We start from the raw sequence: 1,071,222 nt of genomic DNA, 5'->3' as shown, positions 1-1,071,222 counted from the left end.
CTTAGCTCACATGCTGACTTCAATCCACGATCTTATCCTGGTGTCTTTCTGCAATGAAATGTATACTGACAGTTCCAAAAAACAGCTATTGAATTGTAGAGGCCGTCCGCGACGCATATTGCCTCATTCGTGATTAACAACGTCAACGCACTTCGCTCGCCAATTCACACAGTTATAGTGTTTATCCTTGAAACACCGACTTGTCGTGGAAAACCTATCCCTCTGTGAACACACGTGACAAGTCCATTCAGTGCGATGCTATACCGATGATGTACGGTAGCTACTGAGGTTACATAGCTAAACGATATCCAGCTGTACAGTAGCGGCTGACTGTAGGACAACTTTGATGTCAGTCTGACTTTGATATTAACAACACGGTGACAAATTAGAATCCCATGACTTACAGGCTTGTGCCGAACGGCACATGACAGTTTGGCACAGTCATCTCCTATCAGAACAGCCTCATCTAGAACTATAAAAACAACAGTACGCCGGTCTTTGCGAAGAAGATTATGACCTATCCGTGGCTTCGAATTGTCGAAGGGAACCCGCCCACTGCAGTCATCAATCTGTCCCCTACGCTGCAGCGTGCTGAGACCCCTTCTGTGGTGAGCATCGTTCGGGAAATACCAGACTCCCGCCAGCAGCAGGGCGTGTACTCATCCCTCGGCCGAAGAAAGGGCGTCGTGTTAAATGAGGTCAATCTCCAATGCAGTCCCTTAGATGAAGAGCAATGCAGCCCGCATCACAGACATGATCAGCACCCAGTGAGTTACGACAGTACTATTGGACTGCTTTGTTGGTGGACGACCGTCCTCAGCGATGCCATCTGCTTCTTCGTACAAGATCCTCTGTCTGCCCGCAATACGCTCTCTCGATGGATAACGGAATGCAACCGCCTAGACCTTGAGTTTCGTCCAGCGGCTGTCATCATTCTGGATAGCGCTGTTGAAAACGATGAGGCGGACCGCCTCCGATCCCTCCTTGAGGAGGACCCGCCGTCTGCTTTCTTCCATTCCGTAAGCGTGCACTCCGTCCGTGGATACGGAGGAAGGCTACCCAGTAGTGTGTTTGGCCGGATGAGAGAGGTTCGAGCGATGCGAAACGCCAACCATCTCTTGTGGGACTGGCATACCATGTTCAAGCTATCGCACGGCCTTCTGCGACAGCTGGCAGGTCGATCTCCGTCGCCTCAGCGCGACATCAATGTAGGCTACGTCTCAGCTCTCGACCTTGAACGGACGCCGCAGCCCTTGCAGGAGGCAACCGAGTGGCTCGCAGATACCTGGTGTTCTTGGATAGAGCAGACTACATCAGAGGAGGAGGCTTTGCAGATGAGGCTACCGATACTCGCACACGCTATCGCAGTAGATGCAGCAATATCATACAAGGGTCAGGCGGCGTGGCATAGCTCTCACTCTTCACTGCTGCACTGCTGACATTGGAACGCAGGCTTTCACGTGAGGGCGGTCTTCGACCAGCTTCATCGGCATATCGTGAAAAAAGCACTCAGTCGCCGGAAGATTGTCTCCGCAGCCTATGGCATGGCTGTCGTCGCCTCCCATGTCGAAAAGACAGCAGAGAACGCACTGGATCACATGCTGCAACACTACCAAAAGTCTCGTGTCAAATTTTTGAAAGAGCATCAACCTAGTCTCGCTGACAGTCGGTCTTCCGACCTTTGCCTCCTCTGCTTCGTCAGGCCAGCAGACATCTTCCTGCCATGTGAATGTGCTTTGTGCGAGACATGCTGTCGGAGCTATGGTCGTCCCACAACAGGAACGGTGACGGCGTTCGATCGGTGCGTATGGTGTGGCATGTTGTTTGCCGGTGGATGCGCGATTCGTCAGAAGCCTATCACCGCTGGCTGTCGGGTTCTGGCGTTAGATGGTGGCGGAGTGAAAGGAATTGTACAGCTTCACGTGTTGGAGGCCATCGAAAAGCTTACGAAGCTGCCGATCCGCATATTCTTCGACCTGGCCATTGGCACAAGCGTCGGTAGGTCGCCCAGCACACCCTTCTGGTAGTTCACGCTTTTAGTTACCCACACATTGCTTTTACGAATTGTGAACAAAGTAAGCTGATCATGCGTAGGAGGCATAAACGCTCTTTCCATCGGTGTCTTGCAATGGCCTCTTGACAGGTGCGAAAATACCTTCGTGGAGGTGGCGAAAAAGATATTTCCGAAGGCAACAACAGCAGCCGGCCGTTGGTGTCTCCATACGAAAAGAAACCCTACGAACAGATGCATGTGGCTGTGACAGACATAGACTCCAACACCAGCGCGTCGAAGCTTTTGACCACATACACTGCGCCGGCATGCACCGAGATGGGCGGGAGACTTGCGAGCAATATATTGGTGCGAGAGGCGTAGGTCCACCAAACCATTGTAGAGGCACCTTTTGCTGATGTTGTCGATCAAGGCTGAAACCACGTCCGCAGCACCCTGGTGAGTCGCGGACGACGGAGTGAAATCAAGGCAAAGACCATGCTAATAAAGACTAACAATTTACAGTTTATTCCCGGCCAAGCGCATCGGGGATCGTCTTCTGTACGACGGCATAGACATACCACTACCGCATGTCCGGGCGTCAGCAGTACGGCAAACTCCGTTCGACAGAAGGAGACTCTAAGGTTGTGCGAGTCGACCCTGTTATCGCCATGGAGGAAGTCGCGTTGGATGATTCCACCGCCGTCGCGCGGCTGACATCGCAGCTGAGGCGACAGCTTAAAATTGATGCGGAGCTCTGGGCGACGATGAAACAGACGTCGTGGGCCATGATATCGGCTTTGTTCTATTTTCAGCTCCAGAAACCACCGAATGTGGCTGGGAGGCACGGCCAGCTCCACTGCGAGGGAATCGTGGCCTGTAGATACGAAGACGACGCGGCAATCATGAAGATACTCGCGACCGAGTATCCTGGCCTCGTGGCGCTGGTTGACGGCAAGGAATATAACTTGCTTCCACGTGGGCGGGCAGAAGTCAGCTTTCGGCTTTTCTCATGGAACCGGCGCATCGATATCCGGATCAAACACGCTGAGAAATCCGCCTCCATAACGGGGTTTCCCGCGTCGATGGAGGGGCTATATTTCTTGCAGCAGCAACTGCCCCTGGAAGTGTACGTGGTACAGGCGCCAGTGAGTGAGTGTTTGAGGAAGGGAAAACGTCGACAGCCGGCACAAAGCTTGATGGCGCTGCGCAAAAGGAGGCGCGTAGCTCCTTGAGGTAGCCTCTCTACTGTACAACTATCTATAGCCTCTTCTGAGGTAGCCGCTGGGAAGTTGATCATCTGTTTGATTCATGAAACATGATATCGTCTAATGTTTCTGTTTTGTCAATATCTCCTGGAGTCCGATGATCAAAAGGTGGTGTGGAAACATGCTATGAGTAGATCAAAAATGGGGATCGTATCTAAAAGAAAAGAAATCAAAAGACAGCGAATGTTGCATAGAGTTTACGATTGTCCTCATATCTCTGTACGTAGTATTCCATCCGGTTTCTGCTCCACGCCACCACGAAATTTGATGAGATATCAACACAACGCCACGCGAGCCTGTTGACCTGCTTAGCGGAGACAATTGCCCGGGGTAATGAGCGACTAGTCGCCAGCTCGAACTGCAGAGTGAAAGTCGCGATAACTAGCATCTCGTCTAGGCCACGCAACTTGTGTATCAATCTATACGATCGTGAAGCCCACGTCGATTTGAGACATATCGTCAAGCTTACGACAAAGCTGGCTGGAGACTTTTTCATATCTCAAAGCTACTACTGATCTTGCCTCTTGGCCAGCATGTTTAGACTGGAAGAAGGAGCAACAGTACAAAGAAAACGAAACCTCCTGTCAAACCCTGTGTTGTGTGCTCTCAGCCGTACTACGCCGAAAGTAAGAGTATGAGAAAACCGAGAAAACCACAAACAAGCGCCCAATTCATAACGAGACCCCACAAACATCTTCGTTCCCAGCGGACGCTGTCTTTCTCCGTAGCTTATAATGCCTCTTGTAAGAGTTGTTCTGACGCTTGCATATCGCAGATCATCTCGTCAAGCAAGTTTGGTCTGCAACGACACATGTCTGTGTGGTGAAGAATGGCAAGATTGTCGCAAAGGTCGGCTGCGGCAGGAAATAGGGGGAATACCGCTCGTCTTATGTTTGCTTTCCGCGATATGTTCTTCCTAATACAATCAGACGAAGGACGGATGAAGATAATCTAATGTAAAGGCCTTAGTTGGATTGGATGCATGACTAATAGGTTTGTTCATACCGGAAAAATGAATGCTTAGACGAATGATTACTTTTCTCAAGTTGATACTCGGCTGATGTTACAGGCTTATCAGGGCAACTAACTGTGCCACAAAGCAAACGCTTTAGTAATCTCAAATTCATTGTCATGATTCATAAGCCTACAGAGACCAACCACAGCCAATCTCGTCTTCTAGTCACAGATTTTGGCGTACAACGGAACAACAGCGACTAGAACTTAATGGTGACTGCTAATATGAGATAAAGTGACTGGCCCTAAACGTGACTCAGCGGTAGTGTATGTCTGGCACCTGGTCAGTACCCAGCGCCGACTAGAGCGACGAGGACTATCCTATAAACCACAGACAGCTCGCTCAAAAATGGCAATCGACAATGCATCTGCCCATAATCACTGCCGCCCTACTCGCTGCACTTGCACTGGCTTTGCCTGAAAATGAGGACGACGATAACGACGAGCAAGAGTGCCCCAGAGGCCCGGCCATGACAATGGGGACCGTTGCATACTTTGAAACCCCCAGACTCGCAGAGGCCTGTCCCGAGGCGCACGTGTACTTCCTAGACGCCCAGAGCGAGGTTGTCCGCTCCCAGCACGTCAACATCACTAATTCAACCACCGAGTGTGACACCAATCTACTGCAGGCAATCTCACTGCCGGCCGACCTCACCTCGACCTACGCAAAAGTGACATTCTTATGCGGCGGAGACGACGAGCCCCAATGCCAGATGCTCAGACTGTTACCGCCGACAGTGGCGAACTCAAGCGGTCCGTCTTCTCTGGCAATGTCCCGGACATGTGTAAATCTAGATAGTTCGGCTGCCAGCCAAACGACCAACCCGGCGACCAGCCCGACTCCTTCCGTATTCCCGTCATCGCCGGCCAATCCGGCAAGCGGCGTTGCGGATGCACTGACTTCCACCCACCCGACTGGCGGCGCGCCGACCGAGGCCTCACAGCAGTCAGCAGAAACTGCTACAGGCCCAGGTGGCTCTCTCCCCACAGCTGCCCCCACAGACCAAGATGGTCCTCCATCTACGCCGGGTACTGGGGGATCCTTCGTCGCTACTCCGGACAGCACCACTGCATGGCTCTCTCCCGTACCCTCGTCACCGGCACTGCCTGAGAGCCCATCTGAAGCTTCATCCGAAATTGCCAGCAATGACACAACAGGCGCGCCGTCTAGTCTTCCAGCAGGAGCCACTGATGCGACACGCACCGCTATCGGTGGTTCGTCTGCCGAGCCATCGGATGGGGTTCAGAGTCCGACTGACATGACGACGTTCATCACATCCACCACTGCGGGGGCAAGTGGCGCGCCCCGGTGCACGTGTCAAGGGTGATTAATTATGCTGGAAGAGGTACTCTATTTCATACAAGTCCAGACAGAACTCAATGTTGTTGTTGTTGTCGTTTGGCTTGCGTATCGCTCAGGTCCATTTACAAAGGAGGGTTGAAAGTCAAGACCAGCTGTATCGAAAGGGGGAAAGTATCCACAAAATAGATCGTCCAATGCCTGAATCAATGTATCTTCTCTGCTTATTGTCGTGATAACTACCTAGTGTTCCATGCCTCTCCGCACCCACAAAGTTTGATCTGCCTCGATCCGTCGATGAATGCCCACACACCTGCTCGATGAGGCCTAAGCGTCTCAATACAACGAACGTATGCCCTGTTGGAACAAAACAGTACATCCTGGATGACAAACTTTTCAAAGCCGCCGCGTTTCGGTTTTTTTATCTGCCATAGCGGTTGAGTTAGTGTTGGCAAACGTCTGGCGACAAGACGAACGGTCTCGCTCTTCCCCGCAGTGCTCGAAGTACAGGCCTTGAACACTTTGAAGACCTTGTTGAGCGCGGCAGGAGCGAGGATGTTGCCGAATAGGTTTTCTTTCCATGAACTTGTACGACGTGCCGCTGCCCAATAGGCTGTGGATGTACGCTTTCTGTGTTTTCGTGTACGTTGTGTACGCCGGGGGAGGGTGCGCGTGTTCTCGAGCCAGCTTGGGCCGAAGCTGCAGGTCCCGATGGGCCATGGTGGGCGGTTCATCCCTATCTTGCAATAAACCACTCGGTCCGGCACTCGGATCGGGTGTAGTAAGAAACTGTTCGAGGCCAGCTTGGCGTAAAGTCGGAAGTGATACCCTGGGCTTCGAGCTGGTGAACTGTGGTTGAACTGTTCGAAGGGGGGCAAGCTGTGGCGGCTTGATGGGGGCCGGAGGCGCGGTGCGTCTCGGACATATACAGCACGCAGGCGATGTGCTCCAGCGGCGGTCTCGGGTAGGGGCTTCGTGACTGTTCAGCGGAGGTACATATCATTTGCGGGGCTTGCTTTCTGTGACCAGCAACATAGTGAAAAATGGCCAAAACTCTTGTCTACCAGGTGAGAGAAGGAAACCTGATTTCATTGTTCGAAGCTGCAGCGCAGTACAGGAATAAATACTTCTCTTGCTAACTTTTGCTATCATCGCCGTTACATCAATATCTTTGTTCACGAAGGTCAGCCTATACACCCATGTTACGGTGATACTATTCTTCATATCACCGCAGTCATAGAATTATCGGTCACTACGCAGCAACGGAGAGGTTTCCTGCTTGAGGTGAGAAGAATTCCTAGCGTATGTTATACTGTAACTACAGTACAGGCATGCAAAGTAGTCTCATTATCGACAGCCAACTCAAACACATACACACTGGAGAAGGGCCCACATGCATGTCCAAACGACCGCCCCCACCGAAAGCCATTGAGCAATCCCCGGCTGCGTCGTTACGTTCGCGCCCAACCCGGATAACACCCTGCCAGCCAGCAGCGGAAGAGAGACGCAGATGGCCATGCAAGCTAACGCAACGCACAAAACAACAAAGAGGAGGGCGACCGTTACGATACGGGGAATACACAGTAGGAGCAGACCCTGCGGGAGGAAAATCGATAGAACGATGGCCGTGCATGTGCCGACCAGGACAAACGACAAGAGCCAGTATGGGGCGATGCCCAACCCGCTGAGCGCGCCCAGGTCCGCGCTGTCCATGTCCAACGCTTCGATCTCCGGCAGGCCGGGCACGACCAGCCGGGCCGCCTGCCACAGATTCTCCAAGGCTTTGATATGGAACGTCTGCGACATGTTCAGCTCCCCATACGGCACGAGCTTGGTCGTGTCGTTGGGGTACCCAAGCTGCCAGACGCCCCTTGTTTGGAGACAGACATACACGGGAACGGCATCGCGCCAACCGTTTAGGCCATCCATGAGCCCCACAGCGCCCGTGCTGATGGCCTTGTCTGCCGACGCGACAACAGTGGCCACATGCGCGCCGGCTTTGGTGGCGATGGATTTGAGGGGATCAGAAATATCGTCGGGAATGGTCAGCCGTCGCTGGCTTTGGTCTTTATCGAAGACATCAAATACATCGCTGACGTTCTTCACCAGATTTGCCGTTGTTACCTGCTAACATGTTAGACAGGCCGAGGCGGGGCCCACGAGGGTTGGTCGGTGAGGGTCCTCACATTCAATAAAGAGCAATGCTGGGTGGTATCCCAGCCAGGCGTGACGTAGAAGAGGAACAGAAGCAGGGAGCACACCCACACAGCAACGTTCAAGCCGTTCAGCCACCGCATTTTCACAGCATCTCACATCGTTTCCCATATCTTTATATACTTTACGGCGAAGTCATCCGCACGTTTGTGACTCAATTGACCATGAATCGCTGAATGTGTCAGTCGTCTGGGCTTCTTTGCCTTGTAGTGTGCGCTTAGCGATTTAAACGTACGTACAAAGTGGTTTACCGCTACCGCACATGTGCGCTAAGACGCTCTTTCAAGTACCTCAAGATTCTCCTCCGGGTGGCCATATCAGGCTCCGGCTTGTGCGCTATTGTCTGCTCGCACACCAGGCATTTTACGTGTCGATTGTACGTGCTCAAGTAGATTATATGAGATGGTTTGCTGGCTGTGGTTCCGAGGTCGATGTCGCACTTACAATATCCGCAGATGAGGGTCTGGCAACAGGAAAGCGTAAGAGCGAACATCGCACGTTGAGAGCATAGCGAGCAGAGTAGATCGACCGGGGTCCGAATCGGGCTCAACGCGTCCATGGTGGCAAAGCCGCATGAGAAGAGCAAAAGGCGAGGAGAAAGGAGATGTCAAGATTGAGTTGGTTAAAAGGGTAGCTCGGTATACTGGGTTTTCATGATGGACGCTGGAGGCAATAACTGTTAGTCTCTCCCAACACGTACAGGACATAACAACACAGAAACCCCACGTCGCTTCTGACTACCAAAAGCATGTAGGCATGACTTTGCCATCGGCATGTTGCAATAGACTGCCCTTGCCTTTGCTGCCTCGTACGTCGCATCGTTGTTCGTCATCACTATGCGATTCGGTCATTCCAGTCAATTCAGCCAACTGATTCAGCCCAATCGAGTCAATACTGACTCGGATGCCCAACTGCTTATTGTCCAAACACGGAAGCGTGGATTAAAATGGCAGAGAGGTAGTCACGAGAAGTATGATGACACAGCGTAGCAGCATGACTATGATTGAAGGTATCCAGAGACCCCCTTAACAGGGCTGCAGAGCTGATGAGCTGATTTTTCATGTTGTACGATATGTTGCATAGCGTCCCTTCAAATATGGCTCTGGTTGATGAGCAGTAAGTGCTTGAGCCTCGATATTTATCATTGGTCTGGCAAAGCCATTCCTGCGTCCCATAAATGGAGACAAGAGCTGAAGTGCCTCTGGCTATATCGAAGCGCTTGGTTTTGATCCATGTAGAGCGCCGCGTGGAATGCGAGTACGAGAGACTCACCGAACCCGCCTCAGACGACGGGCGCTGCCTGGTTCGACACCGTCACAACAGAGAAATTGCTGTGTGCCGATTGACGTGGCTCCAGAGCCTTGAAGGAATTGGGCGCATTGCTCACCGGAACATCGCCGCGATACATGGCATTTTCCACGAATCCCAGGCCGTCTTCCTCGTCCACGAACGACTCGAGGTCGATCTGCATGACCTTGCGATCACAGATGAGATCCATGTTGCTTCCGTCCTGTCTCAGGTAAGCAGGAAGCGCGACCTTCTGAGGCGGTATCTTCGATGTTGAGATGCGTGCTAGGTCATCGAAGGCATTCACCATGTGGTGGCTGAGAAGATCCGGTTTCCCCTAGAGTCCATTTGCGTCACGCGGTGTGGGGTTGTCAAGATAGGTACTTCGCGACGAATTCCATTGATGTCCTAGAGATTGTGTCTAAAGCACACAGTGCTTAACGTTTGTTTCCAACCGGCCGTCGATATCGTCAGCGACGCCGAGCGGTACTGGTCAAGACTGTACGGCGACGTCCTTCTTTGGATCAGGTCACAGCTACAGGGTCTGGGCCTGAGCTTTGCTGCGCGCGATTTCCTGTCAAAAAGCCACGAGAGAACGCTCCCTGGCATACAGGTACGCTAGCTTCCCCGGCCACATCTTCGGGTTTCGCTGAAACAACCTCCAGCACCAGTTTTTGACGAGGTCCAAGGGGCCTGACGGGCTGTTTGCCCTGGTCGCACAAGCATTGGAAACGAAAGAGACCGTCGTGCTCGATCGGGCGCGAGACAATCTGGTACCTTGCGACCTAGTCACGAGGATGTGGCATCAACCCTGTCACGAGCAGCAATCTGTTCTGAGAAGGAGATGACGGGAAAGTGTAGATGTCCTTCATTAGACTACGCGATTTCAGTCATTTTTGCATCACCAGCAACTATCGCAAAGGTGTCCTCATCAAGGAACACATCCCAAATCGGTGATCGCATGTCTGGGATAGACATGCTTGTTTCCACAGGTCTCGCCAGACCCGGAAACACATGTTCAAAACATCCCTCCCACTGGCGCATGACCTCCTTATACGTCCATTGCAGCTGGCTTATCGCGGAACAGCCAGGCTCATTCCATCTGGCTAGGTGTATTAAGTGCTATTGAAAGGCGGTCGCACACATCTGCCATTTCGCTATGAATGAGATAATGTCGTCCTTCTCTGGAACGTATGGTACGGCTGGTAGTGGCAAGCTGACTACGTGGCTTTGGTTGTTTTTAACGAGTGATATTTTTGGGTTTCTGTGAGGGCGTCTACGTTCCGCCCGCCGGGGCCCAGATGGCGACTCAGGCAAAAAAGACGAATATCTTGACAGGCGCACGCTGGGTATGGGGAAGTCCATATCGACTGTCTTTGGGTATGGGACAAAATTAGAAAAGCAGCGTGTTTGGGAGCAGAAGCTCTGCGAGTTTGCCAGCACGACTGCGAAGGAGACACGGTCGTGAGTAATTGAAAGATGTATGATATCTTGGTGGATGCGGAAGGTAGCTTTCTGTTTTGAACAACGAGTTGACCAGTTCCTATGCAAGAAAGTGCGCTGCTGATTGGCAATGATTAGCGCACACGCCTGAAACGATACCCATGCTTGTGTGGTTTGCAGGGCGCGATGACATAAGAGCGTAAGACTAAGGACAGCAGACGGGCGCTTCATTTGCTCAGCAGGCGACAGATTAGACTTTGTAGGTTATCATAACCAATGGAGCGTAGTGGGCGTTGGCGCTAAGCTGACCACAGCCATGATGAGGTGACTGAAACTCGTGCCGCTGTCAGTTCATTCAAAGAATCTCTCTCCTCCATGGCATCACTAGGGAACTATTGGGGCACAAAAATACCGCAGAAAGGGCAAAGTTGCGCTAACCGCCATGAACGAAGTCAAAGATTTGGACAATAGGACTTCTAGCTGATTTACTACTGTATTGAACCTATACGCTAACGAGGTGCAGTACCATCAGACATCCAATCCACAGTGGGGTCGTTGCGCCGTTCCATCTCCTCCGGGTCCAAATTATGTCGTGTGTAGATGGCTATGCAGATGATACCTGAGACTTGAATTGCAATGTTCGTCGTCTATTATCCCAGCTGCTCGTCCAGAGGAGATTTCTGCTTTAACCCCAAGCCGCCTATCGGCCATTAAGAAGTAAATCGGGGCATCGCTCACCGGCGAGGCCTCACTTCTACCACGGCTTCGGATGACATGATTTGCTGTGCAGATCATCATCGAGATATTACGAGTGAGCCAGGGCAACCAACTGTGACATAAAGCAAAAGATTCGGTAATTATACCAGAGGCATCATTATCCCCTGTTCTGTACCACATAGTTACGCCGGCCAGCACCTCAACTGGTCAGGCTGTAACACCAGATTCACCATACACTTTCCCGAAATGTTGCAACATCGGCGCGTAGTAAAGGTCCAACACTTCTTCAGCTCTTCGTGCCGTCCAGCGAGAGTGAGGTCTGGGGATCAGAAGGCGCTGCATCAAGTCAGAGATTGCTTCATTCGTGACATAAAGAAGCAAACCCTGGTAATAGCAAGCAGCGGGATGCTCGCTGCATCTGCAGCCTCGCGTAGTTCTGAATCTGAGGCGCAAAATTGGATAGCTGTGCTACGGTCGACCGCATGGCCGTCGACACATAGAAATTGAAATTTCCTTTTTCTTGTTAGACGTGTGGTACTCAATCAGAACTGCCTACCACACACCTCATAATAGCACCAAGCATACGATTCGACCGGTTACTAGAGGGACATAGCGACCTGTCTGGCCGAAACCATTCGTCCTGGTGAAGAACGAGTTCCCGCATAATGCAGCCAGCAGACCAAAGATCGATCTCTGAGCCGTACTGCGTGCTTATATCCTGCCATTCAAAGGCGTCTGCTACCAACAGCTCTAGTGGCCGGTAGTATAACGTGCAAACCTATGTAGTGTCAGTTCGTTAAGAGACAGCACCGCAAGGATCTGTAGCATACCACCGGAGTTCTGGCGTCAGATCCATCAAGGCAGTGAGATAATCCAAAGTCGCAAATCTTCACGCAGTCGTCCTCAGAAATCAGTATGTTATCGGGCTTGAGGTCACGATGAACGATTCCGATATCGTGTAGAAAGCTTAAGCCTAGCAGGATCTGGTCGGAATACCAAGCCGCTTGATTGAAGCCAAGCGGAGCACGCCTGAGCCTTTGGCTGAGGTTCTCAGCGACGTAGGGCAAGTCGACAATCAGCTCGTCTCGCACGTAATGGACCTCTTGCAGATAGATGCAGTGTTTGCGGACTTCGGAAGGATAGTTCTTGATTCGACGGAGGCAGCCGATTTCCCGGAGGCTCTCCGGCGAGAGCCCGCCAGATCCTGGAAGAGGCATATGTTTCCGTGCGACAAGCTGGCCCTGCACCACGACCTTGTAGACGACGCCATAAGAGCCCGATCCCACCCTTTCAGGAAATGAGAAGTTCAGTTCATCTTTGACAAAGGGACACGATTTTCACGAGTCTGGCAGGTCTGTGTGGCCGGCGTGCATATCTATATGCGTAGAGGACGGGATACTATCTGGACCTCAATGCGTTGAAAACGCAGAGGGAAACAATTTTCACCTGAGACTGCTGTATAGGGATATTGCACGCATTCAACTTTTTATGTGACTCATCTATGTAGTAGTCAAAGTTGACTTTTTGTACTCCCCGCCCCCGCTTCCGATCAGTCATGTCTGGCTTATTACGCAGTGCAAGTCGTCAAGCTTTCGCTCAAACCCGTGGGCGAACCATTGTATCAACAGTACCATTGGCCATGCAGGGGCTCAAATAGACCTAAGCTTCCGTCGCGATCCCGAACCTCAGCACCTTCACTCTTACCTTCAACCCCGACAACCCCCCCAGGGTCCACTTCGGACTCTCTGTCCCATGTAAGAGCTGATGCCGGGCGAGGCCGCCGGGATACTACTGTTTTCCAGCTGTTGGGTTGCGTCGATACGTCCAAGATGACGGCAATTCCCATGGCACCTTCGTACAGTTCAGCACCCCACGTGCGCAGAAGCTCGTCCTGATGGTCGACGTATTTCCTTGACATGGCACGAGAACCACCAGCAACCGTAGAAGAGAATTGCAGGGCTTTGATATCGTCTAGCCAGCGAGACAGGGCCCAAACTTCCACAAGGGCGATATGGACAAGTTCTAGGTTTGCTTTGGAGCCTACGCAACGAAGCAGGACTTCTTTTGACCTTCGTAAGGATGGACGAAGGATAGGATCTTGAGCGTTAGCTTCATCGTCGAGCGACACTATCAGACTAGCAATCTCGCAATCCAGCGAAGACATCGTTCTGCTGCAAAAGAAAGACGACACTGTGAGCTGGCAAATTTATGTTGGAGGCTTTCCATACTGGATGGTAGACTTGGAATAAAGCCTGAGACTAAATAGTAGGGTTGCTGAGTTACTGCCCTTAGTCACTACCAAAACCTCTCCTGTGACAGCAGCGGCTCTTGCAGCGGTTACCATATCGATAGCGACATATGAACTAATAAATTGAAAGTATGACCAACGCAGAAGTTCTGAAGCGGCTGCACACATGAATGCGAACGCCACGCGTTTTTAAGTCGATTGCTACCCCCTTTAAGTCATCTCAGACTACTGCTGATAATAGAGAATGCTGCTTTTATAGTGTGTGATTTTTCATTAATCAGCTCTAACTCTTCCGCTATTTAAGCTAAGATCACGAACGCTTTTATCTTACGAGGCGAGGTTTGTCCGTGTGTATTTAAAGGCGTTGGGATGGTTTCTGTCGAGTAAAATGGCGGCGAATTTCCCTCTCATTATCTTGGCTTTGACCGTAGTTGTAAGCTTTGCGCATTACGTTCTAGGTGTTGTACTTACCCTTCTTAAGATCTGGGCTTTCGTGACTATGGTCATGCGGGTTTCCAATGGTCCGACGGTCGGCTCAGGGATTATTGCCATGAATCAGTTGTCGAAGGAATGTTTTTCAAACGCCGCACACTTTCCGGTCCTAAACCACGTCCTCCGAGATACTTTTGACGGCCTCCATATGTGGTTGAATGACATGTAGAAACGGGAAACCAGGAATGACCGGAGTGACAACCAGGCCTCTGGAGAGATTCCACCGGCGCATCAACACCACATGGATTGAATGCAGCGGTGATACGCCGTAACTGAATACTAGTCTGCCCAGGCTGCGCTGTCGACTTAGATTGTGGATTTTATGATTAGCACACATGTAGCAAGTGGCGGGAGTGGAATTGCTTATTTAATTGAAGTCGAAGATTTCAGGTACTATTATGTGAAACGGCCGCAATAGATCGGCTGTCCTGCTTCATTCCTCGCTTAACATAGGGTCTGTCTGCTGAGGTGGTGTGAGTGAGTTGTAGCTATTGCCAACAACATATATCTCCGTATTATGTCTACGATATTGTCACTTTACTTCTATTAGAAATGCCGAGTAACTCATATTTTGTAGATGATAAGTGGCAGCTGCTCTTATGGTCACAATGACGCATTTCGTGTTCGTTGACTATATATCACCCAACGGGACCGGTCTGTCGAGCGTCCGTCACAAAGCATAACCACAGTTCGTTTTAACGAGCATGCCCACCTATGAAATCCGATGTTCACTTAGAGAAGGGAAATTTTGTAAGATTTACATACAATCTCCAACTATCTGCAAGGCTTGCTTGGAGAGGACCTCCACACGGCTTTGTTTACGGATTGAAGGCCCTCTCCAAGCAAGCCTTGCAAATAGTTAAAGAGTGTGTTACGAAGTCGAATGCCAACGGCCCCTTCGAGGAAGACGAGTATGCATGGTATATGGTGCGAATGGCCTTCGCTGTAGATAACCTTCATTACAAGCGTATTATCGAAAGGAATATTAAGTTATAGAACATCCTCCTTGGCTCACATGGCGTGCTTAAGATTGTGGACTTTGGATGCGGTGTAAATGGTATGAGCAGAAACACCCTCTGCGGCAAGCCTGAGTACTTGGCGCCGGAGATGATCACAGTTCACATGAGGGGTGGGCGGTATGACGAAAGAGTCGACATCTGGAGTCTAGGCATTCTCATGTACGAGCTCCTTGTCGGCGTTGGACAGGCGCTACGGCTGTATATTGACCGCATCCGAAGGGTGGGCTACACACTACCAGGTGACGTTCATTTAGCTATTCTGCTGTTTCTTAGTCTGGAGGCCTAGGACTTGATGGGACAAGTACTTCTGATGTGCTATGATCACGCCATCTGAATGCTAAGTAGGATTGGCTATAAGTGGTCGAATCGACCGAGGGGATCTCGATGCGGAAAACACAATCGCACCCCTGGATTCCGAAGCATTGCATGAAGACTCTTTGATAGGCTGTTGGGGACGAACGGTGGTGCCGTGTCAGCAACTTGGAGGGTAACACTCGGTAAGGCTGTCCTTTGAATCGTGGTACTGTAACAAAACGGCCAGATTGAAATTGTGCGGCAGACCTATCCTGGTACTTTATCGATGCACGTAGAATACATGCACGCAGCGAAATTGACAGAACAGCATTGAGTGCTACATAAAGTTGGACAAAATCGTCAGAACCAAGCAAATCATCCGTAGAAAGCGACAGAATACCGCTGATAGCCCAACGAGCTTTGAGCAAGCCAGATGCCTCCCGCAACAGAGACCGCTGCGCGCACGACCCGCTTCTCCGACTGCCGACTGCCATCCTCAGTGGGTCCCAATGGCCCCGGGCCGACGGGTCAGCGGCGCCTACGTCGGAGGCTACAGTAGACCGGGTCTTCAGAGGCTAAGTCAATCAGTCATAGACTCAATGAAGCATTCGCAGTAAAGGTAAGCTAAAAGTATCCTGAGAATGAATACTGAGTTAATTGCCGAAGAGCTATAGGAGTATGAATCAGTGCCAGGCTCGGGTGATACTACATCCCCGTGTGGTCTTGAGCATGTTTCTTTGTACCTTGGATTGAGCGCGATTATTCTGATTCCGAATAGTCGTTTGGCCCCCAAGTCGTGTTCGATCACACTGATTCCGAATGATCGCTATCTTATCACCACGTAACTTCTACCATAATTCTTCCGTTCCCAAAGGATTCCCCGTTATTCCCGTGATCCTGCAGTACAGATGTATTGTCCTAGCCGCCAGGCGCCCAAGTGGGTCGGTTAACTGTTACTCCTGTATAACGGGTCGCAACAATGTGGTTGAAGTTGACGCCAGTGGGGCAGTTACAACTTGACCCACATATGTGGGTATCAGCCCTTCTTATCCTCGCCTCACCTCGGCATCGATTGGTTGGCATGTGTTTAGAAATTCTACGCATGCGTAAACGACGTAACCGGACGCAATCCGACGTAGTTCGACAAAATCCGAGGAGCCCCGAACAGGGGACAGACTTAACGATGCCGCTGGTCATTGTTCATGCGGCCGAGCAGCTACCTCTTCGTAGTTGTAACGACTGCAATAACATTTTAAAACTGCCTGCAGCCAGCATCCCCTGCTCCGAACTGTGAATCAAGTCCGTATATGGACCAACGGTGGCAGTTATTACAATACAGAAGAGGCCGGCTAGTTATGACGGTGCACAGAGACCAGGCGCGAACAGCATATCGATGCGGTTATCAACGATTAAACACTCAAATTATAACTACCCACTATGTATACCAATGCAGCAAACTGAATACCTAGCCTTCACTCTCAGTACAAGCGACGTTTCATTTCTTGCTGCTGTTCATTCCGCACCATAGTCGGCATCATGCCGTCGGCCCCCGAAAATATAATACTTAGGTCTTGAGTTCTACCCTCTCTTCGTCATCAAACACTACGCCAGAACCACCACTTAACCAATCCTCTTTATCCTATTTGTTGCCCCTTCCACACGTCAAATTGACTGCCGACTCGCATAGCGCAGCCTTCGTGATGTCGTCTTCGATGGTCAATGGCGATTTCGGCCGTCCCCAAAGCCTGGAAAATGTCTCAGGAGCTACGAATGAAATCCAATACAGAGGACATGATACTGAGGCAGCGCTCGACGTGGAGGTGGTTGGGGGGCCAGAGCGCCAACCGTTGGCACAGCTGGCCGGGCTACTATACCGGGAGCTTTTGCAAAGACAAGGCGGACAGCAGGTGAGACAGTGTGCTGGCCAACTCGAGGCTCGTGACGCGAGCGTCGGCCGGTTTGGTATCGAGTATTTCGGTTGGCTTGACTCTGGCACGTTCCAGTCGATGAACAATCCGCGCCTAGAAAATGCTTGACAGTTGGGTAAAGGAGTAAGGATTGTTGCATAACCAGGCTACATACATTAGACAGGGAATTTCAATGCAACACTCTGCATACAAGTCCTAGCTATTGCCTTTCGCAATAATTTGCTTTTACTCGCACAAGAAGTGATTATATGCTGAGATGGAGAACAAGGCTGCTTTGAGTCGCGTCTGAACGTGCAGACCGGCCTTGAACGTGTACATTGCTGCAGCGGGAGCAGGTTTGAATATCGTTTTGTTATGAAAGATCTGCGGCTATCATACTCGGTGTTGCCATTGCTATGACATAACTTGAAACGCTTGTAGATGTATAGGGTGATTTCATCAAGATGACAGACCAGACTCCAGCCACAACCATCTCTGATATACCAGCTTTCATTGAATCGTCTGGATAGCTTGAAGAATCCTCCAGTAGACCCCTCCCGCTCAGCCGCGCGCCATGCTTCATCACCAGAAGAAGCACCGCGCCAATGATAGTCGCTACTACCGCAAATACACTCGTCACCATATGGATCTGCTCATACACGGGAGGCAACACCTCAATGAAGAGGTAGATGGGCCCGGACGCCACTGCGCTTAGCGCGGATGGCAGTGGCACGGTACGGCATCCGGCACTTGTGGACACATCCCGGTGTCGACAGAATGAACCAGGATTTGTTCACGGATTCTTTGCCTTCCGGAAAACGGTGCAACGTCGACACTAACGTCCATTTCTGCGGCCTGCTGAGGGATCACGGCTCTGATCTCTCGGAAGAGTTCGGTTTGATGGGGAAGAAGTCATGTAGGTCCAAAGACGAAAGCCAGTGGACTGGATCACAAACCAAGGGATGCATGTATCCAAAGGCAAGGCAACATAAGCAGTCAAGTATGATCGGTGTGTGAGTTGGGATGATTTTATAGCTATTTGTTTCTAGACTTGCTTTTCTCCATTGGACGGCTTGAAAGCTTGGCGATAAGCCGTTCAGTCGGTTTGCTCAACTTTCCTTTGCGCCCAACTCGTCGACGATCGCCGTTGACTGCCGTCCGCCGCCGGCGACAATGCAGACGGTGCGCAGGTAAAAACGTGGTATCTCCCATCCGCTCATATGGCTCTTCCGACGTCTCTGGTGAGCCTTCCCAGAGGACTACCAGGGCTTTGCCGCCGTCGCGCGTCGTTTTGTCGCCCACGGCCAGAAGTGGGTACCAGTGCTCACCGCACGTCCGACCTCCAGCGCTTTTCCAGTACCTGAAGAGAAGTTCCGGCGCTCTAAGCTGGACAAAACCCTCTGGTTCCCAACGTTCCACGCGTGTACGGGCGGGCGAGGTCCAGCGGAGGACGTGCATTTCATAGCGGGCGTGGATTGATTGCACTGAGCGATGTCCCTTGATCTCGGCGGTAGAGTAATCGATCGGATCGTCACAACTCTGATTTCGCATGCTCGGCCACTGCTGCCATAGGTCTCTCAGGATGTTCATTTTGAGCTGCTGTTCTGGATGATAATTTGTCATGGCGAATTGGGCATTTCAGTGATGGGGTTTTTGGTCAAATACTAATATTTTCTACCGTGGACGATGGCGCATCGCTGCCGAGCCCGCGAGATGACTCGACCTCTTCCGTCTCACAGTATGAGTGGGTCTCGCCACTTGAGGTACGTAGCCGAAGTCCATAACATAACAACCACCCAGTAAGGCACATCGCAGATGTGGATGGCAGTCTTCCCAACATAAGTCTAACGATGCGGAGAAGGCGAGCTGACTAACCCGCACTTTCCACCATCGTTCAGATGCGGCATACATAACGTAACCTGCAAGGACATGAAAACCCCTCTCTTACTATAAACTGAGCATACATCATACTGGACATTGAAACCCGATGCGACATGATTGATAGCTAACCAAGACTCCACTCAACAATCGTGCGACTCCGCCTTCCCCACACACCAATAGCCCCACTGGCTTGCAGTCATCTGCATCCACAATGCAATCGCAGTCGCGACCACAAGGAGAACGCCCGTCACCAGCGCGATAGCCGCAACATGCTGCCAGGGAAGGTCATCCGCAAGCGATGCAACCAGGCCTATGACTACGTCTAGCACTGCGCCGTCAAAACAGGCGACCGTCAGCCATAATAGACGCAACTCTGTGCGCGAGACCGGTCGGGCGGCTTGCAAACGAAACATCAGCATGATGGCAATGATCATGGTGAAAAGGAATGTGATGGCCGACATTGCCCTCAGAGACACCGACAGACTCGCCAGTGGGGAGGGGCCATCGGATGGCCATTTGTTGAACGTCAGCAGCACAACGCTGGCGAGCAGGGCTGATAAGACAGCAAAGATGGTGTATAAACGCTTCAGTCGCTCCAACATATTGTTGACGTCTTCTAGTCTGCCAGTTATTCTGTGTACGAAGCTAGACTCTTGTCAGACGCACCTTTTGAGTTGCTTTTGTTTCTTTCCGTTTCACTGGTCTTCCCTGAGTTTAGTTTGCCGTTTTGATGAACGGGGTTTGGCGTGTGCTGGTTTGAAACTCGTAGGATATTGGAATGTGATGATGAAGTGCGTATATATACGTCTGCGTGTGCAATATGAATGTCACGGCTCAGTCGTATAACTACACCGACAAATTACAATGCACCGCGTTGAATCATGTATTAGAGCTACACTGACAGAGGTGCATGAGACTGGCTGATTAGGTCAACGTCGGCAGATGACAGGGGCAAACATTCGTCCCAGATCCGGCGTTGCAGGACTGCCTGCGCTGGCCCCCGAGTTCATGGGGTTTACTTTCGATGTTAGTGGATGCTGCTGCTTTTGACATACCGTTCGTGACACGGGCGTCTAACTAGAGGCCCCACCCTCTATGAACGCTGTTATGAGGACATGGAGCTGAACTTCGAAGTTAGCGTCCTTGTTTAACTGCTATAAACAATTCGAGGCTACTGGGTGCATGACAGAATGAACCCGCGAAGAATAGTTCGGCATAGTTTCATCTTGTACGCTAATTAGGTCTTAGAACGATTAGACCGCATGACCACTCTGTTCTTGACTTTACGCTCTTGATCTTCTTCGTTCAACCATCGTCTGCCCTATGTGATCACGTAAAGCACTGCTATTTGTCTGCATTTGTTATCAACCATCCTGATTACTTATAATGGAAAACTCAGACGTCTTCATCAGGACTCTGGTTCGAGCTTTCTATGATGCTGAGCACGTCATCATTATTGACATATTGCTGCGTCATGAGATGTATGTCTTCTCATGGTATGAGGCCGCACTAATCCGTTAAGCCGTCTAGATTATCTTTGACAGAGCTACAGGCGCTCGTGGCAGCCCCTGAAGAACGATCACTTTCGGAGCAATGCGCCCGGCTGCAGCGTTCTGGGCTCGTACGCATGTAAGCATTCCTATTCTATTGCTGGCCCTCTCTGACAGGATATTAACTAGAACCGAATCATCGGAAAAGCGAGACCGCTACGTCTTTGTCGACCGCCGTCAAGCTATACACACGGCTAGCTCTACCCTTAGGAAGATGCAAGACCAAATATCGCAGATCGATGCGGTCTCTCCGGCTGCGATAACCTATGAATGTCCGAATTGTGTACGCACGTGGGAACTGATCGACGTTATTGACAGTGTGAACTCGAGCGGGCATTTTATTTGCAAGAACTGCCCTCGCGAACACGTCCTCGTCGAGGAGCCACACCTGCAACAGCAGCTGCCACGGTTCAACGAGCAGTGCCGGCCATTCTTTGCGGCTCTTCAGCATTTCGAATCAAACAATAGTGGAACACTCCCAGCAGTCAATTTCGAAGATCTCTACTCGCGCTATTACGCTTCTGATACTGAGTATAGCAAGCCTAAGCGAATGAGAAATGATGAGAAGCTTCGATGATGATCTCGTCATGGTAGTATCTTTTTGGACCGCTGTGAAGCTATGGGCATCGGTGGAAGCTAGTGGGCAAGAACCTGTCATTCATCAGCGGACGGAGTGATACAGTCAGGCGTCTATAAGCAATACAAGGTGCAGCACAGTTCAACGATGAACGTGTGATATTGATGCAGCTATTATCAGCCTAGTATGAGTGCCTGGCCGCTTGCATCTGCTCGATTGAAGTCGTTATTGCGGCACAGTCATGGGTGATGTGAGAAACGCTCTCTGGGCTGTTATTGCCGTGTTACTATCGTTGGGGAAGTTATTATCTACCTGAGCATTATGTATAGCTAGTGGGGTTAGAATCACTCCACAGTAACATAAGTCCTAGATGGATCTTCTTGTTAGCACGTTTGTTGCTAGTAACCTTCTCAGAAGCAAGGCCCATGAGGTCTCAGTGGCCATGCCTTCAAGCACAAGAATGATATAGTCGTTGTTGCACGCGCAGTAACGCATCAAAATTATCGTCTCATCTTCTACCGACGCCTCGCCTTGGCCGGTCGTCCTCGCCATGGCGTCCACTGGTCACTTCTTCCTCATGCATCTGCCCGCCGAGATTCGCCTTATGATATATCATCATCTTCTTCCTACGTCCGCTATTCACATCGTCAGCGGTGCTGCTGGACTCTACAGCCGTGCCTGTCACCTCCAACAACTGAAGTCTTGTGACCACTTCTGGCAACTATCGCCTGTACACTACCGCTCGTATGCGATGCGGAAGCCTGTCCATTCACGCCACGCGGCATGCATGAGCGCCCTCCCGCTATGTACTAATGAACGTATCAGTTGTTTGGAGTTTAGGAAGACGTGCTGTCCCCTGCCTTTTTTGGAAGGTCTGACAGAACTGCGCCGCTTGGGCACTCGGCCTTGCGGGAACACGGACCGTTCCCTGATCGGCCTTGTATTTGCATCCACTACTCTCGTGTAGAACCTCCGTGTGCGACATGGTGGGCAACAACATGCTCCTTTGTTATGTCCTGGGCATGGACGGTGCTATCACGAACTCATGCGTGGCGAATTGGTTAAGAGGGGGCGAGCAAGCAGGTGGCGTTCGAGTCGTGCTGCTGTTGCTGAAGACGGACAACGCTGTAAGCGCTATTGGCCATACATGACGAGGAAAACGGCTGCCGAGATGTCAACTCTTGTGCTTGTGGTCATGGCCTCAAGTTTTGCAGATGAGGTCGCCAATTTAATTGAAGACCATTCCCAGCACGAGATATCTTCCGATAAGTCTTGGTGGTTGGTGCGGACGTACGATCGCCGTGGGTTTCCGAATCGAGAACGAACGGTGGGGATGCGGTTGCGTTGTGTGATGACTGGCTATCTAGGTAACCAGACGCGAGATAGCCGTGTTGGTAGTTGGCGTTTTCGTCTGAGTTGAGTGATTGTTTGCATGGAGATTTCGCTTCAGTCGGTGTTGTTGGTGAAGAAAGCAGTTGGTCCACTAAGCCCCAATAATAGCCCAGTTAAATCCAAAGGATTGCGGAGCGAGGAGCGCTAACAGTTCAGTGCAGCAATCTTCGTGGCCGGGGCGGCCGTTGTGCAACGGTCAACCCGAGGACTACATCACGAAGACACACCCAACTATGTCGATTCAGCCGATCAATTACAGGGTTTTCTAACTCTGATCAGCCTTCCAGAGTCATCGCTATCAATTACAATTTACTCCACTCCAGTGGATGTGTCAGGCGATGCCGTTGGCATCCAGCAGCTAGTAGACGTATGGAAAACATCCAGAGGCCGACGCCTTCATCCCGAGCCACGCCAAACAGTAATCAGAAGAGGCACCGTGCATCGGCTAGTCAATTGCGGCGACGATATTGGGGCGGCCGTCTCGGGGTAAATGGCGCGGAGTTGGGGTCAAAATATTGCTTCCGTAGAAGTTGCTGCCGGCCGCCGCCGCTTGATGTAATGATCGTTAGGTGAAGTCAAAGTCAAAGCCAGCGTCATTTGGAAGCATGGAAAGGTTCATCTTGCTCAGGGCACGGCCAGGTCCTGTTTGTCTACGAATAGGAACGGGCGCCATCGGAAATGACGGTGGAGTAGCACCCTCGTTGGGAACGCCTGGCTCAAGCTCACTCCACCAGGTGTCCACCAAACAATCAGAGGCTAAAATGGGACAGTCGAAACCAGGAATGGCCTCCAATGGCGGAGACTTGCATGTTTCAACTCGGGCTAACGACCGGTCTTGTCGTTCTACCAGAATCGAGCGTGTCCGGCCTGGAGGCTTTTCCGCGCTGATGCTGGGACTGAATGCAATCTTGGGATGCGGAGCGATTGCTGCTCCGGTGTCTGGGGCTTGCAGGAAAAATTATCGTAAGCAAGGATGGAGAACAACAGGGGCTAGCATCGTCTTAGCGCGGTTATGTAGCCCCTGCTACCTGCATGGGCGGACTAGTTGGCGCCAACGAAAACTAAGGTGGATGGATCTTGGCCTTCAACAAGGAATCCTGCCGTCCCAGCCCGCTATACGTAGTACTGCGTCTCGTCGATCCTTGCCTGTCAGGCTCCATCGGCCTTGGTAGGCTGACTATGGGATTACTCGGCTTCAGCTGGAACAGGGGTCCTGACGTTGCAAGATTCGAATTGGATGGAATCGACTTGTTACATGCGGTTACAACCAATTCATCTGGTGATTTACAACACACCAAAATTAGTCAATTTTGCAGCGGTCCTCATTGAGCAAGAATATTTCCTTTTGACAAATGGCCTACGTTACACTCGATCTTAGTGCCAATAATGTGATAACAGTAGCCAGCAGGTTATTTCACTCTGAATTGGATGCAATGCCATGACGTATGTATCCTTCAGATACGACATACTGGGAAGAACCATTTGTTAAGAAGAAGGTATCAATACATGTCCGGGCTTTTCGACATCGAGAATTTGACCCGGGATAAGACATGAAAAAAAAGCCGATTTGAGCTAACAACGTTTTGTCCAATGTAAGTGTGTATGCCCGACGTTCTGCATACTAACGACATTACACCTTTTACCTCTTTAGTCTTGGTGTCTGAGCTTCGCTGGCGACAACGCTGAAGATGCTCAAAAGAGCTGCTGTCGACGTTCCGAGTCCCGCAGACGTAGCCAACCTAAAAAGACGGAAAGCATGCCTGACAGGCGCGGACCCGGCGCGTGACGAGTATGCAGAAAATGCCATCAAACATATGGACGACATAGAGGCACGTACCATCCAAGTAGAGTGAGGCCGCATCTGACGCTGATGAATTATAAGTCCGAAACCACGCCTGATACGCGCTGTATTCCAGTCGTCCGAGAAGAGAGGGTAATCATCGTCAGTATTCATCAATATAAAAGCCTGGATCTCCGTCTTCTGCTGTATCGTCCTTTGGATCATGAGATACGCGGAGTTCCATCTGGCGTCGTTCTTGAGGATGAGCAATGACATCAAGCGGGTAAACGCATATAGTCTGTTTCAACGGATCTAACGGGCCTGACCAGTGCAATCCGCACGCCGCATTCTCACCCCCACCGCACCCGTCAAGTGGTTCAATTCCTACGCCGGCAGGGTCAAAATCGGCTGGTCCACGATCAGCAGCAGCGCTGCTGCGGACGAGGGTTTGAATTGATTGGACGACTGGTCTCAGCGTGCGACGGCTTGGCTGCATGTACGACTTCTCCGTTGCTCACTGATGCAGCACGAGATGACCGAGTCTCCCATCAACAGCGACAGCGAGGATGACGATCAACATGTGGCATTCATCATGGATGTTATGCCAGGTTGCATCCTCAGGTGATTTGCTGGGTCCAGCGCACTATCAATGGTGTAGCGGTGGCAAAGTACCCAAACATATGAGCCGCCTTACGGTCATCGCCTTAAGAGTCTAGACAGATTTGAATAAGAGAACAAGTTGTCTACTGTACACCCTGGCCATGACACAAAATAAGGCTTCTCAGTTTGATGGCTGACTGGAAGAAGGCGCAGATCGTTGGCGGCACTTTACAATCTTGCATCGTTGGAAGAGGTGTTGCTTGTGTGGGGCTAGGAAGTTAGGTCAATCATAACAAACAAAACATAACGGTAACGACAAATATAACCAGCGAGATTCGCTGTTTAAGCGTAATCTCTGTTGCTCTCTATAAAATCATAAAGGACATCAACAGAAGTAGACAGTTGACAATCTCCTTGAGATGCATCACGGATTATTAAATGAAAGTTGAAAGCGATTATGGCGGGTCAAGCAACAGGCACCAATCCTCATGGCAAAAAGCCATGGTACCAAGGCGGTACGTCATTTGGCGCTGGCAGTCAGCCGCAAAATGGACAGCGCACGGCGCAACATTATCCGCAAACACAGCACCAGCAATTTCAGCGATACCAAAATCAGCAACGGCAATATCAGCAATACCAAAATCAGCAACACCAAAAGTTTCTTCGGGATCAGCAGACTCAGTTGGATCGCCAGACGATGCAGATCGCCAAGGTAACGGTGGGGTTGGTGACGCAATGTCTGGAGAATACCATTAATGACGATCGTTTCATGAGGGGGCTTGGAGCACGCATTGCAGGCCCGAAAGGCCAGCGCGGCCTTCTCGACAAGCAAGGAGCGACGGCACGCACTACGCTGGGTTTGGACAGGCTGAGTGAACAGTTGAAAGCCGTGGTTGAGATGATGGAACAGCAGAGTAGGCAGGTGGAATCCATGTTAAATGTAATGGAACAGAAAATGGGTGGCATGGAGGCTGTTATGACCGGACTAGCGGAATCTTTAGCTGCTGTTGTAAATCATGAGAGGGAAGGGAAAAGGAAAACGCCAGCCAGTAACGCAACTAGAAGGTCAGGGCGTATTGCAAAGCAGCAAAGAAAAAAAGGGGCATAAATCAAGTCCCCTGGCCGCGGCGCGTAACTGGTTGGTTCTTTGGAGTTCATCAATGGGGTTTACCTGCACGACAAGGTGAAAATGATAAATAAGCGCGTCATCTGGGCGATTTCGTAGCTTGTATAACCTTTTTGTGCAACTTGTATGTATGGCAAGCGTCGTGATAACCGCGGGAGAATCCACACTCCCCCTGGTCCGGCGCTCCATATTGTTCTCCGCGGATGCCGCTCAAGCAGCGACAGGGGGTATATCACAGCGCTAAGACAAAGCTAGACATCATTAAGGCCCCCATGGTCTCCATATGGCCTTGCTTGGGGCGTTGTTTCGGTGCTGTAACGCTTTGATAAGCTAGCATCCGGGTTGAGCATTTGCATCAGGGGAACCGCCAAAAGTCGCGAATGGCTTTGGGTCCATAGAAATTCTTCGTCGAATCGGACATCGGCATGGCGAAGGGGCCCCCGCAGATGAGGGTATTGCTGCAGTGTGGAGAGAAGTAGGGTCTCATATTGTGAACTGTGACAAACGCCATCGTAGTAGAAAAATTCAAGCTAGTCATTACGTGTACTATCCGACCGGGTGTTGTCAAATCAAGCGTTCCTACGTTGCATGCTGGAACTGGTCTCGACGATATGTTCAACGTGTGTTTAGTCATGAGCTTGAGCTTGGCGGCAAAAGAATGATGTATCCATCTCACCATGCTTTCTGGAAGCAACGGAATTGATTTAACACTTCTGATGCGCAATTGCTAGTATGGCACACATTGACACACGCTCCCAACAGTTGGATGTTGCCAGCTCAAGAGGCCAAGATGGACAGATACAGCTCCATAGTACTGTTTCAAAAGCCCGCGGAGCGACGATCACTGGATTACTCATACAAGCGCAGCACAAAACGCATAAGCTTTCATACAAACTATAATAAGAAAATTCAATATAGTCTCGTTCCATGAAGCATGCGTGGTTTTCACCAGACTCCCAATGAGGTTTTGATTCGGATAGTGCGCTTGATTCCCAATGTATCGTCATTCTGCCGTCTCGCCGGCGTATCACGGCGTTTGCATGAAGTCGCCAACCCGATTTTATACCGCAGAGTATTCCGTAGCCGAACAGCTCCGACGTGCGCTGTGCAGAAAGACAGGCCAGACACCATACATCGAGCAATAATGTATCAGATCCATCCATCCTCAAGCCAACTTGTGGCCCGAGATGAATATTTGTCTCCACGAGGTCCTACGCAATGGGAGCCCCAGAGATGCCAACAACTTACTGGATTTGGGAGTAGACGTCGTGTACAGCAGCGATTGCTGCAGGCGCTCTGCCTGCCGCGACACCAATGCGTGGCTTTCTTAGCATTGCTCCTCGTCACTTAGCTCCCTCGCGCTTGGGGCACAGCGCCGTTACTATATGCTCCTTTGGTGTAATGCTTAGTGCCCGTATCCAACAAAAGTTGAATTTTGGGATTGGAAGAAGTTGCCAATCGTAAGAATTTTGCCACGTCTTGCCTCGAACCTTGGCGTGAACTCCGGGGCTGACGCATCTGAAACGCGTCTAGCTGAATATCAGAGAGAAGTCGATTATGCTTTGATAGAATCAGCTTCAACAGATGCTCATGCCACTAAAATGATGAAACATCTCCTTGAAGCGGGCGCTAATGTTAATCTGGAGGCTGACTTATAGATCGTTGGACAGACTTGGTCTAGCGCATTGAGCGAATAGGTTCCGGTCGTATTCGAGTCCAAAGCGGATTTCTTCATAAATCACGTTGTCGACATGGACAGGGTGTGGTCGTGGGCAATTATCTGCACGCCTATTGAGTTTTTATTAGCGTGGCTCCATCGAAGTTGTCGCTTTAGCAATGAAGCGAGTTTCGTATCGAGGATCCTGGGGTGCGCCGACTTTCTCTAGTCCCGGGGAGGCCTCCGTTTCTTACGCATAGCCTTTGCTGCTGCCAACAGTGGGGAGCAAAATGATTGGGGAGAGTCTACAACATATGAAACTGAGCCTGGAATGAGAGAAATGGCTAATATATTCGCCGACACAGATGAACGTCTTTTACCGCTTCAAATAGCGCTCCGCAAACGATTGTTTGAGTGTGCCGTGTTGAAAACAACGTCGCGCGCTCCCAACACGCCCGAGCCGTGCTCGGCTGTCGCTCGGCTGAAAACGCTTCATGAAGCATGGTTTGCGAGTAGACTACGGGCATAGGTGTCGCTGACAGTATTCATGCTAGTATAGAACAGTAATCATCTTTCACGCTTGTAGCACGGGGTCATGAGTTCTGACGAAGCCGATATCACCTTCTAGAAGCTGGAGTAAAACGGTGTACGAAACGTTCATCATTATATATTGCTAGATTCTCTCAAAGATTCACGCCAAAGATTCATGCTACAAGAATGCGACATACGTTACTTAGGAAACTCTCTGTAGGTCGCAGTAGTAAATGCGGCGATGAATGCATCTGACGTAGCCGTAAGATTTGCAATCGGTCAAGAACAGTACCCAACCCGGGAAGTTTTATTCCTCAGGATTGAAAGAGCTTGGCCACAGCATGGCATCAGCTAACGTGACTGACTATATTGCGGCACCTGTGGTCGTGCCAACTGTCACGGGCTAGAGCCCGGATCGATATCTCCGGCTTTGCCGGAGCAGTCTCCGAGATCCGGCTCCGTTGGACCCACTATTTTGCCGGGGTACACCGCCTAACCCGGTCTGCTTCACCGCTGTTAGGCGCCTATCCCTGTAAAGTCCTTTCTTCCTTCTTCAGCTTAGAATAGTCAATCGACGGCACCTCTACGTTGAACAAGCCTAGGGGCCAGCCCCTTACATATTCTAAGCTCAACAACAAAAGCCGCTGCACGAAACCTCACGAGAGCGATACGACAGAATCGCTAGAGGGTAGCGCAACGAGAAGCCGCTATACGAAGCCTCACGAGAGCGATACGACGATTCGCTAGAGGGTAGCGCAACGAGAAGACGCTATACGAAACCTCACGAGAGCGGCACGATGGATCCGCCAGAGGGTAGCACAAACGACGCAATGAACGCTGAGATTGATCGCCGAATCAACGAAGCGGTCAACGCAAGCGTCCGTCCTCTTCAGGACCAGATCACGCAGCTCTTGACAGCTCTAAATGGGCTTATGTCACCGGATAGAGCAACCCCTACGCTGCTCGCGAGTAGCGTACCGACCCCGTCCACAGCCGATACGACTATACAGGCTCCGAGCGACGATACAGTGATGGTAGCCGAAGGGCGAAGAAAGCCCCTACCAAATCCCCCGAAGTTCACGGGAAGGCGCAAAGACTACCCAGCGTGGTCTCAGCAAATGCGCGATAAGATTAGCCTGGACGCAAGACTTATGGGGAGTAACGCCGAGATTTGGTACTACATCAACTCACGCCTCGACGTTGACCCTCAGCAAGTTGTTGCTACATTCTACGCCGCTGGAGGCCCTGGGGGCGAGCGGGAACCCTCTGAGTTCATGAGGTACTTGGACCGCACGTACAAGGACCCAAGTGCTACCTCCCGTGCAGCTGCTATGCTACGAACGATCCGTCAACGGGACGACCAGTCCCTCGCCTCCTTTCTTCCCCGATACGAGAGAATACTGTCAGAGGCTGGGGGAGCTAGTTGGGCAGACCAGGCGAAGATAACCCTCCTCGAGGGAGCACTTAGTACACGGCTCCAACAAGCCCTCGTTACTGTCGACCTTCCGGTCGATAACTACCATGGATGGCTCATGCGTGTACAAGACGTAGCTGCAAGGCTGGAGAGACTTCCAGCTATAACGCGCAGAAGCAGTTTGTACCGCCCTAGAGCCCCTGAAGCAAGCAAGCACCGCGACGACGACGGTGATGTGGTTATGACTGGCGTAAGCCGTGCGAGGAACAAGAAAGGAGCCCTGGAACCGCAGCGCCGCAGACGTTACTCCTCCTCGTCTGAGTCTGAGGGTAGCGAACAACCACAGAAGGATAGTCGCCGTTGTTACAACTGTAACCAGATCGGCCACATCGCTATATGGTGTCCTAAGCGGAAGCATTTTAGCCCTAGGAAGGCTAAGAAGGTTAAGAAGGTCAAGAAGGACCCTAAGCCTGAGGAGAGCAGCAACGATAGTGCTACAGAGGAGCTAGAAAGCTCTGGGGCTGAAGAGAGCTCGGGAAAAGAGTAACTCTAACGCAAAGTCGGGCGTTAGAGGCTAAGCCTAGTGATATCACAGAATGGAAGCAGTTTAAGCATCGCATGAGCAGCAAGTCAGCAGTGATCACTACCCGCATACACAAGGGCACTCAAGCAGACGCCTTAGTAGACACTGGGTGCAACCTATACGCCCTTGTCGACCACGACCTTGCCCGTAAGCTCCGCCTACCAATAGTAGACCGTTCTGAGCGGCTACTAGGCAGCTTCAGCGACTCTACAGGCGCTACGAAAGCAACAGGCGTAGTTGTCTTTAACCTTGAGCTATGCGGTTATGATGAGAAGATCTTTGCGTATACCGTACGTGGCCTTGGTGACGACCTATTCTTAGGGAAGCCATGGATGGAGAGGAACCGTATCCTATACGACGCTGCGGCGCAGCGTATACGGCATAGGAGGGGTGGTGTGGACCTACGTCTGAAAGGCGAGGAAGAACCAGAACGAGTACGCCAGATCAGGACCGCCCGCCTCCTCCCAGGAGCCCCTTTTGCAACGCTCTATAAGAGGGCACGACAACACACCAAAGGACCTACAGGATATGAAGTTCGAGCTATCAGCCTAGCAGACATACAGAAGGCTCTTGCGAAGAAGACTGAGAAGGCAGATCTAAAGGCCCTCCTTCCGCCAGCTATACTAGCTGAGTTCCACAAGCTGTTCCAACCTGACGAAGCCGCCAACCTTCCACCGCATCGCCCTGGAGTCGACCATAAGATCCCTATTAAACAGGATAGTAATGGTAACGAGGCCGTACTACCATGGGGGCCGCTCTACAGCATGTCACGAGAAGAGCTTCTCGTTCTCCGTAAGACCCTGCGAGACCTACTAGATAAGGGCTTTATCCGCGCTAGTAGCTCAGAAGCATCAGCCCCAGTACTGTTTGTACGCAAACCAGGTGGAGGAATACGTTTTTGTGTTGACTACCGCGCCCTTAACGAACTTACAAGGCGCGACCGATACCCTCTTCCCTTGATTCGAGAGACGCTACGGACTGTCAGCGCTGCTAAGTGGTTCACTAAGCTAGACGTAGTAGCAGCGTTCCATAAGATCAGGATCGCTCAGGGAGAGGAGTATAAGACAGCCTTCCGAACAAGATACGGGCTATTCGAATGGCTAGTTGTCCCTTTTGGGCTCACAGGGGCCCCCGCCACGTTCCAACGATACATCAACAGCGTGCTTCGAGAATACTTAGACGACTTTGCAACAGCGTATATGGACGACGTCCTGATCTACTCAAACGGCTCACGACAAGATCACGAAGCAAAGGTTAAGCTAGTACTACATAAGCTAGCTGCCGCAGGGCTCCGATTAGACCCCCATAAGTGCGCATTCTCCGTGAAGACAGTCAAGTACCTTGGGTTTATCATAACAGCTGGAGTTGGTATCTCTTGCGACCCTGAGAAACTGAAGGCAATCAAGGAATGGGCTGCGCCAAGGACGGTCAAGGGAGTCCGAAGCTTCTTAGGATTTGCGAACTACTACCGAATCTTCATCCCAGCGTACTCAGAGATCGCTGGACCCCTTATAGCTCTTACGAAAAAGGGTGTCCTATTCTGCTGGGGCAAGGAACAGGAGTTGGCGTTCCAGGAGCTTAAGAGGATTTTCGCAGCTAAGCCCGTCCTACATCAATTGGACCCCGAGCGGACAACCTATGTTGAAGCTGATTGCTCTGGCTTTGCCCTTGGGGGAGTACTCTCACAGGAAGACGAGCATGGTAGACGTCACGCAGTAGCATACCACTCGCAGCGGTTAAACGGCGCCCAGTTTAACTACCCAATTCACGACAAGGAGATGCTGGCTATCATAAGCTGCCTACGACAATGGAGAGCAGAGCTACAGAGCGTTAGCCGCTTTAGGATCTTATCTGACCATAAGAACCTGAAGTACTTCATGACGAAGCAGAAGCTTACGGAACGGCAAAGCCGATGGGCAGAAGAGCTATCTCAGTACAACTTTGAGATACAGTACCGACCAGGAAGTGAGGCAGTGGTTCCAGACGCACTCTCAAGACGTGAACAAGATATGCCTACGTCCCCCAACGACGAGCGCGAACAAAGCCGAATCCTCCAGCTCCTTCCAGAGGCAGCCCTACTACCAGCACGTATACAACGCATAGAGGCAGCACCAGCGATGCTTGTGTTTACCGACAACGAAGAACTACAGCAACTCTGGGATCAGACTCAAGGACAAGATGAAGTCTACCAGCAGGCTTATGCTGCAGTGAAACAGCAAGAAAGAAGCTTCCCTCCTAGCCTTAAGCTAAAGGTCCAGATCGCCGAGTGTGAGATCGACAATGGTAACCGACTACTGTTCAGAGACCGGATCTGGGTACCAGGTAGCGAAGACCCTGATAGCGACGCGAATACGCTACGTACTTATATCGTCCAAAGTACCCACGACTCAGTACTTAGCGGCCACCCTGGTAGGGATAATACCCTTGCGTTAGTTAGTAGACGTTTCTACTGGCCTGGTCAGTCGCACCAGGTACGACGCTTCTGCCGCAACTGCGATGGCTGTGGGCGAAGCCACATCTGGAGAGAACGCCGCAAAGGGCTTCTAAAGCCACTGCCGATACCACAGCGTATACGAAGCGACCTCGCTATGGACTTTATTACCGACCTCCCGCTTACAGATAAAGGCGAGAGATATCTTTGGGTGATTATCGACCGGCTAGGCAAAGGTGTAACCCTTGAGCCTATGGAAAGCATGGAAGCTGAAGCCTGTGCTGAACGATTCCTCAACTGCCACTTCAGGTTTCACGGCATCCCTGCGTCAATTGTGAGCGATAGAGGGAGCAACTGGACAAGCCGCTTCTGGCGGCAGTTCTGCAAGCTGCTAAAGATAGAGCAACGGCTTAGTACCGCCTACCACCCACAGACTGATGGAGGCCCGGAGAGGATGAACCAAGAGATCCAGGCCTACTTGCGCAACTACGTTACCTACTCGCAAAAGGACTGGGCAAATAACCTCCCAGCAGCTCAACTAGCGCTCTGCAGCCGCGATAACAGCGCTATTGGTATGAGCAGCTTCTTCTTAGAACACGGATACCACCCAGAGCCCATCCGGGTTCAAGAGGCAGACCCAGAAGACCGTGAGGGCCCTCGCGAGGACGTAGCACGTAAGCTAGTAACGAGACTTCAGGACGTGATGGATATGGCCCAATCAACCCTCGCATCAACGCAGCAACGCTATGAGGAACTGGCCAACGCGAAGCGCCAGCCTACAGAGAGACTGGAAGTGGGCGACAAAGTCTGGCTTCACATGGGCCATTACAGATCTCCCAGGCCTTGCAAGAAACTGGATTGGCTACACCATAAGTACACAGTCACAAAAGTTATCTCACCATACGTGGTAGAGCTCGATGTACCAACAGCTATATACCCACGCTTCCACGTGGATAACCTGAAGCGCGCAGGCAACGACCCCTTACCTGGTCAAACGCTAGACGACGAGCAGCCGCCACCGATCATAGATGACGAAGGCGAGGAAACCTGGAATGTGGAGAGTATCGACGCGGCTACCTGGAAGCGTCGAGGGCGCGGGCGACGCCGCGAGGTTCTGGTTAAGTGGGAAGGGTATGCAGAGAGGACTTGGGAGCCTGTTGAGACGCTCCAAGGGACAGAAGCAATGGAGGCTTACGAACGCCGTTATGGCTCCGCGATGGAGCATGATGGAGACCCAGCCTTAGCGCCGCGGGCGCGCCGCCGGAGGGGAGCGGGGGGGTGATGTCACGGGCTAGAGCCCGGATCGATATCTCCGGCTTTGCCGGAGCAGTCTCCGAGATCCGGCTCCGTTGGACCCACTATTTTGCCGGGGTACACCGCCTAACCCGGTCTGCTTCACCGCTGTTAGGCGCCTATCCCTGTAAAGTCCTTTCTTCCTTCTTCAGCTTAGAATAGTCAATCGACGGCACCTCTACGTTGAACAAGCCTAGGGGCCAGCCCCTTACACCAACTAACCTCTAGTTGTGGCGCAGTTGGTTCCCATGACGGCTAGGTGACAAACGTCACCCAAGAGAGGAGCAGCAGAACCGAGACCCAGCTTGTGTCACGGTGGTGACCTTCGCGTTTGACTTTTTTTTCTCTATATCATAAGCGTGAAGACGTTTTTCTTATAGCCTCACAAAAACTGTAGAATTTGTCCACGTCACAGCTCTACCCCGCACGTAGAGAGCATGAAATACTACCGGCTCAAGATTTTCCTCATGTTAAAAATGCTCGCCATCTCAGGAGCCTCTTTCCAAAATGCTGTTTACTGTCACGGGCTAGAGCCCGGCCGAGATCTCCGGCCTTGCCGGAGCAGCTACCGAGATTCGGCTCCGCCGGATCCACTATTCTGCTGTAGCACACCGCCTAGCCCCGGTATGCTTCACCGCTGCTAGGCGCCTATCCCTGTAAAGTCCTTTCTTCCTTCTTCAGCTTAGAATAGTCAATCGACGGCACCTCTACGTTGAACAAGCCTAGGGGCCAGCCCCTTACATACAGTTTGGTGCAAATGTGTCTTCCGGTTCAAAACACTCACTGGTTTGTTTTGCGACCTCCACACAGTGTCAAGAGACTTCAGCGTGTGCACTGTATACACCAGTTAACCTAATTCGAGACTTCCGCAGAGATGGATGTGTCTTTCTAGTGGATCTTTCTGGTGGATTTGCTTCACATCGCCTCAGAGGGATCATAAAGTTCATCCATATTACGAATACGATAGAAGGAGAGCATTAAAGACCTTGATGGAATGAAGTAGTATCTTCTAGTGCGAAGCTTGATGCTACAGACTAGAAGTGATAGTAGTAGACAATGAAATAGTGGCTTAACTAGCTAGAAGTTGATAAGTATATCTAATATAAAAATGTTCGCCCTCCCAGACCCTTCTTGTGTCACGCGATGAATGAAAATAATGAGACTACAAGAAACATCCCACGATCCTGCTAGGGATATTGACTTGTAGCTCCAATTCTGATGACACGCCCTGATGCACAGCCAATAAACATAATTGAGCCCCTTGTGGCTGATGCTGTTGGTCTATACTCTTTTGGGAGCCAGATGATGTTCTTCTCCCCTTCCATAATCCAAGTACGGTCGGGACTAATACCAAGTCCACATATTGCTGAAGACGATAACGCCTCTCCACAAGGGTATGGTTCGGCTGTTAAAGACCCTATAACTACGTCGACGGCGCCGAAATCAGTGAGGAGTCGATTTCTAGAACATGGGTCGAATGCGAGATTGTACGTGAAGCCATCGAGCGTCTGCCGGGGCGCCCCGGAGGCCGCGTCCCAGAGCCGGACCGTCCTGTCGTCCGATGCCGACGCCACCAGCTGGCCGTCCGGCGAGAAGGCCACCGCGCTGATCCGGGACGTATGGCCCTCGAGCGTCTGCCGGTGAGCATCCCAGTCAGATTTCACGCCATGAATAGAAGGAAGATTCAATAGACGTTGGCCCCAGCACCTCTTTCGTACTCTGCTTGCAACTGGAGAGAACAAAATCAACGCCCCATATACCTGAAGCGGCACCTGCTCAATTATAGATCCAAAACTTGCAATAACCTTGCTGACGTCTTTAATAAACTCTCTCAGTTCAATAGGTGCATTAGGATACTCCTATTAGTAGGGTTAGCCTAAGTGTAACATGAGAACACCTTTACTAACCTGGCACATGTTGATAAGCTGCTTAATCGCAGCGGCACCATGTGAGACCTTACCCAGAAGTGCCAAGACTCCTAACCAGTGAAGGAAGTGCTTGTTCAGGAACTCGCAAACGTCATCTCCTAAAGACCCTCTACTTTGTTGTAGATGGTAAACCCAGTGAAGGCAGGCATACCGGAGATCGGCAGTGGCATATGTATCCATCACTTCTTTATCAATTTCATCTCTCCGTATGTCCGGCTTTTCGACATTGCAGATATTTCGCCTGAGTCCGTCTTTCATGCGTTGAATACATTTTGCTGCTAACATAGCGTGCGTTTGCGCGGCGTCTACTCCGTAGTCGTAATGACTTTGGCCCTTGGGACTAAGCAGGAAGTCGCTGAATGACTTGTGCAGGAGCTGTACGGGAGTATCAGCGTCATGCGGAACACTAAGGACGGCATGTAGGTGACGCAGCCGCAAAGCGACTCGACGGTTCGGTATTCCGAGCAAGGCTGCAATCGTCTTCTTAGACAAAGGAGTAGCAACGAGTACAACAGCTCCCAACACATCGAATAGTTCCATGCGGAGATTCTCAGCTAACGGCTTTGGTTTCTCCTGAGTATTATAGCTGCCGAATAAGACGTAGTGGAGGATCGGGAGATAGATCTGATCTAGCTGGGGAGTGTTGCTGTTGGATTGATTAAGCCAGAGATCTAACTGGTCAACTGGATCTTCCTGCTCATCTGGATCATCGATAAAGCGACATAGAGTCGCTGCATAAATGAAGAGAGGTGTAGGTGTTGTTGACAAATAGATCAGACGATCGAGTTGTCTTTGATCCGGCCAAGTCTCTTTGATCTCCCACCTATTCTTAATACTGGCGAACCTGCGTTTGAGAAAGGTGGCAACGTCGTTTCGCGTTTCGTCTCGGTGTTCTGTCTCTAGATCTGAATTTCGATAGCGAACACCATCGAAGGCAGCCATCACTGCAGATGTAGACCTGCTCGTGACCAATACCCGCAGGGACACCGTGTTGACAGCACCTAGCTTGGAAAGCAGAGCCAGAACCTGTCTTAGGTGATCAGGTCGCTCGCACTCGTCCAAGGCGTCGATAATGATAACCTTAGTCAGTCGGCTGGTATCGAAGGATAGATCTACCAAGGGGCGCCAAAGGAGTTGGTTAAACTGAGCTTCAAGACCCTTCTTTTCAACTGCATCTCTGTCAAGGCTGTTGAGCGATTTCTGGAGGCAGTCTTTGAAGGCAGGGATTGCCTCACACAACTGCGCAGCAAGGGTGGGAAAAAGTCGTGTGGTGTTATTGCGACCCTGTTCTCCTCTCTTAAAGAAGTAGCCAGAAACAAGTCGGTCCTCGCGGTCCAAGGTGTCAGCAATAGTGCGTGCAATAGTCGATTTGCCAGTCCCTGCAGGGCCCGCAAGCCAGAACAACGGTTCTCCGGAGTCGTCTTCTGCCCAGTGATATATCGTTTCCCGGATGCGAAGTCGAGTTCCGATTTCACATCTCGGGCTGTCTTTGACATTGAGACTATCGTAGCGCGCCTCGTGGATGATAGCAAGGTCTACAGGGCGATCCTGAAGCATTTGGCTTATACACGTTAGTGAAGGTCTGTAAACTGGAAAGTGAAGCTTACTTTGTGCGCCTGTGCTCAGTAAGCTGTTGGAACGAAATTTCACGATGATCGGCAGCGACTTCCAGGTGTTCTTTTGCAACTGGTAAAAGAGTTAGATGGTATGACATTTTATTGGTCTGTTTGATCATATCTTGATGGCCTGCAGCGTTTAACAGACTTCCCTGCGGTGATTATGATGATAGCGGCGGGTGGTGAGGATGAGAAACTAAAATTACTAACCAGAGACTAGCTCTCGAATAGGCTTTTCGTCTAGGACTTTATCTGGTCGTATGACCAACAAAAGTTCCTTCGCAAATGCTGCAGCCGTTGCAGCCGCATATTCTTGCCACTTCTTGTTCTTATGAGAGTCTGAATAGTCACAGATGCCACGAATGATAAGACATGGAAAGTCCTGTAGCCCTGCAGCTTCCATTTCGAAACAGAGTGCCCCGAGTTCTTTAGCCATTTGATCACGCGTCTTTCCATGCTTAATGACCTGATTGCCTGAGGCAATGGTTCCGTAGTGAATGACTGGCTCTGTATCGTCTCTCGCGTCGCGTTGAATTATGTGCGTCCGCTCACACTGGTCGCAAGTAGAGTCCTGCCCAATGTGCTCGTACTCGGCTTGATAGAGACAGTCATTCGAGGAGCCCTGATAGCTGAACTTCTTCTTCATCGTCTTCGGGCTTTTCTGTACAAGCTCAGATAGGTATTGGGGTATTTTGCTGTCTTCGGTCATATGCTCGGCTTGCAAGCGGCCTAAGCCTGTTAAGAGAACTTGGGGTGGGCTATTGAGTGACCCTGTGCGTTGGAACTCCCCATCCTGCACTGTCTTGCCCCGATCATACTGGATGGCGCCTCCAGTGGTTCCAGTTGGTTGACTCACCACAACATCGCCTAGTCGGATGTCGTTTGCTCGCGAAGGCGCCCCCCCTCCAATACCGACGAGTAGACCAAATCGAATGGACTTAAAGGTTCGTAATAAGTCTTTAGCGACGGTAGCTGCTGTTGTCGTTCCATAGATGCCTGCAGGCAGACATGCGATGACGACATTGTGGCCCTGAATATGGCCTAGGATGTAGTTGTTGTGGTCGGCTGGGTCTTGTTCGGGAAGGTCTGGGTGTATCTGGTCGAGCATCCCTTTCGCAGCGGCCATCTCCAGCGGGAGGGCGCATACCCAGCCCACGGTGTATTCGTCCGAGGTTATTGCAGGTCCATTCTTAGACGCATCGATCGTACGGAATCGCTTGGATGGGTGAGGATTTGAGTCAACGACATCAGTACCTAATGCTGTACTCAGTAAGTAGTCATCTCTTCGTGCGGGGTTATAAAGCCTTACGGAGCTCTACACTACGGTTGCGCTTAGGCCCGCCCCCCACGCTAGTCCGCGCGATAGTTCCAATGTCATCGTTAGGTTTGGCGTTAGTGCTCAGATCGGGCATGTTGACGAAGCATATCTGCGCAGAATGGTATCCTGTCGAGACGGAGGAGGCATTCTCCCCCGCAGACACTGCATGCAGTTCCGCAATCGTTCGCCTTCTGGCTTGCACGTGACATAAGCATTCTAGTTCGTTTGATTTACCTGCTGATAGCTTACTCCACGACAGGGGTCGGCAAGGTAGCTTATAGGTAGCCTGCTGCGCCGCTCGCACTGCCGCAGTGGACCAATGGGATTGGAGCGGATGTCTGTACTTAGAGTACCCTGAGGTACTTTCAAATGAAAGTAATCACAGCTATTGTGGGACGTTTGTAGCCCAATCTGCAGCCCAATTTGGATCTCTAAGAAATTACAAGGTACCTTGAGGTAATGTAAAGTCGTCTCCGCTATTGAAAGATAGAATGTTCGTGCACAAAGCGGAAGAGACATTTGCACCAAACTGTATTCTAAGCTCAACAACAAAAGACGCTATACGAAACCTCACGAGAGCGACACGACGATTCGCTAGAGGGTAGCGCAACGAGAAGACGCTAAGCGGCACGATGGATCCGCCAGAGGGTAGCGTAAACGACGCGATGAATGCTGAGATTGATCGCCGGATCAACGAAGCGGTCAACGCAAGCGTCCGTCCTCTTCAGGACCAGATGGCCCAGCAGACGGCACCTCTACGCTGAACAAACCTAGGGGCCAGCCCCTTACATTTACTACCCTAACTGGTAGGTTACAACTGCCACTGTCGCACTGATCAATTATTCATCAACCTCTACAGGAGCGTCTACGGGCGGAACTTTCACCCACAAATGCTTCCAACGTCTCGTATCACTCACGTCTTGTACGCTTTCGTCAACATTGCGCCATCCGGAGAGGTGTAAGTTGCCCTTGAGAGCCGCAGCTGGAAATTCATCTCAAGAACTTCATCAATAGGTTCTCTGCGGATTCCTGGGCGGATTCGGAAAAGCGTTATTCGACCGACTGTACGTGTTCATTTTCTTTTGGCGAAGTGGCTCTGTTTCAGCTACGAGACTTACCAGTGAACTAGCCGTGGAATGTAACGGAGATGATGTGTATGGCTGCGTCAAGCAACTTTACCTTCTCAAACAGGCCAACCGACACCTCAAAGTGATATTGAGCGTCGGGGGCGCCACTTGGTCGAGCCACTTTGCGACAGTTGCGAGGTCTGAGCAGAGCCGACAGCTGTTCGCAAAGACGTCGGTCTCGCTAATGAAAGATTGGGGTTTTGACGGCATTGACGTGGATTGGGAATACCCGGAAACTCAAGAAGAAGCCAGAGACTACGTCCTTCTGCTACAAACCGTGCGGCACCATCTTGACGCCTATGCCGCGAAACATGCGCCTTCTTACCACTTTCAGCTCAGTATTGCGTCGCCTGCAGGCCCCCAGAAATACGAGTAACTCGATCTCAGTTCCATATCAAACGTTGTGGACTGCCTTTATCTCATGGCTTACGACTACTCCGGCGCATGGGATTCCGTCGCAGCGCATCAGGCGAATCTGTACAGCAGCACATCTCGGCCACAGTTGACGCCTTTCTCGACAGATGCTGCGGTATCGGCCTATATTGCTGCTGGTATCCCAAGCCGGAAGATCGTACTAGGCATGCCTGTCTACGGGCGAAGCTTTCAGAACACTGCCGGCCTCGGCGATGCCTTCTCGGAGGTTGGGCGTGGATCGTAGCAAGATGGAGTCTGGGACAACAAAGACCTCCCTCGGCCAGGGGCCAGAGAGGTATATGATGCTGCGGTTGGGGCAACATATAGTTGGGATCCTGCAACGCAGGAGCTGATCAGCTACAACAGTCCATTATCCGTTCAGCAGAAAGCTGCCTTCATCAAATCTTGCAGATTGGGTGGGGCAATGTTTTGGGAAGCTAGTGCAGACAATGTTGGTAACGCTAGTCTGATAGCGGCGTTGCATAATGGGATTGGTGTCCTTGAACCAGGTGAAAACCATTTGTGTTACACTGACAGCAAATATGCTAATGTGGCTAAAGTAATGGTAGCGAACTGAGCATGCGTCACATGGATGGGCTGAATCTAGCAGTTGCGTATGTAAATAAGTCTGTTGATCATCCGTCAAAGCTTTAGTCAGGATCAAAAGACCTCCATGCAAGGCTGGTCTTTACTGCTTGGTTTTGTCTTAAGTCGCTTGTAGGTTTGCGCGTGTAACATTCAAAAATGGAAAAGATGGTGAGTAATAAGATCCACATCTGATTTCTAGTTACTAGAAATAGAAAAATGATGACCGTTTTATATAATCATTTGTGCGTATATAACTAACTTAATTAGGATGCTAGTCAGCAGATACGACTATAAATTGCGTAGTAGGGACTAGTAATAAACTGGCTTCAGCATTCTAGTGTAATTATTTATTCAGCTCTCCAGCAATACTTTCGAGATGAAAAACCTCTTGTCATTACACAATATCTTTGCGGTGAGAAGCCTCTTGCTTGTGTGGATATGAAGCAATGCAATCATCCACATAGAACAGGTACTCATGGTCGAGACCAGTTGACTGAGGCACTTAGGCCCCTCCTAATGACTATCTTCGCCTCCGACTTTGCGCAGACGTCACCGTTAACAGTTTTCACATCATCGCAGCGCTAATCTGACTTTATCTTAAGTTCTTCTAATGCTTGTCGAAGATGATTCATGACCATCGGGCCAGGATGTCCCATACTTCTGTGCCATAAGATCTAGCCCCCAGACAGGAGCTTCCTCTCCAAATAGCTAGTATATCGTTTTTTCCGAGTTGAAGTTAGTTTTGCAGACGTAAGTGAGATCCATCCATCTTAAACCACTACTACCTGGGGTGAAGTCAGGCCAGATGCCCCTCTTTATGAGAAGATCGTGGGATACAGCATTGACATGAAATTCACCGAAATGAGCAATGCTGCGTAGTCTCATCAACTTCTGACCTCTTTTGTCGAAAATAACGATATTAACAGTTCTATATTCCTCAATAAGGACTTTCTAGGTGACAGCCCAGATGAGGTCTCCCCCTGGGGCTTCTTAATCGGTATGAAAGCGCGAACGATCCCAAAAGGCATGATTTTCAATCCTTCATCGTAAGGAAGAGTGTGCTTCCATAAATAGCTTGAAATTGTTTGTTACGGTCAGCTATCCGACAGTAGGGTCTGCTAACAGAAGCTGGGGATTGAGACGTAATAACAGTACACTTAGGTCGTGGTCTGGGTAGTAGGTCGTAGGCTGATAGTAGATCGATCGTCAGAGGCTAAGGTGATCAGTCTTAGGCTCAACAAGTAATTCGCAGTGAAGGGGTAAGCTGAGAGTATCCGTGAGGATGAATACTAAGTTGATTGCTGAAGAGCTATGGAGGTCTGACCATGAGCCAGGCTCAGGGTCATACTATATACAGGTTCCGAACAGTTCCTTACGATGCTGGATAGCTGGGATAGCTCATATCCAACATATCCATGGATAGCTAGGATAGCTCATATCCAACATATCCATCCTTGTCTTGTGTCCGTACTGTTCCCGAAGTCACGTGACCTGTACCATAGTTCTTCCTTTTCCGATGTGTTACGGTCAGCTATCCGACAGTAGGGTCTGCTAACAGAAGCTGGGGATTGAGACGTAATAACAGTACACTTGGTCGTGGTCTGAGTCGTAGGTCGTAGGCTGATAGTAGATCGATCGTCAGAGGCTAAGGTGATCAGTCTTAGGCTCAACAAGTAATTCGCAGTGAAGGTAAGCTGAGAGTATCCGTGAGGATGAATACTAAGTTGATTGCTGAAGAGCTATGGAAGTCTGACCATGAGCCAGGCTCAGGGTCATACTATATATATAAGTCTTATATGAACAGTTCTGCTTGTTCATGAGCGCTGTGCCCCTTGTCACTATGAGCGCTCATTCTAGAGTGGGATGAGCGCTCATTCTAGTCTCCACTGAGCGCTCATTGTGGGTCCCTTATCTATGCTCATTCCTTATCATCACGTGACCTGTACCATAGTTCTTCCGTTCCTGAGTGAGTCCCTGTTGTTCCCGTAATCCTGCAGAGTACAAATGTCCTGTCCTAGCCGCCCGACGCCCGAGTGGGTCGGTTAACTGTTATCCATGCATAACGGGTCGTAACACGATGGTTTCTGGTTACACCTGTGTCACTGCTTACATATGTTCCGCGTTAGCCGCCGAGATCCCAGGCGGGGTTGTTCCAACGTGTTGTGCCTAACGGGTCGTAACATGAAGTGGGTAATACCTTGTAACAGGCTAGGCCTGTCACATGGGATGCTCTCGGCTATGTTCGGCACTGGAGTAAGACATCAAGGGATAGGATATCAAGGGATAGGATATCAAGGGATAGGATATCAAGGGATAGGATATCAGGGTCGAAGATAAAAGGACATGTAGATGCAGCTGAGATGAACAAGAAACCTTCCTTCCTCATCTGAGGATTCTCATTTGAGAAAGGAAGTACGAGTTGCAACATTGCTCCTACTAACCCTTTGCATACCTATTGCATTCTTCACATTAAGCATTCCTGTATTGTTACAAATGCTGTCTATTGAGAGTTCGAGCGTGTTTAACTAATACCACGCTTGGACTTCAGTAGAGAGGTCTGACTCGTAGGTCGAAGTAAACCTTTTTTTATATTGCAAGCTGTTAGCTCCATCACCAGCTAGTTTACATCTCTTAACCTAGTGGATATCGTCAATCAGGTCGCCCAGGAGCATATTCATGTGTTGAAATATGTTAAAGACTATCAAGGATGCATTGTTGCGTCAGAGGAAATCGCAGTCAAAAGGCATTTCAACCTATTTAAAGAAGTTCTCACCACCTGCCTAACTCCATCAGTAACGTTAGACAACAAGGGACGTTCGACATAACTACACTTTCTATAAGGGACCTTCTCAAAAGCCGCCACATTAAGCACTATCACTGAAATTAGGCCATAAAAGTGAATAGACGATTAATAACTCATCCTGCCATCATTCAAATCACATAAGGAAAGTTACCTCAGATAAGGGGCCTCTATGAGGCTCACTAGATATAAAATCTCTATATGTCAACAGGCCTAAACGTGGAAGAAGCGCTAAGCGGGTAAAGAAGCTGACAGCATATCAATAATATCAAGCTCATAGTCTTCTCAGGGGTTATCATGCACCGCACTGATGATATGGCAGATCGGCTACTGGTTTATTGCTCAGCGCTAAGGCTTATCGCGAGGCATGCTACGATACATTTCCACTAAACTGGTGTCGCTGAACAAATTGTTGCATGCGTGTAGCAGGCAATGGCGGGCCAGAATTGATGGCCGTGTCGCCATCCACCTGTTTTCAGGCAGCCTGTCCATACATATATCCAGTGCCAACTCCCTTACTTTGGTTTTGTTGCCTTCATCCGGGCAAAAGAGCTGAATGAAGCACCATGGAGTTGGGTGATTGACCCGCCATTCCAGCACCTTAAGCATGCAGATTTCCAGTCGAAAAAACAGTGCGCTGTTGCAATACATTCCGCTAGGAAAATAATTCAAGACACGGCAGACAGATGGTATTCGATCTTTCTCATCAATGAATTTGGAGGCAGTCCAAAGCGCGGCGCAGCTGACCACCCTGTAATAAACCTGCCCGAGGGAATCCTTCTCGCAGCAGAATCGGTCAAGGAGGTTGACGGACAACAACAGGGTCTGAGGAAGCAGATTGAGCTCCTCGTGGATCTTGATAAGAGACCGGATAACTTCTGGTCTCATTTCTAGTATGCTAGCTGGAATACAGCGCGTATCAGGCGTGGTCTCAGACTCATGGTTCATCAGCGTTAGATGCGGCTTCGCTCTCCTCGGATGGTACGTGCCTCTATGTATTCCATATGTTTGATGGCATCTTCTGCATACTCGTCACCCTCCTGGTCCGCGCCTGTCAGGTATGCTTTCCGTCTTTTCAGGTCGGGTACGTCTGCGGGACTCGAAACGTCGACAGCAGCTCGTTTGAGCATCTTCAGCGTTGTCGCCAACGAAGCGAAGACACCAAGACTGAAGAGGTAAAAGGTGTAATTTCGTTAGTATACAGAACTTCGTGCATATTTAAATTGGACGAAAAGGTGTTGGCTCAGATCGGCTTTGTTTTTCATGTTTTATCCCAGGTCTCACATACTCAATGTCGAAAACCCCAGACATGTATTGATACCTTCTTCTTACCGTCAAACCAATGATTCTTCCCATTATGTCGTATGTATCTTAAGGATACATACGTCGTGGTAGTTAGTTATCACATTGTTGGCACTAGGATCGAGTGTAACGTACGGAGTAGACCATTTGCCAAAAGGAAATATTCTTGCTCAATGAGGACCGCTGCAAAATTGACTAATTTTGGTGTGTCGTAAATCACCAGATGAATCGGTTGTAACCGCATGTAACAAGTCGATTCCATCCAATTCGAATCTTGCAACGTCAGGACCCCTGTTCCAGCTGAAGCCGAGTAATCCCATAATCAGCCTACCAAGGCCGATGGAGCCTGACAGGCAAGGATCGACGAGACGCAGTACTACGTATAGCGGGCTGGGACGGCAGGATTCCTTGTTGAAGGCCAAGATCCATCCACCTTAGTTTTCGTTGGCGCCAACTAGTCCGCCCATGCAGGTAGCAGGGGCTACATAACCGCGCTAAGACGATGCTAGCCCCTGTTGTTCTCCATCCTTGCTTACGATAATTTTTCCTGCAAGCCCCAGACACCGGAGCAGCAATCGCTCCGCATCCCAAGATTGCATTCAGTCCCAGCATCAGCGCGGAAAAGCCTCCAGGCCGGACACGCTCGATTCTGGTAGAACGACAAGACCGGTCGTTAGCCCGAGTTGAAACATGCAAGTCTCCGCCATTGGAGGCCATTCCTGGTTTCGACTGTCCCATTTTAGCCTCTGATTGTTTGGTGGACACCTGGTGGAGTGAGCTTGAGCCAGGCGTTCCCAACGAGGGTGCTACTCCACCGTCATTTCCGATGGCGCCCGTTCCTATTCGTAGACAAACAGGACCTGGCCGTGCCCTGAGCAAGATGAACCTTTCCATGCTTCCAAATGACGCTGGCTTTGACTTTGACTTCACCTAACGATCATTACATCAAGCGGCGGCGGCCGGCAGCAACTTCTACGGAAGCAATATTTTGACCCCAACTCCGCGCCATTTACCCCGAGACGGCCGCCCCAATATCGTCGCCGCAATTGACTAGCCGATGCACGGTGCCTCTTCTGATTACTGTTTGGCGTGGCTCGGGATGAAGGCGTCGGCCTCTGGATGTTTTCCATACGTCTACTAGCTGCTGGATGCCAACGGCATCGCCTGACACATCCACTGGAGTGGAGTAAATTGTAATTGATAGCGATGACTCTGGAAGGCTGATCAGAGTTAGAAAACCCTGTAATTGATCGGCTGAATCGACATAGTTGGGTGTGTCTTCGTGATGTAGTCCTCGGGTTGACCGTTGCACAACGGCCGCCCCGGCCACGAAGATTGCTGCACTGAACTGTTAGCGCTCCTCGCTCCGCAATCCTTTGGATTTAACTGGGCTATTATTGGGGCTTAGTGGACCAACTGCTTTCTTCACCAACAACACCGACTGAAGCGAAATCTCCATGCAAACAATCACTCAACTCAGACGAAAACGCCAACTACCAACACGGCTATCTCGCGTCTGGTTACCTAGATAGCCAGTCATCACACAACGCAACCGCATCCCCACCGTTCGTTCTCGATTCGGAAACCCACGGCGATCGTACGTCCGCACCAACCACCAAGACTTATCGGAAGATATCTCGTGCTGGGAATGGTCTTCAATTAAATTGGCGACCTCATCTGCAAAACTTGAGGCCATGACCACAAGCACAAGAGTTGACATCTCGGCAGCCGTTTTCCTCGTCATGTATGGCCAATAGCGCTTACAGCGTTGTCCGTCTTCAGCAACAGCAGCACGACTCGAACGCCACCTGCTTGCTCGCCCCCTCTTAACCAATTCGCCACGCATGAGTTCGTGATAGCACCGTCCATGCCCAGGACATAACAAAGGAGCATGTTGTTGCCCACCATGTCGCACACGGAGGTTCTACACGAGAGTAGTGGATGCAAATACAAGGCCGATCAGGGAACGGTCCGTGTTCCCGCAAGGCCGAGTGCCCAAGCGGCGCAGTTCTGTCAGACCTTCCAAAAAAGGCAGGGGACAGCACGTCTTCCTAAACTCCAAACAACTGATACGTTCATTAGTACATAGCGGGAGGGCGCTCATGCATGCCGCGTGGCGTGAATGGACAGGCTTCCGCATCGCATACGAGCGGTAGTGTACAGGCGATAGTTGCCAGAAGTGGTCACAAGACTTCAGTTGTTGGAGGTGACAGGCACGGCTGTAGAGTCCAGCAGCACCGCTGACGATGTGAATAGCGGACGTAGGAAGAAGATGATGATATATCATAAGGCGAATCTCGGCGGGCAGATGCATGAGGAAGAAGTGACCAGTGGACGCCATGGCGAGGACGACCGGCCAAGGCGAGGCGTCGGTAGAAGATGAGACGATAATTTTGATGCGTTACTGCGCGTGCAACAACGACTATATCATTCTTGTGCTTGAAGGCATGGCCACTGAGACCTCATGGGCCTTGCTTCTGAGAAGGTTACTAGCAACAAACGTGCTAACAAGAAGATCCATCTAGGACTTATGTTACTGTGGAGTGATTCTAACCCCACTAGCTATACATAATGCTCAGGTAGATAATAACTTCCCCAACGATAGTAACACGGCAATAACAGCCCAGAGAGCGTTTCTCACATCACCCATGACTGTGCCGCAATAACGACTTCAATCGAGCAGATGCAAGCGGCCAGGCACTCATACTAGGCTGATAATAGCTGCATCAATATCACACGTTCATCGTTGAACTGTGCTGCACCTTGTATTGCTTATAGACGCCTGACTGTATCACTCCGTCCGCTGATGAATGACAGGTTCTTGCCCACTAGCTTCCACCGATGCCCATAGCTTCACAGCGGTCCAAAAAGATACTACCATGACGAGATCATCATCGAAGCTTCTCATCATTTCTCATTCGCTTAGGCTTGCTATACTCAGTATCAGAAGCGTAATAGCGCGAGTAGAGATCTTCGAAATTGACTGCTGGGAGTGTTCCACTATTGTTTGATTCGAAATGCTGAAGAGCCGCAAAGAATGGCCGGCACTGCTCGTTGAACCGTGGCAGCTGCTGTTGCAGGTGTGGCTCCTCGACGAGGACGTGTTCGCGAGGGCAGTTCTTGCAAATAAAATGCCCGCTCGAGTTCACACTGTCAATAACGTCGATCAGTTCCCACGTGCGTACACAATTCGGACATTCATAGGTTATCGCAGCCGGAGAGACCGCATCGATCTGCGATATTTGGTCTTGCATCTTCCTAAGGGTAGAGCTAGCCGTGTGTATAGCTTGACGGCGGTCGACAAAGACGTAGCGGTCTCGCTTTTCCGATGATTCGGTTCTAGTTAATATCCTGTCAGAGAGGGCCAGCAATAGAATAGGAATGCTTACATGCGTACGAGCCCAGAACGCTGCAGCCGGGCGCATTGCTCCGAAAGTGATCGTTCTTCAGGGGCTGCCACGAGCGCCTGTAGCTCTGTCAAAGATAATCTAGACGGCTTAACGGATTAGTGCGGCCTCATACCATGAGAAGACATACATCTCATGACGCAGCAATATGTCAATAATGATGACGTGCTCAGCATCATAGAAAGCTCGAACCAGAGTCCTGATGAAGACGTCTGAGTTTTCCATTATAAGTAATCAGGATGGTTGATAACAAATGCAGACAAATAGCAGTGCTTTACGTGATCACATAGGGCAGACGATGGTTGAACGAAGAAGATCAAGAGCGTAAAGTCAAGAACAGAGTGGTCATGCGGTCTAATCGTTCTAAGACCTAATTAGCGTACAAGATGAAACTATGCCGAACTATTCTTCGCGGGTTCATTCTGTCATGCACCCAGTAGCCTCGAATTGTTTATAGCAGTTAAACAAGGACGCTAACTTCGAAGTTCAGCTCCATGTCCTCATAACAGCGTTCATAGAGGGTGGGGCCTCTAGTTAGACGCCCGTGTCACGAACGGTATGTCAAAAGCAGCAGCATCCACTAACATCGAAAGTAAACCCCATGAACTCGGGGGCCAGCGCAGGCAGTCCTGCAACGCCGGATCTGGGACGAATGTTTGCCCCTGTCATCTGCCGACGTTGACCTAATCAGCCAGTCTCATGCACCTCTGTCAGTGTAGCTCTAATACATGATTCAACGCGGTGCATTGTAATTTGTCGGTGTAGTTATACGACTGAGCCGTGACATTCATATTGCACACGCAGACGTATATATACGCACTTCATCATCACATTCCAATATCCTACGAGTTTCAAACCAGCACACGCCAAACCCCGTTCATCAAAACGGCAAACTAAACTCAGGGAAGACCAGTGAAACGGAAAGAAACAAAAGCAACTCAAAAGGTGCGTCTGACAAGAGTCTAGCTTCGTACACAGAATAACTGGCAGACTAGAAGACGTCAACAATATGTTGGAGCGACTGAAGCGTTTATACACCATCTTTGCTGTCTTATCAGCCCTGCTCGCCAGCGTTGTGCTGCTGACGTTCAACAAATGGCCATCCGATGGCCCCTCCCCACTGGCGAGTCTGTCGGTGTCTCTGAGGGCAATGTCGGCCATCACATTCCTTTTCACCATGATCATTGCCATCATGCTGATGTTTCGTTTGCAAGCCGCCCGACCGGTCTCGCGCACAGAGTTGCGTCTATTATGGCTGACGGTCGCCTGTTTTGACGGCGCAGTGCTAGACGTAGTCATAGGCCTGGTTGCATCGCTTGCGGATGACCTTCCCTGGCAGCATGTTGCGGCTATCGCGCTGGTGACGGGCGTTCTCCTTGTGGTCGCGACTGCGATTGCATTGTGGATGCAGATGACTGCAAGCCAGTGGGGCTATTGGTGTGTGGGGAAGGCGGAGTCGCACGATTGTTGAGTGGAGTCTTGGTTAGCTATCAATCATGTCGCATCGGGTTTCAATGTCCAGTATGATGTATGCTCAGTTTATAGTAAGAGAGGGGTTTTCATGTCCTTGCAGGTTACGTTATGTATGCCGCATCTGAACGATGGTGGAAAGTGCGGGTTAGTCAGCTCGCCTTCTCCGCATCGTTAGACTTATGTTGGGAAGACTGCCATCCACATCTGCGATGTGCCTTACTGGGTGGTTGTTATGTTATGGACTTCGGCTACGTACCTCAAGTGGCGAGACCCACTCATACTGTGAGACGGAAGAGGTCGAGTCATCTCGCGGGCTCGGCAGCGATGCGCCATCGTCCACGGTAGAAAATATTAGTATTTGACCAAAAACCCCATCACTGAAATGCCCAATTCGCCATGACAAATTATCATCCAGAACAGCAGCTCAAAATGAACATCCTGAGAGACCTATGGCAGCAGTGGCCGAGCATGCGAAATCAGAGTTGTGACGATCCGATCGATTACTCTACCGCCGAGATCAAGGGACATCGCTCAGTGCAATCAATCCACGCCCGCTATGAAATGCACGTCCTCCGCTGGACCTCGCCCGCCCGTACACGCGTGGAACGTTGGGAACCAGAGGGTTTTGTCCAGCTTAGAGCGCCGGAACTTCTCTTCAGGTACTGGAAAAGCGCTGGAGGTCGGACGTGCGGTGAGCACTGGTACCCACTTCTGGCCGTGGGCGACAAAACGACGCGCGACGGCGGCAAAGCCCTGGTAGTCCTCTGGGAAGGCTCACCAGAGACGTCGGAAGAGCCATATGAGCGGATGGGAGATACCACGTTTTTACCTGCGCACCGTCTGCATTGTCGCCGGCGGCGGACGGCAGTCAACGGCGATCGTCGACGAGTTGGGCGCAAAGGAAAGTTGAGCAAACCGACTGAACGGCTTATCGCCAAGCTTTCAAGCCGTCCAATGGAGAAAAGCAAGTCTAGAAACAAATAGCTATAAAATCATCCCAACTCACACACCGATCATACTTGACTGCTTATGTTGCCTTGCCTTTGGATACATGCATCCCTTGGTTTGTGATCCAGTCCACTGGCTTTCGTCTTTGGACCTACATGACTTCTTCCCCATCAAACCGAACTCTTCCGAGAGATCAGAGCCGTGATCCCTCAGCAGGCCGCAGAAATGGACGTTAGTGTCGACGTTGCACCGTTTTCCGGAAGGCAAAGAATCCGTGAACAAATCCTGGTTCATTCTGTCGACACCGGGATGTGTCCACAAGTGCCGGATGCCGTACCGTGCCACTGCCATCCGCGCTAAGCGCAGTGGCGTCCGGGCCCATCTACCTCTTCATTGAGGTGTTGCCTCCCGTGTATGAGCAGATCCATATGGTGACGAGTGTATTTGCGGTAGTAGCGACTATCATTGGCGCGGTGCTTCTTCTGGTGATGAAGCATGGCGCGCGGCTGAGCGGGAGGGGTCTACTGGAGGATTCTTCAAGCTATCCAGACGATTCAATGAAAGCTGGTATATCAGAGATGGTTGTGGCTGGAGTCTGGTCTGTCATCTTGATGAAATCACCCTATACATCTACAAGCGTTTCAAGTTATGTCATAGCAATGGCAACACCGAGTATGATAGCCGCAGATCTTTCATAACAAAACGATATTCAAACCTGCTCCCGCTGCAGCAATGTACACGTTCAAGGCCGGTCTGCACGTTCAGACGCGACTCAAAGCAGCCTTGTTCTCCATCTCAGCATATAATCACTTCTTGTGCGAGTAAAAGCAAATTATTGCGAAAGGCAATAGCTAGGACTTGTATGCAGAGTGTTGCATTGAAATTCCCTGTCTAATGTATGTAGCCTGGTTATGCAACAATCCTTACTCCTTTACCCAACTGTCAAGCATTTTCTAGGCGCGGATTGTTCATCGACTGGAACGTGCCAGAGTCAAGCCAACCGAAATACTCGATACCAAACCGGCCGACGCTCGCGTCACGAGCCTCGAGTTGGCCAGCACACTGTCTCACCTGCTGTCCGCCTTGTCTTTGCAAAAGCTCCCGGTATAGTAGCCCGGCCAGCTGTGCCAACGGTTGGCGCTCTGGCCCCCCAACCACCTCCACGTCGAGCGCTGCCTCAGTATCATGTCCTCTGTATTGGATTTCATTCGTAGCTCCTGAGACATTTTCCAGGCTTTGGGGACGGCCGAAATCGCCATTGACCATCGAAGACGACATCACGAAGGCTGCGCTATGCGAGTCGGCAGTCAATTTGACGTGTGGAAGGGGCAACAAATAGGATAAAGAGGATTGGTTAAGTGGTGGTTCTGGCGTAGTGTTTGATGACGAAGAGAGGGTAGAACTCAAGACCTAAGTATTATATTTTCGGGGGCCGACGGCATGATGCCGACTATGGTGCGGAATGAACAGCAGCAAGAAATGAAACGTCGCTTGTACTGAGAGTGAAGGCTAGGTATTCAGTTTGCTGCATTGGTATACATAGTGGGTAGTTATAATTTGAGTGTTTAATCGTTGATAACCGCATCGATATGCTGTTCGCGCCTGGTCTCTGTGCACCGTCATAACTAGCCGGCCTCTTCTGTATTGTAATAACTGCCACCGTTGGTCCATATACGGACTTGATTCACAGTTCGGAGCAGGGGATGCTGGCTGCAGGCAGTTTTAAAATGTTATTGCAGTCGTTACAACTACGAAGAGGTAGCTGCTCGGCCGCATGAACAATGACCAGCGGCATCGTTAAGTCTGTCCCCTGTTCGGGGCTCCTCGGATTTTGTCGAACTACGTCGGATTGCGTCCGGTTACGTCGTTTACGCATGCGTAGAATTTCTAAACACATGCCAACCAATCGATGCCGAGGTGAGGCGAGGATAAGAAGGGCTGATACCCACATATGTGGGTCAAGTTGTAACTGCCCCACTGGCGTCAACTTCAACCACATTGTTGCGACCCGTTATACAGGAGTAACAGTTAACCGACCCACTTGGGCGCCTGGCGGCTAGGACAATACATCTGTACTGCAGGATCACGGGAATAACGGGGAATCCTTTGGGAACGGAAGAATTATGGTAGAAGTTACGTGGTGATAAGATAGCGATCATTCGGAATCAGTGTGATCGAACACGACTTGGGGGCCAAACGACTATTCGGAATCAGAATAATCGCGCTCAATCCAAGGTACAAAGAAACATGCTCAAGACCACACGGGGATGTAGTATCACCCGAGCCTGGCACTGATTCATACTCCTATAGCTCTTCGGCAATTAACTCAGTATTCATTCTCAGGATACTTTTAGCTTACCTTTACTGCGAATGCTTCATTGAGTCTATGACTGATTGACTTAGCCTCTGAAGACCCGGTCTACTGTAGCCTCCGACGTAGGCGCCGCTGACCCGTCGGCCCGGGGCCATTGGGACCCACTGAGGATGGCAGTCGGCAGTCGGAGAAGCGGGTCGTGCGCGCAGCGGTCTCTGTTGCGGGAGGCATCTGGCTTGCTCAAAGCTCGTTGGGCTATCAGCGGTATTCTGTCGCTTTCTACGGATGATTTGCTTGGTTCTGACGATTTTGTCCAACTTTATGTAGCACTCAATGCTGTTCTGTCAATTTCGCTGCGTGCATGTATTCTACGTGCATCGATAAAGTACCAGGATAGGTCTGCCGCACAATTTCAATCTGGCCGTTTTGTTACAGTACCACGATTCAAAGGACAGCCTTACCGAGTGTTACCCTCCAAGTTGCTGACACGGCACCACCGTTCGTCCCCAACAGCCTATCAAAGAGTCTTCATGCAATGCTTCGGAATCCAGGGGTGCGATTGTGTTTTCCGCATCGAGATCCCCTCGGTCGATTCGACCACTTATAGCCAATCCTACTTAGCATTCAGATGGCGTGATCATAGCACATCAGAAGTACTTGTCCCATCAAGTCCTAGGCCTCCAGACTAAGAAACAGCAGAATAGCTAAATGAACGTCACCTGGTAGTGTGTAGCCCACCCTTCGGATGCGGTCAATATACAGCCGTAGCGCCTGTCCAACGCCGACAAGGAGCTCGTACATGAGAATGCCTAGACTCCAGATGTCGACTCTTTCGTCATACCGCCCACCCCTCATGTGAACTGTGATCATCTCCGGCGCCAAGTACTCAGGCTTGCCGCAGAGGGTGTTTCTGCTCATACCATTTACACCGCATCCAAAGTCCACAATCTTAAGCACGCCATGTGAGCCAAGGAGGATGTTCTATAACTTAATATTCCTTTCGATAATACGCTTGTAATGAAGGTTATCTACAGCGAAGGCCATTCGCACCATATACCATGCATACTCGTCTTCCTCGAAGGGGCCGTTGGCATTCGACTTCGTAACACACTCTTTAACTATTTGCAAGGCTTGCTTGGAGAGGGCCTTCAATCCGTAAACAAAGCCGTGTGGAGGTCCTCTCCAAGCAAGCCTTGCAGATAGTTGGAGATTGTATGTAAATCTTACAAAATTTCCCTTCTCTAAGTGAACATCGGATTTCATAGGTGGGCATGCTCGTTAAAACGAACTGTGGTTATGCTTTGTGACGGACGCTCGACAGACCGGTCCCGTTGGGTGATATATAGTCAACGAACACGAAATGCGTCATTGTGACCATAAGAGCAGCTGCCACTTATCATCTACAAAATATGAGTTACTCGGCATTTCTAATAGAAGTAAAGTGACAATATCGTAGACATAATACGGAGATATATGTTGTTGGCAATAGCTACAACTCACTCACACCACCTCAGCAGACAGACCCTATGTTAAGCGAGGAATGAAGCAGGACAGCCGATCTATTGCGGCCGTTTCACATAATAGTACCTGAAATCTTCGACTTCAATTAAATAAGCAATTCCACTCCCGCCACTTGCTACATGTGTGCTAATCATAAAATCCACAATCTAAGTCGACAGCGCAGCCTGGGCAGACTAGTATTCAGTTACGGCGTATCACCGCTGCATTCAATCCATGTGGTGTTGATGCGCCGGTGGAATCTCTCCAGAGGCCTGGTTGTCACTCCGGTCATTCCTGGTTTCCCGTTTCTACATGTCATTCAACCACATATGGAGGCCGTCAAAAGTATCTCGGAGGACGTGGTTTAGGACCGGAAAGTGTGCGGCGTTTGAAAAACATTCCTTCGACAACTGATTCATGGCAATAATCCCTGAGCCGACCGTCGGACCATTGGAAACCCGCATGACCATAGTCACGAAAGCCCAGATCTTAAGAAGGGTAAGTACAACACCTAGAACGTAATGCGCAAAGCTTACAACTACGGTCAAAGCCAAGATAATGAGAGGGAAATTCGCCGCCATTTTACTCGACAGAAACCATCCCAACGCCTTTAAATACACACGGACAAACCTCGCCTCGTAAGATAAAAGCGTTCGTGATCTTAGCTTAAATAGCGGAAGAGTTAGAGCTGATTAATGAAAAATCACACACTATAAAAGCAGCATTCTCTATTATCAGCAGTAGTCTGAGATGACTTAAAGGGGGTAGCAATCGACTTAAAAACGCGTGGCGTTCGCATTCATGTGTGCAGCCGCTTCAGAACTTCTGCGTTGGTCATACTTTCAATTTATTAGTTCATATGTCGCTATCGATATGGTAACCGCTGCAAGAGCCGCTGCTGTCACAGGAGAGGTTTTGGTAGTGACTAAGGGCAGTAACTCAGCAACCCTACTATTTAGTCTCAGGCTTTATTCCAAGTCTACCATCCAGTATGGAAAGCCTCCAACATAAATTTGCCAGCTCACAGTGTCGTCTTTCTTTTGCAGCAGAACGATGTCTTCGCTGGATTGCGAGATTGCTAGTCTGATAGTGTCGCTCGACGATGAAGCTAACGCTCAAGATCCTATCCTTCGTCCATCCTTACGAAGGTCAAAAGAAGTCCTGCTTCGTTGCGTAGGCTCCAAAGCAAACCTAGAACTTGTCCATATCGCCCTTGTGGAAGTTTGGGCCCTGTCTCGCTGGCTAGACGATATCAAAGCCCTGCAATTCTCTTCTACGGTTGCTGGTGGTTCTCGTGCCATGTCAAGGAAATACGTCGACCATCAGGACGAGCTTCTGCGCACGTGGGGTGCTGAACTGTACGAAGGTGCCATGGGAATTGCCGTCATCTTGGACGTATCGACGCAACCCAACAGCTGGAAAACAGTAGTATCCCGGCGGCCTCGCCCGGCATCAGCTCTTACATGGGACAGAGAGTCCGAAGTGGACCCTGGGGGGGTTGTCGGGGTTGAAGGTAAGAGTGAAGGTGCTGAGGTTCGGGATCGCGACGGAAGCTTAGGTCTATTTGAGCCCCTGCATGGCCAATGGTACTGTTGATACAATGGTTCGCCCACGGGTTTGAGCGAAAGCTTGACGACTTGCACTGCGTAATAAGCCAGACATGACTGATCGGAAGCGGGGGCGGGGAGTACAAAAAGTCAACTTTGACTACTACATAGATGAGTCACATAAAAAGTTGAATGCGTGCAATATCCCTATACAGCAGTCTCAGGTGAAAATTGTTTCCCTCTGCGTTTTCAACGCATTGAGGTCCAGATAGTATCCCGTCCTCTACGCATATAGATATGCACGCCGGCCACACAGACCTGCCAGACTCGTGAAAATCGTGTCCCTTTGTCAAAGATGAACTGAACTTCTCATTTCCTGAAAGGGTGGGATCGGGCTCTTATGGCGTCGTCTACAAGGTCGTGGTGCAGGGCCAGCTTGTCGCACGGAAACATATGCCTCTTCCAGGATCTGGCGGGCTCTCGCCGGAGAGCCTCCGGGAAATCGGCTGCCTCCGTCGAATCAAGAACTATCCTTCCGAAGTCCGCAAACACTGCATCTATCTGCAAGAGGTCCATTACGTGCGAGACGAGCTGATTGTCGACTTGCCCTACGTCGCTGAGAACCTCAGCCAAAGGCTCAGGCGTGCTCCGCTTGGCTTCAATCAAGCGGCTTGGTATTCCGACCAGATCCTGCTAGGCTTAAGCTTTCTACACGATATCGGAATCGTTCATCGTGACCTCAAGCCCGATAACATACTGATTTCTGAGGACGACTGCGTGAAGATTTGCGACTTTGGATTATCTCACTGCCTTGATGGATCTGACGCCAGAACTCCGGTGGTATGCTACAGATCCTTGCGGTGCTGTCTCTTAACGAACTGACACTACATAGGTTTGCACGTTATACTACCGGCCACTAGAGCTGTTGGTAGCAGACGCCTTTGAATGGCAGGATATAAGCACGCAGTACGGCTCAGAGATCGATCTTTGGTCTGCTGGCTGCATTATGCGGGAACTCGTTCTTCACCAGGACGAATGGTTTCGGCCAGACAGGTCGCTATGTCCCTCTAGTAACCGGTCGAATCGTATGCTTGGTGCTATTATGAGGTGTGTGGTAGGCAGTTCTGATTGAGTACCACACGTCTAACAAGAAAAAGGAAATTTCAATTTCTATGTGTCGACGGCCATGCGGTCGACCGTAGCACAGCTATCCAATTTTGCGCCTCAGATTCAGAACTACGCGAGGCTGCAGATGCAGCGAGCATCCCGCTGCTTGCTATTACCAGGGTTTGCTTCTTTATGTCACGAATGAAGCAATCTCTGACTTGATGCAGCGCCTTCTGATCCCCAGACCTCACTCTCGCTGGACGGCACGAAGAGCTGAAGAAGTGTTGGACCTTTACTACGCGCCGATGTTGCAACATTTCGGGAAAGTGTATGGTGAATCTGGTGTTACAGCCTGACCAGTTGAGGTGCTGGCCGGCGTAACTATGTGGTACAGAACAGGGGATAATGATGCCTCTGGTATAATTACCGAATCTTTTGCTTTATGTCACAGTTGGTTGCCCTGGCTCACTCGTAATATCTCGATGATGATCTGCACAGCAAATCATGTCATCCGAAGCCGTGGTAGAAGTGAGGCCTCGCCGGTGAGCGATGCCCCGATTTACTTCTTAATGGCCGATAGGCGGCTTGGGGTTAAAGCAGAAATCTCCTCTGGACGAGCAGCTGGGATAATAGACGACGAACATTGCAATTCAAGTCTCAGGTATCATCTGCATAGCCATCTACACACGACATAATTTGGACCCGGAGGAGATGGAACGGCGCAACGACCCCACTGTGGATTGGATGTCTGATGGTACTGCACCTCGTTAGCGTATAGGTTCAATACAGTAGTAAATCAGCTAGAAGTCCTATTGTCCAAATCTTTGACTTCGTTCATGGCGGTTAGCGCAACTTTGCCCTTTCTGCGGTATTTTTGTGCCCCAATAGTTCCCTAGTGATGCCATGGAGGAGAGAGATTCTTTGAATGAACTGACAGCGGCACGAGTTTCAGTCACCTCATCATGGCTGTGGTCAGCTTAGCGCCAACGCCCACTACGCTCCATTGGTTATGATAACCTACAAAGTCTAATCTGTCGCCTGCTGAGCAAATGAAGCGCCCGTCTGCTGTCCTTAGTCTTACGCTCTTATGTCATCGCGCCCTGCAAACCACACAAGCATGGGTATCGTTTCAGGCGTGTGCGCTAATCATTGCCAATCAGCAGCGCACTTTCTTGCATAGGAACTGGTCAACTCGTTGTTCAAAACAGAAAGCTACCTTCCGCATCCACCAAGATATCATACATCTTTCAATTACTCACGACCGTGTCTCCTTCGCAGTCGTGCTGGCAAACTCGCAGAGCTTCTGCTCCCAAACACGCTGCTTTTCTAATTTTGTCCCATACCCAAAGACAGTCGATATGGACTTCCCCATACCCAGCGTGCGCCTGTCAAGATATTCGTCTTTTTTGCCTGAGTCGCCATCTGGGCCCCGGCGGGCGGAACGTAGACGCCCTCACAGAAACCCAAAAATATCACTCGTTAAAAACAACCAAAGCCACGTAGTCAGCTTGCCACTACCAGCCGTACCATACGTTCCAGAGAAGGACGACATTATCTCATTCATAGCGAAATGGCAGATGTGTGCGACCGCCTTTCAATAGCACTTAATACACCTAGCCAGATGGAATGAGCCTGGCTGTTCCGCGATAAGCCAGCTGCAATGGACGTATAAGGAGGTCATGCGCCAGTGGGAGGGATGTTTTGAACATGTGTTTCCGGGTCTGGCGAGACCTGTGGAAACAAGCATGTCTATCCCAGACATGCGATCACCGATTTGGGATGTGTTCCTTGATGAGGACACCTTTGCGATAGTTGCTGGTGATGCAAAAATGACTGAAATCGCGTAGTCTAATGAAGGACATCTACACTTTCCCGTCATCTCCTTCTCAGAACAGATTGCTGCTCGTGACAGGGTTGATGCCACATCCTCGTGACTAGGTCGCAAGGTACCAGATTGTCTCGCGCCCGATCGAGCACGACGGTCTCTTTCGTTTCCAATGCTTGTGCGACCAGGGCAAACAGCCCGTCAGGCCCCTTGGACCTCGTCAAAAACTGGTGCTGGAGGTTGTTTCAGCGAAACCCGAAGATGTGGCCGGGGAAGCTAGCGTACCTGTATGCCAGGGAGCGTTCTCTCGTGGCTTTTTGACAGGAAATCGCGCGCAGCAAAGCTCAGGCCCAGACCCTGTAGCTGTGACCTGATCCAAAGAAGGACGTCGCCGTACAGTCTTGACCAGTACCGCTCGGCGTCGCTGACGATATCGACGGCCGGTTGGAAACAAACGTTAAGCACTGTGTGCTTTAGACACAATCTCTAGGACATCAATGGAATTCGTCGCGAAGTACCTATCTTGACAACCCCACACCGCGTGACGCAAATGGACTCTAGGGGAAACCGGATCTTCTCAGCCACCACATGGTGAATGCCTTCGATGACCTAGCACGCATCTCAACATCGAAGATACCGCCTCAGAAGGTCGCGCTTCCTGCTTACCTGAGACAGGACGGAAGCAACATGGATCTCATCTGTGATCGCAAGGTCATGCAGATCGACCTCGAGTCGTTCGTGGACGAGGAAGACGGCCTGGGATTCGTGGAAAATGCCATGTATCGCGGCGATGTTCCGGTGAGCAATGCGCCCAATTCCTTCAAGGCTCTGGAGCCACGTCAATCGGCACACAGCAATTTCTCTGTTGTGACGGTGTCGAACCAGGCAGCGCCCGTCGTCTGAGGCGGGTTCGGTGAGTCTCTCGTACTCGCATTCCACGCGGCGCTCTACATGGATCAAAACCAAGCGCTTCGATATAGCCAGAGGCACTTCAGCTCTTGTCTCCATTTATGGGACGCAGGAATGGCTTTGCCAGACCAATGATAAATATCGAGGCTCAAGCACTTACTGCTCATCAACCAGAGCCATATTTGAAGGGACGCTATGCAACATATCGTACAACATGAAAAATCAGCTCATCAGCTCTGCAGCCCTGTTAAGGGGGTCTCTGGATACCTTCAATCATAGTCATGCTGCTACGCTGTGTCATCATACTTCTCGTGACTACCTCTCTGCCATTTTAATCCACGCTTCCGTGTTTGGACAATAAGCAGTTGGGCATCCGAGTCAGTATTGACTCGATTGGGCTGAATCAGTTGGCTGAATTGACTGGAATGACCGAATCGCATAGTGATGACGAACAACGATGCGACGTACGAGGCAGCAAAGGCAAGGGCAGTCTATTGCAACATGCCGATGGCAAAGTCATGCCTACATGCTTTTGGTAGTCAGAAGCGACGTGGGGTTTCTGTGTTGTTATGTCCTGTACGTGTTGGGAGAGACTAACAGTTATTGCCTCCAGCGTCCATCATGAAAACCCAGTATACCGAGCTACCCTTTTAACCAACTCAATCTTGACATCTCCTTTCTCCTCGCCTTTTGCTCTTCTCATGCGGCTTTGCCACCATGGACGCGTTGAGCCCGATTCGGACCCCGGTCGATCTACTCTGCTCGCTATGCTCTCAACGTGCGATGTTCGCTCTTACGCTTTCCTGTTGCCAGACCCTCATCTGCGGATATTGTAAGTGCGACATCGACCTCGGAACCACAGCCAGCAAACCATCTCATATAATCTACTTGAGCACGTACAATCGACACGTAAAATGCCTGGTGTGCGAGCAGACAATAGCGCACAAGCCGGAGCCTGATATGGCCACCCGGAGGAGAATCTTGAGGTACTTGAAAGAGCGTCTTAGCGCACATGTGCGGTAGCGGTAAACCACTTTGTACGTACGTTTAAATCGCTAAGCGCACACTACAAGGCAAAGAAGCCCAGACGACTGACACATTCAGCGATTCATGGTCAATTGAGTCACAAACGTGCGGATGACTTCGCCGTAAAGTATATAAAGATATGGGAAACGATGTGAGATGCTGTGAAAATGCGGTGGCTGAACGGCTTGAACGTTGCTGTGTGGGTGTGCTCCCTGCTTCTGTTCCTCTTCTACGTCACGCCTGGCTGGGATACCACCCAGCATTGCTCTTTATTGAATGTGAGGACCCTCACCGACCAACCCTCGTGGGCCCCGCCTCGGCCTGTCTAACATGTTAGCAGGTAACAACGGCAAATCTGGTGAAGAACGTCAGCGATGTATTTGATGTCTTCGATAAAGACCAAAGCCAGCGACGGCTGACCATTCCCGACGATATTTCTGATCCCCTCAAATCCATCGCCACCAAAGCCGGCGCGCATGTGGCCACTGTTGTCGCGTCGGCAGACAAGGCCATCAGCACGGGCGCTGTGGGGCTCATGGATGGCCTAAACGGTTGGCGCGATGCCGTTCCCGTGTATGTCTGTCTCCAAACAAGGGGCGTCTGGCAGCTTGGGTACCCCAACGACACGACCAAGCTCGTGCCGTATGGGGAGCTGAACATGTCGCAGACGTTCCATATCAAAGCCTTGGAGAATCTGTGGCAGGCGGCCCGGCTGGTCGTGCCCGGCCTGCCGGAGATCGAAGCGTTGGACATGGACAGCGCGGACCTGGGCGCGCTCAGCGGGTTGGGCATCGCCCCATACTGGCTCTTGTCGTTTGTCCTGGTCGGCACATGCACGGCCATCGTTCTATCGATTTTCCTCCCGCAGGGTCTGCTCCTACTGTGTATTCCCCGTATCGTAACGGTCGCCCTCCTCTTTGTTGTTTTGTGCGTTGCGTTAGCTTGCATGGCCATCTGCGTCTCTCTTCCGCTGCTGGCTGGCAGGGTGTTATCCGGGTTGGGCGCGAACGTAACGACGCAGCCGGGGATTGCTCAATGGCTTTCGGTGGGGGCGGTCGTTTGGACATGCATGTGGGCCCTTCTCCAGTGTGTATGTGTTTGAGTTGGCTGTCGATAATGAGACTACTTTGCATGCCTGTACTGTAGTTACAGTATAACATACGCTAGGAATTCTTCTCACCTCAAGCAGGAAACCTCTCCGTTGCTGCGTAGTGACCGATAATTCTATGACTGCGGTGATATGAAGAATAGTATCACCGTAACATGGGTGTATAGGCTGACCTTCGTGAACAAAGATATTGATGTAACGGCGATGATAGCAAAAGTTAGCAAGAGAAGTATTTATTCCTGTACTGCGCTGCAGCTTCGAACAATGAAATCAGGTTTCCTTCTCTCACCTGGTAGACAAGAGTTTTGGCCATTTTTCACTATGTTGCTGGTCACAGAAAGCAAGCCCCGCAAATGATATGTACCTCCGCTGAACAGTCACGAAGCCCCTACCCGAGACCGCCGCTGGAGCACATCGCCTGCGTGCTGTATATGTCCGAGACGCACCGCGCCTCCGGCCCCCATCAAGCCGCCACAGCTTGCCCCCCTTCGAACAGTTCAACCACAGTTCACCAGCTCGAAGCCCAGGGTATCACTTCCGACTTTACGCCAAGCTGGCCTCGAACAGTTTCTTACTACACCCGATCCGAGTGCCGGACCGAGTGGTTTATTGCAAGATAGGGATGAACCGCCCACCATGGCCCATCGGGACCTGCAGCTTCGGCCCAAGCTGGCTCGAGAACACGCGCACCCTCCCCCGGCGTACACAACGTACACGAAAACACAGAAAGCGTACATCCACAGCCTATTGGGCAGCGGCACGTCGTACAAGTTCATGGAAAGAAAACCTATTCGGCAACATCCTCGCTCCTGCCGCGCTCAACAAGGTCTTCAAAGTGTTCAAGGCCTGTACTTCGAGCACTGCGGGGAAGAGCGAGACCGTTCGTCTTGTCGCCAGACGTTTGCCAACACTAACTCAACCGCTATGGCAGATAAAAAAACCGAAACGCGGCGGCTTTGAAAAGTTTGTCATCCAGGATGTACTGTTTTGTTCCAACAGGGCATACGTTCGTTGTATTGAGACGCTTAGGCCTCATCGAGCAGGTGTGTGGGCATTCATCGACGGATCGAGGCAGATCAAACTTTGTGGGTGCGGAGAGGCATGGAACACTAGGTAGTTATCACGACAATAAGCAGAGAAGATACATTGATTCAGGCATTGGACGATCTATTTTGTGGATACTTTCCCCCTTTCGATACAGCTGGTCTTGACTTTCAACCCTCCTTTGTAAATGGACCTGAGCGATACGCAAGCCAAACGACAACAACAACAACATTGAGTTCTGTCTGGACTTGTATGAAATAGAGTACCTCTTCCAGCATAATTAATCACCCTTGACACGTGCACCGGGGCGCGCCACTTGCCCCCGCAGTGGTGGATGTGATGAACGTCGTCATGTCAGTCGGACTCTGAACCCCATCCGATGGCTCGGCAGACGAACCACCGATAGCGGTGCGTGTCGCATCAGTGGCTCCTGCTGGAAGACTAGACGGCGCGCCTGTTGTGTCATTGCTGGCAATTTCGGATGAAGCTTCAGATGGGCTCTCAGGCAGTGCCGGTGACGAGGGTACGGGAGAGAGCCATGCAGTGGTGCTGTCCGGAGTAGCGACGAAGGATCCCCCAGTACCCGGCGTAGATGGAGGACCATCTTGGTCTGTGGGGGCAGCTGTGGGGAGAGAGCCACCTGGGCCTGTAGCAGTTTCTGCTGACTGCTGTGAGGCCTCGGTCGGCGCGCCGCCAGTCGGGTGGGTGGAAGTCAGTGCATCCGCAACGCCGCTTGCCGGATTGGCCGGCGATGACGGGAATACGGAAGGAGTCGGGCTGGTCGCCGGGTTGGTCGTTTGGCTGGCAGCCGAACTATCTAGATTTACACATGTCCGGGACATTGCCAGAGAAGACGGACCGCTTGAGTTCGCCACTGTCGGCGGTAACAGTCTGAGCATCTGGCATTGGGGCTCGTCGTCTCCGCCGCATAAGAATGTCACTTTTGCGTAGGTCGAGGTGAGGTCGGCCGGCAGTGAGATTGCCTGCAGTAGATTGGTGTCACACTCGGTGGTTGAATTAGTGATGTTGACGTGCTGGGAGCGGACAACCTCGCTCTGGGCGTCTAGGAAGTACACGTGCGCCTCGGGACAGGCCTCTGCGAGTCTGGGGGTTTCAAAGTATGCAACGGTCCCCATTGTCATGGCCGGGCCTCTGGGGCACTCTTGCTCGTCGTTATCGTCGTCCTCATTTTCAGGCAAAGCCAGTGCAAGTGCAGCGAGTAGGGCGGCAGTGATTATGGGCAGATGCATTGTCGATTGCCATTTTTGAGCGAGCTGTCTGTGGTTTATAGGATAGTCCTCGTCGCTCTAGTCGGCGCTGGGTACTGACCAGGTGCCAGACATACACTACCGCTGAGTCACGTTTAGGGCCAGTCACTTTATCTCATATTAGCAGTCACCATTAAGTTCTAGTCGCTGTTGTTCCGTTGTACGCCAAAATCTGTGACTAGAAGACGAGATTGGCTGTGGTTGGTCTCTGTAGGCTTATGAATCATGACAATGAATTTGAGATTACTAAAGCGTTTGCTTTGTGGCACAGTTAGTTGCCCTGATAAGCCTGTAACATCAGCCGAGTATCAACTTGAGAAAAGTAATCATTCGTCTAAGCATTCATTTTTCCGGTATGAACAAACCTATTAGTCATGCATCCAATCCAACTAAGGCCTTTACATTAGATTATCTTCATCCGTCCTTCGTCTGATTGTATTAGGAAGAACATATCGCGGAAAGCAAACATAAGACGAGCGGTATTCCCCCTATTTCCTGCCGCAGCCGACCTTTGCGACAATCTTGCCATTCTTCACCACACAGACATGTGTCGTTGCAGACCAAACTTGCTTGACGAGATGATCTGCGATATGCAAGCGTCAGAACAACTCTTACAAGAGGCATTATAAGCTACGGAGAAAGACAGCGTCCGCTGGGAACGAAGATGTTTGTGGGGTCTCGTTATGAATTGGGCGCTTGTTTGTGGTTTTCTCGGTTTTCTCATACTCTTACTTTCGGCGTAGTACGGCTGAGAGCACACAACACAGGGTTTGACAGGAGGTTTCGTTTTCTTTGTACTGTTGCTCCTTCTTCCAGTCTAAACATGCTGGCCAAGAGGCAAGATCAGTAGTAGCTTTGAGATATGAAAAAGTCTCCAGCCAGCTTTGTCGTAAGCTTGACGATATGTCTCAAATCGACGTGGGCTTCACGATCGTATAGATTGATACACAAGTTGCGTGGCCTAGACGAGATGCTAGTTATCGCGACTTTCACTCTGCAGTTCGAGCTGGCGACTAGTCGCTCATTACCCCGGGCAATTGTCTCCGCTAAGCAGGTCAACAGGCTCGCGTGGCGTTGTGTTGATATCTCATCAAATTTCGTGGTGGCGTGGAGCAGAAACCGGATGGAATACTACGTACAGAGATATGAGGACAATCGTAAACTCTATGCAACATTCGCTGTCTTTTGATTTCTTTTCTTTTAGATACGATCCCCATTTTTGATCTACTCATAGCATGTTTCCACACCACCTTTTGATCATCGGACTCCAGGAGATATTGACAAAACAGAAACATTAGACGATATCATGTTTCATGAATCAAACAGATGATCAACTTCCCAGCGGCTACCTCAGAAGAGGCTATAGATAGTTGTACAGTAGAGAGGCTACCTCAAGGAGCTACGCGCCTCCTTTTGCGCAGCGCCATCAAGCTTTGTGCCGGCTGTCGACGTTTTCCCTTCCTCAAACACTCACTCACTGGCGCCTGTACCACGTACACTTCCAGGGGCAGTTGCTGCTGCAAGAAATATAGCCCCTCCATCGACGCGGGAAACCCCGTTATGGAGGCGGATTTCTCAGCGTGTTTGATCCGGATATCGATGCGCCGGTTCCATGAGAAAAGCCGAAAGCTGACTTCTGCCCGCCCACGTGGAAGCAAGTTATATTCCTTGCCGTCAACCAGCGCCACGAGGCCAGGATACTCGGTCGCGAGTATCTTCATGATTGCCGCGTCGTCTTCGTATCTACAGGCCACGATTCCCTCGCAGTGGAGCTGGCCGTGCCTCCCAGCCACATTCGGTGGTTTCTGGAGCTGAAAATAGAACAAAGCCGATATCATGGCCCACGACGTCTGTTTCATCGTCGCCCAGAGCTCCGCATCAATTTTAAGCTGTCGCCTCAGCTGCGATGTCAGCCGCGCGACGGCGGTGGAATCATCCAACGCGACTTCCTCCATGGCGATAACAGGGTCGACTCGCACAACCTTAGAGTCTCCTTCTGTCGAACGGAGTTTGCCGTACTGCTGACGCCCGGACATGCGGTAGTGGTATGTCTATGCCGTCGTACAGAAGACGATCCCCGATGCGCTTGGCCGGGAATAAACTGTAAATTGTTAGTCTTTATTAGCATGGTCTTTGCCTTGATTTCACTCCGTCGTCCGCGACTCACCAGGGTGCTGCGGACGTGGTTTCAGCCTTGATCGACAACATCAGCAAAAGGTGCCTCTACAATGGTTTGGTGGACCTACGCCTCTCGCACCAATATATTGCTCGCAAGTCTCCCGCCCATCTCGGTGCATGCCGGCGCAGTGTATGTGGTCAAAAGCTTCGACGCGCTGGTGTTGGAGTCTATGTCTGTCACAGCCACATGCATCTGTTCGTAGGGTTTCTTTTCGTATGGAGACACCAACGGCCGGCTGCTGTTGTTGCCTTCGGAAATATCTTTTTCGCCACCTCCACGAAGGTATTTTCGCACCTGTCAAGAGGCCATTGCAAGACACCGATGGAAAGAGCGTTTATGCCTCCTACGCATGATCAGCTTACTTTGTTCACAATTCGTAAAAGCAATGTGTGGGTAACTAAAAGCGTGAACTACCAGAAGGGTGTGCTGGGCGACCTACCGACGCTTGTGCCAATGGCCAGGTCGAAGAATATGCGGATCGGCAGCTTCGTAAGCTTTTCGATGGCCTCCAACACGTGAAGCTGTACAATTCCTTTCACTCCGCCACCATCTAACGCCAGAACCCGACAGCCAGCGGTGATAGGCTTCTGACGAATCGCGCATCCACCGGCAAACAACATGCCACACCATACGCACCGATCGAACGCCGTCACCGTTCCTGTTGTGGGACGACCATAGCTCCGACAGCATGTCTCGCACAAAGCACATTCACATGGCAGGAAGATGTCTGCTGGCCTGACGAAGCAGAGGAGGCAAAGGTCGGAAGACCGACTGTCAGCGAGACTAGGTTGATGCTCTTTCAAAAATTTGACACGAGACTTTTGGTAGTGTTGCAGCATGTGATCCAGTGCGTTCTCTGCTGTCTTTTCGACATGGGAGGCGACGACAGCCATGCCATAGGCTGCGGAGACAATCTTCCGGCGACTGAGTGCTTTTTTCACGATATGCCGATGAAGCTGGTCGAAGACCGCCCTCACGTGAAAGCCTGCGTTCCAATGTCAGCAGTGCAGCAGTGAAGAGTGAGAGCTATGCCACGCCGCCTGACCCTTGTATGATATTGCTGCATCTACTGCGATAGCGTGTGCGAGTATCGGTAGCCTCATCTGCAAAGCCTCCTCCTCTGATGTAGTCTGCTCTATCCAAGAACACCAGGTATCTGCGAGCCACTCGGTTGCCTCCTGCAAGGGCTGCGGCGTCCGTTCAAGGTCGAGAGCTGAGACGTAGCCTACATTGATGTCGCGCTGAGGCGACGGAGATCGACCTGCCAGCTGTCGCAGAAGGCCGTGCGATAGCTTGAACATGGTATGCCAGTCCCACAAGAGATGGTTGGCGTTTCGCATCGCTCGAACCTCTCTCATCCGGCCAAACACACTACTGGGTAGCCTTCCTCCGTATCCACGGACGGAGTGCACGCTTACGGAATGGAAGAAAGCAGACGGCGGGTCCTCCTCAAGGAGGGATCGGAGGCGGTCCGCCTCATCGTTTTCAACAGCGCTATCCAGAATGATGACAGCCGCTGGACGAAACTCAAGGTCTAGGCGGTTGCATTCCGTTATCCATCGAGAGAGCGTATTGCGGGCAGACAGAGGATCTTGTACGAAGAAGCAGATGGCATCGCTGAGGACGGTCGTCCACCAACAAAGCAGTCCAATAGTACTGTCGTAACTCACTGGGTGCTGATCATGTCTGTGATGCGGGCTGCATTGCTCTTCATCTAAGGGACTGCATTGGAGATTGACCTCATTTAACACGACGCCCTTTCTTCGGCCGAGGGATGAGTACACGCCCTGCTGCTGGCGGGAGTCTGGTATTTCCCGAACGATGCTCACCACAGAAGGGGTCTCAGCACGCTGCAGCGTAGGGGACAGATTGATGACTGCAGTGGGCGGGTTCCCTTCGACAATTCGAAGCCACGGATAGGTCATAATCTTCTTCGCAAAGACCGGCGTACTGTTGTTTTTATAGTTCTAGATGAGGCTGTTCTGATAGGAGATGACTGTGCCAAACTGTCATGTGCCGTTCGGCACAAGCCTGTAAGTCATGGGATTCTAATTTGTCACCGTGTTGTTAATATCAAAGTCAGACTGACATCAAAGTTGTCCTACAGTCAGCCGCTACTGTACAGCTGGATATCGTTTAGCTATGTAACCTCAGTAGCTACCGTACATCATCGGTATAGCATCGCACTGAATGGACTTGTCACGTGTGTTCACAGAGGGATAGGTTTTCCACGACAAGTCGGTGTTTCAAGGATAAACACTATAACTGTGTGAATTGGCGAGCGAAGTGCGTTGACGTTGTTAATCACGAATGAGGCAATATGCGTCGCGGACGGCCTCTACAATTCAATAGCTGTTTTTTGGAACTGTCAGTATACATTTCATTGCAGAAAGACACCAGGATAAGATCGTGGATTGAAGTCAGCATGTGAGCTAAGCTAAATACGGTCGTGCAAAACTTGTTTCGAAAGTCGCAGTTAATCTCTGTGGTTGTCTTTGGACCATTATTCGTGATATGATACTGCCGGGAATTCCGTTTCGCTTCCGTCATCTTTTTCAGGAGCTATGATATCTAATATCAGCAGCTACCTTTAGGCGGCGCCTGGTCTTGTTGTACTAGTGCTCTAGAAGATGTAAAGAACATGGTATATCTTGTGAATTAACGGACAACAGGACGATCCGTGACTAAGGCATTACAATAAGGAGTCAGAAAATGGCCGAGAGCGCCGCTTAATTTATGGGCTCATATCGTAGCCTCGTAATGAAGGCCCCTAAATGACACACTATTATTCAATTGTTAAAAGGCTGGCTCAAGCTAGGAGTATAAGTCTCCCCTCAAATATCTAGGTTTAGGAGTGCGCTAATAGTGTAAGACTATCAAATTGATACATCTGATCACTAGCACCAAGTGACCATGAACATCAACTACACGCCACGAGCGACGGGTGACTTAGCGCAGCATACCTGCCCGCCTCCCGACCCCACTCATGAGCCGGCAACCATTACCCTGCGAGACTTAGGTCCCCGTACGAGTGAGACATTAGCCCGCTTTTGCAACGATCCAGAGGTAACAGCTAGAGGCTTTTGGCAGTGCCGTATCGTTGACTATCGTCCTCGCGATATTCTCACTCAGAATGGAATCCCTAGCTTCTCTCTGGAGGGGGACAACAACTCACGAGTGGACAGCTACGTCACTGAAATCAAGCCTTCCGAGGGGAAAAACACTGTATCTCAACTGCACTACTCAGACCCCGCACATTTTCGTCGTTTCAAGGATGTCTCACTCACTAGTGGGCACCTCTTCTCATCAAAAGCTCTTCGGAGTCCTCAAGCTCTGCGGGGTCGATACTTTGTTGGCGATTGGTCTTGTTTACATGGCAACCCATCGCCTCTGCTAAGCTGCGGCCCTCAATTGGAGGAACTCTTCGTGGACAGCGTCAAACCGGGTATCACGACGCCGTATCTTTATTACGCGCAAAACGTCTTCACTGGAAGTGGCATGCATATCGAAGACCTCGCCGTGCCGTCAGTCAACTTAGTGCGATGGGGGGCGCCTAAGAAATGGCTGTTCATTACGCCAGAGGCTGGGAATGTGAGAAACTTTGAAAACAAATGCCGCAAGACATTCCCGCACAGAAAATGTGTCAAGCATCGTCAGGCACAGCCGGAATGTTCACAATTTGTTCGGCACAGCAATGCCCTTTTCTCAACCGAGGCTCTCCGCGAGTGGGGTATTAAATTTACGGAGACGACCTGTCAAGAAGGAGAGATGGTGGTCACGCTCCCAGGAACATACCACCAGGTGGTCAACGAGGGTGAGAATCTGGCCGAGGCCGTCAACGTGATGTGGAGCGGCTGCAGCGAGGTTCCAATGGCGTACGCATACTGCAGCCGCAATCTGTGTGGACACAGCGGCAGCATTTCCCAAGACGATCTGGCGCCCAGAATGCGGAGTTTGCAGGATTGAGCACGTTGCATAGGCTGGGTAAAACACAGACCATTGGTGATATGACGTTGTGAGGACTTGTAGCGCAATAATGCATGAGACCTAGGAAACAATTAAGAATTGTTCAATGCCGACTCACAGGCCGCGCTGATATCTTGCTGATGTCTATCACCATCCAGAACGATAACAACCAAACTAGTCTGGATTGGTAACAAACAGTTTTCGCCGCCCAGCAAGCCCTAGGGCCATAAGACGCTCATCGACGGAGCCGGCAGCAGGTCGCTGTCTTCGAAAATAGCTCCGCCTTTGGAGACATGCCCAAGCCAGGATGGCTACTACAACGAGAAAAAGAACAAGCACCCCCGCAATAATTCCAGTAATTTGTGCCTGTGCCAGCTTCTCTCGGGGCGGGGTTGGACTGTTTGCCATGTCTGTCATATTAGGACGAGAGATGTTAGATGCGATCGTCGACGTGGCTGACTTCACCAACGTCGGCAGGATTGCCGCTGATTGTGACTGATAAGCTGTCAGTTGATTGTTGATGCGACCTCCCCATGCCGTTCTCATTGATGAAGCCAAGTATGTGACTGAGGAGTTGACTGGGGATATGGCTAAAGATGTCGCTGATGACGTAACTAACGGGGCGTTTGAGGACGATCTGCGAGCATCTGTAACTAGTGGCCAATCCTTCCTTTTGCAGCGATAGGTAAATGTAAGACCCCTCGCCACCGCACGTCTCATAAGGATAGCCGGGACAGGGGAATCCACACTGTTCGATACTGATTATGAGACTGGCATCCGGAGCCAAAGTCGCTCAAGAAGCTGAGTATCAGTCCGAGCTTCTATATCCAGCAGCTGGCACAATAGATATTGGCCTCGCGGTGTGCGTCTGCCGCGCATATGATGCGCTTCCTTGACATGTCAGATCACATTAGCAAGGCGACTGTCGTTAATCTGCTGCTAGCGAGGCCCGCTTTATTATGTCGGAGTGCTACTCTTTTGGCCAGGGTCAAGGCGTCGCATTTTATAGCTAATGAATTTACCCAACTGGGTGTGCTGGAAAGCATTGGCTGAGAACGTAAGAGAATAGACACAGGTTACTTTTTGTTACGAGTAAATCAATGCAGGTTGCTGTGTTCTATAGGTTCCACTATGCCCCTAAAACGTCAGTCTGTTGATTTATGAAGACCACACACCACAGTCCGCTGTATGGCACGTGAGCGGCGCCATTCTATTGAAGCAACCCTAACCCAACCAAGCTAGAAGGCCGTCTCTCCATTTTTCGACGTTTCTTCTCCTGCATTAGATTGGAGATTTGAAAGGGCATCATCAGCAAGCCAGCAGCCCGTTGCTAGGCAGTTGACTTTGAGACCGCAGATCTTTAGATCAGTTACCAGGCTTGTCTGCTTGAAGTCGGCTCATATGTTACGACCCGTTATGCATGGATAACAGTTAACCGACCCACTCGGGCGTCGGGCGGCTAGGACAGGACATTTGTACTATGCAGGATCATGGGAACAACAGGGACTCACTCAGGAACGGAAGAACTATGGTACAGGTCACGTGATGATAAGGAATGAGCATAGATAAGGGACCCACAATGAGCGCTCAGTGGAGACTAGAATGAGCGCTCATCCCACTCTAGAATGAGCGCTCATCCCACTCTAGAATGAGCGCTCATAGTGACAAGGGGCACAGCGCTCATGAACAAGCAGAACTGTTCATATAAGACTTATATATATAGTATGACCCTGAGCCTGGCTCATGGTCAGACTTCCATAGCTCTTCAGCAATCAACTTAGTATTCATCCTCACGGATACTCTCAGCTTACCTTCACTGCGAATTACTTGTTGAGCCTAAGACTGATCACCTTAGCCTCTGACGATCGATCTACTATCAGCCTACGACCTACTACCCAGACCACGACCTAAGTGTACTGTTATTACGTCTCAATCCCCAGCTTCTGTTAGCAGACCCTACTGTCGGATAGCTGACCGTAACATTGATCTGCGGACTCCCTTATCTTCTGACTTATTCTACATAACCTCTATTGTCTTTATCCCTTCATTTCCTGTTGAATTCCCTTTCCTCTATTACTACCTCCCTTCTCTTACACTTTCTCTTTGACCTTTTTACCTACTTTACCCCATCACTCTAACCTTTCCTTTAACACTGATTTATTATCTAACCCTAAAAATTGCAAACTACACTTCTACTCTAACCCTAAATTAATATCTTTGCTCTTCTTCCCTGCTTGATCTCTCCTTTAACCCTAAACCTCTTGCCCTCCCTCTTCTTCTCTTTTTTCTTGCTGCTCTTCTACTCCTTATTCCCTCTGTGACTTTTCTTTCTTTGACTCTCTTTTCATATTGAACTATATGATCTCAAAATGCCTTATACTTTGACCTGTCTATCCTACTACTCCGATTATACACCATCTGCCATGGGCTTGTGGGCACGTTTTAATATTTAAACTATATTGTCTTTGTCACCTATATCTCTAATATAACCTGCTGCTTGCTTATTCTTCTTTTAATAACTATAATAATCTTGAAATATGCATGGAAAATCATCTTATATACTGCTATTGTCCTATCTTAACGTCCTCTCTGGATTGATATTGCTTCTGCTGAACCGTATGTTGAATGATGTATAAACTGATTCTGTTCTTTCTCTTCTGAATATGGCCTTACTAATGAATGAAACATCTATGTATGTCTTATATAACTGCGAACCCTTTAACTATATCCTTCTTACTATCTCCTCTCGTTTCTCTATTATACTACTCTGCTTTTGGCCATATATCGGCGTTCCTTTTGCATTTCCTGAATGATTACCATTATCTTGGCTTCTGTACCCATTATGTTATAATTTTGCGTATAACCCTAAAATCTAACTATTTTTAATGTATAACCCTAACTTCGGATGGTTATCTCTATTTATCTTACCTTAATCCTACTTATACTGTCACGGGCTAGAGCCCGGATTGATATCTCCGGCTTTGCCGGAGCAGTCTCCGAGATCCGGCTCCGTTGGACCCACTATTCTGCCGGGGTACACCGCCTAACCCGGTCTGCTTCACCGCTGTTAGGCGCCTATCCCTGTAAAGTCTCTTCTTCCTTCTTCAGCTTAGAATAGTCAATCGACGGCACCTCTACGTTGAACAAGCCTAGGGGCCAGCCCCTTACATATTCTAAGCTCAACAACAGAAGACGCTACGCGAAACCTCACGAGAGCGACACGATGGATTCGCCAGAGGGTAGCGCAAACGACGCGATGAACGCCGAGATTGACCGCCGGATCAACGAAGCGGTTAACGCAAGCATACGTCCTCTTCAGGACCAAATGGCCCAGCAGACGGCCCAGATGACGCAGCTCTTGACAGCTCTGAATGGGCTTATGTCACCGGATAGAGCAACCCCTACGCCGCTTACGAGTAGCGTACCGACCCCGTCCACAGCCGATACGACTATACAGGCTCCGAGTGACGATACAGTAATGGTAGCCGAAGGGCGGAGAAAGCCCCTACCGAATCCCCCGAAGTTCACGGGAAGGCGCAAAGACTACCCAGCGTGGTCTCAGCAAATGCGCGATAAGACAACCCTAGATGCAGGACTTATGGGGGGTAACGCCGAGGTTTGGTACTATATCAACTCACGACTCGACGTTGACCCTCAGCAAGTTGTTGCTACTTTCTACGCCGCCGGAGGCCCCGGGGGCGAGCGAGACCCCTCTGAGTTCATGAGGTACTTGGACCGTACGTACAAAGACCCAAGTGCTGCCTCCCGCGCAGCTGCTACGCTGCGAACGATCCGTCAGCGGGACGACCAATCCCTCGCCTCCTTTCTTCCCCGATACGAGAGAGTATTGTCAGAAGCTGGGGGGGCTAGTTGGGCAGACCAGGCGAAGATAACCCTCCTCGAGGGAGCACTTAGTACGCGGCTCCAACGAGCCCTCGTTACTGTCGACCTTCCGGTCGATAACTACCACGGATGGCTCATGCGGGTACAAGACGTAGCCGCAAGGCTGGAGAGGCTTCCAGCTACAACGCGCAGAAGCAGCTCGTACTACCCTAGAGCCCCCGAAGCAAGCAGGCACCACGACAACGATGGTGATGTGGTGATGACCGGCGTAAGCCGCGCGAGGAACAAGAAGGGAGCTCCGGAACCGCAGCGCCGCAGACGCTACTCCTCCTCGTCTGAGTCCGAGGGTAGTGAACAACCGCAGAAGGATAGTCGGCGTTGCTATAACTGTAACAACATCGGCCATATCGCTACACGGTGCACTAAGCCAAAGCGTCCAGGGCCAAAGAAGATCAAGAAGGTCAAGAAAGCCAAGAAGTCAGAAGAGAGCAGCAACGATAGTGCCACAGAGGAGCTGGGAAGCTCTGAGGCTGAAGAGAGCTCGGGAAAAGAGTAACTCCACCGCAAAGTCGGGCGTTGGAGGCCAAACTTAGTGATATCACAAAATGGAAGCAGTTTAAGCATCGCATGAGCAGCAAGTCAGCAGTGATCACTACCCGCATACATAAGGGCACTCAAGCAGACGCCCTAATGGACACGGGTTGCGACTTATACGCCCTTGTCGACCATGACCTGGCCCGCAAGCTTCGCCTGCCAGTAGTGGACCGCTCCGAGCGGGTACTAGGCAGCTTCAGCGACGCTACAGGCGCTACAAAAGCAACAGGTGTGGTTGTCTTTAACCTCGAGCTGTGCGGTTATGATGAGAAGATCTTCGCGTATACCGTACGTGGCCTTGGCGACGACCTGTTCCTAGGGAAGCCCTGGATGGAGAGGAACCGCATCCTGTATGATGCTGCCGCGCAACGGATACAACATAGGAGGGGCGGCGTAGACCTACGTCTGAAAGGCGAGGAGGAGCCAGAACGAGTACACCAGATCAGGGTTGCCCGCCTCCTCCCAGGAGCCCCTTTTGCAACGCTCTATAAGAGGGCGCGACAACGTACCAAACGAACAGCAGGATACGAAGTCCGAGCCATCAGCCTAGCAGATATACAGAAGGCTCTTACGAAGAAGACTGAGAAGGCAGACCTAAAGACCCTCCTCCCACCAGCTATACTAGCGGAGTTTCAAGAGCTGTTCCAACCTGATGAAGCTGCTAACCTTCCTCCGCATCGTCCTGGGGTCGACCACAAGATCCCCATCAAACAGGAGAGCGACGGCAATGAGGCTGTACTACCATGGGGCCCGCTCTACAGCATGTCACGGGAAGAACTCCTCGTTCTCCGTAAGACCTTACGAGACCTACTAGATAAGGGATTCATCCGCGCCAGCAGCTCAGAAGCATCAGCCCCAGTACTATTCGTGCGTAAACCAGGTGGAGGGATTCGGTTTTGCGTCGACTACCGCGCCCTTAACGAACTCACTAAGCGCGATCGATACCCCCTCCCCTTGATCCGGGAAACACTACGCACTGTTAGCGCTGCTAAGTGGTTCACTAAGCTAGACGTAGTAGCAGCGTTCCACAAGATCAGGATCGCTAAGGGAGAGGAGTATAAGACAGCCTTCCGGACGAGGTATGGGCTATTTGAATGGCTAGTTGTCCCCTTTGGGCTCACAGGGGCCCCCGCCACGTTCCAACGATATATCAACAGTGTACTCCGAGAGTACTTAGACGACTTTGCAACAGCATATATGGATGACGTCCTGATCTACTCAAACGGCTCACGACAAGACCACGAAGCAAAGGTTAAGCTAGTACTGCACAAGCTTGCTGCGGCAGGGCTACGTTTAGACCCTCACAAGTGCGCGTTCTCTGTGAAGACAGTTAAGTACCTAGGGTTTATCATTACAGCTGGAGTTGGTATCTCTTGCGACCCTGAGAAACTGAAGGCGATTAAGGGATGGGCAGCTCCAAAGACAGTTAAAGGAGTCCGAAGCTTCCTTGGATCAAAGAAGTGTGTCCCCTTCTGCTGGGGTAAGGAACAAGAAGCAGCATTCCAGGAGCTCAAGAGGATCTTCGCAGCTAAGCCCGTCCTGCACCAATTGGACCCTGAGCGGACAACCTATGTTGAAGCTGATTGCTCCGGCTTTGCCCTTGGAGGAGTGCTCTCACAGGAAGACGAGCATGGTAGACGTCACGCAGTAGCGTACCATTCGCAGCGGTTAAACAGCGCGCAGTTTAACTACCCAATTCACGACAAAGAGATGCTGGCTATCATAAGCTGCCTGCAAGCATGGAGAGCGGAGCTACAGAGCGTCAACAAGTTCAAGGTCCTATCTGACCATAAGAACCTTAAGTACTTCATGACAAAGCAGAAGCTTACAGAACGACAAAGCCGATGGGCAGAGGAGCTATCACAGTACAACTTCGAGATTCAGTACCGCCCGGGAAGCGAAGCAGTAGTGCCAGACGCACTCTCTAGACGCGAACAAGACGTACCCACGTCTCTAGAGGACGAGCGCGAACAAGGCCGGATTCTCCAGCTTCTTCCTGAAGTAGCCCTTCCCTCAGCACGTGTACAACGCATAGAGGCAGCACCAGCGATGCTTGTATTCACTGATGATAAAGAACTACAGCAACTCTGGGATCAGACTCAAGGACAAGATGAAGTCTACCAGCAGATCTATACTGCAGTGAAACAGCGAGAAAGAAGTTTCCCTCCTAGTCTCAAGCTGAAAGTCCAGATCGCTGAGTGTGAGATCGATAACGGTAACCGACTACTCTTTAGAGACCGGATCTGGGTACCAGGTAGCGAAGACCTAGATAGCGAGGCGAACACGCTGCGTACTCGTATCGTCCAAAGTATCCACGACTCAGCGCTTAGCGGACACCCAGGAAGAGATAACACCCTAGCGCTGGTTAGTAGACGCTTCTACTGGCCTGGCCAGTCACAGTTAGTACGACGCTTCTGCCGCAACTGCGATGGCTGCGGGCGTAGCCACATCTGGAGAGAGCGTCGAAAAGGACTTCTGAAACCTCTGCCAATACCACAGCGTATACGAAGCGACCTCGCTATGGACTTCATTACCGACCTTCCCCTTACGGACAAGGGCGAGAGATTCCTTTGGGTCATTATCGATCGGCTAGGCAAGGGTGTAACTCTTGAAGCTATAGAGAGTATGGAAGCCGAGGCGTGCGCAGAACGATTCCTTAGCTGCCATTTCCGCTTCCACGGTATCCCTGCGTCTATTGTGAGCGATAGAGGTAGCAACTGGACGAGCCGGTTCTGGCGTCAGTTCTGTAAGCTGTTAGGAATAGAACAGCGGCTCAGTACTGCCTACCACCCACAGACTGATGGAGGCCCGGAGAGGATGAACCAAGAGATCCAGGCCTACTTGCGCAACTACGTTACCTACTCGCAGAAGGACTGGGCAAATAACCTCCCAGCAGCTCAACTAGCGCTCTGCAGCCGCGATAACAGCGCTATTGGTATGAGCAGCTTCTTCTTAGAACACGGATACCACCCAGAGCCCATCCGGGTTCAAGAGGCAGACCCACAAGACCGTGAGGGCCCTCGCGAGGACGTAGCACGTAAGCTAGTAACGAGACTTCAGGACGTGATGGATATGGCCCAATCAACCCTCGCATCAACGCAGCAACGCTATGAGGAACTGGCCAACGTGAAGCGCCAGCCTACAGAAAGACTGGAAGTGGGCGACAAAGTCTGGCTTCACATGGGGCATTACAGATCCCCCAGGCCTTGCAAGAAACTGGATTGGCTACACCATAAGTACACAGTCACAAAGGTTATCTCACCATACGTAGTAGAGCTCGATGTACCAACAGCTATATACCCACGCTTCCACGTGGATAGCCTGAAGCGCGCAGGCAACGACCCCTTACCTGGTCAAACGCTGGACGACGAGCAGCCGCCACCGATTATAGATGACGAAGGCGAGGAAACCTGGAATGTGGAGAGCATCGACGCGGCTACTTGGAAGCGTCGAGGGCGCGGGCGGCGCCGCGAGGTTCTGGTTAAGTGGGAAGGGTATGCAGAGAGGACATGGGAGCCTGTTGAGACGCTCCAGGGGACAGAAGCAATGGAGGCTTACGAACGCCGTTATGGCTCCGCGATGGAGCATGATGGAGACCCAGCCTTAGCGCCGCGGGCGCGCCGCCGGAGGGGAGCGGGGGGGTGATGTCACGGGCTAGAGCCCGGATTGATATCTCCGGCTTTGCCGGAGCAGTCTCCGAGATCCGGCTCCGTTGGACCCACTATTCTGCCGGGGTACACCGCCTAACCCGGTCTGCTTCACCGCTGTTAGGCGCCTATCCCTGTAAAGTCTCTTCTTCCTTCTTCAGCTTAGAATAGTCAATCGACGGCACCTCTACGTTGAACAAGCCTAGGGGCCAGCCCCTTACATATACTACGTTTTATATATGTGTGAATGTTCCCTCTCTTTGCTCCCTATTTTTTATATGCCTCTGGCCTCGTGCTGTTTGATATATTGTCTGTATCTACTTTAAACCTCCCGTTCTTACTTTTATGTCTTTTTTCCTTTCTCTTTTTCTTTTTGTTTTGTTGTTTTTTCATCTTTTTGATTTTTATTTTGATACCTTATATATCTCCCTGTCCTCTTCAAAACTATCTGGTATACATGCTTTGTTTTCTCCCTTCTCTGTGATGTGTACGAACTCAACGCTACTTCACCTTGGGCAAATCCTTCGAACCTGACTATGCACTGTGTTGCCCTGTTATGTATGTATACCTTATTCTCCTGCTGTTTTGATTGACCTCTCTGCGCTGTCCCTGACCCTTTACTACCACCTGCCCCTGACCCTTTCCTCCTATCTATCCCTAACCTTAACTCTGTACGATCTCTGACTTGCTTATGCTCTCCCTCTGTGGGCTGCTATATGAACCTTCCTCCTTCTTTCTTACCTAACTCTGTTTACTTATTATTCCTCCTTGTTATCCTGTCTGTATATGTTTCGTTTCTCCCTCTAACTCCTTTCTTCCCTTTCCTACTCTATGATATACATTAACCATCTACCTTATGAATCTGCTATCTTTGGTTTGTTACTTATTAACTTTTCCTCTCTTACTTGCTCTTCTAACCTTTTGGTTTATAACTTTTCTCGTCGTACTTTCTTGTTGTTTTGTGAATAACTTATAACTCTTTTTTACTATCTTACTCCCTTATCTCTTTCTCTCTATTTACTCTTTAATCTTCTTTATTATGACTCCTATACTCTTATGAACTCGCCTCTACGGACGAACACCTTACTACTCGGCCCTTTTGTTATACTATGCTACTATGCTATCTAATCTAAAACTGGTCCTGTCATCTTCAACTCTGTATCTGTCTATATTATGCTTATATTCCTATGTTCCCTTTTCGCTCCTATCCTTGCCCTCTTTACTTTTGTCTCTTTCTCTGCTCTTTATATTCCTCCCTTCTTCCCTATCCCTTCTCTCCTCTCTATGCTTTACCCTTCTTGCCTCTACTTTCCTCTGCTCCTTGGATCCCCCCTTTCTTGTTGCTTGCTAATTGTATATCCCCTCTATTATCTGTTTCTCTACTCTATCTCCTACGTTTTCTCTACTCTATCCCTCCTAAACTTTACTTTATTGCTGACTTCTATTTCTGCCCTATTCTTAACCCTTCTCTTTGCTGTATTCCTGACTTTGATTCCTACTCTGACCTTAATCCTTCTCTTTAACCTATCTCTGACCCTTACTGTGTACTATCCCTGGCTCCCCTATACTCTACCTCTATGGGCTGCTAAATCAATCTCCCTCCTTCTCTTTTACTGAAATCTGTTTCTTTACTCTTCCCCCCTTGGTCTTCTATCTGTTTGTATTTCTATTTCTCTCTGTCTACCTTCTTTCTACCTCCCTTTATCTTTAACTACTGTCTGCTGTATAATTCTGCTATCTTTGGTATGTGATTCTTTAATTCCCCCTCTCTTGTTGACCTTGCTACCCCTTCTTGGCTGTAATTTTTCTCGGCGTACTTTGCTCTCTTTCTATAATAAATCTTTTACTCTTTCCTATTATCTTAATACTATTCTCTTTCCCTCTGCTTGCCCCCTAATCTGCTTTATTATAACTCCTATACTCTTACTAATTTGCCTTTGTTAACTGACCTCTTACTGTTCTGCCCTTTTGTTCTGCTACGCTATCTAACCTAAAACTGGCCCTGAAATCTTTAACACTACATCTGTATTATATTTACGCTCTTACATCCCCTTTTTACTTCTGTTTTTTCCCTTCTCTCCGGCCCCTTTCTCTGCTCTTTCCATCCTTCCACTGTTGCCTATACCTTTTGCTGCTCCTTGTATTCCCCCCTTCTTGCTCCTTGCTTATTATTCATCCCCTCTGTTACTCTTTGTCATCTTCCACCTCCTGCTCTCTTGTGCTATTAAATCTTTCTGTGTGAAAAAACATCTGATGCTCTGTTTTCTATTATCCTTTACTACTATACTTCCCTACTCCCTACCCTAAACTGTCGTACTCCTATGTACGGCGCCTACTCGCCCCGCCTTGCCCTGCCTGATCACCCCTCTGCTACGCCCTCTACTGCCCTCTGCCACAACTGACTCGTCAAACGGCACAACTTGCTTGACTGCACCCCTCCCCATTGGATCATCTTGTTACGGTCAGCTATCCGACAGTAGGGTCTGCTAACAGAAGCTGGAGATTGAGACGTAATAACAGTACACTTGGTCGTGGTCTGGGTCATAGGTCGTAGGCTAACAGTAGATCAGATCTTCAGAGGCTAAGGTGATCAGTCTTAGACTCAACAAGTAATTCGCAGTGAAGGTAAGCTGAGAGTATCCTGAGGATGAATACTAAGTTGATTGCTGAAGAGCTATGGAAGTATGACCATGAGCCAGGCTCAGGGTCATACTATATATATAAGTCTTATATGAACAGTTCTGCTTGTTCATGAGCGCTGTGCCCCTTGTCACTATGAGCGCTCATTCTAGAGTGGGATGAGCGCTCATTCAAGTCTCCACTGAGCGCTCATTGTGGGTCCCTTATCTATGCTCATTCCTTATCATCACGTGACCTGTACCATAGTTCTTCCGTTCCTGAGTGAGTCCCTGTTGTTCCCATGATCCTGCATAGTACAAATGTCCTGTCCTAGCCGCCCGACGCCCGAGTGGGTCGGTTAACTGTTATCCATGCATAACGGGTCGTAACACATCTGCCCTAACCACTCGTACACCTCCTTCTCGCTTGACGCCCACTCCTCTAAACCGTCCGCCCTACGCATCGCCCTCACCGTCTCCTCGTACACCCTCGACCCTACACCGATTGTTGCGACGGCGAACATCGCAACCATCAACCCTTGGTACTGGCATGAACCGCCCTCGACCTCCCTGAACCGCCCGCCGGGCGGCGAAATTCGGACTCTGCAACCTCCTCGTGGTGCCGCCTGGGAACCTATCTTTTCTAAAGGTAGAGCCAGTGCAGAGACGTTACGGCGCGCAAGTGCAAGTGGTGGCGGGCGCTGCGCACGAAGTTTTTCTGGTGCGGCGGAAGGGCGGGATCGGACCAGAAGTGAGGGATTTTGGCGTCGCACAAAAATTTTCACACGCGCCACCAACCACCAAAACACCAGCAAAATCGACAGATATCGAGAGACCGAAAACCGAAATGCGAACGCGAAGCTGCCCAATTTCGAGGGAACTAGGTAAAAACCACCCGACACTGCTTCTCGGGGCAGAGACAGGGCACCCTCACGCCTCCCAGATCTGGGAAATACCTCCAGACAGACAGACACTGAGGCGGGTTAGTCATGGGATAGATGGAGGCTACGCCGGCTGGGTAGCCCTCAGGACAGCCTAGGGCAAGACATGGTCGGCCTGCCGAAAACCAGCTGTGAGGCTGGAAGCACGGTCGGAGACGGCGGCGGGTAACGGGAAGCTGGCCCGGGGGGTTGTGCCCTCGGACAACCAGTGGGCCGTAGCAAACACATTCGAGCAGCAGGCTACAGAAAGGAAACAACCCCGACTCGCACTCGGGCTGCTGGAGGAAGGAGGGTGTTGAAGAATTGCCCCTAGGGGGACCGGTCGGATATGGTATCGCCTTAGGGCCCGGCCTCCGGGCCCGGCCCTCACTCGGATCGTACCCGGGGTATCACGGCATAACGGGAGGAACGCTTGGGTCACCGCTCGCGCCGGGATGGCGCCGCGCGCTTTGGAAGCTGGTAGGGTGTCGCTATTGTGGACTGGACGTAGGGGAGGACCTGAGAAGGGGTGTGTTTGGCTCGAGAGGACGGACGCGCATGTCGGTAGGCTTAGAGAGGGATATGCCCTTGCGGCCTGCTTAAGGTGCAAACTTCTATTTGGGTGGCTAAGGACTGGGCGGTGGCGAGCCGGTGGTCTGGACGCCCGCTAAAGGGGCTGGCTACCCCTTTGACTATTAGGACCCCTAGGTACTGAGAGGGCTCCAGTAGACTCTCTCTCCCTGTTTTGGGGAAAAGGTTAGGGATTGCGGACTGTAGGAAATAGAAGCCTAGCTACCCTATCAGGGATTAAGCGACTGGCCAAAGAACGCAAACAACACCAGCATAGGAAATGGTGGAAGCAAGAAGCACCCCCCCGTTATACCCAGCTGGGGCTTAAGGCCACCCTTGGCTGCCCTCCTGAACTAGCTCTACCAAGAGCTACCCTTCACTATCTCCTGGCAGCACGATCAGGCCACGGAGACTTTGAACAGTATCATCAACGCTTTAATCACACAGAGGCATTGCTCACCTGCTCCTGTGGGGAGGCTAAAGAGGCAGACCACCTGGTCTACTGCCGTAAGACCCTAGTGAGGAGGCAACGGTGGCCTATCCTCTACCCTTATAGCCGAAGGGAGCCTCTAGGACCTATAGGCTCCCTAGAGCGCTACTTTAAGGGTCTACTTATCGACTCTGAAGGCTTCCAGGCCTTCCTTGACGTGACAGACTTCTTCCAGAAGATCTGCCCGCGTTACTAAGAGATAGGACTTAACCTATCCTCTCAAAAACAACAGACTACCTATAGTCACCAGGACAGCAGATTGCTATAACGGAACTAGGGCACCAGTGGGAACTAGGGATGGATAGAACACATATTGGCCCTCGGGCAAGATCTGGAGGACGCTAGGAAGAGACGTGTACTACAGAGTATATAGCTAGAGCCTGCGGCCCTCCACGCCACATACCCTTCGGGAGGTCTGCCGCAAGGGCGGCTGCGCCCTTGCCGCCACGGCGTTAAATATCAAACAAACAAAACAAACAAACGAACCGCCCGCCGTCCTCGCCCAACGGCTCCCATCGCTGACACCAACCCTGCGGCAATCCGCAATGGAAACAACTGCTGAAATTCTCCATCCTCCGTCCGTCGAACATGGCCTCCTCCATCTGCCTCCTGTACTGCGCCGTCCACCCCCACGCCTGCTCCCCGCGGCCTGGGCAATCGTCCAACGTGTGCCCGTCGCTCTCTCTCCGGCGTATCCCGCAATACGTGCACCGTCCCGCCCATCGCGCCAACTGCTGCTTGAACGTCTCCCCCTCCTCCCCTAACCCTGAACGCTCTGCCCTGGCCTGCCACCGGCGGAACTGCCTGGCTTGCTGACTGGTCTCGAACGCGGCCCTGATCTCTTCGTCTCTGGCTCCATGTCCGTCCCCGTCATCTGCCCACATCACCTCCGACGCCCTCTGCTGGCACATGTCGCATGCCTCTTCACCCTCCTCGCATCCTGAACGGTCCGTCCGCCCGTCCATGACCTCGTCCAACACGATCCGCCGGCATACCTCTCCCCTGATGTATGTCCTCGTCGACACCTCCCATCCCCCTCCGGCTGCCCTCCCATCTTTCGCTGCCTCCCCTGCCTCCTTCTCTTTCTCCTCCTCCTCCACGGCTGCCCTACTGCATATAACAACCGACCGGCTTGGCTGGCCGTCTCGCCCGGCACGCCCGCTCTCCTGGACGAAATCCCGTAACCGCCGCGGCATGCCCGCGTGGACCACTAACCGCACGTCCGGCACGTCGATGCCTAACCCTAACGCGTTCGTCGCCACGATGACGCCCCGATTGGCGCCGTCGCCCCTCCTCCACGCCTCCAACCTCGACGCCTTGTCCTCCGTGCTGCCGATGCTGCTGTGGAACGCCGCGCACCCCAACGCCTCGGCCATCCGCTCGACGCCCTCGATCGTGCTGCTGTACACCACCGCCTTGCCGCGTGGCTGCTGCCGCAACCAATCCCTGACCTCCTGGCAACCGCGCTCCTCGACGGCGCTCAACTCGCCGTCCTCACCTTCTTGACCTGACCATAACCCTAACCCTGACTTTGCCCGGCGGCTGCGGCTTGCCGCCCCACGACCACGACCACGACCCCCTGACCCTGACGCAACGACGACAACCCCATACCCGATATTCCTCCGCGTCGTCGCCTCGCGGAACACCCGCACCCGCTCCGGCCGGATCCCCGTCACGGCGAAAAACTCCCGCTCCTCCGCCGGCGGCAACGTCGCCGTCAAACACACCAACTGCGCCCCGAACTCCTGCACCGTCCGCCCCAACGCCCGCAACGCCGGCCGGAACCCCCTCGACCCGTCCAACACGACGTGGCACTCGTCCAACACCACCCGGTCCAACTGCTGCCGCCGCTGCAACCGCCCGACGAAATCCCGGAATCCCTGCGTGACGGCCGACTCGGGCGTCACGAACACCACCGTTGCTGCGGCCGTGTTGGCCCGCCCGCCGCCGCGCCACGTCGTCGACGCCAACCCCGACCTCGAACACCGCGCGTCCATGTCGGTGCGCAACGCCACCAACGGCGTCACGACTATCGTCACCCCATCTGGCGCGCAATACGCCGGCAACATGAACGACAAACTCTTGCCGCCGCCCGTGCCCGTCACCTGCACGATCGGGTCGTCGCCGCGCATGATCGACCGGATCACCCGCTCCTGCTGGCCGCGGAACGCCGCCTGCGGGTCCCCCATCATCTGCCGCAACTGCCCGGCGGCGTTGGCCAACTGCAACCGCGTGAACCGCCGCCGCCGCTGCCCCTCGAACTCCTCGTCCGCCGCCGTCGTCGCCGTCCGCCGCCGCTTGGTCGGTGCCCCGCCGCCCCGGTCCTCCGCCCCGAACCCCAACAACCGGTGCCACTGCCGGCTGACGGCCCGGAACCTGTCCCGCAACGCCGCCGTGCCGAACGGCGCCTCCTGGTACAACCGCCCGTATATCATCCCCGCCACGTGCGTGCCGTGCCCGGCCTGCAAATCCAATGCGCTGTCCTCGACCCCCACGTCGTCGTCGTCGTTGTCGTTGTTGTCGTTGTTTTTGTCGTCTGCCCGTCCGAACGCCTCGTTCAAATACCGGTTGGCGATGGCGACGGCCATGTGCCGCCACCCGCTGATGTTGATCTTGCTGCCGCCCAACCGCTCGCTGTGCTGCTGCATGATCCGCCTTGCCTTGTCTGACGTCCACAACCGTTCGTCCGTCCACGGGGCCCGGCCGGGGGTGGCGGGGGTGCTCTCGTCTGTGATGGTGTTCTCACGGGCGTCGTCGTCCTCGGTGTTGTCACGGGCGTCGTCGTCCTCGGTGTTGTCACGGGCGTCGTTGTCCTTGGTGTTATTGCGGCGCTCGTCGCCCCTGGTGTTATCACGGCTCGCCTCGCCCGCCGCCCTGCCCCTTACAACCACGTCGTCCGCCCATAAAAATGCGCTCTTCCGGTCCGTCTGATGGATGATGCCTCCTACCTGCTGCCAAAACGGCAACACCAACCATAAATACCACACCAACAACTCGCCGACCTCGCGCGGCAAATACCGGTGTATCACCTTGGCCGTCCCCGTCTGGCGGTAATTCTTGTGGTACGACGTGACGAAACATATCATGCCGTCGTGTGCGAACAGTTCCTGACCCCGCCGTTGGCCGTGTTGCTGTGTCTGATGCCTGCTAACTCGGGCGCCCGCGCCGGCTGCCCTGCCACCATGTGCATCAACATCCACAACCGCTCCCGGAACGATTCCAACGCCTGTCTGTATGCCTGCACCGTCCTCTCGCGGTATGGGTGGTGACTATTGCTGCGGTTGGACGTGGCCTCCTCCGCCTCTCCTGCTGCTGCTGCTGCTGCTGCTGCTGCCGCCGTCCCTCGCGTTGGGTCTAACCACGCCCGCCGCCGTGCCTCCGACTCTGCGATGCGCCGTGCGATCCACCCCTTCCCCTTGCCCACCCACGCCTCGTTGCGGTCGTCGTACAAAAACGAATACCCCGGCCGGTCCTGGCTATGGTCGTCGTGCATGCTCTCCCACCTGATGGCGGGCAACGCTGCTGCCAACGCTGATCGGCCTCCATACCCATCGCCGTGCTCATCGCCGTGCTCATCGCTACCATCCCCATCCACCACGGCCAACTGCGCTAACAACGACCGCGCCTCCTGCGCTACCCCGTGGAACATCTCGGCCAACTCGCACACCCGCACCTGCACCCGTCGGAACGATATCCGGTCGCCGCTCCAATCCACCATGCCCGGCGCCACCGTGTTGAACCGGATGTGCATCCCGTACGTGCGCGCGTCGTGAATCCAATTCATCGCCCTGGGCTCGTCGTCCGGCCGCCCGGGCATCCGCGTCATGAACCGCCGCACCTTGTCGCGCACCAAATGGAACACGCTGCTGGCCTCCTCGTACGCCGCCTCGGCCCCTTTGGTCGCCGTCAACGCCGCCACCTCGTCCTGCCGCTCCAACCACGCCTGGTACACGACGAACATCTTGGCCACCTTGATCACGGCCGAATAATTCGTCGTGTACTCCGTCGCCTGGTGCCACCCGCCGTCCTCGCGGATGCCCAACACCGCCAACGCGCCGATCATCGCGCTCTCCTTCTGGCTCTGCTTGTACGGGTCCTCGATGATGGCGATGATGGCGTCCAAACACATCCTCTCAACCTCCTCGACCTCCTCCGCCTGCGCGGCCTGCCTGCTGCCGACGTCCGCCTCGACACGGCTGGTGAACGCATCCCACAACGACCCCTGCCGCATGGTGAACCGGTACGGCGGCCGCTCGCGCTCCGGCCACTCGTCCATGCGGAACCATATGCTCACCATCTTGCGCCAAACCTCCTTGTACCGCTGCCACGTGTCGTCCTCCATGCGGTTATCGAACGGCCGCACCGGCTTCTGGCCGATCTCCTTCCGCTCCGCCTCGAACAACACGTCGTGCCCGACCTTGTGCGGTGCTGCTGTTGCGCGTGCCTTGTCCGCGACGCTGTTGAACACGGCCCATATGGCCTCTAACGTCTCCTCGCCATCCTCAATTGGTCGCGTGGCCTCCTGTAACTGCGTCTTGTTCAACCCTTCCAAATCCCTCGTCCACCCGACGCGGTATAACCACCCGTTCGGCTCCAACTTTTCGTCCACCGTACTGACCTCCTCGCGCGCGTCGGCCTCGAACCGCTTCTGTTGGTCATCGTGTAACGCGACGAACCACGCCATGTCGTCCGTCCCCGGCTCCAATGGCTCGCTTTGAACGGCCACCCCTAACCCCCGCCCGACCTCGAACCACCGGCTCCCGGCGCGCGATGGGAAAAACCGCTGGCATGGCACCCCCGTCGTCCACGGTAAATCCCTTGCTACCGTGGCCCTCTTACGCACATTGCCCCCCTTCTGCCAATCATTGTGCCATCCGTGCTCGGCCCGGCAATGCCTTTGGATGACTTGTGGCCGCCGGCACATATACGGACACTCTGCGCATCGTATGCCGTCCGCCTTCGGTGCCGCAATGTGTGGGATGGGTGGCGTGCTTGGGTCTGGATACTGTAATGTGGCTAAATCGGCTTGGGTGCGGACAATCCTTGGGATACTGCGGATGGCCTCTGCGATATGGGATCTGCTGGCGACGGGGATCTCTCGGTGATGTATCCTCAAATGTGACAATACTTCATCGGCAACCACGGCAAACTGGCATACCCTACAAATCACAACGGCATACTGGGGATTATGGACGAACGGCTCCATCCCAATGACTTGTGCTGGGGGATGAATAATGATGAATCTATTCTGCTGTTAATGGCTTGTTAAATGGCTTCCTCCTATGCTAAATACTAACATTACCTGCCTCCTGAAACTATTTACTTCTATATGCCTGCCTATACTGCGTGTGCTCCCTCCTGTTTTCTGGTTGAGGAACTACTCTGGGGAGAGGTGTTGAACATGGGGTCTGTTGTAAGGTTGGAAATACACTCCTTAGAGCTGAGGTATCATGGCCCAACCCATGCATGACTACAACTAGAAAGAGAAGTGGTAGTGATCCGGCTACTTGTTTATACATAATGATATGTAGATATATTTAACCTGCAGTATAGCGCGTCTTATGTTGACCTTTGCTCCGAGGTCTTGTCTAGGTGGCGGTGTTGATGATCGTGCTCTGCGGAACAATAACATCCTAACGTTGTGATAAAATTCCTTAGAAAAAATGTTGCCTGTTTATATGATGGCCTGTTTTGCCTGTTTGAGTTCTAGATCACTTTGATCGCTCCTATCTAAACTATCCCATCTGCTCTTATCCTAGGTAGAACGTTATGCGCAGGGCTATTTGCGATTTGCTTCCCCAAACTCATAATTTCAGAGTGATCTGCTCGGCCGGTTGGATACTTGTCAGGCCCACATTGCATAACCGAGTCAAGCATCTCAACTATGCAATCCGGTACTGCTTCCTAACCCCAATATGGCCTATTTGCATCTGTTTCATGTAGTGTAGCACATCTCGATGGATCTGGCCAACTGGCCACTTATACTTATCATCATCAATCAATACACAGTTATGCCGTTACTCGCTGGTAGCCACGCTGTCTATCTGACAATACTCAACTGGCTATTACATAATCAACGGCTGTCGGGCCCTGGGTTATTCCGATGGAGTGGGTCGGGACCAACAGGGCCCCGGACCTACCTGAGGTCCTCCCTTGGCTCTCCCTTGCCCATTAACGATGAATTTGCGCTGTCTGAGTTGCACATCTTGCTGTATACCACAAGCAAACATGCTTCCTGTTACCCTTTACAAATGTCTATATACTGACTGAGGCTTTGCGCGCATGTCTGCTCACTGGTGCCCTGATATACTCTTTATCTGGGACGATGGAGTTTGTGATAGTTTGTCCTATGGTTAGCTGGCCTTCTTGTCTTGCCCCTACTTGACGCGTTGGGCCCCTACTTCTTGACGCGTTGGTCTCACTCTTAACGCGACATCATACACTAGTCCGCTTCCGGCCAGGGTCTTACTTCTCGCGGACAAACACGCCTAGACCAAACGCGTGGATAGCTAAGGCTATCCAACCCTCTTCTATCTCCTACGCGTCCCCCGTTTTCTCTACCCTCGATCTCCTCTTCCTCTATTCATCTGTTCATCTATCTATCGGTGGATATATTTATTGCTACTACTGCTGAGTGAGGCCGTATATATGTATGGTGCTCCCTGTGAGCCAGCTCTATATGCTTATTGGGTTTGTCGTTTTGTGCTCCATACTGTCCTCCTCCTTCTAGGGATTTTGCTATCTTTCGAGCGATTGTATCCCTCCTTTTGAGATAGACAGGAGTGGGCTAATCAGCAACTCATACAGGCTCTGGGAGAGCTATGCAGGTGGGCATATCTATAACTTGAGCGGTCTGCGAGGGCTAACGGTGGGACTGGCCTGCTAGGCGTCTGGATATCGATGCTAGGGAAGATGTAGGTCAGCAAAGGCACAGACTCTTTTACGCTTTCCAGGCGGAAGCTTTCGAACGGAGCTTTATGGGAGGCTATGAAGCTTCCTAACTTCGGCTGGTTGATGCTCCCGAGGGCATGGCACTTTCTATGCCCCAGAGGGCATAAGCTGGTTGAACCCCCCGAGGGCGTGGCACTTTCTACCTGAGGGCATAGCACGTTCTATGCCCCCGAGGGCATGAGCTGGTTGATGCCCCCGAGGGCATGGCATAGCACTATTTCCTCTATCAACTTCGCTAGTCTAGCTCACTACTTCTACTACTATACTATACTAATCGAATCGAGGTTGGTCCCATAGCACGAAGGACCTCTTCGCCCACGCCACGCTTACGTTACCTGGGTAAGTAACCCTCCTCCTTCCGTGGTCTTGTTTCCATGGGCTCAAGGCTTCAATCGCCTAAAGTCTTTGCTTGGGCGGAAGCTAAGATGAGTACATATAGCTTACCAACGACAACAAATCAATCGTAATCCCACCATCCAGCAACCTTACGGACCGCGTGTCAAAGGACATGTCCCCAGCTAGTTCGTCCCTCCTTCTCTCTCTCCAACCATGCCACGCCGTTGCCCAACCCCGTGCCCCCATTTTCATCGAGCCCGTACTTTACTAGGAGACACTCCTCTCCACTCCCCGGGCCGGCAGAGCACGCCGGCGCGGTTTCGGCTCGGGGCTGTGGATAGGAGTGCCCCGTCTCGCCCTATCGATAGAGGGTCGGTGGGCAACAGTGGATCGACGTCTTCCATCTCCATGTCGCTAGCTAGGCCCCCGCGGGCGGATGAGACGGTTAACGGTCAACCACGGGAGGAATTATTCACATGAGTAATGTCGAGAGGCTCCGGATCAAGATTCTGCTCATACGAGGGGATCAACAAACGATCCCCGCAATTCTCGTACGTTGCGGGCAGGCAGGCTCAACATAACCTTCCAGGACCCTGGGGTTCACTAGTTACATTGTAGGGATTTGACTTTGGATCTGACAGGAGTTAGTTCTTTGTCGTCCAGTGCTTAACCCCACTGGCTGCCCGTTCTGCCCGCCGGTGTCACGGCCGCGACCGATTCGCCGGGTCAAGCCCGGAGAAGCACCGCGGACCCTGATCCGTTCGGAGATGTCCGGTGTTTCAAGGATCTCACCGGCTCCTTCGGAACCTTCATTACCGGCTTTGTTCAGGGAAGGAAACCCCCCCCCCCCCCCCAAAAAAAAAAATAAGAAAGAGTTAGTTGTGTGTGGATAGGAAGCTGTCGCAACTTCGTATATACCCGCCGCTGTTTGACTAGGGTCTATGATCTGGTGAAGGTGTGCCTATGCGGCCTGGAACGGAGACCGTCTGCCGCATACGAGACCTTGCCAACATTACCAAGCCTTGGCCGAGGCCAGCACATAGTGGGGAACGGGAAGAATTGATTCTAGACCTGGAGACGCCGGATGATGGTTATCCTGCGACGTTGTTCGCGTCGCAACCACGATGAGCTATACATACCTTACTCTGGTCTCTGCGATTCTTCATCCCTGCGCGGCACGTGCGGAGGTCGGGTTCGAATCGTGACAGGCTAACCCTGACCCAACGGGCCTTTCCTTTTTATAGCGGACACTGCTGCGTATCCGTACAATCGCTCCGATCCCGGGCCTCTGGGCATCTGGGCATCTGGGCACCTGGATGGACTTGGTGGAGAGACACCCGCCCCCTGTCGCCAGTTTCCTAGCCATGTGTTTCACTGCCCATCGCGCCTTGATCGTACAGATGGGCTGAACACATCGTCGTTTAGCTGAGTTCGGCGCTGGTTGGATTGCCGCTGTTCGCGAACAGAAACGGTTTGTTGGGGCTAGTCAGTGCGAGGCTTTATTCCTCGCAACTTGTCCCTACATAACCATGCTCCCATCTCTCTGCCGACAGCAAACTCGTCAACCGCCGCCACTCAAACGCAGCGTGTGACTGAGCAACGTCTGCCCACCCGACGAGGTCCAGCGCGCCATCCAAACCCACTCATACACGGGTCAGGTTCACAAGGAGACAGCACACTGCAGGTAGAGACTACTTTTACATCGTTATCTCGTCGTCGCCTCTCCCGTTCAGACGGTTCATGCTGGATTTGCCTCTTGCCGCCGAGCCCTCTGCTCCTCCTGGGGTCGTCCGCTACCGCCGTCCTCGGCAATCCCAGCCAGCCCTACGGGCCGTGAGGCGCACCACACGTGTCCCGACGCCACCATCCCGGCATGTCACGCTACCAGATCCCTCCGACGCCGCGCACCGCCTGCTCTCCACGCACGCCTGACTCTCTACTGGCACTGACAGGCCGCCGTTCTAGGTCGCAGATCACCTTCATGGACTTCTCTAGCAACATCCCACTGGACGCGCAGCCGTCATCACCGACGGGTGCGGCCGGCAATAGAAGGCCCCCGCTATCCGCCCCGGACTCGGTCGTTGCAGCACCGTCCGATGTATCGGTGACCGGCCCGACCACACAGCAGGACCAGCCGGCAGCCCCCGTTATCTCGGCCTCAGCTCCGGCCGACCTGGACAACCCCGCGGCAGCCGGCCTTTACCAGTGCTCGCACTGCAAGCGACGGTACTCTCGCCCTGCGTATCTCGCGCGACACATCCGCACCTACACTCTCGGCAGGCGCTGCGCATGCCCTGTATGTTCCAAGGAGTTTACCCGAACCGATCTGCTGAAACGCCACGTTGCTAGGCACGCAGGCGGCGGCCAAAGCCACGGCAGCAAGCGAAACCGCCACCCGGGGACTTCACCTAACCCTCGTCGTGTGTCTTACGCCTGCCGGCGATGCGCTGCTTCACGTGTCAAGTGCGACGAGGTCAAGCCGTGCACGCGCTGTTGCAGCCGCAACGTCGACTGTGAACCCTCCTCGAGCCGTCATTCCTCCACGGCCGCCATGCACCTGCCCCCGCCCGGGAAGATCGCTAACGCCGGTGACACCGACACGAAACTGTCCACTGACTGTCCAACGGTACCTTCCCCCCTCCATACCAACAACAACCACTCCTCTTACGCCGCGCATCAGGAGCTTCACCCACCACAGCAGCCGGCGTGTTTGATGACGGACCCGAATGGCCTGGCGACTCTAGGACAGCAGGCTAAGGCTGGAGACGGGCACGCAGCGACGTTGGAGACATGGAGCGCGGGACCGGTACCGGATGCCGCGCACGTCATCGACGAGATAGGCGCGTACTGGTCTGCCACCACCAGCCCCACCTCCACTACCATGAGAAGAGGCGTGTTGCCGGAAACGGGCCCCATGACCGTACCAGAGCCAGGGAGTCAGCCTGTGTTGGACTTCTACGCTGGCTCGAGCTTGGGGCTGTACGTGGTGAGCCCCGCGCCGTTCGAGCCATTCGAGCCATTCGAGCCATTCGAGCCATTCGAGCCATTCGAGCCATTCGAGCCATTCGAGCCATTCGAGCCATTCGAGCCATTCGAGCCATTCAAGCCATTCGAGCCATTGGAGTCATTCGAGCAGCCAAGCCTGGGCGGTACGAACTCGGCCGACAGCCAGCGTTAGGCTTGGCCTGCGGGTGACGCGGTCGAGATGATCCAGCACGCGACGGGCAGTCGCCGAGGCCCATGATAAGGCCTCCCCCCACCCCCGGACCCTACAGGCACTAGACCAGACTGCTCCGATCATTGCGCTTGTTGAACGAGGCAAACTTCACTCGCGCTCATAGGCGTGTAATGATAGATGACTTGGGCTGTCGGTCGTTCCGGACACCGTCCAGACCGTCGTCGCCCAAAGCGCGTCGGACCAAACAGGCAGATTTCTCCTTCCAGGGACGCCCCGAGATTCAAGTACCAGGGGTTGGGCCGTTAGAAAGCTAGATGTTAAATAGCGTAGATTCGGATTCGCATACAGCTTGTCCTGATTCCGAGAAGGGCTCCATCAGACCATCGGAGCTTAGCTCCATTGGGTGTTGGGTTGGGGGGGTAGTGGGGTAGTAGGTTCTTCGAGAACCCCCGTACTTTTTCTTCTTCTACTTACATCAAAATCCCGAACCCGAGCTCTTGAGACAGGCCGAAGCTGCTAGACCAGGCAAAGCGTGCACCTTATACGCACTAATCCCCATACATCATTTCGCACCCCGGATTTCACCGTTGTCGGTTGGGGGCTATAGCTCGGCGCTGCCCTGCAGGTTCGCTCCGGCGGGGCGACGGTTTCGCGCTAACAGGGTCACGGTGTGAGCCGGACTGATCTGGGCAATGGCGCGAATTGCGTGCAGAATGTCTCCCTCGACGGCCGAGAATGATATAGGGCCCGTACTTCAACGCTTGATGGGCGCAGTCAGCCACCCATGTCGTTAGTTTAGAGTTTCGGTTTAGCGGTTCCACTACCCCCACCCTGGGTGCCACTGCGGCGGCGCCCTCAGGCCTGATCAAGCACGACAAGCATCCCCGGACGAACAGGAACGCGAACGGATTTGAAGACCTGCGAAAAGGGCTTGGGACCCACAACTGGCTCGTGCGCACTCTTGATTACTATTAGATCATTGCTGAGTTCCTTATATAAGGCAAGGTTCCCATCACCTTAGTGGCCGTGGCTGTCATATCAAAGAGAAAGTTATACGTACCTTGATAACCTCGCCTTCGTTTGTCTAGAGACGTCCGTGTCTTCTAGTACTGATTATAGTACTCCTGTGTTCACTGTTTGGGTTATATCTCTTAGTGTTACGACCGCTACAGTTGGTCACTGTAGGCTCGTAACTATATAGTGCAGAACAGGGGACAATGACAACGGATTTGTCATCATCGAAGCTTTTGCTTTGTGCCACAGTTGGTTGCCCTGACCCGCTCGTAACAGGTTGGTGCGATCTCCGCAGGGAAATGCTGAGGCTATGAGTGTAAGGGTCTAGGACAAGGTCGATGCCATTGGTCTAGCCTACTACTACGAGTGCAATAAATCTTCTTGAAGAACAGGAAACAGAACCGTATCCTCCCTATTTCCTGGGCATTTTTATAACCTTGCCATTGACCTTGTCGATATTCCTGGAACCTTCTAGCGAATGCGCCATTGGATTTGGTGGGTCCAATGAGTCGTGGCTGAGGGCCTTGCCGAAGGCCGAACACCGGTCCATAGACCGTGACAATGAGCACTAGATGTTTTTATATGAAACTCTTATGGAAGAGTATACTATGCAGGAGTTACACTAGAGGACTGTACGTCGCTTTCAGCCCGCTGGCGAGCTTGAATAGTCGGCGTACGATGCGGCAGAAACGTACCTACTAACCTCCCAGTAGGTTCCCATGGGGCTAGTCTATGCATCGCTTGACCATGTTTGTCATCTGCCTGCTGTAGCAGGCGCGCTATGCTAGTAGTGAAACCTCATGTTCTAGTTTGTAGGGCAACTTCATTATCAATCATGGGCGGACATTCACATGGTAGGACAGCTGCAATAGTTAGGCTTCGAACAGTGACATGAGAATCAGGACAGTGCGGTTATGCACGCGGCAGGTTACCCTTGAAATTCGGCCTCGAGCATTATATGAAACATCTTTGCACACCGCAGGGAAGGCTGGGGAACCGACTGCAAATTCGGCCTATGAACCAGTTGGCTACACAGAGACTGTTTGACATGGGTGTCTGATGATGAGGGTTCTTGATGTAGTGATAAGAGCTACTATCGGTAGGAAGGAAGGGGGTTGGGGCGTAGGGGGGCATTAAGTAGAAGAGAGGATGTTGATGTCTGTGTCCCAGCATTTACTAACCTGACCGTCCTCTGGCCAATGATACCTCAACGTTCCATTGTGAATGGATCTGCACGGAGATTGTTGGCCATCGTAGATGTTACCCTGACAGGAATGCTGCATCACAGATGCAGCCGTTGTCGCATTCGGACTGGCCATGACATGCAACGCTTGGAATCCATAGTATGCTTCTTGGTGGAGATGAGCAGGATATCCCGTTTGCGCTTGTGTCAGCATCGCTTGAGAAGCTGCGGATGTGGCCCGAAAGTGTGGTACATTGCAGAGTTTTGACAAGAACCCCTCGGCCAGTTGGCCGGACTCCACACCTTGTTGGACAGGTATCTGGCCTGTCTGTCGTATGCATTCTGCACACACCAGCGACGGGCATAACGAAGTCCTCGCGAAGTCTGCCAATGCTGTCAGGATAAGTACCCAAAAGAAAGGCGTACTGAACGAGGAGCTTAATGTCGCCTATATGCCGACATTCTAATCTCTTCCGCAAGATGTTGGACGTCTGAGGGGACCACCTGAGAGATGTTCTCAGTGCTTCGCTCTGTGTCCACTCGTTCCAGGCGAGCTGCACCTGGCTCTGATGGAGTAAATTGCCCATCCTTGTAGAGTATGACCATTCGCCACAACTGGCGCCGTGCTCAAAGTGCTCCATCACATGACGGACATATCCTTTGAAGGTCGAGCTGGCGTCGACGTACTCCATGGCCTCAAAGATTTGCGAGCAGCCGTCAAAGCCGCAGGCAAATATGACCTGCGGGCAGAGTTTGACCTTGGCTCTGTCTATGGACGTAAGAGAAACGCAGTGGACTTGTTTCAGGTGTACCTTGAAGCTGCCCTGAGAATCAAACGCCTTATAACAGCCATGGTGACGGCAGAACCACTGAGCGTCGTTGTAGTGAAAGTCTTCGATGTGTCGTTTGAGGTCGCTTTTCCTTGCGCAGGTCTTGATGATACCTTCCTCCCCGCAAAATCCACACAGGAAATACCCTCTTCTCTTTGATTTCTTTAGATTAGCGGATGCCGCCCCGACTTTCGGCGGTTCCAGCAACCGCCGTCTCACACGAATATGTCCAGGCCGCCGCGTTGTCGAGGTGTGGGTGGCAACTGGAAGGTCCCCACCTTGGAAATGTCTGCTCGGAAGCTTCGAACCGTCCCGAGAGACCTTCGACACCGCCCCCCCGGTAGTAGAGGACGTGACGGTAGGAGGGCGTACTCTTGGGGATTCCCGTGGGCCAAAGTCGGCTGATTCCGTGTATGATAGCGCAGGAGTAAGACTTGACGCTTCGTCGGGAGCCGCATTGCGTTCAGCTGGCACTGCAGAAGCAACCGACTCCTGGACTAGGCTCTTCAATGCGTCCATGCCGTATCTATCGACCAGGTGCTTGATCAACTGCCCATCGCCTAGTCTCTGCGCAGGCGACACCGTGATAGCTTGCCATTGACTGTGGGCTTTGGGCCGATCATATGAGGCCATCGTCTCGGGTACGAATCGTTCTCGTTCCTACGTCGGCAAGAGCAGGATGCAGATGCCGTGGGAAGAATGTGCCAGCTGCAGGTGGTTTTGTGAAGATTACTGGGGACTAAACAAGTGTAATGATGCGATTCATAAACAAGATGAGACGAAGTGGTTTGGAGGGGTCCGTGAGCGGGCCGGAAGTATGTGAATGGTGTTTGTTGGCGTCTAGTTGGTTAGCACTGAACGCCGTGCAAGCTATGAACATGAAAACGATTAACGAACGTCTGTTGAAAGTTGTGGACGAAAAGAGATAAGGAAGTTTGCTGCAGAGTGTTGGTCGTAGAGAGCAAGGAGCAGCGCAGCGACTGGCGAGACTAAACTGGCCTGGGTTCAACAAGTGATAAAAAGGTTGGACGAATAGCGCCATGTGACATATAGCGCTTGGTTTCCGAGTCTGTCTTTAATTTGACATGGACCGATGTGGCCCCCTGGCTAGTACCGTTGGAACCGAAACAGCGGTCAAAAGTTGCCTTGCCACAAAGGGCGCTAAGGGGGGTGGATGGGCAGGGGGGATGATGGTTTATGGCGAGTGGATCTAGTCCCCTTGTCAGTTGGGCCAGACCGCGGCCACCCCAGTCTGATGGTGCCCCGCCTAGCCGTTTTTTTTTTTTCTTTTTTGTCTTTCTACCTAAGTGGGTAGGTGTAGGGCGGGAGGGTGGGGGGGTAGCCGGGGGCCAGGCGGGGAATGCCAATCTTACCGGGGGATTAACGCTTGCTCTTGCCTACCTCTCTCTCGTATTCATTGAGACGTGAAGGCAGATGGAATGACTCAAGAAGCAGCGAGACATCCCGCGATCGGATTGCAATCAGGGAAGTCTTATCCATTAGAGGGGGTGATCCTTTCCCTCTACTCTTAGTCGCCCACTCACCCTAATTCAGTATAAGTTACAGCTATGGATATGTCCTCCTCCCTCTTCCCAATCGAACCTCGATTGTCTATATTGGAACGGTCTTTATGGTCTCTACAGGGGTTAACTTGGTGTCGCTAGAGTCCGCCACTTCAAGTTGATGTTGCGACCATGATAAAGAGGTAGCGGATGCGAAGACCGAGGATCACTCTACTATCTCTCGTATTAATGACTTAGAGGCCCGTGGTTAATAGCGACCAGCAGGCTGGAGCGGGATTGTTATAATAAAAACAAAAGGCTGTGCGTAAGATTATCTGATAGAACAGTCAAGACAACAACGCTTTGCCGATCAGCATTGTCTTAAGGGCAAACGGGCGCACAAACGACCCCTGTTCAAATGTCCTGCCGTAGTCTCCATTTTGTAGGGCGGAATAGTGGACGTTGGTGAATGACGGACTCGTCGGCAAGGACGAGGAAGCAATTAATGAGGCTGAGGGTCTGCGTCTGGCAGCGCCGACTTATAAGGGAGACCTCGTGAATATCGAGTCCACCGGTGAGTAACACAGGCACTATCCGAGTGTCCAGCACATCCGTGGACTTTTGACTACGGCAACCTCCGTACTTGACGGGTGTCTCGACATGCTGTCGGGTAGCACAAATCACCTTTATCGCGGCGGCTGCACTACTTATAGGCAGAGCTCATCGTCCCATGTAATGTTACCGCCATTCGCGCAGTTCTAGCTCGTAGCTTAGTGATCAGGGGTCTTGTATTTTTCCTCTTTAAATATCCTCCTTGGCAGGGTTGTTGGCATTGGAGACGTCAGGTACTTCCTCACCGATGTCCGATGAGTGATGAAATCTTAACGCTTGATTCAAGCTCTGCTCTATATAGTAGTGGGTTGAATTTTGATCTCAGGCCACGTACCTATCCAATAGGCCTCGATCCCTGTCGGTATATTGTCCTCCCGTCTTATCCAGTGACCCTGCGGGTAAGCGAAGTTGCCAAGACCGCCTCACGATAGCAGAGTTTGGTCGGGCCCCCCAGCCCTTAGAGTCCCATCTATAATACGATGCTTACTGCACGCTTCAGTCACTAACTTGATTGGTTATCGCAGATGCCTTACTAATTAGTAAACTTTACTAGTAGGACATTCTTAACTAAAACTGCATGTTAACGGAGTTAAACAGCACCCTGAGACTTATGAGTCTACTATATATGCCTATTGCTAGATCATCCTCGAGGGCTCTTTGAATAGGAAGATGGATGTTCTGCGTTACGTCAGCCTCCTGCTACTACCAGAGGAGCAACCCCCAAGTGGGGTCCTGCATTGAGGAGGTCGATGCTAGAGGGCCCTGTCCTGAGTTTATATAATCCCATCTACGCTAGCGACAGGGCAAACTAGGTATCACGAGGATCGTCCATCTTAAATGTAGCGAGTGCACTCTAAAAGCCATAAATGGTGGTGTAAGAGCTTTATATTCCGTGGGAAAGTCACTACAGCAATATACTTTAGTAGGTTCAGCGAACCTCCTGGGTTTTTCTTAGCTTCTGTGCCGTTGTTCGCGGCAATCTCTACCACTTTTTCTGCATTCCTCGCATGTATATCAGGGATTTGTTGGGAGCATGTAGGGCTCTCGTGTGCTCTAGGCGTTGTCTATGAGCTTAAGATTGCCTCAGCTCTTCCCTCTCCCGCTTTTGGATTTCCTTCACTTAGTACCTAATCTAGCTCTTCAGTTGGGGAAAAGACAAAATTGGAAAATTAAAAAATTAAAAAATTAAAAAATTAAAAAATTAAAAAATTAAAAAATTAAAAAATTAAAAAATTAAAAAATTAAAAATTAAAAAATTAAAAAATTAAAAATTAAAAATTAAAAAATTAAAAAATTAAAAAATTAAAAATTAAAAAATTAAAAAATTAAAAAATTAAAAATTAAAAAATTAAAAATTAAAAAATTAAAAAATTAAAAAATTAAAAAATTAAAAAATTAAAAATTAAAAATTAAAAAATTAAAAAATTAAAAATTAAAAAATTAAAAAATTAAAAATTAAAAAATTAAAAAATTAAAAAATTAAAAAATTAAAAAATTAAAAATTAAAAAATTAAAAAATTAAAAAATTAAAAAATTAAAAAATTAAAAAATTAAAAATTAAAAATTAAAAATTAAAAAATTAAAAAATTAAAAATTAAAAATTAAAAAATTAAAAAATTAAAAAATTAAAAAATTAAAAAATTAAAAAATTAAAAAATTAAAAAATTAAAAAATTAAAAAATTAAAAAATTAAAAACAAAAAAAAAGAAAACGAAGAGAAAAAGAAAACGAAGAGAAAAAGGAAAAGGAACAAAGACAAAAAGGTATCTCCACCAGAAGGTGCCATGCAACCCAGGTTTCAGCGCAACACTCGTCGCCCTTACCGCTGCAAGACGGCCGTCTTCACTAACTCTACTGGAGTAATCACCCTGATATAATCACTTGCGCAGTTTTCCCCGCCACCTGCAAAGTAGCTTTCCTCTTAACACACTAAAATGGTCTATCAAGATCACTAAGATGTGTGCTAGGGGTGGATCCAGAGCTACTAAGAATTCCTGGTTACGCGTGTGATTCGGCCCTACGCATCAGATTCATGTGCCCCCCTCCCCGCTGTCACGGTCTATGGACCGGTGTTCGGCCTTCGGCAAGACCCTCAGCCACGACTCATTGGACCCACCAAATCCAATGGCGCATTTGCTAGAAGGTTCTAGGAATATCGACAAGGTCAATGGCAAGGTTATAAGAATGCCCAGGAAATAGGGAGGATACGGTTCTGTTTCCTGTTCTTCAAGAAGATTTATTGTACTCGTAGTAAGTAGTAGGCTAGACCAATGGCATCGACCTTGTCCTAGACCCTTACAGAGATCGTATATCTAATGCACACCTTGAAGATGGAGAATATTTCAGCAGCAGCAGCGGACAGCATTTTCGCTAACCACATTAAAGGTCCCCTCCGCCAGCCTCGGTAGTGTTCGCCAAGCCTATAATTGCTGCGAGCAGATGGTCCTGGTCTGTCACCTAAAATAAAGTTTTGACCGAACTAGGTGGTCCCTGTAGACAGCAGTCGACGCCTTCTACGGATACCGTGGCCCATCCATGGAATAGATGGTGACTAGGCGGCACGGCTTGCGCTCATCCGGAGCTGCTGGTGGGGACAATGTATTCAGGCTCCGGGGCGAGACGGCTGTCGATGAGCGCAAGTCTTATTTATTCACACTACTCGTGGACAACAAGCCTATCGTATGGCTCGACTACCTAACGCGGCGTTAAAATAGTCAACAGACGACTCAGCGTAGTGAGCAGCAAGGGGGGGCACAGGGCAGCTGCCAGTTTCATCCAGGAGCTCCTAACAGCGGTAAACAAGCATTTGCCTGAAATCTGAGAAGTACGGGGGGGGGATCTTTCCCGGCTTCGCCGAAAGCTGATGACACAGCGTCGAAAAACACCGCTGTGCAGGCCGGCGTGCTGATGCTTCCGCTCACATCGTCTCATACATCATCTCATACGGTGGCCCCGGCTGTTCGGTAAGACGTTGTAAACGATTAGAGATCTATTAAGCAGGCCCGGCCTGGAAGGTAAGTGTGTTGCTCGACAGAATTACATTGGATTGCATTGCGCCCGGTATCACCGTCCTCTCGGGATTAGCAACCGACTATCCTGAGAGATATGGGATTGCGGACCGCCTACGTTCTAATTAGCACTCGTACTGGCCTATCGGTCGTCGTATGCTGAGCCACCTAGCTCTCGTGTTCGCAAGAAACTGTCAAGTCTTCCACCAAGAGAGGGGCGCTAGCTTTATAGGTGCGATTTCGTGGCTCGGAGTCCTGATCCCACTCCCATCTTCCCTCTTCCCTCCTTTTTTTTTTTTTTTTTTTTTTTCTTTATTTCTTTTTTTCTTTTTCTTTTTTTTTTTTACGTACGGATACGTTCAGCGAGCAGTCCCTACATCCGCCAGGGGGGATGGATGGCTACTGTGTAAGGTAGAATCTTGGCAGGCTTCCATCGGTGCCGGGCAATCTCGCCAGGTAGCTAGAGTAGAGACGTCCAGTCGCTCCCGCTGGACGTCGCCCCACCTCTAGTGGGGCGTGTCAGTTGATTGGACACCTTGTACTACCTGTACCTACAAACCTTACTAACCTAGAATTCTGAGCCATTTTTAGCACGTAATTCGGGGGATAGAGGTCTAGAGTACGGAGTACATAGTACTGTCCGTGCTACGCGGAACGGGGTGTGCAGGATGAGGTGGCCAGAGCTGTCTTCCCTCAAAGCTAGTGCTGACGCAATTGAGTCCGCACCACACCCTGATCAGCAACGCAGCGCAGCAGAAGACAGACGAACGGTACAAAACAAGGCTTTGGCATTTTCATAAACATCTACATTCACATTTACATTCATAACCAGGAGATAACCGCACGCCTACAGCCTTTCCAGATTATCCTGCAGCATAGAGCTAGGAGGGGCAGCAAAACTTATAGACTCCGTCGGGAAAACGCATCAACGATCTAACAATAATCAAGGGCGCGCCACCAGCCAATCGTACCTAGGTCCTGAAACCTTTCCGCGGGTCTTCGAATCCGTTCGCGTATCCATGCCTGTTCGTCCAGGGATGCTTGTCGTGCTTCATCAGGGCTGCGGGCGCTGCCCCAGTGGCACCTAGGGTGGGGTACGTAGAGCCGCTAAGCTGAAACTCTAAACCAACGACATGGGGGGGGCCGACTGCGCCAACCAAACGTCGAAGTATCGCCCTATATCATTCTCGGCCGTTGAGGGAGACATTCTGCACGCAATTTGCGCCATCGCGCCATCGCCTGAATCGGTCCGGCTGACGCCGTGACCCTCTTACCGCGATTCCGTCGCCCCGCCGGAGCGAAGCTGCAGGACAGCACCAAGCTATAGTACCTAACGGTAAAATCCGCAGGGGGGGGCGGGGGTTTGAAATGATGTGTGGGGATTGGCGCGCACAAGGTGTACTCTTTGCCCGGTCCGGCAGCTTCGGCAAGTTTCCAGATTCGGGTTCGGACTTCTCGTGTCAGTGAACGGAAAAAATAAGTACGGGGGGGAGGATCTCGGAGACCCCCTATGGAGCTAAGCTCCGACGGTCCGTTGAACCCCTTCTCGGAATGGGGACAAGCTGTTCGCCTGTCTCTGTAGGCAGTGTCGTGTGGCGCATAGACAACGTCCCGCGGCAGGCTGCTGCTACCGGCTCGTTGCTGACGGGAAGTCAGGTTTGCGATTCCGAATCCACCTTACGTCACTCATCATCTGGCTTTCTACAGCCTAACTCTTGGTACTCGCATCTCGGGGCGGACCGTCCCTGGAAGAGAGCTGCCTGTTCGGTACGGTGCGCTCGAGGAGTCGACGCTCTGGACAGTGTTCGGAACGACCAATAACGCAAGTCATGTATCAGTATACGCCCATTGGCGCGGGTGAAGTTTGCCTCTTTCAACAAGCGCCACGGTCGGAGTGGACTGGTCTTGTTCCCATAGGGTCTGGGGCGGGGGGCTTCTTATGGGCGCCAACAACTGCCCATCGCGTGCTACATTGTGTCGACGGCGTCATCCGCAGGCCAAGCCCAACTTTGGCTGTCGGCCGAGTTCGTACCGCTCAGGCTTGGCTGCTTGAAAGCCTCGAATAGCTCCAAGCTCGCTACGTACAGCTCCAAGCTCGAGCTAGCGTAAAGGTCTGATACAGGTTGAGTCTCTGGCTCTGGTACGGTCACGGAGCCCATTTCCGGCTCATACACGCCTCTTCCCATGGTATTAGAGACGGGGCCGGTGGTGGCAAACCACCCGTATGTGCTTATCTCGTGGATGACGTGCGCAGCGTCCGGTGCCGGTCCGGCGCGCCATGTCGTCAACGTCGCCGGGCGCCCGTCTCCGGCCTCGGCGTGCTGTCCTAGAGTCGCCAGGCTACTTGCGTCCGTTGTCAAACACGCGGTCTGCTGCGGTGGGGAAAGCTCCTGATGCGCAACCCAAGAGGAGTGGTTGTTGTGGGAATCGAGAGGGGCAGGTGTCGCCAGACAGTCTGGGGATCGTTGCGTCCAGCTGCCGCCGGTGTTACAGACGTCCCGGGGCGGGGTCAGGTGCATAGCTGCCGTGGAAGATAGGCGGCCTGAGGAGGGTTCGCAGTCGATGTTGCGGCTGCAACAGCGCGAGCACGGTTTGACCTCGTCGCACTTAACACGGGCAGCAGCGCATTGCCGGCAAGCGTAAGACACACGACGAGTGCTGGGTGAAGGTCCCGGGCGGTGGTTTCGCTTGCTGCCATGGTCTTGGCCGCCGCGTGCGTGCCTAGCAACGTGGCGCTTTAGCAGATCGGTTCTGGCAAACGCCTTGGAACATACAGGGCATGCACATCGCTTGCCGAAAGTGTAGGTGCGGATGTGTCGCGCGAGATACGCAGGGCGAGAGTACTGTCGTTGGCAGTGCGGGCACTGGTAGAGGCCGGCTGCCGCGGCGTCGTCCCGGTCGGCCGGAGCCGAGGCTAGGATAAGGTGGGATGCCGGCTGGTCCTGTTGCGTGATCGGACTGGCGACCAACACATCAGACGGTGCTAAAGCAACCGAATCCGGAGCGGATGCTAGGGGTCTGCTGTTGCTAGCCGCGCCCGGCGGTGATGACGGCTGTGCGTCCAGTGGGATGTTGTTGCTGGAGGAGTCCATGCAGGCGATCTGCGACCTAAAACGGCGGCCCGTCGGTGCCAGCAGAGAGTCAGGCGTGCAGGGAGAGCGGGTGGTTCGCAGCGTCGGAGGTATCTGGCGGCGTGACATGCGGAGATGGTGGCGTCGGGACGCGTATGTACGGTGTACCTTACGGCCCGTTAGGGTGAGATTGCCGAGTACGGCGCTGGCGGACAAGCTTCTGGGGGCAGAAGACTCAGCGGCAAGAGACAGACTCGGCATGAACCGTCCGAAACGGGAGAGACGACGACGAGATGACGTTGGAAAAGTGGTCTCTACCTGCAGCGTGCTGTCTGTCTACTTGTGAACCTGGCCTAGGGATGAGTGGGTAGGGATGGCGCGCTGGACCTCGTCGGGTGGGCAGACGTTGCTCAGTCACGTCGCGTTTGAGTGGCAGCGGTTAACAGGTTTACTGTCGGCAGAGAGATGGGGGCATGGTTAAGTAAGGAGAAGTTGCGAGGAACAAAGCCTCGCATTGACTGACCCTAATGACCGGTCTCTGCTCGCGGACAGCGGCAATCAAACCAGCGCCAAACTCAACTAAACGACGTTATGCCCAGCCCGTCCCTACCTTATGATCACGGCGCGATGGGCAGCGAAACACATGGCGGGGCGGGTGTGTCTCCACCAAGTCCGTCCAGGTGCCCAGGCGCCCAGGCGCCCGGGATCGGAGCGATAGTGCAGATATGCAAGCAGTGTCCACCATGGAAGGAAAGGCCTGTAGGGCCAGGGTTGGCCTCTCACGATTTGGACCTGACCTCCGCTCGTGCCGCGCAGGGATGAAGAATCGCAGAGATCAGAGTGGGTATGTACAGCTTGTCGTGGTTGCGACGCAAACAACGTCGCAGGACGACTATCTGCGGGCGTCTTCAGGTCCAGCAACAATTCTTCCCGCTCCCTATTAGGTGCTGGCCTCGATCAAGGCTCAGTAATCTTGCCGAGGTCTCGTATGCGGCAGACGGTCTGCGTTCGAGGCCGGGTAGGAGCACCTTCACCAGGTCATAGACCCTAAATAGGCGGCCGCAGGCACAGACGAAGTTGCGACAGCTTTTTATACACACCCAGCTAACTCTTCCTCTTTCCTCTTTCGCTTTACTCCTTTTGTCTTTTTTTTTTTCTTTTTTTTCCCTTTTTTCTTTTTTCTTTTTTCTTTCGTCCTGTTCCCCTCCCAAAACAAAGCAGGTAGTAAGGGAGCTGGTGGGATCCTTGAAACAACGGCCATCTCCGAACGGATCAGGGTCCGGTGTGCTTCGCCGGGTCAGGCCGGCGAATCGGTCGCGGCTGTGACGCCGGCGGGAAGAACGGGCACCTGGTGGGGTTGAGCACAACCAAGACCTGTTGGATTGGCGACTGTGTCTGGATAAAGGGATGCTAGAAATGCATTGAATAATATGCAAGAACCGGTGATGATGGGTAAATACAAGACAGAACCCCGCTCGGACCGGTATAGGAGGAAATCCCTCAATCAAGCAGAACAATCAACTTTTGATCAATGGACCTCAGTGGTATTGCATTAAATCAACATCGTTTGTCTAACAAGACCACCTAACTCCTGTTAGATGCAAGGTCAAACAACCACAATGCAACTAACCAGTGAGAGCCTGAGGGGTCTTGGAGAGTTGCGTTGAGCCTGCCTATCCACAACGTACCAGCGTCGTGGGGATCATCCATTCTTCCCCTCGTATTAGCAGAATCTTGAACCAGAGCCTCTCGACTTTGCGCATGTGAAGGCTTACTCGCGTGGTTAGCCGTTGACCGTCTCATCCGCCCGCGGGAGTCTACCTAGCGATATGGAGGTGAAAGACGTCCATTCACAGTTCCCTACAGGCTCACTATCGATAGGGCGAGACGAGCTAGCCGGGGACATGTCATTTAACGCTCGGTCCGCAAGGTTACTAGATGGTGGGATTAGGACTCATCTGTTGTCGTCTGTGAACCAGGTGTAATGATCGTGAAAACCGCACGCCTAAGCAAAGTCTGCAGGCGATGACAGGCTTGAGCCATTAGGAATAAGACTACCTAGCTATCTACTATGGGGTCAACCTCGGCTTAAGTGGTGTAGAATCCCCTTGAAAACAGCACGTATACGAACGACTTCGCATCAATGACCCCATCGTGACACACACAACAGGTTCTCACCCGTCGCCTACCGGTCACCTGACGAAGCATACAGTGTCAACGGCTGATCCTGATGACGGGGAAGCTCAAGGCTTCTGTATGTCTAACAATTGCCTGCTCTGCGGGTCATGGGGCACGCGCAGCCGGTGCTGGCTGTCGCGTGGACTATAATGACCAGGCGCAGGAGGGGTCGGGCGGGGAGCAAACACGGCTGCTACAATTAGCCATGTTAACCGGATTCCGGAGGGCATTGCCTTGCTCGGAAACTATTCAATTGTATTGTGAGGCATCACGAGAGCAGAAGTTTACATAGCCAGGACAACTGCATCTGATGTATCAACATTGGTTTATTCTTCGAGTAAGAACTATAACTTAATCAATTACAGAGCATAAGTATGAGATGCCGCACGTTCCACGGCGTTGCTTTTTGTGAATGCGTCTAACAATGGCCCCTCGCGGAAGCTACTAAACCGGTATCTATCTACAAGCCGATCGCGATGACCCGACATGTGGGAGCCAAGCTGCTCAAGTAACGAGAGCTGCGCTCCGCTGAGTTAGCCCTATACGGACCCCGCGGCAGTATCGTCAGCAGCGGCCTCCTTGGCAGCAGTCTTCTTTGAGGTGGTCTTCTTAGAAGCGGTTTTGCTCGCGGAGGTCTTTCTGGAAGATGCCCCGCCGGTAGAAGTCTCATCAGCGGTGGTCTCATCAGCAGTGGTCGCGCCGGTAGAGGTCTCATCAGCAGTGGTCGCGCCGGTCGAGGTCTCGTCAGCGGTGGTCGCGCCGGTCGAGGTCTCGTCAGCAGTGGTCGCGCCGGTAGAGGTCTCGTCAGCGGTGGTCTCGTCAGCAGTGGTCGCGCCGGTAGAGGTCTCATCAGCAGTGGTCGCGCCGGTCGAGGTCTCGTCAGCGGTGGTCGCGCCGGTCGAGGTCTCGTCAGCAGTGGTCGCGCCGGTAGAGGTTTCGTCAGCGGTGGTCTCGTCAGCAGTGGTCGCGCCGGTAGAGGTCTCGTCAGCGGTGGTCTCGTCAGCAGTGGTCGCGCCGGTAGAGGTCTCATCAGCAGTGGTCGCGCCGGTAGAGGTCTCGTCAGCGGTGGTCTCGTCAACAGTGGTCGCGCCGGTAGAGGTCTCGTCGGCGGTGGTCTCGTCGGCGGTGGTTGCGCCGGTAGAGGTCTCATCGCCGGTGGTCGCGCCGGTGGACACCTTCTTCGTAGAGCCTTTGGTGGCGGATCGCTTCTGGACTTGAGCCTCATCTACGGAAGACCCGTCGGCAGTCGTCTCGCCGGTAGATCCCTCGGCGCCTGAACCCTCTTCGCCCGAGAAGCCGTCGGCGGCAGTCCCATCGGCGGCGGTCCCGTCAACGGCATTCCCGTCGGCGGCGGTCCCGTCGACGGCGGTCTCGTCGGCCGCGGTCTCATCAAGGGCGGTCTCGTCAGCCATCGGCTGCTTCGCAGGAAGACCCCCAGAACGAGAGTCCCCGGCGGCCGTTTGGGATGACGCGGGGCGTCTTGTAAAAGGCCGTCCGGAAAAGGGCCGTCCGCTAGAGGGCCGCCTGGTGGAGGGCCGCCTGGTGGAGGGCCGCCTACCAAAGGGGCGCTTGGCGGCGGTCAGCTGGAGTCTGTCGATAGGTAGGGCTTAACATACCTTGAAACGGCTGAAGAAGGATCCGGACTTCCTGCCCGTGGCTCTCCTCGAGAGTGCGTCGCCTTCCCAAAGCCCGTCTTCGGCTGCGGCTTCAGAGCTCGGGGAGACACTGTCTAACTGATATCGGACACTGGCGTCTCGACCCTCAGGCCCTAGTGCAGCGAGATGCCCGGAAAGAGGTCCGCCAGCAACTTGGACCTCCGCTGGTGGCATGTCCCCGCCTCGGGTGACGTGTATCCCGTTCGCAGGCGCCCCGTGGCTAGACAACACCCATAGAGAGGCGCCAGATAGAAGCACGAGGAGTGGGCGCGGTCCGACCATGTTGGCAAAGAAAACTAGAACGAACGTGGGTGAGTGTGGGTAGCGAGTGGCTGGCGTTGAAGGTCAGTTAAAGGAAGGACAAGAGAGAAATATGGCTGTTGTGGTGGCTGGTTGCTGTTTGGGTAGGAGAAGATCTGGCTTTTGATAGTAGATATATACTGCTTCCCGTCAGCCTCTAGAACATGGAACATGCCACAGTGACCTAGACTACCTCCACCTCCTCTCCCTTTGATAAGCCTGCTTCGTGGGATATCCGCGGCGGGGGGAAGGCATATTGACCCGTCCGACCAAGCCGGCCCGGTGACATCGGAATTGACGAAGAACGGCATCAGCGAACGCATGGGTCATGACGACTGGGCTTCCCTTCTTCGCGTGAGCCGTCGCTCGACAAGGCTGCCTCGTAGCAAGCAACCGACTGACGGCCTCACCGGACGTTTGGTCAGGCCCATCTGACGAGCCGGAAGAAGTGACTCGACGGGACAACGGAGAACCCCAATGCCAGGCGGTAATATGTTTAGAGAGCCTTTCTTTCGTGCGCGGGATGCGGTTGACTGTCTTCTAGCCGGTCTCGCAGGTTCTCGAAATAGTAGTCGTCACTGCCGATACGTATACTATCCCCACCGCCCTCCACCGGAGCGTAATTAGTCTTCCGGGTCTGCGGAGGCTGGGCAGGGCGTGCCTGGCCGTGACTCGTTAACGAAGACCGGGTATAGCATCAATCTGCACTCGGCCGGGGAGGCCAGTGTCGGCAGATTCAACGACATCCCGTCTAGTGGGCCGCAAGTGGGGCCCTCTGGCCGCTAGGAACTATGTTGGTCTCGCCGTCGGACAACCCGAGGGCCGCAACAGAAGTGGTAGAGAGTGCGGCGGGTCTATTGTCCAATCCACAGGGCCTCCTCTTCGCTCAAACAGCAGCATGGCCTTTGTCCAGCACTGTAGAGGCGCGTGTAGTCCACGTAGGCCTATCCTGTGGTATACGCAGAAAGGTCGCCACTTTATAGCTAGGCAAGGTAGTCGACGGGTCGTACATCTAAAAGTAGACGCTAGAGCATGTTTTGATGGAGCATCGGACCTCCCGAAGACGGCTTTGTCCGTCTCTTGGCCGCTGGGTGCGGGTGATTCTGACCGCGTTGTCCCGGCCTCCTCCATGACCACGTCCGAGGGGGCCGGAGGCTGCAAATAACAAAGGTCATCACACCCCACTCGGCTCCGCCTTGGGATGACTTGCGCAGGCCCCTTTGTGTGATAAGTCTGTCTGTTAGTAGACTGTAAACATACTGCTGGGCGATATACGCATCTAGGTACTACAAAGCCTCAAGATCAGTGAGGAGGACCAACAAGTGCAATGCAGCCGCTGCCTGTGTTAGTTGGACGAGAATCCATGGGGCAGATAACATGAAAACACAACAAAGGAAGGTGGGTCGTATATTCTCACGGTCGTGGCCCATTCGGAGGTCCAGAAGTAATAGGACCCTTTGAATATATATGTATTATAAAAAAAAAAAAAAAAAAAAAAAACGAAATTAAAAAAGAATTAACTAATTCATTGACGCCTTGTCGGCGCAGGGCAAGCTGTGTACCTAGTATACTGCAAAAGGTGCGTTACATTGCGGCCCCCACCGAGACCGCTCGGGCCGTCCCGCGCACATTCAAACCGTGGACTGCGACCTCGTCCATACTTGTACGCCAGCTCCAGCTAAAACAACAGGAAACCAGATACAAGCCATCCGCGGTACACTCCCCGATTGGCTCACTTTCGCTCGCCATCCGAACCGCCTGCCATCCGTCCGATGACCGTCAGCCCTACCTTACCACATCTAGCCCCACACGGTGTGGCCAGGGGTGCCGTCAAATAGCCAGCTAACGAAGCCCGGCTCCTGGTTCGGCGGAACACCGACGATCTGCGGGGCTGGCACCGCGTGGAGACGCGCGCCGTTATCGACTCCGAGGAGCTCTCTGGCCTTAGCGACCAGGGGCGACCTCAGGCGGACGAGATGCATAATCACCAGCTGCCGCAGATCGTATGTCAGGTCCTGCTGGACGTTAACGAGGGCCCCAGGGGTCTTCTCAATGATCCAGCTGATATCCTTCATGTCCTTGTCGTTCTTGTTGCGATGGTCTGCGGCCAAAGCGTAGACCTTGGACTTGAAGATCTTTCCAAGTCTCATCACGTGGATGGTGAGCGCCTTCTTGGCCCTCGTCTCCTTTTGGATATCCTTTGAGTTGGCTCTGAGATTTTCGGGTGTGGTGAGCGTGCCTATGATGTACGTCAATATCGCTCCACGAACGAACGAGCTCCCCACCCCTCGGGTGGGGGTAAGGCAAGGCAAGGCAAGGCAAGGAGTAAGGTAAAGCTAACCTGCAATGATCATATCAACCTCGATATACTTCGGCTTCGACGAGCTCCCTTGGTTGTGGTAGACCCGCAGGTGGGAATCGCTTGGCCATCCGGGGCCGGGGAGAATAAACTTCTTGTCCTTGCTCAGCGCTGTCTTGAGCTTGGACATCGTCGTCTGGACGACAATGTCAATGTCGCCGGTATAACGGCTGGGCTGGCCGTGGATCTTCAAGGCAAGGCCGCCGGCGACAGCCCAGGGAATTCTGTTTCGATCTAAAAGCTGGCTGAGGGTGTCGAGGCTGTCCATGAGGTGGAAGAAGTTGACGTCGGATTCCGACTCCTTCTGGAGCATCGCTGCCTCCTGGGCACTGAACCAGCCCTTCTTGATGTCTCTGCCGACAAGCGAGCCGGCCGTGGTGAGATGCACGTGCGCTCCGGCGTCGTCTTCGGCCCCGAGGTCTCCTGCTGACGACGGCAGGACGGGAGCGGCGAGGCCCGGAACATGCTGCGTTGCGAGCGGTACGGCCGAGGCCGAGGCCGCCAGAAGGCAGCCTAGAGTGGCAAGAGACCAGTGCATGACGGAACGAGCGAGGGAAACGATAGAAAAAAGATTGATGGGGAAGGCGAAGCCTGAAAACGACTAAAGGAGCGTGAAGTTGGATTTCGCGGGGAAGGGACGCCTTCAATGTAGGGATCTGCAGCACAACGTATCGGGGACCACTTCAAGTGGGATCAAGGACGTTGCGCAGACCGGAGGGGTTAAGTAGTGAGAGGACAACGCTTGCGACGCACCGTGTTCCGCGGAGGACGAGGAGTTTACTAGTCTTCCCCGCTGTCGAGCGAATTGGTTTTCTGGTGATTCCGGCACTTTGGTAACAGCAATAACCAGGCCTGGAGACTGGGTCCGGTCGAGGATCTCAGCAAAAGGCTGACGGCGGCGTCTCCGAAAACTGAGAGCCCACTTCGTCCGTACGGCTGCCCGGACGGCAATATCCGACCAAGAGCCACCGCACACGCTGGTGTCCCTCATTCTCTTCGACGAGGATGCTTCGATGGGCATGTTGCGATGCTTTCCTCGTCCCAAGTGCAGCCCCGGCAAGCAATCGAAGAGGGCTCTTCCTCGCAACGGGCCAGCCGCCAGCTCGGCTGAAGGCGGCCACGACCCCCTCACCCCCCAACGAGAGCCAAGACGCGGGGGGTCCGTGTCAACAGCATCCAACTTGGACGCACATGTTCGTTCGACTGCAGACAGCACCATACGAAAAGTCCTGCGGTGTCAAGATGTTCTGGACGGCGGGTTGACCGTCTGGCCCAGCGTTAGTACCTCCTCCTCGTTCCACAGCTGGGCTCCTCCTAGCTGAGGAGACGCCGAAATGAAATATTTAGGAATATCATTGATTGGACGCATGATTTCAGGATAACTTTGTGATCAGCTGTCATCTGAGAGCTTCACCTCTCTCTCTCTCTCTCTCTCTCCTCTCTCCTCTCTCTCTCTCTCTCTCTCCTCTCTCTCTCTCTCTCTCTCTCTCTCTCTCTCTCTCTCGCAGCTACTCTACTCGCCATCGTCTTCAATTACCAAGGCGAAAACACCTACGTCCTAACATCATGTCTCTCGAGAGGGACGCCGCGAGGCTGTACAAACCGCTGCGCACGCTTTGTGTCTTATTGATATTCGCCCTCTTCGCTGGCAGCTCTCTTGCCGCCGTCGCCGCCGCCAGTCCCGTCCCAGGAGGTGCACCTGATGCACCAGAGGGCTTGGGAACGGATGCTTGGAACAGCAGTGTCGCGGCTGAGGCGTTGGCCGCCCGGGGTATTCAGCGCCCATCTACCGCCGCGGACTCTCAGGTTAGAGAGGTCATCGAGATCCTGGCCGGCGCCCCGGGCAGCAAGATCCCCGGCCCGTCCCAGGCCCTGAAGGCCGTTGAGACTCAGCTGCAGAGGGGCCTCCAGGCTCGCAGCAAGAACAAGGGCAAGATCGAGGTCTTCTTCATCATCTATGGCGGGAGCAACGGCGACGTCCCCTTGCTCTCGTCGGTGCTCCAAGGCATGCTCGATAGACCGGCCATCTTCGACGTCAAGCACGCTATTGTCCTCGGCGACAGCTACCGGGACTTCTTCCCCGAAGGTCTCAAGGCCAAGTTCGCCAACGACAACCGCGAGTGGGCCTCGAAGACGAACCCGCCCCGGCGCGACCAGGCGGTCGCCATGTTTATCCAGAAAATGGCGTCCATCCTCCACGGTTGGTCGCCCGATCTCATCGTCGCGAGCCACTTCATCCCCCCCTCTGCTACAACGCCGGACCAGCGCCGCCAGATCCAGCAGCTGACGGCGCCCGCCCGAGACCGGATCCTGGTCGAGCTCCAGGTCTTTTACCTGCCCGGCATCCGCTCCACCGCCCTCACGAAGAAGGACATCAAGCCCAACCATATCCGGATCTACGCACAGCAGCCCGAGATCTGGGACAGCTCGTCCCCCAACGCCGTCGGGGCGGCCATGGTCGGCAAGCTTCCGCGGCTGTCCGGTCGCTCCAGCACGGCCAGACCGGGCCGCCAGGGAGAGGTGTACTCGTGGATCGACAAGCAGGGCAAGCGGCCCATCTTCTACATGGGAATGGGTATGAAGGAACGCCCCTTCGACAAGGATCACGCCTTCCCGGCATTCTTCGAGGTCGCCAAGCAGGAGCTGGCCGCCCTCACCGACTGGAGCTTCATCATCCTGCACAACGTCAAACGGTCCGAGTCCAGCTTCCGGCGCCTCACCCACAACGGACGCGTCTTCCACCTGTTCGTGGGCGAGACGTCTTGGGCCACGCTGTTCCCGGAGATGTCCCTGGTACTGACCCACGGCGGCGTCGGCTCCATGACGGACGCCATCGCCGCGGGCGTCCCCCAAATCATCCTGCCGACGGACTACGCCGCCGACCAGACGTACTTCGCACGTCGGCTCGAGAGGATGGGCGTCGGCATCGGCCTGCCCCAGATCCCCTACGCCGCGCTCTCCAAGACGGACTACGTGTCCGTCAAGGAGATCCGGGACGCCTTCTCCAAGATCAGGACCAACAGGAAGCACTACACGGACGGCATCAGACCGTTCCGGAAGAACCTGGCCGATACGAATGCCCTCGACAACACCTTCGAGCTCGTCGAGAGGATGTGCGCGGGTTTGGTTGCCCGGAACTAGCGTCCTAAGGCTGAAACCCGTTAGTATCAAGACAGTCTAAGCAAGATTCGGCACGCCGTAATAAGTGTGGTGTGTGGTGGACGGCCATGGGATGGATGGACCTCATGCTCTGTTTAGTAGCAATGTACTAGGTAATCAATGAAGTACAATAGACAATGATGGCGTTCCTGTAAAGATCTCGTTGCCCTCTAAACAGCGGCTCATGCTATGCCCAACTAGCATGGTTGGCGTTCGGGGATATGTCAAGTAGAAACAGTATAGTTCCTACCAATTAGACGTTAGTCGCGCTATGTTGCTGCCGGACGTCGAGCTCGCTCGGTCTTTTTCTTGAAAGCCGTCGCCCAGGTGGCTCACGGAATCGGCGACGGACCTGCGGCAAGCCGTGGATGCCGGCGATGTCAGTTTCTTGTCGTGTCGTGGTGACCTAAAATTAGCTCTCTGTGAGGTCGAGAGACGAGTGGGGGATTTTGTTGGAGGGTTGACCAAGCAGAAAATCCCCCAGCGTTGACTCGTACACGTTTGAGCATGTGCGCCTCGATGACGGTTGCGGTACGTACGAAATCTGGTTACCATAGTATGTACGTAATAATACAATAGGTATCCGGGTGAGGCATCCGAATCCAAGACGAGGCAACACGGGTAGGCTTGCGCCAAGAACACAGCGTCAGTTGACAAATGACGGCTGTCTGGGTCGACCGAGGGCGAAGGCAGGCAGGTCGGATCCTAGTGAATCGCCGAGCATATTTATATATACGCTAATCTTAATCTCAATCTACCAGCCGTCAAGCGGTGTTCATCATAGATCGTCAGACAATGGTTGATAGATGTGGTAACCGTCTCTCGATCCAGCATCGTACCGAGTGCTCATGCAACAGTTCAACGAGGGACGGGAGACGCAACTTTCTTACGGCAGGCCAGCAGACAGTGTACAGATGACCGCGAGGCCCCGAGCAGTAGCCGCTGACCTGGTAGCTCAAACGCGCGGTTGTCCAGCTTGCCTGCGGACTGTCCGAAGCCGTTTGTTTAAAGACTCGAGACTTCTGACGAATAATCTTCCGCCGCAGGCACCGGAACCGAAGGAGACAGGGAACAAAAAACACCTTGGTCGGCAAAGTAGACTTCACTTCCCCCCTACCCTGACCCCTTGTCTTTCTAACTGCGGTAGTGTCCCTTGCTGACTGCCTCACCTGCGGCTACCTCGGCCCCACTCCATTCAGATCACGACTAGGGTTATAACGTAATTTTGGTGCCCAGACAATGCCATGCCATCGCCTAAATGGCGTTTAATTGACCCCAACTTCGATCGCGCCGCGCTGTGAAGGCCCCCAATCCTTTCCTTTTCCTTTCCCTCTGTTTCTCTGTTCCTCCCCCCTTGGAGTTTTTTTTAGTTTTTTTTTTTTTTTTTTTTTTTCCTTTTTTTTGTCTTTCTTTTGTCTTTGACCGGGTTTAGTGGATACGTGCCCTTGCTAAGGTTCGAATGGCACTACCGGTTATTTATAGCCCCGCAATTAATTTTTGGATGGAAGCCAACCTGCGACGGTTCCCGGTCATTGTGTAACTGGGCCAGTACGGCGAAGATGGCCTCTCGCTGGTCATATATTCGACGTTACACAGAGTAAAACAAAGGCCTCTGCGTGAGGTAGCTGTGCAGGAAAGAGCTACAGCATCGTGGCGCCATACGTCAACAATGACTTTCAGCGCGCTAGTTGCATCTTTGACGTTGATGGGGAGTAGTCTTTCGTTCCTGACGACGTTTGGCGCATTGATCTCCATCGGTCTCCACCGCACCCGGCGCCGGTCTTTGCGCCACATCCTCATTCTCAACCTCATGGTGGCCGGTAATGTGGTTCCCGTCAAGATTGTTCCGAGAGGACGAGAGGGCTAACGGCTTCCGAATAAAAAAGAATTCATTAACTCAGTCAATAACACCGTCTCGGGGATTATATATATCAGAGACCAAGGGTTGCGACGCGGAACAGCATGTGTCCTGAACAGCGTGATTGGTCAACTGTCGGTGCAAGCGTCTGATTTTTCCATCCTCGCCATCGCTATTGCCACACTTCTGGTAGTAAAACAAAAAACGTCCATGGCGGAGGGGACGTTCCTCGAGAGGGTCTCCATCTGCTTCTGCGTGTGGCTCGTCCCTATTGCTACCAGCGTTGCGGCGGCTGGGATCGGCGTCGTGGGGCCCGTCAGCGGGAACTGGTGCTGGATAACGTGGGACAGACCCGATCTTCGATTTGCCCTCACGTACGTTTGGCGTCTGTGGATCATGTTCGCCACCGTTTCCATCTACGCTTACGTCTGGTGGTACCTCGGCCAACGCCTTCGCCCCGCTGCAATGGCGCCGGCTTCCTTGGGCTGGACCGGAAGCTCGACGAGCACTGCCGCTCCGTTGACAGCACGCCACACGACGGTGAGTCGATTGGACGTGGGTTGGCCACGGCCGCAAGTCGCGCCTATGGGTGGACGACACCCTCCACGGACCGCACAGCCGCCGGGATACGACCTTCCCCCGCTGGCGACGGACGCCACAGCGTTTCCTGTTACGAGGTGTTTAACATCAGACAGCAGTAGCAGAAGCATGCCATCGCGGTGTAATCCTCAACCATGGGGAGATGATTACCTGGCGGACTCCCGACCGAGCTCTAGCCGAGACGTCGGCGCGAGTGATAAAGTAACGCTGCCGAATCTCACCGCTGCGGCGACAGCTCATCATTCGATTGACGAGCAGACCCGGAGATTGGAGCGGCGCATCAAGCGCATGATGCTTCTCAACTCGTATCCCATCTTGTACATCCTGCTCTGGATCCCCGCCCTTGTGAACAGAGTGATGGAAGCGTCTGGGGTCGAATCGCATGGTTTGCTGCTAGCGGCTCTGCAGAGCTCGAGCCAGTTCATCGGCTTCGCTAACGCGGTCACGTACTGCCTCCATGAAAGCTTGGAGCGAAGATCGAACGGGAATGCTGTTCGCTGGCTACCTCGAACGTCATGAGCCGAATGAAGCTGGTGTTCGTGCATCCACAGGGCTGGACAGCCCAGAACCCGGTCCTTTCCATCAAATTGCAGCAGGACGCCTTCGGAAACATGCTTTGTTATGCTTGACAACCATTAAGCTTTTGTACTCTACGCTGCTGGGCCCACGGAATAGTCAGTGTCTAAACTGCTTAGTAACATAGAGGTTGTTGGTTAATTAATAGACTGCTCTAGGCGGGAAACTGATCAGGTTCTTAGCCTCTGTAGTTGAAGCTTGCCTCTTGTGCTAATGATGATGATGGCACCTTCTGAGCACAGCGGACGCGTTAGGACGTGTATTTTAACACGTCGTTGGTAAGGAGTAGTAGGCGTACCCGTCTCGCGTCATAGCAGCGACCCCGGCATTCCCAGCTTAGCCATTCTGTTTCGTCGAGGTTCCCCATTCGTGTAGGGGTGGTCAGAGAGAGAAGAGATGGGCGGCGCGTAGGGTTTTGGCCAACAGTTGTACACATGTGGTTGGATGTACTCCAACGCCGAGCAAGTACCCGACCCTATATAGATGTGCCCCTGTCAATCGGACCACCCGAGACGTAGGATCAAAGTCTTTCCATGTTCGACGGCGTCCCGTACTGCTTTTCGATACGGTGCGACTGCCCTACGTGCCGAACTCAGTCATTAAGCATTTACTACCTAACAACTTAACTATCACATCCTCTGTCAAAGAGCCCCCGTGATGACTACTCCGAGCATCATCACTATCTTGTGCATGTAGGCTGCAGCCCTTGCTGAGAGCGCCAGACCTTGTCAACAACAGATACTCAGGTCGATTGCAGAGTACGTATAGAGGGGAAGGGGTTTGGTCTGATCATGGACGGTTTGATCTTGGAATCGTAAGGCACTTAGTTGGGTAGAAAGTAAAGAAACCGAAGAGACAGAAGCTGGCTTTGATATTGCTGTTGCAATCTCTACGGCTCCCGGTAGCCCGCTAGAGGCTGGTAAAGCCCCATAAAACGACGGAGGGCCTTCTTTATCAGGTGTCCAATGTGTGCGTGAAACACCACCCACCTCCCCTGCTGATGACGCGCCTAGAGCGGATGCGGCTGACTCAGCCGATCAGGGGACGCGGATCTCTCCGGCCCGTCCACGCCTACTCATAATATGCGGGATCTCTCACCACATCTACGACTTCAACGGTACAGTGCATCTCCGCCCAAGGTGCTGACCGACAGTTGTCCTGGACCAACAGAAAGTACAGAGGTTTTAAGATAGTACTACGCAGTCGGCCACACTGCTTTATCTCTCACCTACTAGTAGCTGTTTACTTATCTCTCTACTATCGGATTGCTAGCGCTGTTGGTGGGATTATGCAATATACCTTATGTTATCGAGCTGCGTGTTGTTTCCAATGACATCGACACCTTGCATGCGCCTTTCCGACGTGTTTTTAACACCCGATAGACCTGATAACCTGCTTTGCCTCGGGGAAAGCATGAAGCTGCCCCGGCTTGACGGCCGTGGCTTATGAGTATCGGCGCCTGTTTCAAGGTTAGGTATCGACACTAGTACAAGCCACGAGCAGGTCAGGGCGTGCAACTGTGGTGTTATGAGGCGAAAGCTGTTGTGATAATCGACCCCTCATCATCATTCCTAGTCGTACACTTTATAGCTATGAGTCTATGGGAACTAAGCGCAGCGGTCGTTACGTCGCATGGTCTATAGTGGAGGGTCGAAGGTAGCTACGCCACAGGGAAGGGCTGACGATCACCACGCATCCCCAGGGAGTGTCCTGGAGCCACCGCGGCAGCTGATCCTGAGATATGTACTAGTAAGGAGAGACGATCCTGGCATGACATACCCATCCGTCGCTGTTTCGGGTCAGGCGTGGTGACAGCCTCAAGAAGAGTGGCCTGAAATTCAACCAAGTGGATGAGAGAGCAGGGCCCACGAGATTATTGGTTATGATGAGTCAGTACAACATGGTTCACGGTTGGTTCCTCAACCAATGACTTCTTAAGGCCGCCTCGTCCGATCTTTACATTCCTTCCCCGCTGTACCGTCGGGAACTCTCACAGGTAGCTTCATTCAGCAGTTTCCCCTGCGCCGACCCTATCCTTCGTGGCTCTGCTGGCTCTGTGATACGCCACGAACGCTCCACGCTCGTTCCGTCAACAAATCATCATCGCACTGTGAATGATTTTTCTCCTGTTTTCTTCTTGTTTCTCCTTTTTCTAAGGGAGCTCTTTGGCTTCTTCATATGTTCGACGGCTAGATGTCTCCGCTTAGCTTCGATATAATAGGACTTCTTCGCCTGGTACGGGCCCCCGCAATGATTAGGATAGTTTCGCTATTCGGGCCGCGTAAGTTTTATCAACGAAGGTTTTTTTGGCAAGTCCTATGGAAGTCAAGAAAGAATCTTGTTGTATGTATATTTAACCATAAATCCTATGTATGTATCTTTAGAAGGATTCTGAATATTACTAAATATCTCGATTCGGCCGACCGAAAACACTTATAGGACGCCCGCCCTCATCACCCGCCCCCGCCGACCACTGGACCTCTACCCCGATTCATGCATCAAGGGACATAGCTAAGGTACTTTTACCACACAAAACACTATTTCCACACACTGGTGGTAGGGTCTCTGAATCACTTTGGGCTCGGACAAGAACATGACTATCCGGGCAACGGCCGTTCCGTTCATCTGAGCATGCCCAGTCAACCCTATACTCCCTCCGCCGCCCACGATGCAGCCGAGACCGCCCATTAAAGACAACCACAGACCTGGCTGGTCCCTTCTGCCTTAGTAGTGGAAGCCCTGACCGTTGCAGTAAGGGATGGGGTAGACGGTGCTGTTGCAAAGTCGGATGACGCCTTTGACGAAATCGAGATTGCCGAAGCTTTGGTCAGTGTAGGTGTCAGAAGTGAACGGCGTACTGATCGGGCGATGACTGCAGCCGGTGAGCAGACGCCCGGTGACACGGCGGACGAGCGGCTGCGATACGACGAGGCCATGCTGGCCTTCGGGGACGGTGAAGCTGAGTGTCTGGCTGTCGGAAGTCGTCCACCGCTGGGCGTAGTTGACTGAGAGAGACATGCCTAGGGCCACTTTTGCGAAAGCAACGTTGGCGGTTGAGCTAACACTGACTGAATTCCCAACGGAGTAGCCTTTGGCCACAGAGGCGGTGGCAGTGCCACCATGGGAGCTCAGTATGGGCGAGATGGCGACATCCCAGTTGAGGAACTCCTCGTCGGACTCGACCTGGACCTCCGTGCTCCTTCCGCAGTCGCGACGGGCGACGCTGTCCCCGGCAGTAGATGGCACGGTCATCTGGACAGTTCTGGGCGCAACACGCGCAAGTAGAGCGTCGTACTCTGCCGTCTTGAGAATTCTGTGGGAACCATCCTCGTTCACAGCGACGACGTCATCGAAGCGCAGAGGGTAAGGGGCAGGCTGGGAGACAGCAACAGCGGCAGCAGCACTGAGTAGGCCAAGTGCAGTGATGAAGAACGACCGTCTCATCTTGGATGACATGTCGACAACGAACGCGTAGTGTATCGATGGGTGGACGATAGAGAGTGATGGGGGCGGGAAGATGTCAGCTAGTCGTGGACTAGATGAGGGAAACGAGCGTACAGCGCAGGGCGCAGAGTGGTGAGGAGGCTAGATGTTCTCGAAACGGGACTGGGCGGCTGCGGTCGTTCATATATACTTTCGGACGTTGTGTTGCTAGCATCGCTTACTCCATCGACGCTTAAGGTAAGGCAGTGTAATGAGACCTGTTTAGTACCAGTATGAAGTGGCTGCTTCGGTAAGGTACTGCGTAGACGATCTCATGCCGGGGCACAGACGGCACCCAGGTCCAGAATGGCGGCGGCGGCGGGGCGGGGCGACATAACGAGGCCCGCGAGCCAGAGGGGCCTCACTAGGGTTCATACGGCCCGACGACAGATTTCGTTGAACCCGGTGAACGAAACCTTTCGAGGGAAGAAAGCCTTCTGACAGGGAAGGTTCAAGATGGGTTTGCTTTCCCTTTTCCCCTTTCCCCTTCCACCTTTCCCCTTTCCCTTCTTCTTTTCTTTCCTTTTCTGTCCTTTCCTTTTCTTTTCATCTTTTCTACTTCAGCAGGGGCATGATAAAAAAAAAAATCAAAAGTAAAAAAATGGACCAGGTGGACGAAGCCTGACACGCGGACGGTTGGAAACGACAGGCGCGACGCGCATGACGGCCCTCGCGGACTGCCGGACGTAGTCTGGATGACTTTCGGGGCTGCCGAGGCCCTGCGAAGACCTGCCCGGCGGCTGCAAGAATCACATTTGAGATTCTAGAGTACGGGAAAATAAGACGGGGTTTCTGCAGAAGAATGTGCAGAAGTTCTGCTCGGTGACAGGGGCACTCCGCCCGAACACCAGTGTAGTGACTTGTCCTAACGAGTGCCGTTGACCGGCTGTGGGGCTCGGAGCCCCACTGCCCATGACCTGCAAGGATATACCTTCTCGGCGTCGCATCTTGAACCTAGACAACGGGCAAGACGGCGATATGTGGGCATGTAATCAGACAGGTATGAGCTCCTCAGATGTCAAGGACCGAAAAACAAGCCACCCGTCGGCTCAACGTGGCTCCACAACGGCGAACCGGGTTTAATAACGGATGGAAGTGAGGAGTCCGCGACACGAAAGACGGACATAGGAGGACGCAAATAAGCTTCGCTGTGCCCAGCGGCGACTCCGGCCATCTGGTAAAGAAACGACGTGCACCCAGCGGCCCATAGCTGGTACGTCTAGTGGATGCGGTAGGCAAACACCACGAGCCAGCTGAAGCCAGATAGATCATGGATGCACATCCCTTGGTGATTTAACACGCCACCGTGCTAGTTGTCGGAAAAACCATCCCCTACTACCGGGCTGTGGATATAAGACTGGATGGGTCACCTCATACTGTCATGATCGAGGCTCCCGCTAGCCCTCCTCTCTACTCACACTTGTCACAGGTGCCTCTCCACTTCTGCATTGCTGCTTTATGTAGCCTATGCGCCGGGCATAGCGTTTTTATCGTCCTACACAAACGGTCAGATTCCACTTGTTGTTTCCCACGGTGCAACGGTAGTAGCGGAGCATCGAACCTTTCTGTGTGACGATGCAGCTGTGTTTCTTGCAGGCCGCTGTCGGCCTAGCCCTCCTATCTGTCGCGTAAGTCGCGTAAGTCCCAGGCGTCTCTAGCCATTCCACCTAGACTGTCTCACCTAACGTCCCCAATGTTCTGCCGACCTTCACGATAGCTGCGCGTGTCACAATGGCGGCGGTCCCAACCTACGTATCACCGCGAAGGCATGCGGGCTATACGCTTCAAAGCAGCACCAGTGGGGCAAGGGCGAGTTCGACGCCTCCTCTGGACAGGTATGATCATCTCTGGCGACCCGATTGGACAACGGCCCTGACGCATCGACCAGTGTGTGAAGTCTACCGACAGCGACCAGATCGCAGGGAAAGAGTGGGAGGCTGCCTGCCGTGAGGTTGCTGGTACCGGCTTCGAGTGCGCTGACGGGCAAGGGCTGTATTGCAAAGCACCTCCTGATGAAGTTCGTGGGCGTTGCTGAGCGACTACTTGGGGAGAGATGGCATCTGTCAGACTAATGGCGCTTTTCTTTTTTTTTCTTTCTTCTTTTTTTGACTTCTCTCTCCGGCGTTTGGAGCGTTCGAGACATCCGTCTACTTGACGCAGAAGGCTGTAACTATCCCATCAACTACTGAGAGACGCCATGTCCATTAAACTTCTCCAAATACCCGCTGATCAACGTATGTAAGTCGCTGAAAAAGGATTGTCGATCTTTCCGAACAATAGCCAATTGCTACTACTCCACATCCTCATATACTAGCGTTATAACGTTAGTAAAAGACCAAAACCTTGAATGTAACGTGAGGGGCCGCTAATTAGTAAGTGTGAGATACGATAAGCGACAAGGCTGCCGAGAATGGCGTGAACACGTTCTAGCGCGGCGATAATGATGGGATTGGGGATGCATGGCTGCGTCGTATTCCGGTCATCACCGCCCTTGGCATCTGGGCCCGATGTTATGTTCGTGGGAGCCGGCCTCTGGTACCCGATCCCCGCCTAGTCGAACTTGTCAGAACCTTTGCCTAACTCCTAATCAGGAGAGTCCTCTCCCGGGTTCTTGCTAGACTAACAAAGCTCCGTTTTCCGGTTCTGGCTCCGACTAAGGCCGTTCCAGCCATCCGGTCAAAATCATCAGGACTCGGGGCGACCGTTCGTGCGCGTTACACCTCGTGCAGATTGACTTTAGAGAGGGGATGGAACGCAGGAGCCGATGACCAGGGTTCCCACCTGGTCCTTATACTCTCATGTACGGCGATTCCATGATGGAGCTGATAGCTAGCAATGTTATTAGCAGTTGACGGCAATGCCGAATGACCAAGGGTGAATGAGCGTAGACGGGCACCCCGAAGAAGGCTGAGCCGGGAACAGCAGGGAGGTGGCCGTGGTGGATTATGGTATATAATGTGTTAGCTCTATCGCTGATACTATCTCCCCTATTTGGCTTCTTTACTACTGCTCTATTTGCTCCGAGATTGCCTGTTGTAATATTTTGACTTGGACGAGCCGACCTACACAGGTGGAGGTCAGATTTCCGTCTCACTCTCTCTCAGTCTCTCTCAGTCTCTCTCACTCTCTCACGGAGTACGTGACAAACAAACAAACCAATAAAAGATATACAGCTATCCAGCCAACAGAAAAGATGCAGTATTCCGTTTCTAACGTGTGGTCTGTTGCACTTTGGGGTGCGTTCGCTATCCACGCCGTCACGGCACAGAATGGGAAAGACCTCTTGCCGGGAGACAAGGACGTGTGGCAGGGTATGAAGGGCGTCGATGCCTGGCGCCTCCCCTCTGATACGGTCAAGACCGGAGGCAAAGACGGTTCAGGTCAGTAATAACTGCACGCCTCACTCGCTAGATCAGAGCCAGGAGCTTATGACTGACCAATAACCCAGTGACCCTCAAGGGCTCCAAAGATCGCGTGCGATGTGGTGTCGTCCCTTACGACAAAGACGGCAACGTTTGGATGATTCCGGCAAATGGCAACTTCGACCAGGTCGGCTACATCCTGCCTCGGGGCGGCTACGACTCACGCCATGATACCACGCTGGCTGATTGTGTGGTGCGAGAGGCGAAGGAGGAGGGCGGCCTCGTTATTGACGTCAAGTCTCTAGTCCCTCTTGGGCGCAGCAATCATGGGTCGGTGTACTGGTACAAAGGCAGCGTGACGAAGCATGTTAAGCCGACGGAGCCTCGGCCCCAGCCCCCGAAAGCGTTCAAGCTCAACGACGCGCGCAAGGAGATGCAGAAGCCGGCCGGCAACCCGAAGAAGAAGGCGGACATGCGGATGGCTCTCCATACCTCCGTCTCTGCGGACGACTCCAAGAATTATCGATCGACATTCAAGCCACTGGAGCGAGGTGGCCCGAGCAGACCGGCTGGCCCGAGCAGACCGGCTGGTGGCCAAGGCAGCCGCCAAACGAAGCCTACCCGGTGAAACCCAGAGCGAATCAATCAAAGGGCGCTCGCTCCATAAAAGGTAGTGATCGTAAAGGGGCGTCTAAAAGCATTGTTGGAATTGTCGAACCGACTCTTGAGGAATCTAGTGCGCCGCCTCAGTTTGAAAGTCAGATATGTGTTTCCGTGTGGCGCGAGAAAATGTGGCTGGTCATGGTGGAATAGAACCCGACGTAGAGCATTGTTTTCTTTTGTACGCCATTTGTATAGCTCGCAATTGCTTATGGTATTTGGGAAGGAATTGGATAAGGCAATATATTATTGGATAACAACAAGGATCACCAGGAGCAAAACAAGCGGCCATTGGTCAGTATGACCAGCGTAGTGATAGCTTTGATTACCCTCACTTCGTCTCTGTCTCTCATCTCTCGTCTTTTACCCGTCCTCTGTCTCTCTTGTCTCCTGATTTCGTTCCGGCTCCCAAGCCATCCACGACCTCTGAAAGGTGTTAACATAAAGCCTGAGGTATGCTGTGAAGCCGACTAATATCTCCTAGCCAAATGCATGAATCACACGTTTTGCGTCACTCATCATATAGGCGCGTTGGGTTTCACGATATGCGTTGGTTGGGGAAAAGAGATCGTGATATGTGGGGTTGGTTGTTGTGGCTCAACTTCGGTGTCTGTGAAAAAGCTGGAATCGAGCCCCTTCCGGCCGGCGCGGAGACGACTGCTGGGGTAACGGCGGTGTCAAGTCTCCGATCGAGGCTCCAGCCACGGGGTTCCCGAGGGCAACGGATGAGATTGCACTAGGCCCGCCCGACTTACCGACCCTCCGCACCCGCCCCCCCCCCTAACAACCCACCTCCGCATTAATTAGATTTTTGTTCCTTCCATCTGTTGCCTCTGCCGAGTGGGACCCTTTAGATTCTGCGACACTATATTTAGCGCATACCAGGTCTCCGGCTTCAACGAAGGTAGAACGTTGCGATGCTGGTGCTAGTTGACGTCCAAGCTCGTCACCTCGTAATTAGCTTACCTTTGGCCTAATCGGATATAAGTACTCCCTTGCGCCCTGACTTCGGGGTTCCCGACACGCAGGGTCTAGCAAACCGTTGACTATACACTCATTGTCTGTGGCTCCGATATCCTTCCCCGAGAGTTCGGTGCCGCCGTCTGGGAGTCCTCCGCCTAGCCTGCAGGAACATGTCAATTTCCTCGCAGGGCAACGTAGACCAGGCTTGCGGCTTGTTGCGGCTTTCACTCTTTCAATCCGTCTGAACCACCCGAAACCACCTTACACGGCTCGGAGAAGCCCTCGCAGCGGATCCTTCTCAGTATTGAGGTAAGGCAGGATGTTGTCAGTTCTGTCGCCTGTTGGGGGATTTATCAGGAGGCCATCTTATCATTAGGATCTCGCATAGGGGCCTTGTCCGGCTATAAGTATTATTCGATCACCGCTTTCTGCTGCTGAAGTCCACCGGCCTCACGGCGTATTGCTCCTCACAAACATCGACTGTTTACCTCTGACCACAATAAGTACTGGGAACCGGGGCATCTGTCAACCCTAACAATCCTTTCACCTCCCCCCCCGACTGATCAAAGCTTCGATGTGGTCTGCCATGTCCCACGGCTGGACGGCCAGCTTCTCGGGCCTGCTTGTGCTGTTCACCATAGTTACAAGCGTCCTGGCTCAGGACCTTGGCATTAAGCTCGACAAAGGCGCCTATGAGAACGCCCAGCGCGTTATCTACTCGTCTAAACTCACGTTCACAGCAGACACTGCTACGCTCTTCACAGACGACCAACTCTACGGGCTTGCCAGTCTGGCCCACACGCAAATGCAGTCCAAGTTCCGGGCCGACGGTATCGATCAAAACCTTCAGCCCAGCATGATGGCAGCTATGGCTCTCGGGAAGGACATCTACCTATCCTCCAGTTTAAAGGGTGGCTGGTTCGTGTATAACAAGTTCGCCGATTCCCGTTCCAAACCGGAGGTCCGACTTGCTCTTGAGCGATGCCAGGCACAGCTACAAGCTTCTAAGAAAGTCCCCGTCAATAAGGAGCACCAGACCCGAGCGAGCTGTGCGGAAGTCTTCACAGTTCACCAGGTAAGTCCATCCTACTGCAGGTTAGCCACACCATGTCGAATGGTGGGTCTGCCGCTAGATGCTTACTATTACTAACACGCCGTTTCAGTATAACTTGGATGATGAGGTGTCGCAGGAGGCGCGGAGACGGCCCCCAGCCACGCGCATTGTGGCCTTTGGAAAAGCAGGCATAAGTGGCTCCCTAGGACGTGAGTATTACACCCGTCTCACATTCTGTGGTGGGCAGTGCAGTCGATATGGTGCTGATGAGATTGTGACATAGCACAAAATGCCTGCGGTGGTGGTGAATCTGTCAATGATAAGGGTCTGCTCACTTGGGGATGCAAGCAGTTCATGGCGAACGAAGGCATTACCGTGGCGCGGAAGCCGGCGAGAAATGCTAACTTGGGCCTTCCGAGGCCATTCCCCACATTCACGAAGAAGCAGATCAGCATAATCCCCGCTACCCGTCCGCGCCCTGCCCAAGGCAGCAGGCCAACTAGAGTGGGGCAGCCATCCCGGCCGACCCGACCTAGACAACCACCTACTCGGCCACACTAGCAGTCCCGTACGGATGGACCTATCGACCAAGTATGATGTTAGACTAGAGGAGGCTGTAACGGGCTCAGTGTACTACCGCCTGTAGACGATACGAGGAAGCGAGCCGTGTGGACATAGAGGTCACGGCATCAGTCGTGGTGGTGTATAGGTTAGAATATTTTCCGGCTCTTAGCCTGCACCGGTAGTCCGCTGTGAGACAGGATTAGGCATATACTAAACCTCTTGAAAAAGTGCGATAGCTGGTCTGGTTTATATAGGCAGACCGAGACTGTAACACACATTGATTCAGATAACGGAGTATCAGATAATACGAGGAAAATGAGCGAGCGGCGCAGGAATACCTACCCCCTCTTTCTGTGAGCTAGATGATGGTGTGGGAATTAAAACAGACCTAAAGGCAGCAAAGCATGCGGCTGTATCGGAGCTGGCTACCAGGAAATCGACAAGCACGCAATGGGTCGCAGAATAAAGACTGCTGCGAATAGTGTGTAGGCAAGTGACCGCTTCACCAAAGATGCTGGCGCGGCCAATGAGCAAGCCATGACAGGCGAAGAGGACGGCAAGCAGCTACTCCTGTCGGTAGCGCAGCAAAAACAAGGTCCTTATATATGGCTATCGGGATTGTATATAATACGTGGAAGAAATGCGGAAACGCAGGACAGGAAGACGACAGCGTAGAGATTATCACAAAGTTAATTACAAGGGACCTTCGCACGATGAAGAACGAGATAGGGACGGGCAATGGGCACATGGAGCTTCGTCCAAGAATAAAGATTCCAGGGAGATCAACGCAGCCCTTCCAAGAAGACACATACGTAAACTATGATACGGATTATCTCAGAAAGGAGCTATAGTCCTAGCGCAGCTACACATACCGGAAAGGGAAGGCTGAATTGGGACTTACACCAGAGTAGAGTATCTGCTTCATCGGAGTGTACCTAGGGACAAGCGGGAGAAACGGTGCGTTTTCTCTTTTTATTGCTAGACAGCACGGCAGTCCCGATTGATTCGCCAAAGGGAAACACGGAGACGGGACTCTAATTACATTCTCTGAGGAAAAAGGGGGCCTCCAACCCGAAGGACTAGTTGCCTTGTGTAGGCATTGTTAATTAAAACAAAAACCAGAGAATGAAGGGGGAAAGGAGAGGGAGAAAAAAAAAGAAAAAGAAAAAGAAAACTGGAAAAAAGAAAAAGGAGTGAAAAAAACACACGAAGGAGCTGGAAGCGTATATCAGCCCGCACTGAAACGGCGGTAAACAACTTATATCCATACACCAACTAACGACGAAAGCTTAGAGGAAGGACCTCGACATGGTCTGCTACTAGCCCTATAAGCAACAGCAACGCTGAGACGCTGCGAGGTAGGTAGTGATATATATATAGACACGGAGACAACACTAACAATAAGGCCTTTCAAGGGGCAGAACACAAAGATGTGAAAAGGATAGTGGAGACTATATCGATACTGGTCTAAGTCCTGAATGTCTTGGTCGGGACGCAGCTAACTAGGCGCGTATCTATATATGTGCGTGGAAAGATTCCTTCCATCTCATCCAGGATCCTTCAAGGTTCTCTTAACGTCTCGCGCTGCAGAAGCAACAGAAAATCCAGATGTGCGCTAGCTGGACGTCATTGCTCTTGCAACAAAGATTGCTCTGAATTACTCCTTACGCTTCACAACGCTCGGCGCTAGTGTATTGGAAATATAGTGATATGTAGCTTGGCGCTGCGAGCTAAAGCGGGCGGATGCAGCTTCTATAATGCTAGCAGGGCTGTATAAAAACCCACCAATTAACCTACACTAGCTCTCCTCTCCTTCTTAGCCCCATGGTCTGTCCCATATCTTTAATGCCTGAGACACGTCCCTGTTAGCGGCCCTATAAATGCTTCCCCCTCACTGGAGATTTACAGACGAAAGTAGCAGTTGAAGTATTTTGGGAGAGATTACATGATTCTATTGGCGAGTGAGAGGCGGGCACTAAAAGGGACATGTCTCAGTTATGGAGAAGATAGCCTGTCTTGTTCAGAGCGCATCGTACGACCCTCCTTAGTAGTCCTGCAGACGCGAGGGAGCCCCCCTCTTCTTATACATTTGTGGTGGCTTGCAGCGATAGCGAACACGCCCCGAGGTAGGCTATCCACGCTCTTGGGTTGATCAGCATGAATACCGATTCTGCTAGTAGTAGTATTCTATCCAGAATCCTGCTTATAACCGCTACGATATCTGAGGGCACTGCCTTTCTCTGCCTCTCTGCATTCTACTCCGTGGGCACTAGACTCCCTCATCTGTCTTGTCCTGCAGAGAGAGTTACCACCTGACTTTCTATCTTCCACGCCAACGGTTCCTACACCGCAATGACGGCGATGTGTCACCGTTGACCGAAAAGGCCTTGACCTTACCGCTCGTGGGCAGGCAGATAAACCTCCTGGTTACTACTACTGGTAGACTCACAAGATCCACTATAAGACACATATTTCACAACCATCTCAGAGCGATTGGGTTAGCGGTGGCCCATCCTAGCACAGTGTCCGCACGCCAGAGGGCTTGCGTACTGATCCGCCTTGGGTTTTGGGAGCCGCTGGCATGTAGATATCACTGCTGGGGGCGTGATCGCCACCAATTACATCATATCGGGGTACCGGGCCCTCTGCCGACATAGAATAGGCCTTCGGAAGCTAGTCAATCGCATGTCTGACCCTGACCACGAACACGAAAACAATTAGTTCATGGATCTCTGCATCGGTTCGCCGGTGGAGCCTGCGTTGGAACCATCCGCTTGCTGCCTGCTGGGGTCCGGCGCTCTAGCTATCGCATCAGCGTTGTTGTCCGGGTCATCTAAGTTATCCGGTATTTGACAGGAGGGTTTCGCATCCTCCTTAATACCCGGTCGTCGTCGCCTACTCCGTTGCGTTTCCGACGATAGTGATAAACGTCGAATCCAGCCATTGGAGAGTCTATTATGTCGCGCGACAAGATGGGTCGCGCTGATGCCACGTAGCAGTTGCGGAGAAGTATCGTCCGCAAAAGGAAACATCCATCTCCAAAGTTATTGCAACTGTTGTCTCTAGATCTGGCATCAGTGTTGGTCTGGGGGGATGACGCGACCTTGCCTTCTCTTGGAACCTCGCGTGAAGAACAAGGTCTCTATAGGGGGGTTGTTTAGCTAGCTGAATTGATGCAGGTTGATATGTAAGACTACGCTACATACCCTATTTAATTGCACGTCTATATGTACGTATATACATACATACGTATATACATACATACGTATATACATACATACGTATGAGTCTTAACAGTCTGCTGGCAGGCTCGGGCGTGGTTCTACGACGACAGGCAATGGCGTGAACAGGACGAGAAAGGGTCTCCGCAGCGACCAGGTCTCTGCCAATGATCGTTTAGGCTATGGCAGACACGTTGGGCAGGAGTCTGCGCTAACCGAAAGACTACTTGAAGGGTATCTTCTTCCAGTCTGAAACCAGTCCAAAATTGCTTTACAACCCTTTACAGCACTCACTATTACGACCAACCCAAATCTATCAGTTCATCACGCCGACTAGGCAGCCCACTCTTCTCTTTTTTCTTCTATCCCCCTTTTGCTATTTTTTCTTTTTTTGTTTCTGTGTTTTTTCCGTCTTGGGTTCCCTGAACGGGCTCATGAGTAAAACTCTCGTCCTATCTTCAATCGCTTCATTCATCGCGATGATCGTTATAGTTACGTTCTGTGTCAATGTCGGAACCATGAGACGTGTATGTAAGCTGCGCCTTCCGGTGCCGATGCAGCCTGATAGTCTCTTCAGAATAGGCCTTAAAACAGTTAGACATCATACAGACCGGGCCTAAAGCAGAACTGACATAACATAAAGCCAAGGTTAGATAGAAGCGAGCTCAGTGCGCAAGGCGCAAGTCTATATTCACAGAAACGTCGAAGAATGCCTGGCCGTCTATGTGTACGGCCAGAGACTACGGGGAGCGAAGGCATAGTAGTTGTTTTAGAAACGGCGCGGCGGCGATAGTCTATTGCGGATCAGTTAGGGCACTATGGACAGTGTGTGTGTTGATTGAGCTACAAACCACAGCTCTGTTAGTGCCTCTAGTCGTCTCACGGTTGTGGGTAGGAGAGCATCCGACTAATTTAGTACCTACGGTGCCCTGGCGCCATAAGGGCGTCCGCTTACAATCGATAACCCCGGATTTCGCGGGTCGATGATTCAAAGACGCTTCGAGCCACCAACCCGTACCCTTCGGCACTTTAACCACCTCGTTCCATCTAAGACGTCTGCTCCTATGGGTTGATTTGGCGGAGGAGGTGATTCCTTGTTTGGTGGCGGCCGCTGGACATACATACTAGGGGACGAGAAGTTACACAGCTTTTGCGATCGTCTAGACTGCGATTTCAACGCTGTGGGATGCTTCCTCCACAAGGAAGGTCCATGTCAAGGACAAGCTCACAGCCGCGATTTCGAGGCATACGGGCCTGCCCTGGATAGCATCTACCTTCGGGCGTTGACCTGAACTGACTCAAGCCGCGACGCTCACCACCCCCCTTATCATGTGAGATAGTGAGGCGGGCTCCAGATCGGATATAAATATACTACCTAGCCGCTGGCCCGGCTGCTTCCGCCGGAGGCCATGCCATGAGCTCCTGGAGGCGCGTCGCTAAGGTGATAGAGGTTGACGACCTTATGGGGACTCCTCTTCCTCTGCGGCCCGCCGGGCCTGGGGGACTGATATGGCTCTGGGCATGTACTGGACAAACTTCCGGCGACGTGCGTAGCCTCTGGCCCAGTTGGTCGGCTTATATCCGCTGGCTGGGACTTCTGTCACGCAGGCGTTGTTCATCAACGCAAGGGCATCGGTGCAGTCGGTAACACGAACGCCGAACATTTGGACAATGAGCCTGTTTGTGACCGTGGGATATCCGTGGCACGCCCCTTGTAAATGCCTTGCAGCCTCGGCTAGGACATGTTGTCTGAAGCGAATGCCGTGTTCGTCGCACCTATCACGCGTCAATATTCCCGTCAGACCTGGTTCCGCCATATCAGCCGCCGGCTCGTAGGGAACGTACGTGATGATGTAGAAGAGTCCGTTAAATTTTATGATTACGCTCTTGGCCCCAGAGGCATTATGGCGTCGAACCTCGTCGATAGTGGTCGTTCGAGCCTCGGCCTTTTGAGCGGTGGTGAGTCGCGGGCGCTTCGGCCCGAGATTCGCGGCTGAAGGCTGTCTGCGCCTCGTCGCACTCCGCCCACACTGCCCAGCCAACCCTTCTGGCGCTTTTGGTGTACTGCCAACAAGGCCGGTTGATCCCTTCTCGTGGCCTCGGCACGCGAAACCGTGTCTGTCACGGTAAGGACTCTGATAGGCCCGCTGAGCCTGCTGCGATGGCAATAAGACGACGGGACCAGATACGCCTTCGTTGGACGCTCTCAATGTGACAGCAGATGTCCCTAGCGGACCATGCGGGGGACGCTGAGCGCCGTCCTCAGCAGGGTTTGGACATACAACGGCCAGCGGTCTGATGGTCAGCCCTCTAACCGCGGGAGGAAGCGAGTGTGTCTTGGGCGCGATGACATCGTCGGATGCGACATCATCGGATGCAACATCGTCAGATGCGACATGGTCAGGCCCTCCCCTCAGCTGAAGGTCGCTCGCCCGACCTGTTGCTTGGACGGATGTTTCGCGTTCCGGCGTGCCTTCGCCCGACCCAAAGCCCACTATCGGCATGATCTTGCTTGATAACGGGAACCGGCGGTGATGGTGTAAGAACACCTCCCTCTCCTGGCAATCGACAGCTTCTAATGACCGGTCGCGATCCAGTTGGATCTGTTCGAGGCGTCCCTGCCAGATCTCGCGTTGATAACGGCATAATAGTTCGACGACATCTGAGGGCAACACCTGACGGCTGATGAATTGGGCCTGGTTTGCCAGGTCGATTCGAACGCTCTGCTGCGCGCGATCGCAGGCGGCCCTAATACGTTCTCTTGCCTCCTTGAACTGCAGCCTGTTGCTGTCCAAGGTGGCGAACCAAGTGTTCCGCTCCTGCTCCAGTGACTCGTGTTCGTTCTGCTCCCGAGATCCGGGATCAATACGGCCGTGTGTTAGCATGCCGGCGGTCCCGCGGTTGACGTCGAACATTGGTAGCGGGTTATCTATCTTTAAGGTGAGGTAGCAGTGGCTGAACGTGAGCTGTGTGTCGGTCTGGGCAGTAGGCTGATTCCCATCCAGCAAACCGCGGATGCCCAGCCCGGTCTCCCTACACCCGACCCTCGCTTCTCCTTAGCGACGGGGCAATGCGCACATAAGAGATGGTCCAGGCCAGACGGTCTCGGCGGTTGAGCTGCCGCGTTCGAAGTCGGCGATAGCGAGGAGCCTCCCGACTCAGCGGCCCTGCTTAGATATGTCAGATACAATCGAGATAACCTCAATCACAGGATCAGACCACCATATACCTTTCGGCTAACAGAGAAGCACTGCTGGGGAAATAAGGCCCCGGAAGGGAGAGCTGGCCCTCGAGAGGATAGGGGGAGCCCAGTCTAAACGAGCTTCCTAACAGACACCGTAGTTGAGGTAGGAGTGGATACGGAGGTAATAACGACAGAATAGTCCGCTTTGCTCCTGTGCGTGTCTGCTGCTGCTGCTGCTGCTGATGATGATGATGATGATGGAAACTGACGGCGATGTCCTCTGCTAAATCGGATTGCTAAAGGCCCGCCGCGCGCCTTATGTCGCGCGAAGCTTTTTCCAGCGTGTGAAGTGTGGTGATGCTGGACCCCCTGCCTCATGGGGCCCCTCCCCTGCCGGCGGTCCATGCCGGCGGTCCCTGCCAAGCGACATGGGGACTAGCCTCCACTGTACGGATACATGAAGAGCTATACATAGTATGTGGACTGGTAAGTAGTTAAGCTAGCTGGGTCGGCGGCTGGTAGCACCCATAGCTCCATGAGACCCATTCTCCTGTATAATTACCTGCGGCTAACTGAACCTGCGACCCCATACAAGAGATGAGCTCGTGGCGGCGTCCAGCGAGCATTTACCCGAAAGACTGAGATGGTTCGACGATGCAGGAAACCTGCGGCGCGAGCGAGATACCAAGGGGTCCTTGGCAGCACCAAGTCCCATTCCTCTATCCTGCTGGCCATCACGCCTGCCGTCAAACCTGATGCGACCCATTAACTTTATCCGTAGACCAGCCCTCACTACCCGAAGGACCTATCTTTGCCCACCCGGGAGCCCTCTGAATGGCCCCGCGCACGGATGCAATTTTTTCTGGGCCTCTGGCGCCCGACACCCTGGAATCCATTGTTCTTCGGGTCGGCGTGCATAGAGTATAGGCACGGGTAGTGAGTGTTAGCATTGAGAGTCGGGGGCTGGTGCCGTAGCTGCCCGCACACAGGCCGCGGCCGCGGCGTAGCCGTACGGATCCCCGGCAACCCTGTCCGTTCGATCCGTCCTGGATACTCAAGGTCGTGTCCGTATCATCTAGCTGTCAACGCCCCAAGCGTCCGAGCCGGACCTACAGCCCGGAGCGAACGGGATATCCATGCACAGGTTAGCCTCTCGGCGGGCTAGTCGCATTGCAACCTGGGCAAGGATTGCCCGAGCTTGGACAGGGCCGCCTGGGGATTCGTACCCGGCACACTGCCCCACAAATGTTTCAGACGGGCGTCTGTTGATTTTCTCGGCCTATACGATCCTTGTCGATCGTGAGGCCGTCGTTGACAACAGTTCGGACGTTGCCGCTGCGGGCGCCATGATCTGACCACTGTACGTTCCTTAATACGATCACCACACAACGAAAGCTGCTGTAGAGTAGAAGGTCGGACAAGGCTTGGCGTATTGACGTCGAATATATGGTTACATATACTTATATGAATATATATAAGTATATGTATTTATATATGCTTAGTTATACATATGTATGTATGAAGGCGAGGCGGCTAAGAAAACGTCGTACGGTTCCCCTCCTCCGACCTCATCCCTCAAAACAACCTCAGCGAACGTACCTTCTCAGAGCCCAGATGATCACATCCCCGAACCTCTGACCATTAACCATAACTTACCCCGAAGCCTAATCTTCAACTAACCCCCACCAGCCCGAAAACGTATATCTTCTTACCCAAAACCACTCTGAATTAATCCGCGTATTTATGCGATATTTCTTCGAATTTTGCGCCCGATTTAAAGACATTCTTCTTCGGTCGGCGTGCAACGGGCGCGCCGTGGGTGGTATCGGCCGCCCGTATGGGGCACCTAGCATGGGCTTGGTACCGTACGCACAAAGTTACGGCGTGGCCGCACGAACACCAGTTTTCATCCGTTCGGATAACTCTACTATGAGCAGGCAGTCCAGGGCTGCCAGGTGTTCCGCAAGATTAACGCCGGTTGGTCGTAGGGCTAGGGTTGCCTGACCTGCTTGGTAGGCACAATACTAAAACGCCGCTACACTAGGTAGTTAAGCAGGGGTCTTGCTCGTTAGCGGTCTGTTTGGCCTCTAAGGAACACCTCAACTGTCAAGTGACTAGGGGCTGCGCAAAGCGAACAGAAAGACGAATGAGATACATACGCTGCATGGAGCTTGCGACAAGTCGAGCTCAGTGTAAGTAGCAGTTGAGTCGACGGCTACCGTCGCCTCGCGCGTCGCTCTCTACTTGAAAGACGGGTATGGACTGCGGTCTCTGCTACAGCCCGTCTGCCCGGGTTGATGGATCGGACTCGGCATTGCTTTCATATGCACTTCGCCTGACTTATCTCGCCCGCGAGAATTTAGGTCGCGCAGATAACTATAACTCACAACCCTATGAACTAGATGACACTCAGTGATGCTTGTAGGTGTTCATTATCCTTCGGAATGCACGATACAGGGCGGTAGACCCTGGCTTCTACGCCCAACGGACGGACAGGGTGTCCGCACAGCACGATCATATGCGTAGGGTATACAGGTATTCCAACACAGAAAACGTTGACGCATTCACATAGTAGACCTTAGAATGCCCCATGTGGGAGAGGGACTTCAAAGTTCAGACTGGCTAGCTTAGGCCCAAAGAAGCCACAGGTATATTCGGCTCACCGCCGCCGCCGCAGCAAATCACCTTCGCTATAATAGACCCGGCGACAGATCACACACCCTGACGCCAACGCCGACGCGGACACCGATCCTTTCCGTGATAGCCGACGTTACGTGAGTATTGCTGGGATGTATGTTGCGTCTACAGAAATCATGAGGGACATGTCGAGGATCGCAAGTCGGTCCCTTGGGGCGGCATGTGACGTCACCATCTTGTTACTTAAAGAGTCACTCTATAAGTTGGCAGAAGCTTGGCGTGCATTCTATACAAAGACCTGTTTCTTTTTCTCTTTTCTCTCTGACTCCCCCCACACCAAATGGATATGCTTGATATGTTAATCGAGCTTGGATGCTTGTCGATAATGCCTTAACAACATAGCTACACATCATTTGGGCGATGTTTCCATGCTTACTGTAAGGGATTAAGCAGACGGAACAGAGAAGCCCGGGAGCAGCTCGGCCAACGGAGGCCAAAGGGCCGGAGAGGCCAAAGGGTCCAGGGCACAGAACCCTCCACAGAGAGGACTTGGCGAGTACTCGTTGAAGGCTGGAAAAAGAGAATCCTCGAAGAAGCAAGCAAAAAATAGCGCAGCAATACCATACATACCTTTTAGGTTCTGCTTCTATCAGTTTGACCTAACCGTGGCCCGTAGCCCCTAAATACCTTTACACTTACGCAGTACGTACCATGGAGTATGATGAAAGCAATGTTTCAAGTGAATCTAGCTACGGAGGGTGCGCGATTGCTGAGCAACATGTTGTATGCTGAGATGAAAGTCCTCGCTAGGGGTCCACGCAGTTCACTACTGAACTGTGTCTACTTACTATTCACTAGATGTAGCTCCTAGTACGCAGGTATAGCTATAGAACCCAGGTACAGCAAGAGACATAGAGTAGGCGCTTTGTCGAACTCTTCTCTACTTCTCTATATCGGGGTGTTGGTATATATGTACGCTAGCGAATCATATATTAGATCCTGCCTAGCCCCCGGTTCTGTGTCAGGACGTTTGGGATTTGTAGCATTGTGAACCATTCAAGACAGCGAAGGATTGAACCACATCCACATTGGAATCTCACGTTCACTGTCTGTGACTTAAAGAAACCAAGGACAGGCGCTGGAACCGCATCCAGTGATGTAGCCTCCTAGCTTTGCGGTCTCATACCTATCTCGCCAAGTATCGTTCCCAAGCCTAATGTTATGTTATAGATAGAGCGGCTTGTGTGATAAGTTGCTAATATAACACTCGAGGGCCTCACTTTATCAACGTGGGCGTCTCTCTCATCTATAACGTAGGTCTACAACGCCTGTCTTGTCAGACCAGTATGGGATCCCCCAACCTAGTTCTACCCTATATAGTACCGGAAGACGGAGAGGGAAAGAGAGGGAGACAGTGGGGGAGATTGATGCCGCTCCCAACATCTTCATACTAGCTCTCCACGCTGGTTTGGCACCAGTGGATGACCTAGCGAGGCCTTGGGCTGACCCTCAGAGACGGAGAGGCGCAGATTTTCCCTTTTCTCAGTCCATGCTTGCGTGGTGCTGTAAAGTGGGACTGGCTCCACATTCCCGATCGCAGAATAGGCTAAACCGACCTGAGGGACTAACAAGAAACCGCAAGTGTATTAGGAGAAAAGCTTTACGGCATTGGGATTTCATGACATGCTGCGTCTGGCCGCCTCTCTCGTCTTACGTTGTGGGATATCTGATTTCTAATCCCGTTCATCCTACCCATGGGTTCCTTTCCTTACTTCAATCCCCACGTCACATATAGTAACTCGGCATGCCTATGGTAGACGAATAGGGACGACGAAATATCATAGACACCGTCCTGCCCTAGCAGACCTCGGGCTTGATTGAGAAAGGGTCAGCAACTTGCCCAGCCTTCCAGAGTCTGTCTCACGGGACAGAGACCAGTTCAACATGTGGCTTACAAGCGCTAGACCGTCCCTATCACAGCCCCTAGCACCTTCAGCCGTCGTTAGGGACATATCGCACATCACAAATTACCGAGTGGCCCTGACCATCTCGACATAGTACGTCGCGTTGGTGTGTACTGTGTGTGAGCGTTGGAGTGCATGAAGGCCGGAGACCTTGCTGCGTCACTCGGCAGCGGAGTATGGAACACCCCCCCCGGCCGGATGCCACGTAGGCGAGGCAGCAAGCAGCTGGCACCGGCACATGAGGACACCAGGGTCTCCGGGCAGCCGGTCGGCGAACTGCATGTAAGAGGCATCGCCGGCGCCTTTGCCGTCCTATTGTCGCGCCTTCCTGCTCTGGAGACGCTTGAGATACGGACCTTCGACCGGGCCGGGCATTAGCAGGGTGATAGAACGGCTACGGCACTAGCACTCGGAGACCTTACAGTCTTGCTCCTACGTCGGATGATACTTTCGGCCAATAGTGCCAGCTTTATAAACCGTGAGGCGGCTAGCCGGATTGTCGTGCCATTATCCGGCCGCAGGCACCACCGCCAGGTTCGACTTCCACATCAGCGTAGGCGCCGTGCTTTGTATCTTATGACGGACGGCCCCCGTCGGCAACTACGCTAGAATAATTGGTCCTGAGCAAGGTTGACCTCTGCGAGGTAAGCGTGAGCCGGCTGCCCCGCCCGTGCGTGCCCGTACCTCAGGATTCTCCGCAGGGAGGATATCATCGACGCCGAGCACACACCGTCGTAGGCCAACATACACGCCTTTCGCACTTCCTTCGAGGCTTGTGCGCCCTCGCTGGGAGATCTCCCTCAGCCTGATCCTGTGGCTATGCGGCTTCGGTGTGTCACCATATCACCACCCGCGCTGCTCAGATGGGAGATGGAAAGCTTGGGGAGGCTCGCCGACGTGCTCCGTACTAGCATGGAATACCCGATGTTCTTCTAGCGATATTCCCGAGGGGACAGCCCGATCGTACCGTGGTAGTATTCGTTCGAGACTTAGATCATGGAAAATATAGCACCTAAGACGTGAAGCTTGAGGGAGTCGAAGGTGGAGATATAGTCGGCAAGTGAGACATCATAGGCCGAAGCGTTAGGGAATAGCATGCATCGGCTCGGGAGGTTTACGGTATAGGCGTCATCACTGCTTGGTTGGGGGGTGGGGGGGGTTTTGAATTCACACCGGTAACTTTCTCAAACGCACACACAACCCTAATTATCTCACTAATAGCCTTTGACTCGCCTGAGCTTTGATGCTGCTATCCGTACGTCGTGTGGAAAAGGAGGGGAAAGAAAAGGATAAAGCGGGGAGAGTCCCCGCACAGGCTCAAGAGATTAAAAAAGGGAAGAGAGAGAGAGAGGAGATCCTGCGTGCGCAGCTTGGCTAGTGCTGGGGTGAGGCTGTATGGCCCGTCAGCTGACAATGGCTTTTAACTCACTGGTGGCGTCCTTAGCCCTCGTAGGGAGTAGTCTTTCGTTCCTAGCAACCTCGAGCGCTTTAATCTTGATTGGTCTTCACCATACTCGACGCCGGTCTCTACGACACACCCTCGTCCTTAACCTCATGGTTGCTGGTAAGGTGTTCTCCTATCAACGTCAATGTTAAGCGGGATGAGACACTAACCAAGACGACCATCAACGCAAAGAAGTCATTAACTCAGCTAATAACACTATATCGGGGATCATCTACGTTAGGGACCAGGAATTACAACGCGGAATAGCGTGCGTCTTGAACGGCGTGTTTAGTCAGCTCTCAACGCAAGCATCCGACTTCTCCATCCTCGCCATCGCTATAGCCACGCTTCTGGTGATACGGCAGAGAACAAGTATGGCGGACAGCTCATCACTTAAGAGATTCTCAATCTGCTGCTGCGTATGGCTTATTCCGATTACTACTAGTGCCTTGGCTGCTAGGATCGGTGTGATAGAGCCAGTTGGCGGGAACTGCTGCTGGATTGCGCGGGACCGGCCCAACCTTCGACTTGGCCTCACCTATGTCTGGCGTCTGTGGATCATATCCACTACCGTTTGCATCTACACTTTCGTCTGGTGTTATCTCAGCCAACGTCCTCGCCCCGCCGCTAGTACGTCCTGGCTTTCGTGCGATACCGGATCACTAACAGTACGCCCGACGACAATGGCAATACTCGAGCCACGAGGAAGAAACTTCACACCAACCAGGCTTATGTGGGGTACGCCTATGAGGTGCTTGCAAGACAGCCGGGCAAAACGTACGAAGTGTTCCCTTTCCCGCGCCTCAGAGTACGCTCTAACTAGGTATTTAGGAGAATCGGATGGCAGATGCGGCAGTGCTGCTGATGATCAAAGTGGGCAGCAAGCTGGGCCGTTGGCTCCGCGTGCTCCTTCCGTGGCCAGAGTCCACAAGGAAAAGAAGCCACACACGACGGTACGCTCGGAGACGTCGCGGCAGAACGAAACCAGTCCGGATACGAGCCAGGTATTCGGACCGAGGGGGGCGGGCATTGGTCGATTAGGCACCAGGGAGCAACAAACACACGTTAGGGCATTAGGTGAACGACGTCCTCTACAAACTACACAGGCACTTACAGCAACGCTTCTTCAGACAGTCAGGGACTGCTCAGATTTCACCAACGGAGAAGATACTGCGGAATATAACAGCGGAGGAGGGACTGCAAGCCAGTCATGTATTCCTCGACCGTGGGGAGCTTCCCGCCTCCTGAAGTACAGATGGAACCCCAGCAGAGACACCACCGTCGCAAAAGACGGTGTATCGTCAAACGTCACGGCTGCAATGATGGCTAATCTTTCTACCAAAAAGCAGACCCAGACGTCAGAGCGGCGCATTAAGCGCATGATACTGCTGAAATCCTGTCCTATCTTATACATAATTCTCTGGATGCCCAGCCTGTTGAGCGGAATCATAGAGACTTCTGAAGCTAAGACGTTTAGCTCGGTATCAGCAGCGCTGCAAGTCTCCAGCCAGTTTGTTGGTCTTGCTAATGCAGTGACGTACTGCTTCCATGAGAGCGTAGCGTGTATATCATGAGATTGTAATAGTTATTGATCGCATCAAAGGCTGTAAGCATAATGGTTCTTTCTTTCTTCTTTCCCACTCCACTCCCCTGGCTGATTTGCTTTCGCGGTTTCCTAATCTACCTTACTAACCAAGCAACCAACTAACCGAGCCACCAGCCAACCAGCCAGCCAATTGACCAAGCCCTCACCATTCTCTCAACAGAAAGAAAAGAAAAGAAAAGAAAAACGGAAGAGTCGTTACAACTACGTGGGGTTGGTTAATATGTGCATAATTTACTTGTTTGTTACGGTCAGCTATCCGACAGTAGGGTCTGCTAACAGAAGCTGGGGATTGACACGTTATAACAGTTCACTGAGGTCGTGGTCTGAGTCGTAGGTCGTAGGCTGATAGTAGATCGGTCGTCAGAGGCTAAGGTGATCAGTCTTAGGCTCAACAAGTAATTCGCAGTGAAGGTAAGCTGAGAGTATCCGTGAGGATGAATACTAAGTTGATTGCTGAAGAGCTATGGAAGTCTGACCATGAGCCAGGCTCAGGTCATACTATATACAAGTTCTGCACAGTATCTCTTGTGGTGGCTATGTAGGATATCCGTGCTATCCAACATATCCATGGATAGCTGGGATAGCGGACATATCCAACATATCCATCTTTGCCCTGTATCCGTGCTGTTCCCGAAGTCACGTGACCTGTACCATAGTTCTTCCTTTCCCGATGGTTCCTGGTTTTACCTGTGTTACTGCTTACATATGTTCTGTGTTAGCCGCCGAGATGCCAGGCGGGGCTGTTCCAACGTGTCATGCCTGTCGGGTCGTAACATTGTTCTTCGTTTTAATATTGAACCTCTCATATGCTTTTGCCCCCTTTACCTTCCTCTGTACGTGGCCGGCTTGGTTCTCATGATAGGTCAGTATTAATATCTTGGGTGTCTATGATTAAAGCAAGTGTCTGTCTATGCTCTCTATCATAAGTTAAAGAGATGAAGAGAGTAGTCAAGTACACTAAGGACTTAGCACGTGAAGCCATAGTGGCCTTGGATAACTCTAGTACCGCATCGAATGAGTATACGAGGTGGTTTAGCTATGGATAGTCTCTCTCATTATGTCTACTGCTCCCCTTAGTATTATTGCCTTATACTTAACTTATTTTCAAGAAGAAATAGGGCGCTTACCACAGCGAGACCAGATGCTAACGCTAACAGAATCCAGCTCTTCGTAGTAAATACTAGCAGCTTCGAGGTAATGGAAAGATGCCTCCAAGCACCCTCAGGTGTAAGGGTCTAGGACAAGGTCGATGCCATTGGTCTAGCCTACTACTACGAGTACAATAAATCTTCTTGAAGAACAGGAAACAGAACCGTATCCTCCCTATTTCCTGGGCATTCTTATAACCTTGCCATTGACCTTGTCGATATTCCTGGAACCTTCTAGCAAATGCGCCATTGGATTTTGGTGGGTCCAATGAGTCGTGGCTGAGGGTCTTGCCGAAGGCCGAACACCGGTCCATAGACCGTGACAACAAGCTCTCCTCCCACCTGTCGCCACCACAGCAGATCCATCCTCAACCACATGTCACACCTGTGGCTTTTCTGCAGAACATTTGCTGCGGATGAGTGACACCGTCCAGGCTCTCATTGGGAGTGGCGTTAGCAGTGAAAGGGCATTGGACATGCTTCAGCTGTTCCTTGGGTTTATCAGTGATTATGCCACAAAGAAGCTTCCGCACAGCACAACCAGCATGGAAAACAGCAACCAAGAACATCTAGTGGAGCCAACTGTCGGGCTGTCAAATCCTGAGATGGTTGAAAATGACGAAAGTTCAGACGACGACTCTAGAGAAGACAGTGATGGCGATAGCGAAAGTGAAAGCTTGAGCTCTGATCGTAGCGACAGCTCAGATAGCCCTGCAGAAAAGGGCAAAAGGCCTCAGCGTCGCCGTTGGACACCTCTGGACGAATTACGTCTGCGTGCATGGGTTCAGGAGGGAAAAAAGTGGTCTTGGATTGCTGGTAAATTGCAGCGAAGCGAACAGGCTATTGTTCAACACTGGGCGATCATGAGTAAGCAGGTCAAGAAAACGACAAGGAAATAAGTAAGTAGCATTTTCACGGAGCGTATTAGGTGGTCAATATTTCCATCCCTCTATTAGGCTGCTTTTCTCGCTCCTCAGTCTCAGCTGTTATGTTGGTTTTGAGTGTTACGGGCGGGGGTAGGGTAATCGAGAAGTCGCCCTCCATTTGAAGTTGCGTGTCAAGGGGCGGACCCCGCATGGGGTTGCAGTGGTAGCCAGCACACCTGCCCTTGGCCGCGTGGGTTAGACGCGGGATCCCTCGGCTATTCGCGCAAAAGGGTACTTAATAATAAGCCGTCTGCTTGTTATTTGGCTACGCTTATGAGAGTTGCTTAGACATCCAGCCTTAGCCTACAACCGGGCACCAGCCCGTGACATTGCGTCCTTGTTCCATCTACCTTTCCTCCCAAAGCTTCCACCACAATATCATTGTTTAACTCCCCTGCTTCTTCTGAGTCGCTCCCTTGTCTGCGCGGCGACCTGTTTCCTCTTCTGTTGATGCCGCCATAATCTCACGGCATGCTGGCGCTACAGCTCCTTGTTACTGGCTGATCTGTGTTGGGTTTGCGCCTCTATGGACGCGGCGAGAGGGACGAAGTGGTTGTTATCAGTGATGCTATTGATAAGGAGCCGGTGAATCTGGGAGATCGCTAAGTAAAGTCGCCCACTTTTGGAACCCCCCTCCCTGGAATCATCTAGATGGAGCGGAGGCAGCGATATTCGTGATGGCTTCGTGTCAGGCCTACATTGCATAACCGAGTCAAGCATCTCAACTATGCAATCCGGTACTGCTTCCTAACCTCAATATGGCCTATTTGCATCTGTTTCATGTAGTGTAGCACATCTCGATGGATCTGGCCAACTGGCCACTTATCCTTTACAACAAGATAGTCAATCAATCAATACACAGTTATGCCGTTACTCGCTGGTAGCCACGCTGTCTATCTGACAGTTTGCTACTAGCGGCTCTGCAGAGCTCGAGCCAGTTCATCGGCTTCGCTAATGCGGTCACGTACTGCCTCCATGAAAGCCTGGAGCATAGATCGAAGGAGAATACTGTTCGCTAGTCACTCAGAACACCGTCAGCCTGCAGTTAGGGTTCATGCATTCATATAGCTGGACGACCCAGATCCTGGACGCTTTCGCAAACGCGCCTCGTTACGCATGACGACCATCCGGCTCGTGTTCTCTATGCTAAAATACCTACGGAATGGAAAGTCTCTAGACTACTTGGTGATATAGGGGAGATGGTTGGTCGATTAATAAGATAAACCGGGCGCGGAAGGTTATCAGGTAGCCTATGTAATTGAAGATTGACTCTTATGTTGATGATGATGGGGCCTGCAAAGCAGCGGACGCGTTATAACGGGTATGGTACAACGTCGTTAGTAGTAGGTGTTACCTATCTCGCATTACAGCGGCGACGCCGGCATTTCCAGCCCCTTCTGCGCCGACAGCATCCTTCGTGGCTTTGCCCCTCACCCGCTCCAGCTCCGTGATACGCCACGAACACTTCACGCTCTTTCCGTCCACGACATCGATACACTGTGAGTAAATAGTTTGTCTTGTGGTTTCTTCCTGTTTTCCTCTCTCTCGAGAGGTCTTTAGCTCCTCCGTCTATTCAATGGTCCGGACACCTCTGCTTGGCTTCAATGTAAGAGGGCTTCTTCGCTTGGTACGCGCTGCTACAAAGGTTAGAGCTGGTTATCCGGAGGTGATGGGCAATTGACACACCTTCTCTAGGGCTGACGCACCGTTCACAGGCCAACGTCAATCTACAGCAGCATGGTGCCCGTGACAAGAAGAATTCAGCATCCTCATTATTCTTTCTTTTTTTTTTTTTCATTTTCCTACTTCTTTTCCTGCTTACTTTGCAACTTCTACTGTTTCCCCTCTCTTTGTTATTAATCCCGGTCTTTGATCACACCACCCTCCGAACTCTAAATTCCCGAAGATGATGTTTACGTCATTCGCCTTTGAACCCCTCCGAATGATCGAGGTATTGTTGGACATCTCTCTTCTGCCGGTTGAAATAGTCGATTGTAGCACGCCTGCGCTCACCACCCGCTCCTGCTACCCACCGGACCACTGCCCCGTTCCATGCGTCAAGGCATATCCATTGCCCTTACCACACTAAAGACCACTTTCACAAGCTGGTAGTAATAGAGTCTTCAAATCGCCTTGCGCTTAGACGAGGCCGTCTCCGTTCCGCCCACCTGAGCATGCCTAGTCAATTGTGTACTCCTCTCCCATCCACGATGCCGCCGAGATCTCCCGTTGAAGGCAACCACAGGCCCACTCTGTCCCCGCTGTCTTAGTAGTGGAAGCCCTGACCGTTACAGTAGGGGACAGGGTAGACGGTGCTATTACAAAGTCGTATGACGCCTTTAACGAAATCGAGATTGCCGAAGCTTTGGTCAGTGTAGGTGTCGGAAGTGAAGGGCGTACTGGTCGGGCGATGGCTGCAGCCGGTGAGCAGACGCCCAGTGACACGGCGGATGAGCGGCTGTGACACGACGAGGCCATGCTGGCCTTCCGGGACGGTGAAGCTAAGAGTCTGGCTGTCGGAAGTCGTCCACCGCGGGGCGTAATTAACCGATAGAGACATGCTGAGGGCCACTTTTGCGAAGACAACGTTAGCGGTCGAGCCAACACTAACTGAATTCCCGACGGAGTAGCCTTTAGCCACGGAGACGGTAGCAGTGCCTCCATGGGAGCTTGTCAGATAGACAGCGTGGCTACCAGCGAGTAACGGCATAACTGTGTATTGATTGATGATGATAGGTATAAGTGGCCAGTTGGCCAGATCCATCGAGATGTGCTACACTACATGAAACAGATGCAAATAGGCCATATTGGTGTTAGGAAGCAGTACCGGATTGCATAGTTGAGATGCTTGACTCGGTTATGCAATGTGGGCCTGACACACCCCCTCAGAGATGATTCCACAGTAGAATAAATCTCTGCTACATGATATAACCAAAAGAGTGGCTGTTATGCCTATTTTGCTGTGATCCTGGAGTAGATCAGTATAGAAGGAATGTGCTTTGGATGTTTATTCTGGGTTTTTGTGGTGTTTTTGTGCGTATAAAGCATTTACTCAAAAGATAGGAATGAAGAACACTAAGAAATAGAAACAACTAAACACAAACGATCGTAAAGTTGGTGATGTTGAATCTTTTGTAGTGAGAGGTCTGTTTTGCCAGTTGAATGGATCTGAGAGTGATACCCTTTTAAACTGTGGGATCTGCAGTTTCGATGTAACTCTGAACATCTGTCATCCTAAGCTGAGCAATATAGAGGCTTTGCTTCTGAGGTGGCAGAGTTTTTGTGGTTCCATCTGCAACTATCTCATTCGTCTTAATCCAGTGGTACTTAATAACCCCTATTTGGAGCTCTTGTCGTAACCATAGGTTGTTGATGTTGATATGCCGGAGCCTGCTGTTCTGCTGAGGATTCTCCATTGTGAGCAATCTAAGGGTCTGTTGATTGTCACACTGCATAATGAAGTCGTCATCAAGTTCAAGTTGAAGTTCCTTGACTAGACGTATGGTGGCTAGGTATTCTTTCGTAGCCTGAGTGAGGGCCACAAGCTCTGCTTCAGTGCTAGATGTGACAACTCTTCGCTGCTTAGAAGACTTCCAGGCGATAGGACCTCCAAAGAGCATCATCACATATCCCTGAGTACTCTTCCTGGTGACTGTATCGTCTGCAAATGAAGCGTCTGAAGCACAGAATAGTGTTCCTTTGCCTTCACAGTCGAATCCAATAGCGAAGTATCTTGTGTTCCATAGATAGGAAAGACAGGTATCAGCAGACTTGCTGTGAAGGTCTGATGGATTCATGTGGAACTCAGATAACCTGGATGAGGGGTAACAGACGTCTGGCCTTGCCATAATACCAGCATAGTTGATAGAACCAGTTCTGCGTTGATACCAGTGTATCTCTTCTGGTGTCGCCTCTCCTTGGTGTGGTATAAGGTTGTCTGATCCCATGGGTGTGGTTGGACCTCTCCTCTTCTTGTCCACCTTGAACTCCTCACAGATCTTCGTGATGTAGTTGTCCATGCACAACCAGAGCCTCTTCTTCTTTCGGTTTCTGATGATTCGGACTCCTAAGAAGATGTTGATCTCTCCCATCTCCTTCATCTCATACTTAGCTTTAAGTCCATCCACAATCTTCCTTGCTTGGTCTCTGTATTTGTCACGGAAGACTATGACCATATCGTCCACAAAGATCATCATGGCAAGGTACTTGCTGATGAAGATGCAATCGTCCTCATCTAAAGGTGTGAGTCCTAAGAGCATGAGGGTAGACTTGAGACTCTTCTGCCATAGCAGTGGGCTTCTTCTTAGCCCATAGAGAGCTTTGCGAAGTATGATGCAGTAGCCTGAACGGTTAAAGCCTGGGGGAAACCAGACATAGACAAGTTCATCCAGAACAGCGTTAGTGAACGCATTCACAGCATCAAGCTGGATTGTTTCTAGGTTGAACCTTGCTGTAACAGCCATGAGGGTCCTGAATGATGTTCCAGCAAGAGTAGACGCATAGGTTTCCATTCCGCTCATAGGTTGGAGATCCCCTCTCACACAGATCCTTGCTTTGAACTTGACCAGCCGGTTGTGCTTGTCAAACTTATATGTGAGCACCCATCTGAGGGGAAGGATCCTGTGTTTCTGTTGATCCACATCCTCAAGTCTGGTGACTTCAAAGGTGCCCTTTTTCCACACTGTCTTGTTCTCAACGTTCATTGCTGTATCAGTTGACAGGGTGAAGTTGGATGTTCCTGATGAACCTCTCTGATTTCTGCGCCTTGCTGAAGATCTTACAGCATTAGCTGGCTGGTGGTTAACTTGACCAATAGGTGTTTCTCTGTTGTAGATGTCTGCGTTTCTACTGCCTATAGGGCGACCTCGTCTTGATGTTGGCCCTTGAGGGGTAGGCTGTGGAGAAGGCGATAGAGATACAATAATCTCAGGTTCAATTGTGACAGCTGTCTGTGTGATAGCTGACTGCTCTGTAGAGTCTGGGGTAGGTGGAGTGAGGACTGGAGTTGATTCTGGTGACGATTGTCCTTGTTCCTGTTCATCCACCCCCTCAGATGGAGCAGGCTGAGTGCCTTCTGGCTCTAGGGACTGATCTGGAGTCAGCGTACTGCTAGGTCCATCTGTATGGTCATTCCTCTGCAGGAGGTAGATATGCTTGGATGCCTCATGGAGGAGTTCATCCCCATCCCATAGGACCGAGTCCATAGGGAGGTCTTCATCTTGTGGATCTGGGAACTTCATCTCAAGCTCTTCGAACTTGAACTGTAGTTCCTGACGATGGAGAAGACTTGTATCCTCAACCCTTGGGTCATACATAGATGATTCGTCAAAGGAGACGTCTCTTGTTCTGAGGACCTTGTTCAGGGCTGGCACCCAGATCCTATAGATGGTAGTGCTGTCATAGCCACAGAGATAACCGATACAGGCTCTTGGCAAAGTCTTGTTCGACTTTTGCTCGCCTCTCTTGTATTCCTTGGTGAGAGGATAGGCTCTGCAGCCATATCTCTTGAGATGTCCAAGTTGAGGCTTTTCTGACCTTTGATGCGTTGAGCCTGGCTGTTGATTGAGCCATTCGTTGATCACTCCTTCAGGGGTCTTCCATCCAAGGATCTTATGTCCTATCCTGTTGCAGAGATATACAGCGGCTCTGATGAGTTCCGGGGCCATAGACTCTGGAAATCTTGACTGAAATCTCAAGGCTCTTGCGATCATAAAGAGCATTCCTCCAAGCCTCTCTGCTGGGTTCTGGGCGCCAGTGTAATCTGCTGATCTTTCAACTAAGATACCTTCCATAGCAGCCCATAGGTCGAAGGCATTCCGGAGTGCTGTCTCCCAGTCAAGTCTGATAACCCGAACTGTGATAAAGTATTGCTTTTCAAGGAGGTTCACAAGCCTCTGTATCGCATCAAGACCTTCCTTCCGGGTTCGAAGAGTTCGGATCCAGTTGAAGTGGGACCATCTATCTCCCATGATCAGAGCATACTTTTCGTCGTTATATGTGTTGCTCATAGTGAAGAAGTCGATAACAATGTAGTCGCCTGGAGCTGTTGGCCTATGATCTGAAGGTCTTCTGGAAACTCTCCTCATTGCCTTTGCTGTTGAACAGGCTGCACACTCATCTTTAGTGATGCCTGTCACTTTCATGCCCATTGAGTGGTTGAGCAGCTCCTCAAGCCCTTTTGCACCTGGGTGGCCAAGTCGTTCATGCCACAGCCAGGCTTCAGCCTTAGATACAACAGGGTCTGAGGACTTCTTGAATCCTGAAAAGGACGTTTCTTCTTTATCCCGACCTGTAGGCTGAAAGGTAACTTGCTTGGATAGCGGTGGAGTCTCTGTTGCCTGTGGGGCATGATACTCAAGAAGGTATTGCCCATACTGATGAGGGGTCTTGAATAGTAATTCTCCCTGAGAGTTTTCCATCCCTGGGTGTTTGGAAGTGAAGAAGAGACCCTTCTTCCTGAGTGGCTCTGTGGCTACGAGCGTCACAGGGTAGTCAGGTGTGTACCACACATCTCTGACTCTAATCCCCTTCTTCCCCTTGCCCCCCATATTAGGGCGGACTACCATAGTACCTCTTGCGACAGCCTGAACTGCTCCTCCACCTGTGAGGATAGCCTTCTGCCAGGAGTAATCAAGATCCTTCATCCTGGTGATATCGTTACAGACATGAAAGGCTGTTCCACAGTCAATGATGACACTGTCCTTAAGGCAGAAACCTGAAGTAAAGCTGGATGGTGATGGGAGGGATGAATCCACAGTACAGAAGGATGAGTCTGAAGATGAATCTGCTGATGACATAATAGAAGCATCATCTGAGTGGCCAACATATGAAGTGTTGTTGCTCCTTTCTCTGGATTGTGACCTAGACCTTTGTCTCCAGTTGGTTGAGGATGATCCTGATGATCCCTCCTTGAGGACTTTGTCTAGTCTCTCTTGTATTCTGGGATGGTCTTTAAGGAATTTCCTGCCTGCCTCAATAGCCTTCTTGTTCGAATCCTTCTCTGGATCGTAGTGAGAATGTCTCTTAGCTGGATTCATATGCCAGCAGTCAACAATATAGTGTTTTTGCTGTCCAAAACAGGCTGGGCAATCTGGCTTCCTTTTCTCCTTCTTCTTTGAACTGTTGTTCTGTGAGGATGAGGAGTTGTTATCCTCATTTTCCCCTTGCCAGGTTGCAAAGCTGGTTGAACTGACTGGAGGTTTGCTTGCAGTAAGCCAGTCTGGGTGAAAGGTTCGAACCCATCTCTTGAACTCCAGGGCTTGTGTGACTCCAGATGGAACCTGTGGTGGTTGCTGTACCCCATCCTGGGCCTGGCCAGGCTGAGCCTGGGTGGCATGAGCCTGAATAGGTTGAGCAATCCTTGAGAAGTTGAATGAGGCTCCAGTGTAATACTCTGGGGCGATCTCCTTGACCGTATTCAGGAAGTCTGCCACTTGTGTGGTTGAGTCTGCAAGCGCTGGGACTCCTGCTGAGGCTGCCTCCTCCATAATCTCCTGGTAGACAATAAGCCATTCAGTAAGACGAGTCCTCTTGATCGTTCTGCGATGGATGTTGTATCTGTGAAGGACTTGCTGTTGTCTGGCGTAACTATCAGGGCTCAGTTGTTCTCTGAGAGCCACTATGATGCCTCTGACTGATTGCTGGTTTGTTGTCTGGTTGAGGTAGACCTGGTTGACTGAAGAGTTGATCCATTTGAGTACCTCCAGGACTCCCTTCCGATGCTTTTCATGAATCCTTGCTGCGTCCTGGTGCTCCAGTGCCGCAACCTTGAGCAATCTGTCATAGTTCTCAGCGTCCACATCTGGAAATCTGATCCTTGGCTCAACTAGAACCTCAGTTCCATCAGGGTTGACATATGGCCAAACCTCATGGAAGGTTGCCGTCATCCTGAAGAGATTATACCATTTGACCCAATCCGCATCGCTCTCTAACCTCTGAGTTGTCTTAGAGGTGTCCATAGTGATAGCTTCACTTAAGCCAGTCTAGTGATGATTTCAAAGGAATTCCCAGATCCTCTGATAGTGATTCTTAACAAGTAGTTACTTGTAGTTGTTCTGCAGGGTCGGCCGGTCTCGTTCGGCGTCGCTTGGATCGGTCTTTCCGCCTGATATTGCGGCTTCCGTCCGTAAAATATGCCTCAAAGATGGAGGACTTTTGTGTTCTACGCCCAGTTGACTCTGGACGATTAGGACAGTCTTTGCCGTCGCTTTTGCTGGCTTTACTTTGCTGCCATCTAGGATATGGGGCTGTAACGATCCTGATCGCTGTGCCTGTCCTTTAGCGTACTTCTTGAATTGATTGAATGAATCTCGCGATCAAGAGCCAGTTACCAGAAATCAACTGGGCTCATAACTGTCAGATAGACAGCGTGGCTACCAGCGAGTAACGGCATAACTGTGTATTGATTGATTATGATAGGTATAAGTGGCCAGTTGGCCAGATCCATCGAGATGTGCTACACTACATGAAACAGATGCAAATAGGCCATATTGGTGTTAGGAAGCAGTACCGGATTGCATAGTTGAGATGCTTGACTCGGTTATGCAATGTGGGCCTGACACTCAGCAACTCTCTCGTCTTTGTCCGCACGGACATTTTGACTTCTTGGCGCTTAGCACAGTAAGTATTCTTATCTTATCAATCCCGCTACAAACCGATCATCTCCACAGTAAGCTACCCAGATAGATTATGACGAGCATCGGGTTTTCTGCGGACCAGATTATGCAGATTCATATTTATTACAGTAGGTCTTATTATTCTAAGCATAAAGCAAGTTATGAACACAACTAATACTCTAAATACGACTACCACCGCCCACATTACCATAGTTATGTCCCAAAAGCATCTCAAGCCTCAGCTCCCAATATTAAGCTACGCACGTTTCAGCCTTTCTTTCCAATTCTTCAACTTATATCTCAGGCTATGATCAGTAGCCACGCGAGGCGGCGGAACCGGCTCTTGCCTCGGAAGCTGTAATCTGTGAATCTGATCAGACAAGCGAATGCACCGTTCATTTTCAGAACCAAATACATCAGCGATGCCCATTCTAGCGCGATCATAGTGCTCGAGAGCTCTATTCATAGCACCCCGTTGCTCCAACAGATCGCCAAGATTTTCGAGGGCATTCAGGGCAGGGACGTATGTTCTAAGCGTATCTGGGTGCAACACCTTCTCGTAGCCTTGAAGAGCCCGGTCGTACATCGCCTCGGCCTCTTTGAGTCGGCCCTGGTCCGAGTAGAGGAGGCCTAGATTGTTGATTGTGTTGAGTGTCGACGTGTGGTCTGGCCCCAATGCCTTCTCGAAGCCTTGAAGAGCCCGTTCGTACATGGCCTCGGCCTCTTTGAGTCGGCCCTGGTCCTTGTAGAGGATGCCTAGATTGTTGACCGTGTTGAGTGTCGACGTGTGGTCTGGCCCCAATGCCTTCTCGAAGCCTTGAAGAGCCCGTTCGTACATGGCCTCGGCCTCTTTGAGTCGGCCCTGGTCCTTGTAGAGGATGCCTAGATTGTTGACCGTGTTGAGTGTCGACGTGTGGTCTGGCCCCAATGCCTTCTCGCAGCCTTGAAGAGCCCGTTCGTACATCGCCTCGGCCTCTTTGAGTCGGCCCTGGTCTGAGTAGAGGAGGCCTAGATTGTTGACCGTGTCGAGTGTCGATGTGTGTTCTGGCCCCCGTGCCTTCTCGCAGCTTTGAAGAGCCCGTTCGTACATAGCCTCAGCCTCGTCAAGTCGGCCCTGGTCCTTGTAGAGGCTGCCTAGATTGTGCACCGTGTCGAGTGTCGATGTGTGGTCTGGCCCCAATGCCTTCTCGGAGCCTTGAAGAGCCCGTTCGTGCATGGCCTCGGCCTCTTTGAGTCGGCCCTGGCCCTTGTAGAGGAGGCCTAGATTGTTGACCGTGTCGAGTGTCGATGTGTGGTCTGGCCCCAGTGCCTTCTCCTTGCCTTGAAGAGCCCGTTGGTACATGCCCTCAGCCTCTTTGAGTCGGCCCTGGTCCTTGTAGAGGAGGCCTAGATTGTTGACCGTGTTGAGTGTCGATGTGTGGTATGGCCCCAATGCCTTCTCCTTGCCTTGAAGAGCCCGGTCGTACATCGCCTCGGCCTCTTTGAGTCGGCCCTGGTCCCAGTAGAGCATGCCTAGGTTGTCAAACATCCATATCTCCCCTTCTCCGACATCCATCACTTCCTTTTTAAGGCATTGATCTGCATGACGTAAAAGCCGTCGTTGAATGGACCAAAACTCGTGCTGCTCAGTGCTTGGGACATGCGATGCTACACATCTCATCGCTGTCCATGCCCTTTCCTTATCTACCCCTGTATTCAGCATGTGTTTCATCCACGCGTGAACGCACTGATGTACACTGTATCCCCGTGACTCTCTCCCCGTCTCTTTCGCTGGCGGGTTTGCTTCCACTAGTCCATGCTCGCAGGGCAGTCTCATCGCCAAATCAAAGCTCAATTCGTCTTCGGTTATTTCGACTAGCCATGCCGGGCCCTCTGATCTGCCCTCCCGCAGCAGCTCGTACCACAGGTCGTCATTGTCAAAGTATGCCCATTGTCCCAGGAGCATAGATGCGCTCAGGCTTTGCTGCTGAATATGCTCCAGCGAGATTTTCCATGTGGAATACAACGCTCTATCGTAGGTCAATAGTTGCGGACTCTGTTTCTGTAAACGCAGCCAAGACTTCTCGTATAAGCGGAGATATTCGCCGCAGGTTCTCGACACTTGTTTGAGATAGGCCCCAGCTGTTGAGAGGGCAAGCGGAAGGCCGTCGAGTCGGCGCGCAAGCGCCATCGCATCACGATCTATTTGACGATTGAGTCCTGCCTTACTTCTTGGATCGATTGACTCACCCTGGGCCAGATTGGCACGATTGGATGTTGATTGTAGTATCTCTAAGCTGTCGTTTACGTCCCCTAGTTTACTCAGTTGGATCATCTGTCCGAGCTCCGCTGTTGAGGACCGCGTCGTGATGAGAATAGCACCGTGGTCGGTTTCGGGAAAGTATGGGCGGATGTCGTACGCTTTGGAGTCCACCGCCTCAAGCTGGACTATCATGTCGGAATGAGATAAACTCTCCTTAGGGATAGGCCTTAGTTTGACGTCGTCGTAATTATCGTAGACGACAAGCCAGTGGTTGTTTCTTGCTTCGTTCAGCCACCGCTTGACTGCTTCTGCGGTCTCATCGGGTTCCTGGTTGGCCATCGCAACTTGCACATACGCCACAGACGGGTGCTCGCGTATGATTCGCCGGGCCACTTGTTGAAAGCTTTGCTTTAGTGATGTTTCGTCTCTTGCGTTAATCCAAAGGATGGCCGAGTAGTCACTCTCGTGTTGCTTCGTGTACTCTATCGACAATTGGGTTTTTCCCATGCCACCAAGACCGTGCAGCACGGCGGTGCGGCGCTTACCTGTCCATTCTAGCTCCTTGTGCAGTCGTCTAAGTTCATTACCTCTACCAACGAAGTGATTTACCCCGGCGACATTAAATACGGAAGCAAGCGTAAACGTGTCAGAAGGGGAGTCCACCAAAGTCATATCTGCTACTATTCGTTAGCAACGTTGAGGGCTTCTTAACCTGATCACCCACAGCTTTTCTTAGTGGTACTAGACACATAGCGCTCTAAGAGTGCCTTCGTCGCTGAGGCCGCCATTGCAGCGGCAAAGTCCTGCCACGACTTGTTTTTGTGGCTATCCGCGTAGTCGCAAACCCCCTTGACGATGATGCAGGGGATCTCCTCCCAAACGCCTGCTCCCTCCATCTCAAAGGCAATGATACCGTGCTCTGCCGCAACGCGGTCCCTGTGCTTGCCTGATTTCATCACTGTATCACCGGAGCCAATGCGCCCGATATGTATCCGCAACTCCGGCCCCTTGGACTCCAGACGCTTCCTCGAAACCTGATGCCGGACGTCGCATTTAAGCTGCTTGCAGGAGGCTTTGATAGCCCCATCACACGCAGCCCACCCATGACAGACACAGTCTGACTGATCTCGGTGCTTGTGAAGATAGTTTGGCTCGAAAAGTATATCGTCTTGGGCAGCCGGACGGTTGTAGCAGTGTCGGTCTTTTGCAATGGCCACTTGTTGGATTTGCGCTAGGATCTTGGTGATCCGTTGCTGTAGATCATCCCGGCCGTGGTGCGTCTCGTAAGTGGCGAGAAAAGTGCGGACATCTTTGCTAAGTCGGCTGAGGCTGTCGTCCACATCACCTTTCTGGCTAAAGCTGCTTGGGTACTGTCGGCCCAGGTCATACTGCACGATACTTTCACCAATAACCACATCCCCAAGCAGTATCTCATTTTCGGTTCCTGGCTTAGGCACTGCCCCGCAGATACCAGTCAAGAAAGCTACCTCCAAACCAGCATATTCAGAACGGAGCCAGACCACCTCGTTGGCCGCGCAAGCCTTTCCCATGTTGGGTAGGAGGGCCAAAACAACATGATGAATCCCGATGCGCCCCAAAGTGTGATTGTGTCGTCTGAGGGCGGGTTCTCGCGTGTCTTCATCGCTCCAGATTTCATCGAAAGCCAGGATGACGGCATCATATTCGCGAGGCAGTGCGCATATCACGGCGATGCGGACGTCTTCGGCTCGTCGTCGTGGAGGGTGACTAGACATGGTCGACTGTACAGTAGAGGGGAAGGAACCGTCGTAAATTGCCAGAGTGGAGCTGATTGTGTCGTCAGGACTCCTATGTCACGTAGAGCTGGTGACGCTGTGACGCTGTGTCATTGAATGCTGGAGATTGCGCTGGAGATTGCGACTAGAGGTTGCTGACAGAAGTGAGGGGAAGGGCGTCATGCTCAGCCTTGTGCAGCTCAGCAGCGACAGGGTTGAGAAACCAATCAGAGCCATAGACTGCCGTATGTACAAATGCCAAGTTTGCAGAACACTTCCTGATTCGTGTCAGAACGACAGCGTGGCTACCAGCGAGTAAAGGCATAACTGTATTGATTGATTGATGAAAAGGATAAGTGGCCAGTTGGCCAGATCCATCGAGATATGCTACACTACATGAAACAGATGCAAATAAGCCATATTGAGGTTAGGAAACAATAACCGATGCATAGCCAAGATGTTGGATTGACGACTGTGTCTGGATAAAGGGATGCTAGAAATGCATTGAATAATATGCAAGAACCGATGATGATGGGTAAATACAAGACAGAACCCCGCTCGGACCGGTATAGGAGGAAATCCCTCAATCAAGCAGAACAATCACCTTTTGATCAATGGACCTCAGTGGTATTGCATTAAATCAACATCGTTTGTCTAACAATTAAGAGTCTCATATCGCTCTAGAACAAGCTTCGTGCAATCTAAGCAGATACGATGTCGACCAATACCGCTTCGTCGAAGAAGGTGCTGCTGCGGACCTTCGAAGACTGGGGCCGTTGGGACGAAGAATTCCAGACGAAGTCTATAAGCTTGCACCTATGGGATTGCATCAATCCTGACGGCGAAGAAGCGTTGATGGAAAAGCCCCAACGACCAGCATTTGAAACCTACAATCGGAAGGTTTCTTCTCGCGCTGCCGACCTAGACCAACTTTCCCCACAGGGAAGACAGACCCGCCACGGTGGGCAATCGACTCAGACAGTCAGCCAATCCTCGACAGGCGACCTTGCGCTTTCGACGACTGAATCGACCGACCCACACTTACGCGCTCGAAACTTGTCTGAACTGACGGCAGAAGACAAAGCTTCCTTCACATTCGAATGGCGAGTGTATGAGCAAGACTACAAGGAATACAAAGAGCAAGAAACGAATTCAGAGAGGTTGAAGGCGTGGGTCATTGATACGGTAGACTATGGTTTGCGCCAGAGCTCCTGTCGTGCAATGTGGGACCTCAGGACGTGGTACGCCAATCTACGGACAAGTGTTGGTGCCACTGAGAGGGAACAGCAGACTGCAGCCCGGCGTAAATACCAGACAGCCACGAAGATCCTTTCTAGTGTGCCTAAGGATTTCGCGGGATGGATCACCTCCTGGGAGATGGCCACCAACCATGCGCTTGTGAGAAAAACCGGAGGAGTGGAAGACCCCAACACCTGGTTTGAAGATTTGACGAGAGCCATCCAGCCAATATTCGGCGGTTGGGTCACCATATACGCTGGAATCTACAAGGATAAGCTTGAGGAGGAAACATTGACGATTGGGGAGGTCGCGAAGGACCTCAGGAAGGAGGCCGAGCGAAGGGATCTCCTTGGCCTTCAGGAGAAGGGATCACGACTCACCAGAGGCGTGTTTGGCCCGACCTTTGCAACAGGCCAAAGCCAAAGCATGTTACCTCAGCTGGAGGCTACACCAAGCAACGAAGAAGGCGACACACAGACCCGAAACCAAGCTACAGGCCGGAAGCGTAAGCGCGCATTCTCGCCAGGGAGCCCCGATGTGGTCTGCAAGGCCTGTGAAGGTGCTCATGGGCTGGAAAACTGCTACTATGTGTTTCCGAAGAAAGCCCCAGCATACTTCAAGGGAAGAAAGCTGATACGTGACGCGGTTGACCATCGCGTCAGAAATGACGCGTCTTTGAAAGATGAGATCAGCCGCATTAAGAGAGTTAAACCAGTCGAGGAGATGGATTGACTAGGAAGGAACGTCGGAGAGTGTGGAGCTAGCTTCATCTCATCCAACCTGACACTCCCTAGTGCGCTTTATCCGCTGAAGAACTCGGCTCTTCTCGACTCAGGAGCAACAGTCCATATCTTCAACAATGTCGATCGGTTCAATCACTACCGAAAAGGAGAGCTTGGAGACTTCGTTCTAGCTGGAAAGCAAAGAGTACCGATTCAAGGATACGGGAATGTAGACATCCGTACTGAAGGACCTGGGGGCTCGAGAATACTCCGACTATACGACGTCGCCTTTTGCGAGAATTTCCCATGCAACCTGGTATCGCTTCGGCGACTACAGAAACGTGGATACTGGTGGGATACTCGACCTGCGTGCAACTACCTACGGTCAAGCGACGACACTATTGTCTGCAAGTTGGTGGATCGCCATGATCAGTTCGTCATTGAAGATGTGCCTCTGAACACCACAAAAGGTGTATTTGTCACGCGGAGGCACAAGTTCAACTCCTGGACCGAGCGACATGCTGTGAAAGCAGACGCATTACGATGGCATCTTCGCCTCGGACACCCCGGTCCGCAATCTCTAGAACGCCTCGTCAACACCTCAAACGGAGTACGAATCAAGGGACCAACTACCGTCGAGTGTGACGGATGCGCGTTATCCAAGATCAAACGTCAAGTGCATCGCCAGCCACGAAATACAGGACAAGGACCCGGCGAAAGATTGGCAATCGACTTTCATGACCTACCCAGAGATCCAATGGGGAGGAAAAGCGTGATGTTGATAACAGACCGCTGGTCTGGAATGATTTGGGATTATTACCTGGTAGAAAGAAGCCTGAGCACAATCGATATAGTGCTCGAGAATCTGTTCGGCATTCTTCAACGGCAGTTCCAAGTCAAACCAAAGGCCGTGGAATGCGATAACGAGATTCTGAGAGAAGGAATTGTCGCTTCCTCGTTCCTCCACTCGCACCACATCAAGGTCGAATCATCAGCACCCAACACCCAGGCCCAAAACGGTGGAGCTGAGGCATCAGGTAGAGCAGTTAAGATGAAAGCGCGGGCCATGAGAATAGGAGCACGACTTCCCGAACATTTATGGGTTGAGATATATCGCGCAGCGGTGTACTTGTACAACCGAACGCCAAAGTACATGTACAGCTGGCGAACACCGTACGACCGATTCCATACAGCTCTCGCACACAGAGACGGAATCGTGGTTCAAGATCGAAAACCACATCAGGCACACCTACGCGTCTATGGGTGCAAAGCATACGCCATGACCTCAGAAGCTCAGCTGCAACAAAGGAAGAAACAAAAGTTGAACCCTAAAGCATGGATTGGATTTCTCGTTGGATACCAGTCAACGAATATATATCGCATTTGGAATCCACAGACAGGACGGATCATTGCGACAAGAGATGTCATCTTCAACGAAGATGAACTTTTCAACGGAAATATCAACCAACTAAGAGATGATATCCTTCACATTGGGCAGCAAGAGCTAATTGATTTACTCAAGCAGGTAGAAGAGCCAGAGACAGACCGAAACGCTACGACGGAAGACGACCTGAGCGGTGCCGTTATACCCGAAACATGGGATGGCCTTCAAGGAGAGGACGAGAGCGTCGCAACCTGGCTCAGTCGGGAAGACGCCGCTCCCCAAGAAGAGGAAAGAGATGCGGGAGCTGAACAGTTGGAGGCTGAGTCTGATCAACCAGCTGGTACCGACGAAGGCTCTGGAACATCCGGGGACGTGGAAGTCGATCAGGGGAAACCAGAAGGCGGCTCGGAAGACCGGGCAGAAGCCGGCACCGATGACCAAGCCAAGAATTCTGATGCCCAAAGTCGTCCGTACCTGTCCCCTGTGTCTCTTCCACCGACGGCACTTCTAGTCATGGCGATTCGGGATGATGTAAGTCGATCAAGAGTTGAGACTCGCAGATGCGACAACAACAAAGACGTCTTCGAAGTATGGAAAGCAGCCTTCTCTGCTGGACGTCAAGCCACACTAGTCGGCTTGATGGATGGCAAGAAGATTGACAAGGCTAAGCTCCAGCGACTCCTCAAAACACCCGACAGTTTACATCGAAGGCAAATGCCCCCATTACCACGGAGCCACGCAGAACTCAGGCAACATCCTATGGGAACGATCTTTGAGGCGGCGGAGCAGGAACACTTGCGCAGCCATTCCGAGATGAGATCCTGGATCGAGATCAATCGACAGGACTCCCGGGCAAAGGACTGTCAAGTCCTAGACTGCATGTGGGTTTACGTATATAAGTTTGACAAGCATGGACGGTTTCAGAAGGGGAAGGCTCGTCTTGTCGTCAGAGGAGACCAACAGGCCAAGCCCGTCAATGAGGAGACATACGCCGCGACACTAGCTGGACGATCCTTCCGCACGCTGATGGCGATTGCTGCACGCTTCGATCTCGAGCTCATCCAATACGATGCCGTCAATGCGTTTGTGAACGCAAGATTGGACACAAACGTTTTCATGCGGATGCCACCAGGCTATAGGAAACCGGGAATTATCCTGATGCTCCAGAAGGCACTGTATGGCTTAAGAGAGTCGCCCCTTCTGTGGCAGAGAGACCTCACGGCTACCCTGAAAGAGATCGGATTCGAGTCCGTGCCACACGAACCCTGCTGCATGACCAGAGGAAGTATCATCATCTTCTTTTATGTTGATGATATCGTCCTGGCATACAGAAAGCAGAAGGAAAACGAAGTTCAGAAAGTCACAACAGAACTACGAAAACGTTACGAAATGACGGGAGGAAAACCACTGCAATGGTTCCTCGGAATCGAAGTTCTCCGGGATAGGAAGAAGAACCTGATCTGGCTTTCTCAGTCTGATTATATTGACAAGATCGCTAACCTTGCTGAAGACATAGATCAGCGACACGATGTTCCCATCAGACGCGAAGAGCTACGTCCATACGAGCCACGGGCAGTCGTTGCGTCTGTCCGGCGCTATCAACGGAAGATCGGCTCAATACTGTACGCCGCTGTTATTACGAGACCTGACGTGGCCTTCGCAGCGTCAAAACTTGCCAGGTTTAATGCAAACCCGGGACCTGAACATCACAAGGCTGCCGATCGAGTACTTCTTTACCTCAGGAAAACAGCGTCGCTGGCCTTACGGTTTGGCGGAGGCGACGAGTTCATCGTGGCGAGCGATGCTTCATTCGCCGACGACACGGAGGACCGCAAGAGCTCTCAGGCATACGTCATGCGACTTTTCGGCGGCACCATCGGTTGGAAAGCAAACAAACAAGCAACTGTCACTACTTCAACGACCGAGGCCGAGCTACTCGCTCTTGCGCAGGCAGCCAAGGAGGCTATGTTCATCTCCCGGCTACTTGCAGAGCTTGGAGTACAACTGGACGAAGGACGCATACGAATCCAATGTGACAATCTCCAGACGATACAGTTAGTCAACAAGGACATCACGAAAATGCAGACCAAACTTCGACACGTAGACATACACAATCATTGGTTGAGACAAGAGGCGCAAATGAATAGGATCAAGGTGGAATATCAGCCTACCACGGACATGATCGCGGATGGGCTCACCAAACCGATGCACCATGCGTCATTGGAAAGATTTGTCGAACAAATTGGTTTGGCCGATATCTCTACGCATCTCAAGAGAAGAAAACTGCCAGGACTGGAAGAAAGAGAACTCTTGAGTAAGATGGGGAAATTGGATCTGGATCCAGCCGACGCACCAGTCTCGGCCTAAGCGGCTTCAACTGGGGGGGTGTGTTGGATTGACGACTGTGTCTGGATAAAGGGATGCTAGAAATGCATTGAATAATATGCAAGAACCGATGATGATGGGTAAATACAAGACAGAACCCCGCTCGGACCGGTATAGGAGGAAATCCCTCAATCAAGCAGAACAATCACCTTTTGATCAATGGACCTCAGTGGTATTGCATTAAATCAACATCGTTTGTCTAACACAAGATGCGTGACTCAGTTATGCAATGTGGGCCTGACAATTCGCATTCGTCGTATCCACATCATCATAACTCCAACCCAGCTCAGCCGATAATCGTCAACCTGGTCGCAAAGAGGAGGTAATCCAAATGTGGCTTTAGTAAGTTGTTTGCATAGTTAAGCATAAAAGCACAAGAAGATGGAAGCAGCTTATGGCTTATATATACACGGAATTATGCCGACTTAATAACCGTTTGGATGACAGGGGTGGTCCAAATTGGGCTCAAAACAAGGAGCCAGAAGCACCGCAAACTGTTGTGTTGGTATAGCAGTGTCGGATCGCACTGTGTAAGCGCCAAGAGCACCGACGTCCGTGCGGAAAGAACCAACAGAGTTGCACTCAGGATGAAGCCTTTTTCGTTAGCCACTGTCGGCTGCCGCTGTTCCTGAGAGTGAACATTGGACGTCTTGGTGTAGTGCGTCGTTATAAGCGGCTGTTGGTTATAGCTATGGTGTTTGTTCTTTGATAACCACATTGATATACCGGTTGCAGCTGGCCTTTTCTTACTGTAACGACTGGCTGACCCCCTGCATCCATACGCACAATCCGGGCAAAAAAACGGACTCCTTGAAACGGTAGCTATAGCTAGGTTAAGCATAGCCTAATTATGAAAGCTGATTTTACCAGTAAAGAAAAAAAAAAGAAAACCGAGAAGCAACAGAAACTGAAGAAGCATAGACTTATCATGTCCGTATTCGCCCATACATTCTTTTCAGCAGGCTTGGCCAACTTCCATAGCTAACAATGGACTTCCCTCCTACATACCACCCCACCAGCACCCACTGTTAGTGCTGCGCTGGGCCCGCCACCCTAACACTAACACCACCAAACCCAGCCCCACGACCAGAACCCTCGCCCGCGATGGCCTCACAGCCAGCCGCGGGCCCCTCGCAGGGCCCCAACGGCCTCATATCCTCTATACATAACCTGCCGAAGACCCCTCCCCCCCCTACCTCCCTACCCCCACGTCCGAGGGGCCTCACGCCCCCCCCTATCTGGCCCCTGGGAAGAGGGCCACAACCGGCCACTGCCGCCCTTCAGCAAGCCCGGGAAGGCCGGGCCCTCCGAGATGAGGCCCTGAACCTCCTCGCAAAAGGCCTAGATGCCCTCATTGGGACGGCTCCAGCACGCCTGAAGGCTACAGCCCAGGACCTTATCGACTCCTTTACCAGATTTGCAACCGCAGAAATCTCTGGACCCACCCCTACCCCCGGGCCCGGAAAAACGTACGCCCAGGCCGTCGGAGGCTCCACTGCAGGTGGACCCCTCTCCGGCCCCGGCCCCGGCCCCCGGCCGAGCCGAACAACAGGCCGGCAGCCCACCAACTACGCAAACAAGCCAAAACAGACCCAGGATCTCCGCCTACTGGTTCGGCTCCCTGCAGAACATATCCCTACGTCTAGATCTCTGGCCCCTCATTCAGTAAAAATGGTAGTCACAAAAGAGCTTAACCTACAACCACAAGACCTAGTTGAGGTTCGCCATACTGCTACTGGCTTCTCACTGAGACCCCAGAACAAGGAGATTCAAGCCCTACTCCTGCAGAGGGCCCCTGAGATTAAGAACTGTCTCACAGCTGAGAAGGTAGAAGTGCCTACTAGATGGTACCAGTATTCCATCCCTTTTTGCCCCCTGTACTTCACAAGCCTGGATGGAAGTAAGGTGGGTATTGAATCTGAAATAGAGGAGGAGGTCCTTCTAAGGACAAAGCAAAGACTCCTCTCCTGGCGCCCAACCCGAGATAGCCCTAACCTGGCTACAGCTACGCAAAGCCTCATCATCGCCCTCCCTCAAGAGGTCAAGGAAGGCTTCCGCCTATTCGGCCAGTCAGGCCCAGCCCGTCTGCTTCCCCCAAGGAAGCGTACCCCCAAACGACACTCCCCTGGCTGCCAAGGCTTTCACTCAGACCGCTTTTGTACCAGGCAAGCTCTCTGCGAGAACTGCAGCAAGCCGTTAGGTACTCATGAGGCTGGGCCATGCCTAGCCAGGCCCAAGTGTGCTAACTGCTATGGGCCCTTCCCAGCAAGCCACACTAACTGCCCAGCCAGACCGCTACTAGTTAACGGAAAACTTGTCATACCCACCTATAAGGAACTGCGAGGGATCCGGAAGGTTGGAGGCAAGGCCTCAGATGACCTCCTAGCTAGCCAGACCTGCTCCCTGGGCAGCACACAGCAAGCAGAGGCCAGGCCAGGCGCTACATCTAAGCGCCCTCGACCCCTCACACCTACACAAGACTCAATTGTTGTTGCAGATACTGCTAGCATAACTGGAAGCAGCAGCAGTATGGATGAGGATGAGGCTGAAGACTCTGAAGCCCTCCCCCTTACTAACCGCCCTATCCGCCCGCTTCCAAGCAGCAGCAGAAGCCAGAGGGTAACACAGAAACCTGACTACAACGTTATTAATGCCTACACCCACCTCGACCTCGACTCAGAGCAGTAGGCTCAGGCCGGCTTCCCCACGGGTACTACGGGTCGCCCAGTGTAACGTGGGGAAGATAAGCCCAGCTCATACAGCTCTCCTGGAGCTCTGCTGGGCAGACCAGATCGATATAGTACTGATCCAGGAACCCTGGACAGGCTTTAGAGATAAGATGCAAATTAATACACACCCAGGCTATAACTCTTATGTGCCAGTTGACTTCTGGAACAGCAGAGACACAAGGCCTAGGGTCATGACCTACACACGCAAAAGTCTAAGGTTACGCATACAGCAACAAAGACCTACCCAATCAAGGGATATCTTATGGATTAAAGCTGGCGACGTTACTATTATAAACGTCTATAGGCCACCAGGTGAACCCACAAACCACACAACAAATACCCTCCTAAGATATCAACCACCAGAGAGAGCCCTTATTGCTGGGGATCTTAATGCCCGCCACTCTTCTTGGGAACCCAGCTCCCAAAGCCGGAACCGAGGGGACGATATTGCAGAGTGGGCTGAAGGCTATAATCTTGAGTTCATTGGGGAAGCTGGGGCTCCAACCCATACCCATGGGCATGTACTAGACCTCACCTTCTCAAATATTCCCTTTGCAGAGGCCCATGTCAGCCCACACCTACATCCAGGGGCTGATCACCAAGCTATCACAACAACTATGCCTATAAAAACCCAGGAACAGAGGTGCCAGACAAGCCTCCCTACAGTCTCAGACTCATCCCTCCTCCGGCTAGCCGACCTAGTAAGCGCAGGGATCCCAGCCCTGCCTACCTTAGGGGATACACCTACTCCGGCAGAAATAGACTCCCTAGCTACCCAACTAGTCAGCCTCCTTTCTACAGCTATCCAGGCGGTAGGGAAGAGACGGACTAGCCAGGGTAGGGGAGCCCCCTGGTGGACAGAGGAGTGTTCAGAGGCCCACCAAGCAGCTGTTAAGGCAAGGCGTCGACAAATCCAAGAGCCTGGGCTAGTAATACCACCGCCTATCCTAGAGGAGCAGAAGGCCTTTCTGACCACAGTCAGGAAGGCAAAATGTGCCTACTGGGCTGCTAAGATTGAGGGGGCTAGATCTAGCCAGAACCTATACCAGATACTAAGCTGGCGTAAGTCTGGCCTAGCTATCAAGGCCCCACCTCTACTAGTGGATGGACAGGCCATCAACAACAGCTACGATAAAGCCCAAGCCTTGCGGAAGGCCCTACTAGAGAGATTTGACGCTACAGACGACCTACCTGGGAACCCATTTGCTGCTCCTATAGTCCCAAGGCGTCTAATACCCTGGCAACAGATAGTCAGCATTGAGGAAGTACGCCAGGCAACTCTCACAAAGGCTACAACCCCTGGGATTGACGGGATTACTACAAAGTTGCTACAATCCATTTGGGGCCTGATAGGTGTTCCTATACAGCAGCTCTTTCAGACCTGTGTCCAAACAGGCTACTTCCCTAGGACCTTCCGTAAAGCAGAGGTGGTTATGATCCAGAAGCCAGGGAAAACAGACCTCTCAAAGACTGGATCCTGGCGTCCAATAGCCCTCCTATCCTGCTTAGGCAAGGGTTTAGAGCGGCTGATAGCAAAGAGGATGGCATATCTTACTATTCTAGAAGGGATAGCCAGCCCACAGCAGGTTGGGGCATTACCAGGGAGGGCTGCAGTCGATCTGACAACCTGCCTAACCCACGAGATCGAAAGGGCTCTGGATCTAGGGCTTACTGCTACCCTGGCGACAATGGACGTTAAGGGGGCATTTGACTCCGTGCTACGAAACCGGCTTATCCTCAGGCTACGACAGCAGGGCTGGCCTAGTAGTCTGATTAGGCTGATATTTACCTTCGCCTCCAGCCGGACCGCCCGAGTCAGGCTAGAGGAAACTACTACAGAGGACTTCCCTCTGTCCTGTGGGCTCCCTCAGGGCTCTCCGCTATCCCCTATTCTTTTTCTGCTCTATATAGCTGATATCCTGGCGGATAACCAGAAGCTACGGTTTGGCTATGCAGATGATATCGGCCTCCTAGCGACTAGCCCCTCTCTAGAGGAAAATGCTACAGCCCTCAGCCAGGAGGTCACTCAGATCCTCAACTGGGGTACAGATAATAAGGTAGCATTTGACCCTGCTAAGTGCGAGGCGGTCCATTTTAGTAGGAAACATAAGCAGAGGAAGGACCTACTAGATATACAGGCAAAGGACCTGACTATAAAGGCCTCAACTAGACCTATACGATGGCTAGGGGTCTGGTTTGATAAGAAACTCACCTTCCGGCACCACGTCGATATAAAGGCGGCAGCAGCAAAGAAAGTGGCCCAGTTCCTGCGGCACTTATCCAACACCAAAGGGGGGCTCCCTGCCGCTGCTGCTCGCCAAGCTGTCATTGCCTGTGTCCTCCCAATAGCCCTATATGGAGCTGAGACCTGGTATGCAGGGTTAAAGAGACCAGCTAGGAACAGCAGCACTACTACTACTAGCAGTAGCGCTGATAACCAGATAGCTACAGTTAGCACAAGGCAAAAGGGCCTGGTTAAGAGGGTAGAGAAGGTTATAACAGTAGCAGCAAGGGCTATCCTACCTGTCTGGAGGACCACGCCAACCAGCAGCCTCCTCCGAGACTCTGGCCTGCCTACCGCAAAAGTAGCTCTCGAAGCAGTACGCCTACGCTTCGCTACACGCCTACAGAAGGTTGACCAACAGCACCCCCTAGTCCCAAGGCTTTCCCAGCTAGGGCGGCGGCAAACAAGGCTTCAAAGAACAGCAGCCCTCCTACCTAAGTGCCCAAGGCCGTTGCTCCTACAGCCACAGCACCTCTCAGGATCACAAGACCCTACAGCTGGCCAGGATAAAGAGAAAGCAGCTAAAGCGTTTCAGGACTGGATTAAGACTGTGCCAGACAACCATACAATTATCTACTCAGACGGCTCTAAAGCCCCTAATGGGGCTACAGGTTTCGGCTTCGTTATCTACCGCAGCAACAAACGGATAGCCCAAGGGTGCGGCCGCCTTAACATTGCAGAAGTGTTTGACGGCGAGGCAGAGGGGGCGAGGGCAGGGCTCCAAAGGGCCCTCCTTACTTCCCAAGGCCAGCCTATACATATCTGCATTGATAACACCAGCGTCATTCAGGGGATCCGAGGCATAGCTCCAGACTCCTCACAAGCGGCCTTCCTGGAGATCCAGGAGATAGCAAGGATACAGAACATACAGACCCATTGGTGCCCAGGGCACCAAGGGATAAAAGGAAACGAAGAGGCTGACAGCCTAGCTAAGGAGGGCACAACACTGCCAGCCCCAAGAGGCCTCCTAGCTACCCTATCAGGGATTAAGCGACTGGCCAAAGAACGCAAACAACACCAGCATAGGAAATGGTGGAAGCAAGAAGCACCCCCCCGTTATACCCAGCTGGGGCTTAAGGCCACCCTTGGCTGCCCTCCTGAACTAGCTCTACCAAGAGCTACCCTTCACTATCTCCTGGCAGCACGATCAGGCCACGGAGACTTTGAACAGTATCATCAACGCTTTAATCACACAGAGGCATTGCTCACCTGCTCCTGTGGGGAGGCTAAAGAGGCAGACCACCTGGTCTACTGCCGTAAGACCCTAGTGAGGAGGCAACGGTGGCCTATCCTCTACCCTTATAGCCGAAGGGAGCCTCTAGGACCTATAGGCTCCCTAGAGCGCTACTTTAAGGGTCTACTTATCGACTCTGAAGGCTTCCAGGCCTTCCTTGACGTGACAGACTTCTTCCAGAAGATCTGCCCGCGTTACTAAGAGATAGGACTTAACCTATCCTCTCAAAAACAACAGACTACCTATAGTCACCAGGACAGCAGATTGCTATAACGGAACTAGGGCACCAGTGGGAACTAGGGATGGATAGAACACATATTGGCCCTCGGGCAAGATCTGGAGGACGCTAGGAAGAGACGTGTACTACAGAGTATATAGCTAGAGCCTGCGGCCCTCCACGCCACATACCCTTCGGGAGGTCTGCCGCAAGGGCGGCTGCGCCCTTGCCGCCACGGCGTTAAATATCAAACAAACACAAACAAACCCCAAACTGGCATCATCCTGGGAAGGCGTAGTAGAACCTACTAGGAAGCCTTCAAATCCATCACCTCTGCCTGCGACAGAACCAGTTTGAATCCCGGCAGGCTTATATCTATGCAATAACTTTGTTAATCTTGTTGATCTTATCACGGCGTAGGTTTCCTTTTCTTACCCGCCAATAATCTCTTCCCCAGAAACGTGGTCCTTGTTGACCTCCCATGTGGACTTCTGGCTTTGAGGTAGGTCGTAGAATTGCAGCGCTGTCGACGCGGCGATTTCGATCTGTTTCATCACCTCACGAGAAGGATGATCTCTCACGTCGAGGTAAAAGAATCCTAGATCTTTCGAGGCATTCAGCAGACTCTCCTCGGCTGTTTTATCGCATTCCATGATTTTCCCGATCGAGATGGTGACTAAGTCTGCATCTTGACTGTGCACCTCCGAGTTTCGGACCACATGGTCGACGTCAATCTCGGCGTGAGGTGCCATCGTAAGGGAATTGAATGTAATTTGAGAACTGTCGGAAGACCTTTCTAACTTAACCAGAGGTATGCAAAGCAGACAAACCGTTGAGACCAGGAGGTTTAGTCAGTTAGAGCGTCAATGGCGAACGAGATCTTTCTTACTACAAAGCTAGCATTCGTGATGCGAAATTTAGGAGTCCTTCTGAGCTTGATTTATACCCTTCGTCCACCGGATTCAAACTTAGAGCTGCATAAATAATAACAGCATGTCATTTGTCCAGAAGCGACTCTCTCTAGAGGCCAGCAGCTCACACCCGCTCACGGAGTTTCCTAGATAGGCGTTTCCCGACTCTAATCAGACCGAGCAACGAGTAACATTGATACCGTTCAGTAAAAAAGGGCGCTCATGGTAAGTTCGATTCACAAGGGTGCCCCAAACGCTTTCGCAATTGAATGCGTGGTTTCAATTCAGCCTGTTCTGGGCCTAGGTGTTTGCTATATCCGATGAAGCTTCGCGTGCCTGAAACCGTTCCATCCTTGCTACCTTGAGACGTGATGTGATGCAGATATCACGAACTTGACATGACCAAAAGTTTTACTGGGCAGCTTCAGGCAGGATAACGACTCGAATTCCCTTGTTTCCGTCTTTCGGGGTCGGGACAAACCTGTCATAGTGGATCTCGACGTCGTCCCTGCCCGTTTCGAAGAGGTGCATGTTGGAGCCCATACGGCGGATTAGGAGTCCAAAGACCATGTATAGTTCGGCGTACGCGAGACTGCATGAATAAATCAGCAAATTGGATATCAATTTTCATGCCAAAGAGGGTATAACTTACTTGATTCCGATGCACTGTCGACTGCCACGAGAAAATGACAGAACGTACTTGTCAAGATGGTGATGGCGTCGGCCTCGCTCATCCAGCCAGCGCTCTGGCCTAAACTGCCCAGGATTCGGGAATAAGTCCGGATGATTGTGAATAAGAGTCGCTGTCATTCCCACGGGTGTACCTGCCGGTATTTCGTGCTCGGCCATGATGCGGTTCTCCCCCTTATCAGGAGAGACGCCGGTCTTCAGAATAAGGGGCCCGACCGGATTGATGCGTTGAAGCCGTGTGCTTACACCGTAGGAAAGGCGCAACCCCTCACAGACAACGGCGCTGAGATACGGTAGCTGTTCCAAACGATTCCAGCTCACCCTTTCATCGGCATCGGGAATGGCCTCCTCCAATTCACCGCATAGCCTTCTCAGGATCTCGGAGTTCTCGAGCACGTAGAACAGCATCGCCGAGAGGGCCCATGCTGTGGTCTCAGTCCCGGCACCGATCACGATCTGCCCCTCTTGCCACAGACGCTCCAATCTCTTTTCCTGCTCTGGGAGATCGCCCGTTAGAAGCTCATGGAATATTGTTTTCCCCGATTGATTGTCGACTTTTCCGAAAGCAATGTCGTTTTGGGTTTGTCGAATTTGACGCCTGATATCCTCCTGGAACCGCACGTAAATTGCAGCTTCAGGATTGATCCGCATGACAAGACTCTGAGGAAGTCTGTTCATCAGAGTAATAAGCCACGGGAGCTGCTTGAACCATGGTCCCATGTCCGTTCCGGCGATGATGGCGCGGTGGAAGTTTGGCTCAAAAGTTGAAGATCCCAAGAAGTTGTAACTCTTCGCAAATGCATACTCCGTAACAACGTCTGTCGTCACGCAGCTGAACGCCATGTTGATAGCGACGGGCTTTCCACTCCTTTTGTATGTTCGGAGTTGCGAAACCAACTTTTCGATGGCATTGTGGATGACTGGTTCCAATTTGTTGACCGATGACTTGGAGAAGAAGCGATTGAGCGCACCGCGTCGGAGACGATGAAGGTCATGGCTAGCTGTCCCGAACACACTGTCCGGAATCCCGAACTGGGCGCTGAAGTATGGATATTTGTCTCGCCTTTTACCACCTCCAGCGTAAAGCTCGTCGATGAAGGAGGGTTCATTGACATGGAGCTCGTTAGGACTGATCCGGATGACGGGACCGTACTTTTCATGCATGCGTTGGATCTCAAAGGTATAACGTCCACGCTTGATACCATCGAAGTAAAACTCGTAGAAAACCGTGAGTGCTGCGATTTTGGGACCGGGAAACCTTGCTAATGGGTGGAAGTTCAGCCTGTAGACAGCGAGGCCGATCAGGTACAGCGTCAGCCCAACGGCTGCGGTTAAGAAGGGATACATGGCTCCAAGGTGGAGAACATTTCCAATAAAAGCGGTTGCCATTGCAAGATGAATAGGATTTTGGTGTGAGTTGAGGACCTTGAAAGAGTGCAGACTGACGATGAGACAAGAATCTGAAGTACCAGTGAAATTTGTCCCCTCGATTCAAATTGTACCATTCTCTACCATCTTCGAGATGGATATCCGGCTAAGCCTAGTGAGGCAAATGCCGAGTTCCAAACTCTGAGGACTGGGCCTATGGACCACATGCAATCCACGACGAAGTTGTGAGCACGGAGCACGACTTTCTCTCTCTATCCCTTTCTCATTATGCGCGGTTGCAAAGGTGTATGTTCATGTATTTTTGCTATCGATCTGAGCAGGTAATGCAGGCGACGCAGAGTTTATGTTTCCAAACATTGCGTTTAGTCTGAGCCGTGACCTAGATCCCCGATTGTCCTGTTGAGAGGAGAGTTGACTAACCGAGTCAGTTTGTCGATGAATCTTCTGCCCATGCCCTCGACACTATCATTTGCATAACGACTGCCATCGTATCGCAAGCGCATGTTGAACATGTCGAACCCTTGAATGACACCAAGCCAGATGGGGGCTGTCGGCTTCTGCACCTCGAAAATGCCCCAATGACTTGTGTCAACGGGCATATCCAACAAGACAACTACTTGGGAATCAAACCAGTATGTTTCGTCACCAAAGACCCGAACAACATGACCTTTCAGTTCTGGGTAAGTCCACTGGTAGTCATTGACGCGGAGAAAGGTACTCTGTAGTGATCTCATTGTTTCCCCAATCGTTGCGTCCTTCCTGGTCTGGACTAGCAGCGGGCAACGGCCATTGAGAGATCCCACTACGCGCTCGACAGCTGGATGGTCGATATTTCGCCCGGAGACACTGATCTTCATGCCTACAGTATCGGATTTGGTGTACTCTGTGAGGACCAAAGCCCAGGCAGTGTAGATCACTATCGCCGAAGAAACTCCATGCTGGCGAGCAAATACTCCAAGGCTCTCCACCTTCAAAGGGATGTCGGACTCCCACCTGTCCCATGGCTGGCCACTGGGCTCCCTGGGGGCTGAAAGTTGGACCGGCCTCAAATATGTCCACGGCCGTGTGTAGCTGCTCCAGAAATCCCTTATCATTGTCGCTTGTAACTTGGCTTCTCTGTTCAGGTGCTGGGCTAACACCTCGTAGCTTGGTGCCATTGGGAGTACGGCAGCATCGCCGTTGATGATAATTTCGAGCTCTCCCAAAAGGATTGCAAGAGACCACGCATCAGTGTAGACGTGATGAACAAGCCAATTCATTTGAATAGCATTTCCAGGCACTTCAACAATCCAGAAATGAGGCTTCAAGATGCGTGTCGGCGACTTTTGGGAACGTAGTATTGTCCACAACACCTCTCTCTCGCGTTTGGAAATAGCCTTCATCTCTTCATGGTCCAGTGCCGTAAACTCCCGCCAGTCAATGTCTGTTGCGGTGTGCACGGTTTGGGCTTTGGTGTCCAGGTCGAATGTGGTTCGGTAGATGGCGTGACGGGTGAACATCATCTCCCATGCCTCTCGCAAGCGTTCAGGGGTGATCGAGCTGTGAGCGATGGTTCTGGTGAGGCAATAGAAGTTGTAGTTGCTCGATGGGTCAATCTCAGTCTCCCTCAAGAGCTCGAGTTGATGCGGCGTAAGTGGTGTAGTTGATGGTTTCCCGTCAGTAGAGCCGATGTGGTCAGCGTTGTAGTTCATTGAAACTGCCGCCCGAGCTATTGCTGCTGCCGTATCCAACTCAAAGACCTTGCCCAACATCAAACTGAGATTTGCGCGGCGAAGATGAGACTGAAGTTTCACAGCCGTGAGGGAGTTGCCGCCGAGGCCTCTGAAAGACGCCGTAGATGGTATCTGGCTCACTGGTCGGTTGAAGATAGATGCGAAGGCCTTCAGAACAACGTCCAAGGCAGGGCATTTGTCGCCATCAATCCCTTGAGAGTTCTGTAGTCGGTAATCAACTTCATTCGTGGCCATTTCCTGCAAGGCTCTTGTATCGACCTTGCCGTTAGATGTCAACGGGAAGTCGTCGATGGCGAAAATGAGGTCTGGTATGATAAAAGCGTCGAATCTTTGCGCGAGGTGCCCGTGTAATGTCTCTACCGGTGTCTTAGAAGGCGTCACAAAACCCACCAGCTGCTTCTGTAGAAGAAATGCCGCGGCTTTCTCGACACCTGGGAAATCGCGAAGAGCCGGTTCGACTTCCGCTTCCAAGTTGATCAAGAATCCCCGATTTTTGACTACGCGGTCGACCCGAGCCACAAAATGCAGGCCTTCCTCGTCGCGGCGAGCAAGATCTCCTGTACGATAATGGCGGACGCCGTCTCTAAAGAAGAACTTCTGCTGTGTCAGAGCCTCCATGTTGAGGTATCCAACCGCCAAGCATGGTCCTCTGATGCAGATCTCTCCCTGCGGAACTTCATTCTCTAGGTTCTCGTCGAGCAACACGATTTCAACGTCCGAGACTAGATGCCCGAGAACAATTGGCCCGCCAGGAACCATCTCCACGGTAGAGACTGCTGTGGTACACTCAGTGGGTCCATAGCAGTTGTAAACCTTTCTTGTCGGACTGGTCCAGACTCTGACCAGAGTTTCGGTGGGAGCTTCACCTCCCATGTAAATGCTGTGCACGCAGTCGAACTCAGGTGTGGGTTCCAAACTGGCCAGCATTGAAGGCGTCAGAATGAGAGTGCTGCATGAAGAAGCCGTGTTGATGACGTCGGACGGTTGAGCCATCGCAAGAGTTCCGCCATGGCAAATAGTCGAAAAAATGACTCCTGCGCACCCTATAGTCATTGAAAGTGTTAGAAAAGTGACTTTCCTGCTCCGAGAGCTTCAATTGAAGAAGTGAAAATTGACTGACCATCAAAGGCAACTGAGAAGAACAACAAAACCTTCTCCCCCGGGCTTCCTCTCATCGCCCCAGGGAAGCTTTGCTGTACAAGGTGAGCAGCACTGCTGTGCGGGACCATCACTCCCTTCGGTTTTCCTGTAGTGCCAGAAGTGAAGATGATGTAAATGAGATCAGATTGCCTCATATCATTTCTGATCAGTCGGAGTTCTTCCATTGCTCCCTGTGTGATTGGGTCGTGCTTCCCAAGCATTTCAGGCACACGAACCAGCTCGTAGCCAGCTATTGTCGTGTCCACGGTGCTGAGTACTAGGCGCGATCCCACGGCTTTCAGAGTGGCGATGACTCGTTCTAAGCTCCAAGCCTTGAAGTCTATAGGACAGTAAGAAGCCCCCAACCGCAGAATTCCCAAGACCGAGGCGACCATCTCCAAGCCCATGCTGGTCACTAAGGGAACGCGATCACGAGGACGGAAGCCTCGATTACGCAGTTCCAGAGCGACTAGGATGGAGGCATTGTACAATCCACCATACGTGACGGCCTGGCCATGAAACTCTGCGGCGATGCCATTCGGACTGCGCGTTGCATGCTGATCGAAAAGGTCAAGAACATTGGTCTTCAGCAGAGGTTCGCTGTTCTCGTTGTCGGTTCGACGGAGATCTTTCGCACCCGTAATAGCCATTCCCACAGCTGCGTCAAAACAGGATGATTTAAAACGGCGAGTAGTTACTCAGAACACGTGAAGTCGAGCATTTGCAGCAGTGCAGCAAGTATTTGACGGATCGTCGCACCTAAGTATGGGGGTTGTTGGGTGGAGTCTTCCCAATTGGTCCAACCCCGAGGGCACCGGACAAAAGATGTTCAAGTATGATGACGGCTCGTTGGTTCATAGTCAAACAATTGAACTACCAAAACTTTTTGATGTTCGAGTGTTCCTATGTATGTTCGACGATATTTACCTTGAAACCTCGAAAGCAGCCGACACCGCCTTGCCGTTGAAGCATCATGGCTGCCATCACTGCGACAGATCCTACCTTTCGGGCGTACAAAGGCACTCAAGCCAAGCGATATGACGAAGGCCGCCCCGCGTACACACCGGCGCTGTACGAGGCCATATTGAAATATCACGATGAGTGTAACGGCTGTCGGGGCACCGTCGTCGATGTTGGGTGCGGTCCTGGCAGAGCAACGCGGGAATTGGCACGTTTCTTCGACAATGCGATCGGCGTTGACCCCAGTGAAAATATGATTGACACTGCCAAGCAAGTTGGCGGAGTAGGGAATACTGGCAACCCTATTGAGTACTACGTTTCCCCCGCTGAGAGAGTTGCGGACCTGGAAGAATTGCCAGATGGCAAAGTTGATCTCTTGACAGCCGCCGCAGCGGTGGGTGCGCCTTGTAATCCAAAATCCAACTCCTGGGAATCACTAACCCTCTTAACAGGTGCACTGGTTCGACATGCCTCAGTTCTGGAGCCAAGCTGCCCGTCTTTTGAAGCCAGGAGGATCACTAGCTTTATGGACGACTGGTTGTTTCTATGTTCGTACGTGCCTCAATGAGAGTGACCCTCGTTATGATGCAGCAGTGGGAAAAATCAATCGCTAACTGGATGTATTCCGAGCAGATCCTTCGTCTCACAACGCAGCAGAATTGAATCGAATCATGCGCCAGCTGGAAACAGACGATCTCGCGCAATTTGAGCTGGCTCCGAATGTGCTGTCTCGCACCCTCTACGACGATCTGGCCCTTCCATGGAAACTGGAGTCTGCTCATCCCGATTTTGAGGAGTCGTCCTATGATAGGCGAGAGTGGGATCGCGACGGTGTTCTTACCGACGGGGAGGACTTTTTCGGAGACTCTTTAGAAATCTCGTTAGACATATTGGAGAAGGGGTACGACACGGCCAGCACTGTTACTCGCTGGCGCGCAGCGAACCCGGAGCTAGCTCATGGCCCTGATGATTGTGTTAAGAAGACTATTGCGCAGCTCCGCAAGGCCGCTGGTCCTCAATCGAGCGGATCAATTCGAGGAAGCACTTCGACAGTTCTTCTCCTGTTGAAGCGTCGCTGAAGTTGTTTATAACTCTTAGATTGAACTCATACTTTCAGTGAAACAGCTGCGAATTTCGCCTGTGTTATACATCCCTGAGATCACTGCGCGTTCGGGCGCTCATTGACAACGTGTACATAGATAACACAGCGGGTAAACGTCGTCGCCAGCCTGATGAACAGAAGTGCTCCCAGGAAGTATCCCAAAGTCTCCTGCACAACAGGACGTTGGAAACCAGACGCAGCACCTTCTAGAGTAAGGTTCATATTACTTAAGCACGAAAGAAAGGCTACCTATGACTGCGTAACTTACAACTCGTTTCACACATTGTGCACCAGCGCCGGCAATCTAACTAAATAATTCTGGAAGAAGACTTGCAAGTCGAGCAACAGTGTACAGTGTGTTTCGAAGAATGACTACAAGTGTCTAGTAATTTATTTGATAAGATCTAAGCTGCCACCCTAGGCGGAGCATGAGGTACAAATGCACAAAGAGGAATGAGAGCACTTTCTCAACTTCTACACGTTCTATGCACCGAAATCCTGCAGTTTAACCAGTTCGCTGTATCTACCCTTCGCCTCTATCAAGGCTAGATGGGTTCCTTGCTCAATAACCCGGCCATGTTCAAGTACTGGCGGCAGTTAGCAAGCATAAAACAAGGGATGTGCCGAATGCCTTTGTCAATAATGGTAAACTCACCATAAATACAATCCGCATGTTTGACGGTGCTGATACGATGAGCCACAGCGATCGTTGTTCGGCCACGGGCAGCCGCATCTAACGCCTCTTGCACGACCTTCTCAGACTCTGAGTCTAACGCTGACGTCGCCTCGTCGAGGAGTAAAACTTTCGGGTTTCCAAGCAACGCTCGTGCGATTGTAATTCTCTGTTTCTGGCCACCTGAGAGCATTACACCTCGCGCCCCAACGATTGTGTCGAGTCCGTCTCTTACATAGAAGTTTGTTTAGCTCATGGAAATTCGACATTCAGCACAGAAAGGGACTTACGGCAGAGAAGAGATGAAGTCATAAATGTTGGCCTCTTTGCAAACCTGTGTGACAGCTTGCTCGCCGCCACTCTGGCCCTCCACGCCAAACGCAATGTTGTCACGTATCGTACCGTCGAACAATGTTGGTGATTGACTTACTAGAGCCAGCTGACTGCGGTACTCCTTCAAATTCAAATCTTGGATGTTTTCTGAGCCAAATTTGACTTCACCATTGTCGGGATCGAAGAAGCGTTCCAGAAGTGAAATGACAGTACTCTTGCCGCTACCGCTGCCACCTACCAAAGCAATGTATTGCCCAGGCTGGGCGACAATGGTGACATCGTCTAGGACTATTCGGTCCGGACGACTTGGATAGCGGAAGCAAACGTTCCGAAGCTCGACAGATCCCTCGGCGTTGCAGGAGATAGACCCATCACTTGCCCTTGCATCAATGCTGACAGGCTGTCTAAACAACGCCTGCATCCGCTCGGCAGAGTCTCTCGCCTTGCCGATATCGGGAGCAAATGAGAAGATGGCACCAGCAGAGTAGGCACCAGCGATGACAGCGGTATAGCAAACAAAGAACTGGAATAGAGTGTAGTTCTCAGTCGCCACTAGCCTACTGCCGTACCAGAATGCCAGAGACGCGCATAGGAAGTTCAGCGACTGTGACGCGGCGTACAGCAGCGAGGATTGACTGACTGACATGAATGACTTGGTAGTCACTCAGAATCTTGGCCTCTAGATTAAGCGCCGCAACAGTGCGCATGTTGGAGCTGTACTCGCAGGCATAAGTCGCGGAGGACTCGTAAACCCGACTTGAGTGGCCTTCGAGCAGCGCAATGCACTTCAATCGCAGTATGCCACAGGCAAGTTGGATCGGGGTCGTTGTTGCACAGACAAGGGCAAGCCTCCACCCAATGGCTGTTGCTAGAACAAAGCCGGCGATGAGAGTCGTGAGAACAACAAGAAGGGTTCCTAGGACAGCACCTGATAGACCTTGGAGACTGGCTGCGCTGCTGGAGAGAACGCTAATAAGGGATGCGGTGGAATGGTCGTCGCGCAAGAATGTACCAATGTCATGGTACAGGATGGTCTCTAGACATTTTACACGGGCGTTGTGCGTCAGGCGTTGCGAATAGAAGGCGAAACAGACTCCCTGACCTAGCCAGCCGAAGACAGTTGTAAAACCAATCATGAGATACATCCAGCTCCAGAAGTTTACCTGGTCACGAATGGTGCTGTAATCTGAAGATTCCAAAGACATTGCGGCGATAATCTTCGCAAGAAAGATCGATTGCCTGAGACTGAAGTTAACATCTTCTCGAGAAGAGCTGGCTGATCTGCTTTTGCATGTAGTAACTCACACAGGATGACTCGCTCCAGGAATCAGAGAGAACACAAGGCCGAGAGTGACCTGGAGACGGCCCTTGCGGCGAAGAGTGTGGACAAAGAGTGCTAAACTCCAGGTTGAGCTTGGTCGCTGCGGATCTTGCGGCATCGTGGTGATGGGTTGTGGGTATTTGGCGTCCAACTCCAAAGGCAGCTTGCCTGAGCCGGTGGTCTCGTCGGGACCACTTTGAACTGATATTCCATCGGAAATCTGCTTAGCTATATTGTCTTGGACGCTCTGCTGCTGGACCATGTCAAAGTAGGTTGCTCTCAGTTCCATCAACTCCGCATGCGTCCCTTCTTCAATAATGCGCCCCTTGCACATGACAATGATATTGTCTGCATTAAAGATTGTGGAAAGTCTATGCTATAATTAGTCTTTGAGTTTTCAATTCAAACATTTTCGTCGAGAGTCATCTTACCTGTGGGCGATGGCAATGGTAGTTCGGCCTTGGGATGCTGTCTGCAGAGCCTGCTGAACGTATCGCTCCGCAACGGCGTCGAGAGCTGATGTGGCTTCATCTAATATCAGAATTTTTGGGTCTCCAATGATGGCTCGGGCAATGGCGATACGTTGTCTCTGACCCCCAGAGAGCAGCGATCCAGAGTCGCCAACATTAGTTGAGAAGCCGTCAGGCAAAGCCATGATGAAGTCGTGGGCATCAGCTATCTTTGCCGCATTCTCGACCATCTTTTTGACCAGCTGTTCATCTATGGTTTCATGAACAGAGCCGAGAAGCCCGAACCTGATATTCTCGAAGATGGTGGTAGAGAAGAGCGTGGGGTCTTGTCCAACAAGACCGATCTGCTGACGCAGCCATGAGACATCAATCGACGAGATGTCGACACCATCCAAGTCTAGTTGTCAATTAGCAGCAGCGTTCTAAGATGACGCAGGTGTACCTACAGATATTGCCGCTGACCGGCTGGTAGAACCTCTCAAGAAGCCCGACAATTGTACTCTTGCCACAACCTGATGAGCCTACAATAGCAGTCATTTTTCCTGGCGGGAAGAAGTGACTCAAATTGTCCAGAACTAAGGTCTCCTGTCGTGAGGGATAAATATGACGCACGTTTCGCAGCTCAATTGCCCCCGTGAATGTTTTCAGTTTCGTTCCCGTGGGGGCGCTGGAGTCTATCGGCGACTGACGACAGCACGCTTGCGAAATCTTACCTGTCGCCGTAATGCCGCTAACAAATGCTTGAGTGTGAGGACTTATATTACCCAGCGCGAACGCTCCCGTGATGTTGGCGAACAAGATCGTCAAGATAGCCGAAAGTGAGACCCTGCCCTGGACGAGAAAGCGCGAGCCTTGCCAGAACGCAAGGCCGTAGCTCCAGAAGATAATACCGTTCATCGCCGCAATCATACAAGCCAGAGCGATGCCACTCTTTGACCCAGCTTTGCGCGCCTTCTCAGCGTGCTCTTCGTAGCGGCGGACCAAGGATTCCTGCATACCGTACGCCGTCACGGCCTGAACAGAGCTGATGGCTTCTTCTGCTATGCTCGCCGCTGGAGCGTAGGCTCCGAGGGACTGCACCGTGTACTTGATCATGTACTTCGCACCTACACTCATGGTGCCAACGATCAATACCTGAGCAGGGAACAAGACTATTGTCAGAATCCAGCTCTTGATGAAGCTGATAATCAAGGCCGATACGAATGTGGCGATTGCGGAGAGCGTGGCTGACGCTTTGCCCGTGATGGCATCCTGAATGATGCTGATATCTGCTGTAAGGCGAGTATTGACTTCGCCGACTTCAAGGCCGTCGAAGTAGGCAATGTTCTGGCGCAGGATGGCTTCGAGGTATCTCTCGCGGATACGTTGTGCGATGCGATCTCCTGCTATGCTGAAACCGACAGTCGCTCCATAGATTGACGCGAATTCAATAATCGCTAGGTAGACGTAGAAAAGACTGAGTTGCTTGACCTCGCGGTTGAACTCCTCCAAAGCGGTATCGCCAACAAAAAAGCCGCGGAAAGACTGGCCCATGTTTCCCAGAAGAAGCTAAAATTTTCTCTGTCAGTTTACACCAACATTTGAACTGTACTAGGGCGGAACTCGCCATCGCAAAAGGGTTTGCGGCCCCCCCAATTATGGCAGAAATTGCGCTCAAAGTGAGGATGGCCCCGTCCAGATTGCTGGTGCAACTTAACAAAAAGCAAACTGAATTGTGCCACGAAGTCGGGCCATCGATCTGTCTCTGCAGTATAGTCTTCTCGTTTTGCTCAAGGATCGCTTCAGATCGCTCGGGAGATGACTTTTCCTGAGGTTGGGTGTTTGCTGCATCCATGGTGCCACTGGCAATGATCCGCTGGCGCATCTCGCCAGCCATGTCTTTTGGCAGAATTCAATATGGTACGGCACCAAGCGATGGGCCTTATTTCGATAGGTAAGAGGGTACTGTGATTTTGAGGATGGGAACACTTTGCGTTCATGTCTTGCATGTATCATCTACCCGGTGGGGTTGGGGATGTCATCATTTTCGCGAACACCTCCTTTTGGCAAACTCCGATGCAAGAACAAGACTGACAAAACACGTTCAAAATAATGAAATGCCACCCCACAGTTATGCTTGTGTATTCGTTGTATCTTGTCACACATGGTCGATGGAAGTCGGCATCTTAAGATGGCCATTGCAACCGCGTTCAAGCCATCGTGCTCAAGTTTCCGTATATATCAGAAACGCGCGTTCAGCACTCCTTAAATGAGTCCCATAAATCTTGAAGTTCTTGAACCGATTGAAGAATATGCTGCGGTTCGCTCATGTAGACCTTCTCTCCTTGAACTGAACCATCAATGCGGGTTTCCACCACATCACGTGCAGACGACTCTCGCGCTCCCAGTCCAAATTCTTGTTCACGAGCTCCAGATCATACTTCCAAAGCATCTTGGACAGGATCAAGTTGATCTCCATGTAGGCAAAGCTGGGTACATGTCAGTTCCGAAACTCGTGTCGTGAAGCAGAGGCTAAGTGCGCGACTCGCCAGAACTTACTTCTGGCCTAAGCATCCTCTTGGTCCCATGGAGAACGGTTGGCTAGCTTCCTTTACATCGGTGGACTCGGGGTCAATCCAGCGATCGGGTTTAAACTCTTTCGGATCTGAGAAGTACTTCTCACTGTGAGTCAATGTCCAGGCGTGTGTGAACACCTCGGCCTGGAATTGGCATCAGTACAATAGGATGGGCATGCTCAGAGGATTTGTGCTTACACCAGCTGGGACAAAGACATCTCCCACGTTCATGCCTGTGGACAATCTGGGGAACCCTTGGCTGCCGGGTGCGTACATCCTGAGCCCTTCGCTGATTACGGCCTGCAAGTAAGGAAGTTGTCTGGCTGCTGTGGCGTTGATAGACTCGAATGAAGAAAATTTGGCCCTAATTTCTTCTTGAACATATATGAGACAAGAAGGGTTGCGCAACAGATAATATGTTGCCGCAGCAAGGAAAGTCGCCGTAGTCTCTCCGCCAGCAATGCTGCAAGTGAGTTAGCACACTAAGAGCTTCTCTCTAATTACAACTTCCAGGTTGGTATACATACGTTAGCGTAGAGACATGGGCCGTCATTTCCTCTTTGCTCACGGTCCCTTCCTCATAGCTCTTTACAACAGTGGAGAGAAAGTCGTTCCGAGTGGACTTCCTAGACAAACGCCTGCCGCATTTGATTAGTGTGACTGAGTGTAGAGGTCTGTCGCTTTAAACCCACTGTTCGACTTTTCTGCGGCTGTATTGAGAATTTTGATTTTGCACCGCCAGTGTTGACGGAAACAGCAGCCTGGCCAGTCTCGCGACGAAAGGGAGACGGCGGAGATTGTCAATCAAGGTAATGAAGTAGAGATGGCTGACTATGATCTCAGACCAGCTGTGTGGTTTACCTAGGGCAAGGGAAAGGTTAGTAGAACAACTAAAACAGCTTTACTGTCAGAAACCCACCAGCCTGAACACTGTGAAATGACTCTCCAAAGGCCATCTCGCCCAAGGAATCAAAAGCAACCATTTCGTACCACTTGGTCATGTTGAGACCATTCACCTGCGCTCCATCTGTACCAAGTCGAACAACGAACTGGTCGACTGTTCTGGTGATGATGTCCTCTTGTTCGGTCAAAACCCTCGTGGAGAAGGCGGCGGAAAGCATCTTGCGCATCTGGCCATGCTTATGCGGATCGCGCTCGCTTCCGATGCACAAGGACTCGAAGCCAGCCCCATATATGTCGTAGAACTCGCTCTTGATGGGTGTGGGTGCGCCGCCAGCGCGATGCCCGTAGATGGCTTTCCACGACTCAACGGTCGCAAAAGACAGTTCGTTGGGCGACACTCGGACGACGGGTCCTATATGGCTTCAGCACTTTGTTTGATTGAAGGATTTTTCCAAGGGCAAGGTTACCGTATTTTCGGTGCTGCGCCTCAACAGCATAATGATAGCGACCAGTCTGCGAATGGTAGATGCGCCATATCTATCTCTAAGTCAGTCTCGACATCGCTGAAAGCGCAGAGCTGAGAGGTCTCTCACCAAGCTGCACCTTGCCAAAAACGGCCCAGGAAACGCAGAGAGTTTGTGGAAATAAGCATTGTAGACCCCAATAGTCAAGATGGAGAAACATAGCTGGTGCCTAGGTAAGCCGCTGCGTTATGCTACATCAGTGGCAGTCAACCAACTCACCAGGAGCGAGGCAGAAACGAGAAAACCTGAAGATGACGCCCTTGCCATAGCCGCTAAAAGACGAGAGGCATTCTCCTTGTGAGATACCATTTGGTCAATCATGACGCCGTTATGAAAAAGACCTCCCGTGTTACTGAAACAACGCGAACCAGACTGTTGTCGTTACGATGGGGGGTTTGCCCTGGACTTTGGGTTGTTCAAGCTGAACTTCCACTCTTTTTTACTGGGGAGTGGTGGAACGCAGGTCGTCGCTGTGCTGGCGCTAACTGACTTGAGCATCAAGCGATGCGACACAAACAGTGGAAGTGGAGCGTGACATAAGCTGCACATACGCTGGGGCATGACTCGCAAAAGGCCTAGAACAGTATGGTTTGCCAGGTCGGAGAGTTGCTAAATCAAGACAAGTGCCTCCAGAACTGCGCTGGCGTCCTCGAAAGACAAACATCCAGGCGAACTGAATCCCGGCAATGATACAAGCCCGGTATGCAGCTGAGAATCTCGGCGGAGCAATAACAACCAGGCAAGTTTAACTGTGAAAAGTACCTAGGAGTTGAGGTTTATCCCATTTTGGCATTCCAATCGTAGTAGGCTAAGATCTGAAGAGACGCCCTTCACATTTTCCGCTGGACATATTTTGTTTACATTATGTAAATCAAGTTCAATTGCTATCAATTTGGTTCGATACTAACGCCAAACAAATCTTCGACCTGAAATAAGCCTTTGACCTCATCCTGTACCTAGTGGTGTACTCTGCTGGCAGAAAGATGTGTTCAAGCGGTGGTGGGTGCGTTGTACCTCAGCGTAGTCTTGCTCCAAATCTCGTTTCCGCTGATTTGGTACTCCAGCCCCTTGATGTATTGCATTAAGTTGTCGCTAGGTGGGAACTCCTTGTCTTGCCTTCGCCTCTGGACGAGATAGTCGTGCTCATACTCCCACTCGCGGCACATAACCCAGAGCACTCTCTTCGCCGCTGCGTACGTGAGAGACGTCTCGTCTGCCAAAACCTGCACCGCCGAGCAAAGTGCGGATCCTTCGGGGTGGCCAGTCTGCGCAGCCAGAAACTCCTTGTCCCAGCTCAAAATGTCATTGAGGACAGAGAGATGCTTGGCGACGTTTTGTTCGATGGGTTGGGCCGAGGCGAGCTCTTCGGGAGACACGCGGAGACCCATTGAAAACCTCATCAGAGAGCAGAGCAGTCTGTTCCGGGGATGGTTAATGTCATAACTCCATGTCGTTGCACACAGGCTTTGTACTCACGCCTTTCCGACATCCTTCTCTCTGTAAATCAGGTAGGGGCCCATGCCACGAATCGACAATCTAGCCTTATCGGTCTGAGCACGCATGAAAGTGAATGTCGGCTCCAAGACATCGTCGGCCAATTGCCTATCATGAGATCTCATCATTTCCCACAGGTCATACATGATCCACTCTACAGGAACATTGCGGTCCGGCTGGACATCACCCCTAGCGATGGGCATAAGCTTCTCGTTATAAGCACATCCATCTTCCAAAGACATGTCCTCCAGTATATCTACAGAAACCTCTTGTCAGATGTTGAATCAAAGAATCGTTCAGGAGTAAACGTACCATCAATCAAGAACAAAATTGTCAAGAGTCTACAGGCCAGGTGGATACGATCATCCAGGCCCAAAGGAAAGTAAAGGCATGTGACACGCGAGAAGCCTGCGGCGACAAACTTCTTCCTGTCCTTGGCTGTCTTGAAAGGCCAGTGGGTGAGAAAGTAGCCATCAACTTCAGCTGTAATCTGCTTCTCCAAAGGATGGCATTTCGCAATGAAGCGAGACGGCGGCGGGGTGAATTGCGGGGCGGAGGGGAGAGACACTGCCGGTGCCGTGCTTGCAGGTTGGTCCTGAAGGTCGGCTGTTTTGCCTATGAAGACGGAAGTCTCATCATAATCGTTCAAAATGGATGGGGGCATTTTGCTGTTGGCTATTGTAGGTAAAGGTGTTAGGCTAGCAGAAAAGACTTGAAGGAAGAGTTTAGAAGATGGGATAATGATTGCAAAGCCCACAAATATCATACGAGGCCTTGGCTGAACTCAAGATATAATAACACCCAAGTACAGCCTTGAATTCATTGATGTCGACTACTCTTTCATTGTGTACCTCGAGTGTAACCGTCGACATGGGGCCTAGCGTCGCTCGGGGATGCCCTGTTTAGGACATCTCCGTCCTCTCGCCGCTCGTACGTGGATGTACCGCGCAACGCCGATAATCAAAACCCAGTACATTTGCAGCTGCGACAGCAGAGACGCGAATGACAGACAGTCAATACTTCGTCCCGTACCCAAAGCCCCGTTTCTCAGCCAATATTTGCCTAAAATATGACAACCCTCCACTTCGCTCTGAGCGATATCCCGAGCTTGCACGGCAAGCGGGTTATCATCACCGGCGCGTCGTCAGGCATCGGACTTGCTGCAGCCCGCATATTCGCAGAGAAAGGAGCATGGGTCCTTAACCTGGATATTAACCCTCCGCCAAGCGGTCAGCCAGAAGATGTCGAGTTTCGTCAGTGCGATATTTCAAGCTGGTCAAGCCTTCTAGATGCCTTTCGGTATGCCGGTGATATTGACATCGCCGTTTCCAACGCTGGTGTCTCAGAAGAGGTTGACTATTTCGCCGACACATTTGACGAAGTGACCGGAGACCTGATCGAGCCCGAGTATCGGGTATTGGACGTCAACCTCCGCGCAGTTGCAAACTTCGTCAAACTCTCCGTCAGTCATTTCCGTCGCCGGAAGTGCCCAGGAAGCATTGTCATCACATCCAGTGCCACGGCATATGCGCCTGAGCAGTCACTCCCCGTGTATAGCGGATCTAAATTAGCTGTAGGCTTGACTCTTCCTCGCATTCCTTTACGCTCGCGTCCACTAATACGCTCGTCTTCAACATATGTAGCTTGTAGGAATGATGCGCGCTTTAAGATCTTCCTTGGCCAATGATAACATCACGATCAACTGTGTTGCGCCAGCCGCCACTATCACGAGCTTGCTACCTCAACATCTGGCTGCGCCCATCATAGCTGCCGGCCTGCCTGTAAGCTCGGCTGGCTTCGTTGGACTTGCTGTGGTTTACTCTGCAATTGCGACTCAACAGCAGAAAGTCGAACTATACGGCAAAGACACTGTTGACCTGGCGAAAAAGCTATCCCGTTGGAATGGACGAACCATCTTAACCTTAGGAGATCGATACACAGAGCTTGAGGGCCCTATAGCGTCGCTGAGACCTAAGTGGTTTGGGCCAGAGAATACGGAACTCACCCGCTTGCAACAAGCAGCGACTGATTTCCGCTTTGATGTTTGACAAGTACAAGAGCGACCTTTTTACTTTACATTTTGAGCCAATTATACCTCCAAATTCCTTGTCTCCGTTTCATGCATACAAAGGCGAGCATGAGGATTTGCACATGCAAAGATGCTCAAAACAAGCCATTCATCAGCATCTCAACAAAATCTCGCAAGGCATGACAATTGATGTTAATGAATCTGGTGTTAATGGCATGGACACGGTGAAGTGTAGTCGTTGCTTCGTGAAGTCCTAGTCATGCGCCAAATTCAGGGGAGGTCTTGCACCCACGCCATTGCAAGGTTGTTACGTATTTTGGATCCGATGATGAGAATCATGAGCCGCTTCCTCTGCTTCTATTTGAGTAAGCAAGAATCTGCGCAATTCAAAGCAACTGAGGAGAATCACGCAGCTGATACTGCCGCCATGGGTGACTTCTTGATGGTGGAAAGATACATGCTGGTCGCTACGGCTTAGCACCTTTGAGCGTTTGTTTCTAGGTGGATTCAACATCTGACATATTAGAAAGCCACAGAGAGGCTTTATTTACAGTTTCGGAGTCAGACACATAACTAGCAGTACGGCTTCACAGCATCTCAATGAGTTCACTACAACGTCATGTTTACCTTTGTGAACTGTGGTCATATTCAGACTTCGAGGCCAGACGTGAACAATGCTTAGATGTACGTATAGTTGTGTATAATTATTTGAACTGCAGGATATTCTTTCACTCAACATATAACTACTGTCCCTCGATCTCCTTGACAACTCTCTTGGTGGTCTCGTCGAGATCCTCGGCTTCAAGACCAATCTTGGTCAGGTCAGTGACCTTGTCGTTGTAGTCACCTCCCCAGCCAGCTCTCATGTGGTTAACATAGAAGGAAATCAGACCAGCGACATGGTCACCCTGTTTAGCGGCCTCCTCAGCCTGGGCAACAACAGTGGCGGCGTCAGGCTCCTCGATCTTCCAGTCTTTGTCGGTGGTACCAGTAGCACGCTGAATGCTGTCGAGCATGTCGCGCTGGCTGATGTAGAAAGACTTAAGATAGAAAGGCTTGTTGCGGTACTTCTCAAGCTCGGTGTCGGGCAGGCTCAGAACACCAGCGGTACCCTTGCCGGTGGTGCCAATGTTGGTTGTGATAAACTTGGTCTTTCCACCGTCGTACAGCTTGGCGGTGCGGTTCTTAATGTCGATGCCCCAGAAACCGGCGCCCATGGACCAATCGTACCAGGGGTTGTTGACAATAGCGATCCAGTTGGAGCCGAGCTCCTCAATCAACTTGCGGATCTGGATCTTGCCCTGGAGAATAGGGCTGGAATCGAGAAGCTTAGAAGGGTCCGGGGCGGAGCCGTACTCGGTGGGCAGGATCCACTTCACACCGGCCTTAGCGGCGGCGCGAATCAGAGGCTCCTGGCCTGTTGCGTAGCTGGAGAAGCCGAGGGCGAGCTGGACGACATCCTGGCCTTGGAATGCGGAGACGAGGAAGGACTCGTCTTCGTAGCTTCCCTTCTTCACGATCACACCCTCGGGGAACGTGGCAGTTGATTCGGTGCGGGTGACCGCGGTAATAGTGTGGATGCCCTTGGCGAGGAGAGCCTTAAGGGTGCCGCCACCAACGTTGCCGCTGGCACCGACAATGGCGATCTTGCGTCCCTGTTGTCCAGACATTTTATAAAGACTAAAGGTTTGATAAGTTGTGTAGTTGTAGTTGATGTAAGACGTCGGTTGGGCGGTGGATTTCAAGTACACTGCTTCGTCCGTTTGCGGCGATTGGCGTGGTGGAATGCTAAGCTTTGGCGGCTGAAGTATATCGGTTCAGTGAGGAGGATGTTGATGTTGTTTAGTACTGATGCAGAGGAGGAAACTGGTTTTGGGGGAAGAAATGAGGTCTCTTTAATATTCCATTCACGCCTTTCGAGTTCAACCCATCTCAATGTCGACATCGACAGATCGATAATCCATGGCTACTAGGTATGAGGATTTGCTTCCGAGATGCGTCAGCGGATCCAGATCAGTTCAGGCTTGACCCTGTGGCGTCTTGCAAACCAACAAAGAGGACGCGCGCGGTTTCGTCGTGGGGTTTTGGCCTCCCCACCGCTCTGCCCTGGACTTCACTAAAAGACACCGGTGGTCCACTGACTAATGGAATGCAAGATTTCTAAGCCCACTGTTTGCACCTACCAATTACAGAGCATTTTGGCATTGTTGGCCGGGATGCGGCCCTTTCGGGTACGATGGCAGTCCGAGCCGGAGGTAAATTAGCCTGTTCAGGCCTAAACCAAAATCCTTCCGGAGTTTGCACCGATCTTTTTGGGGGTCAATTAGTCCCCGATAGCTCTCGAATGTTCGCGGTGAATAAGCTCGCACCAGCCCCATTGACAATTGCATCCATGATTGAGTCTCATAGTGTGCTCTTACCTTTGAAGCCCCAAGCATCTGGAGGCTTCGCAATGCACACCCTCGAGCGGGGCCTCATGCTTCTCGTTAATTGTGTATAGATGACGTTTTCTTTACAACTTAGAACAGGAAAACGGCTCGAATTGGAGCTACGATCTTGGGAGAACGTATTTTGAGATGCTGGCCACATGTTTTAGACATTTGTGGCTAGGTACGGCCAACCGGCCTCAGCTGGCAAGCGGACGGATGCATTTTGAGCCCGCCATCAGCTTTTCGCCGTCAATTGCTGCGTCCAACACTGAAAGGTCAAAGTTCGTGATTGACATGACAAGTCGAATGTGCCGTAAACGGTCTCATTTGGTCGGGCCATTTTGAAGACAACTAAGGTCTATCACGATGTCAACGAATGCGCGCCACTCAGATTCTTGCACTGACCATAATGGCCGGATCATCGACTGATTTAGACCCACAGGCCTGCGGTTCCTGTGTCATGGCCACAGTGAAGGGAGAAAAGAGCAATTGAGACCGAACCCGAAAGTGAGATAAGGAGGGGCTATCAATAGAGTCACGACAGCCACGCACCCGAGGAACAACGGAGACACGGCGTGAACTCGGCCGGCTCATCGCCGTCAGTGGATCATCTGGTGTGGGACGGCTTCCGCAGCCACCATACCCAATCAGGCAACAAATCTCTGATTGGTCAAGGTGGGAATTGTGTTGGAAGCCTCCTGTCAGATGCGTCGTCTTGGTACCAAAAGTGAAAGACTTGAGTGCACATGAAGCTTGAGATTCTAGGCAAACACCGGAGATTATGCTGTACGGAGTCCGAAAAACAGGAAAATGATGGTATCCCCGAGACGGAGGAGGGTTGCCAGAGTCAAGTAACAGCCATAAAAGGATGAGACTCGCTCGAGATGCTGGAAATGGAAAAGTAGCAGACATTGCAAACCTACATTTCAACTACTCCTGCCCTGAACTCTATCCTGGATCTTTCCCAAAGACGCCATGGATACCATAGGCTTTATTCGCGCTCAGCGACAAAATCTTCCCATCATCCCAACAAAGGAGACCTGCGCCGGCAAAACCTACATCATCACAGGGTCAAACTCTGGCATTGGCTTTGAAGCGGTCAAGCACCTTGTCAATCTTGGATCAGCTCGTGTGATTATCGCCGTCAGATCCATTGAGAGAGGTCAAGATGCAAAGGCTCGCATCGATGCCTCCACCGGCAGACCGGATGTCACCGAGGTTTGGCGGCTCGACATGTCATCTTATGACTCCATCCGAGCTTTTGCGAAGAGAGCTTCTTCGGAGCTCAACCGTCTTGACGGATTGGTTGAGAACGCCACTGCAGCCCTGGATGAGTGGACAGTAGCTGAAGGCATGGAGACAAGCATCACTGTTAACATCATCGGCACAGTCATGCTGGCACTGCTTCTTCATCCAAAGTTGATGGAGACGGCCAAGACTTCAGACTCTCAACCCCATATCGTGGTTGTTACCTCTGGACTTGGTTTCACGCAGCCGGACTTTCTGAAATACGCAGACAAGGATGTCTTTGATGTTTTAAATACCCAAGGGGAGTCTCCCATGGGAAAAAGGTACGTCACAAGTCTTCTAGCTACTCTTCACTCATCTAAATAAGAGGTGACATGCAAATGACTTACTTACTGAACGACTGTAGATACTCCGTCACCAAGCTGGTTCAGATACTTGCCATCCGACAACTCGCGACCATCCTACCAGCGTCTCGCACCGGCGTCGTCTTAAACCTCCTCAATCCCGGGCTTTGCAACACAGGTCTGGCAAAATATGGCAGAATGGCCCTACGGCTTCAGGTTTGGATGATGAACGCGGTGATTGGAAGAACTCCGGAGATGGGGAGCCGCACGATCTTGCATAGCATGTTTGCTGGGGCAGAAAGCCATGGGCAATATATCTCAGATTGCCAGATCAAAGAGTAAGTCTACATCCATGGCCTACGAAGCATCCATTAGCATAAATGCTAATTCAAACACAGCCACTGGGTGCCTGAGTGGGTGAAGAATGAGAGCGGACAAAAGTTTCAGAACATGGTCTGGACTCAACTGGCAACCAGAGTAGAACAGATCGAGCCACGATGTGTGAAGAACCTGGTCGGTTGATATCTTCATATGTTGGATTCCTCGTTTTCACCTGCTGTAAGCTCAATACAAAAGCCAAATTCCTAAATATTTCTATGAGGGGGTAATTGAAAGGTTTTGAACCTTTGTCCATATTGCTTTGCCTTGAGGGCAATGAAACGAACCTATCCAAGGAAACCGTCGCATCTCTGTTTCAATCTGCATCCAGCCCTGTAGTCCCGAAGTTTTAATTTCCAGATGCAGAAGAGGAAGGAGCCATGAATCATCCTCCAGTTCAAATACAGATATGCTTCCGAGCAGTAGAAGCCAAAGTCTTACTTGAGCGGAGCATGAGACATCGCCTAGCATCTCTTCTATGACACCTTTGAGTTCGTCCCGTAGTAGGTCGCAGCGCAAGTGCCGTTGACGACCAAATTGAAGCATCAAGCTGCTGATGTAACACGCCAAACCTGAAAGACATGCTTTCTGCACCGTGCTGAGTGTAGAATTATCTGCCAGCCGTATTCGGACCAGTCGATGGCAGAGAGATACTAGCGTGCCCTGAAAGTCGTACGAGGCAAGTGTCGGTCTCCGTTTCTCACAGATATCGTTGAACATGAAACAACATCTTTCAATGTCACTGACAAGTTGACAGACCACGGATGATGCACCTTGAAAGATGACAGATAGAGTTCCGGGCACACACCCCTGTGTAGTTGCCAATTCTTCCACCACGCGTTTGGGTATCTCCATGTAGGGATACCTCGGCCAGGAGTTCGTGTGCAAAGCATATTGCACATCAGTCCTAACACCAAAGTCAGTGTTTCGCCACAGCCTTTGGCCATGTTCACAGCTCACCGGCATATCTTCTGCAACACTTCCAAATTGTCCTCGAAAACGCGGATACCTCCGCGAAGTTCAATCATCTGATAAAGCCCTCTGAGGTGCACGTTGTACTTTTCGAGATCACCCCTGACAGATTCCTGGACACTAAACATGCATGCAAGGCCTATGGTTGTGCCCGACAAAGCCTCAGCCCCAGACAACCTCTCGTTGATCATGTTGAAAGCTTGGTTGGTATGCAGTATGGCTTGCTCTGAATCCTTCTCTGACCGTTGAAAGAAGTCGAGGCAGGTCGCAACTGTAGCAAGTGATACATGAAAAACTAGTGGATGTTAGGAAACCTGTCTCGCAACCCAATTCACTACACGAACAGGCTTTATCGTTGATAATGTATTGAAGCCATGCGGACTTGAGAGGGTCAGGTGCGTGGCATATCTCTGGTGGATAGATAGCCTCGCCGACGACACTGAAGACTATAATAACGCCATTAGCCAAGTTTCGTGTCCTAGCGCGATCCATACGTACACTGATGAAGCAACAGGCGCGTATGTGGTAGTAATTCTGCCCCTGGTGAGAAGTTTGAGATGTCGTTTCCAACCATGCGTCGCAATGATCCTATCACTCCCGTAGGTTCGACTGTCGATCTCTGTGTCTGCTTGGCGCCGTGGACGCTCTTTCGAACGCGTCTTGATAAAGTTTTTCCGGCATTTTTCCCCTTCATAACATGACTTCTGGCAGCCTTTCGGCTGCTCCGGGTGTCATTTCCAGCTTCAACGAAATGGAATTGCATCTCTGCATAAGCCGATCGACGCCCACAATTGTTTTACCCGTCGTTATTGGTGCGAATCATGAGGGGTTCGTCTACAGGCAGGCAGAAGAGAGAGAGTGTGTGAGGATAACTGGCAGTCAGTTTAAAAGCCCGAAGGCTGACGTGGGAATAAGTTGAAGACGGCAACAAGCCGGGGTTAATTCGATTAAACCCGACCACTAAGCAAGCACCTAGCCATCGTCACGAATTTGAACGCGGCGCAGCAAGGGCATTGGGACTTCAGTCACCGAATATCCCCCAATCAATGACATTCTCCTGGATAAGCAAGAACATCCGGGATCAACAAGTGGACCCCTAGAAGGAGCAACATTACTTACGCCACCCGTGATAAGTGTTCACTCAAGGTCGTTGTAACATGCCAAGCCTGGGCTGAATCGTCGCCTCGAGCAGAAGCCCTTGAAACAATTATGAACATTCGGCTACATAGCAGATCATTGCGTTCCCAACACTAATGAGCAGGAGATGGACGATGAATTTGTCGCCCATGCATGGATCGTAGCTAACCTCCACGGAATTTCCCCGCACATCCACCCCGGACACCAGTACACCAGTCACCGCCGAAAATGCTGGCTCGGGTTCTCGGGTCCTCAACACGTTGGAGTTCCCCCGCAGCCAAGGAACACAAAATAGTAACGCGCTAATGAAGGGGTTACCCCAACGAGTAACCACTGACACGTCTCCATGACCTCGGCAGACACGATCTGAGTCGATGCAAGGGAGCGCAGGGCGCCGGCTTGTCACGGCCTTCGCGGGTGAAGAGACCCATAACGCAGCCAGCCCCCAATCTTGATAAGAATAATGCGGGGAAGCGAGTCGGAGGCTGCGATTCACCAACACTCTCATTTCTCGGTCAGACCCCCTTCAACTTAACTTAGGTACTTCACGTCACATCCCCAAGCTCTCTTCATTCCGCGTGCACTGGCCCCTCTCCGAACGCCGCCAATTGCCAGTTCCGCGCGGGCCTTCACTTTATTTTGTCTCTCCACTGTTCCCATTCAGCCGGATTGGGCCTCGTCAAAACATCACCCCCCACGATTCCTCATCAAGTCTTCGTTCATGAACGCAACGCAGCTTACATGATACATCTTTGCTCATAGTGGAGACCACAATAACAAGAAACGGAAACAAATCCACAGCATATTTCACAATGGCAACAATTGTTGAGAAGCGGGGTGGCCAGACCATCTACCGATCTCCCGATACAATTGACCTCCCAAAAGTCGATTTGCTAACGTTTTTGTTTGGTATGTGTGACCATCCACAGCCTCCGCGTGCCTTACTGTAGACATTTCAGCCTTCGATACTGAACCCGGTCTCAGATTATCCCAATGAGAGACTCAACGACGACACAATCCTCCACGCGGAGGCCGCAGACCCGAGCAAGTCTATCACCAAGGGGCGTTTGGTGACCACCCTGAAACAACTTGCTCACACCCTGCGCCATAAATATGGCATTCAAAAAGGAGATGTCGTACAAGTCATCTTCACGGGTCACTACATGGCCCCGACCGTCTTCTACGGCATCATGGCCGCCGGCGGGTCCGTCGCAGCGTCAACTCCGTCTTCGTCTCCGCCTGAAGTCGCCCGCCAGATCAATCTTACCGAGAGCAAGATGGTCATCTGCAGCCCTGATCTGAAAGCTCTAGCCGCCGCTGGAGGAACGGCAGCCGGCCTGCCTGCAGACCGCATTCTCTATATTGGCGACACACACGAGTTCAAGCTCTTTGAAGCTAAGACAGATAAGGAAGTGCCTCTATCAAAGGAACAGCTGGACTGGGAACGCGTCACAGACCAGACAACTTTGGAGAATACTGTTGGTTGCTACATCTACAGTAGTGGTACCACTGGCGTCCCCAAGGCCGTCAAAATTTCGCACGCGAATATGATCGCCCAAACAATGTTCATCTCCACGCCCACGATTGAGTACTACAAGAAGCGTCCCGGTCCCGGGATGAAGTACATCACCCTGGCTCATCTTCCGGCTGCCCATATCTCAGGCCTGCAGGCATACATTGTGAACCAGACTTTCATGGGAGGCGTTGTCTACTGGATGAAGAAGTTCAACTTCCCAGAGTTTCTCGATTACATGAAGAAGTACAAGGTCACAACATTCTTCAGCGTACCACCCATTTACCTCATGATCGCCAAGTCTCCTCTCGTCACAGACCAATTTGACTCCGTTGAATTTGCGCTCACCGGAGCGGCAGCACTCGGAAGGGAAACGCAAATCGAAGCGCAGAAAAAGATTGGAAAGGGCAAGGGAATCCTCGGTCAAACTTGGGGCCTCAGCGAAACAACGGGCGGCTTTACTATTCTTCCTCGACATATGACCGACGATACCGGCAGCGTTTCTCCGATTGTCGCGAACTGTGAGGCTCGGCTGGTGGACGAGGAAGGCAAAGACGTCGAGGTTGGAGAACCTGGCGAGATGTGGTGCCGTGGACCCATCGTGACGAAGGGTTATTACAAGAACGAGCAGGCGAATAAGGAGGCCTTCGTCGACGGCTGGTTTTGCACTGGCGACAGACTCTCTTTCAAGGATGGCAAATTTTATTTTGTTGATCGCAAGAAGGTACGTCTTCACACAGTATACCAGAACTATCACAGTCATCGAAAATTGACCGACGTGAATTTAGGAACTCATCAAGTACAAAGGGTTCCAAGTTGCTCCGGCGGAGCTAGAGGCCTTGCTAGTGACTCACCCAAAGATCCAGGACGCAGCAGTCATTGGCGTGGATGGGGAAGGGACAGAGCTTCCAAGGTGCGTAGCGGCTGGACTGCTTAGAGATTCTTACTAACAGCTTCCTCAGGGCATATGTGGTGGCGGACAAGAAGCAAATCTCAGCAGAGGAGATTGCTAAATGGGTCGAGGGACAGGTCGCCAGCTACAAGAAGCTGCGGGGCGGGGTCATTTTCATAGATGCTATCCCCAAAAGCCCTTCTGGCAAGATTCTGCGAAAGGACTTGAGGGCTTTGGTCAAACGCGAGACTTCTGCGAAGCTCTAAGGCTCATCCGGAAAGCTGTGCGTCAGGAAATTCTAATGGTAGTCGGACGAAGAAATTTCCGTGATGCTTTGGTAAATGGCTATCACGGTACTAGCTTGGACATTTTAAGTTAGCAGAAAAGGGAAGCGGCTACGAAGGGTTGTCTAGAGCTTGTCCACCTTGTGCGTTGAACTACGTTAAGGAGAAAAGATACAACTTGTTACAAGCCATTGTGTTAATTGGGACTTGGGTATATATTTATTTCCTCTTCAACAGAAAATGCACTTTTCTCTCTTCCGACCATTTATCCCACACAGTCCTCTGTTGCATACAATTGTCACCACTCACAGCCTCCATCGCAAATACCACACGCCCTATTCTATCAACATGGGCCTTCGAACGGTGCTCGGTAATGCCATTGCAGGTATCAAAAGTGATTTCGAAACCGCCGCCTTCTTTCTGTTCAACTGCAAAATCCCACGACGACATCGCAGGCATTGTGTCGAGTGCGGCCGGACTGAGGTTGGCTATCAAACCAACCCGGATGTCATTACCATTGATGCCCCGCCGCCATACTCCCCGCCGCCATACTCTCCGTCGCCATACTCTCCGCCTTCATATTCACCATATTCCTTGCCTTCATATCCATCATACTCTCCGCCGCCGTATCACGGTACCAGAAGCCGATTAGATACATTCCTTGACGACTTCTCCTACTACTCCCCCGAGTACTAAGACGACGGCACGATCCAATCAATTGATATGTGTTGTTCCCACAACCTCCTGCGTCAACTCCGTCGGCCGTGGCATGATGAACTCGGTTTCATAAGGAGCCTAGGACCTCTCGCAAACAGACCGCCAAGTACGTCTCTGGAAAGAAAAGCCGGCCAACCCCCCGTTCGGCTGTGGTCAGCATGGCTATATTAGGGATCTCAATCAAGTAAGCTTCGTCTGGACATGTTCGAAGGCCTCATTACAGCCCAGCTAATGCTCGATAGCAAACCCTTAGGACTTATCACATCAGTCTATTCGGACCTCTCCATTTCGACTACTGAATACAGGGGTCGCAGCGAGACAACGTCGTCACAAGCGTCATCATTTGGATGTCCTTTCGAGGCACATGCTACGCCGGGTGCCGTCACATTTCCGATTCTTGTATATAGACTTTCACCTCGATCAAAATCTACCAATGGTAGTGTCGAGGTCATCAATTATCATAGGCCATAAACGATAACGGATTTGCTTTCGATGGTTCTTGCCCACCTGGCACCTTGTCGACTAGCAAATATTGCCAGAACTCCCAATCCATATCCATACTCTCACGTCCCATTGCAAATGAGCCATCATGTATATCTTGTGGTAGCTGCTGCCAGTCGGTCATCACAGCGTTGTTGTCGTCGTCAATGCTAGCGTTGGATGGGAGGCTGTACGGAGTGTGCGGACCACCATCACCTGACACCGTCGTGGAATTGCATGTGGGATTCTGTTCTTGAAACCCCGGACTAGATTCCCTCCGGAGGCTTGACATGAAGGGCGGTTCTGCTAGCGGTGGGAAGCCTCGCTGTTGTCCATTGGCTTGTGCCTTTTTCCAAGACCTGCATGTGAGATTTCCAAGAGCTCGGTACAAAGGCTCATTTCGATTCGAAATGAATGACGGGTGGTGCTCGTAGACTTGGTTGATCACGTCCCATGCTCGCTCTGCGAGCTGACTATTTCCGCAGCTGGGAAGGGTTCCGACGAGTAAGACAAACGTTTCGAAGGGAAAGAAATTAGAAACGTGCCATAAGAAGTGTTGAAGTGAAGGTGTTGTATGGGCCACAATGTCGTATTGAATGACCTCCATGCTATTTTCCAGGAGCATCTCTATTTGGTCTGGGCTCAATTCTGTGTCTTTGTCCTGGCGCCGCATGGGATGGCAAGTCGATATTCGAAGTTGGCAGATAGCGGATCGAGCCATGCTCAGCGCTAGGTGGTTCAGAGGAATCCCCTTGTCAATGTTCCTTAGGTACCTGTGCTCAATCGTCTTTTCAAGATCGTCAACAGCTTTGAGGAACTTGACTCTCCCGTCACTTGATGTTCCGAAACCAGGAAGTGTCTTTTGGTGTATCATCCACGCTCCGATCTCAATTCGGACGGAGCAGAAAGCCATTTCCGTGGTAATTGGGGATGGAGGGGGTGGCAGTCCCATAGACGGCACGAGATCTCCATCATTAACGTTTACAGGCTTATTGGTGTCACCAAGGAGGTAGGCTGACGGGTTCATAGAAGCCCCAGTCACCTGAGCAGCTCGGCCATCCAGGATAATAATCTGCCACCAAACCCGTCGTCGCATCTCTGCTTCGAAAGGAGAGAGACCCTTTAGGGACGTTTCGCGGTGTAGGCCCATTCTCTGGCCCATCCGGGTGGCTAGGCCAGTCATAAGCCAGAGTATATCGTTGTCGCATAGATACCGGAGAGCGAGCTTCACCAAGCCAGTCAGTCATGTGCACAGATCGAAAAAGGTAATTGACGCAGACCTACCAAGTAAACTGTGAATGCTTGAAGTACTTTGAGGTTCGTAGACCTGAGGAAGTCGACTCTACTCAATGCCACCTCGGTAGCGTACCGGTACCTCGCAAGGTGCTTTTCTCTCGGCTCGTCGAGAAGGTTTCGGCACTCTTCGTCTGTCAAGGAGACGACTGCAATAAGATAGATGGAGAATATGAGAGCTTCCGTTGATCGATCGGTTGCTGTTGGATTTGAGAGCATTCTAAGAACCTCTTCCTGCATAGATGGACCATGGATGATCTTCGTCAGAGGATGGACGTTGCTCAGGAAGACCTGCCATAACTTGAATGATTGGATAGGCGATGGGTGTAGTAGCTCTGGGGACTGCATCTGTTGGTGGCCGAAGATGAGATTGATTTGGGGTGGAGACGAGTGTCTTGCTGAAGATCTCTCGTCCTCCGAGCTCGCGCTTCTGGGCCCCAGCTACGATGTATCGTTAGTCGGGCAAGGAGTACCATCCCCAAGCGGACTCAATTTGGCTTACCTCACCGCCGAGGCTCGTCCACAGCTTGTTGCTGTAAAACAAAATCGTCAGCTCATACCAAAAGAAAATCCTAAGTGCGGTCAACCTACTCCTCAACATAGCGTCGCTCGTCTCCGTTTGCAACCACTTGCCCGGTGCTACCGGACGGACCACCAGATGTTGGCCTCGGTCGGCTCTGGCTTCCGCGGGCAGATTTGACGCAGTCTTTGCCTGTTTTGATACAATATGTGCATGGAGTATGCCCATTGCATCTAATCTTGCGGTTCTGGCATGGGACACACGAGTGCCCCCTGGTGATCTTCAATTCGGCCATATCGGAGGTTTGAATGACGGCCCGCTTCGTGGTCGGAGAGGTTCGCGGAAAGCTCGTATGATTCGAAAGCGGCGTAAATAGGCCAGCCCCAGAGAACATGAATGAGGGATACTTTTCAAGAAATCAGGTGCTCGCCAGATCTTCTCTTTACGCCGGATACGTTTGCTTGCCAACAGGTCGAAGTAAAATATGGATCCCCGCCGAGGGTCTTTCCGTTGGCTTTTGGGTCTGCGCCACAGAATTGCGTACGAAGATCAAGCGAGACATTTTATCAGTGTTGGAGTGCGGACGGTGTCGATCGAACGATTAGTGCATGCCGCGTGGTGCCGTTGGTGTGCTTTGCGGGACCGCAAGCCGGCGTGATTGAGGCGGCAAAGAAGCTTCGGTCCCGAACTAGTACCCGAGCTAACACAAAGTCCGCGGCCGCTTACGTTTCCTTCTCGGGATGACAGCCCGGGTGCCAAAGAAGTTCTGAACTGGGATTAGCGTAGCGACTGTCCTAGCCCATGCGGAGATTGCGCACGCGTGCCACGCCCCTCGGTGGCTTGTTGTTTCATCCTCCGAGCCAGAATTCATGGACGCAAGACGGTGTCGGTCCCTTCAGCGCGGGACCGCTGCATCGGCCCCACATCTTAAATTTCGCGTACCCGGCGCCGAGTCCCGTTCCGCGATGATGGTCAAGTCTTCATCGGCTCCGTTTTGCGAGAATCCTCAATCGTGTTAAGTGTAATGATTTTGAATAAATAGTAAGCTACAAAATCATCTGAAGTGCCGCTTTCGAAATACTCAATCCATCAAGCATTTCAACGTAACGCACAAACAGATCAACTCACTTATCTTCTGCTGTCTCAGTACTTAACAGCCCTGCTCGATACCTCGCACCATGTCGGACATTCATGACCAGGAGGGAAACAGTTTCCCAGACGAAAAGGTTGCTACGGAATCTCCATCTGAAGCGAATGAGGCAGGAAATGACGAGTCTCAATACCCACAAGGGCTGAAACTAGCCGTCATCATCCTCTCCAACATGATCGCCATGTTCCTTGTTGCCTTGGACCGAACAATCATCACCACGGCGATTCCTCGCATTACGGACGATTTTCATTCACTGAACGATGTCAGCTGGTATGCAAGCGCGTATTTGATTACCAGCTGCGCTACGCAACTCCTTTGGGGTCGTATTTTCACCTTTTACTCGACGAAAACAATCTATCTCATCGCAATCTTCCTCTTCGAATTCGGTTCACTTTTGTGTGGTGTTGCCCCGAACTCAGTCGCCTTCATCATCGGCCGTGCCATCGCTGGTGCGGGCTCAGCAGGCATCTACTCCGGCAGCACTATTCTCATTACGAGTGTCACTCCTTTGCACAAGCGAGCTGGGTATGTTGGTATGATGGGCGGTGTTTTTGGCATCGCATCAGTCATTGCACCTCTCATTGGAGGTGCCTTCACTGATCGTGTAACTTGGAAGTGGTGCTTCCTTATTAAGTATGGTAACCCCTCTCTATTACATCAAGTCAATCTGCTAACAGTTTCATGACAGTCTCCCTGTTGGAGGCGTCGCAGTTGCTGCTCTCATTGCTCTCTTCCCGAAACTTTCTCCGAAAGAGTCAGCTCCGCTCAAGCGACAAATCAGACAACTTGATCCCCTTGGAAATCTTGTCTTCCTGCCTGGCGTCATTTGCTTGATTCTCGCACTACAATGGGGCGGAGAGAAATACCCCTGGAACAGCGGACGCATCATCGCTCTCTTGGTTCTTGCTGGTGTTCTCCTCATAATATTTGTCAGTGTTCAGATCTGGCAGCGGGAGAATGCCACAGTGCCGCCTCGTCTTTTCACGGTCCGCAACATCTGGCTCGGAGCAGTCTTCTCATTTTGCCTCGGAGCTGTCCTCATTGTTTTCTTGGTCGCTTTGCCGATCTGGTTCCAGGGCATCAGAGGCACCGACGCCGTCACCTCTGGCATCGACACCCTTCCTCTCGTCCTTGCTCTCGTCTTCGGGGCAATGGTATCCGGTGCTGTGATCAACGGAATTGGATGGTTCAACCCCGTGTTCTTCTCCTCGGTCATCTTCATGTCTGTAGGTGGAGGACTAATCTCAACATTTGGTGTTCACACACCAACGCACACCTGGATTGGATACCAGATCATTCTTGGTCTCGGTATTGGCCAGGGTATGCAACTCGCAAGTCTTGGGGCACAGGTCTCACTGGAGCAGAAGGACGTGCCCACAGGCGTTTCGCTGATGTTCTTTGCTCAGTCACTAGGTGGCTCGGTACTGGTGTGCGTTGGTCAGGCTGTCTTCAATGAGTCATTAACTTCTCGACTCAGCCAGTTTCCTGACTTGGATGTTTCCAGACTTGCTGGTCAGGGTGTCACACATTTGCGGGATATCATCCCCACGGATATTCTGGAAGCTGTCCTTGGTGAATATAACGCAGCGCTCAGAAACTACTTCTATGTTGGGCTGGCGGTAGCATGCTTTGCTGTTGTGCCTTCTTTGGGTATAGAGTGGAGTAGTGTCAAGGGGAAGACCGGTCATTGAGTCACAGGAACGGCCTTGCGATAGACGCAAGGATGACATACAGAATTGACATACCTCGGTGCTGTCATTCAGCCCGTGTATCTTTTAACCAATAAGCCGTCACTGATGCCTAATTTCTGCGCGGTATATCAGTCACATGATCGCCTTTGCCTCTCGCGTAACAGTGTGAACCTCAAACAAACACCTGCTCCCTTAAACTGCAATACGATTCTGCCCTTTCAACGACGTTTTGTTCTCTCGTCATTCCTCCCCATCTGCATCATAACTAGAACAACCAGAACCATGTCTGAATCAATCGAGACAAATCCAGGCGAGGACATGGTATTCATTACTTCCCCTCCCGCAGAGGGAATTGATCCCGACGCTTCGCGTGAGTTCCTTGACCTTTTCCGTACGGAAAATGGTCGGGATATTCCCCTCGCGTCCTATTACATTGATAACCTTTCCCACGACTTCAACTTCGAGGACTTGATGCGCTGGGTCACCGATCCCGACACAGGTGATACCGCCATGCACGTCGCAGCCGCTGTTGGAAATATCAAAGCCTTCGATGCCACTGCACAAAGCTTTGGGAGGGAATGGAGTCGCAACAGCTGGTTCATGACATGCTTCAGAGCCGTCTTCTTCCTTCGCAACAAGGCCGGAGATACCATCTTCCACGTCGCAGCCCGCATGGGCCGTCTTGACATCATCAATGCGGCCTGGCAACACTTCTGGCAAGTCATAGACTGGGACAAAGTCCCTGACAAGCCCGGCTCTGAAGTCTACGCCCCCATTGATCACGATCTACCCGAGTTCGAAACCGATGTCGACCCTCTGTGGGTGCCTGACTACATGCTGGCCACTGTTCTGCTTGCCAGGAAGAACGCTGCTGGGCACACCGCCGCCGATGAGGCTACTATTGCTGACTATACGGATGTCGCGGCGTGGTTGAATCAAGTACTGGATCGCGTTACTCTTGGCGGCAAAAGAGCTACAGAAAGTAGGATGGCTAGAATAGAGGAGCTAGTCGACGGTCGCTACGATATCGATGGACATCATCTCACCTGGGATCAAATCCCACGGGTAGGGCTATACTATCGTCCTAAATACAGATCCTAGCGGCTGTGTTACTCGGTCACCATTTTGACGAAGGGCATCATTACTTTTACATTCTTTGCTTGTATTGAGACACTGCAGGTAGTGTGTTTAAATTCTCAATGTGAGCTGCGTTTCCTGAAGACGATATAGTGTGGGGAATGTAACACCGAAAGAACATCATAGGAACAGCAGAACGACCTGAACTTCCCCTATCCCCAGCGTTCGATGTCTGCTTTCTCTGTTCCCCGCACGCATTGTCTATTTTTGAGTGTCACAATCTTTTCAGGTCAAATAACTCGAGCAGAACACCATAGGAAAAAGCACTTCATTTGTCCAACCCCATCCTACAATCCTTGGCATTACTCTAGCCAAGCTCTCGCCATCTGGGGAAATTTCCACCTCTCTCATCTTTTCAAACGCGGCCGATGCAGTGCAAACCTGGGGTCGAGCCGCTCTGTCGGGATAGATGTGCAAGTTGTGTACTCGGCCAACAGCTTGAGCTAGGCCTTGGGCGACAGCGCCAAGCACTTGCCAAGGGACTTGCATGCTCATCCTCGACCATTGATTCACGGAAACCAGAAAGTCAATTTTCCGCTGCATGCTTACAGCTATTTAGCCATGTGTAGCTAGCAGTCAAGACCTGGACGCCATTTGGAGAGCTTCGTTAGCTACGTAATCAAGAAATGACATAGCTTCGCGAGCTCAATGCCCACAGATACTTGCCTGATCAACTTATGCTGTCTACAAGTATATAAAGGCTTAATCTTTCCATGGCCATGAAGCCGTTGAGCCATTGTTAATGTTGTTCAGAAGTACCAATTGACCCCAAACATCGTTCTGCGGTTTCTTTGACCAGCGTCTACATCCAGCCCAGACACCACAGTGAGGAACCCTCGAAATGAAGATCGCTTCTACCTCCCTCTTCTCACTTTTGCCTGCTTTGGTGCAGGCTGGGGTCATTGACCGACGCCAAACCGGGGACGGGCCTGGTGGCTCAGCCGACAGCACCCAGGGCGACCTGGGTGAACGCCCTCCTCCACGTTTTCCATTCCCAGTCACCAAGTTCCCTGTAGCCAAGGAGACTGTTGTCCTGGAACAGACAATGTACATTCTTCCCGGTCAGGTGTTTGACGGTGGTATGAAGCGATATGAGCGTGTTGAGGGCAGCTGCAACGAACAAGCAGGCAAGTCAGCATGAACACCCGACAAGGGTCAAAACTAGGCTAACGAATACTGTGTCTTCCAGAGGGCACTGATGCCGATGCTGTTTTCAACCTCCTGCCTGGCTCGACCATTCGCAACGTCATCATCGGCAAGCATCAGGCTGAAGGCATCCATGCACTGGGTGACGCTTGGGTCGAGAACGGTATGACACCAAATGTGGCGCATTGAATTCATCTGACATGTCTATAGTTTGGTGGGAAGACGTCTGCGAAGATGCACTTACATCCAAGGGTCTTAACACACAACTACGAGTCATCGGCGGTGGAGCTCGGAACGCAACAGATAAGGTAGATATTCTCTTTGGGTTGTTTGAAAGCCTTTGTTGTCTTCGATAAACATTTTACGGGCCGTTCGCTGACATCCTGTTCACCCAGATCTTCCAAGGCAAGTCAGCTTCCAAATCGTTCCAGGGGCCAAGCCTAACCTAACAAAAAGACAACTCCCTGGGTGGCAAGTACAACATCACCGGCTTCTACGCTGAGAATTTTGGGGTGAGCAAGTCAACTATGATACTAGCGTGACTTTACTGATGATGCCTTTTGTTAGACTTTCTACCAATCCTGTGGCAACTGTCTCAATCAAGCAAAGAGAAATGCGACAATCCAAAACGTCGTCGCCGTGAATGGCATCAGGATGGGCATCGTACGTATTCCGTGGCAATCCTGAGTCATTGCCATTTGAAAGTTTCTTTCTAACAAAAACCAAAGATCAATCCAAACTACGGCGACGAGTTCCGCCTCAAGAATGCGCAGCTTCAAGACCTGGAAGTCATCGTGGACAAGGAAATCGCCAACAATGTCCAGACAGTTCCTTATACAATCGGCAACGGTCCAGACCTCAAGTACGCCTTGTATAATGAGACCAGAGACGCGATCACGGATTATGATGGAGAGGTCTTGAATGCTTACGAGCCTGAAGAGCCTTATGAGTGGCTCGAGGATTTCTGGCCCGAGGGCTTTAACTAGTGATGGTAACGGCTTGGCTCGTTGCCAGAAGAGCTGAGTGGCATGAAGAGAATGCATATTGCGTGATACTTTGTTGTCAATCAATAGGAAGAGTGAGCGTTGGAACCCCTGCAATACCATGTGGTCATGCATGTCTGGCGAACAGTGGAAAGCCCGGGACCCAAAATGGCCGGCCCCACATCACAACGGGCGATGGAATTTGCTTCGCCGGAAGCAGGTCCACACGGACGCGGAAATCGTGTCTCTGAAATTCTGCATGCAATCAGAACACCGAGTCGATAATGTTGAATGATATTCACCGTCGCCGAAATTGGAAGCAGCAACTTTGTGACTCCTTGCTAGCTATGAGGCCCAGCCCAAATGAGGGAGCCTTTTCCCTCGGTCTCCCTCAGTGTCAGAAAGTCGCTGCCGTTGCAAAATGTCTCGCTGCAGCCGTGTTACCAAGCCACTGCGGCAATGGCGTGGCAGGGAAACCGTCACATTCTATCAAAGACGTAAATTTGTAAGACACGTCGGACAAGGTCTCATCTGATTCGTGTCGCTTAGCTGCGGAGAATATTTGGCTTCCATTGAAAAGCATCGACCCCAGCCACAGAAACAAACAACGACCAGCTCGCGAGGCGAAGCACGTACAAAGGCCAGAATAGCTGCAGGGTAGATCAGCATGTACCCGCACACAGCAAACACGAGAAACGGGCCGTTTACTTTGCCAGAAATATCACTGGCCATCGATTTAATGGCAAAGAAGCCAAGTTCCAAGTTGTCCCCTCCATTGCAAACAAAGGTGACATCATGGTTGGAATGCCAAAGGATGCCACTTGTCGGAATGTAGACATCGCCTTGGAACTAAGACGGTGGTTACTCCCAGCCAAGCTCGTATTCTGGTATTGCAACGTGACGACTCTCCAGACGAAAGGAATACCATGCGAATCAGTTCCGCATCGGTCTGATGCAGACAATTTCACTTTTTGGGATCGGATGCGGGTGCTAATATGGCTCGCACCGGCGACTTGGCGATGTCCCCTTGCAAACGTCCTCAGACATCACATGGCCCGCGCTTCTCTGGTTCGTTGCAAGGGATGACACTTTAACCAGTGCATCCCGCCTGCGATTCTCCGCCCCTCCATCACATCTACCAACCTCCCTCCCTGATGTCACTCGTTCAACAGATGTAGCTTGACGTTACCAAACCCCATCGCAAATACTACACCGCACAATTCGCTTCACTCAGCAACCCTCAAAACCGACAACATTTCGATGGACCACAAGCGACCATGACCGAGCTGAACGCCTTCATCTCTAACGGCACATGCTACCATGCGTCCGGCAAGAAGGTAGACGAATGGCTACCGTGCGGCAATACTGCCTTTGGCCAATTCACATGTTGCCAACGATCTGATATGTGCTTGTCAAGCCGGGCTTGCTACAATGCACGATTCGGCGTTACTTATCTCGGCGGCTGCAGCGATCCAGAGTACAAGGATGCAAGTTGCCCAGACAAAGGTGCCTTGAGCAGTAAGTCGATCGTTCGGGGTCCGCCTTGGGATGGACGAGTGACTGACGAGGTGTCAACTCCAGGTCAACCTTGGGCAGGCCTCGTGTACTGCAACGGCACATCGGAGCAATGGGTAGCCTGCGAGCAAAAGGCACGGCCGACGACACTCACATCAGCAGACGCATGCTGGTGCCCCCAAACATCACGAACAGTCGCGTTCACCGATTCCTCGATCCTCGAAAATGTCGTCCAGCTACCTACCGCCCTGGGAGGTAGCGTCATCTGGCAACCTGGCCACGTTCCACTTCCAACACAACCCAACACGACACCAACGGGTACAAATATTCAGACAACAGCATCAATAACAAGCACAAGCTCATCATCGCATCCGACAGCCACAAATACGAACGAAGAAGATGATGGAACAACCATGACGGCAGGATCCAAGGTTGGCATTGGCGTCGGCGTCGGATTAGGGTGCACAGTTCTCCTCGCCGTGCTGATATACCTATTTTTCGCCCGTCGGAAATGGCAGAGGGGTGATATGGCTGAGCTGGACAATACCAAGTCAGAAGGCGGGAACGGATGGGGACGTAGTCCAGCTACGCCAGCGGGAACCGCTGTCTCGGAGCTCGAGTCGACAACGACACATCAATGGTCGGACAGAATGGAACTCGACGCTACGCCACGCGGTTCTACGGTAGATGGACTAGATGGATTCGGCAGTAAGGATCAGGACTATGGGCACGTCGGCTTTGTAGGAAAGTCGCTGAGTGTGAAACATTCAGGAAAGGGCAAGAGATCGCCGAGTCCGATTGCTGAGTTACCGGGATAACTGAAAGTCACGATTGGGGCTGGGCCATGTGTCATACGCAAACATCATAATATCGGTTAGTTTCATAGTAATTTCAAGGATATCAAACAGAAATCAATGTCTCGGCAGTACAATTCTCATCAAGGCGAAATGGCCATCTCCAGTAGACATGGCCAAAAGCCTTCAGCACTGCTTTCGCTGATGTCTCAGCAGCCATGTCTTGGAGGCTCATGGAGGCTTGACGGTGAATAAAGGATCAGCCTTGCCGAAATGGTCCAGACCAACGGCACTGATTTTGAGTTTTTGACCGGAATAAATCGTTTTCAGCATTAGAGCATACTCTACTGCGACGTCTCTAACGCCCTGGCTTGAAAGTCTCAGCCTTGAGAGCAAAATCGACTCATCGACGTCTGTCCAGAGCACACTGGCTATTGAACTACGAAAGATGCGAATCGCAGTATCTCTATCTGAACATATATCAGCACCCCAGATACCATACCAGTTCAATCGTTAATACCATCCTCTTCACTTTTTTTTCCTACACTTAACCATCCTCTTCACTTTCCTTTCTTACACTTAATCATCCTACAACAATGGGCTCGAATTTCATTCAAGCCGAACAGTCGAAGTTCTGGCGGTCTTTCGTACAGCCTTCCACTCAGGAGGCTGAAGAAATATCAAGCGGCGGGCTGGATTTCGCAATTCACGACGCTCCAGCCTCTGCGCCACAAGACCTCTCGCAAGCCTTTCCAGCCTACCAAAAATGTTTTCGGGCTCCAGTTGAAGCAGAAGTGGCCCGATGGACTTCCGAGGTTGAACAAAAACGTATAATCATCTGCTGTGATGGTACCTGGCAGTCGTCCACAACTGGCGTCAAGAATATTCCGTCAAACATCACCCGCCTCTACCGATCCATCGCTAGAACCGGAAAGGACGAGACTGGCAAAGTCTTCCAGCAAATCGCCCACTACAGCGCTGGTATCGGCACAGGCGATCTTTCTTTCATCGAGAAGGAGCGGCAAGGGGCATTTGGCATTGGTCTTACGGGCGACGTCATTGATGCCTACAACTTCATTGTCAATAACTATTCGCCAGGTGACCAAATCTTCTGCTTTGGCTTTTCCCGAGGAGCGTATACCGCACGTGCGTTAGCTGGCCTCGTCACCGATATAGGCATCATACAACCGCGAGAAATGCAAGATTTCCCCGACCTTTACGACAAGTACAGGACCCACCAGAACAGTCATACATTTCGGCAAGATCGACTTTACCGTGAGTGGATCACCGGTGTTCGAACAAAGGACGGAAATCCCGGAAAATACGACTTCATGGGCGCGAGGTGGGATTCACTTCCGCATACCCTGCCCGATGAACGTTCCCGAGTTGTTGAAGTAGTTGGTGTCTTTGATACTGTTGGCAGCCTTGGGATACCAAACTTCACCTTGACAAGAATGGCTCGCAACGCAGCCGAGAAGATCGCGCCCATACTTGGTATACACGACAGCGGATTTCATAACCACCAGCTATCGCCATTTATCAAGCATGCATTCCACGCTTTAGCTCTAGATGAGCGTCGGAAACCTTTCACCCCAACTCTTTGGTGGTTGGCCGAAGACAAGGAGCGCAACCCCCCGAAGCCCGAAAAGCTGGCAGAAGATCTAGCACAAGAGTTCATGGATGCACAAGCAAATCTGTCCTCCACGGACGAACAGCTGAAGACGATATGGGAAGAACACATCGCCGCTGCGATGTTTGAACAGCTGAAAGAAATCAATTCGGAATTGCTGCAAGTATGGTTTCCAGGAGTGCATATCAATGTTGGCGGAGGCAATCCCAACATCATCACTGGTGGCGACTCTGACTTTGAACGTAAGTGTTCTGGTTTCTACTACATCCGACAAGTGAAGAAGTTCTAATTCGTACAGAAATCGCACTCATCTCATTTGCCTGGATGTGCAAACGGATCCGCCCTTACCTCCAACTCGTTGACGACCGAGAAGACTACATAAAGCCCACTTGTGGCCTAGCCGAACGCGAACACAGGCAGCGCCAGATATTGATCGAGGACTCACGAGTTGTCAAGGACTATGGATCGTTCTGGCCGACACAATATGCTTGGTGGGCCCTCGATGTTGCTGGGATCTACAAGGCTCCGTGGAGGAGACTCCCTAAGCTTCCGCGATTCGGCTGGGCTCTGGGAACGATCGTGGACAGTTTTTCAGGTGCCATGAGACTTGCTCACGCAAAGTCTCGTACTCCTGGTTGCTACAGAGATGAAAACCACAACATCCGCCAGACAAATGAGCAGATTCATCCCTCAGTCTACTTTCGCATGTTGCAATGTCCTGATTACGATCCTCCTGGTCTGAGAAGGTTTCAAGGTCAAAAATGTTGGTTCAAAATGGTCATCCGAACAGATATTCACACGAATGGAGCGATGGGGATATTGTGCTTCCAGAGTTTGCAATCAAGCATGATGATCATATCACACAGCATCTTATTAAGCGTTTTGGCGGTGCGATGGAGTTTTACTCTCGAATTGTTGATAGGAGACATTAATGTCATCTTTTGGAATTTTAGTAGACGCCAGTTTTATAGTATGGATTGTAAAGTCGTTCATTTGAATATATCATACGCTGTAGCTTTATGCTCGATCTATGTAATTGACTAAGGTAATCATGCGTTAATGCTTTCTGATCCATTGACGAAACACCCCAACGGCGGTTTCTAGAAGGCTCTGCAGACTTTACCATTCCAAATGAGAATAACCATCTCGTTGATGCCCCATGAAATGTACCCTTGTCAATTCAAGTGTTTTCCCTGCCACTCCGGATGCTACAAATTTCAGTCATGGCCCACCCCCCACCGAATCTACAGATTGGGCTCTTTGGACCTCTTGTCCAGGAAAGTTAGACCACCCCGGAGGAAAGCTGTTGGTAATATGGCACCAGTCGCTACACTCCCCGCGCAGCGCATTGACTCGATCCATGGTAATGCCCGGCGGCGAACATCCAGGGAACTTGAAGATAAACTTTACGGTGGGTATGAGCTCTGGAAGTGTAGACTGTCTGACAGAGTCCAGAGATGGCAACCTTGCTATTCTGCCGGTAGGTGTTTTGTCCCACAACTCCAACGCCTTCATCATTGCCATTGCCTCCTTGGCTTGCGAGTGACCTTCCTTCTGCCACCACGTCTCTCGATCCAGCCTCTCCTCGCGAGACCATGCGCAGCCGCCAGTAGCCCACGCAATATGTAGGCTCAGGGTTTCTCCAACTCGACGATTATCCCTCATATCCACAACTTCCGCAAAGTGAGGATTGCAGCCCCATACTGAGCCCTGTTCGTAGTCGCATGTCCACCCGGGAAAGCCATCTCTTGACACGAACAACTGCTCAGGAAATGCCAGCCCTATTGGTATCACGATCTCGACTTCGTGGATGAGAATCCCGATCCGCTGAAGCTCATGGTAGTCGAAGCCATCTCCTTGATCACAAATGTCCGATATGCTGCCCATCCTGAGGCCGGCTTGGATATGCTCTAAACAAAGCACGATGTGTCCAAACTGAGATAGTTTGGGGCCGTAGTCCGTGTGCAGCGAAACATAATAGCCTCCCGGTGGGCCTATGTTCAATGTATCACGAGAGGTGATCCAAGCCACCCGTCTTTTGTCGACGGGGTCCATTTTCACCCTCCGTTGTCGTAAATCTCGTGAATCGGGGGCCACAATATCGCCCAGGCCTCCCGCCAAGAGAGAGCAGGCGCAGGCATTGGAAGACGACGATTCCAGGCTATTCTCTCGCGTGTGTGGTTGGTGGCGTGCAACGTTCGAGCCGGGATGGAGAGGAGCCAGATTTGCTCACGGATCTCCATTGGCAATCGCCGGAATTTCTCGAAACTCAAATTTGTTTGGATCCTGGGCGCCTCCTGGTAATGCTTGCTGGCAAGATTGAGCAGGTTTGTAATAAAGCGCTCGTCGTTAAAGTAATGGCCCGCAACAATTGCGCTAGACAGAAGGTCTGCTAGGACCACGTGAGGCTTGCGCATGGTGATGAAGTTTCTTGTTTGGCACGCCATCCCGAATGACGGCTTTTGAAGCGTTCTTGTATTTGATGCAATTACTGCCACCAGAGACTGCGAACTGAGAGGTAATGCGTTCCGCAACTCGGCGAGGTCGAAGGTCGAGTCGGCTGCCTGGGGCCCTGGGCACCCAGGCAGCGCGACCCTCATCTCAGAAAGGTCAAACATCGACATTGAGAGCTTACTTTATAAACGATGGGGCCGATTTAGCATTAAATCGGGAGGTGTAGCCTGCCTAAATGCCTTTCAAGTGCTGATGAGGAAGCCAGAGTTTTGATGGCTGCCTAGAGAACACGAAAACTGGGAACAATTCGTGCTAATGGAAGCGGCTTACCACACTTATTCCGGCTTCAAATCCGCAGCGCATGCCAGCTTTTAGGTCTTGCTTCTTTCTTGACGAACCATTAGGTTCTACGCTTGGATATCATGTTTGTCGTTGCCTGTCTTCTCTTTCTCAAAGAAGAGACGTGGTGTATTTTGCCCCTCACCGACACATCAGCTGCTCGCTCTATGGATCATCCGCTAGACTGACGCTAAATCTAGACTCAACTGAGAGCGATTCGTTGAATCTTTTCGTGCGGGCGGATCTAATCAAGCATACGTTCTTCGCGATAGCTGTGGAAATAGTCGACATGCATTTATAGAAGGTACTGCGGAGACTGTTTGTACATTGTCTTTATTCTGTATGTACTGAGAATATGAAGTTGTGAAATCAAAGTGACTGAAAAGCTCAAGCCTCTGATGCAAACATAATCGCTTGTGTATGATGACCCATCCAAATCGACCCCTATGACATTTCCCCTCGCACTTAGACGCAGGCGACGGTCTGAGTGCAGCTGTCGCCTCGCTTAAGACCCTTGCAGGCGTCCTCGTTGTCCTTGGTGGCCTTGGCGTCGAAGGTGTCAGTCTTGCCGCGCTGGCAGACGCCGGTGTTGCCAGTGCAGAAGAGGTTGGTGCCCTGTTGGCAGACAGACAGATAGTTGGCGGTCTCATAGGTGGTGGCGCGAGGGACAGACGCAGCCGAGGCGACAGCGGCCAGGGCAAGGACAGCGAAGGTAGGGAACTGCATTTTGAATGTTTTGTGTGTTGGCTTATTTACTCGAAGAGAGCGTTGATTGAAGAGAGTAAGAGTTGATGGAATGAGTGAAGTGGGTTGATAGAGGCTGATTGAGTTGGATGATGAGCAAAAAATATGTTGGGTGTTTCTTCTTTTCTTATATGCTGTCCTTGTCGCCTGGGAAGCTGTTGATCAGCGCTCGGGTAGATCGCGATTTCCCTGACTCAAATGAGGTTCCTCGGTTCCAGGGACTGTGTCGTCGCGAATAGAATCTCCCCAGGGGTGATGTGGGACGTAGGCGGCTGGGCGAAAGCTCCCTCCACTATCAGCTCACTCAGGCCTGAGCGTTGTCGGGGTTCCCGCTTGCAGCGAGGCGAGAACCTTAATGAACATAGCGAGGTGTGGCATTGCTTCATGCGCGCCGAATAGATTAATAGTGACGTTTCAGCCCTCTCTTGTTGGCTCCTAATCTGGATTAGACGGACCTGGGTTATTACCCCAGACAAGTCACCTGGAGGACTTTTTGGATAGAGTTATTGCAATTGAGCTCGCTTTCAGGAACGATATTCCGGGTAAATCGGCTGCGTCACATCGGACCACGTTCGAAGCCTAGTCTAAATATTGCCGATACAACCCATTGCAACTTGCTCAGAGCTATTTTCAGATTGATAGATTGATTCTGGTTACAAATGCTTAGCAAGAGTTCAATTGCATTTTGGAACGCCAGCTTCGAGCTTTTCTGTGGCCGAATGCCAAAGTCTTGGTGAGGTGCTTAGCTCTATCGGTTCTTGGCAATCTCGACCTGGCTCAACGAACAGAGGGTTAATCCAATGACCGATACTCACCTCGTCTGTCTAAGTCGGGAACACTGGATATCATGGGAACTTCAGACCACCGCATGTCATGAAGTTCCCATGATATCCAGTGTTCCCGACTTAGACAGATCAATCAACTGATGCCGTTGCATCTATCGAGAAGTCCGCAGTCTCGTTTCGGCCACCTCGTGTCTGCGACGACCCACAAAGTCCTGGAAACAGGTCGCCCTGACTCGGCAAATCCTGCTTGAAGCAAAAGAGCGCTGAAGCTCAGCCCCCGTCACCGCACCGGGCCTAGAACTGTCAGTGCCGTCGGCCGTGGCTACATCGATACTCCTTGTACTTATGCTCCGATCCGCGCGGCTCAGTTCACAAACAGGACTTTTTCAGGCAGACGGACGGACGGACATTTGACGGTCTTCCAATGAAGAAAACTGGATGAATTAAGCCTTCCGATGGTTCGTCTCTAAGTAGGCGCCTTCCAATCCGGAACCGCGCCCGATCCTGCGCACGCTAGGAACCAACCAGTTACTCAAAGACTTTTTTCCATACCCAAAGGCTCCGCGTGTTGGTGTATTGCTTGAATCCTTCAATGCCCCATTCCATTCCAATTCCACTCTCTTTGTGACCTCCGAAGGGAACGTTGGGTGCAACGTCGAAATGCGAGTTGACCCAGACGCTTCCGGCACTGAGGCACCGGGCCATCCGCTCAGCGCGCTTCAGATCCTTGCTCCACACCGATGCGCCGAGGCCCGTTTCAAGGCCATTGGCACGGTCGATTACATCTTCCTCGGAGGACCACTTCAGCAACGGCACAATTGGTCCAAACGGCTCTTCTTTGACGATACGAGAGTCCTCAGGTGGATTGTCAATGATCGCAGGCTCGATGAAGTAGCCCTTGGAGGTTTCACGGACAGAACCCTCCAGTGCTGTTTTCCAACCGCACTTTTCGATGTCTGCGTACATGTTCTTGACCAGCTCATACCTGGTCCATCATCGTCAGTAAGATGTTGCAATCGGCAAATTTGAACAGTGACAAGGTACTCACTGCATGCTGTTTTGGAGAGGCCCAACAACAACATCCGGCTCAAAGCCCCCACCAGTCTTGATGTTGTTTTTAGTGAACTCTACCATGGCATCTCTGAACTCGTCATAGATCTTTTCGTGGACGTAGATTCGCTTCACTAGCATGCAAATCTGGCCCGAGTTCAAGAAAGCAAGCGTCGCGATTTTGGGCAGACACTTAGAGATGTCAACATCCTCGCAGAGAATGGCAGCATCGTTGCCGCCAAGCTCGAGAAGACATCTCTTGAGAGTTTTGGCGCAGCTCTCCGCGACTCTCTTCCCCGTAGCAATCGATCCGGTGAAAGCGATCATGTCGATTCCTGGGTGTGCCGTCATCCATGGACCGAGATCATCGTTGCCACTAAGGACTTGGAACACTCCTGGAGGAAAGATGGACATGGCGATCTCGCCCAGTTTCAGGTCGCAGTACGGCGTGTAAGGCGACGGCTTCATGATGATTGTGTTGCCCGTCATAAGCGCAGGTCCGACCTTGCCCAAACCCAACAACATTGGCCAGTTCCAGGGAACAATGGCACCGCAAACTCCAAGGGGAGGGAACGTCGAGTAGATTGTTCTCTCGTCATTGTCCTCGAGAACCTCATCTTTCACTTCCATGGTTGCAAAAGCACGCAGCCAGGCTATAGTCATGGTCATCTCCGAGTTAGCTAGGCCCAAAGGCTTGCCTTGCTCCATGGTCTGCAGCTTCTCTAGGCTTTCCCTGTTCTCTTCAATAGCGTCCGCATACTGCAGCACGAGCTTTGACCTCTCCTCGTGAGTTGTCTTGCCCCATGTTTTGAAAGCCTTTCTGGCGTGTTGGACTGCGTCGTCGAGCTGTTGCTTGGTGGCGACTGGCACCTCGTAGAGAGGCTCTTCCGTTGCAGGGTCAATTGAGTGCCGGGTTTCAGCTGTTGGTGCAAATTCTCCGTTGATAATATTGCCCGGATAGGTCTGGATTTCATAAGCTAAAATATCTTTGTGACAACGAGGATGCTCCTTCTACCTTGATATCAATCGCTGGCGCCATGATTGCAGTCTGAGATGCCCCTAAAAGAGATAAAAGAGAAAACAATCAGGTGAAATTTGAGAAGGCTCGGTCAGAAAAACGTGTCAATAGAAAACTCTAGGCGAATCCATATTTTCAGTTGTCATTTATGAGAACACAACTTGTCAGCCGGAACATCATTCCGTTCCGACAGCGATGAAACTTATCTACGGAACACAAAAGTACCTTTACCCCGCAAGCTGCGCATATTCCGATGTAAGCCTGCGTGGCACTGTGGAGGGACGATAAGCTGAAGATTTTGGAACTTGCGCTAGCGTTACGTCTTGTGGTTGGTCGCCTTTTTGCCCGTCGACCTTGATTCGTCCACAGTATTACCTGTCTCTGTGATCTCACATAAGACGAACGCTAGAGGATGCTGATCCATGCCAAATCTGGTGTCACCACGAATTTCCCTAGGATCATGAACAAATGAAACCACTCGAACTCCATGTGTTGGGCCGATGCATTGTCATCCTAATGTCGTGTTTCTCGAAAGACTTGGCTCAGTTCTTTAGCCGGGAACTTTGGTATGACAGAAGACCATTTTTTGGCGACACTTGGACGATGACGGATGCATGGTGGAATCGCAGTTCAGTAGCCACAAGGGTCTTCGCATGTTCTCAAGTGGGACGTGAATGTCTAGAAGATCAATATTGTTCCCCGGCAGATTGGGTACGAGAGGCAATCTCAGGCTGTTCGATCCAACCTGAAGTTCAGATTTCTTAATTGTACGGCAGAAGCCTTTCTGAATTATTATACTGGGCAATGTAATTGATCCCGATCCTAACAAAATTGAAGATCTCGCTTGCGACGCCACCATCTGACCAAACACTGGGCCTCGGAGACTTTTCGTCTGGTGTTCGAAATGTTTCCGACAGGTGAGCTCGGTCTTGCGGATCTAGCAGAGCGAATTGAAATTTGATGGCCAAAGGCGTGACAAGACCTTCCAGCGATTTGTGTATAAGTACTACATTGTTCTCTCGTGCTGCATGGAATGTGAATTCAAGCCTTCAAGGTGAAGCAAGCAATAAAGCAACCAAATCTCTACCATGCCAGACCAGCATGACCCAGAATACCTTCTTCGCGAAACGAAGCGCGAGATTGAACGACTTCGAAAACAGCACCAATGGTTCAAAGGCTGTCTGGAAAACAAGATTGTCTTCGCACCGGTAGATCTCAGTGATCCGTCCCTAAAGGTTCTCGACGTCGGCTGTGCAGATGGTAAGTCCCGACCGCCTGGTTCAAATTTCCCCTCGTTATCATTCTGATCAGTCGATCTAGGAATCCTTTTAAGAGATCTCAGACAAGAGCTTGCGCCATCTGCAAAACTTGTCGGTCTCGATTACATGCCTTCCTTCCTCCCTGAATCTCCCGATGGCAACATTCGCTACATGACCGGAGATGCATGTGAACGGCCCGCACCTGACTTAGCCGGAACCTTCAACTTCACTCATGTTCGTTTCGTCCTACCAGGATGCGGGAAAGCCGGTGCGGATCGTGTAGTCTCCAACCTAGCAGGTAGGTCTTGATGGTGCATTGATGGTGCAGCTTTACTTAAGTGGACCCCAGAAACACTTGCGCCGGGAGGCTGGCTTCAGATCCAAGAGATGGATCTTTCAGCAGGTCGCACCGAGCATCCCTCTGCATTCAACGAGGTTCTTCAACTCTTTGAAGCCGTTTTCGAAGCGGGTGGTATGGGAGGTCGTTTCAGCTCCAAGTTGGATGAATCATTCACTAAGGCCGGGCTAAAGAACGTGACACTGCAACGCCTCGAGATCCCCGCAGGAAAGAGAATTGCGGACGAAACCCTTCGAAAACTGTCTATCGAACCATTTAAATTGACAATTCCAACAGTTATTGGGGCGGCGAAAGGTACGAGTTTATGACATTGCCTGAGTAGGGTGGCAACCGTAAAATGATCAGCTGCTAACCGTATTCAATAGCAATGAGCCTTGAACTCCCAGACTCCATCTTTGATCGTTTGGAAGAGCGCTTTGAGGATGAAATGCTCGAGACAGGAGCAACGTTTGGCACATTCGTTGTCTGCGGTCAAAAGTCTTTGCGGTGAATGCCCATGTACTGCTAAAAGCTCTGCGGAAATAATACATGGCAAGCATTCCATGACTTACATCATTTCGTTCTCTTATGGACTGACTGAAAATATCGTGTCTGTCTTTGAAAAGTGTGTTTCTCTGCTGTTATGTTGCTAAAAGGTCTACGGACTTCCGCTGAGAATCCCTGCAGTACGGTAGAGTCGCACTCAAGGTTTCCGGGCGATCATAAGGGGTTACTGTGCAACGATCCTCATCTGAATCCTAACAGTTGAACATCTCAACATGAGCTGACTTCGACACTTTCCTAGATGACCGTGACATGGAAGTTTATTGCCTTATCTACATATCCATAGCAAGTCGATGCGTGCGACTCCTAAGTTGGCCATGAGTCCACCTCCATAATCCAAAAGGTCCTTGATAATGGTGTTAGTGTCGTGTTTGATCAATTAATGTTAATTCGAATGAAGCTTGCTTCCCAAGATAGAGCTTACCGAATTCACGCCTTAATTGCAGCAGCCCTGACCAGCGCAGAATGCTCTGTTGCTGTTGTTGCAAGCATTGGCGCGAATGCAAGTAGAGCAAAGGTCTTGACGCTTGACGAGGGCCCAGTCGATCTCTGCGTCGGCACGAGGAGAAACGGCTGCACCAAATACTGAAGTGGCAGCGAGAACAAGCAGCATGAAGGACTTCATGTTGAATCGTAAAAATAAGAGAGTTGAGTTGTTAGGAGGATAGAAGCGGTAGAAGTAATGGTCGATGAGGACGAGACGGGATTGGCAAAGTGAGAGAAACAGACTGCGATTTTTATAGAAGACTGTCAGACCATCCGGCGACTTTCTGTCCGCGGTAGTCCGTATTTCATGAGTAGTGGTCCCGGTGCTCCTTCATTCTGGAACACGGGGAGTGTTAGCGACCGCGTTGACGCGAAAATGGTCAAATGCGAGATATCCGAGAGATGCGGAAAAGAAACGCAGGAGCCTCTCCAGCAATCTAATTAAGTTTGCACAAGTTTTGTCTCAGTTTGTGTCTTTCAATACAGCATAGGTGGGCCACCCCGTCCGTTTGGCTCGAGTTCGCCATTCGTATGATTGGCGATACCCAGCCAGACATACATGAAGCCGCTGAACATTGACTACAGGTCCGTCAACCTCTGTTCATCTGGCATCTCCTGAGCTTGTCTTTTCAGGCAATTGTGATTTTTCCGACAGATTCTGCTTTAAATTTAGCATAGGCGTATTGGAAGAAAGACTGGTGATCTGTTAAGGATTTGATTTTCGAAGGCTGTATGTCGGTCATGTACGTCAGCAAGTCTTGACTCGAAAGGTCCCCCAAAGCATATCTCGACCACAGTCAGTATCACAAATATGTCTTTCTCGAATGTAACACCGCCGATGGATGCGTGTTATGGCTAGAGAAAAATCCCGACTTTCTTAACCGCTGCCCTGCAATACATGCAAAATCTACAAACGATACGAAAACGTCATGCCATGAATTTCAATTGCGCTTTGCCCTTTTTCATTGAAAAACAAACGTTTGGTCGAGACATCTCAGGCTGTAAACAAATTGCGTATGCACAAGATGATAATTCTGGTTTAGGAACTGCCTCGTTCCTGAAAATGTACCTGACTTCAATCGTATTTCATTTTACAACATATGTCCATGCGACCTGATGGTCTACCGAATGAGAGAGACGCATACAATCGATTCACGATTGCTTTGAAAGTAGTTCGATGCTTTACTCAACCGACTTCAAGCTGAATTCCTTTACGAGGACAGAACCACCCAAAGACTTGGTTGCAAAGTTCTGCACCGCAAATCTGAAGGCCATGAAATATTGCCAGCGGTTATGCAGATGCCAGCTGTCTCCCAGCTGACTGAAAGTATCCCCATCAGTGCTGTACGAGAACTGCGCAGCGTTGGTGTTCTCCGCCACCCAGAAGGAGGGCGTGACATCAGCCGTAGCCCTCAACCAGATGTCTCCAGCTCCAGTGGCAATCGTCGTCAGATCGATTTCCGCAGTGGCTACGACGGTGCCATTCGACGTAGTCTGCCATCCTGTACTCTCGGGAGCCAGAATGTCGTGAACGACGAACAGCTTGAGAGAATCGCCCTCTTTCTGGAGACCAATGTAAGCCGACTCATCCCTCAAGATCGAGACGCCAGTGATGTCCCCGTCCGCCATGTTGGCTAGGTTAAGACGGAATGTGCCACTGCTCTTGGGTCCCAGAATGCGGTGCGTGAGGGTATTGCGAGCCGAGTACAGATCGTACGTAACCGTCGCCGTGTGTAGTGTGAGGCCGTCAGTTCCAAGCTCCCAAGCAGTGTTGTCGGGGTTATGGTTCCACTCCCATTCTGGGCCAAGCTTAGATCCATCGAAGCTTTCCAGTACTTCTCCGACTGGATTGACAGTCTTATCTGTAGTCACAGGCAAGGGGTAAGTCTTTCCCCATCCTCCGGCCTCGTCAGTCACAACGTGAGGCCAGCCCTCTTCGTCCCATGAAAGCGGAGCCAGAACGGGAATGCGCCCAGTTGGGTAGGCGTCAAGGAAGCCCATATAGAACCAATCGCCTGCGGGAGTATCTATAATGCCGCCCTGATGAGGTACTCCTGAGTTGGGAATTGGAGAAGCCATGCGTTCGAGAACGGTATTGTTTGTGTACGGGCCCCAAGGGTTATCAGCCTTCAAAACATGCTGCTCGTCTGCAGGTTTAGTCACCCAAATGTAGTAGTTGCCATTGATATGATAGAATCTGGATCCTTCTAAGTAGCGCGTGGAATCGGTCCATACCACCTACACATAGTTAATAACAAAATCATCAAACACAACACGGTAACTGACCTCTTGTCGGACAGGTTGTAAGCCATCAGCAGACATCTGAGCGACGCTGATGTTGTACTTTCCATATGCGATGTACATCGTATCATCGTCGTCGACAAGAACTCCAAGATCGTAAAAGCATTCATCCAGCGGTGGATGGCTCTGCCACTCGCCGGCGGGATCCGACGCAGTGAAGATGTATGTCTTGCTGAAGTCGATGCATCCATACCAGTAGAACAATCCGTTGCTCTCGCGGTACTGCAGTGAGCTTGCCCAGATGCCGCCGACGTACGCCCTTTCGGTGCTGTTCAGGTAGTACTTCTCGCCGAAAGTAAGCTCTGGTACGGAGTGTCCGATGAATTCCCAGCTGATGAGGTCGTAACTTTTCAAAACGGGGGCGCCGGGAGAGTAGTGCATTGTCGAGGCCGTGTAGTAGTAGGCGTCGCCGACGCGAATGACTTCGAGATCGGCGAGATCCTCATAGATCACGGGGTTGTCGAAAGTCTGAGCCACCGCGGTGGTGGCGGCGAGGACGGTCGACGCCAGCTGGAGAAGCTTCATCGTGATTGTGGACTGCGATCAGCGCGTTGAAGCTTGCCCATCAATCATCTGAAATAAATGAGGCCATGTACGAAGCATTTTATACATCTTGATCAGAATGATATCAAACCATTTCCTACCTCCATCGACGAGTTTCCGAGCGGTTCGCGATCCGTACACTCCACCGCGCGACGCAACATCATCCCACCGGTTCTAAGAAGTGTTACGCAGTTGCCAAGTCTTTTCACTTGCGCACAAATGATTGCCCTTCTAACTCCCGAACCTGGTTGCTGATCGAGTTGTGATTGGTGCGCAAGGCGTCGGTTGGGGTTGAGCTGGGGCGCTTAAGTGCGGAGGCGGGGGATGTTCCAATCTGGGGATCGTCTCAAGCTTCGTGCGGAGAAACGATGGGCTATTATCCTATGGTCCAAAACTGCTAGATGATGTCTTTCTAGCTCATCTCAATGTCGGATAGAAAAGAAATCTCCGGCCGCTAAGCCGCCATGAGGTTATTCGCACGGATAGCGCGTATCGTCAAACAACAACGCCAGGTGCTCGCAGTGAAATTTGACGTGAATCTCGCGGGCTAATTTAACATCGCATCGTGTATTTCTCAACAGCAGGCATAGACTACTTAGCTCGAAGTCCAAGTTTCCATCACGGGACTTGAAATGCATCATGATTGCCAAAGTTCTATGGAAAGAAAATCTATCATGTGCCGAACCGGCAGTGAAGCAAGCATCGTGCCGTCAATAACCACAGCACGAAAAACATTTCCATCGAAATACTTATAATGTTTTCTATTTATACAGTTCACATCGTACTTGGAGGGTTTTTGCTCTGTACACGAGCTTGAAGGAAAACGGTTTCTCTAAGTGAGTAATTATATGTGCAACACAACGACGTTGAGGCTATCCCGATCCATGACCAAAACGAGTAGCGGTCAACAAACGCGTCGGGTATTAATTCCGGTACCGGTTGCCGGTGATTAACATGCCAGCCATTCCCCTCCAAGCTCGATGATGAAGCGAGTCATACATAATCAACGGCATCGATTATGCCGTCTTCCGGCTTGGACCCCGCTGTCATAATGCCCCCGGATAAGGTACTTTCCACAAACCATCAACATTGAACTCCTGAAACTGGCAGTTTGCTACTCCCATGGTGTCCTTGTCGTAGACCTTAAGTTGTGAAGCGGTCTTACGCCTTTGCGTAAGGTTTCGGGACTTAGTAGTGTTATACGGCAACATGATGTGGGAAGTTCATGCTGAGTCTCGCAATCCGCTCGCAATCGCGGTCCTGCAGACGAAAGAGGAACGCGAGCATCACCAGTCCTGGGAATCATCTCCGAATCATCCTATGGGACAAAAGTCATCTATGCAGAGATAGACACGCATCCCATGGCTACTGCCAAAGAGAATAGGGGCATATACTATGTGCTTAAACCGCGCGGCTTCGTCCGTTTCCGCGGAACTGTACTCAAGTCACAAACTGGCCCGTACACTTTGTCTTGATGGAAAGCACCGGCCCCAACCCGATGAAGATGAACCCCCGTCTCCTGGACTGATCATGCTATTCGACTGTGACTTTGTCCAAATCAGCTGACATCTCCAAGCATCAGCTTTCTCAATAAATATCTCCACTCCAGATCCAAGCTTCCCAAAGCCGTTGAGCCAGATCGTATGGAACATTGCCGAATACGGACGGGCTTGCTCAAATTTGGAAGATCTCCCGTTGAGGAATCCATGTGACTGAAGCTTGGCTCGCCGAAGACGCCGCACGCGCACCGAGTGCCCTCAGAATAGATCAAAAACGTCTATGGTCTTCCTTACGCTTATTAACGGCGTAATGCCAAGTCTGGATGGCAAAAGGAAAACAGCAAGATGCTTGGATTCAGACTATAGAGCAATACCTGACCAAGGCAACAGATGCAGATTTTGGAAGTCAAGCCCGTTTTTGGTCCGTCCAAGTCCATCAGTCATCCCTTCAGGGCCAACACGAGGTTGCATTGTGGCAGACTCCTCCGTTGTATTGATGCAGTTCGGATGGATGTCCCGGTATTGGCGGGCACCGCCTCAGGGTCACTGTTTCTGGAAGGCTTCAAAATCGATCGGAAGTCCCGGGAGTCATTGGCAGCCCGAGTGGCTTGGTGCTGGGTGGGACTCTGGACCTTTCCCCAGCCCCACGCGGAGGTGCTTCACCAGCCCGAAACCGAACCGGGAATGCCCTGGGTTGACTCAAGACTTCTGAAAGTAGGCATTGTGACTCTCTTGCTCCATCTCGCCAATGTCGACTATTGAATTGGCGGCCAAATTTTGGAAGCGGTGAAACGGCAACGATGTGCCTTCACCAAATTAAAGTCATGAACGGAATTGTTTGACGTCTTCTGATGAACAGCCTGATGATGAGTCGGGTCCAGCCCGATTGCAGTTGGAGATGAGACTGGAGCGTTCGGACGATGTGGTGGGGCTCAGGTTGATGAGGCTCAAACCTTGTTTGATTGCCCCGGCTATTAAGTCCCGTGATATTGGTGACATGTAAGTCGAGACCAACAAGAACCAACTTCTTGGGTCTACTACGCCTAAGGTTGGCGGCTAAATCAATAACTCTGCTGCGTGAGTTCTCGCAATGCACTTGTGAACTTTGGTCCTCCGCTTCTCGTAGGAGACTTTTCAACTATCCCGAGATGTTGCATCATCGTCGACATGACCGTCCACGTCAAATTGAAATGGCCAAGAAGAAACGCGTAAGGGGGCAACGGTTTCTGCTCAGTGAAAGGGGGGTTTTAGAGTGCGAATAGATTGAGCTTCTAGAAACGTCGTCTCAACTCTCCAACAACACCGGACGATTCGACAAGGATGTCCCCAGATTGACAGCCAACACGAGTCAAAAAAGGGGGCATAATCTCCAGAATTTAGAGTTTGGGCACCTCGCCCTGCTGGGAACATGATCATGCCCGAGACTGCCGATATCCCAGCGCCGTGGCTCGGGGACAGCTTCGCTCGGCTCGCCGTGACAGCGACAGCAAGCCGGGAACGCGGTTCCGTCGCATTTCTCGCCCTGCAGCCACGTTCCCCGCGGACAGGCCCTTGGGGTACACCAGGGTCTGGAAATGGCTTCAATCCATCTGAACTCAACCTCGCATAGCCCCCCCTGAGCCCCTTGCGACCCACAAACAACATTGACGGAGGCCATTCGAACTGGCAACTCCCGAATCTAGAATGCTAGCGTCAAAGCTGTTGGTTTCCTCCCCTTTCCCCCTTGAGACCGGGGCGGCAATCAGTTATATAAGTAGATGAGAGATCATCAGTGTTGAGCAGACATTTTGAAGCATCATCAGCATCCAGCTCTTCGATCCAGTCTTTCGCTAAACCAGCTACACAATCGTTTCAACTTACCCAAATTCACTCGCTCTTCATTTAATCATCTTTTTTGATACCATCCAAATCGTTCAAAATGCAGACCTCTTACATCTTCACCACCCTCCTCGCCGCTGCCGGCCTCGTTGCCGCTCTTCCTGTAAGTACCTAGACAACTCGACGCCATTTCCCCGGGATCAGCTCTTTGAGCTCTCTTCCACCACACATCTGCAAATAACACAAACACCCAAGACCATTCTTGCTAACGACCTACACAGCAGGCTACTCCCACCCAGGTCACCCCCACGGGCACCGCTTCCGCCACCGCTTCCGCCACCCCCACCTGCTCCCAGGGCCCCGTCGTCGACTACACCGTCGTCTCCGGCGACACCCTCACCATCATTTCCCAGAAGCTGAGCTCCGGCATCTGCGACATCGCCAAGCTCAACAGCCTCGAGAACCCCAACCTCATCCTCCTCGGCCAGGTCCTCAAGGTCCCCACCCACATCTGCAACCCCGACAACACCTCCTGCCTGTCCAAGCCCGGCACCGCCACCTGCGTCGAGGGCGGCCCCGCCACCTACACCATCCAGAAGGGCGACACTTTCTTCATCGTCGCCGGCGACCTCGGCCTCGATGTTAACGCCCTGCTCGCCGCCAACGAGGGTGTCGACCCCCTCCTCCTCCAGGAGGGCCAGGTTATCAACATCCCCGTCTGCAAATAAGCAGGCCGTTGCGGTTGATGACATCTTCCGGCGGCTTGGTCTGGTGACCCGGTTGTCGGCATCAGTGCGGAATAGCGTGCTTGGGATTTCCTAGTGTATGGGTCTGGTTCTGTAGAGTCACATAGATGGTAGCTCACTGCTGAAAATTGAACTGGATATAATCATTCTGCCTTCCCATTCGTTGCAGTGACGAGTAGTGGCCATCACATACTGCCATGGAGTTTGTGGTGTATGCAACTAGTCGGGGCCAAGAGATAGAGCCGTAATGTTGATTTTCTATGCCTGGGTCTAGCGGGCTATTGCCTGAGCTTTTGTCAGCTTCTTCAGCATTTTGTCGTTCGTTGCCAGGAAAAGTTGCCAAAATAGCCAAGCGTAAATATGGAACAGAATAAAGGACAACTTATGCTTATATGTACAAAGCGGCACCGCTATTGGTATCATTCAAGACAACTATTCCTCCAGTTTAGTCCAAGACCAAACTCGACTCCATAACTCCTATTCGACTTCTCCATGAACCGTTCACTTTTCTCACGCCGACTCTCTCTTCTCGACCTTCTCAGCCTGCGCTTGCGCTTCATGCCTCGCCACCCCAGCGGCGGAGTCCTTGCCGTCAAAAAGCACCGCAATCTCCTCCAGCGTGGGCCCTCTGGTCTCCACAAAGAAGAAGTAGATGACCAAGACCTCAATAACCAAGCTGATGGCCTTGATTAGCAAAGAGTCCAAGCCGTGGAACTTGTGATAACACTTACATGGCAATGTACACAAAGTAGAAACGCCATTCCAACTGCTCAATTCCGAGCGGGTTGACCCATTGGTTAAAGACACCGCTCAGCGCCGTGAAGCAGAAGCACAGCGTGAGACCCTTGGCGCGGATACTGTAGGGGAGAATCTCGACGGTGTAAGAGACTGTCAGACCGGGCCAAGCAGCGCCAGCGACACCTGAGAAGAAGTTTTGTCAGCAAGAGACACTTACGTCATAGCACTCGGATTTATTACGTACCGTAGAATACGAATATCATCGCTACCACAGCGATACCAGCCGAAGACGACTCTGTCTGAGCGTAGACTGCGCTACACGCCGTCCAGACAGAGAATGAAAGCAGCATGCCAATGCCGGCGAAGAGGAACAGAACGCGGCGTCCGATCCGGTCGACAAAAAATGCGGCGGTGAGCGATACAAGCCAGGACCAGATGGTGAGGCCGCCGTTGATGTACGACTGTGTGATCGAGCTGTGGAAGAACCGTGTCAGCATGGTTTTACAACTCTCGAGAAAGGTACAACTCACTCCTTGATACCGATAGTATTCAGAATAACTGCCTCGGACGTCAGTTACCTCTCACACTACCATGTGACACCAATAAATACTGACCACTCAAATAATACGAAACCAGGCCGTTTCCAGAGCACTGCGAGAAGATAGCCGTCGCGATGATCAAAGCGCACCGCTTGCGGTTACCCGGCGTGCGGACCAGCTCCATCCACCCGCTGTTCGCCGCCGCCTCCCTCTCCAGCTTGAGGGTACTCGAGATCTCGGCAAACTCCCAGTGCGCGAACGCGTCTGTCTCGTCGCCGTTGCCGTGGTACTTGATGAGCACCCGCTTCGCCTGCTCTTCCTTGCCCTTGCTGATGAGCCAGCGCGGGCTCTCGGGCAGGAACCACACGGCGAGCAGCTGGATCCCGGGCATCATGCACTGGAGGCCGGTGGGCAGGCGCCATTGGATGTCGCCGTGTTGCTGGGTGAGTGTGCCGAAGCCTGGTGAGGCCGTTAGGGAGTGCGCAAAGGGGGTGTTGGTGTGGGTAACTTACAAGTCCAGGCTGCGATGATCGAACCGAGGTCTGATTTCAAACTGTCAGCGATGCACTTTTTCCCCAGGCGGTACTTTCTTACACCACAGTGTGTTGTAGAGAGTCGTGACCTTGCCGCGGTGTCTCGGATGCGCGACCTCGGTGATGAGCAGCGGGCACGTGCCGTTGGAGATGTTGGAGCCCGCGCCCATGATGAAGCGGCCGATGAGGTACATTGCGTCTCTGCCCGCGCCTTCTTTGGGGAAGGCCTGCAGGAGAGCGCCAGCGACGACGAAGACGCATCCGACGGCGGTGCCTGTCTTTCGGCCGAGGCCGTCGGCGATATACGGGGCGAAGAGGAGGACGAAGAGACCGCCGAAGCCGGGCATGGCGCCAAAGATGCCGAGACGGCTTCCGGTCGGGTGGTCAAAATCTGAGTGAGACGGTGTTAGCTTGTTGTCGCGAAGTCACTTTCAACTAGACATTGCGATATGAAGGGCCCTTTCGAGCAAGTTATGATGGAATAAGAATGCAACACTTACAAGACTGCCATGACTGCATGGTCTGAAGCCCGTTCAGTAAACTTCCATCGTAGCCTAGTGTCGTCGATCCCAGGAAGAGGAAGACCATCATGAAGTACAGCTTCCTGAGCTCATGTTGCTTGTACCACGGCAGAGGCGATCCCTCGGGTGCGTCGAGGCGTGGTTCCTGCGTGATGTCGACATGGTCTACACCATGGCTCTCTGACTGCTTCAGCTCCATGGCGTATGGGAGATGTAAAGAACCGAGCTGTGTGAGTGAGAAGATGGACTTGTTGTCGCCGGACTAGACTTTGGTTGCCGCGTGTCTCCCCGTTCCCATCCTGCTGGGAAGTCGAGAGATCTCCGAGTGTACTTATAGCAAATTCCGACTTCCGGGCTACAGCAGCAAGCAGCATGGCATCTCGATATTGCACGCCGCCTTATGCCGAATCTGGCTCGAATGGACCTGCCAACTAATTGCCTGGTGCCCTCTTTGAGCCAAGGGCAGAACAACAGGCCACCCGACAAAGAGCCGAGGGTCGTTTACCCCCGATGACGGGTTCCAAGACAACAGACCACGCACGTCCAATAGCAGGACGTTGGGACGACGGCGTCACCAAGCGGCGCTTCGTTTCTCCAAGGGGGGGTATTACGGGGAGGGGCGGTTGTCAAGGCCAGGTGCAATCACGAGACTAGATCGTCATTGGAGCGAGTACAGACGAAGTGTGCCCCGTGGGGGTGGGAACAGTTTCTCACGAAGGGGAAAGGCGGACGGGAAGGGGGACCCAATATTAGACTCCACATCTTGCAGCTTGCCCTGGGGTAAAAAGGCTCAGCTCCTTTGCGCATTGGAATCGCACGGGAACAGGTGGTGAGAGAGAGGGCCCTGACACCGGGTTACGGATGTCGGTTTTTGCGTGTGGTGATGGCGTGGTCGAATTGGCTAGTCAGGGGTGCCGCCAACATAACCCAGCTGCGCGGAATGGATTGTCTGGGGGAGCGGCGACGCAGAATACGACGACGACTTGCTGCACTATTACTAACATCTACTCTGTACACAGAAGCAACACGTCGAGTTGCGAGGGTAATGATAGAGTTTGGTGTACACTCTGCAACTCAAAGTCTGCTGCATCGACTGGAGCTATGCGCGTTACGGTCTGGACCATGACTCGATTTGTGACGCCCCAGTGCGGGGACATCCCCTGGTCGCTTTAGTCTTCCGAGAGCCTCTTTACTCCGTCTGGCAGCCCACGTTCTACGGGGGGGGATGGGAGTTACTCCGACGTATATGCGAGGCGAGAGGGGTGGAAGGTTTTCGCTACGGATACCAGGGGAAGCATTTGAAAACGAACACTGAAGAGCAGTTCTGCATGCTCTGGATGGCCCGACAATTCTCCTCGGATGTCTCGAGACACCACTCCCAAGTCGCAGCTGTGCCTTGTCTGTTCTCTCCAACCCGCCAATCTTTTCCCCAGCCTGTCTCGTCTTTCGCCACGCCCAAAGGGAAAATCCGACCGCACACCAGCCGACCGGGACCAAATCAATCACACAAGGACCCATGCGGGCCACGTTTTGACGGACTGGATCCATCTCAAGCTTCTGCTTCGGCCTACCAGCTTCGAGAACCCTTTCTGAAGCTGTCTCTCTCTCCACAAGTTCGCCAATTGGGAGGGGCGGGCCGTTTCCACCACGAGTTGTTCGGGTGAAGGTTGCAGGTTGTGTAGGTTCATGTTACCGTGAGTTGTGCGGCGGCGGTTGATTGCCGTTTACTGTCACTGTAGCACGACGCACGGCAGGGCGGTGTTTTCTTTTGTCTGCCCGGCTATCCATCTTGCGCCTCCTCGGCATTAGATCTGGTTTTGGGTTGGGCTGGTCTCCTCCGGGAGCGGCTGACTGCTTTGACTACATACCATGGACATGGAGATCGACCGAGCAGTACAACATCAGCGGCAGCAGCAACCACCACCATCGCAACCACCGGACGGAAACGGGTCTCGCTCTCCACTTTCGACATCCCCGGCGTCGCCAGCCAGCGGCAGGCCGAGGACCAAGATCATCAGGAACCAGAATGCCTGCGACGCATGCCGGGCCCGCAAAGTCAGGGTGAGACGATTTTCCCAAGGAGTTTTTTGTTCTGTTTTGTTTATTTCTGCCCAGTGATTGTCTGTCATGTTTTCATTCATCATACAGTGAGTGTATGTCACGTATTATGTCATAAAGAACAAACATCAGCACACCGGCCGGCTCAACTGACTGACTGATCGGCAGTGTTTGTACGGAGCGGGCGAGACCCGGTGCCAAGGCTGCTCGTTCCTCGACATCCAGTGCACACATGACCGGCCGCGGCGGAGGAGAGGGCCGCCGAACAAGTTCCGTCCAACCTAACCCACCCCCGGTCTGCAACACACACATCCGATGTCGTTGTTGCACACCATCCCTGACCACTTACACTGACCAAAATCAACAGACATGCACAGCAACAACACCAACTCCAGGCTCATCAGCAGCAGCAGCAGCAGCAGCAGCCTTTACCCGGACCGTCCAACCAACAAAGCCCCTCGGCATCGGACATCACCTCGCCGGACCTCAACCTCGCCTACCAGACCTCGCCCGCCTCCTCCTCCGCACACACTCACACCACCCCGCGCTCCCACTCACACATATCCGCCTCCGCGGTCGCAGCAGCAGCAGCAACAATAACAGCAGCAGCAGCAACATCCTCCTCGGCCTCCTCCGTCCCCGACCTGCGCGCGCTCATCGGCGCCCCGAGCCCCAACACGGGGCCGGGACCGGCTCCCGCCAACTACCTCGCCCTCTTCGCGCCCGAGGCCCTCGTCCAACGCATCCTGCACGACTGGTTCGAAAAAGTGCACTCCCTCGCGCCCGTGCTGCACCGGCGGCGCTTCATGCACCGCCTCAAGGCCGGCGAGGCCGCCTCCGACCGCACCTTCTGCGCGCTCGTCGTCAGCGTCTGCGCCGCGACCGTCGCCACCCTCCGCCGCGCCGACTACCACCCCGTCACCGTCGAGGGCTGCCTCGACTTCATCGAGGACCACCACCTGCTCGACCACGGCATCCGCAAGCCCGCCTACTCGCTCGACTGGTGCATCGCCATGTACAACATCGGCACCTCGGCCTCCTCCATGAACGAGAACGGGCTGGGGGACATGGGCTCGTTCCACGGCATGTCCGAGGCTGCGGCGGGGGCTAGATTCCTTGCGTATTACCGCATGGCTGACTTGGATATGTCTGAGCAGCAGCTGCTGAAGCGGCTCTTCTGGCTGATCTTTGCGGCATACTGGTACGTAGTATCCCCATCCCCCCACCCTGTTACTCTGTATGCAACCTTGGGGATAAACATCCATGCATGATGGTGGGTGTTCTTCAACATGGGATGACGACACCACCATCGGTTGACCTTTTCCACACCATACTCATTCTGACACTATTCCCTGTTTCCCCAATACAGCAGCGCAGACATCTTCGGCCGCCTCTCCGTCTCCATAGTCTCCCACCAAGAAAACCGTGCCCACCTCCGCCCCCTCCCCCTCTCCGACTCCCAGCTCGACACCGGCCCGCAGCTCTCCCCCGCCGACGGCCTGCCCCCCTGGCACGGCGACACCACCTCCTACGTCCCGGGCCTCAACCACCTCAGCGACCTCTTCCTCATCTGGCACGAGGCCCAGACCGCCCCGGTCAGCGTCTACGGCACCCAGGAGGACGCCCTCAAGCACTACCTCGCGCGCATCCAGACCATCATCGACAGCTTCCCGCCCGAGCTGCGCTGGCGCGGCGGCCTCTCGCGCCCGGGGCACATCACCGAGGGCCACGACACGCAGATCGCGAATCTCTTCATCACGAGCCTCAACATCCGCTCAAACCTGCTGCAGAAGTTCGGGAGCACGGTGAAGACGCGCGCCGCGGAGCACCAGCGCATCGTGGACGACCTGCTCGAGATTCTGTATCATATGCCGCAGCACGTGCTGGAGCAGAACGGGAACAGTCTGATCCCGAAGCTGCGCGACTGCGGGGCGGCGTACATGGAGCAGATGAACATCGGGGATGGCGGTGATGGTGGTGGAGGCCCCGAGACGTTGGTGAGCGAGAGCGCGCGGCTCAAGTTGGAGAAGCTGTTGAGGAAGCTGGATGATATCGATTGTTGGCCGGGACTCCCCGGGGTGGAGAGCCCGCAGAGCAATAGACAATAGCCCCAGAAGAGTAAAACAAGGTGAAAGAAATACAAAGAGAATAAGACATTACATGATATTCCCGGGAAAGTGGGAAGAGACAGCCAAAGACACAGCCAGTGGTGCAAGGAGTGGTGCAAGGACCGCCCGATGTTCCCCGCTGCAATGGAACAGACTCCACGCATCCACCAGCGGAGACTTTTTTGTTTTTGGCAATGTGGGTTATGAGGAGAGACAAACAAAGCCTCAGACAAGGGGGGAGTAAATGCGAAGTATTTCCGGACTTTTGCAGCATTCAGTCCATCATGGAACTCCGGCAAAGAGTCACACGGCGTAATGGAACTTCAGACGTAATTCCGTCAATATGGCAATTACTGGATTGCGGGGAAACAAGCATTCATTTCATGCATCAACATTGAGTCCGGTTCTTGTTCCTTGAGACTAAACATTCAAAGACTTCGAACAGATGCGAAGTATTTCCGAAAGCTCTTCAACCCCCCATCTAGTCTAAGCATCTCCCCCTCGGCCCGTCTCCGGTGGCGCCACACCACCCCCAACCAACCACCAGGTGATCTGCAATCATGTTCCCGCTTCACTGAATCTGTGGAGCTGGGGCTCGTTCCGAACGCCGCCAGCGAGGACGAATGACGGATCTCGTTGGAGCGGCAGGCCGCAGGAGCTGGCGCCGTCGGGTTTTCCTTCACGTAGAGCGGATCCGAAAAGGAGGGTCTCCCGGCGGTGGTGTCACGCTGCTGCTGGTGCGGCTCCGATAAACCCAAGCTGGCCTGACTGACATAGGTGGATGACGGAGCTTACTTGCATTTACATCCTCGGGATAATGTTGACTCGAGATATCAGACGCCATTACTTCAACCTCTCTCAACCTCACGATTGTTTCTGAGAGTCCATCCTTCTCTCTACCTATTCACTCTCTCTCACTCACCACCACACCTCTTCCCCTCGTTTCTTCCCCCTCCTCACCACACCTATACACACATCAAACACAACACCAAACTCGCCCATCATGACGGCCCTTGACGCCTCCAAACCACCCCACCTCCACCGTTTCCCCAACGGCAACACCCAGCTCATCCTCCACGGCAAGCCCTTCCTCATGCTCGCCGGCGAGCTGCACAACTCCTCCCTCTCCTCCGCCCGCTTCATGTCCTCCGTCTGGGGGCCCATGAAGCACAACCACATCAACACCCTCCTCGGCGCCATAACCTGGGAAGACATCGAGCCCACAGAGGGCGCCTTCTCCTTCGCCGAGCTCGACGCCGTCCTCGCCGGCGCCCGCGAACACAACATGCACCTCGTCCTCCTCTGGTTCGGCACCTACAAGAACGGCATCTCCACCTACGCCCCCGGCTGGGTCAAGCGCGACACGAAGCGCTTCCCCCGCGTCCAGGTCCTCGAGGCCGGCGGCCGCAAGCGCACCGTCGAGATGGTCTCCCCGCTCAGCAACGCCGCCTGCGAGGCCGACTCGCGCGCCTTCGCCGCCCTCATGCGCCACCTGAAGGAAGTCGATGGCGAACACAACACCGTACTCATGGTCCAGGTCGAGAACGAGACAGGCCTCCTCGGCGACTCGCGCGACCGCTCCCGTCGCGCCAACGAAGCTTTCGCCCAACCCGTCCCCGAACCCCTCCTGCAGCACTTCCACTCCCAGCGGGACACCCTCCACCCCAAGTTCAAAGCCCGCTTCGCCACCCCGCCGCCCTCGGGCACGCACTCCTGGACCTCCGTCTTCGGCCCCGGCACCGCCGCCGACGAGGCCTTCATGGCCTACCACATCTCCTCCTACGTCGGCCGCGTCGCCGCCGCCGGCAAGCGCGAGTACGACATCCCGCTGTACACAAACACCTGGCTCAACTTCGACGACGCCTCCGACCTCGACCTGCGCGGCGTCCCCATCGTCGTCGGCGGCGGCGCCGACCCGGGCGTCTACCCCTCCGGCGGGCCCTGCCCGCACGTCCTCGACATCTGGCGCTTCAACACCATCTTCGGCAAGGAAAGGGCCCTCGACTTCCTCGCGCCGGACCTCTACTTCCACAACTACGAGACCGTCTGCAGGGACTACACCGCCCACGCCGGCAACCCGCTCTTCATCCCCGAGCAGCGCCGCGACGAGAACGGCGCCCGGAGAGTGTGGCTTTCCTACGGCACCTACGGCGCCCTTGGCGCCTCGCCCTTCGGCATCGACACCGGCGCTGAGACGGTGGGACGGGAGTACAAGCTTCTCTCCCAAATCACGCCGTACCTCCTCGCCGCCGCGCCGGAAGACCGCATGGGATTCTTCTTCGACGAGGAGGCGGACCCCGCCGGCAAGGGCGAGCGGTGGAGCAAGGTCTTTGGCGACATCGAAGTCATCATCGAGCGCGCGTTCGTGTTTGGGAAGGCTGGTCCTGGCGGCGGTATGATCATCCACCTCGGCGACGCCAAGTTTCTGGCCGTGGGCCGCGGGTTCAATGTGAGCTTCAAGAGCGTGCGCAAGGAGGCGACCTTCACGGGAATCCTGGCGGCCGCGGAGAAGGAGGTCGCGGAGGACGGAACGCTGCGCACGCTGAGGGTGTTCAACGGCGACGAGACGCGCAGCGGAGAGTTCCTGATCATGCCGAACGATGATCCGGACTATGGCGGCTTCCCGATTGCGGTTACGATCCCTGCGAAGACGTGTATTGCTGAAGTGGAGGCGTATTGGGTTGCGGAGGACGAGGAGGATCGATGAACGATAAAGGTTTGCAAAGGATAGAATGACGGTTTAGATGGGTTGATACCTACGGCCAGGATTGGCTACGGCCGGTATAGAATGCATATAGGAATATTACGACATGATAATGACCGATTTGATGCTTCTGGCATGTTGTGGCGGTGGTGGCGGTCCCGTGATCCCGGCCGCCGCCCGCCGAAGGGCGCCGTTGACGATTCTGACGTCGGACGCCACTCCTCCTACATAAAACCAATAAGAGCGATATTTTTTGCTCTCCCACCTCTCCTTACCCTCAATACTGCGCGAAGATCTCACCTGAAACCATTCATCGCGCCAGTTCCAATCAACCATATCCTTCAACATGACAGACGAATCAAACCTCGGCCCCAAGCCAAAAACCCTCACCGGAGGCTGCCTCTGCGCCAAGCTCCGCTACACCGTCACCCTCCCCGGCTCCCACGACTTCGTCAAGAACGCAATGACGTGCCAGTGTACCCAGTGCCGCCGCCAGTCCGGCGCGCTCTTCACCGCCTTCCACCGCGTGCCGGACTTCCGTTGGACGTCCGACACCACCGCCAGCCTGGCCGAGTACGGCGCCTCGGCGGCCGCCAAGCGCGGCTTCTGCAGGGATTGCGGCTCGTGGCTCTATTACCGCGGCCAGGACGGGTACAGCATCTGCTTGGGGACTGTCGACCCGGAGATCCTGTTTGGGGAGAATGGGGGCGAGGCATATGGACGGGCGCTGGCGAACGGGTTTGGGTTTCATGAATGGTGCGAGAACGAGATTGAGGGCGTGACGAGCGATATACCGATGTTGAATCGCGGGCAGAGACACCAGGGGATGTTTCCGGTAGAAGATGTAAAGGCGAAGCTGTAGGTGGCTGGCAGATGATACAACATTGTGATGAAATCGAGATATTATAATCATAGCCGAGTGCATGATAACTTGGACCATCACAACCCGCGCAGCCACTTGGAGTTCAATCCCGTCTTCTTGCTCTTGTCTCCCTCTTCACGGGAGTACCCCTCGGGCCTGATGTCTTCTCCCCGCTCATTCGCCAAGTTCCATTTCTTGTACGCCGTCGCCACGAGTTCTCCAACCTCCTCCCTCGTCTCTCCAATGACACCCAGCATTAATAATGCTTCAGTCTCCTCAATCCAGTCCTGCAAGCGCCGGAACTCAACTTCGTCGCGACGCAGCTTCTCCGGCAACCCACGGCTCTTCATAAGGGTCAACACACCAGCGACTGCCGTGTTGATCGCGCCCAGAACAGTGATGCTCTTCCTGTGCGTTCCCGCGGAGGGGCCCATGGCGGCCACCACGGCACCGATGATCAGCTGGGCGGCATGGCAGGTGTACAGTACGACGGTGGCGATGATGCGGTAGATGCGGACGCGGCGGTGGGCGGCAATGGTGGACGCGTAGATGCCGAGGGCGGAAATGCGGCCGGACTCGAGATCGCAATCGTCTTGGGGTTGGAGGTGGACGTTGATGCCCACTGCGCGACGGAAGAGGACGAGGTTGGACGGGTCGGAGTAGCTGGAAGGGCTGGATTGGTGGGACCCGGCATCGTCGCGGGGCAGAAGCGGGGAGGCTTCATCGTTGAGCGGTTTCGACATGGCTTCAGGCGTTATCAATGGGATATTGGGTGTCGGAGTCGAGAGTGAATTGCATCTTGAGAGAATGCAAACATGTTTATCAAGTATCCAACGCTGGACCACTTAGCCTAGGGGTATCTCGCAATCTTATCGGTGAAGTCGTCATCTGAACACGACGACGCGACTTCTGGTTATCTTTGAAGTCGCAATTTGATCACGTTCAGGGCATTCGTGAGGACTCCTGGGTGAAACCAGATAACTGCGTAGTATGCGCTAATCCGGGAACTGCAGCGGGCCGCTGGAGGGTGTAACGGTGAGGGCAGCCATTGGTCGCATGTCGAGTTGACATGAGACCGCTGTCATCTGTCACTGATCATCCGCGGTGGCAGGCCCAGAAATTGAGAGACTCGGTGCCTGAGTCGCGGCGGTTGGTTGGAAGCATCAGATAAGGTACGCGGCAGTGGTTCAGCGATGTGTAATTGTGCGATCCGTTGACTGACTTGAGTCGTGAGCAATTCGTTGTGACTCGGTTGACGCTGTCGGCGGTCTCGGTGAGAAATGTCCTGTGCTTCAGGGATGAAGCAACGTTGCAAAATGCAAGCAAAAGCGAGGATTGCCGCTAGCCGGCAAGTAGTCCGTTTCTGTTCTCGGGTCGCAAAATGCTTTGATGGCTTCCAGAATATCCGTAGAGCTTATTGATCTGCTATTATCCCACGTGAAGACCAAGGAAGGTATCATGGCAAGGTTGCAATCCGGTAGGCATCTGCCGAGGTGGCGTCTTGGCTCATTTCACGCCGCATCGACGCATCGTCGCATTGCATTGTTCGATGACATTTGATACCGATCGCGTGCTTGAATGGCTACTCAATATTCTCCGACATTGTCGCCAAGTGCGATGTCGACAGCAGTATGCAGCATGTTAGCTTGTTTGCTGGCGCCGTAGAGGGTGACGTCAGAAAGGGGCCCGACTGCAGACGCAGGGACGATGTTGTGGCGCCGTATGCGGTCCTGTCAGCTTCGCAGCATCTCGTCCCTGTCGAGGTCTAGCTCGAGTCCGGCTTTGGAAGCCGCCGTCATTAGAAGCAATCCTTCGCGGTGGTGCTGGTTGGGTCTCAATCTCAAAAGACCGAGCCGAACAATGAGAGGCGGCAGAGGCAGACGAGGTGGATAAGGTGAGATGCCGGCGGTGGGCACTCGGGGATTTGATGGAAGTGATGCAGCTCGGAAGATGTCAGCAGTCCCACTCGACGGTCAACTGCCGTAGACGAGCTGCCTGGAATGGGATTCATCCATAGGGCAGTCGAATGAAAATATCAGGCGGCAGGGAGAAAAGCAAGAGGAAGAGGCCGGGCTGCGGCTGTGTCGTCAAGGTGAAACTGGATGGTGGTCGGAAAATAATTATTAGCTGGGGCCAAGAGTTCGTTCCATCCGCCTTACCGCGGGCAGGCCGTCCAGCTTGGGCGGTGAGGTGCCAAAAAGGGGAGACAGCGACCTGGAGTGTCCGGGCGGGTGATCAGGGATGACGGTCGCTGAAGCCATGCGGGATGACGCCAAAAACAGCATCCCCATCCCCATCCCCAGCCACTTCCCTCCTTCTTTTTCTGGTGCATCTATCTTGTCATGCTGCGAGATAAAATCCATCATGCCATTTGGCGATTACCCAAGTAGTAAGCCACGACGAAAAGAGAAGGCAAGCCACCCGAGTACGACTTCCTCGGGACATGAGGAGGGAGAAGGAGGAGAGGTCGAAACATCACAGCATGCATGGTAGGTGCCTATCGTGGATGCGCCTTCCTTCCCCTGCATCCACCTCGTGTTGTGACCCAGAGAGATCTCCCACTTTTGCGGGGAGTTGCACCTGCCCCAGGCCGACCTGAACTTGCCGTAAAAGTCAAACTTGCCATTCACGGCAAGTGCAGCAGCAGCCCCTGCCTGCCTGTTTGCCGTGTGTTGCGCCTGCTTCTTTCTTCTTTCGCGTGGCAGTCACAGTCTAAGGTCGGTCGGTACCTGCAAGAAACGGAAGGAAAGGGACTTGTGTGTGTCATTCCCCATCCAACAATGGGAAACACGCAATGGGGTGCTCCTGCCATCAAATTTCCAAATTTCCCAGAGCAGGCAGCAGCATTCTGCCCTCCTTCCTTCCCTCCAAATGGCAGACGACAACAGTAGCGCCGCCGTTCCTCCGCCGTGTCTGCATCCTTTCCGCGCCTCCCTCGTCTTAGTCCCGCTCCGTCCTCACCTCCATCCTTCGACGCTATTCCCGACTAACGAGTAGTCCTCTCGGTCTCGTCCCGTCTTCGCCTCAACTCGCTTACAGCCATGGACACCAGCAGCGACAGCAGCAGCAACGGGCATCAACTGCCTTGTCATGTCATCCAGACCACCCGTCCGTCTCATCCCTGCCCACCCACTGACTTGCACCTTGCCCAACCCAGGCATGGTCCAATGACAATCCCAATGAGCCGTCCGATCCTCCAAAAGGGACTTTGGAGCTTGCACCAGGGAACCGCAGACTGATCCCTCCCTCCGTCGCACTAATGCGCAGTAACGCAACCAGGTACCGGTCGCACCAAGGACCGACCCTGCCACCGATCCAGAGGCCCAACCATGAGCTTATTTTCTTGGCTTGTCCCCTAGGTACCTCCTTAGGTGCTCAATCATGGATCACGCCTCTCTTCGTACTTAACCTACCCGTCGCCCAACTGTCTCGTTGAAACGTCTCGGTCTGTCTACACGCCTCAAAACATCTAGCGACCGGTTACGACCTCGCCTTTGAACGCCGGACCTTCAATTCATCACCGATTACATCCTCCGTCCATCATGCATTCAAATACTTTTCTCCCGGTAGCCCTTCTCTTGGCTTCCAGTGCTGGTAAGCCCACCTTCTCCGATTTCTCCAACGGCTGCTAACGAGCCCCAGTCCACGCCGCACCCGCGCATCAGCCCCCGGCCCTCCACGGAAGAGCAGACTTCAATATCCTCGTCGGCGGCAATGTCTCCCTCCGCATCATGCCCCTTGGCGCCTCAATTACCCACGGAGTCCAGTCCTCCGATGGCAACGGCTACCGTCAAGACCTTCGCAATGCACTCATCGCAGACGGCAACCCCGTCGACATGGTTGGCAACAACCCCAACGGCACCATGGAAGACAACCAGAACGAGGGCTGGCCCGGCCTCCGCATCGAACAGGTCCTCGCCAAGGCCAAGATTTCAGTCCCCGAGACCCTGCCAAACCTCGTCCTGATCAACGCCGGCACAAACGACTGCGTTCAAAGCTACGACACCGACAACGCCGGCGCTCGCACTCTCGAAATGATGGAGTACGTCTGGTCCACATCCAGCCGTGCCTCCATCGTACTCTCCACCCTCCTGCCCAATGGCAACAACAACACTGAGGCTTGTGTCTTGAAGGTCAACGAGCAATTCAAGAAGCTTGTCGAGGAGCAGCAGGCCAAGTCCAGAAAGGTCGTCATCGTCGACATGCACTCCGACCAAGGCCCTCTGAAGAGCGATCTGGTAGACGGCACCCACCCCGACGACGCTGGCTACCAAAAGATGGCCAACCTTTGGTTCGCTGGCATCAAGGATGCCGCCTCTCGTGGCTGGCTCGAGTCCCCAGAGGCTCTTCCTGGCAGCACGACGTCCAGCTGACTAGATCAGATTGCGGCGCAGATGTACAAAGCCTTCCGCCCTGCGTTTGCTGGGGTTCAAAATGAGACACGATAATTCGCGCCGGTGAAAAGACATCGAAACGCGCATTCACACTCTTGTAATTTACTGCATCACATATGGCGTTATCTAAAAGGGATGGGAGGGCTTCAGAAGGCTTGCGTAATTGAGTTTAAATCACCACAGTAATTGTTCAAGTTCACGCTAGACGGTCGCTCATTCGCCAATTCGTGAAAGTTTACACCGGCTGGTAGTCTTACCGACGGACCCTCACCGTTTGGCCGAGGAAGCGTGCGGATAGACAACTTCAGATGAAATACCGACCAACCACCAGCCCAAGCCCGGCCGTTCCGTCGTCTCCATGCAACGTCCCCCGTCTTCCTTCTCCGCAGGCTACTCGTGGTGATCCTTCACTAGCATTGAAAACACACTCGCCCATCTCACTCCACATCTCACTCACTCATCATGTCCCGCACAGTATTCACAGCCGTCTTCCTCGCCAACTTCTACCTCGCCAAGGTCGCCATCAACGACCTCGGCAACGCCAACGGCCTCAATGACGTCGTCGCGAAGAACCTCGAGGCCGAGCCCATCACCTTCACCACCGTGAGGCAGCTCGACAGCCTGCTCACCATGCTGGTGCGCTTCTTCCAGCCCATCGTCCAGGGCACCGACCTTCCCTTGACGCTCTTCTCCATCTTCATGGCTGGGCAGCTTCTGGCGGTGCACATGCTCATCATCGTCGAGGGCATGCGGGCTGGGAACCGCGGCAAGATTGTTTCTTAGTGAGTCTTGAGTGCATATCTTTATAAGACCTTCCAACTGTGTTTTTACTGCTTTTTTCCCCATGCTGTGAAACCTCCAACCGGGTTGGGCTTGTCTCGCTCGGCTTCCATAATGAAGGCGGTGATTTTCGGTATGGCTGGCGCGAGCCGAGCCGGAGGCATGGAGATGAGTTGATGTCGTGGAAGAATTTGAGACATTTGCTCGGCTGTGGTGTAGAAACGATCGCAAGGCGTATTCCCGAAACTTCATCAATAAGATTTCCCAACTGACGTGTCGCAACAGCACCACCGCCTGGGGCATGCTCTGGCAACTCATAACCTTCGGCGTCACCCTCCCCCTCTACTTCCTCGCCTGGCTCTGGACCTCCGAGATCCCCTCCACCACAAGCGCCTTCTCCTTCGTCGACGCCATCTCCATCCCTCCCGCCGACGGCGAGACCGTCACAACCGCCTGGTCCCTCGGCGTCCTCCTCCCCAGCATCCTCGCCGGCCTGCCCCGCACACAGTTCTTCTCCCCCTACTTCCGAGAAGCCGCCCTCGCAATCTGGCAGGCCTTCCCCCTCTGGACCGGCATCCTCCAAGCCATCCTGCCCAAACTGACCACTGCCCCGGAAGCCCGCTACGAGACCGCAGAGACGAAAATCGCCCGCTTCAGCAGGATTTACACCTTCACCCTCGCCCTCGCGACGGCGTGCCACTACGGCGTCGTGGGCTACGTCGTGCTGAAATCCGAGTCCGCGGCGGGCGTGGCCCCGCTGGAGATGCTGGGGCAGATCCTGCGCCCGACGTGGCCGTGGAGCACCGCGCCCATGGCGAGTTTGGAGAAGGGGATTCTGGCGCTGTTGCAGTGGGATATGTACTGCGCGTCGCTGGCGACGTGGAGTTGGCTTGCGTATATGGCGTATGCGAGGGCCGGGGTGGGACAGGTTGTGATGGATCTGGGGAAGGCGGTCATGTGGAGTTGTGTGGTTGGGCCTGGGGGTGCGGCGTTGGCTGTTGTTTGGGGGAGGGATGTGGCGGCTTTGAGGGATGCTGCGGGTAAGAAGAAAACGGGTTGATGTTCAACGGACGACAATGTTGTAGGCATTCATCTGGTATCCTTGTGCCTACTTACTTGAGACTAGGGAAATGAGCGCAGTGGCGTCCTTATAGATCGGGAAAGTGATTGCAATCATTTGCAACGTTTGCTTCGAATCTCCATATCCAATGAGAGCCAGAACCCCCAAAACTGGTCCAGCTTTGGTTCTTGTGGATTAGATCGCGATGTCCCTGTGAGATCCGCTTCTGTGGCCTGGGCGTTTGAAAATATCGACTACATTTGGCATTGTCGTCAGAGTAACATGGCGCTCCAGTACTATGTCCTCCATCTTCAGTGCCAGTGCCTTTGAGCTATCCACGGTACTTCTCCGGTTTCCCCCTGGCTTTTGCGTCCATGTGCTGGGCGTTCGGGGACGGTTTGGGTGACCGCTTGCTCGGGCGCTAGCAACTGCTTATTCGACTGAAAGGATTGCTGATTTGTCGCCTTTGCTTCTTCAATGTCATTCTTCTTGACATAGAACTGTGCGTTGAAATCTGTGTCTGCGAAGTCAGACATAGCAGTGCTAACTTGGATGTCTTTTGATGCCAGATCCTGTTCTTTTGGCCCTGGCGCTTGCAGGTACATACCTCTTGTCTTAGAAAGTCCTGATAGTAGCCTCGACCCTTTTTCTGTATAGCTCGCTGATAATGTCTCTGAAAACTGTTGCTGTTCCTTGCCTTGCCTCTTCAGCCAGTTCTGCATTGCCAAGCGTACCAGCCGATGGATTTCGAGATTTCCTGCAGCATGTCGCTTCTTTATGAATGCGTACGCCATCAACGTGCTGATCGCCTCGTGGGTCTGTCTTTCGCTTTCCCCGGGGGGTAAAAGCGCCGGTGGAATGTATCTTTCAGCAAAATGGCAAGAAAATCCGAGGTAACTTGCTGCCAAGGGGTTATCTCGTGCAATATTGTCGAACGAAATGAACCACGTCTTTGCGACTGGATTCTGGATACTTTCGTATCGGTATTGATCGTCAAAATCTTCTCCAAGTAGCTTGATCTGCTCTTCGTCACTTGCTTCGCAATATTCTAGATACTGAGATATCGATGTATAAATATTGGCTTTCAAATAAGCTGAGGCTTGTTTGAGAGCTAACGGAAGATACGTGAGCTTCTCGAGAAGTTGTGTTGTGCTTCGGCCATTGTCGATCTGGCTCTCGCTCAAGTCGGTGTGTAGGAGCCGAGCAGCTTCTTGAGCATTCGTCTCGGACAGATGGAGGGCATGGACACCATCAAATCTAGCTGCGATGATACTGTTCCGACTCGTGAAAAGGATGGAGCCTCTACGGCTATAGGGGATGTATGCTGCAAGCTTTGGCCCGTTGAACAGCAAGCCAGTGTCGTCGGCATTGTCGACTATAAGAAGCCAGCTGTTGATGTCGTCCCGCTCTAAGGCAGTTCGGACCAGGGTTTTGACATCTGCTTTAGGATCCTCAATGTTTTTGAGTTTAAGTGCTCGGCCAATCTTACGGTAATGGTTGCCAAACATCTCAACGCTTACAGCAGGTACCCAGAAAACGGAACAGTCGGGGTGGGCTTCGCGAACGCGGTACGCAGCTTCGATGGCGACTTGTGTCTTTCCGATTCCTCCCAGTCCGACGATAGCGGTCCTTGGGCAAGCGTCTCCATTGGCAGTTGGCGGTATCCTCTTCAGAAGTTTCATCAAAATAGTTTCTCTGCCGACAAAGTTTTCGTTTCTTCCAAATGGAACAAGGAAGTGAGGTCTTTGAAGGGCTTGCAGAAGTCAGAGTCTTATCTGGCGACATCCCTGTCCTACTTACGATTTTCAGATGCGTGTCTAGCGCTTGGCATCAATGGTGGGATGTAGCATAGCAATTCTTTGCCGAACGATGCCGCTGTGGCTGCTGCGTACGGCCGCCATTGCTCGTTTTTGTGTGCGTCGGCATAGTCGCAGATGCCACGAACAACTATGCAGGGGAAGCTGTTCATTAAGCCAGCTGCCCACATCTCGAAGCACAAGACCCCTCCCAAATCCCGACTATACTTATCACGCGTCGGCCCATCCCGCATGACCTGATTACCAGACGCAATGTTGCCGCAGAAAAGTACTGGGGTTGTCGTCGTCCGTTGTTCCCTTTCCACCGCAGGTCTACATTTCGTGCAGGTGGCTCCGGTGACATGCGTTGATGTGGCTTCAAAAAGAGTATCCCGTTCGGGGCCCGGTGAAGCAAAATCTGACTGCCTAGAGATCTTTGACAAGTGTACGTGAATCTGTGTCTTGTTCAAGAAGTCATTGGCACAGAGCTTGGATAAAGCGCCGAGGAGGATTTGCGGTGGCGCATTGAGGCTCCCAATTCGGGCGATGCGGCCATTGGCACCGGTCTTTCCAAAGTCGTACTGTATCACGCCGCCATGCTGGCCTTCGGGCTGACTAATGACAACATCTCCAAGACGTATGTCGATGTCGTCGTCAAGGTTAGGAACGCCGCTGCCGATTCCGACCAGCAAACCGAATCGCAGGCACGGAAACTTGCTCCTCATCAGGCTTGCCGCCGTGGCAGCCGAGTTCGTGCCAATATGTCCGGCGGGTAGGCACACAATGACGACGTTGTGGTCCTTGATTCGGCCGTAAGAATAAATATTGTTATCGGTCGACGGGGAGGGAATTTCAGCAAACTGTTCATCCATGATCCCCTCGGCGGCTGCCAACTCAACGGGTAGAGCGCACACCCAGCCGACGGTAAAGTCGCGGGCAGAAACGCGTTTCGAGGCCATTGAGCCTGTGACTTGTATGAGCTTGGATTACAACTAAGCGCCAAAATGTAGTAGAGTATCCGGGTTTGTTTCCCATGGAATGGCAGAGGTATGTTCTGAGCCGAATATTGAGGGGTAACAATGTTTAGTGTTGCGTTCCGAGGAGCAAGCATGCAGTACTGTGGGTCCATAATCTGTTGTACTGGCTAACAAATGCTCGTATCTAGACCCATGAGTTCGCTTAAGAAGGGCTGTCTGGTCGGCTGGAAATGACGCCATGTTGGTTTAACACCCCAATACACGTAATGCTTGGCAATGAATTCGCAGAATAGTTTCTGATTTGAAAAAAAAGACGCAAGCCAAAGGTCTATTTTGAATTCGCCAACAGCAAAATCTATCTCAGCAGGAGTAATTAAAGGAGGGTAAATACTTGACATAAGCCAGCGTTACTTATGATAATGGGAATGCGTTGATGAAGCAGAGGAATAACGCTGTCACCCATCGCTTGGATATGCATTGCACTAAGATTGTATATCAACCTTCCGGTATTACTGCTTTGATTATACGAGCGATGCCCTCGGTAGAATAATAGGTCTCGTTATGGTACACCAGACCAGACTAAGCTGTTTGGTGGCGTAATCAATCTTCCCTCAGTATTGAAGTGGCGAATGGTTAGCATCTGCAAATGTGCTTTGCCCTTCTGACACGTATTTTGAAGAATTGCTACCCATTTGCCTCTAGCGTACGCTCTGGTGACGTGGTTCAATGCCAACCATTCCTTCAAATATCAGGACATAGCATATCATTTCGGCAACCCAAATAAACCTTTGTTTGCCTCATCCACAGCTTTACGCACCCCTTTAACATTCTCCATCACAGTCGACATGTCCGAATGAATACAGATACTAAAAGCCTTTCCCTTGAACCCGAAACTAAACTCGGTCCCCTCCGAGTCCGCCCCTGAATCTGTCACCATCGCCCTCTTCGCCCTCTCATAACACCTCTCCGGCGTCGCCGGCTGCGACTTCGCTACGGGCAACAGCGCCCCTTCCGGCGAGTAGTCGATATCAACATACACTTCCCCCTGGAACTCGACGCCGAGCTCCGCGCACATCTCCGCCTGCGCCGCATTCCATGCGCCGTACACGGGCACTTTAAAGGTAGCGCATGCCTCGAGCACGGCACGCATGATGGCCAGATCGCGCTGCATATAGAAGAAGAGCTCGCCATGCGGCTTGATATGCGCGAGCGGCACGCCCTGCGCGTCGAGCATCGCCTTGAGGGCGCCGACCTGGTAGAGCACCATACAATACATGTCCTTGGGGTCGATTTCCATCTTACGACGTCCGAAACCGAGGAGGTCGGCGAGACCTGGGTGTGCGCCGGCCTTGACGCCGTGCTGCTTGCAGAGAGCGATGGTCTTATGCATGATGGAGGGATCACCAGCGTGGAACCCGCAGGCGATGTTGGCGGCGTCGATGTAGGGCATCAGCTCCTCATCGGGGCCCTTTCATGGAGGTGAGTGAAGAGATTTTGTGAGCGAAAGAGGGAGATTTCTTACCATCTTCCAACGGCCGAAGCCTTCGCCCATGTCGGCATTGATCTCAAACTTTGAGGCTAAACGTGGCGCCATTTTGACTTTAAGAGAGAATGTAATTGATGATAGTGGTGTGTATAACGGGTGAAATTGTCTCTCCTAGTTTTTTGAAATCAACTTCCGCGGGAAACCGGGATCGTAGTCCACCGATGATCTCGGAAAGTTGTGGTGTTCTAGCTTCCATGCGTTGGGGTAGGTCATCGCCGGACGGCTTTGGGGTAAATATCTCCAATTAAGGCGTCCCACTTGGGGTAGATGATACCGCAGAGAGGGGCCGTTCCGCTGCGCCGAGCCACTGACAGCGCACCCGGGTTCTACAGTCTGGGGTTTCGGTGGCAGTGTCTATCAATTCCCATGGACATTCCTTTGCTATGATTCGTACAAAGTAGAGGTGGTGATCCGATGTTGACGACAGATGCGGGGTTCTTATCTTGATAACGAATGAGGGGGTCTCTCCGTCGATAACAACGGTGTTGAGTGAGCAGCTGTTCGTCAGGAACACTTTGATTTGGACCGTTTTCTTACCCAAAGTGTTACTAGTTAACTTTAAGCTCCGAATATCCGGATCCCAAAGCCCAGGGAGCACCTAGATGCAGGGACAAGATAAGAGTATGGGGTAACAACCCCCATCCATCATCCCCCCTCATGTCACATACAGTACAACGGGGAGTAGTCTGATGATGTATGTGCTTGAGAACCTGCTAGCATGATTATTCCTACTTATCCGAACGTGGAGGGTTCCCTTGAAGTGTGGGGTATTGATTGTTGACCACCCCAACTACAAAACTTGTCTGAGACTCCCGGCATGTTGGGGATATGCATGTTGATCGCTGCCGGAATCTTTTTCCATTCCCCCTCGCTCAGATATCACTATGGCTAGCTCATTAAAGGCCATTAAGAAAGTGTTGGTCGCCAATCGTGGCGAGATCGCGGTTCGATGCATCAAAGCATGCAGAGAACTCGGCGTCAAAACGGTGGCTATTTACACTGATGCCGATGCATCATCCTTACACACTGTGTCGGCAGATGAAGCTGTGTTGTTACCGGGCAGTGATCGCACTGCATACACCGATGGGTATACACAACTTGATTCCAACACCATATGACCACTTCTCTAATAGTGAGACTGTAGAGATGCGATCATAGACATCGCCCAAACTCACACCGCAGACGCCATCATCCCAGGCTATGGCTTCCTCAGCGAAAACGCAGACTTCGCCGCGGCCACTGAAGCAGCAGGTATCACCTTCATCGGTCCTTCGGTAACATCGATCAAGGCCATGGGTCTTAAGCACGAGGCCAGGGAAATCGCCCACCGGGCCGGCGTCCCCACGGTCCCAGGCACGCCTCTCCTATCTTCAGCAGCCGAGGCCCGCGAGAGTGCGTCACGCCTCGGGTTTCCCATCATGCTCAAGGCCACAGGTGGCGGCGGCGGCATGGGCCTGCAGATCTGCCAGGATGAAGCGGAGGTAGAGAAGGCGTTCGAAACGGTCGTTAGCCGAGCGGGCACTTTGTTCAAGAACAGCGGCGTGTTTCTTGAAAAGTATTACCCGCGATCTCGGCACATTGAGGTGCAGGTCGCTGGCAATGGCGAGGTGGTTGTGTCTTTCGGCGAGAGGGAGTGTTCGCTCCAACGGCGCCACCAAAAGGTCATCGAGGAGTGTCCGAGTCCGTTTGTCGATGCGACGCTGCGCAGAAAGCTCTGCCAGTCGGCCGTAGACTACGCATCCCAGTTAAACTGCAGGAGCGTCGGCACCGTGGAGTTTCTGGTGGACGATGAGACAGCAGAGTACTTCTTCCTGGAGATGAACACCAGGCTGCAAGTCGAACACGGCATCACGGAGCTGTGTTACGGGGTTGATCTCGTGCATTTGATGCTTCGACAGGCGGACTGCGAGAAGGCAGGGCTTGGCGGCATCCCAACGGCGGAATTGAGGTCGCTTGGGCGAGAGCAGCCCCTGGGCAGCGCGATCGAGGTTCGTGTGTATGCGGAAGACGCGCTCAATGACTTTGCCCCGCGGCCTGGGCTTTTGCAGAGTGTTAGATGGCCTAAAAGTGAGGGCGATGATGGGGTTCGTGTTGATACGTGGGTCAAGGGCGGTCAGCGCATCACGCCGTACTACGATCCGTTGGTCGGGAAGATTATGGTCCACGACGACCAGGGTAGAGAGCAGGCACGACAGAAGATGATTCGAGTGCTGAAGGGAACAACTCTTCAGGGCACGCAGACGAACCTCCAATACCTCACCAAGGTCCTTCAGTCGGAGGCATTCATTCAGGGGAACACGCTGACCACCTTCTTGAACGACTTCGTTTTCGAAGCGTGCGCAATTCAAGTCCTAGAACCCGGCATGATGACAACCATCCAAGATTACCCTGGACGCGTGTCCGTCCGGCATGGCGTTCCAAGGAGCGGGCCCATGGACACCCTTAGCAGCCAGATCGCCAACGTGTTGGTCGGGGATGAGCCAGGGACAGAGTTGTTGGAGGTCACTTTGACAGGCCCGGCGCTGCGCTTCTACGTCGATGCTGTCGTGGCGGTATGTGGCGGTTCTGTTCCTGTGACGGTAGACGATATGGATCAGCCCATGTGGTCTAGATTCGTCGTTCGTCGTGGCCAGGTCCTAAAGCTCGGCCAGCTGGGTGGAAGCGGTTTCAGAGCATACATTGCCATCAAAGGAGGTTTTCCCGGGATTCCTTTGTTTCTCGGGTCGAAGTCTACGGCTCCAGAACTTGGCTACGGCGGGTTGGAAGGCCGCAAACTGCAGATGCATGACGTGTTGGATCTGGCGGAGCAGTCGACTCAGTGGGCCGCCAAGGCAACGTCATTTTCACTTCCAAGCAACGCTGTCCCCAGCCTCGATATTAAGCAGGTGTGGTGTATGGAAGGACCGTACGGCGACAACGACATCCTCACCCCTGCTGGACGAGCGGCGTTGTATGAGGCTGCCTGGAAAGTGAATCACAACAGCGGCCGCAGTGGCGTTCGACTGGCAGGACCGCAACTCGAATGGGCGCGCTCATCCGGTGGTGGAGGAGGGTCCCATCCATCGAATGTCTTCGACTATGGATACCCCTTTGGCGGCGTCAATTGGACTGGCGACTTTCCAGTCATCTTCTCAGTCGACAGCCCTGACGCTGGAGGGTTTGCCTGCCCGTTGACCGTCTGCTCGGCGGACTTTTGGAAGCTAGGACAACTGAAGCCTGGGGACGAGATCCGGTTCAGACCGACCACTTTCGAGTCTGCCATTGTCATGTTGAAGAAGCAAGTTGAGTATGTTGCTGCTGTGGCTACGTGTGCACAAACGGGTCAAGTCACAGCATCAATCCCGGCTTTGTATCCTGAAGAGGACAGCCAAGCTTCTTCAGGATCGTCAACACTGAGGGAAATTCCTGCGACAGACTCTGATCCTAAGACGATATACAGACAAGGAGGCGACTCTTCTATTATCGTGGAGTTCGGGACTCAGGTCGCTGACTTGCGCAATACCATTTGTGTCAGACTCTTGGCCAAGCAACTTGAAGACCGTCAGTTGGATGGCGTTAGTTGGACTCCGAGCATTGCAACTCTGACCGTTCATTTCAACCCCAAGAAGATATCACAAACCGAACTGCTAAGTATTCTGTCAGAGCTGCCGTGCGGCCTCGGCCAGTCGAGCAACCAGATGCCAGTGAGAGAAGTACAACTGCCTATTTGCCTCGACCACTCAGCCATTGCGGAGGCTGTTCAGCGTTACATGGACAACATCAGAAAAGACGCGTCTTACCTGCCAGATAACGTGGAGTACATTCGGGAAAATAACGCGCTTTCTTCTCGGCAAGCCGTTTTCGACGCATTTCTAAACACACCCTGGCTCACGGTAGCTGTTGGCTTCTACGTCGGCACCCCATTCCTCTTCCCCCTTGATCCCAAGTACGTGTACGTGGGACAAAAGTACAACCCCAGCCGTGTCTTCACTCCAAGCGGATCAGTCGGTCTGGGCGGCTCCCTTGTCGCCATCTATCCCGTCGCTGCACCGGGAGGTTACCAGCTTATTGGGCGCACCATCGGCTGCTGGGATGAGACAGGTAACCGACCCTGTTTCGAGCCTTCCAAGCCCTGGCTGTTCCGTCATTTTGATCTGGTCAGGTTTGTGGAGGTTGGGGAGGAAGAATACGACAAGCTGAAGCACGACTATGACATCGGGCAGTACGAGTTTACCATCAATGAGACTACGATTAATATGGACCACTTCATCGCCAAGTTCGACGCTGCGGATCGGGATCCAGCTCATTTGGAGTGGACGAAGCGGCAGGCTGAAGCTAGCAAAGAGCTTGCTCGGCGGGAGACGGAGCTCTTTGACGAGTGGCATGCGGCTACGACAGCTTCGACCAACGGGGCTGCGGCGGCTGATGGGGAGCTGGAGGAGCGTTCGGGTTCGAACATTCTTCGGATCAAGTCTCCTGTGAGCGCGAGTGTTTGGAAATTGGAGGTTGGAGTAGGTGATGTGTTGAAGAGCGGACAGACAGTGGCTGTGTTGGAGGCGATGAAGATGGAGATCAAGGTTATTTGCGGGAAGGACGAAAATGGAATGGTTGTGAAAAGCATCGTGAGTCCAGCGGGCACGATTGTCAACCCTGGGACTGTAATAATGGCCGGTTTGGCAACTTAATCTTCGTCGGACGATTTCTTAGCCAGACTGGCCAGCGTTCCGCCAAGCTTGAAGCCGGTTTTTGCAAGCTACACCCCCTAGCGCCACTGCTGTTCCCGGGTTTAATGGCACGCTGTTCTGTACAACTCAATTCAAGAACCAGTGATACGTGTTGCATTCTCCTTCTGAACAATGGCTGAGATGATCTGCAGTCTACGCATCCGCGACCTAGACAAAACACCGTTGATGCTTGGGAATGGAAAATGGCATTGTCACAGATCAGATGGGTAATTCGGTGCTACCAGACTTTGTGATATCGGTGCGCCTCGATAAAGATGGACTTGGATAGAACAACTCTAAAGATTTCTCGAGCAAAACCCACAAGCTGTTTAGCCACTTGGTCTCGATTGGCTTGAAGTCTCCGAGTCCGATCTGGATACTCTATACGGAGTCGGTTCTGGTTCTGGGCTTGCAGTTTTAGGTAACTTCGTCAGAAATCACAACAAACAGGCCCAGTGTTTTATTAAGCGTCGGTCCCTGATACGCGTGTTGGTTCTTCACTCAGGGATGGCCCCCAACCTGCCTCTTTCAAAACCGTGCCGCGCAGATGCATGCTCTTATCGGATCAGAAGAGGGGTAACAAGAACGGGCGGGCTCCAACGGGGAAAGAGATAAAATACAGGATTCCACCTGATGTGACCTCGCACTTGTTTCTTCCGATGCGTGACACAACTTCACATTGTAACTTGCAAGTATGAGCGCTCCTGACAACGTGACGCCTGGAGGGAAAACGGCTGCGCCAGACCCAGTTCAAGCCCACAATCCTGCCGATCTTGTTTCCGAAGAAGTTGTGACGCCTGGAGGGGAAGCAGCTGCGCCGGGCCCGGTCCAAGCCCACAATCCTGCCGATCTCGTTCCCGAAGAGGCAAGAATTCCTAGACATGGCAGACTTCAGTATCTCCTAAGAGCTAATGAATATCTCTAGATTACTGATGACAACGCTTCTGAAATTGGAACCGTGAGTGATGGATATGCCTTGAAACATGTGGGAGTTTCTTCATGTGTTAACGCCCAGATCTCAAGGGCGTCGCGTCATCAACAGCAAGCGTGACGAGTTCAGTTCTCAGCTATCGAGAGGAGAATGGACGCAAGTATCACGCATATAAGGAAGGCAGTGAGACGATTTGACATTCCGAGCTGGCCACACTTCGTAATTAACTAATGTGGGCAGAATATACCGCCCCTAACGACGAGCAAGAACAAGACCGACTGGGTAGGCAACACTCTTCCTTTGATTAGATCTCTGAGAAGTTGGTCAATGCGTCTGCTGCATAGTGCTAATATTTTGCGATAGACTTGCAACATAACCTGTTTCTCTTGACATTTGACAACGCGCTAGGACTGGCGCCTCCGAACCAGCCCAACTCAAACGTCCAGCGTGTTCTTGATGTCGGAACTGGCACGGGAATCTGGGCAATTGACTTTGGCGAAGATCATGAAGGAGCTGAGGTACTCATTTCGCCACAACAACGCGACATGAAATGCTGATTTCCATTAGGTTCTTGGTATCGATCTTTCCCATTCGATGCCCGAGTTGTAAGTACAGATTGGTCCACGGAAGCTCTCATGTATCGAAACATTTCTTTCGTTTGTTCCTCACAATGAGCAAACTCGCTAACAGGACAAAGCGTGCCACCGAATGTCCGGTTTGAGATCGACGATCTGGACGAGGAGTGGACGTACTCGCAGCCGTTCGACTACATTCACACCCGTGGTATGAATTCTTGTATTGCGGATTGGAGAGTCTTCCTTACGAAGGTTTTTGAGTATGCTTTTTTGATCTCCTGCTTCATATTTGCTATGCGCAAAGATTAACATTGTTTCCCAGCAATCTGACGCCTGGTGGTTACTTCGAATTGCAGGAACTCGAAGTGTTTCCTCGTTCCGACGACGGCACTCTCACTCCAGAATGCCAACTTTCACAGTGTATGAAATACGTGCACGAAGCGTTCGAAATATTCGGACGTTCATTTCAGCAAATCCCAGACCTTGTCAGAGTCATGGAGGACGTCGGCTTCGTCGACGTCAAGATGAGCTTGTTCAAATGGCCATCGAATACGTGGCCGAAAGACCCTAAGTACAAAGAACTAGGTGATTGGAACAATGAAAACATCAACAATGGTTTTGTGGCAATCACCATGGCGCCGTTTACCAGGGCTCTCGGGTGGACGAAAGAGGAGGTACATGTCTTCCTGCCTGGCGTCCGCAAAGATTTGAACGACAAGTCCATCCATGCGTACTGGCCCGTGTAAGTGAAGCCGTTACGTTCGAGCTTTCAGGGGTAGCTAATAAGTCGCAAGCTATGTTGTCTACGGAATGAAGCCGGTTGTGGATAATACAGAGACTGCGGAGGCATAAGACTCGAATCTTAGTGTGAGCGTCAGCATTTGGAAATATTTAGAGATTTCAATGGCTTCATCAGTTACTAAATACCAAGTGACATCCCCTTTCCGGCAAAAGCCAACATATCAAGCAATGGGATAGGTCCCCTGTTCATGCTCAAGGTGAAATTGTTGCATCGTGTCACGAAATCTGTTGTCTTTGTGGGTTCGCCGAAGCTTGTCTCTCTTAAGGCCTCACGGTTCTCTAACCTCGACTACTTGAGCGAAAGAGAAGTCATAGCGAAGTCATACAGCGACGAAAGTTCACAATAAAAATACGTTTATTGTAAAGATAGGTAGCTTAACTATCCAGCTTGAAAAGGCTGCAGTTCCCAGTACCTATTCGCATTGTCGAAGCGTTCTTTCTGGATTAGTTGAAGTTCTTCTTGGCCTGTTGTAGTTGATTAGCCTCCACCGCTCAACGTTTCATGGTCTGGGTAGCTCACCTCCTTGAGATTATCCTGGTTGGTCTTCTTTCCCTTCTTGAAGGTCTTGTCGAGCTTGTCCAGCGCGGGTCCATCCTTCTTCGGGTTGCCAGTCAGCCCGTTGACGGTCTGCTTCGCACCCTTCTGCGCGTTCTCAACCTTTCCAAGTCCCTTGGTCAGAGCGGGGTCCTTGTTGCCGGCAATCTTCTGGTTCTTCTGGCGGTCCTTGGTGGCCTCGTCGAGGGCGCTCTTGATACCCTTCTCGTCCTTCTTTAAACCCTTGGCATCGTTCTTCTTGACATCATTCTGAGCCTTCTCAGTGGCCTTGATTTCCTTCTTGCCGGCGTTGATGTTGTCGTTGATGCCCTTGACGAGCTTCTTCTTATCAGAGGACTCCTTGGCAGTGGCTGGCTTGGCAGCGGGCTTAGCGGCAGGGGCCTTGGTCGTAGCCTTGTTGTTTGCCGGGCTTGCCATGGGTACGGCGAGGGTGAGGCCAAGGAGGAAGAAGAGGAAAGCGAATGAGAAGCGCATTTTGGCGGTGAGTGAGCTTGTGTGTAGATAACGATAGTGTTAAAAGTAGATTAAGTGAGAGTGTGTCCGAATCCAGTCGGATAAGAGAATGTATTAGTAGAGAAAGTAGAGAAAGAAGACTTGTCAGATGATGATATGATGGAGATGGGAAAGAGAAGGTATTGTCGAGGTGACTCTATTTTATTTATACTTGACAATCCAGCTGCAACTATACGCAAACTTCACAAACCCGTGCCGGCGAAATGTGCAACTTCACGATGTCGCCGACGGTGCAGAGTGAGAAGGTTTCGTAATTGAACTCTGTTTATCTTTTGGGGATGCCATGATGCGAACATGTCGTGTGAAGGACAACACGAGCCAACTCGGGGCACGCGATCAATGGCGTCACGCCACTCAACCCGGCGTAGGTATGGCTAGCCGAGTCATCTTGCTCACAAATCGACTCGTCCCGGATTTCTGGATATTCAGCGAATTTAGTGGGGTGGCCCTTGCGGATGATTTCCTCCCATTATCAGATGAGGAAACTTTGCTGAGAAGCATAGCCAAAGAGACTTCAGATGATGGTACACTCAGTTGTTTTAGGATGAAACTGGAGGGCCTTGTTCATTGGTGGTTAACATGCATATCTGGTTTAAGGCTCAGAACAAGGCGGTTTGCTTCAAGCATGATTCGTGGGGTGAAAATGTTCTCAGTCTGTCAAGTCGGGCTGCCGATGGGTCCCGAAATGCCCGAGAATGTCGGAACGGGTCGCCGCCCACTTGGGCGTCCATATGAAGAGAGCATGGGGAAACAGGAGAAGCATAAGGATAAACTTAGAATTGGTAGCGCGCGCGCACCCGACTGGACGCGAACCCGACCATGCTATCCCTGCCAGGGTGATCTTCTCACCCAAGACGGACGGATTTGCCTTGGCACGGTGATCTTAGAACTTCAATCTTGGCTTCAAAAGCTTGTCAAGTCTTGGGGGTTCATCTGTCACATCCTGGGCATCTGATCTCTGGTACCGGGCGTCTGGTGCCTCAGACGAGCATCACCTATCCCCTTTCGACGAGCTCTCACAACGTGTAAACTTTAGCCGGATGTATCGTGTAGGGGAAATTTTGCCGGTTGGTCCCTTTTAATCACTAACTGTTGCGTGGTCTCTCGCCATCTACGAAACCGTGTGCTGCTCACTCTATCATGGACTCTGTTTGGACGGAGTGTTCAAAATTCAAAAGCAGCATCAATTCAGATAACAGCTTAATTCATGGTGGCAAAAACTTCTAACTCGTTTTCAAGTAGTCTGCCATCATCTAATCCATCATCAGCAAGCTTTCTCATTTCCTGAACTCATTCAACTTGCGATGAACGCGCGTCTTTTGGAAGCTCATCAGAGACAGAACTCAATAAAAGAGGGTGTTTAGATTCTCCCGCCACCATCTTTCGAGTCAAGTGTAGACGGCATCAGTTCCCTCGCAAGAGCCCGCGCGGGCGCCACCTACAATCACCGGACTCTACACGGCATCGGTCTTCACGAATGCGAAGGCCATCACGTTTCCTGCCCATTTTGCCGCTCTTCCCGCACGCGTCGGATACCTCCGAGCGTCTCTCAAGACAGGGAATCTCGGGCATGAAACTGGGTGACCTGTGCTGCTCATGAGACGCAGTGGGAAGCTTGTTTAAAGTTTTCAACGGGCCGGGGTAGGACCAGCGGACTTCGCTTGTGGGGATTTTGTGAGGTTTCCCTTCGTGGATGGGAAGAAGCTCTTCACTTGACGTGGCTTTACTTGGTCGCCTTTGCCGTGGGAGCACACTTCGCCATGCGATGACACGACCCAAGCTACGGCTGTCAGTCATACGACCACTTTAAGTTTCCTTATAAGATCGTCAATACAATGAATGGTCATTGATTCTGTAAATGACATGCCTCGACGGCGAGCAGATCTTTAGATAGTAGAGAGGAAGAAGCAGGCAGGCACGTTGCAAAGTGGTGAAATGAGTCGGCCTTAGGGGAGTCACTTGTCTTGGGTTACGCAGTTCGCGCAAACGTAAGCGCTGAAAAGGGGAGAGTACAATACACATAGCCAGTAGATACAAAAGAAAAAGCCCCAGCTCGCCATCTAACCAGATAAAACCCATGAATGCGAGTCATTGTGCACGCTTCTCACCAATATTACCTGAGTCTTTTGAGAGGAAAAGGTTCATCTGGTAAAGCTATTTTGAATAAAACTAAGTTGAACCAGGCGACGTCCTCTTTGTTGACCTCCACATCAGACTTTTTTCTTCTGAATGCCTAGCATCTTGATGCAATGTATCACTTGATCTTTTCTTGTAGACAACACATCTGAAGGCCCCTCATTTCCATTCTACAAGCCACCTCGAGTCAAAAAAATAAAAGATTATCGGTATCTCTCTTTCTCTCACTCACTCACACCATCTGTGTTAGCCCGGTAATATGTTGGAAAAGAAAGAAAGAAGCTCTGTCACTTGAATACATAGAAATTGAGGTTAAAGACTGTTATTGTCGTTGATTTTGGCTTGACCTCCAGTACCCAGAAATGCAAACAGGCGTGGGTGATAGGGAGAAAATCGTCGAGTCAATATTTTCACTCATGTGAGCCTCAGAAGGCGTGAAAGCGCAAGAAGGGTATTCAAAACCAGACCACAACGCATGCATGCATGCATGTAGTCGTTCTTGCCGACGTTGTCGCTATGGCGCCCCCAACCTCTAGGGTGGAGAGCGGAGTCAACCAACTGACAAACAACACATGTTTATTTACCCTGGGAGTCAAAAGGATAAATAGGTTTATTTCGCACCACTGATTAGTTCCCCATGAGCCTCGATCAAAAGAAATCACGGGGTTAAAAAAAGAGAAAAAGCAAAAGAAAATGAGGACGGCCCGACTCGAACGGGCAGCCTTCTGGACTGGAATCAGATGCGCTACCATTGCGCCACGCCCTCGATTGTTGAGGTCATCACAAGTGCAATCAAAATAAGTAGCCGTGGGCTGAGCGGGGTCGCTCTGGTAGCCTGCACGTAGCCGTGGTCGATAATGAAGCTGATCGAGAAGGAGCGGTCCAAGTGGTTTATATCGACGAGCCCTGACCAGTACCTTCCCCACAGAATCCCGCTGGTAGGTCCCACTAAATTGGCTCGGGCGGACAATCGTACCCCCGAACCGCGTCTTCACCTCGGTGAGCCAACGCCATTTCGCGAACCTACCAAGCTCGCATTTTCGCAGATGTAACTAGCCTTCAACCTCCGACTCCATCACTTCCACTACTCGTCAAATTCTCAACCACCCAAACACCCGACGACAACCACCACGAGCGACACCCACAAGAAACAAAGAAGACAAGAAGGAGAAACAAGAAGGAAAAAAACAAAAATGGACTACCAAAACCGCGCCGGCTCCAAATTCGGCGGCGGCGGCGTGGCCTCCCACTCCGCCACAAACGCCGACCGCCGCGAGCGCCTGCGCAAGCTCGCCCTCGAGACAATCGACCTCGACAAGGACCCCTACTTCTTCAAGAACCACGTCGGCTCCTTCGAGTGCCGCCTCTGCCTCACCGTCCACCAGAACGACGGCTCCTACCTCGCCCACACCCAGGGCAAGAAGCACCAGACCAACCTCGCCCGCCGCGCCGCCCGCGAGCAAAAAGAGGGAAAACAAAACATCGACCCGGCCACCGGTCTGCCCGTAGGCGTCGTCGGTGCCGGCTTCGGCGCCCTCGCCCGCAAGAACGTCATCAAGATCGGCCGCCCGGGCTACAAGATCACCAAGGTCCGCGACCCAGTCAGCAGGCAGCAGGGCCTGCTGTTCCAACTGCAGTACCCCGACATCAGCCCGGACGTCGAGCCCAAGTGGCAGGTCATGAACGCCTTCACGCAGCGCGTCGAGGAGCCCGACAAGAACTTCCAGTACCTGCTCGTCGCGGCCGAGCCGTACGAGACGTGCGCGTTCAAGATCCCCGCGCGCGAGCTCGACAAGCGCGAGGACAAGCAGTTCAGCTTCTGGGACCCCGACGCCAAGGAGTACTGGCTGCAGGTCATGTTCATGTCCGAGAGAGAGGAGAGGTATGTCGCCGCGCCGGGTCTGAGCTCGCGCAGGTGATGGGGACGGGTGGCGGATTGTATGGGTGCTTACGATGGCAACTTGCATCACGCCACGGCTGCCTGTAAGAGAGTGGTAGGCCTGGTGTTGTTCATAATGAGATAGGCCCGACGCGTTTGCCCGGCAGACACAGGCGATATCGGGACATGCACAGGGATTTGGCGTTTGGCGCAGGATATGGAAATGTAAGCTCTTCCACACGGTGGGATGCGAAAACTGAGCTGACTCAAAAAAGGTTGCACATCACTATACCAGAATAGTTGGCTTTGTCTCAAATGCATTATCTTGACTGCATTCTATCGCCCAACTGCTGACAGTCATCCTCGTTTCTCCTGAATTTCGCTCCTGCATCCATGACATGTAGATCCGGTATCACTAGATCTTTCTCTGTTCTCCACCTCCTTCTCTCCACGTCGTGTCTCTCGTGAGAATGTCAACAACTCTAAACACCTACAGCCCACAGCCTCAAGCCCGAGGCAACAACCCATTCTGCCTCTCCATCTACATGGTGGTTTGTGCGATTTTGTGTCTTGATGCGAGTCAACGCCCTTTATGCAGTGGTTGTTGGAAACAAAAACGGAAAATGCAAGTCTTGGTAACATGAATCTGGTGTATCGGTAGGCAAAAAGCAAGATCGAGTACAGGGTGCGTAGGCCAGTCGGAGCCTCGAGAACGGGTCCCGTGCAAATGCGATTCGAAGAATCATGCCCATGCATGTTACCAATAAGAGGTAGTAGGGCCTCAGCGGAAGTTGTTGTCGAAACGCTTGAAGGTGTAGCCGATGAAAGGCAAGCTCATCTCGGGCGACTCCTCGACCACAGGGACGCCGGAACGGGCCTGCTGGATGGCCTGTGCCTTGAGCACGGTTGCGTTGTCGGTCTGGTCAATCTCGTCGGTCGGGAAGTAGGTGGTATCAATGGCGGATGTCAGGCGAGGCTCGAACGGCGCCCTGATGCGGCGCAAGCTGTCGAACTCGACTCCACGGAAGAAAGAGTGCGCCTTAATCTCGTGAGCGCCCCCACGGCCGAGACGGTTCTCGGTGTTGCAGATGAGGCTGAGCATGTTAGTGAGTGTATTCCATGATTAAATAGCAGGCTTGCTCACCTTCGAATCAAGTTCTCGGCCTCCACACCGAGCTGGATGTCATCGGGGAAGTACAAAGTCTGCCTCCAGTTGACAATCTTTCGGTACGTGTCGTGGCTGTCCTCCGCGCAGAAAGGAGGCCATCCCACCAAACACTCAAACATGATGGTGCCCAGAGACCACCAATCGCAGTCAAACGTGTAGCCGTGGCCAGTAAAGATCTCGGGCGCGATGTAGTCGGGAGTACCGACGGTGGAGTAGGCCATCAGTCTCCTTGAGCGACGCCAGTCGTTGATCTGGGAGCGGTTGCTGACTGTGAGGTTGATCTGGTCAATAGCAACAGAGTTTCTATCCCTTGGTCTGTTAGACCGGCCCTGAAGCAGCTGTTGGTAGTAGTTGTTGTCGTGCAACCGGTTGAAGCCGGTGGACAGACCAAAATCGGTCAGCTTGACGTGGCCGCCGCGGTCGAGCAGAATGTTGTCGGGCTTGATGTCACTGGGAAAGTTAGCGAGTGGCCACAGCTTTGGTGTATGCGACTTACCGATGAATGAAGCCCAACTTATGGACAGCCTCAATGGCAAGAACAATCTCTGCAATGTAGAACCGCGTGATATCCTCGGAGAAGATCTCGTACTTGATGAGCATCGTCATCAAGTCACCTCCGGGCAAGAACTCCATAAGCATGTACAAGAAGTACGAGTCCTGGAACGTCGTGTAGAGCTTCACGACCCACGGACTGTCGGATTCGGCCAGAATATCACGCTCCGAGCGGACGTGGGCCAGTTGGTCCTTCTTGAACATCTCCGTCTTGATCAGGGACTTCATGGCGTAGACCTTGCCGTCGCCCTTCTTCTGAACCAGCTTAACCTCACCAAAGGCACCCTTTCCGATGATCTTGACGGTGTTGTAGTTTTCGGGCTTGTCCTTTGTTCGCAGGAATCGCAGGTATTGTCCCTCCTTGCGGCCGGCGGTGGACCAGATCTGCTCGCGTCTCGATTGACTCTGGTTGGGCTCGGAAAGCTTGGCCTCCATCTCGCTTTGTCTGTACACGAAGCAGTCAGCAAGCTGCAACAGCTGGCATGCGAAACGCCTCCTTACCTCTGGTTTCTCTCACGGGCACGCTTCACACTATCCTTGAAGAAGTCTGACGCCAACTGGGTGCACTTCTTCTGGTTGCTGTTGGCGTTGACGCCATACTTCTCGTAGTTGCGCTCAGGAGCTGGGGCGAAGATCTCGGCAGAAGAGCCCTGCTGGTTCGGGAGAGGAGGAGTCGCGTAGTGTCCGTAGCCAGAGGGGGCCTGGCCGGGAGCACCAGCGGTGCGAGGTCGCTGGCCGGGAGAGGGGCCGCGGGAACCATAGGGGGATGCGCGAGCAGCGCCGCCGAGGTTCTGGTGGGAGAATTGGTGAGCGAGGCCGACATTGGGGTCGTTGCCGCCAGGAGTGTTGGATCGCGGCTGGTAGCCGGCGTTGTAGTCGCCGTGGCCCTGGGGAGGGTACTGGCCCTGCTGCTGGTTGTTCATGAAGTAGCCTTGGGGAGCATAGCCGGCCTGGTAGGGCTGCTGCTGCTGCTGTGGGTGCTGCATGCCTTGCTGTTGCTGCTGCTGCTGCTGCTGCTGCTGGGCCTGGCCTGGGAAGACTGGCTGAGGAAAGGTCGAGGGAGTCGTAGGATACTGGCGGTCGCCACCGGGAGCCAGACGATCGTTGTTGTTCCCAATGTTGAGATAGAGGCGGTTATTATTGCTGTCCATGGTTGTCGGTTTCGTCTTGACTCGGGGGGGCTACGCGGTGTGCGGGTAGGGGTTGGTTGGCTGGCAAGCAGACAGCGTGGGCGTGGGCAGGCTGTGCTGTGCGGTGACTAGCAAAGTGGCAGTTTAATTGACGGTGCTATGGGGGCCGGCGAACGGGGTCGTCGAGCTGAGGAGGAGGTCTGCAGACTGCGGTGGCAGCGGTGCGGTGCGGTGCGGTTGCGGTACGATGCGGTGGCCAGTTGGGTTGGTCGCAGCGACTAAACGGCGGGGAAGACAGCCAAGTTGGACTAGAGGTTGCAGCCGCGGGACGCCCAGGGTCAAGGCGGGAGGTTGGCAGTATTGGGCTGATTGGTCCGAGGCGGCTGTCGACGAGATAGATTGCGGTGGGTGGGTGGATGGGAGGAACCCGCCAGTGCTAATTAAGAGAGAGAGTGTGAGCCCTAGTCAATGAATGGGTTGGGTTGTGTCATGGACGGCGACCGGTGAGATATCGACAGGCGTAGGGTTGGGTTGGTTTGGGTGTATGTGTGGGAGAGAAGAGGAAGAATATGGATGTACCTTGTGGTGTTTTGGAGTGAATTGGATGGTTGGAGGGGGCAGAAAGACGGGCGGCGGCTGGACGTCGTCTCCTCTGTCTCCTTACTAAAACGTAGCGAAAGGGGAGGGGGAACTTTTTGGCGATGCGGCACGATGTGGCGGAAGGGGAGGGGAAACGGGGGAAGGGGCAGCAGAGGAGAGGCACCAGGCTCTAAGGGGTGATCTTTTTTTTTTTTTTCTCGGTCTGGTCTGGTCTGGTCTTCCCCTTATCCTTGGGACCTGGACCCCTCTTCGTAGGCTTAAGGAATGCGACGACGGGAGAGCAGCTAGGTTACCTTGGGTAGCTTCTTAGCTGGGTATGCGGTCTCGGGGGGTTCGAGGCGACAGGACGAGGCACCCTCAAGCAAAGGGAAGAGACAATGGCAAACAGAGGTGAAGTCGACAAGTCTACCTTCGTACGATGCATATGCAGTAAGGTAGTCGAGACTCGAGAATGGAAGGGGGGAAGTTGAAGTCACGAGACCCGGAGCCGGGACAGGACAGCGTGCACGCAGTACAGAGTACTGAGGTATTCTTGTGGAAGGAGGCGCTTGCAGTGCACTGAAGAGTGACTTTGGTGACTTTCAGGTTTACTTTTCAGCCGCTCCCAACAGCCAGCAATTGGGTTCCGGGTCCCAGCCAGTGTCGCGGCAGAGTCCAGACGGGACGTGACACTTTTCAGGGACTCGCCGCCTCAGGACCTTCCGTCAGTCGGTCACAGGCGCAGGTAACACAAAGCAAAAGTCAAGCAAACACCAAGCAGCGGCAGCGGCATGGAACGGCAGTGGCAGCGTCGTGGGCCCGTCGCGGGGGCCTTGGACGTGAATTCGGGCCTTGCTGGACCCCAGCTACCCCTGAGTTTGGAGCCATGCCGGCTTGTCACTGGCTGATGGGCCGACATGTGGGGTACAGCTGCCATGCCATGTTGTGAGGTACTTACCTAATGTATGCTAGGTCCATGTATGTGCATGTACCTTTGAATTCCTCCGCTGCACCTCTTGCTCCTGCACTCTTTAAGGCCCAGTGAAGAATATTACCGCGACGGGGCTTCATCTATTCTGATATCCGCCTTTTGCATCTTTTGCCCGCCCATGAAACACACTTTGGCAAACACCCTGTTCTTCATTCCGCTACCTGCGATGCTCCCAATCTTGCATCCAGATTCCAGTGTCAGTCTCCCCTCGCACCGACAGCCGTCCTTGGCCCACACGTGCGGGGCGGAGGAGTGGCGGGGGCTTGTGAAGTGCAAGTTTCCAATTCACCTTTCAGGCTTTCACAGCAATGAAGGCCGCTTCCAATCGCTTAACTTAACCCCGACCTCTTCTCTCCTGTGGCGGCGGCCCCCCTTCACCGACTCTTCAGCAGTCAGCCAGCCAACCAACCAACCGTGTCTCTGGGAATACGTGTAAGCTAACACCAACCTCGTCTTCCCACCTTACGGACATCGTTGACTTTTGCTCATCAGAGTCAAAATCAACTGCCATGGTTACGTCGCGACCCCCGCCTAAGTTAAGGTGCCTTACTTTTGGCTACCTTAACTTAAGCCACCTTAACTTGACAGACAGGCCCCTCACCGGAACCGTCCATCCGAAGAAAAGAAAAAAAAGAAACAAGATGTCGTGGACGCCAACGTCGACTGCCGGTGCAACCAACACCATCATCGCCAACGTCTCCTCCCGCCTCTGCGATTGGCTTTCCACCTCCAAGCGTGCTACATCGTCTCGGCATCTTGCCGAATGCCCTCTTCCCTATCTCCCTGCCTGCCTGCCTCCGCCTGCCTTACCCGTCAACCTCCTCCCGCACGTACACACCATACGGATACACTCACTCACTTCCCAACCCACACTAACACTCACACTCACCGGCCAAGCCATCCGGGCCTCGAGTTCAGATCACCGTAAACAACCTTGCCCTCCCCCTTCCGGTCCTCCGGTCTTTTGGGGGCCTAACTCCAACTGCCTGCCACCCAAGACAAGCAAGCAAGGAAAGAAAGGGCATTGACACTCTGCCCTACTGCAGCCAAAGCATGGCTATCCCTCCTCGCCGGTTCATCTCTCCGACGGGCCCTTCCATCTCGTCTCTCCGTTGCGAAAGGAAAAGCCCACGTCACTTTGACCCTCCACCTGATGCAGCCCATCGCATTGCCGTCGTCATCCCATACCCTCCGCTACCCGCATTGTTCTAGCTTCTTCTATGCCAAAACCGCGACACGGCCGCACGCGCACACACACGACACAACGACCACCCGGCAGCCTGGCTCCTCCGCGGCACCAAGCATCACGCGTTGCAACGGGCCAAGCATCAACACGACGTCGTAGAACCCATTCCCACTTGCCCCAGCGCGAGATAAAATAGCATCATCGTGTCTGCGGCGTTGCGGCCTCCCACGCTGTTCACTGCACGGGGCGGCCCCCCGTTACACCCGCCACCACACAAGCTTGTCCGTGGCACATGGCAGCGTTGCACTCTCCGCCTTTTGATTCACGCCGCTGCTTGACATCTCCCGTTAAAAAACCACTTGCCCCGGCCTCGTGTGTGACGACATGTACGGTGTGGCTCACCGTCTCTGCTTGCTCGCCTGTGTTTCAGCATCGCCTGTGTTCCCGCCAGAGAGCCCTCGGCTGGGATTATGACTACACAACAGCCACTCACGACCCATGGATAACTCATGATCTACGGTTACAAAGAGTGCTACTCCTCTATATTTCGACCATCGTATGGGAAGATCTCCCGCCAGTGTTAGAAGGCTGTCTGCACCGCCACGCTGCACCAAGCAGACTCCAACAGAATGCTGACGAGGCACGTTGACCAAGATTGGCATCAAGACTGGCGGTAGGCTCAAGTGATGCCCCGTGTGTCTGTACCTAATTAATCCCCATCCATACCTAACTTAGGTGCCTTAGACTGCATGCCCAATGACAACCCGTCAAGCCATTTACCGCAATGCGTCCTCCTGCCATCGCGACTTTTAAGCCGTCGTTCTGCAGAATGGCCGATCATGCAGTCCAGATCTACCAGTCAGGGTGGCCAAGCTAAATGTCCTCCCATAGTGGACCCCCGGCCTCTGCGTATCAAAGATGAAAGTCCCGATCCCGGAGCTGGGTGCTTCAGCCTTTCGGGGCTCTCGGAGGGAAAAACATAGAGAAGGGCATAATTTCTTCAGACGGGGTGCCGCTGCAATGTCTCCCCGTGTGCATCTTCGTCGTCGAAGCCCGAGCTGGACCAGACTCCCCTGCCAATTGAGTTTGTGCTTGCCGGGCAGCCTTCAGCGAGGAACAGTAAACGCGGCGGGCTCTCCAGTGACAGCTTGTAGTGCGTTTTGAGCACGGGCCCTAGTCTGTATCTGGAAGGCGGTGGGCGACAAATCCCCACCTTGCCCTTTTGGGACGGGTAGATCCGATAATTCGGCGAAGCTCTTATCGCGAACAAAATTTCGAAAAACCTCACTTCGTCCCGCCTGAGGTAGACCCCTCGTGCTAATTGCGAACGCCTCCTCCGCGTCCATATTTTGGTGTGTGCGCCACAAAATCGACCAGAAACCCCGCATAATTCTTCGTCCTCACTGAGAAACCGCCCAACATGGCGGACTCCAAGCCGCCCACGCCTCCAGAGGTATACACACCCCATCCCCATCATCACGAACATCACATCGCTAACACCTTCCAGGCAACCCCTCCCGCGCCCTCAGCCACGACCCCTCCCTTAAAACCAACTCCTACCTCTACGACAACCACCGCCGCCCCTGGCCCCTCCGTCGCCGAAGCCTACAAAGCCCCGAAACCGAACCCCGTCTGGCAAATGCTCGGCATGCGCGGCCCGCCCAAACGCCTGCCCTCCCGCAACTGGATGATCTTCCTCTCCCTCACAGCCGCCTTCTCCAGCGCCGTCATCTACGACAAGCGCGAGAAGAAGCGCGCCACCGCCCGCTGGGCCCGCGCCGTCGCCCCCCTCGCCGCCGAGCCCATCGCCAACCCCTCCCAGCTGCCCCGCCGCCTCACCGTCCTCATCGAGGCACCCCCCGGCGACGGCCTGCGCGTCGCCCAGGACCACTTCCTCGAGTACGTCAAGCCCATCCTCGCCGCCTCGGGGCTCGACTGGGAGTTCGTCCAGGGCCGCCAGCAGGGCGACGTCCGCGCCGCCGTCGCAGAGAAGATCCGCCGCAGGCGCTCCCGCGAGGAGCGCCCGGACGTCGAGCTGCTCCCGACCGAGGAGAACCTCCGCGACGCCATGCGCCAGAAGAACGGCGTGCCCGAGTACGACGGCCCCGGCGGCGACATCGTCATCGGCCGCCACGCGTGGAAGGAGTACATCCGCGGCCTGCACGAGGGCTGGCTCGGGCCCCTTGACCCGCCGCCGAAGCCCGAGGAGGACAAGGCCCCCAAACCCGACGACACAACCGCCGCCGCTACCACCGACGGCGAGACGCCCAAGAAAGAGGAGGAGCAACCAAAGCCAGAAGAAGAGGAAAAGAAACCCGCACGCCCGCCTCAACCCATCCCCCACAACACCACCGCAGACTACCAAGCCGCCCACCTGCCCCCCTCCCTCCCCGCCGAGTTCTCCCCCTCCGAACCCATCCCCTTCCCCCACCTCCTCGGCTTCTCCGGCACCTTCACCCGCCTGGGCCGCTTCCTCAACCGCCGCCGCCTCGCCGACGACATCGGCCGCCAGGTCGCCGCCGTCTGCTTCGCCCACGCGCGCGAGTACCGCCCCACAGGGGACCCCGAGTGCCCCTACGAGCAGCAGGCGGCCCTCGCGCACGAGGAGCGCGACTGGGTCAAGAGCGCCTACAAGAAGCCCGAAGACGCCCGCGACGACGAGGAGCGCGCCGAGCTCTCCACCGAGCGCATCTGGACGTCGCCCGTCGTCGTCGACCCGCGCATCGCCGAGCGCATGCGCCGCTTCGAGATCGCGCCGGAGGTCGAGGAACGCGCGCGCACGATCGAGGTGCCCGAGACCGAGGTCGAGGGCTGGATCAAGAGCAACCTCCGCGCGCTGGGCATCTGGACGTGGGAGACCATCCGGCCCGCCGAGAGGAAGGGCCCGAATGTGGGAAACGTTGATGACGAGTGAAAGATCTGTTTTGCGTGCGTTGTCTCGCGGCCAATATAGAGTAAGGTGTGCCTAGGAGTATCAAAATGGTTGTACACTATCCCCCCCGGTGGCCGGGGCGTATTTTCTGTAATTCTACTGCATGGAAAAAATAGGCGCGCGGGAGGCATTATGATAGATATCGGCTCAGCCAAGCCTCCGCTTGATGAAAATTCCAATGTACACTCCTCTTCATCTTCATCTCTCTTCCCTCGTCTGAGATGTCCGAGTATCACTCATCATCCGAGTCCGACCCGTACGCAACCAGGCCCATCTTAGGCTTCACCGGCGCCGGCAAAGGTGCACTCGCTTTCACCTTCTCAACCTCCTTCGCCTTGTCATCCTCCTTCCCTTCACTCTTCCTCCCCCCATCCCCCTCACCCTTCTTCTCCTCCCCAGCCTTCTTCACCCCGAACCCAACCCTCTCCCGCCGCCTCCTCTTCCTCCCGACAGCCCACTCCTCCTCCCCGCCCCCTTCTCCCTCATCCCCTCCCTTCTCACCAGCGCCGCTGTCTCCGTCCGCGGCATCACCATCAGCAGGCCTCTTCCCCAGCTGCGCCCTCCGGAATGCAGCGAGCCCCTCCTCCGTCTCCCGGCGCACCCGCTCCTCCTCCGCGCGCTTCGCCTCCCGCACCTCGTCCAGGAACTCAATCTCGTCGTCGTCGAGCGGCCTGAACTGGTTCTTGATCTTGTTCGCCTCCTCAAAGGCGGCCTGTTTCGCGGCTGTAACCAGGTATCGTCAGTCTAGTCTCATCATCCATTCCCTCCTCGGATCAAATCTCATGGAAAAAAGTGATCATGGCAAAAAAGCCTAGAATGGAAATGAAGGAGCAAAGAAGGACGGAGACAGAGGAAACTCACCTTTATTCGCCTGCAACACATCATACAAACTCCTCTCCCCGCCCTCCACCGCCTTCACCCGCGCCTCCTCCCTCCTCTTCCTCTCCGCATCAAGCTCCTTCTGCACGGCCTCCCACTCGGCATTCTTCCTCGTCTGTCCCGCATCGCCAGAACCCGTCGTCGAAGTCACCGCCTTGCTCTCGCCCTCAGCGGCGGCAACAGCCTCGCCAGTCTCGGCGTTAATCGCCCCCGCCGACACGAATCGCGACATAATCCCCTCTTTCCCCCAGTTTCTCTAGCGAATCAAGCGAGAAAAACCAGTGCATTGGATGCGTGCAGAAATTAAATCTCAAGACTTGGTCGCTGACGTCGTGTTGTGAGCGACGGTCAACCAGCACCGAGTGAATGAAGGGTCGGAAGGGTAAAACGACTTTTCGGGATGCCCCGAGCAATAGGATCGTGAGAAATCGGCAGAAGAGAAAAACAGCTCGTGCAAACAAGAAAAACTGTGTTTTTCGATGACACAGCGGTTTAAATGGCTGATGAATGACTTCGTTGATGGTTTCGTGGTGTTTACGATGGATCTTGAAAGCCCCAGGCTGGCTAGGTAGCTGGAGAAAGTGAAGAGAGACGTTGGAAAGTTGATGAATCATAGGCTCCGTCTTTATCCGTCCCCACTTTTGGCTCCCATCTTTAACAGCAGCCAATTTCTATTTCACTTCACTGGCGCATGCCCTCCAAATTTTCATTCCATCACGTTAATTTCACATGAGCTGATTCCGCTTCATTATCAGCTTCTCATGTTCACTTTGTATTCCAGTGGTGTTTGCAGTGGTTCAAGTTTTTGTGTATTTATCTGTTTGTCTAGGACTGCGTCTTCCAGTAGTATGGGTCGTGCCCATGCGTCGGTGCTTCTTCCACGCGTTTTGTTATCCTTGCTTTTCCTTCCAATCTTTTCCCTCGTGTTCATATCCAAACCAATTTCCCTTGTGTCGACAGCTTACACTTGGCGTGGGAGCGAGGACACGCTCGTGTGTCGCCCAAGTCGGTCGACGCTGCACACGTGGTGGAAGGTCCGCTGCCAGTCCCGTTGGCTTTTTTCTCCGAAACCCCAAGTCATACAGACCTTGTAAAAAAAACCAAAATCCCAATGGCTATACGTGCAAGGAAGAACGAGCCCGCATTATCTGCCACCCTTCTGATAATTCATACCCCGTAGCCATAACGCTCTCTAGTGAATGCCAAATTGACACAAAGAGGAAATAAGAATAAGAGACGTCTAAGAATGTCATAAACAGAGGACAGCGGAGGTTCTGCGGCGTCTCAGTTTCTCGTTCAGTCGGGAACGAGAAGAGCGTACCGATCGCCAACCGTCCAAAAAGTGCCGCGTAACAAAATAAAGAAAAATAACTCCCCGAAAAAAAAGCGAGGAAAAAACCTGCCGGGGGATGTCCCCTCCGTTTTGACCTGCAGCGCAATGCAGAACACCTCTCCATGTGAGTCCCATTTTTTTTCATTCTTGCAAACAAACAAATGGCTGCCCAAGGCCAGCCGAAAAAATCAAACGTGATCCATATGTACCTCCACCGCATGCAACTTGTCTTTTTTTGACGCGGTAGCGCAAAAGGCATTGGACAAAGCCAGGCGTCACCTCAGACTCAGATGACGTGGACGACCGACTCCGGTAGACCATGCGCCAACTGAGAGTAATCCGGTGAGTGCCAGTATGAGAATTACAAGAAAACAATACAATTTTCTTCCACGGACCACACAAAGGAAAGTGGAAGCAAGCGAGTGAATATTGTCGGTGCTTCGCAAGTCCATCCCGAGTAATGTAAGCTATGAGCTACGGTGGGACGCCAGAAAGTCGAGGGTGTCCAGTACTAGCATCATCTCGGCACATCGGGAGGTTTCGTTGTCGGTGGCGATCGCTGGTTTTGTGCCGTCGAACCGGTCGGAAGAAAATCGGATCGTTGGATGAGACCACCTCCTACCACATAACCCATACGGATAGCAACAAAATCTATCGTCCAAACTCCAGGGGAATCGCAGGGGTTGACCGTAAAACGCCAATGATGAATTTTATCCGTATACCAAGGGTAACACAAAGAATTAAAGAAATATGTCATTAGGGGCCGCGGCCGCAGAATCGTGAACATCCACCTCCGACACGTCAGAACCAGGTATCAGAACACCCGGCAGCCGGAGCTGTGTGGTGGGTCGGAGGCGTCGAACCGCGCCCGAGTCGTGATGGTCGAACTCCGAGGTGAGAACCATCGGGTCAAGTGACCGCTTCTTTCGGTTTCTCGTCGTGAGAGGGTATCTGAAGAATGCAAATGTATCGTCATGCCGAAAGAAAAAAGAACAAAAGCCTGCGTCTCCGGTGACGCTAGACCTCCCAAACTTTTCCGATAACAAAATTCCTGCCAATTTCATAGACGGTTGTGTCCGTCCAGTATCGCCGGTGGGCTCAGCCCATGACGGGCTGGCCGAAGCCGGGGTGCGCGAAGTAGCCGGGCGGCTTGACAGCAGGTCCGACGCAGTTGGCGCAATTGCACTCAGCAACACCATGCTCCCACATGGTTTGGTTGTAGCCGTAGTGGCCCGAGTAAGTCTGGTTGTGACGGTGGTTGTAGTAGTTGTGAGAGGGCTGCTGGTAGCGACCATTCCACTGGGCATTAGCGGCCGCCTGAGAGAACCACTCGTTGTATCGGGCGTTGGCCGACGTGGCAGAGTTGATGTACTCGGGTGTGCCGTAGCCCGAGTCGGGAGGGGTGAGCGGTGCCGCCTGCCAGTTCCAGTTGTAGGCCTGCTGGTGGGCAATCTCGTTGCGCTTGATGGCTTCGTAGCGCTCGTATTCAGCTGCCTGCTGCTGAACGAAGTGGTTGTAAGCGGTGCGACCGCTGTATCTGTTGATGCTGGTGTCGATGGCAGGGACAAGTCTCTCGCGGTTGGCGCGAGCTGTGGCCTGGTCCTTGAGAACCTTCCACTCGTCCCAGCTGGTGAGCCAAGCCTTGTAGTCCTCGCTGTAGTCCAGGTTGACGTAGAGACGCCAGCCAGACTGCTCCAGCCACTCATGTTCCAGAGCGTTGAGCTCGGCGACGGGAATACCGCTCACCTCAGACCAGGAGCGGTTCTGGAAGGTGTTGTCGTCCAGAAACTTGCTGCCAAGCAGAAGCGAGACTGTCAACATGCGCCAGACCTGACCCTCAGGAACCGTGTAGGCAGGGTTGTTCTGCTTGAGGGTGTTGACGCGCTTCGCAAGGTAGTTCATGCCAAGGAGAATGGTGCTCTTGGGCAGACGCGTCGAAGAGAGGATCTGCGAAACGAACTTGCGGAAGGGGGGCGTGACGGCGGTGCTCGACAGAGGCATGACGACACGGGTGGCCATCTCGGCAACGAACTCGGCCATGTGGTCAACCTCGTAGTCGAGGACAGCGCAGACGCCTCCGGGCATGATGGCGGTATTGAGAGGGGGTCCGACGAAGATCGTGAAATGACCTTTGTCGGGAAGGAAGTTGCTCGAGGCACCTGGATGGGAGACACTAAGCAACGATAGGCTGAGCCGCAGTGTGCTGATGGTGATGTCCAAGGCCGTGAAATCGAGACGTTGAGAGAGGGTTGGAAGAGACGCTAGCCCTTAGTAACCGCGAATAGCCATCAAGGGTTTCGTGTCAGTCGACTTCGTGGAGCGAATGTCAAGCGGAGGAGTCGGACAAGAAAACTAGGTGAGTCGTGATTCGGTGACCGATGACGGCTCGATGACCCAGGAAGAATAAGTATCTTCGTGGGGATGGATACTGGTGATGGCTGACTCGGAAAAAGGATGCTTTAACTGAGGTTGATCGTCGGGGCGTCAGGAATCCAAGAGCCGCGAGACACCGGATGAAGAAAGTCGGGCAATAGGAAGAAGGAAAGCCGCAGTACTGTCTGGATTGGTGAATGTCAGCGAGAGCATCGATACAGAATAAAAACTTTGACAGTCTGTGCCTGAGTCTGATACACAAGCTTCGTCGAATGATGCGTCAAGTAGTGGCGGGCCGGTGTTGGAGTGCGGGAGTGCTGGGAGGCGACTTGGGCGACTGTGCCAGTGAAGGGTGGCCCCTGTGGGAAACAAATGCAGCCGATGTCATGCAACCCCAGCACATTTGGCGTTCGGAAAGCGTCGAGCCCAGCTCAGGTTTGGCGTTTGGTGAAAAGCTTGGGCGATTGGAAAGGTCGGGCGAGTGAATGCTGTAGAGAGTGCCCCAGCCAACCTGCCGGTGTCGCGTATGGTCTTGTTTGGTCGGATCGGGCGTCGAGCATAGGACGAAGGTCGTGTACCAGACTGTCGGCGAAGGGCGGGCGGCGACGAGATGATGATATTCGAACGATGGAAAAGTCGGGGCTTACCTTGAAGAAAGGGAATGTCGGACGGAGTTCGCGACGCCAAAAAGACGGCGTTGGCGGACGATCTTGTTGAGGGTAGAAAACACGGGTTTGGTGGTCGGTGTTTTGATAGCTCAAAGTCGAACTCGTATGAACGAACCACTCGACCAAGTTAGGGCGGGCGGAAGTGACAACGGATGTCGTTCGGCGGCAACAGATCGCGAAGAGGGAGAGACGAGAACCTGAATCCTGGGTGTCGACGACTCGAAGGGGGGAATTCGTGAGAGTCGAGGACGGTGGATTTCGTCGTGATACGGCGGATTCGAGGGTTTTGGGGGATTGGGAGAGGGGAGGGTTGGGGGAGGGGAGGAAAGAAAAAAGACGCGAGGAAGAAAAATCGAGGAGTGAAATGGATGGGACGGGTCGGGTTGGGATGGATGGAGTTGGGGAGGATGGGGACGGTGGATGGGGGTGAGGATGGTAGAAGAGTGGAGCGAGGAATGATGGCGGCGTGCGTGTGAATGGAGGCGAGAGGGCGAAGCCAGCAGCAGCCGACACTGAACAGACCAGACCAGTGTGTGGGAAGAGCAGGAGGAGCAGGACCCGAGGAGGAAAGGTGCGGACGGGGACGGGGGACTGGGACTGGGGACGGGGAGACGACCAGGGGGGGTGGGTGGTCACTGGTCACCACCTCAGTCAGTCGGTATTCGTAGGTACACAGAGGGGACAGTGGAAGCCAAGGTGGTGCTAACGAAGGGCAAGGTATCCGCCCAGCAAGAGACAGAGAGAGAGAGAGAGGAAGGGAGACCGGGAAAGCGAGAGGTGTGAGGAGGTACGGTGCCACTGCCCGGAGCAGCAGATGAAATCCAGTCCACGCCTGCCTCAGTTGGTGGTGGTGGTGGGCGGAGGAGGGTGGTCGGGTCGAGAGGGTTGGCAGGGTTAGCAGGGGGGAAGGGGAGGTACCGCTGCCCAGCACATTTGGAGTACATCCTTTTGCCACCATGATCGCCTAAGAAGGACAGGTACACAAAAGGTACCCGTTCTCGCAACTGCAATGTTCTGCAGCCTGAGCCTCTGAGGTGCGGTGCCCGCCCGCAGGCAGGTACCGCCGTACCGCGCCAGACACGGCAAGAGACCGACAGGCAGGGCAGGACAGCAGCAGAACCAGGCATACCAGGACAGCCCGACAGCAAAAGTGGATGCCATTAAAATGGCCAGGCACCGGCACTGGCTGCGGTGATTGAGTGGTAAATGCGAATGGGGACGCCAGCACCGTCGAGCAGAAGTACTCTGTATCCGTACCTACCTACCTTAGGTATCCAAGAAAGCAAAGAAGGCAACAAAAATATCTCCACGGTCTATGGACGGACAGGACACGTCGTAGCATCGATCATCTCCACGGCCCATGGACAGCTAGCTAGCTATCCCTCATGCGTGGTACATCTCAACCAGAGTTTGCAAGGCGCGTCGTGTCTGCAGCGCAATCATCCATCCATATCAAGACTGACCTCTCGACGTCTCGCCAAAGCTTCCGCCCAGATGAGTGGTGGTTGCTGGCAGCGCTGACGCTGCTGGCATCAGGCTAGGCCTGGCCTCTGAGTCGAGGGACCCGACGACCAGCAGCCCCCCCTGGCAGCAAAGCAGCATCGGCGTCAGTGACCAGCAGCAAGAGGCCATAAAAAAATAGTGGGTGGAACCTTCCTGCCCTGGATCAAGTGTGGAGACGACAGGGTGACTGCACCGAGCAAGTGTGAGGACTGAGGAGGGAGTGCGCCTTGTCAAAACTGAAAAGGCGAAGGAGCGTGGCAGATGGCGCCAGTACGTACTCTCCTTGCGACCCGCGACCCCGTTTTAGGACACAGGAATCCCCATCGGCATCCAGATTGGACGGCACGGTGGACACTTGCTCACACACTCTTCGACACCGCTGGAAACCGGGACTTCTGAATGGCTGACAGCCGGCCCTCATTGGTTTATGCCCTAGGCCCTAGGTGGTGTTCGTACTCTGCTGGCTTGCCTGGCTCCGAGATGGACTCATGCGTCTTGTGTTTGTGTGTGTGCGCGTGTGTGTGGACTGCGTATCCGTACTTTACTCAACCTAGGCAGGTGGTCGTAGGCAGGTGGTGGATGGACAGTTAGCTCCCAAGAGCCTGAGGCATTGCACTCGATTTAACTCGTACACATGGCTTCCTCGTTTGGCTGCTGCACTCTCAGTCAATCACTCAGCCGGCGTGTGAGGTGAGTATTCGTAACCTGACCTGGCCTGAAAGTCCAAGGGGGAGGGAGGGAAGCACCGGAGCCACGTCCAGGGAGGCAGTCGCATGCGGAAAGTACCATCCCACTGGAAGGGAAGGGAAGGGGGTCAGGCAGGAAGGCGGAAGACGGAAGGAAGCAAGCAGCAGCCAGCGGCAGCAGCAGGAAGCACGCAGCACCACCTGCTCCTGCTTCCTGCTCATGCCGGACAGCTGCTGCGTCAGGAAGGAACCAGCGCTGTTCCTGCCCTATCCTCCTCCCCATCCTTCATTGTGTGAGGTGCCTGCCCTGCCCGTCTCACCAATCACAGCTGCCCAGATGGGTCCGCCTGCTTCACTCCAAACTCCAAGGCACTTTAAAGGCAAAAGCCCGTGGTGTGTCTCTCATTGGCTGGGTGTCTGCCGAGTAAAACCCACGCTAAAACACGACCACAACACAACAAAAACACACTGCGAGAGCAGACGAAGCACCGGAGAATCAATACCGACGCAACCCAGTCACAGCAGCCTGCCCACGTCCACACTGCTGACTGAGGTGTGAGCCTGTGACGATTCACTGCGGCAGCGGCACGGATACGCTACGCTACCGCTCGCCACCCTACCTACCTGGCCTACCACCTTTGACCACCTTTTGCCTGGAACCCAACCACACCCGCGACAGGTCTCGCACCGCACCGCACCGCACCGCACCGCACCGCCTGCGATTCTGCCAGACCCGTGTGTGTACTCAGAGCAACCCCGAGGGCGGACGACAAATATCCCTCCATGGAGACCGAGACCATGCTGTGACGCATCTCTACACGTTGGCCTTGGAAAATATGACAACCAGGCAACAAAAACAGAATGCAGGAGACACGACACCAGTCCAGATTAACTTACATCACAGACACACAGATACGTGACAACGCCGAATTCGAAAAATCTTCAACTCCATACTCCAGTCGCCAACGTCAATAGTCTGCCGACCACGCTTCGTGAATCGTACCGATTCGTCTCGACTTGCAGCCTGCCATCTAACGGTACTCGCTTACACACCCTGGGCGTGATGGTCAACTCCCCTCGCTCGTTGTGTGCCATCCGCCAAAAAAGCTAGCAAGTCATCCGGCTCCCAGGAAATCCAACAGAGAAAAAAAAAAAATCGTTAATGGCGGTTCAGCTTTAGCGCGCCTTCGTGATGGGATGACCCAGTCTCCCGAGGCTTCTAGATGTACTGGAGAGTATTGGGCTAGCCTTGTGCAATTTGTGTCCGGCGCCTGTACCTTGCATACTGTCCAAGGAGGCTGGGTTGTCGCGGGTAGAGCAGGTACTCATACTGCCCCTGCGCGACAACGCAACCTTTGCGATACTTTCCAGAGAATCTGCACTGCGATGTGCCCTTTCTCTCAACCGCTGTGAGTCCGTGCTGCTCGAGTCTGGTCACCGCCTGCCTCTGTCTCCGACTCCAGCTAATGATTCAAGATACCCATCATATCCGGGGACGGTCCCAGGCAAACCCCAGCCCAAACCACAGACGGCGGCCCCCAACCCAGTCAAGACTGACGGCGAAAGCAACTGCCAGTCTCCCACTCTCACCTGCGAATGCTTTGCGCCGCTGCTGGGCTACCCACACTGACAGACTCAGCGTCTGCTTATTTCGGGGCCGGACGAATGGCAGATCGTATCTTGTCGCCCACTGCCTGTAATCCCAACTGCAAAGGGCAAGGGACAGTCTGTGCCAGTGGACTGTGCCCATCATCCGATCTGCTGGGTGATCGCTGCGGCCCAAGTAAACCCAGTCACCCAACTCCCAGGCTATGACGACGGGATGCACTCAGCGAGCCTAGCCAGCATCCACTCACCGTCACCGTACCACCGTTGTGCAGCTCAGTATTACGGGTACGGGCACCCTCGAGAACTGAACTTTGGCCTCACGTTCAGTCTACTGCTGTCTTCTTCGCAGAAGCGGAGTGACATAGTGCCATGGACGGATGATCACTGCGGCATTTGAAGCCTCCAGAACCATCCATGGATGTTCCTGACCCCGTACCGGTGTGTCTAGACTTTTTGATGTGCAGTTATTGGAGCAAATGTGTCTCTTCCATTGCTCCTTGCTCTGCTAGTATCTCCAGACTCCGACAACTGACAGCCACTACGGTACGTCAGTGTGTGTCGTTTCGCCTCATCAAGACTACGCACCACTATTACCGTCTTAAACCTCCGGTACCGCGACCCTGCCCGTCATTGACCGACCCTTGGCTCAAGGCTCAGGGAGCTCGGCAGCCAATGTTGGCTAGGCTGCTTCGAGCCTGGTCTGCATAGAAACCCTCTGAGCCAGAGGCGGCACAACCCAATTTTCCAATTTCATTACAGGCAAGACCAAAGCCCATTCCTGTTCGTCGTCACCCTCGGATAAAATAAAATAATATTATGGATTCGTCGAACAGGTCTAGCCAAACGCGGCATTTTGGCACATTTGTTGTTCCCGCAGCAGGGCCCAGCAAGCTGCAAAACAAATGTACGATTTCATGTCCAGTCAACCTGGAGGAGATTGCAGCGGAGGAAGAGAATTACCGCACGCTCCACCTCCTACGACACCGTGCTTGCCTACAGTGTCAAGCAAATGCTTTCCAGCCGCTGGCGTCTCTGCATGCACACTCAGGGGGTCAGTCGGCAGCGGAACGGTCCACCGGCCAAACATGACTGGCACACAGAGAACACTGGCACACTTGTTGGATGGCTTCCAGCCCCAGACCACACACGCGCGCAAGCACACACACTCTCTTTTCACGCACTCACACACACACAACACACGCACCGCAGAGACCCGACGACCAACCAAGCTGCTGACACACGCACAAAACACTCAGCTGAGTGCGTGCCGGGCTTCTCTAAGCTTCTCCAAGCCCTGAAATCGCTGCTGCGGATTCATCTCTGGCCAAGGCGCAGACCCGGTCTCGCTGCTCAGCGTTCCCAGCCCCGAAAGGGAGCCGGTAGGGAGGCATTATTGCTTCTACCTCTGCTTCTCAGGCATCCAAAGCCTCAGCATTGAAGACGTTGCCTGTTCTCTCAAAGCGAACACAGATGTTGGTCTCAGCTTGCCGATTGGTCGTGGTCTCGCCGGACATCTTTCTCCCTTTGATACCGATATGATACTGCCACAGCGTGTATCCGTCTCGAACTCGTGTTCTGCAAGTTCGTCATATCATCAGGAACCATTTGCCCTGTGAGTCCTGTCGTAATTTCAGCAAAAGCAGGACGTAACGCCATGTCTTTTTTTGCTGCGGTCCAGGTCAATGCAGGGGACTATCAATATCGACGAGTACAGCCCCAGCACTGGGCAACAAGTGATCCGCCCGGCCAACCCGTTGCCTCGAGGAAGCAGGTCGCGCTGGGACGCAGATGCGAGCTGTCTTTCTTTCAGGGATGGGAAAGGCTGGGAGCTGGAGCATCCGTGCCACCGCAGTTCTTGCACCGGGAGTCGCCTGGCGCCCTTGACTTTTGACTCCCTGAGCCAACGCATCCCAGAAGTCCTCGGGGAGAAATCACGGTGCAGGCAAAGGCCATGGCGACCGTTGTCAAGTTGCCAACCTCGCCAGGCCTTTGACGCGCTAGCAGAATCACGTGTCTCTCCAGTCCACGCTCTTCAACACCGCAAAGGCATGGCAGGCACTTGTATGAATGGAATAGCTTGGGCAGCGGTGTTGCATCGACTGAGAATCAAGCAGCCGTCGTCATGAGAATATGAGCCAGCATTCAACTTGCCTGCGCTGGCAGACTGGCATTCTTTCTTCATGGATGCAAGGGCTTCAATAGTCGACGCGATACCTAACGGCGAGGCATCGAGGCATCGACATCGAAATGAGAAATCCCACCCTGGTTACCGTTGACGACACTGCCGCCGCCCCAGGAATCAACAGACCGGGCGTTCTGACAACTGAAATGCGGCTGCCCTGATTGGTTCACTACAGTCCTTCAACCACTGGGTCTGCCGCGTCGTCCGGGGCGGTCTGCAAGAACAATCGGTGCTTGCCAATAACGCCCTTCAGAGCCCAGCCGTTCAGCCCTGCTTGACAGAGGGGCTGCATTCGCTGTGTCCGAATATGGGGGACATTGAGAGACCCGAGGTGGCGAGTTCAGGCTTCTATCATACACTGGCGAATCGATCATCGCAGTCACCAGTTTGGAATATTGGTCCCAGAGTATTACAGCCAGTACGGCGCGAAACAGCCGCGTCAAAATACAGAGTGGAGGTGCGCTTGCCTTGTTCGCGGCGCTGAACGAAGATAGCAATGATGGACCGAATGCGGAAGGTCTCCGAACGTCGTTAATCGTCAAAATTCGACCTTTGATGAAGATCAAATTTTGAAGGGCCTCGTGGCGTATGCTGGTTTTGCGAGTCAGACTGGCAAATGAAGTTGGACCAAGACGCAGCAACTTGGAAGAAGGGCAATCTCAAAGGTCTGGAGTGCATTCTCACACTTCGGCCTATGATACCGCCTCGATGCAGCAAAGCCGGTCAGCCCGGGCCATTCTAATGCCACCCCTGGCGTCGCTCACAATTTGGATACAGTGCGATCTCTCTTCCCGGGGGGGCTGCTTTCGACACACAGGGGCGGTTGGCCATGAACAGAGCCTTTTTTTTCTGTGCCTCGTGTTGAGCAGACGCGTGGGCCGCCGAAACCCTGGAGCAAAGAATCTCAAGGCCCCGTAAGTATGCAGGACGTGATACACTGAGAAATTCTCAGGTGCAGCCACCTGACGGATCATTTTCACAAGGATTTCTTTTTTCTTCTTTCCCGCTGACGATCTACCCTTGCTCTCCTAGCCCCCTCCAGTTTCCCAGGCGGTTGACTCAACTTGAACCACCCCTAGACAGGACATTGAAGTACCTGCGACGTAGGGTTTGAAAGGGCCGCTGGGCAGTGCCGTAGTGGACAAACAGCGCCAATATCCGCCCTCAGGCGCGCCATTGCCTGTCCCTTAGCCCTCGGCTCTCAGTGACACACGAACCACCTCTTCACCTCTGCAATTGGTCGCGGCCCGCCTGTTCTATGAATATCTCGGTCTTTCACCACCGCCAAAGGACTGGCTGCGACGCTACGAGATGCTAGGGAAGTTGGACCCTGAAAACGGATCTCACGAGGGCAGACAGACAGGTTGTCCAGGTCGAGGAGGCTCACACTGCCAATGTTGAATGTTCCAGAACTAATGACAACTCATCGCCCGTCACTGGTCACTTGTCCGCAAGGCGTATCCGTACATTGAACCATCGTCACTTGGAACCAGACCCAAGGATCTCGGAGGCCAGGATGCCCATTCATCAGCGACAGCGCCAACAAGAGCCCACGAGGTTGAGGCCCACAACCAGACGCAGAGAACACGCCAAAGGCTAAAGTGGTCTTCCTCTGCCTGTTAGACTCGTGCTTCTCAAGGGTCCAGCTCCACCGCCCATCGCTAGCGGGTGGCAGGGCATCAGGGCTCCGTCGAGCAGGTTGACCCCCCCACTCGGGGCCAGGCGAGAAGCCATGGAGTTGACCACTTGGATCGTCGAACTTTTTTTGTCTCCTGTTTTTTGTTGCGCTCCCCCTCTTTTTAGCATGCTACAAGCCACCGTTGATCGGATTACCTGCATGTTGGGAACATCGGGCACCTTCACCGCAACTAAGTTCGAGGGGAAACCGGGACGGGGTGGGCACGGCGATAGCTCCAGTCCGATCAGATGCCCCTCGCGGCCGAAAGACCCAGTACAATACCACCTCTGGGAGACAAAAACTCCTGATGTTCATGGACAGGCAAAGCGCAATTGCCGACAAGAGATGCGCGGCGACGGCCATGGCGAACCTGTCGATACTGCCGAAGTCTCCATCAACCAGTGTTGGCCAACTTGAATCAGGGTCTGCCGGCCGGTAAAACGCCGAGAGCAAAGTGCACCCCAAACTTATTTCCTCCTAGATTGCTCCTTAGCAAATCTACTACTACATACCTACTGCAGGACACGAATTTTCCAGGGTTCAAGGAAACTTGCAAGATTGACAAGAAAATTCTTTTGCTTGGATGGGCTGATGATGGCCGACTCGACCTAACTAGCCTTGTTCATGATTAACGAGTCGACCTTCTCAACGTCCGGTCTGCTCATGAGCCATCGTGCGTCGTCTCCCAGCCTCTAACGGCTAAACCGCCCAAGAAAGGCCCGTCGTTGGCAGCGATTTTTATTCCATCCAATGATGGTAACTGGATCTAAAGGCTGCTTTGTCATCGGGCCCTCTCTCGACCAATGCCTTTGGTAGCCTGCGTTCTCGACTCTCTTCCTTCTGCCGTCACGCGAAGTGCAGCGCTATCTGCATCTTAGCATGCACGAACGGGCGGGCCTGGTGTACCTACATGATTCGATGGTTGGTCTGCCACGGCTGCAACATGTCTGCATACAGCTCGCAGCTTGCCCCCGACGCCGACGGTTCCGTGTCGTCCAATGCAGCCATCCTCAGGACCTCATTCTCTCGAATCCCATCAGCCGGGACAGGCTGCTAACGTCGGGCTATCTTACTTTTGACACATACTACCGGCGGTGTGGGTATGTTGTCGCCCAGCTGGTAAGTAAGTTGAGCGATGAGATTTAGCTCATGGGGTGGTCCGTCTGGACTCTTGCCGCCAGCCTCGCCGCATGTGTGTGTGATCGAGAAACCAACAATAATTGACGGTGTATCACTGCGTCAAGCTGTCGCGGCACGGCGCACACGCATCTGACTTGAGAGAGCGATCGTTCCCCAACATGACCTTCCGTCGTGGGACAGGAACGCTCTGCAGGAAGCTGCGCGCGCATTCAGCTGCTGTCCCTGGTACCGGTACGCAACAAAACCGCGCATCTTAACAACGAACGACGATGACTTGTTCCCTTCTCCTCAACCCCGCAGCATGAGGCGTGGGACTTTGTGTGCCGTGTGTTTGACATTGAAGCCCGTCCAGCCTCCCTTGCGGCAGAACATCGCAGGCGGTGCGTTTGAAGGCACGGCGGACTGCTTAGAAATGGCCATCTCTAGGCAAGCCCAACGGTCGTTGACTGGCCGGGTCTCTGGAACCGGTGGAGCGGACGGAGTGCACCGCTGTCCCAGTGGAGCTGGAAGACAAAAATGCCGCTTCTCTGAACCAGCGACTGTTGCAGCAGACAAGTCGACGCTACCTCACAAAGTGCCGCTACTGCGCAGGATGTATGGACGACGGCGCCTGGAGCCAACAAGATGCTCCCCAAGAGTGGCCCAGGAGGGAGGCGCACGCAACATGGAGACTTTGGACGGGTCCGCGAGGAGGAGCTATCGGGTCCCAAAAAACGCCCGCCCTCGTTCCGCACAACCACTCCCGATCGGGACGAGAAGCCTCCAGCGGAACGCATCACCATCCGTCACTCGTCGATATTGTATAACCCTCTTGACGTAGTCGCCCTCGCCACAGCCTAGCCCGTGACCCCCTTCCCCCCCTTCCTCCGTCAAAGAACCCCTCCGAACTGGTCCGTCCCCCACACACAGGCGAAGGCCGCAATGTGACTGCAGGGACAAGAGAGAGGGTCGGCCAAGGCTTCCACGGGCCAAGCGGTAACGGGCTAGAAGATGCATGTTCGATCTTTCTGTCCTCGCCCGCCGCCCATCGTTACGTCGACGCAGGCTTTCGGGTGTGGGTGTGTGACCCCCAAATGTTCCCCAACTCGGCGATAGGACGAGGGGCTGGTTTTGCTAGCGGTGGCTACTCACCACCACCGTCTGCACTAACATGGAAGCTATTTGCCGCCAACCTGTTTGCCCCTTGGCGGTTCTCAGTCCCGGCCGCCGGGGAAGAGTCTCCACAACACGCCGCCGTCGCCGACGTCTGGGTAAACTCGGGATACGGTTTCGCCTCAGTGGTCCCAACCGTACACCCGCTTGCTACAGTGCTTGCAGTAGTGCCTTGTTTGGCGAGCGGCGCAAGAAAGAAAGCGGCAGTGATGGGCGACGTCGTGGTCGCTCACGAAAGCATCAGGCGCCTTGTTCATGACACATTCGAGAAACAGTGATGACCAGCAGCACCATCCCCGACTATGGCATAGAGCCGCTTAGTCTGGGGTGTTAGCGGTCGGTAACCTATCTCTTACGTCGTCCATGCTGTTGTTTACCCAGGAACCGTTCGCTGGGCGAGATATTCTTGTCCCTCCGCAGCGCAGGAAGCCAAAGCTGAACGTTCGATCGTCCATGAGCGCTGAGCAGCCGGCGGACGAGGCGGTGCGTGACGTGCCTCCGCCACGCACTTCCTCCCGTTCCGTATGGATTGCTCACTTTTGACAGTTGAACCAGCAATCCGAATCCCACCCAAGCGTGGACAATCCGTCGTCATCACTTCCCTCTTGGATTCTAGCTTTTTTCCCTTTCCGCCTGCTCATCCCATTCAAGCGCTGACCACCTGTCTTGTCTGCCTACCTGGTGCTGGTTCTCGCGCGCCGAGCACCCGATGCGTGTCGCATCGGGACGTCTTCTTCCTGTTGCCTGTGGCAGCGAGATCCGGCAGGAACATGGGCAACAGCAGCGCGGAACCCGGCCTCGAAGGTTGCTTTCTGGATGACTCCCTCCCACGCGTAGGCGCCCTGTGGTCTGACTATCACTCTGATGTGTGATATTGCAGCCACCGTCGCGGGTAATCTCACGCAGCGCTTCGTGCAATACGTCTGCCGAAAGGGAGGCTCGACGTTTGTTCGGTCGGTCGGTCGTCGCCACGCCACTCACACACACACCTCCCTTCCCGGCACCACGCCAAACGCAAAACGGCTATGCGCGCACCGCGTGGCCGTGGTGGTCCGGGGATGGTTGGGTTGGTTCATTCGTTGTGCGTCTTGCTTTGCTGCCTGCACCAATCCACCTCAACCGAGCTTGCGACCGCTGGACTCGCGATGGATGACACATGCAACACCACCGGTGCTGCTATGCAAGCGGTGAGAAGGGTCTACGTGACCAAGACGTTGGACGTACATGCTGGACGTACCCATCTTGTCTCCGGCGTGCGGAGGTCGGACTAATTACCACCCAGCTGCCCACACTTTTTTCTCTCTACTCGCCTGCCAAACTACGTAGCTTACAGTTTCGCCTTCCCTAATTCTGAACTGGCAAATGTCTCGGTAATCGCAGAGCCAAACAAGAAACCATCCGGAGTGGCACGGCGATCTAAACGGGTGCTGGCTCTGGACCTTTCCTTGCGCTCCCTTGCGCCCACCGACGAACGCCGGGAAGTCTGCTAGAGGCCGCGGACAGGCGCGTGATCCCGCACACGTATGCTTGTGCAGTCATGCTCTTCTTTTTTTGTCTGTCTCTCTGCCTGCGCGCAGGTTTGCGCCAGCGACAGCGGATGGCTTTTTTGCTGCGGCGGTGTTTAGTTTTGCGGTCTGGCCTTGCTCTGCATTGCCTTGCTTGAACTTGGAGGCTTGGACTTCGCGGCCTGTGGTCTTTGCCTTGGCTGGTCGCTCTGGCTTGTGCGACTAACGGCAGTCTGCTGCCCCCCGATGACCGCGGGCATGCCCTACCCTAAATTTCATGCCGGATCGTGCCGTCGGGTAGGTTGTCGGCTTCTTCCGAGCTGGACTTGATCTGATGGTGCGCGTGACTTGAGCTCGTTGCGCAGACAGATGTAAACTTGTGCCGCGGCCTCGTTGACTACGATGAAGACGAATCTGGAAAGCAGTCTTGAGCGAGGCGCTTGTGGTGGACGTCTTGCTAGGGCTGGATATGGAAGGCTCTCAGCTGACTGATTCTTCGGTTCTCGCGGGATGAGGGTATTCAGAATTGTAGGCGCTGCTGGAGTGCGCGACTGACGCGGCAGCGGGACGGTACAATCGTGAACGCAGCCAGAGGGACGGTCCGTTGTGCGCGTGCTCATCCGCCCTGCTGCAGCACCATCACCAACATCTACGCTGATGAAGCAGCATCCATTCCCAAGTGCAGAACTTCAGTAGCCAGTAGCCAATGCGTTCATCCCGTTGACGACCCCCACTTCCTCTGTGTCTCTGTAGACGATAGACCTAAGAATAACTGGCAGAAATCAAGGTTACAGGACGTTTCGGTCCCGAGAGCTCGTTTAGACTTCCGGAGCTCGGCCGCCTGATGAGCTGTTTGATCGGACAACACCCGAACATTTGTGTTGGCCCCCTCCAGAGCTTTGTGACGTGGGAAAGAAAGCATACCTTTAGAAATTGGATGAGGTTAGGCCCAAAAGGCAGAGAGATTGGAAAGGAGTTGCTCAGACTAAACGTGGTGGAAGGTATATTCTTGTGTGAATACAAAGCCTGAAACGGGCAGGTATTTCCTTGCCAGGCTTCAGGGCGCAAATATTGTTGTAAGACTGTGCTACAGATGTCGTCGTGTTCTGAGGCCGCAAGCAGAATTGTCAAGAACACAGGATGTTGATCGGCGCATAGTCTTCTTCTCCGATGATGAAGAACATTAATACATAAGTGCTGTGTGGCATGATGATGTTTCTCGCTAGACGCCAGTCCAACACCGCATCCCCACGATGTTTCAGCATTTCGTCTCCCTCTGGTTATATTAGTACTTGCAATTTCCTCTTCCATTTGTGGAGCCCAGCCACATCCACTCCTAAGCATCGTGATGCTGTTTATGATAGCCAGGAAGCGAGACAGGGTATCGTCATCAGACTCACCGAGACCACAAAGAAGGAGTTGCTACTTGTGATTACTGAAAATGGTTTCTACATAGAATTTGGTGCTGGTACTACGTGTATTAAACCGCTCTCTCCGTCTCATTATTTTCGTATCTTCTTCTCATCATCTCATAAACACATCTTCACTCTATATTCACTGTCCCTAATAACAAGAAACTCCAAAATGTTCGCCACCAGCATTCTCGCCTCTATCGCCACGGCCTCAATGGTCTTCGCCCCTGTGGCACAAGCCTCTATGGAGATGCAAATTATCAAATACGGCACGACGGATTGCTCTCAGCCCGGCGGGCCCATACGAGACTACCACGAGGGCGTATGCGTCGCACTTGGCGACTCGGACCATGCCATGAAGATCAAGTCATACAATGCCGACTGCAAAAGTAAGAAAAAACATCTCCTACTCTCTCCACTACTTCTAACCCGGGGACCAGTGACCACTTTCGATAACGGAGATTGTACCGGCAGCGTTATCGCGACTGTTGGCAACATAGAACAATGCACCAAGATTTTAGGGTCGTTCTCTGGCAGAGTCGATTGTTCCAAGTGAATTGTCGACATCTGGGTGGTTCAAAGCCGAGCTCTATCAAACAATGTCCAGACTGGACGGAAGAAAGGGTCTTGCTCGGTGGAGACGGGGGGTGGGGGGACAGTTGCGATGACCTAGGGCTTGATATGGCACGGTCGATTCAAGCAGAGCAGACACGCTATGTCGTGGGGAGTTACAGGTGATGTACGAGATTATTCTGTTATACTTTGGGAAACCTCAGTTTGGCTGTCACATGATTGAGGCCGTCCCACGAATGTCTACGGCGCTTGTGCCGCAGATTGCATCCTTGACATAGACAACATCATCTGAACACCTAGGATCACAATTGTGAACAAATGAAAAATATGCATAAAACAAAGAATACGTTCTTGCCTCAAGTATGCAGCAGTCATCGCCGAAATCGGTAAGAACGAAAAGCAGTTCCAGTCGACGGCCCTTACCAAGCCCGGTAGCGATAGGGGCGACGGGAAACCAGCTTGACCGAGAAACAGATGATGTCAACCACCTCTGGCGAGGGAGAGGGGCACTGACGGCGGGAGTGAGGGATAGCAGAGGATCCGATGAGTGTCGCGTAAAAGGAGAACTGTCCATGTGACGCCTTTTCTCTTCACTTCTCGCGTCTTGTGGTTTTATCCGGTCTGGAAGTCAGGCCATGGACTGAGTTAAGGACGAACTCGGATCACAGGGTGGCGTGATAAGGACGGCGTACGAGCGTTGGTTTAGGCCTTTTTCAGGGTTCAGGGACAGGAGAGGACGGGGATCTGAGGCCAGGGTCCTTGAGAGGTGAGGTTGAGGTTGAGGTGAGTGGTGGTGGTTTGGGAGGGGGCATGTCTGTGAGGTGTGGCATGTTGTGTGGGAGCTTGAGTTGGGATGTTTGGGGGACTATCCTTACTTGTGGTTCGATTTCATGATTCGTCCGTCTAGTCCTACATACAACCGCCCCCTCTAATCCAGAGACCTCCGCCAGACTTCTTTCTCATTCAAGCCAGTTAGTTCCCTTAATGTGAAATAAAACGATATTACGCATGGCAGTGGCCGCCACCAGTCCGATGATTCCCCTTTCCTCCCTGAACGCCAGGCCAAACAATCCCCTCCCCCATAATCAATTACTCGTCTGTCGCGAGATGGCAAGGCGTAGTAGTCGCTGCCCTGTGGCTACAAATCGGTCTTCACCATCTTCATCTCGTCCTCGCTTTCTCATTGCGGCATCTTCCAGGCCAGAAACGGCTGCATGTGTTCGCACTCGCCAACCGGGCCCCCGCAAAAGTTGCATCCGGCCCTTGTGTAGCTACTCTCGACCCGATTGTCCGTGGTCCAGTAACCTTGGTTCAGAAACACAGATTCCTCCTAGGAATGCTTGCCCTGCGGCACGATGGCTTTGTCGATGAGCAGCCCGCCCCGCGCCATGGTGTCCTTCTCGTCGCCGAAGCGGGTCTCGAACTCCCGCTGCTCGGCCTGGTGGCGCTCCAGCGACTCGCGGCACTCGGGAGGCAAGAGGGCCTTGAGGTCGTCGCCGATGGCGAGGATGCCGTTGAAGGGCTTAAGGAAATCGGGGACGTTGTCGGGGCGCTTGCCAGCGGACTGGACGCCTGCGCGGGGTGTCTCGTAGACGATGTCGACGACGTTGAAGTTGCGCTGTACAGCAGGCGAGACGGCAGCGAAGGAGGACTTAGGATCGGCGGCGTTGTCTGGGTTGACGACCTCTACTCTTGCGCGAGTGGGCTGCGTGTTGACGGGTTGTTGCATGAGGTTGGTGTGGATATCGTAGGCTCCCTTCTGGAGGTTGAGATTGCGGATGGCATTGAGTCGGGAGTTGAACTCGCTGGATCTTGTTAGCATCACCTCTTTGATTTTCCCTGGAGAACAACTTACCTAGCGGCGCGGGCGTGCTCCAACTGCCAGTTGGTGTCGTTCACATTGACCCGCTTCTTCTTCACTTCTGTCAAACCCGCCAGAGGATCCGCGGCAGCTGGCGTCTGATTCGTATGGTACACCGCACTCGCACCGAACCACGCAACGTACTGATTCGTATTGTAGTCCTGAGAGGGATCAAACACGTCGCTGGGGTCCGCGATCTCTCCCTCAACGACACCCGCCGCGCGCTGGTCCGCAACACGGTAGTCGTCAATAATGTTCCGTCCACCGACGATGATGCGCGCGCCGAACTCCTTGAACACCGACCGAGCCGTGACGATTCCGATGGCACGACCCTTGTACGAATGCGGCATGATGCTGCGCTCAATCATGTCCATCTTCTCCTCGTCACTGACAATGATTTTGTACAGCTTAGGGTGCTTGTTGAAGAAGAGGTAACTGTCCCTGAAACCGACACAACGCGCGGGCTCCGTGGACAACATGTACTGCCGCTCGCCGCGGTCCTTGACGGTGAACGTTCGACAACGGTATTGACGACCACCAAGCAGGTTGCCAAGCTTGTCCACCTTCGTCTCGCCCTCCGGGTCTTCGGGCAGCACGCACTCGTCGTCGACAATATCGACCTCCGTGCCCTCCTTGTCGATGACCTGCCTCAGCTTCGGGGGAGCCTGGCCAGGCTGTGGTCTGCGACCGCCCCTTCCACGCCAGCCACCGCGGCCTCTCCGGCGGGGTGTGTCGGCTTCGGAGGCGGGCACGGTGATCATGTTGTCCCAGCCAGGGGGCTTGTTCTTTGGTGGTCTTCCGAGTCGCTTGCGGCGAACGACTGGTTCGGTCGGAGGCGTGGGTTCCTTGGCCGATGGCTCTGAGTCGTCCCCGTCGTCGTTGGCCGGCTCCTCCTCGCCATCGTCGTCACCGGCGTCCTCTTCGCCGGACTCGTCCGCCTTTTGGTCGTCATCCTCCTCCTCCTCCTCATCGTCTTCGGGGGGCGCATCGACCTCGGGCTCGGATTCGACAGCCTCGGCGACAGGCTCGTCGTCGTCGATGCCTTCGAATGCTCTGGGGGTGCTTTCTAGATTGACGATGGTGGTTAGACGATGTTCTGTCATGCGGGTGGATGGGCAGCTGCTCAGGAAGGAGGGGCAGGCGAGGATGCTTGGAGATGCGCGCCAACCCAACAATCATTGACCAGCCGAGAAGCTCCAAGCAAGTACACGCATTCAAGTCCTTTGACTGTAACATGACGCTCTCTGGAACAAGCATGTTCCCAAAGTTGTAGAGCTGTCGCAAGGGAAGACGAGGAAAAGGTTGTACTCACGAAGGGCGGCAGAGGCGCGCTTAGCCGCAGCTCTGCCTGATCTGGACCTTCTGCCTCCCATATTGAAGGCGACCGAGGAGGTATGCGCGGGGTGATGAGAGGGTTGTGGCTTTGTCAATGGCCTCGGTTCCGAAGAGCGGGTGTGCGAGGCTGAACGGTTGGTAGCGCAGGTCGGAGATGGAGTCGCGACGCGAGACAAGGCTCAAAGGTTCAAGGTGGGAAAAAATAATTGGAGTCTTCCCCTGCGCGGTGCGATTGGTTCGTTTACACTGTTTCTATCTTCAATCATACTATGTCTGGCACTGTGTGGCACTGACAGGCAGTGGTCCCTGCTTCCAGCGTCCAAAAGGTTCCCTGACACCCTCATTTATGAGCGGATTTTATATCCATCGTACATTTCATGTCTAGTTTCCATCCTGCCCCTTCATGTTGCGCCTTAAATTTTCCAAACAAGCAAACGCCATGATACTTCTAGGTTGAGCGTGACTGTGGTTAGAACAATATGTCAAGTCTGCAGCTGCAACGTGCATAACTTCCCGACATCTCTTCGGACGCCAGCCCCAAGGAGTCTCCAATGAGATCGACTGCGTCTGCATTATAGATATCGAAAATTCAAAATCGATGATGAGCCGACGGCGGCACCTCGAGTGTTGCGCGACGCAACGGCGAGCGACCTCTTGGATCGTGAGATGGCGCTGTTGGTCTCGCTTGATCGAATGAAGAATGACGAGAAGCTGCTCGCGGCGCTGGAAACGAGTTAGAGTGTGGTCTCGGACTTCTCGCTCGAGGCGAAAAGGACACTGATGTCGGCGACGTGGGCGACGTGGGTGAGGCAGGCGTTGGAGCTCCCGAGACGCTGTCGCTGCTCGAACTGCCGTCGGCAGAATCACGCGAGCTGCTCGGCCCTTCCATGATACTATACCGGTCGTCGTGTTCTGCCATCTGGCTGTTTCGATGGGCTTCTCCTGGAATCCGAGGCCATTCCCCAGTCTTATAATCCCCAGCACCAAAAGGATCTTTCGCTGGATTGCCAAAGTAGTTGCCAATTTTTCCCAAGGCATTGGCGATCTTTCGTCTGGGTACCCATTCCCCCGTGGAAGGCGCTGTGGAAGTCGCGATGGAAAGTCCCGCTTCTGATCCAGTGCGCTCTTGGAATTCTCGGTGGGCTGTACTGGCTCGCGGGCTTACTTCTCCATTTAGTACTCCGTCCGATGGTTCACGACCATGGTAGTGCGGACAGTTGCAGTGAGTTGCGGTGGGATTTGCTAGGTCGCCGTTACTGTCTGCAAGCCAGACGTAGAGCGAACCCAGCCCTGCCATCCCAGTCCCAAGGATAGTCCCCCATTGGCCTGGAATTGTTAGTCTAAGGTAGTTCCCGGAAAGCAGAGGGCCACCAACCAATGTTACTAATCGGCTCCGTGTGATAGTTGACTTGGGGGCTCCAAAAGTTGATCTCGCCTATGATTAGAACAGCAAGCCAGGCACCCCCAAAAACAGGAACCTCAACGGCACTCAAGAGTGATCTGATGGCCTGGTTGACGTCCTTCATGCCTTTCAAAGTGGCACCATTCGTCCCAGGGATGATGCCCTGGTCCTCTATCCGCTCTTTGTCTGGAGACCCTTTCCCTCGTTTCCAATTGATCTCCAAAATCTTGTTCCACATAGAAACCAACGAGAGAATGGCCGGAACACATTCGGCGGCGGCGAGGAACATGGCCATACCGAAAGGTAGCGTCGCAGGCTTGGGAACGACATAAATCTCGCTTGTCGCACCCTGCCGAAGACTGGAAAACGGGCCCCTATCTTCAGAGCAAACGAGGCCGCATAGATCTTCCTCTCCATAGGGAAAATTCCTAAGACTGGGGATTAAGCTGTTCCCCGTCGCGCATGGATGGGTATGGGAGCGATAAAATTCGACGGCCAAACTTAGCAGACCTGGATCTGGTCAGCAGGTTCACATTTTCGGAACGGCTCTGCCACTAACCGGACAGGATAAGGCCCGTCCACAGGAAGATGATGTTTCTCCCTGGGTCGTAGAAGAAGGTTGACGACAGCTTCACAGTCACGGGTGCCGCTAGAATGCCAATTGAGCAAAACTGCAGGGCCCCGTATATGTCCATGTCTGTGGCACCTGTGTCGTCAAGCCGTTAGCCGAAAAGCTTAGGTGGTGGAAGGGGCGTGTCTCGGACTCACCATCAACGTGCATCGATGCCAAGACGATACCATGGATGGCAGCTACAGCGGGGACGAGCAGTGCGGCTGCTTGACAGACAGCCCGAATCCATTCCTCCTTTCGGGCAACGACACAGACGACGACGAGGATGTAGTATCTGAGGCGTGATATTAGCCTTTGCGCTAGAAATGTTTCGTCCCATCACTAAGGTTGGTACAAGCATTCGCCAAGTTCCTCACTCGGTTGAGTTGCCGATTTGCCAGGAGTGGGGAAGCTTCACTTACAAGATCCGCTGGCCGAAACCATATTGACCTGACAGCGGCCAGGCGCAGACGACCTCAATACAAGGGCCGTTGACCCCGTCGCAGGAGGATCCTACACCGGCATCGTCGTCTCGGCGGAAGAGGGAGTGCAGCAAAGCGGCCGATGCGAGGGGTGCCATAGATGACGGCCGAGCCGGAGCCGCTGCAAGCTGCCGGCTAAAACTGGACACAAGCTTAGGAGAAACTCCACAATCTTCGAGTGTTGGTTTGAAGAAGAAATGAACCCAATGGCCCGGTAATCGCCCGGCAATTTAGACGTCAATATGGAACCGCGGGCTCGTTCCTCTTTTTCTTCCCCCCGAGGTAGTGTGAGAAGCGGAGAAGGTTCCCGGGCATCGCATTCCAAGCTTTCAGGGACAGGAACGGGCGCTGGAAGAGGGCTGCCTCGGACAGGTAAGGTAAGGTAGGTAGGTGGTCGCGTGACGGGTGCGGCTCATGGCTGTTCATATCGAGACAAGCCAAGCAGTGCGGCGGCCTCTGGACCTCTGGGGCAAGACAGCGTGGAAAGATTGAACAAGCACTGCTGGCTGTCATTCCAGTTCCGGAGGTGGCGCAGCATGTCGATGATGCAGGTTTGCTCCTACCAGTCAGATAATCCTAATATCCGTCGGGCGTTGGCTGCTGAGCGGGATGAATAGGCTAGGCAACTTAAACGGCCGGCTGCTTGGACTAACGTGAAGGGGAGAAAAGTCAGCACTGAGTTGGCATTGAGGTGAGGTAATTGGCTGCGGAAAGCATCAGAAGGAGCACTTGAGAACGGACATGGTTCGCAGCCAGTAAAAAGACGGAGAAAAGCACTCTGCAGCCTGTCGTTCAACATAGAAAAGCGGGGGCCTTGCATCGAGCCCAATGGGAGACGACGTCAGGTTTCATTCGGAAGGCGCTAGGGCTGATCTGACCGGGGCACCTGCTGGTTCTATTTGCCAAGGAAACAGCAAGACACAGAGTGCCTGCCGTGAGTGGTGTTTTCTCTCTGTCCCCCCGCCGCTTCTTTCCCCCAGACCAGAGCCTGGACCTGGACCTGGGTCTCAACCTGAATTTTCAGCCTGCAACACCATGAAGTGCGGCACAAGATCATTTCCAGCCTCATCTCACCGTTGTGTTTGCGAACAAGGCCTTGCTGCGTCATCCCGTGGTGGTTGAACCAAGTTCAATCGCCACGATGGACCTCTCCGATGTCAGCATCGAGACTGACCAGATCAGAGAATGGCGGTCTATCGTCACCCTCATCGTCTTTTTCCTCGCCAGTGAGTACATGCAATTACCCGCCTGTCTTTGCACATGCAGCGTCACCCCGCTGGGATATCGCGACTAACACGGAAGCACAGACATTGTCGTGTTGTTTCCTTTCCACATCCCAGTCTACATTCCCGTGCGACTCTGGCACGCCGTTCTGGATTCTCTCAGTACTCTACGTGTGATACCACCACGAGAAAAGGACTCTCACCATGACCGTCGCGACGGTGGTGCCAGCCAGTTCGTGCGCAAGAGATTCCCCATGAACTCTGTCACGGCGCCCCTCATCGCCGACCTCTTCCTCCTTGCCATCCTGGCCATCGGAAGAGACGAAGTCAAGGCCGGCACTCTGGGAGACAATGGCATCTTTCCGCTTGACATCATGATCTTCTTCATCACCTTAGCCTACATCGCAATCTCAATCGACGCGTCCGGCCTCATCAGGTATCTGGCTCTGAAAGTTCTGCAATGGGGAGGCAAGGTCGGCCACAGGCTATTTTTCTACCTGTACGCCTTCTTTTTCGGCCTGGGCACCTTCATCGGCAACGACCCGATTATTCTTTCAGGCACCGCCTTCCTCGCCTACATGACGCGCGTGTCGAACAACATCAAACATCCGAGAGCCTGGATCTTTACTCAGTTCTCTATAGCCAACATCGCCTCGGCAATCCTCGTCTCGTCCAACCCGACCAATCTCGTCCTCGCAGGAGCCTTCAACATCAAGTTCATTGGGTACACCGCCAACATGGTGGTTCCGGTTGTCGTGACGGCCATTGTCTTGTTCCCCTTTCTGCTGTATATCGTCTTTGCCAACGAGGGCCTCATTCCCGTCTCCATCAAGATGCGCGAGCTGCCAGCAGAAGCCAAACTGAAACCTGCCGTCAACCCCAACATCCCCAACGCCAGGGGTACCGCAGATGAGGATGAAGAGACTCATACAAACGATGACCAGGGCCAACTTCTTTCCCTCGTTGAGATCATGAACCCTTTTCTGGATAAAGGTGGCGCAGCGTTCGGTGCCATCATCATGTCGGTAACACTCATCACCGTCCTAGCCATCAACGCTGCTAGCGTCAAGACGAAGAATGATGAGCACTTTCAGGTCTTTTGGGTCACACTACCTGCTGCCTTTGTCATGCTTTGCTGGGACCTTGCATTTGGGTGGATTCACAGAGAGGAGACTCGCGCAATCGCACGCAGAGGGCGAGAAGAGGTTGAACGAGCCCGAATGGAAAGGGCCTTGAGGCAGGAGAGGAACAGAGAGCATTTTGAAGGCAGGGGGATGTCCACGGAGGGCGGTACAGAGATGCTGTCGATGACCAGAAGTCTCTCCAGAGAAGCCTGGCCCGAAATTCACGTCCAGGACGCCGATGCCGATGTAAAGGATGGCATGAAAAATGGAGACTACGACACACCACCTGTTAGCCCCGGCAGAGGACTCACTCCTCTGCTCACGCTCACGCCTGCTGGCCCAACAGGAGATGCCAGCATTAGCCCAACGCCCGAGTCAAGTCCTCGTCTGGAGTCGTCCATGTCCACGGCCATGGGAAATGCGGCAGATAACAGTAGGCCATCCAGCAGCGGCCTCACCATTTCGGAGAAAAGGGATGAGCTGGCTCATGCGAATGAATCTGGCTCTCCAGCAGGAGGTGTCCTGATGACGGGCGTGAACAACGAGAAGCGGCCTAGCGATTTGGAGGAAATCACAGTGAGCCGGCCAAAAAAGCCCCAGCCGCGAACGCTTGTGTCCCTCTCCAGGGATGGTTATCGATGGTCGCAGGAGACGTTCCCCACCGTGATGGCAGTGATATCGCATCTGCCCTTTGCCCTCGTTCCGTTCGCCTTTGCAATGTTCGTCCTAGTGCAGGCACTCGTCACCAAGGGCTGGGTTCCGGTATTTGCCTACGGATGGGATCACTGGGTGGAAAAGACGGGAACCATCGGCGCAATCGGCGGCATGGGCTTCCTTTCGGTCATCCTTTGCAATGTGAGTCTCCCCGAGATTATCGAGCGCCGTTTCATATATGCTTACTCTGGTGGCTTTCTAGTTTGCAGGAACTAATATCGGCACTACGATCCTTTTATCACGGGTCATCCAAGCTTGGCAGAGGATACACATGGTACCCGGCAGCAGCGACATTAGCGATCGGACGTTTTGGGCGACGGTGTACAGCATGGCGCTCGGCGTCAACTACGGCGCCTTCAGTACCGCCTTTAGTGCATCGTTGGCAGGGCTGCTGTGGCGTGACATCCTCGAAAGGAAGCACATTCACATCCGCAGGATGGAGTTTGCCCGCGTTAACGTTCCCATCATCGCCATCGCCATGACCGTCGGCTGCACGGTCCTCGTGGGGGAGATTTACATTATGAGGAATGACGACCCGTACCACTTGTGAATACGTTTTCGGGGGCCAACAAGCGCTCCTCATATATACCAGACGGCGAAGAAGGCCAAAAAAACATGATACCCAGGAAACATGGTCTTTTCCAAGTTTTCCAAGTCGTGATGCCTACACTGTTCATCAAGCAACACTGTGAATGCATCGCCACCTTCAACCGCCAAAAAATCACACGATGCGCTGGAGGGGTTACTGATTAGTGGATCAATTGGGGGCCGGGGGTCCAAGACAAGGCTCCCCGCGCAAGCCAGCGAACCTATGGTGGACACCACCAAGAAGCTAAGACCTTGCCCCTTCAACGAACCCGCTCCGCCTCGAGGCTTTAACCCAGCGTAGGGCCTCCTCACTCATCACCAACGACAACTTGTCGCAAATGACTGGCACAACCCATGGCTGCTTCCCAAACCCATCATCGTGCATCCTTACCCGGCCTGACTGCGGCAAAAACAGCGGAGGCCCAAGACGCTCGCCGTCACACGGCGGCATGTCTCTGGCGCAGCCGCTCGTCTGGTGGCTGAGCGGCGAGCGATTACTGGACGTGCATATCGAGGTCACCTTCTCTCCCTCATCTCCACGCACCAACAGCCCCAAACGGTCCTGAATAAGAGCAAGATCGTCTCGTGGTCTTCAGGCAGCGAGCCGAGAGCACAAATCCGCTGCGCCTAGGCGGCGGCATGTCATTTTTCACCTTGCCATCGTTCGGCCCTACAGACGGGGGCCTTTCTTCAAGTGACGGGCAGGATATCACATCGCCAAGGTGGGGTTGTCTCTTCACGGCAGGATTCCCGTGCCGCGGTCCGCTTACACAGCCGCGCTTCTGTGCCGTCGGCTTCACCCAACACACGCCATTTCCCGCTTTCATTCCCCTTGTTCTGTGTCTCTCCCATGTGCCGCGATAATGATACCAATTACGGGTGCACAGCGAGGGGGAGGGGGTAAGTCTCAGTTGGCGATCGTCGAGTAAGCGTGCCGGGGCGGTTAAGCAAGCCGAGGGTCCGCACTACGAAATGGCACGCTGAGCGGCACGGCTTGCAGGAGCTTACAATAGCCAACCCAATCGCGGGGTTTAGCAGACCGCGGAGGGGTTCATCGGGTTCGACGGGTGGACGGGAGGATCAGCATAAGTCAGCACGTTATGAAGCTGACTGCATGGCGTTTCTGGCTTTTGTGTCGTCGGAGGGACGGGTTTTAGAGACGGGTTTGCGGATTAGGTAGCTGTTTGCACGCACAACTCAATTCAAAAAATCCTTTCAGGTACCCGGTCCAGTCGCCATTCACCGATTGGTGTTCTAGGGGACCGTCGGGTGTGCGAACTTGAACCTAAAATAGGTTCTGGGGGTGAGTTTTAATGTGAGATGGGATGACTTCGACTCTGCTCCGGAAGCCCAGGCATCCTCGACGTTTCGTGAATGGAGCGCGCGCTGTTCTGGTCAATAGATGGATATCCTCTGACAAACGAGGAAACGCAAACACAATATCATCTTGGCCAAGAAACAATGTTTCAACTCCACCCCGTCGCATCGAGGCAGCAAGCGGACTATTGAGGCCGTGCTGTGATGTGGTGTCACTCTGCAGAGAAGCGCAGCATCGCGGGGCGGGTCTCCCCCAATTGGGGCCTGCAGCCTGTTTACACGGCCGATCAGTTCGTACAGGCAAGAGAGTTTGACGCCGCGCTGTTGTACGGATGGATAACTTGGCTTATGTCTTGCGTTTACCCCGCCACTAAGCACTCCCCGTACTTGGTTCATGTTAGCGAGCGGGGCGATTTTGAATAGACCACGGCGCGGACTGAAGCCTTTTTTTCCCTCTCAGCAGCTGCCTTAAGAGCCGGTAGTAGATGTATGACGAAGTCTGACTGAAGATCCAACGGATGGGGGCCGGGCTATCAAAAGAAGCGGGCAACCTACCAACCAACCGACCCGGGACTGAAGTCGCCTGGCGGGTGCGCGATCGTGGACGAGCCGTCTGTCAGCCTAATCCTTTCCGGGGTCGGAGTCCGGGTCCGAGGTTCGGATCTATCCGTACTCTGTCTGATGTATGTGCCGTCGTCCTGTGTTCGATGTTGACGCAAGAGGGGCAGAGGGGGAGGAGCCCTAATGACCTCCGGTATCTCTCCGCACCGAGCATCGTTTCCTGAGACGTTCGGTACATGGTCGTCGCAAAGAGCGCAGCGCCCGCGGACTGGAGACGAACTCTGAATATCATGCCTCGTTGCGGTTTTTGGCCCGCGTGCGAATTCCGAAGGGGGGGAACCCCGGACAAACACCACACTGCAGCCCGTTGAAACGGGTGCACAGGACAAAGAGGGAGGCTCCATGCGTTGCTGCGTGCGCCCCTGAAGTGGAGGGTAGAAATGGGCATAGTTTAGAGTTGCAGGGCAAGCCAGACTTCTGCTGAATGCCCTTGTTTCTCGAGCCCAGGCATGCTTCTACAAAGCGACTGGCCGGTTGGATTTGGAAAACAGGCTGAGGCTGCCCGTTCGACCAGCGTTTGTTTATTGTTCCCCCTGGCGATTTGAAGAGGCTTTTGAAGAGGCTTTTCCCGCCCGCCTCGTGTTTTTTGCTGGGTAGCCGTTGCTGGTGGCGGGCCCAGCCCATGCTTAATCGCACGATGGGCCACGCTGCGTTCCTTTGTTGCGAGTGCGAAGGTCGAGTCGTTGTAGGGTGTGGGAAATAATAGGCTCATGAAAGACAAAGGAGCGGCTGGCGGGCCAGAACCCAGACGGCGTGGGATAAACGGTCCTACGGCCGCTCGCCACGAGCATGTTGAGCTTGCAAGTTCCATGAGTCTGTTTTCTTTCTTTGTTTTGCCCCTATTTTGCCAGCCCAGCCCGGTTCGACCGTTGTCGCCGGCCTCATCGCATGATTGTGTGATGTGTAAGTGACTCGATGAAGGAAGTTGGGGGAAATGTCAGCCAGCCCACAGAGGCCTGACTAAACCGCGAACACACTGATGGCCGGGATTTCCCCCCCTCAAGCTCCGCCTCGCGGGTTCCTTCGCTGGGGGGGTGGGCCCCTGTGGAAACCACGTACCCCAAGCCTGGAGAGGAAAGTTCTCTTCGGTTCATCCAACAAGCTCAGCGCACCACACTTCCGTCAGCCCCCTCCCCCTCCCCCAGGGTCTGGCCGAGCAGATGTTGTTGGTGCTGTGCTGAAAAAGGCTCATGCTAAACCGAGTAAGGCACTCGTCGGCAGGGGTGACGAGGGTTCTAAGTTGGGCTGTTGCAGTGGGCGAGAGTGGTACAGCATACAGCGGTCCAATTGCAACACAACCGCGCAGCGCTGCTCACCTCAACCGCCACAGTTCCGACAGGCCGATCGACGTGTGACGCCTCTACTGAATTCCACAGAGCCACGGAAATCACCAGGCAGACGAGGCACGCGCCGGGAAAGCGATCCGTCAAGCCTCGGCGGTGCCCCCAAAGGCTCAATTTCACGTCGAGATGAGCGGATGGGCAGGCGGACATGGCATTGGATCCTGCAATTCTGTCTCTTCCCGCAGATTACTGAGGATAACAGCAGGAAGAGAGAAGAAGAAAAGGCAAAACCTCGTCATGGACAGATGCCATTACAATTCAGTATCATCCTACACGCCCCTCCTAGGCACCAAAGACCCCCCCGGGGGGTTCAGCTGGGCTGCTGTTGGTTCGGGCGGCAGAGCGGGTTTGGGTAACGGGACATGGGGGCCGGGAAGAATGGCGCAGCCAATGATGGCCGCTCTGATGGCGTCCTGCAGCGATGCGTCCACGAGACAGTGTGCCTTGCCTCTCTGGGCCGCTGCTGGGCATCTGCCTGCTCTAGCTGGTTTGTCGCTGTTGCTATTCCCAAACGTGCCCTCTTTTTTGTTTCTCTTTCCCCCCCAATACCAATACTTGTACCCTTGCAACCATGCCTCGTTATGCACACTCCCTGTTCATGGGTCCTCGAGGAAACGGCCAACGATCCGCCTGGCAGTGCCCTGCTCGTGCTCTTGCACCGCAGTGAACCCATGCCAGGGTTCACACTGCTGCATTTGAAGCTGTGCTGATTGCACTTAAGGTAGGTAAGGTAGGTAGCTCTTGAGATGGTGGGAAGGGAGTCAGTCTTAAGGACCTCCCATCCCGCACCTCTTCTGCCCCTCGACACGGACTCTTTTCTAGGTCAGCGCAGAACTGCATTTCGACATTGAAAGCTCGAGCGGGAGTCATTGTGAAGGGGCATGCTGCTGATGTTGCTGTGCTTGCTTTTGTGCAGTTGTCCGGAGTATCAGTGACCTGCACTTCTTCTTCACATCGAGTCACTTACACACACCCGCCACCCCCCTCTGCCTCTTCCACCCCCACCATATCCGAGCAGCTGGCACCAGCGGAGACCGGCGCCGGCGCACACTATAACGGCACCATCGACAAGCTTGCGCTTCCCCTCCGAGGACAAGGCCGGCGGGTAGACAGACACAGACAAACCGACCAGCAAGCTCAGTGTCTGTGGTTCTAGCCCGCTGTCAACAAATAAACGCCTCCCTCCCCGTCTCTCTCTCCACACGTCAGTATAAGTACGGACAGGGAGAATGGCACCTGCCATCGCCAACGCAGTCAGAGTCAGACAAGTACAAGCGACAGCAGCATCATCACAAGACACATCCCCGGGAGACCTCAGCATACCAAGCAGCAACGGTCTCGGCCCCAGCACCAGCACACCGGGGAGCAGCACCACCGCCGAAGACACGACAACAACCAACACCACCACCGTCCTCATCGTCGTCATCATCCTCTGCGGCTCCGCAATCATGTCGGCCGCCCTCTTCTACATCTTTGACCGCAAAAAGAACCGCCAGTTCCGCGAGGCGTGCAAGCGGGATCCGTACCTCACCCGCAAGGAGTTCACGCGGCGGCGCAAGCTGAGCGCCCTCGAGCGCCTCGAGGAGGAGGAGCTGCAGCGCAGCATCATGATCCGCAAGTCGCTCGCCAGCAAGACGCCCTCGCGGTCCACCAGCCGGGGCTCCTCCAGCGAGGAGGACGAGGAGGCGTTCGACCTGGGCACGCTGCGGCGGCACGCGGCGCTGGCGAGGATGCCGGAGCCGCCGTGCGAGCACCGCGATATCCTCCAGCAGCAGCACCAACAGCAGCAATACCACAACCAGCACGAGCAGGCGATGATGGGGAGCGAGTGGGCGCCCAGCGAGGCGCGGCGGGCGCGGTCCGACTCGGAGTCCTCGTCCTCGTGCGTGTCCTCGTCGGACGGCAGCAGGCGGCAGAGAGCGTACGCCGAGCCACATCCGGGCGTGGAGGTGGAGATCCCGTTGCCCCCGCGATCGAGGACGCCGTCGCCGACGCGGACGCTGATCAGGAAACCGGTGCCCCCACCTGCTACGCCGGTGGTGGTTTACATGCCCACCGGCAGTGGCAGTGACGTGTCGAGGGCGTTGCCACCGCTGCCGAGGCCGTCTGATGCGCCGGTGCATTTGCAGTGAGGTGGATGACGATGGCCTGTCAGGAGACGATGCATTCAAGGCGCATTTGTATTTGATTTGGTGGGATTAAACTGGCGGGGAGTATGGTGATTTTTGATGGAGTGCGCCGGACATGGCGTGTCTGTCTGTCTCTCATCATGAGATTCATGTATCTTTCTTTACCTTCTTTTCTTTTGTATTGATACCCAACGCTAAACATATTCAGAACGTTCATTTCTTTTGTTTATAAATCTCTGGAGACTAGAGAATGACCGCAAGGTATTCAAGATGTCGAGGTATCATGGGAAATCTTTTCGCCTACCCAGTAACCTGGAAGCTTCGGTGGACCAAAAATTGCAGGTCCAGACGTGTTCCATAAGCTGACAAACCTGAAGATGAAGGAGCCCCACGTGATGGTCCACGGGTAGTGCCTGCCACTGAAAAGCCTGAACTTAAAATGAGGCCTCAGCTGACTCATCCTACCGCCTCACCTGTGTTCGCTAGGCTCCAGCAGATGGAAGGCTAAAGTGTGGCATCCTCAACCCGAAACAGAGGCTCAGGTTTTCCCCCCTACAACCCACCAACGTCACTCGCTCTCTCGCCTTCACGAAGATCGTCTGCAGCACCGCAAAACCGCATCTCAGAAGCCTCATCGCCCGTTCCGGCCCTGCGTCTTCTGAAAGCAATCATTTTGCGAACCGTCGCATACGACCCCTTCGAGCCGACTGCTCCGTGATCTGGACTGGGAACTGGGACTCGGGTGGTTCTTTGTTTCGCCACTCTCGGACGCCTTCACTGGTAGAAATCGGTCGGCTGGCAAGAAAGGAGGACACCTTTGCATTTCTACTTTCCTTCTCTCCTCGACTCTCCTCGAGCCCTTATCCTCTCCTGCGACTTTACCACCGTCGTCTTAATTGGTGAGAGAGGAAAACTTTCCTGCCGAAAGTCAGGAACCATGGCTCACCTGAAATGTTTTGTAGGGCATCTCCAGCGCATTCGCAGCTTCCCCGCTGAACGAGTCTACCGCCGTTCAACAAAGAAAGAGCGATCAGCCGTCTGAGGATTCCCTGACACAACGTCGTCATTGTCAAGCAGGACTCGAGAAGTGCATCTCGACTCCTGGACAGCACCTGCGGTCGTCGTAAACAGCAACCGCCCCCCGAATACCGACCGCGATCGTCCGAAACGACAACCGCGACCATCCCGAACGGCACACGCGATCGCTCTGACCAGCAATCGCGACCGTCTCAAACAGCACCGCGACTGCTTTAAACACCGCCAAGCTGCATTCGCCGCTCTTTGTCCAACTCACCAACGACCTCCTCTGGACTCAGGCACACACCGTCAAAGAACCGTCAGGCAACCACAAGGCGGTCGTCAACAAGCGGCAAGAACTCCGGCGTAGAAGAAAGGAGCTCAGGCGTCGCCGCAAGGTTTTTGACGAAAACAACAACATCTATACACCCAAGAAGTACAAGCCCAAGATGCTTCCCAGCGACAACGAAAATGCCGAAGGGTTTCGGGACGATCTCAATATGGTTGTGATGTGTCCCGACTGCAAGGAGTACCCGCCCAACCTAGTCGAGGAGTTCTCTTCCGGAGACATGGTCTGCGGCTCCTGCGGACTTGTTGTCGGCGAGCGCATCATCGACACCCGATCCGAGTGGCGTACCTTCGCCAATGACGACCAGGGCAACGACGATCCGTCCCGTGTCGGTGATGCAGTCAACCCTCTCCTCAACGGCTCCCAGCTCGAGACCACCATCGCCTTTGGTGACGGCAGAGATTCCAAGCAGCTCGCTCGTCTGCAGAACAAGTCCCAGAACGACAAGGCTAGCAAGTCTCTCATGCAGGCATACAAGGAAATTGGCGCCTTCTGCGACAGTATCAACCTGGGCAAGAACGTCTCTGACGCCGCCAAGCACATCTTCAAGCTCACCTACGACCACAACTTCATGAAAGGCAAGCCACAAGAAGCTGTCATCGCAGGCTGCATCTTTATCGCTTGCCGTCAAACCGGAGTCGGTCGTACCTTCCGTGAGATCTTCCAGGTCACACACGTATCCAAGAAGGAGATTGGAAGGGTGTTCAAGCAGCTCGAGTCGTTCCTCCAGAAGATCAAGGAGGAGAACCCCCGCGGTGCTGGCTCCCTGTCGAACTTGGATGGTTACAAGGCTAGTGCCTCCACCAGCGCCGAGGACCTCTGCACGCGTTTCTGCTCCAACCTCAACTTCCGCAACGCCCAAAAGATTGAGAACGTCTCTCGGGCGCTTGCACGTAAGACTTCGAGCGTTTCTGAGCTTGCTGGGCGTTCCCCGCTGTCTGTCGCGGCCGCGTGTATCTACATGGCGGCTCACCTGATGGCGGAGCCCAAGACTTCAAAGGCCATCGCTGGCGTGGCCGGCGTCAGCGACGGAACCATCAAGACTGCCTACAGGTTTCTTTACAATGCTAAAGGTAAACTCGTTGAGAAGGAATGGGGCTATGATAAGAAGGCTTTCGACACCCTTCCCTCCAACTAGTTTTTATCAGGTCATGGCGTTCCGGTTTGGTGTTTTGGGATGGGACACAGCATAATCAGACATACATTTCTTCGTTGCAGTTTAGAAACAAGGTCAATACGATGCAGCACAAGTCACAGTCTTGGTCCGTGCTCGATGACATAATACACACCACTGCCAGAACAATGCCGAGGTGATGCAACGGAACCCCCGCCAACGGACCGGAGCTAGACCGGGGTCGGAGCTCTGATGGAAACCAGCTTCCCCGTATTCAACCCTCAATTGACTTCCCCGCATAGGCTGACGGATTCAGTCAACGATCAAGATGAGCAGCCTTTCAATTGGAGTCCCGTTCCGTGTAGTTTCCAGGGCTGCGCGACTACCCTTGAGGGCGGCACGCTTCCCTCGGACATGGCGTCAGTACTCTTCAGTGTCGAGCAGCAAGCTGCCTCTGGACGGCTATCGCGTGCTTGACATGACAAGAGTCTTGGCCGGAGTAAGTCATCTATTTCTCTTGAGAACACGCGGAAGTATGCTGACATGAGAACAGCCATACTGCACTCAGATACTGGGCGATCTCGGGTGAGGCTCATCCTCTGGACAAGGGTGCCCGCTCATCTCACTGACATCACCAGTGCCGAAGTCATCAAGATCGAGCATCCTACGAGGGGCGATGACACACGCGCCTGGGGCCCTCCGTACGCAACTTACAAGGCGGACTCTGGCAAGCAAGGCCCCGGCGAATCTGCCTACTTTCTCGCCGTAATTCCTCACCCAGCCTTCATTCTTTTCAACCGAGATGTTGATTGCTGTTTAGGTCAACCGCAACAAAAAGTCGCTAGGCCTCAACTTCCAACACCCAGACGGCATCGCCATCCTGCACCAGCTCGTCGCCAAGTGCGACATCCTCGTCGAGAACTACCTCCCCGGCACGCTCGCCAAGTACCAGCTCGACTACGCCACGCTGCGCGCCATCAACCCTGGGCTTATTTATGCCTCCATCACGGGGTACGGCCAGACGGGGCCGTACTCGGACCGCGCGGGCTACGACGTCATGGTGGAGGCGGAGTTCGGGCTGATGCACATCACCGGCAGCCGCGGCGGGGAGCCGGTCAAGGTGGGTGTCGCGGTGACGGACCTGACGACGGGGCTGTACACGAGCAATAGCATCATGGCGGCGCTGCTGGCGAGGGGGAGGACGGGACGGGGACAGCATATTGATGTGGCGCTGAGTGATTGCCAGACGGCGACGTTGGCGAATATTGCGAGTAGTTGTTTGGTTAGTGGGGAGAAGGACTCGGGACGGTGGGGGACTGCGCATCGTGAGTGAAGTTTGGGCCCAAACCCCGATCTCTGCGTGGGTTAGCTAACACTGTCGGCCAGCATCGATCGTGCCGTACAAGTCCTTCAAGACCAAGGACGGCGACATCCTCTTCGGCGGCGGCAACGACCGGCTCTACGGCATCCTCTGCCAGGGCCTCGGGCGGCCCGAGTGGGCGGACGACGCGAAATACAAGACCAACGCGCAGCGCGTGGCCAACCGTGTCGAGCTCGAGGGCAAGATCGAGGCCGTGACGGTGACCAAGACGACGGCGGAGTGGCTCGCGGTGTTCGAGGGCAAGGGAATGCCGTACGCGGCGGTCAACGACGTGCAGGGCACGCTGGAGCATGCGCATACCAAGGCGCGGAACATGGTGGTCGAGATGGAGCACGGGGCGTGCGGGCCGGTGAGGATGGTGAACACGCCGGTGAAGTACTCGGAGAGCGAGCCGGGGGTGCGGACGGCGCCGCCGACGCTGGGGCAGCATACGGCTGAGGTGCTGGGGGAGCATTTGGGGTTGTCGGAGGAGAGGATTGGGGAGTTGAAGGGGGGTGGTGTTGTTGGGTAGACGTCGGCGTTTCTTGCTGCATGAGGGTCAGTCGTGGTTCAACTGTACAATCTATGCAACCCTCACCAAACTTCCTTGCAATCGTAACGCATGCCGAGTGAATCTATCCGATCGTTGATGCAGCCCTACGAGGTCCACTTCGCTGCCATCTTAATGCATGCTGAGGGAATCTGTCTGGTCGTCGATGCAGCCCTAAGAGGTAACAAACTTCACTGCGTTTTTAACCCATCCCGAGAGGATCTATATGGTTGCGATCAGCCCTACGAGGTCCACTTCACTGCGTTTTTAACCCATCCCGAGAGGGTCCATTTCATGTACTATTTTCTGCACCGCGTTTTGAGCCCACCACGATAGACTCTGAATTTGCCGAACTTGACCGAATCAACTCACCTTCTCGGTGAGTACACATCAGGGCAAGTCACGCGACGCAGCTTTCTTCTCGTGTCACTTCTTGAATCTTCCCAACTGCAGTCTGTATATAATCGGTAGATGGAAGGTCGGTGGTGTCATTAGAAAGGTGGCGCAGGCATAAATTCTTGTTTGCAAATGCTATGCTTCTAGAACTGCGACTTGAGTGTTGTGCAGATCCGACATGCTTATGCAATACATATGTTGGAAGGTTCGTAATGTTACTCTAGGATTGCACTGCAGACTTACGCATTCCCGAGAGGATCTGGCTGAGCAAGCGGACTTGCTTGCGTCTCATGGACGTAGGCTGCATTCCAGGATCGTCGATGTACCCTGCCACAGAGGCGCAGCTGTGATGCATCGTGAATTTGCACCGCCATCCTCGCGGGAGAGGCTGGGTAACTTCACTGCATTCTTAACCTACCCTGAGAAGTTGTTAACTTCACCGAGGTTGACCGAAACAGTACGTGCTTATCAGATCCGTATGTTGGTGTGATTGCTGAGGCTTCGGCATAGAACCCTTCCCGCGGGCAAACATTTTTCTGACGCTGATGGAATTCATAGCCCATCCAGTAAAGAGCTCATGCCGGCCTCGACTCCGCCACACGAAAGAATCTGAGCCAGACACACCCGCGAGGTTGACGAAGGCCGCGGTGAACCTCTTAGCACGGTCGCTAGCCTCACCACGTAAATCAGGCTGTGGATCTTACACCGCTAGTATCGCAGTTTGTAACCCGTAAAATCGATATACTGATGCAAGCTACAACCAAAATTATGTCGTAATTCATCCATTTCACGCCGATGACCGCATATTCTAGGTAGACTACCACTTCTGATCAATCGAGAGCTGCAGCGAACGAGGACTTCTTAGTCAGGGTAGATTTCAGAAATCGAGAAGTCAATCAAAAACCGACTGCCTATTTTTTGCTGGAGCGACTAGTTTTCCTGTGGTATGTTCTACCACAATAGTCATCGTCGTCGTCGTCCGCGGCCGTCGCTGCTGTCGTTGTCGCTATTATTATTATAATTACTTCTACTATCGTCTGCAATAGTAATTAAGTAAGTAGAGAGTATACCCGCGCAGACACAAAATAATTAGGCGGTCTCATCAAATGGTTTCACTTCGTTTTCAACGCATATCGTGAGAATCTGATCTCACCGAGGATGACCGAGACAGTACGTACCTGCCTCAGCTCGGTGAGCACGGTCCAGGTCACGTGAAAGTCACGCGACGCAGCTTTCCACCTTCTCCAGACCATCCGACTCAACCACCTCCCGCCCTCAATACAACTACCTGCATCTATATACGCCATGGACAATACGATGCCCGACGACACCTCCCGCCTGTGGGCTATTAAGCAGGAAAAAGCTGACGAGTTGAGTGCGATGCGTGCCCAAGTCGCGCAGGCCTCGAACGCCACGTCAACTATCCAGACTGGCAGTAGCGTCATGTCTACGCCTGCCACAGCCGGCCCAAGCCGACCGTTTCCTACAATCTCGAAGAACGACGGCAAATCGCCGACGCCTTCGAGATATACCCCGCAATTTACCGCATCAACCAAGCAAATTCTGAGCCGGATAAAGAATCAAAATGGCAGCAACTCCTCCCCGTCCCTTGGCTTTACCACCGCCCAACTCTCCGCCCCAGCAAAGGCAACTTACGAGGATGTTAAGCGCAGACTCGTCGAGACGCTCAGCACATCTACAACTTTGCCAATGCCGACAGCGTCACCCAGACCTATCGCAGGAGCCGCCACGCATGCCAATCAACTGCCATCACCTAGTGTGGGCAAGAGAAAGCGAGGATCAGACGAGCATGACAGCAGGCCACCAACGCGCCCCACACCCCGAGACGAACCTCAGCCCGTTGCCATCCAGCCCCCGAAACCGCCTTCCAAAAGGAAACGCGTCAAGGATTCTTCCATGTGTGTGAAGTGCCAGCGCAGCTCGGATACTGCCGCCAACCTTATCATCACTTGTGGTTGCGGCGAGGCCTGGCACCAGCTCTGTCACGATCCCCAGGTCCCCGAGGAAACAGCTAGCAACCCTGCCTCTTTCAAGTGCAGCACTTGCGTCGTCGAAGACAAGGCGCAGGCTAACTACCAAGCCAAACTGGTTAAGTACCGCGAGGCGAAGCAGCAGCAATCCGATCTGAAGAAGCAGCGGGCCGAAGTTGAGAGGATGAGGACGAGGAATCTCGAGGGTCTGCCCGATTTCATCAAGCCTGAGCTGGTGGGATTCGGGGCTGGTGATGCCAGCACTGATGCGGTATGTGCTCCGGATGGAACGACAAGAGCGAGCGCTGACCCCAAAAACAGAGGAGAGAGTATTTCGAGGAACTCCGTAGGACCGACTTGCTTAATCTACTCTCTTTCAGTGAGCAAATCAAGCCTGGCCTGTTGGTGGACATTCTCGTTTCGGTGTCCAAAAAGCAGCCAGATGTTCCGATCTTTCGCTCACCAGACTGGGCTCAGCCGAGGGCGGTATGTTTTCCTTCCTGTCTCGGAGGCTCAGAATGCTAACATGCCAGAAGCAACCCGAAAGTTCTCGTACGAACGTCCTCGCAAACGGTACTGGAAACCAGTTGCCACCCAAGCGTTCCAAGCAACGCTCCAAGCCGGGTGGTGTGCGCCCGATTTTGCAGTTGACGACCGCCCCTGAGGCCGATGCTGTACCAGAGGACAACGAGGACGATTATCTTCACCCTAATTGGCCCAAAGCAGGAAAGGGACTCTATGCCACCCTGCCCCCGGAGAAGGAAGACTCACATTACCTGGAGGACGATAACGACGAGGAGGCATTCAGCCATTTCTTTGTTGATGGTAATGGGAAGCAAGTGGCACAGCCGGTCAGGGTTTAGAATGCCCAGTCGCACCAGATGGATGTCGACGACGGCGATGAGGGCAGTGCCAGCAGTAAGACCAAGGGAAAGGGAAAGGCGGTTGCCAGGATTGCCGCTCAGAAGCCAGCCCAGAAGCCAGCCCAGAAGCTGGGTACCAGCACCAGCAGCAACAAGGCGAAGTTGAAGGGGGAATCAGCCCCAGCGGGATCGGCGACTGAGCCGATAGAACTCGACAATGGCGAGGGCAGCAGCAAGGCGAAGGGGAAGGGGAAGGCTGTCTTGGTTGTACCTGTCGTTGAGCTTGACATCGACAACGGTGAGGGAAGCAGCAAGGGAAAGAGCAAGATTCCAAGGTACACGGGGGGCGGAGCGGCCACGAAGACGGCCAAGCCTAGAGCCAAGAGTACCAATAAGGGAGGCAAGGCGAATAAGGGCCCGAATAAGACGGCGACGACGAAGACGACAGCAGCAAAAACGACAGAAGCTACAACGACCGCCGCTGTGGTAGTACCTCCCGCGCAGCCGCAACGCCGCGGTCGCTCTACAAGGACGAGTCTCTCAGCGGCTGCCGATGCTGAGCTTTACACCAACCATCCGGAAGCCCGAAAGCTGGCGTCCTGGTTCTAGTGTTAGATGTGAACAGTTAGGTATAAGAGTAGCACAGAATCGATACCCAAAAAGCGGCTGAATAATCGAACACACCTTCTACCTTGTGCTGTGGCTGCTGTAATCCTGTATCAATGCCCTTGTCGTCGTCGTCCGCCGCCGCCGTCGCTCGCAGTCGTCGCTCGCAGTCGTCTTAGTCCAGCACTGATATACCCCCCGCCACGACTCACGGCATTGCATCACCGCAGCAGTTGCAACATCCGACGTTTCCACGGGAGCAAGCTTCTCCCCTAATCTCGATTCCCTGATCGCGCGAATCCGAACAATTAAAAAACTTGGGACGAAAGGCAAGTCCGATGGGACCATCGGCGTATGTAACCCCAAAATCAGACGGGCGGACGTTGTCTGTCATCCCATGAACAAACGAATGCATTGAATGACTGCAGTGAACGACAGACAGCATCTCCACTTGTTCAATGCCGCTGTCAGGATATATTTGCATTATCATTATGTAGTTATGGCTTATGTGATGTCTGTGTACGTCTAAATGATTACTTTTTCTCCATCTTTGGCTGGAGCGGACAGGACAGGGGTCATGTAGGTCTCGTCACGGCCACGGGCGGCGGACTCGTGCTCCCGCTCGCGATTGAATCCGCAAAGACGCTCAACCCGCCCACGCTGTCCTTCACCCTCCGCGTGCCCATGCGCACAGGCAGCGGCACGTTCACCACCCCCTCCCTCCGTGACTCCTCCCTTACGAACCGCGCCGCCTCGAGGTCCACCTCCCGCGGCCGCGACGGTGGCGCGGCGCCCATCTCCTCGCCGGCGCTGCTGCCCAGCCGCAGCGCGCTCTCACCGGGCGCGCGCCCGCCGGTGAAGAGCTCGCGCGCGTCGCCCGAGTAGCGTTTCACCTCCTTGGCGAGCCAGTGGCGGCACAGGACGACGAAGAGCAGGTTCCACAGGCCGAGGCCCCAGAGGAACATGTAGGCGAGGACGCGGCCGTAGGCGTCGGACATGCCCCAGTACTCGAAGTCCGGGGCGAAGACTTCGCCGCCGAGGGCGACGTAGACGGCGAAGACGGCGATGAGGCCGAGGCCGAGGCCGAGGCGCAGGAGCAGGGCCCAGCCGGGCCAGGGGTCGTGGGCGTGGACTATTGAGCGGGCGTCGAGGAGGATGTCTGTGGAGAGCATGATGATGAGGGCGACTGCGGCGGGCCTGGAGGCGTGTTAGTATCTTTGGTCAGGATGAGAGTGAGGCGGTAGTTACCCTGTGCGATATGTCAAGGGGAACGGCACGTTGTACAAGAACCACGACATGATCCATAGCAAGATGCTCGCGGCGGCGACGTGCGCCACGTCGTTTGCGATTTGCGCACGGAGGAGCCAGCGCTTGAACTGTCGGGCTTGTCGGTGGTTCGGGCGTCGTGAGCGGCGGACTCGGGCCCGGTGTCGGGGTGGAGGGGGGATCGTGAGCGGTGGTGGACGGTGGGGACGTTCCATCGTGTCTGTGTGTGCGTTTTGTCTGCCCTTCTGGTTGATGTTGAGAATGAGAGAATCCGACGATGGGAAAAACAGATGAAAAAAGAGACTGAATTATCGGTCGGTAGTGGGGAGGGGTGAAGATGGCGACGGCCGAATGGTCTTGATCATCGCTGTATTGTGTGTATACTGATCAACTTTGTCGCGAGATGTTGAGTTGTTCGTTCTCGTTATTCTTGGTTCTGTGTGTCGTTTTTTCAAACTTCGCCCGGGACAGATTATTCAAAGGTAAACTCTCTGGCATGCCAGTGACGACGACTCTGGCGCAGAGCGAAATGAGTTCAAGACACACGCCAGCCGGAAGGGAAGAGACGAATAAAAAAAACAAAATGGATGTAATAATAAGACCTTTGGGCTGTTTCCCCGATGCGGCGTATGTCTCAGGCGGGAAGTATAAGGTAAAATATGAGGCAAGCGTAATATTAAGGTAGGATGGCACTGATGGCAGCCGAAAACCTTGGAGCGAGCCTAAAACGAGGAAGGGGACGAGAAGAAACGCGGCAGGCCCAGTCGCAGACGGGTGTGTTGTCGGGTGGTATTCTTGATATTAGAGGCAGAGCGTCCGGAGTTGGTGTGAAGCAGGTTGGAGGGCTGTTTTCAGCTGAATCGAATCGGCGATCATTCATGGGCAGGCAGGCCGGACTAGACGACGTGGCCGGGGACAGGGTATGATTCTATTTCGGACGGACTCAAGATGACATTAACAGACGGTAGGTCGTCCGTCGTATGCAGGAGACAGATAGTAGATAGTCGGGACGGAGGGAGGATGAGATGGGAGGAGATGAGATGTGATGATCGCCGCCGCCCTTTCAACCCACGACCGGCGGAGTGAAATGTCGAAATGCACAACAGCAAGCAGGGAGCGGAAAAAGAAAGAAGAATATCCAGCCCGTTGGGCCGGACACGGTGAGGAGGGCGGCCCTTTTGAGAGACGGCCCAGCGACGGAGATGTCCTGGAGATGATGCATGTCTGGCTGGCTGACTGGCTTGCAGAAGAGTCTTGGCTTTTCGGGGGGAGGCGAGGGGGGCTGGTTTGGGGATGCAGATGCAACAAAGCATCCGTCTTGTTGCTTCCCGAATGCGGTCCCGCGAGCGAATGATGTTGTGAGCATCACTGGGTGAAGGGGGATGCCTTTTCGTCCAATTGGCCCTGGCGCAGATCAACCCGTGATGCCCCTGCAGCTGCTTCGGCACTGCGCTCCGCCCGCAGTAGCCCCGGTTTCCAGGGGGCCTCAGCACCCACAGCAGCAGTTAGAGCTCCCCTCCAGCGGGGCATCTCACCGGGCATCTCCCAATGGGTCGCTGTAGCTGCCTCGGTCAGCACACCTGGAACTGCGCACTTGGCCATCCTGAAGGGCGCCAAGCACTTCCCGTCCATCGTGGGGTTTTCGCAGGGGGCCCTTACGCCCAGGGGCCAATGCTCCGGGGGTCGGACGAGTCTCAGACCAGACGAACCTCACTGCAACGCTGTCAGTCCGACGACAGCGTCGCCATTCTTTTCTCCTGTCTTCTGTGCTTGTTCCCGTCTATTCTGGCCCGATGGCCATGACGGCTGGCCGATGACTGAGACATTGGCGTCCCTCTCCTTGGTGACCGGGACCTGCTACTGGAGACATCCGGATTCCTCGCCCTCGGCCCGACGCTTCATGGGAATTCTCCTTCCATTTGTTCTTTGCCATGTCGCAAGGTGCTGACATAACCCTCTCTCTCTCTGATTTCTGCTTGCTTTAAATGTGTTTGCCCAGCCACAATCTGCCGTTTGAATATCGCACACGGACACGATGGAGTCATGCAACTCGGGAACCCCCAGCCACCCTCCGCCCTACGTCCGTCGTCAATCCCATCTTTCCTACTGCAGGGAACCTGGAAACGAAACTTCGCTGTCCTTTCCATGTACGGAAACTGCACACTGAATCGTTTCTGAAATCCATATCGCATATGCTATTGCTGGACACGAATGCATTACTACATGCAGAAGCCGTTCGCATGTATTCTGACCTGGGATAATCGCCCATGCGCGGCTGCGAACCCGCCGCCCACAAACCCGTTCAATAAATGCCATCTCTAATCCTTCCTTTTTGACACCTGTCAGGCGAGTCTTGTCCTCGGTATACGATCCGGCTGGCGTACTCGTCCCGAATTGCCCGTTGCCGCCGAGGCGACGTTACCGAATACTATTCAGGCAATCCCATCTTCGCGTCAGCGGGTATCTTTGTCATAATATTCGTCATCGTTTGACGTACGGCTAGGGATAATGCCGCTCCATGTCGAAGCCATGGCGATACTATCGAGTACATCTCCGTTTGTTCCTGGCCGAGAAGTGATGGGAATGTGTTTCAACGTGGTGCTCGCGACGATGACCTGTAACCAAATAACTTTGCAGGTTCTTTGGAGAGCTAGTCCAACGACTTTTGGCGCTTCTTTTGATCCGGAATCCTCATGAACACCTTTTTCGGACTTGCTGGCTTCTCGGGCTCCTAGGATGTTTGTGCCGTTGCTCGTTTGTTTGTGGTCGCTGAACAGACTTGCTTGAGCTTGTCTTTTTAACGGACAAGGAGTCGTCTTCAATTTCTTCCGCTCGCCGCTTGATCCCTTGCTTCCTTCGCCGTCCACGGACAGAGACGGGTGACCCCAAGATTTCGTCCAGACCTAGTTGCAGCAAATCTGCGGTCGAAGCCTGGAAGCCGGCACTAATGTCGTCGCTGGTCTGCACGGGTTTCTGCTGATCTATGTTGCGAACCTCAACGGCCTCGGTAGATGCTTCTTCTGTAGCTTTATCTCGTGCACCATCTCCCCGAGAAGAGTCCCCCACGTCAGCGTCAATATTAATCACCTCCGCCGGCCTCCATTTTCGTGCCAGCTGCTCCTTCTGCTGGGCGATCTTATCGATCAAAGCGTACTGTGCCCGCACGCCCTCAAACTTGGCCCAGTATTCCTTGGCTTCGTCGTCGTTCTCTGCCAGCTGAACCTTTTCTTTCGAGGCAGCCCATGCCGACGACAGGGTGTCGTGAGACCTTTTGGCGAGGAGCCAGGCCTCAATCGCGATCTTTTTCTCGCGAGCATTGAGAGACGTGGCACACATCAAAGCCTTGTGGATCAGGTTCTGCCGGCTCAATTAGTCTTTGGGAATGAAAGCCTTGCTTGTATGGTCCACTTACATCTCGATCAGGCATTTCTGCGGGTGCTGATCACGATCCGACGTCACGCGGTGGTGGTCAGGACGCGAGCAGAGGCCGGGAGGTGTCGTTGACGCGTTTGCAAAAAAATGAAAGAAAAAACAAGTGAAGATTTTCAGTGTACTTGAGTCCATGTTCGGAAGGAAGGAAAGAGGTGGGGTGTTCGTCACCAACACATCAAGCGGATCACGGGTAGGTACCTGCATGGGAAGCAACTTCCGCGATGGCCTGTTCATCTAACAAAAAACTCTGAAATTGGAAGTAACAGAGCCATTCACATAATATGCTACCTTACTTGTCAAGCAAGATGGGGCTGCTGATGGCCTATTATTGCTGCTTCCTTCCTTTCTCGCGCGCCCCCCTCCTCTCCTCTCCCCTTTCCAAAAGAAGAAAAAGCAAACGAAAACAAAAAGGTCTGCTTTGTGGCATGAAAGCCCAGCACATCACGTCCACTTACCTCCCTCGAGGATGGCATGGTTCTCTGAAAGTGCAGGACGGTTGGGGCTCTCAGAAACTGGAAGCAACCAAGACGGACTTGCCCCTTAGCTGCATGCTGTTGCAATTGCGATGATCTTTGTGGCGAAAGGTGACACTGACTTTTACCAACTCCTACAACCTGCAAACGAGTTTCGCGATTGGAGCGGATGGCTTGCCGGGAGAACATTTACCCTCTTCACAACTCGTACCATTTCAACTATTACACTGAGACTGCCATTGGCGCGGACCTCTTGTTTGCTGTAGGGTGATGTTGCAAGACTTTCACCCCGGCCTATCAACGTTTCGAGCACGACTTCAACTGAGAGCAGACGATCCCAACACCGTCTAAGAACACTAGTTGCATCGCTTCTGACTGGTTATCAGAGGATGAACCTCAAAGTTCGCATTTGTTTTCTCCGACACATCACGCGGTAAGTTCTGAATACTACGTCGATGATATGACTGACAATTAGCCGGGGCGGGGTATTGGACAAGAGCCTAAACCTCGAGTACTTTTGTATAGTCCAACATCATGAAGCAAAAGGACAAGTATAAAGGGCGTCATGCCTCCGGTGTCAACATCCATTGTCAGCAGAGACAAACGAATCGTGCCAATCTGGTCAAAATGCGAGCTTTTCAAGTCTTTCAATTCATATCCTGCCTCTCGGCAGTGGCTGTCCCTGCTTTGGCATACAACACAACGGCCCCTGAGGGCTTGACAATCACCGACACTTTCACCCTCGATGGCATGTCTTGGACTGTCTACGAGGACTTGTCGGAGCCCGGAGGCGACATTGTTATGGTACCCGAAACCGGATTGACAAAGCGATTTGCAACGCGACTTGAGGCTACCAAGACCCGGGTTGATCCAACCGTACCCCTTTTCATGGGCATGAACCCGGCTGATGTCAACCAAGCACCGAATGACCTCCTCGCCGATGCGTTGCTCAAGGACGGAGAGCCCGATGAAGCTGCTGTCCGAGACGTCCTGCCGTTCCCCAACATCGCGGGCTGGGACACCTTCCTCGGCAACGTTCAGGCCAATGATACGCTGACCGTGCGAGCGGACGCAAGAACTTGGAATTACTTTCCGCTGGACTTCCAAGAGAAAGGCATCCTTGGAAACCCGGAGTACAACAATTGGACTTATGACGGCCTGCTGGGCAGCTGGCGGCCAGGCTCTCGCAAGGTCTTCCGCCGCGGGTCTGATGGCCAGGACTGGGCCGAATCCATCGCCTTTGCTGATGTCGACTCCAACGAGCCCATTATCGTTCATGTTTGGTATCGGACCAGCTTTGTGGTCAATGGGAAAGTAGAAAGCCGCGTCTTCGCGTACGACTATCCCGAAGACTTGCCCGCACGCCCGAAGCCCTCTTCTGCCGATTTCTATGACGCGCTGTTACGCTTTGGCACATATTGGGAAGAGCACCTCGCTGATGTTATCGATCTTGATCTGCCTGACCCCAGCTGGGCCGACATGACCAAACACGCCTTTGGCATGGAACTCGTGCAGCGTTACGCCGACGGGGTGTACCCGAAATACGGCGCCTACGACCGTCCTTCCGTCGGGTCAGAGATTGACGGCTTCCAAGATACCTTCACCAATTCGCTTTACGCTAACCTCCTCTGGGGTCGCTTTGACCAAGCTCGCGCTGTTACCGAAAACTACTTGCGCGACTTCGTGTCGGACACAGGCGATATTGATATGCGTGGCGGCGAGATACCTCAGTTTGGCAAGTCTTTGTCGTTTTTGACAATGTATGTCGATTACACGGGCGATACGGCTTTGCTGGAAACCTATCGCGACAAGATTCTGGCGTGGGTTAACATCCTCACGACCCGTCACGATGAGAGTCTAGCACTGGACCCGTCTGATCCTTTCTACGGCCTGATCCACGGATGGAGCGAATCCGACTCCGTCATAGTCCATCCTACGTACTACAATCTGCCTTACTTCAACAATCAAGCCTATGCTGTTAGAGGTTTGCGAGACCTGAGCCGTCTGGAGATGTTCTCCGAGTATGCTGCCGACTGGGCCAACCGCGCCGAAGTGATGCTCAACCAGACCGTCGCCAGCATCAAATCGTCCACTTGGCAGGACACAAACCCGCCCTACGTCCCCCCGCTCCCGAACCAAAACCTCACCGCAATCGACTCCCTTGCCACGGAGTGGCCGTCAATGAATAGATGGGCTCATCGCGCCCTCGCAGAGCTCCTCCAGGCCGCCGTCTTGCCCCTCGAGCTCGTCAACACCGTCATCGACTCCATGAAAGCCAACCACTACACCTCCATCGGCCTCCTCGCCAACCTCTTAGTCCGCAAGCCGGAGAGCCGCGACATCCTAGGCTTCATCGGCTCCGGCTACGCCATGGGCCTCCTCCTGGCCGACCGGACCGACGAGTTCGTCCTCTTCCTGTACGCCCACCGCTACTACATCCACAACCGCGGCAACTGGATCGCCGGCGAGGTCATGTACACCAACGGCGCCGGTGGGCTGTACTGCCAGCCCGCCGCCTTCGACATGCCCGTGATCATGCGCGCCGCGCTCGTCCTGGAGCACCCCGACGAAGACGTCCTGTACCTCGCCCGCGGGCTGCCGCGCGCTTGGGTCACGACGGGTGACCCGGTCAGCATCCGCGGGGCGCCGGCACGCTGGGGGCGTGTGGACTTTAGCACCTTTACCGACAACGCCGCCCGGACGATCGCTGCGGAGGTCGCGGTTCTCGATGGGAGCCTTCCCTCAGAGACTCGCGTCAAGTTGCGCGTCCCGGCTGGGGAAAGCCTGGGAAACGTCACTGTCAACGGCGTTCCCGCAGATGAGGTGATAGGAGAAGAAGTTGTGCTGCGGATAGGCGCTGACGTGAAGAACGTGACCGTTCTTGGAAACTTCTAGTTCTTTTCTTCGTAGTTACTTGCAAATCTAGCAAGGTTGGTGTATGTCACGATGTTGGTGGAGATTTTGAATCCCTGGGCACAAGTACATTCGTTAGCTAACGAGCAAGCATTAACTTAAGATGCAACTGCTATGAGAAAACCTCAGTCCTTCGCAATTGCAAAATAACATCCAGGCAAGGCTTTAAGAGACCAAGACCAGCAATGTCAGTCCTGAACTACAGTGACAACTTTCAAGACCCAGAAATGGGTATTCTGTGTCAACGGTCAGTTGCGTACATGGCTGGATTCGTCCCTCTTTCCCCTCTTTCTGTCTGCTTCTATCATTCCGTCTAAAAGCAGGTAAATGGCCGCAAGCACCACGAATTCCAGCTGTCTAGATCATCTCTCAGAACAGCTTTTGATGAGCTAGCTGAGATTGAGTATCCCGACCAACTTGGTTCATGTCCGTTGGATCGCGTGCCAGGACGGTATCCATAGTAACACCAACTTGAACCACCGCAAGGACACAAGTGACAATGCCGCATAGTTGGGTAATGATCGGAGAATAATCTGCCTGGATCGCGTAAATAGTAGGCAGAGCTGCGAGGACTTGCGGACCAGCATAGCAAAGCGGTAAAATCGGAGGAATCAAGCAGCTTCTCCACCCTTCAAGCAGGTGGCGGTACCTGTAAGTGATGGAGATGCCGACGAAAATGCTCGAGACGTTGCAAAAAGCCCACCAGCAAGGGAAAACATTGAAGACCAGCGGTTGGTGGCCGTAGTAGGTGTAGATGCCACCGTATATGAGCATGCATTCTTCGAGAATGATGTCCAGCAGGCCCGCAAAGCCGAGGAGAGCCCATAACGTTCCGGTTCGGATGTTACGCTGCAACGCGCCGAAGATGCCGCAGCTGAGAACGGCGCCGTAAGACCACCAGATAATGCCGACGTATAGGTCGAAACCACGCCCAAGTAGGGTGAACATGAGTTTTCTGGGATCGTGAGACGTGGTCCAGAAGACGTTGGCCAAGTAGCAGTTGATTGCTTCGACAAGGACAAACGTAGCAGATCCGATTGTCAGAGCTGCGGGCACAGTCGTGTTACGACCCGTTAGGCACAACACGTTGGAACAACCCCGCCTGGGATCTCGGCGGCTAACGCGGAACATATGTACGCAGTAACACAGGTGTAACCAGGAACCATCGGGAAAGGAAGAACTATGGTACAGGTCACGTGACTTCGGGAACAGTACGGACACAAGACAAGGATGGATATGTTGGATATGAGCTATCCTAGCTATCCATGGATATGTTGGATATGAGCTATCCCAGCTATCCAGCATCGTAAGGAACTGTTCGGAACCTGTATATAGTATGACCCTGAGCCTGGCTCATGGTCAGACCTCCATAGCTCTTCAGCAATCAACTTAGTATTCATCCTCACGGATACTCTCAGCTTACCTTCACTGGGAATTACTTGTTGAGCCTAAGACTGATCACCTTAGCCTCTGACGACCGATCTACTATCAGCCTACGACCTACGACTCAGACCACGACCTCAGTGAACTGTTATAACGTGTCAATCCCCAGCTTCTGTTAGCAGACCCTACTGTCGGATAGCTGACCGTAACAAGTCGACCCCCAGCGTTTGCTTTCTTTGATACTGATGCCCACGAATGTAAGGGTCTAGGACAAGGTCGATGCCATTGGTCTAGCCTACTACTACGAGTACAATAAATCTTCTTGAAGAACAGGAAACAGAACCGTATCCTCCCTATTTCCTGGGCATTCTTATAACCTTGCCATTGACCTTGTCGATATTCCTGGAACCTTCTAGCAAATGCGCCATTGGATTTTGGTGGGTCCAATGAGTCGTGGCTGAGGGTCTTGCCGAAGGCCGAACACCGGTCCATAGACCGTGACAACGAAAGAGAACGATACAGCCAAGAGTAAGCAGTACTAAGCTGCTACTCTATTTCTAACAGCTTATAGAACTATTGCTAAAAGCAGCTTATTTAGTTGCTCTCTCTGTTGCTTATAATTAATATAGGGAAACTGTAAAACCTAAAGTGATGATTGAGAAATTATTCAGCGTTAGCTTCAGCTTTCATACTATTTATTGCTTTAAACGTTACACTTTTGCTCAGCTAGTTAATAATTACTTAAAAATATCTCTCAATTTTACCTATAAAAAGAAGATTAGTAATAAAGTCTATAGTAAGGTTGGTTTATATATACTGCAGTATTAATAGAGGTTTTAAAAGTCCTTTCTAGCGTTCGCTTTAGATATAGCTTCACTTATAACTATTATAATTGCTATAGAAGCGTTATATTAGTTGCAACTAGCTAGGCTAGTAGAAACGTTTACTAACTAGTGTAAGAGTATTATTCCTATTAAAATAGCTACTAAGTATTAAGTTATAAATGCTTTAAATGATATAAGTATATAGTTGTCACGGGCTAGAGCCCGGATCGATATCTCCGGCTTTGCCGGAGCAGTCTCCGAGATCCGGCTCCGTTGGACCCACTATTCTGCCGGGGTACACCGCCTAACCCGGTCTGCTTCACCGCTGTTAGGCGCCTATCCCTGTAAAGTCTTTTCTTCCTTCTTCAGCTTAGAATAGTCAATCGACGGCACCTCTACGTTGAACAAGCCTAGGGGCCAGCCCCTTACAATAGTGTATTCAATATGCTATTAAGGTTTTTGCTGCTTAGTACTTAGATTTAATTTCTAAACAGTAGTTAGTTACTACTGTTAATCTCACACTTAGTAATTTAAACCTTTAGCTTAAAGCTAAAAAGAAAGCTTCTTTTTTATTACTTTATAGTAGTATAAGCTTGCTAGTAGAATTTATCCTACTCTTAAGCCTAATTTTAAAGTTATTATAACTAAGTATATCTTCTGGTTCAAAGATGCTAGATATATAGACCTTATTATTATTACCTGTTATAATCCTTTATTAATAAGTAAGTCTAGTTTTTTAACTGCTCTAATTGTCTAAAGTAGTTTATCTATCTTTCTTCCTATTATTGTAACAGGCTAGGCCTGTCACATGGGATGCTCTCGGCTATGTTCGGCACTGAGTAAGACATCAAGGGATAGGATATCAAGGGATAGGATATCAGGGTCGAAGATAAAAGGGCATGTAGATGTAGCTGAGATGAACAAGAAACCTTCCTTCCTCATCTGAGGATTCTCATTTGAGAAAGGAAGTACGAGTTGCAACATTGCTCCTACCGACCCTTTGCAGCTATTTCCTTAAACCCTTCTGTAAAGCAGAAATTGTTATAATCTGTAAGGGGCTGGCCCCTAGGCTTGTTCAACGTAGAGGTGCCGTCGATTGACTATTCTAAGCTGAAGAAGGAAGAAAGGACTTTACAAGGGTAGGCACCTAACAGCGGTGAAGCAGGCCGGGTTAGGCGGCGTACTGCGGCAGAATAGTGGGTCCAACGGAGCCGGATCTCGGTAACTGCTCCGGCGAAGCCGGAGATATCAATCCGAGCTCTAGCCCGTGACATAAACAGCTGGCTAAAGAGCATATATACTGCTAGTATAAGAAATAGTGGAAATAAGAAGCAATATCTCATTATGCTTAACTAAAGCTTAAAGCTTCTGTTATTTACCCTTTTAAACTAGCTCTACTGCAAGCTATCTTCTATTATCCTTTAGCAGCCTAATTAAACTATAAAGACTTCAAATAATACTAGTAACATTTTAACTATATAGAAGCTCTACTTACCTGCTTTTATAACGAGATAAAAGAAATAAACTACTTAGTTTACTACTAAAAAACCTTAGTAAGAAAGTATTGATAGCTTACTCTCTACTTCTTAAGTCTACTTAAGCCTATAAAACCTATAGAATCTCTTAAGCAGTACTATAAGAGGTTAATCACTGATCTTAAAGGCTTTTAAGCCTTTCTCTGCATAGTAGACTTCTTCCAGAAGATCTGCCCGCAGTACTAAAGACTAGGTCTTAACCTAGGCCCTACTAATAACCCCCTCTTTATAGAGGATTTGACGGTTATAATAGAACTAGGGAACCAGCGGGAACTAGGGACGGATAGAACATATATTAGCTCATAGGCAAGACTTAGAGGACGTTAGGAAGAGGTGTATACTGTAGAGTATATAGCTTGAGCCTGCAGCCCTCCACGCCATGTACCCCTCAGGAGGTCGGCCGCAAGGGCGGCTGCGCCCTTGCTGCCACGGCGTTAAATACAACAACAACAACAATAAGTATGTGCCAAGTATGGCCCCCGTATTCTTGTCGTACGGATCTGATCTCTTATCTTATCATCACGTGACTTGTACCATAGTTCTTTCGTTTCCGAGTGAGCCCCTGTTGTCCCCGTGATCCTGCATACAAATGTCCTGTAGCCGCCAGGTGTGCTGCGGGGCGCACCCTAGTCTTGTTATGTCCAACAACGGGTCGTAACACGTTACTAGTAGCAGACCCTACTCAGGCCCCAACGGGCCGAGTACTCTCCAGTGAGGTAAGCCAGCGGTATAATTAAAATGCTGAGGGGTGAAAGGAGAAGTTGCTTCACCCTGAGTGGAGTACTCAGAACGATTGATTTTCCAAAAGCAAGATATTGAAAAAAAAAGGCAGGCAGTTGAAAGCGGTAGGGGCTGAGGGCTAGGCAGTAGTAGTAATGGTGGTGGTGGTGGCGGGGCTCGCTTAACCATCTGGGTGTGCTGGTATCACCGGTGGGGCTGACTGGTTCAGTGTCTGTGAACTATGTTCCGTAGCCCAAGACCTTCGTCATCTTCTGGAGATGGCAGCATACCTCAACCTCATGAAGCTGGGCGGCCATAGCTAAGTTCTTTGAGGGCTGGAGTAGTAGTCGGGTCGGTGACGACCGGCGAATGCCCGGTGTTGTATGTTTTTGGTTATTGCATACACTTTTGTCAGTGGAGCGCCGCCCTCCCTTCGCGTCTTAAACCCCACAGCTGGAAGAGCTTGCATGAAGGCTGCGACTTGACCCGCTCGCTCAGACAGAGACACTTATAGTTTTGGTGATTGCTGTCCAGTTGTTTTCTTTTCTCTCCCGTGATTGAATGCCACCTGTCGCCAGCTCTTGCAAGACCTCCACGAACGATGGCAGTAGAACTTCGCAAACTCGCTACGCTATCCTCACCTCCCTTTCTACAGGACCCGCCGCTTCCCACGCCGCTCTGTGAATTATGGCGATTGTGCATCGATCACCGGTGGAATCTGGGTAGCCCACGTCCTCGTCAATTACCAATACGTTCACCAGACCACTCCCAGGCCCCTTGTCCGGGAAAGCTTCCTCGTCGAACAGTTTGATCGGTCCCTCAACACGACTCGGCCCTTCTCGCGGACGGTAACAGACTCCATATGCGGAAACACCCAACATAAACAGCCTTTTCTCGGACTCAGGCTTGATCCCATTCCCAACCCATTCATAGCCGCCTTGTTCCCAATAGAGACCACAGTGCTTGTTATCGGAGTCAAAAATGCGGCGCACGCTCTGAGAACCCTGGGTATGAACGTGACCTAGGAGAGTCAGATACTCCTTGTGGGCCGCGATCTTGAAGGCAATAAGGGGAACGACTGGTCCGGTCATCCGCAACACGTTTTCTGGTGCGGGGGGATCCCTTTTTCTGGCTTCTTCGTAGCCTGGCGGTGTGAACCAAAGCCATAACTTCTTCGAATCGGGATCGTGCCATAGCGTCCCAGTCCTCGGCGCGTCTTCTGTCGCCTTCTCTTTCCCTTTCCCTTTCGGCTCCTTTTTGCCCTCATCTCCTTTCTCATCTATCCCAGGATCGCCTTGGGACGTAGATGGAATTAAAATACTGGGCTCGGTGTTGCCAGCCGGAGCAGACTGCTCTAAACCTCCTGGGGGACGTTCTTCTGCTGCCTTGTCTACCGGTGTCGCGGCCTGCATCCCATCTCTCTCCTTTTCGAACTTTTCCAACAAGCTCCCAGCTTCTTCGTATTTATCGGGAAAAACTTCCAAGCTGCCTAGGTGGAAGATTCGGATCAATGGGGCGGACGTTCTGCAATGTCAGTCGTCCACTCAAACAGTCGGTATTCGACGGGGCCATCCCACCCAGCCCACGACCAACTAGGGAATTTCGGGTCTGGATTTCCTGTCGTGAAGTCATTCTGAGTTGGGAACCTGGTGCCTCTCCGCGGTATTCTCGCAGCAGGAGACCAGAGGAGCGCATGGATAAAAATGCCGCTTGGAATGCCATGCAAGGTTGTGCTTTTGATCGATCCCTGGAAGTGCTCCTCGTCGAGAACCGCAAAGATGCCTGCGAAGCCATTCAACACGTCGGGTTTAAAGGTAAATTGCCGTTTGCTGTAGTTGCACACAAGCTCCATGTACGTCTTGAACGCCTTCCAAAGTTTGGGGCCAGTTTCGAGTTCGTGCATCTGGCTCAGATCTGAGATGGGGTTGTCATGATTTGCTTTTCTCAGGAGATGGTCGTCCTTCATTGGGGCGGAGAGAAAATAGGTCTTGTATTCCTCGTTCACGCCGCCCTCGGCCAGTGTACTTTTTCCGCATTGGAAGTACACGGCTTCGGGGGAGAAGTAGATGCATCTTCGCGAGAGGAGTCGTTCTTGCATAATCCACCCTCTAGTGTTCCAATTAGACATCCGTAACGCCAGATAGAAGGGTCGTGGGGTTCTAACGATGTTGACGATCTCCGTGTCTTTTCCTAGTGGGTCATGGTCGAGATCGGAGCTGCCGCGTGTGATGGCAATAGTTTCGATTCGCTGCACACTACGGGTGCCAGGATTGACTCCAGGTAACCCAGCATCTGCGTTGTTTCCTGACAAAGCTACGATCGTCGCAAAAGCTCTCCCATAAATGATGTCCATGTTTGGGATATCTCTCGCTTTACTTGCTGCGTCGTCTTGCACGATACAGATAGCATCAATCCAGAGCAAGCGGATGCCAAGGGAGCCAACCAGTGTCATTGCGTCTCTTATACTCTTTGGAAATGGCACCATAGCTAGGGCCTGGGGGTGTTGTCTCCCTTCGAAGTTTTCTTCCAGCGTCATGCACATATCTACTTGGCCCCAGGTATAACTTAGGGCGAAGTACTTGTCCTTCGATGTGCCGAATACAAGGCATTGCTGAACGACATCGATAAATGTTAGGGGGATCTTGGTCGTTATGCGTTTTCCAGGTCGAGGATGATTGCAAATAGAACCGTGGTTGTGATTACAATCTCTTAGCCATGCCCTGATCAAATCGAGGTTGACTTGCTGCTCTCCTGTGTTGTAAACAGGTCCATGTCTGTCATCCAGCAAGGTTTGGAGCGAGACTGCGGTGTCTGCTTCCCATCCTTGTCGAAGCGCCTGGTGAAAACTGTCCCCCGTGAGCAGTCTCAACTCTCCGGCATGATAGACGCCACATTTGATTCTCAGAACGCTTTCTCCAGTTGAGAGTTTTCCTGAACTCATAGCGATTCCCCTTGCCTCTTCATCCAATTTCTCGAAGTCAGAGTAAAGCTCCCCCTTGTCTGTCGTGATGATTGAAGCCGCCAAGCTGCAAATGGCGCACCCCCCCCTGCAATACAAAATCATTTTCAAATCGCCGAGAATTGGTACCATGCATCTGCCTGCATTGAGTTCAAATCCTTGGCCCGTTGGTTGTAGCGGCTTCGTTAGCTGGCGGCACCAATGACACAGCCTCGGGTTTGGATACCTTCCCTCTAATCGACCCTTTTCCAGGGATGCCGTCTCCATTCGCTCCTCTCTGGCGATGAATTCGGCGGGAGATACTGGCCCGTCTTCGTATTCCAGCACATGTCGAGCTAGATTCCCAAAGTCGAAGGGAATGTGATTGGTCTCAGGATCTATTGCCAACTTGCGCAGACCCAACTCAGTCTTATATTCGGATGGGCGACCGAACAGATTCTCCAGGAATTCTATGTCCCCGATCGCCCTTTCGCTTTTAACTCTCGTTGTTTCGGCTTCGATCTCGTCGTCAGAAAGTATGATATCAGCCTCTGCGGCAGCGGCTAGGACTCCTAATCGTTTTCCGTTTTGCAAATAGATCGTTTCTAGTGCCGAAGGACCGTATTGCTTGCTGTCCAAATCAAAACAGGACAAGAAAGCCCCCATCAACTCTTCCTCGGCCAGTTGACGCATAGGGCTGTTCACTGGTGCGCCTGCCAGATTCTTCAAGCAGCTGGTGAACCTCCACATCCCTTTCTCATGTACTTCTTGTTTTCCGAAGCTCGCCCTTATTTTCGCATTGTAGCCGGCAATCATTGACGCAGTATATTCAGACAAGGAGATTAGATCTTCCACCTGGTTGGAAAAGACGTAACGCTGAGATAGCAGGTGCGTGAAAACAAGCTGTGATCGCTCCTTATCCTGGTATTCTTCCGGCATGCGTGCAAATGCAGCCCGGGACATCTCGATGGCACTGTCGACCGCCTCGATCGATTGCTTCGCAAACGCGCATTGTTGAATCCGTCGAAGGTGTTCCAGGAGATCTTCACCCCGCGAGCTGTGGATGACTGGAGTTGACTCAAATAACAGACAGGAGTACTGGACCACGCTATCCATGTCTTGAAGGCTTTGCGTGTACTCGTGCCTTGTCGGCCTACAAGTTGCTTAAGGAATTCCCTCCATGTGTCGTCTTCCTTGGCACAGCTTTCGAAGCCCATCTTGAAATGGATAAGAGCCTCGTCTAGATCTTCCATTGAGCATGTCTTATCGAACCTTGAAATGGCAATCGCACCAAGCTGGCCGATGGCGGCATTGTGAATCTTCGACCCAGGATCTATTGAAGATAGCAACTCTTGCAGTAGTTGTTGTGCTTCTTCCTCGTCCTCTTGCCCCCCTTGTTTCATGTATCGAATATGGAGTGAGGAAGCAAGGTTACTGAGCGCCAGAAAATATGGTTCGGATCCTTTCGTGGTCTCCCCAAGGATCTCGCGTTTGCAAGCAATGGACTCTTCAATATCTCGCGGCATACCTCTCAGCCTGAACCGGGAAACGAGAACGTACCCCAGATTTGTCAGAATTTCGAGGTAAGTGTCCAGGTCATGCTCACGGAGGCTGGACGACACAGCTAGCTCCCTCGCTTGGCGCCCATAGAATACCGCGAGATTCAATGAGTGTTGGGAATCGGTCTGAAGATACAACTCGAACTTGGCCTTGGAGAGCTCATGAAGGAACTTTGGTCGGTCAGGGGAGTCGTCTGGGATCCGGCGGAGAATGGTGTCCACATGTTGTATCGCGTCGTCTATGGCTTGTTGGTTTGAGAATGCCGTGCCAACTTGAATGCAGAACTTGGCAAGGTCGGCTCTCATTTCTATCTCCTTGTCAACAGGAACGGTACCGCGGGCCAAAGTTTCGGCGAACATTGTCTGTGATCTTGCCAGGCTCGACAGGATCTCCTCGCTTTCCATGGTCTTTGGTGAACCTTCGGGCATTTTTGCGGCAATTGACTGGTAAATTTCAGGCTAGCGCTGGAACAATCCGGTTGTAGAAGAACAGGCCGGGTGCTTTGACGCGCTGGATCCTGAAATATATAAGCTTCTCAGTTGACGACGCTCTACTCCCCGGCACCAGATCCGGCAGGGGTTTTGGGTCGCCTTACCTGGTGTACCTATGTAGGCAGAATAAGGCGACTCACTGCGGACCATAAGGCTACCAATAACAGTTTGTGACGTGTACTGGAGGAGGGGGAGATGCGTCCATCGCGGCGGCGAATCGAGTTCCATTGGTTACAGGACCATTTCCGTAAGGTTGTGCCTGCTTACCAACGCTGACAGATATGGGCTGACATTGCTCTCCCGTCTCCTTGAACCAACTTTCAAGGTGTTGAATGTGTTGTTTTGGAGCGCCAAGTGCTGAATATCATCGTCCGATTATGCGAATCAGCATGCATGTCTGGCGGCGAACTCCCGCAACGAAATTTCCAATGACTGGTTGGTGGTCCTCTCAAAAGATGCTGCAGTCTTTCTGCTGACTCTGCCGATCCTGGGTCGCGCACCATCAACCTACATGAAGTCAGCTCCACTTAAACACTACGCGCAGTGGACGAGAGTTCAATTGAAGCGATCGCGACCCTTCTATTGAGAGATTGAAGTTTCTGTGGCCGAGTGGTAAGTAAGCGCACCCCATCCCTGCGCACCCCCTTTTCATGGCAATACGATGATGGCTTCAATTTCCTTAGAGCGGGAGGGTGAGCCATAGACCCATCTTTGGTGGCTCATTGAACGAATTTAATTACCGGACCCCCTCAACTCACATAGCAAAGCATCGTCTGCAGCGCATTTTACATCAAATAACAAGGGGAAGGCAGCCAGTTCTAGAGTCGTCAATCTCAACGCGCCAATGGACGACATTGTTACATCACGTGGCCGACATGCCGGTCGATGGGTCGCGCAAGCTGGCCATCTTCAGAAACATCCTCAAGGGGGATCAGCTGAACTGCGAACGATCTGACGGCCAAACTGTCTTTGAACTATTCATAAAATATCTCATGAAAAATGAAGTACGTCAACCAACGAACCAGGTCTCCGTAGCTAATATTCTGCGCTTATTGCGGCGCAGAGCACGGTTTACTGAATAGCTGGTAAACTTATCGTATCCATCTGTCGTTGGCTCTCCAACAAGCTCCATCGCCGATGTCGATTATCCAATCCTCCGCCTTTACAGAATCCACATTCTACCTGGATTGCAAAGCTTGGAAAACCTACAAAAGGCTCAACGTTCAACATCAAACCTCCTTAGTTCTGGTCTACGAGGTGACGGCGCAGTTGCTCGGGGCGGGATAAGAAGCCTTTTAGGTGTTTGGCACCTCGTTCTAATAGTGTTAAAAATAGAATGGAAAACAAAGGTGGGTTTTTTTTTTTTTTTTTTTTTTTTTTTTTTTTTTTTTTTAAATAATTTGAGGCAACTGTAGACGGTGTATTAGCATCCAATATATTTATCGCTCAATTAAAGCAAATTTAGTTGCTGGTCTCATTGTATCATCTTTGGCTTTTTCTAGGTGGTTTATTTTAGCAGTCTTACTGCACTATTGCAGCGGTTACTGAAAAGGACCAGGGACTGCTGGCTGACTGGGGGATGTTCCTGAGCAGAGGCGCTACTTCGGGCAGTGTAAACGTCCGGCTAATGCACAGCGACTCAAAACGACTTTCATCATCTCGTAGATTCTTACAACGAAAAAGGTACCAACAACCTTCGCATCCTTGTCGAAACAAGCCCAACCACGAAGACAAAAAGGAATATGCCGCTATCCTCTTGTCGAGCGCTAACATTATTGAACCTATCCACCTGAATCTTCACACCAAGATGGGGCAATCTCGAGGATGGGTATTACAAGAAAATGAAATCTCAAGAAGGCGCATCTTCTTGGCCGAAGAGCCAGTTGCATGGCGGTGTAAGCACTGGGAAAGGAAATCGATCAGATCGATTCAACTTGCGGTAATACCATGGGATCATTGACGGGATGCACATCGGAATAACCGAACGCGAACTAGTATGAGACCCAAATACCTTAGATGTTAAAGGTCCCACTTGCCAGCCTAATCTTACTTGATATACTATTTGTTTCGAGGTCCTTACGTATCGGTAGAAGCACTTGCTAAGTTTTGATCCCGTCATCGCTCAGTTTCCCGAGCGATTCTAATAACGTAAATGCCTAGACTTTTACCACTGATCTTTAGTATCTTTAATGCTCTCAAGCTGAAAAAATGTCGGTCGTAGAGCGAGTAGAGCCTTATTGTGGTAAAGAATACTGGAGCCAGATAAAGATGAGTTCAGGCAGAAGGGTGCAGATAATGTTACACAGCTAGTGGCTGGACACGGTAGTACTAATAAGTTACCAGTGGAATGGAGGGCAATCGGCTGGGACCATTGGTTGACTCTTGTTCGGGCCAGTATGCAGGAGAGTTTCGGGTTTCGGCCGGCAGGTACTGCTACTCAGATGGTTCCTGCTGAATTGGCCGTGACCGTGTTCCCAGCCTATTTGGGGAATTGTGGCCGATGAAACCCGAAGTTTCGGACCTTTGATGGCGCCCGAACGCCGGCTTTGCCTCCCACATCTCGGAACCAACCTACGGCATCCCACGCCTGGAATCCCTCGGAAAGAAATTAGATCTGTGTTCCGAAATTTCAAAATTTCGGCCATGTTAGCGTTAGCGTTAGCGGGTTGTAAAGGCTTTATAAAACGCTGCCTCTATAATCCATGCCGAGGTCGATATGTCTCTAGTGACATCGGCAAACCCCGCCCGGACTCATGATATTTACCGTGATGCTGCTTTGATCATCAAGACACTCATCGACATATCCTGCACGGACTGCACCCTGGGATTTCGAGACGGACCATATGGATGGAAAACCCAACGGTCGACCATGAGGTATCTAGCTCTGCATCCAATAAAGCCTTGGAGCCTGTTCCATTTGAGTTCGAACGATCTGACCTGGGCCATGCCCTGCTGAACTGAGGTCCTTCCCGCCGTGCAGATGATGCGACCTGGCGTTGCAGCCGGCGTAATTTGATTGGCTCAGTGTCGATCTGAACTGCACTCCACAACTATAATATGATGAAGCCGGGGACACCCGCCCCTAGTAGCATGGGGCATGAGGCAGTTGGTGTCCGGGGAAGGCGGCTTTGCTCCAGAGGGCCCGTAAATAACCTTGATCCCCTCCCCGTTCTCATTCTCCACGGCCGAGCCGTAGTGATTGCATTTCGTGCCGTAACCACAGTTGTCATGTCCAACCGGAATGCGAAAAGCAACACTTATTGTGAAATTTGCGATACGTCCTTCAATCGACGCGAGCATTATCAGCGTCATCTACGTACTCACGCCAACGAGAGACCGTTTGCATGCTCTGAGTGCGGACAGAGCTTTGGGAGAGTGTATGTATCGGGCGATTTTCTCAGGCTTTCATGTTTTCTTGCTTCAGAGTGATAGATCAATGACAATTCCCTGACCTCATATCGGCAGAGACTCGCTTTCTCGCCACCACACTACGATCCACCTGGGCGGTGACCGCCAGAATAACAGCGATCGAGACAATCGCCGCGTCTCGCAAGCATGCAAGTCTTGTAATGCGTCAAAGGTTCGCTGCGATGGGCAACTACCATGTGAAAGATGTCGCCGGAGCAAGAACAACTGCTTCTACGAACCTATCGGAAAGAGGCGGGCGTCGGAGGCCCATTCGAACAGACCCGGTTCGAAACAACCACGAATTAACAACGAGGATGACAGCAGCAATAAGTCCAATGGCAACGCCACAAACAACGGGATAGCTGATGACAGACACATTCCACCGTCACCTCCAGTGACTGTTCCCGACGACCGACCATTGGCCAGCAACTACGTCGGAGATGGCCAGTCCACCAGATCAAGGGATCAGCCAGTGATTCTTGAAGAAACAGACGGTAGTCCCAACTTGGATTGCGCCAGTGGAGAAACGAATCTTGTTCAGTACCAAGAGCCCCCCATTCGATTCGATATGCTGCTCGAGGGAACGGGTCTGTTTCTAGACCTAGATACGGCCGACACAGCACCTACGCCCTCGATTATGCTAGGCACCTATGATGAGCCAACCAACTGGCTCGATTACAATCCTGATCTCAACTTCCTTCCCTATATCATGCCAAGCAACCCGTCTGCTCAGATGGCTTTTGACAAACAGATAGAGAGATCGACAGTCGCACCACCTCATATTACAGCCTCTCGGAATCCGCCTCCTTCAGATCAGATGATGGATCAAGGCGCAGTGACGGAGCTATACAGCCGTAGTCACACGCCTGCCATTGATCAAGATGCCGTCGAGCTCAAGCATTATCACCCCGTCTCAATTGAAATGGATGCCCCACTTGTGTTCCCTGACATGACCCAGCTCGGAGCGCAAGATATTGACGAAGAAGACCTTGCCCACGTCGATGAGCTTCCGCAAGAAGCCGTGCAAAGGGTCATCGACTACGCCACAGATATGCAACGAAAACCGAGCTTTCCCCCTTTCATAGAGCTTCGCATTCCTCCCGGGCCGGTACTCAATGCTTGGATGCAGCTCTACTTTGAATTCTTTCATCCTATGTTTCCCATCCTACACAAGCCTTCTTTTACATCAAAAAAGCGCCACTGGTTCCTCATGTTCGCTGTGGCTGCAGTGGGTGCCCAGTTTTCAAACATTCCAGACGCCCGTCGATGTTCGAGGGCGATGCACGAACTGGTCCGTCGGCAGTCAGCTGCTATGGTAAGCTATAAACCCATTGATGCACCTTGTGAATTCAGAGATTCTGAATTTCAGCAGTGCGAGAGAGAGAACTATATGAGTCGTGAGCTGTGGATGCTTCAGACCATTGTCCTCAACCGTGTGGGTTTGATGTACGACGGCGACAGACGGTCTTTGGAGGTTGCAGAGATCACGCAAGCGCTGCCAATCACCCTAGCAAGACGGAAGGGGTTCTTCAATAACTTGTTGCCAATGCAAAAATTTTCTCAGCTCCAATTGCCACTCACGCATAAATGGCAGATATGGGTCTTAGATGAGGAACGAAGACGGCTAGGATTCTCGGTCTGGGTTGGTAGCACCTCACATGCCGATTACCTGCACGTCGACGAGACTGACACGTAGTTTACTCAGCTTTTAGATGCTGCATTCGCTTCTGATTTCGAACTCAGTCGATTGGTGAGGGTATCGGAACTACAAATTCCCTTGCCGCAGCCCGATGATCGTTGGGCGGCTGCCAACGCACAAAGTTGGGCTGGGTTTTCCAACGTTCTGGGTAATTTTTTCTTCGATTAGAAAATATTCAACTGTTCAAAAAGCTAATTTTTAATCTCAGAGTACAACGGCTCACATGGAGTGTTTACCATTGATCAGGTCGTGACGAATAACTGCTGGAAGTCTGCCTGGACAAAAACGAATACAATCGGCAAACAAGTCATCCTTCAACGACTGACGGACATCATATGCAGTCCGGATGCACCCACTGACACATCTTGCGCAGTCGAGGTGTTGAACGATCTGCTTAATATGATTGAGAGCGAGCAAACTGCCCAAGCCGTCGATGAGCTCAAATCCGCCACTACTCACCAATTAATTGCCTTGACCGGGCTGATGTTTTACAACACCCCAACCTCCAAGCTGCTTCCAACCGTTGTCAAGTCTATCTATGGAAAGTTCAAAGACGAGGAGTGGACGCAAGCAGCTCAGCTATGGGGAGAATCAGGGAGACAAGCTAGGTTGGCGTGCTATTTCGCCGCACGAATTATACATGTAACGCGGTCGAGCCACTGTCCGCACTTCGGAGCACCAGTATCGCTGCTGAGCGCTGTTTTCATTCTTTGGATCTACTCCAAGCTCGCTCAGAGATGCCCCGGTGGGCTGCTTCTCTTAGCGTCGGGCCCAATCGTGGTGCTCGGCCCGAAGGCGCGACGGGATATGCCTGACACCAGCTGGGTTGAGAACGGATGGAGTCAGATCAAAATGCCTGGTATTGGTAATTTGTGTAGTGTTCAAGGCCGAAGGAAGTTTCTGGACGAGGCCATCCTATCCATGAGGGCTCTCAAAGGGTGGGGCATTAGTGCGACATACTCTCAGCTACTCACACGTCTGCGGGCAAGTGAGCCATCTTCATAATGAGAGAGGATGTGAGTTGGCCTTTCCGTCACTCATGATGTGTCAGGATTTCTGGAAGTGGGAGGAAAGTGGAGAAATCAAAATAGTTACAGGAAATTTTCTATATGTAGTGTTTTGCTTTGCACACATATGTTGCAATGGCGTAACCAGCATGACTCCGCCGGTATCACGGACCTTGATAACGTTGTGGCTAAGAATTGTAGAAATATTTACAACGGTGATAGGGGCTGTCTGACAGACGTCTATCTCGTTCTAGTAGAAGCCATACTATCTTTCGGAGTTGATTACAGGCAGCAAAAGCCAGCTGTTGTCCCCTCCAGTATGAACAGTGTTTATGCCAGTGAATGTCTTCTCGTCACGGTCTTTGGCGTGGCCGTGGGAAAAGCTTCCAACGCCCTGAGTATCGTGGCCAGCAATCTCCAAAACAAGTGTTTCCCCAGGCTCCAGGACAACATTGGTGGGCCAGACCTCAACATCAACAGCGTACTTTTCATTCTCCTTCACAGGCTGGACATCTGTGCTGTGATAGTTCCGATGAGGCATAAAGTCTCGATGAAAATGATGACTTGTGTCTACCAGCCGTTGTGAAACTCGCAACCAACCCTTGACTATGGGCACAGGGTCGCCCATGGTTCCGGTGTAGAAGACTTCTTGACCATTGACGTTGATCTTTCGAAGAGTAACGAAGAGGTCAATATCTGTAGGCGGGCTATCCCTGGCTGTCTTTCGAGAAGCGGATACAGTGAGGTGGGTAACTATGTGACCAGTGATTTCCAAGGGTGCGGGTGTTTTGTATCGAAAGGAGATAGGATCACTTAAACGCATTGGTCAATATTCCTGGAAAACTGTGGTTGAAGTCAATACTCACCCATTCATTGCATCGTACGACACAGATGTAGTGGTCTCCGAAGGATGGATCGCTAGTTTCTCATCTGCGGCCAGGAAGAACCGTTGATACTGGGTCCCAGGCAGAGGCCAGTCATTCTCATGTCTCTTTGGAAATTTGCGCTCTCGTTCGGGGTCGTCTACCCCGGCCTCGCCTTGTCGTAAACAGAGTTGAACTCTGGGCTGACCCCCAGTCTTCCAACCATCTGCATCGTTATCCTTTAAGAAGGCATTGAAAAAGGACAGCTGAATCGCAGCGGATTCAGGATAGTAGAACGGGAGATCATGTCTTCCCACAATGAAATGGAGAAACTTATACTTGGAGCTAGCACGCATCCAGCCCAAGACATTTCCTCGCAAGTGCAGGAGTATACCACCCTCATCACAGGGTCAGCATTCTCCATGTAGACGTAGTTAGGACCGATTCGGGAATACACTTACCCAGTTTGCGACGCTCAGCAAGGGCGTTTCGATGGCTTCCACATCAAAATCCCGAGTCCGATAGTATTCTTCGTCCCGAAATCTGTGCGCTGCGGTATCGACTGTCTGGTCTCGTCTGTTCTGTCGAAGGGTGTGTTCATCCAAGTCACCGTCGACGGTGTCGTCACCCCAATTTCGGGCGGCGCGGCCGGGCTTCCCGTACTGATTCGGCGAAACGCCATTTTCCCACCAGAATTCTGTTTGCGGTCATCTTTATTGGCAAATAATTCAATCGTTATGACGACAGAGCCAGACTCACTAATGAACTTGTCCGATAGGATGCCGCCGTGTCGCACTCTATCGCGATAGTAGTCGCTCATTCCTTCCCATGGGACCATGGCGGCCAGCCCCTTTGGCTTCCGCGCTGCCACTCGCCATTGTGTGCCAGCGTAGTAGCTAATCCCGAGGAGGCCGACTTTACCAGAAGACCACTCTTGTTCAGAGCACCACTCGACCACGTCAAAAAACGCCTCGCTAGTACCGCGCGACATGGTGTCTAGGAGTCCAGGGCTTTGACCAGCGCCAAGCTCGTCGGCTCTAACCACGATGTATCCTTTGCCTGTCCAGAAGCCTGGGTCCGGAGTCTCCCATGACGCGTGGTGAGATTTCATTTCGGGATTCAACTGATTCCAGCTCTTCTTGTGGAATACGCTGTATGGGACGTCTTTACCATCTTTTCCCCAGGTTAGTGCCTGAAACTCCCTCGAAGATCGTGGATTGTTCACGAATGCTTACATGGTCCATATGTCGCAATCACTGGGTATCTCTCAGGACCAAAGGGCGCAGCGTCCTTGGGCAGATAGACGTTGCATCTCAAAAAACCCTTTTGGTAGGTTCGCAGTGGCAAGTCTACATTTTTCATGAAGACGTAGGGCAAACTGTCTTTGTCGACCTCAAGGTACTTGTTTTCCGCCATTTTGTTTGTAGTTTGGACTTAGCTTATGGATGAAGATACTGTGAGTTTGGCAGAATTTCTACGTCGTTGGGTGCTATGTCTACCATTCAATAGACAGACTGGATCTTGTCGTGATTTAGATCCCATGGCATTGTTGTGGTGAGAATATCACCGTCACCCAGAGCTTAGACTCTTGATTCCAAATGCCTTGACCTGCTTTGGTACGCTGTCGGGCCAGGTGGGGTTCAAGGTCTGGCTCGTGTTCGGCTTCTCCACCACAGCTGTCGGTCGGCTCGGGACCACACCAAAGCAAACTTCAGCCCCTGCGGTAAGTCTCGTCGAAGCGATTCGCAATGCCAAGGAATAGAGCACTAGAATTCGACGTAAAAAATTTCCTCTTTTTCGTATCTAGGTCGGTGGTTTCTCTTTCAAACTTTGACACGGTCGCTACTTAGCCAGATACCAATCCTCAACGGCGAAATGGCGACTGTCATAGCAACTACCATAAACTCCTCGCGAGCTGAAGAGCTTAGACTTGATTCAGAGACCACGAGGCTCCTCTCTGACTACGAAATCCATCGTTCGATTGCTTCGCCAGGCAACGACCCCGACGAAGATTCTTCTCTAGTCACAGTTGCTGGCGGTGTCCGGCGGGAGCGCCAGCCGGACGATTTTGACCCCACGCTGGCTTCACATCCGCCAGTACCTTATCCAGTGTCAACCCCTGACTGGTGGGATCGTAGCTATCGACGCGTTCCTGATTTTCGTCCAATAAACAGAGAACTCGACTTGAGTGATCGGCAACAAGGAGCAGTTTTCGCTTTTGTCGGTGCAATCATGGTGGGAGGATGCTGGTTCCAGTCGGTGAGTCAATGTTTGGTGCTTCATTATCCATACCTCAGCGTACGATAAAATCCAAAAAGCTAACAGAATTGCAAGGGGTGGTCCTATGTCTGGCGGAATACTGCGGGCAGGATTACCGATATTGGTAAATCAAGAGTAGGGGGAGAGTGGTAGATCAACTTCTTCTTATATTCGCACATCACAGTCGACTGTTTATGGAGCCCACATGTCTGGAATTCTTAGGGCTAGCTCGCAGCCAAATAATATTTGAGCCCGTGGTCGACGATGCATAGCCGGGTCATCTTTCACTATAGAATCTAGACTTGTCGCGATATGCATGACTTGCCCACGACGTGGTTTCATTGAAGTGAGACGATGAACTATTTACTAGAAGATCATAGGAGTTTATGTGGAGTGGAAGCAGAATAATGAACAGAGAGAACTTCAGGGAAAGAATCGACAGACGGCAGGAGGAGCTCGTGTAAGCCCTATGCTTTCGCGTTCAAAACCATTATACGTCTCGGCGGATGGTGTTTTATGTCCGTGGTATTTAAACTTGAGTTTCTCTATGATGATTGCGTCTGTATCCCGAGCATTCAAAATCATGATTTGTTTTCATTGTTTTGAATTCAGTGCTACTGCAACCTTCTGGAAGCACGATTGATTAATGACAATGTAATTTTCACACATCCTTGTTGAAATTCTTGATAGTCTAGTCCCAGGAACCAAGCTGATATTGGGTGTTGCACATGTTGACTAACTCCCAACATTCCCCCAAGAACATGTGCGGGCCCACATCTTTCTCTTCTCCGGCAGCCCCGGCAGCAAAGAGCGTCGCCATATAGTGATCATCTGTCCCATGCGCCTCTTTGTATCGCGGGTGTTTCATCAATCTTGTGACCGCTCTTCGAAGATCAGGTCCCGTATTTCTCATGATTGCGTCTTCGTGCGCTTGTCGAAACTCCAACGCGAAGGGCTCTGGCGGAACGGGCTGCGCAAAATTGTCTTTGAACCGGATCATCCATTGCCAGTGGTTCCGAAAGAGGTTGTGAACTGAGCCTCCACTGCCAATGATGAGCGTGTTCTGGTAACGCAGAGGACGGAGAGTAGCGCCGATTTTGATGTGCAAGTGCGGATCATATCTTGCATTTTCTGAGACCACAGTGACTGGTGGAGGTACGCAGTGAGGAAACATCCGAATGATGATGAGAAAGACATCGTGGATCCAGTCGTACTTGCGGTTCGCCCGAGCATTGATACCGGCTTCCCGCAGCATGCCGATGACCTTCTGGCCTCCCTCTATGTCTGGTACCATTTTGTAAGGCATCCACCTTGAGTCTTTCACGCCTCCTACCGGGTCTTTGCCCGCATTTGGGTTCATGCTCACATCTACGGCATCACCAGGAGCATCCCAATGCGCTCCCTGTAGTATGCGTAGACATATGTCAGCCGCAGCGCACGTTTGGGATCGGAGATATTACCATGATTACGATTCTTTCGATCCCACGCCTCAAAACCTCGTCGCCGACACTTTCCCATATATGAGCTGGTTCAGAATCTTCACCAAGCATCATTGTTGATCCATGGGCGAAGAGGAACACCGGAGTGGGTGCTGTTGGGCACACGAGGTCAGTAAATCATGTTTAGGTGAGGACAAGTCCTTCTGCGCCATACCCTTTTCCGCTGGTAGACTGCCCATGCTGGATCATATGAAGGAAGGACACGACTGATGTCCAAAGAGGCGCCGAAACAATGGACTTCAATTTCAGATCGTCGAACATATAACAAGAGACAATGTTGGGAGATGCGGGTGGCGTCGTGTTGTCATTTTCTTGGACCAGTCCAATTTACTTTAGTAGACTTGCACTACCCGGTGTTGTTTCCGCACGGTTCCCATAGTCGCCTGGGCGGCGCGTGGAGCCGAGCCGATCTCTCTCTGTGTGAGCTTGCCGATACTCCCAACAGTGACATCACAAAAGCTGCACAAGATATCCTTTTTGTACGATGTATCGAGAAACATCTTGAAAAACAGCAAGAACTTAGCATCTTTCACACCATGGCGTCAGTCGCGAATTTGTACAGCGCTGTCCACGCAGCGTGGACTGAGGGGCGGCTTGAAAATGTTCTCGAGCGCCAAAAGCAGCTTGCCCTATTACACGGCAACGTCAAAAAGTCGTCCAAACAACTGATCGCAACCATGATGCAAGGTAGCTGAAATCTAGAACTTTCATTTCCCAGACTATTGACGTTGCTTTGCCCGCAGAATTGAAGTCCAGCGAAGAAAGCGCGGCTGCAGAGCTTCAACTGGTTCTCGAAAATATCAAACACCATTACGATGCCCTTGACTTCCCAGCGACGCTCACGAAAGAAGCCGCGGTGAGAAAAGGTTCCAGTAACATGGATAATAGCGTTCCTCTTGGCCCGACTTTGATCGACGCAAATCCGTTTGTACCGATTGCAAGCACCCTAATTCCGCTAGCTGCCGCCGTAGCAGCTGGTAGTGCTGTGTTGGTCCTGGCTCTTTCTGGGCTCCCTATTCTCAATACGGAGCTGCGAAGAATCATTTCAGCAAGTCTGGATGTTGAAGCCGTGGCAATTGCCCCCGACGATTCTAGCGATACTCGTGAGCAACTTTGTTCGATGCGCTTCGAGGTTGCTGTCCTCCAGAATTCGAGTCACTGGAATGATCTGCGGAATGGGCTCTTCATAACCAATCCCACCATCAGAGTCCATTCACCAGCAACTGGATTTCCTGCGGTCTTTGTGGATCGCAGCACGCGTGACGTCGAGGCAGTCGCAAAACATCTTTACCACGCAGTACTCTGTGCGCTTCGTCATAATCCTTCCAGAGTACCTCGACTTTGCTTCGTAGACGAATCGAAGGCGAAAGACCTAGAGAGCTACCTTGTTCGAGCTGGCCCAGCCTCGATTCGCCGCCTCGAGGTTGCCAAAGATTGGCAGAGCACGCCACAGCTTTGCAAACTCCTTCAAACAGTCTTCCCCTCTTTAGTGAACAAGGCAATCAGCCACGAAACCTTCGCTTCAGTGATTGCTCTAGAATCTTCAGAGTGAGTGCACCCATCCCAGAGCTTTCACTTCCACACCAGTATAGCTAACCCTGCGACTCTTAGCTCCATTACAGTAGACAGCATTGGTGCCGTGGCTCAGTCGATGGCTATGAGCGATCGTGGAATTCTGCTCATTCCAATCAGTAGCATGGATCATGGCATCGACATCTTGAATAAGCTGTAAGTTGAAAACCAATTATTCCAAGGAGACTCCTATGCCTCTGCTGACTTTTAGATACAGGAATAAAGCTGGGCCCTCAGAGATAGTATATGCTTTTGGCGACGGTAAAGCCGGTCTCTACGTCGGCTCATTCGTAAAGACGCTGCAGGTCTGTGTCAACGAAGTGCCTGAGTGGTCCCTAGGTAAGATCAAGATCGACCTCAAAACGATCGGCAGGACTTTCTAATCTAACCTGTCCATCCAGTTTTCGAAACATCGCCTTCATCGCAATCGAAATCAGACAAAATTTGGTACTCCCCCGAGGCCTTTTCTTTCAATAAGCCGATTCAGCAGGGGTCCCCAAAGGCTTCGCCGAAACCATCATCAGGACGGAATGTGCTGTGGCCAGTGCTCGCTCACACTCTGCCGCTAGGAAAGATCAAACAACCGAAAGGTGGACGTCTTAGTTACTTTGAGCGAGGCCTACTCATAGGCTTAGCTATTGGATTGCTTACAATCACTGGAGCTTCAGTAGCTGTTCGGCGTGTTATTCAGAATTCTTTCAAGCGGCCGTAAAATGTACGACCGCAGCCTTTTGGTTGATATGTAGCAAGGGCAGTATGGTTACTGAACATTGCAAATGTAAAACGCGAAATGTCTATCCTCTTCCCAACTGCATAGGCCCCTGAGCGCAGGAAATGTAGTAACTCTTGTGAATATCGAGCGTAACTGGCATTGTCCGAATCAGGTCAAATGAGATAGAATATGTAGCAACTTTTGAGAACTCAAATCCACGGTAGCTAAATACCAATCATCCTCAACATTATCGCAGCGTCAACAAGTCAACCCCAATAGTCTGTATAACCCCCACACTGATACATGCGGGGCGGCGGCGGCATTTCATGCATCTCAACCTTATCAATCCAGATGTCACCTGTTTCGCTATTGATGCACTCCCCAGTGCTTAGTAGAACGTGCCGGCGGTGCCGTGTGGGGAGCCGAGCTGAGAAAGGAATAGGTCTGGTACGGTTTCGACTGATCCAACATCCTTTCGAGGTGTTCATCGCTCTAGAATAAGTGGAAGTGACCCATATCCAAACACATCCTGCCCATATTAGTGACTCCTACACCAAGAAGTACGGAAGCGCTGCACACGACAGCAAGACATCCTGTCCCAGATTCCTGATATCAACACCAAGGTCAAACTATCATATCAACAAAATGGGATTTTGGCCATACATCGGAACAATGGAAAACAAAGCCCAGACTCCTTTCCGGCGTATTGTAACCCACCACAAGAACGAGAAGTCCTCGATCCTGATAAATGAGGAGCTTCAGTTCGAGGATGGGTGGGGCAGCCAGGCCGTCACTATATGGAAAAACCAAGAGTATCCCGCCGAGTACCAGGGCGAAAAACCCGACGCCGTGCCGATCATCTACACCCACGGATCTTTAATCCGCGCGGTCGAGTTTCCTCCGCATTCTCAGGGACACAACCACAGAACAGCTTCTCTTGACTACGGGATAGTCATGGAGGGTGAGCTAGAGCTACTGCTTGAAGACGGATCACGAACTAGCTTACGGGCGGGAGATATTGTCGTTCAACAGGCAGTAGGTTATCCATTTGCGGTGTTTGACGTGTTGCTAATCGAATGCCAAAGACAATGCACCAATGGAACAATGTGTCAGATAAGCCTGCTCGCATCATATTCGTCCTCCTCCCAGGACAAAAGACAACCAAAGATGGCGTGGATGTTACGGAGAAGGGAGTGCCTGCCGAGCTGTTGCCCAAGAGAGGATAGGAATGTGAGCGTAGAGCAATAAATAGCAGAATGAGACTGGCCAATGTTAATTCGACGAGTGGAATAGTCTTCCACATAAGCACATAGGAAATCGTTTGCCATATGGTTTCATGAAAATGGTACCCAGTCTAGCTGCTGTCCTGGGTAATCGCGTAGGAGCCTACATGAGTACCACTTCCGTGATCACGTTATCCTGCTAGGGTGGTGCTGTGTCACTAGTACAATTCCCAAACACTTGGCCGGACCGATGGCCTGTCGGAGGTTCTATGGGTGATTATCACGCCTCCAGCTCTTCCATCTCAAGAACGACATGCGCTTGTTGCGAAAGACACATTTTGGCCTTGGGGCGCTGCCCATCAGCCTCGGGAAGCGGATACCCAAGTCGCACCGGAGGTGACATTACATTGAACCAACCCGAAATTCACTAGATCATGACAAACGGATCATTTAAAGATGCCTAGTGTGGTTGAAGGTGGCCTTGAGAGGATCTAGTAACTTTTGAAGTCTGAAGCAGAATCGTGAGAGAGGGAGAGAGAGACAGGGTGCATCAGTCATATTTCATCTATTTCTGGCACACAGGACTGAGTATATGCACAGTCAATTACACTGGCCACACGTCCCAGTCTCATCACAAGACTCTTGATCCGACTGGGCTTCTCTCAGGAAGCCATAGAGTCAATTACACGGGTTACAAGATCCCTGTGAGGAACAGTCAGCAGCACAACACCATCGGACGCATACAGCTTGGGTCTACTTACGTATCCATATACGCCCGTACAGTTGCGACTTTGCCTTTCTCATTAAAGCCAAGGATCCAAGTATACTCGTTGGGGAACGGCTGTCCATTCTTGATCCGAGTTTTGACTGCTTTCAGCTCTACAGCCGCCTGGTTCCCACTAAGAATAATGTTCTGCACCTCAAGGTGCAGTGGCCCGGCCCAAGTTGCGGATAAAGGCTTTGTTCCCTCTTGAAATGCCGCTAGAGATTTATAGTGACCGGATATCTCACAATGCGCTCCTTTGAATCCTTGTTAGAGAATCATCTCTGTACTTGAAGTACGCTTGGGCAATAACCTTTCACCGTCCAGTCCACATCAGGCTCTATGTTGGCAAGGAAGGATGCCATGTCGCCTTTGGCAAGCGGCTCGAACATCGTCGTGATTTCTTTTTCTGTAACCATTTTGGACAGTGGAGTTGAGAATGGGATTCTTGGGTATGGTCGAAATCTTGGTTGATACCAATTCAAGAAGCTGAGGCGCAGGTTTCAAACGCCAAAGTTTGTCTAAAGCAGACGAAAGGTCTGCCTGCTGCGGTTTTGAAGTCAGCAAAACTTCTCAGGTTAGCTGTGGATGCCGCTCACACTTTCCAATGGCGACATCTCAGGCCTCGTCGGGTAAATGTGATATCATCGGCTTTGTGGGGATGCCGAGCGGGGGTCGTTGGCACTCGAGTATCCAAGAGAGGTGAAGTAGCGGGGCCGAGCGGCTTATGCTCACCGCCCACTCAGCTCTGCCACTGCAAGTTAGTCTACGGAACGACGCGCTGAAGACTTGGAAGACATGCAATAGGTTTGGCAGGGCGAGAGTAAGCCTTCCAAATGGCATAGCAATAGGAGTTACACACCATTCCCTATAACCTAAGAAGAATACTTAGTACGCACGGTCTCGCTCAGGTGCATACGTGTAAGTGCTATACAAGGCCAAATTTTCTTCTTTCTCACCCAAAGCTGTGATTTCACTTGCCAAGTTCTCACTCCGAGAGAGTTCCTACGTCGAACATCACAATGCCTCTTAACATCATCGTTGTCGGGGCTGGAATTGGGGGTCTTGCATGCGCTATCTCTTTGACGCGTCAAGGCCATCATGTTGAGGTATGTAGTGTATTCCTCCAGTGTTGAGTCATAATGATGATAATAACGTGACTACAAGCTCTTCGAGCAATCCACGTTTCTCAACGAGATAGGTGCTGCGATCCACCTTCCGCCAAACGGCTCTCGAGTATTGAAAGGATGGGGATGCGATTTTGACGATCTGAATTACGTTTACTGCAACAGCATCACGACTTACGATAAGTCGGGCAACTTCAGATTCGTCGCCATTGTAAGTTTTCAGTTGTAACGTGTAGGAAGAGCTAAGAAACGTGAACGTTCGTAGGCCACTAAGGATATGCATCAAAAGCTCAATATTCGTGACGAGTGGCTCTTGACTCACCGAGTCGATTTGCACAATACCCTTCGGAAGCTAGCTGATACTGAGCCCTACGGGCAAAACCTCAATATTAATCTTCACAGCCGTGTTGTATGGGCTGTAAGTTTCATCGCCTCCTCTTGCCTGCCGATTGTTTCTTGTCCTCTCGGTATTTGCATAGCTAACCATGCTTTCGACGCATAGGATTCCGAAAATGCCGAAATTCTCTTGGAAGATGGCACCAGGTACAGGGCAGATCTACTTATCGGTGCTGATGGGGTACACGTGCGTTTCGAGGCCACTTTGCGCGTTCCGTTTTGGAATGATCACTGACGCATATCCCAACGATCAGTCGAAAGTCGTTTCTGCGGTGACGCTAGAGCAGCCGAAGCGCAAGTCTACAGGACAGAATACCTTTCGATTCTTAGTCTCAATGGACAAGATCAACGCTAGCCCTCTAGCGAGGCCTTTCTTCGAGGATTTGGGTCTGGATGATCAACATGTCTTTCTGGGAGCCGATCGTCGCTTGGTTGTTTATCCCTGCCGATCCAAAACTCTCCTCAATGTTGTCGCCATCCATCCTGCTGAGAACGACAGTCTAGAGACCGAATCTTCCTGGCTCTCGGGGGGCAATATGGAGGATTTGCTGCACACATACCAAGGCTTTGGACCGGAGCTGATTGAGATGTGCCGCCTGGGAGAAGATTTGAAACTCTGGAGTCTGGCAACGCGTGAGCCCCCGAAGACATTTTACCGAGGCAAGACAGTCTTGGTTGGTGATGCAGCCCATCCAATGCTTCCTCGTATGTCTCGTCACAGCTTTCATTATTGAGACTTTGCTGATGGTAAAACGCAGATCAAGGCCAGGGTGGCGCACAAGCGCTTGAAGACGGCGCGGCTTTGGGTGCCCTATTGCCATACGACACCTTGTCCAGTCAGGTCAACCGAAGACTACAGCTGTTCAACAAGGTCAGATATGCGCGCACAATCACTGTCATGGTCATGTCAAGCACCAGTGACGATAGGCGTGCCGAGAAGATGCCAGAGCTCCAACGATACGTCCCCGATGCTCGCCTCCCAAAAAACATGTTTGAGTATACGTGGAGTTCGTACGCCACGCTCGAGGCTCGGAGGGCTTTGGAAGAAGATTTGGGAGCGAGCTTTGGACCTTCTGCTAGGCTTTGAATTTGGTCGACTTTTCGCATAATTATGATCATGAGTGAGAAGTTTGTAGCGTAACACACATTTCTGGAACCACTTCGCTATGGGTTTTACTTCTTAAGGCTCTCTCGTTAAAATTTGACTCCTTGAATCCGAATTCATGGTGTGAAGGACTTGAAATACTCTCATTCTGAATTATCTCCCCAAACCAAAAGGATAATTTATTTTATTTAAGATTCGCAATGCTTGATGCTTCTTGAACTCATTGGTACCATAAGATATCATCCGTAGGCGCGCATTTCAACATGCGTCAATAGTGAATCCTACAGATCATACTGATGTGGCAGCTTAGAGACATCGTCACCACAGCCGGAGCCGAACTACTGAACCAATTGAGCCAGAATAGGCGCTGGGGGACTCGCTTTGATCTCGCCCTTGCCGTGGGGCCGCTGTCAGTCCGACAGAGGTGGGGACATCGGCACTCCACCCCGGCCCGACCGACGGAATGCAGTGTTCCGAGGTAGCCTGGTGAAGCCATTGCAATTCTCCAATACCGCGGTGAGATAGCGGCCTTTACGTTTGGGTGTGCCTTCTATGTTGATAGGAATCGTCTCATGCTAATTTCTGAAAGCAAAGGCTGAAATCCGAGAAAGACTTCGTCCCTAGCGGCTTCAACGACTCATGCGATCCCAATTAATAACGCAACAATTTGAGAGTGCAATCATGGCCAACGCCTTCGAGCAACAAGATGATACCTTTTCTCAGGGGAACCTACAGAGGGATCGATTTATCGATATGGATCATTCCAGCATACCTCAAGAGAAAGAAGAATGGCCCGTAATCATAATCGGGTCGAGCATGGTGGGAAAGGCGCTGGGCTTGCTGTTGGGATACCATGGGTGATAAACTGCGATTGTGATTCTCGTGTTCAACCAGGAGCTAATCATTGCCAGGATCAAATCGGTCTCTTTTGATCGACATGCGTCCGAGAGTTCTCAACCTCGCGCAGCGGGGCTAAGTTTCCGGACTTGCGAAATCCTACGACAGATCGGGCTGGAAAACTTTGCCCGCGAGCAAAGCAGTCAGCAATTTGATTCAAATGCCGGGATGCTTCTTGCAGACAAGCTCGTAGGTGGCAATGTCATTCAAGTACTCCAGAAGCACGACCCAGATATCACGAAGCAAATCACGCCGTCTTCTTGGATCTGGATGGCGCAGAGCATGTTTAAACCCATCCTTGGTTCGCATGCGAGTGATTTCGGCAGTACTCAGCTTTACAGCCAAGAGGTCCTCTGCTATGAGGAGGACAAAGATGGTGTTATCGTCGTTGTCAAGAACCATAAGACGAACGAGATAAGGAAGTACAAGACACCATACTTAGTTGCATGCGATGGCCACCGGAGTCCGTCTCGTCATAAAGAAGGCATCAGGTGGGAAGGGCCAGGCGTTCTGCGCAACAGCTTCAGTGCTGGTTTCAGATCTGATCTAGGCCCTTTTGTCAAAGAAAGATTGGTTCATGGCGTCGTTTACGTCGCTAATGATAAAATCAACGGTGGTTTCGTTTAGATGATGGGGGCAGACAAGGCCTTCTGATGGTAAACAGCGTTGGCGAGAGGTCAGACTTTCCTCCTGGCAGTGTGACTGTCGAGCAAGCCAGAAAAGGCTTTTACGACTGCGCGGAGCTTCGACCGGATGAGGTCTTCGTCGACATGCATACTGTGAATTATTGGACAATGGCGTCTTATACTGCCGATCGAATGGCTAGTAAAACCGGCCCCGTGTTCCTCGCTGGAGACTCTGCTCACGTTATGCCACCGACCGGAGGGCTGGGGGGAAATACGGGTATTGCGGTAAGCATCTTAATTTGAATGAGTTCCAAAATCTGACACATGCGCATATAGGATGCTCACAATTTAGCTTGGAAACTGGCCTACGTCGTGACAGGAAGGGCCTCATCCTCGCTCCTGGACTCATACAACAAAGAGAGGCAATTCATTGACGAATTTACCGTCAATCAAGCAACTGCTCGCTTTCAGAATCGGGTCGCACTCCAACAACCACCGGCGCCAGAGGCTTCTGACGTCTCAGTGGAGCTGGGATACCGCTATTCAAGTGGGGCATTCGTCCATGAGGAGAGCTATCATCAGCCCGATGAACTTTACGATGATCCGCACTACCCAACGGCTTTCCCTGGTTCAAGATTTCCTCATGTTTTCTTGGAAGACGTTGGAATACCGGGTAGACAAATCTCGACATTGGATCTTGTCCGAAAGAACTTCTTGGTGGTCACTACTCAGCCGGATTCACCGTGGGTCGCAGCGGCGAAAAGGATTAAGACAGTTGAGATCGACGTTGCTGTCTTGAACGCGCAATCTGCCCCATATAGAGACGCATCTGGATTGGTCGAGGAGAAGTGTAGATTACGAGCTGGTCAAGCCATTCTTATCCGGCCCGATGGCTTTATCGCATGGAGGGCAATCGCGAGACAAGACAATCATAAGAGGGTAGTGCAACACACGCTTCGAAGCATCCTGGGAATTTCTGCTATTCAATCTATGATCTAAATACTTGTAATTAAGAAAGTTTTGTTTCAATGAGATGTCTCTTGGTAACTCTGGATAATACCTTATATATGGGCCGTCTGACTACAACAGGTACGGGAAACTTACCCATTTACAGTCATGGATCATTTCTTCTTACTAGTATCGAGACAGCATTCAACACTACAGTCCATTGACTTCTTGACGCAAAGAATATCGATTTCGATATGTGAGATGCGGAAACCAATCAATGAGGGTTGATTCGAAGCTCGACACTCGTTCATCCAATGACGGGATCGCTCAAAATATACACTGTTGATTGAAAGTGCGTCTTGCGACGAGCTTCAGCTACCTAATGAACAATCGCAGGGGTAAAAGTCTCATTCATTTCAAGTATATATGCCTACTTAGAGATCGGATCCGTTAATGGCAGAACAAGACAACTTTTAGTTTCACCACCAAAGTGAATAGTATGGCGTCCCTTATTCCGATGAGAGGCGCCATACAAGTGAGGAAACTCCATATAGCTCATGTAATGTCCGGAGACCTTGAGAGTCAACGACTCCCCAGGGCCGTAGATTATTCCCGTCGGCCAAATCGGAATCTCGAGTTTGGTGACTGTACCAGCAGGAATGGCTTTTCTCGAAGTGTTGGTGTACTCGGGCCAGTCTTCGCTGAACTTATTGGTGTTCTTCACTTTGGTGACTGCATGACTTCCTCGGAGGGCCCCAGTTGGCCCAAGATACTTCAGGAAGCATGAGTCCGCCACCTCAGAGGGGCTCTTGGCAGGCGGTACCAAATCCTCCAAGGGTACGTTCATGTTGATGAGCTGCTGGCCAGAGACATCGGATTTTCCGAGTTGCACAAAGACGTCGATGTCGTCTTGACTTTCGTTGGTTATGTTGAGGACAATCCACGAATACCCAAGCAGCCAAGTCTCCTTGGTAAACTTGTAACTGAAGAATAGCTCCTCATCGCCCTGGAGAGGTCCATTCTTGGGAGCAAAGGTTGCGTCATATGATGCAGTCCCGGTACTTTTGGATGGCACTAGTTCGAGCTTTTTGTCATGTCCCAGGTAGAGCTTAGTCCGTGCAATGGCAGACTCTGGGATTGGGTATGACGGAAAAGGAATATTGACAACATTAGGCTGCACGTTCTAGTCAGATCTGGCAATCTTCTACGATTGAAGGCCCTCAAATGTCTTCCAAAACTTACTTTGTTGAAACCTAGCAGTGAAACCCGCACAGAAGGCGTACTTCTCCAATCGTTTTCCTTCCCTTTGACGAAGTAGTCGTAGAACTTTGTCAAGTCATTGACGTTCTCTGGGTCATACAAATCCGACCATTCCTGCTTAGGGTGAATCCGAAGCCTGCGTAACTGTTCAGTAATGCACTCCACAGGCCAGACAGTCTCCGTACTTACCACTTGTCCTTCGACGAAATGTGGTTGTACCCTCGAATCGAACCGGTGGTGTGGAGGGCGCTGGAGTAGCTCGCCAAAACATAGGTAGGCACGTCGATGTTCTCCAACTTCGCTCTCTTATCTTCCCAGTAGTCGTTGTATAACGGATACTTTTCCAGCATAGGGATGGGAGCCTCCGTTCCCATGCGACCAACCATGGTGTCTTGTAATAATCCCCACATGGCATCATATGGGTACGGTACTCCGCCTCGGCAAAGGGTATCTCGATAAAAGTCCGAGTTCCCTTCCCATGGCGCAATCGCGGCTAACGATGGTGGTCGCCGGGCTGCGATTACCCACTGTACCATGGCGAGCCAGCTGTTGCCTCCAAAAGCAACCTTGCCCGTGCACCAGTCGAGCTTGGCGATGTACTCGACTGCGTCGTACCCATCTTTGCCATCTTGATCTCCCAGCCATCTTTGATAACTGAAGTCAGTTTGGTACACCGGGGAATATTTGATGGCGGACAAAGACGAGGGAAAGTTGAAAGGAAGGGCAAGCTACTCACGGTGTAACGCCCTCGGAATCCCAAGAACCTCGGAGGTCTACATTTACAATGGCATAGCCTCTCGCAGTCCATGTTGCGGGGTCTAAACCTTCGAACTTTTCGTAGCCAGAGACTTCTGACATTGGAACCCCGAAACGGCCGGCTAGCATACTTAAACCATGGGGACCTATTCGGAATCTTAGCAATAGACTTCTTGTACCGAGAACAGGTCGCTCTTACCATTGCCCGACTTGCCGTAGGGGCTCCAGATGAGAATTGCCGGCACCTTCTCCGCAGTGTCGGGACGGAAAACGTCACAGTAGAGCTTGATGTCGTCTCTCATTGGCATTGCAACATCTTTTTCGAAGATTGTATCGACCTCAAAGGCCTTATTCTCTACTGTTCGGCGGTGTTCTTTGGGCAGCTTCCGAGTCGACGGGTTGAATTCGTCATAAACACCCGCAGCCTCATGTTCAGGAGGCACGCTTGGCTTGACTTCAACGTTGAACCCTGCTATTTGGAGAGACATGCTGAAATTCGCCTGGGAATAGATAATTGAGCAGATTTTGGAGATGGGAAATTCAGACTAGGAGACTGAGATGGAAATGTTGAATAATACAACTACTCGCATTATACGTGTCTTTGTTAAAGCAGCCGATTCGTGCAACTAATATCCAATTCCTCCATTCACTTATGGCTGTTCAAGAACCGAACTGCATTTCCTGGGGCGTTGCAATCATCTGTGGAGCCGGACCAACCCTGTCATGGTCACAACTTTCTGATGCCCGCTCCATCCGGGGATTCCGGCGTCGTGGACATAGCGCCGGTTCATCTGACGAAAGACTCACGTATCGGCTCGGCTCCACAACGGCGATAGGACTTTCGTTTCAAGCGACAGGCGCTTTTGGGTGGAGCTGGTTACAGCATTCAATCACACCTGTCGACTGAGCGGCTAGAATTCGAACGTGTTAGTAGAGGGCGTGTACTGAGAAATTCCTTTGGGTGTGGTTGGAGGCCTGTCAAGATCGCGAATTTTTGGTAGTATGAGGGTTGTTATAAATTGACGAGTAGGACAACTCAGAAACTCAGAAGGCGTCCGAGGAAGATTTGGGGCAACACTCAGAGCCTTCTACTTTGGCTTTGAGTTGAATGGTAAAAGGGGAGCATTTCGCGAAATGGACTTTATTATGCACTCTCGTTGCTCCTTCGCCACAGGTACAGTGAAGGTTTGTGAGCCATGTTATCTTCGCCAATTTGATACAAATTTGGGGTACCAAAACGCCGCCAACTCGACAACGCTTTGTGTAGTACACACGCGAAACTGAGCCGATACGGATGCAAAATTGGATACCTTCTATTTCATTCCCTGCAATGGGAATTATAACTTCCAGATACTGAGAAGCTGTGCGGCAAGCGTGTGTAGGCAGGTAATAGCCCATCGTGAAGGCCTGCGCGTTGTGCAGTTGCCAAATATGTCTGCCATGGCGGTCGGCATGTGCGATACTCTCCCGACCCCACTCATGATGGAGGTAAGTACAACGTCAGCAACTAATCCTTCTTCTACTCACTGGGTGATTGAGGGCGCTCTTACTGTTTTGGCTGGATGCGGCATCAAAATTCGAGTCCACTTCCCTTTGCGGAGTAACGACTAGGCCGCAACATCGAGGTTCCCATCACCAAAACCAATCGTCTTTCTTAGCCATACGAGGCCTTTTGATCGGCCCGTAAAACATTCTCATTGGCGGTGCCAGCTTGGCATCCAAAGTAGTTGGAAGTGACATGTATCACGGCATCAGGAATATTTTGAAAAATGGGCTTTTCGAGTTGGCAGTGGCAGTGACATCGATTGCGTTGCGCCACCGCCTGCATCTTGGCGACGTTCAAGGCATTGCCAGCTAAATAATGGTAAATTGCGTGAGGTTAAATGAGGTTATTTCCGTTCTGTATCCGCTCTCAGCGCTCTGTGTCCCCATTTTCTATCGAGAGTGGAATCCTTTTTGTTCCCGCAAACCCGGCCAGTCGTGGCGTGTACTTAGGTCAACAGTTCACATTGGCTTCCGATGCAGGGGGCGGACAAGAATGTCGTTGGCAAGATACACATCGGACTATGTAATACTCCTAGGGGTAGATCAGGACTTGCTGTCCCCAACTGGTAGCCTTCTCCGCAATAGTGACAGCTTCCTCCCACTCTTCTAGTGAAAATCCCCTGTTGACAATCTGATGCCCAGCATCTTTGCCTAGCTTGATTACCCCAGCCTCGACCATCTTGACCAGAGATACGAGCTCCGTGCGAGTATACATGTACTGTCCCTTGATGATGATGTTACGAACCATCAGGCTCATGTAGTTGATCTTTACATCGAACATCGCGCCAAGGAAAACGGCGCGGCCGAACGAGCGGAGAGAGCCCAGAGACACCGTCAGGTGATGGGGTGAAGCCGTGGCAGAAGGCGGCGCAACGTCGATATAGGCATCCGCACCACCGGGAGCAAACGCTCGGATGGCCGCAACATCCTTCATTTCATCGCCGCTAAGCTCCAGGGCGGTGATGCGGGGATAGCGGGTCGTGAGCGGTTCTAACTTGGAGGCCGATCGAGAGAGCGCGATGACCTTGCAGCCGATCTGGGCGGCAACCTCGGCCACGGCGCCGGAAAAGTGACCTGTGGCCGGTGCCACGATGACAGCCTCCCCGGCGCGGAGATCGGCAGCGCTGACGCCGCCGTAGGCGACAGAAAGACGCTGGATGTAGTTGAGATCTCCAAAAGAGTAGCCCAGCTCATCAACCAGAAGCTTCTCGTTGAGGGGGATGGCGTTCTCCAGTGGGACTGTGGCCACATCTCTCCAAAGCCCGCCCAGGTGCTTGAACAGCTTAGCCTGGCCTGGTTCGCCAAAGCCGTCATGAAGGCCGGTGAGAACTCGGGTGCCCTCCGGGTCGTCTCGTGCGAGGTAAAAGCCGCTGAGATACACGAGCTGGCCCGGCTTGATGGCTACCGCATCGGGGCCGACAGCGAGGACGCGTCCGACGCCGGTGTCTCCCGGGTTGTATGGGACGGGGAGGGAGAGTGGACTGTTTCCTGAAAAGCCAGCCCGGTTGTGTGGCCGGACGGAAGTGCTCAGAACGCGGACCAGGACCGACCCGACAGGTGTGGTCTTTGGTGTCGGGGTCTTTTCCAAATTGAGCAGCTCGTTGAATGCGGGGAGAACGAGCGCTGTGGTGTTTTCGGGGATGGTAAGGTCTGACATTGTGAAAGATGGTGATGATGTAGGTGTAGAGGCAGGATTCAGTACCTGCTGAGGACAGGCTACTCAGGACACGCGGGCTACTGAGACTTACAAGCAGCTTCTTTATATTGAGCTTTCGGACTTCAAAAAAAATCCCGCCAGTCACGCCAATGACTAGACAGCTTATTCATCTGCATCATTGTGTCCCGATCATCAGCTCCTGTGCCCGTATGTGGTGCATCGGTGAGTTCGTCGGCTGTGTCGATTACCTGTTTAGGCAGTAGTTAGATCCGCCATGTCCGAGGCCCGCAGAATGCACTCCACCCAACTCCGCTGCAGTCAGTCGGAGCCAATGAGGCGGAATCGCTATTCTCAAACTGCCCTCAGCCGGTCTTGGAATCTGACTGTCCAGCTAAGCCGGTCTAATTAGATGCTTTTCATTGATACAGCTAGCTTTCGAGTCTATCTGCGAAACAGGTGGCCAAGCTGATAGGCTGGCTGCGGTTGGCCTCGAGGGGGCCAGCCAGGCAGGTCTCAAGCGCAGTTCTGACTCCTGTTGCGAGGGATAAATGGAAATTTAATCCGCGGGTTTCCTTCTTCATCGTCCCCTCGGGCTATCTGCTTCACTGAGTGTCAAGTAACGGATTCCTTGACATTGCTTGATTGACCGTCTCAAAGTCGAGACAAAAATTGGCCGGGTTCTGTATTCCTATTAGCAATACATTTTGTAGTTGGCAGAGCTGCTAACTGACCCAGTCAATTTCCACATCGTTGCTCCAGCCAATAAGTCCGACTTCAAAATCAATGTCCGATTCTGCATATCCTTCTTCCACGCTGGGATATTGCTGCAGCGCCAAATGTCCATATTGCTCTGTTTCTGCTTCGGCAGCAGTGGATGAGCCTGGAACCGGGTATGGGACGTGGCGTCGTCCTTGGCTGGCCGTTTGAGCCTTTGCCGCAATCAGCCGGAGCAGCCTCGTGCTTTCACGCACATGAGTAGAGGCAACTAATCTCTTGGACCACAGCTGCGTTGCTGTTTGAAGCAGGTTGATGATATGATCCTCTTCACCTGGCCTTTGAAAAGCTCAGTATTCAAATAATTATCAATGAGCCTTACGGATGGTTCACCTACGGTAAGTTTGGACAACCGAAGAACTCGAGGGGTGCCACTATCGTCGTTATCAAGAAGTCATTCACCGACAAGCCCGAGGCGATGGGCTGATCCTCGTATAGTCTTCCGCCCTCCTGGATTTCATGATCGACTTCGACATAGACCCCGACAGATCTCACAGCCAGCCTCCGACAGACGTTCAGCGCCATTTGACACTCGGGATTACTTAGTTGCATCAGATCGAGAAACGGGCGGTAGAGGAGGACAGTTCCCATGGTATACATGAGTTCGAGCATGATGCGTTGCATGACAGTGTGGTTCGGGTCCGTGAACGAGGTATCCTTAATAGCGCGTATGCGTAAGCAAGGCGGGATCGATGCGTACCACGACTCCAATTCGGCTTTGAGTAACATGGCGTCTGAGTAGGTGCATGTCTTGAAACCCAGAGCATGGCGAATGATGCGTCGCAGTATTGGTAATAGATGAGAGATGTAGACACAGTGAAGCATGGATTGGGCTTCTTCTGTCGGTCGAGGTGTCAAGCAGATGACATCTTCGTCAAAGTCATCGTCGGTGGTATTTGTTGGATGACAGGTAGAAAATGTATCCTCGTGAATAAGTGGCGGCAGCCCTTGCTCGAGGGATAATATTACATCGTAATACTGAATGACATACCACACTCGGCGTCTCATCTCGGCTTCGAAAGGTGTGATAGTCAGCAGTAGCCTGTCTACCTCTTGATGATAGCATCGCCGTTGTGCTAAGCGGAGAGCAAAGGCATGTAGTTGAGACATGTCGCCGTCCTTGTTGCTTCTTTGGAAAGAACGCGAGTGAACATGCATGACCAAGGCTTCGACCGAGAACTCCGTAGCTTTCTGGTACTGGCCTGCGACGAGACACCGTGCTGACATGGTGACGTAGGCCGAAGGGTGATGTGGATCAGAGATACACGCTGCCTTTGCACCTAGAACGACAGCCCCAGTGGCCAGAACCGAGAAGAGGATGCTGACCCACAAGAGGTTCGCAGCGGCGGGGTCACCCCAGAAGGTCTCATATTGTCTTCTGAATTGATGCGTGTGGATGAAAGGAACCGTCAAATGCTTGGCGTTGAAGTAGGCAGATATTGTTCTGTCAGAAACTTGGCGGGACGGCAAAGCTTCTATTATATCTCTTATAGTGGCTTTACTGAAGGACGCAAGTACCAGGTCCGGAAGATCTTGTTCGTCCAGGGCAGTATTTAGGACTCTAGGGCGGCCGTCGTCTTCTAACAAATGTTGAATGCGGCTGATACTCTCCATCAACTGATGGCAGGGAATCTCCAGCTGGCTCCCGGCTTTGATCGGTTGGGTTTGGGTTTGGGTCTGACCGGATTGGTTGAGAAGGCCTTGAAGCACATGTTGCATCTGTCTCAGCTCGATTCTGATTCCATTCTGATTGCCCCCCACAGAAGATGAGGCGAGCTGCCGCTTCAGGGCAGGCTTGAAGCGACATGTGTCCTCGTGACCTCGCTTCTGACAAGCGCCGCAGGGCTGTTGTCTATCGCATTTCGACTTCCGAGCTCGACAGGTGGAGCAAGACACGGTTGGCCGATTGCGGACGATCCGATGGGGCCGGGTAACTCGAAACGTGTTGGTGTAGTGCGAAATATCTTGGTTCGTCATAATAAGTAAGGTACTGAAGGTTCAAATTTTTGCTTCTAATCGACTTGATAATCTATTAGAGATGGATGGCAAGGAGGAGTTAAGGCGAGACTTTGATGGAAGACTCTACAGCCATGAACTGACGCGATGTCGCGAGATGAGTGAAGGGACAGGGCTCACAACGCTCACATTAATTTCCTGGGGCCTTCCTTGTCCACCCCGCCAATCAACCCCTGCTCTTCCCCGCTAGATTTGATGTTACATAAGCAGAGCGAAAACAGAAGTCTGGTGAGACTCAAACAACTACGACATACATTTGAGCTAGTTACGGTTACTACAGGAATAAAAATTCTTCGATCTTAGCTGCCACTATTGTGAGACATGGACTTAACTAGATATTTACATTGAAAATTTGAGCTCCATCGCACTGGGAGTGTTGTACGTGGCTTGAAGAGAAAATGAAAACAAATTTACAATCAGAGTTTAGCCGTCTAGGCGGATATTCCCAGCCACCCGGGCATACAGTAGGCATAGATCGTAATAGTGATTATGACGACGACAAATGACAACGACAAGAATAAAAGGCAGAGTAAGGACAGGGACGACAGAGACGACAGCGAGGATAGGTATAATAGGCTTATCAAGATATAACAAACTAGTAGACACAATAAAGGGAGTTATTCCCTTACCCAACTAGAACTATCCGCCAAAATAGCAACATTATATAACAAGGGAGCTAGAATAGAACATAAGATTTGCTGAAGAAGTCGATCTCATAGAAGACAAAACAAGCCGTTGAAACCAACTATAAAACTTCTCAATAAGAGGTTATGGAAGATCATGATCTTGAGTACTGGCCTATTGTCAGGGCAAGAGGTTTTCCCATCAGACCCTACTAATCTTGAAGCCGCCGGGCACACGGCGCTGAAAGAAGCCGTTGGGATCATACTTCTTAGCCACTGTTTGGATGTGCTCCACGTTGGCTTCGCCGTAGCTCCCAAGAACATTTTGCCTCGAGTCAGCATAGGGGAGATATTTGAACTCATTGTCGCTGCCGATCGACTTTGAAAAATCCTCGACCCTCTTGTTCATAGCCGCAACCTGTTGATAAACGCGGGGATAGAGCTCCTCACTGTTAGAACCCAGCAGAGTCACTCCCATTACGAAGAGGATCTTGTTGCGGGAGTCTCGCTCGAGTCCAAACATGTTCCCGCCCTTTTTCACACCGATGTCTGCGAAGTATGAAGGGAGCGGCTGGAAGTCGAGGATCGTAGTGAAGTTCTTCGGTCCTAGGAGGGCTTTCATATCATCGACAATACCATTATACTGTTCGAAGCAGTAGCGCATAACCCGTGGGTCGTTGACAATGGTCAGAGCTCCGGCCCCAGCGTTCCTGTGATAAGACGGTCAGTTGAGCCAACGTAAGGCGGACAGGATGTCGTCAATCAACTTACCGATTTTTGCCGGAAAGCTGAGTGCTATTGGCAGCCTCCACAAGAGACACTGATTTCGTGGTAGGCGGTTGCAAGAGTGGGATACGGTTGAAGGCGTCATATGCTGTGCTGTTGGCCTTGTTTCTGGTGTTGACCTCGACTACCATAATTGTGCTGTCCTCAATCTTGGGGTCGTAGGTCATCATGGAGATCAATGCATTGTCCGCCATTGACTGATTCAGACCAGCGAAATCCGCAATCGCGTCAATAAGCTCGTCGGAGTGTTCCCGAGCGTACGTCCTCGTCTCCATGTTCAAATTCTCAGCCGGGAACGCCTCGAGATCGAACCTAGTGACGATGCCGAAGTTGCTGCTACCTCCTTTCAGAGCCCGCCAAAGATCGGAGTGGACGGATGCGTTGGCATTGATAATCGTGCCGCTTGCCAGAACCACCTCGTAGTTGACGACGCTGTCGCAAGCGAAGCCTGTACGCGCCGTGTACCACGAGATACCGCCGCCGAGAAGGAGCCCACCAACGCCAACGACACCCTCTCTCCCGCCCGTAACGGTGACTCCGTCCTTTTCCAACTCGGCATAGACTGCACCCCAACGCGCTCCGGTTCCGACGCTCGCAACGTTGGTCGTCGCATCGTACGTGGTGGCGTTGAGGTGCGTCAAGTCGATGGTCACGCCCTCGGCGATATTGTTCTGGTTATCGCCCCCGTGCCCGCCGCTGCGAATTGCTATGTGCCAGTCCCCGGCACCGCCACCGGCGGAGCGCAGAGCAGTGAGAGTCGTAGAAACCTCAGTTGTGGTGCTTGGGAGGACGAAGCACCAGGGCTGTTTGCGCGTGTCAATGGCATAGGAGCTTTCGACGAGGGATCGGTATAGAGGGGAGGACGGGAAGTGAACAGCGTGAGATAGATTGGCGGCTACAAGTGCGTCACACTGGATTGATGTTAGAAAAGCCTGAAGCATAGTCTCTCGGGGAAAAGGGAGGGGGGATTTCATACTGCTGGGAAGCCCGAGAGCTCTGGCGTGTTGTTTGTTGCTGCTGATGGCTGTCCTTGCACGCTGCCGAACAGGAGTAGTGCAGCAGCCGTGGTGCTTGCTGACTTCAAAAATCGTGTGATGACCATCGTGAAAGCGCTTGAATTTGTTGTTCTGTAAATTATGATGAAGATGAGAAGCTTTTTAGGGTAGATTGTCTGGATATTTTGCTACAGAGTCACTGGCAGAGCATTCTGTATTTATGTGAGTTTAAAATTCAGAAGGCAAGCCAACATTCACACTTCTGCGTCGCGCTAGGTGAGGATCACCGTGAGGCTGGCAGATCTGCGCTCAGGTCAGTGTGTTGTAGGCTATGTTGTTAGCTTGGCGGGCTGTGTTGTTGTGAAGGAGTCAGAACTGGACCTTTTAAGGATGCATCAAGAAATGTCGGGTTCAACTTGCAAAGGGGAGAGCAGATTTACGCGTAGCATCGCTTCTAGTTGACCGGTTTGCGGTACCTCATATGGAAGTCAGAGTGCTTAGCCCGCGCAATAGCAAGGGCCATGAGGGAGTCTGACCAGACTTTGGACTTAGTACAAATCCAAGTACTTGTGAAATGTCCAAAATACGTGTATTCAAGTTATCAATGTCGATTTATACTTCTGTCACTTAGCCCAAGCAGTTCATAGTGAGACTTTGGTGGCTGTATTCTAAGATCAAAAGGATCCAGGCTCTGCTAAGCATTCCGTCTAGCTCGATCTGTTCACACAAAATACGCGTATTCTAGCAGTAAAATCGCCTAGTCACCATAGACTGCAACCAAGACGTATGAATCATTACGCGTAATTTGGACGTTTCCAGCGAACGGAATTCCGAACAAAAAGCATTGAGGGCGATGCAAATCAACGATGTAATTAGGCTGCAGGATCATTTTCCTTCATGATATCTGGATTTTAGTCAAGGTGAGCGCCATGTCATTTCGAAAATTTTCCTGCCTTTGCCTAATTAAGTGTGCATCATGGATGTCTAGTACCCATCCATATTTTCTATGAAGTCCACCTCAAATGATATTTTTATATCCACAAACCCTAAGAGCTATCCTTAGCAAAGTAGAAACGCCCAAAGTTTGCATAATCATGATCAGCCAAAATCCATGTGCTTCGTCATCGAAAATCACTGTGATGCATGCGATGTCATTGTAAGAGTGCCAGGACTCGTCGCCTCAGCTACGGGCCCCGAGTTGCACTCCGTTTTAATGACACGCAGCGGCCACTCGAGCACCCCTTGCCAGTAGCTACCCAGGTGCCCGGCAATAGCGCGAATCATTGAGGCGCCAGCATCGCCAAAGGCCCAAAAGCTGCGGCAGCGGTGCAACAATACGCCATAGTAGGCGAGAATTACTAGAGCCTCTGGTCGATGTTTCCGCAGCATATCAACGAAGCTTCCCTCTATCTTCACAGAAAACGACGAGGCCGCTGAGGGATATTCCTCTTCATCGAGGCCTCGACAGAGGTCGAAGGACCACTGTAAAAGCTCAATCGTATGACGGCATGCCTTCATGCTGGTTTCGCTCAGGTCAGAATCATCCAAAAGACGAGTAAGAGGATCGCACTCGGTTCCTGGAGAAACTATCTTTTTGTGGGCCTCGAGGACGACATTGAGAAAGGGCTGGATCTCGGAGTTGTATAGATAGTCCTTGGCCGGAGGCGTGACGGAGGTGATGCCGCGATTGAGATTGAAACATTCAACGAGTCGGTCAATGAAAGTGTGGAAGTCAGAGCGGTAGTGCGCGAGAGTGTCGGCAAGAACATGTCTGCCTAGGATCGCAGAAAAGAGGAAGCGAGGAACGGCAGTAGCTTTGTCATCTTTGGGAACCGTTTCTGTGAGGAGAGTGAAGGAGGCAAGAGCGCGTGTTTGTAGCTCTGTGGCCATGTGTTGAAGACAGACGGCTGATCCAGGATACAGATGAACCATGTGGAAGGCCGTGAAGGCGAGAATTTCATCGAGGAGGTACGGTGAGTCGACAGCGTGGCGGACGGCAATGTCCACTATGCTTCGGTTCGGCCCGGTGAAGTTTGGTACTGAGTGGGCGTTGTGCATCAAAATCATGTGCTGCGGCGTAAATATTGCCTTGGACGCCGCGTCTAGTACACCTATCAAGCCGGGATGGCAATCGGAAGGTGAATAGGAAGTGGTAGGCTCGAGGTCGGCTATGGACGGTTGGTCACCGTGCTCCAACGACAAGGGAATGATGGGTTGATCTACCGCTGGGCCGAGTCCCGAGTGGCTGTCTTGCTGATGAATGGCCAGCGGCGTCTGTGTATTATGCTCTTCCGCATCGTCAATTTTGTTTACATTGCCCTCGTTGGAATCGGGTAGTGTTGGGCTTGTTATTGTCTCTCGCCCCTGCTGTTGCGATGCGTGACGCTGTTGCCCTCGTTTCCGCCTCTGCTTGCCCACCTTGGGCGGCGGGAAGACGCATGCACGCTCTGCGACTTCGCAATTTGCGCAAGACGGCTGGCGCTCGTCGCAGCGGATATGGCGACGTTTGCACTCGGTGCACCCGTTGCGAGACTTTTTGTGGGATCGCCGAGTCTCTGTGGTCCTTGTATTTGCGGTTCCGGCAACGCTCGAATCAGGATGACCAGTTGAGGTCTGAGTTTCTCGACCCATGGTGGTGTACAAGCTTGAATGAAGGCGCCGTGTGGTATAAGAAGATATGACGAAGCATCTGAAGTAATTAGGGAGAACGTCGACCCCGTTGATTGCAGTCTTGATCTTGGCGCTTTAGGCAGCAGCTGTGTCCAGACAACGGGGCTTAGCTGCGGTCCGGGTCAATAGTGCCCCATTCCGCTAATACGGATCCGGTGGATACGATCTGCGGGTCGGGGCTCCAGGCATGGGGCCGGCTTCCGAGCCGAAGTGGACTCATCGGCATCACTAAGACCGTCGTGCTTTACGCGACAGATCCGACATATTCAGTCTGTTGACTGGCTTCAGTCACGACTGAATCTTATTTTAAGAATTCGATTAACACTTATTATAAAATAACTGAAAATAATACTAGATATTAAGCGTCATTCAGTTACTACCATGATAATATAATATCAACCTCACTAGTTAAGAAGTAATACTTAAGCAATATACCTACACTACCTAAATAATACAATACTTGCGTTTCTGTACATATTCTTCTGCAGTAGTGAGCATATCGTTGAACAATTTGATTATACTGGGAATAGCAATGTTTATAGGGCAATCGTGCTCCAAATGCAGTTTCCCAGCACGCAGGTACTCCAAGTCAGCTCGTGATGAGATGTTAGAAGGGTTGCGCATGATGCTCCGGTAGAGAACTGCAATAGCAGACATGTAGTTAGTCGAATTAAACCTGCTCGGGTCAGAATGGGTGGAATCACTTTGATCAGATAACATGACAAACCCGATCAGGCGCCCTTTCCTCGCCGCTATGTCTCCCGTAGAGCTGCTTTGGTTGACTTTAGCACGTTGCATCATGCGATTCTGATGGAACGGAACTTACCTGTTCAATGTTTTGATGAAACATCTTGCAGCTTCAACGCAGATGACCTCGCTAGCTTGGTATTCAGATGAGTTTTGGTGCGCTACCCCGCTACAAGAAAGCCTCAGGACGGTGCCAGCGAGATGAATAGTGCGCAGGAAATTGAAATACTCTAAGTGGAGTAGAACGACGTGCCAGTAGTTCTCTGGAGAAACTAGAATGGTTCCGTCCGGGCGATACGAAGATGGCAGGCTGTCTTTCCACACCTCGAGGCGCTGGTTTGCCTCTGATATGCTGTCCAGCCTGGAGACAAGTGAATGCTTGGTTTGCATCAGGGCACAGTACTGGTTTTGTATCTGGCTTAGCTTATACCACCAATTCGACATTTGCGCACGACTGGGCGGCCCAGAAGGTGATTCACTTTGAGAATCGTCTAGGTAAGATATATCCTTGTCGTAAAGGCCGCTCGAGATCCCAGGAGGTCGACCTTGAACGAGTGAGAGACTCCTTCTCTGACTTTAGCGATCAGCGAGGGCATTGAGACTTGTACAGCTTACGAGTCAAAGCCAAATAATATGCACCAGAGGCGACTACGAAGGATGATCCGCCGCTCTGAGAACCCCATATCTGTAGGGCTCTTCTGATGTAGACCCAAGGATTGGGCGACTCTGATGGCAAGACCACACAAGACCCAGGCGAACCCTTCTCGCCCAGACTTGGTGTGGATGAATATCTGGGAACATTAGCATGATCAGTGGTAAAGGGCGACGATCGAGGCACCGACATGGAGTATGAGGATCTGCAAGCTGGTCTCACAAGGAGATGCCAGTGCGTCTGACATCATGGTCCAGGCTTTTTGATATGAAGATAGGTAAATTCGGTCCATGTCCTCTGTCTGTGTTGAAGTACGTCTCTGGACGAGCGCTCCCAGTGATACGACGAGGTGAAAGAGACAATAGTCGAGAGCGTTGAGTCTCGGTCTCTGCGGCGTGTACATCATTTCCATACGCGACATAAATATGTCTCTATCGATGATTGGAAAGAAAAAGGCAACGCATTCAAAAAAGGCTGAGAATGAGTCAGATCCAGCAATTGTTTCACTATCGGGGAGACTTCAACCTTGTATACACTTCGTTGCGGCTTCTTTGCTGGGTAACTCTTGGCTTGTAATGTCAAAGAGAGACGACAACCCGGCCTCGTCAACTTGTGGCCCGGCCTCAATAAGAAAGTCCAGGCCGTCAGACTTCAGAGGAAGCTGCTGACTTTTCAGGCCATCCGTAAGGCATATCGCAAGTGTGGCACCAACAGAGCCTAACCCTAAGATTGGACGCAATGAATAGATTGTATGCGTTGACTGGATTTCCTCGACTTACCGACGTAGTGCCCCCGACTTTCATTTTTCCGAATGTACATTGAAGGAAATACCGTTCGCTGGAGGGATGCAGTGTTCTCGCTGCGCCGCGTCAACGCCTCGATATTTGGCACTTTCCCGTTTGCCAGGCTTAGTGACGATTTGGCGAACGGTAAGACGTGAGCTGATGTGGAGAAAAGATGGCTGGTCGCGCCACTATCGGAAAGCGGATGTTGAGAAGGTGAAGGGCCGCCGACATCCATGCAACAGCCTTCGAAAGTGTTGCTCAGGTCTGGCAACTCTGTTGGTGACGTGCCATCGATATCCCAGACGTTGGACGACACTCCAATACCAAGTTGATGTAGGACAATGCCAAAATCATGGGTTTCGGGACTCGCTTCGAATGCATCTCCTCGGGGCCAGACAATTGGGCCAGGCAAGCTGTCGTCAAACATGGAACTCGAGTCCGCTGCTGAACTTAGAGATAAACTTAGGCCAGAATCATCATGAATATTTGTCGACTCCAAGGTGCTGTTGGCTGTTACCGTTTCTTGCTCAATCTCGAAGGGCCTTCTAGTTTGTCTTCCAGCCGCGCGTAGTCTTCTGTCAGAGGAAATGCACTGAGTGCGATATAATTGACAGTTGAAGCAGGGTCGTTGATCTGGGGTGCATTTTAGCTACCATCGACCTACAAGTCAGCTTCCCCCATGACGTAGAACGAGTGAAAGACACTGACTCTCTTCTTGCGACAGTAATCGCACGCCCGGGCTACACGCTTCGCGCGTTGTGGACGGATGCTTGGAGGAGTATTGTCCCTGGACATGGTGAGCGATACTCTTTGCGTGCCCATCCGATACGAGCAAGGCAGGTAAGAGGGGATATTTCACATTATATTGCGAGCCCGAGCGACGCGCTCACGGATAGCTCATAAATCCCGGTGGCGTTACCGTTCGGCTTACCCTACATCATACTCACAAAGTCAAACAGATATGAAGTGCGGAGATGGCAAATATGTTTAATGCAGAGCTACATCAGATGAGAACCCTGGTCAGTGCCAATCCCTCGCGGCACCTGTACCGGGCCAGACCTGGCAGAGCTGCTCGTACTCCTCTCACCCGTCTCCACACAACCGCAGGAGATCTCTGCCGTAGTGATTGCCATTCGGAAGTCTCTGAATGGTGTGGATGTGATCCATATCGGATTCTTCGCCATTTAGAACACGCCTGAATTTTGTTGGAACCCAAACGACGCTACCGGGCTTGGAATAAGTTAGTGCAACGAATCTGAGGGTCCAACCTCCCCTATGCACAAGAAGTAAGTTTCGGCAAAGTATTCTCGAATTCGCCTTCCTCGGAAATTGAGCGGTCCAGCAGGCTAAAACACGAGAAATTCGCCCACAACGGACATTAGCAGTGACTGCTTTTCGTCTGTCGTGTCGAATGCCTAAACACCTTCATATAGGGTTATTCTGTTATCTTTTAGATGAGCCCCACTGCTTTCAGAGTTGGATGACACCTACCTGATCTGCTGGATTCCACTGACTTTTGAGCATCGATGGATCAAATATTTTAGAGTAGACTTGAGTCTCTCTTTTTTTTTTTTCTTTTTTTTTTGGTGGGGGGGGGGGTCCTCTTTTCACCCCCTTTTAGATCCCCAGACTAAGAGAGTGCATCAATTCCAAACTCTGCTGGCTCTCTCTCGCGCGTAGAGAGTGACTTCTTGACCAGGCTCTTTGTTAATTATCTGAGAAAACGTCAGCACGGCCAAAATTGAGTATTGGATGCATACGTACGCTCGGCTCCGCATCCAACAACACAGGGTCGATGAACATTCTGCGTCGCAAAACAAAAGCATGAAGGTAGAGGTGATGTCCAAATATCATGTAAGCCCACACCTCAGTTTTCGAAGCCGTGCCGGAAACCGGAAAGCTGCAGAACTCAAGGTCAGCTGAACGACTTTCCAAATGGTTGGAAAGGTCATATAAGTAGCTGCATTCGTTCAGAGTAGCCTGCTTATGACAGGCTTATCCCAGAGACTTGTTAGTCTTCATCGCCGCTCGAACCTTGGCGAAGCCGGCCTCGCCGAACGACGCCTGAACGAGGCCTAAGACCGTGTTGACCTTGGCCCTGTCGATATCTTCCAGACGCAGACCATATCTGAACAAGACAGACTCTGGATTGCTCCAATTCCGCCTTTGCGCACTCGGTCAGTGATTACATGTCATCAGTCTTTTTAAAGGTGAGTAAACCAGTTTAGCGGTGTCTATGCACTCATCATTTCTCCGAATCGAGATGGTGCATTACGTCTCTTCGCTCTCCATCACCTATGAAGCGCAAGAAATCTTGAGCCTCGCGAAACTGCCAGCGTCTAAGCATTATTTTTCCGCCATATCTAGGAATTAATGGCAATCCTCCGGGTGTAAGCTCCCCGACTCTGCAAGTTTTAGAGACCAGACCGTTTGTTGCCATCACTTGTGATGCCGCGGAACGGATGTTCGAGGCTAAACTTCTAGGAGTCACATGGCTTCTTGACCAGCGGATTATTGGAAATCGTCTCCGAGTACCTGTAAGCATTGGTGGAAATCAGTGCCCTCGAATCGTGACCATTCAACTAAGCTTTTCAGCCTGAAGGCCCACTGGCTTAATTGGGTTTGGCCAGCTCATTGCGTCTGTCGGGCACAAAACAAAAATGACCATAAGCGCGTGCTTCGTGTCAAACTGCATCGTTAGTGTTGACCCAAGAAATAACCAGGAGCTAGGCCCAATGGATGGATAGGATTGGCAAGTTGGCATTACTTGAGCTTCTGGATTGGGTCTTGTCCGTGGATTGCTCAGCCCATGGAACGAAGTCTGGAACCCTTCAACGCGTTGGAATGGCTTCGACAACGGGGTGTTTGAATGGTCAAGTTATGCTTGCGAGACCAAGGAACGAACGCCATCGTCAATTCATCGTCAAAGTGAAGTAATTCGGAAAAAACGCAGATTTAAAGGCAAAACCTATGCCAATAAGATCGCAACCGAGGACAAGAATTTCAACTCCATTTTCACCGATATCAATGTTACACCAGATGCTGCTCCCTACGACTTCCACCTCCTCGTCGATCTTATACGTCAGCTCAAAGACGTAGACGCTGGCAGTATCCGAAACGTTGCCCCTGGTATCATTGTTGAGCACCCTGTGCTTCTTCAATCAGTCTGCTCAAGATTCACATCCTCATCTAGTGCTCCATGTGCTGCGCCCAGCACCGCGTCGACGCAGTACCCAGACTCTTCCGCGATCTTGCCAGAGCAGTGAAGAAGAACAAGTCATAGACATGCTCAAATCTCTGAGACTTGCCGTCGCTTCTATCTGTCTATGACCCACTGTTGGTCGGTCTCGAGGCATGCCGACGTGCTTGAGTCTGATTAACGACTCTTGAACTTGGCATTGTTGTTAAAGCCTTTAGAAACAGGTGTATTAACATCTTTGACTTGCAGAACAACAAAACCGGAATGAAAGAAGCTCTAGATCCTCTAATTGGGTTCTTTTTGAGTCGGGGTATTTTGAAAAGAGGATGGAAATCAGATTCGAAATCGATCGTGGAGCCGAAAAGTCCGTGATCATGGAGATAATGGACCAGTTCTTCCCTGGCACAAGTGCGGCAACCTTTCCCCAATCCTTCTCCCAAACTGTCTTAGCTGACAGATTGCCACCTTGAAATGCAGCCCCCGCAGTACACACCGCAGTCTTTCGTTTCCTCTTGGGCGCGGCTCCAGAAAGGTACAAACCTTTGTCCTCGCTGAAACCACCATCGCCGGCGCCATAGCCGCGCTGGGAGCTATGAGACAGACAAACTGTCACTTCAATGGCAACATCGGCATTGGGATGTCCGTCGCCGCAGTGCAGGTGGTCCCAAATGCCACGGAACAGGTGGCAAAGTGGAATGCAACAGACTTCCCGGGGACATTGAAGTTAAGGCTTTGGATCTTAAAGTAGAAATTAACCTCCGAGCGAAGATTGCCGGGAACCACTGACTACAGGAAGCCTTCCGTGAAGGTTCAATGCCGACTTTCCGTGGCGTCGAGAATCAGACGAAAACTTGAGCCCAAACGACACTTTGCGGTGCTCCCGGGATGTTTGCTCCTTGGATCCGACCTGTGGTTCCTTGGCTTTATTTGGCTAGTTCACAGTAGTTTCCGACGGGTGTGATTTCCGTCTGGATTTTGATGCCGTTGCATTTCGGGTGGGTGGCCTAGTTGACACCGTCTTCAGTATGCCTCAGTCTGTCTCTCACCGTTTGCGTCTTTGATCTCGCTTCTTGTATCGCGAATCACTTGCAACACCAAGAATGTCTATATCATGAGTTGGCCAGGCTGTAGCGTCAAATCAAGGCGAGATGTCGTCGGCACTATCGCTGGATACCTGATGCAAAACAGTATCCTTACACATGTTTACTTGTTGGGTGTACAAGCCAGTTCAATGGCAAAATTATTGTCTCTTGAAGATGATGAGTGAGTATGGAGAGCTTGTGAGCTTTCTTGATTCAAAATCTGTTGCTGAAGTCCAACCTGATGAACGGGGAAGTGTGAGGCCTTTCCTGGATATACCCAATATTGCCTAGTCGAAGACTAATTGCCTTCCATGTGTTTGCCCTCTGGACCGTCTAACTGTGCCTCAAACACAGCACTGTGTCCTTCTAAGACACACTGAACAGCTTTGCGCAACGTCTCCGCTAAATCACCAGCTTTGAAAGATCTGAAGCAGCCGACCTCTCCGCGTCCAGCTGCGGCAGCGATCCCCGCGTAGTCCGGCGTTGGTGAGAAACTGATGTTAAGTTCTTCTCTAGAAACTTTGAGAGCTGAAGCTCCCGGTCTGATGTAGAGCGGGGAGTTCCTCGGGGCGTTCCATTCATTGTTGTTCAAAACGATTGTGAGAATCGGGATCTTGTAGCGCTGTGCGATCCAGTAGACGGATGCCGGAAAGGAGAACATATAGGAACCGTCGCCTACGACCTGACAGACGAACTGTCTCGACCCTGTAAAGTCTGAGGCCATTTTCACGCCGAGAGCCTTTTTTTTTTTTGGTTAAGCTGAATATTAGCTGGATGTTTAAATGAGCAATCTGAATCTACACTGTGTACTTACCGCTCCTCCACTCCAACCAAGACCACCTCCGCCACTATTGAACCAGGAGCCAGGAGTCGTCAATCGAAGCTGCTCTGCGACCGACTGGGTGTTGGTGATTGCTTCGACGACGAAGATTGTATTCTTTGGAACGGCCTTTCGCAGCTGGTCCATCAAATTCGGGGTGCCGAAAAAGCCTTCAGGTGAAGGCTTTGCCTCACCAGCGATCCTTATCATGCGGTTGGCGTGGGCTTCTTGTAAGCCCAACAGGCGCATGGCGTAGAGAGGCGAAGTGATGACGGATAGTATTTCATCATTGGAAGCAATGTAGTCGTTGATCTGAGTGACGGCCACGAATGCGTTGGCCTGGTATCGATGCTGAGCGTTGATGTAAAAGACTGGCATGTTGTGTTTCAGTGGATCAACATTGACGTGAATGACACAGGCATCCGTTCTTGGCTTGCATCTAGTCGGGATCCACGGAACATCGCAGTCAAGGACGAGAATGACATCGGCAGTCCTGATGCTGTCGTCTCCGGCGTAACTACAGCCGAGCCAGCTGACGTGGTTCGCTGATCGAAAAACGTATCAGCTACTCTACTACTCCAAAGGGAAACATGGACAGAATACCTGGGAAACACATCTCACTCACTCCTGCGTCAAGGACTCGAAGCCCTGGAACAGCCGTGACAAGTTTTACGAGCTCATCCGGGACACGAGTGTCTCTGCCGCTGTATCCCGTGACAATAAGAGGCTCTCTGGCATGGACAAGAGAGTTGGCAATTAACTCGACTGCTCCCAGGCTGAGTGCATTTGGTTCCACGAAAGACCAATGTTTTTGATCGATGGAATACGGCTGTATCTTGGCGTCGAGAACTTCCCTGGCTGCACACAAGTAGACAGGGCCTTTTGGGTCACTCGCGGCGAAGCTGAGAGCTCGATTGATCATTTGCTATCGCATTTTTAGTTCTAATCAACTCATGTAGCAGAAGCGAGACGCTCTCCCTACCTTGATATGTAGACCAGACCGGACCTCGCCGGTGTACCTACAATATTGTTCCACAATCGCCCTCTAATTGTGGACGTCCTGAAGCCACTGAATATACTCATTGCGAGACCCATCCAGTTCTCCTTCGATAGTGAAGGGAGATAGGCCAGCGAAGATTAAGAGAGGTACTCGGCCAACGGATGCGTTATGCACCGCACAACCTAGTGCTTGGGTGCCGACATCGACGTGGACTATGACGACCTGCGGCTTTCCGGTAACGCGAGCGAACCCATCGGCCATTGACATGGCAACCATCTACCACAACCATAAGTATTCCCAGTGATTCAGGTTGCTGGGGCTGGGGAATACGTGCCTCGCTTGGGCATGTGATTATCCTGGGAAAGGCGTCCCTGCGTTCTCTCTGGCCCTTCACCATTGCTTCTAGCACGCCAGGATGATCAGAGCCAAAGTTGCAGAAACAGTGCGTTACACCTGCGTCCCATAATGCTTTGAAGAACGCATCTGCGGCGGTGTACATCTCGGACCCCCCGGTTACGTTGAGGTTGGCCATGAAGTTTGGAGTGGTTCAGAACGTGTCGTCGGGTCTTATTGGCAAACAGTTTTGGAAAATGTTTGAGGGTAGGTAGATATAAGCAGATGGCCGAGGCGGGTGGGGCGGATGATCCTACTTAAGAATAATAACTCTGTCCGTTCGTGTAGAGTTTTGTTCATGTCCCCCGGGCTTGATGGGAGCTTTTAGCTCGGCGAGAAGCTGGGGCCAGGAGATTGCCGTAAGGCCACATCTTATTATAACGGCATGCAGAATATTTGATTGCATCAGAGAAAAGCTCAGTCGATTTCCTCATTGAAGAATAGATGGCTCAAGCCAAGCCAGGTGTGCCCTGAGTTATACGTATGCTCGTAGGAACTTCAACCCGTTAATCACAGCCTCATATTCTGGATCCCCGGGCATCTTTCCGATGTCAAAACCATGGTCCGCACCTTCAATAACCACCAGCTGCGTATCTACCCCGTCCGCTTTCAGAGCGTTGTGCGCCCTCTTCGCCAATTTGACATCCACCGCCGAATCAGCCCCTCCATGCCCAAAGAAAGTCGGCGGGAAGGACGGCGAGAACAAACCAGCCGGCTCTACCCTGTCATAGTTACCGTCCGACACGACCTCTCGGAGGAAAGTGCCGTCCTTCATCTTGCCCATGAGCCAGGTAGCGCGGTAGGTCGAGACGTCAGGTCCCTTTGGGCCAAAGGGAGGCGGGGCTGATGTCGGCGGTGGTTTGTCTTCGTATATCTTATTTCTGAACTCCACATCTGGGAGGTCCATGGGCGGTATCTTTGCAGGCTCGTCGAAAGACTCGTCTTCCATGTACTTGAGGCCGAATAAGTCAAGAATGGCCTTGGGAGGTTTGGGCATCGACGCCTAGGTCAACGTGAGTTTACCGGACGATGTTGAAAAACAGGACCAAACCACATACCATAAGAAGAGCAAGCGTTCCTCCCGCAGAATGACCCCAAGTCACGACTCGCTCGCCATCCAGCATAATGCCGGCGTCATTGGCTAGCTTGACTGGCAAGTCGTTCTGCACCCATGAGAAGGCGTCTTTGGAGTCTGCGATTGCTCCGTCGTATGCTGAGATTGTCGGAGAGAGCCGATAGTTGGGAGATACCACTGCGCCGAAGCCCAGGTCGAGAAGCACTTTGATGTACTGAGGGCTGATCATGCCCTTGTCACCGACTACAAAATTGCCGCCGTGGTAATAGATGGCTGCCAGTTTGTCAGTTTGTCATCGTCGAAAGCATCATTGCTCATCGTACGTACCAATAGGCTTCGTGCTGCTCGAGTCGCCGTGCTTGAAGTAAACGTCAGCTTCGATCGAATCCGCACCTTGAAGATGCTTGTATGTGTATGTGTTCAATTCCATATTGTTGTTTGAAAAGTTCACAACGATGTATAGTTTGTTTGTCGTAAGTCAATGATTGCTTAAGTCCCAGTGTATATGATTGGGCAATTATTTTGAATTCTGACTCTGAAGCACATAGCATAATGTAGGCAAGTTTTCGATGGCTCTCTCTGAACCTTGACGTAATTCCGGATCCCGGGGATCAGGCAAGTTTGGAGACTGACTCCGTTCCGGGGGCTTTGTTGCAATGCCTCACCAGATTAGGCCAGAAGGTGACCCTCACACCTTGCCTGCTATTTCTGAGATGTTTTTGGCCATCAAAATGGTCTGGTTGCGGGTAGGATGGCTTAGACGGCCATATTCCTGTTTTTGTATGAGTGTATCATGAAACTGAACAGAATACAGCATTTATGCCTTGAAAGATGTTGGTAGCAACGAGATACGGTTGAATCCTGAGCATTTACACTAGACTTCATGAGCAAGAGTTGCATAGATACTGAGCTACCGATTTGACATACATTACGCAAACAGTTGAGCCATAAGATTCTCCCTGTGAGTATCCTATTCACCTCCTCCCAAAACACTCGTACAAGACCAGAGATTCCAGCTCTAGCATCATTGTCCATCCGTCTCATTCGTCTCATTGTTTTCATCCCTGCGATGAGGAATAGCAAACTCAGCTACTGTGTTTGGCCGACCGTCAATATCCGTGTCATCAACCCAGTTGCCATGAAACCCAGGCCTCAACCTGACGGGAAGCTTTGCAATAGCAGCATGCTTCTCAAAGTCGTCGCAGTCAATAATGACAAGCTCACTGGTCATCTCGTTAAAGTTGTTGACCAACGCAATCAGGAAACCGTCACCCTCCGCGGCCCCTGGATGTCGGGGGACGAACTGAGGCTCCTGGAAGAAGTGGCGAGGCCCTCTGATGTATTTCTGCGTAGCACCGGTTACGAGGTCGTATTTGTAGAGAACGTTCATGTGGCCGATGCCATCTTATCGAGCTGTTAGTGTAATGACTCTGGCATGGCTTGAAACTTTTGAAAACGTACCGCCAGCCAGGGGTGTAGAGTACTCCCAGTCCGTCACTCCAGGGCTCATGTCAATCATGTTCCCGTATATGAAGCGGTGCTTCTTGCCAAAAACGCGATCGTCGATGCGCGGGAATTCGTTTGGCCCGGCTGTCACGACTTCCGTTGGTGATTGGTACACCAGCTTCGTGGAGTGAGGATCCAGAACGAATTCGCAGACATGAGGCGCAAGCACTTCCAGATCAAAGGCGGGAGCCTCGCCGTTCTGGTCTGGGAAGAATCCGAACCCGTTGCCCCTGACAATAGACACGTGAAGGTGGACTTGCCCATTCTCCTCCCACGCGTTAGCGACGTGGCCGGTGAACAGGTTCGGCCCTTGGAACCACTATGCCACGTTAAAGATTTGTGCCAGATGAAGGAGAAATCGTTCCAAACCTTGATATCCGAGGACTTGGCTCCTCTTCGTGGGAGAAGCCCTATGTAGTGCGGTCGATCGGTCCATGTCCAGTGGTTGCCTCCCTGTTTGAGCTTGTCCATGAAGCATTCCATGGGAACAAGTGGAAAGATGACCTAGAAAGAATTAACCAGTACAACTACACGGCTAACATATACTCACCCAGTTATCAGTAAAAGCCATCTCGTGCTGGAATCCGCAGAATGGCGCCTGAAACCACACCTTTTCGTTAAATTTGCCGTGTTCATCAATCGACATTTAAAATACATCCCTGGTTCCAATTCCCTTCCCCTCGTAGCCGAAAGACAGGACCTCTCTCGTCTTGACGTCATACTTCGGATGCGCAGTAAAAGTCTCGCTTTCCAACTGCCCGTCAAAGTCCCACCTGCCAATTGTTTCGAGGGTGCGAGGATCAACGGCATAAGGCTGACTTTCTTCTTTCAACGCAAGGATGACGCCTTTGAAGGGGAACGCCGTCGTGTTGGCCGTCGTGCGGTCGGCGAACTCGACCAGGTCAGTGAAAGGATTGCGGTACTTGCCTGACGTCTTTGTTAGTACGATTTGCTCAAGGTTTTGGAAAACTCTGGTGCTGTGATTGCTTTACCGATGAGCGCACGATTCTCATTGGTCTCAACTCGAAACTTTTCAGTCTTAACGAATCGCTGCTTAAAATCGACATTGCCGTTTTTGATGCGAAAAGAGGAGATTGCACCGTCACCATTGAGCCACTTTAGAGACCAGTTTAGCATTTGATACAAATAAGGACTGGTACGGGCAAACCTACAATATCGTTTTTGACAAAGGGAACGTGATAAGGCTCAGGCATGATACGATAAAACGTGCCCGAAATCGACGGAGGGACTGTTCCGTACACTTCGAGATTGCTGACCTTTCCCTCGTAGCGGGTTGGCCTGTTGAAGCCTGCGAGGGCAGGGCCGGCGTTATCGAAGTTGGTGTTGCAGGGCGGCCAGCTTGCCTTGTCCATTCCAGGCCATACTTTTGAAGGGAGCTCTTGCCACTGTGAGGGCTTTAAATGATGCATGTCGATCCAGTCGAGTTGACGTATGAGGGTTGACGGATGATAAGAAAGACGCTTTGGTGTGTAACTCTCAGCAGTGTGAGTATTTCAGCAACGCCCTTTCATTACCAACTACTCATCGACATGTGGCCACCTTTTAGAAGCAGAGCTTGTCTGTGCAGTATCATCTGAAGACTCATCCGATCACAGTCTTGCGGGGGGCCAGGCGGACACTTCGAAATCCCGTCCTGCCGAACGACTTGAGACGGAACGGGATGCAAATATCCTCTCCGTTGAGGATCTGGCTTCCGTGCCACGGACGTAGAGTTCGATACACATGAAGTGCGTCACCACGCGATTGGATGGACTGCCCCCGGGCACGGAGAAGACTCCGAGCGCTTGTCTCGATTCCGCTGACCGGCTTTCGGGTAATTACCTGCGACCGTCATGTTCTTAGACAGAGGGCCGTCGCAAAGCTTTGGGGTAGAAGTAGCTACCAATTCCCCCAGGTAGTATTATGAAAAATCACTCTGGACAGATTTACTGAAGGTATTCAACATGATCATTGAAGGTTGCGACGTTCCGTTCTGCGATACGATCCGCCCGGAGAATGAGGAGAACTGCTTCCCATACTCCTTCAAGGAGAAGAAGAAAGAGCTCCTGCCTAAGGGCTGGCAAAAAACCCTTCGGAGCCGACCCCTTCCTAGCGAGCTCATATACGAGGTTAATGAAGAGATGAGACACTCGGATGGCGTCAAGGTCCGTCCGCCATGAGCAGGATATCAAGAGGAGGGGAGCTAACGGTCTAGATTTACTACGATATCTGTCGCCCGAACACGGTGGAGAAGGTTCCTGCTCTTCTTGCTCTGAGTCCTTACGGCAAAGGAGGTAACGGGTTTCTCAACTACGAGCTTCTACCGTACAGAGTCGGGGTACAAGAAGAGATGCTTTCCGGCCTGGAAAAGTTTGAGTCGTGAGTCCATCCTCTACCCCTCTACGCGGAATGCGTGAATAAGGGTTAACTGTTCATGTCCAGCGTTGACCCGGCAGAGTGGGTTTCTCGAGGTTACGCCGTTGTTAATGTCGATATTCGTGGATCTTGGGATTCTGAGGGAGACCTCTATATTGAGGGAATGGCGGCTGGTGAGGCACCTCTGATCCCTCCGCACAGACCTTCCTAACGTCTTCCAAGGACGAGACGCTGCTGAGATTGTTGAACACGTTGCCGCCCTGTCTTGGTGCTCTGGCTCCATCGGCATGCAGGGCAACTCCTGGCTCGCGGCAGTGCAATGGAGTACTGCGGTGGTGGCGCCCCCCGCCCTTAAAGCTATCGCACCGTGGGAGGGCTTCACGGATAAGTATCGCGAAGTCGCCTGTAGAGGTGGTATTGCTGACGCGACGTTCCTCAACCTGGTATATAACGGGACGATTCGCGGCCGAAGTAAGCGAGAAGATATCTTCGCAGCAGCACAGAAGTGGCCTTTAATAAACCCCTACTGGGAGGACAAGGTGATCAAGACGGAGAAAATCACGATCCCAATCTATGCTGTTACTAGCTATAGCTCGGGAATCCACGGTTATGGCACAATCCAGGGCTTCCGGAAAGCTAAAAGTAAGAAGAAGTGGCTACGGATCCATGCTACCCAGGAGTGGTTTGATATTTATCGAAAGGATATGACCGATGAGCTGCAAGACTTCTTCGATCGATATCTCAAGGGGGTTGAGAACGATTGGGAAAAGACGGACCCCGTTCGCGTATCTATCTTGACTTGCGGAGATCGTTTTGGACCGGTGAGTGTACCTGAGCTTTTACTCTGATAACAACGCTAACAGAGATAGCAACCCATTGAACATTTCCCCATGGGAAGTTATCCACACGCAAAGACTGAGTATAAGAAGCTCTATTTAACAAAGGATAACCTATCTCTCTACCACCCTCCAGCAAGCGGTATCACGTCGTACCAGTCGGACGATCGCAGCTCTGCAGTAGAGCTTGTCTATACCTTCAACACTACAACCACTTTGATGGGATTCTCTAAGGCCAAGCTGTGGCTTTCCTGTGATGACACAGACGATATGGACATCTATCTCAGTCTGAGAAAGGTCAGTAAGTCGGGAAGAGGGCTCGACCATATCAACATTCCATGGTCCGCAATCCCACGGAACGACAGCACTCACGATGATGTAGTCAGCACCAATGTTATTAAGGTTAGTCATCGCTTTTCACTTCAAGCGCTTCACGGCTACTGACTTCGATTACAGAGCACCGGACCTCACGGCCTACTTCGCGTGTCCCACCGAGCCGTGGATCGGTCGAAACAGGATTCCATTATGCCCTACCACCCTCACGAGAAGATTGAAAAAGTCCAGCCGGGTGAGATCGTTCCCGTCGAGATTGGAATCTGGCCGATTGGGCTCAAGCTCTATGAGGGGGAGGGGCTCATGCTACGCGTGCGCGGGAGCAAGGATGCGTACTGGGAGATTCCAAATCTCCAGAAGAGCACTATCTTTGGCATAAACAAGGGCAAGCACCACATTCATTTTGGAGGAATGTATGACTCGTATGTTGCTGTGCCGTTCATTCCGAACGTTTGATCTTAAATACAAAGACGTTATGGGGAGACATGAATGGTTTGGTTAAGCTGTCACAAGTCGCAGAAGCTTTCGTCTATGGAAGTGGCAACTATGAGGCATCGAGGGGCCTACAAAGTGACATTTTAAACCTACCAAGCAAAGATTCAGATAATCGGACGAGATTTGCCATCAAAACATGTATGATCCCAAACTCTCGATAGTTTTTATTCCTATCAGGATATGAAAAACCTATAGCACCAATGAAAAGATGCCTCAATCTTGATTTACTCAATAACTAATGGAAAAATTCCATCTCCCTCAGTCCCTCGGTAATAGCGACCTGCTGCAGCAGCTGTACTAGGGAAATAGGGCTTAGATAACGTCAGACGCATTCCAAGCGTTTACCATAGCGCTGTCAAGAGTAGCACTCAGCTCTGCCAATACAGATAGGGTGATATAAATCCACGCCAGTGGGGGCTTCCGTCATATGGCCAGACTGTGACGAGGCTGAGAAATCAATAGCAACACGGCGTATTTCAGGACTACTTTGTTCAGTAGAGCGTCATCAACGCGAAAAGCAGTAGGCCCCTATGCAAGAAACACAGTCGCGCGTATTCCATAAGAGCGGGATTTGTCTACCCTAAACTACAAGATTCAATACATAGTTCCTCTATCATGTCACCTTCAGTTTTATGTATCATGTAAACCTATGAACTTAGGCTTTACGTCGCGATGGCATCAACTGTGTCATTCATTCTTTGGGTCAAATACCGTAGGTTGAATTGGGATTCCGATTGAAGACGGGTGGAATTTAACACCTTTATTGCGCAGAGGAACACTAGACTATTGGATGCAATAAAAGACCCCTGAGAACGGAGCTGATCCGGTTTATCATAACTAAGGGATGCAGTGTGACCCAGAGGCCAATTGAATTTCGACATGTAGCTGTGATGCAAGATGCTTCAACGAAGCCAACCAAATAAACTCGCCAAACAAAGAGGTTTGGCGCAACCAGCATTCCCCGCTTATTAATTCTAGCTAAACAGCCCGATAATGTCAAAGGTGAGGGGAGTTCTCTCAACGATGGGAGGCCAGAGTCACGTTGATATCTGGGCTGCGTCTCGCAAGTTGAACTCCAAATCGCCCCTTTCTCCAACAAATGACTCACATGCATGCATGCACAACCAACTCCCGCAAATCTCATTGAAACTTTCACAACTCAGAATTGTGCGACATCATGGGAAAGCTCTACTGCTTTCAAGCGTGCCCGTCGATGCGGGCCCAGAGCTTGGGTTGACCACTAGGCGAGGAAGAACCGTTACACACGGCAAAACCCTCAACAAGATTGTGTTTGCGTACAAATAAGTTTGTATCAAGGTCAAGTGGTATGGTGAAGCGAGATACAAGTAGTATTGAAGAACTTCCAAGGACTTGTGAAAGTGAAAATTCAACATGAAAAGAACTTACCTGCCAGGTCACAGGTTTAAGGCGCTGGAGTACTGAATGGAACGGATCATGCAGAACGGAATACCAGTTGCTCGTACAGTCTAGAAGTATTTTGTTTGATTTATCTCTACGCGTAGCTCTTAGACCAAGTCTCGTGTTTGTAACGTTCTAGCCGTTTTTCATGAAAACAATACATTTGATTCCGAATCCATGATATAAACGCCCCCACGCTCCCTGAAGCCGAGACATGAGACCTCTCTGGTTCGAGAACGACTCCTCATAAGAACCTAAATCCACCACTTCATATAGAATCCAATAGCAGAGATCTTTAGAAGCTTTTTAAAGACAATTTTGAACTTTTCCAGCTTTTATCCGTGGGGTTCCTCTGGAATGTCGGCCAGAAATTCTTCAAGGCGTCTGTATGACTCTGCGCGCAGCTCTGCCGCTTCCTCGACCCGACCGTCGCGGACAAGCAAGTCCTCAAGTTGCCACATCTCATAGACAATCTGAGATCCCAGTCGGCCTTGGCCATACTCTCTGAGAGCCAAGATGGTTCTCATCCTGTCAGCTGCAGAGTCTACATCTTCCCTCCCTTGAGTCTCGAAGTCCATGATGATTCTGATGATATAAGCCATGATACGGGCTTGTAAGCGTGGGATATCCATGCCGGGATGGACCGGCATTGCGGCGTCGTCTTGAAGCACTTGACTCTTCAACCAAGCTGAGAGGACACGCACCCTCATTGTCGAGTCGGCGGGGACCTCGTCGAGCATCTGAGTGACCCCTGTAAGACTTTCTTGCTTCAATTGGTTGAAGTTAGCAGGCTGTGAAGTTCCATCGCCATGGATACCAATGCCGTTGAATGTCAGTTCATGCTTCGGCCAGAGCTTGCCAGTTGCTACGTCGACGTCATCATGGAGAAACGTTTTGTTGATCTTGTCGTGGATTTTGGCGAACCATTTGTCCGAATGACGCGCGATCTCGGGATCAAGTTTGACAATATCCGAATCCCAGACGAGCTGGTAGTAGAGCAACAGGTAATCAGGATCGAAGCGAGAGAACGTCAGATCCGCGTTTATCGACCACGCTCGCTCGAGCGCTTCCGGCCGGACAGGAACGCCGTCATGCTGCCATGCCTGCAGCAGGTCTTGCAGTCGAAGCAGTACCTTTGATACCGGTCTACTGCCAGCAAGACTTATGAGATGGTGCAAAAGTATGTGGCCGAGATTTGCCTGGCGAAGGAGGGCGATATTGTGGAAGATCTCGAGGGTATTCCAAATGAAGAGGGGCCCTTCTGCGTCAAGTAGAGTTTCTGCCTGGAGAAACGCCTTGCGAGCTAGACGACCGGCCAAGACACCCTGATCGCGATCAAGAAGGCCCAGTATAAGTTTGAAAGCAAAGCTCAGCTGCTCGGGGTTGTTTAGATCGCGCGGCGGAGGCTTTATTGACGATTTGGGCGATGGACTTGTCAACCCCGGCGGTGATGGCAGCGAATATCCCACCGTGCCAAGTTCAGCCCTGTCAAAAAAGGAAACAGTCCAGTTTCTGATACTCGAAAGAAACGCTAGTTGGGCCGCATCAGAGGTACTGAGATGAAGGATGCGAGGGGTCCTCGTGACTGTAGCAGCCTTGATCAGTGCCGTTGATGGCAGCCCAGAATCTCGCGTCAATTGAGGACCGACATCCTTGCCTCGCCGGTCCCGACGAACATTCTTCTGGAATCTCCATTTGGTGAAGCGTTTTTTGTACATTTGCACTCTTTTTGTTGGACACTTGTCAGCTCACATGGGGTCTCTTCGATGCCAGGAGCAACACAACGGTCGCAGGCGTCCGACGAGGGCCTCGAAGAAGACAGTGTCCGCAACATGTGTACGCGCAACTTACGTGGCTTTGAAGTTGTAATCCTCCTCCATCGCTCTCATTAGATACTTGAGGCTTCTACGCTCCCTGACGTATATGCGCTCAATAATTGGGTACACGGCCGTCCACTCTCTTGCATCGTGTTGTATCGGTAATGCGGCGCATGCCGAAGCTGGGCGCATTGGAGAATCTGACTGGGGCATTCTTGGGAGCAACGGTCGCTGACCTGCAGCCATTAAAGCCGGTGCGGACATCGTGATCATGCGGGTATCGCAGCCTCGGATCGTGCCTCCGTCACAGAGGCCATGGGCGAGATAAGGGATTCAGGTGCGTCAGGGAACTTTTCCAGAGGACACCATTCGTCCATAGCTGACAGGCTTGGATGCCTGGCATGGGGCGCAGCGAAGGATCCAAGCTAACGAATTTCAGAATGAACACCCATGTCAGCGCCACAGGAACTAACTGAGAGCCTGTCCAATGACATTGTAAAAAAAAGTTCTGTCTCACGACGAAAGAGGTCCACTGGACTCTGGGATCTGCATAGCTTAACTTTGACGAATCAGCGTAGGGGAAAAAGTTCCGAATCGTCGCCAGAACATTGCTCAGCGATCTCGAGCTCTGAAGCCGGGGACGAACGAGATGGATGAGAAAAGTTCCCGGTGGTATCTATTTGTGTCCTTGAAAATTTATCAAAAGAAGCATTGCAAAATATAAAAGGGGCGTGAGCGCTCATGTGGAAAGATGTCTCAGAAGAAGACATCTTATTAGCAACATTCTCCCCATCACCGTCATCACCAGCAGCAAACTTCGTCATTCTCCACATCAACCAAGAATTCTCATCCCAATACACAACTGTTGCTGTATTGTCTTTATTTGTTCTTCTTGAATTATAGTCGTCATGTCCGCGCAAATGCAAGACCGAGTCGCATCAGAGACGAGCCTTTTGACGTCTTTCCGCAAAGCTGTATTCGCCTCCGTACCCCCCATCCCAGAAGCGATCAACCTTCAAGGCCAGACGGGCATTGTTACTGGCTCCAATGCTGGTATTGGCCTTGAAGCATCCCGACAATTTCTTCAAAAAGGCCTTACTCACCTCATACTGGCGGTCCGTTCACAGAGGAAGGGCGACAACGCGGCGGAGCTACTTGCACGCCACTTTCCTGCAGCCGACATCCAAGTCTGGCTGCTAGATATGGAATCCGATGCATCAGTGCGAAGCTTCGCTCGCCGCTGCGAGTCTCTTGAGCGGATCGACTTTCTCATTCTCAATGCTGGTGTCGGCAAGATGACGTTCGAGAAGAGCAACGAAGGCAAGGGCCGCGAAGTGACTCTCCAAGTCAACTACATCAACACCATGCTTCTCGCCATCCTTATGGTCCCGGTCCTAAAGGCCAAGGCTCAAGGTCGGCCCAATCGCTTGACCGTCGTCGGCTCCGACATGTCCTACTGGGCTGCACTGCCGGAGACATCTGGATCTCTCCTCGTTGCACTCGATAACAAGGAGGGATACAACGGAATGCAGCACTACGGGAAGACCAAATTGCTTTTGGTCATGGGAATCGCCAAGCTATCGCAGACCGTCACAGCAGACGAGGTCACTATCAACTACCTCAACCCCGGCGCTACCAAAGGCACCGGTCTTAACCGCGAGGCATCGGGTGTCTGGAAAATCGTCCCGTTCGTTATGGATCGCGTGATTGGGCGAGAAGTAGTTGATAGCGCCAGGCAGTATCTTCATTCGGCAGTGGTCCTGGGAAAAGAGTCACACGGTTCCTTTACCGACTTTGTCATCAGGCCGTAAGTCCCTGCTCCGCGAGACTTCGCGCCGAAGTTTCTCACATGTCTTATTAACACAACCACAGTTATCCTAAGCTCATGTACACTGAAGCTGGTCAAAAGAAAATGAACCGTCTGTGGGACGAGACTTTGTCGGAGCTTGGGTTGAGCACGCACTCCATCTAGCATTTTTCTGAGGGACAGAGGAGTGGGGGTTACCGTTATCTCTGGATGCCGGTTCTAGAAATATATCAGCCATAGGTTTTGGTGGGATACAAAGGCTTGTATTGACCACGTGCAGCAAAGACTTCTGCTGGCTTCACAACATCAAATGTATTTAACTGATATCTTAAGGCGACCTGTGGGAATATCAACTTTTCTTGTCGCATAATTCCCCTGGTGATCTCCGGCAAATTACTTATACAGAGTGTAGGGCTGCCGCTTTCAGAGCCATGCTGGTCTTAAGACCAAAGATTTCGGACTTCTGCAGCCTTTTTGAAAGACATTGGAAGGAAGAATCAAGTGAATCAAAGTTACTTTCTAACATAGACGTGCTATCCCGGCGGGAGGTGGGCACAGACAACGATGAGGACGACACGGAGAACAAGAACGAGAACGACAATGCAACGGCGACAATGACAATGCCAATCGCAATAGTAATGACGCTAATAGGAGCGATAGAGATAGAGATAACAGGGACGGGGACGATAACGAAGAGAATATTATCCACAGGACTTTACATATTATAGAAAGAAAGGATGAAGCTATTGAACAGGACGACAGCTGTTTGACCCAGTTGTCCTCCCAGACAGCAAAAGCTTTCTAATAATTGGCAGTTTCATACTTGCTTCGGCGGCGAATGTTTTGGCCATACTTGAAGAATGCCCATGGCCCGGGAAGTAAAATGAGTGCAACGAATCCTAGAAGGCTCGTGGCCCAACCTATGCCGAGGCTTTGGTACACTACATGATACATGTATCAGTGGGGGGTCTTCAATGGGAATGAAGAAGTAAGTGAGTACTCACTTTGGAGAGAAAAGAACGGGAAGGCGGCAGCAAGGGTATACCTTGCCAGGCTATTAGCACTCGCTGCACTTGCGACATTGGTTCGATGATATGTGTCTCCAAGATATTGAATTGAGCTGACGGTCAATGAGATGTTGCCCCAGCCAAAGACTGCAACTGCCACGATCGGTACGGCAACATGCACATCTGAGCGAGCCGTCCATCCAAACCAAAACAAGCTCAGAGGCAGACCCAAAGAACCCATCATAGCAGGGTAAAGTCGAAGCTCTGGTGGTATCTCGCCTGGCAGAAAGCTTCGAGCTTTAGGCTGGTAGAGATATCGGTCGCAGAGGACCAAGGTTACACAGCCAAGAACACACCCGAATGCAATGGCCAAGAAGACTAGACCTGAGTCTGTGAGACTGAAGTTATGTGTCGCCCCGAAAACGTAGAAGAAAGCCCCGAAGAACATAAACAGTGTTCCGAACATGCATGCCACATACAAGGAAAGTATTGACACGATGGGTTCTGTGAAAAGCATCCTTAGGGGTCGAAATAGACTAACAGTGAGGAATTGCCGAATCATTGTTGAGGTGGGGCTCGGTTCGGGTTCATCGAGGCCGAGTTGCTTTCGACGGCGTCGTAGTAAGACGGGATGATACGACTCGCCAGCGACAAAAAGCCACATTGCCGAAAATACAGAGAAGAACACGATGGTATACTGTGTCCAGCGCCAACCTTTCCTGTCAACCATGAAGGACCCCAGAACTGGCCTTCGACCTATGTCAGCACCCTTCAAGTTCGCGAGTTTTGCTGCGTCTTACCCGAGGCCAGGTCCCAGAAACGGACTCAGGATAAAAATTGTTGATGGTAACCCCCTCTCAACAGGCAGGTACGTTTCATTCAAGACACCAGAGCCTACGGCCAAAACAGGCCCGTAGAAGAACCCAGACAAAAATCTGAGTATGCACAGCCCGGCAAAGGTTTCTGTGAATCCCGCGCCCAGGGCGAAAAGACCGCCAAAGACTACGGCGATAATATGGACAGCCTGTCTACCGGCCGATTCCGATAAGGGCCCGCCGAGTACGGGACCAAGTCCTAGTGCAAGGACATATAATGAAAGCGGCAGGAAGGCAGCCGTGCCTGAGATATTAAATTCGTCCATGAACTGTGAACGAGCTGGGCTGACAATCGAGGTGCCAACAGAACTAGAAAACTCAGTTGGCGAAAGGAAGTTTGTTACCAAAAATTGCTTCACCCACCAAGTAAAGCCTGCAATAGAGATCATTGCAAGCTGCACGTTCTTTTTCCACGAGGGCCAGTTGTATGGATTTGATGGGTCGTCTTCCCACTTCCATTCAGGAGTTGCCTGCCTGTCCCATTCGAGTTGCCATCATCAGAGATAGCTAGGTTATCAGTCATTTCTGTCTTGTTAGAAGCGACAGAATTTGGTCGCATTACCATTGAAGGCACATCTAAACCGGAAAGTAGTTGGATTTCAAGAATTGGTGGTAGGAAAGAATGTCAGTTGATCCGGCGCAAGGAAGTCACCAGGTTTCAACCCAACCCTGAACCAAAGTCCATGCCTTTGGATGATCATGCCATTTGATTATCAATCATCTTCATATGCAAGACTTGCCGTGAAAGACTACTGATCATGTCGACTGTTCAAAGTTTATGCGGCTGTCAGGAACCAAAGTCCAGGGTTGGGTACTAATAGAGCATGCATTCAACACTCCTACCCAAGTGGGCTGCACCCCCACCCAGAAATCAGTTCCCACGATCGGCACCCTGCCGTACTATTTCGAAGACACAACCCACTTCACGATTATCCTGTCGCTTCAGCCAAGGAAATACGGCATCGTTTCTCAGGCACCCGTCTTGTTTAGACAGACAAGAGGATAGTCGCTCTCAGCAACCTTGAATGAGGGACTCACAAGGGCCGCTTTCTCACAGGGTTACAAGCAAGCCCCACAGCTCCGGGGGCAGCGACATGGCCAAACGACAGGGTCAAAATTTCGTCTTGCGCCCTCTGAGTTGAATAAACATTGACACTGAATTTGTCAGCTTCGTGTAGCGGAGAAATTGATTGCTCCAGATACCATGAAGAGAAGCTGTATGTAAACCACTGCCAATGACGCCCCAGCGACTGTTAGAGCAAGCATTGCAGCGAGCCGTTCTATTATAACCACACGTTTCTGTCCTCCACCGTCTTCTCCTTTGCATATCATACGAAAACCTCCACTGAGACACTTTCGATATGGCGCACAAAGAAATAATGGAATCGACAAAGATTCCGCCTTTTGCATCGACTCCTGTGGCAAGCATACCAGCTTCTGTCCGCGCGGCCAAGGCCACTTTCAAGTCTGGCAAGACAAAGAATGTGGAATACCGCCTTGTCCAACTTCGAAAGCTGTACTGGGGACTCAAAGACAGAACTGGTCAGCTTCGAGAGGCCCTCAAATACGATCTCAACCGCCCTCCCCACGACGCCCACGTTTCTGACATTGACTGGAGCATTTCGGACTGCATGTTCGCCATCCAGAACTTGGCGACGTGGATACAGGACGACAAGAACATTGACGTGTTCCTTCCCTTTTCGCTTCTTCGCCCGCGAATCCGAAAACAACCCCTGGGCACGGTTCTTATTATCGGAACATACAACTTTCCGGTGCAGCTGAACATTTGTCCCCTCATTGGTGCGATAGCCGCCGGCTGCACCGCTGTTGTGAAACCTTCCGAGAACGCTCCGGCAACGGCCATGATTCTCAAGGGTATCATCGAGGACTACCTGGACACTGACTCTTACAAGGTCGTGAACGGTGCCGTGCCTGAGACCACTGCTCTCCTGGACCAGAAATGGGACAAGATTCTGTATACTGGCGGGGTCAACGTTGCCAAGATCATCTCCAGGAAGGCTTCAGAGACGCTTACGCCCGTGTGCCTCGAGCTTGGCGGCAAGAATCCAGCATTCGTCACCAGCAATGCAGACCTTCGTCTTGCTGCGCGAAGGCTCTTGTGGGGAAAGACGCTGAACGCCGGACAAGTCTGCGTGTCCCACAATTACGTTCTCATCGAAAGGGAACTAGTCAAGGACTTTGTCAAGTTTCTACGAGAATCCTACGCCGAATTCTTCCCTAAAGGCGCCAAGGAGAGCCCAGACTTTTGCCGCATCATCAACGCCCAACACTTTGATAGGATGAAGAACATGCTTGATAACACGCGTGGACAGAAGGTTTTGGGGGGAGACACTGACCGCAATGACCTCTACATCGAGCCAACGGCCGTTCTTGTCGATGATCTCCATGATATTATGGTTCAGGAGGAATCCTTTGGTCCGATATGGGTGATCGTGCCATACGATAATCTCGAGGATGCGATTGCTATCGCAAATGAGACCGACTCTACGGCACTTGCTCTGATGGCCTTCGGCAGTCCATCGGAAAATGAGAAAGGTAACCAATCGTGCCCATACTAAGAAAAGGTATTAATGGATAGAACTGACATACTGGGAATAGTACTGTCCAGTGTTACCTCTGGAGGGGCGACACTCAATGAAGCCTTCATGCACGCCGCGGTCCACACCTTCCCCTTCGGCGGCGTAGGTTACTCTGGCTCTGGCTCTTACCGTGGGAAAGCGTCGTTTGACTGTCCCATACATCGCCGCACAATTGCAGAGACCCCCAACTGGGTGGACAAGATCTTTCGTGTTCGATACATGCCCTACCTGGAGTCGGAGCTGAGGATGTCACAGTGGCTAGGTGATGTCAAGCCGGATTTCGATCGTCACGGAAGACAGGTCTTGGGTTTGAGATCATGGGCTTGGAAGATATTCAGACTGGGAAGTGCTTCTGGCCGAGGTACACTGCTGCGCTGGATTATTGTTGCGGCGAGCTGCTTTGCTGCTGCAAAGGCGGCCGGTCTTGGGCCTGAAGTTGTGATTCCAAAGGTGTCAGTCGTATGGGATTAAATGCAGCAACGTGTTTTCGTCACCAAATTGCAGGTTCAATTAGAGATAGTCAGCAAAACCAATTTTCATGCTTTTTCGACTTAGGTAGTCTGCCCAACTATTGACTCGTCCGGCTTTTCTCGAAATGCTCTTTCTGTCTTGTTTGCAGCAGCAGTGCTTGGTTATATCGCGACCAAGTTGTGTCGACTGTCAATTGAAATTACTGCGATGTCACGAGAGAATCGATGCAAGTGGGTCTAAGAATGCTCTTCATTCGATGATTATCTTAGCATGCCGAGATAAAGTCATCACAAGTTCTCGGCTGTGACTGAGGCGCTCAAGACATGTGCCAGGGTATCACTTGCCGTGCAACAGTCCCGAAGATAGAGCCCGAACTTGGCAAACCCAGACGAAACTGACTCAACATGGTTAAGTGGCATGTAAAAAACCGATTAACCCAGTAGATCCACGAGACAAGTGGTCTTGGTCTAATGAAGGCCCTGGACACAACCGGGGTCCGGACAGCAGCACTGTTCGAGCCGACCCGCGATAAGGAGCTGCGTGGTGCCAGATAGAGTTCGCTCGCTAGATGTTTACGACGGCTAAGCCCGTAGTCTCCCGTTATTTGGCGCGCTTCCTGACCCACCTGCCGTCCAAGTAAAGGCTTTTCCAAGTTGTGCGTTGATAAGTAGCTCGGAACTAAGGCAGACCCCGAATATCCTGACTGCCGCCCGCTTACGTATGCCCAGGACTGACGAGTTCGGCCACGGTTCGATATCGCATCATGACAAGCCATGATAATGCAAATCTGGTACCTCGTTTCGTAGGCAATGTTCATCACGGAAACCATCGCGGTCGTATCACAATCATGGTAGATACTGTACCCTGTGTTGCCCTGCAGAAACAACGCGGCGTTATGGAGCCCGATAGAATCAGTTGTCTGTGAGGGAAGAAAGCAATATAAAGTGTCATAAAATGATCGGAAAGAAGAAAGAACAATTTCTTTGATCATCACTTCCTTTGGTCATCCTCTAACTCATTTTTGATACAGTCCACGTACCCAAAATACTTCATTATTGCCCGTCATCATGGGCTCTCTCCCAGTCAGTGCTGAGGTCCTCGTCATCGGCGCAGGTCCTGTTGGCCTCTTTGCTGCCTTGCGTCTCGGTCAAGCAGGGATTCGCGTTACCGTCCTTGAGAAGGAGAGCGGCCTGTCCCAGCTTCCTCGAGCTTGTATGTTCTATCCCCAACCACAGTTCGCTCTGGCGGACGCTGGAATATGGGAAGCCATCATCAAAGGCGGCGGTTTTCGATCCACCGGGCTTGACATACGTCTTCCGCCAACTCCAGATGGGAACGATCGAAAGGCTCCGGGCCAGATTGTTGGGTCTTTCCCCAAAGACCCGAACCATGACCCTCTTGGCACACCTGTCAGACCACCAGCAATCAGCATGCTCAACATGGCCCAACCCGAGCTCACAAAGGTCTTGATGCAAAGCGCTCTCGAGACTGGGTATGTGCAGGTGGTCTTCAACAAAGAATTAGTTGCAATTTTGGACGACGGCTCGACCGGTTCAAACGTGGTGGTGTCAGTCAAGGACGTCCATACGGGGCTTCTCGAGGACCAGACAGCATCTTTTCTCGTTGGGTCGGATGGCGGTCGGTCGCGGACGAGATCTCTGCTGGGCATATCCTTCCCAGGCCACACCTGGCCCGAGAAGCTCATCGCCACTGACGTCTGGCTCAAGAATACCGAAGACAGTCCTACAACAACTACTCTGCTGATGGAACCGATATATTACACCATCATCACCCCACTTACGCCACCTGTCATCGGCGAGGTGACAAAGTGGAGGCTGACCTTTGCCGTCGACCCAAAAGAGCTTACTGAAAAGACCGAACAAGAGCTGCTGTCGGAGGAATACATATCCTTTCACTACGACCGCGCTTGGGCCGGCCCACGCCCACTCGCATACAACATTGAGAGAGCAGCAACTTACACCATCCATCAGCGCTTGGCTTCCAAACTGAGACACGGACGATGCCTCTTGGCTGGGGACGCTGCACATGTGAACAACGTAAGCAACTCTTTTTCTGCGGGAGACATAACGCTGATTGCCTTGTCTTCGAACATCAGGTCATTGGTGGTCTGGGGTTGAGCAACTGTCTGATGGAAGCTGTGGCTCTCAGCGATGCTCTCATCTTGGTCCTGAAAGAGGGCAAACCTGTGGACCTTGTGCTGACCATGTACTCTGACGAGCGTCGTCAAGTCTTTCAGTTCTTTATCGATCCCGTGTCGTCGTGGGTAGGTCCATCCACCTTTATACCACGTGAGATTTGTCGAAGTGGGCTGACAGGAGGCATATACAGAGCAAGCCTCGAATACAGGCAGGTGAGCATGACGACTGGTTCTTCCGCTGCTTGAAAGATCCTTCGAGCCCTGCGTTCGGGAGATGGATCGATATGATGGAGAATTTCTGGCCCACGAGAATAAAAGATATGGCCAAGGCCATGTGACACCCAAAGCAAGTTTGAGATTATCTGGTAGGAGATTCGAGGTGTCGATATTGTGCGTAGTCTAAGACAAAGCTTTCTTCAGGTATATGTCTCGTTGCTCATGCGGTTGAATGGGCAAAACCAAGCCGCATTTGACAACGCGAGGCACACACAACTAAAGGCGCATACACCGAATGTCTGCGTACCAAGAAAACCCCTGACATGATCAATTCGTCAGAGACCGCCGGTTTCCCTTGTGGTATCTTGATTACCTTGTTTGCAGATTAGGTATGCTTTGTATAGGTAACTCGGATTTCGGCCGCCGCCGTTGTCGTCGTTGTGGCCTTTGTTTTGTTCACCGCTGTCCTTCTACTATTTGTAGCTCAGTAATGATAAACAGAAACCATAGTCAGAGTGACACGGATAGCCTCATTTGTTAATAATAAAATGCCTGTAGGTCACCTAGTCCAGAAACTGAGTCTGGCGAAAATCTGGGCAACAACTTTAGGTTTGCTTAAGGGACATAACTTTGGATCCATGTCAGAATACACTCAATCAGTATTCACTACTATGGACTGCAGCAAATTGACTTAAACTTTGCTACCAAAGCATCCTGACAATACTCCTCCTCCAGATTGCATGTCGATTTCGTAGTAATAGTCCAACAGCCATCTACTCCAGATTCCGCCCAGGCCTAAAGGCTTCGTATCAATTGAGGCTACCGAATGCGCCAGATGGTGGCGAGCCCGCCTAATTGCAGCCCTGCTGCGCTATCCGCGCCCAATTCGCCCATCTGACAGCGGCACGCGGCGGCGAAACGGTCTGTAGTTGTTCGTTCCAGCCAGAGTCACGGGGCTCCGCACATAGTTTTCAATTTCGAGTTGAAATTCTGTCACATCCCTAGAGATGTTGGCAACATTGTCGCAATATGAACCCCACATCATTCGGTCATCGGCATCGATGACTATTCTCACCAGATCCGCTAAATTGCCGGTGTGAACGCGCAGCATGGGAGCACTGCCAATACCTACGGCATTGTAGATGTGAACAATCGTTTCAACACAGCTCACCTTACACGTTCCACGCTCGCACACAGAGTGCTGCATAGCACGTGTAATGTCCTCGTGGAAGATGCGGTGGACGTAATCGACTCCTCTCTGCCTCCATTGGGAAATGGTTTCTGGGACCTTCCGTCAGAATGTGCCAAAAAAGAGACGCCGGGTGAGTTCAAGGGTAAACTTACTCATGATCTCGTCGGTGTTCCAGGTACTTCGAAGTTGCAAGGGCAGACCATTCAGGCCCAACAGCTCACCTTTGTCGTTGACGCGATGCCAGTAGCTCATTTGAAAGATGATGGTTTCGAAATGCTCCTTCATCCGAGTTTCCCAAGCAAGCCAGAGGAGGAGATCCACGTGGAGCGGTAGACACATGGCAGACCAATCCCATGAATGCCACCCGAAGAAAACATGGTCGGGCGTTCAGTCAAAGTACCATGGCAGAAAGATTTGCATCATATCGTACTTGTCTGCCGTAAGTAGAAGATCATGCAACTCATCGATGGAAATCCTTTTCGGTATGTTCTCCCATCGGCCATGAATCATTGACAAGAGGAAGAACAGCTGTTCGACATAGTCATCTGGTAGGTTCACGACCCAGTTCTTCCGGCTGTTGTTGACTTTTGACTCGGCGAAGTCTGTCCGCAACATGGCACGGAATACGGGGGAACATATCGCGGCGGGGTCGGAATTGATGACGATGGCCTTGACTGGAGTCTCCGCAACCTCAGCTTCGTCCAGTTCGGAGCTGGTAATAGTGAATTTCGTCAAGGGGTCGGCAATGTCTGTTCCGTCCAGCTGAGTCTCACGGTCTCCTTCGTTCCCGCGTCTTGAATGTTCGTCGTCTGGTTGAGCCGCACCGCCACCAATATTCAAGATGACGTCTCCGAATTGCTTGTCGCGCAAGATTGCCATGTGGTATACTTCGTTAGATGGCCCTATGAGTTGATCCAGGGATCGCCACATATCGTTATCGTCGCTGTTTGGGGATTCGTTACCATTGCTGCTAGAGTTGGCATGTGATGAAACAATCTCTGGCACGGTAGCGTCCTGGATGCTAAGTATGCCCCTCTTCAGGAGTATGGTGTTGACAGTGTCCCAATACTCCCCCAAAGAACGATTCTTGGTCGGCGGAAGCATGGTCGTCCTATACACGTCCGCATTAGAATGAGGAAGGCGCAAGGCCGCCTGCTGGATGCCTACCGTTGCATGGCTTGATCGATCTCCAAAGGGCAGGCACCGCTTTGTCGTCTGTGGGAATTGAAGTTTCTCCAATGCGTTTTGCGTTGATTTGAAGATTTTTGGGCAGGATGGAGTTGTGGGAAGGATTGGCGGGTGAAGTCATGGCGCCAGGTGAAAATCTCAGTCGGGCTCGTGAAAAGTCGCCCGGTGAGGAAGGTAGCGGGTACCCTCTTTCCGTCTGTCTTCCGCTTGAGCAAACCAGTCGACCATCAGTCCGCGTCTCTGCAGCTACCAGCCTTTCGAGACAAAGGTCAGTTTTTAGGTGCAAAAGAACTCGAATGAGATGGAAGCCAACGAAGAGCTAGCGTCAATTTCGGGGCGGTCAGGAACCGGGTCACCATCTGGCTACCATTTTCGAAGCAAAACGCCGGGCTGTTTCTCCGCGCGCCGACTTACATTCTTCAGTGAGTTTCCAACAAAACAAAAATTTGAAAACCTGTCCTGAAGCACACTGCGTAGGGAATATCAAGAAATCCGATGGTGAATACGCACTCGTCGCAATCTTTGTAGCCTCCCATCAAAGTTGCAAAAAGCCCTTTGATTGAACCCAGCAGGTTCTAATAGTTAGAGCTAGCTCCTAGAAGTACCGACCTTGCTCTCGTATTCAATCATTCGGATTTGGCCCAGTGGCCTGCAAGCTAATAATACATCATAACCGAAGCTGCTGCATGCTACCTTGTTCTCGACAGGCTGTCCGCCCCCAAGTTCGACCACAGCCCCAGTCAGCCTTCTGGTCATTCCACCGCTTTCAGATTGTTAATCCACTGACCAGTGCATTCTTTCGGAGGCGATCTTGAGTCTCTGGGTTCAAGGGTGAGCCAATTTTGTGCCAAACGCCCCCAGCGAATTTGTCAATGCCGTGGAACGGGTTGCAACCGGGTATATGTGTCGACACAATCGACTTGGATATCGTCTTAATGATGCCAATGAGCTCCTTCACGCTTCCTAAGAATCGAGGTTCTCCAACCACTCGGAGTCTTCGTATAGCCATCAAAGATGCGACACAGTGTGTGATATCGGCGTCGTCGCAGGCCTCTATCAAAGATCCTAACACCATCGCGTCGCACGACTTGTCCTGGCGTTCGCACAGATTTCTGACTCGAGACGAACCGAGTGTTACATTTAGATATCGAATCAGGTGGGAAATGAACAGCCCTCTGGTACGCGTGATGGACTCTACCCTCAAGACTAGCGTAATAGCATAAGGCAAGCGACGATTTGTTGGTGAGGTCTCCTCGTACGTCAATGCGAGCATTCTCGCAACTCGCCTTGACGTGATCAGTGAAGATCTTTTCATGGCCAATGAGCCAGGCAACATCTTGGGACAGAGACTGGTGGTCGGGACATTCGGAGATCCATTTCTGCAGCCAACCGGCCAGAATGGGCTTCACGGCGTACTTGTCTATTAGATGTAAGACAATTCGAAGTTCATCGGTGCCAAGGCAATCCGGTATGTAGCTGGAGTATCCATGGGCGGTCGCAACAATGAAGAACATGGCCCAAGGGTTATCGTCAGGCAGGCTTACGACCCAGGGTTCTCGGCGAAGCCGCCGAAGAGCATGCAATCGAAAACATCCGAAACTGTGGCCATGGTCTTTGAATCGACTCGAAATCTCCGGCTTTCTTGCTTGGTTGGGACAAACAGGGTGTCCTGGCCGGATTGGTTATCAGGCCGTGGCGGTGCTCCTACAACCAGCGTCAAATTTCCCTCGTACTCCGAGAAGATCTCTGCGGTCGGTAAGACAGCTTTCTGCTTCAGGAACTCCCACATGCCGTCTGTGCTGTGATTGCTATTTTGGTCTACGTCGGAACTCTTGGATGCCATGATCATGACCTTCTTTCTTCCCTTCTAACTTTTCTTCTTCGCAGTTCGCCGCCTGGAGGCGCACCTTGTTGACGGCCGTATAAATCTCACGGGAAAGGATTCGAGGGCCAGGATGGCCTGGGCTTTAGGGAGCAACCTCTATGGCCACCTATCTGTAGCTTGTGTCAGCCTAGATTGGACGTTGCATGGGACGTTGACGAACCTTGGCTTCCAGCGGCTCTCTATGATGGCTCTGTCTAACAAGACTCGTACTGTCCATAGTCGTGGAAAAACGTGTTGTGTTATGGTAGTGGACTTTGAAGAGTTGAAAGATGGAAGTTGAGGTGGATGATATTAATGAACATGGTAGATGGTGGCCCCGGCAATGCTGAGGAAGGAGCCAGTACGTGCACGACTGCCATCTTGCCCATGTCATTCATTAGCTTGTGCGGTAGCTACTACCCACAAAGCAACTTCCGAGCTGGAGCGCCTTCACTTTTTCGTATTAATGTTCTGGCAAAGGATGCTCAAATTTCCATTCTTTGTTATTCTTCACTGATGTATGAGAACATTGATCAATGTTACCTGCGCACTCAATTGCGTTTGAATCCCGATGCTGGGAGGTTTGCCGTCGTCAGGAACCAATAGCCCAGCGCTTCGCGGATCCAAAGAAAGTATTCTCTCTCAGATAAAACCCTCAGAAACCTACAATCTCAGCGAATACTGCTTGGACGCCTCTGCGAAACAACGTCAGACACCAGTTTTCTTCGCTTGGGTTCGCAAGTACTCCAAATGGTTGTCAGTTACCGGGGATTCAATCTTGGCCACGAGACTAGCGACCTTCTCCTTAATGTTTTGCAATGGGTTGCAAGAAGTGTGCCCCGATGGGTCGGTTGAAAAGTCGATTGTTTGAACTGCCGATAAGAGGTCGTTGATGCTTCCAGAATACTTGGGTGTGGCAGTTTGCAAGAGCGCCACATCCTGCAAGCCAATTTTGTGAACTTGCTGAATGAGGGATCCAAGAACTAGCCTTATGCATTTATCCGACGATCTTGAAGAGTGGAAGTGGCCCCAAGCGTCCGCTTGGCTTTGACACTTTCCATTCTTCAAGGCATCCCAGATGGCACCATAGAGTATTTCCGTCATTTTATGAATGACCGTTGCTCTGGTCGAAGAGATTCTCTCTGATGCCACCACACATCAGCACTCATCAACATAACAAATGAGCAGAAAAACGGCGTACCAATGATTCCCGGTGGCTCAAGGAATGTGTAAGTGTTGAGGGCAATGTTGTGTTTGTCGATCAGCTCTCCCGCATCGTTGATTTTCGATTTGAGCAGTAGGTTCTTCGCGTAAGTTCGAAAGGTTTCTTCATGACCAAGTTCCCACGAAATCCACATAACAACCTCCTTGCCCTCGGTTACTGATGTTTTCGTGGCAGCGTATGGTTGGAACCATGTTGAAGCCCATGGACTTAGAGTCTGCGTCATGTCGTATTTCTCAGTCACCACTAGTAACTGGTAGAGTTGGTCTTGCTGAAGGCTCTTGGGTATGTGTTGGAAGTGTCCATGCACAATACTCAAAACCAGGAAGACGGGAGAAACGGAATCCTCCGGCATCTCAACTGTCCATGGAGCCTTATCCCTGGGCCTCGACTCCGCGAAACCAGTGAACAGCATCGCACGGAAGACGGATGACCATCGTGCAAGGGACCTGGAGCACACAACAAATTCGTACACCCGCAGCTTCTCATTACTAACGCCTCCAACCTTGAGAGTCAAGTCGCCACACGAATCAAAGTAGAAAATGTTTCCGCCAGCTAATGTTTCCATTGCCGGTTTGATACATTCCCAGACATCTGGGTCTTCAAAATAGCCGGAGTTTTGTGGTGGGTATCTGACGGCGCAACTTCGTCAACGTTTCCTCATTTATGAGCCTTCAGAAATACTTACAGGCTCGAAGTCTTCTTCCCCTTCTTCTCTCTCGTAGACGCTGATGGTGAATCAAAAAGGCCATCCCATGGATCGTGGACTTGGCTCATGATGTTGCACTTGGTTGTATGAGGGCAGCAGGATACCGACTGAGTAAAGTTCGAGAGACGCGCCGCGTGAACCATGTGGTAGATTTGAATGAACGTATTACGACGGCTTTTTGTGACTCTTTATAGCCGTGCTGTTGAGCACCCTTGCTATACGACGGGTAAGGAATGGCAGGGCTTGGGTTCGTGGCCAATCAGTCATTCCAAAGTTTGCTGGGGTTCGAGCTAATGCAGGAGGCCTACCATCGAAGATCAAGCTTTGAAATCGAGAATACGGCAACCAGTGAATTAGACCACGATTAATCGAGTTTTGTTCTTATGGGTAACATGCATGCACTATACTACCATTCCAGCTGGGAGGCAATGCAACCGCGACGTGCAGTCCTAGAACTCGGCGTTTTGGACAGGCCACAATGACGTACACCTCATCCACCCAATGATATTTGCGCTACCCTAGGTGATCATCGCAGCATGCTAATTCTATTCTTCACTTTCAAATGAATGCTGTGATCATAAAACGAAAAATACGTCGGTTGAAGCGATAGGTAATGAGTTCCGATTTAAATATTCTCACTCAACAACGCGTGTAGACGACAACGAAGACGAAACAAGAAGACCGAAGACCGAATAGTGGATCTCAGACAGCAAGTCAATTAGAAAGTAGTTGTTTTTGGAGGGAGAAAATACTGCCATCTTCTCCCGCGTAAACTGCACTAACTAGCGCCCTCCTCGTTCAGTGCCACGAATGGGTCATACCTACAGCCCGTTTCTATCCATACAGTCCCAGAATGACACCCACTAGTAGCTATAGAAATTGAGGAGGCATTTTACCTGTGTAATCATCGGTAATTTACTTAGTGTCGGAGCAAAACAAAGCCCGCCTGCAGCGAAAGCAGCTGACCGAACATAATTCTCAAAAGGCATAGCCAATACGTTCTTATTCTTTTTTCTGTATAGCCACAAACCGTGTCTATCAACTCTTCTTTCTTGAACGCAGTCTGGTCTATCTACACACCTGTCTTCTTGGCCTGATTTCGCAGGTATTCAAGGTGCGTCTCCGTGACTGGGGACGACAAGTTGTCGACCATCTCCTTAACTTCTATTTGGACAACAATCCAGAGGTCACAACTATCGTGGCCCTCAACGTGTCCGTTAACCTCTTCGAGTAGGATCAAATCCGATAGATCATGAATACTTCCAAGATACGAAGAGAAGGTGGCGCGCGGCAGAACGAACTCCTCCAATCCCATTTCTCGAATACGGCGCATAATTCTGCCAAGAAATAGGTCGTCGCAGTCCTCTTTTGTTATGAAGGCGGATCGATTCTCGAAGTTAACGTCAGAGCAATTGCAATGGCGTATCTCTGCAAGTTCTTCCTCACAGCGACTCATTGTAAGGGAGGTCTTCATTGCTCGGCGGAGACAGTTGATCAGCCTCTCTATGAGTTCTGCTCGCTTGAAAGAAATGTTCTCTGTAAATCCTGATCAGTCTGTGAATCAAAAAGGAATAATGGTAGTAGTTCGGCGGACAGGAACATTAGCCGATGGGCTTCTTACCAAGAATGCTGGAGGGCTCCAGGCATGGAATTGTGCTCAGAGGCACACCGTGGACGTTAATGAGCTGACCAGCATCGTCCACGCGACAGTCCCACAAGATGTCATTGAGCATCTTGCAAAAGCTAGCTTCGCAACCTAGCTCCCAGGCAATCCACACGTCGCGGTATTGGCCCGTAGTGTTCTCGTAGTTATCGAGGGGCAAATTCTGAACCCACTGAGAAGCCCACGGTCGAAGAACATGTGTCATGTCGTACTTCTCTGTCACTATCAAGAGGTCAAAGAGCTCATCGCGTCCCAAACCCATCGGTATGGGCTGGTGAGTGCCATGAATGATGGCCAGGATGAGAAAGAGGGGAGCCGCCCTGTCCTCAGGCAGTGCAATTGTCCACGTACCGTCGCGAGCTGAAGAGATAGACTCCGCGAAACCGCCGAAGAACATGGCGTTGAAGACCTTGGACCATCGCGCAACAGTCCTCGAACAGACGACGAAGTCGCGTCCGCCTTCGTGAAAGGCTTTGCCCACCTTCAGAACCAAGTCGCCACGGGAATCGAAGTAGAAGGCCTTGCCACAAGAAAGGGACTTCATTGCATCTCCAAGGCAGCCCCAGCTCGCACCCTTGAACGCCAAAGCCGCAGAGGGGGGCGAGATGAAGGCGGCATCGTCATGCATGGTGTGGCTATCTGCCTCATCATCTGCAGCTGATGATGTTGTAGTGAGGATCCCCTGGTCGTCGAGGGTGTCTGGCGCTTGCGGCTGCGTTCCGTCAACTTGCAATCCTTCATCTCTGAGGCGGATCGATTCATAAGTAAGAAGCAGCCAAAGGTATTCGGATTGGAGCGCTGCGGTGGCTTCCTGTGCAGATAAGAACTCGGCGACTGCATCCGTCCGAGGGGATCCTGTGCACCTCTTCTTTCTGTCGGCCATCTCGTGTTGACGATGTAAGGTTGATCCGCCGATGACACAAGTTCCGATCACGTCAGAAGGAGAACTTCTTCAAGAGTTCTTCGCGGGCAGAAGCTGCGCTTATGACATCCCCTACTGATGAAGACAACATGCTGAATCATCTAGATCATTCTCCCCTAAATCACAAGCAGCTCATAGGAATATACAAGTGTCCTCAAACATGATAGCCTAACAACATGGACGATAGTCATATTTCAAGACCATATAATAATGGGATAGTTTAGATCAAAGGAAACTTGCAATATGATACCGACTGCCTAAGCGCCATTGTCACCCTCCTTCATGGATTCCAACTCCTTCCAAAGCAACCTAGAAAGACATAGATGAACTGGTTAGCGCAACTTCAGATAAGACTTCTTTGCCAACGCTCTCTTTTGGGCCAACAACCTTCTTTCTTCCGCAGAGTAGAGTCCGTCTCCGGTCTTCTCTCCCAGTCTTCCTCTTGAGATGTAGTTCTCCTCCAGCCAGTCCGTGTACCCCGCCTTCTTCGGATCCACGACGCCCATGTTCACCCTGTTCCGCTCCACCTGCCAGACCGTGTCTAGACCAACCTCGTCCATCTTCTCGCAAGGTCCCTTCTCGGCGTGGAAGAAGTCTCGGAATAGCGCGTCAATGTCTCGGGGCGAAGCCAGCTCTGCCTGTAAGACTCGCAGGGTGTCTGACTTGACTGCAGACCAGATGCGGTTGAAGACAAAGCCGACGGACTCATGGGGCAACGCAAGCGGGTTGAAGCCTACGCTCCGCATCTGCTCTTTCAAGAAGGGCATGAGGTCCTTGTCGGTGGCTCCGCAGGTCATCAGCTCCACGTAGGTGTTACGTGGTGGAAGATGATAATGCGTGTTGAGGAGACGTTCCGGGCGGGAGATCAACGTTCGCAATGCCGATGTCGGCCATGTTGAGCTGTTGGAGGCGATGATGCAGTCTTCTGGCACGAGCGAGTCGACCTTTCCAAGCATCTCGCGCTTGATCTCGGGGTCTTCAGGCAGTGCTTCGATGACCATCCAGGGGTTGGCGCCGCAAGACTCCTCGAGGACAGTGCTCGTCGTGACGCGGCCGGGATGTGACTCGCGGACCGCGCAGACAGTCGTCAGGGCATCGCCGACATAGACAACGGCAGACGAGAGCGCCTTCTCATTGATGTCCTGCAAAATGACGGGCCGACCAGTCGAGGCCCACATTACCGCCAGTCGGCGGCCAAGGACCCCCGCGCCGAGAACCACTACGGGCCGAGAAGTGGGGTCCTTTGGCGGCGTCCATTTCGGGATCGGATGCTCTGTCGTTTCAGGAGAATGGCTTGAGTATGGGCGAGTTTGATGTTGAAATGAGGAGAAATTTGATTGCCGGCATTGAATTGTAAGTCGGGCTTTCGGGAGGAGCGTTGCTGTCGCCGCAGGCAGAAGTCTGCCGATTGCCGCGGGCTTTGTGATGCTTCGGTTTATGAGAGCGCTTGTGGTGGGCTGAATGCGCCATAGCTGTTGGCATGTCCTTCTTGAAGCCATTGTCGATGGTGCTGTCTTAGCGTCGATTTCGATTCCGGGGAAAAAGTGGCTATTTTATGTCAATGGCAGAGCCGTTGCGCTCGCCCGATGATGATGGCACTGTCGCCTGATGGGAGTGGTCTGGGGAGTGGCGTGATGTTGTCGGCCAACGCTGGGCTGACCATGACCGCCAAGTTCGGGTCTTCGCGGCTCGCGTTCCAATTGCATAACTCAAATGGGGGGTTTCCCTAGATCTCCCCGGAAAAGACTGGTCATCTGCCCGCTCTGTCGATGCGGTTCATCATAGCGCCCCGCTCGCTCCCGTCATCCGCTGCGCCATCCGGGGCAACATAAGGCGTAAGCTGATGACGGATGATAGGAGGAGTACCAGAGGGAAAATCGGTGCACTGACTTCGATTCAACGGCTCGGTCTACAAAGCACACATCACTGGCGTTTGCACGGCGCAAAGAGATATCGTAGCTCCGGTTGTTTGACTATTAGCCGGGTGAGGCAGCCCTCACATACTCGGGAAACTAGCCGCAGCAAACGCGGAGTTCCTTGCCACCCATGGCCTCTTTTATCAGGGCTAAAGGTTCTCCAGACCTCAAATCCTCGACGTGAAAGGTTGATCAAGCACCTTGTAGCTTTTCCAACAATGTGGTTTGGCGTAGACGGGCCACCCCCGCTGAATCAGATGAGCCCTCACGGTATTCGCTCCGCTGATCGACAGCCTGCATCCTTGATGAGCTAGTCTTGCACCTCAATCAACAACCATCCGAGATGGTGTAATGGTCAACATTTGACGCTCTCAAGCGATAACCGTCAGGCTCGGGGTTCAATTCCCCGTCTCGGAAGTACTTTTTTCCGATCTGCAACATGTTAAAATTCTTTGTAGAATTGTTTGCTGTGTTTTTGTGATGCTCACGATGGCACTCAGCCAGCCGCGACCGGCATCGTCAGGGCGTGGCTGCCGGGTGGCTGGTGAATGCTATGTGGTCCATGCACTGGAGTGGAGACAGATACTGCAGTGTGAGTGTGGCGCATGCCCTGCACTTTTCGCTCCTGTGGTGCAATAATTTGTGCACAATCGAATGCTGCGCTGGAACATCCCGTGGAAGTTTCTTCCACACGCGATCTAACATGTGCGGTATTCATTTCGTCATCTCGCGTGATGACGCTCAATCGCTTCCCACAAATATTCGCACCTGTCTTTGTGATCGCGGTCCGGACCATCTTGGTGAAGTTCGCACCCAAGCAGTACCCTCTGGCGCCAACGCGCAACCCCTGCATTTGACCTTCACATCAACGGTGCTAGCTTTGCGCGGTGACCATGTCACCAAGCAACCGTTTCGCGACGCGTCGTCGGGCTCGGTGCTCTGCTGGAACGGCGAGGCCTGGAAGATTGGAGGCAAGCCCGTTGAAGGCAACGATGGCGAGGCCGTCTTCGCCCTGCTGGTAGCGGCCAGTAGCCGTGCCGCGGGCGAAGATGCAGTGCTGGACGCGCTCCGCACGATAGAAGGGCCATTCGCGTTCGTCTATTACGACGCGTCGTCATCTCGGCTCTACTTTGGTCGCGACCGTTTGGGAAGACGGTCCTTGCTACTCAATCGGAAGGATGGACTGAGGCTGTCTAGCATCGCGGAGAGCACGTCGCTGGAGTGGTCAGAAGTCGAGGCGGACGGCATCTACGTGGTTGACCTTGCGTCATTTGACATCGATGCGAATGTTCCCTTGACACCTCGGTCTTGGTCTAATGAGGAAGAGGGTACGGTAAGTCGTGGATCGCCGCGGGATTGGTCTCGTTTTGCTACTTACGATGATAGGTCCTCAACATTGGTGTCTTCAACACTACAATACCGCCATCAGACGTCCCGCCGCTCACTACGACCTCATCGTCGGTCCAGGCGCTGCGAGATCAGCTGACTGAATCGCTCAAGCTGCGTGTCTTGAACGTACCAGAGCCGCCAGCCCATGATGCAGGAAACGACACGCGAATCTCTGTACTCTTTTCGGGTGGCCTGGACTGTACAGTCCTGGCGCGCATGGCAAGTGACCTGCTGCCGCCAGACCAAGGCATCGATCTCATCAACGTTGCCTTCGAGAACCCGCGTCTCGCGTCAAAGGCTGAGAACTCTGCCGCCAACGTCAACCTTTACGAGGCTTGTCCCGACAGAATCACCGGCAGAAAGTCGTTTGCCGAGCTGGCTGCGGTCTGTCCGGACCGCCGGTGGAGATTCATTGCCGTGAGTGCCCTTCACGTCACCTCGGGCTTTCAATCACTAACCCGGAGCAGGTTGACATTCCGTACCAAGAAGTCCTCGCTCACCGGAGCCAAGTGATCTCCCTCATGTACCCCCACAACACCGAGATGGACCTTTCCATTGCTTACGCGCTCTACTTCGCCGCTCGGGGCATCGGCAAGTCCCAAAGTCACCCCTCCGACACCGGGGTCGACTACGCTACGCCAGTGAGAGTACTCCTCTCCGGCCTCGGAGCAGATGAGCTCTTCGGCGGCTACGTTCGACATGCTACGGCATTCTCGAGGAGAGGCTACCCAGGCCTGCTAGACGAGCTCAAGCTCGACGTCGGCCGCCTCGGTAAACGCAACCTGGGTCGCGACGACAGGGCCATGGCTCATTGGAGCCGCGAGGTGCGGTTCCCGTACCTGGATGAGGACTTCGTCAAGTGGGCGATCGAGTGTCTGGTGTGGGAAAAGTGCGACTACGGCCGCGGCGAGGTGGAGGGAGAGATCGAGCCTGGGAAGAGGGTTCTAAGGCTCCTGGCGGAGGCACTCGGCATGGCTTCCGTTGCTCGGGAGAAGAAGAGAGCTGTAAGTCCCTCCCTGATGGAGAGTTGATGGAGTCAGGCAGACAGCTTATCATTCGTCAGATCCAATTCGGTTCAAGAACCGCCAAGATGGAAAGCGGCAAGACCAAGGGCACCACGCTCATCGCTCCTTGACGTTCTACCCAGGTTGCGAGTGCATCCGAAAGCTGGCTGTGATGATCCACAGATACTTCCGAGCTGGTGGTCGCCGAAGCCATGCGTCCAGCGCTGTGCGTTTCTGCATCGCAGTAACCCTTTGCTGGAACGCATGCGCCCAGGCTTCACACACAAGGCCACCAGCAATGACGCCGTAAAGGCAAGTCTGAGCCAGTATGGGTCGATGGAGGTTCACCTTATGTATATTACATCAATATGAAGAGAGTTCTCGCCATGCCCATGTGTAGTACGAGCGATCCCCTCCCCTTGATCTTGAACACCATACGTGCCGCCCAGAAGGAGACCTGAAGCAACAGGGGGACTTTGTTAAGGCAAAACTCTGGGACTTTGAAGCCACGCGGGCTTATTATGTTAGGCCATCGATACGTCTAAGTTGAACCTACGACCACGACGTCAGAGACGCATAGCCTCGGTGTTGCCGTTGTCCTCGCCAAATCCCTGCTCCGTAATCCCGATTTCCATCGTCCATCCATAGTATTTGTTGCCAACTCTCAAACGCCTGTCTTCTTTGCTTGCTCCTTCAGATACTCCAAATGCAGGCTTTTGACCGGGGAAGTAACTGACTCCACTACTGCTCGGATTACTTTCTGCGTGGCTGGCAACGGATTGCACGCTTGGTGCTCAGCGAGAACATCGACCTCCATGCAGTCAATCATCAGCAGCAAATAGTTTATGCTCTGCTGGAGGTGAGGTATTGGCTTCTTCATCAACGCGACGTCTTGGCCCAACATTTTGCTTACTTCCTTGGCGAGGGATCCGAATACCAAGGCCTTGCACATGTGTGGCGGCAAGGTCAATGACGACTTCTTCAAAGCAACCCTTCCGAGGTCGTATGGTCCAGCTGAGCAATGAGTACATTCCTGCATGTTTATTTCGTACCTTCGGTAGCATTTGGGACACTCGCGGTTCTGAGGCCGACCTCGGCATTCCGGTTCCCCGAACGCCGCCTCCAGCGTTTTGTAGATGCATCCAACCATGGTATCAACAATTCTCTTTCTTCTACTGGTGACTTCCTCTATGCAAAAGTCAGATGAAAGATGTCAAAGTACTTCGACGACACTTACCGAGAATTTCGGGTGGTTCGAGACAGCTATACGTGCTGAGGACGACACCGTCTTGGCCAATTAGCTGCTCGTTGCCATTGACAGGTGAGCTGAGAAGGAGGTCTTTCGCAAGCCAGCAGAAGTTGTCCGCATATCCAAGTTCCCAAGAGATCCATAGAAGTATCTCGTTGCTTGAAACTTTGGAAATGTTCTTGTAAGGCGCAAACCAGGCAGTGGCCCATGGGCGCACGATCTTGGTCATATCGTATTTCTCCGTCGCTACCAGCGTTTGGTACAGTTCGATTTGACTCAGTGATGTCGGCACATGCTCGAAGCAGCCGTGGATAATGCTCAGGACAAGGAACATGGCTGAGGGAAGGTCCTCGGGTAGGCTGACGCTCCACGCAGCATCAGCGGGCCTTGACTCCGCGAAGCCACCGAAAAGCATGGTGCAGAACACTGGTGACCACCGAGAGAGTGTTCGGGAGCAGACGATGAACTCGTAGGCGACTACATCCTCGCCAACTCTAAGGGTCAGGTCGCCAATCGGGTCGAAGCTGAAGGCCTTTCCGCACTCAATCGTCGAGGTGGCGGGCTTGAGGCACTCCCAGAAGGGCCGGGGCACGGGTTCGGGTTCGTCTTCCTTGGCCGTGTCTGCACTTATGCTGCATCATCAGACATCTTTTCTTCTCTCGACCTTTTGCGGCTTCTCTGAACTGTTGTATAATTAGTTCGAAGTTCCATATGGGGGGAGCAGGGAATTCTAGATTAGGCACCTATGACTTTGAATCGCAATTGGAGGTGGTCCGTGAAGTGTTTGAGGGCGGGTTGCCGGTGCTCGGTATGGACCTTGGCGACCGGAAAGAGCACCGCACGTAAGCCAGGAGAATCAGGGGTTCCTGCCTTGTTGAGGTTCACAGATTCCACAGAAAAGTAGTATCTGGAAACTTCCCATGATTCTTAGACTTGAAATGCTCTTCTGGCCAATGGGCGTCTTCCAATGCAGGTTTGCAAACAGTAACAAATCATGAACTTCACCAGCAAACGGGCGACCGCCGGAGAAGTGGGTCAAGGCATGCACCAAGGCTTCGCATACAAGACCACCAGCGATGATGCCGTAAAGGCAAGTTCTCGTAGGAAGGTAGAATGTTATGCGAAGGGCATATCATACAGTGACCATGAACAGCATTAGAAAACAGTGAATGGAAATCGGAGTTCTTTTGTCGCGTCGGCCACAAAACCTTTCATTTCTACGATTGAAACATCACCGCTGAAGGGCAAACAAAAGTCGCCTCAACGTCATCGGTGTCGACAACCAGTCAAGATTGGGCCAATGCACTTTCAATCGGGCTGGTTGAAAAGATGCAATTTGGTCTGTGTTTGGTCTCGGATATACATTGCTTGGCTGTGTGTCCATGAATTTGGAACTCAGCGATCTCAACTCTGTTAGCGTCCCACATTGGCCTTGCTGCCATCGCCACTCCAATCCTAATCTACCAAACTGATCCTACTGACACCGCACGGCATGTCTTGGATGCCGGTCTTCTTCGCCTGGCTCTCCAGGTATTGCATGTGCGCATCCGTGACGGGTGCATATGCACAGTCCAGCAGCTGTTGCATCTCATCCCTCAGCGCTGGCAAGGGATTGCACTCCTTGTGCTCTTCGGGAAGATCGATGATCATCGCCCGTATGTCTTTGGATAATTCCTCAACACTGAACCGGTAATCAGGCGTAGGTGTCTCCAGGAAGGCCACCTCCTTCAGGCCAATAGCCGCAGCGCGCCTAGAAAGAGAGCCGAAGATCAAATCCCCACACAGGCTTGGTGACAGATGGAAATCCTTCGTCGTACCCCGATTGCATTTGCATTTACTGCACCATGTCGGGTGATCGACATCGCCGTGGCCGATGACGCTTCCACAGACATTGCATTGAACACTTGGCTTCCCGTTGCACAAGGGAATTGCGCAAAGTCTCAGAATCGTAGTGTTGAGTAAGGTTGTGATTTTTCCAATCAGGTCTCTTCTACCCTGTGCTATGCTCTCTGAAAAATAGTAAGCCGCATGAAAAGGTTTATCGGGCTGCGTTAGGAGGACATACCAATAAGTCCGGGAGGCTGCCGGTACGGTAGACCGCTCAGACGACGTAAAGTCTTGTGACCCGTCACAAGCTCGCCCTCGACATTGATCGGCTGACGGACCATTAAGCCTGCGGCAAACCTAGAAAACGCTTTTATGTGACCAAGTTCCCAGGATGACCAAAGTAGTGGAAATGTCTCGTCGCTTCCGAGGAAACGAAATTCCTCATAGGGGGCGAACCAGGTTGAAGCCAATGGGTTCAGTATCTTGGTCATGTCGTACTTTTCTGTGACAACTAAAACTTCGTAAAGCTGCTTCTCCCTGAGCGTCCGGGTCACATGCTGGAAGTGGCCGTGAATGATGCTCAAGATGAGGAAAATGGGTGAAGGATCGTCGTCGGGAAGTTGGACGTTCCAGGCGGCGCCATCTGATGGTTTGGATTCGGTGAAGCCGTTGAAGAGCATGGCCTGAAAGACGGGCGAACTGCGGCCAAGTGTGCGCGAACAGACGACAAACTCGTAGGCGGACTGATCTCCACCAACTTTGAGAGTTAAATCACCGCGAGTGTCGAAGTGGTACGCCTCGCCGACCTGCAGGGCCAACATCGCGGCCAAGAGGCACGCCCATAGTGAATCCGTGACATCCTCGTATTCATCTCCTTCGCTGGCGGAGGATATCGACACGTCGGCTACTGGAATGTCGACTATTGGAATTTCGGCCGTTGCGGTGTCGGCCATTACGATCCCTGAGAGCACGATTTAGCGATTCATTGGAGGCAAGAAAATGATGAGGAAAATTGAGAATGCGACGAAAGAGGGCCAGGAAGGGAGGTTGCTACTTACCGAGGTCTCTGGCGACAAGACTTTTGAGACGACGCAATTAGTGCTTTGCTGAAAACACCACAGGGCTGGGTTGGATGGGTGGAAGTGAAAGAAGATTCCGGGACTTTGACCTGAAGGGGAGTTGTGCCCTCAAAGCCAGGCTTCTTCATAAATTCTTGCCCTCGACGGAAGAGACGGACCAAGAAGACGAAGACACGTCCCGACGCGAAGATTCTAAGACCTTGCACTTGAGAATTTTCAACGCGAGAGTTCCGTGTGAACGAAAATTTCTTCTTCGATTTTGGAAAGGAAGGAACGGTCAAGCCATAGGATTGCTGTCTGCAACATATCTCCCAGACGTTCAGCTCTATCTTCACCCCCACTCTCACCACCACCACCACCACCACTCCGACTCTCACCTTCGATCCTCACCTTCGACCACATTTTAATATCCACCCGAGACCTCTCTCCAACTTCATTCTCCCCTTCACTTTACCAATCACTTCGAGCCGATATCGGTTTCCTTCGTTGCGTTCATCACCACTTCCATCCTGGGCCTCATCGCCATTGATTTTCGCCTGTCGCACCTCCCCTTCTCGTCTGCTTTCGCTTCCACTCTTCCACATCGAACACAGCCATGCGTCGTACGGAGCCCGCTTGGCACTGGATGAAGCGCCTCATGGAGCAAGAGGGCGCTTTCGACATGGACCCTCGAGGAGATCTCTGCCTGCTGGTCACCCCCGAAGATGGCAACGACGATGGCCTGGACTGCAACCATGACGATGACGATGCTGCCTCCGTCAAAAGTGAAACGAGCGACACTTCCAAGAATGGACAGCGGTTCGTTGTCTGCTCCAGAGCCCTGTCGCGTGCTTCGCCCGTCTTTTGCAAGATGCTGTACGGACACTTTGCCGAGGCGGACAGCAGTCGCAGCAAGGCCGTGAACCTCAACGATGCCATCGAGCCGATGTTCTTGGCCCTCTTGATCATTCATGGCCGCTTCGACATCGTTCCCGCACGCCTTACAGTCGAGGAGCTTTTCGATTTGTTGGTTATTACCAACAAATATCAAATGACCGGCATCGCACGCCCTTGGCTCCATAAGTGGGTACCTTACTTGAAGGCCATCCCATGCAGCCCTCACAAGGACCTCTTGGCCTGGATCGCGTGGGAACTCGGTGCCGAGCAGATGTTCGGCCACGTTGCCAAAGCAATCGCTCGGGAATGTCGCGTCAACGAGGACGGCGAGGTTCTGGACACGGATGGTCTGCCCATGAGACTCAACGTCTACCTCGATGCCGCTGGCATCCTAGGTGAGCTACTGACTCCAGCCCCGTGCTTCCAGGACCACTAACTAAACATGGTATCAGATGGCATTGCTCGAGCCAGGGAGAACGCCGTGTCCTCACTCTTCTCACCTCTTTTGCTTTACATTCAAGAAATCCTCGATGGCAGAGGTTGCGCTGACGGGTGCATGGTCAGCAAAGCGAAATGCAACAACGCGGTGCTTGGTTCCGTGATGATGGCTTGCAAAACAGCCGGAATCGACCCTGCCCCTCTGATCTCTGGAACCGACCCAGTCTACCTCGGTAGTGTATCAGAACTGCACGATCAACTCCAAAGAATGGTCGTCGAAAACCGGGACGGACATTATTGCAATCCGATTGGTCAAGCCCAGACCTTGGCTATGGTAATGATGAGCGTCGAAGACATGCCTTCACCAGTGACGCAGATCCAGAGGGAGCATATGAAGAAGCAGAAGTCAATTTCAGGATGGAACCGCCAGTGCAACTGAGAGAGAATGTCAAGGGCGAACTTTGGGAACACTGCAACGAGGATGAGCAATGACAGATAAGAGCCACGAGGATGATGCCGCCGGGGATCTCGAGGGGTACAACAATGGTTTGTTAGCAGAAGGCTGGGCAGACATGACAACGGGAGGAGACAATTTTGCAGGAAACACAATGTACGAGTAATACCAAGAACGTCTTCACCTCAACTCGGCCTTGCCTCAGTGATTACTCAAAACAATCCATGAAATTCCTATGCTATATTTATGCAGCGTCTTCCGGCATTACTTCGCTCATGTCAAGCCACTCCATGGTAAATGCCGTCACAATCCTCGTCCAGTCCCTTACTGTCGGCATGTCTAGGTGCTCGCCATCGTCCTCCGGCCTGTGCCACACATTAGGGAACGGCGACGGGATCATGTGGAGGATGTTGACGCCCTTCGCCATGAAGGGAACGTGATCATCACCAATACCGCTACGTCCAAATCGGGCGGGGTCCTTTTCGGCGTCATTCAAGAAAGGGATGGCGGGCTTAGTCTCCAGGATGCCGAGATCGCGCATGCGCTTCTCGAGCTTGGCCATGCTCTTGTACGCCCAGTGAGTCGTCTGGAAGTACGACGGGACCTGCGGGTTCGCTGAGCCCAGTAGGTCAAGTAAAACGAAGATGCTGATCTGCTCGAGGGGGTTCTTGTAATGAGACATGGCTGGGTTGTATGTTTTCTCCCACTCATCTGCCAATGACCTACTTCATGTCAGCTCATAACCTTTCATCCAGAGACCCCCTGAACTCACCTCGCACCGTACAACGAGTCGGTATCCGTCCACGCCTTGAACGCCTCTTCGCCATCCAACAGCAAAATCTGTAGTCCCATGTCCTGGGGCACCGTCCCGCCATTCTCGCCAAGCGCTACCATCTCATCGTACATCTGAGTGAGATACGGGTCAACCGCTTTCGCAATGTGCATCAGCATCGCACACGGCGCCGCGCTGTCCGTCGCGCCAATGAAGCCCTCGGGCTCGATCTTGCTGTCATAATGAGCCACGAGGGTGAACCAGTTGGCCTGTCCGAGCTTGTTCCACGGCGGCTCGCGGCGGAAGATGAGATTCTGGAACGGGATCTGCTTGTCTCCCGTGGCGGGCGTCGTGCCGGTTGAGTTCTGCCACTCAATCGACCACTTGGGCAGCTCCTTTCTCCAGAAGTTGACGAAGTGCTCCTGGGTCTTGACCTGGCCGGGCGTGCCTGGGACGCGGGGAATGAGGATTGGGGCGAGCAACGGGCCGTTGTGGATGTCAAAGTCGGCCTCGTTGATTGTGATGTTGCGCAGCGCAGTGTCCGATAGGTTCATGTAGGCGCGGACAGAGGCGGCGAACAGGAGGTGCAGCAAGGCTGACAGCCAGAGATGGCCGCCTCCTCTCACCAAAGGGAGGCCGGCCATGGCGGGCTGTGATGGGGACAGCAGACGCGATGGGATCCTCCTCGGGTTCTCATGAACTCATGCTGCGCCCTTCGATGAACAGGAAAGTGAGCCGATGTGTGCGCACGCGTGCGGGATTGGTGATTCGGTTGATTGATGAGTCGGCGACGGAAGTCCGACGATTTGGATGAGAGTCGTGGCGATGGGTTTTGAGATTCCGAAGAGGTGTCAACTTTTGGACGTTCCCCCGACCGAGGAAGGGATGGCCCAAAGAGGTTAGAGCGAAACTCTCCTGCAACGCACCTCCAAAGGACCCCTGGCTGGTGTTTTAAAACAGTGGGTCTGAGCTGATTAGTAAGGTGTTTTGCAGGCAGGGACCTCACAGGTGCTGTTCCTCGGCCGTTCGGCGCACCTCCACCTGCCTCCAGTCGCCTCCACATCGGCCCGTCGCGCACGTGCCTTCGCGAGCGCGTTTCTGTCCAGCTGTCGCGATCAGGTCCGAAGCATTTGGCAGCTGTCAGCGGCGAAGTAGTTTCGCTTTGTTTTCATGTCATCATGCCAAGAATACGTAGGCAGACCCAAGATGGCAACAGTAATGGCGCAGCATCGTATCTTGAGCGCGAGCTAGCAATAGTGCGTCCTTCGAGCCTGCCACACAGGAACGCGGACATCCCGAATCCCTCGCTGGTCTCTGACAAAGGAAGTCGGCATGTGTGGAAGTTTATCTGGGTCCAAGGGGCTAAGGCCAAACGCCAGCCCACCTCCTTGACTCCTGTCAAAGGGAGCACGATCTTCATGTCGACGCAGGGAGTCATGACAAACAAGCTAATCCAGTATCATAGGTATCATATGCCATCAATTCTACATCAAACCTTTCAAAGTATTCCCCCGTTCTTTCTCATCGTGATCAACATTAAACCCGAACTCTCCCAAACGCGGCCATGGACGTCTTCATCTACTTCAAGCACCACCACCCGCCGGCTTCATGAACAAGCGTTCCCTCTTGCAGAGCAAGCTGCTCACAAGAACCACTGCGCCAGCGACGATCACCAAGATGTACGGCAGGTTCAACGCCTCGACGATAGCATCCAGGATCTCAGCCTGCATGTCCGGAGGCAACGTCTGAACAAAGTCTCCTCCAACACCAGCAATGGCAAGCTGGATTTGCTCCTCCGGGACGGTATCCGGCAGAATCTCCGTCAGCCGCTTCTCGGCCCTGTTCAAGAACACAGCATTGCCGACCGCCAAGGCAATGTTGATACCACTCGTCTGGGCCAGTGCCATCATTGACGACGCTACGGCGGCCATCTCCTCTGGCACGCTGGCTTGCGCGATGGAGAAGCCCGCCTGGGTGAACGTTCCGACACCGGCTCCGAGCATGGCTGAGGCTCCATATACCCAAGCCGTGCTTGTACTCGGCTCGACAACGTACATCAGCGACGACGCAGCGACGACAATCGCTCCGCCGACCGTGAACCAGGGGAAGTACAGCCCACCAGATGGATGCGACAGCACGCCGCCCTGGAGAAGCGTGACGAAGACGGCGAGGATGATGAATGGAAGCAGACGCACAGCAGCGTCAATGGCGCTGTCGCCGCGCGTGAACTGGAAGAAGACGGGGATGAAGTACACCGGCACGAAGATGGCACAGCCGCCGGACGCGGTGATGCAGAACATGAGGATGATGGTGCGGTAGTACTTCCTTGACACGATCAGCTCGACGGGAAAGAGGCGACGTTCCTTGGTGGTACCGATGCAGTATGCTTGTTGGAGGCCAAAGACGATGAAGAGCACGCCAGCGACGACGAACAGGGCGATCTCCTGGCCGGAGTTCCAATCGTACATGACGCCACCGAAGCTGATGCCCATGGTGAAGCAGATGATAGCGCCGAGCATGAGAGGAGCACCAACCCAGTCGATCTCCCTGAGACGTTGCCACAGAGAAGCACCAGGCTGGGGATCGGGAGAGGGAAGCATCCAGAGGTACACCGGTGCAGCGAGACCTCCGATGGGAAGGTTGATGTAGAAAGCCCATCTGCCCTGATGTCAGTAGATGAAGCTTATCGTCATGCAGGAAACTTACCGCCATGTCGCCCCCGAGTCGGCAAACGCACCACCAACAACAGGTCCCAAGACAGTTCCCAAACCCCAGGTCAACCCAATGGAAGCAAGATACGCAGGCCGCTCTTGGATCGTCGTCGTGGCCGCAATCAGCGTCATCACCCCGAGATACATGCCCACGCCACCAAGACCGCACAGCGCACGCCCAACGATGAGAGCATTCATCGTCGGCGCAGCACCACACACCGCGCTGCCCACCTCGAACACGACGACACTCCCTATGTACAGCCACTTGGGCTTGAGATGCGAGTACAGCTGGCCGAAGAGCAAGTTTGTGGACGTGGCAGCCATGATGAAGGCGACGGCCAGCCACGCAATGTCCGTGATGGCATCGAACTGCAGCACGATCTGCGGCTGCACGTCCGCTACGACGGTGTTGTCGAGCGCGAAGAGGAAGGTCGAGGAGAGGATGGCGAAGACGACGATGATCCAGCGGATGCCAGTCACGGTGCGGACGGGCTCCGAGGTGGTCTCCTTTGTGGCGCCGCGCTCTGTGTCGGTGTTATCCCCTGAGACGGGTCCCTTGGTGGAGGCATTGTCAGCCTCTGCCTTCTCCAAAGGGCCTCCTGCGGGTGGAGTGCCTGGCTGCTTCTCGGTTCCGACGGCCATGATGTCGGTATAGGATGGAGATGAGACAGAGCGAGGGTCTCGGGAGGCTGGCTTGTCGTTCAGCTGGATCGAAGTGAACCGGGAGCCTGGGACACGGCGCACCCATATATCACCTCCCTCGCCCAACATGAGGCCATCAGGCAAGCTGTCAGCCCAATCTCACGGCCTCGGAATGGGATCATCAGTGTCGTAAGCTGCAGGTTGTTCTTGGCTTGTCCACCAGGTCGTCCTCGGTCATTGCACCAAGTCAGCTTCTGAAGCGTGCCCCATTCGCCAGCTAGGCTCGAGCAACCTCTTCATCCCCGACCTATCGACGAAGGAGACGTCTCTGAACCTCATATGGTTGCCCCTTTCAGGCAAGAAAGCCCCGAACAATACTTTTCAGGCCACGAAAGCTGCGTGAAGATAAGATCAAAGAATGCCCATCTCATTCGCATATCCACTCTCAAAGACGGCCTGCCAAAGGTCCCCTGCCTGCCGAGTACCTCACACCGCAAAGATACGAGAGCTGCATGAACCCATCCCACCACTTCAGCCGAATCCAAATCATATCCCTAACCCGTCGCATTCGGCCTAACCGCTCACCCTGTTGGCCGCCTTCTCTCAGAAACCCTTGACCCGAATTTGCGAAAAGGGCCACCTTCAAAACCTAACGCTGACGTCTTGCATCCCAGAAGCGCCACAAACGGTGACTCCCAATCCGCGCGCACCAACCAGACGCATCACAAACAGCCCTACGGAGACTCCTTCCCGGGACGCGATATCATGGTCCAATCGTGGCCGTTGAGGCTGAGATAAGCTCAAGCAAACGTGGACAGCACACCGACGCCATAGCTTTGTATCGAACCTCTATCACCGGCAGCCTCGGAGTTTGCCATGAGCTGCTGGAATTTGACGGCGTATTCTTGTCCAATCCTCTCTATTGCTATCGTCCATCGTGCCCTTTTGCGTTCCGCCAAGACCATCTCCGAAGCGCCAGCGGTCGTCCGTCAGCAAGCGCATCAAATGATACGTTCTCCAGCCGTCAATATTGCAGCACGTCAATCTCTCCGAATCAGCCGCTGCGCTGGTCTAGACCGAAACGGGACGCACGTAATGTCAGACCAATCGCAGACACGCATACCGGCCCTCTGAATGCGTGACGCTGTAACCTGCATTTGCTTCTTTCAACCGCGAACACATGACATGCGCGTGGTGCTGACCCGGAACAGCGGTCATTGGCTCTTCACAGCTAACGGCTGTCGGGCTTGTGTGACATGATTCACCTCGGATGATGCTGACATAGGCTACTGCAAATCAGCCTGTCGTCAAGAAGCGAATGCTTATTTGCTGGGCCGTTATGGTCAGTAAGAATATCATTCGATGATTCAATGCGCCTTACGCTTTTAAAACAGCGAAGTAGCATTTGAAGAATGCCAAGGCCATCACTTCACTATGACTTTCAGCCACGTAGCTAGAGCAAAAGTTAAAACTTTTCAGTACTATGGACTATCTTCTGCCCAAAATCCTGCGTGCTGCAATGATCCATCTCGCGATATGGCCATTTATGTGGCGCTACATCCTTCGCGTAGAAAATCCTCCCCGTTCCTCAAAATGCAAGCAAATATCAACGTCTTATGCGACGTCTCGTAAGCAAATTCCGTAAGTTGAAGAAAAACGGCCTTCTCTTTAAGCATCCTCCTCCGTCTTGAAGATTACCGAGACATTCTGAGCACCAACTTGCTTTCCATCGTGAAGAACGGCGAAGTCAACGCTGTTTCCAGAGCAAGTCATCTCGACACTAAACTCCAGCCGGCCAAGCATCTTGCCTGTGGGGCTTGTGTAGCGCCTCAGAGACTTGAAGTCGATCTTCTTGGACCAGGTGATGGTGCAAAGCTCATCGACATCCTGGGTGCAGGTCTTGGGAGCAGGCCACGCAGATGTGGCATAGATAGTCTCTGAGACTTTCTTCGGAGTCGACTCTAGGAGGCGGTAATACTCCTTGCGAACCGGATCGGCAGTTGAAACGTCAGTACCCTGCACGTGAGAGTCAGTAAAATGTTTCCCTGCCAGCATGATCTAAAGCCGTACCTGCTCAAGGAACCACTCCATCTGGTTTCGCACCATCCACTTGTGCTCACTGGTGCACCAGTACTTGTCCTTGGGGTCGTGAGTAGAAAAGTCGAAAGGCATACAGTACGTGACACCGTAGCTTCTGCGAGAGATTCTTGAAGTAATTCCAACTGAAAGACCGGGGGCAAGATTGCGAGCGGTCAAGCCGCTGATGACTGCACCACGGCTGATGGCGCTCCAACTGTTTTGTGTTAGCAAAGAAAGGTATTGTGGGTTATTTTTCCTTACGGTTTGTTGCCCGATCCTTGAAGAATCTCAATTCCCTTGCCGATGATAGCCTGAAGACGCGTCCGAAGGTAAACGCATCGACCAAAGCCTCCGACCAAGATGACTTTCTGCAGTTTATGTTAACAGCCAGCTTTCAGCAAGTTTGGGAGCAGTCCATACCTTGGGCTTCTTATCTGTCTTTTTCAGGACAGCGGCAATCTGCTTCTGGACAAGCTCCGCAGTCTGATCGATGACAGGGTCGAAGACGGTAAGAAGGTCATCGCGGTCGAGAACCAGGTTCTTCTTGCGCTTTACTCCACGCTGAGAAGTATCCGGAGCGCGGCACTCAGCAGGCAGACCAAAAGAGAAGTCATCATTCTGGCCATAGAATCCTGTCTTGATTCCGTTCTCCCAATCATCGTTGAGAAGCTTCTTGGACTCGTTCTTGGGCACATTGGCCCACGCTTCAGGGGTGACCTTTCTCTTGATAAGCTCAATGAATGCATCATCAAGGAAGACACCGCCACAAAGATCGCCATCTCCTTCGACTGCCTCCCGAACCACGAAGGGATCCATACTGAGGATCTCATAGCTGATGAGGTCAACGGTACCGCCGCCAGCATCGCATACAATGATGTGATCACCGACCTAAGAGCTAATGTTAGATAGGAATACCAATAATATCAGAGGATCTCTCACAAAAATGTTTGGTCGTTTACTCAAGTCCCGAATGGTAGCAAGAGCAGCAGCTTCAGGCTCAGAGATGAAGGACAAAGTTGTGTCTCCAGCAGGGCGCTCCTTCAAGATGCCAGCGCTGTCAACAGCCCTCCGCATGCGCGCCTTGGCATAGTCGGGCCAAATGGCTGGAAGAGTGATGACGACTTGAAAGCGGCACATATCCACAAGATCCTGTCCAGCTGAGGTGACGATGCATTCGACTGCATGGTTCCAGAAGCGGGTGAGGTACGCGCTAATGACCTCAACCGGGTCCTTGTTCTCTTCACCTACCATCTTGCGAGCTGCGGAAATCTGCGAAGAGTTCTTGACTTTCTTGGGAAGGTCCTTCTCGTCCACCAGCAACAACTTGAACCATCTCATAGGCTCTTACTTCGCGTTGGGAGGAATGCCATAGCCCCAGGAAATGGTTCCCCGCTTGCCAGGAAAGAGAATAGCGGACGGCGCTTTCTCTTTATCGGAGTTGAGGTTCAGCTTAGATTCCCATCGACTGATTACCTCTATGTCGTTGGGCTCGCCCGAGTATGCCCAGCTCGCACCTGAGAAACTGCGTCAAGTGTCAGCTTGGGAATTAAGAATAAGATCTTGTTGTAAACTCACGTGGTGCCAAAGTCGATTCCGACGATAATGACATGCTCTTCATCATCTGAGTTGTTGGCCATTTTGGCAAGTGTGCTAAGTATTGAAATTTGCAGTCAGCTAAAAGCGCGAGAAGATGGCATGCAAAGTTTGACATATGAGATCACTTCGGGGTAATGAAGAAGTCGAAGGGTAGGAACGGGCAGCTCAAACCAGAATTTGGAAAGCAAAGAGTGGAATGAATGGGCTTGAAGAAAGGAAGTGAGGCTGTACTGAATTTGTAGACTTACCTGAGGCTGTTCTTATTTGAAGTCTTGAGGCGATAGAGATAATTGTGAAAGACTTTGGATGTTGTTGTGAGGATGGAAGAGTTGAAGTCAAGTGAAGACAAGAAGCAGGTTTAAATAACCAAAAGTGGAGAAAGATCAGTTGAGATTGCTAAACGTTGAGGCAGGAGCGGCCATGAATCTGAAATAAAGTCGACATGTGAAGACAGAAGACGTCCCTGCCTTTTCTGTGATTTAGCAAGTGAGTATGGCCTGAAATCTCAGTAGGTCTACCCCATCGTGAAGCTTTCTTAGGTAGAAACGGAAAGAGCCACAGGAGCAAACTTCTAGATTTGGCTACTTACATGGTGCCCCTCACTTTTCAAGATAAATACCTTTCTTCTGCTCCCCTTCTCAATCTCTTTTCTTTTCCTTCTGCCAACCTACCAACTTTCACAACCCCAACCCAACTCACACCCAGCGCTTGGGTGATACAAAAACACCATGGATTCAAAGGTGAAGAAGGTAAGATTCAACATGGCTGTCGTTTGAAATCTGGATGTAAATTATTTACTCATCATCTCATTTTAGGAAGAGCAAAGCTCGACTTCTTCTCTTGCCGAAATTCCATCTGTCACTCCCGAGGAACATGCGCGAGCAAAGAGCCTTCCAGCTCCTGCCACGGAGCATTCCGCAACCGTCATGGCCGACAACCCTTCCACGTATCAGCAATCCCATTCGCAGCATTCCGCGACCGTCATGGCCGAAAACCCTTCCACGCATCAACAATCCCATCCGCAACATTCTTTCGGCACGAAGAATCTCTCTGAGATCCTGAAAAAGAAGAACAAGACGATGAACAGACAGCGGAGAAAGATTCAGAAGCTTGAGAAGGAGCTTGAGAAGTGCAGCAAGCCGCGCCCAGTACAGCAAGACGCGAATGTCATTCTTCTTCGCGCGGAGGTCGAGAGACTTAACAGAGAGTTGCGCCTGAAGGAGGAAAAGTCCACGAGCCAGCAGGAGTACGTCGTCTCGTATCTTGAGAAATCGATAAGCAATTATCGTGGGCGACTCCACGAGGCCGAAGAAAAGCTCCTTTAACAGACACAGACAGTTCAGCATCTGGAAGACCAGCTCTCTCAGATGGAAGAGGGCTATCAAGGGGCGATGCAAAACCTTCAAGCAGACATTTCAACTCTCCAGAACACCAACAAGAAACTCACGTCTCAGCTCATGGAGAAAAAGGCGTCCATCGCAAAGGCAAAGTCACTTGCAAAGGCAGGCAAGGTCTCGGACGACGCGATCTTGAGTCTATGGAAGAAGATGAAGTATAGCATCCATAACATAGCCTCCACGATCCTTACGGAGTGTCCTTCATGGGAAGAGATCAAAACCAACATCGCCCATTCAGATTGCGTGCTCAGCATCTTGACTCCTCGGTATCACGTATTTCTCAAAGATGAAGACACGAGATCCAGCATTGTCGAGCTACTGATATGGGAAATGCTCCAGCGGCAAATTTTCAAGCCATTCTCAGAGACTCTCACTGGCGTGTGCTGGGGTGGTCTAGAGGGCCAATGCTTCTCTGTCATATTGGAGGGCATGGCAGGTAAGATTTCGTTGATAAAGTGTTCATCTTCTATGAAATTGTGGCTGACGCTTTCCAACCTAGACACCGCCCTCAAGAAGGATGCAGACGCCAAATCATTCTTTCAATGGAAAGCTGAAGGCGCTCGAATGATTGATGATATGTTCGGAGTCGACAATCAGAAGCTTAAGCAAATGGCTGATGAACAGGCTGCGACATTTTATCTATTCGTGCCAAAGCGTAAAGTTCACCAAAAGACCGCCATGGAGAGGCTCTTCAAGAACCTTTGCACTGTTATCGAAGATGCATTGAGTCTTCATAAGATCTTCATGACGTCAAAGGCACATTTTACTCTGGACTGGCCCCTCCCAGGCCGTTGTCGCCTCACCCGATACGACTCGGAGTAGATGGATGCTGAGTCTTGGCTCAAGGAACCTTTGGTCAACCGGAGCTCCGTGAAGTTCCCCATTTCTCTGGGTCTCGTCAAGCACGGCACATCAGATGGAGAACACTACGACCAACAACTTCGATTGGTCAAGGCTCGTGTTGCTTGCAACTGAGAGATATTGGCGGGTTCTTCTTTTCTTTCTTCAACATCCATTTGGAAGGATGTTCATTTGCTGCTAGGTTGCATATCATCCCATCGCGATTGGGAAATAATTTTTCAGGGAAGTGCAACGAGACAGTAACATAGCACTTGGCATCAGACAACATCATAGACAATTGCAAATCATGTATTCTTACATGCTGTGCTGCATTTCGAAATGACCCGGGGAAAAGTTCATGATGATGCGTTGAACTTATTGGGAGGTGACTGGATACAAACCTTGCATGCTCATGTCGGGACCTTTTGGACTCCAGGGCAAACGCACAAGAAAAGGTAGGTATGTAGACATCCTTTCAGCTTGTCAATGTCTGAAACTTGAGAGGCTATCAAGGTCGCCGCTTTTTTGTTCACCATCTTGGTCTTGTCCGTCTCCGAAAGTATTGCCACCACGACTACCGCCTCGCACTGGAAAAATACCACCAGCGAAGATCTTCCAAAATCGCTTCCAAACCCACCCGCCTCGCATAATATTCACTTCCCGCCTGTCACGCCTACCTCCCAACATGAACACAACCACCATCAACCCCTCCTCCCCCTCCACGGAGCTTCTCAAGCAATACCTCTCCCTAACCACCCACCTCTCGCCCTCCTCCGCAACCCTCCCACACGAATACCAAACCGACGACACCCCCAACACCGCCGACGCCGCAGAAATAGGCGAAGGCTACTGCGCCACAATATACGCCCTCTCCCCCTCCTCCATCGCCAAAGTCGCAAAGCCCAACAAGCAAAACGAGCTCTGGAACGATTTCGGCGCGCACCTATCCATCTACGAGGCCATCTCCGCCGTACCCACCACCACACTCGTGCCGAAGCCCGCGCACTACCTCCACGCACAAGACGTAACTACCTGGCGTACGGCGCAGGCCAAGAAGATACCCAGCCGCGAGCCGAACGACGTCCTCTGCGCCGAGCGCATCCCGCCCCTGCCGCGGATTATTCGCAGATCCCTCGTGGACGTATTCTGCCCGAAAGAACAAATGGCGGAGGCGCTCGAGAACAAGAAGAATGACGCCTGTTTGGTAAGGTTGTACCTCGGGCGCAGGCGGCCGAGCAGCCTCCACACACGGGGTACGTTTTCCCTGCGGAACTTCGAGCTTACCCTCGACAAGATGGAGCTGCTTGGCCTCGACGCGATGCAGTTCGGCGCGCCCATAGCGGAGGCCTTGGCGGTGGTGCACTGGAAGGCGGGGAGCGACGGGCGCGATGTCGAGTTCGTGCTCGGTGGCCCGCCGGAAAGGAGGATCTCTGCCGAGGGGTTTAGAGTGCTTGACAGCAATGTTCACACGCAGAGGGTCACGACGTGGAGGAAGGCTGGGACGGTGGACGGGGGAGCGGGCTTGCAGCAGAGGAGCGTCTGCGTCTGGTTGTTGGATTTTAATCAATGCTCTAGAATCGCGGCGGATGCGCAAGGGGTTCAGATGGCGGCGGACGCGTATTGGGATAATGATCCGTATTATCCACGGCCCACAAAGGACGGCGACAATGACAGCACCGAGGGAAAGATCTGGAGGGAATTCAAGAGGGTGTATTTGGCAAAGGGTAGGGCGATACTTGGAGAGGGCGCTACGCGGCCGGTGGACTTCATTGACTCTCTTGAAGCCAGAGGACAAGAGAGACAGCAGGGCTTGGTCATGGCTGGGCCCCCCAAGGCAGCAAGCACTGGGCCAGGGAGTAACTCCAAGAAAAAGAAAGGCAGGGAGTATGTCGGTTTCTGATCAGGATCAATCGCCGCACGACAACACAGGAAGATGGCCCGAGAAAGGACACCAGGACCCGGCATCACGAGCAGACGGTGATAAACATCGACGTTGGTGGTCAAACCAAGCACCGTCCGACCCCGGATTTCCACTCCCTACCCCCCACGCCGAGTCGGTGCCGGCCGATGATGTCCCACTGCGATGATAGGACCAGACCCCGGTCTCGCGCCATCGAAACGGCGCTTATCTCCGCTCGCGGCGTGCCCTGGCTCCCCCATCTTACTTACCCCAGCGGTTGTTCGCCTGTAGATCCATCGCTGATGGTCCCCTCACCAAGCGCGTCATAGAATAGCCTGGTAATTGCCGAAAAATATCGTGGAAAATTTCTCTCCCCTCGTGCCAAAGACTTCACCCGAGACATGTGTTCGCGACGAAACTGAGAGTTTCTTCTGGTTCGCATTCTTGGACTTGACCGTTGCCCGCCCAGACTCTCGAGATCGCGCAGTGCAATGACTTCGTCACCTGCTCTAATCAATTAGCCTCCCCAACGGACTTCCGCGCGAGCGCTAACAAGCGGGAATTTCTTTCTCAAAGATAACGGCCTTTGAATGCGTTCCCTTGTGCGAAGGTTTCCATCACAAAAGAGTTTTTGAAGCGGCTCTCAAAGGATTCGTTCTGCCGCTGTTCTACGGCGCAAAAGGCAACATGTTGGAGAAGCGAAATTCTGCTGATGGCGGAGGTGGTGACACGGACAGGGACATGGTTGTGGCGCCCGCCACTGCGGCAGCACCCGCCAAGGAAGCTTTCAGCCCGCAGGATTCAGCCCTGAACTGTCCCCGGGATGGCTTCGCAGACGAGAAGACGGAGAAAATACCGGACGGCGACATTGGGACGACGTCGCCGTCGTCGAGTTCGGACTGTGGTTCTCAGAGGGTTGGAGATGAGAAGGGACGGGACGGGGTCTGGGACCTCGCGGTGAGGGTGTTGACTTGGACACCGAAGAAGCTTCGTTACGATCCGGACAACCCTCCGCAATTTTCGCTGGCGCATAACTTCTTGTATGCTGTGGTGAGTGTATTGAATTGCGCCGAGGACGACGAAATACTGACGGGTGCAGGCGGCGACCTTTACCGTTGCGGTTTTGTATTACAACCAACCCGTGTTGAACAAGATTGCCGAAACATTCGACATCAGCTTTGAAAGGGCGTCGTCAGTTGCGACGCTGATGCAGGCTGGGTATGCCGCGGGCTTGCTCTTTATTTGCCCGCTGGGCGACATGGTACGGCGACGGCCGTTCATCTTGATCCTCATCTGGGTCACGGCGATGCTGGTGAGTCTTTCGCCGCAAATATCGAGTCAAACCTGACAGTATCCAGTGGCTCGGCCTCTGCGTGACCAACTCCTTCGCTGTCTTCTCCGCGCTGTCGTTCCTTGTGGGGGTTACCACAGTCACGCCGCAGCTCATGCTCCCTCTTGTCGCCGACATGGCTCCGGCGAACCGCAAAGCGAGCTCTCTCTCCATCGTCACGTCGGGTCTGATGCTTGGCATGCTGATCGCCCGTCTGCTCTCGGGAATCGTGGCCAATTTTACCTCATGGCGCAACATCTACTGGTTCGCCTTCGGAACGCAGTACCTCCTCCTGATCCTGCTCTTCTTCTTCATGCCGGACTATCCGTCGACGAACCCCGACGGTCTGAACTACTTCAAGGCGCTGTGGACGATCGTGACCATGTTCTTCAGCTCGCCGATCCTGGTGCACGCCTGTCTGATCGGATTCTGCATCAGCTCTATCTTCACATCTTTCTGGACGACGCTGACGTTTCTGCTGGCCTCGCCGCCGTACGAGTATCCCTCGTTGACAATCGGTCTGTTCTCGCTCATTGGTATTGCGGCGATTTGCGGCGGGCCAGTATATGGACGGCTCATCATGGATCGATACGTGCCATTCATGTCTTCGGTGCTGGGACAAACGGTCATCCTGATCGGGTGCCTTGTTGGTGCGTTCACGAGCACAATCACCGTGGCGGGGCCGGTGATCCAGGCGATCTGCATTGATATCGGCATCCAGACGGCGCAGACGGCGAACAGGACGGCCATCTATACCATCAACCCCAAGGCGAGGAACAGGGTCAACACAGCGTACATGGTGTCGGTGTTCTGCGGACAGTTGACAGGCACAGCGGTGGGTAACAGGCTGTATGCGCAAGGCGGCTGGAGGTACAGCGGTGGCGCAACCAGTAAGTCTATCTCTCTCATGCTTGTCTTGTGTGGCGAACTCGGTTCTGACGTGGCACAGTTGGGTTCATCGGGCTGTCTCTGCTAGTGACCCTGTCGAAGGGGCCCCGGGAAAAGGGCTGGATCGGATGGAGCGGCGGGTTGAAGCTGCGCAAAGACGAAGCCCCGGCACCGAAGCCGGTCTCGCCCGAGGACGGACAAGGGGCGGAGAAAGTTGTTGGGAAGGAGAAGGGAGCGGCGGTGACCGGGGCGGGCGGGGAGGAAAGCCGGCGATGACGAGCAGAAGGACGGTGAACGGTTTTCGGGGACCGGTGGAATGGCGTGTGTATGCAGGTCGGAAGTGTTGTTGACGGGGCTAATGCAACCCCAGATGAAGAACGGCCGCCGTGACGCCATGACTCGAAAGTGGCCGTGTTGATGAATCTTTGACGACGGGGTTTTGTTCCTGTGCATTGGTGTGGCGTTTTGGGTCCTGTCTTTGCCTTCCCATGCTTCTTTCCTCTTTTTTGAGGGCCCTCCTTCCATCCCGTTCCACCCTCAATCGCGCCTGCCTCTTCGCATCTTTGGCAGGTCCCGTGGCAACGGCAGGGTGCGGCACAGCGGCATGACCCCGGAAAGAGACCCGCCCAAACGCCTGCCAAGACCCACAGTGAGGCCCTCCAGGGTGCAGAGTGGCGGAGTCTGCCTGGCAGTGCCTGGAAATGTCACTGGGCGAACTGTCCAGACCCCCCAAGGCACCCAGACAGGCGGCACGCTCCAAGCAACAGCCTTGAAGCCTCAAAGCATGTCGCTGAAAGTCTCAGCGAAACACCACAAAAACGCCCCCGCAAACAACGAAAACTGGAACAGCGCAGCACCTGGCAACCGAACCTGCAAATGAGGCCCACCAGAATCACGTTTCCGGGGTCTCTGTGGCCACTGGATAGGTACCGACCGAATGGCGGATGCGACCCGACCCAACCACCCGCCAAAAAGCCAAGATCGGCAGCCCAAACGAGCGATTCTGCTGCACTGCGAAAATGGTCGATAAAAAAAAACCGGTCTTGGCCCAGATCCCAAAGGACCGGGATGACACCTTGCCCTGCCTTGCCCGCCCGTCTCACTCTCACCGACACAGTTTCATTCACCTTCATCTCACTGCGTCGACATTGCCATTGAATCGACGCCCGTGTTACCCTGAAACCGACGGCAAGAAAGCCATGTTGAGCTGCGTTCCGTACGGCGCCAGCAACTCTCTCCAACGGCCCTGATGGCTCGATACCAGGGCCTCGACTCGTCCGACCTATTCCGCTTCGATACCCTCCAATTGCGCGATGAGATTCTGCTGATTGACGGGAGGACCGCCTCCAAGGTTGAATACGATGAGTATGTCGTCTTCAAGAAGGACAGCAGCGTGCTCTCGGGGTTGACCCCAGACGATGAGGGCGGGAACGATGTCACTTTCAAGCTCAACCACGATGAAGAGAGGCCAGGCTACCAGATGCTGGACCTCGCTTTTCGCCGCGGCTGGGTGGTGGATCACAATGTTTGTCATTCAGTCTCGTTCGTTTGTCTTTTGAAGATCCAATTGCTAATGTTGAATAAGGGTGACTTTACTGAAGAGCCAGCTCGCGATCCCTCCCTGGTGCTAGACGGGCGTGTGAAAAGAGTGTGAGTGACGATGAGTCCCCACGCATCAAGACCACAGCTGACCCTCGCAGCATATGCTTCCGTCACAATAAGTCTCTTGACCGCAGAGAGGACGGCATCACAATGACTCCGCAAGACATAGACGCTCTCAAACTTCACCCAGCAACCCTCCAGTACTCCCGTCGCGTCACCAACGAATCTCGCTTCTGGTCCCTCGACCAGAACAAACTCAGTCTCATCCTCTCCTTTTCCAGTAACCCCAGGACACCCTACGACTTCATGTCCATGACCTACGACATCCGTAGCCGCACAACAACGCTGCTCGTCCGCCAGAGCTACCACCCTCGAATGCACAACCTCCAGAACCTCGACGAGTACGACCAACGCCTCGAGGCCTGCCGCGCCCACTGGGCCCACCCCTTCATCACCCCTGTCGTCCTCCTTCAGGTCCAATTCATGCGCACCGAGGAGGCCGTCATGGAGAACATCAACCACGTCAGGGCTCTCGAGTGGGAAGTCAGCAACATCGCCGGCTTCGAGGCCTTTGAGATGGAGCGGGAGCGGCGGTCCAAACTCATCCGCCGCCTCACGTTCTCCGCCAACAACGACAAGCAGCCGCCCTTGGCAGGCCCAATGAGTATGGCCAACCTGATGAAGAGCGCTCATGACGTGTTGAAGGAGTCCATCAAGCTGCTGGACACGGTTCGCTGGATGGAGAGGGTGGTGAAGCTGATGCTGCTGACCGGCAATGAGCTTGCGCAGCGCATGTCCACGGGAGAGCAAATCAATATGCGCCTACACGACCTCAGCGCGAGGAATTTTGACGACGACGACCGCGACCGCCAAGACCAGCAGGCGCAAAACGACGAGCCCGCGACCGGCCCGCCATCGCGGTCGTCTGCGAGCACCCGGAGAAGATCAATACCGCTGGACCCTCTAGCCGACCCTTCGGCCGACCCTCTAGGAAACCACTGGCACGAAATCAGACAATACCTCGAGGGCCTTCAGAGAATGTGCATGGGCCTAGAAACAGACCGTCGCATGTCTGAGGCCCGTTGCCGAGCCCAGATCGATATCGTAAGTCGCGCCCTCTCAACCCACCAACCCCGTTTCTAACCACCCCCCAGATCTACTCCAAAATGGCCCAAGAAGACAACGTCCTCAACGCCCGCATGGCCGTCGCCTCCTCCCGCGACTCCTCCTCCATGAAAGCTCTCGCCGTCATCACCGCAATCTTCCTCCCGGGCGAGTTCCTCGGCACCCTCTTCGGCATGTCCATGTTCGACTGGCAGGCCTCGGGCGAGGACGCCGACTCCTCCACCAACTCCTCCACCGAAGGCTCCTCCACCAACCCGAAGGACCCGATCCCCGTGCTCAGCCACCTCTTCTGGGTCTACTGGGCCACCGTCATCCCGCTCACGGCCATCATCCTCTTCGCCTGGCGCGCGTGGTGGGTCAGCCAGGACCGGTACTTCCGCCGGCACCTGTCGCGCGAGCTGAGCGAGGAGCGCTACTGGACCGCCGACGGCAAGCCGCGCGAGCTCGAGCACTCCTTCTGGTGGGACTTCTTCTACCTGTCCGTGAGGCGGGACGAGAGGCCTGCACCGACGGCGGATCCGTACGGTAGTCTGGACCTGTCGCCGAGTCTGAGCCAGGATAAGGACGAACTGCGGTCGCCGAGGGAGACGACGGCGAGGAGGGGCCAGATTTCTTTTATGAGGGCGCAGAGCTTGCGGCAGAGAAATCATGTTGCTGTATGATGCTGGCGATGGTCCATGTGTTTGCGTATATAATGTTCTGTGGGGGGAGGCATATTGAGCGTTTGTTTGGAGTTGAAGGCTGCGTTTTTATAGATGTGACACGATATTTACGCTTGTATGCGCGATGTGGAATTGCTATGAATCTGAAGATATGCCATAATCATTTTCACAAATATTGCTCGCATCATACTCCCGTGTGACGAGGCTTTGGGCGTTGCGTGGGGGTCGTTGATGGGCGATTAGTGACCCCCACTCTTGTGGGGTACATAACACATAGATTTGGCCAAAGTTTCATCAAGCACGGTAGCTCAGGGGTAGAGCGCTGGGCTCATAACCCAGAGGTCCCTGGATCGAAACCAGGTCGTGCTAATACTTTTGCAGTTTTTGCTAATTTGCTGTAATTAGTGCTCGAGACCTCTCAACTTAGATCGTGTGTGTTTTTGTTGTTCCTATTTGTCCATCCCTTCCAGACATCGGGTTTTTCTTGCTTGGACTTTTGACGGTAATATTCTCTGTGTGCATGAATGTTCATTAGAGGGCAGTAAGAGAGGTCAAATATAGAGAGTACGCCTATTTTTCTTATGCTATACCGACTACTTTTCCTGTGATCATACTCTACCTTACCGTTGTTACTTTTGTCATTGTCGTTCCTATTGTCGTCGTTTCTATCGTCGTCGTTTCTATCGTCGTCGTTTCTATCGTCGTCGTTTCTATCGTCGTCGTTTCTATCGTCGTCGTTTCTATCGTCGTCGTCGTTGTCGCTATTATGGTCTTCCACAGGAGTAGTTAAGTGCACAGGAAAACTCGGAGGTCTCATTAGATTTTCACTTTGCCAGTACACAATCAACCTGACATCAGAATCAAGAATCAGTAATCACATGAGTTCAACTCACTTATGACTTAACTTTCATCGTATTCTCTCTGACACAATGGTTCTGCAGTCAACCCAAAGGTAGACTTTTCCATTGTCTACTTTTCAGACCCGGGGGCCGAGTCTTGTTCAGGCCTCAAGGCCGTGTACATGTTTCGTTGCTTTGTCTTTGACTTCGGCTTTGAAGACCTTTCATTGGCATCGCTCACTCTTTCTGGGAAAACAATGGACTTGTATAAGATCACAAGAAAGCGCACATGACCAAGACTTAGAACAGAAGTGCCAGAACATCAAAACATCACATTCAACTTTCTAGATATTAAAGCGCACTTCAACGCCGAACGTAATCAAAATGTCAAACTACAGCCCCGATCAACACGACACCAGCACATCCACCCTCGCACTTTCAGACTACACAACTTCGTCCATATACTCAGACTCAGACACAGACACAGCCAACATGCCTGGTCCCGCGAATAACACGCCCCAAGGTTCACGCTTCACAAACCCTTCAGCTTTCCCCCTTGAGATCCCCGGAATGAGTCCCTTGACATCTCCCGTTCTCGCCGAGATCTCTCCTATCAACAGCGACGATGAGATTTATGAGCATGATCTCAATGGGATGGACAAGGATGCCCGGGATATGATCATGGTAGACGCAGGTCGTAAATACGTGATTCCTGAATCATCAGACCCCACGGAGCCTCCCGTTTTAGCTACGGTGTGGGACACCATCAGCAGAGACCAGCAGCCAGGACCTGACCGCGAGGTCCTGTTCAGCGCCGAGCTGGAGTTCTGGGTCCAGGTTTCTGGCAAAGAAGGCAAGGCACTCACCTGTCCACCCAGGAATTTTGTCAAACGCGCTGATATCCCCCCTGATGAATGTTTGGAAAGGTTCCACCTCCAGTACCGTATTTGCAGGTACCTCCGAGACGAAGCGAACTTCTTCTCTATTTCAGAGTCCGCAGACCACAAAACGACGGCACTCTGGGAAGAATATAGACAAGAGGTCCGTAATGGTTCACACGCCTACAGCGCGAGCGGCCACTGGGACGTCATGGTGGAACCCAAGAAGCAGCTGCCTGAAGAGAACAATAAAGAGTGGGAAAGATACAACAAAAACTGGATGCTCGTGCGCATTCAATCGCCTCTGATGCGGTTCTCCGAGGAAAACATCAAGTTTTTTGATGCCATCACGATCGCACTGAAGGATATGCCTGGCCTCACCATAGGGCTGGATCATAAGCCTCGTCTGCGCGTAAGCCTCAAACCGCTGACTGGCTTCACTCTGCCAGACCTCAAGAAGCTCCTCACTTTTCTGTGGTCTGTCTCCCCTCTGATCGACACCCTCCACCCAAAGTACTGTGGTCCTGGCTCACTCATCGCCCCAGGCCTCGAGTTCTCAGAAGTCTTCAACTGCCTCCCCCACACTTGTCTATCCGACGCCGAGTGGCGCGCTCCCAGAGAAGAGACAGTTTTCACTCATGGGCCTCCCATCAAGACGACCACCAAGATGTTCCAGACCCCTGACGTGATGCGCAACTCTTCCTTCTCCAAGTACGCCCTCCTCGAAATCGCAACCGCGGAAGACACCCAGACCCTTGTCAGCATGACCGATGTCCCCATACAGCACGAAGACGGTCAGGTCTACAATCACCCTGGCGCGTACGACTTTTCCGGCCTCCTCAAATCCAAACGCGGAGAACAGAGAGTCCAGTTCGCGCAGCACGCCGGCACGATGGACTTCGCCGCCATCTCAAACTGGATCAAGGTATGTGAGGGCCTCGTCTCCTTCGCCATCAACGCCCCTCGCGACCGTATCGAACACATCCTCTCCCTGAACTCGCCCGTCCAGGGCACACTCAACACATATGATGTATTTGAACTCCTCACAGATATCGACCTGTCCGCGCAAGCCGAATACTACCGCAACCTCAACCCGCGCCGCTTCCCCCCAGACCTCGTCGCCCGCCAACCCTGTCCCACCATCGACCTCGAAGAGCACTCCTGGCTCTCCCCCTACACCTTCGGCGTCGAGCTCGAGTTCCTCCTCCCATACGCCCTCGAAATCCCCGACCGCCACGAAAGGCGCTGGACCTACGTCCTTCCATCGAACACCGAACGAGCCTTCATCTCCTCCACAATCTACGAGCACACCGCCGAACACCTCGCCGGCCTCCTCAACAGCAAAGGCCACTTCAGTGCAACCTACAACACCGTCAAACAACGCAGGGACGAACCACCCCACGCCCACTACGCATCCCACCTCGCCACCGTCTCCGCCGTCCGCGGCCACACCGTCGACATCGTCCCCGACGCCTCCCACATGTACCAGCTCTGGCACGTCTCCCAGGACTCCAGCCTGACGAAGCACCTCGGCCCGATCCTGGGCTACTCCGGCGGCGTCTCCGGCTTCGAGATCTCCTCGCCCATCTTCCGCGACCGCGCGTCCGACTGCCGCCAGATCCTCGACGTGCTCGCCATCCTCCGCGCCGAGACGCGCCCGATGCTGGACGGCACCTGCGGCACGCACGTCCACGTCGGCTCCGTCCGCCCCTTCACACTCACCGCGCTCAAGAAAGTCGCCTGCCTCGCCTGGGTGGTTGATCCCATCCTCAGCACGTTGGTCCACCCCGTTCGCGGCGCGGTGCACCATGCCGCGCCGCTCCGTACCGGGTCCAACCTCGCGGAGAGCAAGAGCCTGCGCAGCTACGAGGACTTGTTAATCGGCGGGGACGATAAGATGTTGGTGGTTGAGATTGATTCCCATCTCCCCATGCGCGGTCTCACGAGCCGCCTGCAGGACGAGTTTACGTGTATTTGGAGTGCTGGTGACCATAATAGGCTGACTGGTCTGCTCGCTGCGGCAAACGGCACGATGCCTCCGCGCGGTAGCATCTCATTTGACAAGATCAACTGCATGAGTGGCAGTGCTTTTCCGTATGACCCATGGGAGCCGGTTCTCGTGGGCACCGTCGAGTTTAGAGCGCTCGAGGGGACCCTTGACCCGGTGCTGGTCGCCCACTGGGCTCGGTTGGCGGTCGCCATTGTACGTACGGCGGTGGAGGCAGAGCCTGCTGAGTTCTTCAAGATCATGACCAGACTCCTGAAAGAGCGCAGAAACAGCAGAGAGCGACTGAAGTGCTTCCTAGAGGTTGTTGGCATGGGCCATACGTACTCCTACTGGAGGGAGATACCCGAGAAGAACAAGTCCCTCGCGGCACTGGTCGAGCAGTGGCATCCGAAGAATCGCTGGGTTGGTGATGAGCCGAACTTGGCGTGGATCGAGCGGAACGTAGTCGCTCTTCCCAAACTCCCTAGAGATGCAGCTGACGAGCTGGAGAAGGCTTTCAAACGTTGATTGCAGAACAAAGAAGGGTAAGTTACACGCAGATGTTGAGCTACGACATTATGCAGTGTGATGAAATGTGCAATTGCAAAAAGGTATCTAGACTGTGTAGTCGCAGAATATTCCGCCCCTCGGGGCAGTATCAATCACCATGTCAGGTTTCCCACCCCATATAGCAAGTGATGAATGACCAGATCCCATGCGGGCTGCCTCTCAAACTCTGAACCATGTGTGACTTGAAAAAGAATTCAGATTTCCAGCTGAAGCAGCTTAGAAGCTCCACTTAACATCACCAATCTTGCCAGCGCCAAGGTCGGCAAAGGCTCTGAAGACGGCAGGGCTGACGTCAATGTGGTCGACACCACATCCCATACACTTGTCGACGATGATAGCAGTCTTAGTGATGCCGCCGCGGGAGATGGTGATCGTCTTGCCACAGTTGGGGTTGTTGTTGGGGTTGCCTCCAGCATCACCCATGGTGATGTGGGAGATGGCGACGACCATGTCGTTGTCTCCGTTGGTTCTACCACAGGAGCCCAGCGAAGGGTTGAACCAGGTCATGACACCGGCACCACCACCACGGCGGTCAAGGGAGTTGTTCTCAGCACTGCAAACACCCAGGTCAGAACAAGCCAGTGAAGAAGACAAAGAAAGAGATACGTACGGCTGGATGTCAGCGTGAACGCGGCAGACAGTGTAGAGGAACCACTGCGACTGAAGAACTGCTGTTTGTCTGCCAGGGATAGGGAGCTACCCCGCTCCCGAGGACTAAGCTTCCTAGAGCTGAACTGATTCGAAAGAGGCTGAATCCAGATCTCCATGGGATCATAAGCCTCTCTGGAGGAATTTGTTTGCTTTCAGCATCTGGGGGGAGGGGGTAAGGGGGCTGCTTGTTGGTTCCAAGCAGCCTGAACAAACACACTTTACCATGAACGTGATAAGCCATAACAAAGGAACCTAAGGTAGTACAGGGAGCTCAGTTTCTGCAGTAGATATGATTTGAGGTCTTGTGTGACCGCACAGTTGATGATACCGGAGCATATTTGAAAATGCAGATACTCTCCTCGTCCAATACAGGACATTCTCAAGATATCCAAACCACTACGCCACCAAGGTATGACTGGATCTTTCCAGCTCCTAGAGAATATCTCCCAGTTGGCACTTAGTAGAATTCAAATGAAGGTCCAAAGTCAATTCTTCGTTTTTTAGCACTGGCTGGTGTGCTTGCCCCTTGCATCCACATCGCTCTCACCCCCTTGTGACACGGTACACCACAGTGCTGGGTATACAGACACACATTCAGGGTCCTGCTAGCTTAGCCCTTAGGATGAGACTTGAAGGTCTCCATATGGGAAGGTGAGATTTTAAGGTGTATAGATGGCATTGAACAGCGACTGACATTTGATTGGGTAGATCAAGATTGTGGTGATAGTGGTGCCTCTGCTCTCTAGAATTAACCTAAATTTACGTCGGAGTCAACCACCACGACTCATAGCCCCCGTCTCTCAAATGAGAGACATCTGAGAGAACTGATATTCAACTTGAAATCACTTGAAGTATGTTTTGGCTTTTTAGGGAATTCCTGGTTTCCGAGGCGAGCGTGGTAGTTAATTCGGTGTAGATTTCGGTGGATGCCGGTCAGCCAAAGTGGGCCCGGTGAGGTCGGTGAGCAAGCTTTGAGCTAAGCCGCTTTGGGAGCTCAACGTCAGTCGGGAAGTGCCGACTTGATTTTTCTGACGCGCCTTGCTGCTCCCCAAGTGCATTTCCAACGCGGTCCACATCCCACAGTCGGCGCTCACCTCCACGACTAGCACCCGCGGCGTGCAAGCATCGTCAGCCCCGTCCAATCGAGCATTGTCGCCAACGACACAGCGAACCACGATCGAAATCGCGCATGCGCATTGACTCTCGTTCAGCATCGTCCCGCCGCCCTTGACGTGTCCTCCCAACACCACCGCCCTGCGACAGCTTGCGATGATCCATTGGGTCTACTAGCATCACAACATGGACGTCCGATCAAAGCCCCAGGCGTTCCTGTCTACGTATGCGCCACGTATTCGAAGCTACAACAACTCTCTCTTGACACCTGTCCTGCAAGCCGCGGGACCCTCTGCACCCCTCTCGCGAACGACAAAGCGCGGAACCACCATCATCAACTACGCCGAAGATGGATACGACGACATCGACGACGATGATGATGATAGCCGTCGCCGCCCGACTGGCTTGCGCAGTTTGAGAAGAGAGGACACTGCCAACAGGCTGGATCTGTCTGATAAGGCTGGCAAGGATACAAACGAGCCGGTCGACGTACAAGGCATTTGGAGAGACTGGTTTGGCAAGGGACGCCAGGTGCGAAGCGACCAACAAAACTCAGCGCAGGCCGACCTGCCCCTTACGTTGATTCCAATCCGCATCGAGCTGGACATTCCGGCTTTCGTCCCTCAAGTGCCATTTCCCTCAGCGCCTCACACCGTCGACACCAGCCTGCCTCAATACCGTACGCAGGAAATGACGCCGCCCTACCGACTACGCGACAACTTCCTCTGGAACCTGCACGAAACTGTCATCACGACTGAGCAGTTCGCGCAGACCTACGTGCAGGATCTGGATTTGCCGAACCGCCACAACACGATGCTCGAAATCGCCAAGCAGATTCGCACGCAGCTCGAAGAGTATGCTGGCGTCGCATTGCACCCGCTATTCCATGCGCAGTCGCAAAATCCCGGAAACAACGATGCGACAAAAGCAAGCTCTGTAGCCAACCATGAAGAGTCCCCCACTCCTGCTACTGGCGCTGTCAGCCGCTCCGATACCCCTATGCAGAACGGCGGCTTGGGCACACCAGCCAGGGCCAAAGAAGCGACCTCAGCTCCAGATGTTACCGCACACGCCACTCCCATTCCCGTTGGCTCCGATGAGTACGATCATGACGACGCCTACCGATGCATCGTAACCCTAAACATCAATCTTCAGTCGACCCTCTACACCGACAAGTTTGAGTGGTCTTTGCTGCATCCTCCTGGCATGCCAGAAGCCTTCGCTGCCCAGACCTGCGAAGATCTTGGCTTGACTGGCGAGTGGGTTCCCGCTGTCACACATGCCATCTATGAAGCAGTTCTCCGACTCAAGAAGGAGGCCTGTGAGGCCGGCGGCCTTGTCATGGGATGGAATGGTCTCCGCGAATTCCCCAACGATGCTACGGCTGGAGCAGATGCCGGATGGCGTTATGACCCCGAGAATCTGGGTGATCCTTGGGAGCCCAAGGTCGAGTTCCTCAGCAAGGAGGAGATCGAGAAGCGCGAAGGCGATAGAGAAAGACAAATCAGACGACTCCGCCGTGAAACTGCCCGTTTCAGCTCAACGACTGGCTTGGTCGGTGGCGTGCCATTCTCTGGTTTCGGCAATGTTGTCGAGGCTGTAGAGGAAGAGCGCATGGGCAGAGGTGAGCGATCCAAGAAGAAGAGGCGATTCCGCAGTCTAAGCCCCGTCGGCCGGTCGGGCACGCCAGGCGGACGAGGCACTCCCGATGTTGGATCCGGTTATGGTGCTGGAAGCGGTTTGTCGGATCAGGAGCGGCTGTCTTGGAGATGCGCTCACTGCGCTCTCTGGGGCTCCAGTGTCTGGGCGGTAAGACCTGGGCCCAATGGACCAAGGGTAAGTCTCTCAATTATTTAACTCCATCTGATGTGCCCTCGCTAACTTTGAACAGTCATTGTGCCAAAACTGTGGCCTGCTCTTTGAGCGCGACGGAAAATTGCCTCGCCAAACCAAGAACATGCACCTTACGGTCATTAGAACAGCATAATAAACAGATCGGTTACTTTGAGGCGGGCTTCGAGTCGAATGGGAAAATACGGAGTTCCCGGCAGATGACCTCCGATTCTTCAGGATTTCGGGCTGTGGGCCAATGTTTTGTGTGTATAAGAGGCGAGGAGGACGGTTCTGGCAGGCGTTTCAGGGGTATTTGGGCCTCTGGCCAACAGGCAGTCAAGGAGTCCGGCTGCGAGCAGGGTTGCGAGATATTCCATCTGCTTTTGGAGTAATACATATCGAGACACTGCCTCCTGGCAGATATGATAGTGTAGATTAGGTGTTCAAACCATTACACACTTTGGCGAGCTCTCGAAAACTCAGCGTCAGATCAAAATTCATCATATAGTCATTGCGACTATCGCTTTTGGTCCAATCCGTTCTCGGGCCTCGAATGGTGGTAGAGGAGGTGCGTACAGTGCCTGCTACGGTGTAATATCGGGTCCATTGGAAACGCGCACTGTACATATCTTAGCAGCGACGAGCACCGTCCCCTCCTCACCACTCTAAACTTCACACGAACAACATCGTCGGACCGGTCCACATGTGATGCTCGATTTTCTTCCACGGAACAGTGTCACTTTTGCGACGTTATTTCCGCCTTTTGGTCACCAGCAGTCCGCGGCTACTAACGTTAGCTTCTCTGGTTACAGCCGCCAATGCGACGTCGTGGCGAGAGGAAGCCAAATCGGGACGTGAAAACCACGGAGCCTCGACTTCAACCTCCGCAATGCGAACGCGCGCTTTTCCTTTAGGGGAATGTCACCAGCAACGAATCCACCAGCACGACTTTTCCCGGGTGTTTGGGCAGACCGCCGACCCCTCTGCCCGTGACGGCTGGAGCTTTCGGGCGGTACCTGAGAGGCACTGACGCCTGGGTGCAGCCTGGCCACGCATTCTTCACGTCAACATCTGGGCCGGGTGGTGGGGGCCCGCTTCTCGCTTCTGCGGCGATGCCGTGAGATTCAGGAGGAGAACATGCGCAGAGTCAAGTGACTCCATGTTGTTGACTGTGGTGGGTGTATGCTCAGGCGTTGAGGACATCTGGAAGCTGACGGTCATCCAGCCGAGAACTATGGCTGAGCCCGTCCGTCGGCCCATTCTGCCCAAGCCCGCAGCTTGAGCATCGCCCGAGGCGACAGATGCCAATTTCGGCTGGTATTTCGAAGCAGACGAAGATCAACTTTGGCGCTTCTCGTTGCTGTCCAAACCGGTCCCGTCCCGCTGTTCGCGGCGCTTTGCTGTCCGCAGCTTCAGTTCGGTCCAGTCTACTGCTCACGATAAGACTTTCGCCCAGTCAAAATGCCCTCTGGGTGACGCGGTATGGACTCCGTCATTCCTCGCTTAAGCGCCACGTCGATATTGCCAACCACACGCGTTGTCAGCGATGGGTGCCCTCTGTCGTATCCCGCTCATTTACGGCTTCGTCGCGACACTCGCCTATCACCACGGCCGGCTGCTGCCGACGGGGGCAAGGTTTCACGTTCCTGGCTTCAATATGAAGTCGCAGACGTGTGGCGGCCACCCTTTGTTAGCGAGCTGTTCGTGCCTGGCACGACACGCGTCAAGGGAGACGGGCCCGAGATCGAGAGTAATACACCAAATGCATGCAACCTCACGATGCCAGAGCACAAGCACAAAGCACTATCGAAGCACTGACGGCTCGCGTTCCCTTGATTCCGAATAGCTAGTCGGCATTCTCCCCGGAGCTGTCAACCAACTTCACCTGAGGCTCTCCACATCGTCAGCCTCTCTTCCCCGTGGAGTCCTCCGCACATCGACGCCACCGGCTTTGGACTGCACGTCGTCGGAACTGGCAACTCCAGAACATCATATCAACTACGTGGTCACGGCTCATCTTCCGCCCACCCTGACGCAAAACATATGCGGAATCTGCGAAATGACAAAACCCGGACGGCCCAAGCCGATGATCGTTTGCCTGGAAAGGGCTCTCCACGCAGCCACCTGATGTTCGGCTGTGAGGATCTTCCAGATCTAGTTTGCCAGAGGATATTCGGACACGCACGCTCCACAGGAATGCCTCATCCGAGCATGATTTGCCCACCATCAATCACAAGCCCAAGCACGATAACGACCAGAAGAGATCTTGACAAACGCGTGGCGAGGAAAGATGATCTATGGTTTCGATACTGAATGCGGCGTCGTTGAGTTGTCTGCCGATCACCACCACATCTGGCCGTGATCTGGACCCTGCCATGGTGAGAGGCTGAGCTCAAGCTTCTTGATCCTCGCCGCCCAGAGGCTTCAGCTCTCTTGGTTATCACGGCTAAATAGAACGGCCCTTGGCAAGTTGCGACGTGGAGAAGATGTCGTCCGAGAGCGGGCTTGTCGCGTAGAGGTCGCATGCTAGACGGCCAGGGCCTTGACAGAGGTATTGCTGAGTAGCATCACACCGTGGCAGCCTCCCAAAGAATCCCGCAGTACCGAAGACTAACCGAAGCCGGTTATGCAGAGGTCAATGTGACCATCAAATGGTGTGGTGGTGGTCCAGCCGCCCTGCTCTTAACACATGCATTATGGGAGTCTTCATCCGCCGCCAGATTGGATCGGTACCCCATTTATCTTGCTACAAATTGCTGTTCATCTGGTTCTGAACCCGTCCACTTGGTATGCATTGATTACAGTGTTGATCAATTAATAACCTAAAGTCAAAGCCAAGTTGGCCGAGAGTATTGGCAGCGCAACCACGTCTCTTGCTGAAGCTTGACGACTTCAAATCTATCACCGTCTGATCAGACGGTCTGGCGGCGACTGGAAACGAAATAGCGTACCAAGAAACAAAAGATGGCGTTTTTGAAAGCAAGGAACAAAGCGGGTGCATGGCAGTCATTGCCGGGCGCCCAATGGCGTTATGCGGGGAGTAGCTCATCCCGCAATGATGTGCCTTGAAGGTTGGGCAGAAGACCCTGGAATGGTGCCGCGAATGCGGGGAGCGACTCCAAAAGGCATCACTCGCGTATCTCTGGTGTATCACAGGCGAGAGGGGGGCACAAAGGCACATCCCGAGTTAAGCCGACGAGTCTGGCGATGTGTCTTTCGGCGGCGACGCAGGAACTCGGGAATATCGTGAGGGTTGCTGGTGAGGTGAGAGTGACGGGATCTTCGGGAAGCGAAACGATCACGAGGGGGCGCCGACTTTTCCAACTCAGGGAAATGAGTCGTCTTGATTTCTCACGATGGCTTGCGCCTTTTTGCAGATAGGTAGGCTGACTGAACAGTTCGAGGCAGTGGTACTCGGCGGCTACCCCTCCGTGTTGGGCGCAGAGGAAATAAGTGCTCCAATGAGCTCGGTCGGGAGGCGTCCCACATCGGGCAACCTCACTCTGGATTTTCGACTCGGTCGCGCCAGCTGGTCTGCTGAGAGGTGTGACCAGCCGCATGGCCGGACGTGACATCGTGCGTTCACCTCGTTTGAATCGGGATCCTAGACAATTAGAACCCGCGTGGGCGGGTACCCCAATCTCGCCGCCCATTCTCCAACTCGACGCTGGGTGTGCCTCTTCTCCAAACTTGCCTAGATTGGCAACCCACAGAAACCTTGGCTCGACGACGAAGCATCATGATCCATGGTTGGGTGTGTTCCTGGAAGACGCCAAGCCGACAATCTCGCTCACGCTTCTGCCCGGACCCGCGCCTCGCACCTTGCCAACGATGTCGCCCCGCTATCTCATGAGGTTTCCCAGCCTGTCAAGTGTGCCTGGATGGCTCTTGGCTATACCAGGCCAGAACTGCCATGGTCAAGATTGTCTCACGGCCCGGATGCCGTTTGCTGTCGGATCTCGCCCTGGCTAGCCGTGAGCTTCTCCCCCTCCCCCAGCTCGGAAACCGGGAAGCTCGAAGGCTAATGTGCGAAAATGCACATTATAACCGACTTACAGATCATAGTTCTCCTGAAGAATACCTCTATATAAGATCATCATCTCTCGACGAGAGTTCGGTTTCTTTCCTTTCATCCTCATCCCAATCATTACACTCTCTCCCTCTTCTCAGCCCAGCATCCGCTACAACACCACGTCGTTCACGATGCAGACCAAGTTCGCCGCTCTCGCAGCCCTCGTGGCCGCCGCCCGCGCCCAGCAGGCTTGCTCCTCTCAAGCAGAGGTCCACCCCAAGCTGACCTGGCAGACCTGCGCTGCTGGCGGCTCCTGCTCAAGCGTCGCCGGCTCTGTCGTGCTCGACTCCAACTGGCGATGGGCTCACACAGTCGAGGGCTCGACCAACTGCTACACGGGCAACACCTGGAACAACACCTACTGTGCTGCCGGCCAGGGCGCCAACTGCGCCACCAAGTGCTGCGTCGACGGCGCCGACTACCCGGGTACCTACGGTATCACCACCAGCGGCAGCGAGCTGAACCTCAAGTTCGTCACCACCCACGCCTACGGCAAGAACATTGGTAGCCGTGTCTATCTCATGGAGAGCGATACCAAGTACCAGGTGAGTTGCCTTCAACTGTTAGTAGACGCTTCCGTGTACTGATCAACTACAGATGTTTACTCTCCTTGGCAACGAGTTCACCTTCGATGTCGATGTCTCCAACATCGGCTGCGGTCTGAACGGTGCTCTGTACTTCGTCTCCATGGACGCCGACGGTGGTCTTTCCAAGTTCTCCACCAACAAGGCTGGTGCCAAGTACGGTACCGGATACTGCGACTCGCAATGCCCTCGCGATGTCAAGTTCATCAACGGTGTTGTAAGTACACGATGAGCAATCCTTGTTCAATCTGGACGCTAATCAACTGCCAGGCCAACGTCGATGGCTGGAACCCCTCGAGCAACGACGCCAACGGCGGTGTTGGCTCTCTCGGTGCCTGCTGCGCTGAGATGGATATCTGGGGTACGTGAACTCTCAACCAGCTTCCATATCTGACATTTGACTGACATACTCTCACAGAGGCCAACAAGATCTCCACTGCCTACACCCCTCACCCCTGCCAGAACAGCGCCTACCACTCTTGCGTTGGCGACGCCTGCGGTGGAACCTACTCCTCCGACCGCTACGCCGGCGACTGCGATCCCGATGGCTGCGACTTCAACTCCTACCGCCAGGGTAACAAGACCTTCTACGGCCCGGGCTCCGGCAACACCATCGACACCACCCAGAAGCTCAGCGTCGTCACTCAGTTCATTAAGGGCTCCGACGGTGTCCTCTCCGAGATCAAGCGTTTCTACGTCCAGAACGGCAAGGTCGTCCCCAACTCCCAGTCGACCATCTCCGGCAACTCCGGCAACTCCCTCACCCCAGCCTTCTGCTCCGCCCAGAAGAAGGCCTTCGGCGACACCGACGTCTTCAACCTCCGTGGCGGCTTCGCCCAGATGTCCAAGGCTGTCGCCGCGCCCATGGTCCTGGTCCTCTCCCTCTGGGACGACCACTACGCCAACATGCTCTGGCTCGACTCCTCCTACCCCGTCAACAAGGCCGGCCAGCCCGGCGCCGACCGCGGAACCTGCCCGACCACCTCCGGCGTCCCCGCCGACATCGAGTCCAGCGTTCCTGACAGCAACGTCAAGTTCTCCAACATCAAGTTCGGCCCCATCGGCTCCACCTTCAACAGCGCCGACCCCGGCACCACCACCTCCGCCACCATCAGGACCAGCACCACCAGCACCGCCCGCACCTCCTCCACCGCCAACCCCGGCACCGGCACCGGCGCGAAGCAGTACGAGCAGTGCGGCGGCCAGGGCTGGACCGGCCCGACCACATGCGTCTCGCCTTACACCTGCTCTAAGGTCAACGACTGGTACTCCCAGTGCTTGTAAGCGATTCCAGAGGTGGAAGGCTTCTTGGTTACTTCCTCTGATGAAGGCAATGACGCTGTGAGATGGGAATGAGTGACGACAAAGACTTGGAAGAAATGAAGACTGCATTGGCTGGGATAAAAGGGGGATCCTTTGAGAGCATTTCTCCCTTTCTGAGAACAAACCTTTCTTGTACATATTGGACAGTTTTTTCCCTCTGTTGGCATGGTTTTCGTGCTGATACATCGCATATAAATCCAATCATTCGTTTGCTAAACCATTTTCGCTTGATCCTATGGGTGATGACGGGAGTCTGAAGTGCTTGGGGCGGAGAGCTTTGCTTGTTCGAATGTTTGAGAGATGATAGTGGCTTTCCTGATCAAACTTCACTCAGCGCAGAACGACCAGTCGTCTCGTTGAGGCTGCCTGATTTCCTTGCTAGGGAGACTGTTTCCCTGTAAGTTCACATGTAGTCGATATCAAGGTATTATTACCGTCGTTGTCGTAATCATCATCCTCATAGATATCCCCAAGTGCACAGGAAAACCAGGTGGCGTCTTATCCTCTACCAAGTTCTGTTTTCGGGCTGTTCTGCATATCTTCCAGCGGAGTCGGACCACACCTCAGGCTGCCACTTCACCTCGGTGACGTGTCTCGCTCACCCACCCTCGGTGCCTCCTTCCTTCCAAAAGGCAACTGCTTCCCTCGACCACCGAGCTCTTTCCCCAAACTCATCAGAAAGAATTTTCACCTGGCTGCGCGACCGCCTCGCTTAAATCTCACCGCCCGAGGCGGTCGACTTTGTTTTCCTCTCAGCCCGCCCGTACCTACCTTACTACCTCTTCCTTCTCCTCCCTCCCAGGTCACCTTCTCTTCTTCCTCCCCATCCTCCATCCAACTCAACCTTCTTCCCTTCACTTTCACAACCACAACAACACATCACAAGAGTCACATCACATCACAATCACGTCGCAGCCCCTCCCTGCCCTCGGCAGGAAGGGGGAGCAATCCTATTCCCCTCTTTTCTCTCCTTGCGCTCACTTCTTCTTCGCGATTTCCATCCTGCGCGCCTGCTCAATCAACTCACGATCGTCTGGCCCATGTGCCCGCGAAACCATCTCACCAAAACCCCTTCGACGAAGTAGGTCGGGGGCGCTTGCCGTCCAGAGCGTTGCCGTCTACTGCCGGGCCTGCCTTACGGTGTGCTCCTCGTGCTCCGGTACCGCGACACGTCCAAAAACACCACAGTAGGGCGAAAGCCGGGCAAGTGGTGTGAATTGTGGAAACCCAGATCTTTCCTTTTCTTCTTTTCAATCCACACCCCCAACAGGCATGAGGCCGGACTTGGGGCGAATTGCCAACTTTCTACCCACTCACACAGTGACGAACCCCCAAGAGGCATGAGGCCGGACTTGGGGCGTATTAACATATTTCTACTCAATCAAACAACGACGACACTATCCTATCTTCGCTCCTGCTGTTCTCCGCCAGGTCTGATGGGAGGATTGCCAGTCCGCCTATCTGCAAGCACCTTCAGGTACGTTCACGGCACCCTTCCTGATGGCAGAAGTTCTCTCTTTCCTGTTTCCTCGTCCTCGTCATGATTTTTGAACATCGGTTTCCAAAGACTTTCGTCTGCTTGGTTCAAGAGGATGCGACGATCTTTCCCCAGCCATCTCTACTCCTTCAAACCTAACCTGTCTTTACTCAAACGACGATTTGCTAACGTCTTGCTAGATTCATCCGCTAGACAACTCACGACGCTCTGAATGTCTCATGGTCCTTAGCAATGACCTTAAACTGCTGTCCCCAGGCTACGCACGACTTTCCTTCAAGCCCTCGACCTCCGCGCAGGGGTTCATCCTACTCAAAGTCTTCCAACGCCTTCCCGCCTTTCCTACTTCATCACTATTCCGAGACTCTGCTCTCACTCTTCGACGGATAGACCCGTCATATTCCGAGCCATGCCAAGCTCAACTATTCGACAAAGTAAATCTTCCTCGTCAAGTCAACTCGAGAGGTTTGCTCGTTCACCCTATCAATCCGAGACCACGCTATAGCGCCTCGGGATCTCACCTTGACGAATGCGTTCGTCCCTGTCTTCATCAACAAACTTCGGCCGGCGATTCAGTGTGGCGAGAATGGGGTAGGGGGTATGCTCTGCAACCCTTTTTTCTCTTTCTACAACTCTTTTCTCTGCTTATGCTTGCATTCCGCCGGACCCTGTGTCTCAACCGTTACATTCGATCTTCACTGCAACCGCCAAACTGACTGACTGACTAATGCCGTTACTGGCTGGTGTCGTTGGTTTTCTTTAACACTGGAAAGATTAGCGACGCAAACCGAAGCGATTATAATGGATAACCACAGCAAATCCATCAAAGCCCTTGGCACCCCGCTTTCTGTTCTACAAGATACTCAAAGCATGTCCTTGGCACCTCATACATCTTCATGCCTCGGTCAATCATTCGACGGAAGGAGGTCCCTTGGCACCCTGTTCTGCTACCATTCATGGTGGTTGAAAACACGTCCCTGGTACCCAACCTGTATCGACTGCACACCGGTCTCGGCACACCCGGCTCCCCATTCTTTGGGACACCGAAGGCACACTACGATTGATAAGATCTCGTTTGATCTTGAAATCACAATTCAACACGCATGGACTGGAATGTCTCTGGTCTTCCCGGTCGTCATCTCTGGTCCTGCAAACCTTCACAACACCACACCACTTCACAGCTGTTCTGATGGCTTCGGCCGATCTCTTCCTCACTTTCCTGAAGGGTTCATGCCCTGCTACTTTCACCGGCTCATGCCCAATCCCTGATGGAAGCAAACATGGGACTGTTTGCTCCCGTCACGTACGGACTCCCGTCATTTACGTTCGGTGTATACCGGGCTGTAACCCCTTTCAAAAGAAAAGCCCAACCAACAGGAATATCACCTCGTGTGTTTTCTATTCAATTGAAAAAGCTGAGACTGGTCCTGGGTATGCCTCGCTTCCCTCTTTTCTGTCCCGGCCGACGTAAAACTGCCCAGCGCACGCTCTCTGATGCACAACGACACCTGGCACCATAGCCTGAGATCTCCCCGGCCTCCAGCGACATGTCCTCGTGCTTCGTTTCATGTACATCATCTCACAACCGCAACACCGCGTCCCGCTCTCAGTCCAGTGCCGAGAGCGGCCGCAAACATGTTCGTGGTCATCACCGAATGGAGGGGCATTCGTCACCAAACATCAGCGTTGCGCCATGGTCAAGACAGAACAACAAAAAACTGCCTATTTGCCGGATGGCACCTTCAGTCTTGTCGACTACTCAAGTTCACTATGCTCACCCGGCCTTCGTGGCCAACTATTGGAGGTCAGATCTGGCACCATGCCATACAAGCATGTCCTCATCAGCTTCCAGGTTTGCATATTATCGCCTCTGTCTAACCCAGGACTTCCGGTTCAGGCGCCGGTTGCGGTAGACACCAAAGGCACCCATTCACCAAATACCTCGATCGACATGACACAAAGGAAGGGGGCGGTTATTCGTGGAGGAACAGCTATTGGAAGGTTTCTCCGGCCAGTCTATAGACACTGGCAACCAAGGCTTTCGTGGCGGAGGATGCTGGCTCGCCACCAGGAGGGAAAGGAGGCAGGATACAGGTAGACTAGTACATCCGAATGAATGTCTTCTTTCCCAATTGATGGTTCTCGTGATGTCGTGATCGTACTACCATGCGCGAGGACTTTTACTAATCGATTGTATACTTCCGACTTTCGGGCCGCTGAGAAACTCGAGGACTCCAACAGCAACGACGACGACCGGAACTCCTCGCAAAACTTTGCAGGTTCAAGAAAATGACGATGATTGGTCTGGTTCAGTCTAGATTTGACGACGACTCGGACAGTGCTGGTTGAAACCATTATCAATATCTTCAAATACCCGGCGGAGGCGCATCGCTGCGACCACCGTCCGCATGCCAACATAGATCTCCCCACCCGATGTTTGACTCCGTGGTATATATACACACACGCAACGCACCCATGCCCAAAAAGAAATGCCGCCTCCATAACCAGAATGTGTCCAAAGTCTTCTCCGCAACCCCAAAACTCCTACTGTGTGTTTGTGTTTGTGTTTGCGTTTTCTCTGTTATCTATACGTTACTTTCATGCTTGGGGCCAGTTGGCCGCGGGCCCGGCGGTGCCGTTCATGCCCATGTTGAGAAGGGCATCAATATCGCTCATGCCCTCGTTCTCGAGGACGTTCATCAACTCCATCTGCTGCTGTTGGCTGAGACTGCCCTGGCGCTCCTGCGACCAGTTGAAGGGCTGGCCGCCGCCGAGATGATCAAGGCCGAGGCCAGGATTCTGGTGATTGAACCCGTTGACCTGGAGGGAGTCGCCGAAGAAGCTGTTGCTCATGGAGCTAAAGGCGTCGGGGTTGATGAATGGTGGTGGCGGGTTAAACCAGTCGTTGACTGGATTGTAAGACGGCAGCGGCCGCTGCGGGGGTGCTGAGGTCGGCGGCATGCCAAAGGCCGGCCCCCGCTGTCCCGGGTGCGGCGGCGGCGGTGGAGACATGTTTGTGCTGTGCTGCACCATATTCGGTGTGCCTTGTTGAAGAATTAGAGGGGATGAGTGCATTGCGGGAGTTCCCATTCCTCCCGGCGTGCTCATGGGTCCCGGTGTGCCCATTGGCCCAGGTGTGCTCATGGGTGGCGGCGAGATGGTTGAGCTTGAATTTGTTGGCGTCCCGATCGGCTGGCTCATAGGTCCGAATGACTCCGGCGGCGTCGGCAGCGCGTTGCCAATGGTACTCGGCGGCGATGAGGAAGTATAACCAGGCGTGGTTGTCGCCGGCGGAGTTGCATCGTCCGGCATGGGTGAATCAGGAGGATACGCCGAGAATCGGCGGCCCATGGAGTCGGCGGTCGGGTTGCCCCAGATAGAATTTGAGCGGAAAGTCGGCTGAGGGGGCGGGAAGCTGTTGTCCCACTGGAATGTGTTCATGGACTCCGGGGTTGCGTCGAAGACGAACCCAAATTGAGGAGGGTTGTGGGGCGGGTTGACCTTAAACGTCGGGGCTGCCGAGGGTGCCGTAGATGCCGAGTTCTCTGAGCCTTGCGGCGAATCGCCGTCAAACATGGACGGGGGAGTGGTGAAGGTGCTTGAGGATTGCAAGACGGGCGTGTCTCTGGCTTCGTAGCTCTGCAAGCACGCCTTGGCAAAGATAGAGTAAAGTTGGACAGCTTGAGCAGTGCCTGGCCAGCGCTCCGTACATTGCTCGAGAATATCGAGCGTCTGGTCGCTTAGCTCCTCGACTTCTTCTCTTGTGTGAGCCTGCCGGATTTCGGGATACGAGATCGTCCACAGCAGGGTGTTGAGAGACATGTAGAGGTTCAGTAAGAAGACCCATGTGATGTCGACAGCTGCCTTCTCCATCTGCTGCTTTGAAAGGTTGATAATGTACGAAGCTCCCTCGAAGCAGATAGACGCGGCTCGAGCTGACGGCCTGGGGACTTGCGGTGACGGGCGGTAGAGGAAGATGCGCATCTGATGATATCTTCCGGTGAACCTGGGACTGTGCGATTAGCTGTGTCCGCAATGGATTTATCGTGCAGTCGCGATGATAAACTTACCATGGCCTGCACCAAGCCGGGTTTTGGGGCGACGAGTCGATCCAGCCTTGAATTTCGCGCTCCATCTTGGCAAACCAAGGGTGATTCTCGTCTCTCGGTTCCTCCCGTTTCTTCTCGTACAGAACTCTCCTAATCTCGGCTTGCTCCATGCGCATTTTGAAAAAGTGCAGGGCGACAAGTTTGTTCTCGCTTGGTGGCCCCTGAAGAAGACCTTCGGAAGTGATGTACTCGTCGTCGACAGTAGCGAAGGGCTCAACGTCCATACGGTCGTCTACTTTGGAGAACCCGTTGGGCCGGCCCATGCTGTGTGCCAGTCCTGCCTCCATTGAAGTGACAATGTAGGCAAGACGACGGCGCATATCGAGGGTCAGGGGGTCCAGTAGGCCCCCCTGAGCAATGGTCTTCTCGTCGGTGAGGCCCTCTGCTTGACAGATGCGAGCTGCCAAGCCAACCATGTAGTACACGGCGGTCCTCGTCGGAGTCAGCAACGAGTACTGGCCGATCAGGGCCAGACTCTGCAACGACTTGAGGTCCTTTGGACAAACGACCGCCTCAAAGTGCTCCATAGCCGCGAGGTAGTAACTGTCTGCCAGTCCGGCATACTGCGGATCCAGCTTCTGTAGACTGATTGCGAACACCATGCGGACAATTAGATTCTTGTAGGGATCCTGGTCACCCGCAAATACGGCCTCGAGGTCTTCCAGGAACTGTTTCTCGTGCAGTGTGGGCCAGAATACTTGGGCTGTACGAGACATACGTTAGGAGGTGAAAAGTTAGGATACGCGGCAAGGAGCTTACATCGTTGGCAGAAAACGTCCACCAGCTTGTTCGCAACAGGTCGTGTAGGCAGAGCAGCAGCTGGGTGCGCGCTGACCATTGGATAGCTCTTCTTGCGGTCCCTTGTCATGACGATTGACTGCATGCGCGTCATTCTTCTCGCGCGTACTTCTGGGATCAACTCGGATATTCTCTTTGAATCAGTGAAGAGCTTCGCGCCCTGGACAAGCAATCGGGTCATGGCAATGCCACTGCTTGGGCCCAGGTATCGAGGCGTTTCATCGGTATCGTTCAGCTTCACCAAACCACCAGGGCGCACCATGTCCTCGTCGATGTGGGAGAACTCGTCGTCTTCGTCGGTGTACTGGCGCAGTTCCGCCTCGAGGGCGCGCACCTTCTCCTGAAGCTTGATGACATAGTTGCGGTTGATCTTCTTTCCCTTGGTAGTGTCGAAATACTCGCATACGGAGCCTGCACGTTCGCACGGAAGGCAACGAGGTAAGGTCGGATCGCATCTAGTTTTGCGCTACAGAGGAGGAGAGGTCAACACGGGTCAAAGGGAGGACACTCCTGGTATCACATGGTGGGGGCCAAAACAGGGCGAGGACGGTGTACACACCTGACGGCAGCGACAGCAAGCGGTGAGAGTATGGGCAATGCGATTCGAAGGACCATCGCCGTCGTGGTCGTCGCCACGACTAGGCGGCGGACCACGGATCTGCTGGTGGTGGTAGGCGTGAGGCGGAGGCGGCGGGGGAGGATGGTGATGGTAGGGCGGGTTTCGCGCCATCATGTTCATGTTGTTCATGTTGCCCAGGCCATGGCGAAAGACGGCGGCGGCATCCATCGGCCGGGCTAGTAGCTGAGGAGAATCCCCAGCTTAGATGTCGTGAAGGGTCTGAAGAAGTCGCGAGAGCCGGAAGAGGCGGTGCTGCTCTCCACGATGCTTAGGAGGAGCGAGGAAGATCTGGAGAGTCCGGGGACCAGAAGAGAGATGCAGTTGGCGGGCGACGGCAAATGGTTCACGAGGCGGAGATGGTGGTAGATGAGGGGTTCGATCGGGTACAGGTCGAGGCAGTACGTCTCATGGTTTGACAACGGGTTCTCGTCTTTGGCCAGTGTCTCGGAAGAACGGGCTCGAAGCTATTCGCGCGAGGGGAGAGGATAAGAGGGGCGTTCTTCGTCGCGTGGACTCGGCGGTGGTCGATTGTTTGGTCAGAGGCGTCGAGCATGGGAGACGAAAGGGACGATGAAGGTCCCACTTTGGAGGTCCAAGTCCAAGTCCAAGTACTCACTCGCAAGGTCGTCCGCCCGCACGCCCGCCGACCGCGATCCGCAGGCCAGCGGGCAGGGCAGTCACTGGCAGTCAGCTCGCACGCCAAAAAGGTACATCGACTTGGGTACCTACACCACACCTCAGCCCATGCCTTACCTTACCTTACTCCGTACTCACAGTGAGTGACGGTCGGGCGCAGTTGTCGTGCGGCGTGCATGGTTGGGGGCGCTGGCGGCAGTGGTGGTGCTAGGTGCCTGTCCTGGTGCAGGAGGCAGTGGGGCATGTGGCTGCCGGGAAAAAAAGATACCTCCGTGACAGCGATGATCACGGCGGGCCATAATGTACCTCTTAAGACGCAAATGCTGGAGAATAGCCCCCGAAGTCCACCAGAGGACGGGGTGCTGATTCGCTAATCACGGCATGTTGGAATCGGGCAAGGCGACGGGCAAGGTTCACAGGTACCAAGGGCCAGTAGGGGCGTTTCAGAACCATTGCAGTGGAGATCTTAACAGTAACATTAAGACGGGACGACAGCGCTGTTCCTTCTGGAAGAAAAAAAGGGACGGCTTTCCTTGGCCTGGCACCTGGCCTTGACGGGAGACGTTGGACGCTGGAACAGTAACACTGCGCACGGCAGGTGGGCGGGACTCCATTTGAAGTGCAATGTAGGTATCCGTATCGTACTTTGACACCGTACATGCATACATAGTAGAGTACGGGCGCTGGCTGTCAGTCAGTCAGTCTCTTCTCGCCAAGTACCTTATTACTTGACCCTACCAAGGTAAGTTGTGGGTGAAAACGGAGTCGAACAAGACGCCGCCGCCCCCAGGGAACATTCCATAGAGTGCCTATCAGTGATCACAGATTAATGTGGACAATATGCACTACTCCGGATGGTACAAGCGCCACTGGTAGCCCTACCCAGGGGGCTCTTCCCTGGAGCTTGGAAGATGGGATATTGCCAAGGGAGGGAAGGCCCAAGGACGGACATTTTGTGGAAAGGCGTCTGCGAATCCAGAGTGGCATGAAGGTGTTTGGGGCTGCTCTCACAGGCTCACAATAGCCAGAGAAGAGAGAAAGAGGGAACATCCATGAGCAACTTACCCGAGAGTTGTGTCTACTTCGGTTCGGTAAAGACCAGACAGAGATCCATGGATGGTAATCAAGTTTGCGGCGCTCGGAAGAACACCTCAGAAATGGAAAGCAGCTTCCCCCGTTTCCCCCCCTTTCCTCCTGCGGCCGCCTTACTCGAGTCGAAGTTGCCATTTGGAGAGCTCCTGCTCCTGCTCCTGGCTGTGCCTGTGCCTGTGCTTGTGCTTTCCATCATGACGGGATCATGCTCCTGCTGCTCCTGCTGCTCCTGCTGCTCCTGCTGCTCCTGCTTCTGCACCTGCTGGCTGCCCTAGGAAGCGGCAGGCCTGGCCCCACCTTTTCCTTCCTCAGTGCGTTCTTTCTTTCCATTGCCCGCGTTCCCGACCATCCGAAGTTCTGATTCGCCGTGTGTCTCCACGCAGACCTCACATCCCTGGGCCACCTCTTGCAGCAGGTGCAGCACACTGTCTGAGCGAGCTCCTGTTCTTTCCACGGCGACACAGACTTGAGAACGGGAAGGAACACTGAAGCAGATGCGACTCGGGAAAGGAGGCAGGAGAGGAAAGCGTAGCAGATGCGGGAAACAGGAGACGGGACACACGCAGTCGCATCACCTCCTGAGTCCTGGCAATCACCTGTCCTTTCGCACACGTGCAAGTCCAGGTCCAAGTGCGAGCTGTGACTGACTAACCAACCGGGCAGTCAGTCCAAGGTACCTTACGCAGTACCGCGACACGACACGACACGACACGACTCACCTGCTTTTGCAGCCCTTGGTCATTTCCCTCAGCAGCAACCCTTTATCGGTGATTCGGTGCTGCTGCTGCTGCTGCCTCCATGCGCGATCGGCCTGGCGGATAACCGAGCCGGCAGAATTTCCCCATGGTTTTCATTCTGCCCTCGTCCTCGTCCCAGGCTCGCCAGGCCAGGCCATGCCATGCCATGCCATGCCATGCCATGCCATACCATACCATTCCGCGCCATGCCCACGTCCAGGCCCAGGCCTCGTCACATCATCCGAGCCGAGAGTCAACCATCGATCGTCCAGATCGCGACCGCTCAACACACAGACGACAATTTATTGTTATTTTTGAACAACAGCACGAATCAATCAAGAGAAACAAGTCCAAACAGACACGGCACGATACGATGGAAAACATCAACGGCCGAAAGTGCCGCTCATGACGGAGCCATGACTAAACGACCCTCGACCCTCGCCCTCCCCACGTCCACATCACACCGCTGTCTGTCCATCACAACGCTCCTTGCTCGATTGCCCTCGCGGCTCTGTCCCTCTACCCCGCCCTAAACCTCATTTCGAAGGATTCCCGGCGCTGAGCAAGCCTCTTCTGGACAAGCCCTGCATCGATCTCTGTTAGCGCTACCACGAACCCAACTGCCTGACGCATGCGCTTCATGCTTTGGCATTCGCCGGTCTGGACTGCACTCAATTTTCAGTTTTTCAGAACGCCCTGCGCTGTTCGGTATACGAATAGTACTTCGTACGGACGGACCGGACTGCGCTTGTCACTTTTGACAGCCATCCATACTCGTCCATCAAGGCCCTGAGTAGTATCATCCATGCTAACGCAGCACCACGCACTTTATTCAATATCGCGATCACCATCGTCTGTCAATGCCGCTCCAGTTTATCACAGAAATAAACAGCGAAGCTGTCAGAATTTTTCGCCTTGTGGGACACCAAGCAGCGAAGGGCCCTGCATCACGCAACCCAGGAACGCAAACGATACCCTCGCAACTCAGCTCCTAGAATTCTGCTGGACTGGACCCCTTCGACCCCTTCCCTTTCAGAGTGGGGGAAGGGGATCCCACGGCCCTTCTTTTGCTTCTCCCAGACTCCCACTTCTTCTGCCATCCAGTCTCGGCGAGGGGAATTTGCTCCATGCCCACGGCACCGCACCGGCAACGCACCGCACCGCACCTTCAGATTGTCTCATCGAACCTGCACGAAGAAAAATATCACCTTGTTTGACCTGCCATGCGGCGCGTGGCTGTCTGGCTCTGGTCTGGCCTCTCCACCGCCACGGTTGGCGCAAACTGAGTCACTTCGCCCTTCGCCGCTGGTTTATTGTTCGTCTGCCGATGAATGAGCCGCTACTCTTATCTACACATTCGCGAGCTCCACGTACCCTCGCGTCTGCGTCTGCGCCTGCGCCTACGTCTACAGTACGTACGTCCGCGCCTGCGTCCGCGTCCACGTCCATTGTGCCCTGGTCTCCGGTCTCCGTCCCCCGTCTTGTTCGTCCCGAGTCACCTGTGGGCGCTATTCCCGATTTGGTGATTCGCACCCAGGTACCTTGGCACTCAGCGCCAGAGACGAGACCACCTAACCCCCAGCAGGCACTGAACGTTTGACGGAGTCCGATGTACCCGCCGTACTTTGAACGACGCTCGCTCTCGTCTATCTCGAAAATGGCTTCCAAGGTCAAAAGGGAACAACAGGGGATGCCAGACGGTGGCCCCGAGCCGAGAAAAGCTGAAGACGGTGCCTGAGTTTGCGGCATCCCGCAGTATCGATGCTGTGCATTGCGCAAGACGGCAAGTCATCTGATCAACGAAAAGAAGCGTGGGGCCAGCCAGAGGGACTCGCGCCATCAAAACGCCTCTGTTGGCCCAACATGTGCCTATCACAGCCCTCGACAGCCGACATGGACGGTCTCGGTCAAGGTCAAGGACTCCAAGGTCGCGCCCAACTGACAAGGAGGCCGTCTTGGATGTGAGACGGGCCCGAGCAGAACCTTATCACCACGACAGGCACCCTCCTTTCTGGCGCAGGACGTCTTCTGATTGATTCTGCGATGCTTCCTCGCCTTCTCAAGGTTGTCGTGTGTTGCCCTGAGCGATAGTTCGTCTGCTATTTTTGACCCCAAACTACTGCGTATTGCGTTTATCGGCTTGAAATTACGTCGTATGCCTCGATGAAATCTTCCATGTCGGCGCTCCCGACGGGCACATCCGCGCACAAGACTTGCCAAAAAGTCAGAACCCCGGCATGATGCAGGCCAATTTTCGATATTCAGCAGGACGTGAGTGGCAGTGGCCCAGGGGAAGGGACCCGGGGCGGGCTTTATCTTGGGAAAAAGAGGGCAAGGGGCAGGGGAGGCTTGCAAGCGTCGTCGTCAAGTCACTTTGTACCTCCCTGCCCCAGCACGGAGCAGCTGCTTTCCAGGGCACTGAGTGCTGAGTATCCCGCAGGTACATCCGTACATACAAAGTAGGTATGTGAACGGAGCCCAGGCGGGGTAAAGACGGTGTTGCAACAACCTGGCAGTCGCACAAGAGAGGGGAAGAGTCGTGTCGAACTCGACTGTGCCGTCGATCCCTCCTCTCCAAAGCCCAAGACCAGACCTACCTCGAGACTGCGCCGTTGCTTGCGACCAGTACAACCCCGCGGAATACCGATTTGCGAATTCCGTGTCTTCTTGCAGTCTACATCCCCCTAACTTCGCAGACGGTATACGAATACGTACAGAGGGACAGCCAGACAGGCGGCACTGCTGCTATCTATTACCCATCCGCTTGCAAGGGTGAACGACTCGCGCGCCGTCTCGTCTGGAGCGGCTGACCTGGAGCTCAACCCCCTCGCTCTCGCACTCCTGCTGCGCTTCGTCACGCATCTGCTGCACTTCTGCGCTGCAGATCACTCCCTGACTGCGAGATACCTACCAACGCTTCGTGCTGCTTCCCAACAGCCGCAAAGCTTCTAGCCGCCTCTTAATCGCATCACCACTGCAACAGTGACCTACCTGCCGGACGCATCCAAGCGGTTTAAGCTTCAGCTCCAGCTCCAGAACCATCCGACAGCCGACGCGCCACTGCAGCATACGCGCGACCTGGCGCTTGCAATCTGACGACCTGTTCACTACCGGGCTCCGGGCTCTGCTACCCACGCTGCAGCCTTGTCTGGACCTCCAAAGTCCGACGACAAACCCGGCCTTCTGCCCGCTTACGTTCATCTCGTCCCGACTTCATCATCTTTGCTCACCCCGGCCCCTTTCCCAACGTTAATCACCGACGTCATACTAGATATATCTGGCACCGCCCTTATCGCCATTCATTCCGTCTGCAGCTCTCCGGAGGTCGATATCATAACCGCGTGGGTAACTCAACGGCTTGCAGTCGACAACTATCTCTGTAGTGCGGCGTCGAGGCACGGCACCTCGCACCCCGTCGCATCTCATCGCTCCCAATGCCGCGATCAAGTTTCTCAGATAACCCGTTGTTGCGGGTGTCGCGGCCCGTCTCAGCGTGTTCGCGATGTGAGTACCATGTTCGCGCGGCTGACTGCTTCTACCTCATGCAGAGCTAACATTGCCCCACAGGTCGAGCCGCAAAGGTCAAGGTACATTGGATCCTCCTCAGCTGCCCAGCCTGACGTATCAAAGAGGAAATGCTGATGAATAGGTTTGCTATTCTAGTGTGATGGCAAGCTCCCAGCTTGCACCGCCTGTGAGAAGGCTGGCCGTGAGAATGAGTGCTCCAGTGCTAATGACCAGTTTGCCCGAGGCAAAGAGAGGAGGTACGCTTTTCAGAGAGCCTTCATCAAGGCATAGATCGCTGATGAATCGCAGCTACGTCGCCGCATTGGAACTGCGAATCGAGAAGTTGGAGAAGCGCTTAAAGTTCGCTCAAAATCGGAAGGCTTCGGTCAGCAATCATATTAACGACGAAGCTGCTCCTCCGGCCGATCGCAAAGACTCATTAGCCAACATCCGAGCTGCCATCCACCGAAAAGCCGCACGTAGTAGAGAAGAGTCTGATGTGAACGCCCTTGTATCCGATTTTGGCTTTCTGTAAGATGGTCCCATAGCTCTGCTTCGTCTTCCTCACTGACACCTGACAGCTCGGTCAACGCAACAACCCGTGACTTTGAGCCATCCCTCAGCAACATGACGTTTGCTCGCTTGGTGTTGGCGGCAGCGACTAACGACAAAGTTCCTGATCCGACGGAAGACAGTTTCCCAACGAGAACGGACGCCGCGGCCACCATCGACTACTACATGAACAACGTTCATGCCCTGTTTCCCTGCTTCCCCAGGGACCATGTTTTCAACGTTTTGGACGCGTTCTATCAACAAGACGAGAGAGTGAAAGAAAAGCTTCAGGACTCCGACTACTGGTTGCTGTACATGGTCCTGGCGATCGGCTACTCCGCCCAAAGCAGAAACAAAGACGACGAGTGCTATCGCTGTGGCCTTGACTTTGTCGCTCGAGCATTGCCGTTTGCCGATAAGGCGCTGATGCCCGGTTACCCAACACAAATCTCATCCCTCATTCTCTTCACGCAGTATTCTATGCTGGACCCGGCTCACTTTGACAGCTGGTATCTGATTGGATTCGCAAGCAGGGCAGTAGTTGATTTGGGATTTCACCAGGACCCGCCTCAGCTGCAGGTTCCCGACAAAAACGCCCAAGATTTAAGAAGGAGAATGTTTTACTGTGTGTACGCGCTTGACAGGTTTGTTTTTCCTCCATTTTGTTCTTTGTAATACTTTCTGACATTGAGCGTAGAACAATCAGTATGAGCCGCGCCCGATCGTTCTCGTTCACAGACGATTCAGTGAACGTAGAGTACCCGAGCCCCTCGGCACCACCATCCGGGGCCATCACTGGAACTCAGTCTGCCGATCCGGCGCTGCTTCTGTTCCAGCTCAGACGGGTTCAGTCGGAGTGGTATCAAACCCTGCACCAGGGAGACTCAGCGCCGCTCCCCGATCCTGCTTCTTTCATCTGGCAAATGTGCCTCGAGATGAGAGAGTGGCACGAAAACCTGCCCGAGAAGGACAGTCTTCCGGCTGGCATTCGGGAGTTATTTGAGCTGGAGCTGAGGCATAGCTACGTCTATTGCCTCGCGCCTAGTGATCGCTCTCCTCACCTAACCGACTACGCCCGAAAGCTGATCTTCGAACACGCGATTGCATACATGAACACCATTCATGCTGTCGCCCATAACTCCGTCAACCCAGCTTTCTACACCTCCCTTGATGCGCTCAAGGTCTATTTCGTGGCAATGCAGTTCTTCACTGTCTTCAGCGCTGCCCGCGAACTTCTGCTCTCTGAACAGCGCATCATACCGCCCATCACACGCCCAGGGACAGCACCTCCTCCTCCTTTACCACACCGTCAAATGGGTGGCGAGGATAACGTAGATAGGAGCATACGATGCTTACAACAAGTTGTGGAGACGCTCGGGAAATTCTCCGAGAGGTTTGATATCGCTTCATCTTTGAAGGATGGGTTTGAAAGTATATCATCGGAGTTGTTCTCGTGGCTACAAGTCCGACGACAAATGAGAGATCAGCAGCCGCAACAGCAGCACCATCAACATCAGCAGCACCAACAGATGCCTCCCGGCCCGTCGCCGCCGCAGCCGCCGCAGCCGCAACATCCTACTCACCCGCCTCACCCTCATCCGCAGGTGCTCATGACACACCCGCAAATGCAGATCCCGGGCATGATGCCACAGCCTGGGCAACATCCAATGATGCAGTACAGGTGGGTTGGTGATGGCTCGGGTCAGATGATGCCTGGGGGCCAGCCTGGCCCAGGCGGCCCCCCTAGATGAGATATTGAGTTAGACTGGTAGTGATTGCGTCGGCGCGTAGGTTAGAAAAGTACACCGGGACACCCTGTATTCTTAGATTATGAGGAAATGCTTAAAGGATTCTGAGACCAAGTTACCGTCGCTGACTTTCACGCATGGCTGCGGGCTACACGCTTCTCTCTAGCCCTGTATCTAATATCCTCTAGCTCCCCCTGTCGATGGCTCTCTCTCTCTCTCTGGCCTTCCCCTTGCGACCAGTTTAATAGCCCTCTGGGCGACGTGACTAACTTGAGCCTTCTGGTTGTATCTCTCCTAGCTCTCTACCTGGGCCCAATGGCTGACCTGGACCCTCCACATAGTTAAACATATCAAAATCTACAATGTCTAGAATTTCAATAGAAGACCCTTCCTCTGTCAATACATTGAAGTTAAATAAATCGGGGGACTGTGCGTTGTCCGGAAAATTCTCGTTTTCGGTTTGGGATGTTGGGCACGAGGTCGCGGCTAGCCAAATGGACGAGGTGTCTGGTCGTCATTATCTTCTGTCGTAGGACCTACCATAGACGCATAAGGTTGTGGATTAGCCATCAACCCTTGGTCGCTAGGACGACAACTGGCTCCAGTCCCCTCTGAGTCTCCTCGACACCACCGAATACCGTAATAGCCCGGCGATTCCCCGTGGGCGTTTCTCCGACCTATTCCTCAAGACATCCATCCATCCGCAAGGCAGAAATCTCGAGGGTAAGTTCGACCTCTTGTGTTACCTGAATGGTGAATACTCCAACAGTCGGAATGAGGGCACATGATAGCTTAGACTGTGCTGACGACCGTAGATTGGCGTCTCGGATGAGAATCCTGAAGCCGCGACTTTGCCTCGAAAAGTTACGATCACTGCAGATAAGTATTCCCCTGAGCTCACGGTATTCTTCCGACGCCCTCTGCTCTTAGCAAGTACTGTGGCCGTTTTGCCAATCGCTATCCAGAAGTCCCTTGTGACGCCGCGCAGACGAAGTTCATCTTGATCCACTACGAGATGAGCAAGACGACGGTTGGAATTGCTGCGGCGCTGGTGGTTGTCTTCCGTTTACTTCTCAGCGCCCTCGTTGGCGTTGTACGAAAGAGACTGGAGACCGGAGTGACGGTCGCTGGTGTTGGGATTGGGGTTATGGCCTTGTTTGTGGCTGTCATCAAGGGAATCCAGAAGTAGGTTGCCTCGCAAGGATGCGTCGCTTCTGCGATGGTTGGAGGACTTGGTAGATTGTCGACAGTGCTGTTCTTTTCTGGTCCCTTCCTGTACTTACCGCAACTCTTAATATTGCCGTGTGAAAGATATACTGGGTATCTGACAACTTGCATAACAACAGAATGGAATTTACGCATGTCTGTTTTGGTTACGTAGCTACTGTATAGGTGCAGGCAGCCTCGAGTCCAGCTTTCAATGCGAGTCCGCTGTGCATATGAGAGATCAATGAGAAGACACCGATAGCCATGTTATCGTAGAGCAGGTTCCTGGACCATGGAACGTCGGGTCATAGCCTGGATCACCGGACGCCGGCACGGCACCCGCATGTGTCAACGGGTAAAAGGCGGGGCCGCTGCTGCTCCACATGTCACTTCCCCCAGCTCGACGTACCGATGAGTGTCACATGAGCTAGCACGTGACGCTTTATCGGCCCCTCGATAGGTACCTCGATGGAAAGAGCAAATCAATCATCTCCAGGAATGACTTACAAAGGAATTTTGCTGCCGAGGACTCACGAAACCGCCGAGGATTGGGGCGTCAATCAACATCTTCACAGTACACGCATCGGTACCAGCATGCTTTATCCGAAATAACTAAGATTGCTACCATGAGCTCAATATCAATTGGTCAATAATTCCCCACCATCAACGTCTCTCGCGTCTCGAGTCTGTGCCGTGTGCTTTGGGGGTTCGACGACAACCTTTGCGATTCGACGTAGCAGCACGTTGCAGACCGGACAAACCTCTTCTCCAACAGCTGCGAACATGGCAAAGAAGAAGACCAAGCAGCCCGTGTCCGACGACGTCGACGGTGGTGTCCCCAGCGGAAGCGCATCGCAATCGTCGTCCAATGGCTCTTCTAGGGGTCGAAATGCCTCGAGCGCTGTCGCGGACAATGTTCCGGCGCTGATTATCTGTCGCAACAAGTCCGTCTTGCCCCTCGTGTCGATGCCGTTGTCTCCCTGTGCTTGCGCTGCCTCCTGGCCAGCAGAAGCGCAATGCGACACGGACACCTGGCACTGCATTTCTCAAACCCGGCACGGCTGACCACTGAGCGACAGGCATTGGCGCTTTATCTCCTCCTTTCATGGCCCATGGCTGCAGATGCCCATCGAGATCCTCGAAACGATTGCGAACATAAACTACAACACCCCGCGCCCGCGCCCCATCGATCCCGCCGTCTTCTTCGACCTCCTCAAGATCCGCCGGCTCGTCGACGAAGCCACAACTCTTGCAGTGCGGGCAGCCAGTGATATCGCCTCACCGACGTTGGCAAATCTGCATGGAGGACTGAATTCACATACGGCGCTGGGATATGGCGGGCATGGTGCAAAATTAAGCAGGGAACGCAAGTTCCGAATGAGAGAGCAGGCCAGCCAGAAGCTGGCTCGCGCATATCGTTTGGACGAGATCGCCTGCAGCGTTGCTACGATGCAGGGAGCGTCAACGTTGGAGGAGATCGGGTCTCTGGTGTTGCAGCGCAGCAAAGAAGATCCCGACGCCAAATACGTCCACTTTTTTCATGAAAAGATTCCCTCAAGGCAACTGGCGGAGTGTACCAGTTTGCAACCCTTGGACGATATCATATCTGCTAGGCCGACCGAGGGCGAGGCACTACGAACCAGGGCTACCGTGAGGATATTCAAAGACGATTACGAGGGGGCTGCCCAAGACCTGAGTAGCGCGCTGCAAGTGCACCGCTTTCATCAGCCACTTCACCGACCACCATCATCGCAGGATCTACAGCTAGCCACTGGATCCAGAAGGCCCCCGGACGTGATTCTTACCGAGGAGCAGCAACCTAGCAGCTTGGAAACACAGTTGCTATTTCAGCGCGCTGGGGTATACTTGACAATGGCATGCCAGCATGTCGTTGACGGCCTCCCTGAGGCAGCTGCATCTCCGCGGACTGGTAGCTCGAAGGAAGCATCTCGTGATGCCAGTCCCGGAGGCGAAGGCCCGCCAGACCAGCCTCCAGAGCCTACTGCGGCAGAGAAAGAGGCAGGACGCCAACGTTTGGAGAAACGTAAAATCGTGAAGACGTACGCCAAGAGAGCTCTGCGCGACTACTTGGCTTACCTGTCCAAATTCGAATACACCCCTGATTTGCCCCTGAGGGTGACAAGAGAGTTCACTGAGAAGGTTAACCTCGCAGCTCACGGCATCCGTCACCCTCGAGTCCCCGACTCAGGGCCTGCCCCTTCTTACAAAACTTACCCCTTGTCCGATTTGTTCGCTGCCGTACCCCCCGCAGATATCCCGCCGTATCCCTCTCAGGAACTTGTGCGTCAAGCTGGCCCTGCCCAGGCGTCCGAGCACGAGGCCATTACATATCATCCCTTGCTGACGGATGCTCTTCATTCGCTTCTTCTTTGCCATTGCCTTGTTCAAACATCTACGAAAGAGCTTCTACGCCACGCGCACATGGTAGCTCGACTAGCGCGTCTTGCTGACGGATACCCGATCTTTCAAGCGAGTCGGTCTCCAGCGAGAGCAGATTGGATTGAGGTACTTCGAAGAGCTGGCAACTGGATTTCAATGACTTCTTCGTGGGAACAACTTTGCGCCCCCGCACCGCTACCAATACTAGATGTTGCCATGGCTGAGCACCAGAACAAGATTCAGTCGTCTCCGAAGGCTGCTGCTCTTGCGGCTGCATCAATCACTAAGGACAGCAACACGCTAGCTCACATTGGGGAAAATGAGGAACAGCGCAAGGAGCGGATTCGTCAGCAGGCCATCATGGACTCACTCGACGACGATAGAGTCGTCGACGAGGCAAGCCTTCGTGCTGCCATTACCGCTCGTCAGAAGCGAGCCCAGGAGGATCACGACTACTTGCAAGGCATTACGAATGGTTTCAACGGGAAGCAAGACACGGGTCTCGCTGGCCAGCCTTCGCCTGCCTTGCGGAGGTGGAGTGTCGATGACGGACGAGAATATCCCATATTGACTGAGCGCGCCGCTGCAATTGCCCGCTGGGTGCTCGAGGCACCCACGGTGAGCCTGGGAACGGCCAAGCGGAAGAAGAAGTCGGGCCCGAAAAAGGACAAGGCCCGAAACGGGTCGGAAGCGGCGACGAGCGGTATGGCTAACCTGGCCGTCAGCGAAGCTGGTAGAGCTGTAGACGCGCAGGCATAAGGTAGTTTTGCCGAATCGCTCAAACCAGTTGGGTCCTGTTGTTTAGTCATGATATATATACACATTAGATAGAACAGGCATCAGCCAACCGCTTAAGCGTTGCCAGCTAAGCTCAGCGACAATCCCAAAGAATCATGAGATGTTTTATGGGCATTATTCAATCTCGGTTACCCCCGTGCATTACTGATTCAGTCTCAAAAGACGAAGGTCACGTATTGGCATGCAGCGACTGATCTTTGACAACTTCAAGACTTGCGATTGAGGGTATAGCGCGACCGACCCCGGCTTAGCCGTTGGGCCGATTCAACATTACTTGACAAATACAGCAAACACATTACTCATTATCCCGGCTCCTTCAAACAACTTCCTTCCTCTCGGTCTGCTGGACCTGAGCCCCGTCCTTCTCAGAACCGGAAGCGGTCCCGGGGTGTTGGTTGTCGACACCCATGATCTGGCCTCCCTTCTCGATGTGGTTGGCGCCGCCAAAGAGCACATCAACCTCTTCCAGCGGGATCTGCTTCGTCTCGGGGATGAAGAAGTACACGAACACGCCCAGGACCATGTTCATTCCCATGAAGAAGAAGAGGCACTTGAGGCCCTCGTTGGCGAGGAAGGTGGGGAAGAACTGCTGGAAGATGGTGTTGGCGACGTTCTGCATCTGCGAGCACATGCCGACGGCCTGGGCGCGGACGTTGACGGAGAAGATCTCGGAGGTGTACATCCACGTGGTCGCGCCCCAGGACGGCTTGTAGAAGAAGGTGAAGAGGAACAGCAGGAAGACGATGGCGATGCCGACGGACTCGCTCTTGGTGCCGTCGGCGGCGGAGGGCGTCTTGAGGCCGACGATGGGGACGATGAGCATGCAGATGGCCATGCCGGCGGCGCCGACGATGAAGAGCCAGCGGCGGCCGAAGCGGTCGGCGGTCCACATGGCGTTGAGGGTGAAGAGGATGCCGCAGGTGGCGTTGAGGGCGTTGATGAGGTTGATGGTGTCGTCCGAGGGCCAGACCTTCTTGTAGATGGCGGTGGAGTAGCTGTTGAGGGTGCCCTGGCCGGTGAGCTGCTGGCCGACGTTGAGGACGAAGGCGAGGTAGAGGCGCTTGCGGATGGAGGCGTCCTTGAAGAGGGCGGAGTAGCTGCTGCTGATGGCCTCCTTCTCGTACTCGACGGCCTCGCGGATGGTGAGGAGCTCCTCCTCGACCTCTTGCTCGGTGTCGCGGATGCGCATGAGGGCGGCGCGGGCGGAGTCGATGTCGCCCTTCTTCTGGACGTACCAGCGGGGGCTCTCGGGCTGGAAGGGCAGGGCGATGATGATGATGATGGGGACGAGCATCTGGAAGATGACGACCATCTTCCAGTCCCACTCGCCGAGCGAGGCGCGGTGCTTGGAGCAGGCGTAGTTCTGTGTGATGTGTTAGCCAACTGGGATGTTGATGTAGTGTTTGGGGGAAATGCTTCTCACAATCCAGTAGGCGATGAAGCTGCCGACGCTGTAGAACATCTGCCAGCAGGCCATGATGTGGCCACGGATCTGAGAGGGCGCAACCTCGCCGATGTAGACGGGGCCGGCGGTGAGAGCCATGCCCTGTCCGAGACCGATGATGACACGACCGGCGATGAAGACTCCGAGCTTGTGGTGAGGGGTGAAGGTCTGCATGAGGGTTGCGATGATGGTGACGAAGCACCCAATGGCCATGCCCCAGCGGCGACCGAGTTGATCGGCCTATGAAGAATCAACGTTAGATATCACAGTCTCCGGGCGTGTTGGGGGTCATGAACTTACCAAGGGACCACCGATGAAGAAACCGGCAACGATAGCACCGATGGTGTAGGCCGTGTTGACGAGACCGATCAACTGCGTATCCTTCTTGAGGTCGACGTCGACCCAGGCGAGCCAGTTCTTGGAGCCCTGGAGGGAGTTGTAGACGGAGGCATCGTACCCGTAGAGGACCATGCACATGGCCGCCATGAGGGAGATGTACCAGTTGTACACCCTCTTACTGGTGACCGCCATCTTGAACGACCTGGTTGCTGCGGTTCCGATAAAAAGATGGCTCTGCGACACGAGGGAAGCGTTTCGTCGTCTAGGTCTGGAGGCAGGCTGATGAAGACAGAAGAATGCGTGTTGGACAACTCCAGCAGAGAGGTGAAGAGAGAGATCAGGCCATGAGTCAAAAGAGAGATGCGAAGCTTGTCTTTAAAGGTTTGATAACAAAGGTGACCGACCCCAGTCTCATCCAAACCAAACTAAACTAAACCCTCGAATCCCAGCAAAAAAAGGACCAAATTTCCCTTCCTCCCCCAATCCTCCCCCAAATTCCCCCGTCTTCGTTCCCCTCATTCCCCGGGTCTAGATAGCGAAGAAGGGGGAAGACGAAGGGGGAGGGGATAGGGTTCCCCATAATTTGCAAGTTCGAGTCGCCGGGGCTAGCGCTGGTTCCGGGGGAGTGGAGGTGGAGTTTCTGTTGCTCTCTCTCTGCGGCGGCGTTAAAGAGGCAGTCAGGGTAAAGGACCGAGTCCGGTGGTTGAAGCCATCGCCGCAGGGTATGATGTGCCTGGGGTCGTTGCTCATCGAAGAGGTGTGCGTGAGCTGCACAGGGGGATATCTTCACACCCTCTCCATTCCGCCGCTCTTCCGGCCAACAGCACAGCGAGCCGAGAACATGGGAGCAGGTCCGGCGGGACAAGACGAACCAAGAGATGCGGCGACATCCATCAGAACAGAGAGAAAAAAGGGCAGACCCGGAAATCTCTTGGCGCCGCGCCGCGTGTGGCACATCCGTCCGTCTTCCCCAGAACGAGGGCCCCCAACATCAGCCATCCCTGTCGAGGGCCGTTCTGGGGTCGAACTGGCGGAGAAACCCCATGCCCAAAACTTCCACCAATGGCAATTTCACCTTTTGTTCTGGCGGCGGCGGCGGCGGCGGGCCCTCTCCAATCGCGTTAAAGTGGGCGGGCGAGTGGAAACGGACAGGACGATTCGAACCACCGCGTGGTGGTGGCTGGTCTCGGTCTGGGCAAACGCTTGTTTTTGGGCGTTTTCTTTCCGCCCAGCCCGCCCATCCATCCACACGCCTGCCTATGTTTCGACGTGCAAAAGAACGTTTGTGGATTTGCAGTAGAGTCAGCGGGTTCACTATCAGATTCGAGAAGGAGACGAGGTCGAAGGTCATGCGGCCCACGCCTTATCGCGGTCCGTTGACGTATGCGCTTCTGCTGGCAAGGCGGATGATGGCCTTTGGCGACGCAGGTCGTTCACCCACCACCTCGCCGACTCCAGATGCCGATTCCCGTCTTTGCGCACGCCTCTCCGTGAGCCCAGTCAGTCATCTTCACCTCTTCTCTCATCGTTGCTGTAACATGATCGTCTTCTGAATGTTCGTCCTGTATGAGACGAACAGAGCTTCACAACGACGCCAATCTCCTGTGTTCACGAGCTGCAAGTCAAATACATTAAAGGCGCGAGAGGCTCGGGCGTGCATGTGATGACAACGACTAGTTGGTCAGAGAGAGAGTAGCAACAGCTGAGAAAGAATGGGTCTTCCGGCGCCAAAATACGCGAGGTTATCTCTATGCCCCATTTATTCCCGCTCTCTCATGCAACGACACGAAGAAACGGGGCCCGGTCAGCCAGCCCTCGTCTTTCACATGATGGTGCGCCCTCCAGCTGCGTCTGGTCTGACTAGAAAAGCATCGGCACCGCGCCGTTCATTCCTGCTCCTTTTCCTTGCAAAACTCTCTGCCTCAATCAATCCGAGCATTAAACATCTTCCAAGATAAGATGAGTTGACATAAGCTTTCTCTGCGGCTCATTGCCCAGAGAATAGATAGGCCATTGGAGGACAGCCAAGACCATTTCATCCGCGGATCCCGTGTTGGCACTGCAAGCCACCCGATGCTGCCAAGGCGTTCGATATCGCTCACTGCTGGCCGTTGTGACTGTAAAAACCTGCCCGAAAGGCGAAACTTGATATCATTTCCTTCCCAAGCGCCTTGGCGAGATTCGTCGTGGTGTGCTCGCGCATCCCAACAGTCCGGTCACAAGTGTAACACATCAGCCTCAGGCCGACTTCTTCTCTCATCAATCTCATCCCGCCGGCACAATTTCTTCAAATCCCCGGGAAACATGTCAGATTTCTCCGCCAGGAAGCCCAGCATGACTCCAGCTTTTAGTTGCCGTCTTCTCCGCGTCCACCAAAATCTCTCAAATCTCCCCCGCGAAAACCCCAAAAATCCGGAGCAGGCTAGAGAAATCGAACCATCTGACATGCCAAAAATCGCGGAGTCCCCAACTTATTTCGAGGAGAATCCGGCGCCGCCTGCTGTCTGCGAGGCAAGCTAAGAATAAGCTACACCCCTGGAGCTGGCACAGGGGCCGGGCCCGCCCTCGGACGCGGGCTGTGATTGATGGAAGAAATCAGAGCATTCCCCAGATGGGCGGCGTGCTCACCCGTAGGCAAAAGCGGAATTAAGAGTGCAGGCAGGATGCGTCCACGCCTCGACACTAACATCAGGTCGCCGGTGACGGTGAAGGAACGACGGCTTGTGGGGAAACAGAGGCGAGAACGAAGGAGGCAAACATGTCCCAAACCGTCCATAGGCAGGCAATGGCAGAACAGCAAACGGCCTGTCAAAGGGTCTGGCGGGCTGACGCAGCCTGCAATTCACTACCTTCTTGCATGCTGCACATGTACAATGTACGCACATACCGATACATACGCACGGCAGCAGAAATGGAAAGACGGGGCTGATAGGGGGGACCGTCGGCCTTGGCCATTCTGCGATCGTTGGGCATTTGATTATGTGAATTCATTAGCTTACCGAGGGGATGGCACCATTACACTCGGCCTCGGGCTTCGGCAGGCATGGGGTCGCGCTAGTTTCGGGTGATGGGAGGGTGTCGGTTGCTACGTTGATGGACACGATGTCCTGGAAAAGGTCAGGTGTCTTGGATATTTGGTGGAATAGGTCAGAGATGGGACCACCGGAGAGTCCTGGCGCGTCTGTCATTGACTGCTTTACTTTTTCATCGTCCTTTTTGCTGTCCTTGTCGTCGTCGTCGTCGTCGCCCTTGTCTTCGATTCCTTCCTATCATGGTCTCTTGTCCACAAGCTCGGTTGTCCCTCTAAAACTTTGATCCGGCATTCAAGGAAGTCCAGTTCTTCCATTGGGGCTTTGACGTTATCCTTCAAAGAGTTACGATGTCGTCTTGTTTGAGAACACTAGATGGTATGAAACCTGACTGTCGGGTCCAGTAATTTTCAACACCAAAGCTACGAGACGGATTCCATTTCAAGCCAGCCTAGAACCCCTATCGAGCAGATATTAAAGTCTCATGATCATCAGCAGAAACCGAGAGACTTTGTTTCCACCAGCATTGTCACATGCCACGACCCCTTCCCGAATCCGAGCTTTACACGGCGTCCAGGAGCTCGGCTTGTGTTATGTTTCTGGCAGAAGACACCTAGCACAGCTCGACGACCCTCTCATCCGTATGAAAAGGGCCTTAAGAACAACCTTTACAGATCAATCCGCAGAGAAACACAAGCCGACGGCCTGCCTACCCCGAGATGGCAGAAGTCCCACTCAGATGACGACTCCGCAGACGTTAAATCGATTGGAATAATTCGAAGAATGCAAATATGCTCTGCGTTTTCTCGATACACTACCCTTGTCAAATATGACCCCTTTGCCAGGAAGTGTCGTTCTTGGGCGGCTATCACGAGACGCCATGCCAATTTCTGTTCAACCATAAGCTGCAAGTGCTGGCTCGATTACGAGTGGTCATCGAGACGGTTCTCGTCAAATATCTGGAGAAGTTGCAGGAGGATCCAGACCGAAAGTTGGCGGCGTTGTTGCGTCTGTACCGTGATCATGTCGTTTCATGCACTGCCCACAATCTACGCAGTCTCTACGACCAAGTCCAGACGACTTTATTGACTAAGTATCAATATGATGTCTCATATAATGTATCCTTGCTTAAGAACGAGTTGGCTTTTCAACATGCATCGTACCAGTCGTCCATGGGGAAGGAAAACTATGCGATACAACATGCAAGTATTCGCCAGCTTCCAGCAGAGATGTCGATATTCCCACCCTGCGCAAAGTTACGAGCCTCAATGCGAAGCTTTTTGCCTAGCGTACAAATTCCATTCTGATGGTGTTGGACGAGTCTTGATAAGCCGCAATGTGGGGGAAGACGGAGATCCATGAAAGATACAATAAGATGTGCTACTAGCAGAATATGCACATGTTTCGACGTGAGCAATCTGGGCTTTTTACTATTGGTGTCTTTGCAGTTTCTGGTTGCTCACTGTGAGACAAAGGATTCAACTTCTGGTTCCGCTAGATCTTGAGACAAATCAGTGTTGAAGACATCACAAACACTACGCTCATTCGCACCTTTCGCGTGTTTGGGTGGGAAGGCTAACTGCAGGAAGGCACGACCTTGGCGACAAACGCTGCTTCATTTTACAACAAACGCTTTCACCTGCTGCCTACTTTGGGGAAGAGGTCTCAAAAAATTCTTCGCCTTTTCTTTCCGCCTTCCACACCAACAAACAAACTAATTCTTCTCGATCTTCCACACTCTACCAGCATCGCAAATTCATCATCCAAAATATCGGTAGGCGATTACTCCCATCTATCTTGACCTCATTTATTGACTTTTTGGTCAGGAATTAGACCTCTGCAGTTACCACAACGCTCGTCTGCTGCCACCGCCCACACGTGGCTTCCACCTCATGTCGAACAAACGGCCACCGGTGGCCTCCTTCGCCCCCGAGGAGGGATCAGAGCCCATGACACTGAATCGAACACTCTCTGAGAAGATCGGCTCGGTATCTGTCCCGTACGAGGTCTTCTTGCGCATCGTCGAAGCGCTTATCGAGGACATTTTTGACTGGGAAGAGCCAGTCGATTGGGATCTCAGATACCTATATGATTCCTCGTCCAGGATTTTCGTTCAGGAAAATCGTGAACGATATGGATTCTTCCCGACGAACTCACAGATGATTCGCTGGTCACGCTCCCGACTCCCTTCTCAGATCAACTACGAAACCCGCCAGATGGTCGATAGAGTGCTTCCCCGGGCCGCCATGTTAAACCAAGACGGAAGCGTCGCTTGGATCGATGCATGGCTGCGCCCGGACATTGATGCTTTCATTCCCTTCTACACCAAGTCTCCTGGTCTCGACTTCAACCAGATGTGCTTCAATGCAGCTTTGACTTACCCATCCTCTCGGAACGCATTTGTTCATCACATCGAATACATCCGTCTCCAAGGTTACGACTGGATCACCGACGTCAATGACGACGATCTCGCCGCGCTCGCTACCCTTCCGAATCTTCAGGTGATCCAGATGGAGGTTCGCCGCATAATCTATCTTTACATGAAACAACCTGTTCACTTTGGATTCCGCCAGATCAACTATGAAGCCTTTCCTTGCTTAGGAGAATTGGTGGTGATTTGGGGTGAGAGTTTCATGAAGAAGTTTTCGCCCATGCAGGACAAAGGCGTCAGGCTCTACGGTGCAATGCAGGATTGGCCCAAGATAGAGATTCGTGGCACCAAGGAGGGAATTCTGGGCCGGATTCTGGGAGCTAATTGCACTTGCTGCAAGCCAGACGAGGGTGTGAGGGAGGTGAAGGTTGAAACCACGGACGAGTGGGAATGGGATCGGAACCCCTCCAGGTACCTTACGAGACGTCAGAGATATATCATGGACTATGTTGGTCTGCTGTTGGACGCAGAGCAGTAAGGAATAAGGGACTGATTTGGCAAGAATGGATCAGATTCAAGGTTAGCGAGTACGGATTCTGGCTGCCAGGACCAAAGGAATCATAGAATGTCGGGCAATGAATTCATGAATGAGTGTTCGTCATGCCTTTGGTGCCGCTTTTCTCAAGTATAACCTCATGATTCGTACTCAGTAAGCTCGCTTCTCTACCGGAGATAATTGTGCAACGAGTTCGAGATCTGAGTCCAACGAGCTTTGCAAGACTAGGCAGCGCAAGAGGACACCACGGGGGTTTGAACATGTGTTAGGATTCACTGTTCAGACCTGCTGACGTTGAAGCCTTCATAGTGTCTGACTACCTACTGCGAGGAAAAGGCTCGACTTCTTCTAGTGCTGCAAAGGCTTGGGACAAAACATTGCTCGTGGACATTGGACGGACATTCGCATGGACTTCACCCAGATTCCACCTCCATCCAATCCAAGCTGAGAGGTAGGCCAACTGCGGGAAGGAGCGACCACTTCCACACATGCGACTTCCTATTTTTTCTTTTGTTTTCACCTTCGACCTGGACTTTGCCCGCTTTGGGCGAGCGTCTTCTGAAATTTGTTTTTGATCTTTCACAACTCAACACATTCGACTTTTTCGCAACTCGTGGCAGGTAGCTGGCGAAAACGTATCCGACAGCCAGTAAATTATGTACGTCACATTTCTATTCCCAATTCGAATTCGATCTTGATCTGACATTAAAATAGCCCTCGCTGCTACACGACTGGGCAGCTGCCAACACAACCTCCTCACCGAAATTCACATAACTGGGAACAAGATGCCAGACATCCAAATCTTCTCCTTCCAACCTAAGGAGGCTCCGCAGCCCATGCCGCTGCGGGAAACCCCGCCTGGCAAAGTTGGACCAGCTTCCCTTCCGCGCGAACTCTTCCTGAAGATCGTCGATTCGCTCGTTGACGACGTTACGGCCTGGGAGACACCCGCAAGCTGGAAGCTTGAGTACTGCTACGACGCCCCGTCCAAGCTGGTCGTCAAGGAGGAACGAATGACAATCGCCGAAACCTCGCACTCGCAGATGAAGCGCTTCCAGCGATCCCGCCTTCCTTCACAAATCGATCGCGAGACCCGCCTCATGGTCAACAAGAAGCTCGTCCGAATCACCATGTTGACCGAGAATGGGGCCATCTCACCCATTGACGCATGGGTCCGCCCCGACATCGACCGTTTCGTTGCGCTCTGCGCCGCCGGCAAAGATCTCCGCAATCAGGAGCTGTACTTCAGACAAGCAATGATTCTCCCGACCCCTGCTTGCGACAGCTTGATCAAGTCCATCCAGCGACTCCACCTTCCGCAACTTGAGTACATCTCTCGCAAGAACGCCGCCGCAATCGCTTCCTTCGCTGCCCTCCCTCATCTCAGAGAGATCAGCACCATCGTCGGAAACTGGGCACCTGATTTAAACGAACGTATCGTGCACCACGGAATGAGGAAGATCGATCGAAAGACATACCCGACCTTGCACAACTGGGCAGAACGTCACGAGTCAACTTTCGCGTCCATCTTTCGGCCCCTCAAGAACAAGGGTGTCAAGCTCTTAGTCGACATGATGATAAGTGACAACCCGTTCCTTGAGATTTGCGACACCGAGAAGGGAATTCGCATCAAGAATCTCATTGCCAACTGCAACTGCTGCAGCCATGACAAGTTTTATTGAAAATGGGACTTGGGAAGTGCAGAATAACGCTTCGGACAATTTGACATGGGGTAATCACCGGAGGACAGAGATACAGCATTGGAGTCTTGAAGATATAAGACTGGCCTTACCTCAGACTAAGATACGCGAAGAAGAATTACTCGAGAGAAATTGAAAAATGAGCTGGCAAGGGCGAATCACAAGGGGAGGGAGTTGGGTAGAACTAGTAGTCAACCAAGCTTTTGACAATGACAAAGCCGTGCAATGGATAAAGACTCCTCCACCTTCTTCTCCACTTTCATTGACTACACAAATGAAAATGGACTCAATGTACTGTCAACCCGGTAACCGAGGCCCTCAAGATTTGGATCCAAGTTCCAACGAGCTTCGCCGCAGCCCAACATAAGCGCCGGCGGATTCGATGGCTGCAGCAGCACGGTGTATGTAACGCTGAGAATGACCAATAAAGCACTGTAATGAAACATAAAGCCACGCAGGCGCCCACCGGGGCTGAAGTTCTTTTTGCCATCCCCATTTACCAGACCACCGTCCACCAGCCTGAGCTGAACCGCAGAATACTGTCCAGTCCCTCGCAACGTCTTCCATCAAGACAATTGTCCTATCAAGACAATTGTCCTATCAAGACAATTGTCCTATCAAGACAATTGTCCTCGATGAGCCAAATCTACACGCAATCGTTTCCAAAGTTCGGGCACCTTCCGACAGAGATTCAAGACTTGATATGGGGCTTGGCCCTCGAAAGCCCTCCGGCCGCTCACTTCGCTGATCTTGATGATGTGTCTTTTTTAAAACCCACGCGAGCTATTGAAGCACCAAAAGGAAGAAGAAAGTGGCACACGTTGGAAGTTCTGATCAAATTTGGTCCACGCCCGACGTCTATAACTTCGGGTCATTCATATACCGCACCCCATGCCTTGTTGCTTCAGACGTGCCGAGCTTCGCGCAGGGTTGCGTTTCGACTTGCCAACGCCTGGGGTCCAGGAAGAGCTCTACAACTATACGCAGGGGAAAGGAGCACCTTGCACGACATCGTCAGCCTCATCGAGTTGAAAGGATGCTCGGCGGGAGGGGACGGAGGCGAAAGACAAAATAATCGAGGACACGGCGAGTACCCCTTACCTGAGACAATAGACGTTCCTTCTCTTTGGGTCGATGGCACACAAGATCTTGTTATTATACCTAAAGGCTGGGAACGCGAGGCGGAACGACTGCAATGTTGTATCTACGATTTCACATGGACCATACAGATTCAAAGGGCGCGCTATATTGGTTTAGAGTGGCCATATAGCGGAAGACGTGTCTTTGAATCTTTGGCATGCTTCCTGTTTTCACGATTTCGATGCGATGCCCTCTACGTAATCCTTGGCCCAGACGAGCTTGCAGGACCTCCAGACGTCCATAAAATGGCACCGGAGCTTGCTCGGGAGCAAAGACAAACGCTGGAGCGACGATTCAAGAGACCAGGAGTTCCAACTGAAGATCTAGCAGCGCATACACCCGAGAGATTCTGGCGAGGGAAACGAGAATTTTACGTAGTCAGTTGGGAGGACATAGAACGAAGAATGGTGGACTCGCCCTGTTGGGATTTGATTGACATTACAGCCCAGATACTGGAAATCAGAAAGGCGGAGGATGATGTCTGTAAAGGTTGCCAAGACAGAGGTTGCGATCTCAAACCAGATATGTTTCCAATTGCCTGGAGGATTATGTCGTGGCGCGATAAGGAGGAGTAAGATCAACATGTTGTCTAAACTCACCTGGACCTAACGTTTGCCGATTCCGTTCTCATACTATGAAGTAGAATACAAAGAACCAGTCCGGAACCATGAACTCCTACCTGACATGAGCTTGTTAACGTCCAGCTTTCTCAGACCCGTTTCTAGTACGTAATTGTCACGCACTTCCCTTTCCATGCCAGAACGTTTCCTTGGATAAGCTCTTCGAACATCCAGTTCGCCAAATCTAACCTGCTGATGGTATACCCTACGGTGACTCCTGGTTCATGCGCAGCACCTTCAACCAGGCCAGCATCCTCAACGGTCCAGCCTACCCTGAGGCTCTCAAGCCTTTTCTTTGGGCCATCAGTCAGCAGAGGTGGTCTTACCATAACGTACCCTCCGAGTGGCGAACCTGGCTCTGTTGCGCATTTCTTGATCGCCTTCTCCATAGCTGTCGTGTCAGCTTGGGGCACGCGCAAGAGCCAGATGTACAGTAGAATCATGACCAAAGGCTGGTCGCGTTTGATGCCTTGCCCAGTTGAAGAGATCGGAACAAAGACAGGGCTATTGTTGATTGCCCCCGCATTTTTGAGCTGATGCAATGCCTCAATAACCGCAGCGGCTGAGTCTCCCGTGATCGTGAGGTCTTGCATTGAGACGGGTTTGAATGGGTTTAGTTGAAATTTGGGCAAGGCCGTGATGCCACTGAAGATGATTTCGGAATCGTGACGGAGAAGCTCAACACATGCGTGTACAGAGCGGGAAGATGGACCTTCTACGATGGCGAGGTTTGTGTCGATGACAGACTCGGGGACGTCGTATGAGATGAGCATTTTCCTCAACTTGGTGGCATCTCGAACGACTAAATGAAAACTGTCAGCTCCAGTCGACCTTGTGCATGGCTTTGCGAGCTACGTACGTGCTGCAGCTTTGTGGCCAGCCATCAGTGTCCAGGCAAGCACATGACTGAGAGTTGCCCCAGTCGCCCCAACGAAAGCTGCTTTGACTGGCATAGTATTTGCCCTGCTTCAAAAAGCTTAGACTGAATTATGTACTGCTAAGTGGTAAGAGAAATTATCGAACTTAATGATTAAAATGTCAACCTGGCCACTAAGCAGAAGCTGGCCCAATCACGGGGGACAGGATTGAAGATATATGCGCCCGCTACACGATACCTCTCTCCCATCGGAATCCGCGGCCCCGAAGATGAGTAAAGCAGGTGGAATATAGTCTGAATAAGTTCCGCATAGTCATGTACAATTCGATGTTGGCCCGATGAACTCCGCTGCTGAGACTTACAAGTCCGTCCAAACTCCACCCGGACTACTCCGGTATGCTCGTGGGCGGACGCCAAGACGGCGACATGGAGTAACTTGGCCCCAACGGAGACCGACTCAATCAAAGGCTTCGGGTCAGTGATAATTTGTATAATTCAGCCGTTTTCGTCATTCAATCAAAATCCCAGTTCTTGTAAAGAAGAGATAGAGACAGCTGTTTTTCTAAGGGACCTTTTCGATTCAAGACCAAGCAATAATCGGCTTTACAACATCGCCCTTCTTCATCGCCTCTACGGCTTGTTCAAAGTTGGGATGCTCAAAAACCTTCACTAGCTTCTCGACTGGGAATTTGCCGTCTCTCCACCATTGTACCATCTGAGGAACGTAATCTCTCGTCCTTACGTGCCCTTGCACAGCTCCGAAGTACTGTTTGCCGCTGACCATAAAAGTTTGCATGTGGATCGAGATGTTCGACTCCGGCATTCCAGTGCCGACCTGGATGATCTTGCCCATATACCTGGTGCCATCAATTTGTGCGGCCAACAGTGGCGGGTAGGCGCTCGTGTCGATGCTGATTGTTGAGCCGAGTCTCTCAGCTGCCTGCTTGATCTTCTCCGTCACCTGCTTCATATCGAGGCCGGTAGTGTTGATAACATGAGTGGCGCCGAGAGATTTCGCAAGCTCAAGTCGAGACTCCAGCCGATCAATTCCGATGATGGCCTTGCAACCCTGGTTCTTGGCTGCAATTACAGCGGCGAGTCCAACACCTCCCATACCGGCAATGGTAACGCAGTCCTCTGGCCCAGCCTTTGCGACATTGATGACGGTTCCGCTACCGGTTTGCAGTCCACAGCCAAGTGGCGCCAGGATTCTGAGATCGTCTCGACTGAGCCCGAGACCAGCGACGTTGACGACCGACTTGTCACTAACAACGGTGTGGTGCGCAAGACTTGACTGCCCGAAGAATCGTCCACCAATTCCGTCAGAGAAGACGGGTTCGCCCATAAAGTTGATCTCGAAGAAATTGGTGCAGTGGGAAGGCGTTCCTGTTTTACAGACATGGCACGAGCCGCAGTATGAGAATGAGAGAAGAACTGGGTCACCGGGCTTGACGTGAGTAACCGACTTGCCAATATTGACAACATATCCCGAGCCTGGAAAACGTCAGGTTTTACAATTGAGAAGATCCAAGATCATTGTCTCACCCTCATGCCCAAGAACTCTTGGGTAGTATACGCCCGGAACACCGGCGTCTGCTGGAGTATTGCCACAGTGAAGGTCCGTATGGCAGATACCTGACGCAACTATTTCGACGAGAACCTCGTCGTCACACAGGTCTCGAAGCGTCACGGGCTCAATGGCCCATTTGCCCTCAGAAATTGGGCCCCTGGCCACAATAGCCTCGGACTTGAACGACATTTTGGAAAGGCTGAATAATATGTCCCAAGGGTATTGAGAAAAATACGGTCTTTGAAAGAAATAGAATTGGCGTCCAGTGGATGGATGAGGGGAAGTCATTAGTGAGGGGTCGCAGGGCGCCTCCGGCGATAAGCGGAATTGGCCGGCGATTCTTCTGTGCTGCAACTTAGGTAAACCCCTCCTCTAATAAAATTGATAAGACAAGATGCTCACTTTAAGCACCTGCCATTTGGGGTTATCCCCATTATGATGCTACAGAACTATTATTGAAGAGAGACTCTCGTCAATGATTTGCGAATGGCATTTTGATTTTGAAAGAAACACAGTCGCGCGAAGAGTCCCCGGAGAGGGCAATCCGTGCAACACTAGATTCCGAGCGGGAAAGCACGAGAAGAACGTTGCAGGAGCTCAATTCTTTGAGTGCTTGTTATGGGCCTCATAGCCTTCTCCTCCTCTCTCCCGCTCTATGGAGAGCCCGTTCGAAGTCTGACATTAATGGATAATCAACACTGTCCCATACATCCCTCGATCTTTGATCATAAGCCTCTGGACTTAGCGGCTTTCTCTCCCAAATATCGCGATAGATGCCAGTATTCTCAATCGGCTCCTCAGGGTCTTCTCGACGAGTGTTATGGTTGTCACCCAGTATAGGCAGAAGACTCAAGTCGGGGTTCCTAGATGTCAAAAATTCCAGCAGACTGAACTTTTGGTCTTCATTCAGCTGGAATATCCGATACGTTACATCTTCCCGATCAGGATGGAACCATACGGAGTCATCTTGCACATCTGAGGCTGACTCAGGTGAGCGTCGGTCGAATAAAACTACGCCGCCGAAGATGCGGGACTCAGCCCAATATCCGACCACATCCGCAATCCCGTCAGGATACTGGTCATGATCATGATACCATTCGTGTCTGAAGAGTGTAGGCCACGCACCCTCTGGGCAGAATTCCCAGAACAAGTCATCCTTAGGAGGTTTCCATGATGCTATACCATCCTCTTTGTGTAGGCTGGTGTCCAATTTGAAGATTTCAACTGCGATTTGATGGACTGCGACGGCAACCATCTCAATCAGGCGCACCTTGAAGGCTCGAGACCCCAGCGACGCCGCGCGGTAGTCGTTGATCAGCTGACCATCAATTAGCAAAGAGGTTTTGGCTTATGCATGCAGGTGAAGGGAGCCATTACCTTTGAATCTATCTGGATTGTTCCAGGGTCGAACTTGTCCCGAAACTCGTGTGTCTTTTCTATCACACCCGGGCAAAGCTGTTGATGCAGGTCGTGAATGGGATGCTCATTTAGTAATGATCCATTGCCGCTGTCTTGCGCAACTTCCGCGAGAGGCAGTCCATCGACAATTTGTGCGAAGGTGATTTCCGCGACTTCGGTCCCTAGGACGTTCCATAGTGCTCTCGTGAAGGTGTCACGGTGGTCGCCGTCACCCAATCCAACATCGATGGAAATGCGATGAGTAGTGCTTGCGTCTGACATGGCGAAAGCGCTTGAATGGTTAGGCGACGCGCTTACTGAGGTTTCTATGATAGAAGTGGTTATCAATTTTGAGAGCGAGACGTGGGAGATGGAGGAGAGGTTGCAAGGTAAACAATCTGAAGGGCTAATGCTGTCTGCCTGCCAGCCAAGATCGAGTTCAGCTTCCCGTCGTTTGTAGGGGAAAGAATTCAGTTGGTCCTGAAATAGCGTGAATTGACGGGGTTACATGTCACATACAAGGGTTTTTGATCTGGCGCCCGTTTGTCCGGAAGCCCCGCAGTCTACAATACGTAGCTATCTCAGCGCTAAGTTGCGCAGCCCCGATTGGTTCTCCGAAACAGGTTCACCAACAACATGCAATAAACTTTATGATGCGCGCGGTTGAAGAGGAACACATCATGAAAATTTGCAATACAAGGTAGTTCCGCCCAAATTTGGGACAACCTCGCCCATCGGTCTCCCCACAATGGCTTTACGGCCTACACCACTGGCGGCAATATCGAACAAGGACTGTGAAGGATACTCGGATGTCGTTGTTGGTTCGGTCGCTCAGGCAGGTCGCAGCCCGCTGCTGCCCGCAGCAGCGACCTTGTCCAGCCGTTCTTCCCATCTCTGAAGTACGACCGAGGCAACCTCAGTTAACTCCCAGGAAGTATTCACTCCAATAATATACCAAGTCGGGGTTGGGGTTTCATGAAGAATATGCCAGGGGCATGTCGGAGTAAGCGCCGGTCCCTGTATCTGTGAGGCGCTGAGAAAGGGCAGAAGTTGGGAAGGTCTCTATCGACTGGCCCAACTCATGTAATCAGCAAGCGAAATAATATTTAGTCGGGGACGCAATGATTCTTTGATGACGCCCGGAGGAATGCTGGTTATTATGATTTTGTCTTTGATTTGTTTTTGAGCGCTTCAAGTCTTTTCTTTGGCCGCGGCAATAGTCGACACTCTCGAATTAGCGAATCTCTCTTTGTCTGTATTGAGTACGTATTACCGTCCAAGTGCTTAGGCAACTTAGGAGCTCACGCAATGATAAGACAAACCTCAGCCTGATATGTCGTCTATGCCTTAGAGAGTTGGGGGGCTCGTCGTCCATAACGAAGCAGCAGACAAAACACATGATCCACTTCCTCCGAATTCACAAAGACATCAATGCGTCGAAGCTATCATCGACATGGCGCTTTGCATTCTGGAGTCGCCACAGGGGAGACAAAGTCTCGTCGCCCTCACCAACCAACTAGTTGCATTACGCAACGCCAAGAAAAAGCCCCAGAAACATCTCTACACAGGCTCTCCCGAGGACATGCACATGGCTATCAATCTGTTCTTGCAGAAGATCAGATCAAGCTTTCCATTAGTGTTCTTGACTCTTTTTGACGGCGAGGGCGTAACGACCAAGGAAAAGGGAGAATGGGCGATAAGCTTCAGAACTACGAGCCGCAAAGGGCAGTCTGGTTGGCATTGCATAGCCACATAATCGACAAAATGCTGTTCGCGCGCCAGCAATCGAAAGAGGTTGCGGGGCACAGCTATGCGTTGTTCAAGTTTCAGATGGTGATCACCGTCGCTCACGAAATATGTCACATGTTGACCAATTTCTTGACCGGTGCAGATCGGCCCCATACCCACCTGGCCTGAAGGTGGCAGGCTACGGGAATAGGATGACTGGTGAATCTGGCCGGTGCTGGGAAGTACAGATGTTTGGGGGTCTCGTCGAATTTTATGAGAATCAGAGAGATCCTTTGGGGGCTCGACAAGCTGGAGTACCCTACTTGATGACGAACGGCAACCCCAAGTCCCCAGCAAGGTATCTAGCCATCAACTATGTCCTCGACTTTGTGAACGGCAGTACGTTATTTATTCCACCAACTTAGGTTCAAGCTGGCTTACGTTGCGGTAGATTATTCATACCCTGCTCGGGCATCCTCAAACGCGCCCTTGACGACAAGACAGGCTCTTCGTGGTTCAAGCAGAGAAGTTTCAGAACTACGCCCGAAGGGCATCTCCAAAGCTCCTCCTACATCATCTCCCCCGCGGGGTAACACACCTTCAGGCTCTGGGTCTGTTGGGAGTTCGAGTTCAGCCTGGCGAAGACTGCCATTTGGTTTCTCTCGCCGTTCAGCAGGGCGTTCCGGGTAGTTGTTCTTTGAATTGGCAGCCTGCGCTGTTCAGTTTATTCGCAGTCGATTTTGTCGTCTCTCGTCGTTATCGCTATCATTGTCGTCGTTGCGGTTGTCGGTGGAGACTGGCTCATAGGAGCTCGGGAAATAACACTCAAACAGGAGGCTGGGCTTTCGCAATGGCGCGTGTGTCCTACATCTCTTGCAGCATGGGCAAGGGGTGAGAAAGAGTCTTGTTTGGCCAATTCGGATTCGGGTTCGGTCATCATCAATATGTCGTCGAAAGAAGGTTAAAAGACAAGTGGATCAGATCAATTGAGATGTTTAGAATGGAGTACGGGGCTAGACTCAAACATGGAACAGAGTCATAGGCCTTGCTGCACATCGTGACTTCACCTTTGAATAACTGCATGTTTCATTGCAGGGAGCGCCATGCCTTTTGCTTACTGATTTTGGGAATTCCACGGACAATGTGCTGCAAGGCACCGGTAAGTTTTTGAAAGACGCGTACGCGCGTTGGCAGGGTCAGATCCTCAGCATTTCGTTTGCCAAACCCCTGATCGCTTCATTTTACGGCCGAATTGCGATGTCGGCCGATGTCCCCGCAAACTCACTTGGGTTGGAGTTGCCCTCGGCTAGGCCTGGGAAGAATTTTGTCAAAATGGGCACCATCCGATAGGCTCTGTGACCACACCTCAACATAAGCTTCGCCCGAAGGTCGAAGACGCCACACCCGAAAGTAGTAGTTCATTCGGGAGGAGAAAACTCACTGGCGCGAGCAGGCTTTCCATCACCCCTCTTTTGGTGCACATCAAAAGCTTGTTGAGAGCAGCAATTGTAAGGGGCTGGCCCCTAGGCTTGTTCAACGTAGAGGTGCCGTCGATTGACTATTCTAAGCTGAAGAAGGAAGAAAGGACTTTACAGGGATAGGCACCTAACAGCGGTGAAGCAGGCCGGGTTAGGCGGCGTACTGCGGCAGAATAGTGGGTCCAACGGAGCCGGATCTCGGTAACTGCTCCGGCGAAGCCGGAGATATCAATCCGGGCTCTAGCCCGTGACATCACCCCCCCGCTCCCCTCCGGCGGCGCGCCCGCGGCGCTAAGGCTGGGTCTCCATCGTGCTCCATCGCAGAGCCATAACGGCGTTCGTAAGCCTCCATTGCTTCTGTCCCCTGGAGCGTCTCGACAGGCTCCCAGGTCCTCTCTGTATATCCTTCCCACTTAACCAGAACTTCGCGGCGTCGCCCGCGCCCTCGACGCTTCCAGGTAGCAGCGTCGATACTCTCTACACTCCAGGTCTCTTCGCCTTCATCGTCTATAATTGGTGGCGGCTGCTCGTCATCTAACGTTTGACCAGGTAAGGGGTCGTTACCTGCGCGCTTCAGGATATCCACATGGAAGCGTGGGTATATGGCTGCTGGTACATCAAGCTCTACCACGTATGGTGAGATGACTTTCGTAACTGTGTACTTGTGGTGTAACCAATCCAGTTTCTTGCAAGGCCTAGGGGATCTGTAATGCCCCATGTGAAGCCAGACTTTGTCGCCTACTTCTAGTCTCTCTGTAGGCTGGCGCTTCCTATTAGCCAGCTCCTCGTAGCGTTGCTGTGTTGAGGCGAGGGTCGATTGGGCCATATCCATCACATCTTGAAGCCTTGTTACCAACTTGCGTGCTTGGCCCTCACAGGTGCCTTCAGGGCTTGCTGGGTCTGCTTCCTTGACCTTAATAGGCTCTGGGTTGTATCCATGCTCTAGGAAGAAGCTACTCATCCCAATAGCGCTATTATCGCGGCTACAAAGCGCTAGCTGAGCTGCTGGAAGGTTATATGCCCAGTCCTTCTGTGAGTAGGTGACGTAGTTACGTAGGTAGGCCTGGATCTCCTGGTTCATCCTCTCTGGGCCTCCATCAGTCTGCGGGTGGTAGGCAGTGCTAAGCCGCTGCTCTATTCCTAACAGCTTACAGAACTGCCGCCAAAAGCGGCTTGTCCAGTTACTTCCCCTATCGCTCACAATCGATGTAGGGACGCCGTGGAAGCGGAAGTGGCAGCTCAGGAATCGTTCAGCGCAGGCTTCGGCTTCCATACTTTGCATAGCTTCGAGGGTTACGCCTTTACCTAGCCGGTCAATAATTACCCAAAGGAACCTCTCGTTCTTATCTGTAGGGGGTAGATCTGTGATGAAATCCATAGCAAGATCGCTCCGTATACGCTGTGGTATCGGCAGTGGCTTTAGGAGTCCCTTGCGGCGTTCTCTCCAGATATGACTTCGCCCACAACCATCGCAGTTACGGCAGAAACGCCGTACTAACTGCGACTGGCCAGGCCAGTAGAAGCGTCTGCTGACTAGCGCGAGGGTATTATCTCTACCAGGGTGGCCACTAAGCACTGAGTCGTGGATACTTTGGACGATACGAGTACGTAGCGTGTTCGCCTCCCTATCCAGGTCTTCGCTACCTGGTACCCAGATCCGATCTCTGAATAGCAGTCGGTTACCGTTATCGATCTCGCACTCAGCAATCTGAACCTTTAGCTTGAGGCTAGGTGGGAAGCTTCTTTCTCGTTGTTTCACAGCAGTATAGGCCCGCTGGTAGACTTCGTCTCCTGCTTGGGTCTGATCCCAGAGCTGCTGTAGTTCTTTATCGTCGGTAAATACAAGCATCGCTGGTGCTACCTCTACACGTCGTGTACGCGTTGAGGGAAGGGCTACTTCGGGAAGAAGCTGGAGAATCCGGCCTTGTTCGCGCTCGTCTTCTAGGGACGTAGGTACGTCTTGTTCACGTCTAGAGAGTGCGTCTGGCACTACCGCTTCGCTTCCTGGGCGGTACTGTATCTCAAAGTTATACTGAGATAGCTCCTCTGCCCATCGGCTTTGTCGTTCCGTGAGCTTCTGTTTCTGCATAAAGTACTTGAGGTTCCTATGGTCGGATAGGATCTTAAAGCTCTCAACGCTCTGTAGCTCTGCCCTCCATTCTCGCAGGCAGCTCATAATAGCTAACATCTCCTTATCGTGGATTGGGTAGTTGAACTGGGCGGCATTCAGCCGCTGCGAGTGGTATGCTACTGCGTGACGTCTTCCGTGCTCGTCTTCTTGCGATAGTACTCCCCCAAGAGCGAAGCCTGAGCAGTCAGCCTCAACGTAGGTTGTAAGCTCAGGGTCTAGTTGGTGTAAGACAGGCTTTGCTGCAAAGATCCTTTTTAGCTCTTGGAATGCTGCTTCTTGTTCCTTACCCCAGCAGAATGGGGCACCCTTCTTCGTAAGGGCTATAAGGGGCCCAGCGATGTTTGAGTACGCTGGGATAAAGATCCGGTAGTAGTTTGCAAATCCTAAAAAGCTCCGGACTCCTTTAACTGTCTTTGGCGCAGCCCATTCCTTAATTGCTCTTAATTTCTCAGGGTCGCAGGAGATGCCTATACCAGCTGTAACAATAAACCCAAGATACTTAACGGTCTTCACAGAAAACGCGCACTTATGCGGGTCCAGCCGGAGGCCAGCATCAGCTAACTTGCGGAGGACTAGCCGGACCTTCGCTTCGTGGTCCTTTTGTGACCCATTTGAGTAGATCAGTACGTCGTCCATATACGCCGTCGCAAAGTCGTCAAGGTATTCTCGAAGTACGCCATTAATATACCGCTGGAACGTGGCGGGGGCTCCTGTGAGGCCAAAGGGGACGACTAGCCACTCGAATAGTCCATATCTGGTCCGAAATGCTGTCTTATGCTCCTCCCCTTCTGCAATTCTAATCTTATGGAACGCTGCTACTACGTCCAGTTTCGTAAACCACCTTGCAGCGCTAATAGTCCGTAGTGTTTCCCGAATCAAGGGGAGGGGGTATCGGTCGCGCTTAGTGAGTTCGTTGAGGGCGCGGTAGTCAACACAAAAGCGTATCCCTCCTCCTGGTTTCCGTACGAACAGTACTGGGGCTGATGCTTCGGAGCTGCTAGCGCGGATGAAGCCCTTGTCTAGTAGGTCTCGCAGGGTCTTCCGGAGGACGAGGAGCTCTTCTCGTGACATCCCATAGAGCGGGCCCCATGGTAGTACAGCCTCGTTGCCCTTACTGTCCTGCTTGATAGGGATCTCGTGGTCGACCCCGGGGCGATGTGGTGGGAGGTTAGCAGCCTCATCGGGTTGGAATAGCTCGCGAAATTCAGCTAGAACAGCTGGCGGAAGGAGAGCCTTAAGGTCTGCTTTCTCTGTCTTCTTCGCGAGGGCTTTCTGTATGTCTGCCAGGCTAATAGCCCGCACTTCATATGCTGCAGTTTCTCCAGTTTGTCGTTGCGCCCTCTTGTAGAGCGTTGTAAAGGGGGCTCCTGGGAGGAGTCGAGCAGTTCTAATCTGGCGTATTCGTTCTGGCTCTTCCTCGCCTTTCAGTCGTAAGTCTACACCACCTCTCCTATGACGTATCTGTTGCGCAGAAGCGTCATATACGACGCAGTTCCGTTCCATCCACGGTTTCCCAAGGAAGAGGTCATCCCCAAGACCGCGGACAGTATACGCAAAGATCTTCTCATCATAGCCACATAGCTCTAGGTTAAAGACAACTACACCTGTCGCTTTCGTGGCGCCTGTAGCGTCGCTGAAGCTGCCTAGTATCCGCTCTGAGCGGTCTACTATTGGTAGGCGCAGCCTGCGGGCGAGGTCATGGTCGACAAGGGCGTATAGGTCGCACCCAGTGTCTACCAGGGCGTCTGCTTGAGTGCCCTTATGTATGCGGGCAGTGATCACTGCTGATTTGCTGCTCATGCGATGCTTGAACTGCTTCCATTCGATGATATCACTAGGCTTTGCCTCCAACGCCCGACTTTGCGTTGGAGTTACTTTTTTCCCGAGCTCTCTTCTGTCTCAGAACTTCCTAGCTCCTCTGTAGCACTGCTGCTGCTCTCTTTAGGTCTTGCAGCCTTCTTAACCTTCTTAACCTTCTTAGCCTTCGCAGGATAGGAACGCTTCAGCCTAGGGCACCATACAGCGATGTGGCCAATCTGGTTACAGTTGAAGCATTTACGGTTGTCCTTTATAGGTTGTGGCGGGTCTTCAGATGAGGAGGAGCTGCTACGTCGGTGACGTGACCTTGCCTTCCCCTTGCCCTTAGTACGGCTAATGCCAGACATCACCACATCTCCTTCCGCATCTCGTTGGCTAGCCTGTAGTGCTCTTGGGCGAGACAGGGTGTGTTCAGACGCTTGTTGAGGTAGGCGCTCTAGCCTAGAAGCAACGCCTTGGACCCGCAAGAGCCATTGGTGGTAGTCGTCCAGGGGAAGTTCGACAGTAACTAGGGCCTTCCTAAGCTTCACGCTCAGGGCTCCCTCAAGGAGCGTTATCTTCGCTCGACTAGGCCAGTCAGCCCCTCCAGCTTCTGCTAATATCCGTTCGAACCGGGGTAGGAAGGAAGCTAGGGCTTGGTCCTCTCGCTGACGAAGGGTTCGTAAGGTTGAGGCAGCTTGGTCGTATGTGTTTGAGTCCTTATACGTTCGGTCTAGGTAGCTCAAGAACTCTTGCGGGTTGTATAGGCCCCCTGGACCTCCTGCTGCATAGAAGGTGGCCATAACTTGCTGGGGCCCATGGTCGAGGCAGGCGTTGATGTAGTACCAGATATCCTCATCGCCACCGATAAATCTCTTATCCAGCCTTATCTTATTCCGCATCTGCTGGGACCATCCTGCGTATTCCTTACGCTTTCCTGTAAACTTCGGGGGGTCTGGCAGGGGTTTCCTTCGCCCTTCAACTGCCATCATTCGATCGTCGCTCGTTGCCTGTATAGTCGTATCGGCGGTAGACGGGGTTGGTACGCTGCTCGCAAGCGGCGTAGGGGTCGCTCTATCTGTTAACATAAGCCCGTTCAGAGCTGTCAAGAGCTGCGTTATCTGGTCCTGAAGAGGACGTATGCTTGCGGTGACTGCTTCGTTAACCCTGCGGTCAATCTCTGCAGTCATCGCGTCGTTTGCGCTACCCTCTGGCGAATCCATCGTGTCGCACTTGTGAGGTTTCGTATAGCGTTTTCTCGTTGCGCTACCCTCTAGCGAATCAGTCGTATCGCTCTCGTGAGGTTTCGTATAGCGTCTTTTGTTGTTGAGCTTAGAATATGTAAGGGGCTGGCCCCTAGGCTTGTTCAACGTAGAGGTGCCGTCGATTGACTATTCTAAGCTGAAGAAGGAAGAAAGGACTTTACAGGGATAGGCACCTAACAGCGGTGAAGCAGGCCGGGTTAGGCGGCGTACTGCGGCAGAATAGTGGGTCCAACGGAGCCGGATCTCGGTAACTGCTCCGGCGAAGCCGGAGATATCAATCCGGGCTCTAGCCCGTGACAGCAATCGACTCGAATTGCCAACTGTTTCCCCCAGGCTAGCAGCTTTCTCATGAAGCTCGTGCTTGTTGTTATTCCAGAACGGCTGTCAAAAACACCCTTGACGGTTGCTTGTGGCACAGCAGAATAAAGGAGATGTTCGGTGATATCAATTGAGGCCGTTTGAGTAGGCAGCAAGACACATAGCTCAGAATTGTTCTGGACAACGGTCCGGCCGGGCGCTTAAGCGAAGTTCAATTTGCCTTGAAATGACATCACCTGCTAGGCACACTGTCTCTGCTTTGGCATGAAGTGACTTAGCTGCGCTAGACTTCACTCGTTGATTCACGATGCTTGGCGGTTAACGGCACTTAGCGGCGATCATTTACCAGGGTCTTCTTAGGCCTCGCCCTGAATCTCAAGTTAGTGGTCTCAACCCCTCTCAGTGCCCCTAGCTCCCGTACTCTTCCGTCCACCAAAAGGGCCGCGATTTTAGGCAGGATTACGCCGTCGATTGTCTAGCTCCGTAATGTGGCCACGAAAGATCCTTCGAGCATTTCGGTCCCGGAAGTTCACCGGTTTACGAAGGAATAAAGCCTAGACCGGGTTGTCTGCCTAGATGTTTTTTTCAGGGGTAATACGTATAAAGCCCAAGCAGAGATTCGACGAAGCAATCGTAGTTGTGTTTTCAGATCAACGAGTTACTCAAACCATCCCTACCATTCATTTATAAAGTTCGCACCATAATGGCCTCGCTCGCTAAGTTCGTCACCGCCACTGCCGCCCTCTGCCTGGCGGCGGCCCCTTTCACCGCCGCAGCACCGAACGTGACTGCCGAGCTGATCCCCGGCGACTGCTCCGTATACCCGGAGTACGATGCCTCGACCGGCCAGGCGGGGCCGTGGTCGATGCAGGCGACGGATACAGGAGAATACATTACCGGCCACGGGCTGACAGCCATTTACTCCCGCGGCTCAACTGGCATCCGATGGGGATTCGTAAGTTCCATGCCGGAAGCCGCCACCCCCGATTGGGCAACCTTAGTACACTTGCTTACTCCAACGATGATCAGATGGCCGTGCTTGACAAAGCTGGCGTGGCGCAGAACCCCCTTCGATGTGTCAACGGAGAAGGTATTCAAGGCTACGTGCCTACAGGTGTCTCGGGTTACACATGGCAGAACCTCGTTGCAGCCGATATTCCGTACGACGCTCTCCTGATGTACGAGGTTAACGGTACCGAAATCCAGCCGTACTCGCATTACATCAACGGAACGAAGCAGAGCGGGATCTTCTTAGGCTCCGAAGGCTACACGACGTGGGGCTTCAAGAAGGATACTGACACAGAGCAAGGGACTTACTGGGAGGCAAGACTTCTGGGAGCTGACAGCGAGGACCCTTCCACTGGCAAACCACTTTTTGATGGGGAGATTACTGGCTTCCTGAAAGTTTACGGCTCGTAAATATGACAGTGCATGACGACCTCGGCGTCTGTCAACCGGTGGGAGATGACACCTAGGCGCCCGCAAAGTTATCCGACGTATTGCTGTCCCGACTGGGAGGGCGAACACACCAATAAATCATTTTCAGAGTCTTAGCAATCTGAAAGCAGTAGTTTCCTACTCGTTCAGTCTGCTCCAATTCCATTATTTGCAGGTTTCGTCCAATCATTGGCCGCTTTGACCGCCTTTGAAAAGTAGCATACCGTGAATAGAAGCGTTTGAAACATTACAGGTTGCTTCCCGCATGAGAAGATGGGAAGCCTTGGCAGCGGGAGAAATAATCAAAGCGAGGCTCCGAGAAGGGTTTCCCAACGAAGCTTTAGCGACGGCTTCTTGCTTGACATCGCGTGAGTTCACGATGGACAAGCAACTCTGCAACGTAGCGTCTTACCTGCCACGCTTGCTTTCTAGGGCGCACCGTCCAGTTCTTATTCTTAAACGACGTCGTGCTTTACAATCTGTTTGGCTACTTCTGACGATCAGACTCGCGAATACGAAACCGATAGGGTCGTACATCGTTTACCACGCGAGCTTCAAGCAGTCACCCTTGGCTCGGACTTTAAGTCAAGCCCGTCCACCTCCCCAACCTGGCTCCCCGCGTTTTGCCTCCCCCCAGCACACTTGCCCGCAGCGCTAATGCAACTTCTTCAGATCACTTTGTCATTCGTCCCGTTGATCGGCACAGGGGTGCAGAGCCACCCTCCCTCCGGTAGTTGAGGCGGTTCCACCCGGTTTCGCATGCCGCGGGCAAGTTTCGTAACCCACCGGCTATTCGTTCTACTCGTACTCGTTCGAGGCTCTCCCGTCGGTTATGTGGCAGACTAGCAGTGCCTTTCGTCATGGTGGGGGACCTCCATGCGAACAAGGAGGTCAGGGGAGCTGGCGCAGTGTTTGCTGTCATGCTGGAGCCAACCAACTGGAGCGCGGATCTGGAGGGTGTGAAGGACTGCGAGACTATATTACATCCTTAGGTCCCAACTTCTTCTGAGTTTGTTCATCTGTTCAAGCACACCATCGCAGACGTGCCGATCGCCCAGAATGTCGATGTCGATGCTCCCCAACATGAACGCCACCACTATGCCAGTGGTGGACACCACCGTCTTCGAAGAGTTGGCCAACCGCTGGCCGATCGCAGCGACTGCTGTGTTTGCCTGCGTCGTTGCCGTTCTGCTGCAGAGCGTTCTCAAGAGCGACCCGTGGGCGGACCTTCCCATGATCGGGACAGAATTCGGAGGAGCCGAGAGTCGAAGAAAGAAGTTCCTCAGCGGATCAGCAAAGGATATGTATCTTGACGGATACAAGAGGGTAGGTGACGGCATCGCGAGACAGGTTGCGATCATCACGACTAACACCGGGGCCTTGTAGTTCAAAGAGAGAGCTTGGAGGATTACTACGACCAGGGGTAAGTCTTGGCGGTAGTTAGACTCTTTCGACGAGTTGCTGACACAACCTCAGCATCGCCGAATATTGTCGTTGCTCCCAAGTTCATGAACGAGCTGAAGAGACTGCCCGACGATGTTCTCAGCTTTAACAAGGCTATTGAAGAGGTTGGTCTCCGGAAAGAAGCAGAGTAGAGGGTTAGAGGTGACCTTGCTAATACTCTGTTGCAGTTCATGCACGCCAAGTACACCAAGGTCGAGACCGACATTGATTTGCTGCCTCACACCGTTAAGAGCAGCTTGACCCCAGCACTTGGTAAATGGTCTACATTTTGCATGGCTGCAGCTATCGTTGACTAACAGCGACCTAGTACGACTGAACCCCATTATCGCAGACGAAGTCATCGAAGCCCTGCGCATCGAGCTCCCACATTCTGGAGAATGGACTGAGGTCAAAATTATGGACAAGCTCCTCCGCATTGTCGCAATGGCATCTGGACGCGTCTTTATCGGCCCTGAGCTTTGTCGCGAGGAGGAATACCTTGACGCCGCGATCAACTACACCGTTGACTTGATGAAGGCCATTCGCAAGATCTCTGATCTCAGGCCCTGGACACGCCGATTTGTCGCTCCAGGACTGCCAGAGGTGAAGAAGGTACACGAGCGCATCGATGCCGCAGACAAGTTCTTGCGACCTGTTGTGACTGCCAGACGCGAAGCAGTCAAGGATCCCGACTACCAGAAGCCCTACGACATGTTGCAGTGGATCATGGACGCGCAGACTAAGTTCGGCGAGAAGGATGACAAGGAGCTTGCTAGGTATCAGCTCGGCATCAGCTTCGCTGCTATCCACACCACAACCGTTACCTCTACCAACGCGTATGTGCTCCTCTTCTTCTGAAGTGTTTCAATTACTAATTAGCTGTCAGGTTCTACACGCTGGCGGCCATGCCCGAACTGATCCCCATTCTTCGAGAAGACGTGCAACAGGCATTGGCCGAGAGCAATGGTGTCTTCACCAGTCTTGCGATGCAAAACATGAAGAAGTTGGATAGCTTCTTGAAGGAGACCATGAGATTCTATGCTCTCGGATCTAGTGAGCTGAAGTCCTGCCTGTTGTTAGAAACTGAAATACTGACTAAAGCTCCTTCAGCTTCGTTCACGCGCAAGGTTCTGAAGACCTTCACTCTGTCCAACGGCCAAGTCATCCCCAAAGGCTCCATTATCGAGATCCCCATGATCGGCATCAACAATGACGACGAGTACTTCCCCGACCACGACAAATTCGACGCCCTTCGCTTTTACAAGCTGCGCCAGGCAAAGACAGAGCAGGAGACGGGCACAAAGCAGGCGGAGGTTGTTGCCCTCAACCAATTCGTCAGCGTTGGTGGCCCCACGAGTCTGACATTTGGATTTGGTCGTCACGCATGCCCGGGTCGCTTCTTCGCTGTCAACGAAATCAAGATGATCATGGCGACGACCTTGGCGAACTATGACATCAAGATGGTCGAAGGCAGCACTGAGAGATACAAAAACTTGGATTTCGGGTCTGTGGTAAGTTACTCACCAAGGCTGCTGTCCTTCAGGGTTAGAACCGCAACGCTGACTTCTTAAATAGACCCAGCCTGATCCCGACAAGAAGATCTTGATGCGCAAGCTGTGAAGAGAGTATTGCGTGACGGGACGCATTTTTGAAGTCGAGTAATGGGAGGATTATACACATTGTAATGGCATTGATGGCGAGACTGATTCAAGGCAAGGAGAGTTCCGGATGCCTAGACCGTCTCAGCTTTAGAGCGAACCCCGCAAAGACTGAGTTCTATCGAAAATTCTTTGAATTTGTAGCGAAAGCAATGATATCCACGTGATTGAAGAAGTGTGACGACATACGGCGTTCGGGAGTCGGCGCTGCTCTCCCTCTTCTGATCGCACCCCCTCTTGGTGTCGTTGTCGGTAGGCTTAAATTGCTCACAGCTTACACGATCATGCCCTTGCAAACCTAGAATTCACCCCGAGAACGCCCCAAAGTCCAAGAACAACGCTGGTGCCGAATCTGAAAAGTCCCTGGCCTGGCACACCTTCGCAGTAACACACGTAACCATCCACAGCTCCCATCCCCACGAATAGGCTCATCATAGTATCAAGCGCTTCGAAATTTCCCCGGAGAAAGAAGGTCCACATGGCAACTCCCCAAAGCGACATTCGAATACCGTAGATTTTCCAAGCCGACTGCGCCTCAGTGGATGTCTGAATGTGCTCAGGAAGGCCGAACTCGCGAATGGCGCCAGACGGGTTCCAGAGAGGCATCGCACCACCGATCGTGAAGGTGGTGGCAAGCAGCAGTGGCAGGGCGTGGACGGGATGGAAACGGCGCATGTTTGATCGACCATAAGCTATCGATGTGACAGGCGATAATGGCGTCCGCAAGAACCAAGGTAGATGATGTACTTGATGCTGTTGCTGTTGGGCGGGGTTCCGGGCTTGTGTTTTCGTGGTTTTAGTAAGCTCTGCCCTGATGGTTTCTAGGTGTGAAGGAAGCGGGGGCACGGTGCGTGTCTCGCCTCAGAGAACACAAAGTCCCTAATAAGAGATGTTCAAACGTCATGCTCAGTTACGGCTGGGCTTGGGTGACTCTAAACGGACAAGTGCTGACGTTGGAACCGCTGGGTTTCGGATAGGGTCTCGCGAAAGCAGCGCCAAGTTCGCCAGGGGATGCGGCTGCCTACATTCTATCTCTCATTATCAACTGTAAGATGATACTGATACGATCGAGATTGAATTGCGGAAGCCATTCGGCCAACAACGGGTGCTAGCCAGAGTTCGGGACCCGAATGGGTAGTGGAGCGATCGGGGGTGGACCAGAGCACGGCTCGGGGCGTCCGGATGCATCGCCGACCGAAGGCAGATGCTACGTTAGATCTCAGGCGATTAGTACCCAAGATAGAAAGAACTACCGGGATAAGTTCGCATGACTTTCAAGCTACTAAGGTATCTTTTCTACCAGGAGACTTTGACCCATGGCGACGATAAGGCCGCACGGTAACTGAGCTGCACAGATTGAAGCTCAAGCAGGCATCCTTAGTATTCTCCTTTCAAACTCATGCTTTCATTTTTGTTATCGTACATTCTATTTTATACAAGCCGTCAATGCGATGCGCTGTCGCTTCGTGTACCCAGATACCGCACGAGCACCACATGCCTAAATCCCATCCCGCCCGAATTACAAAAGAAATGCCCTTAGACAAAGAAGATTTCACCGTGCTCATCGCCCACCGGTTGGCTCGTATGCCCATTCCCTCCAGTCCTCGGTCGACACCCGAAGTTCTACTGCCGAGTCTGCGGGAAGCTCACCCCGCTTTTGCTGAGTCTCTTCACCTCCGAAAGCCTCCCTGGGTACCGTGATAAGGCTCGTAGGGGCTCGGTGGTCCTTGGGGCTGTTGCTGTTGGTATTTGGATTGCTGGTATTGGCCGCTCTCCATCAAGTATCCCTCGGACAGAACCTCTGAGCTTGATACTTGTTTGAGGCTGGTGTCCCGATTGTTGATGACACGACTGGGATGGAACCAGTTGAAGAGGACTGACGTAAGGCCCATGAGAAGCGCATCAAAGACGTAGATGTACATCTCTTTTGACTGGAGCTCTCCCCCGCTTCCTTGGACGTATTCCGCGACACGAAATAGCGACCGAACCAGGATCATAAAACTAGTTCCGTAGAGAACCCAAAGAAGGCCTTTCCAAGGGGTATCAAGAGAGTATGTCTTCGGGGTTGGGTTGCGAGAAAGGCGCATGTGGAAGATGAGGGTGACGACCATGAAGAAGGCGAAGAAGAGGATCTGAGTACACAGACCACCGACAATGACGTTCTCGCCCAGTTTAACGGAATCTGTGCTTTTAGCCGTTGCAAGCATACCGCCACCTGTTTGAAAAGGTTAGCTCTTAATTCTTAAGCGATATGTGGCATTCTTGAACTCACCTCCGCTCTGGGCAAAGAAAGATAGAAGATCGCCGAGAACGAAAACCTTGGTAAGCCAATTTGGCCTGATCAAAGAGTAGTTTCCGGCATCCAAAAGATTGATCAAGCGCCCCAAAATCATGTATATCGATGCAGCGAACAGAGCTGGTCCAAGCAGGAGGAGGATCGACTGCATGATGTAGGGGTTCAGGGTGTAGTCAGGTGCTTCTTGTGAAGACATAGCGCGACCGAGGTAACCAACAGTCTCAACTGGTCTATGTTAGCCAAGCTTCAACCCACTTGATATTCGACAACGCAACTTACAGAGACATCCTATCACAAAGGGGATGAAATACCATGTTCGGGCTCGTATCAACTGCCAAATGTGCAAGAGACCCGAGATTCCGAACACCCCGATGAAAATGACAGCTGCAACCATGGACGGCTCATAGTGGTAGAAGACGAAGCCCTTCGACGCACCCTCTGTTGTTGTGCTGTTGTCGGCCATGATGTCTGTCTCGTTGAGTAGGCCTGAGTCGTTGATGCAGTATTTGCGCGGCGTGATTCTATGAAAGACTGGACTCCGCGAAAAAGAAGAAGAGCGAGTTGTCAACGATGTGAAACGAGAGAAGGGAAAAATAATGTATTTGTCGATGCTGAAGCTGAAGATCTATCCACGAGTTCTCTCCATCTAGACACTCGGGCGATATAAGTAACTACCCTCCCCCCATCCTGTCCAACCCCTTTGTTGCACTGCCCGTGTTGACATGCGTGTTGTCTGTGATGCAAAACAGCCAGTGATACGGTCGCCCCTTGCATCCGACAGAATTATGGACAATAGCTGCAGATTTTGAGATTATACGCGGAGACCCGGTAGGGCTGAGCCTCCTCCTCCGAGCCTCCTGCTCCGGCGCCATCTTCGGAGCAAATCCACACGGGGGCCATTGAATGCGCATCGGATACGCGTATGAAAAGACAGCCGATTAGGGACAAGGGTGTGCTGCTCGGGGACGCCTTACGCTACACCAAAAAAGGCTTCAGGGGCGGCCTTTAGCGGTACAAAGCGAAAAGCCCGAGTTGAGGTGAGCGAATGACAGGGTGCTCCATCCGCGTATTCGTCACCGGAGCGAGCATCCCTGACTCCCGCGCGTTTCTCCGTGGCTGTAGAGGCCAATCATTACCAAAGAGACCCCTAAAAATGGATCCAGTTGCTTAAAAATTAAGCATTGACGGGTTGCTGCGCATTGGATAGCGTACCGTAACAACACGCGCATCGGGGCTGTCAAACCTCATTGAGACGTAAAGGCAGCCGAATCCGCGGATGTTTGCGCGATCGCTGTTAAGAACCATCGAAAAAGTGCGATAGCACGACGATAAGAATTTTACCATGGTCTGTTTCTCTCGGCGCGGCATCCATGACGCGGCTTTACCAGTCAGGAATGCCGGTGGTCTAGCCTTTCAGAGGGTCCTTCTCTCCGTCGGAGGTTCATCCCACGCCGAGTCAGAGACGCGTCGGTAGGCATTAGAGTCAATTTGAGGCTGAGGGCCCAAGGAGGGGAACCCGTTCTAGAATGATGTAACAAGGTGGGATGTTAAATATTAATTAAGATCTTCGAGTCGCCTTCTTGACGGTAGTTCTCGGCCCTCCTTCAGCCGACTTTCGCCTTTTAGAATTGACTTTTTCACTTGCTGCCGTGGATGTTCTTGTTCTGCTCTTCACCTTACCTCTGCTCGGTCCTGCATTCTCTTCTTCCAGCACAAACGGCCGTACGACCAGAGACCTTCGACCGCAGGAATATCTCCGGACACCAACTAGCCGTCTGCGGCTCGTTATTCTGTTACCCAAGTTTTCGAGAAACAAACCAGACTTTGCAGAATGTCGAAAAGAAATACCGTCCAGATGCTTGAGGACGACACTGTCCCTCAAGACTACCTTCCCTCCTACGAGACGGCGATGGCCGAGAGCATGAGGCAGCAGAGAAACAGCGTGAACTGTTAGCATCTTCTACCGATACCCAAAGTCTGACAAACTAACGAGAAACAGCTGATGGCAGAATCGACGTGAATCTCGACTCCCGCCTCGCGACAACCCTCGCTCGCTTCGTCCCCGACTTCAAAGACCCCTCCATCGCCGCGGCAACAGCAGCCCAGGGCCCTCCTCCAGAATACGTCGAGGCAGCGGCGCGTTTCGCAGACAAGAAGAACTTCCCAGTCAAGCTCAACATCGTCATCCAGGTCGTCGGCAGCCGTGGAGACGTCCAGCCCTTCATCGCGCTTGGCAATGAGCTCCAGACCTACGGCCACCGCGTGCGCTTAGCGACCCACGATGTCTTCGATTCGTTTGTACGAAAGTCGAACCTCGAGTTCTACCCCATCGGCGGCGACCCCTCCGAGTTGATGGCCTACATGGTCAAGAATCCCGGCTTGATTCCCAGTCTGAAGAGCCTGAAAGGCGGCGACATCCAAAAGAAGCGCAAGATGGTCAAGGAAATGTTGGAAGGGTGTTGGAAGTCGTGTATCGAGCCGGACACACTCACAGGAAGACCGTTTGTCGCGGACGCCATCATCGCGAACCCACCTAGCTTTGCGCATGTCCATTGCGCGCAAGCATTGAGTGTGCCGTTGCACTTGATGTTCACCATGCCATGGAGCAGCACGAGAGCTTTCCCCCATCCGCTGGCGAACCTGAAGTTTGGAGAGAAGGGCGTCGTTGACCAGAGCACGGCCAACTTTGTGTCCTACAGCATCGTCGAGTGGTTAACGTGGCAAGGGTAAGCAGTCAAGCCCTGAGACTTTGCAAGACGCCTATTGACGCTGTTTCGCAGCCTGGGAGACGTAATCAACGAATGGCGGAAGACGATAGATCTTGAAGAAGTACCATTCTCCGAAGGCCCAGTTCTTGCGGAGGTACAGAAGATCCCCTTTACCTATTGCTGGTCTCCAGCTTTGGTGCCCAAGCCAGAGGACTGGCCTGCTTACATTGGTACGTCCACGCTTGTCACGAATGAAAAAGAATGCTAACAGAAGGTCTTAGATGTGTGTGGTTTCTTCTTCCGCGAGCCACCTCAGTACACGCCTCCTCCCGACTTGGCGGAGTTCCTTGCAAAGGGTCCAACTCCGATCTACATTGGCTTCGGAAGCATCGTGATTGACCACCCCGAAGAGATGACAAAAACATTGGTTGAGGCGGTACGTGCTACTGGCGTTCGTGCCATCATCTCCAAGGGGTGGAGCAAACTCGGAGGCATCGAGGCAGACGACGTGTTTTTCCTGGGTGATTGCCCACACGAGTGGCTCTTTGCGAACGTAGCGGCAGTCTTCCATCACGGCGGTGCAGGAACAACAGCATGTGGTCTTCTGAATGGTAGACCAACCACAATCGTTCCGTTCTTTGGAGAGTAGGTATCCCGTCCAACTTGGAGAATGTCGCTAACGGACTCTAGCCAACCTTTCTGGGGAGACATGGTTGCCATCGCAGGCGCCGGACCGAAACCAATACCACACAAGCAGCTGAATGTCGAAAATCTCTCCGAAGCCATCCGGTTTTGTCTAACGCCAGAAGCACTGACAGCCGCGGGTGAACTCGCCGCGAAGATGAGGACAGAAAATGGTGTAGCGACAGCGGTGAAGTCTTTCCACGCCAATTTGCCTCTCGAAGACCTTCCTTGCGACATCTTTCCGGATCAACCTGCGACGTGGGAGTACAAAAGGGGCAAGAAACACGTAAAGCTGTCTAAAAAGGCGGCCGGAATTCTCCTCGACCACCTCAAGATTGGTCAGAAGAATATGTCACCGTAAGGCTCCCCAATATTTGACCTCAACCGACGCAAAACTGACACTGGCGCTCGCATAGACACGACACGAGGAGCATCATCATCGAGAACCGGCGATGGGACCCAGTCACCGGTGCCAGCTCAGCACTTCTTGGAGCTGCGACGGGAATGTTCAAGGGCGCAACGGACATTGTCGTCAAGCCTGTACAAACGTACCACGAACGATCGAAGATGAAGTCGGCCGAGATGGAAGACGCCATTAGCAGCGGCAGCCAGACACCGACCCGATCCGCATCCGCCAGCCTCGCTCCCCCGTCATCTGAGGCGCTTGAACGTCCACGAAGCGCAGGCCCCGGCAGTAGCAGTGGTAGCACCAGTGCTAGTGGAAGTACCACCGGCGCCGTCTTGAAAGCTTCGGCCTCGGGTGTTGGTGGCTTTTTCAAGGCGTATGGCAAGTTCTACCTCGACGTGCCGCTTGCCGTGACAGACGGTCTGCGAAACGTGCCCAAGCTGTACGGAGAGAAGGTCGAGCAGCGGAAGCCGATCAATGACTGGAAGTCTGGTACCATTGAGGGAGGGAAGCACTTCGTTGTCGGCCTGAGTGAGGGTTTTGCCGACCTGTTTGTGCAGCCGTACAAGGGAGGACGTGACGGAGGCGCAGCTGGGGCGGCCTTGGGAGTCGGCAAGGGTGTCCTGAATATGGCCACCAAGACGGCATCAGGTATGTGGCAGCTGACAGCCGAAGCCTTCCAAGTGAGACTAACATTATGATACAGCAACATTGGGTATTGTGGCATATCCTGGACAGGGCATCTACAAGAGCATTCGAACAGCCGTTCACTCGAAGACGCGCCGTAACATTGCCGCAGCTCGCCAAGCAGAAGGCGAGTATTTGGCTAGCAATAGCAGCTTCGAGGTCCAGGCTGTGCTGCACAGATTTGATACGTTGTGCCGTATTAGCGAAGAGAAGAAAGAGAAGAAGGGACGGAAGAGTGACGAGCCGGAGCTGATGGAGAGACAGACATACTAGATACCCATAGAAGCATAGACATGATTTTAAGAAAGGAGGAATGAACTAATTAATGCCACCAGTTTCACATCGGCAAGATTCGGATGGATCTTTCAACGTTTAAAAGTATTATACTTGGCACGATATGGCCAACGCTATCTAACACGAGGCTTAAACGTGGTACCAGATAGAGCGAGGCGACTGATCCTCTGGAGAGTAACTGACCTCTATGTGCGTGTAAGCCTTATCCTAAGATAAACGAATATGAAAAAGACGAAATCTTCGACGTGAAGGATCATACGAGAATAGGTAGGGAAACGAGGTTGTGGACAAGACGGGGGACAGGGCTTGTTGTAAACATACTTATCATGGTTTCCGAGGAAAAATAGTAATCATCAGCGCCGATGGTTTAGTGGTAAAATTCTCCGTTGCCATCCAGCAGCGTCGGGGAGCCGGGGGTTCGATTCCCCCTCGGCGCAATCTTTTGCCCTCATTGAGGAAGTTCTTTTTGCATGTCGCACTTTGAGGCATGGGGGAAACAATGTCGCCCAATTGGGCGCACGCGGTTGAGGTTCGCTAATTACACATACAACACCTTGAAGACCCAGCCAAACTGGTCCGCGTCAATGGGCGCTTCATCAACCTTCACCTTCAACACCTTCTCATCGCCAGCACCCGAAGTCTCCCACTCCAATTTGTCGCCGCCCTCGACGCCAAGCAGACTCACAATGTCGCCCTCGACAATGGGGATCGGCGCGCTGATGGAAACCCACCCGTCGACGCCCACGGGCTTCTCCAAGAAAATGGTGTAAAACGCGTCCTCCGTCTGGGTGAACCTCACGTCCGGACCTCCGACAATCTCGCTCTGCACGAACCAGTACGTCGTGTTGAAGATCGCTTCCTCGTGCGCTTTGATCCACTTCCCTGCCTCACGCAGGTTGTCCATCTCGGCCTGCACGATGGTGCCGTCCGCCCTGGGCCCGATATCCAGCAGGAAGTTGCCGTTCTTCGACACCATGTCGACGAGGGAGTACACAATCGTGGTCGCGTTCATGTACTCCTCGGGCTTCGTCGCGCGGTTGTATCCGTACGAGTAGGGGTCCATGCCCCGGTTCGACTCCCACTTGCGTCGCTGCGCGGACGCGAAGGTCTGGTACTCGGGCGTGTCAAAGTCCGCTGCCTCGGCGATGCCGCACCGCGAGTTGATGGCGACCTGGCGGCCTTCTGCGCGCGCCTTGTTCCACCACTCCGCCGCGAAGCCTGCTGTGCCGTTGGCCGCGCCGCAGTCGCACCACATGATGTCGGTGCCGTAGTCGTACGCGAGCGTCTCCATCTGAGGAACCATGAGGTCGGCGATGAAGTCCCCGACAGGTACGTGTCCGGTGTACGGCTCCTTCTCACCAGTGTAAGGGTTCGACGCGAGGACACCGGGCCAAGAGACTGCCGAAGGAGTTGGGAACTGCACGAAGCCGTATGGCCCAAAGTCCGGGTTGAACCACTCCGGGAGCGAGAAGTACGTGCCTCGCTTGAGGGAGGGCTGGTACGTCTCCGCGGCATCGAAAAGCTCTTTCAAGAGGTCACGCTTCGGGCCGTAGTGAATGGAGGAACGGTTGGAGGTCTCGCCTGCATCGAAGATGGCGAAGCCGTCGTGGTGCTTGGTCGTGATGACGAAGTACTTGGCTCCCGCGTCGGCAAAGAGGTCGACCCATTCCTTAGCATCGAAGTTGGACGCGTTGAACTCGGGGAACGTGTCGTCGTAGGCCCAGTCGGGGCCGTACGTGTCGAGGCGGTATCCATAGAAGTTGGACCGGTCGCCTTCGGGATGATGCGTCGAGTACCACCAGAACCACTCGGCATAGCTCTCGTACGGAGTCGAGTTGCCCCAGCCGGTGACCGAGTACGGGCCCCAGTGGATGAAGATACCATACTTGGCCTCGTCGAACCAATCTGGACTCTCGTGCTTGGACAGGCTCTCGTGGTCAGAGGTCCACTCCGTCAAGCCGATCTCGACACCCTCAACCGAGGTGGTCTTTGACGTGCCATCGCTGATCTCGACAGTGGCTGTGGTCGACCCGCTGGAAGAGCCCTCCACACCGACGGCGACCACCTTCTGGTCGCCAGGACAGAGACGCTTGAGATGTCCAGCGCTCACGGTGGTGAATCCGTCGCCAGAGACAGTGACGTTCAGGCCAGCGCCAGCTACGCACTTCGATCCGGCATTGTTCACGGTGACCTCGACCACCTGTGTCCCATTTCCGGTCCACTTCTGCGTCGGTCGCACCGATTGTACGCTTACATCGGAGGACTGCCACAGCGAGATGGCAAAGACGTGCAGTCTTCCCTCGGTCGCGTTATTCTTTATCGGCAGCGTGATGGAGCTCAGCGTTTTCCCAGCCGGCAACGCTGTGGTCCGCTCGAAGATGTGCGACGAGTTGAAGTCGGAGCCATTGGAGGTGAAGCGACTCGGGAAGATGATCTCACCGCGGTTGATGGTCAGGAAGCTGAACCAGTTGAGCGTACGGAGTTCAAACTCGGACGTGGTGTTGTCGGAGTAGGTGAAAGACACGTTCCCGCTGACGGTGGCGCCCTCAACATCTCCCGCGACGAGGAAAGAGGCGGAGAAGTAGGAAGCTGCCGCGACGGTGATCTTCTGGCCGGTGCAGATCAGGTTGTCCGGGTCGGTTGGCCCGGTGTATCCGGGGAAGCTGTACTCGACGCCCGTGTCGGTGGAGGTGAAGTCGGGCCCGACGGAGGGCTCAGGGAAGGATTGGTTCAGGGCATCGAAGGACGCTTCGCCAGGCTTGGTACCGAAGGCTTTGTTGTTGAACAATGCCGAGAGGTCGAGGGGGACTGATTCCTTTTCACTGTCAACAATGCGCGCCACGTCAAATCAGCGATCGCTACTTACTCCTTCGGGGGACGATGAATTGGTCGCCCCGATCGCGAAACCGGCCAACGCCAGCAGCGGGAAAACATTGAAGCCACCAGAACTCTTCACTTTGGAGTATCGCGACGTCCTCCAGCAGCTTCAATTGCTCCACGGAAGCAGCGCAACACCGCGCGCCTCATTGCCGAGGAAGCTCGCCATTCTTAATGACCGACCCCAGCCTCTCGCAGAGCTCTAGCGGGGAAATCTGGTGATCAATCCCTCATCAGGTGCATCACCCCTCAGTTCATCCAACATATCACTAATGTCGACTCCGAATGGAACGGTAACATTCCCCAACACGATGTCCACTATTCATGTCACCATCAACAGCCGGTGCATTTGGGGTTGCTAGGCAGTGAGGGGCACTACTGATAAGACTGGTCAGAGTTGGAGATAGCCCAGCTGGCCGGGACGTCATCGCGACAGGGGTCAGCAGCTTTTCGTATCAATTGAACACTTCTGCAAGGTACGTTATCGCTCTGGTGCAAGAATGCCGGTCGCCGAAGCCGGCGTGTCTTCTTCACCTTTCAGCAGTTCTCTCTTTCATTTCCACCTCAATTGCTATCGTGAGGCGGGCGGGCATCATTGACCGATCTCACGACACCACCATCGCCAGCGAAATGCAGGGCTGTCTGCAAAGTTTTCGAAACAGCTGCGGCCTCTTCTCAAGAACGAACTTTACTGTGAGACTCATTGCGTGCTCGAGCTTGGCAGAAACACTGCACTAAGGCACAGACTGCTCACGTCAACAAGACGTGCATGGGCTTAGACTTTTCCCCCTCTCGTGCTTTGATTCTGTCATTCGCAAAAGCCTTTGCAACCTGTCATTCTTGCCATGTTGGAGTCAAATAGCCCACAGACATCACGAGGGCGTCGTTCTCTTCGGGGGATCGAAGGTTCGATTGGCTACCGAGTTGGTGCCGCCAAAGCCAGTAATTGACTGATATTTCAACATTGGCATCCAATCTCTCGAGAATCGCGCAATGGAAATCGCACCACATCTCAACGATCGACTGCCTTCCGCGGCTCCCACTTGACAACACTCCTCTCAATTACCTAATTGGGTAAACCATGAAGTCCGGCAGACTTTCTCCTGATTCTTCACGCACACCTGCTTTATCCGGAAACGTCATGGAGATAGCAACCGTGCCAGCTGTCAGGAGGCCAGCGTCTGGCCTGGCCATGGCGATAGTTTGCGCTGTTTCGGTCTCGCTCCTGCAGGGGGCTGCAAGTGCGGCTTTCTGACTCTGCGCCGATCACTGGTGCGAAAACAAAGCCCAGACTACGAGCAACCGGATGGGACCGACCGTAGTACGGACGATGATTTGGAAGAGCGACTACTGTCTCGACTAGTGGCAAAGGCGGCCCGAGACTCGACTCGGTCTCTCTTTCCGGGTGTTTGGCGATGTTGACCCTGCAGACGTCACAATTGTCATGTCGGCTTGTCAGCCGAGGATCCACACGATGGAATTGACTTGCCGACGCGCTTGTGGAAAGACCCTTATTGTTTCTTCGGAAAATGTCTAGTGCCACGGAATGAAGAGCCGTCGCTGGAAACCGAGAGACGTGTTTTCAATGGCTGTGAATATTTTCCGCGGGTTAATTCAAGTCGGAGTCGACGTGTTGGGGCCAGGATATGTTTTTACATGTCGATGTCAGAATTGAAGATTCACGGAAGAATCACACGATGATATCACTTCCAGGATCACTCAGAGGCAGGAAAAATGATGGTGTTCACCAAGAACGCTTTCTATTGAGTATTTTTGAATCCCCTCAAGGCCGTCTTAGCTTGCCCTGCAGGCGCCAGACCGAGGGTACTATGATGAAAAGAATACACATCGAATATTATTCGCCATGCTACCCAAAAGTTTACCCCTTAGAAATGCACACCACCGAGGCGTCGTCTCACCGGGAACGACCGTCTCCTCTTCGTCATCTCCTTCTGCTGCTCCGCCGACTTCTGCTGCGCGACGAAGTTGGTCATCATCTCCCACGTCGCCATGGTGCCGCCGTTCTTCTTGTTCTCCGCCATCGCCATCAGATCAGCCATCTTCATCTCGAATCCCATGGCGCCGGTGGGAGGAACTTGAGAAGCTTCTTGTCTGCGAGCGGGACGGCCAGGCTGAGGGGGAGGCGAGCCGGTGATGGCACCGCCGCCGGGGCCGGGCTGGTTGCCGGTGATGGCGCCGCCGGTGGGAGGGCCGTTAGGCTTGGGCTGCGCGGCGGGGGGAGCGGCAGGGGCGGGAGCAGCGGCAGGGGGCTGGGCAGCCGGAACAGCAGGAGCAGGGGCGGGCACAGCGGGAGCAGGAGGCGTCGCAGGTCTGGGTTGTTGCTGGGGAGCGGGCTGTTGAGGAGCAGGCGCAGGCTGCTGAGGACGAGGCTCAGCCGCGGGCGCCGCTGGTTGAGGCTGCTGTTGCGGCTCCGCGGCAGGCTGCTGAGGCTGAGCCGGGGTGGCCGGTCGAGGAGTCTGCGGCTGGGATGTCTGGGGTTGACCGAGGCCGCCCTGCTGGGGTTGGCCACCGAGACCACCCTGTTGAGGTTGACCGGTGATGCCACCTCCCTGCTGAGGAGCCGGCTGAGGCTGGGTTCCAACGGGAGTTCCACCGACCATCATGGTGAGGATGAACTCACCGTCGATCTGGCCGACGGGGACGGCGATGCGAGCGTTCTCTCGGTCGAGGAGGACCTGGGCGTTGATGGGGCTAAAGGTCTGAGCGAGCAGAAGCTGGGTCGCAGCGGGGATGGCCGGGCCAGCCGCGTTAGGATTTCCGTTGTTACCCTGAGGCGGGTTGTTTCCATTGCCCTGGGGAGGCTGGTTCGTGTTTCCTCCATTATTACCTCCCTGGTTACCTTGGTTAGGGTTTCCAGCCGCAGGAGAAGCACCAATAGCGGTGCCAGCGCCGTTGGGACTGGCGCCATTCTGCGGCTGTCCGTTAGGCTCGTTGGAAGCAGTGCCGTTGTTGGCTTCATTGTTCTGACGCTTCTGGCGAGGAGCTTGAAGTCCACCGGTAGCGCCGCCAGGGTTCTGGAGAACGGGACGCTGGGCAATGCCAAGCGTGATGGATGACTGGGGCGAAGCGCCCGCGCGCATGGCCATAGCCATGAGTCGGTCAACATTGACTGTTTCAGGTCCCGGTAAGTCGGAATTCCATGAAGAGAAATAAGCTTTTTGGTTCTTTCGGGCTAGACTTACGCGGCATCTGGACGACGGCGGTCATCTGGTTGAGGCTAGGAACGACACCAGCCAAGTTACTGGTGACGAGATAGCGGTAGTTGTCTGTGATGTTTGCATTAGCTTCCGCGACTTAACGTGGAAGTCCGGTCCAGATGTCTTACTGATGGACATGATGCCGTTGGTGACCATGTCGGTGCTGATACCGTTGACGACATCGGTCTTGATGCTCATCGGCTGGCTCGCCCGGATGGACATGCGGAACCCGTCGGTGAACTCTGCTTCTTGGATGCCAGATCCAGCGATAGTGACAGGCTGGCCGAACGGGGTGAGGGAAGTGCCGAGCTCGGAAGTCTGACGGCCAACAGCGACGTACTCGCCGTCGATCGTGTTCATCTTGACCATGCGGACGGTCGCATCGGTGATGTTGACGCTCTTGATGCTCTCCTGAATGATCCAAGCCTGACGGTCTCGAGAAAGCATCGCGACGTAAGTGTTGTCGGCGGTCACACCAGCTTGTTGCAGCATGTTCTGGTCAATGGGCAGCTCAATCTGAGCGCCAACCAGGTCGGTGGCTCCATTCGTTTGAATGGTGAAGGAGTTGCGCGAGAGCTGAACGAACGGCTGTCCCGTCGAGCCGACGACATGGCTTGCCGGGAGCGGGTTGGGGTTCTGGTTGACGATGACTTGACGTTGCGTCTGGGAGAATGTCTCAATCTTGGAGTTGTCGGGGAACACAAGTCTGTTCAATCGCATCTAGTGATGCCATGTTAGTGTTACCCCATGGTGATGAGGCGGGGCCATCATCATCAATCATCGTCAACACCATGACCCAACCCACGACTGACTTGATGATGCACACCCAAAGGTTAATAACTTACATCCCCATTGAGGTTAATGACTTGATTGAATTGCGCCTGTTGATCTTGAGCAACGACCGGACAGCTAAGCCTCAAGCCAACAAGCAGAAAAGAAAGTGAAAACTTCATGAGCGTCATTATGATTAGCGAGGGTCAACCACCGGGGCTGTTAACAAAACAAAAAGGGAAAAAAGAAAAAGAGGAGGATGACAAGGGAAGGGAAGGAGAGACACCGTTACTAAACCCACGGGTCCTAGGGGGAAGATGTTTGTATAGCGGAACGACCAACTCAAGGGATCATCAGCATTCAGACGAGGGCCAAGTAAGCTTAATGCCTTCGGGAAGGGATGCGGCTACCGACTTGGATATATGGCAAGGAAGACAAGACATTACGGTGACATGCCACATGGCGGCTCAGCCGGCAGAGTCTCATAGACAGTCGGGCGGTCGGACGCCCAGAGGAGCGCCCAGCCGAAGAGGAGTCGCATCCGCCAATCGCATGCCTTGGCTGGAAGGAATCGAGCCAGTGCCACTGCGGCAGACGCCGCTCCCAGCCTCTTCCGGCCGCACAATCGTTGATGCTGATGTCTATGCCTCCTGGCCGAGAAGAAGGTGTATGGGGGCATCCATCGGGCTTAATCATCGGACCATGGCACTTCCGACGGTGCGATGGGGCGGGCCTGACTGATCCTGCTGCCGAGGAGGAAGGACAGGAGACGTCAAGACGAGAGGCGTCCTCGTTCACAGGCTGAAAGAAAGGACGCAGCCGAATGAGGCAGATGGAGAGGCGAAGTGCAGTCACAAGAAAGATCGAGACCAGGGTCCCTCGGTTTCGTACCCAAGCGCGACGGTGTGAGGTGAGTTTCGTCGTTTCGAGCCCGGTCGCGTGGGGTTTCATCAGATGAGGCCGGGCGGGATGAGGAGGCAAACGTGACTATGCAATGGGCCTTACATACGCAGCTGGCTGTGGTCTCTCTCTCTTTCCCGCACTCGCTCATGTAAAAGGCCACCGTCCTACGCATCAATGTGCAGTCCTCACTCAGTACGACGCAATAGTTGAGGGGGCGATCATCATAATAAACGACGGATCCTTGGCTCCCGGTCCGCCGTTTTGATCTTCTTTGCCAAGTCAAAGTGGAGAGGATTTTCGTTTCGTCGCGGCTGATGTGCGACCTGGAAGAAGTGCTTGGCAAATGCTTGTCCACGGGCGGCTCTGCGTCTGTGTCTTGCAGCTCTCTGCGTTTACCTCAAGTCATAGAATGACCTGCTATAGCCCTCCTCTCCCCTCCCGCCCAACGCCTGCTGGCCTTCATCGTCACCTTACCCTTCACCCGACCTTCCGACTCTTTGGAAACTGGCCCTTGCTTTTCTTTTTCCTTGGGATTTCTTGGGACTTGTTTGTGTCGTCATCAGAAACTTCATAGCATGAGTAAAAATGTGTCTTGCCTTGTTCGGTTTCGCTGGGCAACAGCCTAGTCCGTTACAGGCCGACGGGCCGTCTGTGCAACATTTTGCGTTGTAACACCTAGTGGTGATCTGTCCTCGAGGGTGTCGTTCATCAGCAAGGTTGGGAGAATTTGGCATCACGTAGCCCTCTTGCCTCTTTTCTGCTGCCTCGTATTCCGTCATCCACTTGGCGACGTCCAATCCCATGGGGGCCACCACACCAACAGAGTTGACGAGAACGGATTTCGAGTGGGAGGCCAAGTCCGCCTTGCCACCGGAAGTGCCGTTCTGAGGAGGACAGGATAGTGCTAGTTCGTCGAGCAACATGAAGCATCTGTTCTTTACAGACTTTACGAGACAGATGACAGCCATCTTGTTTTTCCCCCTCTTCCTCTTCTCAAGTCAGCGAGGTGTGGTGTTGACTCGATCAGTCTGGCCTGACCTCTCTGTCCAATGAGCCTTGGCGCCGTTCTTCTTCATGATCGCCAAATGGCTCTTGCGCCCACCCGGGCAAAATCTCCGACTGGGCATTTGCGGCAGACAAACCGCGAACCCCCCTGATGACTCCATCTGGGTCTCAACCTCTCCCATCCTTGTCGTGCTCACATAATGCTTCGTCTATGATCCTCCCCAGGTCGCCCCAGGTCTTCCATCCACACTGACCCCCATGCTTTGCTCGATACCCTCAGTCCCCAAGCCATCCCATTGGCCGTGAGGCTCTGCTCGTCTTTTCTTAGAGCCATGATTAGCTAAAGAATTCTGCTTTGTCTGCTTTGCTTAAACCAGCTCCCCTGCCACCCACGCCTTGGCGTTGCAACACATTGTTCTTGGCCGCGACATCTCGTCTGCTTCGAACGCATCCATCACGACTCCCCAAGCGCGGAGATGCGCCTGATCTCTCTCAAGAACCCCTCACCCATGACTCTCTTCAGACCAATATTTCGTCCAACGCGCCAAGCACAGTCTCAATTGTTCCATCTTCAACCACATCTTTCTGCTTGCGGGCATTTGATATAAGTCCTTCCACCTTCCTGTTCGTCCTCCCATGTTTCCGGGCCGGTGAACTCTTTCCGATCTCTGTCGCGTTATCTCTCCCCCATCTCACCTAATCAACCTTCTCTTCTTTTCCTTTTGTGTCAGCGAATGGTCGGACGCCTTTGGAAGGCCCACCACTCGATCACTTTCCTTTAGTGGCGGCCACCCACACTATTACTCACCTTACCATTATTTCGCCTTTGCATCTTACCGTCTTTTCTTAGTGCGTGTGTTGCTTTCTTCGTCCACTCGAGCTAGTCTTTAGTATCCACGACTTCAACAACACCGCCATAATGCAGTATTCGGTCATTTTCTTTTTCGTCGCTTCTTTCCTGTCTGCCTGTGTCTTCGCCTTGCCGACTGCTAGCTCAGCGGAAGGCGGAGCGGTGGACAGGAACTCACGGTATCTCGCTCGGGGCGTCAGACGCCTGGAGAATCGTCAACAAGCCGGAGCCAGCCAAGGTGCGAACAACACCGCCGCCGGTCGCAATGGTGTCTCGGACGCCCAGGTCATGAACGCCGTCATGTCCTGGATGCAAGATACCGGCAAGGTCACGAAGTTCCTGAACAGCGCCACCTCCTTCACTGGCGCCGAGTTCACCAAGCAAGCTACGATTGCGCTCAACGCGGAGATTGACGAGCTCAACCACAAGATGGTCCTCGACGCTGCGCTCACGGGCATGGACATGGTCGCGCAAGCCAACAACGTTCTCGCTACCCAAGGCACCTTCCAGCAAGTCGTCGACACCCTGCAGTCCATGGTTACCAACGGTCCCGACACCGCGCAGAAGGATGTCAACTCCATCAACAACAACCGCTGCGTCAATGTCCTCCCCAACATCGACATGTACTTCGCTGCCGCTGGTATGCCGCAGATTCAGGCTGTTCGTCCTACCGGATGCTTGGAGGTTGAGGGCGCGAACGTGACTCCCGCTGTTCCCCCCGGCGGTGGCAACAACGCCGGTAACAACGGCGGTGCTGCTCCTGCTGCTCCTCAAGTTACCAATCCCCCGGCCGCGCAACCCGCGAACAACAACCAAAACCAGGGCAATAACAACGGTAACTCGAACCAGAACCAGAACCAGAACCAGAACCAAAACCAAAACCAGGGTAACAACAACGGCAACGCCAACCAGAACCAGAACCAGGGCAATAATGGCAACCAGCCCCAGAACCAGAGCAATAGTAATGGAAACGACAACACCGGCAACACCAACACTGGTAACACCAACACGAACACCGGCAACCAGAACCAGAATCAGGGCACCGATGGTCAGGGCAACATTGGCAAGGGTATTGGAAATGGCAACAACGGTGGAAACCAGAACCAGAACCAAAACCAAAACCAAAACCAGGGCAACAACGGCAATGCGAACACCAACACCAACACCAATACCAACCAGAATCAGAATCAGAACCAGGGTAACAATGGCAACCAAAATCAGGGTACTGGCAACCGCAACCAGAACCAGAGCCAAAACCAGGGCAACAACAACGGTGGCCAGAATCAGAACACTGGTAACCAGAATACTGGAGCTGGACGCAACAATGGCAACAGCAATGGTGTACAACCTGCTACTCTGGGCAGCAACGGCAACAACGGCAATCGGGGCGGCAACGCCAACGCCGGACAGCGCCCTCAACAACAACAGCAGTCCCAAAGCCAGCCCCTTCAACCTGCCCAGTTGGGATCGCCAAGGCCTGCGAACAACTAAGGCCGGCAGCATGCCAAGAGTGGCAGTCTGCCTGACAGGTAGCTGCCCACGCGAACCCCGGGGTCCGAGACCTGAACCTACCTACGCCTGCGGGGCTGGCAAGGCAGCCCAAGACCCCCCACTCTTCGAAACTCTCGAACCCCGACTTACGCCCTCTTCAGACTTGCTTACCAAGGTCCTTCAACATATTCGACGGCGGGAACATTGGACTGGGCGACACGTGTGGCGGGCCCTACGGGGCTAGTGTTACTGTGTTGGATGGTGTGTGTTTGTCTCTCTGTAAGTTGAGTTGAAGTGTCTCGGTTTCTGCATTTGGTGGGTGTGAGCAGGGGAGGGTCTTCGGCGCCTGGTGCGAATCGGTATTAGTTTGAAGGCCAGGTAAAACGTTTGGTCAAAAAATATTATTCCCTGTAACATATCATCCCGTTCTTCTTACAAAGCATTTAGAGCATTGCTGGTCTTCCATAATTGTCTGTATTAATCCCTGTTGTCGATCGGGTGGGGGGGATTGGTCGAACGAGTCACATACTTGTACATAATTGGGCAGTCTTAATTGAATCCGTGCTCGAAACTCTTCACAAACTTGCGCCATCCTTGGAATGTTTGGAATGGAATATCATGAAACGAAACGTCACCTTCTTTTCCCCTTGCCATCCAGGGGTCCCGCTTGTCGCGTCTGGCTGGAGCCACATAGAGCCGCTTGGATCCCTCGGCCGAAGCCGCCGTATCATTCGTAGATCGGCTTCCCCCATCGTCCTCGGAGAGTTGCGATTGGTTCCCTCGTCCGGACCAGGGTCGCCTTCCACAGTTTCGGGACGAAGAGAGGGGAACCATGATTATTACAGAATTGATGGTGGGCGATAGAGCCTGAGAAGGCTGAGCCCTCCCTCTCTTTGCGCCAAAGTCTTGTTCGCCCCTGGATTGATCTTTTGGTTTGTGTCGCCTGACCGTCTGTCGTTCGAGGGCTCGTCACAAAATGTGACACTGTCAACTTGCCATTCGCGTCGAGCAGAAGAACACCCTTTCTCTGCCCCCCGCGTGTCTCGTACAGCCCGATCCCCGACTCGGGTTATTCGTACCTGCGACGCCGTTCAGAGTAACATCTGCCCCTGGGCTTTACTCGTATATCCTTGTTTAATCGAGACATTTAAGCTTGATCCATCATGTCACCCTCTCGTAAAATGCCAATGGCCATTGGGCCCCCTCATAGAATGAGACATGACAAGCGCGAACGCATGATGCAGTTCTGACAGTTAACGATGAAAATTGTCAATTCGCGAACCGGTCCGATTGCCTTTCCTCTTGGAAAATACACGGCTTTGAAGTGTCAATATCTTGGCGCCTTCTAGTCCCGGGCGGCTATCGTGAATACGGGATTTGCTCCGAGAGGACTTCGGCGATGGCCATCGTCTCGGCTCCGGTGGGCACCACGTAGGATCTGCGCCATTGCGGGTCTTCGGCCCCTCGGATAAGCTCCAGTTCTCTGACGACGATCATGTTGTGGTTCGTTTCGATAATCAACCGAGTCTGTGGGATAGATCTCGGCGCGTATATCTGATCGATAAGCTTAAGCCAAGTTACCCCTTACGGCAGATCATCTTGTTCAATAAGAGCAAGGGAAGGTGAATCCCCCGGATTATCGATGGTCTATTTCGTTCAACTAGAGCCTCGAAAGTGGGTTTTGTGTTACTCACGATTTGGTAGATCATGTAAGGGTCCAGTGGTTTCATTTCCTTGCATTGAATATAAAAAGCCAAGAGCATCTTAGGAATGCCATCAGGAGATGCGCATCTCCGCGAAGGCGCTTCGCAAGCCTCGCTCAGAAGAGACAGCTTCCGAAGTCTGTGTCAAGATATCATGTCAGGCAGTCGGTAGCAATCATATCCTTGGCGGGATTGGAAGTGCACGTTAACCTGTTTGATCTGCAGGACACGAGCCACGGAACATTGACGAAAAAAACAATTATCCTTGTCCGGCTATTGTTCTCGTAACTGTATGCGTGATCCCTCCTTGACTACATCCCGCTTCGACTGTCTGCAAATTCAAAGACCAGAAGGCTGCAGCTGCAATGAGTCCTCAAGTCAGTGTGTCTACTTGTGTCTTGTATCCTGATATTGACATTAGCAACTGCCGATTTTCACACCCGAGGGGCGCAAAGTTTCTCACAAGCATCGCAGCACATTGCGCCTCATTAGTGCCGGTGGGAGAAACATGCCTCGCAAAACCTGCAAATGGTTTTGTTTACTTTCTCTGCTTGTACGTACAAATTCTACGGCTACGTTATGGGTGGCGTTCTCTCAATCGCAGTCTCGGTGCGTGCCCTGAGATACCCTTCATAACACACATTGCTGTTCCTCTGAGACATTCAATCACAGACGTGCTCCACTTCAGTCTGTGCAAGTTCAAGTTCATCGAAGTGGTACCACGCACAATGTAGGCTGCTGGAGTACAGGAAGAAGTAATCGGCATGATACTTATCGGGCCTTGACTGAACAGCAATATGGAAATAATTTGATGTTGGTTACTTGCCGAGCTTCAGTGTATCGTCTCGCAGCTCCGAAAAGCCCCGCCTGTTCTTCATTCATAACACTTAGGCATAATTCAAGGCCAACCGAATCCTGTTTGGTAAGTATCAACGTGTTCAAATGGATGAAAATATCAGAACAAAGAACCGATATTTTCATATTAGACAAAAGTGTGGTTCACAAATGGGGAATGAGGGACGATATTCGTGACTGGCATCTGTTCAATCAAACACGACTACGCTGTCAAACTTAGTTTACGCACCACCAATTAATTAACATCAATTAGTTGTAACTTTGGGTTTGACGGTTGAGAGTTTGGCAGCCAGCTACATCTCTAATCTAGATCTTGAAAAGACATCAGATTTTGCCCATCTTCCAATAAGTAGTCTGAAGGTGACGCGTTTTCCAACATTTTTTGACCGCGTTCGCCTTCGATGTGTCACACTTTCAGTAACCAAAGTAGTCAGCGAATCAGACATCGTCAAACATTTCGGCGTCGGCCGAAATGTGGGGGCAAAACGAGCGGAAGTGGGACTCCCAGCTTTGGCCAAGAGAAATTCGCGATGGCGCTCGCTCAGTTAAAAACCCACAAGTTTCAGCCCACTCATCGCATATGTCATCCATCACGACTGCGCGCTCTCAGGGCTACGCTCATCTCCCACCCAATTGAAGCCACGAGACCCAGGCTGAAAGCTTCCTGCCTGAAACTTTGCAAAATCGTACCTGACGCGATAAGCCGCAGTGCACCGCCTGCTTGAGTCCCCCACCACTGAGGATGTTGAGGGTGTCGGAAAGGACAGGGAAGGTTACCCCTGAAGCCACTTCAAAACACCAGCCACAGTATGTTTTCAACAAACCCTCACTTTGTGACTGATGATCTAATTGGGCTGCTATGTAGCAAGTAAGCTATCTCCGCCACACTCTCCGACGCTACGGTAATTGACACTATGGAGATGCTGTGCCAATGGGCAGGCAACTTGTCAAAGGTGCAGATGTCTCCAACTGCGGTTGCGTCGTCAAGCATCAGCAATGCCGCCGCCAGTCAACTGGGACATCTCGGGAACACCGTCAGAAAGGGCCATGTTCCATCATGTACGCAAGTGCACAGTTGCCGGCTTCGGGACTATCGCGTTCCTGGAGAAGCTATGGAGCAGTTACATTATCCCTCTAGGATACTACTCCGACTCGGTTAAGCACGCCCTGATAGCTCTGGGATGTGCGCATCGAGGCTTCATAGGCGACTACACTGGAGACCACCAGATTGCGGATGCACAAACATACAATATGATGGCATCTCAACAATTTTCCAAAGCCATGAACTTCACGGCCCTGGATATGGAAAAGCTTTCGCCTACCACTCTTAGGACGTCGCTCGTTTCTTGTTTGATTTTCATCTGCCTGGAAATCATGCAAGGACGCTACGACAAAGCTTTGCATCACCTTAGGTCCGGCTCGGGTATCATGATCGCCCTCTCAAAAGCAGCAACCGATGCTCAGGCAGGAATACCTCTTTCAGCGCACCAAAAGTGTATGGCTGAGACAGTCAAGAACTATTATGATCAGTTATGTGATCTTGGCGACATGTTCACCTGCTTGGGCTGTGATGCTGCCTACTTACTGGAAGAAGGGGAGGTCATTCCGGACCTATCTTACTTCTTCCGGGCGAACAGCAGCACAGATGCTTCCAAGCCATATTCCTCCGCCACCGATGCTCGGTACGATCTCCACCTCGTAGATCAGGCCTTCGGGAAAGCTTTACGCTACAATGTTCGGGGGACTATACCGATATCTTGGACCTCGTTTTTGAACTTGCCAGAAGGCATGTCACCACTAGGAGATGATGAGCAGTGGGCCGAGGAATGGCTTCACGCTCGCCATCTCTTCGATATCTTCAGTGCTCGGCTTGAGACTTACATTAAGAATCTCAAGTCAAGTCCATCAACGACCAGACAAGAGTTATGGGAAGCGCGGCTAATGGCAGTCATGCAAAAGGACTGGTCGGTAATCATCAAATGCTTAGAGGCTCCGAGCTCACAGCCCCCGGATCGGCAGTATTTCCAAGATCTTCTGGAAGATGCCGAATCGCTGGTGTATGCTGAGGCTGAGCCGATGCAGTATCCAGTCTTTACCCTGGCTGCTGATGCGATCCCGCGGATGAGCCTGATTGCCGGTTTCTCTGGTGAGCTGGATCTGCAGCAAAGGGCCATTTCGCTTCTCTATGCCATGCGAAGGAAAGAAGGCATGTGGGATAGTCGGGAGATTGCGAGTGTGCTGGAGTCTATTTTGCTGGCAAGGGAATGCAGCATCTGGGATCCGGAGTATGAGAGAATTTCTCTTCCGCGACTAGCGGGAATGCTGTTATCGCTGAAGCTCTATGATGGTAGCAGCACGTTACCTCTGGCTACGCTTGTAGACCAAACTTCTAATTAAGAGGCAATGGTCTGCTTTGTAACGCGGAAGAGCAACCTGAAACTTTGCGGGAGATCTTGAAGATGGTAGACAACGCCCAGCAGACAGTGGCATTCGATAGATAAGCTGACGATCTAGCAAATTAGTGCGAACTAATTCATCAATCTGCTCCCCCGAAAACCGGAGCCTGATAAACAGTTCCTGGTATCTTAACCCCTGCTTATCTCCCCGCACTTGGGTGCCATCAATTTCCCCATGCACGATGCCGTCGATCCAACCTCGCGCAGAAGCCCCGCAGTTGAATGGGCAGATTACTACCTCAACTAGGTAGGTCCCGATTGATGCTGATAGTGCCAACTCTGTTGGCAGACTCGGCACTTTCAACCCCGACTCTGTCTCCGCCTGACCGCCGGATAATGAGCTCACCTTGCAACGAGGATAAATGAATTGGAGGAGATGTAACGTCGCTATTTGGAGATGCTGTTGCCCCTCAGTCTCCTCAGTCACACCCGCAATTGCGTCCTGATATGGCCGACGTCAACAGAAGTCGTCATGCTGGTGCAGTATGTGGCCCACTCAGCTTCCCGAGAAGCAACGATCCAATTCCCTGGGCCAAATGCTGGGGCGGGTGGTGGCAATCCCCGCTGATATAACCTCCTCGATCTCAGGGATGGGGTTCCAAGTCGCGACACGATTGACGCGGCGTCAAGCATAACTTTTCCATCATGATGCTGGGGAAGGTCGTCGGGCCTCTTGCGGCCTTGATTGCAGCGCTTCCCTTCGTAGACGGCCAGGCCATTCGCTTCAACAATCCAGAGGGCGTGGATATCTGGTGCGGCAAAGCCTACCGCGCGACGTAAGTAATGCAAGCCGCGATGCTTGCCGACATACTTACGGTCATTCTTCAGGAATTCGTCCTTCGACCCGGGTGGCTGGTTCCCGGAACCTGCCATCTCGCAGGTACCGCTCCTGCGCCTCAAAGTCCGCCCCCGGTTGAGCATTTATCTCGAGACTGACGACACTGCGAGCTTGCTGATCGACGCTGCAATCTCGAATCAAGTCGGGTCACCTCTGCCTCCAGGATTTGGGCAGAACTCCACCAGTGCTGCACCAAAGACACTAAAGGTTGAGATTATCAACGGGGAAGATGTTCTGGCGACCGAAGACATAGAATTGGGGTCGGTGGACAACGAGGTGCCGCTTCCTCTGGATACCTTTGCGCCTCAGATGGATGCATACAACATAACAGTGCACACAACGCTCGACTCAACAAACGTCTACGAAGGCTGGACCGAATTATCCTTCCTCCCCTATCCAGACGATTACGGCAGTGTAGCACGCATCGACAACCTTTATGGCGGGCTCCTTGCGCAAAGGGGGAAGGATGCCGAGTGGGATTTGATCTTCGCGTACACCTACTATAGTCAGTTGTCCTTTTGTTTCACTCAGATCACCTTGCTGACTTTGAGAAGCCCAATGGACTCTCTACTGGAACGAGAGTGTCGACACCCTCAACGAGTTTGCAGCGATGGGCTACAACGTGATCCACATCGTGCCCACGGGTAGTCTTGGCGAGATCCCCTTTCCATGGGAGGAGTTTGAGCCCTACCTCCAGCGTGCCGATGAACTCGGGATCTACTTCCGCTATGACGTTCTCTGGACATGGCCAAACTTGACAAACATGGTTGATCAGGTTACTCGCCTGCGCACACATCCGTCAATCTTGCTTTGGTACCAGAGCGACGAGGCGGATGGAAAGGCGAACCCGCCCAACTCGACGGGAATAGCGTACGAGCAGATCAAGTCTTTGGACCCGTACCACCCAGTCTCTTTGGCTCTGAACTGCTGGGACTTCTACTACGCGGACTACGCAGCAGGCGCTGATATTGTCATGTCGGACGTGTACCCTGTGGCCATTAATGCGACCTTCTCGCCGGTATACGACACAGTTTGTAATACGACCTACGGGTGCTGTGGGTGCGACGACTGTGAAGGTAACTTTGAGGACATTTCTGTCCGGCTGGACGAGTTCTATCGCCGAGATGAGATTCTCGGATGGCAAAAGACGCAGTGGTTCGCGCCTCAGGCCTTTGGCAACGAGACGTTTTGGGCTCGATACCCGACAGCTGACGAAGAGGTCGTGATGACCATGCTCTCGGTGAACCACGGTGCCAAAGGTATCGTGATGTGGAATTACCCCGCCACTGATGAGTTGGAGAACCTCACCAGTCGTCTTGCTGGAGTTTTCACAAACACAGCGGCGGTTGAATTTTTGTTGGGCACAAAGAGGACGCAGGACCTTGCTGTTGAAGGAGCCAAGAGGGTTGACGCGACGGTGTGGGTGGACAAATCCAAGGGGCAGGCGCTGATCAGCGTTGTGAACCTCAACTATGACGGCATTCCAGGCGAGGTCAAAGTTGTTCTACCTGACGGAGTTGATGTTGGCGGTGTTGGCGAAGTTCTCTGGGGAGATGTGACCTGGGAGTTTATTGATGGCGGTTTGGTGGCCACGGAGGGGCTGGCGGGGTTGCAAACCTCTGTAATCATTGCGAAGCTTGTTTAGTTTGAATGATCACTTGCTGTTCCACCGATTTAAACCCGATCCCGGAATTGACCCACCTCATTTGCTTCCAACAGTTGAGGTTGAGCGTTTTTAGGAGTTCACAACCGACGGGTAGCGGTTACTACCCTGGTCTCAGGAGCGGCAGGCGGGAAGAGGCACGCGGCACGGCATTCATGCCTTGTTCCTAGATTGTGTAGGCATTGGTCTTACTTGGCAGCACTTTTCCGATATACTCTAGCTTGTCGACTTTCAGTAATACGCATTGCCTACGCCTGCCAACCAGATTCGTCGAACGTCACCTCGGAAACTTACTGGTAAATGGGAAAAGGGTTGACGTAATTGCCCATGAGCTTGTAAAGCGTTGGTCGCCTTGCAGTCGCGATTGTTAACTACCCAACTTGTGATTGCTGTCATTGACGTAGATAAATACAAGACGTGGCACAAGTTGCTAACGATTCTGGTTTGAACTATGAATGTAGGACTTCGGCCTGGGTAGGAGCAAAGCGTTTGGATCTTCCACGCCAACAACAACTCACATCACTGGAATGTCGATGTGTCGACCCGTGTTCGGGATTGTGTCCCAACAGCCATATTCGTCTCTAATATTTGCATATCTATGTGCTCGCGTACAATCTTACACAGCCAGTTCTACCAGGCGCAGTGACCTCCATCAACCCTCAGGTCGGCGCCTGTCATGAAACTGCTTGCATCACCTAGTAGGAAGAGGATGGGACCTCGAAACTCATCCACAAGACTGAGCCGATACAGCATGTTATCCCCTGTCCATTGAGCCTTCATGCCAGGCTTCCGAAGCGCTTTTTCCGTCGCCGGAGTTTGTATATAGCCCGGCGATAGAGTGTTCACCCGAATTAGAGGCATTTCCTTACGAGAACCCCACTCTGCTGCCAAAGATCGACCCAACTGGAGAACAGCTGATTTGGAGGAATTATACGCTGCCGTATCTACGCCCTGTTCATACTTATTAGGGAGCAGTGAGGATGCTTGAGATGTTCGTTGACTGACCTTGTTGGCAACTGAGCCACTCATGCTTGCTGTAAGGACCATACTTCCATCAACGTTCGCTTTCCTCATCTCTAGTGCGACAGCTTGTGCAATGGCGAAAGTTCCTGTAACATTAATCTCCATCAAACGCCGAAATCGCTCCACCGAGAATTCGTGGGCAGGGTCGTTGTCAGACAAGCCGGCACATGCCACTAAACCGCGAATCGGATGCCTCAGTTGGGGCACGAGAGTCTCGAATACCGTTGAAATGCCACGAGCATCGGTGACATCCAAACGATAGTAGACAAGCAAGCGACCGTGCTCATGGGCAACTGCGAGAAGCTGATCTGCGAGTGTTGTCAGACATATAACACTATGAAGGCGTCTGCTCCCGATTACTTACTCCACACCTCGGTCCGAGGATTTTCTACCACGTCCAGACACACGACATCTCCTCCCGAATCTAGAATACAACCTGCTGCTTCCACGCCAAGATATCCGGCCCCTCCTGTGACTGTTGAGGCATGTCAGAAAGACGCCTTTGCAAGCGTGAAGACGAATGGGCCATACTGATAATGGTTCGGTTGTCTAAGCGAAACAAAGCCCGCGAGTCGACGTGGGCCCCGCCCTGGCGCTCCTTCGTTTCCCGAAATTCCGGGCTTGCAGAGTTACTCATGGTGATGCTGTTAGCCTTTGGAAAGGGTCAAAACGAAATCCCAAGCTGGAACCACGAAAGCTGCACATTTATAGCTGCTGTATGCTGTGGCGGGGCCTCAAGTGGCCGCCAAACTGTGTTTATATTGTCATGCATGTGACGTCTCGCAAGCTGTTCCCTCTTACCGCAATTTTCTTCAGCATCCACCTTCGCTGCCATGACCACATGCACTTAAAAACCCCAAGCCAAGAAGGTTGAGATGATTCATCACAACGAGGTTCGGTACTGCTACCCAAGTCAACAAGTTCCCACTTGCCGCTTGCCGCCTGCCGCCTGCCGCATACCGTCTGCCGTCACCCATGCGATCCTGAATCTAAGAAGGTAATTAACCGCGTGAACCAATCGACCCCGCAAGTGATAGCTTTAATGAGATATGCTGCGTCATCTGATGTACTAGCTTCCATGTCAGTATCGCCCCATTTTGCCCTCGAGGAGAACCGGAGTCTCGTTTGCGCTCTACATTATCGCTTTGTGTCAGGCGACTTCCATGCTTCCAGTTACTCTCTCCCGCAAGCCGCAAGCCGCAAACCGCCAGCTATTTCAGGTACGATTTCTCTTTCAAGCTTGGTTCATCCTATTGCGTGGTGGAGTCGTGGGCCCCGGCCGGGAGCCACCAGTTGAATACCGGTATTCTTGTTAATCATCCGCTCGACCCGATGTATAAGAATGCCCTTGTGATGATCCGGCGAAGTCTTATCGTCGTTCTACATCGTTTTTTTCGCATAGTGTCCTGAGGACCTGATTACCATTCACCTTCTTTGTGAAGCTCAAAGATCGCAGCCACACAATGTCGTCTCGTCCCTTAGAAGGCAAACTAGCTGTCGTCACAGGAGCCTTTCGCGGTAAGTCATTGTGTCTACTCGGCGGCAAGCAAGATATACTGATGGACATGGTACAGGTATTGGCGCAGCAATTACCAAGCACCTAGCTGCAAAAGGAGCAAATGTCCTGGGCGTTTACACCTCCGACTCGTCGACGCAGTCAGCAAAAGACTTGATCACCGCACTTCAAGAGGCACATGGTGTCAAAATCGTTGCAGTACAAGCGGACCTGAGCGATTCGGAAGAATCTCCACGTCGCATTGTCGAGGCAGCCCAAGCTATGTTCGGCCACTCCGAGAACTTAACCGTCAATATCCTAGTCAACAACGCGGGAGTCGGTGGAGACTACCCATTAGGAGAGGTGCCTATGGCAGAATTTCATCGTATCTATGCTGTGAACGTCTTGGCTCCTATTATGGTTACTCAGGCGCTTCTACCGTTTCTCCCTCGCGATAGATCCGGACGTATTGTGAATATCTCGTCCGTCGCCTCGACTATGGGATTCAAAACCCACACCCTTTATGGAGGTACTAAAGCTGCACTGGAGGCGATGACGAGAACTTGGGCGCGGGAGCTGGCTGAGAGAGCAACAGTTAACGCAGTAAATCCTGGACCTGTGGAGGGAGATATGTACTGGGCTGCGGGCGAAGACTTTTGGAAGCAGCTTGAGCCATTCCAGCTTGCTGCACCCTTGTCTGCGGTTCGAGAGACAGACCGGCCAGAACTTGTCAGGCTCGCAAACGAAAAGATGGCTGGAAGGCGCCCCGCATATTGGACCGAGGTCGCTGACATCGTGGGAATGCTGTGCGGTCCAGAGTCTGCTTGGTGCACTGGGAGTGTCGTTTGCGCTAATGGGGGTTTGAGATTTTCAGTGTAATTACCATGCATCGTCTATGTTGAACAGGAACCATTTTGTACCCCACCATGCTGGCATTTTCGGGCCTTCGCGTCTGCCAGCTCGTGACAAGATCCAACCTTGTGACGCAGTGTCTGCAGAATCAGCAAAATAACCTCGGCGCTTGAACAGCGCGTTGACCATGGCTTCACAGCTTCAACGGCCAGCTGAAGCAGACCCCTCCATTCCGGCACCATGTGCTTCATGCTGGAACATGAGACCGCCGCAACGATGAGAACTGAGTGTGAAAGCAGCCTGAGCGCGAAAGATTTAGAGTCAGTATTGTTTGGAAAACGGAGGCTAGGTGAACTGACGCTTGTAGTAACATCCAAGAATAGTAGGTTTGTTTCGTGAGTACATGTATACTCGTGCGAATGAAATTGCGAGAGCTGTCTAGACATGTCTCAACATGTCTCGAAACATATTCTGGCTGAATCTCTCCTCTCTTGCACCAAGTTATTGCGTACATTAAGCAAGGCCGGCTGATTATATGCCTAGCTGACCAGTACCGTAACCTCAGCCAAGCATCTTGGGTGTCGGAAGGCACCGTACTGCAGAGGTCTGGCTTTACGATCTCAGGCAATGAAATGTACCAAGCATCAAGCTGTCGTTCCAGCTCACTTAAGATGCCTTCTAGTGATACCAGTGCTAGAAGTGCATGCTGAGCTCTAGAATTAAAACCCATCTGATCAACTGTGTCAATGGGACTCAGATCGTGCTTATTGCTTGATCTGTAGACGGAGTTGTGTAACCGGTTCAAGAGTCGTCGGATGGAGCAAAGAGCTAGGAACATCACGTTGTCTCGCTCATTACATGCTGCTAGCCGCGGAAAATTCATGCGATCTATGGCCATCTCAATCCCAGTTCTTGGGAGGTGGAATTCTGATAAGCTGTCGCTGCATCGGCGTTAGCAGACATATATTTACAGGAGCATACAGCCACAACTTACCACTCAACCACAAAACACGTCCAGCAAAGTCGACTCAACATGTCATCGTGCTCCTTGTCATAGCAACCACTCATTGTCCTGGTTGTCGTTAGTAACAATCTTTCATGCTGGATACGCAGTGCTCTTTGTACCGCTGAGTAAGAAGCTGCAAATTGCATGATGACATATATGCTAGTTTCCAAGCTGCGAGTGGCCTTGACTTGAAGCAAAGATAGATAGCAGCCAGTAGCATGCCAGTTGGTTGGCATAAATCGTCGTCGAATGACCCGGCCCATATCGTCGTCAAGATACGATAGGCAATAATGAAATACGGCATCCCCGCGCTATCATTATCGTCCGGGCTCACCGGGCTATCCGTTGAGCCCAAAGTGCCCAATGCCAGGACGAGTAGACACATGCCCAGAGATGGTCCATAGATATGTTTGGAGACGTCCTGCTTTGACTTTTCGAAGACTTCTGGGAAAAGGTCGCTGTTGAGTATCGGAAACTGAGGGTGTATGAAGGCAAAAAAGTCTGAGATAAGCCTGTCTGTTGTTTCTTGGCGCAGGTCCACCTGGGAAAGTAGCAAACTTAGATCATCAGACATCATGTCGCAGGGAATGACTCGGGAAGCTTCTCGAGAGGCTTCCAAGTCATAAAACAAGCCTTCAGGATAATAACCCACAAGAGCTCGGACAGGTTCAATGGAGAGTAAGCTTGAGGTAGTCGTATGATGACCGCTAGGAATGATGACGTAAACCCCTTCATCAGTGGTCGGTATGCTTGAAGGACCGTAGTTGAGGGCTGAAGCACTTCCAAGTTGCAGCCAGTCAGACATGGGTAATGGCTGCGCCGCCCATATGGACGGTGACAATCCTAGTGTAGAGGTTTGCGGGGTTACAGCTTCACGTGCAATTGGCGGATCATTATCACCGGACATGCCTGTCAAGGCATCCTGGAGAACGCCGATTTGGGCATTTGGAGTACCAGTTGCACTACCCCCCGTCTGGGCAACTCCGTCGTCAACCTGAAAGGGATCGGTATTGCGATCTTCTTCCGTCGAAGTTGCTAGGTCATCGCCGAGACATGACGTCGGCTCATGTGTCGAACTTCTAGAGGGCGAGGAAGCAGATCTTTCTGCTTCATTGCGTTGACATTCTCTGAGTCGGTTCTCTAACTCATTGATACGTTGAAGAAGAGCTGCAGTCCCAGAGTTGTCCGGGCGCCGCGCCTTTCGGCTACAGATATGTTAGCAGCTGACCATTGCCAAGACACATTGAACAATACAACACCTCGGGAGGTTTGTCCAAATATTTGCATTCCACTCCAGCAGTTGCGCAAAGACTGCAGACAGGCGTTCTTCCGTCGCACCGACGCTTTCTACGGCTATGCTGTTAACACGGTCGAAGGGCACTGGTGTGGCTCAATTACCTGTGGCGGCAATATTCACAGGCGATAGGAGCGCGTCTTCTTGGGTATGGCATTTTTCGATGCTGTGATGTCAAGCAATGCGGATCATGGCGCCTGGAAAGTGTGCTTCGGTTGGATGAATCATAGCGTTGGTCGCGAGACACATTGCGACGAGCCGCAGGATTCGGCGCGGGGTAATGTGCGCCCCGGGTGTTGGCCGGTTTTGACCCCGGCGAATCTAACTACCTAGTACATGTACAAGTGCAAGTGGCCCGACTTTCAGCATGCAACTGTCCAAATCGAACTGTGGATCCCGTTCAGTCCGTAGACTTACAGCTCGAAAGACAATAGTCGAGATCACGCATGCGGCGGTGCGGATACATGTATAACCAGGGAACATTTGAATCATTCAGGGCAGCGAGAAACGGTGATGGCAATTAGTCTGTCATAGGCTTAATGTATCAGTAATCAAAAAAGGCGGCGGCATTTGTGGTTCCGCCAGCATTCTCTGCTATCCGCTACCCGCTTGCCGCCGAGCGGAGAACGACTCTAAGTGGGCCATCATTGCAAGCAAGGAACGACTTGACTTACTACAGTACCTACGAATACCGGATTTGCTTGTGAAGAAAGTCAGGCATGTTCATCAGGCCGAGTCCGGGGCCCCAGACTGGGGTCACGATCACCCCACGTTTACGTCTCAGTGTGGGACCAAAGGCCGGCGGAATAAAGAAGGAATCATAGTTGAAGACGGCGCCTGGATTACATATATGCCTTCGTTCCCTCAGCAATTCTAGTTGGAAAGCCAGTATACTGCATTCGCTATCCCTACCATCTTTCTTCACACAAAGTCGATCGAATATTAAGTGGAAATGGTGAACAACGCAGGCATCGTGGGCGCCAGTCTTGCAGACGTTTTGCCTAGTACGAACAAATTCTGGTTCCAGGAACCCCACCTACTCAAGCTCAATCTTATTCTGCTTGTACCTATGTTGTCCTCCTCCGTCTTTGGATATGATGGTATGTTCGGCCTAGACCCCAATTCCTGCGGACTTACGTATGGGGTCTGAGGAAACCATGGACTGATTCAGAGACTAGCGTCCTTGATGAATGCGCTGCAATCCCTCGAACAGTGGCGCGGATACTTCGGCGATCCAAAAGGGGCCCTGCTAGGAACTGTCATTGCCTCCCAGTCCATCGGATGCCTCATAGCCTTGCCAATCGTCGGCGACTTCTGTGACCGCTTCGGCAGAAAGCCTGTTCTTCTAGTTGGCATTCTCATCATCTGTGCAGCAGCAGCAATCCAAGGCGCCGCTGTCAATCTACCAATGTTCATAGTATGTAGGTTGCTGGTTGGCTTTGGCGGGATATTCAGCTCGCAGCCTAGCCCAATGCTGATTGCTGAGCTTGCCTACCCGACGCATCGAGGAAAGTATACGTCAGCATACTGGACTCTCTTCTATCTAGGTCAGTTAGCAAGAATGTGATGACGGTGACATGAAGTGACATTTACTAATGAAGCTGGTGAACAGGTTCAATTCTGTCATCTTGGACCACCTTTGGAACAAAAGACATTCCCAATGACTGGTCGTGGCGCATTCCGAGCATACTTCAAGCTGGATATCCCTTGATTCAACTCCTCTTCATTTGGTGGATGCCAGAATCGCCACGATGGCTGGTTGCTAAGGACAGACATCACGAGGCCGCTGCAATCCTCCAAAGGTACCACGCTGGCATATGTGATTCCGATGCGGAGCTTTCTCCATTGGTTGCGACAGAGCTAGCGGAGATAAGTCATGCGATCAAGATGCAACAGGAAGCCAACTTGGTTGGCTGGTCGGCCCTGATCTCAACGCCAGGTTTCTGCCCCAGCTGACGAGATGAGGCGATATTTGTTGACTCGTTGCAGGCAACAGGAAGCGAACTATCATTGCTATTGCTGTGGGTGGTTTCGCGCAGTGGAACGGGGTGAGTGTCGTGTCATACTTCCTCAACAGGCAAGTTGCCAAACAGCAAGGTCCACCTTGCCGAGAAACATCATCCCTAACCGGTAACAGCGTCTTGAACTCGGTCGGTGTCACGTCTGCCTACACGCAGACACTGATCAACGGCCTACTTCAACTTTTCAACTTCTTCGCTGCGGCTTCTGCAGCCTTGCTTGTTGACCGACTGGGCCGCAGGACTTTATTCCTGTGGAGTTCGGTTGGTATGCTCGTTTCATATGTCATTTGGACGGCGTGCTCTGCAGTAAATGACGAGACCGGCTCTCAAGCTGCTGGTATTGTTGTGATTGTTTGCGTCTTCGTTGTGTTCTTTCACTACGATATCGCATGGACGCCCTTGCTACTCGGGTACCCGACCGAGATATTCCCCTATCATCTTCGTTCCAAGGGACTAGCTGTCGAAATGGTGTCTGTGTACAGTTGCCTGGTTATTGCCGCATTCTGTAATCCCATTGGTCTGGAGAACATCGGGTGGAAGTATTACGTCGTCTTCTGCTGCTTTCTCCTTTTCATTACTTTCACGGTCTATTTCTATTTTCCGGAGACAAAAGGTTACACTCTAGAGGAGATTGCGGTCATATTCGACGGAGACGACGCGGACCTGACGGCGACGTGTGGTGACAAGCGAGGTGATTTCTCTGCCGAATCCCAACACGTGGAACAGGAAGGGAATAAGAAGAAGAAGGATAGGCGCGTCGATGACGTGGAACTATAGCTACTACATAACCTTAGCATCCCTAAGGTAATACTACTTATAAAGGAGCAACCACAAAATTATGGGTGCCTTGGCCTTTGCATATTTGACCAAGGATTGTCACAACCAGAAAGTTCCAGCGCCTTTTGATCTTCATCTGGCTTTGATAACACTCTCGGGAACCTGCTCAAGTTCATGCTGCGGCTGCTACACGTCTCTGCTAATCCGTCCGATGGCTTGAACAGTAAACCCAGTCTGGAAAAACATGAAATTTAACAGAAGCAGCCCGCGCAGACCGGAACATCAACTTCTAACCCCAAAGAACCAACGCCGCGGCTCCGGGCAGTCTACTCACAGAAAGCATAGTTTGAGATCCAAGCGGCCGGTCAGACTTTCTCTCGCATCGCCGTCTTCGTGGTGCTCTACGAGCCACGCCTTAGTGCATCACCCGCTTCGAATCCCTTGCACTCGTGCAGCCAGTAGACTTTGGTTGACCTAAATTGAAGCGCCGAAGAATCAACGGTGCCACGGCAGTCCACAATCTGGTTGCACAGGTCACAACCGGGGCCGCGGGGCTTTGCACTACTATGCTACGATTGTGCCAAATTGTTCTCACAAGCTGCCATCGAAGTCGTCACAAGAAAGCAACCAAGTTCGGCTGTAACCCGAAGTGACATTTCCAACAGAATTTCTACGAAAACTGTGACAGTGAACCGAAAACAATTCCGTAGCAAACGTCATCCGGTGGGGCCTATACGCGTATAGCCGGCGTATCCTCCGTACTCTGACCCGCTCATCCCGCGTATACCGGCGGCCCCGCCCCGAGCGAGTTTTCGGCACCGCAATACGAAAATTTGACCATTCAGACTACTGCCACAGCCCCCGAACGTACGTAGGTAGCCGCTCGCCCTTGCTTGCCCACTAAGTGAGGGCATGGGATGATGTATACTTTTCCCTGCCGTCATTTCGGAATTCGGGTAGATCGTCAAATTGCAAGGGATGCCATAGAAACGTCCGTCCCAAACCCCGCAAGATCTCTCGGCATTTAGGCATATTTGCTGATCAGCTAAGGGAAGTTTGAAATCTGGGGTCGGAGGGTCAGACATAAATTGTCTGGGCCAACATGGGCCGTTTCGCTCTTTTCTTGACTTTCATTTCACTCCAAATCAAGATCCCCCAGGATGCGCTTCGAAACATCGTTCGCTGGCGTTATCTGCGTCGGTCTCACTTATGCCATATCACCACAAGATCAAGCTCGCTTCGGAAATCTTGTCAGCTCATTTCAGATGAGCGATTCTGTTCTGGTGGGGCGGCAGTCTGATGTCCCACCGCCACCCGCGCCGGAACCTGTCACCGTCACCGAACTCCCCCTGCCGCCTGTAACAGCAGACACCGGCGTGGGCGGATGCACTAATGAAATCAACCCTCGAAGAACAGGATGCATTGGAAAATCTACCGGCCTTCAGTCGGGAGACTTCCTGCCGGATGACCTTCACGTCGTAGCAGCGGTGAACTTCACCGGTGCCCCTGCTGCCCCTGACCCCGCGAGCATCTACACCGGACTACAGTTGATCATCGTCAAAGTCGATAACACCACCTTCCCTAATGGCGATGCATGGAAGTGCATAACCTGTGGTGTTCCTGAGCAGAATGCTGTCGGCCGCAGCGACTTGCTCGATTACCCGCAAAGCTTCAGCGACAACAAGCGCTTGCTTGCAGGCCCCAACATCATCGAGTGCGAAGCCGATCTCACAAGCGACGAGTGTACCCCTAATAGGATTCACGTCTATCCCATCCGATGGAACACCTCAGCCGACGGATCTGGAGTGGGTGGCAGCATCAGAGAACTTCGGATTCATCCTGACGACAAGCACCTGGGATGGAGCTCTTTTACCGTCCGGAGCGGCAAGGTGGACCAGTACGGATATGTTGGAAGGCTCGAGTTCAACCCAGCACCATCTGCAGGCGAGCCACTCGCGCCTCGTTATGATCTCGCGAATGTCAACGTTCTCTTCAACGTCGACGGGCCACAGCCCATCGAGATCGATCCCGAAGATAGCACCCAACTTCGGATTAACCCCGATGCTATTGTTGTCGGTGAGCTTCGCGGGTTCAGCGGTACTGGTAAGGAGGTCACATTCATTGGCTATCCTATCGAGTCGTCTAACATTGACGTGATGGCCGCCGACTTCACAACCGGAAAGGTTCGGAGGCTTACAGCTCACCCTGAGTACACAGACCCTGTCGATATTTCGCCGGACGACAAGTGGACTGTCGCCATGGACACACGCGGCACTGGGAGGCAGATGTTCATGGCCGGGCTTCGGGGCATACCACCCCTGACGGACCTGGTAAGCAGTAGTGCCACATCTTCAACCAGAAACAACGGCCAGCGTCGCTTTTTTCAGCCTTGGCTTATCGATGGCTTTGGGGATCGGGGATCATACTTTGGCCAGAAGCTCGACGCAGAGGGAGACGGTGTTCCTGGTGGTGGCGCCATCAACGATCCGGAATGGAACGGCCGAGCCGACCCGAGATGGTCCAATGATGGCACTCGCGTTGTCTACTGGCAAGCCCTCACCACGTCCCCGGACTGTGGTGGCACGAACCCTCTCCCATGCTATGGATCCACTGCACCCGGGGGCCGGACTGAGCGAATGATGCTGGCACATCTCACTAGCCGCAAACCTCAAAGTCGGGCGCCAGTGGAATGCTTGCCCGACACCATCCCGTGGGCAACACCATACGTCCCTGGCGACCCTCCGCCTGCAAGACCGTTGCCGCTGAAGGGGAACTTCACACTCAAGGGCAAGGCCGGGGGTTGGGCGAACATCACTATCACGCCAAAGAGCGATGGGACTTTGCCAGAATCTATGGCAGTAGAGTACCATGACTTTTCTGACGATGATATCAATGTACTAGTTGGAACTGAGAAGGTCACGGCAAGGAATCCGACACCAACGCTGGAGCAGGTTGACTGGTTTTCCGACCTCATTCAGACAGGGCCTAACAATGGCACCAAGAAGACTAGCCCGGACGGATTTCATCTTTCGATTGATATTATGACGAATATTTTCGACGCTAATGGCACCTTGATAACCACCATCAATGGCGAGGAATGGCATCAGCCGGCGAACGGTACTTGAGTCAGAGGTTGAGTCGTGTGATCTTACTTAGAGAAGGCTGTTAGGTAAAGTATGTACATGAATGCTAAAAGAGATGAAGACACGTCCTACTATGAGAAGCTTTAATTGCTCCCGTTGCTACTTGCTACACACCCAACCCTGTCATTCCGTCAAAGTAACGAGCCTTTGCCTCATGCGGTTGTTGTGAGTATTTGTGAGGGCAAGCTGCCATCATGGGTTGCAGGGGTAGTTGGGCGAATCTCCATAGTACTGACGGCCCTTGTTTAGGTTCGCGGTCGCCTCCTCCGCACTGCAGACCGGGATGCGGATGAGGCCGCCCCTGCGAATATCCATCCTTGAGCCTTTGTATTCGTCGGCGACGGACTTGTCTTTGATGTCCGGCGCCCCCACTGTAGCATCCATCACGTTCTTTCTGCCGTTCTTCTCAAACGTATTGACCGCACTGTCAGAGTCAGTCTTGCTCTACGTAAGTGTATGGGTAGGCCGGCGTCGTAGAGGCCGCCTCCATCAGTGAAGGCTCTAGGCTGGAACTCACCCAATAATGAGGTCGTCCACTGTGACGCCTCCCCACTTGTCCAGGTCGCCATCCTGAAGTTGGCCGATGCCATCCAGTATGTCGAGAGTCCATTTGTGGGTCGGGTTGCACCCGCCGCCATCCCCTGGATAGCTCGGGCCGCATGAGCCTTGCGGGCCGTCTCGTACACCCGCGAGGATGTATGAGTGTCCATTTGGACATCGCCAACCGACGTTGTACTGCTTTGGCTCCTCAGTGAAGTAATCGCGCGCATCGATCTCACAGCTATTGCCAAAATCGACGACAACGGGCGCGGGTCGGTTGGCCGTCCAGGCGGCGGGGATGGCGGCCGCATAGAAGGCCCGCTCGATGTTCTTCTCCTGTTTCCAGCTTGCTGTATATCCGTCGTACTCCTCTGCTCGCTTTCTACTGGTCTGTCCTCCCTTGATCATCTTGCCTTCCGAGATGAGATCAGTAAGAATCTTGATGTTGTGTTCGTTTCCTTCGAAGAGCTTCACAAGTAACAGGTTCGTCTGCGATTTCCAGCTTTCGACGATTGTGTCGTAGATTGCGTTGAACGATACCTCCGCTCGGTCGTCCGAGGCCTTACTCAGTGCGTCTTTGGCAATCGAGGCACCAGCATTCACAATATTGGAAGTTGCCGCCTCCCATGCATTCGCTTTGCCAGGACTCTGGAAGAAAACCTTTGTCATCAAAGCTGTCAGATTATCAGCAAAAGCTCCGGAGACAATCTAATTGGATGATAGAGCGACAGCTCAAATTACCTCCTCCAAAGAAACGTGCTGCTGCTGTGTTGATAGGGATAGGAATCAGCGTCAACAGGAGGTTGAAAAGATCCGTTCCATCGTCCCTTTTGGGGGCAAAGGTGGCGATGAAGTTTTCATGGCTGCCTTTTAAATCGTTTCCAGCATTGATGAGGGCGTTGAAGTAGTTCTTGATCATCTTGAAAGCAGGATCGTCAGCATTCAACTTAGCGCGAATGGTACAGCATACTTCTTGCGAATGCTCGGACCCTTCCAAATAAACTTACCCGGTGGAGCGAAGCTATCGAGTTCCAGACTTCGTAGCTTGCGGCCCCCGTGTGGAACTCAGGCTCATCATCGGCGGTGTTGTGTGTAACACAATCCTTGGAGCTTTCGCAGTTAGTCGCAGCCGCCAGATCATCGCAATCCTGTAAAGGAACATTAGCCCAAACACTGTCCACTACCCAACAAGATCGGGTCATTCCTTACGGCGTCAGAGTCGAAATGGAAAAATTCAGCGACAGCTTGATGGAAGCTGAGTCGCGTCTTCTTCTGATAGCATGAAAACCATACCCGGACGGCGTCAGTCCAGGCATCTTGGGCCCCAAGGGCCTCCCATCTTTCAGTGGGAGTAAAGTCCGATGGGATGGTGACCGGCCGTATGGTGCACTGCTTTGTAACCCATGTGCCGGTGCGAAGTCCACGCGAACTTTCGCAACCAATCGTATTGACATCCTTGCCGCTCTTGATGCCCTGCTTGACCATGGCCCAACTGAGTCCAAGATCGATACCCTCATAATCGATGCCGTAGTTGGGCGGATCGTGAAACTTGACGAGGTCCACGGCCCAGTCGATGGTGCCTCCCATATTGTAGCGCTTGTACAGTTGGGTGCGGCTTTCCTTGAGGTCGTTATCCATGTATGAAACCCAAAGATCACCGTCGACCATGACCTTGGAGTTGCTTTCGGCGTCAGTCCAGGTGCGACCACCTATCTCACTTAGCTCAGCGTTGGCAATATAGCCCCCTGTCTGCGTGCAGCGGCCCTTCCTAGCGTACGATGTCGTTCTGTCGCCGGTGAACTGACAGTTGGGTCCGGTACAAGACGGGTCGACCATCTGGAAACTTCTGCCGTAGCTACTCACACCAACAAGCACCTTATTCGAGGGTACACCGGCTTTGGTGATCATCGTCAAGGCGCCCATGGTCTCGGTGCGGTTGATGTGACTCCGCAGACAATTTCCGGTCGGGCATCCGGGCGAGGCCCATTGGTTACCCGCGTCCCATTGACCGTGCAGATCATAGGTCATGTAGACGATATAGTCTAGCAGCTCCGCCATGGCTTTGATGGGAAATTGTTTCAAGTACCAGAAAGAAGCCGGGGCGGCAATTGAAAGCGTTTTGCCCTTGGGAAGCTTGGATCTCAGAAGAGCAAGGAGCCTCAAGTAGTCTGTAGCCTCAGAGACGTCTCCTGCTGGAATATCCGGAAGATCGGGCGCCTAATTCATGAGGTCACTGGATGTCCCTGTGGAAGATTATAAGTGTGAACTTACAGAGGGATATTCCCAGTCAAGGTCCAGTCCGTCGAGGTCATTATCGACGACATATTTCACAAGGTTGTCCGCAAGCTTATTTCGGTTCTCAGCCTTGACACCGTTCCTGAAGATCGGGTAGTTGGGAGCCTCGGCAGAAAAGACCCAACCGCCGAATGAGATGATGCGCTTCGGGCCCTTAACCTTCTTGAACTGCTTGAATTGAAACTCAGCAAGTTCATTCTCCTGGTAAATCTCAAACTTATCATTTATCATGCCGAAAGCGAAGTGAAGGTGGGTGAATGAGGGGTCGACCTGTGTGGCGTCCATATTCAGGCAATCTCTGCTGCCCAGGTTGAAACCTTCAAAGTAGCCGAGCTTGATGAACTGCGCTGGCGGACCGCTCTGAACGATTGTCATGCCGCAGTTGGAGATGCAACCGTACGTCCCCTTCTTGGCTGTTCCCGGTGGTCCTGTGTTGGTGTCGATGCAGAAGTCGGTCGTCGTACCGCATTGTCCCCACTGAATGCTCTGGTCAGTTTCAAAGAAGAAAACTTCAAGGCAGTTGGCTATAAACAGCTGTAAAGGAATTCCTCAGACTCACAATGTTGCAGCATGAATTCAGAGGACAAGGGTTCAGCTTTGCCCAGTCCCTGGATGTAGATCCGCTCGGCATCGTCGTGCCAGGCTTCTGAGGTCCACACTGAGCATTGGCGATGGACGAGGGAAAAGGCGGCGTGCCCTTGCTGAGACAAATCCAGTTGTCGGGCCAGAAGCCATCATCGCATCCATTCCAGCCTGGCAAGTCGGCTCGTTAGTCTTTTTGAAAAGAAAAAAAGTTCACAACGATAAGATTGACGGCAAGAAGTGTAGGAAAACATCTTCACCAATCAGAATGACAGAAAGTACGCACCCCAGGTATCTTGATTGAAGGTTTCAAGTTCTTTCACTGTGAGACCATTGGCCGTCGCAATCTTGTTACAAAAGTCGTTCTGTTTGATCTGGTAGGCGTGACAGGACCCATCCGCGTTCTGCTTGGGTCGGATGTCGGGCAGCTCGCCGGCGGTACAGCAGACACGCTGGCCAGGCTGAAGTGTTGAGCATAGTCTCGAATCGGGATTGTACTTATAGAAGTTGGCGGCAGTGAGACCGCCACCGCATCTGGTCACGAGCTTGCCACAGTCATCTCCATCATCGACAGTGACGGTCCGGCAGTCTGCGCGCGGTCGCAAAAGACCCCTAACAGAAACGGTTGAGTTGTTGGGTGTTGTGCCGTTTGTTGGGTTTGTTGGGATCTCTGGTTTGATCGTGGAAACATTTGTGGCACTGAGTCGAATAGTTTTTGCGTATGACGAGGTGTCGACACAGGAGCCGTTCGACCAGCGTCCGACGGCATCATGAACAATACCGAAGTCGGTGCTTGAGACCGCAATGAGGCCAAAGATGTCGTTGCCGGTGAGGTCATCGCACACCTGGACGAGAGAAGACTTGGAATCGGCGACGCCAGTGACGTAGAGATTGTCCAGGAAGGAGTCAAAGAGATGTCCTGCGACGCTAGACACCACCAGGTCGGCACCGACGTAGACGCCAGCAGTGGTGCCGGATACTGTGCCGAATAGCATGATGCGATCATTGGTTTGGCGGCTGTTTGCGAGGTAACGTCTCAAGTGCTCCACGCTCTGTGTCACGAGTCTGCCACCGATCTCGTTGCCAGATGTGGCAGGTGTCAATGCCAATTCAGGGATAACTTGCCTGGTGATGGTCTCATTCTTGGGAGAAGACAAAGCTGAGGAGCTGTGGTAATCGAAGTCGTTGACGAAAACATTACAGACCCGAATCTGCTGCTTGTCGGTCACAGGTATGTTGACCGAGAAGTCTAGCACCATCGGCCTCTGGCATGCCTCAAGTTGGTTAAACTCAGCAACGACAGTCCAGTTTGACGGATCCAACCCAGCCTCGAGACAGGTCACTGGGCATAGGTCCCTGAGCGGAGCCAAGGCATTTATGGAACGAGGAATCAAGCCCGTCAACCCTAACAAGGGGAGGAAGTAGCGTCGGCCCATCATGTAAGACCAAGGTAGCGTTTATGAGCGAGAGAAGGGTCAAAGAGTGAATGCACAAACAATTAATGTCAAGAGAAAGACTGATATGGGGCCGCAGCAAGTAGAGGCGCTGTCAATAACCTTAGCCACTGCTGTTCTTATATAAGAGTCTGGCCAAGTACAGCAAAGAAGCCTGGCCAACCATTAAGAATATCAAATTCTCCCAGTCGCTGGTCATCTATTCCATTTTCCTTGAGTCGGGGTTTGGATTATTACTCGGCATCAACTTACAGAACAAATTTCAATTTCGGAAGGCCGATCCTGCGCCTAGTCCCCCGCTGATATTTTGAGGCCATCGCCGTTGCGGCCTTCTCTAGCCCACTGCATCAACATGGCACAGTTGCTGGATGTGGCAATTGCTCGCCGAGGAGGGAGCTAACTTGTTGGAAGGTGTTTTAATGACTGACCAGACAAGAATACTGTCCTGGGTCGATCCCTCGGCTGAATTGACTGAACCATGCGTAAATTAATTGTTGGGGGCTTTGAAAAGAGAGCAAGGTTTATGGTCTTGGCTTCACAACTCGTGACTTACATTGCTGAAATAAGAAGGTCGCAAGAGAAGCGAAGACCGTCTGGGGACCGCTTTGGCAATGCTTCGGTTTCACCAACAGGTTGGCTCATTTCCGCTCCCGTATTAGCAAACAGGCTGCAGGAGAGTACCACTCCTCTATTCGGGGTTGCGGCCCGCGGAGCGGAAAGTCTTGGCTGCTGTTCCGTAGCCCGACCTAAGGCTTGGCTTCATCTCAGTCACGCAAATGCAAACGTAGGCTCTTACAGCATTCGCCTCTTCTGCCCCTCCCATCTGTTCAAACTCCCTTCACCACGATCCGCCATCTCGTCCATCCACAACGAAGCCACCGCGAAAATGAGACATCTCAGCTTTGTTCGTTCCACTCTGCAACTCCTCGTCGCAGGCAACGTTGTTAACGCTGTACGACAACTGCCTGCAGAACTGGAAGTCGATCTCATCTTCCCACGCGACAACGAGACCTACTCCCCGACGCAGCTACTCCCCATCGTCTTCGGTTTCAACAATCTTGACGCTGTTTGGCCCCTGGATATTGGTCTTAGTGCTAGCGTGATGTCCATCGGCGACGACCTCAATGAGACCAGACCCGATTGGAAATGGCGATGGGTTGGTCTGCTCAGCGATATACTCGGGACTGATTTCAGGGACTCTCCACCGCCAACGCAATACCTTCATATTGACTCCGTCAACATGACCAACGGAACGGCGGACTCGTTCAAACTTTTATGGGAGGTCAAACTCCCATACCGATGCTTTACCAACAACGACACGGAATCCAGATGGTCGAATGGACCCGGATACGCCTCACGCGGAATCTTCTTTCAAACCGCTGACGGCGCGCACCGTCCTGATATAGAAGCTGCCGCCAATTCATGCGATGAGTCCGACGAGAACACCTCGGTTGCAGTGCGTATCACCGACTTCAAAAAGACATACTCTTACGACAAGCCATGCCCAGTTTTCGAGACAGATGTGAATTCGGAGTGCGCGTTCAAGTCAGCTGCTAAGGAGGTTGCGGCGAACGTGTCTGTGGCAATGCTCAGGGGAATGAGATGCGAGGAGGGCGAGTGGCAGACAATCACTGCGCCATGCTCACGGAAGGAGAGCAAGGGATGTGCCACAGGCTTTGTGGCTGGCTGGGCCCTACTTCCGCTCGTATTAGCCGCAGTCAACTTTGTTTGAGTCGTCACCATACATAGTAACACGAATTCAACAACATTGTTTTGTGGTTGCTGCGGGAGTCTTCAAACCCCATCTAGAAAGACATCCGACCATATGCTACATGTATGATGTACGTATTGGCGTCTGGAGTTAGCGTCAATGTTGGAATGCAGGTTATCAGCCCGAAGAGGCCTCGCATGGGTTACTGCCATGTCACGTTCACAAGCTCAGGTGAGTGCGGGGACTTACGGCGCAGTGCAGCATCACGGTTGGTTTACGAGAAAGCCTCGTCATGTATGTACCTTTGGACTCCAAAGCGTGCCAAGTGGTTCCAACATACACTTGATTTGAATCCCTGCCCTACCCAAGCTCCACCTCCACATTAGCCGTTAAGCATACTCTCCTTTCCGGGGTCCCCCATCACCCTACCAAGAAAGGAAACGGTCGAGTGGCGTCCTGGTCTTGGTAACGGAACTCGGCAGTAATGACCGGCTGGGTTCGGCCCTAGCCGCTTGATATGCAGAGCGCGGGTACCTGACCTTACTTTATGATGTGTGCAACTACCAAATGACCGTACAGATCATGCATGGACCCCGAAAGCTCTGCCACCCGAAAGCCCTGCCACTCGAAAGCAGGTCCCAACTTGGGATGAGACATTGCAGATTCTACAATCTTGGTATGAGCTTTATGATGGGCTATTGGTGGGCTTTCTTATCCGAGGTGGCAAGCTACCATGTTATGATGTAAAGCAGGATCCAGGGTGACATATGTATAATAATGAATTATGGGGAAAGTCATCCACAATCGATGTAGCATGATTTTGATCTCGCAGAACATCAAATAAGAGTTCTAGCCTGCCATGGTTCTTCCTCCCAGCCATGTCAACTGTGCCACTTACGCCGGTGGGTAGTCCCGGATAACCGATGAGGGGCCTCCTTTTTCCATCACGAGGAGCTCTAGGCAGCGGCTGCAAGTAAGTGGCGCTGCTTTTTTCAAAGATGCATGGTCATTTTAAAAGCGTACAACCGACGACAGATACACCTAATGAGGAAGCTTGGATGTGCTAAAGTGTTGAGATCGACTCATCGAGACCCAGAGAGCCAGGATATTTTTGACCCGATGACAAGAATCAAATTCGCGCAAATCTTGGCTTGAGGCCATTACGTGTACCAAATTGTAAATGGAATTCTCATTGAACGTCCTCAAAAGACAGCCTAACATGGGTGTGGTTAAACTGTCGCCAGCGGACGTACTCATTGTCGTGCTGTCAAGATGAATGCGTGTCTGGGTACAAGAAGAGCCATTTGAAGCATTCGACAACATCCTCTTCTCCTGCCTTAGTTTTCTCATATGCACAGTTGACAGGAATTTTACTGGAAACAGGACGCTGTGTTACAAGATGCCTCGTCTCTCAGTCCTCGCCGCCCTTGGTCTTCTTGTCGCCCAAAGCACCGCCATCAGTGTGAAGCGCGTCGAGAGATTGGCTCCCCGCCGTTTCGATAGCTCGGTGCCCTTCTACGACCACGACTCCAACACACCCAGCGACTGCACTCTGTGGTGGAACTCTGATGACGGCCTCAGCTGCGACACGGTCCTGATCATTGCGGGGATCTCTGCTGCACAACTGACAGCACTGGTGAGCTTGACTGAATCCTCCGGCATGACTACACCAAACTTGGCACTGAACTAACTATCATGGCAGAATCCGTCCGTCAAGACGTGCGGGGACTGGAAAGTGGACCACTCGTATTGCATTGAGTCTGCTTCCGGCTTCCCGGAGCCGCCAACTCCTCCGACACCGACGACTACGACCTCGAAGGCGCCGGGAACTACTCCATCGCCAACTACACCAGCTAATGGTGTCACAACTCCTGATCCGGCCCAGCCAGGCATGGTAGACAACTGCAACCGCTTCTACAAGGTGGTGGCCGGCGACACCTGCACCACCATCGCTTCCAAGAACGGCGTCACTATCGCTCAGCTCGCAGCCTGGAATACGCAAATCGGTGGCGCTGCCTGCACTGGAATCTGGGCTGAATACTACGTCTGCACCGGTATCATCGGCGGATCGCCCACCCAGCCCTCTCCAACGGCCACGCCCAACCCCACGCCGCAGCCCATCCAGGACGGCATGGTTGACAACTGCAACCGTTGGCATCTCGTCAAGGCGGGCGATACTTGTAGTACCATTGCCTCGTCCGTGGGTGTTACCGTTGCTCAGCTTGCGACTTGGAATAAGGGCATCGGCGGCACCGCTTGTACTGGTATGTGGGCAGGGTACTATCTTTGCACTGGCGTTTCTGGTGGCTCAGGTACGACGCCGCCTCCGGCCAACACCACGCCTCAGCCTATTCAAGACGGCATGGTTTCCAACTGCAAGAAGTTCCATTTCGTCCAGAGTGGCCAGAATTGTGACTCCATCTCGAAGCAGTATGGAATCACCGTTGCCAACTTCATCAAGTGGAACCCCGCTGCTGGGGCTAGCTGCACCGGTCTCTGGGCCAATACCTACGCTTGTGTTGGTCTTTGATTTATAGTCATGTCCGCTAACTAGGCTTGACGGCATGGTTCGCGGATCTCATTCGCTATAAGCGACCTTAATTCTTGGTTTTGGTATTAGTTATTGTTTCTTGTTTAATGTTAATTATTTTACCAACATTGCGGCACCCAAACTTGAATCGAAGTTCATTTCTATTAGTAAATATCTCTGGAAGCGCACATTATCCAGTTTACGAGAATTCCTTACTGTCGACTTGGTAAGCTAATTCATTTTCTCGTCTATCAGAGATGTCATATTTTGACGTAAGTACGTTGACATCAAGCATGTGATACCAGGAAGGTAAATTAGATGTGTATTCTCAGTCTCACTGTCCAACTATGAGGCTGCCTTCCTCTTCTTGAAGAATGGTAGTGAGAATCCATGGGACGTTTGAGACTCCGGTTGTTTCGACTTTTGCTGCTGCCGCGGGGAAAATGACTCCAACTGCGTGACAACCACCGCGAACATGCGAACGCCGCGGATGATTTTAATGTTGATAGTGGCCATGATACCTGAGTCCAATCGCGAATGATTCGAATTATCCGGCGCCGGCAGAGACTCAATCACTTCCTCGAGCCTGTCAGGCAACATTCCCCCGGGACCTTCCACAATTTGCACGTTGCCCTGCATCTGATTACACCTCAACGTAAGAATGATCGCAAAACACCCCTCAAAGGCAGCACACCAAAACACCGCAGCAGCCTTGAAAGTCTTATCACCATCGGCCGGCAAGGTGAGAGTCATTGATCTGGTAGACTCGCTGGATGCCCACATTTGATGGGGATAAAGTCGAACCGGGATGAACCGATTGTAGTCATTTCGAATATATGAGTACGTGAGGCAACATTTGCTGATACTGTTCTGGACTGCTCGACTCATTCTGAGGAGGTAGAATTCATCAAGGAGATCCGGGCGAAGGCTGGTTGACGAAAACCGAAGTTTCGACCTGGCCCTGCTGAGTGTTATGACAGGCTCGACTTGGAATTGATTAAGCGCAATTACAACGACAGATTCAACGTTTCCTGCAAAGCCACATGGCAGATGTACCCAAAGTTGGCCCATACCCTTTTTTTCGAAAGACAGTCGAGCGTGGATTCCCAGATTCGTGATGGATATCGGACCAGCTACTGGGTAGGACTCGATGCTACTTGAGTCCTTGAACACGATGGGATGAGTAGCGAGAATGCCAATATGGGTGATCTTTTCTTCAACCTTAGAGGCGTCCCAGGCAAAGATAGAATAGTCGTCACTTTGTCTGAGAATCTCCTCTTGTAGGCGGATAAACGCCCTTGAACCCTCTCCGTAAAGCAGGGGCATATGCACGTTGAATAGCCCGAGGAGACAGTATGCAATATCTTCCAGCCTTGTTATTTGTCGCGTCGCGGCCCAGGACATCCGTCGTGCAATGCTAGCGCCTGACCAATCTCCTGATATGAGAGTTATTTCATCAACCTTTGTCGTATTAGAGATGCGAGAAGCCAGGTTGACTTTCGTTTCGATGCGTTGCCAATTGTTGTCGAAAAATAATAAATCGGTGGGCGCAATGAGCTCCTGCAGCGTCCAACCTCGAGTGAACCACCTCGATCCCTCGAAAGATGTGTCCACGGGCTTGCTGGGATCGGAGTAGACTACATCGGCGAGGTATACAAAGCAGGACACTGCCTCTTGGTAATATCGGAACATGGAGTTGATGCCTTCCGAGAGCTCCTCGCTGCTTGACTTGTCTATGCAACAAGTGTCGACCCATACATGTTCGACAGGGTCCGATAGAAACTCGTTGACGATCTTGCAGAAGCTGGTGATCTTGATCCAGCCGGCCTTGCCGTCCACGCGTTTCTGACTGACGTCGTGAAAGGTCACTTCATCTTTCTCCCATGTGTGCGACAGAATCGCATATGGCGGCGGAGTGTCAAAGAAGTCTTCAATATCGAGATTTTCAATGTGGATCAATCTCATCGCTGGGGACTTTACGGTTGTGATGTGTTTCAACTACGGCTGATGTGATAAATTTTGGATCCAGACGAGACAGAGCTCGTATTTGTACCGCTTCTGCCTACGATCTCCTGGTTAATTGGCCACAATATTTCCGCTTCTAAATATTTAGGCTGACATACATGGCGCAGATGAGTGCTTCAATTAGAGATGATTACAGGCCCATGGAGTTAGAACAGCCTAGGGTATTATACAAATTGGCATAACCGATTTTGAAGCTACATCATAGGTACGAATACGAAGCCATGTAATCTAAGACAGACACTGGCCGATTGTAATGTCTAATGCATTATTTTGCAACCCCCAGTGGCATACGACCTGCATGGTGCGGCAGGCATAGCAAATATTCAGCGGTGTCACTTTTTTAAGACTTTTGATGACGTGTATTATCTTAAAAACTGCGAATTGGTCGCGTCTTTGACAATGGAGTAGACAAAAGAATTGAATTAAATAATACATAACAGATCAGCAAGTCCATTCCAGGAACCTTCTGCAACCTAGCCTAAATGTGAGATTCCTTGGTGTTCGGAGGCATGAATGCGCCAGCTGCGCTAAGCTGCACCGCTCCAGGGTTGTATCGGTCAGGATACAACTTCATCACTTCTTTGAACACCTCCTTCGCATCTTTTGGCCCCTTCTCAACAACTTTTCCAAAGTCTTGAATGTACTTCTTCGTTGCAGTAAGATGCCAAACCCCATCAATCTCCTCTGCCTGCCGATGCCCTGGGATGACATACACCGGGTCCAGCGCCTCGACTTTCTCGACCGCTCTGATCCATTCTTCACGCTTGGCCTTGGTGTTCGCCTCGTAAAGCATCTGGTGCACCTGTCCGTAGACAACGTCCCCACACGCAGCGAGCTTCAGGTTTGGTTGCCAAAGCACAGTTGAGGCGTACGTGTCGCTGTGTCCGCACTCAATCGCATGAAACTCCCAGCGGTCTTCGAGTTTGAACATGTGGTTGTGCAAGGCCTGCGGCAGGGCGAACGGTTTGTAGATCTGGCCAGGAAAGCGTGACTCCCAGACTTGATTGAAGTAGCCTTCTTCAATCTCCTGTTCCATGTGCTTGATAGTGCCGACGGTCGCGAGCGGCACAATCTCGGGAAAGCGTTTCAAGAGAAGAGGAAGTCCTGCCCAGTGATCTATGTGACCATGGGTAAAGTAGGCGTAGGATAGTTTCCTATTGGGTGCGACCTTATCAATCCACGCAATGAGTTCCTCTGTCTGCTTGATCGTGATCGGGGTGTCGATGAGGACGGCTTCTCTGGCAGAGTAGACGAGGGTGCAAGAAATTGGGGACCAGAAGATTGTAGTATCACGACCAGGGACTTTGGCGGAGATAGGAGGTGCGACGTAGACTGCGGCTCTTAATTCGGCCATTTTCAGTTGATTCCACAAGGTAGCGTTTGTATGAATTTCACAGCTGCTTTGCAAGCCCAATTGTTGAGTGCTTCTTGGTGCAAAGGCATGGATGGATTCATTCGCTTCTTTTTATCTATGAACACTGCAGCCGACTCGACGAAAGTCTAATCGACACACTCGATAGGCCGAGGTTGTAACATTTACAAGAAAGTCACTGCGTGCTATGATATGATGCCTCAAGTGAGATTCGGACAAGTTGAATAATCCAAAATTCGGTGAAGAATCACCTCCGTGCGGGGAAACCTGTGCATGTTTGATCAAGCGACGCGACTTAGCTGTGAATTTCTCATCACATGAAATTAATTCTGCTAGGATACTATCCATTGTGCTTTTGTGACTTGAAATGTTGAGCAAACGACAAGCCAACGTAGTTTACGTGAACACTGCCCTGGGCTTCATACCTCCACCGTCGGGAAAGGCTGGATCAGTAATACGGAATGTCTTCCCCGCACCAAGTCCATCCCACCCGATCCGCAAGGCTGCTGACGAAATTCAAGAATCCTACACCGCAAGGCATGTTCATTCCTTTAAGTATTGCATCACGTTGAGCCCTGGAGCACCGAGAGCGCTGGCTCAGAGATGCATACGCTCGGATCACTAATCCAAGAAATGCCCAGCCGGGAGCGAAGGGGCTATGGCTGGGGGCAATGTTCGAGATGGGAAGACAAGAAGAGGGAGGTGGACCGTTCTGTTTCACTGTCGCCTTGATCAAAAGACGGAAGATGTTGCCAATTGCTCGTCAATGACCCTAGAGATCTTTTATCCATGCTCTTGGCGATGCATAATATTGCATTCTGGCATGCAGTCACAACACCTTGATCACAAGACTTCAAGCATGCACCATATCATTTTTACCTTTTGTGCGGCTCATGAGATGCTGTTTACAGTCCAAAATAAGGCATTGAAGTTCACGGATTCTTTCTCGTCTATCAAGGCAGACTGTATGCATGCCTCCAGTCCGTATTGTCAAACACCTCAGCGTCTGCAGTGTGAATGAGATACGTAATGGAGGGACAAGCGAACTGATCGCCGGAGATGTGAAATTCGGCGAGCAGGAGAAGAGAGCCTCCACTGTTCGGCGAGATGAGTACTGGTTTCCATCAGGTTTGTCATTACTGCGAGAGAACCGGCGAACAATGCAATCACTGGCGGCCATCCACTTTAAGCACCACTTGGTGAGAGAGGTCTATCAAGACTTAGAATGCAGTGCAGCAGGGCTCGTGGTCCCTTTTGTATCAGAGAGCTGATGAAGCTGAGTGTCATGTCGGGGGACGCATAGATGACTCGCGCAGTCGGGGCGCAGGAGCATCCCGGTTTCGTGCCAAAGTGAGGGGCTCGCCAGGTTTTTATGATCAAGCAGCGCACCGCATGGATCGGGAAGCATTCATGGTCGCATTTTTGCCCATTCCAGCTGTCATGATATTGTGAAGACGCGCAATTGGCCATGAAGAAACAAGATTCCCACTGAAGCTACCCCTGCCTGGCCCATATCAGGGGCCCGGGTCACAGTGAATCCGACCAGCAGCGGGGACCCTTGCCAGGGGTGGGAGGACGGGCCTTGGATGAGGTCAGTGACAGGCAGCGAGGTCGCCGCAGAGTGACCCTAAAGAAATAACCTTAATGCTTAACCCTAACTTTGCTGGCTCACCTTTCAGCGTGTCTAACGGCTCCTCTAGCCCCTAGGTTCTCCTCCTCATCCACAATCCACCACCCGCATCTGCCCCAATAGCCCCAATGCCCTCTGTGACGAGCTCCCCGAAACCTCGGAACCGCTCTGAGCCCCCTTCCTTCGCCCTGCTAGACTGCTCGTTATGTGGAAACTGAGCTGATTCCGTTTCGTACCTCCTCGTTTTTCGTCCTAAGCATGCCTGTCCAGGTGGGCTCTTACAAGGGCTTAATCTTGGCAGATCTTGGCGGGGGTTTCGGATGGCCCAGGACGGAGAAGCTGCAGGCTCTTCACACGCACTAACAGCTTGAATCCCGGCGCTGTGGCCCTGTGCCCCGGAGCCACCCCTGGGCGCCGCCACGTTCGTCTGGTCCCTCTGAAAGTCTGAGGGTCGCAGCGAGAGATCATGTTCGCTGGGCCGCTTCGGGTACCACCTGGCTGCTGACATGTGTCAGGTGCCGGTGGGGGTTTGAGGCGCTGCGTAGAGAGAAACAAACGGGGACGACTTCATGCGATGTTATCAGCTCTTTGGGGAGCATAGAGAGGGTTCTGTATTGAGGTGTTGGACATCACTCGTCATGGCTAAGTTTCCCGCAAGAAAGCATGAAGTCGTCAAGAGTTCATCAGACCTGTATAATGATGGAGGGCTTTGCCCAAGACTAAGTAAGGATTGGCACCAAGACATGGCATTGCCACCATCTCATCCCGCGGCACGACAGCCAAGATCATGATCGCAGAGATTTTCTCATGATCACCACACCCAACCAGGAACAGACTGGCGAGCTGCAACCAGTCAACGACATCCAGTTTCATGTTGGAAGCCCAGCCAGAGCTGAGCTCGCGTCTTCCACGGCTTCACTCGATTCCGGATTTCCTCTTCTGATTTCGAGGGGCCGTTGCTAGTCCGACATGGCAAACAACCCCTGAAGATCCCGAGCACGAAGGCTAAGCCTCGAGTTCTGCCCGTGGCCCGACAGATTCTGCCCTCGACCTTCAGCCCTGGCTAAACTCCCCTGCCAGAGCCGCAAAGCCAAAACAGACAGACCCCTGTCTTTCATCCCTTCCCTCGGAAACCGTCCCGTCACTTTTCAGATGGCAGCGAGACTTGTGATCCCATCTTGGCCCGGTTACAGCCACGCTAGAAACCTGCTAGTGCACCCAGTACCGCTGTCTCTCGCCTACAGACCCTCACCGCATCCAGCACGGCTTCAGCCTCCATCATGATCTAGCCCAATGCTCGACATCATGTCTGAGGAGTCGCTCACGCCTTGCTACCCCCGGCCCCCGGCTCCCCACGAATGTGACGACAACACCACGTCTCCATCACCTTCACACCACGCTCCGGCACTCCCATGCCCAGGCCATGATCAGGAAAAGCCACCACACCTCCTGCCCTGCTATCGCCCGCGCGCATCCGAACTTCCGTGCACCGGTTGTTGCGGACGATGTGCATTGGCAAGACCCATCCCAACCCAGCAGCCAAGGCTCGCGATGACCAGGCCCCGTCTGATATAATGACTTGGCTCCCCTCCTTTGCAGAGATGTAGTGATCAGCAGGTCTGTCCCCCTTCACTTCATCCGCACGCGCGCTCTCTTTCATTCGTTTCTTCCACGCAGCTAGCCCATCGCCAGCTCGCTGCGGCTTTTTGTTTACTTCGTTTCATTCAACAACTCAGAGACCGGTATCTCGACCCCGTTCAGAGGCGAGCCTCGTACATTCCTTTATTCCTTTTTGTGTCTTTCCTTCCTTTTCGACGTCCGGACTCGCAAGTACACGATATCTACACCCATATACCGACTCGACAATCATGTTACTTTCAAGATACGCAATCCTCTCATGGCTCGCCTCAGTGGCGGTGGCTGCCCCGAATCCCCCAGCAGCAGCACCTGCTCAGTGCGAGCCCAAGACCGAGACCATCGTACACACAGTTCATGTACCGACAACAGTCCACGAGGTCAAGACGGAGACCGTACACGTCACGGTGCCGGGAGAGAAGGAAGTCGTTCATGTCACAGTCCCTACCACAATACATGAAGTCAAGACCGAGGTCAAGCACCTGACCCAGACGGAAGTCAAACACGAAATCAAGACGGAAGTCAAGCATGTAACCGTCACCGCACCACCAGAGACAAAGACCGAAGTCAAGCACGAGGTCAAGACCGAGGTGAAGCACGTCACCATCACCGCCCCTCCGCAGGTAGTCAAGGAGACGATCACCAAGAAAGAGGAGGTCAAGGTCACTGTTCCGGTACACGTCACGCAGACGGTCCCGGTACACATCACGAAGACGGAGGTTAAGACAGCCATTCATACCGTCGTTCAGACCGCTCCACCAGTGGTCCACACCGTGGTCGAGACGAAGAAGGAAGAGGTCAAGGTCACGGTCCCAGTACACGTCACGCAGACGGTTCCAGTTCACATCACCCAAACCGAGACAGCAGTACACACTGTTGTCCAGACTGCGCCTCCAGTGGTTCATACAGTCGTCGAGACCAAGAAGGAGGAAGTCAAAGTCACGGTTCCGGTGCACATCACGCAGACCGAGACAGCCATCCACACGGTTGTCCAAACGGCGCCTCCCATTGTTCACACCGTCACTTCCGAGCGCATCGTCTCTGCGCCTCCCGTCACTCAACATGTTACCAAGGAGGTTCCTGTTGAGAAGATTATCACGCATGTGGCCACCGTCGTCCAGACTCTGCCGCCTGTCGTTCACACGGTGGTTCAAACCGCACCTCCTCTCGTCCACACAATCACCCAGGTGGCCACTGAGACCCTCCACATTACCCTACCCCCCCAAGTCGTCACCTCCGAACGGGTTGTCTCCGCGCCTCCCGTCACTCACGAAATCACGAAGGAGGTTCCCGTGGAAAAGATCATCACCCAGACTCTGCCCCCCGTTGTTCACACGGTGGTGCAAACTGCTCCGCCTGTCGTCCACACCGTCATCGAGACTGCTCCGCCTCTCGTCCACACAGTTGTCGAGACTGCTCCTCCTCTGGTCCACACCGTCGTCCAGACCGCTCCTCCTCTCGTCCACACAATCACCCACGCGGTCACCGAGACGGTCCACGTCACTCTGCCTCCCCAAGTTGTTACCTCTGAGCGAGTTGTCTCTGCTCCTCCCGCTCCTCCCGTGACCCACGAAGTCACCAAGGAGCTGCCGGTTCACGTCACCCAGGTCGTGACCAAGGAGCTCCCAATCGAGAAGATCATCACCCACGTCGCCACAGTCGTCCAGACCCAGCACGCAGTCCAAACCGTCACTCTCCCTCCCCACGTGGTGAAAGAGACAGAGACGGTACACGTCACCCTTCCTCCCCATGTGGTCAAGGAAACCGTTCACGTCACTCTTCCTCCCCATGTCGTGAAGGAAACAGTGCACGTCACCTTGCCTCCTCACGAGGTCAAGGAGACCGTGACGCTCCCGCCGCACACCGTCCACCAGGTTGTTCACGTCACGCAAGTAGTCAGCCACTGCGCTACGACCGTGACAGCCGGAGCCGGCCACGTTGCCTCTCCTCCTCCGGCCGCACACCCCATGCCTCCGCCCGCTCACGAGGTCGCGCCGCCGGCCCATACCATGGCGCCTCCCCCGGTGCAACATACCCCGCCACCGGCGGTGCATACCATGGCCCCTCCAGCCCAGCACACTCCTCCCGCAGCGGCACACCCCGCGCCATCTGCGTCGCCGGTTCACCAGATGCCTCCGGCTCATGTCGCTCCCCCGGCCGAGGCCATGCCCGCCCACCCTCCGGCCGAGGCCATGCCCGCCCACCCTCCGGCCGAGACACCGGCTGCTCCTCCCGCTCACCAAGCGCCGGCGACTCCTCCCGTACACGAGGCTCCCGCAGCTGAGAAGCCTGAGGAGAAGCCCGCCGAAAAGCCAGCGGAGGCCGAGAAGCCCGCCGAGAAGCCTGCTGAAGAGAAGAAGCCTGCTGAGGACAAGCCCGCTGCAGATAAGCCTGCGGAGCCTGCAAAGCCAATGATGAGATTCATGCGGCGTAGAATTTAATGAGGAGGGGGATGGCAAAAAATGCAGTGCGACTCATGACGATCGGAAGCCGGGGAGGAAAGGAACGTTGATATATGCCTTGGAAGACGCAAGGAACTAGGAATTATCTTTCTTATATGTAATCTAAATATTAGACGGTAGCGATGACGCTGGACGAAGTTTGATACCCTGTCAGCCTGCCTTCAATGAGACTTAATACCTCTTACGACTGAACGATTGCGTCTTTTTTTCGGTGTGTTTTTGAACGATCTCTTTTCGATAAGCTGAACTTTAGGCTATTGGACGCTCGAAACGGCAAGGTTGGTGAATGATGTGATGCGGAGGCTATTGACAAGAGTTTTGCTAGTCGGGCAGTGTTAGTTAGTTGTTCGAGCAGTGTCCATTACACAAGCAGGATGAAATCCGTAAATCTTCTATCCATACTGAAGCGACTACGTCCCCACTCGCTTTTCTCGTCGTTCTTACTGTTATCGTCGCCTATCGCCGCACGTTGTCTACGGTCGTTGTCTATGGTCGTCATTCATCTTCGTCATCGTTATTACTATCCCTATTACTTGCTCTACTATAGTCGACCTTATTGAAGTACTAGGTGCGCTACGGTTAAGTCATAAAGCACACTGCCCAGAAAGCTAACATAATTACATTACCCGGCTTGCAGACCTCATGGACAAACGTTACGGTGATCCCCGTGGTAATCTTCAATTACTTTGTCGTCTCATCTGCCTATCGGTAGCTGGCGGGTCATTCGGTCCGTAAACTCGGACCGAAGAACACGGACATTGAGATATATCAAGCAGTTATCACGGCATCCCACACGCTGCGATTAGACTTTGCGGACCTCTTCTAATAACACGACAAGTCCCGACGCTGGTGATGGCCACGAGCCATCAACGAGAAATCAAGGATACTGGACGCCTCGTACATCTCATTACTATGCTAAGTATCGTATTGAATCGTAACATCCATTATGGGGTATTCATCGTGCGGTGCCATTCCGTCATCCATGTGGAACACATTTACATCAGGAAAGCCGCGAGCATCGTCAGTCCAGCCATTGACATGAGCATGCCCGGACCAGTGGCACCAGCACCTGATGCCGGAACGGTAGATGGCGTTGGGGTGGCCGTGGGAGAAGTGCTGTTCGTCTTGGAGGCGTTGAACTGAGCGACGACAAACTCCACGGCGTCATCGGTGTAGTTGGCAAAGTACGAGCCGTGGACCTTGGTGTTGTTGCCAATGTCGCAATAGACGTCGCCCGTGTCGCACCACGACGCGATCTTGGAGGCGTACTGCTGGCATGCAGTAGTGTTATCGCGAGGGAAAATCTAGAACAAGCATCGAGTCAGCGCCTCGCATCAGTAGGTGCACATCTTGACTCAACGTACGCCGTCGCGAGTGCTCGTGCCTCGGTTCCAGGTCGAGTTGGCGGTATGGGTTGGGTCTCCGAAGAGGACGACCGCAATTACTACGAGAGAATCAGCGTTCAATGTCCGAAAGATCCACGCCAAACAAACTCTTCGTGAGCTTTTACGTACCGCTCTGATCGACGATGGAAGATGCAATTGGCGCTGTGTGGTTGAACTCTAAATCCAGCGCCTCGCCGGCGTCTTCGTCGACGCTGCCGCACAGGGTATCACCCGTCACTTGCGCACCCTGCGTTCATGCACGTCAGCGGGAAGAAGAAAGCAAAAAGCGCAGCCTCATCGCATGTTGGTGTCCAATCATTGTCCGTGGGCCCTCCGACAGCGCCCCAAGAACGGCGTCTCGTCCAAAGTCGTGTCATGAACTCCTCTCTCATGCTCAGGAAAATGCAAGATTGACAGCCGTCTTACGTACCTGGGAATATCCGAGCAGGGCAACCTTTGAGTCGGGACACCTCGAGCTGTACGCCGTCAAGGCCAGGTTCATGGCAATGTCTCCATCTTCCACCGAGATGGAGTAGTTGTCGAAGGTCGCGGGGTAGTCGAGCGGCTCGATCTGGGACCCGGGGATGGCGGCGACGACACCATTGGCGACGCTGCCGATCCGGCCAACACCAGCTGGCTCGTTGCTACCACGTGCGACGATGAGATGCACTCCGCTGGCGCAGGTGCTGGTTGAGTTCTGCGCGGCGGCGCTGGCCACAAAGAGGCCGGCGATCGCGGCGGTGGTCCTCGTCGTAGATCTCATTTTCGGTCAGGTTCGGTCGTGGATGATGAGCAATGGTGAGACAGGGTCGGTTTGGTCGGATCGGACGGTAGACGAAGCTAGCAGGTAGAGGAGGGCACAGAGGGGAACCGGGGAGGTCGGAGAGGTATTTATCTCGGCAGCCCACCGGGTTGAATGACGTCGCAGACTTCAACGATTCTTGGCGCAGAGGCTGGCATGGTGTATCCGTACACGCATTGCTAAGCAGCATTACATGCCCGCGAAAAGGGCCGGCGAGGCAACGCCATCCCATCGCAAGTGCCGCACTGCCGCGCCATCAGCTCGTCGAAATTGAGCCCGGCGCAAATATCGGAAAGCCGGGGTGGCTGCGCTGCTGTGTTGTGATCGCCAGGGGTACCCCGTCGTGGCCGAACGGCGAATCAGACGGAGGTTTGTCGTCCGCCGGACGCCATGGATCGTCGACCACATGTTCGGACTGTTGTTCAAGTCGGCCAGGGGTCCAGGTCCAGGTCCGAGGTGGCTTCCGCGTGGGGTTAGCGCCTCGTGGTTTGGCTCGTAGATATGACTAGAAATGGCTGGAGCTACATAGGACAGGAGCTGTGCTGTGTGGGATGGGCGAAGGAAGATGGGAGAGCCTCGGCATTGCGTCCGAATAGAGCATCGTTCCTGTACCCCAGGTCCCTTAGGCGCGTATTTCCTGCTTTTACGTCCACTATTGGGCCCGCTTCTGGCCGTGTGACCCGATGAGGTTGGGAAGTTGGAGACGGACGGGCTGGGGATGCGGGGATGGCGGATGCGGGGAAGAGGGAACGGGACGCCCGGCCGGTTAGGCTGTTGGTTCATTCATGCGATTGAACAAGTGATGAGTTGTTGCCTGTGAAGCAAGATGGGCAGAGGTCAAGATTGCAAAGGATTACGCAGCTCATTCTACTTTGGATGGAGGCAAGGTTGCGGGTTGGCTGCAATTGCAGGATGGATGCAACTCTGACAGTTACTTTGCCAAGATCGAGCCCCGTCGCGTCAAATTGTGAATTCTCCATCCATTGCTTGTCACATCTTCACCCTTGTCATCGCGAATCCACAGCCCCCAAGGCCTCATAACGTGGTGTCGGCGACGAGCAAAATGTTCACGAACTTAGGGCCGCAGCAACTAAGCCCCTGCTGCGTTCAGAGAAGCGTGTATAGCTTTGTTTCCAAGGACTTGAAGCGCGGATATTGAACAGTTATAAACATTTGAGGTTTCTTCCAAACTTGCTGTGCCATCTTCTGTCCAGGATTAGGTGCAAGCAGCTTTGAGGCGCTGATCCTAACATGTAGACGAAGAAGTCGGTCTTGACTGCCTCCACTTTGCATTATCACGCCAAACTACATCTGAATTGGCATCAGGCCGCCAAAGTTCGCAAAGCGCGGACGAGTGAAAGAATTGGAGAGTGTGCACTTAGACTTCAAAAAGCAGTGGCTGATTTGCCTTTAGACACGTGGTGCACCTGTGATGAAACAAACGGCTCACTTGGGAAGTTGAAAGTATTAACTGTGGTGAGTTGTGTCTTAAACCCACAGGATGTAAGCTGATGGGGTTGCCTCCCGACATATTGCCAAGCAGAACGTGTAACCTTGCTAAGGCTCGTGGAAGCTCGTGGATTCGCCCGAAAAGTGAGCTGTCATAAGCAGCGTCTGTCTCCATATTCCTATGCAGATGGATGCTTGTCGGTGCGATAGCCATCTCTCTATCCCAATGTTGCTTATTTTAAGCTTATTATAAGTTGACAAATGAGAACTTTCACGTCTCCCACAAAGCCTGTGTAGTGTGATTTGTGTTTCTCGTTTTCTGATGTTGCGGCCATGGCACTCGCAGATGATTGCTATCACTGACTTTGATTATTTGGAACAAAATTGTCATGTCTTTGTGGCCCTTTTCATTCAGGAGGCTCGAGATACTGACCTCCACAAGGCCTGACCGGGACATTTACTGTCCAAGACTCAGATATACGGCCGTTGATGTCGGTGACTATTACCCTGATATACAATCTGAAGCTTTGTTTGGCTAGTTCGCAACATCTCGGATCACCTTAAGTCGTACGTGCACGAGGACACCAAAATTAGCACCATCAGCCTGACCACCGTCATTCAGTCTCTACGAAAGACTTTCTACTCGTCGAATTCGCCAGAGTCAGTTGCCTTGTGACCCACGATGCTAGCTGTCATGAGACATCGTCCATCACTTGGAACAGCCCTCGGCTGCCCTGGAGCAAGAAAGGCTGAAGCCTCAAGTTGGAGAGACGGCTAGTGGGTGTAAGCATACGAATTTCGTATGACCTCGACTATAAATACGGGGCCAAATGTCCTTGCCAAAGAAGAAGACGTCAGTGTCAACTGCTCTGAGGCATAGGAAATAAACACAATCATCTGAATCTTACCATCACTTCAGCTTCTACAACTTATGATGCACTTCATATTTCTTCTTTTCGCCTTCGTCGCTGCCATCGCTGCAGCTTTCACGCTCCCCAAGGATGCCGCGGACGGTTTCTACGTTGCATACTACAACGAAACCGGCCATGAAGTTCACCTCAAGGACCCCGACATGTCTAGCCTCGACGCCCTTGTTACAAGCAGCCCTGTAACCCCTCAGATCCGCGGCACCACCCCTCTGGTACTGCCACGTGATGGCCAAACCTGGTGTGGTTGCAAGTACAGAATGAACAGCGGCAATTGTGACGGCGCAGTTCAGGGCCTGAAGAATCAGATGGGGAAGCAAAGGCTGGGTAGGGCATTTATAAACCCTGGAATGGCTTGGTACGAGATCAGAAGATTCAGCTCTGCCCGCCCAGTTGTGGCTTTTCTGTGCCGCACTAGGGACGCCGGAGTTGGGGACATCGACATCTATACTTATACTCAGAAGTTGCAGGAGATCACTGGATCCTGTGGGTTTTATGTACCTGGAACAAAGGCGCTTGGCGCTCTGAGGGTTGGATATATGATTTACAATGAGGGTGACGACTTTTGCAGGTCGGCGACAGGTTCTACTCAGAATAGATGCTAAGTGGACCACGGAGAACTCCACGGGAGAGATTGTATCGGTGAGATCAGTGGTTTTGGAATCAGTCGGTCTTTTACCACAAAGGAGGGGTTCGCTCGCTAGCTTTGCAGTCTGTCTTTACAGCCTTAACTTCATAATCATCACACTCATTTCTATGTTTCTGATCATTCCATCGCTTGCTGCGTTGACCTTGAGTATTCGACAAATGCATGTGGGCTGTAATTGCTGACCTCGCGTTCACGTCTCTCAGACGCATGATTGTTGAATGAATGGATTCTATGAAAGGGTTCCTTTCCATCCATCCGTTGACTAGTATCCTCTCAGCCTCCTTGTCGCACCAACGCTGCCCCAGAGATGGCCGCCTACTCCCTGACATTCCAGGTCGTCCCGTCATCATCGAATCTCACTCCCGCAAAAGCCAATGCGAGGTCTTGAAAGTCCTCTCGACTGTCTTGGGCGCTCTTAATCTTCCTCGCCAGAGCGAAATCAAGAAGGACGGCTTTGTCGTCCGATGTCCTGATCACAATGTTGCGGACAGAGGTCAGATCGCCGTGGGTCCAGCCCGCATCATGCATCCTCTTGACAGTCTCCAATGCTTTCTTTGCATCGTCTTTGTTGTTGGGGTCCGCGAATCGGGACTCAATGAACTCGATCATAATCCCTTCTTCATCGCCAGTGCACTGATCATAGACGAGCGCTCCAAACTTTGGTCCTACATCCTTGCCGTCGATAGCCTCGTAGGCTTCCTTCTCTTTCAAAATGTGTTGCTTGTTGGAATAATCCTTCTTCAATATCCACGTGACGCTCCGATCCCACCCCTGGGCCGTCTCTCCAGTCACTGTCGCCTTAAATGCGTTCCCATCTTTGCCGCCCCCCACGTTTTCACCAATTGTGAGTTCATCTAAATTTAGCTCGCCGAGGAAGTCGTATCCATCTTCTCGCCAAAACCCATCAGGTTTCCGTTTCTCGATTGTAGCATGCTTTGGGACCGGAGCAGTGACCGTAAGCCTAGAGCAAAAGCTGCCGAAAAGGAGTAAATGAACTTTACCTTAGATGCGTATAAGGGGTGGCCTAGTACAGCCTGGATACCAACGAGACCGAGTAGCTGCAAGGTAGCAAAGTGCATTTTGTCAAAGATATGAGATTAGGAGTGTTCAACACCTGAATACTGTGTAATAACTTCGCTATGGATAACAAACGACTTCCAAATGGACATCTACCTATTTAACCTTTGGGTGCTCTTATAAATTTGACAAGAGACTTTTTACCGTGGTTGTTATCATCACCAATCCCGGTGATAATAGTCAACCTGTGGATTGCGCACCTGCTCTGCATGTGGCTGAGCCTCGGAATTTTAAAATGGATTTCACCGTCATCAGCAGGGAGTTGGGGGCTTGGGCAGGATATCGAGGATTTTAGTCTCGGCTTATCTACTCGGACTTTTTGGTGGCTGTACACAAGTAATCAACATGAGCTGACGTTATGCTTTCTTCGCACTTTTGGCCTTCTCGTGAAAAGGAATTACCCCTCGGGTCGGTTTCTGTAAGCATCTCAAGATAGCACTGCTCGGTTTGACACCCTCTCTTGAGTCTGAAGCTGAGATACGGCATGTAATTCAAAAGTGCTGAGAATCTATCTTTAGACAACCGTGATTTGAAATGCGAGTCTCACGCGTTATTTCAATTAAGTCTCATGGGTGGCACTTGCACTGGCCAGAAAAATCACCTTGAAAAACTTCTATTACCACATATATCGTTTCATATGAGCAAGAAGAGGAGGCTTATAGTCAAAAGGTCCAAGCACGTCATCAGCCCGTATTGCAGAGGTTCCAACACGCAAGACGTCAGTTGTATGGATTCTACAGGCTTCATGTCGAGTTCACTTGCTAATTTGAATGGAAAGTTCTTCCAAGTGCTTCATGGTGTATCGCATTGTAAAGTCGTTGTGTATTACGTACTGAGACGTGTTCGGATTGTTAAAATTATCTCGAAGGATAGTAAAAAGCGCTCTGACTTGATCACCTATTCGGGGTGCAGGAAAAAGGGCAAAACGCCCATAATTAGGTGAGCATTATTCTGCCTCGTCAAATTCTTCAAAGTCCACCGGCGGCGCTTATTGAGAAAGGCAGGTAAATCCAACGATAGTAACGAAAGAAGGTAGCTTGGGGTTGCAAAAGAAACGACTAAATACAAAGTTCACCAAAAGAAACTAACAAAGCCCTGGCCAAGAATATTCTTCCGACTCCAATACCTCCACGAAAACACGACCATACCTTTTGCCTTCGCACTACCAATGGCAAACCCTCAGCAGTAGACAAGTTATTCATGCCGCTGTTCTCGACGGTTTGACTCCATTCAGGCAATTCTTCCAGTTCTTGTTCTTGGAAATCGTGCGCGCCGCGTTCTTCATCTCGTCGAGCGTCTTTTTGCCGCCACTTTTCGCAAGACGGGCACCGCCTCTTGCGGCCAAGTCCTTGAGACGAGCACTCGTTCGCTGACCGATGGTCGCGAATCTCCCGACCACGGTCCTGGTAGCAGATGCGAAACGCCCGACAAAAGCCAAAATGGCCCTCAGAACGGCCTAGATCATGAAAGTCAGCAGCTGCCTCATAGTTTGGTGAGGCTTTCCTCGGCAAGATTGTTACTTACCGCGACGGGGTTACGCTTGTTGAGCTGGTGATAGGTGGGTTGGATATCTGCAGTATTCTCATCTGAGGTCTCCGTACGTCTGAAATCTTCCATCATATCGTGAGGTGCGGGGGCTCTCGGTGGCTCCTCACGCTTCAAGCTGATGGGCACAATCGGGTCCTTCCATCTCGTGTCTTTATCATCCTCAATCGCGGCCGCGATCTCCACGTAGGCCGTTGTATACTCGTCCGAGTCGATATCCACGTCGGGAGCGTCCCCAAAGTCGCTCGGCCAGAACTCGTCAATCGGATCACCAGTCACGAAGTCTTCGGAGAAGAAGTCCTCTGCATACGAAGAGAGGGGGACGATGCCGTCGAACTCGCCAAAGATGGATAGCGGGACGAGCAGCAGGCACTTGCCCATGCGGGTCCGCTTCTTATTGCGCTTGTACTCCGTCCGCTTCTTATCCTTGACCTTGTCGACCATTTCCTTCTTAGTTTTCTGTCTCTTCTTCTGTTGATACTGCTTCTTCTTGCGCTCGATTGTATCCTTGATTCTGTCGTATCAAGTCAGCATGGCGCTTGTGATGCGAGTGCTTTGGTATACAAACTTGTCATTTTTGTTCTTTTTCTTGTCGTCTTGCGCCTTCTCGCATCCGTCGCCCCTCTGTTTGGCCTTCTGGCCGTTTGGGCACTTCTCGCATCTGCAAGTGGCAGTGTTGCGGAAGTATGCGGTGCTGCTGCACTTTCGCCTTGGGCAGGCCTTGCACGAATCTTTCTTCTTGCTCGGCGCCGCCTGTGGCTGCTGCCGCACTACGACATCAAGAGGCTTGTCGGGTAATACAGCCGAGGAGATGACCTGGTTCTCTGGAACAGATCCATCAGCCGACAGTAGTTGTAATGACAGCCGCGGGGCTAAAGTAAGTAGAGAGAGGAGGAGGTGCAGCTTCATGATGAGTACTGAGTTGAGGTGCTGAGTTATTGTCGAGTCTAGAGACAGAATGTCTCTTAGAAAGGATGTGACCGCGGTTGAAACAGAAGGGGAAACAGTTAGATGCAGTATATGTACGTAGCCATAGAGATTGTCATCGGCGACGTCGATGTCGTGTGAGTTCGTCAACTTTATGACCCAAACAGCCACACGATATGTCAAAAGAACATTCCGATTATGGATATATAACTTAGGTGTGAACCATTACCAGTCCGAGATCCTGTGAGATGCGCCGCCATCTAGCGTGGCTGAGTATTGGACTTGGCTATTCAAACCAGTCAGCCCAGTCCGATATCAGAGAAGGAGCAAGCGTGTTCCGAGATGAGATGAGAGGGATGAAGGGTTAATCTGAGGCCCAGTCCGAGATGAGACTGCAACGAAACGTGACATACTACTGAAGGACAGGATCTCAATTGGAAGACCATCGAGGAGGCAACTCATTCCTGCTTCCACATGACGTGGTCGTCCTGAAATCAACGTCCAATAATTAGTTTCTCCCAAGACGGCAGCTATTTCCAAGAACTGATCTTAAAATACTACAGTACTATAATCCAGGTGGGCAACAGTCGTAATACTCGGACTTGAGGCTGAGGCTGACTGCCAGTGAGGCCTGCCATATACGCATGCCCGGTAGCTGCCTCTGGATCGGTCATGAAAGTTCCACTGACTAACAATATATATCATCACTGGAGAACCTCCATTAACATCTCTACTCGCTGCAGACAAGTCCATTCCTCCACAGCCTAATCGAACCATTACATCACGTCCCCCGCCATTCGCGTCTTCCAGTACACTTAAACAACTCGACCAACCCTCCCAAACCCGCCTTTCACTCGTCGCAACCCCAACCACCCTACGATGCTCCCCGCTCCCCTCCTCCACCTCGCCATCCTCGGCCTCGCCAACTCCGCCGCCGCCTTCACCTTCTACCAAAGCTGGGGCAACCCGCCCAGCGACCCGTCCAAATGCAGCCGCGGCGCGCCGGGCGACTTCCTCGTCGACGGGCATTACTTCCACCTCGGCACGGGGTGCACGGTCGACGGCAACCACAAGGACCAGTCCATGATCGTCAAGGCCGGCGACGGCGACGCGGCGCTCGTGGCCGTCTTCTTCAGTAGCGACGACTGCGACCCGGATACGATCATCGCCGTGCTGGATGAGGCGACCGAGATTGACGGGAAGACGGGGTGCTTTGATGGGAAATATGGCAGTTTTGACGTTTGGAGTGTTTGTGAGGATGGGGGGTTGTCTTGCCCTGGTGTTTGAGGGCTTTGCATTTCGGAGAATAGGACGATTTCTTATCAAGTACTTTGGCGTTTTACATGATACACCCTTGCAGAATTCTCGCAAAACTTCTCGCAAACTAAGGAAAGCCTTGATAAGAAGGTCTCCATTAGGTGGGCTGCGTTACTGCTGAGGCTCGTGATCGGCCGTCTGATCAACAGGCCGCCTCATTGAAGCCCCTAGATTCCGTTGGCTTGAGGCTAGATAGATTGAAGAGCAAATGAAGTAACACACTCCCGACGTTCCTTAAAGCGAGTCAATCAGACTGATGGATGTCCGAAGTGGTCTAAAGGGGAGAATTCAAGGTTGGCAGAGCTGGGAGAATGTTCAATAGAGGCAGCAACACAAGGAGTTAGGACAGGACAAAGACATTGAACACAAAACAAAACACGTATTTTCTATGGAACGATGGGTATCTTGCGCAAAGGAATGACTTAAACCGCCCCCTCTAGAACAGCGACATCGACTTCCTCCTCCTCATCTTCAGGCTCATCCCGAGCCAGCTTTCTCAATCTCTCCTTGACAGCAGGATCCCTCTCCAGTTCCTGCCACAGCTCCAAGCGCCACTCATCAGCGCAACCATCGTCTTCCTTGCGGACCCATGGCCATCTCCATAGACCGGCAAGGATGAGACACCGCTGCAAGGTGCGGAATATTGTTTCCATCAGGATGAAGAGCAGAGTCATTATGATTAGGGTCAACCACCATACGGCGTCGGCGCCGAAGATCTTGGAGAAGCCATCGCGGACGGCATATGGTGATGGTGATGGGGTGTAGATGCCTGATAGGAAAGCGTTCCATGCCCACCAGCCGGAGAAGGTGATGAAGAAGGATCCCATCACGATGGCGGTCTTGTGGTGTGTTTCGAGGATGCTGCAGAGATGTTAGCCGTGGGTCGTCTAATAGGAAAAAGCAATACTCACAAGCACTTGTAGTTGATCCACACGACTCCCAGAGTGAATGCCAAATCACCAACGGCGAAAAGGCCCTGGTCGCTTGAGTGCGCGAACCACACGTACCCAGCCCATACACCCCAGTAGGCCAAGACACCCTGGCAGGCTGCTGAGAACATCCATCCGGTGTACTTGGCGAGGTTTAATCCCATGTTTCGCTGGCCGTACACGTACAGTTCCGGGACGGCGAGAAGTGTATCGGCACTGAGATCTTGCTCCCAGATGCCCATGCAGATGACACACAGACTGGTGAACAGGGTATTGAAGACAGTCAAGCTGGCCATCTCATACAACGAAGTACCGGTGTACCCATTGTAGCGCTGATACAAAGCAGTCGGCAGATAGAAAAACATCTCCTTCCAGAAGGTGCAAAGAATAAACTTGGCAGTGCGGACGTAGTTCCAACGGCCATGAACCAAGAGCAGTCGCTGTAGGAAGCGGAACTGGGCGATAGCATAGTCAGCTACACGCGCCGCCTGCAAACCTTCCTTGCCTGAGATGCCGACGCCAACGTGACTGGCAGAAATCATGGCCAAGTCGTTCGCACCGTCCCCGATAGCAAGCGTCAGGCCATAGCCCATACGGCCGCCCTTCTTCTTACGAAGCTGCGATCGTACAGTCTTGACCATGAGGGCCTTCTGTGCTGGAGACGCTCGGCAGCAGATGACGGAGTCAACGAGTGGGACGACCGAGTAAAACTGCGCCGTCAGCTCGGGCGACTTTTCCACGGCGGCAAGTGTCTGTCCGTCAATGACCACGACGCTGTGGACCGAGCCCGAGTACAGATCTTCTGACAACGCAATCATTTGACCCGAGAGATCTCCCTTTGTGACGTCAAGTGTGTACAGGTCGGAAACTGGCTGACATATGCGGGTGGAATGCGCAATATTTATGGCTGTCTCCCGCTTGTCGCCCGTCAACATCCAGATCTTGACGTTGGCGCGCCGAAGCTTGTCGATTGTCTCCGGGACACCTTCTTGAAGCTTGTCTTCGATGGCGGAAGCGCCGACAAGGTTGAAGGACTGCTCAATGGTCTCTGCCGCTGCCTCGATCTTTTCTTGCCGATCAGTCAGACTGGTGGCAGCGGCGTCAAAGGACTGCTTCCAAGCGCGGTAGTCCTGGTCCGAGATGAACTTTTGAGCGAAAAGCAGGGTGCGAAGTCCCTCGGTGGCGAAGTCGTCCAAATGCTTGAAGCATCTCGTGAAGATGCTAGAGTCGTCCGCAATGGAAGGATCGTCAAGGAAGGCGAATTTCTCAGGCGTCTGGTGGGAAAAGGTCGGCGCTGTAGGGGATGCTTCAAAGGACGCTGTTCGGACGTTGATCGAAGGTCGCAGGAGATCACCGGATTTGCGAAGCTTGCTGGCCTCGAATGATACGCTCCGATCCATTGTCGGTCTTGAACTTGGACCGGGCCCAGGGCGCTGCAGACCAAGGCTTCGGCGTAGTGTCATGCTAGCCCGCCCGCCGATGCTTGTCCTTGGCTCGTGTTGCTCGCTCTTCCGGAGGAGCTCGCGCTCGAGATCTGCGCTCTTTCTCACATCCTGAGCCTTTTGCATCGCTATGTTGGCCATCTTCAGCCTCGGCAGGATGACGGAATCGGCGCCTTTGCAAATGATACAGATTCTTCCATCAGGATATCGCACGACAACGGACATCCGCTTGCGATGGCTGCTGAACTCGATGACGTCCAAGATGTCGAAGGTGAGGTCCTTGTCGGCTTCTGACGCGAGGCGGAGGGTGACGCTGGTGGAGGATCGAGAGACCACGGTGTACCCAAGCTCTTGAGCAGCCCGGACGATGGCCAACTCGTCGGGGGATGAAGACTGATACTCCACTTCGCCATCTCTTATCTCTGGAAGGCAAGTGTGGCACAAGGCCATGGCGAGGATGTAATCTTTTGCTCTTCTGGCAAACAATGAGTGCGGCCTCAAGGTAATGAATTCCAATAGGTCCTTCGTCGTTACGTCTGGCTGAACATGGTCGGGGCGGCCTGTGGATCGCCATTGTGAGGAAGATCTCCTTGTCGACGGTGCTCGGGACTGGGCCATCGAAGGCCTGCCAAAGGACGTTGGGGACTGGAGGTAGTCGTCCGAGATTGCCTCGGGTCTGATGTACTGCGTCGAAATACGAGGCCCATTCTTGACTTCGGAGAGGGTATCGACAGAGCTATTCTCGCACTCCAAGTCGACGTCAGGCTGATGCAGCCAAGCTGTGCCCGCGATGCTCAACTTTCGGAACTTCATCACATTTTCAGTGAGCGTGCCAGTCTTGTCGGTGAAGATATACCCCACTTGACCCAGGTTCTCGAGGATGGTGTTTGTGTTGCATCGTGCTGGCGTGTCCGTTTCGGCGTGGTACATGTCAATGTCGGAATTGAGCATGAGTAGCTGGCCGACTTTGACAATCTCAAGACTGACGTACAAGGCCAGCGGAATGACGTTATTGAACTGGATGATGTAGCCGATGATAATCTCGTGAAGCTTAACTTCCGCATCTTGAAGATACCACGTCCTCCGCTCTTGGGACCTCTGCCACATGATGTAACCCATAGAACACCCGATCGAAAGGACGACAACGTATATGGCCAAGGTGACGACGATCTTATTGGCCACGGTCTCGAGGGCCGGCTTCTTCGCCTTGGGATGCTGGTTCGCGTTCATGCGGATCTTACATTCCTCCCCAGTGTTGATCACGATGCCGATCGCGCAACTAGTATTGCGCAGAATGCTGCCACGGTAGATAACTTCGGCCGACGTGAGTGGCAGCGACTTCCCGTTGACGGAAACCTTTCCATCGAACTTGTAAAGGTCCGGGTTAGGGTCTTCGACAACGAATTCTGCGTCGCAAGTGGTGATTCCCTCGACAGTATCGCAGCCAGTAATCGCAGTTGAAACTTGTTTGCTCTTCAGGTTCGTTTCGCCGTCGAGAGCCATTGTCTCGATGTAAGCCAGACCATTCTCTCCATCTGCATGCAGCAGCACGATATCCGCCGGAACGGGGTCGTCGCGCGCCAGCTTGATTACGTCTCCAACCTCGATATCGGCCCATTTCGTCCGAACCCAAGGTTCATCTTGTTCTTCGTATGTCTCATCGCTGTCTTTCTTCCGCAACTTGCCCTTCAGTCGTGAAAACCAGGTGGCAGCGCTGGCGTGGTGGTGCTGGTTCGAGTGTTTGAGCACTTTGGCGGTGCACGCATTTTCGACCTTGTCAAGCCGATGTCGTTTGAAATCGTCATATCCTTCCTTCGCCACAGTAACCAGGACGAAGAATAACAGCGGGAGGATAGTTGTGAAGTTTCCGGTCGTAGAGAGTCCTGGTACGGTCTGCGGTACACCGACGCAGAGGAAGTAAAAGTTGCCGATGCGGGAGAACTGGAAGAACAATTGCTTGGGGATGAAGTCGTAAACGGTGTATCGGGACGTTCGGATGGCATTGGATACGTAGGGATGACCGCCTCGTCGCTCGTCCGTAAGCGGCGCATCTTGGTCCAGTTGCAGTGGGATATGGCGCCCATTCTTTGATGGCGGTAACGTCTTGCGACCGAGGACGACTTCGAAAAAGATGCTCTTGCACCAGGTGAGGGCGTCGCGCCCGGGGGATGTGATGGTCTGCTGTGATTTCTCTGTTGAGTTACTGTCGGCGCCGTGCGGCGGCTCGCCCGGCGGTGGCGTTTCGGTGCCCGGTTTCTCGCTCATGGTTGCGGTCTCAATTCATCAAAAAACGAGTGACAGATGCAAGATGCCTTTGTTGCAGATTCGATCGTGCCTCAAACATTAAAAGACGCCAGCCGGGTCGACCGCATGGGTTCGTTCAGGTGCTGCGGTTCGTAGGGCTGCATCAGACTCGGTCGGGCGCGCGCGCTTTGATTGTTCGTCTCTCGAAGGTTGGTCTCCTGATGGCGATGCTTTAACGTCGTCGGACGTGCAGAGGACTGAGTTGGACAATGCGAAGAATAGCCATTCTGTCGCCTCCCCGCGAACAGCTGATGCTTTGACGGAAGCAAGAAGCAAAAGGATGGAGGCCAGCCGTGGGAAATCGTGGGGAGACGCGGACCCAGTGAGCAGGGAAAAACAGCGGGCATCGAGTTCGTCATTAATGAGGTGCATCTCACCCGGAGTGGGCTGCCAAGGCCAAAGACACCCTCGCGAAATTAGACACTGCAGGATGCTAAAGATGTCGATCCAGCAGCTTTCAGAAAGTCGTCCGCGCATGCGTCAGCGGGCAGCGTCCCCCGTTGGGACCGTTATCCCGCGCTGATCTCCCCACGTGGTGGGAACGCTGGCCGGGGGGCCGTTGGGCTGCTGGAGGCGATTGCAGGACATTTCTGCGGTGCGTCTGTCAATCATGTCAGAGGCGAAGAGAGCAAAGCCACAGTGAGTGACAGGTGAGCAAGCGAGTAAGCAGCAGATGATGGTCATGAACCCCTGTTTGCCAAGCTGGGCGGCGGCGGCGGCGGGGACATCAGCGGAGGGAAAGTTGGTGAGGTCGATTGAGAGTTCCCAAGGTTTCCGACAAACTCGACGCTATCGTCTGCTAAAGCTGCCAGCCGCATCTTGTCCCACGTGTGGTACACATGAACTTGGACAAAGTCGAAAGCTTAGCGATTTTCTGCCCTCCACGAACAGAGTTGCCGCCGAGAAGGCACCCGGCACGACGGAACAAATCAGGGATGGCGATCCGTTTCGCTGGCCTCTGCCTCGGACACACTGCCAAAAACGTCTCTAGCCGCGAAGGGCTGGGGATCGACCGTCCCGGTGTCTCGTTTGCACCTCCGCAACGGCAGATGGATCAACGACGGGCAGGAATTCAACCCAGGTCTTTTGGGCCAGGCGGCTCCGCGTCGTGACGGTCCGGACCTCAACGTCCATGCCTTGCCTGAAGCCCCGAGGCATCTCTTAGCGACTGCATCTTAAGGTTCACACTGCGGCAAACCCAGGAATCCCGAGGTGCGAGGTAGGGCGAGGCAGCACGGATGCCATCTGGTGTTCTCGACAGCATATCCTTGAAATTTGGCCGCGGGTTTTTTCGGGCGTCATACGAGAGGAATTGTTCGGGCGAAAGGTGGTGCAGGCAAGACCCTCTGAGGCTGCGTCGCACGCTGGTGGAGTCGTCACGGCGCACGCAGGTATTTTCATGGAATCATGGCCAGTCGACACTGCGCGCTGGCGAATTGACACCCTCGGGATTCAGCCCTTCGGCATGTGCTTCCAGCCCAGTTGAGTTGGTCCGGTGTCCGGTGGGATGATACCATCGTCTGTTGTTTGCGTTCAGCCGGAGTGATGGAAGCGGATGTTGAGAGGACGCCGATGACGATGATCTCTTTAGTGAGGTGTAAGCTGAAGGAAGGGAGGAACGGGGTTTGTTGACTGGAAGTAGAAAATGACCCAGGTACAGTGCGGGGACTGTGTTGTCACACTTGACAGTGGTGTTCAACTATGGGTGCACAGTGCAACTATCGAGAACCTCACTTCAACACTGGGTGCAGGTACCTCGGCCTCTTCCGCCCTGGGGCCGCCGGCATACCCCCTCCTCGACTCAGTGACATGTCAGGCCTTCGATCAGTCACCGTTACAGAACACTGTCGGATGGAGCACAAGGTTCGGAGAATATTCTATTCATTTGCACATCGATCAACGAGTGTCTGAGGCCTGTCTTGGTTGCCGCCAACTCCTTCCCCCAAACATCCCAGTCAGCTCACAACTCTCTGGCTGCCCCGTCGCCAGAACAGTCTCCCCCTACCAAGGAGGCCCATATGCTGATGTCACACACAAAAGTCTTGGTTCCCAAAATATGCAACAGAAGAAACGGATATCTCTTAATGCCAGCCATGTACAGAGAAGTGAAGAGAGAAGAGAAGAATGGAAATATGTGAAGAAAACAGTTATGCCGCCGTCCCAAGAAACATTGAAAATGCTTTACTGGGGTATCAAACCCCCGCTACTCCATCTCGAGGATGGATATGCAAATGCGATTGATTCCCTTACTTGCGCCTCTGGGCGCCGGCCGCCGTGAGCTTCTGCGTGATGAAGTCTGCCATCTCGTTGGCGCGGGCGCCGTAGGCCAGATGGGGAGGCAGGATGTTGAGCGTGCCCACGCAGACGGCGTCGCCCGGGTTGCAGATGATCTTGGTCTTGGCCGGGTCGAAGTTGGCAATGACGCCGCCCTCCTGCTGCTTCTGCGTGTCGCCGAACATGAAGGCCGCCACGATCTGGTCCTTCTGCGCCTGCGGCAGGTTCTCGACCGCGCGGTGCGTCACCGCCGCGCCCTGGCTGTAGCCGCCGACGACCAGCATCGAGTTCGGGCAGTCCGTCGCCGCCTTGTTGATGAGCCGCTTCATCTCCGAGATGCCCTTGGGGTCGCCGCCGCCGGGCAGGAAGTTGGTCGACAGCCCCGCGGCGTAGTCGACGCCCTCGACCGCCATGCTCGAGAACTGCGACTTGACCGCGTTGGCCGTCGGCGGGCCACAGATGGTGCCCATGTTGCCGACCTCGGTCGAGCCGCGGGCGAAGATCATGATGACGTCCTTGCAGCCGCCCTGCGTAAACTCCTTGGCGGTGCTGCCGACGCGGCCGCGCTGGCGGGCCTCGAGGTCGCGGGCCTCGAGCTCTTCATTGTACGAAGGCTGTTGGAGGCCGGGGAAGGCAGCTGCGGCGGTCGCGAAAGCGAGAACGTTGCCGAACTTCATGGTGAAGGAAGTAAAAAGGAAGGTTTTGGATGTGACAAGAGGAACTTTGTGGGCAGAAAAGAAAACGCTCGCAGAGCAGACTTGAGATACAGCGTCGCAAAGAGTGAATGACTGCCTCCTGGGCGTGAATGAATTGGAACGAGCTGACCGTTGACGGGTTTGTGGTAGAGTTGGACTAATGCAGGTGCTGATGAGATGAGTTTGAGTCAAAAGGGTCTTGCAGCCATCTTATACAAAGTTCTTCTGCACGTCAAACCACGCCGCCGAGCCTTTTGGTGTTGAGATGACGATATGGTGTGGTGTGAGTATTGTCAACCTCGGGGACGTTTCCACACACAACCGTCGTCCAATTTCGTCCCAAAAGGCATCGACCCCGTTCCCCGTCCAGAATTCTGGCCAGTCGCATCTCTCGAAGCGCCACAGGCAACAAGAGACATCCCGCAAAGAGGCGTCCCTTGGCATGTAAGACACATCTGGGGTTCGACAGAGATCTCCTGAGGCGCAGGCTGAAGGTGGACTGGTGGCAGGTTCCGAATCGCAAGTCTGTCCGTTTTGGGAAACATCTGTTCTCTTACGGGTGGGAAGCACGGTCGCAGGTTCCTGGGATGCGGCGGCCAAGCCATCGGGATCGGGGAGCAGCGCAGAGACTCATGTCGTTCAGCCGTTCTCGCTTTACCCAGCCGGCTGGTTTCCCCTGACGTCTACAGCCGCAGCCGGCATGTAGCCTGATGCACATCGTTTATCAGAGATCCAGGGCCAGGCACGCGAGCAACAGGAGGATCTTCTCAATAAACCGAGGCATATTGGGGTCATTTCTCTTCGGTAGCCTAAATCCGATAAGGTAGCCCCATCGAGTCTTGTCGATTTGGGGGTCGGGGCCGTCGTTTCGAAGTGATTGTTTGCAGAACGACCCATGATCTGCAAGGCTAAGACCAGGGCAACCGTCTCGAAGTCTATCATTCTGGCCTCATGCACCCGATGGCCTCGTACCCAGCCGAGAGGCCCATCTAAGTTGGGCCATGAGGCAGTATGTGATTGAGATGTGATATCACTTATCATACTATCCCAGCAGCCACAATTGAACAGTCACCGGCCGGTGATGGTGTTTGCTTCTTCAAGTTGAAGGGCTTCAAGCCGAGGTTCGGCAACAGAGGACGGCAGTCGTGCCAGAAACAAAACACGTAGCGAATGACTCTTGTCTTCAGCTCATCTAGCTGTCAACCACGGCACCGAAACCGTGACTTTGCCGCTTGGCAAGCGAGAGTCGACATGGAGGGCTGGCATCACCCACGAGGCTTCCCTGGTGGACGAACGGCGCTTGTCGATAAAAGTGCAGCTTGCGAATCTGACAACGCCCGTGGTGGGTCGTCATAGTTGGGTTGAACACGATACGTTCTAGAAGTTCCAACCTGAAACTTGGGATGACCAGATCGAAACGGGAAAACGCTCACAGAGGAGACTCCTGAACAGGGATCGCACCAGACGTGAGGGCCACTCAGCGAGCAAGACAATCCGGTCGCCACGCCTCATCCTGACAACCAAGACAGTGAATTACCATCCTGGGTTTGACGTGAGGTGTGGTGGGCATGAAGGAGCGGACTTCGGAGGTTGAGGGAAGTTCAGCTTCACACCCTTTCAGGACAAGTAGGCGAAAGGCTCTTGCCGCGCTGACACTTGTCAGAGGACCGAGCGCGGGCCCAGCCTCATGGGCCGGAGCGCCGGAAGCGCAGAGTTCAGGTTCCCGCGTGCTGGGAAAAAGTAAGTTGACGAGAGACTGGCGTTTATTGCAGGTCCGCCGACCGGACGGTGGCTCAACACCAAAAGCAACAAGACGTCGATGAAAGAAAACGGCTCCGGTCGAGGGAAAATAAAAGCGGGAAGACGGGCCCAGAGCCGCGGTCTGAGCAAACCGAAAAAGAAAGATTTGCGAGAGGATCGGGGTGGTACAGTCCCCCTGTGCTGATCCGACGAGCTAGTCAAGCGTTTGGGGGCAGACTTGGCCGTACTTGGCGATGGGAGCAGATTTTCTCCTTGAGGGCATCGACTTTGATGCAAGAATGAGTCGAGGGCGGTGATGCAAGTTGATGAGCCGAGGTCGAGGGCAGTATTTGAGAAGTCGAGCCCCCTTGTCAAGCTGAGACACTGGAATGATGGAAGAGGGAGCCGTGCGCCGGGATGGAAGAACTGTTGGACGCCCCGACTCCGGCGCATCGGATCCGACGTGCGGCCGATGCAGGGCAGCGGAGGAGACGGGAATCCGGGTGTTGAATTACATAAGCGGGGATCCAGTCTCATCACGTGATCTTAGCTCAACCTCTCGGCGAATGATTTCCCCGAAAAGACTGTGCGGTGGTCCGGGCGTTCCCGTCCACTCAGGTGACGTCGTGAGGTCACAGCGGCTCCTGCAGGCCGTGGGACCCTGGAATTCGGCAAAACTCTGGCTTCCGGCGCAGCTGCAGCACACTCAGCAGACACCCAGCAGGTGGTGCACTGCAATTCTCGCACTCCCCCACGAATTGTGGGGTCTAGAATCGCTGAGGACCGCTGCAGCCTCCTCCGCCGTCACACGGTCAACCCGCTACATTGCTGATCCCATCCCGTGATACTCCAATCCGATATCTCAACAACCAACCTACTCACCCGCTGCCGACACTCTCCACCCCCTTCGCCGTCTGCAGCACCATCCCTCCGACACCCTCATCACTCGTATCCATACTGAAGATCACTCACGCTTCCTCTCTGCACCTACCCTGGCCCTGGAGACTGCGCATCTGCATGTCAGCAACAGTCCCGCCTCCGCCCTTTGCTGAGCTCGAGCCTCGCCCCCCACAATCCGCCGCCGACTTCAACAACAACCTCAGCCTCGATCGCTCGCCCTAGCTCAAGCTCCAAATCCGAATTCTCACTCGATCCGAATATCTGTGGTGTATGTCTCCTACGGATCCCACAGATAACTCCTCCGGCCTGTCTGGCTCCACGCAAAATGACAAGACCGTTCCGGTGACGAGCGCCGAGCCCGCGGGGTCCAAGGCTGAAACAGACCTTGCCAGTCTCCAGAACCACAACGATGATGGCAAAGCTACAATGTCTGCGAAAGCAGCCGGCAAGCAGCAGGCCACCGACGATTTGATCGACTTTGGCGACGATTCTTCAGCTCCCGCGCCAGCAGCTCCTGTTATCACAGATGCCGAGAACAAGACGGAAGGATCTGCTCAGACCGCCTCCGCACCAGCCCCTGGAGGAACCGCGGAGACCATGACTTCCTCCATCGCTACCCTGAAGCCTACGAGTCCTCTGCCAGCGGAGACCTCCACGCAGTTCCTCACGATAGAAGCGACCTCGGCACCCTACGTCGACCCTACACCTCCCACTCCGCGAACTTCGCAACCGCCTTCCCGAACCCCTTCGAACGCAGGTCAGCGCCGGATATCCTCCGAATCCTCCCCAACAAGGTCCGACTCGGGCTACGACGAGCGTCAATACGCGAGCGAAGATGAGCAAGAGGGTTCGCGCTCAGAGATCCAGAGCATCATGGAGCAGTTCACTGGCGACGGCGGAGGTCCTGGAGAGGAGGAAGTCATGAGCCCAAGACTGGAGATTGCGTCGCCGATGCTGGGAACTACTCTGGGCAGCCCCGGAATTCAGCACCCTCCTCGCAAGTCTAGTCTCGAGCCTCTGGTGGCGCCGTCGCTTTCTCATCAGGTGCAGGAGCTGCAGGGCCTTAGGATACACACTGCTTCTCCCTCGAGCATCCTCTCCCGCGAAAGGCCAACTGACGATCAAGGGCCGCCGGTGCCCCCTAAAGATGGGCCGCCCGCAACCCCGGCGCGTTCGCATGACGACCGCCAGATGAGTGTCGATTCTCAAATGTCTCCAGGACTGCACCGACCGCCGCCGCCCGAGCCCGAGCCCGAGCCAGCACTACCATTCGATTTCCACCGTTTCTTAGAACAACTACGAAACAAAAAGGCAGACCCAGTCGCCAGATATCTCAAGTCGTTCTTGTCCGAGTTTGGAAAGCGACAGTGGATGGTGCACGAGCAGGTCAAGATCATTAGTGATTTCTTGGCATTCATCGCCAACAAGATGGCCCAGTGTGAGGTGTGGCGGGACGTCTCTGACGCCGAGTTTGATAATGCGCGCGAGGGTATGGAGAAGCTCGTCATGAACAGACTCTACACTCAGACCTTCTCTCCTGCGATTCCTCCACCCCAACCTATCCCCGGCGCGAAGCCAAAGAGGAGAGGTGGCGAGCGACCCATGGGACCCGGACGGAGGGGGCAGCACCAAGAAGATATTGAGCGCGACGATGTTTTGACGCAAAAGATCCAGATCTACGCCTGGTTGAGAGAAGAGCATCTGGATATTCCTCCTGCTGGCGAGAGTGGTAGGCGGTTCTTGAAACTCGCCCAGCAAGGTTCGTGGCCTCGTTACTTCGAGACAACTTTGGTCGCTGCTAACCGCTCATAGAACTTCTCAAAATCAAGTCTTACAGGGCCCCTCGAGACAAGATCATCTGCGTATTGAACTGCTGCAAGGTCATATTTGGTGAGTCACGTACTGACAATTAACTGGTTTCGACGTCTAACAAATCCAAGGCCTACTGAAACATTCCAAATCGGATTCTTCCGCAGACTCCTTCATGCCTCTCTTAATTTACGTTGTCCTTCAAGCCAACCCCGAGCATTTGGTCTCCAACGTACAGTACATTCTGCGGTTCAGGAACCAGGAGAAGCTCGGCGGCGAGGCAGGGTACTACCTGTCATCATTGGTAAATTGCAATGATTGTTCGATCCACACTTTGATTTCATGCTAACTCCACATAGATGGGTGCCATCCAGTTCATTGAGAACATGGACCGGACAACGTTGACCATCACCGACGAAGAATTTGAGAAGAATGTCGAAGCAGCTGTTTCGGCCATCGCAGAGAAGCACCGCCTTGACTCTCCTCATCCCGTGCAAGAACCTGTATTCTCAGAAAAGTCTGGCTTTAGCTTTCCACCAAGCGAGGCTTCCACAACAAGGCCATCGTTAGACATTGCCGTCGGCGAATCGTCAGTACCACGTCGCTCGACCTCATCGAACGAGGGCACCCCAGATACAGACCAGGCTCCGATAAGTGGCCTTCTCCGCTCAATACAGAAACCACTGAGCACAATCGGTCGCATGTTTTCCGACGAGCCCTCGCCTCCACCGGCGGGACCAAGCAACCCGCCCCGAGCCCCAGGTGGCCCCGAGCGCTTGTCTCCGAGACCTAGTATGGAAGTTGAGGGACAACGGCCCAGCTCCCGGCACCAGCTGTCGGCAGAGGAGGCGGCCGCAAGACAGGCAAGTGCCGAGGCTGCAGAAGCTCAGCGCCTTCATCGGGCAGAGCACAACAACGTCGTCGAAACGCTTGCTGGCATGTTTCCCGACCTTGACAGGGACATTATTTCGGACGTGGTATACCAGAAGCAGGGCAGGGTTGGACTGGCTGTAGACGCCTGCTTGGCCCTCTCGACTTAGGCCATATATAGCTGAATGATGCAAGGCGTCCAGAGCGCTGTCCAAGAGCTACGACGTTCATTGGGAATTGTCTTCGTGAGTCTTGACGCCATTTCGTGACATCGTGGTCATAGTGTTCATTCTGCGGGGAAGATGCCCCGCGATGGTGCCCTCCGTTATGTCTAAGACGAAAGCTCACTGGCTGGAAGCTCTTCCATGATGTCAGGTTCGTCGGAGCTATGATCATCTCCAGGTACCAGCACTTCCGGCACGTATCCCGGTGAAACTTGACACCCCACGGTACTCCGGGTATCCTGCGCGAGAGTTGAACTCGCAGACCCACTTTGGAACTTTGTGAAGGAGTTGCGCCTGTTTAATAAACATCCGGCCGGCCGGTTTTTGACTACATTCTGTCTCGACGAGCTTTGACTCCATCAGGACCCTTCTCAAGCACTCCTTCAGACGGGTTACCGTCCAAACTAATGGAACCTCTCACGAACCCCGCTGATGAGGCGATAATGCGCCGCCTCCTCGAGACCGTCTCGAAGCTGCACAGCATGACACAAGGGCGGGACCAGAGCTACGACGAGTTCATCGCGGCGTACGACGCGCTGGAGGCTCGGCTCCCTGTGCGGCTGCCGGAGCTGTATCGTGTTTGTGACGTGTTGACGAGGTTGGTGCCGGAGCTGCAGTGGCAGATTGTGGCGGCGGGGATACCGGCGACCAGGGAAGATTTGGATGTTGCTGCGAGGAGAGCTTGGGATGTTGTTGAGGAGATGGGGTTCTTGAAGGGGTGAGTGTGATGGGTTTCAATCTGTACTGGTTGAGGTTGCGGTAGGAATGATGGCCTTCGTCACATTGGAAGGAATTCTAAAGTCTAACATAGTATATATGGAGCCATAAGATACCGACATGTAGCAAGATGGCACAATTTTCGACGCGTAACTGAACACTGGATCTTGTTTTGAGGTTCTTCGTATTTGATTCGATGAGCCATACATCCAGATTTGCTATAGATGTTATGTTGGGCCGAACTATTGCCAACCAGGAAGCATGGAATAGCAGTTCTGGAGCGGTGCCAACCCCTTCGGGCCCAATCTTGTCTGCTCTGCGCACCTGACCTGCCGCGTACATAATTGATTTAACTCCGTGGGTTTCAAGCCTTGTCCTTCGCCTTCTCGTCACCTTCAATGTACCGTCCCAGATGTTCTTTGAACGCTTTCAACTATTAAACCCGAAATAGCGGATGACGCGCTCTTGCGGTCTTGAGACTGTCCGAAGTCAACTGCACAGACCCAGCAAGTCCAGATTTGACACCACGCTCAACGCCCTCACTCCATTCCTGCGGTAACGAGGGTCTTCGTTTCTTTATCATCGATGTCTTCGTGTTCCGCATTTTGTTCTCCATGAGCGACTTTCTGAACATGTAGTTGTCCCATTCCCGGAGCTCCTGCGCCCTCATTCTCTGCCAAGCCGCGTCTATACGAAATTCGGTCACCAGATCCTCTATGCGGAAGGCGAATTCCTCGTCGTCGGTGAACTCCTCGGTGTCGCTTCCGCTGTCGTTATTCTCGTCGTCGACTGCGAATTTGACCCTTTTTGCTTTCAAGGATTCTTGTTCGTCCAGGTTGGCGCGCTTTAGAGGTCTGTCCGGCGATTTTGTTCTTGGTTTGGACTCCTGAGAAGAGCAGTCCCTTGGTGGTGGTGACTGACTTTGTCGTCGGGGAGGCTCATGCTTGATGGCATCGGTGTCATATGCAAGCGCCTCGTTGAAGCGTACGGTTTTATATAGTTCCGCATGAAGCTCAATGTTTTTAGGCTTCTTCAGACAGCCCTTGAGAGGAGCGCAGGTGCTGATCTGCTCGGTCTGGACGGGGCTGCTGGTGGGTGTGCTGAAGTGCCGTGTGCGCTGGATGGCCACGGGCTCATCTGGAAAGTGATCGAAGGCAGCCATATCTTCGGGGTGGGCAAACATAAAATTGTCCAGGGTGTGTGAGAGAGCAGATGGGCGAGGATCAATGGTATCCTCGGTAAAGCGAACCTGCTTCTTGCACGGATTGTAGTCGGAAGACCAGCTGGTCTTGATGCAGCTCTTGGTTGGACGCATTCTGATTGCAGATGCAGAAATACCCATTAAAATAGGCTGGAAATGTGTTGAATAATGTCGCAGTGGTAAGCAGTTGCGTCTGCCGAAGTTAATCGTTATATGATGTTTGAGACGATGATGGCAGATAGACGACAATGAGCATTGAAGATGACAATTCGGACGAGAGTATTCTCCTGGAGGTGCGCCTGAAGCTCGGAATATATGGGTTTGTGTTTCCAATCGGAGAAATCAACAGTCACCATTGTGGAAACCCACGACGGTGCAGTGATTATACGATGGACAAATTTTATGTGATGGAAGGCAGCAGAACCTTATTAAGCTACTGCACACCTGGAAATCCGTGTAGTTTCCCTTGAGGGCTGGAGATATGTGAGCTGCCTGGAGGTCATAAGGGTACGATCAACCACTAGATGGGGAAAACGTTGCTACAACCCTTACGCGAAGAGCAAGAGATGTTCAAGTAAGGCTGGCCAGGAAGCCTCTAAGAACTGAAGAAGATTATCAACCAGCATGTTGATTGAAACACCGTAGTTTCAACAGATGGTTAAGTCAAAAGATGCCGGCTGATGACACGGTAATCTGGGCCCCTGGGGTCGAAAGTACGCCCAGCCACGTGGGAACATAGAACCCTGAAAGCCAGAAAATGTGTATGGTCCACCTCCGTGGCCTACGATATGACTCACTGAGAAAATGACCTGCAAATCTAGCCTCCATTTTGCCCTCACTCATAAATCAGGACGTCTACACCACAAAGCATCAGGACTTGGACGGCATAGAATGCGCATGATAGTTCCTGAGCGCGAACAGAACGGCTGGCTGCAGGCTGCCGCAGGAAACGCGCTCGATTTACTGACCGGTGCACAGAACCATATCCTTCAAGTCCATCATACTTGTCGATGAATCAATATTTCAGTAAGCTCCCAGAAAGTGGTAAAATGCGGTTGCTTGACTGTAGGCGAGCAGCGAGTATCAGCTTGTTCTACCCCGGCTGGCATAATATTTCCACCACACAAAAAGACGACTTCGGCTACCGGTCTCGGAGCTTTGCTCAACATCTCCCATGCAAGCCTCACTAATGGTCATCTCGTTCAGACCTTTTATGGATGATTCGTGTTCTTCATCGGCGACTATTACATTGGCCGCCGCACGATCCTTACAACTTTTGATGGCAAGCCAAGGGGTGTACACCTGCAGCTGAGGACAGACTTTTTCACTTACCACCCTCTAAATCCTACCCACCATCTCATGGATAATGGTAGATGAATGTGCGGGGTGGCATGCAGACACGGGAATCGAGCTAAATGCAGGTAACATAGCGGCCCCTGCACATGGGCCGTTTCTGTTGTGTAATCAATGTTGGTCAAGACCGGTGGTAGTCGGAAGCAGAGTCTTTGTTGTTTCTTCACTAATGCTACCCTGTTCACCGATTGTTTGCTCCCAACACGCCCGCAATGAGGAGGTCGGAACAGGGTTGTCTTGGAGCAAACATGGCGTTACGGCCCTACGCCGCACGGCCAAGGGACAAGGATACGAGGTCGGCGCTACCAGATGACTCCGATTGTCAGAGACAGATCGTCGTGATGGTGCGATTCGGGAGAGTTTAATCTCATCGCATTGGTCGGACGCCCGTATTCTCTCGGGTGGAGTTGGTTGCGATTCAGTCGTTGCAGACCTAGCAATGCAAACTAGCATGTCTGACATTCCGCTCATCGCTTCGGTTGCAATGTGGACTCGTTTGTGTCATGGAATGTGATCTGCTCTAGGAGCGACCGTCTGCTACACTATGTCTTGGTCCCTGCGGGTCTTTAGAAGATCATCACGGTCAAGCTTGCGAAAGACATTTGATGAACAGAAAATGCATAACTTTTTTCTAACCAGGGGCGTCTATCTACCTCTTCTCAACGTCGACTTCCGTTGTAATCGTAGCCGCCTCCTCGTCCCTCTTCGGCTCGGGTGAATCGGCCTTGCCAACAATCTCTGAACTCCTGAAGAAAACACAAACAATGACAAGGGAGGTGATGCCCAGGGCAAAGTTCATCCAAGAAGCTGCCCTGAGACCGTCCAACGAAGGTTGATCCCATTCCATAACCGGCCCCACATCCTCCACAGACGTGCCCCTGGAGTTTGCCATGACGGCTGTCTGAACGGCAGTCGAAAGAGCTAGACCGATGGACCGACCGACCTGGCCGACAGAGTTGACAAGCGCTCCACCCAGGGCCTGGTCTTCTTGAGGAAGTGACTTGGAGACGAACAGAGTGAGAGATGGCCAGGCTGTATCTGAACCAATGACTGCCAGAATCATGGCCGGCAGACCGTAGGCGAAGTACGACGTCGTAGATGGGATGGGGATCGCAAACAGCAGGCAAGCAATGGAGACGGAGGCGCTGCCACAGACCAGTAGCAAGTAGGTGGGCACTCGAGAGATGAGAAGCGCCGCGGCCCATGCAACGAGAATTCCAGCCACACCCGTGGGAAGGAAATAGAGAGTTGTTGTGATGATGGATTGACCCTGGTATTGCTGGTAGAAGTATGTCGCGTAGGTGAGGAAGTTGTTGAATGATGAGAAGAACAGAGCCATAATGGCCATGGCTGCGCAGAATCTGACGCTTTGGAAGATTGAGGTCTTCATCAGAGGAGGACGGTTGGTCTTGAACTCCAAGTGGTGTTGCCAGAGCCAGAAAGAAGCGATGATGATGATAGAGATGACGAGAAGTACCGATATCCAGGGCGTACGCCAGCCGACGACGTTACCCTCCGTCAATGCCAACATGAGCGCGAGAAGACCCACGGTGATGAGACCACCACCGATCCAGTCGACTGACTTCTTCGTGCTCACGCCCTTCTTGTGTAAGGTAACCGTCTCGGCAGGAAAGACGAATACACCAGCAATGGCGACGAGACCAGCAAGAAGCGCCAGAACACCAAACACCCACTTCCAGTTGGCGTACTCAGCGATGATGCCAGAGAGAATGTTGCCGAAAATGCTTCCAAGGGGTGCGCCAGCGCCGTAGGCTGCGAAGGCATACGTCTTGGCCTTGCCTGGCGGGAATGTGGTCCCCAAAATGCCGATTGCTGTGGGAACATTTGCGGCGGCTCCGAGACCTGACAGGCTGCGGACGAAGTCAAAGGCGATCTCGTTGGGAATGAAGGCACACGCAACAGTCGTAGCGGCAAGCCAAGCAGTGCCGAGGACGAAGATGAGACGTTTGCCGTAGATATCTGCAATGCGACCCCAGAGGAGAAGGAAGCAGCCAAAGGTGAGTGAGTAGGCGGAGACGATCCATTGAACGCGAGATTCGGGGATGTTGAGGTCTCGGCCTATGGTTGGAAGGATGATGACCACGGCCTGGATAGAGAGGGTCTGGCAAAATATGTCAGAAGATTTGTTCTCTTGGGGGTCGGCTGGATGAAGGTTCGACTCACGTTCAAGAAGCATGCGCCGGTTGCGGTGGCCGTGAGGGCGATGGCCTGGAACTTGGACAGAGGAGCCTGCTTGGGCTCGCTGATGGTGCTGCTGGTGTCGTCATCCGACTGTGTGCCGTCTGACGATGGAGGCGCATTTGATGTTGGTTCATACTTCTCTTCCGAGAACATGCCCTCACTGGCATGGTGAGTCGTGATAATCTCGATATCCTTCTCCTCGACAGGAGGAAGGGAGGATGACGAGTTGTTATTCTGGAAGCCGCTCATGATGGGAAGTCACCTGATATAAGAAGGAAAGATGTGACTTGGCCGGCGTTCTCCAATGTGGGAGTGAGGTGAAATTTTGCTCTGGCTACTGCTCTGGTGAATGTGCCACAGGATCCAGGTGAGCGGCCCCGGGCTTTTGTATTCTTCGAAGTGGACAAATACCCTGGCCATGTTTGCTCCCCTTCCTACTCGAAGTAGAAGTCACCCGAGCACAACATCCAACCCTAGTCTCCCATAGCAGTGGAGATCGCAAAAAGGATCATGTAGGTCAGCTTGACCCTGTTGGTCGGATGCCTTTGGGAGTTACGTCGGCTAGGCCCATCCCGGTCTAGGACGCCAGGGCCGTGTGGGATGGGGTTCAAGAATTACACAAGACATGCGGAAGTGCAGCCGGTGGCAGTAGCCCTGTAGTTTGCTCCGCCTTGGCTTCGGTGGGTGAAGAAGCACGGCGTGTTTGCCCTTGGTCTGTGGCTTCGCTGAGTCGAAGCCATGTCTCCCGGGAGGGGGTATCCGGGATATGTCCCGCCGCCGCGGGCGGGCGGACCAGACCACCCTTGGTAGCCCCATGCACAATGATCGTCCGATGGAATTGGATCTTATTTGTCTCTTCGGAAAGATGAAGCTGAGAAATGCCCGGTTGGAGGTCTACCTCCGTTAATTTTGGGGATCGCCGTAAGTCAGGACGTTACGTCAAAGATGACTGCTGACGCAGACGATGTGGCGCTTTTCGATTGGGACTTTAGTAATAAGGTATGCCGGAGCAGTTAGCAAAGGCCCCAAGTCTGATCTAACGACTGTGGTCGCATCAACTGCTGACGAAATCAGTGTCGACTGAACAATGTGCGCGTTTGGGTCCCTTTGTGATTTGCAAAATTTTCTCGAAAGAAAAAAGAATAATAATAAAGACGCCGCATTGTCTGAGATCCTCCCACCTGGTAGACGTCGGTAGATCAAATGTAGGGGGTCGATCCGAGTAAACAAAATCTTTTGGGAATCAGCCCGCCCAGTCGCACGCTAACGTGAGACATTGGGTTCCCGGTTCAAGAGGTGACTCGAAGAAAGTGAGAACTCGTGTTATTGAAGAAGGGAGGGAGAGAGCCGGAGAGGGGAAATCTAATGCAGCGAGGCGTCATTGGGCGCTCTGCCGAGTGTTTCCCCTCCCTTGTTGAGAAAAGAACGGTGTCGATACGTAGCGGGTTGCGGGTTTACATAATGGTTACATTCCCAGATAACCGGCCGGCCGACAGGAGACGGGCCCCCCGGCGCAGGAGAGTTTCTCCCATCACTGCAGAAAAAAGCAATTATAAGGAGATCCGAGGGCCCCAACAAGCAACTAGAACTGCGAGCTCAGACACCATGATGCAAGGTCTCGCGTACGATGAGGCGGTCGCGACGAACCCATTGGAAGAGCTGAGCGCTTACTCGATTCAATTTGATTTCGTCAAGGGCCCCCTTTCTCTAGCTTTGCTTTTCCCCAGATCTACACCCCTTGTCTTGTGAAAGAGCCCAAGATCCGGTTGGGTCCCCGGGGCGCGTGGATAGGTGCATTAGGTTGGGCCGGTCGGGGTCGATCGATGCATGTGAGTTTCCATCAGAACAGTGATGTGTAACCGCCTGTCGTGCTGGGTGTGAAGACATCATCCGATTGTCACATTCGAAAAGAAACAACAAAGCTGACCATCTTACCTCACTGGCCTAAACGTGTGCAGATGACCGGTCAGCTTGCAGCATCTAGAGTTCGCTATGGTCGCGCTGCTGTGACGCGGCAGTTGTTTTTGTCAATTCTTTTGTGAGGGCATTCCGGTCGTGATGCCCTCAATTCCTTGGCCAGGCGACGTGATTCACCGAGCTTTCTTTTTTTGGGGCCCATGCCCCGCATGTTCTTGTGGAACCCCGACAATCTTGCCATCCCTGAACCACAGACGAGGAATTCTCGCTTCGGGCTGCTCGAGAAGGTTCCCATTCCGTGGCGCTGGTTCCCCGGGTGAGACAGGGTGACCAATTCTCCTGTGATGGTTGACGTGAGGAAACTTCCCGGCGCAAGGGATGATGCAAAGGAGCCCAACCAGGGCTGATCTTGCGATACGAGGAACAAAACAAAACTAGAAAATGCAATAGTCTGTCGTGGAAGCGGATCACCGAGGCTGATTTGGAAGTTGATACACCTGAAGGGAGTGAACATTTAAGTGGACATCTTACTCAGCCGCCGCAAATCTGCCTTCTGGCCTCTGCTGTGCCATCATGAGACCTCTCGGCACGGAGGATCGATGTTGACACAAGACTTGGGGTCCATACTGCCTCGATCTCGCTCCGACTCTGGTGCACGAGATGGTTCAGGACGGGCTTCTAAATCGCAAGATGAGATTGTCTCGGCGGGCCAGAGAGAATTCGGCCGAGAGTGGACAGAATAAACGACGTTCCATGTCGTCGAGGGACGGTTGGAAAAGCCGATTGGGAATTTGAACTTGGCGACGTCCTCAAACGCGTGGCAAAGAGTCAAGTCTTCGGGCGGCTGCAGCCGTTTTCCCGACGTAAGCAGCCACCCGACTGCAGGCTAAACAGGCTGGAAGAAATGTGCAACGGACGTGAGGTGATTGGATGGCTCTTCGCTCTGCGTTATGTCTCGAATCCTCGCAACGAGATTTGTCCCACCTGACACCGAGATTGTAACGTGGTGACAAAACCGCTGGGCGCAGACGCGAGACACAAGGCACCTGACACAACGTTGGACTCGAACACGGCGTTCAGGCAGAATCTGCCACATTGACCTTGAGGGTTCCAATTGTTCCATGTGCTTCGGAAGAACATGGTTTGAGGTTCAGATGTGGACGTAGCAGAATCGTGGTCAGCATGAGGCTCTGCAGTCTCTGACGGGAATTTCGTCTGGTGTGCCGGTGGTGAGAGCTCTCACGAAGTCAACTTCGTCAAACAGGTAGTGCGCCACCATAATCTAGGCATAATGCTTGCGTTCTGACTCATCTCCTGCTCAAGATGACAATAATAGGGGCTGATATTGATGAACTGATCGTCACTTCTATCGAAATTTGGATGTTGTCTATGTGTTTTCACTGCGTTGCTAGTATCAAAGCTTTGTTGGAATAAGTCAAAGCTGTTTGTTTGGATTCAAAACCAATCACACTTGAAAGGACAACACCGGAATGTGCTGTAAACACAATGGCTGTCTGGATTTTCTATTCTCGTGGCTTCCTGTCAGGCAGCTTTATTGGGAGTATATTGAACGCAACATCGCGCGACGCGGTAATAATGAAGCCACACACAGAAAGAGCACAATTATGCCCACATCAATCCTTTTCGTGGCATGTTACTTAAATATTCCCCTTGTAAGGGCGATAGCTTGTTGAGAATCGTGTTTGGGCTTGACAAGGCGCAAAAGGCTGCAATGCGTATGAATCAGTTTTGTTTTTCGACGACATGAAGTTAGAAGCTGCTTGGAATCTCGGAATAGCATATCGACCCCACGAAAAGCCTGCTCAAAGCTCTTGTTCCTTGCTCGAACAGCCCAGATGTTTCTCCTGGGCTTTCACGCCGACTCCTCGCTGACTGAGGGCTAACAAAGGCCCTAAGAAAATCGAATCAAACATCCCAATTTCAGGAAACAATTTGGAGGCTCTGACTATGATTCTGCCTATGATTCACTGAAACTTCTCCTCGGCCAGACCGATTGCTTCGCCCATGTCGTTGATTTCGATGCCTTACATGAAAAACCAATCTGATTCATTTCATAAACTTTCAAACCCGTCGCATCACCGCCTACATGTGCATGGAAACCGCTCCAACTCTCTAGCCAGTCTCAGGTTTCTTGTGATAGACCACACCTCCTTCACCACCCTTTACCAATACCCGGCTTCAAGTTTTGGGACATTCAAACCCTGTCACCAAGCGACTCTTGAACTCCTATTTTGTCTGGATGCAAGTCGATCTTCGGTAATTATCGCGGGAGCATCAACGAAAGTCTGCTACCTTCCTGAGTTATGAAAGGCACATCGATACCATTTCCTGAGCCATCCAGCAGCTTCGTCCCATCACGCCGATGGCCTGTGCCGCGACGTCGATAATCAGTATGTTTCCACTCGATAGAGCTCTCAAACCTCCGTGAGATTCTTTCTCCGCCGCTACACCTGGCTGAAGGTTTCAGTGCGATTCTACTCAATAGAGCCTGCCGGTTCACATAAGTCACCACAAATCCTCCAGAGAACATGTTACTTGAGAACAGACAGATCGCGGCATCGCCCAGGTGAATCTGCTACGAATTTCGATGTCATAGCGTAGCCATATAGGCTTCAGAACCCCTCTCTCATGGAATTACCATTGTACAGGCGTTGGAGTGAAGGAAGCGAGCTCTTTGAGTTTCTCTTTACCGGGCCCTGCTATTCTCAAGAATACGCTGCACCAAGTTTACTTCCTGCTTCTTGCGTTGTGTCTACCTACAAATGCGGAAGCTCTGCGATGATACCAAGTACCTCGATTCTCTTTAAGGTATACTATGTATCGTCTCCCCTTGGTCATCTATGAGAAAAGCGTACTTAGCCTAACTTCACTTAGGCAACGCATCCTTCGTTTTCGTGGCCTGGCCGACACACACGAAGGTTGAATAGTATTTTCGAGTACGTATGTAGTCACCATGTGTTGGACAGATCCTTGCGGCGAGTGGTCCGTTATAGTAGCAGTTCATGAGCAGCAATGTTGCCTAAACTCAAGCACTTCAACTGCTACCTTCCAGGTTCAGCGAACCTCATCGATTGGGTTAAACCTTCACCTGGAGCCTCTCTATCATGCGAGCCTGCCTTCCTGGTACGTACTTTCATTATCTTTCCTCCCACCTTACCTCACTTATCCCCTCACTTCACTTTACCTCGCTTCACTTCAGCCTACCTACTTCACTTCACTTCAGCCTACCCACTTTATTTCACTTCAGCCTGCCTACTTCAGTTCACTTCACTCCAGCCTACCTACCTTACCTCAACAACTTTAAGCTCACCGCGGTCTTGCGCTCCCTTTCTCCACCGGTGCCTGCTTTGCGTCTTCTCCCCTCGAAGTGCACCAGGCCCCCTCACAACCTACTCGCCAACCTTTCATAGGAGACGAAACAAAGACGGGTAAGGACTTCCTTCAGGCCATCATCTCATTATACCGCTGCCTGTCGTCTCCTTGTCGCCCTTCACCTCACCTTTTCTGGTTCTTCATCGCGTCCGAGGTGCTTCTAGTCGCGTCTCATTGCTATTTTGGCACCCAAGACTGTTCTCGACGACGCGTCGGAACCTTCACCTCACCTCCACCAGGTCCAGGCCACGCCCATCTCAAATCGCGACTGCCTTCTCCCATCTCCCAGACCATTCAGGCCACCTACACACCACGGCTCTTCTCCCCCGACGTCTGGGGATAAAAGATCGTCCCATCTCTCCTCCCAACCACAACTTCCATCTTCCTCATCCACCCTCACCTCCACCCACTTGCATCTTCCATCTTCTTTCACAATCTCACTCAATCCAAAAGCTTTCAACCACAGCACAACCCTTCCGTCCAACAAAACAAAGGGTAACAGACATCATCACAGAAAGCTTCGTTCACTTCTGCACGCGATCGTTCTTGTCCCAGTTCAACGCAGCAGATCATCGCTACTACCTCTACGTCCAACATTTCACAACAAGTGAGTTTCTACTGACTGAGTCTGTGAGGGGTGTGAAACTGACTCGTTGAATCGCGCAGCCACTTCGCAGCCTTACCTCAAGACCACCCGTCGACGATTTCAAGATGGCGCCTAACAACACCCGAGACAACTTCAACAGCCAGCGCATCATCAACCAAGACGACAGCCCCAGTGCCCTGGCAGAGCGTCCTCCCACTGCCAACCGGCTTGAGCGAACCAATGGCCTTTTCCGCCCTTACACACCGTCGACCCTCGCAGACCTCAACCAGGACGACTCCCCAACTCCCGCCATACATCATGGCTCCCGTGTACAGTCTCTCCGCAACCAGCCGGAATTTCCCGCGCCATGGCCAGTGCCGACCCCTCCCTCCATCGGCGACAACTCTTCTCCTTGGGTCCGTTTGGATCCGGTCCCTCCCTTGACCTACAACGGCAACTCTAGATCGTCCACATCTGCCCCCAGTTCGAATTCCCTCTTTGGAACCTCTGGAACATCCACCTCCAGATTCATCGAGAATGGGGTAATCCTCACTCCCTCATCATCCGGCAACTTGACTCCGACCTCGGGCCCTCAATACCCAACTCGTCCTCCCCGTCCAGCAGGGTCGACTTCGAATCCCATCAATGCGTCTTCCGACCGCGACGCTATCAGGGTGGTCAACCCCAGCATTGGTTCAGGCCAGTTGCCCGCCAACCTGACTCAAATCTCGGGCCCTCAATACCCGACCCGTCCCCCAAGGTCGACTTCGAATGTGAACAATGCGTCTCCCGATCGCGACGCTATCATGGCGGTCAACCCGAGCCTTGGCCTCAGTCAATTGTCCATCGGCTCGGGTCCTACCTCGGGCCCTAGATCTCAGACTGGTGCTGCGAAGTCGGCTACGGACGTCGTCTTTGATTCTTCCGATTCGGATTCAGACTACAACTCGGACTCCGGCTCCGATCGCGAGCTCGTTATTATGGGCAATTCGAGCTCCGTCCGCGCCAATGCTCCGGCTCCCACCGCCGTCGTGAATAATCCGCTTCGGTACCTCGTGAGTCCCCTCGTACCAGAACGTTCTGAAACGTTGATGCTAACTTGGCCGCGCAAGAATGCGATTCCGCCTATCAGAGACCCTTTGTCGGCGCTTCCTTCGGGGCCTAGGGGAGTTCCCTGGCACAACTTTAGTAGGCTCCCGCATCCATTGGACCTTGTCACCGTCAGACACCGCAGACGTCCATCTTTCCACTCCTCAGACGAGGAAGCAATGCCCATGCCCAGTCGTCGCATCGCAGGCTCATGGGAGACTCGCCTGGCACGTTCACAAGCTAGATATCAGGCGGCCACGGGCAACTCGCAGTGCTCTGGATATGCGCAACGTCCCCGTCAGTATGGCCCTCCCAGCAACGCCAACTCTTCCCAGCCAACCGTAGGTCGACAGCCGCAGGGTTTCCGTCCTACTTGGGCTGCCATGCGTGCCAAGCAGGGCCAGGCCAAGGACAACGACAAGGATAGGGCCGCGCTCAAAGCCATGTACGGCATCTCGCCCAACTACGCCGGCGACCCGACCATCGAACGCAATCGCTCCGCCGACATCCCCGATAGCGAGAACTGCGCACTTTGGATCACCTTCCTTCCGCCCGACGTCACCCACCGCGAGATCCTCGCCGAGATCCGCAACATGGGCCGCATTTGGAGCGTGGTCATCAGCGGCCCCGAGCCCGCGAAGAACCACCACACCGCGGCTGCCAAGGTGGTCTTCTTCGAGCTCGGCGCCGCGCAGAAGTTCTACGCCATGAGCTGCAACCCCGCGCGCCGCTTCAAGGTCCGTGGGCACGTCACCAAGGTCGAGCTCAACCGCATCAAGACCGCGCAGGACAACCGCCGCAACAACTCTCGCGTGCTCCGCATCAAGGGCCGCCCCGACGTGGTCAACAAGGACGCTCTCACTGCGTACTTCAAGCAGAAGATCACCTTCGAGGTTGATGAGGTCATCACCATCGTCATGAACGAGGACATGGGCGACGTGGAGTACCGCTTTGGCAGCTTCGGCAACCAGGCGGAGTTGGCGTACTTGGCTCTGCAGCGCGAGTACGATGTTGGCGGCATCAACTCCCCGTACTGGGAGGTTCAGTACGGCCACGACCCCTGCGCGCCGCAGCCTAGCGCGTACAACTGAGTGCCGTCTTTTCGGCTACAGCTGACAGATGTTTTGGTGGTAGATGGAGTTTGGTAGGATACGGGATTGCTTTTTGAACTTGATTGTTGGAGTTTGCCTTGATACCCAGTTTACGGCTTTGTATTGTTGCTTTGAGTTGCTTTCACTTCAGAAAACAAGCAACTGGTTTGATGGACATCGTGCTCACGGCACCCGGTTTGGCCCATTTGGTCCAGATAGCTTGGAGAGATCTCAGGTGGGCTTTGATAGATATTTCGGACCATAAATTTCCGAAAGCCAATACATCGAGTTCACAATTTCCAAGAGATTGAGGTGATGATACCTGGCATCAAACATCGTGAAGTGAAGGTAACGGGGAGAAGTTGAAGTCCGGCAAGGGGGCGGTTGATCATGGGAGGCAGGCGGTCAGACCAGCCTCTACGCCGCATTCGTGATTCTGCAGCTTATATAATCGTGATGCTCTCTGCGATGGTCCGTGCAGCCCCCAAGACCGCCCATTGGCGGGTTTCGGCGTGACACATTCGGCGATCGCTCCTCCTGCTTGGCGGCCTGTGGCGATTGGCGAGCTGCAACCTTGAGTGTTCGACTACACCTCAGCTTTTTTTTATCGTTCCCGGACGGCTTTGACTTTGCTCATGTCCCTTTCAAAAATGGGCACTGCTTCGGAAAGGACTGAAGATGACAGTCTTCCTTCTCAGATGGAGACCCTCGCCGTCTCGGATAATCTGGAGACCTCTCAATCATCCAGTGAAGGGACTGAAGCGACTGAAGCGACTGAGACGGCAACCGACACAGCCTCCATCGCCACCACAACCGACGCCTCACAAGAAAACCAGACTTTTTTGCGGGGTGAGGCAACAGAGGCCGTCACAGATAGCGATCGCGTCGCCGCCTCTGGGAATCTTAAGATACGCTCCAGACGCACCGAGCGACGTCAGCGTAAGATGCTGAAGAAGACCGCGAAGAAGTCGTCACAGCCAACACACATTTTCGACCTTCCCAATGAGGTCCTCAACAACATCCTCGTCTACCTTCTGCCCAGCGACCTTTTCAGGGTTTCCCGCACGTGCCGCCATCTCTACGAGTACGTGAAGCACGACGAGGCCATCCTCGCTCGCGAAATCATCGCCGCTCGATACCCCATCCTGGAGAAGTGCTTTCGTCTTCCGATTCCTCTCAGTGAGGTAGACCCCGAGACCCACAGCCGTCTTCAGCATCCAGACAGAGTGGCTGCGCTTAATATTCATCGCCGTTATCAGCATATTCCTCCCGCTGATCCCTATCGCGCCTGCACCTGCCTCACCTGCGTCATCAGATGGAACGCTCTCTGCAACGCTGTCGATTTCTCCAACTGGCAGCAGAACCTGGAAAAGGGCGAGCCAATTCCCATGATGGATCGGGGCAAGCCCTTGCCCGAGTGGAATCGTCTTCTCGTCGATCAGACCATGAACCTCGTCTCCAGGGCAGTTACTTCTCCCCTGCTGCATGCCTGTATACTGGAGAGCCACCTCAAGAACACTGTTGTAGCCATCAAGCGTCACAGTCAAAATAAGGGCAATAAGAGACGTCACTTTCAGATGACGCAGGCCGACATCGAGTCTCAGTCCGATCTATTCCTCGATAGACAGGGGCCCGTCACTACTGAGCTACCTTTTCACCGCGACAACTACTACATGCTCGAGGCTATGATGCCTAGCCGCACGTGGCTCACTGAGAAGAAGCGGTGGGGATACATGCCAGCGGAGGCGCATGACAATGACCTGGCGTGGGTCGCGACAAGGTGGCAGATGCCACGGCCGTCTTAGATAAAAGATTAAATCAACTGCGTATAATATAAGGCACCAGGCACCTTAGCCCCCTATTTATCAATTCCGACCAAGCCCCGTCATCACTCTTGCTCCTGCCTCCATCCTTGGCGTGTCTATCGTCATTATCGTCGTTCGCGTCGGCGTCGTCGTCGTCCTTGTCGTCATCTTCGCTATCCGCTTAGGTAGCCAAGTCCTACACCAAGCGAAGCCGCGAGAGATTCGGCAAACCGTAAAACGTCGGGTTTGGTTCATTCTTGGAACAAATCATATTCAAATTTGAGAGCTATGGAGTCCGCTTCAGATATCCGACACAACCCATCTTACGTTTTTATCATGACGAGCCAGCTTCAGGTCGCTTCTTGAACACGCAATTCAAACTGCCCGGCTTCACAATCAACTGGAACTTTGACTCTCTGTGAAGTCTCTCTACATTCTCACCCGGGGCGACTTCAAAATCATAATTCCAGAGCGTGTAGGCCACGGTCATTCGGATGACGTTCATCGCGAGCCGTTTACCCACACAATCAAAGCGGCCTGGTGTAAAGCGTGAGCTTCATTTTGAAAATAGCAATCACGTGTGACTTACCGTAGTGGAAGGGAACGAACGCTCGTCGGTCGATGATCAAATCCGGGCGAGTAGTCCAGCGCTCGGGGATGAACTCGTTTGGTTGTTTCCAGTACTTGGAACCTATTCGTAGCGTGTCAGCTTCTCTCATCTTGCGAATATAGAGACGCGGGGTAAACTACTTCGTTGGTACACATGTAACGGGGTAAAGACTGTCACACCACCGGTGATGTACGTTCCGTCTGCCAAGGTAACACCCTCAGGAGGCACGACTCGAGGTCCGTTGGTGGCCGCCGGGGGGTGCATGCGCAGTGTCTCGTTGATGAAGGCGTCGAGGTACTCAATCTTCGCTAGATCGGCGACAGCAAACTCTCCAGGCACGGTTTTGCTGTGCGCTGGGGCGATTTCGTCGTAGAGACGCTGGCGGAGCTTTGGATCTTTGGCGAGGAAGTAGAAGGAATATCCCAATGCGCAAGAGATTGTGTCTCTGGAGAACTGTCAGTGAAATCTTCTTTAGATGATGTTTGGGTAGATTCTTGCGTACGTCGCCCCGATGAGGATGGCCAATGAGTCGGAGTACAAGACATTGATGTTGCGGAAAGACTTTGGCTTCTCTGACTTGTAGTCGTCAAGAAAGTACTTCATCATGTCGTGCGACTGTTCCGAATCGGTCTGAAAACAATACACAGTCAGCCTTCGCCCACATTTGAGGTCTTTGGGTTGGGTCTCACGGCCATTCTCTCATCCACCATCCGCGCCCCAAGGCCTTCAAATTCCTTCACCATTCCAAAACGGGGAATGCTCGATAGCAGCATCAACGGCCACGAAATCCCACCCATCCGGGCAGCCAATTTGAAGGATGTCTCGATGAGCTCGAGCATTCGGTCGTCGCGGCCATCTTGTACCGTGCCGAAATTGTGACTGAAGCCGACGCGGCCCATGTTGTCGAAAGGGATCAGCTTGGCGTAGAGGGCGGTGTCAATGGGTTTGCCTTCGACCTCTTCGATGCGGCCTAGCCAAGCGCGCAGAACTGCTCTTGTCTCTTCCTCGTACCGCTCCAGAGCTACAGATTACCGCGGCATCAGGGAAAGCTGCTCATATCATGCTTCAAGCAGAGATTGTGAAAGTACATACCTTTTGTCCCTAGTGCTGTGTCCCAGACCCTTCGTCGATCCCGATGCGCCTCGTTTTCCCAAATGGCGTCAAGGTTCTGCTCGTGTTTCGAAGCAAGAGCGCCGTAAAACCCAGTCCATCTCTTGGTTACCTTTGACTGCGGGCCGTGGAACTTGATGTAGGTGTCTATATCCGACACCGATATTTCATTAGGACCTGGATTCAGAGTTAGGCTCTCTCTGTTCTTCCAGTAAAGGGTGATTGGAAACTTAGGTACCGAGCCGAACGACATCTCCGAGTTTCTCATGCAGCTTCAGGATTCGATCATGTAATTTCCAATCTCGGTTGGCCCACATCGAGTAGAACTTGGTGATCCTAGCGGGGAACGGGCCCGGGAACTTGCGGAGGGGATGGAAGAAGACGCGGTAGACCCCGATGCTTGTGTAGAGGGCGGCGAAGTACGATCCTGATATGGCCGCGTAGAATATCAGTCCGTTGTAGAAGCCGTAAGATAGAATCGTTCTCGCAAGTAGCATGGATAGCGCAACAGCATGGAATGCCACGATGCTTGGGGCGTCCATGCTCTTGGGGCCGTGGATGAAGTAAAGCCAGTGTGACAGAAGACCGGTGATTGCGGCCACGCCGCAGGAGAAATTTGCGGCGCCGCCGAACTTGGCGACCTGTGCGAGCACAATATCTTGCATCTTGACGAGAAGCTATTGATGAATGACCACATTCAACTTGATAGAACACATTAACGTGGAAAAGATACAATACCCTTACATCCTTCTCAAAGCTGAGGACCATGCCCATAAATGTAGTCTCGCACCCCGCCGGCGCCCCGGCGCGGAAGCAATTTGCTACATCAGAGTTTCCTACCACATGCTTCCTCTTCCATTTAATATCAGGCCGACGGTCCGCTTGTGGTCACTTTTAATGTCAGCTTGGCCCAAGTGTTACATCCGTAGGCTAGGGTACCTGCCCAACCGGCGGGATGCTCAGAGTTTCACCTTACCCCAGCGGTTCCCCGCGTCGGGAGTATTCCCTAGTGGACGTGATAAGTAATCTGTTTCGGAAACATATTCCCGAAAATAGTAGAATTTGCAAGTTGTTGGCTTAAGCGAGTGCGAGTGCTGGCCACGAGTGCTTCAAATTCCGGGAATGATGGTCAAGACGCGCCTCTCCGGCGGCCGGACACTTTGCAATGGCGAGTTCCGTTAAATCATTGAGAGGTGGGAAACCATCACGATCATAACGAATGTGCAATAAACGTTGTGTTGCTGAAAAAAATTTGAATTGGTATCATTGACGTGCTGTCTAAATCTCATCCCTCCTATGTAATATTGCGCCGTGTAAACATAATCCCATCCCGTCATATGTAAGCCTCTACTGGGTTACCATCTGCCTGGGCCACCGAAACCACCACCGGGACCGCCAAAGCCGCCGCCATGGTGACTATGACGTTGACCATGATGTCCGTGATGGGGTCTTCCTCCGAAGCCACCACCCATGCGAGGACCAAAGCCGCCGCCGAAGCCCGGACGGGGACCGCATCCAGGACGGGGTCCACCCATCATGCCGCCGTGGTGGTGGTGGTGGGGCTGGACCATTACCGGACGAGGGCCGTAACCGCCGCCGCCGTAACCGTGGTGTCTGCGGGAAAGACCGAAACACATGGTGTAGTATTGATTGACTTTGAAGTAAAATAAGTTGTGCTTGGTTTATTTAGTCAAGTAATTGACTGTGTGCTTTGCTTTATTGTATTGGTTTGGAGTGTTGGTTGGAGTTGCGTTGATTGGAGTTGTGTTGTTTATTTGATTTGGTGGTGTGGTTGTGTAGTGTTGTGTGGGTTGTAATTGAGATCTTTGTTTGTTTCAATTGCTTGGAGTTATTTGGTTGGTAGTGATGAGGAACCCAGAAGTGGAAAGGGGAAATAAGACAACTTTATACAAAATGTTTCTTCAACAGAGTCCCGCATTGAGGCTGTGATCAAGACCCTTCGTGCGTCATTCCGGCTCGTCGGCCGAGCGCTAGGATGCCCACACCCGGCTCGGCACTGGGATCAAAGGGCCAACTTGGCTCATGTCATGAGGGGCCGCGCAATTGGGGGCCCCGCACGCGATCTCGTTATAGCGTGCTAAACCGATAACGTCACTCTGAGCCCCGAGCTAGGCGCAATGCGCACTCAAGGTTCATCCCAAATCACGCGTTGTGGCTTGGGGGTAGAAAACCGTCGAGCCACAACGGAAATGCAGGTTCATCGGTCAATGCCGAGCCACACCGAGGTCGGCAAGGCTTCTCGCTTCGCGGGGAGTGACGCCACACCTTCGAGGCGAGACCATGCGAGTCAGCCCAGCCCCGCGGTGTGCCGGCCAATTGGAGCCGTTGGTCTTGGGGGCCGGCATTTTGGTGCCGCAGTCAGTGTTCGCGCTGGGACAGTTGAGCTTGGCCCACGTCTGTTCGTTGATGACATCTTTACGGACAGTGCAGGATTTCTGACAGGTTGTCGTTGGGATTCTGGTAAAGATGGCGGACACGTGAATTCGTCTGGTTGCTCGCGTCTTCGTCATTTGTTCAGGGCCCGAGCTAACTGGATTGTTCTGGACCAATGGGGCCATGCAAGAGTCTAAATCTCGGAGAAGATGAGGCGCAATCGTGGCTCAGGCGCAGTTTTCAGTGACCGAATTCCGAGAGCTCAGGGGACCCCCGTTCGACAGTGTGGCTTTAACGGCGGCGCCGACCGAGATGTTGGTTCACAAGACCGCATTTGCTCCACTTCACCGATGGCCAAATATTGGCTACTGTCGGGCTGTTCTCCCACATTCCGAGCAAGGAGAAGAACATCAGAGATCTGAAAATGTTAAGAACTTACGCGCGTGACTTGGGGAACTATGACGTCATTGTCAAACAACGAGTTGAATCACATCTTGGTCTAGCCCTCGGGCACATATTCTCATCGAACCCAATCCCTTGTCAAAGGAAGAGAAATTTATCTGAGGAGGCGACGATATTGCAAAGAAAGATTCCACCTCTTCTACGAAGCCACAATAACCCTATTTCAACGTCTAGTTTCAGGCCTTTGACGCTTGAATACCCCCTTGGACACATTGAACAATACCAAACGCAACACTCAAGACTAGAACCAGAATTGCAATCCAGAAAGTAGACCACACAACTCTATTACGTCGATCATACCACCATTGCGGTAGACTGCTGGGCGTCTTCTCATCGTAGGCCTGCTTCAAAACGATTAAACGGTCCCTCCAGAAGTTGAACTTCTCTATCCTCCGGGCTTCGGCCTGCAGTGTCCCGCACGAACCAAGACTAGTGTCAATCTCACGTTCTCTGCTCTTCAACCAGAGGTTCTCAAGAAACTTTCTTCGTTTGCATTTGAAGCCTCCAAGACGCCCAAACTCAGATTGAGGAAAAACTAGTTTCAATGTGTCTAGGGTCTCGGCCAGTAATCCTTCCGGGAACATTGAGCTAGAAGTAGCTTTAGTATCATTCCCGAATACACAGGGAAGATTAGCAGCTACATGGCTCACCTTTGGAAATGTTGCAAGAAATTGGCATGGTGGAAAATCTGAACCTTCATGCCACTGTTGTCTTCCGACAAGAAAAGATGATCGTCAAGGTTGTCAGTAAATTCAATCTCGACACCGCCAATCTTTTCAATACTCCATGCGTTGAAAGATCGGGGGAGTCGTATTCCATCTAGATTCAATGACGGCTTCTTGTTGAAGTGTTCGTGGATGCAGTCCTGCAATGAGCCTTCCCGCCATCGGAGACGCCGCCATGGCCCCTCTTGCTCAGATACGGGTCCAAGCTTGATCATCAGCCAAACGCTGACGGCCAAGTTGATCGTGTGCTCGAGGACTTCGTTACTGAGCGATGCTCGTCTCCAGCCTTCTAGAAATGAAGTTACTTCCATTTTGTTTGTCGGTGCCATCGTCGAGAGGTAGCGCACAAACTCATTCATATCGCTGGCTGTATTCAATGCAACGTGAAGCCGGCTATGAGGTAGTGTATAATACCCCCATTGGCGGCGGTAGTAGGCAGTGTACGCCTGTTGGTGGCATGCCGTATGTGATCGGGGTCTTTCTTGCTGCGTGTCATCGGTATCTCTGGTAGATTGCCATAGCATATTCACCAATTGATTTGCGCTCAAAGAATGCAGCTCATCCATTGAGACTATGCATCTGTGATGGAGTCCCAGATAGAGGTTTTACTGGTTAGCTCTTCGGGCCGCATCCTCAGCAGAGCCCAATGCTGCCCTGCCAGCAATTACTTCCCATAAATTCTGGTGAAATTCCAATCCTGGCCCGCCCAGTTATTTCTTTGGTGTGTGTTGGCATTGATTGATTGAGCCTTGGGCTATAATGAGCGGAAGAGGGGTGTGAGTAGCTGAACGGATGTATTATGTATGATCGACAAACCCCGCTGGGCCAACTGAAAGGTGAATTCTCCCGTCTTTCATTTTTCCACACGGTCGGACTCCCCTCGTTTCCCAGCCTAGGTTCTCAACCATGTCAAGTGTTTAGGTCAGCTGGGTATTGTATCCCAATCTCGACACCGCACCCAGCATGCCTCCCTTTAGTCGTCCTTGGGAGCATTCCCGGAGCTCTTGCGGCTCGGCGATATCTACGAATTTGCCTCGTGGTAAGAGAGCATGGGTTCCTGCTGGACCGGCGCTCAACATCTATGAAACTCAACTCAAATCAAAAGTCAGAGACCTACTGGAAATTATGGCATTGGAGAACGCCCCGGTGATCACCCAACTTTACATGATTGGGAAATCCGAGAACAACGCAAAGCCTATTATCATGGTTTGCTGTACGAATAAAGAGGCGGGGACCGAAGCAAAAAAGGCTCTGAAAGAGAGCGATATCCTTGATGGGTTCCCCGCATTTACGTTCCGTTGGACTTCACTGCCTCTTGGGTTCACCAGCGCAGCTCAGCCTTTGGCAGGAGGTAGATTGAGTTCAGAAGACGACGCTTTCCATGCGGATCCCTGGGAAACCGACAGAAACAGTGTATTCTCGACAACAAGTTCCCCACACATCGGACGACGCTTCTTCAAGTCTGCAGAAGACGGCTGCTTAGGAAGGTGGGCCATTGGCGGGGTGATTTTGCAGCGAAATGCCAGGTTTTTCCAGCTCACCGTGGAGCATACTCAACAAGACGCCACTGATGACGACGAGGAACATTTGCAGTCCGGACTGAACAACGAACTAGATTCCGACTCCGATTCGAATGAGGAAGAATCAGAGAGCTTTGAAGTTCATTACGATATCCTTAGTCAGGGCAGCGAAACACCTGGACCCAGCATTATTGCTCGGAGTTTTGCTTCGCAGAAGCAACGCCGGAGCATCTCTTGGAAACAAGATCATTCTCACAATCGGAGAGAAGATTGGCATTCTCTGAGGACTAGGAGCTCATGCGAAATGTCTTCCAGAGCCACAACTGGTGCCAATGGCCACCGAACTGGCGACTCTTGGCGGAATAATATTGCCAAAGTGGGAAGTATTATCACGCGGGCTAGCGACGGAGATAGACCCGGTCTCGACTACAGTATGGTGGCTATTGAAATTTCCACTTCTTTGGTCCATCTCAACGAGCTCGTGTTACCCCATGGCCTTCCCGGGAGATGTTTGGTTGTACGAGATGCTGTCACATCTGTGATCGAAGAGTGTCGCGTTTTCCTTGTGGCAGCGGATGGAAACTTGATACCAGGTACCGTCGCCCCAGGAACGATTTTGTTCAAGCGAAAGACGGATAGGCACTTTGAGGACATGCATCTCGTACAGCTTGATGGTTCTCTGTCCTATGGAGACTGCGGAGCCGCCGTGGTGGATCAGATCTCCGGCGCCCTTTACGGTCATCTCGTGAGAGGGTGTCCTGGTACAGGAATCGGCTACATCATTCCAGCGGCAAATGTACTCAAAGACCTTGCGTCAAGGGATCTTGAAGCAAGACTTGCAGCCTCTACAAACACAGTTAAATCTTTGGCAATCTCTTCGACTGACTCAGCTCGAAGCAGAAATTTCTTCTCTGCTCAAGACGTTGACCCCCATATTGCAACAGCAAGATTTGGCGTCCTGCCTTCCACGCAAACGTCTTTCCCGACAGACATGCAGGCTAAATTGAGGCATCTTTCAGCTCATATTGACCGGTCGTATTTTCGTTGGCCCGAATATATGTTCCCACCGAAGGAAGAGAAGAGAAAAATTGGCGTGTGGGAAAGTGGCCGTTACGCCCAAGCCTTTGGTCTAGAACTGTTTGGTGATGAGGAGCTTCCCCTAGGTGACGACGGTGTCATACCAAACAGGCAACTTCGAAATTTCTGCTCCGGGGCCACCATTGAGGGGTTAATACAGCATGTACCCCAGAAGCGCCTCATTTGGCTTGATGAAAAAGATGCCGCAACCGGACTCAAGAGGCCGCCATCAAGATTGCTCACCGCAGGTGAGCTCTACAACGCTCTGAATGAGGAGGTGAGACATTCTTTTCGCTCATAGCTATCTATGGAGACCCTGACAGCTGACGTTTTCAGCGTTTCTCAGGCCAGCTAAATGCCGATAGGAGATTGATGTAACTCTACGCGTGTGCTGCGTCCGTTATTGATTCGCTGACGTTCCAATCTAGCTATATTCACGACTTTGACCCCTGGACAGCTCTTGCTTTGATCGCAACGTGCTCTATCCCGAGTTCATCGATATTGATGGGCGCTATGAATAAGCACTTGAGATTAAGTGCACATTTCGGAGCTACCTTATCTGTGAGTCTTTCAATACTTTCCTTGTAGTAAGCGGATTTTGACTCTGACCAATTTTAGCAATTCCGTCAGCACTTTTCGCTCTCATTCCACTTGCCATACTACGTTTGGAGAAACGCCAGTGATGTCCATTGTGAAACTGAGTCTTTTCGAAAGAAACTTGACTTATCATTTTTGGGAGCGACCCATCCTACGAACTTTCTATATCAAACTCAAGTCACATGCGTGGTCTTTGGTTATGACCAATGGCGGTGGACTGGAATGATGCTGTTGGACTCCTTCTTTGAGTCCGAGGAACAGAAGAAAGATTTCCGGGATGAAATGGAGGATGTCGACTGCGGGATTGTGTTTGATCCTTTAACAGACCGTACGTGCGACGCCAGCTCGCCAATCTGGCAACCAGTGTCTTACTTCATTCGAGTATTGAGAATCAGGATTAAGCGAGTGTCAGAGGAATTCGATCAAGTCGCCTGGAAGCTCGAGAATGCTCTCAACTCGAAGGTAAAAGTTCTGCAACGTGATGAAGATATTTTGCTGACAAAACTTCAGATTTCCGAATTTGACACTCAGGAGAAGCCTAGCCTTTTAGACCGTGTCTGGGGGCAAAGATTCAACGGATTAATCCTTCAGCTCATTCATACCATCTCAAGAGTATTGGATGGCTGGAATCGTCTCGAAAGTCACGAGATTGTTGCTTTGCTCGGGCCATCGACCAGTGTCGACGACCTACAGGAGGATGTCGTAGTGATCCACGATATTAGGAAATCAGTGGATGAGCTGAGAGAGATCCGAGGAACGCTTCTAAGATTGCAAGATATTTGCAACTCTGAGTCTCAGCCCGTATGTATGCAAGTCAGTGAGATCTCCCTCTCCGCTAATATCTGACAGGTTGGCCCACCACCCTACGTCGTGGAAGAATGTCAAAGCATGACTACCGAGATCAGGAAAGCCACAACAGATCCGACGGGTCCAGTCCAAACGCAGATTCTCCGCTCAATACTCCAAATCACGCGTGTGAGTGTCCCCCAACATACTGACTGACAAAATTATTGATGTCGTAACTAATGTTGCATCTTTCTAGATTTTCATCCCAATAATTGCCTCCGCTGGACTTCTGAGTGCCGACCTCTTCTTTTCACACGAAGTTGTGGCTTTCGTTTTCTTTACTTTGCTTTTTGCCTTTATAATCTTAGCTATAGAACCATTCATGCTTTGGTATAAGGAACAGAAAGCTCGCAGGAACTCGGCCTTCCATGGGACGCATGGAAATTCAAGTCTGGGCGCCGGACCAGAGTCTCTGAGGTCCCCTAAGATCCGAAACATGATTCCCTCGTTCTTGCCTGCTAGCATACGAAGGCGTCGTGAGAAAATGGAAGACCTTGAGTTGGGAAGAATTGAGGTGGGACCTGCCAATGCCAGATTCCGGAGATAGCTAGGCAAATCCTAATGATTCAGCTAGAATTGGGATGTGCTGTTTCTATCTTGTACCTATGATCCTGCGGGCTTGTATTTACTCGCACCTTTCAGTATCCTTGCCATGCCCTATGAGGCTCCCGGTTCTCCACGAGTTCTGCGTTCGTAATGGACAGGTACTGCTCGTTCTGTGTTAGAAAGGTCTTGATCTCTTTCACATCTGTTTGCCTTCCAGATTCGTGGTCCTCTTCCAATTTCTTCAACATCGCCTCCAGCCGCGCCTTTGCGACCTCAGCCCTGTATTTAGCCCATTGATAATAAAGTTCGGACAGCTCCGAGATTGGTCTGATTGAGGTGAGAACAGAGTCATCCTTGACGCAAGGGTCACGAGGTCGGAAAGAAGTAATCATGGTGATGCGCTCGGCCCCGCCAATGGCTGCCAGAGCTTGATGTTCCACGTATCTCCCCTGAAGAATGACAGCATACCCCTTGAAAGGCGTCAGCAGAGAAAACATTCGGGCGCAGTGATGTCTTGCTTACCATCTGAGGCCCTCTGACTTTGAGGACCTCCCCTGTACCGGTCTTGAGAGCGGTCTCGCCCCCAAGCATGTTGGTAGCATCGCTCATCATTACAACGCACACAAAGGGGAAGGCATCGTAGTGCCACTTGGTGACCGAAGTGTTGTCCCCGTTCTTCGCAGCTGCTTTGTCCTCGTCACTAGCAGCTTTCTGGATGGAGATGTTGATGTTGCCGACTTCGTACTGAATGTTCGGGATCAGGTCCACTCCTGCAACCTTGGAGATGACTTCAAGGGTCTTCGGATTGTTCCAGGCTTGATCCATGAATGGTGCGTACCTATGAGGAGTTAGTCAAGGTCATGGCGTGAAAGTGGGGGACGTACTTCGGACAGTGACCTCGCAGTTGACAAGGGGCGAAAGACGTGCTGTGCAAGCAGTTTTCCCACACCTCCGTCGTGAAGATCTCCTGCCTCATGGTTCGGATGGCCTCCTCAGTGAACAGGGGGAATGGCTCTGAACAAGCAACAGGGGAGATGCCGATATCCTCCGGAAGAGAAACATCCTTGAGAGTAAGCTTCTTAGGTTCTTCGACGAAGGCAAGGTGCTGGTCTGGGTTGAAAGTGGCGGTGGGCCTCCCAGAAGATGTTGGCTTCAGCTCATCCTTTATGATAGGCTTGAAGCTCAATTTGGCCAAGGGAGATGGAGCGGCGGAGACGACTTCAGCCATGACTGAAAATATGATTCTCAACGCAGAGCGTGATAACTGGGAGTAATCTTAAGTGTTAAGGTTGCTTCTGAGTTTCTGTCTTCTTGAGTTTTTGGTCTGCTCATTGAGATCACTTCCACGACAGCTTCATTGTTATAGATGATATAGGTAGGTCACCAGGACGGCAACACGGAGTTCAGGCCGTGTTTCTCTCTTGCGAAACCCCCAAACCTAGAAAGAATGAGGTCCGGAGATTGGCATGATTGGTTCCTTGGCCGGCGTTTTGCTCCCCGACCCGAGATGGTTTCGTAAGTATGATTCATGTCGGGCATCAACTCAAAAGATAGTCATGAGATAGTCATTGGCCTGGAGCTTGTGGTTCACATGCCCTTCACGCCAGCCTTGTGATTGTTTCGATAAGGAGCTCCATGCGGAGAGTTGGCGACCTGCTTGCCTTCGGCTTCGTGTTATGCAGCACAATCGGATCCCGAGCCGAGAGGGTTCCGATCCTGGTCGCGCCCACCCCACCAAAGCCGAGACCTGCATGCCCCTCCCGACCCCGAACCCCGCTCAGGTGTGCGGAGAAATCGGATCTCATTTGGTTTACCACTTTCGGGTAGCGCAGCAAGGGTCGGACACCATCTTGTAAATATGACGATGCACATCTCTTCTAGATAGACAGGCATAAAACAAGCCTGAACAAGTATTGCCAGTACGATACCGAAACAGACTCATATTCCTTCTACACAAGGCGTCAAATTCTCATTGCCCTATTGTTTCCGTCTCATCCCATCTCATTTCCTACACAATGCCACCCTCCCTGGCGTCTTCTCTGAAGGACCCCAGCCTCTTTGTCGAGAAGTCCTACATCAACGGACAATGGGTCTCATCAACAACAAACAAGACCTTTCAAGTCACCAATCCGGCAACAGAGGAGCTTATCGGAACATGCCCCGAGTCCAACACGGACGACCTGAACAAGGCTATTGAGGCCGCTGCCAAGGCCTTTCCGGCCTGGAGGGCAACTTCAGGCCGACAACGTGGTCGCATTATCAAGCGCATCTTTGAGCTTCTGGTTGAGAACAAGGAGGATCTCGGCAAGATCAACACCGCCGAGAACGGCAAGGCAAAGGGTGATGCCGAGGGCGAGTCTCTATTCGCAGCCAGCTTCTTCGAGTGGTTCAGCGAAGAAGCTTCTCGGATCTACGGGGATATCATTCCCCACAGCAACCCGAACTACAGGACCCGCGTTATCAAGGAGCCTGTCGGTGTATGTGGGTTGATTGTCCCCTGGAACTTCCCTCTCGCCATGGGTGCCCGAAAGGTCGCCGCCGCTCTTGCAGCCGGGTGCACGGTTGTCATGAAGTCAGATGGACTCACGCCGTTTTCTTCCAATGCCCTCGCCGTCTTGGCTGAGCGCGCTGGTGTTCCTCCTGGTGTTCTCAACGTTGTGACGGCGTTGGAGAACACACCCCAGCTCGGTCTCGCTCTGTGCCAGTCAGATACTGTGAAGAAGATTTCTTTTACCGGGTCGACTCGAGTAGGCAAGTTGTTGATGAAGCAATCAAGCGACACTCTGAAGAAGCTGAGCTTGGAGCTGGGCGGTAATGCACCTTTCATCGTTTTCGACGACGCAGACCTCGAGGTTGCTATCTCCAGCGTTCTCGTCTCTAAGTTCAAGGTCACAGGTCAGACCTGCGTTTGCGCCAACCGGATTTTCGTTCAGGAAGGCATATATGATAGGTTTTCTCAAAGACTAGTTGAAGAAGTCAGCAAGTTCAAGGTCGGCCATGGCACGGATGCATCGGTCACTCACGGACCCCTCACGAACGGCGTGTCGAAGGTTGAGGAGCACATCAAGGATGCCGTCAGCAAAAATGCAAAGGTCCTCATTGGAGGAAAACGTCTTCCTTCCGTGGGTAAGAACTTTCATGAGTTAACGATCTTGGGAGACGTCGACGACTCCATGAAAGTCACACAAGAGGAGACATTTGGTCCGGTGGCGGCGTTGACCAAGTTCAAGACTGAGAGAGAGGTTATCGAGAGGGCCAACAAATCCGAGGTAGGATTGGCATCATACCTCATCACAAATGACCTGGGACGATCGCATCGCGTGTCGGAACAGCTAGAATTCGGCATGGTTGCCATCAATACCGGAGTCATCTCCGATGCTTCCGCTCCGTAAGTGACCCACACCGGCCGGATGAGTATACGCAGAGTGAGAACTGATGATTTCCCAGATTCGGAGGCGTCAAGCATTCCGGCATGGGGCGTGAAGGCAGCAAGTACGGGGTGGAGGATTATTTGACGATAAAAATGATCGTGACGGGCGGTATTTCACCAAACTTGTAACATCATTCAAAAGTAGACATCGGTGAATTCAGTCAGGTGCCTGAAGTATCATGGCCGCATAGTAATGATCAAAAGTCGTTTGCATTGAGGCTATCTAATAGTTCAATCCTTATCATCTACTATTCCGGTGTCGCTAAAAATCAAACCGGTTCAACATCGCTTTTTTGTTTTCGGCCGTGATAGTTCGACCACCCTTAGACGTAATGCAGGGTGCCGTCATTGTTTCCAATCTTCTCATCCAGGTTGATGGAGGCGCGGACCCACTGTCCGTGACGGGACAGCTCCGCCTCCAGACGCTGTCCGCCGTCGACGAGGCGGACATCCCGGGCCGAGGCACCGAAATTGCCGCCACCACCGCCGCCGCCGCGTCCCGGAATGCGGAGGTTCTGGCCGGGCCAGATCTGGTCAGGGTTGGCAATGTTGTTGTGTCTCGCGATCTCCTCCCAGCTGGCGCCGAAGCGGTCGCCAATATTGCGAAGAGTGTCTCCCTGCTGGACGGTGTAGTTCTGCTCACCACCGCCACCGCCGCCGCCGGAAGTCCAGCGGAAGCTACCTTGGTCGTTCTCCAGGTAGCGGTTCAGGCTGATGCAGCTCTCTTGCCATCCGCCGTCGCGGCGCTTGCAGGAGGCACGGAGGTTGTAGTCACCGTGAGCATCGATGCGGATATCGCGGGAAGAGCCGGTGAAGCCGCCGGCGAAGTTACCGCCACGGGGGCGGTCACCAGAGCCACGGCGCTCGTGGTGGTGGTGCTCCTCGGGGCGGTGATTGTCCTCTCTCCTGCGTCTCTCCTCCTCCTCGTGTCTACGCTTCTCCTCTTCCTCTCTGCGCTTCTCCTCCTCCTTCTTGTCGTCGCGCTCGTGCTTCCAGTCAGAAACACCGTCCTGGAGCTTGTGGCCGGCAAAGGCACCAGCTACGGCACCGATGAAGGTGCTGGTCTTGCTGTGGCCGAAGTTGCCACCAACCTTGTGACCACCGAAAGCACCGGCAGCACCTCCGGCAAGGGCACCGGTGAGACCACGCTCGCCGTCCTCGCCCTGCTGGCCGCCTGGGCCGCCGTAGCCTCCAGGTCCGTCGTTGCGGTTGTGCTCGTTGTAGCCTCCCTGGTTCTGGTAAGGAGGTGGGGAAGAGAAGTTGTTCTGCTGGTGGTTGGGGCCCTGGCCATATCCGAACCCTTGTTGCTGATGTTGCTGGCCTTGTTGCTCATTGTAGTAAGAGTTGGCCTCACCGCCGGGGCCTTGGTTGTGGCCTCCGTAGCCGCCCTGAGGGCCGCCGGGACCGCCGTAGCCTCCGCCCTGGTGGCCGTAACCGCCGCCCTGGTTGTTGTTGCCGTAGTAGCTCATGATGTTTTACTTGTGAGGAAAGAAAAGACTGTGTTTGTTTATTGGTATCAAAGTCCGAAGATCTGAGTGATAAGGAAGCATAATGATATGCGGGGAAGCTGTATCCCTTAAATAAGTTCTAAGCTAGTGTTGAGCCTCCAAGAATGGGTCGATCCGAAGCTTGTGATGCTACAGATTACCCAATCGTCGAGATATTTTTACACCGCCGCCATTGTGGAGAGAGGCTGATGAAAGTCTCGACTCAGAACGTCCGCGCGTTATCCTCGTCTCGGTCCAATCGGGATGACCGCGTCAGGGTTCACGGCCCACCCCGTAGACACAGCCCCGGATGTCGGCACGGCTCTTTGGTAGGCAAAGGCAGGGAAACAAACGCGTTAAAGTCTGGGCACTCTCGGGCCCCTGCCACGTAGCTTGTTTTCTGACGTGCCAGAGGGCAAAAGAAGGGGGCGTTGGGGGTCCTTGGGGGTCGCGGAGAGGAGCTCAGAGAGGAGGATTCCGCCACAGACCCCTGGATCCGAATGCGCCAAACAGCGCCACTATTGAGTTCTGGAGCTAACCAAAGACGGCGGATCGACCCTCCTTTGCCGCAGCTGAACCCTTCCCCGCACAGGTGGCTGAGACTGAGAGAGAAGCGCGTCGAAAGGTTGGCGACTGGTATGAGTGGTATCCGATGTTCACCACGGAAACCGACGTCTGACATGTTGGGCGCTTGCACATGTCACAGGTGGGCAGCTCTGTGATGAGCCTCAGGCGAACAGCTGTTGGTGACGTTCGCCTTGCAGAAACCTAATGCCAACCTCGGGTGCGAGAGTTGCGGTCTCCGAGAGGGCTCCCGGGGTCCAAGAGAGGGAACGAATGCGGCCGCGGACATTGCTTGCTGAAGTTCAGACAATGTCGAAAAGGTCAACTGCCGTCGTCGTAGCTTTCCTGGAGCTTCCGAGGCTCGCGTCGTGTCACATTAGCTGAATTAAGGTTGAACGATGAACAAGCCACTTCTGACACCATCGCCAGCTCAAACGGCCATCAGGCCAGTCCCGGACAAGTGGCAGTCAGACGCAAACAGCCTCTGCAGCCGCGTCAATGCCACCTTGCGGCGAGAGCTTCTGCAGGGGACCGGTTCAGTGATGATCCTTCCCTAGTGCAGTTTAGCAATCCATGGATAACTCCACTTCGATCGTTCGTGAAACGAGATCCCAGGTCCGCAATTGCTGCGGCAGCGTTTGCAGTTGGAATACGAGTGTTTGATCGCGTGCTTTTGTTGAGATAGATTGACGAAGTCGCTCGGGAATAATGTTCTCGGTGCCGTCGGGAGTCCCGGAAATCTTGGCAGGAGTTGAAGTGTGGGATGCCGCCGGGACCCAACAGCTGTCGTCTTCTTCCTTGCGTGTGTCGGTGCTGTCATCCCCGACCCTCCGTCGCTCCTTAGTGAGACACCATGGAGATTACTACGAAATACTTCAAAGTTGAAAGAGGGGATGCGGAAGATAGCTAGAAACCTTGTCATGATGGCAGCATCCAAGAGCTACACCCCGCAAATAACTGCCGGCGCCATGACATATCCTTGAGAGTTCGTCACAGAGCATGCATTTCACTTTCAGGGACCACGAGCCCTGGCGACAAAGTAAGCGCAGGACAGCGGGGGTTTTCTCCGAACACCCGGATATTGTCAGCCTCCGGCGCGGGGATACGCCGGCTGGACAGGCCCCACAACGCCGGCTCGACCGGATGAACCTACAATCACTTTCCATGTTCCCAAACGGGGCCAGTCACACCTTGATTCATAATTCGAGAACTTTGCATTGGGATTCTTGACCCGTTAGAACTTTGATTTTCGTCGTTATGTCGCTCGCAGAAGCTATCAACGGAGCTGCTAGCAGTGGGCGTTCGGACAGGCTACCGCTGAACCGTTGAGACCATACTAGAGTTTTGCATAAGAACACACATAGACCGCATAGTTGCATGATATTGACGGGCCGATTCTACTAAAATAAAGCGCTAGATCGATAGCCCATCATTGAGCGACTTCGCAAGTGCACGCCTGAGCGCAAGCCTGCGTGCCGATGAGCTAGACCGAGCGTCGCGAATCTCGGTGAAATCTAAAGCGAGCATTGAGCAACTGTGCCATGCGTCTGCGCAAGCCCGCTCCCTCTTTGTCAATCATGGACGCTTCGTGTTCATCAACTGCAGGTCGAATTCCGACTAGATCAGCATGCTCAGGCCTGATGAACCGTGTGCGATTGAAGACCTTCCATCCACCAAAGAGAAGAACCGCAAGAATGGCCATAGTATAGCTGCTGAAAAATGATCCAGTGTCCCATCGGCCTTTGAGAAATATGGCGTAACCGTAGAAAAGCTCGACAGCAATGAGCCACACCAAGGCAATCCATGTGCCATACGGTTGCAAGTACCCAACGTACGGGAGATCCGATCTGTTGAAGTTCTGGGCTTGAAGGGCTCGATAGAAGAAGAGGTAGTTGACGCAGATGACGATGTATGTTACCAGGGTTCCACCAGTAATTAGGTTCGTCAGCCTATTGGAGTGCCGATTAGCATTGAATTCACCCCAATCATGGCTTAGACCCCGAACAGTGGAATTAGTCAACGTGCATGCTTACCAGGTCAAAACAGTAACGGAACCGCTTCCCAGTTTCAAGTAAGAAAGACAGGCGAAAGCGACCGAAACTAAAAGGCAATAGACAGGAACACCTTGCTTGGTGCACTTGGTCAAGAACTTCGGCGCATGTCCGTTGATGGCCAAGCCGTAGAGACTGCGGGATGAGCAGTAGACGTAAGCGTTTCCGGCAGAGTAGATGCTTGTCAGAAGCAAAGCGTTAACGATATGTGGAAGAACCCCAATGTTCATGTTCTTCATGGCAATGACAAACGGCGAAGCAGCACCGGTCCCCGTCTCGCCGTTGCTAAGCACCCGGAGCAGAGTAGGGTCATTAGCCGGCAGGGCGATACCAACGCACAGTGCGCCGCCTATGAAGAAGATGCCAAAGCGCCAGTAAACGGATTTGAACGCAGACTTCATGGTCTTCCGAGGATTTTGGGCTTCACCAGCAACAGTGGCCAAATACTCAGGACCGACGATTGTGAAGGCTGCTTGCCATAATGCGGCAAGGAAACCATGAAATCGACCGAGGTTGCCTGTGTCGATATACTCAACGAAGGGAGACTTGCAATTTGATCAGTACTTATCAGGGCATTGGATGTGATACACAGAAACAGATAAAATGGAGATATACCGGCTTGGACCAATTACGGAAACCATAGGCGTCATGTTGCGGGTTGCCTCCCACCATCGTGATGAAGGTGAAAAAGAAGAGGATGCAGATAAGCAGGAGCTTTCCCCCAGCCAGCCAGAACTCTGTTTCGCCAAAGTACTTGACAACGAGCACGTTGCATGCTCTGAAGGCCTTATCGTCAGCATCACCGAAGTTGACCATGAAAACTGGAACCCTACGCGTAGAGGACGATGCATGTCGTGATGACTGCAGCGGAGGGGATATCGTCTCGCCAAAAGGTCAACACCATATCCAAAGCCGTAATCTCAAACGGGATGAGCAGCGCCTCAAAGAGAAAGAAATTCCAGCCGACCATAAAGCCCCAGGCATCGTCAACCCAGGTCCTGGCGTGGTGGATAAAAGATGCACTGATTGGCATGAAGACAGTCATCTCCGCCAACGAGCTGTTGACTTGGGCAATTACGCAGGCTTGCAAAGCAAATGCTACCAACAGGCTGCCTGCTCCACGCATCAGACCATACCCGATGCTAACGAAGAGGGCTGTTCCGATCGAGCCACCGATTGCCACGAATTGGACTTGGCGTGGAGTGAGATGGCGTTGCAGATGTTCGGGATTGTGGATAATCTCGCCGCTTCCCACTTCACTCGCACCGCTCTCCTTCTTCAGCTCAGTCATCTTTGCGGACAGCTTCGACTCAGAGTCGGCCAGGGCTCCGCTCATGGTGTGTGCTTCCGAAGTTGTTTGGCACTAATGAGGTTCAGGTGGCTGTAAACTGATACCAATGGAAAAGTAAGATATGTGTAGTAGTGGGTTGAAAGTGCGACGATGATTGGAAAGTTTCGCGGACAAGTCAATGTTTAAGACTTCCCAAAATACATGTAGAGGCCAAACCACCGTTAATTATCATTGCAACATCGGCGTCGCGTATACGCACTGAAAACAGCAGGACTAGCCTATCCAAAGACTTTGCAACAATCCCGGTCGCCTTCATCGGTTCGTAAGGGTCGGATGGTAATCAGGCCCCCGACCTCTAACCCGAGATGGGATAGGTTCAGCTGACAGCTTGAGCGGTCGATCACATGGTTCATCCAGTAAGGTTCCGCCCTGATTTCTTGATCCATTACGCGGATTTCAAACTAGAAGGTGAGGGCCCCTTCCGGCTCGGGACCAATCAGCTGCTTGACATCACGTCTGCACAAAGCCGAGACACCGGACAGCCAGAGGCGACTATCTGGGGTAGAGGCGCCAAAACGGGCGACACTATGACACACTTCTTGGTAGGCAAAGTTGGCAAAGGCACCAAAGAATTCAGTATGTGGCGGCTATGGCTTTAAAGTGCAATGCTGTACGATGGGTGAAGCCGAAGCGAGTCGGTTGAGTCTCCGTAGGTAGTGAGTCTCGGATGCGTTCTTGCAGGGATCGGGAGCGGGAGCTAGGGTACGGTAGAATCGGGCGCCCGACTACAGGGGGTTCAATTTCAACGGGAGGCTCGGACCAAAAGATAAGACTATGACAACGGGATTGAATTCATTCGTCAGTTATTTTCAAGTTTCGGGTTGCCATGTTGCGTTCCAGATAAGGTACGAACCTCGCCGATGGTCAACGTAGATCCCGAGCTGCTCCTGTCGTTCCGGGCATCAACCATCGGTCTTCAGTCGGCTTATCAGAAAAGGTATCCGGCGCGCAGAAGAATCCTTGAGCTTTGTGCATGTTCAAATGTTTACGAGACTTATATAGCTTGAGGACATTGTTACTCTCAATACCATGAGATAATAGAAAGCATCAAAGCGCCTCTCTTATCAAATATCGTGTCACTATCCTACGCCCTTGACTTTTGATCGCGGCCTCTTCCAAGAAGCTTTACCTTTTCACCAATAAAATAATGCAAGAATCCGAACTTCAACAAATTTCAGAAGCTCTTAGAGCTGCTCGTATAAGCCGAGAGCCCATCGACCCGCCTGCCAAGACCTGGGGAAGCCTCGATCCTGACAGCGCCTTTGAAGTCCAAAGAGTGACCGTCAAGAATGCGGTCAGCAAGTACGGCGACCGTCTTGTGGGGTACAAGCTAGGAAACATTGCGAAAGTCATGCAAGATGCCTTCGGACTCGATCAGCCAGACTATGGTTTTCTTCTTGCGAGCACATTCATCTACGAAGGCACAACATTACCGCGAAAGGATTACATCAAGCCTTTTGTGGAGCTCGAGCCAGCCTTTGTGCTGAAGGGTCATCTGAAGGGGCCGAATGTTACTGTGGCCGATGTCATCAACGCCATAGACTACGCCATACCCGCCATCGAAATCATTGACTCGAGGGTAAAGAATTGGGCCATCGGCTTGGCGGATACTCTAGCAGACAATGGCTCCACTGGAGCTGTGATTCTCGGTGGCACCCCGCGGCGGCTTACCGACCTCACCTTGAGCAACACTCGAGGGATTCTTCGTTTCAATGATCGAGAGGTTATGACTGGAAACACCCGGAACGTACTTGGTAACCCCATCTCAGCTGTTGCTTGGCTAGTCAACAAGCTTTCTAAGTATGATGTCGAGTTCAGCCCAGGTCAAGTCATCTTGCCTGGTAGTTGTCTACAAGCAGTTCCGATGGAGGAGGTGGGTCATTGGTCTTGCACCTTCGAAGGCTGGGGTACTATTGACTTTGACGTAGTTTGAACTGGATTTGCTCTAGCAGGAACTGAGAACTAATCTGAATGGGTATCCAGAGACAAATATTAAGAAAGCCCAACCAAGAGACCTCTGCATTCCTAAACCTGCCATTGTAATCTGAATAACCCACAAGCAAAATCCTTGAAATAGCCCATGATATTGCATATTATCCTAGAAGATACTGATTTTGCGTGTATCCATGTGCCCCTGGCTGACACTTCTCGTCCATGATAGACCCCCACCAACTTCCGGTTCCATATTTTGCCCATACTTCCTCGAGCAAAGAGGCAGCTGTCAAGAACATGTCATACCTTGTCTTATCATTCCACCACTCGCAATACTGCTTCGCCTGTTCTCTCAGCTCCAGATTCGTTGTTTCACACCCTGCCAAGAATGTTGGGAGCAGGAGTTGCTTTTGCAGCATGGTGCCACGCCGGCACGAGCTCACATGGTTGAGAGCTTTTCGGGCCAGCAAACCTAAAACTGGAAGGGAAGTAGATTTCCGGTCCCATTTGAATACTCTCTCAATGTAAAGAAGCAGAGCATATCTCCACGCTTCGGCGCAGTGGTGTAAATCTTGCTTGTAGTTCAATGCTTCTTCAATCTCCTGCTGATCCACGTTTTGGGAGCCATCGTTCTCCAAAGTTTCGAAATCAATGCAGTCCGAATATGCCGGTGCCCTCCAGTCTTTGATAGCTTGCTCCACCGACAGGACAGGACCTGTATCAAACGTAACGCATGTCATCGTGGTGGCGAGCTCGAATTCTCTTGCGTACATTGCTAGACGTGTCATGTATCCGAATAGCTCTTCAGGACAGCCAGATACGTTGTAGAATGCCTTTTCATTATCGGGAGTCTGATAGTGAAGATTGGAATGATATGTGTGAGGTAGGACGCACCCCTTTCGTGTTGTCAGAGCTAAAGTCACGTCCCACCTGAGGTAAGTATTAGCACCTGCTCACACTTGTAACAGAGATCATGATTTACCAAATGAGCATTGAAATCTGAGCCTCTACTCTAGGCGTTCGTTGTCCTCCAGACTTATCAAATGTTGTGAGAACCCGATGTGCAGCGTGAAGCTGCGACGTCCACGAGCCATACGCGGATAAAGAGCACTTTGGACGGTCAGTTGATGATTTGGGAAACGCCGTATTCGGCAAAACGTACATTGAGAGTGAATAAAATGAGGACCGCTTCAAGAAGACCATTCTCAGCAGTCTGAGTATGTCCACTCCTTTGCCTCTCTTCAAGCATTTTTAAAGCAGTCGTTTTGTGCTGGCTAGCTTCTCTTCCACACTTCCCTGTGACCCTATTGATATGCCGATAGGATAATGCGAGAATAGAGTGGAGGAGAATATCGGATTTCTTCCACTTCAAGGACCCGCATCTAAAAGGGTTGGCGTCAAAATCAGATGTCAGTGGGAGTACGCAGAACTCTTGGTCGTCTACCTGGTTGGTCAGCTATGTAGCATTAATCGTGATAGGTATAAATACACTGAAGCAAAAGGTCATCGAGTGAACTAGTCACCTCGTTTGGTGAAGGGACCTTCGGCGATTCGATGGTCCTCGATGCTCGGTGCACCGAGATCATGCCGGGGTCAACTTGGCTTGAGATACCTTGCATCTGGTCATCTCTTTGTGATTCGAGATTCTCGGAGGCGTCAGTGCCTGATGGACTACAGGAGGAAAAGTCATCGACTCCAGCAAGGCCATCTAGGGTCTCCAGGAATGGTGTCAACAGTGAAGAAAATTCCATGGAGTCGAATTCGTAGCCCGTGAACTGCCCGTTGGCTCCCCAGAAAGGATCAACATTCGACACTGGCAGGGCTTGCATGGGCAAGGTCGCGTCAATTCCAGGCATCTGTGATGACAGAGGCGTAGTTGGAGGTAGAGTGGTACCAGAAAGCCCTGATGGCTCCGAAGACGCTGCTTCGTTTATATTCATGGGCTGTGGCGTCCGAGAACCAGATTCATCCTCCGGTCTTACAGTAATGCATTCCTGCGACTGCCCCTCTGCCTGGGCATTAAAACTATCTGCAGAATGCAGATCGCCGTTCGTGACATCAGGGAATTCTGGATGATCTCGAGAATGGTCGTTCAAGTTGCGACGGGCTCGGTTATGACGGTAAGGGGTAGAGTTTGGCTTGCGTTTACGGCTGGGCCCCCCGACGAATCTGAATCCTCGTGACGGCTTCGTTGCTGATTGCGGCATGTTCAGAAATATTGCAGTGATGAAACGGTCGACGTGAAGAACATAAGCAGACAATGTGAGCGTCGAGTTTGGAGAGTTCACAGGACCCAGGTTCTGTTCCGAACAGGCGACAGTTGCCGTATTGGGGCCATTGTGATGTCTTATCGGGATCTATGCCTTCCCGACCCATCAAAAATAGCGAACTAACGCGGGGTAATTGGAGACTGGTGGGCAGACTCCGGTGCCGGGCCCTCTTCCGCCCTGCGGGTTATATATTCCGCTCCAGTCCAGAGGCCGGGATCTGCGTCCCATCTCACTATCAGCCTATCTTACAAGGGTCAGGACATCATTTTAGTTCAACATCCCTTGTCCACTATCGATTGATGCGAGAATTCTTGCGGCTGGATCTGGAATCATGCTTTACTTTACTAAAGGGGATGCGAGACATATATCCAAACGTCATACGTCATAAAAAGATCCTTGTTCTACTAATTCTAGTTGTACAACCCTCCATTTGCCGACAAGGTAGAGCCGGTGGTCCAACGAGCGTCGTCGGAGCACAGGAAAGCTACCAAAGGAGCAATGTCATCAACCTCGCCAACTCGAGCAGCCGCCGGAGTAGATTCAATCAAGGGCTGCATATCCTTCAAAAATTGCTCATCACTCTGGAACCATTGGTCTAGACATTTGGCCTAGGATTAGCGGGGATCCCGTATACATGTACATACGTGAAACGTGTCTTTGTGTAGTGACTCACCTGTTGCGATTGGACCTGGGTTGACACTGTTGACTGTGATCCCATGAGATTGCCCCAATTCCTTCGCCCAAGTCCGAGTTAGGGCCTCGTTGGCCGCCTTGGTGGCGGCGTATACCGTTTGTCCTGCGACACCCAGGCGAGCGCCTGCGGACGAGATGAAGACGATACGTCCACCCTTTGGGAGATGTGGCTCAACGGCTTTGGTCAAAAAGATTGGGCCCTTCACATTTGTATCGAAATGCCTCTCATAGAATTCAGGTGTGGTGTCCACAAGATTGGCTTCATTGCCTTGGGCGGCACTGGAGTGCGATTGTCAGCATCAAGCCATGTTCACCCCACGGAGAAGGCGTACTTGTGGATAAGAATATCAATCTTCCCGGTAGGACTGATGCTCAAGGCGCTATCAACGATCTTAGGAATGTCGGCAAGCTTGCTGACATCTGCCTGACAGAGTGCGGCCTTGGTACCGTTGGCCTCGATCGTCTTCACAACTTTCTCCGCACGCTCACGGCTGCCCTCGGACACGTAGTTGACAACCACATTGGCCCCGCGCTTTCCAAGGAGTTCGGCAATGCCTGCACCAAGCCCTCTGTTGTTATTTTACGATTAGCAAACCGCGTTGTCATGATACTAGCAGTGAGATTCCAGCCCATACCTAGAAGCTCCAGTGACGATGGCAACTTTGCCTTCAAGGCTCAATCCCTTAAAGTCTACCATGGTTGAATCTGGGAATGATAACGAGACGACACACGAACAGCAATTGGGTTGCTAATGTATCGTGAAGTATCGGATATGAAGGTTTGATGAAGATGAACAGGGGAAGATGTCTGATGTTTGTCGCTTGTTCTTATTTACAATCAACGTATTGATGACGATGCATTTCTGCTGCAATTATCATCGCCGACCTTACGACCGATCACTCTTGAGTGGACTAACTCCGCCTCTTCTGGCAAGTCAACCAATTTCCTATCCTTGTTAGGTAGATGTTCCCACCTGCTGCGGGGAGGACCGGAGCTCGGACCCGGTCCAGGGAGTACGAAATATTTCCTAAATAGGAAATAATGCCAACAACCCCGCAAACTTTCTCCAAAAGTCGCTGAATGGCCACGTCCTGAAACTAACAGTGGGTTGGATGCACCCAAAGAACAGGACTCTCCAAGGCATAGCTGGAGTGCACATCGGTAACACGGCATTGGGCCAAAGATGGAATTATCTGATATCTTCTGTCGAAACGGATCAACCTTCTTAACTGCTGTGGATCGGGCACTAGACCTGGGGCATGTTACCATTCGTTGCATAGTTCAGTTTACACTTTTACGACATGACGCCTGAGAAGAAGACCAACGATGGGTACGAATGGACTCCCAAGTCTGTCTCGGTTTCGAAAGGCCTCGAAAGTGATGCAGTTGTTCAACGTCCTAGACGATTGGAATCGACTCCCAACCGCTTGTATGACACCATTGTGATTGGCGCGGGATATGCTGGCCTTGCAGCCGCGCGAGATCTTTCAACCAAAGGTAGGATCTTGGACCTGTTCAAGACTCTTGCTGTCCCAGTTACTGATACACTAGTGCCAGGCCACTCCGTGTTGCTGCTTGAAGCTCGAGACCGTATTGGGGGACGAACCTATACAGTAAAAAAAGATGGTACGTTGTATGACACTTACGTGTGCATCTAACGCTTCTGCTTACATCGTCGAACAGGATTTCTCTACGAAATGGGAGGCACTTGGGTCACCCACCACATGGGGTACCTGCTCAGAGAGATGACAAGATACAACATGGATCGTGATCTCATGGAAACTGGCATTGCGGATAAAAGTGATGGATACTATACCATCAACATTCAAGGTATTTTACCATTGCAATCATCACACCCGCTTCGTTGAAACTCATGTTATCGGACTATTTAGGTGCGAAGCCGAGAAGAACAACCCACGAAGAAGCCGGCACCATGACATCTCGAGCCTGGGATCTTTTCGTGAACGTCGATGGTCAACATTGTCGCACAATCTGCCCTTTGCCCCACGCACAGCTGAATAACATCGTTGTGGATCGATCAACCATCGAGAAATGGGACCAGATGTCTTGTCAGGACCGATACGTGCAAATCAAGGACCAGCTCAGCGCCGAAGAAAGAGGACTTCTTGTATCGTTGCTCTTGCACATCTCGGGCGGTGACATGGAGAACAGCAGCTTCTGGGATATGGCACGATCTCACGCTCTTATGACGCACGACTCCAAAAACTTCGGTGATATATGGCTTCGATACAAGTTGAGACAAGGACAAACAGCCCTCGCTAAGCGAATATTCGGGGAAGCCGTTGACTATGGACTCGATTACATCTTCTCGTTCCCTATCAGCTCCATCATCCAACGATCGGATGGTGTTCAGGTCCGTGGTCTTTCGGGGCAAACGTTCAGGGCTCGCAAGGTGGTTTGCACCATTCCACTTAACGTTCTGAAGGATGTCCAGTTCCTACCCCCGCTCTCAACGACTCGCCGCGAAGCCATTGAGCTGGGACATGTTAACCAGATGTCGAAGATACACGTCGATGTAAGCAACCCTGAGCTCGAAGGTTGGAACGGCATGCGCTTTCCTGGCACTCTGATGTACGGCTACGGCGATGGTGTACTTCCTAATGGGAATGTCCATCTTGTCGGTTTCGGGAAGGACGAGAAAGGAGCGTTTGTACCGGAGGAAAGCCCAAAGGCAGCCGTCGACGCCTTTGAGCAGCTCCATCCGATGAATGTTCAGAGAATGGTAAGTCACTTTGATTATCTTGATACGATTCCACAGATGTTAATGATGCTCAGATATTCCACAATTGGTGTACCGATCCATACTCTAAAGGGGGTCCGGCATGGTGGAGGCCTGGATACATGTCCAAATTTCAGGATGAGCTTCAGAGCAGACATGGAGATATCTTCTTTGCCAGTGGTGATTGGGCTCATGGCTGGCGAGCCTCTATTGACGGTGCACTTGAACAGGGTATCATGAATGCTCAAACGATTGCCACGGAACTCAGACCCAAGGGGAGGCTTGGTCAATCTCGCCTCTGACAAGGGCAAATGGGAAGAGTAAGGCGCGCTTGTACATTAGAAAGTCTCTCACAGGAATTGGATTGAAATTTCGCTACCTCTTCCTCAGCCTCCCTCGTCTGAAATCTTCGTCCTGGGGATGGAGATGTAGTGCAGCAGCCATTTCCACATACCAGGTTAATACAACAATCGTGAGGAACGTCGGAGGCGAAGACAAGTACTAATCTTGAAACCATAGGGCACTGCAATTTTCAATCGAGGGAAGCAACCTTCATAACACGGGCTCACAGAAGCCATGAATCGCAGTGCGTTATTGATAACCGCAATATTGAAATCTGCTAAGTACTGGTACTATCTATTCGATATCCTGAGGTGTGTCATGACAACGTAGACATGCCGTTTCATTCCCTTAGTCAATAGCGTTCTGGTCGTTGAGCATGGCCCAGTCGATAGAAGGCCCTTGAAACTGCTTCCTAATACAGCACCATGTCCCTATGATGAGACAGCCAATTGCCCCCAAAGTCACACATACGCTAAATTACGTGTTAGTGGAAACGTTCCAGACCGAAATGATCAAGTCATGGGAACGGAACTTACTAATTCATTGAAGCAGCCGTCACAGGTAGGATATTTGGGAAACAGATAACGATACCGATGACAGTTATCCAAACAGGAGAAAACGCATTGCAAAAGTACCCCCAGATTCCAAGATCGAATGAACGATTGGCAAGGGTCTTCCCTCGGCCTTGAACGAGGCAGATAGCTTGCGGTACAACGTAGGAGATGTTTACTGCGAGGACTGCAGAGACGATGATGGAGTTGAACGCTTGGGTACTCGCAACATATAGCAATCCATAGATCGCACAGAAGGCTGCCGAGAGAAGAGTGGTTCGTACAGGGAACTGATAGTATGAGTGGATCTCAGTCCAGTAGTTTGACCTCGGAAGTCCGTTCTGATGAAAGAGTCAGTCTCCGTCCTTTGTTTGGAGATATCTGTGCTCAGCACTTACGTCTCTAGCAAAAGCCCATGTCAGGCGTCCGCATGTGATCCACTGACTTGGCATGCACGCTGAACAGTATCATCAGTGTATCTGCATGTCAGATCTAGAGGGACTGGACTTACTGTAAAACAGAATAGTCAACACTATTTGCAAGCCTAATGCTGCAGTCTTGCTTCCTGTGGCTTGATAAAACGCTTCAAGACTAGGCAGAATTGCACCCCGCACAGCCTCAACATCTTTGATAACGAACATCATCGCGATGATGAAAGGCACTGATGTTACCAAGCCGATCATTAGAGTCAAGTTGCTAGGCAAACGCATTAGCTGCCGTTAAGTGACACGATGCCTTTGCATTGTAATACTCACATGACACGAGGAATCTCTTTCCCGGGATGATGCATCTCCTCCGCAATGTGGATTACGGCATCTAGGCTCGCAAAGGCGTACATGGCGTTGCCGATGCTCATGAACCAAGCCATCCCATTCGGCCATCCACTGGCACCGTCGAATTTGATGATCTGACTGGCAGGCTGAAATGACTTGCACATTGTCAGGATGACAATGGTGACAATGAAGAATCCGAGGATTGACAGAACTAAACAGAGCGTTGTCCACTTCCCAATATGGCGCTGGGGGATGGTGAAAATCGGCACGACTTGGGAGACTCAAGTTAGCATTCAGGAGTTGGTGGGAAGCGCCTGCCGATGGGTGGAGTGAGACGGAACTTACGAGTGACAACTAAAAGTGCAAGGTACACGAGATAAAACTGCCAGCGTTGGGGTTCAAAGCTGGGATTCACAAATTGAACCATGCCCATGATCGACTGAACGTTATTGGACAACCCGGAACAAGTGATGACCCACCATCCGACGATGCTGAGCAACCCAACCGAGAAGGCCGCAAACTTCTTGTGTTTCTTCGGGGCCAAGATAGATGTGAAGTGGTATTGGCCTGTAACTATTTGTCAATGACCATGGCACATTTCGCTCTTTTAGCGATTCCAATGCATACCTCCCGAAGATGGAAAAGCAGAGGCTTCTTCAGCCATGCCAGCGGCTACAATCCATTGCACAAAGCAGGCCACAATCAGGCCAAATACCGTTGCTTGCGGGCCACCATATACCATGCTCTGCCCAAAGCAACTCGCATATGACAACCACGAGTTTGTGATACTAAAGACGTCACAACGTTAGCATGCTTCTTCCTCCATGCTTTAGTTTTCAGCAAACCCTGCAAGGTTTCAACAGCATATTCAACTCACCTGAAGCCTAAACCAAGGGTTCCAAGAGTATTGAATGTCCTCTTCAATGCCGGGGCATGTCCTTGTGCTCGCAGAATGGCATCATCGTCCATACCATGAAGCTCTCCAAGGATAACTGATTGCCCATCGCTTCCGACAGCTTTTGGCTCGGCTATTTTGCCGTCATTTGGATATTCGCCGGTCATAGTCAGTCCAATGAACGGTTTGGTGGGACGATAGTTGCACAAAGATCGGTCGAGAAAAGCACTTCCCCAGACTCTGGGATGATTATCGTATGTTGATAGAGGGTTGTAAGGAATCTGAATTCCGTGGTCTGACTCCAAGAACTTTATATGGAAAGCTGCGGTGCGCTGCTCACGTCCACGTCTTATCAAGATCTTAGAAATTCAGCCGGACAAAGGTACGTGCACTACCCCTCCCTCCCCGTCTTCAGCTACAGGCTGAATGCCGTCTACACCTACACATTTCTCAATACACTAAGATCCAGTCAATCCATTTCCTGCACCAACGTCCCAATCATGGCTGGCATGTCGCTCGATTCGTTTGCTTGCAGTGTCACTAGGTCTCGTCAGCATGGAGAGAGATACAACTAGAACCATGTTTCCGCCCGTCCGAATCTCCTTGCACGTCCAAAGAATGCGTCGTAGATCTACATTCATGGCTCATAATTGATTCAGGGCCTTCCCCAGATTTCCAAGCCGCTTCCCCGCAAAGATCCTAGTTTGCCGAGCTTTCCTATCTTGAACGGCACCGCACGGATGCTAGCTACCATGCAACCCGCTATCTTTGGTGGGGGTCCATCACGGGGAGCTTCTACATGCCGATAGTGGCTGATATCTTGTCTCTGCTATCAGGTTTCTCACACGTCTTTCGCCTACCCAGGATCTCTATGTTAAGCGTGAGACAGGGATTCTCGAATACACATTGTGACTGCGTTGCGGAGACAAGTTTTTGGAGCTCAGCACGATAGACCCCAAACGTTATCCTTGCTACATGTACACGCAGAGACCGAAGTTATTGTTGAGCAACTACTTTGGACTGATCCGGACAAAGGATAGCACGCAGTGAGTCCAACTAGCCATCGTCGTCAACCAAACGTCGACAAGAATAGACCTTTCACACCTGTGTGCGTCTGAGCAGGGTGTGTCCCTGGTTGGTCTGATAGCATAGCGGGGTAAAATGTTGCGGTCAAATATTTCCAGATTCGGAAATGTCCTTTTGTCCTCTTCAGGAAAAGTTGAAATAACCCCATGTATAAAGTAGTTCCTGTTCGTTATGACATATCGATGTCAAATCAAGCAGCCAATTTTAGAAGGGACGAAAGTAACCGAGGACCAGTAAGTTGCCATGGCAAGAACAACGAAGAACAGCGAGATCATTCAGCTCGCCAAGCAGCTGAAGGGCACTCCCTGGTGCGAGGAGTACGAGCGCATGATTTCTGGAATGCTGTGAGAATGCAACATGACCAAACAGAGGTCCTTGAAATGTTAACGATGATAGGTACAATCCATTGCATCCCCCCCTGCTCGCAGGACGTCACCGCGCGAGATGTCTACTTCACAAGTATAACAATCTGGATCCGAACTCGAAGCCTTATGACGAGTTGATGGCCACACAACAAGAAATGCTCAAGGACATTTTGGGAAAGGTGGGCCCGGGAACTTTTATCGAGCCACCTTTCATACCAGATTACGGATGCAACGTGGTCATTGGCGAGAATTGCTTTATCAACTTCAAGTAAGACAACTTCCTCCAAGATCAGACCTGAACTGTTCTAATACTGACTTAGCTGCACCATCCTTGATACCAGCCTGGTGATCATTGGTAACCGTGTTCAACTGGGTCCAAACGTGAGCATCTACAGCGCAGGGCACGAGACCAGTGTCCTTTCTCGGATTAAGTTTGTCGAGTTTGGCGATCCCGTCTACATAGAGGATGATGCGTGGATTGGCGGGGGTACAATCATCCTGCCGGGGGTCACTATTGGGCAGGGAAGCACTATTGGAGCAGGATCAATCGTGACAAAGAGCATTCCACCATACTCTGTTGCTATGGGGGGCCCCGCAAAGGTGGTCAAGAAGCTCCCAACTGTCGAGGAAGAACTGGCGGATCCGAACAATGCTTACAGAAACATGCCTGACCGGCAGTGAAATTTCAGGGAAAAGATAGTATTGGGTTTATGTAGATTTATTGGCAGAAACACGATTTGCTATCTTCCCCAAATGCCACAAAGCTCATGTCAGAAAGTGTCTCGGACATGGCGGACAGCTTCCGCTTGAACCTCGACGTGCATGCCCGGGACAACCAAAGCTGCAACCACTACCGACGTCCACGTTGGCGAATGACCCGGGTACCTTTCCCGGAAGACCTCCAGCAGTTTGCCCTCATCTTCCGCACGAATAAAATACGCAACAATTTTGTGCGCTCCCCCCAGGCCAAGTTCGACTCCAGCGTCGCGTAGAGCTGCATCAAGACAGTCGCATACGGCATTAAACTCATCCCGAATGCTGGAATTGACTAGTTCTCCTGTTGAGAGGTTGACGCCGACATGACCGGTCGTGACAACTAGGTGACCATGTAGAGGTATCGTGGCCGTGGTAGCAAGGGATGAGGAGCGAAGCATCTCGCCGACTGGACCTGGCAGCCATCTGTACTCTGCCATTGTGTGGATTTGTCAAAGATGAAATGAGACGGTTCCGTTTGTTCCTTCGTTTTCTCGTAAGCCGTAGATTTCAAGATGCATCCCTAGCTGAAATACCGGACGGCCGCTCCTCAAAAGTAGCTCTGCCGCACTGCCGCTGTCGTCTATCCACAATCTGCTGGGTCCAGGACAGACATGCTCAGTGATGGGCTTAATATGTCCGCAACGGGAAATATTTACAATGCTTGCAACCCCACCCTCCTCGGCTGCGCACCACCCAAATTATCAATACCTGCCATCGTCTATGCTCCTCAGAACCATAGACAGCTTGATGTTGAACAAATAAACGTGCCAGCTTTTGTGTAAAAACGAAACATTGATAGGGGACATTTGCCGCCTAGCTTCAACCCACGTAACGCGAGACACATTGACCAAGATGCCCACCATAACTGCAGCTTCAGCACAGGGTCTGCGCGATCTGATTGACCAGTACACCACGGGGGAAACCCCGAAACTTCCGGGGATTGTGTATTGTGCATTTGCACAAGATAGCCTTCCGATATTTCAGCATGCATCCGGGAAGAAGGGCTTGTCGACAACCCAGCCAATGACGTTGGACACCACGTTTTGGCTCTTATCATTTACAAAGTTGGTAACTTCCATAGCTTGTATGCAATGCGTTGAGCGAGGCTTGCTCAAGCTGGACGACGCAGACCAGCTCGAAGAGTTGGCACCGGAACTACGTCATGTGCAGGTGCTCCAGAGGACAGCCGAAGGAGACTTCCACTATGTTCCGAAGGAAAGTCGCATCACCTTCAGAATGCTTCTGAACCACACGGGTATCACATCCAAGCTTCAAACCGGTTCGATTTGCTTGCTGATATACATGCTTCGCAGCTGGATTTGGCTACGCCTTTGAAGATGACAAACTCGCCGAGGTAGCACGTCCGGTCGGTCTGGATGATTTCTCCTGTGACAGATTTGATGTCATCAACCGCCCTCTGGTGAACCAGCCGGGTGAAACATTTCAGTATGGGACATCAATGGACTGGGCGGGCATTATTGTCGAGCGTGCTACAGGAGTGTCCCTAGAAACGTACTTTCAGGAGAACATTTTCGGACCTCTCGACATCACCAGCATCACGTTTCAACCTTCGGAAGAGTCCAAATCACGATTGGCTCATATGCATCAGAGAGACGTTGACGGTGGATTTTACGAGATAGATCACATCTACAGAAAGCCCCTGGTCGTGAAAACACAGGAGGAAAAGGACAACCTATTTTGCGCTGGGGGGCATGGATGCTTTGGCAAGCCAGCAGAGTTCTCCCGTAAGTCTCTAGTTCCGAAATCGTCATGAGAATAGGATATTTTTGGGAAACTTCGTGTTGACTTTGGCCCAGGTATCATCGCACTGCTCCTGAATGATGGCCAAGATGCTAGGACGAAGGCGCAACTGCTGAGGTCCGAAACAATAGACGGTATGCAACCTGAATTATTTCTTAGCTCTTTCGATAATCTAAGTTCTGACGTCGCTTAGAAATGTTCACCGATCAGATTTCTGACAAGCCTCGCTATTCTAACAAATTCATCCCGGTGTCAAAGCCAACACTGGCAAGGCCCACCCCGTTGACTGCAATGCCAGAGGATCATACTGAAGGCTGGGGTCTTTCCTTCTCAATCAGCCACCAACCGTCATCGACGGGAAGGCCTGCAGGAGCCGCCTCCTGGGAGGGCCTCGCAAATCTCTATTGGTTTGCAGACCGCAAGAACAAGCTTGGCGGGATTATTGCAACACAGATTGCACCTTACGGGGGTAAGCACGAGCAGTACCCAACGTTTTGGTCTTGCCATCACCAAAATGCAGCGCTAACCAGAGTGATGATCACCAGATCCTTATGTTCTTGAATGTTCAGACAAGGTCGAAACGGAGATTTACAAGATTATTGCTTCCAGAACTACTGAGTGAAGCCGTAAGATACCTGGCTAGGGCCGGCAATCGGTAACGCCTGTCGTTGTCAAAACCTTTCAAGTAAGACTGTTCATGGGCAAAAAGGTCGTTTGGCAATCAAATCAAGTTTTCATGGAAAGCACCAATATCAAAACGTGGGGAATTACCACCTACCGGCTCTTGCAGCTTGCTTCGGGCCGGTGTGATTCGATCTTCAGAGCTCCGACCCTGTCTTTTCCATGCAACCTAAGTCAAAAAAGGCAATTCAGTGGCCCAGATAGCTTGATCTCTTCAAAAGACGACATCATCCCGCGCCCACACTTGAGCATTTCTTTCAGACTTAAAACTGCACTTCAAATATTCGAGACTTGAAAATCATGCACTCTGCTGCTCATGCTCGTGTACTCGCGTCAGTCATGGGTTCGCCAAATGTTGCGACGAGCCCTACCAAAGGGCGTCAACTTAAGTTCGATGAGCTAGTAAATGCTCTTCTATCCGATCCGCCGTCAAAGTTCGACCCGTTTCGTATTTATCGCAGTCACTATAAGTCCGACGGTATTGATATAGGGTTTGATATACTCCTTCCGAAGACGATGAAGCCTCAAGGCCCAAAGCCTGTGATTGTACGAATTCACGGAGGGTTTCTTGTATGTTCAGTCACTCATATTAGGCTCCAATTGTACCGGGAATTCCGATGAAGGCTGATGGTCTTATAGGTCACAGGCTCGAGCCTTTTCCCCGCTTGGTTCACCAAGTGGATTTTGGACTACGCTGAACTTCACGATGCCGTGATTATCAGTCCCAACTATCGTTTGCTCCCAGAAGCCAAAGGAGTTGAAATATTGCAAGACCTGAAAAGCTTTTGGTCATGGCTCAGCAACGGTGTCGAGCAATCGTTAGCATGCGTCGGGTTGAGCAACATCAAGCTTGATCTGGATCAATTGCTGGTTGTGGGCGAAAGCGCCGGTGAGTCGACGCCTCTTGCCCAGAAACAGCGACTGAACTGACATCATTGTCTTTATGCCGTTATCAGGGGGGTATCTTGCCCTGCAATCAGTTCTCCTCGGTTTCGCTAGTCCCCGTGGTATGATCTTGGCGTATCCCATGATTGATCTTGAATCGCCGCATTACACCAGGCAATTTACCAAACCAATCGTCGGCGTTCCAAACTTCCCGGATGAGGTCATTCACGAGTTTCTGACTTCTCCATTGTCTGGGAGCAAGAAGCTTTTGACAGCAGCTGATCCCCCAACGCGACTCGACTTGGCCATGGCAATTGTGCAAAATGGAAGGTTTCTCGAGTTCTTGGGCACAGAAGACGAATTATTTCCTCTCCGACTGTTGACCAGGAAGGGTCGCACAAACCACCCCATACTCCCGCAATGCTTCATCTTGCATGGTGAAGAGGACTCCGCAGTACCAGTTGAGGGAACAAGGAAATTCGTGGCACGTTTGAAGACAGTAGACCCATCATCTCGTACGCATTTGGCAATTCGGCCTGGGGATCACGGTTTTGACTCAACCGCAAAACTTGGTGATGATTGGTTGGCAAAGGGCCTTCAAGGTGTGACGGACGCTTGGCTCAACTAGGTACAACTAGGTACCTTGGAGGCAAATGGTCCTTTGCCTTCAAGCAGAAATGTCACTACAATGCAATCACAGCCCAATATTTTCCGTACTGCATTATTATCATTACGCAACGTCTAGCAACTAGTGTTATTGGCCTTTACAATGGAGAGCCCCGCACGTTGAGATGCAGACGTGGATTGCGACGAAGACGTGGCAAAATCGCGCTTTCTCCGTTTCAGGAAATATCTACACTGATTAGAAGACCCTTGTTGACTTGTCACCAGGTGAGATTCAGCCTCAAGGATCCGAATGGAGGCCTTTACAGCGAGACGGCCTCTCTATTTCGGGAAATATTTGCTGTGTTGCACGGCTGTGGGGAACGGGCCTCCGCATCCAACAGACTGCCTCGCGATGCGTCACTGCAGCCACAGTCATAACCTGGGCCATGATAGTTAAGAGATCACAGCATCTGCGTTCAATTAGATTTCAAGGTCAACAGACGAAACTCAAGAACAATAAGCAATCATCAATCATCAACTACCAATCATCTTGTTTTCCGTTTTCGTCGTTCATCTCGACCTCCCTTCACCAATCCGCTGCCGGTCAATCTTTCATTCTCTTTCGCCCTCCGCCACAGGCTGAACGACGATAATCCAAAATGGCCACGATGGACAAGGTCTTTACTGCATACCAGCAGCGACAAGCAGTCCTGGAGAAGTCCACTTCCACCAACCCGTTTGCCAAAGGCATCGCATGGGTAGAGGGACAACTCGTTCCACTCGCAGAGGCACGAATTCCGCTTATGGATCAAGGCTTTATGCACAGCGACTTGACCTACGACGTTCCCTCTGTTTGGGATGGTCGCTTTTTCCGCCTAGACGACCACCTCAGCCGTTTGGAGGCCAGCTGCACCAAGTTGCGTCTCCGACTTCCCCTGCCCCGCGAGGAGGTCAAGAAGATCCTGATTGACATGGTAGCTAAGAGTGGCATTCGCGACGCCTTTGTGGAGCTCATTGTGACCCGTGGCCTGAAGGGTGTCCGAGGTGCGAAGCCGGAGGATCTATTGAACAACAATCTGTACATGTTCATTCAGCCTTACGTTTGGTGCATGGATCCTGAAGACCAGCCTCACGGGGGCTCTGCAGTTATCGCACGAACTGTCCGCAGGGTTCCTCCGGGTGCCATCGATCCCACCGTCAAAAATCTCCAGTGGGGTGACTTGGTGCGAGGTCTCTTCGAGGCTTCTGACCGAGGCGCTACCTATCCCTTCTTGACTGACGGCGACTCGAACCTTACGGAAGGCTCTGGGTTTAACATCTGCCTCATCAAAGACGGTACTCTTTTTACACCTGATCGTGGCGTCCTTGAGGGTGTGACGAGAAAGAGCGTTCTTGAAGTTGCTGAGGCAAACAAGATTCCTATCCGTAAAGAGGTTGTTCCTGTCGAACTGGCCTACCAGGCGGATGAAATACTGATGTGTACGACGGCTGGGGGCATCATGCCGATTACCAAACTTGACGACCAGCCCGTCAATGGAACGGGTAAAGTTGGGCCTCTGACGAAGAAGATCTGGGATGGATATTGGGCGCTGCATTACAGCCCTGCGCACAGCTTTGAGATAGACTACAGTGCTGCTTAGTTTCAGTTGGAAGATGACGGCTCATTTCCAAAAAATCAAACACATTGCTTTCCATTGAGTTCCTACTAAAGTGCGTTGGCAACGACATCCTTCCCGGAATCATACCCGTGAAGTTCAAGCATGTATTAGCCAGGGACACAATAGTCAGAGACTCGAAACAAGAAGGAGGAATATTGCAATTTACCACATTGGAGGTTGCAAACCGTTCTTGTATGTCCGTTAAATCCTGGAATGCTGCCACGTCCTCTTTTGCAGAAGCGTTTTTTCCGTCTTACATAATGAAAGTGGTAGGTAGAGACGAAGAGAAAGCACAACCAGGACACCACGAGTATGGACGTATCATGAGCGGAATCTTTACTCATTACGCGTGACAAATGAACTCAAGGCTGCTGCGTATCTATTAACAACCTCACAGGCGCGACCTTAAGCCTGCCTGCTGTATATCTTTCAAAGCGGTCGCAGCAGCCTCGACTGCCTCCAACGCCATGCCGTATCCAGCCTGAAAACCAGTACCTCCAGCTCCGTAATTATGTACGATCAAACCCTGCCTCCCACCTACGTCAACCTGAACACCCTCGACGCGAGCACCGCCTTCTCGTGAGGGCCTTAGTCCAGCAACAACCGCAAGTACTTCAGAATCCTTCTCACGAAGCTCGCTACTCAACTTGTGGGTCCGATCCATAATGGAGATGGTCTCATGATAGTATGTAGCACCGTCACTGTGTTATCAAGGGTGAGCTCACGCCAACATGTAGGTTCTCAACGATGAGCTCGCCAGATGATCAACTTACCCACTTCCCTTCTGCATGTAGCCTCCCAATATGGCATTCCCGTTTGATCCAGGGCGCGGGATCACGTAGGTCTCGTAGTCCTTGCCGTGCCTCATTACATTTGTTCGGACTGGCGGTGCTCTGACCAACACAACCTGGCCTCTGGTTGGGTAGCAGCGTTGGTCTTCGACGCCGGATAGTGTCTTGGCTGCGTTACCAGTGCAGTTGAACACGACCTTTGTGTCGAGACTGATGAGGCCGGATTGAATATCGGGAACCTTTTGCCGGATGAAACGTACACCATAGCGGTCCTTCAGCGTCCGGTAAAGGTAGAGGAGATGTGCAGGCGCATTCACAGTCAAAGTGGTGAAAGACACAGCAAATTTGACGCCTTCTGGAAGTTCCTCTTGAGGCAAAACTTTGAACTGCCATGACCGTGTCAGCGCTTTGGATTTATCACAACAGTGTTTGTGAAAGTTCTTACATCCTCAAGGTAGTCAGACATGTGCTTTATCTTTTCGTGGGGAATCTCTTCATCCCACATTTCTATAGATGGAGTTCTCTCCACGAACGCCTTTTCGTCTGTATCAGAAGCCAGCTTGCAGAGATGGGAGTAACCGACGCGATCCCATCTCAACGCGTTGGCATCGCTGCCGGAGATGGCTGAAAAGTTGCAGCCGGCCCTGATTGAGTCAGCCATGTCTTTGTCTGGATCACTTGACTGGTTCAATGAGTTTGCATCGTCCTAACCAGGGGGAAGTGTAAGTGACCGCAGTGTCTCCAGGCAGGTATTCCGCTACGACCGTAGTAGATTTACCGAGGCCTGCCTTTGCCAACACCAGTGCAACGTCCAGGCCGATGATGCCTGCGCTATTTGATAAAGTCAGCGACTCTTTACTTCAACGTCACGTGCTATTTCTCACTTACCCAACAATTACAATGCTTTCAGCGGGCATCGTAACGCTTAGGGAATATCAATTGGGCCAGAGTAACAGACAAGAGTGAGCTTGGGTTCAAGAGCTTGATGAAAAGCTCTCCTGAAAAGACATGGTCGCTCTACTTCAGATCCTACGACTGGGTACAATTCATAGATTCAATATTTTCTAAGCCTTCTTCTTCGCATGTTCGTTTGTTGGTGCATGCGCCTTGGGGATATTTCCCAAAACGGAGAAATTCCCCTGCTTCCTAAAGTAGACGGGCCCCGAGCGTTCACTGTATTCAAAATAAAAGCCTGTTCTGGAACTACATCACAAATATAATGTGCATGCAGAAATATATATGAAAATCTTCTAATTGGAGAGATCTTCTGTCTTTACTATCACGCGACATGTAACGAATGGAGACGCCTAGCCTCCGACTGGGTATAAAATACAGTAGTGGCCCGCTATCGCCATCAATCCAGCAACGCTATGACCGATTTGTGGTTCCCGATTCCTTCTTATCTACCTTACTCAGATGATAAACGACCAAAACTCTTTTCTCTCAAAGTTGGCGACGATAGATTTGGACGATAGAGATTCCTCAGGATAGCAGAAGCTTGACACAAGCAGAGGACTCGCTGACTCGGCTTCTTGATAACGGCGCCATCCCGACCCGATCCCTGCACCCGATCCCTGCACCCGATCCCTGCTCGGCTTCTCGGCCCCACATCAGGAGGGGCTGCTCCGGATCGAATCGCTAATTTCGGGTAAGACAGACGGTGTGATCTTCGCGTTCAAGATTTGACAACGAACTTCGTTATCTACGTAGCCTTCGTTGAGATAGGAATGGAAGGCAGAGACTATTAGGCCACCGACTCCATGACGTTTTGATCAAACAGATGTGCATGTGACAGAGCCCACCGTGCCTGCAATGTGAAAAGTTCCTTATCAAAAAGTCCATACGCGAGGTCAATGATAGATTTCCGTGTCCCCGGCAAACCTGTTCGAATCGCTGAGGTGTCTTTGATGGCCGTTCATCTGGCGCACACAAGCCAATGGACTCTAGTCAGAATACGCGAGTGTTATGTCATTAAATAGTTAGGAGTAGTTTCCATGGACATACCACATTAGCTAAAGGTGTGTCATAGCGTCCTTCCCCGGATTCATGCCGTCATGGGGTCACGAGCTTGTCTGGCACGATTTTGTGTGATTTCGCGGGGTACACGACTCTGTCCCCACTTGTCATCCACCCGCTATCAGCGTCTCTGCGCTTCATCGATCGGTAGCATCCATCTTTGATATCGGCCGCGTGCCCTGTTATCAATAGTTTTCGCTGCGAAATTAGTTATACTCACTCATTCTTCGACGTCAAAGAAAGAGCCATTGTCCTTCTTGTTGTTCAAGAGGGCTCGTTCTGACCGTGCTTCAAAAATGGACGGTGGTCGGAGGAAGATTAGAAGGACTACAAACGCGTAAGACTCACCACAACCCTCCGCAATGCAAGATCTCACATGGAGACTATCCAGATGCATACCGTGTCGGACGAGCAAAATCAAGTGTACTGGTGATGAGCCATGTGCAAACTGTAGACGACGCGTGGTCAGATGCAAGTATGAGGATTCGGGCACGAAGGCATCTTCTTCAGAGAGATCGATTCACATCAGAAGCGAAGATGATAGAAGAAGACGAGCCTCGGACGTGTGTTCGACCGGAAGCAAGAGATCGTGTGATGCTGCTTTCGGCTCCGAGAACGATGACGACGGTGAGCGAATTACCAAGTTAAAGCACGCTCATTCCTTTTCTGACATATTTCCAGTTGCAGTAACGTCACCAAGGGGTTCAAGAAGAGTCCAATCTAGCGATGAAACACATTGTGTATACACAAGTCCCTTCACGCTGCCGTCCACGACGATCCGAAACACTCATCAAAACAAAAGAAACTGGAGTAATTTCTCTTTCTTCCAGTCGTATTGCACCTGAGATTAGCTAATGAGATCTTGATAGTCTGGCTGGCACCGTCTTCAACATGGTCCTTTACCGCCCGACTTACTCTAATGATGGCGGAGAAGCTCCAGCTTGAAACTCCCTTCAGTGCGCCGAGTTTCCTCAACGACGAAATATATACTCTAAAGTGGAGTGCTGCAGGCGCAGATGAGCCGCCCGACATCAAAGGCCTTCCTTCCATTGAGCATGCTCTTTATCTATATAACACAGTGAAATTTCACCTTGGCCAGAACTATCAATTTCTCGACGACGAAGTATTCGTCCAGAATGTAAATGAGTTCTACTATGGTAACCCTGTCCAAAAAGCAGCCGAGTCGCGGCTCTGGTTTGTTCAGTTTTTGTTGGTCTTATCCTTTGGGCAAGCCTTTCTTTCGAGATCAAAAACCCCCAAAGAGCCGCCAGGCTCCAAGTTTTTCATTCGTGCGATGTCACTTTTGCCTGATCCCTCGTTGTTGTGGAAGGACAGTCTTCTTGCAATCGAGGTTCTGGCCCTAGCCGGTCTGTACTTATACTCAATTTATCAAAGAGAGTCAGCACAGCTATATGTAAGTATACATCTTCCTCGACAAGACTGAGCTGACGTTCACCACATTCAAGGTCGCCCAGGCAATACGAATAGCCCAGCTGGAAGGCCTCCACACCCAGCTGCCTGAAGAGGCCTTGGGATCTGACACAGTAGCATGCTGTCGGAAGTTGTGGTGGACTCTATATATCATGGACCGCCATTTTTCATGCTCATTGGGCGTTCCGATGAATACTCAGGACATTGACATTACAACCTTGCTCGATCCGCCCAGCATGGCATCACCTCAGGATACAACTCTGGGTTTGAGAGTAAAGCTATCTCATCTACTGTCCTCCATCATCAACAGTCAGTCAATATGCATCCAGTATCATTTGCAGAGTTTGTTCACGGCTAATGGCTTATTTAGCCGTTTACAAATCTGAAAAGACCGCGTTGGGCAAGTTTCTTGAAGAAACAAAGTCGATTTTGCACACTCTGGCAGGACATGCCCAGGAGATCGAAAAGATCACTCGTGTCAAATTCCAAAACTCGGTGGACACAATGCCAAAAGGAACGAGAGATATTACTCTTCTTTATCATCAAGTGCAGTTGCTCCAATCCCAACCTGGTGGTTTCGCTGCTAACATCCAATGCCCAGTGCGTGGTTATCGCCACACGGCCACTACTTCTGTCAGCGCTCAAACAACAACTCGACCATTTTGGCCGAGGACTACCGGACATGGAGGGCTTCATGGCTCCGCTTATCCCGTTGATGTCAACAGGAATCAAGTCTGCAGTTAAGACACTCCAGATCCTCTCCGGAGAGGACACTCTAATCGGTAAGCGTTTCCAGGCGACTTCTTGAAATCGCATCAGACTTACCAGACAATAGAGGTCTTCCTTCCTTTCGATCTTGAGTACGCATACGGTGCGGCGATTCATCTCACCATTGCAAATGCCTTATTTCCATCTACAACCGAAATAGACGGGCCAACACACGGCAGAGAAGCACATGCAATCTTGGATGACATGATTCACAAGGGCAACTCCGTGGCGGAAGTACGGAAAGCTGAGTTAACTCATTTGGAATTTCTTTTCAATGAATTTGCCATGCGGGTTAATCAGCCTGACGTTCAACCCTCGAGGCCGCTTGTACGTTCGCTTCAACTGCGGCCATTCCCAAGTATCTGGGAGTCTTCAACCGCGGAACCTGATTTGGCTTCCATGACTACGCTTAGCGAGCCTCAGCCCCTAGTTTGCGCACCAGAAACACCGAGCAACGCCGAGTTTCTTGATAGCATCGGAATATCATCTGATGATTTCTTGTCCATTGTGGAGCAGATGGGTAGTCACGACGACGCTGATCTACCCTTTGCCATGCTAGATTTGTCTCAATTCTGGAAGTAGCTCAGAATATTAGACTTATCCGGGCCTTTTGCCCAATTCTTGTAGACCAATACAGCGTAATTCGGATGAAATTATGGCTTGAAGGTAACTTGGTTCTTGTCCTGTTTCTACTTATTCGGTATATGGTGGCCGGGCTCACGAATCAACTTGTCCTTTCCCTCCCATGATCTCAATTCTGATCGCGATTTCCGTCATCCAATGTATCTACCTATACATAGAGGACGGAAGACTTCTTGCGGTCGACCTAATGTCATCAGCGAGGCTCGCGAGCAATATAACTGTCTTTAAAGTGTGGCTGATATTAGCGAGATTCTAGTGTACAAGTAGCTCTCATTTTCGCTCGTCTATTCATGCTTTCCGTCACATTAGGATTAATGCTTTCGTTTGCAATGTATCGTACATGATGCCATAGTTCCGTCTCTCCTTCGTCTTAGCTATATTAGAACAACTATGGCTCCTTTGCAAAGTTCTCCTACCACCCAGTATGGTAATACGGGTCCCAGCTCTGATGTCTTTGTGCATTTGTTGTGTGTTGCTGTTGAAATGGTTGATAGTTCGGGTCGTGCCACGCCATTTGAGTCGAAGGTGCTGATGCTGGTGGAGAAGCGAGTGTTGTAGCAGATGAGGCATTTGTCGAAGTTTGTTTGAGATCGTACATCGATGCTTGGCTGTAGACTGAGGCATGTCGCATGTCGTAGGTCGAATCCCTATGAAGTAAAGGTCTCTCCTGACTTGGGTCAACCTGGACAGTGTTTCCGACAAGCGAAGCGTGGTAATCTGAGGGCATATGCCCTGACAAACTGTCTTCCAGGCCAACTGCAATAATTTCAGCATCCGATGGTTCCTCAAATCAATAGGTGAGTACTTACAGGCTAAGATGTAGAACAGCTCTGCAACGACTGGAACCCACGCGGCCAAGGCAAGTACCTGACCAAATGTCCACTTATCATTCTTGTCTAGACCACCCGCCGCATCAATGATCTTCTGTCTGAAGTGCGTGAAGTAGGCGAGAATGCCCCACATGAGAAAGAGGTTGATCCACGCAATTAGAAGGCGCCAAATCGACCTCCATGTCTTGACCCAGGGCTTGTCGACCAAGCCAGGGATCTTGAAACCTGTGGTCAGAAAAATGGTGATGATAAGCCAGAGTAGAGGCAGCCCTATGACAAGGAATTGGGTCGCCTTGACAACGTGCCAGTATTGCGAGCCGCGCTGGTCGCAGTCAAAGTTCGCATGGCCACTCTTGCGCTCTGCATAGTCTACCTCAGCTCTCGGCGCCATGTAGACTACGGATGCGCTCAGGCCCCAAAGAACGAACAACACAGCGCGATGAAGCCACTTCCGATGGCCGTCATGCTTTACTAAAGCATAGAGTAGCATGACCGGGAATACCGAGAAGTTGGAGGCAATTAGAGAGAGCGCCATTTCATAGACGGCTTCGCCTGAAGGCAGATCCGGATTGACCTTTTCTCTCTCCTCTTTGTTGGTAATACTGGAATAAAGCGCCGCTCCAAGCATGGCGACAGCAATTAGCATGGCCCCGCTTAGGAACATGTCCAAGGAGCCGCGGAAAGAGTCAAGGATTCGCTCGCTGATAGTCTGCGGTTGGCCAGCTTGTCTCTTCTTCTTGTACGTATTTCTGTTGAAGTATCGGATCGACTGATGGACGGTGAAGGCAATGAGATATATCGTCCCGAGAAGCGCTTCGAGGAAGTAGGACACCACTACCTGCAAACACATCAGCCCAAACCGAACACCAACGCACATGAGAGACACCTACTCCAATGCCACACAAATCCTGACTTCCTGTATATCCGACAGCTTTGCAGAAATCGGCCTCGCACTTTTCTTTCGGGCCCCAAAGGATGGTGTCGTTGAATCGCTGGCTAAACTGATAATATTTGGGGGAGGTGGCGTTCGGAATAGGAGTGTGCATCATGTTGTAGGCGAAGAAAGAAGATACATCGGCGTACCATGTGGTCAGACTGGTATAGTTACTGGAATTATCGGGTATGGAGTTGAGAAAGAGTATCATCGAGAGTTCCATGCTCATTCCGCGTGTCGAACTTGGGTCCCAAGGGTCAGGTTGTACCAATGCTCCGAGCCATTGACCCCAGGCTATTTTCGCTGTGAGCTACATCACCGCAATGATAGCTTGTACCGATTAGGCGGGTACCTACCAGTGCAGTTGTTATGGAAGTTTAGCTGGTCCCAGGTCAGGTTACCGGGAACCCAAAGGTCTTGATCGATGTTGGCCATGGTGGGAGATCCTCTGCACGATGCCCTACGGGCTGGCCCTCTGCCAAGTTATGATCGTATGATCCCCCTTGGGATGCAGTCTGCCAGGGTACAAGCTGTCGATTCGAGTGGAAAAGCTGGGCAGGGGCATCTGCCGGGAGGGGGAAGACAACCATGCTTATATCTAAGCTCTCGGCGAGATCGACACCATGGCAGGTCACAACATTCCGGACGCAAATAATCCCCGGCCTACAGCCGCAGATTTTCTGTCCTTTCACAGCTCAGATCATCTGAAAGACCCCTCATAGCTTCCGGCCGGGATGATGTAGCTGAACAGCTGGGGCTGACAGCTAAGACAAAAAGGGAGCAAAAATCGAGCCTAAGTCTCGTGGTGAGATTAGCTAGCGTAAGCCACAGTCCCCCAACTGAATTACGAGTTCCGCAGTTGCACAAGGCTGGCCATTCACAGCATTCTGATTCCGCCAAATTCGCTTGGGAATTTTGCGCTGCTCGCGCTAGCGGCTTTGGGCCGCGCAGCTGGCCGTTGGGGCTGGCAATTCGACGGTGCCGGCGGTTAATGGCACTCGTTCTCCGTGCGGGAAGGTTGGGTGTCGCTGATGGCATGGAGTGAATTCGAGTCATAGTACTTTGGGGGGTCAAAGGTTTATGCCTGGCATTCGGTTTCATTGAGTCTAACTCTACTAGCCCAAGGGCTGGTTGCGATGCTGTGTGCGGACGTGCCTATCGCGATTGTATTTCCTGGGAAATCCACGGCCTTTCCCTTCCGAATACTTGCAGCCATTGTGAGGGCAGAAGTAAGGTAAGAAACCCTCAACAGTTTCAGGATGTCTGTCCTCCCGATGGCGGCGTAGATCCTTCCTGTAAACAAACGTTGAAGAGCAACCCTCTTCTGTGCACTTGAATTGTCTGGCGTGTTTCGTGATGCATCGGCTTCAATCACAATTAAATCACTCCTTGGACCATCTCGGGAGAGACTTACTTGAGAAGGTACCGCTTCTGGTGAACACGTTGACATTGGTCGCATCGCCAAAGGCCAGACTCTCTATCATGGACCGCAATGGCTTCCTCAGCGGACACATCGTCCTGATAGTCGTTATTGCCAGGATACTGTTGTGTTTCTGGGAAGGACTGTTGAGGAATAAAGTTCCTCTCGACTTCGATTCTATTTTGCCCATGATTCTCCTGCTCCCCATCGATATGCCCAGCAGGCTGGAGGAAGCTAGACGCTGTACTCCAGTCATATTCTTCGAGTGGCCCTCCACTACCGGTCTGAACCCACAGAGGATCAACGGTTTCGAGACACTGATGATGATGATGATAAAAGAACCCTAGACCAGTCGAGCCTGAGGGGTCTGAACTTGAGATTAAGGCCTACCCAAGAAAGAGTTGAAGGAGTGGTAAGCCTGCTGGATGGTTATGGCAAGAACAAGAGGGCAAGGGCTAAGCTTCAAAGCAAGAAAAAGAGTGATCTGGTCGGCAACGAAGGTTGTGGAAAGGAGTGACAGGCTTCGCACAACATGTGCCGGCCGTGGGGAAGGGAGAGAAATCCGGGAAATGAGCACGTTGGTTGGGGGGGGTATTTATCGCCGGGAGCATTCTGAGCAAGATGACAAGCGTCCAGTATGATTGGACGCGTGGAATGGTAGGCCTCAACTCTATCTTCTCGATAACCATGGCCCATGTGTCTTCATGTGTTGTGAAATCTTATTTCTTGTAGGCCTCATCTGATGTGCGATAACCAATGACAATAGAGATGGCATTGGTTTCGTGGTTTCCGTGGCTAGGTCCTGACAGACCGAGTACTTCAAATGCTCCTTTGATGAGTTTGTATTAAATGGTAATGGAGGAATCCCGCTTTCTTTTTCTTCCACAATCCAGCAAGTCTCTCCCGAACCACTTTCTCTCTGTTTCTGAACATCAATCAAGTCGAGGCCATGTCTGCACTACTTTGCTGCGAGTCCCTCAAGCCTTACAAGGCTCTGTGTACCGATCATGAGGTCAGGTTCACTCGATTCATGGCCTGGGCCAAAGACGGCCAGCGGACAGTCATAGAAGAAGCTTCCAAGATCGATGGTACCAACCGGATTCCTCTCTATGCAATCCAGCTGGTGCGTCAGGTCAACTATGGGCCGCTAGAGAGCAAGCGATACTTTGTCAACTTTGCGGATCGCACCCATTCATATGTCGAGGTTGCTGAAGACTTCTTGATCCATGTCAACTTCCAGAAGATCAATTCGTATGGAACCTCTCTTTCTTGCTCCCTCCACGGCGAATCCTTCTCGCATTGGACGGTCCTAGACTTCGGAGAATGCGCCTGCTGACCCGTCTCCTTCAGGTTCAAGAACTTCAAATGTGACTGACATACACGATAGGTTCTTCGAGATCAACCTGTATCATAAGGACCCTATCAACAAGCACCATTGGAGGGCTAATCTGGCTCGGCCGGCCAGCAATATCGACCTCTGAGACTTGGGCGAGGTTTTCGAGCGTATCCCAACGAGTATCACTTGGCGTCAGTAACGTCTGGAAATTTACATTGCTGTGGTTTTCCTGGTCTAGCACATGTGCCACGGTCTAACGAGGTCAAACAAGAGTCGATCGCTTTACTGACGCCAAGTGCATCTCGATGGGGTACACTCTATGTGGCGATCCGGCTGTCATAAGCTTAAAATTGAAAATATTTGCTCTTCGACTTCTGCGCATACATTGAGGCCATGTGAAATCCTTTCGTTGCCATTTCTCCGATGTGATACTCACCCCCAATGCCTGAGATGATATTCTCGCACCCACGCCGGCCACTTAGCACTGGCATGACCGGACTTTGGGTACCTGTATTTGGTTTCAACCGGACGGAGTGGCGCCGTGGCTGAAAGAGCGCATGTGTTCTTGTCCGCCAAAGCGCCACATCGCATGAAGTCTTACCCAGCGCGTAAGCCCCCGGAATGAACAAGGAAGCAAACTTCCCCCGGCGCCACGGCCAAGCTGGTCTAACGTCGTGTGTTCCGACCTACGTCGCTTCACATGGCTAAATTCTATGTTCTTAGTGTCGTCCACAAGGCATTCTCTGCTCCCTAAGATGTTTTTTTTTTCCTCTTTGTCTATCGGTTGTCACAGCGGCTTCCCTCACAACATCCAGTATTTTATTGTTCCCGGATCGCAAACGGCCAGCCACTTTCAAACTTGGCTGACTTTGCCATGGTTTCAGCATGTCTCAGATCCGATCGACAACGTCCCCCAGGCTGACTTCACCGCGTGCAGAACAGAGGCATCCCAACAAGAAGAACAAGCGAGTTGCGAAGTGATCTTTGAGGGACGTACGTCTTATTGGATGTTGGATGCTGAGTGGTTGAAATACGATTCTGGATGGGATGACACCAAGGTCCCAGACAATTGCGCATAGTTGGGCTTTCAAACTTCGCTGAACAGTCTTTTCTGGTCTGGTGATGAGTTTAGCTCAAGCCAACATATGGGTTCTCTTTCTTTCGTCATATTTACGGTGCTTAAGAGCGCTCCAGTTATATGAAATAAGCATAAGAAAAACTGTTAGGGAATCATACTGTGAAGATTGGGTACCTGGACGACAGATGTCGATTGTTCCCTTCAAACCGCTATGTTCTTCGTCACTCCAACGCTGCAGATTTCTAGCATCGAAACGTAGTCTTTGCAACTTATCTCGGGATTGTAGGGGTTGAGGCAACCAGGAACTCAATTCTGACACCTTGTCCTGTCAAATACACATGAGGCCCATTTCCTTTGATATCTTTTGACCATATGGGCCCCAAATCTAATGTTCTATGATCAAAAGCATTCTTCACCAGATTTAATGTGGTAGCTCTTAGTTCTTTTGCACTTGGACTACGCCCATTGTTTTCAGACAGAAACCGCAGTGCACGAAGAAGCCTGTTCTTTGAATTGATAAATCTTCATTTTCATTGTTCTGAGGACGACAACAAGAAGGCCATTCAACTGCTTGGTCTTTTACAGAACCAAATAAGTTCATTGACTCGAGTATGAAATTTCATCCAGAACTTACATAACTGGACCAGTCTGCCTTCGTCTTCCTTCAAGTCTCAGAAGCAAGTCACTTCCAACTGAATCAATTGAAGCAACACATACCATCAACATAACTCAACACAAACTCTTCACAAACAGCCAACACGATGTCAGACACTCTCGAGAACATGCATGGTGGCGCCGGATACCATGCCCGCTGCATGCAATGGTTGGAGGATAGCAAGCCATCCGATGCTCCGGCCGACTTCTCCAACTCCTATCCCAACAAGTCTAAGATCAATAATCGTAGCAACACCATTGGATCCCCAGACGTCTATGAGCACTCGGAAATTGGCAACAATGGAGTTGCTCAAGTTGGATCCTTTGGGGGTGGCCGTGTCAAGCAGCTGGTGGCCGGCTACGAGGCCCGTTCTCGCCGGACCGAAGAACTGGCCGATGAGGCCGCACGCCGCAAGCGAGAGACCACTAAAGCTTTGCAATCGGCCGCTGCTACTAATATTTTGGACGGAGACGATGGTTTCAAGGGTGTGGACCAGGCCGCAGGCTCACCCTCAGAGGGAATTTGCAAAGAGAAGGCCTCAGACTTGGAGGACGATAACGGCGAGTTGGAAGATAGCTGGTATCAAGTCAACAAGGGATCAGATCTGGACTAGGCAAGCAACATCCACTTCATCTAGTAGCCTGCAGGTCAGGTCTACTGGGGTTTGAAGCTTTTCAGGCCCTTACCCTCCTTTGCTCTTTCGGTCTTTGAAAGCCTGAATTCTTCAACTTGTGATAAAGGCTTCGTTGAATAAACGTCACTAAATTTGCACATATTAAACTTTCGTCGCATATCATGTCCCTCTGCCTGCACGTCTCTCGTATTCTTTCTTCCACATGACACTGTAAACTGCAAGCTTGTAATCGAGTTGCTTCCAATCCCAGGGGATCGTTTGGCTGGCCAGGCCATTATCCATGGACCTTAGTTATGACGCAGGAGCTATGGTCAGGTATCACAGAGACCAGGCCTTGGGTGCGTCATGAAAGAACGGCTACTGAGCATTGTTCATCATTAATGGCATTGTGTGAAGCCAGTTGTGGTATGTTCTGAGAGATATGGTTGCCTATATATGAAGCCATGTCGTCCAAGCAGGACTTGAATGGTCGAACCATTATCTTCTTATTTCTTCTCTCCCGCATCAGAATCCAATGGTCAGTATCACAGTCGTAACCCAGAAGATTCGATCACCAGTAATTTGTTCGAACGACGTCCAGAATGGCCGAGAACGAAGGCAACTCTTTCTTTTTTCCGAATCCTCCCACTGAAAATAATCAAGAACTCGACGACAAAGGCGAAAATAGACGAGATTATCATGAGACATCTTCATCATCCGCCATGGATGACAGTCATGACTGGTCATTTCTAAGTGATCCTGATGGCTCTTTTGAACTAATTTCGGAGAGAGATGCGAATTCATCACCCTCATTACGTTCCCTCAGAAGCGTCCGAAGCCTTGGAAGCCTCGAACTTTCACCTCCACTGGCCCTGTCAGACTGGGGCTCAGATGACGAAGCCAGCAGCAGCGGAAGCGATGTATCACTGCGAAGCAGCCGTTCCGCCCCGGACCTGAGACAATTGCAGCAGCTTCCACCTGTTCCAAAACTGGACTATAGCAAGCATGGTCCTGCTCTGGATTGGTTTATGTCTCAAACCTTCCTGCATGACAGCTGGAAAACACCTCCAGATTTCACCACTGAAGTCGTGGACAAGCGTGCCCGAGCCCCTTTTCCGAATTTTGTATTTGAAGGATCGACTCGAAATCATCAACATGATGCGTATTACAACATCTTGCTTCGTCGTCGAAAGATTAGAGATCGTTACAAGGACCGCGAGCTCCGAAATTTGGGTAATACGCCGGACTGTGACTGGCGCTGGTGTGGTTTCCCTAACTGCGAAGCGTCGACATGCCGGTACACCATTGAGTTCAATGACGGCTTTGGCATTTTTGCACACAAGATCCTATGCTATAATGACAAGGGCTCCAGGAAAGATGTATTGAGGGCGCTCTTATCCGACTTTGAGAGTATAGCTGAAGATTTGGGAGCTGGAATCCATGATCTTGTAGCTTTTGCAGTTTCCCCGCCGATCCTCTGCGCCATGGCTGATTGTGTTCCAACGTTTTTGGACAACGACGGCAACAAACGAGGGATATTCATATCCGTTAAGGATATCCAAACAGCAGAAATCAACTTCGAGGAGATTATGGTCTCTATGTCAAGGAATAGTAGGGAAGAACAAGCTCGGTTGCACAAGAAAATCTGGGCCAACGAAGGCCACGCGGTGTCGAAAACTGCCCCTGAGTTGGTGCTTGAGTACTTCATGCGAGCCGAAGCATGGCGTAAACGACAGACTGAAAGAGGTTACCCGTGGAATTGGGAAACTGGAGCTTCGGTCGGCATCTTCAAGATTATACTCGGCACGTTGAGGCGCCAGTTCGAGGACGGCCGTCTGATTTTGAGTGATGGGTCTCAAAAGGGGTTTGTGGAAAAGACATGGAGGCAATGGCTTGATACGTATCGTCCTTGGAACGATCGGAGGGTGGCTATTCTGACAGAATTGGAGGCCGATTGTACAGCGAAACGAGGAAAGGCCGACCAGACAAAGCACACTCATGAAGGGGTCGGCCAGAGTAAGGGTTGGTGGTGGCCCAGTCGACCTAGAGCTGCCGGCGTTGATCTGACGCGAAATCACTGAGTTTCAGAGCTCAAAGGTAAAGAACTTGTTTTGTATTTCATCGAGCTTTCTGTCGAGTTGCTGCCTCAGCTGCGTGACTCCCATGGTGATCCACCCGAACTCGGGATGAAAGGTGAGAAAGACAGTAACGACTGAGGACTCCTTCCTCCTACCTCACAAAAGGAGAATGGTTTTCCTCCGTCTTTTTCTACTCAACCACAGAAAAGGTTTCCCTGCCTTCTTTTCGCAATTTTTCGTCTTTCCACACAGCAACGCAAATTATCCTTGGTCGAGTCGGCCGCGCCCCGCGTCTCTTGACCATCCCATTGCTCGTATCCTCCTGAAATCGTTTCCAACGTCTCAGTCCTCGCCATCTTTACGCTACTCTCGCCCGTCCAGAAACCCACCGAGATGGCTTCCGGCGGTCTTTATCCGACCCCTACGCCCTCCTGGTTCACTCTGGCCGACCGCCATCACCTCGAGCGCGTCCTTGACGTGTCAGGCTACTCGGTATGTCTTCTATTACGTTTAAAGGCTTCAGACTGATGATTGGCTCCGTTGTCAGCGCAAGGGGAATAAAACGGCAGACACCCTCGATGAAGAAGCTCGGCGAAATCTCATTGAGATTGACTACCACCTTTTCCAGGATGGTCTCCCTGACTACTTCGACCGCTCAAAGCGCTACGATCGGCAGCCTGGAGACCCGCTCGATCGCATGTTTGCTGCGCTTCCCACGCCGGCCGATGACGAAAAGGTCACCTCTCCGGACGTAAAGCTTGAGAAGGGTATCGCTGACTACAACCGCCGATTTGTACTCGCCCTTTGGCCTTACGCGAACTCCTCACTCCAGCGTGTCGTCCAGATTTCAAGCGACCCCAACGCCCATGATTACTGGTGGCTGACGCGGTTTGCCTTCTCTCTCCACGAACGGTCTGATCTCTCCATCCGTTGCACCTTCAGCCAGCTTCTCGGTCAACTCGCTGTCTCTGGCACTATTCCAGTCAGCCCGGCCCCCGTCGCCGCCGATGAACTCTCCGTACCTGGTGCCTATCCTGCATCTTCTTCTTCGAATGATGCAACCGAACTATCCAGAAAGCAAGCCTGGCTTCGATACACTCGATTCATCTACCAAGGACGACATGACGAGGATTCCGACAACTGTTTACATCAAGTAGCTGCGAGTACAAAGTTGAATGATCTTCATGAGCTCCTTGATGTGAACAAGTGCGCTTTCTGTCACGTTCGCTGCGCCAATTCACCCAATAGGTTGCGGCACTGCTCAGGCTGCCACATCGAGGCATTCCGCTACATGAGGCGCGCCTATTGTTCGGAGAAGTGCCAGAAGGCAGATTGGTCAAACAATCACTATTACGCTTGCCAGAAGCGAAAGCACTTCCTCCGCGCCGTCGACATGTTACGTGCGGTGGCTCAAAAGTTCCAGAGCTTTACCTATTCCGAGCTTTTTACTGATGCGGCAGTGACGATGAATCTAGATGGAAGAGGAGACATGCCCGCGACCGAAGACCTGGCTGACAAGATGACTATGAAGAACTCTCGCACCGTTTTCTCGTCAACAGTCGCAGCTTGTGGGCCCTGGCTTGGTCGAGAAGGTTTGGACTGGAAGGCATGTCTGAAAACAGCGGACCCGGATGTCAAGAGGAAGCTTTTAGCGTGGGACGCTACCGACAACATTTACTACCACCTTCAGGGTTTGATATACCTCATCCTTGCGCGTAGGTGACCTTTACCCTCATCTCCAATTGTTACAGTATGCTGATCAGCAGTAGCACACTGCGATGCGATTGTCGAGATGACCGTCCTCAGTCGCAACGCTGAATGGATTGCTTCCACTGCCGGCGACATATCGCGCGAAACCAATGAGTTCCAGACCTCAAAAGGCAAAGATCCTATGTTCTGGCCTCGCCCAATCCTCAGCTGCCATATCAGAGGCGCCTCGACGGAAGAAGGCGTGTACGTGATTGACCTTCTTGGTTCAAAAGTTGGCCATGAGCACATTGTGCTCCCATACGATGCTTACGTCAAGTCTCGTCATGTGTCGTGCCTGTCCTCGGTGCCCCTTTACCCTACCAAGAGATGGGTTCCTCATCCTTATCCTGTCGAACAGAAGGGCCTCGTCGTCACTCGCGACGGTATTTCAGAGGCTCTTCGGTCGTCGATCATGAGATACTTCGCCCAGCACTGGGCGGACATGAAGGGGCCAGGGCACCTGGCCAAGTTGAAGGACGAGCCGTACGAAGTCTATCTCCAGCACTTTCTGAAATTGATAGATAAGATTCTGGAGGACGCTACCGCAAAGAGTCGTGCTGCCGGCCACTGCCAACGATACCTCCACCACGACCCCAACCCGTATTCGCACGAGTACACGATCGGAATGACATGGAGAGAGGCCGAGGTTTCTGTCTACAAGAACGTATGGATGAAAGCCAATGCGCACAAGACTATCATGGGTACCATTAGCGAGCAGAACAAAAGACTACCGGCCGGGTCGGAGACGCGCCGCCTTGTCCTTATGTGGATCGACCGGTTGGTGAAGCACCGCCAGAAGCATCCATTTGATGCCGCAGACATCCTAGGATCGAAGCTGTCCAAGCACTACAACCTCGCTGGAGATTTTGGTCTCGAAGAGACACGTGCGATCGAGTCTTCGTTTCTACAGTGGAGCGGTGTCCCGAAGCGTGAGGTTGAGCGATTCTTCACCTTCTGCGAAAAGATGCTCGGTGGCAACAAATTGGACGGCCCCATCACACCTGAGCTGTTCCGCACTCTGACGAGCCCAAATGGAGCAATGGACTTCATGAAGAATATGACCCCAGACGAAGCTCAGATGTTCCTTGGTATCGGTCACTTGATGATGAGCCCAAATGCATCTGATACCATTGAACACCTGCAGGCAAAGCTCCACGGCCTGAACATTGCTAAGAAGTGAAGGCTCAGTATTCTTTCAGAAGAGAGTTCTATTAGTTGGGGGACTTGATGCCGGAAACTTGGGGTCAATTTGGGGTTTCGATGGCGCGGCAAGCCAGCATCTGTATTTAGGTAGTCTGACGAGCATTGGACTCAGTGTAGTCGTGCTTATGTCACGTGTGTAATTCGTACATTCAGGGAAACTTCAACCTCACGGTCGCGTGAGCTGTGTTTTCTGTATCATACCAACTGTTCTTGGTTCCTATCAGGTTTTTGCTCGATTCCCTGTCGTCTCTATTGTCCCTGTCGTCTCTACTGTCCATGTCGTCTCTACTGTCCCTGTCGTCTTTGTCGTCCTTGTTAAATGGCGTGATGGATGTCAAGTACTTCGAAGAGTCTATCCTCACTGCCAATTCTTGCTTTACCTCTCTATACTAGCTCTAAAAAAGATGGCTTCTTCACATGCCTCTCGTGTCGGATCCACCCAGCTGATGCCCAACCTAATGCTTACAAAGTTCTTCTTGAACAGGCGGCTATTCATCTCGTCCATCTTTGTTTCAAGTAGGTCCCTCAATGCCTTGTTATGATCTCCGGCAAATCTGCGATCTAACCGTGATCTATCATTGCGGAGTCGTTTGGCCAACTCCTCCCATGATGCGGTCCAGAGGAGTGCCGTGTATTCGTTGAAGTCCCGATCAGACTTTCCTGTGTTCTCTCGGACGATGGAGACCATTGACTCGAAGGCAGTTGTACCATCGAATCCGTCTAGCTCGCCACATAGGACGGCAATGCCTTTCGCAATTTCTGTGATTGGTGCTGTTGGCTTTGGTCCGAGGATGCTTTCGCCACAACGACTAATATCCTGAAGACTGCGCGATGTCTGCCATGCCCAGAGCTGGCGCTCTTCCTCATCTATAGCCTGGATCATTTCTCCCCAGGTCATGCCTTTGCGACGCAAGTGCTCGCATCGGAAGAACTCGCTGACCTTCTCAACAGCACCGTATTTTTGGAAGGTGGCTGTGAGATCTTTTCGGCGGCAGCCGAGGTATTTTAGTAGGTAGTGCTCTCGAAGGATCTGCTTAAGTTCGACAATCAAGTCAAAATATCTAGTCTCGTCTCTGAATGCTTCCTCTAACTTTTTCTTATGTGTGGCGGTCCTCTTTAAACACTCGCTGGTTAGCCTCCTTTCTTTCTTGTGTGCCCATTCGATTCCTTCTGCTGACGCGGCAAGAAGGGTTGAGGCAAATCGTTCGCTGTGGTGGGTGATCCATCGACCACGGATTCGGAGATGCTTATCAGCGAATTCCAAGTTATCCAGAAAATAATCAGTAGCGTGCCTGAAATAGCGTTCGTTGACAGCCATATTTGTTCTTGTTGTGGTGGTGGTAGTCATGTTTATTACTTTTGAAATAGAGGAGATTAAGTAGCAGAAAGATGTCTTCAGTTTGTAATGGGTGCGATGATAGATAAGATCTGGGAAAAGTCTTTCAGTGCATTGCGTCAATCTCTTGGTCTTTAAATGGGTTTCCTAGAGGCAACGAGTAAAGTTTTCCAAGCCACAATGGTGCATGGCACCAAAATGGCCGCAAACTTTCTGTAAACAGCCCCCATGTCTCTTTTTCAGTTACTGAAGAACAACTTAACGTGGAGTTCTCATAATTCTGCAACTTGAACGTGGGTTATGAGACTTCAACCCTTCATGGTAGACGCGGCAGCCATCCGAAGACGCGGCCCCACACGGCCGGACCAATGCCGGACCACCTAGAAAATACCGAGCGACCGTGTAGCTGGTCTCATATTTCAGTGATGGTCATCTTTGTTCTTCAATTTTCCCCATTTCGTTCGACTCTTTTCAGAAGCCTTTGCTCTTCGCTGGGGTGGTGTCAGTGAAAACATCATCGGGTTGACGGGTCGTCAAAGGGGTGTGGCTGATTGGCCAATCAGATCAACCTCGATGATGGTGCACGGACCACCAGAAATTTGTCCGATCGAAGTTGAAGCTCGAAAGCTTCGTCGACTTTTTCCATCACCAGCATATCCAGCGGCAGGACAGGCACATCCCGCTCACCAGACACGTACGATGACCTCCAAACCCTCTCCGCGACCCATTTACTGACTCTATGTTGCAGAATGCCGCCTCGGTTACCAACACAGGCCGCCCGCGCCCTGCGCAGGCTGGCGACCCCCTCCACCCCGATCGCACGATATCTCAGCACCACAACTCCTTACCTCGCGGCCCCCTCAGCAGCAGGCCCCGGCAGCTCCTTTGCTCGCATGCCCGCCGACTACGTCCCCGCGACAAAGCCTCCCTCCGCCCGCCCGCCCGAGACCCGCAAGTCGCAGCTCATCCGAACCTACACCTCCCTCCTCCGCACGACACCCCTCATCCTCTTCTTCCAGCACAGCAACCTGACCGCAGACGAGTGGTCCGCCGTCCGTCGCGAGCTCAACAATGCCCTCGACGCAGCCACGCCCGAAGGCTCCCCGGTGCTGGGCAGCGACGTCCACCTGCAGGTCCTGCGCACGCGCATGTTCAACGTCGCGCTGAAGCTGGCCGAGTTCTACGACCCCGAAGTCGCCAAGGCAAACCCGAACACGCAGCAGGGACGCAAGGGCCCGCTGGTGCACGATCTGAGCATGGCGGCGTACGAGGCGATGAAGAGCTTTGAGGTGCCGGAGGACTCTGCCTACGCGCAGATCTCGCCTTTGCTGTGCGGACCGACGGCGGCGCTTGTGTTCCCCGCCGTGTCGCCTGCGCACCTGGCTGCCGCGCTGAGGATTCTCTCGCCCAGCCCGCCCAAGTTCCCGGCGCCGACGAGGAAGAAGAGCCCGAGTTACTACGACCCGCTGGTGCAGAACGGTCTGCAGAAGTTGCTGCTCGTTGGTGGACGTGTCGAGGGCGACGTGTTTGACGTGGAGGGCGTCAAGTGGGTTGGTGGCATCGAGGGTGGCCTGGACGGCTTGAGGGCACAGCTTGTGTACATTCTCCAGAGCGCTGGTCTGGGTCTTACGAATGCCTTGGAGGCTGGCAGCAAGAGCTTGTGGCTGACACTGGAGGGACGGAAAACGATGTTGGAGGAGGAGGGCAAGCCGGCTGAGGCTGAAGAGAAGAAGAGCGAGTAGATGGGAGGGAAGTGTATGATATTCCTGTAAAAGTCTGTATTATCAGGAGACGACGGATCTCTACTATAGAGTTTATTCATGATATTCTGCTGGTATGGAGGTGATTTTGGAGCTTCGACGTGCCAGCAAATTGGTTGGTCGGCAACTCTCACGTTGTTGTCTAGGAAAGCTCGGTTTCCTAATAGAAATCGCCTATCGATTATGTGTCTATGGTAATCCTTAAGTATACCGGCGATAACGACGATGCCGGTAGAGAAGACGATGACAGCGGCGGTGATCACAAAGAACCTACAAGCAATCTGGTCGTTGTCACAGCTTACTAGGTACTTAGTATTACTAGGTTACCAAAGCACTGATTTCGCTTCCCTTTCACAGAAAGCATTGAAGTGTATTATTGAATCCACATGAGAGGGGGCGGTTCAAGCGATAACAAGGGTGAGCCTTCCGAAGATGCATGTCCGTCTCAGGATAGTGTCTTCTGGTTTGTTGTCAAGAAACAAGCCAAAATACGGAAACATATAGCTGGTTGACGGGAGTTTAAACAGGCGAACTTTCTTAGCCTGGCATGTGTCTGGGTTTGGCTCTCGTCTTAGATTGTGCCTCAGTGACAGACTGACAGTTGGGAGGGATGGTGCAATTTGAGTGGTGGTTGCGGGGCGCAAGCCACTAACATGACCGCTGCAGGTGACCTGCATGAACGCGCCGTCGGACCGAAAAAGACCCCTAATTAAGCTTGAGGCGCAAGCTCCAGCGGGAAAAAGGTTGCGAAGGTGCCTCGAGTCCAGCGTAGGTAGTGTACCTGACGCCATGCCATTGCGCGTTTCTAAGCTCTCCAAATCGGCCAGTTGACGTACCTCTCCATTCGTACTCTCTCCACGCATTCCTCAACAACATATCACCATCAACACGAACACCCCGCAACCACGACTTGCTTTGATCGTCGCACCCTCGACGTCCGTTCCTTTACGGCGAGCTGAATCTTCGAGCAAACATCGAGCGCAGCCCCGCTCCGACGAGAAGCGCCCCGGAGACCGAGCATCACGATGGACTTCGCTCCGTACCAATCCTCCCCGCCAGAGCGCGAAAGAGCTCTCTCCCCGCCGCTCGCATCGCCGCGCGCCTCCGCCGACTTCCGACGACCGTTCTCGCCCTACAACCAGCCCTCGCCGCCGCCCTTGCAACACCCGCAGCCTCAGCGCGGATGGCAAACGAGCCTGCCTGGGTCGTACCCTTCGGCGGACGCACATCGGGAGGGCGTGAGCGAGTTTGACACGAGCTTGGGGATCCGGTTGGACTACGAGGCCGCTTTGGCGTACCTGGCCTTCCCGCCACTTGGCGCCATCCTGTTGTTGATTGGGGAGCGAAACAGCGACTATGTGAGGTACGTGGAATGGGACACGGCGGAGGCATCTCGAGGTCCTGAGCATTGACCCGCGAAGGATGGCAACATGGCCGACCCCGCGATGCCTTTCAGTGGGCATGGGTGGCAGATGGTGTACAAGTTTCTGACAGGGGGCACAGATTCCATGCGTGGCAGTCGGCGCTGCTCTTCACGGCAGTCATGATCTTCCATTTGGTCTTCCTCTCATGGTCCGCATTTCTCATCTGGCTCTTCTTCATCGGGGATGTCTTCATGATGATCTGGCTGGCGCTGAAGGCATACCAAGATGCGGATACGCTGGATAGGTATGTTCATAAGCATCCCAAACAGGGACGTGCGCTTACAAGTCGCAGGTTCGAAGTCCCCATCATCGGGGCGCTGGCCAGCCGTATTTTGGACGACGAATGATTTAATGAAGGAGCATCCTGTTGTAAGATGGCAGCTATGCGGTGTAATGACTGGTTTTATGCATTTGCGCACATCATATACCCTTTTAATCGGTGGAAGATGGAAGAGCGTCCACGGGTGCGATGTCTAGTCTGGAGCTTGGCCCTGCGTCAAAATTGGGCTGGGATTTAGTTAGATGCGATAGCGAGCGACAATATCTTGTGTCGATTCGTTGGGCGAATTTTCAGAAGCAAAATAGAAATCAAAACATTCCATGAGACTAAAGAGGCGTAGCTCGTTCTTGATTTCACTTGGTCTTGCTTGCTATTGCAGATACAGTGCTGAGTACCGTATAGACACAGTCGGTGCACAGTAGCCGGATCCGGTCGGACTTTCCTCCTAGCGCTTTCCGGCCTGGCCACTCCGGCTGAACGCACAGGGCAGCTCCAGGCCAGGCTGATTACGCGACTGTTGCTTGCCTTGAGAGAGTAAGGTAGCTCGAGCCTCACGACCGCAGCTCGGAAGCTGTCCCTTTCAGACTCAACAAAACACCCACCTCACGACGAACAACGGCATTTCACCTCCCATCGCTATCACTCCTGACGCATTGACGATAGACACGGCGATTGTTCTCTACTTGACGATAATTTAGCACTTTTAATTCCGTCCGCCCGCACACCCCGCCACCATGTCGACCCTCGAGGATCTTGAGGATCTCGATCGTCAGGATCAGAACGAGAAGAAGAGAGATGATGGCGACAAGGACAAGGACAAGAAGAAGCCCACAGCCGAAGGTGATGCCGACATGAAGGATGCCGAGGAGGACGAGGAGGACATCCTGGACGACGAGATCCTGAACCTCAGCACCCAGGACATCCAGACCCGCAAACGCCTGCTCGAGAACGACTCCAGAATCATGCGCAGCGAACTGCAACGGTTGACGCACGAGAAGGCTACCATGGGGGAGAAGATCAAGGAGAACCTCGACAAGATTGCCAACAACCGGTATGCCCCTCCATCCAGCTGGTGATGACGAAATGACTGACTTGCATGCTCCACCAGCCAATTACCCTACCTCGTTGGTAACGTCGTCGAACTCCTCGATCTTGACCCGACCGCCGAATCATCTGAGGAGGGCGCCAACATCGATTTGGATGCCACCCGCGTCGGCAAGTCGGCAGTTATCAAGACCTCCACCAGGCAAACCATATTCCTTCCGTTGATCGGTCTGGTCGACCCTACGACCTTGAAGCCCGGCGACCTGATCGGAGTCAACAAGGATTCCTACCTTATTCTCGACACTCTGCCTGCCGAATATGACAGCAGAGTCAAGGCTATGGAGGTTGACGAGAAGCCTACGGAGAAGTACACCGATGTTGGTGGTCTGGACAAGCAGATCGAGGAGCTCGTCGAAGCTATTGTCTGGCCCATGAAGGAGGCTGAGCGCTTCAAGAAGATTGGCATCAAGGCGCCGAAGGGTACGTTACAGTAGCGCTATTTCGTTGGACAAGACAATACTGACTTCACCAGGTGCTCTGATGTACGGCCCTCCAGGTACCGGAAAGACGCTTCTTGCCAGAGCTTGCGCAGCGCAGACCGATGCCACCTTCCTTAAGCTCGCCGGTCCCCAACTGGTGCAAATGTTCATTGGTGACGGTGCTAAGCTGGTACGAGACTGCTTTGCTCTCGCCAAGGAGAAGGCCCCCGCCATCATCTTCATCGACGAGTTGGATGCCGTCGGTACGAAGCGTTTCGACAGTGAGAAGAGTGGTGACAGAGAAGTGCAGCGCACCATGTTGGAGCTTCTGAACCAGCTGGACGGTTTTGCGTCAGACGACCGCATCAAGGTCCTGGCCGCCACGAACAGAGTCGACGTTTTGGACCCCGCCCTGCTTCGTTCAGGTCGTCTCGACCGAAAGATCGAGTTCCCCCTGCCGAACGAGGAGGCCCGCGCGCAGATTCTTAAGATCCATTCCCGCAAGATGAAGGTTGACCCCGCTGTCAACTGGGGTGAATTGGCTCGCAGCACAGACGAGTTCGGAGGTGCCATGCTTAAGGCTGTCTGTGTGGAGGCTGGTATGATTGCCCTGCGTATGGGCAAGAACAAGATTAGCCACGAGCACTACGTGGATGCCATTGCCGAGGTGCAGGCCAAGAAGAAGGACGTAAGTGTTATAGCGAGCCACGTGATTCCAATTGTACTGACTTGCACCAGACGGTCAACTTCTACGCTTAATCCATCCAAGTGTTGGATGCCGCTGGGTATCTGGGTTTATTGCTTCTGGCGGGATTGGGGCATAGAGGATTCGAACGCGATAGACAACATTGTACGATTACCACGGACACTCAAGCGGCCCTATAGGAATGGAAAGCAGGGTTGGCGAGCCAGTATGATCCGGATCGTGATGCCGTGATGTTGTTGTTTGCAGTGCATTCGGGTCTACTGACCATCGAACAGTGAGGCCTCTCGCCAAGTGGCGAGTATGTTGGGCACTATTGCCGTCTAAACACCACGAAGCAGACGGGAGAGTGCCCCGAATTACTGTCGTAAAGCTCGAAGATCACCAGAAGATACGCGTGTCAGCAACCACGCGCCTGTGCTATGGTGGCCAGATCGACGAAACGCCAGGAACATCGCGGAGTTGCCGCTCCTCGAGGTTACCGCAAGGCGAGACCTTGTCGAGCTGATGACGATCGCATGCGAGAGTCTCGAAGGGCTTGGTAGCGGTATGGCTTTGATGGCTGCACAGATTACCTTCTCACTCCGTACTACCTTGGTTGTTGTAGGCTCTCACTACTTCATCTCGCCATGATACTACGCCGTTACGTACACATCGGTCTGTTTGGGTACAAGCAACCACCAGAGTCAACGCTCCAGCATTAAGCAGCCAATTGAAATGGCCAATGGCTAGCCAAGTGGTTTAATGCCCTTTGCGAGGTATAACGCGTGGCGCTATCCCGCTCGCCGTTATCCGTCCTCGAAGCGCTTGTCGGCGGCGCAAATAACACGACGTCGACCGTTGACCTTGTTTTGGACGGGCGATCGTTGCTGCATCTGGGGTCGCTTCCAGGGCGATCGAGGGGACAGGGGGCCTCAAGATGGCAGTCATGCCCTAGTGCCTCAAGTGTGGCTTTTCTCCTATTTTCCTTTGCAAGATTGATCTCGGTTCGCTCATTTGGGAGCTTGGCTGCCTCTGCTGTGGATGAATCGGTGACGATGGAATTGCGGTGCAGAGGTGATGAGAGGAGTGATTGGGGTGACATCGCGGGAGGCGAAATGTGCGAGCCCATGCAGCAAGGCGAATCAACCACCCCGGCCTCTCCGGCGCTGGAAACATGGTGCAGGCGGCAGACTTCTCTGCACGCAGTAATGCAGTGTCCCAAAAAGTTGTGAGTTGCGAGTTGTCTCTTTGGGTGGTGTGGTATTGTCCCGTCGTTGGGGGACGTCGTTGCGGCTTCAAGTGAGCGGTACCGACGGTTCGGACCAGGCTATGACGTGATTGCAGCGGTGCACGCCTTCGCCCCTCTTCGGCGATTTTTCGACATCCAAGGCGGATGAAAGCTGTAAGAAGCTTACTTGACGGCGTGTATTACAACCTTCTAAGTTTCTGCGACGGCGTCGGATGGGGAGCATGTCACGGTAAGCCCTACGAACTGAGACATTTTGCGGCCCCCGATCTGGGAACGGCCCCATTTGCCGGTGCTGCGGCGGCGGCGTCGTACATGCGTCCCCCCGACTTTCTCGTGCCGGATCGAAGGAAGGATGGTGCGTGGTGATGAGGTTGTGTAATTTCTTGCCCCTGGAGCCGATCGCCATGATCATGCATGTTCCCAGCAGAGCTGAAGTCGTCTGAAAAATTCCCATCTTGCTGTTCATCGCATTCTGTTCCTGCGGGTTTGTTTCCATTATTATCAACGCACGTTGCTGTTGATGGCGATTTTGGACGCATTAGACTATGTAAAAGGCGAAGATGTGCTGCTTGCTGCATTACAGCTGGTCAAGGACCTGCTCGCCGTGGGGAACTAAACCATCGTGGCGTCGCCGATCGGGGAGGGAACTGAGCCACTCAGCCACGGGCGTCACGGCGTAGACACGAGGAGATCGTCGACCGTTGGGAGGAAGAAGTCTTTTTGGAGGTAGGGACTCGGTGTGATGACGCCGGCCACCTCCTCCGCTTTCCAGAACATCAAGGATGGGGTCGGGCTTGCGGCAGGGTAGTGTGTGTGGTGTGTGGTTGTGGTGGTGCGTTGGGTGGGTGCCGGCAGTTAAGACGCAGGGGAGAGGCGCATATACCCCCGCTTCCGCGTTCTCGACCGTCGTCAGAGGACGTCCAACGACACGTCGAGGCCTTGGTCTGTGGTTTGCTTTGCTCTTGGGCTTGGAGGAAGTTCGGTACGCTAGTTTGGGTTGGGGTGTGGTTCCATACCGGTTTGTCTCCCCAGTGTTGTCAAAATCATATCATGTCTAATTCCCTTTTGCAGAGGTATTGTTTGGCTCCTCTCGCCGCGGCACGTTGCCGTGTTGTTGATATCCGCAAACATTTTGCCTTCGGCCCCGGATTTCTCGTCTGATTGTTGCATTTTCAACAAAGAGGATAAGAGAAAGGGGTGGAACAACCCGGCTGAGTGGGAGGTATAGAGTGCTTGCATTCGAATTACCCGACGCCTTGCCACTGCAACACACTGCAGTGACGATCGCATTTCCCTCGAAGCGGTTCGGTTATTGTATGCTACCTTGTTTTTCTCCCCTTGGGCCTTCGGGGCACCTTCCCAAAATCCTGTTCATGCAGATTTGTATGCGGTTTGCGAGGCTCGTTTTCGTCTGTATGGGTTGACGTATGCGGTGCCCCTGAGAGTGACAGGGAGTCTCTTTCAGGACGTCCTGGCTACGCTACCTACCGGCGAGGGTTTGATCAGCCGGCCGTTTTCCGTCATGCCAGATTTGGACAATGCGGGTTGTCTGTGTACAGGGAAAAGCCCATTGTCTCGGCGGTCTGGCGTCTGGCGGTTTGGCGCCGAAGCCTCCTGGGTCTCGGTTGCATTCCGTGGCTGCCGCTGTCGTCAGTCTGGACCGCGAAGGTAGGGTTCTTGGTACCGATATCTTGTCACCTGTCATCCCCTCCTGTCTGAGATTCGAGGCTGTCGTCACCACTTGAGAGCGTTTCTGTGCGTGTCACATTGCGGTTTGTCTGATGTCGACCAAGATCGGCAGAGGGTTGTTTTCTATGGTTTTCCTTGTTTGGAGACCTTGCCTTCTGCGCCTCGTGGAGTTCAGGTCGAGTGGCCACACTTACATGCCGGAGTCGAGGATGGAGCCGGGGGCATTTCGACTGCAGTACACTGCAGTGGCATTTATTTGCCCTTGCGTTTGGAGAGTGGGTTGCTCATTTGTGCCTGCGTCTGGTTGCTTTGGTGCATCGTCCCAAGGCCCCATGTGGATGACCACGTAAATCCATCCTCTTCAGGAGAATCGCCCCGGAGCCGTTTGTCTTGTGTACCCCGGTCCAACGGCGTCTGGGTACTTCACAGTAGCCCTATTTCTCCTCCTCGTCCACTTATACGCCTCGTCCAGTAAGATGAAGGCATCGAAGCCCCTCCCATTCGGTGTGTGGGCAACGGCAACCTATGATATCAAAGAAGGCGGCTGTTCATCTGCCAAGGTCACGGCTAAGCGGCCTCCTAACTGCATGTGGCAACCTCTTCAAGGCTCCATTGGAGATTCAGGTACCGATCTGATTAGTCTCCTCGAGGGAGCTGGTGTGCTGGCATGGATGGGGTGACTTTCATCTCCATCCAACCACGGCACCCCGGTGCGTTCAGCAGACGTGAAGAGGTCTCAGCTTATCGAGAGCCAGGGATGAGGAGAAGGAGGAGAGCCCCATGAGATCGACAGAGCCGTGGTCGTCACTCCACGAGCTTCGAGAGGTGGGCTATATCCAGTTCCAGATTATGGATGCTGGGTTCTATCACGATGTCACCCCAGCCGGGGGGGCTGCGATGGCAGCGCGAGCGCGTCCTGGTTTGCGCGCTGCGGACGATGGAGCATCGTCATCGAGAGGGAGCCCCGTGACGAAGGTCAAGACTGTGTATTCTGGGCTCGTTCTGGTTATTGTGGAATGTGTATAAAAGGCAACGTCTTGTCCAGGTAAATGGTCTCGTCTCTCCTCCTCATCAGCCCATCGCCAGTCTTCAACTCTCAACTCTAAAGAGCCTTTAGCTTCAAGCTTCAAACCAGCCTTCGTTACCTACCAATCGTTATTCATACCACCAAACCACCTCAAATACAAATCATCACAATGCAGTTCCTCGTCGCCGTTGCCGCCCTCTTCGCCAGCGTTGCCGTCTCGGCTCCCCTCGACGAGCGCCAGGCCTACGTCGCTTGCTCCGGCCTCTACGGCACCGCTCAGTGCTGCGCTACTGACGTCCTCGGCGTCGCGGACCTCGACTGCGGCAACCCGCCCGAGACCGTGACCTCCGCGGACAACTTCAGCGAGGTCTGCTCTGCCATTGGACAGCGTGCTCGTTGCTGCGTCTTGCCCATCGTAAGTTACCCTTGATGAAGACAGTCTTAGCTTGAACAAGATGCTAACTATGTATACAGCTTGACCAGGGCATCCTCTGCAACACCCCCACCGGTGTCTCTGACTAAATGCATTCCATGAGAAATGGACGGAGTTATAAGCTATTCTGAGCTATCAGGCTGTACGATGTTGGACGGTGTACTTGTACAGATTCGAATATTGGGCAACAATTGAGATACCTTGGGAGGGAATACGGGCTAAGGGTTGGTGTCACGAGAGATGGAAAAAGCGCCGCTGTTATGCGGCTGTATAAAACTTGTCTAGTTGGAATAAATTTCCTTGATCGCAGTCGGAGCTACGCCGTGCATCTGGACCTAGTACCGGCCGTCCATGATCGACCATCCCGGCCAAATCGAGACCCATCCGGCGGAGGCACCGTGAACCCATTCCAACGGCACCGGAAACTTAGCAGCAACCCGTCGCTGGAGGGATGAGAGACCGCGGGAGCTACAGCCTTTCCGCTCCTGATGACGGAATATCGGAGAGGGGGAGCGCGTCGGGCAGTGACGTTATGGACCGGTCTAGGCCCCCGTCAAGTTTGGGACGAATCCAAGGTGAGGAAATTGGGAAATTCGGTGTCGGTGGAAGCATGTGAGTCTGGTTTGTGCATCCCGACGCACAGACCGCCAGCTGGCAGCGCCTGCGCTACCCCACAATCCCGGCCCCGTCCGTCCCATCATTTCAACCAGTGGCGGTGCGTGAGTGGCTACTTCTTTTTTCTGATGGGCATGGCGTTAGCTCAGTATGACATCACCGGAGCATTTGGTCTTGGCGCCAGCCATTGCGGTTGCTGTGAGACTCAGACAGACAGCTCCAAGCTACCTACCAACTCCACGAATACCGCCACAGCATCAGAATGGCACATGGTGAGGCAGATGAACACCTTTGTTGAAGCCAGCCTGTCTCCTCGGCTTAGGGGACTCACGATAACAAATAACCCGCAGACAGCATAAATGGCATCCCGTCTCTCCCCAGTTTTCCCATCAAAGTACGGTTTCACCACCGGGCTCAAAACTGACCTGCAACCTTAATGTCCAGCGCCATGCACGCGCCGCCGCGGGTACGTATTGGGGCCTAAGAAGGCGGCAGCCCACTGACAGGGGGGAGCTACGTCATGCTGCGAGGAGGCAAGCTCCCGGGGAGCTCTGTGAGTGGCCACAGCAGCAGCTCCCGCATCGTCTTTTCAGCAGATCATCGTGGCATGTGGCCTGTCCCGGTCGATGCCATTGCATTGAATTGACGTGATTAACCGTAAATTGGGTGCCTGCCCTGGTTCTTTTCCTCTGTTTTTTCAGCTGTTAGTAGCACTTCAGTGCCACCGAGCCACAGACGGGAGAAGGGGCGGGTGCACAGAAGCTCCAGGTGCGATCAGATCAGAGGAAGGAGCATACATCACATCAGACATGGTGCTTCTTGCCTGCCACTGGACTCTCCCTTGTATGCAGAGCTCCTTCCCCATCCCCCACATTGCACTTGCCTCCTCTCGTCCAATCTACGCTACCTACGTAGATATGAGCTCCTGAGGCAGGAGGGCATCACATTTTTATGTACAATAGGCATGCAGCCTCTCTGGTCTGGGCAGGTACGTATGTATGTACGTACATGCAGCACCAGCACCAGCACCAGCACCACCAGCTCGAGAGCAAGACCAGCACACCGGGCCAAATGCAGCCACAAATTCCCACAAACGCAGTGCAGTGACGTGATGGATTTCTGACGTTAGACGTGAATTGGATACCTAGGTCCCGTCATTCATGGGCCACGGCCACGCCTTCCCTCCGTGCCTCCCTGTCGTCAACCCTCCACCAACCGCTACCCACGTACACCAATACCTTGCACACCTATTACGTCTCGCATCAAACAAAACAAAACCCCTCCCCCTTGGCAGCTTTCCACATTTCTCCCCTTCTGCCTCACTCTCACAATAACTTCACCTTGTGTTTCTACTCTCTACTCGGTTCTTCCAGCCTTTTCATTTTCGTGATACCCCCTCCCACTGCTCCTGCTTCATTGGAAGACTGACAGCAGACCGCCGCTATGCGTTTCCTCCCCGCCGTCCTCACGGCTCTGGCCGCCCAGGGCGCCGTTGCCAGCTCCTGGTTCTCCAAGGCTGGTAAGTACACATTCATATCGACATCTCTGCTTCTTGTAATCACGAGACTGATTCCAAATCTGCAGCTTACAACAAGTGGCACGAGACGGAGCTCGAGCGTTGGCTCTCCGACCACGACATCCCCTACCCCACTCCCGCCGACCGCAAGGATCTCGAGAAGCTCATCGAGAACAACTGGAATGACTACGTCGTCTCTCCCTACAACTCGTGGGACGCCGACAGCCTGCAGAAGTACCTACAGACCAAGGGCGTCGAGACCGAGAACGCCGCCAAGGCCAACAAGGACTCTCTTGTCTCCCAGGTTCAGAGCACCTGGTATGAGACTGGCGATCAGGCTCAGAATGCCTACCTCAGCGTCAAGGACTGGATCCTGGATACCTGGACCGACAGCCAGCTGAAGGCTTTCTGCGACAAGCACGACATCCCTGGTATGGACACCCGAATCTTGACACTGAATGAATAACCACTGACATCATTGTAGTTCCCCAGCCCCGCCAGCGTGACACCATTCTCTCCAAGGCTCGCTCCAGCTATGAGACCGTTGCTCAGAAGGCTGGCGAGACCGCCGCCTACCCCGGTAACTGGTTGTACGAGACTTGGTCTGGTAAGTTCAGCAAGCTGTCGCTGCTATATTGTTATCTCTAACAATACGCAGAGTCTGATCTCAAGGAGTGGCTCGACACCCACGGTTTCCCCGCTCCCCAGGTCACCAACGTAAGTTGAACCGATAAACTCATTGCTCAAAACCAAACTGACATCGTATGCCAGCGCGACAAGCTCATTGCCTCCGTTCGCCGCAACTCCCGCCTTGCTTACCTCAAGGCTCAGGAGCAGGCCGCCAGCGCTTCCGCATCAGCCCAGCAGGCATACGCCACTCTGACTGATATGGTCATTGACGCTTGGAGCGAGTCCCAGCTCAAGGAGTTTGCTGACAAGAACGGCATTCCTGGTATGTGATCTGATCAACCTCCTTATCAATTTTGTTTAGTCTAACACGCCCCAGTTCCCCAAGGCACCAAGACCAACGAGCTCCGCGCTCTCATCCGCAAGAACCGCGCCGACTTCCTGAACAGCAACGTTGCTGGCAAGGCCTCCAACGCCTTTGGTGCTGCGACTTCCAATGTCAACCAGGCTGCTGCTCAGGCCACCGATGGTGTTTCTCGCGCCGCTCAGGAGGCATTTAACGAGGCCGTTGGCACTTGGTCCGAGAGCCGTCTCAAGGCTTACCTCGACGCCCGTGGCATTCCCGTTCCCCAGGGATCCAAGACTGATGAGCTCCGTGCTCTTGTCCGCAAGAACCAGCACAAGGCTGCTTCCGGCTGGTCTGCCTGGACCTTCGACGATTTCTCCGTTGAGAACCTCAAGAAGTACCTCTCTTCCAGCAGCGATGCTACTGCCAAGAAGGCTGCTGAGAAGAAGGATGCCTCCCGTGATGAGCTCCTGAGCGCTGCTCAGTCTGCCTACAGCTCTGCTTCCTCTGCCGGCGGCACCAGCTACGCCTCCGTCACCAGCTACCTCAGTGCCGCCACCGACTCCGCCAAGTCGAGCGTCTTTGACACCTGGAGCGAGAGCGAGCTCAAGTCTTACCTCGACAGCTACGGCGTCAAGGTTCCCCAGACTTCCACCGTTGATGAACTCCGTGCCTACGCCCGCAAGCAGTACACGTACTTCAAGTACGGTACCTCCACTCCCTCTGAGACTCTTCTCGCTAAGATCGAGGAGAACGCCAAGGGCGCCTGGAACTGGGTTACGAACCAGATCGGTCTTGGTGCTGACGCTGCGCAGAAGAAGGCTGGCGAGGCCAAGGAGAAGGCCAAGCAGGAGTTGTAAATGTATCCTCAACTCTTACCTATCTAGCACCATCACGATGGTGAAGGTGGCTTCACAAGTCACGGACTTACGACGGATGACAAAATTTGGGTTTCCGGCTTGCTTTTAACGACTTTGCGCTTGGCTTTGGCATGGTTCGAGGGTTGTTCTACCCTCAGGACCCATGGGTAGTGTTGGCATCGGACTATTTTTCGTTTGCCCCTTCTGCTTCTGGGGCCCAGGACTGTACACTATCAAATAGGAATGAAGCATAAGGTGATAATTTGCCTACCTCTGTCTGTCCACGCGTAACTGATGTGAATCTGCATTGATTGTTTCTGTGTCGTGCACCAACAACTTCTTTACTTATCGATGCGTAACTATGGTTTTTGATTTGGATGCATTGCGTAAAACAAATTGTGACTTTTGATATCTTGGCTATTCATGTGCGTTGAGCTCATGTCCTCATTACCATGCCATGCGACCTCTCATTTTCACTTGACAAACGCCTACTTTCTGGGGTTCCTCCTCTGGGGAGGACGCTATCTGGAAAGGACACCCCTGACAACCCCATGCAAGTTCGGCTTGTTGTCAAAGACCAGCTCGTTGATACCTGTCTCCTCGCCAGTACCCTGCTCCAGCCAGCGCGCCAACAGGTCGTTGCTCTCTTTGGGCTTGACAGTGTCGTCACGAGTGCCGACCGTGATGTGGGCCACAGCATTGGTGCACCTCCAGAAGCCCGAGTTGCTCGGGTCAACGAGACGCACGACGATCGCCATGATACGGTCGTCGAATACCACCTGTTTCGGTTAGTCTCGATATCACAGTAGGAGGGTTGTGTGTGAGTCTTACCCGCTCCATGTCGACATCGCACTGGCCCAAGGAGGGAATGTCAGCCTGGTTCTCGACCTGGCTTTCTGCGGCAGCGTGTGTGCTGAGGTACTCCTGCCACAACTCCGGGTGCTCTTTGGCGCTTGCGCGGTGCATCAGAGTGACATGGAACTTGGGCTGTACCCGACGTGTCTGAACAAGCTGCTTGTAGAAGCGCGCGAGAGGCATGCCCGCCTTGTTGAAGGCGCCGTCGAGGACGCCACGAACCTCCTGGGCCGGGACGTCGACAGACATGTACTCGAGGGGCTTCTTCTTCGGCTTCTTGGACTGTTGCTGCTGAGGCTGCTTGCGGGGGCCACGATCAGGGATGTTCTGCTTGAACTCGGGCTTGTACTCGATGAAGGCGGACTGGATGACCTCGTCGAGGCGCTCGGCAGAGGGTACCTCGGGGATCAGATTGGGGTACATCTTGCGGAGTTCAGTGATGACCCTTTCGAGATTGACACGACTGCCAGCGATAGGGTCGAGATGGATCACGTTGTCGAAGCCGTTGTCCGGAGGGGAGAAGGCGGAGACGGGCTCAAAGCGGCTGACGAACCCTTCCATCACACCAAGGAACTTTTCGGCATCTGTGGCGGCATGGATGGTCTGATGGTTGTCACCGCGGGCGAGGACACGCTCCTGGGTTATACGGCGGACTTCGTCAACATTGCTGTCATCGTGGTTGAAGTAGAGAGCGACAAGGCGGGCGGTCTTATGCTGGAGCTTGACATCGGTGATGAGCTGCTTTCGCTCGTGCTTCTGGGCGTTGTTCCGGTCGGCAACAACGACGGGCGTATCCTTGAGAAGGTCCAGTACCATCTTGGTGAAGCGGGGAGGACGGCCCTTGCCCGAGATGTTGTCGTTCTGAACATGACCCCAGTTGAAGAGCTGCGTGAGAGCAACCGCGATCGTGGTCTTGCCGCATCCGATGGTGGCGATGGGGCAGAGAATCACATCGCCAGTGACATCACTATTGACGTTGGAAGGCTCTTCGAGCTCGAGGTTAGCTGCGTCGGAACCCTTCATGTTCTTGAAGGCGAGGAAGTCGTTGCGCAGGGCGATGATGCCGTGGTTCTGCTGGTAGAGTTTGCCGAGTTGAGGATCTGCCTGGAGGCGACGGCGGGCGTAGAGAAGGTACTCCTCGGTAATCTTGACGTGCTTCTTGTACTTTGGTGGGCGGCCAGAGATCATGGCCTTTGTGCACTCTCTCCACTGGCGGTACATGAGGTAAGGTTCCTCAAACTTGTACTTGAAGAACCAGTCGCGGTAGGCGGCCTTCTCTGGGTTGTAACTCTCCTTGCAGCGAATGACAAAGCCCTCTACGTCGCGGCCGCCGTGGGCACCGGTCTCTGCCACATCTTCAAGAAACTTCTTGACCTCGTTGACGTCCTCCATTACGATCAATCCGACCTGCTTGAAGCCCCACGTGTCTCCGAAGCTCTGGACTACGGCGCTGGGGTATGTTGCGAACTCTGGCAGGTTCAGGTTGATTCCGTGGATGTACAGACCGGCCTTGTCCGGGCCGTACTCGAGAATATGCTCCTCAAAGGAGTCGTCGCAAAGCTCGGCTACTGCAGTGGCATTACGATCCCTCAACTCGCGGGCCAGGTCCTCCTTCGTCTTGCCGATAGCAGCCAGTTGCTTCTCGAGTAGACGCTCGCCAGCAGTGGCGTGGCTGAGCTCTGCGTCGGCGCGGTCTCCCGTGGAGTGCTTGCTGCACACGAGCAGTGTGCCATCCTCCAAACCTGAGATGAAGATGATGCAGCCGTTCTCCTTGAGAGTGAGCTCGTAAGGTCCGGCTGTCCTGCTGAGGATGTTCTCCCACTTTGTCTCGTGGACCTCCTCGACGTTAAAGAACTTGTCGTAGCCGCGGGTTACGATCTCGTGCTCGTTTTGGCGGTTTCTCGTTGTGAAGAGGCCGCGGGCATATGTGGGCAGACCGCGCTTCTTGTAGTCCCACTCCTGCATCTTCCAGGAGTCCACCTTGATCCCATCCTGGGACCCCTTGACGGAGAAGGAGTTCTTTTTGCAGGAGAAGCTGGCAGCGCCCTTCTCCTTGCCGCCCTTCTTCGTCGCAGCCTCCAGCGCCTTGACCATGGAGGACACCTGCTGGACATCCTGGGGGACGTAGGGAGCCTTGGGCATCACTGCCTCGGCCGTCACTGCTGTGGCCATGGTAGCAGTGAAAATGTGAGTTATTCTGAGGGAAGCTTGTCTATGAAAAAGAGAATGAGCCCTGTGGGCGATGAACATGTAGAAGAAGGCGGCGGCTTGTCGTCTTCGTCTCTTTTTGCTTTTGGTGCGGAAGGCCAAAGAATGTAATAGTGATGGTCTCACTTGAAGTTGCGCCCCGAGAAGAGGTGGGAGACGATCTGAGTTTTGTAGAAACAGAGAGAGGCCCCGATTCCTGGCCGTTGGATTGAAAAAAGGAGCTACAGACGAGGGACACACGAACAGGAGGTGAGTCACTTTCCCTGTCCAGAGTTAGAACGAACCGCTCCAACCTATTTCCCAAATGGCCTCAGCCAGACGTGTGGCTTCACCTTTGAAGAGTCCTCAAAAAGGCTGAAAGTAGCAGTCACGCCGTGGCTCACGCGCACAATACTGGGGATTGCGGTGCTGCTGCCTGAGGTGAGATCCAGATACGGGTGTCCAGGTACGGAAAGTGAGATGCGCTTTTCCAGGCTTGGAGGGGCTGAACGAGCCGCAGGAAGTGGCGTGGGTTGTCGATGCCCTTGCTGCAATCTTTTGGCGCTTGGAGGGGCACAGCACCCCTGGAAGTACGCGATTCTCCCGCAAGCGGAAGGCGGTCACAGCGCATTCAGAGGGGTTGCTACCTGGTTGTGCGTCACACCGGGAGCTCCCCGCATGGCAGAAAATTTCCTGGTGGTTTTTTCTCACAGACGGACATTTTTCGAAAGCTAAACGGTAGTCAGACTGCGCCACGACCGACCGCATATTTTGGCCTCATCATCTCCACGAAGCCGAGATTGCATTACACAGAGCTACAAATCTACCCTGCGAAACCGAAACCCAAACAGAACGAAACAATGTCTCCTAACCCGTACCTCCTCGCTGCCGACAACCCGACGGCCCTGCTGGCCCTCCTCCGCGAGAACCCCGCCATCGCCTCGGGCCAGGATGAGCACGGTTATTCCCTCGTCCACGCCGCCGCAAGCTACAACCACCTCGAGCTCCTCCGCGCCCTGATCCGCGAGTTCAATGTCGACGTCAACATCCGCGACGAGGACGAGGAGACGGCCCTGTTTGTCGTCGAGACGGTCGACGCGGCCAAGTGTCTTGTCGAAGAGCTTGGTGCCGACATCAACGCCAAGGGCTCCGAAGGAATCACCGCTGCGCAGAAGATCGAGGGCGAAGGAGACTTCCCGGAGATCGCCGAGTACCTGAAGAGCGTCAAGTCGCACAGGACAGCCGACGCTGTCGAGGAGCACCAGAGAGAGGCCGCCGAGACCGCCGCCCCACCGGCAGAGCTGCCGCCCGTACCCGAAGGCCTCGCCGTGACGCTCGGCACCATGGACCAAGCTGAGGAGGTCCCCGCCGAGGTCGACCCCGAGTTCAAGCGCAGGATCGAGCAGCTTGCCGAGAGAGAAGACTTCCACACCGCCGAGGGACAGGCTGAGCTTCGCCGACTCGTTGAAGACGCCATTCTCGACCAAGGACTCGGCGATGAGCGCAGCGTGCGTCAGAAGCAGGGCTAGCCTTTTTCTTCCTTTCTTCTATATACAAAAGAGAACCAACCTTACTCGTCGCCCTTGATTTCCCAGAAGAGGTAATGGCCAGGCGACTCAGGGGGTCGGAGGAACGCCACCTCGGTGCTGTCCCCGACCAGACCCTTGGAGAAGGAGGTTGCGCTCAGCGAGAACCAAGCTCGCGAGGGGAGCGCGACGAGGGCATTGATGAGTACGCTGCGGACCCAGGCGGGGGTGAAGAAACCTTGCCAGGTGATCTTGCAGATCTTGTCATGCGAAGGGGATGCAGAGTCGAGAGGTGTTGGAATTTGATAGCGAGACAAGTACGGGTCGATGTTATCGCCTGCTGCGACGCGAGGGCTTTGGAGGCGAATTAAAGAGAGCCATTCATACGTCTCTGTCGCATAGTTTTCGAGGCCGGGTCTGTCGCCGCTCTCAATGACCTCGCTGGGGAATGTGAGGGGCGCCATCTGAACCTGACAGTCGGTGACGACAGACGGCTCGCAGGTGTATCTTGTTGGAAAGTACTGCTCCAGGGGGTCTGGCGAGGGGGCTGATTGACGTTAGCATAGCCTGTGAAAGGAGGAAACCGTACACACTGGTAGCTGTGGCGTTGCAGAATAACCACGTCACAGGCGTGTTGAGAGCATTTTTGCATGCGTACAAGAGTCTGTCGAAGCCCTTCTTCCCGTGAAGCATCGATGGGTCTCGTAATTGGTAGCTCACCACTGGGAAAATTAGCAACGCCCTGCTTGAGAATTCAAAGTCTGTAACAAACCCCATCTTGGCTTCAAGCCCCTTTTCCCTTTGACTCCGTGAGGCTTCCCCACCAAGCCAGCCCGCTCGTATGACTCCTTGTCAAGATACATGGTGAGCAGCCCTTCGCGCAGGGAAAAGACACTGTCCACCGTCGTCTTGCCTTCCGACAACATGAGGATATTGCCTACTTTGTCAGTCATACAGTGACGCAACTCCAAGGTGTCTGATTCGGCGTACCCCTCTTGATATACTCGGTGAAAAAGGCTCCGTCAAGGACCTGGCCGAGGGTCATGACGACCCTGTGAAATGTCGGTGGAGCGAGCTCCTTGGCCAGCTTCTGGTGCACCAACTCATAGCACTCTTGAGGCAAGATGAGATCAACCTGAGACTTCAATCAGCTGTGTGCTCATCCAAAAGCATAGTGCCTTCAAAAAGTGATCCCGAACCTTGTGATTGAATCCTTGACTCAGAATAGGCGCCCACGGCTTGCCCTTGATTGGCAGCTGCTTGGGCTCGACGTGAGCCATCGTGCCGTAGCTCACGAAGCATTTTGGCGATTGGTAGACGCTCGGTGCGGGGAACGAAAGCATGCTGAATGGTTCTTTACATGCAGAAGTCGAAGTATGTGGCTTTTGTGGAAAGCGATTTCCAGATATAAGGCGTGTTGAAGGACGCGATGAGAGAGAGCTCGACAACTCAAAAGTGAGAATTGCATCTGAAGCTAGATCCACACCAAGTGTTTTCCGATTGGAGGAAAGGCCCCACATTATCCGCAGCGAACCGCAAATCTGGGAGTTGTCTGGAAGCAACAGTCTGCCTTTCTACGCCCAGGAGTGTCTCGAGCCAGTGTCATCCTCCACCAAAAAAGCCGTCGCAAATCCACACAAATCCCAATCGAGTCAGAGGTGCAAGACGGAGAGAAGACGACATTTTCACCAACAACACCTTCATCTCAGAGTCAATAGCTTCAAGAACGAAACTCAATACTTGGAACAGCGCCGTGAGTAATAAGACCGGATTTCGTCCGCTGGGACCCCGGCTAACACCGCCAGCAGCCCAAATCACAGCGCAAACGAGGGGCAGATCATCACCCCGCGCCGCGCCAGGATTTTTTCTCCGGCGACTACTGCCCCTCCTTTACGGCTTTTGCGCCAACGACAACCGCCACGATGGAGTATCTCGTGCGCTTCTCTCAGGCCCACGAGTCGTTCCGGCTGCCGGAGCTCCAGGCTCTCGCTGATCTTGAGGGGATTCAGATGAAGGTTGTGGAGTACAGCGCAGAGGTGAGTGTTGGTCTATGTCATGAGGGGCTCATATGAGCATCTCCAACCACTTCACGATGTTGCCCATGAAGATTGCTGGAGATGTTCTATAACCAACGACTTTCTTACACTCAAACATCCGACATTGAAACTCCCATAAAAGTCATCCTAAAAACCAACTCCAAATTCCACATGACCACTCACCCAGCCAATCTCACTAACATCCTCCCAGACCCCCTTCTGCATCATCACCCTCCCCTCCCCAGACGACGCCCCCCGCCTCGTCGCCCGCTCCCTCCTCACACAATCCATCCACGCCCTCTGGGCCTCCTCAACAACCTACCCATCCCTCCACGAAACCCTCAAATCCCTCTTTCCCTCCTCCACCCCGCCTCCAACCCCCCTCTGGTCCCCCTCCTACGCAACCGCCTCCTTCCGCTTCAACCTCGACACCTACCAAACAACCCGCCCCCACGCCGACTTCATCGCCCTCATCAACTCCTTCAAATACCTCCCCCTCGCGGGGCCCATCCGCATGAAGTCCCCCGACATCGAGTTCACCCTCTTCGAGGACTGGGACCTCCACGGCCTGGCCCCGAAGCGCATCTACCTCGCCCGCCTCCTCGGCACCGGCGCCCGCCACCTCTCCCTCACCTACGACCTCAAGAAGCGCGGCTACATCTCCACCACCTCCATGGACTCCGAGCTCGCCCTCGTCACCGCCAACCTCGCACACGCAGCCCCCGGCAAGCTCTTCTACGACCCCTTCGTCGGCACCGGCTCCTTCCCCATTGCGTGCGCCCACTTCGGCGCCCTCGGCTTCGGCTCCGACATTGACGGTCGCTGCATCCGCGGCGCTGGCGGCGAGCGCTCCGTCCTCGGCAACTTCGCGCAGTACGGCCTGCGCCACCGCGTTGGCGAGTTCTGGACCGCCGACCTCACCAACACGCCCGTCGTCCGCTCCGGGAAGCGCCGCTGGCTCGACGGCATCGTGTGCGACCCGCCCTACGGCGTGCGCGAGGGCCTGCGCGTGCTCGGGTGCAGAGACCCGGAGAAGACGCCCTGGGTCGTCGAGGCGGGCAAGACGCGGTACAAGGACAAGGACTTCATCGCGCCCAAGAAGCCGTACAGCTTCCTGGCGATGCTGAACGACATTCTGGAGTTTGCGGGCGACACGCTCGTGGACGGCGGCCGGTTGAGTTTCTGGATGCCGACGGCGAATGACGAGGAGCAGGAGATTCCCGTGCCGGAGCATCCTAGGCTTGAGCTGGTGGTTATTTGCGTGCAGCCGTTCAACAAATGTAAGTCGTCGCCCGTCCACCCTTCTTTGACCAGGTTGCATGCTAAACCGACAACAGGGTCACGGCGGCTCATCACGTACCGCCGCATTCCCGACTCGCAGGTCGATCCGGAGAGGTTAGCCGCGTACAAACGCACATTCGTCGAGGGAACAACAGCAGATGAACTGAACCCCTTTCGGCGGGGCTACTTCACCAAGTTCGAAAAGGAAGAAGCCTAATAGAAGAAGAATAAACATGTACAGCAAGTCCCCTCCCTCCCGTCTTTGATGATGCCTTGTGTCCGTGCCTGATAAAAAAAAAGTAATACTGTTTCGCGCATGTGGTTATGGCTTTCCCTCTCCTCCTCTTGACTCTCCCGTATGTGGTCATAATTCCCTTTGCTGCTTGCCTTGAATTATCTCCCCTCGTCGTTCCCAAGGCATGTCCCAAGGCATCGTCGTTTGATATCATTTGTCAAAAAAAGGCACCGAATGCATCCAACCAATTCCAGCAAGCAAACTCCCGCGCCGGATGACTCTTCTCCCCGGTGCCGTCGGGTTTTGCGCTCGTACCTCTGCTCTGTCCTGCACCCCGAAGTCCTTTCCTTTCCGGATGTCGTTCCGGGGGGTCGGACCTTTTTTCCTGTTCTTATCTGAATTCCATGGCGCTGAAGCAGCCCCTGTCCTCCACGTGCTTGAGCTCGAGCTGCTGAAACCTGGTGACGAATGGCGTCAGCAAAAGAAGAAAAGAACAACAAAAAGCCCGTTCGGGGTCTCGGGCATTTGAAAGGGTATCGTCGGCACTCACTTTTCGCTCTTGGAGTGGAAGTATATTCCACTGACCTCACCCTTGACCTGGTTGAAGCAGATGTAGTAGAATCCTTCGAAACTAGCGCCAGAGATGGTGCGTACGCGATGGTCGGGTACGAGGAAATGCTCCTTCCAGCGCATGAAAATGTTCTCGCGCTGGGCCACGTCGCGGATCACCACAGGGCCCTTACGCGCCTGCTTCTGGAAGGGACGGAAGGCGTTAAATTTCGCCCAGTGGTTCAGGTCGATCTTATCGGTGGCGCCCCAGGTCTCGTGATTTGTGGTGAAGCCGTACTTGGTGCCGATGATCTCACCCTCGAAGTATGTCGTCAACGTGGGGTGGTCCTCAGTGAGGCCTGCACAAAGTTTAGCGGGCGTTACACAATGGGCGGGGGAGCTGTGGCTTGTTTGTACCTTGAATACGCAGATAGCCGCAGAGGAATGACTCCCTCAGGTCGACATGCTTGATTTCGACCTGGACGTCGTAAACCTGTCGCTCGGATTGCTGTGTGCCGCGGAACTTGCTCCCTGGCCGCAAAAAGGATGATGGTGATGATGGAATTATCTGTGGCAGTCAGCAAACCGGTGCATGGAATCAGTCATCGATGGGGGGAGCATACCCTCATGTTGGAATATTCTGAACCCATAGAGGGTGCCATTAGCTCCTCCTCCCACACGTCATCGGCACCGATATCCATGCCCTTGCCGTCGTCGTGTAGTGTCGTTGCGGATTGCCTGGTGTCATGCCGCCTCGATCCATCAGCACGGGACGCCCGTAGCCTGTCACCGGCCGAGTGTCCCTCCTCGTCTGATTCGCCTTGCTTGAAAGACTCCATATCAGCCGCAGGCGACGAGTGGGCGGTGTCGCCCGACTGCGGCCTCGGCGACATGGTTGTTGATCTAGAGGAAGAGACGGCGGATGTGGGCTCGTCGTCGAGAATGACCTCGGTGCTTATGCCCTCGGTGGGAGACATTGGGGCGCTGACGGGAGCGGGAGAGGCGTCCTCGTCCATGCGGTCGCGGTCGTGATGGGGATCCATCGCTGCCGGGCCGTCGTTGGCATCTGGGCCGGTGGGTGGACGCCAGCTGCGTTGGGTAGATCTTGAGTTGCTGTCTTCAGGACATGTCGAGAAACTGTGCGATCGAGGAGAGTGGGGGTCGGGAGGAGGGTTGGATGAGGGAGTCGGCATGCTGGGCTGGGAAAGGTGTCGTGTGTCGTGGATGATCGTGAAGACGGGATGGAGCGCTGCAGCAACGGCACTGGCAGCGGTGGACGTCGATGTCGAGCGATGGGGGTCGGTCGCGTCGACAGGGAACGCTGCGGCTTTACCGCCAGCAGGGGTTGAAGGGCTCCGCAATGATGACAGCAGGGGGGCTACAGAATCGCGGAGGGAGAGCAGATGGAGTGTCGTTGGGCGGGTTCGGGCTCGGGTGCAACGATGCGGCGATGGTTATTTCGATGTCGGTCGGCAGCGAAGTCGCCAGGTGGGTTGCTTGGTGGTTCCTCGAAGAAACTCGGTCGAGGGGATGAATGCGAGGAGGTGATTCAGACCAGTGGGAGCAGCGCCTTGGGGTAAGGTAGGTTGGCTCCGAGTGTACGGAATCACAAGCTGCCAAGCGAGAGAAGGCGGTCGGCGGCGGACAGGGGCATTGGTCGGGAGAAATCCAACACCGCGTCGTCGAGCAAGCTGATGTGATGGGGGAAGTCGAGTGTGAGGTGAAGAAGGTAAGTAAGGTAGGGTCGCAAGAATACTTTGCGCCTGGTGGGATGACGATGTCGGGGGTTCGGCGCGGGATTTGAGCCAAAACAGAGAGGAGAAGCTTGCCGCAGGTGACGAAGCTTAGATTCTGGGTGAGAAATATAGAATTGTCACAGAAGCGGCGGATGTATGACTGATGTGACAGAGGCGAGGTCGGGCAGATGCAAATGCTGGCGAGCAGCGAGGAATGGGAGGGTTGGCTAGGTATCTGTAGGCAAGTTGCAGTACCTTACAATGCAATGCCACAACTAACAGCGACGGCACAGCTCAACAGAGACAAATCTCCATGCGGCTATGCTAGAGGCAGCGGCAGACACTCTCGAATTACCTTAGCAGGTAAAGGGAGGTACCTCTCTCTCAAAGGTACAAGTGCGACGGCGGGAGGGCAGCACCAGAAAATGCAGAGACGGGTAGGAAGGGCCTGGGCCTGAACCGTGAAGACTGCAGAGGGACGGAGACGGAGACGGAGACAGAGCAAGATAGAGGGCAAGAGGGACAGGGCCAACCAAGGTCCTTCAATCAAGTGGGAAAATGGGACGGGGTGTGACGATTGGGGAGAGGACACTACCACTGGATCTTGGGCCAGTGAGTGGGCTTTTCTCTGTTGCTGCTCTGCGACTGGGGGAAAGCGGGAAAGAGAAGATGGGGGGTCGCGGAATGCAAAATGGGGGGGAGGAGGGGACGATGGACTTTGTTGCCGGGATGGGACGAGATGGGATGGAGTGAGGTGATTGGCGGGGAAGCAACGGATAATGTTGAAGGTGCGTGTAAATGGAAAGGCAATGTTATCGTTCTCGCGGGTTGGTTGCGATGTTGAGATGGTGTTGAGTATCCTTTTTGGCTGCTGTTTGATGATTTTCTGACTGTTGCGTTATTCGGTTTGAAGAATCGAATGGGTGAGACGGAGAGCACACGAGCAGACAGCAGACAGCACAGCGTACGGGCACATGAACAGCTACGGATACATATGGCGGCAACAGACGAAATACTGCAGTCAAGATGCAGCGAAGAAGGGAGCTGGAGAGAGAAGGAGTCCACCGTCAATGCATTGCAGCCGATGACGCCCTCCCCCCGCCTTCCCCCATTCATTGCTGAATACCCCCTCTAGTGTACATGTACCTGCCATACCTCACAGGCAGAGAAGGTACCTGAGAACGGGCATTTCTCTCCATCGCATCGTTACCGCTAGCCACGTTAGAAGGGTCTCCCCGGCATGTGGCATTTCTGCGCTGTCAAGCCTCCATCTGTCCGTCTCTCTCTCTCGCTCTCTGTCTCCCTGACTCTCTCCAGTATTCACTGGGTTCGTTACCAGTCTTGATGCTTGGCTGTCGCTTCTGGCGTTCGCTCTCTGTCAAAGAACCACGCTAGACGGACGCCAGCCACGAGACTTTGCCCCCGACTTCTCTAGCGGCGTCGCTGAACACCCCTTAGCCGTGGATTTGGCTGTCGACATCCCTAGCGGAGGGTTCTTCTGGGCTGAAAGCGTCACGCACTAAGACAGACAAGCACTGCCAGCAGAACTGACGGGAACACCTCAGCGCCTCCAGCCTCTTGCTGGTTCTCTCGTCGTCGCCTCTGTGTCTCCAGCTTCAGCCACTTTCGTGTCGTCTGATTTGTCCCGGGCCCCCAAAAGCTGCAGAAGACGGGAAGCCAGCTCACCTCATGACTGCGCAGGTTGAGCACTTACTTAGTAAACAGAGGCTTGCAAGAGGTACCGAACACGAACTGCGCCCCCATCGCTACATGACATGCTCGTGCATCTGTCCTGGGTACATAACTACCTAGGCGCTGCAGCCAGCGGTCTCATGTCTCATGTCCTGCTGAATTTTCTTCTCGTCTTCCCCCCCAAGCGCAGGGCCCTTTTCGGGCTGGCGGGGGGCTCGCAGTCCCCGTTTTTGCAGGCGCTGCCCTGCCGGATCCCGCTGCAATGGAAGGGCGCATCTGCAGTTCCAGGGCCCGGGCCCAGTGACATTCATCACTTCACCCCCAGGGCCCCGAGGAATGGAACAGAGGGCGTCAGCGGGCGCTGCACCCGTCTCTTCAACCGTAAACCTGCCGCAGTGGCACAGACTGGGGCCAAACTCTGTGCTCTCGCAGGTATGAATATCCACTCAAGACTCAGACCGAGGTGAGGTGGTTCTTTCCAACGAGTCCAAGCACTGCAATTTACCTGCCTCATCTTGCGTTGAGCTGCATGTCCATCTGCATGCAATAGACACTTCATCTACCTGCCCGAGTAAGGTACTCAACGTCTAATGCAAGGCGGACCCCAGCCACGACCAACCGCCTCACCTCTCTCAACTCCCGTCTAAGCCTCATCGCTTTCCATTGCCTCACATGAAATGGAGAAAGGCAGTGCTACAGACACAACACGCCTAAGGCAGATCCTCTAAACCGCCTACAGTCATCCCGACCAAGCAGCTCCCTGCCAACTGTCTGTGAGCCCATCACATCACGTATGCATTGTCGCTGCCGTCTGTGCCAGCTAATTACCGTTGGATGATGGAATGCCTTCCTCCCCCTTTTCGATATTCAAAGCACATTGCTCAAAACGGGGACAATCACACCCGTCATCTACTTTCTTAGCAATTCGCCGCCTCTCGAGGCTTGTTTCGACCTCATGGAGATCAAGAGGACGGACTATCATGCTGTCACGCTGACCCCCCTCATGCCCTCCTCCCCTGAACTGACCTGAACCGAACCGAACGCCGGGCACCAGCCAGCTCCCGTCACGCCTCACATCCCGCCTTGAACCATCGCCGCTAAAGCAATAAAGCAGTAAAGCCGCACTCCCGCCGTTCGCTGTCTGGTCTCAGCCCTGCCCTGGCCCTCTCCTTGCAAGAACCCGCATCTCCCCGACCGACCCGATCTGTCCGGACCTGTTATGCTTAGTCCAGAATCCGCCGTTACAAGTCTGACTCGGCACTGCTCCCGTTGACAGCTCGAGCCAACGTGAACTCAAGAGCTGCGTGACACAACCCAACATCCCATCATCAGGTCCGGCGAGATTGGGTTAGCTTCTCGTCATTAGCTGATGACAGCGGCCCGCATGTCAGTTCACCACCTCAGACCCTTCCCGTCTCCGACCTAATCTCAGAACACGGCCGATCTGCGCGGCCAGCGTCCCCTTTTCGTGCGAGGCAACGGGCGTGCATGACACTATCATCGAAGAAAAAAAAAGACGTGTCTCGTTATTGCGGGATCGCGACCAAATTTGGCCACGCCCGTGTAAGTCTACCTCATGAAATAGGGATGGCTAGTTACCAATCGATTGATTATCTCTCTCTGCTTTTTTCATCCGTTCCCCCCACGCCCGCCGTCATGTCCGAGCTGAAGGGGCCCAAGGACTGCTTCATGCATACACCCGCATCGTTATGCATTTTCTAGAAGTAGTCGGGTTGTTTCCCGTTGTCCGCAGTCCGCAGGTCACGCGGCATGCGGGGCGTTTTTCGTCATTGCATGTTCGTCTCGTAGCAAACCCCCTCCCACATTAAACAGTTGGCCCCTCGCTGAACCGGTGGTCAGTTGCTGTTGCCGGTCTCGGGTATCTCCATTCTTCATTGCCGTCCGCTGTCGTCGGGGTCGTTGTCGTCGTCGATCGCGTTTAGATGGGCTTAATCTTAAAGTGCAGGGCAATCAGGCTGAAGACGAGAGCCTTCAGGTCCTGCACGAGGTAGTAAAACACTCGCAATCCTTCCGGGTCTGCAGACTCCGTCACGTCGACCAAGGAGCCAATCTTGGCGGTCTGCCCGAAACATGTCAGCCGGGTGCCCTGAGAGCCAACGGATGACTCCTACCCACCTCGAAAGAAATATGGTCGTTCCCCAGCCGAATCTCAAGCTCCTGGCGTCCGTCCTTGTTCTTTTGCGGCCACTTTGAGTCGTCTTCCCTGCGGAGGGTGTTAGTCGATTTCTGGGGCATTGGTGTCTGGAAGCGCACTTCAAAATTTCGCTCGTCTTGATGATGCGCTTGATCTCCTCGACGACCAGAGCGCTGACGCACACTATATGCACTTATCAGCTCTTGCCTGCCTGCTGTAAGGCGGGGAGGTGTCGTACTCTCTTTGCGAATCAGACTGTCGTTCCTGTAGTTGGAGTTGTTGGCATATCGTGCAACTGCACTGCGTCCGTCGCCGACAACGCGGAAGTCAAATTCTGGGATCGGTGTCAGCGGGTTTGCCGCAACGAACGTCAAGGTCGGCGGGGCGTGTTACCCAGGAACTCATGGCCGAAGCGTCCAGAGTGGCCGGAGCTACTGCCGTTAGCTGGATGCAATCCAAAAGAGGTCAGCAGGACCAGACGCACTAGTATCGCAGGTAGAACTGATCGTTGGGGGCCGACATGGTGGGCGGCGTCGTCGACAAAGCTCGGTGTCGGTGTTTCGTCGCGACTTGGTGTCTTTTGGGGCTGCAAGGCTGGGGAATGGAAATGCAAGAAAAGCGGGATGGCCCCCGTCGTCCCTCAGCCCTGGCGGGGTCTGCCATCATGAGTGGGTAGAGCTTCGGCCAATGGAAGAGCTCCGTTGGCAGAGGCTCTGGCTGGGCCTCTCCGGCATCTTAATCCGCTCCGAGTTCAAGGGTCCACTGCCGTCACGTGTTTCGCTTAGTGACACCTGTTCGGCGCCCGGGGACAGATATTCACGAAGGGCCAGATCAGTGTACAGAGGGCCCGGCGGTATATGCTACAGTTGCGCAGCCGTGTATCGCGAATCAGTGAACTGGACCGAACTGCTCCCAACAACCCACACAAACACTGACGACGCATGCTTGCCGAAGGAGCTCTCGTGTGGAAGTGGATTGAGTAAAACGGATGGCCTAGAAGAGTATGTCACTTTCCAGTCTCCAGCACTTGCATCGCCCAAAAAAAGTTCCAATCGTAGAGAAGGAGCTCCCTGAGCTAACACGTATTCCCCCCGTCCCTTAGACACACTGCCGTCCAATCCCCAATCCCCACCGCCCAGCTTCGACACATCCCACTCGAACCCCCCGACTTCCATCTTAATCCCCCCTTGAACACGTCGTCACCCTCACCGCGCCGGCACCGAGCCAGCAACACCAACACACTGCCGCCACGATGGCCTCCTTTCTGGAAAATGCCTACAGCTTGGTGCACCAGGACAATGCCGCCGACGTCCCTTCCCTCGCCGACCTGCGCACGCAGCTCGAGAAGGGCACCGACGAGAGCAAGGTCGAGACCATGAAGCGCATTCTCACCATCATGCTCAACGGCGACCCAATGCCTAATCTCCTTATGCACATCATCCGTTTCGTCATGCCCTCGAAGCACAAGCCTCTGAAGAAGCTCCTCTACTTTTACTACGAGATCTGCCCCAAGCTCGACTCCAATGGCAAGCTCAAGCAGGAAATGATCTTGGTCTGGTGCGTGGCGCCTCTGGCCTCCAGCTGAAGCTGCATGCACCCCTACTGACACTCTGGCCCCAGCAACGGTATCAGAAACGACCTGCAACATCCCAACGAGTACATTCGCGGAAACACGCTCCGCTTCCTCTGCAAGCTGAGGGAACCCGAACTTATCGAACCTCTGCTGTCCTCCGCGAGACAGTGCCTCGAGCACCGCCACGCATACGTGCGCAAGAACGCCGTCTTCGCCGTCTCCTCCATCTACACACACAGCGCCTCCCTAATCCCGGATGCCTCCGACCTCATCAGCACATTCCTCGAAGCTGAAAACGACCCGACGTGCAAGCGCAATGCCTTCGCCGCCCTGGCCTCCATCGACCACGAGAAGGCTCTGCTCTACCTGAGCACAGTATTCGAGGGCATCCCCAACGCAGAAGAGCTCCTGCAGCTCGTTGAGCTCGAGTTTATTCGCAAGGATGCCATTCAGAACTCCCAGAACAAGGTAGGATATCTCAAGAATAATCTGCTTGGCGCATGGCTGACCCGAGCAGGCGCGCTATCTGCGTCTCATCTTCGACCTTCTCGAAGCCAGCACCTCGACCGTCGTCTACGAAGCTGCCTCGTCATTAACCGCCCTCACCAACAACCCCGTCGCAGTAAAGGCCGCCGCTGCCAAGTTCATTGAGCTCAGCATCAAGGAGGCGGATAACAATGTCAAGCTGATTGTCCTCGACCGCGTGGACCAGCTTCGCAAGAAAAACGAGGGTATCTTGGATGATTTGGTGATGGAAATTCTGCGCGTCCTTTCCAGCCCCGATATCGATGTTCGCCGCAAGGCTCTGGGTATTGCCCTCGAGATGGTGTCGAGCAAGAACGTCGAGGAGGTCGTGCTCCTGCTGAAGAAGGAGCTGTCAAAGACCGTGGACCAGGAATACGAGAAGAACACCGAGTACCGCCAGCTCCTCATTCACTCCATCCACCAGTGCGCCATCAAGTTCTCCGAGGTTGCCGCTAGCGTCGTCGACCTGCTCATGGACTTTATCGCCGACTTCAACAACACCTCCGCCGTCGACGTCATCAACTTCGTTAAGGAGGTCGTCGAGAAGTTCCCCAAGCTGCGCAAGCCGATTGTGCAGAGGTTGGTGGCTACCCTCAGCGAGGTTCGCGCCGGCAAGGTTTACAGGGGTATTATGTGGATTATTGGAGAGTACTCTCTGGAGGAGCGCGACATCAGGGACGCATGGAAGAGCATCCGTTCCAGCTTGGGCGAGATCCCCATCCTCGCCTCGGAGCAGAGACTGCTTGACGGTGATGGTGAGGAGGAGAACAAGGAGCAGGTCAATGGACACTCCAAGCCCGCACAACCGACCGGCTCCCGCAAGGTGCTTGCTGACGGAACTTACGCTACCGAGACTGCTCTTACCAGCCAGTCTTCCGTTGCTGCCAAGTTGGAGGCCGTGAAGGCTGCCCAGAAGCCTCCTCTGCGCCAGCTCATCCTCGACGGTGACTACTACCTCGCAACTGTTCTCTCCGCCACCCTGGTTAAGCTCGTCATGCGCCATGCCGAGATCTCCAAGGAGGCTGGTCGCACCAACGCCCTCCGCGGTGAGGCCATGCTCATCATGATCTCCATCATCCGTGTTGGTCAGTCGCAATTCGTGAAGGCTCCCATTGACGAGGACTCTGTCGACCGTATCATGTCTTGCGTCCGCTCTTTGGCTGAGTTCAACCAGCACAAGGAGCTCGAGACCGTCTACCTCGACGACACCCGCAAGGCTTTCCGTGCCATGGTTCAGGCCGAGGAGAAGAAGCGTCTCGCCAAGGAGGCTGTCGAGAAGGCCAAGACTGCCATCCAGGTTGACGATGTCGTCCAGATCCGCCAGCTCTCCAAGAAGAACGCCACCGACGGTTTGGACGAGATTGAGGTTGACCTTGAGAGAGCAACCGGCGGCGAGGCTACGGCGGAGGACCTTTCCTCCAAGCTCAGCCGTGTCGTCCAGCTTACCGGTTTCTCCGACCCTGTGTACGCCGAGGCTTACGTCAAGGTCCACCAGTTCGATATCGTTCTTGACGTCCTCCTGGTCAACCAGACTATGGAGACGCTGCAGAACCTCTCCGTCGAATTTGCTACTCTCGGTGACCTCAAGGTTGTCGAGAGGCCGACGACACAAAACCTGGGTCCCCACGACTTCCACAACGTCCAGTGCACTATCAAGGTTTCCTCCACGGATACCGGTGTCATCTTCGGCAACGTTGTCTACGATGGTGCCCACTCTACGGATACCAACGTTGTCATCCTGAACGACCTCCACGTCGACATTATGGACTACATCCAGCCCGCCACCTGCACCGAGACGCAGTTCCGCACCATGTGGACCGAGTTCGAGTGGGAGAACAAGGTCAACATCAACTCCAAGGCCAAGTCGCTGCGTGACTTCTTGGAGCAGCTGATGGCGGCCACAAACATGAACTGCCTGACTCCCGAGGCCAGTATGAAGGGCGACTGCCAGTTCTTGAGCGCCAACTTGTACGCCCGCAGCGTATTCGGTAAGTTGTTGAATGACTTTCCACATCATGTTTTCGTTACTAACAAATGCGCAGGCGAGGACGCGTTGGCCAACTTGAGCATCGAGAAGGAGGGCGAGGACGGACCCATCACCGGCTTCGTCAGAATAAGAAGCAGATCGCAAGGCCTGGCGCTGAGCTTGGGATCCCTCAAGGGACTCAACAAGATCGGCTCAGCGGCGTGAGGGTTGTAGTGACGGATGTAGGTGCTATATATCGATACTGCAGTAGTCGCCCCGATGTCATGTTTTGACAACCTCCCTCCCGGCTAATCTCCAGCCTGCGGGCGTAATGGGGTTGAAAGATCTAAAAAGGGAAGCAAGAGAGAAAGATGCGACCTGGGAAGGCGGGCTGGCTGGCTGGCGGTGCTGAATGGAAATGAAATATGAGGGGAGGGATTGAGTCCTTGTCTGTGTTTTCCCCCCTTTGGCCTCTCTCTCGCCCCCTCCTCTTTTTGTGGTTAGAGTAAAAAGTGCAGCCGGGTCAGGCGTCATGAGTAGGTAGAAATGAGATGTTATTCATGTTCTAAGCAAGTCCATGTAACCCAGGTGGCGTCATGGCATGGGTACGATGAGTATGATGAAGAACCATGTCGTATTAAGTACGGTATTGACCAAGCCAGAGGGGTGAACCCCCTCAGGGCATATGCATACGTACATTCCGCTGGGTATGCCACAGTTTTGGCTGAGCGGAATCGTAATCACTAAACTAATGAGAGCGTGTAATGCTCGTAATGGCTGACAAACAAACAAAGGCTTTTTCTTGTTGGCGGCAAACACCCTCCACCGAAACGCCAAAGATTGCAGGAGTTGGATCGCGATGAAAAGGGGTATTATCCAGACTGAAACCAAATAGTAAACAAAAAGGGAGCGTTCGTGTATCCGTGTTGAAGCTGGAGGATTAAGAGTGCTGCCGTCGATGGCTTTGGCCATGTGTGTAGGTGCCTTGCTGGTTGAAGTAACCCGTCCTTGTGGTGTTGAGAATGTACGGAAACGCTGAACAGGTCGCTGTGGTGTTCGGGGGCAGTTTGACGGCTGGGTTGTCATTATTGGTCAGGTTCGAAGTATGATGAAGAATAACGCGTCGTCCAGGGTGGGCTCGAGCGGTGGATGCTGATGGCGTTTCTTCGTCGACGCACTAAGCGCCATCGTTCCTGCCATCCTTCCCGGAAAAAGTCCATATGCTCTTGAGACTATCTGTCAGAGACATAGGCATTGATAACCTGGCCCTGAGTCCAACCCTGCTCCGTAAGAGGCAGGTTTTCTTTGAGAAGCTTGCCCATGAAGGCTAAGCGTATCTTCTTCTTGTTTGGAGAGAGCTGGTAGATACGTTAGTCAAGATAGTTGCAGACCGAAGTTCAAAATGATAGAGCTTACCCCTGCTTCGTTTAGTATTTTGCCGGTAATGGTTTTCACGGTGTCGGTTTTGGAGAAGCCAACGGTCACATCACGCCCATTTTCAGACAGACGAGCAAGAAGAGAAAGCTGGTCCCGAGCGTCAGCCACCGCCTTGCCCTTTTCCTCTCTCCGTCTTACATTCTCGTCTTCGTCGAGTTCCTCGGTTGTCTCTTCGCCGCCCGCCAGGTCATCCTTAAAGTCGCGCGTCGAGAGACCCTCGTCGTCGTCCGCGACGTCTATTGTTGCGTCGTCCTCGACAAGATTCGTGGGATTAGCCACCGCCCACTCGTTAAGCTGGTAGTAGTTGCCAAGTTGATCATAGGCACCTTGGGCCAGATCACCAGTGGGTAACGTGATATCCGCCGCGTCAAGAATGCTCTGGGCTGTTGCCAGGCCATTCGTCCCGTCCTCTGCTGCACCATGGCTGGCGGGATCCCAGAGGACCTGCAGAGCGTAGTGAAGGGACTGCCATATCTCTGGACGTCCAGTGACGCGGGTTTCGAAGAAATCTTTGCGCTCACGGTTGATGGCGGAACGGGTCCAGACACGGCTCTTGGAAGCCCAGACGTGGCGGCGGAGGGGCTTGTTGATGTGCCTGTCGAGAGGCAGGGTGGACTGACGGTGGCGGCGACCACGGCTGGAAGCCTGTGTCGTGGAGGCGGCGGGGGAGTCGTCGCGGTCGTGGGCGGCGGCCGAAGTAGAGGCATTGATTGCGCGGGCTGAGCCGGTGTTCGTCGGGCCTGGGTAGGGCGAGATCGAGCCACTCTGGGATCTAGACATGCAGCAGCCCTACGAGGTTGTCATTAGTCTGATGTTTGAAGCAGCGGCCGTCCGTGGTGCAGTTGGACATTGCGCTTGGGCATCGGAGTACGCTCCGAAGGCGACATGAGATTGAGGAGCAGCTTACCATCGTGACGGTGCTTCAGCGGCAGAGTGGAATTAGGTATATGCGCGGGGTTAAGTTTTAGCAATAAGAGATGCGTCGGTCCATAGCCTGACGTATATGATGTGGCGCGGCCTGGCTAGGACTGGATAAAATGTACTATTGGTCCAAGAAACGTTGTCGCCAAACGAGAGCTTCGCGAAATGTAGCGCTTCTGTCCAAGACAACAAACTGTGGAAGGGAGAAGACAAGGAGGACAAGAGGCGTAGAGTCGGGCGACAATCGCTGGAGGAGAGAGGGTGGTGGTGGTGGTGGTGGTGGTCTGGACCCTTGACGTGATGAGCTACTGCTTGCTGGTTGGCTGAAGAAGGCGGGTGCGGCTGCGGATGTGTTGGTGCCGTTGGGGGAAGTGCGTATCTGGAAGTGTTTGGAGCAGTAGCGAATGAAACGTCGACGAGATCGTTGGCGAGATGTACAGGCAGTGGTGGTGATGGTGGTGGTGGAAGTGCCTCCCCTGTGGTGGTGATCGGGAGGAGGAAACCGACCAGAGGTGAAGGATGACGAGTAGAAGGTGGGATGGTGACGAAGCAGTGACTTCTTCCCTATTGCGGTGCGACGTGCGACAGCGACGACGGCAGCAACAGTGACAGCGGGAAGGAATCCAGCGCTGAGGTGGTTGCAGTTCCTCCCCCGGAATAGGATCTCGGCTAGCAGGGGGGTTCGCGAGCTAGCGTCACCTAAATTTTGCTTGTTTCCGCTGAAAGTCTGGCAAATGCTGAAAGTCTGGGCCGTGACCGAGGCTCCAGTTCCCCTTCCAGTTTTCTTGTATGTCGGAGCCGTATTATTTGATTGCTGTTGGTTGCAGACATGCACCGAACCAGACCATTCCTGGCTGTCAGTAATTACCCGTTTGCACGTGGGTTTTGCTCCTGCTCAGGAACGCCCGAGACAATGCGCAAAGGACACAATCGATTGAGAGACAATGGAACGGCCCAGACACCGCCAGATCTGATCGTCTCCGAACGCTCTTCCTTTCTTCTTATCTCGTTATATTCTTCCTTCTCTCCAATTTCGTTTTCTAGCTTAGCTTAGAGGTTGGTCACAAGCGTCTTGGCAAGGGGCCCGTTACACCTGTCGACACAGGGTCCCCCAGCAAGCTCAGCCCAGTCCACTCATTTTTATGCCGGCGAACCCCTCCCAAGGTGGTGCTCCCAACGGTGCTTTCCAGCGGTTCAGAGAGTGCTGAAGTGGTCCGTCGGGCGGTAAGGTTGCTGAGCCACGATGCATCTCACGGCGCCTGACACAGACAGCCAGCGGATGACGACGAGAGCGTGATGCGATGAAAAATATATTTTCCTCCTGAAGCCGGCAACCGTCTCAACGTTAACGGCTGGGCTTGCGCTGTGCGCTGCCAACTCAATTCCATAACCCAACCAACACGGCCCGGGAATGGAGCTGCCTGTCTCAAACGAACCCTTCCGCCCCATTGAGACGCCGTGCCGGGTTTCCATTAGTCTCATTAAGCTGGGCCGGGGCTGTCCGTTACTAACGCAATTCAGATCTCTCCCTTTTCAAGATTAGATCTTGCGTTTTTCAGTGAGGCGATGACTTGCTCATCTGCCATGTTATGCAACCGTGTGCTAAATCGCCAACTTTTGCGGAATCGGCCGTTTTCCAAGCCAGGTGATCCTCACAAACCCGACTTCTCCGGCTTCTTCAGACGAACTGTTCGCCCTGAGTCGTCATCCATGCCTCAATACACGGCCGTGGATCCGTCACGCACCGGCGCCTCCGTATCCTGCCGTTCACCCGTTTCGCCCGTGGTTCCTTGACGCCCACCCTTGTCCGTTGCGGACCCATCGGGCCCAGTGTTCCCATTGTCGGTCCATCGACGTTAATGACGTCGAGATGGTCTTCCGAGACACACCTCCTGGCATGCCGAGACAGCTCATAACCTTTGGCCAAGCAAGCATCGCCGCCAAGTCGATGTAACGTCCAGCTAGACCGGTCCTAAAAGTCAACCGCATCAGATCATTCGACATGTCTACCACAAGAATCCACGGCAGTTCTTGCTACCACAGAGGCACGGCGTCATGTCGCCCTGCTTGGACTTATCCTTCGCGTCGTTATCTTCGTCGGATACGCCGTCAACATAGTCGAACGTCAATTCTTCTCCAGCAGGAATGTCTCTGAGAGCGAAGAGGCCGATATCGTGCATGTGCTTGTCTGCGTGGTCGCCCACGCGGGCAAAGATGCGGAGGTTCGGCTCGCAAGAATGATTAATGAACCGAGTCGGGCCCGACATGAACTCGCCATCGATCTCGAGCGGCGGGCCCTGTAGGCGGGGATCTGGGGAGTCGGGGTCGGTAAACTTGTCGAGGGCGAAGAGGTACACGTCTTTGCGTTGTGAAATGCTCGATTTTTTGCGGCGGCGCTGGGCTTCTTCTGGCGTTAGGATCTCGCCAATATACCTGTCCACGAACTGGCCTCTCTTGATGTCAACGAGTGAACGCACACCTGGCACTCTGGCGTCAGTTTCTGTTCTCTAAAAATTCCAGCAAGAGCAACGACTCACCCCATCCCCTCTGGGTGGTGCGGAAAATCTGCAAGGGCACCTTCCTGCCTCTCTCGACGACGCGGTTCGGGCAGTTGTCGGTGCAAGCGCAGCCCTCGTGGCATTCGTAGATCGGCCTCTTGGAATGCTTCAGGAAATGGGATCGCAGCAGTCCCGCCTTGGAGCCGTGCATGTGGTACATGTACACTTTCTTCCTGGCGGTGCCCTCGTCGTCCGAGTCATCCTCTTGTTCCTGGAGACACAGACAGCCTCGATACTGGCACTCTTCGTCGTCGCGGCATTCGCAGCCCGAGCGGAAACTATCCTCGGCCGCCTCGACGCCGTGTCCGAGCTTCGACTCTTGGAGGAAGCGAAAGGTGGAGGGGATGACGGCGTCGTCTTCCTCATTGACGATCGTTATCGGGGCTTCCTTGTTATTGGGAAATCGGCGGATCTGGCACCAGTGGCAGTTTTCCTTTTCGCGCTCGAGGGCCTGTCGCAAGAGGAAGTCAGTCCTCAGTGTGGGTGTTCGGTCAGTGGTCAAGGTCTTACCCGTGCAGACGACTTGCTTGTCGACTCTGTGGCGCCATGGTAGAAGAAATGGCGCTCTGTGGCCGCCTCCATATTGTCGTAGTTCTGGTTATGGATCGAAGACAGTAAGGCATACTATTGGCCGGTTTGCAGAGCTCTTGACGTTGTGCTGCCTTGAAGCTGTCAAGCCGCGGGGCAATTGGCCAACCACTTTACGCGAAGCGACGCGTCGGCCGGAAGCTGCTGCTGACTAAGGCTGGGAGCGAAGTGGAGTAGCTGCAGCTGTAGCTGTGGCTTCCTCACCTTGGACACCGAGGGGTAGCTCGGTCAGCTTTCATCACACTGACAACGATTCCAAGTACAACTTTGACAATCGAGCATGATATTCGCAAATGCTTCTCGAACACAGAGGCTGATACGTTTGATTTCCGAGATACAAACACAACGGGAGACCCGAAGATGAAGACATGCGCAATTGCGAGAATTTTGAAGCGATTTCCTGATTTTCGGTCTTCTCAAATTTCGGTTACGATGGCATTTGATGCTAAACATCCCTCTTCACTACCACGACCATTCGACTAGATCCTACGCCCGTTCTTGCACTCAGGCTTGAACGTCGACCCAAGCTCACCCCACTTGATGTTGCTAAAGGTCACCACAGGGTTCGGCTCCGTCTTGACAATGTTGGCCGGGAACCCTTCCGTCTCATCACACGGCCCTGCCTCCGGCGCTCCGTCCAGCCAGCGCATGCCGCCGCCCTCGTCCCACCAGATGCTGAACGCCAGCACCATGCCTCTGTCAAACGACTCACCCATCTCCTTGTGGCCCCCAAGGCCAATGAACTTGCGCGACCCGGTCGCCTCGCAAAACTCGTCGTTGAGGTAGTTCACCTGCGGCAGGTCCGGGTTGTTGACCGTCTCGCTGCGGATGACGTGCCCGTCTTGGACGTACAGCCGGTGGATCTCGGTGAGCTCGCCGGCCGCGTTGGCGGGGAACTGCGTGACCACCGTGAAGGGTCGGGTGGTGTCGACCGAGAAGTTGGCGCCGCGGCCGTACTCTTGCGGGTTGTTGTTGCGGTACGGGTTCCATGCGCAACCGTTCTTGTCGCAGACACCCTCGAAAGCGCAGTCTTCGCCTTCGCAGAGGTAGACGCCGGTCTGATTGCAAGGGTGCGGGGCGATGTGGTTCGCGCGGGAGTTGGCTTCCCAGATGTCCTGGACATCGACTGTCAGTCATCACAAGACACCATCATGGGTGATGAATGAAAGTCTTACCATTTCATTGCAGCACGCTCCGTAACCCTCGAGGTTTCCCTCCCCGTTGATGAACGGCGTCGTGTAACACTGCGCATCACAGTACCCGGTTCCATGGGTCGCACCGCCAGGGTTGAGTTCACTCCGACCGCCGTCGGCGTACATCTCTGAAAGATACAGCGCGCTGTTCATGCCACACGGCAGCCGCGTGGCATCGACATCGAATGTGAACTCCATGCCCGTCAGGTGCATCATCTCGTACTTCTCCTTGGACGGTTCGAGCAAGTACACACGTGGCGAGACCAGGCTGCCGTCACGGAGCTGGTACATGGTCATTGCGGCGCCCTCGGTGGTGACGCCGACGCGAGAATAGTCGTCCAGGCCCTCCTGAACGCAGTTCTCCGCGCACGCTTCCTTGGTGGGGCACGCCGTCTCGTTGGCGGCGCTACCCCATGAGCCGCAGGAGCCACCGTTGGCTGCCTGGTAGACGTTGTGGGCGAGGGAGTCGAGGACGACGAAGTTGTTCACTTCGGTGCAGCCCCCGGCTTTGGTGCACCGCCAGGTTGTCAGTGAGGGGTGGTTCTCCTCGGGGCCGATCTGGCGTTGGGCGGATGCCAGGCCGAAGAGGAGGGTAGCCAGGCCCAGGCAGGAAACTGTGGGAGCCATATTGACGATATAGTCGTAATCCGTCAATCAATGGCTGGATAGACCCGGTCACAGAGATTGACGATTGCGACTGGGTTCACGAGAGCATCGCGATATGGCGATTGCGTGCGAGGCCAGGCATTCATATACGTTAGTAGACCAGAGACATCCATCGCGTTTCTCTTCTGCGCTGCCGCCATTGGACTGTCGGCTTCTCCCCCAGATTCACATTAATCACATGCGGCTTCAGTCCGATTTGGATTCAAGGAGGTTTACGCTCCGAAGTCTACGCGGGGCTGATGCAGAGGTTTGCCGCAATGAAAGCAAGGGGTTTGAAGCAAACACGGTGCTAGGTTAAGTAGAAGCGGTCTTAGTCCACTTTCGGGACGGCAGAACAACAGAGGAAGAAGGCCATCGTGAGCGACGGGCGGCTTCACGGTATGTCGGGCCAGGAACCGCATCGCGGGAGATCTTGGCTCTTGGTCCAATGCAACGCTGCCCTCCTCTACGGTCCTAGTGCGGGTGAACCTGCATGGCGCGCGGCTCGTCGGTCCAGTGAACTTGCGGGATGGGGCAGCCATCAGCAGCCGACGCCCACGTTTCTGGCAGGAGACGCGAGTGCGGCCATCTAGACCTTTCGCCGTTTTGTGACTTGGGCTCGTCTGGACGGGTGATGTTGGAGGTGAAGCGAGGAGTGAAGAGTTGGTCGCGAATATCCTGGTCGAGTTCCCCAGTTCTCCGCATGAAACTATGCCAGGGGCAGAGCCGGGGGACGGTGATCCGATCCGTGGAACCAACGGCCACTACAGGCGGGCAAGAATTGGCGAGGAGTGAAAGGAGCAGTATCTCCCGATGGGATATTGGGATGGGCATTTGACCAGCTTTCGTTGCGCCGTCGCGTTCAATGGCACCTCGGTGGACCTCTCTCACTGAGCGCAACATCTATCCACATTCGTGCGGGACTAAGACTTTTGAACTTGCAGTCAATAGTTGACCGCGACTCAAAAGCACGTAATGTTGTATTGTCTTGTCAGCAGAGGCAATACTGGATGTTTGCAGACTTGTAGATCTGTTGTCTGCACAGCATTAATCTCATTTCGCACAACAGCCCACCCACCAGCCGCTCACACTATCCAGTTGACTGCTCATGAGCCACACTCAATCTGAGCAGCGCCTGACGCGGAAGGATTCATCGGAATTTCCGTCGCCCTAGCCTTCGCCTTCAAGCCGCACAGCCCGTCTGCAGTTTTTCGATGATTCAATTCTCCCGCCTTCGCCCGGCTGGGCATCACCGCTCACAAATGCTCTTACAGACCTCAGACCACCGCCCACTTGACCTCATAATGAAGGGGCGCTGCATGCCAAGTTGTCAACGCCGGATCTCAGCGGATCGATTAAACTTGCACGTCACTGCAAGGCACATTTTCTTTTGACCTTGCCCATTCGCCCCCCAATCTCAGCTCGCATCCGCGGGCTCTGCACCAGTAACTCGTCTAAATCACTTGATCCGAAAGGCCCGGCGCAGTGAAGACCAATGCCGAGGCCGTCCAAATAGACGAACAATGGCAACTCGGCACGCGCGATCCCCTGGGATGATCCTTTGTCAAATATTTTCCTATTGCAACTCTTATAGTTTAATTCCTTGCCAAGTTGCGACGAACGTTAGTTTATTGACAAAAACGAGGTCCAAGACCTCATCAACATGAAGCAGCCGCCCCTGCCCCTCAATATGGAAACCTCCTTGGCAGATCGGACCTCGCGATAACTTCACAACGCTGACTCGCTTCCGGCTGACGCCGACGCCGACGCAACACACCATTCACCAATAATTTACACCTCCCGGACCGCCCAAGCCTTCTACCGCTCCACAATTACTGCCAGTTGCTCTTGATGACATCCACAATAACGCCGTGATCCTCGTCCTGCTTCAACCCGCTGACGACAACCACGGCGACGACGCCCTCGACGCCCTCGACGCGGATGGGCACGCCGCCGCCGTGGATGGCGTACTTGCCCGCCTGCTCCGTGCTCATGCCGAAGCGCGCGGCGAAGGCGGCCTCGTCGCCGGCGAACTTGTTGTGCAGAAGCCAGGTGCTCGCGCCCCAGCGCAGCACGCTGGCGCGCTTGCGCTGCACCCAGGTCTCGTTGTCCGGGAGGGAGCCGGGGCCGACGGCGGTCTGGAAGAGGACCTGGCCGCCGCTGTTGGCGAGGGCGATGGAGATGACGGTGGGCTTGCCGGCGGCGGCGAAGGGGAGGAGGCGGGCGTAGAGGAGGTGGCCGAGCTCGAAGGCGTCTTCGGAGGTGAAGGTTGAGAGGGTGAAGGAGTCGCCGTCTTGCTTTAGTGCATCGACCTAGGTTTGTTAGTTGACATCAAGAATCACTTATTGAACATTTTGTGTGTAGCTGCATGGACGGGGATTTCGATTTATGTGGAAGATGGAGTTCATAGTGAGAGTGTGATGAAATGGGTCAGGGAGGCTTGGGGGATCGTTTTCAAGGTATGATTGGGACATATTCGGACGCAGAGGCAGCGGCGTGGTACAGGTATGGGATGTGGTCGGGTGGCAGTGACTACGATCATTATGGGCACGGGGTTGATAGAAGTGGGAAGAAACAATGCAAAGGGTGAAGGTTACAATTAAGGATGGCAGTGGGTGGGATGAAGTCAAAATGATGAAATCTGGGATCAAGCATGGATACAGGAGAAGCTTAAATAATGAAGGAGAATAGGTTCGGAGCGACACTTACATCGGACGGCGGCGAGGGAATCGGGTTCGGAGCGGCGGGGTTCCGGACGGCCTCAAGGGACTTCTCCAAGCCGAAGCCTGCGGGGTTCCGACGGGTCAAGACCTTCTGAGACATGCTTGCCGGTGTCGGTTGCGCTTGGGTGCTCGCTCGGAGGGTGTACGAATTGGAAGCGAATTCACTTCTTTCGGGCGATGATTCCACGGAGATGCCTGGAGTTGAGGAAGAAGGTGAATCGTCTTGTATCTGTCTTCTCGGTCAGTCTTCTCCTCCTCGTCACGGTGGCGACGGACGTATTTAACATCCCCACCGTCGCTCAAGATGTGATGTGGTTCGCCCCCCCTCCGCTGATGCAAAAGCCCACTTGGTGTCCCAGAATCCGGGCCATTTCTTCCAACTGTTACAATTACCGCATCAAGGAAAGCGCGCCGCCAAACACGTACCGAGTCCGGGATCTCCTCCTGCACGCCGCGCTGCACCTCGGCGGGTGTCCTCACCACCGGCGGTCGTGCGTGTGCGCTTGTTGGCGTCGCGACTTTGCGCACACCAGAGGACCGCACCTTTCCTGCGCCCTTGTTATTATATCTGTAGAGACCCCATTCGCGCAGCCGCCTCTGGAACGTTTTCTGGTTCACTTCGACGCCCTTCGCGGCAAGAGACTTGATGATGCTCTCGTTCGTCACGCGACGGTTCCAGGCCTCAGTGATCTCGCCCTTGAAGGGTTCAAGGTCGAATTTGGGGCGTCCTGGAGGCATCTGGGGTACCCGTGTTCCATTTGCGAATAACTAGGAAGGCTGCGCGCTGATTCGCCTGAAGGACCTGGTCCAGGCTTAGCAAAACCTCGAGAAGGGAACGCCGGTCAATGAGAATGTCGATGCGATGGTGAGCGTGTTCGGTGTTTGCTCTTGGCCGGGTGCGACTGGTTTCAACGGCGGTGGAGCTACCCCTCAGGCGTGGATCCACCCGGCAACGGCCGACATGCCCCGTACCAAAGGCGCCGAGACTCCCCGGTGCGACGGCCACGTCAGATCCGGATGAAGTCTCACTCCCGGGGCAGCGAATCGTGCGTGACGTTCTTTGGACCATCATTTTTTCCGCCTTTACCAACCTGTTGTACCCAAACAGGAGGAGAAAAAAACAACGCAGACGGAAGTGAATATTTCTTTTCGATTTTACAACCTCAAATTTAATTGAAATCATTATTCTGGAGATAATGATTGCAGAATCGTACAGAATTGTTTGATACCAAAAGCATAAGTGTATAATGAAGGGCTCGAAATTCAGCCATCGTCTGTCTATTCAGTGGGTCATGCTAACGAGTGTTTGTTTAATAGATGTCTTTCGAATTCTTTGTCAATATCTCTCTGACGTGTATTGTAAAACTAGAGAATAAATTTAGGACGGGGTTTATTAAGGCGAAACTACTGGTCAATATTCCCCCAACGAATACAATACGACTACAAATGCGCTACTTCAAACCCTGGGACGCTTCTTGATCGAACTAGTCAGACTTTAGCTTGCCATTCTTAGTACGATACAATGCATTTTCAAGGAAGTCATACAGCATGTGACCACAAAGACTGCAAGAAAAGATTCACAGGCAGGCGCTGTCAAGACACTACGACAAAACACTAGGATGGTCGCTACCTCTGAATCTCCGAACGACACCTAGGGAACGACCAACAAAGATTTTTGGGGTCAAGCCATTCCATTGGGACCAAACAAGTTTCTCTAGAGGGGCGAATATGGCCACATCTTTTTACTATTCGATATATCTATGACTTGACCTTCCAAGAGCCTGATCAAATCATACGGCCATGGAGATATTTCTGTGGCCCCAATGTCAATGAATCTGCCGAGCAACCTGTGTTTAAACAAAACTCGACACAAGTCGCAACTCATTGTCGCTTCTATCTTAAGAAACACAGGGCAGGTCAGAAGAGAAGAATTAGTGGTATCATCGGGATATTCGGAGGTTTTGGCGGTGACTTGTTGGCTTTTGACTTCAAGGAGCATTCCGAATTTCGCATCACCGAAAGGAAGAGTATTCATTGATGTTTCAGAGGACAGAGGCTGGTCATGCAATAACTTCGAGTAACAGACTTCAGATATTAAACGCGATCAACAGTTGTGACCAGTCCGTTGCAAATCTCAGCACAGAGCGGGCAGCGTCCCAACCCCGACAAAAGGCGTGCTTACCTCTGATGGCTCAAACAAGCGGTCAGCCATCTTCTATCGTGAGCCATTTGTTGTTGTCTCCTCCGCATCGGACCTGTGGAGAGTCTTGATAGATTGATGTTACATGTGTGTAAAGAGGCTTTTGCCGATCTTTTCCCACATCTAGTTGTCAGACTCAAGCCGGTAGTATTCGTAGAGTCCCGTGCCACTTCATATCAAGCCGTCATGCGACCTCTCCCAACTTGGGCAACCGGCCGATGGACGGTTACTAACATCTTATATTGGTCATGGAAGAGGTCGTCTTGAGGGTCGGACTTGCTCCATAAGCCAAGTCACCTGGGGTCCAATTCGCAAGAAATCTCGGCGGCTCAAAACACCTTAAAACTTTCGGATGGTCGTGCCGATAAGGCTCAGGATCGCTACCAGCAAAAAGGCATAAACGTGAACATGGGGACCATTTTCTGTATATGATGCGGAGATTTCAAGCTCTTTTAGGCAGTTGATTTCGACTTGATGTTCAAATGTGGTAGCCTTCGGGTTCCGCACTTGACATCGTCCGCCACATTCCGTGAGTCGAGCACTCTACCTGTGACAACAGACAGAGGGCTATCCCTGGTTGTCGTCGAAGGCAAAAGTCGGATGAAAAGGTGCGAAAGTTAAAGTTCGCTGACTTCAATTGAGTTGAACATCAACAACTCCGGCGATGACAAAGACTTTGGACAGCTCGGCAACTTCTCCGTTGACGATCTTGAGAGCTGTTGTGGGCCTGTCGCAACAACTCAACATCGAGTCCTTTCGGATGATGGCCGGTTGGCCCAATGGCAAGGCGTCTGACTACGATCCACCGTGGAATCAGGAGATTCTGGGTTCGACCCCCAGGCTGGTCAAGTTCAATTTTTGCTGTTCGGCGCATTGGACCTCAAGTTGTGCTTGACGCCATAGTGATGCTTAGGGCACAATTTTTTGATGCCTCCATGGGAGTTAAGGTACCCACATGACCGTTTGGCCTATTGTGGGCCGAAGCACGGTTCGTTGGTTGTTCCTTGAGTCGAAGGAAAAGCTTGCGTTCACCGTATCGTAAGGATGGAACGGCGGGAGTTGCGCAAGGAGGCTCAGTCAACAATAGGCGAAGTTCCGACGCGTTAACGTTTGTACGCGGCCGTTGCATTGGGCCTACGCGTGCCTGGCAGCGTGCGTCACTGGGGATCCGTGACCATCGAATCAGACCAGCGTCTGTCAACTGATCGAGTGCGAGAACGAGCATATTTCATCGTGATAAGATTCTGGGGAACTGACGGCTCGAAGCCAAGGGATGCTCGTATCCCGTCGGCACAGCCGCTCCGTCGGCGGCCGTGAGAGGCCGGCATCGCCGTGGGCCCCTGGTCGGCACGGTCGGCTTGTGGGAGACGTCTTGGCTGCCAACATACCCAGGGTTTGACATTCAGGGATGATGACCGGGGCGTCATCTGTGGCTTGGCCCGATTCGGGACATCGGTCGACTGCAATCGTGAGCAAAGTCCCGAGGTGCACTTGGACGGCAAAACCACACCACATCACAACGCCGATTCGCGATGTTCTCGCGGGTTTCTTTATGTACGGGCGTCCAAGGCACGACGGCATATGCTTCAATATGAGAGAGACGATCACCAACCAGCGCATAAAGTAAAATCAAACTTTAATAACCGGCAAGTGGAACCTCTCACTGCCATCAATCCATGACAAGAACCAATCTCCTCTTGGTGCCTGACTCGTATCTCGACCAGGGTTCTGGTTTCAACCGGGAGTCGGGGATCATGCAGGCCCCCACACATTTTGGAATTTCCCCTGGCTAACAAGCCACAGGAGACTGCGATCACGACAGACGTCAACGGAACGCGGATGAGCCAGGTTGGTCCCTCCGGTCACTGGGTCAAAAGTGCCCCTAATCCCGCACTGGCCGACTCTCCGGGTCTTCTCCCCTTTGGGCTGAGAGGAGAACTGGAGGTTCAAGGATCTTTATCAATACACGTACCTGGTGCTGGCCAAGTGAACCGTGCCATCTCCAGCCCGGCAGCAGAGGGAAAGACGTTGGTCCCTTTTCAAGTAGTGTAGTCCCCGTGCCCCCTCCTCCACACTGGCCTACCTAAAACTCTTTCTTCGTCCCATATCGTCAGTCGACCTGAACAGCACAGCCATCCCGCCGGTAAACGTGTCACGAGAAAATCATATTCGAGGGAAACATCCAATGTTGGGAAGAGACTTGGTCAAGGCGTCGTCGTCCTGCTAGAGAAACAAACAAAGGTTTTCGGCGCGCCGTGCGTCGAATAAAGCGACCGAAAATGGCCTCGAGGCATCGAACCCGAATCCTACCGCCATCGTCACTCCTTATCTCATACCTCGCGTCAACGGCTCAGGCCGCGTTCACCAATGACTTTTCCGCATACCCATCATCAGCGCGAGCATGTCTCTACAAGGCGGCGGACGCGTCCGGTTGCACAGGTGACACGGTGGCCGAAATGAACCACTGTCTTTGCGGTAATGGGGGAAATTTCGTGACATCGACCGCGTCATGTGTCGCCTCGACGGATCACGACGAGCTGGATGATGTTTACGAGATGCTTTTGACGTCTTGCACAGACTCGAAAACGCCATTGGGTGTCTCACAGGCAGAGTTCCTCTCGACCGGCAGCTCGAGTTCATCATCTTCATCAACAATGAGCTCAACATCCACGACTTCATCAAGCTCATCAACGACATCATACATTCCATTAACGACATACAAGAGCGTAGCGAACGGAGTGACGGTAACGGTTACGAAGGGGATTGAATCGGTACCGACCGGGACGAATGTTGGAAAGGGAAGCAGCAGCAGCGACACGTCGGACTCGAGTTCGGGTGATGGGCCTGGCCACACCGCCCTGGCGGCTGGTCTTGTCGGAGGAATCGCAATTGTTCTGGCTATCCTGGCGTTCCTTTGCTACCGCAAGAGGAAACAGAAGCAGCAGCGTGAGGCCGGTGCCGGGCCGGGTGGAAAGTTCGCGGCCTTGTCCAGCGCGACAAGCCTTACGACCATGAGCTCGCCTCCTCAAAATAATGCAACTGCTGCAGCAACGACTCAGTACCACAACGTCAACGATCAACGACCCGGTACCGCCGGCACAATGCAGATTGCCGCCACTCCGGGATGGCATCAACACGAACATCAACAACAATATCAACAAGGAAACCTTAGCCCGCAACACTGGCAACAGCAAAACACACACGGCCAAGGTTCAGGATCATGGCCATCGCCCGTATCGAATGGAGCAACAGGCACTTGGGGAGGACACGGAGTGTCACCCGTCTCTCAATATCCTCCTGGCACGTCCCATGGATCATCACCGTCGATGCAGAACGGAACCTGGAACGGCCAGTCTTCGACCGCGAGAGACCTCACCTGGAATGCCCAAGCCCAGAACAACACCTGGAACCCCCAAACATCACCACCAAACGGAACTTGGAACGCGCAAGCTATGCCTGTTCCTGTTCCCGCCCCTATGCCCCATCCCTCCAACTCAGCAACATCTCCGGTCTTCGAACTTCCCGGAGACAACATGCAAGCCGTTGAGGCAGACTCTACACCAATCGGTCCCGCCCAGCCGGCACCAACACAGCAACATCACAATCATTACCAACACTACGCACAACCATCATCATCAATACAAAATACGCCACAAATGGCAACTGCACATCCAGCACAACCCGCACCTGCGCATCACGGCATGAACAGGCAGGTGGATGATGCACTGCAAATATCACAAGTAGAATTACCGCCGCCACGGTACACGGGACCATCAAGCCCAGATTGGGTCAGCGAGGACAAGAAGTTCGGATGATGGGGGAAAATCTCTTGGCGAGATAGCTTTTCAGCATAATGATATTTTATTAATCCTTGTAATACTAGACTTCAGGCATCACTGCCGTCATGATGCCTAAGACAAAATTTATAACCTTTCATCACTAAGCAAAGCGGATTCATCAAGTTCACCCTGCGGCCAAGTGTTGTCACGTCTCAGTTGCTCTCCTGATGTCGCAGATGCTGACTTCCACCGAGGCAGTGTTTGGCTCGACTCCACGATCGTCACTTTTCGCTCCATGTTGGACCTCCTGTTCGTCCTGGTTGTGGCCGTCGGCTGAATTTCCTTGTCTGCCTTATGTGCACGAGCCCAGTGAACCCTGGTCCAATGCAAATCATATAATTATCAGTATTTGCCAATTACGGATGCACATTTCCAGTCCCTCACGACTGAGGCTCAATAACGGCCGGGTCCATTCAGGGGCCGGGCAACCATGGCGGGGCGGTGGGAGATGCTCGTGCCACTTGTCACACAGTGAACCCAGCCTCATCGCGACGATCTCTAGATCCCACCGTTTATTACGGGGAGCAATCCAATAATTGGCGCCAAGCACTCGTTTACGGAGATGACATCAGCCCAAGGTGGCCGGAGAAGGCTCTGAGGGCTGAAGATCTATGGATAGGGCGCATTCCGAACTTTGACCGCTGCAGAGCGGTAAATAAAAGTATGGAGTTATGCTGCTGACAGCAAATGATAATAGAGTGTCGCGATTCAACGGCAATGAAGGCAAAAATATGTCCTCGGAGAGGCTCGAACTCTCGACCTTTGGATGTCCCTGCCTTCAGACAGAGTCATATTGAGTAATATGAGACCAACGCTCTACCGACTGAGCCACGAAGACAATTGATTGGTGGATGCAGCCATAGAATGGCTTAAGAATGGATGGGTCTCTGACTCATTGTTGGTGGAGAACCCTTGGGGAGCCTCACCGACGTCTGTTTGGTCAGTGGCGCTTGAAAAGCGTTGAATGCGATAGATTCAGTCTGGGGAAAAGTATTAAGAGGCTTGCAATGGAGGATGTGAGACAAACGCTTCGACATGCGATCGGGGATGCTAGCGTCATCCCGCCCCAAGACCGGTTGAGCAAGTCGGAAGACGGAAAAGACGCGGGTGCTGCGACTAGTCACAGGCTCGCTCTTTGTGTTAAAAAGAACTTGATGGCTGTGCTCTGAGTCTGATATCACGGCCTCAAAAGTTGTCGCGACGGGTGCCAGGCAAGGCAGCCCTACGGCCACAACGTGTCTCTCACAGACAACCTCTAATGATCCCGTTAGCAAGACATCTGTCCCTTTTCATCGCGAAAGAGGCCTGTTGTCAGCCTTACCCAGCCACAGAATGCGGGTTTCGTGTTCCATACGCGCGTCTTCAAGACGCTAGCGAATCCTTTGGTGGTGATTGGACCGGTCCTCTGGGGCTGAGCTGCATGAGAGCGGCGCAGAATTCCTGCCTGGATCGAGGAAAAGTCCCCAATCACGTCCGAGTCGGGTCATCATTCCACCACCACACAATAGATCACCAGAGGAGTCGGGTACCCTTGTCTTTGGATTTAACCATAAATCACCTCCGACGACCGAGCGAGGTGCCAAGCCCCATATTTGGGAAAATACCCATTATCGATTGAACCGGGAGTGCTGGCCGACGACGCAAGCAATCATGGCGATGTCCGGTTTCTCTACCACGGCGGTGACGTCCAGCTGTGACGACATCTCCCATCGGTCCCTTTCAACGTCTGCGGAGCTTGATACCCTTCTCAAAGGCATCGATCCAGGAAGCATAGCTGCTCAGCACCTGATTTCGCTGTCTGCGAAGCTCGACCAGTTCAAGCAGACCACGGAGCAGCTGCGGCAATCGCTGACAGATGCCTCGGCCATGTCGCCGGGGCTCCGAAATGCCATGTCCATCTCCATTCAGCCATGCGCCGATGGTGCAGCGATCGTCGACAAGCAGATTCGGAGACTTGATCCGGGGAACGTAATCGGTATCAACCCAGATGTCGTTATCCAGTATGAGAACTATCACACGGCGAACACTCGCCTGTTTACCCAGTTCATCCAGGTGCTTCTTATGTGAGTCTGTGACGTTGCTCGTTCGTAATTCTGCCGCTAAGACTGTTCTGAAGACCTACCGTGAACGAGCAAGACTCTCAGCTCTCGGCCCCCGACGGCCACCGACTGTTGGAGAACGCCGTGGAAGCTTCTCAAATTGTTCTCACCCGAAGTGACATACTTGACAACTCTGGTGAAGCAGGCCAGTCGGTGACGGATGCAGGAATGCCTGATGAGGAGGTTGTTAGCGTACAAGCAACCGAGCTGCCCCCAGACTACGGCTCTGGGAAGCCAGATAAGGGGAAGAAGAAAGCCGCTGGCCACTTCTTGTCTTCGCTGTCAAACTCTTTTAAAGCAATGACTGCCGGTCTGCGACCGAAGCCTGAGCCGATGGTCATTGCCATATGTCAAGCTGCCAAAGACGGTGACATGGGACACCTCAAAGGTTTCGTTTCGCAAGGTGTCAACATCAACGGCCAGAACGATGAGGGATACACACCACTTATCTGTGCAATTCGCGCCAATCATCTAACAGCAGTCAAATTTCTAATCTCGGCCGGGGCTGATAAGTCCTCGAAAGATTCGGCCAGCGGCAAGCGCAAGCCGCCCCTATTCCACGCGGCTGAGTGCGGACTTGTACCTATTGCAGAGTATCTCATCAGCCAAGGCGCAGACATGAAGGAGCGATCTTGGTCGGGTCAGGCCTTCTTCATCGAGGTTGCCAACAGCGACCAACTAGACATCATCAGACTGTTTCTGTCTCGTGGCTGCGATGCCAACATGATGGCCATTAGTGGTCGGAGCATCTTTGTCCATGCCGTTCAGAAAGGAAGCCTTGCTCACATGAAGCTTCTCCAAGAATACGGTGCTGATGTCAATGCCCGAGACATTACGGGTCAACCAAGCTTGCACATGGCGTTAGGTCAGAACCGTCTAGACATTGTTGCATGGCTTCTCGAGCACGGCGCCAACCCAAACGTTACCAACATAACCGGCGACACAATGATCGTATCGGCACTTCACAAGAAGAACTACGAGTTGGTAAAGATCCTCCTCACTCGGGGTGCCGATCCGAACGCAACGGGTCTGATGGGGAAAGGCATCCTATGGACCATGTTGCAGAGTAAGGACATGGAAGACGGCATCAAGGCAGATCTTGTTAGCGCCCTGCTTGATCGAGGGGCCGACCCGAACCAGACCGATAACTGGGGAGAATCCATCATGTCTCTGGTTGTGACGCTCGGCAACACGGACTTACTTCGCACGTTCTTGGCTCACGGCGGAAATCCGAACAAGAAAATCAAGGACGACACATTTCTTCTTTACGCCATCGATCGGGGTCGATTCGAACACGTCAAGATGCTACTCAAACATGGCGCTGACGTCAACGGAGCGGATAATAAGGGTAGAGTACCGCTCTTGGAGGCTCTGCAAATGGACAATCAGCCATTGGTGGAGGTGTTACTCCAGTTTGGTGCTGATCCAAACAAAATGGGACAGATCAGGCCGTTGGTGTTGGCGAAGCTCGTGGGGAACAGGGAGGTCGTCCAGATGTTGACCGAGAGGGGAGCTGAAGGCCCAAAGAAACGCGTGGCTGAGAGCACTCCAGCGGCTCCGGCATCACCAGTAGCTCCCAGAAGAGCGAGCGCCATAGTACCACCGCAAAGCCCAACATCGCCAGGAAGAGCCGATATGCCACCACCATACACCGAAGCAGGTGTTTCGAAAGACCCTGCCGTGGTTGGTAGGCGCCGTTAGGCGTTGGTGTGAACGTGCTCAATAGTCGACTACCTAATGTCACATGAAATAGTATGCACCCAAGGAAGTTCATTAGATTCTACAAGGGAATCGCCGTGGAGTGAGGACACGAATGGATTTAGCACTTGCCGGCGGGATGCTGTTTGTAATGATTATACCGACTCAATCAGGGGTCGTTGCGTTAGGCTATGGCAGCAAAACCTTGACTAATTGACACTGCATTCATTTCTGCCCTCGGAGGCCCATTGAGCCTATTGTGTCAATTGCCTGGCGAATGTGTAATGCACACTATTGCTTGAGATACGTTTACTTGGTTCCGGTCAGTCTGGAGGTATCGGAACGAACCTAGTTCGATGACCCAACTCAACAGAAGGGCTCGAAAGAGTCGAAATGCTGATGACCCAGAACTCTGAGTTTATCCTTTTAGGATTGTTTACTTTCTTCCACCCAAGCTTCGCAACGTTATGGCAGAAGTCTTTGAGATATTTCCGAGTGTTTCCAAGGTGGAATCAAGCAGATTTCTTTGGAGACTGGGCAAGACAGAAACCTACCACTGCTTATTAGTGACAGAAACGGTCGGAGATGCCCATCTCATCATGTGGGCTGATATTGATGACCGACTTACACTCTTACGACTGCCCACATGAAAAGCTTTTCTGCCACAGTTATGGTGATTGGGGGTAAACAATTGATGTACGATGCATTTACTGTTTTCCGTCTGAGTATGCTTTGGAGGTACATATGTCAATAATGGTTTAACAGCGGAGTCCTTGTATAGGCCGGGGAGTAAATACCCTGCATGCGGAAACTGACAGACGTCATCATGCATCAATCATCCCGCTGGACGGGGAATTAGGAGCAACGGTATATCCGCACTGTTTTGGGCGTCAAACAAAATAACAACTGCACAGATGTGGAAGCTCTGAGACAAAATCGTTCTCTTGTCCATCCCGGCAACTCGCGGCAGCGGCCAAGCTCTGTTCCTTCATTATGGCAACAGGGCTATTAAGTATGCATAACCTTCCGGTGCGTCAGTAGTTGGGTTGCCTGCCGTTAGCATTACTGAATCTGAGGAAGCGAGAGGACGCTATGATCACCATCGACACCGCAGTTTTTCACCTGAAATAACGCATGTAGCAGGCGTAGACGAACACAAGGGAACCTTGGAGAAAAGCCGAGCGGTACGAACCCGATCAGATGACTGGGATGAAAGCTTACACACATTATCCAATCCTCTTTGGTCAACTGGTTATTCAGCAACTTAATCATGCACAAACTTCCGGAGCTGTCCAGGGCGGAGCTGCGATCTGCGAGCGGAAATCTTGGCGAATACGCCAGCCATGAGAGTGGAAAGATTGCCCGATACGTAAGAAAACCTTCCGCTGGAAATAGTCGGCTATAATATCAGAAGAGATCCAATATCACATCATGCAGAAAAGCTGCGAGCGGCCTGGGAGTGGGAGGGTTGGGTCACAGCCTGGAGCGTTTTGACCAAGCTTTTCACAAGGGAAGACTCAGCCGCCCACCGGCGAAACACGCGCAAGAACACTGCGCTAAGCTTCGATCTCTTCTAAAATTCCGTTTGAGTTTGCTGCCCAGCACTGTATGGTATTTGTATGGCATGTTCAGATCATGTCCTAAAGACTTCGCGTGCTCGTATGCGCCCCACCAACTCGACGTGCCAATGAGACTTCCGGGTAAAGTAGTAATCGCATAACGTAGAGGCCAATAGATAGATTAATTCCGCATCAGGTTTGAGCCCCTGAATACTACATGACCTCAACCTTTCATGGCCGTTCTGATGATCTTCTCCAACCCCTCCCTGCCTATTGGCTCAATACCAAGCAATTTGTTGTCTGTTTCCGGGAAGTAACCACCCCATCCTTTGCCAAGAAAAGCCCGGTTAATGAACATCTCAACTACTTCCTCGCTATGATCACCCTGGGCCCATCGCTCCAGAGCAGTCTTTTCCAAGTCTTCCGTTCGACAGTGCTTGATATCCCATTCGGCGGCAGGATCAATCGTCTTCGCAATGCTGAGAATCTCATTCTGCGTGGTTTCAACGCTGCTGATCTTGACTGGACGATTGGCAGTCTCCTCTAGATGAGTAAAGATGCCAATCACAGCCTGCCCAATGTGAGGCATGGTCGTTGCGTTGAAGAGAATATCTCCACCATCCTTAACGAGAGCTTTCTTCTTCTCGACGTCGACGAGAAAGTTCAGGGCATATCCCGGGGCCAGGAATGAGACGTTCATGATGATGGTGTAAGAGAAAGAGGGTTTCTGAGCAACCTTCTCATCCAAATACTTCCGAATGGCAATCTTGGGTTGGTAAATGGGGAAAGCCGCAAGCTTTGGGTTCTTGGTATCATTGCCATACTCAGATGGAATCATACGACGAATACCAGCGTTGAAGGCTGCGTCAACCACATTCTTTTGGATGTGGATAGCGTGGAACGCTAGAGCTGACACGAGGGCATCCTGACCGCGGAGTGCGGCTTCTATGCTGGGTACTGACTCGTAGTCAACCTCCTTCACTGTAACGTTTGCGGGGAACTGATTGCCAGACCCTGCGCGGGTAAGAACGGTGAGCTCAAAAAGATCCGACTTCAAGAGAACATCAAGAAGCACACGTCCGAGGAAGCCATTGGCCTAACAGCAGAGGACTCGTCAGCTCCGGGCTAGAAGTAACGTCCGCTCGCCGAGCAGAGGCTTAGATGACTTACACCTGCGAGGACGACTTTTTTAATTGGGGCAGACATGGAATCGTGGGAGTTTGGTGTTGTTACGGGTGGGAAAGCTGGGGGCGGAGCGGCTTGAGACGGGGATTCGAGGAAAGATGAAGCCGAAGCAAAATTTGTGGTCAATGGGCTGTTGAATTTTTCTTTGGGAGTAGACCGAGTATAGCAACTGTATTTAACAACATTGGGTACTATGTTTTGTATTCTTCAACTCATGTCAATGACACTTTCCTGTCAGACTCAATGTCTCGCCCTGTGTCACGCCAGGATGATCGTACCGCTCGGGTCAACCCACACTTTAAGGTTCACCGGGACGGCCTGTCGGGCGGACGGCCCTGCCGCTTGGTGGTGTCCTCCTGCCCGTTTGGAAATCCCGCAGTTGTTCGAGGCAGTGTAGCCGATCTGCCAAGGAAGAGTGCTTATCGAATGACATGGGTAGCGGCTAGATCCAGTTGTGAAGCGTATGCTGGCACAGTGTAACGGCTCCCATCGTATGATTAAACACTGAAGGACAGGATGATGCCAAACGACCTCACAACCAGGAACATTGATAGCATCCCGGAAGGACCCAGCTGCATGGTATGCTGACCAGGACGGGGAGAGATGTATGGTAAGGCTTGGGTATCAATATGTTGTTGTCAGAACCGGGCTCTGACACGTCATGTGAGTATTGGGTCCACGATTCGGATTGAAGTATGGATAAACGAAGAGGTCGGAATTAAATGCCGTTATGGTGGGGACCAAGGATCAAAAGAATCTGCTTCTAGATGGTACCTAGATGGCTACAGAAGAACGCTGAGGTCGTGAGCTTGTATCAAGAGTAAGGAAACCATATAAATGCCCTGACATCCTCCGCGGATACTTTGAGGCTGCTTTGCCATGACAAGCTGAGCTTTCTGAAGGCTTTATAACACATAAGAAACATCGCTTTTATCTTTGACGCTGCGCGTTATTAATCATGTTGTTGCCTGTTATTACTCTCGTTGCGTCTCTAGCAACTGTTGTGTATTCTCTCTATGTCATAATTACCACACACATCCTCCGCCGTCGTATGAGGAAGGAATATGGCTGTCTTCCACCCAAGAAACTGCCTCAGAAGGATCCCTTCCTGGGAACCGACGTCGTTCTTCAGAACCTCGCTGCTGCGAAGAAGTTTGGATTCCTTGCTTTGTTGAAGAAGCGCCATGCAGAGCAAGGACAGACATTTACCACAAACACCTACTTCAGGTAAGTTTCCAGTCTACTGTCAACTCGCATCCACTTACACAATTCTGCAGAACGACGATAAACACCTGCGACCCTCGGCTCATCCAGATTGTTCTGTCTAACCAGTTCGAAGATTTCGGAATGGGTCCTTTGAGACGGAAGAGCGCATCACCTCTCCTTGGGCGTGGAATCTTTACGACCGACAATGAGATCTGGGCCCATCAGCGAGCTCTCATTCGACCGAGCTTCATTCGAGCTCAGGTTACCGACTTCAGCATTTTTGAGACGCACGTGGACCAGCTTATTCAGCTCATTGCTCGCGAGAACTACACTGTCGACTTGCAGCAGCTTTTTTTCCGCATGGTTAGTCTTTTTCCGCCCACGATGCTCGATGCGACTGAGCATAATTCCATTAACCTTATTTAGGTTCTCGACTCTAACAGTGAATACCTGTTTGGAGAGTCTGTCGGCTTGATGTCCGACAATGCCTCCGATTCCGCACACACTTTCCATCACGCACTCGACTATGCCCAGCAGGGTACCATTCTTCGACTTCGATTGGGCAACTTGATGGTCGCCCATAGGGATGCCAAGTTCAGGGAATCGTGCCGCATCGTCCATGCCTACGCCGATAAATTTGTGAAGCAGGCTTTAGAATTTCGACAGCGTGAACTCATGTTCCCTACCGAGAAGAAGGACGAGTACACCCGCCAGAAGTACGTCTTCCTCAACGAGCTGGCCAAGGACACGGACAACCCCATCATGCTACGAGACCAAATCGTCAACATGCTGCTCGCAGCGCGCGACACAACCGCAGGACTTCTTGCTTTCACATTCTTCATGCTGGCTCGCAAACCAGAGGTTTGGAAGAAGCTCAGAGCTGATGTGCTTGAGCATTACACCGAGCCCCTTACCTACGATGCTGTTCAGGAGATGACGTATCTTCGTTTTGTCTTGCAAGAAAGTGAGTCGGCCCATGATTCAATCGCTAGGTATTCCTACTGACACCAACAAGCTCTCCGCCTTTTCCCTCCTATTGCGACGAACAGCCGCATGGCGAACAAGGACTGCGTTATTCCGGTTGGGGGTGGTCCCGACGGACGTTCTCCCATGTTTGTTGCCAAGAACAATGTGGTTACATACAGCACGTTCGTGATGCATCGCCGACCCGAGCTCTTCGGCCCCGATGCTGAAGAATTCATTCCTGAGCGCTGGGAGACTTTCCGTCCTGGCTGGGAATACCTGCCCTTCAATGGCGGCCCGCGCGTTTGCCCTGGTCAGAAATTCGCGCTCACCGAGTCGTCTTACACGGTTGCAAGGTTGCTGCATGCCTTTTCCGGCATCGAAAACTTGGATCCGACTGAATGGCGCGAGCAACTGACCTTGTCCCTGACACTGAACAACGGAGTCAAGGTGCGCCTGCACCCAGAGGCTTAGGAGCCATAGACTCGTGTTGTAGATTGCCAAGAACAAAAGCAAGTTTTGGTTGACTACCCTTATGTCTAGCCATTTTTTACGATAGAGAAAATATATTGCAAACGTCGTATGACCTGATCCAGATACTGTGAACAAAGTGCCAAGATTCTGTGTATTCAGTAACCCACCAGATGCAAACGCAACTCAGACAACGAATCGTACACCGCTTCTGGATTGGCTAGTCAAAGTTCATAGAACATCCGGTTATCATTTCTTTGCACATTGCAGAAGTATCACAAAGAGATGTTTTGCGTTTCGATGAAACCACATCCCATGCGCTTGCAGTCAAATGTCGTTCCAAGACCATGCAAGATGGACTTGGTATCGGCAGGCAACTTAATGATCGCCTTCGCTTGTCTTCAGCTTAATCACCACCTATTGGTAGGCTTCCAGAAGGGGCACCGGAACGATGGCGCTAGGCTAAAACGGCTTAAAATGGCGGTTCAGTGAGCCAAGACAGGGTCACAATATAATAGAGTTGTGGATAATTGCAGGGATTCGGTCAGCGTAACAAGACCACGACGTGTCTCGGTTGACGACGCTCACCGCCATCGCATATGTGATGTTCAATTTAGTACGGGACCTCTCGTCCCAAATTTAGATGATACTCTTGGGTTCCTGTGGTCTCGAACGATGATGTATCGGCCTTACAGCCGCAACCTCGCCTAGAGTTTCCCTACAGGGAAACGATTTCAAGAGAATGTTTTATCTTGCCGTTTAACCATCCCAGGCCCACTGTAGCAGCGTGGGTAGAAGTCACAGGCTGACGAAATACCACCAATGCCAGCTGCTATCCTCAGCACATGAGAACAAGGAATGTGCTAGTTGTCACAGGATAAACGGCCAACTGTTAACTAGGAGCGCTGGCGCCCTGCAAACTTTAAAAATATGTAGCGGGGTAGCGTTGCTTAAGACCCCCCCTCCACCGGGACCGAGTCAGCTAGAGCTAAGCGACCGTCTCGGCCAGAGTCATTAACTCCCCGGCTCCTTTGCGGGCCGCTTGCTTCATTCAAGATGAGATCCTTGGTTAAAATAAGGTTTACAGTCCCGCCTTCCATATGCTAGGCATGATTCTTCAGCTGCTCGAGCCTCGCTTCGCCCGTCCAAAGTGAAAACTAAGTACGTAAAAGAAACAGCTACCCCGTCTCACTCCATGATTATCCGCTCTGGCGAAGGCATCGTACCAGCCAAGACTCTGGGCAAATGCGCTTGGCTGTGGTGCCTGCGACACCTCGGTGGATAATCGTACAATGTTGCATTGGATTCGGACAAGATGAGGTAAAAGAGGCAATGTAATCACGAAGTTGTTTTAGTAAGCGGTCATTGAACTGCGTAGTTGTCTCCTTTTCTTTCAAGAATACGCAAACGATTCAGTCTTCTACGTATGCCTATTACCCGCCGTCTAGGAGCTGAGTTTGACTTCCCTCGGGCCTTTCACACAATCCCCCCGCACAAGCACAGCCGATTGTTCCGGAACTAGCGTGTTCATGACTCTCAAAGAAACGCAAATCCGGAATTTGTTTGTTTCGTCTCACCGTTGAATTCTCCACCTCACTTCAAATACACGATCGAATTATGTGCGGAATAACGGCGGCTATCACTCTCAGAAGAGGGGCTTCTAGTAATGGAGTGAACGGTACTAATGGTACCAATGGCACCAACGGAAAAGCCGAGCATGCTCACAGTGAAAGAAGCAATGCCGAAACGCTTCGCAGCCAGCTCGAGAAGAGCCTCGAGACTGTCGTTCATCGTGGCCCTGATGCGTCCGGCATCTGGATCAGTGAGGATGGGGCTATAGGTACGTGTGATTGGCCCTCGGACTGAGAAAAGAGCCTAACATTCTACACATAGGCTTGGGACACAGACGCCTTGCAATCAACGATCTGTCCCCAGATGGAGTGCAGCCCATGCACAGCGACGATGCAAAGATCCATGCGGTTGTCAATGGAGAGATATACGATCATGACGCCCTTAGGGAGCGATGTATCAAGGAGCATGGGTACAGGTTCAAAGGCCACTGTGATAGCGAAGTCCTAATTGCCCTTTACAAGATCCATGGCGCCCCAGGGTTCTTCGAATATCTTCGAGGAGAGTTTTCTTTCGTCATCTTTGATGAAAGAGACGGCCGCGTCATTACCGCCCGGGATCGATTTGGCATCAAGCCCATGTTCTGGACCATTCACGGAGAGGATGCCAGAAAACGCTTGCTATTAACCTCAGAAATGAAAGGCTTCCTAGCTCTGGGCTGGCAACCTGAGTGGAATGTCTATGGTCTCATCAGCGGATCTTCTCTTCAAGCCGAGAACACGGTATTTAAGGGCGTATGGAAATTGAACCCTGGGACATGGATGGAGATCTCCCGGGACGGTCAGATTCAACACCACCAATATTGGGACCCGGAGTACAAAGATAAGGTCAGTGATGCTATACGCCGTCTTCAACCGTGAAAATTCTCACTGACATCCAATCCAGCATGACGTAGAGAATCGCACTCTTGATGAAATCATTTTGGAAGTTCGGAAACGCATTATAGAAGCGACCAAGCTTCGCCTTCGCGCTGATGTGCCTGTTGGCATCTATCTCTCAGGTGGTATTGATTCGTCAATTATCGCAGGCATAGTGACCAAATTGGTTCGCGAGGAAGGCGTTCTGCTGGGGAACCAAGATGCAACAAAGAGAATAGCATGCTTCACCATTCAATTCCCGGAAACATCGGGATTCAATGAGGCCGGTTAGTACATTCCTAGTGCCAAAAAGCAGTTGTCCAGGGATTCTTGAACTGGCTGACACCTCACACAGATATTGCCGAGAGATCAGCCGAATGGCTGGGCGTGCAGATCATCAAAAAGGACATGAACGAAACCGAGTTGGCCAACAATTTTGCTGATGCAATCTATCACGTTGAGCATCACCACTTTGATCTTAACACGGTGGGGAAGTTCTGTTTGTCTACTTTGCCAAGGCAGTATGGTGTGCCGGTTGTCCTTACCGGAGAAGGCGCAGATGAACACTTTGCTGGCTACCCTTTCCTGTTACCGGACTTTCTTCTGGAGCCGGATCATGCATGGCCATCTTCTACCTTAAATAAGAACAACGAGGTGCGTGAAGGCATGCATCGAGAGATGACGGAAGATATTACGAAAATGTTCGACAGAATCGGTATGTTCGACCATGGCTGGAAGGATAAGTCTCAACATGGACTCGCAGTTGGGAATAATGCCATGAGATGGCAACCAAGCAAAGACTTGTTTGCGCCTTGGGTCAAGGAGAAGTACGCAAGCCTAGACATGAGGGAGACCGTTGCTGCCTCGGTGCCGGCTGAGATCCGTAAAAAGATGGACGAAAGTTGGCACCCACTGCACTCCTCTCTCTGGGTCTACACCAAATCGCCGCTTGCTAACATGATCCTAACCTGCTTGGGGGATCGCACTGAAATGGCGCACAGTGTCGAGGCTCGGCCACCTTTCTTGGATCATCACTTGGCCGAGTACGTCAATGCCCTGCCTCCAAGCCTCAAAATTGCGTACAACCAGGCCGAAGGCGAGGCTGTAGGCACTGGCGCGAGTCTCTGGTGGAAGAATCTCAGTGCAGCGCGACAGTCGTTGAGCGAGAAGTGGATTCTCAAAGAGGCTGGAAAGCCATTTATTACACAGGAACTGTACGAACGGCGCAAGCACCCCTATTCGGCTCCTGTCAAATGGCCTCGTGGTGGCCCTCTGCATCAGATGATGGAGCGACTGATCACCAAGGAGAGCATTGAGAATTTGGGATTCATAGAATGGGAGGACGCGCGAAGCTGGCTGGAGACAGGTTTTGGAGATGAGGCTGATCCGCGGTCGTTTAGAAAGTTGGTTGTCACCGGCTCTTGGGTGGTTCTGAGCCAAAGGTTCGGTGTAAAGAAGGCTGTCAAGGAGCCATGGGCAAACGGCATGCGAAGGGTGTGCGTCTGATACAATGGATTTTAAAGGCCAGGAATGGAACGAAATCAAAAGGAAACGCGCACTTATACTTTTAGAACTTGTGGTCTGCTTTGAAAATAAGGGGGAATGACCAAAAAAGCAACTGTGCATCATTTTACCGATGGATCGTTGTTCAAAAAGTGCCCTAGAAGCGAAAGTTCTTCCTGACCAGCTTGGAAAGAAAACACGGCAGATATCCTGCTCGTGATTGGTCTCAGTTGCTTCAGTTCACAGAGCAACTGAAGAGGAAGGATCAGGATGAATCAAACAAACTTGGCTGGGCAGGGATTGGTTATGCGAGAGAATCTCGCTTACCATCTGATCCAGTCAGACTCGGAAACAAATCTTGGCTTGCATATTTGAATGGCGTTGCGCGCCTAGCAAGTCAGAAGATGACGAAAATCGAACGCGCCGTGCCGTGCTGTGCCGCAAGGGAAATTGACACCCGCATCTTGTGACAGCAAGCCGAGGTCGCGGCGTTCAATAGAAAACCACTTATGGCCCTTAGGGCAGTAACGCATACTGTGAAAGTTTTGTTTCCCTGTACATTTATTTCTTGGCACTGCCCTCGATAGCAAAGCTTGCGAGGATCTGGAAAAGAAGTCTGCAACAATGAAGCATAATATTTGGTTCATGGCAGGCTTGATAACCCTCGGTAGGTCTTCGGAGTTGAGCAACTCCTATGTCTGTCTTGAATACGCTACTGACGTGTATACAAGGACTGTGCACCATACTGGATTGTGCGACTTCAGGCGAGCTATTGGAAAGAGAGTTGATCCGCTCGCAAGATGAAGCCGACTTGCTGAGCAACTGCGACACGATTTCTGGAAGATTTTACGTGGCCACCGAATCTGGGGAATCTGGTAACGTCACTATTTCACTACCGAATTTGGTCAAAGTGAACGGGACTCTATTTATCGACAACGATACCTCTTTCTCCGCTCCAAAACTTAGAGAGGTTACAGGGTCATTTTCGCCTAGCGGGCGAGACTCGCTCCCACTGTTGGAGACTGTCGGCCAAACTCTTTTCATCACGATGACAGATGTACCATCACTATCGTTCCCGAGTCTGGTTCGTATAGGCTCGTTTTTCTTTGATGGGGTTTATGGCCTTAAGAACATCACATGGGGTCCAGCCGGCTTTCCCGCCATAACAGAAAGGTCAGGAGACATCAGAATTCACGAGACAGACATCGACAACGTTGACTGGGTCTTCAACAAAGATCGGGACTATGGAATCATCTCCATTCATGGTCAAAACATCAAGAAAATTACCGTCACTGCCCATACCATCGATCGATTGGATATTACGGGATATGGTAGCGATAGGGAAGTTGAGGTAACATTCGATATGCCTCCCGTGGAAGGCAGACTACACAGCAAGATCAACACTTTAGCTCTGAACGGAGTCCGAAGCTTGAAATACATAGAGCCTCCGTCTTCAGTTGGGCATTTGTCTGTGCAGAGGTGTAGCCTGATTCGCCTGGATATCCCTTTTCAGGTTAGCGATTACCTCTTTATCCGCGACAACCAGCAACTGGTCAACCTGTTTTACGGCGTAAACTGGAGAAACTACGGTGATGCTAGTGGAAGATACGATGCGGGGACTATCTACATCGTGGAGAATCCGGCTCTAGTAATGGACTTCAACACAACTGACTCCGTTACTAACAAATCCACTGGCGCTTGGCGATGGCCTCAAAGGAACATGGATAAGCTCGTCATGAAGGATTCGAAATGGTCCACGGGGTTTTTGTGAGTTCTTCCGTTTAATCCAAATGAACTCAGCATGACCTGATGATTAATTTATGTAGCAATGGTCTACTCGAGGGGTACTCTCAAGTTGAATATTTTCAGGTTGATTCTTATGATCAAGCCTTTTCGTGCAAAGCTCTGGGCGATGAATATGTCACTCCGAAAGGCGGAAGACCTGTATTCACAGGAAGCTACAGTTGTGAGCATAATGGCACCCATTTCTACCCTGACACGGACTCTGGAGGTACAGGCTATCAATGCTCTCCTTGGTTGGGAGCTTCATTATTGGCGTTGATGGGCTTCATAATAGCGTTGTAGTGTTAGATTTTCATGAAATCATGGAGGAAAGAACTTCGAGTTATAGGTGCACATATGAAAATCTGATTTATCTGATATGCAACTCAAATGTGGGATTAGGATCAAGCTACATAGCATTTAAGTACAGTCAGGGACTAGGGATGATTGAGAATCAGTAGAGATTCAGACCTCATTGTGATTGAGGCTCAGTCGTGCAGGAAACAACAGTGACTAGCAGTGGCGTAGTCAAGGTCATTTTCCACGACTTGAAGCAGAGTGACTTCAGTTGAGGTCATCAGCGTTCTCCACCTCAACGCCGTTAGTCTCACCATCAACATCCTCGCCATCAACATCTTCACCGTCGACATTCTGGTTGTCGACTTCCTCGGTCTCCTGGCGGCGCCAAGGGCCCTTCTTGCCTCCATTGTTGCCATACTTGTCGTCGTTCTTGTTGCCTCCCTTGTTGGCACCCTTGTTGTCCCAGACACCCTTGTCACCGCCCTTGTTGTTGTCCTTGTCGTCGTTCTTCTTGTCGTCCCACTGATCGCCCTTGTCCTCGTTCTTGTTGTCATCGTCGCCATTGTTCTTGTTCTTGTTGTTGTCATCGTTCTTCTGGTTGTACTTGTCGTCATCCTTCTGGTTCTTGCCATTTCCCTGGTTGTTGTTCCATTGATCACCCTTGTTGTCGCCCTTGTTGCCATACTGACCGTTGTCGCCGCCGCCGTTCTTGTTTCCCCAGACGTCAACCTTGTTTCCACCCTTGTTACCATACTGCTCATCCTTGCAGTTACCCTTGAGGTTCCAGAAGGTACGCTTGCACTGCTTAGAGAAGGTACGAGTGACGAGTTCAGCGCCAGTCATGGCCTATGAAGATTGTTAGCTTACAAACAGCCTTGTAGACATAGAAATGATGGTGAGCTCAGACTTACCGCATTACCCTCAGCGCGGACCTGAAAGTCAATTGACGTTAGCCAAGAGCTCTGTATACCAATGCTGGAACCAATGAGGATTCCTTGGAACGGATGTACTCACCTCGACAAGCCCACCCTGAGAAGGCTCAGCGACAGGGGCAGCAAGAGCAGTGGCGGCGAAGAAAGCCATGCCAACGGTGGCAACCTGACCGAAAGTAGGGACATGCATTTTGATAGTTGTTGAAAAGGTTTCTTGTAAAAGAGAGTGATTTTGAGCGAATGTGGGGTTTTAAGCGAGAGACTGTAGAGAAGTGTGATCTGGAGAGTGAGTGTGATGATGAAAATAAGAAAAACCTGTTGGCAGGGGATTTCAAGTCTCTTTTATACAGGAGATTCATTGCTTGACGAGCCTGATAAGTAGTCGGCTAGGGAATTGATGCTGGATCTTTGAAAACACGAAGCGTTTGCGTGAGAATCTAGCGCGTTCTGTAAGACCAAAGGCCTAAGCATCCCCAAATCGAGGCCGATGCTTTTAGCTCGTCCGTGTGGGGTGGAGGTTAGTGCATGGCAAACAGAAGCTTTTCCGGGATCAGCTAGAAGATCCGAGATTTTGGTTCTAGACAAGTTTTGCTCAGCGTTGAACTTCAAGGCAAAGCCACGCGAGCTCCCTAATCTGGCGAAAACCTCGGGTTAGCGCCACTGATCCTCAGAGTTGGAAAAAGTCTACACCACCTGGAATTGAAACAAAAGGTGTCCTGAATAGAACCAGGGAAGTGGTTGACAGTGCCATCTTAAGATAGTGGTCTGTCACCTAGAGCCCGAATGTTATCCGGAACGACGAGCTTCACGAGACAGATAGACTGTCTCTGACTGAAATATCTACAAGAGCGTGGGTAATATGAGATTTCTTTAGTCTTACTCCGCACTCCAGATGGCCCTTATAGTGACATGGATAGTTGATTACCCGGACATTGATTAAAAAGCATCGCAAGGTGAGCTCGCGTTCTAGGCCCGATGTCTCAATACCGGTAGTGTGGAAAGGAAGCGCCTCCCAGCTGAGAGGATGTTATGCCAAAGCAACCCCATCCGTGAGCCACCCCGCCTGAATCAACAGTGCGAGAGCTGAAAAATGGTGGAAATAGAAACGAGCCGTGCGAGAGAGGAGATGCGGGATGGCGCTACTAAGAAGCTTAATTGAAAACACTAAGCGCGCTTACCTGGGCCGGCGCGGCGTTGGTGCGGTGCTTCCCGTCCGGGTGGTTTCGGGAGGTATTTTAAGATACTCCGTGCGAAATGGCACCTCACATATATACTTCATCGTGTTTGCTGAAAGCATAATAGTCATCAGCAAAGATTATGTCGGCGCATTCGTCGTCTATGGCAATTGAACTTGAGATTTGTAACATATCTGACGACGGTGGCAAATGCCGGTGAGATCCCAGGGTGTGAAGATCGGACCAACTTTCAGCGGCGCATGAACAATTCGGATATGCAGATAAATGGAGCTAGTATCACCAATCAACGGCATTGTGACTTTATATTTTTGACGATGGTTTGTTCGGAGCAGTGGAATCTTCCGTTGTCTCGGTCTTGACTTATTTTCGGATTGAGTGGAAGATTGGACCGAATCCTTGCCGCCAGACGCCACATTTGCCTCCGCATTGATCCGCCCATAGCCTGACGGGCCTCAGCTTACGTTGGCTAGCCGTGATGAGGATTCCAAAAAACAATATCATCGCCCCAGTTTCTATGACTGACCTAACGATACATGGATGTTTCAGGGGCTGAAGCCCGCGCTCATCTCAGCATTAACCATTGAACGGTGAATGCAAGTGTCTTCATAACGACTTTTGGTGATACTTAGAGTGTGAATGATGTGTTGTCAACAAGAAAGTCTACATCGCTTGTTGGGTTCAATGAGCAAGCGACTTTTGATGTACGGCGGGAGTAAGCAAAATCCTAGGCCTCAAAACCACGTCATTACTCTTCTACCAGGTTATTTCGGTCACTTGAGTTGAATTAGCAACGGAGAACATTGAGAGTAGACAGTATAATAACTTACGGTAGCTCGAAGTCAGGCAAAAACCAGGACAAAACCAGCGCTGGCGCCGAAGCTCCGACGGCTGTATATACCATATATCTCATAACATCGGAAAACTGGTGAGAGGTAAGCTGAGATGATTGTGTGAACATTGAAATGGAATCATTCCTTACGGCATGATTAATCGCAGTCCTCTCAGGAGTGCCCCACGCAGGCGCAGTTCCAACGATCGAATCGAAGAGCGAATCGACAAGCTGTCTTGAGGCCCCGTTGCCGAGATACCTGTACAAAGCCGGCTTGAATGTATTCGTGTAGATGCCCCCGGCTATGCATGCGCCAATACTGCCTCCAATAATGGAGAAGCAGATGACTAGAGCGGTGATCTGTGGCATCTCGCGGTGAGGAACGACGACCTGGGCAGGAACTAAGACCGATAGTTGCATGATGCCAGAGCCTAGACCCTGAATGATTTGGACGACAAAAAGCTCCGCAACCGAGTTGTCTGCACCTCTTAGGCGAATCATGACACCGTACCCGATCATACGAATGACTGCGGCCGAAATGAGAAGCCACTTATACCGCCTGGTGTAGGCCATGGCCAGACCGGCTATGATGCCCATGACACATTGCATGACGCCATTAGTATACTGAAAGAATGTCGCATCCCGCGCGGAGAAACCACGGGCAACTGTGGACCAAGAGTAGAGATAGGTGTGAGTGCAAGAGAATCCGATGGAGTCGCTAGCGATGAGGAAAAGACACAAAACGATTGTCCTGTTACGGAAGTAATGCCCTGGCATAATCGGATGCTTTGCCAGGAACTTCTCGTACATGGGTAGCAGAATAAGGATAAAGCCGCCCAGGATGATAAGTGCGATGATGTATGGGGTTTGCCAAGCACTTGCGCTTCCAGCAGCGAGTGTCAGTGGCAGTAGAACCATGGCGATACCCGCAGACAGTAAAGCTGAGCCGCCAAGGTCAATCTGAGAACAGAAGCTGGACAATGTCATCTTCTGAGATGGCGCCAAGCCTTCCTGCTTTGCCTTCCGCTGGAAGTAGAGCAGAGTCGAAATAATGAATGCGCCGCCGATGGGCATGAGAATTGCAAACATGCCAATTCCCCAGCGCCAGCCAATGCCACCGGGCCTAACCACGTCTTCGATGATGAATGCTGCTGCCCACGGAGTAATCAAGAAAGGGAAGAACGAAAAGCTGATAGCAAAGCCACGCCACCTTGCCGTAGTGATGTCGGCGATGACAATATCATTCATTATGTTTGTCCCGGACTGGCCGACAGTGTAGAAAATGGCCCCAGCGGCGTAAGAGTCGAAGCCATGAGAGGAAGCCATCAAAATGTAGCCTAGCACATAGAACGAAATCGTCATGATGTATGTCTGTCCTCTGCCAATGACATTGGATACCTTTGCCACTGGGGGCTTGATGACGGCAAAGACGATACCATTAGCTGTGCCGAGTGTTGCCAATTTGGAGAGTGCCGAAAAAGATGACGTCGCATAGTTATTGTAGATAGCAACGGTGGTGTTGTCGAATTCGCTATCACGGATGAGCTTTTCCTCATGGACAAAATCGGTATTGAGCACGTACTACACAATCATAATGAGAGCCAACCCGGTGATAACGAGCCATCTTCCTTTCTTTCCCCATATTGCCTGTACTGCTTCGATCGTGCCGACTCCGGACTCTACCAGCTCGGAAGACCTAGTCTTGTCGTCGGCATCGGGGTCGTCGACCCCGTCATCCGTCTTGCCAGCCGCCTCCACGTCGTTGGCAGTCCGCGGAACTGTGATGCTATCGTCGGCGGCTTGCTCGGACGGCCGAGAGTCCGAGCGGAACTGGCCTTTCAACGAAGTGATGAAGCGCATCGCGACTCGTCGTTCGGCTACTTGGTGCCGGAAAGACGGATTGAAGTCGGGCTGCGGACGAACTGTTCGCGGTCCGAGTAGAAAGATGCGGCGACTTTAACAAACTTTGAGTCAAGACTGCGCGTAAGCATGCCGGCGCCTTGCCCAAAGTTACCTTTTGAGACGATCCCCGCCCTCCCAACAAGAAGTCAGTCTGCGGCACGTTGATGCGCAGATACCACCTATCACAGGGATCGGCTCATTGACAACCGACAACCGTCCAGACAGAGTTTGGTGCGGCCCGGGAAGACATCCCGCTGTTGTTATCTACCGCTCGACTCAGAGGCAGCGCGGGGTTGCGCGGGGTGAGCCAACCTATCACAATGAAGACGTTGTCATCGTACATGGTCTTGTGATAACATTGCTGATAGCAGTTTGATTCATGAGCCGTTGCGACTCGTCCGATACTTGGTGGGATTGTTTTCCATGTCTCGTGTCACTCATCCATGCTTCCCGAGGCATGATGAAATGATAGCATTCCAGAACCGATAGCTTGCGATAAGGTTGGTCGTCAATGGGATGGACCCTGGAAATTAGATCTGTTGAGCGGTGCCGAACGGGAGAATCCACCCTTATTGCGCCGCAATTTAGATATTTGCCGACATTAACGGCCGATGGCGGCTTCGAGAATGGAGCACGCGGCCCCGGCGCCCAAGATGGAGTCGTGGGTCCCGGTCGGCGGTGACTGGCATTTAGTCGATGAACCCGGCTCAAGGATCGCTGAAGTACTGGGAGCTCCTGAACATCAAAGATAGAACGTTGAAACATCTCAACGAGTAAGTGTAAACGTGGCTAATTGAGACGGCAAGGAACTGACACAGGGGCATGTTCTTTTCCGTGCAGCAGAAACCTTCTTGACTCTGCCGATAGCCAAGACGCAGATAATCAGATGAAAAAGATAATGCAAGCGTGGCTCAAGTAGGCAATCTCGAACGTCTTTCTTATCTCCCGACCGACTTGTACGAGTCGGGCCATGGGCCAAGAAGCTCGAAGGATGCGCTAACCCCGAAGAAGCGAGACACCTGGTACACCATCTGCTTGTCTCCGGCCACATGGTCAGCGATCCGGAAAAAAGGACCCCCACAGAATAGACCAGTTGTAAAACAAGTCAGCCAGAGGATATCTTCTTCTGAGCCGGCTGGTGCTCTGCTTTTCCCCTTTTATTTTCTTGTGCCTCTCCTAAAACAGCGGGCGGGGACTGCAAGCGCAATATCATCCTCATCGATTTTAAGATGGACACTAAACTTGCGGTCGAATTTTCGGCTCCCACTCAAGTGGCCCGGCCCAGATCCAAGTCCAAGGCAGCGGTCACCGCTGCTGCGCTCTCGGCTCTCGGGCTGGTGGCGCTTTTCAAGGGTAGCTTCGTTCCGTCCCCATGGCCTACTTCCACACACCGACAGGCTCACGAGCCCCACGGTTCCGCAGGTTGGAGTTGGTCAAGCGTACGTAATGAGTTGTGATAAAACCGTGAGCATTGAGTACTAACACACTACAATCTTCAGATCAAGCCAAGCAGGACCCTTGAGTGGCATGAGTGCTTTGAAGACGGAGGATTTGACTGTGCTAGACTTGATGTCAGTTCTCAAGTTCCCTTCAAGAGAAGATGGTGGTGCTAATTGGCTCCGAAAGCTCCCTATGAATTGGCTGGAACCATCCGATGACCGCAGAGTTGTTGTTGCGGTTTCTAGAATACGTGCTACAGACAAGTCCAACTACAAAGGCCCCGTGTTCTTCAACCCTGGTGTAAGCGATATCGCGTGGAACTTCAGACAGCTGGGTTAACTTTTAGGTTAGGGACCCGGCGGCTCTGGAGTCTGGTCTTTGAAACACCACGGCAAATACTTGCAGGAGATTATCGGCGAGAACCATGTGCGTTGTAACTCCCGGATAGGTGGTTGACGCCCGATATCATGCTAATACCTATCTTTTAGGATCTGATCAGCTTCGACCCAAGAGGCAGTGAGTTGTACATGACCTAAGAGTAAAGTCTTCCGGGACCTAACGCAAGCTAGTTGGCGCGTCTATTCCCCGGATTGAGTGCTGGTCTTCCCCACAGAAACGCCAAACTTGGGGCATGCAAGACCCAGGCCTACCCGATGCTCATGAGGGTGCCTTAGCTGAAAGCTTTGTCAGAGGGGCGGCGTATTCTCAGGCATGTGAGAATGCCATGAATGGCTCGGGTATTCTTGAGCATATTGGTACCGTATCTCACGTTCGAGACATGCTTGAGATAGTCCACCAGACTGGATACGACAAGCTGAAGTACTGGGGCTTTAGCTACGGCACGATAATTGGAGGAGTCTTCGCATCCATGTACCCCGACAAAGTCGAGCGTATGGTCAACGATGGCAACGTGGATCTCAGGGAGTGGTTCAATTCCCAGCACATCAACTTCTTGAGGGACACAGATAAGGTCTTGTATGCCTTCTACGAGTTCTGCTACCAGGCCGGCCCTGACAGATGTGCCTTCTACGCAACATCCTCGCAAGCGATTGAGGAGAGGTTCAACAAGCTCCTCTCGGACATCAAGGCGCTTCCCATCGTCATCAATGCAGATGAGAAGACTGGACCAGACGTGCCGTCTGTGGTAACGTACTCGAAGGTCAAGATCCTCCTTTCCTCCGTTCTCTATGAGCCACAGTACCAGTTTGAGAATTTTGCCAAGATTATCGCTGCTCTGGAGAGGAGAGATGGAAGGCCTTACTACGAGCACTACAACCCCAACAAGCCCTCAACTGCCCCGCTTTGCGCCCCGAGGCCGGTGTCTCCATTTGAGCCCTTCCCTGAGATACTGGACGGCACACCCGACGCTTTTCCAGTCATCATGTGTGCTGATCATCCACCAGTGCATGACCTGACATTGGAGGAGGTCAAGAGACAGTCAGAAGAGTTGATTGGGCTCAGCCCAGCTACTGGTTCAATCAACGTCCCATTCCCTATTACCTGCAACCAGAGAAACATCCGTCCGCGATGGAGATTTGATGGTAGGTTTTTTGACTTAAGGTAGCCCATTTGAGCAGGTCCGTCAGCTAAACACGCTACAGGACCTTTCGAGGGCAAGACAAAGCATCCTATTTTGTTTATCGCCAACAAATTCGACAACATCACGCCTCTAGTTAGCGCCCGCAACAACAGCGCCGGCTTTCCTGGCTCTACAGTCTTGGTCCAGAACTCATATGGCGTAAGTATGCCGATGCACGCGGATGTTGCAGTATCATTTCATTAACGTATCATTAACAGCACACAACTCTTGCCGCACCATCCAAGTGCACCAAAGGCTACATCAAGGCCTACTTCCAGAATGGAACTCTGCCCGAAGCCGGTGCAGAGTGTGAGGGAGACTCTTATCCATTCGCGGAACCAGCAGGGACCGAGATGCGCGTGTTCAAATCGTCTATGCACTTCTAAGTACACTTTCGTCACGAGTAACGCCCGAGAACTTGAGTAGAAGTAGAAGTCTGTCTCCAGATACAACTGTAGATTTTGAAGATGATTAGAGATAAACTGTCGTTATACATTGCCAGACATACTTAGTACTTGTATGGAGAAAGTCCTTATTATCAGGTTGCAGAGATTCAATAAATTGATTAAACACACTGTACTGAGGGGGAATCGTAGTAATATGTACCTGGCTCTCTCTTATACTTGCTCACCATCGTATTTCCTTCACCTTTAGGACGTTCGGCCAGCCTCTCTAACGTCTCGGAGTGCTTGCTGGCAGCTCGTGCGCCACGCTGTCATCCGGAGCATCACTTCTGACCGGGCTGTACCCAAAACGTTCTTGAGATGATGCGTCCATCTCCACGGGCTTCGACACAGAATCCAACTCTCGGAGCTCCATCTCAGAGCTTTCCATTTCTGCTGGTGTAGGTGTCGAGTCCAACTCATTCACACCTTGTCTGAGAACTTTCTGCTCTATCGCATGACTTCTGTTAACGCCACCAATTTTATTGGAACCTGTGTTGCTCGGGCTGGACTTTCTTCCAAAATTGCCTCTTGCCTCGGTGAACCATAGCACTGCCTTGTCAAAGACATCGGCTGGCGCCAACGGACCTTGTTTTCGCTTTCTACGACGACGGCATATCCACAATGCTGCCACGACGGCAGCGACTGCCCCGACCGCGATCCCTGCAATCCCGCTTTTCGTCACACCTTTATCTTCGACGGCATCTTCTATGACTGTGGAGCGTACCGCCCAAGACCGGCTCCAGGTAGTCTGGAATGTCGTGGCCGAGTTAGACTTCACCACGGAGTCGTCGAACCTCTGCACAACGCTCTGTTCAATGCTTGGGCCAGGGGCCTGAGCAATGTACATGACCCCCTTCTCGTAGTCAACAGCCATAAATGCAGCCTGCAGAAATGCCCGTCCTAGCTGACCAGCATTCGAAGCTCGGGAATCTGTTGACTTGCAAGGGAAGTAGTTGACGGGGAATTCCACCAGGGGTGGCTCGAGAGTCAGATTGAGGAGCTTGAAGGGGACTTTGATCGTGTAGTTTGTTGCCGTCTTATCCGACAGAACGAATCCAAGGTAGGCAGGTGAATTGATGAAATCACCAACCGAGCCGATGCGGGTTGACTCCCACAAGTAGAGGCCAGTGTCATTATGAAACCGCAGTCCCAGATTTTCCGCTATCCCTTCGCATATCCCCGGTTGAAGATAGATATAGGGAGACACGGGGTTAGGCATGACTGCAGCAGATCCAGTTGCCCCCCGGAGGATATCGTTGTAGTTTGTGCCGTTCGTATCTCCAGGGTCGACCCAAAAGCTGCCGTTCGATCTTGCAGGAAATCCGGAAGCTTCCCCAGTTTCGACTCCCATAAACACGTCTCGAAGGAAAACTTGTGGAAAGCCAACTTCCATCGAGAACGTTCCAACATTGCCAAGCACTCTGTTCTGCTCGTAGCCGCCAAGAACCAATGACCCAGGTAGTTTGAGTGCCGCGCTGCCAATGTGAAGGCTCCATGCTGCTCGATCGATCTTTCCCTCTGCTTTCAATTGCTCCAAGAGACCAGGAGCTGCTTGATGCGGCTGTGTGCGATACTTTTGTGGTCCCAGACCAAGAAATCCTACTTTTGACGGCTCGCTGGCGGCGCCGGCGTATACATCCATCCACTTGTTACCACCACTAATGGTGGCATTGAAGTTCAGATCGCTGCTTCCGAGTGAATAACCGATTGTGAGATTGTCGACGTAGACCTCCCCAAAGTAATCTCCTCCAGTATACAAGTAGCTTTGCCAAGTGTCAAAGTACGCACTACTACCATTCAATGGCTTCGCAGAGGAACTAGGACTCCAACTCCCGCCCACTTCGTTCGTTAACATCTCCGTATAGCTCGAGCCACTAGGCCACAGTGGTATTCGGTCTTTTTCGGTCGTCACCATGACAGCTTGCCATGGGCCATCGGGGCCAATCTTCGCATTCGGAAAATTTGAGTAATCGGTCGTCCATGTGAGTATGAGTTGTAAATCGACAGTTGAAGCTGCGATGAGCAACGCAAAGAAGTGCAAGATTTTCATGGCGTTACCCAAGAACTACCACTTCTGAGAGAAGATGAATGGCCAGTGACGAAGAGATCAAATTGACGACGCAACTTGGTAGGAACAGCTTTCGTGTCTGCAGACTGTTGAAGTTGATGGGGTAAACATGACAACCCAGCACCCGCGCAGAAAAGGGGCAGGTGAATCCTTCGAATCCCAAAAGTGGCACCGTTCCCATATTAGAAAATCGCCCCATCACAGGCAACGAAGTTGGCCAGGATCCCATTCCATTTGGACCAATTTGAGCGAATAATCATCAGCGAAAATGAAGTGTAGGTTTAAAGGATCTCGCGGGCTTTTCTCCTCTGACTTGTGTAATAAAAATTTGACTCTGAAGATACGAGCGACCGTCCCTTTGTGAAATGCCCTCGTGGTCTTGGAACTCGTGCTGGATGAGTTACACCAAATAAGGTACACGTCGAAACTAGCTACGCAATCACGTTCACAGGGCAGGTGCGTATATCCAGACTTATCGCTTAACCAGCATGCCTCCGTATTGTGATACATCATCAAGGAATCAGTCAGTTTACACCATTAGCGAGTGTAAAATTGACATCCAATATAAGATTCTCGAATTATAAACCCGCCCTCTCTAAATAAAAAAAGAGAGAATTACTCCGTCGAGCCCACCAGCTTGCCGGCCACGGTTCATAACTGTCACCAAGGCCTGGCGCGATATGCAGTTTATTCTGCGATTGAATATTGGAAGTTTACTGCAAGTATCCAATAGAAACTGACTTATTTCAAGGAAAAGTTGCTGAAAGGTTCAGGTTATCCAGCCACACCCTCAAATCATGTCCTCAGATTATTGTGGCCATTTACGATACACAATTCGCGCATGATCAGTTGCGGTAGCCCAGGTCAAAAACAAGTACAAGATGATGTAATGATTCTTATTTCCAGACCTCAGCTCTTTTCAATGACCCTCATGATATCTCGTGACTTTGTCCTCACTGATGACGAAAACAACACTCATTTTCCTTCCGGCTAGACTCTCACCGCATATCTTACAAGTTCCCAGCCATGTGCAAGGAGGAAATATTATCCACGTTGATTGGAGACTCCTAGTCTCCTCACCGCCAATCTGAATAGAATGTACGGACGCTCAGTCCTTAAGCTCTTCGCCAGCGCGTGACCAGACGACCGCCTCGAACGGATAGTCTGTAGATCATCCGCTGGTAGATGTACCGGGAGCCGGATTCAGCGATACATGTGGACACTCGACACTTCCATAGCGGTTCTGTGTAGTGCCAGACCAGAAGCCTCGTGTCCAAAGGTCGCAGTTGGGTTGACGAGTGACAGTGAAGGTCCATTCCAGGTTGCCGTCCAGTCCGCCGCAGATAACATCACGCGCACCAGGATCATCGCAAGGAGTCAGATCGAGGAGCTCCGCGCAGACAGCATCTGTGTTGTCGACTCCGGTTGCCGTGACTGTATAAGTGGTCCATATGACGTCCCCATAAGCGTCACATTCGGCTGCCAATGCGATGGTGGAAAGGCTGAGAATAGATAGAAGAGTAGTGAAGGGCTTCATGTTGTTTCTTATTATGTTGATGGGGTGATGAGTTATTTGGACTGCCGAGGATTGAGCTAGTCCTCAAAGGATTGTCGGAAATAGCGAATGATGGTGGAACTATGAAGCGGTGAATCCTCTAAATGGACATAAGAAGGTTCTTATATGAATTGACCAAAATGAAATGTAGCCTACCCACGTGCGGGTTCCATGTTACATCAGATAGCTTAAAATAAGCTTGAAGCAGAAGAGGCAGGCGCTTAGCCGCTCAACTCCTTGATATTACCGGTATGCAAAGGCGCTTCGTGACCCACAGAGCATGTCTCCGGTTCTCTTGAAAAAGTGTTGTGGGAGGTCGGAACACACAATTCGTGCTTTCGTACTGGGCTAACTTTCATGCCGCGTCGGCGTTCGAAGTTAAGTTGTGGCCTGTCGTCTGGCCGCATCAAGCCCCTTACTATAGGTGTCGTAAGGTAGATGGAGCCGAAATTAAGATCTGGCTGCCAGATAAAATTCTTTCAGAGCCATCTGCAGTCGATTGGTGGCCGTACACATCGTCATAGTAGTCCCGTGAGCGCCTACAGACACAACAAATTTGACCCACTATGGCTGACAGACACGCCTTACTGAGATGATAGTACTATTGGTGCGTAGCACATTTTTCGTTTGGCAGTTGAGAGGCCTCCGAGCTTCGCTGGGTTTCAGATGAAGCGCTTCTCTCTGATGCGAGACGTACGACGCAGGCAGCTGGCGCTTCAATACTCAATCGACACATTTCGTGAATTTGCCTCACACTGTGACTGGCAGTGGCTCACTCAGATGAAACAATCCCGAGAGATTGCGGAATGCAGTCTCTTAGTGCTTACGCCCCATACGGAGCAATTGGCTTTGGGAGGCGGTGTCCAAAAGTAGCCGCAAATCCTGGCGGTTCACCGGCGAATAACACGATCACCATGGATTGATGCAACAGGTCTAGCCTGTAAACCTCGAGGCAATCTTACACGAACCACTGTGTCGGTAACTTGTCATGAGCTTATTTTTCCTGTCATTCCCTGGTTGACCGTAAACAAGACCACCCCGGTTTCATTGACCGCTTCGGCTCTGCAGTGGTCTTTTTGGACCCGCGCGCCCACGTCAAAAATGACTGGTTGAAAGTTCATCAGGTACCAGAACCAACGCACTGGGAGGCGGTAAGGCTGTGACGTGGACAAGATCCAGTCTACTGCAATTGTGATTTCTTGCACGCAGATTGGCCTGACCCGGCTTCAGAAACAGGTGAACTACAGGGGTGTTTTGCCCGACCACCTGAGTATGAGACCTCAAACAAAAAGAACGCCACACGTTGACCAGTAGAATGATTAGAAATGGTTCCTTCTTCTCAGCAGCCGCTGACATGCAGAACTCGCTCCATCAATCAGAAGGCTTATATGGCTTCCTCTTTTGACCAATCATCAGTCAGCGAAGTGGAGGCCCATAAGGAGAGCACTTGTCAATAAAATTTGTAGGTACCTAGAATTTGAAAGAAACCATAGTATCTTGCGACGGAAAACGAGAAAGTTAACAGAGTTCCTTTGACATCCGAGTGCTTCAAGCTAAGCTGTGCGGCTCCGATGCCGTGTCCCAGTTCCGTTGCAACGACCCACTCTTCCGGTACGACGCTGGCCGGCCAAAGGGGCTGCGGCCGGCTGTTGCGGAGATTTTGTACGGCCAGGTCTTCGGGAAAGATCCACAGCAACGACTTTTGGGTTGTAGCACTCGTGTTCGGGCCTCTTTAGCATCGTGGAAGCGGCTTTTCTCACATTGCTAGGTACTTTGTGAGCGTTGACTAACACGCTCAGTCACCTTTCATTTTTCCTAGTTCGAACTCCTCGCGGGCCATCATGAGCGACCCACGCCGCGACCAGCGTTCATCGCCGGACTCCTCCAGTCGTTTCAGACCAGACAGGTATTTCTCTGCGTATTCCACATGCCAGGTTGATCGTCCGATTCGGGTCTTCTTCAACCCCTTTAACACCGCCTTCGTGCGCGACCGCCACCACGTCTTCTCTTGATTCATGGCGCATCGCCTGAGAAACATGAGCAAAAGGCAAATTTGGTCGCTCCTTGAATCCTTAAGTAGCATATCACAAATGGTCAAGAGTCTACTCATCTGGATGCTCTTTTCGAATTCTAACTTGGCTGCATAACTTGCGGAAAGGGAGGTCGGAGGAACGAAAGTCGATAGGTTCGCTGCGAGGTACATCATTACCCAGTGAATGTAGATCTAGGTCGTCAGAAATCGTACTTGTGACCTGAAACTGAAAAGCCCACCTCTATCTCGGAGAGCAGTTCCTTACGGAGGTCGAGGTCTTTGATGATGCCATACTTGTCCGCAATCTTGATCAGCTGAGCCACCGTCTCGTCAGGGGAGGCCTTGAGATTGACAAGATCGCAGTAATACAACAAGACAAGGAGGTCCTTCTCCAGGTCGTCAATCAGTGCTAGGTCAGACGGTCTGAACGGGAGAGGCAAAGCCTCGTCTCCATTGGAGCTCGGCCCTGGCTCAGCCGCTCCATCTGGGTGGTTGAGAAACGGGTTTACAGCGCGTGCCAAACCTAAGAGTATCTTCGAAGGTGGACCCAGATCAGTCGTTAAGCTGAGTATTGTCGACTCAATTACAAGAGAAACATAATCGCGAACGTTGGCAGTTTCGCGGGCTTCATCAACCGACCCGTCCAAGTGCTCCACCAGTGACGCCACAGCCTGGGGTCCTGAGCTTGCGTCGTCCCCAGCCAGATAGAGATTGCGCAACTGAATTGCGGAGTGAATGGCCTGTCGTGCGTTCTTTGAAATGATTGGAGGAAGGTGGCAAACCCATACCGTTGTCGAGCTTAACGTTTTGGCGACGCGGGGCGGGGGTGGCGGACTGCGCAAGTTAGGTCACCGGTCGATCTTGGGCCCAACATTAGACTCCAACTCACCGCGAAGAAGCTCCCCCCATGTCAGAGAGCAATTGCGACACCGAGCTTTGAACGGATGAATAGTCGGGCGCGCCCAGGAAGGTGAAGACGGCGGCATTCATGTCGTACGTGGGCTACGGCGAGACCCTCAGATTTAAAAGCTCGGGAGCCTGGGAAAGCATCGCAGCGAGGCTGACCGCGTATTTCTTGATCTTCATATCGTATTTCGTGTCTGCATTTGCGACCGAAGGCTTCGAGTGGCTGAAGGGCCAAGCTTCCAGCTACGCGAGGGAGCTGAACGGCGGCGCGGGATGAGCTCCCGGATTGGACCGTTGAACGCCACCGTGTTTTCCAGCCATCACAAGACGCGTGCGGGGTACTGGGGTAAGACCCTACGCTATGCCGGGTCACAGGTCCATGGAGCATTGTAGGGATTGAGAGCTGCGATGCAAGATCTCAAGAGGCGATGTGGTGACAAAAAGGATGTATGTTTGTTGTGTTGAGTAGTTCGACATGTACTCAGAATGCTAATATGTACACGTCCTTGATGATGATGCGTGCCAGATTCGTGCTTCGCCTGTAACGCCATTCCGTTCCTGCATCCCTTAAAAATGCACACTTCCAAATTGGTGCAGCTCCAATGTCCGGAGACTTTCCCATGATATCCTTTCCTAATGATGCCGCTTATAAACGCCTTTGCCAATGCGATGGGTGATCGATATGATAATTCGATGTTGGTGGGGACCGACGATGTCGTCGTTGCTGATAGAGTGGGTGCGGGTCTCTTAGACCTGGTTCTGAGCCTCGTAGACTTGCATCGCCTTCTCGAGCTCCTCAAGGCTCGATCGGTCTCCGTAGGCATCCATCAACTTTGCCGCACGCTTGCGGTCTTCCACTGCCTGTCTCTCAGCCTGCTCAGCCATTGCGATGCGACGCTGGACCATGGCTTGTCGGTAGGTGTTCAAGCCGTAGCCGACGGCCACGACTGCTACTGTGGGCGGGATCCTGTCGCCACATCCGTCAGTATATCTGTTTCATAATCGAACATTGCAAATAATTGGATGTTCATCGGCTCGGGGAAAAAGCGTACCATCTCATGGCGAGTCTGCGGGGGGTCTGAAGGAAGTAGCTCGGGGGAACGCGAGCGTTGGTGGAAAAGGCTCTGGAGGCTTGTCTGAACATGGTATGTGATGATTTCGAGTTGGTGTGGATGTTGGGGGTCGATCGATATTTGTATGATTCGTCTGTATCTTGGTCCGTTGAATGTAACGCAAGGGATGGGTGAGATCTCTTCGGACTAAAAGAAAGCGCCGGGTGGCAGCGGCCATGCATTCATATAATGAACCCTCCAGACGCCAGAGCGTCTCCCGCCCATCGCAGTCGCCCGCGCCCCCTTGGCATGCCTATCTGATGAGACCCCCCAACAACCAGGTCATCCCCTAACTTGCAAGGCCATATCCGTAAGGTAGCCATTGGATTGGATGGCCACACCAAACAGGAGCAAGCATTTCCGTAGGGACGAGCACCTCCGCAGGGGGCAAAGCGGGATGCGCGGCAGTATTCGTGTGACACCAGCATGGCACCACGCTCAGCAGCAGCCCCAATTGGGCATGGCGCCGCCATCGTTCCAGAGCGTCGATTGTGGGGTGATGTCGACCGATTTGCGGGGTGTAATCGGCACAGCCCGGGTGCAGTAACGTGACGGCTGCTGGTCCTCGCTGGAGTCGCTGGAGTCCGGGAGACCTTGACTTTTCTTTTTGGGGAGGCGGTCAGTCCGGAGGTTGTCTGTTCCATGTCACGGCGGACGGCGAAAGAAGAGGCCGTGATGGAGCACCACAGCTCTCAGCTGTGTTCGTTGAGTTGCTGGAGGTGAGGGCGACGACAACATTCCCGAGGTAGCTTGCCGGCTGGTCGCGCCCCCTGTCCACTATCTCTCGACTTGCCTGTTGATCCCTGGATCCTTGACCACACCAAAACGACGCTCGCACAGCCCCCCGGATCTGCCTGGGCGGCTGGCTGGCTGTTCTCTCCAGCGCCCGTCCATCCTGTGTTATGTTGTTGTCTGCCCGCATGTGATGGATGGTCTGTCTTCGAGGTCGGGAAAGTGCATGACGAACATTCAACGGCCGTCGGAGGGTTCCGTTGCTTCCAGACCATGTCAATTCGCCTTCTAGCGGTGTTTTGTTCCACGGTAAGACTATTATGACATCTACTGCTCGGCAATAAACTGGAGATGTCTCAACAAGACCCTTTGGCTTGACAGGCGTTTTTCCATCCGTGCTCAGTGTTTTCCCCATTCTTGAAGCCGAGAATTGTCATCGTCGACGCCCAAATGCCGATTCCACCCGCGAAAAAACAGCAGACTCCACTCCAAATCGTCCCGAAATCTCGTCACATAGCCGAAAACCCTCGTTGATGTCATCTCTGGTCCCTGAATATTATCTCTGATTTCATTTCCAGAAATCCCACAGAGTCAGGCCCATGCAGCCGCACTAGGCCAGATCTCATCTTGTCTCCATCGTATTACGCTCTGGCGCAGCCTTCTTTTGGAAGCCTTTCGTTCAATTCTCACCAATCCGTTGCCAAGGCACGAAATAGGCGAGCTGCACCACCCCCGGCCTGCCGATGTCATTCAACGGAATTTCCATCAATGAGCTCAACGCATTTTCCAATGTCCGTCTCCACAACCCGCTGCCAGCTTCAGCGCTCCGCCAAGAGAGGCAGTGTTTCGCAACCTCACAGCAGGCAGTCGTCCGCGACTCTTGAAGCTCCTGTGAACCAATTTGATGACAATCGTGATACTGAAGACTGTGTTCAATGCTCAAATTGAACCTTGCCAACCTCTTGGGACCATCACATTTTAGATGCCTGCAAAATTGTATTCCGATCGTCCCGTCTGCACCGACTGCCAGCCGCTCTGCGAAAACGGGTTGAGCACTCAGCCTTCAGCGACTCAGCAGATAATAATTCCCAGTGGCCCGAATTTAAATTTATCAATAGCATATGAGTTAAGTAAGCGTTACAGGGGAAAGAACATATTCTCATTGAGTCGGTCTGGAATTCCTGGATAATTATTTACGAGACTTGAGTGGGGCCAATGTCCTGAACGATCAAAGTTCATCTCTTGATTCTTTGGAATCTGGTAACCTTGGATCCGTCGCTCAGCTCTTGCTGAATTTCTTGATGTTTGTAGCCCAGCAGTCTCGGTACAACCACAAAACGAAGGGTGTAGTAGATGATTCCCAACGACAATATCCCAAGAGCAACGACTGAGGACAGCCAGTATGGTAACGATGTGCTCCCCTTTCCATTGGGGGGTCTTACAAAAGGCATCACAATCAAGAACTATCCGAGTCAGCAATTAACCTTACAAGAATTAGATCTTGGCGAGACTCACGATGTTTGCCGCAAGATAGATGACGATGAGAATCCAGGGGGCGGGGAGGGGCGAGTGGAAGTTTGCGCGGTCGGTCAGGCGCAGCTTGACTAAACCGACAGTAATGGCAAACAACAAGACGGTTGTCGGATAGCTGGATAGCGATACCACGAAGTTGAATGCATCGCCGGCTGGCGGGGCGCAAATGAAGAGAATCGTGACACCAAGATGAAGGAGCAGAGCGTAAATTGGCGTTCGAAACGGTCTGTTCTCCATGAACAAGTTGGAGAAGGGCAGAACACCGTCCTTGGCAAGTTCTTGGAGTAGGCGGGCTATTACTAGAGTTAGTAAAGCAGCCAGCTTTTGTCCAAGGCCTCAACGGCAATTGTGACTCACGGATTGTGAAGGCGACCCCGAGAAGATGTCCAAGGGCAGACAGAGCAACAAGTGCTGGCAGTGCTTTGGCTCCGGCGGAGGGACCAAAGACATTTTCAAAAAGAGTTGCCGCAACCGTAACCTTGGCAGCAATGAAAGCTTCCTTAGGAACAGCAGCAAACTGACAGCCCAAGTCAGAATGTGGCACAGATTGGAGTTCTAAACAGAGGTTGCACTTACGTATGCGACGTTGGCCAAGAGATACAACACCGCGATGACGCCCATAGACAAGGGAAGAGCCAATCTAAGTGTCCGCTGAGGATTGCGAACTTCAGAAAGGACCTAGATTCTCACGTCAGCAACGTCTGGAACGCGTTGTAGCATGCAACTTACGGCATTGACGTTGTCATATCCTTGGAAGGAGAAGATGACGTTGAGAATGGCAGAGCCAATGTTGTAACCGCTACTCGACGTGCCTTCGAAAGCATTAGAGAAGTTGTGGGGACTCTCTATCCTGAGATGCCCTGCCAAGGCAGCAAAGCCACAGCACACGATGAAGAGGAGTGTAAACAGCTTTACAGCCGAAAGCACATCTTGAATCCCTCTGCCAACACGGGGTGCAACGGTGTGGATTCCAACAGAGAAAATAGCGCCGGCAATGGCGACACCGCGAAGTTTCCATGTCGTTGAATCAACGCCAGCCGCAACTAGGATATAAGAAGAGAAGGTAATGGCGTTACTCGCGGAAACCTCTGTATAAGCTTGGTTAGATGACGGAACCGGTTCGATCTCGGGCTCAAGAGTTGAGGCTGGGAGGACAAAACCTACGGAGAAAGACGCAATAAAATACGTAGATGCACGTTTGCATGAGTCTAGGGCTGAATGCACGTTCCAGATAGTTCTTGATACCGCCGGATCTAGGAATCGCTGTGCCGAATTCGAGCATAACAAAGATACCGCATGTTGAAATGATTGCGCCAATGACCCAGCACATCAAGGCCATTCCTACGCTTCCTGACAGCTTGAAAATTGTGCTAGGAGTGGAAAATATTCTGAGAGAATGTCAGCCATGTTACACTTCCTAAACCGTGCAGCCACAATAACTTACCCTGCGCCAATGATCTTATTCACAACAAGCGAAACAGCTCCAAAGAGCCCAATTGTCCGCTCCTGCAACACGTTGACTTCCACAACTCCCAGCTGACCATCTTTGACAGAGTCATCAGCGCCATCACTGGCAGTACTGATTGCCGGGGTGCCTATGACATCGTTAGCATAAGCGTCAAAAACCTCAGCCAAAACCCTGTTTATCGATGTTCACTTACTCTTGATAACATCGCCCTCAGAAGCCATTATCGTAGACAACTCGATACCAAGGATTCAGAGGTGGAAAGTCGCCAAGGACAACGAAACCATAGCTAACGATAAGAAAACACGGTTTTAACATTTGGAGATCTGCTTTTGTGAAAATCTGCTAGCGACGGATAGTTCCCGACTTGTGAGCTAGCACGATGCATCCGCGCTCGCAGAGCTGGGGTACAGAGCACGCCATACTGGAGCCAAGATGTCGAATCACCCAATTCAGTGCTGACCACGCAGCGAGTAATAGGGAAACAAGGAGTCATTTACTGAAGCAAACCAACTAAAAACGGTACCGATTTATTGGATTCGGTGTTTGCTGCCGAAATTTGTCGCCTGTTACAGGAACATCACCCCAGCCATGCGGCAGTGGTCGATGTCGGAGGTTTCCCGAAAATGTCGTGATTCCCATCCCCAATTCGCCATCGCAGCGTACGACAGCTATTGGGGGGAAAGCTGAAGGCACCGAGAATATGGCAGATGGTTCACCCGGGGCGCATCCGACTCCGGTCCGAATTGTTCGTAAGACGGATACCGGAGATGGATTGCAACTGACGTTTGAGCATAAATGCGGGTGGAATATCGGATTCTTTTACGTCAAGCGAGCGTAGATGTCAAATATCTCTACTGAAAATTTCGACGAGAAGCCTGCAGCGACCATGGCCATTGAGATCGGGACTTTCGAAGTCCCCGGGGCGCGGACTTACTTCGGCAACACTTTACCTTATGGCCTCCAAGTGAAGCAGACAGGAACTGCCACCCCTGCCGTCGAAGATACAGCTGCGGCTCTACGAAAGCTAGGGGAATCAGGCAAACTTCAAGAGCTTCTGGAACGCCACGGTGCAGTTCTAGTTCGCGGGGCGGGCCACCCGTCCGCAGACACGTTCGCCAAGCTCGTTGGTGCCGCTGAGGAAGGTCGCGGTTCTCATCCCCATGTGCAGATCGGCTTGGCTGGAAAGAGAACACCCTTGGCGGAGAATGTATGGACTGCGAACGAAGGCTCGCCGTTGACGCGGTTTTATCAACATAACGAGGTATGGAAACCCCCCTACGATAACTACCTCACGATACTCAACAGGCGTATGCCGTACAGTACTCAAGATACACGCGCTTCCCTTCTAATATCCACTTCTACTGCGTCAAAAAGGCACCAAAAGGTATAGAAGAAGACATAATTGGCTTGCAAGGGAAGGACGTTGCTAATTAGTTCATCAATCAAGGTGGCGCAACGCCCATCGCCAACAGCGCCAATGTCTTCGAAAAGGTCCAAGCTGAGATTCCCGAGCTTGTAGAGCAAGTGCACAAGCGTGGATTGGGCATGAAGATGGTCTTTCGCGCACCTGGAAACGAAGCTAAGGTCAACTCATTCAACTGGGCGGGGGAGCACAGCTTCGGGCAGGAGTTGGTCCCCGGCGACGACGAAGCTACGACGCGCCAAAAGGTCGAAAAGCAAGTGCGCAAATTGACAGATGACTTCAATTGGCAAGAGGATGGAACTCTTGAGTTGACTCAGCACATTCCAGGTAAACTGCATGAAACTGTGTGCGAGCTTGGCTGCAGCTAACACCCACAGGCATTTGGAGACTGCCAGCAAGTGGTAGACCTGTCTGGTTCAATGGACTTGTAGGACGCCACGGTATTACTCGAGATATCGGAGCTCTTGACCCTCCCCACATTGGCCGAGATGGCATGACCTGTGAGCTTTCTGAGTTAACGAACGCTGGTATTGAGCTAACGGGTTGAAAGACGTTCCATGCGTATATGGAGACGAGACACCAATTCCGCGACACCTTCTCGACAAGTTGATCGATGTCATTGACAAGGAAGAAATCAGCCTGGTGCTAGAAGAAGGCGATTTGTTGCTGGTCGATAACTTTCAGGTATCACATGGAAGGGAGCCCTGGGAGGGAGACAGACAGATCTTGGTGTCCATGTGGGATACCTCCATCCCGATTGTCGCATATTGAAGTAACTGGCTCGTTTGAGTTTTTCTCACTACCTTATTCGTAAACTATGGCTATTGGCTTGGCTCAAGCCAAATACCTGTTTTGAGCCTTTACAAAATAGCTCTACCTGTTTGACTGCATGAAGTACTTTGAGCCAACACTGCCTCGGTCTTCCAACTCAAAGAGTGTACTGGTAAGCGGGATGACACTGCCAGCGCTCCCCAAGAGCTCTTGAACGAGACCCTTCACGAACACCCGCGGCCAGTAAGTCTTCGTCACCAGCGCGACGAAGCTTTCTGTTCCTCCAGCGGAGGTAGAAATGTAGAATCGTAGCCAGTAGGATGCACAATGCAGCGAAGGCGACGTTCAGGATATTGGCCTGCCAGTACTGAGGCCCATGCGACTTAGGGTAGAAGTAACTGGCATAGATACTAGCCAAGTTACTTCCGGCGTTGACGACAGCGTAGGACACAGCTCGTTTGGTAGACGGACGTGGCAGGGTTGTTGATACCCATGAGAGAATGCAGCCGAAAGAGCCGTACACGCTCATCATCATGAATGTCGCGGTGTATCTTGCAGCGACGTTGAGGGTAGTGGCCGAGATGATGAAGCCAACACTGCAAAAGACCTGAGGCCAGACGATGTGGAGCCATCGCTCGCGATGCTTGTCTGAATGCCATGAGTTGGTAATTCCAAGAATGGCAGCGAAGACGTAAGGAGGGGCCGACAGGAGCAAGGTGTTTCGCTGATTATAGCCAAGAGTTGCAACAATGGTCGGAAAGAAGTTGGTGAAGGAAGCTGCCGTGTTCAATCCCAGCTGCATCAGCCAAATCATGTACAGCGCTGGGTCAGTGAACGACATCTTCAAACCCTGCCAGGCGGTCGCCTCGCCTCGGTCATCTTCTTCAACGGCCTCCTCTGTAATACGTAGAGTGGCAAGCTGTCTTTCTTCATCTGTGAGCCATTCCGTCGTCGCCGGATAATCGGGTAGAGTGAAGTAGGTGAGGACGGCTACAGGAATGGGGATCGTGCCTTCGATGATGACTGGCCCACCACTGAGTTAGTTCATGAGTCTGATGGAGGATCGGCGACAGCAATGTAGAACACGTACAGAGCCATCTCCAGTCCGCCAACCCTAATTTTCCATTCATTCCACCCATGATTGCGCTTCCCAGCAATCCACCAAAAGCCCCTGCCATCTGACCAGCTGCATAGAGGACTGAAATGCGTACCGCAAGCTCTTTCTTTGTGTACCAGGAGCTGAACAGGTAGAGAGCACCAGCTAATAGAATGTCAATATCATGTTACTTGAAACGATGGAACGGATCTTACGGAAGAATGGCGCCTCGACGAAACCCAGGAGAAACCGAAGTACAACAGCACCAGTGTAGTTCTGTACCGCACCTGTCGAGGCACTAACCACCGCCCAACAGCACATGACGACAGGCAGGAAGATACTCGGTCGCATCTTGTTCAAGATCATGTTTGTCGGCACCTGAGTCAAGATATATCCAACAAAAAAGACACTGATGATGGTGTTGTATTGCGTGCCGACCAAGCCAATATCCTTCTCAAAGTCACCAAGTCTTGCGGTCGCAATCTACGTATCATGATTATTAGAGCGTTTGCCCCTAGAGAAGTCATAGAAAGAAAGCGGGGTTTTACGTTGTTACGGTCCAGGTAGTTGAGGACATGTGCCCACGAAATGTCAGTACGTTGTAAGAGAAGCTCCTGGAAGACGAGACTTATAGAGTAGCATCATTAACGGCATCCTGGACATCTGGTCAGCACATTTCTTCAACAGGGTTGATTGCAGGACAGCGCTTACATTCGAATGTCTATCCTTCGCACTAGCCGCCGTTCTTTTAGCTCGCGATCCTGAATGACTACATCGTCGGCAGAATTTGGCTTGACGGCGTCGTCCAACATCTCAACTTGAGGATCTTTGCCTGAGTCCTTGTCGACTCCTGAGCGCGACATGATGGGTGAAGATCGTCAGTCAGATAGACACAGAGTAGAAGAGTAAGCTATTTTTCACAAACTCGGACGAGATCTATGAGAAGACTCGATGTGACCAGACCTAGATACAAACAACACCTCGGCCCATCGGCGTATTCTCCGACCTAGTCCCACAACCGACGCTAGGTCTCCGGATATCGTCCCCTCCCCCGCAGTCACTGATGCGGAGAAATGGCGGGAGCTGTGGGTCTGGGGTAATTCGAGGAGGCTAATGGGCAGATGCTAACGCAGGTGTTCTGATCTCGGAGCCTTGGTCGTCGGAAAGGACACGCGAGCCGGTCGGCTGTCGCATAATCCCGGTCTCTGAGGTCACAATTAGAATCATGTCTGAAGGTTAAAGAAATATGGCGGATAGTATTGCCGTTTGACTTCGCTGCATTCCTCAGAGAGCTACATGATACCGATTGGGCTCGAACGACACGTAGGCTGAAGATCTGTCAAATGTCTCAAGAGATGGGTAAGAGAATGAGCTCGTGTAGTTCGAAATCTGATCAATAGCTCACGATTCTATGTGGTCAGCAGTCTCGCGCCAGTGGGCGGAGGCGAATATATCCAAAGCGAAGAAAAAAGAGGAGCATGATCCAATGTCTACGTGGAAACCGCAACCAGCTCAGACGTGACAAGGCACCGCCCCCAAGGTCCTCAATGGTTTCCAAGTTGGAAGGTCCAACCTCCGCCTTAGACCCCTGTGATGTTTGATCTGGCTCGTTGGAGTGAGCTTCCCCGCATACATCTCCGGGGTGGTTATCCACTACCGCGGGGGTCAGTCCGGAGTCGTGGGGTAGGGATCCAACGCTGTGAACGCGTTCCTCAGATGATCATCGATAACAAAATTGGGATGGCGCAGCCGATCGGGATGAAGATGGTCTCACTGATGCTTCGAACAAATCTCAACAAAAGTACCGGCCGTCGGCTTGATTCTCAATAGGCCAGTGTCGGCCGAGACCCCGCTTGGAATCGCGGGTGAGACGTGCCTTGCACAAACCATCCAACCATTCCAAGTTCGAGACAGGCTTGATGCAGGCCAAGGTGGCGTGCTTCCTCGGACAAGTCTCCGATGTCGCCAACGCCGACCATCGGTCAACCAATATTTCCCCTCCGCTGCCTCGTTCGGATTGTGACGCTGGCATCTATTAGAACGGTGTGTATCCCAAGCTTGGAATAAAGGATGGCTACTTGAGTAAATATGATCACCATCCACAGTCTAGTTTGACCCAGCTTTTGTGCTTAATACAGCCTTCTCCACGATGCCCAGCGCTACGAGACCCATCGTCCTTCATCTCGGAGACCCCATCGAGTACAATCCCGACATCTACAAGGAGTTGGAGCAAATAGCGACTGTTATCAGACCTCCAGTTGAAGAGAGACAGCGAGAGCCTTTTCTGCAGGCACTCCGAGAGAAGAAATGGGGCGACTTCACGGCCATCATGAGGCCCTTTTGGAATTCGGGCGGCGAGATGGGTCGGTGGGATAAAGAACTGATTCCATTGCTGCCTGCTTCGGTAAAAGTCTTCGCATCTGCTGGGGCTGGATTCGACTGGGCAGATGTAGATCTGCTGGCAGAAGCTGGTAAGTGGTGTAGGCCTTCGCGACCTGTCAGATTTCTCTGACCAGCTACAGGTATTCTTTACTGCAATGGAGCAACGGCATCGTCCGAAGCTGTCGCCGACATGGCGCTTTACCACATAATCTCGGTATTCCGAAATATGCAGTGGACTGCCACTGCTGGACGAAGTGGCGACCCCGCACAATTTCTGGATGCACACAGAAACAATAGCGAGACAGCACGCAACCCAAAGGGCCACACTCTCGGCATCGTAGGACTCGGCAATATTGGATACCGCATAGCGCAAAAGGCACACGCAGCCTTTGATATGAAGGTCGCATATGTTGACCCGTTACCGAAGCCCGCGGACCGAGAAGCTGCTGTCGGTGCAAAGCGATACCCTGACCTCAATGCAATGCTGGCTGTCTCCGACTGCGTTGTGATCTCAGCTCCTGGGGGCGCCGAAGGTGGCAAAGCTCTCATGGATGCGGCGCGCATAGCTCAGATGAAGCCGCAGTCACGCCTGGTAAACGTAGGACGTGGAAACTTGGTAGACGAGGAGGCGTTAGCGGATGCGTTGGAGTCAGGTCATCTCGTTGCTGCTGGCCTTGACGTGCACAACAACGAGCCACACGTGAATCGACGCCTGCTTGCTACGAGGGACGTCAGCTTGACTTGCCATACTGCGGGAGGCGCTGTTGAAACAAGGATTGGATTTGAGGAACTTGCGATGAGGAATGTGATGCAGGTGATCCTTGGCAAGGAGGCGTTTACTCCTGTCAACAAACATTTCTTCAAATGAGAGGACAGAACAATTTTTTCAATGCCAGAACATGTTCAAATGCCATTCCTCAGCACAAATGGTGCTGGTAAATGTGATACACAGACGTGAAACACTTTGTGAAATACCCAATCCCGGTGACAATCAGTGCAAAGCTATTGCCAGCCTGAATATTTCCACCCCCGAATGGATCCGAAGATTCCGGCCAGCGGGCCGGTCAGTCGCTTCGGCCCCACATACCCTACTCGGCTTTTGGCATCCGGTGCCCGGCGTCAATAGTCATTGCTTTCTAGATGTCCAGAATCATCGAGGTTTCGTAGACTGCAACGTAACACAAGGAAATTCAGTACATGTGGCTTACTACGATCAGCGCTTGACCTTTTATGTCTCGCTTGCCGGGCACCCGTGACCATCCGGGCAAAAGTTGTTGCCCATACGTTGCCGGTCAATCCCAAAGCCTGTTGGTGAGTCTTGCCGGTCCCCAAACCCGCTGAATTCAGGGGTGGCAATCTTAGCTCGCGTATTAAACTCGTAATTAAGCCTTTTTAGACCTGGTGAATGTGACGCTGACCCTCTTCGTATCTGCTGTGCCGCAGCCCTAACTGCAAGTGGACATGACTCCGCCAAGATGAGTGGTTGTTGCGATTTCGCACTGAAATTGGCCTCGAGAAATCTGCCCGGGTTTCGAGACAGAAAACTTCTGACGCAAACAGCTGCCTCGTAAGCCACCCCATGGCATACTTTTGTGACCATTTACATTTCTCGTCTCCCGAACGCAGAACGATCAGCCCAAAACACCCGCGACAGCGAGATGATGTCACGTTGGCTTCTCATCGCGGCTCTATACGCCATCATAGGCTCAGGTGCGCACGCATCATGCATTTGGGGTTTTGGCGGCTACGCTGAGCCATGCGGGGCCCAATTCATTGGCGCGGACGACAAAATCTGGACAGATGCCGTGGGAAACAGCAATTCCAGCGGTACCTACACTATGCCTGGATACGACGTCTCAAAACCATGGCCGGGTAGCCCGATGGACGGCTGGAAGATTGCTATGGCAGCCGTTGACTTGGATCACGAGCAGCGAGGTGAGGCCGGCAGCCTATTGGGTGGCCGTGCGACTATCGGGGATGACATCAAGATCATTGCCACCGAGTCACTCTATGTGCCTAGTGCCAACGAGAGCGACCATGGAAAACCTGTGGTAAACGCGAATGCCGATTGGGTATCTTGCGCATGGCGCTGGTTCTCTCCACCGTATGGGAATGAGTCCCTCGCTATGAATCCAGACAACCTTGAAGCACCGGAAGATGGTTCCTGCAAGCAGTGGCTACCCGATGCTTGTTCTCAAGCTGTAGAGAAACTGGCAAGTACGGCATACTGGATCAATTCAGAACCGAAGGGTGTCTACGGCTCTCGGCATACATGCTTTGATCTGGATGTTCCAGAGGAGTGTTCGAGTACCAAATTGGTGGATAATGATCCACTCCTCCCAAGTACGCAGCTTTCTTGTTATTTATTCGAGTCTTTATTGGAAGCTAACCTTTTCCGTAGCTTGGGGAATACCTCTGCAATATTTGAATGGCTCAACCACTTGGCAGAGCGGCTACGCCATCAACGAGAACACAACTGCCGAAGAAATGCAAGAGATGTGGAAGACTGTGACACAAGGGTATCAGCCGATTGTCACGATGTTTGGGCGTTTCCAGAATGATACACCATACAGTCTGGACGTTGAGCCTGGTTTCGCGAAATTGAGTTGTGTTAGGGCTGCCCCTGCGAAAGGGGCAAAGTCCAACAGCGAAAATGGCGACGGAAATAGTAGCGGGAGCGGAAGCGGCGGCGAAAGCGGCAGCGGCAGTGATGGCAACAGCGGAAACGGGTCCGGTGATGATGGATCTGATAAGAGCGTTGCTTCGCATATGACAAAAGCCTCCATGTTCTTGGTTGTTTCGGTAGCTGTTGCACATTTGCTATTTTGAGCCTGGGTGAGTTCGGGGCTTTCCTGTCACTTATAAAAATGACTTGTACATTAATGGCCGAATACTTTGGCCGAATCATCTTGAGACAACGCATCGCCATGGCTGAAAATGCCAGTCTAATGGTGATAAATTCTCCTACGTACAAATACACTGGTCGGTGGGATACTTCTCCACCACATCCTCGAATACTGATATCTCCAGATTTATCATAACGGATTCGATTGATACCCCCAGGCTGGGATGATGGGCGACAGAGCTGGCTTGGCATGGATGCCAACTTACGCTACGAGCAACAAACTAGACAGCATGGCACCCGTAATCATAAATAGAACTGTCATTGGGCTTGTGTTATCATCAGTCTCCGCGTGCCCATGCTCATTGATTGAGAAAACTGAGTTGTACTATGTTGTTTTAGGGATCTTTCTCATTTTGAGACCACATCAATGATGAACTCTTTGCGATCCAAGCTTCATTCCGTTCACCCAAATAATGGCTCGCTCGGTAAAAGACCAAAATGCAAACGTGCCATAATTGGATATTGGCGGATCTTGTCTCGTGCGCATCGCGAGTGGGCAGTTGCATGGTGAACTTTGATTTAGCGACACCAGTTAAACCCCTGCGGTAATAGCAAGCCGGTCCCTCGGCTAAGCATCATCGCGAAGACCGAATGGGGCCACTTGCCCAGATTTCGTCCTCTTGTAGCTTAGGATGTAACCGGAAATCTGGGGTAAATGGAAGCTTGCATTTAGCCGTGAGGGGTCACATCAGCAACGTCATTTCCCCAGATGTATTGAACGGTATAAATTAGAAACAAATTGTTGGCTGCTATGATGTGTCACGGAGTTGTGAGTTCGGAAGGCAATCCATCGGGACTCAATGAAAAATACCATGTTCAAACCACTTGCGCTCCTGGCTTTAGGCCTACTTCAACTCACAGGTGATCCACTCGAAACCAATTTTGCATGTTGATGCTGATCGTCCCCGGAGAACTCGCGAGTGGTCTGGTCAACCCCATTATCCCAGGTTTCAACCCGGATCCTTCAATCATCAGAGTCGGAAGTGACTTCTTCCTCGCAACTAGTACTTTCGAATTCTTCCCGGGTGTCCCCATCTATCACTCGACAGACTTGTGAGCTCAGAAGCTGGATCCCCATGCAGCAGCCCCCCTCCCCAGCATCTTGAACACCATTCTAAAAGAAGTCCAGGGTCAAATGGGATAATATCGGACATGCGCTCAATCGCCCGTCTCAGTTGAATCTTCGTGGGACCGCCCCCAGTGGGGGCATTTTTGCTCCCACACTTCGACACCATGACGGTGTCTTTTATCTCGTCGACACGGCATTTGACATTATCAACCCTCCTGACAACGTTTGTATACCTTACGTAGCCAAAAAAAGTCGTCTTTACTTATGCGATTCTAGGTGACTAGAGTGCCTCGCTCATTCTACGTTACCACAACCGACATTTTTGACGAATACAGTTGGAGTGACCCTACTTATGTTGATCAGTGGGGATTCGATGGCGATCTCTTCTTTGACGACGACGGCAAAGTATACTTTACATCCACTTTCTCTGAGTTCGTCGAAAATGGGAACTTCGGAAACTGGATCACTGAAATCGATATCACGACTGGCGACTCTTTGAGCAACTCTCGACTGCTCCATACTACCACAGTGCCTCCCGAGCTTGGATACCCTTTGGTTCGTATAAGAGATAGATAAACACCCGCCATTGATCATGTTATAAAGACTGACCTCAACAGACGGAAGGAAGCCACCTTTACAAACTCAACGGAACCTATTACATGATCACGGCCGATTCGGGCACTGAAGCCAGCCATAAAGCAAACGTGTATCGCTCAGACAGTCTCGAAGGGCCGTGGGATGGAAACCCACATAACCCTGTGCTCTGGAATGGCGAAGATATGTCCCGACCGGTACTTGCAACAGGCCATGCTGACATCGTCAACGACACCGAAGGCAACTGGTGGGCGGTATTTCTTGCAACCCGCCCACAGAACCCACGGAACAGTGCTGGTCTCCCCCAGCTGGGCAGAGAGACTTTTCTTTGTCCGGTCACCTGGGACGATGAGGGATGGCCTATTTTCAACAACGGCAACCCCATCACTGAGTACGAAGCCGATGTCCTCTATGACCTGGACAGGCCTCAAGTCTGGCGAGACGAATTCGATGGCGGGCTTGTTGATAAGTCTTACTACTACTTGAGAACGCCTTACAAGGACTTCAAAGACTTTGAGTCTAGCCCTGGGAAGCTTCGTATCCGAGGGAATGTCTACACATTGAATGACAGAGAGACTCCCGCAGCCTTGCTTCGCAAGCAGGTCGATCTCAACACTACCTTCAGCACTGAGGTGAGCGCGTTTAGCCCGGAGAACTGGAGACAGGAAGCCGGGGCAAGCATTTATCTCAGCATTCACTATCACAACGAAATCGCTTTGACCTACTCGAATGCGACGGGCAAGCGGGCAATCGTGGTTCATACAAGAACGGGTATCGATGCAACACTGAACACAACCTATGTCGAGGATGAAGAAGTTGCTGCAGGTGCGCCCGTCAAACTCTTCATTGAGGCGAAGGATGTTGGCTACCGTCTGGGATATTCAACTGGCAGTAATGACCCCCAGTGGCTTGCCAGTGTCGAGAATCGATGGCTACAGTCTTACGTTGAGGGCTGGCAGAATTTTGTCGGCAGCCATTTTGCGATCTACAGCACTGGTACTAGACTACCAACATTGAACTCTGCGGTATGTTGCAAGCGCCTCAAATCCATGCAGGTGGTAAACTGACTAGAATATAGGAGTTTGAATACATCCAAACTGAGTTGAACTGAGCTCAGACTGAGCTCGAATTGAGCTGGGCTATTGGATTTCGAGATTGGTATCATATAAGTAGACTAGGAGCTTCTTGGCTCGTTTCATGGCAGCTACAATGGGAATGGCGAAGCCACCCCAACATCATATTTGTAGAGTCTTGGGCCGTCGCTCGATGTTGATCCACATACCCTCGTAGAAACTGACACCACCCTTGACAACGTATCGTCCGGGATCAGTTTTGTTAATGGCCTCTGGCTTGAACCTCCGGAACAGCTGCAGAGGGGCCTTGGAAAGTTCCATCATGGCCAAGTCGCGCCCAAGGCATACTCTCGCACCGTACCCAAAGCCCATGTTGTACTTCAGCATTTTCTTCGTCTTCTCTTCGCTTTCCAGCCATCGTTCGGGTCGGAAGACTTCTGCATCAGGCCCAAACACCGCTTCATCACGATGCACGAGCCATGGATTGCAGGTTAGTTCGATACCTTCGGGAACATGCTGTCCAAACAGCTGCATCCCCGCTCCTGCGATTCGAGGGAAGATGTTGGGTGCTGATGGATTCAGACGTAGTGTTTCCCGAACACAGGCTGTGTAGTAAGGGCAATGAGCTTGAACTTCGGCATACTGAGGTATATCTGAAAGATTGCCTGCCCGTGTCTGCGTGTCAATCTCTTCCATGAGACGCTCGTAGACCTCCGGGTGTGTCAATACGTGCATCATGAAGGCCTGGAATGCGGTTCCAGTAGTATCTGCGCCAGCAAGAAGGACCAGCAGAATTTCTGCCTTGATATACTCTAAGTCGAGTGGCTCTCCCTTTTCGTCTCGAGCCTCAATGAACCTTGACGGAATTTAGTATCAAATTCTGCGACAACCGTTTTCATCCTGAGGCTTACGTTTGAAGTAGATCAATCCGGCCGTTTGTGGCCCCCTTCTCAATATCCTCAAACCTCTTAGCAATCAGACGGTCTCGAAATCGCATCAAGGTACCAATCCCAGAATCTTGCTCCGGCGTCGCCACCAAGTACTTGCCGAGGAAGGTGCTCTTCACCCAATTTGTGAACGGCCAACAGCGGGCCATGATTCCGAATGGCACGAGTCCGTCATGGAAACCTTGAATGAGTCCTTCGACGTCCTTTTCTTGCTCGATGAAGCCGAAAGGCTGGCCAAACCCAACGTCGGAGACAATGTCGTACACCAGGTAAACTGCCCACGGTGCAAAATCTAAGCGTTTTCCAGGCGAGGCAAAGTTGTTGTCCAGCTTTTCTACCCAGCGATCGATATGATGGTCAAGCAGCGGTTCCATCTTCTTGATGTTGGAGAAGGCGTAGGGTGCAGCTGCAATCTTGCGGTAGCGAGCATGGACCGTATGATCTTGCATGTTGAACAGAGATTCTGTCTTCCCGAACGAGCCAGTGATGTAATGCTGAGACTTGTTGGCATTACGGTGGTATATTTCAGGGAGTTTTGTTGCGTCCGTCACCAACAGCATCGTTGGTGTGATACGCATGATAGGACCTTGGGCACCTAGTCAATGATGGCGACAGAAAACACCGTCAACAAAGCTCACCATGTTTTTTGTGAAGCGCTTGAAGAGTCTGGCACTCATCTTGCTTGATGTTGTGATATGTGATCCATAATCTGGTGACCGAACCCCAAAAGGGACCGGGAAATTTGGCTAAGGGATGGAAGAACCTGTAGTAAACGATCTGATAGACAACGTTCCAGGCGATGTACGCCACGCCGAGCAGGAGAAAATTCGCAACACTCAAAATTGCCATCATGAAGGATGCGGCAGCAGGTGTGTAATCAGAAACATTTCTTTGGCCAAATTTCTTTCGAGTTTGTTTCTCAAATACCAAGCGTTGGCGCTCGCCCGATCGGATAGCACATGATGACCGGGGGCAGTGGGTACGTCGAAGGATTCATCTGGTGGACCTTCACCAACGCCTCTGTCTCGATAGGTTGTGCAATGCAGTGACGAAAGATGCCGCGCGAGGTTGCATCGTGTCGGAGTAGACCTTGCAATAACCCCGCTCATGGGCAACATTGGCTAACCGAAGTCCCTTGCAGACATGAAGTAATGACGATCGTATCACCAAGTAGCAAGGTCCTCTGCCGGCACCCAGTGAAGGATTCAGATGCTAAAAAACGGCGTCCAATATGGTGCGGTGACTTTGCCCGTCACGAGGCTACGGGTAGACAGACCATATTTTCTCCAGGGATTAGATGCAGCAAAGTGGATGTTGAGGGTGCAGGCTCGGACTTGAACCGGTCGGCCGCCTCTGCAGGGGCACAGTGAGGTGGATCATCACGGCGACGGGAGATGTTGGAACCACAGTCTTCGAGGAAACCGGCTGTCCAGTCGTCTTTTGTTCAGTACCTTACAAATACACTTGGGTACAGAATTGAGCTGTCTAGAGACAGGTGTTACACTACTAAGATAGGTAATATGTTATAACTATTGTACATGTGAATTTTACGCGTGATCTGGTTGGTTCTGTTGCGCCCTTGCATTACCAGCAAGCGCACATGCCTTCGGCCCCATCATTGCGACCGTTACAGCGGCCTTCTCGAGAGCTGCATCGTCGACACAATGCGCCGCTTGCTTCTTGTTTCCATTCATCACTACCGACACAAGTCTGGCAGTAAAAGACCCCAGATGGATCATACTTGGTTTTGATCTCAATCAATTGCTTCCAATTTGAGGAGTAGAAGTCCTCCTGGAAATTCGTGTCGCCCCAATCCGCTTCGTTCATGTAAGTTCCAGTATTTGGCGAAAAATCCCGATAGACTGGGAGTACGTTCTGACGGATGTCATCGAAGAGATCGATGTTCGATGACACAGAAAGCTCGCCACTGAGAATCGGTCTCTCAAAAATATCGAGGATGACAGCATCATACCAACCAGGCTGAACCGCGGACGACTTGTCTCGCGTTTCTTGCGCCGTCTGAAGACCATGATGGACGACGGTATGGAACACGGCCTTGCCATCTTTTCCAGCCATTGTCTCCATAGCTTTGCGAAGTTGGTCTCGATTGCCCTCCAAGGCCGATTTTCCCAACAAGCGGGAGGCCAGGGCTGAGACGCCGCCGACAGTTGCATCTGTTCCTGACTTGTTGGCGTAGTACGCACCATAGTCTGTATACGCCTTCTGCGTGATGGAAACAGTGAAGCCGGCGTCTTTCAGAGGAGTAATCTTCTCTGCGATGGGCTTGAACAACCGGGTCGCCTCTGCTGCGTCGTTGCCCAGCGTAGTGAACGTCTGGGTGTAGAATGTAGAAAAGTTGCCGCCGATGGGCACTGGGCTATTCATTGCCCAGGCGCCATAGCCGGCGAAGCCAACCTCCGATAGATAAGGGTAGGAAGAGTAGATATCTGTCATCGCATCAATGAACTTGGCCGAGACATTTGCGCTTGTTGATGCAGTGCCGATAACAACGTCGATCGCATCAATGTTCTTGGTAGGGTAGGTCTTGACTGTCATCTGTGTCACGACTCCATAGGTACCACCACCTCCTCCACGGATGGCGTAGAAGAGATCAGTGTTATTGCAAGGGCTTGCAGTCACTATCTCTCCAGATGCCAAGACGACCCTTGCGGACAGGACCTGGTCGGCACCGAGCCCGTAGAAACGAGTCACCGGGCTGTGTCCGCCTCCTTGTGTCCAACCGCCAGTGGCACAAGGTCCCTTGGTTGTCGTCAGTAAACTTTACCGCAATGGCAGTAAGAGATCAACGGCAAACATACCCTATTGTTTCCGCCGACGACGATGAGATTCTTCTCGAACGCCGTGGGGTAGATATCGGACCACGAGTAGGCTCCAGTGATAGTCAATGCGCTCCCTTTCCAGTCCGACTTGGGACACTCGTTTACGACCTGGAAGTCGTCATGGAAATTGAAACCTTTTCGATAGTTTTGCAACCAGATAGAAAGGCTGCCGTAACCGGTCGACCTTTGGTTTGTCGTTAGCTTGGCCGGGTTCGACTTCATTCGACATAGCTGACCTTTGAAGGAAGTCATGGCCCGTAGACTTTATGACGACACGAATGTTATTCTTCTTGGCGAACTCAACCGCCTTCGAGATATGCTCCTCGTCGGTGACATTGACGGCAAACACTGGGGAGTTTCCGATGGTGCAGTTGGCTGAGGGGGCATTGGCAGTGAACTGAGCTAGTGGACAAGAGGAATTGAGAGGATAGTCATAGCCGATGGGCTGAGATGCCTGGAAAGTCGCCGTGCTCCAGCCCTGGGTGACGGCTTCACATGCGGCGGCATCCCGATTGGGTCCGGCATAACACGGCGCCGCAGGTGGGGCCGTCTGGATGAGGTTTCCGGCGATGGAGCTGTTGAATCGGCCCCACTCTTTATCCGATGGCCACCAGATATCATTAGGGGTCTGCGTGTCGCGGTCGCATTAGCATGGATGATTGTACATGAACGGCATGTATGGTAAGCTTCTTACACATTTGCATTGGCCAGAGACGAGAGGAATCAACGCGAGCAACGCGATGTACGCGGAAGTAAGCTCCATGACTGCAGCACACGCAGCGGCCACACAACGTCGCTGAAAGTACCTTACAGCTGTTTGAGCTTCACCACCTGCAGCTTGTGGGAAGCCTTGAACCCAAATCTGTGCTGAAAGAACCTATTTCATCCGTTTACGTGCATGAACACCCAATCAAACGAAACATTTCGCAATTACCGAGGGAATGAACGCGGTGTTCTTGGGCTCCACAGGTGATGATGTGAGAGCTGACGTGAGATTTTACAGGGGCAATCGCAGTAACTAGAGCCACCAGCCACAGCGGCTGGTCAATGCGACCAGGCACGCCCACAGAATGCAATTCACCAACAGCTTGCTTGAACTTAGCTGGAATTAGTAGACATCTGCGGCAAAGGATAGAGAAATAATGATTTGCGGCAAAGTAGGACAGATGCTTAAATGAGAACTATCTACACTGGAACCGAAGCCAGGGTCCAACCTTGGCGGATGTAACATGATCCCACATCTGGAACTCATTCACGTTGCCAGTTGACCCGCCAAACGACTTCTGGTCTTTCGTAGACCTGGTGAAATCGAACCTGTAAAGGATATGCGCCAAAGTCAACGTGATCTCATGATACGCAAATCCCTTTCCGACGCAGCTGCGAGGTCCACTCGAAAAGGGATAAAATGCTGTGCGTGCCAACTCTGACTCTTTGGTCGATCCGTCCTCGCCTACAACCCATCTTTCAGGCTTATATTCAAATGGAGAATCGAAGTAGTCGTCGTGGTGATGCAGACTGTAGATCCCAGTACCAACATCGATGCCTTCTGGAAGGGAAAGAGACCCAATAGTCATACCTCCTGGCCGGACTTCTCTCCAAAGCGCACCTCCTACAGGTGGTGACATTCTCAGCGCCTCGTCAATACAAGCTCTGAGATAGTTGCATGAGCTAAGCTTGGCTCCGATCCGAATGTCCTCTACACTGTCAAAGGTCGATCTGATCTCATGACACAGCCTGGCGTATGCCCTGGCATTTCCACTGAGGTAGAACAAGGTAGCTGCCAGTGTCGTCGATGACGTATCCGATCCTGAACAAGTGTCAATATGAGGACCAAAAGGCGTTTAACAGTAAATAAACGTACCGGCAACCACTAGTGTGGCTGATTCTGCTCGTATCTCAGACTTGCTTAGTGTTGACTCGCCGTCCGGGTCCTTGGCAGTTTCAAGATATGAGAAGACATTGCCATTGTCAGAGAATGAAGCCTTTGCCCTGCTTTTCAGGAGAGAACCAAGGAACCCGAGGAACTTGTTCCTGGACTTGATGGAATCGGCGAACAGATACTTGTCGATCCTTCCAAGCGCAAGACTCGAAGCTTGGACCAAGGCACTGATACGGACGTTGGATGCCTCCAAGGCTGACATAACAAAGCGGTACTTTGGCTCTCTGAGGGCGTTGTATTTCATACCGAAGATGGCCTCTGACATGATATCGAAGGTGAAGTAGTCACCTTCACAAGTTAATCCAGGCAATCTTAACAGGCAGGCGTGGAAACTTACACTGGTGAGACATGTCCAGTGCCTCAGACCCAGAGCTCGATGCCTGAGACTTTGCATTGTCAGACAAATTGAGACAAAGCGTGTCGATGTGACGGAGGAGGATAGCTTCATAGGCGCGCAATTGTGCATCGGAGAAGGCAAGACTCAGGATACGGCGTCTGCGTGCATGATCTTCTCTGTTGCGAATTGTCAAGGTGTTTGGGGCACTGTGAACGAGTGCCTGGTAGGCCTTTGACTTGATGACATTTGCTCCATGCGAGCTGATTTCTGTACCCCAAGTTCAGGTTAAAAACAGGGTGAGAAGAGGGGTGGAAACAGTACATACCCCGGGCAGCCGTGCTGCTGTTGATAAGTAGGCGAGACGGCGAATAGCGGACAATGGGGCCTTCGAGTTCCTGTAAGCGGGACGTACTTAAAAGTTACGATGGTTTACGGGACTTACCGTATTTCTGATGACATCTGTACATGTCAACATGAAGCGTTCCCCTCCATGCGTGATACGCGGCATAAAGATTTGTGCATCTTCCTAGCAGCGGACCTGGGTACGCCGCCAGTGGGTGCCAGACAAGTTGCTTGACGAGGAAAGCTACAACCTACGAGAGATATCAGCCGCAAAACCCATCAAACTGCCGGTCAATCTGCAGAGATAAACTTACGAAGGTAACTGCTGCAAATGCAGCCAAACTTAAATAACTCATTCTTGCGACAATTTGTGAATCAGAACGATAATGGAAGCATTCCGCCGAATCTCTGGTCTTCGGAGACGCTGTATCACCGCGGGTTCCGTGGAGTTGTGAATTGTCTCCTGACCTAGGCACAGCGAACGGCACCCCGTTTACAGGGTGCGCCATCGTTTACAGTGGGTGAGCCACCAGCTGGCAGCCCTGATCTCGGCCAAGCAAGCACTCTCCGCATGTGAGTCAGGCTCACGTCACGGTCAGAGAGAGTAGTTCTCTGCGCGAGCTGCCCTGTGCAGCTAGGCGAGTCTAGGTGGGAGGATCCCTGTCGGGGCGCTAACAAACACCCGGCGGGGAAGCAAATGCGCTGTTGGCACTGAAATCGCATGCGTTACTGCTCGCATCCTCGTTCAGGGTCTTCCAAACACGGCAGAAATCATGTTCAGCGTGATAAACACATACCTGGCATTGCTGGGCCAAATACTCACCCTGTCTGCCGGGGCGGGTTTCCTGGCGGCTGTAAGTGCGCAATTTCAAGGTTGGAGCCGGATGTCGAGCACTAACAGATCACAAACAGGTGGCTCTCTGTGTCTATCGCCTCTACTTCCATCCCTACGCCAAGTATCCTGGGCCCCTCTTGGCGAAATTGACCAGTTGGTATTCTGTATATCACACCTATATTGGTGATCTCCACGTTGACATCTGGCGGTGCCATGAGGAGTATGGTAAGTTCAAGATACTGGGCTACAAAAAAGAAGTGCTACCACACCGCTGACACGCCGAAACAGGGGACGTCGTCCGCTATGGTCCCAACAGACTATTGATCAACAATGAGGCAGGATTGAAAGGTGAACACCTATCACGGAGAGTTTCATCGAACAAAATGTGTCTAACAGAATGTAGGTATCTATGGGCACGGCAAGAATGTCCGGAAGGCCAAGTCATACCATCGCATTTCGCTGGTTAAGGGTGTGGAAGCAACCCAAAGTGTCGTCGACAAGACCAAGCATGGCAAGCTTCGAAGAATCCTGAATCAAGGACTGTCGGAATCGTACATCCGAACATTCGACAAAGAATTGACAGATCTTGCTCGCTTGTTTTCGTCAAGTCTGGGATCAACCAAGGACCGCTTCGTCCCTGAAACGGACGCCACTACTGACGGATGGACATGCGCCAAGAACATGGCCCATTGGTGTGGGTTGACGCTAAGCTACTGGGGACAATCAACTTGGGCTAATTTAGCTCAGGTGACTATTTCACATTTGATGTGACGTCGCAGCTGGTTTTTGGAAGGTCATATCATCTCTTGGAGAGCCCCGAAAACCACTGGGTTGCGGATGCTATCCTGGGCCAAATGCGTCGGGTGAGTTTCCTGATGCAGCTGCCCGAGTTGGAAGACTTGAGGTTGCATAAGATCTTGTTTCCACACGCACGCAAGAAGGCGCTTCGGTTTTCTATGAAAAGCAAAGAGATCATGGAAAAGCGAAAAGAGTCTTCTGAGGCTATTACGAACGACCTATTCTCAAAGCTTCTGGCTGCCAAGGACCCTGAGACGGGAGAGTCACTTTCCCAGCTGCAGTTATGGGCCGAAAGCAACTTGCTGATTATTGCCGGTAAGAACTGCCATGAATAACGAAACATGGCAGCCAGTGTCACTGACAGCGTTTACTAGGATCTGATACCTCCTCAACCGCAATGGCTGCTCTATTCTTCTACCTATCCAGATATCCCGAGGCATATGATAAGGTGGTCAAGGAGGTCCGGAGCACTTTCCGCTCCGCAAAGGAGGTTTCTCAAGGGCCCAAACTGTCTGCTTGCACGTACTTGAGAGCCTGCATAACTGAAGCAGCCCGTCTGTCACCTCCAGCCGCCGGGGCGATGTGGCGTGAAGTGCAAGATGGCGGTCTTCAAGTCGGTGACCTTTACGTCCCAGCTGGGTACGACATCGGAACTGGTATCTACTCTATCAACCATCACAAAGAGTACTATCCTCAACCGTTTAAGTTCTGGCCCGAAAGGTGGATCCCAGAGGTTGTTGGGGAGGAAGCTGCCTCGAAGGCGAAGTCCGCGTATGGTACGTTCTCTGTTGGACCAAGGAATTGTGTTGGGAAGGGGCTTGCCATGATTGAGATCTCGCTGGCGATGGCTGCAGTCATCAGTGAGTTTGACTTCCGCCGAGACGAGACAGGGATGGGCAGAGTCGGGGAAGGCAAGGGTGATTTGAAGGACGAGTATCAGATCTTCTGGGCTTTCACTAGTATGAAGGATGGACCCTTCGTGCAGTTCCGGCGAGCCGAGGCTGTCGGTCTGCACTGAGGTGTCCCAGCGGTAGGGAAATTGTTCAAATGTACAATACGAATCCTCATAGAGTTACGAGAGATATCCAGATTGTGACGGTCTGGATAATTTTGGTGTGATGAAGGCCGTTATTGCAGACCGTCCACCACAATGTGAGCAATCAAGCTTCGCGCTTTGAGAAGATGGATTTAACATGAGGAAATGCTGAAATTATAATATTATGGAACTACTCTTGGAGACTATGGCGCCAACCAAAACTATCCATTGCTGTGCCATTCTGGATGCTCTTCAGTGCTCCCCATAACTCCTCATAAGCTGGGCCTTCGGAATCAAAGTTGAACGTTTCGTTGGTAGACTTCCGATGAACACAGGATACGGAAACCAACCCAGCCGCGGTTCCCGCGGCAAGAACCTCCGTGAAGTTTGAAAGCTCATCAAATCTTATCTAAGGTAAGTTAGCAAATACTGACCAAAGACTTATATGTCATACGTCATGCTCATAAGCTTACGGTTCGCTTTTCCACCCTCCAGCCGAGGCTTTCAGCAACTCTGGCCGCTGAATCCGCTGTGATGCTCTCTATCGCAGCTTTGCTGTCGGCAATGACGAGGCTGGTCTCCCCTCCAATCCTCCGAATACCGATGAACCCAGAGGTAGAGAACTCATCAATTTCAGTCTGAGTCTGACTGTCTAAATGCAAGAGGACGCTGTAACCCTCTTTCCTTGCCTCGGAAGTCCACCTCATCACTGGAGCGTAGTTGCCACCAACCTTCACTGCACCTGACCCCCTTGTGGCAGCGCGGTCAAAGTCATCAAGTACCAAAGCCTTGATGGCGCCGTGACCATGAAAGGCAATGTGAGGCTGAACAAACACACAAAATAGAAACTCCTCGGGGGGATCCAGACCAATCTGAGCGCTGGAACCAAACTGGAAAGGTCGGATGTACAGAGATCCCTTAACATCGTGCGGGCAAACATACTCTGCGTTCTTCCTGACGGCTAGGTGAATGGCTTCAAGAAAGATGTCTTCTGGTACCTCTGGCATGGAGACAAAGGTAGCGGACCTTCTCATTCTAGCGGCGTTGGCATCGGGACGAAATATGGAGATCTCGCCTGCTGGGTCTCTACGAGCTGCATTTCGATAAAAGGATTAGCATTACTGCTTCAAACGATCATCACTATGGCTTGATACCTTGTAGTCCTTCGAAGACTTGCTGACCTGCGACCGAATTAGCATCCACCCATGGATGTCGATCTAAGCTGGTGGGGACACACACCATAGTGCAACCCCGGAGCCAAGCCGTGTATTGAAAGAAAAGGGCTCTCAACAAACGTCGGGGTTGTCCATTTGCCAGTGGCCGCGTCGTAGACAGACTCTACGTGACCAGCAACTAAAAAAAGATCAGCTGGATATGTCTCGGTGTTCTACTTTGAGGCGGTAACTGACCATTATTCCGTTTGCTGTCATACACATCCCACTCTGGTTGCTCATTAGCGACACTAGCACAAGCTTCGGGAGAGCCCTTGTGTTGTTCCAGGGGTTGGGCACTTGCTGTAATCCGATTTTGGTGGGATCATAACGGCTGTGAGACTGAATGTACCCTGTAAAACCAACTGGCACAACAAGTCAACAGCGCAGGTCAACAGGAAGAGCCATTGTGCGCCGTTAAGCAACCAGCCTCTTGCTGCTTGCCTTGGTCGTCGGCTCATCGACAGGGGTCCGCTGCTAGTCGCACAGCACAGCACATCACTTAACCGGGCGCACCGGCCACAAGTGAATTTGGTGAGCATGACGTGAGATGACCTTTCGCCCTGGCTAAGCGGGAAAGCATTGCAAATTGCGAGCGACGATGACATGATATGCAATATTGCTTGATGAATCGGCTTTGCGAATCGGCTCGTCAAAGTGAGCCAAGGACTGTGGGCGATGGCTATTGGAGAACCAGCTTGTGATTGGCCAGTGGCTATGAATCAAGGTGAAGCAGATGGCGATAGCTACACAGGCAGCTACATAGCGACTTTGAATGCTGTAGTCAAAGACATAGAGCATCCGGCTACAGTTCTGCCCACTCAATGGAGTTGATCACAAGAGGGTACCATCAAGATATGTTTGGCAAAAATATTTTGACGCTGAATGACATATAATGTGACACGGCAATGGACCAAAGCTAAAATCTAGTGTCGAATCGACAAAATTTGAAAATAATAGAACAAGTGTAAAAGGATTGATCTGCTTTTCAAGCCTTGGGCTTCACTTCAATGAGTGGGCCATTCTTCCAACTGATAAACATGTCCACCAGCTCGTATTCCTTGGACGGATCCGGTCCTGAGCCGCTACAGGTTCCGTTGACCCATGATTGCTGGCACAGTCTCATGTCATACTTGAACATCAGAGTTGCGAAGAGAATTGAGATCTGGAGGTAGGCGAGAGGCTTTCCAATGCATCCGCGGGTTCCGGCACTGAATGCCATGAAGGCGGCGGAAGAGTGCTTCAGAAAATCAGGGGTGATGATGGTGCCGTCTGCAAGTGTCTCACCAACGATCCACCTTTCCGGCTGGAACAAGAAAGGGTCGGGGAAATATTCCTTATCGTGATGAATGGAGAAGACCGGCACGCCGATGTTGACACCCTCGGGGTAGAAGGTGTCCCCAACATGCACACCACCCGGTTCCACTTGACGGTGAAGCACTGAGCCAGCCGGAGGAGACAGTCTCAAGCCCTCATTGATGCAGGCCCGAAGGTAAGTGCAGGCCTGCAATTCCGTGCCAAACTCAATTTGATCAACACTGGAAAACATACTCCGAACTTCCGCCTGCAGTCTTGCGAGCTTGTCGGGGCTGTGCAGCAAGTAGTATATCGTGGAGCTGATGGCAGTTGAAGACGTGTCGCTCCCTACTATGTTTAGTCTATCACCATGGCACCGTAAGGTATTTTCACATTGTACTTACCTGCTGTGATCAATAGAATTGCCTCCTCGACTAGCTCTTCCATCGTGAACGTGTCTCCCGTAACGGGATCAACCGCACCAGTGAGCCAGAACATGAAGTCCTTCTTGGAATCACTCAGTTTGCTCACTCTTTCATCTGCCGCCTTCTCAATGAAAGAATCGAACGTGACCGTAGACCGAACATGGTCAGAGAAGAGCAGCCACTTGAGCCTCAGGGTGTGAAGAAGCGTAAGCGAAGATCCAGTCTGTTTGATGAATTAGCCACTGTTCTTCTAACACTTGTACAATTCTACTTACGACGTTGTCTGCCCATAATGTCTCGTGGAGAATCTTGATAATGTGCCTGTTGCCAGCGTACCGCATCATGTCGAAAGATTTGGAGAATGACAAGTCACTCGAGACGTCGAATGTGAAACGGTTGATCCATTCCGAGAAGTTTTTCGGTCTGCTCCACCGCTCTGAGTTCGAAGGCTCCCTTCCCGACAACACATAGCCTTCTTGAGTATCGTTGTCTAGGAACTCTAAACACTGACAGAGAGTCGCAACATGCTTCTTGATGGTGACACCTGCGGTTTTGAGCGCCGAGTCTGAGAAGCCTTGCCGAAGGATCCGCCGCTTCCTTGCATGTACTTGCTTGTTGATGGAAGAGAACAGACTGGCCTTCTCTGGATTTCTGGGAAACGCCAGATAGTTGTCCGCTTTTCGAGTGTAGCGACTGTTGGTGTACAGCATCTTCACCCCCTCGGCAGATCTGATGCTGACATGGTTGGGTCCATAGCGAACAATTGGGCCATATTTCTCATGCAGTTGATGCAGGTTGCGAGCTTGGTCCTTTTTCAGGGCATGATACGTATTGTAAAGGCTCGTCAAACGTCCAATCAGTGGGCCTGGATGGGAGCTCAACGGATGCAGAACGAGGCGCTTGAAAATGAAGGCAATTACAGCAATCTCAAGATATTGTTAGATGTGAGACACGAGAACATTTCCGATGAACTGTAGGAATGAGGTCGGCACATGGGACGAAAACTTACCAGCAAAACAACAAAACCAGCCGTCGCGGTGCTTTTCGACACCGACAGGCTGGCACCAACAACCTTGCTCAGATCGTCCATTGTTCGCTCGGTCCTGAGGAACTACTGCCAGGTTCCTCGCACGAACGATTGCTGCTGGTCATTCACGAGTTTTCCCGGCGGGCTCCCGCATGCATCAAACGCGGTCTTGTCCTGACTCATAAGCCTGCCCTCGGCGTTGAGTAAGACGGATACCAGGTGCTGATGTCACCTTTAAGGTTCCGGAGCAATAATCAACACCCCTGCACGACCGCATCCGAGGGTGTTCGCGAGGGCGGACATGGGCATCTGATCCTGAATTCGTCACGAATTAGGTTGCCACAGTTGCGATGCCTTCGAAACCATCGTTCTCGCTTGCAGGAAAGTTCCAGATCCACAAATCGCAATCCCTACGGTTCGGGTTGAAGTTGAATCCCGAGAAGCGACAGCCATGCATCCAGAAGCAGAGCGGGAGTTGGCGTATATTCTGCTCGTGGAGTTACTAGCGTATGCAGCTTGACCCCAAATCACTAGATGTGAAGGTTAAACTGACCTCGCAAATAGGCATCAGTTTGCGTATCCCGTGCGATGGTATGCCGGCATGAGTGACGTCAGTCCATGATGATCATCTTGAGCTTATGTTATCTATAGGATCGAAACACAAGATGCTATTCTCGGAGAGATCAAAGCGGAAAGGATTGTGGAGGTCGGGCCGGCGAATATTCTCACCAATATGATGAAAAGAACCTGGAATGGGCGATACACAATTTCAGACGATGTCCAAGGCCTTCGCCGGCGGATACTTGGGCCCGATGCAGACCTGCAAGAGATTTATTATCAGTCTCACATTGAGGAAACGAGTTTTGAGGAGGGGACTGAGAACTCGCCGGTAGCAAGTACCCAGACACCACTCCAGAGCGACGAGAATGAGTTTGGTTCTACCGAGCCAGCATCGCCGTCGATCGTAGATGACAAAAATGAGCCAATAGCGCCGGTGATGAACTTAGAAGAAGCGAGTGTTCCGGTCTCAGCAGTGCTGCTCGCAATCATAGCCACAAAACTAAAGAAAGCCCCCAAAGATATTGACACCACAAAGTCAATCAACCAGCTCGTAAGCGGTGAGTCAATATGTTTCGTCCATCATCTTTCTCAAGCACTAATACGAGAAGGACGCTCAACGCTCACCAATGAAATTGTTGGCGATCTTCACGTCGAGTTTGCAAACCAACTGCCCGATCGTGCGGAGGAGCAGCGACTCACCGAGCTTTTTGCGACAATCAGTAAGCTCCACACTGGGACACTCGGGAAGAAGACTTCATCGCTCGTTGCAAGCTTTGTCTCCTCCAAGTTACCAGGCAGCTTCAATCAGTCAAAGGTTCGAGAGCATCTCCAGCAACGATGGGGTCTAGGATCAATGCGCCAGGATGGGGTCTTGCTTCTTGCGCTCACAAGTCAGCTTGACTCACGCCTACCTTCTGAAGATGTTGCGAAGAGCTTTATCGACGACTGCGCAGGAGCATATTTCAAGCAGGAGGGCTTGGCACTTCCCCAAAGCAGCTCATCCAGCGCAGGAACAATCGCCAAGGTTGACGCAAAAGCTTTGGAAGTGATCAACGAAAGAAGCAACGCTCTGCTACGAGACATTAGTGAAGCTATGTCTCGGCATCTTCCCGCAAACACGAGTCCCAAAACGGATTCAATGGCGGCGGAATCTGAAAAAGAGATTGGCGAACTCGACTTGTGGCGCAGCGAGCATGGGGAAGATTACGCTGAGGGTATCAGGCCGATATTCGATATCAACAAGCAGCGGTTCTACGACTCCTTTTGGAACTGGTCCTCCCGCGACATTGCTCTACTGTTCGATCTTGCCAAGCACCCCAGCTCGCAGAATGCTGGGTTAATCGAAGAACTTTCAACTTCTATCATCAATCGATCTTGCGAGCGCTCTATCGCTCAGATCCAGTATCTTTGCTCTAAAACCATGGGCGAGAAGACGAACCTGGGCCGGATCATGAGGCTCTGTCTGCAAGCAAGCATATCCTCGAAGAATCGGGATCCGGTATTCATTGATGGGTCAATCGACCTGGCGCCATCAACAAGTATTGACAAAGAGGGTAACATCAAGTTTGCCGAAGTACCTCGAACGGCCCCTTTCAAGGCTCGCAAGTCTTCCATGCCGCAAATGCCATATCCCGTGGGCACCTATGATCATGGCATCTTAACTATGTCTGATAGGCTCAGCTCTGCATATGCAGAAGACTTGGATACAGCGCGTCATTCTGGATTCACATTTCGGGGTAGAAATGTACTGTTGACAGGTGCTGGTCGGAACTCCATTGGCTTCGGGCTTCTGAAGTACCTGCTACAGGGCGGTGGAAGGGTCACGGTGACCACCAGCAACTACTCCTCAGAAGTCACGCAAATGTACCTGAGCCTTTATTCTCGACATGGAGCCAAGGGGTCTGCTTTGAGGGTTCTTCCATTCAACCAAGGTAGTCAACGAGACATCCAGGAACTTGCGAAGAACCTGGTAGATGACTGGGACCCTGATTTCCTTATTCCATTTGCGGCAATATCTGAGAACGGCCGAGAGCTTGAAGAGTTGGATTCGAAGTCGGAGATTGCCCACCGGCTGATGCTCACCAATCTCCTCAGGTTGCTTGGTGCCATTTCCAAGAACAAGCGTTCCAGGGGAATCATTACCAGACCTGCCACAGTCGTACTCCCCCTGTCTCCCAATCACGGACTCATGGGTAACGATGGTCTTTATGCAGAGTCCAAGAGGGGCTTGGAATCTCTACTCTCGAAATGGAAGTCTGAAACCTGGCGGGACTATCTCTCTATGCTGGGGGTTGTCATTGGCTGGACTCGAGGAACAGGCCTCATGGACGACAATGATATTGTTGCTCAGGGAGTCGAGGGTATGGGAGTTCGAACATTCTCCAAAGACCAGATGGCTGCATTCATTGCGTCCCTCTTGGGTGGCAGAATGAACGTTGCTTGCCAGTCTATCCCAATTGTCGTCGATCTCAGCGGCGGAATGGGCAAGGTCATGGAACTGAAGGATAAGCTTACGAGGATTCGCCAAGATCTTCGCGCCGAGGCAGACATTCAACGAGCTATTATGGAGGAGCAGCAGAGAGAATCAGCAATTACTGGTCGAAAAACGTCGTTCCATACTCCCCAAGCTTTGCCGCGGAGAGCGAATCTACGTCTTCAGTTACCTCGACTAACTGAGTGGGACGGGGAACTGGCATCTCTCGCAGAAGGCTTGGAGGGTATGGTCGATCTGAGCCGAGTAGTTGTCATTACAGGTTTCTCAGAACTTGGACCTTATGGCAGCAGTAGGACGCGATGGGAGGTGGAGGCCGAGGGTTCTCTGTCACTTGAAGGATGCATTGAGATGGCATGGATGATGGGTCTCATCAAATACAGCAAGGATGTTCTGAAAGACGGCCTCCCGTGGACTGGCTGGGTAGACGCAAAGACCTCGGCTCCGGTGGAGGAGAGTGAGATCTTCTCACGATACATGGGATCCATCCTCGAGCATTCCGGCATACGTAAGATTGAGCCAGACAATTGCGATAACAACTACGACCCGGAAAAGAAGACGACAGTCCAGGAAATGGAACTCACCCAGGACCTACCCCCATTCGAGGCATCTTCTGACGTCGCACGGTACTTTCAACTTCAACACGGTGACAAGGCCGTAATCAGCAAGATGGATTCTGGGCTTGTCATGGTCCAGCTCAAGGCCGGCGCAAAAGTTCTCCTCCCTAGAGCAAGCCCATTCAATCGCACTGTGGCTGGGCAGATTCCCACTGGATGGTCGGCAAAGCGATACGGCATCGATGACGAGATCATTGAGCAAGTTGACCCCGTGACACTGTTCACGTTGGTTTGCACTGTCGAAGCACTCTTGGCGTCAGGGATTGTCGACCCGTACGAATTGTACAAGCACATCCATCTCTCTGAAGTTGGCAATTGTATTGGTTCAAGCATGGGTGGGCTTTCGTCGTTGAGACAGATGCACCGCGATCGGTTCCTCGATAAAACAGTTCAGGGAGATATCCTTCAGGAAACCTTCATCAACACAACGGGGGCATGGATCAACATGCTTCTGATGTCTTCAACTGGACCGATTAAAACACCTGTCGGTGCCTGCGCTACGTCGCTGGAGTCACTTGATACCGGATACGACCTCATTGTCGCTGGGAAAGCCAAGGTCTGCATTGTTGGTGGCGTCGAGGACTTTGTCGAAGACGTATCCTACGAGTTCGGCAGCATGAATGCTACCTGTGACACCGACAAGGAATTTGCCGCTGGAAGGAGTCCAGCTGAGATGTCCCGACCTACAACATCAACCAGAAGTGGATTTGTCGAGTCTCAAGGTTGTGGAATTCAGATCCTTACGACTGCCGAGCTTGCCCTGGAGATGGGTCTTCCCATATTTGGGGTGGTAGCCTTTACCAGTATGGCCGCCGATAAAGTCGGCCGCTCTGTCCCAGCACCCGGTGGAGGCGTTTTAACAAATGCCCGAGAAGCAAGCTCAGGGAGAAGATATGCCACGCCACATCCCCTGCTTGATATAGGATACCGTCGAAGGCTACTCAATATGCGAATTCAGCAAGTCAACGACAACTACCAGACGAATCTGGACCTCATGGAACATGAAATTCACTACATCAAAGAGATGGGAACCGACGGCTTTGACGAGGAGCGCTATCGACAGGACAACATGGCTGCTTTTGAAGAGGACGCAAAGAAGCAAGAGGCGGACTTGAGATTCAGTCTGGGGAATCAGTTCTGGAAGAACGAGCAGCACATCGCACCGATCCGAGGCAGCCTCGCAACCTGGGGCCTCGGGATCGATGATTTGGCGGTCGCGTCGATGCACTTGACCTCAACCGTGAAGAATGACACCAACGAGTCGTCAGTCCTGCAGAAACAGATGGAATTTCTGGGGAGACAACAGGGAAACCTTCTTCCTTGCGTAGGCCAGAAATGGCTTACTGGCCACTCAAAAGGAGCTGCCGGTGCCTGGATGGTGAACGGTGCCCTGCAGATGATGGACTCTGGTTTGATCCCAGGAAATCGGAATGCCGATAACATCGACACCGACCTCCGACAGTACAATCTTCTTCATTTCCCAAATATGACCATCCGGGCTGAAGAGATCAATGCTTGCTCCATTACCTCCTTCGGGTTTGGACAGAAGGGTTCACAAGCCATTCTGGTTCATCCAAAGTTCCTCTTTGCGACCACAAATAAGCAGTCTTATGAGGACTACGCTGAAAGGAGGAATGATAGATGGAGAAAGGCAAACAGCTTCTTCAGCCGCGGTATACTTCACGAGAAACTTGTCAACACCAAGACTTTGCCGCCTTACCAGGCGACGCAGGAGTCTGCAGCACTGCTCAACCCGGCAGCTCGTTTCTCTGAGCAACGCTATTAAGAACAGGGCTGAATTCTCTTCTCAGATGCGAAGGAAATTTTCTTTTCTACTCATTTCTTATTATGGACAATGTGATACAAACATGGCGGACAAGTAGCATTACATGGTCATGTGTGTTAGCACCACAACCATAGCGCATTTATAGGCAGCATTCTAGCATGAAACTAGGAGGTTTGAACAGAATCAGAATGTATATTGGACAGATGAGAGATCTCAATAGTTCCCTCACTCGCTACGTATTAGCGTTGCTCAGCCGCTACACGATCTCTACTTGGTTTCAAAATTCTTGATACTCTCGTGTGCCGGGCCTTCAGGAGTTACGTATGCCTTTCTTCAGCGTCAGTTTCTGGGTCGCTGTCATGGATTTGAGAACGTGGAGTCAAACCTTTGTTAATCCTCCGTCTACCACAAGCTCTTGAGCATTGACGAATGAGCTCGCATCGCTGGCAAGAAATAGCGCCGCAGACGCTTGCTCGATAGGTTCGCCAAACCTTCCTTGGGGCAAGTGAACTTCCCTGCGTGCTCTCCTCTCCACATTCGTACCCAGGTAGTCTTGCATGAGAGGGGTGTTCAGCGGTCCCGGGCACAACGTATTGAACCTGATGCCCTCTCTCGCATGAACTATGGCGAGCTCTCGCGTCATAGCAATGATGGCACCCTTGCTGGTGGTATAGGCTAGTTGGGCTGTTGCAGAACCAATCAAGCCGACAACCGAGGATGTGTTAATCACACTTCCCCGGGCCTTTCCGTGCTTCCGCATGCTCAAGACGGCGTGTTTACACCCGTGCCAAGTGCCCCTGACATTGACTTGATAGGTGAGATCCCAAGCCTTCTGAGTTACTTCAAGCGCATCACCATCTTCGTGGGGAAAAACGCCAGCATTATTGAGCATTACATCAACGCCGCCGTGATGATCCAAGTACTGGACCAGAGCCGCAACGTCATCTTCGTTAGATACATCGCATGTCTTGTAGTCAACTCGTCCGGGATGCGGTCCGTGAAGTTCCACATTTTGCCGCAGGTCTTCAAGGGCTTTATTTGACACGTCGGACAGCAACAGGTTCGCTCCAGACTTGGCGAACAGAATTGCTATTTGAGTACCAATACTCCTATCTAATATCAGAAGTCTAATCTTGTTTTCTTGAACAGATCATGGCGTACCCAGCAGCTCCTGTGATGATAACATTCTTCCCTGTCATCTGGAATAACTCCGACATGGTTTCGGTATTCGGGATGTTGAACAATAGACGGAATAATACCCACAGGTACGGCTTCTGGGAACGGAGGTGCGGTCGGCTGCGTGTCCGTTGCTCGGCTTACACGAGTTTTCGGCATTCAGTGGGAAAGGTGACCGGCGTGGGCCTATGCTCCGACCGAGGCAATGCAGCAAATGGGTATTCCGAAAGATGACCACATTGTGAGCTGTCGACACATAATCCCTTCCCTGTTTCCGTCTGACTCAGTGTACAAGATATCAATGAGACTACCATAGCTTCTGAAGACCATGACGTGAGATAGAGTAAGCCTGAGTCAGTAGCTGATCGTCTTGAATCATCATGGGATAGGTGCAGCGCATGGGCCCTCGTCGGCTCCGTCTTCGGCCCCGAGTGATTTCGCCAACCATTATTCGGTAGGGACGAATCGGAGAGTTGCTCTGTCGGCAATTCTGGAGATTCACATCGAGGTTGAGGTATTTCACTTCGATAATATGTGAATAAACGCTTCATGATCATCCGCCTTAGCAGATAGTACCCAATATTGAGTATGTGCAAGATGAAGTGGACTCAAGGTAGACGTGAGAAGTAGGCATCCAGAATGATGTTGTTTTTAGCTCAAAGTTATTCTCATTCATGATAAGGATGGATAAGACAATGATGGCTACTGTGGTAGAAGAGGGCAAGAAGTAATATTTAATGATTTATGTCTACCAAGGGACAACCTGGCCAGTCTGGGTGACGAACTTCCCCGACGTAGTCTCTCGGCTCGCTCCGTCAATGACTTGGAGACAGCCACTGACACTGCTGTCGATTGTGTCCGGGGGTCCGGCAGCGTAATTCCATGCGTTCGCTGCGTAATTGCCCATGTCTGTCTGGACCCACCCAGGATGAAGAGCGACGGCGACCAGATTCTTGTGTTGGGCGTGCAGCGACTTGGTGATGTGATTCAAAGCTGCTTTGCTCGGGCCATAGGCACCTCCGGGGACCGGCTCTTGCGTTTCAATGGATCCGACAGAGGAGGTGACACCAATGAACTTGGCGGGGACGTCGGTCTCGGTGCGGGGCTTGTCCATCAGTGGCCAGAGACCTTGGAACACCATCAACGGAGCAATAGTGTTGATCTCGAATGCTTTGCGGAAGTCCTCTGCTGGGGTTGTAGATATAGGAAGCATGGGGAAAGGAGCAGCTGCGTTGCTGACCAAAATGTCGATGCGATCCACGGTGCCAGCGGTAGCTACTGTGAAAGCTTCACGCACAGCGGCAGGAGACGGCGCCGAGGAGAGGTCGAGCAGCATGACATGCAACTCGCTACCAGAGCCTTTGGTGACTTCGGCAACGCCCGATTTCAGAGAGGCGGCGGCAGCTTCACTGCGCACTGAAGCGACGACGGTTGTGGAAGGACGAGCGATCAGGGCCTTCACCATGCCCAGGCCGATGCCCTTGTTGGTGCCGGTGATCACGTAGACGGTGTTCGTCATGATACAACTGTGATGGACGACTTTTCTCGGAGATTAAATGAACAAGGCTGGGGAACTTGGATATGGAACTAGGTTCAAGCTGGCGCGGATGAGATAGGAGGAAAGAAAAGCAAGCTGCGCTGAAATCAAGCTGCATTTCCGTGTAAGAGGATTGGAAGGATCAGGGCGGGGGAAGAGACGAGCACGTGAGCCAAGAACCCGCTGCTGCGCCGCAGAAGAGAGAGTTTTGGTGTATCAAGCCACTTATCACGTCAGCGTCTCATCTGTTCCGTCCCATGTCACTTGGTTACAGCCTCGGAGCCTCATCATGTTTCTGTGTTCATCTATTGGTCTTCATCTATCGCGTGTACGTTTACTCATTGTATTCTCTGTATCTTCATCCCAAAATGCGGAATTCTTCGTGAGCTGCATCCAATCCGTTCGCGAAGCTCTCGGCGACCTTCAAGGCCCGGGCGCGCTCCTCCTCCACACGTTCCCATGTCCATCCGCCGCCGGCCACCGGCGGGGGCGGGGCCGGGACCGTAGGCAGTGACGAGGTGGAATCTCCGTGTCTCCTGGAGGACTTCTCTCCCTTGTCCCTCTTCTTAGAGTCCTTGTCTTTTGACTTCTTTTCCTTCTTGGACTTGCTCAATGACTCGGAGGAAGTGTTTCCGTCGACCCAGTTCAAGTTGGGGACCTCAGTGCGGAGTACTCCCGCTGCCTGGAAGAACTTCTCTGGCGGCACCGTCAGGCGGCCGGCCTTGACGACACACTTCGAGATCGCTGTCGCATAGACGCTGGGCGAACGAGAAGGGGCCTTGCCGTTCACTGACTTCTTTCGCTTCTCGGCAAAGTGAGTAATGACGTAAATCCACTTGCGGTCCCAGGAGAGAATTCTGCTGTGCATGTCAAAGGCTACACCGATCTTGATTTCCTTCTTGAAGTTGCAAGAGGTGCCGGCGAGAAGCACTTGGACGCCCTCCTTGTACTCCTTGTACAGTCCGCCGCGGATAGCCTGAGACCGCAGGGCGGCAAGGAGATCCGTTCTGGCAACATCAAGGTCAGAGAAGTAGGTGCTGTTGGACTTGTGCAAGTTGTAGTCGGTCTCAAGCAGGGCCACACGAGAAGGAGTGACAACCGGCCTGAAAATGGAGCCTGGCCGGGAGTCAAAGTAACGCTTTCTCGGGAACCAAATGTTGTAGAAGACACGCAACTGAGACCATGTCAGACTGATGCGCTATTTCGGTGAGGGGAATGATCTGCCGCTGAGATGACTTACGTGCCAGACGAAGGGCAACCTTTTGAAGTTGAGACAGAAGGCAGCTGCTGCAAGGGCGGCAAGGCACGCCTTGCCCTTGTTCTTTGCAGCCCAGCGCTGGGCCTGTTCAAGGGCCCGCAGGAGCACCGGCTTCGCGGCCTTGAAGGCCTCGATGGCCCTCGCGCGCAACGTCGCCCCGAGTCCTACGGGTTGAGAAGACGACCAAGGCAGAGCCTCTGTCGCCCGTTTGCGCAACATTGTGCTCTTTCCTCGACCGGGAGGTTGATGAGGCAACGACCAATTGACGCTCAGTGAAGGTTTGCAATGGAATGACGGGACATGCCTCGGTCAAGTCAGGCGCAAACTCACCGCCGGTGGAAGCCTCAGAACCCCTCTACACGTGGCACGATGAGTCAGCTGTTCAGGGGAAAAGGCGGTCAGGGGGATTTCCCAAATGCGATGCCCCGGGCGAGCCGTTGAGTCTCATGAAAGTGGGATTCCATAGTATCCCTGTTGAAACAATCTGGTTCGTCAATGTTAGAAGAGAGGCTCGCTTAGCAGAGGTTGGACCAATGTAATGTCGGTAAAGCAAAGGCAAGTGGAATCTAGTCTTAGTGAAATTCAATAGCCTGGTGGACCGGAGATTCCACTCGATTGAGTACTCCGATAGGCTACAAAATGCCCAGCTGAGAAACCCGTTTTCGTTGGGGTCTAAGTGATGTCATTTCCCAGCCACAGGCAGACTGTTCCAGGCCAGGCACCACCATCTGAACCGCGGCCCGCGGGGCACAGCGCACCTTGAGTCAGTACGAAGCCTAAGGTCGTCGGTAGTCGTAGCACTGTGAGGTCGGTGTACATAGTAGATAACAGTGAGCATGAACATCTTCTTGATGATGAATTGTTCTTGATATTGCATTCAAAATCTTTGATACATATTACATATTATATACGCTGTCTTCGGTTTGGAAATGATGCTCCTCATGATGCTGGCTGAGAAATGACTTCTGTTGTTGTTTTCGCCCCCTCATTTGATGAGTTTTCTTCAGTTGAACTCGGCGCTGGTTTTGGTGGTCTTAGTGGAATCCACTTGATGAGAACCCACCCAAAGGTGCTCAGACAGGCTAAAATGATGACTAGCAAGAATATGTTTTTGATGCCGCTGTTGTACTCTCGAAGCGCAATTGTGAGCTGCTCTGGTGTGAGCGACTCTCTAAGGAACCCGAAACGATTCAAGAGCGTGTCACGATCCACGGATGGGATCAGCTGCGTGAGACGTTCAATCCTGGTGATGAAGATGTTCTGGGCCACACTGATGAAGATGGAGCCCCCAACAGTGTTCACTAAGATGATGGCAGACGTGCCGTAGGGGACGTCGGAGGGGTCGAGGGCGACCTGAACCCCAACAATGGACTGCTGGACCCCAGCGCCGGTGCCGAGACCAAACAAGATCTGGTAGCCGATCCATTTAGCACTCTCAATATCGGGCTGGAAGGTGTAAAGCATGCCGGCTCCAATGGAAGCAAATATTGTTCCAGCGATCATGAATGGCGGAAGGTATCCAACAATGGACGCCCCAATCCCCGCAGACACGCCGGACAAAATTAGGGCCAGGACCATCGGCAACAGTCGGACACCCGACTCGCGGGCAGAAACGCCCTGGATGGCCTGGAACCATACTGGAATCTGCAGCGACCACGTTAGAACGCACGAACGCAAAGGTGATGCTGCTGCTGTTGGGATGTAACTCACATAGTAGAGAACAACCATTTGCGCACTCGATAACGCAAATCCGTACCACAGAGATGAAGCGAAGGACCTGTTTCTCAACAGTCGCGTCGGGAACGTGGCTTTTTCCTTCAGCCAGTGCTGGTGAACAGCAACCGATATGAACGAGACCCCAAACACCACAAGGAGCCCGATCAGTCTGGCGTCGCTCCAATTGTACAGCGTTGATCCCCATTCAAGCGCGAGAAGGAGGCAGGTGATACTTCCCACTAAGCTCGTCCCGCCGATGAAGTCGACCCCCTTCATTCTGTCTTTCAATGGCGCCTGCTGGCCTGGGGTTTGCGGCGGCTTGAACAGAACGACAAGGACGATGAACAGCACGCCCCCAATAGGGAGATTTACCCAGAAGCACCATCTCCATCCAATGTGACTGGCAATCGCGCCGCCAATGATTGGTCCCAGTACAACAGCGACGCCTTCAAGGGATCCAAGGATGCCTGTGAACATCGGCCGCTGCTGCAGAGGCACAACAAGGGCCGTGATGCTTCATCCTTGGGTCAGCAACTGAATCCGGAAAAAAAAGTCCTCTCCGTCTGCTACTCACATTAAAGCGCCGGAGATGCAACCGGCGCTGCCGAGACCCGCAATCGCCCTTCCGGCGATGAAGCTCCCGGAATTGCGTGCCAGAGCACATACTAAAGAACCACCTTCCAGCAACAGCAGCGACGCAAGGAATACTGCTTTGCTTGAGAATGTGGCGTAGAGTTTTCCAAATGTTGGCTGGGTTGCACCAGTTACCAACAAACTATGCCCAAGGTAAGCCATCCACCGATGAATAGGTCGTCAACCGTGACTTACTACACAGACCCGTACCATCCTACGTCTTTGACAGATTGAAACTCTTCTGATAATGTAGGGACAATTGTTGCGACCATTGTGGCATCCTACACGTATCATTAGCGATTAATCTCTTTTTCATGCCTCCTAATACTTACAAGAGCAGCGATCAACAGCGACAACCCAAGGGCGGTGACCATGAGCACCCGCGGTACCATAGGAGGGAATGATTGTTCATCATCTTTCTCCTGTTGCGAGACATCTTGAGATGCAGAGAGTGAGTGCGAGTCTTCGACTGCGGCCGACGGGTCTGGTTCTGAAGCCATACTAAGGTAGGGCGACAATTTTGCAGCTTCGATCGCTAGAATCACTGAATCTGCTATAGATGCGCCTCAAAGACCACTATCAACGGAGCATATGGGTGACTTAGCGCTGTGTTGAGAAGAACATACTGCGACCAATCCCCATGTACAGGCGACTGATTGTCAATGGACCCTGAAACGGGCCTGTGACGGGCTCCCGCCGACCTCCCGGCAGCCAATCCCGCCGGCGACCGGGTTTTCCGCCGGAAGCCGGCCGGAGGGCCACCGCGCGGACCGTGCCGACGAATGTCCAGTCCGGTCATGCTGAGGTCAGCGCTAAACCAAATATGACCACACACGAAGTGTTGAGATTACCTCACCTGGACGATGCGAACAGATTCAGTGCCAGGGGGCCCTGGTAACTGTCTGGGGAAGGGCCAGTTGGCAGAGTACGGGGAATATTGTAGTTGGGTGTAGTGCATGCGGAACAGCTGTAGGAAAGGTGTCAAACGATTTTGGCCGATTTTTCGATGCATGCAAGTAGTCAAGACGACACAGATTGACAACGACACCCCGACCGCCAGGGGTTCTCACAACGAAGATCCGCACCTTGAAGCCGGCCGAAAGACCGACGATGTGCAACTTACCGGCCTTTGCTGGTGCACAGCCAGAATCCAAGGAGACAGCATATGTCGACATCGACATTGAAGATCTCAAGCAATCCGGCATCCCGGCAGGCTCAGTTCTGAACGCTGCATGGTGCTTGGCACTGTATTTGTACACCGGCCAGGATCATATCTCATTTGCCTCAACGGACGAAGATGGCAAAACTGCTAGCAAGACATACATCGTTGACCATCACCATACTCTCCGCGATGTGGTCAATCAACTGGCCATCGCTCCAACTCGTAACGGAGTGAACGGCACTCATACCAATGGGATCGTTCCCAATGGCTCACAGGACGCTTCTTACAACACGGTGATTAGATTTACATCTCAGTCCTCTCATGTCAACGGATTTGCAAGGGCAAATGGAGTCACGACCTCTCATTTTACACTGCCAGATGAATATCAGCTAGCGGTGGAAGGATCCTACGACGAAGCTATGGGTCCTGAGTGCCGCTTGTTGTTCCGTCTGTCTTTCATGTCCCCAAATGAGGCTCAAAATGTGGCATCCACGTTGAGTCATCTCATACGCGAGCTGGTCCACTCGGGCAACAAACTCATCCGCAACCTACAACTTAGCCAGAGAGATCAATACCATATACGTCAATGGAACGGCGTGGCACTCTCGTATTCGGAGCGCCTTCTCCATGAGGCCATCACTCAAGTTGCCAGAGAGAGACTAGATGCTGCAGCGGTAGACGCATGGGACGGACGCTTGACTTTCAAGGCTTTGGAGGATACGTCGAACCTGCTTGGGAAGCAGTTGATTCGGCATGGAGTAGTCCCTGGATCTTTGGTGCTTTTGAGTTTCGACAAGTCATTGTGGGCTGTTGTTTCGTGGTTGGCAGTTCTCAAAGCTGGAGCAGCATGTGTCTTTCTGGACCAGAGAGCTCCTGCCAATCGTGTACAACAAATCATCAGAGCAACAGGCGCGACTCATGCACTTGCGGGTGCATCTACAGCAACAACTCTCAGTGAACTCGGCCTAGCAGTCATACAAGTCCCTAACCACGCCGCCACTTCTAATGGCTTCCACGATGACAGACACATCTGGCCGCGAGTGCATCCGGAGGACACTGCTTTCGTCATTTTCACGTCGGGAAGTACTGGTACCCCGAAAGGAATTGTGCTCTCTCACTCGATCATCTACACGACCGCTTTGGACATCATCAAGAACCTGGAGGTCACAGGCGACTCGAGAATTCTGCAATTCTGTTCCTACACTTTCGACATGAGTATCGCCGACATGGCCACTGGACTCCTTGCAGGAGCTTGTATCTGCGTACCTTCCGAATCTGATCGGCTCGATCGCTTGCAGGCTTATCTCCAAGATGTGCGCACAACATGGGGAATCCTGACGCCAACTGTCGCACGCTTGCTGGATCCGAAGACAATTCCTGCCATGAAGACATTAATATTGGGTGGCGAATTGGTGAGGGACTCAGATATCCAGCCGTGGGTTGATGCAGGAGTCCGCGTCTACAACGGCTACGGCCCAGCAGAAGCGACATTCTTGGCAACTACAACTCGGGGACCCATCACAGGGCGAGCCAGTTCTATCGGTCACGGCCTGAACATGAGAACTTGGATTGTTGATCCTGGCAGAGATCAGCTTTCACCCATCGGCGCCGTTGGCGAACTTATTGTCGAGGGCCCAGTCCTAGCCATCGGGTATCTGAATGATCCTCGGAAGACAGCCGAAAGCTTCATCTCCAACCCGAACTGGGCACAACTTGACATACCCGATGCGACAGCTCACAGGAGATTCTACAAGACTGGTGACTTGGCACGCTACTCCACTGACGGATCCTTGGAGTGCCTCGGACGCGCAGACACTCAGATCAAGCTCGGAGGTCAACGTGTGGAGCTCTCGGATATTGAGCATCACTTGCGCAGGTATACTTCAATAACGGAATCCGCCGTATTCTTCCCCAGGGACGGACCTTTAGCTGGACGTCTCACGGCAGTTGTGGTCGGAGAGAGCTCGCCTGGTGTTACCAACGGACATGGCAGTTACTTCCGCCCTTGTGAGGTTGACTTCGTATCCAAGGCAAAGTCGCTGCTGCTGCAAGCTGTCGCTCCTTACATGGTACCCTCTGTGTGGCTTCAGACTTCTTCATTACCATACACTTCTACTGGCAAGCTGGATCGGCCTTCTCTGTTAGACAAGTTGGAAGCCGTTGCGCAGCAAAGCTCGCACCATCTCCTCGGCGAAAAGACAACTACAAATACTCCCGATATCACGCCGGCCGAAGCAATGTTGCAGCGAGCTTGCAGTGATGTTCTCAACATCCCTCTTCATAAGGTGAATCTTGACAGATCCTTCTTCGCCCTTGGCGGAGATTCTATCACCAGCATGCAGATTATATCCACACTCAGACTTGCCAACAAGTCGTTACGGGTGAAGGATCTCCTGACGTCTTCATCCTTGAGGGAGACAGCGTCAAAGATCGGAGAACTTAGAACCCATCAGCCCCTTCCGGTGATTGATGCGGGTCAACGGTTTCCATTATCCCCCATTCAACAACTCTTCTTCAAGATCTCGACGTCTCGCAACACACGAGATCATTTCCATCAAAGTGTTTTTGTCAGGATTGAGCAACCAAGAGAGGCCCGGGTCGTTGAGAAGGCTATTGCCAGCCTCGTAGCGAGACATCCAATGCTGAGAGCCCGATTCGAACAAGCGCCGACAGGGGAGTGGGTTCAACACATCACCGAGAACACCGATCAGTCCTATCAGTTTGTGTATCACCCAACCACAACCTCCGATCTTCGGGCTAAACTGATGCTTACTTCTCGTGCATCATTGTCAGCGGAGAAGGGACCCTTGGTCCGCGTCAACATGGTTGAGGACAGTGGTGCTCAATATCTCTTCCTTGTAATTCATCATCTGGTTGTGGACCTTGTGTCTTGGAGAGTCATCCTTGAAGAGCTCGAATCGGCTCTCACAGAAGCCCAACCGACGTTCAGCAACTCCTTCCCGTTTCTCGCTTGGGCTAACCAGCAGAGAGAGTATGCCAACACATTGACGATCAGTCGCGTGTTGCCAGAGCTTGTGCCTGCCTCTGACTTCTCGTTCTGGGACATAGAGAGACAACAAAACATCTACGCCGACGTGCGTGAAAAGCGCTTCTCCATCAGCCCGGATATCACCAATGATGTTTTGGTCAACTGCCACCATGCTCTGCAGACAGAGCCAGTGGACATCCTCATCGCCGCTCTGTTGCAATCGTTCGGCAAAGCCTTTCCTGAAAGGCGCCCTCCAGCAGTGTTCACAGAGGCTCACGGAAGAGAGGCCTGGGATGACCAGATGGACCTCTCGCGGACGATCGGCTGGTTCACCACGGTGTACCCCATTCATGCAAGCGACTTCAGGGACACCATAGACCTAGTTATGAAAGTCAAGGATGCCAGGAAGCGAACCCCCAACAACGGCTTCGACTACTTTAGCGCCTCTTTCCTTACAACTGAAGGCCATGATGCCTTCCAGAACCACCTCCCAGCGGAACTTCTCTTTAATTACGAGGGGCGATATCAGCTTCTGGAGAAGGAAGGCTCTTTACTCCGACAAGAATCCTGGACAGCTGGCGAAGCATTGGAAGACATCAGCCCAGAGCTTCAGCGCTTTTCCCTATTTGAGATCGCCGCTAGCGTTCTGGAAGACCGCCTCCAGTTTACCTTCGCATGGAATTCCAGGCTGAAACATCAAAGCAAGATTGAGACGTGGCTAGCTAGCATACCCGCAGCCGTCGAAGAGATCGTCAGCACGTTGAGATCTTCCCCGAGGCAGTTCACTTTGAGTGATCTAGACCAATTAGACCTTGGGTATTCCGAGCTGGACACTCTGAAGCGCACGATGAAGCAGATTCCGGGTGTAAGTACTTTGGAAGATGTTGAAGATGTATATCCTTGCTCGCCAATGCAAGAGTCACTGGCCTTGAGTCAATCTCGAGCTGAAGGGGTGTATGAAGTTGACATCATATGGGAAGTAACCTCTTCTACTGGAGCTAAGCTTGATCTGAGTCGTCTCCAACAAGCGTGGAGCAGCCTTGTATCCCGTCATGCAGCTCTCAGGACGGTCTTCATAGAGACGTCAGCTACGGTTGGCATGCTCGATCAAGTTGTCCTCAGGAAGTATGCTCCTAAATGCAAGCTTCTTCGGGCAAAGAACGCCGATGAAGCCCTCAAGATGCTGGCTGATTACCCAAAGAAGCCAAGAGGATTGAGTCGAACAGAACCTCTTCACAGGCTACTGATATGCTCTGCCGACGACGGGCGCTCATTCGTGAGATTTGAGATCAATCATATCGTCTTTGACGGCATGTCTATTGCTCCTTTACTGCGTGACCTGTCACGAGCTTATGACGGAAGCCTCACCGCGAACTGGAGCTCACCATACGCTAGCTTCATTCGCTACATCCGAGATCCAAAGCTGAGGGAGGAGAGCATGGCATACTGGAAGCAGTATTTGACTGGGGCCGAAGCTTGCGTATTCCCGCCTCTTCTTGACGTCACGAATGGCGAAAGCGAGCAAAAGGCTGTGCATGTTCCGCTCGGAATCTCGCACAAGCAGCTGCAAGACAGGATCGCGGAGCTTGAGGTCACTTTCCCGGTTCTCATTCAACTGGTATGGCTGCTCGTGCTTCGTGTTTACACCAACAGCAGCCAAGCCGTCACTGGCTACCTCGCTTCGGGACGAGACGCCCCTATCGCCGACATTGAGGGAGCTATCGGCCCCTTTATCTCTATGCTTCTTTGCTATATTGACTTCACGGACCCCCAATCCCTTCTCGCCCTCCTAAGGAAGCTGCAACAAGACTCCATCAACGGCGCAGCGCATCAAGCTAGTTCGTTGGCTGAGATCCAGAACGCCGTCGGTATCACTGGCGGCGCGTTGTTCAACGCGGGTATATCATTCATGCCCCTGCTGGACAAGAGGGCCCAACAAGGGTCAAGTCTGGTCTTCGAAGAGAAGTCGATTAAGGATCCAACAGAGGTAAATAATTCTTGCCATTTCTCACAGACTTTTGACCACTTAGGTAGCTGACGCAATCACAGTTTGAACTTGCTCTCATTGTAGAGACTGGAGAAGACGCAACTCAGATCTCCATCCACTATCGCACGTCCCTTGTCAGCGAAGGTCACGCGAACAACATCGCCTCAACCGTCAACCATATTCTCACGGAGATATTGAGAGATCCTTCAAGGACCCCAGATGAGATTCCTGCGCTCAGTTCTCACGACCTCCAACAACTGTGGAAGTGGAACGAGACATGCATAGCTCCGGTCGAGGAATGCGTTCATCACTTCGTGGAGAGAACAATGCGGGATCACCCTGAGAAAGAGGCCATCTTCAGCTGGGATGGATCACTGTCATACCGTGAACTGGATGATCTTTCCAGGAATCTCGCTCACCATCTCAAGAGCCTTGGTATTGGCCCCGAGAAAATCGTGCCTCTTTGCTTCGAGAAATCGAAGTGGGCCGTCGTCGCCATGCTGGCGGTGTTACGTGCAGGCGCATGTTTTGTGATGCTCGACCCAACACATCCGGATGCTCGTGTTCTTTCAATTGCTGAGGAAGTAGAGACCGAGGTTTTACTTTGTTCGCCTCTTACTGAACCCAAGTTTGAGGCAATCAAAGAGAAGGCCCTTGTCATCGAGTCAAATCTTGCATATGGGTTACCATCCACAGACCCGGGTCTGCCGGTCTGCCCAGAGGTCACTCCAGACAACGCTATGTACGTGGTATTCACATCCGGAACCACAGGCGCGCCAAAAGGATCCATCACATCCCACAGAGCCTATTGCACTGGCTTCCGAGAGCACGCGTGGGCGATCGAAGTCGGCCCAGAGTCTAGGACCTTGCAGTTCTCCGCATACAGTTTCGATGCCAGTGTCGGCGACATTTTGACGACGCTCCTCGTCGGAGGATGTATCTGCATTCCTTCGGAAGAGGACAGAAGCATGGAAATCTCGAACTTCATCGCCAAGAGCCGAGCGACATGGGCTGGCTGGACACCATCTTTTGCCTCCCTTGTTGATCCCGACACCGTACCGACGCTGACTGTGCTTCTTATGGCCGGCGAACCGCTACCTGCATCTCAGGTTGACGCCTGGGTTGATCGATTGAAACTGCTCAACATCTATGGCCCCAGCGAGTGCAGTGTTGCTTGCGTCGTCAACAAGGACGTCACTCGTGAGACGAATGCTTCCAATATCGGCCGTGGCTATCGGTGTGTCACTTGGGTTGTTGATGAGAATGACCATGAACGACTGCGGCCCATCGGATCTGCCGGAGAGCTGCTGATCGAAGGGCCAATCCTCGCTCGTGGGTATCTTAAGAGACCAGAAAAGACAGCGGAGGTATTTATCGATGCTCCTTCATGGCTCAAGAATGGCCCCCATCCTAGGACCAACCGTCTTTACAAGACTGGAGATCTTGTCAGATACAACTCAGACGGAACCATTAACTTCATCGGCCGAAAAGACACACAATTGAAGATCAATGGTCAACGTGTCGAGATTGGTGAGATCGAACACTCTCTCCGGAGCAGCATACCGCCAACTGCCGGCCCTGTCGTTGTCGATCTACTCAAGCGGTCTGGAGCTGGCGAGCAGGACCTTTTGGCCGCCTTTATTCACGTCGGTAATGATGATACGACGCCAGAGGACCCGGACGATATCATTGCCACCGAACCTTCAGCTCTCGAGAAGTTTCAAGATCTCGTCAAACAGATTTATGAGACAGCGTCGTCCCTTCCACGGTATATGAGTCCGCATGTCTTCATCCCTCTGAAGGTCCTGCCCATCACTACTGCCGGCAAGCTTGACAGACGTGCTCTTCAACGAGTAACAAGTCAGCTCTCCAGAGATGAGCTTGTCTCTTATACGTCGAGTGCCAAGGAGACAGGAAGAACGCCTGAAGAATGTCAACTTGCGGAGATGTGGAAGAAGGTTCTTCGTGTGAGTTCCGTTGGAATTTACGATAACTTCTTCAGGCTTGGAGGCGACTCGGTCGCAGCTATGGCTCTGCGGTCTGAAGCGCGACGCAGTGGTCTCGGCATTTCCGTTGCCGACATCTTTTCAAATCCCGTACTGGCAGACATGGCCAACGTGATGGACAGAGTTGCTGTAACTGACGGAGAAGTCACAATCGAACCTTTTGCTCTACTCGGAGAATACGAGTCGGTGCCTCGCCTGGTCGACGAGATATCTCAAGAGTGCGGCGTTTCCCCGGATGCCGTCGAGGACGTTTTGCCCTGCGTCCCCATGCAAGAAGCTCTCATGGCATTATCTGCCCGCCAGTTATCAGCACAAACATACGTGCTGCACGCCCCATACAAGCTCCCGACCGATATTGACGAGGAGCGCTTCCAGAGAGCTTGGGAGATGACAACCAAAGACCATGCTGTGCTGCGAAGTCGCATTGTGTTGAAACCACAGGGAGCCCTACTTGTCATCACGAAAGACAGCATTCCTGTCACCAAGCACGTCGGTCTCCTGAACGATTACATGACCCAGCAAAGGCAGCAGGCTTTCGGCTACGGCACGCCACTTTTACGACTGGGCCTCGTCGAGGAGGGCGATGATCGATACTTCGTCTTCAATGCTCATCATGCCATATACGACGGATGGTCCACGAAGTTGATCTGGGATACGGTTCTACAACATTACCGCGGCGAGCCTAGAGATCCGGCACCCCAGTTCCAGGCACTAGTTGCAAAGCTGCGGGCCACACCAAAAGAGCCATCTGAAGAATACTGGAGAGAGGCGATCGTCGAAAGGCAAGGTGTATCTTTCCCACTGATCCCTGTGTCGCATAAACCTGTCGCCCGTGCTGGTACCAGCTTCAGGTTCCCTCTACCCGCTGCGTCAACCTCGGATCGCAATGTTACTCCGGCAACTTTGATCAACGCCGCATGGGCTCTTGTCAACGCGCAGTACTCGGCAGACTCAACAGCAACGTACGGCTGCACCCTATCTGGAAGGGACTTCCCTCTACCAGGTATCGAGCAACTAGTCGGACCAACCATTGTGACCGTGCCAAGGCAATTCGCAGTACGAGGAGACGAGTCTCTCGCTGATTTCCTAGATCGCGTACAACGGGTCGCTATCGAGAGCATCTCGCATCAACATCTGGGTCTTTCCGACATCCAAGCTGTAAGCTCAGCCGCACAAGAGGCCTACGACTTCGCCTCCCTGATGGTTGTACATCCAGACGCTGCTCTTCGACTGCCTTTCGAGGATATTAATATCACTCCTGTTCCGTTGGATATGACAGAGTCTTACACATATCCCCTCGCAGTCGAGTTCATGCCTAGCGAGAAGGAGCTGTCAATCGACGTCAGATTTGACCCTGATTGCATCGATTTGGACATGGTGAATATTGTGATGCATCATTTCAACCACATTCTTCAAGGCATCTGCAACGCCAGTGCTTCGGCTGTCGTGGGTGATGTCATGACCATCTCACGAGAAGACGCTTCTCTCATAGAAACGTGGAACAGCAACAACATCAATCCAGTCGCGGCATGTGTGCATCATCTCATCGAGAAGCAGGTCCAGGCACAACCAGATAGCCCGGCTGTTGTCTCTCATGATGCATCCCTTTCGTACGCTGAGTTGGATCTATGGGCAAATCAGATAGCCGGGCAGATTATCTCGACAAACTTTGTGAAGACCGGCGAATTCGTTGGGCTTTGTTTAGACAAGTCAGCAAGAGCAGTCCCTGCCATGATAGCCGTCCTCAAAGCCGATGGCGCATTCTTACCGCTCAACCCGGACCATCCCCCAGCCCGCCTCCAAGCCCTCCTCGATGAGGCCAATGTCAAGCTTGTACTCGCGTCTCCAGACAGGGTTTCATCTCTATCGGGCAGCCTGAACTGCAAAGTCTTGCCCGTTGGCGATTTCCAACCAGCTCGGACAGCTCAGCCACCGTCAAATGTTCCAGTCACTCCTGCAGAAGCAGCGTATCTTCTTTTCACATCCGGTAGCACAGGCAAACCAAAAGGTGTTGTCATTGATCACCTTGCCTGGGCTTCCGCAATCGCTGCTCAATCCACAACCTTCGGCTTCGGGCCTCACATCCGAATGCTGCAGTTCAGTAGCTACACATTCGACGCCATGATCTTCGAGATCTTCATCACGCTTACCTCAGGTGGATGTGTCTGCGCGCCTTCCGAGTCGGAGAGAATGAATGACCTCAGCGGATATATCACCAGGGAGCGGGTCAATGCTCTCATCTCTACACCCTCTGTCACCAGACTCCTTGTGCCAGCCAAGGTCCCCACCCTCAAGCTCGTCATGGTTGGAGGTGAGCCACTGGCACCCTCTGATATCGAAGCTTGGTTAAGCCAGCCTGGAGTATCCTTTGTCAACGCGTATGGTCCGACAGAAGCCTGTGTCATGGCCACTGGTCGTAAAGTCACGCCCACAGACAGCAGCTCCAACATCGGAGTTCCTGTCGGTACAGCCACATGGGTGGTCAGCCCTTTCACGCAGACTTTGGCCCCCATCGGAGCCGTCGGAGAGCTTTGCATTGAGGGTCCAACCCTTGCCAGAGGTTATTTGGGAGATCCGGAGAGAACGAATGCTTCTTTCGAGACAGATCCACGATGTTTGCCAGCAGGGGCTAGACGGCGCATCTACCATACTGGAGATCTGGTTCGGTACAATGCAGACGGTACAATAACCTTTGTTGGGAGACGTGACGGCCAAGTCAAGCTCCGCGGCCAGCGCATTGAAGTCGGTGAGATTGAAGAAAACATCAGAAAGATCATGTCAAAGAACCCGAATTTCAAGCACATTGGCGTTGAGCTCTCTGACTCACCCAATAACCGCAACCAGCCATTCTTGGCAGCACTCCTTGTCATGAAAATCTCGTACGAGGACAGAGTATCTGACATTGGATGTGCGTCGATGATGGATCTTACAAGGCCAGAATTGTTCCAAATGGCTACCGATTTACAACAACAACTTCGAAACCTCTTGCCTGAATACATGGTTCCTTCAGCTTATATTGCCGTCGAACGACTGCCGACAACTGCTTCCAGTAAGCGCGACCGTGTCTTCGTGAGGGCATGTATCACCGAACTCTCTGCGAAGGGTCTCCTATTCCCCGTCGCCGCAGCCAAGGGCGAGCGAAAGGAGCTTTTCGGCAACGAAAAGCTTCTTCAAGAGTGGTGGGCTCAAGTCTTGAAGCTTGACGCTGAGAACATCAGCGCAGGGGATCATTTCTTTGCGTTGGGTGGCAACTCCATTACAGCTATCAGGCTCGCCGGTCTTGCCCGATCGTCAAAGCATCGTCTCATGTTTGAAGACATTTTCTCTTCCCCAGTCTTGTCTGAAATGGCATCTCGTATTGCAGTTGAGATTGATCAGGAGAAGCCCATGCCGAAGGCCTTCGAGCTCTTATCAGAATCACAGCTTGCTACGATCCTTTCGAGCGTTCTTCCCCTCTATGGGATTAACAAGGATGAAGTTGAGGATATCTACCCCTGCACACCTCTTCAAGAGGGTCTCATGGCAGTAACAGCACGAAACTCCGGTGCATACATCTCCGCAGACACCATGGAAATCTCAGACGCGGAATTACCCCGTCTTCAAGAAGCATGGAAAATGGCGTTCGAGAGGTTCGAGCTACTCCGCACCAGAATTGTTCTGAGTCATGAGTTTGGCTCGCTTCAAGTCGTCGTTCGACCAGATCCCATCTGGCATGAAGCCAGAGATATTGAGAGCTTTGTCCACCAGGTCCAAGAATTGCACGGATATGGCAAGCCGATGGTTCATCTCGCAGTCGTTCCTACCCACACGTCCGGAATCGTCAAGGTGGTCTTCAGCGCGCACCACTCCGTTTATGATGGTTGGTCCCTAGGCTTGATTCGACAGTTCCTCGAAAGCCATTTCACCGGAGATTCCACCAATTCAGACTCGGTTCGAACAGTCCCGTTCAAGCTTTTCATGCGCCACTTGATCGATCAAGATCCTGCAGAGGCAGAGTCATACTGGAAGCAAAGAATGTCTGGTCTTGAGGCACTTCCGTTCCCTCGTCCGCCGCACGATCCTAAGCATCAGCCACTGGCAACCGCCTTCCTTGAAGAAGCAGTTCCGCTGCCCAAATCTCAAAGCTTGGGCTCTGCGGTTACTATGGCTACAGCGGTACGAGCTGCTTGGTCGCTTACCATTTCACACTACGTCGCAAGCCCAGACACTGTGTTCGGTGCAATTGTTACGGGAAGAGAGACTACCGACATCTCGGACATTGAGGCCATCGCAGGACCCACGATTGCAACTGTCCCAACACGCATCAAGATTGACTATGGCTCGAGTATTTCCGATTTCCTTGCGGATGTCCAAAGAGATGCCGTGGCGGAGTCTCGTTTCTGTCAGCTAGGTCTTCAGGGCATTGCCCGTGTCAGCAAGGAATGCCACCAGAGTTGCGAGTTTGGCAGCATCCTTGTCGTTCAACCCCCCTCGCTCAACAACGGAACCAGCAAGGTGCCTACACTTAGACAAGGGCCGGTGGCATCACCAAAGTTCTTCCCGCAAGCGCTAGTTCTTGACTGCCAGTTAACGTCAGATAACGATCATGTTTCAGTGACTCTGAGTTACGACCCTGAAATGGTGGGACATGCGCATGCAGCGTTCGTTCTCTCAACCTTTTCCACTCTCCTACGCAACCTCATTTCGGCTACTCCCAGTACCTTAGTTCAGGACTTGTCAGGACTATCAGCGGCGCACGTGTCCGAAATCGATCTCATCACTAGGAAGAAGACTCCGGCTGTCGTTGACTCCTGCATTCATGATTTGATCGAGCAACAAACGAAGCAATGCCCGGACAATATAGCAATCGATGCCTGGGACGGTTCTATGACCTACGCGGAACTCATTGCCGTCTCCTCTGCTTTAGCTCAACAACTTCAAGGGCTTGGCATCGGACCAGAGAAAGCAGTACCATTCTTGTTCGAGAAGTCCAAATGGGCAATGGTTTCAATGATGGCAATCTGGAAGGCGGGTGGATACTTCGTGCCACTTGACCCCAAGAGTCCAAACCAGAGACTACAGCATCTCGTCCAAGCAACCAGCGCCAGCATTATCTTGACATCATCCGAGTACTCCAGTCGATGCCAAGATTTGGGATGCAAGCCTGTATTGGTTAACGAAGATACGGTTCCCTCTCTTGGCGAAGGCGTGACCGCTGTTCAATCCACGGTAAAGACACACAATCCGGCATATGTCCTCTTCACCTCGGGCACGACTGGAATTCCCAAAGGTGTACTTCTCGAACACAAGACGCTCTCTTCGTCCATATCTGCGCTTGGGAAGTATTTGGGCTTGAACGCGGAGACAAGATTCCTGCAATCTTGCGCATACACCTTCGACGTCATGTTGCTAGATGCCTTCGCCGCTCTCATTCACGGCGGCTGCGTCTGTGTCCCATCTGAACACCAGAAGATGAACGATTTGGCTGGCTTCGCTCAGGACTTCCAAGTCAACACCACCTGGTTCACAACTTCATTGTCCAGGATCATTGATCCCGACTCAGTGCCTAGTCTCAGGACAGTGGTCATGGGCGGTGAAGCAGTTTTGCAGAGCGACGTGGACCGGTGGGCCTCGAAGGTTCGACTCGTTGCCGGCTATGGCCCAACAGAGACTTGCATTATTACCCTCATTGGGGAACTCACACCGACCACACCACCCAACACTGTCGGATGGCCGGTTGCATGCAGAGCTTGGGTTGTCAACCCACTTAAGTCCTCCGAACTAGTTCCCATTGGAGGTATCGGAGAGCTTTGCATCGAAGGTCCATGCTTGGCCCGTGGATATCTCGGAAATGAAGTTGCGACCAAAGCAGCCTTCATCGACGCCCCTTCGTGGTTGCCGGGAAATTCTTCAGATACCCGAGTCTACCGAACTGGTGATTATGTTTACTACAACGCAGATGGCACTCTGAGCTTCTTCGCTCGGAAAGATTCCCAGGTCAAGATTCGCGGTCAGAGAGTCGAACTTGCTGAGATTGAAGAAGCTATCCGACAACATGTTCCCAGTTGGTTGACTGTTGCTGTGGACGTTTTCAAGCCTGGGGGACAAGATCGACAGATTCTCGCAGCCGTGTTTGGAGTGGGCGAGAAGTTTGAGCAAGCTGCCAGCGACTCTGGTCCCAATGCGGGTCTAATCGATTTCATGAAGGAGTTGTCCAAGGCTCTCAAAGGTCGATTGTCTGAGACCCTGCCGGGCCACATGATCCCTGATGCTTACATCCCGCTCTCAAGGATACCTGTGCAGACCTCTGGGAAACTGGACCGACGAGTGCTGCAGGTCATGGTCACATCAATGACCTTCAAATCCATCGCCACATACACCAGCGCTGACGACTCTCACCAAAGGCCGGCGACCGAAAGCGAGCGGGTATTAGCCGGCCTATGGTGCACTGCCTTGAAGATCTCGGACGTATCATCTGTGAGCACATCAAACAACTTCTTCAGCCTGGGTGGCGATTCTATCCTCGCCATGCGCCTTGTCGCACTGTTGCGAACGGAAGGTTACTCTCTTGCCGTTGCAGAAATCTTCTCAAACCCGACACTTTCCGGAATGGCCTCCAAGATGCAACAAACCGAGACCAGTGGCCAGCCAGGAGGTAGTAAGCTTTTGCAGACAGCCATCTCATCACGAAGGGTGAATGATGCTCTGAGGATCAAGATCGCCGGCAAGTACGGCGTCGAGCTCAGTAGAATCGAGGACATCTATCCTTGCACCTATATGCAGGAGTTCTTCATGGAGGACTTCATCAAGGTTCCTGGCGCTCACGTTGTGCAGTTCATTTTCGCGCTCGATGGCACAATCAACCTGCAGAGGCTGCATTCTGCGATTGAACGCTGCGCACTTGAGTTTCCTATTCTTCGGACGAGACTTTTTGAAGAATCGAAGCAACTCTACCAGGCTGTGCTCTCCGACAAGATCCTCTGGCGAGAAGTCTCGGAGACGAGCTTGGCCGACGCCCTCAAGACTGACAAAACGATTTTCACCGGTCTTGGAGATGCCCTTACCAGGGTGACCATCGCTCGAGGCGTCGAAAAGGTCGCAACTCATCTCATCTGGACTCTACATCACTCCCTTTACGACGCATGGACACTGCGACTTCTCTTGGATGCGGTCAATGAGGCTTACCAGAGTGACGCCCTCCAGGTCAAGCCACGCCTTGCCTTCCAACAGCTAATTGAACACATTGGAAGCAGAGATCTGGCTGCCGATCGTTCATTCTGGGCATCATACCTTTCAGGCGCTGGTAACCCCCCGCTTTTCGGCTACCTGTTTGTGCGCGATCCTGTGAAGGACATGAGAGCAGACTACCAGGTTTCGCTGCCACAAACAGTAGAAGGAGCTACTTTGACAGCGACGATAGCATCAGCTTGGGTCCGGGTGGTTAGCCGTCTGACTCAATCTAACGATGTCACCATTGGATACCTCGTCACTGGCCGCGCGGCGTCCATCCCCGGAATTCAACAATGTGTAGGACCGGCGATTTCCAAGGTCCCGCTCCGGGTCCGGCTTGAAAGTGGAGACAGCACCGCCGATGTTTCGGAGAAGGTCCAGAACGAACTCACCCGACTCATGCCATATGAACTTTCTGGATTGAAGACGGTCCAGAGCGCCAGCCAAGATGCAAGGGATGCTTGCCGTTTCCCTGTAGATTTGACTGTCCACCCACATGGCACACTTTCTTTCGCAGGCGAGGGCATTGGGATGCGCTTCGTAGGAGGCGAGGTCGCTACGGCCCCTCCTGGTGGCTTCTCTGTCGAATGCACCATTACAGAAAATGGCATCGAAGTCACTGCTTTTTGGGACAGCCGAGCAGCACGAAAAGAGAGTATCGATTCGTTGTTGGAGGATTTCAAGACGGTCCTGCTCGCTTGATTTTACCGGGATTCCACGGCGTCGATTGGCGTGCGCTCACGTTCCAACATGGGTTTTCATTTTTTCTTTTTTTCTCTGTTTGGCCAATTCCTTCCATAGATTCATTTTGTTCTTTTCAATTAGAGTCTCTATATATTAAACGATATTTACGTTGGTATCTTCCAATGATGAAGACAGAACACTATGTGAATCGGTCGCTCCCGGTGTGTAGATTCGCCTACACATACCAGGAATGTCCGGCCGATCTTGACTGTCGCCTCTTCCGTTCAGAACCTTGGGACGGTTGGGTGTTGTCGAAAGCTTAACAGCTGCACAAGAAGCTTAGCGATTGCGTGTATCGGAACCACCCATGAAATCAATCCTTCAAAGTTTTAAGCTTCTTCGACACTGGCTCAGAAATTCTACCCCATGTGTTTGACAACAAACTCTGAACTACGCACATGCACTTCAGTGAGATCCATATCGTAGCAAGATTTAGCCAAAGTCTATGGAATCTTATTTTTGGGCTCGGCGTGGTCATTCCCCTCAAGTAAAATCGTACGTGAATGTAACGACAATGGTCACATCGCATGAGTTGTTGGAATATCTGATTACTACCTGTTTACTCGTTCACATCTGCCCCATACTCTAGCAATAACTTCAGGATTTCGATCCTCTCCAGCACCACTGCCAAGTGTACCAATGTTCGCTTCTGGGTATCCTTCAAATTGACGCAACGCTTCAAAAGCCCTTCAAAGGGCTGCAAACGACTTTTCTCCTCGCACCATTTCAACAGTCCTCGTAGTTGTTCGATATCGTCGCGAACAATGGCCCTGTGGAAGACACTTGTTCCCGAGTCATCTGGCAACGTGATATCGGCCCCCAAATCCAGCAACGTGCGAGCCGCAACAGTATCACCCCTTTCCACAGCTAGATGAAGGGCCGTCTTCCCTGACTTGTTCTTCGAATCCACCTTGCCTCCACTCTTGATAAGCAGCCGCGCGATTTCTAGGTTGCCGCGCATCACGGCGCTAAGCAGCGGGGTGCATTCTGTTGTTGAATCGTGCGAGGCGACAGAACTGCATGAGCTGCAAGAGCTTGCTATGGATGATGGAGTGAGCCCTTTTAGACTTGACGGCGTGCTGACAGTATCGATGGTCGATGCAGCTGTAGAAAGGTTCGCGGAGTCGGCAGAATCCTGGTGGAATGCAGTCAGTGACTGAAGAGCGCAAAGCTGAGAGAATCGAAGAGCGCCTACGTTGAGATCGCTGAGGCAACTGAACGCGTCGCTTGGGCTATCATGTGTCTGCGGTTGACTTGTGGTGAGTGCCAAAGGCTGCTCGGACGGTGACTTCCTGGGCTGAGACGATGTTTCCATTACTTGTAGTGGCAATGGCGGTTGCGGTTGACTTGAAGATTGTGGTGCTGGCAATTGGGTAGCTGTGGTTACCGCTGCGGGTGCGATGGACGAGTTCAGCGCGGCATCGATGCAATCCAAGCCTGCGGAAGCGTTTGGCGACTCGAAATCATCCAATCCTGGAACATCGAGAAAATCAACCGTAGAATCGGGTTGATATGATGTATCGAAGAACTCTGGTGTTCGCGACCGGGTGTTGCTACCGCTGTCACTACTGGTCTCGTTCCATCTCTGCTGTGCTGCTGCAGATTTCAGGTGTGGCAGATCGAAAAGAATAGCTTCGGCGAGTTCGATTCGCATACGCTGCCGTGAGCCTGAGGTGCTCTCCTGTTAGTTTGGCACTTCCGTATGTCCCCCTCTGGCGATATGATCACTAAGGTCTTGGATTGTATCCAACAATGCCAAGAAGGCTTTTTGACTGGGGACGAAACTCACGGTAGTTCCTCTGTGCAATCCTGTTCTGCGCTTTGCGACGTTCATTGATGTCGGTAATGTGCGACCAATCATCATCCCGTGAAGTCATTGCCATATCTGGTGTAAGTGCCGGGCAGCAACGCGTTTGCAAGCAGCATCTGACGGGTTGATCGTCCGACAACTATCTATCCCATCGTGATTGCTCGACAATGATGGATATAGACTGTTTGTATAATTCAACATGAGACGCAGCCCGCCGGGACCCCTCACGGCGCGTAGAATACTATTGAGGTTGTTGATACCACGCTCCAAAGTATAAAATCTGGAGCGTCACATAATAACGTTTCGCTGAACCTAGGGCAGCCTGTTCGTTCCATTCCCCTGGATGCGCGTTAAATGACTCGCGATACGTCTCAATGGACACAAACAATGTCCGAAAAAACGACAACGCCGCTTACAACCAGAAACTCGGGTTTCTCATTGCGACCCCACCGCTTGTTGTAGAATTGTCTCTGAGCACGCAAGTCACTGAAGTTCTTGGCAGCTTGTCCTCGGCTGTCAGGTCTGAGCTGCTGTCTGATTTTGCAACGTGGTTTACCAATGCAGCTAAGCTTTAGACCCATGCAAATGCCAGGACCCTGGAAACCTTACCTTTCGTGCTCGATGCACAAGCGAGAGTTTCCCGAGTCAGTAGACTGGCTCGCCGTCGGGAGTAAGAACCGACTTAACATTGGGAGCCTTCCAGAAGATTGACGAACCTCTCAGCATGTGGTGGTCTGGGAAAGTTTCTCCTGCCTGAACGCATCGAAGTTTGGCTAGTCCGCTACGCCGCTAAGCCGAAGTGCTGACGTACAATTTGCCCGGTTTGCCTACGTGAACTCTGAAATTTCCGACAGGCAGGGTTACAAGCCGCGTTAGTTGAAATAAACTAGCATAAAGCCTCATAGCGAGTCAAACGACAACTGTCTTGCCGTTTGATGGTTTCTTTACGAAATCCGCGTTCTGTTTCTTCTATTGCCTCGCACCGGGCTTGTGGTAATACGGGGCCTTTCAACTCGGACCGCGGATAAACGGCCTCTTCCTACCTGCCCACAGACGTCCGGCATAACCTCACTTCAGCTCGGCAAAAACGGCCGTAACCGTACGCGTATCCCGAGGTTGCAACTCAATGATTCAGTGCCCCGACGAAGAGGAGCTCTCGCCCGCAGGCACACCTCGCATAGAGTGCAATAACGAGCTATCATAACCAGGGGATGTTCCTTTCCGATCGTTACATTAAGTCCAGAGTGGACACGATCTCGATGGCTACTGCTCTCTAACATAGCCCCAGATTTCTATAGTAATCAAATAAACTTCGATTCGTCAATTATTGGTGGCTTGTACGCTGCGGTCTTCTCCCCCCCGCATCATGTCGTACTGCCGAGTTTCGGGTCCACTTCTGCCTCGTCTTGCTCGGACAAAAGCTGCGGCAAAAACGTGGCCGTTGTGCGATTGATCGTTGGTTCCTTGCCAAAAGCAATTGCGTAAATTGTGCTATGTGGAGAGTGAGAGTCCAGGCACAAAACGTTTTTGCAAATCCATGCATTAATCTCGGTCACTCCCAGTTGTAAGACCCTTTAAAAAGGCTGCGAATCCAATGCCTGAGCCCTTTTCAACACGTATATCGAATGGATGGAAGGTGTAGTACACTGCAACATAATTCAACCTGTCCCACCTTGTGTCAGGCTTGAAGAATGATAAAAGTTTGCGGGCAACATAAAGAAATTATCCAGAACGTTGCTGGACGGGCATCCATTGATATAAGTTTTCTCGCGATTGCCCTCCATGTTATTTGGGCCCTTGTTGCTGTATCCATGGATCATATTGCTGCGTACTCAACTAAGTCGCCCCAAGGAGTCCGAAGGTGTCGGACTTCGGCGAGTTTACGAGGAATATTTGAATAGCACTGATGTACCTGTCAAAGGACACATAACGACGGTGTCTGGTCACGGCGATGAAGTCAAGACTGTCACAATGAAGTTGGTGACGGCGAGAGCAATCGTATCCGTGATGGTAATCTCATTTGAGGCTATCCGAGTTGAAAACGCAGTCTCTTGAAAGTCCCTATGGGCAATTTTGAAATGGTCTTACTCGCCTGGGAATTGAGCAGAGTAAAACTATCGCGTGGTACAAGCTAACCCAGCGAATTACGGTACTCACGTCAAACGTATCCCCCAAAGCCGTTATAGCAAGTCAATCGCCTGTTTTGAGTTGTCCACGCCAGTAATTTTGAACACCACCCAGTTCCAGAACGTCGAGGCTTCTCCAATGAACGAAAGCAGGCGCATGATTGCCCTGGCCTTGAACTTTGACGTGTCGGCCGCCTTACCATGCTGCGTTAGCATTGATAAAACATGTGGCCTCGAGCAGCTTACCAATGGGTCGTTGCCTCCGCTTTGTCTAACCCATTCAAATGCGCGAGGTATGACGGCTCCTTCATAAGCGTGTAACGCTTCAATGAAGTCTTGCTCACTAGCACCATTTGCCGTCCTTGCCTTCTCCGCCAACCTAGTCAGGAGAGGAAGAGCGTCGGCAGTGTCAAGCATGGACTGGTTGCCGCCCATACCTCTAGCGCGATAAAGTCAGTACATACCTGAAGATTTGCGCGGTTAAGACCCTCACTGCATACCTAGACGGAAGCATCGCATGCATGGCATCTCCGATGAGCCAGACATGCGGGTTTCCAAGGCGTTCGTCATCAGGTGAAGCTACAGCACGACGCCAGTCGAGAGGAGGACGAGAAGAAACTCTCGGAGTCCAGCAATACATGTCTTGTCCGCGAAACATATTGAAAATTTGGTGACTGGAGAGACTCGACGTAAGTATAGCTACAAAGTTCAGGGTGTTCCGTTGATAAAGACTCACGGCTGATTCACTTACTGTTGCGGAGACCAATCGCGGATAAGCAGCTCAGCTGCATCCCATTTCTTCTCCGTTGTTAATGCGTCAAACTCTTGAGGCATTCGATCACGGTGCCATCCTATTCCAAGCATGGTAGATATGCCCTGTTCAGAGCTATGTTTTGAATCGGCAGCGTTTCCAACCTCTCTTGGAAGGTACACTATCAGACAAGCCGTCAATATGACGAGGGGTAGTAAGCAGAGTTTTAAGTCATCTCTCACCTTGGAAGAAAAGTGTGGCCCCGTCATCAATAGTACCTACTGGAGAATGTAGTTGTCGAGGAATATCGTTGAAGACTGAGACTGGGAAGTCTTTCCGCGCAAGGAATCCATAATAGGAACTGACCTCTTCTAGATTGTTGAGCCCTAAAAGACAATTGACCTTGGAGCTGTCAGCCCGAGATACCCAAGATTCACAGATATGCAGCAGTCACCTTGGATCCACTTCCGTCCGCCCCAATAAGAACATCACAAGTGTCAGACGTATCATCATCAAAGAAGGCCTTGACGAAGCGCCGACTGCCATCTCCGCGTATCTCGTAATTCGTGAGTCGCTTCTCATTGTGGAGCTTTCCCATTTTGTAAAGCGGCTCGGAGAAAGCCTCTCGAAGAGATACGCGGTTGATCGGGGTTGACCTCTGATATCCTGGCATCTTCCCCGGCTCAAACATCTTGTTGAAGTGCTTGTCGTACACGATTGGTGGGTTTGAAACAGTTGAGCGAGCGAATCGTCTGGCGATGGAGTCAATTTGCTCTTGTTCCAAGCATGCCCGCATGCCGATGAGAGCTCCCTCGCCCAGCCGAATCTGGAATCCTTCCCGCTTCGAGTGCTTTTCTGCCCGCTCGTAGACTTCGAACTCGATGTTGTGCCGGGCGAGGCCGTTAGCAAGCAAACTGCCGGCTAGCCCAGAGCCGATGATAATGACTTTGAAAGAGGCCATGGTGCTTCAAGATAACGAGGAAGAATTACAACTCTCACGCAGGAAAAGATAAACACGTTGATCAACACGCACTTTTCCAAACCCGTGGAATTATATGTTGGACATCTTGGTTCATCGTCTGATGTCTGCGGATCGCAGTTGCGTAGTGTCCAATCAGTTCAAGCACCGCAACACCTTCGGTAAAACGAACCCACCGAATCGGGAGGTCGTGGTCTCCGACTACCGACTTCAGAGGCGGCGGACGCAGTATTGAGGATCCGAGGCATCGGTTAACTTTGACAATGGTGTGTGATACGATGCTGTTCTGAGACAGCTGGAACTCCACGAATACTCACCAACTAGGTAATTAACTGCCGACGAGGGATTTCTGAATTGTGACATGTGCACTTTCAAAGCTTTGGTCACGCGTTCACGATACAAATAGTTCAAGTGAGATGCTTACTGCTTATTCATGCTTGCGAAGACTCAAAGCTGAGGGCTGTAGAGGAAATTGGGGAAAAGTTTTAGAACGTTTCTTGAAGCTCATCTTCACGGCACAAGATGCTGCGTAACCCTCGCTAGCGATCCTATTCAGTCGCGCACAATTGGTCTGTAGGCAAGTAGCAATCCGTCGCTTCGATGCGCATGATCTACAGGGCACGTGGCTGACATTTGCGGTGTTCTGCCTTATCAACTCGCAAAGCCCGGGTGAGACCAACCGTGCTCGGATTATCATTTCCCATTCGTCGCGACCGACAGTACATCAAGAATGATAAACAATCATGTCTTGGGGCACGGGCGACCTCCATATGTCATCATGATCCTCCTTGCAGAAATCCCATCACACAATTGCCGATCGCTGCTGCATCCGTCCTCCCCTAGCTGGCGTGGCTTGATGACATCATGAGGTCGAGCGGCAAGCTCCCCAAGCTCCTCAAGCTCCCTTATCATAACGACCTCCCAAGAACTCCAGAGCTTCAACCACACGAGATTACACACAAAATAAGGACCGAATCAATCAAATCGCAATCATGGCACACCTAGCAACTCGCCAAAGGGTACTTCCTGCACTCGCGCAACAAACGCGCTCTCTGCCCTTCGCCCTTCGCGCAGCCAGCGTCCCGCGACGTCATCTCAGCGACAAACCAGGACTGGAGTCAACAGACATGCGAGACGCTGCGGACGCGAGAAAGACGTCGCCTCCTCAGCCCAAGATCACAAACTCTAGCGTGCCGGGACAAGGACCGGATAAGCTCACCGAGGAGCAGAAGCGCGAGGTCGACGAGCACAACCGCGATTTCGAGAAGAAGCACGACCGAGCGCAACCAGCTGCCGATGACAAGGTTGACAAGAAATTCTGGGGAAGCGGGACTGAGGATACCAAATAAGCGCACTTCAAATTACAGCACTGCGTAAGGGGAAATGCTGGTTGAGTGGCTGTTTGTAAGATACCAGGGGCAAATTTCAGGGTTTTTGTACTGGGTGCAAAACTCCAAGACCAAGTCAGCATTCGGGAGGAGCTTCTATGCTCGAATGCACTTGCTTTTGAGAATCGCACAGCTTCGTGAGACGTGTTATCGTGATCATACGCTGTGAAATAAGGACAATCCGAATAACTTCCCTTGGCGTGCTCGGATTAAACATGACTGATCGATCAACGAGGATAGCGGCACTTGTCATCCCATCCGTCAGTCTTATTATTACTGGCGCATTGTCACTGCAAGCCCAGAATGAAAAATAACGGCGCTCTTCAGGCTTGCATTGACATGTCTTGGGACTGCTCTGCCATGAATCGTGGTAACGAATTCTGACAACTGCCGTCCCATGCATTTGTTTCAATGTTGATGGCATTACGCTATCCCCGCATCGTCGGAGATATTGATGGTGTTTGATATCCGCAGAATTATGGGACAGGAGCATTCTTGCATGAACTGTATTGGCATCCAGATGGCTCAGATGTTATTGGGATTTCTTGGGTCGTATTATCCGTGGTCTTAGCAATCAAAGATGAAGGCATCTCCAAAGCAAGAGCCTATGAACACTATGTTTCTGTCATGAAACTGCCTAAAATAGCCTTCCTCATAAGACTTAAGCTTGAATGATATAAAGTTCCAACGCCCACGGGCCGCTGTAAATCACGCTGTCCCATGTTGGGATTGGGGTTGATGTCTTGGCAATAACATGAGGGCAGTCATCTCCGTGTATTTTTAGTAGTCAGAGACGGTCTTTTGTCCGATGCTTCAGTCTGAATGCCACGCCAAGAATAAAGACCAGATAAATGGCCTCATTCTCAGGGTCCTCTCTATTTGATCAACCAATTGTTCCGCAAAGGTTCTCTGGTGATCGCGGTGTTCCCACTCGCGGGGCCTTGGCGCCCCCGCCAGCTGTCGGCAGCTCCCTAAAAGCTCCTCCCGAGCTTGCCAAGCTCCCACGCGTCGCGGTTCACAGCTTCGAAGCTACATTGCGAAAGCAGACTGAGCCACCTCCGTGTCTCTGTCCAACTTGGCAAAAATCAGAGAAAATCACGAATTGGACCCAGTGACGACGCAGCATCTCAAGTGTACCTCTCTTGGCTGAGGTGCGATGCAAAGTTTCAGAGTGGCGTAGGCTTGCCAAACCACGCGGCATTACCACCGGAGGACATCGACGACTCTAGAGCTAGCCACACAGTCAAGTCTTGGGGACCTCGCGGGTTGGGCGTACGCCATGCTTCTTTGGCGGCGATGGACATGGCCACGTGGGAGATGGTGCTTGCTGTGGAAAGACAGCTCAGAGGCGACGCGTCTGACTGAGGCTGTGAGCTAGAATCCGACGTAAGTATCTTGACCATCAATGGTGAGTTTGGACTAAGGGACCCTCAAAATCGCTGATCCTTACAGTGAGGTCTTGACGGAGGTCGCGAAAGAAGAGAGATCAGCAGCCTTATCGGCCTCATCTTCGTTTTGTGTAGACTCGCTAACCCTCGCTGGAGAGTCTTGGCTGCGCGCACATTTCCTGTGGTCGCCCAGACTTCTGAAGACAGCGCCGCAGTGGACGCGTGACTCGTGACTCGCATCCCCCAAATGCTTCACCCACGGTACATCGTCCAGCCATAAGCAGCCAGCAATCGAGCTTGGCTGCGGGTATTATCGCTCATGCCGACTTGTTGCAATTGGATGCCGTGCAGGATCAAGGATGAGTGCCTACATTGGCCTTCGGTCAGCGAGAAGGGCAATCCGGGAGAAAGGACAGCCTCGGAGGTTTCACTGAGCAGTGAGCAGCATGACATGCCATGCGAGTCTTCAGTGGAGGGAACCGAGGAAGAGAGAGGAAGCTGGAAAGGGGAGCTGCTCGCGTGCTCTCCTACCCAGTCGATTGCCACATGTGCTCTCAGAAGAGCAGGAGGGCACGCGACAGCAGCCGTGGTTGAGTCTCTGTAAGACTCTGCTGGAGTTTAGCGTCAGATCTCGTGTCTTGGCAGGCATCACGGAGAGTTCACCACCAAGAAGTCGCAAGCACGACCTGGTGCGTCGACAGCGTATTGAAACAGCAACGTGCCTGCGAAAACGACTGTGACTGGCTGGAATCGTCTGGCGGATCGGTCGTCGGTACCTCGAAAGCCAAGAAGGCCAAGATCCAAGGTGGCACCCGCCTCGCCAATACCAGCCGCCGATGTGGATGGTCGCAGAGCTCGGCGCAGACTGGGCATCCGTCAAAACATCCACCGCATGGGTCTTGATGGCCACTTTCACGGACGAGCAGGTGCAATTGAGATTTTTTATCTGATTTTTCCAAAGTCTCTTGCCCGGCTCAATGTGCGGCGAACACCACCATGGCCAGGGTAGCAGCGACCGCTGGTCCTTGATTGACAAGAGAGGAGAAAGAAAGGAAGAAGGGGAGGGAGGAGAAACACCCACTCCTCCCCCACGTGGGCCAGCCCTCGTCTCCAGAGTCCAGACATCCATCCTCCATTGCTGGGAACCTCTCCGACCTCACCCTCTCTATAAAGGTCGCGGCGCTCCAGGTCTCTCCTGTGGCTCTCGACCTTGAGAGACCCGACAAGCCTCCTCTCTACTTATACTTCAAGCCCCCATCCCTCTCTGGGCCGCAATCATCGTAGTGAAGATTCCTCTTCCTACTTCACCCCCTCGGCTCTCTCTTCCTACTCCCTCTCTAGTACGAACATCGATATCAGTATTCGACTTTCTCCCTCAACGCCGCCGTCATGGCTGCCCTCCCGCAGTATGACTGGATCATCGCCCTGATCAGCATCGCCTTCTGCGGCAGCTCTTTCGGAAACGGCGCCAACGATGTCGCCAACTCCTACGCCACCTCGGTGGCCGCCCGCACCCTGACCATGCCCCAGGTCGGCTTTCTGTCCATGTTCACCGAGTTTTTTGGCGCCGTCGTCCTCGGATCCCGCGTCACCGGAACGATCAAGAACAATATCATCGGCCTCGATCGCTTCCGCGGGACCCCCGCAACCCTCATCCTTGCCATGGGCTGTGCCGAGTTCGCCAGTGCCTTCTGGTTGCTCACTGCCACCAAGATTGGATACCCTGTCTCAACAACGCAGACCATCGTCGGTGCCTTGGTTGGCGTTGGCATAGCTGCGGAAGCTGGCGTATCTTGGGGCTGGAAGGATGGAAGCGTGTCCCAGGTTGCCGCATCTTGGGTCATCGCCCCTTTGATCTCTGCAGTCTTCTCCGCCATTCTCTTTGGAAGTCTCAAATTCGCTGTCCTCGAGCGCAAGAACCCCTTCGAGAAAGCAATGAAGGCCATTCCGTTTTACCTCGCCTTTACCGCTGCAGTTCTCGCCCTGTTCATTATCATCGAGGCCCCTGGTGCGCCGTCACTCGAGGAGCTCGGTGCCGGCATTGCATGCGCAATCGTCTTGGGTACCTTCTTTGGTGCTCTTCTTCTCGCCTACGTCTTCTTCCTGCCATATGTCCACCGAAGGCTTGTGAAGCAAGACACGCGCATCCGACTGCGTCACGTCTTCCTTGGGCCCTTGTTGTGGATGGAGAACCCGCCCATCTATCTGCCTGCAAAGGGCGACGAGGTGGTTGTCGACTACAACGCCAGGATTGTATCCCCCAATGACAATGAGGACATTGAGAAGCAAAAGGCCAAGACCGAGTCTAGTGCCGACAAGGGAGAGAAGCTCGTCAACGACCATTCCCCGACCAGCCCGACCGCAGCACCCTTGTCTCTTGAGGACGTTGAGCGCGGCAAGACAGCACCCCCCGCGAGCGCTTACAAACGTATGCCTGAACCTGAGGAACGCTTCCTTGCTCCAACGGCTCACCTTCCCATTCACAACCCCAAGCGTATTTGGAGCTTCATCAAGTATATCTTTCTTCAAGGAGTCACGCGTGACTGCGTCAACCACGCTGATACCCAGCTTGCCTCCGTTCATGGAAAAGCCAAGCAATACGATATTCGCGCTGAGCACCTGTTGACGTACGCCCAGGTCGCCAGCGCCATGATGATGTCCATTGCTCACGGCTCCAACGATGTTGCCAATGCAGTCGGGCCTTGGATTGCGGCGTACCAGGTCTACATGACGGGCGAAGTGTCCGAAAAAGGCGAAAGCCCAATCTGGATTCTCGTTGTCGCCGGCTTTCTCCTCGGTGCTGGCTTCTGGTTCATGGGCTATAAGATTATAAGGGCAATGGGAAACAAGATGACCTCCGTTACACCCAGCCGAGGCTTCAGCATGGAATTGGGCGCAGCCATCACCGTTTTGGTTGCCAGTCGTCTTGGCCTTCCTGTCAGCACCACACAATGTCTGACTGGGTCCATCGTCGGTGTTGCCTTGATGAACTTCGATGTTCGCGCTGTGAACTGGCGCCAGGTTGCCTTTGTGTTCTCTGGCTGGTTCATCACACTACCCTGCGCGGGTTTGATTGGTGGCTTGTTGATGGCGATGTCCCTCAACACCCCCCAGTTCGGCCAGGGATAATATATCTGGGAAGCATCAAGGCGTTAATGGTTTTGGTTAAATCGGATATGGGTTAGCTGCACCCTATGGCTGTTGGATAAGGTCGGGGCACTAGACAGTACTTCTTACTGGTATTGATGAGAAAATGACAACAATAGAACATGAGAACAAACATACCCGCTTTAACTTGTTTGTGAAAAGATCGAGCGTTTCTTGAGAGCAATCACATGACAGACTCGAAGACCATGTTGCCGGCGGCCGACCCAAAACATGCTGTTGGCTCGGCTCTCTACGTTGCACTGTGGGCCATTACCTTACAACACCTTCAGTGCAACGCTGCAGCTCCATCAGGCTGCATATATCTACAGCACTCAGAGATCTTGATTCAACATCAGTTGAACAAATGAAGACTATGTTTCCACTGATCGGTGTGCTCTTAAGTTTTATGAAATTGGTCAGACGTTTGTCTTCAATGGGATTGAGGCCAACCTGCCGGTCTAATCGACTAGTCCTGACGCTTCGTATTAGGCTTTGTCCGTAGCTAGAGACGGAACGGCGAATCCTGGTAGGTCAATTTTTACGTCAAATGTTTGGGATTTGATGTGTACCAATTTTCTCAGCTTCGTCGCATCAGCGAGGAGACGAGAAATAGAGACTGCTTTTGGTTTCTTCCTTCGATGATCATACAGATCGGCCAACGTAGAATACGGGCAAACGAGATGAAAGACACTTGTCACGCCATTGAGTGTCACAGCCAGGCCTTATGACATCCATGGTAGCTTGATCAGCATTTGCGGACAGCGGACAGTGGACAATAACCTGATCGTTCGTTTGACTTCTGCCGCCGTCGGAAGTGTTCGCGACGTTGAGTTCAATTGCGGTTGCTGTACGTCAGGATAGACACATCCAGAAACCAACCTAGTGGTCTAGTCGGCTAAGTCCCATCGAACATTCGTCTTTTAGCTGCCCACTAAACTGCCACGAATTACCGGGGGCGGGGGAGCTTAGGTTTGCTCGCTTTCGGGCGGCTTTGGGCAGGCCAAGCGGCATCGCGAAAGCTGGGACGATTTCCAAACAGATTAGATATGCGATGAACAATAAGACTGCTTCGTCATCCGTAAGAGATGGGCGGGAATACTGTTCGGGTGCACTGTGATACGGAAGAGCCTGCGGAAGTCATCCTCCAGCGCTGCACCAATGATTGCGGCAATTGCACCTGAGTTGTGTGCGGCCCGCACACCTTTCCGATAGGGATTTCGGATACTTGCCGAGACCCGGCGCCGTGGATTTGGCGATAACACGCCAGCGGGTCATTGGAGCAGCAAGTGGGCATCTTTCCTCGATTCTGGGGCCTTCTCAAGATCTCTTCCTCTCCAACATGAAGCTATCAGTGGGTTAGATTGAGCGGTTGCTGCACCCCCATGGTCCCGTACCTTATCCGCCCGTCTGATGCGGTTCTGAGGCACGCGACGGACGGGCGTGGGATCTGTTATCGACGACCGCGACAAGCCGGCCGCACGGATGGGGCAAAGATGGAGGGTGTGTTGATGCTCGGATTGGCAATACACGCGTGACCTTATCCTAGTGATGATGCCGACCGTGAAGTACATATGCCGGCCTCGTGGCAGTTCTTCGGGAGCCTTGTTCGCTACCTTACCTTTCGCATCCATCAAGACGACATCGTGAAGAATTCATCCACTTGATCCGACATAATCGACTTCTTCGTCCGATAATCCTTAGGTCCCACTTCCATCACCACCAAACCGTCACCATGGGTTCTTTGCCGACTGCGGGGTGGAGGCAACTCGACGTCGGAGTCGTCGGCGGTGGTATCGGTGGTATGTCCGTCGCGATCGCCCTCCGCCGCGCCGGCCATAAGGTCTCCATCTACGAGCGCAACGACTTTGCCGGAGAGGTCGGTGCCTCCGTCTCTTGTGCCGCGAACGGCACCCGCTGGCTGCATGAGTGGGGTGTCGACGTCCAGAAGGGCGACCCTGTCGTGCTGAAGAAGCTCATCAACCGCGACTGGAAGACGGGTGAGCCGGTCAGTGTGTACGACCTGGACGACTACGAGGAGCGCTGGGGATACGTTTACAACATGTTCCACCGCCAATACATGCATTCGATGCTCAAGGACACGGCCCTCGAGGAGGCCGGAGAGGGAACGCCCGCCAAGCTGTTTGTTAACTACAAGGTGAGACATCATTCCGGCCGACCTTGAAACATTGACGTTGTTAACGTTGTTTGGTGTAGTGCAAAGAGATGGACATCGCTGCCGGAAAGGTGTCATTCGAAAACGGACACTCTGCCACGCATGACTTGATCATCGGAGCCGACGGCATCGGCAGCGCGGTGCGGGGCCTCATCGGTGTGAAGCCGGCGAAGCGCCCCGCCGACTCGAGCTGCCTCCACGCCAACGTCCTCACCGAGGATGCGGTCAAGGCCGGCCTCGTCGACTACTCGCAGGACGCCGCTCTCGAGTACTGGGGCGGCCAGGAGGGCAAGTGGGACAAGATTGTCCTCTCGCCTTGCAACGGAGGAAAGCTGCTGTCCTACTACTGCTTCTTCCCCAGAGACAAGGGCGACTACACCAACCAGGCTTGGGGCGTCGAGGACCGCCCCGTCGAGGAGCTGCTCGCTCCTTATCCAGAGTTGGATGCGCAGGTCAAGGCGCATCTCGCCATCGGCATGGACATCCAGCCCTGGCGTCTGTGGATGCAGTAAGTTTACTTTTCCCTGGACTGAATGGTTGTCGAGACAAAGGTTGACGGCTTGGTAGCGACCCCTACCCTTACATCAGCAAAGACAAGGTCTGCCTGTTGGGCGATGCAGGACACCCTGTAAGTAAACTCCATCCCTGTTCTCGAATGACCGGCATCCCACTGACCAGAGAGCACAGATGATGCCTCACCAAAGTCAAGGAGCTTGCATGGCGATTGAAGATGCGGCTGCCCTTGGCATCCTCTTCCACCCCAAGTACTTCAACGGCGACGTGAACGAGACTCTGTCCATGTACAACGACGTGCGCCTGCCCCGTGCTACGAGGGTGCAGCAGGCTGCTGCGAAGGCCGCCTACAACATCAACGAGCGCATCGGTGAGTCGCCCATCATTGTGAACCACGCAACTTGACTCATGAGCCCTGTTATGTCTGACTTCTTGCATAGGCTTCTCCAGCAATGCCGACAGCTGCAGCACGTACAAGGTTGAGGACGAGAAGGCCAAACTCACCATCGAGGAGATGAATGCGTAAGTGACCGCATCCCTGGACGTTGACTCGGGAGCCAATCAACTAACATCGTGGGTGCAGCTATGATATGTACAAGGACATTGAAGAGGTCATTGCGAAGAGGAACGGAACTGCGTTTACGCAAAAGTTCACCAAGGGCCTTCCCATCGGCCTCAAGCTCCCCAACGGAGTGATCATTGGGCAGTAGATTTTCTGGCCTCGTGGTGTGGGGCTTTGTGGATTCTTTTCGTCTTTTCGTGTACCTATTTCCTGGAGTTTTGGGTTGGATGGAACCTCGTGTGCGATACCAGCGGGCTATCTAGATTTACGGAGATGATAAGGAAAAGAGAATTTTTGGTGTTCTTCAAATTCCTGAAGAAGAGTCATGTCATGGGCCGCGCAGTTAGTTATGCCTATTTGTGAACGAGTTGTGATCGACATCGTCAAATGTGCAGACCAGGGAGTCCACGAAAAATATGGGCACGCAACTCAGTCTCCACGCGCGATGCACCCAGCCCAGCAGCGCCAGTTCTCCAGACCGGCGGCCACTTTACGCTTGAAGGACTTCCCCTCTCAATCTTGAGACGTTGATGCAAGATGTCACAGTTATATGGTAAGTGTCGCCAAATCGAGAGGCGAATGCGTTAGGCGCGCGATACCATGCGATGCAGTCTGCATCACGAACGTGGCCCAGCATTAGATGCTGCAGATGAGGCTGGCGAGCAAAGTTTTCAGCCAACCATGCATCGCCGTTTTGACTCCCACGGACAGGATCTCCAACGACATGGCCTCATTATCGCGGCCATGCGGTGAGGGCCAGACTCCGCTCTCCCAGCATCACATCGGACCTCACACCAGAAGAGGGGTAGTTGAGGCGAAAGAAAGACGTATCTTAGGTACTTTGACAGCCCCAAGTTGACGATATCGAGGAATCACTTTGAAAAGACAACAAGACAGAGAGAGGCTCAAGACAAGGCAAGCACTCTCGTCGTCAATGTTTCATGCAACCAAAGGGCGGTGGATGCGATCGGCCGAATCTGTATGCAAACCCTGGTGACATCTGGAGGGCAACCAAGCAACGGCTCCAACGCGAACTGCGCTAAAATGTCACTGGGTGGAGCCCCTGGGAGAAATCTGCATGAGTTCCGAGCTCCCGGCGACCTTCGTCAACAGGGATTCTCGCACCAGAGAAAAAAATCGTCCAGGAAAGGTGCCTTGACGCGTCTGGCGACGAACCGGCCAGTCGAGCGGTGAGGGCGGTCGTGGTGGTGGTCGAGGAGATGGTTGCGATTGTCTGTCCTTTGTCGCCATCCATCCATCCATCCATCCAATCCATACATTTGCTGCCCAATGTCGACCTTCCATCTCGTTTAGACCCTGCTTGAAAAACTCATGGTTCAGGTAGTTGGCCAGCCATCTGGTGGGCCGTATCCTCGGCGATTCCCAGGCTCTGAATGGGCATTTCGACTCTTCGACAGACTCACGGACGGCCAATATTGATTGTTCAACCGCCAACCAGTGGATCCTGATGGTCGTCGGGTCGAACCGACCAGCCAGAAGGCAGAGTACATATAGATGCGCAGCCAGTCCTCAGGCTCAGGTCTGTTTTTATGTTCCTCTCCGTCTGATTCACATCAATCCGTTATTGGTCCCGATACGATACCCGCGAGCACTGCATTCCTGGCTGCTCCATCGTTGCTTTGGCGGCTTCTCTTTTCCTTGAAGCGTTGGCCCATTTTCAGTTTTGTTTTGCATTTTTTCCTGTTCAAGTTCCGGCCTTCGATACCCTTGCCCAAAATGTCTCCAGCGCTTTTCGACACCAGGAGGAGCAACTCCGTCTCCCAAGAAACCACCACCGAGCGCCGCAAGTCCAACGGCTTTCTGTTCCTGAACAACAGATTCAAGAGGTACGTCCTGATGATATATATCTATTTTCTTCGTTTTATATACACGCGTCTTACTGCGTGTCTTTTTCTCCTCCTCTCCTCCCCTCCCCTCCCCCTCCCCCGCCTCATTCTTCAAGACAATGGATGCAGTTGTCTTGGGACACGCAAAAAGCGGCCTTCTTCACCGCTCTTCATGCTCCTCTTTGTTGCCCCTGGTCAAGTTGCCAGCATGTGCTCGCTACCCCTGGCTCTACGCTGGACCCTTCGCCCCGCCGTGACAAGGCCCGGCTTGGATGGGCGGGCGCCGCGGCTTCAAAGACACCCCACCAAACACCACCAAACGGAGCGTGCCTTGTGGTTTTCCAACGGCCAACGCTTCGTTTCGGATTTCGGGCCTGTCGAGTTGTCGGGTCCTGCATGTTTGACGTGTCTCTGCCCACGATATCCCAACTCCCATCGTCATCGACACCTAATGTCGCCACCCCCAATCAGCTTCCCTTCCATGTCTCTTACACGGGTGTTCGTAGTCCGCCAACACCACCCGGGGGCGACGCGCCCGACTCCTTTGGCCGGTATCGTGACTGGCCCGATGTCCATCATGCCTCCACGACTGACCCTCAAGGAGGGCGTCCCCTTTCTCCCCTCGCGAGACACCCCATCATAAGAGTGATGCCTCGACGGCCATCAGTCCCTCCCAGAGTCTCTTCCCTTCGGTAGCCAGCGTCCTTTTGCTTCGCCCTCATCTATTTCCATGCCTCCTCTACCATTCTGCCTCCCCCACTTCTCCATTGCGAAGAAGCACCTAAACAGGCCCAAGTTATTACGGTTGTCTCATACCAGGATGACTCAGAGTCTTTGTTTCTAACATGTTGTAACAGAGCTGCCACCACAAAGACCACCAACGAGAACGCCACCTCCACTCCCCCGACGCCCACTTTCGGCCCGGTCAAGGATGGAGCCAACGGCAACGGCAACGGCAATGGCTTTTTCAAGCGCACCGACTCTTCGCGGAGTATCCCGTCTCTGGCTCAGGTTGGCAACGACGAAGCTCCCGCCCAGCGACCCATGACCGCCATGCCCGGCCGTGAGAAGCCCTTCCTTGACAACAACAACAAGGAGCCCGTGAACGGCGAGAAGAAGGAGACCAACGGAGCCCCCGAGGTCGGACCCAAGGGGGAGTCTGAGCCCGCTGCTGCGCCTGCACCCGAGACAAACGGCAACGGTGCCGAGCCTGCTTCCGCGGCTGATCACCTCAAGGTTGAGAGCACCGCCGACGCCCACCCTACCGAGGACGAGGGTGAGTCATCCTCTGACGAGGAGGAAGAGGAGGACAAGAACGATGCCGAGGCCCAGGAGTCTCAGGGTGCTCAGCTTGCTACCCGCGCCGTCGTCGTTCCCGCCCGCGTTCCTACGCCTGAGGGCGACAGGAAGATCTCGTACCACGAGGACACCGACCTTCACATCAAGGTCAGGGATGCCAGCGGTGTTCCCACCGTGTTCTCCGTCCGCGCCGCGGCTCTCGCCACCGCGTCGCGCGTCTTCAGAGATCAGCTCGCGGGCAACACCGAGGGCATCATCGAGCTCAACTCTGCCGCCGACACCACCAGCGGCCTCGACACCCTCTTCTCCATCGCCCACTTCAAGTTCCACCAGCTCCCCACCAGGCCCAACGTCGACGTCCTCTACGACCTTGCCCTGGCCTCCGACAAGTATGCCGCCACGCACCTGCTGGTGCCCTTCATGAAGGACTGGATCGTCTCCCTGAACCGCCACGTCCTCATGGCCGGCGCCCGCAACGACGAGGACAAGACCCTCGTTCTCAGCTGGGTCTTTGGCGAGGCCCGCTGGTTCAGCCGCGTCCTCTCCAAGGCTGCCTACAAGTCCCGCCTGGGTCCCGACGGCACCCTCCAGGACTCCAAGGGCCGCCCCTGGAAGGAGCAGCCCATCTCCGAGGAGGTCATCGCCATGCTGACCGCCACCCGCGCCGAGGCCATCGACAAGATCATCAAGGCCGTCAGCAACCCCGTCCACCGCCTGCTCAACCCCTCGTGCTACCCCGGCGAGGAGATCCGCTACTGCCACGCCGGCACCGACGACGGCACCGTCGAGGACTGCGAGCAGCTCCTGCTCGGATCGGCCATCATGGGCCTGACCAAGGCGAGACTCTGGCCCGCTCCCGAGCCCGCCAAGATCAAGGTCAGCGCCGTCGAGCTCGCGAGAGCCTACAGCGAGGTCCGCATCCGCCGCTACCAGACCCCCGGCCTGCGCTTCAGGGACAGCCAGCCCGACGGCGCGCCCGTCGAGGACCTCCACGCCAAGTGCGGCTTCGGCCACCGCGAGGCGCTCGAGAAGATCCTCAACACGCCCGCCAAGGTCGGTTCCGGTGTCGTCAGCCAGCTGATCACCCGGGCCAAGAAGTCTGGCGCCTTCGGCGAGGATCTCTTCTCCGACCTGAAGGAGTATGTTCAGGATGATGGCGTTGCTGTTGAGGGCGAGGACCTGAAGACGGACCCCGTCCACTACAAGCAGGTCCGCGACAGGACTGACGGCGTCCTTGCCAGCAAGGTTCCGGCTGATGGTAAGCTTTCTCCCGCCGAACAAGCTTTCGCAGTGTAGCATCCGTTCTAACAGCGCTTAGATGATGACGAGGAGGATGACGAGGATACCTCCAGCTCCGACAGCGATGATGAGTAAACGATGATTGGAATGCTGGGTTTACGGATGTTAAGCGTTATGGAAATGTGTTTCGTTTGTTCCTGATGGTTTATGGCTTGCAATGTTCTCGTTTGTATATGATGGCTCTCAACATGATTCATTATGATCAATACCCTTAGATTGTCTCTAGATCTTATATCATCTGTTGCATGATTATGACACCGTGTTCACGCCGCTCTTGACCATTGATGTAATGCGTGAGCTGTGATCCTGGTGGTCCCTCACCGTCTCGTGTGCAGTTCGACGCGAAGGCATTCCGGGATCCTTATCACTGCGCCCCGTCAGGTTGAACACTACTATTCTTCTCAAGACGTAATTTCGAACATGACCAAATCATCTCTGACTTTGTCATTTCTGCATGTTTAAAACTTCTATGGGAGTGTTGTGATCTTTAGCACCACTTGACGAAAACTGGGCATAATGCCAATCCGCTTTTCTCCCGCTTCTCACGATATCTTGTCACGAATGCAATGATTGCCGCATCTGCCACCTGTTGGCAATTTGTTGTCTTGGCTTGTCTGAATTCCTGTTATTTTCCTCGAGTGAAGCGACGAGTAAAGCGAATAGGGAAGCTTCCGGGAAAATGTCCCTCGGAACATGCACGTCATCAGATCACACGATGCCCTCAAAGTTACGCGCCAGATTGCACACGAACACCAAAGCAGGTTCGCTCGCAATTTTCGTCACATGATGACCGGTCCCACGAACTTGCCCCTCCAGTTCAACAAGCCATACGTTCTCACGATCAACACGTAGGAGTTCGTGCCTTTCCGTCAAGCCCACGATGCGGATGGGGCGTGATGGACAAAGCGAGGCATTGCAGCATGCGTTCGTCGGCGATTTCAGAGCACAATTCCCGACCCCTGCGATCCTCGTGACGATGGTGGAGACAGAGACCCTCCATTTTCTTGAACCATCCTGAACCATCACGAACATTCACGACCTCTCTTACCGCAACTTGCTTTGAACGGTGAGCAGTCTGCGGGCTATCTACCCGGCTTGGTACGCTTCCATTACGCCGACTCCATCGCCTCTTTCGGCAACTGAATAGATACAATCACTATTCAACATCTGAAGGTGAGGATCGTGCGGGGCAAGCAGAGTGAAGCTATAACTGAACAGTCCACCAATCCCGATGCAAACTCCACAGCCCTGCACATTGGCTTGGGCTTGTGGGCTGGGTGGACGGGTGGGCTCTTCCCCTCCCCAGATCCATTTGCAGACCCATACAATTGGCGGAATCGTTGCTCATTTGCTGATGATGCTCTCCGCGTCGAACCTCAGAGGTCACACGTGTACTCGCATCAAGACCGTGTTAGTCCAATGAGGGACACCCGGAGTCGCGTCCAAAGTTACAAAGTACATTAACCTTGGCCTCAGTGAGCAATCCGGCGGAAACGATCTGCCACGTATGGTCTTCGTTTGGACTATTGCCTTTTGTACCAATGTTTCTGAAGCGTCTCGCCTTGTAGGCGTGATTGTATTGTAATGTTCTAGAGTGCCTACTCCATAATCTTGTGCTGGTGTTTTCCTATCAACACGTCCTCTTTGAGGATACAGGCGGGGGAGGCCTCAATCTGAACATGCAGCTAGGGTCTTGCCAATGGAAGGAAACTTCCGGTGAGAACCACCTGCGGTTACCGATTCTAGCCTCGATGTGTTGTGAGTTAATCGTGTGTTTTCACAGTAATGCTTGTTCAAGCTGGCAATGACACTATGACCGAATCATGCGCTTACAGAACCCCGCGCGGCCATTATCGAGTTCAAGACCACTTTGACTGCTTCATCGTCCCATTGAAGGACACGACAGCATGAAGATTCCGTGGAGTACGTTTCGTTTGCAGATTCGGTAGAGGTATCGGGCATCGGTGTTACTTTAACATCGATACATTCTTCTGTCCAACCACTCGCCTTTCGCCTCTTTGCCTCTTCGCCTCATTCCTCATGTCCACGCAAACATGTCCCAAACGTTCTAGACGTGCTTTTAGGCTGTTCAATGTGTACGTACCAAGCCTAGACTCTGCATGAAGTCAGTTCAAATGTAACGTATGGAGGCTTGCCAAAGGTTGAACATGGATTGGTTTACGTCAAGAAGGTGAATAAAAGGTCGTTTTGTGGTCTGTAGATAAAATTGTGCCGAATAATCATGAGATATACCAGCAGCAACATCGTCGTTTGGGATGAAAATCAGCATGGCAGGTGGGCAGAAAGGAGGTGCCGCCACGGGGAATTTAATTACAATTTCTGGACATTTTGCAACTCTCACGAGCAGACGTTCACGGTGTTTTGCTTTTGGTACGTCACCAGGCATACTCCGTACATGCACATACAATGCATGCAGCCTACGGGTTGTCACACAGCAACACTACTCGACCGCCTCATTTTCTGACTGGACGGACGAAAAGGGGCCGCTGCAGGCCTGCATAATCCTCCCGACCATCCAGCCACGACAGCCGCAGCAAACACGCCTCAGCGTGAAATGCGGGCGATTCGTTTTCAGCAGGTCGATAGCTGCGCGATTGAGCCTCAGGTGCGTGGCAGATGCAGATTGTTCCGTTTGCTCCAATGTATCATTTCGCTTCAAGTTTACTCAGCAACACACACATTTCGCGTAGACCTTCTAGATTCAGTGTCATATGAACAACAGCATGCAAGGAGTCGAAGAAGGGGTTCTAGATGAGATTCTGGTGATACTCGAGCGCAGTACGTCCGTATGCATGTCGTCGGACCCGGGAAGATGGAAGTCGCGCTTCCTTGTTATCGTCAAGGATACCCAGAGTACGCACGAACAGTCGGTCTCCACCGCAAACCCCTCCCAGAACATCTAGACTCGAACGCGGGATTGAGGAGACACGGCGCATCCGACAGGGCATGCGTACCGCCACTTGGGTCTCATAACCGGCCAATGAAGCAAAAGTGGTGGATCGATACCCGTCGAAGAGGAAAGGCGGGATGCGAAAGCCACCGTCTATTCGCGAGCATCGATCTGATAAGCCGGGCATCAGGATACAGTCAGACCAGCGGATGGCGAGAGTCATTCTGTTGCTCCCATATTGGCAGTCATCAGCAGACAAAGACAGTGAAAGTTTCCGATTTGGCCGGCAAGAAGCTTTTCACGAATCATGAAATAGACACACTTTCCCTTCATCTCGTCGACACTAACCAAGGCAAAGTAGAGCAGCAGACCGGCCGGGGTCCATGGCTCGGCCCGCACAACAGACGAATCAACAGACACCACGTCCAAGTCCAGACCCCCCGGTCGCCTCCGGGAGCTTGCAGGTTGCAGTGAAATGGCCGCCAACGTCCAATGCCGTGCGATCTTCTAGACAGATCCTTGTCCATTTCGTCCCAACTGTCCCAACCTGGCCCGAGCAAAGCAAAAGGAACGATGCCCAACCCACTATCGCAACACGCCATGCGCACAAAAACTGGGAAAAAATAGAATCAGGCCTGTCGAATTCAATTCCGCCCGTTTGCCTCGTAAAATCGACTGGCTGATATGCCTGGTTCCCCCAAATTCCTGACTCATCTTAGCGCGAGGAGCCTGGGTGATACGCTTTCCTTTTCCCTTGTGGCCCGTTCAACCCCTGCAAAATAGGGCTTCCGGCGCGTTTGGCCCTCGAAAGAGGAAGCCAAAACAGAGACAAACGGCTGTAGACAGTCGTTGCTGAAGAGATGACTCTGTAGAAGTGGAAAACAGGAGGCAGAGCAAAAAGTTGTGACAAACAGCGGCTTAGCAAAGCCAAAAGATAGGCTGCTGCGCCGGGAGAAGAAGAGACGGTCCAGCAACAGGAGACTTACACATGTTCCCGTTTCGCCACTTGGGAGATATTGCACAGTTGTATCCGGAGCTCGACTCTCTTGATTGACCAGGCTTAGTTGCCCAAACCCTTGGTTGGCCCCCCCCTGGCCTCCCGCATTTTGGGCCCCCGGCAGGGCGGGACGTGACAATGGATACCAGACTGGGGCCCGATAGTCGATGGGGGCGGTCCTAGAACCCTGGAAAGTGTGGTTTGCTCCTCCTGACAGCCAGACTGCCCAATCAGCCCAAGGTATCCTTGCTCGGGGTCGAGCAAGTGACGACGTTGCGTTTGCAGTTTGGACGCCGTCTTGTGTCCCGGATGTACGCTGGGCTTTCCCGTCAAACGGCTCTCGAACAGAACCGTGGAGGCACACGTCGGGTCCGCCCTGGGCCACGCCTCACCCCTGGGCGTTGGCCCGAAGGGCTTGTCCATGCCGTGTCTCGAAAGCTCGAGGGCTCCCCGAGGTTGGTCGGTGTATGTGCCCTATTGGACGGGGCTAAGCGCGTTGGGGCTGGCCACGGATGAAGGCGGGCAGTGTCGAATATCATTTCTGCCGGTTGGGCTGGTGTTGTACGTAGATCGCCCTCCCTGCCTCTCCCCTTTTCTTCCCTCCCACAACAACACTCTCTGGATACTTCGACAAAAACGACTTGCCTGCTGCATCCAGACTCTCACCCGATCTCATCATTCTTCTGATTGTAGATCCGCAGACCCGATATGCAACTTTACCCCTCATCAACTTACCGATACACTTTCAATGTCACCCGCAGATTCCACCAGCCCCAGATCAGACGTCCAGCTTGGCACATAACTTGAGAAAACCACAGAACTATTATACCTTATCTTACCAGAGCCTCCGCTCCTGAACAAACTCCACCCATCATCTTCATTCATCACCAACTCCCATGGCGCCAACTCGTGACGCCGTGCCCAACAAGGGCCGCCCGGGCATCGCCCGCTTCGGCAAGCAAAGACGGCCCTCAGTCTCCGTGCCAGATGGCACATCTATTGAGATGATCGATATGTCTCACGCCAACATCTCCGACGTCTCACTCGTCGACCACTCTTCAGACAACAGGTCCGACCTGAGCACCAGCACATCCGGAAGCTGGAGACGCAAGACCCCCAGCGGCAAGCCTCTCCTGTTCAAGCCCCCTTCCCTCCGCTTCCGGGGTCGTCCTGAGATTGAACGACCATGGAGACGTTCCAACGACCAATCTTACCTATCCGGTGATGAGAGCCACGACTCCGACAACGAGTCAAAGTACAGCTTCGACACTCAGTCTACCGTCACCAACGCAACCAGTGTAGCCTCCTCCGACGAGGACTACTACCCCCCAAAGACCGACACCACCACCACCGCTCGCCCTAGGCCTTCCATCACCTTTGCCCCACTCCCTCAATCCATCTCTCAAGAGAAGCAAGTCGTGAAGAGAGCCTCAGCACCAGTTACCCCCGCCAAGCCAGCAAAGCTAAGGGGAGCTCGCATTGACATTGCCGCCCCTGTGAAGAAGACCCTGCACATTGAGATCAAGGCACCCCCTGCCCCTGCCGCTCTTCCCGCTCCCCCTTCTGTTCCCCGCATCACTCATGAAGAGCTTCGCGAGCGTGAGAGAGTTGAGGAGGACCTCCTCAAGGAGATCTCACGCATGAGAGATGAGACCAAGAGCCTTCTCGGCAGACAGTCCGCCACCGACAGGAGACTAGAGGATGCCCTTGACCGACTTGACATACTTCACTCCGATAAGGAGAGGGCAGAGAGACAGCGCAATGAGGCTCTTGAAAGCCTGAAGACACTATCTGCCGACAAGGGCATGATCGAGAAGCTGCACAGGGATGAGCAAAAGCTCAACGACAGAATTACACGCGACTTGACGAGAATTACTAGCGACTTGGAGGTGCAACTTCAGCTTCTCGATGACGCCAACAACCTCCTTCACGAACATGAAATGAACCTCGAGGGAGTTAGGAAGGAGCGCGATGAGCTCCGCGACGTCGCGGCTGAGTTGGAAGCCAAATCAACCGAGCTGGAAGCCAAGACAAGCGAACTTGGATCCAAGTCAAACGAGCTCGCCGCCAGGTTCACTGAGCTCGAATCCAAGTCCACTGAGCTCGAGCAAACTCTCGCCTCTGAGAGAGACGCCAAGAACAACATCTCTTCCAAGTACGCCACTCTCGAGAATGACTTTGCAGAGCAGAAGAAGGAGAGAGAGCATTTCGAAGCTCGCTGCTCCAACCTCGAGAAGGATCTCGGTGATCTCGGCGCTGTCACCAAGGAGACTGAGCGCGCTCTCATTGAGAGAATCGCTGCCGCTGAGTTGACCAGAGACGCCCTCAGGATTCGCGTCGCCAGCCTTGAGACGGACCTTATCAAGAGGGGCACTGAACTCGGCGACGTCACTTCTGAGCGCGACCTCCTGCGCATGGAGCTCGACAGATACAAGCCTCAAGTCGACTCGCTTCTCAAGGAGAACGGAGGCCTCACCGAGGCCAACAAGAACCTGCAGATTCGCATCGATGAACTCGATGAGCAGAAGAAGGGACTTGAAGCCAGCGTCGAACAGCTCGAGACCGAGAAGAAGGGTATCCAGGAGCGCTTTGACGCCATCGAGGTTGAAAAGCAAGAGATCGTGGTCAGGTTCACTGAGCTTGAGACTGCCAACACCGATCTCCAGACCCGCTTCGAAAGCCTTGAGATCACCAAGGGTGAGCTCGAGATTGGCAAGGCGGAGCTTGACACCCGGGTCAAGGACCTTGAGGGTGTACAGGCCAAGTATGACAAGCTCCAGACGCGCATCGATACCATGAAGGAGCGCAACACCACGCTGAAGGAACAGGTTCAGGGCCTCCTCAGTGACCAGGATGACCATACCTCTCAAATCCTCCGTCTCTGGGATGAAAGAGTCGGCCTTCAGTCAGAGATTGGGTCTCTTAAGGACGAAAACGCTTCCCTGGCCGGAGAGAATGCATCACTGATTGACGAGAACGCTTCCCTGGCTGGAGAAAACGCGTCGCTGATTGACGAGAACGCCTCATTGAAGGACGAGAATGAGTCCGTCACCAGCGAGCTCCGCCGTGCAGAGTCTCTCATGGGCTCTGCTGCTCCATCCATCGCTCCTTCAGTCATTTCCGAGAGCGATGCTGGCAGCGATGCCGGTACCGTCAAGGCCGACGAAGATGCTGCCCCCGCGCCACCTGCCCCCGAGGATGCGCCGCCGGCGCCGCCTGTTGAGGAGGTCATCATTGTCGAAGAAGAGGTCAAGGACGACGCCAAGTCTGTGGCTCCGTCTCAGGTCGACAAGGCGATGCCCGAGGTTGAAGCTGAGCCCGTTCCCGCCCCCTCACCGGAGGCCGAGGCCGAGCCGGCTGCTGAGAAGGCCGATTCCGTTGCCTCCTCTGCCCCCGAACCCGCCGTCATGGAGGAGCTCCGTCAGAACATTGCCGAACTCCAGACGCGCAACGACCAGCTTCAAGAAGAGACAGTCAAGCTTGGCTCCCTCACCGCCGAGAGAGACGAGCTCGCTGCCCGCGTCGCCAACCTCGAGCCCCTCACCGCTGAGAGAAACGATCTCGCTGCCCGGGTTGCCAACCTTGAGCCCCAGAGAGATGGCTTGAACGCTCGCATCGCCGAGCTTGAGCCGGAGGCAAACCAAGCTCCTGTGCTCCGCCAAGAGAACCTGTCGCTGACGGCTCAGCTTGGCGCGGTCAACGCTCAGCTTGATGGTCTTCGCGCAACATACGAGGCTACTGTGGCCGAGGTCGTCGGCCTGCAACAACAGATTAAGTCGCTGCGCGGGCGCGTGGCCTCGCCGTCCGGGGAGTCCAAGAAGTCGTCGTCGCGCACCAAGACAAAGGACAACGACAAGAAGAAGGAGCAGCTTGTCGTTATCCGTGATCCCAACGAACGTGGCAGGATGTAAGTTATTCTCCCCTCTTTTCTATCTTGAAGAATGCCTGGACATGATGCTAACTTTCGTCTTCAGTCAAGTCATTCGTCGAAGCGACTTGCGCGCGATGCGATCCTCGTCCCAGTCGGAGGGTGACAAGAGCGATTAAACCAGTCGCAAACAATTATATCATCAGGTATATGGTGCAAGGATATACACATATGTAGTGATAGGGGTTTACGGTAGCCGCATGGCGACGATTGAATGATTATGGTAGCGTTTCCTTTGTTTCTTTTCATTTGTTCGGTAGCAGCATGGGGCAATATTGGCCACCATCACGAGTTCTTTCATTCACATATTTCCTTTGTCACGGCTGGGTACGGGAATGGAACGGATCGGAACGGACTAGACATGTAACGGATTGCATGGACGGACTTGGGTCAGATGGGTGCTCTCGGGAGCGCATAAAAACATGCATCGTGTAGATTTCGTGTGCCGTGTAGCAAATAGTTCTAGATAGCGTCAGCTCCTGTTGTAATTCCTATTACCATATAATCAACCGTTTGCCTCCGTCGCGCCTCGACCTCTCCTTCGGAAACCTCGGGCTTGGTCTAGACCACTTGACGAGGCGATTCTCGTTTGACAACGTGAGCCGTCACCAAGTGGCTTGCCTCTTACCCGGATATGTGAGCGCCGTGGCGTTTGTCGATTTGAGTGAGCGCAAGCCAGGGGTAAACTCGAACCAATCGAGAGGATCGGTCTTGTGGTGCGGGAACTAAGCAGCTCGCGTGGCCGCCAGTGGAAGTTGAAGCCCAATAGTTCGCGACATGTGGCTGATCAATGCTCTCCTTATTTTCCAGGAGTTAATTTCCCAGACTTCCCATGGGCTGACAACCACTCGTTCATTAGATCAACCACAACCAGGCAACTTTGTTGAAACCGTGGACGGAGAGATCTGCCCCCGTCTCAAACGAGCCAAGCTTTCTCACCCGTCCGTCCCGGCTAACCAACACTTCGCCGGTAGCGCCATCTCATCGTCCGCATCGGGTAGCGTAATGTAAAACCAACCCCTTGGGAATTGCGTGAATACCCTCAGCGGCGTTGAACCCGGGGGCGTCCCATAGTCTTGGCACCCCGGATAATAGTCGTATCGACGATGGCATTCTGTAGAGACTGTCTTCGGACGGTTCCCGCCCCAGCAAAGCCCAGTGTATGATATCAGGAAATTCCCAGAACCCGGGTTGCCTCCAGGTAATGTCTCCAGGTGGACGGACTCGGCATTCAGGTCGTTTGCGGATTCCTGTCTGGGCTGCCATGCAACTGCCCCTCAACGAGCTAACATTCCCATGCTCCGCCCCAGGAACCAAGAAGCTGAAGAATTGAAAAAAACACCCCGATTGGATGGCGTGATGTCTCAGTCACGGATGTGGTTTGGCTTGTGGCTGCAAGCAACAACGACACATTCCTATGTGGGCCTATGATACGAGAACGGGCTCTGTCTCGGTCAACCCGCTAGGAACGTAGCGTATTCCCACTGATCCACGAGTCTAATTCATGGCGTTCTGTCCAAGTATATGAGGGGCGAGTCTCTCGCACCCCATCACCATGTTTCCTTTCCTCTTCAGCGCATTCAACTCATCCGACTCACTCACTTCAACCGAACAAGCCAATCCACTCGTTGTCGATCAACCGTCTCTCACTTGAACAACTTTCAACCCTTCAACTCAAGTCCCCCCGACAATCTTTCCAACGTTCAAAATGAAGTTCTCCGCCGCCACCATCCTCGCCGTTGTCGGCCTCGTTGCTGCTCAGCTCGACGGTATCCCCTCGTGTGCCGTCACTTGCTTGAACAACGCCGTCACTTCCACCGGCAAGTGCCAGGCCGGTGATGTGGCCTGCTTGTGCAGCCCTGCCAACTACCAGGCCATCGTCACCGCCGGTACCCCCTGCGTCCTCGCCTCTTGCGGTGCCGAGGTCGCTGCCAGTAGGTCTTCCCGAGTAATATATCGTGTCAAGGAGTGATGCTAACTATTCCCCTAGACCAGGTTCTGCCTGCCGCTGGCAAGATCTGCGCCGCCGTTGCTGGCGGTGGTGGCCCTGCCTCCTCTGCCGCCGCCGTCCCTGCCGTCTCTTCCGCCGTCGCCTCCGTCTCGAGCCGCGTCGCTTCTGCCTCCAGCAGAGCCGCCTCCATCACCAGCAGAATCTCTCAGGCCAGCGCCTCCGCTTCCGCCACCAGGACCGTTGTTGTTACCAGCGCCGTCACCAGCCGCAACGGCACCTCCACCGCCACCTCCACCGTCGCTCCCGTCACTGTTAACGGTGCCAACGTCCAGGGCCCCGTTGGTGTCCTCGCCATGCTGGCTGTTGGTGCCCTTGCTGCCCTGTAAGCAGTTCATGGCAGCAACGTGTCATTCGCCTCTTGAGGGCGCGGCTTAGAAGCACTTGATTGTGCTTGAGCCCAGTATGGTGTAGCTGGAGTAAAAGCATGGTAATTGGGATCTAGAGGAGGATAGATAGAAACCTTAATAATCAATCATCACTTGATACCTTGGTGCTTTGTGTCAACTCAACGTGATAGTGCCTTTGTGTCAACTCAACGTGATAGTGCAAGAATGATGTATCTTGATGTCTCTATGTAGCGGGTACTTGAATGCGCCATCCGGATTACCCTATCCCTTCGAAGCCCATGATGATGTGCTCAATCAATCTCTGAACTCCCTGATTGTATTTTCATCCCAACTGTGCTCCTTGCGCACTTCCAATCGCACTCAATTCCAGTCGCTGGTTTGCTTGTCTTCCTGCAAGGGCAAGTCGTTACCCTAGCCACTGATGTCCTGGGCGATGCAAGCTCACGGCGCCTCCTGTCTGGACTTGGCCTGCGCCTCCTCATCGGTGATTCCAGGCGTCTCCTTCTTATAATGCGTATTGATAAGGTGCAGCCTCACCGTGTCGTTCCTGGAAAAGCCTTTGTTGCAATGCACACACACAAGGGTGTGAGCTCTTCCTCTTCCAGAAGGTCTGTGTGAGGTGTTCTGATGTGTGGCGGTGCGTGTGTTGGCATTGATACTCAGATCTGTGTCGGCCCCTCCTTCTTTCTCAGTAGAAGTTTGAGTCATGAGATTCTGCGCCTGGCTGGAAGAGCCGGAGGTGACGACATTGGATGTTGAATCGTGTGGGCCATCCGGCAGGGGAGTCCTCAGTTGTCTGATAGCACTTTTCAACGCTTCGTCGTGAAGGACAGTAGGACCAATGTTGGCTGTTGTGAGGTCTCTCGCGCGAACGACCCGGCCATCAGCGAGTAGAATCACAGCGCTGAAAATGTTAGCACCAATCAATATAGAATGTGGTTTGGTCAAATACTTTTTGAAAGGGTCCGCCATTGTGCGTCTGGCCTGGATGAGTCTTTGGTGTTGAGTAGACTACAAGTGAGGTTGGTGAAGGGTTGAAGGAGAAGGTTGAGAAAGAAGTGAGAAGGGAAATAAAGAACCTTGGGGAGGGAAATAAAGAAGTGAAAAGTTTTCAAGCAGGTTCTGTGTGCGCGCAGAAGGAAGGACCGTTTCAAGAAGGGAGCGCCTGCCTCAAGCTGTGAAGTTATTGTATGTTGGCTACTGAACTTTTGTCAGTGAGAGAGTGAAAGGCGGGAATATTATGTTAAACAGGGTAAGGAGAGATGACCAAAAGTGAAATTCAGCTTAATTCTCATAGCAAATGAGCCCTTCTCTGTTTAGTATATATTTAAAACTGGGAATCAAATATTTTATGAAACCAGTGATACGAGACTTAAGGCAGAGCATTTCCCACAAGTCTACATAATTAATGTCCAATGGTTACTAATTCATTCGAATTTTACTTAGCTAACATCCACATTGCACATGCCGTTTCCAACGCTTCCTCTCTCCATCGACCCCTACGCGATGTTCCTTCTCAGGTGAAGCTGGCCTAACAGACAGTGAAGTCTTGGCTAATATGTGAGGAGTGGCTATTGAATATGTCTGAAAACGCCGTTGGATGGCTGCGATTGCTCGTGGATCGGCCCAAGGCATGGTGGAAGTGTGAACAATAATTGCTGATATTGGAAACTTGGGTCTAACACCAAGTTTGAGAAGCACTTGGGATGTTTATTCTTTCAAGAATGAAAATGCGCAGTCAATACAATGCACTTCTTGATTTTAATTACATTGAAGTACTCGATCGCACTGTGATCTTTGTGGTCTTATTCGCCTTACGTGGTCTGATCGCATCACCGACATTGCCCATGTTGTTTGATTTACTTTCCTGGCTTTCTTATCACAACGCTTGGTCAAGATCACCAGACACCTCAACCTCAGACTCACCAAGACAACAACTTGGCTCAGTGTCGTTGCTGGGCGAGACGCGTGCATGCAAGGTACGTACCTGGGCACTCCAACGCGTCATCGCCATTCTCCCGGATGCATTTTCCATCATCCAAGACTTCGTCCCCTCACCATCATCCGACAGACGGACCATCAAAATCCATGTTGGGCGATACTTCCAACATGCCGTCGAAACCCCGGCTGGGAGCACAGCTAGTTCGCTGTAGTCACCAATCATTTACCGCGCGAGCAGGGGTTGTAGCTTGGGGTAAGGGGTAAGCGATGCTGATACGGCGGACCCCGCAGCTTCGTGCGACGCGCAGTTCGATCGAGCTCACCTCCGACCCTTGCGATAGCTATGCGACCAGCCTGCGGAGAAGCGTCGGCCTTGACTCGGTGTCAACGCCGTGTTGCAATCTACACGGCCTCTGATAGCTGATGTGCCCGTTCGTCGGAGGAAGAGCTATCAGGGGTCGAAGGATGTGCCCATTGGTCAATCAGAGCTAGCTCTGAGCTTCGAGGTCCCGAAAACTTCCCATGATCGTACCGAGGATCTTCGCGTCTTGGCTTTATTCTATGGGTATAAAAGCCATTGCTGCAGAATATTGGTTTGGAGTTACGTGCCAGACAAGTCAATCTTTCTTCTGCTGAGCAGCCTTTTGACCTTCCTACCTCACGCCCATCATGCATCTCCCGCTCCTCTCCGGAGCTGTCCTGGGTCTCATCGCCCCTACCCTCGCGATTCCCGTCCAAGACAGTCCTCGCCAGCGTCTTCTCGACGGAAAGGGTCTCCCTTCCAAATACCGGTCCAGCGCGCCTCCTTACACGCCCGGTCATAAGGACAAGTACGACGGTCCTGTTGACTCCGTTGGAGATGAGCTTGATCCCTTGCCCTACCGCAATGGACTCGGTGCTTCGGTCCTTGGACCATGGAACGAGGCTCGCTCCAGACAAAACCCCGATCTCGTTCGACCTCCCAGCACCGATCATGGCAATCTGGCCAACATGCGCTGGAGCTTCGCTGACTCCCACATTCGGATTGAGGTTTGTGCCCCATATTGCGATGTGCCACAGACGCGATTTGTACAGCACTGACATACACCCTAGGAAGGCGGCTGGACCCGACAGACTACAGTTCGCGAGCTATCCACGAGCGTCGAGTTGGCCGGCGTCAACATGCGATTGGACGAGGGCGTGATCCGTGAGCTTCACTGGCACAAGGAGGCTGAGTGGGCCTACGTTCTCGACGGCAGCGTTCGTGTCACCGCGATCGACTACGAGGGAGGCAATTTCATTGATGATTTGAACAAGGGTGACCTTTGGTAAGACGCAGCCAACAAATAAAGCCCAGTCTGCTTGACAGGAACATAACTGACCCAAAACATCCAGGTATTTCCCATCTGGTGTTCCTCACTCCCTTCAAGGTCTCGGCGAGAACGGCACCGAGTTCCTGTTGATTTTCGATGATGGAAGCTTTTCTGAGGAGTCTACTTTCATCTTGACGGACTGGCTTGGTACGACACCGTTCAATACAATTATTTGAGCAAATACTAACCGTACAAAAGCCCACACCCCTCGCTCCGTTATCTCCAAGAACTTCAACTTGGCCCCAGAAATTTTCGCTCACATCCCTGAGGGTGAAAAATACATTTTCCAGGGAACTACTCCCGGCTCGATCGGCCACGAGGCCCCCAACGGAAAGGGCGTCAAGAAGTCAAAGCACCAGTTCACTCACAAAATGCTTGCTCAGGAACCGAAGAAGACGTCTGGTGGACAGGTCAGAATTACGGACTCGAACAACTTCCCGATTTCAAAAACCGTCGCCGCCGCACACGCTATCATTGAACCCGGTGCCCTCCGAGAAATGCACTGGCACCCTAACGCCGATGAATGGTCCTTCTTTATCAAGGGACGTGCCCGAGTTACGATTTTTGCTTCTGAAGGAAACGCGAGAACTTTTGATTATGTTCCCGGCGATGTCGGTATTGTCCCTAAGAACATGGGCCACTTCGTCGAGAACATTGGCGACGAACCCCTCGAAATGCTCGAAATCTTCCGCGCCGACGAATTCAGAGACTTTTCACTATTCCAGTGGATGGGAGAGACACCCAAGAAGATGGTCATCGACCACCTCTTCGCCGAAGACCCCGAAAACGGCGAGAAATTCTGGGAAAAGGTCCGCAGTGCCGAGAAGGATGAAATCACTCTGCCTGATGCTCTGGAGAAGGAAACCGATGGCACTCAGACCGACGAACTTTGAGGGAGCACTGCCACAATGGAAGTCCGGAACCCGGGAAACATGACAGCTTGGCTTTGTAGCCTGTGCTTTGGAGTTTTGTTTCGTTATCGACGATGAAACATTTGCAGCAAAAAAGTCATTGCAAAGTCTACAATAGTTGCTGATCGCTCAATAATACCATTTCATTATTCTTGGCAACTTAGTCCATGATGCCTACAATTTCGGTCTGGCCGTTTTGTTCCATTCAGCCGAAACCAGAAATCCCATCCTTTTTTTGCGTTTTCAGCCGAAGAGCGAGAGTCTCTAAAATCAACTCAACAAACTTCCGTCATGAGATGGGCATACTCGGGGTATCCGTGCTCTCTGGTGACTCTGGTCCCATCTTTCGTCCAAACACTACGGGTTACTCAGTTGCCGCTGCCAAGCTTAGACTTTGTATCACCATTCAGTCAGCCGCGCATAGATCGCCTCCTTCGCTTCTCGAACTAGAAGCAGAACACGTATACACTAGCGGTCTATCAACAATAACGCTCTGTCTGACCAGTCAAGACCCCAAATACTCTTGCCGACAGGTCTCCGAAGGATACCCGTGGCAAATACTTGTTTGCCGTACTTCGAATAGATCTAATCTAGGAGAAAGAGGGGTCATGTTCGTGATCACTACCTCGGTGTGGTTGAACAGGACTACCATAGGCTATCGCCCTTGCTGGGCTCCTTCACACCCCCCGCGACCCGCGGCCAGGCTCACCTCGCCAGGATCATTACCCCTCGCGCCCATGTCCTTGGGGCTTATCACCGGAGAGGTGTGAGCAGGAGGCGGAAAAGGCAGAAGGATCAAGAAGGTGGTGACTCTGTCGAACAGGGAGGCGCAAGGACGAACCCCGCACGATGGGAGGGACGCCGCCAAAGGTGAACACCATCACCACCGGGCCAATAGTTCCGTTTCAGTGGGAACGGGGGATGCGCGCGCCGGAGCTGACAAGAGCAAGCTGCACGGCCAGACCCAGGCGAAAGGACGTCTTCGTCCAATCTTTTTCCGCAGCGGCAGAGGCGTGGGCGCTCTTGGATGGGTGAGAAGGATTCAAGGTTGCGCGGGCGATGGACACCCATTCCTATTCTTGGAAGTTGGAGATGGGAAGAGGGGTAAAATGTGAATGGAACCGAGTGTGCTAAAAATGATGACAGCGGTTGGAGGATGTTTCTATGGATGGTTTAAGCAGCCAGCAGTAGCAGGCCAGCGACAAGACAAGCCCCTGGCAGACTTGAGCATGGAAACCGAATGCCATCCCATCGAGGTTCGCATCCCACCCTCATTCGTCGTCGGTCTGCGCAAGCATACGCTGCTATTACCGAGCAGCCAGTCAACGGCGGCCTTTTTACAACAGACGAGTGCTGCAAGAACCCTGGTGGGTGTGACCGCTGCATCTTGATCGAACAGACGTACCGTACTCCGTACACAGACAGTGGTAACATCCATGACTAGGGATGGCGCATATGTAGAAACTCACAGCTCTTGTTGCTTCCCCATCCCATCATGGCCCACAACCCGTTCTCGCCGAATCGCCCTCGTTAATCGCAGGCGGGTAGACTGCCATTTTGTGCCATTTCCTGCGTAGTAGCGCTGGCTCGATGCTGCCCAACCCCGGTCGGCGCCGGACACGATCCCGGTCATCCATGGCCGGAACACGGCACCTGATTCGCGGGCTTGGCATGCCACCTTTTGCCGGGGAAATCAAAAGCTTGTCCCGTCGTATCGAAGACAAGGCCTCGCTCCACTGGACAGGGAACTTCGGGAGGGTGTGAAGAGCCCGGTGGAGACCGCTTCCCACCGGCACACGACATCGTGCCTTGTCATTGCGCTCGTTAAGTCTGTTCCTCCAGCGAGCGAGCCAGGCCCCTTGCTAGCAACCGATGGCCGTGACGGGAGCGCTATTGGACGGGTATGTACCCCGCGTCTTGGCCCATAGTTACGCGGCGGGAGGGGACTTGGTAGTGAGAATGAACGACGTGGGATTGCGCCCGCGTCAGACTAACGTGCGGTACATGTACGGCGGGCGTCAAGGAGGGAGGTCAGTCAGTACTCAGCAGAAGAAGAGGAACAAGAAGGGCGAATAGGCAGGCTGCGAGCACGCTGCCGTTTTGGGATGGTTACAAAAGCACCTTTTTTCGCTGACCGACGTCAAGCAGGCCCCATATTGCTGCTTACTATCTGACCGTACTATGGAGACTTTGCCTTACATAGAAGCTCAACGGTGCATTTGCAGATGACGAACACCGGACCCAGTCTACGTGGGCTAAGGAGAGGACAAGAGAGAGCCAAGTGGACGCTTGTCTTAGGACTGAGAGCCTGTTATCTCTTCTCGCCAATCCCGAAGAGGGAATTCGATATGGTAGCCGCCAAGAGCACCTTGGGAACCTATGCATGCAACCCAAGACCTACTACGCAGTATGGGGGTCATCCGAGGCGTCGAGAAAGAGCTTGGCTTGAAACAATTTGGGGACTTTGGGTTACCAGCGAGCCCCTCGGCTTTTTCTTCTATGGGACCTTCGCACCCTTCGTTCTCTCGTTCTCTCTTCCCAAGGTGGTCGCGCGGTGGCGGGCCTCTGTCTGCGACACTACCTAATACTCGCACAGATTTGCGCTGTGCGACCGCCAAGACCGCCCATCGGTGCTTTGAAATTTGCAGAAACCACGAGGAAGCCAAGAGAATGGACTTGGCGGTTGTCTTAGCATTGCGGCTCTGGCACGCCAAGGATGGTGAATTCTGCCCATAGAGAGTTTAATGACTACAGACGCTTGGATGGACATTGGAATAAACATGGGATGCTCAAGGTTTCCTGGTCTTTGAACATGGCGAATGAGGGGCCACGGCTGGCCATCTCAGCTGACGTGCTCTCCAACTCCAATGTCCTCGCCCTGCTGCGCCGTAATCATGTGTGTGTGCTATGAACGTACCGTCGCATACCTAGTCTCGTAGGTAGTAGACGTGCTTCTCTCAATCAGCATCGAGTTCCCTTACTCCAACTATGCCATCCAAAGATGTCCCTTCCCCGGCCGCATGTGATCTGCGATCCCGTTTTGTTCGCCACGCCCTTGCTCTCCCGCGCTTTACAGCCGTCCGGTGGGCTGCTAGTTTCAAATTGAGTTGGATAGACATACTACCTACCGCATACCACATTCAGTCCTCGGGCCTTATTTTTGGAGAAGAGACGGTCTTGGAGTTGCAGCACTTGTCACCCTTCCCAGGGGCTAGCTTGTTAACTTGACTGGTCTTCGTTCGCGGCGCGACTCCGCGCGAGGGGGGCATTACCACCGCACGAACGCCCATCCAGCCAAACTCCCACCAATGTGAACTGCTCGACGCTCAAATGACCAAGCCGTGATGAACTGCATTAGACCCGGTCACGTCGGCAAGTGAGGGGATCCCGAAAGTCGTCCGAAGGAGGGTACGGCAGTTTACTACGTTGTCGACGGTGATGTTGGTTGTACAGCCAGCCTCCATCCGTGATGTATGTCGTAGCTCTGCGGCTGCTGCTGTATCTGGGATTGCTTGGCTCACGCCTCCCAAGGCCCTGACCCCTCACCTCCCAACCCTCCTTCACGGCTGCATGAGTGTTCACTGTGCGGCAGCGCGGGCGACTTCATCCCAGGTTGAGGTCGCGTTCTCATGTGGTCTGTGTTGCAACGGGAGGACTTGCGCAAGCGGGCAGCTGCAATGTGCGGATCAGATAGCAATGCATTCTCAAGCATAAAGAACACCTCCATCAGCATCACAGCGGGGCTGGATGGCTTGTTGTTATCTCTGCATTGTCAGAACATGAGTTGAAGAGGCCGGGAGTAGGGCCGACGACGATTGCACCATCATCTGTTATGAGAAGGATATAACCATCTCAACTGTTTGAAACCAACGTGTCTGTTCTCGAACGACCAAAGCAAACAGCTCAGACACCTCCTTCTCTTCTTTCTTTTCTGCTCCCGTTTTGGCAGACCTCGTTGTCAAGATGTTCAACTTCAAGGGAAAGATCGAACATGCCCAGGACGAGTTCGTGACGGACGCCAGCATCAGCCGGGCCCGCGACTTTGTTGTCTCAGGGGCACCCAAGCTGCCTTCCGCCGCGGGCGTCTACCTCCTCGAAAAGGTCCCAATCGTCCAGTGGCTGCCGAAATACCAGCCCAAATGGCTCATCACGGACTTCATCGCCGGTCTGACCGTCGGTGTGATGCTCATTCCGCAGTCTCTGGCCTACGCCAAGATTGCAACTATTCCCATCGCCAACGGTCTGTACTCAAGTTGGCTCCCAGCTGCCTTTGCGGTGATTATGGGAACCTCAAAAGGTCAGTTCATAGTGAAGAAATGGGACAGCATGTTTCATGGGGATTGTCTAACCTTGCCAAAACTTCAGATCTCTCAACCGGTCCAACCTCCATTTTGGGTCTCCTGACTGCGGAAATCGTACACGACCTCAGCGAAGAAGGCTTTGATATCACCAAGATTGCCACATCCGTCTCCCTCTTTGTCGGAGTCTACTCCCTCATCATTGGTCTCTTCGGCCTCGGTTTCCTCCTCGACTACGTCTCATTCCCGGTTCTCACAGGCTTCATCTCAGCCGCAGCTCTTGTCATTGCCTTTGGCCAGGTAGGCTCTCTCGTTGGACTGTCCAACGTGCCTTCAGGAGTTTTCAACGTCATTGGCGACGTTTTGAAGCGTCTTCCTGACTGGGATGGACCGACCTGCGGCGTTGGTCTCGGAACTCTCATCATCCTCATAGGTCTAGAGAAGGTCGGCAAGAAATGGGGCAAGAGGCACTTCGCCATCAAGCTCCTCGCCAACTCCCGTGCCGTCATCGTGCTCGTCATCTTCACGCTCATCAGCTACCTCGTCAACCGCGGCCGCGACAAGGCTGACTACGCCTGGAAGGTCAGCCAGGTTAGCACCCACGGCATCGCAAGACCCCATGTCCCTGAGTCAAGTCTTGTTGCGAAGGTGGCGACGAGAGCCGTGGCGCCCCTTGTGGCCAGCACTCTCGAGCACTTAGCCGTCGGCAAGGCTTTTGGCAGGAAGAACAACTACCAGATCGACCAGAGCCAGGAGTTGAACTATCTTGGTGTCGTCAACATCGCCAACAGCTTCTTCAGCACGATGCCCGTCGGTGGCGCCATGTCCCGTACCGCCGTCGCATCTGAGTGTGGTGTCAAGAGTCCCCTCAACGGACTATTCACGGCTGGCTTCATCCTTCTGACTCTTTATGTCCTCTCCCCGGCTCTGTACTGGCTTCCTTCCACGACCCTGTCTGCCATTATTGTAAGTTTCTCTCGGACCAACAAAGACATACACAATACTGACAAAGCCCCCTTTTACAGATCATGGCTGTTGTCCATCTTTTCGGCCCCCTGTCCCTCTTCTACCGCTTCTGGCGCATTTCCTTTGCCGATTTCGTCGCCTCCATGATTTCCTTCTGGGTCACCATCTTCGTCAGTGCCGAGATCGGCATCGGTGTCGCCGTCGCCTGGTCTGTTGCGTGGACAATGCTGCGTTCAACATTCGTGAAGCCCGTCATCCACTCCAGCTCCAACGAAATCACCACTTCCATCCCGCAGCCCATCACCCGCATCACTGCCAGCGGTCCCCGTCGCGGCAGCGCTCCCGCCACGGGCACCCAGACCGAGAACACGGGCATCTCAATCCCCGGCGACACCATCGTCGTGGACTTCAACGACGCGGTGTTCTTCCCTAACGCCGAGCGCGCCAAGAACACGACTCTGACTGCGATCAAGCTGGTGTACCCCCGCGTCGAAAGCAGTCTCAGCCAAGACGACCGTGACAGGCATTGGAGCGTGGCGGCGGAGAAGCGGCTCGAGAGACTGCGCGCGCAGAAGCAGGTCCGCCTCAAAGAGACACCGCTTGCCGTTGTTGTATGGGACTTTACGATGGTGCCCTTCATCGACACCTCTGGTATTCTGACGCTGAAGGAATTGAAGGACGAGATTCGCGTGCACTCCGGCAAGAGTGTGCAGATTCGTATGGTGGGCATGTCGGACAAGGTTCGGAACCGGTTCTGGAGAGCGAAGTGGAACTTGGTTGATTTGGAGGAGTGGCGAGAGGAGGACGCCGACCTGGTGTACCCGTCCATGGAGTCGGCGATCTGGGATCGTGACAGCGAGTCGGGTGCTGATGCCTCAAGCGAGAAGAAGGGATAAAAGTCTGGGGCGGGAATACCGCGGTGGTTCGAGCAAAGGAAGGGCAATGAGCGATGATACGTATTTCCTAGTATGATGTTCAATAAGATACCTCTGTTCATTTCATCTGGCATCAACAGTCTTGTAGGAAAACACAGGATTGAATTCTCGATTGCTAAGGTCTCAGTAGCTCATGTGAACATTACACTGAAAAGGAATATCGATGCCTCCGGCGTATCATTTCAGCGACGGAATACGTGTCCGGTACTTGATTAAAGCTGGCCCTCAAAACCAAAAGAGCTTGACCTGAATAGCAGCAACAACGACAAGCAAAGCCAAGATCAATGCGCCGAACTTGTAGACCCTTGTGAAAGCCGCCTTTTCCCGCATCGTCATTTGGGTTTCCAGTTTGCCCATGCCGTCGTAAACTGTCTCGACATGGGTGCGCAAGAGACCGGTCAGTCCATGGAACTGCTTGTCCAGGCGATCGTTGAACAGATCCATCCGGGCCTCGTTCACGGTGCTGGCGAGAGACAACTCCTTCTGGAAGCGACTATCGAGGGCCTTGATCACCTCAAGCTGAGTTGCGACGCTTCCCTCCAGCTTAGATTGACCTTGGCAAACATCTCCATAGCGACGGGCGAGAATCAACGCCTCCATTGCACGTTGGTTCGCAAGATCTTGGGCGTGGTCGACGTTACGGATGTGTCTGTCGAGGGTTTGAATATCTTTGATCATGCTGCGCTGTTTCTTGATCACGAGCTTCTGGATTTCGCGCATGTGTTTAACGTCGGTATCGGCAACGGTATTACCATCCAGGGTGTGATCGGGCGATATGGCAATCAGATCCGACTCCTTGAGTTTCATCAGTTTTCAGCAACGCGCAATATGGAAACAGGAGTACTAACCAATCCGGAGGGGGACGCAAGGCGAGGTCGGTTCTCTGGCGACATGGCTATCTGTTTCTTCACCCAGTCAGCAGGAGGAACCTACTGGTAAGTCACACTAGAAGTTATCAAACGCAAATCTTGCCACACCCTGCATCCGTGATGTCGTCGCGCGTGCCTTCCAGTTCCCGACAAAGCGCACGAATCCCGAAGCCATGAGAGCCGGCGAAGCCATTCCATCCAGGGTCTCGCACCTGTTAGAGCTGTTGATTCCCTGACTGGGTATGACCACCGGACACATCCCAGACACACATTGAAGTGATTTGATCGAGACCGCCCCACAAGATCACGCCCCGAACGAGAGCATAGCGAATGACCTTCGGCTGGTTTAAGGTGCAACGAGACAAACGAACCATCCCGAGCCAGTAGTGGCTGAGGATCCCGACGCCATTGTCTGAAAAGAGAGCGTCTCTGAAGGACGATGCCCCGACTCACAGTTGAGTGGTTGACCGAGCCAAATAGTCCTGGCAATCGAGCATGCTCCAGAGCGGTATCTCAGGCCAAACCTCTCGACGACAATCGAGTCTTAGGGCTCAAAGTGGGACAGGCAGGAAATGTGGAAAGAAGTGCAAGAAAAACGAGGCTGGGAATGGGCTTAACTGGCTGAAATTGCAACCCAGGATCTCTTCCAAGATCTCGTCGGGGACATCATCGCCGGGCTCCTTGATCATCTTGCACTGGCTCACTCCAGGAGATGACATGTTGTCGTGCTATTGAGAGAGGTCAGTAGGCTCGGATGACAAATGTGAAGGGGACTGAGGGGTGCGTACGGCGGATGGAAGACTTTGGAGATGGGTTGGCGGAAGTTGTAGGAAGAATGGAGAGTGGGAAAGACTGAGAGAGGCAAAGGTGGAAGAAGTAAGCAGGTGTCGGGAGAAGGGCAAGGGGAGGAGGGTTAGTATTGACCGACGCCCACGCACAAACGCAGACGAAAAAGAAAAAAAGAAAGGTCAAGTTGGAAACGAAGAGTCTCAAAAGTCCGAAGGTGAGAAAAGTGTGAAGTTTTTGAGTGCTGAGATTGGTGTGGGTGGGTAGTAAGAAGGCAGGAGCAGGAGCAGGAACTGGGCAGGAACGAACATGAGGAAGGTGAGAGGGGAGGAAGTTCGGCGCGCGGCTGGTTGACGCGACGCGAACCAGGGAGCAGAAAAATCAAGGACAAGTAAAAATCAAAATCCCGTAGGAAGAGAATCTGTTTCGCGGTATTTACCTCATCGCAATCTGAGAAGGTTGTCGGAAGGCGGGAAGCTCGAAATCGTGTACCACACCAAGCCCAGTGCGAGGCTTGGATGGTTTGCGGATGTTGTTGGTTTTGGGGGAAAGACGAAATCCGAAAGGTTTTCGAGGGGAAACGGATTTTGGCCGAAGAGGGAGACGCGTCAGGTCGCCAGAGTTGAAGAAGGTGGTAGGCAGTACAAGGAACCAAGTCTTGGAATGGAGCGAAGTGCAAAGTTTTCTTTCATTCTTTGATTTGTATTGACACAAACGGAAGGAGCAACCAAACTTGGGGTGATGAAAGCGATTAGCAGACTTTTCATAGAAGACACAAGATCAGCATGAGAGGTCCCAGGAAGTGCGCAAAGAATCACTCATGCCAAAATGAATAACGGAGACCACAATCTCATGATTCAAAGTGATGTCTACCTAGAAACAGCCCGTACAAAGTGCTGGTTCCATAACTAGAGCCTGCGGCCCACAGCAAAGGCAGCAAGGACGAAGACAGTGAACCACGTAGCGAAGAACATCGTCTGCATGATAATCCGAATCCTCTGCTCTAAGCTGAACCAACGCTGCAACTGCTTCATTTCCTCCTCCAAATTGCGGAGGTCTCGCTCAAGTCTCCTCAGATTGTCATCCAGGGTGTTTATAGCAGCAATTTCCATGGCTTGCTCGCACCGGATGAGATCAATTTGATTCATCCAAGCATCGACAACATCCGGCTGGGGTCCAAGGTACGTGTGAGGGTGGTTGGTCGCGTTGAATGCAGCGGACTGGGCGGCCTCCCGTTGAAGCAGGGCGTTGAGCAGTGCCTAGTACACAACCAGTCAGCAAGAACACCAGAATCCCATCAAGACAAGCTCACAAATTCGCTGGCCGACATCTCGATCTCGTAGACTTCGTATTCAATAGCAGACTCTGGGATATTCTCGGTGGCATGAGTCTGCTCCTCCCTACGGGCTTGGATGCCAGGAGCACCCTGAACAGGGACGGCATCCTGCGGGCGAGATGCCATTCTGAGTTGAGTTTCGGTATGTCTATGATGCCAGCAACATGTGAGCCGAGTTCCAAGTGAGTGTTACGGGTTGCTGGCTTACCTGGCGCTGATGCGACTGTTTGTAAATTATTGATTGGCAGCGATGTGATCGCGTTTGAATGGGCCAAAATCCGTTATGGGGCAAACAAAAAATAGTTAAGAAGGTGATTTGGATTGGGAGGAAACTGGTTTCCTTGGCTGGACCTCCGAAGACAGAAAGTCGCGTGTTGTGTTGTGGGATGTGGGCGGCCCAAAAGACCGTGCCCAGCCAAAGACGATTTCTGGCTGCAGGTGAAGTTGAAGTAAAATCGAGGAAGGTGAGCTGAAATGGCAAACGCTTTTGCGTCCGGTGTTATGAAGTCAAGCCGTTCTCTGCGCTTGTGGTTGTGAAAGGGAAGAGATACCTTAGGCAAGGCAGGAGCGAAGGGAAAATTGGCAATAACGGTCTGCTCGAAGACTTCAAGGGGGCGGTCGGCTGAAGACACTGCGATCCTCGATAAATCGGATTGAATTTCAGGAGAGGTTCGTCATGGCGCGTCCTAGGGGCCAATGCTACGTACGATATCCATCAGAAACTCGTCAAACTACCGCCTCGGTCTCTGCAAAAGGAATTGTATTGTGTACACCCAAGGTGTTTCTCGTCCGAACCCGATCTTCCAAGCGACATCTCCATCCAGCTTTACCCCTCAAGCATATCAGTCGCGAGTGAGGTGAAGCAGGACATACATGAGGACCACCATGGCGAAGCCACCAAACAGCATGTGGTGCTTCTGTGGGAGCGCGGCCAACACGCTCTCCATGAGATCTTGGCGGTCAATGACACCTTTGAGCCGTCTCTGGAGAACGTTGTCCACCTCCTGGAGTCTGACAAGCTGATCACCAAAATGCTTCTTCAGGGCTTTGAGCTCGTGGGCATTGGACGCGGCGAGCCGATCGAACTTGTCATCGATTCGCTGACGATCGTATTCTTGACGTGTGCAGAGGCCACCAAGGTCTTCCTGCATTGTCGTGTACACCATGCGGATTGCTTCGATGGCGTCAGCGTTGACTGCGGATGACTCTGAATTGACTGCGTTGCCGGTCAAGGCCTCGAGAGCGCTCTTATCGGCCAGGTTAGCAAGCTCCTAGGCTTTAAACTATCTATAGATATCTATATAGGTATATACCTATATAATCTATAGGTATAGAGGGGTACCTAAGTAAGTACTAAGTAAGTATAACTAAGTAATAAGTAAAACTTTTTTATTTAGATATTAAATATATAAATGAAGTAGAGACTATAATTTAGGGTTTAAGTAACAATTTATTTTATAAATAACTATAACATCTTATATAATAATAATAATACTTATAAGAATACTTACTTACTTAAATATTACATATAAAATAAACTAATAGACTTTAAGGTATAAAACCTTATATAAAAATGCTTTATTTATTATAACCTATAGCTACAATATTGATTATGTAATACGTATAGCTACGTAAGCACCTTATGTAATTAGCAGTTTAGCAGGTTACGTTTCAGGTTATGTTTCCCCTCCTTTTTCCCTACCTTAGGAAATAACCTGCCAACAACATCAACAAGAGTCATCACAATACATCACTTCCTTTATTATTCTCTATACGATTAAATGCCTATAAATGCTCAGGAATATCACATTTTATCATAACATAAGCCCATCTATAATCCTATACTATATAGGCGCATATACTACGCCCCTGAATACGCTTATACCTGTGTTAACAATTATTATAATATAAACTTATTTATTTTAAGATAAATAACTTATATTATTAATCAAGTAAATTTTATATAATTCATAGAATAATTAGTATAATACTTTATTATATCTAGTTATTAGAAGGTATATACTTTTAACTTATAAGTATAAGTAGAATCTCTACTTATACCTACATTAATATCTATCTATATACTTAGTAAACCTATCTACTTATATTCTAAGTATACCTGTAACCTAACCTATTTAGATAGGTACCTGTGGGTATCTATAGTATGGGTAATTTGAAGCTTATAAGCTCTGAGAGATCGGCCCACTTCTTGCTGAGGCTCTTTTTTCCCTGCTCGAACTCCTTTTTGAAGATGCGTCTCTGGATGACCTCTTGGTCCTGAACGAGAATGGTTCGTAGAATTCTGGCCTTCCACTTCGCGTTGAAGTCGTCGCCGCTGTCCTGGTCGCTTTCAAGTGGTCCGATACCATGCTCATCATTGGCCTCGCATCTGGTAAGTACTTGAACATGAGTTTCAAACATCAAAACAGTTGTAACTGACCTCAGGCTGAAGAGCAGCATGGATGAATTCATCAGAAATGCTGATATCCATGATGTTGGACGTGTCCTGTGTCTTCGAACCGTCAGCAGCCTTTCTTCAAAGGTCCTACAGGTAAGCCATTCTCGAGATCCTCAAATGCCCGTCTTCGGTGCTGTGCCCTGCATCTTTGCGCCATTCTGAAGTTTGTTCCACAAAGATCTGGACTCTTCGACGTTCCCGAAGCACGTCTCGTGCTTGGTTAGAGCAGAGACACTTCTCCAGAAACACACATTGAAGTGATTGTGCCGGGTGTGACTCAGACAAAACACGGCGAACCCCCCGAAACAGGAGATTGGGGGATCGCCTCAGAACCTGTTGCCCGTGACCACCATCGGGGCAGTCCAGAGTATGGCATTAGCCCCGCTGGACCAATCCGAATCCCGCGAAGGGAATTGAGGCAGGGATCTTTGCACCGTCGAGACTGAAGGTTGGCGCCCCAGCCCAGTGTAGGGTGGTTTGCAGCGACCAAGCATGCCTCAGCTTTTCCGGGCTCCCGACCATACCTTTCTTAGGGCCCAGCAGGGCAAGACTGGCAGAGCAGCGTGAAGACAGACAAGAAAAACGAGATCGGGTCCTCAAACAAAGTGAAATGCGGGCTTACCTCGGTGGCAGAATCGTCGGGGGAGGGATGGGCGTCACCCTCATCAGCGGCGCGGTTGCCGAGGCCGAGGCCAGGAATCAAGCTGGGTGGAGTCGAAGGCATTTCGAAGTCGATGGTTGCGATCAAATCGATAGATAGGGATTTGTCGTTGAGTCGCAAAGTGGTGACGGTTCGCGATGCTAAATTTCCTCAACCTTCAACCGCGTTTGGTGGTTAGCTGGTTGGACGGCTTGGGAGAAAATGAAAGGAGAAGATTGAGGAGGGTGAAGGAGAGAGAAAACGGCGAAGTTTGCTTTGTTTTTTGGGGGCCTCCTCGAAGAGGAGTGTCACGCGTGGGACGCGTATCCAGGTGAGAAACGCACTGGTGAAAGCGCGCGTCTGAACGGGGAGGTTGGGATGGAGAGCGGGAAGGGAAGTCGCGGAGCAGCTTGGGCAGAAAAGGATGTTCAACGGCGCCTTCCATCTGAAAGACCTCGCGACACTTGGGCACCGAAGAGAATGATGAAGACAGACTTACATAGATATTAGGCAACGAGGGGCAGAAAATGGGCAGAGTGGCGACGGAAGTTGAAGTGAATGGCCTCGTTCCGCAGCCCATTCCTCGCGAATGGATGTGAGGTCGCTCAGAGAAGAAGAAGAAAATCAGTTATCAGTCGGCCAAGCGGTCGTTGTCGATGGACAAATGAGAGGGAGACCGGTGGCCATGACCAGACTGGTTTGGGAGCTTCAAGGTGAGGCCTGAGGCGGCCGTAGGAGTCGACGCGGTGCCTTGCCAACGCGAAGATGGAGGACTGGTTGCGCGTGGATAGGTAGGTACCTTAGGTAGGGAGCTAGGTAGGCAGGTGCGGTGGTTTGAAAGTGTGAAAGCTTCTGCCTGAACGATTGGACGGTTGCAACCGTCTTATGGTCTCCCGGTCGTCCCTTGCTTGAGGTGAACAAGTCAAAATGCGTCCAAGAAAGCAGACTCGGCCTCATTTAAGGAAGGAGCGGTCGATCTGGATCTTCACCAACGTAAAGTGAAGCGAGCTTTTCACGGCAGATCATCATATCAGAAACTTGCATATACTTGATGATTTCTCTGTTGTCTCCCCTCGATCTCAACACATAGCTTTAGTGTTGTCCAGATACACGTTACGTAGGTGCCTACTCGCGGCGGCGGACATCCTTGATCGCAATGATGAAGGCCATGTCGATGATGGCAATAAGACCTGCTATGACCGCGAAGAGCCAAATGACCCGATCTAGGTGATCAACGCGCTTCTCAAGATCGTCGAGGCGCACCTTCACGAGATCATACTCATCGTCATGTTCAAACTCCAGCCATTCCGCTCTCTCCTCGCGACGCTTCTCTCGCTCTTCGTGGCGCTTCTCTCTCTCTTCATGACGCTTCTCCCGCTCCTCGTGGCGCTTCTCCCTCAGCTCATGGGCCTCCTCTCTGTGCTTCTGCTGGTCAAGAAAGTCCTTGATGGCGGTGTCGACGGGCTGGCTAGCGTTGGTGTTCTCATGGATGACGGTGGAGCTGCTTCTTGGGAGTCTCTGGGCTCTTTGGAAGACCTTGATGGCGAGCATCTCCTGCTGGTCATCAAGCGACTCCTTGCCGAACTCGAGTCGCTCCTGATTGATCTCCGCTAGCATATCGGCGAGGCCCACGGTAGGGCCGCGAAGCTCCTGGCAAGTGTCATTGCTGGTGTTGGTGAGGTGGCCCTGTACGAAAGAAAGCGAAAGTCAGCTTAATATTTCGCAGCGAGATATTTCTATCTCCTGGTTTTGAGACGGCAGGAGCAAAAGTCCCAGTAGGGTGTGGCGAAGACGTACCTCAGTGCTGGTCGACTGACGGCGATCACGACGACGGTGGCCAGCCTGGTTATCCAGGCGGCCAAAGCCTGAGAACTCAGACTGGTTAACTTGATCTTCCTGCATGGTGAACTTGTTGTCTGAGGTTGTCTTTCTGGGGTTTGGTGGCTCAGATCATGACTTCCAAAGTCAACGGATGCGTGGTGCTTGGCCAAGACTTAAGGGACTCAGAATCTGTGATAGCGCGGTTGAGAAACTCAAACGATTGGTCAAAGGAAGGAAATTTTCTGACTGGCTGTCGGCTTCTGGTGTGAGGAGCTTACTTGTTGTGTGCAACTTCGCTCGGAGGTCAGAGGACAAAGGTGGAGATGGAGGGAGAGGGTGGTGGCAGTCCAAGGGCAGAACAAAAGGAGGTCGGTCCACCACATAAAGGCCGCAGCCTGGTGCTCAAGCAGAAGGAGCTATAAGTTGAATATCTTAAGCAAAGCTCCAGTGCCTATGACGTAAGCAGAGTAAACAAAGCTCTGTGATATGCTCAAGACGCGTGAGAGATGCTGAAGGTGAAATGCCAATTGGGTCCACGCAAGAGAGAAGTCACACTGATTTCCTCTCAAAGGAGCGCGTTCACCTCCATCACAAGTTTAGACCAAGGACAGTTGACTTGTCTGCCGACTCATTGTTTTTCCTCTGCCTTCCTCCCATCTCAGTTTCAGGCCACCATCAGGATCCCAAAAACCAACTTCATCTGGTCCTACTGTCACCTGCCTTACTCCCAGTCGTCACTAGACAATATTGCTATTGCTGACTTCACTGTCGTCAGGTACGTGCAAACTTTCATCTCGTCAATTTTCTTCCCTCAGGACAACGCGCAGTCCCATTGTATTTATCACCCATTGTTGACACGCAGAACAGCACCATGGCCCAGATCAATGGCTCCGAGAACAAGGGACCTGCTGCCCGAGGCAGGGAGAAGACCATGGAAGACTATGCTTAGGAAGCGTTTGTCGCTGTAAATCTCCGCATGGCTCAGAATGTCAGTATTCTTCTTTTTCACTGAACCTTCCAATGGCTGACTGATCCGCAGGGCACCCCCCGTCCTCAGTCAGAGGTAGCTGCCCACGTCATCGCTCATCTGCGCGACTTGCTCGACCGTCAGTGTGCCCAGATGGTCGCCCAAGAGATTGCCCATCAGCAACAGATCGCCGAGCTCAACAATAACTTCCGCAAGCAGTTGATGGAGCAGCAGGCCGTCGCCAAGGCCGAGATCAACCGTGCCTGGGAGCTTTGCGACACTCAGATGGCGGCCGTGGCCGACTTGATGGCTGAGCAGAACAAGAAGCAGAAGTAGGAGATGGGTGATTAGCAATACTATGATAGGTATCGACAATGGTACCCATGGAAGGCCGGCTGTGGTCTGAACAACCTTCTCTGTTAGCAACAAGTGGCAGTCGCACTTCATAGGAATACGTCAGCAGAAGAACCTTCCAATACTAAGCTGTTTTCAAGTTTTCACACATTTCTGAGGCATGTTTTTTTCCATCCGTTCCGCCTTCCAATGCCTACCTTGCTGGTTTCGGCTGGTACTCTCGCCTTCGAGATACCTCTTGGAATAAATCACAAAGGCTTTTTGCTTTGAAAGACGTCATCCTACCATGGTATTCCTGGTTCCGAGTCCAGCAGTGGGGACCAAAGTCCACACATGTCTGCTTCAGACCCAACCTTGGAAGTCTGGAACCCTTCAACGTTCGCTGCATCCATGGTGAACTTTGAAAAGCCACCTTTGCAACCAAGTCAAAGGTTCTATAAAACGATGCGAATTTTTACACAGACGCCTTTCTTTTTCTTCTCCTCTGCACATCCCCAACGCAATTTCGCAACTCCATTTCCGTGCTTCCCCCTTCCGTGAGTGCCGTCTGAACGCCATTTTGATACAAGGACAACAGATCCCATACGGCAATACGCCTAGAGCTTGGATGATCTTCTTCGCAGAAATCCTTGCTAACGAACCTCGTATTTAGATCGCCCCGCCCCAGCATACGGATACCCGAAACGAGACTGAAAGAAAGGTTTCTCACAGATGAGCAAGATGGAGACCCTCAACGACTTCGAAATCATCGATGTCGCCAAGTACACCGAGGCTCAGCTTGCGGCCAAGATTGCCGCCAAGGACCAAGAAATCGCTGCGCTGAAGCGACGACACGAGGCCGAGTGCATCGAAATCGAATTGGCCAAGCTTTCCGAGGAGAACGAAGAGATTGCCGCGCTGAAAGAAGCGCAGGAAGCTGTGGTCGACAAATATAAGGAAATCCACGCCCTTAAGATGGCTCAGAAGAACACAGAAATCGCCGCGCTCGAGCAACAATACAACGACGAGCGCGCCGAAGCAGACGCTTTGATTGCTGAGAAGGACAAAGAAATGGTCGCGCTCGAGCAACAATACGACGACGAGTGTGACAAAGTAGACGCTTTGTTGGCTGAGAAAGACGAAGAAATCGCTAAGAAGAACGACGAAATTGCCGAGAAGAGTCAAGAGATTATCCATAAGAATGACGAGCTTGCTGAGATGAACGACGAAATTAATGAGATGTATGACGAACTGTTTGAGAAGACCGACCAAATCACTGAGAAGGACGAAGAGCTTGCCAACAAGAACGACGAAATTGATAGGATGCACGAAGATACTGTTCGGAGAAACGGAATAATTGCTGATCAAAACGACGAACTCATTGAGAAGAACCAAGAAATTACCGACAAGAACAACGAAATTGCTAAGAAGACCGAAGAAATCGCTGAGAAGAACCAAGAGATTACCGATCTGAACCATCAAATCGCTAAAAAGAACGAGGAGATTTTTAAGAAGAACGAAGAAATCGTTCAGGGGAACGAAGAGCTTAAAGACATGGAAATCGAAATTGACAGGATACGCGAAAGATTGAACGGAGTAATTGCCGATAAAGACAATAAACTTACCAAGAAGAACCAAGAGATTGCCGCCAAGAACGACAAAATCGCCAAGAAGGACGAACAGATTGCTACGCAGAAGCAACAGAAGGAAGCTGCATGCGCCAAGTACATGAAAATCTACACAGATGCGTTGGCCCAGAAGAATCAAGAAATCGCGAGGATGAGGAAAGAGCACCAAACCGGAATCGCCAAGTGCATCGAAGACGCAGCCGCCAAGCGCGCCGAAGAGCTTGAGAGATTCCAACACAATGCTCAAGAATATCTCGACCAACACAAAAAGGAGAGCGAGGAGTCCCAGAAGCTCATCCACAGCATCATCAATGCTCAGCTGGCCGAAAGCAAGGGCAAGCTCATCAAGGAGCGTTCAGATGCTGCGGATCTGAGACGTGAGCTTGAAGAGGAGCGTTCGACTTCTACGAAGCTGAGATATGAGCTTGAAACCCAACGGAGCGAAAGCAGTGCTGCCGCGAACGCTCTTGAGAAGAAACGCAAGGAGTACGCCGAGTCTCTTAAATTCGACATTCAGAAGCCGGAACTTGCGCGGTCAAACTATTATAGTTATGATGACGACGACGAAGACATGAGCTTTGGTCTCTTTGATTAGCGCGTCTTCGTGTTAGATATCTAGTGGGGCGCAACACCTAGACTCATCCATGCCAAAGTGCGATGATCACAGGTTTCTGAGCCACTTCGCCCTTCAAATGCGTCGCATGAGACAATCACTCTGAACAATAGCCTTCTGGCAACGTATTTAGCTTGTTCAAGACGGCCCGGAGCAACACACCAAAGTTTGCTTGCTTGACTGCTTTCCGAAAGGATGGGTCGATGAACGATAATTAGTGATAGTAATTCAACCATACATCTCCTACGCAAACATTCTTCCAATCATCGTTGCGGCTCAGGCCAGACGTTGGCAGAGCGCTTCCCAGCAATGACGTTCACAAGGACTTGTCTGTGATCTTTAGTATCATTCGAAGACATGAACATGACTTATTACAAACAGATGCCACAGGCTGGCCAAACGAGAGAAGCAGCATGATTTTCGACTCGACGATAGAGGGACAGATATTTCACTTGAACAACCCCTTTAGAGGTTTACAACAGCAAAAGTGTCATCTTCAGAGGCCATCCGCCAAATGCTAACAGCGCCGCATACATGCTCATCCGCGCCACCCAAAATCGAGTGCTGCCTTTGAGATTTTTCATGAGAGATATCAGTTTGGCGCAGTCTTCAATCTGTGTTCTGAATAGATACAGGAACGGACAGGACGGATATAATGGTAGAAGGCGTCGCCGGTGGAACCGGACTAGACTATCATTAACTCCGGACCGTGCCGCACAGCTGCGGGTTAGTACCGGTGCCGCTCCGGCGGGCTTCCTCTTGATATTTGGAGCAACTTACATGAGCCATTTCGATAAGAAAACCCGCTTGACAAGCCATCGCCTTCTGCTCTATACTCCATATCGAATTGCAAGCCTCATCTGCTTTCCAACCACCGCGACCGCCATGGCTGCAGCAGACAAGAAGCTCGTTTTTATCACCGGTAAGTCCTTTTCATGAGTACATGAAGCAAACCACTGACACGAGAACAATCTAAAGGTGGAAACCAAGGTGTGGGCTACGAGACGGCTAAGAATTTGCTGCTCTCCTCTGCCGATTACCATGTGATTCTCGGAAGTCGCGATTCGACCAAGGGCGACAAGGCTGCGATGGATTTGCTGTCCACTTCTGGAGTCAAAAGCACCGCTTCTTTCGTGCAGATAGACGTGACAGACGACGCTTCCATCAACGCAGCGGCGAGCAAAGTCGAGTCCGAATACGGGCGTCTCGATATCCTCGTCAACAATGCTGGCATCATATCGATGGCCAGCCCGCCTACCACTGCCGCATTTCGAAGAGTGCTGGATACGAACGTTGTTGGGGCTCTAGGCGTAACCGAGGCGTTCTTGCCTCTCCTCAAGAAGACTGCGCACACGTCCCCACGTCTTGTGTTCGTCAGCTCCAGCATGGGATCCATCACTCACGCCGCCGACCCCTCTTCTCCTTATTACAACCCGCACGGCACAGAATACCGAGTCAGCAAGGCCGCAGTCAATATGCTCTTGAGCATGTACGCTGCTCGCCTGAAGCCTGACGGATTCCTTGTGCTCGGTGCCGATCCGGGATTGTGCGCTACCAACTTTACTGGCGATCCCACCTCTTTGAAGAATAGAGGTGCCGCGGAGCCGTCTGATGGTGGCGAACGCGTTGCTACTGTAATCAGAGGCGACAAGGAAGAAAATGCCGGTCGTGTGGTTGGAGTTTATGGAGTGTGTCCCTGGTAAAGCATCAATATTAGCCAATGACGAGCATTGCATGGTAGAAATGCCAATTCCGATGTTGTATAGCACGTATTTCCGCCTCGGTTCAAGATTCAAATCTTCAATTTGAAAATGATGGATCGCACCTATTGACTAGTTATCTTAGAACATGATGTGGCGATGTAAAGCCTTGTGTATTTCTTTCGAGGAAGGCCGCGCAAAAGTACGGTGACCAAGATTTCGTATGCGAGCTCGAAACGTCAGGATGTCGCGTGTGTTTCGCGCTTGGTCATGCCGAGGTGAAAGAGGAAGTCGTTCGCGCTGGCAACGGGGCTGATCCGAGGAGCAGACCATCTTGCGCTGGCGCACGATGAATGGCTAGCAGCCAAGGTCCTCGGCACGGGGAGATTCCATGATTCATGAATGCCTCACGCATGCCACGCTCGGCGTGATGGCAATCTCGCACCTGCTTCAAGGAGAGTATCATGGGTTTCTACCACGATATCAGTGATGTAGACACGCCGCAAGCGCTCGTACGGGGTCGAGCGAGCGAAAACCCTTGTGGCGAAGCTGTCAACCAACCCAGCGTCCTGGGCGATGCAGTCAGCGCCGACTTTTCGATCCCAGGAGATTTACAAGAAGGTCTTCAGTCCCATGCTGGAGGAAGAGGATTAGGCCAGCAGGTCCTTGATGTTACAACAAGTCGGAGTGTACCCCCTATGGCGATCGAGTTGATGCGTTGGTCAAAACCTACGTTCGGGCTGGAGATAAGATCTTGGGCACGAGAACCCTCGGGGAATTGGGCGTTGTCGCAGTGCAGGGGCTGAAGACGATGTTTACCCAATCCTGGAAGGCCGCTATCATTGCAAACATCGAACGAGTTTGAATCGAGCAAAGATTCTGAAGACACACGTTGATGATGACCTTAAGTGATCTAGTGTGAATGGTGGCATGTAAGTCAGCTGAGTGACGGCGAAGATATCATGGGCGACCCGGAAACCACGCCAGCTAGGTATTAACCGCAACGAACGTCGATGGGGCTGGACGTGCTGAGGTCTCCCCTCTACCGGCTGGCTGGCTCGTCAGTGAGACCGCCGTAGCTTGAAGCTGGAGATGGAGAGGTTTGGCCAGCAGCAGCGCACCTGTGGGCGAGAGGCAGGTGCGCCAACCCGCTCCTTCTCTCCTTCCCTTCTTTCCTCCCTCCTTCCTCAGCGGTCCCGTCTCTCGTCTATTCTTCGTCCCATTCACCACAGCCTCAGCTATAAAACCCACCTCCCACACACTCAACCCCCGGAAAATATTTCCTTCTTCCCACAACAACACCAACAAAACCTTTCCATCCAGATCACAATACACTCAGTACTTCCAAACTCTCTGCGCCACCAACAAGGTAAGCTGCCCCTATCTGCCCACGCGCTTGCCTTTCGCGCCTCTGTTCAGAATCACCTTGCTGCTGTTCAAACCTCTCTTGCGCGTGCAGACTCTCATCCTCGCCAACCGACAAAATGCTCTTTACTGGCAAGAACACTCCTAAGTCAACTGTGAGTACTGTCCTGTCCCCTTTATCTACTCACTCTGCCCTTTGGTTGCTGTCCTTCATTCCTGCCATCTGCCTTTGTCGCCATTTTATTCAGTTCAAACACTCACAAGATGGATGCAAACCAGGAAGGCCTTGACGACTATGAACTTATCGAAGTCCCGCAGTGGTCCCAAGACCAACTTGACAGAATGATTCACGAATCTCGCGCCTCCCTCACCAAGGAGCTTGAGGACAAGTTCCAAGCCAAGGCCGATGAGACGAAGGCCCAAAGTGAGCGTGTCTTGAACTCCAAGGTCATTGACCTCAAGTCGCAACACGAGGTTAAGATTTACGAACTCAACCGCATTCACGACAAGGACGTTGCTGCCCTCAAGGCCCAGGTCGCGACACTCGTCAAGGAGCAGGAAGGCCTTAAGAAGCAGCTGGCCGCCTCCAAGGAAGCTTACAAGCGCATTGAGAACCGCCTGGCCAATGAGTTTATCAAGAACTAGTGGAGGACCTTCTCAGTAGCCTTCAAGTCAGCTGGGCGTTTGGAGTTGTCACTGGTGGTAAAGTTGGGCATTGGAGTTGGGGTTTTGCATTCCTACATAGGCAGTGGAGATTGACGACTCGACGTGAAGAATACAAACAGCAAGCTTCTGTCACTCAAGGAATTGGCTGCTGGCCACATTGTTACCCAAGTGACATGCTGACACTGAAGACTTGCAAACATTGATGATATCTGGTCAAAGCCAGCTCACAGTCCTTTCTTTGCTCTGAAAAAGCCCTTCGTTCCTTCTTGTTGAACAAAAGAAGGATGACAACAGCTCGGATTAAAGACCCCCAGCAAGCAGAAGCGCCCAAAGTGTCTGGGTTGAATGACAGATCGGAAATACATATCGTGTACCCATTCGTCCCGTTCTACTCCAATGCGCCTGAAAATTCGATTCAGTATCAAGTGGGATGAAGTCGGACGTTGTCGCGGACGAACGCCAAGCCGGAGCCGGAGTGGAGGAAGGAGACATGGGGTGGAGGTACACGGCGATGTACCTTCCCTAACCCGACCGCTCCAGACTTTTAGGCGGTGACCCGATCTGGCGCCCCTGCACCTCCACACCGAGGTCGGCGGGGCAGTTTTCTCGGTGAGCAACGATTTTATTTTCCCATCTCGCCCGCCTCAGCCAGCATCCTCATCACAGCCCGGCAAAACGAAAAGACCACCAAGATCCTCCCGACGCTCGTTCAACCACCCCAATCGCTGTCCAATTGAGCAGGATATGCTCAAGCCCCCTTCATAATGGCGTCCCACGAACAAAACATGCCGTTTATCAAAAACCTCGCCTCCAGCGGTTCGTCCATCTCCCGCGTCGCAAAGCTTCGCCCGCCCGACACGATTGAAGAGACCTCCCAAGCTGACCAAACTGCCCCCTCAAACCAGACCGCAAGCTCCGAACACAGGCCCTGACCTCCCTCCAAACCTTCCTCGGCTCTCACCGCTCCCTCACCCGCATCGACGCCCTCAAGCTCTGGAAGGGCCTCTTCTACGCAATGTGGATGTGCGACCGCGCCGTCCCGCAACAGAACCTCGCCGCCGAGCTCGCCTCCCTGACCGCCTGCCTCCAGAACGCCGACGTGCCCGCCTGGCTCTCCGCCTTCTACGAGACAATGTCCAAGAACTGGACCGACATCGACGTCCTGCGCATGGAAAAGTTCCTCCTCCTCGTCCGCCGCACCTTCGCCTCGGGCCTGACCTGGGTCAAGGAGGGCGACTACGCCGAGGGGCGCGCCGACGCGCTCGCCGGCGTGCTGGCCGAGTGGCCCTTCGAGGTCGAGGGCGACCTGCGCAAGGTGCCCATCGGCCTGCGCCTGCACGGCGTGGACATCTGGGTCGACGAGCTCGAGAGGACGGAGATCATCAAGGAGGACGCCGGCGAGAAGGCTGTCGCGTTCGCCAAGAGGGTCAGCAAGCTCGTCGAGCCGTTGAAGAGGTCGCCCGTCAAGACTGTCCGCGTCAAGGCGGCCGAGTCGCTGGAGGACGACAGGCTGCCTTGGGTCGAGTCCCAGGAGGAGGACAAGGAGGGTGCGGAAGAGGAAGACGACGGCGAGTGGGGTGGCTTTGACGACAAATGAGCAGGCTGCAGCATGACTTGGATCTTGTCTTTGCATTGTATGGTGAACACGGCGTTTTTTGGGTCTAGAACGGGAGGCGGCAAAATCACTTGGTATTGATCTGGGACTGCTTCAGAGGGGTGATGGGGACCGAAAAGAAAAGCAATTGTATGTGCTCAACGCTGTTCTACAGTATACATTGATATCCAATGGCTGCATTGCCGGCCGGGGCCTGTCTTGGCCCGGCGACGACGGTAACGCTTCTTCCCATCTTGGTCTATCTGGGTATCTCGACTTTTTTGAAAAACACTGCTCCCTACCGCTATTACCTCAGCCACTGCTGACCGTCAAAAGTAATCTTTAAAAAGTAACTGGAGAACGTGAGACAAGCCACTATGCCATTGATGAAGGCGTGCAATTGTCTCCGGACGGCCTGGGCGACCCAAGTCACGGCTCGCGCCGTCACATCGATCGGTGCCACAACACCTAGTGCAACGAAGAGGGCTGCCTTCTTGCAAGTGGCTTCCTACGCCATGATCCTGTTACCGGTAGTGATCTTGTCCCAGTTCGTGGGACCTGCTGCCTCGTAACCGCCGCGCTTCGAGATAACCTTGCCGAGGCCCTGGTGGATCTCTGCTTGGAACGGCTCGAAGGGCACCTTTTCGCCGTCAATGCTGATGTAACCGTCCTTCTGGTTGCGCGGGGTGATGCGGTAGGCCGTAATCTTCTTGTACGAGACGAGGGGGTTATCGAAGAACTGGCCGTTCTCCACTGACAACAGCATGCTCAGTTGAGAGCCGACCGACACATCGCCGTCTACACAGACAAGGTCCATGAGGCCGTCGTTGGCGCAGGCTGCAGCAAAGAAGTTGGCATCGGCTGCCATGTACGCCATCTAGATCCAGTTAGCAACTGCGCGTTGTGAGGTTGGGAAGTAAACCTACGTTTCCACAGTAGAAATTGCCCATAGTGTCACTCGAAATCGACTCCCAGCCCTCCGGAAGGGCATCATTGATTGTACCATAACGCAGAGGCGGCAACCCTTGATGGGTATCTGGGCTCGACCCTGATTCGGCAGGTGCGGCGTTGGGACCCTCGCCCAAATTTGTTGCCGATGCGTTGCTCATCTTTTGCCTGTAATGCTCCTTGACCCCATGCTTATCCTCGATCTCGACCTTCACAGCAAGATCGCAAGGGTAGCACTTCTTCTGGAAGATCCTTTGCAAGAAGCCAACTGTGAAGCGCGCGCCGCCCATCCATCGCAGGTGCTCCGTCCCCAGATCGCTCTCAGCTACAACGCCGAGGGCCTGGCTCAAGAAGCTCAGCAACCGCCTATCCCCTTGCGTGATGCTGACGAGGTCAAAGGGCGTTTCAACTCCCTTGATGATGGCAAGCGCGGCTAACGAGGGCCGGTATGTACCGTAGAGGTTGCAGCTCATTGCATTGCCAGAACCACAAGGAATATGCGAGACAGCAATGGTCTGCAGAGCATGGAACGCGTCGGGGCGGTTGCCGAGTCCGTTGAAGACCTCGTGGGCCAGACCGTCGCCAGAGCAGGTAACAATGGTGTCGAAGGCGTCCACGTCGATGGTCTGCGCAATATCCACAGCTTGGCCCTGGCGTTCCGTCTTGACCACATCGATTGGCATACGCGCCGCCTTGAACAGAGGTTCACAGTCTACATCCCACTTCTTCTGCGCGCCTCCTGGACCGGCGTGAGGGTTCACTAGGACCTTGGCCCTCTTGCATCGCTTCGCCGGCCCGTACGCTCTGGTCAGGAGGTTGTCGGCCCATGTCTTGACGTCGGGGGTGTCGGCATCGGCGACGTCAAAGATCCACTGCGCAGCTTGCACTCTGTGCTTGCCAACGTATTTGGCGTAATCGATAGTGAGGGTCTGGCCGGCGAGTTCGACCCACAGGACGTTGTAAAGGGGGATTGTGGACGTCGGTGGTGCTGCTATGAGAGAGGGGGTTAGCTACGGCAGACGGACAAATCGGCTCGGGCAGGAGTGTCTACCTGGTGCGCCGAAGGAGGCGAAACTGCACGTACGACTGGTCTTCTTTGCTGTCGGGTCTTTGGACAGTCAGCGTCTCAGGCGCATCACGAAGCTACAGATCAACGCACCATTCAGGACGAGGTTCTCCGAGTCCAAGACAAGGGACTTGACGCCGTCGACTTTGATGACATCGGGCAGACCCCCTCGCGAAGCGGGTTTGCCGTAGGACTGGGAGGACTCGGAAATGGACTCGGGTACGGTCTGGGGGCTGCTCTGGTTGTTCGCCATGGCGGTGGTATCTCGACGGGCTCCGCGGAGCGCACTTCACATGCTACTGTGGACAGGGGGCGCGGTACGGACGGGGCTCTCTCTCGGACGGGCTCGAACGATTCGGCGGTCTCAATAAGGATTTCGTATTTCTAGAAGCTGGACGGCGGGACGAAGAGGAGATTGAAGCGACAGACGAGAACAGAAGAATAGTAGTTTGACGTGGTGGTGAGGGGGTAAAAGGGAGCGATCAGTGTTAGCAGCGACGAGGCATTGTCAGTTATCGACTTTTTTCCCTCGGGGGTCCTTGCTCGCTGGGTATCGTCCAGTTGCGTGCGTCTTGTAACTGCAGCTGTCGCGTCGGGGGCCGTCGCAGTTCCTCTCGAGCATGAATGATCCAGGGAGGAAAAAGGAATGAGGTCAAATCCGGGGGAGGGAGGAGGAGGAAGAGGCGAGGACAAAAGGGCGCCGAGCGCAGGAGCAACGCCGGCACAGGAACAGGTCAGAAGGAGCAGGAGCAAGTGCAAGTGCAAGTGCAGGTGCAGGTCCCGAGGCAGGAGACACTCAGAGCAGCAGCATCGCGGTGGAAGTGGAAGGCGCCAGGCCAAACAGAGACTGGTCTGCGCGTGGAAGGCGCCCTGGTGGGTGGCACGGTGGCACGGATGGATCGGAGATTGAGACGCGGACGGGGAAAGGGCGCCCTTCGTAGCGGTAGGGAACGACTTTTAGTGACCTCCCTCGGTCAGCGTAGCGGGCAGTGTGGGCCACGGTATCGTGCTAGCAGCACCTGAGGGCGCAGACACGAAGGCAAGGTACCTTTAGCTGTGATAAGCACCGGCACGAGGCACACGGATGCAGCATTGGCACCTCAGCATGAGGTAGCACGTCCTGCAGCGTGTCCAGTGACTCTCATGCGCCGGGCCCGCGGCGTCCGTGCCGTCTTTTTGTCTTGGTCCAGGTCTTCTGGTTAAGGTGGTCTTGCAGCAGAAGAAGCAACAAGCTGTTCCTGGACCTGGAGAACCCCCTTGTCAAACTCCAACCAAGAGCCCAGCCCAGGAACAGAAGAGTTGCTCCTCTTCGGCCAGGGAGAAAAGAAGGCACCGCCTAAGTAAGTAAGCACCTTGTCGACCTCGATGGTGTGAGTAAGCCTGCAAGGCACATGTTGTCGAAAAGCGCTTCTGGCTGCGCATCACCACCCACCTCACCTATCTGAGCAGCAGGTGCGTGGACGTCGACGTAAAAAACAGTGTGCTCCGGACGGTCCTCGAGACGTGGCGTGGCATACATCCAGTCGAATCGCCCTGTAATTATGTGTCCTCGGACGTGCAGCCGCATTGTGGGATAAACAGAGTTGGAGAAACCAACAAAGCCTTGGACGTGAGCAAGACACACAAACGTCAGAGAAGAATGGAAACGAACGAGGACGATGGACGAAACCCCTCCTCCACCTCACCTCCCGTCCCCTTGCTTTTGAAGTCCCTCTACCAACGGCGAGAGATGGCATTCGGCGATTTCCATTGCCCCTAAGGGCCAAATGCAGAGTGCGGGAGCGGAGATTCCCTAACAGGCGACACCCACTTCGACACAGGTACACCAGCTCCAACGCTGTGACCCTGCAGAGCCAATCATGTCTCCCCGTGACAGCTCAATCTGGTAATAATTGACCAATCAGATGTGGGCCGCACCGGCTGCATGCCGACCTGACATCGGCACCGGTGAGTCTCTCCCCCGGCCACGTCTATCAATCTATCAAGCCAATCTCACTCACACTCACCTTTGACTCACAACAGCAGTGACTCAACACCAACCCGGATTTAACAGCTTCTCGAGCCAATTGATCCTTCAAACCAACACTCCAGTTCTCACAACATACATCACACAAAATCACCCCCGCCGCAATGGCCGCTCAACCTCCGGTCGCGGGGTCCGACGACGCCTCACTCCCCCTCATCGACATCAAGCCCCTCCTCAAGAAACTCTGGCCCGTCCCGGACGGCGGCCTCGCCGTCACCCCGGATGAGATCGCCGATGCCATCTCTTACTTTTTTACCCACCAGGTCTCCGATGCCCAGGCCGCCTCCCTCCTCATCTCCCTGCACTTCACCAACCTCGACCGCCGCGCCGATGTAATGGCCCGCTCCGCCCACGTCATGCGCCTCGCCGCCGCAAAGGTCGACTTTGACGACCTCTCCGCCGTCGTCCGCAAAAAGAACCTCGCCGAGGGCGCCTACGCCGGCGGCCTCTGCGACATCGTCGGCACCGGCGGCGACTCCCACAACACCTTCAACATCAGCACCACCGCCAGCATCCTTGCCTCCTCCCTGCTCCTCGTCGCCAAGCACGGCAACCGCGCCAGCACCTCAAAGTCCGGCTCCGCAGACCTCGTCAACAACATGCAGCCCCGGCCCCCCGTCCTCATGGCCGTCTCCCCAAAGACAATCTCCCAGGTCTACGCCGCCACAAACTACGGCTTCCTCTTCGCCCCCGTCTTCCACCCGGGCATGCGCTACGTCGCCCCCATCCGCAAGGAGCTGCCCTGGAGGACAATCTTCAACCTCCTCGGCCCCCTCGCCAACCCCGTCGAGGACATCCTCGAGGCCCGCGTCATCGGCGTCGCCCGCAAGGAGCTCGGCCCCGTCTTCCTCGAGGCCCTGCGCATCGGCGGCTCCAAGAAGGCCATGATCATCTGCGGCGACGAGGAGCTCGACGAGGTGAGCTGCGCGGGGCCCACCCAGGTCTGGAGGCTCAGCGCCTCGCCCGACGGCAGCGGCGACGTCGTGCAGGACCACTTCAAGGTGCAGCCCAGCGACTTCGGCCTCGGCACGCACCCCCTGAACACCGTCTCTCCCGGCAAGGAGCCCGCAGAGAACGCCGAGATCCTGAGGAGGATACTGAGCGGCGAGATGGCTGATGACGATCCCATTCTGGAGTTCGTGCTCATGAACACGGCCACGCTGTTCGTGGCGTCGGGCATCTGCGAGGCCGAGTCAAGCAACATGGGCCCCGGCGATGACGGCAAGGTCATCACGGAGCGGGGACCCGGCGGAGGACGGTGGAAGGAGGGCGTGCGGAGAGCGCGCTGGGCCGTCAAGAGCGGCAAGGCTCTCCAGCAGTGGACGTCTTTTGTCGACGTCACGAATTCGTTCGAGCAGTAAAGCTTTGTATAAAATCACATAATCACAGGGAAATGGTACAAAATGGGTTGGTTATTGATCAGGGTTGGAGGCGGAAATGGATATCACGGCCTCGGTACGGATGCGACATACAAACATGCGCGATGGCTCCGGCAGAAATGGAGTCTCATAAGCTTTTGGTAGCCCTCTATCACAACTTTTTATGCACTGTATCCCGGACTCGATGACTTGCCTCGTCATCCCCGCCGTTGATGATGACCGCCGTCGTCCTGCTCCACCTTCCTCGCCGCCGTCTCCAGTCTCGAGACCATGACGTCGCAAGCCTCCTCTTGCTCGATTCATCTGGCGCTTATCACAACACACTCTTTATGCGGGCGCCTTGAACTCGGACTTGATGACTTCTTGGACCTTGGCTGGTAGGCTCTCCAGGGCGGGCTTGATGACCTCGGCGAACTTCTGGGCGCGCTCCTGAACGCCGGCGTTGGACTCGTCGAGAGCGCGCGCAGCGTTGAGAGAGCGCAGGGCAAGAATGTACTTTTCTGTGAACATGTTAGCGCTGGACATATGCCTGTCTTGGGTGGGGGAACCACTTACTGCGGCGCAAGTAGACGTCGAAACCGGCGAACTGGGCCTCGATGTTCTGGGGGCTGAATTGCAAAAGGGGAGTGACAAAACGCATGGCGGCGCTCAAGGGCTCAGCATCCAGAAGCTTCAATCCCAACGGGTCGTCGTCCTTCTTCTTGGGCTCCTCACTCGCCTTGCCCTTGTTGGGGTCCTGCTTGGCTGCGCGCTCAGCTGCCTCGCGCTCCAGACGCTGTTGCTCCTTCTTGGCCTTCTTAGCCGCCTTCTTTCTCTCGGACGCATCGTCGCCGTTCGCAGCACCGTTGGCACCGTTGGTTGCCGGGCGATCAGCGCGCTTAAGGTAGATCTTTATAGCTTCAAGCGCCGCTTTTGAGTAGAAAGGATGGTCGCGCAGATGATCCTCCCACCTGACCATATCAATGTAGGCGCGGATCTGGCCCTTCCGAAGAGAAAAGCTGTGAAAGTCGAACTGGTCTTCTTGCCACACGTCAAAGATGTTGTGAACGGTGTGGAATCGCTTCAAGGCCAAGGCGTCATCTCCCAGTCTGGCAGCAGCCTCACCGTCCTCTGTCAAGAACCAGACACACTGCATGTCCAGGAGATCTGCGAGAGGCCCACCAACAGTGTCGGCCCTAGTGAAGAGGCCTACCGTCTTCAGAGCTTGCTCCCTCTCGTTGTTGCGCAGCTGGTACTTGGCGGCCTTCGTGTTGATGTAGCGATCCTTGGTATCCAGAAGGCGAGCCTGGTCCATGGTCTCAGAAGCCTTCTTGAGGTCGCCCTGGTGCTTGTATATCCTAGCCTTGGTCATGTGGAAGTCGACGCTGTCCTTGACCTTCTCAATGGCCTGGTCGATGTACTTGTGAGCTTGGTCCAGATCGCGGCTCAAATGGTAGTTGTAGTGCTGTGCCAGGAAGTATAAGGCGGCGGCCTCGCCCTTGGAGCGGTCGCCGTTGGCAGCTTCTGTGGCAGAGCTCTGCGATTTGATGTATTCCTGGGCGAGAGCCTCCAAGGCCTCCTTCTTGGCAGAGTCGGCGTAGAGGTGCTTCAGGTTGGCAAAGGTCGACGGAACGCCCTTGTTGAACATCAAAGTGAGGTACTCCTTGGCAGCCGCGCTGAACTCGTCGCCTGCTGTCTGTTAGACGTCGAATCAAATGGCATATCCGTCAAACTTACCCGTGAGGAAGTTCAGAGGCAACCGGCGAGGGGCGTCTGAGCGAGGGAACTTCTTGGCGTATGTGTCGTAGACCTGCTTCCTGGCGTCCTTGTCACTGTCGGAGAAGGCGTGGGCCTTTTCCAAGCCCTCAAAATAAGCAGGCCGGTCAGCGTTGCGCTCGACGAGAGCTTCCCAGGCAGCAATGGCCTCCTCCTTCTTGCCCAACTCCAGCAGGTACTTGGCACGCAACTCCAGGTACTCCAGTCTGTCGAGGTTCCGCTTGGCGGCGGACTCGAGGTGCTCCAAAGCTCTTTGGTAGTCGCCCTGCTCGGCAATGATGGTGTTCTTGTACATGATAGCCTCGGAGTTCTCGTAGTCGGCGCGGGAGGGGGTGGCCTTCAGGGTTCCTTCGTAGGTGGTGAGGACGTTCTCGGCAGCGGAAAGGTCGCCCGAGAGGTGGTGAGCAATGGCCAGCGCAGTCCAGCTCTGGCGCAGCTGAGGACGAGCCTGGAGCATAGCTGTGCGGCTCTGGATGTAGCCGGCATAATCGCGCATCTGGACCTGAAGGATGGCCAAGTCTCGCTGGATCTGGGCAGATTCGGGCTCGAGCCTGAGCGCGAACTTGTATGCCTTGATAGCCTCCTCGTAGTTCTTGTTGGCGCGGTACAGCAGGCCGTAGACGTGCCAGCAGATGTGCGACTTCATGTCGACGGTCAGGGCCTCCTTGCCGAGCGCAAAGGCCTCGTCGGTCTTGCCCTGAGCATTCATGATCAGGGCCTTCATGGCCATGGTGTCGCCATGCTTGGGAACCTTCTTCAAGATGAGGTCGGCGGACTTGAGGCCGCGCTTGTACTGCTTGTCCTCATAGGCGCGGATGACGGACCGAAAGAGGGAAGCCTCTTTCGCACTGAGAGGCTGTGGCATCGGGTTGGTGGTGGGGGGGTAGATCGGCGCTCGACTCGGCAGGATTGCGATGGCAGTGAAAAGACAGCTGTCGAGGCGAATGTCTTGGACGAGGCTGAGGCACAACCTAGAGTCGTCGGAGGCAAAACTCTTCGGATGCGTTTGCGGCTGCGATGCGGGAGAGGGGTCCTCGTCGACGAAGGAGGGGCACTAATTTGGCTGCAGTCGGGTGACTGGACGGCTGTGCTCCTGGCAGAAATCGAAGAGGACGATTGAGATGCAGAGAGCAGGAGTCGGTTGTGTCGGGGACCGGGTCTCGTGCCTTGTGGGGGAGTGCGGTGGGATGGTGAGAGGTGACGAGAGGACGAGTCCACAATCGGAGCTGCAAAAGAGTCGAATCAACGGCAGCGATGAGGTTTGGGCCGGGTTGGAGACGCTTCGGCCACACAGATGTTCCAAGCCACACAGCGAGTAAAATGCACCGCTGTGGTCCCGTCTCGCCCGTGGTCTGTGGCTGCCGGCGGCAGGCGGGACTGTTTGGCGGCGGCGGCCCTGCTGAGAAACACGCTGTAGACACCTCAGTCTAGGCACCTCAGTGGGAGGGAGCGCCAAACCCGAGTCAAAACCGATGAGGTGAGCCACCGGGCGGGCAGGCAATGGTGGGGCAAACTGGCCTGACTGTTGGTGTTCCCCCTCATCCAAATCACATTCACCACCTCACCCCATATGCACCCCCGTTCCAGCCGCAACGGCACTGCCCAAACCACCACATCTTGGTGGGGGTGCAGTCCAAGGTTCATAAGCTGTGAGCTAACAAGTTGAGATGGCTGCTGTCGGCATGATCGGGAGCTTCAATGCTTAGGTAGGTGTCGTGCCTGCCAAGGCCAGAAGAGAGCTTGTGAGCCGCTGCATCAATCCCGATTCGTCCCTGAGCAATCCACGCTCATACTCCGAGTGGGGGTCTGTCTGCCAGTTTCCAAAAGTATTCTCATTGATCATTGTCGGGAATGGTGGTACAGTGATGATACACAAAGGTCCGTTATACATGGATATTTACAAGCCTCTTGACGAGTGATGCAAGGGGACGGCTATCGGTTATCCCCCTTGACACCAGTCCTCTGTCGCCAACTCTCCAGTGCCTCCTCCCATGTGTTTGCGGACTCGCCGCATCGTTGCTTGACCATGTCCCAGGTCCTTGTCCGCACAATGTTCTCGACGCCCTTTTCCTGCCGGATCAGCATGGCAAGCTGCTCTGTCCGGGGTTCTCGTGGGAAGAACCTTCCAGAGTATGGGTCCAAACGCTCATCCACTACCCTCTCCTTGTCCTTGGCCGTCTCAATCTGTCGTAGCAGAGCCTCCGGGTCGTCGGGATCTGGACTCGTTGCGACTACGCCACAGTAGTGCAGCACCTCGGCTCGCGCGTGCCATGTCGGAAACAACGCTTGATCTTTGAAGTTCTGGCATGCTTGAGGGTCTATTTGTCGCGGAAATGTTCTCGGGGTGCGCTGTGAGGTTGATGATGGGTCGAAGCCGGCTCGAGATGGTGTTACCAGAGCATTGAGGTTCTGTGATATCGAGTCGTCGATACTTGCGCGGGACAGCCGGAGAAAGTCTATGAATGGGTATCAGCAGTGTTCTACGGCGCGCTCGAGAAGGTGAAGGTAAGGTGACCTCTGAGAGTCCCGGTCGAGAAGCAAAACTGAGGCGTGAGGTGTGGTACGGGTGGCGGTTGGGTCATGATGTCGGTATATGGAGGTGGAGGCGGGTTGGAAGGATTTGCGACGACAGGAGCCACGGCGGAGGGCTCCTTTTTCCAGAATATGCCCGCCAGATTGAATACGTGCTTCGGTGGTAAAGTGGTCGTTTCCCTGAAGGTGCGCCGACTGGCTGGCCGTGAACCTGGAGAATGTTGTAGAACAAAGGCGATGCTCAGACGACAGGTGCAGGTAGGCTTGAATCAACTTCGATTACGTCGACGGAAGCCATCCGCAGTGGGCTAGCAGATGTACGGCGTCAGGTATCCGTACCTTACCTTTATTACCGGGGGGAGCTTGCATGGAGCATGGGAATGCCTGGAGAGCACGCTAGTGGACGCGGGTGGACTGATTGTGTGAGGTGAGCACCTGGACGCGCTGGAGGCAGCACCTATCCAATCAGTCAGCAGCCAAAAGAAGATGGAATAAAATAAAAATAAAAAAGCCCTCCGGAGGATCCTCGGTGACCACTAGAACGGATGGCCCGTGCTCGCCATGGCTTTGGTGGTCTGTGCTTGGTCCCCCGGTGGGTGGCCCAAGCTTCCCAAGAATTCCAGGGATTCGATTCGAAAACCGTCAAAATGTCTCGGCAGCTCACCTCGTCTGCCGTTTTCTTCCCACGTCTCCCCCACGTGTGCTCGCCTGAGCTAGAAAGCTGTCAATCTCCCACCAAACGGTACGAGCGCCGCTCTAGCCTCACGTCAGTTGTCGATAGTCTTCAAGCCACCGACCAGAAAAAGAAAAACATGCCATCGCGCATCTTCCAACCCCGCGATCCAAGTCAAGTCTGTTCTCATCGTTCCTCGTCCCCGATTTGTCACGATCACGTACGACAAGCGTCAACCACACGGATCCCCTCCGCCCCTCCAAGGGCCCTGGGATTCCGGCTCCGGGCTCCATGCCCACGGGCAAAGTTGCTCCATCAGTCGATCTGCGCCCCTTCGTTTGTTGGTTCCCCTTGAGAGCACCACTCGATATCCCGGCCAATAATGCACGTCAAGCCATGTCCACTCGCAGTGTGATGGAACTGAGTAAGGCGCCGGCGCGTCTCCCGCCGCGATGATCCCAATTCCTTGCCGCCTGGGGACCAGCACCCGAATCGCCTCTCCCCATTTTCACCCGTCTCTCTCCCGTCCTTCTAGCTCGAAACCGACATCGATATTCATCACCTGGATTGACTTTCAGGACAATGGTGTCAGGTCGCGCTCTAATCTGCCGCTACGCCCTTGGCGGCGATCCAGACACCTGGGTTCGCCAGTTGCCTCATTTCGCCAAATGGTCTCCAATAGTTTCCCCTGCCTAGCATCGCCCTAACTACCGTTTTGGGATCGACCACATCGTCCTGCTTTTTGGTTCGGAATGGGTCGTTTCCAGATTTGGCCCCCCTGGTCCCGCGATCACGCTGCTCATCTCCTCGAGCGAGTCCTCTGCTGCACAAAAGAGCTCCATCTTCTCTCGAAACCCTCACCTTGCTTCTTCTCGTTCTTGATGCCCTATCGTATCGATGCGTCTCGCCACCTAGGTCACCGGCGATGGACTCCCCGGGATGTCTGCCCGGTGCCGGCCTGGCCGACTTGATAAGGACAGCCCCGCTTCTCGCCGATCGATATGCTCAAATGTCGAACAGTCTCAACACTGCTCCCGTCACCTTGGCTGCGCTCGCCAAAGAATGCAAGGCTGTCACCGATGCTCTTCGACGATTCAAGTACCTCCGTCAGACTATTCCCGAGACCCTCGTATTCGACCCCGTTCTCCTCGACGAATCTTGCCACGAAGCCCTGGATGCCGTCGCGACCAATCTTTCACAGCTCGACTTCTACAGCGCGCGAATCCGCCCTGCCACGAGCGACAGCGCCGTCGACGTCTCCAATGGCCAACTCACCATTATCTGGAACGAAGACACTCTAAGGCAGATCCATCGCCAGCTAAGAACAAGCCGTCAATCTCTCGCTTTCCTATTGAACTGTGTTCCAAGGTGAATCAATTCCCCCCTCCCGGGCTTGCGATCGACACTCACACTCTCCAGCGAGCATGTGACGTCCAAGAACCACTCCACATTCATGCACTCATCCCGCCTCGTCCCTTGGGACTGTGCTATAAGCCCGGCTGTTTTGAACAAGGGCAGTCGATTGCGTCTGTCAACAATCGGGCCACGAAACCGTCCAGATGTCTCGTCTGTTTGCGACGTATCCGGAGTTCACTCCGCGCTGAGGAGACTCAGGCCAAAGCCCGGGACTCTTTTCAAACAGAGCATGCGAACAACCAAGGAGCTGCACGATGCCATCGATCGAGGGGACGAGGCCACTGTCGTGAAGCTTCTGCTGCAACGGATCGACCCGAATGCGCCTAGTTTTGGATCCAAGATCACCCCGCTACGTCGAGCTCTCAGCCGGCAGCTTCCATCGATTGCGACTTTCGTCGCCATCGCGGGAGCAGACCTGGAGCACCGCGGCGAGGATGGCGACACGGCGCTCATCACTGCTGTCAAACAAGATTTCTCAGACAAATACGTCTCCTTGCTCTGCGATCTCGGCGCTTCAGTCAATGCGGTAGACGCATTGGGGTGCTCAGCTCTTCACTATGCTGCCATGTCTTCAAACGAAGACGACGACACTCTAGCTGTTCTGATACATGCTGGAGCCGACGTTGACCGCCGAGACTTGGGTGGGCGGACGCCATTATTAGCAGCTGTGCAAAACTACCGTTTCAAGTCGATAGAGAGGCTCCTCGAGTTCGGCGCAGACTTGGAAGCTCGCCTGCACAATGGACGCACGGCACTCCACGTCGCCATCTCAATGCGCAGCTGCCCCTTGGTGGAGTTTCTCTCCGACCAAGGCGCCTATCTTGATCGGCGAGTCAACGAACACACCGCTCTGACCTTCGCGATCGCCGTGGCATGCCCTGATATTGCCGAGGTGCTGGTCCAGGCGGGCGCTAATGTTGACCACCCCAGCACAAAAGGGAACTTTCCGCTTCTCGCTGCCGCTGCTGCCGGCGACCTACGCACCATGAAGCTTTTGCTCTCTCGGGGCGCGAGGCTGGACGCCGTCGGCGGCGAAGGGTATCTACCCATCCACATGGCAGCCCACAAGAACCGAGTCGAGATCTTGCATCTTTTGTTCAAGTCCGACTCACCCATCGACCCCTTGACAGAGCACGGTGAGACTCCCCTCACTATAGCAATGCACTTGGGGTGTTACGAGGCGGCCCAGTTCCTGATTGAAATCGGAGCAAATGTCGACCACGCTGCACCTGGTGCAGAAAGAATCATCAGCCAGGCACTCAAAGCCGGAAACACGCGCATTGCAATGGCTCTCGTCCGAGGCGGAGCAGATCTCACTACACCCCTGAGACGAGAAACCAGCATGACCCCGATACATCAAGCAGCTCACCTAGGACAGAACGATGTGATTGCAACGATGATTAAGGCTGGTGTTGATCTCGACACAAGGACTTGGCCTGGGTACACACCTCTATTCTTTGCAGCGGAGGCTGGACACATTGCTACTGTCCGCCTTCTTCTCGCCGGCGGCGCCCACCTCCGAGAGCGATCAAAGTCATGCGGAAACCTCCTCTTCGTGAGTACGGCCCATCCTGCGATGATGAAGTTCCTAATTGAGTTGGGCCTCGACCCCAACGAGCGCGATCACCACGGCGCCACGCCACTTCATTATGCAGCCCTAAATGGCCATGCTACTACGGTGAAGCTGCTCTTACAACGAGGCGCGAGGATGACGCATGCAAGTGCAGTCTTCGAGACACTAGCTGACTACAAGACAAAATCTACCTATCGACAAGGTACTCCTGCCGGCTTAGCCAGGCAGAAGGAACACATCAAAGTTGCTCGGCTGCTTGAAGGCTGGAAGTTCAAGAAACCCCCACATCCTGCATGAGGCAGTGTTTTACTCGGAACCTCGTTCCACTTTCACTTTAATCTCATCTCCTATGTCACTTGGAGGCTTGCTTGGACCAGAAGATACCCGGAGACTCCAGTGAGGCGTTCAGCCAAGGCTGGCTATCCTATACCAACAAAACATTTCCTATCTATGTCGATCTGACGGAACTATCAGATGTATATTTCTCAATCTACCAACAATAATGCCGAGCTATTGCTCGAGGGCCAATGATCATCCATCCCCGCAACTGCTATCATTGAAAGTGAGGAAAGAAGGCAGAGAGCTCCGGCGTGTCGTACAACCCTGCGGGGGCTTGACGGAGGCTGATGAAAGCCTCCACAACCAAGAATATCCTTGCTACAGCAAATACCGCCAACACGGAACCCAAAACCCACGACTTCACCGATTTCATCCAGGGTTTCTGGTGCCCATAGCCTGTCAGATGTGACCCTGGAGCCGCCCCGGAAACAAATACGTCAAATCTTGGCCAAATTTGACGTGCGAGAAAGAAGATCCAAAGGATAGCCCCCGAGCATGCTATAGTCAGCGAAGAGACCAGCCAGAGCGTATGCTCAACCGGAGTAGGGAAGTGGTCCACCCAGCCAGAGAGGTGAAGCCCGCCGTAGGCTGCTGCTGTCAACGCAAGAACGGAACGCAAGACGTCGCGATGGACGTTGACTTGGCCAAGCCCCAAATTCGTCATGGACGGGAAATTGACAACGTGAGGTACAATGTAGTCGGTCTCGCCGAGGAAAACGCCAATAGTGGGCACCGAGGTGAAGTAGTAGGGGGCATACGACTGTCGATCGACGCATTGTGCCCATAGGACGTCTGCTGCTTGTGCAATCTGTTTCAAGAAGTCTGGATCGATTGGTTTGAAGCTTCTCTTCCCCTGTTGAACATCGGGGAATACCCTCCGACAGTAGATTCTGCTGTGATGCAGTGTGAGCTCTTCATACAGAGGCGCAAAGTACGTCTGGAGGCACTCTGTCGCGACAGTCTGCTTGCCCTGATCGATATGGTACTCATATGCAGACCGGGGCACAGTTCTTGTCTGGGGATTGAGAGCAGTCGGCGACCGACGCGGCCGAAGGTCGCTTACATCGAATCCAAGAAACCTAGATGGATCCCTGGAGCCAGGTGACCCAATCGACAAGTGAGTTGTCACGAGAACCCTCTTATCTTGGTGCAAGGCATCTCCCGCAACCCGCACTCCGCCGCCCTCCACCGAGCCTGCAGGCAAATAGATGAAACATCGAATATCGGTGACTCCGTCAACCGCGCTTACAGGCGAACACGCCGACATCAACGAAACCACATCCCCAAGTCCCTCACCCACAACCGTCGGGTCAAGGACATCCAAAGGTTTACTCCACCAAAGAAGATACAACAGCACCGCGCACGCAACATGGCCACACGTATTTATCTCCAACAGCGACACAGGCAACTGCTCAATCATGCGCCCAACGACCTGGGCAACCATCCACCCCGCCTGGATGCAAACCAGCAACTTGGCCATCCAGTCCGCCTTGCTCTTATCCTGTATCTGGGACTCGTGAATCTCGGGCAGCTTCCCCAGAAACGACAAGAGGCGAATCCCCTCTGGCGTGAGGGTGACCCTCTCGCCGCCGCTCTCCTCTCCACAAGCCGGTCTGTCGACCACAAACCCGCCCATCACGGCGTAAAAGCATTGCGTCATGTCCCACTTGTGCCTCGAAAGCCCATCGACATCTCCCCGGTGCGTAGCGTCCTTCTCAATCTCCCGCTTCAGCCATCGCGCGATGATGTACTGCGCCGCCGCCGTCGCGACGACAATCTCCGGCGCGAAGATGCCATAGAGGACCCACTTGGCCCGCTCGAGCGCCCGGCTCCGGGCCGTGGAGCGCGCGGCGGGGACGTTGAGGTGGAGCGCCGTCCAGACGCAGATTGTGAGCGTCAGGATGCAGGAGCTCACAAGACTGAAGGTGCCGCGGCCGTTTGGTTCGGAGACCCAGGTTCTTGTCGCGGCGGGCTCGGCGGAGGTTGGCGTCGGGAGGAAGAGGGAGACGAGCAGGGTCAGCGTCATTGAAGGAAAGGGGTGTGAGCGCCGCTCGTGGGGCCGATGTGCGAAAACATGCTTGCGAGCTGAGATTTCAAATACGGATTCGTCTTTAGAGGGGGAGGTATGAGTCTGATTTTATCACTACTACCCTGGGCTCCCGGGAGGGTGTGGTAGGGACCGCGTGACGCAGCTCTGAGATGCCGAACCTGCATGAGCTGAGAGTAGGGCATGGCCACCACCAACCAGGGGTCTGGAACCAATGACGCTTACCTTTTCTGCATCAAGATAAGACTATAGGCTTGATTGCAGTGAAAAAATTAAAAGGCCTGCAAAGTTGTTCGGGAGGGGCAGTAACCTGAATTTCCGGGTACCACATTATCAACTCACTGACATACCACTCATGTTCACGCTTAACACCGCTTGAAGTCGGAGGGCTGGCGAAGAGTAACACATGTTTCCCCTTTAGAGTTACACAGTAGTCAAAAAGGTATGCCCGTACGCGGTAACCTACTACACGAAAGTTAAAAATAGTTAGAAGGGTTACCTATCTAGCTATCCACGTGGCTGGCTTTGTTCTCCTATTTGCAAGTTGGTAACCTTATTGTATTCCCTATCATAGTTGATGTCGCCACAATCGCTGTTTCTGTTGTTGCTGTCATCATAGCATAATTGTCATCTATAATCCCTCCGCGCGGGTAGTGAAACTCAACTTTCAAGGTTGACAACCCTCTATGCTTGAACTACGGTTTTTTTTACGATGAAGAAAAGTAATCAAACATCACTGGGGCTCGATTTTTTGAACGTTTGTCTCTGTTTCAGTGATCTTTTAGCCATGTTGTGCTGGCGTCTTCATATACACGCATTTCTCGAGGGAAGTGATTTCACACACTATCTCTTCCTGTAAAACTTATTCCATATGGTCAACTCGATCAACAAGTGTTCATTTTCTCTTATTTACCCCTGCATCTAGAGACAAACAGCCTTGACAATCGGCTAGAATGAGACCTGACCCGGGAGCTGGGCAAAAAGACAGGCAAGCTTCTAACAGACCTCTTGAAGCCATACATAATCGGGTCGGGGTCCTTCATGCTTCAATACCTGAGGCAATGGCAAAAAAAGGCAGATCTTTGTCGTCCGCCACCGTCAGTGTCTGCAAAACTCAGCGGCCCTCATCTCCACCAAAGGCAAGCCCATCTACGACAGCTACTTACCGCCATTGAAGTTTTGGCAGGGCGAGATGCTACGTCAACTGATCTAGTATTATCGATACAGAGGTTTTTGCTGATTTAGAAAGGCTTTTAAGCAGACTAGATAGATTAATGATATTCTTACGAACCTAGATCAAAGCTTTCTAAGATATTATAAACAGCATCAGGTTACTTAGTAGGCATCTGTTCAAGTATAAACAGAATTTTTCATAGTGTGGCGTAAAACTCTACAAATTGGATGTTCAAACCGCTATGAGGGTCAGCAAGAAGACCTCTATGGCCGAGCTATGGGGTATATGAAGAGGGCTCGCAACCACGTCAAAGTCTTCCCTGCACCTTCAAATTCCTCCAAGTTCATCTTACATACTCGCTTTCACCAAGCTTCAAACCACCACAACCAGCCAAGATGCAGTTCACTGCCACTCTCACCCTTCTCATCACCGCCATCACCGGCGCCAGCGCCTCGGTCGTCGGCGAACCCTACGGATATCCTCCTCTTCCCAAAGCTGCATCCCCGTAAGGACCAGTACGATGGCGTCGTCTGCAACATCGATCACCTCTCCAAGACGAATAAGATCTTTATGACAGCCCGCCACACACCCGACGGCGCTTACCGGTACCTCAACGGCCTCAACGGCAAAGCCGTCCAAAGCGCTGGTCCCGGTCGCTGCACCCGCGTCTCCTGCGCCCACAATCTCGGCGTCTACTTCTGCAACGACAACCGCCACACGATCAAGGTGCCCTGGTCTAAGATTGCCAAGTACGCCAACGACATTGGCATGATCTGCGGCCGAGCTGTCCACACGCCGAACAAGAAGGGGCAAAAAGACCCCTACGGCAGGGACCACTTTGGAAAGATCGTGCTTGGACGAGAATTATTATCAAAACGGCCAAAAGCACAGCAAAGACCGCTGGAGTGTGTTTGTCAACGGCGACCGGTGCTAAAGGGGTTCATGTATTGTTTGGGGGCGAATCATTGGTTTAGATCTCACACTCAATTAATGTTTCCGTCTACATACAATATACCAGTTCTGCATCATCTGTCTGAGGTTCAACACTAAAGTGATTCCAACGGAGATCTTCCCCTGCATCACCACAAGAAGCTAGGCGATTCTAAGCGCCTGGCGCTGGACATCTTCCGCTTACACCCGTAGCAGCCTAAACATGCAAAACATGTCAACGGCAATTCACACCCCTGTCGCTGGGGCTGAGCTGAAATCGAAAATCCCCGCGTCTTTGTTAATCGCGCTCTTCTCCCCAAATGAAGCGGCTCTATGATCTTGAATTAGTCTAAACAAGGCATGGGACATTTAGAGGTGAGACAACTCGTTCAAAAGAGCTCGGTATCAGCATGGAGACTCCTGAGCAAGACGTAGTCGAGAGCTCCCTGAATACTTCACCGACCGGACACCGCCACACATGTGGCCATTGCACGTCGCTCTTGATATCGCCTTCGGAGGAGGATCGAAAGCGAAGAGCAACGTGAGTCACATTCGCTGTCATTTGCATCGAGGCTAATCATTGACAGAGTATGGCGCAATGACTTCCAGCGAGACATGGAGGTTGTCCACGAAGCTGTCGATGCCGGGTGTCCCTTCTTCGCCTGGCTGAGAGAGCATATTGCTAGATCCTCGTCACCGATTGAAAGGCTCTTGCAGGTCAAGATGAAGTTTATCTTGAACTCTTCTCGGGAAAACTTGGCGGATGTTTATCGCTGTGATTTAGTAGTGCGAATGACCGATGGCCATCGTCACTACCTTCTGCCGATGCCGAGTCTTGATGTTGAGTCGGACGAAGGTGAGTTCCATGAACAGAGGTGGCAGTCGCTCGAGCTGAAAAGTTTCCAGGGGAGACCGCCACAGAACCAGCGGTTTTCCGAACCATCGATGGTAGCTCGGACGTAGAAAGCGGTATTGGGCAGATCCGCCGTCGACTGGCTTGGTGTCTGGAATGTCACAAAGATGAATGCAGGCAGGAGACCGAGGTTCGCCCTCTGCGATTCATCTCCGTCGGTACTGGGGACATGACTTCTGTTCATATAACCAAATTGAGCAGTACAGGAACCGACCCCTATGTGGCGCTCTCTTACTGCTGGGGCTCTGACCAGTTTGTGAAGACGACGAGTTTGAATCTTTCACAGCACGAAGACATGATCAAGATCACTTCATTACCAAAGACTATACAAGATGCCATCTTTGTCACGCAAAAACTGGGAATTGGTCTTCTCTGGGTAGACAGCCTTTGCATCGTACAGGATGACACCAAAAGTCTGGCGAAGGAAGTCCAACACATGGCAGATTACTACGCCAACTCCGTCTTAACAATCTCTGCGGCGAGAGCCAAGAGCTGTCACGATGGATTTCTTTCACGAAATAACAAGCGGGACACGAACATGCTGACCCAATTCTACTTTCCCGTACATTTCGGTGAAAAGAGAGACGTTGCCAGTTACCTCAAGCTCGTCCCGCCCACACAGCAAGAAGATCTCCCGATCGATGCCCGAGGTTGGACTTTCCAGGAATCAATCATGGCCACGAGGTTAGCCACCTTTGGGGAACGTCGGATCTGGTGGTCTTGCATGGCCAGAGGCGCAAATCAAACGCGATCGGTTGGCCACAACGTCCTTCGGACCGAGATATTCGATTATCGAAGAGACATGCATGTGGGTGGCCCTCAGTGGAGGCAAGAATACGGTATCCAGGCCTCTAAAAAACTTCCCATACTTGGTTCCTCGTCTGACGGGATCTCGCAGAACTACGAAGACTGACGTTATGGGCACGGCTTCTCAATGATTATACATCACGGGTCCTCTTCGTACCACAGGATCGACTGCCTGCCATCGCCGGCATCGCGCGCATGGCAGCGTCCTTCTTCAATAATCCGGAGAAACCAGTCTTGCCGTTGTATGTCGCCGGTTTGTGGAACACAAGGGAGCTGCCTCTTCAACTCTTATGGGTGCCCAGAAAGGAGCGCGCGTTGCATTCGTCCTACATAGCACCGTCGTGGTCGTGGGCCAGCTACACAGGACAAGTTTCCTGGAACTGGCCAAACTATGCAACTCTCCCGGCGCAGGTAACTCCACGCTTAGATCGTCGCGGCCATAAGAGCTGACTTTGACGAGTCATATTTAGGAACCGACCGAGAATTGACAGATCCACGAGATCCAGACATCCAGGAAGTTTCGGTTAGCTTGTGCAACGACGTTGCGCCATACGGAGCCATCGCCGCTGGGTTCCTGAGGTTGAATTGCATTACTTTCGACCCAAGCCAGCTGACCAGAGGCCCTAGGAGACACCTCGAGTTACTCTTCGACGCGGATGGTAATGAGTCTACCTCCTTGGACGCTGTAGACTGGCCGTATTCGGACGAATATGGCGGTCTTCTCTGCATCCATGTATCGAATTACGAGGGAGACTACCCCCGTGGTCTCATCCTTGCACCCAACGAAGACTGCACATATCGCCGTGTCGGTGTCTTCTTCAACTGGCGATCCGATCAACCATCAAGAGAATTAGAGCATCGCAAACAAGAGATCACGATTGTATAACCTGCCATTTTGCGACTGCTCGATCTCTCTGAGAAAGAGAAAGGCGCATTCTCGCGAGTTGATTGCCAGGTTCGTCCCAGCCCGCTGCAATACGACGCTGCAATTCCCCTTTCCATGTTGACCTTTACCAGCAATGATTGGACCGCATGCCGTGACCAAACCCCCGGGGCCCTGACACACTTTGAGCCCACAACACCCATCGGCACTCGACGCGACGATTCTTGCTCAATGCCCGGTAGAAGGAAAGCTTGGCCCTTCGCCAAGGCCGTCGACGCAGGCCGGTGCATCTCAATTCCGCCTATCGGTCCTGGCACAATGACGTGTTGTACGAGGGGCAGATCTGTCGGATCTGGCATGCGCCCTGCTTTTATCCGGTCCCCCGCTGCGCGAACCCCGCGCTGGTCCCCCGCCCTGCCCCCGCGTCGGCCCATCTTCCGGACCCGAACGCCGGGCTGCGGCCGGAGATGTCGTTGCATGGAGGTGCATTTCCGTGTTCGGGGCCTGATATAAAGGGCGGGCTATATGTGATGTTCTCAGCTCTTGAGGTGGTCTTTGTTCATTGACCAAGATACCAATTGTCGCGATGAAGTTTCTCAGGGCCGCCGCAGCTCTGCTGCTCGCCGCGGGTGTCTCGGCCATCAAGAATCCAGTTCTCCCAGGGTAAACTCACTTTCGCCTCCTCATCCTTCCCAAGCTTTTATTCTGCTGACAAGCGCCAGATGGAACCCGGATCCAGCCATCCTCCGCGTCGAGGACACGTACTACATGGCCGTCTCCTCCTTCACCTACTTTCCCGGCGTGCCAGTCTACAAGTCCAAAGACCTGGCGAACTGGGAACTCGTCTCTCACGTACTCAAAACCCCAGAGCACCTGCCCATATACGGCATATCCCACGGCGAAGGTGTCTGGGCCCCGTCATTTTCCTACCACGATGGCCTCTTCTACATCACCTCCATGACCCGCTGGGGCTCTGACCCGAACTGGCGTTCCTGGCCGCGCATCTGGTACATCTCGTCCCCGGACCTCGTCACCTGGTCAGACTACACGTGGGCGGAGCCCTACGGCATCGACCCGGACATCTTCCACGACGTCGACGCCGGCAAGACGTACCTCAACCTCATGGGCGTGAACAACAACTACGACCGCTTCTGGGGCATCACGCAGTGCGAGATCAACCTGACCACCGGCAAGTGCGTAGGTCCGTACCGCAGCCTCTGGAACGGCACGCTCCCCAACATCGCCAGCGCCCGTCCCGAAGGCCCGAAGATGTTCAAGCGCGGCGATTACTACTACCTCCTGATCGCAGAGGGCGGCACGAGTACAGGCCACCGCGCGACGATCGGACGCTCAAAGTCGCCCGAGGGACCGTTCGAGGGTGCCCCAAACAACCCGCTCATCTACAACGGCGCCGACCAGAACCTCACCGTGCAGTCTACCGGGCACGCCACCTTCACCGACACCCCCGACGGCGAGTGGTACGCCTCCCTCCTGGCGCGCAGGAACGTGAACGGGAGGTCGGTGCTCGGCCGCGAGGCGTTCCTCGTCAAAGTCGACTGGGAAGACGACTGGCCGATGATGAACGGCGGGGAGCCCCTGATGCTGAGCCAGAGCATCGACGGGGGGCCCGACCAGCAACTTCCTAAGCCGAAGTGGACGGACAACTTTTCAGGGGCAGAGCTGGATCTGAGTTGGTACCAGGTCCGTACGCCATACACAGAGAACTTTCGTCTCAAGTCGTCGGCGGCGAGCAATGATAAGAGGATCGTGGCAAACGAGTCGTCGTCGGGCGGTCTTGTCTTCAACCCGAACGTTTTCACCCTCGGCGACCGCGACACGCCGGCCGCGGTCTTCCACAAGCAGACGTCGCTCAACATGACCTTCTCCGCGAAGCTGCTGCCGACAGAGAAGGGTCTCGGACCGAGGCAGTCCGTCGGCATCGCATCGTACCTAAGTGAGGTCAACCATCAGGACATTGGCGTTAGGGGCTGCTGGAACATGACCGGACTATGCTTGTACGTCGATCTGCTGCCGACGTCGGATGGGGCCAACACGCGGCCAAACGTAAGACCACCTTCCCTCTTCTCCCGCCCCATGAGGGAAACGGAGAGAAAACAAAATTTGTATCGTGGGCCAAAGCTGACACTTCCCAGTCAACCGAGTACCCTCTGGGCCAGTCGACGATTCCTTCGGACCTCACATTGCACATTCGCGCCGCTCCTCTGACATATTCCCTTGGATACTCCCGCGGCAGCAACTCGACCTCGCCGACGTGGGTGAAGGAGTTCAGCTCCCGGCAGATGAGCGCGAACCCCGGGTATCCCAACTTTGAGGGCGCCATGTTCGCGCTCTTTGCGAGCGGCAACGGCGAGCCGTGGCCGTACGACGCGCCTGACGTCGGCTTCAGCAGCGTCGAGGAGGTCTACTACGAGGAGAACCTGCCTGATTATGATGACTGGAATTAAGGTGAGGGGAGGGGGAAGGGGCTGGGATGGGATCGGCGTCCGTACACAAGGCTCCGGCCGAGGGGTTACTGATCGTCTCCGGTCCGTGGCCGCGGGTTGTTCAATATGTAGCTCTTAATTTCACCCTTTGATATGCGTACGAGAGATTCCATGTGAAATTGTTATTTCACCTCGCAGTCGAGCTGCGAGCATCACCATGTTTTCGGCTGCCGCTTACACCCCTGAAGTTACTTGGCAAAATGTGAGGTTCTCTGCAAGCTTTTCTGTAAGCTTCAAATGACCGTTTGTTTGATTGCCAATGAACCATAACAGCCGTGATATCAATACTACAGGTCGGAAGAAGACCGAATCGAGGTTACGCGGTCCGTCGTTTTCGGCCATAAAAGCCGACATATTGGTGTGGCATCCAACATACGAAGAGGCAGAAAAAAAAAAAAAGAGGTGCGCCGTTTCTTAGTGATATTTGGGAACGGAACGATCTACCTTCGGAACCATCGGTGATATGGAATGGAACCCTAGCAGTCGCTAAAAAAGTTCAATATCCCGGTAGTAGCACCAGCAGCAGCAGCTGGCTCCGGTTCGCGGCGGCAGCTGGGGCCGCCGAGAAGACGGGAAGACCAGGGCTACGACCGACATGAAAGAGACACAGGTGGGAAAGGATCTTCAGGTACGAGAGCCCCGGAAGCCAGGACGCGAGCATCCGTCATGCGAGGCGGCTGCCCGGCATAGGCCCGGTCGCGGCCGCCGACGTATGTACATATCTCTGGCAAGCAACGCGGACTTGGCCCGTCTGCAACGTGAGGGAAAAGAAGATTGAAAAGCCGAGATGCATGATTATGATTGAGCCCTACGCCACTGACCGCCAGTCTGGCTGCGTGGCGGCAGGCCTGCAGTCGAGAAAAGGGGATGCGATGCAAGGCCCCCAAGGCAAATGATGTTCTGGAAGCTCCCAGGGGAGGTGAGATGAAGATGGCATCGGTGGGGGGCTGTCGAGGGCCGCTGCAATTCGTACCTACATATGTATTCGTGCGGCGGGGAAAGCAAGCCGGCTCGGTTCGAGGACACGCGCAGGATCAGAAGTCGAACTGTCAGCGACAGTGATGATCGCTCTCGGTCTAAGCCACACAACGACACACAAGCAAGCACCAGACATAAAAAAAGCTCCCGTCCGAGTTTGCGGGGAAACGAAGAGGTAAAATCGCGTTGTAACGTGGGCGATTAACGAAGCGAGGCGACATGACATGGTCCAGGAATGGTGCTGGCTGTGCAACCACAATGTCACCCTGGGACGTAAAGCCGTGGATCGTTTTGATGACATCTGGGTACGATGCAGCAATAGTGGCAGCAGGAGGCAGAGATTGCAAATGAGATTGACGAAGCATTGCGTACTGCCCAATGGTCAGAAGTAAGGTTGGCGAGGAGGCAGAGCTTGACCCTGGATGAACGCATGAAGAAGCACAGACGACTGGAGATGAGCCTCGAGAAGCCATTATTGGGTACGAGGTGCAGAGGCTGAAAGGGGATGCCGGTCATGTGGGTGGGCTGCGAGCATGTCGGACGCATGGATGATGCCCGGTGAAAAGGAGACACGGGATTGGAGTGTTGTTTACAACGGGATGAAGTAAGCTGTTCCCAACGAGAACAATAGCTTGGGTTGTGCTTGATGGCGACTGCTGATGGAAAACCTCTCAAGGAATTGGAGCGAGTCGATTGACGGATAATCTCCAAGAGGCGGAATAGCGGGATATCAGTGAAGCATGCCATCTATGGACAACGCCCGGCATCACATGCCCTTCCTCGGAGCTTCAGGAGTAATGGGACTTGCAAGGCGTCAACTCGAGGTGCGCGTACACCGTACTCCGTATCTTGCCAGGTGTCCATTTGATCAGTTGAGGCCGAGGATGACTCTCGAGTATGACTGCTCAGGTGCTGGCGAGGCAGTTTTTCTGCCTTGAAGAGGTTGGTTTTGTGATGCGGCGGACTGAGTAAGACGTAGAAGGTTGACGGCCCCTAGAGATTGGAATATATTGGACCTGTGCAGGAGTCACCCGAAAAGGCGGCCGGTCTGAGATTGTGGCCCTCTCTCTCTCTCTCTCTCGCTCGGTGTTCGGTGGTGATGGTGGTGAACAGGGCCAATGGCTCAGGATGCCCTGACAACTTTTAGCTGGGGGCGTGAGCATGTGAGGGGGAACAGGGGAGGAGGGAAAGACGGAGGCGCAGAAAGGGGGAGAGAGGAGACGGGCCTGTCGCGACGAGAGCAAACAGAGCAAGGTGTAGGTAGGACAGGGCAGGGTTTGACGGATTGGCGGTAGGGTCCGAGACGGCCCAGGTGTGTGGTCGCCAAAGGAAGGTTGCGAAGGGGGGGTGGGTGACGATGAACAAGAACCAAACAAAAAAAAAAAAAAACGGAGGAGCGGTGATGCAGATTGAGATGCGGAAGTTGGGGGTTGTCAGATGGTGATGTTCTGGAAGATGACGATGATGTCGATTCTGGCCGATAAAGCCCAGGGCTGAAATTGACCATCGACCAGGCCAAGGCAGCGCCTCAATGATCTGCTGCGCGTGTGGCTTTGGTGGAATTGCAAGTTCATGCGAAGAGGCTGGCAGAGGAGGGCAGAGGACGGGCTTTTGCTGCATTTGGGCCCAGGCGGTGAAATTGGATGGAGATTCGAGGAATCGAGTACCGTACCTTAGGTAGGAAGTGTACGTGGAGGAGACGCGACCGCGGTTGGTGGTGGAACAAGACGGAGCGGTAGCCGGTTACGTAACTCAGCGAGACGAGGCTAAGGCAGGGCGAAGTGGACCTGACAGGCAGGTATCTCGGAGGCTGAAGGAAGGTCCTGCCAAAGTATCCTCTTTCCCTTTGTTGCTCTTTCCACATAGGTAGGTAAGGTAGTCACATAGTGTCCCTCTCTCTAATGGAAGTGGGCAGGCATCGATCATGGGCAACACCTTCCCAATGGAATGCACCGTGACCTTATTCAGGCTTACTTTTTGGCTGATATTGATTATTGCCAGATTATTGCCCAGATGCAGGACGCAATTGCGTACTATCTAGCTTGTCACGGCCATATCTCCTTTTTCGACAGCGACTGATATCATCTGGAGAACACGGGAGAGTGAGTCCTGTCTCTTACGTGTGCGACTCTACCTACATTGGCACAGTAGCAGCAAAAGTAGCAGTGTAAGTGTTGTTGCACGGATATTAACATCAACATAGCTAGCGTCGGTACATCACCCAACGTTCCCTGTGAGCTGCCAGTGACTGCCTGCCCGCAGACGGTATGCAAAAGGACCGCTGGGGATTGGCCGAGGATGTTTGAGAGAGGGGGCCTCGGGGGGGGGGGGGGGGGGGGGGGCAAATGGTTCGATGTTGTTCTGGCGTTAACAGTCTTGGGGGGGCATTCCAGCCACAGAAACGGGCCTGTTGGGGCGGCACGGGGCCGTCAGGAGTTGGGAGCCCCTCTTCCGAGTCGCAGATTCAGTGCTGGCTATCGTTGTGAAGCAGATTTCAGCAGAGTGAGAGCCGCCGTTTGATCGAAGGCGAGCGACTTGTTTGGTTAGAGCCAAGCCTTTTCGTGATGTTCTGTCCGAGGTAGAGGGAATACGGAGCATGATGCCACTTGGGAGTCGGAGAAGGAGGAGGAGACCTGAGCAGAAGGAGGAGGCGTGAGGCGCCCCGTGGCTCAAAGTCCGGGACGGAAGCTAACCGCCCCTGGAAGGTGAGGCACTTCAGTGGGATGGTCGGGACGGATTCCACTGAGCTAAAATCCCCTAGTGGTGCACAGCGCCCAAAGCAGATGCTGTCAGTGTCAAGATTCGCCCGCCCGGGCTAAGATGCCTAGCAACAAGCCTAGCAAGCCTAGGTAGCAGCGGCCAGCTTCCATTAGCTTATTCGTACCTCCCTCCGTCCCTCCCACCAGGTCCAGAGTACGTACCTCTGTCGACTGTCGAGCCTGCAGCCAATGGCCATTGAGCATTACGTGTAATCCGATGGCCAGCAAGTGTTTTCCGAGGAAAGAGCTTCCCCAGCTGTTGCTTCCTTCCATTGCTTCTCCTGGCTCTCGCACCTGCACCTGCACCTGCACTTGCACTGTACAAGGCAAGGCGGCACCCAACCCAACCCAAGGCATGGCTTGGCGCCGTTTTCTTATTCCACGCGGCTGGCATTTCCCTACCAGGCTCACCGTAAAACTCACCTTGACTCGAGTCCCATCTTGCTCTTCTTCTTCTACCTACCTGGTCAAGCTTGGTCCGTTCACCAACCATCAACACGTTAAATCTTAACCTTTATCCTTTGATTGGTCTTGTTCTCTCTGGCCCTCAGTGGTTTGCAAGTACGGATACTCGTACAAATGCAGATGAAAGCCTAGGCATATCCGATGCACCTAGGGATTCCACTTCTTCACCGCGCCCACCCACTCTGCTCCCGCCGGCGCACTTGATCTCGAACGGTCCCCTGCAATGGCCGACACAGTCGACTTGACCCTGACCCATCTGGCCTCTCAGGAGGCGCGGCTCTCTCCACCGTCCTGGGAACAGGTACCGGACGGAACGACAAACAGACAACGGGCACACGACAGGCATTGCACCCAGCCAGTGATCCAGGGCGCGCAGGCACAGGACAGGCACAGGCACAGGGCCGCAAACCGTTCCCCTCCCCTCGTCGACTAGGAACAGGGCCATATCGAAGCGACTATTCCAGGCCCCAAACTCGCTCCACGCTGCCGGCCCGTCAACTGCGCCCTCGCCTGTACTTTCCGAGCAACTCGACCTCCCTGCTCTCAGTAGCACTGGGTAAGGTACTTCTGTTGCCAGTCCGAGCCAGCCTGAGCCTGAGCCTGAACTGACGTCTGCTACGGATACCTGAGCCTGCCTCTCTCAGTCTTCAGTCTCTCTGCCTGAACCTGAGCTTGAGTGAGCCCATAACGGAGGACCAGCAACAACTCCCCCGTAAAACGCACCCTTGGGCATGTAGTGCTTGACGGGACACCTCCTCTTTTTCTTCCCCCGTCAACCACGTCCCTGAAGTTGTCGGACCGTGGATATTCTGGAAGGCATGTATGTACAAGTATCCGTACAGTGAGGTAGGTGCAGGACATGTCCGTTCATATCCCTCCCTGGTATATACCAGAGAACAGAACAGAGTACGAATCGCCCCTTCTCGTTCTGCCGCCTTGGAGACCCACCCGCACCAATTTCTCACCAATCCCAACCAATACTTGGAACAGCTTTCTCGAAGGTACCTTGCCTGCACATTTTCAGCTCGAGGTACCTTGCCCGACCCGAGTACCTACGTAGAGGTGCAGTGCAGTGTTTACGGAGACACCCCGATCACCCCTTGGCCCCTCCGCGCTGTGTGTGCTCGCGTGGGAAACAGCCTATTCTCACCTTACCTACTGCATAGAGGTACCTACTGCGTAGTAGAGCTTTTTGCACTGGCTGTTTGGCTGTGCCTACACTGAGATGCACTGCACTGACTGGCCGGCTGGCTGGCTGGCTGGCGTGGTGGTCCGTCCATTGACATTGTTGGCGACCTTCCCTGCGCGCTAAGGTACCGACGGGACGAGTCCCTTCATCCAGCCCAGTATCCGTACCCGTCCCGTCGCGCGCAAGGAAGGAAAGGAAAAAAAAAAAAATTGTGCAGCTCCAACCAGCTTCCTTCCTTCCAGAGTTCTCAGACTCCATCCACGTCCACACGTCCACGTCCATCCAGTCATCCAGTCCAATCCACTCCTCCAGTCGCCTAGGTCCAGTCCAGTCCAGTCCTTCTCTCGGCCGACAACCCACCACACTCCGCGCCCCCGACAGCACCTCTCCCGTCTCCATAGGTTAGGTTGTTTGGCAGTTTGCACATACGATTTGCACATCGTTGCATACCGGCGGCCTTGTCTACCTACCTTGCTGCGTTGCTTTGCTTTGCCTTGCCTTGCGTATCCGTACCCAGCGTTGCGTTGCCTCCTTGGGCCCAGTCCCGTCTCCTCCTCCTCCTCCTCCTTACGGGGTCACTCGCTCGCTTCTTCTCTTGTTCCGACGACCTGACCTTGCTTCCGCGCCGCACCGCACCCGCATCGCGCTGTCTTTGACGACACCCCCATCCCGAGACCACCAAACGACAAGCAACCTCCTCCTGCTGCTCCTCCTCGTCGACACCGCGAGACCTCCTCCTCGCTTCGCACACACCCACCGACCCCCCCTACGCGTACCCTTCCTCCTGCTGCTGCTCCTCCGCACCCCCTCCCGCTCCTCTCCCAGGCCTAGGCATAGCAGCAGCAGCAGCAGCAGTGGTGGTGGTGGACAAGCAACAGAGAGACCACCACACGCGAAAAAATCTCTCGAGGCGCGCCGCTCTCTCTCGCTGGCTCGCTGTACAGGGACCACCACCTCACGGCACAAGGCACAAGGCACACACACACACACACACTCACACACTGGCTGGACACGCTCACAGCACCTCCTTCTCCTCCTCCGCAGCTCTCCCGTCACCCTTTCTCCTTCTCTGCCCAGGGTGTCGCGCATCCACGCATCCATACACGCCTCCTCCCCTGGTCTACCTCAGAAATCCAATCGTGGCTCCATAAAAATTTCTAATTAAAATCGAAATGGCTCAAGAAGACAGCCCAAGCATCAGCACCAGCACGAGTGCCAGCACTGCAACAAGCGTGCCTGTACCTGCTCCTGCTCCTGCTGCTGCTTCTGATCCTGCTCCTGCCTCTACCGAGACTACTGCTGCTACAGCTCCCGCGTCTGTTGCGCCTACACCTACGCCTACGCCTACAGCTACAGCTACAGCTACAGCTACAGCTGCCGCGCCTGTACCCTTACCCGTCTCGGCCTCTGATGCCAACGACGTCGTCGCTTCCTCGACAACCTCTACTAATTCTGTCCCTCCCCCGACCACCTCGACCTCACCTCCTCCTCCTCCTCCTCCTCCTCCTCCTCCCTCCGCGACCCCGACCCTCACCTCGACCCCGACTGCCCCTACCGAGACGACGTCCACTGCACCTGCGAACGCGTCCGCGACCGCTTCTGCACCGGCGCCCGTCACTGCGACTGCGACTGCGACTGCGAGTGCTCCTCCTCCCGCGTCAGCGCCTGCTCCTTCCGCCGTCGCTCCTGCGCTTCCCACCCACCAGCAGAACGGTGACGCGAGGGCGTCTTCGTCGCCCGCCATGGCCAACAACCAGCCGCCTGGCCACCCGAGGAGCTACCCGAGCCCGAACAACTTCCCCTCTCCCATGCCGCAAGGCCAGTACGCCTACCACCAGCCGACCCAGCCTCCTCCCGATCCCTATCGAGCCAGTCCCGGCGCGCCTGTTCCCTCTCTCCCGAGCATGAAGAGTCTCGATCACCACTACCCCTCGGCCGCGCCGCAGCACCAGCCTATGCCCATGCAGATGCCAATGGCTCCCAACGCCGGCATGCCCTACTACCTGCCCCCGGGCGTCCAAAACCCATACTTGGCGCAGGATATGAACAGCATGCGCTATGCTCTCCCGCCAGGCCACCACCACGATCCTAGACTGATGCGCGGTCCCGGAGGCCCCAAGAAGGTACGTTACGGAGGTTACGGTGGTTGACAGTCGTCACAAGTTGGAACTTGAGCTGACGACTGGGCTTTTCTGTTTTCTAGGAGATTAAGCGCCGGACGAAGACGGGTTGCTTGACGTGTCGCAAGCGTCGCATCAAGGTTAGTAGTGTGATTTTCCATGACATGTTTTTTTTTCCTCCCCTCCCTTCACATCCCGCCGCGGCGCATTGCGCCTGCACCACAATTGGGGAATGTTCGGGGGCTCGTCAGTGGCACCCAATTGAGGAAAGAGGAAATGCGCGAGGCAGAGTAAAGAAACAAACTTTACGATAAGCGAACCGAGTCGTGGTTTCGCGGGAAAAACGGTCGCTTGAATGTCGCTTCTCGCTTGACTTGGAGCTACTGCGAAGCGAGGAGCCATGAACCACGTCCGCGTCCCGGGATCGCGCCCGCCCGCGCCCGCGCCCGCAGGGAGGAGCAATCTTCCGTTCCTGCAGAAGAACCTACCGCACTGCACCCGACACCGCCAAACGCCAAACGCCAAACGCCAATGCCAATGCCCGCCGCGCCCACAGCACGTTTCGGCTGGTCTCGCCTCGCCTCGCCTCACCTTATCCTCACCTCACCTCACCTCACTTGCAGTCGCAGCCCCTCTCCGACCGGCTCCGATCGGCGTACCTACTTCTTAGCCTCACCGACTACCTTACCCTATCGCTGCTGCCTTACCTCATCCATCCCACCTCATTCCTCAATTGACACCGACACCGACTCTCACCGACAAGACATCCCATTCGCACACTTTCCCAATTGCCGCAATCTGATTCATTGCATCTACTCGTTAATCCTCTTTGCACTCAAACTAACCAACCTCATCAGTGCGACGAGGCGCATCCCACTTGCAACAACTGCAAGAAGTCCAAGCGCGAGTGCTTGGGTTACGACCCAATCTTCAAGCAGCAGCCTGGTCCTTCCGCCATCCAGCCCGCGCCCAACACCCAGCGCGTGCCGACCCCGACCATCCCGTCCGTGCCGTCGTCCGTCCCTCCGACGGTTCCCACCGTTCCGTCGACGCCCGCTGCTCCGGCCCCCGTGTCCGTCGCCTCGTCCAACCCCTACGGCAACCAGCCCGCGGTCCTCCCCAGCTCATATAACGCCACCGTCGCATCCTCTCACGCACCGCTGGATCCCGCTCTGTCTTCGGCAGCATCAAGCGTCAAGGCTGAGCCGAACTCGTACGATTTCGCGGCCCCGATAGATCCGGCTCTGCAAAGTCTACCCGCTCAGGCCACCATCTCCTCGACGCATCATCAGCCGTTCTCGGCCGAGCAAAGGGCAGGCTTCGACAACCATCTCAGAGGTGCGACCCTCCCGCAGTTATTGTACATTCCTTGCTCTCTTTCAGCGTTGCTCTGCATCCATGGCTGTGTGCTAACACGAGACTTGTAGTTACAAAGATGAAAATCGATGAGCTCATCGGCCTCCTGGGCCCTGCTGCTCCCACCCAGGAGATCGCCCTCACCCCGGAGATTTTCGGCGAAATCATCAGCATTTACAACGAGGTGTACGCCGTCGGCCTTCAATCCTTCTTCGAAACCAACTGGTTCCATGCCAAAGATGCTCAAGGCAAATTCGCTCTCGAGCACAACCAGCCAATCATCAGCCAATTCGCATCCTTCGTCAAAGTCCTTCAGGCCGTCCCGGCTAACGACCACACTCAAATGGCCCATTCTGGAGTTCTCGAGGCCCGGTTGATCTGGGCCCTCGCCAGTATGCCATGCAGCGGTGCTACCATGACGGCCAATACGGATGCGAAATTCTTGCCCTCTCCTGAGGATTTGACGGAAGCTGCCAACAGAGTCAGGGTTTTCGAGACCCTTCTCAGCGGCGACTTCCTGCCCTCCAATCCCCTCGCACCTCCCGTCCCCGACGCCAACCCGCATCGCCAGCAGGAATTTGAGTTTTGGCACAACCTTGCTCAGTACCTGTGCCATCATAATGCCGCCAAGCGCGACGAAATCCTTGGCAATCTCCGGCTGCAACTGGGTGGCAGAGAAAACCGCGATCTCATCTACTCGATTGCCATCTCCCGCGAGATCTCCCCGAGGGTTGAACCAGGCTTCGAGAGGAATATTCCCCAGCACATGGACGAGTCCGACCCTAAGAACCGGCTTTACGTGGCGAACAAGTTTATTCAAGATGAGGCGCAGGTCACAGGAGGAACGACAAATATTGTCCGCCGTTTCAGTGAGATCGCCGTTCGATCTTTCATTAGCCCGGGTGTCAACATTGCGAGGGGCTCATCCATCCCAGGACAGCAATAACCAGTCACGCGACCGGTTTTCCTCCATCTTTCAGCATCGAACTCTGCAGCATTTTCCAGGCTCAAAGGGCGAAGGGACCCAAAAAAAAGTTTTGTGTGTGTGTGTGTGTGTGTGTGTGTGTGTGTGTGTGTTTATGGCGTTGAAAGGGGAGGGAAGGAAAGCATTGTTTTTCAATCCTTTGATTTTCATTTCCTTTCTCCTTTGCATGCGGGCGGCACCGCGCCGCTCGTCCCCCCTAGTATATTTCACGGCCGATGGCATTGTACTGTACAATATGTCCAACTAAAATTAGTGGTATTCAGGCATGGCGGTGCGGGTCTGGCGAAAAGAAAAAACGGTGGAGAGAAGGAAGTGTGAGGTTGAGCATTGGGAATGGTTGAGGGCAGGCTTTTTGTCCAAAGACTCCTTGGGCGAGCCGGATCTTGGGTCTGGGTGAGCCAGAGCTCTGTACGATTATAGACAAGTCCCTGGTCCCTTATTGGGTAGACCAGCATAACTCAAACAATAACAAAGTTGCATACAGGTCGGGTCCCAGCTCCGTGTGATGAGGATATCATTAGCAAGCGTTGCTGCGTCTGGCATCCTAGAATGGACTGGCTCATATGGCATGTAGTGGGCTCGCAGTAGGGAACGGGAAAATGACCCAAACGCCAGTTGAAGACGAGACGATTATTCCCGATATTGGTATTGCATGGTCGAAACGAACGGTATCCCCTTACAGCGAAAACACCACAGCATCGATGGCTGCATGTCAGCGACGCAACAACAGGCCCGGCCCAAGGCGGAAGGCTTCGCCGGTCCGAAACCCCGGTGAGAGAGCTGGTCCAACGGCCCATTCGGGGACTCTGCAATGTTCAACTCTGAACGACCCAGCCATCGGGAATGTGCCTTGCAAATTGGCCCGATGTGGAAGTTGATTACGCAGGGGTTGAAGACGGTAGCGAGAGGTACCATCAAGACGGTACACGGCAAACGGGCTGCGATACCGGCCGGCGTACCGGGTGCTTGGCCAGTGGCCACCCGGCCGAGACAAATCTCACCGGATAAGAGTCTTGGATAAGTGTTTTGGGAGACCTGGGCCTCCAAGCAGGGCCATCAGCGGTAATTGGACGGCTTCTTGCTCTGATGGAATGGGAACAATACCAAGTGCTGACTCGGCTTTCTCTCCGATTCATCTTCCAAGCCGTTGACATGGACCGCGACGAATTGGATAAAGTCCATAGATAAGATCGGTACTGATGAAGTTTCTGCTTCGTTGCGATTTCCGTCCAAGTCTTAATCAGTAGGTTCCATTCCTTCTTTACCAACACATAAGAACAGCAACACACCTCGACTTTCAAAGTGTCAAGTCCGCCTTACACCTACCTAAGTTACCTATCACACTCACCAACCCGAGTCCCCCAATTGAGTTCACCCCACCGACAATCCCCCTCCCCCACCTTCCAAGTCGGACCCTCCGCCTTGAGCAGGTCACCCCGCGCCGTCGCCGGTCCTTGGAGGGGCAGCTGTGTAGTGAGAGCATCAACATCATCATCGCTGCAACGCTTGTATCTCAACTTTTGGCCCCTACAACTCAATCCTCTAGCCTTGGTATGTTGTCACCGATACACCTCAGAAAGGTGCAAATACTGACCATTCCCAAGGTCAAATCCTTCCACTTCATCAAGCCCACTACGTGTGTAAACTCATCGCGTCGAGCTCTCTCAAACACTATTCACACCCGTCCTCTTCCCAGAGCTTCAGTCACACAGCATCCAATCCGTATACCCAACGCACGCCTCGCAACAATGACGAAGCCAAAGGTCCTCCAGCTCGGCAAGATCGAGCAGTAAGCCTCTCTCCCCTCATAATCCACATCCAACCTCAACTGACACCCTCCAGCGCCCACGAGTCCTGGTCCTCGCTCGGCACCGTCGCCGACATCATCACCCCGAAATCCACCTCCCGCCCCGAGTTCCTCCAAGAATGCGCCTCCGGCGCCCTCGACGGTGTCGTCGCAATCTACCGCACCTTCTCCAGCGTCAAGATCACCGGCAAGATCGACGCCGAGCTCGTCGCCGCCCTGCCCCCCTCCGTGCGCTTCATCTGCCACAACGGCGCCGGCTACGACCAGATCGACGTCGCCGCCTGCACGCAGCGCGCCCCCACACCCCTCCTCGTCTCCAACACGCCCACCGCCGTCGACGACGCCACGGCCGACATCAACGTCTGGCTCATGCTCGGCGCCCTCCGCAACCTCAACGCCTCCATCCTGACGCTGCGCGCGGGCAAGTGGCGCGGCAGCCCGCCCCCTGCCCTCGGCCGCGACCCGCAGGGCAAGGTGCTGGGCATCCTCGGCATGGGCGGCATCGGGCGCAACATGGCCAAGAAGGCGCGCGCGTTCGGCATGAGCGTGAGGTACTACAACCGCACGAGGCTGTCGGACGACCTGGAGAAGGACGCGGGCGCCGAGTACGTCGACTTTGACACGCTGCTGGCCTCGAGCGATGTCATTTCGCTGAACCTCCCCCTCAACGTAAGTCATCCGTCTATTCCTCATGTTGAAAGATGCACACTAAACAAGAGGTACGCAGCCGCACACCCGCCACATCATCTCGACCGCCGAGTTCGCCAAGATGAAAAAGGGCGTCGTCATCGTCAACACCGCCCGCGGCGCCGTCATCGACGAGGCCGCCCTCGTCGACGCCCTCAACAGCGGCCAGGTCGGCAGCGCCGGCCTCGACGTCTTCGAGAACGAGCCCGAGGTCCACCCCGGCCTGCTCGCGAACCCAAACGTTCTCATCGTGCCGCACATGGGCACATACACGCTCGAGACCACGGTCAAGATGGAGGAGTGGGCGATTGGCAACGTGCGCCGCGCCGTAGACGAGGGCAAGCTGAACAGCGTGGTGCCGGAGCAGAAGAGTGTTGCTGGTGCTTAGAGACGAATGGGAGACCGGCTAATTGCCGATGGATTCGTAATTACAAGGCGCATCAAACATGATAACATAGACTCCGAGCATTGGTATACCATCACTGGCAAACTACTCTCTGGCTCCCTTTATGTCGCAACTCTCGCAGTCGTCACAGCTGTCGAGATTCTCAGGTTCAAGACTCGCTGGGACATAACCTTCAACAGTATCACATGGAACACAGCAAGTAATTCTCAGAGGACAACATATATTGTCTATGCCGGGCCACGGTTGACGGGCCCTAGTCCTAGAGTTGATCTACCCTTAACCCCTATATCCCATCCGGGGGTTGAGTCCCATTTTCCCAAATTCGGGCCGAAGAAAACAAATACAAATGCCATGGTCTGGGGAATCACTATTCACAAGCCAACGCCTATTTTTTGTTGAAAAATCTCGCAGCCAAGGCCCCCAACTTTTTTGAGTTCCAGCCCGTAACCGCCCCCAACCGAGATTCCCTTCCCAGATGTGTCATGCAAGTCATGCTGTTGAGAACACACATTGCCAAATGTTATGGTGTAAGCTCGTTGAAGTCATTAATCGGAGTGTTGAAATCCAACTTTCAAAGATTGGATATTATAGAGAAAACGCCTAGTAGCGGTAGATGTCGCTCTTGTAGGGACCCTCGACGGTGAGGCCGAGGTACTCAGCCTGGACCTTGGAGAGCTCGGAGAGCTCGACGTTGCAGTGGGCAAGGTGGAGTCTGGCGACCTCCTCGTCGAGAACCTTGGGGAGGACGTAGACGCCGACCTCGAGCTTGCCGGACTTGGCGAACTCGACGTACTTCTGGCCCCAGGCAGCGTCACCGGACTTGTACAGCATGATCTGGGCAAGGACCTGGTTGGTGAAAGAGCAGGACATGACGAAGGAAGAGTGGCCGGTGGCACAGCCAAGGTTGACCAGACGGCCCTCGGCGAGGAGGATGATGTGGCGGCCGTTCTTCATGAGGAAGCGGTCAACCTGGGGCTTGATGTTCTGGACGCTCTGGGCGTTGGCCTTGAGCCAGGCGACGTCGATCTCGATGTCGAAGTGGCCAATGTCTGTGAAACACGTGATTAGATGGATGACTATTGCGTGGACTTCTTCAGGAGTACTTACTGCAGACAATGGCGTCGTTGGGCATGGCCTCGAAGTGCTGGGCAGTCAGGATGTCACGGCAACCAGTGGTGGTGACGAAGATCTGACCCTGGGAAGCGGCCTTCTCCATGGTGGTAACCTGGTAGCCGGCCATGGCAGCCTGGAGGGCGTTGATGGGGTCGATCTCGGTAACGAGGACGCGAGCACCCATGGTGTGCAGAGCCTGGGCACAGCCCTTGCCGACATCACCGAAACCAGCGACAACGGCGACCTTGCCGGCAACCATGACGTCGGTAGCGCGCTTGATACCGTCAATGAGGGACTCACGGCAGCCGTACAGGTTGTCGAACTTGGACTTGGTGACGGAGTCGTTGACGTTGATGGAGGGGACAAGGAGCTTCTTCTCCTTGAGCATGCGGTAGAGGTGGTGGACACCGGTGGTGGTCTCCTCAGAGACACCGTAGCAGTCCTTGAGCATCTCGGGGTACTTGTCGTGGACAAGGTGGGTCAGGTCACCACCGTCGTCGAGGATCAGGTTGAGCTTCTTGCCATCCTTGAAGGCAAGGAGCTGCTGCTCCAAGCACCAGTTGTACTCCTCCTCGGACTCACCCTTCCAGGCGAAGACGGGAACACCGGCGGCGGCAATGGCAGCAGCGGCGTGGTCCTGGGTGGAGAAAATGTTGCAGGAAGTCCAGGTGACCTCGGCACCGAGAGCAGTGAGAGTCTCGATGAGGACGGCCGTCTGGATGGTCATGTGCAAGCAACCGGCGATACGGGCACCAGCGAGGGGCTGGTCGGCGGCGTACTTGGCACGGGTCTGCATGAGACCGGGCATCTCGTTCTCGGCGAGCTCGATCTCCTTGCGGCCGAAGGCAGCCAGGGACAGGTCGGCGACCTTGAACTTGTGGGCGGGAGCAGCCATTGTGATGTTGATTTGTGGTATTGGTGGGAAGGGAAAGAGGTGGATGGGGAGGATAGGAGATGGAAGGAAAGAAGGGAAAGGGAAATCAGAGCTCTGATGGACGGGGGGAGAAGGAGAAGAAAAAGACTTTGGAGGGGTCGAGTCCGGAAAGGGAGCAGGGCGGTGAGTGTGAGTTCTGCGTTGTCCGGACGGAAATTTCTGCTGGGTGTGCTTGGGATTGGACTTGTCGCTCGCTGGTCAGCGTTGCGCGGTGCCTGGACAATACCTTCCTTACCTTACCTACCTCTGCGAGTGGTGAGTGGTGAGTGGTGACTGGAGGAGGGGGAGGGGGAGGGGGAGGGGTGAGGTGGGAGGGGCACCGTGTTGGAGGGGGGACACTGGACCTCAGCCAGAGGCGGGGCAAAAAAGTTCAACCAGGTGCAGCAGGTGAAGTGTGGCAGGCGAGGTGGGGTTCCAGTGCCTTCCTCTCCCTGGTTGAGACCTTCCATTGAGATGGGAAAGAGGGAGAGGCCGAGAGGACGGAAGAGACTTTGGGAGCTGACACGGCAGCCGCGATAGCAAGAGGTACATCCAAGCTATCGACTCGATGATCCGACGCCACTTTTGCAATGTACGCAGTAACCCTCCAGGGGCCCCTTCCCCTTCATGCCCCGCCACTGCCTCTGTCTCTCCACGTCTTTACTCTACCTACCTACCTACCTACCTACTCTACCTTACCTAGGTACTCCGGACCATTCACTCGACGAGGAGCCCAAGGAATGTTTTGCATTCTCAGCAAGGAAGCAACAGACAATGGCCATGTCCGATTTCAAGGCTCACTTACAATGGCACCAACGCCTCCGGGAAGGAAAGACGAGCGAAGGGCTGGCTCAGCCCATTCTCAACTGCCCTGTGTGCCTGTACAAAACTCGTCAGGATTGGTCGAGGAGGCTCCAATTCGACCCCGCGCGCGCCTGGTGCCGCTGTCTCATCCAATGTCAACTCAATTGGTGTTTTGGATTTTTTTTTTTTCCCTTCCCTTCCTCAAACCCTTCTCTATCTGCCAGGCACCTCAAGCCGTTCAATAAGCCACCACATTGATAGGGATGGCTAGACCCAAGGGAGCAAGCTTGGAATGAGCTTCCTCCGCCACCCGCAGAGCTCACTCAAGTAGCTCTGTTAACGTGCAACCGTGCTGAATTGGAGCTTCTTTTTTTTATCAGTGCTGATCGGACAGCTCCAGCATCCCCAAGCCGGGGCCGACCTGCTCGGAGGTAAGGTGAGGTAAGGTTAGGTCGGGTAAAAAATTTGAAGAGGCCGGCCAAGCTCAGGTACTTGCAGCCTTACTCGTATTGTTGCCCGGCCACATGCAAATTCGATAGGCCACAGGTACCTCGTGAACCCTGATGGGGTCCATTTGGACAGCCATTCTGTGATTAAGTCTAGAGCCCACAGCCCACCTAGAGCTTTGCCCCTCCTCGCCCATGGCACTGCACTCGGGACTGCGAGGTGTAAGTACTTCACTTGGGAGACATCAGTCCAGACCTGCGTGCCGCCGAGACTCGATCTGAGAGGCCAACCCAACCATGCAAAGTCCCTTTTGTTTCCCCTTGTTTTACCGTTTTCACGCGCTAGTCTCTTTCCAGTGTGAAACCCCTCGAAATTGCCCCACCATGCCTCGGGCAACACGCACCACCTCCCTCCTCTCGACTGACTTTCCCAGGAACTCAACACGGCCATGCGAATCATGCAAACCTTCCTTGAGGGCGCACTATGTTGTGTTCACTCACGTTGTCAAGAGGCTACCGTGGCACCAAGTAACACATCCTACCTTGCGTGAAGTACTTTGAAGCACAGTAACATGGGACGGTAAGGCGAACTGAGGCTTCTGAAGCCGACCGGTCCGGCCCAAGCTTAACTGGTAAATCATCATGTTCCAACTGCTCTGTCTGAAATACTCTCTGGACGCAAAACAGGCGCCAACCTTGCCGTCGAAGCTATCTAGAACTATGACTTGCCGAGATATAACGTGCGTGCTCTGGTTTGCACCATCATACTTCCCCCCATGATCAACATGCCCTTTCCGTGCCATGGCCTCGTCTACCACCAGGCCTTTACTCCCAGTTGCCAACAACAACTCCCTGGCCAGCTTCAGCCAGCAGAGATCCCAAGGGAGAGGAACTGAACCGTCGCTTTGGTATGCAAGAAAAACATCGAATATCGACTCGATACACTCTGCCTGGGACTAATTACCGTAACGCCGTTTCGAATGCTTGATCCGCTTCCCAGATCATTCATCATTCCCAGAACACCCGTTCTCTAAGGTAAGGTAATCAACTCTTCTTTTTTGTCTTTGCCCTTCCCCTCGACCCTTTGTTCTTCTTGAATCCGTCGTATCCGATTCGCATACGATGACACCGACAACCGAGCCTGCCACTGCCCCTTTTCCTCACGCCTCCTAAGCGTGCTTGGGCAGCAGGTTCTCCCTGACGGCGAACATCTTGGCGCTGATGTTGGCCGTGAATCCGTCCACCTGCTTGCTGTACTGCTCCACCTGCTTCGCGTTGAGCATGCCCTCCAACCGGCTGGGCTCCTGGGGGAGCTTGAACAGCCTCTGCCACTCGTCCTCGGGCAGCGGTGTCTGCTTGGCCGCCGCGCGCGCCGCGTTCTCCGCCTTGCGCTTGGTCTGCCACTGCGTGATCTTGGCCTGCTCACGGCCGAGCTGGCGCTGGTAGAACTGAAAGTTGTTGAGGTCGGTGTAGTGCGACTCGATGCTCTCGAGCAGGAGGTCGCAAGTCTTCTCGAGGAAGGGGTCTATCGACAGGTCGAGGTTGTCGACCGAGGGGTGCAGCGGCTGCTTGATGGGGTCTTCGCGCAGGTCCGACAGAGAAGTGGGGGGCTCGATCTTGTCCTGCTGGGGGATCTGGGGGAGCTGGTGCAGGAAGGACGTCAGGAGGTGGGTGTTGTGGACTTCGACAGGGAGCTCGGCGAGAATATCCTTGAAGGACAGCTTGGACTTTTGCAGGCTGTGGCGGTGACGTGTGTTAGCAAACGTGGCATTGCCGTGAAATTCGCGCGGTGCTCCATATCGTACCTCTCAGTGGTGAACTTGTTCTCCTTGTAAGCCTCCATGAAGGTCGGGGTGAGCTTGAAGGCGCGCAGGCTGAGGGAGCCCTGGGAGCTGCGGCTGACGTCGTGGACGAGGGCGATGGTGCGCTCGTTCTCCTTCTGGTAGTGGAACTGGTTCTCGATGAAGCTGAGGTTGACGAAGTTGCCCATGGCAGCGGAAGTGTACCAGCCGACGTTGTTAGCATCGACGTTGACCTCCTTCAGGTGCTTGATCATCTCGTTCTGGTAGGCAATGTTGGCCTTCTGGCGGGGAGCGGCGGCAGCGAGGGCAGAGGCGTCGTTCTGGTGGCTGTCGGTGTTGGCGACGTCGACCGTGGGGAACTGGAAGGAGTTGGTGATCTCGAGGACGCCCTCGGTATCCATGCCGACGATGGCACCGGTAGCGGTCGTGGGGAAGGTCGCAGAGCCATGCTTGACGATTTTCATCACCACCTACGGGCGCATAATGTCAGCGACAGGTGCCCATGTGGCTTTCGGACGTGTGCCACCATCTCGACTGCAAAGGCGAGGTGGGGCAGGATTTGGCAGGACTCACCAGGGCCTCAACTTGGACCGCCTTGAGCGGCACCTCCTTGATAGCATCCGCCATTTTTGCGATACGATCGGGGATTCGTGCAGGAGTCAAAGATTCTGACGGCGTCGGTTCTGCGGCTGCGGAATCGTGGGTGTCGCGATCTTGGCGTCGGGATCGAGGGGCTCGTCGTGATGCGAAATATCGAACTTTTCGCTACAACGAATTGTGGGAGGGATTGTGGGCGTGGAGGGCGGTGACCAGAGGCAGAATTTGCGGGTGTCTTTCTTCAGTGACTGACGCTGGTTTGCAGTGTGGCCTCCAGGTTCCAGCGGGTGCTGCTTCGCTGCTGTGTGGCCTCGCGGACTGGTGGCTTATGTAAGTCGCGAGCGAGCCCACCCCTCCTTCAGGTTAAGACCACCCCTCAAGACCAGCCCTCCAGCTGTCAAGGACCGCCAGTAGCCGCCACCTCTGGCGCCAACGCCCGCCGTCCTTTTCCTCCCACGGTGATCCGTAACAGATTCCACACGCCATGTCCTGAAGGGGAGGGCATCCCACACTTCCCCCCACGCCGAAAGCACTCAATTCGAGTTTAAATTCAACGTCGTCTCATCTCGCCGCACCTCGACCGTTACCCTTCGTCTTCCACTTCAAAATGTCCTCCATTTTGTTCGTCTGCTCCTGAGCATCATTTTGCGATATCACTCGGGGGGTGTACCGTGCCGACCCGGACCCCAAAACGTCGAAGGAATGCGGGCAACTCGAACAACTCGACACTTACACCCTGCTCACCACCACTTGGCACACGCTTCATCGAACCTTGGGACGGCTCTCTGTCGCAGCAAGCTCTGCTCTGGTCGAAACGATGGCCCGACGACTGTCACAGAAGAGAAAGTCGCGGTAGCAAAGAAGATTTGTCCAAGGCGTCCATGTATTACGCTTACGCTGTCTATGAATTCAACACGTCGTGTGTGGCCGTTACAAACGATGCTACCGAAATGCCCTCCAATCCCATCTACCGTACGCCACCAATGGTCGTTAACTTTGCTCATTTTCCGGCGCAATTGCGACATTCTACCCAAGGTATCCAAACGCCGTCGTCAGTTACTTTTCCTCTCGGTCGTCAATCCTTCGAAACCCTTCTAGTCTGTCCAGTCGATGATCTCCCAGCTTTTTGCGCCCTCGTGGATCACCAATCGGTGCCGATCAATCCGCCAGAATGAGTACATGGACGCAGTCGCACGACTTGCTTTGCGGTGAGCAGGGCCATGGCCAGCCTTGACGGCGTCAGGTCTGGACCTCCAAACGCAAGTTGCGAGGTTTCGCCCTTCCGCATCAGGGCTCCCGAACCAGTATCTGCATGCGGTTAGTCGAATTCTTCTTGATTGTAACTTTCTTCATACTTCAAGAAACCCCCAACTTGGTTGGCCTCAGCGTGGGCTGCTTTGTCCAGAACTCCGAGGTCGCCATAGACTGTTGTAGGTGGAATTTGCGAGCGGAACGCCACAATGTAGAAGGAAGTCTCCTTGTACGATTTGCCCGTTGTCTGGACGAGGGTTTTGAGTTCGCGCATGACGTCTCCCCAGTTGAAAGATTCGACATAGTCGGCCGTGGCGTAGTCTGCGCGGAGGCATTCCAAGTGAGACAAGGCTCTGGCAAGAAGGGCGTTCTCATTGTCGAGGGTCTCGAGGTCCAGCAAGTGCTCCGGGTCTGTGTATGGCGAGTGGACAATGAATCTGTCGTTGTCGTTGACGTCGACTTCGGCGACGTTGACCACTGCGTTTTCCTTGGTTTGCGGTGCAAGAGGGTCTGTTACCCTGAGGGACGTAACAGCAGTCATTATGGTTGTGATCTGAGGATGAGTTGAAAGTGTGAATGCGCAAGGCCGGCTAATCCCAAAAGATGTGTTTGTTGGTGATGACTCTGGAAAACCGTCAGGTCAGAAGTGATGCTGCTTGAACCGAAATCCAAGGGCTCTAGGGTATCTTTCAAACAAGATGAGCACGAGCAATAACGAAACAACAAGAGGGTTGAGGACTTCAGAGGTGTGGAAATCTGAGAGCGCCTCAACATATAAGAGGATTCCGGAGTCGGGAGTCAGGTACGTCTCGGCAGGGACATCGAGGAAACGTCTTTTGGACACGGGATTGCCTAACCCAAGCCTGGTGGGTCGAGGACTACACCATCGAGCGACTCGGAACGAGTCAAGAACAGCTGACCAACCATCAAAGAAGCGGTGTTCATCCCTCAACCATGTTTGGGAGTCCCCTTCGCATAGCATTTTGCGGCGCGCCGGGCTATGGATCATCTCAAAAAAATTTCCCGGCCGCTTGCATGGACGATCGTAGTGTACAGCGATGGCGAAAGAGCGCCAGTCCATGATTGCGCAATCGCGCGTGGTTCTGATGCCAGAGACGCAATTTCGCGACCTGGACGTGCCGCTATGCAGTCTGCAGTCCGCCATGGATTTGACTTTCAGCCTTTTTTCGTTATTGGAGAACTACGTTCCACGGACGGGTTGCCAGGACTGTTGGGCGCTGGCCAAATAGCCAAAGCAAGCTGCAGGGAACGCCGAGACCACGGCAAGCAAACATTGAGTTGGCAAAAGGGACCAACAAAGATACCGGACGAAAGGCCGCGAGTTACCGCTCGAACCAGACAGACTTCGCATTAATTTAGGGCGAGAATTCGATGGTCGGAACTGGTCCCCCGCATTCTTCAGAGGCTACGCCGAGCCATGACCGACCGAAACGTCTAGCCGTGCCACTAACACAACGGTCGCGGATATGGGAAGACCACTGGCACAAGAAACGTGGATTTACAGCACAGGACAGAGATAATGCAGAGCACTCAAGGTGGATGTGCCGTCTCCATTTGTCGATGCCGCCTCGCATCTATTACATGCTGCAGGTTTGCGGTCCCTCTCCCGCCAGGCTGGAGAGTCTCAATTGGTCAGGGTATTTCACCCGGATGACTGGCCTGGGCTACCCCGGGTCCTCCATCCCGTACCCCTGACCGTTGCCACAGATCTTGCGTCTCCGCAGGGCAGGGCAGGGCGGTCTCGGTCTCGACACTGATGTCGGGTCCTGCTGGGGACGTGGACGGGACACACTCCGGTCATGATCCACCCCAAAACCCTGCCGCAGCATGATGCCAGACCGTGTTTCGGACCTCTACTTCCTCTCTCTTTTCCTCTTGCCTCCGACTGATAATGCAGACAGGAACTCTCGACTCACCTTCGGAAGCCACCCTCCATCCCATCTGCCCTTGTTCTATATCTGTACATAACCTACAGCGCACCAACGACACTGAGCCGTCACCGCCTCTTCCACGATGCACCTTGGTGTCCAATGCAACCCCTATCGCCCGTCACAGCCCTCCAACGACTTCCGATTCGTCTTTCCCGCGAGTGAGCCAGACCTTTGACATCTCGTACGTTCCCAGATAAAGCCCGCTGCCTAGCGCCGTCCAGCCGGCTCGCAACAGCCCTCCACGGAAGAGCCCGCGCACGCCGTGCTGCCGGTAGACGTCGCGCGTCACCTCCAAGCTCCCACGGGTTTTCTCTGCCGGCGCTGATTTGCCTGATTGCTGCGACGAACCATTGCCGCCCTCACCGGCGCTCAACATCATCCGCGTCTTGACAACATCGCTCGGCGTCGTAATCCATGCCGCGAACGCCCCAGCCGCACCTGCACTCGTGCCCGTCACCACCGCCGTCTCGATAAGGCCCTGCTCCTCGCTGGCCGCCGGCCCTTTGGCCCTCGACTCCCAGACGGACGTTCTCACGTGCTCAAAGATAGGGAACTGTATCGCCGTGAAGGGGAGATTGCGCGCGACCAACGCCGTGTAACCCGAAAACAGCCGTCTCTGGGCCCCGGAACGTGTGACTTGTCGCAATGCCTCGAGGGACGTTGACTTGCGGCTGCCGCTGCTCCCGCTCCCATTGGCGGGATTTCCAGGGTCCTGTCGTCGCAGCATTTGGGCGTTCTGCTTGATGACTTCGGCCGGTGCAAGGACCAAGCATGATCCCATCTCCGCAACGGCCGAGGCCGAGGCGTGGACAATGGGTTGCGGGACTGAAACCGTGCTGGAAATGGTCTTTTTCATGCTCTCGTATGTCGCAAAGAAGATGCCAGCTTTGGTTTCCACACGTGATTAGCCGGGTTGCTCCAATCAAGAATATGCCAATTAAGGGGTTAAATGTCGTCTGCGAGGACTCACCGGCCGGCAGGGTTGCGAGGACTACACTTCCGATGCCTTGGTAGAGGCCGCGGAACAGCGGCGTCTTGCTTCCTGGTGAAGATGCATAGGTCTTAACAAAGTCTTGGCTTTGGTACCGGGTCTTGAGCGTGTCAAGAGGGTAGACCAAGCAGTCGACAGTGAAGGCTGCGGCAGCGCCCGCCTAGGGTTGCTCTGTGAGTACGGATATCTTGCAGGCATTCACACGCTCCGTATGGACATTCTCCAAGGGCAAGAACTTTTATGCACTTACAGCGTAAATCTCGTACATGTTGTTCAATAAACTTGATTGCTCATCGTCAGTGGAGGATCTCTAAGCAATGATGGGCTTGCTTCTGTCGAATTGGATGCTGTGGCTTCTGTTTTGCGGTTCTTGTGCATTCTGGTCCCTCGATTTTGGAATGATGACCTCATCGGCACCCAGCACTTGGGAAACGTCACTACAGGGTCCCGATGTACTTACTCCACAAATTTAAAGACTGCTCACTCACTCATGGATATAGTTTTACTGACTTTCTTCAACCTCATGCCGCTTCATTGGCGCATTGATAACGAGGTTATTCGTACTTCAGTATTCAAAATCTAATCATTTCCACCATCAGTCAACTCTCACAGGAAACCGGGTCTCGCTTTCGTCAGACTTGGTCAAGTGGCCTTTTTCACACCGCATACAGGGCAAGCCGTTTTCAACATCAGTACGAACAAGTCTGAAAAGACCCAAGTTTTGACCATTTTCCGTCCCATTCCGGCGAACGGTGCATCTGAAGCGGCTACAAGCTTCGGTATAAGTTGTGGGTGTATGAGTGAGGAATTGACTTCGTGATTCACTATGTTCAGCTGAGGAGGAGCCCAGCGCCCTGGACCCGACAGGGGGTCTGTGCTGTGGCTGAGAACCCCGCGACTCGCGCTGCAATTGCTTATCGCGATAAGAAAAAAAAAATCGGAGGGGCATGGCGGGGTGATTCACACTCGCGACGACAACTTCACCCTCGCTGTTGTGCGGAAGTTGCTTCATCCACAAGGCATCCATCGTCTCCGCTTTAGACAGCCCTTCAAGCCTCTTTTGCGACATCATTTCTACTCCAAGATGGGTGACATTCTCGAACAGGCGGCGCCGCCGCACAGTCTTTTCGACACGATCCTGGTTCTCGACTTTGGAAGTCAGACCAGTCATTTGAGTACGGCTTCACTCGCCCCGAAATGTTCGAATTTCTGACTGAGCCTCTGCAGTCCTTCGTCGTCTCCGAAGCTTCAACGTCTACGCGGAGATGCTCCCCTGCAACACGAAGCTTGCCGACTTGCCTTTTAAGCCTGTCGGAATCATTTTTTCGGGCGGACCGGCTTCCGTAAAGTTCACGGACTTCTTTATCGCTGTTAACAAACTAACGGCATCAGGTTTACGACGAAGGCAGCCCGCACGTTGATCCCGCTGTCTTCGACCTCGGAGTCCCCATCCTCGGAATCTGCTACGGATGCCAGGAGATTGCCTGGATCAGCAACCCTGAAAATGTCAAGCGCGGAGATGTCAGAGAGTACGGTCTTGGAAGTGAGTAAATCTGTCGATTATTCTGTGATTATGAAACGGACATCCTAACTTTGAAAAGCTCTCAACATCCAGAAGGTCGGCGGCGCCAACCATATCGATCTTCTTCTCTCCGACCTGGGTGGAGACACCACTGAAGGTGAGCATTATGGTATGATACGGTGCTCATATACTTACACATTGTAGTGATCAACTCTCACTTTGACAAGCTTGTCAAGCTTCCCGAAGGATTCGTCACAATCGGAACTACGCGCAACAGCCCCTACGCCGCCATTGCCCACCAGACCAAGAAGATCTTTGGTGATTACCCCCTTGGCCGCCATGGGCACGTCAATTGATGCGTCACGCGACATCATTCAGGCTCACCCATCTGTATGCTCCCCTTTACTAACAGGTTACTAGGACTTCAGTTTCATCCCGAAATCAGCCACTCCGTCCGTGGAACTGATATCCTCAAGAACTATGCTGTAAAGATCTGTGGCGCTCGTCCTGATTGGAAGATGGCGGAGTTCAAGGAAACTGAGATTGCCCGAATTCGCAAGCTGGTTGGGGACCGCGCCCAGGTCATCGGTGCCGTGTCCGGCGGCGTTGACTCCACTGTCGCTGCCCGTTTGATGACGGAGGCCATCGGCGACCGTTTCCACGCCATTCTCGTCGACAACGGTGTCATGAGACTGAACGAGTGCACCGAGGTTAAGGCGACGCTGAAGGAGCACCTCGGAATCAACCTGACCGTTGTGGACGGAGCTGATCTGTTCTTGGGCCGACTCAAGGGTGTTACTGAGCCCGAGAGGAAGCGAAAGGTATGTTTCAATGTCTACGTTATCATGTTGATACCATTGACTAACTTGAGAAGATTATCGGAGGCGAGTCTTTATCGTGAAAGAACTCGCGACATTTCAGAACTAACAACCTCAACAGAGACCTTCATCGACCTCTTCGAGAAGGAGGCCATCAGAATTGAGGAGGAGGCGAAGCACACCGAGAACGCTGGGCCTGTCAAGTGGTTCCTTCAGGGGTAAGTAAGCATCATTCACGTTGAGATACCGTCGGCTAACTTTGTACAGCACCCTGTATACCGACGTTATTGAAAGTCTTAGCTTCAGAGGCCCATCTCATACCATCAAGAGCCATCAGTATGTTCCCGATCAAAATGACCAATAATGAGCAGTAACTAACGACTTACCCCAGCAATGTCGGCGGTCTGCCAAAGCGCATGACTGAGGGGGTACGCTCAACGAACATTATGACTCAAGTCACTTGATTCGTGGTGCTGATTGTGGTATAGCAAGGACTTCAGCTCCTGGAGCCGCTCAGAGAGATGGTAATACTCTTGAATCCAGACAAGGCTTCGCAGAAGCAAGGCCGTCTGCAAACATCATGCTGATTTTGTATAGTTCAAAGATGAGGTCCGCGCCATTGGTCAAAGTCTAGGCATCCACCGCGACTTGGTAATGAGGCATCCTTTCCCTGGACCGGGTTTGGCCATCCGAGTCTTGGGCGAAGTCACGCCCGAGCGCGTAGAGATCTGCAGGAAGTTCGTCATCTCCTTTCTCGCTTCAATTAAGATCGTGGCTCACAAACAATAGGGCCGATCATATCTTCATTTCCATGATCAAGGAAGCTGGCGTTTACGACTCCATGTCTCAAGCTTATGCCGCCGTGGATTCGACCAAGAGTGTGGGAGTGCAAGGTAGGAGTATTGGCCACCAAGACGGATGTTACAGACACTGACATCAAACTACCATCAGGCGACGCCAGAGTCTATGGCTACATCGTCATTCTACGAGGTATTTCTTCCAAACATCTCAACTTAATCTTTGAGGCTAACAGGCCGCAGCCGTTTGCTCCGACGACTTCATGAGCGCGGAGCCCTACGAGTTCGACTGGAAGTTGCTTCGTGAGATTTCCAGGCGCATCGTCAACGAGGTCGACGGCGTTTCCAGAGTGACCTACGACACTACCTCCAAGCCTCCTGGTAAGTGGTCTTCTTGGACCTCTCGTTCCAGCTGAACTAACAGTGAATAGGCACTATCGAGATGGAGTAAGGAGCTCGTTCAACAGGTTTGATATCATCTAGACAAAAAATATTTCAACTGCAATAGATTCCATGAGCTTCATGCGGCGTCTGATGTTGGTCGGGTGCACGGGCCAGTTTTGACCAAGGGTGCGGTACCGATCAGCAAATCTTTCCCAACCGCTCAACGTTCTTTTTCCATCTCACTTCATCACCCGATTGTTCAATCATCGTGATTCCATCAGCGTCTGATTTCCCCCGAGTTCCGAATGCCCCTGGCAGCCTGACACGTCAGGACAAGCAACATTTGGAGAGCGAACGGTACTGGAAGACGACTCAATGAGGCACACGCCCACCACCAGCACAGATGCACTCACTGGCCGGCCTCAATCTAACCCCAGACGATCGGAACTCCTCGTTTTCAATTAGGGCGAGTTATGAAGCTCCTGCTCGAAGCTTATGCTCGTATCTACATCATCTTCGCAGACCTACTACATGTCAAGTGTCATTTAGAGTCTGAAGAGTCTGCCAATACCCTTGGCGACGTCGCGAAAGCTTCGGAAGCTCCTCTTCGATGCATCAAGTGATCGGCCGAGGGAAGCATGCCAGCACCAGTTAATACGGAAGACACTTGCATCGCCGGCTGCGGCTTTCGCTACAGCGGACCGGGACCGCTGTCAGATTCGGTATTGCAGATCTATCCGCGCGGTTCAACACTATGCAGTGCCACCGCCTTGACACTTCATCCAGGTTTCAAGCCACCCTCTGTCAGAGGGGAGATCTTCGCGACCGAACGAGTCCGTCGAATGTTATTTCTCAAAACACGTTCATGGTTACACGAAACGTGCCCCAGCTTAATTGTTTACCATGTGGTTTTCCCTCGAGGTTTTGATGCAGGTTGAGGCGAGTGCAACATGATTCAGGCTGGGCGATAGTCTATCAAACTCGGCCGCCCAGCCTGTCGGCTCGGGTTGCGAAAGATGGAAATTTGCCAAGCTGGTTTTCCACGAAAGCTTCTAGATCAGCGCCTCCGTGTCTCTGTACGATGTTACGTCCTCGTGGTCTCCGGACGGTTGCCGCAGACCTCCTGTCCCAGAACACATGGTCGTCGAATATTCTATCCGAAGCTTCCGTTGCACTCAGATCACTAGTTTGACGACACAACTGTCAATGAAATCACGAGGAGGCTCCGAAGGCAATTGAGGCTTCGTTGAATGCAACGATGGCGCCGGCTTCCACGCGAGTTGCGTGCGCAAGAAGTCTCCGCCGGGAGATGGCAATGAGTTAGGCCGTATGACAAGAGTCACGGACAAGACTTGGGGGCAACCAGATCATCGCATTCCATCCCACATTCGACGCTTCCCTTGTGTTCAACCGCCACTGGTCGATCAAATTAGCTCAGTTGATGCAGCTGAACGTGGCCTAGATATTACACACACATATCGTCTACCTGCCCAATTACGACAATGTGCAGACGCTCCGAAGCTCAGCTGAAGTTAGCCAAGGTCGCAGTTGTTAGCTAATTGAATTACTCGCTTTCATCCTCCACGCGATGTCCCAGTTGCCAGAGGCGTTTTGTAAGTCAGAGCCTCGCAGGAGCGGTTCTTGGCTGACAAAATGCAACTCGTAGCGTTGCCTTGGGGTCGGTTTTTTGTCAGCGAAATAACGCCTCTGTGAAGTGTTCGGGCGCTGGCCGTGCATAACGGGAGTGAGAGGAACTCAGCCTCGACAGGTCGGTCAGCCAGCCATTGGCATCGGTCCCGAAGGACCCCCAAAAACATGCATCGCGCAGCAGCGCTAAGACTCTTCCCCCGCGTCATCCCCCACTCTAAAGCCCATGTTGATACTCTTGAGGATTCGTGATGGAGGGGTACGGCCCATGGCGGTGGCTTTGGGAAACATCTCTTCCTGGATGGGGCTGACAGCATCTTTGAACATGCCCCTTGCAGTTCTTCAGCCATTCAGCAGCACTCTCGCACCGGTTGCCTGAGACAGTTCGTGCTACCCAATCTAAAAGCCATCGCTGGATGTGCTACTCTGAGCACGAGGTTGATTGATGTGCAATAGTTTTGGGATGGAAAGGGGGCCGGTGGCTTAGGACAGAACCGGTGTGTCCAATATCAGACGGTGATGTCGGCCGAAACTGGAAGTCATGGCAGGCCAGGCAACCAAACATTTGACCGTCCGAAATTTCAGCTTGGTATTATTAGTTGCATCTTGTTTCCCGTATAAAGTTGAGCTTCATCCCCTCTTTTTGTTTTGTTCAGTCCGGATCATCAAGAGAGCTTCATCGGCATTCACACAACTTAGTCATTCGCTTGATGTCGCCATCGCCAATTTTCACCGAGAGATCCACTCTGACTAGCCCCAGCAATCAAACAACTCTTTGTACTCACTCACTTATGCATTGAGTTGCATTCTCGATCTACCCTTGAAAATCCGGGGAAAATAAGCAGTCGACGTTCCTGTCGGTCTCGTCCCGCCCCCCACATCTGATCGATCACATCACACAAGGCAGATATGGCATGTCCTTTTCTGCAGAGCACCCTCGCGGTGCCGCCCCGGCCGATCTCGGTCGAGCAAGAGTTCGCCAACATCCGCGAACAATACCCTTCATTGGCTTCGACAGGATGCACGCCAAAATTTTGCCAGTCGGGTCGCATGACGCATATGGACGAGGATCGTGTTGGCCGAAATCAGTCTTATGCCCAAGTCCGCGAAGATGCCCTCGACTTCCTGCAGCAGATGTACAAGGATGGGCTCCTGACGATGGAGCAACTCCACCACCGCGCACATGAAGTTCTTCAGGAGATTCAGAAGAACTCAACGGAGGGCAGGTTCACATCCGCGTCTTGCGGACCAGAAGCACCACCCACAACGACAGATGGTCTTGTTGGCGGTCTTTGGACGCAGACATTCGAAGAGCTCGAGTTTGGTCTTCGTACGGCATGGAAGCACGCACGAAAGTGCATCATGAGGTCCGAATACAGAAACCTGAGGTACGTGTAATCCCATCTGAATTATCTGGGCTCCTTACTGACTTTTGAAGGCTGTGTGACTTGAGGCATGTCAGGACGAGCAAGAAGATGGCCGAGACTTTGATTGAGAATCTCAAAGTTGCCTACAACTCTGGCGAAATCAACCCTACAGGTATTTTGTTTGTTATCCCTGTCAATCAACTTGGCTGACTCAATTTAGTCTTCGTCTTTCCTCCGAGGGATATTAACAGCCGTGGTCCGATGATCTGGAATTCCCAACTGCTGTCATTTGCAGGAGTGAGTTCTTGTTTTCACCTTGACCCCTCACTTACACCACTAACACCGTTTAGTATCAACAATCCAATGGTGAAATCCTTGGAGACCCCGCCAACATCGAGTTGACAAACGCCATCATCGAATTGGGCTGGACACCGCCGCGATTCCGCTCACAATGGGATCTCCTCCCTCTCGTTACCATGGCCGAAGGCCAAGAACCCGTCATCACCGAGCTGCCCAAGGACGCTTTCCCGCTGGTGCAGATCCGCCATCCAAAGCATCCCGGGCTCGAGACTCTTGGCCTGCGTTGGGTTCCCGCGCCAGCACTGAGCCGTCTTGGCTTCAGCATTGGCGGCGTTCAGTATACCGCAGCGCCCTTCATCGGGTGGTGAGTTGGCCTTGCTTCGCCTCAATGACGTGCCTAACCAGCCTACAGGTTCATGGATGCCGAGATTGGCGTTCGTAACCTCGCAGATTCCTTCCGCTACAACGCACTTCCCCAGATCGCCAAGGCGATTGGCTTGGTCGATGGGGATGTTGACGACTTGCCAGACTATGAACGTCTAGCTGTCTTGGTAAGTTCTCTTCTGCAACTCTCGGGAACCATGCTTACAATATCATGCAGTCCCGCGCGCAGCTCGAGCTCAACTACGCCACGTACTGGTCCTTCGCTCAGGCAGGCGTCAGGATGTCAGATTCTCTCGGCGCAGCAGAGCAATTCACCCAATTCGACGACGAGCACCTCATGAACAACGGCTTCCGCCTCCCCTCAGACCCGTACTGGCTCGCTCCTCCGCAAGGCTCCATCATTCCTCTCTGGCACCGCGGCGGTTCCCCAAACTACCAGCCAAAGCCGCTCATCTGCCGCCACGCCCAGGATCCCATCAAGGCCTGGCGCCGGGAGCGACAAGCCCCTCGCACACGGCCGCATCTCGCCTCGGACACGAAGCTCAACATCTCAATCCCGGTGCCGTCGATTTCCCTCACGCGACCAGTAACGCCAGTATCCCCCTTCGGCACCGCGTTCCTACCCGTGCCCCCTCCTGTCAGACCCCTAACGCCCCTGACACCGTTGTCTCCTCGAGGGCCCGGGCGCAGGATCTACATCGGATTCTGCAGCTCGGGCAACGTCGCGATCAAGCTGTGTAAGAGGCTGTGCGCGCAGCTGCAGCACGCGTGCGAGGTCAACCCCAAGCTAGGCACCGTCGTGCCACCGTGCACACTCAACGCCCTGCCCATCTCTATGATCGAGTCTGATGACGTATTGGTCATCGTCGCCAGCACGACTGGCCGAGGAGAGATTCCGCAGAATGGCAAGGCATTTGCAGATGCACTCGCGAGGAACAAGGGGTTGTCGTGTCGGTATGCCATCTTTGCGAATGGCTCGCTGGAGTACCCGGACACGTACAACCAGGCAGCCATGGACCTTGAGGAGTTGCTGAGCAAGGGCGACGCTCAGCGGCTCATCGGTATGCGTGAGGCCGACACCGGGGCTGAGAACCCGCCCTGGTCGATTCTTGGGCAGTTCTTCGATCAGTGCCTTGCCGCGCTGCAGAAGGCTAGCCCGGAGGATCCGGAAGAAAGCTCTTTACAGCGAGTTACCCGACCTGCCCGGCCGTTTGACACTAGGCCGTGGTTTCAAGCCAAGGTCGTGGGCCAACCCGTTACGGGGGCTGCAGCGGATGGCATGAAGAGGGTCACCCTTGACTTGGGCGATCGCGAATACCCTACCATGGGTAGTCTTTGGATCCTTCCTCCCAACTCCAAGACCAAAGTCTCTCGTGTTCTCGAAGCCCTAGGTCTTCGGTCTGATGAAATCTTGACTCTCCCCGGCGAGCCTACGGTCGGGGATTACCTGCAGCGCTTCGCAGACTTGGAACAGCCTTTCAAGTCCGCGGCGTGGGCGGAAGGTCTTTCCATCACGGGCTTGGAGAGCTTGACAAAGCTTCCGATCGAAGATGCTGTTCACCTTATTCCTTCATATTGGAGGCAGACGGTGACTCTTGACGCCCTTTGCAGTGCAATGCCCACAATCCAGCCGAGGGAGTACTCGATCGCCTCCGATGGATCGCGAACCAAGTGTGCAGAGGGCAACACCCTTGATCTCCTCGTGCAGCACCATGCCAACGGAAGATTCTCCGACCGGTACCTCAACTGCTTCGAGGCCTTCGGAGCCGTGACCTGCAAGATTCGCCCTTCAGCTCACCTGGAAGAAATTGCGCGCAACCAAGATGTGCCAACCATTATCTTCACCACCGGATCCGGGATGGCGCCAGTGAGGGGCCTCCTACAGAACCGTCTGCAGCGGTTGCAATCCTCGCCCGCGCTGAAGAGCCCTACCATCAGTCTCTTCGCGGGCTTCAAAGCCTCCGATGAGACTCTCGTACGTGAGGCGGTGCAAGAAGCCGATGAAGAGGGGCTTTTCGACGTACTGAGACTGACTGGAAGTAACAAGGGAAAGAAGAGAGCTCAAGATGCGATGCTTGAGCCGGGTGTGCGGGAGCAACTGAAGAAGAGTGTCGAGAACGGGGCGTTGGTGTTTGCGTGCGCGCGACCGAAAGCTGTTGATGATTTCTTGGGTAACTTGAGCGAGGTGTTGGGGCGCGATGCTAGGGAGGCGCTGGGGGATCGGTTCGTTGCTGATGTTTATCAGCCTGCTATTTGAGGCATTACTCTTTCTTTTGTTTGCATCATAGACTTTGGCCTAGGGGCCTTATAGACCAAGCGAGGAGTTGGAGGATTTCTGTTGTCATTTCTTAGGCCGGAGAAAAGTTGCAACAATATGTTCATCGTACAATTATTTTTTTACTCAAAACCGTTCGCGCAACATACTGCTGCTTGACCAAGTAAACAAGTGCATCTGATAATGCGCTAGGTGATTGGCATTGTTGATAGGATTCACGAAATGCAATTGTCTCAATCCCAAAGTGAAGTACGCCTTTATGACAATTCATTATTGTTGTACATCAAGATCATAATAATCATACAATGCCCGACTCGCTATTCTTCCATTCCAATTCCCTCCAATTTTACCTGGGGTTCTCAGCCTCAGCAGAGGCCTGCGTTACGCTCTCGGGAGCAATGTTGCCCTCTGCAGAGATGCTGTCTGGGACAGACTCGGGGGTGTAGTAATCCGAGCCGGGGAACTTGTTGCCGCCGACGCCAGGGGGTTTAGTGCCGACGTTGTTTCTCACGGCACCCTCGCCTTGGAGAAGGACGTCGTTCTTCTGGTCCTGGGTTCCAAGCGAGGAGATCTTCTTGGCCGGTACGACGTCGTCGTCGTCCACGGCTGGGTCCTTTGCGGGCTGCTCAGGCTTGTAGGAGACATTGTTGGTAGGATCGCCCTGGACGCTGACGGAGGCGCCGGGGAACTTGCGCTCTGCGACGGAAGAAACGCCGGCATCGTCGTTGCCCATGGGGCGGGCGGCTCCGGTCTTGGACTGGTAGGTGTTGAGGTCGAGCTGAGCCTGGGCGGCAATCTCGTTAAGCTGGTCCTTGGAGGGCGCCATTGTGTGTGTTGGTGTGTATGAAATGGTGTAAACGATGTAAAGGTGGTATAAGTGGTTCGGGTGGACGAATAGGGATATCCTGCAATATTGTTTGAGAAGGTTGATGAAATGGTTAATTTAATGATGAGAGGCAGAAACAGTTTCTTTCTGCTTGGAAGGTTCAACTTATGTAGTTGTTGATGAGGCTCGCCATCTGAACTCTGCTAGTCGACGTCATCTCGATGATTGTCGCTGGTGATATCACTACCCGCCATTTTGTGGCCCTGAGGTGGGGAGGACTTATCTCATCGACACTGATCGAACGGGCCCGACGCCGCTTGGCCGCCACAGGACCCCCAAAACCCTCCGAGCGGCCATGATAAAACATACTTTTGACGTAGGAGTGATATCAGTTGTCCCTGAGAGAATGGCACCCGATCGGCCTGGCTGGTTTTCATCGGGCGGCTAGGCTCGGTGAGCGGCCGGGGCCGTGAGTGCTCCGTGTGTTCGGTCAATCGCCCGGTCGCTAGCAACTTGTTCAGCGGGTCAGCGGTCTGGAACGTCGCCGCATCTTGGATGCGCACGCGACCGGCACAGTCATCTTTAATATTCGGTAGTAATGAATCTCAGGTAGTAGTGTTGACGGAACAAGGTATCATTTGACTCTGCATTACAGTCCTGAGGCCCAAACAGCCGCAGCTCATGCTTTTGAAATATCCCGACACAGCGCACCGATATAATTGTGAAGATGCACGCTGTTGTGGTAGAAAAAAAACATGAGCAACCAAGTCGTAATCCTGCAAGTCTCGTCTCGGGCATGAAGATACTGAAGCACAAAACCCCTCCATTTCATCATCGACAGTTTGCTCCTAATAGCTGCCGGTCTCTCTGGTTATTTGATAGAAGTGCTGCGCTTAGCCGTCGGTGCCGCTGCTGCGGAAAGTAGCGCAAAGAGCAGCGTAGTGATGCGTGAGATCGAGGACGTTCTGTGGCAGACTGGTAGCCTGGATGATGCTCCTGACCTTGACGGCACCCTCGTCCTCGATGAGTGTCCGGATAGTATGGAGAAGCTCGGGAGAAAATTCCGAGTACCACCTGTATTGCCAGGTCACGAGACGAATCACAGACGCTACGGTCTCGCGAGTGTTCTTGTTCTGCTCAAAGACCCGTAGGATGCCGGTCAAGGCCTTGGGGCTGAACCTGGATGCGAGACAAGCTCTGTACGCCTCCACGGCCTCATCCGTGTGTTGAAGTCTCTCGGCAAGAGAACCGAGAATCTCCCATTCCTCGGCCGACTTCTTGTATTGCATGGACTGGGCGCGGTACTGAGCCATCTGCGTGCGCCAAATAGTGTAGACGCGCAGGTCCTCATACAACACCATGAAGAGGCTGTCTAGCCAACGCTCGCACAACCGCTTGTTGTTCAGCTTGGACAGGTGGTCATCACTTTGAGCGCCCTGTGATTCTGTTAGCAATGCCTATTGAAAGTTTGGTTCTAGCACTTACGTTTTCGGCGTCGCCCTTCAACTCGCCAGGATCTATCGCATGGCTGGGCTTCTCAACCGCCTCACCCTCCGACTGTCCATTCGTCGCCAAAGTCTCAGCAGTCGACTCGGTGTCTGCCGGCTTCGCCTCATCTTTCTCTTCCTTTTCCTCCTTCTCGTCATCCTCGTCCGAGTCCGATTCGGACTGATCGCCGTTCGTTGTCGGGTCTGGGGTACCCCGAAGCCCATCGGTACTCGGGTTGCGAGGTGGCTGCGGCTCGTGCTTCTCTGAGCGGTACTCATCCTCCATAACGAAGACAGTGCTCCGAATCTTCAGTAGTTGATCCCATCCAATCTTCGCCGTCATCTCCGTCAAAATGCTGTAGGCCTGCTTGAAGGTACCCTTGTACACAGCAGCGCGCAGGTTCAGTAGGCTAGCATCAACCTGCTCTGAGTACCTGGATTCGGGTTCGCTATCGATCTCATCAAGACGAGTTTCCGGCAGAGTCGGCAAATGAACGTCCTTAGGCTCAGGCATCTGTGGCGCATCCTTGTCCTGGTACGTGAACATGGGACAGGAGTTGAGAATCGTCAGGGCATTCTCCCAGTCCTCCATGGCAACATAAACCTGTGCCAATCTTGCCCAAGTGCCAAACTCGCTAGGTGCGGCAATGGTGCTGCGATCAGCACACCCAAGAGCCAAACGAAGTCTTTCCTCCTTTTGCTCAGGGGATGCGGCAGTCTGCGCCTTCTTGAGCAGGAATTCGGCTTGGGTGTCGAGCATCACATAGTCCATCGGAGATTCCTTGAGAGCCTGGTGGAGTACGCGAACGCCCTCAACCTCCTCATTGCCCATGAACAAAACCTTGGACAACAGAGAGGAAACCTCGATGTTCTGGTCTCTCAGCTTCTCGAAGAGATTGATGCCCGAGGCATACCGGCCGGTGGTCTGGAAGTACTTGAGAAGGCCAGCGGTCAGATGGTTGGAAACATTGTTCGGCACTTGAACAACAGAGTCGGAACCCAGCTGCCAACCTGGAGTAGAATCAGTATCGGAGCTATTCAAGAGACAAGACCTTTCATACCTCGGAAGAAAAGCTGCTCGGCGGCATTGAGGAAACGGTGTTCGGTTTCGGTATTGGTGACGGGGTTGAACCTGCGTACACCCATAATCTTTCGAATGGTTTCTCCGCTTCCATCGTCGGCGTAGGAGTAAGCTCGGAGAACACTGCAGAGATATGTCTCTAGCCACAGGTCGTCCGTCGCCTTGCGCTTCTCGCCCCGCTCGTCCACGCAGTAGCTCTCGACAGTACCGGGTATCGTGACGTGGACGCGCATGTCCAGTCGTGAGAAGGCATTGTAGCAGCTAGCAAACAGATCAGCGTCAAGGGATTCTGGGACGGCGCATAAATTTGTCGTACCAGTAGAGACCTTCAGAGATCTTTGTCTGGGCGGCCTGGCCATGCTCGCGGTAGGTCAGGGTGTTGATGTAGGCGGCAAGACTGGCGGATGAGGAGGCATCGACACCGGTGACATGATGGTAGACTCCGAGCTGGAAGAGAAGCGGTCAGCAATGGACGGGAGCTTGAGGGGGTATCGAGATCGCATACCTGTTTGCCAGGGTTTCTTGTGGCCTGCTTCAACAGATGGACGAGATCAGGGGGGCCAAGCTCGCGAAGGGAGATGAGGGACTCGGTGCGGGCATCAATTGATTCAGACAGAATCTCTTCCGTGAGCCTAGTGACAGCATCAGCATGGGAGACGAGGATGGAAGTCGCAAAGAGCAGTTGACGGACTCTGGCACGGCCGGCGCAACCATTGCGGCGGTGTTGCTGGGTGTCAAGCTTCAGCGGTAGCAGATGGGCTCGAGGCTGTCGTCGACGGGATACGGTGTTAGGAGCTCCGAGGTTCGACTTGAATGAAGCATGCGGTCGCGGTAGAAATGCAGCTTCCTGTGGGAATCGCGGGTTGGAGCAGATGGCTGGGAGTAGAGGGATGGCCGCGAGGGGCTCGCAGTCGCAAACCGAAGTGTGGTCGGTGAGATTGGCGAGGGATAGATAGATGCTTGCCTGGCCTGTCCTGGCCTGGTTTTGGCGTGGGACGGGAGCGTGGCAGAGGCGGGATGGCGAACGAGGGAGTGCGGCGTCAATTGATTGAGGTGCCTGGCTGGGTAAGGTACCTGAGGTAGGTACGGATACTCTGTACTGCGTGACTGCGTAAAGGCAAGGTACAAGCAAAGCACCACCTTTGGGGCAGGTGGTGAGCTTGGACTCTCTTGTGACGGGCGGGAAACCTGCTGCTGCTGCTGCTACTGGCTACCCCCTGGCCTGGCGTTTCTGGTGCTGTCGCCTGTGGGTGATTTGCTGTGCTGATGGGCTGGAACAATATTACTGGATTCGCAGCGGATAGCAGGGAACAATAGCAAGGGCCGCCATTGGATTGAAAGGCGTTGCTGAAGGGGGAGCTGGGTGGGCTGGACGTGGAGCTGCCGCAGCTGGGCCTCGTGAAACCTGGTTTGCCATGTTCCTGGATTGCCAGCTGCCAGCTTGTCCACTTCATTATGTCAGCCACAGGAGGTGGAGCACAGACCACGCGTCCACGCAGTCAGTGAGTGACATGAACGGGACACATCACCGCCTGAGCCTCACTTTGCGTCTGTGGCGCACCAGATTCATGTGGCTGTGGTGTGTGATCCGTCCAGTGTGTGGGACGCCATCATCACCGAATTCACGCCGATCGTCAATGCCCACTTTTACATCTCATTATTGGGTATATTTGCGCAGTCATGGACTGACTCCATGCTGCTGTGAACACAGCAAGTAATGGTCTTGATACTTGCGCAAGGGAGGCCTCACACATTACAATACAGCCAGCTTCCTACCTACCCTTAGTAGATGTAGCGGAAGTTCTTGTTCTCCTGGTCCGTCAAATCATCGAAGCCGTGGGTGGTGTCAATCTCAGCACCGTACTTCCTGTCCTTCTTCTTGTTGCGCCAGACCAGGTTCCAGCGAAGGAACACAATGACGCCAACCAGGACGGAGTAGCAGACGAGGTGAATCGTCAGCGCCTTGATGTAGCGGGGCGCGTCACCGTCGAAGAAGACCTGCGGGCCCGCAGCGTTACCCGCGCACCAAGCCAAGAAGTTCAGCGTAATGCAGACAGACTTCTTGGTCTGCCCTCCGACGTTTCGCGTCAGCATGGACATGCCGAGACCCTGCGCAGCCCAGAAAGTGAAGACGATCCAGTAGCTGATCAGGAGACCAGCCTTGGTAGACTCGTTCTTGTTCGGCACAGTCATGATAACAATCGTACCAATGAACGATCTAGGTAGAAAGAGTCAGCTGAGTTTCTCTGCCGTGGAAAGGTGCGCAACTCACGGGATTAGGAAGACGGCCATGGTGATCAGATTCTGGTTCCATTTCTTGGTTGCCCAAGCCGAGGTCATCAATGTGAAGATGATGATAGCACCCAGAACCATGGCCAGAAGCTGGGTCTGGAGAAGCGAGAAGTTCAAGCCCTTGAGGATAATGTTGTAGAAGGCGCCGAGTCCAGATGTGGGGAGAGTCGTGCAGATCTGGATGAGCATGTAGCAGTACGTCTGAGGGTCGGTGAAAGCCTCCTTGACCTGGTAGGCACGGAACGTCTTGTTCTGCAGACCCGTCTGGTTGGAACGAACACGCTCAACCATGAGCTTCTTGTCCTCTTCCGAGAAGCACTTGGCACGCATGGGGCTGTCGGGCAGAGTCCAAAGGACGTACAGGCCCCAGAGGAAAGACGCGCTGCCATAGGTGATGAAGATTGCTTGCCACGAGCGAATGGCGGCGTTGCCCGGCGGGTTACCGTCCTGGAAGCTGGGATGCCTAATGTGGGAGAAGGCGTAGGCCAACAGACCACCGCAGATCTGCTGCATGCCGTTCATCATGTACCAGTAGGTGACAACCTGGGCCTGCTCCGAGCGCTTGTACCAGATCGAACTCATGATCAGGAAGGCGGGCTGGCAAACAGCCTCGAAAATTCCAAGCAGAGTTCGGCAGGTGATCAGAGCCGGATAGCTGAAGCATGCGGCGTGGCAGCAAAGCACAACACTCCATGCCAGAATGTTGAAGCTGAGGTATTTGGCGACAGGCACACGTTGGATCAACCAGTTGGTCGGGTATTCAACAATCAGAACGGCAATCTTTGCGTGGATTCGTCAGTAACTGGCCGGCTCGACGTGTCTCAAGAAAAGGCTACTCACGTAAATACAGGTGGTCAGCCATCCCCACTGTGAATGAATTCGTCAGTAACTGGCACACATCGGACATATCTAGGACCTGATACTCACGTAGTAGTTTTGCTTGAGGATTGGGATGTCATCACGGATACCCATGATGGAGCTGAAGGACATGGTTCCCTTGTCCAGCGCCTGGAGGAAGTAGGTCACCACCATGATGGGCAGGACGCGTCTGTCGATAAGCCTCTTCAGGCGCTTGTTCTCTTCCTCTGTAATGACAATAGCGCCGGTGGCATCGGCATACTCGGCGATTTCGTTGTCGATACGGTCGTAGTTGACGTGGTCGCCTTTGGCGTCAGCACCAGACAAGGTGCGCTCGACCTGGGTGGCATCTTGACCCTTCTCTTCAGACTGGCGAATGATCTCAGGGGAGGAAGGCTGAACGGCCTCCTGGCTGGCTCTACCCATCTTTGCGAAGCGTCCAAAGGTCTCGCGAAGAAAGAGAGTGACTTGTCGAGGTGAGGGACGGAGGGAGGGAGTCAAGAAAGAGTCACATCGAGGGACAGGCGGAACAGGCGCGACGACCATCTTTAAAGGGTTCTCCTCTCCGCGTGGATGTCGGCCTTCTCCAGACTCCAGATTACCCCGTGTGGCCCCAGAGTTTTCTCACCCCGCGGTCATGTTGGATGCAACGTTGGCGGTGTGGAGATGGCCGTTACCAACTCCGTACATTGTCGGCCCAAAACACCCCGAAGCAGGTTCAAGATGGGCTGAGAATCGTCTTTCCTACAGCAGGCCTGAGGCAAAGATGGTGCCGTCTCTCCCATCACTCGTCGTCGATTCGGCCGCGAATTGATTCACCACGGGTGTGGCGCCAAACAAGCATCGGTGTAATGCAATGCGACATCGGTTGTTCTGCTGTTTTGGGGACCAAGCCTTCGCTCTTTGCAGGCCTCGAGATAACACCAAGACACGCCTAACACCTTGGCGGTCGAGTTCTCTGCCGCTGTTCGGGGAAGTGGTGTGCCGACGACGAGGATTATTCCGGAAAGCTGTCTTGGCGCAATTAGTTGACCGGGCGTATTTCCTGTTGGAACTTCGCAGGTTGGGGGGGAAATACTGCAGAGTAAGGTGAAATGACCCCCAGCAACCCATCCCCAGAAGGGGTCACCACACCCTTATGCGGGGTACAGCCAATCACACTTACATCTTATCCATTTTTACCCCAATCACAGTCAGTAGGCTAACTGAATCCAGTTCGTGTCATGTTGCTACCCCACAAGACCCAAATCCTTCGGATGGCTCCAGACCAAGCCCTTGGCGGAATCTCGTCAGAACTATCCGGCCACGCAGACAGATGTTCGTCCAGAATATGACCCAAACTTTCGGATGAGCGGGTAGACTGCCTTGGAGAAACATCAGGCTCGCTTCCCATGGTCTTTTTGAATAGAAAACTTGACCATGGCCCCTGGACGATGATTCAGCACATTCGATGGAGTCTGGATAAGGTATGCCTGGTTCCACACACCCCACGATGGTTTTGCGGGGAGAGATGGACCCTCCACAGCGTCCGTCCCATCCTGTCCCGTGGGGAAGAAACCCAACCGTGGGATATACGACGTTGCCATCTATGCATGAACCACGGCGATCTGCGGTCTTATCCATAGGTTGACGGCTACTGAGGGGTGTGTTTCAACTCCATACCTGTGGTCGTGATGTTGGAGAAGCGCGGGGTATGATTTGGGGGAAGGTCCATCTGACAAGACTTGGCTTGATCACTTGGCTCGATCGTCAAGGACCGCCTCCTCACGTTTGGGGAAGAAGTTGCATCCATAAGAAAAACACAAGAAATGTCTAAGCCCTATTCGAGGTTGTATCATTGGCTTCCCGCCTTGGCGCCTATTTTCCCCTGGCTAAGCTTTAGAGCCGCAAAGTGCTTGGTTGCAGCTGGCCAACAACTGAGTTTTGTCTTGACCACTGCACATTTGATTCTCGAGCGGAACTCTACTCCGAACAGTCTGTAGATTGCGAAGTCGAACAGATCCCCTACGCGGTTCGTAAGATGATAGCGCGGCTTCTATCTCGACCCAGCGCAGGTCATAATGCTGTTCACGACTGTACACCACCCGCGGTGTGTTCGTGATGTCTTGCGAAAGGATATCTCTGGCCGCACGAGATCGAACCAACCATAAACACACGTTGCTCTCATGCTATCATTCAGATTCTATTTTCACAATCCGTCATTGCGTTCACAAGTTTCCCGCATCTCTTTTGGCGAAAGGTTTAAAACAATAACGAGCAGCATGTGTAACTGCCTAGTGGAACGTTCGTGGCCAGACTGCCCAATGCCATAGCACAAGCACAAGTAACCAAATTTAATCCATAAACAATTTCTCACATATCTTTCGTGTCTCGGTATTGTTCGGCGGCCGGCATGGACTTTCTCAAGAGACCAGCCGCTGAAATTTAAATTGTTCATAGCAATTAGAGGACGGAATGACCACAAATTTGTGGTCAAGGCCAAAATCATGCTGGGTCACTTACATTACAACTTAATTACTTCCGTTTCACGAATTACTCCTCATACGACCTGATTAATCTAGCTCAGAGCTTTAGATGAAATAAATGAGGAATTTACCTAATTGATATTTAATCAGCAAGACTTATTAAGCACATCCTTGAAGTCCAAAGAAAGGACACTACATGAAGTACATAGTGAGGTTTGCAAAACGCGATCTCAGAATTCTGGGATGTTCTGGCAATGAACGGCAGGTTGCCTCATAAACAAACTTACCTGGGAGTATTACTACTAGCGAACACGGCCAGGTAGTTCAGTTGTTGAGTGCGAGAAACAAGGAATTCAGTTGATATTGCCCGGGGCTTAGTATATGAACACCATCGTTCGATTCCCAACATCGCTACGGCTTAACCTGTTTCCTTTTTCTTTTTGGTCAGCTAAAGTGCTGTTGACACTGACAAATAAAAAGCAAAAGCGAAAGCAAAAGCTTTTAGGAACAGCCCTTAAGACAGGCGATGTCCATTAAGACTAAAATATTGCGAGAGTTTCAAGCTTGATTTTCATGTTTAGTTTAGGCACCCCTTTCTGGGAAAAGTTCATACCGACTTATGGAGGTTGACGATGAATGCCGTCGCTCATTGCCCTAAGCCGCAAAAGCCAAGCTGCTGCATGGGGTTTCAAGACGCATCTCGGAATTCGTTCCCATCTCACACAATGTTTGTATTCGAAGCCCCAAAATGATGCTACCCCGACTATACTTTATGTATGAGAGAGCGCCTTTTCGACACCCATAATAGCTTCATGCGAGAGTTTCTCGTCAAATGTGGCGCAGTCGGTACTTGCGCCACTTGACATCATGTCCGCCAAATGCTGCGCCACATCTCCAAGCTCCGCGCACGGAGCACCAATTTAACGATCTGCGAAAGTCAGGTCGCGTCAAGCAGCCACGCGCTGGTAGGGATTCCACCAGCGACATGCACCGCGGCACACTTCCATCATCAGCATTGTTTCCCGCCGAGATACCCCTGAATGGCAGTCGCCAGTCCTGATACCGAAAGGGAAGAAGAATATCAGCTTCGGTAATCCAGCTGCTCCCTGGAGCAAATCGTCAAAATGGTTCGTCCATAGGCTATGCGACCGATCGCGACCAGCTAAAGCTAACCAACATGCAGCCGGCTTTTCAGGCAATCAACGTCGAGCCCGAGGAGAACATTGACGATGAAATCGACACTACCCGCGAGCTTCATGTACGTGATGGATGTTCTACAGAGCCACTTGTGCCTTTCTGACTGGGATGCAGGTCGATGAAGCTTTGAAGCGCTTCCAAACAGCTCTCAAGCTCCATGCCCAAGGCCCCCGATTCTTTGACGAAGCCGCCGATGCCTACGATGACCTGTTCAAATCCGAAATATTCAAGTACCCCGAGGCTGCCACCGAATACGACAGAGCAGAGCGACACCCTGACCAGCTCATTACCGATGCCGCCCTTGCTGGCAACTTGGAACTACAGGTTGCCGATGTCGATACAGCCACTAGCAGTCTACCCCAGGCATTTTTCCTCGCACACAAGAACCGCGGCCAGTTTCTTCTCGACAAGACCCGCCATGCAGCCCGCGTCGACGGCGCCACCTGTTTCGAGAAGGATGAGGCCCTCCAGAACATGCGCAGCGCCCTGGCCGATTTCAATGCCGCACTTGATCGCGATCCCTCTGACGCCGAGCTTTGGAGACGCACTGCCCGTGTCGCCGCATCTCTCAAGAGTTCAAGAATAAGCAGGTACTGCCTGGAAGCTGCCATCGAACTCGACGATGATCCGGCCGTTTTGGAGGTCGAGCCGCCATCCCTTGCCGAAGGTTTTGCAGGACAGCAGTTGAAAGACCAGCTGCAAGTCCTGGGCGACGAAATTGCCTTGTCTCATCCGATCATGGGTCCTTGGGTGAAAAGAGAGATGCCCGATTTCATCAAACGTCATCTCGATCCGATCCCCTTTCTGCCGAATCCAATCAAGGACCTCGAGTCTGCGCGCACGACAATCGAGGAAACCGGCAAAACCCGTTTGACAATTACCCTCCCGAATGCATCATGGGTCGACCTCGGAATGGCGCTCATCCACTTCGTCCTGGAGCGAGGACAGACGAGCCGAGCGGTAGTAATTGAACTCCCCGAGATGGAAGTTGACGAGGATGTAGTCATGGAGAGTCAGCCAGAGCAGGAAAGTCAAGTAAACGGTTCCGAGGCCAAGGAGGGATCTGTCGACAACGAGAAGAAGCCAGAAGCCAATGGAGAGAAGAGATCCGTCGAAAATGACAAGACTGGAGATGAAAAGGAGGCCACCCCTGAGGAGGCTCCGAAGATCCCCGAGACCACCCGCGAAACGCGTAAGGGAAGAAGCGCCTCTCAGCCGAATAGAAAGCGGTCGCAGTCAGCCGCTGGGCTCCCGGAGAACCAAGACGACGAAAGTCTTGTTGAGAAGAGGAGTAAGCGCATCCGACGGAGGGAAACAGCACAAGCGGAGGAGGTCATAGACCCTAGCGCTGTGCTTGCAACTCAGCTGGCACCCTACCAAGCAGCCGACCAGAACCTATTCCAGGCCACCAAGAATCTGCTGGAAAATATCGGTGTCACGAACCAGGCCGTTTTGGATCGGATCAGCGAAGTATTGGATTCATTAGCATCCGAGGATCGCGCAGCATCCATCAAGAACCAAGCTACCATGGATCTTCGAAATGCGATCGTTTCCTTCAGCGAGGAAAACGCGAAGATTCTACTCAACAAGCAGGCCCCAGCATCTCTGAGTCTGTCGTCGTTCCTGGAGCACGCTAAAGGTGGTTCTCAGAAGACGTCCGTCATCCCTCCGTTCAAAGAGACCCAAGGCATTGCCGCCTTCGCCAAGCGAGTCAATGCATCCTGGATGACCGCTCAAGAGGTCGCCTATGAATGGATTAAGACAATCTGCCCTAGCTATCTGCAAACGAAATGGTCAGATGCAATGAAGACAGCCGTTGTTCAGGTTATTAGCCGATTTGACCAAGACATTCTTCAGGCTATCAACTATGACCTGGAATGCGCGCATCGCTCAGTGGGCAGCGAAGACGCCTATGCCTTCATCAAGGATATTGTTGAGATGTTGTTCGAGATCCATCTCGACGTATACGAGAGGATTACGAACCCTAACAGTGTCGTGGACTACAGTATTCGTGTCGAGGCCAAAGGTCGCTTGGGTCGTTGGCTGGATATTGCCTCGGGTTTGCTTCGAGGAAGTCCTCAGGAGGGCAACGAGAAGCTGACAGCCCGGTTCCTTTGGGCTGCGATCTTTTCCACGACTCTGACGGAGAATGCTTCCAGAGAATACATCCTGCAGTGCTGGACAAGTTTACGGGATTTTCTCGCAGATGGCCAGGTTGACCAGCTCTATCTCCCCAACAACCCGGTCATCCCGGAGATTTCCGAGGCTGCGGCCGACAGGGAGATCTCAAAGTTGACAACCATGGACTTCTTCCTCGGCCTCTTCCAGGATAACGTCAGTGATCCTGTCGCTGTTATCGAGAACCTTGAGCCTGTTCTCAACCCCAGCTCCGTCTACGTGTCTATTCCACCCGAGGAATCCGCAAAGATCGGCGAGAGATCTGGCCGCTCCAAACCTAAGAAGGTTCCCATCAAGGAATACGCGACGCAGAGCTTGCAAGACCTATGGAGGTTCCTTCTAGGCACCAGCACAGAGCTACGATTGTTCCTTTGGTCACGTCTCAGTGATGCATACGGCACGATCAAGTATTCCACGAAGCAATTCTCATGCCAACTAAAGGCAATCGAGATGCTCACAGCGGATCTTGAGAGCGACAGCTACCTGAAGAATGCACCGGAAACCAGGCCGCCGCTTTTGCTTAAGATGCTCAAATCTCTCGATGACCTCTTGATCACGGCTCTTTCGCTAGCGCTGAACGACACTTCTGCCTATGACATTGTTGACGAAGAGCACTTGCGGACGACATCTGCAGCTCTGGCAAAGCTGAGCTCCATGCTTCATGCTTCGGCGATGCACGAGGATGAAATTCGCATCGGCATGACGCGCATACCACCAAACAGCCCCTCGTTCCAGGCATTCCTCAACAAATTGCGTGAGATTCAAGTGCGCGTGTGGTGCCTCCAGTACACGGTCATCAAGGTCGGTGTCAACCAGAACCGGACAATGTTTCCTCAGCCTGAGATGGAGCTCGCAGACTACCTGTCAGCTATACATCAAGTTTTGGGTTTGAGAAAGTGTTGCAAGGCATCCAACAAGATTTTCCTCAAGATGATGCGCGTTGAGCTCCTCAAGTTCAAGAATATCGAAAACTGGGAGGACTACCTAGGTCAAGTCCTGTACGACCTTCACGGATTGAAGCTCGGCGTGGGGGTTGGGGAGGTCCAAGACCATGGATGCCCGCCAGAGAAGCTCGAGAAGCGCAACGCGATGCAACTTGTCGACAAAATCACGGTTTTGGCAAGAAGGATGCCCAGGAAGGACCTGCTCAAGTCGGACCTCAAAACAACGATCGAGCACATGCAGGGAGCAATTGGCCAGACCAAGTCTACTCCTCAGATGATTCACAACCTCAGGAATTTCACTGAATATTTGAAGCGACCTATTCATCCTTTGCGGTTGTATCAAGCCTTGACTGGCGGCGTCCAGCTCGACGTTGTTGCCGTCAATACGCCGGAGAGCGCCCTCGCCAAACACGGCTGGTTCTTCCTGCTAGGCATGATTGCGCTCACCAGGTTCAAGCAAGTCGATTTGAGCAAGAGACAGACACCCGGCGCTACTGACGACTTGCGACTTGCTGCGACCTTTTTGCGACTCCAACTCCAATTCACTCCGGATAAGTGGGATGCATGGTTCCGTCTTGCTGAATGCTTTGACTACGAGCTTGACGAAGCCGTTTTGTGGTCGGCTGACAAGATGAACAAGGAGCGCGGTGAACTGCTCAAGTTCCAGCGCAACTCAATCCACTGCTATACGCTCGCGCTCTCCAACTCCTGGGAGATTGACATCGACGACGAAGACGAGGACCCCTTGCACGAACTCTATCACAACTTCGCCATGCGGTTGTACGCATCCAGCCGTGAGCCCCTTGCAATGGAGCCCTTCCAACATGCAGACCATGAACGGTTTTTCATTGAGAATATGGGTAATGGGACATTCAAGAGGGCCGTTCACGAAGAAATGCAGGACTACAAAGTGTGGAAATACGCCGCGGGCTTGTTCAAACGGGCTATGCGACGCAAGCCTCAGGACTGGAGGTGAGTCTCGTGTCGAGCAACGCACCAGTCTGATACTAATATCTAATAGGAACCCATTCATGCTTACGAAGTGTCTTTGGAAGATGTACCAGAAGCCTGTTGATCAGTTGTCGGAGAAGAATCGCCAGACTCGTCCATCAGTTGACTACTTGATCTCAGCTCTAGAGCATGCTGTCGAGGTGGTTGCCGCTGTGCCCAAATCAAGGCATAGCGACCCCATCTTGGAGCCTCACTACAAGATTGTGTCCATCGTGCACAAACTCGTCATCCGAAATGATCTCACGTGGCAGGAGGGTGCTGATATTTTGTCACGACAGCCATTCGGTATGGAGCTTGGCGACGATATTACAATGAATGATGTCGAAGATTGGGAGGAATACGTCATCAGGAATCTGCACCACCTCCGAGACAAAGACAAGTCAAACTGGCAGCATCGCATTATCATGCGCCACGCACGTCTCCTGTTTGACGAAGATGGCGAGTCTCCTGAGCTTGTCCAAGCCAAGGCGGCATTCAACGTGTTGAGAGAATCCATGTTCACGAAGACGATGGTCATGAATGTCTGGAAGTGCGATGCCGAACGTCCCGGGCGACATCACGTTTACACTACTCAGTACATTCGATTCATGGTCAGACTTTTGGTGATTATGAACGACAGAGTCAACTTAGAGATGGTTCTGAGACGCCTACGAAAGAAAGGCGCCGACTTTTACCATTTCAGCGATTTGTGGCAACACTGTTGCATGGCCTATGTCAGGCTATTGCGGCAAGGCTTCCAGATTTCTCAAACTCTGGAGGACTCGTTTAAGTCAACGTCGATGGAGGAGCTAGAAATCATGGCAGATCGCATCACCGAATGGGCAGGAGGTCCGGCAACCGACATCCCCGCTTTCAACTGTCTGAAGGAGACAATAGAGTTGAAAAAGCTCAATGGTGGACTTATGAAGGCGGGCGCGCTGGACGACCTTATCAACGACTGCTACGCAATCATTTACCAAGAGATTGGCCCTACCCTGCCAGGCCCCGAGCCTCACGAAGTTCTCGAAGCGCGCGCAAGAGCCCGCGCTCGGGAGGAGGCCGACGGCGGCGGTGAGCTGAAGCCACAAAACTCGCTCGGAAACCTCTTGAACCCTCAGGGCTCCCAAGACTCAGTCGCAATGGAAGAATCCGGCGATAAGACTGCCGCTGCCCCTGAAGCAGCCCCGAGACGCCGTGTTGGTGTGCGAAGGCCTGACATAATTCGCAAGGCCGAGCAGGCTTTTGCCCGGTTCGGTGAGACCCCCAAGGCTGCTGTCGCGCCGTCCAAGTCCCGTGTTGGTTCGGTCTCGAGCGGTAGGATGGGGCATACACCTACGGGAGACGTCGACGAGGGCAGCGACGCCGAAGAGCATGTCGAGGGTGCAGAGGGCCGCGAGGATGGCGAAGACGTGGAGATGAAGGACGACACGGCGGTTGAAGCCGAAGAGGGCGAAGAAATGGATGAAGGCGAAGAGGGCGAAGAAGCCGAAGACGGTGAAGAAGAGGCACCTGCACAAGCCACGGCAGCATCCAGCCCTCGGGGTAGTATCCACGACTCAGCCGATGACGAAAGTGAACTTAGCGATGTTCCTGATGACTGGGACGAGGAGCCTCCGCCATCGATGCTTTTCCCCAACCTGAGGAAGAGTGTGGACACAGCAAGGGAAGCTAGCGGCGATTCCACGGAAGAGGAAGAAGAAGAGGATGAAGGGGAAGAGGGAGAGGATGAGGAAGAGGCAGAGGACGAAGAAGGCGAAGAGGAAGAAGAAGAAGAAGATGGCGAAGAAGCAGAAGAAGGCGAGGAGGCAGAAGAAGGCGAGGAAGGTGAGGAAGAAGAGGGCGAGGAGGATGAGGGTGAGGAACAAGAGGAAGAGGAAGAGGATGGGGAAGAGCAAGCTGAGGAAACTGTTGAAGAGTAGAAATCGACACAGCGATATTGGACGTGGCCATCAGTTGACCGGTGGCGTCAACAGACAGCAGCAGGGGTTATGGATGAAGAAGCACTGAGAGACACTGGCGTCTTTGAGTATTGTGTGAGATATTATTAGAGTACCAGTCAAGGGACAAGGCAAATAGCATGATTTCCATCCCAAGGCCAGCAACACCTCTTTGACTGTCCAGCCTGGTGAACAACAAACGATCTGCTGTTCAGTGAGTCTTGAACTCAGTGGCGAGTTCCTTGAGCTCATGTCTCTTTGCAGGTAGTCCAGTCAAGCCGCGGCCTGCGCGAGGGGCATGCCACTTCACGATGTCTCATGACCCCGACAAGCCGCAACGACCTCATCAAGCCGCAACAACCTCGTGAAGGACTGTCGATGACCTCAGCGAGGCAGGTTATAAAAGAACGCCTCTCTTTTCAGAAACGTTGCCGTCTACAAACCTCCTCAAACCATCATCACATTCTACTTCATTACTTCTATCACTACTTCATACCAAATACTACCGTCACATCCTCAAGATCGTACAAGCATACAAGCAAATCATCAAGTTCGACCCGAACCAATACCAAACAACTTTCCCAACCATCAGTTGCCAAGATGTGCACTTACTGGAAGGCCAAGCGCGAGGACTGCGGCCACACCGTCTATCGATGGGAAGTCCGTTGCCAGGAGGCACGCATCAAAAAGAAGGCGTGCAAGGCCTGGACCTATCGGACCGAGTGGGAGATGGGCCTCTGCAACGAGTGCCTCACTGAGAACCGCTACGTCTGGAAGTCGTCTTACGCTTAAAGCTGTGTTTCGCATACATTCATCGTTCTTGCTTCATCGGAGCGACGGAAAGTCGCGGGGTTCAGTCAAAGATATGGGCAGATCGTGGTGACTGACAGACGTTTGTGTGGGTGTGTGTTTGAGGCGGGAGGAGGGCGAAGGCCAGGATAAGATTGGCGGATCGTTAGGGACAGAAACGTATCAGACTTGTCTCGGTTTTCTTCTGAGGAAACCCCCTATCAGCTCAAATTGAACGCTTTAACGGCCTATTATTTATTCACGCTGTGATTTTTAGTTTATCGTGAATGATGCCAGAGCAAGGTGGTGGTTGTTGAAGCTGTGCAGATGCAGCTACCTCAGCTAAGGTACTGGGGTGAGGTAAGGCAGGAGCTACCCCACCCTGCCCCTGCCCACCCGCCAACCATGTTCCCGTCCAGCTCCAGGTCCCAGCACGCTTGCGCCTTCCAGTGGCCGCCTGGGAAGGGGACCTGCCGCACCCAGCAGCGCAGGCGGCAATTTCCGTCGACGACCTTCCACCGCGGCCGGCCTTGCCAACCAACCTTCAACCAAGCTTGCTTCCATCATCATCAGAACCCACCCCCTCCACGAGACCCAACGAGACATCGAACCCAGCGACCGACGAAGCTTCTTCCAAACGCACCTTTTCGCTCCCGGGTTGTTTCCATTTCGACAGAGGAGAACCAGCCAGCGACTCCAGAGGGGTTCTGACCAACGCATCACGTCACAAATACACACACAAACAATGGCTTCCTCAGACGCAAAGCCCGCGCAGGACAAGGCTGTGGCCGACGCCAAGGCCGAGGAGACGACGCAGCAGCAGGCGGCGGCTAAGAAGCCCGCGCTGGGCGAGGACGACGAGTTTGAGGACTTCCCCGTCGATGGTAGGTCTAGTCCATCCCCCGTCTTCCGGTCCCCGCGAGCATCTTTCCTGGATTGAGCGGTGGGACAGTCCGCTGTTCTCCATCCTGCTTGAGGATCGATGGCCCTGGACCTGGGACGCGCTGTATGGCACCATTGAAGTGTCTAAGCGTCCATTGAAGGCAAAGGTACTGGCGACTGACATACTACACAGACTGGGCCCAGGAGGACACCGAGGCGGCAGCTGGCGGCAGCGGCACGACGCAGCACCTTTGGGAGGAAAGCTGGGACGACGATGACACGAGCGACGACTTTTCCGCACAGTTGAAGTATGGGACCTACCCACCAAGGCATACGGCGTGATACTAATTACCTTCCAGGGAGGAGCTGAAGAAGGTCGAGGCCAACAAGCGACGCTGATCTAGTCCACACGATGGGGACTGCTGTGAGGAAGAGGGGAATGCGGATATGACGTTTGGACCAGACTGGCTGGGGTGAGACTACGGACATAGACTACGTACAAGCTCTAGACGACTGGCGGCACACCAGTAATGAAATTCAAAACAAGGGCACAGGTTTTTCTTTTGGCACCAGACGTGGTTCCATGTTTTTACTTTTTTATTTGTATTCGTGACGGTTTCTAGGACATGACACGGGGCATTACGTTCATCATCACCGCCCTCTTGTTTTGCGGGCGTACCTCTCTTTCATATCCATGCATGTTCATCCGGGCCTAGAGACTGGGCTTGCCAGCTCGACCTTTTAATCCCATCTATCAGACCGATCAAGTCCCATAGAGCGGGGCCACATCTTCTACGCTGGCGAGGAGTTGTTTACTTACTCGACAGAGCAACGACACCAGGGAGGGCCTTGCCCTCGAGGAGCTCCAAGCTGGCACCACCGCCGGTGGAGACGTGGCTGAGCTTGCTCTCAACGCCGTACTTGGCGGCAACGGTGGCCGTGTCACCACCGCCGATGATGACGATCTTGCCGCCCTCGGCAGCAGCGACGGCGGCGTCGAGGGTAGCCTTGGTGCCGTTGGCGAACTTCTCCATCTCGAAGACACCAGGGGGGCCGTTCCAGAGGATGGTCTTGGCCTCGTCGATGGCCTGCTTGTACAGCTCAATGGACTTGGGACCGCAGTCGAGACCCATCCAGCCGTCAGGGATGCCAGACTCGTCGGTGGCAGAGTCGGTGTTGGCGTCCTTGTCGAACTTGTCGGCGGTGACGTAGTCGACGGGGAGGACAAGCTTGACGTTGTTGGCCTTGGCCTTCTCGACGAGCTTGCCGACGGTCTGGGCACCGGACTCGTCGAAGAGGGAGTTGCCGATGCTGACGTTCTCAAGGGTCTTCTTGAAGGTGAAGGCCATGCCACCGCAGACAATGAGGGTGTTGACCTTGTCGAGGAGGTTGTCGATGAGCTGGATCTTGTCGGAAACCTTGGCACCGCCGAGGATTGCAAGGAAGGGGCGCTGAGGGTTCTCGAGAGCCTTGGCGAAGTACTCGAGCTCCTTCTTCATGAGGAAACCAGAGGCCTTCTGGGGGAGGTCGACACCGACCATGGAGGAGTGGGCACGGTGAGCAGTGCCGAAGGCGTCGTCTGGCAGAAGTCAGTTTGGATTCAGAAGATGTGGCGTGATGCTGTGTCGAGGAACGACGTACTGATGAAGACATCACCGAGAGCAGTGAGGCCCTTGCGGAACTCCTCGACCTTGGCCTTGTCAGCCTTGGTCTTGTTGCCGTCCTTGTCCTTGGCGGAACCCTCCTCCTCAATGTGGAAGCGCAGGTTCTCGAGCAGGACGACCTGGCCGTTCTCGGCCTTGTTGACGAGGGCCTCGACGTCGGGGCCGACGCAGTTCTTGGCGAACTGGACAGACTTGCCGAGCAGCTTCTCGAGCTCGGGAACGACCGGCTCGAGGCTATACTTGGGGTTCTCCTGGCCGTTGGGGCGGCCCAGGTGGGACATCAGGACGACGGCCTTGGCGCCATTGTCGACCGCGTACTTGATGGTGGGGACGGCACCGGCAATACGCTGGGTGTTGGTGACCTTCTTGTCGGCGTCGAGAGGGACGTTGAAGTCAACCTGTGGAGGGGGTCTGTCAGTTACTGGGGTCACAGCAGGCTTCTGACTGAACGGATTCAATGTGGAATTGCAATGCTTCCGCGGTTAAAGACTGCTCCGGGTGCAATAACCGCGGCCCGTCCCGTACTCATCGCCAGAATACGGAACCGGGTCTGAGGTCATACCCGGGATCAAGCGTAGTGAGGGCGGCATGGTGGGGTAACGAGCACCACTGGTGCTGCAGAGCACGCAGGAGAGCGCGGGGCAGAGCAGTGTCAGGGTGATGGCAGGCTGGCATCGTTGACTTACGCGAATCAGGACGCGCTTGCCCTTGAGGTCGACGTCGGTGATGGCGAGCTTGTTGGAGAGAGACATGGTTGCAATTGGGTATATTGGTGATGTAGGAGAGTTGAAGGAAAAGAAGAAGAGAAGAAGTGGAAGAGGTTGTGAGGTATATTTAGGAAATGGGATGGGATGGGATGGCGTGGATGGATGGACTGGACAACCGGCGCAGGAAAAACACGCAGGACCTTGACCTTGACCTGGACCTGGACCTGGACCTGCTACCTTCAGAAAGTGTCAGGTCACCGTCCAGTCAATCCAGTCACCTTCAGTGGTTCAACAACGTTGAGAGGGACCTTCAAATGGTGGGGTGCCTTGCTGCTCTGTGCTGGCGGGGTGTTTTGCATGACCTTTTTTTTTTTTTCTTTTTTTGGGTTGTTGGCGGGGTTGATTTGTCTTAGTGGGGAGCTCCTGCTCTACCTACCTTAGGCTCTGGCTGTACGGCCCAGGCAGTGCTTCCTTTCACAGCTTGCAGCAGCAGCTTTCCACTGAGGTGCAAGCCCCGGGACATTGGCGGCACCAGGGTGGGAGCTGCCCCGCCCCTGTTTGTGACGTGATGGTTGTCTGATAAGCTGCCTCAGCTCACATTCTTGGCACCTGCAATGCCCGGCTCTGCCTTCCAAGACCTCCCTTGCCGGGATAGCCACCATCGCGAGACGAGCATGCAGCGTTCTGAACCGCTTGTTTCCTGTTTCGTCGCTATAATTGGACAACCAGATCCTGTTCAACTGCTCTTTGGGATGTACAACTGAAGAACCTGCCGAAATTGGGGGCTATCCAGGTTGCCAAGGGGGTTGTCGCTAGCACTATCAGAGAGCTTCAATAATACCGAGAGATACGCCGCCTCCTTCGCGCATAGCAGGCTTGCCACATTTCTCAGACCACGCTCTTACACAACCACGAGATATCAGCACCGCACCAAGTTCTTTTAGTGACTGCAATTTATTGCCGTTTTTTACAAAAGAAATCTGACGTCAAACAAAGTGCAGGAACCCCCTCTTTTCCCGGTAGGTCCATGCCGTAACCCCGAACGCCTGTAGCCCTTTCGAAGCACCCGGTGCTCTTTTGTAACGATCGAACGAAGCGATTCAACCCTCCCAAGTCCTTAAACGCCAGATACGCCTGCAGCGGTGTGCGACCTGCGACCTGTCCCAGCCCGTGCCAACCGGCAGACGAAACCAATCATGGTATGTGCATGTATGAAGCTATCTAACTAAGACGGATGTGGTCGTCGTCGCGGGCCGCGGGTCGGTTGTCAACTTCAGAGGCAGAGTTGGAGAGAGACAGGTAGGCGGTCCATGCGATACCGATGGTGGAAACAAATGGCTGCAACGCGTGTAAGTACGAGGTAGGAACTCAAGGATGGTGGAACTGCCACTTACTAGCTGGAACTGCACCGGCATGAGGCGGAAGTTGATAATCTGGACGGCGGGCCACACGGCAAAGTTGGCCTTGAGCGTCGGAACGTACATGTCGCGCAGCTTCTGAAAGACGGAGCGGCGGCCACCGCCCTCGGCAACGGTCATGACGGTGAAGAAACAGGCGATACCGAAGGGCGCGAAGATGAACTGGTCAAAAGCGACACGCTTCATCGCGGGGACGAAGGCGCTGCTTTTGGTGATGGGGAACGCCGTGGAGAGGAACTTGAACCAGCGGAACTGCAGCGGGGCCATGGCGAAACCATAGGCCATGAAGCGAGTGAGGCGCTCAAAGTCGAAGGGGGGAGGCAGCAGGCCCGAGTTGGGAATCAGGTCCTTATCCGAGAAGGGGTTCTTTCGGTCGAGGTCGTGGATCTCGATGGCGACCCTATCGTCCTTGTCGACTCCTCCAGGCTTGCGGATGGCCTTTTGTCGCAGGGCAGTGATGGTCTGGGCCGTAGTGTCGGCGATGCCACCGAGGATGGCGTTGGTCACCATCATGGTCAGTACTGCGGCCAGAGTGTTAGTAAAGCTGCGTAAGTCGAGGGTGGCGAAATGCCCGAGTGTGAGGTGCGTGAGACGTACGTGGACGTTCATCGTAGTATTGGTTGAAGCGGGCAGTCAACCTGGCGACGAGCGCCATCTCGATGAAGAAAATGACTGCGTGAAGCAGTGGCTAGGTAGCAGCGATATCAAGTCAGTCGGAGAACGTGTGAGGATACGATTTCGTTCGCGGCTGGTTCAAGGTGGAAGGCGGCGCGAGTGCGGGACGGGATGGATGGACAAGACAGGCGATTCAGGCTCAGGAATGTCAAAGTATGGGGAGGGGAACCGTGTGAAACGGGCAATGTAGAGGTGCAGGTAATTGTTGTTACGGGATACTGGAACGGGGGATGGCATACAAGGCGTCCGTAAAGGTATTTGCCGTTGACGGCTCGCACAATGCGACGGCGAGAGAGTTCCCACGACATGGCGATGGATCTGATGGAGGGCGATGGACGGTTCGGGTTTCTTCTTTCTTGAGCTGGGCGCGGTTCGACAAGGTGCGCCCGGGGCAGCAGCTCCTATTTCCTCAGAGTGAGGTAACAAATGGGTAAAGTGTGCAAATAATGAGCAGGCCGAGGGGTCTGGTTCCTCTGGGGCCGGTCTTGTCTATCGCTGTTGGCTTGATAAGGCAAGGAATGAAATTTGCAGCGGCGTTTTGCTGATGCTTCTGGGGGCTTCGAACAGGGCGATGACGACACAGTAGCCAAAGATTCGCTGGGTGGCGCTGGTGCTGGACGGGACGATGATGATTGGTCGATATCGCTGGCTGTCTAAGGTAGGTGGTGTCTGCAGGCGTCAGGCAACGGAGGTTTTGGTCCAGCGGGTGACACCTCCTTTCGCGGGTATTACGAGAGGGCACGGTAACAAAAGGGAGATGTGAGAGCAGAGTGAGGAAAGAAAAAGTGATCACCACTTGGCGAAAGGGATGTAGGAGCCGAGTGGTTTAAGATGGAGAATCGGCAAGGTGTGAAAGATGGAGCAGATAATGTGCCGCAGCAGCAGCAAGGCAAGGAAACCAAACAATCCTGGCCAGGCAAACACGCAAGGAATCAAAAACTCATGCCCTCCCACTGGCTCTGCAAGGAAGGTGCCAACAGGTGCGCCTTAGCTGCAGGGTCTCCGAGAACGCAACCTAATTGACCGAAAGTGGTGGTAATGGTGGTGGTGGTGTTGGTGCTGCTGCTTTGCGGCTTTGCGTGCTTCAAGAACGCCCAGCGCTTTCTGCTCTTGGGCATTGAATTTGGAAGGAAAAACACTGGGGCGAAAGTGAAATGCAGGGAAACCGCAAAATGTGCTGGATGCCGCTGATGGCACATCGAGGCGAGCGGAGTTTCGGACGGCGCGCCACAGCACTGGCACTGTGTCACTGTGTCACTGTGCGCTCGAGAGTGGACCCACCCGACGCCAGTCCAGCAGCCAGACGTTCACAGGTGCAGGTGTTGCTATATTTGGTCAATCCGTTGGCTGTTGGCGGACTCCTCCGCGGCCCCGACCGTGCCGAAGCCGCTTAGCAGTGCGCCGCACAGTGCTGGCCCCCCCTCCATCTCGGCGTCGATTACCGAGTCCCTTCTTCGGCGCATGTTCCATTCTCTCTCTCTCTCAACGCCTACCTAGAGGAAGACCGGCACACACACCTCGCTGAGGGAGACAGAGGACGGGAAACACCACCTACCTTACCTAGGTAGACTTGGGATTGCCTGGACCACCACACTCACAACGTTCCAGCAAACAGTCCGCATTGAACCCCAAACACAAGACCTCTTTCCCGATCAATGCTCCTGTTTCACACCCGGCCCCGATCGTGGGGTAACCGCTGTAGCTCTCCTAGTAGACGGCCACGAGAGCCGCTGACGTGCTGGGGACGCCGTCCTAACTGACTTCTGACAGCCTCTCGGAACGTCGTCCATTCTCCATGCCACCGAAACTCAGACATGCAACCACCCCGTCCAATCACTGAACCTCACTTGCTGCCCTCACACTACGTCGTCTACATGCGAAATTTGAGGCTTGAGCTTGTTTAAACATTAAGGGTCTCCAATGGCAGGATCCTCCTTGGTCGGTACACGTAATCGTCCTATTCCAATGTTTCTTCCCTCTCCCCTTTTGTTTCCTCTCGGCCCTTGGTTCAGACGAATCGTCACAAACAATAGATTACAATCACCAACACCCGATTCAGTTCCTCGCAACTCTGTTTCCTCAGAGGTAAACGTTGACCGACTCGCGAGAGTATCCGTATGTCGTCGGCCACTGGCTGTAGTCCGGCTCGAAGAGGATGGCGTCATTGCAGTCGCTGCCCAACGAAGTGTTGTTGAGCCACGCCTGTTGATTATCATCAGTCAGCTATGCTACACACGAAGACGAAGGTTCACATAGAACTAGTTTCACTCACCGGCTCCCAGTACCAGAGACCCTGTCCCATGCCGTTGGGCACGTCACGCACAATCTGGAGCGTCTTGTGCATCCACTCAACCTGGCCCTGAACGTTGTAGGGAATCGACGGCTCCGAACTCTCGGGAATGGGGTTCCATCTGCCGTCGCATAGGGCAGGATAGTCCGTCTCGACAATCTGGGCAGGCTTCTTGTACTTCTTCGTCATCGTGTGGAGCACATTCTTGATGTTCTCGAACGTCGCCGAGGTGCCGTAGAACGGGTAGAAGCTGAAGCCAAAAGCATCCCACGCCGAGAGCGGCACGCCGTTCTCCACGAGCGCCCCGAACCACCTCTCCTGCAGAGTCAGGTTCCAGCCGTTGTCGATGTGGATCATGACCTCGGGCTTGGGCACGCCGGCGCACGTTGCGTCCTTGACGCCGGCCCGCGCGGCCTTGAAGAGCGTCGCGAGGTTGGCGAAGCTCTTGACCAGCGCCGGCCAGGGCTGCACGTCGACGTCGACCTTGCCGACCGGCCAGAGGAAGCCGTGGCGGATCTCGTTGCCGAGGGAGACGAGGTCCAGCTTCACGCCGGCGTCGTGGAAGGCGACGAGCGTCTCGCGGACGTACTCGCGCAGCTTGCCGGCCAGGGGCTCCACCTCCGTCGGCCACGCCGCGGGAAGGGGCTGCTTCTGGGGGTCGGCCCAGCTGTCGGAGAAGTGGTAGTCGAGGAAGAGGCGCTGGCCCTTGCTTTGGAAGCGCTTCGCGAGCTCGATCGTGTAGTTGAGGCCATAGTTCCCGTCGGGAGGGTTGACCCACAGGCGGAGACGGACGCCGTTCATGCCGCCGTCGGCGAGGATGTCGTCGGCGGGTCGCGAAACGTTGCCTCGTGCGGTGTCGATGAAGATGTTGTTGGACTCCTCCAGCATCTTGAGGGAGCTCAGATCGTGACCCTTGTAGAAGAAGGGCTTCTGGGGGCTGGCACTTGTCTCTTGTTAGACTCAATTGCTCAAGAGTGTCTCAGGCGACTTACTTTCTGCCCTCCAGGGCGGGCGCCGCCGCCGCCAGAGCTGTGAGGCCGAGCAAGGAGAGAAGCTGCGATGAAATCATGGCGAAGCGGTACCACGTCTCCTGCGCGTCGTCCTCTGTTGCTTTGCGCCGAGGTCGCTCATTATATATGGCTCACAATAAACGGCTCATTGACCGCCTCACATGACGGCAATCATCGAGCCACCGGTCTGCTATGCCAAGAGCAGAATAGACGCGGTCCAGCTGTCACGGGGGCTCGGCGCTGTTTTTCTCAATTCAATGTGACGACTCGACGGAAGATCTCAAGGTAACCCAAATGAATGCGGGGATACATCGCGGGGTTGCCGGGAACCGACCCCATCGTCGGCCGGCCAGCCATTGGTGCGCCTGGGTCAGGCCCCTGGTCTCTCCCGCAATTTCGGTCAATGTGCCTCCAGCTTCAGCTCATGGTCCAGGGTGCCAAGTTCCAACTGCCCGGGTCATCACCACTAGTCACTGTTGGCAGGTGGAGATGGAGACTCTGAAATGAGGGCAAAGGCTGGGCCCAGACCGGAGTATCACACGGTCTGCAGCCGAGGTATCTTATTCAGTGCTTAGAAATTTCTACCTGATCCAAACTGGTGGCTGGAAAACACAACTTGATTCTCAACCCTATCCGTCGGTCAGGACTCGAGTCCAGTCAAACTTCCTCCACTTCTTCTTAAACCCTTCAACCCTGCGATCGCCCTTGTTCCAGCGCCCCTGCTTCTTGATCACGTCCGGCGCTACGTCCAAGATACCTCCAATAATCTCTCTAGCAAACAAGTCGCCTCTGGGCCAGCGGTCAGAGTTTTCGACAACGTGACCGAGGCCGCCGTCGAGAGTGAACCAGGCGTGGAAGTACGGCATTTCTTTGGCGATGCTCCGGCGGAAGGCCATTCTGCCCATGCCGTCGCGTGCTCTAGCGCCGGTGTCAATGATCTTCTTGTGCTGCGACCACTCCTCGTCTGTCGTGAGGAAGGCCTCCTTGAAGTATGCTGGGGCTGTGGCACCTTCCTCGTAGGGAATGGGCACCGCCATCATCGCCGCGTGAAGGTGTCTTTGCGGTGCGGCGGCGTTCTCGTAGAATATGACCTCCTGGCCCTTTTCGTGGTACATTCTTGTGAGGGACTTCATGAAGTTGCGAATCTCCTCCCATTCGTCGTCGTCACACTCCAGCAAGTTCTTGCGGTGGGCAATGGGAGTAATTACCGCGCCGCCCTCGCAGATTTCGGGTTCCGTAGGCAGAGTCAGAAATACGCGCGTGCCGAGTGAGATGACTGGTGCCAGAGGTGGTTGTCCTTTGTCTTCGTGATGACAGAGAGGGCAGTTGTCCAAAATTCGCGTCACCTTCTGATACTCGTTGACAGCAACGTTCTTCAGGTTGATCTCCGACTTGTGTACCCTCTTCGCAAGCTTTTCGGCATTCTCGTCCATGTACTCGAGATCATCGTCGAACTTGCCATCTTTTGCAATGCGCTCCGCCAGACGCATGCCCTCGCCGCCCGCTTGGCCACGAGTTCTGCGTTCCTCGCGAACCATGTCCTCAATTGACATGTCCTCGTTTGCCTCCACGTTGCCGCGCTCACGGCCTCGCTTCGTCTCAATAGACTTGACCTCGCCCCGCGTTCCTGCCAGCATTCGATTGTCCATGACACCGAGAACAACAGACTGCGGCCCGTTGGTTGCGAAACTAGCAGCGGCCGCATTGTATTCAGCTTCCAGCTTGGCAGCATCAGGTGCTCGGCGAAGCTTAGCCTTCATCATCTGAGCCCGCATTCGGTTCAACGCAGTCTGGTCAATGGGAGTGTGCAGCATGGCCTGGTCGGGGATCACCGTGCCCTGCTGAATATCCTCCATGGGACTTGGTTCTTTCGGCTCCGGACGTTGCTTCTCCATGCGCTCCTGGTAGAGGTCACCGGTGGGCTTCTCTTTACCAACGTACCCATCTCCGTAAACCTTGCGCCGATCCATCTCGATCTTTTCTTCTCGAGCATCGTCGAATTCCTGCAAGCTGCCGAATCTTTCCAGAGCAATTTCCTCAACAGGTCGCCCTGACTCTTCCGCCATGGAGTAAACGCCCTTGAGCTTGGTCATACGCCACTGAGAGCCGTTGTCCCCGAATGTGTAATTGATGGTTCTCTCCTTTGGCGTCTCGTCGGTGGACGCAGCATTGACTTCGTCAAAGTCCTTGTTGATCTCCCTTTCGTGAACAACCCTGATGGGCTCCTCCTTTGGCGGTGGCGGTTTCTCCTTCTCCTTGCGTTGGACGTAATCGATATCGAGGGCTGACGGGGCAGTCATCCACGAGTCGCGCACCAATGGGGTGGATGTCTTGGTTTCTTCTGGGGTCGCCTCTTCGTCGGGAATAGGGAGATCCTCCTTTGGATCAGAAGTCTTTTCGTGTTTTTCGTCGCGCCTCCCACCATCTCTATCCCGGTGCCGTCTTGACCGCCGTTCCTCGTCGTCTCTGAAATGGCGTGACCTCTTGTGCCTGTGCCCATCCTCCTCGTCTTCGTCATGGCGTCGCGACCTGTGGTGCCGGTGGCGGTCATTATCGCGATCGCGATCACGTTCGCGGTCTCTTTCTCTGTCTCGGTCGCGTTCCCGGTGTCTGTCGGATGACCTGTCGCGCTCGCGATGATGATGATGGTGGCTTCGCTGCTTCTTCCTCTCTCTGCGCTCGTTCTTTTCTCGTTCAATGCGCTCTCGTTCGCCCTTTTCGGCTGCGAGAGCCTTTTCAAAGTCGTCGAGGCCGTCCATATTTGATCGATTAGACGACAGAATGAGTGACTGCTTGGTGTTGACGTGACGACTTCGGACCAGCTACCTGAGGCAGCTTGGATCGAAGGACGACAATTGGCAACCTCAATGCAGGTTGGACGTCACTGGGCACGGACCACATAGATTTTGGAACGGCCCAGGGGTCTTATTAGCGCGTTCTTCACAGGGGGTGTCGTCCACTCTAGCGCCCCGCGCGGGGCATCCAGCTCTTCCAACTCTTCCAGAACTTTTTTCCTGCGACTGAGATCAACACCACCAGTTGAAGTCGACGACATAAACTGCACAAAGATGGCTGAAGCTTCCTCGACCGCACCCGCCCCAGCCTCGGCCTCAGCCCCGGCTCCGGCCCCGGGCTCCGACTCCCCAGTCTCTATTGTCGTTGTCGGCATGGCCGGTAAGGAGTTCTCGCCGGTGCACACTCGACGACTTGCGCTGACCAATACCTCCTCCAGGCTCCGGCAAAACGACGTTCATGCGACGTATCAACTCATATCTCCACGGCAATAAGGAGCCCCCTTATGTTATCAACCTGGACCCTGCGGTTCTCAACGTGCCCTTTGAGAGCAACATCGATATTCGCGACTCAGTCAACTATGAGGAGGTCATGAAGCAGTACAACCTGGGGCCGAATGGTGGAATCTTGACATCTCTTAACCTCTTCGCCACGAAGGTCGACCAGATTGTCAACCTTCTCGACAAGCGCGCGGCCCCAGACCCGGCAAACCCCGACAAAAAGCCCATCAAGAACATTCTTGTCGATACTCGTGAGTCTTCCGGATGTGTGTGCCATCGGGACCTCAAACTAACAAATCTCCAGCCGGTCAGATTGAGGTATTCGTGTGGTCAGCCAGCGGTACCATTCTCCTCGAGTCACTCGCTTCCTCCTTCCCGACGGTCATCGCCTACGTTATCGACACCCCGAGAACCACATCCACAAGCACGTTCATGAGCAACATGCTGTACGCCTGCAGTATCCTGTACAAGACCAAGCTGCCCATGATTCTGGTATTCAACAAAACCGATGTGCAAGACGCCACCTTTGCGAAGGAATGGATGACGGACTTTGAAGCTTTCCAGGAAGCGCTGCAGAGGGACGAGATGAGCGACACGATCGGCGGGTATGAGACGGCAGAGGGCGGCAGCGGCGGAACGGGGTACATGGGCAGCTTGCTAAACTCCATGAGCTTGATGCTCGAGGAGTTCTATTCCCACTTGAGCTTCGTGCCCGTCAGCTCCCGGCTGGGAACGGGCATGGACGAATTCTTCGAGGCTGTGCAGGAAAAGGCAGAGGAGTTCAAGCAAGATTACCTGCCTGAGCTGCAGCGCCGGAGGGAGGAGCGCGAGGAGCAGAAGCGCAAGACCCGTGAGCAAGAGCTGGACAAGATGATGAAGGGCATGTCAGTAGATGCCGGCAAGAAGCCGCGGGTTGTCAAGCCGGATGACGACGATGATGGTATCGAAGTCGCCAGCGACGTGGACGACGACGACATGCCGGACGACGAGGATGACAGAGAGGGTCTCCAGGCTCGGTACGAAGCTGCGATGGAGGCTGAGGGCGATTCCATCATGGCGGACGGCAGTTTCGCCAAGTACTTGCATACCCGCCAGGCATGAGAAAAGGGTTGAGAATAAGCATGCACATAGAATGAATCATGGGGCGGGATGGCGTTTTAGAAGGTTGCTGCATTATCATGAGATACCTCGAAAAAAAAGGAAGAAAGGGTGCAGACTGCCTTCCTCTATGAATTGATTTTTAACCCCCAAGCCCAAACTCCAGGAATTTCTGCGCATTGTGATACTGTCTTCAGCCTCTCTCTCTCTCTGTGTTTCTCTCCCCATTCCATCATGTCTCATTTTCCCCAACCCACGTCGCAACCATTACCTCGCCTCGAACTGGACCATTCTGCGCGCCAGTGAGTCAGTATTTGCGCTCTCGTACGAGTCCCAGACCAGATAAACTTACCTCTTGGTGCGCTCCTTGTACAGGATACGGCAACCGCATTCCTTGCAACGGATGGGGTCGGCGCGACGGAGCTGGAACTTGAGGCCGCAGTCACCGCAGAGGTACTGCATCTGAGGGCCCTCGTTGCCGTAGGAAGAGTAGTTGGCGGCGCTGGGGGCCGAGGAGGCGCCGGCAGTCGGGACTTGGTAGGCTTCGCGAGACATCTTTGATGTTTGGTAGAACGAAACTTCGGGTGGTTGTAGTTGGGGGAGTGTGCGAGTTGCGACGGTCGAGAGTGGTGAACGCGACGGGGGTAGACGACTGCGATTTTCTTTCTTGCGACGGCGGCTTGGAAATGCAGGAGGGCTGCTGCTAGGCTGGATGACAATTTGTTAGGCGGTGAAGGCGGAATGGCGGCAGAAAAATAAGATCGGTGCCGGGCGGTGTGCACTGTGCAGGCGACCAGTGGAGCTCAGGTGAAAACAACGCTGAACTCGTGGAAACCTGCTGGAAGTGAACACTGAGAAGCTCCGGCCTGGCCCACTTCCCGAGGTTAATCGTGATGTTAGTGGTACGGATATCGGATATCGCTGCGGCAGAAACCTAGGGAACATCTCGTCGACGCGCAGGCCAATCTTCGCGTCATCTCTCCGACTCAGGCAGCTTGTTGACTTTCTGTTCTTCTGTTTTCTTCGCCTTTTGCAAGCTTGCGGCAACCGACAGTATCATCCAGCAGCCAAGCAATGCCTCGGTAGCGCAAAGGCTCTTCCACTCAACGTTGCATCTCCTCCAAAACACCATCGCATCCCTCAAACCATGACGCCCACCGCCTTCGACTCGGGCGTAGAGCCCCCTGAATCGAGCTGTCCATTCTGCATAATTGCCGACGAATACCCTCCCTACGACCCGGCCTATCCCCCGCAAGACGAGACCACGCTGGACCCGAACCGGATCCCCACGCCCGCCTTCATCGTGCTCTCAACCGAGACGCTCATTGCGTTCCTCGACATCCTCCCCCTTTCGCGCGGCCACCTGCTGCTCTGCCCGCGTACGCACCGCCCGAAGCTGACGGACGCCTCGCCGGAGGAGTCGGCCGAGATGGGGAGGTATCTGCGGGTGCTGTCGAATGCCCTGGCGCGCACGACGGGCGTCGAGGATTGGAACGTCGTGCAGAACAACGGTGCCGCCGCCGCGCAGGTCGTCATGCACATGCACTTTCACCTCATCCCGCGGCCTGAGATTCGTGCGAGTGGCAGGTACAGCGAAAGTTTCACCATGTTTGGACGCGGGCGCAGGGAGGAGCTGGACGAAGAAGACGCCGAGCATTTTGCCAAGGATTTGCGGGAGAACGTGGCCGACATCTTGAGGGAGGAGGCACACAAGGCGAAGCTATGAACATTGGGATGCTTATTTTTTCTGGTTTTTATTACTTTTTTATTCATGTATGGATTTAAAGGCCCTGCAGCATTGTGGCAGCGGGATATGGACTATAGCGTTGGCTTTTTTTCATCTGCTCATTATGTGAGTCTACCCAGCTCACCCACCCCATCATATACCCAATTACCATTTACTCATCGTCGCCGAAGAAGACCTTGACACCGTCCGGCAGGAAGGTGCCGTCGCAGACCTTGAAGCGATCGGGAATGGCAGAGATCTTCTTGATCTCCTCCTCGGTCAGGGACCAGTCGTCAAGGTCGAAGTTGGCCTTGATGCGGCCCTCGGAGACGGACTTGGGGATGACGCTGGTGTCGCGGGCAAGACCCCACTGGAGCAGAACCTGCTGGGGAGTGCGGCCCTTGGCCTTGGCGATCTCGAGGAGAGTCGCGTTGGTGTAGAGAGGAGAGTCGGTGCTTCCGAGGCAAGAGTAGGCAGTGGCGTGGATGCCCTTGGACTTGCAGTAGTCGAGGAGCTTGGGAGAGGGGTTGCAGGGGTGGAGCTCGATCTGGTTGACGGCGGGGACGATCTAGGTTACTGGTCAGTCATGGTCGAAGTGGGAAGGCGAAGCCGGAAGCGCATCTGTAGGACTTACAGTGGTGGCAGGGTCACTCAGGAGGCGCTCGAGGTGGGTGAGGCCAAAGTTGGAGACACCAATGTTGCGGACCTTGCCGGTGCCGACGAGCTTCTGCAGCTCGTGCCAGGTCTTGACGTAGTCCCAGTCGGGGTAGTGCTTCTTCAGGTCATCGGGGTCGGTGGACGAAGGCCAGTGCATGAGGTAGAGGTCGACGTAGTCGGTCTGGAGGTTCTCGAGGGACTTGGTGATGGCCTCGGGGACGCGCTTGTGCCAGGGGTTGTCGAGCTTGGTCGTCAACCAGATCTGGTCGCGGGGGACGCCCGAGGCAATGATGCCATCACCGACCTCCTTCTCGTTCTGGTAGGCGAAGGCGGTATCGACGTGGCGGTAGCCGTTCTTGAGAGCGGCCTCGACGGCGAGCTTGACCTCGTTAGGCTTGGATTGCCAGGTACCCAGGCCAATGGCGGGGATCTTGGCTCCCGTGTTGAGGGTGAAGGTGCGGCTGTACATGGGTTAGCTGATAGATTATAGACGACTGTGGTCGTGTAATTGTGTTTGAAAGGAGGCAGTCTGTGTGACTTACGCGGTCTGCTTGGTGGCGGCCATGATCCTTTGCATACGGAGCAACCGGGAATAGAGACGGGTATCTTGGAAGAAGAAGAAGAAGAAATCAAGTGGTCTCAAAAGCGAAGAACGTGAGATGAAGAACAAGAGTGAGAGCTATCACAGACTAGAATCGACAACATGGTGGGACGTGGGAGCTCTTATGTACCTCCTCGCTGAAGACAAGAACGGATGATTAACGTAAGCAGCAAGCTGTCCCGGTCATGGGTAGGTAAGGGGAGGTTAGTAGCGACAGGCGAACAGCTCGGCATTCTTTCCACTGCGGTTCCTGTTCGCCCGTTCGAAAGTTATGCGACATGCGCGACAGGACGAGAGGCACCGGGCTCGGGTCAAGAAAGAAGGCAAGGTAAGGTAGGTACATGCGGCGCGGGTGCGGGAGTCGCAAAGGACGGGGAAGGTCCAGTCCATTCACTTTGGAGTGAGGTAAGGTAGCCATCACCCCTGATCCCAATCCTTCGCGAAGCATTGCCCCTCCCCCCACCTCTTGTGCGTCCAGCAATGACGCAGTACTACGCTACCTACCTTACCTGCTGCCCTATCGGCGTCCAGCCTCTTGTCTTTTTCTGTGCTGACAGCTGTGGGCTTTCTCGATAATGTCAAGACTCAAGAGCGGGAATCTGGCATCTGCTTCTAAGGTAAGGTTGGCAAGGTACTTGGGTAAAGTGCCTACCTTACTCTTCCCACAAGGGCAATTTTAACAGTTGGGAAACTGATCCCGAGCACACTCAGTTGGTCAAAGCCCACTTTGCCTCCAGCAGAGCCCTATCCGTACCTATCTGCACCTATCTACATGTTCCTCAACGTCTTGCAGGGGCCAGATAACATGGAGGGGCAAAGCGGCGCAACGAGGGGCACCACGCAACAAGACACTAACACTTGTGGAGGGGAATTGGGGGCCCCAGGGACTCGCAAATAAAATCCCATGCAGTGCGGGAGAGGTACAAAGGGCGAAAAAAAAAAACTGAAGCCGGCCATGACCTAGTCAGCGAATTTCGGTGTGCTTGATTGGCAGCGCTTGTTAGCCGTTCCAATCCGCGTCGTTGGAACGGGCAAATGTGCCCCGACGTGCGGTTTTTTTCTCTTTGCCTCTCCTTGCTCCTTCACATCTACACGTTATGCCACTCTTCGCCGAGACCATGCAACTTGGCCAGCCCTGGCGCGACTACCGGGCCAACTGGATGCCACCTTTTCTTCTCGCTTTAGGCACTTGCTGTTAAATCGGTCCCGGTTTGGCGGAACCGGGCGCATATGAACCTCCGCAGCCGCACGAATGTCTAGCCAGGAAATTCCCAACCCCACATCGCCATGACTCTTGGGCTCATTGACTTGCTTCGCCGTTCATCGTATCCTGCCCATGACTGGCCCGCTACATGTTTGCGATGATTTTTCGTCAGAAGGATCTCGAAGATTCCTTGATTCAGATCAAGTGCCACGTTCATCTCCAGCCTTCCGCTTGAGACAGAATGTTGACGTGGCCGGGAGCTCTTCCAAGGAGCATTGCGCGACGTTGTCATCGAGAGGTTGCACGGCTTTAATGCAGCGATCTCCCAACCTTCAGCTTTTTCTCCCATCTCCGCACTCTTCTCCTCTTCAACGGATAAGAAAAGCAAGCGGCAGCAGGAGTTGAACTGAACTTGTCCAAGGGCAGGTTTATCTCCTAGGCTGTCTGTGAAGCTGTCAAGCATCGACTGGCCCTTGATGCCGCACTAATTATTCTCACATTCACTATAGCAAAGATGAGATTCTTTTGCTGTTATTTCACAGAAAGCAGCCAATTTCCTCTCTAACCTAGGACAGTCGTATCATCCAAGTTGTCGAGACGGGGACATGTCGTCGACATTAACCACATAACGTCACCATGGATCCCTGTCACTCGGCCCGGAGTACCATCGGCTGGCTCCTTCTTTCGGCTACGCTGCGCAAATTGTCCGACCCCGTACGTCTTGCTGGGTTGGCAAAGAGTGGCGTGATCGTCGGGGACAAACCTCGCGGACAGTCCTTGCCTCACTTGTCTCGAAATCACAGGTCGACCTCTGTCCTGATTCATACTTACCCAGTCAATCACGTTTTCGGGCGACTGAAGGCTGATTCTCAACAAGCATACATACTATGTATTCTATGCTATGCTCAAGCCTTTTCACCTTGTGTGAGCAGCAACTTCTGAAGCTGGTTTGCGAGCGTTGGCATAAGTCAAGCCTATCTCTATAGGAATCACCACCTACCTACTAGGTATGCATAAGGCCAGTTTAGGCTAGAACATAGTTGCAACTCCCGTGCCAGGGGACCAGCCCTGAGATAGTCTCACGGAACTCCTCCAGGGTGAACCATGTGAATCGACAATCTTCGTCTTCCGGTATCACACCGAGGACATACGGCCAAGGTTGCTTCCTCCCACGAGGTGTGATCTATTAGCATGGTGGACATTCTCTTCTCGGCAGGGTTCTCTGCTTAGAGCTTCCCGTACGTCTTGGCGAGACTTTGATCATTCGATTCCTCTTCCAAGGACTACAAAAGGTCTGGCTGCTCTGTGTTTTGGGCTTAAGCTTGTTGGACAACCTGTTCTGTGTTTACCCGAACATCCGAAACTAGAGCAGACTTTTCCTCGTGATTTTCCTTATCATACCTATAAAGAGTTTCGTACACACGTGTAACACTCAAATGAAAGGCTACGCTGGTTTATTGTGGTTGCTAGGCCCCTTGAGATTCATGTCGAAAGTAAGCTCAGTACAGGTAATCTACGAAGCCAAGAAAAGGCTACGAGAATGAGTGAAGACAATAAGCAACCAAGAAAGCTGTCTTACATATCACTCCGGCAACCAACGGTACAGTCCACGTCCTTGGCTTTGGCGCCATTCATCACGCACGAGCAACAGCCACAGTGTCCGAGTTCCTCAAGCCACCGTCCAGTTAAGGTGCTGGCCTACAGACGGTCTGACAGCCGTCCTTGTCTCAGCCAAGGAACAACATCGGAGGCTGTGTTAAGGTTTGTGGGGGTGATCGGAGTACCGCCTGCTCTGGTCGTTGCAGCGTTCGGGGGGCACACCGGGTTGGGGGAAAGTAGGAGGGTATGGCTCAGGTTTTGGGTACAAAGGTTGATGCTTGTCTGTATGTTTACTTCTCTGAACCCACCAAGGAGCAAATAAGACCCAAGCTATCTGATACATCAAACTTGAGCGATGGCTAGCCAACATTCATGGTCAGCGTGTCTTGATGGTTGATGAATGTCATGGAACGTCTCGCGAAGGATGATTAAGGCTCTACACCTGTTTACAATATGAATCCTGGCAATGTAGAATTAACACATGAAACAAGGAATGCTGACAGGTAAGATTGTACGCAGAGCATATACTACTGTACTAGGTAAGAGCGTAGCATGACAATACAGTCTGCCAGATTTGAAGGCTTCCATAGTCATTGTTAAAGGCAGATTGCAGGTACATCCTTATTTTTCTCAAGATGTTTCTATTCCACGTCGATCTGGGGCATCTGTGATCAATCCCACCACTTGCCAGTGCCGTTGCTTAGTGGGCAGCAACTGGTTGAGAGCATCTTCAATAGATGAGTTGCTGATGGAAATCGTAGCAAATGACCTGAAGTCGCTTTCAATTCCCACCCGGCGCTCTTTGCCATTTCTCTCCTCTGAAACCTAATTATACTGGCCTCAAGTTAGTTAACCCAACATGCGCGAGGCTTTCTAAACGTGCGTATTGAGCCCATCATGACCAAATTAGAAACAATTATCAACCCTACGTAATGCATAGTTTCTCAGTCGCCGTCAACACATCCCGCCGGGCCCTCTCCGGCTGGCGGCCCCATCCCGCTCATCGTGAGCGGATCCCCTCAACTGCCGACGCCGGCAAACAGTGATTTTTCAGGCGGCCCCCAAAATAGGTCACCCGCCCGCCGCCGCCGCTGTCCGCCGCGACCGGCCGGGCCCCCCTCCTCAATGGCCTCGACCGCGGCGGCCACCATCTGCTTCGGCAATCCGACCAACCAGGCACCGTGCAGCCGTGGTTTGGGGGGATCCGAAGTTGCAACGTTATTGGATAATCGGGGGATTTCCCCCAGCGTACAGGACGATGCGCGACGGAGGGTTAGCCGTGGACGACTTGTCGTGCTCTCAGTTGGGCCGTCTTGCGTGAGGATTGAGGCCCGAAGATGGAAAGGGTCATTTAAAGATTGGCCGACTGCCCCGTCCTTGGGGAAGAAGAGAAGGGACTCGAACAATTTGCATACAAACTGATCTGGTTGGTTGATGATCTCTGCCATCACCACCGATCGCAAGTCGCCAATCCCAAGACCAGCGACGGATATTTACAACTGCGTTGAAATGAATCGATGGACCATCACTTATTGGAAATCAAGCTCGATGCCCTGTTCATTTACATCGAATCGCCATCTATTCTAGAAGCTGACGATTGATTTTAGGACGACACTAAATGATGGAGACGTTGATGGGTAGGAGAAGGAATGAATTGGCAGTGTGGTATGGGTAGTAGATGATGGGAATACAGAGTCGCTTTTACTCCTCGGCATCACCGCCTGCAGCGACGGCTGGGGCAGCGTCGCCGTTGGTAGCGGCGGGTGCGTCGGCGGCCTTGACCTCGCCCTTGGCGGGAGCATCCTCGACGCCGTTGGCTGCCTCTTCTTCGTCGCCGTCACCCTCGGCCGCCTCCTCCTCGGCAGCATCATCGTCGGCCTCTGGCTCGTCCTCGGCGTCCTCCTCTTCGTCAGCCGCCGCCGCATCGTCCTCGCCGGCGGTCTCGGTCTTGCGCTTCTTTGAAGGGGGTGCTTTGTCTGCGCAAGTCGCTTGTTAGAACTGTCGTCGGGGATGTTGCTGAGTGGGGAGCTCACCTTCTACACCGTTGGCTTCTGCGTCGTCCTCGGCGTCACCCTCGCCCTCTTCGTACTCCTCCTCTTCCTCCTCCTCCTCCTCCTCCTCTCCATCATCGTCCTCTTCGCCCTCGTCTTCCTCAGACTGGTACCTACAAGCACGACGTATTAGCATCTCAAGTGGTGCGGGTAGTTGGCGCAGCTGTTCCCAGAAAGCAGGACCACGCGCAAAGTTGCTACAGCACTGGTTCTCAAAGAGAAGAGCGGCTTTGTTGCTACCAGGAATAGCTCCGAGCATCACCAGCTAGTTTCTCCTTGGCCGGAGACAGCTCAAGAGAGCAGGCGCAAGGGTAAAGTTGGATGTGACTTACTCCTCTTCCTCCTCACCGTCGTCGTCGGGGAGGGAAACAAGCTCCTCCTCCTCGTCTTGCTTTCTCTTGCGGGTGGACATGGTGTTGATGGGGGCTCGAAGGGGTCAATTGGTTCAAGTTGAACAACTCAAGGTGTGTTTCCGGAGAGAAACAGACAAGAGATGGATGGGGAAGGGCAGGATAAATGTAGGAGAAGCAAAGAGAAAGAGAGAAAGTTGGGGGGCGGCAAGGACGAAAGGTAGGCAAGGTAGGTAGGTCGGCGCATGGAAAGCTCTGGGGGAGGGAAACGGGACCAAGCCAAGGTGGGTGGTGGGTGCAAGTCGACTGGCGGCGGCGGTGCGGTGAGGTACCTGTCTATCCGTACCTACACTACCCTACCTCTCTACATAGGTACGGTACGTCTGGCCCGGGGACATGAGCCCAGTGTGCGGTGCGGGCGGGCGTGAGGAGAAGAGAGGAAGAGAAGGAGGAGGAGGGAGTGCGCGGGTCGTTGGTGCAGTGCACAGTGAGTGTGCGGGAGAGGGGGAGGGAGGTGGGAGCTCCCTCTTTCTCTCCTCTCCTCTCTCAGCTGAGTGGTGCGCGCCCTGCCATACTGTTTGCGAGGGAACGTGTGTAAGGCAGAGGCAAGAGGTAGGTACACTGGGCTGATGGTGCGCAAGGTGAGGTAGCCATGTAGAGACGGGCTCTGGAGTTGGAGCAGGAGCCACGACCCCAGGCTGGACGAGGGAGCACCAAGGTGAGTGAGTGAGAGAGGTGTGGTGGAGGGTGGCTGGGAAGAGCTTCGAACTTGGACCGGACGGGAGTGGACTGGGCTGGGGCCGACGAGTAAGACGCAAGATGGGGAGGACTGGAGCAAGAACCAGGAACCTAGGACCTAGGACGAGTGTGAGTGAGCGGCTCAGAGGTGAGAGAGAGAGGGTGCGTGGTATGTGTGAGAGAGGGGGGAGAGGGTGAGTGACGGGCGGGTGAGAGAGGGAGAGAGGGAGAGAGAGAGGGAGAGAGAGAGAGAGAGAGGAGGGCGTGGGTGAGAGCAATGGGGGTGGGTGCAGGAGACGAGCGGACTGGGGAGATCCAAACAGGGAAACCAGATTGGCGTGCGAGCCTGCTCTGGCTGGTGGTTGGCCGACAAGCGAAAGAGCTCGGACACTTTTGGGGAGGGAAGAGCAACATCACCATCCCTGTCCACCTACCTCACCTGCCTTGCCTTACCTCCGGACCTTGCGTGCAGCAGCAGCAGCAGCAACAGTGACAGCAAGTTGCAACAGCTCAACACCGAGCTGCGAACTTGCCTGCTCTGTTGCGCTCCCGCTTGCCCTCCTCTCTGTTCTTGAGCTCTTCCATCACCCTCCCCTCTTCCCCTTCCCAGGCGTCACCTCCCAAGTCTTTCACCCTTTCCCCTCCTCAACCCGCCGACTGCTCTGACACTCGTCACTCATCAGCGTGAGCTGTTGCTGGTAGCTGCTCATGCCTGCCCCTGTGCGAATTGGGAGCTCTGCCCCAAGCTGCTCCTCTCGAGCCAATCGTCATTGGCCATCACTACCATTTCCGTCCCTCGAATCACCCCCGAGGGTAAAGCTCCAGCTCAGGGCCACCAGCCGGCTGCTGACGTGATTCTAGCCGGAACGGGACGTCATGGATAGCGTCATCACGTGCGCTAAAGCTGTTCCGTTCTTTCATAGGTACTGAGTCGCGCTCGCGACTTCCCCCCTCGCCATCCCGCTGAGCCGGCGTTACTCCGCGCCTTGGCCTACGCTGCGGGCTTCCAGGAGCCCATCGTCTTGCACTTGCACTTGCATCCGCCATCGTAGCCTTGCCAACCTTGGTCCATTCTGACCCAAAACCACTGCGGACGCTTGTCCTTGGTCGCGAGACCAGATTGGGCAAAATACAATACTCAAAACCATAAACGGAAACTTGCATCGCCCAACATGTTCAATGCAAGACTCCTCCGTAGGCACGGATTGTCCGTTTGGTTACCGAATTGAGCTGACCGGTTCATCCGAAGCTTTCATCTGGCCTGAATCCGAAAGCTCCGTGTGCGACAGCTTTGTGATGTGAACTCTTGCTAGCCTTCGTAGGTGCCAATACGTTGGCTGCAGACTTGTAGGTGCAGTTTGATAACTTGCTGGAACGGACTTCCCATTTGTCCATTGTAAGATCGTGCCGGGCCGGATAAAATCCGAGTCGTCTTTTCCGACGTTGATCAATTAGAAGATTTTGGCCGCCAGCTGAAAGCCTTCGACTTTTGTGATGCAGGCGCACAGCGGCAGCGGCAGCGGCAGCGGCGGATGGCACGTTGACCAGGTTTAATTGGAAGACCCTGGAATCGCAAACCTTTCGGCTTGGGCTACCGAGCGCTGGAAAAGGATGAGGAAAAAGGAATGTTTTATCTCTTTTCGGCCGCCCGGCCCCATCCTAGACTCGGGGTTCCCATCCAGCGGTTCAAGGGAGGATGAGACAGCGTCGATCCAAAAAGCTACACTTGTCTGACATTTCGATGGTAAGAAGCAAGGGGAATGAATTATGAAGGAAGAGACAAAGCCACTAGACGCCGGGACAGACCAAAAGATATGTGTCATGCGTAGCTTGTTCTTCTTCTGCTCTCTGCTCCGCACGTGTTCCGAGCAGTCGGGCTCGTTTCTAGGACGAGCTGTCGGGGTGTTCGGAGTTGCAGAGTAGTACCCAACGGGTGGTATTGTTTTCCAAGGTCGGTCTAGTTGTAACCAAGGGGGGGTAGTAGATGGGAAATAAGATGTAGGTCAGGCCTGGGCTGGCCCATCGGGGCACTCGCCAAAAGAGCATTTGGATGGGACATCGACGATGCTGGGAAAGCCGGAGTTTGGAATGAGCATCGTGATCCGTATTCACGCCTTATTCACGTGAGTGAGCACGTAGTACTCCGTATTGATGCCAGAACGGCCTGACCCAGCAGTGCGGGAGATTAAAGAGAGAGAAGAGAGAAATCGAGATGTGGTCCTGATGAACAGGTAAGGCACATCAGGCGGGAACCTGATGTGGAAACGAGGTGTTGAAACTTGGCCACGCTGAAGGAAAGGTAGGCTGCTAGCCTTCCAACGCGTATCGAAATCCTTGGAAAGAGATATACCGTAAAGTAAGTAGCAATTTGGGATGATCGAGATTCGGCTGGCGGCCGGCAGCGCAGACGGGATGATGCATGCTCGAGGATGCATGACAGCCTCGAGATTGGCATCCGTTGGCGGCGCTGACTTGGTGGCTGAAAATCCACGGTCTCCAGTTGTTTAGTGTCTTTGTGTTGATTTGCACGAGACAGACAGGAAGAGACAAAGCATCCCGCCCATCAGGAAGATTCACTGGAACGTCATCCCGAGCGCAGCGTTGATTGAGCTGTTTGGTCAATAGGAACAGGGCCAGACCATGTGGTCGACGGAGGAAACGATCAGGGCCCAAGTCTTAGTCATGCCGTAAGAACGGGTCGGGTCGGGGGAACAGGAGAACAAAAAGGAAGGGAAAAAGAAAACAAAAAGAAAAACGGCGAGACCCATCCAGCAGCGGGAACTGGAGACATGTTGAGGTGGGCGGAGAGAAAAGGCAAATATTGAGCAGCAAAAATTGGATCGTGGGATGCAAAAGATGACGAAGGACGAGCAGATTTTCTTTGGCTGTTTCCGAAAGGGGACTTCGGCCAGTCAGGATCGGAATCGGGCTCTTACCCGGGAAATTGGAAGGTGATTGGGCAGAGGGTGATGGCTTCTTGATCGGGACTAGCGCCAGGAACGGGTGGACGCTAGCAAACCATCTTTGGCAGGGCCCTGGCAGCCCTGAGCAATCCCTACCAGGTGCCCTGCACAATGGAAGCTGCCCGTGGGCAGTGGGAAGTCCCCCCTTGAACAAGGCCGCTGTGGCCCGGGCAGTCTTAGGTTGTGCGCCTGTTAGCCGCTGTTGTCCGCCGTCAGCAGCCCCTAAGCAGGTCCACGGCAACACGGGTACGTAGGTGGTGCAGCGCGGCACAAGTGGTTTCCCCTGGTGCCCTGGTGGGTGCCCCTGCAGAGAGCGTTGCACCAGGTGCGTTTGTTGCGCTGCCGGGACGTTGCGTGAGGTGGTGGTCGCGGGTCGACATCCGGGCCACTGTCCGGTGGCCGCCGTCCGTCCATCTGTCCCATCGTCGTTTGTATTCGTAAAGTACCTGGCTCACTGGCTCACCAAGCAAAGACCCACAGTCGCAGTCCCGTTCATGTTCCTGACTGCATTTCTGTTCCCTGCAGGTGCAGTGTTTTCTCAGTCCTGAAGCCGTCGTCCATGGATGCCATGCCCTGCCCTGGCTGACGGAGGCTGAGAGTGGGCGCCGAGTTGACATGTCGTCGAGGGTTGCGTACCTGCTGCCACGCACCGCAGGGAATAAACGTCAAGGCGCGTGTGCTGGCCGCCGTGGTAATAATGCGCAGCGTATTATCGGTCTTGGATGCAAGGGATGCGGGAAGACGGCGGAGAGCATGTCGGCCGGGACGAGAGCCAGGAAACATCGGACGGTACCTGTGTCAACGCTTGGCTGACGCTGGCAAGAACAGGTACCTGCCTCCGAGCGCATGCCGTACCACATCCCGAGTGGATGGAATTTGTTCGAGAAGGAAGAAACGGGGCACCAATTGAACCTGCCGAGTACCTACAGTGTACCGCAGTACGTATGCAGCCTCCGTGCTAGGCGCAAGCTGAACAACCTGGCTGTTGACGACTGACAACTGACCGCGTCTTTCGTCTGACTCTCCGACAGAGAGAGAGATGCGATTGATGAGAGATTGCGGGGAAGGAGCACACGTCGCGGCGGTGTTGCAGAATCTGGCGACGATGTGGATGGACCGCTGAATCGGATTGATTGTTGATTGGAACTTTTTTTCTATTTTTTCACTGTCCGTGTACTTACTTGCTGCTCGAGGCAGACTCGCAGAGAGAAAAGATAGAAACAGAAACAGAGGCAGAGTCTGGATGCCGTTCGCCAACGGGTGTCTGACTCTTGACTCTCACCGTTTAATCAATCTATTGCCCCTTCGTTTGGCGCGTGTAGTGATTGAAAAGTCTTGGTATGGTCCTGGGTGTTGGGATCTGGAATTGGCTTCGCCTCGGAGCCAGCGGCGCGGTACCTCTCTCTCTCTCTCTCCCGTCTGCTAGTATACATGGTAAAGTACTGACAGGGAAGCCAGGGAAGAGAAAGAAGACTGGACAGCCAGGCATGGAAGGCATGCATGCATTTCTCGCATTCATAATTCGACCACCGTTGGAATTGGAATGCTTCTATTGGCGCCAGCCATCAGTTGGCCCGTTCTCTCCAAGGGAGCTCCCATCCAGATGCCTTACCGCGTGCCGCACAGAGTGCATATGTACTGAGTCTGTGAAATTGGGGGATGAAAATGAGAATGAAGTGGAAATGCCTCCAGGCGGACTCGACAAGCGAAAGACAACGGACCAGGGGAGGCGAAGAGAGACCTTGAAGAAACCTGGAAGGGAGAGGGACAGAGAGAGAAGAGAAGAGGATCTTCCATTTCAAATCTCAAATCTCAATCTCGTCAACGAGCAATCCCTTTTTTACCTTTCTTTGCCCCCCCTTCTCTCTCGTGTCTTCACCTTCTGAAGTGACTTCCATTGCTCAATTCGCGCTTGCGCCGGCAGCTGCACCTGCAATCTGCACTGGCATCATCATTTGGGTGCTCCTTCCTCGCTCCCTCCCGCGTGGTAAATCACACTTTCGGGAAGCTCCTTCCATCTGATCCTTCCCTACATTTTTGATCTTATTTTTATTTATCTTTATTTTATTTTCCTCAATTGCTTCCTCTCGTCGGTAATTCGCCCGGGCAAAATAATATCTACTACCTTACCTTACCTTACCTACTCTAACCTTGGGCTGCCCATCTGCTGGCCTTCGCCGCCTCCTTTCGCCAATCCACCTGATTAATCTTTTCTTTCCTCTCTGTCTCGACTCCTTGCGACACTCGCTCATCCTACCACAATCTCTCGTTTCTTCGTCCGCCTCGACCCGACGGGTCTGTCTCTCTTTGACCGTGTCCAAACCGCACCGGCCTCATCAACACCGAACCGACAGCAGCCAGCGATACCTTCCATCCGTCTGAAAATCGGCCAATCAGCCCGCCGAATCATCCGACCGCGGCCGTCGTTCCTTTTACCTCGTGGCAGCGGCAGCGCCTCCCAAAATCTGACGCACGAGTCAATCACTCTTTGCGTCTCCGAGACACCTTCGACCTTGGCGACGCCACAGATGCCCGCCCTGCCCTGAACCATCATCAAAGCAACGAAAACAAAAAAAGAAACAGACAAGAGAGACAGACACCTGCATTGGGCCATTTGGAGCTCTGCATCCCACCTACAGCATTTCAGAGCCTTGCTTCTACCTTCCAACACTCGATGCCCCGCTCTCCGTTCTGTTCTTCTTCCGATCCTCTCGACGCATGTTTCCCGGCTTCGGCTTGAGCCAATGACGAAGACGCCCTGGTCCGGGTCCAAACGCTCGCTTCAGTTTTAGCATCTTCATCTGCGACAGCAGGCATCCGCCCCCAAAAAACCAGGACCACCCGCCATTAACCAACCAAACCTCGGACGACGACGGCCGCCATCCACACATACTTCAGGTCCATCCATTGTACCTGCCTTGCCGTGTGTGCCTTGCCTTAAACCGCTGCGTACCTGGCCCCGTTCCTGAAGCCTCCGCAATCCCAAGGTGCCATTCGACCCATCGATACCACCACACGCTCACCGCACCAGTCGGATACCTCTCCCTTGGTCTCCTCATTTTACCGACGATAACGACCTCCTGCGTCTGCACCTGTCAGAGCCGTTTCCCCAACTTGACTCCTCTGACATTGCGTCTCTTGTTTCGCATTCCCCGACCTACCATTCGACCTCAGACCTCGTCAGAACAACGCCAGCTCTCGCCCATTCACTCGGCTGACGGTCGATCTTTCACTTCCAAGTTTCCCCCCTTACATCCGGCCCCCAGCCTGCATACGCATGAACCGGCCTCAGGGCATCACCTCGTCTCGTCGCATGCCCTGTGTTTCTTTCAAAGCCTGCCGCCGCTCCTTGCTCAACTCGACTTGATTGTCACCCTATTTTCTTTGCACCACCCTCGCACCGACCGTTCTTCAACCTGCCATATCCCGGCTTCCAGCAGCGATCACCCATTGAACCCGCCCCGCCCGGCCAATACCGACTACGAGTTGTTGAGACTATTCGAGAGGGTTGCTGCAAGACGCAAGGTTCATGCATGTGCCGCGATGGTACCGTTCTCGACGACTTTGACTGCCCTACTACAACCAAAGTGCACCACCACTACCTGAACACTATTGCTTGCAACACCCACGTCTACCGCTTTGCCTGCCCTGTCATAACGAGAAAGGCAAAGGGAAAAAAACATTATCAACTTTGACACGCCTCCCGTTCGGTCAATCCCCTCTTGTAGCAGTCGCCGCCGCTGCCATATAACGGCCGGGGGGATTCAGCCAACATGACCCTCATGGCCGTGGCAGCGGATTCTGGTCAACCCGACGCCCAGATCGCCTCGGGAGCCATGGCAGACCAGGACCCTACCATCCACCGTCAGACGAGCATAAAGCATCGCCAGTTCGGTATTTATGCTTCAAGGCGGACCCATCCGAAACCCGTCCCAGCTTCTGACGTTCCAGAGCGTCCCGACTCCCCAGCCGCCAACTCTCCAACACATGCACATCCCTTACCCACATCTCCCCCACGCTGGGACTCGCTGGCAAACAATTCCAGTAACTTTGCGAGGCAACAAAACCTCATGAGCGCCCGGTCACAGTCGCAGTCGCCTCGCCGTGCCCTATTCCATTCAATTCGAAAATACCCCTCCTCGGAACGCCCCTTTGCCTCGCCGTCCCCCAGCCTCAGTCATGGTTATGAAGAGGACGACGACCTGAGTGCCGACGAATGGACTAGCAAAGCCGCCGCCCGCTCGATAAGATCTCCCGTACCCTACGACGACGACGACCGATCCTCGATCGATACCATGCAGGTAGACAACTTCTCTCGTCCGAGAAGGCCTAGCATCAAGCAGCCGATACAGGACTCGTACAGTCCCCGGCCAGCGAACTACTCTCCCTCAGACCCACGCTCCGACCCCAATTCGCATCATCAAGCATGGCCTCGGCCGCGGGGTCAGTCTGGCTCCTCCACCCGGTCTGCCTCGACGTTCTCCTCGATGCCTGCCACAGGAAACGATAACTACGAGCATCGCGCCCCGTCCCGGCTCCGGAGTGCCCCGCCTCCGTCGAGCCTCGCCCGACCCCCATTGGCATACGGTCGGGTAGATAGCTCAAGCTCCGGCTTGTCTACTTATGCGCGTGAGGCACCGTGGATGAGTGGAGACGAGATGCGGTCCAGCTACCGATCTCAGATGACATCTTCGAGCGCGCAGGGCACGTACGTGACGGAAAGAAGCAGTGTTCTGACCAAGAACAGCTCAGTCCCTTCTCTGTACGCTAACGGCGAAGAGCTTAGTGTCGACGACGTGATGGGCATGTACGAGAAAGGCTTTCAAGACTCGAGCCCCGAAGACAACGACGATAGCCCGGTACCGGCGTCCGAGATCAACAAGCGCAATACGAGAATGCTCGAAGTCTTGAGTCAGCCGTTGACGATGCCTGCCAACTCACTAGCCGTTCCTGTTTCAGAGACCGTTGTCCGCCAATCGGTCGATATGTTCAGAGTATCCGAATACCCTTCGTCTTTGCCTAAAGAGGTTGGTTTGCTGGACGACGACCAGGGAGAGGAAGAGGAGGACGACGACGATGAAAAGAACGACGAGGTGGACGAAAAAGAGAAAAGAGACTCGGCAAAGTCTCTTCAGAATGAAAAAGACGCGCTAACCCCGTCGCCGAAAATGAGCAGCCCAACAACGTCTTCGATGCAAACTGCTGTTGAGCCCGAAGAAATCGAGGAACCTGGCGCTCGGGACCGATACGGATTCAAGAAGGCCAATCAGTACATCACCAGGGAACAATACGACAACTGGGACAAGGGCTATTCCCAGTATTTGGACAGGAGACGTAAGAAATGGACCGCCTTCTTGAAAGAGAATGGCCTCATGACGGACCGTCCACAGCGGTTCCCACCTCACAGTGCCAAGGCCAAACGGTTTATCCGCAAGGGCATTCCTCCCGAATGGAGAGGTGCCGCTTGGTTCTATTATGCCGGAGGCCCTGCTATACTGGCCAAGCACTCCGGTTTGTACGATCAATTACTGCAGAAGAAGGCAAAAGATGTCGACGTGGAGGCCATTGAGCGAGATTTGCACCGAACATTCCCGGACAACATCAAGTTCAAGCCTGCGAGCATGGCTGGAAAGCCGAACGTAGAGCCTGAGAGGAAGGGCGAGGATGACGACGAGAAGAAGCCTGCGGACACGAATGAGCCCCAGATTATCTCGTCTCTGAGGAGAGTTCTACACGCATTCGCCATCTACAACCCTCGCATCGGGTACTGCCAGAGTCTGAACTTCCTCGCTGGTTTGCTGCTTCTGTTCATGGATTCGGAGGAGCAATGTTTTTGGCTATTGAACGTCATTACACGGCTGTACCTGCCAGGCACTCACGAGATGAGCCTCGAAGGATCGAAGGTGGATCTAGGTGTTCTGATGAATGCCATTCGGGAGTCCATGCCCGCAGTTTGGGCCAAGATTGGCGACGATTTGGAAGGTGACCCCAACGCACCGCGTCCTGCGAAGCCAGTAAAGAAGCCCAGATCTCGGAGGAAGAACCAACCCAGCATCTCTTCGAATCGTCTGCCGCCAATCACCCTGTGTATGACGGCGTGGTTCATGAGTTGCTTCATCGGCACCCTTCCCATCGAAAGCACGCTCCGCGTGTGGGACGTCTTTTTTTACGAAGGCTCCAAGACGCTCTTCCGCATCGCTCTTGCCATTTTCAAGCTTGGCGAAGACGAGGTTCGGGCCGTCGCTGATCCCATGGAAATGTTTTCTACTGTTCAAGCCATGCCCCGCCGGCTGTTAGACGCCAACGCCCTCATGGAGGCAACGTTCAAACGTCGTAACGGGTTTGGTCATATCAGCCAAGACACCATTGATAGTCAACGACAAGAGAGACGTGACAAGGTGCAGACAGAAGGTGCCCGGGCGGCCACGTATGCCGTGGGCAGCGGAAACGCAGTCGACGACGGCGAGGTGCGCAGGAAGAACACCATTTTCGGACGGAGGAAGCTGGGCAGATCAGCAGAGGTGATGTGATTCCATTGCAGAAGCAAGAAGGCAGGGAGGCAGCAAGCATATCATTCAGCAATGGCGTTTGGGGAAAACTGCATTTAATGGTAATGACTACATGGCATGCGGGACAACTGGCAAGCGAAAAAGGATATCATCTTAGAAGAGGGCACAGACGAGCCCCTAGCATATTGGAATTTTGGCAGCATAGAGCAGATGCATGCGAGATTGCCTGACTGGAACAGCAACACTTGTCGCAGCTCTACCACAGGGTGCCATCTTTTGGCCCCGAGCAGATACGTTTTCTTTGTACAGACAAATACATGAAGATTATCATGGTATTCATATGATGGTCACAGTGATGGTAAAGTGTTTCAAATCCCTTGTTCAAAATAACCGGTCCAATTACGGAAACATTTGCAAAGGTATCAAGGCCCATGATAAGCCGAATCCCATCCCGAACGCCGCCAATGCTCTCGCCATCAACCGCCGCCGTTTTGTGTGTTGAATGTAGCCCCATGTGTCTCCCATCTTGATATCCCCCCTGTCCGCTCCTCCTGCCTAACGACCTTTACCCCATAGTACCTTAGGTGACTACTGCTTGACCTCTGGGACGGAAAAGTTGGCGGGGCCCTTGGCGTAGCGGGTGACGTAGACCTTTGCGTTCTTCTCAAAGTCGGGGCGGTTGTTTTTGTACTCGTCGGCGATGCGGGCCTCGAGGGGGTCATCGGGCTGGGGTTCGACGAGGAGGGAGCGGACGGCCTCAAGGACGGCGGAGAGCTTTGTGGCGGGCTTCCAGTTCTCGGACTTGAGCATGCCGAGGCAGATGTTGCCGAGGGAGTCGTTTGTGATGTTGGGGTGGTAGATGCGGGTGGCGAACTTGACGACGGGGGCCTTGAAGGGGTAGTCCTTGGGCAGGTCGACGATGACGGCGAAGGTGCCGCCGGCGTAGGGGGAGTTCTCGGGGCCCTGGAGGGTGACGTGCCAGGTGTGCAGGTCGGCGTCGCGGGCGAGGGCGATGGTCATGCCGGTCGGCGGGGTGGCGGTGACCTCGGTGAGTTCCTGGAGAGACGGGCGACGTTAGTTTGGCTTTGGCGGGGGAGGGGAGGGAGGGGTTGGTAAGAACGAACCTTGGCGATGCGCTTGCTCGACATGATGGGCGATTTGAAGCGTGTAATTTGTAGTTTGGTGTTGGTGTTGAAAGAGGGGATGGCGAGAATGAAGAAGCTGTTGTTGGTTGGAAACGGAGCTGTAACCGTCAAGGTTGGAAGCTCTTGATCAGCAGCAGCAGGTGGATCTCGTGTGGAGCTGTCAGGGGAAACGGCAGGAAACGCTCGATTTGGCTTGCAGACACAGCTCGCAAGAAGAAAGCAAGAAAAAGAAAAGACGCTTCTGGGGCCGGCAACGGTGAGTGATGATGGCTGGTTGCAGTTGTCACAGATGAAGAGTGGTGGTGAGCTGCGGCTGTGATGATGGCGGGGTAGCTTGCTTTTAAGGCGTGGTGGGGTGAGGTCCCCGTACCTATGTGAAGGCACTTTTACTGTGCCCAAGGCCGGGTGCTTGTCGCTGAATGTGTGACGCCGGGCGGGGTGTTGGCGGCAGAATCAGCGCGGTGAGTGTGCAAAGGCGCTGAAGCAGCTCATCTTTACTCTGCTAAGGTATCATGACTGCGTCACTGCATATTCAAAAAAAAAAAAAACCAGTACTTATCCAGTCTGTTTGTTGTTTGATTCACTTTTTCAAGGCAGCAACACCACGCAGGCTCTGCAACAAGTCGTCTTCTCATTCAACAGAGCCGACTCCCGGCTTGAGCTGAATGCCGGACAGTTGACTCATCTGTCTAGGGTACCGCCCAATGAAGCTGGTCTTCTGCCTAGCTTCCCCCAATTGCGGTCGATATGGAGGCCTTTGAGGTGCATTCAGTCATGTCAACCCATGGAAGCGCAGGTAGAAGAATCAGGGGAGAGCTTCATCTTTGAAGCCGTGACAGGCCAATCTTTGGACTGCTCCTCAGCCTCCTACAGGACCGGTGGCTCCGTGGACACCACATCAGCCACCAACAAACGGCATCAAGACATCTCGTTACCTTCCTATTTGTCGTATGCGATGCGAGTATGGAAAACCGAGAGGCCACAGTTGGGACGGCATGGCTGCGTTTGTGCGTAAGTTCGCGCCAGGCAGCGCTGCCCGCCGTGCCGCGGTTTGAAAAGGGCATCTGTTCATCCACAGGGGAACACATACGAATATATGAGCATATCTCGGCCGTCAGCAACCCGTTTTAGGGGACTGAGCACGCGAGCAGGCATCAAAGTCGGCCAGAGGCAACGAGACCGGCGGCCGGGCACATCATGCGTGTGTCTTCATCATGTGGTTGGTAGGCAATCTCTCACCCGTACCACCTCAGATCCATCACCGTTCCGTCGGGAGGCGCTCCGACTCGAGTTGAGACGAGGCAAACTTTTGTCAGTCAACTCTACTGACTGGCTTGCCGGTCTGCAGCACACACACTCAAGAGAGAGAGAGAGAGGGTCCGGATGCTGTCGCGCGTTTCTTTTTTCGTCTCCTGTCGGCCAGGCCACCCGGTCGGCGGGTATTGACTTTGTCCACGACGGCTTTAGGGGACGACGAAAGACATGTGGGTGCTTGATTCATGTGCTTGTGTCTGCCGCCCGCCGCACTGAGAGATGCAGTAGCGGATGATCTCTTGGCGTTGGGTCTTTTTGCTAAGCCTGCGTCTGCTGCACCGTGGGATCCTGGGGGCTGGCTGGGCTTGAGCTTGTTGACAGGGTTGATTTACACGTATATCATTCGGGGTTTACTTACTAACTGCGGTCATCAACGCCTAGGGTCCTGTCTCTTCTCGCAAAGCTTTAATCAAAGTCCGCAAGAGAAGGAGAGGGGCTAGGGGACCTCGACGGAGCGGAGTACTGCAAACTCGCGCTCCTCCGGGTGGCCTCTCGGTGATTGACAGCAGCCGATAGACCCGATAGACCCGGACACACCCCACCGTCCGCTGCACCAGCGCTGGACGGGATCAAGTGAATTTGGCTGGAATGACACCTCATGCGAATGCGGAAGCGGGAACGGATCTCTCAGCCACAAGCCAACAGCCTGGAATACGACGCTATTGCTGCACTCTTCGTACTATGCGGTAGTACGGATACATGCTCCATAGTAAGGTAGGTAAGGTAGGCACAGCTCTCCAGCGATCCCTGGCCGTTCTTGAGATGATCCGAAAGAGCCCCCAAGAATGTCAAAGACGGTGTTCAACACATTGGAGGCACACGGCACCTCTGCGGCTTACAAAGGTCCAAAGTCCCTCGCTCATTCTGTACTCGCACATCTTATTACATGCACTACGTCAACAGTTTTGCTGTGAAGAGAACCTGCAACTCTGCCTCTATGTCAACAAGGCCTCCAGCTCCGACACACATTGTCATCACCCGTGTTCTTTACCTGCAGAGTCCCCCATCTCATCCCATCCCATCCATCCACCCTCGACTGGTGGACTCGCCGGCGCATAAACGAACAGCCCTTAGCTCCAGCTTCTAGCCACCCATTCGAGGCCTTCGACTCGACCCGTCTCCCCCGCTTGAAGTTCCCAGGTCCCTAGTGCCCCGCGCCACAACTAGACTTCCTTGACTTTGCTGCTGCGTACTTTATGCCCTGAAGGAGCCCGAATACGTGTATTCGCTTCAACGCTTCTGTGCGGTGAAGTGTACAAACGTCTTCTACCATCCGCCTACCGCCCCTACCTACTTACCTCTACATCAACCTATCTACATACCTACCTACCTACAGCCATACAGGCAGTCTGCCTTACAGACCGACGAAAGCCGTTGCGAGTAGACTGGCCACTCTAGCGCGCCGCCGCTTCTCACGACTCGAACCGTAAGTACGTGCACTGCACCCCTTGGTTGTTCAACTCGAGCTCATTCGTCATTCGTCGAGGCTTACTCTGCCTCACCTTGTCTACGCTACTTTACCTTACCCTACCACTCCTTGTCCTGTCTTACTCTGTTCACTTATCATCTTACTCAACCGCTCACTCCCACTGCTCCCTTCTAACCTCTTCTCCCACCAACAACAGCTGCGTCTCGACCTCACTCACACGCAGGCGCTCATGATCCCGAGGTTCGACGTCGGCCCTGATTCGGACGTCACCACGCCGTGAGCATATCGACACGAGGGCCTCCGTCCTTCGATGCTGTTTCCGGCTCTCAACTCGCCGTCTCAGCTGCTCTAGTCGTCGACATCATCTTTGTCCACCAAGACATCGATCTCCCCAAAGAGCCATTTCTCGCTTCCGCGTCCCATATTTAATCCCACCACAAACGCCGCCTCAACCCGGAGCGGTGGTCCCTTACAGCGCCAACCCAACTGGGACAGACGTCATTTTCCCCGATCAGTAGCACCCAGAATCGGGCAATCGACCCGTGTGTTTCAGCGCCAGCGCTCCATCGCCTGGGATCCACGGCTCTTCTGTTCGTCTGTCAGCGTCTTCGCCGGAGCGTTTCCGGTTTCCAATACGCCTCGCGACTCCGAGGGTCCGATTGCACCAGGTGGAAACAAACAGCGGCTGCGTCAATTTTTTGCTTGTGATATTACACTTCACAAATTTTCATCTCTCGCAGACTTTTCGAGTGTGCAACTCAACACTCACACACAACTACTTCAGCTTCACCGCCCGCCGGCAAGATGAGTAGACTCGGCTCGTGGTTCCGCTCCACCGCGGGCAAGGTGAGCAGCAATGCGAGCCCGGCGGCCTCACAGGTCAACCTGTCTGCGCGGGAGATGGCCGACATCGAGGAGGCAATGGTTGCCGCCGCTCTCATCATGAACGACGACATTGACGGTGCCGAAGAGCGTCTGAGGAAGGGTGACTCGGCCTTTCACCAGCTGGGTTTGTCCATGACCACGTTTCTGCGGTCAGTCCTCGGCTTTGAGAAGGATGTCATGAATGAGGCCTCGAAAAGACTGGCCGATACGGAGGCCAAGGCATGGGCAGATTACAAAAAGGCCGAACGTGAGGGGGCTGCAGACGGAAGCAGCAGGATTTACCCCCCGGGCACCGAGTTTCTGCTCATTCACGCCGAGTCCCAGCTCATGGCCGCCGTAGTTGCTGTCCTGCATGAGAGCTTGACTGAGGCTCTCAAGGGATTCTATAAGCTCCGCAAGGCGTTCGTCACACTTGACGGCATCATGGTGCAGGAAGCAAAGGCATTGGATAAGGGCGGCAAGGCGGATCCGCCGCCGCTGCGGCCGCGAATGAGTGACGACAAGATGCCCGGCAGCTTTGACGACGACGAGTTCGCGGACCTGGACCAGAAGGAAGATAGCGAGATCGAGTTTGTGGATGCCAGTGAGGTTCCCAAATCTGGCGCGGAGACGCCTTCAGAGAAGAAGACGAACGGATTGCAGGCTCCGGCACAGGACATGGCGAACCTTAGCCTGGACAACTCCGGCACCTCGACACCACAGGACGATGCGAAGCTGGCGCCTTTGCAGGTGTCGTCAAAGATGGCGGACGACTCGGATTCGGACTCGAACGTGTTCACCAACCCCGTAGACGTCTTCATCCACAGCGGCGCCAACATGTGCTTCGGCATGCTTCTTTTCATGCTCAGCATGGTTCCTCCGGCTTTCTCCCGTCTTTTGTACGTAGTTGGCTTCAGGGGCGACCGCGAGCGTGGTGTGAGGATGCTGTGGAAGAGCACCAAGTTCGACAACCTCAACGGCGCCGTGGCTGGACTCATTCTGCTGGGTTACTACAACGGCCTCATGGGCCAGGCCGACATTGTTCCCGCCGAGATTGACTTCGATGCCGAGGCCGAGCTGGTTGGATATCCTGCCAAGAAGTGCGCCGCACTGCTTGCCTCGATGCGTCAGCGGTACCCGGACTCGCGGCTGTGGCGCGTCGAGGAATCGAGAGTCGTTGCGCAGCAGCGTCGTCTTGCAGATGCCATTCAGCTGCTTACGACGGGCCAAGAGAGCAAAATGCGCCAGGTCACGGCTCTGAACAGTTTTGAGCTGGCGTTGGCCGCCATGTCTCACCAAGACTGGGAACTCATGCAAAAGACCTTTTTGCGCTGTCTGGAGCTCAACGACTGGAGTCACACCCTGTACTATTATATGGCTGGCTGTGCAGAGCTGGAGCTATACCGCAACGCCGTTCACGAGAAGAAGGATGAGGACGAGGTTCGCAGAAGAAAGAAGAAGGTTGAGGAGCTGTTCCGCAAGGCGCCCACAGTTGCCGGGCGGAAGAAGTTCATGGCTCGTCAACTGCCGTTCGACATCTTCATCACGAGGAAGATCCAGAAGTGGGAGGACCGATCGAAGGAGCTCAAGATTGACCTAGCCGATGCCATCGGTGTCAGTCCCGCGCAAGAGATGGTCAACCTGTGGAACGGCACGAAGAGAATGAATGATGAGGAGCTCCACAAGTCCATCAAGAGCTTGGCCTGGGAGCGTTGCACCGCGCCGGCTGAGGGTATTGAGAAGATGCAAAAGACACCCGATGAGGCTGCGATCCGGTCTGTGTGTCTGGCGGCGATTTACAGGACACTGAGACAGTTCGATGACGGACGGGAGGTTCTGAGCGAGGTTCTCGCGGCCGACAGGTAAGTCGACCATTTCCCTTATTAATGAGATAGTCAACTGACAAAATCACAGAGCCCTTTTCAAGGGAACAACAAGAGACGAGTACACCATGCCCATGGCTCACTATGAGATGTCCGCTATTGCCTGGTTCGAGTGCTGCAAGCCAGAGTCCAGGAAGCCAGCCGCCGACGAGCCGGCGGATGCAGAGGCACAGGCCAAGCTCGTCAAGGAGTACCGTAAGAAGAAGATGGACGAGTGCCAGGAATGGCTTGACAAGGTCGTCAATTGGGAGGCATATGTCTTTGACGCAAGACTGGGCATGCGTGTGACGGCTGCCCTAGAGACGCTCCGTTGGTTCAAGAGAAAGAACAACTGGGCATAGACACGTTTGAATGAATCTGACTAGGGGTTTCAAGGAAGGGCCTTTGGGCGCATCTGGTAAACGGAGATCAAGGCATCGGCGCGCAGTACGGAGCTTCGTTGGTACATATGCTTTAGACTCATTGGCTGCTATTTGGGGTATTCTCGGGACATACAAGAGCAACTCATTCAACGTGAAGAAATCACAAACAATCTCAACCATCATACCCAAAGGCCTCACGTTCGAAAGCAATCGCAACCCGCCGACCTTTTACTCAGTAGCCTTCTTCTTTCCCTTGCGGCCGCGACCCTTCTTCAGCTCTTGGATACCATCCTGCAGAAAATTGGCACCGTGATTTGCTGCATTCTCTCCACGTTCCTTGAGGCGGTGCTTCTCTGCTTCGGCTTTCATGTCATCAATGACATCCTGCCCACTGTTCGTGCCATGAGCCCAGTCCATAACGCCCCAGGCACCGTAGTTGCCTTCACCCTTACCGGCGTAGTGGATCGCAGTCCGCCGCGTGATGCCACCCATTATGATACCTGGGACAATGCTGTACCCAGACATGGCGAGGGTCTCTTCTGCTGTACAGAACCCGACGAAGAGGAAGTACGTGAGGAGATGCGGACGAAGAGCCAACGCCGGGACGAAAATTGGGACGATGCGGTGAAGTAGGAAGGGGATGGGGTGGTCAGCGTATGCCATGAGAGAGAAGGGCGGTGCGGCGCGAGAGTGGGCATAAGACGTGTGAAGTTTGCCGATGCGAGTGCTCGTGAAGCGGCGGCCGCGGCTGTGAAGGATGCGCGTGTGGATGTAAAAGGTGAGAACTTCGCGGGCGGCGATGAGGAGAGCGATGTGTTTTACGAGCTGGAACGGAAGAGGTAGAGCTGTCGAGGCCCGGAAGAGAGGTTCGTGGAAGTAGGAGGCCCAAGCCAGGCTGACTCCCCCCTCGAGGCCTGCGGCGAAAACGAGGTTGACGAGCGCGAGGAGCAGCGTCTTGAGCAGAAAAGGACCGTTGGTGGGTGGGAGCGCTGCGGCGCCTGCCGTCTTGATAGACTCTGACAAAGACGGGAGAAGAGTGTCGAAGAGGAGGAAAAGGAGAGAGGGGAAGAGCCAAAGAAAGACGCGCAGGGCCAGAGTGCCTAGGAGCTCGATCTTGAGAGGACCATGTGAGAGGACGAGGGTAGTCCAGGTCATGTAAAAGAAGAGCAGGTTAAGTGAGGTGGTCCAGGAAGTCATCGCCGGTGCCAGGAAGTAAGATACGATGGGTAGTGAGAGTAGTATATCCATTTCGAAGATCTTGCTGGTTCAGATGTGGGCGACAGGCTTCGTGTAAGTGAACTGCTATCGCCAAAGTACTCTTGCGACGGGTCGAGGCCAAGATGAAGTCGACGATCCTTCCCAAGTTTACGGGATGCGATAAGTTGTAAACGGGTGAAACCTCGTGGCATTTGCGGTAGGGCTGGACTAAGAAAGCCTGGGAGGTGCAAGTAATTAAGAGTCGAGACGTATGTTGGATGCCATGACGTAGTTCCGTGGGCTTGGATCGCCGACCGTTGCGTTGCGTCTTACAAGGGCTTAGCGCCGCAGCTGTCCGGGCCTGGACTCACAGCGGCACCTCCAAAGGAAGAAAATGTACTGCATAGTGGCATGGGGTTTGTTCAGGTTGGGTCCTGAATGATTCGCCTCTCTTTGAAAGAACTACGGATTGCTGGTCGGTGATTGTTGCAACATGTTCGACACAGAACAAATAGGCTGGTTTCTGCGGCGGTCCAGGATTTGGTAAAACAACAAACAAGTTTCTGTGTTGTTTGAAGCCACAGAGGCTTTCGGCTCTCATTGATTCGGTGCTGACGACGCACCTGGCGTTTTGCTGGAGTTCTCCTGAAGTACAAATGGGCGCGGTGCGCCTATTTCACTCCCCGCACAAGAGGCAAATCGGCACCTGGAATTGACCCACGCCCCTCATTCCGCACATCATATCAAGAGACAACGTTGACTCTGGTGAATCTGAATTGGTTTGAATGCTCGAAGGTCTTATAAACAATTGCAAACTACTCTTACAGCTTATCCCTCGAGAGGCCATGTTGGTGGCCTCATATCACGACGCAGATCTTTGTCGGTGAGCTCGGTGAGATTGAATAATAAACACATGAACGTTTACGACTGTTGCCAAGGCACAGACCAAACATGGCAAGAAATTTCACGCCTTTACTCCGCTGTAGCGTTGTGCCACACTCAAATTTGCACTCACCACCAATAACACCAAACATGGTGCGCCGACTTCAAAATACCACCAAAAATGCAAAAGACATTTCGACACAGGCCTGATTCGAACAGACGCTCCCGAAGGAAGTAGATTTCGAGTCTACCGCGTTAACCACTCCGCCACTGTGCCTATTGATACGAGATGTGAGTTAAAATAGCGCATATAAATGTAGGACAAAGATCCTTGCAGATGGCGCAGATGTTTTCCGTGTTCGGGGCGGATTCCCGGCCTGTGCGGGGTCCAAACGAACCAAATGACCCACTTATGCATGCAAGGTAATGCCGGCTGCCAGCCGGCAGCCCAGTCAACTTGCATTTGTCAAATATGACCCTCATCCATTTGACGTCCACAACTCACCTTTAAGCGTCAAACAGGTTCTGGCTGTGATTGACTACTCGATTTATTAACTGGATTTTTTTGAGCAGGCCTGATTAGATGAGATTCCCTGTTGATCAGCAGCACTAAAAGGTGTGGTCGTGGATGTCAAATGGATAAGAAGATCAGTGCCGTTCACTACATCCTTTGAACCACATCATGCTCGGGAACCTCCAGGACCACTTAACATGAACCATCACATTTCGGACCATTGAATTTGCATTGTAAACAAGTTGTGAGTTGTCACCTGCCTTGGTTGCTGAGTTTGAAGCTATGGTATCACATGCTAACACGGTCTTTCCAACGGCATCCTCTCTTCCAAACGCCAGCCTCTCTCTCTAACAGCAGGCCCTCTCGTTATCAGCCCCCAAGGCATGTTCATCCGTTCTTATCACCTAATCGCTACACATTTTGCTAACTTCTGATACTGCTATAGAATGAAAGCTACCACAGATTGCCTAAACACCTTCGCTGATATTATTAATTCTATCCTTAGATATAGGGTAGATATTATTCATAACGTTAAACTAAACGTTGGAAATATAAATAAATCTATAGCTTAGAAGGCTAAGTGTAATATCACTTAGCTTACTCTAAGGTACTTGAGTTTTAGAAACGCTTTCCTAGCGGTTAGAACGAAGTAGTCCTCGTCTGTAATAGTAGATAGATCTATTGTCCCCGAGTCATAGCGATCATTAGCTATTGGATGGTCTCAGGTCTTTATCTGTAGTTCAAGGTTGTTTAGCATGGACTTTCACCTTGCTATCGGCAGCCTCTCTCGCCAACGGCAGCCTCCTCGCCGAACGGCAGGCCATCTACTGGTATGTTATCCTCCATTCTGTGCGACGAATTCAACTGATTTACCCGCCAAGGTTTTACCAACGACGGCCTTCTTCACCAGCACGCTCTCGCAGCGGCAACGGCAGGATCTAGATACGTGGCTTGCGAATGTTTCCAGTCATGGAAGTGGTGCGAATACGCGGAGTACGTCGCCAGTGGGGTGACCAGCCTCTTTCTCTTTCGCCGTCAGCCCTATCGCCAGCGGCAGGCCCTCTGGCATCGACAGGTCCTGTCGACAATCAACTCTCCCACCGCCACTGATCTCTGTCGACATCCATCTTCTTCAACATCATCCATCGTCTTCGCTATCCATCTTCTTCGCCATCCATCTCTCTCCACACCCTTTTCTGCTGTCGACATCCTTCTCTCCTGTTGTCATCCTTCTCTCTCGCTATCAGCAACCTCTATCTCTTTCGCTATTATTAGTCCCTCACTATCATCGACATCTCTCGCCACCGGCAGCCTCCTCGCCATCATCAGCCGCTCTCTCCACCACCAGCCTCCTCGCTAACGGCAGCTATCTCTCGCTATCGGGGGGTGACTGGCAAATCATTGCCCATTGGCAGCCTGCTTGCTATCAGCAGCCCCTCTTCCCACAGCCAGCCTCTTCGCCGACCGGCAGCCTCTCTCACCAAAGGCAGCCTCCTCACCATTGGGGTGGAAGCGATTCACGTATATATTACACGTCTAGCTGCCGTACGGCTCTTCTCGCAGCCGCTACTTCCATGGACCTGGCAACGTCTGGGCCGTCGAAGACTTGCCTTGAGAGACAGTAAGTTGCACAATGTGTGAAGAAAACCAAAAGCTGATCTCAAGGTGTTCCATACAGGGTGTAACCAAGCCAACCCAGCCAAGTACTCCAACGACAACCTCTTTTCCCTGCACGAAGCAATCATCCACCACCTCGCCCACAATGTAACCGGCAATGGCCATGTCAAAATCCAACACGAAAGAGAATTACCATATTCAACCGATACTAGACGCAACCAAGATCATATCCACTCAGCATCTGACACGCCCCTTTCTCTCCATTGAGAACCTCTCTCGCCAACGGCCGCGACATCACCAAGTTCAGCCCCCTCGCCAACGCAAGCCTCGTCAGCCTTTGCCACCATCATCTCTGTCGCCATCATCGGCCCTCGCCATCGGCACCTTCTCATGTCGTCGTCAGCCCTCGCCATCATCGGCCTCCTTACCAGCAGGACGACTGGCGTATTATTACAATGAGGATCACTGGTACATTATCGCTGGGGGTGACTGACATATCATCGTTGGGAAAGGAGACAACGCAACAAGGCGGTACGTCCTGTCTTCCAGGGCGCGCGTCTGACTTTGTGGCGTTCAGAGGGCCTACGTCGACATTACAAACGAATGGGGGATTCGTATTGCTTTCCTTGACTGGCTGGGGAAATAGGTCAACGTACCCGTCTAGTATCTTGTGGCCGCAGACAGGGTGAACTTGTAGTTTTGTCTTGGGGAGGCTGCGGTATAACTTCGAGGCTCAACAACGCGCACCTCCTGCTGCTGCAGTGCACGATATAAGCTGATTCAATTGTCTCCTATGATGATAATGAGGGATAGAGAGAAAGAGACTTTACTGATGAGGAAAAGGAGACCGCCACCATGGATATGACTAAGGAGACAGAAGTGTAAAACGAGTAGGCCAAGGAAGGGGTGGTTGGTAGGCCGCAGTGCTCTCAAGTCTTCACATACTTAGGGTAGTAATGCGAAAGTGAACATTAAACTATCCCGGTCAATCTACCACGCTAATTCGATTTCAAATTCTCGGTTCCGCCTTCCAGTTCTCCCCAGCTCTTCAGCATCATCATCTGGTTTCTTGCAACGGCGACAGCAACGACGGCAGCGAGAGACGCATATACCTACAACTAGCAAGTCTTACACCGCTGGATGATCGGTATTGCAATTATCAAGACTACAGTCAACTTGGTCGAGTCCTCGTCGTGGTTCACGAAATGCTTTGAGTATCGGCAGTGGTAGCGGAGCTTCCCCTGAATCCGCTTGAGGTCAGGTAGAGACCGAGTAATTTCACTGTAGCGTCGACATGGCGATGGATTGATTGCCGAGGTAGGCGTTGTCGCAACAGTCGGGTGACCGATGGAGAGGATGCTGCTGATGATGGTTTAAAAGAGACATCATACATCTATAAGTCGAGAATCAAGTCAATACAAAAGAATTTCTTCAGATCGGTCAGGTGGTAGAGTCTGCCGATGACGAGAGAGATGGGCGATGGCGTGAACGCCGGTTCAGCACCTTCATACGAGACATTTGAAACCGTCGACTCGAATCCACAAAGGAGATCGTATTAACACATTATTCGGCCTACCCTCGCCTTGCTGGCGGGGGCCCGATACTGTACTACTATATACTACACGAAAGTCTTGTGCAAAGGTCATGTCCGACATGAATCACCCGTCTGTCCCATGGCTTCGTCCCTTCAAAGCTCGTACCCAGGACGCCATCTGCCAGAGAACTCCAAGACGCGCTCGACGCCGGTGCTGTACAAGAATAACCATGCCAATCGTACATGACCCCTCTCGAATATTATGTAAATGCCCATTTTCTGTGGGCTGTTATGTAAATCAAGGTATCAGTCAAATCATGGACGGACGAAGACAAGCATTCCAAACATGCCAGATCTGAACTTTTTTGGCCAGAAGCGCCTCGCTGCCGGCCTGGAAAGCAACGAGCACTTTAGAACAGGACTTGTTCTACCGCGCGCTGGTTCTTCGACCGCGATCGTCCTTCTTGCCGTTGGTGGCGCGGAGCCAATCATCCCACTCCTTGCTAATCTCCATGAGCACAGCGCCCATGACACCGGCGCTCGCCATGAGGCCGTGGCCTTCTCCCTCGAGCACGCGTACCTCGCAGCGTCGCATCGTCTTGCCCAGCCACTTGACGTTGTCGACGGGCACGCGGGTATCGCGGCTACCGTGGTGAATGACGACAGGGCGCGTGATGTCGACGTATCGGAAACCGATGGTGTGCCTGCGCTCCAAGCAGACCAACAGGTCGACGGCAGGGTTGGCGCCCGTCGTTGCAAGTTCCCAAATGGCATGCGTCAGTCTGTTGTCGTAGATTGTTTGACGTTCCTTGTCCATCAATGCGTCCGCGGCGGCAGCCAGGATCTGCGTCTCAGGGTCGTAATGGCCCTGTGCCGATGCGGTGCCTGTGGGCCTTATCCTATCCATGTTCTCTGTGGCAATCGGAGCGGGTCCGGTGCCAAGCAAGTCATCGCCGGTGCTGTTGCGGTCCTTGAAGTTGAAGAGGCCGAGATTCTCCTTGTCGAGGTGGGGTGTCGTGTCCCGCTTTCCCCCGTCCGACATGGCTGGGGTGCCCCGACCTGTTGTCGCCGTCGATTTGCGCTTGCTACGTCTGGGCGTCTTGGGTAGCGAACTCGTGATGGAGCTGCTCGTGGCGGACATGAAGGAGCTGTTGGCGGCTTTGAGGAATGGCGTCGGTAGTGCTCGGAGGATACGTTGGGATGTCGGGATGGCGTTCGTCGGGGGAAGGGCCTGCGATGTGCCGAAGACGTTCATTTGGGATGGCGGGATCCAGGGAGCAAGCAGATGTATCCTGCCGCGAATGTGCTGAGGCATGCGAAGAGCCGTTGCCAGGGCGTAGATGGCACCGGCGGAGTGTGCGAGGATCGAGAACTTGGTGATCTTGAGAGCCTGGCAGATGGCGTAGACGTCGTCGGGCCAGCTGAGCGGCGTCGCGGTTCCATCAGCGTATGCTTCGCTGTCTCCAACACCAGGTCTGTCAGGTGTGATGAGGCGCAGCTTGAGTGTCAACGCCAATTCGTCATAGAATGCCGTGATGTATCTCGTTAACCCCATGCCCACGCAGCAGAATACGGCAGACCCGTCGGCGTCTCCCACTTCCGAGAAGGAAATTACACGTCCAGTCTGAGGATGCTTGATCTTCTGTGATAGTCTGGGAGAGCACAGATAGGATTCGACGGCGTCGTCGATGGAATCGGCGCTGCGTGGACGCTCGTAGCCGGCGGGCATACTGTTGCGGTTGTCAGGAGACGCAGCCGAATTGCGTGCACTCGTCTGCGGCTCTTCTCCCTTTGGACTCAAAGGCCCGGTGGAGAGCCGCTTGAGCCTTGAACTGCTGCGCTTCATCTTGAGGGTCTCGCCAACGTCTGAACTGTCTCGTAGTGATTTCCGAATGTTCCGGTCGGCGCTCTGATCATCTCGACGACGACCTTGAGCAACGGCGGGGAAAGGAGCGCTGTCCTCAACATCTTCCTCCTCAAATAACGGACCCGACACTCGGAAGTCCTCAGTGTGCCTGGTCTCGAACAATGGGCGGCTCGCTAGCTTGCCGGATGCGTCGGCCGATATCCTAGCCAGGTCGTTTTCGGAAGCATGGCGAGACAGGTGTTTCCGCCGTGGAGCATCCCGCGCAGGCGTTTTCTCGTGTCCTTCATATATAACATCGCTCGTGCCGTTTTCGCTTTCTCGCTTTGACCGTGAGGATCTCGTGGACGACCTCTTGGCGTTCGATCCAGTCTTGAAGAGGGACGAATCTCGGGCTGGAATCGGACGCGGGCTGGCGGCTTCCCCACGGTTGGGGCTCGTCATGTCCGGGTGGTTGGAATTCTCTCGCGTGGGGGATTCCATGTTAAAGGCGGGTTCTTCGCTGATTGGTGTCTCGGCCAGGAACGGATCGGGTCTTAGTGACGTTCCAGTGAAGCTGCTCGAGCTTCTTTCACCGATACTCGCGCGTTTCTTCTCTTCCTTTTCTCGAAGTCGTTCCTTGGAGCTCATATACATCAGCCCCCTGTGACTCCTTCCCTGCTTCTTGCCCCAGCTGTCGTAGGATCGTTGTCTTCTGAGCTCTGGTGTTGGCGCAGAGCCGCGTTCTATTGAGAGATTGCCGATGCTCTGAGCATCGTCCCGCGACCCGAGCGAGCCTTTTGAGGAGGGCCGCGAAGAGCTTCGCAGAAGTGATCTGAGGCCACCACCAGAAGCGTCGCGGGATGGTGATTTGGGCGCGGTCAAAGGCGAGAGCCCAGAAGGCGGCTTGGCGGTACGGATGACGGGGGCAGACGCGGCGACCTCGTCGATGGGGACGTCTTTGGCGCGAAGTTCCGCAAGTGATGGTTGAGTAAAGGCGCCGTAGTCGACTCCGAAGCTGCCGTTGCGGGGTGAGACCGGGACTGACAGGCTCGGGGCACTGCGCTCAAAGTGTTGGTCGGCGGGCTTTGAGATGACGGAGAGACTGGTGATCAGAGAAGATATGACCTCGGGCGAGCTGGGGACGGCATCGGTATCGCGGCGCGACGGAGGAGGTAAGGAGCGGCGGCGTTGTTGGCGAGGCTCAGGGGTTTGGAGGTTTCGGTAGCGTTGAGGGATAGGGGGGATTGAGTTTGGGTCGGAAGAGTCCATGGCGACAACAAAGGGAGAGAAAGGAGAAGGGGATTTAGAGAATCGACAGACCACGCGACTGCAGAACGGACGGCGGGCAGCACGGGGCCGGGCTGGGCTCAGGAGATGGTACGGGACCTGCTGCTTGCTGCCGCTTGCTGCGCTGCTACTGCGGCTGCGGTGCAACAATGGCAGCAGCAGGATGCAGTCAGGTCAGGTACCGCACAGAGCGTGTACAGGAAAAGGTACAGACGAGATACACCGTACGCACAAGTCAACCTGGAAGAGGAAAGGAACGTGGAGGGGGTGGTCACTGGTCGGGGTGACGGACCCAGGGCTCCAGCAGGAAACAATGGGAACGCAACCCAAGGCGAGGAAGAAAGAGAGCCACAAGACAGAGCTAGCTTGGGTGGCCGTGGCCCCCTTTGCTGTGCGACAGACAGTTGGGACCCAGGCGGGCTGTCTTACACAGCGCGCGCGCCAGAGGCGGCTGGTGGTTTTCTAGAGCAGAGGTAGTTTTCTGTAGTCTCTGTCGTAGTCTCTCCAGAATCTCCTGGATTTGGCGGCGGCAATGGGCCGGATCGGTGTTTAGCACGGCGCGCAGCTCAGGGCGAGGCGAGATAGGACGGGACCAAGAAAAGGGTTCGTATCGCTGGCGCACACAGGGCGCAGGAGAGAGAGCAACAGGAACAGGAACTGGCGCAGGTACGCGGCGATGACGTGGGTATCTGCGAGGTACTGCGACCGCAGATCGTACAGTGCCGGTGGTCGTCCTCGTCTTGGCTTCGTTCCTCTTCGGTCTGGTCTGTTCTGGTCTGACGCGAGGGAGAGTAATGCGCGTGGCTGCAGCTTTCAGGCAGGATGGAGATGGGGGATGGGGATGAGGCGGAGGGCGTTCGGGATAGTGTCTCTGTCGCCGGTCGAGTGTCTCGTCTTGTCTCGATTGTTCGCGTTGATCGACCAAGAGAGGAGATAATAAGAGGGGGCCGTGCTCGCCTTTTCTTTCGTTTTTCTGCCCTGCTCTGGGAATTTCTTTCTTTCTTTCCCGCAGTTCCCTTAAACCCCTGGCAGAGATAACCTTGCCTTGCGCTCGATCAGATGAGAGAGAGAGAAGAGGGTGTGTGGGCGCAGGCAACTTGCGCAGTTGGTTGGTCGTTCGGGGTGATGATGCGATGTGACTGTAGGCAGTGACAGCCAGAGGTTTGCTGCAGGTCTGGCTGCGTTTGACTGGATCGGGGAAGGGGGAGGATTTAGTCTACGGTCGGCCGGAAACCAAGAGGAAGAAAGCTGCTGCTGGTGGGATGGGAGCAAGTCAGAGAGGAATGCAGCCCAACGGTCCAGGGTCGCATTGACTGCGGTCTAAACTGGTGGCGTCGCAAGTCGGATTGATAATGGCAGAGAAAACCGGCGAGAAGGAGAGAGAATTGGGCAAATATTGATTGCTCTCATCTCTCAGAATCTGCCTTTTCTGGATGGTCACTGCTCACTGGTCAGGCGGCGCGCCGTATTATTAGCTCCAGAGCATAGGTTGGTACGCTATTAATGACCGATGGGACCCCTCTCTCGTTGCCCCGGTTCAGGTGCGAAAAGGTAAAGAGAAGGGACGGACGGATACGTAAGAGTGGAAAGGATGGAGGAAGAAGGGGATGAATGGTGAATGCATAACTGTCTGTTGTGTGGTGCGGCCCTCTGCAACGCAATGCCGACCGCATATCAGACAGAAGAGAAGAGACGAAGTGACGAATCATGGTGTCTGTGTGGTCAAAGAGAGGACGAAATGCACCCAAGGATGTGGGAGAAGAGACCAGAGCGCGCCCGTTGGACATGGATGTGTCTCTGAGAAAGGCGATGGATGGACGATTGGGACACGGCTAAGTGGGTGGAAGGCAGGACTCGAGCAAGGGGAACGAGGGTACCAGAGCAAGGGGTAACAAGAGAGAGACAGACTGAGAGAGAGAGAGAGAGAGACATGGAATGGATGCCTCGGGGAAAGGGGGTCTGTGGAAAAAGCGACGAAAGACGACTTCACTTCACTCACCAGCCTCTCCCGGTGCAAATCTCAACCCAGGCGCACGGGACCAAAAGAGTGGGATGCAAAGCAAGGGGCCCTGTCGCTGAAATTTTGGGCGTCCTGGCCTCTTCCACTGAGATTTGCTGGCTGCGAAGATCGCCGACTATGACGGAGGACAACAGCCAGCCTGATGGGTATGACAAGACGCCGGCGCCTCTCAATTGTCAATTGCTCCTGTTGCTTCTGTCTCTGGACGAGTTAGCTTCTTCCTGCTTGTCAGATATGTCAGCTTGAAACCGCCACTGAACTCTCTCCTACTGCGTCCACATGTGAATGTCCCTTAAAGTAACAACATCCCACCACACTTCGCGTCTCCGGGGCACCAGGCTGGGCGCGCTCTGAGCTCAATTATTACCCCTGGACCCGGGCAACCAATTGACCAATCTTGTCTCCAGCTTTTTGCCCTCTTTTTCGGCCCGGTGCGGATACCCAAAAAGACGACCCTGTCGGTGGGAACAGGGGCGGGAAGAAGCCGAAGGAAAAAAAGAACGAGGAGAGAAGTTAAAGAATAATAAAGTACGAATAAAACCAAGAGCCGGCCGTCAACCCGTCCGATGCTGCCGCCGGGGGAAAAAGATTGCAATACGGCGGTACGATGCCCCTGGAACCAGTCGACGGGGACCCATGTTCAAGACGCGTCCATCTGAACGTTGTTCGCGCTGATGTCGGCATGTGCATCCATTCAACTGGCTCTAGAAGGCAGTAACGAAACGCCACAGGGAAACCCAAGGGGGAAATGCAAAATTCGATGTAAGCTAGCGTCCGGTGTCTGCAATTCCCGAAGGCCTCATAGACGTGAGACGAGCTGGATGAACTATGAATGGAACCCGACGACGAGATGTGCAAACTTACCCCTCAGAGCGCAACCCTCAGAAACAACTGATTGCCCCGAGCTTCTGCCGTGAACGGCTTCGATTCGACCTTGAACGATGTTGATCAAATCTCGGAGTTCGGTACGATACGTCGCCGTCGACTTGATTCCGTGCTCGAGCAGAAAAGATCGGTCGTGGATGGTCACTAGCGGTCGATAGTCTCGTCTCGCACGATCGCGGCCGACGATGATGGCGATGAGCTAACAACGGATTATCGAAGAATCAGGCCCGAGCCAGAAACATGGAGTGCACCAGCGGCGTCGGCGCCTATATATCATGTTCTCAACATTCCTGCTGTGCCCTGGTCTGTGAGGGGTTCGTGTCTCTCCCCAAGACGGGAACTATGATGATCTCCCTGGGGGTGGTCTTGACCTGTCTGCCCGCGAAGCACTTGTCTCTCAGCGGCATCGTACTGCTGCCCGATGATACGCTGGCTCGCCTTCCTGTCGTGCGGGCCTCGTACGTGCATCCTACCCTGCACCTACAGATGTCTCACTAATATTTCTCAACACCAATGTGATGTGCATGGGCCGAGCCCTCACGGGAGACGTGCACCTGTGAGCGTTGCGGCCGTGACAGGTGGGTTCGAATCTAACGGAAACAAACGTCGCTCGGTCAAGTCGGTCAACGTAAAAGAACGAAGCTGGTCGTGTCCGAGGCCCCATACCGTCTGTGGCTCGCAACGTAGAAACGCTCTAGAAGACGTCAATGCGGGTCTTGTGGCCTGGGTGCATATGCCGCGACTTGAGTTCTCGTTCAGCCCAGCTTAGACGAGATGAGCGCCTTGACTGTAGCATCTCGTGGGTTGTTTTGATTACAGCTCGTTGCACCAGGTCGCGAACGTCGCACGTCGCGTCGTTAGCGAGTGCCACCGCAGCAGCGAGCCATTTGTTTCCTTGTCAGCATCGCCGGTATTCTCTTTAGAGATGACGGACCCAAGGGAAGCAAGTGGCGTCTCAAGGGTCAAGTCTCGTTCGACTTGCAATTGCGGTCTGTTGTGGCCTCATGATGTTTCACTGGAGCTGCTATGTCTGACAAAAGCAAGAATCCCGTTCCCTGCATCATTGCTTTTGAGATGCTACGGACGCTTGGCTATGGGCTATGGTCGAAACTCGGTTGCCTTGACTACGCCCACGTCACAGCGGAACAAGATATTAGGTTTACTTGCCATTGAGCTGGGTTCGCGTAACGCACTGTTGCTGTTGACGTGGCAAGGCCGCTATTGAGACCTTCTCAATGAAAAGAGTTATCTACAACATTGGCCCGTTGCGTTCGCAGTTCCAGCCACAACTCGTCATCACCATGATCAAGATAGCTGGCAGAAAGTCGGATTATATTCGACGTCGCTATGACCGTCCTGCTGTTATCCGTAAGCGATTTCGAAACCGCGGACAGAACATGTACTTGTTCAAATAGGTTCAAAGACTTCGTTGATCCAAAACTGGTAGTTCCTGGTGTTTTTGGTGGATACATTGTGCGCAGCCGTTAAGTGAGGCACTTTCCGCGGCTTCGTTTTAGAACTTGACAACCTACCGTAGCAAGTAGCGCTCTACTAGCTGTGGTTCTGAACTTAAGTAGAGTGATTATTAGACAGGAGATCGCCTACTTCCCCTGTGTCTACGAGGCTATATTTCTTGTGTACTTAATCACTCCTGTCCGAGACGACAGTAGCGACAACGACGACGATGACGACAACAACGACGACAACAACAACGACGACGACGACGACGACGACGACGACGACGATAACAATGATAGAAGTAATAAAAATAATTGAAGCAACGACGATAACAGAACTGACAACAACAATTGAAGTAATAACGATAACAGAAGCAGCGGCAACAATAACAGCAACGATAATGAGAGAAGCATAACGATGGAGTAGAATAGCTATAGGAAACAGGCAAAGTAATCGGCATAACACACGACAAATAGGCGGTCTTTGAGACAATCCTTGGTAAACCTTTCCCATGCCTATTACTGTGTCTGTCGTTGTCTTCTCTCCTCGGCCCTCAGTCTCTTGGCGGCCTGTCACCTACGCGCAGATCTGAGGTATTCGTTGCAGCCGTTGTCTATCTCGGCTGGCATATCTGAAAGGCGACAATGTCCCATGAAATCTTACCTACGAGCATTGATTAATGCCGTAAATACAGCTATGTGGTTCTTTTCAGAGAAATTGTTGACATCGGTGCGATACGGTAACGCCAATGCAGGACCACGCGATAATTGAAGCCCGACCGAAGACATGATGGTAAGCTGACTTGGGTGAATTACACCGTGCAGTTTCTAAGTTTGAATGCTTGGTTTTCCATGACGTTGGGTTTCAAAAGTCACTTCTGATTGTGAATAGGGATTGAGATTGTCATAGGTGACATTGCTGTTGGTCTTCAGCACCTCATCAAGGAGTCGTCCAGTTATGATCGACAACAGCGAACTACCAGAGGCTGGGAGAAGCCAATTTCCGTCTCGTCCAAGCCATATGTAATGCCTTTACGTTCTTTGCAAACGGTACAAAGAGTATTCCGTCAACAACTGGATGGGAGTTCTGATGGCTAGTGGCGCTGGGCGTTGGTGCTCTGAGCAGAACTCCAAAGAGTGCATTGCAACTTCAAGTGGCTTCCCAAAGTCCTTCGCACATTGAAAATTCTTTTCACACTGCTCGAGACTTATGGAACATGGCGTTGATCGTAGCAAATTCCTTGGGATCTTGACCGCCGCCATAGAACCACCTTTGTGCTCGTTGGTTGCTCATTCCATCCACTCATGCTAGTATAGCAGCCTACGTAAAGCAGTGAGGACACATGATCCGTGAATTGACCTTACCGAGCGTGCCTATCCTGGAGCTTCAACACAAAAGCGGGTGATAGAGAACTGGCTGCTTCGACTTGAGCCCAGCTCAGGGGGTGTGGCATGGTTTTGCTAGGGGGCGCTTGTCTCTTATAAAGTTGCCTCATTGAAGTTAACAAAACCTGTTTTCTCTCTGAGGATCGAAAATGCTAAAGCATGTAGCCGTGGACGTCTGTACTTTGAAATATCCTTCCGCAAGATAAGTCGACTTGACGCAAAAAGGGTAGGGAACGTGGAAACAAGCGCGGGCAAGACCGAGGGTGGAACCACCCAACTTAATCATCATATTGTTGGTAGCATACCCCGCGTGTTCCTGTTACGAGAAAGGGGGTTCTCAAAGACCCCCAACACCAGAGCTCGAACAGCTCAAGTCAATGGTGAGTCAGTCTCTTAGAGCACTCGACCCACCAAGCACTTGGCGGTCAAGACCACTTCTCAACAACATCCTCTGAAGCAGTGAGTCACTGGGGGAACGTCGCATTGTTTGCATGACATGGCGGGGAAAAGGGGGAACAAGCAAGTGAGGTGGCCGAAATTTCTCATTACCTCGCCCTGACGAGGGCTCAAGCCGGTCGAAGCCATCCACTCGGGACAGCCCGACGAATCATCAAGATCATCATCTTCATACGTTACATACAGGAAGAAAGTAAAACAAGACCGCCAGCTGTATTGCAAAAGCGGGTAACCAATGCAGACCGCTCCTCCTCCTCCTCCGATTCAAGATTCCAAAAAGTGACAAAGGAGATCCGATGAAAGCAAAAAAAAGAATGCATGTGAGGTGAGTCAAGGCTTTGTTTGACATGACTTTTTCTCTTTCTCTTTCATTTCTTGTTTTTTTTCTTCAATTTTTTTCAGATTTCGGGAATGACTGAAGAGGTTGTATTGCGCGCGCCAAGCCTGTGGTTCCTTTCGCGAATTCTTTCTAAACCTCCTCGGCCTGCCCTGGAGTAGTCGAAGGCGGCAAACATGCGTCCTCCAAAACATCCGTAAAAATTCCTAATCGGGAAGAGCAAATGAAGACAACAAAAAAAGAACACAAAACACAGTTCTGTATGGTTTCTTTGGACCCGTACATCTGTTGTGCCGGGTGTTTCTAAGATGCCGAAACGCCACTTCTTTTTTTTCTGCATTGATTCCATCCCAAATGGAGTAGTCAAGAAGTTTTATGAGAGTTGAGTTTCCGCCTTCCCCAGTTGCCGTGACCCAAGTAAGCAAAAGCAGTTGAAAAAGGACAAACTTGGTGTGGGGGGTGGTGGTTTTTTTTGTGGTTGTTGTTTTGTGTAAAGAAAAGGCGTAGCAAGTTCTCTTCTGATCGTTTCCTCTCCTCTCTCTGATGAGCTCTTGGATGTCCCGTTTCCACCACCAGCGAGTGAACGCGGAGCGTACTAGGGGACCCTTGGAGGTAAACGCCAGTGCAAAGAGAAAAAAATAGTTGCCAGGGCCGCTGTTTCTGCATGGATCATGTCCAGAGATGCGGGAAGGGAAGAAGGTAAGAAGAGCGGGAGGAGTGGGTTCGTTTCGTGTACGGGGGGTATTAGTCCTCGCGCTCTCCGCAGTCCACCAGAAAGGTTTCGGCCAACCTCGATGAGAAGTGGAATTTTTTTTTCCTTTTTGAGAAGAGAAAAAAAGAACTCCCAAATGGTGTTTTTCCAATCTTGTGTGGGAGAGACGAGAGGAGAAAGTGACATGCCGCGGAAAGGAATCAAGCCTCCTTGATATCGCAATTCTCAGAACAACCTCCATTCCGTGTAAATGCAAATCCGAAGCGAGATGCGCACATGACAAAAACACCGTGTGAACGCCGTTGGCAAGTATACCATGCTCGCTTTTGGATAGCACATGTGTGAGAGAGACGAACGCATCCTCTCACGGTCGTCGAACCGGACGCAGTCCAGCACGAACCGAACAAGAGTCTTGTTGTTTTCTCATGTTCACCTCATCAGACGGTCTTGGGGGTGCGTGCGTTGGTGTGGTCGATCACGTCGTCGAGGTGGTTGCACATGGCCACGAACAGGTCGAAGAAGAGCTTGCTGCCGCCGCGCTCCATCTCAGTCTGCATGGTACCGCTCCTCTTGAATGTCTTGCGACACCTGATGATCAAGGCGAGGTAGTGAGCGCGCAGACGCGAGTCCGAGTCGGGGGTGTGGGCGTAGGCGTACTGGGCGGAGCGCAGGATGGTTCCGACGTCGACGCCGGACTGCAGACCCTGCTTGCGCAGGGCCAAGCGCTTGAGCTCCTCGAGCCCGTACCGCTCCGCGGCACAGTAGATGACGGTGTCGCGGAGGATGTGCTGCCCGCAGGCCGCGATGTAGATGGTCGCGTCACTGCCGGGGGCGCCGGAGCCGGCGGTGGTGTTGCTTGTCGTGGTGTGGGCCGAGTTGGGCGTGGGCGGGTAGGCGCCCGGGGCAGGGGGGGCTGCGCGGCCACCTCTGTGGTGGTGGCTGTGGTGGTTATCGGGGTTGGGGGAGGTTTGGGGGGATCCTCTGACGGCATCCTCGAGCTCCCAAGAGTTGCGGTGCCTGTTGTGCATCAGGCGGGGGTAGTAGTCACCCTTGTAGAGGTACTCGAGGATGGCGGAGAAGACCTCGGGTTCTTCGTCGGGGAGAGCGATCCGCTTGCTCTGGGCCTCGAAGAACTGACCTCGACAGGCGGCCTCGAAAAAGGGCGACTGGAAGAGGACGTCCTCGTGGGCGGCGAACAAGCGACCCTCACGGCCGACCGTCAGGGTGACGATGGGCGAGGGGGCGACGGCAGACTTTCCACCGCCGGAGGCCTTGGCCGGCATCGGCGCGGGGCCACCGCGGGGTGCGGCGGCGGCGACGGGCGGGGCCATGGGGGCGGGCTGGTCATCGGTCACGGAGCGCTGCATCTTCGACACCTTCTGGTTGTCCCGGATCGAGCTCGACTTCTTCAGCCTCGACGACTTGTCCACGCGGACGTTGGGGTCTTGCGACCTAAACGTGCGCTTGAAGAGAGACATGCCGGCGGATGTTGACGTTGTGGTTCACGTGTGATTGTTGTTGTTGTTGTTGTTGTTGTTGATCTGAAGAAGAGGGGTGGTGGTGGGGGAGTGTTGTTCTTGTACTCTTGCCGGGTGTTCTGATAATGAACGAACGATGCTCGAATGGGGGTGTGATAAAGTTGAGAGACAGGGGGAACCGAAAGCGATAGAGGCGCGTTGCTCAAGGGACCTTATATGTCTTTGACTCTATGGGGATAGAAGAGGTGAAGAGAGTGACGAAAGGAGCGAATAGAGGAGAGGGAGGGAGTGATGATGGAGGGGTGTGAGATCGGATGAGGGGGGGGGGGGTCGGAGAGAGAGAGAGAGAGAGTGAGTGAGGAAGAGAGAGAGAGAGAGAAGAAGGACGAGTGACACACAAAAAGATTGACAGGGGCCCGGGGTGGGAGAAGTCTCCTCAGAGGGAGTTCAGAGTGAACGAACGACCGGTTCCAAGGAGATATTCCCAACTTGACTTTGCGACCCTTTTTTGGTTGTGCTGGAGGGGGGGGAGGGGAGAACAAGAGGAAAGAGGGGTGTTTTTGAGGGGGAGCCGCGATATTTATACCGACTACTGATATTGGTGATGATTCTTGCCTTTGGCGTGTTTCCATTGGCTCCCGTCCCCCGCCCCGACCGCCGCATTTACTGTGAGTGGTTGATGGTGGTGAGCACCAGGCGCGCCATGATAGGACGGCAACAACAAAAAAAAAACCCTGGGTTCACGCGCTGTCTCTCACTCGAACGGCGGGAGGGCGGTTGACGCCGCGGGGGATGTGAGCCAGGTACAACCCGACCACTAAGAGAGTTCATCTCAGGGCTGAGAGGGGGGACAGCGGCCCAGGGACAGCCCAGGCAGCATCGCCGCCCAAGACAAGCACCTCGAGCAGGCAGGCCTGGCAGGCAAGCAGGGTAGCGCCTAACGGCTGGCCTCTCGGAATGGAACGCTGGTGACACTGGAATGACTTCACTGCCAGTTCACACAACAAGCCCAGAGTCCGAGGACAGACGAGGACACCCAGGACCCAGGAGACGTACCGAAATAGGCGCAGTTGAGAACCTCCAGCAGCCCTCAAGCGCCGCCAACCGGGGCACCGCCCGCTAACGCACCTTAATTGCTGTTAACCTCCTTGGGTATCTGTAACCCCGAACCCATTGCCTGAGATATGTAGCGGTACATCTGTCGCCGTCTCGACCCTGAGCTTCAAGCAATGCGCTGTCCTTGGGTCGGTACCTTGCCTTGGATACGCTGGACACAGCACAGGGGGTGGCCAGAAATAGGAATAGCGGCCCAAACCTGGAAACATCAGTCAACACTTGCTGTCGACCGTCGCCCGTTGACCCAGCCATGCGCTGTCCAGTCGCCCGTTGCCGCACGTGAGGCACTCGCAACGCAGGGCTCTTCTCCTGTGCCAAAGACCTCATCACTCTCATCTCCTGAATCTCTTCCCTCATGGACCCCAAAAGAAGGCGCAAGAAGGGCGGTCGGGACCTTTACCCGGGTGTCATTGGCTACGCCTGCCACCGTCGCTGGGTACCGATACATGTCCCGATACACGTCCCGGTGCTGGCGCCGTGCTCCAGGGAGCCCGACCGATAAACCTGAACGTACCTTATCGCCCCCCAACTGGCCAAGCAACAGACTGACAACTTGACAACTCATCGGCGGCTCGACCTTCTGCCCTTCCGGTTGGCTCATCGTCTACACCTTCTGGAACGTACTCTGAACTGCAGGATCTGGACTTCACCTCCACCCTCACTGACCCTCTCCGAATCGTCGCTCCTCGCCCTCTCCCATCTTGCATCTTGTCCGGCCCCCCAGTTGTTGTTGAGAACTGAATTTGGAACCCAGGACCCTGACCACTGACGACTGACTCCCCCCTCCTCAACCACGAACACCGTCTCTCTCTCTCTCCCTCCCTCTGTCTCTCTCGCGCGCGTCGCGTGTTCATGGATACCCTACAGGAACCTCTCGCCGCATCATCGATACCTTACCATGCCGCTTGTCTCTCCTGCTCGTCTTGACCTCGAGATTCCACGACTGAGCTTCCGCCAGCACCATCCATCACTCAACCCGTTGCTTCGCATTGGCCTGACTGCCGCCGGCATGGCAACCTTAACTTCACTAGCCACAACCCAAACGGGAACCCAACGCCTGTCCTAGAGTCCCGAGCTGCTATCAAGTCTACTCATTCATGTCCTTCTAGCCGCATGAACGGCTGCTGTTCTGACAGTCAGGCATATCGTGGTTTCCCCTCCAAACTACCATCTCTCATCTCGTCGTGAACCGTCTGCCCCTCGTCCGAACCATCTCTTGCGCGCCTTTGCCGGACTCAGCCCAACATCCCGGCACAGATCCATCATCCCATCATCCCACCAAGGAATTCCCCCCTCTCCCCCCTCTTTCTCGAGAACCCTTTCGAAGCATGCCATACGCACCATCGTCCACCTTCCAGCCTGGAAAGGGCCACCCCTAACAAGATTGCCATGCAGCTAGTCGGGCAGATTCAGGCACAAAACCACCGCCGCCAATCATCTTGGACCACCCCGACCACCCGTCCCGTCCTCCGCCAATCCATACCCCGGCTTGCCGACTGCTCTCCGCTACTCTTCACTGTCGGCAAGCCCAGTGACCTGCATCACCGCCTCAACACCGCTCCTTGCGCCGTACCGACCCATCTCTACCATCGACCATCTCCTCTCCCCGCGCCGTCCCGTCAATGACCAAGATAGCTCGCAAACCCCATCACCCATCACCCATCACCCATGCCTCCTGTTCCTTTTCTGTCAGTCACTCTTCATTCGTCATTTACTGGCCTCGGCTCGGAAATAGGTCTCTCTTGTTGGAAGTCATAATGTTCTAGGTTATTTCGGAATCGTATCCTCACACCCCCTCCAAGTCGTCTCCTCCACCGCCTCCAAGGCACTACACCTCCTTCGACTCCAGCCCGATGCATGCCTTAATCCCTCCTGCAATCTGAGGCATCCATCAAGATAGGAACACCTGACAACCACGTATGGCCAAGCCCGCCAGAACCGGGCCACCGCCGTCCTCACCGCCCGACCTATCCCCCCCGCTCATCTCCGACGAGCCCCGTCTCGACCGAAAGTCCCTCAGTGGCCCGCTGCTTCGGCAGCGGCGGCTACCCGTCTCGAGTGGGCAGCCCGGGAGATACTCTCCCTCATGCCAATGAGACCATACATGAGCGCGTACACTGGGCAACCGGTCAGCTTTCTCTCTCTCAACATGTCACTCGGTACCGGGTTACCCACAGATGGGAGCAAGAATGACAAATCCAATCGACGCTGCCACCACGGCCTCGCGCGATCCGATCACCTTCTGGTCGAGCCAGTAGAAGGCATCGGCGCCGGTCTCGATCTTGCCGATGGCTGCCCAACCGAGGTAGAGACCCGCGAAGAAGATGACGCCCAATGTGTGCGCACCAACAGCCTGCACGGTGGTCAGTCTTGTCAGCCGGCACTTGCCTCCCCGAGTTCGGCACTGGCGTCACTCACCAGAGGGCGCTTGATGCTGTTGAGCCAGAATATCTCGAAAAGTGCAATGACTGTCGAGACGAGGAACAGGTTGATGATGACAAAAGCCTTGAACCAGCCTTCACCAAAAATCTCCGTGACTAACATCAATTCATTAGACTTGGCCATACCAATCAGAAAGGATGACTCACAAGGTCCATGTGGTTTGCCCTTATTGATGTCCTCCAGGCGAGTCATCTCAAAGCCCAACGACTGCTCGTACATGCTCGACGCGTGCGAGCCACCAGACGGCTGGGGCTTGGGGGGCTCGGCGTTCCCATTGTCGTCGTGCGGCAGCTGTACAAACCAGTAGAGGCAGGTGTTCATGAAGGTGAAGACAGTGGTGACTGTGTAGAATATGGTGAAGTAGAACTGCTTGCGGAGGCTGGACATGTCGTAGGGCAGCGACGACAATCTAAGCAACCAGTATTCCTAGCCACGGTTGCTGTCGTCAATGTGCGGGTGGTAGAGATGGGTGTAGGTCCAACCCTGGATGCAACCCATGTCAGTCACTGCAACACGGACCACGACGATGATTCGTACCAGCACCACCAAGTGGTAAATCAAAAGCAGAGAATAAGTGACAATGGAGAAGTCAAAGACGACGCGCCAGTTCGAGTACGGCGACTTCTCTCGAAGCTTGTAGTCGAGGATCATTGCACCGACTGCGGTCAAGTAGGCAACGACACCTCCTCGAATCCAGCAGAGGGCGTTCTGCGGCAGACAACGCCATGGCGAGTGGCATGCTCTCAGGAATGCAGGCTGGCGATTGAATGTAAGCCAAAGCCAGGAGAATGGCCAGAGGATGGGCGAGGAACTCTTACATGGTCTTGGACCTGGCCATAGGCGGCTGGCGTGGGCAATCCCTCGTCGGCATGCCCGGCCTGGCCGTGGAGCAAAGGCGTTCTGACGGAGGCGTCCATTGAGGTGATCCGGAGGCTGGCAGAGAGATTGAGGAAGTGTCAGGGATTCGATACCAAAGAGATGATGGAATAAAAATCGAATCCAAGAAGTTCAGCGTGGATGCGGCTGTGTTATTGATGAAGGTTGAATCAGCAAGCCAAGGATGAGGTCTGGAGCGGGATGTTGGTTCAAAAGGTCGGCGGGACAGTCGAAGACAAGAGGTGACGAGAGGAGAAGTGCTGAGAAAGTGCAGCCCGTGCCTTCCCGCGCTTTGAAAATTGAGCCATGGCTGCTGTTGGGGTTAATGATGTTCACGGAAGGAGGCAACTGCACTAAGGTAGGACGATGATTGACGCGGAAGGAGTGGGCTCTGGCATGAGGCGAGGCAAGAGGTTGTCGCAGCCTCCTATATTGGGCTGCACGAAGATGAATTTGGAAGGTAATTGCATCCAAGGTACTAGGTGAGGTACGCTGCATCTAGCCTTCTGTCTTTCGATACGTGCAGAGGAGCTGTCTATTCAATCAGCAAGAACACAATGGAAGCAAGAGAGTCGACAAGGTCATAAGTAGCATGGGCCAGAAGTGCTTGCCTCCCGTGCCTATTCTTGTGAGATACCTGCAAGAGCTGCTATGGTTCGGTAGAGAGATACATTCCAATTGAAACTGCCGGCCAGCCTGCTAGAGTCTGGAAGGTGCAGCGTCGACACTGTTGGCGTCCCTCTTCGGACCACGATCTTGGGTGCTGTTGATGGAGGGCATCTGCGGCTCGGACTTTTCTATCCGGCTACCTTACCTTACGTCCACGGGTGTACCTGACCTTCGGCAGGTCAGACCAATCCACCTTATGTAAGATGCACCATCAGTCACGTGTTCCACCCTGGGTGACATATCCGTGCATGGGAAAAAAGTTTTGGAACTTGGCTCATTTACATTCAACTTCGCAGACAGTAAGGCAGTGAACCCTCGGGCGAGCCTTCCACCAGCTACACAGCAGTTGCATCCAATTCGCGAGGCAGTGAACCTATCCGGCGAGCCTTTGCACGCAAAATGTCTTCAGCGCCTGAAGCTGCAGATTTGTGCCTTCTCATGCAACGCATGCCGGCCCTGACTAACGACCACTTCAGCTTGGCCTTTGGCCGATGCTGCTCTCACCCAGGAGCTGCTCGATCTCGCTCAAACGGCAACCCACCACCGCCAGGCCAAATGGGGCGCCAACGAAGGTTCGTTGTCTTCACTTCCAAACTTGCTGTCCGCCTGTCCGACTGACTTCTGGATCAGTGACCAAAGCCCTGAACCGTGGCACCTGCGAAATCGCTTTGCTCGCTGCGGATGCTGCCCCTCTTGCCGTCATTCTCCACCTCCCCCTGCTTTGCGAGGACAAGAACGTCCCTTACGTCTTCGTCCCTAGCAAGGCGGCTCTCGGAAGGGCTTGCGGTGGCAGGCGCCCAGTCATCGCTGGCTGCATCACTACCAATGAGGGAAGTGAGCTGGCTGGTACCATCCAGGTGGTGCGAGACAAGGTTGAAAGGCTGGCTATCTAGCTCTCAAGTGATCACGGATTTCTTGGGGCGGAAAGGTGCTCGCCGTAAAAGGGCTTGATCTGAGATGATTCTTGTCTTGGCCCCTCACTAGCTATGTAGCTTGCTAGCAGAAAGACAAGATCGACATTGATGGATGAATTTTGAATCTGTGAATTGTGACTGCTACGGATTACACGCGTGTGTATAGACACTGCTCGGCCAGCAAAACTCTTTCCTAGAGCTGGGCTCATCTGCAAGGGATTCCCTCTTTTCCGAAAATAAGTGATGGCCTTCTGATCGAGAGTTTATCAAACCTGATGTTCCCATGAGAAGCCGCCGTGTTCTTGGCTGATTCCAAGCCTGCAGCACATGAACCCAGCACAACGAAGCTCAGGTCGGTCCTGGAAAATAAAAGGTGGTCTGTGCAGATCTCCTGCTGGAAGGTGGGTAGCTAAGGTAGGTACGATAAGATAAGATAGATACGTACCTCCCTCCGTTGACACGTTCCACATCCTGAAGACAAGCGCGTGGCCAGTGCTCTTTGCTTGAAGGTTCACTGAAAGTGTCCGAGGTGCATCGCTGGCCAGAACTTCAAACTCCAAGTCCGCCAACCGCACCTCGACATCACGATCCCACTGCTCCTGCCACCGCCGCTCTCACCATGTTGTCGAGTCTCGGAAACCCACGCCAGGCGGCGTCGCAGCTGCTCAACTTTGCGCTCATCCTTTCCACCGCTTTCATGGTATGCAGCCCACCTGCGCCACTCGCAGGGCCCTGGCGAACACTTGCTAACTCGTGCGCGCGCGCAGATGTGGAAGGGTCTCTCCGTCGTTAGCGATTCGCCGTCTCCCATCGTCGTTGTTCTTTCCGGTAGTATGGAGCCGGCCTTCCAAAGAGGAGACTGTACCTCTCCCCCGCTGCACCAGCTTCCAACCATGCGATGCGATGCTGACCGGACGCAGTGCTCTTCCTCTGGAACCGAAACTTCCTCCAAGAAACGGATGTCGGCGAGATTGTTGTATATGAGGTGAAAGGAAAGAACATTCCGGTACGGGACAGCTGCTTCAATCGACGCTTCGTGCGTGCTGACGTGCCCTCAGATTGTCCACCGTGTCATCCAAAAATTCGGCTCTGGGTATGGCGCCCCTCCTCTGCTGCTCTTGTGATTGCATTGCTAATTTGGCTCGTCGTCATAGACCACAAGCGAAGCTACTCACGAAGGGAGACAACAATGCGGGTGCGTACTAGACTTGGGCAAGCACCTTGCGGCGGTAACTAACAGGATATCAGGAGCCGATCAAGAACTGTATGCCAAGGGCCAGGACTTCCTCGTACGAAGTGACATTATCGGTTCAGTCGTCGCATACATTCCCTTCGTCGGATACGTCACCATTCTCCTCTCTGAGCACCCGTGGCTGAAGACGGTGATGCTGGGAATCATGGGTTTCGTCGTAGTACTGCAGCGGGAGTAAAGCCACAGACGGACAGAAAAGTCAATTAGTTCTGCATTCAAGGCGTTATAGGTCGTTCAACACTGGTTATCAACAAGCGGAGGATGTTGAATTGTTGCAGCAGGGACTGGAAGTGGTTGCATGCCACAACTTGGCTGCTATCGGGACCTAGATGAGATCACCTGGTATCACGATCAGCATTGCACGCCCTTCGTGCCCTAAGGGCGTCGTGGCCGAGTGCTGTTCCAAGTCCCATACACTTCTGGTGTCGGGCGCCAAGACGTGATTTTGGAAAGATCTTCCAGCAATGTGGTTTAACTAGAGCTCGACGCAAAAAAAAGGTCACTTAACTCCACAACTTTCCGGTAATAGAGATGGCCCTTTGTGGTTCCAGTCAGACCCAGAACCTCAGCCGCACATCATGGAGGCTGACCCCTTGCTTGGGGCTAATTTCCACACAAGTCTGGAGCGGTAGCGGACATATGTTTCTCTAGGCAGCCAGCGGCGCCGCTGACAGGGTTTCTCACGAAAATCCGTACGAGAACCAACGGCTCTACCCAATGGCACGACCCTGATCTTAGCCACTTCCAAGGGACCCTCCCTCTTTTTAGGTCGCGAATGTGACTAGGCAGAATCCTTCTGATCGCGCGTGCCAGTGCTTGTTGGTTACACACGAGCGGCACAGTCGTGCAATAAAATGAGATCCAACTGCCGCAGCAAATTTTACTCAGTTCGCGTCTCTTAGGTACTTTTCTGTCGATAGCCTCGCTCTTTTCTCAAACTGCCCTCGGGAACAATCAGTCTTTCGTTCGCACCCTTCACGTTAGTCCTCGTCTGTCATCACCAGACCTCCCGATTTTGGACTCGTCAGTTCGCGCACCATGTCCTCCCCGGCGCATCAGCCGCAATACGGCCTTCAGGGGTACCAACCGTACGAACATCAAGGTCACCAGCGTGTGATCCCCTACAGCAAGCCATGGCACATTGCCAAAATCGTGATGCGATGTTCCGACATCGTCTTTAGCTTAATCGTCATCGGAATCTCTGCATACGTCCTGACAATTGCCTTCTCCGGCGGCGCATTCTACGTTATGAGCTGGCTGCCGGTAAGCCGCCGTAGCGCTTCATATCCACTCAAAGTTTCGAGGCTAATGTCTACCTTGCAGGCTGCGGTGGCTATCATCTGGGACACTGCAGAACTCATTACCATTTGCGCAAGAGGAGGCCGACGAGGAATTCACCCAGGCGCTCACGTTGGCTTACACCTAATCTTCTGGCTCTGTTTTGCGGCAGCAGTTGGCCTTCAGGGCACATACATATACTTCCGAGATGTTGATGACTATTATTATTCTTATAGCAGCAGACGGCAGTCCTTCTTCAGGACTAAGGTGGTTCCTATGCAGAACACCATTACCGCCTTCACTGCTCTGTTGCTGTAAGTCCATGGGACCCTCTCCTCTCCCCGAGACTGTTGGAGCTTGTGTGCTAATCAACAGCGACAGCATCAATCACTTCATTCTCTTTGTCCGAGCCTGCGTAGAGACCAACCAGCGCAACTCTCGGCCGCCTGTTTTCATGGTGCCCGTCAACGCGCCCCCACCCATGCAAAGCCAGGCGGTAGCTGGATCCTATGTGCCCTACCCCCACCAACCTCAGCAAGCGTACATTCCAGCGCAACAACAAGACAAGGGAGAACAGGCGGCCGCATCCAGCCCTTCAAACGCGGGGCAGTACGTGCCACCTGGACCGGATGGCACATATTATGGTCCGGCTAGTCGTTAAGGTGGTGATATATAATCTAAGACTGTTTGTGGGAAGAGCGAATTATGATACCCCGCTGTAACGTTCAGGCTCGGTTGGCGGTTGAAAGTGGTGTAATTTGGCAGGACAATTGGAGTAACAGCGCCATCACGGATTATGATGGCAATATGATGTAGTTCCCTGCCCGGGTGCCAAAAGTGTTTGAACAAAATGACGACTGTTACTCATCTTCTGATGTTGAATTCAGCGTCCCCTCTCGCGGGTACCTCACCCGGCTTTCAACATGTATATCGGGCACTGCGGTTCTCTTGCATCCACCAGGGATCCCGAAGTCAACAACAGGTTGAAGTGATGAGGGTTGAGAGGAAAAAGATGGTCATATAATAAAGACTTGTTTCATTAATACTACTTTGGCAAATATCACGCTTTGTTGCTGCGCTTAGGTGGACCATTGCACGTCAAAGTCCTTGAACTGAACGACAAGATCGTCCTTGGCATCCTTGGCGGGCCGGGCCACCAGGGCACCAATAGTGAGGTTCCAGTCCTTGCCTGATGAGTCGTCGTCGCCGTAGACCCAGCAGATCTCGCGCAGCGGCTCCTTGGTGCCGTCCTGTTTGATGTAATAGACCCAGAAACCGAGGCCGAGACCATCGCGGCCTTTTTCGATTGTCACGGTGATGCTCTTGGAATCCTCGAAAGCGGTCAAGGGGGTGATGCTCCAGTCGGCCCAGCGGTCGCAAGAGACTGTGCTGAGTTGAGGGGTGCCGTTGTAGTACTCCAGGCCGGTCTTGATCCATCTCCGTTCGCGAGTGCCGGAGACGGAGTCAAAGGTGAAGATGAGGCCGGCTTGGTCGTATTGCTCTGACCAGTCTGCCGAGAAGGTGATTTTGGCGGACTTGAACTCGCTCAGGTTCTTGGCTGGGAGAGCATGGACGGGGGCTGCAATGGTCAGATGGACTTCTTGAGATGGCATGAGTATTTACAAACCGTTGTAGATGTTGGTCGTGGGGGGCTTCTTCCAGACATCAGTGCCGGGGCCGGCAGAGAGGGTGAAGCTGTTATTCGACATTGTGAACGTGCCTGCGTCAAGGGCTAATGCGAGCTGAACGTGAAAGATGGCTGTGAGGAAGATTACTGGGTATCAAGGGGCTGAGGATGTTTCAATTGGAATCAAGGGTTCAATGAGCCAAAGTCAGGTGGGAGGTTACGGGGATGCTGGTTTATATAGCCTAAGATGCAGGACTCATGTGGACTTTGTAAGACGCTGAGATGGTGTGAGAATTAAGTTGACCCGGGCTGCCCCGCATCGGGGATGCAGCAGGATGGCCGCCGGGCGTCTTAGGTGCTCGACAAGGTCCACGCGAGATACCTCCATCTTAGACATGACAACGGTCTTGTGGGCCGGTAATCCGCCATGCTCCTTAGAGGTTGTAGATCAAAACAGGCACGGATGTACTATTGTACGGTGCAGAAGAGACCAAATCTGCCTTTGGCAACACATTGAAACTCCAGGTAACCAGGCTTGAGCTCCGGGCCGGACCTTCAAGCCTGAAGCCACTTGCGCTGCGAATGGAAGTAACCGCAACACATCTGTCCTTTTCGCTTACCAATGTGACTAGGACACAGCCCGTCTCATGACAATTGGATCAAGAATTGGACAGTTGTCGACATGCGATTGTCCGGTTGGAAGCTTGAAGATGCAGGGGGGATGTCCAAGGTGACTCGGATCAGTTCCACAACGCGGGGCAGAGCGCTGTGACTCGGCCCACGGGGGCCAACAGTCCGGCTGATCTACGGGGAATTCGGTGGAGACTCCGCAGTAAAACGTGAGCTTTTGGAAACAAGTCTGCTGCGTGGCTGGCTTATTCATGACCGAAGCAGCAAGTACTCTGTAGAGTCTGTCAACTCGCGCACCCGGGTCGGTCCTTGTAAGAAGTTTTTCAACGGAATTCATATTCCCAGAAACGAAGAAATAAGCCGACGAAGGTTTGTTTTGTTGTTGTCAGAGTCCGAGTTTGGGTCGGTCAAGTTGCAATGGTGCCCGCTTGGAATCATCATGTGCTGCCGTCGCTTTAACTCAAGGAGGAGCATGAACCAACCGGACGTCGTTTTGGCGCCATTTCACACCGAAAAGGCCTAACTAGAAAAGGAACAAGAGCCAGCCAGCCGCAGCGGTTCTGCTTAGCTAAGGCAGACGTGGTAAGGTACCTCTAGGTAATCAAGTCAAACCGGCCAAAGCAGACGACAACCTGGATGGAGGGAGGCCATGGGGATTCGAACCGTGGACCACCGGAACGCTGAAGATTACAGTGGGGATTTGCCCCTTTCGGTCCTCGTCAGTGTCTGAGTCAGCGCCGTGCCCCTCTTCAAAGGCCGTCCTCCAGTGGTCGAGGAAGCATTCTGTGCCTGTCGGCTGCAGTCTTCACAGTCATCTCCGAAAGCAAAGGTGCACCTTCCCCCGCTCGACCATCTCGTCGCCCACCCCCACAAATTTTTCATTTCCCGCCTCACGTCGCCGGCCACCAGTATCTCGTGTCTCGCTGCAGCAAACAGCGACCAACTTCCTCACCAACCGCGCTTACACACACCCCTACCCGATTTGCTGTCGATTCGAGGAACAATTGCGTCACCGGACACGCATTGAATACGCACAAAGGCGCGTCTTTCAAACTCAACCTTTCTCTCTCCATCTTGAGGCGGGCTGTGCCTGTGCCCGCCTGGAGGGGGAAGAAGAAGAAGAAGAAGAAGAAGAAGAAGAAGAAGAAGAAGAAGAAGAAGAAGAAGAAGACGAAGACGACGAAGACGACGAAGACGACGAAGAAGAACGGGAAAGGAACGACCGAAACCTCGACACTGCCCCTACCTTACAATACTTCTGTGCGATCCTTTGCTGTCGCTGAGAATAAAAAGACCCCAAGCTCAACTGCTTGCCTCCGAAGAGCACTCAACTCGCTACCATGTCGTCGTTTTTAACGCCCACCAAGAAGTCGCAAAAGCCCCAAACCAAGTCGAAGCCATTCCAACCCCCAAACCGAATTCGAGCGATTCGCGAACAAGCTGAACGTCAGCAAGCCAATGCCGCTGCTGCTGCCGCCAATGCTGCTGCTCAAGCACAACTGAACCGCGCCAGACCTGCTACCGTCGCCGTCTCCAAGGGCCCGCAATGTCCGAACAAAGCATGTGTCAAGCCCAACGTCGTCGACGGCGTCTGCCAGACCTGTGGTCGTGTCGCTGACGACAGCAACATTGTCGCCGAGGTTCAATTTGGCGAGACTTCCTCCGGTGCTGCCATGGTCCAGGGTAGCTATATTGCTGCCGACCAAGCTGGTGTCCGGACCCTTGGCCCTGCCTTCCGCCGTGTTGGTGGCTCCGACGACCGAGAGAAGTCCATCCGCGAAGCCCGTTCCCTTATGCAGGGTTACGCTCATCAGCTGAATCTTGGCGAGAACACGGTCAATACTGCCGTTCAAATTTTCAAGCTCGCCTCGCAAGCCAACTTTGTTCAGGGTCGAACTTTGGTTATGGTAGCCGCAGTGTGTCTATACGCTGCTTGCCGTACGGAAAAGCCTTGCCGCATCATGCTCATGGACCTTGCCGGTAAGCACACACACGTTTCCCTGATTCGACCACCATAATACTAACAACAAATCGCAGATCTCACACAGTTGAACGTTTTCAAGCTTGGCCGAGCCTTCAAAGCACTCAATGCCACTGTCTTCATCTTCGACAACGGCGAAGGACAAGTTTTCCCCGAAGATCTCATCTACCGGCTGGCAAGCAAACTTGAGTTCAAGCACATGACCAACCGCGTTGCCGAAGACGCCATCCGCCTGGTGCAGCGCATGAAACAAGACTGGATTGTCATGGGCCGTCGACCTTCTGGTATCTGCGGCGCTTGTCTTCTGATGGCAGCGAGAATGCACAACTTCCGCCGAACTGTCAGGGAAATCGTTTACCTTGTGAAGGTGACCACACATACCATCCAAGAGCGTCTAACAGAGTTCAATGTGACGGACGCCAGTAAGATGACGGTGGAGGACTTTTTGGCCCAGGACTTCAGCTCCAACTCACACGACCCTCCGTCCTTCTACAGGAACACCGAAAGCTGGCAAAAGAAGCAAGAGGAGCTGGGCAAGAAGCGCAAGCGTGCTGTTACAGATGACGGAGAGACCGTACGGGCTACACCGGCACCACTGCCTCCGCCTCCTGATCTGTCATCTGCCCCCGCAATCGAGTACCGCCGCGACAAGGACGGCTACATCATTCCTCCATTGCCGTCCAAGATTCAACAAGATGAGCCCGCACTGCGTGACGCGAACAGCAAACAACACTTGGAGACGCTAGCCGAAGAGTTTGGTGATGCAACGACAACGAACGATGAATCTTCGCAAGCAGAACCGGAGGCCGAAAAGACCACAAAGGCCAAGCCGAAGCTACCGATCAACGAAGCATGGGAGCAGGACGAGAACGAGATGGAAGAACAAATCTCAGAAATCATGAACGACCCCGAGACATACGAGCACGCCAAGGCATTCAGCAACGCTGAACAGCGAGCACGCATCCACTCCATCTGGGCACTACAACAGCAGCCTGACAAGGCCGTTTCGATGGCTCCGGTGGTGGGTGAAGACGAATTTGCCGACGACCCCGAGGTCCTGAACTGCTGCTTGACCCCCGAAGAGATCAAGATCAAGGAGCTTCTTTGGGTCAACGAGAACAAAGATTGGCTGCGCCAATCTCAGGAACGACTCTTCCGCAAGAAGCTCGAGGGCCAGAAGGAGAAGCCCACCCGGAAGCGTAAGAAGAGGCCTCGCATTGGCGAGGGCCAGACAACTCCTGCAAGTACCCCCGGAGAGGCTGCCGTGAACGTCATGAAAGAACGTGGCTTCTCGAAGCGTATCAACTACGACGCCATTCGGCAAATGTTTGATGTCCCTGATCGCGGCGACCCTGGATCTCGACCAGAGAGCGAAGCTGCCAGTCGCCCGACCAGCAAGGCCCCCAGCGTGCTTGATGATCCCATCGCTGATGACGAGAGTGACCACATGGGTGGCAGTGGAGACGAGATGGACGACCATCAAGACGACGAGTTCGGGGGCGGTGATGACTACGACGACATGGGCGACGAGTCACACATGTACGATGACGACGATCAGGGTATGGGCGAAGATGAAGACGAGGATGACTTCGGACTAAACGACGACGACGAGTAGTTTGATTGTTGTGATTGCTGCTTGATTCGTCGTCACTGGATGGCTGCAGGTGCCGAAAATCGGTTGGGAGGCATGTTTTATTGTTTAGATACCCCAAGAGCTCATGGCATATGGCCTCGGCAGACTACAACAGCATCGCTGCCATGCATGTATTTCACGGATAGAGGGTTTAGATTGGCCAACAAGAGTCTGTGGTCATTTCATCAAATTAGTTTTTACATCGTATATCTGTGTGTCTATCCACCCACTCGTGAAGCCAAACAGAAAAAGGTTGCCATCCCGCAAACACCAAAACCCCTGGACAGAGAAAAAAAAAGAAAAAAAAGACAAAGAACGTGAACCATGGGTATATGCCGATGAAACATGCGCAACCATCCAGCGCGGATAACATCCCAAGGAGCGAAACAAGAAATCAAAAGTCGTCATCGGCAGCATGCTCCCATCTCTTGCCACCAAGCTTGCGCACCTTCTTCGGGCTACCTGTGCTTCCAGTGCTCGCGGTGCTCTCGTTGCTAACGCGCAACCGTTCCATCTTCTTGCCCAGGTTGTTGAGCCCGCCGCTGCTGTCCGCCTTGCGGCCTCCAAAGTCCTCGCGCTCGGAAAGCGGTTTGCGCTTGCTGGGGCTCCGGCCGGCGAGCTCGCGCTTGAGAATCTCGTTCTCGCGACGCAGTCTCTCGTTCTCCTGCTCGAGGTTTTCCACCAGTAGGTTTTCTTTCTCCTCGCCAACGTCGTCGTCCTCTGCTACTGTGACACCGAGGCCCTTTTCGAAAAGCTCCATTTTGCGATCCCAGTGCTCTTCCCCCTTTTCTTGCTCCGCCGCCAGGGTTGCCTTCCACCGCGCCAGCTCAAGCTCGAAACGGGTGTCGAATTCGGCCATGCAATCTTCACGTACCGTCTGTTCAAGCTCAATCAGGCGATCCTCCATGCTGAGGAGGTGGGCCTCGGCACACACTCGTGACTCGCGCTCGTGATCCAGCTCGATGTGGAGGTTTGTGATCTCCTCCTGCATGCGAGCAATCTCGAGCGCAGCGTGTTCCATGAGGACTCGGTCTCCGTTGTCAGAGCCAGGGGAGAAGTTCCTATGTCCTCCCGAGCCGTGACCGAAGTAACCGCGACGCTGAGGAGGAGGAGGATAGTCAGGAGAAGTGAGAGGCGGGGACGCGTGAGAAGTCAAGGGGGTTTCTGCAAGGATAGTGGACGTGATGCTGGGAATACGCGGAACCGTGACTTCTCTCGCCAGAGCACTGTATCTGAGAATCTGAGAAGTTGCGTTGAGGTCACCGTGTGCGTCTGCTGTGACGACCATGACACCGCGCTGCGGGTTGCGACGAACAGCCACACCAGAGGACGAGGTGGAGAAGGAGTTGGAAAAGAGGAGCTCCGTCATCTTGCACTGGCGGAACGGCATGACGCTGGGCTGGAAAGGAGAGGGAGGTTAGCTTCTGTCGTAGTATGCCTGGTGTGCAACATGACGTACCTTGTTGTTGCTTCCCAGACTGCTCTGGGCCTGCAAGCATTGGCCCAGGTACATGAGGCTCTCGTTGATCTTGCCAGCCTCCGCAAGGGTGGCACCTTGGGTCTTTGCATCACGAGCACGTTCACTGCCGGCGAGATCGACAATAGTCAGGGCATTGCCAGCCCAAGTCCGGCTGCGGCCGACTCTGGGGCGCTTCTTCACCTCCACGCAGAAAAAGCCATGGCTTCTGGACGACACGCTGTTGCTGCCGGTCCCCGCCACTTGACGCTCATGCAGTCCAGCCTCCAAGACCATGATGGCTTCTCTCATGTTAGTGCAGGCAATCTTCTTTAACCCGGCAACCACCTTCCTATCGGCGGACTGCTCTGTCGACTTGAACAAAAGGGGCCGTCGGCGGTACTCTTTCGTGGCGTTCGACTTGATCGGCGGGGTCAAGAGATCGTAGATTTTGTCATTGTAGACTTCGTACATGGAAAGAACGACGGCGTAGTCGGCATCGGGGTCGGAAGAAACGTTTATGGAGCTGATGTCGGGGGCTTGGGGGAGGTTCGAGGGTCGCTGCAGAGCTCGTCGAGGCGTCTGCGGAGGATGATGTTCGCCCTTTGCGGAAGTTTTAGCATGGCTCTTAGTCTGTGAGGCTGCGGTCATGGTCATGAAGTGTTTCTGCGCATCTTGAAGACGCTCAGGTGTTTGGTGAAGAATGGACATTGAGAATTCATGCGGACGGCGACGTCGTGGCCGACTCGGAGTTGAGGGCACCAGCCGCACACCGCCTATATCCATCAATGGCTGCTGCTGTCTCTTGTTTTGACGCGTTGCATCGTGGGAAGAAAAGGGGTCGGCATAAATAGATGGGGTTCCTACCATCATTGGCGTGCCTGCTCTCGATCCTCCTCCGCGGGATGAACCAAAATCGGAAAAGACGGTCTCGAGAAAGTATGGGGCTGACATGATGGTTGCGTCGGAGACGTCGGCGGCCTGGAGAGAGCCTTCGAGGCTGGGAGAGTCGTACATGTTGGAGCCGATGGATCGGAAGACGACATCCAGCGCAAGCTGGGTCATGCCTCGTTGGGTTCGAGAACCAAGAATTGTGTGAGACTGCAAAAGCAATGTCAGTCAAGTTCTGACGGCAAGCGATGGGTGCCATGAGCGGGAAAGCAGTTTACCTTTCCGGAACCAGTGACACCAAGGGTCGCAATCAAAGCATCTGTGCCATGGCCGCCATGGGGAGCCAAGACACCTTCGACCAGCGACGCGATGCCCGTGGAGTGGAAGACATCGAGCTGGGTGGCATCCTCTTCGAAAACCTTGGTGAAGGCGAATTTCTCGGTCGAACGCTTGCGGTCATTCGGAGGGTTGAGGGTGATGTGTGTCGGATGGGAGCCGTCTGCTGGCTCTTCAACGCTCAGGAATCTGTCAGAGGATGCAACTCCAGCCGGGGGCGGCCTCAGTCGCAGGTAGACCTGGAAGAGGTTCGCGGCCGACTTGTTTGATGACGTTGAAGCATCCATCGTGTCTGGTAGTCGTGTGTCTCGTGCTGTTGGGTTAGTGATGCTGGTATATGGCGAGACCCGTATCGCGTTCTGTCGGTCGAGGTTGACTGAGCTGAGTCCGACGCGCGAATCTTTGAGGAGCTCGCCAAAGGCATAGAATCCTTGTTTATGCCGGTGACCGGGCAACGGAGACGAGATAAGATATGATAAGCGATTATAGCTTCGATAAGCGATAAGAAAATGGGATGGAGGGCCGTGCACTTTCCCCTGATTTTTGCATCGCTTTTTTTTTTTTTGACCCTCTCAACCCCGCCACGTTTTGCACGGTGGACCCCGCTGAGACACAGCTCTTAGTGGGGCTTGTGCTTTGCTGGTGTGGCGTCGGGTCCGACCGAGGGGGAGGGGGGACCTGGCCGAAGCGAGTTCCATGCTCGGGGACCTGGGCCCTGGACAAACCATTTCGCCTCGATCCAACCTCACCTCCCACTCTGCATGTACTGCGTACTATGTATGGCGTAGGCACGCACTTGACCTTATCTTGGATCTGACGTGGTACGCTCGCGTTGACTTTTCTCGTGCGTGGGTGAGCATTTGCACCAAGGACAGGACTTCCGTAGCTTACGGCCCGAATGGTCAGGCATTTTGCAGTCTTTGGCTCTGGCGAATGGCAGCATGGTTGCGTCGTCTTTCGTTGGTTGAGTTAGACCACAACGCCTCAAAGTCACTGTGATGAACCCCAAGTCAAACCATGAAACATCAAACAGACGTCTTGCCTCTTGTGATGCACAACGGACAGGCTGTATCAGCAGGTGTCTCGTCGTCGGAAGAAACCTCCGTCGTCAGTCATGTATGCTCCCCCTCCTGGTAGAGTTTTCAACCCCTTTTCGAACAACTGGCAGAGCTCTAGCTTGCGGGACAGAGTTTTTTTTTTCCTCTCCCATTTGAGGCTCAAAGTCAAATGGTTGAGGCCGGCGCAGGCATCACCCAGCGGGCTAGCAACCCCTCATTTTCCGTCAGTGAGTCATGAACGACAAGAGGCCAGACAACGGGGACCAGTGCCGTTCAAGGCTGACCCCTATGACTCCCGTGTGACTGGCCGAAAATTTAGACTGCCTTCGATGGACCCTTTTCTTGCAAACGACATCGGACAGCACCGAGCATCTGAGGAAGCGGGAAGCTTGCACCGGGCCCCGCAAGAGCTCTCAATTTTTTCCCCCTTCTTTTGTCTCTTTCTACCTCCCCTCTCTCCTTGCCTCTCTGGCTCATGCTCATCTAGTGGAAGTAATGGTCCGGTCCTGCAGATAGCGTAGATGAATGTGCGCCAGCTTGGAACTCTGAAGCAGTTGAGCATAAGCTCAATTTGCCGCTAGAGGTGACTCAACATTCAGACGCAGACAAACCAAATAACTTGGATCGGACGAAAGAAATTACGGCTTGTGCAGAGGATGTACTGAATGCTTGCGCAGTACGGCGCGGTAGTAAGTGCTCGTCTGCAACAGCAGGCGGACACAGGATGATGAGCTGGCCATTCTCGTCTTGCCCCTCGATGTCCCCTCGACTCGACTCTGCCCCTCGCTCGACTTTTCCAGGAGCTACTGGATGCCCCTCGATGTGCCAAGCCGAGGCGAATCAGGAGACCGCCTACCTATTTTGCATATCGAAGCTCCGTACTTCGCCGCAAGTATTCGTAGCGTCCCATGTGCAGGCAAGCAGTGGATCACAATGGAGACGTGGACGTTGTGGAGGCACCGCTCGTCACAGCAGTCCAATGCAAGTGAGGAATGGAGATGTCTTGCCCATGAAGAACATTTGGGAAGCCATGGAATGTGAGGCTTTGGCGCCGTATGGTCCACAATGCTGCACCAAGAGCCCAGCACCGGCCATCAGCTGCGCCTCTCTCGATGGCTCCTCTGCTGCCGCTGCATTTGCTAGGCGCCAAGCTGACGAAACGGTGAACGAGGCATGGCATCTCCCACATCTGTTGTAGAGCGTCGTCTGCTATGCTTGCATAGGTACCTCAAGATGTGATTGAAGATATCGCATACGTAGAGATCTTCAGCCATGCAAAAGGTTCTCAGCGGGTCACACGCAATCCCAGATATTAAATCTCACGCAATGTAGGCATGATCAGCCCGGTTCCATTTCGATCCAGACCAGGTCGACGGGTGACGACAGCGAGGAGGGGGAAATCTGGCGAAATGGACGGGAGAAGATGCGCTGGAGGGAAGGTGAGCGAGGTGACACTGGACATTGCAGCCAGAGGGGAGGGGCAGAATTGGCTTGATGAGGTCGATGGTCCAGCAGAGGCCTGTGACTGTGAGGTGAGGGGGGTCTTGTAGCCAGGCACAGGGGTTTCCTCCACACATTACGGCACCAATCCACTAATGACGGTGCTTCTCCAGCGTATTTTTCCAGCGTCTGCAGGCCACCTGTAGGGGCCGCCAGGGGTGAACAGGCGCAAAAAGGCGGTGACGGTGTCCCCAATCTGGCCTAGCGCGGGCTTCAATACCCACTTTAAGCGAGCCAGACGATGCCAGATTCCCAGACTTTAGCGACCCCACTGAACCAGGACCCGGTACGGGCCAAAAAAAAAAAAAAAAAGTTTGGGCGATTTCGAGGGGGGAAAAAAAAAAGTTCGATTGGCTGTGGAGACCCCGGCAGCCATACATTATTTTCGGAATCCAGTTGTACCTTACCTCCCTCCTCCCGGTCCTTCTCTTTTTTTTCCCCCTTCTTCAACCACCAATTCAACCCCAAACCACCAGACAACGAAGTCGTCCTAGCCACAGAATATTCGAACAGAACAGTCAGATACCCTTACCAAACTTCGTCGAGATCATGTCGCCCGCTTTCGCTGAGCTGTAAACGCCCACTGCGGGGGTGCCTGATCGAGGCGCCTCTGCAGTCCAGCAGCCCATCGAGACATTCAATCCTCTCTGCTTTCGACGAAGTGATCCCCCAGGCTTTCACTGTCCAGAGCCCTCCCGAGGGAACGGTTCTGGCCCATTGACGGAAGTCTGCATCTGATTTCAATCCCAATCGACTACTTTTGCCCGACATTCACTCGGCTACACTACGCCCATCCGCTACGAAGAACACTACTACTCTCTATTAACCCCTTCCTGCCGGCATCGCGACCTACCGCCTGTCTCTCCTCCCCTTCTCTATAATTACGAAAATCGGTATCAACATACCACTACACCAGGCGAAAGACTATCTCTAGTCTAACTCAACCACCATTATCACCAGCTTGATATTCCAACGGCACCCTCACCGCCGCTACTCCAGACTTCACCCCACATTCCCAATACCACCGTCTTGGGTTTCACCCCCTGCATAATCACCGCCATGTCCCGCAACGTTCGCAACAAGTCGTCTGCGGCTTCTCGCAAGGCCGCAAAGCGTCGCGATTCAGTCACCTCCTCCTCGTCTTTCAACCTTTCCGACGACGACGGCTATTCCGCGGTTGAAGATATCAGCGACTCCTCCGATGACGACGATGAGGATGTCGTTGCGGCCGAGGAGGAGCATATCCTCCACGAGGTGCTGCCCCCAAGCATCTCAAGCTCTCCTCGGCCGCCCATTGTCCAAGAAGAGGACGATGAAGACGAAGACGATGACAACGATGATCAAGAAGAAGATGATGACGAGGAAGAGGGCGCTGCCGACGTCGAGGACAGTGCCAGTTGGGACGGCATCATGTCTGATGTCGAGGAGAGTGCCGCTTCCGACCACCAACATCACCGGTCTGAGCCAGTAGAGCGCCATGTTCGTTTCGACGTTCCCTCGAGTGATTCCGACTCTACCGACACCGAGGATGACCATGCCGATTTCTTTCCCGACATCTTTGTGGATCAGAGTTCACTCGATCCGGCCTTCCGCCGCGAGATCGAGAATGATGATGAAAATGACGAGTCCGAGAATTCCAATTCTTTCTGGGATTACCATGGCGACTACCATGGAGCCTATGACTACGCCCCTGACGCAGATTCGGAGATCGAGGCTGTCATTCAGGAACTTGGCGACGACGACACCGCTATTGCTACCCCCATGACCGCGGGCGACGTCTCCGAAATGCCCACTCCAGTCGCAGCTTACGAGGAAACTCAAGAGCTGGACGGCTACGAGAGTGAGTTTGTGTCTCGTGATGCAGATTGCGATTCGAAAACGTGATTGCTGACGTGCTTGTCCAGCTGATGGTGACACCACCGAAGAAGATGAGCCTGAACCTGTCGTGCGCCGCAAGATTAAGCGTCCCGAGCAATGCGCCGACCAGTGGGATGACTCCGACACGGATCACCCGGTCAAGGGCGAGCGAGGACAACCTCGCGTTGGCCGCTTCAACCTCGACAGCTCTGAGCGCAAGCCTATCGCCGTTGTGAACCCCATCTCTAGAAAGATGATGATCTTTACCCCTCATCGCCGCCGTCACCTTGACTTGTCTCCGGAGCAGTTCAACTTCTCGTACCTTGCCCCCATTGACGAGAACCAGAACTCGCCCATGCTCAGCAACTCGGCTCAGATCATGATGAGCGCCATGTTCTCTTCCAATACATTCGGTGACTACCTCAATACTCAAGCCATGGGACCCGCCGAGGCTTTCTTCCCCTTCCAGTCTGAGCCGAACACGGCCGATGAGAGCTCCTCAGTGGAGATTGAGGAGGATGAGGATGAGATTGAACGAAGCCTCGACATCAACGACTTTATCGAATTCGACGATACGAGGTCTCTTGACGGCGAGGACGAGAAACAATGGGACGGCGATGCCATGAACACCACTCCTGGCCGCCCGCGCAGCTCAAGCGACATCGACCTCCATTCACATATCAATGCGAACAACGTCGGAGCCTTCCGTCGTGACCAGATCAACCAACGACTTATCCTGAGCGACAAGGCTACCCAAGACTCCCTCGCCCTCAGCAGCCCTTACAACTACACCGCTCTCCGCGGACTGAAATCCGACCGTTTCGAAACGGCGGCCGTCCCCCTAACTCCTCTGCGGCGTTCCAAGAAGCAGATGCGCGATCTCGCGCGCAGCCCCCTCGAATCCATGTCCCAGAAGCGCAAGGCGTCCAGTGAGGTCCCCATGGCCCACAAACGCCAGCGCAGCATCTCGGACGTCAACCTACTCAGCATCTAGTACGATGCTTCGGTACTCGACCTCCCTGAAATATAACGGTTGAGGATGGCGTGGCATGATAGTCCTCCAAAGTGACGGGCACTTGCCATCCCTGGCCTCATATACTTTGCACCCTGTTTCTTTCTCTGTTTTCTTGTGGTTCTATCTCTGAAAAAAAAGCGGCCCGTCAGACGAAAAGACGGTAGATAAAAGTTACTTGGCGAAGGTGCCAATGCCTGGCTCACATGCAGCGAATCACGTTAGACCTGGACTTGCACTATGTCTTGGTGGAGCTGAAGGAATTCCTCCGCGAGGCGTGAACGCATACAGCGCTTGACGATGTTGACGTCTCCTATAGTTATCAATGAAAATTATGATATTCAATACTTCTGTCTGCGGATGTGCTTTATTTCTTACGCCAAGTTTGACCACGCGTACTGCTCTTTGGCTTTCCTAGGGCCGTTCCGCATCATGCACCTGGTCTGCAGCAGCGGCACAAGTCAATTCAATCGAATGGGAACGTCATGAATGGTTTCCTCACCCTGAAGTCTGACTTATGTACAAGAAGAGAAAAAACCTGGAAGCTAACTGCGCGTTCCACCCGTCCCCGCGCTTGTCATATGAGGAGGCGCCTGAACAACGTCCTCATCACTTTCATAGCAGACCCATCGAGCTCCAAGGCTCGGAAGCCCTTTAGCTGTACGTGTCAATGGCATTGTTAAATGCCGTCTCGATCTGCGCAACCAAGGTTTTCGCTGCACCCTGTAGTGCCTCGGGCACCTTCTCAACGACAGCAGCGCTAAACTTATCGGTCGCACTCTTCTCCTGCTTGAGGTTAAGGAGAATGATGGGGCTCAGGAGGAGCTTGTCGAACTTGGGCTTCGCGTCGACAACGTTTCCGAGAGTGGTCTCGACACCGCCCGCAAGTTTCTGCGTCGACTGCGCGACGGTGATGGCCTCAATGGCGTTCAGAGGCTCCGAGTCCTCGGCGACCTTGGTGGCCTCGTTAATCTTGATGAGCAGCTTGGTGGAGTCGATGATGATGGGGAGGGTGCCGAACAGGCCGCCGTCCCAAGACGCAACGGTATCGCCCAGCTCCGTGTTCTGCGTGGCGATCTCGTCCATGGCGGCCACGATGGCAGCGCCATCGGCAATGACGGAGGTGGCGAAGAGGCCGAGGAGCGAGAACTTGAGAAGCATGTTGGCGACAGTTGCCGACGGATAGAGGCTATGGGAAAACGGTGTGCTAGCTTGACGATTCAAGGCTGGAGATGAGGAGGATCATGGGTACGGCTCTTTTCAGGATTGTTGTCAGTTCCAAACAGGCCCTTTTATACTCCCACTTCAGTGATCCCAGCTGAAAACCATCGTCATCTGGAGGGCATCGTCGGTCGACCGCCATGTTAATCGAGCTATTCCTCCGCCTATCAAAGCTGCTCATCGCCTCGCGACCTGCCATCGATGTCGTCTTTCCCCGCAATCCACATCAAGGAGGAGTGACACGATAGCTCTGCCTAGCCGGAGACGAGGTGTGATCGCGCGGATGCAATTCCGGGCAGTTGAGCAGCACTTCACATGTCCTCGGCCGAGAAGTTGGCGCAACTCACCAACATGGAGAGAAACAACACACAAATCATCGCAAACACATGCTGTTCTACAGGGGATCCTGACAATCCAAGCCGAGGAGAAGCAGGGGCTTTACCCCGGATTGTGTCCCAATCCCCTGAACACCCCGCTGATCACCACTTAACCCCTCATGCAAGGTTCCTGCCGATGTGACTACTCGAACATGAGTGAGGAGCGCAAATGGCTCTCATTGGACGGCGCTAGGTGACGCCAGCGCCGGCACTGGACATTCTGGCTCAATTGCGCTTTGGGTTCGGGCAGTTGAGGCGAGCTGAGAGTGGCTGGGCGTTGTGGTCGTGTAAGCCGGCGCACCTTTTGCCTTTTTGGACCTGAACGAATGGTTCCTCCGAGCTTTCGCGTCCGAATGAGACAGTCTGCGTAGTTGCGATGGCAGGGTCGAATCACCTGCGTCTCTGCAGCAATGACGATTTGACGGATTGAGAGCTGAAAAACTCTAACAAGGTCTGTTAGAATTGTAGGTGCCATCTCAAGTTAGGTGGAATAGTGCGCTTGCCCAAGTGTATTTAACATTACTTCCAACAAGTAGGGCCATTTATTGTGAGGATCCTCCACGTGCTTTCTCTTACTTCCATGCTTTCTTGATTCCAGCACTTCAAGCGACCATGAAACATGGTTCATAATTTAACCCATGCGAATGTCATGACAGTCTTCATTTCAGCGAAGCAGTGCATGCTGAAGCTTGCGACCGTCATGTATCCACACAGCGATACTCGGGAGGCAAATCGCTTGTTGGGCCGTGACGTTGGGGACCTCATTCGTACACCCTATACTCTCTCTACACGAAGCTAAGCTGTGCATTTGCTGGGAACCTGATGAGGGCATCATCGGCATCAGAAATATTTCTCGAGGCTGTCATACTGATAATCAGTCTGCCCACCTACACTCTTCCCAGCCAGCTCTCCATGGTTTCCCGAAGAACTCGTCAACATTTTGAAAGTGAATATCATTAATTATCTCATGGTACATAAACCGCGAAGTCTCTCGCCTTCTAGCAACGAGTCTGTCTCATCCCTCCTCGGCGTCCATGTTGTCGTGACGCCTCTTGCCACCTTTGCCGCCCTTGAAGGCCGTACCCCGCTTGCCCTTGGCGTCCATCATGTTCTTCATTTCTATCCGGGCGACTCTTTGAGCTTCCTCGACTCTCGTCTGGAACACATCCACCTCGTCCTTCTGGGTAGGGTATTCGGGCAATTTCTTGCCCAGGGCTGCCTCGATCCGTAGGTAAATCTCAAGATCGTACTGGGTCATTATGGTAATGGCCTTGCCGGATTTTCCCGCACGTGCCGTACGACCTACTCTGTGGACGTATGTCTTGCTGTCGGACGGAATATCAAAGTTGATGACAACGTCAACTAGAGGGATGTCGAGACCTCGGGCCGCGACGTCAGTGGCGACGAGAATATCGCGAGAGCCTGCCCGGAATTTGTTCAGCGCGCCCAAACGTGCCGTCTGGTTCAGCTGTCCATGGATCGGGATAGCCCCGAAACCCAAGGTACGGAGCAGGATGGCGAGTCTCTAGACAGAATGTGTTAGTGGACATCGGTGATCAGGCGAACATGTGAGTTTCCAAGGCTCTTGCTCTTGCTCTTATGGGCCCAAACCAGAAAACCGCCTATGACTTACTTGTGTCTCTGTGACTGTTCTTGTGAACAGAACTATCTTCTTCCCGGAATACTCGTTCACCAAGTAGACGAGGTATGTGTCTTTCTTGTTGTGGGGGCAAAAGATGTAGTTTTGGATGAGGGTCGACACAGTCTGGTGGCTGCTGGAGCTGATGCTGATGCGCACGGGGTCGCGCAGACTAGCTCGCTGAAGACTCTCGATTTTGGAACTCATGGTGGCGGAGAAGAGGAAAGTTCGACGTTCACGGGGAATGAACTTGAGGATCTTGTCGATGCTGGGTCCAAAATCCATATCCAAAAGTCTGTCTGCCTCGTCCATGACCAAGTACTTGAGCGAACGCAAAGAGAATCCTTTTGTCTTCTCGAGATGGTCAACCAAGCGTCCAGGTGTAGCCACTACAATATGAGGCTTCTTGCCCAAGGCGATTGCCTGGGCGACCATGTCCAGCCCACCGACGATGACTGCGACTCGAAGGTTCACTAGCGAGCCTAGGGCTTCGAAACTTGCGGCGATCTGGGCTGTTGAGTGCAGGTGATTGATTAGAGTTTATGTTCAAAGTTTTAGCAGGGTGACTCAAGCGGCCGCTTACCTGCCAGTTCTCTTGTGGGCGCGAGGACAAGACCGAACAGATGGCTGGGCTTATCGAGGAGTGCTTGAATGATGGGCAGCCTGTTGAGAAAGCTGTGAGCCTGCAGGACATTGCAGAGCGGTAATCTGTATAACTCACGCAAAAGCGGCTGTCTTTCCACTTCCAGTCTCGGCCAACCCAATGACGTCTCTATTCTGCAGCGCATGGGGGATCGATTGCGCCTGAATGGGTGTGGGATTTGTGTAGCCGAGTCGGTCGCAGGCTTCAACAAGAGAATCGACAATGCCCTGGAGATTTCTAGATTAACCGGTGTTCAGTCGAGCAGCAAGCACGGCCAACTCACGAGGTCCTTGAAGGTCTTTGCGCTCTCAGCTTTGTTGGCGGTGACATCTTCCTCCGGCTCCTGCTCCGGCTCGGACGTGGACTCGACAGACTCGTCGGGAGATGACTCCTTCTGGCGGTTGGCCTTGGGCGGAGGGCCCCCGTGGAAAATCTTGACTCGTTTGTTCGGTGGCATCGTGGAGGTTGTGTTAGGTTGGTAGTGGCAGTTGGCGCAAAGTGACCCGGGAGAGAAGATGTGTAGAATCAAGGAAAAAAAAAAAAAAAAAGTTACAGCTTCACATCCAGCAAAGCTCGGCCCCGCGGCCTCGCGAAAATCTGGCTTAGGTAAGACAACGCTGGGGAAAGCGGTGTGATAAAACACAGAGCGATTGGACAGGGTGAGCTTTAGAATGGGTCTCAAAGCATGCAGAATTGGGCAGAAAAGAAAGCGGCAAGAAATTTTAGAACTGGGCGTTCGCCTGCAGGCGCATTTCTCCAGCACCATCTCAAGACCATCACAAGATCCTCCTGCGATTCCGTCCGAGCCCCAGCTTCTCCCCAGGCTCCCATCTCGACCCGTCGCACTCAATTAGACTGCGCGCGATCATTCGAACCTTCTTTTTAAAATACTCAATCGCTCATCAAGTCGCCCACGATGGCGAAGCCTCGCCAAAAAAAGAGGACGCACGTCGGTGCTTCGAACCCCCAGAAGCCCGTCGATGCCAAGGTGCCTAGGTCAATGGTCATCCGTATCGGCGCAGGTCAGGTTGGCAGCAGTGTTTCGCAGCTTGCCACGGATGTCAGACGTGTACTCGAACCAAACACTGCCTCTCGGCTGAAGGAACGCAGAGCCGTATGCCAACGTCCATCGCTCAGCTTCACATTGTGCAAACACTGATTTGGACAATAGAACCACTTAAAGGACTATGTTACTATGGCAGGTCCCTTGGGCGTGTCCCATTTCCTTTTGTTCTCTAGATCCGAAGGTTTGTGTCCCCAACTCGAAGCCCTGTCACCACCCCCGGCTGGATCAGCTGCTAACAATGACCAGCTGGCAACGTCAATCTCAGAGTCGCCCTAACCCCGAGAGGCCCAACATTCAACTTCCGAGTCGACAAGTATTCCTTGGCTAAGGATGTTCAAAAGGCTCAACGGAGGCCCAAAGGCAGTGCGAAAGAGCAGCTTGCTCCGCCCTTGGTACGTAGTTCACAGCAAGAACAGCCCAAAAATCACTGACTGACCCTTTTTAGTTGGTCATGAACAACTTTCACTCCCCCGATTCCGACGCAAAGTCAAAGGTCCCTAAGCACCTCGAGTCTCTCGCAACCTCGGTCTTCCAATCTCTTTTCCCGCCCATCAACCCGAACCAAACTCCTCTCAAGAACATCCGCCGAGTCCTACTCCTCAACAGAGAGCTGTCGCCTGAGAATGATGGGTCTTTCATTCTCAACTTTAGGCATTACGCTATCACAACGCGAGCTACAGGCATCTCGAGACCTCTCAGAAGACTCGATCGGGCAGAGAAGCTGCTGGCTTCGAAGGTTGGCAAGAAGGGCGGCGTACCGAACCTAGGCAAGCTTGAAGATATTGCCGACTTCATGATTGGTGGTGAGGATGGAGAGGGATACATGACGGATGCTACCAGTGGTAGCGAGATCGACACGGACGCGGAGATCGAGGTTCTGGAGCCGGCAGCTAAGAAGATTTCTAAACAAAGCGCTGCCCCTGTTGAAGGCGATGCTGCGGACGATGCCGAGGGTGTCGAGAAGCGCGCCGTCAAGCTGGTTGAGCTTGGTCCGCGCATGCGTCTGCGTTTGACCAAGGTCGAGGAAGGCTTATGCTCAGGCAAAGTCATGTGGCACGAGTACGTTCACAAGACAAAGGAAGAGATCCGGGAGCTGGAGAAGCGATGGGAGAAGAGGCAACAGGAGAAGGAGGCCAGGCGGAAGCAACAGAAAGAGAATGTCGAGAAGAAGCGGAAGGCTAAGGCCGAGCGTGGCGACACAGCTGGGGATGAAAGTGATGTGGATATGGACGACTACGACGAGTTTGACAGTGAGGGCCTAGCGGGCGATTCGGAATACCAAGTCAATGAGAAGATGGAAGATGCTGGTGAGTGGGAGGACGAGGAGGAAGAGATTGCGAACGAATGAGCGACCTTGATAGAAGAGACTCTCGTTCATAGTAGATAATAATACCCAAGGAGTGGCTGAAGATGAAGGCATCATATCTTCCCTGTGACATGTTTCATTGAACGTCCGCTTCAGACTTATGAGGGTGCGGGTTACAGACAAGGACGAGCGCCGATGCCACGGCTCTGCCACCGGATGCCCAAGTCGTGGAACCGTATCACCAGCCCCTACACCCATGAGGGCACAGTTTCTCATCGTTCCTCAGTTGGCCACCTCAATGGAAAGGGAGCATGTTGCAAGCCAAATTTATGCCCCACAAGAAGACTCCAGCATTTTGCGCATGTGCAGTGTCGAATTTCGCCAAGAGAAATCCATGGTAGAGGACAGCTTTCCGTTCAACGTCGGACTAGGTCCAGTTGGGAGAAATTGCACTTGACCAAGGCTTAGAGTCATGGGATGCTCGAGCTAGGGTAATATTCTCGGGGTTGCGGGGATTGAGTGAGGGGTTTCGAACATCTCCAGATCGGGAAATGTTCAAGTCTCGTATCATTTGATGTGTGACGAGGTGATGAGCAGGCCCTTTCGCGAAACAATGCTATGTGTGTGTTTTCGGATTTGTAATTCTATCCTGTGAAGCGACCATTTTCTGCGTACCACTGACACCGTTTTGCGCGTGACGGTACGACTTTCCGGCACCTCTCCAGATTGGTTCACCTCGTGTCATTTGCGGCCTCAACCCCACCCGAGTTCAATGATCTGATCATGTCCCAATCGATCTCAGGCCCCCGAAAGCTTTTGTTTCCGTCCATGTACCACAAGAAAACGATAACGAAGAAGAAGAGCCCAACCAAAATGACGGCAGTATAATACATGCTGGCAGGTGTCGCAGGGAGGCTAGGTGGCATACATATGAAGACCAACAATACCAATGTCCACAAAATGGAAAATGTGTTGCAAACATATCCAGCCCGGCCAAGGTTTAAGTACCGACGAGGCAAGCATCTTTGTCGACCCCGAAAGAGGAGGATGGCTTGTGGAGCTGCATAAGTGATATTCAAGAAAAGGACTGCTGAGGTCACTATTGAATTAAAGGCAGAGGTTGATGCCAAGTACAAAAGACCGTAGAGACAGGAGAATACGTAGGAAGCGACGGTAGTTCGAATGGGTAGATGTCGTTTGCCATCAACATTTGCGAAGTAGCTCGAAAAGGGTACTCCTCTCTGGAATCAGTCAGCAACAGTGCGTAGAGGGGATGACTTCCTGCGTTGCATAACCTACATCGCGAGCAAATGCCCAGGCTAGACGACCACTGGTGACCCATTGTGATGGAAGACATACTGGGACAGATATCAGTGAGACGGGTGGGCTATTGCCGACACGGAACCACTCACCCAGATAAACGAAGAGGATATAAGCGAATAGAGACAAAGTGACCTTGTCGTTGCCGGTCCTGAGACTGCATTAGAGTTGAAGTCGCCAGTGTCGACCGTGATAGGAGTACAAACACCTGGTTTATCAACTCCAAACTAGGCAAACGAGATGAAATAACTGCCGAAAAGTCTTCCATGTAGAACATGAGAGACAAGAACAGAGGGAAGGCTGTGGCCAGACCGATGATCATTGTCAGCATCATGACCTGTGGGACTCGGCGACCGGGATGCGGCATTTCCTCGCTAATGTGAATAACTACCAAGTATTAGAAAGATTCCCTTTCCGAGATATCATCATGTGGGTGACTTACCACCATCCGTCCCCCCAAAGGCGTACATTGCATTCGCGATACCCAAGGTCCACGCTATCCCTGCAGACCATCCACTTGATCCTAGACCCGATTGAGTCAGGAAAGATGCAGGTTGGCTGTGTTTATGCAAAGCGATGGCTACGAATAAAAGCACCAGAAAGCCCAAAACTGAACTGTACAACGAAAGCTGAACTGTGAAGGTGATCTTTTGAGAGGCAGAAATCACAGGAAGTACTAAGAATTGTTAGAAATGTAGTTTCAAAGGATTAGATATGAAATTCGGGAGGTGAAAGCACCTGTGACGGTAGCAGTCCCCACATAGATTAAGTAGATCTGCCATTGTGTTCCTTCGAAACCGGGATGCCAAAATTGGATCATACCAGCTAAGGTCATGGAGAACAAGGATATTCCCGAACATCTCAAGACACTTTACGTTAGCTTTCGAAATATCACGACTGACCTCCAAAGAGAAAATTACTTACGTAACGATCCACCAAGCCAGCATTGACATCCAACCTATCAGGTATCCAGCGAATCGTCTTGTATTTGGAGATGATAAGATGTAGCAGAAGTGATACTGGCCACCGGTTGACTACACTTTCATTAACAGTGAAGACGGTTTGGTATGTGACAGATACGACGGACCGGGAAAGCAGACGCTATCTCACCCAGACCAAGAGTCATGACAAGCTGAGCGGCAAAGGCGACGAGGAGCCCGAATATACACGATTGCGGCCCACCATAGACGAGATTCTGACCGAAATTGCTCTTCAATGGAAACTGTTAGCGCAAAATAAGAAGCTTCACATTTTTGCGATGATCAAAGAGAACATGGGCGTACAAGATAACCGATCCAAGAGTTGGTGATAGAAAAAGAGAGGCCTAAAGCTGAAACCCAGCTAAATTGGCGCTTCAAGACTTGATCATGGCCATTGGCTCTCAGGATTGCGTCGTCAATGTCCGCGTAGGGCTCTAGTGTACCATGGGATATGCTCAATCGGTGGATAAACTCGTTCGAGGCTGCATCCTTCGCGAAGCCCTTGGCCGCCATAGCTGCCGGGTCGGCATGTGGAACGGTATCGGCATGTATGGCATGGTTCATCGTTCTCAAGTCAATGGAAGCGAAGAGAAGTCGTATTAGACGTTTCGAAAGTCTATAAAAATCTAAGACGTAGGTCCGCGGCTCTCTTTACACGACCGCAGAAAACAGGCTATGACAAGGTCTTTATAGCCTTTCACTCTCCACTGAGAATAATGTAGTTGATGTCCTCTCTACAACTTCATAAGTGGTGCTTTGGACAGCCCAGCTGATTTTCTTATCACACTTCTTCTATATCAACCTCATGTTCGTCGATGCATTGTAACCACAGACCAAGCAGAGATAGCGAATTGCTGCTGTAGATATCTTCGGCATCCATTCGCCATGCCCTAGACGTGTTCGTGGCTCCACCCGCAGACTGTGCGATTCGCAATTCGGGCGACGCACCTTTCACTGACAAGTGACGATAAGATATATCGGTCGTGCAACTCCTTGCCAATCATGGCCCCAAACCTGAAGCCTGCACGGAGGTCATAGGATCTTACCCCAGTTGAGATGCTTTGCCATTCGGACCCCTTCGTGTGATATTTGGCGGCTGCTGACTCTGAACGCGGTGCCAACTGTATTGATTTCCATCCTGCATGCTGTTATGCATGAAAGCCGCGCTAATTAGATTGTTCACGGACCCCCACCATCACATGGGGCTTGCGCTCTCTTTTTCCACTTTAGGAAATAGTCTCAACCATAGCAGTGGGCTGGAGGCCTGCCCTGCTGCAGTGCCTGTCACACTGTAATAAACGGACGCCATCCCAATGCTAGGTAGATAGCTCACGACGCTGCGTCGCCTTGGCGGAACGAGCGGGCCCAAGTTCTTTGAGCCTGCAGTGAGCCATCATTCCCCGGAAGCGAAGCGTCAGAAGGTCTTTAAAAACAACCTTTGTTTTTTTCAATTCGAGTATCCATCCAAGTCAGTTTCACACGTGTCATCACGCCAAAGCCTTTTCCCACACCAAGCCCCTGGCTCTAACGTATCTCATCTCAACCGCTATCCCTAACTTCTGTTGTCGAACACTACCAAAGCCTGTGAACATGTCGAGAATTTCCGATAGATACGGCTCCGAAGTCCAGAAGCTCTCAGCTGAGACCCCTATTGAGGATATCATTTACCTTTTGAAGCGCGATGGCGGTGTATTTGTTAAGGGGCTCGTGGCCGTTGAGGACGTCGACCAATCTTACGAAGAGTGTCGTGAGCGCCTCGAAAGCGACGTTGAGTGGAATGGGTCATTCTTTCCAAGTAAGCCTCATCGGCCTATCAACAGCCGTCAGTCATGTTGCTGGGAGGCTACTAGACTATTAACGCAGCTCTTGCTGATGAATGGCAGAGGAAACCCAACGAGCACCAGCCCTCCTTGCTCTCAGCCCCACATACGCCAGAACCCAGATGATGAATCCCATATATCAGAAGGTGTGCGAACACTTTCTGACCACTCGAAACTGGTTCTGGTGGGGCAACGAGAAAAAGGAGTCGGTTTCGAAGCCGTATGTCCACTCTTGCACTGCCATGAGGATTGGACCAGGCGGAAAAGCCCAACCCCTCCATAGGGATGACTACATCAGCCACAACCACCACCAGGAGATAGAGGCATGGGATGATGAACGAGACAAGAACCGAGAGACTGCAGTAGGCCTTTTCGTGGCTGGAAGCAAAGTCACAAAAGAGAATGGAGGCACCCAGTTCATACCTCGCAGCCACCTCTGGTATGAAGATTTTTCCCGTGGAGTCTCGGCGTCGACCGCAGTGGATGCATGTTGTACTGTGCTGATAGTGTTTGATTGCTAGGGGCACCGACAGACACTTGCCACCACGAGTTGACGAGTGCATTTATGCTGAGATGGACAAAGGCGACGCTTTCATCATGCTGGCCTCAGCATATCATGCCGGCGGACATAACACCACACAAAACGAAAAACGACTGGTTTTCGCGACGTTTTCCATTCGAGGATATCTACGACAAGAGGAGAATCAGTATCTCTCCGTGCCTCAAGATATTGCGAAGAATTATGACCGGCCCATTCAGGAATACATGGGTTACGCCATGAGTGACCCTGCCTGCGGATATGTTGACCAAATGGATCCGATCTTTGTCCTGCATCCAGAGTTGAAAGGGGACGGAAGGCCAAGCGATTTCTAGGCATCGGGGGTAAATTATTCATTCTTTTGTAGTGATTAAACCAGGTTTTGTAAGGCGATTCATTTCAAATGACACTTACAGTGTAACAATGTCTTCTTTCCATTTGCACGTTCAAAATTCGATAAATCTAGAAGACCACCTCAGCCCCTTTCGTGTGTCCGAGCCTCTGAACTTTACCTTGAACTTGATGAGAATTCTCCGAACGCCTCTTGATTCCTACTGCCGTAAACAAAACCAGGGCTGGTAATGGTAGAGAGCCACGCAAGATGGAGAAATTCGACTGTGCAGCGATGAGACACGGCAATGGGTACACAGGGATGTGAATTACAAGGGCTCGGCCCGGCAGAGGTGTAAGAAAATAGCGGCAGACTGGAGGTGACGGTGCCGCATAAGGACATTGTGCTGATTCAATTGCCCTTAGTCAGAACTCCGTTAACTCCACTAGCGCAGGCGCTCTTGACGCCAGACAGGACGTCCATTAATTAGGTTTCCTTCATCTACATTCTCTACTCTCGCCGAAGAGCCACAGCAAGAGTAAGGCTTTACACAGCGACAAAACCAATCATGCATGGAAAACTTGCCATGGCCAGAGGCTCAAAAGCCGTTCGAAAGGGTAAGTCAGACAAATCATTAATTGGGATTGCTGCGCTTTGCTGCTGTAGGAAGCGCAACCTGCCCCGTCAATTAGCCCCCATCTTCCCCTGCCTCGCAAAGTGGAAGCTATGTCCCGTTTCTACCCATGTCCCAGCTCTGATTTTTGGACACATGAATTCTAGACCCGGCATGCGGAACTTGTCGAAAGAAGTGTCGCAAATGCGACAGAACACGGCCGACATGCAATCGATGCAAGTCGAAAGGTCTCCAATGCGAAGGATACCCCCCCAGGTTTCAATTTTGCGAATCGCCGTCCACTGCTGTCGCGTCCAACGGTAGCAAAGTTCAGCAACAAGACGAAAATATCTCACATCCCTCAAGGAAGCCCGGTCGGAGCCAAGACCGAAGTTCCCCGTCGGCCCAGAGCCCCCGGACGTCCATATCGACTGACAGTCGCAGTGCGCAAGTTTTGCACCATCTTTTGCATCAGGGCACATCACCGGACGCGTCGACGTCTCCCCATCAAATCTCCGTTGGCCAACCATCGCCTGTTTCTTTTACTGAGCGCCACTTCGAAAAAGAGCCTCTGACCGCTCTGAACCGAAACTTGTTGATTTATTGTGAGTCCCATCAAACTAAAAAGCTAGTATTGGGCCTCACAAGGAGTAGTTGACGAAAAGTTAAGCGAACACTTGACAATCGTAGTCAATGAGACCCAAAATCCGTTCCGACTTCACGTGTTACCTCTTGCGCATCAGCATGTCGGGGTTCTTCACGCCGTCCTGGGCTTGGCCGCATGCCATATGACTCTGTCACCCTATGGAGTTGAACAGGTTGATATGGCTACGGCTCTACAACATCGAGTGGCAGCCCTCAACGCTCTGAGTTCGCTTCTCATAAAGGAAGAGATCTACGGACTGGCGGCTGCTGAAGAAGACGCCGTACTGGCGATTATACTGCTCTTGGTCTTGCATGACGTGAGTGTCTTGGCAAATCTAGAATTCGTCATTAACTCCCCCACGTCCCGGATCCGAGCCCATCAGTCATACTAACGTGAGCTAAGATCTGCGAAATGGGCATATCCGCCCATGCCGTGCATCTGACAGGGGTGTCTTTTCTATGCGATAGAGTTGCAGTGGCCTCAAGCCTCGGACAGACGTCAAGCGCTAGCATGTTCTTCCTGTCAGCACTAGCATGGTGGGTTCATCATTTCAGGCTTTCTGAAGACACGCAACATTTCAACTGACATAAGTCGCTAGGTTGGATGTACTGAGGGGTTTCAGTGGCGCAGAGAAACTTACTTACTCAGAAGCCGTTCGCCTATGTGTCGTGGCTGACCCGAAAGCACGATCAAGCTTCCACACCTTGGTTGGTTGCCCTCCCGCCGTTTTCCATCGCATAGGCGAGGTCATCGCAGCGGCCAAACGCCACCAAGCCAAATCGATCAGTTTAAACGATTTCGAGCAAGTCTTGCAAGATGCAGAAGTGTTCTTTCGAAATATCAGGCTGGAGGAACTAGATTATCCCAGCCCTGATACCGAATGGAGAGATCTTGCCGACGCCTATCGCCATGCCTGTCTTTTGCGAGTGATCCGTTGGCCAGACACCTTTTCAATTCCCTGTGAATCTGACAAGGTGAAAGTCTCGGTCAGCGCTATACTAGACGCCAGTTCACGAATCCCAATGAGCTCCCCCTTTCACAAACGGTTGCTATTTCCCCTTTTCCTCGCCGCTGTCGACACCTCTACAGGACACCAAATGCATTATGCCACACTATGCATCCAGCAAATCAAGCGCTCAACCGGATTTGAACATGCTGCAATGACAGAAGTGCTTGAAAAGGTTTGGGAAGCTAGGGCGAATCACACTCGTGCCTGGCCTAACATCCCTTGGATGGAGTTTGTAAGTACATTTGTAGACATCAAAAACGACTGAAGAAATACTGATTGCGCAATAAAAGACCTGCTCCGAGGCCCTCAGACAGCAACATGCATATCTGTTCTTTTAAATCATGGAGTCAAAAGGTATGCGGCCATGAGATACGTGTACACTGTACGTCGTAATCGGATTTGTGACGAAGAGAGCCGATGTGCGGATGCGGACTGTTGCCATTTTAGGAAATAAAGCACAAACAGGACTTTGATGTCAACTTCGTTTCATGTTCAAGGTCTGAACGGAGTCTCCCTTCCCATATCTTTGGCAATCTACATGTAGACTAGACTCAGACACCTTACTGACGCCTCGAATTATCACGTCCCAGGAACGACACCAGTTATCTCAGTGCTTCAATCTTGAATCAGACGCCCAGGCTGGTTCAGACAGATTACACAGAAGGATAGTCGAAGCCTATGGCAGAGAATTTGTTTTTAAGAAGCCGAATGCTTTTGTATCCCATTCTTGGAGTCTTTGAGATAAGACAGTCACCAAAAGGGAGCGCTCGTGTCAATGCCGACACCGAAGTACGATTCATCGACTCGCTCATTTGAAAGCTAAGACTTGATTGTCCTCGGGGATTACGCCACCTGATTCGTAAGGGCAAGTAATACAAATCACCTTCGTATCTATGGGGGTTGATTAAACCCCGCATCTTGTAAGAATGAGGGTTGCTAAATTCGCACGATGGTCTTGTATCTTCCCGAGATAGATGCGAGATAAGAGAATAGTAAACATGCAAGGAGCCGGAAAAAGTGTTGGCAAGCCGGCTCGCTCAAAGACGATACTATAGATGGAGTCATAGGGAGAAACAGCCACGCGCGAACAACAGTCCGCACCGTCATAGTTGCTGAGAGTTTTTCCTTTTCGGGAAGAACAATGCATCTGACCCACCGACGCCCCAAGGTTGCGTGCCAAGCTGGCGCGGCGCACCAACTGGCGTATACAGAACTACACACATCTTGACTTTTATTCCTAATGACTTTGGCATCCCCTTTTGCAAGTACTCCAAGATACCAAGAACTTATGCGATGCATACTTTGATTCTTTTGTCACATGCAAAGGCGAGGTGGTCGAAAGGAGTTAAGTTTTGGGTGAGTACAAATAGTGGATGATTCGGGATGTCGCAAGATCCCACACACTCTCTCAACCCATCGCTGGAGCTATTTCCGTTTTCGGGATCAAATCATCCTTCAATACTAGGACGTAATAGGTGATCGCAGTGTCCGAGTGTGGTTATTTGGATTGGCTCAACAATACTTAAATGACTGGCTTGCGATATTGTTATTACCAGATGACATAGGTTGCACCTCGTCCCAAACAGTCTTTATTCCTCATTCTGCCACCATGCCCAAACACCCTCTAGACCCTCTATCAGTCGATGAAGTCCGCAAGGCATCACAGCTCCTTTTACAGGAGTTGAGCTTGCCACCAATGTGCATCCGCTTCAAGGTGGTTGACCTGGCAGAGCCGTCCAAAGACGAGGTTCTCGCCCACCTGCAAAGGGGTAACCGGGTACCAGATCGCAAAGCTCGAATTTATTACCACCAAAAGAACTCGAAAGTTCTCACGAAATCGATTTTGAATGTCTCTAGCGGCATTCTAGAGACCACCGAAGAACTTCCAGACGTCCAAGGCCCAGTGGACTGGGTAGAATACGACCTCGTCACTAAGGCCTGCAATAAGCACCCGGCAGTTCTTGCGGAGATTGCAAAGTTGAAAGTTCCACCAAGGTATGCCTAATGAAATGTCCTAGAACAATGTAGACTGAAGTGTCTGGATAGCGCCCGAATTTTGAACGATCCTTGGGCATACGGCACGGATGACCCTTTCGAAAGAAGACGACTTTTTCAATGCTACATGTACTTGGCTCTGAACGACGACGAGGAGGCAAATCACTATTCAACCCCGTTACCACTTGCACCTATCTTCGATGCACATACAATGGAGCTTGTGGATCTTCAAAGACTTCCGCTCGGCGTTGGCGATGAACTTGATACCGAAACTCAGCCATGGACACCAGTCGAGCCTGTCGAATATAGTGCCAACATACTCGGCACGGAGGCACTACGCAAAGATATGAAGCCTTTGCATATTATTCAGCCTGAAGGCCCATCTTTCCAAATCGACGATCGAACTGTACTCTGGCAAAAGTGGCAATTCCAACTGGGATGGTCACTACGAGAGGGTCCCGTTTTGCACGATGTGCGGTACGGCGAAAGATCTCTTTTCTACCGAGTGTCCATGAGCGAAATGACGGTTCCTTATGGCGATCCTCGAACCCCTTACCACCGAAAGCAGGCCTTTGATCTTGGTGACTCTGGGTTTGGGCTGACATCCAATAGCTTAGCTCTTGGATGCGATTGCCTCGGCCACATCGCCTATTTCGACGGAGTGCGCGTCTCGGCTACCGGAGACCCTGTGCTGATGCCGAACGTGGTTTGTATGCATGAAGTCGATGACGGCATTGGCTGGAAGCACACCAATTTCCGCAACGGCAGGTCTTCAGTGGTACGGGACCGCAAACTTGTCATTCAATGCACGTCGACTGTTGCCAACTACGAGTACATTTTAGCCTTTGTGCTTGACCAAGCCGCTAATCTTCACATTGAAGTGCGGGCAACAGGTATCCTGTCTACCATGCCAATCCGTCCAGACCTCAGCGTATCCCCGTGGGGCACGGTGGTAGCTCCTGGGGTTCTTGCCGTAAATCACCAACATCTTTTCTGTGTGCGCATCGACCCGATACTTGATGGCGAAAGGAACAATACAGTCGTGCGGGACGATTGTTTGCCCGTTCGGGGTAACCCTAATCTTGACCCCTTTGGATGTGCGTTTCGCGTCAAAACCACTCCAATTACGAAGCCTGGCGGCTATGACCTAGACCTCTCGTCCGGTCGTACGTATCGAATCACGAACCCATCCCGCGTGAATGAGATATCGGGCAAGCCGGCTGGATACAAGCTTCATGCAGCACCTAGCCAAATGTTGATGATGGGACCTGAGACATTCAATCATCGGCGGGGAACTTTTGCATCCAAACCCATTTGGGTAACACGATACCGAGATGATGAGTTATGGGCCGCAGGGGAGTTCACCAATCAAAGTCGGGAGGACACTGGACTTGCAACGTATGCAACGCGAGACGAAAATGTCGAGAATGAGGATGTCGTACTTTGGCATTGCTTTGGACTGACCCATGTCACTCGGCCTGAAGGTTAGTTGCCCCTCCTTGATGCCGTTACTGACCACATAAGAGTTTGCTTAAGAATGATGGACTCTGATACGACATAGACTTCCCTGTCATGCCCGCTGAGAAGCTATCTTGCACATTGAAGCCGACAAGCTTTTTCCGCAAGAATCCCTCAAACGATGTTCCGCGGTCCGAGCAGCGCCATAACAAATCAACTCTTCATACGGCAGCGGATGGATCCTTTCCATATTGCCAAGCAGCAGGCAGGTAATGAGGAGAAAGATCGCCGAGCCAAATCGAAAGAAGTGAAGCAGGCAAATGTCTTGGAACTGCTGGTTTCTGTTTTGAACTTGTAATTTATGATATCTACGTTGAGATTGAGAACGTTTTCGACACGACTATGATGTGAAAATTGTGTCATGTCTTGCAGCTCAGTGGCGACAGATTTATTTTCGTTCTTCCTTGCTAATCTGCAACAAGTAACTATTGATATCAAGCATGCGGTCGGTACCCTCAGCGTTATGAACTCGATCTTCCACTAACCATGAGTTTCCTGGATCGAGAGGACTAAAGCCTAGGCTTGAGACACGCGCTTCAAATGTCGAAGTTTCGGCAGCGCGCTGAAAATAGCGTCTCCGGTCTAAAGAGTATTTTGAACCAAGTGCAGATGAATCTGTCAAAGTGAGTCGTATCCATAAAACGCAAAATCGTGATTCGAGATAACACACGTTCATGGTTCTTAGGCGGCTAAATTGAATTATCACGCACCTTTCTCTTGTTCTTGATCGAGTCTTTTTCATCATTCGTGCTTGCGGACTCAAGTTCCCGAGTTCCGTCGGAATCATGTTTCTTGTACCATCCACTGCTGTCGAGAATGAGATCAACCACTTCGACATTGAGCCCTCTTGAATCCGAGTCAACTATGAACGTTTGAGCAAAGGCCATAGATGCCCTAGCCTGGTAGTTGATGGTTCTGATACCAGCCCGAAACATCGGAATCTTTTTGTTCTTAGTGCTGCGATTTGGTAACCAATGCGTCGCTGAGATTCCCTTGGTGAGTGCAAAGTTTTTGGAATAGGCCTCAAGAGATGTTGGAGGATTTCCCACAAAGGATGCCGAGTTCCCTTGGATCTTCATAATGAATTCAAGGTCCGCTCTCTTCTCCTGTTCCTCAAGGATTCCTTCTTGCCGCAGCGCTTGATACAGCTGGAAAGCATGCATCAAATTTCCCTTAGATGCGAACTCGATACCAAGCCGGTGGAATGCTGTTCTTATGTCGTGAACGTGTAGACCGCAGAACATCGGATTGTGACTCAAGAAGTTGGATGGCCTGATTGGCAGACCACCAACTTGCCGTATGATGTTGAAGATATCTTTATCTGAGCCCCACTGGTCCACCGACATCAGGAGATCATCAATTGCCTCCTTGAAGTGGCGACTCCTCTTAAGCTCTGGTGCCTCTCTGACGACATCTCCAATCGAATTCGTGATCCTCTTCAAATCTTCCTCGCCCCTACGGACTTCAGAACCAAGGGATTTGAGGATGTCTAGGTAGATCTGTGCGCCAAATGCAAGCCAGACACCGGGGATTTTCTTCGTCTGCATCATTTGCTTGAAACCTTTGACGAACTCGTCTTGAACTTGAATGCCCTTGAGCGTCGTGACGATGACATGCATGTCCGCAAAGAGCTCCAACAGAGCCGCTTTATCCTCTTGCCAGCGCTCCCGGTCGTCTTCAGCCTTGCGATCGTCTCTGTACCAGCCAAACTTTCCATTGTAGGAAGGACACGTGTCAGAGAGACCCTGTCCCTTGTAGGCGTTCAGGAGGCATAAAGTGTTATAGAAGAACATATTAGCCTCAGCGTAGCACCTGTAGTTGTAGTCATCGGTAGGTTGACGTTTATCCTCAGGATGCAGCCCCCGAGCTGCACATGCGCCCCCAAATACCATCGGGATAAGCTCTTCCACCCCACCAAGCTTCTTCAGCTGCGTGGAAACCTCATCTTCCATGCTATGAGCAAGCTTGACGGCAGTGTTTGTAGCTACCGCAACGGCAGCAAGATCTCTAGATCCAGCCTGATATTCTTGCCAAAGGCCGAATACTTCCTCACGAAGTTTGAAGAAATCCGCCAGAAGCGTCGACAAAATGAAAAGAGATTCCGTCTGTGTGTCTTCTTCCTCAGCCGCGTACTGAACATCGTCGAGACTGGGGAACACTGCGTCTGAAGCAGATAAGAACTCATCAGAGGGTTCGTAAACACTCAGAGATTCAAACATGTTGCCTGTCCGAAGCCTAGCGTTGTGCTTGTCATCGTTTTTGACATCATCCGTAGGTAGAGCGCTCCTCAAGCCCGACGTGTCGAACGAACCATTATGGGACTTGAAAGTCTCTCGTACTTTCTCGAGGACCGAAATAAAATAAGCGTGCTGGGAATCCCCGGCAACGTCTTGGAACGATCGAAATCTTTGCAGAATAGCAGAAAACCGTCGACGGGATTCGATAACACGGTTTAGTGCCGCTGAGAAGAATTCCGGGACTGCGAGAGCCGCAGAAGCGACTTAGTCGGCCACATGCTCGGCTAGCGGAACGAAGTCTTTGATGGCAATGACGTGTTTTCGCTTTGAGCTAGCCGAGGCAGCAGCGGCCTTTGCCAACTTCTTTTTAGCCTCCATTCGAGCCCTGCCTTTCAGTTTCTTGGTGGCAGGGCTGTTTGCCGAACCATTGAGAGGACCAGAGTAGCCGGACTGAATTGCTGAGGATGCCAACCATGATGCCACCACATCTGTGTCTTGCTTGTACTGATGATAGGTTGAGCGAAGACCAGCAGCGACCATCTTCGGCGTTCGTTGTCAATGCTGCTGGATGGCGATGATGCGGTGAATTTCGACAGTGGTTGACGCAGGAAGATGAGAAGCTATCAATTGGCCTTGCGGCTTTAAGCAGGGCTGGTAGAAGTGTTGCGGGGTGAACTAAACACGGATGGGCGAGATTGCGAGATTCTCTTGACGTCGCGCGTGTGGAGGTTGGAACGGATCATGTGATCAAAGAAAAAGCAACAATGAAGTGTGGATAAAAAGGCGGTCTGGCGAAATATACGTGTTTGGAGGTCACTTGGACCTACTCGCTCTTCGAAAGCTTGTATCAAATATGCCACTATTAACACCCCACAATCGTGGTTTAACTTTGAGATAGTATTGAAGTTATGCTATAGCAATTCCAGTGGTATCGCCCAATTCTGAAAATAAAACCGCCTTTTCCTTTTTGTTGATATCGATGGCATATATACCACCAGACAGGTCGGTCACATACACCACGCTCGCGTTCTTATCCAAAGCCAAACCGATCGTCTCATGCAAGCGAATCGCTAAAATCTCAATCTTTCCTCCCAGTTCCACATTTGCTCGGTTGAGAGAATTGCCAGTGGGGGGATCTCCGCGATCTGTCCAGTACAGCATACTAATCTCTTCGTCGAGTTCAAGATCAATCGGCTCCGGCAGCTTCTCAAAGACCACTTCAATGTCTCGGACCAACTCGCTGGCGCCCGAAGCTGGCTCGATCGGCGCTCGAAGAATACGACCCTGGTTGCCCTTTGATGGACCTTTTTGAGTCCAGTAGAAGAGGCCTCGCTGCTCATCCACGGCAATGCCGACGCACCACCTTGATTGATCTAGCATATCTGCCTCGGTATTCCCTGTCGAAATAAGAATCTCAACCTCAGAACCATCGAGATTTGCTCGCATGACTTTCATGCCTTCTCTGTCGCACCAGTACAGCTTCTGGCTTCTCTTCGCGATGGTGATTTGTTTCGGTGTGAAGACACCTGAAGTTCCCACAGGAACAACAACTCTCCTGTCAGATCCATCCAAGTTGGCCCTTTCGATAGAACCACTGTTGGATTTGAAGCTTGATCCCATGTTTGTCCAGTACATGTGGCCGTTTGCATGGTCTATGGCAATGCCATCCGGTAGAGTATCAATATTATCAATGATCGTTCGAAGGTCACTCCCATCTGGAAGACAAGATAATATGCGTCCGGCCCGCGTGTTTTGATGAGGATGCGACAAATCCGTGTCAAGGATGTAAAGACGTTGTTGCGGTTGTGAGCCCATTGTTACAAAGTGTTTGAAATAGGCAGTGTTAAACGAATAGAGTTGACAGCCGTAATGAAACAGCCGTAATGATAGTCGTAATGAGTGAAACCTCCAGGCAAAGATAAGAACCAAAACAAGAAGCCGTTCCCCGCGAAATGTTCCTTTATAAAGACCACTTTTAAGTTGCGCGGCCGGTGTCTTTCAAGACGGATGATTCATTCGAGAGCAGTTCTACGAGTCGGGTTCCGTCTTGTACAAAAAAGTTTTCAATTTGCCAGTTGCGAATGATTCACCAGGTAGCCCGCTAACGGCGACTTATGGTTCCGTCCGTTACTCGGATTTCGCACCTCGGTCTTCACGACATACCCACTGTCACAGAATGCGGCGGATGTCTTCCTGATTGCGCGGCCAAATTCCGCGTGGTCCCGCTTATATACATGGATGTCCCTGGTCAAGACCTTCATGTGGGACGTCATTGCCCAGTTGTGCCATGCCCATGAACCCCTCGCGTTTCGGTGCGGTTTGGTTTTCCAAATCCTTCAGTGCCATTCAACCACTAGTGTCTAGTTGTGAAGAGAGGTGAGTGAAAAGAGAAAGGTGAAGACGAGAATACTGAGGAGATCGTGAAAAAGTCTCTTAATAAAGATGATATATCAATTATAGTCTAACACTAATACACATTCTCACATGCCTATGACTGCTTGTCGGTTGACGCATAATCATCCCACTCTTTCCGAATGTTTAGCAATCTGACGAGTTCCTCGTCACGCTGCTTAGCCAACTGCCGATACTCCCTCCCAGCAACCCCGTTCATTGTTCCTTCCACCCACTTTTGCTTCAACTCATCTGTCACTTCAGGGTCTTTGGGCGCATACCAAGTCATAAGGGGACCTAAGAGATGGTCCGCCATATGCTTGATCCCGCCTTCGCCGCCCCCCAAGTGAAGCAACATGCTGGGACCCATGACACCCCACCGAAGGCCTGGCCCAAAGCTCATAGCTTTGTCGATGTCTTCTACATTGACAATGTCCTCCTGGAGAAGATACATGACCTCTCTTACTAACGCGGCTTGTAGTCGGTTGGCAACGTGGCCCACAACCTCTTTCTTGACATGCACCGGCTTCTTCCCCATGCGCTCGTAGAAATCCATCGTCTTTTGCACAGTCGATGCGGAAGTTTTGTCCCCACCCACAACTTCGACAAGGGGAATGAGATGCGGGGGGTTGAAAGGGTGGCCCACCACGCATCGCTCCGGCCTCCCGGAGGGACCCATGCCCTCTTGAATACTCGAGCATGTCAGACCGCTACTACTTGTTGCGATGATAGTATCGGGTCGGATGATTTCGGCCATTTCCATGAATAGCTTTCGCTTGAAATCAAGCTTTTCTGGCCCATTTTCTTGTACGAAGTCGGCATCCTTGAGGGCTTCCCGCATGTCGGTTGTAAATGTGATATCAGTCGCTTTGACATCCGATTCCTTCGTTAATCCCAATGACGAGAGAACTGGCAGTGCGTCGGTAACCAGATTGCGGAGGAAAGTCTCGGCGGCTGGATTGATGTCGAAGGCGACAACGGAGAGTCCTTGGGCCAGGAACAGTGCCGCCCAAGACGCACCAATCGACCCACAGCCGATGATGGCAACGTTGTGAATGTCAGGCATGATGAAGAAAATGCTGGCGTGGTAGCAAAGGATGTAATTGGGTGATTGAGGACTTTGCAACTGGGCAGTAATACGGGAGGTGTGCTGGTGATTCGAGAACCGTGGTGGTAGTGCTAATGGCACGACCGGGACGCAGGCAGCAGGGCACAGAAAGGAGGTATTTATGAATTGGGAAAAAGTGGCAGAAATCGAATGAAACTTTGAGAACAAGATGGGATAGTCAGTGAATTTAACGAGGGAGTGAAGGTTACTTGGATATTTCAGATAGCTACACGGACGGAAGCCCCGAAAGTAACGACGTAGTCCGGGCCGATCCCGGTCGCGAGAGCGTGGAAGCTCGGCATGCCTTCGCGACCCACAACGCCGATGTCCCCGCGCTAAAGGTAGGCAACGGGCCTGCAGTTTGGTGGGGAGCGTGGCAGAATTCCGCCCGCGGAATTAGGGCGGCGGGCCTGCGACTCGTACGCCATCTCCGGATCACCAATCTTGGCGATTCCAGCTCCCTGTCCGTGGAGTTTCTAGAAAACTTCTCTTGGCCCGTGACAGTCTCGTTGCTTTGCGGCAACGTCATTCCTGTTCTTCTCATGCCTTAGTCTGGTGTCTCGACCGCCGGCACTCGCGTCGACCAGAAACCTCCGACTTGCGTACGCCTTGCCTTGCACGAGACTCAGACCTGGTTAACGTCATGCTCCGGGATGCACTGCCCCACATCATCGGTCCTCACGGCGTTCGCAGCCCTGATGGACGCAAGGGTCTTCCGACAGCGGCTGTTCCAATCAATCCGCACCGGTCACCGAGATATCTTCGTCTTTACTCCGTTTCCGCCATTGTCAACCATATTCCCACGGATGACCCGCCCTCACACGTCTTTGAGTATAAATCGAATAACTCCCTCTGGTCTTTAGCTTCCTAATATCCCAGGACTCTTAGCCATTGCAACTTGCAAGCCCTACTCTGCTCTATCGCATCCTTTTCTTTCCTTCTCGAAACCATTCCGAATACACATCATAAATCATGACTGTCGAAAAGATCCCCGACATCTACGGCCCGGGTACCTTCACAGATAAAACATTCACCTCTGTGCCAGAAGACACCCAACGCATCTTTCGTCTTATCGCCAGCCAGACTCCCGGCTTCACACAAGATGAAAGGATTCTCTCCAAAGTTCAATTTACTGGGGAGTCGTACCCTGTCATCCCCGGACCTATCAAGGCGACTTCGGTAGCTGCAGCATTGCATGCTATGACTGGCGTCTTGGCCGACGAAATTCTTACTCTCCGCGGCGCTAAGAATGACGAGCGTCAGATTACAGTCAACACCACGCACGCTGCCATTTGGTTTGGTTGCATTGCGACTGCTTTCTTGGATGGCGTTGATGTTGTGAGCCTGGTTAAACAGGGCAAGTTGAAGGAGTTGCTTCCTGACTGGGAGCGAGGATGGACCGACACTCCTCTCAAATACCGCGCCACCGGTCTGTACCCTACAAGCGACCCCGAGGTTTGGTATTCGCTTCATGGGAGCATGAATGCTGAGCCGGTCCTACGATCTATTGGTGTAGACCCCTCCACGCCCGCCAAGACGCCGGAGGAGGCCGCCCGGCTCATTGCCCAACACACATCGAAGCTCAGCCCAGAGAAGATGGAGATGACAAATCTTTTGAACGGATTCTGTGGCAGCATTTGCTTCACGCCCAAGCAATGGCGTGAATCGGAGATGGGACGTTCGCTGTTGAGACATCCCTTGGTAAACGTTCAGAAGCAAGAGCAGGCAATCCCAACACCTCCGGTAGCCTTCCCGCCTCTGGACCCCAACGACAAGCGTCCTCTAGCTGGTGTCAAAGTTGTAGAGATGACTCGTGTCATTGCCGGCCCGCAGATCGGAACAATTTTGGCTGCGTACGGAGCCGACGTGATTCGTGTGAATCCTCCACACTTACCAGACATCAACATCATGCAGTTGACCTTGAACGCTGGAAAACGAACAATCGCCATCGACCTACGCAAGGATGAAGACGCCGCCATTCTCAAGTCTCTTGTCTCGGACTGCGATGTTTTCATTCAGGGTTTCCGCATCAACAAGATGCCGAAGTTTGGTCTTGGCCTCAACGATCTGCTCAAGATGGCTGGTGAGCGCGGCCGTGGCATCGTATACGTCAGCGAGAACTGTTTCGGCCCTGACGGCTACTATGCTGAAAGGCCCGGTTGGCAGCAGATTGCTGATGCTGCCGCCGGTTCTGCTTACGTGACAGGAAAGTCACTAAATCTGTCCAACAACGAGGCAGTTCTTCCCAGCTTGCCCATTTCCGATATGTCAACCGGTGTCCTCGGAGCTGTTGGTGCCATGTTGGGCCTGAAGAGACGGGCAGTTGAGGGGGGAAGTTACTATTCGCATGCCAGTCTGACTGGTGTCAACGCTTACGCCCTGACCGAAGAGGTTGGGCTTTATCCCGAGGCCACCGTGGAAGAATGCAAGCAACGCTTCCAGTGGGGTGAAATGAGAGGATCACACCACGTGCTAGATCTCCTTGTCACCGTGTGGAATGGATGGCAAAGAGTTCTTGGGGATTACCTGCAGCCCGAGAGTGACTGGTTCCAAAGCTTTCATGACAGCGCTTTCGACAAGAAGAGGTTGAGCATTCTGAAGCCTGTGGTCAAGTTCAAGGGCGAGCAAGACACAACTCCCGAATGGAAGAAACCGAGCGTGCCCTATGCAAACGAGAGGGCAGAAACAGTCAAGTTTCTTTGATTGATGTAAATTAACCACATACTTGATTATATGTAATGGGAGCATGAAGTCTTCTTGTATCAGAACACCATTGATTTCTTTACTGGTGACTACAATGTCTCCGGCGTCACTGCAAAGCAGTTTGTTCTTTGAAGTAGGAATGCTATCCCTGAGTCCGGATCATTACATGTTGGCTCTACCTATCCCCGCCAAGTCGTCGTTGAGCAGAGTATCCTTTTCAAATCCATTGACAACTTGGTGAAGCATCGCAGCGGATATCTCTTGGACACAGATGCTTGGCAAGGATGCAACCCATTTTAATGCAAACCCCATAGCCATCTTCATATAATCATTCGGTGCAGTAATCCAACCAGGTTTTGCAATGCACAACTCGACTTTTAGTCTGTGTTCTTCCGCGAGTGCGAGAATAGCACTTTCAGCTTCACCCTGTCAATTCGAACCTGGTTAGCAAATGATCTTTCGACCCTCAACGGAAAAGCGGGAGAGAAGAGGAGGGCAAAACCAGATCAAACTTACTCGTAACAAGGAATATTTAGGCTTGAAACTGGGAGTCTTAGTTTGGTCACGCTCCGAGGCTATGCCGCTCATGTACACAAATCGAATAGGCTTCGAATTGGGGCCGAATGCTGCCTCAGATCGCGCATCAATCATGGTCTTTAGAGCCACAAGAGGTGAGCGGAGACAAACGCGTTGAACCTCGTCCCACTCATAGGCATCGGACCTTGACGGCGTGATTGCTACTGTCCTATCCGATAGATGCAATACATCATCAGTGCTTTCTGTGCAATACCGTGACGTTGTATTCATTTTTACAAATGGGGACAGGGAAGATAGAGTCGGGCTAGAAGAATGATTCGCGACATGATAGAACTCACCAAATGCAAGCATCGGCATTCGCGAAGACTGCCTTCTCGTCGTCAGAGTAAGTGTCATAAGATCCAACCACAACAGTCGTCAGCTTTGATATCTCGGCAGCAGATGAAGCTCCGTTTCTAATATCCACGGGGCGTCTAGAAAGAGCTATTATAGATGTGATGCTAGGTAGCCGCAAGCTCTGGCGGACGAGCTCTGTTCCCACAAATCCGTTTGCTCCAGCGATAACAAGCTTCATGTTAGGCGAAGCTGGCTCTGAGGGTTTTTGTCTTTGGGATGAGGTCAGAAGATAGAAACCAGGCTGGGTCAGGAATTCTGGTCTGAGAAGCGGGGTTAAGAAAGTCGATATGCTTATGGAAGCCATCTATGATCCGGTAAGCACTAGCGAATCCTGCGATGTTTTGTCATCAGAGATCTGTAGATTCCAGTGTTGAACCTAACGCTAGGACCACCTGCGGCCTCTTGGTGCGCAGTAGAGCCGCTTGGCGATAAGGATATACGGCCTGATGGTCTAGTGGTACGATTCTCGCTTTGGGTTATTGTCTGATAACAACTGCGAGAGGCCCCGGGTTCGAACCCCGGTCAGGCCCTTTTTGAGGGATTTTTGCTTACTGAAGCCGATCCGCTAACGAATGACAAACTCGAATTCTGTCAGATCATGGGTCATCGTCTTGACCTAACCGACTCACTAGGCTCGACTTCTTAGGGTGTTAGGACGCGGCAGAACCTGAGGCTGAGTGGAGATAGGCCCCGGAATATGTACTTCAGGATGACGCCCCTATAGTCTGGGTCGCATACTGCGTTGCTCATGTGGATCGCGCGGAGGTACTGAGAGAGATGGCAGACTTTTGGCACATTCAAACCATCAAGAATTACTGGCTCGCTCGGCGCCACGGCAAGAAGACACGACACGTGACGATGACAGTTGACTGGGTTGGCAACCCCAGTTTCTCCGATGTCAAGGAGGACTGCGTCAAGCAAAATCATCCAGCGCTTCTCAACAAGTGTTGGCATCGCATGAACAGACAGACACAGCGATATGCGCCTAGACACAAGCCTAACAAATAATATGAATGTCCTGCCGGCGAATTTTTCGAAGCAGAATTCCTGGCAGGCGTAGAGCATGATGGTGGTAGAAATAAGAAGCAGGGGCCTGGATTGATGATTGGGTAAACCAGGGCGACAAATGGTGGGGCAGAGGAATCGAACTTCACTTGCAAGCTAGCGCCCTTTTGTGTTTTGATTGAATCGAGACCAGAGATTGGCCGCAAGCGGCGGAATCAAAGCGAGCACTAAATTTCGAACCGACTTTCATTGCTGTAAAATGGTTTCTGGGTTGAGGCTGCGAGCTGACGAGTTGGCAGTGCGGCAAGCCATCTTTCAGTTATCACCGCAGCGAAGAACAGTGTTTCTTTTCCTCTTATCAACGGCCAAGTGCCTAGTTGAATAGCCAAGGCCGTAACCACCTACCGCAATTGTAAAGCCAAGCTACAAAAAACCTATGTGTGCGTGTTCAATGCGGGGATTCTGAGGCGGAGCTCGCAAGCCTCGCAGTAGTCCCAGCAGATAACTCGTCCAAACGACTATGCCAAGGCTGCCAAGGCCAGCGTGATAGTCGTCCAAGATCAACTTAGCTTCTTTTAGCAGCTGTGTTCCATTAGCCAAGCCCCGAGGTGGCATCAAATCTTGCGTGATTCTCTCCAGTCGGATTTTGGCTCATGTGAGAATGAAAATAAGGTCTTATTCTGAGCTCTCCGCACACCGTCTTTGATTGGCAATAGTTAACTTACAGATCTTGTTGATGCTTGGTACCTAACCCGTAATGGCCGAAGCGTGAGATATAGACTCCCAATACTTAAAGGCCGGCGGTGCCGCTTCATCGAAACGTGGTACCCAGGTGATTTGATCCTCATTGGCTCGTACAAGCAGCTCATCTCTCGGTAGCTCTCGCTATTGTCAGTTCTTCGGTTCGTTGAAATGGTGCACATTCATGCCGCAGCCGTCCTCGGCTGGTCTCTGTTGAGATTAACCAATGCGGCTGGGGCAGGTACGAAAGCAGAGTATGACTCTGGCGAAGTGCATCGCCGCATCATGGGAATCAAGATGGTGTGTGCGATCAATGCCCGATCAGAGTGCTTTAGCTGACAGACCCAAAGGCTCAATGGGAGGCTGAGATCGCCGCTGGCGATATGGATAGTTCTCAGTATCCTGAGCTCGGATATACTCCGTGTGTGAACGGGTTTGCTGAGGCGGTCCCTGGAGATTTTCACAATACCTTCAGGTGTAACAACGTAAGCCTATTGCACGCACGCATGTGGAAGACTTCTCATTGCTAATTAATGAAGATCGACCTTTATCATTTTCTCTCCCATGAAGCGCTTGGCAGCTGGGGTGGACGTGGCTCGTCTTCATGGGGCTGGACTTCAGCAGATGGTAGAGAATTCGTCGCCATTGGCCAATACGACGGCACCGCCTTTGCAGAGATCTCAGAGGAGGGAAAGCTGCTTTACCTCGGCCGTCTCCCACAATACGATCGAATCGGCTCGCAATGGCGCGAAATACGTATCGTTGGTGATATTGCCGTGATTGGGTCCGAGGCCATTCACCATGGAGTGCAGTTCTTCGACATGAAGAAGGTCCTTGATCTAGATCCCGCAAACCCGAAGAACTTCACTCAGGAAGAGCTTACTGGGCACTGGGACGAGCTCCCCATGGGGCGTACTCACAACATCGTCGTCAATCACGAACTCAACTATGCCATTGCTTGTGGCTCTGTGGGCGGAAACGAAACCATTCGGGTGCGAGGCGATCTGCCCTGTCGGGGCGGTCTGATTTTTCTCGACATCAGCGACCCAACCAACGTAACAAGCCCTGGCTGCGCTGCGGGGGATGGTTATGTGCATGATGCTGAGTGTCTAGTATATCGTGGCCCAGACCATCGGTACTATGGAAGAGACATCTGCTATGGCTACAACGAGGATACTCTTACCATCTACGACGTCACTGATAAGAACGGTAACACCACAAACATCATCTCAATTACGGACTACCCTGGTGCGCAATACGTACATCAAGGTGTCGTCAATAACGAAACTTGGCAAGAGTACTTGTTCATTGACGACGAATTCGACGAGAGGGATGCCAAGGTCGGCCCAATGACGCAAGGTCTTCCCACAACCCACATTATGGACATCCGCAACTTGGAAGCTCCAGTCTATGTAGGGCACTACGCTGGGAAGACTAGGTCTATTGACCACAACCAGTACATGGTGAATGGTTATTTGTATCAGTCAAACTACGGGAATGGGTTAAACGTGCTTGACGTCAGCAGTGTTACTAAGGACCCAACGGGTAGCAGCATCTGCGAGGCTGGCTTTTTCGACATTTATCCCGAAGATGATGACAATGAAGGTGGTGGCACAGTTGCATTCCTCGGATCGTGGTCCTCGTTTGCCAACTTCAAGTCCGGCTTCATTTTCGTACACACAATCGAGCGCGGCAGCTTCGTGGTCAAGATGACATCCAAGGAATGCCCAAAAGCACCTGTCTGCAACGCCGATAATTGCCTTCGGGCGTTGCGGGCCTCACACATTCCTGATCGCCTAAAGGAGTCTGGAGAGTTCTGTGGCAATTACACCCAGCGCCTCAACACCGACGACATCCTTGTGCCTGGGTATGCTGCCGAGGCATGCGGCGGAGAGGATAAGCATGTTGTTGCACGGGTCAGCAGCGCTTGTGCTTGTATCCCGACACCTGCTGTTCCGGAATTACCAAGAACTACTACTCGTCCCCCGGTTCCGACGGTGCTGCCCCCAAAGAAGCAGTAGTAGATGACTTGATGTCAAGCCGTCGCCCGACATGGTGCTGCACAACTTCCAGATTAGAGTAAAACTGAATGATGTAGTTCTTCATTCACGAGTCTCCCGTTTTCCCTGAGTTGCTCTAGAAATCCATAAAGCGAATCAAACATTTATAGTGTCAACTTAACAAACCACGTAAGATCTCCGTTCGACTGCGAACCCCAACCGCCAAACTTGGTCCTTCATTCTGAGGATATGAAATAACTAATGCAAGCGCGAGAAGAAGAATAGGAATTCAAGCCGCATCGATCCCCAAGCACCAATTATGATAAAGCTGTCAGCTTACCCATGACCATAATGGCCACAAATCTGGACCTCGTTGGCCATTTCCTTCAGAGGACTTTTTGGTGCAATTGAGAGAGTGGGAGACCGGCATGAACCTCCCTACAGCTGCGAGATTGAATCAGATACTCGACGTAACCACTGGAAAAAGTATTCACGAACCTTTGACCCCTACTTCATGCACATTGGGTCCTTCGTACGGTGGCTCTAGTACAAGTAGCTTCGGGCGGACGATCTCAGGTGTCACCTCGTGTGGGATGCGTACGACCATAGGAGGGCGTGACGAAGAAGAGGCAGATTTGCGGCTCGCCTTAGCGTGGGCTTGCTCTGGAGATTGTTGGTTGAATTGCGCCATCTTGACGATTTTCCTAGGATCAGAAGTTCGTGCGATGCGGCCAGGATTGTAGAAGAAGGCAGGCAGTGGCAATGGTGGGTTTTGGGCAAGAATTCCGGTGACTAATAGAACTGCCCAAACCATCTTAAGTGTCAATTTCAAGCCGAAAACAATGTTTGCTCGATCTCCCGGACATTGACTGTGCCGCCTAAGGGTGCAGGGGGTTCAACTGACCGGGACAGTCGGACCCCCACCACCGCCAACAGCAGCCATCTCCAGAACAAGTTCCTAGACCAGGGTCGACGCCAATAAAACAATGCCCATGAAATCAACGAAGCACGGCTCGTTGGCCGTGGACTTACACACGCGTTGCGGTGTCTACAATTTTGGAATGGCAAAACCAATAGTCAACCTACAAATGTACCAGGCTCGAGAGCTCAATTAACGGCGATACGGAGTATTGCGTAGATCCATGTGCGCGCCCCCGCGCCAATGAACCATCACGTGGTTTCCAAACACTGTGAGTTCGGAAATGAGCTTTTGGGTGGCAAAAAAAGACTGCCGCGACGATTGGACGGGTTTACGAGGAGCTGTGGACCAATGTTGGTAATGAATCCCTGACCGTTTGGCACGAAGAACCAATCGGGGATGGGCCGGGAGGCTCTCTGCGGAGATCCCAGACGCCATGCTGCAGCGTTCAGGGGATGCCAATAATGATTACCGAAAGAACTTCTCACTGTTCGTACTCTTTGATGACGGATCTGCTGCATGACTCCTCATCACTGTCGCACACACCTATGTGTGCCTGTGGCTTGGCAATATTCGCATCGAATGTCTACAAACAAGGAGTGACGTCTAGTTCAAGAGGTAAAGGATGCAGTGCTGTTCGTAACCAACGATCTCCAAGTGACGGCAAGCAAATGGCACTGCAGCAGGCAACAAATCGAACGAAGGTACTCAGAGATTGCAAAAGCAGACTGCTAAGTCACGGCAGGGACCACGCCCCACTACGTTCAAGGTTGGCATTTACGTGGTGTGACAATTAGGCATCTTCCGAGGCTTCAACATGGGCCTCTTACGGTTGAATTCATGTCTGTGTGTGTGTGTTTTACGTCCGTGGTGCCTCGGAATCGAGTAAAAGACGCTCTGATGTTTATCTATTCCACGCAAGCATACAATTCAGAGTAGAACGAATTCTTGTCAATGAGCTGAAGGCGAAGCACAACCGCAGAAAATTGTTTCCAAGTAGAGATGCGACGCTTGAACGAGCCAAGAGGCGAATAATCGCTATTTGTTTGTCTCATTCCGTTATTGCTTTCATGCATGCAGACAGAGAACACGAGTGTCGAGAATGAGCGGGTTACTCACCATTCTCTGTCTTCACTTGCGTCACAGCTTCCTCGAAGTCCGGAATTTCAGAAGCTCCTTTAGCCGCATGCCCCCAAACAATAATTCCACCCTCATTGATAGCCCAAGCTCCAGAGGTTTGCCAGCGATTTCCGCTCTCTGTTGGTCTATTTTTGATACCCTCGTTCCATGCCAGACTGAAGACTTCACTCAATTCTCCCGGGCTCAGGACGTGTAGGAAAGAGGATATGCCAAGGCCCCACTTGGCGTACACAGTGCGGTCTTCGTCAACGACGACGTCGACCGGACTGGTATCTCCAACTCCTCCGACTTCCGCAAGCCATTTCGACGTATGTAGCTCCGAGGAATGGGACACAGCGATGAATTTGACGTCGGGGTTTCTGCCAGCTGCGTCGCGAAGTTGAAGGAACGTCTTTTCGGCGACTTGTGTTATTAGCATTGAGAGTAGCCATGCAGCAGGGGTAGTGAACGCACATGGACAGCCGCAATGCCGGAGGAAGGTAATTACGGTGGGCTTGAAGTCGGAGCGAGGGAACGGCACTTGCAACGTAGTCGGCGCCGCATGTCCCAATTCCGGGGATGCAGAAATCGGGCCTTGAGCAGGGGTGATCCAAGACCAGAATTCTTGGATTAAGGTCATTGTGCTTGCGATCGTGCTGGCAGGTGGGCTATTCCACAAAGCTCAATCTGGCGCGATCGGGTAAGACGATAGCCGACCGCTCTTTAAAGTAATCATGATGCGGCTATGGATGGTTGGTTCGTGTGCGTCATCATCCTTGGCTAAACTCCATTAGGAGTAGCGGCGATCCTGGCTGCTTGTGGAGCCAAAACATGTCGACATGATACCTGGAGTTTAAAAAAGGGTCACCCTATTTTGATAACTTCGAGAAAAAGGGTTGCTATCGTAGCGAATAAAGACGGGGACACAATAAGAAAGCAGTGAGGCAGACGCCAACCGCGAAAATATCACACATGTTGAAGTCTAGCCGAAATAAGAGGTTTCCTGCTCCATAATAAAGACAACTAGGGCAGGTGATGGCTGAGACACAAATTGTGAATGATGCCACTATGCATATCCATAGATGAGGAAAACTCAAAGTTTATGTCTTGGGATTCTACATGATACCCCTCTGTCCGTAGTCTCGTACATCCCAAGGAGGGTCAATGGTGGCCTTTCCACGGTTGCATACCTCTTTCAGCGCCGATTGCGCCTCTTCACTTTCAAAAGGGACACAGGGAATGCCCAGGCCGCCGTCGACTCCATCGCAGATTACCACCGCCTCCCCGCCACAAGGGCTCTGCACGTCAAATCCCTTGAACTTGATATCCCTGCACCGCCCCTCTTCATTCGTTGAGCAACTCACCCTTGCAACAGCCCTCCCCTTGCTCCCACTTGAGATACCCCGGAAGTTTTCGAAGAGCACATTACTGACCTTCATCTTGCTTGGAAAGCGGTTACAAGTTTCCGAGTCAACGTTGAAGTAACAACTGTCCAAGAAGATAGGCCAGTCGTCATTCTCAGACCAAAAGTTTCGAAATGTCACATTCTCCACAAACCCAGTCGCGACGTTTTCCCCAGCCCAGACCTTGATGCGGGCACCATTGTTTCCGTTCAGCATCCAGACGTTCTCAATCACAACGTCCTTCACCAAAACATACTCTCCCTCATACTGTCCAAGGCTTCCCAGTGACTGCCCATGAGAGTTATTACAGTACATCGTATTGACATGGATGTCTGTATTATTGCTCTTCGGCGAGAAGCAATCGTCGTCTGAGTCAACCCAAACGCGCTCGATACGAATATGCTCAACGTTGAGAGAGTTGAAAAAATCGCCATTCTTTGGTTCAACTGTGGAATTGTTCGACTTTGCCTCAATGATGACATCGCGGTATGTGATGTATTTGGCTGAGGAAGTATCAGTGTCTGCGGCTGCATCTTGGATAGGAAGGTGGATTTACAGTTAACAATGAAATTATGCCAAACTGGGGAATCTTTCATCAGAATCCCCTCAACGGTCAAATTCTCAATACCCTCCGCATAAAAGAGGATGGGTCTCAGATACTCATTGTCTGGGTCCAAGATTCTGGTCCTAAGAGTTAGTCCCATGTTTTGCACAAGATTCCAGTTGCTCACTCTTGTCCAGAGAATTCATTCCACCACCTTTGCCCTTGGCCGTCAATGACACCCTCGCCATGGATCCATACGTCTTTACCGCCCCATTTCCAGAACATTAGTGATCTTTGAAAGGGATGCTGATGAGCGTTGGCTTGCCAAAATTCAACGTCGTCGGTAAACTTAATGGTTCCCTCAAGGCGGATGTGGATATCATGAAGGAATGTCAAGTCAAGTGGTTTGCCGATCACAAATGTCTGACCTGCAGGAAGATACACAGCCCCTCCATTATTCGCACGCATAACAGCGTCTAAAAAGTGATCAGAGACATCGTCAGTATCGTTCACTGATGATTTCGGCGTGAAAGATGCGCGGCATGGGATAGTCCTCTTGGGCAGAGGATGCTTAAGGCGAAACTCTTCAGCTGTACGAGGTATATTCAACCCTGACGTATAGAGGACGTTGCTCAGGATGACCAAAAGAGCCACAGAAAAGTACTTCATCTTGATGATAACTTGCTGCCGTTGGGCCAAGTGTGAAATATTGAGCAATATAGAGTCTATTTTATACACACCTGCGACTCCAGCAATCTCGTGTATCACAACGAGCCCACACCGGTACACTTTCCTACTTGATGACCAGGGCTTTGGTTGCCCAGGACGCTATGTGGGCCATGGTATTTTGGAGCAGAGTCCTCGACGAGTTGATTGATGGAGTCTTATTCCTTCCTTCTACCCGACCTTGGCGGTTCTTGGCACGGGGAATCTTTCTCCTGACGTCTGTTCCCACAGGCATGCGCAATGCCTAGACTCTTGGAGGCTGATTTCATTGGCACTTTCGGGTCTCGGAAGCCTGCCTAGAGCCGCCTATGGCCACATTGGCATAGATTCAATCCAATGTGCCGGGGTAATTTCAAGACAGGGGCCTAGCTTGAATTCCAAAAGAAACAGCACGTTATGGATGAACGTACGAATTAACGAGAATTACGACATCAATGCAAATCATAAGTTAACATAAGGTGCTGGATTCATTATCCCAACCCCTCTCAGCTTGCTCGTATGCGTCGTACGCAAACAACCAGCGCTGGGCTTCAGGGCAAAAGAACCTAATTGGAAACGGCCCGCGTATTTCAGCTCCCAGCTGTCCGACCATGTATCTGTCCCTCTCCCTCTGTTCCTCGCCATCGGACAGATGGAGTTCATCCCGTTGGCGGAATGCCTCCTCCTGGATCCAACGGGTTCTGTCGTTTCGCAAACGCTGATACACCTTCGCAACCACAGGAAGAAGCTTGGTCTTGTTTGCTTGTGACACCTTGCCAAGTAGGTGTCCTAAAACGGCGCCGTCCTCTAGACTCGAGTTTGCCCCTTGCGCTAGGTATGGTAGCATTGGATGGCAACAATCGCCTGCCATGAAGAAAGTCCCGCTATCATTAGCCAACTGGGACAGAGGCTTGGCCCACATTAGCTTCCACTTGGTCACCTCTTTGCTCGCCCGTAGAAACTTCAGAAGCAAAGGGTCCCAGGGGAGTGCAGAGCTGATCTCGGCTTGAGTCCCACCAGTCCTGGACACCCCACCAGGCAAGTCGTCCGGTCGAAGAAAGACCAAGTTGAACATGGTGCCTTCACGCAAGGAATACCCTACAACGTGGGAAGACGGCCCAATCCAGAAATTCAAAGCAGGACGGCTGATGAATTCTCGTAGCTCGTCCTTATCAGGACCGCTGAGCTCATCAACGGAGATGAGAAGCCGGTACGCCAAATCTCCCGTCGCGATAGGCGGATGGTCCTTCCCCGCGAACTCGCTGCGAATCGTGGACCACAGGCCGTCTGCGAGAAGAACAACGTCCCCGTGGATTATTGAACCGTTTTCGAGAGTCACTGCGGCATCGTTGAATTCGACTGACTTTACTGAGGTGCCAAGCTTTATAGTCACACCCAGTTCGTCAACACACTTGGCGAGCATGGCGTTTTGCAGGTCAGCTCGGTGGACATCAATAATCGAGGCGCCACAGCGGCGTTGTAAGAGCTGCTGCAGGAAAGGCTCATGTGCTAGCAGCCTCGAGCCGTCGTACCGTCTTACACTCATGGTGTCCGGCAATGCCGTAGGCAGTTCTTTCATCACATCCCACTTCTCAAGGAGACGTACGCCATTGGGAGTAAGCTGGATGCCCGCCTGCGAGTGTATGAGTTAGATGCCATCGGCCTGATGTCTCTGCAAGATGTGTGATCCAACTAACGCCAACTTCTCTGAGTTCCTTTGCAGATTCGAAAATAGTTACTCGATGTGATGTGTTGGCAAGCTTGATTGACAAAGCAGCTGACAGCCCCGCGAGTCCTGCACCGACTATGATAACGTGAAAATCGTTTTCGAGGCTCATTGGTGACGCCATGCTGGACACGATGCATCCAAGTAGGACCAAGTCACAAATGTAAACGTCAATAAACTTGCCATCTGGCCATAAACCGAGGACTCGGTTAGCGGCACTAGACTCTTCGCACAGACGCACGATGACGGAGTTTCAGCGTATGTAACGAGGATTGTAGAAACTTTATGAATACGAACCGGGTCTAATCAATCAATTGGAATTCCGCAGGAGATAAGAACATGAGTGCATCGTCGCGACTATAAGGCAAGAACTTTTGGTTTTGCCTGAACGGGCGTTAAAGGAAAAGGGAGTTGCCTGCATTGTTCGTCTCATAATGCCGGCTATGATTTGCTGGTACATGTCGCGTAATAGACTTTACCCTCAATTTCACAGCTTTTCCAGCTTACGGAGCTACCCGCCGTAGCCTTCTGACTCGCAAATTTCCGAATGCACTGTTAATCCGAGTGGTCGAAGATGGCCGGGAATTAAGTTTGGGCACGTTCTTCACAATGAGACACATTGGGATGAGCGAAAAACAGCAAATAGTCTTCCAAAGAAGCCTACTTTCTGTAAAGAATTGAAACGATAGGAATATTTGGATGTTGTACTCACAGCTTACCGCTTTTGGACAATTCCTTGCGTACTGACGGCATACCGCTTTCGGCCATAACCTTCGATGGTCATAAGTTTGGAGTAGGACATCCCACAAGGATGGTTATGCTTGCAAGCCGAAACCTAGCCGAACTATTCATCCGACTGGCAGGAGCATGCCTGGGTGGACCCCGCGAGTTCTTGGAAATGGGAACCTTATCACGCTATTCCAGACGCCTGCTGTTAAGACGGCTGGGAATTTCCCGTTGCTAGACCATTGCCACATTTTGAAGTTTTGTAACATACTCATAGGCCTAGTGGGTGAAACCGTACTTATTCTTTTTCTAGACTTTTCTAGACTAAACTATTGCTACATGGACTATAGCATTACCTCAACTATGCCCACCAGACTTCTGACTGGCCAAATCTTGTTGATCCTCAATCCAGCCCTGGTGACCAGATCTTTGATTTCGGATGCAGTTCTCTCGATCCCATTATTCTCTGCCATCATAATCATTCCGAGCACATGGTTGTATTGGCACCAATAGCCATAGTTGGCAGGCAACAGATCCGGAGCCGAGGGCACATCTGGAGATCCGCAAGTAGTATTCAGCACGCAATCAGCGAGGAGGATCCTCGAATTGGGTCTCATGGCGACCTTGAGCGCTTTGAGAATTTTGAGGCACGGCTCATCCGACCAATCATGCCTTGCGACCGTTAGCTGTTGTTGCAGGCTCTGAGAGACAGAGGACTTACAGGATGCGACGAAGCCAATATACGTCTGCGCCAACAACAGGGTTAGGCTGGAAAAAGTCGTGGTCCATGAAGGTGACTTGGTCATCTTTCAATGCCCACGGCGCATGAATGGGAAAGACTTCATTCTTTCCTTGACTGATAACTTCAGGACGGTCCTGCACGATGAACCGCAAGTGAGGGTGGGCTTTCAGCATTTGAAGTGCGAAACCTCCTGAATGGACATTAGCCAATCAAACACGTTTAGTTCATTAGAAGGTTGCGAGCGTTGCGTACCAACCCCGCCACCCACGTCTACGACGGTGGCACCGTTTCCGAGGTTGCTCCAGGGATAGTCCAAAACATGAGCGGGACTATTGACCGATCCGCTACCAATCATCGCTTTTCCGAAGTTTGCCAGTTCAGGGCGGGATATCAACCCGTTGGAGTCTGGCCCCTCCCAGTTGCCGTCTTCAGGCCTGGAGAAGAACCCCGGGTAGCCAGTACCGCGACCTCCACGTTCGAGCTCCTCAACTGTGACTTTCTCGGCGAACCAGTCGAACTGCGTCTTGTCCGTGCCTAGCGCGATCTGGAACGCTGTCTCGTCTTTTTCATAAGAGGATCCAGTCGGACCCAGAAGGTATTTACCTAAGTACTCAGATGTGAATGAGTGCATGCTCCTATGTGAGTTTTCGCAAAATCAGCCTACGCCCTTCAAAATACTTTCTATATGATACGTACGCTAACTGCACCAGAGCCCTCAGCGGCTCATTGTCCACTAAGACTTGTGAAATGCGGTTGTTCGTGAAGCGGTTCTCTTCAGGCTCATTGAAGATGTGAATGGTACACAAGGTTCGCATGAGGCGAGCTGTAATAGACAAGGATCCCACTCGTTAGAGGGCCTCCACAAGGCCGTTGCCAGTTATCTGTTCCGCTTGGGCTGAACTTACCAAGTTTGCGAGACTCAATCCCGGTACGCTCTGACAGCATACTGACGTGGATTCCTTGCTTTCCGTCGGCTGTCAACTTGTCTGGAATTTTCATCTCAGTGGCTAGAATTAGTGCTCTGGCTTGGACGGCCAGAGTCATAACTTGCTGGATCCTGTGAGAAGGCTCTGCCACGAGCGCTATGAGAGTGCCGGCGATGGCCTCGATTCTTCTTTGAGCCTCGAACAAATCCGGACTGGGCACTGTTTGCTGTGCAGAATCCTCCGTGACAGACGAATTACGTTCCTTCTCCCATTGTTGCGTAACGGTGAGCACGGATTCACGGAGTAGGTCAACAAGCCCCAAAAGCTGTCGAGCCTCCGATTCAGAGCCTGGAGATCGTGACATGATGAAGTGCAGAGTGACAGTTGTCTAGTCTGAGGTTTAAGAAGACTTGCAGTAAGATGGGAGAATGATATCGCGATCTGAACTGAAGACGAGATGATCATACAGCCAACCACAAAGGAAAATCTTGAATTTAAATGCGAATATGACACCTGTTGGCAGAAACTTCATGCCGTGGGAGTGTGGGTGAGAGGAAACTGTAGTCCAGAGGAGGGCAACAGATCGACAAACCATCGGCTTAGGAGCCTGGGCTCGTCACCTGGACCGTGGGCGCGGCCCGGGATGGTGTACACCCAATTCAGCGAGGCATTTTCTGTGTCGGGAGCCCCCGAACCTAAGCCCGGACCACTTCCTGTTTCAGCGAGAACGAGATAGAAGCCTGCCTCGGAGCTTGTGAATATCTTTGGTCATTCGGTGGCACGTCTGGCGAAGTCTGAAGCAACCTTGTAGACGACCCCAAAACATGCAGCCGCCTGTGTAAACTCTGCTACTCGTACGACCCACCGCCGGATATTTTCACACATCACGAAATCTCCAAAGACTGTGCATGAAACCAATGCGAAATGAGTCAAGGAAGGAACCCGGCAGTTGTGCAGCCAAGCTATTCCATCGATAAGAGCTTCATTGATCAATTACCCGCGTGCGTTTCAGGACGGTCAGGGTTTCAAAGTGGTGGAATGCCGTTGTAAAGAAGCACTAAAGTCTCCGATGCTGCAGTAGATGACAAGCGCTGAGAAGCTTGTGATATTGAGTGACGGCTGAGCAGGCTACAGACTAACCTTCATTGAGACAAAACCCTTCTAGCCCTCCAACTTGGCACCTTTGGTTTGGTAAATTCAAAAGAGTTCCCGCATTCATCTCATATTCGCCCAAGTCAGAGAATCATTCTACAAGCCCTTCCAGCATGTCTCTGAAAGCTATCTTTTTTGGTCCTCAAGCCTCTGAAGGCTTTAGAGGTTTGGCTTTGCATGACATCAGATCAGCCTTGCGGCAAATACCCATACTACAGCCACTCTTGGATTCAATCTCAGAGCTACCTTCGCTATTTCAGTGTCTAGTAGCTCATGAGCCATGCCTTGAAAGAACGCCTGGCAAATGGTGCGCTTTGCAGTTGACACGCTGGCTGGAGCACGACCTTGATGTCATTGAAGACCAGATCAAAGAATACTGGAATTCAATCTCAGCCCCTCTGTCTGTCCTTTTTGGGATGGTGCAATATTTCCAGTACTTGCAGGACAACGACATTTCCCACCAGCAGTTACTTGGCAATATCTCAGATGGCGGATGCCAGGGATTCTGTCTAGGACTATTATCGGCTACCGCAATTTCGAATTCCAGGGACGAGACGGCCTTGGTCCATAATTTTGCTGTGGCACTCCGCCTTTCGTTCTGCATTGGAGTGTATCTGGATTTCGATCAAACCCAAGCAGGGGCAACTACAGCATTCGTGCTACGCCGCCAACGAGGATTGGACCTAGACGTCAACCTTGCAGCTTCCATGTTGGAAGAAATAAATGTGAGCATTTCCCTTCTTTCAGAAAGCAGAAGAATGTTTGCTGATGTGTAACGGAAAGAATGAGCCATGCGGGACTGCCGCGCAAGTTCCAGAGAATGATTCTCATGCCACTTGCGTAAGCACTCCATGAATGAACATGTCTTTCTCTCATCTAATGTATGTTCAGACACAGTCATACGTTGCAACTAGGATCGATCACGCAAGCTGCACAATTATTGTACCAACGGCAAGGGTAGCAGTACTTCACCAACATATCCCTTTAGAAGACTACACATTGAAGCCTCTGAGTCTTAGAGCCCGCTATCACACACCAGCGCTCAGCCACTGGAAACAACAGTTGTTGGAATTTTGCGCCCAAGAATCAAAGCTCCGATTTCCAGAGGTCGACGGGCTGGTAGTTGCCGTATGTTCCAATCGGGACGGCCGGACTCTTGGTGGCCGACCACTACACGAGGAAATACTGGAGTGCATCATGACGGAGGTGGCCGACTGGCACTTGGTTGTAAGCCAAGTTGCCTCGAAACTCAGACCCGGACAAGATGCAAGGAATGTTTTAGAACTGGGCCCGGTCCGGTGCCTATCAAGTTCACGGTTCCTGGGTCCCTACTCAATCAGACCACCGCTAGGCCTGTCCAATCAAACCGAGCCTTTGATAGGCTCGACACCAGCCAGAAGCTATCCAGATACTGCAGTCGCAATTGTGGGCATGGCTTGCAGGTTTCCTGGAGCGGACTCTTTGGATGAGCTATGGAACGTCATTGAATCTGGCAAGTCGCTTTGTCAAGAGATACCGGCCGAAAGGTTTTCGACGAATGGTCTTCGACGAACACCTCAAGTTCAGAGATTTTTTGCCAACCTTATCAATGACGTTGACGCCTTTGACCATCGCTTCTTCCGAAAGACAAGTAGAGAGGCATCTTCAATGGATCCACAACAACGCCATCTGCTCGAAGTCGCCTACCAGGCTCTGGAGTCTGCAAACTACTTCAACGGTCCTAAGCCACCTAGCAAGGATGTCGGCTGTTATATCGGCGTGTGCGCCAACGATTATGCTGACAATGTCGCATCGCACCCACCCAATGCATTTTCGACACTGGGAACACTCAGAGCGTTTTTGGCCGGAAGGATCAGCAACTTTTTTGGTTGGACCGGCGAATCATCCACGATCGACACTGCATGCTCCTCATCGGCTGTGGCTATCAACAAAGCATGCACCGACATCATTGCTGGGAAATGCACAGCTGCTCTAGCTGGGGGCGTCAATGTCTTTACAAGCCCCAACTTTTTCCAGAACCTCAATGCTGGAAAGTTTCTTAGCACCACGGGTCAATGCAAGTCATTTGACGCAAAAGCCGACGGCTATTGCAGAGGAGAGGGCGTTGGCCTCCTCTTGCTCAAGAAATTATCAGAGGCGCAAGCATCGGGAGACAAGATCTTGGCTGTGATCCCCGGCTCTGCTGTCAGACAAAACAGCAACGAGACGTACATTACTGTCCCCCATGGGCCCTCGCAATCTGATCTTTACGAAGAGGTGCTACGATTCTCGCGCATGACGCCCGACGACGTTACTTATGTTGAAGCTCACGGAACTGGGACGCCTGTGGGTGACCCGATTGAGTTTGAAAGTATTCGACGAACGTTTGGTGGTTTGCGGCGTCAGACGGAACAGCTTTTGCATGTTGGATCAATCAAGGCAAACATCGGGCACACGGAGAGTGCGTCTGGGGTTGCTGCTGTAATCAAAGCTGTGTTGATGATTCATCACAAACGGATTCCCCCTCAAGCCAGCTTCACGACACTGAACCCTCAGATCACACTTTCGGAGTCGGACAGGATCGCCATCACCACAACTGGCATTGAATGGAAATCTTCGGGGCCACTGACAGTTTGTGTTAACAACTATGGAGCCTCGGGAAGTAACGCAGCACTTATCGTTACAGAGCCGCCATCGCCATGTGTGGCCATTACTCGAACGACGAACAACAGCCGCCTTCCGAAGGCTATCCCGTTCCCATTCATCGTTACAGCCTCTAGCCAACAGTCCCTGTCTGCCAATATTGGTGTTCTGCGCAAACAAATCCTGAAGCAATTTACGATGTCGCCCAACCAACAGGAACAAGCCCGCTTGGCTGATCTTTCCTTCAGTGTCGTGTCAGGGCAAAATCCGTCGCTGCCTTTTGCAGCCACTTTCGACGCCGCCAGCATGGATCAACTCATCGAGCGTCTTCATGAGTCCAGTACCTCGGACATTTGGAATGTAACTTTACCGAGTAAGTCTCGGCCTGTCGTCATGGCATTCGGTGGCCAGAATTCGAAGTTCGTCGGCCTTGATAAGGACAAATACGAATCCTGTGCCCTTCTCCGGCACCATCTTGATTGCTGCCAGAACGAGCTTAAGTCTCAGGGATTTCCTGGGATACTTCCCTACATTTTCCAATCCGAGCCAATCGAAGACCCTGTCATCTTGCATTCTGCACTCTTCAGCGTGCAGTACTCTTGTGCAAAGGCTTGGATTGATTCCGGTCTCACAGTCGCCAAACTGGTAGGCCACAGCTTTGGCGAGCTCACAGCCACTTGTGTTTCGGGCATATTGTCATTATCCGACGGCCTCAAGCTTGTGGCAGGGCGTGCGCGACTGATGAAGGAGAAATGGGGTCCGGACCCTGGTTCCATGCTACTTGTCGAGACTGATCCGGTTTCTTTGGGTCGACTCTTGAACTCAGACACAGTCAATGTCGAAGTGGCCTGCCACAATGGTCCACGACTGACTGTCATTTCCGGATCGAAATCGGAGGTGGAACATGCTGAGCAGTTCATCAAACTGGATCCCACAACTCAGAATGCAAAGTCAAAGATTCTCGACGTCCCGTACGCCTTCCATTCGCGCTTCACGGAGCCAATTCTTCACGATCTCGAAGTTCTTGCTGGGGGACTCGTTTTCCGCAAACCGTTCATACCTGTCGAGACCTGTCTTGATCGGGATACGGAATGTTTACCCTGGCCTCAACGTGTCAGAGAACACACCCGAAGACCAGTATTCTTCCATCAGGCTGTCAGCAAGATTCACGAGGAACTTGCTGGCTGTTGCTGGCTGGAAGCCGGGATGAACTCTGGCATTACGACCATGGCCCGCAGAGCGTTGGGAGAGGAAGCATCTGAACACACATTTTACGGGATGAATTTGCGGGATAGGACACCACTGCGAGACTCTTTGACTCAAGTCACCATTGGTTTGTGGAAAGAGTCGCAATCGGTCACTTTCTGGGATTTTCATACTTGCCAGAGAGGGATGTACTCCTATGTCCCGTTCCTACCCCCGTATCAGTTTGAGAAGAGTCGCCACTGGCTTGAATGGAGAGATACAGTCGGACCCTTAGAATTCGACTCTTCAGCCAAAAACAACAGCACCACGCCCGCTCCACGTCGCCTGCTTACTTTAACGCGGAAGACTGAAGCCAATCTCGAATTCAATGTCGATCCTCAGCATGACACGTGGAAGGGCCTTATACAAGGGCATGCAGTTGTGGGCCAGCCCCTGTGCCCAGCCCCGTTATACATGGAACTGGCGGCACAAGCTGCGCTTACGGCTTTGGGGCACGAAGAGACAAAAGGATTCTCAGCAACATGGAAGAAGATTCAAATCGACGAAGCCCTCGGCCTGGGGGAAGGATGCCGTATCGTACTTTCCCTCTCCAAGATCGAACACTCGCAGTCTTGGAAGTTCTGCGTGACGTCTTCATCTCTGGCAGATCCTCAACTGCGGCCAAGCATGCATGCATCAGGAGAGGTTAGTCTTGTATCCAAACAAGACGCCGAAGACGACTCTGAATTTCCCCATTACGAAACCGCACTTCGCCACACTGTCCGACAGCTTCAAGCCGCTGATGTAACCGACACCGTAGCACTTAGGGGTCCGCTGGTTTACTCAGTGTTTTCCCGTGTCGTCACGTACGATGAGATGTACAAGGGTGTCTGGGACATTTTCGCTAAAGGGGATGAAGCGATCAGTCGAGTCAAGCTGGCTTCCGAGTGCAACCTCGAAGGATTTGACAAGATGATAACGGACCCGTTGGCTTTGGACAACTTTGTCCAGGTGTCTGGCATCCATGTGAACGCTTTGAGTGGACTGTGTTCTGAGAACGAGGTTTTCGTTTGCACCCGAATCACTAAGGTGGAGATCCATCCAAGCTTTTCGCTGACTCCGTCGAGACAATGGAAAGTTCTGTCCATGTACCGCGAGTACGACCCGAGGAATATCGATAACGACATATATGTTTACGACGAGGCAACCGGAAAAATTGTTGTTGTCATTCACGGCGCGAGATTCACTCGGATGTTGATAAAATCTCTTGTTCGAGCGTTGTCTTCAAAAAACGCAGGGGGGAAAGTCGGCGGCGTCGTTGTCGAAGATTTTCAAGAGAAGAAGATGGAGGACTCTGTCCCCGCGATAGACTTTCAATCTCAAACAGCCGTGTCACGCGCAGACGACACCCCATCGAAAGTTGTCAGCGACGAGGATGTCTTTTGCCTCCTGGCAAGAGTTGCAGAGATCGATCTCGGCGCCATCGCAAACGATGCTTCGCTTGCTGACCTGGGCATTGACTCCCTCTTGTCGAGTGAGGTGCTCAACGAAGTCAACGAAACCTTTTTGGTCGATTTGAGTGCGGACGAGTATCAGAGTCTGCTCTCCGTAGGAGATTTGGTTCAATGCATACGTGCTCGCAGCCCGTCGGCCAACGCCATCAGGTTGATGACCAGTCCGCCTACCCGAGGCGCTTCCCCCACATTCAGTGAGGCCAACGACCCCGAAAGCACTGGTTCGTCAACGCCAACATCTACTTCTAGTGAGTTCGCGGTCATGAAGTTGGAGTCAAAAACACAAAGTTTCGACGATGTGGGGGGTTCAGAAAGTCTGCGCAGGGCATATGAAGTGTTCAAAGACATCAAGAATGGGTCCGATGACTACGCGAAGACCTACGGTTCAATCAGATTTTGGGACGACGTATATCCCATTCAAGCTTCTCTGGTTACGCAATACGTGGTCGACGCTCTCCCGCAACTTGGATGCGATCTATCAGTCTTCAAGGCTGGGGATGAACTCCCAACCATTCAATATCTCCCGAAGTACGCTCTTCTTGCATCGCAACTTTTCGAGATCCTGGAAGACGCAAGACTGGTCCGCCGAAAAGGAAATGTCTGGGTCCGCGCTGATACGCCTGTCCCTAAGCAGTCTGTGGTTGAAAGGCTGCAGGAAGCCGTGCAACGATTCCCTCGACATGCATCCGAACACAAACTCCTCAACATCACGGGGAGCTCTTTGGCGGACTGCATGACTGGAGTAGCTGACCCTCTGACTCTGGTGTTCAGGAACAAGGAGAATGCCAATATCCTGGAAGATGTGTACACCAATGGCCCCTTCTATCTAGCAGCCAGCAAACAACTTTGCTCTTTTCTCGAGAAAGCATTAAGCGCTCTGAAAAAAGGCAACGGAAAACCGATTTATATTCTTGAAATTGGTGGTGGGACAGCATCGACTACAAAACACGTCCTCCGGATGTTGGGAGATGCCGGAATACCATTCGTCTACACTTTCACAGACGTTTCCGCGGGACTGGTCGCTGGAGCCAAGAAAAAATTACCCGGCTTGCTGAGTCAATCAACTGGACGGCTAGAGTTCCAGACATTGAACGCCACAAAGAGTCCCCCTACCGATATGACTGGAAAGTTTGACCTCGTCCTCTCAACCAACTGCATCCACGCCACTGCTGATTTATCCGTTTCACTCACAAATATTCGACAAATGTTAAAGCCACACGGAATTGTCACGCTTGTTGAGTTCACTAAAAACCTGTTCTGGTTTGATCTTGTCTTCGGACGTGAGTTTGGTCCATTCTTTCTGTAGATCTCGAAAATGCTAACCGCTTTGCAGTCATGGATGGCTGGTGGTCGATGACGGATGGAAGAAAGCACGTTCTTGCCGACGAGTTCTTTTGGAAGAGAAGCTTCGAGCAGGCGGGGTTCGGGCACGTCGATTGGACCGGAGGCGAGCTGGCTGAGTCTAACATGCTTCGCATCATCACGGGATTCAAAACGCGCCCCGATGTTGGAGACATCGTCCCGAAGAAACGCTTCGACATCCAAACGGTGATGTTCAAACAGACTGGACAGAATCGCCTATTTGCCGACGTATATCTTCCGCCTTCCGATGAGTTGATGTCACAAACATGGTCAGTCGGTAAGTGATTTTCCGTCCTGACACAGTCGAATAGACATCGGCTTGATTGTCACAAGATCCAGAGCGCTGAACAGAAGTTTAGGCCTTCTCTTCCACGGGGGCGGTCACATCAGCCTCTCGCGCCATGACATCAATACCAAGCATGTCCAGCGTTTGCTTGATAACGGCATCTTACCAGTTGCGGTTGACTACAGGCTGTGTCCTGAGATGCCTCTTCCGGAGGGTGCCATGGCTGACGCATGCTCCGCTCTACAATGGGCCCGTCATGAGTTACCCTTCATGAACTTGAACCGACCAGGTCTCCGCATTGGTCCCAAGGTTGTTGGGATTGGCTGGTCAAGTGGCGGTCACTTAGCCATGACTCTGGCGTGGACATCTTTGGAACAGAGGATCGAGCCGCCCAATGCGATTCTTGCATTCTACAGCCCTTCAAAATTGGAAGATGAGTGTAAGTCACCATGATTGACGCATCGAGACGTATACCGTGCTCGTGTGTGCCATGTTGTCTGGGCTCAACGACTGACGTTCCTGTAGCATGGTTTCAACCAAACTTTCCTTCTGGCACCCAAAGTCTTGCCAAGGGGGGTTATGATTTGCTTGAAGCTGTTCAGAACTATCCAATCACCGAAAGCCGAGTGATGAAAAATGGAAGGCCTGTTGCGCCTGGTAAGTGGTTGGGCCGAGGGCCTTCGGGGACCAATCCTCGGACAACGATCATTTTGCATGGAAACTGGAAAGGTCAGCTCTTGCCTATATGGTTGGACGGACTACCCAGCAAAGGGCAGATTCCGCAGTCAGCGTCCACGAGCGACTATGAGACGCTGCAAAGGCCGACTCGAGAGCGTATCATGGCCATTAGTCCACACGCCCAGGTCATCAACGGGACCTATCGCACACCTACATTCCTCGTTCACGGCACGGAAGACGACCTCGTTCCTGTCCAGCAAGCCAGAGACATGAGTGAGTCGCTTGCAGCGCACGGGGTTGAGTCAGGGATTGCGATCATTGATGGCGCGTCGCATTTGTTAGATCTTGATGAGGATTCAAATGGAAGTATTGCGGCGGAGGTGGAAAAGGGATTTGCGTTTTTACGCCATGTAGTGGCATAGGCGATTGAGATTGAACGAGATTATAGGGCCTTAAGATTGTCTGAATTAAATAATGTTCGCAGTTATTAGGTTGAATTGCGCTGTGTGATGCCTTACTACTAAAAAGGGTGATATGGAACAGCTGTGCGTCTTATATCCTTAGATAATAGGAGCACCTTACGCTCTAATTAATCTATGAGGTAGATATATCTCCTTTTGTTACGACCCGTTATGCATGGATAACAGTTGACCGACCCACTTGGGCGTCGGGCGGCTAGGACAGGACATTTGTACTGCAGGATCACGGGAACAACAGGGACTCACTCGGAACGGAAGAACTATGGCACAAGTCACGTGACGATAAGATAAGACTGAGCAGACAGTGTGGATCACTGAGCGCTCAGTAGGACCTACTGAGCGATCACCAACGATCACTGAGCGCTCAATAGTACCTGACCAGCGGTCAGCAGCAGGACAAGGAACTGTTCAGGACTTGTATATAGTATGACCTGAGCCTGGCTCAAGGTCAGACTTCCATAGCTCTTCAGCAATCAACTTAGTATTCATCCTCACGGATACTCTCAGCTTACCTTCACTGCGACTTACTTGTTGAGCCTAAGACTGATCACCTTAGCCTCTGAAGACCGATCTACTACAGCCTACCACCTACGACCCAGACCACGACCAAGTGTACTGTTATTACGTCTCAATCCCCAGCTTCTGTTAGCAGACCCTACTGTCGGATAGCTGACCGTAACAAGTAGATATTATAGGGCTATATAGTGACGCTCTAGTATAGCTAGCTCTTAATAAATATAGACCAACCTGAGTTTCAAGGGCGTGAAGGCGCTGACTGGGCTGATTGGATCTGGGGTGGTTAGTGGTCGTAACGCAGGACTTAAAAGGCTGCGACTGCTAAGCAACCCAACTCCTCAACTTGCTGTTGTCTTTTCCACGAGATTATCAATCTTGTCTTCCATCCGTTTCAGGGTATTAGCTAATTCTGAAATTATAATGACTTTCCTATACGACAGGGTTTTCATGAGAAATATTCTAAGCAGAAAGGCCAATACTGTCGGATCTCACTTGGATGCAATACTCTCCACATAGGCATACTCTAATCCTAGTCTCTTGTATTGATCACAAGAAGGCTTCGCTTCGTTGCATCTGGTCTTCCTCTCACGACACGAAGCACAAGCCTTCAAACGTCAGATGAGATCCTCGATAACTGAAACACAAGGAAGGGTTTACGTTAAGTGCGAGGCGTCTGACAGGTTTGTTGAGGGATCGTTCTGTGGCCTCATGGTTGCTCATCATTGCAGTAATGCTGAGATAGATGATGGAGAAGAAGGAAATGTGATCAAGCAAGTTCCGCTTCCAATTCCGAGCCCCTCTGGCTTTAAAGCCGGTTGGTCAGCTTGCCAAGGCTTGGAGTACGACCCGTTATTGCCGCAGTCTGCGGCACATGCGGGGCAACGTAACAGGTCCAGAAGCGGAAAAGGAAGTCATGGAAGGCGTGTCTCGACTCGTCGTACTTAATCAGGAGAACAATGGGACAAATAGCAAAATCAAGATACTAAGGCCAATAGGGACGATCACAACTACGACAACAATGGCGGAGATGATAGTTTCAATCCGCTCCAGCCCACTTCCAGGACTACTCGGGTTTCAGTCGCCCCCGGCACAGTAGTGACGTTCTCATATTCCAAGCACATCATCTTAGTCGTTGATAACAAGACGCAAGGATCGCGCCGCCTTGGTGACACCCGAAGCCCATGTATCGTTCTTCGCTTTTATTTGGAAATTATCCAAAAGTTTTCTTTCTTGATCTTCTTATTGCAAGCCTTCCACCTGGTTCTAGATTTCTCCATAACATTCTACGTTTGTGAGTACCTCCAAATCAGTTGATTATATCGATTCTGTTCACAGACCATGGGACCAAAGTGTTTCGTTTAAAAGCAGTCGATCCTTAGTCAAGCCCTTTCCATGCCTAAGACTTTAATAAACACCTCTGCCCATTATACTCCACCACAAGTCGTCAGGCTCCCAGATACTGAACCGCCATTTTGGGGAGTTTCGGTTGCCCTCCAGAGAAACCGCAGTCCGCCCTCGACCCAAGCTGCCCCCATGCGTCCATACACTACCCAAAATAGAGGCCAAATGCTCATTTGAGCGAGAATCAAAAGGAAGTTGATCGCACCTTGCCGATGCGTGTCAAACGTCAGTTGGCCAACGGCGCTGCCAGCCCCTGCAACGCAAATCATCCCGGCTGCTTCGGACCAGGTTGACGCTTTGTGAACGGCAATAGTCCAAATAACTACAAAACCGTTAGATCGACGTGAAGTAGAACTTGGGAACGGTTTCAATACATGGTAGCACCATCTCAGTAACGCTCATTAGAACTTGGAATAAGAGGTAATGATTCGTCGGCGTTGAATTGAAATCGAGAAAAAGGAGAATGCACCCTGAAAGAGTCGAGCAAGCGACCATGACATAGTCTGTCAACCGTTGTAAGTAGAAGAACTTGTAGTTTTAATGATGATGGCTGCCGAAGAGGATACTCACAAGTGACGGAGGGGATTCTGTAGATTACCAGGCCGAGTGCGGATGCGATGAGAACGATCACAACGTTGTCGATGACATTGTCGCGATCAGTCTTGCTCCAGACCCCGGTGTATGACTTGGACAAGACACCAGCTGCGAAAACAAGTGCACCGCGAGAAAGCATGGTGAATAAGCGCTATGGGAGACTCAGCAGTTGATATCCATGATGACAGACATTGACGTACATGTTTAGCGGGCCAATGACTGTTCATACCCAGCGTAAACTTGCCCATGGCTGCTCGAAGTGAGAGGAAAGACTTCTGGTCCGTGGGCAGCCACGATATTTCCATTGGCTGGCCAAATATACCCGAAAACCCTTTGGTTTCTCTGTCGCATCCGCGCAACACGCAAGCGAAGGTGTTGGACATCGTAAGTGCGCCTTCAACCCCCAGGAACCTTGAGACGATCTTCAATGGCACCACCATGAGCGTCAATCTTGGGCATAAGATGGCCCAAAGTAGAAATCGGAGTATCATCTCTTCCGGAGTGTACCATGAGAGGATGGCCATGATCAGAAGTAAGGCTAGGCAACTGTCAAAAATTCCGTGAAATGAATGACATCTGGGGTCGTCTGTTGCCTTCTCGAGAATGTTCAAGAGGACTGTCACTTTCGTTAGCAAATATTCCACCAGGAATGATTTGTGATGAACGTTTTCTGAAAACATGGTATTGGAAAGAGAAAGAGAAAGAAGAAGCAACAGGAGTATAGGACCCGTGGGATATGATAAATAAAAAAAAGACTGAAGGATCATTCGGTCCATACATTTGGAGCTCAGGATATACGGGAGCATTTCGAAGGGTCGAGTCATATACGACACTATCATCCACGCTGGTATTTGACCAGCAATGGCAGCCAACCAGTAACAAGATGTTGTGGATGGTTGTGAGTCGCTTTTTGATTTGGAATGTTCGAAAACATTAAGTCCAGCCTGAAAAGTATTAGGAGAGTTCACAGAACAACGCAGTTGGTGGAAGTCATACCAAACAGATACCCAGGAACACGAATTCCATCGCCCACCACGAAAGCCTATTGAATCGAATATTTGAATGGAGAACGCCTGCTGTTATTGGCTGCGAGGCTAGCGATAGCCTGACCCCGTTTAACTTGGGCGTTCCCCTCAGAATCCTTGAATCACGTCTGAGGACCTCTTCTCGATGAAACGTCTGGGTTCCGTGGTTGTAAGAACAGAGAAGAGCCCTGTGTCTCCCGCGTTCCTTCCCAAGCAGAAACATAGCTATTGGAGGAGTGCTGCTGCGAAAGCGAGTTATTGTCATCAGATGCATGTCCAGAAGAGTAAAAGAGTGCATTTCTTTGCCAGAGAAGGATTGCATCTGACATCCATCTTGATTGGACAGGGGAGTGCTGTCAGTAAGGTTACCGTGATTGAAGCCCCAGAGATGTTTCTCGAGAGTGCTAACGTCAACGAAGCCCTCGATACCAACGAGTCGAGGCTTGACCGGGTGCCTGGTACGGGTTCGTGTTCTAAGGAGCATTATGGGCGCAATCAGAGCGAATATTGCAGTGATAGGCAAGAATGTTGCGAGGTTCGACAAGACGGATGTTGAAAAGACAGCACCAATTGGGGCTGATACGCACCACATGAGTGCCACGTCGAAGAAATGCGAGTATCCACCCTTATCGTTTGCTTCGAAGTATGGTTCGGGGTCCAAACTGTCCCAGTGAATAGGCAATCCATGTGCCTTGTCCAGGATAATTGTATCCCCAGGGGCGACTTCGCGAACAATACTGAGCGGAGAAATATCACAGAGCTTGGTACCCCAGCGATCTCCAGTTCCAAACCACTGCGCTCCTGGTTGAGGCGCAAGGCAAATCAAGCGTCCCAGGAAGCCTCCCCCATCGTTGGAAAGACAAAGCTTGGCGAAAGCCTGGAATCCAGTATCATGCCTATCGATCTGGGGTCGTTGGCAAATAGGAAATAGGCCCATCGTGGCGTAGGCTATGTCGCCAGGACTGAACTGGTCTGTGTGGCGACGCGAGAAACATTCGAGAGCTACCTGGATTAGGTTGACAGGAGTGAGAGTGGCGGTCCCTTCGAAATGGCTCACGAGCTCGTTCACTTCCGCGGCGTCATCCCATGCCCTTTCTGCAAAATTTCGCTTGGCCATCATCAGTCTTGGCCCAGAGTCATCTCCAAGGACATAAAGTTGAATTCTGTACTCGGAGGGACACAGCAGAAGCTCAGGCAAAGTCCACAATCGCGAACCCCATTGCCGTAACCAAGGTGTTATTCTGTCGTGGCTATACGGTGGCGGCGACCTTCCCTCAAGAGCAGCAGCTACCATATCCGAGGCTGTAGGTCCTATGGCGATAATCATTGAATGGGCTGCTCGAACAATGTCGCAGATCCGATAAACCTCCCCACTACTACTGGATGACCTATTAGTTCCGTCGTCGTTTCGTATACACTCGAAATCGAGCCAGAATGCCTGTTTGTCTGCTTTTCTGGCTGCCTCTATTCCCCATCTTATCAGTGTCTCTCGGTCTGCCCGAGCGACCTTCTTGTTCGCGTGTCGAGTAGCCTCGTCTTCGCAAGGGTAGTTATCGATCTCTTCTTCTGTTGCCACGCTGAACTGTATCCGTGTATAGGATACAAAGATGAATTCTAAGTCGACATGGTCTCCATGGCGGTTAAGATAGTCGGAGACTTTGATTGTGGCGTAATGCATCCTCTTGAAATCCTGCACGACGCAGAGATACCTCGGCCGAGGGGAAGATAGCTCATCACCTCTGTTTCGATCGACTACAAAGATGCCACTGGGTGTATTGATATGCGAAGCAACCCTCGACCAGGCAGATTGGGAGTTTGGTAACGCATTTCTAAATCTGTGGCCATTTACGCGAGAGCCATTGGTCGGCGTGATTACGGATATGTCGTTATCGGAGGGGGAACCGAGGCGTACTCCTTGGCTTCGAGGAGACGCATCTGATGTCGGATAGCTGAGATGACGCTCGGCAAAGGTGCCGTATAGTGATTGCAGGTTTTCAAGTTTGTTATTAGCAGAGTGGCGAAATAGTCCCAAGTTTTCCGACCAAAGCACCTGGAAGGATACACATTAGCGCAAGAGGCTTGCTGAGAACATGCGAAAAGGCGTACCAGTAGGCACAGAAGAGGCCAAGCGATTATCAATTTGAGAGCTGTGAGAGAAAGAGACGCGAAGTCTGCACGATATTCGTGGGTCCCTGGGACGAACAGAGATGATCCAATCCAGTAAGAAACTCGAAGTAGGGGCGGCAATCGTGCAGGTGGCCTTCCTGTGCAGACCCATCTCTCTCTTTGGCTCAGGGTATCGGTTTCATGGAGACTCTGTGTTACAAACGGAACTTGACGCCATGGCGCATTTGGTTGATGAAAATATTCGACCAGTGCGCGACGCCAATAATTGAGAGTCGGAACAAACACCCACCTCTGATATTGATTCATCTGATATTGATTCATCTGAAATGAATTCATCTGATATGGATTCACTTTGTGCAGCGGCTTGCGAAAACCTGACGATGGATGACAGACAGTTCAATCTTCTGGAAATTCGCGGATGGTATCGATGTTTAAGTTATTTGGACATCAGAATGCGGCGGTACTCTTACTGGAATCGCTGCGCCTTTAATCATCCCACCATGATTCAGGCAACCAATCCAAATATTTCGTTTATAGCAATTTGATGGGTGAGATGTTATTCACTTACTTTTAGTGGTAAGTATGTCTCATCTACTCAGCCACACAGACACGTCGACAAGGCACTAAGAAAGGCGGTAAAGATGAACCAGGCAGACGCACGCTGCGGATGTGGCTCAGCGGTTCGAAGATGGAGTACGATACAGTCGCACAAACGACTAGAAGAAGTAATCCAAACAGTGTGCAATCTACCAGCGCAAATGAACAGCTGAGATTTGTCTCGTTGCATAACGACTGGATGCAATGGCGCAACATACGAACTATCATACAATTGGGCAGGTCGTGAAGTGTTATTGAGGCAATAATGTAGGCAGCTGGATGAGAAAACTGGTTGTGAGCTATCTTCACAAGGCGTGATTTAATAGAAACATGTCCAGGAGGCCTTGGCGAAACGCCATGCCAGTGAAGTCTGTTGAGCAATGCCCGGGTTTGGAAAGTATGTGGCTGATTGTACGTATGTGTTTGTCTTTGATGCCTGAGACTTGATTGGACTCGGATTACCACCTCCAAGACATGCTGACGGACATGAAATAACCTCACCCCTCGATGGCGCAAAAGCCCTGATTAACTAAGCCGATTGAATCCGAGGTGCCTAGGCAGACTGTCGGAAGTTTCTCCGCAGGCCTGAGTTGGGACAATCTGCCAAGAACTACGTAGGTTCAACTCGGTTGCAACACGGACAGGCCCAAGAAGGCACAGCCCCTTATCATCAACGTGTTCAACACCTACGTTACGGTTCACAACTATCTCTTAGCGTTGCACCTGTGGTTAATAGGTGTGCGCGAGGAGATCGTGAGGGTGGATAACAGCTTTAATAATAAGATGCTGGACGACTATAAGAACCTAGTAGTAGATTTTATTATGCCTAACTCTCTGAAAATTAGGTATAAGATATAGTTTCTCTATCTAGCTAGTATTATTTAGAAGCCTAAACCTATAGATAAGGATCTCAAAGACTTTTTAAGGGAGGTTTATAAGCCTAGTAAGCTTAAGGAACCTAACTACTAATACATATATATCCTAGAACAGCCCTCTTAATTACTAGTATCAGACCGATCTAACAAGCCTAGGACCCTATAGGTTTACTTAATAGGGAACTAGTAAGTCACCCTCAGGTTATAGCTCTTCTAGTTAAGCCCTAAACCTCTATAACATAAGCTTATCAACTAATCCCTATCAGCATTATATCCTATATTGCAAAGGGTTGGTAGGAGCAATGTTGCAACTCGTACTTCCTTTCTCAAATGAGAATCCTCAGATGAGGAAGGAAGGTTTCTTGTTCATCTCAGCTACATCTACATGCCCTTTTATCTTCGACCCTGATATCCTATCCCTTGATATCCTATCCCTTGATGTCTTACTCAGTGCCGAACATAGCCGAGAGCATCCCATGTGACATGCCTAGCCTGTTACATCACTTCCCCCCTTTCTCAGCCGCTAGAACCATCGTCAGAGTCAGCCTGTTACAGTCCAGCACACTTGTATACCAGCGTTATGCGGCAACCGATAGGATAGCATAGGTAAGAACGTGGTCAGACCTACACCAGGACAGGCTCCCGTAATAGACATTCCTAACGAAAGATACCAGCTGTAGAGAGAGAGCATTCATCATATCTCTAATTCTATCTCTAGCCTCTTATCTATATCTAGCTGAAGATGATAAATGCGCACTCACAGCTCACCGGACCAGTCATTCAGCCTATCTACAAAGAGCGTAGATTTCTACTACCACTTATATGAGCACTAACCGACCACAAGAACGTCTTGAAAGAGCACAGTACATTAGAAGGGGAGAGGTTGCAGGCATATCTAGTCTGAGGGTTATCAATATGAATAGGTGTATAGTCATTACAGCAGGCACCGCCCTCCTTCCTAGCTTCTACCGTGATGCTTATTGGTATACGTACCATAAACTGGATTGTAGATTGGATGGTTCTGCGCCCTGAACACCGCACAACTATCCTGTAAGCCGCCGAGGAAATCTGGCGCATGTTATTAGATAATAACCAGGGTCAGCCTAGGCGCGGATGGGGATAGAGGTAAAGATATAAAGGGGTTGAAGGCGGATAATGGATGTGATGATGTTTTCTTCCCACGCCAAGCCGAGAACAAACGAGGTCAATAGATTCAGTTAGTAGGCCTATATCTAGGCGTCTCATAAGTATGTCTATTCACTTGAGTTTCCCCAAGCCTCGTCCACGCGAAAATCACTGCGTGTGGGATCTTCTAGGAAGGGAAAGATATTCCATATCATAGTGCCCCCCTCACCCAAAGCCCTCAAGGGCTTTCTTTCACAGCCACCTAGACCAGCGAATCCAGGCACCCAGGCCCCAGATTGCTTCTACCCCTTCCCCCATAGGCTACAGGTAATGATTGCCCAGCTTTAGCCACAACAACGTGATAAGGGTGGAGAAACCGAAGACGGAAGCAAATCCTAAACAGGAACAGTGATCACACACATTCCTGGGGTGGAACATGGGCTGAGTGCGCACAGGAAGGTAGACAGAAGGGAGGGGAGGGAGGGAGGGGCACACAACATTCCTAGGCAACTGGCACTAGCCCCATTGAAATTCCAACGGAAGGCCAGTTAAACGCCGCATCCAATGTGAGACTTCGAAGGGGGTATGGTAGAAGAGCGCAGCAGGCAACAATAACGAATTTCTACCAAGACATATTTCCCACGTATGAATAACACAGTCTACCCAACCCTAATACAGCTAACCCCAAACCGGCCCAGGTATGCAAGCCCGGCGAGAACACATCACAACGCCCTCCTCTTCCCATCCACCAACACATGAGGACCTCCCACCAACAGATGCACTGTCCACCTACGCTGCAGAGTATTCGCAAACCTCATTTTTGCCTGGCAGTCAGTAAACCACTCATACCATGACGAAACGCAAGCGCAGCGCTGAGGATACAACTCCTGCGCGCCATGGCCATAAGAGGCGAGCGTCCAACGACCCCTTCCAGGATCAAAAGTCAGTCCGGGAACTTGCGAAGCCTTACCTCCTAGCTACCGCAAGACTACATATCGATATCATGGACATAACGTGGAGTAAGGGCGTCAACCGTCGAATCGAACCCTCCCACGTGCGCGAACTCCGGGACGTGTTTATAAAGGGTGGCCTTGAGCGTAGTGCGCCCGAAAACCATATGTTCGTCCTATGTGACGCTGAGGATGTCCGCCGAGCCCTCGAGACCAGGCAAGACGACGAGGATGGCGGCGACGAAGGCGCCAGGGAACACCCGTTGCTCCGGTGGGCTGACGTTAATGGGACCAAGGTCGAGGTGATGGCAGGCCAGCACCGTCTCCACGCCCTCCGGGAATACATCAAAGCAACAGGTGCTGTAGAGTCGGACGCCTGGTGGACGTGCGAGCTATACGACAAAGGTGAGTTGCAGCACCCTCCCCGCGCGCACGTCAAGAAGTGAAGGCAGCACAAGCCTAAGAAGCCAGGACTGACCTGACGTATGATAACAGATAAGCTGCCCCCCGACCTCAACATGAGGCTACGCGTCAACCGCCGAGACCCAAGCCTGCCTGACAACCACGGACAGATCTGGAAGCAGCTTGTGTCAGTGGCGTCGGACACAGCCGGGCCCAGCACACATATCACCGTCAACCACAAGCTTGTGGTAGGACTACGGCTAAGCAGCGAGAAGGGCCTCCCCACCCGCCGGCTCGTCACGTTGTGGAACCACGAGCGGTGGCGGGACATGGCCACCCGCTGGTGCCAAACGCGCCTAGGCCTGGAGACCTTCAACATATCGACCTTTGAGTGGATGGCCAGCCTCCGTGTCGACGGCTACTGGTTTGCGACGCTCGAGGCGGTACTCGACACGCTCAACGCCCTCCCCCTTGACGTGACGCAGGACGTGGGGCTAGGCGACTGGAACATGCTGTCCACAGCCCTCCCCGCCAGCAACAGCAACGGGGAAGCTCGCGCCCAGGACGTTGTTGAGGCCGCCTTTTTCCCCACCGACGGCTGCAACAACACCAACAGCGCCCCTCAACGTACGGCAGGGCTCCTCAGGACACTGGACGACGAGGCCTATAAGAGGGTTTATACCGCCGTATCAGCAGCGCCCAACCTCTCATTCGTCGACCTCAAGCGCTTCCTACGTCCTAAGAGGCCGGAGACGGAGACCGCAGTCCGTGTACTGCACCATGTCGTTAGTTGGATCGATAGCAGAAGCGCGGCCGAACTCGCAGACGTGAACCCCAAGTCCAAGAACAAGCCCCTGCTGCTCGAGCATCTTCAGGCCGCCCTCGACAACCTCAGCGCATACAGGGACTCCACTGCCTATGCCGAGAACACGGCTGCACGGCTCCAGCGGCGTGTGCTTGATCTCGCGATACGTGACGCAGACGCCTTCCGGGCGCAGGAGGTGCAGACCCTGACCATAGAAAACGTCACCCTTGTCGACAAGGTCGACTACGGTGCCCGCTTCAGCCACGGTGGCTGGGCACGCGTCCTCTGCGTCGTCCGCGGCATCACGGACGCCGGTGATGCAGTGACGGACGTGCTAAGGCCTGAGTGGGGGATGCCGGCCGATGTCAACGGAGACCTCCGCTGGGTGCAGGCCTGCACACTCACAAACACCTTCTGCGCCACCCTCTTTAAGATGAGCAATCAGCCTGTCAAGAATGGCGACCCCAGACTCCTCGAGTTGCAGCGTAGGATTGAGGAGGTCCTCGTCTCCTTTACAGATCTTCCAGGGCTTCCCCTACCATACTGGCAACGATGAATGATACAATCATTCATCGAAACTGCCACCCAAAAAAGAGTGGGTCCGCGAAGACTGGGGGTAAGATTCATCGAAATCTTGCCGAGTATCATTCATCGAACTTTCCACGCCTAAGATGTCCGTATCATGGATGCACCTGAAGCTGACACTAAGTTACTCTTCTTGACTGAGTTTCTAGCCTGTAGAGAACGTCATTAAATTGATAAAGATTTAATTGAGACTTGGACGATTTCGAATTGCTGGTGATGACCCACTCAGCTAGAGCCAATTAACAACAGTTTCGTCGACCACCAACTTATGTAATCATTCCAGGGCGACACCATGATCCAGATAACATCAGCGTCAGCTTTTTTTAACCCAATTGAATCACCATATTCATAGACTTTGTTCCAACGGTAACCCATAGTAACCCAATACTTAGCATACTTTATCAAAAGGGTTAAATAAGACATTTTCGACGGTCTTCTGCCAGAAAATATGAACAACTTTCAACTTCGCTCATGATTGCACTCCAAGACTGGACGAGGCCATGGATCCATTTGTGATTCTTACTAACTTCTCGCTCGCGGTATGCAAAGAATGTCAATACGCAGTTGTTACAGACGAAGTCGCTTCGCATCTGAGAACGCGCCATCCGCTCTTAAAACCAGCAGAGAGGAACAGCATATACGCCCATATAACGGGAATCTACGGAATTATTCGAACTCAGGACCAATTCAGTAACATCCAGTATCCAGCCCCCACAACAGAGCCGATTCCCCATATCGCGCCGCCAGTCACGAACGGAATCCGATGCAATGCGTGCAGTTTCATATGCCAGCGGATTCAAACGATCCAAGCCCATTGCCGCAAGGAACATGGATGGGTTAATGCTCGAAAGAAAGGCGGCGATGTGAGAGGCCAGGCGAGCGAGGCCAGGAGCGTGCCGTAAACAGTCGGCGTGCAATGTCAGAGATTCTGCGCATCCCGGCGTGGCAAGCGATGGTTCGAGGTGGCCCGGGGACAGACAGCCGACGAGTCTCTGCAAACCGCTCCAAACAGAAGCCCAGTTCAGCAGGCGATGGACCGCGTCCGAGATCTCCGTAAAAGTCCAAGCAGCACGTGTGAAGACGAGCCACGAAGAGCTGATCCGCGTCACAAACGAAAGACTGGAGCCCAGCCCGTGGCTAGCCCGTGTAGGATGGGCGGTGCACTTAAAAGGGCTTAGTGCCCGCGCACTTTTCAACACAACGACTCCCATCAATGAAGATGAGGTCGTGCTTCAGGCGATGTGGGCTACAGTCGAGCGCGTGCTAGACCAGGCTCGAGCAACGTCTACGCCCAACACCGTCGGGCTAGCCGTGCTGTTCGAGGCGCAGCGTACAGAAGCGCACGTCAAGCCAAGGCGGCCGTTCGACAACCGCATGGAGGACGACACGTGGGCGAGATACAAGGGCGTGTGGCTATGTCTGCTGTGTGTCTGGTTCCGCACGCAGGAAATGGACGACGACAAGCGGCCGCCGTATAAACTGACGCCGTCACAGGCAGAAGCGTGGGACTTGTTCGGGCAGATGGCGGAAGCAGCCAGCACGGGTACGGGGGATCAAACGCAGGAGAAGCTGGAACGCGCAGCACTCGACATGCTCATCGGCATGCTGGACCACCAGCTGAAGGGCGGAGACTACAGCAGCGCTCTTCTCAGCGCTCTCGCGGTGATGGGGATTGCCGAGAATGGCGGCTGGGTCCAGATCACGGACTACACGACGAAGTACTCGGCCGTCATCAGGATAGCGCGCATGTTGGTGATCCATCTGGCATACACCGAGCGTAACGATGAGGTTGCCGAGCTGGAAAGGTCTCTGGGGAAAGATGAAGCAGAGGACGCAGCGCAGAGTTTATTCCAGCACACGCGGGCGAAAGTGCGGCGGTTCATGACGCGGACGACGGGCGACAAGGACGCAGAGCCGACACCGATGGACTGGATTCTCGAGACGCGGACGTACGGGATGCACATCCAATATAACACGGCAGCGGCTGGTGTCATCGACTGGGTCGGTGATCGCGTGTCATACAGACGGGTACGGTTCACGATGGGGCAGCTGTCGGACGCACTACGTGAGCTGGTCCGAGAGACGCGGGAGCTGCTCGCAGAGCTGACAGCGACGGAGGATTCGGCTTCGCCAGACGGACCCGAAACCGACGTCCGGTCACAACTGCCGGCCATCCCATGGCCGTCGATCGAAGACGACCACAGCGAGACAAAGCCCGGGTACTCGTTTCTCGCCGACGACCGCAACAGCTGGGTTTCTGCCGGGGACGGATGGCTGTTCACGCGGCTGGCGCGGTCACCCGCCGCCGCGGAACGGTGGGGACTGAGCAGCATGGGCAACGGTCACGGGGCGACAGACCGGCCATTCCGGCCGTCAACCGTGCAGGAGTTCGGGAGGACGTTCGAACGACTCCGCGAGAGACTGTGGATGCTTCTGCACATGCTCGGCGGGCAGCCGGCGCGGGCGAGCGAGCTTGCAGGTCTGCGAACGGTCAACACGGTCAACGGGGGCGTCCGCAACATCATGGTGCACGACAAAATGTTGTGCTTCATCACAGCGTACCACAAAGGATACCGGACGACCGGGCAGGCGAAGGTGATCCACCGATATCTTCCGAGGGAGGTCGGCGAGCTTATCATATGGTATCTTTGGCTCATCTTGCCGTTCTGGCAGGAGGTGCAGGGCATCATGAACGAGGCCAGCGGGTACAGCGCGTTTTTATGGGCGGACGACATCACTCGGCAGAGGGACTCGGAAGAAAGCAGCGCGGCGGCAGGATTAGAAGAGCAAAGTGACAATACCATGGATATCGGGGATGGCAACAACCACATTACAAATGCAGATGAGGCTGGTGATGAGAGCACAAGTGTGGGTGACTGGACGTGGAAGGATGAGCGAACATGGACGACGGACAGGGCGCGGCGGATCATGCAGTGGCACAGGTTTCTGGGCTTCGGCGCCAAGGATTCGGAGTCGAAATGGGGTTCCGCGGGCTGCAAGAGGAAAAAGACGGAGGCGTACGAAGGGCCACGGATGGAGGCGAGGCTCCGACGGTTCGAGAAACTGAGGAGGATGGACTTGGAGGGTCAGCTGCGGCAGATGACGGGGGACGACTCGGCGGGGTTCCGGGGAAACCAGAGAGAAGCGGTGGTCGCCATCGCCAGCGGGCACACGCCGATCGTGCAGGTGATGGGGACGGGCGGCGGCAAGAGCGTGTCGTTCATGCTGCCGGCATTCTGCTCGCCAGACGGAGTGACAGTGGTCGTGACGCCGCTGGTGGCGCTGCGGACGGATCTGCACAGGCGATGCGTCAAGGCGGGGATCACTTCGCACGTGTGGCAGAGCCGGAAGAACAACCAGGCGGCGTCCATCATCCTCGTCACGCCCGAGTCGGCCGTCACAATGGGGTTCAGAGACTTCATCGCGCGGCTGGAAGGGAGGCAGGCGCTGGACCGCGTCATAGTGGACGAGTGCCACGTCGTGCTCGAAGGATCACGGAGCTTCCGGCCGCGGCTCAGAGAGCTCGGAGAGGCGATTCGCGAGTTCGGCGTACAGACGATATGCTTGACAGCGACGCTCGCGCCAACGGACGAAGCAGCTTTCTTTCACGCGATGCGACTGGAGGCTTTTAGGGTTAGCATGTTCCGAACAGCAACGACGCGCAAGAATATACGATACTCCGTCGTCGCGGCGAGCGAGAGGCCCAGTGTGGAGGGCGTCGGTGGCGCAGAACAAGACGAAGATGACGCGGAGCTGGAGAAACTCGACGCGGTCGAGGCCAAGGTATGCCAAGTAGCAGTCCAGTGGGTGAATGACCTTCTGGCCAGCGGCGGGCGAGGTAAGGCGGTTGTGTACGCCACGTCGATCGAGCGGGTGGAGCGTCTGGGGTCAGCGCTGGGGTGCGCCACATTCTTCAGCGACGTCGACTCGACAGAGGGCAAGGCGGCCCGGCTCGAGGCGTGGCGTCGAAGCAACGGAGCGGAGGGCGTCGTAGTGGCGACGAACGCGCTGGGACTGGGTATCGATATCCCGGACGTGCGGCTCGTGATCCACGCCGACATGCCAACGGGACTCCGGCGATTCGTGCAGGAGAGCGGGCGGGCGGGTCGCGACGGGCAGCCGAGCGCATCAGTCGTCGTGTGCCGCAGCGGTAACAGCAGCGGTCTGCAATGGGAGGCGGCGGTAGAAGAGTATCTCGCCGGCGACGAGTGCAGGCGGATCATTCTCGACCGAGTGATGGATGGGAGAAGCAACCGGAATGGTTGCGAGGATGACGAAGAAGTATGCGACGTCTGCCGCGGGGACGGAAACGGGCCGGGGTCGGGGTCAGGGTCAGGGTCAAGCCGCGGCAGCGAGGGCTTGGCAGCAGAAGACAGTGACGGAGGCAGGGCGGAGTTCCACACGCTGGACAGGCATGCGAAGCTGGACCAATGGAGGGCCAGGACGGCGAAGATGGGCGAGGCTGGCGAGATAGAAGCGTTTCTCGCGCAGCTTGACCGGCGACGCGGGAGGTGCGCGTTGTGTTTCGGGGCAAGGGACGACGACAGGCATGAGTTCCCCAGATGCCCGAGGAAGGCGGAAACGGAGTGGAAACGGGCGCAGCAAGGTATGAGGACCGCCGAGCGGGAGATGTTCGGCAGGAGGCGTCTCGAGCGGTTCTCCGGCTGCTTCGACTGCGGGCTTCCGCAGGAGTTTTGTGAGCGGTGGGAAGGCAACGCCAGCAATCTATTCCAAATGGCCCAGAGTACCGTATCGAAAGAGATCGAGCTGGATCACAAGAACTGTCAGTTCAACGGCTGTATCGGAGCGATCGACGGTACCCTCATTGCTGCCCACGTTGCCGCCGCCAGTCAGAAAAGATTCTTTAACCGCAAGGGCTTCGTATCGCAGAACGTCTTCGCTGCTGTCACTTTTGACGGCCTCTTCTCATACGTACTCGCAGGCGCAGAGGGATCCATGAACGACGCGACGCTCATCCGGCATGCTCAGAGCCGCTCTTTCGACGTACCCCTCGGCCGATATTATCTTGCGGATGCTGGGTTTGCCTGCGAGAGAGGGATAGTCACGCCTTTCCCTGGCGAGAGGTATCATCTCAACGAAACAGCTGGCGCGTGGCTGCGGCCGACGACGGCAAAAGAGCTATATAATATGTGGCACGCGCGGATGCGGGGTATTGTCGAGAAGGTCTTCAGCCGCCTCAAAAGACGGTGGAAGATCACCAGGTCGTCGCCGCCAGAGTACAGCTTCGCCGATCAAATTCGAATCGTATACGCCGTCACCGCTCTGTATAACTATCAGTTGTTGTTGGAGATAGAGGACGATGTGTTGTCAGAGGATCAGATCGATATACTGAGGCAGGCGGCAGAGAGGGCAGATCGTACTGTTGCTGACTTTGACGGGAAGGTCGTGAGGCACAACGCAGCTGTGTGGACTTGGCAGGAGAGGCAGCAATTTGTGGAGGCTCTAGAGGAGGAGGAGAACGAACAGTAGACTTCCGCAATAATCCAGTATTGATTTTTTTTGGTTAACTAATATAATTATCTAATTAGAGACCCTCTTCGTCGTCTGGGATATCAAACCCAGCCTCTCGCAAAAACTCCTCCTTGCTACTGACGCTCTGAATACTGAGCCAAGCCACCGCCTCCAACGTATCTTTGGCAAAAAAACGAGCAACTCTAGCAACGACGCGATTGCCTACCCGGGCCGAAAATATCTCCTGAAAATCCTTGATCGCAGCAGATATATCGTCAGAGCCAACGCTACGTTGTGCTGTCGATGGAAATGGTCTGTTCGCCAGCGCCGTCATGCCATTTTCGATACTTGCGCCGAGGGATATGAAGGCGTCGACGCGAGGATCTGCCTTCGATTTTTTTGCCCGCGGCAAGCCTTGGAGGAGATCGTTTGCTGCCTCAGTTGCGGCGGGATTTAGATCAGGGTCGAGGTCAGCAAGGGCGTCCCTTCTCCTCCTTCTATATTGACTCTGTGATAGCTGATCTTCCTCTTCAGAAGCATGATTATTGTCGAGATCGTTGGCATCGTCGGCCTCAGTGATATATGCGCCGGTCGCCGTCTCGTTGGGCCACAGTTGATCCATCTCGTCCATATACAGGAAGCCCTTCGATTTCACCCAGCCCATATTTTTATATAACGCAACGAACTCCTTCCACGCATCTTCAGTTGTTGAGACAATACCGCTGGCGTTGTTGTATCCGACGCCCGACTTCAGAAGACCCCGCACCTTGCGATATTCACTCAGAAGCGATCGGTACTTGTTGAACAGAGCCGTGGCGGTGAAGCGCACGCCAGGGAAGGCCTCCTGGAGTTGCGGCAGAATATTCGCCATCCCTGCCTTCACGATAGGTGCCCTCATATTGATGAGTACTCCATCTCTAACCTGTTCTGTACAGAGCAATACGTATCGCAAGAGATACTCCTTCTTCCACGAGAAGCGTTGATTCGACGGCAGCGGCGTAGTTGACAGTATCGAGGCTGGTATGGAGGCTACTGGCGGCGATGGAAACGTCTGGGGCAGCGGCGGTACTACATTATTATCATCGACGGCGGTAGCCAGCTGTGAGAGATCCTCGAAGTCATCGTCGTCGTTACTACTCGAGTCACCAAGTACTTCGATTGAATCGGCAACGGGCTCGGCAGACATGGTGAGGATGATGAATTGCTTCACTTGTGAGGGGTTCTATATCTACAGAGGCACAGTTTAGTATATCATATTTGCTGTATTTGAGGACCCTGATGATGGCAGACGCCTCGTTGACGCCTTCGAGAGATCATGAGGGCGGTGAAGGGCAAGTTCCGTGGTACAAATGAGAAGACATTAGGTTTTCGCTTATTTTATACTGCAGAGAGATGTATCGATATTCAATATCCAATATTCAATATCAGGGTGCCGATCAGGGCCTAAGCAATACAACCAACTTTATCCCACATTCATTATGCTGCTATTGGCCATACTGATGATCTGTCAAATGTACTGTGGTTGCAGTTTTGTATCTCACTCGCTTGTCTGTCTCACTCGCTTATCAACAACGTTAGTGGAAATAGATTAGAGCCTGAAGCGCGTCTGTGCTAGCCGAGTGTTGCTGCTACATAACCACCGGTCCTTCCTCAGTAGTATCCGTTGAGGCAGATTTTGAAATCATACCCATTCTGACGGCCCATTTGTCGCTACCAGTCTCTTTGATGAGCTCATTTGCAAGATCTAGTCGCCTGCGATACTCGCGGCTTGGACCAACGACCTCAAGGATATGTCCATGCATCATTAGCTTCTCCGTGGCCGAGTTAGTGACTGCCAGAAGACCGACAGACCCTCCCAATAATGCCAATATCAGGATTTGGCCGAATCGTGTCGCGTTACTGACCATAGCTGCAGCAAGATATACTGCCAAGGTTGCAACGGCAGTAACCCAATTTTCCACGGTGTGTTGATCTCGAAGCCATTGGCCAGAAGTCACGGCTTTCAAATGATCAACCTTGCCTTTAATCCTTACCCAGCGGTCTTGACTAAGCAAAATCAGGAGGTCTCCGTCAACGCCAGGTTCGGATGCGCCAAACCAGCCTGGTACAGCTCTCCGGCGAATTACGACAACGTTGCAGAGACGAGAGGCCATGAGCATCAGAATCACTCCTAGAGCCCACCAGTCGTGTGAAAGGCCTAAGAGAATGGTTACGGCGATTGCCCACGATACTGCCGCTCCGTAGGCTAACGCAGAGACCAACGTTGTGTTTGAGCTTGAGAATAGCAAAGACCCAAATCTGATGGGCCAGGCCTTGGAATCGTCGATTTGAGAAACCCTTAGATTAGTGAGCCGCCCAGTTCGGCCCACCTGTTGCAAATAGTATACTGTTGCTGGATTTTCGACTCGAAAGACGTAGCCTGAAGTGAGAGCGCCGCAGGCGGGATACTCGCCCCCATTGAGACTCGTTGAATCTTGTTGCATGTGCATCCCGGGACAGAGAATAAAAGAATCCAATAGGGACGATGTTCCTGTTAAAGCTGTTCGCTTTTGAACGGTGGTGAGGTCGGCAAGAGCGACAAGACCCGCGGCATCAAGGGACATTTCTGGTGTTCCAGGGGTTATTGATGCCCCTAAAGATCGCTGCAGGGCCTAAATCGTTTGTGAGAAAGATTTCGAACAGATCACCCGCAGGAATTGCCTACCTTGATGTTGAATGGAAGATGCATGGCGGTTTACTGCTCAACTTGGTCCGGGCGGCCAACAGCACGTTTGATCAGTAATTATGATGTGAAAACAAAGTCTGATCCACAACAAGAAGTAGAAAAGCATAAGTTGGATTAGAAGACATACAGCCAAGTGACAAATGCATTTGACTGGTGGAGAGAAGAGGAAGAGACATATGCTATCTTGGCTGTAAAGCTCTAAGGTAGATAGATTAAAGATCTCCAAAGGTCAGAGAATATGAGAACGTTGCCGAAGTTGACAGTCGGGGCCGTAGCTATGCATCACGCCAGTCCATCTCTCTTGCCTGAAGCGGGAACCAGGGGCAAGCCCGACGGTCTTGAGGCCTCCTGTGACATTCGTCTAATCCAGCCAACGTGCGCTCGACTCAGTGGTCCTGCATTTTACAAAATCCAAAGTCAGTGGTCCGCTGACGGACGCTGCGACCCAACAGCCTGATGTGGAGAAATCAAAGAAGTTGTGTAACAACACGGGTGTGATATTGCTTACTGCAGTTGATATTGTGGCGCAGGAAGGCCTTGGCTAACGTTATCTGGTCCAACATCATTGAAGGTGTCTTGCAACCGATAAGGGGATCAGCCGTTGTGGGTTCAAAGTGACGCATTTCGCCGATTCCAGCAATGTAATGATACACACAGCCTTGCCGGCTCCAAATCATGACGTGATAACATGCTAACCGCCGAATGTTTATTGGTCACTGGACCGGCCGATGGTGGTCAGAAATTACGAAGTCGACTGATGTGTGCAGCGCCAATTTCAATAATGCTTGACATGCATTATTTATTGGGCTTGGCAAAGCAGGCTGCGAGAATGTACACGGAAAAGCCGTGCCGGGTCTATGATCACCATTCTATCATTGAACACTTCTTTCCAAACTATCAAATCAGGTGGTATGAGCAATGAAGATACCCGCAAGCTTGAAATGCAGTTCCCATACAATCGAGAATTAGCCGCGAACGGGGAGCCCTCGAATCGATTTCTTTCTATCATCTATTTTTCGTTGAACCTTTCGTCAGTGCCTGTATCCCAAGTGTAGGCAAATTGTTTCGTGTACCTTGCTTTTTCTTTACAGCAGGGGCAGCGCAAGCCTCCACGACACTACCACCATGTACGGCGCAGTCATGAGACAACGAAGACGAGAACGAGAATCCAACAGACCCTCGTTCCAGCCCAACTCATACACAATTCCCAAACTTTCTCTGAAAGCCAAGGAAAGACTGAATCATTACGGATTTCGAGAGCCAGGTCACAAGTCGGTAGAAGACCGGATCAAGAAGCTGAGCGCCAAAATTAGCTCCCTTGGTGAGATCGAAGAACGATTGAGGGCAGAAAAAGAGAATCTCTCGAGTCATGCTCAGAAGGATGCGACAGATGCGAAAACAACGCGAAGCAGCTTGCGAGGTGATCTGAACAAGATGGACTTTTCTCTGCAAGCGCTTGGAAGGGGGGTCTTGAAACAATTCGACGAAACCCGATTGGAGCTGACCCAGAAGTTGGAAAGACTTGAAGAACTCGAACGTATTCCGAAGGAAACCGGATTTCTCGGCGGCACTAACAATGATCATGATGACAGGGAGAAGAAATTCAGACTACAGAAGGGTCGACTGACTGAGAGGTTGAATGGTTTGAACGCTGAACTCGAGATTTTGAAGGAGAAAGGCCCTAGAAGATATCCCTGGTGGGAAAATTCTCGGTATTCTTCGGAGTCGAATGAGAGCGAGCAGTCGGACGTTGAAAGTATGCACTCTGATACCAAAGTTACAAGGAAGAGTGGCGTCTCAGGCGTCTCGTCACGGAGTACGACAAAGACTGGAAATCGAAGTACAGGCAAGAGAGACATGGCCGAACACCAGGACAACGAGCCACAGAAAGCTCTTCCAGTTGAGCAAGCCGCTCAATCCGACGTTAAGGAGCACCAGGAAACCGAAACACAGAAACCTATTGCAGTCGAGGAAACCGCGCAATTCGACGCTAAGGAGTACCAGGACCTTGAGTCACAGAAACCACCTTCAGTCGAGGAAACCGCTCAATCCGACGCTAAGGAGCACCTGGACCTTGAGTCACAGAAATCACCCTCAGCCCAGCAAACCGCTCAATCCGATGCTCAGGATGAACGTGCAGACGAACCTGAGCCTGATGACGTATCAAGCGACCTCCAGCGACAGGAGGTTGAAGGCAATGACGAAGGATTCCCAGAGAATTACAACTCTGGATCAGAAGACGATTACCTGAGAGAGGACATAGCCATTAGAACCAAGAAATATGAGATTCGGCGATGCGAACTCAAGATATCGAGTCTTGCTGATAAATTGAAGAACTATCACGAGATGCGACAGAAAAAGGCGGAGAGGAGCAAGGAAGCAGAAGACCTGCTCTCTGAGGATGAGCAGGAAAGAGAAGGGGGTCACAAAACAACACTAAGGGAGCGAGACGAACAGGAACTCGAAGAATTCAATGCCCAAGGGCATAGGGACAAGGCTCTGCGCAAATTACACAAAAAGGTCTTGAGATTAAGATTCCAACAACGGGAGCAAATTTCGGCTGGACGCGCACATTGGACGGACAGAGAACATTTGTTGTACGATGACATCAACTTCCGGTACAGGGTCCGTGGTTCTAGGTTTCCATATGGGTCAGATACAGAAACTGGCGAGACAGACGACGATGACGACGAAGACAAGAAGAACGTGCATCACTTTCTGGAGTTACTGGACAAGCTTATCAGTGACGCACTGACGCTTGAGACACACATTCAGAAGATTTTGAGGATTGGTTCGAAGTTTGACGACCTGGTCCATTTGAAGGGCGTCCTTGATATGGAAAGAAAGCTGGAACGCCACTGGCTCGAGGATATAAGCCTACTCCATCGACTAGGATCATCAACTACAGGACATGGTCATCATTTTGATGGGTCCCCTGTTCCTAAGACAATCTACGAAGAACTAGGAAACCTAGAGAGAGGGGATCTCAGGGTGTTGGTTCTCATTCCGGCGCCAGAGCCTTACTACCCTCTGATCTGCACTTTGGAAAGATGGTCCCCAGACAGCCAACGTGGGAAATCATATGCAGCTTTGTCCTATTTCTGGGGTTCAGAGGCGTGTAATGGTCGGGTATATCTCATATCTCGTGACGACGTTCCGAGCTCGAAGGATGCAGATGCTTGGGGCGTTGCTGCCAGGAAGGCCACTCAAATTCGCATCCGCAACAATCTTTTTCGCGCCCTTCTTCGACTCCGAAGGCACAGTCCAGATACCGAAAAGGTTGCTCTCTGGGTCGATTTCATGTGCATCAACCAGAATAACCCCAAAGAGAAGACCGATCAACTAGGGAGAATGGTTAATATCTACAGGAATGCGAGAAACGTGTGCATCTGGCTTGGGGAGAGCGATGTTGACGGGCGGAGTGACAAGGCTATGGACTTCATCTCCGCCATCATGGATTTTGCGATTCTTGAGCAGCATGCGCGTGACCCAGGGCAGGCCGCGATGTGGTATGCTCTCGGAGAGTTGATGCGCGACCGATGGTTTTCGCGAAGATGGGTCGTACAAGAGATCGCCCTGGCCCAGGACGCGACGGTTCACTGTGGGGCCCGGATCGTGCGGTGGTCTGACTTTGCAGACGCAGCCTCGGTTCTTGTGTCCAACCAAGAAGCGATCAAGTCGCTATTTGACATCTCCAAGTGGCGAGAGGGTCGCTTGACTCTCGGCAACGTCGACTCGTTTGGTGCATCTATCCTATTGGAGGCAACAAATAAATTGTTCCGGCGAAGGCTAGGAGGCGAGATCAAGCGACCAATCAAAAAGATTGAATCTCTGGTCACTTCGCTCAAGACATTCGATACGGGTGATCCTCGAGATCTGGTCTACAGTGTTGTGGGCATCGCCAGCGACACTTCCAATGACTTATGGGAGCCCGATCCATATGCCAAACCCAACCCAAGACTCAAACTGGAGGTGAACTACGAAAAGTCACAGGTTGATGTATACAAAGACTTTACCAAGTTCTGTGTCGGCTCCTCCAAGTCATTGGACATCATTTGCCGTCCGTGGGCCATGCCGCTGAAAGACAAGTCAGGAAACATCACGCATGTGCCGTCATGGATTCCTCTTCTATCAAAGTCCGAGTTTGGACTTCCAGAGGAGGTTTATAGCGGCCGCAAGAATGGAGAAGGCTTGGTTGGGCCAGTGGGGTCTCCGAATTACCGTGCTTCTGGAAAGACCCGATGCTGTGCAAGATTTGAGGCATCTGACCCAATCCCAACAAGAGACTGGCCACGAGTTGGTTCTCGAAGGCGTAGATTAAGCATGACCAGCGACAAAAGGGGTCTTCCAGGATTTCTTTATGCCACCGGTTTCAGGTTGGCCGAGATACGCAAAGTTTCGGCACGAAACACGGGCGGCGTTGTCCTTCGCGAGTCACTAGAGATGGGAGGTTGGCAAGGGTTCAAGCAAAACCCTGACAAAGTACCTGACGAAATCTGGCGGACTTTGGTTGCTGACCGTGATCATGATGGTCAGGTACCTCCCTCCTGGTACCAGAGAGCCTGTCTTCGGTGTCTTGAGATAGCCGATACATTCAACAATGGAGATCTGAACATCGGCGAGCTCTTGCAGGGCCCATCTGAGATGTTGCGTAAATATCTCACTCGCGTCCGCAATGTTACGTGGAATAGGCGCTTTTTTTCGGCTCAGGCTGTTACCGATAGCCACTCAATTAGAGAAGCGAATGAGCGAACAAGACAAGGAAAATACACGCCGAAAGAGTGGCACAGGTCCAAGCCGGCGTCCACTGCGAATTCAATCAACGTGGAGCCGGTAGACCTTGAGCGAGCGCAGATGACAGAAAGACCGACCGATAACGATGGCTATGAGGACACTGAAGACACAGTGGAGGTAGGAGGTGAGAGAGAAGGAAGCAAAGTAGAAGGAAATGAAGTAAAGTTGAGCGAGCACGATCAAATAGAAGGGGAGAATGTCGCAAAAGATCCGTGGGAAAACGAAGATGTCAATGACGAACCCATTGAGAGAAGTTTGGGTGTCATTCATGCGGAGGGACATAACGGTGACGCCGTGGTGGCTGAAAAAAGACTTGAAGATCTTGAGTATGATCAACCCGCGGTCACAAAGGATCTACCTCAAGATGACTACGCAGACGACGCAACCTACCGAGGGGCCAGGAGATCTCATGCACCAGATGGAGACGATACCCAAAGTCGGCAAGAGCCAGACCAGAAGAAGAATGAAATGGACAGAGACGCAGAAAGATATGAAGGAAAATATTCAAATAACGAAAGAGAAGAGATACTACGGGAGGAAGAAGTCCATGCTCCGGATCATGATGTGAGTCCTCCATTCCCGGAGTATGTCATATCAGGGGAATCAGAGGATCCAGAGCAGGAAGAAGAGGGATGCCTAGGAAAGATGTTCGGAATCTGTCCACCTGAGACACAGGAGAGAGATTTGATCTGCATTCTTTACGGATGCTCCGTTCCGGTAGTTCTGAGGAGGGAAGGTTATTCCACGAAATTCATAGGCGAGGCATACGTCCACGGAAAGATGGATGGAGAGGCAGTTGAAGATTTCCAAGATTTTCGAGGGAAAGGTGTTTGGCAGATAGAGGAGTTTGCTATTCGGTAGTATTTTGTGAACTGAATTGATGTTTTCCCTTGAGAACGTTGATAACCTAAGATCTCCTTCACGGATATTTCCTCGATGAGTGAGTTCTACCGATTGGATATGGGCTTTGCTGCACCTTTCTCCCCAATCAACTGATTCACATGCAACCGCATTTATGAGCAAATATGCTCTTTCACCTGAGAGAAGCTGGTGTCTTTGAGGAAAATTCAACCCGACCTCCATGATATTGGACCAGCCCTGGCCATAGAGTAAAACCCCCCGTGACTTGAGATGAAACGCGGAACAGCCGGGCCCAACCCCTGACATCACGTCCACGATGAACTTACTACTCAGTTATTCCATGCCGGAACGCGTCGAGATACGGCCGTCCGTGTACAGCCATTGGCCCGACCCGTCCAGAGCCCCACCCGTCACCCCCTGCCCGACTCGGAAATCTCGACGCGTTCCGAAATAGAACCCTGACCCTAACCCTAACCCTGCCATTACGTGGGCGATGGCTTGAAGTCAAAGCCGTTGTGGCCACCACCAGAATTGAAAGTGGGGCCAGGGAGAGGGGGGGTCAAAGCCGGCACGTAGAGGGGGTACAAAGCCGTAGAGATTCCCCAGAGTAAAATAGACAAAAGTGGCATGCAATTGAAGCCACAAACCGGGTCATTACGGGAATCCAGTTTTCAGTGTTTTGTTTCGCCATTTGAGTCCAGAAATAGGGAAATAGGGTAGTAGATATTTTTGTGATGTCGTCCCGATCCCCGCATTAACCAGCCAATCACATAACAGGGCCACCAGCCAGGCCAGAAAGCCCGACCGAGCGATGGAACGTAAGCAGGGAGGAAAGTAGATCAAGGAGAAAGTATATGGAATTAAGGGGCAGGAAGGTGAGTTTATAAAGAGAGGACAGGAGGAATCAGTCATAAACAGTAGATAGAAGAAAGTAACCAATACATATAGCCAAAGATGGAGCCATTCGTTCACGACACGCAGTATTCCATTTTGATATGCACATTGTGCAAGTATGCAGTAGTAGCCAACGAAGTCACAGCACATTTACGCAATCACCATCGGTCAATCGCCGCCAAGGCCAGGGCAGAAGTCGCCAGATTAGTCGGCAACATAACCAACATCATCCGCAGCCAAACCGAATTAGAGTCGTTCCATTACCCAGACGCCACAGTCAAACCCATCGTCCACATCGCACCACCCCAAGTCGACGGATTACGTTGCCAGTCATGCCGTTATATGTGCCGCCGCGTGCGGAACATGCAGGAGCATTGCCGGGTGGAACATGGATGGCAGAATGATTGGCAGAAGGGGGGCAATGTGCAGAAGAGGGCCATGGCAGCAAGGGATTTGCCGTGGACGACGGGGGTGCCGTGCCAGCGGTTTTTCCCATCGCGCGCCGGGAGCCGGTGGTTCGAGGTCGGGCGGGGGTTAGGGGTGGCCGTTCAAAGCGAGCCATCGGGGCCGGGGACGGACGACACAGCGTGGTTCGTCGCGTTGCACGAGAACCAAGAGAAGCGGTTCGAGGCCGACGCGCGCGAGGAGGTTAGTATAGTAGACGAAAAGTTGGAGCCGAACGGGTGGTTGTACCGCGTCGGGTGGACGAGGGATTTGGAAGGGTTGAACAAGACGCAGTTACAGGAGGCCACGCGACCAATTGAGGATGGCGAGGAGACGTTAGAGGCCATATGGGCCGTGTTCAACAGCGTCGCGGACAAGGCACGCGCAACAGCAGCACCGCACAAGGTCGGGCACGATGCGTTGTTCGAGGCGGAGCGGAAGGAAATCGGCCAGCAGCCGGCGCGGCCGTTCGACAACCGCATGGAGGACGACACGTGGCAGCGGTACAAGGAGGTTTGGCGTAAGATGGTGAGCATATGGTTCCGCATGGACGAGTGGCCGGAGCGCGAGCGGCCGCCGTACCGGTTCACCATGCGGCAGGGGTCGTTGTGGGATGCGTTCACCAGCCGTGTCGAGGCGGACGTCGGCAGCAGGCAGGCCGCGCAGGCGGAGGAGGTCGAGAGGATGTGTTTGGACGCCATCATCGCCATCATCGAGGACCCGTACAAGCAGAGCCAGAAGGAGAGCGCGATGATCGGCGCGTTGGCGGTGTTGGGCATCCGCGAGGACGGCGGTTGGCACCAGGCGACGGAGTACACGACGAATTATTCGGCCGTGATCAAGGTGGCCAAGATGTTCGTCGTATACCAGGCGTGGTTGGAGCGGCAGGACGAGGTGGCGGCGTTGACGGCGACCAAAGGGGCCGAGGCGGCGTACGAAGAGGCCAGCAGCGTGTTCCATTTGGTGCGCGACAAGGTGCGGCGGTTCATGACGCGGATGCCCGGGCGGCCGGACGACGAGACCAGGGCGATGAATTGGATTTACGACGCGCGCACGTACGGGATGCACATCCGGTTCAACACGGTGGCGCCGGGGATGGTGGATTGGAGCGGCGACCGGATATCGTTCCGACGGGTGCAGGTGCGGGTGTGCGAGTTGGCCGAGATGTTCCACGGGGTAGCGCAGGAGGCGCGGTCGTTGTTGGCGCAGTTGGCGGTGGTGGACGGGGATGGGGATAGGGATAATGAGCACGGCGATGAGCATGGCGATGGGTATGGAGGCCGATCAGCGTTGGCAGCAGCGTTGCCCGCCATCAGGTGGGAGAGCATGCACGACGACCACAGCCAGGACCGGCCGGGGTATTCGTTTTTACACGACGACCGCAACGAGGCGTGGGTGGGCAAGGGGAAGGGGTGGATCGCACGGCGCATCGCAGAGTCGGAGGCACGGCGGCGGGCGTGGTTAGACCCGACGCGAGGGACGGCGGCGGCGGCGGCGGCGGCGGCGGCGGCGGCGGCGGCAGTGGCAGCAGCAGGAGAGGCGGAGGAAGCCACGTCCAACCGCAGCAATAGTCACCACCCATACCACGAGAGGACGGAGGAGGCCACGTCCAACCGCAGCAATAGTCACCACCCATACCGCGAGAGGACGGTGCAGGCATACAGACAGGCGTTGGAATCGTTCCGGGAGCGGTTGTGGATGTTGATGCACATGGTGGCAGGGCAGCCGGCGCGGGCGCCCGAGTTAGCAGGCATCAGACACAGCAACACGGCCAACGGCGGGGTCAGGAACGTGTTTGCACACGACAGCATGATATGTTTCGTCACGTCGTACCACAAGAATTACCGCCAGACGGGGACGGCCAAGGTGATACACCGGTATTTGCCGCGCGAGGTCGGCGAGTTGTTGGTGTGGTATTTATGGTTGGTGTTGCCGTTTTGGCAGCAGGTAGGAGGCATCATCCATCAGACGGACCGGAAGAGCGCATTTTTATGGGCGGACGACGTGGTTGTAAGGGGCAGGGCGGCGGGCGAGGCGAGCCGTGATAACACCAGGGGCGACGAGCGCCGCAATAACACCGAGGACGACGACGCCCGTGACAACACCGAGGACGACGACGCCCGTGACAACACCGAGGACGACGACGCCCGTGAGAACACCATCACAGACGAGAGCACCCCCGCCACCCCCGGCCGGGCGCCGTGGACGGACGAACGGTTGTGGACGTCAGACAAGGCAAGGCGGATCATGCAGCAGCACAGCGAGCGGTTGGGCGGCAGCAAGATCAACATCAGCGGGTGGCGGCACATGGCCGTCGCCATCGCCAACCGGTATTTGAACGAGGCGTTCGGGCGGGCAGACGACAGAAACAACGACAACGACGACAACGACGACGACGATGTCGGGGTCGAGGACAGCGCATTGGATTTGCAGGCCGGGCACGGCACGCACGTGGCGGGGATGATATACGGGCGGTTGTACCAGGAGGCACCGTTCGGCACGGCGGCGTTGCGGGACAGGGGGTCGTGGTCGTGGTCGTGGTGCGGCAAGCCACAGGCGCCGGGCAAAATCAGGGTTAGGGTTAGGGTCAGGTCGGGAGGGTGAGGACGGCGAGTTGAGCGCCGTCGAGGAGCGCGGTTGCCAGGAGGTCAGGGATTGGTTGCGGCAGAAACCACGCGGCAAGGCGGTGGTGTACAGCAGCACGATCGAGGGCGTCGAGCGGATGGCCGAGGCGTTGGGGTGCGCAGCGTTCCACAGCAGCATCGGGAGCACGGAGGACAAGGCGTCGAGGTTGGAGGCGTGGAGGAGGGGCGACGGCGCCGATGGGGGCGTCATCGTGGCGACGAACGCGTTGGGGTTAGGCATCGACGTGCCGGACGTGCGGTTGGTGGTCCACGCGGGCATGCCGCGGCGGTTGCGGGATTTCGTCCAGGAGAGCGGGCGTGCCGGGCGAGACGGCCAGCCAAGCCGGTCGGTTGTTATATGCAGTAGGGCAGCCGTGGAGGAGGAGGAGAAAGAGAAGGAGGCAGGGGAGGCAGCGAAAGATGGGAGGGCAGCCGGAGGGGGATGGGAGGTGTCGACGAGGACATACATCAGGGGAGAGGTATGCCGGCGGATCGTGTTGGACGAGGTCATGGACGGGCGGGTGGACCGTCCAGGGTGCGAGGAGGGCGAAGAGGCATGCGACATATGCCGGCAGAGGGCGTCGGAGGTGATGTGGGTAGACGACGGGGATGGAGATATGGATAGGGACAAGGACGGGGATAGAGAGGGACATAGAGCCAGAGACGAAGAGATCAGGGCCGCGTTCGAGAGCAGTCAGCAAGCCGGGCAGTTCCGCCGGTGGCAGGCCAGGGCAGAGCGTTCAGGGTTAGGGGAGGAGGGGGAGACGTTCAAGCAGCAGTTGGCGCGATGGGCGGGACGGTGCACGTATTGCGGGATACGCCGGAGAGAGAGCGACGGGCACACGTTGGACGATTGCCCAGGCCGCGGGGAGCAGGCGTGGGGGTGGACGGCGCAGTACAGGAGGCAGATGGAGGAGGCCATGTTCGACGGACGGAGGATGGAGAATTTCAGTAGTTGTTTCCATTGCGGGTTGCCGCAGGGTTGGTGTCGGCGATGGGAGGCGTTGGGCGAGGACGGCGGGCGGTTCAGGGAGGTCGAGGGCGGTTCATGCCAGTACCAAGGGTTGATGGTTGCGATGTTCGCCGTCGCAACAATCGGTGTAGGGTCGAGGGTGTACGAGGAGACGGTGAGGGCGATGCGTAGGGCGGACGGTTTAGAGGAGTGGGCGTCGAGCGAGAAGGAGGTGTACGAGTGGTTAGGGCAGATGATCCAATGGGGAGGGGTGCAGTCAAGCAAGTTGTGCCGTTTGACGAGTCAGTTGTTGTTGTTGTTGTTGTTGTTATATTTAACGCCGTGGCGGCAAGGGCGCGGCCGCCCTTACGGCCGACCTCCCGAGGGGTATATGGCGTGGAGGGCCGCCGGCTCAAGCTATATACTCTACAGTACACGCCTCTTCCTAACGTCCTCCAAATCTTGCCCGTGGGCTACTATGTGTTCTATTCGTCCCTAGTTCCCGCTGGTTCCCTAGTTCCGTTGTGGTCTTCCGGTCCTCTACGAGGAGGGGGTTGTTACTAAGGTCTAGGTCAAGACCTAGTCCCTAGTACCGCGGGCAGATCTTCTGGAAGAAGTCTGTCACGGAGAGAAAGGCCTGGAAGCCTTCATGATCAGTAATTAGCCCCTTATAGTACTGCTCAAGAGATCCTATAGGCCCTATAGGCTCCTGTTAACTAGAAGGGTGGAGGGTGGGCCACTGAAGCCGCCTCACTAAGGTCTTTCGGCAGTAGACTAGGTGGTCTACTGCCTTTGCCTCCCCGCAGGAGCAGGTAAGTAGTGCTTCTGTATGGTTGAAGCGTTGGTGATATTGCTCGAAGTCTCCATGCCCTGAACGGGCTGCTAGGAGATGGTGAAGGATCGCCCGTGGCAGGGTCAGTTCAGGAGGGCAGGCGAGGAAAGCCTTAAGCCCTAGTTGGGTGTAAAAGGGCGTTGCCTCTTGCTTCCACCATCTTCTATGCTGGCGGTATATTCGCTCTCTAGCAAGCCGTTTGATCCCTGATAGGGTAGCTAGTTGGCCCCTAGGGGCTGGCAGGGTTGTGCCCTCCTTAGCTAGGATGTCTGCTTCCTCGTTTCCTTTGATACCCTGGTGCCCTGGGGACCAGTGGGTTTGTATGTTGTATATCCTAGCTGCCTCTTGGATCTCAAGGAAGGCAGCTTGTGAGGAGTCTGGGGCCATGCCTCGGATCCCCTGGATAACGCTGGTATTGTCGATACAGATATGTATAGGCTGGCCCTGGGAGGTAAGGAGGGCCCGTCGCAGCCCTGCCCTCGCCCCTTCGGCCTCGCCATCAAATACTTCTGCTATGCCGAGGCGTCCGCAGCCCTGGGCTATGCGTTTATTCTTACGGTAGATAACAAAGCCAAATCCTGTAGCGCTATCAGGGGCTTTAGAGCCATCTGAGTAGATGATAGTATGCTCTTTTGGCACCGTCTTGAGCCAGGCCTGGAAGATCCTGGCTGCTACTTCCTTCGTCTGTGTGACTATAAGGTTATTGGACCCTGGGAGGTATTGCGGCTGTAGGAGTGCTGGCCTTGGGCACTTAGGTAAGAGGCCAGCTGTCCTTTGGAGCCTGGTCTGCTGCCGCCCTAGCTGTAGAAGCCTTGGGACCAAGGGATGTTGTTGGTCAACCTTCTGTAGGCGTATAGCGAAGCGTAGTCGCGCTGCCTCGAGGGCTACCTCTGCTGTAGGTAGGCCAGCATCTCGGATGAGGGCACTGGTTGGTGTGGTCCTCCAGACAGGTAGGATAGCCCTTGCTGCTGCTGTAATAACTCTTCCGACTCTACAGGCTAGACCCTTCTGCCCTGTGCCGACTGTAGCTATCTGCGAAGCAGTACTGCTTCTAGTACCGTTGTTGCTGCTTAGAGCTGGCTTAGTTAGGCCTGCATACCAGGTTTCCGCTCCATATAAGGCTATCGGGAGGGCGCAAGCAATAGCTGCTTTTCGAACTGCAGCTGCTGGGAGCCCCCCTTTTGTGTTTGTAAGGTGCTGTAGGAAATAGGCTACCTTCTTTGCTGCTGCTACCTTTATTCCTACATGGTGTTGGAAGGTGAGTCTCCTGTCAAACCAGACCCCTAACCATCTTATAGGCTTTGTTGAGGCTTTAATAGTTAGGCCTCTCGCTTGGATATCGGGTAGGTTTGTTGTCTGTTTATGTTTTCTGCTGAAGTGGATTGCCTCACACTTAGCTGGGTCAAAGGCGACCTTATTTTCTGTTCCCCAGCTGAGGATACTGGTGATCTCCTGGCCTAGGGCTGTAGCGTTCGCTTCTAGCGAGGGGCTAGTAGCTACTAAGCCTATATCATCCGCATAGCTAAACCGTAGCTTCTGATCATCAGCTAGGATATCAGCTATATAGAGCAGGAAGAGGATAGGTGATAGCGGAGAGCCTTGTGGTAGTCCACAGGATAGAGGGAAGTCCTCTGTAGTAGTATCCTCTAGCCTGACCCGGGCTGTTCGGCTAGAGGTGAAGGTGTAGATCAGCCTGATCAGACTGCTTGGCCAGCCCTGCTGCCGTAGCCTGATAATAAGTCGGTTTCGTAGGACGGAGTCAAACGCCCCCTTAACGTCCATTGTTGCTAGCGTGGCTGTAAGCCCTGCATCTAGAGCCCTCTCTATCTCATGGGTTAGGCAGGTTGTCAGGTCGACTGCAGCCCTCCCTGGTAAGGCTCCAACCTGCTGTGGGCTGGCGACCCCTTCTAGGATGGTAAGGTAGGCCATCCTTTTTGCTATCAACCGCTCTAAGCCTTTGCCTAAGCAGGATAATAGAGATATCGGGCGCCAGGACCCAGTCTTAGAGAAGTCTGTTTTCCCCGGTTTCTGGATCATAACAACCTCCGCTTTGCGGAAGGGTCTAGGGAAGTAGCCTACCTGTACGCAGGCCTGGAAGAGCTGCTGTATAGGCCTAGCTACTAAACCCCAGGTGCATTGTAGTAACTTTGTAGTAATCCTATCAGTCCCAGGGGTTGTAGTCTCTGTTAGAGTAGCCTGGCGTACTTCCTCTATACTAACTGTATCCTGCCAGGGTATAAGACGCCTTGTGACCACTGGGATAGCAAAAGGGTTCCCAGGTAGGTCATCTCTAGCGCTAAACCGTTCGAGTAAGGCCTTTCGTAAGGCTTGGGCTTTGTCGTAGGTGTTGCTGATCGTCTCTCCTTCTACTATTAGAGGCGGAGCTTTAACTGCTAGGCTTGACTTCCGCCAGCCTATGATCTTATATAGATCTTGGTCTGTCTTAGCCTCTTCAACCTTAGTAGTCCAGTAGGCGCGTTTTGCCCTTCTAACGGTTGTTAAGAAGACCTTTTGTTCCTCTAGGATAGGGGGAGGTATGACCAGCCCAGGTTCTTGGGCCTGTTGGCGCCTAGCCTTAATAGCAGCTTGGTGGGCTACTGAGCATTCTTCTGTCCACCAGGGGGCTCCCCTACCCTGATTAGTCCGTCTCTTGCCTACAGCTTGAATAGCTGTATAGAAGAGGCTGACCAGTCGGGCAGCTAGGGTGTCTAGCTCTGCTGGGCTGGGCAGTTCCCCTAGAGTAGGTAAGGCTGTAGCCCCAGCCTTTACTAGGTCGATCAGCCGTGGTAGGGCTGACTCTGGTACTGAGAGCTGGTTAGCCTGGCGTCCCTGTTCCTGGGCCCTACTCATAGGAATAATTGTTGTGATGGCTTCGTGGTCAGCCCCTGGGTGTAGGTGTGGGCTGATATAAGCCTCAGTAAAGGGGATATTTGAGAGGGTTAGGTCGAGGGTATGCCCGTGGGTATGGGTAGGGGCCCCAACCTCCCCAATAAACAGAAGATCGTAGCCTTCCGCCCATTCTGCAATATCGTCTCCTCGATTTCGGCTAGGGGACCCAGGTTCCCATGAGGAGTGGTGGGCGTTAAGGTCCCCAGCAATAAGGGCTCTCTCTGGCGGTTGGTAATCTAGAAGGAGGCTGGTTGCTTGGTTTATAGGCTCATCTGGCGGCCTATATATATTCATAATAGTGAGGTCGCCAACTTTCACCCACAAGATATCTCTTGATTGGGTAGGCCTTTGTTGCTGTATTTGCAGCCTTAGACCTTTGCGTGTGTAGGTCATAACCCTAGGCCTTGTGTCTCTGCTGTTCCAGAAGTCAACTGGTACGTAGGAGTTAAAGCCTGGGTGTGTGTTAATCTGCATCTTATCTCTATAGCCTATCCAGGGTTCCTGGATCAGGACTATATCGATCTGATCTGCCCAGCAGAGCTCTAGAAGAGCTGTATGAGCTGGGCTTCTCTTCCCCACGTTACACTGGGCGACCCGTAATACCCGTGGGGTAGCCATTCTGAGCCTACTGCTCTGAGTCGAGGTCGAGGTGTGTGTAGGCATTAGTCACGTTATAATCAGGCTTCTGAGCTACCCTCTGGGCCCTGCTGCTTAGCCTAGGAGGGGTATGCTGGGTAGGTAGTGGTGGTAGGTCAGGGTTGTTGTTGATATAGACGTCTGCCTCAGCCTCATTCTCGTCCTCATCCATACTACTAGAGCTTGCCGTATCGCTAGCGTCTGCTACGGTAATTGAATCCTGGGCAGGGGTAGGGGCGCGTGGTCGCTTTGAGCCGGGCTGGTGGCGTGTTGGGTCTCCGCTGGACCGCTGGTGGTTGTCAGTAGCTTGAGTGCTAGCCTGGCTGTTCTGATAGAGGGCCTCATAAGCCTTCTGCCCAGCCTTACGAATCCGAGAGAGTTCCTTCCGACCTGGGAGGGAAGGGGAGCCGTTAACCACTAGGGGCCTTGCCGGGCAGCCCTTGTGGTTGGCTTGGAAGGGGCCGGCGCAGTTTGCGCACTTCGGTCTGGCTATGCAGGGCCAAGTCTCGTGGGAGCCTGAGGGTCTGCTGCAGTTGCCACAAAGTGGCTGCCGGTTACAATATCGGTTCGAGTGATATCCCTGGCAACCAGGGTCATGTCGGGCAATAGTCCTTTTCTTCTGGATAAGCTGAGACCTGCTGCTTTGGTTGAAGAGTCTGAAGGGTAATACTTCTGCAGAGAAGGAGATGATCCAAGAGACTTCGTTTGTGATAGGATTCACGCCAAGTTGGGATTGGCGGGCCCGGATAGGCTTGCATCCTGTCTGTGCAAAGACCTCCTCTTCAACTAGAGTAGCTGGGTCGAGGGCATCCCCATCGATAGTCCATAGCTTAGCAGGGCAGCGTGGGACAACATAGGTGAACCACTTAGTAGGGGTCTCAACCTTATAGGCTCCAAGACTGTCTGCTAGTTTCTGTTTGTCCGTAAGGAGGGCTTGCTGAACCTGCTTATTCAGGGGTCTCAGTGAGTAGCCAGTTGCGATGTGGTAGATATGTGGGATATCTGCTAGCTGCAGGCCAAGGGCCTGGCAGACCTTCCGGCGGAGGGCAAAAGGGGCATGCTTCCTAGCAGCCGTTAGGCCCTCCTCGGGGATGCGGGCAAAGACCCGGAGGTCCTCCTTTGGCTGGGCTAGAGTCTGAGTCTGAGCCTGGGGATGGATTGGGTTTTGGGTGCGGGCCGGGGCCGGGGCCGGGGCTTGGGCTGGGGCTGGGGCTGCAGATTCAGCCGAAGCTACCACCTTAGCCCAATTCCGGCTCGGGGTCGGGGCCGCCGTTCCGTTCCCCATGATCCTCTTCAAGGCTTGAACTACGTAGGTTGTAGCCTCCTTCGCGATCTGCTTCCTAGGCCCCTCAAAGCAAGAGACCACGTTGTCTACAGACTGGGCGATAGCCATAAAGACATCCTTTCGGGCTTCGTAGAGCTTGGCCTCTTCACTAAGGGCTGTAAGGACAGCTCCAGCAGCTGTCCCATTCACAGTTGAGGGTCCCTTAGCCGTTAAGGGGGTTGTCGTAGAGGCGTCGGGCTGGCTTCCCACGAGGCTGGGCCGGGCTGGCTGGGCCTCGGTATCGCGGCGGCGTTTAGCCCTTGAGGTTGGGGACGGCTCCGGAGGGGCTCCAGAGCCTCGATCAGGGCCGGCCGAGGAGGCCGGCATCGGTCCAGAGCCCGCCGGAGGCTGCGAGGCCATCGCGGGAGGGCGCTGGAGGCGAGAATTGAAGGGTTTTCCGCTGTTAAGAATTTTGGTGGTATCCCACGTATTACACTAACAGTGGATGCCAAGAAAAATTAGGCGAGAGGGAAGTTGTTGACGAGTCAGTTGTGGCAGAGGGCAGTGGAGGGCGTAGCAGAGGGGTGATCAGGCAGGGCAAGGCGGGGCGAGTAGGCGCCGTACATAGGAGTACGACAGTTTAGGGTAGGGAGTAGGGAAGTATAGTAGTAAAGGATAATAGAAAACAGAGCATCAGATGTTTTTTCACACAGAAAGATTTAATAGCACAAGAGAGCAGGAGGTGGAAGATGACAAAGAGTAACAGAGGGGATGAATAATAAGCAAGGAGCAAGAAGGGGGGAATACAAGGAGCAGCAAAAGGTATAGGCAACAGTGGAAGGATGGAAAGAGCAGAGAAAGGGGCCGGAGAGAAGGGAAAAAACAGAAGTAAAAAGGGGATGTAAGAGCGTAAATATAATACAGATGTAGTGTTAAAGATTTCAGGGCCAGTTTTAGGTTAGATAGCGTAGCAGAACAAAAGGGCAGAACAGTAAGAGGTCAGTTAACAAAGGCGAATTAGTAAGAGTATAGGAGTTATAATAAAGCAGATTAGGGGGCAAGCAGAGGGAAAGAGAATAGTATTAAGATAATAGGAAAGAGTAAAAGATTTATTATAGAAAGAGAGCAAAGTACGCCGAGAAAAATTACAGCCAAGAAGGGGTAGCAAGGTCAACAAGAGAGGGGGAATTAAAGAATCACATACCAAAGATAGCAGAATTATACAGCAGACAGTAGTTAAAGATAAAGGGAGGTAGAAAGAAGGTAGACAGAGAGAAATAGAAATACAAACAGATAGAAGACCAAGGGGGGAAGAGTAAAGAAACAGATTTCAATAAAAGAGAAGGAGGGAGATTGATTTAGCAGCCCATAGAGGTAGAGTATAGGGGAGCCAGGGATAGTACACAGTAAGGGTCAGAGATAGGTTAAAGAGAAGGATTAAGGTCAGAGTAGGAATCAAAGTCAGGAATACAGCAAAGAGAAGGGTTAAGAATAGGGCAGAAATAGAAGTCAGCAATAAAGTAAAGTTTAGGAGGGATAGAGTAGAGAAAACGTAGGAGATAGAGTAGAGAAACAGATAATAGAGGGGATATACAATTAGCAAGCAACAAGAAAGGGGGGATCCAAGGAGCAGAGGAAAGTAGAGGCAAGAAGGGTAAAGCATAGAGAGGAGAGAAGGGATAGGGAAGAAGGGAGGAATATAAAGAGCAGAGAAAGAGACAAAAGTAAAGAGGGCAAGGATAGGAGCGAAAAGGGAACATAGGAATATAAGCATAATATAGACAGATACAGAGTTGAAGATAACAGGACCAGTTTTAGATTAGATAGCATAGTAGCATAGTATAACAAAAGGGCCGAGTAGTAAGGTGTTCGTCCGTAGAGGCGAGTTCATAAGAGTATAGGAGTCATAATAAAGAAGATTAAAGAGTAAATAGAGAGAAAGAGATAAGGGAGTAAGATAGTAAAAAAGAGTTATAAGTTATTCACAAAACAACAAGAAAGTACGACGAGAAAGGTTATAAACCAAAAGGTTAGAAGAGTAAGTAAGAGAGGAGAAGTTAATAAGTAACAAACCAAAGATAGCAGATTCATAAGGTAGATGGTTAATGTATATAATAGAGTAGGAAAGGGAAGAAAGGAGTTAGAGGGAGAAAGGAAACATATACAGACAGGATAACAAGGAGGAATAATAAGTAAACAGAGTTAGGTAAGAAAGAAGGAGGAAGGTTCATATAGCAGCCCACAGAGGGAGAGCATAAGCAAGTCAGAGATCGTACAGAGTTAAGGTTAGGGATAGGTCAAAAGGAAAGGGTTAGGGATAAAGCAGGAATTAAAGTGAGAGTTAGAATAAAGGCAAGTATTAGAGATAGGTCAAAAGTAAAGTTTGGGATATATTATAGGGAAAGGGTTAGAGATAGAGCAGGATTAGAAGTTAGGATAGAGAAAAAAAAGGGGGTGAGGGATAGAGCAGGAATAAGAGTTAGGGATAGAGCAGAAATAAAGGGCAGGATTAGAGTAGAGAAAAGGATAAAGGATAGGTTAAAAGAAAAGGGTCAGAGATAAAGCAGAAATAAAGGTGAGGGTTAGAATAAAGAAAAAGGTAAGGGACAGGGCAAAAATAGAAAGTTAGAAATAGAGTATAAATAAAAGTTGAGGATAGAGTAGAGAAAAAGGTAGGGGATAAGTTAAAAGAAAAAGGTTAGGGTTAGAATAAAGAAGAGGGTTAGGGATAGGTTAAAAGAAAAGGGTTTGGGATAGAGTAGAAATAAAGGTGAGAGGAAAAAGGGTTAAGGATAGGGTAGAAATAGAAAGTTGGAAACAGAGCAGAAATAAAAGTAAGAGTTAGAGTGGAGAAAAAGTTAAAAATAGAGTAGGAATAAAAGTTAAGGATAAAGTAAAGGAAAAACAAGAGGGGTGTTTATATTAATAAAGTAAGGTAGTCAGTATAAGCAGGCATAAGTAAGAGAGAGAGAGATTCCAGTCCAAAGCCAGAGTCAAAAGTTCCAATTCAAATAGAATTGTAAAGGCATATAAGGATATAGATGAAGATAAGGGGGTAAACAGGACGACAAATACAAGTAGATAGGCAGCATTATACAGAATTCCAAGTTCATAATATATACAGATTAAATAACACCAAGATATAGAAGAATAGTAAGCACCAGATAAATTAACGAGAAAAATACAGATGGAATAAAGGATGAGCAAGAGAGAGAAAGAAGAAGGAAGAGAAAAAAGAGTTAGGGGTAGTATATAGCAAAGAGGTTAGTAACAAAGCAAGAGTTAGAGGGATATAGACAAAGCAGGAGCAAAGCAGAGACAAGGGAAAATACAAAAACAGGAATTTAGATAGAGAAAGGACGGCAGGTAGATAGTAAAGGCGTTTTAAGAGGGCAGATAATCAGGAGTAAGAGAGGATAGAGAGAGAGCAACAGGAAAGGGTTAGGGTCAGAGGGAGCAAGAGAAGGGTTAGGGACAGGGGAGCAGGAAAAGGTTAGGGATAGAGAAAAGAAGAAGGTTAGGGATAGATGAAAGGAAAGGGTTAGGGATAGATGAAAGGAAAGGGTTAGGGTTAGAATAAAAGAACAAGGTTAGGGACAGGTGAAAGGAAAAGGTTACGGCCAGAGCAGAGGGAATAGTCATGATTGAAGATGAAGATAGGGAATATATTTCAGAGATAGGGGTGGTTTTGTTATTTACGAAAATTTACGAAATTGGAACAGCAGTTCAAGAGCAAAAAAAGAAAACAGGAACAGAAAAAGAAAAGGAAAAAGAAGAGAGAAGAAATCAAAACAGGTTAAAGGATAGAAGAGAGTATTATAGTTAGAGAGGAAGGAGTAGAGAAGTGTAGTAGGGAAGCAGAATAGAAAACAGAGTATGAGACGTTTTTACACAGGAAAGGTTTATATAACAAGAGAGGGGATAAAGGAGATAGCAAAGAGTGATAGAGGGGACCCAGGGTAAGCAAGGGGGAGGAAGAGAAGAATGGAAGGGTTAGGGATAGATAAGCAGAGATGGGTGGGGGGGAAGACGGAGGGGAAGGGTTAGGAACCAAACAAAATAAAAATGTTAGGGATAGGTAGGAGGAAAGGGTCAGGGGCAGGTGGTAGTAAAGGGTCAGGGACAGCGCAGAGAGGTCAACCAAAACAGCAGGAGAATAAGGTATACATACACCACAGGGCAACACAGTGCATAGTCAGGTTCGAAGGATTTGCCCAAGGTGAAGTAGCGTTCAGTTCGCACACATCACAGAGAAGCGAGAAAACAAAGCATGTATACCAGATAGTTTTGAAGAGGACAGGGAGATATATAAGGTATCAAAATAAAAATTAAAAAGATGAAAAAACAACAAAACAAAAAGAAAAAGAGAAAGGAAAAAAGACATAAAAGTAAGAACGGGAGGTTTAAAGTAGATACAGACAATATATCAAACAGCACGAGGCCAGAGGCATATAAAAAAGAGGGAGCAAAGAGAGGGAACATTCACACATATATAAAACGTAGTATAAGTAGGATTAAGGTAAGATAAATAGAGATAAGCATCCGAAGTTAGGGTTATACATTAAAAATAGTTAGATTTTAGGGTTATACGCAAAATTATAACATAATGAGGGTACAGAAGCCAAGATAATGGTAATCATTCAGGAAATGCAAAAGGAACGCCGATATATGGCCAAAAGCAGAGTAGTATAATAGAGAAACGAGAGGAGATAGTAAGAAGGATATAGTTAAAGGGTTCGCAGTTATATAAGACATACATAGATGTTTCATTCATTAGTAAGGCCATATTCAGAAGAGAAAGAACAGAATCAGTTTATACATCATTCAACATACGGTTCAGTAGAAGCAATATCAATCCAGAGAGGACGTTAAGATAGGACAATAGCAGTATATAAGATGATTTTCCATGCATATTTCAAGATTATTATAGTTATTACAAGAAGAATAAGCAAGCAGCAGGTCATATTAGAGATATAGGTGACAAAGACAATATAGTTTAAATATTAAAACGTGCCCACAAGCCCATGGCACATGGTGTATAATCAGAGTAGTAGGATAGACAGGTCAAAGTATAAGGCATTTTGAGATCATATAGTTCAATATGAAAAGAGAGTCAAAGAAAGAAAAGTCACAGAGGGAATAAGGAGTAGAAGAGCAGCAAGAAAAAAGAGAAGAAGAGGGAGGGCAAGAGGTTTAGGGTTGAAGGAGAGATCAAGCAGGGAAGAAGAGCAAAGATATTAATTTAGGGTTAGAGTAGAAGTGTAGTTTGCAATTTTTAGGGTTAGATAATAAATCAGGGTTAAAGGAAAGGTTAGAGTGATGGGGTAAAGTAGGTAAAAAGGTCAGAGAGAAAGTGTAAGAGAAGGGAGGTAGTAATAGAGGAAAGGGAATTCAACAGGAAATGAAGAGATAAAGATAATAGAGGTTATGTAGAATAAGTCAGAAGATAAGGGAGTCCGCAGATCAAGACGATAATAAGATAGGGTTAGCAGAAATGGCGAGGAGGGGGAAGAGAATGAAGGATGATAAAGGAAGGTTACATAGTCACCATTTAGAAGGAATTTTAGAACAGAGGAAATAAAGTAGAGAGAGGTAGGGAACAAGTAAGACGAATAAACAGAGAAGTTAAGACGAGGAGGTAAGCGAGAGAAACAAGTCATATAGCAGGTTAAGTTATTTATTCGTAAGTTCACATTTAACACGGACAGAAAGGGAAGGTTAGAGTTATTATTGGAGGAGTAGGTAGAAATAGACAAAAGAAAAGGGTTAAGGTCAGAGCAGGAGGAGGTAGTTAGGAACAGATAAGAGGGGAGGGTTAGGGATAGACAAGGAAGATTAGAAACAAAAGGTCCGGGTTATAAGAATAGAGTGAGGGAGCAGAAGGGTTAGGGTTATAATTCAATATGAAGAGGAGAGGAGTATAGGGAAGGGACAAATGGGGAAGAAAGGTTAGGGATGGGGCAGAGAGAAAGGATAGGGATTCATAAGAAAGATGAAAGACAAAAGGTTAGGGTTTTTTTGGGGTTAAGGGTGAGAGCAGAAGGAAACAGTCACAATTCAATATAAAGAGGACAGGAGAGGAGATAAATAGGGGGGAAAGGTTAGGGATAGATAGGAGGAAAAGGGTAGAGATAGAGCGGAGGGAACGGTGAGAATGAAATGGAAAGAAAACGTTACAGATGGAAGAGAAGTATTTAGCGTTAATCCAGATAGAGGTCGTCAGGAACAGATAAGAGGAGAGGTCAGGGATAGACGAGAAAGATTGGAAACAAAAGGTTAGGGTTATAAGCGTAGAGGGAGAGAGCAGGAGGAAAGAGTTATAATTAAATATAAAGAGAAGAGGGATTCGGGATAGGTAGAGGGAAAAGGTTTAGGGTTAGATGGAAAAAAGAAAAAGGAAAAGGTTAAGATAGAGCAAAGGAAATAGTGATAATTAAATATAAAGAAAATATTAGTTAGGGTTAGATAGAAAAAAGAAAAAAGAAAAAGGTTAAAATAGAGCAGAGGAAATAGCAGTGATCAAGTACGAAGGAAATGGTAAAGATAGAACAGAAGTATTTAGCGTTCATTCAGAGAAAGGTGATTCATAATAAATATAAGGGAAAGAGTAAGGAAGAGGTTCAGTCAAAGGAGCATAAGGAGAAGGGCAAAAGTTCAAAACAAACAAAGCAATAGAAAATAGAAATAGCAGTCAAAAGGAAGAGGAAAAGAAAGAAACAAAAGCAGAACGAAAACAGGTTAACAGGTAGAAGAGTTAAGAGGAGGAAGGAAGGAAGCAAAATAATAAACAAAGAAGGAGGCAAAGTGATTACATGATAAGTTCACGTCAAACATGGACAGAAGAGTTAGAGAAAAAGTAGAGATAAGACAAAGGTTCAAGAAAGATAAAAGCAAAGGGTTAGGGATAGATGCAGAAGAAAGAGATAGAAGGTCAGGGTTATAATAGAGGGACAGGGTTAAGGACGGAGAAAAGAACAAGGTTAGGGACAGATGAAGGGAAAAGGTTAGGGATAGAGCAGAGGGGATAGTTAGGGTTAGATATGAAGAAAACGTTAAGGATAGAACAGACGTATTTAGCGTCAATCCAGAGGGATAAAGATGATTTAGAATGAACATAAGGGAAAGAGTAAGGAAGAGGGCAAAGGTTGAGAAGAAATAAAGTGGTTAAAATGACAAAGTAAATAGTATAGTATACGCAGACATAATTACACAGCAAAACGCATAAGACATATAAGAGTAGGAGAATAGGATGGAAGCAAGAGAGGCAGGTGTTAGGGTTAGGGAGTATATTTCAGAGAGAGGGGCGGTTTTATGGTTTAGAAGATAGGGATAGGAGTTAAGGAAAGCAAAAAAAGGAACAAAGAAGGAGGAAAAGGGATTAAATGACAAGTTCAGGTTCGATATAGGCAGGAGGGATGGGGAGAAAGTAGAGATAAAAGGTCAGGTTGGTGGCAGGGGGGACAGGGGTGGAGATAGATGTAAGAAAAAGGTAAGATATAGAGCAGAAGGAGATAGTTAGGGGTAGATAAAAGCAAAGGGTTAGGGACAGATGAAAGGAAAAGGTTAGGGACAGATGAAGGGAAAAGGTAAGGGACAGACGAAAGGAAAAGGGTTAGGGGTAGAGAAAGAAGATAGAAATACAGGTAAGGGATAGATGAGAAATAAAAGGTTAGGGACACATAGAATGAAATAGGCAGGGGCGGACAGAGTTAGGGTTAGAGATAAAATCAAACAAACAGGTTCGGGATAGATGGAGGGAAAAGATTAGTAACAGTTAAAAGAAAAAGGGCAGGGAAAGGGCGGGGAGGTCAAGTCAAAAGAGCAGGAAAACAAGGTATACATACATAACAGGGTAATACAGTAAACAGTCAGGTTAGAAGCATTTCCACAAGGTGAAACAGCATTCAGTTCGTACACATCATAGAGGAGGAAGAGGATAAGACAGAAGTACAAAACAAGTAGATCAAAGAGAGTGTAAAGTAGATAGTTTATAGTAAAGGGGATGTTTTAGTACACATAGATGAAAGTAATAGATTACAGTTAAGGGAGGATTGAGGTACATATAGATAAAAACACCGCAAAACAAAGAATATAAACAATGTTGATTACCATGTCAGATATAAAAGTATTGAAAGAAACGTATAAATATAAGACATAAAAGGGGCGGATCATGAGACAGTAAATACAAAAGGTAAGCGTAAGCCGAATAGCAGAGAAAAAGAGGGATATAGAATAGAGAAGATAATAATAAAAAGCATATGAAGTATAGTAGGGGGTAGTTAGCATAATAAAGGAAGAATGAGAAATTAGTTAGGGTCAGGATATTGGGGTTAAGACCAAATAGAAGAGGCCAGAGATAATAGGTAGAGAAAGAAAAAGTCAAAGGAAAGAGAGTATAGGATTCAGGGTTACATAGCAAGTAAGAGTAAAATCAAGATAAAAGGAAATTTTAGATATAATAGGGAATAGAAGAATAGTTATTCCAAAAGGTAAAGAAGATGTAGATAACGTCAGCAGTGTAATAGGGTATAGAAGGAGAGAAAGTATAAGATAAGTGATAAAGAGATAGAAAAAGATAGAAAGAGTATAGAGTTAAGGTTAGATAGAGAAATAAGGAGGAGAAAGTAGAGAGGAAGATGGTGAAAAAGAGGGAGTATAGAGTGAAGGCAATGAAGGGTTTAACAGGTAATAGAAGGAGAAATAGTTAAAGGGGTGAATGAGAGAAGGTATAAGAGAGTGGAGGAGTATAGAAGATAGAGGAAAGTAGTAGCAGGTAGTAAGATAGAAAATAAATAGAAGTAGAAGAAGGGAAAGGGTGAGGGTTAGAGAAAAGGAAAGGGTCAGGTTTAGAGCAAAGGAAAGGGTTAGGGACAGATGAAAGAAAAAGTTTAGGGATAGATGGAAGAAAAAGGTTAGGGATAGATGAAAGAGAAGGGTCAGGGATAGATAAAAGAAAAGGGTCAGGGATAGATAAAAGACAAGGGTGAGGGTTAGATTTAAAGAAAACAGGTCAGTGTTAGGGCAGAAGGGTATTCGTCATAAGTAGATATAAAGTAGATATTGAGGATAAAAGAGGAAGATTGAAGGTTATTTCAGACAAAGATAGTTAAGAGTGAATATAAATTAAGAAGTGAAAAGGGTTAAAGACATATTTAAAGATCAGGGACCATAATATATACAGCAGTAAGAGAATAGTATACAAGCAAGAGAGAGAGAGAGGTATCAAGAGACACAGCAAGTATAGAAATGCATACATAGAACGCGTTTTTAGCATAAAGTCATTTTATTATTTAGGAAATTGAAAGCCGCATTCAATGAAGGACGCGAAACGAAAGCAAAAAACAATTGATAGATAGAACAATAAATAAAGAGAGAGCGAGGCAAAGGTTTTAGGGTTAGGTTCAGGTTACAGGCGGACAAGAGAGATAAAGAAAAGGAAGATCATAACAGAAGAGGGGGTTAGAGTTAGATAAGAAAACAGAAGAATAGTTAAGAAGAGAAAGAGGAGATAAGAGAGAAAGAGATGAATGAAACAAAAGGGAAATATTGGAGGTGAATAAGAGGTTATTAGTTAAAAATAAATAGAGAGAAAAAGCGAGAAATGGATAGAGAACAGAGGTCAGAGATAGCAAGAGTGAAGAGGGTAAGGTTTAAACAGAGGGAGATGGATGGAAAGAAATCAAGACAAAGATTTCATTATAGAAGACCAAAGTAAAGAAAGATTGACGTTGAGAGTGGTTAGAATTTTAGGGTTATGTAAAGCGAAGGAGAGGTTCGATTGAAGAAGCATAGAGGATCAAGCAGATATTTACGATCAGCAGATAAAGGAGAGTATAGAGTAAAGAGTATATAATAAGAAAATTGA

At 52.7% G+C, this 1,071,222-nt stretch overlaps 341 protein-coding genes across 341 annotated transcripts; 164 read left to right on the top strand and 177 right to left on the bottom strand.

The window, feature by feature from the left end:
* Positions 1-753: 753 nt before the first annotated feature.
* Positions 754-2,633, top strand: PLA1-2 (Phospholipase A I; the record flags this gene model as incomplete). Its single annotated transcript, XM_066153606.1, has 7 exons — positions 754-767; positions 821-1,392; positions 1,453-1,998; positions 2,095-2,143; positions 2,271-2,370; positions 2,424-2,449; positions 2,516-2,633. The coding sequence occupies 7 exons, from the start codon at positions 754-756 to the stop codon at positions 2,631-2,633; spliced, it is 1,425 nt and encodes a 474-aa protein (XP_066006990.1).
* A 2,001-nt stretch (positions 2,634-4,634) lies between these two features.
* Positions 4,635-5,600, top strand: CGGC5_v016843 (uncharacterized protein; the record flags this gene model as incomplete). Its single annotated transcript, XM_032028319.2, has 1 exon — positions 4,635-5,600. One exon carries the CDS (start codon positions 4,635-4,637, stop codon positions 5,598-5,600), a length of 966 nt encoding a protein of 321 aa, XP_031875387.2.
* Positions 5,601-5,968: 368 nt separating this feature from the next.
* Positions 5,969-6,292, bottom strand: CGGC5_v016842 (uncharacterized protein; the record flags this gene model as incomplete). Its single annotated transcript, XM_066153605.1, has 2 exons — positions 5,969-5,997; positions 6,049-6,292. 2 exons carry the CDS (start codon positions 6,290-6,292, stop codon positions 5,969-5,971), a joined length of 273 nt encoding a protein of 90 aa, XP_066007032.1.
* A 16-nt stretch (positions 6,293-6,308) lies between these two features.
* On the bottom strand, positions 6,309-8,295 carry CGGC5_v016841 (uncharacterized protein; the record flags this gene model as incomplete). Its single annotated transcript, XM_066153604.1, has 7 exons — positions 6,935-7,696; positions 7,759-7,776; positions 7,838-7,908; positions 7,950-7,958; positions 8,026-8,039; positions 8,077-8,169; positions 8,231-8,295. 7 exons carry the CDS (start codon positions 8,293-8,295, stop codon positions 6,935-6,937), a joined length of 1,032 nt encoding a protein of 343 aa, XP_066007013.1.
* Positions 8,296-8,758: 463 nt separating this feature from the next.
* CGGC5_v016840 (uncharacterized protein) lies at positions 8,759-9,921 on the top strand (the record flags this gene model as incomplete). The annotated part of the gene is made up of 7 exons (XM_066153603.1): positions 8,759-8,795; positions 8,870-8,902; positions 9,025-9,089; positions 9,144-9,305; positions 9,363-9,453; positions 9,508-9,686; positions 9,739-9,921. The coding sequence occupies 7 exons, from the start codon at positions 8,759-8,761 to the stop codon at positions 9,919-9,921; spliced, it is 750 nt and encodes a 249-aa protein (XP_066007031.1).
* A 1,519-nt stretch (positions 9,922-11,440) lies between these two features.
* CDKL4-1 (Cyclin-dependent kinase-like 4) lies at positions 11,441-13,397 on the bottom strand (the record flags this gene model as incomplete). The annotated part of the gene is made up of 5 exons (XM_066153602.1): positions 11,441-11,569; positions 11,617-11,746; positions 11,797-12,011; positions 12,064-12,548; positions 12,938-13,397. 5 exons carry the CDS (start codon positions 13,395-13,397, stop codon positions 11,441-11,443), a joined length of 1,419 nt encoding a protein of 472 aa, XP_066006865.1.
* A 6,013-nt stretch (positions 13,398-19,410) lies between these two features.
* CGGC5_v016838 (uncharacterized protein) lies at positions 19,411-19,986 on the bottom strand (the record flags this gene model as incomplete). Its single annotated transcript, XM_066153601.1, has 4 exons — positions 19,411-19,471; positions 19,534-19,690; positions 19,741-19,782; positions 19,977-19,986. 4 exons carry the CDS (start codon positions 19,984-19,986, stop codon positions 19,411-19,413), a joined length of 270 nt encoding a protein of 89 aa, XP_066006847.1.
* A 474-nt stretch (positions 19,987-20,460) lies between these two features.
* Gtf2e1-1 (General transcription factor IIE subunit 1) lies at positions 20,461-21,201 on the top strand (the record flags this gene model as incomplete). The annotated part of the gene is made up of 3 exons (XM_066153600.1): positions 20,461-20,555; positions 20,605-20,703; positions 20,754-21,201. 3 exons carry the CDS (start codon positions 20,461-20,463, stop codon positions 21,199-21,201), a joined length of 642 nt encoding a protein of 213 aa, XP_066007071.1.
* A 3,080-nt stretch (positions 21,202-24,281) lies between these two features.
* Positions 24,282-24,998, top strand: CGGC5_v016836 (putative G1/S-specific cyclin; the record flags this gene model as incomplete). The annotated part of the gene is made up of 5 exons (XM_066153599.1): positions 24,282-24,442; positions 24,510-24,535; positions 24,703-24,784; positions 24,849-24,869; positions 24,929-24,998. The coding sequence occupies 5 exons, from the start codon at positions 24,282-24,284 to the stop codon at positions 24,996-24,998; spliced, it is 360 nt and encodes a 119-aa protein (XP_066007072.1).
* Positions 24,999-29,084: 4,086 nt separating this feature from the next.
* Positions 29,085-33,997, top strand: CGGC5_v016835 (uncharacterized protein; the record flags this gene model as incomplete). Its single annotated transcript, XM_032021266.2, has 1 exon — positions 33,170-33,997. The coding sequence occupies one exon, from the start codon at positions 33,170-33,172 to the stop codon at positions 33,995-33,997; it is 828 nt and encodes a 275-aa protein (XP_031881877.2).
* Positions 33,998-35,469: 1,472 nt separating this feature from the next.
* On the bottom strand, positions 35,470-38,964 carry CGGC5_v016834 (Vegetative incompatibility protein HET-E-1; the record flags this gene model as incomplete). Its single annotated transcript, XM_066153598.1, has 6 exons — positions 35,470-35,613; positions 35,769-35,867; positions 35,916-37,497; positions 37,544-37,622; positions 37,763-38,812; positions 38,862-38,964. The coding sequence occupies 6 exons, from the start codon at positions 38,962-38,964 to the stop codon at positions 35,470-35,472; spliced, it is 3,057 nt and encodes a 1,018-aa protein (XP_066006846.1).
* Positions 38,965-39,502: 538 nt separating this feature from the next.
* CHI1-0 (Chitinase 1) lies at positions 39,503-40,373 on the top strand (the record flags this gene model as incomplete). Its single annotated transcript, XM_032028401.2, has 5 exons — positions 39,503-39,583; positions 39,645-39,676; positions 39,730-39,828; positions 39,885-39,934; positions 40,000-40,373. The coding sequence occupies 5 exons, from the start codon at positions 39,503-39,505 to the stop codon at positions 40,371-40,373; spliced, it is 636 nt and encodes a 211-aa protein (XP_031875320.2).
* Positions 40,374-47,992: 7,619 nt separating this feature from the next.
* On the bottom strand, positions 47,993-48,733 carry Gtf2e1-0 (General transcription factor IIE subunit 1; the record flags this gene model as incomplete). The annotated part of the gene is made up of 3 exons (XM_032028353.1): positions 47,993-48,440; positions 48,491-48,589; positions 48,639-48,733. 3 exons carry the CDS (start codon positions 48,731-48,733, stop codon positions 47,993-47,995), a joined length of 642 nt encoding a protein of 213 aa, XP_031875362.1.
* A 474-nt stretch (positions 48,734-49,207) lies between these two features.
* Positions 49,208-49,783, top strand: CGGC5_v016831 (uncharacterized protein; the record flags this gene model as incomplete). The annotated part of the gene is made up of 4 exons (XM_066153597.1): positions 49,208-49,217; positions 49,412-49,453; positions 49,504-49,660; positions 49,723-49,783. The coding sequence occupies 4 exons, from the start codon at positions 49,208-49,210 to the stop codon at positions 49,781-49,783; spliced, it is 270 nt and encodes an 89-aa protein (XP_066006923.1).
* A 5,268-nt stretch (positions 49,784-55,051) lies between these two features.
* Positions 55,052-55,324, bottom strand: CGGC5_v016830 (uncharacterized protein; the record flags this gene model as incomplete). The annotated part of the gene is made up of 2 exons (XM_066153596.1): positions 55,052-55,231; positions 55,280-55,324. 2 exons carry the CDS (start codon positions 55,322-55,324, stop codon positions 55,052-55,054), a joined length of 225 nt encoding a protein of 74 aa, XP_066006842.1.
* A 472-nt stretch (positions 55,325-55,796) lies between these two features.
* CDKL4-3 (Cyclin-dependent kinase-like 4) lies at positions 55,797-57,753 on the top strand (the record flags this gene model as incomplete). Its single annotated transcript, XM_066153595.1, has 5 exons — positions 55,797-56,256; positions 56,757-57,130; positions 57,183-57,397; positions 57,448-57,577; positions 57,625-57,753. 5 exons carry the CDS (start codon positions 55,797-55,799, stop codon positions 57,751-57,753), a joined length of 1,308 nt encoding a protein of 435 aa, XP_066007042.1.
* Positions 57,754-59,272: 1,519 nt separating this feature from the next.
* CGGC5_v016828 (uncharacterized protein) lies at positions 59,273-60,435 on the bottom strand (the record flags this gene model as incomplete). Its single annotated transcript, XM_066153594.1, has 7 exons — positions 59,273-59,455; positions 59,508-59,686; positions 59,741-59,831; positions 59,889-60,050; positions 60,105-60,169; positions 60,292-60,324; positions 60,399-60,435. 7 exons carry the CDS (start codon positions 60,433-60,435, stop codon positions 59,273-59,275), a joined length of 750 nt encoding a protein of 249 aa, XP_066007041.1.
* Positions 60,436-60,898: 463 nt separating this feature from the next.
* Positions 60,899-62,885, top strand: CGGC5_v016827 (uncharacterized protein; the record flags this gene model as incomplete). Its single annotated transcript, XM_066153593.1, has 7 exons — positions 60,899-60,963; positions 61,025-61,117; positions 61,155-61,168; positions 61,236-61,244; positions 61,286-61,356; positions 61,418-61,435; positions 61,498-62,259. 7 exons carry the CDS (start codon positions 60,899-60,901, stop codon positions 62,257-62,259), a joined length of 1,032 nt encoding a protein of 343 aa, XP_066007039.1.
* Positions 62,886-62,901: 16 nt separating this feature from the next.
* CGGC5_v016826 (uncharacterized protein) lies at positions 62,902-63,225 on the top strand (the record flags this gene model as incomplete). The annotated part of the gene is made up of 2 exons (XM_066153592.1): positions 62,902-63,145; positions 63,197-63,225. The coding sequence occupies 2 exons, from the start codon at positions 62,902-62,904 to the stop codon at positions 63,223-63,225; spliced, it is 273 nt and encodes a 90-aa protein (XP_066007038.1).
* A 368-nt stretch (positions 63,226-63,593) lies between these two features.
* On the bottom strand, positions 63,594-64,559 carry CGGC5_v016825 (uncharacterized protein; the record flags this gene model as incomplete). The annotated part of the gene is made up of 1 exon (XM_066153591.1): positions 63,594-64,559. The coding sequence occupies one exon, from the start codon at positions 64,557-64,559 to the stop codon at positions 63,594-63,596; it is 966 nt and encodes a 321-aa protein (XP_066006962.1).
* A 2,001-nt stretch (positions 64,560-66,560) lies between these two features.
* On the bottom strand, positions 66,561-68,440 carry PLA1-3 (Phospholipase A I; the record flags this gene model as incomplete). Its single annotated transcript, XM_066153590.1, has 7 exons — positions 66,561-66,678; positions 66,745-66,770; positions 66,824-66,923; positions 67,051-67,099; positions 67,196-67,741; positions 67,802-68,373; positions 68,427-68,440. The coding sequence occupies 7 exons, from the start codon at positions 68,438-68,440 to the stop codon at positions 66,561-66,563; spliced, it is 1,425 nt and encodes a 474-aa protein (XP_066007040.1).
* Positions 68,441-73,945: 5,505 nt separating this feature from the next.
* On the top strand, positions 73,946-78,272 carry CGGC5_v016823 (Transposon Tf2-6 polyprotein; the record flags this gene model as incomplete). The annotated part of the gene is made up of 3 exons (XM_066153589.1): positions 73,946-75,117; positions 75,159-78,169; positions 78,220-78,272. The coding sequence occupies 3 exons, from the start codon at positions 73,946-73,948 to the stop codon at positions 78,270-78,272; spliced, it is 4,236 nt and encodes a 1,411-aa protein (XP_066006766.1).
* Positions 78,273-83,856: 5,584 nt separating this feature from the next.
* On the bottom strand, positions 83,857-88,088 carry RECQL3-3 (ATP-dependent DNA helicase Q-like 3; the record flags this gene model as incomplete). Its single annotated transcript, XM_066153588.1, has 2 exons — positions 83,857-86,448; positions 86,517-88,088. 2 exons carry the CDS (start codon positions 88,086-88,088, stop codon positions 83,857-83,859), a joined length of 4,164 nt encoding a protein of 1,387 aa, XP_066007036.1.
* Positions 88,089-89,686: 1,598 nt separating this feature from the next.
* CGGC5_v016821 (uncharacterized protein) lies at positions 89,687-90,962 on the top strand (the record flags this gene model as incomplete). The annotated part of the gene is made up of 6 exons (XM_066153587.1): positions 89,687-89,756; positions 89,851-89,993; positions 90,212-90,231; positions 90,291-90,318; positions 90,653-90,694; positions 90,795-90,962. 6 exons carry the CDS (start codon positions 89,687-89,689, stop codon positions 90,960-90,962), a joined length of 471 nt encoding a protein of 156 aa, XP_066007037.1.
* A 1,602-nt stretch (positions 90,963-92,564) lies between these two features.
* Positions 92,565-93,869, top strand: sp8b-1 (Transcription factor Sp8; the record flags this gene model as incomplete). Its single annotated transcript, XM_032028433.2, has 2 exons — positions 92,565-93,317; positions 93,372-93,869. 2 exons carry the CDS (start codon positions 92,565-92,567, stop codon positions 93,867-93,869), a joined length of 1,251 nt encoding a protein of 416 aa, XP_031875289.2.
* A 10,116-nt stretch (positions 93,870-103,985) lies between these two features.
* On the bottom strand, positions 103,986-105,110 carry CGGC5_v016819 (Zinc finger and BTB domain-containing protein 17; the record flags this gene model as incomplete). The annotated part of the gene is made up of 1 exon (XM_066153586.1): positions 103,986-105,110. One exon carries the CDS (start codon positions 105,108-105,110, stop codon positions 103,986-103,988), a length of 1,125 nt encoding a protein of 374 aa, XP_066006876.1.
* A 2,696-nt stretch (positions 105,111-107,806) lies between these two features.
* CGGC5_v016818 (Protein TIC 214) lies at positions 107,807-109,204 on the bottom strand (the record flags this gene model as incomplete). Its single annotated transcript, XM_032028418.2, has 2 exons — positions 107,807-108,835; positions 108,884-109,204. 2 exons carry the CDS (start codon positions 109,202-109,204, stop codon positions 107,807-107,809), a joined length of 1,350 nt encoding a protein of 449 aa, XP_031875304.2.
* Positions 109,205-111,021: 1,817 nt separating this feature from the next.
* CGGC5_v016817 (uncharacterized protein) lies at positions 111,022-112,119 on the bottom strand (the record flags this gene model as incomplete). The annotated part of the gene is made up of 2 exons (XM_032028417.1): positions 111,022-111,461; positions 111,564-112,119. 2 exons carry the CDS (start codon positions 112,117-112,119, stop codon positions 111,022-111,024), a joined length of 996 nt encoding a protein of 331 aa, XP_031875305.1.
* A 1,028-nt stretch (positions 112,120-113,147) lies between these two features.
* CGGC5_v016816 (Sterol 3-beta-glucosyltransferase) lies at positions 113,148-114,722 on the top strand (the record flags this gene model as incomplete). Its single annotated transcript, XM_032028416.1, has 1 exon — positions 113,148-114,722. One exon carries the CDS (start codon positions 113,148-113,150, stop codon positions 114,720-114,722), a length of 1,575 nt encoding a protein of 524 aa, XP_031875303.1.
* Positions 114,723-116,409: 1,687 nt separating this feature from the next.
* Positions 116,410-117,717, top strand: CGGC5_v016815 (uncharacterized protein; the record flags this gene model as incomplete). The annotated part of the gene is made up of 2 exons (XM_032027935.1): positions 116,410-116,560; positions 116,627-117,717. 2 exons carry the CDS (start codon positions 116,410-116,412, stop codon positions 117,715-117,717), a joined length of 1,242 nt encoding a protein of 413 aa, XP_031875744.1.
* A 2,781-nt stretch (positions 117,718-120,498) lies between these two features.
* Positions 120,499-121,218, bottom strand: CGGC5_v016814 (uncharacterized protein; the record flags this gene model as incomplete). Its single annotated transcript, XM_066153585.1, has 1 exon — positions 120,499-121,218. The coding sequence occupies one exon, from the start codon at positions 121,216-121,218 to the stop codon at positions 120,499-120,501; it is 720 nt and encodes a 239-aa protein (XP_066006806.1).
* A 3,232-nt stretch (positions 121,219-124,450) lies between these two features.
* Positions 124,451-125,247, top strand: CGGC5_v016813 (uncharacterized protein; the record flags this gene model as incomplete). The annotated part of the gene is made up of 2 exons (XM_066153584.1): positions 124,451-124,637; positions 124,706-125,247. 2 exons carry the CDS (start codon positions 124,451-124,453, stop codon positions 125,245-125,247), a joined length of 729 nt encoding a protein of 242 aa, XP_066006808.1.
* Positions 125,248-126,828: 1,581 nt separating this feature from the next.
* Positions 126,829-127,857, top strand: CGGC5_v016812 (uncharacterized protein; the record flags this gene model as incomplete). Its single annotated transcript, XM_066153583.1, has 3 exons — positions 126,829-127,317; positions 127,406-127,505; positions 127,580-127,857. The coding sequence occupies 3 exons, from the start codon at positions 126,829-126,831 to the stop codon at positions 127,855-127,857; spliced, it is 867 nt and encodes a 288-aa protein (XP_066006809.1).
* A 4,684-nt stretch (positions 127,858-132,541) lies between these two features.
* On the bottom strand, positions 132,542-134,891 carry CGGC5_v016811 (uncharacterized protein; the record flags this gene model as incomplete). The annotated part of the gene is made up of 5 exons (XM_066153582.1): positions 132,542-132,857; positions 132,927-134,071; positions 134,119-134,248; positions 134,311-134,317; positions 134,828-134,891. 5 exons carry the CDS (start codon positions 134,889-134,891, stop codon positions 132,542-132,544), a joined length of 1,662 nt encoding a protein of 553 aa, XP_066006950.1.
* Positions 134,892-140,279: 5,388 nt separating this feature from the next.
* On the top strand, positions 140,280-141,175 carry CGGC5_v016810 (uncharacterized protein; the record flags this gene model as incomplete). The annotated part of the gene is made up of 4 exons (XM_066153581.1): positions 140,280-140,430; positions 140,506-140,578; positions 140,980-141,087; positions 141,142-141,175. The coding sequence occupies 4 exons, from the start codon at positions 140,280-140,282 to the stop codon at positions 141,173-141,175; spliced, it is 366 nt and encodes a 121-aa protein (XP_066006873.1).
* Positions 141,176-146,256: 5,081 nt separating this feature from the next.
* CGGC5_v016809 (uncharacterized protein) lies at positions 146,257-146,700 on the bottom strand (the record flags this gene model as incomplete). Its single annotated transcript, XM_066153580.1, has 1 exon — positions 146,257-146,700. One exon carries the CDS (start codon positions 146,698-146,700, stop codon positions 146,257-146,259), a length of 444 nt encoding a protein of 147 aa, XP_066007053.1.
* Positions 146,701-147,175: 475 nt separating this feature from the next.
* On the bottom strand, positions 147,176-151,948 carry CGGC5_v016808 (Retrovirus-related Pol polyprotein from transposon TNT; the record flags this gene model as incomplete). Its single annotated transcript, XM_066153579.1, has 1 exon — positions 147,176-148,693. The coding sequence occupies one exon, from the start codon at positions 148,691-148,693 to the stop codon at positions 147,176-147,178; it is 1,518 nt and encodes a 505-aa protein (XP_066007052.1).
* A 968-nt stretch (positions 151,949-152,916) lies between these two features.
* Positions 152,917-156,601, bottom strand: nphp3-3 (Nephrocystin-3; the record flags this gene model as incomplete). Its single annotated transcript, XM_066153578.1, has 4 exons — positions 152,917-152,967; positions 153,021-154,786; positions 154,835-155,521; positions 155,572-156,601. The coding sequence occupies 4 exons, from the start codon at positions 156,599-156,601 to the stop codon at positions 152,917-152,919; spliced, it is 3,534 nt and encodes a 1,177-aa protein (XP_066006845.1).
* Positions 156,602-157,701: 1,100 nt separating this feature from the next.
* CGGC5_v016806 (uncharacterized protein) lies at positions 157,702-158,572 on the top strand (the record flags this gene model as incomplete). The annotated part of the gene is made up of 2 exons (XM_066153577.1): positions 157,702-157,710; positions 157,769-158,572. The coding sequence occupies 2 exons, from the start codon at positions 157,702-157,704 to the stop codon at positions 158,570-158,572; spliced, it is 813 nt and encodes a 270-aa protein (XP_066006844.1).
* A 792-nt stretch (positions 158,573-159,364) lies between these two features.
* CGGC5_v016805 (Retrovirus-related Pol polyprotein from transposon TNT) lies at positions 159,365-162,313 on the top strand (the record flags this gene model as incomplete). The annotated part of the gene is made up of 1 exon (XM_066153576.1): positions 159,365-162,313. One exon carries the CDS (start codon positions 159,365-159,367, stop codon positions 162,311-162,313), a length of 2,949 nt encoding a protein of 982 aa, XP_066006843.1.
* A 1,122-nt stretch (positions 162,314-163,435) lies between these two features.
* CGGC5_v016804 (uncharacterized protein) lies at positions 163,436-165,019 on the top strand (the record flags this gene model as incomplete). The annotated part of the gene is made up of 3 exons (XM_066153575.1): positions 163,436-164,236; positions 164,337-164,526; positions 164,619-165,019. 3 exons carry the CDS (start codon positions 163,436-163,438, stop codon positions 165,017-165,019), a joined length of 1,392 nt encoding a protein of 463 aa, XP_066006841.1.
* Positions 165,020-169,226: 4,207 nt separating this feature from the next.
* CGGC5_v016803 (uncharacterized protein) lies at positions 169,227-169,547 on the bottom strand (the record flags this gene model as incomplete). Its single annotated transcript, XM_032037431.1, has 1 exon — positions 169,227-169,547. One exon carries the CDS (start codon positions 169,545-169,547, stop codon positions 169,227-169,229), a length of 321 nt encoding a protein of 106 aa, XP_031883790.1.
* Positions 169,548-170,117: 570 nt separating this feature from the next.
* sdnE-4 (Cytochrome P450 monooxygenase sdnE) lies at positions 170,118-171,785 on the bottom strand (the record flags this gene model as incomplete). The annotated part of the gene is made up of 2 exons (XM_032037430.2): positions 170,118-170,298; positions 170,359-171,785. The coding sequence occupies 2 exons, from the start codon at positions 171,783-171,785 to the stop codon at positions 170,118-170,120; spliced, it is 1,608 nt and encodes a 535-aa protein (XP_031883791.2).
* Positions 171,786-172,147: 362 nt separating this feature from the next.
* Positions 172,148-175,308, bottom strand: sirP (Nonribosomal peptide synthetase sirP; the record flags this gene model as incomplete). The annotated part of the gene is made up of 2 exons (XM_032037429.1): positions 172,148-174,561; positions 174,639-175,308. 2 exons carry the CDS (start codon positions 175,306-175,308, stop codon positions 172,148-172,150), a joined length of 3,084 nt encoding a protein of 1,027 aa, XP_031883792.1.
* Positions 175,309-175,631: 323 nt separating this feature from the next.
* CGGC5_v016800 (putative methyltransferase) lies at positions 175,632-176,697 on the top strand (the record flags this gene model as incomplete). Its single annotated transcript, XM_066153574.1, has 3 exons — positions 175,632-176,012; positions 176,071-176,170; positions 176,249-176,697. 3 exons carry the CDS (start codon positions 175,632-175,634, stop codon positions 176,695-176,697), a joined length of 930 nt encoding a protein of 309 aa, XP_066007029.1.
* Positions 176,698-177,203: 506 nt separating this feature from the next.
* On the bottom strand, positions 177,204-181,050 carry fmpD (ABC transporter fmpD; the record flags this gene model as incomplete). The annotated part of the gene is made up of 8 exons (XM_066153573.1): positions 177,204-177,307; positions 177,376-177,623; positions 177,684-178,330; positions 178,371-178,965; positions 179,032-179,418; positions 179,479-179,914; positions 179,964-180,038; positions 180,231-181,050. 8 exons carry the CDS (start codon positions 181,048-181,050, stop codon positions 177,204-177,206), a joined length of 3,312 nt encoding a protein of 1,103 aa, XP_066007061.1.
* Positions 181,051-181,822: 772 nt separating this feature from the next.
* On the bottom strand, positions 181,823-183,820 carry BOT4-3 (Cytochrome P450 monooxygenase BOT4; the record flags this gene model as incomplete). Its single annotated transcript, XM_032037426.1, has 9 exons — positions 181,823-181,985; positions 182,056-182,216; positions 182,271-182,535; positions 182,600-182,710; positions 182,765-182,933; positions 182,992-183,387; positions 183,443-183,512; positions 183,569-183,661; positions 183,719-183,820. 9 exons carry the CDS (start codon positions 183,818-183,820, stop codon positions 181,823-181,825), a joined length of 1,530 nt encoding a protein of 509 aa, XP_031883812.1.
* Positions 183,821-184,488: 668 nt separating this feature from the next.
* Ari1-4 (Aristolochene synthase) lies at positions 184,489-185,657 on the bottom strand (the record flags this gene model as incomplete). The annotated part of the gene is made up of 3 exons (XM_032037425.1): positions 184,489-184,915; positions 184,976-185,249; positions 185,306-185,657. The coding sequence occupies 3 exons, from the start codon at positions 185,655-185,657 to the stop codon at positions 184,489-184,491; spliced, it is 1,053 nt and encodes a 350-aa protein (XP_031883788.1).
* Positions 185,658-186,062: 405 nt separating this feature from the next.
* Positions 186,063-186,529, top strand: ATR7-2 (Short-chain dehydrogenase/reductase ATR7; the record flags this gene model as incomplete). Its single annotated transcript, XM_066153572.1, has 2 exons — positions 186,063-186,455; positions 186,509-186,529. The coding sequence occupies 2 exons, from the start codon at positions 186,063-186,065 to the stop codon at positions 186,527-186,529; spliced, it is 414 nt and encodes a 137-aa protein (XP_066006784.1).
* Positions 186,530-187,765: 1,236 nt separating this feature from the next.
* On the bottom strand, positions 187,766-188,692 carry CGGC5_v016795 (Isoflavone reductase-like protein IRL1; the record flags this gene model as incomplete). The annotated part of the gene is made up of 1 exon (XM_032037422.1): positions 187,766-188,692. The coding sequence occupies one exon, from the start codon at positions 188,690-188,692 to the stop codon at positions 187,766-187,768; it is 927 nt and encodes a 308-aa protein (XP_031883764.1).
* Positions 188,693-190,426: 1,734 nt separating this feature from the next.
* atnD-2 (Short chain dehydrogenase atnD) lies at positions 190,427-191,565 on the top strand (the record flags this gene model as incomplete). Its single annotated transcript, XM_032037421.1, has 3 exons — positions 190,427-191,022; positions 191,106-191,381; positions 191,442-191,565. 3 exons carry the CDS (start codon positions 190,427-190,429, stop codon positions 191,563-191,565), a joined length of 996 nt encoding a protein of 331 aa, XP_031883962.1.
* Positions 191,566-192,160: 595 nt separating this feature from the next.
* Positions 192,161-192,967, bottom strand: CGGC5_v016793 (uncharacterized protein; the record flags this gene model as incomplete). Its single annotated transcript, XM_032037420.1, has 5 exons — positions 192,161-192,194; positions 192,287-192,328; positions 192,382-192,688; positions 192,738-192,839; positions 192,892-192,967. The coding sequence occupies 5 exons, from the start codon at positions 192,965-192,967 to the stop codon at positions 192,161-192,163; spliced, it is 561 nt and encodes a 186-aa protein (XP_031883816.1).
* A 1,375-nt stretch (positions 192,968-194,342) lies between these two features.
* Positions 194,343-196,201, top strand: CGGC5_v016792 (putative acyl-coenzyme A synthetase; the record flags this gene model as incomplete). Its single annotated transcript, XM_032037419.1, has 4 exons — positions 194,343-194,439; positions 194,515-195,767; positions 195,832-195,956; positions 196,006-196,201. 4 exons carry the CDS (start codon positions 194,343-194,345, stop codon positions 196,199-196,201), a joined length of 1,671 nt encoding a protein of 556 aa, XP_031883815.1.
* A 1,186-nt stretch (positions 196,202-197,387) lies between these two features.
* On the bottom strand, positions 197,388-199,524 carry aurR2-2 (Aurofusarin cluster transcription factor aurR2; the record flags this gene model as incomplete). The annotated part of the gene is made up of 4 exons (XM_032037417.1): positions 197,388-198,641; positions 198,701-199,150; positions 199,212-199,242; positions 199,301-199,524. The coding sequence occupies 4 exons, from the start codon at positions 199,522-199,524 to the stop codon at positions 197,388-197,390; spliced, it is 1,959 nt and encodes a 652-aa protein (XP_031883813.1).
* An 883-nt stretch (positions 199,525-200,407) lies between these two features.
* On the top strand, positions 200,408-202,070 carry aurT-0 (Rubrofusarin-specific efflux pump aurT; the record flags this gene model as incomplete). Its single annotated transcript, XM_032037416.1, has 2 exons — positions 200,408-201,012; positions 201,068-202,070. 2 exons carry the CDS (start codon positions 200,408-200,410, stop codon positions 202,068-202,070), a joined length of 1,608 nt encoding a protein of 535 aa, XP_031883819.1.
* Positions 202,071-202,352: 282 nt separating this feature from the next.
* Positions 202,353-203,171, top strand: CGGC5_v016789 (uncharacterized protein; the record flags this gene model as incomplete). The annotated part of the gene is made up of 1 exon (XM_032037415.1): positions 202,353-203,171. The coding sequence occupies one exon, from the start codon at positions 202,353-202,355 to the stop codon at positions 203,169-203,171; it is 819 nt and encodes a 272-aa protein (XP_031883818.1).
* An 877-nt stretch (positions 203,172-204,048) lies between these two features.
* On the top strand, positions 204,049-205,339 carry plyE-4 (Pectate lyase E; the record flags this gene model as incomplete). The annotated part of the gene is made up of 7 exons (XM_066153571.1): positions 204,049-204,286; positions 204,397-204,516; positions 204,564-204,678; positions 204,749-204,762; positions 204,810-204,865; positions 204,921-205,016; positions 205,082-205,339. 7 exons carry the CDS (start codon positions 204,049-204,051, stop codon positions 205,337-205,339), a joined length of 897 nt encoding a protein of 298 aa, XP_066006954.1.
* Positions 205,340-206,613: 1,274 nt separating this feature from the next.
* CGGC5_v016787 (uncharacterized protein) lies at positions 206,614-207,669 on the top strand (the record flags this gene model as incomplete). Its single annotated transcript, XM_032037413.1, has 2 exons — positions 206,614-206,854; positions 206,918-207,669. The coding sequence occupies 2 exons, from the start codon at positions 206,614-206,616 to the stop codon at positions 207,667-207,669; spliced, it is 993 nt and encodes a 330-aa protein (XP_031883817.1).
* Positions 207,670-208,241: 572 nt separating this feature from the next.
* CGGC5_v016786 (Uncharacterized protein) lies at positions 208,242-210,821 on the top strand (the record flags this gene model as incomplete). The annotated part of the gene is made up of 3 exons (XM_032037411.2): positions 208,242-209,517; positions 209,574-210,021; positions 210,731-210,821. 3 exons carry the CDS (start codon positions 208,242-208,244, stop codon positions 210,819-210,821), a joined length of 1,815 nt encoding a protein of 604 aa, XP_031884068.2.
* Positions 210,822-212,533: 1,712 nt separating this feature from the next.
* Positions 212,534-212,794, bottom strand: CGGC5_v016785 (uncharacterized protein; the record flags this gene model as incomplete). The annotated part of the gene is made up of 1 exon (XM_032037409.1): positions 212,534-212,794. One exon carries the CDS (start codon positions 212,792-212,794, stop codon positions 212,534-212,536), a length of 261 nt encoding a protein of 86 aa, XP_031883829.1.
* Positions 212,795-214,125: 1,331 nt separating this feature from the next.
* FUS7-3 (putative aldehyde dehydrogenase FUS7) lies at positions 214,126-215,686 on the bottom strand (the record flags this gene model as incomplete). The annotated part of the gene is made up of 3 exons (XM_032037408.1): positions 214,126-214,582; positions 214,646-215,610; positions 215,663-215,686. The coding sequence occupies 3 exons, from the start codon at positions 215,684-215,686 to the stop codon at positions 214,126-214,128; spliced, it is 1,446 nt and encodes a 481-aa protein (XP_031883830.1).
* Positions 215,687-216,753: 1,067 nt separating this feature from the next.
* On the top strand, positions 216,754-217,772 carry psoC-0 (Methyltransferase psoC; the record flags this gene model as incomplete). Its single annotated transcript, XM_032037407.1, has 4 exons — positions 216,754-216,925; positions 216,986-217,222; positions 217,274-217,576; positions 217,648-217,772. The coding sequence occupies 4 exons, from the start codon at positions 216,754-216,756 to the stop codon at positions 217,770-217,772; spliced, it is 837 nt and encodes a 278-aa protein (XP_031883997.1).
* Positions 217,773-219,493: 1,721 nt separating this feature from the next.
* Positions 219,494-221,137, bottom strand: XYLO-2 (putative beta-xylosidase; the record flags this gene model as incomplete). Its single annotated transcript, XM_032037405.1, has 2 exons — positions 219,494-220,549; positions 220,598-221,137. 2 exons carry the CDS (start codon positions 221,135-221,137, stop codon positions 219,494-219,496), a joined length of 1,596 nt encoding a protein of 531 aa, XP_031883833.1.
* Positions 221,138-224,572: 3,435 nt separating this feature from the next.
* On the top strand, positions 224,573-225,200 carry CIH1-1 (Intracellular hyphae protein 1; the record flags this gene model as incomplete). Its single annotated transcript, XM_032037404.1, has 2 exons — positions 224,573-224,635; positions 224,754-225,200. 2 exons carry the CDS (start codon positions 224,573-224,575, stop codon positions 225,198-225,200), a joined length of 510 nt encoding a protein of 169 aa, XP_031883835.1.
* A 528-nt stretch (positions 225,201-225,728) lies between these two features.
* On the bottom strand, positions 225,729-227,748 carry CGGC5_v016780 (Lactose permease; the record flags this gene model as incomplete). The annotated part of the gene is made up of 8 exons (XM_032037403.1): positions 225,729-225,894; positions 225,950-226,139; positions 226,201-226,430; positions 226,487-226,514; positions 226,571-226,954; positions 227,008-227,037; positions 227,090-227,419; positions 227,529-227,748. The coding sequence occupies 8 exons, from the start codon at positions 227,746-227,748 to the stop codon at positions 225,729-225,731; spliced, it is 1,578 nt and encodes a 525-aa protein (XP_031883831.1).
* Positions 227,749-229,418: 1,670 nt separating this feature from the next.
* On the top strand, positions 229,419-231,715 carry CGGC5_v016779 (uncharacterized protein; the record flags this gene model as incomplete). The annotated part of the gene is made up of 4 exons (XM_032037401.1): positions 229,419-229,610; positions 229,776-229,876; positions 229,975-230,808; positions 230,977-231,715. The coding sequence occupies 4 exons, from the start codon at positions 229,419-229,421 to the stop codon at positions 231,713-231,715; spliced, it is 1,866 nt and encodes a 621-aa protein (XP_031884047.1).
* Positions 231,716-232,718: 1,003 nt separating this feature from the next.
* CGGC5_v016778 (uncharacterized protein) lies at positions 232,719-234,422 on the top strand (the record flags this gene model as incomplete). The annotated part of the gene is made up of 1 exon (XM_032037398.1): positions 232,719-234,422. The coding sequence occupies one exon, from the start codon at positions 232,719-232,721 to the stop codon at positions 234,420-234,422; it is 1,704 nt and encodes a 567-aa protein (XP_031883803.1).
* Positions 234,423-234,765: 343 nt separating this feature from the next.
* CGGC5_v016777 (uncharacterized protein) lies at positions 234,766-235,281 on the top strand (the record flags this gene model as incomplete). The annotated part of the gene is made up of 1 exon (XM_032037397.1): positions 234,766-235,281. The coding sequence occupies one exon, from the start codon at positions 234,766-234,768 to the stop codon at positions 235,279-235,281; it is 516 nt and encodes a 171-aa protein (XP_031883974.1).
* A 77-nt stretch (positions 235,282-235,358) lies between these two features.
* CGGC5_v016776 (uncharacterized protein) lies at positions 235,359-236,024 on the bottom strand (the record flags this gene model as incomplete). Its single annotated transcript, XM_032037396.1, has 1 exon — positions 235,359-236,024. The coding sequence occupies one exon, from the start codon at positions 236,022-236,024 to the stop codon at positions 235,359-235,361; it is 666 nt and encodes a 221-aa protein (XP_031884078.1).
* Positions 236,025-238,823: 2,799 nt separating this feature from the next.
* On the top strand, positions 238,824-239,654 carry cesA-0 (Multidomain esterase; the record flags this gene model as incomplete). The annotated part of the gene is made up of 2 exons (XM_032037395.1): positions 238,824-238,875; positions 238,924-239,654. The coding sequence occupies 2 exons, from the start codon at positions 238,824-238,826 to the stop codon at positions 239,652-239,654; spliced, it is 783 nt and encodes a 260-aa protein (XP_031884075.1).
* A 483-nt stretch (positions 239,655-240,137) lies between these two features.
* aurD (Epoxide hydrolase aurD) lies at positions 240,138-241,515 on the top strand (the record flags this gene model as incomplete). The annotated part of the gene is made up of 2 exons (XM_032037394.1): positions 240,138-240,457; positions 240,741-241,515. 2 exons carry the CDS (start codon positions 240,138-240,140, stop codon positions 241,513-241,515), a joined length of 1,095 nt encoding a protein of 364 aa, XP_031883984.1.
* A 311-nt stretch (positions 241,516-241,826) lies between these two features.
* On the bottom strand, positions 241,827-244,270 carry afsR-0 (Regulatory protein AfsR; the record flags this gene model as incomplete). Its single annotated transcript, XM_066153570.1, has 3 exons — positions 241,827-242,035; positions 242,123-243,268; positions 243,316-244,270. The coding sequence occupies 3 exons, from the start codon at positions 244,268-244,270 to the stop codon at positions 241,827-241,829; spliced, it is 2,310 nt and encodes a 769-aa protein (XP_066007058.1).
* Positions 244,271-245,051: 781 nt separating this feature from the next.
* On the bottom strand, positions 245,052-245,882 carry lamB (Lactam utilization protein lamB; the record flags this gene model as incomplete). The annotated part of the gene is made up of 2 exons (XM_032037391.1): positions 245,052-245,756; positions 245,811-245,882. 2 exons carry the CDS (start codon positions 245,880-245,882, stop codon positions 245,052-245,054), a joined length of 777 nt encoding a protein of 258 aa, XP_031883766.1.
* An 836-nt stretch (positions 245,883-246,718) lies between these two features.
* lamA (putative urea carboxylase) lies at positions 246,719-252,895 on the top strand (the record flags this gene model as incomplete). The annotated part of the gene is made up of 10 exons (XM_066153569.1): positions 246,719-246,921; positions 246,979-250,435; positions 251,463-251,495; positions 251,561-251,651; positions 251,709-251,750; positions 251,832-251,986; positions 252,036-252,073; positions 252,166-252,303; positions 252,366-252,785; positions 252,838-252,895. 10 exons carry the CDS (start codon positions 246,719-246,721, stop codon positions 252,893-252,895), a joined length of 4,635 nt encoding a protein of 1,544 aa, XP_066007059.1.
* A 393-nt stretch (positions 252,896-253,288) lies between these two features.
* CGGC5_v016770 (uncharacterized protein) lies at positions 253,289-253,874 on the bottom strand (the record flags this gene model as incomplete). Its single annotated transcript, XM_032037386.1, has 2 exons — positions 253,289-253,309; positions 253,365-253,874. The coding sequence occupies 2 exons, from the start codon at positions 253,872-253,874 to the stop codon at positions 253,289-253,291; spliced, it is 531 nt and encodes a 176-aa protein (XP_031883922.1).
* A 3,368-nt stretch (positions 253,875-257,242) lies between these two features.
* Positions 257,243-257,968, top strand: sap62 (Pre-mRNA-splicing factor sap62; the record flags this gene model as incomplete). The annotated part of the gene is made up of 1 exon (XM_032037385.1): positions 257,243-257,968. The coding sequence occupies one exon, from the start codon at positions 257,243-257,245 to the stop codon at positions 257,966-257,968; it is 726 nt and encodes a 241-aa protein (XP_031883921.1).
* A 741-nt stretch (positions 257,969-258,709) lies between these two features.
* cot-1 (Serine/threonine-protein kinase cot-1) lies at positions 258,710-260,799 on the bottom strand (the record flags this gene model as incomplete). Its single annotated transcript, XM_032037384.1, has 4 exons — positions 258,710-259,022; positions 259,073-259,546; positions 259,593-260,093; positions 260,150-260,799. The coding sequence occupies 4 exons, from the start codon at positions 260,797-260,799 to the stop codon at positions 258,710-258,712; spliced, it is 1,938 nt and encodes a 645-aa protein (XP_031883780.1).
* A 4,155-nt stretch (positions 260,800-264,954) lies between these two features.
* On the top strand, positions 264,955-266,448 carry tim54 (Mitochondrial import inner membrane translocase subunit tim54; the record flags this gene model as incomplete). Its single annotated transcript, XM_032037381.1, has 2 exons — positions 264,955-264,987; positions 265,042-266,448. The coding sequence occupies 2 exons, from the start codon at positions 264,955-264,957 to the stop codon at positions 266,446-266,448; spliced, it is 1,440 nt and encodes a 479-aa protein (XP_031883925.1).
* Positions 266,449-266,698: 250 nt separating this feature from the next.
* Positions 266,699-267,577, bottom strand: CGGC5_v016766 (uncharacterized protein; the record flags this gene model as incomplete). The annotated part of the gene is made up of 2 exons (XM_066153568.1): positions 266,699-267,189; positions 267,328-267,577. The coding sequence occupies 2 exons, from the start codon at positions 267,575-267,577 to the stop codon at positions 266,699-266,701; spliced, it is 741 nt and encodes a 246-aa protein (XP_066006883.1).
* A 2,199-nt stretch (positions 267,578-269,776) lies between these two features.
* On the bottom strand, positions 269,777-270,763 carry CGGC5_v016765 (Meiotically up-regulated gene 80 protein; the record flags this gene model as incomplete). Its single annotated transcript, XM_032037379.1, has 1 exon — positions 269,777-270,763. One exon carries the CDS (start codon positions 270,761-270,763, stop codon positions 269,777-269,779), a length of 987 nt encoding a protein of 328 aa, XP_031883923.1.
* A 374-nt stretch (positions 270,764-271,137) lies between these two features.
* CGGC5_v016764 (uncharacterized protein) lies at positions 271,138-272,663 on the bottom strand (the record flags this gene model as incomplete). Its single annotated transcript, XM_032037378.1, has 3 exons — positions 271,138-271,236; positions 271,699-271,923; positions 272,511-272,663. 3 exons carry the CDS (start codon positions 272,661-272,663, stop codon positions 271,138-271,140), a joined length of 477 nt encoding a protein of 158 aa, XP_031883989.1.
* A 12,094-nt stretch (positions 272,664-284,757) lies between these two features.
* Positions 284,758-285,141, top strand: CGGC5_v016763 (uncharacterized protein; the record flags this gene model as incomplete). Its single annotated transcript, XM_032037373.1, has 2 exons — positions 284,758-284,974; positions 285,026-285,141. 2 exons carry the CDS (start codon positions 284,758-284,760, stop codon positions 285,139-285,141), a joined length of 333 nt encoding a protein of 110 aa, XP_031883939.1.
* A 1,347-nt stretch (positions 285,142-286,488) lies between these two features.
* Positions 286,489-288,392, bottom strand: CGGC5_v016762 (Chromatin structure-remodeling complex subunit rsc7; the record flags this gene model as incomplete). Its single annotated transcript, XM_032037372.1, has 3 exons — positions 286,489-286,963; positions 287,014-288,085; positions 288,332-288,392. 3 exons carry the CDS (start codon positions 288,390-288,392, stop codon positions 286,489-286,491), a joined length of 1,608 nt encoding a protein of 535 aa, XP_031883940.1.
* A 696-nt stretch (positions 288,393-289,088) lies between these two features.
* On the bottom strand, positions 289,089-290,946 carry CGGC5_v016761 (uncharacterized protein; the record flags this gene model as incomplete). Its single annotated transcript, XM_032037371.1, has 6 exons — positions 289,089-289,202; positions 289,520-289,680; positions 289,730-290,266; positions 290,316-290,462; positions 290,525-290,661; positions 290,789-290,946. 6 exons carry the CDS (start codon positions 290,944-290,946, stop codon positions 289,089-289,091), a joined length of 1,254 nt encoding a protein of 417 aa, XP_031883914.1.
* A 1,043-nt stretch (positions 290,947-291,989) lies between these two features.
* On the top strand, positions 291,990-294,459 carry CGGC5_v016760 (uncharacterized protein; the record flags this gene model as incomplete). Its single annotated transcript, XM_032037370.1, has 3 exons — positions 291,990-292,074; positions 292,156-294,050; positions 294,112-294,459. The coding sequence occupies 3 exons, from the start codon at positions 291,990-291,992 to the stop codon at positions 294,457-294,459; spliced, it is 2,328 nt and encodes a 775-aa protein (XP_031883915.1).
* A 4,548-nt stretch (positions 294,460-299,007) lies between these two features.
* On the top strand, positions 299,008-302,411 carry sua7 (Transcription initiation factor IIB; the record flags this gene model as incomplete). Its single annotated transcript, XM_066153567.1, has 4 exons — positions 299,008-299,895; positions 300,692-300,806; positions 300,870-300,917; positions 301,123-302,411. The coding sequence occupies 4 exons, from the start codon at positions 299,008-299,010 to the stop codon at positions 302,409-302,411; spliced, it is 2,340 nt and encodes a 779-aa protein (XP_066007063.1).
* A 304-nt stretch (positions 302,412-302,715) lies between these two features.
* Positions 302,716-304,279, top strand: Sugct-1 (Succinate--hydroxymethylglutarate CoA-transferase; the record flags this gene model as incomplete). The annotated part of the gene is made up of 5 exons (XM_032037367.1): positions 302,716-302,886; positions 302,941-302,972; positions 303,026-303,152; positions 303,208-303,712; positions 303,774-304,279. 5 exons carry the CDS (start codon positions 302,716-302,718, stop codon positions 304,277-304,279), a joined length of 1,341 nt encoding a protein of 446 aa, XP_031883942.1.
* Positions 304,280-305,998: 1,719 nt separating this feature from the next.
* On the top strand, positions 305,999-307,547 carry CGGC5_v016757 (uncharacterized protein; the record flags this gene model as incomplete). The annotated part of the gene is made up of 3 exons (XM_032037366.1): positions 305,999-306,955; positions 307,006-307,170; positions 307,221-307,547. 3 exons carry the CDS (start codon positions 305,999-306,001, stop codon positions 307,545-307,547), a joined length of 1,449 nt encoding a protein of 482 aa, XP_031883918.1.
* Positions 307,548-307,565: 18 nt separating this feature from the next.
* CGGC5_v016756 (uncharacterized protein) lies at positions 307,566-308,156 on the top strand (the record flags this gene model as incomplete). Its single annotated transcript, XM_032037364.1, has 1 exon — positions 307,566-308,156. One exon carries the CDS (start codon positions 307,566-307,568, stop codon positions 308,154-308,156), a length of 591 nt encoding a protein of 196 aa, XP_031884023.1.
* Positions 308,157-308,728: 572 nt separating this feature from the next.
* On the bottom strand, positions 308,729-309,634 carry CGGC5_v016755 (uncharacterized protein; the record flags this gene model as incomplete). Its single annotated transcript, XM_032037363.1, has 2 exons — positions 308,729-309,350; positions 309,402-309,634. 2 exons carry the CDS (start codon positions 309,632-309,634, stop codon positions 308,729-308,731), a joined length of 855 nt encoding a protein of 284 aa, XP_031883887.1.
* A 2,435-nt stretch (positions 309,635-312,069) lies between these two features.
* CGGC5_v016754 (uncharacterized protein) lies at positions 312,070-312,846 on the bottom strand (the record flags this gene model as incomplete). The annotated part of the gene is made up of 3 exons (XM_032037361.1): positions 312,070-312,150; positions 312,291-312,776; positions 312,832-312,846. 3 exons carry the CDS (start codon positions 312,844-312,846, stop codon positions 312,070-312,072), a joined length of 582 nt encoding a protein of 193 aa, XP_031883781.1.
* Positions 312,847-313,951: 1,105 nt separating this feature from the next.
* CGGC5_v016753 (uncharacterized protein) lies at positions 313,952-316,219 on the top strand (the record flags this gene model as incomplete). Its single annotated transcript, XM_032037360.2, has 1 exon — positions 314,804-316,219. The coding sequence occupies one exon, from the start codon at positions 314,804-314,806 to the stop codon at positions 316,217-316,219; it is 1,416 nt and encodes a 471-aa protein (XP_031883783.2).
* Positions 316,220-316,606: 387 nt separating this feature from the next.
* On the bottom strand, positions 316,607-317,368 carry CGGC5_v016752 (uncharacterized protein; the record flags this gene model as incomplete). Its single annotated transcript, XM_032037359.2, has 1 exon — positions 316,607-317,368. One exon carries the CDS (start codon positions 317,366-317,368, stop codon positions 316,607-316,609), a length of 762 nt encoding a protein of 253 aa, XP_031883947.2.
* A 3,957-nt stretch (positions 317,369-321,325) lies between these two features.
* CGGC5_v016751 (uncharacterized protein) lies at positions 321,326-325,625 on the bottom strand (the record flags this gene model as incomplete). The annotated part of the gene is made up of 4 exons (XM_032037358.1): positions 321,326-322,223; positions 322,277-323,545; positions 323,885-324,790; positions 324,910-325,625. The coding sequence occupies 4 exons, from the start codon at positions 325,623-325,625 to the stop codon at positions 321,326-321,328; spliced, it is 3,789 nt and encodes a 1,262-aa protein (XP_031883785.1).
* A 4,039-nt stretch (positions 325,626-329,664) lies between these two features.
* CGGC5_v016750 (uncharacterized protein) lies at positions 329,665-330,792 on the top strand (the record flags this gene model as incomplete). Its single annotated transcript, XM_032037357.2, has 2 exons — positions 329,665-330,411; positions 330,469-330,792. The coding sequence occupies 2 exons, from the start codon at positions 329,665-329,667 to the stop codon at positions 330,790-330,792; spliced, it is 1,071 nt and encodes a 356-aa protein (XP_031883784.2).
* A 1,275-nt stretch (positions 330,793-332,067) lies between these two features.
* cocE-5 (Cocaine esterase) lies at positions 332,068-334,081 on the bottom strand (the record flags this gene model as incomplete). The annotated part of the gene is made up of 5 exons (XM_066153566.1): positions 332,068-332,614; positions 332,669-333,063; positions 333,127-333,362; positions 333,425-333,838; positions 333,901-334,081. 5 exons carry the CDS (start codon positions 334,079-334,081, stop codon positions 332,068-332,070), a joined length of 1,773 nt encoding a protein of 590 aa, XP_066006891.1.
* A 25-nt stretch (positions 334,082-334,106) lies between these two features.
* Positions 334,107-335,077, top strand: CGGC5_v016748 (uncharacterized protein; the record flags this gene model as incomplete). The annotated part of the gene is made up of 4 exons (XM_066153565.1): positions 334,107-334,121; positions 334,342-334,388; positions 334,516-334,924; positions 335,000-335,077. The coding sequence occupies 4 exons, from the start codon at positions 334,107-334,109 to the stop codon at positions 335,075-335,077; spliced, it is 549 nt and encodes a 182-aa protein (XP_066006835.1).
* Positions 335,078-335,615: 538 nt separating this feature from the next.
* Positions 335,616-336,218, bottom strand: DOD (4,5-DOPA dioxygenase extradiol; the record flags this gene model as incomplete). The annotated part of the gene is made up of 1 exon (XM_032037355.1): positions 335,616-336,218. The coding sequence occupies one exon, from the start codon at positions 336,216-336,218 to the stop codon at positions 335,616-335,618; it is 603 nt and encodes a 200-aa protein (XP_031883786.1).
* A 741-nt stretch (positions 336,219-336,959) lies between these two features.
* Positions 336,960-338,378, top strand: CGGC5_v016746 (uncharacterized protein; the record flags this gene model as incomplete). Its single annotated transcript, XM_032037353.1, has 4 exons — positions 336,960-337,110; positions 337,167-337,971; positions 338,035-338,151; positions 338,213-338,378. 4 exons carry the CDS (start codon positions 336,960-336,962, stop codon positions 338,376-338,378), a joined length of 1,239 nt encoding a protein of 412 aa, XP_031883848.1.
* A 974-nt stretch (positions 338,379-339,352) lies between these two features.
* On the top strand, positions 339,353-339,933 carry CGGC5_v016745 (uncharacterized protein; the record flags this gene model as incomplete). The annotated part of the gene is made up of 2 exons (XM_032037352.1): positions 339,353-339,742; positions 339,793-339,933. 2 exons carry the CDS (start codon positions 339,353-339,355, stop codon positions 339,931-339,933), a joined length of 531 nt encoding a protein of 176 aa, XP_031883849.1.
* Positions 339,934-340,592: 659 nt separating this feature from the next.
* CGGC5_v016744 (uncharacterized protein) lies at positions 340,593-341,112 on the bottom strand (the record flags this gene model as incomplete). The annotated part of the gene is made up of 3 exons (XM_066153564.1): positions 340,593-340,632; positions 340,692-340,950; positions 341,007-341,112. The coding sequence occupies 3 exons, from the start codon at positions 341,110-341,112 to the stop codon at positions 340,593-340,595; spliced, it is 405 nt and encodes a 134-aa protein (XP_066006892.1).
* Positions 341,113-341,715: 603 nt separating this feature from the next.
* OpS4-7 (FAD-dependent monooxygenase OpS4) lies at positions 341,716-343,303 on the top strand (the record flags this gene model as incomplete). The annotated part of the gene is made up of 6 exons (XM_032037351.1): positions 341,716-341,802; positions 341,861-342,031; positions 342,086-342,238; positions 342,323-342,403; positions 342,471-342,921; positions 342,975-343,303. 6 exons carry the CDS (start codon positions 341,716-341,718, stop codon positions 343,301-343,303), a joined length of 1,272 nt encoding a protein of 423 aa, XP_031883758.1.
* A 2,919-nt stretch (positions 343,304-346,222) lies between these two features.
* On the bottom strand, positions 346,223-348,296 carry cocE-6 (Cocaine esterase; the record flags this gene model as incomplete). The annotated part of the gene is made up of 5 exons (XM_032037349.1): positions 346,223-346,966; positions 347,035-347,188; positions 347,242-347,697; positions 347,789-347,954; positions 348,008-348,296. The coding sequence occupies 5 exons, from the start codon at positions 348,294-348,296 to the stop codon at positions 346,223-346,225; spliced, it is 1,809 nt and encodes a 602-aa protein (XP_031884066.1).
* Positions 348,297-349,885: 1,589 nt separating this feature from the next.
* Positions 349,886-351,010, bottom strand: CGGC5_v016741 (uncharacterized protein; the record flags this gene model as incomplete). Its single annotated transcript, XM_032037348.1, has 1 exon — positions 349,886-351,010. One exon carries the CDS (start codon positions 351,008-351,010, stop codon positions 349,886-349,888), a length of 1,125 nt encoding a protein of 374 aa, XP_031884067.1.
* Positions 351,011-351,612: 602 nt separating this feature from the next.
* prlR-0 (Pyrrolocin cluster transcription factor fsdR) lies at positions 351,613-353,011 on the bottom strand (the record flags this gene model as incomplete). The annotated part of the gene is made up of 3 exons (XM_032037347.1): positions 351,613-351,690; positions 351,742-352,063; positions 352,122-353,011. The coding sequence occupies 3 exons, from the start codon at positions 353,009-353,011 to the stop codon at positions 351,613-351,615; spliced, it is 1,290 nt and encodes a 429-aa protein (XP_031884070.1).
* Positions 353,012-354,625: 1,614 nt separating this feature from the next.
* On the bottom strand, positions 354,626-356,311 carry yanF-0 (FAD-dependent monooxygenase yanF; the record flags this gene model as incomplete). Its single annotated transcript, XM_032037346.1, has 3 exons — positions 354,626-355,133; positions 355,195-356,120; positions 356,186-356,311. The coding sequence occupies 3 exons, from the start codon at positions 356,309-356,311 to the stop codon at positions 354,626-354,628; spliced, it is 1,560 nt and encodes a 519-aa protein (XP_031883762.1).
* A 1,024-nt stretch (positions 356,312-357,335) lies between these two features.
* Positions 357,336-358,835, bottom strand: CGGC5_v016738 (Lysine biosynthesis regulatory protein LYS14; the record flags this gene model as incomplete). The annotated part of the gene is made up of 1 exon (XM_032037345.1): positions 357,336-358,835. One exon carries the CDS (start codon positions 358,833-358,835, stop codon positions 357,336-357,338), a length of 1,500 nt encoding a protein of 499 aa, XP_031883760.1.
* Positions 358,836-359,696: 861 nt separating this feature from the next.
* On the bottom strand, positions 359,697-361,092 carry amdR-0 (Acetamidase regulatory protein; the record flags this gene model as incomplete). Its single annotated transcript, XM_066153563.1, has 5 exons — positions 359,697-360,186; positions 360,237-360,412; positions 360,464-360,747; positions 360,799-360,996; positions 361,053-361,092. 5 exons carry the CDS (start codon positions 361,090-361,092, stop codon positions 359,697-359,699), a joined length of 1,188 nt encoding a protein of 395 aa, XP_066007073.1.
* A 4,545-nt stretch (positions 361,093-365,637) lies between these two features.
* Positions 365,638-366,537, bottom strand: mdlC-0 (Benzoylformate decarboxylase; the record flags this gene model as incomplete). The annotated part of the gene is made up of 2 exons (XM_032037344.2): positions 365,638-366,078; positions 366,154-366,537. The coding sequence occupies 2 exons, from the start codon at positions 366,535-366,537 to the stop codon at positions 365,638-365,640; spliced, it is 825 nt and encodes a 274-aa protein (XP_031883761.2).
* A 1,490-nt stretch (positions 366,538-368,027) lies between these two features.
* ausA-0 (Non-reducing polyketide synthase ausA) lies at positions 368,028-369,057 on the bottom strand (the record flags this gene model as incomplete). Its single annotated transcript, XM_032037342.1, has 3 exons — positions 368,028-368,555; positions 368,611-368,900; positions 368,955-369,057. The coding sequence occupies 3 exons, from the start codon at positions 369,055-369,057 to the stop codon at positions 368,028-368,030; spliced, it is 921 nt and encodes a 306-aa protein (XP_031883960.1).
* A 594-nt stretch (positions 369,058-369,651) lies between these two features.
* LSDX1-0 (Lignostilbene-alpha,beta-dioxygenase isozyme I) lies at positions 369,652-371,506 on the bottom strand (the record flags this gene model as incomplete). Its single annotated transcript, XM_032037341.1, has 7 exons — positions 369,652-370,031; positions 370,089-370,452; positions 370,503-370,637; positions 370,684-370,731; positions 370,789-371,060; positions 371,138-371,249; positions 371,306-371,506. The coding sequence occupies 7 exons, from the start codon at positions 371,504-371,506 to the stop codon at positions 369,652-369,654; spliced, it is 1,512 nt and encodes a 503-aa protein (XP_031883867.1).
* A 591-nt stretch (positions 371,507-372,097) lies between these two features.
* cocE-7 (Cocaine esterase) lies at positions 372,098-374,134 on the top strand (the record flags this gene model as incomplete). Its single annotated transcript, XM_032037340.1, has 6 exons — positions 372,098-372,298; positions 372,349-372,512; positions 372,576-372,682; positions 372,732-373,330; positions 373,379-373,747; positions 373,802-374,134. 6 exons carry the CDS (start codon positions 372,098-372,100, stop codon positions 374,132-374,134), a joined length of 1,773 nt encoding a protein of 590 aa, XP_031883967.1.
* A 1,793-nt stretch (positions 374,135-375,927) lies between these two features.
* CGGC5_v016732 (uncharacterized protein) lies at positions 375,928-377,472 on the bottom strand (the record flags this gene model as incomplete). Its single annotated transcript, XM_032037339.2, has 2 exons — positions 375,928-377,317; positions 377,444-377,472. The coding sequence occupies 2 exons, from the start codon at positions 377,470-377,472 to the stop codon at positions 375,928-375,930; spliced, it is 1,419 nt and encodes a 472-aa protein (XP_031883966.2).
* An 845-nt stretch (positions 377,473-378,317) lies between these two features.
* Positions 378,318-379,381, top strand: tropG-1 (Short-chain dehydrogenase/reductase tropG; the record flags this gene model as incomplete). The annotated part of the gene is made up of 2 exons (XM_032037338.1): positions 378,318-379,216; positions 379,282-379,381. The coding sequence occupies 2 exons, from the start codon at positions 378,318-378,320 to the stop codon at positions 379,379-379,381; spliced, it is 999 nt and encodes a 332-aa protein (XP_031883802.1).
* A 3,078-nt stretch (positions 379,382-382,459) lies between these two features.
* On the top strand, positions 382,460-384,169 carry ylo-1-1 (Beta-apo-4'-carotenal oxygenase; the record flags this gene model as incomplete). The annotated part of the gene is made up of 2 exons (XM_032037337.2): positions 382,460-383,654; positions 383,718-384,169. The coding sequence occupies 2 exons, from the start codon at positions 382,460-382,462 to the stop codon at positions 384,167-384,169; spliced, it is 1,647 nt and encodes a 548-aa protein (XP_031883964.2).
* Positions 384,170-385,236: 1,067 nt separating this feature from the next.
* pnpA (Para-nitrophenol 4-monooxygenase) lies at positions 385,237-386,665 on the top strand (the record flags this gene model as incomplete). The annotated part of the gene is made up of 3 exons (XM_032037336.1): positions 385,237-386,226; positions 386,286-386,453; positions 386,519-386,665. The coding sequence occupies 3 exons, from the start codon at positions 385,237-385,239 to the stop codon at positions 386,663-386,665; spliced, it is 1,305 nt and encodes a 434-aa protein (XP_031883972.1).
* A 1,457-nt stretch (positions 386,666-388,122) lies between these two features.
* On the bottom strand, positions 388,123-388,839 carry CGGC5_v016728 (uncharacterized protein; the record flags this gene model as incomplete). Its single annotated transcript, XM_032037334.1, has 1 exon — positions 388,123-388,839. The coding sequence occupies one exon, from the start codon at positions 388,837-388,839 to the stop codon at positions 388,123-388,125; it is 717 nt and encodes a 238-aa protein (XP_031883826.1).
* Positions 388,840-391,495: 2,656 nt separating this feature from the next.
* On the bottom strand, positions 391,496-392,786 carry CGGC5_v016727 (uncharacterized protein; the record flags this gene model as incomplete). Its single annotated transcript, XM_032037331.2, has 3 exons — positions 391,496-391,929; positions 391,989-392,641; positions 392,698-392,786. The coding sequence occupies 3 exons, from the start codon at positions 392,784-392,786 to the stop codon at positions 391,496-391,498; spliced, it is 1,176 nt and encodes a 391-aa protein (XP_031884046.2).
* Positions 392,787-393,790: 1,004 nt separating this feature from the next.
* CGGC5_v016726 (uncharacterized protein) lies at positions 393,791-395,264 on the bottom strand (the record flags this gene model as incomplete). The annotated part of the gene is made up of 2 exons (XM_032037330.1): positions 393,791-394,254; positions 394,340-395,264. The coding sequence occupies 2 exons, from the start codon at positions 395,262-395,264 to the stop codon at positions 393,791-393,793; spliced, it is 1,389 nt and encodes a 462-aa protein (XP_031884050.1).
* A 296-nt stretch (positions 395,265-395,560) lies between these two features.
* Positions 395,561-396,481, bottom strand: LAM1-2 (3-hydroxyacyl-CoA dehydrogenase-like protein LAM1; the record flags this gene model as incomplete). The annotated part of the gene is made up of 2 exons (XM_032037329.1): positions 395,561-395,612; positions 395,691-396,481. The coding sequence occupies 2 exons, from the start codon at positions 396,479-396,481 to the stop codon at positions 395,561-395,563; spliced, it is 843 nt and encodes a 280-aa protein (XP_031884043.1).
* Positions 396,482-397,922: 1,441 nt separating this feature from the next.
* CGGC5_v016724 (Asparagine synthetase domain-containing protein) lies at positions 397,923-399,743 on the top strand (the record flags this gene model as incomplete). The annotated part of the gene is made up of 4 exons (XM_032037328.1): positions 397,923-398,552; positions 398,606-399,025; positions 399,076-399,612; positions 399,672-399,743. The coding sequence occupies 4 exons, from the start codon at positions 397,923-397,925 to the stop codon at positions 399,741-399,743; spliced, it is 1,659 nt and encodes a 552-aa protein (XP_031884044.1).
* Positions 399,744-400,276: 533 nt separating this feature from the next.
* Positions 400,277-403,641, bottom strand: CGGC5_v016723 (uncharacterized protein; the record flags this gene model as incomplete). Its single annotated transcript, XM_032037327.1, has 5 exons — positions 400,277-400,604; positions 400,665-400,800; positions 400,850-401,482; positions 402,340-402,870; positions 402,927-403,641. 5 exons carry the CDS (start codon positions 403,639-403,641, stop codon positions 400,277-400,279), a joined length of 2,343 nt encoding a protein of 780 aa, XP_031884045.1.
* A 721-nt stretch (positions 403,642-404,362) lies between these two features.
* On the top strand, positions 404,363-405,520 carry CGGC5_v016722 (uncharacterized protein; the record flags this gene model as incomplete). The annotated part of the gene is made up of 2 exons (XM_032037326.1): positions 404,363-405,038; positions 405,096-405,520. The coding sequence occupies 2 exons, from the start codon at positions 404,363-404,365 to the stop codon at positions 405,518-405,520; spliced, it is 1,101 nt and encodes a 366-aa protein (XP_031884005.1).
* Positions 405,521-405,779: 259 nt separating this feature from the next.
* On the bottom strand, positions 405,780-406,951 carry QPCT-1 (Glutaminyl-peptide cyclotransferase; the record flags this gene model as incomplete). The annotated part of the gene is made up of 2 exons (XM_032037325.1): positions 405,780-406,257; positions 406,308-406,951. The coding sequence occupies 2 exons, from the start codon at positions 406,949-406,951 to the stop codon at positions 405,780-405,782; spliced, it is 1,122 nt and encodes a 373-aa protein (XP_031883807.1).
* A 939-nt stretch (positions 406,952-407,890) lies between these two features.
* Positions 407,891-409,660, bottom strand: patC-0 (Efflux pump patC; the record flags this gene model as incomplete). Its single annotated transcript, XM_032037324.1, has 2 exons — positions 407,891-408,965; positions 409,014-409,660. 2 exons carry the CDS (start codon positions 409,658-409,660, stop codon positions 407,891-407,893), a joined length of 1,722 nt encoding a protein of 573 aa, XP_031883808.1.
* Positions 409,661-411,328: 1,668 nt separating this feature from the next.
* dnaK (Chaperone protein DnaK) lies at positions 411,329-412,990 on the bottom strand (the record flags this gene model as incomplete). The annotated part of the gene is made up of 5 exons (XM_032037323.2): positions 411,329-411,676; positions 411,731-411,953; positions 412,001-412,107; positions 412,160-412,627; positions 412,679-412,990. The coding sequence occupies 5 exons, from the start codon at positions 412,988-412,990 to the stop codon at positions 411,329-411,331; spliced, it is 1,458 nt and encodes a 485-aa protein (XP_031883810.2).
* A 93-nt stretch (positions 412,991-413,083) lies between these two features.
* Positions 413,084-413,376, bottom strand: HSPA12A-1 (Heat shock 70 kDa protein 12A; the record flags this gene model as incomplete). Its single annotated transcript, XM_066153562.1, has 2 exons — positions 413,084-413,261; positions 413,315-413,376. 2 exons carry the CDS (start codon positions 413,374-413,376, stop codon positions 413,084-413,086), a joined length of 240 nt encoding a protein of 79 aa, XP_066007090.1.
* A 687-nt stretch (positions 413,377-414,063) lies between these two features.
* On the top strand, positions 414,064-415,554 carry CGGC5_v016717 (uncharacterized protein; the record flags this gene model as incomplete). The annotated part of the gene is made up of 4 exons (XM_032037321.2): positions 414,064-414,084; positions 414,151-414,622; positions 414,674-415,168; positions 415,232-415,554. The coding sequence occupies 4 exons, from the start codon at positions 414,064-414,066 to the stop codon at positions 415,552-415,554; spliced, it is 1,311 nt and encodes a 436-aa protein (XP_031883811.2).
* A 703-nt stretch (positions 415,555-416,257) lies between these two features.
* On the top strand, positions 416,258-417,472 carry CGGC5_v016716 (uncharacterized protein; the record flags this gene model as incomplete). Its single annotated transcript, XM_032037319.1, has 1 exon — positions 416,258-417,472. The coding sequence occupies one exon, from the start codon at positions 416,258-416,260 to the stop codon at positions 417,470-417,472; it is 1,215 nt and encodes a 404-aa protein (XP_031884058.1).
* A 687-nt stretch (positions 417,473-418,159) lies between these two features.
* On the top strand, positions 418,160-419,966 carry ygaY (putative uncharacterized transporter YgaY; the record flags this gene model as incomplete). The annotated part of the gene is made up of 4 exons (XM_032037318.1): positions 418,160-418,522; positions 418,572-418,784; positions 418,831-419,692; positions 419,752-419,966. 4 exons carry the CDS (start codon positions 418,160-418,162, stop codon positions 419,964-419,966), a joined length of 1,653 nt encoding a protein of 550 aa, XP_031884057.1.
* A 973-nt stretch (positions 419,967-420,939) lies between these two features.
* Positions 420,940-423,079, top strand: CGGC5_v016714 (uncharacterized protein; the record flags this gene model as incomplete). Its single annotated transcript, XM_032037317.1, has 4 exons — positions 420,940-421,215; positions 421,276-421,340; positions 421,391-422,396; positions 422,447-423,079. 4 exons carry the CDS (start codon positions 420,940-420,942, stop codon positions 423,077-423,079), a joined length of 1,980 nt encoding a protein of 659 aa, XP_031883928.1.
* Positions 423,080-424,302: 1,223 nt separating this feature from the next.
* CGGC5_v016713 (uncharacterized protein) lies at positions 424,303-427,311 on the top strand (the record flags this gene model as incomplete). Its single annotated transcript, XM_032037316.1, has 1 exon — positions 424,303-427,311. The coding sequence occupies one exon, from the start codon at positions 424,303-424,305 to the stop codon at positions 427,309-427,311; it is 3,009 nt and encodes a 1,002-aa protein (XP_031884063.1).
* Positions 427,312-427,569: 258 nt separating this feature from the next.
* On the bottom strand, positions 427,570-428,120 carry CGGC5_v016712 (Allergen Asp f 7; the record flags this gene model as incomplete). Its single annotated transcript, XM_066153561.1, has 2 exons — positions 427,570-427,906; positions 427,960-428,120. The coding sequence occupies 2 exons, from the start codon at positions 428,118-428,120 to the stop codon at positions 427,570-427,572; spliced, it is 498 nt and encodes a 165-aa protein (XP_066007069.1).
* Positions 428,121-429,303: 1,183 nt separating this feature from the next.
* On the top strand, positions 429,304-431,104 carry sfh1 (Chromatin structure-remodeling complex subunit sfh1; the record flags this gene model as incomplete). Its single annotated transcript, XM_032037314.1, has 2 exons — positions 429,304-430,953; positions 431,009-431,104. 2 exons carry the CDS (start codon positions 429,304-429,306, stop codon positions 431,102-431,104), a joined length of 1,746 nt encoding a protein of 581 aa, XP_031884064.1.
* Positions 431,105-434,863: 3,759 nt separating this feature from the next.
* Positions 434,864-436,890, top strand: cbh-1 (Exoglucanase 1; the record flags this gene model as incomplete). Its single annotated transcript, XM_032037313.1, has 6 exons — positions 434,864-434,924; positions 435,009-435,067; positions 435,121-435,567; positions 435,620-435,823; positions 435,877-435,967; positions 436,025-436,890. 6 exons carry the CDS (start codon positions 434,864-434,866, stop codon positions 436,888-436,890), a joined length of 1,728 nt encoding a protein of 575 aa, XP_031884060.1.
* Positions 436,891-441,022: 4,132 nt separating this feature from the next.
* On the bottom strand, positions 441,023-444,079 carry uaY-5 (Positive regulator of purine utilization; the record flags this gene model as incomplete). Its single annotated transcript, XM_032037312.2, has 4 exons — positions 441,023-442,430; positions 442,495-443,236; positions 443,293-443,797; positions 443,891-444,079. The coding sequence occupies 4 exons, from the start codon at positions 444,077-444,079 to the stop codon at positions 441,023-441,025; spliced, it is 2,844 nt and encodes a 947-aa protein (XP_031884059.2).
* Positions 444,080-449,849: 5,770 nt separating this feature from the next.
* Positions 449,850-452,225, top strand: uaY-6 (Positive regulator of purine utilization; the record flags this gene model as incomplete). The annotated part of the gene is made up of 6 exons (XM_066153560.1): positions 449,850-449,919; positions 449,983-450,002; positions 450,079-450,179; positions 450,232-450,453; positions 450,504-451,118; positions 451,172-452,225. The coding sequence occupies 6 exons, from the start codon at positions 449,850-449,852 to the stop codon at positions 452,223-452,225; spliced, it is 2,082 nt and encodes a 693-aa protein (XP_066006895.1).
* Positions 452,226-454,211: 1,986 nt separating this feature from the next.
* CGGC5_v016707 (uncharacterized protein) lies at positions 454,212-456,587 on the top strand (the record flags this gene model as incomplete). The annotated part of the gene is made up of 2 exons (XM_032037308.1): positions 454,212-454,372; positions 454,508-456,587. 2 exons carry the CDS (start codon positions 454,212-454,214, stop codon positions 456,585-456,587), a joined length of 2,241 nt encoding a protein of 746 aa, XP_031883878.1.
* Positions 456,588-456,942: 355 nt separating this feature from the next.
* Positions 456,943-458,601, bottom strand: qutD-7 (Quinate permease; the record flags this gene model as incomplete). The annotated part of the gene is made up of 3 exons (XM_032037307.1): positions 456,943-457,989; positions 458,050-458,310; positions 458,371-458,601. 3 exons carry the CDS (start codon positions 458,599-458,601, stop codon positions 456,943-456,945), a joined length of 1,539 nt encoding a protein of 512 aa, XP_031883879.1.
* Positions 458,602-463,330: 4,729 nt separating this feature from the next.
* Positions 463,331-464,347, top strand: CGGC5_v016705 (uncharacterized protein; the record flags this gene model as incomplete). Its single annotated transcript, XM_032037305.1, has 1 exon — positions 463,331-464,347. One exon carries the CDS (start codon positions 463,331-463,333, stop codon positions 464,345-464,347), a length of 1,017 nt encoding a protein of 338 aa, XP_031884029.1.
* Positions 464,348-465,150: 803 nt separating this feature from the next.
* CGGC5_v016704 (uncharacterized protein) lies at positions 465,151-466,047 on the top strand (the record flags this gene model as incomplete). The annotated part of the gene is made up of 1 exon (XM_032037304.1): positions 465,151-466,047. One exon carries the CDS (start codon positions 465,151-465,153, stop codon positions 466,045-466,047), a length of 897 nt encoding a protein of 298 aa, XP_031884031.1.
* A 1,879-nt stretch (positions 466,048-467,926) lies between these two features.
* Positions 467,927-468,778, bottom strand: CGGC5_v016703 (uncharacterized protein; the record flags this gene model as incomplete). Its single annotated transcript, XM_066153559.1, has 2 exons — positions 467,927-468,627; positions 468,685-468,778. The coding sequence occupies 2 exons, from the start codon at positions 468,776-468,778 to the stop codon at positions 467,927-467,929; spliced, it is 795 nt and encodes a 264-aa protein (XP_066007026.1).
* Positions 468,779-469,282: 504 nt separating this feature from the next.
* On the bottom strand, positions 469,283-470,461 carry xylB-2 (Aryl-alcohol dehydrogenase; the record flags this gene model as incomplete). Its single annotated transcript, XM_032037302.1, has 2 exons — positions 469,283-470,196; positions 470,248-470,461. The coding sequence occupies 2 exons, from the start codon at positions 470,459-470,461 to the stop codon at positions 469,283-469,285; spliced, it is 1,128 nt and encodes a 375-aa protein (XP_031884028.1).
* A 365-nt stretch (positions 470,462-470,826) lies between these two features.
* Positions 470,827-471,952, bottom strand: CGGC5_v016701 (uncharacterized protein; the record flags this gene model as incomplete). Its single annotated transcript, XM_066153558.1, has 3 exons — positions 470,827-470,925; positions 470,982-471,590; positions 471,650-471,952. 3 exons carry the CDS (start codon positions 471,950-471,952, stop codon positions 470,827-470,829), a joined length of 1,011 nt encoding a protein of 336 aa, XP_066007027.1.
* Positions 471,953-473,646: 1,694 nt separating this feature from the next.
* CGGC5_v016700 (uncharacterized protein) lies at positions 473,647-474,088 on the top strand (the record flags this gene model as incomplete). Its single annotated transcript, XM_032037300.1, has 2 exons — positions 473,647-473,797; positions 473,850-474,088. The coding sequence occupies 2 exons, from the start codon at positions 473,647-473,649 to the stop codon at positions 474,086-474,088; spliced, it is 390 nt and encodes a 129-aa protein (XP_031884027.1).
* Positions 474,089-475,129: 1,041 nt separating this feature from the next.
* On the bottom strand, positions 475,130-480,027 carry CGGC5_v016699 (Transposon Tf2-9 polyprotein; the record flags this gene model as incomplete). The annotated part of the gene is made up of 2 exons (XM_032037299.2): positions 475,130-478,841; positions 478,883-480,027. The coding sequence occupies 2 exons, from the start codon at positions 480,025-480,027 to the stop codon at positions 475,130-475,132; spliced, it is 4,857 nt and encodes a 1,618-aa protein (XP_031883897.2).
* A 1,063-nt stretch (positions 480,028-481,090) lies between these two features.
* On the top strand, positions 481,091-481,806 carry CGGC5_v016698 (uncharacterized protein; the record flags this gene model as incomplete). Its single annotated transcript, XM_032037298.1, has 2 exons — positions 481,091-481,342; positions 481,417-481,806. 2 exons carry the CDS (start codon positions 481,091-481,093, stop codon positions 481,804-481,806), a joined length of 642 nt encoding a protein of 213 aa, XP_031883898.1.
* A 1,077-nt stretch (positions 481,807-482,883) lies between these two features.
* On the top strand, positions 482,884-484,887 carry ATR2-3 (Cytochrome P450 monooxygenase ATR2; the record flags this gene model as incomplete). Its single annotated transcript, XM_032037296.2, has 8 exons — positions 482,884-483,150; positions 483,211-483,247; positions 483,301-483,392; positions 483,456-483,540; positions 483,596-484,103; positions 484,154-484,320; positions 484,378-484,778; positions 484,843-484,887. 8 exons carry the CDS (start codon positions 482,884-482,886, stop codon positions 484,885-484,887), a joined length of 1,602 nt encoding a protein of 533 aa, XP_031884073.2.
* Positions 484,888-486,595: 1,708 nt separating this feature from the next.
* RTA1-6 (Protein RTA1) lies at positions 486,596-487,684 on the bottom strand (the record flags this gene model as incomplete). Its single annotated transcript, XM_032037294.1, has 3 exons — positions 486,596-487,140; positions 487,198-487,446; positions 487,501-487,684. The coding sequence occupies 3 exons, from the start codon at positions 487,682-487,684 to the stop codon at positions 486,596-486,598; spliced, it is 978 nt and encodes a 325-aa protein (XP_031883981.1).
* Positions 487,685-489,076: 1,392 nt separating this feature from the next.
* UGT80B1-2 (Sterol 3-beta-glucosyltransferase UGT80B1) lies at positions 489,077-491,979 on the top strand (the record flags this gene model as incomplete). Its single annotated transcript, XM_032037293.2, has 7 exons — positions 489,077-489,170; positions 489,221-489,947; positions 490,002-490,159; positions 490,211-490,574; positions 490,620-490,970; positions 491,030-491,670; positions 491,726-491,979. 7 exons carry the CDS (start codon positions 489,077-489,079, stop codon positions 491,977-491,979), a joined length of 2,589 nt encoding a protein of 862 aa, XP_031883980.2.
* Positions 491,980-492,538: 559 nt separating this feature from the next.
* On the bottom strand, positions 492,539-495,046 carry FUCA2 (Plasma alpha-L-fucosidase; the record flags this gene model as incomplete). Its single annotated transcript, XM_032037292.1, has 3 exons — positions 492,539-494,815; positions 494,867-494,955; positions 495,016-495,046. The coding sequence occupies 3 exons, from the start codon at positions 495,044-495,046 to the stop codon at positions 492,539-492,541; spliced, it is 2,397 nt and encodes a 798-aa protein (XP_031883979.1).
* A 1,717-nt stretch (positions 495,047-496,763) lies between these two features.
* Pclo-1 (Protein piccolo) lies at positions 496,764-499,057 on the bottom strand (the record flags this gene model as incomplete). Its single annotated transcript, XM_066153557.1, has 4 exons — positions 496,764-498,007; positions 498,081-498,164; positions 498,224-498,815; positions 498,941-499,057. The coding sequence occupies 4 exons, from the start codon at positions 499,055-499,057 to the stop codon at positions 496,764-496,766; spliced, it is 2,037 nt and encodes a 678-aa protein (XP_066006767.1).
* A 2,636-nt stretch (positions 499,058-501,693) lies between these two features.
* Positions 501,694-503,115, top strand: CGGC5_v016692 (uncharacterized protein; the record flags this gene model as incomplete). The annotated part of the gene is made up of 1 exon (XM_032037290.1): positions 501,694-503,115. One exon carries the CDS (start codon positions 501,694-501,696, stop codon positions 503,113-503,115), a length of 1,422 nt encoding a protein of 473 aa, XP_031883977.1.
* Positions 503,116-506,669: 3,554 nt separating this feature from the next.
* CGGC5_v016691 (uncharacterized protein) lies at positions 506,670-508,070 on the top strand (the record flags this gene model as incomplete). Its single annotated transcript, XM_032037288.1, has 1 exon — positions 506,670-508,070. The coding sequence occupies one exon, from the start codon at positions 506,670-506,672 to the stop codon at positions 508,068-508,070; it is 1,401 nt and encodes a 466-aa protein (XP_031883976.1).
* A 704-nt stretch (positions 508,071-508,774) lies between these two features.
* CGGC5_v016690 (uncharacterized protein) lies at positions 508,775-510,612 on the top strand (the record flags this gene model as incomplete). Its single annotated transcript, XM_032037287.1, has 3 exons — positions 508,775-508,905; positions 508,958-509,472; positions 509,522-510,612. The coding sequence occupies 3 exons, from the start codon at positions 508,775-508,777 to the stop codon at positions 510,610-510,612; spliced, it is 1,737 nt and encodes a 578-aa protein (XP_031883975.1).
* A 648-nt stretch (positions 510,613-511,260) lies between these two features.
* On the bottom strand, positions 511,261-512,290 carry CGGC5_v016689 (D-arabinitol 2-dehydrogenase; the record flags this gene model as incomplete). Its single annotated transcript, XM_032037285.1, has 4 exons — positions 511,261-511,581; positions 511,636-511,961; positions 512,018-512,128; positions 512,185-512,290. 4 exons carry the CDS (start codon positions 512,288-512,290, stop codon positions 511,261-511,263), a joined length of 864 nt encoding a protein of 287 aa, XP_031883894.1.
* An 826-nt stretch (positions 512,291-513,116) lies between these two features.
* lxr4-3 (L-xylo-3-hexulose reductase) lies at positions 513,117-514,027 on the top strand (the record flags this gene model as incomplete). The annotated part of the gene is made up of 2 exons (XM_032037284.1): positions 513,117-513,171; positions 513,228-514,027. 2 exons carry the CDS (start codon positions 513,117-513,119, stop codon positions 514,025-514,027), a joined length of 855 nt encoding a protein of 284 aa, XP_031883895.1.
* Positions 514,028-514,247: 220 nt separating this feature from the next.
* CGGC5_v016687 (uncharacterized protein) lies at positions 514,248-516,457 on the bottom strand (the record flags this gene model as incomplete). The annotated part of the gene is made up of 7 exons (XM_066153556.1): positions 514,248-514,300; positions 514,360-514,434; positions 514,667-514,941; positions 514,995-515,072; positions 515,126-516,211; positions 516,345-516,353; positions 516,405-516,457. The coding sequence occupies 7 exons, from the start codon at positions 516,455-516,457 to the stop codon at positions 514,248-514,250; spliced, it is 1,629 nt and encodes a 542-aa protein (XP_066006776.1).
* A 1,730-nt stretch (positions 516,458-518,187) lies between these two features.
* On the top strand, positions 518,188-519,098 carry CGGC5_v016686 (Lactose permease; the record flags this gene model as incomplete). The annotated part of the gene is made up of 2 exons (XM_066153555.1): positions 518,188-518,239; positions 518,290-519,098. The coding sequence occupies 2 exons, from the start codon at positions 518,188-518,190 to the stop codon at positions 519,096-519,098; spliced, it is 861 nt and encodes a 286-aa protein (XP_066006929.1).
* Positions 519,099-520,258: 1,160 nt separating this feature from the next.
* CGGC5_v016685 (uncharacterized protein) lies at positions 520,259-522,223 on the top strand (the record flags this gene model as incomplete). Its single annotated transcript, XM_032037281.1, has 1 exon — positions 520,259-522,223. One exon carries the CDS (start codon positions 520,259-520,261, stop codon positions 522,221-522,223), a length of 1,965 nt encoding a protein of 654 aa, XP_031883943.1.
* A 210-nt stretch (positions 522,224-522,433) lies between these two features.
* KTXA-1 (Killer toxin subunits alpha/beta) lies at positions 522,434-526,917 on the bottom strand (the record flags this gene model as incomplete). Its single annotated transcript, XM_066153554.1, has 8 exons — positions 522,434-522,665; positions 522,759-523,455; positions 523,523-523,700; positions 523,789-523,929; positions 523,991-524,998; positions 525,053-525,553; positions 525,636-525,829; positions 525,945-526,917. The coding sequence occupies 8 exons, from the start codon at positions 526,915-526,917 to the stop codon at positions 522,434-522,436; spliced, it is 3,924 nt and encodes a 1,307-aa protein (XP_066006930.1).
* Positions 526,918-527,998: 1,081 nt separating this feature from the next.
* Positions 527,999-528,638, top strand: CGGC5_v016683 (uncharacterized protein; the record flags this gene model as incomplete). Its single annotated transcript, XM_066153553.1, has 2 exons — positions 527,999-528,568; positions 528,621-528,638. 2 exons carry the CDS (start codon positions 527,999-528,001, stop codon positions 528,636-528,638), a joined length of 588 nt encoding a protein of 195 aa, XP_066006848.1.
* A 1,584-nt stretch (positions 528,639-530,222) lies between these two features.
* On the top strand, positions 530,223-531,353 carry CGGC5_v016682 (LysM domain-containing protein; the record flags this gene model as incomplete). The annotated part of the gene is made up of 2 exons (XM_032037278.1): positions 530,223-530,459; positions 530,526-531,353. 2 exons carry the CDS (start codon positions 530,223-530,225, stop codon positions 531,351-531,353), a joined length of 1,065 nt encoding a protein of 354 aa, XP_031883946.1.
* A 345-nt stretch (positions 531,354-531,698) lies between these two features.
* Positions 531,699-533,318, bottom strand: CGGC5_v016681 (Vegetative incompatibility protein HET-E-1; the record flags this gene model as incomplete). Its single annotated transcript, XM_032037277.1, has 1 exon — positions 531,699-533,318. One exon carries the CDS (start codon positions 533,316-533,318, stop codon positions 531,699-531,701), a length of 1,620 nt encoding a protein of 539 aa, XP_031884003.1.
* A 538-nt stretch (positions 533,319-533,856) lies between these two features.
* On the bottom strand, positions 533,857-534,732 carry CGGC5_v016680 (uncharacterized protein; the record flags this gene model as incomplete). Its single annotated transcript, XM_032037276.1, has 1 exon — positions 533,857-534,732. The coding sequence occupies one exon, from the start codon at positions 534,730-534,732 to the stop codon at positions 533,857-533,859; it is 876 nt and encodes a 291-aa protein (XP_031884004.1).
* Positions 534,733-538,248: 3,516 nt separating this feature from the next.
* Zan-1 (Zonadhesin) lies at positions 538,249-540,456 on the top strand (the record flags this gene model as incomplete). Its single annotated transcript, XM_032037273.1, has 1 exon — positions 538,249-540,456. The coding sequence occupies one exon, from the start codon at positions 538,249-538,251 to the stop codon at positions 540,454-540,456; it is 2,208 nt and encodes a 735-aa protein (XP_031884007.1).
* Positions 540,457-541,472: 1,016 nt separating this feature from the next.
* On the bottom strand, positions 541,473-542,625 carry axe-2-3 (Acetylxylan esterase 2; the record flags this gene model as incomplete). Its single annotated transcript, XM_032037272.1, has 4 exons — positions 541,473-541,781; positions 541,842-541,921; positions 541,992-542,109; positions 542,293-542,625. 4 exons carry the CDS (start codon positions 542,623-542,625, stop codon positions 541,473-541,475), a joined length of 840 nt encoding a protein of 279 aa, XP_031884008.1.
* A 2,422-nt stretch (positions 542,626-545,047) lies between these two features.
* Positions 545,048-545,644, top strand: CGGC5_v016677 (uncharacterized protein; the record flags this gene model as incomplete). The annotated part of the gene is made up of 1 exon (XM_032037271.1): positions 545,048-545,644. One exon carries the CDS (start codon positions 545,048-545,050, stop codon positions 545,642-545,644), a length of 597 nt encoding a protein of 198 aa, XP_031884013.1.
* Positions 545,645-546,003: 359 nt separating this feature from the next.
* Positions 546,004-546,767, bottom strand: CGGC5_v016676 (uncharacterized protein; the record flags this gene model as incomplete). The annotated part of the gene is made up of 2 exons (XM_032037270.1): positions 546,004-546,621; positions 546,690-546,767. 2 exons carry the CDS (start codon positions 546,765-546,767, stop codon positions 546,004-546,006), a joined length of 696 nt encoding a protein of 231 aa, XP_031883757.1.
* Positions 546,768-547,963: 1,196 nt separating this feature from the next.
* Positions 547,964-549,219, bottom strand: CGGC5_v016675 (uncharacterized protein; the record flags this gene model as incomplete). The annotated part of the gene is made up of 3 exons (XM_032037269.1): positions 547,964-548,221; positions 548,290-548,824; positions 548,879-549,219. 3 exons carry the CDS (start codon positions 549,217-549,219, stop codon positions 547,964-547,966), a joined length of 1,134 nt encoding a protein of 377 aa, XP_031884014.1.
* Positions 549,220-550,116: 897 nt separating this feature from the next.
* CGGC5_v016674 (uncharacterized protein) lies at positions 550,117-550,524 on the top strand (the record flags this gene model as incomplete). The annotated part of the gene is made up of 1 exon (XM_032037268.1): positions 550,117-550,524. The coding sequence occupies one exon, from the start codon at positions 550,117-550,119 to the stop codon at positions 550,522-550,524; it is 408 nt and encodes a 135-aa protein (XP_031884015.1).
* Positions 550,525-550,976: 452 nt separating this feature from the next.
* DNF3-0 (putative phospholipid-transporting ATPase DNF3) lies at positions 550,977-555,190 on the bottom strand (the record flags this gene model as incomplete). Its single annotated transcript, XM_032037267.1, has 2 exons — positions 550,977-551,415; positions 551,466-555,190. 2 exons carry the CDS (start codon positions 555,188-555,190, stop codon positions 550,977-550,979), a joined length of 4,164 nt encoding a protein of 1,387 aa, XP_031884009.1.
* A 2,285-nt stretch (positions 555,191-557,475) lies between these two features.
* CGGC5_v016672 (putative cutinase 1) lies at positions 557,476-558,180 on the bottom strand (the record flags this gene model as incomplete). The annotated part of the gene is made up of 1 exon (XM_032037266.1): positions 557,476-558,180. One exon carries the CDS (start codon positions 558,178-558,180, stop codon positions 557,476-557,478), a length of 705 nt encoding a protein of 234 aa, XP_031884010.1.
* A 2,928-nt stretch (positions 558,181-561,108) lies between these two features.
* Positions 561,109-563,687, top strand: vps901 (Vacuolar protein sorting-associated protein 9a; the record flags this gene model as incomplete). The annotated part of the gene is made up of 4 exons (XM_032037265.1): positions 561,109-562,597; positions 562,651-562,728; positions 562,779-562,951; positions 563,007-563,687. 4 exons carry the CDS (start codon positions 561,109-561,111, stop codon positions 563,685-563,687), a joined length of 2,421 nt encoding a protein of 806 aa, XP_031884011.1.
* Positions 563,688-564,148: 461 nt separating this feature from the next.
* Positions 564,149-564,463, top strand: CGGC5_v016670 (uncharacterized protein; the record flags this gene model as incomplete). Its single annotated transcript, XM_032037264.2, has 1 exon — positions 564,149-564,463. The coding sequence occupies one exon, from the start codon at positions 564,149-564,151 to the stop codon at positions 564,461-564,463; it is 315 nt and encodes a 104-aa protein (XP_031884012.2).
* Positions 564,464-564,894: 431 nt separating this feature from the next.
* Positions 564,895-565,773, bottom strand: CGGC5_v016669 (uncharacterized protein; the record flags this gene model as incomplete). The annotated part of the gene is made up of 1 exon (XM_032037262.1): positions 564,895-565,773. The coding sequence occupies one exon, from the start codon at positions 565,771-565,773 to the stop codon at positions 564,895-564,897; it is 879 nt and encodes a 292-aa protein (XP_031883778.1).
* A 1,888-nt stretch (positions 565,774-567,661) lies between these two features.
* On the bottom strand, positions 567,662-569,463 carry CGGC5_v016668 (Drug resistance protein; the record flags this gene model as incomplete). The annotated part of the gene is made up of 2 exons (XM_032037261.1): positions 567,662-569,134; positions 569,197-569,463. The coding sequence occupies 2 exons, from the start codon at positions 569,461-569,463 to the stop codon at positions 567,662-567,664; spliced, it is 1,740 nt and encodes a 579-aa protein (XP_031883857.1).
* A 5,772-nt stretch (positions 569,464-575,235) lies between these two features.
* On the top strand, positions 575,236-577,290 carry CGGC5_v016667 (uncharacterized protein; the record flags this gene model as incomplete). The annotated part of the gene is made up of 1 exon (XM_032037260.1): positions 575,236-577,290. One exon carries the CDS (start codon positions 575,236-575,238, stop codon positions 577,288-577,290), a length of 2,055 nt encoding a protein of 684 aa, XP_031883853.1.
* Positions 577,291-577,940: 650 nt separating this feature from the next.
* Positions 577,941-579,095, top strand: CGGC5_v016666 (uncharacterized protein; the record flags this gene model as incomplete). Its single annotated transcript, XM_032037259.1, has 1 exon — positions 577,941-579,095. The coding sequence occupies one exon, from the start codon at positions 577,941-577,943 to the stop codon at positions 579,093-579,095; it is 1,155 nt and encodes a 384-aa protein (XP_031883852.1).
* A 334-nt stretch (positions 579,096-579,429) lies between these two features.
* FCK2-3 (Cytochrome P450 monooxygenase FCK2) lies at positions 579,430-581,480 on the bottom strand (the record flags this gene model as incomplete). The annotated part of the gene is made up of 7 exons (XM_032037258.1): positions 579,430-579,632; positions 579,685-579,786; positions 579,846-580,150; positions 580,208-580,335; positions 580,395-580,726; positions 580,798-580,992; positions 581,054-581,480. 7 exons carry the CDS (start codon positions 581,478-581,480, stop codon positions 579,430-579,432), a joined length of 1,692 nt encoding a protein of 563 aa, XP_031883948.1.
* A 5,493-nt stretch (positions 581,481-586,973) lies between these two features.
* CGGC5_v016664 (uncharacterized protein) lies at positions 586,974-588,983 on the top strand (the record flags this gene model as incomplete). The annotated part of the gene is made up of 7 exons (XM_066153552.1): positions 586,974-587,270; positions 587,330-587,367; positions 587,422-587,554; positions 587,612-588,052; positions 588,101-588,391; positions 588,440-588,565; positions 588,633-588,983. The coding sequence occupies 7 exons, from the start codon at positions 586,974-586,976 to the stop codon at positions 588,981-588,983; spliced, it is 1,677 nt and encodes a 558-aa protein (XP_066007051.1).
* Positions 588,984-589,074: 91 nt separating this feature from the next.
* On the bottom strand, positions 589,075-590,210 carry CGGC5_v016663 (uncharacterized protein; the record flags this gene model as incomplete). The annotated part of the gene is made up of 3 exons (XM_032037255.1): positions 589,075-589,452; positions 589,505-589,820; positions 589,867-590,210. 3 exons carry the CDS (start codon positions 590,208-590,210, stop codon positions 589,075-589,077), a joined length of 1,038 nt encoding a protein of 345 aa, XP_031883856.1.
* A 787-nt stretch (positions 590,211-590,997) lies between these two features.
* Positions 590,998-592,374, top strand: davD-3 (Glutarate-semialdehyde dehydrogenase DavD; the record flags this gene model as incomplete). Its single annotated transcript, XM_032037254.2, has 1 exon — positions 590,998-592,374. The coding sequence occupies one exon, from the start codon at positions 590,998-591,000 to the stop codon at positions 592,372-592,374; it is 1,377 nt and encodes a 458-aa protein (XP_031883855.2).
* Positions 592,375-592,735: 361 nt separating this feature from the next.
* CGGC5_v016661 (Uncharacterized protein) lies at positions 592,736-593,881 on the bottom strand (the record flags this gene model as incomplete). The annotated part of the gene is made up of 1 exon (XM_032037253.1): positions 592,736-593,881. One exon carries the CDS (start codon positions 593,879-593,881, stop codon positions 592,736-592,738), a length of 1,146 nt encoding a protein of 381 aa, XP_031883854.1.
* Positions 593,882-595,946: 2,065 nt separating this feature from the next.
* AGP2-2 (General amino acid permease AGP2) lies at positions 595,947-597,850 on the bottom strand (the record flags this gene model as incomplete). Its single annotated transcript, XM_032037251.1, has 4 exons — positions 595,947-596,412; positions 596,497-597,059; positions 597,130-597,292; positions 597,348-597,850. The coding sequence occupies 4 exons, from the start codon at positions 597,848-597,850 to the stop codon at positions 595,947-595,949; spliced, it is 1,695 nt and encodes a 564-aa protein (XP_031883763.1).
* Positions 597,851-599,012: 1,162 nt separating this feature from the next.
* On the top strand, positions 599,013-599,798 carry hpcG (2-oxo-hept-4-ene-1,7-dioate hydratase; the record flags this gene model as incomplete). The annotated part of the gene is made up of 1 exon (XM_032037250.1): positions 599,013-599,798. The coding sequence occupies one exon, from the start codon at positions 599,013-599,015 to the stop codon at positions 599,796-599,798; it is 786 nt and encodes a 261-aa protein (XP_031883797.1).
* A 160-nt stretch (positions 599,799-599,958) lies between these two features.
* On the bottom strand, positions 599,959-601,653 carry CGGC5_v016658 (uncharacterized protein; the record flags this gene model as incomplete). Its single annotated transcript, XM_032037249.1, has 4 exons — positions 599,959-600,727; positions 600,780-600,907; positions 600,960-601,237; positions 601,287-601,653. The coding sequence occupies 4 exons, from the start codon at positions 601,651-601,653 to the stop codon at positions 599,959-599,961; spliced, it is 1,542 nt and encodes a 513-aa protein (XP_031883872.1).
* An 824-nt stretch (positions 601,654-602,477) lies between these two features.
* On the bottom strand, positions 602,478-603,457 carry lxr4-2 (L-xylo-3-hexulose reductase; the record flags this gene model as incomplete). The annotated part of the gene is made up of 4 exons (XM_032037248.1): positions 602,478-602,662; positions 602,741-603,039; positions 603,093-603,329; positions 603,396-603,457. The coding sequence occupies 4 exons, from the start codon at positions 603,455-603,457 to the stop codon at positions 602,478-602,480; spliced, it is 783 nt and encodes a 260-aa protein (XP_031883873.1).
* Positions 603,458-604,061: 604 nt separating this feature from the next.
* maoN-1 (Monoamine oxidase N) lies at positions 604,062-605,802 on the top strand (the record flags this gene model as incomplete). The annotated part of the gene is made up of 5 exons (XM_032037247.1): positions 604,062-604,257; positions 604,318-604,386; positions 604,444-604,590; positions 604,653-605,503; positions 605,557-605,802. The coding sequence occupies 5 exons, from the start codon at positions 604,062-604,064 to the stop codon at positions 605,800-605,802; spliced, it is 1,509 nt and encodes a 502-aa protein (XP_031883859.1).
* A 388-nt stretch (positions 605,803-606,190) lies between these two features.
* HNM1-7 (Choline transport protein) lies at positions 606,191-608,228 on the bottom strand (the record flags this gene model as incomplete). The annotated part of the gene is made up of 8 exons (XM_032037246.1): positions 606,191-606,314; positions 606,379-606,734; positions 606,792-606,850; positions 606,905-607,089; positions 607,149-607,437; positions 607,512-607,733; positions 607,794-607,954; positions 608,044-608,228. 8 exons carry the CDS (start codon positions 608,226-608,228, stop codon positions 606,191-606,193), a joined length of 1,581 nt encoding a protein of 526 aa, XP_031883860.1.
* A 1,162-nt stretch (positions 608,229-609,390) lies between these two features.
* CGGC5_v016654 (putative acetyltransferase) lies at positions 609,391-610,193 on the top strand (the record flags this gene model as incomplete). Its single annotated transcript, XM_032037245.1, has 3 exons — positions 609,391-609,491; positions 609,544-609,780; positions 609,833-610,193. 3 exons carry the CDS (start codon positions 609,391-609,393, stop codon positions 610,191-610,193), a joined length of 699 nt encoding a protein of 232 aa, XP_031883870.1.
* Positions 610,194-611,354: 1,161 nt separating this feature from the next.
* Positions 611,355-612,651, top strand: lovD-1 (Acyltransferase LovD; the record flags this gene model as incomplete). The annotated part of the gene is made up of 5 exons (XM_066153551.1): positions 611,355-611,523; positions 611,582-612,013; positions 612,086-612,163; positions 612,223-612,498; positions 612,599-612,651. The coding sequence occupies 5 exons, from the start codon at positions 611,355-611,357 to the stop codon at positions 612,649-612,651; spliced, it is 1,008 nt and encodes a 335-aa protein (XP_066006928.1).
* Positions 612,652-614,860: 2,209 nt separating this feature from the next.
* ilvE-1 (putative branched-chain-amino-acid aminotransferase) lies at positions 614,861-615,841 on the top strand (the record flags this gene model as incomplete). Its single annotated transcript, XM_032037242.1, has 1 exon — positions 614,861-615,841. One exon carries the CDS (start codon positions 614,861-614,863, stop codon positions 615,839-615,841), a length of 981 nt encoding a protein of 326 aa, XP_031883869.1.
* A 409-nt stretch (positions 615,842-616,250) lies between these two features.
* On the bottom strand, positions 616,251-617,567 carry dao1-2 (D-amino-acid oxidase; the record flags this gene model as incomplete). Its single annotated transcript, XM_032037240.1, has 5 exons — positions 616,251-616,560; positions 616,633-617,036; positions 617,096-617,294; positions 617,362-617,481; positions 617,539-617,567. 5 exons carry the CDS (start codon positions 617,565-617,567, stop codon positions 616,251-616,253), a joined length of 1,062 nt encoding a protein of 353 aa, XP_031883904.1.
* Positions 617,568-618,962: 1,395 nt separating this feature from the next.
* PUT3-3 (Proline utilization trans-activator) lies at positions 618,963-621,447 on the top strand (the record flags this gene model as incomplete). Its single annotated transcript, XM_032037239.2, has 8 exons — positions 618,963-619,003; positions 619,058-619,293; positions 619,348-619,476; positions 619,536-620,080; positions 620,133-620,406; positions 620,468-620,643; positions 620,699-620,879; positions 620,933-621,447. 8 exons carry the CDS (start codon positions 618,963-618,965, stop codon positions 621,445-621,447), a joined length of 2,097 nt encoding a protein of 698 aa, XP_031884016.2.
* Positions 621,448-621,919: 472 nt separating this feature from the next.
* Positions 621,920-623,706, bottom strand: CGGC5_v016649 (uncharacterized protein; the record flags this gene model as incomplete). The annotated part of the gene is made up of 4 exons (XM_032037238.1): positions 621,920-622,263; positions 622,317-623,175; positions 623,228-623,565; positions 623,628-623,706. The coding sequence occupies 4 exons, from the start codon at positions 623,704-623,706 to the stop codon at positions 621,920-621,922; spliced, it is 1,620 nt and encodes a 539-aa protein (XP_031883910.1).
* A 643-nt stretch (positions 623,707-624,349) lies between these two features.
* Positions 624,350-624,785, bottom strand: CGGC5_v016648 (uncharacterized protein; the record flags this gene model as incomplete). Its single annotated transcript, XM_066153550.1, has 2 exons — positions 624,350-624,636; positions 624,686-624,785. The coding sequence occupies 2 exons, from the start codon at positions 624,783-624,785 to the stop codon at positions 624,350-624,352; spliced, it is 387 nt and encodes a 128-aa protein (XP_066007000.1).
* Positions 624,786-625,640: 855 nt separating this feature from the next.
* On the top strand, positions 625,641-626,172 carry CGGC5_v016647 (uncharacterized protein; the record flags this gene model as incomplete). The annotated part of the gene is made up of 2 exons (XM_032037237.1): positions 625,641-625,942; positions 626,079-626,172. The coding sequence occupies 2 exons, from the start codon at positions 625,641-625,643 to the stop codon at positions 626,170-626,172; spliced, it is 396 nt and encodes a 131-aa protein (XP_031883909.1).
* Positions 626,173-627,866: 1,694 nt separating this feature from the next.
* Positions 627,867-628,373, top strand: CGGC5_v016646 (uncharacterized protein; the record flags this gene model as incomplete). Its single annotated transcript, XM_032037236.1, has 1 exon — positions 627,867-628,373. The coding sequence occupies one exon, from the start codon at positions 627,867-627,869 to the stop codon at positions 628,371-628,373; it is 507 nt and encodes a 168-aa protein (XP_031883911.1).
* Positions 628,374-630,844: 2,471 nt separating this feature from the next.
* Positions 630,845-633,380, top strand: CGGC5_v016645 (uncharacterized protein; the record flags this gene model as incomplete). Its single annotated transcript, XM_032037235.1, has 3 exons — positions 630,845-630,943; positions 630,999-632,166; positions 632,221-633,380. The coding sequence occupies 3 exons, from the start codon at positions 630,845-630,847 to the stop codon at positions 633,378-633,380; spliced, it is 2,427 nt and encodes an 808-aa protein (XP_031884017.1).
* A 1,539-nt stretch (positions 633,381-634,919) lies between these two features.
* CGGC5_v016644 (54S ribosomal protein L11) lies at positions 634,920-636,481 on the top strand (the record flags this gene model as incomplete). Its single annotated transcript, XM_066153549.1, has 3 exons — positions 634,920-634,954; positions 635,401-635,433; positions 635,488-636,481. The coding sequence occupies 3 exons, from the start codon at positions 634,920-634,922 to the stop codon at positions 636,479-636,481; spliced, it is 1,062 nt and encodes a 353-aa protein (XP_066007002.1).
* Positions 636,482-637,524: 1,043 nt separating this feature from the next.
* CGGC5_v016643 (UPF0132 membrane protein) lies at positions 637,525-638,270 on the top strand (the record flags this gene model as incomplete). The annotated part of the gene is made up of 3 exons (XM_032037233.1): positions 637,525-637,862; positions 638,003-638,167; positions 638,216-638,270. 3 exons carry the CDS (start codon positions 637,525-637,527, stop codon positions 638,268-638,270), a joined length of 558 nt encoding a protein of 185 aa, XP_031883905.1.
* A 667-nt stretch (positions 638,271-638,937) lies between these two features.
* Positions 638,938-640,485, top strand: RPT5 (26S proteasome regulatory subunit 6A; the record flags this gene model as incomplete). The annotated part of the gene is made up of 4 exons (XM_032037232.1): positions 638,938-639,254; positions 639,312-639,727; positions 639,780-640,414; positions 640,465-640,485. The coding sequence occupies 4 exons, from the start codon at positions 638,938-638,940 to the stop codon at positions 640,483-640,485; spliced, it is 1,389 nt and encodes a 462-aa protein (XP_031883908.1).
* A 4,060-nt stretch (positions 640,486-644,545) lies between these two features.
* CRP (Cryparin) lies at positions 644,546-644,898 on the top strand (the record flags this gene model as incomplete). The annotated part of the gene is made up of 2 exons (XM_032037229.1): positions 644,546-644,791; positions 644,851-644,898. 2 exons carry the CDS (start codon positions 644,546-644,548, stop codon positions 644,896-644,898), a joined length of 294 nt encoding a protein of 97 aa, XP_031883850.1.
* A 1,969-nt stretch (positions 644,899-646,867) lies between these two features.
* MSC1 (Meiotic sister chromatid recombination protein 1) lies at positions 646,868-648,773 on the top strand (the record flags this gene model as incomplete). The annotated part of the gene is made up of 6 exons (XM_032037228.1): positions 646,868-646,943; positions 647,009-647,371; positions 647,425-647,547; positions 647,599-647,657; positions 647,712-647,892; positions 647,947-648,773. The coding sequence occupies 6 exons, from the start codon at positions 646,868-646,870 to the stop codon at positions 648,771-648,773; spliced, it is 1,629 nt and encodes a 542-aa protein (XP_031883841.1).
* A 521-nt stretch (positions 648,774-649,294) lies between these two features.
* TRL1 (tRNA ligase) lies at positions 649,295-651,800 on the bottom strand (the record flags this gene model as incomplete). The annotated part of the gene is made up of 2 exons (XM_032037227.1): positions 649,295-649,552; positions 649,605-651,800. 2 exons carry the CDS (start codon positions 651,798-651,800, stop codon positions 649,295-649,297), a joined length of 2,454 nt encoding a protein of 817 aa, XP_031883836.1.
* Positions 651,801-652,675: 875 nt separating this feature from the next.
* On the top strand, positions 652,676-653,344 carry CGGC5_v016638 (Ankyrin repeat-containing protein; the record flags this gene model as incomplete). Its single annotated transcript, XM_032037226.1, has 1 exon — positions 652,676-653,344. The coding sequence occupies one exon, from the start codon at positions 652,676-652,678 to the stop codon at positions 653,342-653,344; it is 669 nt and encodes a 222-aa protein (XP_031883838.1).
* Positions 653,345-653,385: 41 nt separating this feature from the next.
* Positions 653,386-654,684, bottom strand: RPP40 (Ribonuclease P protein subunit p40; the record flags this gene model as incomplete). The annotated part of the gene is made up of 5 exons (XM_032037225.1): positions 653,386-653,888; positions 653,935-654,063; positions 654,114-654,278; positions 654,332-654,476; positions 654,541-654,684. The coding sequence occupies 5 exons, from the start codon at positions 654,682-654,684 to the stop codon at positions 653,386-653,388; spliced, it is 1,086 nt and encodes a 361-aa protein (XP_031883767.1).
* Positions 654,685-654,701: 17 nt separating this feature from the next.
* TRM11 (tRNA (guanine(10)-N2)-methyltransferase) lies at positions 654,702-656,875 on the top strand (the record flags this gene model as incomplete). The annotated part of the gene is made up of 5 exons (XM_066153548.1): positions 654,702-654,715; positions 654,998-655,094; positions 655,150-655,377; positions 655,589-656,657; positions 656,715-656,875. The coding sequence occupies 5 exons, from the start codon at positions 654,702-654,704 to the stop codon at positions 656,873-656,875; spliced, it is 1,569 nt and encodes a 522-aa protein (XP_066006832.1).
* A 409-nt stretch (positions 656,876-657,284) lies between these two features.
* Positions 657,285-658,635, bottom strand: CGGC5_v016635 (Glucose-induced degradation protein 4-like protein; the record flags this gene model as incomplete). Its single annotated transcript, XM_032037223.1, has 4 exons — positions 657,285-657,351; positions 657,444-657,801; positions 657,860-658,010; positions 658,066-658,635. The coding sequence occupies 4 exons, from the start codon at positions 658,633-658,635 to the stop codon at positions 657,285-657,287; spliced, it is 1,146 nt and encodes a 381-aa protein (XP_031884076.1).
* A 4,174-nt stretch (positions 658,636-662,809) lies between these two features.
* Positions 662,810-663,547, bottom strand: CGGC5_v016634 (Protein mago nashi-like protein; the record flags this gene model as incomplete). Its single annotated transcript, XM_032037222.1, has 6 exons — positions 662,810-662,950; positions 663,007-663,094; positions 663,145-663,208; positions 663,264-663,359; positions 663,419-663,456; positions 663,510-663,547. The coding sequence occupies 6 exons, from the start codon at positions 663,545-663,547 to the stop codon at positions 662,810-662,812; spliced, it is 465 nt and encodes a 154-aa protein (XP_031883839.1).
* A 730-nt stretch (positions 663,548-664,277) lies between these two features.
* sec26 (Coatomer subunit beta) lies at positions 664,278-667,314 on the top strand (the record flags this gene model as incomplete). The annotated part of the gene is made up of 4 exons (XM_032037221.1): positions 664,278-664,582; positions 664,646-665,066; positions 665,116-667,111; positions 667,166-667,314. 4 exons carry the CDS (start codon positions 664,278-664,280, stop codon positions 667,312-667,314), a joined length of 2,871 nt encoding a protein of 956 aa, XP_031883920.1.
* Positions 667,315-668,321: 1,007 nt separating this feature from the next.
* On the bottom strand, positions 668,322-669,436 carry ubtd2 (Ubiquitin domain-containing protein 2; the record flags this gene model as incomplete). Its single annotated transcript, XM_032037220.1, has 4 exons — positions 668,322-668,447; positions 668,506-668,613; positions 668,665-669,315; positions 669,434-669,436. The coding sequence occupies 4 exons, from the start codon at positions 669,434-669,436 to the stop codon at positions 668,322-668,324; spliced, it is 888 nt and encodes a 295-aa protein (XP_031883840.1).
* Positions 669,437-671,453: 2,017 nt separating this feature from the next.
* Positions 671,454-672,587, bottom strand: dim-5 (Histone-lysine N-methyltransferase, H3 lysine-9 specific dim-5; the record flags this gene model as incomplete). Its single annotated transcript, XM_032037218.1, has 3 exons — positions 671,454-671,926; positions 671,985-672,456; positions 672,516-672,587. The coding sequence occupies 3 exons, from the start codon at positions 672,585-672,587 to the stop codon at positions 671,454-671,456; spliced, it is 1,017 nt and encodes a 338-aa protein (XP_031883959.1).
* A 485-nt stretch (positions 672,588-673,072) lies between these two features.
* Positions 673,073-674,413, bottom strand: CEL7B (Endoglucanase 1; the record flags this gene model as incomplete). The annotated part of the gene is made up of 2 exons (XM_032037217.1): positions 673,073-673,708; positions 673,769-674,413. 2 exons carry the CDS (start codon positions 674,411-674,413, stop codon positions 673,073-673,075), a joined length of 1,281 nt encoding a protein of 426 aa, XP_031883958.1.
* Positions 674,414-676,263: 1,850 nt separating this feature from the next.
* CGGC5_v016629 (UPF0303 protein) lies at positions 676,264-677,892 on the bottom strand (the record flags this gene model as incomplete). The annotated part of the gene is made up of 3 exons (XM_032037215.1): positions 676,264-676,743; positions 677,141-677,383; positions 677,581-677,892. 3 exons carry the CDS (start codon positions 677,890-677,892, stop codon positions 676,264-676,266), a joined length of 1,035 nt encoding a protein of 344 aa, XP_031883988.1.
* A 4,116-nt stretch (positions 677,893-682,008) lies between these two features.
* On the top strand, positions 682,009-683,169 carry CGGC5_v016628 (uncharacterized protein; the record flags this gene model as incomplete). The annotated part of the gene is made up of 1 exon (XM_032037214.1): positions 682,009-683,169. The coding sequence occupies one exon, from the start codon at positions 682,009-682,011 to the stop codon at positions 683,167-683,169; it is 1,161 nt and encodes a 386-aa protein (XP_031883956.1).
* A 1,674-nt stretch (positions 683,170-684,843) lies between these two features.
* On the top strand, positions 684,844-686,993 carry CGGC5_v016627 (putative ankyrin repeat protein; the record flags this gene model as incomplete). Its single annotated transcript, XM_032037213.1, has 2 exons — positions 684,844-685,256; positions 685,310-686,993. 2 exons carry the CDS (start codon positions 684,844-684,846, stop codon positions 686,991-686,993), a joined length of 2,097 nt encoding a protein of 698 aa, XP_031883955.1.
* Positions 686,994-688,772: 1,779 nt separating this feature from the next.
* CGGC5_v016626 (uncharacterized protein) lies at positions 688,773-689,755 on the bottom strand (the record flags this gene model as incomplete). The annotated part of the gene is made up of 2 exons (XM_032037212.1): positions 688,773-689,645; positions 689,720-689,755. 2 exons carry the CDS (start codon positions 689,753-689,755, stop codon positions 688,773-688,775), a joined length of 909 nt encoding a protein of 302 aa, XP_031883954.1.
* Positions 689,756-690,692: 937 nt separating this feature from the next.
* Positions 690,693-692,377, top strand: fsdH (Cytochrome P450 monooxygenase fsdH; the record flags this gene model as incomplete). The annotated part of the gene is made up of 4 exons (XM_032037211.1): positions 690,693-690,961; positions 691,012-691,303; positions 691,367-691,904; positions 691,956-692,377. The coding sequence occupies 4 exons, from the start codon at positions 690,693-690,695 to the stop codon at positions 692,375-692,377; spliced, it is 1,521 nt and encodes a 506-aa protein (XP_031883953.1).
* Positions 692,378-693,991: 1,614 nt separating this feature from the next.
* Positions 693,992-696,366, top strand: chyD-0 (Amidase chyE; the record flags this gene model as incomplete). The annotated part of the gene is made up of 4 exons (XM_032037207.1): positions 693,992-694,214; positions 694,268-694,830; positions 694,889-695,147; positions 695,216-696,366. 4 exons carry the CDS (start codon positions 693,992-693,994, stop codon positions 696,364-696,366), a joined length of 2,196 nt encoding a protein of 731 aa, XP_031883892.1.
* A 621-nt stretch (positions 696,367-696,987) lies between these two features.
* Positions 696,988-698,448, top strand: CGGC5_v016623 (uncharacterized protein; the record flags this gene model as incomplete). The annotated part of the gene is made up of 4 exons (XM_066153547.1): positions 696,988-697,030; positions 697,095-698,130; positions 698,190-698,329; positions 698,441-698,448. The coding sequence occupies 4 exons, from the start codon at positions 696,988-696,990 to the stop codon at positions 698,446-698,448; spliced, it is 1,227 nt and encodes a 408-aa protein (XP_066006993.1).
* Positions 698,449-698,709: 261 nt separating this feature from the next.
* On the bottom strand, positions 698,710-699,567 carry CGGC5_v016622 (uncharacterized protein; the record flags this gene model as incomplete). The annotated part of the gene is made up of 3 exons (XM_032037205.1): positions 698,710-699,291; positions 699,357-699,377; positions 699,460-699,567. The coding sequence occupies 3 exons, from the start codon at positions 699,565-699,567 to the stop codon at positions 698,710-698,712; spliced, it is 711 nt and encodes a 236-aa protein (XP_031883889.1).
* A 1,751-nt stretch (positions 699,568-701,318) lies between these two features.
* mirC (MFS siderochrome iron transporter C) lies at positions 701,319-703,262 on the bottom strand (the record flags this gene model as incomplete). Its single annotated transcript, XM_032037204.1, has 4 exons — positions 701,319-701,346; positions 701,401-701,495; positions 701,553-702,933; positions 702,985-703,262. The coding sequence occupies 4 exons, from the start codon at positions 703,260-703,262 to the stop codon at positions 701,319-701,321; spliced, it is 1,782 nt and encodes a 593-aa protein (XP_031883886.1).
* Positions 703,263-704,533: 1,271 nt separating this feature from the next.
* On the top strand, positions 704,534-706,709 carry CGGC5_v016620 (putative hydrolase; the record flags this gene model as incomplete). The annotated part of the gene is made up of 8 exons (XM_032037203.1): positions 704,534-704,743; positions 704,804-704,875; positions 704,931-705,044; positions 705,096-705,170; positions 705,233-705,260; positions 705,314-706,285; positions 706,346-706,482; positions 706,542-706,709. 8 exons carry the CDS (start codon positions 704,534-704,536, stop codon positions 706,707-706,709), a joined length of 1,776 nt encoding a protein of 591 aa, XP_031883881.1.
* A 286-nt stretch (positions 706,710-706,995) lies between these two features.
* CGGC5_v016619 (uncharacterized protein) lies at positions 706,996-708,819 on the bottom strand (the record flags this gene model as incomplete). Its single annotated transcript, XM_032037202.2, has 1 exon — positions 706,996-708,819. The coding sequence occupies one exon, from the start codon at positions 708,817-708,819 to the stop codon at positions 706,996-706,998; it is 1,824 nt and encodes a 607-aa protein (XP_031883858.2).
* A 1,189-nt stretch (positions 708,820-710,008) lies between these two features.
* On the bottom strand, positions 710,009-710,374 carry CGGC5_v016618 (uncharacterized protein; the record flags this gene model as incomplete). The annotated part of the gene is made up of 1 exon (XM_032037201.1): positions 710,009-710,374. One exon carries the CDS (start codon positions 710,372-710,374, stop codon positions 710,009-710,011), a length of 366 nt encoding a protein of 121 aa, XP_031883890.1.
* Positions 710,375-712,187: 1,813 nt separating this feature from the next.
* CGGC5_v016617 (uncharacterized protein) lies at positions 712,188-713,414 on the bottom strand (the record flags this gene model as incomplete). Its single annotated transcript, XM_032037200.1, has 3 exons — positions 712,188-712,616; positions 712,664-713,258; positions 713,314-713,414. 3 exons carry the CDS (start codon positions 713,412-713,414, stop codon positions 712,188-712,190), a joined length of 1,125 nt encoding a protein of 374 aa, XP_031883891.1.
* Positions 713,415-714,077: 663 nt separating this feature from the next.
* On the bottom strand, positions 714,078-714,474 carry CGGC5_v016616 (uncharacterized protein; the record flags this gene model as incomplete). The annotated part of the gene is made up of 2 exons (XM_032037199.1): positions 714,078-714,297; positions 714,383-714,474. The coding sequence occupies 2 exons, from the start codon at positions 714,472-714,474 to the stop codon at positions 714,078-714,080; spliced, it is 312 nt and encodes a 103-aa protein (XP_031883888.1).
* Positions 714,475-716,409: 1,935 nt separating this feature from the next.
* MUP1-3 (High-affinity methionine permease) lies at positions 716,410-718,396 on the bottom strand (the record flags this gene model as incomplete). The annotated part of the gene is made up of 8 exons (XM_032037198.2): positions 716,410-716,637; positions 716,690-717,000; positions 717,065-717,224; positions 717,284-717,385; positions 717,437-717,795; positions 717,872-718,095; positions 718,152-718,302; positions 718,369-718,396. The coding sequence occupies 8 exons, from the start codon at positions 718,394-718,396 to the stop codon at positions 716,410-716,412; spliced, it is 1,563 nt and encodes a 520-aa protein (XP_031883903.2).
* A 665-nt stretch (positions 718,397-719,061) lies between these two features.
* Positions 719,062-720,369, top strand: CGGC5_v016614 (Clavaminate synthase-like protein; the record flags this gene model as incomplete). The annotated part of the gene is made up of 5 exons (XM_066153546.1): positions 719,062-719,436; positions 719,496-719,559; positions 719,623-719,925; positions 719,976-720,098; positions 720,149-720,369. The coding sequence occupies 5 exons, from the start codon at positions 719,062-719,064 to the stop codon at positions 720,367-720,369; spliced, it is 1,086 nt and encodes a 361-aa protein (XP_066006815.1).
* Positions 720,370-720,526: 157 nt separating this feature from the next.
* prlL-14 (MFS transporter prlL) lies at positions 720,527-722,328 on the bottom strand (the record flags this gene model as incomplete). The annotated part of the gene is made up of 5 exons (XM_032037195.1): positions 720,527-721,392; positions 721,460-721,630; positions 721,681-721,948; positions 722,014-722,092; positions 722,177-722,328. 5 exons carry the CDS (start codon positions 722,326-722,328, stop codon positions 720,527-720,529), a joined length of 1,536 nt encoding a protein of 511 aa, XP_031884055.1.
* A 1,286-nt stretch (positions 722,329-723,614) lies between these two features.
* GOR1-1 (Glyoxylate reductase 1) lies at positions 723,615-724,715 on the top strand (the record flags this gene model as incomplete). Its single annotated transcript, XM_032037194.1, has 2 exons — positions 723,615-723,936; positions 723,988-724,715. The coding sequence occupies 2 exons, from the start codon at positions 723,615-723,617 to the stop codon at positions 724,713-724,715; spliced, it is 1,050 nt and encodes a 349-aa protein (XP_031884051.1).
* A 790-nt stretch (positions 724,716-725,505) lies between these two features.
* On the top strand, positions 725,506-726,676 carry CGGC5_v016611 (uncharacterized protein; the record flags this gene model as incomplete). Its single annotated transcript, XM_032037193.1, has 2 exons — positions 725,506-726,190; positions 726,249-726,676. 2 exons carry the CDS (start codon positions 725,506-725,508, stop codon positions 726,674-726,676), a joined length of 1,113 nt encoding a protein of 370 aa, XP_031884049.1.
* An 888-nt stretch (positions 726,677-727,564) lies between these two features.
* On the top strand, positions 727,565-729,526 carry CGGC5_v016610 (Non-reducing end alpha-L-arabinofuranosidase BoGH43A; the record flags this gene model as incomplete). Its single annotated transcript, XM_032037192.1, has 6 exons — positions 727,565-727,613; positions 727,664-727,805; positions 727,882-728,044; positions 728,098-728,376; positions 728,439-729,440; positions 729,494-729,526. The coding sequence occupies 6 exons, from the start codon at positions 727,565-727,567 to the stop codon at positions 729,524-729,526; spliced, it is 1,668 nt and encodes a 555-aa protein (XP_031884052.1).
* A 124-nt stretch (positions 729,527-729,650) lies between these two features.
* Positions 729,651-731,284, bottom strand: gsfF-2 (Cytochrome P450 monooxygenase gsfF; the record flags this gene model as incomplete). The annotated part of the gene is made up of 3 exons (XM_032037191.1): positions 729,651-730,344; positions 730,400-731,021; positions 731,074-731,284. 3 exons carry the CDS (start codon positions 731,282-731,284, stop codon positions 729,651-729,653), a joined length of 1,527 nt encoding a protein of 508 aa, XP_031884026.1.
* Positions 731,285-732,019: 735 nt separating this feature from the next.
* apf9-1 (FAD-linked oxidoreductase apf9) lies at positions 732,020-734,038 on the bottom strand (the record flags this gene model as incomplete). Its single annotated transcript, XM_032037190.1, has 4 exons — positions 732,020-733,195; positions 733,255-733,459; positions 733,512-733,903; positions 733,970-734,038. The coding sequence occupies 4 exons, from the start codon at positions 734,036-734,038 to the stop codon at positions 732,020-732,022; spliced, it is 1,842 nt and encodes a 613-aa protein (XP_031883929.1).
* A 418-nt stretch (positions 734,039-734,456) lies between these two features.
* Positions 734,457-736,249, bottom strand: apf8 (Cytochrome P450 monooxygenase apf8; the record flags this gene model as incomplete). The annotated part of the gene is made up of 7 exons (XM_032037189.1): positions 734,457-735,082; positions 735,137-735,502; positions 735,552-735,818; positions 735,877-735,946; positions 735,994-736,010; positions 736,090-736,144; positions 736,208-736,249. 7 exons carry the CDS (start codon positions 736,247-736,249, stop codon positions 734,457-734,459), a joined length of 1,443 nt encoding a protein of 480 aa, XP_031884053.1.
* A 417-nt stretch (positions 736,250-736,666) lies between these two features.
* On the top strand, positions 736,667-738,544 carry apf7 (Cytochrome P450 monooxygenase apf7; the record flags this gene model as incomplete). The annotated part of the gene is made up of 6 exons (XM_032037188.1): positions 736,667-736,747; positions 736,806-736,953; positions 737,017-737,076; positions 737,132-737,422; positions 737,476-737,841; positions 737,901-738,544. 6 exons carry the CDS (start codon positions 736,667-736,669, stop codon positions 738,542-738,544), a joined length of 1,590 nt encoding a protein of 529 aa, XP_031884054.1.
* Positions 738,545-738,752: 208 nt separating this feature from the next.
* Positions 738,753-739,569, bottom strand: TOXF (putative branched-chain-amino-acid aminotransferase TOXF; the record flags this gene model as incomplete). Its single annotated transcript, XM_032037187.2, has 2 exons — positions 738,753-738,971; positions 739,036-739,569. The coding sequence occupies 2 exons, from the start codon at positions 739,567-739,569 to the stop codon at positions 738,753-738,755; spliced, it is 753 nt and encodes a 250-aa protein (XP_031884040.2).
* Positions 739,570-740,761: 1,192 nt separating this feature from the next.
* Positions 740,762-742,584, bottom strand: atnE (Cytochrome P450 monooxygenase atnE; the record flags this gene model as incomplete). Its single annotated transcript, XM_032037185.2, has 4 exons — positions 740,762-741,417; positions 741,474-741,717; positions 741,770-742,420; positions 742,504-742,584. 4 exons carry the CDS (start codon positions 742,582-742,584, stop codon positions 740,762-740,764), a joined length of 1,632 nt encoding a protein of 543 aa, XP_031883876.2.
* A 388-nt stretch (positions 742,585-742,972) lies between these two features.
* Positions 742,973-747,976, top strand: apf5 (Fatty acid synthase apf5; the record flags this gene model as incomplete). The annotated part of the gene is made up of 4 exons (XM_032037184.1): positions 742,973-743,028; positions 743,086-743,112; positions 743,173-743,639; positions 743,691-747,976. 4 exons carry the CDS (start codon positions 742,973-742,975, stop codon positions 747,974-747,976), a joined length of 4,836 nt encoding a protein of 1,611 aa, XP_031883877.1.
* A 267-nt stretch (positions 747,977-748,243) lies between these two features.
* fabG-11 (3-oxoacyl-[acyl-carrier-protein] reductase FabG) lies at positions 748,244-749,193 on the bottom strand (the record flags this gene model as incomplete). Its single annotated transcript, XM_032037183.2, has 3 exons — positions 748,244-748,303; positions 748,362-749,085; positions 749,138-749,193. 3 exons carry the CDS (start codon positions 749,191-749,193, stop codon positions 748,244-748,246), a joined length of 840 nt encoding a protein of 279 aa, XP_031883800.2.
* A 707-nt stretch (positions 749,194-749,900) lies between these two features.
* Positions 749,901-750,671, bottom strand: Nor1-2 (Norsolorinic acid ketoreductase nor1; the record flags this gene model as incomplete). Its single annotated transcript, XM_032037182.1, has 1 exon — positions 749,901-750,671. The coding sequence occupies one exon, from the start codon at positions 750,669-750,671 to the stop codon at positions 749,901-749,903; it is 771 nt and encodes a 256-aa protein (XP_031883801.1).
* A 376-nt stretch (positions 750,672-751,047) lies between these two features.
* On the bottom strand, positions 751,048-752,166 carry atnL-0 (putative thioesterase atnL; the record flags this gene model as incomplete). Its single annotated transcript, XM_032037181.1, has 2 exons — positions 751,048-751,863; positions 751,930-752,166. 2 exons carry the CDS (start codon positions 752,164-752,166, stop codon positions 751,048-751,050), a joined length of 1,053 nt encoding a protein of 350 aa, XP_031883874.1.
* A 784-nt stretch (positions 752,167-752,950) lies between these two features.
* apf11 (Efflux pump apf11) lies at positions 752,951-754,796 on the bottom strand (the record flags this gene model as incomplete). Its single annotated transcript, XM_032037180.1, has 6 exons — positions 752,951-752,966; positions 753,011-753,591; positions 753,658-754,177; positions 754,238-754,438; positions 754,492-754,577; positions 754,629-754,796. The coding sequence occupies 6 exons, from the start codon at positions 754,794-754,796 to the stop codon at positions 752,951-752,953; spliced, it is 1,572 nt and encodes a 523-aa protein (XP_031883875.1).
* Positions 754,797-755,406: 610 nt separating this feature from the next.
* On the top strand, positions 755,407-770,351 carry apf1 (Apicidin F synthase; the record flags this gene model as incomplete). The annotated part of the gene is made up of 3 exons (XM_066153545.1): positions 755,407-760,434; positions 760,497-766,299; positions 766,381-770,351. 3 exons carry the CDS (start codon positions 755,407-755,409, stop codon positions 770,349-770,351), a joined length of 14,802 nt encoding a protein of 4,933 aa, XP_066006778.1.
* A 4,032-nt stretch (positions 770,352-774,383) lies between these two features.
* Positions 774,384-776,041, bottom strand: CGGC5_v016597 (uncharacterized protein; the record flags this gene model as incomplete). Its single annotated transcript, XM_032037178.1, has 6 exons — positions 774,384-774,524; positions 774,576-774,768; positions 774,830-775,003; positions 775,081-775,261; positions 775,323-775,482; positions 775,535-776,041. The coding sequence occupies 6 exons, from the start codon at positions 776,039-776,041 to the stop codon at positions 774,384-774,386; spliced, it is 1,356 nt and encodes a 451-aa protein (XP_031883798.1).
* A 1,010-nt stretch (positions 776,042-777,051) lies between these two features.
* Positions 777,052-777,408, top strand: CGGC5_v016596 (uncharacterized protein; the record flags this gene model as incomplete). Its single annotated transcript, XM_032037177.1, has 1 exon — positions 777,052-777,408. One exon carries the CDS (start codon positions 777,052-777,054, stop codon positions 777,406-777,408), a length of 357 nt encoding a protein of 118 aa, XP_031883965.1.
* Positions 777,409-778,613: 1,205 nt separating this feature from the next.
* On the bottom strand, positions 778,614-779,156 carry CGGC5_v016595 (uncharacterized protein; the record flags this gene model as incomplete). The annotated part of the gene is made up of 3 exons (XM_032037176.1): positions 778,614-778,821; positions 778,898-778,985; positions 779,096-779,156. 3 exons carry the CDS (start codon positions 779,154-779,156, stop codon positions 778,614-778,616), a joined length of 357 nt encoding a protein of 118 aa, XP_031883799.1.
* A 1,068-nt stretch (positions 779,157-780,224) lies between these two features.
* On the top strand, positions 780,225-781,964 carry pho-4-1 (Phosphate-repressible phosphate permease pho-4; the record flags this gene model as incomplete). The annotated part of the gene is made up of 1 exon (XM_032037174.1): positions 780,225-781,964. The coding sequence occupies one exon, from the start codon at positions 780,225-780,227 to the stop codon at positions 781,962-781,964; it is 1,740 nt and encodes a 579-aa protein (XP_031883971.1).
* A 1,750-nt stretch (positions 781,965-783,714) lies between these two features.
* On the top strand, positions 783,715-785,378 carry hpxO (FAD-dependent urate hydroxylase; the record flags this gene model as incomplete). Its single annotated transcript, XM_032037173.1, has 6 exons — positions 783,715-784,137; positions 784,197-784,663; positions 784,723-784,783; positions 784,843-785,038; positions 785,109-785,190; positions 785,252-785,378. 6 exons carry the CDS (start codon positions 783,715-783,717, stop codon positions 785,376-785,378), a joined length of 1,356 nt encoding a protein of 451 aa, XP_031883828.1.
* A 1,589-nt stretch (positions 785,379-786,967) lies between these two features.
* On the top strand, positions 786,968-789,750 carry CGGC5_v016592 (uncharacterized protein; the record flags this gene model as incomplete). Its single annotated transcript, XM_032037172.1, has 3 exons — positions 786,968-787,077; positions 787,935-789,634; positions 789,695-789,750. The coding sequence occupies 3 exons, from the start codon at positions 786,968-786,970 to the stop codon at positions 789,748-789,750; spliced, it is 1,866 nt and encodes a 621-aa protein (XP_031884034.1).
* Positions 789,751-794,479: 4,729 nt separating this feature from the next.
* On the top strand, positions 794,480-797,630 carry CCDC88A (Girdin; the record flags this gene model as incomplete). The annotated part of the gene is made up of 2 exons (XM_032037171.1): positions 794,480-797,490; positions 797,558-797,630. The coding sequence occupies 2 exons, from the start codon at positions 794,480-794,482 to the stop codon at positions 797,628-797,630; spliced, it is 3,084 nt and encodes a 1,027-aa protein (XP_031884032.1).
* A 1,589-nt stretch (positions 797,631-799,219) lies between these two features.
* CGGC5_v016590 (GPI-anchored CFEM domain protein) lies at positions 799,220-799,848 on the top strand (the record flags this gene model as incomplete). Its single annotated transcript, XM_032037170.1, has 2 exons — positions 799,220-799,445; positions 799,502-799,848. The coding sequence occupies 2 exons, from the start codon at positions 799,220-799,222 to the stop codon at positions 799,846-799,848; spliced, it is 573 nt and encodes a 190-aa protein (XP_031883982.1).
* Positions 799,849-802,479: 2,631 nt separating this feature from the next.
* Positions 802,480-804,055, top strand: oxdC-0 (Oxalate decarboxylase OxdC; the record flags this gene model as incomplete). Its single annotated transcript, XM_032037168.1, has 4 exons — positions 802,480-802,839; positions 802,903-803,117; positions 803,185-803,309; positions 803,361-804,055. 4 exons carry the CDS (start codon positions 802,480-802,482, stop codon positions 804,053-804,055), a joined length of 1,395 nt encoding a protein of 464 aa, XP_031884038.1.
* Positions 804,056-808,036: 3,981 nt separating this feature from the next.
* On the top strand, positions 808,037-810,233 carry CGGC5_v016588 (putative sulfate permease; the record flags this gene model as incomplete). The annotated part of the gene is made up of 3 exons (XM_032037167.1): positions 808,037-808,370; positions 808,439-809,337; positions 809,397-810,233. The coding sequence occupies 3 exons, from the start codon at positions 808,037-808,039 to the stop codon at positions 810,231-810,233; spliced, it is 2,070 nt and encodes a 689-aa protein (XP_031883994.1).
* A 264-nt stretch (positions 810,234-810,497) lies between these two features.
* CGGC5_v016587 (uncharacterized protein) lies at positions 810,498-811,079 on the bottom strand (the record flags this gene model as incomplete). Its single annotated transcript, XM_032037166.2, has 1 exon — positions 810,498-811,079. The coding sequence occupies one exon, from the start codon at positions 811,077-811,079 to the stop codon at positions 810,498-810,500; it is 582 nt and encodes a 193-aa protein (XP_031883990.2).
* A 1,756-nt stretch (positions 811,080-812,835) lies between these two features.
* Positions 812,836-813,389, bottom strand: CGGC5_v016586 (uncharacterized protein; the record flags this gene model as incomplete). Its single annotated transcript, XM_032037165.1, has 2 exons — positions 812,836-813,186; positions 813,240-813,389. The coding sequence occupies 2 exons, from the start codon at positions 813,387-813,389 to the stop codon at positions 812,836-812,838; spliced, it is 501 nt and encodes a 166-aa protein (XP_031884036.1).
* A 716-nt stretch (positions 813,390-814,105) lies between these two features.
* On the bottom strand, positions 814,106-814,414 carry CGGC5_v016585 (uncharacterized protein; the record flags this gene model as incomplete). The annotated part of the gene is made up of 1 exon (XM_032037162.2): positions 814,106-814,414. The coding sequence occupies one exon, from the start codon at positions 814,412-814,414 to the stop codon at positions 814,106-814,108; it is 309 nt and encodes a 102-aa protein (XP_031883932.2).
* A 1,006-nt stretch (positions 814,415-815,420) lies between these two features.
* On the bottom strand, positions 815,421-816,445 carry CGGC5_v016584 (uncharacterized protein; the record flags this gene model as incomplete). The annotated part of the gene is made up of 3 exons (XM_066153544.1): positions 815,421-815,603; positions 815,704-815,775; positions 816,344-816,445. 3 exons carry the CDS (start codon positions 816,443-816,445, stop codon positions 815,421-815,423), a joined length of 357 nt encoding a protein of 118 aa, XP_066007060.1.
* Positions 816,446-817,486: 1,041 nt separating this feature from the next.
* CGGC5_v016583 (uncharacterized protein) lies at positions 817,487-818,263 on the bottom strand (the record flags this gene model as incomplete). The annotated part of the gene is made up of 2 exons (XM_032037160.1): positions 817,487-818,047; positions 818,159-818,263. The coding sequence occupies 2 exons, from the start codon at positions 818,261-818,263 to the stop codon at positions 817,487-817,489; spliced, it is 666 nt and encodes a 221-aa protein (XP_031884018.1).
* Positions 818,264-819,158: 895 nt separating this feature from the next.
* On the top strand, positions 819,159-819,485 carry CGGC5_v016582 (uncharacterized protein; the record flags this gene model as incomplete). The annotated part of the gene is made up of 2 exons (XM_032037159.1): positions 819,159-819,170; positions 819,222-819,485. The coding sequence occupies 2 exons, from the start codon at positions 819,159-819,161 to the stop codon at positions 819,483-819,485; spliced, it is 276 nt and encodes a 91-aa protein (XP_031883933.1).
* A 738-nt stretch (positions 819,486-820,223) lies between these two features.
* CGGC5_v016581 (uncharacterized protein) lies at positions 820,224-821,705 on the top strand (the record flags this gene model as incomplete). Its single annotated transcript, XM_032037158.1, has 1 exon — positions 820,224-821,705. One exon carries the CDS (start codon positions 820,224-820,226, stop codon positions 821,703-821,705), a length of 1,482 nt encoding a protein of 493 aa, XP_031883935.1.
* Positions 821,706-822,608: 903 nt separating this feature from the next.
* On the top strand, positions 822,609-823,426 carry tropE-2 (Short-chain dehydrogenase/reductase tropE; the record flags this gene model as incomplete). Its single annotated transcript, XM_032037157.1, has 2 exons — positions 822,609-822,645; positions 822,702-823,426. The coding sequence occupies 2 exons, from the start codon at positions 822,609-822,611 to the stop codon at positions 823,424-823,426; spliced, it is 762 nt and encodes a 253-aa protein (XP_031883934.1).
* A 1,626-nt stretch (positions 823,427-825,052) lies between these two features.
* On the top strand, positions 825,053-825,433 carry CGGC5_v016579 (uncharacterized protein; the record flags this gene model as incomplete). The annotated part of the gene is made up of 1 exon (XM_032037156.1): positions 825,053-825,433. One exon carries the CDS (start codon positions 825,053-825,055, stop codon positions 825,431-825,433), a length of 381 nt encoding a protein of 126 aa, XP_031883937.1.
* A 785-nt stretch (positions 825,434-826,218) lies between these two features.
* On the top strand, positions 826,219-827,051 carry CGGC5_v016578 (Ribosomal RNA-processing protein 1-like protein; the record flags this gene model as incomplete). Its single annotated transcript, XM_032037155.1, has 2 exons — positions 826,219-826,270; positions 826,360-827,051. The coding sequence occupies 2 exons, from the start codon at positions 826,219-826,221 to the stop codon at positions 827,049-827,051; spliced, it is 744 nt and encodes a 247-aa protein (XP_031883936.1).
* A 505-nt stretch (positions 827,052-827,556) lies between these two features.
* LCB4 (Sphingoid long chain base kinase 4) lies at positions 827,557-829,315 on the bottom strand (the record flags this gene model as incomplete). Its single annotated transcript, XM_032037154.1, has 4 exons — positions 827,557-827,925; positions 827,975-828,987; positions 829,048-829,104; positions 829,156-829,315. 4 exons carry the CDS (start codon positions 829,313-829,315, stop codon positions 827,557-827,559), a joined length of 1,599 nt encoding a protein of 532 aa, XP_031884019.1.
* Positions 829,316-831,192: 1,877 nt separating this feature from the next.
* trp4 (Anthranilate phosphoribosyltransferase) lies at positions 831,193-832,449 on the top strand (the record flags this gene model as incomplete). Its single annotated transcript, XM_032037153.1, has 1 exon — positions 831,193-832,449. The coding sequence occupies one exon, from the start codon at positions 831,193-831,195 to the stop codon at positions 832,447-832,449; it is 1,257 nt and encodes a 418-aa protein (XP_031883938.1).
* Positions 832,450-832,794: 345 nt separating this feature from the next.
* Naa16 (N-alpha-acetyltransferase 16, NatA auxiliary subunit) lies at positions 832,795-835,087 on the bottom strand (the record flags this gene model as incomplete). Its single annotated transcript, XM_032037151.1, has 3 exons — positions 832,795-832,967; positions 833,023-834,135; positions 834,184-835,087. 3 exons carry the CDS (start codon positions 835,085-835,087, stop codon positions 832,795-832,797), a joined length of 2,190 nt encoding a protein of 729 aa, XP_031883770.1.
* A 1,067-nt stretch (positions 835,088-836,154) lies between these two features.
* Positions 836,155-836,804, bottom strand: cid2 (Caffeine-induced death protein 2; the record flags this gene model as incomplete). Its single annotated transcript, XM_032037150.1, has 2 exons — positions 836,155-836,678; positions 836,738-836,804. 2 exons carry the CDS (start codon positions 836,802-836,804, stop codon positions 836,155-836,157), a joined length of 591 nt encoding a protein of 196 aa, XP_031883771.1.
* A 1,548-nt stretch (positions 836,805-838,352) lies between these two features.
* Positions 838,353-840,947, top strand: CGGC5_v016573 (Ankyrin repeat domain-containing protein 17; the record flags this gene model as incomplete). The annotated part of the gene is made up of 3 exons (XM_032037149.2): positions 838,353-838,795; positions 838,847-840,398; positions 840,891-840,947. The coding sequence occupies 3 exons, from the start codon at positions 838,353-838,355 to the stop codon at positions 840,945-840,947; spliced, it is 2,052 nt and encodes a 683-aa protein (XP_031883774.2).
* A 22-nt stretch (positions 840,948-840,969) lies between these two features.
* On the bottom strand, positions 840,970-842,781 carry CGGC5_v016572 (uncharacterized protein; the record flags this gene model as incomplete). Its single annotated transcript, XM_032037148.1, has 1 exon — positions 840,970-842,781. One exon carries the CDS (start codon positions 842,779-842,781, stop codon positions 840,970-840,972), a length of 1,812 nt encoding a protein of 603 aa, XP_031883968.1.
* A 1,590-nt stretch (positions 842,782-844,371) lies between these two features.
* CGGC5_v016571 (Non-reducing end alpha-L-arabinofuranosidase BoGH43A) lies at positions 844,372-849,974 on the top strand (the record flags this gene model as incomplete). The annotated part of the gene is made up of 13 exons (XM_066153543.1): positions 844,372-844,434; positions 844,487-844,881; positions 845,342-845,447; positions 845,516-845,762; positions 845,813-846,658; positions 846,718-846,868; positions 846,929-847,037; positions 847,087-847,431; positions 847,481-847,581; positions 847,644-847,793; positions 848,110-848,172; positions 848,232-849,573; positions 849,663-849,974. 13 exons carry the CDS (start codon positions 844,372-844,374, stop codon positions 849,972-849,974), a joined length of 4,230 nt encoding a protein of 1,409 aa, XP_066006956.1.
* Positions 849,975-856,576: 6,602 nt separating this feature from the next.
* CGGC5_v016570 (putative transcriptional regulatory protein) lies at positions 856,577-859,826 on the top strand (the record flags this gene model as incomplete). Its single annotated transcript, XM_032037144.2, has 4 exons — positions 856,577-857,527; positions 857,608-857,664; positions 858,382-858,862; positions 858,952-859,826. The coding sequence occupies 4 exons, from the start codon at positions 856,577-856,579 to the stop codon at positions 859,824-859,826; spliced, it is 2,364 nt and encodes a 787-aa protein (XP_031883777.2).
* A 904-nt stretch (positions 859,827-860,730) lies between these two features.
* On the top strand, positions 860,731-862,747 carry CGGC5_v016569 (putative 2-hydroxyacid dehydrogenase; the record flags this gene model as incomplete). The annotated part of the gene is made up of 6 exons (XM_066153542.1): positions 860,731-860,787; positions 861,412-861,416; positions 861,470-861,501; positions 861,570-861,654; positions 861,708-862,341; positions 862,400-862,747. The coding sequence occupies 6 exons, from the start codon at positions 860,731-860,733 to the stop codon at positions 862,745-862,747; spliced, it is 1,161 nt and encodes a 386-aa protein (XP_066006786.1).
* A 618-nt stretch (positions 862,748-863,365) lies between these two features.
* SAH1 (Adenosylhomocysteinase) lies at positions 863,366-864,773 on the bottom strand (the record flags this gene model as incomplete). The annotated part of the gene is made up of 2 exons (XM_032037142.1): positions 863,366-863,814; positions 863,873-864,773. 2 exons carry the CDS (start codon positions 864,771-864,773, stop codon positions 863,366-863,368), a joined length of 1,350 nt encoding a protein of 449 aa, XP_031883969.1.
* A 2,437-nt stretch (positions 864,774-867,210) lies between these two features.
* On the bottom strand, positions 867,211-868,470 carry CGGC5_v016567 (Eukaryotic translation initiation factor 3 subunit H; the record flags this gene model as incomplete). The annotated part of the gene is made up of 3 exons (XM_032037139.1): positions 867,211-867,778; positions 867,847-868,313; positions 868,417-868,470. 3 exons carry the CDS (start codon positions 868,468-868,470, stop codon positions 867,211-867,213), a joined length of 1,089 nt encoding a protein of 362 aa, XP_031883902.1.
* A 1,064-nt stretch (positions 868,471-869,534) lies between these two features.
* CGGC5_v016566 (UPF0643 protein) lies at positions 869,535-870,232 on the bottom strand (the record flags this gene model as incomplete). Its single annotated transcript, XM_032037138.1, has 2 exons — positions 869,535-869,748; positions 869,796-870,232. The coding sequence occupies 2 exons, from the start codon at positions 870,230-870,232 to the stop codon at positions 869,535-869,537; spliced, it is 651 nt and encodes a 216-aa protein (XP_031883901.1).
* A 1,529-nt stretch (positions 870,233-871,761) lies between these two features.
* CGGC5_v016565 (putative mitochondrial carrier) lies at positions 871,762-872,902 on the bottom strand (the record flags this gene model as incomplete). Its single annotated transcript, XM_032037137.1, has 3 exons — positions 871,762-872,528; positions 872,614-872,794; positions 872,885-872,902. The coding sequence occupies 3 exons, from the start codon at positions 872,900-872,902 to the stop codon at positions 871,762-871,764; spliced, it is 966 nt and encodes a 321-aa protein (XP_031883827.1).
* Positions 872,903-873,718: 816 nt separating this feature from the next.
* Positions 873,719-876,222, top strand: CGGC5_v016564 (GMP synthase; the record flags this gene model as incomplete). The annotated part of the gene is made up of 16 exons (XM_066153541.1): positions 873,719-873,809; positions 873,862-873,977; positions 874,027-874,177; positions 874,236-874,313; positions 874,361-874,474; positions 874,577-874,928; positions 874,972-874,977; positions 875,031-875,192; positions 875,242-875,310; positions 875,366-875,402; positions 875,463-875,498; positions 875,572-875,711; positions 875,764-875,867; positions 875,926-875,964; positions 876,015-876,152; positions 876,203-876,222. 16 exons carry the CDS (start codon positions 873,719-873,721, stop codon positions 876,220-876,222), a joined length of 1,653 nt encoding a protein of 550 aa, XP_066006788.1.
* Positions 876,223-878,711: 2,489 nt separating this feature from the next.
* On the top strand, positions 878,712-882,110 carry NOS2 (Nitric oxide synthase, inducible; the record flags this gene model as incomplete). The annotated part of the gene is made up of 6 exons (XM_032037135.1): positions 878,712-879,190; positions 879,241-879,341; positions 879,390-879,466; positions 879,520-879,833; positions 879,882-880,020; positions 880,071-882,110. 6 exons carry the CDS (start codon positions 878,712-878,714, stop codon positions 882,108-882,110), a joined length of 3,150 nt encoding a protein of 1,049 aa, XP_031883824.1.
* A 364-nt stretch (positions 882,111-882,474) lies between these two features.
* Positions 882,475-882,954, bottom strand: CGGC5_v016562 (uncharacterized protein; the record flags this gene model as incomplete). The annotated part of the gene is made up of 1 exon (XM_032037134.1): positions 882,475-882,954. One exon carries the CDS (start codon positions 882,952-882,954, stop codon positions 882,475-882,477), a length of 480 nt encoding a protein of 159 aa, XP_031883796.1.
* An 893-nt stretch (positions 882,955-883,847) lies between these two features.
* CGGC5_v016561 (Uncharacterized protein) lies at positions 883,848-886,236 on the bottom strand (the record flags this gene model as incomplete). The annotated part of the gene is made up of 6 exons (XM_032037133.1): positions 883,848-884,390; positions 884,440-885,452; positions 885,503-885,783; positions 885,839-885,969; positions 886,028-886,154; positions 886,214-886,236. 6 exons carry the CDS (start codon positions 886,234-886,236, stop codon positions 883,848-883,850), a joined length of 2,118 nt encoding a protein of 705 aa, XP_031883896.1.
* A 1,068-nt stretch (positions 886,237-887,304) lies between these two features.
* On the bottom strand, positions 887,305-889,098 carry CGGC5_v016560 (putative transporter; the record flags this gene model as incomplete). Its single annotated transcript, XM_032037132.1, has 4 exons — positions 887,305-887,740; positions 887,795-888,594; positions 888,655-888,681; positions 888,742-889,098. The coding sequence occupies 4 exons, from the start codon at positions 889,096-889,098 to the stop codon at positions 887,305-887,307; spliced, it is 1,620 nt and encodes a 539-aa protein (XP_031883822.1).
* A 3,163-nt stretch (positions 889,099-892,261) lies between these two features.
* CGGC5_v016559 (Histone transcription regulator 3-like protein) lies at positions 892,262-898,365 on the top strand (the record flags this gene model as incomplete). Its single annotated transcript, XM_032037131.2, has 4 exons — positions 892,262-892,264; positions 892,321-892,395; positions 892,449-896,428; positions 896,478-898,365. 4 exons carry the CDS (start codon positions 892,262-892,264, stop codon positions 898,363-898,365), a joined length of 5,946 nt encoding a protein of 1,981 aa, XP_031883823.2.
* Positions 898,366-899,917: 1,552 nt separating this feature from the next.
* sem-1 (putative 26S proteasome complex subunit sem-1) lies at positions 899,918-900,453 on the top strand (the record flags this gene model as incomplete). Its single annotated transcript, XM_032037130.1, has 3 exons — positions 899,918-900,056; positions 900,248-900,362; positions 900,414-900,453. The coding sequence occupies 3 exons, from the start codon at positions 899,918-899,920 to the stop codon at positions 900,451-900,453; spliced, it is 294 nt and encodes a 97-aa protein (XP_031883821.1).
* A 313-nt stretch (positions 900,454-900,766) lies between these two features.
* Positions 900,767-902,470, bottom strand: pgk1 (Phosphoglycerate kinase; the record flags this gene model as incomplete). Its single annotated transcript, XM_032037128.1, has 4 exons — positions 900,767-900,792; positions 900,875-901,633; positions 901,696-902,116; positions 902,405-902,470. The coding sequence occupies 4 exons, from the start codon at positions 902,468-902,470 to the stop codon at positions 900,767-900,769; spliced, it is 1,272 nt and encodes a 423-aa protein (XP_031884000.1).
* A 1,176-nt stretch (positions 902,471-903,646) lies between these two features.
* On the bottom strand, positions 903,647-904,826 carry sym1 (the record flags this gene model as incomplete). Its single annotated transcript, XM_032037127.1, has 4 exons — positions 903,647-903,763; positions 903,820-904,364; positions 904,441-904,531; positions 904,758-904,826. 4 exons carry the CDS (start codon positions 904,824-904,826, stop codon positions 903,647-903,649), a joined length of 822 nt encoding a protein of 273 aa, XP_031884001.1.
* A 1,771-nt stretch (positions 904,827-906,597) lies between these two features.
* GANA-1 (Arabinogalactan endo-beta-1,4-galactanase) lies at positions 906,598-907,877 on the bottom strand (the record flags this gene model as incomplete). Its single annotated transcript, XM_066153540.1, has 3 exons — positions 906,598-906,720; positions 906,791-907,745; positions 907,801-907,877. 3 exons carry the CDS (start codon positions 907,875-907,877, stop codon positions 906,598-906,600), a joined length of 1,155 nt encoding a protein of 384 aa, XP_066007017.1.
* A 570-nt stretch (positions 907,878-908,447) lies between these two features.
* Positions 908,448-910,577, bottom strand: cwf19 (Pre-mRNA-splicing factor cwf19; the record flags this gene model as incomplete). Its single annotated transcript, XM_032037125.2, has 1 exon — positions 908,448-910,577. The coding sequence occupies one exon, from the start codon at positions 910,575-910,577 to the stop codon at positions 908,448-908,450; it is 2,130 nt and encodes a 709-aa protein (XP_031883993.2).
* A 309-nt stretch (positions 910,578-910,886) lies between these two features.
* Positions 910,887-912,212, top strand: CGGC5_v016553 (GPN-loop GTPase 1; the record flags this gene model as incomplete). The annotated part of the gene is made up of 3 exons (XM_032037124.1): positions 910,887-910,992; positions 911,051-911,362; positions 911,416-912,212. 3 exons carry the CDS (start codon positions 910,887-910,889, stop codon positions 912,210-912,212), a joined length of 1,215 nt encoding a protein of 404 aa, XP_031884071.1.
* Positions 912,213-912,476: 264 nt separating this feature from the next.
* On the bottom strand, positions 912,477-912,764 carry RPC10 (DNA-directed RNA polymerases I, II, and III subunit RPABC4; the record flags this gene model as incomplete). The annotated part of the gene is made up of 2 exons (XM_032037123.1): positions 912,477-912,501; positions 912,562-912,764. 2 exons carry the CDS (start codon positions 912,762-912,764, stop codon positions 912,477-912,479), a joined length of 228 nt encoding a protein of 75 aa, XP_031883995.1.
* A 592-nt stretch (positions 912,765-913,356) lies between these two features.
* HINT3 (Adenylylsulfatase HINT3) lies at positions 913,357-913,935 on the top strand (the record flags this gene model as incomplete). The annotated part of the gene is made up of 1 exon (XM_032037122.2): positions 913,639-913,935. One exon carries the CDS (start codon positions 913,639-913,641, stop codon positions 913,933-913,935), a length of 297 nt encoding a protein of 98 aa, XP_031883996.2.
* A 172-nt stretch (positions 913,936-914,107) lies between these two features.
* On the bottom strand, positions 914,108-915,157 carry CGGC5_v016550 (Glycerol 2-dehydrogenase; the record flags this gene model as incomplete). The annotated part of the gene is made up of 3 exons (XM_032037121.1): positions 914,108-914,503; positions 914,570-915,053; positions 915,135-915,157. 3 exons carry the CDS (start codon positions 915,155-915,157, stop codon positions 914,108-914,110), a joined length of 903 nt encoding a protein of 300 aa, XP_031883998.1.
* A 4,540-nt stretch (positions 915,158-919,697) lies between these two features.
* On the bottom strand, positions 919,698-920,459 carry CGGC5_v016549 (uncharacterized protein; the record flags this gene model as incomplete). The annotated part of the gene is made up of 3 exons (XM_032037120.1): positions 919,698-919,972; positions 920,030-920,160; positions 920,380-920,459. 3 exons carry the CDS (start codon positions 920,457-920,459, stop codon positions 919,698-919,700), a joined length of 486 nt encoding a protein of 161 aa, XP_031883999.1.
* Positions 920,460-927,871: 7,412 nt separating this feature from the next.
* gyp3 (GTPase-activating protein gyp3) lies at positions 927,872-930,628 on the top strand (the record flags this gene model as incomplete). Its single annotated transcript, XM_066153539.1, has 2 exons — positions 927,872-928,806; positions 928,885-930,628. The coding sequence occupies 2 exons, from the start codon at positions 927,872-927,874 to the stop codon at positions 930,626-930,628; spliced, it is 2,679 nt and encodes an 892-aa protein (XP_066006818.1).
* A 567-nt stretch (positions 930,629-931,195) lies between these two features.
* Positions 931,196-931,755, bottom strand: UBC4 (Ubiquitin-conjugating enzyme E2 4; the record flags this gene model as incomplete). Its single annotated transcript, XM_032037117.1, has 2 exons — positions 931,196-931,663; positions 931,732-931,755. 2 exons carry the CDS (start codon positions 931,753-931,755, stop codon positions 931,196-931,198), a joined length of 492 nt encoding a protein of 163 aa, XP_031883794.1.
* Positions 931,756-935,299: 3,544 nt separating this feature from the next.
* IML2 (Inclusion body clearance protein IML2) lies at positions 935,300-937,583 on the top strand (the record flags this gene model as incomplete). Its single annotated transcript, XM_032037116.1, has 2 exons — positions 935,300-937,221; positions 937,274-937,583. The coding sequence occupies 2 exons, from the start codon at positions 935,300-935,302 to the stop codon at positions 937,581-937,583; spliced, it is 2,232 nt and encodes a 743-aa protein (XP_031883880.1).
* Positions 937,584-937,832: 249 nt separating this feature from the next.
* Positions 937,833-938,852, bottom strand: CGGC5_v016545 (uncharacterized protein; the record flags this gene model as incomplete). Its single annotated transcript, XM_032037115.1, has 1 exon — positions 937,833-938,852. One exon carries the CDS (start codon positions 938,850-938,852, stop codon positions 937,833-937,835), a length of 1,020 nt encoding a protein of 339 aa, XP_031883950.1.
* A 2,100-nt stretch (positions 938,853-940,952) lies between these two features.
* Positions 940,953-941,882, top strand: CGGC5_v016544 (uncharacterized protein; the record flags this gene model as incomplete). The annotated part of the gene is made up of 4 exons (XM_066153538.1): positions 940,953-941,027; positions 941,079-941,190; positions 941,761-941,818; positions 941,876-941,882. The coding sequence occupies 4 exons, from the start codon at positions 940,953-940,955 to the stop codon at positions 941,880-941,882; spliced, it is 252 nt and encodes an 83-aa protein (XP_066006884.1).
* A 1,893-nt stretch (positions 941,883-943,775) lies between these two features.
* CGGC5_v016543 (uncharacterized protein) lies at positions 943,776-946,463 on the bottom strand (the record flags this gene model as incomplete). The annotated part of the gene is made up of 1 exon (XM_032037114.1): positions 943,776-946,463. One exon carries the CDS (start codon positions 946,461-946,463, stop codon positions 943,776-943,778), a length of 2,688 nt encoding a protein of 895 aa, XP_031883883.1.
* Positions 946,464-954,171: 7,708 nt separating this feature from the next.
* Positions 954,172-955,212, bottom strand: CGGC5_v016542 (uncharacterized protein; the record flags this gene model as incomplete). Its single annotated transcript, XM_032037113.1, has 1 exon — positions 954,172-955,212. The coding sequence occupies one exon, from the start codon at positions 955,210-955,212 to the stop codon at positions 954,172-954,174; it is 1,041 nt and encodes a 346-aa protein (XP_031883885.1).
* Positions 955,213-958,344: 3,132 nt separating this feature from the next.
* On the bottom strand, positions 958,345-959,157 carry CGGC5_v016541 (uncharacterized protein; the record flags this gene model as incomplete). The annotated part of the gene is made up of 4 exons (XM_032037111.1): positions 958,345-958,445; positions 958,504-958,681; positions 958,747-958,865; positions 958,917-959,157. 4 exons carry the CDS (start codon positions 959,155-959,157, stop codon positions 958,345-958,347), a joined length of 639 nt encoding a protein of 212 aa, XP_031883882.1.
* Positions 959,158-959,196: 39 nt separating this feature from the next.
* Positions 959,197-959,687, bottom strand: CGGC5_v016540 (uncharacterized protein; the record flags this gene model as incomplete). The annotated part of the gene is made up of 3 exons (XM_032037110.1): positions 959,197-959,253; positions 959,308-959,526; positions 959,589-959,687. 3 exons carry the CDS (start codon positions 959,685-959,687, stop codon positions 959,197-959,199), a joined length of 375 nt encoding a protein of 124 aa, XP_031883845.1.
* A 551-nt stretch (positions 959,688-960,238) lies between these two features.
* CGGC5_v016539 (13 kDa ribonucleoprotein-associated protein) lies at positions 960,239-961,208 on the top strand (the record flags this gene model as incomplete). The annotated part of the gene is made up of 4 exons (XM_066153537.1): positions 960,239-960,300; positions 960,616-960,716; positions 960,792-960,887; positions 960,946-961,208. 4 exons carry the CDS (start codon positions 960,239-960,241, stop codon positions 961,206-961,208), a joined length of 522 nt encoding a protein of 173 aa, XP_066006803.1.
* A 640-nt stretch (positions 961,209-961,848) lies between these two features.
* Positions 961,849-962,659, top strand: SEC11 (Signal peptidase complex catalytic subunit SEC11; the record flags this gene model as incomplete). Its single annotated transcript, XM_032037108.1, has 6 exons — positions 961,849-961,929; positions 961,997-962,090; positions 962,150-962,235; positions 962,288-962,322; positions 962,384-962,424; positions 962,478-962,659. The coding sequence occupies 6 exons, from the start codon at positions 961,849-961,851 to the stop codon at positions 962,657-962,659; spliced, it is 519 nt and encodes a 172-aa protein (XP_031883846.1).
* An 860-nt stretch (positions 962,660-963,519) lies between these two features.
* On the top strand, positions 963,520-964,420 carry CGGC5_v016537 (uncharacterized protein; the record flags this gene model as incomplete). The annotated part of the gene is made up of 3 exons (XM_032037106.1): positions 963,520-963,744; positions 963,805-964,073; positions 964,141-964,420. 3 exons carry the CDS (start codon positions 963,520-963,522, stop codon positions 964,418-964,420), a joined length of 774 nt encoding a protein of 257 aa, XP_031883842.1.
* A 418-nt stretch (positions 964,421-964,838) lies between these two features.
* On the bottom strand, positions 964,839-965,468 carry CGGC5_v016536 (Uncharacterized protein; the record flags this gene model as incomplete). The annotated part of the gene is made up of 2 exons (XM_032037105.1): positions 964,839-965,338; positions 965,387-965,468. 2 exons carry the CDS (start codon positions 965,466-965,468, stop codon positions 964,839-964,841), a joined length of 582 nt encoding a protein of 193 aa, XP_031883843.1.
* A 1,888-nt stretch (positions 965,469-967,356) lies between these two features.
* On the top strand, positions 967,357-969,612 carry brf1 (Transcription factor IIIB 60 kDa subunit; the record flags this gene model as incomplete). The annotated part of the gene is made up of 2 exons (XM_032037104.1): positions 967,357-967,996; positions 968,054-969,612. The coding sequence occupies 2 exons, from the start codon at positions 967,357-967,359 to the stop codon at positions 969,610-969,612; spliced, it is 2,199 nt and encodes a 732-aa protein (XP_031883963.1).
* Positions 969,613-970,024: 412 nt separating this feature from the next.
* Positions 970,025-972,600, bottom strand: klp9 (Kinesin-like motor protein 9; the record flags this gene model as incomplete). Its single annotated transcript, XM_032037103.1, has 4 exons — positions 970,025-971,029; positions 971,090-971,689; positions 971,954-972,187; positions 972,256-972,600. The coding sequence occupies 4 exons, from the start codon at positions 972,598-972,600 to the stop codon at positions 970,025-970,027; spliced, it is 2,184 nt and encodes a 727-aa protein (XP_031884025.1).
* Positions 972,601-975,930: 3,330 nt separating this feature from the next.
* CGGC5_v016533 (uncharacterized protein) lies at positions 975,931-977,722 on the top strand (the record flags this gene model as incomplete). Its single annotated transcript, XM_032037102.1, has 2 exons — positions 975,931-976,711; positions 976,776-977,722. 2 exons carry the CDS (start codon positions 975,931-975,933, stop codon positions 977,720-977,722), a joined length of 1,728 nt encoding a protein of 575 aa, XP_031883820.1.
* Positions 977,723-978,394: 672 nt separating this feature from the next.
* Positions 978,395-978,901, bottom strand: MP1-0 (Cell wall mannoprotein 1; the record flags this gene model as incomplete). The annotated part of the gene is made up of 1 exon (XM_032037101.1): positions 978,395-978,901. One exon carries the CDS (start codon positions 978,899-978,901, stop codon positions 978,395-978,397), a length of 507 nt encoding a protein of 168 aa, XP_031884024.1.
* A 1,452-nt stretch (positions 978,902-980,353) lies between these two features.
* RRP3 (ATP-dependent rRNA helicase RRP3) lies at positions 980,354-982,077 on the bottom strand (the record flags this gene model as incomplete). The annotated part of the gene is made up of 5 exons (XM_032037100.1): positions 980,354-980,863; positions 980,972-981,489; positions 981,561-981,640; positions 981,699-981,847; positions 981,904-982,077. The coding sequence occupies 5 exons, from the start codon at positions 982,075-982,077 to the stop codon at positions 980,354-980,356; spliced, it is 1,431 nt and encodes a 476-aa protein (XP_031884021.1).
* A 459-nt stretch (positions 982,078-982,536) lies between these two features.
* On the top strand, positions 982,537-984,034 carry CGGC5_v016530 (Brix domain-containing protein; the record flags this gene model as incomplete). The annotated part of the gene is made up of 4 exons (XM_032037099.1): positions 982,537-982,734; positions 982,792-982,867; positions 982,933-983,078; positions 983,132-984,034. 4 exons carry the CDS (start codon positions 982,537-982,539, stop codon positions 984,032-984,034), a joined length of 1,323 nt encoding a protein of 440 aa, XP_031884022.1.
* Positions 984,035-985,243: 1,209 nt separating this feature from the next.
* HNM1-8 (Choline transport protein) lies at positions 985,244-986,856 on the bottom strand (the record flags this gene model as incomplete). The annotated part of the gene is made up of 6 exons (XM_066153536.1): positions 985,244-985,350; positions 985,405-985,463; positions 985,519-985,699; positions 985,755-985,835; positions 986,423-986,522; positions 986,596-986,856. 6 exons carry the CDS (start codon positions 986,854-986,856, stop codon positions 985,244-985,246), a joined length of 789 nt encoding a protein of 262 aa, XP_066006906.1.
* Positions 986,857-987,882: 1,026 nt separating this feature from the next.
* swnH1-1 (Dioxygenase swnH1) lies at positions 987,883-988,985 on the top strand (the record flags this gene model as incomplete). Its single annotated transcript, XM_032037098.1, has 3 exons — positions 987,883-988,087; positions 988,176-988,551; positions 988,634-988,985. 3 exons carry the CDS (start codon positions 987,883-987,885, stop codon positions 988,983-988,985), a joined length of 933 nt encoding a protein of 310 aa, XP_031884020.1.
* Positions 988,986-989,549: 564 nt separating this feature from the next.
* On the top strand, positions 989,550-991,587 carry ptaR3-3 (Pestheic acid cluster transcriptional regulator 3; the record flags this gene model as incomplete). The annotated part of the gene is made up of 6 exons (XM_032037097.2): positions 989,550-989,598; positions 989,762-990,199; positions 990,249-990,556; positions 990,643-990,776; positions 990,839-991,481; positions 991,540-991,587. The coding sequence occupies 6 exons, from the start codon at positions 989,550-989,552 to the stop codon at positions 991,585-991,587; spliced, it is 1,620 nt and encodes a 539-aa protein (XP_031883844.2).
* A 1,271-nt stretch (positions 991,588-992,858) lies between these two features.
* On the top strand, positions 992,859-994,975 carry AO-I-3 (Copper amine oxidase 1; the record flags this gene model as incomplete). Its single annotated transcript, XM_032037095.2, has 3 exons — positions 992,859-993,244; positions 993,296-994,728; positions 994,806-994,975. 3 exons carry the CDS (start codon positions 992,859-992,861, stop codon positions 994,973-994,975), a joined length of 1,989 nt encoding a protein of 662 aa, XP_031883806.2.
* A 369-nt stretch (positions 994,976-995,344) lies between these two features.
* Positions 995,345-996,981, bottom strand: CGGC5_v016525 (uncharacterized protein; the record flags this gene model as incomplete). The annotated part of the gene is made up of 2 exons (XM_032037094.2): positions 995,345-995,377; positions 995,473-996,981. 2 exons carry the CDS (start codon positions 996,979-996,981, stop codon positions 995,345-995,347), a joined length of 1,542 nt encoding a protein of 513 aa, XP_031883805.2.
* A 282-nt stretch (positions 996,982-997,263) lies between these two features.
* CGGC5_v016524 (uncharacterized protein) lies at positions 997,264-997,539 on the bottom strand (the record flags this gene model as incomplete). Its single annotated transcript, XM_032037093.1, has 1 exon — positions 997,264-997,539. The coding sequence occupies one exon, from the start codon at positions 997,537-997,539 to the stop codon at positions 997,264-997,266; it is 276 nt and encodes a 91-aa protein (XP_031884077.1).
* Positions 997,540-997,905: 366 nt separating this feature from the next.
* Positions 997,906-998,619, bottom strand: LAM1-1 (3-hydroxyacyl-CoA dehydrogenase-like protein LAM1; the record flags this gene model as incomplete). The annotated part of the gene is made up of 1 exon (XM_032037092.1): positions 997,906-998,619. The coding sequence occupies one exon, from the start codon at positions 998,617-998,619 to the stop codon at positions 997,906-997,908; it is 714 nt and encodes a 237-aa protein (XP_031884074.1).
* An 868-nt stretch (positions 998,620-999,487) lies between these two features.
* On the bottom strand, positions 999,488-1,000,456 carry lcdH (L-carnitine dehydrogenase; the record flags this gene model as incomplete). Its single annotated transcript, XM_032037091.1, has 1 exon — positions 999,488-1,000,456. One exon carries the CDS (start codon positions 1,000,454-1,000,456, stop codon positions 999,488-999,490), a length of 969 nt encoding a protein of 322 aa, XP_031883862.1.
* Positions 1,000,457-1,001,470: 1,014 nt separating this feature from the next.
* Sugct-0 (Succinate--hydroxymethylglutarate CoA-transferase) lies at positions 1,001,471-1,003,201 on the top strand (the record flags this gene model as incomplete). Its single annotated transcript, XM_032037090.1, has 1 exon — positions 1,001,471-1,003,201. One exon carries the CDS (start codon positions 1,001,471-1,001,473, stop codon positions 1,003,199-1,003,201), a length of 1,731 nt encoding a protein of 576 aa, XP_031883861.1.
* A 162-nt stretch (positions 1,003,202-1,003,363) lies between these two features.
* Positions 1,003,364-1,004,312, bottom strand: CGGC5_v016520 (uncharacterized protein; the record flags this gene model as incomplete). The annotated part of the gene is made up of 3 exons (XM_032037089.1): positions 1,003,364-1,003,627; positions 1,003,718-1,003,946; positions 1,004,077-1,004,312. The coding sequence occupies 3 exons, from the start codon at positions 1,004,310-1,004,312 to the stop codon at positions 1,003,364-1,003,366; spliced, it is 729 nt and encodes a 242-aa protein (XP_031883865.1).
* Positions 1,004,313-1,005,896: 1,584 nt separating this feature from the next.
* Positions 1,005,897-1,007,901, top strand: CGGC5_v016519 (uncharacterized protein; the record flags this gene model as incomplete). The annotated part of the gene is made up of 5 exons (XM_032037088.2): positions 1,005,897-1,005,907; positions 1,006,019-1,006,041; positions 1,006,122-1,006,180; positions 1,006,231-1,006,365; positions 1,006,420-1,007,901. The coding sequence occupies 5 exons, from the start codon at positions 1,005,897-1,005,899 to the stop codon at positions 1,007,899-1,007,901; spliced, it is 1,710 nt and encodes a 569-aa protein (XP_031883864.2).
* A 310-nt stretch (positions 1,007,902-1,008,211) lies between these two features.
* Positions 1,008,212-1,008,571, bottom strand: CGGC5_v016518 (uncharacterized protein; the record flags this gene model as incomplete). Its single annotated transcript, XM_032037087.1, has 2 exons — positions 1,008,212-1,008,324; positions 1,008,379-1,008,571. 2 exons carry the CDS (start codon positions 1,008,569-1,008,571, stop codon positions 1,008,212-1,008,214), a joined length of 306 nt encoding a protein of 101 aa, XP_031883863.1.
* A 1,339-nt stretch (positions 1,008,572-1,009,910) lies between these two features.
* Positions 1,009,911-1,010,558, bottom strand: CGGC5_v016517 (uncharacterized protein; the record flags this gene model as incomplete). The annotated part of the gene is made up of 2 exons (XM_032037086.1): positions 1,009,911-1,010,341; positions 1,010,393-1,010,558. 2 exons carry the CDS (start codon positions 1,010,556-1,010,558, stop codon positions 1,009,911-1,009,913), a joined length of 597 nt encoding a protein of 198 aa, XP_031884006.1.
* Positions 1,010,559-1,011,033: 475 nt separating this feature from the next.
* Positions 1,011,034-1,012,534, bottom strand: pgxB-2 (putative exopolygalacturonase B; the record flags this gene model as incomplete). Its single annotated transcript, XM_032037084.1, has 3 exons — positions 1,011,034-1,011,824; positions 1,011,878-1,012,002; positions 1,012,053-1,012,534. 3 exons carry the CDS (start codon positions 1,012,532-1,012,534, stop codon positions 1,011,034-1,011,036), a joined length of 1,398 nt encoding a protein of 465 aa, XP_031883866.1.
* A 505-nt stretch (positions 1,012,535-1,013,039) lies between these two features.
* OpS4-6 (FAD-dependent monooxygenase OpS4) lies at positions 1,013,040-1,014,420 on the bottom strand (the record flags this gene model as incomplete). Its single annotated transcript, XM_032037083.1, has 2 exons — positions 1,013,040-1,014,203; positions 1,014,268-1,014,420. 2 exons carry the CDS (start codon positions 1,014,418-1,014,420, stop codon positions 1,013,040-1,013,042), a joined length of 1,317 nt encoding a protein of 438 aa, XP_031884042.1.
* A 946-nt stretch (positions 1,014,421-1,015,366) lies between these two features.
* On the bottom strand, positions 1,015,367-1,017,054 carry tpcA (O-methyltransferase tpcA; the record flags this gene model as incomplete). The annotated part of the gene is made up of 5 exons (XM_032037082.1): positions 1,015,367-1,015,694; positions 1,015,744-1,015,954; positions 1,016,017-1,016,399; positions 1,016,461-1,016,587; positions 1,016,670-1,017,054. 5 exons carry the CDS (start codon positions 1,017,052-1,017,054, stop codon positions 1,015,367-1,015,369), a joined length of 1,434 nt encoding a protein of 477 aa, XP_031883768.1.
* A 2,435-nt stretch (positions 1,017,055-1,019,489) lies between these two features.
* Positions 1,019,490-1,025,911, top strand: mpas-0 (Methylphloroacetophenone synthase; the record flags this gene model as incomplete). Its single annotated transcript, XM_032037081.1, has 4 exons — positions 1,019,490-1,024,443; positions 1,024,497-1,024,802; positions 1,024,885-1,025,250; positions 1,025,337-1,025,911. 4 exons carry the CDS (start codon positions 1,019,490-1,019,492, stop codon positions 1,025,909-1,025,911), a joined length of 6,201 nt encoding a protein of 2,066 aa, XP_031883769.1.
* Positions 1,025,912-1,027,908: 1,997 nt separating this feature from the next.
* On the bottom strand, positions 1,027,909-1,030,441 carry CGGC5_v016512 (uncharacterized protein; the record flags this gene model as incomplete). Its single annotated transcript, XM_032037080.2, has 7 exons — positions 1,027,909-1,028,207; positions 1,028,260-1,028,388; positions 1,028,456-1,028,630; positions 1,028,680-1,029,095; positions 1,029,258-1,029,423; positions 1,029,476-1,029,521; positions 1,030,092-1,030,441. The coding sequence occupies 7 exons, from the start codon at positions 1,030,439-1,030,441 to the stop codon at positions 1,027,909-1,027,911; spliced, it is 1,581 nt and encodes a 526-aa protein (XP_031884039.2).
* A 1,069-nt stretch (positions 1,030,442-1,031,510) lies between these two features.
* Positions 1,031,511-1,031,782, bottom strand: CGGC5_v016511 (uncharacterized protein; the record flags this gene model as incomplete). The annotated part of the gene is made up of 2 exons (XM_066153535.1): positions 1,031,511-1,031,554; positions 1,031,611-1,031,782. The coding sequence occupies 2 exons, from the start codon at positions 1,031,780-1,031,782 to the stop codon at positions 1,031,511-1,031,513; spliced, it is 216 nt and encodes a 71-aa protein (XP_066006799.1).
* A 3,296-nt stretch (positions 1,031,783-1,035,078) lies between these two features.
* CGGC5_v016510 (uncharacterized protein) lies at positions 1,035,079-1,036,941 on the top strand (the record flags this gene model as incomplete). Its single annotated transcript, XM_032037079.2, has 2 exons — positions 1,035,079-1,035,583; positions 1,035,674-1,036,941. 2 exons carry the CDS (start codon positions 1,035,079-1,035,081, stop codon positions 1,036,939-1,036,941), a joined length of 1,773 nt encoding a protein of 590 aa, XP_031884041.2.
* A 1,268-nt stretch (positions 1,036,942-1,038,209) lies between these two features.
* On the top strand, positions 1,038,210-1,042,460 carry RECQL3-2 (ATP-dependent DNA helicase Q-like 3; the record flags this gene model as incomplete). Its single annotated transcript, XM_032037078.1, has 1 exon — positions 1,038,210-1,042,460. The coding sequence occupies one exon, from the start codon at positions 1,038,210-1,038,212 to the stop codon at positions 1,042,458-1,042,460; it is 4,251 nt and encodes a 1,416-aa protein (XP_031884033.1).
* A 55-nt stretch (positions 1,042,461-1,042,515) lies between these two features.
* On the bottom strand, positions 1,042,516-1,043,628 carry CGGC5_v016508 (uncharacterized protein; the record flags this gene model as incomplete). The annotated part of the gene is made up of 1 exon (XM_032037077.1): positions 1,042,516-1,043,628. One exon carries the CDS (start codon positions 1,043,626-1,043,628, stop codon positions 1,042,516-1,042,518), a length of 1,113 nt encoding a protein of 370 aa, XP_031884035.1.
* A 442-nt stretch (positions 1,043,629-1,044,070) lies between these two features.
* Positions 1,044,071-1,045,170, bottom strand: CGGC5_v016507 (uncharacterized protein; the record flags this gene model as incomplete). The annotated part of the gene is made up of 2 exons (XM_066153534.1): positions 1,044,071-1,045,093; positions 1,045,147-1,045,170. The coding sequence occupies 2 exons, from the start codon at positions 1,045,168-1,045,170 to the stop codon at positions 1,044,071-1,044,073; spliced, it is 1,047 nt and encodes a 348-aa protein (XP_066006768.1).
* Positions 1,045,171-1,046,292: 1,122 nt separating this feature from the next.
* On the top strand, positions 1,046,293-1,050,822 carry CGGC5_v016506 (Heterokaryon incompatibility protein 6, OR allele; the record flags this gene model as incomplete). The annotated part of the gene is made up of 1 exon (XM_032037075.1): positions 1,046,293-1,050,822. One exon carries the CDS (start codon positions 1,046,293-1,046,295, stop codon positions 1,050,820-1,050,822), a length of 4,530 nt encoding a protein of 1,509 aa, XP_031883930.1.
* Positions 1,050,823-1,052,079: 1,257 nt separating this feature from the next.
* Positions 1,052,080-1,056,185, top strand: CGGC5_v016505 (Bloom syndrome protein-like protein; the record flags this gene model as incomplete). Its single annotated transcript, XM_066153533.1, has 3 exons — positions 1,052,080-1,054,740; positions 1,054,805-1,056,038; positions 1,056,169-1,056,185. The coding sequence occupies 3 exons, from the start codon at positions 1,052,080-1,052,082 to the stop codon at positions 1,056,183-1,056,185; spliced, it is 3,912 nt and encodes a 1,303-aa protein (XP_066006840.1).
* A 3,897-nt stretch (positions 1,056,186-1,060,082) lies between these two features.
* On the bottom strand, positions 1,060,083-1,061,777 carry CGGC5_v016504 (uncharacterized protein; the record flags this gene model as incomplete). The annotated part of the gene is made up of 1 exon (XM_066153532.1): positions 1,060,083-1,061,777. One exon carries the CDS (start codon positions 1,061,775-1,061,777, stop codon positions 1,060,083-1,060,085), a length of 1,695 nt encoding a protein of 564 aa, XP_066006997.1.
* Between the last annotated feature and the right edge of the window lie 9,445 nt (positions 1,061,778-1,071,222).

This window comes from Colletotrichum fructicola (assembly GCF_000319635.2).
Source record: "Colletotrichum fructicola Nara gc5 chromosome Unknown KSG_Nara_v1_contig11, whole genome shotgun sequence".
In the NCBI taxonomy this organism is placed as follows: Eukaryota; Fungi; Ascomycota; class Sordariomycetes; order Glomerellales; family Glomerellaceae; genus Colletotrichum; species Colletotrichum fructicola.
This window is presented reverse-complemented; position numbering and strand designations above follow the sequence as displayed.